We start from the raw sequence: 1,094,920 nt of genomic DNA on the forward strand, positions 1-1,094,920 counted from the left end.
GATGACATGTTAGTTACCTAGAATATATTTTAATTACTTCTTTGAAGGGTTAGAGTGATGGAGGGAATATGAGCCTGAGCATGAACTCGACGTTTCATTTTGTTTGACCTCACTGTGTTTCCTGCACAGGAACATGTGTTTGGTAATAGGGTCAGTCCTTAGTATCATCTCTTTCTCATTCAGGAGGCCTTGGGGTCAGTATAATGTCACTTGACTAAAAATGTCGTAAGAATGCCAAAATTGCAGAGAAGAAACAGGGAACTTGGAACTGACCAGAGAAATCTAAGTGAGGGTGCAAAGATAATAATACAAACACATACAAAATGCTTTCATATAATCAGTACCCTATGAGTTAGTATTTCTAATCCCACTCTCTCACAGGTGAGAAAACAGACTGAGGGAAGTTCAGTGACTTGTCCAAGGCTTCATCACTATTAAAGGTGACACCAAGATTCAAGTAAGTTTAGAGGGTAGAGAGCAAGCGGGCTGTAGAGATGGGAATCAACTTGTTTGGCCTTTCAAATCCAACCATTTTCTTGTCTCCTCCATAAATAACTCTCTCTGTCCCTTCCCTTAACTTTATGACTTATTTTGTCTCTGTTTTTGTCTCCAGTCTCTCTTCCACTTCTCTAGTCTGTTAACATTTGCAAAGTACATTTATTGGATCTCTATGTATATCATACCCCGTTTTATTTTATAAATCAAACAAAAGACATGCCTTTGTCCTCAAGGAGGTGCAACGGCACAGACTCTGCCTCTTCCTCTGCATTTCGTCCCCCTCCTACCCCCCTTCGTCTCACTGGAAAGTCTCTGTCTAGACCAAGCATCTGGACTGTGGCGACGCAGTTAGAAATCCAAGAACATCAGGTTGCACTTCACTCTCAGAGCCACTAGAGGCCACCCTCCTCCGCGCAGAAGCGCCGGCCAACGCAGCCTGACTTTGCTGCCGGTGCGCGCCCTCCGCTGATTGGTGGCACCGGAGAGAAGTCACGCTTTGATTGGGCCGCTGTCAGGTGTCGCTGCCGGCAGGTTCGGCTGCGCGAGCGCAGAGAGGCGGGTGAGTGAAGGCCGGGGGCGGTGGGGGAGTGGCTGGGGGCTGGGGGCGGTATCTGAGGGGGTGGGCTGGGTAGAGTGGGCTCCGGTTGTAGCGCTGAGGGCCCTGGTTAGAAGCGGCCGGGGGCAGCTTTGGAAAGAGACCCAGCGGAGACGCCTCAATGTCAGCGAAGGGAGAGTGAGGCGGAGAAGGCGGGGGCGGGCAAAGACTAGAGGAGTCGGGTTGGGAGGTGGTAATCGTGACCCGGAGCAGTGTCAGGAGAGGACAGAGGAGGGGGTCAGGAAGAGGGAGAGGTGGGTGTGCGAGGGTCTGCGTGAGGAAGAGGGGGTCCTGCTGAGCAGGGCCGTCAGCAGGGGGGAGGCTCTGGGTGGGGAGGTCTGTGTGAGGAGGCGTGGGAGTGGAGTCACTCTGGAGGATCCGCTTGAGGAAGGGGTCGTGGCGGAGAGGAGAGACTGGAGTCTGGAGAGAGGGTAGGTGGGGGAAAGAGTGGATCTCAGACACTCTTTGTGGAGGATCGTTGAGGCTTCCACATAAATATGTTACCAAGTGTGGTGACTCATCTGGGGGCTTGACGGAATGTTTAAGGCTGGGGAGTCAGTGAGCCAGAGAATTAGTTGCATTGTTAATTGGATCAGTTGATCCGTGATGGAGGGGGAGGGCAGCAGCCTGTGTTGGGAATGGTTAGGGGAGTCAGTGAAGGGTCCTTTTAGCAAGTTGGGGAAAGAAAGCAATATGAGTGAATTGATACGGAGAGCAAGGGCACCAGCACAGATCATTAGTGTCAGAATAAGGGTATGTATGAGGGATTAAAAATTACATCAAGGAAGAACTAAGGGGTCCACTGTTGAGGAGGCAGTGTTGGTGACCTGAGGAGTTTCACTGTGTTGGACTCTGGATTCCCGTCTGGACTCTGTAACTGACCTTTCTCTTTCACCACTGATGGAACCCTCTGTCAAGTGCACTGTGGTTAAAGGACTACTACAAGCAGTCTTAGATTCTAAGGGTTAAAGAAGTTACACGGTTTACCCTCCCTTCTATCCCTTCTCCGGATCTAATTTAACTTAGAGGCCTCTGAGAAGATTGCGCCCCCCCCCCCCACATCTCCTCCCTCCTCTCCGGCCCTCGCCCTACTCTCCGGCCCTCGCTTCCACATTGATTCAGGCCTCAGTAAGACTGCCCTTTAGCCTGCTGTGGAGTCTGAAGTTTTCTTTTCTTTTGCAACAAAGTATTAGGGGAGAGGGGGAAGGTGAGAAGAACACAGAATACAGGGCAATGGTTCTTGGAACACCACCTTAAACCCCAGCTTCTCCCAGAGGTACATCTAAATAAATCCTGGCTTATTTCATAGCTATTTCTGTCAGGCTTCTATTTCTGCTTTGTTAACTATGAATTTAGACCTTTCATCTCTCTTCAGCCCCATATTTATGAACAAACTCTCCTTCGCCGTTTTATTACCATCTCCTGTTACAGAGTTATGACAGACTTTCAAGAATGTGACAGTGTACATTCAGTAGAAAACCAGGAAGGACCAGTGGAAGAAAGTGTGAGGGTCTAGGAATCTTAGACATAGAGAAATCTCCTGATTCAGAGAAAGGATAAATAGTGCAACAAAATTCTGCTTGCTTAAACCATACAGGGATGTTTAGAACGCCGCAAGTTATGAAAATTGGGTCAGGTCACCAAAAAGAAATTCAGAGAACCAGCCTATAGTCAGGAGGGGGCTGTATGTATAAGACCTGGAGAGCACAAGTGGAAATGTTGTCTAAGAAGAATGTTGTGCCCCCATGGTGGCTGAGTAACAGAGAAAAGCAGATGGTGAAGACTGGAAAGGTCAAGGTCTATATAAAGATTAGCTATAACTTTCTAATCAAAGCTATAAATCTCACTTGTAGTGGTTTAAAATATAAATACAGAAAGTAGTTATTGAAGACTTTTAAAAGTCTGTAAGACTAAATTACTCTATTTACAGAGCTTGTGGCTTTCATTAGACTCATTGATCAGTATTTCTGAGAACTTTTGGAGAAGGTGGAAAATTGCTGATGTGACTCAATACCATTTTTGGAAAAAAACAGCAGATAACTCATATCCCCACAATTTAGTATTAACAGTTGTTAACCATTTGCATATTTGCTTCAGATTTTAAAAATTGAAATAAACATTATAGGTAAGGTGGTAAAATTCCATTTGAATCCTTCTCAATTCTATTCTCCCCTCTCTTCAGAGGTAACCACTGTCAGGAATTTGATGTCTTCCTTGCCAGCCTGTTTTCATACTTCTAATTAGGTATACAGTCATAGATATATTAGTATTTTTTATTTGTACAAATGTAATTTTACTGCATGTATATCTCTGCAGTTTGCATTTGGAAGCTGTCCATGTTGTTACATATAACTTTGATTCATTGTTAATAACTGCTATTAGTCAATCATTTGCATATACTACATTGTATTTATCCATCCTTCTACTTGTGACATCTGAGTTGTTTCCAGTTTTTCCCATTACCAGCAGTAAGGTTATGAATATCCTTGCACACATCTTCTTATGTGGGAGAGTTTCTCTACAGCAGGGCTTCTCAACCTTGGCACCACTAACATTTTGGACTGGGCACTTCTTTGTTGTGGGGGAATGTCCTGTGCATGTGAGAATGTTTAGCAGCATCCCTGGCCTCTACTCACTAGATGCCAGTAGCACCTCCCCAGTTGTGACACCCAAAAGTACCTCTCAACAAATGTCCCCTGCACAGTCTAATCACAGTTGGTTAAGAACCACTACTCTAGGTGTATGTATGCAGAACTGGAGCTGCCAGGTTGTTCTGACTCAACTTTAAGTGTTAAGATATTCTCACTGATTATGGCTGTAGGTAGGACTTTTTTTTTTTTTTTCCATTGAAGCTTCTGGTGTGGAGGACCTAGGCCTAGACCAGCCTTGGGTCTGTAGTACCCTGAGATGGTAGAGAGAACACTGAAATTTCAGTTTGAGGATGGGTTGGAGGCTGTAGTATGGATGTCTGTGTCCTCAACTTCCCAGCTAGCACTAGACCTCTTTCTTTGAACAGATTTTCTGAGACTTGGGCATCTGTCTTTTAAGGTAAAGCAGGTAAAGGAGAGACAGGGGGCATAAGGGATTTAAATGTTCTGATGTAATGCTTAAATATAGGGTATCTTCGATAAATTTTTTTTTAGTTAATGCTTAGTAGGAATGAAGATAGAGGTTAAAGGAAAAGGCAAATGAGCTCTCTTCCTCTGTCCTTGAATTAAATTCCTGAGTTCAGCACTACTGTGGGGAAGTAGAGAAGGGCCAGAAACATTTTGGTATGAATGCAAAGTTTGAAATGTCACTCTAATCTTCTCTTCTGGTAGGAACCAACAGTAGCCTTCCATGAGGAACTGCCTTTCCCATTTGCTGCTGGAGTTGGTGGTGTTTTCTGCTGGCAGAATCAGGGACATGCCAGCACTGTAAGGGTTAATCTACTGATCCTCTTACTAGTCTCATGGTTGGGGGGGGGGGTGAACAGAGAGGAAAAGGGAGACCTTGCTTTTCTCTTAGAGATCTTTAGTCATTTCAAGTCATAGCCCACATGTTTCCTCTTCTGTTGATCCTTCTTGCTTTGTTTCCTGTTTCCCCTAGACCCCTTGTAGTTCCCTCTAATTTTCTCATTCCCCATCCCCCATCCCACCCACTGCCATGGGGCTTGGATTCTGAGCTAATGGGATACCCTTCACTGCAGAGCGGGATGAGTGGGTGCTCCGGCGGGGATGTGGTCATTGCCGGCCAGTGAGGGCGAGAACGCCACAGCCCACTTCTTCCTTGGAGCTGGAGATGAGGGGCTGGGCACCCGTGGAATAGGCATGAGGACTGAAGAGAGTGACAGCGAGCTCCTTGAGGATGAGGAGGATGAAGTGGTAAGACCAGAGAAAATGTCCCCTGTCAGAGAGCATTGAGATTCCACTGGATGGAGACAGCCCTCTGTTCTTTCCAGATGCATAGACTCCCTGTTATAAACAGGCCCTATCCTAATTAAGGGGAAGCGCAGTGGAAATTGGTTAAGCTGCCTCTCTTTGAAGCCCGTGCCCTCATGCCTTCCTCCTGTTGTCTTGTGATTATTGGTTCTCTGACTCTGCTGCCTGAGTACACATTTCCTACCATGGCCATGGGACCCCCTACAGGTACCCCAATCAAAGAGGCCTGAGTTGGGAGACCCTTTACCACATAGATCCGAAGTCCTGGCAAGAAATTCTGTGCTCTAAGGAGATGAGACAGTGTTCCCTGATAGGGATGGTTTCAGTGGGAAGTTCCTGAGTTCCTGACAGCTCTCCCTCTGTGTAGCCTCCTGAACCTCAGATCATTGTTGGCATCTGTGCCATGACCAAGAAATCCAAGTCCAAGCCAATGACCCAAATCCTAGAGCGACTCTGCAGGTTTGACTACCTGACTGTTATCATCCTGGGAGAAGATGTGATCCTCAATGAACCTGTGGAAAACTGGCCATCCTGCCACTGCCTCATCTCTTTCCACTCCAAAGGTTGGTGTCTGTGAAGGAGAATGGGAAGGAATGGTGTTGGGAATGCTGGACTGGGAAGTGAGGTTCTGACTGTCAAGTGGTAAAGATGTCATCAGCTCTTCCCAGCACACTAGAGAACAGTGCACAGGGAACTTCTTTCCCTACATCCTGGAGGAGTTGCTGGGGGACACTTTAAAGCCCATATTCAGATCTCAGGACAGCTCTAAGATTCTTGGAGTCTCTGACAGAATTGGTCCCTGGAAGGATCCTAAAAATAGTTTTTTACTTTTTCCTGTTGGATATTTTAGACTTGAGAAATTGTGAGGGAGGGAGAAGATGGGTTGGTTGGGTAAAGGACCCAGGGGCAACGAATAGCTTTAATACGTCTCTCTATTTCTCTTGCTGTTTTCTCACTCTGTCTGTTCACTTTCTTTCTTTGGTCTGTTTCCTTTCTCCCTCCCAGGCTTTCCTCTGGACAAGGCTGTTGCTTACTCCAAGCTTCGAAACCCTTTTCTTATCAATGACCTGGCTATGCAGTATTACATCCAAGATAGGTATAGCTTTCTGTTGACCGGTGGGATGGGTGGCCCTGAGATCATGCCTGTTTAGAGAACCTATTCTGGGAGGGGCAGAGTCAAACAAACATGCTTAATTGCTTAATTTTTGTACCATACCCTGTTGAGTTCTGTACATGGATATCTCCCAATTCCTGAGTGAGTGAAATCCCCAGCCTCTCCCCTGGTCACCATCCCCCACCTCTCCCAGCTAATTTATTCGGGGGTGACAGGAGGGAGGTGTACCGGATCCTGCAGGAGGAGGGTATTGATCTGCCTCGATATGCTGTGCTCAACCGTGACCCTGCCCGGCCTGAGGGTGAGTACCTGGCCTTGTCCAGTCCTGCCCTGCCTTGCTTTCTGTGACTTAGCCCAGTTTTCCATCCTCTAGACATCTATGTACCACCCATCTCAGTAAGGCTTTGGTTACTGGATTATGGGTAGAGCTAGAGCCATAGGTCTTTTGACAGAACCTTGGACTTCTCATGTAGATATTAATGATCGTATCTACTACTAAGATATGGTCACGGAAACTTGAGGGTTATGGAGAGTAAAATTAAGAGAAATGGGAGTTGATATTAATAGGCCCTAGGAATGACTATACACCTACCTTTCAGAGTGCAACCTGATAGAAGGTGAAGACCAGGTAGAGGTAAATGGAGCCGTCTTTCCCAAGCCCTTCGTGGAGAAGCCAGTGAGTGCAGAGGACCACAACGTTTACATCTACTACCCCAGCTCAGCTGGAGGAGGAAGCCAGCGCCTCTTCCGTAAGGTGTGGGAGACATTTGAGCATTTGAGGACTCAGAGAAATAGATGAGAATGAGGTTGTAGGGAGAGAAGCCAGAGGATTTGGGGACAAGTTAGAGGCAACACTTTTTTTTTCCCCTTTTCTCCTGAAGATTGGCAGTCGGAGCAGCGTTTACTCTCCTGAGAGCAGCGTCCGGAAGACAGGGTCCTACATCTACGAGGAGTTTATGCCAACAGATGGCACAGATGTCAAGGTTATGGTGGATACAGGGATTTAAGAGGTTATAAATGTCTGGGTGGGATGGAGTGCTTGGTAAGCAAGTGGAAATGTATGGAAGGGGTCATAGACAATAAAGTGTGAATATGATTGGCTTTCATATTCAGGCGAAGATAAGGAGTTGGGAAATTAGATATTTATATCGTCATTATCAGAGTGAAGGCAAGGGTCGTGTGGGGAATGGGATAATGTTGGTAAGTTATTTCTTAATAAGTAGTAGATGACAGTGCTGGACTTTCAAGGAGAAACCTTCATAATGATGCTTCAGTAGAGCTCAGTAAGAAAAATGTCAGTCTCTTTGTTCTTGATGCTAAGTGTTTTTTGTTTGTTTGTTTTGTTTTGTTTTTCTTTTTTCACTCTGAAACTAGTCTACAGACCTAGTGCTCATATTGCTTTCTCATATGCAGGGTGAGCTGTGGGCATACTCAGTGATGCTATGTACCTGCAGGTGTATACAGTGGGGCCAGACTATGCCCATGCTGAAGCCAGAAAATCTCCAGCTTTGGATGGGAAGGTTGAACGAGACAGTGAAGGGAAAGAGATTCGATATCCAGTCATGCTGACGGCCATGGAAAAGCTGGTGGCCAGGAAAGTCTGCGTAGCTTTTAAGGTGGAGGAAGGCCCGTTGGCGAGGGGGCTGTCAGGGCGGTGCGGCGGGGGGGGGGGGGGGGGCGCTGTGGAATGACAGAGAGATGGGAGCAAGGGGGCCCTGGGAGGGAAGAGTGGCTCTCTTGTTCTCAGCTTGCCTCTTTCCCCTGCAGCAAACAGTTTGTGGTTTTGACCTTCTTCGTGCCAATGGTCACTCCTTTGTGTGTGATGTCAATGGCTTTAGTTTTGTCAAGAATTCGATGAAATACTACGATGACTGTGCCAAGATTCTGGGGTAAGGGACACAGTGGTCTGGGCTGGGGAGAATGGGCTTAGAGAAGGGAATTAGAGTTTTTATTTTACAGGCATACCTCATTCTGTTGTGCTTTGTAGATATTGTGTATTTTACATACTGAAGGTTTACATACTGCATTGAACAAGTCTATTGGCGCCATTTTCCCAACAGCATTTGCTTACTTTGTGTCTCTGTGTCACATTTTGGTAATTCTCACAAAATTTCAAACTTTTCCATTTTTATTATTGTTATAGTGATCTGTGATCAGTGATCTTTGATGTTACTATTGCAAAGATTACAACTCGCTGAAGGCTCAGATGATGGTTAGCATTTTTTAGCAATAAAGTATTTTTTAATTAAGGTATGTACATTGTTTTTTTTAGACATAATGCTATTGTACACTTAGTAGACTGCAGTATACTGTAAACATTTATACGCACTGGGAAACCAAAAAATTTGTATGACTCACTTTATTGCGATACTTACTTTTCTGTGGTGGTATGGAATTGAACTCACAATATCTCCAAGGTATGCCTATATTTTAAGTATTGCAAAAATGATTAAACAATGAAAAAGGAAAGTAGAGAAAGGGTCCTTAGCCCTTTTTACCTTCCCAACACTGCACCCCCCCCAGAGGTAACTACGGTTAACTGTTTTAGACATAACAATATGTCTTTTTTCTGCCATGTGTAATAATAAACTATATTTATTGTACTAAGTGTGATCATACTGCAATACTGTTTTATAACTTGACTTTTAAAAAATTCATCATGTAGTATTTAAAACATTTAAAAATGTATGAGGAATGATGTATATGGTGAGTATCCATGTATTTACCATTGAGCTTAAGAAATAAAATATTAAGAATATATTTGAAGCCCCTACATACCCCTTACTAATAACATCCCCTTCCCTCCCACCCAGAAGCAACCACAGTCCTTCATTTGGTCATTCTCATGTATTTATTCATATCTTTATTATGTATATGGGGTTGGGGTTTTTTTGGCATGTTTTTAGACTTTATATTAATGTGTTATTCTCCAACTTGTGACTTTTTGTGAGCTTCATTCACACGTGTAGCTCTGGTTTGTTCATTTTCACATGGCTTCTTCATATTTCTCCTTCTAGGAACACCATAATGCGGGAGCTTGCCCCGCAGTTCCAGATCCCATGGTCCATCCCCACAGAGGCTGAGGACATTCCCATTGTCCCTACCACATCTGGCACTATGTGAGCAAAAGTAGAAGTTAAAAACCTGGAGCAACCTACTTCAGGCATCTTAGTCAGACCAGTGATACTTCCTGACCCTGTACCGTCTGACTAGTGGATCCTACTTGTGTCCCTGATCTCAGATAGTTTTCCCTCTGTTCCTTGACATGTTGAGTAGGATGGAGTGGCAGGTGGTGTGGGGTGGGATAGGGGAGAGGTGCTAACAACATTCCCTGTCATCTCAGGATGGAACTTCGTTGTGTCATTGCAATTATCCGTCATGGGGATCGTACCCCAAAGCAGAAGATGAAGATGGAGGTGACACACCCAAGGTAGGCAGAGTATCCTGATCTAGACAGATAGGGTTTTGTGAGGGAAATGAGGAGGGGCACCTCCCAGAGGCTTTTGTCTGTCTCACCCCATACTGAAGCTTCTTCTTATCTTCAGGTTTTTCAGTCTATTTGAAAAACACGGTGGCTACAAGACAGGGAAATTAAAACTCAAGCGGCCAGAGCAGCTACAGGTAAGGCTGGGAGGAGCCGTGCTATGGGAAAGATAGAGGGTATGGGATTGGGGGCCTCGTTGAGAGACCAGGCTGAAGGGGTAACCAGCGAAGACTTGGCCTCCTGCATGGATACCCTATTATCTCCCCTAGGAGGTGCTGGACATCACAAGGCTGCTATTGGCTGAACTGGAGAAAGAGCCAGGTGGTGAGATTGAGGAGAAGACTGGGAAACTGGAGCAGCTGAAGTCTGTGCTGGAGATGTGAGACAGGGGAGAGGACAGGGAGCCAGTAACAGTAAGAAGCGATGCTGGGCTAGAAAGTAAACTGTGAGTTTATTCTGCAGGTACGGTCACTTCTCAGGTATCAACCGGAAGGTGCAGTTGACTTACTACCCTCATGGAGTAAAAGCTTCTAATGAGGGGCCAGGTGAGATGTAATGCCCCTTCCCATTACCACTCACATCTTTTATTCTTGAGCCCTTAGGCGACCTCTACCCCCAATTATCTTTCTGGGCTCCTCAGAAGACCTAGCATTTAGATATCCCCACTGTTTTCTTTGGATCTAGACCTATTCACTGCCCCTTATTCCTGCAGATCCACAGGGGTCAGTTCTGGCCCCATCTCTGTTGCTGGTACTGAAGTGGGGTGGAGAACTGACCCCTGCTGGCCGTGTTCAGGCTGAGGAGCTGGGGAGAGCTTTTCGCTGCATGTACCCTGGAGGACAGGGTGAGTGTTTTGGGAGGTAAATACCTAGCAGAGCTGAGATAAGATGATTAGAGAATAAGTTGGGGAAAGGAAGGGACAGAAACAATGGGGAAGTTAAAGGAGAAGTGATCATTCTTCCTTGCATTTGCATATTTATAGCCATACATTCCTGGTTCTCCCCTTTGCCCCCAGGTGACTATGCTGGCTTCCCTGGTTGTGGGCTGCTTCGTCTCCATAGCACTTTCCGCCATGATCTCAAGATTTATGCCTCTGATGAGGGCCGTGTCCAGATGACTGCTGCTGCCTTTGCTAAGGTGCGCACCACAGCTCTCCCACAGTCCCAGCTTCCGTTAGGTAGAGAAGCAGCGTTTGGAGAACTAGTTGGGAAATTTCAGGGTGTTTGTGTGCCAGCTCAGAGAATTTTCTGCTTGTGTCTGACCCCATTCTGTACTACTGAGAATAATTAGTGGGGTAGGCCCCTTGACCTGTATCCCAGCCACCAAGCCAGCTCTCGTTTGAGCTTTAGAACCATCTAGGCCTAGCGGAACTAGACTGGAAGGAAAACTAATAGACTTTTTGCTTCCCCTCCAGGGCCTTCTAGCTCTGGAAGGAGAGTTGACACCCATTTTGGTACAAATGGTGAAGAGTGCCAACATGAATGGGCTCTTGGACAGTGACGGCGATTCCTTGAGCAGCTGCCAGCACCGGGTGAAGGCTCGGCTGCACCACATTTTGCAGCAGGACGCACCCTTTGGCCCTGAGGATTATGATCAGGTCAAGCTCTTCCTATCTTTGTGCCCAGCACACCCCCAAGCCCACATTCTTAGTATTCTAAATAGTAGTGGTCAGTAATGGAACTTACTACGTGGCAGGCACTCTTTTCCATGCCTTCCATTCATTTAATCATTTAGTCCTTACCCTTTGAGGTAACTATGGGTCCACAGTCTGTTATCCACAATTTCAAAAATCAAATCAAAAAGATTTTTAAATAACTTTGCCACAAAGATTCATTTAGCAGCAAAACCGGACATGATAAGACTCTTAAGTGTAAATAGTCATACATTTTGTTGCAGAAATATAAATGTGTTTGGTTATGCCCGCGACCCTTCTGGAGGTATTATATAACACATGGCATATGTACTGTATTAACTTCTTAAAGTCTGAAAAATTCTCAGTTCCAAAATACAGCTGGTCCCTAGGATTTTGAATGGAAGAGTATTTCAGTTACCTATTGCTATATAAAAAACTACCCCCAAACTCAGTAACTTAAAACAGCAACCATTTTATCATCTTACTCACAGTTCTAAGCTCAACTGGTCTTGCTCAAGGTCTTTCCTAAAATTGCCCAGATGTCCAGACGTTGGGGCAGGAACCGTCTGGCACGTCTGGAGGCTCAGCTGGGTTGTCTCCCTCTTCATGATCTCCCTGTAGTCTCAGAACCTCTCCTCTCCATGTGTTTTTTCCATGTGGTTTCTCTAGCATGGTAGTTGGATGGGTTTCATAAATGGTAGCATAGGACTACTCCAAAGCAGAGGAGCTTTCACGCTTTCTTAAAACAAAGGCCCAGAATTAGCACAGCAAAACTGTTATTTTTTTTGTGGGTTAAGCAGTCACAGGGCCAGCCCAGATTCAAGGAAAGGGGAGTGTGACAAAGAGTTAAAGGCCATCTTTAATCCACCGAAAGAGCTGTGGACCTGTACTATTTTCTCCCTGTTTTACAGATGAGGAAGCCTAGGTTTTAAGCAGCCTTTCCAAGGTCACCCAAGGAATCTCACTCAAGAGCCCAGACTGTTGGGCCCTGTGATATACTGCCTCACAGTATTAATCACAGTGGATGCCACTACCCAATGCCATCCTTTTTCCTGTGTATCCAGGCTATGATTGACTGGGGATCACATGCCAGACAGTGATTTTCTATCCCCCTCCCACTCATAGCTCCTCATCTCATTACCGTTGTGTAATTATTTCTGATGGATGCTCTAAGCTAAGTAGCAGAGCACGTTGCCCGGAGAGTGGCATTTTCTGTGTTCGTCCCTAAGCAGGACTTGGTAGGGGTAGGCAGGACCTTGCTCCCTTATTTCCCAATCCATTGCTCAATGTCAAATCCAAAAAAGCTATGGCACCTTTTCTTTTCCTTGCTTCCTTTTGCCAACAAGAAAGGATCTTGTGAGGACTGAGGTAGAATGAGTGCATTCAACCTGCAGTCTCCTCCCCGCTCCCCATTCTTCCGTGACTGCAACTGTCCTAAAAGCTTGCCTTGGAATGTAGTTCTGAGGCAGCACCTCTGTTCTAGGTTCAAGCTAGCATCTTGTTTAGAGGAATAAGATAATGTTATCATTATTACCCACTCATGAAAACATTCTGTGGGGAGATTTCAAGGGATTTTTGGTTTAATCTTTATTCCCAGTATTTTCCATGCATATTTTAGAATCCCCAAGAGAAGAACCTAGATCTGTTTTATTTCCTCTGGACTCCAAGGTTTTTAAGATCAAGCCTTTTTAAATGACTGTGCTAGAGGAGTCCCCTCATCTGAACTGCTAGTATTCCCAGTGGTCTAAGAATGCTCATTGGAGTGTGCCGGCAGACAGAGCTTATTTTCCGGCACTCTGTAAGCGCACAGAACTTTGAGCAATTGGCCCTGAGCCCATCTTGCTGTTCCTCTCCCTCTTCTCCATAGCTGGCTCCCACGGGAAGCACTTCCTTACTCAACTCCATGGCTGTTATCCAGAATCCCGTGAAAGTCTGTGATCAGGTATTTGCCCTGATTGAAAACCTGACTCACCAGATCCAGGAACGGCTGCAGGATCCCAGGTCTGCAGGTGGGTTTGAATATTACTATCTTTCTTCCAAGGTTTTATGTATGGATGGGTTTCTCAGGCAATCCTGTGTCCTCTCCTACATGTCTGAGACCAGGCATCCTCTTCTCTCTGGTTCTGCTTCAGACTGGCTAGGATCTTTGGTGAGGGGTCAAATCTTTGGCTCTCTCTGACTGTCATCCATCTTCCTTCCAGACCTGCAGCTCTACCACAGTGAGACACTAGAGCTAATGCTGCAGCGCTGGAGCAAGCTGGAGCGTGACTTTCGACAGAAGAGTGGGCGTTATGATATCAGTAAGATCCCTGATATCTATGACTGTGTCAAGTATGATGTGCAGCACAATGGGAGTCTGGGACTTCAAGGCACAGCAGAGTTGCTACGTCTCTCTAAGGCATTGGCTGATGTGGTCATTCCCCAGGTGTGTCTCACAGAAGGGATCAAGCCTGGGGATAGGGGCACTGGGGAAGAAAGGAGAGAAAAGGTAGAAAGGAGGGGTGGTGTGGGAACCAAGGGAAGGAAACTTAGAGAAGGAATTCGTTGAGTTGCTACAGTTCTTCTACAAGTCCACCCTGGCTCTGAATAAGCCCAGGAGGCTAACTGAGGAGAAACCTGGAGAGGGGGAATGTGGTGGATATGAAAGAAGCCCTAGACCTGAGGTGAAGGCCAGCGTGATCTTGGGCCTGGGTGTATGAGGCAAGAGGAAAACAAGATTCACTGAGGTATTTATTCCTGGCCTGTGGCCCCTAGGAGTACGGGATCAGTCGGGAGGAGAAACTGGAAATTGCTGTGGGCTTCTGTCTTCCACTGTTGCGGAAGATACTACTTGACCTGCAGAGAACCCACGAGGATGAGTCTGTCAACAAGCTGCATCCCCTGTGAGGGAGGGCTGGGTGGGGTGCTGGATGGAGGGAGGGCGTGCCAGGGAGCTCTTGGGGGAACCCAGGCTGGGACAGCTTGGGGAACCAAGAATAGGAGGGGTCCTGGGATGGAAAGAAGAGGAGGTCTTTGAGATGGGAGGAGGGCGTGTGTGGAGGAGAAGGAAAAGGCTTACATGACAGTGTGAGTGAACTTAGCTGTTACCTCAGGTACTCCAGAGGAGTGCTCTCCCCAGGCCGCCATGTTCGAACACGGCTCTATTTCACCAGTGAAAGCCACGTCCACTCCCTCCTCAGTGTCTTCCGTTATGGAGGACTTCTTGATGTAAGGATCCTCCTTCCTTCAGCCTATGAACATCTTTTCTCAGCATTCTCTTACTCTCCTCCTCAAGCTTTTTTTTTGCTGCAAGCTTCCCCTGTTCTCCTTGTCTCCTTGCCCATTCCCTGACCCCCTTGTTCTTGGGCACTGGTTTACCTCTCCTTGTATTCGGCAGGAGACCAAGGATGCACAATGGCAGCGAGCTTTGGCTTATCTTAGTGCCATCTCAGAGCTCAACTACATGACCCAGATTGTCATCATGCTTTATGAGGACAACACACAGGGTGAGCAGCTAACCGGCTGGGATGAGGAGAGGGCCTTTTCTTTCTCTTCCATCCCCTTTTTGGGAAAAACTTTCTTATCCTTAGAATTTGTAGAATCCAGTTAGGTGTGGTAGACTAGGCACAGCATGACGGAGAGCACCCGGGAGGTCCCTCCTAGAACAGAAGAAGTGTTTGGGGGTGGTGTTGAGCCAGAGAGAGACCACTATAGCTCTGGCATTAGGGAGGATATGGAATTCGGAACAATGTTATAATTAGTCTTCTTCTGTCAAGCATTGTTACACATGAAGCCCTCTTCAACCAGCTTCACAAAGATATCTTTAAATGTGCTGCTGTGTGCTCTGCAGCATGGCTGAATTCTTGTGGGAGATGGATGGGGAGGATTTTAGAACTTGAAGCTGGAAAGGCACGTGGAGGTGAGGGCATGAGGGCCCTGTAACAGGAGACGGTAGTTAAAGGGAGGTATAGTAGATCAGCCCCAGAGTGCGGGAAGACTCTGAAACCTCAGCCCAAGGAGGAGGTATCCTCTTGAGTTCCTCTCTGTTGTTCCTGCCTGGTCTTTCACCACCATATCCAGCTTCTCAACTGCCCCTTCATCTGGTGATGCCCCGTAGGATCCCTTATCAGAGGAGCGGTTCCACGTGGAGCTGCACTTCAGCCCTGGAGTGAAAGGTGTTGAGGAAGAAGGCAGTGCCCCAACGGGCTGTGGATTCCGTCCAGCTTCTTCTGAGGTGGGTCAGAGTGCTGGGATTTGGGACTGGAGGATTTAGGAAACAAGCGGTGGGAAACTTGGAAACAGCACAGGGAGGTAAAAGGGCTGGGGAGTCTGGGATTAGGAGACTGGAGGCCGTTAACACCTCTCCTGTCTGTGCCTGTTGTTGGGTAGAACGAAGAGATGAAAACAGACCAAGGCAGCATGGAGGACCTGTGCCCGGGGAAGGCATCAGATGAGCCAGACAGAGCATTGCAGACTTCACCCCAGCCCTCAGAGGGCCCCGGCCTCCCCAAGAGATCACCCCTCGTTCGTAACCGCAAAGCCGGCTCCATGGAGGTAATGAGAGGGGCTTGGGAGAAAGAAGTGGTGAAAGTTCTCACCCACGAATCCTCTGAATCCCCTTAGGGGAATTCTTGGGACCTTAAACAGAGTCCTCCTGCCCCTGATGAATATGTTTTACTTAGTCTCTCTTTCACAGCTGGTCTCCCAATAAAGCTCCTAATTTAAGCCTGGCTGCTGCTTCTGAGGCTAAAGACATGCCAGTGAGGGGTGCCTGAGCTATAAGGACTTTAAGAAATGAGATTGGGGAGGAGGCCTCTGGATGGGTTTGAAAAAACAGTTCTTTAAAAGGAAATATAGTAAAAAAAAAAAAAAATAGCGTGAACTCTGGGCTAAAATCAGTCTGATAGTTAGATGCTGTGTGACCTTGGATAGGTACTTTCTCTTAGCCTAAATTTTTTTTTCCATAAAATGCAAGTCATACCCACCATATGGATGCTCAGTAAACAGTAGCTATGATAACAATACAGTTAATATTAAAGGGCAGACCCTCTCCATCTCTTTGTTGTCGTGGGTAAACATTATAGTTTGGACAGTAGTATGTGGCACTTTAATTTAGTCCATTTTGGGTTATCTATACTCTCATCCCAGAAAGGAAATCAAGTCTGTAGGTCTGTCTGTCTTTCCTTTGTTCTGATGAGGTTTATCAGCCTGGGTCTGTGTTCTGTTGTCCTGGGACTTTGTCTCTAGTCCTGGTTCTGGTTCTCTAGTCACAGGAAGGAACTGTTGTTAAATCTCACTTTGTGTTGTTTGTTTTGGACTTTTTTCCTGGAAAGATCCTTTCCCTCTTGGGCCCAGTGACATTCTTTTTGACCCTATGATTGATCTCTGTCTCGGGGACCTTCACTGTCTGATTTGGGTCCTGCTTTGACAGATGAATCTGTTCACCTGACTTGAACTAGCTCTCTGTTTTAAAGGAACTGGTCTTTCCACTTTAGAATATCTCAGAAGATTCTATAACTAGCTTCCATAGGTTCAGCCAAAGTTCACGGTTCAGATTTAGGAGAAAGCTGAGAAGAAACACTGCAGTATCTGTTCTAGACTCATCCAGGCAAAGCACAGCTCTCAGTGTATCATCTCTCAGACTTGAAGAGACTGACTTCTTTTTTTCAGGCCTACAGGAAGTTTCCTGTTGTAATCACATCCCTTCCTTTCAGATACCAGTGCTGCTTACACCATGGCTCTCCAGGGTGATAGCTGCCCAAGATATGCTCCTCTGCTTTGCAGGAAAATCTTCTCTCTGCTCCTTGGTCACGCAGTCTTTTAATAGTAATATTTCCTGTCCTTGTTCTAAAACTATAGGCACTTGCAGTCTTATCTTTATCAACTATGACCCTTCCCTTCATCCCATTTTCTCCTCTTGTCCTCTCAGATTTTTGGACTGTTTTGGAAAACAAAGTCTGTGATGTTTCTAACAGCCCTGCCCTAGGTGATCTTCCTCTCCAGCCCTATAACTAGCTCTGCCCAATGGGCACTGGGGCTTTTGGGAGCCTGGGTGTTCAAGGAGCCGTGACCGGCTTTCCACCCGGTCTGATTGCAGGTTATGAACATGCAGTGCACGGGGAACCTGGACCTGATCCCCTTGCGGGGACGGCGCCGCCGGAGGTCAGGGGACCTCCCCCGGCCTTCCCCAGCCATCGGCCTACAGCCCCGGGCTGTGTCCACCACTTACCTGGCATCCTGCACACAGGTGTCCCTCCCTACCTCATCCTCCTTTCCTGCCTCTATCTTTGCCTTTTGGGACGTAGGGACTCAGAACATGGTTGAGGGTGTGTGTGTATGTGGGCGTGCGTGTATGTGTGTGTGTTGGGGGTTGTGTGATTAAGCCTTTGTAGGCTTTTTAGAAATCAGTTTCATGTCTCTAGCAGTGGAGGGGGGTGCTTCTTCATTCAGATAAGAAACTGAGTATGGTTGCTGTAGCCACAGCTGCCCATGGAAAGAGGAGAGGGTGTCCTGACTTCACTTCTTATTGAGGCTGAGCTATTCTGATTGACTTTCTGAGTCCTGCAGAAGGATAGATAAGATTAAGGAACCCTGCTCTAATGAGAACTGAGAATGGTTGCATAATGTCTTTTCAGACTTGGGATTAGAGGGCCATGGGGACAGGCATCTTGGAAACAGAAGTGCCTTCTAGTTTAGAAGGATTCCCTGGACAGTCCCCTCTGTAAAGTACACTCTTAGATTTTGCTTCCTTTTTTCCCATAAGAACTCTTTGTTTCTGAAACTTGCTGACATTGCTTGACTTTGTAGGGGCAGGAATTCAGGACTTGGGTTTTAGACTGCTTGGCTGAGGTGGCAAAATGGTCATCTAGGGCCCTCTTCCTCCAGGTGCTTTCTGAGACTTCGTCCTCGAGGCCTGGCGGCTACCGACTCTTTTCATCTTCACGGCCACCGACAGAGATGAAGCAGAGCGGCCTAGGTATGGTTTTCCAGCGTCTCTCACCTGTTGTTGGGAAGGGCTGTTTGTCTGTTCTTTAGAGCTTTATTGTGGGGAACCTTAGTCATGGGAGTTGGGGTCATCCAGTCAGTGAAACTGTTGGGTGGGGCTAGGGAGGATGAGTTGGGAAAAGCCATATTTAGGTATGAACTTTGATCCCAGATGATTGTTTCCATTCCAGGAAGGTGTTTGTCTTTTGGTTTTCTACACAAACCCCATTTCTCCGGCTGAAAGGCATTTTTTCTGGCTTCCCCTCTTGTTCCTTATCTGTCCCTCCAATCTAGCCCAGACCCAAGGGGCCATGGGGACTCTGGCTCTTCAGAGTCATCAGAGACAAAGCTGTAAATAGAGGCACTTGTGACCCACTGCCCAGCCCCCATAAATGTCACATTCCTCATTTAGAGAACTTGTGCCATGTCTTCCTTTGAGACCTATGCTTATTACATCCCTGCCGTGGCCCCTCCTACCTCCATGCCCTCTCCTTCATCCTCTCCTAATCCTGTAATTTTTTTTCCTTCCTTCCTGAAAATTGAGGGACAAATCTGAGACTGGTGTAGTGGCAGAGGCTTCTCTCAGGACTTTGAGGGAATGTCTCTTGATTTTTTTGATTCCTGGAGAGGGGTGAGAACATCATTCAACCTTTCCTAAGAACACAGACTGCAGGAAGGACCAAGCCTCAGAGGGTATTGTATTCTTTGGGAGTGGGGAGTGGTCCTTGGGAGGGACTATCTTTGAACACAGTGGCTGTGAGCCAGTAACCAGAGCTGGCAGTTAGAGACAGTAGTGTGGGTCTAAACTTGGTTCCCTGGCTCTTTCTATCTCATCCTATTATTCTCTTCATTTAGCTCCTTTCATTTTTCTGTTACCTTTCTCCTTGGCACCTAATTTCTCAGTCCCAAAATGGTCAGCATTTGGACCAGCAAGAGGGAGAAAGGTTTTGGTAACTTTCCAGGCTAATTTTATGGGAGTAGGTTGCCTTCTAGATCCCTGAAATGAGGTAAATGATTTGATGTGTGACAAATAAGTGACAAATAAATGACAAATGTATAGATCTGTGATACGGCCTTCTTTCCCTGCAAGTCCCAGTAAAGAATAGGTTTCGGGTAGGCTGGGAAGGAGGGTAGGTGGGTCTGGCCCAGTTAAGTGGGAATGCTGTCAAGAATGAGGTGGAGGTATGGACACGGGTCCGGCGGACAGATGGCGGTGGTAAGGTAGAGACTACCCTCTGAGATGATCCAAGGACTGGGCAGGGCAGGATTGGCAGGACTACATTAGAAAATTATTTAGTGGAGGAAGTAAATGTAGAACAAAGCTTGGGGGTGGCCTGGGATAGAGCCAGCTAGTTTCAGCTTCTCTGAAGAAAAGCAAACATATTTAGCAATGCTTATCTCTCTTTGGAACCCTCTTCTAGAGCCTGTTTGAGCATGAAAGGTAGGAGAAATTGCTACAAAGAGGAGTGGCCCTTAATTCCAGGGTGGAAATTATCAGCCATCCAAGCCTCTTGATTTCTGTGGTGACCCTGAAATGCTAGGACCCCTGAAATCATGTCCCGTCTTTGTGGGCTCATAAGAAACTGACCTCATCTCCACTCTGTCCATCTCCCCTATGAATGTTAACTTCCCAGGCCAGACCCAGGGTCTTGGCCAAGATGGCTTTGGAAGGAGAGGGGGAAATCCCACAAAGCTGGATGTTAATCTTGTTTCTTCCTGCCCGTCCTGTCCTCGTGGGCTGTAGTAGGAGAGGGGGCCATGGAGCCCCAGTCCTACTCTCGATCAGGCATTTGGGACAGTGACTGGCTTGATTGATTTTGCTTCAGGGGTTTTTCAGGTTTTATTTACTCCTCTTATTGGCAAAAGTTCTCTTTGCTTTCTTTGAAGTTATGTGTGTGAGCATCTGGCTTTGAGCATAGGACTTCAAAGACAGTCAACTTTTGACAGCAGAAAAAACATGTCTTTTTAGTTGTTTTCTGCTCACCAGGTCCTCCTTACTAGGGGACCCAGAAGATGGTAGGCATGTTCTACAAATAATCACCTGACTCTTCACGTGCCTTTCAATTCGTGTCCATTTTCACTTCAGAAAAAAACGCTCTATTTCTTCTTCATGAAAAAATAGATATTTCTTTTCTAACTGAACACAGTTGATCCTGAGAGTCAGGAGACCTGGATTCTGATCCAGCTTAGCTCCTAACAAACTGTGTGACCTTGGACAAACGAGATTCCTTTTGAATCTCAGTTTCTTCATCACTAAAATAAGAAGGTTGAAATGGATGATCTATGAATCGCTTCCAGCTTTAAAAGTTCAGTGAGCCTCATGCTTTCTTTCTTGGGAAAGATAGAAAGGTCTAAAGGAAGGTAGAAGGGATGGGATGTTGGATGAAAAACATGTTGGAGGAAATGGAGGAACTTAGGAGGAATTGGAACTTATGAGAACTTGGAATTTGAGTTGAATACTCAAATCTTAAGTCTCTAGTTTCAATCAAAGTTCTTTCCTTTTAAACTTAAAAGGGACTAGATTTCTGGGTTCTTCAAATCCTATATCCAGTGGAAGGAGCACTGAATTAAATTTAGGGAGATCTAGAAGGATCTACCTATTCCTTTAGCATTCCTGAGAGCCACCTGGAGAGTGTAGTTTATCTCTTCCAGTAGCTTTGAGTCCCCTAATATGACTAACCTTGTATTTGCAGTGGTCTCTTGTATCTGCCATGTAGATTTTCAGGAGAAAACACTTTGCTTGCCCAGTATAGGTATAAACAGTAGTGAAAGCTGTTTGTGGTTATGTGAAGTGGCCACACGGTGGTGGCTCTGAATGGTTACATGTGTGTGTCTTGATGTTGTCCTGTAACTTGTGTGTACTTTTGTGTGGTATCTGCAGCTTTGCGTGGCTACTAATGCGCTCCCGGCCTTGCAGGCTCACAGTGCACGGGGCTGTTCAGCACCACGGTGCTGGGCGGCTCCTCCAGCGCCCCGAATCTTCAGGACTACGCCCGCAGCCAAGGCAAAAAGCTGCCACCTGCCAGTCTGAAGCACCGAGATGGTATGTGGGTGGACTTTGGGGGGCAACGCTTTTCTTCATTTGTCCGCCAGCAAGGACACAGCTCAAGAACAATTCATGCTTAAGGCGGCACTGACACTGGCCTTATGGCCAGTTTTCCACATCAGTTCTAGAGGGAGAAGGAACCAAGATCCCATCCACCCCTCCATTTGCATCTCCTCTCGCCATATGAATACTACTTATTTATGCTTATCCCTTCATAATCTCCCACATACAGCCCTGCTGCATCAATGTACTCCACCTCTGTATTCTTTCCTGGATTCTGGCCTGTAGGGGTAAGGACCAAGGAGGATGATGCACGGTCAGGAAAGGTGCAGTGGAGCCTTGATTAAAATCTCATACATTAAGGATGGGGAAGTTGTTCAGCCAAGGCAGGAAAAATGCTATGTAAAGGGACTGGGGGAAGGGATGAAGCTTTCTACAAAGATTCTATTTCCAAATGACCAGAAAGAGGATGTGGTGGTGAGATTAGGATTGTTCATGGGGCCATATTGTGGTAGAGATGACACATGGATTCCTTGGAGGAGATTATGCCAAAGGGAAAGATTGAAATGTGGTAGTCAGGAATCCACGGGGCGGGGGTGGGAGCAGATCATATACGAACTGTAAAGAACAGAGTGTTTTGTGAGCAAATTCCAGAGCAAAGGGTGGGGACAGCGGCGGGTATAATCCCCGTGATGTCTTTTCTCCCCAGAGCTCTTGTTTGTCCCGGCCGTAAAACGATTTTCTGTGTCGTTTGCAAAGCATCCGACTAACGGTACGTTTGCTTCTGACTCAACATCATTCCTCCTCACCATGTCACCTCCAGACACTTAACCTCTGAGTTCTGACACTGACTTTCCTTCTCCCTCCACTGTGTTGACACCCTGCTGTCTCTGAATGAACCACTCCCTAATTGTCCCTCTTGGGATATATCCCTTGTTGTGACAAACCGCAGCCTTGGCTGCAGCCTGGCTGTCTGATCTCTGTGGCAACTCAAGGTCTTACTTCCACGGTCACCATCATCACCACTGTGTCGCTTTTATCAGCATCATCACCAAAACATTAATTAAACCTCTCCCCTTCCCATCACATGACTGTGCCAGGCTTTGTACAAACATGATAATGGTTCCCCTTCTTAGGAAGAAAATAGCATTTCCTATATCATCCCCATTACTTCTCTCTTCACCCCACCCTGAACTCCTCAGATTATATAATTTTGATCTTCCTGTTTTTTCACCAACTCTTTCGTTAGAGTGGGTAACAAGTTTGCTTCCCTTCTGGAGCAGTGCTGCAGTTCCCAGCTCCCAAGCCTACCCATAAAGGCATTAGTCTTAAGTATATCATTTTCCATCTTCATATCCCTATCTCCTGCCATTGTGTGTATTTTGTGTGGCTCTTGTGCTCCTGACATCTGCTTTACGTTACTACTAACCTAGGGCCTGGGCCTAGGAAACGGGAGCCCCAGTTGATTTGGGATAAAAGGGAGAAAGAAAGGAATAGGAGGTGGTAGGTAAAGGAACAAGGATCATGCCTTGAGTGTTTACACGTGGTTTCCATGCTCCCCAAACTACCTATGGCACTGCTGTCTCCAAGAAGCTGGAAGTGGAAAGTTGAGATGTGTACTGGGGATTCTGGGGGAACTTAGGAATGAATAATATTCCAAGAATACTGAAGAACTGGATCTGCCCACACTAAGGTGTGGGAATTTAGAGATCTGCATAAACCAAAAACTCAAGGGCTGTGCTCTCTTTGTAGGGTGTGGCAGGGGAACCCAGAACTTACTCCTTGTTTTATCTTTTATATCCTTAGTTTCTGCATTGTGTCTTGTCTTCAAGGTAAATCCAGTTTTGTTAGATGTGGTTTTCTTCTGCTCAGGAGCCAAGACTCTCCGAGGGAAGTAAAATTAGCCTAGCTTCCTGGCTAGAAAAAACTCCAGGTGCTGGTCACCTGCTCCTGAACCAATGGACAGCTGCTAGATTTTAGCCCAGTCAGGCCATACATCTCCATGAGGCACTGCTGAACTCTCCCTATGTTGACTAGCCTATACTTGCTGAGTTCATACCCCTCTCCCCAGGCCAATCCCCATTTGTGCCTGTGACAGAGCTTCCCATTCAGAGTGACATAGCTGTGCCTACGCAGTTAGCTTCAACCTTTTCTGGATTTCATGTGCCACAGTCATCTCCAGACTGAGGACCTCATGCATCAACCCCAACTCTATAGCCTGGGATTTGGACTTAGGAGACTTGTTACTTAGGGTACAGAAGATAGCACTAGGAACTTGGGCCCCTGGCACCAGAGCTAAATCACAGATCTCCTAATTCTTAGGATCTATGAGAAAAGATCCAGATTCGTAAAATGGACCCTCAGACCTATATATCTCTAGTTCCCTGAAGCCCTTGGTTAGCAGCCTCGCCAGCTGAAGAAAAGAAGAATTAATTCTACTAAAAGGAGAGGAAGAAAGACCTGGACAATTCAGGTATAGTGCAGAAGAGCAAATTCAAGATCTCCTGCAACATCCTGCACACTTCTGCAGGGCTCTTCTGGCCTTTATTCTTCTTGTACTTGAGCTTGGAGGCTAATGTGTTTGAGAAGCCAGAATCTAGGATCTACCTGTTGGCAAAAGGAGAAATTTGGAGCTATTATCTGTTGCTAAAGATTATCTAGATTTAATTTGGCCTTCCAGACAATATGAGGGCTCTAGCCCATGGCCAAATGTTGCTGGACTCACCCAGCAAGTATAGAGGGGATGCTCTGTCTGCAGTTGCTTGTAGCAAATTAGTCACAACAGTGTGCTGATCTACTGTCCATCATCACCAGCTCTTTGCCATGATGTCTGGCTTTGAAACAGCAGCTGGAAAAAACTGATCCTGGCTTTGGAAAGGAGGCGAGGCCATGCTGCTTCCTTGCTTTGATGGGAGAACATTCCTCAGCCCATCCCTGTCTCTATTCTTGATAAGCTTCTGTCACATCCTGTGACTACATCAAATATATAAGTATGACCCATTGCTAAACTGCATGCTGAACTTACCAAAGTAAACCAACAGAGTAGGAAAGAGACTGTGGCTCTCCCTCATCCAGAATGTCAGGGCGTGCCCACTGGGGTTGCCAAGCCTGTTCTCTTCTAGCAACCCAGGATAGAGCTGAAATTTCTCAACAGCCAAACTAAGGTCTCTGGAAACGATAGTCTCATGGGATCATTCTGGTCTGAGAGTTCTGGGCAGTCAGCCTCAGCTACCTTGATCCTCCCTTTCTATATCAACATCCTGTCATCAGTTCTTAAGACCTCATACCTTTTCCTCAAGTTTTTTTCCCCTACTGTTCCTTTTAAACACCCTTCCACATGCCTTTTACTGCCTTCAGCCTTGTGCAGCTGAATTGCATACATCCACAAAGGTTGCCGGGCAGCTAAGATAATAAGTGGTTCAGGATTGAAGATTTTCCACTCACCCAGCTGAACAAAGTGCAGTTAGACCAGCAGTGGGAAGAAAATATAAAATTATCTTTTTTTGGCTTCTGTAATGGATTCAGATGGTTCCCTAAGATTCAAGCAAACATTTTTTTAAAAATCTGTGTATTTGAACAAGAGTGACAGATGATTCATCAATATTGGCACTTTTATGTGTTGATTCCGTTTTTTACTTGCTCTGTTTTAAAGGACACCTATGCCTGGTTTCCTGCTAATCTGTGCTGCTTAATACCACCCTGTCTATGGCTATCTTAGTCTTGGTCCAGAGGGCGTGGCCTGAGCCTTTAGGAGCCTTTTTAGCTTCCAGCTTTATCTTGATAACCTATACCACTCCTGACCCTCTTCTCTGAGTGACTTTGAGTCTTTTCATCTCTATCCCAACCTCATAAACACATTTGTCTGAGAAGCAAGCCCTAACTAGGGTTTGTCCAAGAACGATCAGGGATATTGGAGTTCCCAGCTACCGAACTGCCTGCTCAGCCCAGTCTGGAGTGACGTTCCTACTCTCTGCAAGCACTGAGTTATGTTCAACGAGAAAGGGGAGGGGCTTGCTGTGTGATGAGGTCTCACTCGCCCCTTCTTCTAGACTACTTCTTTTAGGCTTCTTTTAGCATGATGCCAACACTCTTCCTCCCTGCAAGAGATGCCCAGTGGCTCTGACCATCTCTGCTTCTCCCTTAGCTCACCTTGGAGCTGAGTGGCCCCACCTCCCAGTAATGCTTATGTCAGCCAGTGCTCCCCTCATTGTCTCTCCCTCTTCTCTTTCTTTATCTCTGTGCTTCCTGCCGTGGCCCCTCAACCCCTCCAGAGCTGCTGGATGACCAGCACCCTGTGGTCCGGTTGCTGCGCAGTTTTTCCTCTGACTGCACAGGGGGCCGGCCAGTCTCCTTGGATGCCACGCTGGCGCATCACCTGCACCAGTGCTCCTACCACCTGCGCCTCTTCCGGAACTGGCTGCGCTCAGGCCGGGATGACCCCGAATGCCTCTACGGTACCCCCTGCCACCAAGCGGGCTGCTGCCACTACCCTGGCTGGGACTGACTGCTTTGCTTATTGCACTTCTGGCAGGAGCGCCCACCTATTTCTTTCTCCTGTTTACCCTAAGGTTTTGTGACTTGCATTTAGTTGCTTGGATGGGATTGGAGCCAGACTGCCTGGTAGCTGTAGCGTTGGCTGCTCATCCCCTTCCTTTTCTCCTTCCTCACTGCCTCCTAATGTTACCTACTCCTAATTCTATTCGATACAGGAGTAGTCTCTTGCCCTGGACTCTGTTCTCATCTCTCTCACCCTCTACTACATCATCTTCAGATCCAAACATGTTTCTAGTCACTCTGAGGAGCTAGAGTACCTCTCCTAACCTCCTGCCACTAGAGTACAGGGGCAAACTGAGGCACAGAGGGCTCAATTGAATCCTTGAAGCAAGCAAGAGCCGAAGGTTAGAAGCTGGCCAGGTATAATCCTTTTACGTTATATAGGTTTTAATCACTGTTGAACAGGAGGCTATGTCTTGCATAGATACTGCTGTCCTGCCTACCTTTCATCCCTTTAAGGAGATGCAGAGGAAGCATAGGAAAGATTGGGGACTGAAAAAAAGTGGTTGAGATGTATGCTTCTTGATCCTCCAATGGGTTTTTTTTTTTTTTTTCATCCACAGGCCCCAGGATTAAGATTACATATTTAGGTTTACCCTTCACCCTACCCATTCTGATGGATCTACATTGGGATTGTTGGGTTCAGAGCAGAGAATCAGTATTTATTCTTTTTTCTAGGGGGTTTGCCTCATTTTCCTGAAGGAATAGAGAAATTCTAGCAAGTCTGGGGTCTTCAGTGAGAGCAGAGAAAAGAAGCTTTGATGTGACGGAAATGACCAAGAAAGAAATTCCATTCCCCAGCTTGTTCATGCATGTGGTTTTCCTGAGCTGAGCTTCATGTGTGTTGCATGCCCTCCAGCTTCCAAATATTCTAGCCTTTCAACCCATATCCTAAATCTGCATGAGCCCCTCCTAAGATCGTAAGCCCTCCTCATAAATCTGGTTCTCTTGTACGTGATCCCTGAAATCTGCTGTTTCTTCCCAGCTCCATGACCTCCCTACCTCTCATTTAGACCTACAGTTTCACCCCTTACATCTGGACCTCTGTTTTATTCCCCCTACAAAGTATAAGAGCGGTGTACGTGCTTACCCTATTGGGGTACTGTTGATCTTTCCATGGGACGTTGCAGGCTCTCCATAGGTAGGATAAGAGGTAATTTGACTCACCTGGAGGCCTTAGCAGGTAGACTTTTTAGGAAATCTGGAGGTGACAGAAATAGACTCCTATAGGGGCTCTAAAGAGTTCCCTCTCCTGAGAATCTTGGATACCCCACAATCCAAAATCCACAGACGCTCATGATGGTTCTCAGGGATTCTCCATGCTTCCTTGGCCACTTGGGGTATATCCAGCAGAAATAACATTGACTTTGCCCATCTATTTTCTAACAGGATTTGAAGGGTGCTCCATGGTGCCTACCATTTATCCCCTGGAAACACTGCATAATGCCCTTTCCCTGCATCAAGTAAGTGAATTTTTGAGTAGAGTCTGCCAGCGCCACACTGATGCCCAAGCACAGGCAACTGCAGGTATGGAGAATACCCTTATCTTGTACCCTTATCTCTGCCCCCACTCCCATGCTTCCTAGAACATAAGTAATAGATTAAAAATATAGGTAGGCACTCTGAAGAAGACACAAAAGTAGACTTGAAAAAATGTTTAATTGCATAGGTCAACTAAAAAACATAAAAATATCCCTCCTTCCAAAGTTAACTTACAAATTTAATATGAGCTCAGTAAACATACTGCTGTTTTTCTAAAGTTAGTCAAATTGATTCTGAAGTTCTCATTAAGAAATAAACAAGCAAAAATAGCCAAGGAAACCTTGAAGAGCAATGAAGGCATCCTGGCCCTACCAGATTTTAAAATAGGCTATAAAACTTCTATAATAAAAACAGTGTAGTACTGATACATGAATAGACAGAGACCAATCAAACAAAATCGAAAATCTAGAAATAGTTGAAGTTAGCATTTCAAAATACCAGGGGGAAGAGAGACTTTTTTAAAAAATGGAGTTGGATCAAAACTACAATGAGGTATCACCTCACACCAGTCAGAATGGCCATCATTAAAAAGTCTACAAATAATAAATGCTGGAGAGGGTGTGGAGAAAAAGGAACCCTCCTACACTGTTGGTGGGAATGTAAATTGGTGCAGCCACTATGGATAACAGTATAGAGCTTCCTTAAAAAACTAAAAAAATAGGCTTACTATATGATCCAGCAATCTCACTCCTGGGCATATATCTGGAAGGAAGTCTAATTCAAAAAGATATATGTACTCCAATATTCATAGCAGCACTATTTACAATAGCCAAGATATGGAAGCAACCTAAATGTCCATCAGCAGATGAATGGATGAAGATGTGGCATATATGTGTGTGTGTGTGTGTATGTATGTATGTATATATATATATATATATATATATATATATATATATATATCACATATATATATACACACATATATATATGTATATACACACATACATACATATACACACACACACACACACAATGGAATATTACTCAATCATAGAAAAGAATGAAATAATGCCATTTGCAGCAACATGAATGGACCTAGAGATTATCGTATTAATTCAGACAGAGAAAGACAAATATTATATGATATTACTTATAGGTGGAATCCAAAAAAAAATGATACAAATGAATTTGTTTACAAACCAGAAACAGACTCACTGACAGAAAATAAACTTATGGTTACCAAAGGGGAAAGTGGGGGAGGGATATATTAGGAGTTTGGGATTAACATATACACATTACTATATATAAAATAGATAAACAACAAGGACCTACTGTATAGCACAGGGAACTATATTCAATAGTTTGTAATAACGTATATTGGAAATAAATCTGAAAAAGAATATATATATATATAACTTCAGAGATCTAAAAGTGAAAATTAAACCATACAGTAGGTAGCTCCAAAGGCTTGTCCTTTCACAGAAGCACCAAAAAATCAAGCAAAAATTGTCTGAATTAACTTCTTCAGAACTCTGGAAAATACTCAAAAGTCGCAATCAGAAAAATGCCTAAAAATGGCAGGAAGCTTTTCAGCATTTTAACTTGCCCCTTTCCCATCCCTCTTCTCACCTTGGTAGCAGTCTTGCAGATGGCAGCCCATGCTCTCAGTATGGGGCCTTGGTCCCTGGTTTCAGCGGAAGCAGAGCAGACCTTATTCTCAGAGATTTATGTTTGTCTGTTCTAACTTGTCTGTGGGCTACCTGAAGGACTGACACAGGATGCTTAGCTTTGTTTCACCTAACTTGGAACTTACTCAGGGCAGAAAAGTGGCTTTGCAGAGAATGTTCCTTGAAGACATTGTAAGGCAAATGAACAACATGCTCCTGTATGGGGCAAAGGAAAAAAATATATATACTTGAGACAAACAATAGGCATATGGAAAGCCTGGGAGGAAAAACCTAGGGGAAGAATTTCTTTGGAAAACTACAGTATTCAAAAGTACCCACATAAACTGGGGAATTTGGGAAGCCATGCAAATGCCTAGGGAAGGACACATGCACAGAGCAGACACAAGAAGACCCTAAGCTTTCAACTTTGGCTAAACTCTAGGCTAGCACAAGCAGGAAGTGAAAGTTAAGGGGAAGCTGTAAACAGTCTGGCTAATTGTTGTAGGAGTACCTCAACATACAGCCAATCTGCAAAAACGGAGAGAGCTTTCCTCCCCTTCACTCCCTTTTCCTCCTCCTCCGGTACTTTTTGTTTCTGGCAATCAAGCAAATCCTTGTCAAAACACTAGCTGAAAACAAGCTAAAAGGACAGAGGCTTCACAGATTACACATGACAAAGACAGACTTCACAAAAATAGTTTAGACAAATCACTACACAGTTACAGCCCACAGCAAACAAACCTTGAGGTGGGGGAGTAATCTGATTTTCAGAGTTAACACATTATAATATTCAAAATGTCCAGTTTTCAACAAAAAATTTATAAAATATGCAAAGAAACAATTCAGTATGGTCCATTCATAGAAGAAATGAATAGAAACGGTCCTTGAGGAAGTGCAAACGTTAGACTTACTAGACAAAGATTTTAAATCAGCTACCTTAAATATGCATAAAGAGCTAAAGGAAACCATGGGCAAAGAACTAAAGGAAATCTGGAGAATGATATCTCAACAAGTAGAGAATATCATTAAAGAGATAGAAAATATAAAATGGAACCAGACAGAAATTGTAGGGCTGAAAAGTGTAACAGAAATGAAAAAAATCACTATATGGTTTCTTAGAAGGTTTGAGCAGGTAGAATTAAAAATCAGCAAACTTAAAGATAGGTCACTTGAAGGTATCCAGTCTGAAGAGGAGAAACAAAAAAGAATGAAGAAAAATGAATAGAGCCAAAGGTATTTATGGGACACCGTAGAACATACCACCATATGTATAATGGAAATGCCAGAAGGAGAAGAGAGAAAGAGGCAGAAAAAAATATTTGAAGAAAAAATAGCTGAAAACTTTGCAAATTTGATAAAGACACAAATCTATGCATCCAGATGGTTCAAACTCTAAGAAGGATAAATGCAAAGAGATCCACCCTGAGACATTATAATCAAATTGTCAAAAGGCAAAGAGAAGATCTTGAAAGTAGCAAGAGAAAAGCAACTTGTCACATATAAGTAGATTAACAACCAATTTCTCATCAGAAAACGTAGAGCCCAGAAAGCAGTGGGATGACATATTTAAAGTGTGAAAAGAAAAAACCGTCAATGAGGAATTCTGTAACTGTCAAAACTGTTCAGAAATGAAGGCAAAATTAAGACATTCCCAGATAAACAAAAACTGAGGGATTTTGTCACTAGTAGTTCTTCCCTACACAAAATGCCAAAAGGAGGCTTTTAGGCTGAAATAAAATGACACTAGACAGTAACTTGAAGCCATACCAAAAAATAAAGAACTCTGGTAAAAGTAACTACACTGGTAAATATAAAAGCCAGCATTACTGTACTTTTGGCTTGTAGCTCCCCTTCTTGTCTCATATGTGACAACACACAAATGAATAAAACGATCATTGTAAGTCCATTTTAATGGGCACACAGTGTATAAGCATTTAATTTGTGACAATAACAAAATAAGGTGGGGACTGAGCTTTATAGGAGCACAGTTTTTTTTATGTTATTGAAGCTAAACTGCCATTAATTCAAACATTGCTACTGACCTTACAGAAGTAAAAAGGCTTGTAAGAGAGTACCATGAACAATTGTATGCCAACAAATTAGATAACCTAAATGAAAAGGACAATTCCCAGAAACACACAAACTACAAAAACACACCCAAGAAGAGACAGGAAATCTGAACATACCTATAACAAGGGAAAAGACCTAATCAATAGCAAAAATCTCTCAACAGAGAAGAGTCCAGGACCAGATGGTTTCACTGGTGAATTCTACCAAATATTTAAGAATAATTAGCCCCAGTCTTTCTCACACTCTTCTGAAAAATAGAAGAGGAAGAAATACTGTCGGTGAAACCAGCATTACCCTGATACCAAAGCCAGACAAAGACACCATAAGAAAAGAAAACTACAGACTAATATCCCTTATGAATATAGAGGCAAAATTCTTCAACAAAATATTAGCAAACCAAATCAAGCAGCACATTAAAAGAATTATACACCGTGATCAAGTGATACTTATCACTTGCAAGGGTGATTCAAAATAAGAAAATCAGTCAATGTAATACACTATGTTAATAGAAGAAGAAAAACCAGTATCTCAATTGATACAGAAAACCATTTGGCAAAACCCAACACCCTTTCATGATAAAAACGGTCAGAAAATTAGAAACAGAAAGGAATTTCCTCAGCACGATAAAGGGCATTTATAAACAAACCACAGCACACATTATACTCAGTAGTGAAAGACTGGAAGTTTTCCCCCTAAGATCAAGAACGAGACAAGGATGCCCTACTTTCACCACTGCTATTCAACATTATACTGGAAATGTTCGGGAGAGCAGCCCAGCAAGAAAAAGAATCTAAATCAGAAAGAAAGAAGTAGAATTATCTCTATCCCCAGAGGACATAATCATATATAGAGAAAATGGAAAAGAACCCACAAAAGAACTACCAGAACTAATGAACAAATTCAGCAAGTGTTGCAGGGTACAAGGTCAGTTGTGTTTCTATACACCAGGAGTGAATAACCCAAAAAGGAAATTAAGAAAACAATACCATTTATAATAGCTTCCAAAAGAATAAAATACTTAGAAGCAAATTTAACCAAGAAGTTTAAAGACTTGTACACTGAAAGCTACAAAACATTGCTGAAATAAAGAAGACCTTAATAAATGCTCGTAGGACATCTCATGTTCGTGTAGAAGACATAATAATGTTACAATGGCAATACTCCCCAAAGTGATCTCTGGATTAAATATTAAATATGGCAAAATGTTAACATGTTAAATATAGGAGATGAGTATACATAGGTATTGATCGTACTAGTCTTTCAACTACTTTTTAAAAATATGTTCAAAAATATTCTTAATATAAAGTTTAAAATATTAAAAATGGTTTATGTGAAGGGTCCCTAGGAAATGTTACTTCCCAGCCTGAGGAAGTATAAGTTGGTTTTGACTTATATGGAGAAACTGCAGCTCTTGAATTCTTCCTCATAGGCTTTTTTTCCTTCCCTCTGTCTCCCTTGCCCATCCAGCCCTCTTTGACTCTATGCACAGCCACCAGGCCTCAGATAGCCCATTTTCTCCACCTCGCAGTCTTCATTCACCTACCCTACAACTCCAGCAGCGCTCTGAAAAGCCCCCTTGGTGTAAGTAATTCTTTTGGAACTGCCTAGACAAAGGCCAGGAGGGATGGAGGGACTGGTGAATGAGAGACTTGTCACAGGAGGGAAACAAAGATGGGGGCGTTGAAAGACCAGGGGTAACCAGTCAGGGAAGCAGTCTCATTTGCTGTTTCCAGGATGAAGGGAGGGTCTGCTTATCCTCTCTCATCTGTCATCTCTGTCCTCCATGCCCCTCTGTCTCACTGGAGGGACTCCTAAGTGATAGTGGCCCAGCGGGCACTTTGGGGAAGAAGAGATGAAGGTCTCATTGTCCTCAGATCCCTTTTTGGTCTCTGCAGCTTTCTCAAGAAAAAAATGATTTGGGAGGAGACCTGGATATAAGGAAAATGTGGGAGAAAGAAACTAGAATCTGCTACTACTTCCTACATGTCCCTTCTATGGTTTCTTCTCCTTTGTTAGTTCAAGTTCAGGTACTGCTTTTTCCCATCTCTTCTTTATAATCTCTAGCCTGTCACTAGTTATCCTTGGTAACAGTGTGAACAGTGGAGCCACAGGGAGTTCTTAGGGTGACTGTAGGGAGGGAGAGTTACTAGTGGTAATCAGACGGGGGATAAGGGCCAGAGACTCTGCAATGGAAAATTTCTTTCCTTATTCATCCTACCTCCAGGAAATACCTAAAACCAGACATTGAGTTCATTATTCTCCTTGAGTAGAACTGAAGCAGAGACCCATATTTCAGCACTGGGGTCAACAACTGTAGAATTTTGCCCTTCTTCTAGCACCCTGTGTGCAGAAGAAACTTACTTGCTGACACCAAGAATTCTTCCCCTGAGTTTCAGATGATCGTACACTCACCTTACCATTGGTCCTTTTACCTCTGCCCAGTGGTTTTTATGAGTTCTGTGCCCTGGAAATCTTATCTTTCTTTGGCTTCATTTCTGTCTGAACTCTTTGATTTGTCTGAATCAAACTACTAGCTGAATATTAAGGCTACTTCTATCCTTGGGTGAACTCAGCCTAAATCTTTTTTCTTCTTTTTTAAAAATCTCAGTATCAGATGTATAGCCTCAAAGGTAAATATTTTCTTTAGGGTCTGTCTGTCTGCCCTAAATAGTCCTTGCTGGCCTAAAACCATGTTCCTCTCTTTTTTTTTTTTTTTTTTTTTTTTCTTGCTTAAAGCATGCCTTCTATGACCCTTTGCAGAAAAGAGCTGGCATTCCTTAAACTCAGTGACTGATGGAGCCTTTGCAGACTGAGGCTTACCACCTTTCCCAGTTCTCATTGATGACAAGATATTCAGGTGTCCCCTGTTTCCAGAATCTGTCATTATTGATATCAGAGTGCTTTAAATATAAAGCTATAATGCCACCAATAAATATGGTATTTACAAAGGGAAAAGTAGATTAGCCTCCTACAAGAAGTCAAGGAGGAAGTAGAAGTTGGGGTAGGAATTATCCCACAGTGCAGTTGAAGCTCTAAGACTTTCATTTTACTGCCGTCAGGATCTCGGAAATTTTTTTGAAAATTTTATATGTATATAATACCCGTAAGCCATTGTATGTCCCAAGACTTAGTGTCTTAACTTTGGATCTGTGGATGGATTTCAGGGTAAAGTCTATGAACACCAGGAATTATATATAAAGATTAGTGGAAATACCCATATGTATATTTTTCTGGGAAGATAGTCTGTGACTTTCACTAGAGTTGCAAAGGGGTCAGTGACTCCTAGAAAGGTTAATTAAGAACTGCCATTTAGATATTCCTTGGCAGGCTTCCATCTTTGGGTAAATTTTCATTACTATTGTTCTGATTCACAAAGCTTTTCTACATTCTCTTGCTTACTTGTCTGTTGGGCAGTAAACAATGATTACGTCTGTCCGAGAAATACGCTTTAAGGAAATAATTCTTAGCAAAAGATGTGTATCAGTTTAACTGGGAGTGTTTCAACATCCCTCACCTTTACCCTGAATGTACAGAATTAGAATCTCTGGAGATGGAACCTGGAAATACATATTTTTTAAAAAAATTTCCCATAATTTTGATATGTAACCCTAATTATGAACCACTGGTACAAAGTGTTCATGTGCTTCTAAAGTAGGAATGAGGGGCCATGGGAATTTGGAATTGGCATGGGGGTATCTTTATGAAAGAACTGGATGAAGTGGCCCTCAGTACTCTCTCCTGAAGTCTTAGGTGTCCCTTAGTGCTACTCCTGTAGTGTCCATTAGGCCAGAGCAACAGTTCCTGAGCTCAGGCTAACTTAGGAATCTCTGCATAACTTAGAAAGAATTCAGACCCTCTTTCCCCAAGACATGGATAATATGAGCCATCTGTTCTGGCATTTGAACTACATACATAGAGTCGAGTCTACTCTTCCAGCTTATCTAACTTGGTCTCCTGACTTTGCTTTACAGACAGCAGTGGCCCTTCCAGCACTGTGTCCAGTGCTGGTCCTTCTTCCCCTACTGCAGTGGATGGTGATTGCCGTTTTGGCTTCAGTGATCACCCCTCCCTAAATTCACATGTGACTGAAGAACATCAAGGCTTTGGGCTGCTCCAGGAGGCCCCTGGGAATGGAGCACAAGAGCTCCCCATAGAAGGAGAGCAAGAGCTTTTTGAACGAAACCAGTCCCTACAGGAACCATATGTGGAAACCAGCCAGCCATGCCAGGAGGTTGCTGAGGAGGTCAGCCAGCCATGCCAGGAGGTCCCTGACATCAGTCAACTATGCCAGAAAGCCAGCCAGCTGTGCCAGAAAGTCTCTGAGGAAGCTTTTGAGCTTTGCCAGGAGAGCCCTGAGGAGGTCAACCAGCCTTGCCAGGGGATCCCTGTAGAGGTTGGCAGGCTGGTCCATGAATTCCCTGTAGGGGTTGGTGGCCTGGCCCAGGAAATCCTTGTGGAAGTTGGAAAGCCAGCTCAAGATATCCCTGAGGAGCTCAGCCATCCGTGCCAGGAATTTTCTGTGGAGGTTGGTAGGCTGGCCCAAGAGGCTTCTGCAATCAATCTGTTGTCTCAGGACATCTCTGAGGATAATAAACTATCTCAAGAGTTCCCTGGGGAGGGTGATCTACAGGTTCCGGAGGAGCCAGAGGAGGTGAATCAGCAGTTCTGTGTGGTCCCTGAGTTGATTGACCAGCTGCCTGGAGAGGATGTTTCCCAAGTCTGTTATCCATCCAGCAGTTCGAATCCTCGGAGCCAGTCTTTAGCCCATGACCAGAACTCATCCCTTCCACCAGCAACGTGTGATTAATCATTTTTCATTAGTGGTATCACACTATACCAGCCATTTGAGCTAGCAACTTTTTCTGTTGGCTAACTCACCTGCCAGCATTAAAGCCTTGGATCTCACCAGAGGTGTCTGAGGAAGCAGTCCTCTTGGCATGAAGCATACCTGTGCCAGAACTGGGCTTGGGGAGGAGCCAGTTTAATGTTCAAAGCAGCCATTGACTCCTCACCCAGCCACTAGACTTGAATATGGTTTCCTTCAAGGAGTAGACAGGTCTATCATTACCTAACCTCCTTTGACCATCCCAGGAAATCCCAGGTTGATAAAGGAAATGCCACTTAATTGCTGAAGACACCATCCGAGGGTAGTAAGTACGAAAGGGGACTCCAAGGTCTCCACTCTTCCGGGGTAATAGTCACAATTTTTTAAGGTGCCCTTAGACCATATGTACATTCAGAGGGACTCTTGTCTTTGCTAGTATCCTCAGGTGGGCCCAGGATGGCTGTCTGAGAAAAAAAGAAAGTTCTTTTCCCAAACAAACATCCATCATGGCCACTAATCTTTATATTGGGCTTGTGGGTATTTCCATGTCATCCCCAAGTGCCCATCTCTGCCCTAGTCCTGCTCCTTTGGGCAATAGCTCTAGGGAAAAATAGGTATTAGAGTGCTGACAATTTCAGAGTGACTACTTAAAATGCTCTGGGGGTTCTTGGCCAGTCTGTGAAGCTGGGCCTCCTTTTGTTGTGGGTTATATGGCTCAGAAGATGTAGTAGAGAAAATCACGTTCTATTTTAATCAATCAGCAGAGATCAATATTGTACAGACATGAGCAAAAAAAAAAAATATATATATATGTGTGTATATATATATTTCTGTAGTAGTGCCAGGGACAGACTGGCCAAAGACCAAATATTCCAGCGTCCCCAAGAGGTTTGTCCTTATATCATAGTGTCTTTAGGCCAGGTGTGATTATGAAGCTTTTCCCAAAGATCTGGGGCGGGAATCAGGGTGGATGGGATGGGTAATGTGGTCTTGGAGTCGGGGGCTGGAACATTATGAGTGCTCAATAAATATGAAATAATGAGAATCAGTGGTGATGATGTCCCTATGAATTCAAGAGTGAATACAAGTGTAGGTCAATCATGTCTGTTCGTGACAGCCTAAAGACATTATAATTGAACAGGAATGGGCTATAAAAATATGGACATCAGCCCTGCATCCCAAACTGTCTTAAATGAGTGGTGTTACCAAGAAGAGAGGCTCTGTCTCTGTGAAGCACTGAATTAGGGTACAATGCCTTCTCACCAGATGGTTGGAATCACCCTCTTAATTTTTCACTGTTAGTATAAAAGGCTTATGCTCTCTTTACCCCCTTATCTTTACATTGGGGGTGCCTAGAACACTAAGAGGGCTGGAATATTCCCCCCACCCCATATCCCTATATATTTACATTCACCCCTTCGCCTCTCCAGACATACCCAGGACTATAAAGGCTTTCACGGCAGGGGGAAAAGCCAACATTTTACTTCATGGAAAGCCTGACTGCACAGGTGAAAGGCATTTACATCCTCAACAGGCTCTGGGTCTCTGAGGGCCCCCAACCCCTCACCTCTTTGGTGTTCTCCTGTGCAAGGTATCTGGTGCTGTTTGAGTCCTCAGCTCCTGACCCCACGGTAGGCATCTCCTTCCCAGGAGACCCCTTGCCTCTCTTCCCTCCCCCAAACCAATGTATGTCCCCACTCTCAGTTCCTATTCCCTATGCTTGGGCATTCTCACCTAGTTTCAGAAATTGTGCTGGCTCCCCATAACTTTTTCTCCCTTCACCCACCCTATATCCTCTAGCATCCCAGGGTCCTGGAACTGCTTCCAGTCATCAAAGGAATCGAGATAAATGACAATGCTGGGAGAAGCCAGGGCCCAGCAACCAAGCGATGTGTGGGGTCAGAAAAAGCCCAAGCAGCACAACAGCCTCTGTAATGAACTCGATTTATTGTTAGAGTTGGAGGCGGCTCCGTTACAGCAGCTGGGAACTAGAGCAGGGAAGTGGGAGGAGCAGAGCACAGCAGCACGGGAGGGCGGGAGCTCGGGAGAACACGGTTGGGCTCGTTCTGGTTTCCACACAGTTGTTTGGCAGAGAAGCCGAGCCCTGCTGAGCGTCTGGGTCTCTCAGTCCGGCAGTAGTCTGGCAGGGCTGCTGATTGGCGTGCTTGGGGTGAGGCCCTTTTCTGGGGTGGTTTTTTCTGCCTGTTTTCTTATCACTCGGTAGGAGTTAGGCCTTAGGCTCAGTTTTGTTTCCTTCTCTCCTTCCTCCCTCTCATTTTCCCCAAGTCCTCTGGCATGGCCTCCACCTCCCAGATCCTCTGTCCAAGAGTTTGGGGCTGGAAAGGCAGCCAGCGTTCCCATCTCAGCTGCAGGGTGGCATAGTGGAATGTTGGGGGAGTCACACATTGCTGGGGTGTCAAATGTTGGGATGTCAGGCAGTGGCTTTGTAACCCATTACACACCAGGCCACAGCAGATGACCACATGCAGGTAAGCCAAGCAAGTATGAGAAGGGATCAGGGTAGCTGGAATGGGTGGGTGAAAACTTCGTAAGGTCAGAGAGCTTGGAAAAATTCTGGGGTTGAGGCTGGGCTCTCCATGCCCCTTTGTGCTGCCCAGTAGGCCTGGTTTGGGCACAGCTCTGGGAGGTGAATGGTATGAAGCAGGGGCTGGGAGGATAAGCTCCTTTCTTCTCTCACCAATCTGTTGGTCAAAAGAGCTTCAAGTTTTGGATTGAGACATTCAGATACAGAGGGAAGCAGTGGGACAGTGTAGCAGCGATGCATCCTGCTGGAACCCAGACTCTGGTGGGTAAGGGGATGGGAGATGGAGGAAAGGATGCAGCTCTGGGCACCTCACTGACAGCATCCTGCCCCCAGGTCACATAAATTACTATTGGAAATTCTTCCTTGGGATGCTAAATAAATAGATTAAGATTAAGAGGCCCCTGGGGTTGGGATATGCTCTCCCTCCATGAGGGAGGAGGTTGCTCTCTTAGACCCAGCCTCACTCCCCGCCCTATATCAGTATTAGACAGTGCTAAAGTCACTCCAGGGTTCTCAGGCATCGGATAACCTCGTATCCTAATTTTGCACCCTCCCCCTATCCTATCCGTTACCTTTGGTTTTGAGCCTCCTTTCAGGCATGGGTGAGGGGGGGAGGGACAACCCCTCCCATTTAGCCTAAGTTTCCACAAGACATCCTGTCCCTGGCACCCCTACCCCAGCTCCCATGTCCCTCAACCCCAAAGGACTCAGCAGTAGCCATTCTCTAAGGGAGCTGGGGGAGCAGATCCTTGGGGAAGAGTGGTTCTTTCAGAACTCAATCTTGCAGGCTGGGAAGGATTCATCCTGCATGACCACGGTGCTACTGCTAGCCAGGACCAGAACGTTCAATTGTTGCTGCTGCTCATGCGTTTGCTGGTACCACTCACGAGTCACCTCCGTGTCATGAGTAGGGATCAGGGTCACCTATGAGGGAGACAAGACATGCCTGATGTGAGAACTGAAGGGAAGGTAAGTCGTGGGATGGTCCAGGGAGTAGCCCCGCTGCCCACAGAAAGGACTCGGTCCTCTTATGAACAGAGACTGCGTTCCACTAGTGCCTCTGAGTAAACTTTGACCAGACTACCTCCTTGGTGTTCCTTGCCGCTCACCTGAAGATTCTCCCCCCACTGGGCCTTGCCCTCCAGCAGGGAATCCAGCACAGCCCGGCTTGGCTCGCCGTTGGCAGGGTCATTCCCACTGACCACATAGTAGGAGGCACGCACTCTTCGGAAGAAGTCAAGATCAGCAGTCTTGCCACTGCAGTGATTCGGGATGTAGGCGAGATCCACATATATAGGGAGGCCAGAGCCGCCCTTGGAACCCAAGGCCGCTGTATGGACAAGACAGGACTCATTGTAGAGGGAGAGTAGAACTCTTTGGACAAACTTCTTCTTCCCTCCCTTCCTCACTCCAACTCCTGGAGTCCTTGACCTGCCACACTAACCCCAAACCACAGTCTCTCCCGCTTTCCATGTTATACTTACTCGGTCCTGCCTTGAGTCCGTTGACTAGGCCTTTGGACACGGGGCTGTGTCCATCCTTTTCCTCTGCTGGGGTGACCTGGCTTGGAGTGCTGCGTGGTCGGGGTGGCACCCGGGATGCTCGATCTGCAGGCCCTTTACCAGGGGTGGGTGAGCGTTTTCCCCGAAGATCCAGGCGCCGGGCAGGAGATGCTGGCTTGGCCCTGCCTGGGGCCCTGCGGCCTAGTCTCCCCTGTGCCTTCTCTTTCTCCCGTAGCCTCTCTACCCTTCCAGACTCTGAGCTGAGCACCTCGGGGTCAACCATGCACACATCAGGGCGGGGAGGGGATGGGCGGGGGTCTGGCTGGGGGATAGGGGGTGGGTCATGGCCAGGCCTGGGATGGTGAGTTCCACTGACCCCACCAGCTTTGTCCACAGGCAGGAAGTCTCCATCTTCATCTGAGTCTAGGGCTGCCTCAGCTGTGATGGATGGACACTCCTCAGTCTCTGGTGGAACGTCAGAATCTGACTGTGAGGAGCCGGAGTCGCTGGCTGACGTTGGGGGTGTCTCATCTGCCACGGGGCATGGGCCCCCTGTGGCCCCTGGGGGCCCAGCCCGGCGCCGCCCCCCTCTCCCTACCAGCCGAGCTCCCTCGGTTGAGAGGTCACTGTCATCTGTGGCTTGAGGCAGAGGTGGGTTCAGGAAGGAAGGGGAAAGCTCCCCACGATGCGGCCGGGGCTCGGTAGCACATCCCTGGGGCCCAGCCTCAATCTCAGGGGAGACGCTTCTAGGTTGGCCTCCAGGGGCCCCTCCAGGGCACAGTGGCTGCTCAGGGCACAGCAGGGTATCAGGCCTGGAGCTCCTCTCAGCTCCCTCAGGCCAGGCCCCCCGTTCCCAGGCGGGGCAGGCCTCAGCCTCTTCTTTCTCAGCCTTGGTTGGGGCAGGGCCTGGGGGCCTGGAGCTGGTTTCAGTTGGGCCATTGGTGGCACAGTCCCCGGAGGGACCCTGCAAGGGGCTTGGCTTCTTGGTGGCAGCCCCTGAGCACTCTAGGCGGCAGGGCAGAGTGCCATCATCCATGTCTCCAGGCAGGCTGAGAGCCGGAGCTGGGGCCAAGTCCAGTGAAGCTGGAGGTGCTGGGCTCAGAGGAGTGAGGTCCCAGAGGCTGTGGGCAGCTGGCTCCATTCCTGGGACCAGTGCTGCAGACCCTTGTTCTGCAGCCTCCAGGCCGGGAGGGAAGCGCTCAGCCACACTGGAAATCACAGGTGTAGTGGCCTCAGAGGAGGAGCCTTCAGACAGGGCTGGCGAGGCAGGTCGTGGCAGACTGGAGAGGAGAGGGGCCCCAGGAGAGCTGGGCGATGGCAGCTGAGGCAGCGAGGAGTCCAGGCTGGGGGCCTTGGTTACTTCTAGGTACTCATCGTGCCGGGCTCTGGTGGGGGGCCCTGGGGCCAGAGCCAAAGCTCGGTCCCTAGAGAAGGCAAGGGACCCACAAGGTGCCGAGCGGGGTTCAGCTGGAGAGGGCAGCTGTGGAGGGGCGGGCTGCAACGAGGAGAAGCCAAAGGCTGAAGCAGGGAAGTCCAGGCTGGGTCGGGCAGGGCCCAGGTGTGCATCTGAGGAAGGGCTAGTATATCCCTCACTTTCAGGCCACAATGTGGAGGGCCCTGCAGGGGTGGGGTGAGGGGGGCTTGGGGACTGGGCCTCTTTCTCTGGCTGCTCCCGAGCCCCCTTCTCCAGCTCCGAGTCACTAGTGCTGTCATCCCAGTGACCCCGGCCTGATTCCTTGGGGGATGGGGTTCTCCTATCCGGGCTACAGCTCAGGTTGTTACCGTTAGGAGGGGGGCTTGGGCCTTTGGTCCGGGAGATAGGAGCACGAGGGGGCACTGCAGGTGGGGTGAGGCTGGGCTCCACACTTGGACCTGGTTCAGGTTCTTGCCTTGGGGGTATGGCGGGTCCTGCCAGAGCTGCATAGCTGAAGGTTGGAGTGTCAAATTGGAGGCGATGGGGTGAGACAGGAGACGAAAGCTCCTTCTCTGCAGATGTGTTTCGGCCGGCAGCCTCCTCTTTGGCTGAGACGCGTGGGGGCCAATCCCCAGCTGCTCCAAGCGGAGGCTCCCTAGTGGGGCATGCAGGGCCCAGCCCAGTGAGCATCATCTGCTCATAGATGTCTGCGTATTGAAAGCTTCTCTCGTCAGGATAGGGAGTGGGCTCTCTCTGCTCTGGCTCGGTCTGCTCTGGCTCCTTGGTGGCATGACTCTCGCTGGCCTCTGGGACCTTTGAGCTGCGGGGGCTGGTGTCGCGGGGGCTGCTGTCGGGAGTCCCAACCCCACCTTCTTCTTCCCTTTCCCCTTCAGCCTTGCGGTAGTCTTTCCCTAGCGGGGAGTATGGCCCGCCTTCCAACTCAGCTGCCCCCTCCTGCACTGCAGCTACCACACTGTCATACTCAGCTGTGCCCCAAGAGAAGGGCGCAGGAGTGTGCGGCTCTGGGGCAGGCGTTGGAGGAGCTGGGGCTGGGGAGGTGGGTGCAGGGGGCAGGGGTCTGTCCTTGGGCACCCAGGGTGGGATGTCAGCCAGCCAGGAGGGGGTGGTGGGTTCATTCCTCATGGGTGGCATGGGCTTAGGCTCTGGGATAGGGCTCTCTTGTCCTGGGGCTGATGGGACCCTCTGTCCAACCATCTCAGGTGGGGAGGCTGGAGGAGAGATGATCTCAAAAGGGGAGCGAGTCAGCTTGTCTTCTTCCTCTGGGGGCAGCCCAACTGGTGACTCAGCAAGCCAGCGCTCCACCTCCAGCCCCTTCTGTGGTGAAGTCTCCTGGAAGCCCTTGAAGTCTGAGGCCCAGGGGCTCTGGGGCGTATGCTCCAAGGGGGGCACTTCTTGCTCATCATCCGGCCCCTCATCGAGGAAAGTGCTCTCCCTCTCTTCTGTGTACCGTGGCCGGGCGCCCTGGCCACCCAGCTCATGGGGGAACCAGACCTTCCGCTCACAGCTCAGCTCCCTCCAGTATGTGTCCTGCTCTAGGACCGCATCCTCTCTGCCCCTCCAGTACCTGTCCTCCTGCTCGGGAGATGTGTCCTCCCATGTCCGGGCAGGCTCTTTCTGCTCTCCAGCAGGCTCCCCTCTGGATGGAGATGTTTCTCGCCACTCCTGGACCACACTCTGCTCCTTCCAGTACTTTTCTTCTTGCTCACTGGCCTCGTCCTGCCGCACTGGGCTCTCTTCCAGCCCCAGAGCTTTGGTCTTCTCCAGCAGAGCTTCTTCCTTCTGTTCGACAGCCCTGACTTTTTCTGGAGATTTTTCCTCTAGAATCTTCTCTTCCAGTGTCACAGGTTTATCCTCCTGCATGGGGCTCTCCTGCTCCTGAGTTTTGTCCTTCTCTTCCAGAGCCTTATCTTTCTGTTCAGCAGCCTTAATGTTTTGCTCAGGGGCTTCATCCTTCTGTCCTAGGGCCCAGTATTTTTGTTCTAAGGCCTGATCCTTCTCTGCCAAGGCCTCACCCTTCTTTTCCAAGGCCTCACCCTTCTTTTCCAAGGCCTCACCCTTCTTTTCCAAGGCCTCATCCTTCTTTTCCAAGGCCTCATCCTTCTTTTCCAAGGCCTCATCCTTCTGTTCCAGGGCCTTGTGCTGCTCAGGGGCTTCATCTGTCTGTTCTAAGGCCTTGCCCTTCAGTTCATGGACTTCGTCCTCTGGAGCCTTGTCTTTATGTTCAAAGCCTCTGACTTTTTGTTCTAAAGTTTCATCTTTCTCTTCTGGGACCTTGTTCTCCTGTTCCTGGGCCTTATCTTTTGGTTCTAAGTCTCTGTCTTTTGGTTCCAGGGCTTTGTCCTTCTGTTCTAGGGTTGTGTCCCTTTGTTCTAAGTCTCTGCCTTTTTGTTCTAAAGCCTTGTCCTGCTGTTGTCCACAACCTTGTTCTCTTCTTCCAGAGCCTCATCTTTCCAACCAATGGCTGTATCCTTTTGTTCAATGACAACATCTTTATGCTCCAGAGTTTTGTCCTTCTGCTCTAGGACTTTATCCATTAGCTCAGGTCCCTTCTCCTTCTGCTCTGGGGTTCTGTCTTTCAACTCTGGAACTTTACCTTCACACTCCATGGCGATATCCTCCATGGCAGGGCTTGGCAAAGACTCAGGACTCTTGGTTAGGGAGCTCTCGGGTGTCAGAATGTGTTCTGCAGGGCTTGTGCTCGCTCCGGGTGAGTGCTCCCCATCTCCTAACAGGGGAGAGGGAGAGAAGGACCTGGCAGGTAATTTTCTATCAGGGCTCTCATCTGTGATGTCTGCCTGTGCAGAGTACCCAGTGGTCCCATCTGTGGGAGGCGATACTGTGGCTGCACGGGGTTCTGGAATAGACACAGGGGCTAGGTGGTGAGAGGCGTCCTCAGCCTGCATCAGAGGCCCTTTTTCTTCCCTTCCAAGGCATGGTTCCCCAAACTGGAGGGTGCCAAGGCTTTCTGGAGACAGCTGCTTAGAAGAGATATCCAGAGAGGTCTCCTTGCTGGGACTCTCTTCTGAGAGAGAAAGTGACCGGGTGTCTTCTGGAGATAACTGCGGCCAAATGTCTTTGTGTAGGTGCTGCTCCGTCAGGCCACGGGGAGACCTGGGGGTGGCTTCTTGGTTGGCAGTGTCTGTGGAGACCACGCTGAGGACAGAGAAGGACTCTGCCTCTTCAGGGGAGAGCCCTTGGTCAGGAAACTGGAGCACCTCATCTTTCTGAGGCTCACCAGTTTCTTTGAGTGGTGTTCTTAAGTCTCTGGGAAGGGCCTCTGTTTCCAGAACTGGGCCTATGGGCCCTCCTGCCTCCACAGTCTCAAAGACTATTGCTTTGTCCTGTTCTGGCAGCAGTTGGATGGTGCAGCCTGCAGGTCCCGCAGCAATGCCGATGGGTGATTCCTGGGCCTGGGGGCTCCTGGGAGGAGGCATCTTTCCTTCCTCCTCTAGTCTTCCCTCTTCAGGTCCTGGCTTGACTGTCTCCTCTGCAGTATCTTCCTTACCCACTCCTGGTGTACGCTTAGTATCTCCCCAGGAGTCTGCTTCCTGAAAGTCTTGGGGCTCAGACTTTTCTTCCACTGGGGACTGATGAAAAGGTGTGTGGGTGGCACTGGGTGGGCCAGATGGTGGGGGAGAGGCCATCTTCACTGTGCTGTCATCTGGGCTGAGGCAGCGCTCCTCCGCTTCTCCAAGGGCTGGTTCCCCTGGTTGTAGGGTGTGCCCAGGGGCAGCGAACATCGGGGCTCCATATTGACTGTGAAGTTTCTCAGACGTCTGTACCTTTGTGATCTCCTCTTCCACTTCCACGGCTCTCTCTCCAGGCAAGCCTCTTCCTACAAGCTCTCCTCTCTTCTCTGTCTCCCCAGTCACAGAGAAATCCTCATAGGGTGGTGATTTGAAACCCTTGTCTTCTTCCAGTGAGGAAGTGGGTGAGATGGTACCAGCTGATGGCACGTAGTCCAAGCCCTGAGTGGCTTCAGTGCGGGATGAGGGGATGCTCGTGACCGTGTCAAGCAGTAGGGAGCTCTTGCCTGTCTCCTCTGTCTGGGGAGCTGTGAGTGAAGCCACGGACTGGTCCTCAGCCACGGATGTGGCGAAGGAAGAAAGCTTGTCACACTCGGTGATTGAGGTGGCTGAGGACACGTGCTCCTCTTCAGCCAAAGGGGCGGCCACCATGTTAGGGGGGTAGGTGAGTTCAGTCTCTGGCGCTCCATAGCCTTTGCTGGAAGTGACGGGAACAGCACTGTCTGCAGGCTGGCTAGCCTCAAAGGGGCCAGGACCTTCAGGCCCAGGGAGGTCATATGTACCTGTAGGGAATCTAGGTGGAGCTGGGCGCTCCTCCGGCTCATCATGGATCTCCTCATCTGAGATGGTCTGCTCAGTCTCTGAGTAGCCAGGAATTGTCTCGTCCTGGATGTAAGAGACGTGCTCAGTGGCTCCTGCAGGGGTGGCCAGGCTGCTTAGGAATGATGAGGTCTCCTTCTCAGGGGCTTTGCCTTGGGGTCCCAGTTCCCGGGCCCCGAGAGCCTCCCTGCCCCTTGGAGTTACCTTCAAGGCTTCTTGCATATGTTTTTGGTAAAAACCCTCAGCCTTTGTCTCTTCCTCTTCCTCCTCATCTGAAGGGTGCACCTCCTCCATTTCTTCTAACTCAGCCTTCTCTATCACATCCTCCTTTACCTCAGGTTCACTTTCCTCTCTGGCTTCTGTTCTCTCAGGGAGTCCCTCTGCTTCCTTTGGCTTCTTTTCCTCCCAGGTATCTTTCTCTTCCTCTGTTTCAGCCCCCGAGTCTGGACCTCTGTCCTTGCTGCCTTGTTCCTCAGGGATGTCTGGGACAACCTCTTTCTCTTTCATCACAGGCTCTTCTGGTTCCAGCGCTGGGATGGAGGATGGTATCCCTTGGGCAGCTGTGCTTGGGAGTCCCTCCTCTGCAGCGTCTGGGGGGAGTGGTTTCTCGCCGAGTCCCACGTCCCTTTGTTCAGCCAGCAGCCCCTTCTCCTCACGCTTCAACTCCTCGAAGTCCTGTGTGAGGTCCTCTGGTGATGACAGGGCCAGCTCCCTGTGTCCACTGACTGTCGGGAGTGGTGCAGCCCCCTTCTGGGCTGGGGGGGTCCGGGGCTCAGAGGATGGCTCCTTCTCCCCACGGGCAGCCCGGCTCTTGTCCACCTTGACTCTGCCAGGGGCCTTGGCTTTGTAGAGGGTCTTCCGCACCTCAGGGGTAAAGGGCTTCAGGTCTGGCTTGGAAATCTTTTTGACCTCAGGTTTGGTATCTTTCCTCTTCTCCTCCTTCTTGGCATCCTTCTTCTCCTCCTTCCTTCCTTCATCCTTCTTGATCTCCTTCCTCTCCTTTTTGATCTCTTTTTTCTCTTTGTCTTTCTTCTCTTCCAGCTTTGATACCTTCTCTTTCAGATGCTTCTTCCCCACCTTGTCTTTGATCAGCTTTCGTTTCTCCGCCTTCAGTGCCTCACTCGACTCTGTCCTCAGCCTCTCAGGCTTGGCAGGCTTCTCTGGGGGCTTCTCAGATGACTCTTTCACCTTTTTCTCTGTCTTGGCTAACTCCTTGGCCAATTCTGAGCGGGCCTCCTTGGCTCCCTCCTCGGCCACCTCCTCCCTTTTGGCCAGCTTGCTCACGGCTGTCTTGGCTGTGGCCTTGAGGCTCTCCTTGCTATCCGCCCGCTGTTTGATTTTGCTGGGTTTGAGGTTGGCAGGCACAGCCCCAGTGGCCAGGTCCTTCTGCGTGGCCACAGGGTAGCGCAGGAAATCCAGGTGTCGGAGCTTTTCCAGGCCCTCCAAGATCTTGTTCTGGGGAGCGTTTCCTGGAAAAAGCACACGCACGATCTTCTCGGTGGGGTTGGCTGGTAGCCAGACCACCAGAGCAGTGATAGAGGTCAGGTAGGGCACCGAGATCTCAGCCTCCTTCCCATTAGCCAGCACAATGCCTGTCTTAGCTTTGCTGTTGCCTGCCCACTTCTGCATGAGGAACTGCATCTCCTTGCTGTCCTTGACAGGGTTGAGGACATACATGTCCAGCCGGCCCACACCCATCTTGTGGAAGAGGGTCAGTGGCTCGATGGTGTTGCTGACCACACGGTACAGAGGCTCGGCCTGGATGCCCAGGCGGTTTAGGTGCTGCAGAGTGAGGCAGGCCTCCTCAATGCTGCGCTTGGCCTTCCGCGAGGCATCAGGCAGCCGCAGCTTATCGGGCACGTTGAAGAAGACGACTCCCAGCTCGGGGGAGATGAGGTTCTTCACCCAGTCGCTGTAGCTGCTAGAGCCCTGGGACTGCTCCTCCTCCAGTTCTGCCACTTTGCGCTGCAGGAGTCCGTTGATGCCTGGCAGGTTGTCTGCCCCGATGTGTGTGAGCAGCACTGAGTCGATGCGGTCCAGGTGCCGCACCAGCTTCCAGAAGCAGGATTTGCGATCAGAGCCACCATCCACCAAGATGTTGAAACCGTTAACAGCGAAGAGGGCAGAATCCCCGCGGCCACCAGGGAAGATGTAGCAGCAAGGCTTGGAGAGCTTGAGGAAGCCCCCCGAGGTGGGGGGCTCCAGCAGGTCAAACTGGTGATGGCACATCTACGGTCTCAGAGACGTACTCGGAGAACTCAGCCACGCCATCCATGGTGGGCAGCGTGGGCTCGGGGTTTAGCCGGAGATGCAGGGTCTCTTGGGAACTGGATAGTCCCAGGTGGCTCCAATCACCTTCCCCTAAGCAGGACACGGTGAGGAAGGCCTTGGTCCCAGGGTCTCTATTGCTGAGTAACTGGGCAATCTAAAGGAATGGGAGATAGACCAGGTCATTGGGGTTGTCTCCACCTGACTCAGATTCAACCGACTAATCTCCATCTCTCTCCGAGGTGATCTCCTACCGCTCTGCTAGTCCCCCCAGTGGTCATGCAACAGGAGATTTTCTCTTCCTTGGATCCCTCCCCAGAGCTCTAGTCCTACCCCATGTTCCCCAGAGCTCTAGTCCTTACCTCTGGGTTGTGAAGGACCTGGGCAAAGTTTTGATAGGAGTAGGTGCCACTCTGGAGGATGAGGTCGCCCCCAGGCTCTAAACTTTGCCCACTCAAGATCAGGAGTTTGTGAACTGATGGGCTGCTAAGGAGGTGGTGAACCTAGAGAGGAAGGAGAGGAGTGTCACAGATGGAGGAAGCCCCTGCAGGGAAGGGCACTGAATGTTCCTGGTCCCCCTTGGTATTGCCAGGACACGCTCCCCACTGGGAGCCCCATGCCACCTCCGGAGTGCGGCTGGGACTGTGAGGCAGCTTAGATGGCAGAGAGAGGATGGTTGAAAGCCAAGTCCAGGAATTCTTGGCCTTACAGCAGTCGCACTGGCAAGGGTGGGTTACGGCACTTTCCGCAGGCCCTTGTGGCAAGGCTCAGGCCCTGCCCTTACCTCAGAGCTGATGCTGTCGGCACTGGGGTTTACCAGGATGATGGTCTCTAGGATCTCACTCTGGTGGCAGAGGGTCCTCTGGCCTGAGGGAGAGATGCAGGAATTTGTATTGAAGAAAGTAGGCAGAGACCAAAATGGAGAGGCATTGTGTACGGCAGGAAAGGAAAGAATTCACTATCAGAACATGGGGCTTAGGGGAAAGAGAAGCCTGGCTAGGCTTAGGTCCTGCCACTTTGGATACCGCTGAGTAAGGTCTAGAGGCTGGCTCCTGCACTCCTTCCCTTCCAGGGTTTCCTCCTCCCCTCTCCTACACTGGCTGTCTTCTCCCTCCCTTCATCTGCTCCCTTCACCCCGCTGCCTGGAACTCCCGCCTCAGACCGCCCTGTTGACAAGAACCTTTTGTCCCTCTCGAGCACTGAGCTCCTGGTGCTGCCTGGGGATGGGGGCCTCAGCTCAAGGGAGGGCTCCTGGAATGACAATCCTCACTCAGCTCTCTCCTCACTAGCTTGCCTCTGCCTTGGGCTTTCTAGTCAGAGTGCCTGGAAATAAGGAGATGGATGCTTCTGTGCAGTGTTGACAGACTCCTCATCTTCCTTCCAAACCCCCATCAGGAGTCTTTTGGAATAGGACTTCTGGAATAGAGAAGTCTGTGCTGTCTAAACACTTGGGGGTTACAATGCCAAGAGGAGAGATAGGACCTCTTGTTCTGTTCTCCAGTTCCTCGGAGGCCAGGGCTGCACTCACAAACATGCACACAATCATCCTGTTCCCACCAACACGGAAGTTTCACAGCTCCATCTCCCACCTCACCTTCACATCCTTAGGCTCCAGGGAGGCCTGGTTCACTACCCCACAACCCATCCCTTGGGAACAGTTTCTCCTCTCATCCTTGTACCTCTCCTAGGGGCCTTCTGTCACGGAGAGGTTAGGGGTACACAAACAAGAAACAAGGAAGGAAGGAGAGGTTCTGAGTATTCCCCAGTCTATGGAGAAACATAATACACCCTCAAATCCCCTTTCTACTTCCATTATCCAGACTCACATGAAACACCAAGCAGTGCAGCAAAGAAAGAAAGTGGCAGGTTAGACGGAAGACCCTAAAGGAGGCTGCCATCCCCTGCTCCTGCCCTTACCAGCTGCAGCCCATAGTGGAGTTACCTTACAAACACACAGTTGAACGGATGGTCTGGGGAGTGGGCTGTCTGGAGGATATTGGTGGGAGGACTCATAACCTGTCCCCCAGACCCTCTTCTGTGACCCAGCGCTCTCTCCTCTTTCTGGGGCTCAGACAAGAGGACCCTGGGGCCAGGGCCTTTGTTAAGCAGAAGAGCCATGGTGCCAGGATCGGGCAGATCTGGCAGCACTGGGCTGCAGTTGCAGCTGCAGGGGAATGAACTATGGATGGTGTCAGAAGACCAAACCCCACACAGGGCAGGTGGAGCCCAGGAGGGGTTCCCGGCTTCTCTTCTCTTAACATGGGAATTGAGGGATGTTCCAAGGTCGGTTCAGAGGATGAGAACCCCCTCAGAGACGCGCAGGGGCAGGGCTTGGGCAGGTGAGGGATAAAGGATTTCCAGCCCCAGGCTACCTCTAAGGAGTTTAGACTTAGAAGGGCAATTCCTCTCCCCCCACCCCACCTCCCGCCCCCACCACATACTCACAAGGTCACCCTTGAAGCTAGGAGTTTCAGAAAGAGAAAGCTCTGTGGTACAGACTGATTGGCTTTCTATCTTCTACTCCCCCTCCCCCGGTATGCCATTCCTCCCAGTTCTCTATTCAGACTGCTCTGATCTCAGTTCTGGTCTTGGTGCAAGATCCCATCCCTCACTCATGGGCTCTCCAGTTGTGACCGGCAACTACGCGGTTCAGCGATTTATGTCGTGTGCCCCTCCTTTTCAGGCCTGGGAGAAAGCCCTGTTTCTCTCTTCTGCTCCCCCAGCAGTTTCACTGAAAGCAATTGACTTATTTTTCCTTTTTCTTCAGAGAGGACTTCTTGGGAGGCAGGGGCACGTCCCTTGTCCAGGGATGGGTTTGGGGGTGGACGGCGAGTGCTGAGGCTGGGCGGTAGGGAAGGCAGGTGTCTCCGCAGTGAGGCGGAAGGGAGGGGGGCCGCCGGGCAGCTGCAGTCTGCCGCAGTGTGTGTGTGTGCGCGTGTGCGTGTGCGCACTGTGCTCGGCTCCAGCCCCGGCTCCGCCCCCACCCCCCACCCCAGCATGACAAGTCATTTTCTTGGCTGCCTCTGCAGGGGGGTGGGGAAGGGGGGGGACGCAGAGAGGGAGAAGAAACTGGCCCCTCTGTTCGGAGCCCCCATCTTGGGAAGAGAAGAAGAGATGAGATGGGGATGGGCCACGATGGGGTCCGGTGGGGTGGGCAGGACTGGAAATTCGGGCAGCTGCTAGGGAGGGAGTAATCTCAATCTCTGGAGGGAGCCAGAAAGGGGGGCGCTTCGAGTCCAAGTTCAAGCTAATCGCATGGAATGGGGTGTGGGGAGCCCACAGCGAATAGGTTGGTCCATGAAGAGGCGCGTGCCACGTCTTAACGACCCTTTCCTCCCTTCTTTTCCATAGTGTCCCCCACCTTCCCTTACTTGGCGAAAACTCGCAGTCCCGTTCGTCCCCAGCATAGGAGCAGCTGAGCAATCTAGCAGCTGACAGCCAGAGACCCTCCCATTAGGTACATTCCCATAACATCCGCCTTTCCCTCGGATTCTTCTGCCCTTGCCAAAGACAGCCCCCAAACTCCACCAGAGCCCCAAGGCTTCTAGGCAGAGCCAGTGACACCACCCTCTGCTGCTGCCTCTAGGCTGCTGTCTCCCAGTTCAGCCCAGCCTGAGAGGTGGACTCTCACCGTCCCAGCCCCATTGGCCTCGGCCTAGGTCTGGGTCCAGGCTGGCCCCACAGCCAGAAATGGTCATCTTCTCTCTCTGTTTCCCGACCCTTCCCACCCCCGCAGGGTTAGTTCCAGATACCTCAAATCTGGTATCACCTCCCTTCCCGTTACCCCCATCCCGTCTCCCTGTCACAGTATCCCCCACCCCCCATGCTAAGCCCTTGGGTTCTTACCCTGGGGTGTGGGAGGGAGCCCTCATGGAGGCTGCGGCTCCGGCCTCAGCCGGCAGCTTCAGGGAAAGAGTCTGCCGCACTAGGGGTGGGAGTGGGGGGGGGGGGGGCGCTTGATGGAGAGGGCGGCGCCAGGGCGGGGAAGAGGGGCTGGTCCATGACGAGGCACTGGAGACTTAACCGTTTCTTTGCCTTTGCAATGTCAGTGCTCTGGTACTTCTGCCTGGCCAAGGAGTTGTCTAGCAGCTCGAAGAGCCAGGGTGGTCTCCAATGGCCTATAGAACCCTTCTCCCCCAACCCTGCTTAGTTAAAAAATACTCTTTTAGCATCAGTCAAAAGACCAAAGCCCTGTGCTCCACACTGGGGGATACATGAGGTATGGGCTTCCTGGGCCCTCCCCCTTCTCTCAGAAACCATCTGCTGCCTCTCCCCTCAGACCCAGGGAATGACTTTCAGTCCCGGGAGGAGCAGGAGACAAAGAGGCTGGGGACCTGAAAGCATGAGGTAGGAGTTAGAGGACTGCTTGGGACAAGGCTGGGGATAGGAGGGAGTTGTGCTGACCTCTGCCGGCTTCTGAGCCACAGCTTTGGAAACCAGAAGGCACAGAAATGTCTCACTGTAGGTTGGAGAGTAGTTTGAAGTAGACACATGGTGTCTAGCCCATCTAGGGTGGGGCACAGGGACCCTGGGACTGCATACAATTCTGTGCCAATGCAGCACAGCGCAGCAACCACACAGACACTGACAACTGGAATTCTTGGGTCATTGGGTATGAAGAGGCAGTCTCTGAAGATTCAGGGTACTTTCTGCCTTTCAGTGAAATAGTTAAAGGGATGAAGGAAGATCACCAGGGCTGCAGGCCTACAAGATTTTCTTACTATAAGTCAATTATTAAATGTCACATAAAGTACTCTTTGGATTAAAGAAATCTTATAAAGGACTTTGCAGGGTGTTGACATCCCTGTTCCTATCTCTGGAACTTTGCTCTGTCTCTTTGATGTCTCTGTTTTATACGATCTTAATCCTTCTAACGTTGGCCCTTTTTCCCTTAGTCTTTACCACTGTCTCAGATTTGGTGACACGCGCTCTAGGACTCAAGAGAGGACCTAGAGCTCTAGCACTCAGTTTCAACCCGGCAATGCTCATGTTCCCACATAGTCCCTCCCTGCCCTTGTCCCTTCTGTCAACCCTCCCCAATCCTGGCCAACTCCTAAAGCCTTCCTCACATTGACATCCACCCACTCTTACCCCAGTACCAGCCCCACCCTTGCCCCAGGCTGCCAAGAGCTGCTTTTGAAGGTCAGAGAAGCCAAAATAGTCTCTGCTCTCAGCATCTCCATCCCCCCTAAACTGCTGCCAGAGGAGAGGAGGAGCTGAGTCACCAGTGAGGAGAGGGGGAGAGGGAGGACTACAGAGGGGGAGGAATCCTTGCTCAGATCCGGGGATGCAAAGCAGCGGCAACATGGCAACAGCCCCATTTGGACAGAGGAGGCCATCTGCAGAGATACACAACACAAACCAGGCTAAGTTCCGAGCATCACAAAAGGGAAACACCTCCGTTCTGCAACTTCATAGTTCTTATTTCCTCCAGCCTCAAGCCTTCTACCTCCTCTCTGCTTTCTAAGGCTCTCTGGAGTATGCTAAGAGGGAAACTTGAGTAGTCATGTGGCTTGAGAATGAAATAACATTTCCCAGCCCAGTGCAGAGCCCACCCCTATTCTCAGCTATTACCCCCAAGGACCACACCCTGGGCAAGGTTCCAACTCACAGTGGAGTTTTCCTTCAGTCCTCACCCTCTGAACAGCCACCCACCACAACCAAACCTCACCCACTGTGTTCCCTGGCTCTGCTGCAATGAAATGGTGAGATGCCGAAGAAGAAAGAGAGGCCTGAGTTCAGACACAAAGTGAGATCAGAAATTCTAGATCTGAGACCTGACTACCATTTTACCAATCATGCTTTTAAACATGCCACTTAAGCTCGCTGAAAGCTCAATTCCTAAACTATCAAATGAGTATAATATTAGTGCCATCCTCCAATAATGCCATGAGGAGTGAATATCATAAAAGATGTTAAAAGTGCTTCATTTCTAGAATCCTAAACCTGCAGTGCACAAATGCCACTGGAAGTCTGTCCCCCTTTTGTGGAAGACTTGTGAGAGGTCATCTAGGTGATCAGGGAAATTCTAAATCAGAATGTCAGACCAGACCAACTCTAGAGTAACTTAGCTCCCAGGTAAACCCAAGCCTGGAGGTGCTACGGGAAGAGACTTAAAATACTCTTCATGTCCCTCCTTTCCTATTTCTGAAAGCAATGCAAACCCCAGTTGTAGGGGCCAACGAGCTGCTGTATTCATTCAGAATAGCTTTCACGTTTGCAGAAGTAATGGAACTAGTCCTTCCTGAGTGCATCAGTGGTAATGCAGAGTCAGATGCAAGGCTTCCAAACTGGTCCTTCAGCCTGTGATTTTTTAGAGTCCTAGAATACCAGTCATGAATTATAAATTATGAAAGCCCTCTCCCTTGCTATTTGTGCCCTCAAATAGAAGTAGTATTAGAGTGTTATTTAAGCTCAGTTTCCCACTGTTCTAGTTGTTTCTGGGTTTGTTTTAAAATGCTTGGAAGCTCCAGAATTTTTTTTTTTTTTTTTTTTTACAAAGGGTTAGAAAGGAAGGCTCCTAGTCACCATTGCAGACTACCTGGTGCAAGATTTACCTTGGAAAGCCTTTACTGCATTTGACCACTAGAAGGAGCTGGGCCACTGACTGTCCATCGAAAGGTCCCCTTCTTTTCTGTGTGTGTGTAGGGGGTAGTGGCTAGGAATGATTGCACTCTCCCTGTCATTATAGGATACATTTTTGTCCCCCTTTTCAGCATTTTGGCCCATGGCTTGAGGAAAGGTGACAGGGATGTGGGGTAGACAGAAAGGATTAAATCATAAGGTCCTAGCATATCCTCTTGAGCCCATCCCAGCAGCCTGGTTCCCTTTGCCTCTCCTCTAATGGAGGCTGAAGGGAGGGGCAGTGTCTGCAGCTGCTCTGGGCTGACTGTTGTTTGTGGGGACAGCTGAAAGAGGAGCCAGCAGGGGTGGGGCTGTGGCTGTCTTGAGCCATGTGGGTTTCTCCAGGAAATTCTCCACTATTCCCCAGGGACATAGATAGGCCACCATGAAATTGTCCAAACCTAAAAATATTCAGTATTCAAAAGTGAGCCCTGACCTTGGGTATAATGTTCCTAAGCCCCTTGAGGATACCATGGTAAAACACTTGGATTGAAAAGCTCTAGTAGTGGTTTGTATATCAGTGCTTGTTTCTGAGAGGTCTCTGAGACTAACCATGCATCTCTCTGTAAGCGTTTTCCCAAGCACCTCCACATCTTGATCTGAAGAATGGTTAAGTATTTTGGTTTAAGTTCTGTTCACTCTTCTATCATTCCAAAAAGCGGCTTACTCTTAAGTCTCTTTGGTCAAAAGGATAAGGTTGGAGAATTCAGTGTGAATTAATAACATCAGCAGATACTCCCCAAATTCAATTCAGTCATCAATTTCATCTGCTGTCATCCCCTTATCCAGGCTAGCACCAAAGCTCCTAGAATCAATAAAGTGGTTAAACTGTCAATTGTCGATCATTAGCACTAAGGGAGGAAGCCATGACACGAGTAATTCTAAACAGAAGGCAGTCTCAAAACAGTGACTGGTTGGCTTCACAGGAAGCCTGTCACATCAAGCAGAGGCCAGCCTCACATTTTTTAAATGCTGCACATATTCCTAGGATAACGGAGCATTAGTCATATTAACCTTGTCTTTTCTCTCCAGGAGCATCTCTAGAGGAGTCAGTGATCAGGGAAATGATCAAAGATGTGGCAGTTAGCAGAAGGAGCAGAAAGAAAAGGCAGGGGGGTGACTATCTATTATACTGGATAATTGAGAGTTATCTGTATAAGACAAGAATTCAGCCATTTGGTGGCAGTGACTGTTGAGTTGGGTGGATGTTATATTCCATAAAGACACTGGTGTATAAGTTGGTTTGTCAACATTTACCAATAACATGACCAGATGCCCAGCACTTTTCTAATGGGATGTAGGGTTTTCTGCAGTCTCTCCCCACAGATACTGTCATAGCATAATAGCTCCTAAAATATTTTCTAATTCCTAACCATTTCTCCCACCTAGCAGAATGGGCAACTGCATCCTGTAAACTTTGATATCAGAGCCAAACCTCCAAGTATGACTAGCTCTTGCAGCAGTAAATCCAGGAAACCTTGCTGCCCCTCTGGATTTGATGGTGCTTATCAGCCTTTGGTACAAGTTTTCTGCTCTGCTCTGGACATCTGTTGACTGAGTCAAACGAAGAACCAGAAACCCTGAAAGCTGGAGGGTAGCCTGAGGGAAAAAGCTAAGCAAGGATCTTGGAAGGTGAGTGGAGGGTTCAAGGGTCTCTAAAGGGAAGCAAGGAGGCCAGGGGATACAAAAAGGGGATCACAAAAAAAGAGTGAATTTTTACATGGGAGATGATTAATCACTTAGAATAAGTACCTCAATCCCTTAGTGCACCCGTCAACAGCTATCCACAAACCACACTCTTTGCAGGCAGAAATTACATTCTCTAGGCTGCCTCCACCATCATACTGTTTGTCTGCCAAGTGTACTCGGTATGCGGGGAAAGCTATGAAGCTTTACAACCTTTCCCTTAGGAGTCCCTCCCTGCTCCCCAACCCAAACCTCCCACAAAGCCCATTCTGCCAGGAGACTGGACCTCTGCTCTTCTGTGATGAGCCCTCACCCATAGGACTGAGATAAATGACACTACTCCTAACCTTTGACCTCTGAGGAGAAGTGAGCTAGGTGCCGGGTAATGAAGAGTCTCAATTGTTGGTTCAAGTCAATGGATGATAAGTCAATGTTCCAGGAGAGAATCCCTGTGAGAGAAAACAAAAACAAAGGGCTCTAGATAAGGTCAGAAGGACTGGACTTCTGGGAGCACTTCCAAGCTCACAGAAGAGGTAAAGAGAGGGAGGGGATATGGACAGCTGCCATGATCAACCTCACTGATGTCTTTAAGAAAGGTGGCTAGTGCCTATGTCTGTCTCCCATCCTGTGCCTTTCTTGGGCTTTGCCTGAGCTAAGAGGGAGAAGGGCAGTTTAGGCTAAATTTGGTCATTAATGAGTTTGTATATAGGAATTTTCTTGCAGAGTTGCCCAATTATGATAGAAGTGACACCCGAGGGCCCATTCGCAGAAACTAGGGGCTGCCTTCTTGGTCCTTACTGCTAAGTAGGAGTCTAGACTCTCCTCCTGTGGCCCCCTCCTTGCCTCTGCTCCTCCGCAGCTTGCTTCCACCCGCAGGTGGCTCCGCAGCACTGCGCCACAGACAGTGGAGAACTGAGGAGCTTGCGGCCACTAAGGTCATTCTCTCAGGTTGGCCACTGGCACTGGGATATTTGAGATTTGTCTGCGGCGTTCAGAAAGCACCCTGTGTCTCTTCAGGAACTCTCAAGAAGAAACTAAGGTAGGGACCTGGACTCTCCAGGGGATGGTGAGGACTTTCAGGACGTCTGGCCCAAGGTATTATGGAGAAAGGGGTGTAACCAGAGGGGGCCCCAAAGCACTGCACAGAGCTCCCACCGCCTCAGGGAGACTGCGGAACGCCATGGGGTGTGCAGGAAGGTTGCGGAAGCGAGATGTTGGCAGTTCGGAAGGATACGGATGCATGACATAGAAGATGCAGGTGACAGGGGCTGATGATTCAGATTAACAGGGAGCTCAGATCTCAGGAAATGAACACTGGGGATGGAGGATGCAGATGGCAGAGAAGCACGGGATGGAGGATGTCCCGAGCGCAGCCAGGACAGCAGCTCACCTTGTTCAAGGTGGGCCCGCACGGCCCTCAGTTGACTTTCTGTACCGATGTCGCCGATCACGATGAGCAAAGAGTGTTTCCTTGGGTCCCAGCTTGCCGCCGCCACCGCGGCTCCGGCCTTGCACAGAGACTCCACGGGGTTCTGATCTAGCTGAGAGCCGGGGCTTGGGAGCCCTTGCCGGGGACTTGTCTCCCCTTGCCGGGGACTTGTCTCCATGGCAACGCCGCTAGGCCGCCCCGGCCCAGCCTCGGTCTCCATGGAAACTCCGTTGGAGTGCTAGGCCGGCAGCGTCCGCTGCGGGCAGAGTGCGCGCGGTTCTTAAAGGCCGGTAGCTGGAGCCGCTCATTGGCTGCTGCCTGTCAGGGGGGCGGAGCACTGGCGCCGCAGGGGCGGGGCTGGGGTGGCGACGCTCCGGGTCTGCGGCTTCCAGGGCCCCGGGTTAGTGGCTGACTCCCAGCACCCCCCATCCTTTTCCAGAGGGAGCTCCCACTCCGACTTGAGTAGGGGTGGGGGATCTGAGGGACCGGTTGGAGGAGTGAGCCTATTGTCTCAGCGCCAGAAGAAGCTTCTAGTTAAGGTGTTTCCCGGAAAAGTACTTTCTGACAATTCCGCAGTCTCGCCCAAACTGAGGGGAGCCATCTTGTCCCTCTCTGGCTCCGAGTTTGTAGGGCTGTATCCTTCTGTGTTGGTGTGTCTGTGTTATCATTGTCTGGAGCTTTTTTTTTTTTTTTTTTTTTGGGTCATCGCTTGCTAGGGTCCTAGATTCCTTCCCATCCTCATTGCCTCAGGCCCTGGGTGTGTGGTGTGCTCTGAAACACTGTGCAGTATCGGAGGGACGGATTGACCTTCCGGCCCTGAGTCCCTGGGGGGTTGTTATTCCGAAGATAGTGGTTGGCTAGTCTCCATCTCTGCTGCGTGCAATGAGCTCAGACTGCAGCAAGGGGGGTTTGAGTAAAACCCAGGAAAGACCTTCTCAACTACAAGTAATGTGACACAGTGAGTTGGATAACCTTGGGAGGCAATGGTATTACTTACTCCAGGGAATTCTCAAAACAGAAGGGGCAATATTTGAACGAACGAAGGGCTTGGCCCTTACAAAAGGAAAAAACAGGGAATGTGAAAGAGGACTGAGGAGGCTGACACTGTCTTATGACTGTCTGGTACATCCTTGTAAAAATGGTACCTGCTGTAAGTCTCCCCTCCCCCATTCCTCAGTGTGTCCCCACCACCTAATCCCCACTCCAGCTTCTTCCTTTACCCAGGATACTGAATCATTCTATATATTATGTATCAGATGGAAAGCCTGTCTTTCACCCTAGGGCTCCTGCAGCACTTTTTCGGGTCCCCTTTGCCTTACACTTTCTGGATGGTATGGGGAAGAAAGGAGCACAGTACCTGATTCAGCAAAGCTGCCTCTAAGCCACATTCTGCTCCACCTCCTCTCTGGAGGCCCTGAGGAAGATTGGACAGTGTCTGCATTTTAAGTACCTTACGACAGTCCTGGTTCCTATCACGGAGCATGTATTTAGCAAAACATCCAATCCATTCTGCAATTTGGGTATGGCCCTACCTGAAACTAACAAAATGTTCTCTGTCAATTATATCTCAATTTTTAAAAAATTGAACATGGCCCTGAAAATCCTTTTTGTAGCAGAGAGGGAGAAATAAGAGTACTGGCAGAACATAGGATGGTGGGGGTGCATCACCCTATATGACACATGAGAAAATGCTCTGCTACACCTCTGCATCACCGTTTGCAGATCCGAATCTGGCAAAGAACATAGAGAGATGGGCAGGCCTCCTTTTCTGCAATCAGAAAAGAGTGCCACGTGGAGACAGAGCAAGAATAGGTTGTAGGGAGAGGAAGGGGACAGTTTCCATAGCAACTGTAGAGATGAAGCCTTTAACTGGCACAGGGCCTCAGTATAAGGGTCAGCAGCAGTTAACCATGGGCCCTGCTTTCATCGAGTCTGACAAAGAGGTAAGACAATAGATCTGAATGGTATAGAGAAGGACCACACACTGATCAGATGGTAGGGGCAGAACTTCAGGTTTGCTAGGATTGGCTTTTATTAATCAGAGCTGCAAATACAGACTATGGTAGTACTAATTGAAAAGTATGGAGTGTTAGCATCTACTCTCCAGAATTTTACAACTGAAGACAGAAAACACTGACACACATACATAGAAGGCATAGAACCCTGAATAAAAACTTTAAAGAAATACATTTATATATGAATTGCAAAGTATATAATGATCTATTTTGTGTTTAGGAGTGGTGTGCTGTGGCAGGAGCCTAGCAGTAAAAGGATGCCATTCCAAGGCCGGTCCAGTTAGGAACCTATGATACACATGATTGTGAGGCATGTACAGCAGTTGGTGGGGATTACAGAGCCCACTGTAGCATTTCATTTAACTGCTGGCCCCCTGCACTGATGAGGTATGATCTTTTGGGAACTCTTCTATTCTGTACACTCTCATCATTCAGCATTGGCTGAAATGGTGGTTACAACCAATGCTTTCCAAACTATTTGTGATGAAAGACCCTTGAATTGTGGAAGGGGTCTCAAGGATCCATCACTGAAAAAGGAGGTTAGAAGAGGTGTAAAAGGAAGACACTATTATAAGATCTTACCTTGGGTGTGCACTGGCGTGGACAAAAGGCAAAAGATAGTATAGATCTCAAATGGTTTGAAAGGTAATTGTAACCTTGGCTAAATTTAAGCCAGTTAAAGGATTCTCTGCCCCCAGATCTTCGTCAGTTCATAGTATAGAGTGATAAATATCCAACAGGTAAATTATACAGATGCTTAGCAGAGTAAGAGGGGCATCTCTAAAATTTTTGTGAAAATAATTTCATTTTTGGTATTTAAATTATTGAAGTTGTCTTCATGAGAGAATCAGAACTTTATTGGAATGAGTTATGCTCATCATGAGTTACGTATGTGTGGGAGAGGAAGGCACCATAAGCCTTTCAATTCTTAGGGTCTCCATTAAAACTTAAGCTAGCTGTGATTATTCATAAGGGAAAAAAAATGCTGGCTTCTCCCTGCTGGCCCAATGAGTGTCAATGGTTTTTCTGGGGATCTGAGCTCACTTGGCAGAAATCCAGCCTGTTCTGCTGGATTGCATGGTCTTATCAACCAAAATATCCAAAAGGAGCTGTATGCAGCTCACATTCCCACCTTGTACTCAGTTCTGCCTATAAAGCATTCTTTACACAGAGAGAGGCGTGTTGAATTACAGGATTGCTGTGTCAGAAGCTTATCCTTGGCTTTTGGGGAAGATGCTATGATCATAATGCATACCAGCAGCCGGGGGGGTCACCTCTTAGCATGAACAGCTGGTTTATCTGCAGAGGCACTGAGTGAAATAACCTCTACAAGGCACTGAGTAAAATAATCTCTCAAAAGTTTGAGATGGGGGAGAAGTCTGCATTATTCCTACGTCTGGCACATAGAGGAGGCCCACAGTAAACATTTGTTGGATAGTTTTCCTAATTATTATTTGTTCACTAAGTATTGGAAAGAGCAAGGGCACTGGGTTTACTTTCCCTGTGTAGAACATTATAAAGGACAATGAAGAAATTTCCCCTTTTCCCTTCCTGACTCTCCACACCTCTTTTTTTTTTTTTTTAAAGAAAGTGAGTCCTCAAAGAAACATTTATGAATACTGTTTTCTCTTGTCCATTCCATTAGCCTCCTCGATGGAAGTTAGTGTTTGGCTGTGGCCACTGATACCACCTTTTCCTTTAGTTTGAACAAAGCTACCTATTATTATAGGGGTCTTTAAGGATTTTCTTGTGGTGGTTAAGACATGGTGGTAAAGAGAATCTAAATTTATAACTTAGTTTTGAGGCCATACCTGTGTATGAATTAAATTTTGCATCATTTTTTCAAGATATTCATAGAATGGAGTTACTTTCCTTCAAGGAATACTAGGCTTGCAGAAATATGGTCCCCTTTACAATATTACAAACTCACAAATACTTTTGCCCTGTCTTCTCAATCAGTTCTTTCTTGAAGATCCTTTATCGGATGCCCTAACTTCCCTTTCTAACAATACCTCCTGCAAATAACTGGCTTTAGCCTTTTCATCCAGTGAATCTGAGGCACTTGCCTTTCCCTCAGTCATTCTTGTACTTTTTGTTCAGACTGTCTCTTCTTCCTTAAATGCATTGTTACCCTTAATTCTCATCTAGGGATTTACCTTTATGATTAACTTTATTTGTGAAATAAGGTTCCATCTCACTCCACAAAGGATTTAAGGAGTATGCCCTAACTCAAACACAGCTGCTTCTCTGAATTCCTCACTTGCCAACTGTGTAAATTTAGGCAAGTTGCTTATCCTCATTGTGCTTTAGTTTCCTCATCTGTAAAATTATAATAGCATCTCACCTTAAGGGTTGTTTTGAGAATTAAGTGGGACAGTCTTTTAAGTATGCTTAACACAATGCTTTGAATTCATTCTATTTTAGCTATTCACTCAGTAATATTTATTGAGCACTTACTGTGTGCTGGCAAATGAAACACACAAAGATCCCTTTTCTTGTGGAGCTTACATTCTAGTGGGAAAAATAGATAATAAATAATAAGTAGGTAAATTATATAGCATGTCAGCAAGTGGTTAGTGCTGTGGTAAAAAAAAAAAATATATATATATATATACAGTAAGGGTGACTGAGAATGCTGGTGAGGGTGTGTGATAGGGAGGAATGGTGAAGGGGCAGGAAAGTGCAATTTTAAAGGGGCTGGTCAGGGTAGGCCTTATTAAGATGAGACTTGAGCAGACCTGAAGGAATTAAGGGAGTTGCTATTTGGATCTGGTAGAGAATCTTATAGGCAGAGAGGACAGCCAGTACAAAGTCCCTCAGGTAGCAGTAGGCCTGGTACATTCAAGGACTAGCTGGAGCCCACTGTGGCTGGAGCAGAGAAGCAGAGTGAGAGGAGGAATAGGAGATGAGATCAGAGATAAGAGAGGCTAGATCACATAGGGCCTTATAGGCATTGTGAGGACCTTGGTTTTTACTCTGAGTGAAACAGGAAACAAATGCAGGCTATTGAACAGAGGCATGTTATGGTTTGACTTAGATTTTTACAGGATCATTTTGGCTGCTCTATTGAGAACAAACTGTAGAAGTTGTAAGGATTAAAGTGGGAAATTACTCTCATAATGTCCAGTACTGGGCTGTGATCACCCGTGAGGATAAGTACCCCGCAGGACCTTTGATACCTGGGGGTCTGAGGGGCCCTGGTTTAAAAAATAATAATAAAGTGGGAAACCAGTCAGGGAACTTGCAGTAATCTGGGTGAGCAATGTTGTAGCTCAGATCAGAGTGATGTCAGTGGAGATGGTGAGAATTGGTGGGATGCTGGATGCACAGTATTTTAAAGGTAGAGCCAATCTGATTTCCTGCCTCTTCAAATGGCGAGCGAGACAAAAAGAGAGTAAATAGTGACTCCAAATATAAACCAAAAACTTTTAGAAAGTTACCTATAGGAGGAGAGAGGAAACAGATTGTAAGGCAGCCAGGGATGGAAGGTAGACTTTTTGGAATTTATCTTATTTTGTAAATTTGATGTTGGAATCATATAAATGCTTTACGTAAGTATAAAACAAAATTAAATCAAAATGACCAACCTGACAAATATTTCCAGAATATATTTTTAAAACTCTCCTACAAATCAATAAAAAAAGACAACCCAATTATAAAGTGGACAATTTGAATGGACTTTCACAGAGATGATATACGAATGGCCAACAAGTATCATGAAAAGTGTTTAACATCATTTGTCCTAAGGAAATGCAAATTAAAGTGAGTGTAATATCACTTATCCACAAAATGGCAAAAATAACATCAAATGTTAGCAAAGAGATGGAGCAAATAGGACTCTCATAAACTGCTAATAGTAATGTAAAATGTTATAATTACTTTATATAAGTATTTGGAAGTGTATCGTAAAACTAAACATCTGCGACCCCAAAATTCCAAACCTAGGCATTTACCCAAGAAAAATGAGCACATATATGTCCACAGAGAGATCTGTGATGGCTGTTCATAGCCAAAACCTGGAAACAACCCAAATGTCCATCAATAGGAGATTGAATAAACTGTGTTACCTTCATGCAATAGAATACTACTCAGCTATAAAAAGAAACTACAAATATACACAACATAGATGAAAAATAAAAAACATTATGTTGAAACAAAAGAAAACACAAAAGAATACTGTTAGTCAGTCTCCTGAGAAGTAGATGCCAAGATGTGATTAGATGTGCAAGAGATTTATTAGGGGAGTATATTGGTTATCTACTGCCTTGAAACAAACTACTCCAAAATTTAGTAGCTTAAAATAACAAACATTTATTATCTCACATTGTTTCTAAGGATCTGAAATCCAGGAGCAAGTTAGTGAGTAGTTCTGGCTTAGGGTTTCCCCTGAAGTTGCAGTCAAGATGGCAGTTGGGGTTACAGTAATCTGAAGGTTTGACCAAAGCTGGGTAATCTGCTTGCAAGATGGCTCATTCACATGGCTGTTGGCAAGAAGCCTCAACTCGTCACCATGTAGGACTCTCCATAGGTCTACTTGAGTATCCTGATGACATGGCAGCTGGCTTCTCCCAGAGCAAGTGAACCAAGAAAGGAAGGAGGGAGATACAATGCCTTTTTAATGACATAATATTGGAAGCCTTATTCTATTTATTAGAAGTAAGTCACTAAGTCTAGGCCACTCTCAAGAGAAAGGAAATTGACTCTACCTTTTGAAGGGTATATCACAGAATTTGTGGATGTATTTTAAACCACCACAGGGAGAGATCAGGGAAATGCAGAGAGAGCCTCAGCCCAAGATACAGCTCTGAAATCTGTGGAAGAAGAGAGGAAAGGAGTGAGGATTGGAAAGGAAGAGTCTGTCCTACAGCATAGTTTCTCAAAAGGTTTGGCCAGGCAGATGAAGAGTCTTCAAGTCAAAGGCACCTGTTGGAAGAACCTTTATATCATAGTATTGGGCCTGCCTTTGTAGCCCTGCTGTTCTCTGATATTGGCTGGGATCAGCCTTTGGAACATGTGGCTTTGGTGCAAATGTGGGGGTAGATCCAGAGTGGTGGCAGGTGGGGTCATCAGCCAAATATGCTCTCTACAAGCAGATTTCAGTGGTGCATATTCATGGTCACAAGTAAATACTGAGTGAATAAATTTACGTGAAATTCTAGAGTGGGTAAAACTTAATTACAGTGATAGAAGGAAAATAAGTGGTTGGTAGGGGCTGGGGAGGGGATAGGAATTGATTGCAAAAGGCACAAGGGAAATTTCAGGGTGATGAGAATGCTCCATACTTGATTCTGGCAGTGGCTGCACACATATATACAATTGCTGAACTCATCAAACTCTACGCTTAAAGTGTGCACATTTTATTGTGCATAAATGATACATAAGTTTACTGAAAAACAGGAGGTGCCACGTCACATTAACAATACCAAATGTTAGTGAGGATGTGCCGGACCTGAAACTCTCATATGTTAATGGGAGTATACAATTGTACAACCATTTTGGAAAACGCTTTGGCAGTTTCTTATAGAGTTAAACAAATGCCTATCCTGTGACCCACCAGTTCCACTCCTGGATATCAACCCAAGAGATATGAAGACATACATTCACAAAAAGACTTATTTATGAATGTTCATAGCAAATTTATTTATAATGGTCCAAAACAACACAAATATCCATCAATAGTTGAATTGATAAACAAATTGTGGAGCATATATACAATAGAAGCTTACTGAGCGATTAAAAAACGAACTCCTGACACATGCAACAACATGGATGATTCTCAAAAGTGTTGTGTTGAGCAAAGGTGGATAAAAAAGTCTACAGACTGTATAATTCCATTTCTATAAAACTGTTAAGCAGACAAAACTAATATATGGTGATGGAAATCAGAATATGGTTGCCATAAAAAACTCTCTGAAGTGATAAAAATGTTTTATATCTTGATTGGTATGTAAGTTTAATAGATGTATACATTTATCAAGACTCATCAAATTATACAACTAAGAATTATGCATTTTGCTTTATTTAAATTTTATCTTAATAAAAAATCAAAATAAGAAAAGCAGCTACTAAAAATAAAAATGAAATAAATTAACCTGTGTATTAAATTGTATAAATAAATAAGAATTATTTCAAATGCCTTAAAAATACAATAGTTTAACTGTGCATTTTATTTTATTTATTTATTTTTAATGGAGGCACTGGGAATTGAACCCAGGACTTTGTGCATGTTAAGCATGCGCTCTACCACTGAGCTATACCCTGCCAACCTAACTGTACATTAAAAACATTTTTATTGTGGTAAAATACACATAAAATTTACAATTTTAACTATTTTTAAATGGACAGTTCAGTGATTACTAAATACATTCATAATGTGGTGGAACCATCACCACAATACATCTCCATAACTCTTTTTATCTTATAAAACTGAAACTCTATGCTTATTAAACAATAACTCCCAATTCCGCACTACTCTCCAGTTCCTGGTAAGCACCATTCTACTTTGTCTCTATGACTTTTAAATTTTTTTTTTCCGTTTCTATGATTTTGACTACTCTAAATACCTTATATAAGTGGAATAATACAGTATTTGTCTTTTCACTCAGCATAAAATCTTCAAGATTCACCCATGTTGTAGCATGTGTCTTACAAATTTTTATGGGATATACCCTAAGAAAAAAATAAACTAAAAAGAGTTTAAAAGTTTTCCTTAGTTATCTTTTTAGTAGTAATATTGTTTTTTCCCTGAGATTATTGTATCTATATAATAGAATAAAGTAAATAAATAAATTATGTTAATGCTATCAGAAATTAAGATGTTGATTATACTAGAAAGGGATAAAATATAAACTCAAGAAAGTTGGATAAAACCCCTGAAATCTTAAAATTTAGTTGGAAAAAGTTAAACAATGATCAATTCAGTAGCAGGAAGCATTCCAATCATCTAAACTACTGTCTTTAAATGCATTTACTACTACATGAACCAACATTTCTTAGGGAAACATCTGATTCTAGGTCTGGGGCAGGAAATAAACAAGATGAACCTGGAACATCTTGTTATACCAGAAAGCAAGGAAGCTATCCAAGACTGCTGGAATCCTGTCAAAAGGAGCTAATGTGAAAGGATTTCCACAGTACAAAGATGGGACAATATGCATTTCAAAATTAATAATTGCAGTGGGTTGAAGCACACCAAATGTGTTAAAACCTGTAGTTCATAATGACAGTAAAAACAAAAATCTCATAAGTCATCTTTGGAATATGCTGGAAAACCTCATTATTTACAGAGCTATTCTCTATTACATAGAAAACCTCAACTCATTATTTTGAGAACTAGTAAATCAAAGGAAAGAATCAAACATTTATTCTGCCTTTCCTTAGGTAATTAAATCTTTGATGAATTGATTTATTTATAGAAGAAGTCTAGCTAATTAATGGAGATAGTGTGTTAAAATTAGAATATCACTTATTTGCTGCTCCCAGTGAATTAATGCAGCTATTAATGATTATCAATGACTGCTAAACTATCAAGTAAAAAGGTGGTTAATATTTGAACCTCTTAACTGTAACAAAAATACATTTAACCAGATGTTATATGCCTCCTGATGAGATGCAATAGGAAGTATATGATACCAGTTATGAAGTATTCTTGCCAAAAAAGTACATAAATCTGAACAAGTATACCTATCTGCCTATTTATAAAAAATAAAAGGGAAATGCATTAAATGATACCAAGGGATGCAATCAGAAAAATTCACAAAGTTGGAGATTTTACAGAACAAATGACTTGGTTTCATCAACAAATAAATTTCAGGAAGTGAAAAAGAGGAAGAACTTACAGATTAAAGATATCTAAGATAAGTATCATCCAAATGCAATGTGTAAACCTTGTTTGGAACTGTAAAAACAGAATTATGAGACATTTGGAGAAATTTAGACACATATTTGATAACTTTAAAAATTACTGTTAATTTTCCTTGTGATACTGATGTTATACTTAAAAGATTCTATGTATTTAACACATACAAATATTTATGGATGAAATGATACCTGTCTTGGATTTTCTTAGAGATAATCAGTTGTGGGGAAGTGTGTAGGTATATAGATGGGAGGTGGGTGGGTAATAGATGAAACAAGATTGAGTACTTGTTGGTAAGTGTTGAAGTTGGAGGGTAAGTACATGGGTTATTTTTTCCTTTTTATTAAAAAAAAAGTCTCCAAGCTTTTTGTTATAAACAGCAGTAAGGAAGAAGTTGATGGCAATCAACTGAGATGGAGAAGTAGAGCAGGTTTGAGAGAAAAGATGAGTTCAATTTTAAGCACATTGAGTTTGAGATGTCAATTGGACATCCAAGTGGAGGTATGGAATAGGCTATTAAGTATATAAGTTCAGGATTTGGGAGAGAGGTCTGGCTTGGAATATAAAGTTGGGAGTCACTGGTATAAAAATGGTAGTTATGGCAATGAGACTGGATGAGATCAAGAAAGGGACAGGTGTAAACAGAGCTTAGAACATGCTCAATACATGTTCATTACAATCACATGACTAAAATTCTTTTGACTTCTTTCTCCTATAAACTCCTTAGCACTTTTATTGTATCTTGTATTATAATTGTTTGTATACATGTCTTATCTCTATAAATTTTAATTTTCCTGAAGGTAGGAAGTAGATCTTAATCATCTTTATACATCATTCCCTCTTCATCACCATGGAGCCAAAATGGTGCCTTGCACATAAATGAATTGAAATTAATAAATGAACTTAAGGTTGTGAAGAAATTTTGATCAAGGCTTGGGATTTTCTGGCTTTAGTTCCACCAGACTCCCTATGTTGATGGGCTTATAAGTGAGCAGGGCCAAGATGTGTTCTTGTGTGTAGTTTTCTTGCTGACCAGTTAGCACACTAGTCCTGTACAGCCTAGATCCAGCCCTACCTAAGATATTACAGAGGGGAGATGGGTGAGGTGACTCAGGGTAGAGTGAAGGAGGATGTGAAATAATGACACGGGGAATAGGATACAAAACTAGGCAGTGAGTGCACCTGACATGTACCCACACTTACCTTGAAGATGAACAGACACTTCATAGCTCAGCTGCTCATGCATGAGTAGGAATCAGCTTGGTGTCTTTGTCCTCTGATGTGTTCTATTTTCTTAGATTTCTCAGCCCCAGAAAAGAAAAACTCATTTCTGCCCATTGGGACTTAAGAGTTTAGGAGTAGCTGTTTTTCTGTTTTTGTTTCAATATGCAAGGTGAACAAGGGGAGGACACCTTCTACCCCCCTGGCTCTGATTCCTGGTAGTTTCCAAAGGCTCTAAGAATATTCCTTTTCTTCCTCTCATCCTATTCCTATGTCAAGTGCAGGTAAACTTTTCTTACAGTTTTGCCTAGTACAAATCCTGTTCAGCAACGATCTTAGATAATTTGGCACCATTTCTTTTTTTTTCTTTTTTTAATGTAACCACACTATAATTATCAAGATCAGGGAAAAAACCCCCATCAATTCAGTACTACTAAACAATCTCTAGACCTTATTCAAATATCACCAGTGCTCCCATTAGAATTCTTAATAGCAGAATGAAAACCAAGTTCTTGTCCAGGATTCAGTTCTGGATTACATGTTGCATGTGATGGTCTTGTCTCCTTGGTCTTCTCAAATCTGCAAGAGTTCCTCGAGCTTTCTTTGTCATTCTTGATCTTGGCGTTTCTCTCGCTCTTGCTCTTACTCTCTCTCTCTTTGAAGACTATGGGCTACTTATTTGTAGAGCTCCTATCAATTTTGGCTTATCTAATGGTTCCTCATGATCAGACTCAGATTATGAATTTTGGGCAGGAATACAATTAAACTGATGTTTCCTTCTCAGTGTATTGTATTAAGCGGCACTTGATAGTATTTTGTCCCATTATTAGAGATATTAACTGGGATCACTTCGTTAAGTTATCAAATTTTTTCACTGCAAATTTACTGCTTTCTGTTTGTAATAATTCAGTACATTTTAGGGGATAGTTTGAGACAATGTAAATACCTCTTTTTCCAGCACAAGTTTTAGCATCAAAGATATTTATTTTAAATCATCTTTAATGTAACACATAAAAAAGCAAATGAAAGGCAATGTACAAATGTTTGTATTATAAACAGAACATCTATGTAATGCCTTTGGTGTTTAAAAAAACCCAAACATTTCCAAGCACCTCAGTTGGCTCCTAAAGAATTACAACCTCTTCTATCCTCTCTAAAATTAACCACTAGACCTGACTTTTTGTGAATCATATAATTTCTTTACTATATTTTTATGATCTATGTATGTATCTTTATTAAAATTTAGGTCTGTCTCTTTGAAAAACCTTTTTATTGTAGTAAACACACAACATAAACTTTACCATTTTAAGCATTTTAAACTGTACAGTTCAGTGGCATTGAGTGCATTCACATTGTTATGCAACTACCACAACCATCCATCTCCAAAACTTTTTCATCTTCCCAAACTAAAACTCTATACTAATTAAACTAATTTCCCCCCAGCCTTTGGAAACCACTGTTTTACTTTCTATCTCTATATATTTGTCCATTCTAGGTATCTCATATAAGTGGAATCATGCCATATGTGTCATTTTGTATTTAGTTTATTTCACTTAGCATGTTTTCAGGGTTCATTCATGTTGTAGCATGTTGGTAGCTCTTGATTCTTATCCTGTAGTACTGGCTTCCAGGAAATTAGGGATTGGAAAGGAAAGCTGGGAGAGAGTGCGAATGTGGTTTGGTGCAAATGTAGTTTGGTGCAGCTATTATGGAAAACAGTGTGGATATTCCTTAAAAAATAAAAATAGAGTTACTATATGATCCAGCAATCCCACTCCTGGGCATATATCCAGAGAAAACTCTAATTTAAAAAGATACATGCACCTCAGTGTTCATAGCAGCACTATTTACAACAGCCAAGACATGGAAGCAACCTAAATGTCCATCAACAGATGACTGGACGAAGAAGTTGTGGTATATATACACAATGGAATATTACTCAGCCATAAAAAAGAATGAAATAATGCCATTTGCAGCAACATGAATGGACCTAGAGATTATCATACTTGTGAAGGAAGTTAGAGAAAGGAAAATATCATATGACATCACTTATATGTGGAATCTAAAATATGATACAAATGAACTTATTTACAAACCAGAAATAGACTCACAGACATAGAAAACAAACTTATAGTTACCAAAGGGGAAAGGGGTGGGAAGGAATATATTAGGAGTGTGAGATTAGCAGAGATAAACTACCATATATAAAATAAACAATAAGGTCCTACTGTATAGCACAGAGAACCATACTCAATATCTTATAGTAACCTATAAAGGAAAAGAATATGAAAAAGATTATGTGTGTGTGTGTGTGTGTGTATATGTATATATATATATATATATATATATATATAGCTGAATCACTATGCTGTACACCTGAAAATAACACAACATTGTAAAGCAACTATACTTCAATTAAAAAAGAAAGAAAAGCTGAGAGGGAGGACAAGAGCCAGGAACTCTGGAGTCACAGGATGAGAATCTTAATTTTATTCAAAAAATTTATTGTTTTTAAATTTTTTTATTGAGGTAACATTGGTTTATAACATGTTTCATGTGTACAACATTATGTTTCTACTTCTTTATACCCTACCGAGTGCTCACCACCAAAAGTTTAGTTTCTATCCATCACCATACAGTTGACCCCCTTAGCCATTTTTTCTTCCCCCAACCCCTTCCCCTCTAGTAACCACTACTCTGTTCTCTGTGTCTACATGTTTATTTTTGTTTGGTTTGTGCATTTATTTTGTTTTTGTTTGCCCCACATACGAGTGAAATCATATAGTATTTGTCTTCCTCCATCTGACTTACTTCACTTACATAATACCCTCAAGGTCCATCCATGTTGTCACAAATGGCAAGATTTCATTTTTTATGGCTGAGTAGTATTCCATTGTATGTGTGTGCATATATATACCACATCTTCTTTATTCATTCATCTGTGTTTGGCACTTAGGTTGTTCACAGGATGCGCATTTTAAAGAGGAGGGAATCGACAAACTTCTATCAAACTTGAAGTTTGATAGAAGTCAAATCTAATGAGGTGATTTGACAAGAAATTTTCAGAATCAGTTATTAACCAACATTTTTAGACTAACTGCTTTGTGCTAGGCACTAGATTTATGGAGGTTAAAGCCAGGTTGCAAAGGATTGTAGTCACTGGTATGGAAGCAGAATTTGGAGCGTAAGGACAAAAGAAAGGCCTGGAGCTTGATTGAGAAGTAGAGTGGAGGGGAGATGTGGGAGTTTTGAGTGCTTCTATAGGAAAAGGGAATAAGCCAGAGAAGAAGGCTGGCAGACTCCATCAGTATTCAGATAGGCGAGGATTCCATTTTTCTCCCTCTCCTACCACAACTCCCTGTTTCTACCCCTCTGTTTCTAGGTAAGCAGCTTCTGGTGGAGTTGAGCTCTTTGGATTAAACATTTGAAAACGTGGGTGGGAGAAAACAGTAGCTAACACTGTAGTCACAGTTGTGCTTGGTGTTGTATGTTTGTGAGAAACTCAGGCTGACAAGAGGGCCTGCAGCTAACCAGTTGGCTGAAAAATTAAGCTACCTGAAAGCACGGCAGTGTGCTGCCTTGGTGGGGTTCTGCTCATGTGCCTCCAGGGCCTCACTATGTGGGTGCAGTAGAGCTGGCTGGGGCTCTGGAAAGGTTTGAAAAGTGGGTTAAAATGAATAAGGACGATAAACAAAATGTGATATATACATACAATGGAGTATCATTCAGCCTTAAAAAGAAAGGAAATTCTAACACATGCTATTAAAATTAAAACATGGATAAACCTTGAGGGCATTATGCTAAGTGAACTATGTCAGATACAGAAAGGCAAATATTGTATGATTCCATATGTATGAGGTCAAATTTATAGAGACACAAAGGAGAATGGCAGTTGCCAAGGCCTGAGGGAGAGGGGAATGGGGAGTAAGTGTTGAGTGGGAATAGAGTTTTAATTTGGGGAGACAGAAAGTTTCTGGAGATGGATGGTGGTGATGGTTGCACATCAATGTACTTAATGCCATTGAACCATCCATTTACAAATGGTTAACGTGGTAAATTTCATGTTCTGTATATTTTACCACAATAAAAAAATGAATAGAGCAATGTGGCAAAATGTTAACAATGTGTGAATCTAGCTGAAAGTGTTTATGAGAGATTATACTGTTCTTTTTTTATTATACTATTTTTGTAACTTTTCTGTTGCTCTGAAATTGTTTTCAAAATAAAAAGTTTACTTAGAATGAACAGGAGGATGTTCTATAGAGATAAGATACAGAGCAGTTGGGATTGCTTCCACTGCAGGGTGGCAGGTACCTATTAAGCATATCAGCCTGGTGTTAGGAAGTTAGTATCACAGGCAACCACTGACTACTTAAGCAATTGCTTTCACATCTTAATCATATCATCACCTATTTGTCTGACTTCTTCATAAGGACATAGAGCTGATGACTTTTTTTCTCCTCTGGTTTCTTCATATTAATTATTAGAACATTAGGGACACCTATATTTAGTATTCAAATAAAAATAGCTTTTAAAACAAATAAAGTTTTGTACCAACCATTTTGTGTTTGAGGCTTTTAGGTGAGATAATGAATGTAAAACAGAGCCCAATATCTGCCACATAGCAAAAATGTAATTCATGTTATTAATTAAGTATGTCATTGATACATGACTAGGCATGATTGTCTAGGTTCAAGTGTGACAGAAGGCAGCCTAGGGGTCAGAATAAATTCTATGTTAAATATAAGTCAGTTTGTAACACTTTAATATTGCAGCTTAAAAGAGATATGTAATGGTTTATCATTAAATTTGGTACTTATTCTCAGTAAAGTTCCCTGCCCCTGAGCTTCAAAACTATGAGTTTCCAGAGGAAAACCATGAAGCAAATATAAAAGTTAGTGAATAGTGTCTGTGAGGTAAGATTAAACTCTCCAGAGTTCTTTTGCTTAAAGAAGTCTGTGAGGAGACCTCAAAAAAAAAAGACTATAAAACTAAGTATGTAGCATTTAAGTTCATTGTTTGGTTGAAATATACTATGGAATTATTGGACCAGATGAGATGATCCCAGTATTATGAGAATTTGTCCAGGTTTAAAATTACCAATTAAAGATAATATGAGTGGATGGCTTTCAGTTCTAGAATAAAGAATTTAGGTTAGATGATTAGACGAAAAGTTTCTGACAATGAGGTTTGTGAGTTAACATAGGGTCTGTTGGAATTTTCTTGTCTTGGAGGACTTTAGAGGTAGATTAGATTTCTCTGAGGTGGTTTAGGGAAAGGTGCACCTGTAGATAATTAGAAATGCTGATGGTCCTTTGCAGTCTAAGAGTCAATAAAGGCCTTTGGCTCACCTAACAGTCATTATTTGCAGCCTCAGTAGGTAACCATCCTGCCTGCATTTTCTGATCTTTGGGGATAATTTAATGATTAATTTAATTATCATACTGCCTAACAAGGAATTCAGAGTTTTGTTTTGTTTTTTTAAGGCTCTTGTTTTATTTAGTAATGGGAATGGCTCAGGCTCATTTATTTATTTATTTATTTATTTTTAGTCATGCTTATTGAGGTTTAATTTACCCTTTTTAGCATAGAGTTTTATAAGTTTTGACCAAAGTCTACTTATTTATGTCTTGCTTGGTGTTGGAAATGCAATAGCAGGACAGGGAAGGGCAAAAATATAGTGACTTTGGGGGAATTTTTATGGGAATCAAGTTCAAGATTTGCTCACAACAGGGCTTGGTTGTTTGTGCCCTCTCAGATTAAGCAGATGAATTCACTTTGTCTACCTAGCATAGTTAATATGACCTGACCTAGTCCTTTTAGGATTCAATTTATTTGGTCACTGGTCTTCTGCAGCATTAGGAGCAGAGCAAGTGGGGAGTCAGTTATAAATTATTTCAAGATTAAGAAGTGGGATGTGTCTCTGTGTGCTCCGTTCCATTTCTTGCTCCACTAATAGAACATTTTGGGGACCCTAATTATATACTAGCTATAGCAACAATAGATTCTAGATTTTTCAAGACAGTTTCATTTTAAAGAGTCTGTCCTTTTGTTCTCTTAAGAAACATATGCTCAGATGACATGCTTTGGTTTTCGGTTTGGAAAGTATGATTAATATCATTTATAACAGCAGGGAGAAGGTTGGTTGGTAGGAAGCTCCCCTTCAGCTTAGCCTGTATCAGGTGTTGAATTGGGTATTTACGGAACTGGAGAATCATGGTTGGGCTGTACCTAAGTCATTCTGAGCTTGGGGTAGAGAGAAAAAACTATCTCCTATTAAATGCCTACTATGTACACGCTTGGCATTGTGCTGGGTGCTTTCCCTGTTGACAGCTGCTCTGGCTGGAATTCCATCCCAGATTCAACCACGACTTAAATTTAAAAAACACACATATATTCCTCATGGGGCCTCCTTCGTTAATGCAAGTCACAGCTGCCACACCCTCTATAAGACCCAGGCACCATAATTAGGATAATAGACTCTCAGGGCTTGGAGGGATGCTTCAGGTCATCTTAGTTAAAGGGGCAGCAGCTGTTGTCTTCACCACAGTCACTGCGCTCAATTGTCTCAACCGGAGGTGCAAAAAAGGTCTTGGGCTACGGTCTCTGTAGACGGCAATTTCAGTAAAGATAGGTCAACGATAAGCAAATGTGAGGCTTGAACGACGTTCCGGACGGGAAAGGGAAATGGGAAAAAATATGGTTTACCGAGGCCCTCAAACAATGTAAAGGAAAAAAAAAAAAAGAAAAAGAAAAGAACTGGCAGAGACGTAATGTGAGGCCCTTGAATCCAGGTAGAGGCCTACAAAAGGGATCCTGATTGGCACAGGTAAACCCTAAAGAGTCCTCTCTCTCGTTTTACCAGCTCTGAAATTCTAGCCATCCTGAACCTTCTTTGCCCTTTATTAGAAAGCCGGGGAACCCTCTCCTTTTCCACGGAAGAGGTTGAGAGAAGGGGCTTTATGGTGCATGAACGATAGAAAATAGGTCTTTTCTCTTATGTCTGAGTAGCGGTACAAACAATTGTCTTGGGGGCTGGGGAATGTATTTCACGGCCTCTCAAGGTCCCTTCGGTTCAAGGATACTGTCATTCTCTGGCTGTACTAGAGGGAGGGCCTGCAAAGTCTAGGCTGCCATGGAAACACGCCGCTGGGTTCCTTTTTCCTACGTGGGGCGGGGCACTCCACCTCAGCCACCAATCATTCACAGGCTTTCTTGAGTGGCGGGCAACAGCAGCGAATGGGCAAGACGGTACTGCGTGACGTGACGGGAAAGGGGGAGTTCGCGGCCGGTGGCGGCGGTGGCGACAGCGGCGACCTGGGGATCGAGCTGGAGGGACCTGGGGAGCGTGCGGAGATCTCTAGCACGAACGCGAGGGACCTCCCGCCGGAATGCCCGGTACTGTTTGGAGAAAAGTGGGGGCGCAGTCGGCTCTGAAGTCTTGGGTTTCGGGTCTGAAGGGATGGCTGGCCGGAGGGGGCGGGGTGGCAAGCATGGCGGCGGTGACGGGGAAAGGGTTGGAGGGCCCTGAGGAGGGGGTGGGGAAGCACTAGCTAGGAAGGCTGGGTGGTCGTGAGGAAGCCTGGAGGGCTGTGGGGGTTCGGACGAGCAGAGATTACAAAGCAACCTTTTGGGGGGGCGGTAGAGGCGCCAGAAGGACGTAGGGAGAGTTGTGGGGGATGGAAAAAGGGGCGGGGAGAGGAGAGGTTAGGAAGGAGGGGAAAGGGTGTCTACGGGAAGGTAATGGAAAAGAAGAGGGAGAGAAGGATAGACACGCTGAATGCAAATAACGAGGAAATTGGGCCTTGGGAGGTATGATAAGAAAGTGCTTTCAGCGGTTATAAATATAATGTTCTAATTGGAAGAGTCCTAGACTGGTCCCCTTTTCCAGCTCTTGTACTTCCGCCTCATTATTTAAGCTCAGACTGCTTGAGGAAAGCTAGTAGGTTACACAGAACTGATCTTTTGTTATTCCATTCCAGGGGAGCAGATGGACCCTACTGGAAGTCAGTTGGATTCAGATTTCTCTCAGCAAGACACTCCTTGCCTGATAATTGAAGATTCTCAGCCTGAAAGCCAGGTTCTAGAAGATGAGTCAGGTTCTCACTTCAGTATGCTATCTCGACACCTTCCTAATCTACAGACACACAAAGAGAACCCCGTGTTGGTGAGTGATATGTTGCTTGAAAATGATTAATTTTTTTCCCCCTAATTTAGACCAATTTGCAAACATAAGTACTTAGGAGATGACTATCTTTTGGAAGGTTGGTTGGAAAAAATGAAATTAACATGTTCACAAAAATATGTCTCATTTTGGATTATTTCTTATACAGTGGGTATATTATGTATGTATATTTTTTTAGGATGTCGTGTCCAATCCTGAACAAACAGCTGGAGAAGAACAAGGAGACAGTAATAGTGGCTTCAGTGAACATCTGAAAGAAAACAAAGCTGCAGGTGAGGTCACTTTTGCAAGGGTGCTCTTGTTAGAGCTGAGTGGATTTAAACATGTGGTTGTGGTGAATGTAAGGAAGTGTAGCACAGTACGTGGTGCATAGTAGGCACTCAAAAGGTTGGTTTTCTAATGTAGCTGGTTAGATTGACATTGTCTACATTCCTGAATTTTTATTAAAGTTTGGTGGTAAATGCCTTTTGTGCTAATATCCAGTTATTTTTTTCAGATTCTGTGGATTCTTCTCATTTGGACACATGTGGTTCCCTCAGTCAGGTCATTGAGCAGTTACCTCAGCCAAATAGGACAAGCAGGTATACTAGTGTTTGAAGAAACTTATTTAAATTTATTAGTGGGTCAAGTCTGTTATCTGTACTTGTTGTCTCATCCCAAGGATAAAGGGATTAATCCTATTTTTGTGAATTACGGAGTAGAATTTGAGGATTGTATTAGGTAGCATTCTATTGGTACTGATAGCTGGAACCTGTTTTGTGAAGGTAGTAACATTCCTTTACACCTGTATCATTCAAATTGTGATCTATGTTATGCGTCTGAAACAAAATAAGCATTCCTCATTCTTAGCATAGACTTGACATATTAATAGAAAAAATAATCAAAAAGTATTTAGATATGGAAACAGTTAGGCATGGTTTCTACCTACCAAACCTCACCAGTTTTAAACCCAGAATTTTTAATTCGTACCCTGAACAATATTGAGTTTTCATTTTGTCTTCTGTATGTATTTATGTTGTCCATTTATTTATTCTATGTTAAAAATTAGGTTGGATGTTTGATGTATACTGTCATTTAATTTCGTCCTTAAAGCAGCTGTACAGTGAACACATTATATTACCTCCATTACATAGAGGGGAAAACTGATGGGCAAAGAAGTTAAAAAAAACTTGCTCTAGAATACATTGCTTGTAAATGACAGAGCTGGGCTTTGAGTCCTTCTGACTCAAGCGCCTCTCTCTTTTACCATCCAATGACCAAATTATCTTAAGATCAAAGGAGAATGTAGAAAACTTCAGTGGTCAGGGTGGCAGAGTAGAAGAGGGACGTAGAGAGGAGAATGTAAGTTTGAGGTGAAAGACTATGGTTTTTTCTCAGAAATAAAAGTGTGTGTGTGTGTGTTTGTGTTCTATTTAATACTTTGTGTTTGCACGTAAATTTTTTTCTAACAGATTATCAATTGGATTCTTTAGAACAGTCCTCAAATTGGTAGAATTATTTTGGCCTGCATGCAAGTGGTTTCTATTTGGCTCACACCCGTTTATAAAATATATTTGAACTAATTGATAGAATTTAAAAAATAGGGACAATTTATATAAAACTTAGATTTCTGGCTTCTGGGATTACTAGTCCAGAAGTAATGCAACTGTCTAATTATTGGCAGTGGTTGGCTGGAGCTGTGAGCAGTAGCCAACCTCTGTAGATAGGGCTGAGTACTGTGGTCTGTCATCCTGCTTGTACCTCACTGTCCTGCTTGGACACTGAGGCCAGGTACTCTTTTGTCATATCTCACAGAGCTTGTGCTTTTGTTCTTACACCCAGCTACTTCATTTGTGTTAGCTTTCTTTGCTTTTTTGTAGGCATTTAAGTTGTTACGATACTGCTTTAGAAACATGTGCCAGGCTTATCTGTGTTTTTGTGGCTCAGCACTTGGGTTTGAACCACTGGGGGACAGGAAGTGTGCATACCCTTTGTTATAAATGAAGTGGTAGTGTTTGAGAAGTCCCACATTAGTTTTTTTCTCTCTTTGCATCAAAGTGTTGCTTTTTCTCTAAAAAAATACTTGAATGCTTACATTCAGTAAATGTGCAGGCACTCTGGCAGGTGTTTTAAAGGGTCTTTGCCATCATGGAGCTTATAATTTAATAGGGGAGACAGCTGTTAAATAATCACATGAATAGGTACTCAGAATTGTGATCATTGTGAAGAGGGGAGAAAATAGAATATATAATCTATTCTGGGGGATAAATGAAAGCCTCTTTGAGAAAGGTGATCTAAGCTATAAATATGAATTTGTTAGGCATAGTTGAAGGGCTGGGGAGAAGTGTGGCGTGTGAGAGGAGGAGCTTTCCAGACAGAGGGAGCTCCATGTACAAAGGCCATGAAACTGGAAAAAATGTGGAGCTGATTCCAAACGAATGAAAGCTCTTCAAAACACATGTGTACTGACCTCTTTATGTTGTCTTCATTCATTAGTGTAGATATCTTGAAAAAGATACGAAATTCCAAAAGATCTTCCTCTCTTATCTAATGTTCTGTTGATGTAAGCCTATGGTCCTAAACATGGAGTGTCCTAAATTATGATGCTGAAGAAATATAGACATTTTTATTTCCCTTTTAAACATTTAAAAAAATGAAGATTCAAATGAAGTTATAATAATACAGAGAGATCCTTTGTATGCTTTGCCTAATTTCCCCCAGTGGTATCGTTTTGCAAAATTCTGGTATAATTTCACAACCAGAATATCAACAGTGATAAAATCGAATGAATTTATTCAGATTTCCCTAGCTTTACTTGTACTCATGTGTGTGTGTGTGAGAATGAGTGTGAATTTTTATGCAGTTTCATCACTTGTATAGGTTTATTCACCACTGTGGTCAAGATGCTAAATAATTCTACCACCACAAGGATCTCTAGTGTTGCTGTTTTATAATCATCCTCACCCCCTACTCTTGCACCTGAAACCCTGGCAACCACTAATTAACACCATCTTCCATTGGTAAAGTTTTATCATTTAAGATGTTGTATAAATAGGATCATACAGTATATTATCTTTTGGGATTGGCTTTTTTCTATTAGCATAACTCCCAGGAGATCCATCCAAGTTGTTGCGTTTATCAGTAGCCTGTTCCTTTTTATTGCTGAGTAGTGTTCCATGGTATGGATGTACCACAATTTGTTCAACCATTTACCTGTCGAAGGAAATCTGGGTTGATTCTAGTTTTTGACTAATTCAAGTAGAGCTGCTGTGAACGTTTGCATACAGATTTTTGTGTGAACATATGTCTTCCTATCTCTAGGATAAACAGCCAGGTGGGCAGTTGCTGGGTCATATGGTAGGTGCATGTTTAGTTTTTAAGAAAATACCAAACTGTTTTCTAAAGTGGCTGTATCATTTTACAGTCCCACTAGCAACGCTTGAGAGATCCAATTGCTCTCCATTCTCATCATCATTTGTTGTTGTCACTAATTTTTATTTTAGCCTTTCTGATAAGTATGTGGTGATATCTCATTGTGGTTTTAATTTGCACTTCCCTAATGGCTAATGATGTTGGACATCTTTTCATGTCTTTTCTTGCCATCTGTACATTCTCTTCAAGGAAATCTCTGTTCATGTTTTTTGCCTGTTTTGTAATTGGATTTTTTAAATAGTGGTTTGAGAATTCTTTATATATTCTAGATACTAGTCCTTTGTAGGATATGTGACTTGCAGATATTTTCTCCCACTCTGCTTGTCTTTCGTCCTCTTAAAAGGATTTTTCATAGAGCAGAATTTTAATCTTGATGAGATCTGTCAAATATTTTTAGCAGGGTAATATAAATACATAATTTATTTTAAAAAGAGCTTATAATGAAAAGCCAGGAGTCCATTCCCACCAATGGTCCCCTTTCACAGACATAACCCTCTTTAAGTGTCTGTGTTTTTACTTTTTTGGGAGGTTATCTTCCTAGCTTTTAATACTGTTGTAAAACTAAGTAACACTATTGTACTGCTGCTCCTTGTTTTATCAGATTGACAATTGAGTTCCATACTGAAAGATGAGGATTTAACTCAAAACAACACTCTCCTAATTTTTTACTGAAGTATAGTTGATTTATAATGTTGTGTTAGTTTCAAGTGTACAGCAAAGTGATTTGGTTTTTTGTATATATATTCTTTATCAGGTTCTTTTCCTTTAATTATTACAAGATATTGAATATAATTCTTCAGGAGGTCCTTGTTGTTTCTCTATTTAGTGTACAGTAACATTCTCCGAACTTTTGATGATAATTTAGTTCTTTTGCTGGCTAATTTTGTACTTTAAATAATATATTTAAACCTTTGTTTTCTATTCTGTCAGTTTTAGTGGAGAAAAGTTTAATATCAGTACTATTTTTTGTTTATAATCTGATTTATTTCAAGCTTCTTTTCATTCACCTAATCATTCTACAGATATTTATTATTTCATATATACTAAGCACTGTTGAGTTTGGAGGATGCAAAGTGATCAGAAGAGATAAAAAATTCTAAACCTTAATTTGGTTTACATTCTTGTATGGGACACAGCAATACATAATAGATAAAGATTTTATATATATGTATATATATAGTATGTTAGACTGTGATAAGAGCTGAAGAGAAGAATAAAGCCAAGAAAGGGATGAGAAACATCAGAAGAGTTGCAAATTTAGAGAGGGTGACTTAGGGGATGCCCCACTGATGTGACATTTGACTAAAAATCTTCAGTGAATAAGTGATCTCTGCTGTTGTTTGGGATAAATGTAATCCATGCATAGAGAAGAATGAATGCAAAGGCCCTGAGGCCAGAGTGTGCCTGCAATATTTGAGAAATGACAAAGACGTTAGTGTGGCTGGTGTGGAGTACTTGAGAGGAGTGGGAGAAGAGATCAGAGAAGTTAAAGAGGGGACCAGAATATGTAAGGCCTGTGGACCATTGAGAGGAATTTGACTGTTACTCTTAGTTAGATAGAAAGGTATCTAAGGGTTTTGAGCAGAGGAATGGCATGATCTGACTTAGATTTTAACAGGATCATTCTGGCTGCAGGATCAAGAATAGACTGAAGGTTGTACAGTTTTTATTTGTCCATTATACCTCAATAACGCTAGGAGAAAATACAAATTAAAATGAAAAAAGAAGCTATTCAAATTAAATTGAAAAGGGAATACGCTAAAGGGAGAGCAGAGGCAGAGGCGGAAAGACCAACCAGGTGACTGTGGAAATAATTCAGGCAAGATGTGACAGTGGCAGGATCAGAGTAGAAGTGGTTAAGGAGTGGTGAGATTCTGGGTTTTGAAAATAGGATTCTCAAAGACAGATTGGAGGTGAAGTATGAGAGAAGGGAAGGAGGTAACAGTGATTCCACGTTTTTGGTTTGGGAATTAGAACGGAGTTGCTGTTAATTGAGATGGAGAATACTGTAGGAGGTGGTCAGTTTTAGACAATGTTAAAGCTGAGCTGCCTTTTCAGTAGCCTGTTGGAGGCAGTTGACGATGCGCAAGTGTGGAAGATCTCAACTGGAGATTTAAATTGCAGAGTCATAAGTATATGGATGCTGTTCAAAGCCAGGAGTCTGGGTAAGATCACTAAGGAGGTGAGTGTAAGTAAAGAAGAGGTCCAAGGACTCACCCTGCCTACCAGCATTTAGAACTCAGGGACATGAAGAAAATAACCAAAAGAGACTGAGGAACATCCAAGGTGTGTGGTTTGTACTGTCTTTCATTGCTTTTCTAGTTTTTGTCATATATGCTCTTGACTTTCTTTTCCTGTGTTTCCCAAGGTTGTGCGTCTGGGTCCTCCCAGTTGCATAGGTAATGCTCTGTTTTATTGTTGTGAAAAATCTTTACTCAGTCCTTTTTCTCTTCCTTAGATCATGGTCCCTAACTTTGCAAACTTGTGCTTTTATCTCTTTTATGCTTATTATGCTTAATGGTCTTTTTATGAAATACTAAATGTGTAAAGGTTACATGGAAGCAAAAAAAGGTATAATTCTGCCACCCAGAGGCTAATTGCTGTAAACATTGACATATTTTTTCTCTTTCTCGTGTGCGTGTGCACATACTTGATTTACATAGTTGACATGTGGAAAGTAAAAGTTCATGTGTCTATTGATCTTTTTGCTTAACAACATAGCATTTTCCCCTGACAATTAAAACTCTTAATATTTTCACCATGTTTTTTATTTTAAAAGTTTTAAGCCACAGAAGAGATGAAAAGATAGTAATGCATTTTTTTCTATGTGTGTATAAGTATACTGTTAGAGGGCTTGATCATTTGAAATTAAGTTGTAGACATCATAGTTCCCCTAAGATACTTCAGCATTCATCTCCTAAGAAGAATATATTATCCTATATGATCATAATACCGTTGTCACAGCTAAGAAAATATTGATTTTGTAGTACCTCATAATATAGTTCACATTATCCCAATTGTCTAAAAAATGGCTTTCTTTGTATATATAATATAAAAGATATAAAAATATGTATATTTATTTTATCCAGGAGCCAATGTTTAAACATTGTATTTGGTTGTTTCAAATGTTTTTAATGGCTGCATAATACTCCATTTTATGAAATACTAGTTAATTATTTATCTAATGCTGGTTGTTTCTTAGTCACAGTAAACTTTGAGAAATAAGTTTGTACAATGATCTTTTCACATTTCAAATTATTTCTTACAGTTGCAGTTATTGGGTATGAACATTTTTAGAGCTATTGATACATATTCCAAGTTGTTCTCCAGAAAAGTTCTATTGTACGATCATAAATTTATATAAAATTTATTAATAATTTATACTCTTACAAATAGTTTATACTGTTGTAAAGAGTATGTGATAATGCTTATCTCACTTCAGATTTGGGCAGCACTGAATAGTATATGTATTTACAGTTTGTTTTTTTCTTTTTGATTAGCAACAGATGATTTCTCTGATTTCTTACATGTTTGAAACTACTTGTATTTTTTTTTATGAGTTGTCTGTTCTGTTGTTTGTCCATTTATATCTTCGACGACTTCTTACGAATTCTATATTTTATGGAGCCTATTTTGTTCTGTAGTTGCAGATTTTTCCCCCTAATTGTTATGTATCTTTTACTTTGGTTTATCATGTTTCTTGACCTATGATGTTAAGTTCTTTTTAATACACAGGCCTCTTACCTGAATTTTATTCAGACACTCTGTTCTATATATGTATTCTAAGAATTTTTACTAAAGTACTTTTGTGAAGTGTGTTTGGTTTCATAGATGTATTTTTGAACCCCTTTTCTGCACATCTAATGCACATCTTCTTTTGTCGAGTGCAAGATTTTTCTATCCCTGCTCATATTTTTCCAGAGAAAGATAAAATCAAGTTTGTTTCTTCCTTCTGTTTCATATTTGTATCACTTAATCCTGTACAGTGTTTTGAGTTGCTGACTTTTTAGGTGCTTTCTGTAGAAAGAAGCAATAATGGGGTGAGACTTTTTACTTTATCAAATTTTCTTAAAAGGTGGTTGGTATGGGAGGAGTCATGATAAAATTCAGAGAATTCTTTGAGCAAAATGTCCCAGCTCATCTGGGAACACATGATTGTGTCTTTTTGCTCTGTAGTGTTTTGGGAATGTCAGTGGAATCTGCTCCTCCTGTGGATGAAGAAAAGGAGGAAGAGGTGGAAGAGGAGAAAGAGGAAAAGGAAAATACTCCAGATGATACCACACACTCCCTTGGTGCTGAAGGTAGTTTTATGCCTTTTTCAGGATAGTATATTGGTGGAAGTCCCTTCCATATGAGCACATGGATATCTAAATTTCTCCTTTTTTATCAGGTTATAGATTTCTCATTATTAAATTGAGAATAGTCATTAGGAAATTTGCCAGTAGTCTAAGATATTCCACCTAATTTGGTGTTCAGGAATTTGTAACTAACCCTTTCTGCATGTTGACTCCTGTTCCTTTTGTCTTCATTTGTTTTTCAAACATTTGGGGGATGTATGCTTGTGGGGTGGAAGTATGACCTGCAGTACATTGCTCTGTGTGTGTGTGGGGGGGTGGTTTGGATATTCAGAAAGTAGACATAATCTACCTACATTAGGTGCTTGTGAAGTTTTATAGTATACAGTTTTTTGCTTCATTACACATTTTACCCATTTGCTTTTATTCTTAATTTTATTTTGAAAAAATTTGAGGGGTAGGGCTTTGATGTGAAGGACTAATATGACTCTCTTTTGCTAACGGGCGGCACCTTGCATAGTGCGTAATATTGTGGGATGATACCTAATTTCTTGGGGTTTTGTTCCTAGATCCTGCCGCATCACAGTTTGGCTTTGGGCTTCTGGAACTCTCCCAGAGCCAGGATGTTGAAGAACATACTGTGCCATGTGAAGTAGACAGAGAGCCTCTACAGTCAGTAACCACCAACTCTGGTTATACTGGGCTATCTGATGTGGATGCTAATGCTAATATTGGTATGTAACGTGTTTTCTGGCATTTTGTGTTGTTTATAAGTATTTTCCCCCCATGCTAGAGCTAACTGGTTTTTCCTTGATATGTTTTATAGCTGTCTAAGTTAATATAATCTAAGTTAATATAGTAAGGTTGCAGAGTTGTCTGGCAAATACTTGTCAGTTGATGGCTTGCAGGCTAAGATTTTTTGTAAGCGGGTAATTGATTATTTTCTCTTTTGGAATGATGCCTGTATATATTTTCAATTTGGATTTCTTTCTGTTAAAATCTTTGCTTTAAAACATTTGGTACTGCTTCTAGAACTTTGAAAAATTAAGTAGCTCCTTTGTATCTTCTTCTGCAACTTTAAGCAATTAAGCGTGAAGAACAGTCTAATGAAGATATCCTGGTGGCAGAACAGCCCAGCAAGGGTGACCCTGTGGCAGCACAGCCCAGTAAGGAGGAACATGCAGTAGAGGAGCAAAATTCACCTCCTGCAAGGTAGACCAAGTTCTTTCCAGAAAGTATTTTTGGGTTTTTGTTGTTGGGTTATGCTCATTTCACTTGGCCAGGTGGAAACTTTTTTTTTTTTTTTACAAATTCTGGTGGGGTTTTTTTTCCCTCATGCACTGGGCATATTTATGGTCCAGTAGAAACATTTATGAATTCTCATTGTGTCCTCATCTTATCTTTTTTAAATTTTTTTTTTTTATTTCTCATCTTATCTTTAGGCATACTACAAACTCAGCTTATTGTTGCTGTAATTGTAATGATGATTCCTTAATCTTTGGTTGCTACTCCTCCTGTCTGTTCTCTGTCTACAGAGACACCATCTCTCTGTGTAACGTCTTCCTAGCCTCTCTAGTGTTACGGGAGTCACAAGAGTTATATTTGAAAGTCTGCTGTTTTTATACTTGAGCACCCAGATTGCTTTGGGTCCTCAGGTATCGTGCATCTGGTAGTTACGATATAAATAGATAGGAAAGTGTTCTATTCCCATGTCCTTTAGGCTCTTAACTTGGTAGGAATTGGGCAGTATACCTCTGCCTGTGGTGACTGTCGTATCCAAGGCTGTATTGCTTCTGGTCAACAGCTCAGGTTTGAATATGGCAGAGGAAAAGTGAGAGGCTTCCAGTTTGGAGGAGGAAATGAATAAATATTTAGTGTTCTTTTGTTTCTTCTTTCAATAGAAGCAGTGGGGAATGGGATCCTGAACAAAGTTGAATATCAGGAGAAGTTGTCTTTCTATTGCAAAGCACTTGACTTAACAGGGGCTGACTTTTTCTACTTTTCTTTAGGAAATTGCCCTCTAGCTCGTTTTGCTATCCTATTTATTCTGGGGATTGGTAGAGTAAGTAAACCTCATAAGTCTCTGGAAAGGGGCCAATAATGAGTGTCTTACATGTGTGAGTAGTATTTGTGTGAAAGAGTCTTGGTTGGGGGCTTAGGTTGAGTAGATCAAATCAAAAAGGTCAGCAGAAGATAATGTGTGTGATTAGCGCAGAGGGTAATTTACCTCCAAGCCCTTTCCGTGGAAGGTCATTGTTAGGACTGGCATTGTGTGGTCTGGATCAGACTCTTTGATGCACGTCTAGATAACAGCATATGTAGCAAAAATCCCTGAGTAATTTATCAGAAATCTTGGACAGCATGCAGCACAGCAGTGAACAGAGTTGAAAAGAGGTATTGCTGTATGAGAGACCGAGGCAGGTTTTGAAGTCGGCTGAGGGCTTTGTATCATTATAAAGAGTAGCTTCTTTCATTTTTAATAAATAGATTTTGGAAGTATTAAAGGAAAAAACAAAATAGGAAAAGCTTCATAGTTCAAAGATGAAAGTGTTTGAACATAGTAACTTTTTCTCCTGGTGATATGAATTTCCTAGGTCAGAGGACATGTCTTCTAGCCCCAAAGTATCTCTTGCTGCTATGGAAACAAAAGAACAAATACCTGCTCGAGAACTTCTGGAAGGTGGAATGCAGATTCAGAGGTCACCAGAGCCTGAGGTTTTGTCAACTCAGGACGACTTGTTTGATCAGAGCAATAAAACAGGTGACAAAGAATAATTAGTACTGTTGTACCTCTTTCCAAAGATCTAAACTTATTTCTGTTCTGAGGCTATTGTTTAAGTTAGAAGGCACTGTATAGGTGTGCAGACTTACTGGTGATACAGAAGGAAATTATATTTCTAGCCAATTAATGAGGGGCTTTTTAGCATTTAAATTATTGCTATGTAACATTTTAGTATAATTTTCTCTCTTTTTTGGAAGTGGAGATAATTGAGGCATAGCAACTAACTTAGCAAATTCAGTATTGTGGATGGATAGCTATTTCTGTTATCATGAATCTTCAAATCTTAAATGTCATGATTATTAAGTGAAGTTTTTCATACTCACCTGGGCAACAAGTCTGCTTACTCAACTGTTTATTAGTTCATCTATCACAAATAGGAAGTTAAGATCTAGCAGAAAGAACATAAAATTTTTAGAAGAGTGATACTTGTTTTCACATTTTGTTAACTCTCTTTTTAGAAAACTGGAATGATAAACTTGTTTTCACATTTTGTTAACTCTTACCAGTGTCCCATTCTGCAAACTCACAGAGCTGGAAAGCTTTAGTAAATTTGTTGTAAGTAGGGAAGAAGAGAAGGTTATATTCCTTTACTATGCTGTGAATGTGTGCAAGACATTCAGAGGGTCACCAAGAAACATTTTTTGGTCTCTCACTAAAGCTTCAAGTTTGTATTTAAGAAATTTCTTTATTCTTGCAGTTAATATAGCTGATACTCCATTTGTTGCTAAGAAGGGACCAATAGGAGACTCTTCATAGTATAAATCAGTAATGACTGCTCGTATATCCTTTTACTTATGCAATAGGATTTTTTGTCTCCTTTGAGGAGGCCCAGGTTCTAATCATGGAAATTGCTGCATTCATATCATCAGGTATCATGCATATTGTTTTGACTTCTCCCACCTGTGTCATGGCATGAACTTTACTTCACCTTAGGTAGACCTTGGAATAAAATACTCGCTTGCTATCTTATAATAGAAACTTCACAGGAAAGAAGAGCAGCTGAGCAGAGGTATAGGGATTCTGACTTTTTCTCTCCAAGCTTCAATCATGACAGAAAGGACTAAGAAATTCTTTTTGTCAATTCTTTATTAAGGAAACCAATAATTTATTAGGGAGGGTGTGTTTAATGGTCACTCAAGATTTGTGTTAGCGTTGTGGGGAGGGTATAGCTCAAGTGGTAGAGCACATGTTTAATATGCACAGGGTCCTGGGTTCAATCCTCAGTACCTACGCTGAAAATAAACCTAATTGCCTCCCCTGCTTTAAAAAAAAAAATTTGTGTTAGCGTGGTATTCTATTAATTGTACTCCAGTTAGAAAACAGTTTCTGCCCTCTTGAAACATGGTTGGATATATGGATTCTACTCTTTGTAGTACTGAGTGGTTTTTTTTTTTTTGATGACTCAGTAATATCGATCTGAAAAGTAAATGCAACTAGAATTTTTTTTTCCCCAGTAGCTTCTGATGGTTGCTCTACTCCTTCAAGGGAAGAAGGTGGGTGTTCTCTGGCTTCCACACCTGCCACCACATTGCACGTCCTTCAGTTCTCTGGCCAGAGGTCCCTTGTTCAGGAGAGTCTTTCCACGTAAGTAAACCTGAAATAGCCCTGTCAGGGGGACGTGCCTGATGGTCTTAGGCTAAAGTTGAAAGAGCTGAAATTGCTAGTCCAGAAGTCTTTTTGAAATAAAAAGGTAAACTCTAGGCTTGAGAATTTGAGGGAATAAGAACTTAATGGAACTATTGAAGACAGGTAGATCTGCTTTCCCACTGGGAGATTTTAAAATAGTAGCCCCAAGCTTTCACTAGGAAAGAAACTGCCCAGTTATGTAGAGACTGTTAACACGTCCAAAGTAAGCTGGCTGCTGCTCCCTTTGACTAGCAGTTTTTCCCACTGAACAGCAGAGGGGTGGAGAAGAGGTTATGCTAGAGTTGACAGTAGTTGGATTTCTTTATCTGTGTTAGGGCAAAGAGGTTTCTTTTTTTTTTTTTTAAATAAGAATATGCATGCTCTTTCTAATAACAGGCCAAAAATGGAATGTTTTTATATTGCAAATTTGCAGGTGAATTAATTTTTTGAGCACTTTCTGATCCTGTTTTTCAATCATGATTTCCATGTGCCTGATCATTCACTTCCTCTTGTAATCATATGACTTTTCCCATTCTCTCTTTTTTTTTTAATTCTAATTTTGGATATGTCTGGTGTGAGAAATAGTTATTGAAGTATTATTCATGGTTCTTCTGCCAACCTCGGGTAGCTGTTTGAGAGAAATGATAATAAATATTTGTCTGAATGTCTTAGATATTTTTGCTATTAAAAAGTAGAAAACAAATGCAGAACTATGGCTGTGGTAAAATAACCTGTGATTTTCTCTTTACATAAAGGAATTCCTCAGATCTTGTTGCTCCTTCCCCTGATGCTTTCCGATCTACCCCCTTTATCGTTCCTAGCAGTCCCACAGAGCAAGAAGGGAGAAAAGGTGAGCTCTCTTGATCTGTCTGTTGATCTCAGATTAGAAGAGGAGCAGCACTTTTGCCTTGCAGAGTGTACTGTTTCTTTACATATTAGAACACTGTGACCTAAACTGTTCAGTAGGACTCATGTCTAACCTTTAGGGATGTGGCCTAGTGTAATGTGCTTTCCTCAGTTCTTTGCTCCTCTGGCACAGATTCTTCTGAGAATTCTGTATTGATGACTTAATTTTTAAAAAGACTCTTAAGAGAAAATTTTTATATTTTAAGGTTAAATTCGAATGAGTTAGTATAGTGAAGAACAGGGCTTATTACTGATGGCCCAATAGTTTCCAGCAACATGGTAACACGTTACTGGTCAGAAGAAACCAAAAAATGTTTCTTTTGCTTTTTATAGGTTATTTTTGCTATTATCAAAGCAATTTTAGCCTAAGAGTGGCTAGGAGCAGGTGATAGAAATTTTGACTTCATTCCCTTCCTCCTTTGAGGACCTAGTGATTTTATATTACTTTATGCACAAGAAAGTTTTCCTTTTTGCTTAATTTTTCTCATTATCTAATCCTCTTGTGCTCTGTCCCAGTCTCCTATCCAGCCATTCAAGATATTTCTAAATTCCTACTACTTCTGCACAGTTTTTTCCAATAAGTTCCATGATTTTTCCCTTTTCCTTCTTTCACATGACCAGTAATAGTACGACAGCTAATATTTATTGAGCACTTAGTGTGTGCCAGGCTCTTTGATTCTAGGTGCTCCTCTTTGATTTTTTTCATTGAATTCTCATAATAATCCTAAGAAGTAGGTGTAATTTTTATCCCCATTTTGCAGATGAGGAAATGAAGGCACAGAGATTTCACAACTTAAGTCGTACAGGCAGGATTTGAACTTGGGCAGCTGCCTTGAGAGCCTGTGCTCTTACCTGTTGTGTATATGCCTCCTATGATATTCTGCTTCTCTGCTTTTGAGTGATGTAAACATAGGAATATATTGAACTGTTTTTCAAGTATAATTTGCCCATGACAAAATTTAATTTTAGACTTTCTTCTGTCACAAAGTTTGTGTTCGTTTTCTCTTGAAATCATTGTTGGTATCCAAATGGACTAATAGCATTCTAAGCATAACATGATTAGTGATATCTTGAGTAGAAACTAAAAGTGAATCCATTCTACAAAAAATGCTGTTAATGCAATTTAACTTTGACTTACGTTAGAACCATTTTTTCTGTCTGTAGTGTGAAACCTGAAGATATATAAAATAATTATATTAAAAATGCTTTCACCCTGATTGTAAAAATAATTAGTACTTATTGTAGAACATTTGGAAAGCATATGAGAAACTTATGAGAAGAAAATAAAAATACCACAATCCAGGTGCAGTTAGTATTTGGATATATGTTTTTCCTTTCAGAGTGTTTACTATGCGTAAATACAAAGATGTATGTTTACACAACCAGGATCATGTTATGTATATGATTTCGTGTTCTTTTTTTTTTTTCATGTAACATTGTATTTTCCCTTGTCAATTATATTTTAGGTTTAATGCACTTGCTTAATATGTGCATAACTGTTTGTGGTACTATGTATGCTTTTTGTATTTTTTTTTGTTTTTTTGCTAAGATTATTAACCTAAAGCCTTTTCATATGTAGTGTTTAGAACAGTCCTTAGTAAGTGGTTTGTCATGGTGCTAAAGATCAAAAGGTGTAATGAAAATACTTAATGAAAATACACAGCTGTGGTAGTTTAGTATTAAAGGCCTGTAGCACCAGATCCCGATCCTGACATTAGACTGGAATGTATGTTTGAGGCCAAGCGGGGCAGCGAGGTATTGAGGTGGAGGGTAGCTGGTAGCATGAGTGGATTATAGGGAAAAATTAAATGGCATGGGTAGTTTGTGAGAGTGATCTAAAGGAGGCCTGTTTGGGGTCAAGTTGTAAGATATGGGGAAAGGGTGATGAATCAAATACCTAGCAAGCTGGGCTGGCTCTGAGGAAGATCCCGCTAGCCTGCAGGTGGGTAGCATACTATAGGAAAGCAGTGTTTTGTGTTTTGTTGTGTGTTTCCTCCCTGAAATATTTGTCTCAGGATTAGTGTCTTGTACTTAGTTCTTTGATAAATCATTGTTGATTGTCATTGAAAAGTTTTTTTCCTTCTTCTCTGTTTGTCCTGGCATCCACCTCTCTGCATTTAGCAGTTGTTAATGCAAATAAAATGAGTTCATAAATATGTAGATACTTAGAGTTGTGAACAAGTTCATTGCATTTCAAGGCCTGTGGTTAAATTAAGTGCTGTTTATCTGGACATTCCTGTGCAAAATGTGAAAAACTAAGCTATAATCAGGAAAGGGGCTCAGAGGAACCAAATTAACTTAATATTTCATATGGATGGGTGGGTATCCCTAGGTGAACCCTATTTTAATCTTTACCTGAGTATTTTAGGAGTGTGGACTTTTCTCCCCTCGGGGGAATACAGTGTTGCTAGATTTCTAGGACTCAGTCTTCTATTAATTTATCAGTTTTTCTGAAAATTAGGTCACTGGTTTTTTAAGGAATGGAAATTTCTGAATATAATTGTATTAGTGGTATTGGAACATGAGTGGTATTGATGAGTGCTTACTTCTTAATTTGGTTTTCCTGTTTTAAACTAGATGAACCAATGGATATGTCAGCAGTTTCTGAACGAAAAGAGTCTTTTCAGAAGAAAGTCCAAGATGAGGAACCAGTAGAGATAGAAAACGCCCCTCTCCCACCTGAGCCCACTATATCACCACAAGCCTCAACACCAGTATCTCAGAGCACACCAGTCTTCACTCCTGGCTCACTTCCTATCCCATCCCAGCCTGAGTTTTCTCATGTGAGTATTGTAGAGTTTTTTCCACCTAACATCTTTTTTTAAAAAATAACTTTATTGAGGTATAATTTACAAACTATAAAACTCACTCATTTTCAGTGTATAGTTAAGTGATATTTTAGTAAACTTACAGAATTGTGCGACTGTCATCATAATCTAGTTTTAGAACATATCCAGAGTCACCTGAATCTTGATGCACTTTTTATGTTTAAATTCTGTACTATGCCTTTAAATTTTCTGAGAATGTTACTGCAAAATTGAAAAGGGGACATTAATCATTATTCTGTCTTAACATCACGAACTTCTTACTAAAGCAACCGTAGGTTCTCCACTAATTGTTAAAATCTCATTTTCAAGATACTCAGGGGCCTCCTTGTCTTGTTCCTGATCTTAGAGGCCCTGCTTTCAGCTTTTCATTCTTGATATGATGTTAGCTATGGGTTGTCATATATGGCCTTTGTTATGTTGAGGTATGTTCCTTCTATACCTGCTTTCTGGAGAGGTTTTTGTTTTTTAATTAAAAATTTTTTTGGCGGGGAGTTTTTTTTAACGTAAATGAGTGTTGAATTTTATCAAAGGCTTTTCTGCATCAATTGAAATGATCATATGGTTTTTATTCTTCAATTTGTTATTAATGTTGTGTATCACATAGATTGATGGTGGATATTGAAAAATCCTTGCATCCCCACAGTAAATCCAACTTAATCATGGTGTGTGATCTTTTTAATGTATTGTTGGATTCTGTTTGTTAGTATTTTGTTGAGGATTTTTGCATCTATGTTCATCAGTAATATTGGCCTGTAATTTTCTTTTCTTGTGATAATGTTTGTCTGATTTTAGTATCAGGGTGATGCTGGCCTCATAGAATGAGTTCAGAAGTGTTTCTTCCTCTGCAATTTTGTGGAATAGTTGGAAGGATAGGTGTTAAGTCTTCTCTAAATGTTCGGTAAAAGTCACCTGTGAAGTCATCTGGTCCTGGACTTTTGTTTATTGGGAGTTTTTAAATTACTGATTCAATTTCAGTTCTGGTAATTGGTCTTTTCATATTTTGTATTTCTTCCTGTCAGTCTTGGGAGATTCTACCTTTCAAAGAATTGTCCATTTCTCCTAGGTTGTCCATTTATTGGCATATAGTTGTTTATAGTAGTTTCTTATGATCCTTTGTATGTCTGTGGTGGTGATTGAAACTTCTTTTTCATTTCTGATTTTTTTGATTTGGTCCCTTTCCCTTTTTTCCTTGATGAGTCCAGCTAGAGGTTTATCAATTTTGTTTATCTTTTCAAAGAAACAGCTTTAGTTTCATTGATTTTTTTTTTTTTTAAATCTCTGTTTCATTTATTTCTGCTCTGATCTTGATGATTTCTTTCCTTCTACTGACTTTGGGTTTTGTTTTTCTCTTGTTGCTTTAGGTGAAGGTTAGGTTGTTTATTTGATATTTTTCTTGTTTCCTGAGGTAAGCTTGTATCACTATAAACTTCCCTCTTGCAGCTACTTTGCTGCATCCTATAGCTTTTTGATTGCTGTGTTTTTATTTTCATTCATGTCTGCTCTTGCCAGTTTTATTCAACATCATATTGGAATACCTAGCCACAGCAAAAGACCCCGAAAAGCAAAAACAATCTTAAGAAAGAAGAACGGAGCTGGAAGTCATGTTCCCTTACTTCAGACTATACTACAAAGTTACAGAAATCCAAACAGTATGATACTGGCACAAAAACCAACACATAGATCAATGGAACAGGATAGAGAGCCCAGAAATAAACTGATGCACTTATGGTTACTTAATCTACAATAAAGGAGGCAAGAATATGCAATGAAGAAAAGACAGTCTCCTCAGTAAGTGGTGCAGGGAAAACTGGACAGCTACATGTAGAAAAATGAAATTAAGAGTGTCTAACACCATGTACAAAAATAAACTCAAAATGTATTAAGGACCTGAATGTAAGACTGGATACTCTAAAACTCCTAGAGGAAAACATAGAACACTCTCTGACATAAATTTCAGTAGTTTTTTTTTTTTTTTAATCTTTCAGGGTAATGGAAACAAAAGTAAACAAATGGGACCTAATTAAACTTAAAAGCTTTTGCACAGTAAAGGAAACCATAAACAAAATGAAAAGACAATCTACAGAATAGGAGAAAACATTTGCAAACAGTTTTACTAACAAGGGATTTTCCAACATATAAGAACAGCTCATACAGCTTAATATAATAAAAAGTAAACAACCCAGTAAAAAAAAAAAGAAGAAGATCTAAATAGACATTTCTCCAAAAAAGACAAACAGATGGCCAACAGGCACATGAAAAGATGCTCAGTATTGCTAATCATCTGGGAAATGCAAATCAAAGCTACAATAAGGTAATCACCTCACACAGGCCAGAATGACTATCATCAAAAAGAACACAACAAATGTTGGTGAGGATGTGGAGAGAAGGAACCCTTGTACACTGTTAGTAGGAATGTAAATTGGCACAGCCACTGTAGAAAACAGTATGGAGGTTTCTCAAAAAGCAAAATAGATCTGGGGTTGGGGCTGTTGAGGGGTGATCTCAGCGGCTCTGCTAGGTGGACTTTCCCATGGTTTGTTGGCACCGCCCCAGGTGGTTGAGCAGATCCGCATGGGCGGCGGGAAGCTCCGAGGCGTTGCAACTGGCGCACAGGCCCTGGCTCCCGCGGCTGCTCCATGGTCCGGCTCATTACTCTCCTCTGCAAGGCCTACCGTGGAGGCCGCTTAACCATTTGCCTTGCCCTGGGTGGCTGTACCAACCGGCCTTTCTACCGCATCGTGGCTGCTCCGTTTCGTGGAGCAGCTGGGCTCCTATGATCCACTGCCCAACAGTCATGGTGAGAAACTTGTTGCTCTCAACCTGGATCGGATCCAGCATTGGATTGGCTGTGGGGCCCACCTCTCTAAGCCTGTGGAAAAGCTTCTAGGTCTTTCTGGCTTTTTCCCTCTGCATCCCATGGTGATCACAAATGCCGAGAGGCTGCGACGGAAACGGGCACATGAAGTCCTTTTAGCCGCCCAGAAAACAGACTCAGAGGCTACAGAAACAAATGCAAGCTGACTTCAATGAGCATAGGAGGGGGAACAAGGGCTCAAGGGAAAAGTTCCTAGCCAGCAGTTCCATCTTGTAGGTTGCAAAATTATTTGGGCCTTGAGCTCTGTGTACTCTTGTCAGATCATCTTTGGAAAAGAACAAATCCATTTAATCTATGTTAAACCATGTGAAATGGCCAAATGCTGATGTTTTGCTGTTTTTTAATGGAAAAAAGCAAAAACAAAACAGCAGTTCATAGGTTCAACTTGGTATCAACATTCCTTGTATTATTGCATACGCTTCTGAGCTGGGACACTGGGGAGAAAACAGATGCGAGGTTTCCACAGTAAGGGGAGGAGGGTGGTGGAGCAGACACCGTGGTGGAAGGAGGTTCCTGCGCTAAGAAACCGGGACGCCGGCTCCACTCTTAGCTTCAATCCGGGCTGCTGCCAGTTTGGTCACGCCCCCCCCCCCCCCCCCCGCGCCTCTTGCGACGCAGGCGCTTTGGGCTTTTTGCGCGGGAAAAGGAAGCAGGCCAGAGTTCTCCTTGGCGTTTTTTGGGGTCTGCTGTTTTCGCTGAGGCAGCTGCCCGCTCCGTGCCGCTGCGGGCCATGGGGCCTCTGGAGCTGTGCGAGGACGTGTTCGGCACTGCCTACCTTTACCGAGTGTTGAGCGTGCGGCGCGAGGTCTCAGACGGCGAAGTCTGGCGCGGCTACCACGAAATGTCCTTGCAGGTGCACCTGGACCGAGTGGGCGAGGGCGACAAGGACGCCACCCGCCACTTCCAGATCCTCGGGAAGGTCTATTCCGTTCTGAGTGACAAAGATCAGAGAGCAGTGTATGATGAGCAGGGAACAGTGGACTAGGATTCTGATGTGCTCAGCCAAGACCTGGACTGGGAGACCTACTGGAGATTACTCTTTAACAAGTTATCTCTAGAAGACATTCAAGGTTTTAAAGAGACATACAAAGGTTTTGAAGAAGAGCTGGCGATATTAAACAGCCCTATTTGGACTTCAGGGGTGACATGGATCAGATCATGGAGTCTGTGCTGTGTGTTCAGTACACAGAGGAACCCAGGATAAGGAATATTACTCAACAAGCCATTGATGCCAGAGAAGTCCCATCCTCTAACGCCTTTGTCAAAGAATTGAAGCAAAAGATGAATACAAGGAAAAAGAGGGCTCAGGAGGAGGCTAAAGAAGCAGAATTGAGCAGGTAGGAGTTGGGAGTTGATGAAGGAGTGGATGACTTAAAAGAAGTCATTCAGAGCAGACAAAAGGATCGGCAAAAGGAAATGGACAGTTTTCTGGCTCAGATGGAAGCAAAGTACTGCAAATTTTCCAAACGAGGAGGGAAAAAAAAGACTCTCAAGAAAGAGAAGAAATAATGGAATTTTCTCTTCAAAAGTCCTCAGGTGTTAATTGGTGCCATTGTAGGCAAGGTATAGTCAAGATTTGAAGACAGAAGTCACCCCAGCCCTTGAGAAAAGTCGTCTTTCAAGCCTAAATTATTCAGATCAACTATGTAAACCAAGCTGAATCTCTCAACCTGATCTTAATATATCTTAGAAATATTCTAGAAGTACCCTGACATTCTTCCTCGTACGATGGAATTTGGTGGTGATCATTGAGGGAACGGGGGAGGGAGGGTGGTATACTTCTTGATGAAATTGCTTCTGTGGGTCTTCTGTACAAGGAGCTCCGTCTAGAGTGCAGGTCTGTCCACACCTCCTTTAGCTGTTGTCATTTTGCCACACAGGAGTGAGTTGCAGAGTATCCAGTGATGTGTGTATTTATTAAAACAGGTACTCTACCTAGCTAGAAGGCCTTCAGCACAGTTGCTGGACATCTGTCTTCCAAATACTTGCCAGTTTGCTTTCAGCCTTAATATTCTTGCATAGACTCTCTCCTTTTTGTTTTACTCAACTGGGTTTTGTACTCTTTGCTTGATGTATATTGGACAAACGGGTTCAGATTACTTGCGTGCATCTTTATAAGACTTATACGTGATTAAATAAGTAAAATATGACTGCTAAGTTCTGGGGGCTGTTTAAATGATTCCAGTGTGTTCATTTAAGATGATCTAGAGAAAATATGAATGGTGCTTAGGATAGAGAAAGTAGAAGAAAAGTAGTCCTAGTGAGCATTGTAGTAGATGCCCTGGTTTAAGTAGCATAAAGAGATGTTGTAGTCCTGCCCGTAACTGCTGAATGTCCTTTGTCAGGTCACTGAGTTTGTCTGAACTTGTTTCCTTATCGGTAAAAAGGTAAGGGAGGTGGGTTAAATGACTTGTTAGAGGCTCCTATTAATGCTTACTTGAAAGGGAAGCCATCTTGAAAACAAAAACAAAAACAAACCAAAATAGGTCTAACATATGACCTAGTAATTCCACTTCTAGGTGTATATTCAAAGAAAAAAACCAAAACAAAAGCACTAATTCAAAAAGATAGGTGCGCCCCATTGTTCATAGCATTATTTACAGTTGCCAAGATATGGCAGCAACCTTAAGTGTCTGTCAGCAGATGAATGGATAAAGAAGATGTGGTATATATATTCAGAGGAATACTACTCAGCCATAAATGGCAAGAATGAAATTTTGCCATTTGCAGCAACATGGATGGTCTTGGAGGGTATTATTCTAAGTGGAATAAGTGAGACAGAGAAAGATAAGTACTGTATATTACTTACATGTAGAATCTATAAAATATTACCAACTAGTGAGAAAAGAACAAGAAGCAGACTCACAGAGAACAAACTAGTGGCTACTACTGGGTGGGGACAGGGCAACATAGGAGTCAGGGAGTGGGAGGCACAAAGTATTTGGATATAAGATGGGCCCAAAGATGTACTGTACAACATTGGGAATATAGCCAGTATTTTGTGATAACTGTAAATGGAAAGTATCCTTTAAAAAGTATATTAAAAAAATTAAAAAGGCAAAATGTATATATTAAGGGCAAAAAAAAGATGTTCAGCGGCTTCAAACTTCTTTTTGAAGAGACCTCTTTTGGAACCTCCTGATTTTTAATCTGTGCTCTTATCTTCTGTGCCTGGTACACAACTGTCACTTCCCTTTCATTATAGTCCTTGGAGATTGTCTTTACTGTCTTTGTGTTAGATTCCTCTTGGGCTCCATGTCTTCTTCCTTGGTTTACTCCCTCATTTTGGTGGAGGATATCCTTGAACATATTTTGTACTCTCATACTTGATTTGTAGTTTGTAGGAGTATAGAATTTTAGATTGGAAATAATTTTCCTTTAAGCTTTTTGAAGGCATTGCTCTACTGTCCTCAAACTTCAGTGTTGCTGTTGAGAAGTGTGTGGCCAGTTTGATTCTTATCTTTAATGTGTGAGCTGTTTTTTTTTCCTTTATTGGAATCTTATAGGATTTTCTCTTTATGCCCAGTGTTCTGAAATTTCCAGACTCTTGGCATTGGTCTGTTTTTATTCATTGTATTGGCCAATCCTCTCAGTCTAGAAACTCAGGTCCTTCAGTTCAGGGACATTTAATTAATTTCTTCCTCTCTGTTCTTTTTTTTTTTTTTTTTTTTTAAATGGAATACCTATTGTTTGGATGCTCAAACTCAATAATAGTCTTGTAATTTCCTAATTTTGTCTATGACTTTCTGTCTCTTTCTTTTTGTTTAACTTTATGTGTAATTTCCTAATCTTTTTTTAAACTTAAAAAACTGCACTTTATTGAGATATAATTCATGCACTGTATTGTTCACCCATTTTAAAGTCTCTAGTCCACTGGCTTTTAGTATATTCACAAAGTCAGGCAGTTATTCACCAAAATCTAATTTTAGAACATTTTCATCCCTCTCCCCTAACAAAAGACCCCGTGCTTATTAACAGTCACTCCCATTTCCCCCACCCCCAGCCCTAGTCAGTCACTAATCTACTTTATGTCTCTGTGGGTTCGCTTGTTCTTGACATTTCATGTAAGTGGAATTATACAATATGTAGTCCTTTGTGATTGGTTTCTTTAATTTAGTGTAGTATTTCCATGATTCATCCATGTTGTGGCATGTATCAGAACTTCGTTCCCTTTTTTTTTTTTTAACTGAACAATAGTTAATTTACAATATTGTGTTAGTTTCAAGTGTACAGCCGAGTGATTCAGTTATAAATATATATATTTTTCAGATTCTTTTCCATTATAGGTTATTACAATATATTGCGTATAGTTGTCTCTGTTATACAGTAAATCTTTATTATTTTTCTCATTCTTTTTTATTCTGAATAATACTGTGTATGGACATACCATATTTTATTCATCCATTTATCAGTTGATGGACATTTGGGTTGTTTCCCCTTTTTGGTTATTATAAATAATGCTGCTGTGTACATTGTGCACAAGTTTTTGGGTGGTTGACTCATATTGAGTGAAGTCTTGACAGATCCTCAGTTTTGTTCACTGAGCTTTGTTTTTCTGATTAGGCCTCCAGGGAATCTCAGTGCTGTGGATCATTAAGGGCCAGACATTGGCTAGATCCAGGCACTCTTAAGAAATACAGCCTATTGATAAGCAGTTAGCCTCTGAAATTTTACTTTGCTGACTGAAATTATACAGATATTGAAAACAATTCCTTAATAAAATCACATAATTATTTACTCAATGTTTACTCAATAATGTGTTCAGAATAGAGGCAACTGCTTAACGGATATGAAGTTTCTTTTTAGAATGACGAAAATGTTTTCAAACTAGATAGAGGTGGTGGTTGCACATTGGAAATGTTCGCTTAAAAGTGGTTACTTTGTTGTATGAGTTTGACTTAAAAAAAGTTACAGTTTTATTAGCGAAGTTTTATATATAAGCCTTTGTAAAATGACTTATTTTTTTTACAAGAAAAATATGTATTTCTTGTAGAGTATGTATAATATACAGGTAAATGAAAATAAGATTATTAGTTATCCTGTCACAGAAATAACTACCTGTAACTTTTTTATGGTATATATGTACTTATTAACTTAAAAAAAATGAAAATTATATAAAAATATATAAAAAGACCACAACATATATATTCACATACTTTTTAAACTAAAAACCTTTTTCTGTTTAATACATAGCCCATTTTTCTATATTGTTTAATATTCATCTACAATTTTATGTAGTTTTAAAATATTCCATCATGTAGGTGTGTCATAATTTTTAAATGAATCTGTCAGTAGATATTTAATCTATCAATAGATACTCTTTTTGTTTCCTTTTCTAAATAATAATTTTAGCAGTGAACAGTATTGTAGCTAAATCTCAATGTACTTCTATCAAGTAATTTCCTGAAAATGGAATTATTGAACTAAGGGGTATACAAAGTTTCAAGGCTGTTATATATTGCCAAATTGCCATTAAAATGTTGAACCAATTTATATTCGGTCAAGCCTGAGAGAGTATATGATCAGGTTGAAATTTATAACTTTTTATAATCTGAAAGGGTAAACAGTAACACCAGACTTTGAAATACCAGAAGTTATGTAATATACAGAATGTTTGACAACCTATTTTGATTCCTCATTTCCTTAAAAATCATAGGAAATGAATGCCTTACCAGCTATGTCTAGAGTTTTTATAGCATTTATTGTAGGCAAAATAACACACTAAATGTAAATTCTTATATAAAAACATATTTAAGCTTTGAGTTATTTTATTATTTACATAAAATAAAAATGCCATTTTAAGTGTATAATTTGAAGAATTTTGGTAGTTGTATACGATTGTATAACCACCACCACCATTAAAGTACAGAACGGTTTCCTTACCCTAAAGTTTCTTCATAATCCTTTGCAGCTGATTTCTCCTCTCCCCACCCCCATCCCCTCTCTACCCTAGGCAACCATTCATCTACCTTCTGTCACCATAGTTTTATTTTTTCAAGAATTTCAAAAAATTGGAATCATAACTGTGTATGATCTTTTGTGGTTGAGTTCTTTAGCCTAGCATATTTTTGAGATTCGTTCCTATTCTGGCATGTGTTAGTACTTCAGTCCTTTTTATTGTTGAGTAGTATGGCATAATATGGATATTTGCAGTTTGTTTATCTGTTCACCAGTTGATAAACATTTGAGGTATTTCCAGTTTTTGGCTATTAATGAATAACTGTTTTGAACATCGGCATACACATCTTTGTGTGGACATACGATTTTATTTCTCTTGGGTTAATACCTTCAAGTACAATTTCTGGGTCATATGGTAGTATTAATGGATATTTAGCTTTACAAGATAGTGCCAAACTGTTCTCCAAAGTGACTGTGCTTCTGCATTCCCACCAGCAACGTGTGACAGTTGCGGTTCCACATCCTCACCAACAGGATGTAGTCTTATTAACTTCAGCCATCCTTCTTGGCTGACGTGGTGTCTGTTGACTAATGCTATTGTAAAACTTTGGGTTTTAACATCTGCTTTATGAGTGCTAGCATATTTTGAAATAGTGGGACATAAAATAAGTACAGGTGTACCTCATTTTCTTGTGGTTCACTTTATTGTGCTTCTCAGAAAATGTGTTTCTTGCAAATAGAAGGTTCGTGGCAACCCAGCTAACCCAGATGATGGTTAGCACTTTTTAACAATAAATTTTAAATTATGATTATAAATGAAAAGATGTAATGCTATTACACACTTAATAGACTACATAGTATAAAAACATAACTTTTATATACACTGGGAAACCAAAAAATTTCTGTGATTTGCTTTATTGCGATAGTGTGGACCTGAACCTGCAGTATCTCCAAGTTATGCCTGTGTATTCCCACTTCGTGAGAACTGAAGTGGACGGTGTAAGCACATGTTCAAATGATTACTGTGTAATTGAGGGCCTATTATACAGTATATAACATGATTTTAGCAATGATATACAGCTAACTTAAGTAGGAATACACTTAAATTTAATACTTTTAAGTTTTTGTTTGGATTGTGCTTATTCTAGATCAGTAATTCACAAGAAAAGCATTTAAGCAGAGTGACATGTTGATGAAAAGAGTGGTGATTATGAACTTTATATATTTGAAATTATGACCCTAGAGTTTTAAAATTCTTGATTAATTGATTTAGAAATTTTAGATAAATTGAAAGATTAGAAATGAAAAAATATGACTATGAAGAAATGATTGTATTTCTCTTTTTATTCTTCCTTAGGATATTTTCATTCCATCTCCAACTTTGGAAGAACGATCAAATGATGAGAAGAAGGATAGAGATTTGCAAAGTTCATCTTTGACTGTTGAGTGTTCTAAAACTTCAGAAACTGAACCAAAGAATTCCACTGAGGATCTTGGGCTTTCTTTGACAGGGGATTCTTGTAAGTTGATGCTTTCTGCAAGTGAGTATAGTCAGTCCCCAAAGATAGAGAGCTTGAGTTCTCACAGGGTAGATGAAGATGGTGAAAACACACAGATTGAAGATACTGAACCCATGTCTCCAGTTCTCAATTCTAAACTTGTTCCTGCTGAAAATGATAATATCTTGATTAATCCAGCACAAGATGGTCAAGTAGAACTGAATCAGAATGATGAGAAAACAAAGGAAGATAACACAGAAACCAGAGATGACATTAGTATTTTAGCTGCCAGTTGCAAAGGTAGAGAAGAAACTGTAGCAGAAGATGTTTGTATTGATCTCACTTGTGATTCAGGTAGTCAGGCAGTTCCCTCTCCAGCTACTCGATCTGAGGCACTCTCTAGTGTGTTAGATCAGGAGGAAGCTATAGAAATTAAAGAACATCATCCAGAGGAGGGGTCTTCAGGGTCTGAGGTGGAAGAAATCCCTGAGACTCCTTGTGAAAGTCAAGGAGAGGAGCCCAAAGAAGAAAATATGGAAGGTGTCCCATTGCACCTTTCTCTGACTGAAACTCAGTCCCAAGGCTTGTGTCTTTCAAAGGAAGTCCCCAAACAAGAATGCCAGGAAGCTATGGAAGTTGAAACCAGTGTGATTAGTATTGATTCCCCCCAGAAGCTTCCAGTACTTGACCAAGACTTGGAACATAAGGATCAGGAAGCATGGGAAGAAGCTACTTCAGAGGACTCGAGTGTTGTCATTGTAGATGTGAAGGAACCATCTCCCAGAGTTGATGTTTCTTCTGAACCTTTAGAGGGAGTGGAGAAATGCTCAGATTCCCAGTCGTGGGAGGATGATGCTCCAGAAATAGAACCATGTGCTGAGAATAGAGCAGATACTCAAGAAGAAAAGAGTGCAGAAAATGCAGGAGATCTGAAATCAGTGACTGCAGAAAAAGAACCTGTAGAGGCAGACTCGTTACAGCCTCCATTGACTTTGGTGAGAGCAGATGATGCTCAAAGACCTGACCAGGAGATGCAGCAGACCCAACCGCAAGAGAAAACAGATAGCTCATTAGCGGAAGACTCAAAAATGGCTAATGCAAAGCAGCTGAGCTCAGGTGTAGAGGCCCAGCAGCTGGAGAAAGCCTCTGCCCATGCCTCGCAGAGCTTCTGTGAGAGCTCTAGTGGTAAGTGTGATTAAGAATTGTCCTGTCTCGAACCAAATTATAGTTTGGCATAGAAGGTAGGAGAGAACCGCATGCTTGTGTTAGGGCAAAAATTAACTTGAATTTATGTTTATGAACAGCCAATGATAGTTGGGGTATGTAAAAATTTGTATTGTATTTTTCTTTTTTTACCTGTAATTGTAGAATCAGATCATTCGAGGTTTTTAATTGAGCTTTATAACTCAGGAGTAATCAACATGAATTTTATAAATATTTAGAAATTGTACCAATCTGATATTTTCTACTTGTTCCCAATCTTGCTCCATATTTTTATATTTTGACAGTTGCCTTAAAGTACAGGGAGCTTTCTTGATTAACTTATGCAGTTAAATCATATTCAAAACTCTACAAGTTTTTTCTTTATGGGCATTAAGTAAAGTTTCTAAATTGGGGTCAGCATTTGTCTATTTTAAACCTTAAACTGAGAAAGATACTAGTTTGTGTTTTTTATCTGTTTTCTAAAGTCCAGAATGAGAACGTAGATTACCTTCTGAAATATTTGTGGGATATTATGTGTGACATTAGCTGAAAACAATTCAAACTTTCCAAATTCCCTAAGTTAGTATAATTGAAAGACAAAACAAAACAAAAAACCAAAATACAAACTTAAGCAAACAAGCTTCTAAGGATATGGAAATGAGAAACAATATTTAGGTAATATCATAGCTGTTAATTAATACCGCTGACCATACCTTTTGGTACTCCTGGCGCAGTCCCAGTTTACACCTGCTGTCTAGGAGGGATTATTAGTAGTGCTTTTTTAAATCTCAAAATTGCCCCTGTTCGTTAGATTTTATATTCTTGAATTTTTTTTCCACTGCAGAACAAGAAATGTTAGAGCTGAAAAGGAGGTTAGCAGGTTTTGGGTTCAGTCTCTTTTTCCTAAAGTGATGTGGCTAGGTAATAACTGAAGCGGGACTAGAACCTCTGTCTCCTGATTCTATGGTTTTTCCTCCTTATAAAACTGTATGATACAGTTTCTCTGATTCTGATGATTATGGTCAAGAACTATACAGACTACCTAATAGTCTGTTTAATGGAATCTTTTTGTAATTTCATCACATCTAAATATAATTATTGACCTAAGTCATGTTTTATAGGAAGGTTGCTTTGGTTGCTGTACAGAAAGAACTGGGGGTTGGGGAAAGGAGGAGACTTTAGACAAAGTAATTGATTGGCTGTAGTAATAATCCAGGGATGAGGCACTGAAGACCAGATAAGGGTGGTGGCAGTGCTGCCTGTACAAGAGCCAATTTTCCATTAGGTTGTAGTGATGCAGTTGGGTCAATGGTGCTAAAGTAACTTCTCATAAATAATTTTCAGTAATTAATGCTTACATATTATATTTGCATATTATGGTTTGTCACATAGAAGGATATACTTAAAGATTTCATACAGATTTTTGAAAGTCTGAATGGTCAATCGTAATGTGAACGAGGGTTCCTGTAGGGATTGTAGAACAAGTGATTGTTCCAGTAATGAAAATTCTATAAAATACATCTTTGGAATTTATGATGCTTTATGAGGTGTTTTTTGTTTGTTTGTTTTGTTTTTTAGTTTCTGTATCCCTCTTAAATTCTTTATTACCTAAAGGACTTGGTTTTTAAGGAGCTACCTGAGAATGAATGCTTACCTGTCAAGCCGTTTCTCTTTTTGTTGTACCGCTGGTGGAATTTGCCGTTTAGGTGTGATGTTGAGCTTCTCCACTTCTTCTCTTCACAGTTCCTTTCGTGGTGCTTGTATTCTTTTCATCTTTTATTTCTGAAGTCCATTCATTTCTCTTTTCATCCCTTCAGTTCGCTAATTCATTTTCTCTTATATGTAGATGTAAAAGATGTTTTTTGTTTTGTGGTTTTGAAAGAAAAAAATATCAAGATGCTTAATATTAAAGATAATAAAGGGTAGAAGTGGAATGGGAAAAGATGAAAGAAGAAAAATGTGGTATAGTAAGAAATGTATTTGACCTCCATCTGGTTCCTGGCACTGAGCTAAAATTCTAAGTGATAGAAATAGCTTTTGTTATTCATAACAAGCCTTTTCTGTCACACCTGAATTATGCTCCTGAGGTGATTTAGGGTGGGATCCTCCCTACATGGCCTCAGGGATGGGGCTGTTCACCAGAAAGACAAAGTGATTAGAGGGTTGGGACTTCCAGCCCCACCCTCCTACCTCCTGGATGGGGAGGGGCTGGAGATTAAAGCTCTATAAAAACTCTTGAACAACAAGATTTGGTTCCCTGGTTGATAAATGGAGGGTGGCTAGTCCCAATTCCACAGGGGACAGAAGTTCCTGCTATCAGATCTGGACCTCACCCAGTATCTGCCTCTTCATCTAGTTGTTCATCTGTGCCCTTTATATAAACTGTTAAATGTAAGTAAATGTTTTTCTGAGTACTATGAGCAGCTCCAACAAAGTAATCCTATGTGAGGAGGGTGTCGTGGGAACCTGCGAGGTAGAGCCAGTTGGTTTAGAAGCACAGGTAAACAGCCCAGACTTCTGATTGGTGTCTGAAGCAGAGACAGGCTTGACAGACTGAGCCTTTAACTTGGGGTCTGATGGTATCTCTGGGTAGACAGTGTCAGAACTGAGTTTAACTTTGTAGAGCACCCACAAAGTATCTCCTGGGAATTGGAGAATTATTTGGTGATGTTGGAAAGCACATTAGAATAACTGTTTTCACAAGGAATAGTGGTGGGTTGTGCTAGCTTATATTAGTTTTGAGCCATTCCAGGAAAGTAAGTACAAGTTATCATGTCAGGGTTTAAGAGCAGCAATCTGGCACAATTCTTTTTTTCTCCCAAACTTAATCATTTTATTAAATGAGATAAATAATTAGGGAATCGGAAAATGTGATTTTTGGCAGTTTACTAATCCTGATTAGCAAAAATTTGGAACTGAGGCCTAGTTAAAAAACAGTTTTGTCTCTTGACAAATGCTTAATTTGGTAACTACTAACTAAAATGTGTAACCTGGGGATGCTCATATATGTAAGATTTACCACTGCACAGAGATTTAGATATGAACATTACTGCTGTGGCCTAGAGCAAATGCTGGTCAGTACTGCTGAAATATGAAACCTGCAGATTTCTCTTCGAACCAGTAACTATTTTGAAGTCCTTTAGCCCCTGAAATCTTTGTCATCTCTTTGAATAGATTGTAAATTGTAAGTATTAACATCAGACTTTAACGTAGAGAATCCTACAGATTGCTAAAGCTTATAAATGAACTTCTTGGGTTAGCATTGCACAAAATTAAAATGTCCAGACTTGAAACTGTCCAAATTTGTATCACTCATTGAGTATCCCCAGTTGTACTTAACTGTCTTGGCGCTCAGATATTTCTATATTCCTTTTGGTCTCTTGTTCCTCAGGGCCTCCAAACTTTGGGCTTCCTCGATTTGCCTGTCCTCTGGTTGTCTACTTTGTGTTGGTCCTGTTGATGATTGTAACGGAGAGCAGAGAGAAAGAATAGTAGGAAGTTGGTTCAGAGGCCTGGCGACGAGGGGTTAGCAATGAGGCCGAATTTGGGAGCAAAGGAAAAGAATAATTGAAATAATTCTTGTGGTTCTCCTTCCTTTTGCTTTTTTTATACTTCTGTTTTGGTTTCCTTTTTGTTTATCATTGGTTTTGTTCTGTTTTTGTTTTGTTTTGTTTTCTCCAGAAACTCCATTTCATTTTACTTTGCCTAAAGAAGGTGATATTATTCCACCACTGACTGGTGCAACTCCACCTCTTATTGGGCACCTAAAATTGGAGCCCAAGAGACACAGTACTCCTATTGGTGAGTGACTAAAATGTAATGATATTTAAAGCACAATTTCTGAGATGCCATTCTTTATGCAAGTAATTCTTTTGTAGCTGAGGCGTTGGGTGTGCCTGATAAGGTTGAATTTTGTCTTAGGAAGAATAAGGCTGTGGTGTCTGAGTCCATGAGTTTACTCCCAGGAGATGTTGAATGAGAGAGAGGAAAGAAAGGATGGAAAGAAGGAAGAAAGAGAATGTTTATAAAAATTTAATTCTATTACTTGCAAAGCAATAGAATCTGAGTACTAAGCAGTGATACAGAGCTATTTAGTAAAAAAGGGACAGCAGGTAGGGTTGAGGTACTATTTATTCAGGACCCTGGCCAGTCAGTCTGCTGCTTAACAGGGCCAGAAAATTTATATCCTCCTTCCCTGAGGCAGCCAGTAGTCTACATTAACCTATTTGTTTTCTCTAGTCAGTGCTGGGAGGTAACAATCATGCCGTCTGGAGTCTCCTGCTACCTATGCCTGATGCTGGCAGATGTGGGTTGGCTGAGGGCTCATGCAACATCCTTTGTCCAGATGCAGAAGTGGAACTGAATCCTGTTGCTCTTCTTAAGACCAGGTGTCAACACTAGTGCGTAGTTGTTAATACTTGTGACAGGATCTATCCTAGGAACCCCCTTCAATCCTGCAGAGCTGTGGAGCCAAACAGGCAAATTGATGACTGAATTGTTACTTTTCATGTTTGTATTTTAGTGTTGTTCTTTCTTCCCCTTGCCTCCCTTCTTTCAGGGATTAGCAATTATCCAGCAAGCAACATAGCAACCAGTGATGTCATGTCTGAAAGCATGGTGGAGACCAACGATCCCATACTTGAGAATGACAAAGGAGATTCTGGGGCTGCCCCAGAAATGGATGATAAATTGTGTCTGAGAATGAAACTGGTCAGTCCTGAGACTGAGCCGAGTGAAGAGTCTTTGCAGTTTAGTCTGGAAAGTAAGTTTTATTTTATGTTAGTCTTGGGTAACAAGTAGGTCTGGATCTTCTGGGAAGTATTAATTATCTTCTAGTTTTAGTGGTTGATACTTTCATAATTATAAGTGTGTAAAGTCTTACTCTTACAAACTGAATTCTTCATTTTCGGCTAGTCGCTATCATGTTGCTGAAGGTGCCCCATTTTATAATCTCTGTGGTGCTGCTTGTATCTCTGTATTAGACTTGTGTCTACACAAAGTAATTGGTTTCTATAATTCGAGTTCAGAAGAGGATAGAAAATTTAGGATTGTGGGTTCACATTGTAGGTTTATGTTGACTATTTCCCACATTAATTGCAAGTTGTTGGTATGGCTGGAGTACAGAGAAGGTGTGAGAAAATGGCTGCAAAGTCGAGACCAGGTTCTGAAAGGCCTTTTATAGCATGCTGACAAGCTGAAGAATTTTATGGCAAGGGAATAAATAATATGATCAGATTTGCTTTTTTTAAAAACATCAGCTGAATATTTGAAAAATTTGTGCCTTTGTGCATATTCCTTTCATTTCCTTGCCCATTTCCTATTCTGCTGCCTGGCAGACACAGTCTTCACCAGGAAGTGGGGTCATGAGTAGTGGGGATGGAGACGAGGGGATGAATTTGAGATATGAGTAGTAGAATAGAGAGAACCTTGGGACCAGTTGAATATGAAGTAAAAGGGAGGAAAAAAACACTGAATGACTTACATCTGAATTTTGTTGTCATGATAGTGCTCCAAAGTAAATATCCTTATTTCCATTTTACTGATGAGAAAACAGAGACTGAGAGAGGCTTTAAAGTTATATACCTAAGATTGCAATAATTGGTAAGAGGTGGAGCTGGAGTTTGAATCAGACTCATCTGACTTCAGAGCTTATAATTTTTCCACTAGGTAGTTTCTAAATGCTGTTTAATGGAGTTAGAAGAGGAAGACGTCTTGTAAAGGAGATTGTAAAGGAATATTCCAGGAAGAGGACTAGGAGAGTATAAAGCCATGGAAGCCTGTGGGAGGAGAGTTGTAAGAAGATGACAATGTCATATGCAGAAGTGAGGTCTAGTAAGATATGTCTGAAAATGTACATTGGAGTTGGCAGTTAGGATTCATTTGGTGATTCTAGCAAGAACTATTTCAGTGTAGTGGTTTGGGTGGGAGCTATGCTGAAGGTAATTGAGGAGTGAAGAGGGGAGAAGAGGCAGCAGATTCTACTTTTGAGAAGTTTATGTGATAAAGGAAGAAAAAATACAGCAAGGTAGAGGGAAATACAGGATTGAGGGAGGTTTTTTTTTCTTCCATTTTTAGACTGAGGGAGACCTGAGAAGGTTATTGATTGAAAGGAAGTCTCCCAAAAAAGAGATGGGTTAAAAATGAGGCCCCTGAGAGAAATGGGGAGGGGGAGGGAGCTTTCAAAGATCACAAGAGTGGGTGGACTTGAATAAGTAGGACTTCTCGTTCTCTGAGACCGAAGAAAAGACATTCCAGCTAATATATTTTGAGTTCTTACTCTATGCCAGTCATGTATGTCATACATGTACAGCTCATAAAATCTCATAACCTGTAAAGAGGATCCTGTTGTTATCCACATTTTACAGGTAAGGAAACTGAGGCACAGGAAGATTGGGCATGCTCTCTAGCATCACACAGCTAGTCAGTGGCGTAACCTGAATTCAAAGTAGTGCCAAGAAACAGAGGTCTGGCTCCAAACTACAGTGCTGTTCTGCTTTTCAGTGCTTATTGATTTGAATCTTAGAACCTCAGTAGAAATTAAAATGTAACATGTTTCCATCCTTATTACCATCTTCTCTGAAATCAAGTAGGGCTTATCAAGAGAGTATACGGTAGCCTTGAGTATTCAGATTTGAAATTACAATTGGGAAGACCGCAAATGGAACTAAATATTAAAGATGACCATATTAGTAAATTGTACTGCCTTTCCTGATACTAGGAGCGTAGTGGTTGGGCACCATACTCACAGTTTTCCTCATTTCATCCTCTCAACAAACCTATGAGATTGATCCTTTTTAATCTCTATTTTATGGATGAGGAACCTGACTCAAAAGAAGTTTACTCCCAGGTTGGACTACTAAGTGCTGAAGCCGGGGCCTGAGCCAGGTTTCTGTTTCAGAGCCAGGGCTCTAACCACCAAACTTCTGCTGTCTCCTTGATGGACTATTTAGATTATGATGAGTTATGAATATTTTAGAAATGTGTTAAAAATTTGTTATTTTCTCTAAGGCTGGAATTAATTGTAAATGAACAAATTTTAATCCCTTGACATTATTGACATTATTTAGAGAATATGGGATTCTTTTCAATATGACCTTTAATTTTTTGCTACAGATTCTTTTTTGAAAATTTATTTTATTTTTCAAATATCTATCCCAAAAGCACTTTGGGAAGAACTTGAGTACCTTCTATATATGGGTTCTTCTAAAACTGTATACTATTTAAATTTGTGCATCAACCTAAGACATTTTCCTACATAATTAATTTTATTGAAGTTGTTTATTTTTTAACCTTTAATTTGTTTTGAAATATTAAAATTTTAAAAATTTTTTAAAAATTTTTACTACATGAGTATTTTAGTTGTATGAGAGGAGATGAATTGATATTCACAAGTTTCATTTTCATTTTTAAATGTTACTGCTTAGTAATTCAGCATATTGTATTTCTGAACTGATTAGTCTTCTGTAGGAAGTTTGAAAGAAAATTAATAGAAATGAGAAAAACATATCATTAAATGATAAATCTTTTTTCTTTTTTTTTTTTAATTTTTTTGTAGAGGGAGGTGATTAGATTTATTTATTTATTTTCTGAGGAGGTACTGGGAATTGAACCCAGCACCTTGTGTGTGCTGAGTGTGCACTCTACCACTTGAACTATATCCTCCTCCCAAATGATAAATCTTTTTTATGTTCACTTATTATTCATACCCATTTCCTTTTTATTGTTACAAATACTAATAAAGCTGGTTTTGATTTTTTAATGTAATTTTTTTTTTTAATGTCATAGTGAAAGGAGGCCTTCATTAACTTCTGAAATCCAGGCGTTATTTTAGAGCATCACTGGGGTTGAGCAAGTTTTTAGAGAAGAATTTTAGGTGTGATCCTAACTGAGTTCTGTTTCTTTTTCCTTTCTTTTGTTTTTATTCAGAGCCTGCAACTGGTGAAAGAAAAAATGGATCTACTGCTGTTGCTGAGGCTGTTGCCAGGTAACCAGAGCTAGTTGCTATTTAGAGGAATTTAATATACAAAGCCACTGAGAATGAGGGGAAGATGATTTATCAAGAGGGGAAAAAACTTAAAATATAACTTCAGCATAAAAGATTTAGCAAAATGTTGAATCTAACTGTAGACTTCTTATTAATACTTTAATGAAGTTTTTGCTATACTTAGAGCTAAGATATTTAATGGTGTTACCCTGTCTTCCTTTTGTTCATGTGGGAGTGCTCTTTTTTCCTTTTTCTGTGGGTGAGACTAGATTGTTGTTGCTGTTGGTGAGGAAACAGAGGGTTACTAAGGGATAGCCAAAGACCTTTTTCCTTCTGAGGTCTGCCCCCACCCCCACCCCAGCCACAGCCTCAGGCCATTTTTCTCTTCTGCCTGCCAAATTAACTGCAGTGTTGATCTGTTATTTTTGCTTTGTCATGAATGCTGTAATGCTTTGAGGATGAATATGACCCCATTCTGAGGCTCTGGTGATAAGCTTTGCCATCTGGTGGCCATGAGAATAGAATTGTTTCATTGGTTTCTGGCATAAGTCACCCAACATCAAGATCCTAGCAGCGATTGTTGAAGTACAGGTGAGGATTCTTAAATCAGGCTAGACAGATATTACAAACGTAAGTAAAGGCTAGGTGCAAGAGCATGAAGTGTTGACGATGATGGCTAAGCGAACGTGTGCCCCATTTAAGAGGGGGTAGCCCCTGTTCAACTCAGGTGATCGTTACCATGCAAGAATGCAAACTTACCATTGCCAAATCTTTAAATTTTAAAGTGAAATCTAGATTTTTAAAAATAAAAGTTTTGCTTGGTGGGTCAAATCTGTCTATGGACTAAATCTGATCCCCAGTTAGAAATTTCTGACCTATCTAAATCCTTTGATTTGTGTGAAGCTGCGTCTAGAGATTATATTTAATCTGAAAGATAAACATCTTGGAATCCTTATTCAGTGAAGACTCTTTAGTGATATGTAGTCTTACAAGTTAAGAAAATGGAGTTTATGCTCGATCTCTGGTTTTAACAAAACTGTATACCAGACACAGTGTATTAGTCTGTACACATGACTGTTAAGAGGAAACAGAATATACTGCTGAAGCTTCTCAGACCTTTGGGTGGAATATTAAAAAAATTAAAAATAGGGAAAAAACTTAAGGCAGAGGGTTGGATTGGTGGATCACAGAATGAGATTCATTGCTATTGTTATGGAGCAAGTTTTATATGTGAGAATCCAGATTTTTAAGAAATCAAAGAAATCAAAGTAAGCTGTCAGAATAGTTTAAATAGTCATTGTTCCCTCTGCATTTAAATGAAGCAGAAGTACTCTGTTTTTAAGTGTCGTCTGTAACTTGGTGCTGTTCCGATTACTTGCTGCCATCTTATTTCTCTCTCACGCATTTCATTATTGAAGGTTTAAAGCATATACAAAAGTAAAAAGAGTAGTATAATAAACCACCATGTATTCATTACCAGTGTCAGAAATTTCCAACTAATGGCCAGTCTTGATTCATTTATAAATACTTCCAGCACTCTCCTCCCCACTGGATTATTTTTAAGCTAATTTCTAGCATTATATCATTTTAAGTATTTCAGTGCTTCTCTAAAAGATGAGAAATCTACATTTTGGACTTAACCACAGTACTATTATCTTGCTTTTAAAATTGGCATTGATTCCTTAATGTCATCAGATACTCAGTATTCAGATTTTTCTGATTGCTGCATAAGTTTATTGTTTTTACAATTTGAATCAAGATCCAAACAAGGTCTACACATTGCATTTGATTGATATGTCTCTTAGGTTAAATCTGCTTAAATCTGTAGGGGCTTCTTACCTCTTTTATTCTTCTGGCAATTTATTTCTTGAAGAAACCAAGTGGTTTATCCTACAGAGTTTCCTATATTCTGGACTTTGCTGATTGCATCTTTATGGTATTTAATATAGTCCTCTATCCACTTTATTTCCCATGAATCTTCCTTGAGAGTTTTTTTATTATGCTATTTGAAATAAGTATGAAGAATTTGCATTGTGGTTAAGGAGGCTTAGAGTTTGGGATTGAGAGAAAGGATTTTATTTTCTCTCTGCCTAAAAGAATAGTTTCCAGAGATACTTTTCCTTTCAAAACTAACACAGTATATTGCTTTAATTTATTTCTTAGTTCCCAGAAGACCATGTCTGTGTTTAGCTGTGTCGGTGATGCCCACCAAGAGGATGAGGCTCGAAGTCCAGACCCTGCTCCTGCACCCATCAGGCGAGCATTATTTTCATAGTACTTTTTGGGCTATGTTGATCACAAAATGGTTGGTAGCAAAATCTAGAATATACTGCTACTGTTTGGTGAACTTTAGCTTACTTTTTTGTCTTAGGAACTGTGACATATTCTAGATGAATTTATAAATGAGATATCATGAGAAATTTTATTAAATATTGTATAGATACAAATTTTTATCTTTATTTGCCAGTTTGATCAATTTGAAATGATTGAGTCTTCATAAATTTATGAAAATATATCATTCTGTGTTTCTGAGATTATTCCATTTTTTAGTTTTGGAAATGTTTACTTTTAATAGACTTTTTATTTGCCTTTAGTTTCCCATATGGCAAAACTGAGATGCTCAACATCCCAAATTTGAAGTTTGTCAGACTTGATGGAATTAAAATTTTCCCATAATCTCTTTACTCCATCATCTCTTAGAACATCTCTGAAGCAGTAAAAACATTTTTGAGTTAAAAGTATTTCTTCTCTATTTAAAGAGTATCTTGTTTGAATATATGATTCTTTCTTCTTGTTTTTTTTACTTTTTTTTTTCTTTTTAAAATAGAGATAGTGGGAATTGAACCCAGACCTCCTGCATGCTAAGAGTGCACTCTACCACTGAGCTATTACCCTCCCACCTGGAATATATGATTCTTATATTTAGTATAGAGAAATAAGTAATGGCAGTGGAATAAGCTTATATTTTCACTATGAAGTAGAATCTTTTATCTCTAGAATTCAGGGATTTTGTAATTAGAGAATGTTAATAATGTTTTGTCAGCAGGTATATTCCTGCTAGTTATTTGCAACATAATTTCTATGTTCCTTATTGATAGAAATATTTACAAGGAACATGTCAGTGCTTTTACTGGGCATTTAAATTATTAAATGCGAGCTTATTGTAATTCTTGGGAATCATATAGCCCACATCATATCCTCTGTTGAATCAAGAGGGTTATTAGGTGAAATGCTGCTTTGTGTGATGCCAGAGGTGGTATGTATGGTCATGGCCCAGCAATGATGAGATTTATCAGTTGCATTGTATTGCCCTCCTGTTTCATTAAACTATTTTAAAAACAGAGGAGCCAAGATGCTGGGGAATTTTGTTTAACCTTGGTAGAACAAGGGCCTGAGAATCCAGCTGGATTTGATTCTAGTTCCTCTGTAGACAGACCTACACTCAGAACAGAATGATTGGAAGTTTCTTAAATATGTAGGTTTATTCTTTCATATTTCACTTTGGATTAATTTTACCCAGGCTTTCTGTGCTAAAATTTGTTTTCTTTGCATCAGTTTCTAAATCTGAACTATAGCGTCCAGAGTAGAATTGGGTAGCTAGAACTAATGAAAAAAGAGGAATGTGGTCCTTCTTATAGTTAGTGGATTTCTTTTGTCTTCTAAAGTTCTTTTCGGGTACTAAAGATTCCTTCTTTATGGTATTTTGAGACATTAATATACCACATCTTTACTTCTTGTAAGATATTTCTTATAAGGAAGTGACTGTGATTTGAACATCATTCATTTGACTGATGCTAACATGAGAAAGATAAATACCAAAATTCTGATATTTGATAGGAAACTGCTGAATATTGCTAATGTTGCAGTGAGATACCTTTCATCCTTAGGGAGCAAGAGAGAGAGAAGTTGTTCTGATAGCAGTTGTGGGGGAAAAGCAACCTAGTATTTGTTGGCTAAGAATTAAAAAGTCAAAAATAAAACAAAGCTTTATTTTGGAAGTGAAATTCTATTCAGAAGTTCTTTCCTAAGCAAAGCTTCTGAGGTAAAATGTGTAAGGCTTGTTTAAGGGTGTGGAATAATGGTCAATGAATTCTTGAAATGATTAATCAAGTCCTGTTCCTTCTAGCATTTGGTGCACTTTCATTGTTGCCCAGATGTTGATATGTTAGATGTCTTAAAGGTTCAAACATGAGTATTCAGTTTATAGAGAAAATGAATTGAATTTCCTTAATTACTTTGCCTTATGCAACTGATACTGATGGAGCGTCTGTTGTGTACCTAGCAACTATGCTAAGTAATTTATACTTATGATCACTTACAAACTCCATCAGGGGTAGGTGTTACTTACCTGTCTTCTAGTGATCTTATTCTCACCTGTTCTTCCTCATTCAGTTGAGGTTCCTGACAGACAGGATGCAAGCTATAATAACCAAATGTATACTAGGCTCTTTTAGGCTAGAACTCTCTTCTATTTTTTTTTTATTGAAGTATAGTCAGTTTACAATGTGTCAATTTCTGGTGTACAGCACAATTCTTCAGTCATACATGAATATACATGTGTTAATTTTCGTATTAGAACTCTCTTCTAAATCCTGCTTTGCTCTCCTGTTTTGGTAAGCTGAGCTGCATAAGGTAGTAACCTCAGAAACTTCTCCTTTTCTCTTTCTTCCCCAAGATCCAGAGCAGAGCAAGCCCTAAAGAGCTCTTCATTCTTCCCTTTTTTTGTCTATCCAGATTAGTCCAACTTCTAAGGGTAAGAGCTCCTTCCAAGTTGGAGACTGTTTTCTCTGTCTAGATGACTAGCTCCGTCTTTTCTCTGGCCAGACATTTACAGACCCTTTATCAACCTGAATCTTATCTTCTGAATGTATCTCAGTTTATGCCTTGTAAGAAAATGTCAATCTGAAACATTCCAGATGTCTTCCATCGTCAGTTCAGAATGGATTCTTTTTATCTTTATTCTGGCTGTTATATGTTTAATGCAACCTAAAAATGCATTAGTTTGTTGTTTACAGTACAGTGACTCACTGAAGTTACAATTTACTAAAAAGTTAGAAGTTATGGGCATTTTCTACATGAACACAATTAAACAATTAGTTTATTTAATCTCAGAGTAGATTTTTGCAGTTAATTGATTGAGGAGTATTCTTTTGTTCAGAGTAAATTTATTAAGCACTTATTTTATATTAAGCCCTGTGTCAGGTGTTTTAAAGTATAGAGATAAATAAGACATGAATGTTAAGTTTCTGTGTAACTTGCCCACTTGGAGTTAATCTGGGCATATTTATTCTGGTGTAGTGTTAAGGACATGTCAGAAAGCTCCTAGGCACTTCAGGGCTTCATGATATCTGGTTTGTAGGAGACATTCATCAAATGCTTGTGGGATATATGAGTAACTCACTGATAACCAAAGGGAAGGCTAATAAAAAGAAATATTTTGAACTGTATTTGAGGAACCAGGTCATTCTGAAAGTTAGTTGTAGATAATGCCAGGATAGCTAGCAAAGCTAGAATCTCACCACTCTTTTCTTTATAGATCAGGTTTCTTTTCCTAAACTTACTAGTCAAGGGGTATACATGAACAGTATCTGGAATGCTGGAGTCATTTAAGGAATGTTAGAACCATTCATAAAGTCAAATGAGACATCTTGATCTAATTGATTTTGAAGTAGGTCCCTAAGTTGCCTTCATTGTCTGTGACTTCAGCAATGGTTTTATATCTTTTGTTTACTTTATTTTCCTGGGTCAAGTTTCAGAGTTCTTAGCTAATGATGAGAAAAAATTTTATGCCTGTTTATCATCATGATGGAATAGTCCTATGTAGCATTTTTTCATGGGAGTGAAATTATGATGAGAAACCTTAGAAGGTAATATGCTTGGTCACCTTATTTTCTCCCTTCCCCACGTTTCTCAACTTGTCAAATTATGGTTCCTCCTTGCCAGCACACACACACACACACACACACACACACACACACACACACTCACTCACTCACTCACTCACTCACACTCACACACACACACTCACACACTCACACACACTTGCTTACTTGATGTGGTTTCTTTATGTGGTTGATTTTCAGGGGGAACATGCTCCATTTTCCAAGTACTCAAGATGAAGAAGAGAAGGGAAAATTGGAAGATGACCAAAGGACCAGGCAAAGTCAACAGCCTATGAAGCCCAGTAGTCCTGTCAAAGTCCCTGCTTCTCCTGCCTCCCAGCAGATGGCCACACAGGAGCCAGCCAGTCCTCAAGGGGAAGCAATGGAGACAGATACGCCAGAAGGCCAGAAAGAAGGACAGAATACCAATCAGGAAAAGCCTAGAAAGGCCTTGATTGAAAGGCCCACCCAAAATAACATAGGAATCCAGACCATGGAGCATTCCCTGTGGGTTCCAGAAACCGTCTCAGCAGCAACTCAGACCGTAAAGAATGTGTGTGAACAGGGGACCAATACAGTGGACCAGAACTCTGGAAGACAAGATGCCACAGTTCAGACTGAGAGGGGCAGTGGTGAGAAACCAGGCAGTGCTCCTGGGGATGATACAGAGTCGCTCCAGAGCCAGGTGAGAGGACATATAGGGTACCTCAGGGGTCCTATTTTCAACTCTCTGGAGTCTCAGAGAATTTCAGTTGTGGTACTTCTACTTAATGATAATTCCTAACAGTTTTATACAGAGTAGTGGTTGAAAGAGAAAGACAAGTGGTCCAGGATAGAGATAGGGTAGTGAAAATTATGGGTAGCTATAGCCAATAGGTAGTCTTTGAGGGAAGTTGGAGTAGTGCCAGAATTTGTCAGGTAGGTCTTTTATGGAAGAGAAAGCCAGAAATATAGTCTGGGTCCTATAATACTTTTCTATATTTAATCTTTTCCTTCTGCCGTCATTTTTCATCCTCCTTTATAACCATCAGAGCTAACTGCTTCTCCCCCAAGTCTATTTCACCCTGGTTCTCAGGAATGAAGAGAGTAGAAAATGAAGGAGGAAGGAGTAAAGAAGCATGAAGGCTAGTGCATCACAGAACTGAAACAGGGAACAGTAACAGGGAGAGTCCCCCAGTGCCCAGGGGCTGCAGAAGGAGGCTAAGACTAGATGTTATGTGGGAGGGAAAGGAAAAAGATTGGGGCCGATGGAAGTGAGACTAGAAGAAAACAGGTTCTTGGGAATAGAGTAAGGCAGCGTAGACACTAGGAGAAATTGCTTAGGTGAGAAGTGGTGGTAGTAATGTACATGTTAATAAGAGGAAGTTCATAAAATTTTATCAGATGGCAGTGGGTTCCATGGCAGGGAAAATTTGGAAATTAGTAATTATGGTGGTAAATTGCCTTCTCAGTTGCTCTGGTGGGTCATCTTCACTTGGGATCTGCCTAGGAAAGCTTCACTAGTGATGTGCCTCTCATTTGAATGGTCTAAATTGTTTGTTTTATAAAAATAAAATAATATAGTTTCTATTTATTGACCACCTACAGTATATCAGCATTGTGCTCAAGACAACCCATGAGGTTGGTGGTGTTATTCCCATTTCACAGGTAAAGAAAACAAGCTGAAGAGAGGTTAAGTAACTTGCCCAAGATTTTGCCATCAGTAGGTGGCAGAACTGGAATTTGAACTCAGCATATCTGACTTCAGAATCGGTATTCTTTTCATTATGCTACGTTGCTTTGCTATTTTTTAAATAGCTTTTGTAGTCTTGTTCTGTTTCCATGCCTCTCTAGGAACTCCAAAAATTCTATTTATGTCAGCCCATTAGAGTTACACAGTCTCTGAGATCTTTAAAGTGTTTGCATTCAGCCACATAATAATTTGGATTTTCTGCCTTTATTAAAAGAGTTAAACTTGATCGTAAAGATAGCAGTCATATGGGTGTCACTAGATTTTATTTTCCTTTACTTTCACGTATTCCCCCTCTGTAAAATAGGGAAATGACCCCTGCTCCTGTCTCATCATGATGATAGGAGCCAGTGAGCCAAAGTGGTTAAGGCCCAGGCCTTGGAGTCAGACCTCATCTGGATATCGTGACAATTAAATGAGAGAAGGCATGCGGAGCCCTCAGCCCTGGGCCTGGCGCTGGTAAATTGCTCTGTATGCAGTGGCTGCTGCTTTCACCTATTGATTGTTATTGTTTTAAATACTGCTGTGCTGTGCTCCTGCTGGGGCAGACAGAGTGAAGCAACACATTTAAGAGCGAGGTGCTCCTGCTAAGAAATGGGAAGTGCTAGAAAAATAAAGACGGTGAATAGGTACAGAGTTTCCATTGGGAAGGATGAAAAAGTCCAGGAGGTGGATACAGTGATGTTTGTACAACAGTGTGAATGTACATAATGCCACAAACAAGATACTTAAAAATGGTTAAAATAGTAAATTTTATGTTAAGTATATTTTACCACAATAAAAAAAAATACAGACGGCAGGTACAATAACAAATTGGGATTTGTGTGCCATCTTTTGGAGGGTGGTTGGAAGATGAGGAAGGCTGTATGGGGGTTTTCCACATGTCAGTGCTCTTTTAACCCCGGCAGCCTGGGCAGGACTCAAGGCCACAACGCAGAGAACAGCTCAGGCAGCCTACCTTTTGACATTCCTTACGTTTTCATTTATGTGTCCAGTGGGCCTGGAGCCAGGTTTTCTATGAAGTGAAAGTGTGGTTTTATTTTCTTTCTATTTTCCCTTAATTATGACAAGATCCTCAAATTACTTATCTTTACAGAAATCTCTTTTCAGAAGACTGTTTGGAGAGAGTGAACGTAAACTTTCTTTGGGTTTGTCCCCTTTCCCTTCTCTCCTTTCTCGTTCTATCAGACATGTGTGTTTAAGTATTCCTCCTGAAGGGATCATTTGCCTGGCTGTTGTAATGGAAGAATGGAGGGAGGCTTTTGGCTGCATTTCAGGGATGTATAAAGCACTGAAATCTTTTTGACCCCTGTGGTCTAGGGCCTAATGCACTCTGTTAGAAGTATTTCAAGGAATTAGTTGAATAAGTTTCCATGCATTTGATTTTATTTATAGTTATGCACATAATTTACATATCTTCATTTTGGTAGATGTTTCACCCTTAACTTGAAGTGGGAATTACTCAGATAAATTATTAAAAACTTTAGGCAAATTACTACCACATTGTTAAGGAAAAAACCTGCCTCATCATTATTGCAGTGGTACATAGAACTCTTTTGAAAGACTTGGATACATTGACACTGACTTAAAGTAAAACCAGGTCTACCATAGGGGAAATAAAGTGGGAGAAAAAAATATGCATTTTCTGTCAAAATTACAGAGCCAGTGGGGTAGAAGGTGGAGGCGTGGATGTGGATAAATGTGATACAGGTGTTATGAGAAAACATGTATATAAGACTTGTCATAAAAATATTTGGGTCTTCTTTAAACTCCATGACTGATTATTCCTTATTGTACAACTAGATACAAAAATCCCAATTTGCTGATGTTTTCTCTTTCTGGACATTATCTCAACTCTTTAGTTATCATCTTTATTTGGAGTAGATTAAATACTTCATATTTAATTCTAGGAGAAATCAGTATATCTTGTTCCAGGTATAAATAAACTGTAGTTTTCACTTACTGATACAGGAGAAAACAGACTGCAGTGAGATTAACAGATGTCATTGTGGTTTATATAAAGTTCTAAAGAATGCCTTCCTTGTATGCTGATTGACAAGTCAGCAACGAATCAGAAGGATTGCAATCTAAAAATAATGTGCTTTTAAGGGGGCAAAGTTTCTCTTAAATATACTTCATACAATACATACTTGATATGATTTTGATTTAGACAGAAATAGATTGTTTTTAGGTGATGCTGATACAAACTCTTTCTAGCCTCTGGCTATACAACTGGTGCATCCCTAGTGTTACCTCTAGGTGCCTAGAAACAAAGCGGCTGGAAAATTCCATCACATTAGCTTTGTGGAACCTCTGAACAGTGCTCATCATGAAGAGGTTGATTTGTGATTCTGCCAGTTTGCAGTGAGACCCATACTTGTGTTCTGTATTTTCCATCATAGGGAGAGGAAGAATTTGATATTCCTCAGCCCCCACATGGCCACGTCTTGCATCGCCACATGAGAACAATTCGTGAGGTGCGCACACTTGTCACTCGTGTCATCACAGACGTGTATTATGTGGACGGAACAGAAGTAGAAAGAAAAGTAACTGAGGTAATACATACTTTCGGTCTCTGTGGCAGATTTCTTTGAATAGAAAAATGACCCTGGCTCTCTACTTCCACCCCCCTTCCCTATGCAACTAGCTACTAACACTTTGTTTTCCTTCATTCTTTTATTAGAAAGATATAAGAACTGTGTTAGGGCCCTGAATTCTTTGTCTCTGCCAGCCATGGCAGAGACCTTTAATTGCTGATTTAGCCAGTCCCATCATGCTTTCCGTTCCTATAAAGAACAGAGAAATCTCTCTCGTGTATAAGAGCTGCATTTTCTTACAGTTTCCCACTGTTTCCTCACATGCTACCATTTTTTACTCACTGTATTCTTTCTTGGTCTCCTCCTGTGTGTGGTTATGGACCTGTTGGTAGGAGGTGTACCTTTATTTCTTAGTAGGCTTCATTGTGAACTCATTCCCAGTGTCAGCATGTTACTGGTGCTCATTGACTGTTACAGTGGATGATGTTATATGCTGACTTTGTTTAGATCTAATACTGGCTGAAGTTAGAGAGATTTTCTAGAATTAAAGATCTGGCAATTCTTGCTCTGTACATATGTTAATATCTGGGAGCCATTTTATGGTTCACTTGATGTGCAGCAAACCCGGAACTTGTGGTTGCTATAGTGGTGTGTGGAAAGGTGTGTTAGAAAGAGGGAACAGAGCCTGCTAGCCTACTTGGAGGTGGCTAAAAGGCTTCATAGAGGATCTAGTACTCAAGGGTGTGGCAGGTAACGTTGAGGGGGTGGGGAGAAAGACACTGCAGGCCGAATGAAAAGGTATGTAAATACATAGGCAGCATGGCATGCTTACTGAATATTTAGCATATGGTGAGAACAGTGGGGTATCGAATAGTGAGAGGATGCTGTTTAGGTTAGTAAGGGCCCAGAGCATAAGGGCTTGGTATATCACAGAAGAGAGTTTAGATTTTTATCTTTTGTGTGATGGAGAAAGAGCCTTTAAAGAATTTTGGGGAAAGGGACGACACACTCAGATTTGCATGTTGGAAAGTTCCGGTTAGCAGCAGTGTAGCAACTGATTGGAGTGGGAGAGATTGAAGGCATGGCTCAGACAAGAGGTAATGAGTGTCAAGTTAGGACCATGGCAGTAAGGACTGAGAGGAGAGAAGTAGATGTAAGAAATACATAGAAGGTGAAATTGATAGGCTGTGGTCAATGCCTGAGAGTGGGGATTGTGGGAGAGGGAGGTAGCTAATGTGATGCCTGGGCTTTTTGCCTGGGCAGCTGGATAGATGGTGGCACTGGTTACTGAGATAGAGAATACAAATAGGACACTGGTTTGAGAGAGAAGATCCTTCATTCAGTAAATATTTACTGAGGGCATCTTTTGTGGCGGGTGCTGTGCTATTACGGGAATATAGCCAGGAAGGAAGATGGTTACTATCTCTGTCTTAATGTGGCCTCTTTTTGTCTAGTAGGAGGGACACACAGGGGAAAAATAAGCAAACACATTAGAAAGATTATAGCAGGCCCACTTGGAGCCTGGGTCTAGGTCATTATAAGAACAAGGCCTCTACTCCTGAACAGTGGCAAAGGCAGGTGTACGTGGGTACTGCCCTTTGGGCCTACTCTCCGACTGAGACACAGCCTGGAATCCCAGCCCTCTAGGCAGGTCTTGCCTCTGCATGTTTGCCATGTCCAGAAGGGACTGACTTAAGTTCTGGGCTCACAAAACCTGCTCTAGTCAAGTGACCTTGGCAGATTATGCTGACTCGGATCCAGCTAGCGCAGGCACGTTGGGTGATAGGAGATGGTGATTGGAGAATGGTGTGTTTGTGATCGAGATTTTTGGAGGTGGTACAGTTTCTGGTAATGACCCTGATAGTAGATGGCTGAGGTAGAGGAAAAGGTTAATGGTGGTAAAGAGGTAAAGAGGATTGCTGGATGGGTCATCTGATGGATGTTAGCCTCAGAAAATGATGATAGAAGTAGGGATCGGGGAGGGGAAGGAGGCTGTGAACCAGGAGTATAATGTGTTCATGCGTGAGCATGAGTGATTGGGAGGCTGTTGGTGAGTGACAGGGAGGGGAGGAGAGAGTTTAACAGAATGGAAGTAGTGGTTTGGTAGGAGTAAGAGGTGGGGAGATAGAAATGGTCTGTTAGTGGCTGTGGGGAGCAAGGAAGCGTCTCATCTCCAAACTCATGAATTGAGGTTTGCTTGAGAAAAACCAGACACTGCTACAGAGAGCTGCAGGGATGTGAGAAGCACTGGGGATGCCCAGGATTCATTCAGCGAAGGCAAGGAAATGGAGAGATGACAGATTGAGTTTTGGATGGGTTAAATTACAGGTGTCCCTGGTATATCCAGGGGGAAGAGTTTAGTAGGCATTTGTGTCCGGGAGTTGGGAGCTGAGTCAGCATTGTATTGTTGGTAGACTGGCAGGGATAAGTCCGGTAGGACTGGCCAGGAAAAGTATGGAAGAGAGGAAAGGAATGAGAACAGAGCCCCGGGAAATAGTAACTTAAAAGGAATAGGCAGGAACCAGAAAACAAGTGCAAATAGAAGTAGCTAAAGACGTAGAATGAAAGGAAAAGAAAGTAACTTTATAAATTCTAGAGGAGGAGAAATTTTCAAGAAGGGCGTGGTCAGAAATAATCATTTAATCATCTTACAGCATTATTTAAATGTCTGTGTGCATTGCATGCTGTCTCACAGAGAGACTGTAAACTCTCTGAAGGAAGAGTCTATTGTATGCTTCACCGTATTTTCTCTGAAAATTAGCACGATAATTGTGAACAGTCTAGGGGAGGAGGGCAGATGTGCAGCACTGTAGTTTCTCAGTCCTGTGCCCATAGAGGACACTGCTGATTGGTCCTGGAACCTTTCCTCACTAAACCTAGGAAATAGCCTCAGAGGCTGCTTAAAACTGGCTCCAGGCAACCATTACCAATCCATCAGAGTAGGCATGTGAGTGAGATAAAGGCAGTTTGACATTCCTGTCCTCTGTAGATGCAGGAAATTCGTGTATTTTGATTATTACCTTTTTGGTCTTCATTTTTCTAAACAGTAAAAGCATTATATAGCTCTTTTTGCTGATAATTTTCTATTTCCTGGAGCACATATTGAAAAGTAATATAAAGTATGTAATTTCAGAAAGCATGTAAGGCTACCCACTGCATAATCCTGTACCCAGGAGGGCTTCTAACCACTCATTTTCCTCCTCTAACCTACCTACTTCCTTACCAGTCTTCTCTTAGACAGGGAATGACCTCTGTTCTCTGGGTTGGCATCTTTGCTGGGTTTTCTGCAGCCAAAGGTTATGAACTTGTCCAGTAAAAAGATAATTTAACTCCCGGTCTAGTACTACCTTTATTTCATTTTTTGTTGAGATATGTATTCCCAGTAGAATGCACAGGTCTTAAGGGTTCAGTGGCTTTTGACAGTTACATGTAACTACTACTCAAAACAAAATATTGAACGTTTCCCTTATTCCAGAAAGTTCCCTTCTAATTCCCACCTTTTGGAAGTGAAATTTTTTGCCATCTCTAGGACTTTCCAGCCATCATATTACGTTACTGTGGCTGTTTGAAGCTCTCACATCCATTTCTTCCTTGCAGGAGACTGAAGAGCCGATTGTCGAGTGTCAGGAGTGTGAAACTGAGGTTTCCCCTTCACAGACTGGGGGCTCTTCAGGTGACCTGGGGGATATCAGCTCCTTCTCCTCCAAGGCATCCAGCTTACACCGCACGTCGAGCGGGACGAGCCTCTCAGCCATGCACAGCAGTGGCAGCTCGGGGAGAGGAGCCGGACCACTCAAAGGGAAAACCAGTGGGACAGAACCCGCAGATTTTGCCTTGCCCAGCTCCCGAGGAGGCCCAGGAAAACTGAGGTGCAGACAGGGTCTCCGGAGAGAGAGCCACAGCAGGGGCAGGGTTGCTGACATTTTAATATCACAGGAAAAGGGGAGTAATGGGAAGTTCCCTGTCCTCCATCTAGGAAATCAGCTCCTCTTCCTCCCCTTTTGTTCCTCTCCTATTCTGGGTTTTCATGGGAGGGAGGGTGGAGCCCTGTGGGAGGCAGACTTTCTGAGAAAATGTAGAAAACAGGTGAGGGGACTTTGGGAATGCTGGCACACGCTCCTGCCTCCCCTACCCACCATTTGCTGCAGCCTACGAGTGTTTTGGTTGGGAGTACAGATGGTTTGGGGTAGTGGCCCCAACTTGACACATTCCCTAGCTTTTTGTTTTCCTCTACAGGTATCCAGAGCCTGAAGTACAAGAGAAGGCAGGGCAGAAATGGATGTGCTGTTTTTGAGGGCAGCAGTAGGAAGCTTGTCAGGAGGGGATAGACTTGCATATAGGAGGATGCCCTTTACTTGTTATCCTGCACTCCCGCTCCTCAGCTAGTACTTTGGTGGTGGGTGTGTGGACCAGCTTCCTGCTGCCCTGGAGGCTCAGCACGTGTTGGCCTGGCATGTAGGCTGAGGACCAAGGGGAGACTGTGAAGAGAGGGTCCAGTAGCAGGTGCTGTCAGACTAACCTGTCTTCATTCTCTAGTCCTAGAAAAGGGGTCAGTCAGACAGGGACGCCAGTGTGTGAGGAGGATGGTGATGCAGGCCTTGGCATCAGACAGGGAGGGAAGGCTCCAGTCACACCTCGTGGGCGCGGGCGAAGGGGCCGCCCGCCTTCTCGGACCACTGGAACCAGGTACCCGGGTAGTGTGAGATACACTTAGTCTGTGACTTTTCAGAAAAAAAAGGGAGTAGAGAGAAGAGAGGGGAGTAGAGAGTGTGTGGGGTGTCAGGAGGGAGAAGAGGGGCCCTCACTGACTGGGGAGTGGGCAGGGATCAGAGTGAGGCTGCTAAGACACGAGGCTTATGCCTGTGATGGGGTTAGCGAAGAATGGGCTGGAGACCCACGGATGAGGAGTGGGGAAGCCGGTAGATCAGCCCTGTCTGCTTATTCTTGCTGCCTTCTCCTGTCTCTTCTCTCTCATTAGGGAAACAGCTGTGCCTGGCCCTTTGGGCATAGAGGACATTTCACCCAGCATGTCGCCAGACGATAAATCCTTCACCCGCATTGTGCCCCGAGTGCCAGACTCTACCAGACGAGCAGACATGGGTGCTGGTGCTTTGCGTCGAAGCGACTCTCCAGAGATTCCTTTCCAGGCTGCTACCGGCCCTTCTGATGGCTTAGATGCTTCCTCACCAGGGAACAGCTTTGTCGGGCTCCGTGTTGTAGCCAAGTGGTCATCCAACGGCTATTTTTACTCTGGAAAAATCACACGAGATGTCGGAGCTGGGAAATATAAATTGCTCTTTGATGATGGGTATGAGTGTGATGTGCTGGGCAAAGACATTCTGCTGTGTGACCCCATCCCGCTGGATACGGAAGTGACCGCCCTCTCGGAGGATGAGTATTTCAGTGCAGGTAATAAAAGAAGCACGTCTGTTTTGTTACTCTGTATGGACTCTGTAAAAATACCGAATCACTGTGTTGTACACCTGAGACTTGCTGTGCCCTGGGGCAGCCATCTTAAACACTCGCCAGTCAAAAATACCAGCAGCCTTCACTCCAGCCTGGTTACCTTCCTGGGGTCTCTAAAGTCTGAAATTTCATCCCTAAACACTGGTTCCCCTCACCCCTAGCTTTTTTTGTTGTTGTTCTTTGTTGCTGATTTATTTTTGGATAAAATTCTTATTTTGGAATAATTGTATACATACAGAAAATTTGCAAAGTACTAATAGCACAGAGAGTTCCTTTATGCCCATCACCCAGCTTTCCAGCTTTCCCTGTTGTTAACATTTTAGCATGGTACACTTGTCAAAACTAAAAAAACTGCCTTGGCTCATTACTGTTAACTAAATTCCTGACTTTTTTGGATTTCACCAGCTTTTCCCATTTCCTTTTTCTGTCCTAGGGTCCAAGCCAGGATTACAGTATTGCATTTAATCCTCATTTGTCCCTTGATCTCTGATCTGTGACAGTTTCTGAATCTTTTCTTCCTTTTCACGATCTTGACAGTTTTGAGGAGTACTGGTCAGGTGTTTCGTAGAATGCTCCTCAGTTTGGGTTTGTCTCATGTTTTCTCCTGATCAGGTTGGCATTAGGGGTTTTTGAAAAGAATGCTGCAGAAGTGACGTGCCCTTCTCATCGTGTTATATGGGGGAGGGGAATGTGCGACACCTGGAAGGCGTCACTGATATTAACCTTTATCACTTGGTGAAGGTGGTGGTTGCCAAGTCTCTCCATTTTGAAGTTAGTGTTTTTCCCTTTTCTAGTCTCTGTTCTCTCACCACTAACTTGTAAACTACCTCCCTCTCTTGATGGGAACCTTAACTAGATGAGTATGGCAGATATACTGAGATATTTTTGCTTAGAAAGAAATTGTTAGTGCTGTGTTTGTATGTCTGCATACCCAGCATTTACTCTGGTTTGGAAAATGGTGCCTTTTTTTTTTTAATTAGCCAGCTCCCTGCATTGGTGACGGTGAGGGATTTGTGTTTGTTATGACGGTTTCATGTGCCAGTTCTTTGAATATATTGCCTCTTCTCTGTGAATTAATTTGGAGATACATGTCTGCATTGAGTTTGTCATTTAAAAACATCCTTTATCTGTGGGATTTTTTGGAACAACACGTAGCCTGTGCGGCACCAGTCTCCATGTGGATTGAGATCTTTTATGACCTGTGACTTACATGGTTAGTATCAAATGTATTCTTCCTTTCCCAGTGTGAAGCCTCTCTTGGAGGTCCATTATTAGGCTCTCTTAAGACAGAGAGACAGTGCTCTCTGCGGAGGGAAGTACAGCGTAAGGGAAGGGGATTCTGCGTCCCAGGTAGCGAGGCTTCTGCTAATGTCAGCCCCAGAATGCTGCTGTTCTGGTATTTCCTCACTGGTGTGGAGTGTGCTGTTGGCTCTGGGCTTCTTTGTGCTCTTGAGGGGGTCTTTTTGCTTTAGTGTGGTGATGGAGGTTTAAGCCAGGAGATGAATAAGCAAGGGCAAAGAGAGTGATTCTGTGGCATAGATAAGGAGAGAACCAAGGCCTGCTTTCTCCTCTCTTTTTATTTCCTTGGTGTGTGCTCTGGGTCCCTTCACTCAAGCACAGGCCAATGGGAGAGAACAAAAGGACCCTTCTGTTCATAGGAATGAAAAAGTATTCATATTGATGCCGTTTTTGTATTATATATGTGTTGTATTTATATATATAAATATAAATATATATACATACATACATACATATCTGCTTTTCACAGGATTGGAAATGGGTTTTGCCCAAAATCAGCTTGGTGGTAGCAGAATTAGGCTGAGGCTCAGGTCTCCTCAGTTCTAGCCCAGTTTCCTTTTATGCCCCACATTGTGTTCCTTCTAACCTAAAGGCCTTATCTCTGGTTCTGAATCAGGACAAGAGCAGGAAAGTAGGTAATAGGGAGGGAAGATTAGGCAGGAGAGGCAGGATTTATTTTTTTCCTTTCTTTGTTTTGTATCTATTTTGGTTTTGCTAAACAGACAAATGCTGTCTCTCTTAGAATGATGTCATCTTTCATCCACAGCTTAACTCAAGAATTACCTCCCAGCCTCCAACAAAACCAAGAAGCAAAGGTGTAGTTAAGTTATAACAGGACCATTAAGAAACCACGTGTCACTTCACTTCGAAAACAATTTGAACTGCTAACAACCCGTAAAGGCTGCTTTAGGAAGCTTTTATTTTATGACTAAAGGTTCCTTCTGCCGAGAAACCGCATGTTGCAGTCCCTGAGTAGTACCGGCATACACCCTGAGTGCCGGCGGAGTCTGGGATTGAGGCTAGGATTCCGGACCTCCTCGGGTGCCCTGACTTGGCCTTGCTCTGCAGAGCCTTTGTGAGTGGGTGCTGAGCAGCCAGACAGCAGCAAGCTGCTTTTCTGTTTTTTTCCACCAGGAGTGGTGAAAGGGCATCGGAAGGAGTCTGGAGAGCTGTACTACAGCATTGAAAAAGAAGGCCAAAGGAAGTGGTATAAACGAATGGCTGTCATCTTGTCCTTGGAGCAAGGAAACAGACTGAGAGAGCAGTATGGCCTTGGCCCGTATGAGGCAGTGACGCCCCTCACCAAGGCAGCGGATATCAGCTTAGGTAAGACCGTGGCCTCCTGACCAATTGCCTCGGGGGCCCTGGCCTGCTTGTTTGGGGAGGAGTGGTTTATAGAGCAATCAGTGATGCTTCCTTAAATCTTATCGTTCCTGTGTGGTTTATGAGATGGTAATGAGCTGTCATTTTTTGGAGCCACTGAGTATCTCTGTTTTCTTCCCAGGAACAAATAGTATAAGTCCTCAGATTTTTCTGGCTCCCCCAGTTCTATAAGGGACCAAACACATTTTAGTCATGGCAGAGACTGAGACAGAAAATATGGTGGCCTTAAAAGAGGCTTCCTTCCCCCATGGGAGGTGGAGGAAAGGGTGTGGTGGATTCTGACATGGCTGTGCCCAGCATTTTGGAGTTCAGGGCCTCAGAACCTAGGATTTGACCTGACTTTGGCTTACCCTATTGTAGACAATTTGGTGGAAGGGAAACGGAAACGGCGAAGTAACATCAATTCCCCAGCCACCCCAACTGCCTCCAGCAGCAGCAGTACAACCCCCACCCGAAAGGTCACAGAAAGCCCTCGTGCCTCCATGGGAGTGCCTTCAGGCAAAAGAAAACTTATCACTTCTGAGGAGGAACGGTCCCCCGCCAAGCGAGGCCGGAAATCTGCCACTGTGAAACCTGGTGAGTGCTCCCTTTGGCCTTGTTCTCCCTCATACCACGGCAGAATGCAGGCCAGCTGCTGGAGAGATGGCCCTTCTGTCCAGGCTACAAAGCTGGGGTCCCGCACAAGCCCACAGGGTACGCAGACAGCTTAGGGATGCCCTTTCTTCCGTGCCAGCAGAGGCCAGTGGGGTAGGTAGGAAGCCAGGTCCTGATTGGAAATACTCATTGACTCCTGTGTAGCTTCTAGGAGGGAGAAGAAAAGGAATGAATTTTAGGCACATTCAAAATAGGTAAAAATTTTCTTAGACTTCTTCCTTTGCCTGACACCGCCACCTTCCTCTGAAGCTCTTTTCCCCTCTCCCTTGTGCTCAGGGCCCTCTGGCTTTCTTAAAAGTCCCACTGAAAGCTGGTGCCTCAGCCTGCATGTCCCCTCTTCCTGCTAACCGCCAGACAACCCTGTTCCAGTCCCTCAAGCTTCTTATAAACTGTCCATCTGTTGTTCACTGAGTCTGTACCGTGACCCAGTCCCAGCCACTGTGAATTCTGGAGACACAGAGGTAGTCTGCAGTGTCTGCCCGAGGGCACGTTCTTTCTCTGGCAGACTGAGGAGGTCATTGGTTGTTAGGTCGCCCTGGCTCCAGAGCTCCTTTTGTTCCCTGTGTGAGTTGTGCCATCTCCACGTCTGTCTAACGCCTCTGCTGTGTTTCCGCGTAAGTGACGCGTGAAACTAAGTGCTGCGTACGTGCTGCCTTGTGCCGTCCCTAGGAGCTGTAGGTCTAGAATTCATCTTCTAGTTGAAGAATCTGAGCCATAGAAAAGTTGGCTCACTTTCCCAAGGTGACACTGGAGTCCAGAATTCAGACTCAGGCAGTCTGACTTTGAAGTCCAGGCTTATATGTGCTACATCAGACTGTTCTCTTGCTGCTGGTTTTATTTTAGGGAGGCATGACCTGTCTGTCATCTTAGCCTCCTAATGAGCCTACGATTCAGCTTCTCCAAGTCAGGTATTTGTTTTCTTCTCGAGGATTTATTGGGGCACGCCTAGCATGGTGTTCTGGGGATCCTGGACTGGCTGGTTCGCTTACCTACCCCCAGGTGTTAGAAACCGGGACAGTTGATACGGCTCCATCAACATGTAAAAACACTCTCTTACTAAGTTTTCTATGCACCGTTCTGGTGAGAGTCAGGGATAGGGTGGGAGTATCTGCTGGGGACATTTCTTGATAATAAAAATTGAACTTACTGCTTTAAAGGCTGCTTCAAAATATCATATATCCCTGGGAAATCAGAGCACTGGGCAGAGAAAGTGGGCTGAAGATTTCTAGACATTTTCCACTCTGTCTTTCTTTGTATTAAAATCGCCTTTTCTTCAGATGACCTAAGAAGTATTTGGTTTGGCTGTATAAAAACAATACTAGTTGATTTTCACTTATGAAAATAGTGCATACACTGTCATGACTATAAAATTTAAATACACTGAGTTTTTCTGCACTGTAAGTTTCATCCTAGGTGGTTGGCCATAGGGGTGGCCTTTGGTTCATATCTCAAAAACGGTCGTCAGGATATCGCCTGGCCATCCCATTGGGTCCAGGCAATGGTCTGTACCCTGTGCCTCTGTCCTTCCCAGGTGCCATGGGGGCAGGAGAGTTCGTGAGTCCCTGTGAGAGTGGAGACAACATGGGTGAACCCTCTGTCCTGGAAGAGCAGAGAGGGCCTCTGCCTCTCAACAAGACCTTGTTTCTGGGCTATGCCTTTCTCCTCACCATGGCCACCACAAGTGACAAGTTGGCCAGCCGCTCCAAACTGCCAGACGGTCCTACAGGAAGCAGCGAGGAAGAGGAGGGTAAGAAGCCCTGGGGCTCTGGTACATGTGTACTTCCTTTCCATTCGCCTTATGAACCATCTGTAGAGGAGGCAGGGCAAGTGGCAACTGGAATCGGCCTGAAAAATTTATTTAACCCTGCTTTGTGGTTTATAGACTATTGTCACAAAATTGCTCTTAAGTGAGTAGTTCTGCAAAACAATCCTGTGAGACAGATGGGAGAAAGGTCTTATCATCCATTTTACAGACAAGGACCCAGGCTTGGAGAGGTTAAATAATTGCTTTTAATCCATGATAATGGTAGGCTTGGAATTAGTGTTCATTTCACTTGCCACAATTAATCACCCACATCAGTCAGGTTTCTGAATGCTCTGCCATCCTTCCCACTGTGTTCTGGGGGCAACTGCTAGAGAAAACACACATCAGTGGTAAAGTCCACTCTGTTGAGGTCTGTGTATAAGACTGGGAATGTGGCGTGCCCAAGGTCCCCAGGGTGATTTCGGAGAAACAGCCTCTAGGCCTTTCCAGCTCTTGTACTTTCTTCAACCTTAAACTAAATCTACACATTGCATTTCTGTGTTGTCTGTTACTTAGGGTTTGAGTGAAGGCTGTAGTGGGGAGAGTTAAAAATTATTTCAAGTGTTTAAAGAGTCTGTGATCTAGGAGAGAAAACTGGCAGATACAGATACACACTGTAAAGTAAGGGCCTCACCCAGCACTGCAGTATCCAGATGTGTCTGCGAAGGCTAACATTCAGGTGGATTGATGTTCTACAAGTTACAGTTCTGACTGTTCAGGCTTGCAAGAGGGAATCAAATTAGGTAGGGAACATGGTTATCAGAAAATAGCACAACTGCAGATCTGTGATGGTTGGCATTTCAGGTGTGGATGATTTTCCTAATTTATCTCTCACCAAATCCAGCCACATGGTGATCTGTAAGGGGACGTGGGAAGGGTAGTCAGGGACTTGGAGGTAAGGTGGATGCTATCTGGAAGGTGCATAAACAGTCATCATTAGAGGGGCTCTGGTGTGGGAGCAGGTGTAGCACATAGGGGTTCAATGTTAAGTGTGGGCCAGGCCCAGGCTGTCAGTGTTCAGATAGGTGCAGTGGGAGATAAGATGTGTGAGGAGTTTCCCAATCAGGAATGTGGTTTTACTCTGATCACAAGTGGTTGGGAGTCCTTTGAGGATTCTGCCAAGATGTGTGTCATGGTATCAAAAGGTTTGTGGTCTTGTTTTCTTTTGCTTTCACAGTATTGCTGGACTTGTCTTTACTCTCCAGCCCACTCCTAGCCCTTTCCTAGACCAGGACGTCCCACAGCAGCTCTGTAGCTGTTTTAGTTGTTGACTGGTGCAGCATGGCTAAGAAAGTTGACTTTGGTATGAGATGCAGACTGTTGAAGTCCTTAAAAATCTGTGAGCCTGTGAGAGAGCTAATAAACCTGAAAGTTCCCTCCATTCCCTGTATCCCCCCTTGCGGACATATCAAATGTTTTTAATCCCATTCTTGTACCATGAGTGAGGGGAGGCAGGCTTTGTCTAAATGAGGAGGAGTTTGGACAGGTATTTAGCAGGATCTCCAGGTTTCTTATGGAAAGTGTGGTTATGGTGAACATGTCTGCTTTATGTTGCTCCTTCATCCTTGAACATTGCCCCAACAGTACCAAGATCCTTGATACTTTTGGTATATGAGGATGTTGAGAGTTTCCTCAATCTCAAGAAGCCTGAGACATTTGTATTGAAACAATCCTCTATAGAATTAGTTTTCAAGAATCTGTGATATGTCTTGTAGATAAATGGGGATCTCTTTTATTTATACCAGGAGCTCAGTAAAATATTTGAGTCCATCTTGTGAGACTCAAATTTAGTAATGAGTTGAGAATGTGGCACCCGGTCTTGGTAGGCGGTGGCACATCATCAGGGACCCATCAGCCACAGGGACTGACTCCAGAGTAGGGTGTAGTACCTTCATCCTTGATTTAGATGATGGAATTAAAAACCTGTTCATTTTAGCCTCTGGTTGGGCAGGGCCACTTATGAAGTCAAAAGTGAACAAAATTAAATGCAAAGTAACTTAGAAAAATTAGAGAAATGGACTGCCCAGACAGAGGAACATTTGATGACACAAATGCGAGGTAATGTAGACGAGAATTAAAATCTAGATAGGTTGAGGCTAGAAATGGTCCTCGACGAAGTAGACATAAAACAGAAGTCTTGAGAAAAATAAAGGACCATGAGGGGACTTGGCAGTGACTAAGCTGTAGTGTTGGTACTGAAAACTGACGCGTTGTATTGAGGTGGGTCAAAAGGATGGCACAACAACTGGGGATCAGTCCTGCTGTATTCTGAGTTTCTTACAACCATTTAGAGTTTCCAGTTTGAGCTTTCGTTTTGAGAAGAATGTGAATGCTGAATCAAGAAAAGAGCAGTGAAAGTGAATAGGCTAGCCAGTCAGACCTAAACAGAGCCTGAGTTTGGGGTATCAACACTGCCCGAGCAGCCCCAGCAGCAGGGGGGGCACCGAAGGGCTGAGGGGAAGGAGGGCTCATGGTGGGGGCCTGCTCTGCCAGGTTTTACCACTGGGTATGAGGGGCAAAGGGAGTGTTCCTGGCACTAAACTTCTATGCGTTTGGTTGGGTTTTTTATTTGTGATAAGTTCATTAGAACTTCTCAGAACTCCTAATTAACTAAAATCTCTAATGTCTTTTTTTCTTTTTTTTTTAATGTGTTATTTATAAATGAGAGGAGCAGATGACGAGAAAACAAGCTCAAATTAGATATTGGTCAAAAGAAGCAGTTTCTAATTGCCTAGGGTCATTACAGCTTCAGCCTCATCTCATAACTTCTGCTTCACCCTCAAGACTAGAGCAGTCATTGATGTTCAGTGTCCTGAGGTACTTCAAGATCATCAAAGGTAGATAGTTTTCAATAAAAAGGTTGAGTCAGGATTTTCTGGCTAACCTTCATTTAATCAGTTAAATGTTAGAAATCTCATTTTCTTTAAGCATTTTGGTTTATCAGGGTTTTAGTGTATAGGGGATAAAAATGCTGATAAAAGGTGAATTTGAAACTTTATTATAAAAAGTGCTAATCAGCCGTTCTTCATCTCCACAGAAGGCAGAATTAGAGAAAATAGGCTTAGATTGCAGGACAGATTTAGGGTAGACATAAGGAAGAACTTCCTGATGGTAAGGGTTACTCAAATCAGAGTACATTATTGTGGGAAGAGGGTGCGTGTCCATCCCTATGCACAGTCCCATGACTCATTCTTAGTGCAGAAAGCTCTGATGTTTTCAGAACTAGGACCTGTCTCCATTTCTCATTTTCCCCACTCCTCCTGCTCTTGTCCCTTCTTTTGGCAGCATTTTATAGGCCTCAAAACAGCTCTCTGACCCATGGGGAAGGCCTTAACCTGTCTTTGGAATACAGTACTGTAGAGATAGCTGGGGGGTAGGAAAGGGGGCAGTAAGAAGCAGGCTTAAAGTAGCAAATAGGAAACCAACTAATGGTAATCATCTTTTTTTTAATAGAATTTTTAGAAATTCCTCCTTTCAACAAGCAGTACACAGAATCCCAGCTTCGCGCAGGAGCTGGCTATATTCTTGAAGACTTCAATGAAGCCCAGGTGAGGAGTTCCTTTGGGTAGCTTCCCAGAGGGCTAGTGAAGAGAAGAGCCCACTTGCTATACTGAGAGGTGTTGGATACAATCACCAGAGACTTCAGGAACTGGGAAGCTGCCAAAATGCATGAAACAGAATTTTCACTGTGTAAGAGGAAGAGAAGTTAGAACCTTGGCTTACTTAATAGCTGTGGTTCTGTTGCTGGGACAAAAGCAGGTTAAAACTTGTGTTTAATAGAAAGCCTTATTATAGTGTGCTGATCCTTAGCCTGAAAGGCTGATAAATAACATGGGGCTTGGTTGTACCTTGAGGGTTTGGGCCCCTAGAAAGCTGCAGGTGAAGCAGGGTGGTTACCTAGGGAAGCTGCTTGGGCCTTTCAGTGAGGGAAGAGGCGTGGGGCAGGACAGGCTCAGTCACATTTTGGATAGTATTCGGAAGTGTTCAGATTTGTTCTCTGTGACTCATTCAGGCTGCCGTTTAGGAGCTTAGAAGTCACCAGACCCACTGGTTCTGTTCCTTTTCTTCCAGTGTAACACAGCCTACCAGTGTCTCCTCATTGCGGATCAGCATTGTCGAACCCGGAAGTACTTCCTGTGCCTTGCCAGTGGGATTCCTTGTGTGTCTCATGTCTGGGTCCATGACAGTTGCCATGCCAACCAGCTCCAGAATTACCGCAATTATCTGCTGCCAGCTGGGTACAGCCTTGAGGAGCAAAGAATTCTGGATTGGTGAGTATTTGAGAGCCCATCTAGGAGGGAAGAGCGGAAGACAGCAAGCTTCCCGAGGGGGAGGATCTAGGTGAGAAAGTAAATATTCCTAGAAACTGCAATGATCGGAGGATAAATTACACAATTTGAGTGGGTTTGAGATTATGTTAGGAGTTCATCTGGTTTCTTTTCTTTTCCTAGAGTATATTGCTTAGGGACCTTTTGAAAATGTGTGAGATTTTTCACGTGGGTTCAGTATTCTCAACCTGTCAGGTTAGGAGACTAAGTTTTAACCAAGACATTTAAAAATGCAGGCTCAGGAGCATGATTTGGCTTCTTCTTGTCCTTAGGCCAAACCTGGAAATCAGAAGGGGTGGATTAGAGGGTCAGGATCCCAGAGAGCACACATCAGAGAGGGAGGGAAGAGGGGGTGATGCCCCCCAGTGCAGAGCCTTTGAAAGCATTCACATGTACCTGAGTCCCTTTGCAGAAAGGCTGTGGTTGGATAGTATCTGTCATGCAGTGTCTCTGACTCCTTCATAGGCAACCTCGTGAAAACCCTTTCCAGAACCTGAAGGTACTCTTGGTATCAGACCAACAGCAGAACTTCCTGGAGCTCTGGTCTGAGATCCTCATGACAGGAGGGGCAGCCTCTGTGAAGCAGCACCATTCAAGTGCCCATAACAAAGGTACCAGGAAAGTGTGTTTGTTGTTGCTCCAAGGATGTCTGTAACCCTTAGGTGTTAGGCCTTGTGGTCCAAGTCTCAGTCCTGACAGAAACCTGGATATGGTTAGCCTAAGAGAAGAAAAGTACCACCTTCGAAAGGTGCGCCAACATGAGTGAAGCACTGGGCTGTTTATGCTTCTCCTGGTGTCCAGTGGTCTGTCTGCTAAACGCAGGGTCAGCACATAGTGATTCTAATTTCTCGCTCCTGGTTGTGATCAGAGGCACTGTGTATGACAGGAAGGGCTTCGATTTGGGCAGAGTGGGGTATACTGGTTAGAAGGCTCATCTGTCTTTCATGGAGGGCTAAATTGAGTCTCCTTTCCTCGTTCGCCTTCCTCTGCTTCCTGCAGATATTGCTTTAGGGGTGTTTGACGTGGTGGTGACGGACCCCTCGTGCCCAGCCTCGGTGCTGAAGTGTGCTGAAGCATTGCAGCTGCCTGTGGTGTCGCAAGAGTGGGTGATCCAGTGCCTCATTGTTGGGGAGAGAATTGGATTCAAGCAGCATCCAAAATATAAACATGATTACGTTTCTCACTGAGGATACTCGGTCTTCCCGGTTTTATCCCCTGCTGTTGTGAAGATTGTGTTTTAACCAGGTTTTAATATGTCGTGTGTAACTGGATTCCTTGCATGGATCTTGTATATAGTTTTATTTGCTGGACTTTTATGATAAAATAAATGTTGAATCTCTTTGGTTGTAGTAACTGGGATTTCTTCATCCATTTCTTTAAGCTTAATCTCAGAACAAATAGCAAGATAAACATAATACCGTCTCTGTAGGTTCAGTGGGCTTGTTCTCTGGAAGGACAGCTAGTGAAGGAAAATAACGGAGTTGAATTTTAAAGTTTTTGTTAGCAGATTAACCTGGGCTGTCAAATTCAGTGCTGCTTCCAGATTTTAAAACAGGTTCAGATAAATAGGTGTGACAAAAGTTGAATGGAATTGGGCACAGCTATTAGTTTCCTGGAAATTTTTAAAAAATCAATTTTTAGAGTTGAGCTCACCAACAGCTGACCTGTGGGTACTGTACGCTCAGAGCTGAAAGGGAAACGGACCAGTTGCTGTGTGCGGGTGGTGCCTGTAGACTTGATGGGATGACTTTCTGCAAGGATAAACACGAGAAACAGTGAAAACACTTGGAAATGTCAGAAGCTCTAGTCAGAGGTCCAAATTTTTATTCCTATGATTGTAACAGCTGCTGGAAGCCATTCCTTTTGTGCCCCAGCCTCATCCTGTTGATGTCCTCTCACTCTCTAAAGCAAGGTTTACAAATCTTTTTTTCTGCCAAATAGTATCTTAGGCTTTGTGAGCCATTTGGTGTGCGACAACGCCTCACCTTTGCCATGACAGCATGAAAGCAGCCACAGACAATAGGTCAGCAAATGAGTGTAGCTGGGTCCCAATAAAACTCTACTTACAAAACAGGCGGCTGGCCATAGTGTGCCATCCTCTGCTCCAGACAGCAGTGGAAGGGGTCATCTTCCGCTGACAGTTACAGGAATAAGGGTGACAGTATGTGGCAGATGTAGGGATGACCACCAGATACATGGGCTACAACTGAGGCCAGAATATGCTGCATTTTGCTTCAGTTTGGAGAGAGGTGTTCAGTGAGTAGTTATTTTGGTTCACATTGATATGAAGATTGTTAATTTTCAGTGATGGTTGGGCCAGATTAGGAGACCCTCAACTCCTTTGGTTCTTCTGAGGTGGGATAGTTAGACCTGAATCTTTCAGTATTCAAAATCTAACAATTTGACTTAATTTTTTTTCTTAAGGACCTTTTTTCTTTGTTAAAAAAACAAAAAACTTTAAACACATTGTCAGTAGTTAGAATTAACCCTCTTACCAGTCTGAAATAATTGGAAGTTACTGGTAAAATCCTTCAGATGCACATTTTTGAAGATCCTTAAGGATGGACTGTCAATTTCAACTTCTGAAGGAGGAGAGAAGGCCTGTGGAGTAAAGGGAAGCCTATCCGACCTGGTGCTGTTCCGCCCAGTGGTAACATCCAGCAGTTGACCTATTTATAAATATTAATTCCTTTTGCACATTACTGTTTAACTTTCTGAGCGGTATAACTTAACTGCTTTGTCTCTTGCAGCTTGGACAGTACCTGGGCACACAGTAGGTGCTCAGTAAATGAGTATATCCCACAACTGTTCTCAGTGTAGCAGCTCCTGTGTGGTCAGCAGAGGGAGAGCCAATGCCACAAGTCCTCCTTGGTGGATGAGTTAAGAATTCCCCTAAGGTGGGACGGGTGTCCTTTTCACAGGGGAAGGAGGGGCAGGATTTATACTCATTCATGTTCAAAAACTGCTTCTAGGAGAAAAAGTAGAGCTTTTCCGGTAGGCTGCAGACATCTGGTGGCTGGCTAGAGAATGGGGTGTTTGTTTTCTATCTTCTGTTAGAACGCAGTGGGACTGACTTATTTAAGTCTGTGGACCAGAAATTCTCACATCCCAAAACTGCAAAAGAAAAAGAGCTGCATCAAAATACCATGCTTTTCCAAGATTTTCTTCAAAGAAATATGTATCAGGGCAACCTGTGGTCTAGATAATGTCATCTTAAAACTCTTTTTAGCTAAAATTACTTAGGAGGAATCTGACATTTCAGAGAAAGGAGAATAAAGTGCTTTTTTGAATGAGGCAGACCTCTGAGCGAGGCCACCTTCCACTGAATCTCACTGTTAGATTAAAAAAACTTCAGAGTTAGAAGGGGCAGTCCCCTCCTTTCAGACGCAAAAGCTGGGGGTGGGCGGGGATGGGAGTGGGGCTGAGGCTGCGCAGCTGCTCGTGTCAGAACCGGGACCCCCGCACAGCAAGACACACACTGACTGAGGACTGGAAACCCATCTCAGTGTCAGGAGTCTTAGTATTTTACTGTGGTGATGACTTTTAATGGAAAATAATCTTCGTTGATGATCAGTCTTTTCTCTCTCTCAGCCTTACTTTCTATGTTTATAAAAGGAGGGAATTTGGACTAGATAAATGGCTAAAGTCTCCTTCCAGCTCTGGAATTATACAACTTACTAAAAAGCACCCCCCCCACACACACCCCTAGTGTCCACTGAATGCCCCAATGGTGCTTGCTCCCACCTGCCCAGAGTGCCGCCAGCCTGCGTGTAATATTTGTTATAATCTAGTCGTAATAGTAGTTGAGCCAAATCAGAGTTGATCTGATGATTCCGAACACTGGAGAGAATCTTGAATAGGAGTGAAGACTGGCGGCTAAAACCCTGCAGAGAGAAGGCCTCAAGCTGTCATTCCTGTTAGACTCACCAGCTATCCATGTGGAGTGCAGGGGCAGGGGGGTACTGCTTGGAAAAGTCTTGCTGAAAATTCTGTAGCATTAACTGGCCTTCCCACAGTCTCACTTCTACTAGCTCCAAAAATGACTTCTTTGTACTGAGTCCGTAGAATGCATGACTTCCTATGAAAGTACTCTGATTGTCAGTAGGAATTTAGCATCCAGTTTCAAGTTAATATATTCTGCTGTGTTCTGGGGTTGGAGAGGGCCTGTGTTTTTGGTACAGACAGGTAATTGTATCTCAGCAAAACAGGGGGTTAGTTCAAGGGAGTAAGGAGGCTGGATGTTGGAAAGTAAGAACAAAGTCAGTGCATTATTTGGTGGGTTGAATAAACTATTCAGGTCTGAACTATTTTTCAGTGTTGAGGCAGCACATAATTACGGCTTCAAAGTCAGTCTGCTACAACATTTTTTATCTTTGTATCTTGTTTTTTCTGTGTATGTATTGGGGAAATGCTTTAACTGACTCAAAGGAAAAGATAATGATTCCCCACCCGCAGACCCACCTCTGTCCCTCGGACAGCACCGCGTACTTGCAGTGGCCAGGCTGACTCACCTTCACCAGGATGCTCAGCTGGGCGGCCCCACGTTCGTCCAGTGGGCCCAGGTTCTGACTGACCAGCGAGCAAAAGCTGTGGCAGAGATCTAAGATTTCATTCAGGCAGTGAAACACCTACCCGGGAAAGAGAGTTGACATTAGAAAATGTCCTAAGAACTAATCCGTTCCCATTCTCCACATGTGACCTCGGGAGGGACAATGCCACGTGCAAGTCCTGCCAGCCTCCCAAATGCAACACATATAAAACAGACTCTTCCCTTCCAGGCAAAGACACTTGTTCTCTTAGTCACGCTGCACGAAACCTCCACTAAAGCGACATCAGTCATTGTCTCTTGGGCCTGTAGCGCGAGCTCCTGCCTGGAGCTTTGCTCGCGGTGTTGTTCCCCGTGCGTGGGATACTCTCCTCTTACCTGCTCCAGCGAGTCCCCCTTCTCCCTGGCGCACTCCCTCCCCACCGTAGCTGTTAGCGACCCCTTGCTTCCCTGTCCTCTAGATCATCTGTACTGTTCACGTGGCGATTGTTCAGGCCGCCTGTGTTGTTACTGATCTGTGATGTATGTGTATGTCCTGTTTCTCCAACTAGATTGTGAGCTCCTTAAGGGCAGAGCCATGACTTATACCTCTTTGTATCCCCAGTGCCTTGCATACAGTAAGCACTCAATAAATATTTAATGATGATCACCTGCTCTGATATTCTGCTTTTCCCCAAGGATGCACTCATACAGTACAAGGACAGGCTACCTGTCACAGTGGTTCTTGGTTGTTTTCAGGTCACAGAACCCTTTGGAGTGGCATCTAAGGACCTCACTCTCCCTTAAAAATAACAGCCCCAAATACCAGAACAAAAGCGTGTGGCACAACTGAGGAATAACAGCTCACGTCAGAGCTAAAGCATAACTGTTCTATTAGAAACTAGAAGGGGTCATTTTAATCTTCCTGCTTTTCCTAGAACTGGAACCAGCTTGTGAGCTTTAAAAGACTGGTGCCTGGGTTCTACTCCAGGGATTCTAATTTAAGTGCTCTGGGTCCTAGATTTTTTTTTTAAAAGCTCCCAGATGATTCCCATGTGGAGCCAAGGTTGAGAATAACTTCTCTGAAGGAGATAACATGTACATACACACATCCCTACACACACACAGCCAGAGACACTACTCCAGTTGTCTGTGAAAACAGCTTCCAAACAGCTGATTGATCTAGAGCCAAAAGACGTCTAATGAAGTAAATTCTATGCGCTATTCATTAGTCTTTCTGTCATGTCAGAAAGGTCTTTTAAAATTTCTTTAAATCCTTCCTTCTGAGCGTTAAGCACATATTCTTTCTTCTGTAGGTGCTCACCACAAAGACATTTAAGTTCTCCTTTTTAAGATTCCCTTTTAGTTTGCTCTATAAGATGTTAAAAATGGAGACTGAACAGCTGCTTAATGATACAGTTCCATCTCCTGGCAACTCAGTGCCTAAGGGAACAGTCAGGCTAGAAGCAATCTGAGGAAATCAACCAGCCCTACTTACAGGTTTCAACAAGATAAAGGACTGAGCCAGCAAATTACTCAGGAAGTGGTCGTGAGCCAGTCGGATGCTTTCAAAGTCTCGGGTAGAATTGATCTGATGAAGCAGCTGTGAGAACTGAGACTCCAGCACGTCTACCTGGGAGATGGTTACACAAATAATGTTAGTACCTTGCATAGTCTAAGCACTCAAGAACATTAAGATGCCCAAGAGGATGAAATAGAAGTTCTTTGCCCCCAGTTGTCTTCCTCCTATCTGAGCCACTTTAAGGCTGAGCAAAGACAACCTTACGTTGCCAAATCTTACAGAAAGTTATTTGCCTATTTCCTAACAACCTCCAATGTCTTGGCAGATCCCCCCTTGTGCATTATCCTCTCCACTGCCTGACTTGGTTAAGTACCATGGGATTCCAGAAGTTAGAGCAAACTATAAAAATCGGGGTCAAGTCAACAACAATTAAATACTACTGCATTGTTGATAAGGACCCTAAGTCCTCATTCTCCATCATCCATTTATTTCCACTTTCCTCTAAAATACCCCCAAGAAACATGCCTGGTAACATAACCCATGGATTTTCTCAAACCCCAGTGTTTCACCAAATGGAGGATTCCTCTCTGGTAACTCCTGCTAACCTCTTGGACTCCTTTTCATACCCCTTCCTTCTACTGATCCACAGACAGAGACCTGGAGGTAGTACTGAAGATTATCCACCAGGAACGCCATGTGATTCCTCAGGCGCCACTTGATCGCGTCAGTCTGGTTGGACTTGAGGTGTTTGCGCTGCATTTGTAGGGCCCAGCAGTGCTGCAGCTCAGCTTGTACCCGGCGCACACTCAGTAAGTACTTGAAAACAACGTTGTATCTGGGACAGAAACATCAGGCTACTCAAGATAAAAACTTCACCCCACCACCATCCATGTAACAGACCTTAGGGCTCTGCACCACCCACCTCTTCCCCACAAAGGCAGGAAAGATAAGAATGGCTAGAGATATGAACAGATAAACTGGTTTATTTATATGATGGAATATTACACAGCCATCAAGATGAATGAACCTCAGCTGTACAACATAATGTGACTAAGCAATATGATTTTGAATAAAAAATGGAAATCTGAAAAGATGACATATAGCCTGATACCATTTTTTATAATGCTTAAAACAACTAAACAGAAAAAAGTACACTTTGGGAACATATATAGATGCTATAAAACTATATAAAAAGGATAGAAAACATGGAATTTAGGATAGTGGTCACTTTGGCCTGGGGAGGTGGGGGCAGGGCTGGGAAGGCCCACATAGGTAGATGGACATTATTGTCAGCATTCTAGATTTTGTTCTGGGAAGGGGTTTTATGGAATGCATGTGTGTGTTTGGGGGGGCGGGGTGAGAAGGAAGGAACAAGGGTCTTGCATGGACCAGTAAGAATGTGTTGGAAACCAAGGATTTTGGTTAATGTGATTCTCTGTCTCTAAGTCCCAGAGGAGATAAAATCAAGGATTCCCCTCACTGAGCTTAGCTAACTCTCTGATGTCGAGCCTTGTACTGAGAAGACCTGTAGGAAGAGCAGCTGATTCCTGATGGAACTGGGCTTATTTACCCTATTAAGGCAGGCTTGTGGAAGACAACCTGACTCCATCTGGTCTTAAAAATTATCTATTTCTAATGGAACAGTATACTGAAAATAGTACACCTTGTTTGGATTCTGATTTGAACAAACCACCATAAAAAGACATTTTTTAGATAAATGGGGAAATTTCAGTGTGGACTGGATATCAGATAAGAAGGATTATTCATTTTACTGGGTGTGATGATGGCATTGTAGTTACGTTAAAAACATGCCTTTTTTTTTTTTTTTTAAAAGGACACTATGAACGCATCTACAAAACAGAAACAGACATAATAAACAATCTTATGGATACCAGGGAAAGGGTGTGGGAAGAGATAAATGTGGGAGTTTGAGATTTATAAATGTTAGCCACTATATATAAAAACAGACTGAAAAAGAAGTTTCTGGGGGAAGGGTATAGCTCAAGTGACAGCGCATGCTCAATACCCAAAAGGTCAGGGGTTCGATCCACAGTACCTCCTGCAAGCAGAAGTCAATGAAGAAACCTAATTACCTCCCTCTCATAAAGGAAGCAATGCAAGCAAAAAAAAATATGTATCTTCTGTATAGCACAGGGAACTATGTTCAATATCTTGTAATAACCTTTAATGAAAAAAATATGAAAACGAATATATGTATGTATATGCATGGCTGGGACGTTGTGCTGTACACCAGAGATTGACACATTGTAAGTGATTGTACTTCAATTCTAAAAAATGCCTATTTTTAACTGTTGTGTTAGTTTCTGATGTACAGCACATATATATGTATATTCCTTTTCATATTCTTTTTAGTTATAGGCTATTAGGAACAAGCTACTGAATATAGTTCCCTGTGCTGTACAGTGGGAACCTTACTGCTTATCTATTTTATATATAGTAGTTAGTATCTGCAAATTCTGAACTCCCAATTTGTTCTCCTCACTCCCTTTCCCCTCTGGTAACCCTAAGTCTGTTCTCTATGTCTGTGAGTCTGTTTCTGTTTTGTAAATAAATTAATTTGTGTCATTTAAAAAAATTCCACATATAAGTGATAACATATGGTATTTTTATTTTTCTTTTTGGCTTACTTCACTTAGTATGACAATCTCCAAGTCCATTCATGTTGCTGTAAATGGCATTATTTTATTCTTTCTTATGGCTGAGTAGTATTCCATCATATAAATATACCACTACTTCTTTATCCAGTCATCTGTCCATGGGCATTTAGGTTGCTTCCATGTCTTAGCTATTGTAAATAGTGCTTCTATGAACACTGGGTTGCATGTATCTTCTCGAATTAATTTCCTCTGGATATATGTCCAGGAGTGGGATTGCTGGATCAGATGGTAAGTCTATTTTTAGTTTTTTAAGGAACCTCCATACTGTTTTCCATAATGGCTTCACCAAACTACATTTCCACCAACAGTGTAGGAGGATTCCCTTTTCTCTACACCCTCGCCAGCATTAACTTTTTGTGTACTTTTTAATGATGGCCATTCTGACTAATGTGAGGTGATACCTCATTGTAGTTTTGATTTGCATTTCTCTGATAATTAGTGATATTGAGCATTTTTTCATGTGCCTATTGGCCATTTGTATTTCTTCCTTGGAGAACTGCTTGTTTAGATCTTTTGCCCATTTTTGGATTGGGTTGTTTGTTCTTTTCTTAAGTTGTGTGAGCTGTTTGTATATTTTAGCCCCTCTATTTTAAAATAGTTTAATAAAACAGGAAGGCAATACAATGCAACTGGTAAATCCAATCCCATCAGTGCTGGGCCATGACCACACATACCACCTCTGGAATCACACAAACTAACTTTTCACCTAACAACCTTCTTGATTCAACAGAGGATATGATCTGGGCTATTTGATTCCAAAAACAACAACAAGCTCACATGTAATAATCAGAATGCCCAATAAAAGCACTGACAAAGTCCATGCAGCTTACTAAGGTGGGCTGTGGGCCCTGAATCTTCTCCTTGAACCAGCTTATGTGTCATCTCTCACACCTTAGCTTCTCTAGCTCCCCAAAGTAGAGGGTTGTGAGCAGAAACAGGGAGGATGAAGAGTGGCCACAAACTGGCAGCTTGTAAATTGCTTCTTAAAAGATTGACGATTTTAGGCTTTGACCCTCCCGATCATTCCAGCATCCACTGCTTCCTACTGTCTCACATCTGCAGCTTCACTTATTGTTATCTGTCCAGCCCCCGAAGGCATCTGAGTTGGCAACGTCTGATTTACAGGCTGTTAAAAACCAGTTGGGTGGCTATCTTGCTCCCACCAATTCTATTCCTGATAATTTCTTCCCTTGGAAGTAACGTGGGTAATAATTACCTGTGAGAAACTCAAAATACTCACTTCTCCAGGACAGCAGGGGTGAAGAGAATGTGCAGTGGCCACTGCACTTTGTAGGAAAGACCTAGGGCTGCCCAGCCGGATGCAGGGGCTTCCCGGGGAGAAGTCTCCCGAGAAGGCCCCTCTCTCGCCTGAGTAGCATCTGTTAAGGAGAGAAGATGACTTTGCTCATCTAGAACCAGAGCTGCAACAAGGTGAGTAGCATTCATGAGATGAGTGCTCACTCAAGCCTGCAGTGTTCGGAGCATGAAGGGGACACAAGGGGACCTGTGGAGGGCAAGGAAACTCCCAGGAGGGGTTCACTTAGGAGGTCTCTTAGACATTGTTTCCTCAGCCTTAAAGTCTGGTGGCTATAAATAAACAGACCATTCCAGCAGCATTACAACCAAAACCAAAACTATAGCCTGGCCATGTCACTTAGCCTCTCTGGACTTCCCTTTTCTTTCATGTAAAATTAGGGCACAATGTTACACAAAAGACTAGGCGGTTTCTAAGGTCCAAAATGATGCAGTTCCTGTGGAGGTGGATGGAAGCAGACAGGAGAACAGATAGGGACCGAGAGGAGCGGAAAGATGTAAGAAAGAGGGGCCAACCTTTATGCTCCTTCCCATGATACTCGATTGTCAAGTGCAGCAGAGGGAGAAGGTTGTCATCGTCCAGCAGCACCTTGTGTGCTGACTGTTGGAAGGCCACGTTCACATCTGCAAGAAAGGACACGTGGGCTGGCGAGGTGGCGTGGCTGTGCAACAAACCCAGACCTCTCTGTCCACTCCTCCTCCAGCCCACCTAACACTAACAGCAGGGCATAGTAAACAGCGGTTGTTTTTGCTTGACTAGCGTGTGTTCCTCCTCCTCTTGCTGGTAACAGCACTTGATTTTCCTTGGAGAATCACCTCTCCCCAGAACAATCCATGCAGTTCCAGTGGGGTGGACAACACCTGAACCTCAGGGTAGGCAGGTGACCCAGGAACGATCTACCTTGGTAAACTATTTTGTTTAGGGATGTGAACAGGACCCAAGCCAGGCCAATCCAGAGACTCTATTAAGATTCGGAAAGAGTGTAGTTTTTTTTCCCCCCCTTGAGATAAACAAAGACTTAGCAGGATATGGACTTGGTTGGAGGCCATCTCGCTACACATGGAGCAGGCCTGTCTGAGAAGAAAGGCAGAGGTGAAGATGATGACACCAAGTCCTGAAGGCGTCATGTGAGCCACTGGAGCAAACTACCTGGAGCCACCATACCCCTGACCTCTTCACTTAGGACAATCAATAAATGCTTTTGTTTCCCCCTCTGCTTAAGTGAGATTGAATTGGGTTTTCTGACATCTGCAGCCGAAAAAGTCCTCTGTTAAGTACAGTGGACATCTCTTGTTTCATAGAGCTAGAAAAATGGTAACCCTGTCTTCCCCTCTGCCTCTCTCTTTGACTCTGATGTTTACCTAACTCTCCTTATGTAGCTCGAATGGGAACAGTGATCATCCCCAATGGTCAAGGGTGACTTGACTGAAGTAGGCATAGCTTAATGTCTGACCTCTTTGATACAGATATGACACACACATACACATATACACACACACACACATATATGCATATATATATATATAAAAATAAAATCCGGCTAGGCTAGTCAAAACCCCTCTCCTGGAATCCTTTAACTTGCTAACAGAGAGACCAGGTCTGACTCCACCAGTAGACACTGTGAGGTATGTTTCTTGGAGCTGCTGGTGGCCATGTTGCCAGATGGGACTGGAGGGCCATCAGAGAGCACACAAGTGCCACCAGCAAGATACGGTAAGAGAGAGAATCCCAGCAGTCCCTGGTTTCAGTTCTCTGGCCCAGCAATGTCCCTGTTGCACTGGAGCTACAGATACAAGAGCAAATAAATTCACCTTTCTACCTAGGTTAGTTTTCCATCCTTTATGATCTAAAGAGTTCTAATACAACAAGTGACAGTAAGTCCCAATATGTCCCTTGAGAAACATATGGCTATAAATTGATGAGGATAAAATACTAGTTTGAAGGCTTGTACCATCTCTTCCAGGAAGGGTCACTAGCTAAGGTTGCTCCCAGTGACAACAGTGTGAGTCTACCTGAGAAGTCTTCCATCTTTGGAAACACTCTAACTCACCAGGCTGCTCTTATGTGGAACAGGCCTAAATGGTTCAGCAGCAGCCACGAAACACACTACAACTTCAATAAGCTGGGGCCCAGAGCAATTACCGTGTTCAGTTACTGCAGTGGGTGGTGTTTTTAACATGTGTTGAGCTGTATCAATGAAGGCCTGAAACAATTCTCCACGTCCCAGAAGGTAAAAGTCTTTAATGATCTGCAGAAAGAATTTCAGTTTACAATTCAGAAATCTAGCAGGGCCAGGAGCTCACTATCCTGAAAGAATTATGCATATAATTTCCAGTTTCATCACTTTGTGCCCAACCTGCAAAAGGACATAGGCTTTTGGCATTTCAAAGGGGCATACTTAGTAATGGCAAGATGACTGGTGTGTCTTTAACATCATTTATTCAATGAAAACACACTTATGCCAGAAGGAAGTAAACACCCAAAGCTTTGTACTACAGTAAATCCATAGCAATAGGTAGAGTTTGCCTACTTGGATGAGGACATACAAAGCCACTCTAGATGTCTAGGGACAGGCAACCAGTGCTCTCAAGAGAGGCTACAGAGACTAAAGTCATTGTCTCCCAGCATCATTTTAAGAGTTAAAAGAACAAACAGCTAAACTATTACCTTCAGCTGACCCAGCAAATCGGACTCTTCCACCATGAGCTTCCAGAGATGCTGCAAAAAGAATCAGCAAAACAGGATCAAAGTTTCATTACAATGAAAATTCTTATAAAGAATGGTTTTGTACAAATCCAGCAACACGTTGAAAACAGAATATATACCATGACTGTATTGAGTTAATCCCAAGAATAAAAGTTTAACAGTTAATATAATATATGAGATGGAAGCATTCTGGAATTAGCTAGTGGTGATGGTTGCACAACATTGTGAACATACTAAAATCCACTGAATTGTACCTATTTTTAAATGGCTTAACTGTTTAATTTTGTTATATGAATTTTATCTCAAAAAATTTTAATATGAACGCAATTTACTACATTAAAGATTAAAAAAAAATGATCACCTCAATAGATGCAGAAAAAGCATTTGCTAAAACTCAATCCATTTGTGATTTCAGAAAGAAAGCAAACAAGGAATAGAAGGCTGATAAAGCGTATATATACCAAACCCCACCACAGACAACCTATTTAATGGCGAAACATTAGAAGAAAGTCCTTTAAAGTCATCCAACATTGTACTGAAGATTTGCCAGTGCAGGAAAAAAAAACTGAAAGGAAGCAAAACTGTCATTATTGACAGTTAATATCACTATCTGCATAGAAAGTGCAAGAGAAGTGACATACAGATTATTAGAACTAGTAAGAGAATTCAGCAAGCTTGATGATTGATATACAAAAAAATCAACTACATACCATCACCAGCATCAAAATCTCTGACTAGGATTTGTCCAGTGAAGCGATAACATCAAATCAGGGTGCCCAGAATCTCCACCCTGGTGCTCACCCCCCTACCTCTCCTACTGGAACTGAGACAGATTAGGAACTGGCCTTTGGCCCTTCTCCAGTACACATTACTAGATGAAACAGCCGACATCCCCAGGGGAATGTAAACACACAGGTCAAAATAATCAGACACGGGGAAAGCAAAAGGAATACAACAGACTAGGTAACACATACCAGCTGAAGCAGAAGTTTCAGAACTGAGCGGACAGCACAGTGAGCTGCCTGGATCGCCCCTGCAGCTGTTGGGGGTGCTGCCTGTTACTGGTGTTTTTGGCTAAAGGGAGCGCCCTTACCCATGGAACTAATTTCTGACAGACGCAGAGGTACAATGGCCTTGCTCTCTAACCTCAATGTGAGGGCTCTCTGAAGAGCCATTCTAGCTTCAGAACTCTGGAGAGAGTGGTCAAGGCTTCTGCGGCAACTGCATCGCAGTTTATTTCCTCTCTCTACTCAGTCCTGCTTCCCTCACTTCTTGCCAGATCTCAGTCACAGAATCTGTTTCCTGGGGAAATGTGACCTATGACACAGACCAAAAATTTTAAATATTCTTTATAAATATGCTTAAAGAGGTAAGGATAATAACAATACAAATATACAAAAATAAATCATAAAAAAGAACCAAGATGCTGGAGCAACTGAATAATCTACATGCAAAAAATTAAAACTTGATCTATACCTTGCACTACATACAAAAAGTAACTCAAAATGATCATAAACCTAAATGTAAAACTAAAAACAGTAAGTTTTCTAAAAGAAAACAGAAGAGAAAATCTTTTGACCTTGGCTTAAGCAAAAGCTTCTTAGACACAATACCAAAAGCATGATTCATAAAAAGACAGAAATTGATAAACTCGACTTAATCAAAATTAATATCTTCTGCTCTTTGAAAGACATTGTTAGGAGAATGGAAAGACAAGACATAGACTGGGAGAAAATAGTTGTCACGTATCTGATAAAGGCCTTACCACCCAGAACACATAAACAACTCTCAAAACTCAAAAGTAAGAAAATTAAACAAAACAAAAGCAATAAAAATGGACAAAAGATTTGGACATTTCAACAAAGCCAAGATATATGGATGACAAATAAGCTTATGAAAAAAATCTCAACATCACTAGTCACTAAGGGAATGCAAATTAAAACTACAATAAGGGACCAACCCAAACGTCTATCAGCAGATGATAGGAAAACACACTGGTATGAACAATGAGATACTACTTAGCAATAAAAGACTAAACTATTGATATATGCAACATGGATTAATCTCAATTATGCTGAGCTGAAGAACACCTAGGAATAAATTTAAGCAACGAAAAGATCTATACAACAAAAACTAGACGATTTTGTTGAAAGAAACCAAAGATGACACAAATAGAAAGACATTCTATGCTCCTGGATCAGAAGAACAATATTGTTAAAAAGTCCATCCAAAGCTATCTACAGATTCAGTGCAATCCCTACAAAAATTCTTATCGAAATTCCAAAGGCGTTCTTCATAGAAATAGAAAAAACAATCCTAAAATTCATATGGAATCACAGAAGATCCCAAATAGCCAAAGCAATTCTGAGAAAGAAGAACAAAGCTGGTAGTATACTTTCAGTGATTTGATTAGAACTGATTTCAGCTATACGACAGAGCTAAAGTAATCTGTAAAACAGTATGGTACTGGCATAGACACAGAGACCAATAGAACAGAACATAAAACTCAGTATCAACTTCCCTCATATACGGGCAGTCATGGAACACCCAATAGGGAAAGGACAGTCTCTTCAATAAGTGATGCTGGGAAAACTGAATAAGCATGTGCAGAAAAGTGAAACTGGATTCCTATCTTACATCATACACAAAAATTAACTTGAAATAAATCAAAGACTTGAACATAAGACCTGATACCATAAAAACTCCTAGAGGAAAATATAGGGAAGAAACTCTTTTGACATTGGTCTTGGTAATGATTTTTTGGATGTGACAACAAAAGCACAAACAACAAAAACAAAAAACCGCACAAAAACCCCTACAGAACAGAAGAGAATATATGCAGATTATCTATTAGATAAGGGGCTATATCCAAAATGTATAAAGAACTCATATCTCTCAATAACAACAACCAAAAATCCAAACAATGCAATTGAAAAACAGGCAGAGGAACTAAACAGTTTTCCAAAGATATCCAAATGGTCAACACGTACAACAGAAGGTGCCCAACATCATCAACTATCTCAGAAATGCAGATCAAAACCACAATGAGATATTGCCTCACACCTGTTAGAATGACTGTCTTAAAGAGGACAAGACGTAAGTGTTGATAATGATGTGGAGAAGAGCAAACCTGTGTGCACTGTTGGTGGGAATGTAAGTTGGGTCAGCCACTATGGAAAAACGGCATGGAGGTTCCTCAAAAAATTAAAAATAGAACTAGAATATGATCCAGCAATTCCACTCCTGAATATATACCCAAAGGAAATGAAAGCAGGATATCAAACAGATATATGCACTCCCATGTTTACTGCAGCATTATTCACAATAGTCAAGATATGGAAACAACCTAAGTGCCTATCAATGGATGAATGCATAAAGAAGATATGATATGTATATACAATGGAGTATTATTCAGCCGTGAGAAAAAGGAAATTCTGCCTTTTATGACAACATGCATGGACCTTGAGGACATTATGCTAAGTGAGGCAAGTCAGACAGAGAAATAAATGCTGTATGGTATCACTTGTAGGTGGAATCTAAAAAAGCCAGACTCGTAACAGTGAACTAGTGGTTACAAAGGGCTAGGGGTGGGAGAACAGGAGAAATGTTTAAGGGTACAAACTTGCAACTAGTAGAAATAAGTCCTGCAGATCTAATGCACAGTATAGTGATTATTATAATCATCAAACTTGCTAAGAAACTAGATTAAAAAAAAAATTATTCTCACAAGTTACTTTTACATATATATATTTAAAAATTTTTAATTGAAGTACAGTCAGTTTACAATGTTGTATCAATTTCTGGTGTACAGCATAACAGAAATTAGATCTTAATTATTCTCATCACAAAAAAAATATGTAACATGCTAGAGATGGATGCTAACTATTGCTACAATGGGCAATCATATTGCAATATGTAAATGTATCAAATCAACACGTACATCTTATATTTACATAATGTTATACGTCAAATATATTTTGATAAATGTTTTCATGTATTAATGATGAAAAATAAAACAAAAACACATGTAATAAAGACTTTTAAAAGAATTATATGTCCAGGGTAGTTTCAAAGAGTGTGATTTCAGGGAATGGATGTGATAGCTCTTCTGTAATATATTTAGAGAAGTGTTTATAAACAATTATAATAATGATGTTTATAAAAGTGCTACCTGCTTGCTAAAAAGATAAGGGTTTTTTTTTTAAGTGAAGGGATGTGTTTGCCATTCTGTAATGCATTTACAGAAATGTTTAAAATAACATGCATTAATGATGGTTATGAGTGTTCTGTGCAAGCTAGAAAAAGTAATAAACTATTGATACATGCAACATTGATTGATCTCAAAATAATTATGCTAGGTAAAAGAAGCCTGGTTCCCACCCCTCAAAAGAAAGAGTACATGCTGTTCGATCCATTTATTAAATCTAGAAAATGAAAATTAATCTATAGTGACAGAAAGCACTTGGGGACAAGGAAGTTAAGAAGGGTGGGATAAAAGCACATGAAAGGTTGGAAATAAAGGATGGAAGAAGATACATCAGATAAATATGACCTTAAAGAAAGCTGGATAGTGACCATAATAACTTAATAAAATAGAATTTAAGTCAAAAAATATATATACATATATAAATATATATCATAAGTGATAGTGATAATGATGGATACAAAGAAGAACAATTAAATATGTATATTTATTACAAATATGCACATGTTTACCATATAACCTGAAAATCAAGAATGAGAACATGTATAGGACTCTAGACTCGCAGAATTTACATTATCTGGGCACATGCAAATCAATTAAAAACACAAAAATGGACCCTATATTAGTCCATAAAGGAAGCCTCGATAAAATCCAAAGGACCAATATACAGACTATGTTCTCCAACTATATTGTAATAAAATTAAAAATTAATAAATTCTTTGTGTTAAAAGGAATCATAAGGAAATTAAGATTTATTTAGAACAGACTTATTTAGAACAGAATAATAATAAAAATACTACATGCCAAAAACTTGTTGGACACAGTCAAAGCAATGTGTAAAGTTTTATATACATTTCTTACAAAACAAAGGTTAAAACTGAAAAGTCAAGGCAGGAGGGGACAGCTCAGTGGTAGAGTGCGTGCTTAGCATGCACGAGGTCCTAGATTCAATCCCCAGTACCTCCACTACAAAAAAAAAAAAAAAAAAAAAAGTCAAGCTTTCAACCTATGAAAATGGAAAAAGGGTAACAGAAAACTCAAACAAGGAGAAAGAAAAATAATAAAGACAAGATACCAATCAAATAGAGAAAAAAACAATTAAAAACAAAAGCTTTGTTCTTGGAAAAAATTAGTAAGATTAAACAATAAAAAGATTGAAATAAATAAAATACAAAATAAAATATAAATAGCTATAGGCAAGCAAGTATTTTTTAAAAATTAAATCTAGATGAAATGGGTAAGTTCCTTGAAAAGCAGAAAATACCAAAAGTGGTACAAGAAGAAATAAATATCTTAAATAGGCAATAATACGTTTTAAATATACTGAATCAGTAAAGATTTCTCCTCCTAAGAAACCTAGCTTAGATAATTTTTCAGGTAAGTTCAAACTTTCAGTAAAAATTCTTATCTTAAGTTAATTGTTCTAAAAATTAGAAAAAGGGGTGATGGGTAGAACTCAGTGGTGGAGTGCATGCTTAGCACATGCAAGGCCCTGGTTCAATCCCCAGTACCTCAATTAAAAAAACAAGAAAATTTCTAAAAATAGTCTTCTTAAAAAAGCAACAAAAAATAGAAAAAGAGTGGTAGACACCTAGCTCATTTTATGAGGCTTTTATAATCTTTGTTCCACAACCACATTAAGAATAATACATGAAGAGAAAAGTGTAGTCTATCTCACTAGATGTAGATGCAAAAATTCCAAATACCATACTGGCTAACCAAATCCAACAGTATATTAAAAAAAATAAATAAAACATCACATGCAAGTGCAATTTATCTCAGGAAGATTCAAAATCCAAAAATCTAACAAGGAATATACCATATGAGTGAACTAAAGGAGAAAAAGAACTCAGAACAAGAAATTGTACCTTAATTGATAGAGAATAAGTAGTGATAAATTTCAACATCCATTTATGATAAAAACTCAGCAAATGAGGAAGAGAAAGTAGTATTTTTAAATTTGATAAACTCAGGTGCCAAAGCCTATCTATAGCAAACACTAAAGTAACAGAGAAACTTTAGATGCATTATCTTTAAGAGCCAAATCAAAGATGCCCATTATCACCTACACTGTTTAACACAGTTTATATATAAACTATCGCCCCAGCTGTTGAATGCCATTCTAGGGATCCTGGCCAAGAATTTAAGGAAAAAAAAGCAAACAGTGAAAAATTGGAAGGAAAGTTGTAAAACTTTAATTGCAAATGATACCCCATCGTTACTGAGAAAACTCAATAGAATGAACAAAGTATTAGAACTAAAACACTTCAGTAAGTTGCCAGGTAAAAGATAAACCTACAAAAATTAATACCACCATTTCTCTATATAAGTAGTAACCAACTAAAGATAAAATTAACAAAAAACTACTATGTATCTCGGAATTCATTTTTAAAATCTTTTTGTTGAAGGACTAACATACACAAAGAATCGTGCACCAAGTCTAAGTTTACAGCTTGAAGAATTTCCACAGATTGAACACACCTGTGTAACCAGCGCCCTGAAAGGCCTCCTCACATCCCTTCCACCTACTGTCCTGACATCTCACACCAAAGTAGCTCTGCCTGTTTTTGAACTTTATATTGATTCACACAGTATACATGCCCTTTAAAAAAAAAAAAAAAAAGGAAAGCGATCCAAAAGGGCGGGTGAGTATAATATGTATTTGCAAGACACTCCCCACTTTTCCTTCTGGGTATATGGTATTTCTTTAATTACTTTAAGCTTTTATTATTATTACAATTATACCTTTCCAAAAGTCTATTAACTTCAAAGAGTCTGAGCGTCAATTCTTTGTCCATCATTTTTACAAACTGAAAATATAATTTTGAGCAATATATGTATTTTAAAATTTCACAAGAGAACGATTTGGAAATACTATGTTATTCATTCAATAAAATTTTACTCTCCTCCATTAATTATATTTCCCAAAGAGTAATCAGAAAAATGATAAAATAACGGAAATAGAGTCAATAAAATAAGATGAAAGGAAGTGAAGGCATCAGACCCTTAGACAACAGTGGTCTGGGCTCTAGGTGGAGAGTCAGTCTTGAAATTTTGAATGGACAGAAATATATATTCTGGATAGTTTAGGTATTTACTTGCCCGGAAGGAATCAAATCAAGTGATACTTCAAGGTCACCTTAAGCTCTAATATTCTATGTCTACATCACAGCTCTGTCTCCAATGCCTCGGAATTTTTGAGACAGTAAACGGAAAAGGAAATCGCATTCATGATAGATCACTGTGCTCTCAACATGAGTATGTCTGATGCTAATCTTCTCAGCCATTCTAGAGACTGCCCCTAGTGCACCTGCTATGCTTCAGAATCACCTGCAGAGTGTGTGTGGTGGGTGGCTGGTTGGATGGTATAAACACAAGAACCTGCTGGTACCGACTTCCTGACCAGAGTCAGAAGCTCTGGAGGTAAGGACTCAGGACAAGTGCATGTTTTAAGACTTTCCAACGTCACTCTATGCACAGTATGAGTTGAAAACCACCAACACAGTTAACAACGCAACACAACTAACGCAAGATTTCATTTCACATCATCACACACCTGTGAATCAAATTTTATGATAAGCCACAGAACATATGCCCATTTAAAAAATTATTAGTCACAACTTACTTACTAAGCACCACCAGACAAGTTAGCTTTCTGAGTATTTTTTTCATTTATAAGAATGGAAAAATATTACTTGTTTGCTTTCCCCATAAGATTATCATATCCATAAATCAAAGAATATGTAATAAATCCATTCTAAAATATATGTAAAGCACTAAATTTAGTCAGAATCAGTTGATTTCCTGGAGTCGCTGCCAACTATAGGGACAGACTCAAAATGTTGACTGTCTGAAATGAAACCTTTATTCAACTAACTAGTTAATAAATAGCTAACTAGCAAACTCCTGTCACGTGTGAAAACGCTAAGGCCTCTTAAAAAACAGAGAATGCTTTTATTTTCTACTTCTTGCCCTTCAACCCTCTGAGATAGTCCCCTCCAAGCTAAGTTCTAATCACATCAAGAAGAAACAAAAGTCAAGTACTCAATTTCTGGGGAACTAGTGTATATTCTCTTAAGAAAACATCCTAAGAAAGACAAACCTCAGCCACAGTGCTACGTATACGGTCCACCACCTGCTCGAAGTCCACCAGGCTGAAGAGTGGTTGTTGCTTGAGACGATGCAGCTCTGCAGCAAATGTGTCCTCCTGGTTCTTCAAGATGGATCCTGCAGAATGGGAAGGCACTGTCAAAGCAAGACAGGGACCTGCACAGGCGAGGTGTGCCCTTCCTGCTGGAGCAGCTCCTCCACCTGCTTCTTGGGCAAGCATGTCGCGGCTGTGCTGAAACCTCAGAACAGAAAGGTCACTGGCCACTCGCTCCGCCCAGGCAAACTCTGAGGCCACACATTATCAAGTAAGGAGGGCCTCTGAGGATGGGGTACATCAGGCAAGGAGATTCCTACCTTTCCTAGTCAGGTTCACATTTTGATTCTCGAACATCTGGACAGATTCTCCAACAAACAGGATTTTTTCAGCAACCCGCACTGGAATGTAGGACGGCAGAATTTCCACCCGCAGGGAAAACTGCTTCAGAGATGGTGCCAGCATGTTCTCCTCCTCTATCAGGCGCTGCTCAAGGAAATCATCCATATCAGACACGATGTATGCAGTGAGAAAGGGGAAACAAGAAGACATCCAGCTCTCCCAACACATGATTTACATTTTCTAGAAGTAGGAACTTTAAATCTGAAGTTGCATAATTGTTAAGTTACCAGTCTCTAAGATGTATTCCATTTCCAGGCAGCATGACAGCACGGTGGAAACAGCAGTGGTTTGATTAACATTAGGATTTAAGTCCTCACTCTGCCCTGACTACTGTGTAAAAGCTTGTGCAGTAGATCTGGAATCCAGTCTCCTTCCTTGTGCCATGGAGTAAGTCTTTGTTTTCTTCCAGGTCTACCTGTCTATGACTTTATTATCTTGTGCATGTCTGCTCTGCTCAGCTCTTTATGCTAACCTAAGTCCCTTAGCCAAGTGGTTCTCAAAGCATGGCTCCAGGACAGCACCACTGACCTTACTTAGGAGCTTGTTAGAAATGCACATTTTCAAGCCCCTCCCCAGATCTACAGAAAATCTGGGAGGTGAGGCCTAACAGCCCGTGTTTTAACAAGCTTTCCCGGTGATCCCGAGGCACACAACAGTTTGAGAACCACGACCTAGCCCATGAAGCCCAGGATACTCACCACCCAATCACTCAGGCCCCTCCAATTCCCTGGCTTGCTTTTGATCTGACCCTTATCCAGCCCCAACCCCAACCCCTGGGCTCCATAGTCCTGACTGATTTCTTGGCCCTTTTAGTTTTGGTCTCTGGTGCTGGTGTTCCTCAGGGCACTACCCCAGACCCTCTTTTCCTCTCGCTCTCCACACTCCTCCTAAATACTCACATCTTCTGTGGCTGAACTGATCATCATAATAGACATTTTTAATCCTCTTGCATCACAGAACTCTGTGCAATTATAAATGCTATGGGCCTTTCAGACAAATACATAGACATACATTTCACAGAATCTCTGAAGCCACCCATGGACCCCAGATTAAACCCTTCTATACACTGATGACTCCTAAAAGTCTCTGTCTTTAAGCTAGATTGCTCTCATGAGCTCCAGGCTCACCCCACTGGGTATTTCCTACAGGTACCTCAAACTCAACATGTCCAAAGTTAGATCCATCTTCCTTCCCCCAATACCAGCAACCCACATTCCTTATCATCACACCTCACCTTCTACTGAAGGCAGAAACTTGGTATCATCCTAGACTCTTCCCTCTGGACCCATATCCAGTCAATCCCCACGACCTACCTATTCCACCTCCTAACTATCTCCCATGCTTCTTTATTCTTCGCCATATTTACTGTTCCCACCCTTAGTTTTGGCCACCATTATTTTTCAGCTAATGTCCCCAACAATCTCCTAACTGACCCACCTGCTGCTAGTCTTAATTAAAAAAAAAAAAAAAAAAAGATTTCCCACAGTTTCTAGAGTGACCTGTCATAAAGTCTGATCTAACATACAGAGGTGCGTTAACCTCTTACCTAAAATTCTTTATGGCTCCCAGCTCTTTTAAGGTTCAAGTCCAAACTTCTTCCAACTGTTTACAAGGCCTTTCACAATCTTACATCTAATTCAACAGCTTCATTGACTGCCATGTCCCACATCCCCTCCACTGTCCCTTACACTTCGTATTTCAGCCTTTATTTACTTGGCCATTTCAACTGAATTACTAATGGTTCCCCAAATGAGCCACGTCTGGCATAGCCTCTGCACTCTACACAGTCCTTCCCTCTGCCTGGAACATTTCTTGACCTCTCCACCCAGACTCTGCAATTTAGTCTTACATTCCACTGGAAAGCCTTCTCTAGTTACTCTAAGAACTTGTTCCAAGAATACTCACACTTACTCTTTCCAGAGCACTGAGTACACTGAACTATTACTATTTACTTTTCCGTATCTTCCACTAACTATACGCTCTTTTAAGGACAGGGATGACTACATTTGACTTGTCTGTGCAGTTGTGGCACCTGGAACAGTGCCTGGCATGTAGCAGGCATTCAATAAAATGTTGTAACAGGAAAAATGAATGGATGAATAACAATACAGGACTCTGGGGAGTCTAATTAAAACTCCAAACTGCATGTGAAATCTCTGGGAAGCTACAAGTCTACCTTAAGAGACAAGAGTGATTATGAATCTCACAGATGTATTTTCTATTCTGTAATCTCACACTGTGAGGTAGTAAGTGTTAAGCTAAGATAAGCCAAGTGTTTACATCTAACGACTTTATGGAAGGTGCCCACGCTATGCAGAGCTGGGGCGAGGGGGTGGATGGCCAGAGGTCATTTCACTGTGGACTAGCCCCCCACCCTCCAGCATGAGGGTGCCAGGCTTCCTGCTGTGCTCTCACCAAGTCCTGCAGTTCTCTCAGTTGTTTTCCGGTCAGTCCCCCAATGCCCAGATCCTCCTCATCCTCTTCTGGCTGGGCACTGACATTACCAGAAGACGGACCCTGTTTGATAAAGAACTCTTCATGCTGGTCCAAGAGGAGTCCATGTAGCATCCAGGCTGAGAGCTGCTTATACATGACCCCGTGACACACGGCCAGGATTCTGAGAGGAGGAAAGCAAGAGCCTTAGGAGTCCACTTAGAGAACACTAAGCCCAACGCGGGCACAGAGGGCAGGCTGTGAACTGCCACAGGATGAACAGAGGCCTGGGAGTTTCGTCAGTCGGAAGGGAAATGACCAATTAAGCTAAAAATAATTGTGTGATTTTAACTTAAATGTCTGTAAACTAAGTGATTAAATTTCCAAACTTGTAGCCTACAGACCGAAGTCGGAAATGTTCAGACTTCACGTCTTCTTTCCTCCTTTTGAGTAAAGCGAGTTTCAAAAGGGATGATCCCTGTTAAAATTAAATGGGTTTATTTAGGAGTCTCTTTTCAGCTAACACAGTATTAAATTAGTTTTATTTTTGTTGGAATCACATAATGAGAGTAGATTCAGTATGTGAGACGCAGGTATTACCTGGAAAAGTATTACCCGACAAAATGCAGAGACTAAAACAAAATGCAGAAATGTCTTTGGAGGTTGGGGTATTCACATGGTCTCAAGGGATCACCCCTCAGATACCATCTTAATGACAAAGGGGAAAATGTCCCTCTAAAACAGAGATCTGGTGGAAAATATCTAAATCAAGTGATCAAACTTTACACCAGTAATGGGACAAACATACTTTTTGTGCTTTCTGATATGATCCAACAGGAAAGAATATGATATATGCAGCATCCTTGTCAAAAACGTTCAACCTGAGCCTAATCATGATGAAATAATCAGAAAAATCCAGATTGCGGAACATTCTACAAGACAACTGGTCAGGACTCTTAAAATGTCAATGTCATCAAAGATTAAAAAAAATAAAAATGCAAGGAAGTGGACTTTCCAAATTAAAGACTGAAAAGACCTAACAACCAAATGCAAATATGAAGACTGATAGGATTTTATTTTTTCTACTGAAGTAATAAATTTACAATGTTGTGTTAATTTCTGGTGTAGCACTGATTGGACCTTGACTGTAAAAAAGAAAAGCTAGGACTTTTGAGGGACAACTGGGGAAATTCAGATATACTTTGGATATTATTGAATTAATGTTAACGTTCTTGGGTGTAATACGGGGTTGAGGTTACATAAGAGAATGCCCTTTTCTAAAAATAGATATAAGCTCAAAGTATTTAGGGGTTAAGTGTTATATTTGTGACTACTTTCAAATGATTCAGCAAAAAAATTGTGTTGTGCATGCACCAGTGTGTTTACTTATACATTTCACAGTTCACAGAGAGGAAGAAAGAAAAGAAAAATCAAATGTGGCAAAATAACTGGTGAAAACCAAAGGATATACAGGTGTTCACTGTACTGTTCTTTAAACTTTTTGTAGATTTGAAAAAATTTTCAAAACAAATTAGGGAGAAAAAGAAACTGCTATTTGTAGTATGCTAACTGAATGGAATCTCTCTTAAAAAAACACAATCAAATGGGAAGCCATTTACATTTTTCACATCTGAGTATGTGGTCTGTAAAATTTGGTCCCTGCAAATGTACAACATGTATATAACATGTTATTATATGAGATTTTATATCCTATGCATAAAACTACATATATCCACATAGAGAGAAACTGTAGAGGATATACACCAAAAGTTAAATTAGGTTATCTCAAGGGACCGAGATTAGCGGTGATTTTTTCCTTCTCTTTGCATGTCTATATTTTCTACGGTCAAAATGCAGTTTTATCAGAAAACAAAACCCCCACAACAATAGAGAATTAAGTCCCTAAAACATGTTTTGGAAAGTTTCCTGCTCTTCTGAGAATTTATTTGTGTGGTAGTTAAAGTAGAGATTGTTTAAGAGTTGTAAGATCATCAATTCCAATTTTGCAATTAATGCCATACCCTCTTTTTAAAAAATAGGGAGGATGAGGGAAATAGGAAGGTCGAACAAGCAGTCTTTGATCATACTCCACATATATTGAATGCAGTTGTAATCATAAGACATATAGTTTTGTATCCTTTTTCCAGTATTGTAAAAATATTCTTATTTGTTGTTATAGTATTTATAATTTTAATTGCTTATAGTCTATCAAGTGAATAATATATATTAAGCTTTCTTCTGCAGCTGGTAATTTTTGAATTTCTTGATATAGTAGACAACATTGCAATAAATGATGACAGTGCATATGGTTATTTTCTTTTGACTAATTTTGTTAGGATAAAATTCTTAAGAATGGCATTATGAGATTATAAAGCCGCTCAAAATACACATATTTAGACACAGCCAAGCATAATCCGGCACATGTAATGGAAATTCTCCAAGGAAAATGAGATCCAAAATGAAAAAGGATTTCCTCAAGGCCATCTAGGCAGCTAGATCCTAGCTTCAACACACTTTATAACCCTCTTTCTGCACTTTGAGCCATTGGAAGGATTGCATGGGCTCCTCTGCTCATAGGGCTTTTCTCTCCTGGTCATAACTTTCCCCGGAGGGAAACCTGAGATGACCGGAACATAAAACATGTGCAAAGTCAAGTCTCTTTGACCAACCACCCACCCTCCAACCCCAATGAAGCCACGACTTACTTTTCTAGTGCACTGCGAACAGGAGGCAACCCTCCACAGCTGTGTTTGTATACTGTTTCCAGGATCTGACAGCCATGAATCTGGGGAAAATACAGCCTTGTCAAACTGGATTCTGTTCTAATAGTTCATGCAGCACAATCTCACATTCCACATTCAATGCAGAGGGCACAATCCACAGAGAATGGAAGTAAGCTTTCTCATAAGAGCTCTGCATAGTTCCGATTCTGATTCCAATTCCAACGTGTATGGGGTTTTCCCACACCCCCAAGCAATTCTCTGACACCAGCTGGGGTGTCCTACCATCCAACTTAATTCTAACACTACACAGAGATAGCGTCAGATTCCACAGGTAAAGGGCTCGGTCCCACAAGCCTGCCCTCCACTTCTGACGCCAATAACAAGCCCAGGTTGTTACCTGTGCTCCTCACAGGCTGGCTATCAGAGGTTCCTACAACCCCCTCCTTCACTAGTTTGCTAGAGCAGCTCACAGAACTCAGGAAATCCTTTTATTCACTAGATTACCAATTTATCACAAAGGACACAAAAGGATACAAATCAACAGATGAAAGCTTACATAGGGCGAGGTCCTGAAAAAAGGAGCTTCTGTCCCAGAGGGGCTTGGGCCTAGCACAGTGGGATGTAGGGGTGGCCTGGTTCACCAACCTGGAAGCTCTCTGAATCCTCCATTTGAGTTTTTATGGAGCCTCTGTTATAGGCACAGCTGATTAAATCACCTAAATCACTGACCATTGGTGATTGAACTCAGCTTCCAGACCCCAGCCCCAATCCCTTCCCCAGAGATCAGGAGGAGAGGTGGGAGTGAAAGTTCCAACCCTCCAATCACACGGTTGCTTCCCCTGGCAACCTGCCCCCATCGTCCAAAAGTCACTGCATTAACATAAACTCAGGTGTGCTGGATGGGGGTTTGTTATGAATTCGTCCACTTTTATTGCTCTAATTACTTAGGAGATTACAAGTTTTAGGAACTCTGTGACAGAAATGGGATGAAGACCAAATATATATATTTCTTACTACAAATCACAATATCACAATAGTTGTTCTTAGGGTTCGGACCCTCCCCCCTCTCCCCCCTCCCCCCACCCCACCCCACCGCCCAGCAGCATCAGCATCACCTGGAAGCCAGTAACAAATGCAAATCCAGAACTAGTGAATCAGAATCTCTGGGGTAAGACCCAGCGATCTGGTTTTAACAATCTTCTCCAGGTGATTCTAATGCACAATGAGGTTTGGGAACTGCTGCACTAGGGAAACCAGAATTTTCTAGAGTTGAAATTCCAAGCAAAGAGGTAGAGAGCTCTTTCTTCAGATTAAGGCCTAATTCAGACCACTTATGAGGTATACACTTTTCTAAAAACCTGCTTCCTCTTTCTATGTCCTCTTGGCTCTCCTTTAAAAAAAAACAAAACTGCTTTTTGAGGTATAATTCACATACCATAAAATTCACCACCACAATTCAGTTTTAAAACATTTCCATCACCCTCAAAGAATCCCTTGTGCCTGTCTGCATCATCCCTGTTCTCACCCACAGCCTATGTTCTTGACAACCTCATTTTTTTGAGCCTTAGCACACAGCTTCCTACCACCACCCTGGCAAGAGGGAAGGTTCGCCCATCTGCAATCCTTCTACTCATTTTCCATTCTCCTTCCTGTGGCCAATAAAGCTCAGAGTCAACTGAGAGATGCAGCTACGCGTGGACCCCTATACTAACTCCACTTATCTAGAAGGTCCCCTCCAACCTTGGGACATGGTTAGTAGAGCGGTTAAGAGCACAGTCTTTGGAGTCAGACATACCTGGGTTTATATCCCAGCCTACCATTGACTACCATCTGTGTGACTCTAAGCACATTCCTTAACCTGTTTGACTCCTTAGAGGACTAACTGTGATAATGTATGTGAAGCACTTAGCAGTATTTAGCAGGTATACAGCAAGTGCACAGTAAAAGCTCGATGTTATCTGATGAGGGCAATCAGCTTTGCAGAGCCAAAGAGCACCTCCCCTACTGGCATTTCTGGAACAGGATGAACGCAGCAGAGTATAAGTTTCTAGACTTATACAACAACAGCAATAACAACAAAATCAAGCAGCAACCTGGCAAATTAACTGGTTAACTAGTTATATTCAAGTGAACACTCCTAATAGGCTAAGGCACAAATTTAACAGCTTAATAACATGAATAAACTAAACACGTTTCCCCATTTGTCCTTTTGATTCAATTATGAATCAGCAGATTCGTCCAATGTAAAATCTCAAAGCACCACAGTTACTCATTCTGTCCAGAAAAGACATGTTCTGGACATTGGAGGCCCTAACTTTTCAATGCGTATGATAAAAACTTGTGATAAGAATAGGCATATTTAGGAGGAGGGTATAGCTCAGTGGTAGAGTGCGTGCTTAGCATGCATGAGGTCCTGGGTTTAATCCCCAGCACCTGTACTTAAAAAAAAAAAAAAGGCACATTTAACTAACAAACATCTAGGTTTCACCCAACTCTTAGAAAACTGCCAAAACCCTAAGGGTAAACCTATTACCGCCTTTCTTTCTAAGGATTAACTTTCTGCATCTCTGCAAGATCCATGTTCAACAGTTCTAAATCCTTAGTGCCAAAAGCTCTCACCTCCAAGTATCCATACATTACTCTCTCACCCAGCAGCTTATTGAAGTACATCTATCATCATTTCCCACATCTTCTGGACCAGGAGGTGCTTAAGGGCAGGGTCATAACTTATTTTTGCATTCCTGATAATTAGCGTGATACCCAAGCAGATATTGCTGAATGAATAAATAAATAAATAAAAACTAGGGGGTGGAAAGGGATAAACTGGGAATTAGAAATTTGCACCTCTTGGGGAGTGATGGAAATGTTAGCTATCTTGAGTGTGGTGGTGGTTTCATTGGTGTATACATCTATCAAAATTCATCAAATTGTTCATCTGAAATACGTGTACTTTACTGTACAGGAATCATACCACAATAAAGGTGTTAAACATAAGTAAACACATACATACGTACGTACTACTGAAAACTAGGGTCTTCAGAAAAGGATGTAAAGGAAAATTAATTATGAGTATTTCCTTTGTGTTTACCAGAGCGAAAGGAGAAAGAAAAATTCTCACCTTTTGACTTTTAATTTGTTCTACTACAACCATTACAGAGGGGAAAAGGAGCTGGAACTGCAAAGCAGAGAATATTAGGTTGGTACAAAATTGATTCAAATACAAGGGGAAAAAGTCACTCAGGAAATGCCTTCATTTCTAAATAGCCCCACTTAACATAAACATGGCAAAATCACAGAACAGCCAAGACCCAGTATCCCAAGGCAATTTGATATGGGGGCTGGCTGCGGACAGAAAGGGCAGACAGAAGCAGTTTCTATGCCTGAGGCCAATCTAGAGCCCTAACAGCAGACAGTAGACTTTCACTAAATTTGGAGCTTTTCAAAGTTCTGATCTAGGAAAGCATACAAAATATAAAACGCTAGGCTCTGAATCCAGAATGAAAAAAGTTCTCAAAAACAATATCATAAATTTGATTATTCTAATGGTATCAACAGATTCCAAAGCATTTTGTTACCCGGGCAGCATACCTGATCTAAGGAGTAATTGACATGTGAGATGGAGAGATGGGGGTCAGCCAGGAACTGCAACAAAAACACTGTGATTAGGGCTCCACACAAATTATCTTTAATCTATTTGATCTATGAAAACTGGAAGGGAATCTGAGAGTAGGCTTAGGATTCGTTTTAGGCTATTGAGAATTCATAATTTACAGTAGATTATTAATTTTAATTTTCAAGTGATAACAAAACCAAAGCTAGGGCTCATCTATAGTCACTCAGGACCCTTTGCCATGATCTGCACGCCATTTTGATCATGGCTTGGGCAGTCACAGAGAGTGCACTGTGCCTTCCAGCCACGCAGAAAATAGCTCATTCTTTACCTGACAGTATCAAAGGGCATTTCAAATTCAAGAACAGGCCCTGATCTGCTGTCCTAGAGGTGTTGTTTCCCACATCCCCTCTCACCTCTTGTTCCAAATCGAGCAATGCTTGGCGATAAGGCTGCAAAACTGAATCTAGTCCCGTGCAGAAGGCCCTTAGGTAGATTCCATGTAACCCACCTTGGCCCTGCTGAGATGGATGGTGATCCTGAAATCAAACAAAGAGAAGTCAGCTTCTCAGCTCAGACCCTGAAACCCAAAGAAGATGTTATCCTTTATTAGTGGCACTGTTTTTTCTTAAATAATTCCCTATCAAACCAGTTCTTCCCTAAGAGGAAAACCTGACTGAAGAGACAGATTTTGAGTCCTGACCTTTTAAAATGTGATAATATTTTAATTTTCCAAGTGGCTCAGATGTTCCAAACAATCAGACATTACTCCATACTGTCAGTGGAGATTTTTCTATTACTCAATTCTAATCTTGTAACTTCCAGCTTAAGTCACTTCGGTGGCTTCCCCTTGCCCCAGAATAATATCTAAACTCTCTTACAAGGCATACGATGACTTCTGCATTCTGTCCCGTTCCCTTTTTCCAAAATTATCTTTCACTGCTTCCAATTTCACATACTCATTTCCAAACTACTCAGAGTTCACTGAATATGCCTTGCTCCGTTTCTCACCCCCGTGAATTTGCGTGTGTTCTGCTTATAACTGCACTCATCTTTGTGACACATACCTGCTCTTCCTGCAGGACCCAACTCAAGCATCTCTTCTCTGCAAAGCCCTGCCTAACTCCCCCTAGGGAATTAAAAGCTCCCAACTTTGTTGCTTGCATAGCATCTCTATTTTGTGTTGGAATTGCACTTTTGTTTATCTGTCCTCTCACTAGACCAGGAGCTTCACGAAGCGAGGGCCCACACTTTATTCATCTTTGCATTTCAGTTCCTAGCACAGTTCTTTAAAGAGAGGGTAAATATTTACCGAATAAACAAAACGGACTCAATCCTCCTTCCAACAATGCTTCTCCTGCCTGGCATGGCAATTCATCAGAAACATAAATCTGATAGCCAACACGGGGAGTTACAAGACATTCACCAAGAGGCTATTTACCAATATGGCTTGTCTTTCAAGAACACTGCAATTTTTGTAAGTGCATCCTTCTTCTACGTGGGGGAGTTGCAGTTAACAGTTGACTAGAGGCCATGATGACTAGCCTTTCTGGCCATGTACTGATTTGAGTGATCAGTGGTGGTGGTAGATACCACAGTAGAATTCAGCAACAAATGTGGTAGGAAGCTTGGGCTCAGGGGTTATAAGGCACAGTGTAGCCAGAGGATGCTGCAAAGGGTACAAGTAGTCCCTAGAAACACATGTTCACAGCTATAATAAGAACAGCATGGGCACAGGGTGAAACAGACCAGACTGGCTTACAATCAGGCAATTTTGTTTTCACTCTGTGTCATTCCAGACAACTGATGTCTTCTTTTATCACAAAATGAAAGAGAAAATGAGCATGCTTTTTACTTTTCTAAAAAAAGAGATACTATAGACATCTTTAGAATTTGAGAAAGTAGGAATTCACATATAAGATCCACATGGTCACACAAATATAGAACAGGTTTTTTCCCAAGTGTTATATAAAAAAAAAAACCTTAAAATTACAGGACTTTTCATCAAAATTAATATGTATATATAGGCTCCAACTTTGAAAATCATGTCATTAATATGATTTCATAGCAAGCTTTGAAAACTGTGTCATTAATATGATTTCATAGCCAACTGGCATTGATTAAACTTAAATTCATGTTTAGCCTGAGTATTTTCTCTGCAACAAAATCAGCTGGAGAGAGCCAGAGTCCCTGTCCGAGAGGAAAATATAAGGCATTATTCTTCAACTCCTTTGCCCCACAGATTACCATCAAGGGTCTGACAACAAACTCATGCAACAGGTGGTACTGACTGCATTGTTTCAGAAAAGCATCCTTCCTTTCTTTTCTAGAAGTCTCTACCTTTCTCTTCAACCAGAATCATTCTTTCCACTCGAAAACAGTCATCACTGAATCAGTCACACAGTTCAACAATCTTTTTACTTACCACTGACAGAATTGCAGACTGTTAAAAGCAAACTTCAAAATTTCTCTTAAAAAAATTTGAACCTTTACTGCATACCAGGCACTTCACATGAATTACCTTGTTTAATACCTCACATAGGTCCTATCTATTATTCCCATTTTATATGAAAGGAAACTGAGCCTCAGTTATTGAATGAGCATCAGGTTACTGCAGAGCAGTCTATGGCCAGTAAATGATGGAAGGGACACAAATCCTTGACCTCTACAATATACAGCACTGACTTCCAATTAATTCATATTAATGGATAATATTTATGAAGTGCTTACCACGTGTCAAGCACCTTCTCTGGCTTTACTCTTATTTACAAATAAGAAAAATGAAGCCTGAAGATTTTAGTTGCCTGCCTCAATGTGACAAGGTAGTCAGAAGCAGAGTGGCAAAAGAATTTGAAATAATGCTTTGTGTTTTCACCTCTGGAATTGGAACTCTGGTCCAGCTCGAACTGATTTAATTCAGTTCTCCTAAAACTCAGGCAAAGCCAATCTGCCTAAATTGGTCCCTGTGTATGTTTTCCCCTTGTTTGAGGTCCAGTCACCTGGTGTTCACTTGAGTAATTCCAGTGATGAGAAATTCACAAGTTCTTGGCACTTAGGTCACATGAATTACCAATGGATTCAGTGAAAGCTTGATGTAGCTCCTGCCCTCGGGAGGTGTACCCTCCCTGAGAACAGGAACCTACCTGCTGCTGCACGTGGCCCGTGTATTGTTCGATGAACTCGGTGAAGCGAATGTAGTCTGTGCCCAGCCGGCAGAGTCGATTCAGGACGCTGGTTTCACTGGGATGGAGAAATGGGAAGTCCTGTGACACCTGCAGGAGAGGAACAACGCTAAAAACACTGATGCCTGCTATTCACTGCTCGCTAGCACTATCGTTTCCCTCCGCAAGCTGCCCATCTAAGATTGGTAGGTTCTAGAAAACGGAAGTATTTCCAAACCAGTGCAAAGACATTGTTCCCCATCCCCAACCTAATTAGTTATTTATTGAAATAGGCAGTGGTGGACGGTCAAGAATTCAAACAATACACAATGGTGTTCATTAAAAATAAGTTGGTCTCCGCAGAGGCAGCTACTATTACCTATGTCTTTTTTTTAATTAAAGTACAGTTGACTTATATTGTCAGTTTAAAGTGTACAACATAATGATTCAGTATTTTTATAGATTATACACCATAAAAAATTATTATAAAATATTGGTTATAGTCCTGTAGTGTACATTACATGCCTGTGACTTAACTTATTTTTTCACTGGTTAGTTTGTACCTCTTAATCCCCTTCACCTATTTCATCCCTTCCCCTACCCTTCTCCTTTCTGGGGACCACCATTTGTTGTATCTATGAATCTGTTTCTGTCTTGATATGTTTGTTTCGTTTTCTAGATTTCACATATAAGTGAAATCATATAGTATTTGTCTTTCTCTGTCTGAGTTATTTCACTAAGCATAACATCCTCCAGGTCCATCCATGTTTTCATAAATGGCAAGACTTCATTCTTTGATATGGGTAAGTATATTACCTATTTCTAGTGGAATCCTCCAGGGATAGTCTATAAGGATATATGGATTTTTTTTTTTAACCTGGTTACAATAAAGTCTCTTTAGCAATACTGCTCAAACTTGGGTCTGCAGACTCCAGGGAGTTCTCAGACATATTCTTAGGATTTACAAATTCTCTATGAAATTTTAAATTTTGTTTTCATTTCAATAAAAATGTAAAATTAATATAGCATACTATAATCTGTAAAAGCACCTTAAAACTGGACATATAAAGTTAGCATCCATATTTCCATTTGTATTTTTAATTTAAATCATGGCCAAATGATAGCCTAGTATGGTGTATAAAAATGTCACAGCAGTTCAAGTAGAAAAACAGTAGTGGGAAAATATATTCATTCAATCAACTTAAAAAAATCACCGCAAAATATACATAAAAATTAGCATTTTAGCCATTATTAGTGTACAGGTTAGTGGCAATGAATGCATTCATATCGTTGTGCAACCATCACCACCATCCATCTCCAGAACTTTTTCATCTTCCCAAACTAAAACTCTGTACCCATTAAACAGTGACTCTCCATTGACCCTTCCCCCTAGCCCTTGGCAACCATCCTTCTACCTTCTGTCTCTGTGGATTTGACTACTCTAAATACCTCATGTAAGTGGAAGCATACAATATTTATCCTTTTGCAACTGGCTTATTTCACCTGACATAGTGTCTTCAAGATTCATCTATGTTTTAGCACATGTTAGAATTTCTTTCCTTTGAAAGATGAATAATATTCCACTGTATGAATATGTCACATTTTGTTTATTTAACTAATTTGTCCGTGAACACGTGAGTTGCTTCTACCTTTTGGTTATTGTGAATAATGCTGCTGTGAACATGGGTGTGCAAATATCTATTTGAGTTCCTGCTTTCACTTCTTTTGGGATATACCCAGGAGTGAAATTGCTGGATCATCGGGTAATTCTATGTTTAATTTCTGGGAGCATCACCGCACCATTTTACATTCCCACTGGCTATGCACAAGGGTTCTAATTTCTCCATAACCTCACCAACACTTGTTGTTTTCTTTTTTGGTAATAACCATCCTAAAGGGTATGAAATGATATCACATTGTGCTTTCGATTTGCATTCCCTAATGATTAGTAATATTGATCATCTTTTCATTTGTTTATTGGCCACTATGTATCTTCTTTGGAGAAACAACCAACTTTTAATGAACACTTACTTATCCCAGGCACTGTGCTAACATTCCAAAATTAAATAATGAACAAAATCAGATATATTTACTACTCCCAAGGAACTTACCATATTTCATATTCATGTTGTATTGTATTTGGTGGATGCCATCTTTATATGACAGTAAATGTGGTAACAAACAGGCAAAGAACAAATTTTCAGTTACTGATTGCACAATAATTTGATTAGGAATCCACTTAATGTAGATTTTAATGACAGGATGTTAACCATATCTTCAAATTAATAACTTAAGCGGTAGCATGACATAGTGCTTGAGAACCTGGTCTTTGGAGCCATAATGCCTGGGTTTGAATCACTGAGTTGCCTCTTACTTGCTTGATATTTTAGGCAAGCAATACCCTTCTGTGCCTCAGTTTTCATATCTATAAAGTGGAGACAAAGTGTGAGGATTAAATAAATACATGTAAATCACATGTGCCAAGCACATAGCAAATACTCAATACATGACAGCAATTTTTGTATTATTAGGACAGCTCTACACAGTAATTAAGTGATGCTCCCATTAAAATCGGCATTTTGAGCAGTGCTTGTTGGCAGAGTTCTAGAAAAGTTCAAGGTCCGGTTATTCTGAAACAGCAATCAATACCTTAAAGCTACTGGTACCATTTGGTACAACCTACTTATATGAATAGGCATTCTCTACATTAGAATTACTGAAGTCAAAACAGAAAATACAGAGCCAGATCTGTCACAAAGTCCTTCTACTGTTAAACTCAATATTGACAATTTAGTTTTAGCAAAACAACAGTTTATGTTGTTGGATCAGTGGAAGTTCTGCCTCCCAGGGACACTTGGTGATGTCTGGAGGTATTTTTGCCTGCCTCAACTCAGGGGTACTACTGGCATCTAGCGAGGAGAGGCCATGGATACTGCTGAACATCCTACAGTGCCCAGGGCAGCCCCCTCCACAAAGAATTATCCAGCCAAAATGTCAGCAGTGCCAAGGCTGAGAAATTGTATTAGATTAATGTCAATCTGAATGTATCTATTTGGTAGTTTTATTTATTTTGTAAAAATAATTGGTTTATAGCTGTTGAAGAGTAATATGCTTGAGTTTATAGTTGGCTTAAAGTGTATACACATTCAATATTTCAATGAAATGATTTTTATCAACATTGGGCATTCATGACAATTTTTCCTTTTATTCAAATGTGAAGAACACTGTTCTGCAGAAAGTACTCAATGTTTGCTGGTTTTGGTGGTCTTTTTTTCCCACAACTATCTTAATACCTACTGTGTGGCAGAAACTGTGCTAGGTGCTCCTGGTACATCTATGAAGAAGACCATTGTGGTCTTTGCCCCCACGGGCAATCTATGTGAGAGAAAACCTATTCACAGGTAATAACGATAAATAGTATGAACTGTGATGTCCAATAAGGGAAATAAACCAGCTGTTGTGATAGAAAATAATGGCAAAAGGAATATACTTAAAAAGGTGGTCAGAGAAAGTTCTTCTGAGAAAGTAACAATACAGCTGAGAACTTCAGGAGGGAAATATCTAACTGAAACTTTTTTAATAAGAAAAATAGGAAGGCAGCTATCTTTCCCATATTCTGTTATCTTTCTACTTCAGACAGCCAAGCATGCACAAATACTTCCTGAACATTTTTCTCCTATATGCGTGGCATTGTGCTAGTTTTACACGGGAAAATAAATAATAACAAAAGGAATCTGGCTTATAGGTTTTGTAAATCAAGAATGCAATTTTTCTGCTCCTCAACAGCCTGTACTACCAATTTTTCTGCTCCTCAACAGCCTATACTACCAATTCTCATAGGAACAGGCACGACTTTGCGGTCAGACAGAGCTAGTTTCAAATCTTGCTTTGCCAAGACTGGCCACCTGAAGTTCTCTGGGCTTCAGTTTGCTCATTTGTAAACTGGGGCTAACAATACTCAAGTTATTAAGTTACTGAAATGATTAGATAATATTACTAGAAGTAGAAAAGAGTGGTTCAGATACAGGAGCCAGACAGATCTGGGTTCAAGACCAAGTTCACTAATGGCTATGTGATACCTGACACCGGAGTTAATCTCTGATACGGAGATAGGTGGTTGTGAAGATTAAATGCATACAGTATGTAGCCCTTTCTCCTCATACATTCCTGTTACACGAATGTTACACGTAGCCCCCCCCCCCCCCAATTCTAGTGCAGACATTTTCTGGGCAAGGAGTAATGAGGGAAATACTCTGACTCACTTTTTCAATCAACAAAATTGATTGAACCTTTATAGTATGTTAGGCAGTATGTATTTGGACTAGCTTTCAAAACTCAGTTTAAAACAGAGTGCACGATTAAGATGGGAGAAGGTGCCTCCCTCATTTTACATCCAGTCTCCCAGCAATTTCAACCTTAGGCCGGGTCCTGGATCCTCTCCTCCTCGAAGGCGGGGACATAAGGGGTCTGCCCTGTTTCCCAGCCTAGGCCCTCCCAAGGTGTCTACACCACCCTTAGGCTGCACAGCGCCCCAGTTACCCGCCCAGGAACATGCTGCTCCAACACCTCAGCCCCTGCAAACCCCGCCCCTTCGGTCCCTCAGACTCCTCCCCCAGGCACTGGCTCAGGTCCACCCATTCTGCCTTTGCTAGTTCCCGCGCTCCGGGCCGGACAGTACCTGGAGGCCACTCCGCTTGTTCCAAGTGAAAATGGACCCTGGGTACCCGCTCAGGGCCAAGAGCAGTTCGTGGATCATTCCCACGGCGGACGTCAAGTCCCTGTATCTGTCGCACCCTCCTCCAGAGCCTCACCAGGTGACCACGGAGGCGAACGCTCCCTTCTCTACACGCACACAGGCTCCCGAGACTGGCAGTTCTTCTTGACTTTATCCGCACAGACAGTTGCCGCGGAGAGCAGACGGGAAGCCGGGAAGGGGTCGGCGCGCCGTGTCCCGGAAGTGCGCCGCGCTCTGCTGGGCCCACCCGCTAGCTCCCGCCTGTGCTCCGCGGGGGAAGGAGTCTTAGTGGCTTCCCCTGCGCATGCGCCTTCAGCGCCCGAATCGCCCGCTCGGACTTCCGGTTTGGGAGCTGGACTAGGAGGCTGAAGAGACCCGGCTGGAGCCAGACCCCGAGTGGGTGAGGCTGGCCCGGAGACAGAGATGCGAGTGGGTTGAGGGACAGCCCGAGAGGGAGAAGCTCCCAGGGGTGGGCTGGAGGGTGCTTTCAGGGCGCCTTAGCCCGGTGGGAGGCCTCTGGAGGGACTCACAACGGCTCCGAGAGTGACCTGGCCGGAGGGAGCGAAGACAAAGAGGCCGGAACCCCGCACCCGCCGTTCCCTGAGCTGAGCACCGGGCCCGCGAACCCTGCAACGCTGGGAGCGCCTGGCTAGCACCCGAGTTCGTCTTCAGGAGACCCATGACTACTGCCCCCTCGGACTCCCCCTCGCCACCAACCTAGTGTAACTCTCCCCGAGCCCACCTGGCCCTCGATTCAGGAGCCAAAACCAACTTCTCCAGTGCGCCAGGTTTCCCATCAGTAGTTCCCGGATATTTGCTGAGCGGTTACTTATGCTGTGAGGGAAAACAAAGACCCAATATTCAGTACTTGATTTTTGTTTGGGGTGGGAATGGTAGTGGTGGAGTCTGAGGGGGCGGGGCGGATGCGGAGGTACTGACGGAGATCAGCTGCGACCCCTGGACAGAGGCTTTTTATTGCCTTCAGCAGGATGGTGACATTCCTTTAGAACTGTCGAGCTCCAGGTCTCCCATATGGTTCGAACTCACTGTGCAACACTGGTCAGGGGACCTAAATGGGTCAGATTTGGGGGGGGGGGTGGCAAGTTGCAGACAGTACTTTACTATCCTCAGCTACTTCACCGGGCTGCCCTGGAAGTCGCCCAGAAATGCAGGTCTGTCACCTTTATGCTCCGTTTTGGCTTGCTGTCCTGAAGTTGGTGCCACCTCAGATGGCCTCGCGGAGCATATGGGAAGCGAGGCCAGCTCTAGCAAGACTTTAGACATATGAGTGTATTCCTTCTGATAGTGCCATCTCTCTCTGCCCTAGGAGGACACTTCTTACAGAGAGAGACTCATCTGCAGGTGATTCTCCAAGGACATGGGAAGATAGGTGTAAGCCCTGGAACCTAGACCCATAAGTGGAGGGAAGCTGCTTTCTGCTGTGAATGATGGCCAAACCCACCCTGAGAGGGAATGGCACTAACTCTGAGACCTTCCGACAGCGCTTCAGGAGATTTCATTACCAGGAGGTAGCTGGGCCTCGGGAGGCTTTCAGCCAACTCTGGGAACTTTGCTGTCGGTGGCTAAGGCCGGAGGTGCGCACCAAGGAGCAGATTGTAGAATTGTTGGTGTTAGAGCAGTTCCTGATCGTCTTACCTGGGGAGATCCAGAATTGGGTACAAAAACAATGTCCAGAAAGTGGAGAGGAGGCAGTGGCTCTGGTGGAAGATTTAGAAAGAGAGCCTGGAAGACCTGGACGTTCGGTGAGCAGGGAGGGGGAATTCAGAAGCGTTGTGACTGGGAAGGGGCAAGATAAAAGGCCAAATTAAAGGATAGTCAGGTTTAAAGAGGGGCACAGTCTCCCTTGGTGATGCTTATACTTCTAGTCCTTTAACAGCTAACTTTTTCAGATAGACCTTATTGGGAGATGCTGCCTGGGTGTACCTTTGCCACCATGTCATAATTGAGTTATTCCTAGTTTCATAGTTTTTTACTTAATAGGGAAGAAAGGGAAACTATTTTATAGCCTGTAGTTGGATTTACTGTTTTAATCTTTTTCTTCTGGCATTCCAGCTGCTCTAAGCTAATGGAATAAGAAAGACCATTGTTTGGTATTAACTACCCCCACCCTCCGCCCCAGCCCTAGCCATGTCCCAAAAGGATGATCTCTTTTGGGGTATTAAATAATCTCCTCTGGGAATACCCCTAATTATGACCTTGCAGTGACAATTCATGGGGGTTGTTTCTAGGTCACAGTCTCTGTGAAGGGGCAGGAAGTGCGCTTGGAGAAGATGACACCCCTGAAATCATCACGAGAGTTATTAAGTGTTCGGCAGGAGTCAGTGGAACCCCAGCCCAGGGGTGTACCCAAGAAAGAGAGGGCAAGAAGCCCAGACCTGGGACCACAGGAGCAGATGAACCCAAAGGAGAAGCTCAGACCTTTTCAAAGGAGCGGTGAGGAGTAGATTCATATGGGAAGACAGGATGCCATTCTAAGTTGGGAAGTAGGGTTGGGAGTAGTGAGTGGGAAAGGGATTTCAGGAATGAGTGGAATTGTAGAGTATGCAGTTTTGGGGGACCTCTTGAAGGCATGGAGTTTAGCTCTTTGCTGCAATAAGAATTCTTACATTTCCTCTCTTGATAAGTCGGCCAGAGGATGGCCCCCTAGTTTTTACCAGAACTTGGAATTATTTTCTTTCCTCCTCGTAATGATGACACTAGATCAAAATTTTCTAGATGAAAACTTCTCTATACTTGAAGACACATCTTCCTTTTAGTCATTTTCCTTCTGCATATTAAACTGTATTTGTTTCTTTAGGCTTTTCCCCAGAAGCTCCATTCTTCAGACATACTAGGTTTTGTTACTGTCCCTTGGAACCTTAGAAGTTTTCTGAATAGCATGTTAATTGTGGGGAATTAAATTACATATATCATTCCAGTGAAGGTCTGGTAGGTAGAGGCAGAGAAAGAATTTTACTTCAGAATTTCACTACACTTTCTTTCAGTATAGCTCAACTAATTATTTGATGATTGTTGTTCACTCATTACTCCCAGGACTCTTAGTGCTTTCCCCATTGTCTTTGTGCCTAGTGCTGCTTATTCTACTTGATTCTGTAGAACTTGTTTTTCTTCTTTGTACTCTGCTGAACTCCATTTTGTGTGTTTTTTTTTCCTTTGATCACTTCTTTAACTCATTGAGGTTGTTTTGAATTCTGATCTTATCTTCCAACGTGCCAGCCTTCTCCAGCAGTCTGGTAGTGGTCTCTGTTTAGTCATCCTGATGCCATCCCTCAACCCCACAGACAGACTTGCACAATTAATCAGCTTTTGAACACCTACCATGTGCTTGACACTTTGCAGGAGTGCTCAGTAATAATAAAAGGTTCTCAGAAGAGCCTACAGTATGATTGAGAACATAAATATATGCTGAACTAAACTGTATCGAAACAATGACAGATAATGACTTGTCACAGTTATGTGAGTACAGCAGGGGTTTGGCAGAGTGGGAGACAACGGAGGGCTGTAGGGAAGGCTTTACAGGGACATGAGCAAATGCAGCTCTTGAAGGATGGTTAAATTTGGATAGAAGGGAGGGAGTTAAAGGCAAGGCACAGAGGGGTGAATAAACGTGTGCTGTGTTCTGGAGTTGGGTCTCTATGAGTGGGCTGTGTGTGGTGGGCGCTCAGGTTAAGGTTCAGCAGTACATACAGCATGTGAGCTCAGGAAGCAGGAGTCTGGAGGTTGGGAGGACCGTGACTGCTGCAGTTCTCCGGGTCTGAGAAGAGGGCTAGACTCGGATGGTGGCAGAAGGGATAGTTATATGAAGGGAAAACCTTTAGAATTTGGTGACTGAGTGTGAAGGAAATGGATGAGCTGCAGATAGTCTCCCCCTTGAAATCACTCTGAGTTTAATTCTCTAGCCCCACGTGGAGAACTACAGTTGACTCTTGAACAACGTGAGTTTGAATGTCCTGGGTCCAATATACACAGATACCCTTCATTAGAAATTACGACAGTACTGTGGCTGGTTAAATCTGCAGATATGGAGGAACTGTGGCTGTGGTAGGTGGAGGGCCTACCGTAAGTTATACTCAGATTAACCCCCACGTTATTCAAGGGTCAGCGCTGTAGGAGACAGGAGGTGACTGTTTCCAGCCGTGCTAGGACCTGCCTACAAGTGATCAGGAGGGCTAGGGAGCAACTTGCAACAGAATTATCTGCTCCGAACACATGACAGAACTTTCCTCTCTTGTCAGCCTGCTCTGGAAAATAAAATAGTTCTCATTTTTCGAGGTTTCATGTATTTTCCCACTTTCTTCTACCCATTGAACTTTCTGAAAACATATTCTTAGACATTTTCTTTATCCCTCTTGGCTAAAAAAGGCAGGTCTGAACTCAGAGGTGTTTTTTATGATGAGTCAAAAGTATGATATTTTTTGTTTGCTTCCCTGCAAGCAGGATTTCCACTTCCTAAAGCCCTTGTGGTCTCCAAATTGGAGCAAGGGGAGGCACGGATCCCAGATCTGGGCTCAAAGGAGAAGGAACTCCCAGGAGGCAGACGAATGCACGCTGATCTGTTACCATCCAGGAGAGAGAGAAGCTGGGTGGAACAGGATCACTGGGGCTTTGAGGACGAGAAGGTGGCAGGTGTGCACTGGGGCTATGAAGAGACCAGGACTCTCCTCGCAATTCTCAGTCAGACTGAGTTTTATGAGGCTCTCCGAAACTGTCATCGAAACAGCCAAGTGTACGGGGCTGTAGCTGAGCGGCTCCGGGAGTATGGCTTCCTCCGGACCCTGGAGCAGTGTCGGACCAAGTTCAAAGGTCTCCAGAAGAGCTATCGGAAAGTCAAGAGTGGCCACCCACCTGAGACCTGCCCCTTCTTTGAAGAGATGGAAGCTCTGATGAGTGCCCAAGTCATTGCCCTGCCCAGTAACGACGTGGAGACAGCCCCTCGCTCTGGCCTGGTGGGCAGCGAAGCTGAGCCTGAGGAGCTGGAGCAGGAGGGCTGGCAGCACGAGGAAGGGGAAGAGGCCCTGGCTGAAGAGTCTGACAGTGACGAAGTGGGCCAGGAGGCCACCCCTCAGGACCCCAGTAACTCCACCACACCTGTCCTCTTCCGAAGCCCAAGTGGTAAGAAGCTTTTCTTCTTGGGGTTTTAGGATTAGACTGAGGAATTAATGAGACTGGATGTGGAGTCAGGAAGCATGTCACCCACCAGCTTTGTCACTTAAATAGAGAAGAGAAGCACTTCTCAGTTCTATGTGTATTTCACTCTCGTGTGTGAAAATCAGTGAGCTAGTAAGTGGGGAATAATTTTAGATATTTTAGAGAAATACACCCAGGAAATTCAAGAGAGTCCTGAAAACGATTATCACTCCTTCCATTTATTTCTCTAAAATATTTTTTAGTGATTATAAACTCACTGAAGGCTAAGAAAAACTTGGCACTGTATTATCTTTAAGGAGAATATTTATGGAGCACCTTATGTGAACTGGTGTTTTATCTTTTCTCCTCCGAACTCAAAGTAAGTTTATTATGTATTAATTTTTACTTAGAATAGCATAGTGAGGGACCACCCAAAGTTGAGTAAGCATTCTGTGAGTTTCCTCTGAGACTCGCAACACACACTGGCATTTTAATGGTACTAAGAAGTCTTAGAGCAGGAAATCCTGTATAACACTCTACGCTGAAATATGATTTGCCCATGGAATAACTTTTAAATATTATTGTTGATGTTATTTGTTTTGATGGGAAGAAGTATGAATCAGGAGGCTTTGTTCCTAGTCCTGACCACTAATCAGCTGTCTGACCATTTCAGTTTGTATCCAATATAAAATGGGGCAGGGCAGCAGAACTACTCAAAGTTGCAGGTCCTCTGAGAACAGTGATCTGTTTCTTCCATTTTTTTTCTTATTACATGTGTGCTGTTACTTTTGTTCTGTCCTGGTCATCTGGTCTTCCTGTCTTGCACTTTTAACTTTCACTTTTCTCTATTCTTTTTCTCTTTTTGTCAACTGGAATAAGTTTAGGTAAATCACAAACGTGGCACATGTGCTAGCTGCTGTTATTTTCATGATCTTTGTTCTTTTTGTCTTTTTCCACTGCTTTTTCTGTCTTGATTCTTTCCACTTCTTAACTTGCAGCGAGTGGGGGGTAGTGGAAGCAATGTAACCTCCAGCTGGCTCTCATTGTAAGAGAGCAAAGCATTCTAAGAGTTTGTGTAGATTTTGGAAACGAGGTATTTTTACTTTTCCATCTGGGAGCCCTGGCTTAGGTGATCTTTCAAGATGCAGATGTTAGGACTAAGGAGTTGAGTCTGTAAAGCCCTGGCTGAAGTGGTGCTGAAATTTCTCTTCTGGTGGCAGGTGTACACTGGGGCTACGAAGAGACAAAGACTTACCTTGCAATTCTCAGTGAGACTCAGTTTTACGAAGCCCTCCGGAACTGTCACCGCAACAGCCAGCTGTATGGAGCAGTGGCTGAGCGGTTATGGGAATATGGCTTCCTGAGGACACCAGAGCAGTGTCGGACCAAGTTTAAAAGCCTCCAGACCAGCTATCGAAAAGTCAAGAATGGCCAAGCACCAGAGACCTGCCCCTTCTTTGAAGAGATGGATGCTTTGGTGAGTGCCCGGGCTGCTGCCCCGTCCAGTGATGGCCAGGAAGAGACAGCCTCACACCCCATCCAGGAGACCAGTGAGGCCGAAGCTGAGAAGCAAGCTGAGGAGGCAGACGAGGAGGCCACAGAAGAAGATTCTGAAGATGATGAAGAGGATACTGAGGTACCCCCGGAGGCTATGACCCGTGCTCCAGTCTTATTTCAGAGCCCCAGTGGTAAGATCCTTTTACTTCTTAAGGCATGAATAGCAAAGGGAAGGCAGTGGGATTTAGGAGAAAAATCATCAGATTGAAGACCAGGAGGACTGGCCTCTGTACACAGCAATCATGGATTCTTCTTGTGACCACCTTCTCTCTTCTCCATGTTTCCTGTCTGTTAAAGCAGCTGGTTTATACCACCTGCTCACTGACTTGCCTCCTCACACGACAGCATCAGTCTGAGATGGTTGCAGACTTTGTAAATTTGCTGTCACCTGCATGTGAGCTGCTAGGTTATTCGGCAGTTTACCCAGCAGGGAATCTGAAAGCTGACATCTCCCAAGTAGCATGTCATGGACGCAGAGTAGGATGAAGTTGATTTTTTGTTTGGTTGTCTTTTTTTCCTTAGCAGGGGGTGAGGTAATTAGGTTAACTTATTGTTTACTTATTTTTAATGGAGGTACTGGAGATTGAACCCAGGATGTACATGCTATGTGTGCGCTCTACCACTGAGCTATACCCTCCCCTCCATGAGGCTGATTTTTAAAGTTTCTCCTCATTTATGTTTTTCCTTCTAGTTTCAGCTTGTATACTAGCTTTATGCCTGCTTTATTCACATATATGAAAACCTGATAACCTCTGTTTTCAGACATACTTATGCAAAATTCTGAGATTTCTGAGGGAACTGACCCTTTAAATCTTACTGTGTAAGGGAAAAAAAAAAGACTTCACTATGGCTTCCCACCTTGTGGGAAGAATTATTCTGATTTTGGAGTCATACATATGTATGTATGTGAATCTGGACTAGGTTGTTTACTGGCTGAGTACCTTAGAGCAAGTTACTTAACCCCATAAGTTTGTTTACATATTAAGACTGATCTCATAATATTGATATAAATGAGGTATCATGGTGAAGCACTCAGCACAGTGCTTGGGCAGTAACTAAATAAGTTTTCTTTTCCAACAGTTCTTTAGATCAGCATTCTTCAAGTGTGCTCCATGGAACATCGATTCCACGGAGCTACTAATATGTTCCACTAAAAAATGGCTTCTAGGTTTAGGAAATGCTAAATATCCCTCTTGGAGGCACATAATTTATATTTGCATATTTAAGGTTCTGAAGTCTCATTTAATCTAATGAACCTCTGTTTCATGGGGCATCTCCTAAGACTGGGCTTCTGGGTAGAACTGTTGCTTTAAGGAGTACACATACAGGTTGTCACAGCATTCTTTTGTTCTCAGATTTAGTCCAGGGAATTTGGGATCCAGAGTTCATCTGAAAATTCTGCAAAATCAAACTAAATTTGCAAACTGAAAATATGCAAGTAACTGCAAATTCTCATAGCCTAGGCCCGGAAGCCTAGAATAATATTAAAAGCTTAGCCGGGGCATTAAAGTAGTACTTTTGGAATATCTAGTGATTATTTTTTCACAGATAAAGAGAATGTTTTAGAGAGACACTTCCTAGCAGAGTTTCTCTCTGAGAGGGCCTTTTGTTCTTTGAAAGACACCAAGTATTTTTTTATTCTGTTTTCACTCTCAATATACTTTGGAATATGAGGGGAACAGGACTTATGTAGCTCTTTTTTGATATAGAAGTTTCCTAGAGTTTTCCTGGGCATTCCCTTCTACTCCATTTAGTTACTGATACCATGAACTAGATACCATGAACATGAACGAGATACCATGATAGGCCTGAGATGAAGCAAAGGTACAGCATCAGAAGGTGTTTTTCCTGCATAAACATGGTGATAATCATCTCAGATCTGGTAGGTTTTTCTTGTTTTACTGAGAGGATTTTCTGAAGATCCCAGGTATCCTGGGAGAGTTAAAAGAACATATTAACCAGCCCCTACATAAATGAGAAGCATGTGACAGGTTACAAGTAGAGAAGTAAACATTGGAATTTTAATAGATGGTAATTATTTGGGATTTAGAGCGCCCTAATTTTTATCTTTGATCATTTAATGTGATACTCACTTAACCCTGGCACATAGTATTTGAGGACATGGATAACTTTTAAAATTCTATTCTTATGTCAGGTTTTGAGGCTGGATTTGAAAATGAAGAGAATCTAAAACGGGATATTTCTGAGGAAGTACAACTACATAAGACATTACTTGCAAGGTCGGAAAGGAAAATCTCCCGGCATCTTAATCAGGGTAAAGGCAGTGAGAGTGAATGTAGATCAGGAAGACAGTGGGAAAAGACCCCAGGGGAAAGAAAAGGAAAAGCGACGTTCCCAGAGAAGAGTTTAGGTAAAGTTTTAAGTCATCAGAGACCGTACTTGGGAGAGAGACCCTATAAATATCTCAGATATGGCAAAAGCTTTGGTCCAAACACCCACCTCATGCATCCGCTATCCCAACAAGTGGAAAATCCGTATAAATGTGCTGATTGTGGGAAAAGCTTCAGTCGTAGTGCACGCCTCATTAGACACCAGAGAATCCACACTGGAGAGAAACCTTATAAGTGTCTTGACTGTGGGAAAAGTTTCCGTGACAGTTCCAATTTCATCACCCATAGGAGAATCCATACGGGAGAGAAGCCATATCAATGTGGTGAGTGCGGAAAGCGCTTCAATCAGAGCTCAAGCCTTATCATTCACCAGAGAACCCACACAGGAGAAAAGCCCTATCAGTGTGAAGAGTGTGGGAAAAGCTTCAATAACAGTTCTCATTTCAGTGCACACCGGAGGATACACACAGGAGAGAGACCCCACGTGTGTCCTGACTGTGGAAAGAGCTTCAGTAAGAGTTCTGACTTACGTGCACATCACAGAACCCACACAGGAGAGAAACCCTATGGCTGTCATGACTGTGGCAAGTGCTTCAGTAAAAGCTCTGCTCTTAATAAGCACCGAGAAATCCACACACGAGAAAAATATCTGTCACAGTCAGCACTTAAATAAGCCCCTGAAGGTCTATGAAGAAAACAGCCTCAATACATGCACTAAAATCATTTGGAAAAGTCTTCCAACAGTGAGATCCATCTCCTCATCTGTGCCCTACTAGTTTAGGAAATACCCTGAAATTTACCCCACTGTTTGTTCCTGTTTCTCCTGGATCTGGAGTCAAATTCCCAAAGCATCGTAAGAATGAAAGATTTCAGTCCCTCTCCTTGTTTGAATTGACAGGTAACACCTTTCCCTCTCAGTGCCTGTGTTGTTCCCCTAATAGAGAGGACACAGTAGTAGGCCCTATGAGTTTGATGTCAGCCTTCTTTATTCATCCTGTTATTCAGCTGCATCTCAACTGGAAAAATCCATCACAGCAGCACTTCAGGGAGAAGTTGTGAGACTTCTCATTGAATGGGTCTAGCTCTTTGTGCAGTAATGGAAATGCAAAAAAGAATGACTTTTCCTGCTCACTTAAGCCTGTACTCAGAATGACAGATCTGTCACGCACACTCTTCATTTACCTTAAAGGAGGAGAGTTTAATGTCCAGCTTGGTTCTGACCTGTGAATCATCTTGTCAACAACCTAGGTGTGCTATATGGGGAAACAATGTAAACCTTGTCTAAGTATTGAGGTGTGAACCCTGGATTTCTTAAGTTTCTTCCAAGCCCTAGAAGCTTTGGAATAGAATAATACTGCACTTATAGCACCTAGTTTGATTTTTAAATTTTTTTCCTGCTCCATCTCATCTGAATTTCATCTGTCTCTTGTGGTCCAGAAGCCCAAAGCGCAAGCCAGATGAATGTGGTGACAGGAAAAGCAGCTAAAGCTGCCAAGAGGGAACTGTCCATATTCCACACACCCTAAACACCTAGCCTAGTGTTACACACCCTGTGGACACTCAATACTAACCTGCAATAAGCAGAATCCACCTGCCACATTCCCATGGATTGGGAAAACAGACCGCTTTGTGCCAACAACTCTTTACCCTAATGGTAACAAGGACAGATTGTCTTTGGTCAGTGGAGTTGACAATACTTGCACACATGTGCGCACATATTCAACTGTGTACATCTATTTTTAAAAGCAGCTCTTCAAACACAAATGTAATTCTGACCTTTATAATCAAATCATATTGAAATAACTGCCCGTATGTTCATAGTACTATGATGAGCCTGTACAGCACAAGTTAAACACACTCCATCCTTATCCGTACAGTCTAAGATAGTGTCCATGACACTGACATGGACAAACACTAAGTGCACATATATAGCTGCCACAGTTTTAGGGAAATCTAGAAAGCTAGGTAGTAACACTATGCATAAATGTGAAGGTCTAATGCATTAGAGTTTGTGAAAATTTGAGAGGTATTTTCTTTCATCAGGAAGACTTCATGAAGTAGAAGTGTTCAGAGGGAAGGTTACTGGGTAAATGAGAGCAGGAAGAACTTCCCAAAACTAACTGCAAAACTGAGTGCTGAGTGGGTAAGAAATGGGAAAACTGGGGCGCACTGGAGCAGAAGGCAAAGGACAGACTGTAAGGAAGGTGAGACAAAAGTTGGAGCAGTGCAAAATGTAAGGGGTGGTACAATACGGGCTTTGTAGGAGGCAGAGAGATCTGGTCAGCTGAAGCACCGAGTGCCAGAGACACACGAGGAGGTGCTCCCATCCTCCAGAGTAAACTGGGGCCCGTGCTATGCCAGGAGACAACTGGGTGGCACCCAGGAAGAAGAATGAGCAGCTTTAGGGGACTGCTATGGGAGACCAAAGTCAGAAACTGGTATCTTGCAAAGATACTTTGATGGGCAGGTCAGAGGAAAGAGGACTGTGAGCAGATGGCTAAGGGCTGGGCTAAGTAGCTGTTTCATATTCACACGTAGTTAGAGTCCTGTGCCTGGACTGAGAGGTGGGGAGATAGATTCTCAAATTCACAGCTTACTGTGATAGATGAGAGACTACGTAGCACTCTGGTGTTGATGGAATCTCCTAATTCCTAATTCTTAGGAATTCTCAGTTATGTTGCCTAAGCAGACAGGAAGATGCAGGAAACACCAGTATGAAGCAACACCTCAGGATCTGAGGCAGTTTAGGAAATGTGCTATGTTTTTTAAAAATAAGAGATTCCTGTCTTCAGTGTATCTATGTACAGTCTTGTTGAAAAAGCACTGGTTGTGGTATCAGCAGATGTGAATTCTGGTTCCAGATGTCTTGTGTGTAAGTCACCCTGCCTCCATTTCCCTTTCGATAAAGCAGAATAATGTTTACACCTTCATCTGCCTCTCAGGGATACCATGTTAATAAAAATTGTATTTATAAAGTGCCCAGTGTTTCCTCAGGTTTTTAAAATGTATATATATGCAAAATTATGATTAAGGTGTTGCTGGTAGGAAAAGATAAATCTTTACCTGCCTTTTTTGGCTCTCTGTGGGGTTGCTCCAAGCATGTCTGTCTGAATCTTTATGTCCTAGGCTGAGAAGCAAATTAGAATGTGGTAAAAGAGAAATTAGAATGAAATTCCTCCCATAGTATCTGTATCCACATCCATTATGACAAACCTTTATCACCTGTCATAACTGGGTATGGAGAAGGAGTCTTACTTTAAAAGACCCAGGACCAGTCCGCCAATGTCCAGACGAAGAGAATGTGTGGACGGAATAGGGCAAAGGCAAAACTCTTGCCAGGGAGAACCCGGTTCATCTCAAACTAGTTCATGAACCATTATCCGCGACTCCTGAGGATGGAAGAAGCAAGAAATACTACATGGTCTTCCAACATTCCAAGAAAGAGAAACCAGGCCCAGTGTTGGGGGAGCAAGAGGATCTATGTGCCGCTCCCTTTAATACCCAAAAGATCTTTGTGGGGACAGACTGGGTGGCAAGTGCAGCAGAAGCAGCAAGAATATATTAGCAGGAGCTGGACAGTCATATCTGTTCTCATCAGTTGTTTCCCTAGTACTGTTATTTCTTTTTCTTTATTTCCCCCATATTATCATTCTTCCCTTTATTACTTATTCTCTGTGGCCAATGCCATAGAACTTAGTATTATACACACACGTATATACACACATACATGCATGTACATATAGACCTGCCATTTCTCTTTCCCTGTAATCTGAGTATAGAGGCTGTCACATCAACTCTATAGAGAACTGTTTTTATGGTGGAGGGAAGATGAGCTATGAGCCTAATGATGGGTCAGTTTTCTCTCCATTATTCGATTCAAAATCTAAAATGAAACTTTACTTCTATACACTCATAATTATCCAGTGAGATGCATGTCTCAAAAGTTTTGACATATGAAATGTTACCTAGTATCCTCTGCCACATTACTTAAAGTAACAGATGTTATATGGAGATACTTTACTTAGGAGCTTAAATTCCTTCTACATCCACTATGGGCTCCTTCAGAAATAAAAATCTGGAACAATTGGAAGTCAAATTAAAGGCTGGAAATAGAAGTCTAAAGTACCCTAGAGCCCAAGAAATGTCTGGCCAGCATAGTTTCATTATGGTCAAAATAAGAAAAGGTAAGATAGGGACATTTAAAAAAAAAAAATCGCTGACTCCGAGGGGATTAAACATGAGAAAGGCAAAGCCAGATCTCAGCTTTCTGTCACTAGGTCACCCAAAGGAGATTAACCCTGGCTACTGGGATTCACAAAAATCCATGGTATGCAGTGTGGCCTCGAGTCAGCAGTTGTGGGGAATACTTAAGTGAAGGGAGCTGATTAAAGTAAGCACAACCAAATACAGAGCAGTCATCAGCTTAAAGGTTTTGTTCTCCCCTCTCTCCTCACGTTATTTAGTAATTTTAAAACTTTTCTGATCAGAAACTACTTTGATTTTCTTGAAGTTTTATGACCACTAATGGAGAGGGATTGTTAAGTCAAAATCACCGCTGGAATGGGGAGTTCAGTGAGCAGCAACACTCAAGTCCCTTCCAGCGAGCAGCACGGAGGTGAGCCATGGAAGACCTCAGAGCCTGCTAGTCAGCTTAAGACTGACTGACCGGGCGCCCACCATGAGTAAGGTGCTGGTGTCGGGGCCCACGGCACTTGGCTGCTGTGCTTCCAAGGGAGGGAGTGGTGGGTGGTTTACTAAGTGGGTAACGGCAGGGAGAGATCCTGGTTGCAATACATACTGGAAAGTACTTCACCTTATTACAGCTTAAAAATGTAACACTCTGGGCTTCAGATGATTCCACTTCTTCCTCAGTTCAGACTTGGTGCTGTCAGAAGCAAAGATGTAGCTGATGGATTCAGAAGACAGATCCCACACTTGAGACTGGGTCAAATTAAATGTTTCAGCTGCCAGCTGGTACTCCTGAGAAAGGTGTGTTGCAAAAACACCCTTATCATCAGTCTGTCAACATAAGCAAGAAAATTTCAAAATGAATGAGGAAATGATTTTTTAAAAAACAGCTTCTGTATAGAGTCTTATTTTCCTATTTACCATGCTTCTTTTAAGAGTCTAAACGGGGGCCTATAAATGTATCCATGCATATCTATAACAAAACAGGCTTGTTATTCTTTTTAAAAACAAAAGCAAACACCAGAGCAGTGGCTCTCAACCATGGCTGCATATTAAAATCACCTAGGGAACATCTGTGCCCAGGACTCACCCCAGATCAAATAAAGCAGATCTCAAGGGATGGGTGCTGGGCACCAGTGTTTTTGTTGCTGTTGTTCCCCCAGGTACTGTCCAGGACCTGCCCCCACAGAGCCAAACCAGAATCATGCTGGCCCTTTGCAGCCTCTCATGCCCCAATCCCCTGTCACTCCTCTACTAGGGCATCACCCCCAGGCATGCAAGGAGGTCAGCTAGGTAGTGAATGTCTACCCAAGGCAACTGAGGGACTACAAAGGAGCAAAATATCCCACAGAGAACACCTTACACAGATCACGGCAGGATGGGCAACGCTGTACCAGAATCCAAAATGATGCCGGCCATAGCTCGGAACTGTCTGACTTTTGACGTTTGAGGTCAAACAGAGTTCTAGATGAAGGAGGGAAAAGGAAGAAGCCTCTTATTAAAAGCAGGTTAGGAGACTCATTCGATGTTCACCAAGTAGACACGAGAAATCTTTCCAAACTATGCTAATTTTCAGTAGTTCATTATTTTACAAAATTGACCTTTCCTTACATGTGAAAATTTGCAGTCCAATTAGTGTAGTTGTGTGGGAAATATGTGCTGTAGTTTATGTGTAGCAACCGTACCAGGCAGGGAATTAACATCCCCTTCACAGCCACGTGCTTCCTCCTTTCTTTTCCCACAATGGAGAGGAAAGAGGAGTGTGATAAGCCAGTCTCCATGAAGAAGGCAGGGAAGCAGCGTGACAGGGGAGCAGAAGGAATCTTTGCAGGGCTGCTGCACTTCTTCCTGGTCTGACAGTGGAGGCTAAAATAAAGGTAAGAAAACAGTAGCACTGCCTAAGGGTTTACAGTAACACAAAAAGCCAAGGGCAGAAACAGACTTCTTCCACGGCTTCAAAGAAAACCTCTAAACTCCTTTACTCAGATAACCATCCATTCATTGCCTGCTGCAAGTATGTCCTTCTTAAGGATGACTTCTACGATGATCAAACTCCTGCCTTGAAACACTCCCTGTACTGGGCTCCCCCAGCAAGACTAAAACACTTCACTGACTTGATGGACGGTGTCTGCTCACATGAAGAAGGGCACAACACCGGGCCACTCAGGCTGAGCAATGGCTAACCCAACCCCACCACACCAAGTGGTTTCTAAGATTCTCTAGTTTTGTGGATGTTTAAAAATTTCCCTAATAAAAAGAAAAAAAACCTCACCCATTATGAACTGCTGAAAAACTCTATAAGTGGTTAGACAACACACCTACACAAGTGTTAACTGCAAACTGTTAAATACTTAAGTTCAGCCAATTCATCATTTAGTAAAAAGCAGCCAACTGCACCTTTCCCTGTTCCCTTCTCCAACCATCCAACTGAAAGTGGTTCTCTTACCATTCTATTGGCCTGTTTAATCTTCCTCAAAGAATTTAACACTGACCGTTTTCATGTGTATTTGCTTGCCGTCTTATCTATGCTAGAACTTAAGTTCCTTGAGAAAGAAACCTTGTCTGTTTTGTTTACTGCTCTATTCCCAGCAATCTGAACAGTGACTGGAGCAGAGGAGGCACTCCATGAGTATCTGCTGTGAAATACAAATAGCTCCAGGTATACACATGTAGACAAACAAGGGTGTGATGGTCAACAGACACATAATAATATGACAGGAATTTTGCAGAAGTATTAATTTTTAAATAAATGTCGCACACTTTCATAACATATATTAGTTTGGTTAAAGGCATTTCAAAATACCAGATGACCCTTATTCCTTCAATACAATACAGAGTTCCAGGAACTGAGGAAGGTGGCAGTGAACCAGACCAACAAGGGCCCTGCTCTCATGGAGCTTATATTCTAACGGGAGCTAAGACTTCCTGTTACTTAAGTGAGGCTGAGAAAGCATCAGTTAATTTCTAAGTGACATTTGTATATTTAGAACAGTGCTTTTCTCCATATGGCCTGCAACCTGGGGACTCGGGGAGGAAGGGGCAGAGGGTTGTCTGGAGGACTTGAAGCCTTGAGCCTTACCGAGTGGTATCTGGTGCTGCCTCACGAAGTCCACCAGATCCAGGGACCCTCCCTCAGAGGAGCTGAGAAACGTCCCATGCCCGATCCGATCCGGAAGCAGATCCAAGAGTACTTGGGTTTCTTTTTTTTGGTTTGGAATCTCAAAGAAAAGAGAAAGAGGGAATCAAAAATCCTCTTTTGATGGTTCTTAAAAGTACTTTTTTCTATAGCCAGAGACTGTTCCTCTGGAAGGTAATGTGGACATTCTGGGAAGCTAAGCGACTCACACCTTACAGTTCTCTCCTTTGCCTTTTATCTTTCCACTCATTTCCTAATGTTCCTCTAGATCCATTTCAGTGATAATAACGATAGAGTCAATAATGATATCTAAGGACCTATTTTGTGCCCTTTCACATACATTCTCCTTTAAACCTCACAAGAATCAAAGTATTAATATGAAGAAATCAAAACTCAAAAAAAGTAAGTAATTTTCAAAACCAAAACCTTACAACTTTATATGCTTGTGTTCTGTGTTGTGTGTATGTATTCATATGTATTAGAAAAAGGCCTGGAAAAAAAATATATAAACACAAAACTACTAACAGGAGCAACTGGTAAGCAGAACTAAAGTGGGAAGGGGACCTTCCATTTTTTATTTTTTTACTTCTACTTCACACTACTTCTCTACACGTGGATTTTCTTTGGATAGATATAACTTTTATAGTTAAAAATATGAAGCATTAAAAAGAAAAGTTGTCTAAGCTCATAGAGCTGGTGAATGAGAGACATGAGGGCGAGGCCTGGCTCTGCCTGACTCCGGGCTCAGGCTCCATCCACCTCCAGTGCGCCTGTGCTCTATCCTGACAAGGCTCGCTACGTACAAACCACAACCACCATGAAAACGTCTAGCTGTGCCCTTCACCTCCTAGAGACCCTAAGTGGCAAATGACCATAAGATGTTGAAATGAAATGTTTTATAACCAGTGGGTCAAACAAGAACAGCAAGAGAGGCCAAGGTAAAGAGCAGGTTCTGATGCTGTACACAAAGACCAGAAGCAACTGGCCACACGCTGGCTGTTCCAGTATACTGACCAATGGCTTCAATCTGGCATCAGGTCAACTAGAGGGTGTCCTCTGCGTGAAAGATCTTTTTGATCAGAGCGTGGAAACATGGATCCTAGATTTTTAAGTTCTGCCACTAGATTACTGACTCTCTGCTTGTAGATGTGAAAAACACCCAGTATTGACAAGAAGCTCCAATTTTTCCCCAGTCTTTAAATCATGATCCCATCTAATACTCAAAATAACCATGCGAGGTAAACAGACTAAGTATGACTAAGTATCCTTTCCTGCTTTCAAGAAACAAATCCAAGTTCATCAAGTTGTAGACATTAATTTTGTACAGCGTTTCTTGCATGTCAAAAAAAAGAAAAGAAATAATTAAATAGGTAGAAGTCCTGAGGTAGAAAGTAAATCTATCTGTAAAATGGGGAAACATGCAGGAGAGTTCCTTGTCTGCCTCACAGGGATGTGCTTATTCAGAAGGGGGCTGTTCTTTAGCCACGACCTGTGCATTATCTGTCTCTGCTGAGCCTTATAAAACGATGAGGAGCTCCTTCCTTTCTTGCCAGCAGCGTATGTGATACATTCAGGTCCCTTCCCCTGTGAGGACAAGTGAGACAAACTCATGCTTTTCTCAGTGTCAGCTTGCCAGTAAGAAGGCTGCTGATGGAAAGTCAATGCATCTTCTCTAGACAGATGTCATTAAGCTGTTTTAAGGACACAACTGTAGTGCAAGTCAACAGCCACCCCAGGAACTATAAAAACAGTGACACGAGGGACTAAAGCAAGTCATGCCTTTATCATTATAATGTACACAGAAATATTTCTACTTTCTCCGTCTAAAAATGTTTTTCCAAGCCAGGTTTACTTTTAGTCATTTATAAATGATTACTATCTTCCATTAATTATTTTCCATTGTAATCTACCCTCTCCAGGCTAATTTTACAATATTTATTTACCTCTGAAAGATGCAATGCCAACTTCAAACCTGATTTTTTAGCTTCTAAAAGAGGTTCCAAGAAGTCTTTTGCTTGTCCTGCCTTGAAGATAAAAGTTGAAATGAGGCTGTTTGAGTCTGGGCAAACTGAAGAGCTGGGTATTCTGCCTCAATAAACAAAAGAATAAAATAATAGCAGGAAAAAAATGGCAGATTGACTCATTTGCACGTTTTGTCTAATGTGCTACATTAGGGAATTCAAAGCTGGCAAAGAACAGTCCTTTGCATTCAAGAATCTTAAATCAAGTTTCAGTGAACTCGAGATCAATCAGCTAAGCTAGACATAACAGTCACCAAACTTTAGTTCTGGAAGGATATGTATTCAAGTACTGCTAAGGAGCAGAACTCATCTGATTCAGGAATCGGCATGATTAGTAAAGAAAGCTTCTATCAAATGGGCAGATGAAACAAGGCCGGAACAGCCTAGGTTTAGACAAAGCCCTAAGAACCAGTTTCCTGGGACTCTCTAATTCAATGGTTTTCAACCAGGGGCAATTCTGCTCCCCCAAGGGACATCTGGTAATGTCTACAAACATTTTCAGTTGTCACAACTAGGAGGGTGCTGGTATCTATTGGACAGAGGCCAGGGCTACGGCTAAACCTTATAATATACAGAATTATTTGGCCCAAAATGTCAGTAGTGCCACAGTTGACACTGTGATAACAGTGTGACACTCTGTTTGAATCTGACCTTCAAGAAGCTCTAGGCCAGCCTTTCTCAACTGGGGGTTCTGTGAGATAATTAAGCCTTCACCATAATTAAGCATTAGACAGGGATTGTATATAATGAGTTAACTTTTCTCTTATGTATGTAGAATGTGTACCACCTTCAGAAAAATGAAGAAAATAATCAAAGTCATGCAATTTTTTTTTTTTTTTAGGCTTAATTCTTTCATAGAACCCTGATTGAGAGCAGCTGTGCAGACATTCTGGTCATCCAGGGCAGAAGAGCGCTTCACGCACACAGAGAGTCTGCTGGACCTCTGGAGAAGGAAGGATGCTCCAAGCCAATCTTTACCCCACAATTTGACTCCACCTTTTAGAAGGAAAATGTATTTTGGAAAAATAACTTACGTTAGGGTCACCACTGAGGTCGAGGCCAAGAACTGTATCCTCAGAAGAAAGGAAGAACTCTTCAGCAAGTTTAACAGTCTCCTTGGCTACTGAAGGGCCACCTCTTCTGTCGATTGATATCAAATACCTTTAATATAAGAAAAACATAGCTGAAAACGAGTACTGCGTGGATGAAAACGACAACCCTGAGTATGGCAGGAGAGCGGAGAGAGACGCAGGCTACATGGAATTCATCTTACTGGGAAAAGTCCGGCCTGACTGACCTGACATCTTTTTCCACCAGAGTGAGTGAGACATAAATTCCTAAACAGCACCAAATACCTAGTTGGTGTTCAAAATAAATTGGAAACTGGATCTAATCTAGAGGCTTAATCAATCAGGTCAGATTGAATTTTGGGGCAAAAGGATTTCATAGGTGGTGGCTGCTCTTTCATTAGGGGGCTTAGATACATTATTTCATTAAAGATTACAAGATTGGTACTATTCTAATTCTAAATGTATCCAGTAGCTGATACAAATTCATTCTTCACACATTCGCTGGAATTCTACAAGGAATCTAATACCTGGAGAACCCTTGTTAATTTTCCTCCAGCATTTATTAGTTTATCTATTTATTTACAAAATAAAGAAATCCCTCCAGCATTTATTTATTTTCAAAATTTAGATCAACTATATATAAAATGTAGTGTCTTTTCTTTTTCAGTTAACAATTTCCCCTGCCATTAAATAATGTTAGAAAACAATATAAATCGTATGCACATAACATAATGTAATTATCCTCTGACTGCTGGACATTTAAGGATGTTTTCTACTTTTTGTTATAAATAACATAATGAAGAATCTTAACATTAATCAATCTATTTCTTTAGGATACATTTCTAGGAAAGAATTACTGGGTCACAGAGGAAAATTATTTTATAGATCTTAATACACAGTGCTCTTTAGAGATGTTTTTATTAATTACACATGCTCACCATCAGTTCAAAAACACTGGTTATAACCCTTTTATGGGGGGAGGGGGGCTATTGATATAGCATTGTAATATTTCTTTTTAAAATTATCTGATTTGTGAAGTTAAACAGTTTCTATACATTTACTGGCCATTTGTATGTCTTCTTTTCTGAGTTCTCTTCTTGTCTTTTGTTTGTTTTTTTTTATTGGGGTATTAGCCCGGTTAGGCTTAATTTTGAGGGATATTATAGACAGAAACTATACAGTTAGCTTTCTTTCTTCAAGGACTTACTAAGCCCTGATTATCTGCCAGCTCTGTGCTAAGTACTGGAGGTGCAGGGGTGAATCAAAAGATTCACCCCTGCACCTCCAGTACTCACTGAATTTACAGTCTTGTGGGTGAGTATGCACACACAAACAAAACAAGAAAATTTCTGATCCTGTTAAGAAGAGTGCTGTAAAGGAAATCAAGGGGGTGAATAGAGGATTTGGGGAGGCATTTTAGATAAGGGGGTCAGGAAGGCCCCTCTGAGGAAGCAACAGCCACACTGAGACCTGGATAATGAGAAGGCAGCCATACAAGGATATGGTGGAAGTGTGTTCTCGGCAAAAGTAACAGAAAGTACAAAGGTGCTGAGGTGGGATAGTCTTGGCCTAGTTGAGGAACAGAGGCCAGGTCAGTGCGTGGTAAGTGACAAGTGGTCCAGATGAAGCTGTTGAAGTAAGAAAGGCAGCCACATGGGACCCTGGAGGCCACAATAAGAAGTCTGGATTTTAGCTCAAGAGTCATGGGAAGCCATCCTTCACCAGAGCAACAGGACTCAGAGCTTTACTGCCACACGAATAAATTCAGAATTGCATTCTTAACTTTAAATGACAGAGTTCTTGACTGTTTTTTTCTGTTATAAGATAAAAATCAGTTACTGGTTGATTTATAAAAATCCAATATACCCATGATCGAAAGAGTACATTTTTCACATTCTAGTTTTTTAAATGGTGACCATTAAGGTACAAGACTTCTCACCTAACATCAATGTCTATGTTTTCTTCTTTGGACTGTTTTATACCTTCAAGTATAGATTCCACATAAGTCTTTTTAGTCATTCCTGGAAAGAAAACAAAGAAAATATTCGTAAAGAGATCATCAACTATTTCATCCTTCAGCAGTAACATCCCTATGTGAACAATTATATTTTCACTTCAAGTGTGGCAAGTGTGTGGTTAAAGATGAGTTATGGATACATTTTTGTAAATGCTAACTGTACTTTAATAAAATTGAAAAAAAATGAAATACTAGGAAAATGAAATAAAAAAAGGCATAAAATAAAAATACAAGCCTGTTTAAAATTATTCTCAAATTCAACAGACATAAAACTACTCTCACAACTTGGTATGAAAATTTTAAATGCTTGTTCTAACAAAACAAGAATTACAAAATCCCTTTTCTAAGACCTGTCCTTAAAAAAATACCAAATTTTTTTTTCTCTATTAGCAGAATGTTTTCCTGTTGGCCTAGGAAAAAAATCCTCTTGGGTTCCTTTTCCTTCAGCCCTGCTCAGGCTCAGTATTTCTTGCCCAGGGCACTAGAGGTGTTCTTTCAAATTCGGGTGTTCAAGTCCTCCCCTTCTGTGGGGCCCTGAGAAAGCTCTCCAGAACAATCTCCTCTAAAATACTCTCATATCCCAATTATAAAATGCTTACTTTTAAGTGAAAAATCTCTAGAAAAAAAAATGGAAATTTATAGAAAATAAAAATAATCTGTAATCTCACCATAGATAACCAATGTCTGTTTTTCTAAGAGTGAGTGAGAGTGTGTGTGTGTGTGTGTTTACGTATGTATGTATATGTATATATAGTTTTGAATAGATGAGATGCTACTAGGTATATATGTATCCTGTTCACTCATTTAACACTGTGTTCTGAGCATGTCTTTTATGTCATTAAAGTGTCTTTGCAACATTTTTTAAAGTTTTTTAGAAAATTCTTTCGGGGGAGTAATTTGATTGATTTATAATGGAGGTACTGGTGACTGAATCAGGACCTCATACATGCCAGGCATGCACTCTACCACTGACCTATATACCCTCCCCACTTTTGCAAATATTTTTAATGGTTGCCAAATGTTCCATTAATCTTTATTTGACTATTCCCCTATTGCTGCTGACTTAGGTTAACATCTTCCTTTGAATCTCCATTTGAACTGTCTCTAAGGATTGGCAGTTTCCTTCTCTCCTTCCCTTTTACTACCCTCACCAGCGTAACCTGGAACTGACCCTGCAGTTTAAAAATGTGAAAAAAGAATCTTCTGTTTGTCCCATGTCAGCACTTACTTTACTATATGTAGTTTCAAAAATTTTACCCTCTGAATGATGCTGGGCTACACATGTCAGGATGCAAAATGATCTGAACACAAAGTGCTAAGAGGGACCCATTGACACCATACAATATCTCCTGATGCTGCTCTTAAGGAAAGGGGGTCCCAGGAAATTTCTGCAGACCACATCTAGGTCCGCCCATCTCCAACCAGAGAGGTTTCATCACAGCACAGGTTGCTCCTAGCCTATGATAGATACCATGGGTCCCTGAGAAGAGACTGAATAACCTTCATTTCAGTGACTGTCATGAAACATGATTCTGCATCCACTCAGTAGCACTGTGTCACAAGTACCTTGACGTGGGAACGAGAATCAAGTGTCTATTTACGACAATGTAACTATAAGGAACAGGTGTTCTTTTCTCAGAGTGAGAAAAACAAATAAGAATAAATAAAAATTTTGCAGGTCTTTTTATTTCCCTTCAACAGACAATACCTGACCTGATTTTTTAAGTTAAAAATAACTCACTCATTAATAACATACATCATTAACGTATGTCAGAAGATTTGGACCCTTGAGCCTACTTACACAACAATGTAAAAGTACATACTTCATAGTCTCAACTTGCAAACACATGGATGATCAAAGCATAAGAGAAAAAAGATAGAAATCTCCCAAGAAGCAATTAGATTCCACCTGTAGCATTTTCTCCTCTGGGGGTGCTCCTTAGTTCCAGGTACTGGACACCATCATCTGCAAATTCTTTAATGACATCTTTTGTGACCTGATAATAAAGACAATGTATGCAATATTGAATGTTAGTATACGGGTCCCAATGAAAATGCCAAGTGCTAAAGCTTTATTTCACACACTAAATTTGATTTGCAAGGAGCACTAGAAGTGTCCCAAGGGTTAAGATGACCTGCTTTGTCACAAACTCAGTGCAGGCTGTGACAAAACCACATTTCCAACAGCTTCCCTCACCCCCCTCATTCTCACGTTAAATCCAACTATGTACATCAACCTCACCTTTGATTTCTCTTCTCTCCTTTAACCATTTCTCTATTTCCCAGTGAACAGCAGATTGATAAAACAGAGAAATGAGGCAAAACTAAAACCAGTAAAACCATTTATGAGTGTGTAGTTACATACGGAAATGAGCAGCTAAAACGATTCAGTGCTACTGATGCACCATTTATAGTCATGGCGTAAGGTTCTTACTCAGGTTATTTAGGTATAAGTTGAATTTTTCAAGAATTTCTTAAGGCAGGGCTCAATTTCCCCCAGAAGTGTTTAGGAAAATTCCTCTTGGGCAAAGAAAATGGATGACAAATTTAAGTAAAGCAGTATTCAATTTACTACAAAACTCAACAATCCAGAAATTACTAAATGACCAAGATGAATAATATCTAAAGGTTGAAGGCACGTTTCCCCTCACTGCCATCAATCCTAAAATATATCAAATCTAGAAGAAAAAAGAACCAGGATGGAGGTGCTGTGACAACCAGACCTAGCTAGTCCTTCCAGATCTCGGTATCCTAACCTCAACCTGCTTTGACCACGTGCATGTGGGCATCCTGGCAAAGGAACAAAGGTTGGCTGGTTGTGCAGACAGTGCCTAACTGGGTGATACCACCTTGGTGGATTCATTGCAGTCCAAGGTCTGGGCCTCATCTTTTTTCTTTACACTAAACTCAAAAAAGGAATTTATTATAACATGAATGTAACAGGTGGCTCAGATTCATCAGGAGGTCTGCAGAATCAGCCTCAGAGGTGACACAGCTCAGGACAACACAAAAGCATTCGAAATCATCTGGTACCCCAGGACCAAGTGAGACACCACTGCCTCTTCTACTACTGAGCACAAACCCTGCGGCCTCTGCACCATCACCACAGGCACTACACCCCAGGGGACTGCTGTTCCAGGAACTTTCCATTGCTGCCACTGCCACCACCAGAGTGGAGACCTTGTCTTTGCAGGGTGAAGAACTGGCATCTTATCATTGCTCCAGAACTGAGCAGACCCTGAGAGGCCAACTCACTCTACCCCAGCTCACAGGAGACTAATGTAGAAGCCTGTTTGTAATGTGTTTGCATTAACAATGAGGGTGGAAGTGAGGGTGAGAAGTGACAGTATTTCTTGGTGACTGAAGTGGTCTTATCTACTATCCAGGGCACCCCCTTTTTTGGAGGGGAGGGACCTGTGAAACCAAACAGAACAACAGGAGGTTGCTGGCAAGCACAGGCTAAGAGCAATGGGAGGAAGGTTTATCTAGGCCACAGCAAGGTCCGTGGAATCATCTCTACCCCACGGCCAAGAACACTTCCCTATGGTCCACATCCATGTCTGCCAGATGTCAGCCCTTTCTGCTCCATGCAGCAACAGGAACTGAGGGCAACTCTTGGCTCTTTGGGCTTTTCTCTCCTGTGCTCTGGACTGAGAACGTCTACTCAAGTTCCTTCTTCAAAGAGTACATCACAAGCAGTTAAGCTCGCGCTTATCCAAGGATGGCAAGACTGCACATCTTGAATGAGAAAGAACATGGGCTCTGGAATCAGACAAAATAGTCAATTCTGCACACACACACACTTTAGGTGTGTGATCTTGAAAAAGTTAAACTTAACCTCTTTAAACCTCACTTTTTTTTTTTTCCACCTGCAAAAAGGGAAAGCTAAAAATGCCCACCTCAGAAAGTAGTTTTGAGTATAGTCACAATTCAACCCTGTCTCTCTGAGATGACACCCAGTCACCTTGACTAGACTGTTAAGTGATCCCCATGCACTCAGTTCCACATCTACAAACAATCTCTTGGCTTACTCCCACACAGGGTTCACTTATTATATGTAAATGTTATTAATTTCACTCTCTGGGGCATCTCCCAGTCATCCTCTGAACCACCTGCAGGTGCTCATCTCAGCAGCACTAAGTCAAATGCTACAGAATCTTAATTCTTCACCTCATTTAATAAAGCTTTTTATCAAATTTGAAAGGGATCAAATAATGAGCATGGCATCATTATATCCATGGAGCTCTCAGAATCTAAAGTTTTATCAGTTCTGCTCTGTTACACTCAACAACAGAAAATGAGGCAGAGCCCCTGTGGTGGTCGTTCCTAGCAGGGTTCAAAGGTATCTGTTGAGGGGCTGATCAGACAACGCTCCCTAGGGTTCCTATAAATCCCTGTGCATGTGTCTAACACAGAGCTGATCACATGATGCTGGATTTATCTGTTATGCGTCTGTCTCTCCAACCTGACTATAGATTCCTCAGGGGCAGGGACCATGTCGATCTGTCTTTATATCTCCCAGTCTTTAGCACAGTGACTGGAACACTGTGGGCACTTAGCCAACTTCGTCGCACTAAACTTTTAGAGTTAACCCTCCCCGCAAAGGTGATTCATTTACTTAATACTTATCATGAGGATCAGTCTCAGCCAGGGAGGAACATTCTTGACCAGTCAAAAATTAGCTCTCTAGAAACACAGATCATACTTTTCACTTTGCATTTTTTCTAATAGTTTAAGAACACTGATAGGACTCTGCTTCTCTCCAATTACAAAGATTTAAAAATGTTATCCTGGTCAGATCAGTGACACAGAAACCAGTCTTCCATGTCAGACTCTAGTATTATAGAGCTTTAGGTAAGGAACACAGTGGCGTCCTCTGGTCCTTCATCCACAGAAGGCAGTTTCCCCAGGGATTAATCATTTACTCTCCAAGTACCTCTGGGACTTTTTCATTCTCTATAATGTCCACCTGGGGAATTTCAAAGTATCCCAAGCAATGCAGGTAAAGCCTGTGGTCAGATATTTCATATGACATGTTATATATGGAAAATAGGATGAGATTTTCTCCTCCACATTGTCCACTATCTAATAGAAGATTTTGATCTTGGTTCTCTCCTCATGTCTTTTACAATGAACTAGTCTTCTGATATTAGCTCTACATTGCTTTTTAAAAGAGTTGCCATAAAAAAAAGCAGAGAACATTTTTCATCAGACTCTTGCTAACAGCAAAAGGTCATGTGCAGCAACAGAAGGGCATTAATTACTTAATAAGTTTTAAACCACTCTAAAAGTTGCTTCATTTCTCACCATTAGAATATCTTCTGGGCTAGTAGTAAGCTGATGAATAATTTCAAACATCTGGAAACACCTGCAGCATGAAAAGTTTTAACATATTCAGTCATCAAAAATTTCACTAAATAAGAGACTTTAGGCTAATAGTAATTACATATTTATAAAGAACTACAGCAGAGGTTTTCAAAAAATTACATTGTCTTTACATTGGTAGGCTAATCCAATGACTGAAAATCAAAGGTTTTACCTTTAAAAGTGGGAAATAATTGTTCCCCTTCTCTATCCCCTCACCTCTATCCCAAGCCATTAGCAACAAACAGGGGAAAAAATAAACAAGGCTGTATTTTCAAGTCTAAAAAATATTCCAATAGCAGAGAACTTCACAAACAATATAAATCACTAAAAATACCGTCAACAGTTTGACAATTGGAAAAAATGCTGTATGTCAAGTTATACTCTCCGTACCAGTGGCTACCCTGTCCCTGTAACTACAAAAATCTGAATCCTTACATACTATTCACCATCTCAAAATAGTGATAGAGAAAAAAAGAAGTACATCCACAACCTCCCCAAACTCACTCTTCTAAAGTTCTTTTCTTTCCCTTGTCAATCATAGTCATCTGATGGTGGATTTTAAGACCTGGCTTCTTGGCTATTAATTTCTTTATAGTGTTAGAACTAATAGATCCATTCAAGTGGGCATGAAGTTCCTAAAACAAGAGAAGACAATCAGTAACAACTTCTCAAGTGTCCACTCGACTCCTCACATCACACGGGTACTTGATGTTTGCAATCTGCACTAGGCAAGGCAGGTGCAACTATATAACTTTTAAAATCTACAAAGTTTAACAAATTCTATCTATAAAGTTGACTTTTCTTTTGTGAAAAGAAACAACACAGAAGTCATTAGAATTAGCAACCACTACATAATTCTGCGGTTGAATTCTCACCACTTTAGGTAATTCTGAGTAAAAGGCTGTCTTCCATGGTGGTTGTTCTTCTGCCTCCATCATGATTTAGCAGAATAACAAGGTCTTTCTTCAAGCACTTAATTCTTGGTATGAACAATAAAACGCACTTCAGTCAGTAAGCTTTGTGATCTTGAATTTCCTTGAGACTGCTTTGCTTCCACCCGTTTTGATAAAATAAATTGTAGAGTAACTCTGGGCTCAGCTCCACCTATTTAAACAAATGTGACCATTATCAGATATTGACACAAAAGCAAAGAAACAGGTTTTATTAATTTATTCCCTTAAAGACAAAAGCTCCTCCAAAACTAACTTAAGTGAGCTAACAATCTGAACTGGAAATAAGAAAGGCTGGTAAGGGGTGGATTAAAATCTGACATTTAGTAAGGTGTATTCCTTTACCTATGAGCACTTTCTAGAAAACTACTTCTAAAATTAGAAATTGATAAGGCCTATTTTGAACTGTTTAAAATATATAAAGGAAGGGCAGAGGCACTGGAATCAGATGGACCTAGCTTAATCCTTTTTACCAGTTCTGCCCTTGAGCAGCTGTGTGGCCTTAGTCACTTAGCCTTGTGGCTTCACTTTCCTTATTTGTAAACATGGGATAAAGCTGCGATAAAAATGCAGAGTAGCTGTGTAGATTAATAGAGTAATTTAAATCCCCTTCTTCTATACATCCATATAATCCAGTGACTACCTTTAACTCAGCACTTTATCACACTGTATCACCGATTTACTAGTTTTTCTCCCTCACCAGACTACATAAACTGCCTAAGACGTTTCCTTGAGATAAGATCTTTCTACAATTGTACTAATATTTCACCAAGTTAGAGCAGGGCCAGAACCAGGTCTCCTGTTCTCCCAGAGTTTTTTTCCTCCCCATCTCCTCCACAAAAGGGAACTCAGAATAATAAAAACACTTATTGCTATTTATTAAGCACTTAGTATGAGCCAGACATTCTGCTAAATGTCTTAGATGGTAATTTTGCTTAATTCTCATAACAACCCATGAGGTACTATTGTCCCATTTTACATAAGAATAAACAGACTTTTTAAAAAAATAACCAGAAAATAAGGTACCCAAATCACAAATTTTGCTTCATTCTTTTTCTTCTTGAATCGTTTCTTGATCTGCTCTTTACCAAAAATGCAGTATTTCTAACATGTTATGTACATTTTTACTAACTTGTCATTTAAAAATTCATTCTATAGGGCTATATGTATTTTTCAAAGTCCTACAACTCTTTTTTTTTTTTTTTTTTTTGACCCTGAATCAGTTCTGAGACACCTCACAAAGCAGCACTTAACTTCCTCATTTTAGACATGAGCATCTCAAAGCCCAGCAAGGTCAGGGGAGTCCTTCTCCCAGTCCCTTCAGAGGCAATGCCCAACTCATCAGGCGTTCCATGAGACCCAGCTGCCTCACACTGAACTGACAACAGCCACCAGCTTTACCAAGATAAAGGAAGCCATCAGGCATGGATTTCCTCTATTTCTCTCTACCCTCCTTCACATTTAAACTTATCTTTATCTACACCCCTTATCCTCTCATCAGTCAGAAAAAGAGGATTCACTCTCTTGTCCCCAAGGCTTATTTGTGCCCAGGATCCCATTCCTTCCTATCTATTCCAAGTCATTTCTCCACTAGCTAATCTCACTTTTCTGTTCCTCAGCCTCTCTCTTCACTAGCTAATTTCCCTCAGGGGACCAACATATAAGTACAATATTTGCTTCCACCTTTAAAAAACAAAACAAAACAAAAGACAAACATTCTTTTATCCCACATTCTTCTTTACTGCCCTGCCTCTTCTGGGCTAAATTCCGAGGACGGCCTCCATTTACTCATCTCCCATTCACTGAAACATGGATTCTGCCCTTACTGCTGCACAGAACACCAGATTTAAATGACGCAGTTCCAGCATCCAAATCCAAACTGGCTGGAGTCCAAAAATGGCTCTTAGCCATTATGCGTTACTACCCCAGTGTAGCCATACTTACAGTCATCCTGATTTTCTTCTCCATCTCAGCCCCACCCCAGTCAGTCACCAAATCCCAATTAATAAGTTATAAATTTCCTAAATATCTTTTCAAGCGATTTCCTACTGGTGATGACGCCCAAACACCCAAATTAGAAATTCAGTGGTTATTTTAAACCCCCAGCAATACTCAAACCATATCGGAGGGAAAAATCACCTCTTCTCCGTGATCCCCTCTTCCGCAGACATATTCAACACCATCCTAGAAGACAGAACTCTGAAAGTGGAGAGGAATATCATTTTATAGCTAAGAGGCTGAGTGGTTTACTTACTGTCAGCTTAGCACAGAGCTAGGAATACGATAATCAAAAGTATAATTTATTGGGTGAATCACAACTTTGGTAAAGGTTTCTTCATTTTGCACCTGGCCTCACTGACTTGTTTTCACACTTAAATGGATCTCTTATTAAGTACTCGTAGAACGACCTCTTTTCCTTGCCCTCCAAAGTCAGTGGTTCTAACCTGCTTTGCCCCTCCCAGGCACTCAATACAGATCCTGCCTTCCAAGGTCTGGTTGTCAGTTCCCACAGACTCACCTCTTACGGAATTTATCAACAGTTGAGTCAACTATGAGAACTTAGATAAATTTTCACTTCAGACAGGAAGGCTTGTAGAAAAGCGACAACCCGCGCTTCCCTGACACAGTCCACGTGTCCACAATAAGCCGCAGCTGGCCGTCTTCCTGAGAAAACGCAGTCTCAGAGAAATGTCAATCACAGCCGAATGTCAGCACAAGCCACACCCTCCTCAGTTCTGATTGGGGAGGTGCACTCTTTCCGGAAGTGACGCACATCGTCAGAGGCGGAAGAGTCACGAGGAGGGGGTGATTTTTCCGTACTGAAGTCTGCGAGGTGGATACTCAAGAACGAAAGAGCGGCTCACCACGGTGCCAGACTGCCGCTCCTGACTCTCCTGGCCATGGGCCCGCGGAGCCGCGAGCGTCGGGCGGCGGCAGTGCAGAGCACCAACGACAGCAGCGCCCTCAGCAAGAGCTCCCTGGCCGCGCGCGGGTACGTGCAAGACGCCTTTGCCGCCTTGCTAGTTCCGGGGGCCGCGCGCCGCGCGCCTCTCATCCACCGCGGCTACTACGTCCGCGCACGCGCCGTGCGGCACTGCGTGCGCGCCTTCCTGAAGGGGGCGTGCGCGTTCCCCGGAGCGCGTCGTGCCCAGATCTTGTCTCTGGGCGCCGGCTCCGACTCACTGTATTTTCGCCTCAAAACTGCTGGCCACCTGGCCGTTGCTGCCGTCTGGGAGGTAGATTTTCCGGACGTGGCGCGGCGCAAAGCGGAGAGGATTCGAGATACGCCAGAACTGTTGGCGTTAACCGGGCCTTTCCAGAGCTGGGACCCCACGTCCACGCTGTGCTTTGAGAGCTCGGACTACCGCATCCTAGGCCTGGACCTGCGGCAGCTCCAGCGGTTGGACCAGGCCCTGGCCGCCGCGGGCCTTGACGCGGCCGCACCGACTCTGCTCCTGGCTGAGGCCGTACTGACCTATCTGGAGCCGGCTGATGCCGCGGCCCTTATCGCCTGGGCCGCCCAGCGTTTCTCCAGTGCCATTTTCGTCATCTACGAGCAGATGAGGCCACATGATGCCTTTGGCCAGTTCATGCAGCAACATTTTCGGCAGCTGAATTCTCCCCTGCATGGCCTGGACCACTTTCCTGACGTGGAGGCCCAGCAGCAGCGCTTCCTTCAGGCCGGCTGGACTGCCTGCATTGCCATGGACATGAATGAATTCTATTGCTGCTTTCTCCCCGCAGAAGAACGCCGGCGCATGGAAAACCTTGAACCTTTTGACGAATTTGAGGAGTGGCACCTGAAGTGCGCCCACTATTTCATTCTGGCCGCTTCTCGAGGAGACGCTGTCTCCCAAACTCTGGTGTTTCCACCATCAGAGGCCTTTCCTCGGATAGATCCTGCTTCCCCTTTAGGAGTCTTCCCAGCCAGTGTAGTGACCAGTGACAGACAGGGGCCAGACCTGAAACGATATGGCCATGCTTCTGTCCTTTTGAGCCCAGGTATTATTCTCAGTGCAGGAGGGTTTGGAGAGCAGGAGGGACGGCATTGCCGAGTGAGCAAGTTTCACGTGTTCTCAAGATACTGTGACTTTGAATGGAAAGGTAGCCAGATATGCAGCTGGGGGACTGGAGCTCAGTGGGATGGACGCCTTTATCACACCATGACAAGACTTTCAGATACTCAGGTTCTGATTCTGGGAGGGAGGCTGTCCCCAGTAACTCCAGCCTTGGGGATTCTCCAACTTCGTTTTTTTAAGAGTAACGAGAGTAACAACACTGAGGACCTAAATGTAGCAATAACAAAGGCCGGTCCAGAAGAAGATTCCACTTTGTCATGTTGGCGCCATTCCACAACAGAAGTGTCTTATGAGAATCAGAAGTATTTGTTTGTGTATGGGGGTCGCAGTGTGGCAGAACCTGTCCTGAGTGACTGGCATTTCCTCCATGTGGGGACAATGGCGTGGGTCAGGATCCCAGTGGAGGGAGAAGTACCTGAAGGTCGGCATTCCCACAGTGCCTGCAGCTGGCAAGGGGGGGCCCTCATTGCTGGAGGTCTGGGTGCTTCTGAGGAGCCGCTGAGCTCTGTGCTCTTTCTGAAACCAGTCTCTTGTGGATTCCTTTGGGAATCAATAGTTATCCAGCCTCCCATTACCCCAAGGTACTCCCACACAGCTCATGTGGTCAATGGGAAGCTTCTGTTGGTCGGAGGGGTCTGGATTCATTCCTCCTCAGTTCCTGGAGTGACTGTTATAGATTTGTCTGCAGGATTGAGCTTTGAGTATCAGATTGACACAACGTGTGTGCCATGGCCATTAATGTTGCACAACCATACCAGCATACTCCTTCCTGAAGAGCACCAGCTCCTGCTCCTTGGAGGTGGTGGGAACTGCTTTTCCTTCGGCACCTACTTCAACCCCCATACAGTGACATTAGACCTTTCTTCCTTAAGTGCTAGACAGTAAGGACTGGACTTTTGGTATATTCAGGACCAACTAAAGTAAACAATAAAGGTCTCCAAAAATAGGATTTGACTCTGGCTGTAGATATTACCACTCCCCTGCCCCCCTGCCCCTTTTTCTTCATTAGCACTGCTATTCAGTACAGAAAGGAAAGAAGTTGTTAAAACACATACCAAAATTCAGAAAGATTGTACAAAAGTAAAACAAATAACAGGCCTACCTGAAGAGAGTGGTCATATAGTTCTAGAGTAGCAGTTGGGGGCCCTTTGGATCCCTGTATCTAGTTTACTGGTCTTCCTCCCATTTTCTAAAGATTTTATCTGTTTATTGAATTACAGTGACCTTTAGCCTAAGTCAAGTGAAAAATTTTCCACTCCCAGGTTTTGTGATTTGAGATGGTTCCTTGGGAAAAGTTTCACACAGATCCTTGGTAAGAATACAAGGTTGAATATAGTTGAAGGGACATGGTATTGACCTGATTCTTCCTGTATGAAACCTGAAATGAACCCAGTTGCAGTTTGATTAAAGCACTGTGGCCCTTACTGGCAGAGCCCTCTGGAATAGCTTTCATAAGACACATTTGTATGACTTTATCAAGAAACGTGCTTTTGTTCTATTGTCACTAGTTCCGCATTTACTTAGATGTATAAATGCTAACAGACCAAATGTTTGCTGTCTCAACTCACTTTGTAATAGTATGGTAATATTTTGCTCCAGATCTACTTTCTACCCTTCACTATGTTCTGTGCCCCAGGAGGCTGACGTTCATGAACTGCATTAATGAATTTTCTTCTTCTCTGGTTTCTGGTGAGTTCCATCAGTCAGAAGTACCAGAGGGGGCTGGTTGGACAGGAAGAGTGAGTCAGGGTATTCTCTGCATTTCCCCTGCCAGTTGGCAAGTTAGCAGCAACCACATTCTTCTGTCAAAAGCCACAGCTCCTATCAGGTAGTCTTCTTCCATAAGATAGAGCTCTAACTGCATCACTCCCAGTTCCAGTAGTTGGTTTCTTAACCACTTCAGGCCTAGAAGCTGTAATGGCTTTTTACTAGACTTGAGCTGCACTGTCTAATATAGTAGCCATTAGCCTCATGTGGCTATTTAAAATTTAATTGAGTTAAAATTAAGAATTCAGTGTCTTAGTTGCATTAACCACATCTTAAAACGCTCAATAGCCACATGTGACTCATGGCTAAAGTGTTAGACAATGTCGATTTATAACATTTCCATCATTGCAGAAAGATCTGGACTCCACTGAGGTAATTCACCTTGACTTGCTTTTCCTGAGCCCCACTCACCCCCTTTTAATTAATATCTTCATTAAACTCTCCTCAATTATCCCCTTTAAATGGATCATCTTTCCTAGTGAGCCTTGTGAGATCCATGAAACATCTTAGGTATTCATCCTTAAAACTTGAACCTTACTTTGTCATCTAAATTGTGTAAACCTTGTGAAATTTTGAGGTAAGGTAGTGGTTTTGGTGATACTTAAGTGTACCACTTCAGTATTTCTTTTTAGTCTTCAAACCTTGAAACCTTAATAACAACTTGAGATTCTACAAGTACCTAAATTCTACAAGTATTATTAATGTTAACATCTTGATCGACTTAGTATACAGAGAATCCTTTTTCCCTAAATACTTTTATAACAGCTTTGCATATGAATGAATGTAAAAAGTGATCAGTAGGAAACCTATGTAGCAAACACAAGCCTAGTGAATGGAAAGGGCCACGTTGGCTCTATTAGATGAAGGCTCCCAGGAAAAGACAAGCTGAATAAAGTGCTGTCATCTAACTTCAGCTTCCCTGAGACTGCAGGGCCCTTTCTGGGCAAGTTATTAGTTATGGTTATGAATGAGTCCTGGGAAACAAAGGGCTTACCACAGCTAGGCCTCCGATAAGACTTTCACTGGGCCAGGTGCTAGGTAACTGGCAGGCACAGGACCAAAAAGGGAAAAGGTTGCTCTGTATTTCCTGTTTTGAAGTTTCACCACAAGCCTGCCTCCAAATTTCAGGGGCAGATCAAAGTAGAACATCGATGAAATGAGTGTTCTCAGCTATGCAGTAGTTAGTACCAGAATTCTAATCCAGAAGTGACTCCAAAGCTCAGGGTACACCTTCCATTATGCTATCTCTTAGCTGGTACCATCAACCATTATTATTTCATTACTTTTGGGCAATACAGAGGTGTGGTGGTGGGGTGGGGGTTTGCGGGGGGGAATGCCAGGAGAATGTGGATGTGGGCCAGGCCTAAATTAGTAGTGCCATGGTGCCTACTCTCGAGTGCTGCCCAGGATGGTGCATTATGAGTAATTGGGCTTGTTCTCCCCAGGGAAATTACCCATATTTTCTATGTGATTACCAGATTAAGCATGTCCTCCACCTCTGACCCTGTACATGCATCATACTCAGTTAAGCACTTACTCATTTCTCAAGCTCTACTCATGAGAGCACTTAAGAGTTTTGTCAGCAACATTTACTCTGTGCCTTTGGGGCGGAACTCAGTGGTGCTGGACCCCAGTTTCCTAACAGCAATCTGCAGTGGTTAGAGATGTGCGCCAGACTGAGGACTGAAGCTGGACTATGTACTTTTTGCTTCTCCATTTCACCTCTGAATATTTTTGTTGTAAAATTCTGGTATGGAGCTCTGAGGTAGTTATGAGAGTTAATGAAAGGCCTTTACGTCATTTAATGATTGTACTTCCTTTTAGATCAGAAAAACTAGTTAAGGAAGGAAGGGAACTTCTTATTTTGCATCTCTACTCTGTCAGGGTCTCAAAAACAGTGATCATGCCAGTGAGGATATGTACACAAGGTTAAGTATGACTCTTCTAGGATATATTCCTCAAAGGCCAGTACTGTCACTTCCTCATGTGCTGTCTAGATTTTGCCACTGAATGTCTATTTTTCATCTTTATGTATATTTAATCCTCCTTAGTGATATTAGGAGGTTAAAATGTAACAGATGCGTTCCAGTGTTCAGGCATTGCCTTGGTCTCCTCTTTTAGTGACCTCAGATTTTGAAGTCCTGGTTTATTCCATATGCATTCTGTGATCCCAAATCCATCTTAAACAACCCATACCTACTCTAGGACCGATCCCACATGACATCTAGAAAACACTCACACTTGTCAGCCCCAAAAGTAATCAACTACAGTCACCCTGTGCAAGAGAAGCCAGTGCTCTGTGGAGGGTCTGGTGAATAAGAGAGCTAGTTACTAAGGTGAACTCTCAATCACAGGGACCATCTAATGATGTCTTGTGTGACATTAAAACAAAACTAAGCTTTTTGACTGCAGTAATGAAGAAGGGGGTATACAATAGCATTAGGCTGGCAAAGTATGAGATGAATCCATACTAATCACATTTGGACTTGATGTTTAAAGAGAGAAGGAGAATATAAAGAGTAGATATTATGAAATGTATAATCAGCTTTAGAGTAGGCCAAGATTTCCTTGGATGTCAATAATTGTGTAAACAAAAGAATTCTGTCATTCCATAGTTTAGTTTTAAGACTGATCACTTATCCTTCTTGGACAATGACAGAAAGCACTTGCTTTGGAAGGGGGAGTTCCTTGACTAAGGGAAGGAATTATGTCTGTCTAGTTCACTTCTCTATCCCCAACATAGTAGATGCTCAATAAATACTTGTTGGCTGGAGAGCCAATCTGACACTCAAATAACATAATATTCAAATAAATTTGAATGATATTATTGTGCCTACCATGTACAAAAAAATGTCAAAATTCCTTTAATTACTGTGTGTGTGTATTGGGGGGGGGCATTAAACTTTTAAAGATCCCCTATTAAAAGTTTTTAAAGTTCAACTGCCTTGACCTGGGTAAAGGGTAGGCTTCCTGATGTTACTCCTAGCTTTACAGAATACACCTAAACCTTCTCCTTGATTGCAATTTCCAGCTGATCTTCATCCCCTTTTGCTTAACAACGGACCATGGTTACCCTGTATCCACTGGAAATGAAATGAGCTAACTTTGCTGAAAGGCTAATCTGAGGGAGTAGGAACACGCAATTAAATTTACTTGTAAGCACATAAACACAGGATCTTCCTAGGATGTGGTGATGCTTCACTGGGCATAACTTGCTGTGTAACTCTCAAAATAAGTTAAATGGAGGAAGAGGAAAGACCTTGCCCTAATATTTATGTGAAAAGTCATTTGCCACCTAATTGGCAGACTAAGACTAGGAAAAAAAATTGTAGTAAGAGTGATTTTTTAGGATATTACACCACATTCTGCTTTTCTCATTCCCAAGCTTTTGTCCACACTTTTAGGCTTTTCATTAGAGCCTCTATCCCTGGTTCATATTTAGACTTACTATTTCAGGAAAAGTTAGTAAAGCTGATCTTTCTTATTCATGGATACATCAGCAATTTAAGTAATTCTTAGGAGGAAAAAAAACCTTTGCCATTCCCCTTCCTTCTTTCAAAAAAACCTCAATTAAAAAAGCAGAGTCTAGACCTCAATCCACTGAATTATATTTGGACAAATGGGTCCAGCCAGCATATTTTCATTTCCAGTGCATGACACATAGTAAGTGCTCAAAAAAAGTAACATGAATGGATCTATGTTTGATTTAGGCTGAAGTGTAGATAAATAGTGAATTATAGTGTTAAGATAAAGGTTACCACCAGAAAATCAAACTATACTGTAAAATCATAGTAATTAAAAATAGCTTGATATTGGTGCCAGAACAGACAAACAGATTGAAGGAACAAAGAATTAAAGAATAGACTGTATGATAAGGTAACATTTCAAGTCACTGAGGAAAGGCTAGACTATTTAGTATATGATTCAGGACCACCTGGCTCCTACTTCTCACAAATTACAAACATAAATTCCAGAAAGACCAGACCTACACTTAAAAAACAAAGCAAAACTAAGTTATAAGAGCATCAGAATAAGTATAAAACAATATGTTTATAATCTTAGTGCCAGGAAAGGTCTTAGAGAACACATACACACAAACAAGTATCAGGGGGAAATCTGATTATTCATTTAAAACTCCAGGACAATGAGAAAATACATTCAAATGTTAAAAGATTAATTATAGCTTTCTTCTCACCAGGGTCATGCCATAAGGAGACTTGTTTTTCTTTTTCATTTAGTTCCTAGAATTAAGATGCATGTGACTTATTCCTGTGTTTCTCAGTACCAGCTTCTGGGATAGGTTAAGAATGGGAAATTTGAATAATGTAAAGTGGAGTTTCAATTGACAATATCCACTCATACATTCATTCATCCATTCCACATTTAAGTGTTCTAGGCAGGCTCTATCAGTGAACCAAATAGTCCTGTGTGGAATTTGCAGCCTAACAAGGGGAGACAAGAAATTAAACAATAAAGATAATAAATACATTATATATTAGAAGTGATAAGGACTGTGGTAAAAAAGAAAAAGAGCAGGGTAAAGAGGGATCAGGAGTGCATGAGGATGGGGGGAGCAGGTTACAATACTAAATAGGGTGGGTAAGGTCACTCTCACTGAGCTGTGAAATTTTACCAAAGACTTGAGGAAATGTAGGGTTAGCTAAATAGATTATTGGGGAAAGAGTATTTCAGGCAGAGGGAATAGCCAAAGCAAAGCTCCTAAGCCAGGAGACCGACAGAGGCCTGGGGTCAGACTAAGTGAAGCTGCAGGGGAGGGACCACAGGCTTTAGCAGAGGAAAGAAGCAGCCCAGCTGAGATTCAGAGAACAGGGTGGGACCATCTGAACCTCTGTGGACCAACAGAGGACACAGCAGGGCCAGACCAAGATATTCGAGATCAGAGAGGAGCAAGAGGTCTGCGCCCCTGCTCCTAGGATAGGAGGGCTCCCCCTACACTCAGAAGCCATCCTGGGGAGAAGGCAGGGAGGGAGAGATGTCTTGAGAGCGAAGGGAGTTTACATTTTGAAATGACTAAAGGCATACATTTACCCAAGTTTACACAATTAGAAAATGGTGGCGCCCCCGAGCCCTCAATCACGACACTACACCTGACAGACACTGAGCCGGGTGAGTTCTTGAGGGCCTGGGAAGCTGCCCAGAGAAGCGTGTACTGGAAGCCATAGGTATTAGGGAGCCATCGTGGATCCTGAGCTGGAGGTTTTCACCGTGTTTAAGGGAGACCAGTCTGGCAAAGCCCTGCAAGACTGGGTAAAGAAAGGGAAATCTGGAAGCAAGGCAAAATTAGACAGCAGTATCTGTAACCTCAGCAAAACAGTGATTAAGAGTTTCCAAACAGAGCATTAGCAATAAAAATAGGGAAGAAGGAACACATCTCAGACTCTTTGTAATAATAAAATTAGTAGCAGAACTGAATCAAGTACTTACAATGTGCTGGCACTATGCTGAACATTATCTCATTTAATTATTCCAGCCACTCTATGAGGAATTACCTTTTATTTTTCCTATTTGAAAGATGAGGAAATTGAGGCACAGAGAGGTTAAGTTACAGACCTAATGCCACACAGCTGTGAGAAAGTCAGGCATCAAACCAGGAGTGTCTAATAAAGGAGCCCAGAATCTTAACCAGTCTGCTTGACCATGATGCAGTCACATAACCAGGTAGCTCTTGAACAGGAGAAAGGTGGTAGAAGAATCAGAGACCTCACCAGGGTCACTGGATTTGGAGATTAGAAAATGTTAACACCATTGACAGAAAAGGGTAGTTGTGAAGGAGAAGCAGTTTTAGAAGGGAAATGAATTTAGTTTGGGATGTGTTGAGTATGTCAATATGGCATCCACAGAGCAGCTTCCCCAGGACCAGGATGGGATTTAATGGGACACAGATGAGTTTTTTTAGGCCCAATCTGTAAATTTAAGCTTTTACTTAGTGGGGATGAGATAGTGAAGCCAATCTTCCAATATGAATACATTATTTTTGTTAACTTGAATCTTCTCTGTTGCATTTGCACTAGGATGAATTATTTTTTTAAGGCACATGTTTTCTCTTCCTGTCCTCAGGGATATTTACTTGGTCAAGTGACAGATGAATTTGGAAATCTACAGAGTGTAAGTTATCGTCACCGTTCTGCATTCAGGAGAAAACTTTTGTGGTATCTCAAGTCCTGTGCAAGGCTCAGCTGTTTCTGGATGCTGGACCCAGCCTTGTGGTTACTTACACATCTTTGCCCTCCCTTATTGTATCAAAGGTGTCAACAAACCATAGTCCTTCCTTCTACATTACCAAAATACCCTGAGTCATTTGCTTAGGTTATCAGCACAAGTAACCAAATTAGGACAGTGGCTGAACTACCAGAAATGGGATGGGATGACAGGTAACGAAATACATTACCAACTGGTTGACCTCTGTAGTCCTGGCTAGTAACTCCTTCAGCAAAAATAAGGAAGGTTAAGAAAAGAAAAGGGTGTTGCTTGAACAGAGAGCTGCTTTTTAAACAGTTGTAATTGCTTCTGTTTATTGAGAGCTGACTCTGTGCCCCGATGTGGGCACATGCTTTCCAGCATTATCTCCTATAATCCTTACAACCTGGTAATGAGGTACTATTATTTCATCTCCTTTTGAAGATGAGGAAACTGAGACTTAGAGAAAGGATGTAATTTGTTCAAAGACACAGGCTAATCGTAGAGACAGGATTCAAACCCAGTTTGAGAATCCTGTAGTAATCCAGACTCCTGGTAGCTCGAAGGTTTGGATTGAATCCCATCATACTGTACGCATCTGCCTGGTAAGAAGACCACCACGACAAAATGCCTTTGATGCTTTATGGAGCCAAACTGGAATCATCGAACCTGCACTTGACCGAGGTGCCTCTGAGGATGTGCCTCTGAGGATGTGCTGCTGGTTAGACTGGCCATACAGGCAGCATTGACCCTGCCCCTGAAATGCCAAAACTCCCTTCTCTGCATTGTCAGCCCAGGAAACTGAAACCCATTTCTGTTGACTTTGAGAACTAAATCTTACATAACCCTTCTCTGTCTACTCCTTTTACAGGCCCATGATTTCATGCCACACTGAAGTCAAACAACCATGGCTTTGGTTTCTGTTGCAGCAACTGAACACAAGCCATCAAGGGGAACCACTGTCCTGTCTAGACTAACCAGCCAAACATGACACTATGATGGAGATGTGTGGTATTTCCTGAAGCTGATGTAGCGCAGGCAGCCACCCGAGTGCCCAGTTCATGTATCATAACTTGAAAAGTAACTGGGATGGCCAAGTTTGGGGATGAGTGCTGGGGAGTAAGTTAACCTGGAAGCCATTCTCTCTCATCCAGAAATGTTGCTACTATTCCACCAAGTGCCTTAGAAACCATATTTCTTTTAGTTCCTCGTTTCATATCTAAACCTGATTTACCAAAGGTCAAAAGTTAAGAGTGGGCACTAACTTCCAGATCTTGGGATAACTGCCCACATAGAAAAAATGATGTCTGTCCTGATATTGGACCCCTCTTTGAGGCATCTTCCTTACTCCTTCTCAAGATCACAGGTAAGTCATTTTCAGGGGACTGTTCTGTGACTAAGTCTCTGGCCTTGGGCTGAGTGGACACAGCTGCTGTTTTGAATCCTGGAATTTCGATTCGTGGTTACACTCAGCACCTCACCTACCTCAGCCCTGAGGTGTTCCTGAAATCACAAGACACCCTAGGACACCTTATTTCATTCTTAAGCACTATCCAGATCCTGTCTTTCAGGATGCTACATTTACAAGGAAATGAGACTTTCCATTCTCCCTCTCTCTAATGAAAATCCTGAGTTTCTGCCTTCACAAGAGCTCCATTTTATTGATTATTGATGCATTTGTAGTTATTTATGGGGTCATAAATAGTGGTCAGGGGAAAAGATGGAGGATCAAGAGATTAAGACCAAGATGTCTGTAAAAGTAGCAAAGCTCTTACCTAACCCCAAGCCAACACCTCTCAGGAGATGAAGCCATCTCTCATTTAGGGCCTCTGGTGAAAGTGTTGAAACAATGGCTTAGCCACATAGCCATCCTTAAATTCTGGCCTGGCCCCTTGCCTAGGTGTAGGGTTTCATCAGCCAAGCTTAGAGAACAGCCACGCCTCACCCTAATGGTTTTTGCTCAGAGTCTGTCCTAACCAATGAAGATCCAAACCAGAATAACCATTAACATCACCACAGACTTACACAGAATGACCTTAACCCGATTTCCTGTCAGATTCTAAATAAACCTTGCATCACCAAGCCCAGTGGCTTTTCCTCTGGTTTAAAAGTTGTTTGGGAGCTGAACCTTACCAGAACAACAGGCAGGGGACCATCAGGCACAGGTGGAGTCCTGACCTGGGTCAGGAGTTTAGAAGGCACGAAACCATGGAAGCAAACCAGGCATCCCTTTGTATCCCTTTGTTTGTCAAGAGATCAGAGTGGGGTTTGGGCTCTGGCCAAAACCTGGTCACAGAAATTGGGTGTGGAGTGTACTCAGTCAGCTGGAGAAGGTCCAGCAACCAGAGAAAAGATCAGAGGGCCCTCTGTAGAAGAAACAGCACACACCCTTTCAGTAGAAGTGGAAAAGGCAAAACCTGTGTACAAAGAGGACACACACTTTAGAACCTGGATTCACCACTGGGTGACCTGAGGGAAGTCACATCATCTCTCTGGGACACAGTTTTCTCATCTGTAAAATGGGCTTGATAATAGTACCCACCTCACAAAGTGCTGACAAGGATCAAATGAAGCAAGTGTCTTGCATGGTGTGTGGCAAGGAGAATGCATTCAAAACAAATGCTGGTTTTATATTCTGCTTCCTGAAGTTCACGGTAATCCCAGATCATTCTGGGTTCTACCACCCTTAGACCTGGGCGAGGGCTCTCAGAAGGTTCTCAGAAGACACTTTGGAGTGTCTTCCTCAAAGTTTTCAAAATCCCTCTAGTCGGGGCTGATAGTGCTGTCCAGCCTGGACCTGGTCCCACATGGGCTCCAGTAATCCCTGTTTTACCTCTTTGTGGCCCTCTGACTCTCCATACCCTCTCCTCACCCCCTAAAACTCCCCCTTCCTCCCTACACACATAGGGTTGACCAGATGCCCTGTAGAGCTCCAGGACTCACATCTCTGTGGTTGTCCTTGGGCACTGTGGCCAGGACCAGCTTCCAGGAGGGTGGCCTGGTGAGCAGGTCACTCCCAATGACCTGACCAATGTGTTATTTCTTTGAGGGATCTTATAAGACTGAGCTACCAAGTAGGGAGGGTATATCTCAAGCAGTAGAGCACATGCTTAGCATGCATGAGGTCGTGGGTTCAATCCCCAGTACCTCCTCTAAAAATAAATAAATAAAACTAATTACCTTCACCCACCAAAAAAAAAATTAAAAATAAAAAAAAATACATTAAAAAAAAAAAAAAAAGATTGAGCTGCCAGAATGGTGTTGACATGCTGAGTTTGGATGACAAATTTTTATTTAGACAGGGACCCTGCAAAAAAAAAATATTTGCTCAGGGGCCCTGCAAACTCTAAAGGTGGCCCCTACTTCTATGACATGGAAATACTTGTCCCCACAGGTGGTTGGATATATGTGGGATTTATTAGCATAGTAATTATAAATATACTAGCTGTCAAAATTATCAGATGTTTGGGTTTTAAAAATGGCAACAATTTAAAACATGGTTTTTAAGTTAAATTTTCAGTATCATCCTCATTCCCCTCCCCCAACCATCAGGTTCTTGTTTCTCTCACACTGATACCAAGTCCAGTTGGTTCTAATTCTTATGTTCCTCAAATATAGCCCTTTCTTTCTATCCCTGATGCCTTTGTCCAGATCTCCAAGTGTCCCCTTTCCACCTAGACTGTTGCAGTGGCCTCACTACTTCCAGATTCTCCCCACACTGTTCTATCTCCCATGCTGTCAGAGAAGGAGGAAAACACAGTATAAAATGTGTTATCATTTGTAGCAGCACTGTTCACAATAGCAAAAGGTGGAAACAACCTAAGTGTTCATCAACTGGTGAATTAATAAATAAAATGTGGGATATCCATAGACTTACCATATGATCCAGCAATCCCAGTCTTGGGCATATATCTGGAGAAAGCTATAATTTGAAAAGACACATGCACCCCAATGTTCATAGCAGCACTATTTACAATAGCCAAGACATAGAAGCAACCTAAATGTTCATCGATAGATGAATGGATAAACATAATGTGGTATATATATATACACACACACAAACACACACACATACATACATACATACACAAAGGAATACTACTCAACCATAAAAAAAGAAATAATGCCATTTGCAGCAACATGGATGGACCTAGAGATTATCATATTAAGTGAAGTCAGACAGAGAAAGACAAATACCATATGATGTCACTTATATGAAGAATCCAAAAAAAAAAAAAAGACACATTTTATTTACAAACCATGGGCATAGAAAACAAACTGGTTACCAAAGAGGAAAGGGTAGGGGAGGGATAAATTACGAGTTTGGGATTAACAGATACACATTATTATATATAAAATAGATAAACAAAAGGACCTACTGTACAGCACAGGGAATGATATTTAATTTCTTGTAATAACATACAATGGAAACCTATCTGAAAAAAAGTATAATGTATGTCTACGTATAACTGAATCATTTTGCTGTACACCTGAAACTAACATTGTAAATCAACTACACTTCAATAAAAATAAATAAATAAATAAAAATAGAAAAGCCCTATCAAAAAAATGTGGGATATCCATACAATGGCATACTATTCAGCCATAAAAAAGAGTGAAGTACTGATACATGCTACAACATGGATGAATCTCAAAAACATGTTAAGTGAAAGAATCCAGCTACAAAAGGATATACCTCATCGTTCCATTTATATGAAATATCTAGAATAGGGAAACTCATAGAGACAGAAAACAGAGATTGGAATGGGGAGGGATGGAGTATGATGGCTTAATAGGTATGGGGATTTTTTTTGGGGGGGTGATAAAAATGATCTGGAACTAGATAGTGGTGACAGTTACATAACTGAATATATTAGATGCCACTTAATTATACACTGTAAAATTGTTAAAATGATAAATTTTATGTTCTGTGTTAGCACAATTTAAAAAAGGGTTATCAAGCTGGTCACTATTATGGGCACCTGGGGCTCCATCCTGCTAGGACCCTCTGGAGAGAAGAAGAATGTACCCCAGAATTGCCCACCCTGAAGGAGATGAGAGGGAGCATTAGCTTATCAGATCCTGGTCCTCGGTGGTCAAAAACTGCCACATGAGGTATTGAGTCTCTCCCCACTTTCAGATTTGCATGTGTGTGAGTGCCCACACGACAGACAAGCACTGGGGCAGAGCTTGAGAGATTCCCGAGGGAAGCTGAGGCACCATGCCGTCAGGTCGCACCTGTGGGAAAGTATGCTGTCAGGTCGCACCTAGCTGTTGCAGAAATAGCTGGAGTTAAAGGTGGGCCAAGTGGATGTGAGGCAGGGCATGAGATGCACCCTTAGTTTGAAATCCTATGGAGGCAGACTCACAAAAGCAGGAAGTAGGTGGGAGGCAAGAGAAACAGGAAAGAGGTTTGGTGGATTCTTGTCACTCCCTGATCTTCACTTGAGATTCAGAGTGCCACCATCCCATCTCCTCTCTTTAAAACGATGATTGGCAGCTGTCTGTCTACAGCCTAACTTCTGCCTCTCCACCACAATCCTGTTATTTAAGCCTGCCTGCTCAGTTTCTTCCACTGCATCAGGATGTTCAGGTAATTGAGGTTTCTACTTCCTCTCCATCCATCAGCTTCCACTTGCCCTCACTTGCCTCCCAAATCTAGTTTAGAATCCATGGTTCAAGTAGTCGCTCTCTCAAGACAGTTCTAGACTCTTGCTCTTCAGCACTTTTTTTTAACCGTTTATCTGATAAATACTCAACCCCTGGTGAAACAAACTCCCAGGCTTCTTCATGGCCACCTCCTGAGATGATCTCCACCAGAGAACAAAAAGCACAAGACACGGCAGATCACTGTGGTAGAGATCACCAACTCCAAACTCTACTATATATTCTTTAATAATAGAACCCTGATGTCTAGTTGGACACCCTGCTCCCAGGGATAAAAGACTGCATTTCCCAGCTGCCCTTGCATGCAGGCATGACCAAGTGTGCTCCAGCAAATGAGGGAGAATGTTGGGTAGTTGCTTCAGGGAAGCTTAAAGAGAGTTGATTCAGAGGAAAAGACCCCCTTCTTTGCCTTCTGGTGCAGCCTCTATGGCCATCTTGAACCATAAGGTGACCTTGGGGAGAGAAGCCATGTGCCAAGATGCTGAAGCAAAGTAGAAGTTTTGACCCCTGATGAAATTATATACCAGCCCTAATCTTACCTCCATAATTCCTTTATGTGAAAGAGAAATAAACTTCATTTTTTAAGCCATTATTCTTTTGTTATATGCAGCTGAACTCAATCCTAATTAATATAACCACAAACCTCAGAAGGGTTTGAAATACAACCTAATAATTTTTTTCTGGTCCATTCATTGTCGAATTCTCCTCTGTGTCTATATGAAACCATCACCACTCTCCTCCAATATCTGACTTTCCACTTCCCACCTTATAGTCAGCAGGTGACTATGCATGCTTCACTGGCAAAATAGAAGTCATCAGATCAAATTGCTGCCACAAACTTGCCTGCTTGCTATCACTCCCTTACTACCTTTCCTCCTGTTTCCATAGAGACTGTATCCCTCTTCCATTTGAGGCAAATCTCTCCACCTGGGGTCTGGGTCCCATTCCTCACGTGTTTTCAGAAGCTTTATTCTCTCAAGTATTCCACAGTCCATAAGACTATGTTTGTGACCCACACACTATGTTTGATCCGCATAGGTTTTCTTCCTTTTATTTTAGTTAAGGAAAAATGGAAGGTAAAAATCCTCCTTTTTAGTATATAATTCCATAAGTTTTGACCAAGGCATACATTTGTGTGTACACTGCCATCACCATCAAGAAGAGTTCGATCACCCCCAGGACTCCCCCAGGCCTCAGACCAGTATTTACAATGAGCCTGTGCTCTCTAGTTTCTTGCATTTCCTGCCACTATTTCTTACATCCCACTGCTTCACTCATTTAGGTTACCTACTTGGTCCCTTGGACATATGAGTTTGATGTCCCTGGATTATTCCTTCTCTTTCCTCTGTCTTCAAGCTAATCCCTTGCTACACTCTCTTTCTCATCAACACCTAACCATGCTCAATTCTCCAGTATTAGGGAAAATCCCTCCTTGGACCTCTCCAGATGCTACCCTTCCCTCACAACCAAACTTCCTGACTGTTGTTTGGGGAAACCTTTGGTCAAACTGCCCGTTAGAGGTCTGACATTCTCCAGATATTCATTATAGAGGTGAGAGATTTTCTCTATTTCTTTGGGAAAAAACAAAAAACAAAAGCAAGTTAAACCAAGATTTGTTGCATCTTTCCCAGATGATAAATTTCTCATGTGGCCATAAATGGAACATGTAACTTTGCTTCAGAATTTTGGTAATAAATTTCTATCCAAATCATGCCAACCTGCTCTTTCATGTTAAAATCACAAATAATGCAAGACCTGCCCACTCATGGTCTCAAGTGAGGGAATGGAATTAGATCCAATGTTAAAGCTACAAATAACTTCTCTCCATTGTCTCTTTGAAGGAATCATCCAGTATAAGAAACCCATGCACTTCTTCTCCCATAAAGCGAGGGATCCGCTTGGACATTTGGGAAAGCAAAGAGGGGGAAAAAACCCTGAAATCTCATTCACAGAGGGTTGAAACAAAGGTGGGTCATATTTATATATAGTTAAATACGGTTTTGAGTAGAAAATAAAAGGGCAGTGGAAATATTCCTTCAACTGGCTTCTGCCTCCTGGTGTCCTGAAATTACCCCTTCATTGATGATTTTCAAAAACCCAGAAAGGAAGCCTGGCAAAAGGAAAGGAAATCAATCTCAGTCTCTCACTAAGGTATAATAGTCTTAAAACCAAGAGCTGATGGATGGCTTTACGAACTTGATGGCTTGGCAGCACTTCCTACCAATAAGCACTTTTTGCTCCTTGAAACACTCTTTCTTGGGCTTCTTGGGACAACCACCTCTTGGTTTTCCTGCTACCTGTTCAGCCTCTACGGCCATCCTCTTCCTCTCCCTAACCTTTAAATGCTAGGGATCCTCAAAGACCTGTCCTAGGCTCTCTTCTTACTCTACCACCTTTCCCCCTACGCACTCATCAAAACCTTTGGCTCCAATGACTATCTTTTTACGTCTCTAACCCAGACCTTTCTTCTAGGCTCTAAAACCTGTCTTTTCAACAGCCTAATCAGCCTATGCCTAAAGGGCATCTCAGACTGAACCACAAATCCTGAAACCCAACCCATGTTCTGACCACCCTGCCTAAACTTGGTCTTCATCCAGTGTTTCCTATTTCATAAAGAGCATCACTATCCACCCAAAAGCATGAAGCCAGAAACCTTAGGACTCATGACACCTCCTTCTCCCTCACTCTACACAGTCAATCAGTCACCACAGGCTGTCGATTTTACCTTCTAAGGCCTCTGGAATTCTCCACTGAGAACATCTTCAGTGCCACTACCCTGGTCCAGGTGTCCATCATTTCTCCCCTGTTTTCCTGCAGGACTCTTCCAGTGAGTCTCCTCCCATCCACCTTTGCCCCTCTCCCCACCCATCCTCCACACTAAAAGAATGATTTTTTGAAAACACAAACCCAGTATTTTACTAGCCAACTTGAAACACTTACTGGCTTCCCATTGCTCTTTGAAACATAACCCCAAACAAAATCTCTGGCACGCCTTCATCTCATACTCTGCTCCCCTTTGCTCAACACCCTGAGCCAGTCACAATGACTTTCTCTCAGAAATGTTAGGGGAATCACACCTGCTTCTTCTACCTTGGGGCTTTTGTACAATGGCTCCCTTTGCAAGGAACACTCCTCACCCTTCAGCAGCTTCTTCTCATACTTAGAATTTCCAGTCATCTTACCAAACAAAGTCAAAGATCATTTCCCACAGAAGCCTTCCTGTCCCCACCCTTTACCCTCCCCCAGACTGACCAGGTCCTCTTGAAACGTGCTTTCAGGACAATCTGTACTTGCTCAGTTGAAGCTAAGTCATTAATTCTGAGATGTCTGTCTCCCTTGGTAGAATGTAAACTCCATGAATATGGGAATCCTGTCTGTTATTTACTGCTGTGCCTTCAGAATTTGGTTCAGTCCTGTGTTCATGGGAGCACTCAATTAAAATGTTTGTTGAATGAATACATAAAAGACCTTCTTTGTCTAAACTCTTCGAGGCTCATTCTGAAAGCAGTCACTCCGGACACCCCCCGGGGTTGCAGAAGTACCTTCTGGGAAACAGCGGCAGCCTCTAGAGACTTGTTGCCTGAGTCTCCAGTGAGCTTGGGTACAGCCACTCTTCACTGTAAACATATGTCCTCTCTGGGGATTAATAACCATTTATTTCTCCACTAATAGCCGTATGTCCCCTCTGGGGTCATTTAGGGAAATCACCACTGTTGCTAAATAAACTTTGGAATACACAGTGCGGCCCATCTGAGAAGCAGCTACGTCCCAAATTAGAGCCCACAATTCATTTGAAATTGCTGCTTTCTCAGGCCCATCACGTCTTCATGAAATGCGTCTCCTTCAGCCCAAAGCCCCAGAGCCACTCACTGTACCTGCACTGCTCTGAGAGACAGTGGTCTATCTCTTTAAGGTATTCTTCAAGGGAATTCTCCAACACAGAATTCTGGGTGTATGACTGAAACCACATTTCCAGTCATATCATCCTAAATATACCTGTCTAATTTCATGAAAATCTGTTCAACTGCATCTGCAGAGCCTAGAACAGTGCCTGGTACACGACAGGCACTCAATAAATATTTGTGGAATGAACAAATAAAATGCATGCAAACTACAGGAACATTTATCAAGGAAGTCAACCGGGAGAAAGGGGTGTTTAACCTACAGTCCTGAAGAAAGAGGAGTAGTTAGCTAGGAGAACAGACCAGGAAGATGCATGTGAGAAGGCTTTGGGCAAATGTACCCAAGGAGCAGGGAGAGCGCAGAAGAAATCCCAACCTCCAACCTTTAGTTTACATGGCCAGTGATGTCTGGCCCCTCCCTTCTTCTCTGACCCTTTGTCCAATCATTCCCCACACCAGTCTCACCTCACTCACACTGGCTGCCCTTTTCCTCCAACGTATCATGCCCCTCCCCCATCCCCACACTTTCCATATCCCTGCTTCCTGCCTCAGGGCCTCTGAACTTTCCTTGTCCCTATTTTCAATGACTGGGTTTGTTTTGTCACTTAGCTTCAGATCAATATCCCCACCCCATGGGGATCTGTCCTGACCACCCAATCTAAGTAGCATCTTGCCCCCAAGTATTATCTCATCCCCTTGTTTATTTTTTTCTTCACAACAGTAATCTCCACCTGAGCATATTTTGTCTATTTATCCATCTACTTCATTGTTCATTGACTGTCTCGCCCACTATAATGTAAGTTCCCTGAGGGCAGGGACCTCATTAGTCTTGTTCACCATTGTATCCCTGGCACCTGGCACTTAGATGCTTAGCAAAAACTTATCACATGAATGAATAGCTGTGGCAGAGAGGACAGTGAGGAAAAGGAAAGCAGAAGTTGGAACATGCAGGGCTTTGGGGACCAAATATATCTTTTGGATCTTACTCTAAGGGGAATAAAAAGATACAGAAGAGTTTAAGCAAGGGACTGATCTGACAACTTTTGCTTCTCTAAAAGAGCACTCTGACTGTTGTGTAGGACTGTGTGGGTTCAAAATGACACAATGAGAGGTCAGTTAGGAGGAGCAATGGTCCAGGAGAGGAGCTATTGACCCTGCCTGGTGGGATGTGGGGTGGGAATGGAAAGATGTGGAAGAAATTAGATTATGTACAGCCTGAAAAAGTAACAAAATTTGATTGTAGCATAATTGATGGGATTAAGATATCTTAAAGAAAAGAATACAAGTATTTGTGGCTGGACAAGCTCATGAGATTGTTGGCAGCAGAATTAGGCATAACCTCTAACCCAGGTTTTAGATGTTTAGGCAAAATTCCTCCTTTACTCCTCCTCCATCATTTTCAAGGAGCAGAGGAACACCCTGGGAAAAAGGTTTTGGGGGACCAACTATGACTAGCCGCCCTTGGATGTTTGGTTATTAAAACAGGTTTGATGGCCTGGGGTGGTCCAGACTGAGATCAGACAGGCAAGGGAACACAAGACAAGTGAAGCTCACCATCGGTCCAGGAAGGGGCTGTCTGGAGAAGAACCCAAGACTCAAGAGCAGGGGCTCAGGAGCTGATCTCGGCAGATGTGACTGATTTCATTAAGCCCTCCTGCCCCACCCTCCCTGCTTTATAACTGAAGGCCTCTGCAATCCTCCCAGGCTTGTGCAGTTGGTAAAGAACCTCTAGTCTGGCAGAGCCAGCCAACCCATCCTTGAAAGAGTGAGGCTGAGTTCCCAGTCTTCAAGCAAGTACCAGCTATCAAGAGAGCAGGAGGATTTCTGGACAAAAGTAAGCAACCCTGGGGGTTCTCTAGAACCTATGGGGAGGACATCCCAGGAATTTCTTGACTTCCAGCTAATTTCATACAGAAGGGAGGGGCATTGTAACTCAGGTGTCACAGAAAATGGCTTTATTTTTTAGGTGGCTCAGCCTATTCAGTTGGGATCACCCAAATGACACATAGAAAGACAGGAAATCTGGAGGGGGGACAAACTATACAAATGACTATTTAGAGTATGATCAGTTCTTTGAAGGAGAATCCAAGTGTTGCAATAGAGTAAACATAGGGCCTCAGCCAGTTACAAAGACCTACTGTGAGGAGTGACATTTCTGCTGAGGTCTAGACAGAGGGTGGAAAGTCTGACCAGGAAAGGACCTGGCTTAGGGAAAGACTTTGATATGGGAATTGGGCAATTGGGCAAACCACCAAAAGATCAGACAGCAAGTGAAAGATAGAACAGTGGGCAATAGAGATAGAAATGTGGTCAGGATCAAATACAGTGGCAGAACACGTGAACCACTGGAGCAATGCAAGCCACTGGTAAGTCTGAAGCAGGGGTCTAACCATGTGATGTCTTTGATCCCCCTGGGGATCACCAAGCCCTGACAAGACTGAGACTGAGGCTGGACTTGGCTATGACATCTTTCGATTGTCATGAATGTCTCCTTGGGCATCTCATCAGAAGGTCTTGACACACATTCTTTCACTTAGTGTGAATCTCACCTTTTGAAGGATCATAACTATTATCATAATTACCAGTGGAACTGACTAATGTTTGTACAGCACTTTAAGGCTTCCACAAACACTCTCTACTTGACTCTCAAAGCAACTCTGTGAGGTGGGCACTGCCATTAGCCCCATTTTACACAGGAGCAGGGCTTTCCTCGAGGCTTCCTTGCTCAAGGTCACATAAGGTCAAAAAGCTCAGAAGGGCAGGAGTAGCACCTTCAACCAGGTTCTCTAACTCAGACACCTCTGCTCCATCCATTTGGTCACACGACCTTCAAATAGCAGGCTCCAAACAACTAATGAAGTTTGGTAATATGTACAAGGATGAGTAAGAAATTATATGAATTTGGGGGATGGGTGGGGCTAATGAGTTCAATTTTGAACATGCTGAATCTGAAGTGACAGCAGGATCTTCAAGGAGAGAACTCAGTAGACGCATGTGAGGGTGTGGAGCCGGGAGAGGATTATAATGTGTCTGTATTTATTTTAGAGTTAAAGAGCCTCAGAGCTTGCTGTCTCATTGTGGGACAAATCCAGTGAGTTAACCATAACAGAGGTTGGTTTTTATCAACATAGAAATGATCCTATGGTTAAAGGGCTTTTTTTGTCTTGGAAACTAAATTTAAAAATTGGGCATTTGTCTGAAAAAAATCTATAGAGTAAACAGAATATAATATGATCAGTCAAAGAACATGATTTGAAATACTATGATGAATATTGATCATAATTTAATCAACAGATTATAATTTAATTAAAAATTAGTTGTCCAATATCGTTGCTTAGCTAGATTCCAGGTGAGGGTGACAATCATGTAGAAGAAGTTGACATAGGTAGTGTTATGAAAAAAGCTAGGGGTCATCAAAACCTTAATTTGATGGGTGATGTTTAGGTCTTAAAACTGACCACTAGCAGCTATAAAACTCTAATTTCTAAAGCAATGTAGGAAAAACAACTTTGGTTTTGTTTGTTTTCTTTTTTTTTTAGAATTTTGAAATTAACAAGCCTCTATCTAGCCCTTTTTCTCTCTGTTAAAAATAATTGCCTAATAAAGCGAGTTTTGGTGGCTGCAGGCAGATTCTGTGCCAATTTCAAAAGCCCTGGTTTTCCCTACTTTTCCTCCTTTGCTTAAGCTGTGCCTTTGGCCTGGAAGGCCTTTCTCGCATCATCTCTCTCTCTCTCTCTCAAATCCTCTTCATCCTTCATGACCAGTGGCTGGCCACACATCACACACCACAGCGCCTTTCCTGAGCTCCTCCCTAAGGGACCTCCATCCTTCTAAGCCTGCTATTCAGGGAGGCTTCCTTTGTAGAGAATATTTGTGTGTGTTTTATCCCCACCAACAGATTAAACAGGCTAAAGATCAGCTTTTACTACCTTTATGTGCCTCAAAACTTCTAATATGGTGCCATCAACATTATAGTCATCAATGCTTTTAAAAGTGAAGGAAGGAAGGAAAGAATGAGAGTAGCTGTAGAAATTGGGACACAGTCTTAATAGGGCCAGTGGGACTGACAAAGTGGAATTTCTTTGGTTAATTTGGATAACAATATTGTGGTTATTTGGGGGGAACCCTCTTTTATCATCTAGGCTCCAAAATAAAAATGGAAAGGTTGAAATAAATACATACGTACATACATACAGACATCAAGTGTAAAAGCTTATTTTTACAAGGCAAAAGTAAAGTTTACATTATTAAAGCTTTATTTTCAAATAGAATGGCAAATTGTCTTATACGGAAATTCTTACTTTAAACAAGTTCTGTCTTCAAGATGCAGTATGACCACAACTATGGTGGGAAAAGTCCCACCTCAGCATAGACAAAATTACAGGAAGGAAATTTACCAAATGTATACTTCCTTCCCCCATTTAAACAAATCTAAGTATCTTTAATATGAATTAGGACTTTTATTACAAAGAGTTGTTTTTTAAAAAATTCTGCCTTCCTCAAAAGAGCATATATTTCTACCAGAAGGGATTCTTGCACCAGTAACCAAAGTATCATTTTTCTGAGCCAAAACGCAGTAATTTTGATAAAAACAAAGTTCCCAGGATGCTCAGTAAACAGTGGGTATGAGCAAGTTTAATGGCTCCAACCGAGGACCATTTCCTAAATGCATCACATTGTAAAAAGGCTGAGGTTGAGACAGAGAGCTTTGGTTACAATAGGTGTGAGAATTTGTGATGAATCACACAGATTAACCCAGGGAATTAGGCGCCTCTTGCATACCTTTGATAATGATCAGTACACACGTAAATATCTTTCTGTTTTCTCTGCAGCACACTGTTCTTTTACAAAACCAAATGCTTCCTCCAGGAGTGCTGACTGGATGCTTCTGCTTCTCTTTTTCAGCTGTGAATCTGGTAAAATACTCATGTTCAGATCTGTAACCCTGGTCCTCCTAACCTTTTCTCACTTTTTCTTATAAGTATTTTTTTCCTCGCTTATTAAAACAACTTACCCTCCCACTGTGGATTTTTTTTTTTAATTAAGAAAAGTGTAAATCAAGAAATCACAATCATTCCAATCTCACTGCTTTCAAACAATCACAGTTTGTCATATTTGTTTCCATCTTTTAAAAAGGGGTCTACCTGCACAAATAGCATTTTCTACAGCATTGAGATAAGCTGCACTGTTTTTGTATTTCATCCCCCCGCCTCCGTTAACATTATATTATAGGCATTCTCCCTTGTCATTGGAAATTTTATCAACTTCATTTTTAATCAACAGCATAATAATTCACCATTTTTATGTACTCTTTTTTCTTCAAGATACAAAGTTCTCCTGGTCCTAATGGGCTGGTCAGACTCAATTTCATGACTATTTGTGTATGACCTTCCAAGGGCAGCTCCATTCCTTACTCACCTCCCTTCCAGCCACCCCATCCCTCAAGCCCTCTTAGCTTAGATTCACTCTTGTGAATCGGGTCCCAAGCCTTGTAGAGACAGAGGCTCAAAGGGACAGATCTAAACCATCCTTTGCCTCCCATATCACTTGAGTCTCCCCAGCTTAAAAAGGAGGCCACAGAAACAAATCCCTCAGCAATTTAAAAAAAGGCTGTAGACAGAAGCTCTTTTCCTTGAGCTAAGATGCACCCGGAACAACGGGAAATTTAAGAAGAGGAGGAGCACTAGGAGGAGGAGGAAATGGCAGCCCCACCCGACTCAGGATGGAAGGAAAGGTTCTGGTAGGATGACTGTAAATGCTCAGAGAGGCGGTTTGGTCTAGAATCTTAATGCCGATTAGTTGAAGGGCCCTGGCTGACAGAAGAAGGAGGGAGATGGCTCAGGGTGAGTACTGGGAATATAAGTTTTCTGCGGTGTCAAGGGAGGTGAGATGTTTGGAGAAGGTAGACGGTGAACAGAAGAGACAGGAGAGCCTAAACTGATGTTGGTATTTCATCATGTAATCGGGCTCCCTCCTCCCACTTTCTCACATGCTTTCAGACCCTGGCACAATCATACTGTTGCCGATAGATGCAACCGGTGTTCCAGGTTCTTGTCCTGTCCCAGAAAGAATTCAAAGACAAGACTTAGAGGTTAAGAAAAAAGGTAAAGTGACGATTTATTAAAAGATGGATAGTACACTCTCAGGGGAGAGCGGGCAGGCTCAGGTGAGCAGCTGCCCTGAGTTTCTTTGGCAAGTTAGTTACATAGGGTGTAAAAATGAATGGGCAGAATATTCACTGGGGAGGGAAGGGTTTGGGGTCGTATTCCCTGATTATCATCCCAACTCCACCTTCCGAAAGGGAGGAGGGATTTTTGTCCTTATTTAGTCTGGATCGGAAGTGTCACGGCGTTGGTGCATGATGGGTACTTCTGATCTGCAAGGCTAATTTTATTGAAATGAGGGCATAATGAGCAAAAGGTTACATTCGGACACTAGAAATTCCTGCCTTTTCTCATCTTTCTTTGTTCTTCTCCCAGCCACTTGTCATCCCAAAAGGCATGATCCCTTAGCAGCCCCAAGGTTCCTGCTTTTCTTTCTCTGCCCAAGGATCCCTGCTGCTTACATGTGTGGTTTCCTGCATTTGGCCTGTGCCCCTGCTTTCTGCCCAATTCCTGCCATTTGGTCTGTGTCCCCCTTTCTCTGCTCATCTCTAGCTATCTGCCTGCTCTAACAATACAATCATTCCTTTCTTTATGAATGGGTTCAGCTTCACCCTGAAGCTGTGGACAATCTTTTCTTTAACATCTTGGGACTGGAACGGCCTTGGGGAGTCTGAGGATGCCCACAGGGACCTTGGCCTTAACTCCCAAGTGCCCTTGGTACTCGGGAAGCTGTTTCTATGGCTGATCCTGGAGCTTCAGGAGGACCACCTGTGGGATCCTAGACCTCTCCTCCTGGTCTGGCTTCTCCTTAGGGAGCTGCTGCTCCTGCCTTCTGAGCTCACGCCTCTGCTGGGAGTGAGAAGAACAGAGCCCAGCAGGCTGGGCCAGCCTGGCAGACAGACACACATGGCCAGCCAGGAGAGGGCACTAAGATGGAGTTATAGATTTCCTAAAACTGTGTTCTCAATGATATATCTTAGAAACCATTAGAAATTAGAGATGCACATTGTATTTTACATAAGCCAGAGTTTAATAGGGAATTCTCAAGAGGCTTGTTCATATGCTAGATTTCTGAGTGTTTTTGTGCTAAATTCTAGGGTATTTTCCCCCTCGGTTATCTCCACCAGAGTAAGCCTAAAATGTTATATTATCTTTCAAAATAGTATTCTTTAATTAAACAAGTAATACACAAAAATATATGCTTGTTATAAAAAGTAAAAACTTCATGTACTGGGATTAAAAAAAGAGCCCAAGCCCCCTTTGACGTACAATGTACTCCCAATTCTGCTCCTTCCTCATAGGAAAGAAGTGTTAACAATTTGACTACTTGCTTTTAAATAATGGTAGATTATATAAAGTTGTTTTATAAAACAAGATTATGTAATATGTATTATCTGATGACTTGCTTTTTAAAAAGCTTAATCATAATCTTGAAAATCTTTGCATGCCAGTGCATATTGGTTTGTTAAAAATTTATAAAGAACTCTAGTTTTCCATTCTAGGCATAGAAGCACAATTTATTTATTTAATAAATTGATTAATTTGTTTAATTTGTTACTGTGCCTTATTCATGAACATTTAGACTGCTTCTGATATTTTGCTCTTGAAAAATGCTGCAATGAAGGTTGCTGTTGATATAACTTTGCCAATGTGTGCAAAAATTTTTTACGTGAAAGATTTCTAAAAGAAGAACTACAGGATCAAAGAAATATCTACTTTAAGTTTTGATGGATCCTGTAGGGGAAGGAAAACTTAACATTTTCCCCTCCATGGGTCAGGTTTATTGGCTGGGGGCCTATGAATTAGACTAAAGACAGATTAACAAGAAAAAACAAATAGAAGTTTCTTAACATGTGCATTGCACATATACAGTGGGAGCACTCTGTGATAGCTCAAAGGGTGGGTAGAACTTAGGCTTACACAGTATCTTAACAAGAGAACAACAAATTTTTAGAGAAGTGACAAGACAAAAGAAAAGGACTTTAAGTTTCTAGAGCAGCAAATTGTAGGAAGGTAAACATAGTGGGGAACTAATGGAAGATAAGAGGTAGTTAATCTATAGACTTTGTTATATAGATTCGTCTGGTGCATCTCGGGGCTGATGAGGGTCTAAAGCTGTCTCTGGTGATTACCTTCTGTCCTTCCTAGTAGAGAGGAAAGAGGGGACATCTTTACAAGTTATGTCCTGCTTTTGGACAAATGGGGGAGGGCAGAGAGCTTTTCTTGTACCTGCTTCTTCTCAGCTGCCTGCAGCTCAAAATAATCTTTATGCCAAAGTGCCATATTAAGTAGGGAATGGCATATTCTGCTATCCTTCAATATCAACCAATTTTCTCTAAAAAGCCTGTATGAATTTACACTCATACCATATATGAAATATATGAGACAGTCTACTTCCATGTACCCTCAAAACATAGGTTGTTATTCTCCTCAATATTTTTGAATGGATCAAAGATGGAATCTCATTATTGTTTTAGTTTGCATTTCTGTGATTATAGCAAGACTTCTTAGTACTTCCAGAAACTTTTATATACAATGGATATTCATCCTTTGTTATATTTGCTGCAAAAGACCTAATAACTTCACTTGTAGAGCCAGCCTACTAACACTTTTCTCCTGCCAACAGCTATTTGAATTGCTGAGCACTGGGTGTAAACAATCAAATGATATAGTTAATCATGTAGACACCATTAAATGATGTTTCAAAGAAACACCATAGTAGTACACGATTAACTGACAAATAAGTGGTTCAAAGTCTAAGAAATTGCAGAGAAGGGAAAGAGACCAGATGGGTCCTGGAGCTGGTTCTTCCATGATGGATTATTTTAGGATGAAGAAGTTGAGATGGACTGTGGTTTTCATTGTGTTCTTCAGACCCCCAGGACTCTGCAGAGTAGCCAAGGGAACCCCCTCCCCAGTTCTTCCACCAGACTGGCTCCTCTTAGGTCTGTTTATGATGTTTTTATTTGAAAAAAGCACAATAGTCTTACATCCCTTAAAAAAACAAACTGAAAACCTCTAGACCAGCACCACTGGCCAGAGGTTAAGAGCTAGATTCTGGAGTCAAACTCTCTAGGTTTAAATGACAGTTTTGTCACTTACTAGGTAAGTGACCCTGGGCAAGTTATGTAACCTCCCTAACCCTCTGTCTGCTCATCTGTCGTACGGAATTAGTAATATCCTGTCGGGTAGTTGTAGGGATAGGAGATAATGCATATAAAGCCTGGAGATTAATAACACTCAGTAAATATTAGCTAAATATGAAACTATTGTTAGAGATGCTAAGAGAGCTCCATGTTCTGAAATGCGTGGGGAGGATTCCATGGAGGAGGTGGATGCTGAATTTTGCTTAAAGAAAAGTACAATGAGACATCGAGATTGGGGAAGGGGTGGGGCCGTGCAGAGGTAAAGCTGGGCACCATCTATTTGGAGGTCACAAAACAAGGGAAGCAGAGTTTATTTATGGGCTATTGGGAGGTAAGATTGGATACCCATGTTGGGACCCCATTGTGGAGGGCTGCGAATGCTTGGCTAAGGAAGTTGGACTTGAACCTTTAGGTAATAAGACATTTTCATCTTTACACAGAAATGCTCTACAGTAATCTCATCACATAGGAATCTTCATACACTCTCACAAAGAGCCCCCTTTCATATTTCTGAAAAGGGAAGAAATGATAATGAAGTATTTATCAGAGCCCCATACTGACAACAATAATGAGAAGTGGAAAATGATGGAGAACTGAACTAAATGCAGGGACAAAGGCAGGAGAAGGGAAGGAGCTGAGCCCACCTGACATTGGTGGCAGGAGCCCTCTCTGTCTGCTGGCTGTGCCAGAGATATTTTACCCTTCACCATCCCTGCCTGGAGCTTTCTAGTCCTTTACCAGTAGCCTGCTTGCTGGGGATGTTGTGGGTAATGGATTCTTTCAGCCTGCCCCAGTCTTCATCCAAGACTTAGGAAGCCCTGGAAGTCAAGGTATTTCCCCAGGGGTTTACCAGCCTGCCGCGTGCCCATGGACCCCAGTCCCTCGCACACTGAGGTGGTCCTTCCTTTCTTCTTACCAACGCCTTTGCCGAGGTCCTCATTAGCTTTTCACCCACATTATTGCAACAGAGTTCTCACTGCCCTTCCTAAACTAGTCTTGTTTCCCTCTGGTCTGGATTAATCCTGAAGTACAGCTTTGATCGTGCCACTCCTGCTCAAAAACCTGCCTTTAATCAAAGCAACACTTTCCCTCAAATACAAAAGGAATACACATTCAAAGCAAAAGTTTGGCCAACACCAAAAAACTCAAAGAAAAATTTCCCATAATTTCCCCACCTATGGTTAATCTGTGACATATTTTTAAAATTTTTATGTTTTATTTCCCCACATTCTTTGTCCTTCCATTGGTTACATCAAGATGAGAGGAACAAAGTTTACTATCCAGCTATTACTGTAGGATATTTGGGCTGCACTGAACATCCTTATGTTTACATTTTTATACCAAAGTATGATTTTTCTTAGGAAAAAAATCCCAGAGGAGGGATTTGTGGGTCAAAAGAATTTATGTTTTAAAGCTTTCTTTTATTTTGTAATAAATATTGATAAATCGCCCTCAGAAAGGTATAACATTTTATCCTCCCAGGTGTTACTACCGAGCAAACAACAGCATCTCAGCCTGGAGTCAGGCCGCCTCTCACCCTGGCCCTGCTGCCCTCACAGGCTTTCCTCCCTTCCCCACCTCCTGACCCCAAAGCCCCACTATCAAGTTACTCTCCTCACACTTCCCACACAAAAACATGTACCACTGGGAACCCACCAGGGCGGGCAGGAGACTGCAGAGGTTCAGGGAGCAGGCCCTGGAGTCAGCCTCCCTGAGTGGATCCCAGCTCTGCCCTTCCTGCACGTCAGGAACATATAACCTCCATCACACAGTGGTGGGAGAACGTCAACGTCTGCGGGCACATAGAACGCTTCTGACGTGCCTGGCGTGCGGTAAGTGTTCAGTGAACACCGGCTACGACTGTCAGCAGTGAGGAGCCATGCTCCATTCTAGGCACGGGGGGTCAGGTGTGAGAAGATGGACAAGGTCTCTGCTCCCGTGGAACTAGTTCTGGATGCTATGAAGTGCTCTGCAGAAATAAAGGGGGTGTCGTGATGGCGAATGATCACAGGGTGGGAGGAGGGGCATCATGTTCAGTGGTCACGGAACGCCCCTGTGAGGTGGTTACTTCTGAGCCAAGACCCCAGGGGGAGACGGGGCATCCTTGAGAGCAGGGCTGCCTCGGGTTTTGATCTCTCAGAGGGCAGGAGCTTTGCATCTCAGAACTCTTTGCAGGCAAACAGCTGTTTTAAAGTCTCTGTTTTTTTAAGGCTGATAATGCATGGGGATATATTTTGATCCTTTAATATCTTTGTCTTTATATTAGTCAAAAGCCAGGAGTCATGTGGCCAGGGCTTAATGCTCCTCTTACTCGTCATTAACCCCTGTGGGCCGGTGGCCAAGGCCAGGAGGCCTTGTGGGCGCCGACGTGTTCTTTTACTAATTGATTCTACTTGATCTCCTGCTTTGTTGAATCTCTTCCTGATCCTCTTGGTTTTCTTTACCTGCTCCCTTGAAGGCCCTCCCTTTTGTTCTCTGAAGTCATTGTCTCCCTGACACAAAAAGCACTTCAGTGAGTCAAATGCATGATTATATTAAGTGAAATAAAAAAGAAAACCCAAGTCTCCCATAGAGAATGAGTTTTCTCCGTGCACTGTAACCTTGGGCATGGAAGGAAAGACATCTCCTTCCTCCTCCCCTTTCCTTCCTAAACCAATAGTCAGCCTGGGTAAAGGGGAAGCTGAGTTGGCTGCCTTTAGGAACCATGCTTTGAGGTGTGGACAGTGGCCAGGAAAATGCTGCCCCAGTCCTGTGCCTCATGTGGAAGTGATGCACTCCTGGGTGCTCCTCCTTGCCCTTTAGGGTATCTAACCTTTCAGGGTCGAATGTCCATTAGACATTATGTATGGGATGGAGAGGCTTCTGTGAAGGATCAGCAGGTCCTGCTATGAAAATGCAGGCCCCTCAGGAACAAACGAGATGCAGTTTCCATCAGGATCTAGGCTAGTTGTTTTCAAACTTTTTTATTATGACCCACAGTTTACATCATGATCCAGTTACATGTAAAATTATGCTTGTTCTTCCTCTGTGGGATGCATTGTGAGATTTTCTACTCTAGTCTTTTTTTTTTTTAATATTGGTCACATTTCTCTAAATTGATTTCACCAACTACTACTAGATTAGACCTGTTTACAAAATGCTGTTGAATAACTTACAGGCATCTGTCTTACATCTTGCCCTGAATTTTCTGGTTCCAATAATACAACAATTTAAAATATATTAAATTAAATTACAAAGCATAAAGTTACATTCAGAGGTTGGCAAACTTTGTATTATTTGATCCTGTAATTCCTCTTTGTATCTGCCTCAGGAAAGACTGTTACAAGGGAGGGTCAAGGGACCATTGTGTGTATTCTGTTTTCAGCCAGATGTTTGACAAATTTGTGGGAAAGATGCAAAATGAAAGCTGCATTTGATTTTAGACTGTGAAGGAAATTCAAAAACACCTAATCCAATTTCTTCATGTAAAGAATTAGATGTAGTCACAGCTAGTTGAACAACTATACTTAAAGAGTATTTCCTAATGGCTCAGTGTTAACCTGGAAGAAAGCTCCAACAATAATACTCCATTGGCCTCTGACTTAAGCCCTAATGCTTCAAACCATCATATAACCAATGACCTAGCCAAAGACCTGGAAGATAGTTTAGCCAATTCCCAGATGGCAAGATAGCATTTGGGTGAAAGAATTAGGACACAAAAAAATCTAGCCAAGTAGCAAAGATGAGCTGAAACTATCAAAGTGAATGCATTTTTAACAAAAACATAAAGAACCCATGCGGAAATTCAAAATGCAAATGGCACAAAAACTGGCTGGACCAAACGTAGGTTCTCCCTCTAGGATGCTATGCCTCTCCCCCAGTTGTGACAACCAAAAATGTCTCCAGACTCTGCCAAATGTCCTCTAGGGGGCAAAATTTCCCCAGTGGAGAACCGCTGAAATAAACTGATGTACTACCTACTGAATTTTTGTTGACAGTAAATGTAATAAAGATCACCACCAAAATAGCAAAGCAAATGCATTCTGAGGCTGCATTATTACCAGTACTAAGAGCAACTAATGATGAATGAGTACTTACTCTGCACCTGCTGTTACAGAAAAAATGTGTTACAGCTCAGTGTCATGGCTCAGTTGTGACAGCAACCTGGATCCAGGTGAGAGACCAACTAGCACTCGGAGAATTGGAGACACCAGGTTAATTACACCAGCAGGCCCAGAGGAGTAGGCACTCCAAGCTCTGGACCCCATCTGTATGTTTACACAGGCTTTTATAGGCTGCCAGTTTACATTTTGCAACATCATATGCAAATAAGGTATAACAAAAGTTGACTAATTAGGAACAAGCTTTGTAGAAATGGACCAATCAGGAGTGAGAGAAATAACCAATCAGAAGTGAAGGAAATAACCAATCAGAAGTGAGCTCAGGGAACCAATAGAATTTTAGGGATAACTAAGCTATTTCAGAGGCAAAAAGTGAGATAGAGCCTCTGGGCCAGGGAACAGGATGGTGCTGGCAGGAGAGTAGTGGCCCTGGCTGGGGGTCCTACCGGTCTTTTTATGGGGCTTCCCACCTCACTGCCACTAGGCTAAGGACTTTACATGTGATTCTCACTTAATGCCTACGTGAACCCTAGGAGATAGGAATGCCATTGTCTCCATTTTTCAGCAAAGGACATTTATGTCTAGGGACATTGTGACTTGCTCAAGGTCTCACAGCCAAGGTGGTGAGAGCCTGCACCTTACCCATTGGGCTATGAGAGTTTTAAAATTATACACTAAGTGTACACAAATAGCATCCTAGGAAGCAACCAGGGCCCTCATCCACCTGGAACATGGCCAAGAAGCAAGAAATAAGCAGCAAGTAACCCTGAAGTGGACACCCCCATGTCCTAAAGCAGTGACTTATCCGTAGCTGAGGTCCCAGCCTTCAGTCAGCTCATTGACTAATTCATACAAAATTCGAATATGCTCCTTCTTCTAACGTCAGGATAATAGAGTAACCTTTAGAAAGCTTGTCAATAAAAGTGACTTAAGAGTACCTGGTGGCACTTTAAAGGTTACATTTCAGTTATCTGGAAAGGTTGTACTTTCTGGGACCCCAGTTCTCCAGCACTGTGGCTCCAGGTCCAGGTCCAGAGGTCAGGGGATCATGGAGCCAAACTGCTTTCTGAGGCTGAGTAGTGAAACTAGGGGACAGTTGGCAGAGTGGCTAAGATCTGGACAACAATCTTACTGAAGTCAGGGCCAGGTGCCATAGAAATGTTGAGACGTGTCAGGGGATGCTGAGCCTAGGGAGCCACATCTGGGCAGTGACCTGTCACCCCCTCCCCCAGTGGCAGCCTTGGAGCTCAGGTCGGTTGACCTGCAGAGCTCCAGAAACAACCAGGAGCATCACACGCAGGAGATGGGCCTGCAGCGGCTCATCGTGCGCCGCAGCCAGTCCTTCACAATCCAGCTGCATTTCAGCCGACCCTTCCATTCTGGGACCGACCACATCACCTTCATCGCTGAGACAGGTGAGTCCACCCCTCCCCAAGGCAAAGTTCACCTGGAGTCACCCTCCCCTCTCTTCTCCTGGGACCCTGAGGACCCTATTAGTGCCGTTAAAAAAAGATTTGGCCAATTCAGCAACCAAGGTTGTGATAATAACAGCCAACTTCTAAATTCACACAAATTATCTCATTTAACCCCTGTTAAGACTATCAGGTAGTACTACCATGATCCCATTTTACAGATTAGAAAAACTGAGACCCACAGATCTTAAGTGCTTGCCCAAGGACACCCAGTGGCACTAAAAGGATTACCAAGTGGTGGGAGGTGGTGAGGGTACTTTCAGTCCCCCTGGAATTGTGTCACATAGATTCTGAGCCTCACTTTGGGGTCATGCTCTCCTACACAGGACCAGAGCCCACAGAGCTGCTGGGAACCCGAGCCACCTTCTTGCTCACCTCGGCCCGACAAGGAAATGTCTGGAGTGCTTCTGACTTCACCATCGACGCCAACTCGCTCTCTGTCTCCCTTTTCACACCGGCCAGTGCAGTCATTGGTCCTTACACTTTGAAGATCAAGATCTCTCAGGGCCAGGGTAACAGCCTGACCCACCTGCTGGGGACTTTCATCCTGCTTTTTAACCCTTGGAGTGCAGGTATGACTCGCTCATAGGTTGTGATGCTAACTGATCTATTGGGAACGCTCTGTGAGGGTCTACTTAGAAAATCCAGAAAAGAGAATGCTGCACATCTATGCAAGGTGTTACCATGTGCTCACTAAAAACCATCTTTACAGAGAATTTTTAATGGCATGACTAAAATGTTCATGGTGTGATGTTAAGTGAAATCCTAACTTTATCACATGTACGTGCAGAGAAAGAGAGGGGCCAGAATACACCAAAACGTAGTGGTGGGTGTCTCTGAGTAGTGAAAAGGGGGTGATCTTCACTGTCTTCTTTCCATCATCTGGTATTTTCCAAATCTCTGTAACAAGCTTGCTGCTTTTACAACCAGGGAAAGAATTTTTTTTTTAAAGTATAGATTATATTGCTGGTCTCTAGAAAAGCACATGGATTTTTAAGGAGTCCAGTCTTGAATTTCTATTGCCACCAACCCATTGTTTCTCCGATTATCCAGCAAGATACTGTCACTACTGTTTTTTAATTTTCTTACTGTTTGTTTTTTGGTTTGGGGTTTTGCCTCCTCCTCTACTCTCAACTGCTCAGAGGATGACGTCTACCTGCCAAGTGAACTACTGCTGCAGGAGTATATCATGATGGACTATGGCTTTGTTTACAAGGGTCATGAAAGATTCATCACCCCCTGGCCCTGGAACTACGGGCAGGTAACAACGTCACCGGAAGTGGACCTTAGACAACTCTGTTAGCTCAGGAAGCATCACGGACAAAAGTCAGGGTGTGTGGTGCTGGACCAACTTCCCACCCAGTGAGAAGTGCAAAGAAGGAAGGGGAGACACCCTTCCTTCTTAGTTTTTTAATATTTTACATGAAAAACTTAAAACATAATGCAGGTAGACAGACTCCTATAATCAAACTCTATGAACTTCCTACCTTTAATAGTGGTTAATTTATGGTAAACCTTGTTTCGTCTGTACCAGGGGTTTGCAAACTATAGCCTATGGGCCAGATGTGGCCCACTGCTCATTTTTGCATGGCCCATGAGTTCAGAATAGTTTTCATACCTTTTAAACTGTTGAAAAAGAATTTTTAAAAAATAATGCAGTCGTCCCTCAGTATTCACAGGGGATTGATTCCAGGACTCCTCCACAGATACTAAGATCTGAGCATGCTCAAATCCCTTATATAAAATAGCATAGTATTTGCATGTTAACCTATGCACATCTTCCCATCTGCTTTTACATCATTTCTAGATACTATACTACCTAACACAACACAAACACTATGTCAATTGTTGTAAATACAATGTAAATAGTTGCAGGCACTATGCAGCAAATTCAAGTTTTGCTTTTTGGGACTATCTGGAATTTCTTTTCCTGAATAGTTTCGATCCTATTGGTTGAATCCATGGATACGGAACCCATGGACATAGATGGCCAGCTGTATTTTGTGATGTGCAAATTATATGAAGCCATGAATAGAGCCATGCTCATTGGTTAGGTATCATCTGTGGCTGGTTTCATGCTACAATGGCAGCTTTGAGCAGTTGAGGCAGAGGCCCTATGGCCCACAAAACCCGAAATATTTATTATCTAGTCCTTTACAGAAAAACTTTGCGATCCCTGGTGTATGCTCCCCCATTCCTCCCACCTCATCACTGGTTTTTTAGAAGCAAATTACAGACTTCATATCATTTAATCCAGCGATACTTCCAAATACAGTTCTAAAAGATGATGACTCTTTCTGAAAAACTGAACCATAATACAATATTATAACCAAAAATAATGAACAGCAATTCTTTAATAACAGCAAACATCCAGTCACTGTATACAGAGGGGGACCTTTGGGTTTGGGCAACTTTTCTACTCTCAGCCTCCAACCACGGCTGGGGTAGTTTCTCTCTGCCTCCCACTGCCTCTCAGCCTGGTCCACACATGCCCAGAGGGAAGAGGCGGGGGATTGCAGGGACACTTCCTGAGGAAGATCAGCTTCACGCTTCCCTGTTCTCCAGCCATAACTTGTGTCAGTTTTTGAAACTCAGAAAAATACCAGTGCATTAGGCACCCAGAAGGGTTACGAGACAAAAAGCGAATACATCTTGTAAACCTATGTCATGAGTCTACCCAGGCTTCTCCTGTGCTCATACATCAGCGCGGAACCCTCTACCTGATTTCCAGGTGCTCCCCCTACTCTTCTCCCTCTTCTCACATGTCTGGCCTTGTATTTACCCATCTGATCTTGTCCTACTCCCACAAGCCGTCCAGAAGGAAAACCCCACAGTACCCAAAGACCTCAGGTGAACGCCCCCACCCTGCTCTCTTCCTGTCTACCTCCAATAGACTTCTCTGACCTCTTTAGCTGACTCTCATCTCTCCAAATTCTGTTTGCATTTTCCATCAGAGCCACACAGGTTAGTTCTTCAGAATTCTGAATCTCATACATTCCCAAATTGACCTACAAGCTCTTTGAAGTCAGGACCTTGTCTGATATTTAACCCCACCCCTTCCCCCACCAGATACACATCATCCCTAAAAGTCTGTTACAGACTTGAAGTGAATTCTATTTATTGAGGGGTGTGGCTGTGGCCATTAGGCTTTTAAAATTTTTTATTTTATCTATTTATTTATTTTTGTTGAGGGGAGGTAATTAGGTTAATTTTTAATGGAGGTGCTAGGGATTGAACTCAGGACCTTGTGCACGCTATAGCGGCCCGCACTATGCCGCTGGGCTGTACCCTCCCCGCCAGAATTCTAGACGTTTTTTACTCTTCTTTGTTCTTCCCTGAAATCCCGTGGAAGTTTGAAGAGGGCATCATAGATATCTGCTTTGAGATCCTGAACAAGAGCCTGTCCTTCTTAGAGAACCCGTCCAAAGCCTGCTCCCAGCGGAACGACGTGGTGTACGTCTGCAGGGTGGTGAGCGCCATGGTAAGGCCAGACGCCGCCCGGCCCTGCCTGAGGACGGTCCGAGCCCCGCGCCCCGCCCCGGGCCCGCGCCACCCACCTGTCTGTCCTCCGCAGATCAACAGCAACGACGACAGCGGCGTGCTGCAGGGGAACTGGGGAGAGGACTACTCCAGGGGGCTGAGCCCGCTCGAGTGGAGCGGCAGCGTGGCCATCCTGCGGCAGTGGTCGGCCGGGGGCGGGCAGCCCGTCAGGTACGGGCAGTGCTGGGTCTTCGCAGCTGTCATGTGCACCGGTGAGTGAGGCGGGCGCGAACGCAGAATCCCTGACTCTTCAGGATAACGCTTCGAGGTCGGGCGGGGATTAAGCCCACTTCACCCGAGTTAACTGTGGCTTGTCGGCAGCCCCACAGCTGAGGAGTGGCGGGATCCCGCGCTTACCCCGCGCGCGCTGTGTTCTCCAGGAATCCCGCGATAGCCAGCGAGGCAGGATGACCCGCTGCAATCACTCCGCGGTCTCCTTGATGCAGCAGTTAGTCCATTAAAGTGGTTGCCTACGTAGGAGAGCTTGTGGTTCCAAAGTAGAGGCAAAATTGGCTTTTTTTCTGCCACCTGCTCGGGCTTCTCAACTCCAAGTTAGCCTGGAGTCGGGGACAGGTTGGGGGAAGCTAGAGGTGCCAGCAGATGGCCTGGGACAGCCTGTCTCACCTGCAGGTACCGCTGGCTGCTCTCAAACGCTTCTTGGAGAGATTCCTGAGGAGTTACTCCTCAGGAGTAAGAGATGTACTACTTTGCTAACTACCCTTAACGAGCATCAATGTTTTATGCATTATCAGTTATTTACAATTTAGTGCCAAGCCGTTGATCAGATAATCTGTGAAGGTGAGGGAAAGGACTGAGGTGCCTGCCTGCGTTCCCCCTTCCAGGCAGGAGTACTTTATGCAGAGCTGCCTGTTACACTGTGGTGCTCAATCAGTTTGCTGAACAAATGGGTTGACTCTGAGTTGGAGAATGAAAGAGCACAGAGACGGAGGACAGAGACAGGGCCCAAAGACAAAGTTCTAGACTTTTCTGAGAGGGGCAGCACAGCTTGGTAGTTATGCACAGGTGCTGCAGACAGTGGAGAGGTTTAAGTGTGAGGGTTCAACTCAAGCGACCTCACTTTGCTCGTTTGTTTTCTCCCAGGCCCTAGCGTTCTGGGGCCAATGAGCGTCGGGAGAGCAGCTCCCGCCTGGCTGCCTCTGGCCACTCACAGCCCTGGTCTAACTTTCACCCCTGCCAAGGGTTTATGAAAAGTCCAGGAGCTATGTGGGGAGTGGACAGGTGCTTGTGGACAGGTAGCGCCCTCTGGGGCTCTTGAATGAATTGAAATGAAAAAGATTGTTCAGTCTCAATTGTCTTTTTACGTTTAGAATCACTGTAATCCTCCCAGCAGCCTCAGTAGGCACCACCTGCTCCTCCTACGCAGAAGAGGGGTAGGATAAACCTCTCTAAAATCCTTGCCTTGCTGGTAGAAGTTGGGACCTGTGTTCCAAAAGTCACACTTGGCTCTTGGCTTGATATCTGGCCCCCGGCAGGTGTTGTGATGGGGAGGGGGGTGTAGTGTCTGCTTTGTGTGATTCCTGAGAAGCCACAAGAGGGTGCTGTTGCCTCATCAAAGATGGTCATTCCCTAGTACATGCAGATTCTCTGTCACTGACATCTTCCACGTATCTGTGTAAGTCTATCTTCCTCTTCTATCCATGCTCTGATTTCTTTCTTACCTCCTCCAAACCCTTTTATTTGAATAGAATTACAGATCCAGACTTTCAGAACTGGAAATCATCTGGTCCAACTCTTCATTTTGTTATATACAAGAAGACTAAGGCCAAGAGAAGTTAAGCCACTTACCTAAGGTCACACAGCTTCTCTTCTGGCCACAGCACAGGCCTAAACTTCTTTATTTTCTTTCAAATTATCAAATGTTTCGGTTCTCTGTTTTTAATTTGGAAAGATGCTGAATGTAAAAATCCCTAAATGGTAAACCTGACTTGTTAATTGCTGCTTTAAGTGACCATCAAATTTCTTTCTCCTGGTGGAATGGAAACATGGATAGGGTGGGTAGGCAGCAGGGTTCTGGGCCTGGGTGCTGTGCTCTGGGGATAAAGGATTTACAGTTACGATTCTGCAAGAATCTTGGCCTTTTTCTCTCTTCCAGCTTGAAAATTAGAAAGTATGCACATGAAACCAGTGATTCTGCTTGAAATGAACTCAGTGATTCCCCATGCTTGTCTTCTCTTTAGTAATGAGGTGCTTAGGTGTTCCAACCCGTGTCGTTTCCAATTTCCGTTCTGCACACAACGCAGATGCGAACTTGACCATCGATACCTACTACGACCAAAATGCAGTGATGCTGCCAACTCAGAAACGAGACAAAATATGGTAAGGGGGACTGTCTCCTACAGATCTCTGCTCTAGCCCAGGTAGGGTAGGAAAGTTCTGACCTGATTCTCTCTGGCCTTGAGGAAATACTGCCCTGTCCATTGTTGCTGATGCTCAGAGAATAAGTCCCCCAGCCAGGAAGCTGTTTTGGCTAATTAGATCATCACATCAAGCTCATTTCAGAGACAGGAAGACTATGGGATAACATATTCTGAAGCTGGCAACCAAATGAATAGATCAGGCATCCCCTGAGTGCTGACCTCAAAATCTTCATTCTTCTTACTCTTCCTTTGAGCTTTTCTGTTTGCATGTATCTCTGTTTCTTGGTCGGGGCAAAGCCAGGAGTAGCTGCCTCTGCATACTTCCTGCATCCTCTCTCGACCTCTCCGCTCCCAGCCTTACTCCCTCTCTCCAGGCATGTGTGTGCACAACTCTGTGTGTGTGTGTGTGTGTGTGTGTGTGTGTGTGTGTGTGTGTGTGTGTGTGTGTGTGTGTGTGTGTCTATCTCTGTGTGTCCCCTTATTTTTGGATCTCTAGTCACTTCCCTTGGTTCCTTTCTCCTCTGCTCTCCCCCAAATATGATTTCTGGTTTTTGCTTTTCCAGCCAGTTTCCAGGTAAGACTTTCAAGTTGCATGAGAACTAGCTGCTGTCCTTGGACCTCCCTTCCTTCTCTGAGCTCTCTGAGGGCTGAAACTTCTCTGGTTCAGTGAGTAGTAATGTATCTGAGCAGAACATATCACTTATGTAGAATTCCGTCTGTGAATGCGTAACCTGAATCTAATCGTGAGGAAACATCAGGCGAGCCCCAAATGAGAGCCGCTCTGGTAAAAATAATTCAGTAAAGACTGTATTCAAGAGGTCAACGTGCTAAAACAAAGGCTGAGGAACTCTTCCAGATTGAGGGACACAAAGAACATTGGACAACTGAATGCAATGTGTGATTCTGGACTGGGTGGAGAAGAATTCCATAAAGGACACTATTAGGTCAATTGACAACACTTAAATACAGACAACAAAGTCGATAAAATCATATCGATATTCAATGTAAGAAGTTGATAACTATACAAGGATATTTAAGGGAAGATCGCTATTCTAGGAAATCTCATTATCTGCACTGAAAGAAAGCCAGTGATAAAGCAAATGGGGCAATATGTTAACAATAGATGACCTGGGTAGATGGGGGTTCTTTGTACTATTCTTGCAATTTTATTGTAAGCTTGAAATTACTTCCAAATAAAATGTAAAAAAAAAACCCAGAAGAAACAATGATATAAAGCACTCAGTATAGGGTCTGATATCTCGCAAAGGCTCTGAAAATGTGAGTCCTTTTCTCCTTACTGCTTTCTGCAGGAATTTTCATGTCTGGAACGAGTGCTGGATGATCCGGAAAGATCTCCCTCCAGGATACAATGGGTGGCAGGTTTTGGACCCCACTCCCCAAGAAACCAGCAGTGGTGAGTGAGGACCACAGTGGAAGGGCCTGGGCTCTGCAGGGAGGCCGACCAGGGTGACTGACCCCGTGAGCAACAGGCCAGAAAGCAGCGATGCCTTTTCCACTTTGTCCCCTTTCCAAAGTCAGAGCAGAGACAACTTGGGGTCAGGGGTCCAGCTTTGCCACTGACAGCTGGGTGACCCGTGGAGTCTCTGGACCTTGCAGTTGTTTGCTCATCTGTGAAGCAGGGAAGAGAAAGGTGATGACTGTTGCTTCCCAGGGTGGCTGTGAGGATCAGATGAATTAATGGGAACTGGAGAGCACCCCTTGGATGAGGGTCATCAATGCCCCTGCCCCTCCCCATCCCACCTCACTACCTCCCACAGCCTTGACCCTCTGGCCCTGGCCCACATGTCAGCAGCCGTGTTAGCGGTCCACAACTCCTGTTACCTGCACAGGGCTGTTCCGCTGTGGCCCTGCCTCCGTGAAGGCCATCAGGGAAGGGGAGGTCCACCTGCCCTACGACACCCCTTTTGTGTATGCTGAGGTGAATGCCGATGAAGTCATTTGGCTGTTCGGGGGTGGCCAGGCCCTGGAAATCCTGGCCCATAACATCAGTTCCATCGGGAAGGAAATCAGCACCAAGATGGTCGGGTCAGACCAGCGCCAGAACATCACCAGCTCCTACAAGTACCCAGAAGGTGCCTGGGGCCCCAGGGATTCAAGGACTGGGGTGGCTGTTACCTCCTTTTGTGGCCTCCCAGTGGGGATGGGGATGGCTCTCACATTAAAACCATCACCACTTAATCATCTCCTCTTCAAAAGATGACGCAGAACAGTGTTCAGGACTTATATTCAGGAACTCATCTAACCCAAATTTTTGGCAACTATATGAGGCAGGGAGATATCCCTGGGCTATAGATGACAGAACTGAGCACTATGAGGTTAAGGGACTATGACAGAGCAAGGATTTGAACCCAGCCCCAAGCAACACCAATCTCCTTGTTCTCAGCCACAATGCTGTGTTGGCTCCTTGGGCAGCTATCCTTGGGAAGGGATCTGGGAGCTGTTGGGTGCCTCGTTTCCCCAAGGTCATTGGTCCTCTGGGCCCCTCCCCACTGATGTCTTTACTGGCTCTCCTCTCCGTCAGGATCCCTGGAGGAGCGCTCTGTGTTCATGAAGGCCTCCCGGAAGATGCTGGGCTCAAGAAGGGCCTCGTCACCCTTCCTGGACCTGCTGGGGTCCGGCGGTTCTAAGGATCAGCCGGCACAGCTGCAGCTTCACCTGGCCCAGACGCCCGAGTGGGGCCAGGACCTGCTGCTGGAGCTGCATGCCCGGAGGGTGGCAGACAGAGCCCACCCCCAGGGGCCCATCAGACTGGTGGTGCGCTTCTGCGCACAGACCTTGCTGCACAGCGGCGGCACCCGGGGGCCCCTCTGGAGGCAAAAGGTGCACTTGACCCTGGACTTTGGGGAGGGTGAGTAAGAGGCAGGCCCAGAAAAGTACATATAAGGAGGGGAGCTTTGGGGCCATGAACAAAGCACCCCCAACACACACACACACACACACACACACACACACACACACACACAGACACACGTTGGGCAGTGAAGCTGCTGTTGGCAGGAGGCTGAACGCCAGGTGCTGTGCCTCCAATGCTGTCCCGCCAGGTGGAACACAGCAGTGACCCTGGGGAACTTGAGTGCAGGGTAAGCACAATCTGTCTCTTTCACAACACACACACTTTCACACATATGTAGTTTTTTTTTGTTTTTGTCTTTTTTTTAATGGAGGCACTGGGGATTGAACCCAGGACCTCGTGCATGCTAAGCACCTGCTCTACCACTGAGCTATACCCTCCCCTCCCACACACACATATTATCTAACACAAACTGATTTTTCCTCTCTCACACATACACATTTCTCTCTCTCTCTCTTTCTGAGACCCGTTCTCAAACTCAAAAGACGTCTTTTGTCTGTGCTTAGAGATACAGCGATCCCTCTCGCTGCCCTACAACAATTATAAAAACAAGCTAACGGATGAAAAGCTGATCCGTGTGTCTGGCATCGCCAAGGTAGCAGAGACAGGGAGGTCCATGCTGGTCCTAAAGGATATCTCTCTGGAGCCTCCCCACTTAGCAATTGAGGTAAGGCATCTGGACAGAGATGGCGGCCAGGGACCCTCTTCTCACTCGGCCCCGGGGCTGGGGGGACTGCAGCCAGTGAGACGGCCCCTGCCCTGGACACCAAAGGGATGATTGAAGTGCAGTATGGTGTGGTCTCTTGTGCTCTGTGCAAAGTGAATGCTTCCCAGAGGAGGTGAAATTTTACAGAGGATGCACAGGAAGATACTATGGAGAAACAAGATGGAGATGAAGGCATTTTAAGTAAGGAAATAGCTTTGCAGAGGGAAAGAGACAAGAAAGGCAGTAACTGGAAGATGGAGCAGAGAGGACAGGTTTGAGGGAGACCACAAGCCAAATCCCAAAGGTGACTGTTGATAAGACAGAAGTGACAAAGAAGAAGGAAACAAATAAAAGGTGAGCCTAACTACTGTATACAGATAAATAACACGGTCCTTCTGTACAGCACAGGGAATAATATTCAATACCTTGTAATAGTCTCTAGTGAAAAACAATATGAAAAGGAATATATATATTATATATATATGTATAACTGAATCACTGTGCTGTACACCAGAAGTTAACCCAACAGCTGTAAACCAACTATACTTAAAAAGGAAAAAAGGCTGAGCCTCATATTTCAAGTTCAAGAGCTTGAGTGCCTGGCAAGGCCATGGCATGAGGAAGGAATACAGGTGAAGGAAAGGTAAATGGAGGAGGGCAGGGAGGATCCCCATCTCCTATTACCAGGGTTTTCCTTCCCCTGAAGTCCCCTTTGCCCACTTTCCCCTCCCACATGAAAGACTTACCCTCTGCCTAGCCCCCACCTGGCTTTGACGGATTGTCAACAGCACCCTCCGTCCCCACCGGAAGGAGAATTGAGCAGCTCCTCGTCATCAACCATCTGGCCACGTGACAGTTTTCAGCTGGGCATGCTGTCAGGTTTTCAGGCCAAGTCATACAGGGCAGCCTCCATGGGGGCAGTGGGGGAGCAAACAGTGAGCAGAATCAGGAGTGTAGACACAAGCCTGGGGCTGAAGTGAGGGTCCTGCCTGTTACCCAGAGCCCTGATGACAACAGGATCCAATGCAAACACGTCAGATGCCAAGTAGGCTATTAACTGGTCCCCTAAGGGACCCGGAGATGGTCTGCATGACTAGGCTAGATTCCAAAGTTATTTTGACCTTATTCCACTTTGGCACCCTCACTACAGTCCAAGGGACTTGTTTCCTTTCTTTGAATTCCAGAGAAGTCAGGATGTGTTCTTCCCTCTACTTGATTCTCTGGTTGAGTTAGAGTCCCCAGTGCGATCTGGGTGATCAGAGGCCTTTCAGTTCAACACTCATATACAGAATCTCCATCATTTGGCTGGCTCTGTGTTAGGCACTGGGGCTCTTGGGGCTCTTGAAGTGGGTAGGATGGAATCCCTGCCTCCCACTCACAGGCCAAGGCCACGCTGCCCTGTATGACACAGACCTCACATGTGACATCTGGATGCACCTGGAAAAACTCAGAGTGGGTTTGCTAGTGTATATAAAGACAGAGCAGCCTGGGGGAAAGATCCTGGCTTCTGGCTGGGGCCTGGCACACCTGGGTTAGGTCTTGGCTCAGGTCCTGGCTCTGCCATTAACATATCCTGTGACCTTGGCCTCAGAATGACATCACCGAAACAACAAGGTTCTACGGGATAGCACATGAAACTATATTCAGTATCTTATAATAACCTATTCTGAAAAAGAATATGTGTGTGTATGACTGAATCACTATGCTGTACACCAGAAACTAACACATTATAAATCAACTATACTTCAATTAAGAAAAATAAAATAGCATTTGAGGAAAAAAAAGAACGTCACTGGTGGCACATGGATGGCACACATGACACTGCTTCCTTCTCCCATGCCCATGTCAGACACTACTAATCAATCACAGCTCTCTCACTGACTCTGGATGGTCCCCATGACCCTTTTGTACCACAGCATTTTTATCAGCTACAATTCACGGATGGGAGCTGGCACTTAAGTGGAAATCCAAGTGCCATCCTGAGCTAGATGGTGGGAAGGGAAATAGGTTTCAACTTGGTGCCAATTTGGTTGGTGGTGGCTTCCTGAAGTCCTGCGGGCTGAGCTTCTAAGACAGACCAGGATATGTGTTCACCTTGAATACTCTTAGGTCAGGTTCTTCTCTTTCCCTGCAGCATCTTAGCTCTAAGTAAGCAGTCCCTGGTGGCAGCCAGGCCAGGTGCCAGCAGAAAGATGAGGAAGTGAGGTTGCTGAATTGAGTGCGGAAATGAGGCCAGTGGCCCATGATATCCCTGTCTTCTCTCCACACAGGTGTCTGAGAGGGCCGAGGTGGGCAAGGCACTGAGAGTCCACATCTCGCTCACCAATACCCTCTCGGTGGCCCTGAGTCACTGCACGATGGTGCTGGAGGGCAGTGGTCTCATCGATGGGCAGATATCAAATGAGTAAGAACCAAGGCCATCCACCTGTCTCATGCTGGTCTTTGATAAGGGGGGCTTTGTGGGGTCATAGGACAGTCCTCAGTCTCCTGGATGGTGCCTCCTGGCTCCCACCTTCTCACGCTTCTCAGGGAAGACTGAGCTCAGTGATGCTGGAAGGGGGTGGGGGAGGTGCTTACCGACCAAGACGGGAAACCAGATCCTCCCACCCAGCAGTTGGTCCTCAAGGCTCTAACAGGCTCTTTTTGACTTTCAGCCTTGGGACTCTGGTGGCCGGACACACTGTCCAAATTCAGCTGGACCTCTACCCCCTCAAAGCTGGACGCCGCCAGTTGCAAGTCCTCATCAGCAGCAAAGAGCTCAAGGAGATCAAGGGCTACAAGGACATCTTTGTTGTGGCAGCTGGGGCTTCTTGAGCCTCGCCCCCACCCCCTCAGGCCGTCAAGTCGCCCAGCTCCTCTCCTGCCCCCATCCTGATGCCCTTGCAGACCCCTACCCCCACCCCACCGCCCCCGGGCCCACCTTGCTCCTTCTCCATCCTCTTCCCAGCCTGCCTGGGGGTGAATAAGACTCTGTTAGAACCACTGTTTGTCTTGGGAGAAGGCAATAAACATGCTTGATCTAGCGCTGGTGTTCCATCTTCTGTCCTAACAAGCTACCTATTGCTACTGGCTTGTCCTCTTGACCTGGCTGCCACTGTGTGGCTGGGCCCTCCTCGCCCTTCCTGTCTCCTCTCTCCTCCTATAAGGCCCCAGCCACAAAGTAAGCACAGCACAGTCCTCTCCAGATCAGCCTCTCTGGAATTCCGGGTGCCAGGGTTCTCATTTAAATGGTCTTAGCTGAATGTGCAGGGAGGGCAGTGACCGTGACGCTACAGAGACCGGTCCAGAGTCTGCTGAGAGCCTCTAAGCCTGGGGGCGGCTGCGCAGGGCCCACTCAGTGTGCCCAGGATGACTGGGAAGCACTTCACAGAGCGCCGCCCCCCCAAAACAGGCCCTTACCTTCCCCGACCCCCCCTCCCCTCCTCTCTCCCTTACCCACCACTCTCCCTCATCTTTCTTCCTCTTCCGAGTCACGCTGACTCCCTCAGCCTCTCTTCCTTCATATTGTTTGTTTTTGTTACTTTAAGGACAGGGAGCCACTCTTTCGTATTTTCTTCCTGCGAGTCTCTAGACCATCTGTGCTCGTTCTAAATAATTTGGAAAGAACAGAAAAGTGAAAAGAAACAAAGGGAAAAATCACTAGGGGTTTTCCCATCCAAGAAAAATTCGCTAACATTTGTCACACATCTTTCTAGTCTCTCCCCTTTCATTGTGTTTTTTACAGTTAACATTACATGGCTGTCATCAAAAAGAGATAACAGGTGTTGGTGAGGTGGAGGAAAGGCACTGCTGGTGGGAATGTAAATTGGTGCAGCTACTATGGAAAATAGTATGGAGTTTCCTAAAAAATTAAACATAGAACTTCCATATGATCCAGCAATTTCACTTTCGGGCATATATCTAAAGGAAATAAAATTACTATCTCAAAGAGATATCTGTACCCCTATGTGCAATGCAGCATTATTGACAATAGCAAAATATGGAAACAACCTAAGGGTCCGTCAGCAGATGAGTGGATAAAGAAGATGTGGTGTATACAGTGGAGTACTGTTCAACCGTGAGAAACAAGGAAATCCCGCCATATGCTACAACATGGATGGACCTTGAGGGAATCATACTAAGTGAGAAATAAATCAGATAAAGAAATATCAATACTGTATGATATCACTTACATGTGGAATCTGAAAAAGCTGAACTCATAGAAACAGAGTAGAATGATGGAGATGTCATATAAATGTATCAGATCAACACATCGTGTACCTTAAACTTACGCAGTATTGTATGTCAATTATATATCAATAAGAAAATTAAAAGCTTTTGTTACAAATGGACACAATTCCATCATGCGAAACTTAGAAAATCCAGAAATGCAGAAAATACATTATTGTCCTATGGGTTTTCAGGGCGGGCCCTTCGTCCTGCTGCCCCTCCCTGTCAGTGGTTCCCTGGACTCCACTCCCCAGCCTCTTCCCCTCCCCATCCCTCTCCTCTCTGATTTTTATTTATTTTGCTTTCGTAGACTGTTTTGGGCAAGGAGGACAGGAGCCTGCACAACCACACTCCACCCTGTGTACCGGCTGCTCCCGTCCTCATTAAGTGCCTGCCATTGGGCATTTCTGTGGGGCTCGTCACTGCTTGTCACTGCTGTGTTCCAGGTGGCTCCACGCCCGCCCTCCTGCAGGAGACCTGGAACCTGGGCTGGCTCCTGCAGAAATCTGCAACCTTGCTCCATCAGCTGAGTGCCAGTCCTCCTTTGTTTAGTCATTGGCACAAAGTCTGGCAGCACAAAGCTCCCTGGCTGTGCCATTTGTGTCACTGGAGGGGGTGGGGATATTAGCCATCTCTGCCTTCCCAGTAGACCTTTCGAATAAATTCCTCTCTCCCCACCTAAAAATTGGCTTTTAAAAAACTTAGTCTGTAGTGTTTTCTTTATTTCTTTGTTCCTGTGGGCAAGCCTGTGTCGTTCCATTTTCCCACATTTGGATGAGCTTGAAAATCTCAAAGCTTCCTTCCAGCTCCGACATCCCCCAGGGCAACGGTGCTGGGATTCATGCCCACTGCTGCAAAGCCCCCTAAAATTAGGTCCTGAGCGACCCTGCTTCTTGGTCCTCACCCTAACGAGCCAGTGGGGCCAGTCAGGCCAGGCAGTGGCACCCAGAGACAAGCTGGCAAAAGCAATGTTCAGGCTGTGGAACGAGGAGGCACAAGCCAGCACCCACGTCTCCCGATGGCTGGTCTTCCCATCCCCGTGGTGCTCACAGAGTCCATCATCCTCCTGTCTTTTTGGCTGGCGGTTTTGGGGTCCCTGCTGATATAAAGCAAAAGAGCCCCGGGATGAAGTCCTGGCCTCTTCATGTGTGACCCAGGCTCCCTCGAATGCAAAACGACAACAACAACAATAGCAGTTCAGCCCCTCCCCTCGTAGTGCTGCCGTGAGCAGCAGAGGAGAATGGGTATTCAAAGGAGCTTGGTAAACGGTGAAGCACAGTATTAAAGACACTAAATAATTGTGTGAAGATTAAGTGGGATAATGCACATCAGAGAACTAAAACAGTTCTTTAAAAGCTATTACTAGTTCTAATAGTAGTTTTCCTATTAGTCACTATTATCGTTAGGCCCTGGGAATATGTTAATAAGACACAGGCCATGCCCTCAAGGGGGCAGAAAGATAGGTAAGTATTTATAACGTTGAGTGTGAGTAGACTAATTGAGGATGCAAAAGAAGGTGTCCCTCAAGCCTGATGTGGCAGAGAGACTGTCAGGAAGACTTTCCTGGATGCAGAAAGCAGACAAGTGAGGGGAGAAGATTTCAGAGCAACCAATGCACGTGGGAGCATAGAAGTGCGGATGCAGGTCTCCATCCGCAAAATGAAGGGGTTTGGCCTCCCTGGACTCCAGGCAGGGAGGGAAAGATCCTGAAGGGCTTTGGGGGTGATGTTGAGAAGTTTGGACTTGACCCACTGTTGGATCTTAAGCAGGGAGCAGCCCGGTTGAATCGGTACTTCAGAAAACAACCTTTGGTGACTCAATTGGTAAAAGAATGGGTGGGAGACTGGCTAGGAGTTGCTGTCCAGGCAAGGGGGCTTCAGTGAAGGTAGGGCCAAGGGCACGGAGAGGAGGGGCCAGTTTTAGGAGATGATCAGGACTTGGACTGGACATAGCTCAGCGACTATGGGCAAAGGGAGGGCAGAAAGACGGAGACAAATGTGGAGGCGCTGTCCTCACTCACCAAGACCAGAGATGCAGGAGGAAGGGGAGAGGGGAAGAGCGACATTCTGGATTGAAGGTGGTGCGGGAGTGTCAGATGGTGAATTGTGTATGTGCTTGTACACGCACTGCAAGAGCTGATCTGGAAAGACAGGAGGGAGGATGGATGCTCGTGAATGAGATTCCTGAGGACAGAAGTTTAGGGACCCAGAAAGCAGAGGGAAGTGTCCAAAGGAGGGAAAGGGAGGATCAGTGCAGGTACAGGGGGCTGAGAGTGTCCCACCCACTCTCTATGAAGAACCCTTTCCCCCTCCTTCCATCTTTCTTCTCTCATCTGTGTTTTCCTTTCTCCAAAGACTTGTACTTGTCTTGCTAGAATCAAGGTCATCACTGCATTCACACCCTCTCATCTATTTCCAAAACTCCTCCAGGAATCTTCCCAAGTTTTCTTTCTCTATTGCTTTTACCTGAGATTCACTGTGGACCTGAATTAACTTAAAGACAATATTTTCACCAAAAAACAAATACCAGCAAATCACCCCAAGGTGATCCAAAGCAGGTTCTGCCTGCATTTGATGTCAAGAATGTGACTCTTCAGGATAAAAGAGAGCGCGCCAAGCAGAGCTCTCAGCGTGACAGCTCTCTCTCAACTGTGAGCTCTCTTTTTGGGATCCTGATACTCCTTCCTGCAGGGACACAGGCCCCCTCTGTGCCCCTAGAAGCCCCCTCAGCTCACCTCTCCCCACTGTCTCCCCCACCACAGCACAGCACCAGCCAGGGAATGCTCCATTGCCCAAGAGGACCACATGGCACAAGGCCCTGACAGTTCCTCGGCCTCCACACATCCTCTTAGCCCAGCAACATTGCCAAGAAAAACCGGAGGGCAAGTGAGAAAACCAGTTGTGATCTGCCCAGTAGGCAGGCGGCAGCACAGCCGCCACCCTGCCTTCGGTGTCTCCTGAAGTCCTGGGGATGGAAGGGGAAGCAGACACTTCCAGCACCAGTTTCCTGAAGCTGCAGGCCATCCAGCTGTTCTGTGCGGAGCAGCCCAGGGAACCAGAGGTCACCACCATGGCACAAGGTAGGCAAGGCCCACAGGGCTGCTGGAGCTTGGGGCCAAGGAAGGCAGAGAGGCTGTAGGAAACCAAAGGGAGGGTGAATTCAGAGGAAGGAAGGAGGAAATAAAGAACAGAGGCAGAAAGAGTCAAAACCCCAGAAACAGAAGGATTCGTTGGTAGCTTGAGAGCCAGGAGATGAGGCGGAGGCCGGCAGGTTAACCTGGCTGAAGAGCCAAGTGCCAAACCACAGGCCCGAGGGACCAGGCAGGGTCAGGAACCGGGGGGTCAGGGTTCCTGCCCTCTCTGCCACAGCTGGCCCTCTGACACTGAGCAAGTCACTTGTCTAGTTCCCAGCCCCCATGCGTGACCAATGAGGAGGTTTGGACCAGACCATCTTGAAGTTGTCCTCCAGTTCTGGAATTCTCTGACTCTCCTTTTTTCTTCCCCAACTTCAGGTCTGTTACTCATCTTAGCCCACCTTCCCACCACCACCCTTCTCTCTCTATCAACTCCCTCTCTCTAGAGAGACCTGCTGTGAAGTTTACATGGTTAGTCAAAACCATTTACAAGAATGAGCTAAAAGCTCTACAAATGTAACAGCTTCATCTTCATTTACTGTTTATGTTAAGATTTTTATTTTGAAATTTTTATGAATTTTTTTTACACAAGAAATACAATGAATATATGGTTGGAGTAAAAGAAAGCAATAATTACAGAAAAACTTATAGTCCCCTGACTGCCACCCCAACCCCAGCCTCAGCTCCGGAGAAACCACTGTTACCAGTCTTTTGTCTACACATTTATATTCATATATATGCTGAGTGCAATGTATATGATTAGCTTGTGTGGCTTCTTTTTCTCTCTTTTTTTGCATATCTATTGTATCATCACATTGTACTTATTTTTCTGCAACTTGATTTTTTTTCCCCACTCAACAGTGTGTCTTGTAGCTCTATCCATGCCCCCAAGTACCTATAGACTTACGTCAATATTTCCCACTTTGCATAGTACTCTGCAGTATGGGTGTAGGGAATTTATTGATGGGTATTCAAGTTGTTCCCATTTTTCAGTTACACAAGCAATGTTGCAGTGCACATTCTTACCTCTGCCTCTTCGTGCTCCTGTGGGAGTGTCTCTCCAGGATAGAACCTGAGATCAATTACTTTAAAAGTTCTTCTTACAATTTCCTTTCTACCTCTCTGATTATTGCACTCCATTCTTCTCTCACATCAAGGAAAACAAATATGCCCAATATTGAATGTACCTCCTATTTGAATATCTGGTGTTTTAGGGGCTGAAGAATAATCCCTGCGTTACAGGCTGAGATTAACTTGACCCACAACGTACCCAGAGGAAGAGATTTGGCCCCAGTGCTTTTGCCGTCAGGCAGATGCTGCCACACCTGTTGAGTAGGTTGGGTCATGTGCCCAACCTGAATCAGGGCTGGTAAGCAATCTCTGTCTAGTTAGTCAGTCTCCAGGAGTGAGCTTCTTTTTCCTGGGAGGAAAAAGTCAGGTGCTTTCCCAGCTGGCAGTGGGTCAGATGTCCTTCCTGAATACGAGCGGAGGCCAGTAATGGGCGGCAGCAGTCAGGTGAAGGAAAGAGCACAGGGCTTGGGCCAGTTACCCTATGTTCAACCGCAACCAAGACATTTAATCCACCTACACCTTGGTTTTCTTCTCTCAAGTGTGGATGACATGATGTTTCATCCCCCCATTGTTGTGGTGAGTAATCATTGACGTAACCGTTCTACAGTTCCCAGGACAGTGCCCAGCACACAGTAGACAGGCCCTCAATAAGGTACTGGTTGAGTCTGAAATCTGAAATCAGTACAGGGTGATTATAGAAAAAATAGAGAACTCTAGCCAACTTAGCAAACATTTGGAGGACCTACAATGTGGTGCTCATTATGCTAATATTTCTTTTATAATAACAGTAACAAAACAATAACTAGTTTATGAGAAAAGTATGTGTTAACAATAATCAAAAGAACTTAAAGAAGTTTTTAAAAAGTTTAATATTTATTAAGGCATTTTTGGTATAGTTGATTTGGTTCATATTTGTTTATAATAGCTTTATTGAGGTATAATTCATATACTATAAAGCTCACCTTTTTAAAGTGTACAATTCAGTGAGTTTTTTTTTAATAGTAAATTCACATTTTGCAGGCACTATCACTAACTAGTTCCAAAACACTTTCATCACTTCAAAAAGAAACCCCATACCCGTTATCAGTCATGCCCTATTCTCCCCTACCCCCAGCCCCTAGCAAATGCTAATCTACTTCTGTTTCTGTGGAATAGTCTATTCCGCATATGTCACATAAATTGAATCATACAATATGTGGCCTGTTGTGTCTGGCTTCTTTCACTTAGCATAACATTCTCAAATTTCATCCATGTTATGGTATTTTCAGCATTCCTTTTTTATGGCTGAATAACGTTGCTTTCTGTGACTATACCATATTCTATTCATCCATTAAGCAGTTGATGGATATTTGGATTGTTTCCACTTTTTGGCTATTATCAACATTCACATACAGATTTTGTGTGAACATACATTTTTAATCTCGGGGGTATATGCCTAGGAATTACTGGGTCATATAGTAACACTATGTTTAACACCTTGAGGACTGTTTTCCAAAGAGGCAGCACCATTTTATAATCCCACAAGCAACAGATAAGTGGTCCAATTTCTCCACATCCCCATCAACACTTGTTATGGTCTGTCTTTCTTATAATAGCCATGCCAGTGGATGTGAAGTGGTATTACACTTGCATTTCCCTAATGATTAAGTATGTGGGGCATCTTTTCATGTGCTTATTGACTTTTGGTGTATCTTCTTTGGAGCAATGCTTATTCAGATCAGTTGCCCCATTTTTTCATTGGATTTACTTGTTTTTTTATTGTTGAGTTATGCAAATTCTTTGTATATTCCTGATATAAGTACCTTACGTATATGATTTACAAATATTTTCTCCCTTCTGTGGGTTGTCTTTTCACTTTATTTATTGCATTTTTGAAGCAAAAGTTGTTAATTTTGAAGTCCTACTTAGCTGTTTCTTTTTTTCTTCCATTGCTGTGCTTCTGTTGTCATATCTAAGAAACCATTGCCTGGTCCAAGATCAAGAAGATTTACTTCTATGTTTTCTTCTAAAAATTTTATAGTTTTAGCTCTTATGCTTTGATCTTTGATGGATTTTGAGTTGATTATCGTGCATAGTGTGAAGGAGAGAGTCCAACTTCATTATTTTGCATATGGCTATTCAGCTATCCCAGTATCATTTGTTGAAGAGTATTTCTCCCCTATTGAATTTTCTTGGCATTCCTGTCACAGATCAACTGACTATAAATGTGAGCATTTATTTCTAGACTCTCAGTTCTAATCCATTCACCTATATGTCTGTCCCTATGCCAGTACCACATTGCCTTGATTACTGTCACTTTGTAGTAAATTTTGAAATAGGAAAGTGTGGGGCCTCTAATTTGTTTTTCTTTTTATAAATTATTTGGCTATTTTGGATCCATACTATTTTCATATGGATATTAGGATCCAATTGTTGATTTATGCAAAATGCAGCTGAAATTTTGATATGAATTGTATCGAATCTGTGGATCAGTTTGTCCTTGAAATGATATTAGGTCTTCTAATTCATGAACATGGAATGTCTTTCCATTTATTTAGATCTTCTTTAATTTCTTTTAATGATGCTTTGCATGTGGCTTGTTTGTTTTTTGTGGAGCAAGTTTTGTACTTCTTTTGTTAAATATAAATATTTTGTCAAATATTTTATTCTTTTTGATATTATTGTAAATGGAATTGTTTTCTTAATTTCATTTTCAGATCATTCACTGCAAGTGTATAGAAATATAATTAATTTTTGAATATTTATATTGTATTCTACACTCTTGCTAAATTTGTTTATTAGTTCTAAGTTTGTGTGTGAATTCATTAGGTTTTGCTATACTCAAGATCATGCCATATGTAAATAGAGATAATTTTACTTCATCTTTCTAATGTTTACTGCTAGAACCTCCAGTACAATGTTGAGCATATGGGGAGAGAGTGGGTGTATTGTTCCTGATCTTAGGGGGAAAGCATCTAGTCTTTCACTATTAAATATGGTCCTAGCTGTGGGTTTTTCATAGATACTTTTTACCAGGTTGAGGAAGTTTCTTTTAATTCATAGAACTAATTTCTTTGTTGAGTATTTTTATTATGAAAGGGTGTTAGATTTTGTCAAATGCTTTAGTTCTCATTTCTTAAAATCTAGATACAGCTGAAACAAAATAGCTAGGTCTCTATCCTCATTGGCTTACAGCTAGTGGGGGAAGACAGACAAATAAAGAAATAACTACCAGAAGATCTGAACATCTCATGCTGACCCTGAAACTAGTAGGCTCTCAGTTAGTTTGTTGATGTAAATGAGCAAATGATCTTGATATTAACTTGTCAACTGAGCAGTTAAGTTTCCCCATGAGTGGTGTGGTTAAGTGCTGGAGATTAGTGGGAGGTGAGAAGGAGGAAGGTCGTGACTAGGTCTTGGAGGACAGGTGGACTTTGGTTAGATAGTGAGGGAGTGTTCTGAGTTGCGGCTCTAGTGGGATCAAAATACCTGGACGGGTAGGGCTACCATTTGCTTGGGGACAGATTGGCTGGAGGAGAACGCCCATGCTGGGAGTGGTGAGAGGTGAGAATGTAAGTGTAAGTTCCGGCCAGGTGTGGAGCGTCATAAGTGTCAGGTTAAGGAGAGTGCCTTTTGTATGGTGGGCTATGGGGTATCTCAGGACTTTGAAAGCAAAAGGATGGTATGATCACATTGTCTTGAGGGAAGATAATCTGGTGATGTGTTAAGGGGTGGGTAATGTGGAGAGACAGGAAGCAGGAGATCTGATGAAGGCTGTTACAGTCACTAGGAGGGAGGTGAGGAGGTCAGAAATGTACTAGTGCGGACAGGGACAGATGGACAACACAGATATTTTAAGGGAAGGCGTGCAGGGACTTATGACACATGAATGGATATAGATTGAGAAGAAGATGGGTGTGCCAACTGTGATTTAAAGGTTGTAAGTCTAGGTGCGTGGGGACCAGGGTAGAACCATGGTCAAACACGGAGAAGTCAGAAATGGAGCCCTTCTGGGGGAGGCACAATTGGAGAACAAAGAGGTCGGTCTATGTTTTAGTGAAAGCTGCAGGGGGCTGGGAGTGGGCCTTTCTGTGACTGTCCTCAGCATCCCAGCTCCCAGGGGACTGGACACATAGCATTAGTGGCAGTCAGAGAGCCAGCAAATTCCTTAAAGCATAGTAGCTCACCCAGGGAATTGCTCCTAGATCTGGAGGCTGGTACAGGGACCAGTGGAACTGTTAAGCCCAAGAAAGAGGATGCTGGGGTGAAGCTGGAGACATGCTAGGCTGAAAGGAGTAATTGAACTTGGCCAGGCCTACAAAAGGAGTCAAACAGAGGCAGAAAACCATGCACCTCCAGGAGGGGATAAAGGGTCAGAGAAGCCAAGAAGGAAGGGAGGAAGGAAATAAGAGAGAGGCCCTTGCATGCATGGAGCCTCATTCAGTCCTCATACCAACCCTGTAAGGCTGAGATCATGGATTCTATTTCACCAGCTTGGAGACTGAGGCTCAGAGAGGCTAAGTTTCATTCCCACGTTTGCACAACTAGTAAGTAGTAGACAGGATTGGACCAGACCCCACAACCCTGCCCTTCTGTCTTCCCAGGGCTGGAGGTGGCCCTCATAGACCTGCAGAGCTCCTGGAACAACGTGCGGCACCACACGGAGGAGATCAGCTCCAACCGCCTGCTCCTCCGCCGGGGCCAGAGCTTCAACATCACCCTGTACTTCAGGAACCGGGCCTTCCAGCCGGGCCTGGACGACATCATCTTTGTGGCTGAGACCGGTGAGGAGCCTGGCTGGCTCGCAGGGGCCGTGTGTGTGTGTGTGTGTGTGTGTGTGTGTGTGTGGTGGGAGGATTCTCGGGGGCTGGGAGGTCACCGCAGAGGGCCTCAGCTCTGCTTTCATTTCAGGACCACTGCCAGACCTGGCCAAGGGGACTCGGGCCGTGTTCAGCCTGGCAGGTCACAGTGGCCCCAGCCCCTGGATCGCCTCACTGGAGACCCTCGGGGCCACCTCCCTGGAAGTGAGCCTGTGCGCCCCTCCCACAGCGGCCGTGGGTCGGTACCTGTTGAAGGTTCACATCAAATCCCTACAGGGGCCTGTCACAGCCTATCAGCTCGGAGAGTTCATTCTACTCTTCAACCCCTGGTGCCCAGGTGAGGTGGGATGCCCGTGTCAGGGGTCCCCCAGCTCTGCACCTTTGTCAGTGCCGTGAAGAGCCAGGCTCCAGGATCTTCAGACCCCTGCTCCCTGGCCACCCACAAATCTTCCCAATCCCATGCACTCAGCACTTCCCAACAAGCAGGGCAGAGAAACCTCACTATGTATGTACTTCTTTAGAATTTTAAAATGATGAACCAAGTCATCTTTACTTAAAAAGAAAACTATTACAATTAAGTGTGGTCACTGTTAAAACATCCACCTTTAGCATACTTTTTAAGTTAACTTGAGTTTTTTCATTATAAGAGTAATAAGTGCATCGCATTGAGTATTTGTGGAATGAAGGGTAAAGCCAAAAAAAGGAAAGAAAAGTACAAGGTGAAAAGTAAAACCTTATTCCAATCTCCAAGTTCCATCCTCCAGAGGAAATCCTGTTAACATGTTCTTGTGTGGCCTTGCAAAGGTGTTCTATGCTTAATCAAATATGAATTTATGCATACGTGCATGCATGTGTGATTATACAATACATAAGACAAAGGGGATTATTTAATACATAGCACGCTCTAACTTGAATTTTTCATCTAACAATTCAACTTTGGACATATTTTCCTATCCATACATTCTTTTTAACAGCTACAATTACTCCAGATGCACTAGTTCCCAATTTACAGGCATTTTGGCTGTTTCCAGTTTTTGTCTCAGACAAACAAAGCTACAAGAAAGTATCCTGGCACCACCTGTCCCACAATCCCAGTCCTCTAAATCTTCCTGGGGACAGGGGTGTTCTATAGATATGCAGACACAGTGTGGGCAGAAGGAAGGGTGGACAAGCCAGGAGGGGAGAGCGGGAAGACGGGCAGGGAGGATTGAGGGTAGCGAATGCCTCTGTTGGGCTTTCGGGCAGAAGCCAGACTTTACAAAGTCTCACTTCTGACTTAGAGGACATCCCCTCCCTTCCTCCCTCTCCTTTCTCCCTTATCCCCTAACCTTGTCCCCAGGGGGTCTGCTGGGTCCTGCCAGAACCCAGACCCTTGCATCTCTTGTCACCTCCCACTGCCCCGCCACGGAGCAGCTCAGAACGCTTACCTATCAGCCCAGGAGAAGTGCTGCCACTGGACCAAGGTGGACATTCGTCTGTCTGTCTGCCTCTCCCTATTCTATCCCCCTCTTACACACACACACACACACACACACACACACACACACCTCTCCTGGCTTCCAAGGCTGGGAGTTTCAAACGTACTGAGGGCTCTCCTGAACTGTGGAGAGGAAAGTGGTACCTGTGGGGCCTTCTCTGTTGAGGCTTGCGCCACACCCAGCTCCCCAGGAGAACCAGCGTGGGGCTAGGAGTCAGCTGGGGCTGAGGTCAGGATCAGCAGCTGCCCCATCACCACATCCAGGAGGCTGGCTGGGGAGCTCCACCCTATCTTAGGCCACTGTTGGTCCCCACTATGAAGAGGGATGTATGTGGGCTCAACCATGAACCTGCAGTTCTCTGGTCCAAAACCTCGATAAAATGCATCTCAGCAAGGACTCCTCTTCCATCAGGGAGCTCTCAGGCTATGTCTGAGGCTGCCTCTGAGGAAAGGGGGAAGCCACCATCACCTCAGGGTCAGACAGGTTCCAGACAGTTCCAGGACCCCGCAAAAAGGACATCTGTCCCCATGGCCTTTCGTTTGTTCATTCTTAACTTTAAAAAGAAAAAAAATTATATCATAAAAGAGATGCACTTTCATTCCAGAAAATCTAGAGAATATCAATAGGCAAAAAGAAAAAAAAATACTACGAATAGCTTTTAGAATAGAGTTCAAAATCCTCTGTTCATATACATAAGCGTTTTTAACAAAAGTCAATTCATGCTATCCACATTATGTAACCTATTTACACTCAAGAGAGCAAACATAGATTTCTGTGTATTCATATAGTTATGCACCCTGACATTAACAGTGTACAGAATTCAGTGGTAGAGATGACAATTTAACTAGTCCCTAAGAACCGGGCATTTTGGTTGTTTCCAGCTTTTCAGTGTTATAAATAGCACTCAGATGAGCAGCTTAAGTATCTAAATCTTTGCGCACTTTCTAAACACTTTGCTCAGAATAAATTCCTACAGAAGGAATGGTGAGGTCAATGCCAACCCCTAGGTTCTGATTTGCTCATTTCCAACCAGGACTGGTCGAGTGTAGCAGAAAGAGCACGGAACAGGGAGTCACATGAGGGCTGTGTTCAAATTTCACTCTACTTATGTGTGGTTTGGGCAAGTTACTGATCACTTTAAGCCTGTTTCCTTAACCTTGAAATGGGGCTAGGATGTAAATGTGCTTTGCAAACCAAGAAATTCCACCAAAGGTAAAATTTTCCTTTTCCATCTCTTATTCATAATGAGTCTGTTGCTGGTGTTGATGGGTGGTGGTGGGTAGGCCTTGGTATCACCTAATTCTCTCCCAAGAGCTCAGTTTCCATGAGATTGGACCTTCTTGGGTTGGGATTAAAGCAGGTAGGGCAAGATGACTTTTCTGCTTTGTGTCCTCCCACTTTGATTCCCAGGGGATGCTGTCTACTTGGACAGTGAGCCTCAGAGGCAGGAGTATGTCGTGAATGATTACGGCTTCATCTACCAAGGGAACAAGAACTGGATCCGCCCCTGCCCCTGGAACTACGGACAGGTGAGTCTCAGCCCTGCTCCTGGCCCATCCAGGCCCCGGGCTCGTGGGGAGAGGGAAGCAGGAATGGCTGGGAGGGTGTCCCTCATGCAAGGTTCATGACAAAGTGGAGCAAAACGGCACCTGGAAGATGTGAGACATGACTCCAGGGAGCTAGGGGAGCAGCCGTAGAAAGCTGGAAGGTGCTCTTTGCGGATCATGTCTGACTCAGACAACAGGATTGAGGGGGAAGACGGCTGAAAGCACCCACCCAGAATCCCACTGAGTATGAGGGTGACGTTGAAGGGACAACAGTGACAATGGCCATGATACCTGGTCTTTGTTTGTTAACTTTGTTTCCAGTGGGCCCTCAGTTGCCACACTCACTTCAACCTCACAACCCCAGGTGACAGACCCTAGGACCAGTTCTGTCCCACTGAGGAAAACTTGTCCCCTGAACATCTCAGTCAGAAGCAGGGCTGATGAGCAGCGGTGCGTCTCCCTCCTCATTACTGCTGCCTCTCCAGCTGTTTGTTTTTATTATGTATCCTTCTCATTATTACAGTAATATATAATTGCTTTTAAAAAATTAGAGAGAAACATTAGAAAAATCGGTGTCTAGAACACGAAGGTCGTTCCAAGCACTGTCACCAGCAGGGTCTCTGTTCCTCTACATTTTGTTTTCTACACACATACTAAAACGTGTGATTTTATTTGTAAAAAAACAGCCTTGTATTAATTGCAATGCTCTGCAACTGCAGCCTTACTGAGAGCCTACCTCCCACTTAAGCTCAGCCAACAGCAGGTGCTCCAGGGAGCCCAGGGCCGGGCCAGGGAACAGGGTTCTCAAGGCTGAGCCCCAGCACCAGAGCATGTGCAGGGGAGGGGCCAGCTCTGGCTGCCTGCTGGGAAGGGGTAAGGAGTTCCGACTGGAAAACCCTCGGAGTGCTCGTGGAACTTGTATCAGTTTGATACGGGTCCCTCTCCTGGACCTGCCCAGATAGAACTCCAACACACATGTGACCTCGGGCCCACCCTAGGCCCCCAGGGTGGCTATAGTCAAGATGAGACATGGCAGCCTCAACTGGCCCCCACTGACACCCCAGCTCCTCACTCAGCAGGGGGAGATGGCGATCCTGGAGAGCCCCTGGACAGGGAGCCCCTGGCTGTCATCTGTGAGAAACAGAAGTGAGGGGTTGCTGCTTTCTGAGCCCTGGGTTCTCTCTCTCTCTTTCTCCTTTGGTGAACATATATCGAATGCCTGCTCAGTGCCAGGCAGGGTGCTGGGTGCTAGAGGCATGAAAATGAATAAAACATTGTCACTGAGCCCACAGTGTAGCGAGAACTCGCTCACATAAGCAGGTCACTTATCACGCAGCAGGAGAGGTAAAGATTGAGAACCAGGCACAGGGTGTTCTGGGAGCCTGGAGGAAGAACACTTGGTTGGACATGGAGGTGTCGGGGAAGCCTCCTGGGAGAGGAACTTGAACTGAGTTAGCCAGGTGAGGGAAGGTGGGGAAACTATCCCGGGCAGAGGAAAGCAGGAACAAAGACACAAAGGTCAGAAATGACTGGGCCTGCTCCAGGGGTTAAGGAATCTGGTGTTGCTGGAGCAAACATGGTGAGTCAGGGGATACTGAGACATGAGGCTGGAGAGGTAGAAGAAGACCAGATTAAGGAGGGTCTTATGTGCCTTGTAGAGGAGGTTAGAGCTTTGATTCTGTAGGCCTCAGCGGCTATTGAATATTTTAAAGCAGAAAAGTGAACTGATCAAACTGTGCCCTGGGGAAGATGGTTCAGAGAAGACTCCTAATCCTGTTTATTGCCCAGGGTTCTGTGGGAATAAATGCCTTCATTTACTCTAATTCAACAAAGATGCAGAGTTCCTACTCTGTGGCAGGTCTGGGTGTAGAGTTAGGAGAAGAGCTGGAGAAAGACAGAGCGGACACTCAGGCTGGGAAGACAGACCTCGGCTACATCATTGTAACTGAGTCTGATGAGTAAGAGATGTAGCCAGGCCTATGGAGCTAACCAGGCTCTGGCTCAGGGAAGGCCTGAGAAGAAGTGGCATTCATGCCAAGCCTGAAGAACAAGGAGCCACCCTGCCTTGGGTGAAAATTTTCCATAACTCACATGCTATTAGTCAACCCAGAGCCTCACTGAATCACAGGCGCCAGGGCAAGCTGATGCCATCACCTCGCTGCTAGTCACCAACAACGAGCCAGGTCAGCAGATAGGGGTGGAAGACGAGGCAATATGGCTTTAGCAAGAACATTCCAGGGGCTCCAGGATTGGGGGATAAAGGGGAGGAGAAGGAGAAAAAGTTTTTTCAGCCAGTCAGACTCATTAGAAGAAACTCCAGGAATTTGATGAGCAGGACACACAAACTAGGCGCGTTGTGACCCCAGAGCTTTGCGAGCCTGTCCCTGCCCCAGAGGCAGGGCAGTCTACGGCTGTGCTGCTGGACACAGCCTCCTTCCAAATGGACTTGATTCTCCAGACACACTCCGTTGGAGAGCTGGGTGGGGTGGGTCACGTATCTCTGTTCATATCCACGTGTGCCAAGCCTGGGCGCCTTGTCTCCCTGTGCCTCTCCTCACAGTTTGAGGAGAACATCATAGACATCTGCCTGGAGCTGCTGGACAAGAGCTTGAACTTCCAGATCGACCCAGCCACAGACTGTGCCCTGCGGGGCAGCCCCGTCTACGTCAGCAGAGTGGTGTGCGCCATGGTGAGGTTGGGCCGGGCTCTGCCCACCCAGGGGGCATCTGGGGAGGGAGGCAGCTGTGCCCGGGAGCCCTACCCACTCACGGCTGCCCCTGCCCCAGGGGAATGAAGAGTCGAGAGGCAGGGGCCCTTGGCAAAGCCGTTTTGGATGAGACTGATGAAAGGTGTGGGTAACAGGTTTTTCTCAACTGAGCTCTGAAATAGTTGGGTGTGGGCCATCACCTCTATTAATTCTAAATTGGATGTTTGGGGAAAGACTGAGTGTAGCTCTGGTTCGGGAAATGGTTTTGTTTCTAAATTTCCTTTGCTCTGGAGTATTTTCAAAAGCTCTTGGAGCCAAGCTCTGACTTTGCAGGGATGAGAGATGGAGGGGTTAAGGGAGGGGGTAGAAATAGAGTAATAAATTAATCAACAGTGGTGCACAGATCAGAATAGCTGGCTTCCCACCCTCACTCCTTCCCCAGCAGGCCTGGAAGCTCCCAGGTAGAATGAGATCAAAGCTTCCTGTGTCCCAGGCCCATGGGCCTTGCAAGGCAGCCCCCACATCACGTCTTGTTGAGGAAGAGGCTGCTTTAATGCTTGTATATACATGGCTCCTGTGCAGATCAACAGCAACGATGACAACGGTGTGCTCAACGGGAACTGGGGTGAGAAATACTCAGACGGCATCAACCCCACGGAGTGGACGGGCAGCGTGGCCATCCTGAAGCAGTGGCACGCCACAGGCTGCCAGCCAGTGCGCTACGGGCAGTGCTGGGTCTTTGCCGCGGTCATGTGCACAGGTAGGGAGCGGAAAGGGCCCCATGGAAAGACAAAAAGTGCCACAGCTCATGTCTCAGCCCTCTGAACCACTTTTGTCCCAGTCTCACAGTTTCCACCAAGGGACGTTTGCAGGGAGGCAAAATGTCTCTTCACTGACCTCAGACTCCACGTATCTGGGCTTATTTCAGCAGATGGTTCTGAGGTGGAAATCACACACTTCTCAGAACCCGGAGCCCTTCCCTCCTTTTGAACTTGGACAACCTAACTGAAAACTGCTAACAGCCTGGCTGGGAATTGTCCAGGTCCAAGACAGGAATGAGGTGAGAGGCCAAGTAATTAGAAAACTTAACAAACTGACTAGTGCCCTTTCTGAGCACAGAGAATGGGCTTGATGAAGATGTATACGTGGGAAGGAAATGCGGGTCAGAGCAGGGGTACAGGCCATGGGGCCAGAGCAAGATGGCGACCCAAGTACAGTGACCTTGAATCTGGAGTTGTCACACATCCAGCGGGGCCTGGAGTCCTGACCCAGCCCAGGGAGTCAGGGAATGGGGGAACATGAGAGATCAGCTTTTCAGAGAGGAAGTGCATGCTGCATGAGTAGAAGAAAAGCCTCGAAACATGTATTGGGAAAGGAGGCAAATGAAAGTTGGTTTGCAGGTGGCAGGAGGAGCCAGCAGAAGGAAGGGAGGTGAGTCTTGAGGGAGGGAACACCCGGAAATGAGTTACACACTGGAGGTAGCAAGAGGAGGCTATCTGCCTCACCCAGGGCCAAACTTGCCCCTGGCCCTCACCCCATGCCTGGGACTAGACCAGCTCTCGGCCTCCTGGCACACATATCTGTGTACCTGACTTGGGCCACAATCAGGAAGGTATTGCTCTTGTTGGCTGAAGAAAGAGACCAAGCGTAGCTTTCACTCACAGGGCTCCGTAGTCCAACACAGGGAAGGCAGACCTGCCCACAGCTTGGTGCTGATTGCGGGCTCAGGCCCTCGGTGAAGAAACTCCCTGTATGACAAAGGCTGGTGTGGTCTGTGTGTATGCTGTGCTGCACCCGTCTCCGGGCTCTTGGAGGAAGCCTCCAGAGCCCCAGGCTGTCAAGCAGCTGGTGCCAGCCCTCTGTGCCAGGGCACCAGGAGGTTTCTGTCAACACCCACAGAGGATGACTTCATGTGGGCTGACGAGGGGAAGTCCTGAGCTGCTCCTCCTCTGAGGCTGCAAAGCCCCATCTGGAGTTGGATGCTTTGATTGCCCCGGGGTAAGAAACCAGGAATTCGCCAGCTTTGATACCCAGAGTCGCAGACATTTGGGTGAATGTCATCCAGGGAGCAGGCACAAAACTGAAGGCAGAGAATGGATCGATCTTGCATATGCTAGAGAGGGAGCCTTCCTGGGCATGGAAAAGCCTAGGGTCTAATGGGCCAGGTGTGTGTGCACAGAGGGAGAGGGCCAGGGTTCGGGTGTGGTTGTCTGGCACTGGGTGATGAGGGAGATGGAGCCAGTGAATGGAGATTATGCTATGAGAGCAGATCAATTAAAATCTTTATGAGAATCATGGCCTTTAGTGACCTAGGAAGCAAAGGGTTGGGCAAAGTGGGTCAAACGTGGCCTGGCCCACCTGTAGCTCAATCAACACAAGCCTTCCCCATCAGGGCCACCATGCTGTATGTTAATAAATATGTCTATCAGTTTGAAAAACTCATTCATTCATCCAATATTTATTGAGTCCTTATCCTGTGCTAGGTACAATGCTTCTAATAATCTTGGATACAAAGATAGGTAAGATCCAGACTCCCTCCTCCACTAAAAGCCAAGGATTTAATCAAATTCTTTAACCCAGTACAGTCGCAAAAGCACATTTAAAAACAATATTGTTATTATTTAACAACCACAATAGCTGACGTTTACTGGGGACTTCCTTGATGCCAGGCACTGTGCTAAAACCATGACAGCCTAGAATCATGGTGAAGCATGCGGACTCTGGAGGTAGACTGATTGGGTTCAAATACCAGCGCTAACTGGCTGAGTAGCCTTAGGCGAGTCATTTAACTCGTGCCTCAGTTTCCTCAGACATGATGGGGAAATTAATAGTACTATGTCTCAGGTTTATTGAATGCACACAGACAGCGCTTAGAATAATGCCTGGCTACGGTCAGCGCTCAGTAAGTTCTAACTAGAGTCACCTTGTTTGATGCCCCCAAATGGCCTTGTGAGGTAGGGTCTATCATCATTTCCATTTTGCAGATGAGGACATTGAGTGGCAGAGCCAGTCTCACGTCCAGCTGTGGCATGCTCTGACCACTGGACCACACTGCTGCATGAATGTTGCTAGCAGCTACCATTTACCCAGTCTCCCCTGTGCCTCAGGCACGTGCTGTGCATTTCCCAGTCCTCTTAACCACCTGTGAAGTAGATATCATTACTGTTATTTTACAGATAAGAAAACTGAGGCTTAAGGTGACCATGTGACTCCTATCTGACTCAGCCGTTCATTCTCCCCTCTGCAGCTCTGCCTCCCAGTATTGCTTTTTAAAAATAATGTCAGCATATTGAGTTCAACTTCCTAAAGAAAAATCACAACAAGGAGACTTTGCATGCATCAAAGATATGATTAAAATTTTTTGGACAGCTCTTTCCTTGACATTAAGTTAGTTGGCTAGTACTTTGGGAATTTCAGAGAAATCCCTGACCTACGTTTCCAGTGCTCAGGGCTGGCGGCCCCATAGCTCTCTTGGTCATCAGGCTTTTCCCGTTTTGGCTACCACTCCTTGAGACAAGGTCAGGCCCTCAGCCCTTGGCTGAGGTCTGTGGAGTAGCCTGGATGCTTTGCTCTGTAACAAGGGAGCAGAGGGGACAGTGGTGACCTGTCACCTGAAAATTTTCCCCAAAGCCAGGAGTCTAAAAGCTGCCTATGGTATGATTCCATATATGTGAAATGCCCAGAATAGGCAAATTTATAGAGACAGAAGGTGGATTAGTGGTTGCCTATGGCTTAGGGGAGGGGAGAATGGGAGATGACTGCTAGTGGGCAGGGAGTGTCTTTCTGAGGTGATGAGATGTTCTGGGATCAGACAGTGTGGACTGTTACACAACCTGGGAATATACTACACACCCCTGAATAGGACACTTTAAAAGGGTGAATTCTGTGGTATGTGAATTACAACTCAATAAAGTCATTTGAAAAAGAAAAGCCGGGCATCCTAGGAATGTGCCTGGTCTGTCCCTGCCCATGACTGCATGGGGTAGGGTTGGGGCAGCTGCGACTTGGGCTGGGAGGCAGGGGACTCTGAGCAGGCCCATGGCCTCACCCCTTCCTCTGGAAAGCAGGGCCCTGGGCCCTGAGTCCCAGGGCAGGGGTGGCAGGAAACAGCCTGGGAGATGAGCTGTGTGCTCGGGCCTGGGGTCTCCTCTCTCCACCTCAAACTACCCCACGTGCACGGCTTTTATAGAGTGGATCCCCACTTAGGAATTGGCTCACATGTAGAGTCCTCTGCATAAAACTGTTTTGAACACCCTGGGCTAGATGTCATCTAAGATTTCCTCTTACTTAGTCGTGTAGTGGCTTCTATAAAGTGTGTCTCATTACCTTCAACACAGTGGCTCTCATCCTTACCGTTTTCACTGAGCCCTCCCTTCTTGAAGACGGAGCCTCAGCCAAGGCCCCAGAGCATTATTTTGCCTCAGTCTTTGGCTTAAACACAAATCTACTGCTATTCTTCATTGATTTATGAGACATCAAGGATCATATGGGATACTCCCTGGCAGGGTGGTGGGTTAATACGTGGCAAACACTTGGAAAAATGCCTGGCACCTGCTTAGATTTACATGAGTGTTAGCCATTATAATGAGTCTGATACTGTTTTAATTTCTGGCTCTTGGGCTCCAGAGGTCGGGCTGGGTCTTGCTCAAAAAGTGTTTCTAACCATCCCCCAAACTTCAGCTCCTCGTCCTCTCTACGACATTTTTTACTCTATTTCCCTTCTTTTTTCCTTGAAGTGTTTGGGGTTAAATTATATTCCTTACTTTGTGGCATTTATCATAATTAGTCTGTTTAGTCCCTCTTTTAAAACAGTTAATTATTTATTTAATTGATTTTCCCTCCTTTTATCTCATAACCCATTCCTATTCTCCCCTCAACGATAGGCAGACATTTTGATGCACTTAATATGGAGCATGGTGTTTGAATGTGTTTTCAGAAAGAGTATAGTTTTATTTTTGCACGGTATTTTTTTCCAGTATGTTTTTTGTATTGTATATGACATTTTTTAATCTCTAGAAGTTCCATTTGGGTCTTTTTTCTATCTTATATTTTTCTTATTATATTCATGTTTTCCTTTACCTTCTCTTGAGTATATTGGTAATGTTTAAAATAGCTGTTTTAAGGTCCTCGTTAGCTAATTCCATCATATCTGTCATTTGTGGATCTGGTTCTGTAAGCATTTTTTCATTATGTGTCATATTTTCCTGCTTCTTTATATGCCTGGTAATTTTTAAAAATAGACTTTATTTTTTTAGAGAACTTTTAGGTTTCATTTTTATTGGACACAAAAGAGAACTATTCAGATAGGACTTTGTGATGGCATATCTGAAAAATCAAGGCGATATAACCATCTTGGCTATAAGTGACAATTAGAGGCATGGGAGGAGGAGGAGGAAGTGATACTTTTACCATTTGGAAGCTTAATGCATCCAGGGAGAAATTAAAAGATGCTAAAAATCATATTTAAATACAATTACTTTGACTCTATTAACTGGGACAATGACTATATTCTTCAGTATGAGCCAGGGAAGTGTGGCAGCGATGCTGATCAAATGAATATTGATAAATTGAACCTGAACTTTGCACTGATTTCTCTTATAAAATTGGAGCTACATTTCCACATGGGGGTACAGAGGAGGGAAGAACTGGTGAGAAGACTTCACCACCGGTCCTGACTCCATGTTTTAATGCACCTTCAGGACAGTGTCCACCACTGATCAGAAGTGAAGCTGTGCTCCTTGAAGGCAGGATTGTCTGGGTTTTTTTTAAACTTTATATATGTTTTTATTGACATACAGTCAGTTTACAATGTTGTGTCAGTTTCTGGTGTACAGCATAATGCTTCAGTCATCCATGAACATACATATATTCGTTTTCATTCTTTTTCACCATTAGTTACTGCAAGATACTGAATATAGTCTCCCCCTGTGCTATACAGCATGAACTGCTATTTATCAGGGTTGTCTTTCATCTTTGTGTATGCATCCAAGCCACTGCCTGGTTCACTACAGGGGCTTGACACTTGTCATGGAGTGAGTACTGACTGGCTGAGTGAAGACACACAGTAATTAAAGCCAGGAGTGTGGTGTGGTGTAATAGACCTTAGGAACTCTGCAGTCCTTTCCTGACTCTGAGATCTTGTCCCGCTTTGTCCAAGCATCACTGTGTGATGTGCATGCGTGTGTGCACACACATGTGTACCCCACAGGGGTTTCTCCTTAATGAGGGACTCAGCTCCCACAAAATTATCAGTGAGTCACCTGAGCCTCACATCAAACTGGGTCAGCAGGAATGATAGTCTGCAGAAGTGAGGTTAAAGAAAACTATCTTCAGCACAAATTTAATGAGCCTCTACTCTGGCCAGCACTGTGCTAGGAATGAAGAAGTGCAAGAAAAATATTTGATATGAGCCCTACTCTACGGGGATCTGTAATCTGGCTGACAAGAAAGACAAATCTATAAGATCACAGACAGACAGCTTCATTCAGTGATAAAAACGTATGGCATTGGTGATGGGAGTTGAGAGCACAAGAAGGAAGATTGGTGTGGCGTGGAGTTGTCACTGAGAACTTCACAGAGGAAGGCACACCGAGATTGAGGCATTTAGTGAAGTTGCCATGGTGTGGCTTGTAGTTAAAGCTTGGGAGGCTTTGAGTTCAGAGAAAGGTGAGTTTAAGTCCTGCCCTGGCTCTCCTCTTTCTGCCATGTGACCTCAACCTCTCTAAACTTCAGATTTTTCCTCTTTAGAGTTGGGATAATCACAGGGTTGTGGAGAGGATTAAGCGAGTAATACCTGTGCAGTGTTTGGCACTGTGCCTGGCACCCATGATAATGAGATGTCATCAACTGGCAAGGGAGCTTGGGGAGACTGAGAGACAAGCTCGTCCGAGGATGTGGTGAGTGACAGCCAGGTCTCCATGTAGGTTCAAGATTCAAATTCAGGAGTTGTGGGCACAGGGTGAGAGATGAAGCCACAGACAGGATGAGCTCTTTGTTGGGGGACAGAGCAAGCAGGGCAGATGGGGCAAGACTCCAGGAAACATATGTGTGCACGACTGTGCAGATCTGAATGCTGTTAGCTCCCTTCGTGTGATGCTGAAGCTAAAGCCTTCACCACCCCACCATGTAAGGAACCATTCCTGTCCCTTGGTTGCCTCGCTGTGACAACTGTTGTCCCTCATCTCAGTCCTCTCACAAGCCACGATGAGGAAAGAGCGAGACTGGATGAGTGCAAATCCATCACCACTCAGACCTTATGCTTTCCTGACAGTCAAGCTTGGTACCCACAGCGCAGCCATTATGACAGTGCTGTGCGGAAGTCGGAAATTACCAGAATGGACCAAAGATTCACAAGACATTCATTCACCCATCCAGCAAATATGCACCACGTATCTGCAAAATAGGCCCGGCCCTGTATTATTAATGGCTGTATAACAATAAAGATGAATATAACATGATCCCGGCCCTCAGGGGGACAGGCTGACAAATCATGACAGGCCACGCGCCATGTCTAGTAGAGAGCTCAGATTGCCATGAGACCAGTGATCTGTGCTGGGGGGAAAGCGCCCATCCCACCGTGTCCAGCAGTTGACACCACCACTAACACTTCAAGTGGCTGTTCATGAATTGGTCAGTCAGTGAAGAGTGAAGGCTTGCTCGCTGCTCTCCCTGCCCACCCCTCCTTGGCATGTGCTCTGATTACCATAAATGTCATCCACCCTCCCAACTGTCATCTTAGTATAAATGTGCCCACGCAGTGCTCCTGAGTCACTCGCATGCTCTTGCCTCACTCCTGTCTCGTGTTCCTTCAGTGGCAGCTTTTCCCACCTTCACTCTCCTATCCCAGGTGGTTCTGTGTCACCTCCACCTACAATTCACTGTCAGCTCTGCTGGATCCCGGCCCTCATTCTGGCTGCTCCAGGGAAGCATGTGCTTCCCCTTTGGGCTTCTCTCCTCCCCTTCCTGGGCTGCATCCAGGGGTGTGTCCCCACCCCAGCCTGGAGAGACTTTGTGCCAAAGTATAAGAAGGAGCCTAAACTAACATCTATAAGCAATTAAATGTCTAGTATAAATAAGTATCTAAACTAAAAATTATGAACATTTTCAAAAGACAGTAGTATTTGCAAAGAACCCTTAGAAATATCTATTTTTTGACTTAGTCATTTTACCTCTTGGAATCTGTCCCAAGGGGGAAAAAAATTAAAGTTGCTCTACAGAGATGTCCCTCATGGCATTATTTACAACGGGAAAAAGGAGAAACCAACCACATGTCATAAACATAACCTCCACTAGAAATCTTGTTTTGGGCAAATATTTGATAACGTTGAAAAATGTTTGGGATGTATAATAAAGTGAAAACACTGGAATGCTGCAGTGTGCACCTGTGGGAGGTGGGCTGAAAAACGGGTAAGAGCTTAGCAGTGAAACCAGGATTTGAGGGATGGCTCTGCTGCTGCCTAGCTGTGTGGCTTTAGTCAAGGCAGCAAACGTTTCTCAGCCTCTGATTCTTCACCTATAAAATGGGGATGATAACAGCAACTTCCATGCAGGGTTGTCCTGAGCATAAGGTATGGGAAACACTCAGCACCAGGCCTGGCTGGCAGATACTGTTGTTATTTTTATCATTATTATTGAATTAGGTGGGCTGTCACTATTGGACTTGAGGGGGCAGGGATTCCCCAGGTGGTGGGATGGGCTGGGGGATACTGCCATTCTTGAAAGAGTGCAGAATTGGGAGAAATATGGCAGAGGACAAAGAAGATAGATGGCAAAGGAAGGGATGCCCCCTCAGGAATAAAGACAACATTCTACTTTCAAGAACTTCTCCATTAGGTACAGACTTTTACTTTTCCAGGCTTTTGTTACAGGTCCCTTCCCTTCCTAGCTGGATCTGTGATGCGTTCCTTGATAAGCTTCCGAGACAATATACCCACAGAGAAAAGGGAATCCAAGATTCAGAACTCTTTGCCTAAAAATCTGATGTTCTCAGCCAAGAATTCTTACTATAGGAGAAGAAAAAAATTCTAGTCATTTGGTTTGAAGATGGAGATGTATGGGCCAGGAGAGAAGTGAGGCATGCCTCTCCCATCCTGCTGGCTGGGGCCAGGGAACCCGAAACTGGCTAGACCCACTGTTGTCTGAGCAACCAGGAGCCTAACCTGGGCATAAAGCCCCTTGGAGAAGAGCTGGGGAAGGTGGGGAGGGAGGTTGGAAGTGTCACCAAGACAGTGCCCCAGACAGCTCCTGCCTGGTCCTGCAGGTGCCAAATGCACGACTTCCCTGAGCTGAGGGCCCTAAGTCCAGGAATCCACAGCCCACAGGAGATTTTTCTTCTCTTTCTACAGTGATGAGGTGCCTGGGGATCCCTACCCGCGTGATCACCAACTTTGACTCTGGCCACGACACAGACGGAAATCTGATCATAGATGAGTATTACGACAGCACAGGCAGGATTTTGGAGAATAAGAAGAAGGACACCGTCTGGTGAGAAGCAACTTCTCTCTCTAGGGCAAACCCTACGAGCAGGCAGCAGAGCAGGATGGTGCCCTCCAGCCTTCTGCCTTCCCACCCCCTCACCCCCATCTTCACCAGACCCGGGGCTTGGTATCCCCATCCCGAAGGCGGGAAGGCAGCTGAGCACAAAAACAAGGATTTTCTGAGTTCAGAATCGTCACATCACAAGAGCTCGCTTTCCTGGCTCCTTTGCCACCTCCTTCATTTAAAACTCAGCCTGTGGCTCTGGCCAAGGAGGGTCTGAAGTCGCTCCTCTGGACACAAGCCCATGATGGCCTCTGTGAGTCTGCAGCACACACAGAAAAGGGCCACAAGGAACTTCGTGCGAGACAGTGAAAGATTTCTAACTTCTGTTGGCTCTGGAAACCTTCTCTCTCTATTCTCAGAGGAGAGCTCTTTTCTGGGCAGGTTGAGGCTCATAGTTGGAAAGCCACCCTCTGTCACCCACAGGGGGTGTGAAGGCCTGCAGAGAGCTGTCTGTCTTTCTATCTAGCCGTCCATCCACTTATCCTGCCCTGCTTCAGAAAGAACACAAGCACGACAAACTCTCCCCAGGCTTCATCTGATGCCGACTCCCCTGGCTTCTCCCTCAGGAATTTCCACGTCTGGAACGAGTGCTGGATGGCCCGGAAGGACCTCCCTCCCGGATACGGAGGCTGGCAGGTGCTGGACGCCACGCCACAGGAGACCAGCAATGGTGAGGCTCCCCAGAGGACAGGCAGAGCCCCCATCACAGCAACAGCCCCCGCCCTGCCGGCCCTGTAGCCACAGCCCACCAAGGCCCCTCTGTTTCCCTGCAGGCCTCTACTGCTGCGGTCCTGCCTCCGTCAGGGCCATCAAAGAGGGAGAGGTGGATCTGAACTATGACACAGCCTTCACCTTTTCCATGGTGAATGCTGACTGCATGTCCTGGCTGGTCTTTGGAGGGAAGGAGGAGAAACTTCACCGGGACACCAGTTCTGTTGGTAATTTTATCAGCACCAAGAGCATCCAGAGCGATGAGCGGGACGACATCACACAGAACTATAAGTACGCAGAAGGTATGGCCAGACCAGGCCCCACAGAGTCCAAGTCCTGTGGGTGCCTCCTCCCTACCCCAGGGAACCTCCCTGACAGCCGGGGCAGCCCCCTAGGGGAGCAGGACCCAGGCTCACTGTCTCCTCAGCCCTTCAGGTTTTTTGGGGGGCGGATTAGGCTTTAATTTATTTATATGGAGGTGCTGGGGATTGAACATAGGACCTCGTGCATGCTAAGCACACACTCTACCACTGAGCTCTGCCCCCTCCCAACCTGTTGCCTTTAAGAGGCTTATTTCTCTGCATTTGTGGACCTTCATCTTTCCCTTGGGGAAGGCAGAACAGCGTCTAGTGGTCACGAGCACAGATTTTCAAGTCAGACGAATTCGGTTTCCACCTGGATTTGGCCCCATGGAAGCTGTGTGACTGGGGCAAGTGAGGTGACTTCTCTAAGCCCCATTTTCCTCATCTGTATGTGGAATAACAATAATGATCTCTCTCTCTCATGGTTGATATGAGGATGAAAGGTATAAGAATTCAGCAGAGCCTGACACTGGGACAGCACTTGTTGAGTGGCAGGGAGCATTTGTTATTGGAAATGAAGGTTTTCACACCTTTGCGGTACCAATGGAGCCCTTGCTGAGGGTGTTCAGCCAAGTCTTACCCCCCGGGGCAGCCTGGCCCACAGCTGGTGCTGTGTTCTGCCCTCCCAGGTTCCCCCCAGGAGAGGGAGATGTTTCTGAAGGCTCTTCAGAAGCTGAAAGCTGGAAGGTCCCAAGGCTTCCTCGGAGCAGGCTCGCCACCTTCCGGGTCCATGCCACCCAGGGCCAGTCCTCGGAGCCTGGATACTCCTTCCCTTCGTCCCAGTGATGTTGTCCGGGTCTCCCTGAAGTTCCAGATGCTCGACCCACCCGACATGGGCCAGGACATAAGGTTTGTCCTGCTGGCCCTCAACATGTCAGCCCAGTTCAAGGACCTCAAAGTGAATCTGAGTGCCCAGTCTCTGCTGCATGATGGCAGCCCCCTGCCTCCATTCTGGCAGGACACAGCCTTCATCACACTCTCTCCTGAAGAAGGTACGGGCTCTGGGTACGGGCATGTGGACAATCTGTGTACACAGAGTGCCTTATGAAAATGCCACTGGGGTCGAGGCAGTCAACAAGGGTTTGGGGGCAAACCCCTGTGACATTGGTCTTCCCAGCATCCCTTCCAACAGAGTCCTTCCTGTCCTTCCTTCCCTTTCCTCCTCCAGCACTTCCTTAACACCTCAAGTAATATAGCCTGGGTTAGTGGGGAAAGCTTGTCTTTGAAGTCATCCCGACCTTGGTTAGAGCCTCAGCGCACCATTTCCAAGCAGAATGACCTTGGGCAAGCCACTTCCCCTCTCAGTCTCTCCATCTGGAAACCTAGCACCTGCTTCATGGCACATGTTGGCCCCCACCTCTCCATAGAAGGGTCCCCAGATCCACCCAGGCCCTGCTGATTTCTCTGGTGAGTCTCACCTCATCCTGTGTTCTCTCCATAGCAAAGAGCCACCCCTGCAAAATCCCCTATTCCCAGTACAGCCAGTACCTGTCCACAGACAAGCTGATCCGCATCAGTGCCCTGGGCGAAGAGAAGAGCAGTCCTGAGAAGATCCTGGTGAACAAGATCATCACATTAGCCTATCCTGGCATCATGATTAATGTAGGCAAGAGCCCTGCATGGGGCCTGGGGCTCCGCAGGACGGCCTGGGAGGGGTGGAGCCCCTGAGAGCAGCCCCTCCTCCTCCAGGAGAGGCGCCTCTTCTGGTGCCTCCAGATACCCCCTCAGCAGGAGCAGGAGGTTTATCTGAAAACACTGGGCAAGGTTTCCATGCTCTTGCACCATGAGAAGCCTTATGGGTGGACAGCAAGCAACTGTCACAGGGAGCTCAGGGAGACACCCCTCTGTTGTGCCTCCTCTTGCTGTTGGCTTTCCCCAGGGTCAATGTGAGGGAACATGAGCTCAGATGGGAGGGTCCTGAGTGCAGGGAAGAGCACTGCCTGAACAAATGTCAACTCAGGTTTGATTTGCCGTTTCTTGGCTGAGCATCCTTCCAGCAGCCACTGGGCCTCTGAGTCTTGAGCTGTCACTGAGCAGATTAGACTAGGTGGCCTCCCAGGACCTCTCCTGCTCTGACACAGGGGGGGTGGGGGACTTCACAGGGCCCTCCCTTCCAGTGCTGTCTCCCCAAGGCCGAGCAGCCTCCTGGACCTGGGGTGCCCCCCTGGTGGGGTGTGTCCAACAAGTCCAGCCCCTGGAGTCGGTCTTAGGGAGGGTTTCCAAAAGTGCCTCCAGGTTTCCTGGGCTCCTTCCTTCTCTCTAAGCCCTGAATGATCCATTGCTCTGGACTCACACACTGGGGTGAAAAGAAATTGAACCAGTTATGATAAGAGGGAGGGAAGGGATGGAGTCAGATTTCGAAAAGAAGAAACAAACAAAAACTGCCAAAGAAGATTCTCCACTCAAATTATGCATGAGAATCCTTTGGGAGTGCCTGATTATTTCACCCTCAGATGAAATCCCTGGAGCAGAGGAAACATTACTGGAGACTCCCGATTCATCAGACCTTTCCATAAGCTGGGTTGAGTAAAAATATTTTACACAAATATCCATACATGTGTAAGTGAAGTGAAGGTTTCACATAATAATATTTTGTATGATGTACAATGATATTCTATTTCCTTTTTTTAAGAATGTTCATGACAACCCATTAAGTTGTCCATAGCTGGAAAAACACAGTCCATGGAAGTCCAGCTCTTCAAGAAACAGATCTCGGGGACAGTGCCCTCCATGGATGTTTGGGGAACTAGGGAATGAGACTAATGCTCTGCTCCTTCCTCTCCTCTGGGCTTCCCTGTTCAGGTTTTAGGAGCAGCCATTGTGAACCAGCCGCTCTCTATACAGGTGATCTTTTCAAACCCGCTCTCAGAGCAGGTGGCAGACTGTGTGCTGACTGTGGAAGGAAGCGGGCTCTTCAGGAAGCAGCAGAGAGTCCTGTGAGTGCTCAGCCTTCCCGCCTATCTGATCCTGGGGTAATGAGCCCAGGGAAGGGGGAGGCCTGGCTGCCGAGTGGAAAAGGGCGGTGGGGTTAGTTTTCTGACAGTCCCCTTTCTCTGCCACAGCATTGGAGTCCTCCAACCCCAACACAGAGCCAGCCTCACTCTGGAGACTGTCCCCTTCAAGAGTGGCCAAAGGCAGATCCAAGCGAATCTGAGGAGCAACAAGTTTAAAGACATCAAGGGTTACAGGAATGTCTATGTAGACTTTGGGTTATAAATTCTGGGACAATGAGCTGGACACATAGATTTTACACTTTGGGAAAGGAGCAAGTTCAAATGCAAGCTGTGCCATTCCCCACCCAGAGGAGATGCCAGCGATGGATAGTCCCGTGGGCCATTTACATGGCTCCCCAGGACTCTCTGTTCAGGGCCCAGGGATTCCATGGTGTCCCATCCAGAATTGTGACATTGGCCATGAAGTCCAGAATTGTGGACGTGGCCATGACTTACTGACCCCCAGATGTCAAGAAAGAAGATTGGCTGAGCAGCTCACTGTCACTTTGCCCTGCAATGGCTAACTCACTAGAACCAATAAACTTCCATCCTTGTTCTCATCTTTGTGCCCCTACAGTCATCACTTTCCCCTCAGCAGTTCCCTCCTGTGCCCTGAATGCTGGGAGTGTTCTACTGTTTCACTGCCTGACCCCATTAATTCATTCAGGAAATAGGAGCTCCTGGTATGTGTCAAGCAGTAAACAAAGCAAAGCCCCTGCCCCTGCTGTGGAGCTTACATCCTGGGGGTGGGGCGGGGGAGACAGAAAACAAACATGTCAACAAATAAAGAAGGTACTGACAGATGGTGATTGACTTAGGAAAACAAAAACCTTGTAGATTTTCTACATACTCTGTCTTTGTGTCTTAGGAAAAAAAAAAAAACCTGGGAGATGTCTCACTTTGCCTTCCTTTGAGTCCCCTCCTAAATCACATCTAAGAGGTCCCTCAGTCCAAACAGTTCCAACCCCTTGACTGACAGTCCACCCGTGCGTTGTGGTCCTGGATGGCCCTGGGATGTTCAGGGCTCTGTAGACAAAGTCAGCGAATGATGCGGTGAGGTAGATTTTTGGTAGGGAATGAAGTACTCTCAGACTTTTCTATTGGTTGCACCTTGTGCTTATGGTCCTGCTGAACACAAAGCAACTCCAAGCACTGTCCCCTCTGCAATACACCCGCTTCTCACAGCACCACAGTGGAGGAAGGCATGAGGCACCAGCCCTCTTGGCACTGGCTACATGACTGAGAGAGCTGTTTAGGGCATATAATAAATACACACATTAAATTAAAAAGTTAAAGACTTCTATTATACATAAACAAAAGGGTAAGTGTAGTTAATCAGAGGGAGAGGAGAAGGTGTGGTGGAAATTACATGGGAGGTTGACAGTCCTGTTAAAGAGATGGCTGAGAACCAGGAAAATCCTGGCAGCACGGAGCTGGAAATAGCCTATAATTATTTCATTCTATAATTATTGCCTGACAATCATGAAAGATCGTTCAAGGAAAACATTGTGGAGTGGAACATCTTACAGAGGCAATGACCTCTGAAGTACTTGGAATGTTTCAGGTACTGCACTCTCAGACTCTCTCACGAATCCTGATTTTAACACCAGTGTTCTTTTACTCTTTCCCTCAATAAATATTCGCTGAATTTCTACTAGGTGCCAGACTCTGATAGGCACTGAGGACATAAGAAGGACCAAGGCCTGCCCTCATGGAGCTCAAGTCTAAGCATGCAGAGAATGAGAAACAGGAAGTTATAATACAGAGGGTGAGAACCACTATTGCGTGAACACAGGATGTTGTGGAGCATGAGGAGGAGCAACTAGTCCAGTCTGGGGACTGTGGATCAAGGAAGACTTCCTGGAGAAAGTGGCATTTAAGCTAAATGCTAAAAAGCCAGGAGTTAGCCAAATAGACTCCAGGTTGAAGGGGTGGGGGTGGAGTAAAGCAGTCAGGAACTGCAAGTCATTCAGACAGCTAGAGATCAGAGCAGGAGGGAGCAAGCTGCAGGGGAAAAAATGTGGCAAGAGCCTGGAGGGAGGGGAAGGGAAGAGCTTCAAGTGACAGTCTAAGGAATTTGGCCCACGATCACCCTCAGGCATCTGTTTCCTCTAAGCCTTGGATCACAGTCATTGCCCGTGATGTCAATGCTTAAAGTTGATTCTATTTTGCAGAGCTCAGCAGACTTCGCATAATTTGAGAAGCACTTAAAGGACAATTAGTTCTTCACCTTGGTCTGTCAGAAGACCTTGCAATTCCCATTAGGGTCACTCCTTAGAGTTAGGGCCTTCCTTGAATGTGAAGGTTGTCTTTTATCCATTCATTTAACATTTATTGAGTACCTTTGTGTAGACTATTCTAGGCCCAGGGATAGAACAGTAAACAAGGCAAACAAGGTCCTCCCCCGATCCATTTCCAACTCCCAACCCCCAACCCTAATGGAATTCAGCACAGGCAGACCTCAGAGATATTGCAGGTTCAGTTCCAGACCACCGCCATAAAGCAAATATTGCAATAAAATAAGTCACAAATATTTAGGTTTCCCACTACATACAATAGTTATGTTTACACTGTATAGTAGTCTATTAAGTGTACAACAGCATTATGTCTAAAGAAGCAACGTACACACCTTAATTAATACTTTATTGCTAAAAATTGCTAGTCATTTGACAATGCGGGGTTGCCACAAACCTTCAATTTCTCATGTTTCCCATTCCCCTTTCCCCAGCTCAACCAAACCACAGCAGTATCTGTCCCATCCTAGGCTCCTTCAAAAGTGACCCAGCTGAAGGACAGCCAGAGAGTGGATATGTGTAACTCCACGGAAATTGTATCAAGAAAGAAAAGATTCTCTTTGCTAGCACTGGAAATGAAACAAAATTCAAAAGAGGAGCCAGCCCATGACTCCCCCATTGCCCTCCCAGGTAGGGGCCTGGCAGTGGTGAAATCAGTCTTCTGGTCAGCCTTTTCTTATCCTTGCAAATTTTTTTTTTAATATTAACACAGAATATATTCCTATGGTACAAAGATACTAAAGGATATAAAGGGGGGGGGGGAAAAGCCTTACTCTCAGGCCAGGAGCAGGAATAACTTTCCAGAAATCTTTCATGAAACACAAGCAAATTCATATATATTCTCCCCTACACACACCTTTACGCAGAGGTAGCATACTCACTGTTCACACTGTCCTCTACCTTGTTTATTTCATTTACCAATAGAGCTGGGAGACTGTTTCATATTAGTTTATATAGAACTACTTCATTCTCCTTCACACCTGTATAGTAGTCTATTAAGTGCATATTCCATAATTTATCTATCCAGTGCCTTATTTTTGGACATTTAGGTAGTTTCCAAAATTTTGCTACGTTAACTACCAGTGGAATGGATACACTTGTGTAAACTTCATTTTATGCATGTTTGATTATTTGCATGATAAAATGTCTAGAAGTGGAATGGCTGATTCAAAACTATGAACATTTAAAATTTTGGTAGATATTACTTAATTTCCCTCCATAAAGCTGTACCAATTTACACTCATACCTAACTATTTCCCCAAACCATACTAACTCAGAAAGTTGTCAAATTATTTTATCTTTGCCAATCTTATAGGTGAAGAAAATTATATCCCAGGGTAGTTATTTGTATACACACAAATCTATTCTTTTTCAGATTCTTTCCCATTATAGGTTATTACAAAATATTGAATATAGTTCTCTGAGAATATAGGCCCTTTTTGTTTATCTGTTTTATATATAGTGGTGTGTATCTGTTAATCTCAAACTCCTAATTTATCCCTCCCCTACCCCTTCCTCTTTGATAACCATAAATCTGTTTTCTGTATCTGTGAGTCTGTTTCTGTTTTGTAAATAAGTTCATTTGTATCACTTTTTTAGATTCCACATATAAGTGATATATGGTATTTGTCTTTCTCTGTCTGATTTACTTTGCTTAGTAAGCTAATCTCTAGACACATCCATATTTATATCTTTTTTTTTTAACATCTTTTTAGATATATTTAGGTCTTTTAGAAATTCCCTTTGAATCTTACAATCAGCTTTTTCAGTTTCAGAGAAAAAAAATTGTTAACATTTTTCTTGGGGATGCATTAAACTTAAGATCAGCTTATTAAATCATCTTATCTCTTATAATCATTTTTTAGTAGATTCATACTTTCCGGGTAAAAATCATAACATCTTCAAATAATGAACAAACTTACCTCTTCATTTCTCATAAAGAATCGTTTTGGGGGGAGTGAAAAGTAGCAGCTTCACTTTTTTGCATAATAAAATCCTTCAAATAGGTAATGGTTCAAAGTTTGAAAGTATAAACCAGTAAACAGCAGGAAATCACCTGCCTACCCGACTCCCCAGCTCCCCTCCCCACAGAAAACCAATGTTCTGTGTAGTCTCTTTCACATCCCTCTCTAGACATGCTGTATATATGCAGGCCAGTCCAGCTGCCCCTGAGAGAGTTTCTGGTGACACAGTCTCAGAAGCCCAGATAAAACCTGGGCTTTAGAAGGCCAAAGAGGCCCAAATAGGAGCTCCTCCCCTGTGCCATCTCCTCGCTGACTGCACAAGTAGAAATAGGAAAGACAGAGGCCCTAAGTCCTGGCATAGTTCCAGCCCTTCTCTGGCAGCATCCCAGACCTGGCAGGCTTGGAGAGCCAGGGCTCTAGCTTCTGTTTTTAGGGCCTTTATTTTTCACCCACAAATTCTACCTCCTAATCTCTTTCACAGATGAATCCCAGACACACATGTTCTCTTTGTATTATCAAAACAGCCCATAAACATCTAACTATTTGCAGCTCATGATATGTTTAGGGCCTGAGTTTGAGTTGGATAGGGGCCTCCCTCCAGAGTCTTCCAGTGTTATCCAGGTAACATCTCTGAGGATCTCTTGAGGCCACTGAAGCAAGAGGCTTAAAAGTTTACCTGGGTTTCTCCCACTGGCAGGTCATACCCCACTCCACCCCCGACTCCAGGCAGCCAGACATACCCCTGTCTGGGCCTCCTGACACAAGAGATAAGATGAGAAAGAGTAACTCCCAGCAACTGGTCCAAGAGATACCAGTGGGGAAGGAGTAGGAGAGATAAACACATGGAGAAACTCACAGGAGGAACAGAAGGAAACTCCACTGTTCATAGATTCGTAAGTCAACAAAAGTGCCTTCATCATTTTCTGCCTGGAAGACAGATTCTGAGAGGGTGCTCAGAGCAACAGTTCGAGACAGGCATTTCCTGTGGTCAAGTGGACAAGAGCAGCCCACAGCCATGCAACAGGGTGAGCCAAGCCAGCTCTCCACGGGGCTTACTGGACTGTTGTAGCTCCTCCATCATTACATGTTTTCATTAGAAGAAGCAGGATGGTGGTGGGGGTGACGGTGTTAGGGCTATGGCAGGTGGACAGCTCATGGGCGCTGCTGATGGAGAGGCTTAGATGGGGGGAGTGGTAGTGGGTGCTGGTGGCTGTGGAGGTAATGGTTGTGTGACTGGTGGGAAGGGTAGTAGCAGATGCTGGTAGCAGTAGAGATGATGGTGGTGAGGTTCTGCTGGGGAGTGGTGCTATGTTGGGGAGTGGTGCTGTGGTGGAGGTACTGGTGGTGTGGCTATGGAGTGGCAATAGAGTAGCCTGTTGGTGGTAAACTAGTCATAGTTGTGATGACGGTGGTTAAGATGGTGGTGGTGGTGAAGTGGATTTTTTTTTTTTTGATTGAAGTATAGTCAGTTTACAAAGTTGTGTCAATTTCTGGCATACAGCGTAATAGTTCAGTCATACATATACATACACATATTCATTTTCATATTCTTTTTCATTATAGGTTACTATAAAATATCGAATATAGTTCCCTGTGCTTTACAGTAGGAACTTGTTTTTTTAATCTATTTTATATATAGTAGTTATTATCTGCAAATCTTAAACTCCCAATTTATCCCTTCCCACCCTTTCTCCCACTGGTAACCATAAGTTTGTTTTCTATGTCTGTGAGTCTGTTTCTGTTTTGTAAATAAGTTAATTTGTCTTTTTTTTATATTTCACATATAAGCAATATCATATGATATTTTTCTTTCTCTTTCTGGCTTACTTCACCTAATTAGAATTACATTCTCCAGGTCCATCCATGTTGCTGCAAATAGCATTGTTTTATTCTTTTTTATGGTTGAGTAGTATTCCATTTTGTGTGTGTGTGTGTGTGTGTGTGTGTGTGTGTGTGTGTGTGTATCACAATTTCTTTATCTTATCATCTATTGATGAGCATTTAGGTTGTTTCCATGTCTTAGCTATTGGAGATAGTGAACACTGGGGTGCATGTATCTTTTTGAATTAGAGTTCTCTTGGATATATGCCCAGGAGTGGGATTGCTGGATCATATAGTTAAGTCTATTTTTAGTTTTTTGAGGAATCTCCATACTATTTTCCATAATGGCTGCGCCAAACTACATTCCCACAAACAGTATAGGAGGGCCTCCTTTTCTCCACAGTCTCTCCAGCATTTATTGTTTGTGGACTTTTTAATGGTGGTCATTCTGACCAGTGTGAGGTGATACCCCAAGACTCTCCTCCCTGGGTTATGGTACATCTGGGAGATGACCCCGGGAAAGCACGAGTGTAATAGCCTCAAGGCAAGATGGGAGAGAAGGGATGGAGGAATCAGGGAATCCAACTAAAAGGGGCAGAGGCGGACATTAGGCGAGAAAATAGGCAGAACCAGAGGATGCAGAAACCTCAGGGGCCTCTGTTAGCACATTTACAAGTTCTCATTGTAAAACGAGAATTGCTGGATAGAAGGTTATAATACTCACAGGGCTTCCTCCTTCTAGGGTTTTTCTGGGCTGCCAGGTAACTTTTTCATGAGCCTTTAGGTAAAAGAGCCACATATGATCTCGAGTGAGTTGGTCCTACTCTCCGGGCCTTACTCTTCTCATCTATAAAACAAAAGAATTAGACTCAGTAATTTCAAAACCAGCTCTAAAAATTATCTGATTGTGTTCTAAGAAAAAAATGAGTAGTGATGGGCAAAATTCAGATTTTATTCATTGTTTTTGGATTGGGACCAGAAAAGGAGGTCAACGACGAGAACAAGCATTCCTCTCATTAATAATAAGAGTGGCAGCCCTACTTAGTGGGACTTACTGCGTGTCTGACACTGTGCCGAGTGTATTATGTGCATTATCTCATTTGATTTCCACAATCCTGCAAAGAGGGATGATTTGTCTAAGGAAGAGGAAACTGAGGCTCAGAGCGGTTAATTTACTTGCCTGAGGTGGCACAGTAAGTAAGTTGAGCCAAGTGTTTGAACCCTGGTCTCTGTGACTTTTATTACATTGTCACATTCACCTAATCTCCATGATTTCTTTCTTTCTACAACAGGCCTGCAGATAAAGAGCTGCAACTTTCAGGAAGCAAAAAACAATGCAGAGCACCACACCGATGACATCAGCACCCAGGACCTCATTGTGAGGAGGGGGCAGCCCTTCACCATCAGCCTGCACTTCCAGGCTCCGGTCCACACATTTCTGTCCACCCTGAAGAAAGTCACCCTCGTTGCGCAAACTGGTGAGTAGGGTGGGCCTCGACCTCTTTGGCAGCAGGACTGGGGGGTTCTTTCTTCAGCAACCCCTCAGGGAACCAAGGGGCAAATGGCTCAGGCTGTGCCTGGACCTCAAGAAGTATGAGATCATATGCACAATAAATAGCATTTATTATGATTCAGAAGAATCAGAATGCTCAGCTGCATTAGCACTAAGTGGCTCCTTTTGGTTGCAAATATAGTATCGATTTTGTAGAACAGCGTGAATGGGATTTAATCTAGATGAACATTTATTTGTTGAATCTGTACTACACGTCAGCTGTTGGTCCACGGGCTTTACCTGCAATGTCTCATTAAGACCTCACATCGGCCCTGTGAAGGAGACATTATTACTACCCCCTTCTTATACACTATGAATCTTTTCTAGATGGAGGTCCATGGGTGCTGACAACCTAGACCTCTCCCATCACCCTTTCCTGCCTCCCATTACTGGATGGGCTGCTTTTATTCTCCTTCTCTAAAACCAATTTTCACCTGCTCCAACTTTGTGATAGTTCACTTTGTTACTCTGGGTTGTGGTCAAGAAGTCCAAATGACCAATTCAGTTCTGTGTGACTGCAGGGGAGCAGCCTTCTGAGGCCAACAGGACCCAAACCACGTTCTCAATTTCCAGTCTGGGCGACCAGAAGTGGTGGAGTGCAAAGGTGGAGGACAGAAACACCTGGTCCTGGATCATCTCTGTGACCACGCCCGCAGACGCTGTCATTGGCCACTACTCACTCCTGCTGCAGGTTTCGGGCAGGAGGCAACACCTGGGCCAGTTCACGCTGCTCTTTAACCCCTGGGGTCGAGGTGAGTTTGGACCTGGGCCAGCCTGGGCTGCACAGGATTCAAGGCCCAGGAGCTGGGCGCAGCTCTGGCAGAGTGTGACTCCTCCAGGCCCCAGGGGACAGCTCCCTGTAGGGCAGCACCAGCACTCAGCTACTGTGGTGCCTGCTCCCTGGATGAATGAATGGCCTCTCAGATCCAGGGTCCTATCTTGGTGTGACCTTGGCTGGAGCAGCCTGGAGCTTCCCAGTGAAAGGCTTGTCTGGTGCCACTCCACTCAGGCTACTTGGTCACAGAAGCTGAGATTCACCGACATAACCCTCGAAGAATGACCCTCCACTGTAACAGGACAGGGGCTGAGCTGGTACCCGCTCCAGGAATAGAGGCGACCTGAGGGACAGGCTTCACTGTTCCCTCCTTGTCTGTCTCCAGAGTGAATCCAGGTTTTGAGGGACCTGAGTTTTATAGAATTTGGGGGACATTCTTTAAGAAAAAGAGCACAGAATTTTGAATCGCTTAGGCCCCTCCCTGGGCCTGATGGGGTCTGTGCTGGTAAGGGGCTGCAGCTTCACAGTCACTCTGCTGTTTCGCTAACTCTGCTTCTCCACTTGTTAGTTCTGTCCTCACTACAGACTGCTGGGTCCTCTCCACACTGACGCGTCCATGTATCTGCCCAGAGCGGCAAATTAAACAGCCAGCCTCTCCTAACTCAGCAGCCCCAGGGTGGGCTTTCCTGGGGTCAGGTGACCTCCCACAGCCCAGCCAGTGGCCACCTCTGGCAAAGCTCAGCCCTGGCTGTCAGGGTGACTTCCTCTATAAAAGGTCAGCAGACGTGGATGACGTGCCCCAAATGGGAGCCAAGAGAACATCTCTTCCTTCCCATCCTGAAGATCGAGTCTTTCCTTTTTGAATCTGCCACTCCTGACCCTAATCCTAAGGGCTCCCTAAGGGGTTGTTTGGGGGGATAAAAGACAATTTCTTCCAGCTTGCCTGTCCTTGCTACCCTAGACAAGTCTTTTCCTTTCAAGACTTTACTCCCAGCCCGAAGGGGGCCTCACCACAAGGCAGGGCTGAGAACAGGGGAATGAGAAGAAATCTTCCCAGGTTCCCACAGACCATACCCCTGGACCCCTCTTCCTGACGCCCTTTCTGTGTGGCCCCTGAATCCCAGTGGGCTCCCCATCTCCACTTCTTTTGCCCAGGCTGCGGTTCTCCAGTGCCCCCTCCTCCAGATGGCCTCAGATTTCCTCAGTTCAGGCCCTTCATTCCTGCTCCAAGGGGTTTGGCAGGTGGAATGATGGGAACCAGTGTCTATTCCACTGCCCTGCCCCATGTGGGTGAGTGTGGATTTGGGGCCCCTTTAGCCAGGGGAGGCCCCATGGCTCTCCACGCACTGACAGAAAGACTCTCAAGCCATTTCCTTCCAAAGCTGAGGCTGTAATGTACCTGCCTCGCTGACTCTGAGCCCACATCCAAAGCTGGGCCCTGACAGCCAAGCAAAGATACAGCAAAGGCAGTTCTGGGACAGTGCTTGGTTCAGAGGGAAGTCACAGTCTTGACTTTGTGCCAGGATTCCCGACTCCATGCTCGGCTTGGAGGGACCTGCATAGGGAAGCCCTCTCTATGTGAGTGTGAGAGAGTGTGTGTGTGTGTGTGTGTGTGTGTGTGTGTGTGTGTATTTCTGTATGTGTGTGTTGGGGCAGGGGGGTGTCTGTCTGGCTAGGGTGAGTTGTTGGCACTCCTTATCTGGGAGGTAAGAGATTTTCAGAGATTATCAGGGACTTGGTCTCAGCATACTCAGAGATGGGGCTGTCCTGGATTCAAAAGGAAAATTTACATCCTATAATGAAACAGTCCTAGTTATAAGTAGGGAACTCTATAAAAGGGGGGGGGGGCTGCACCCAAGCAGAGAAGAGAAGGGGGAGCACCTGTGCTCTGATAACATACTTCCCAAAGCCCGCAGAGACTGGGGCCAAACACCTCAATTTGAAGCAATTTGCAAAGAAGTGACATCCAGCTGACTTCACAGACAGTACTCAGGGTGAGGGGTAGGATCCCAGGGCTCTTTGGGCACTTGGTTCTGTGATTTTAGGCCCCAGGTTTTTCGGGCTTCCTGATTTCTAATACCCCATCCTCCTGTTACTTTGAGTACCCTCACCCCAGTTGCATACCTGGGCAGATGGTTTGGAAACCTTTTCTCTTTCTAGTCCCCAGGAACTAATCTAACCACCCCCTACTCTACTCCTAGCACCAGGCAGAGAGAGACACTTGGCAAGGAGGGCAGGTCCCCCTGCTGCTCCCAGCTTCCTGGAGTGGGTGATGGCCTCCTTAAATTAGCCCCCACCCTCCTCACCATTCCTGCCCAACCCTTAGATAAAAGCAGCAGGAGAGGCACCGGGGAGGGACTGTGGGCATCCAAGACCCACTTGGGCACCCAGGGTGAAAAACAATACCCTGGCTTCTGCTCCACACAGCCCCGCACTCCCCCTGACCTGTCTCATCAGGAGCTTGTCTTCCCTTCTGCTCACCCCTGCCAACCTATGTTTGATCAGTTTTTCTGAAACACTTTTTTTAGTTGAATCTGTAGGAGAGACATAACAGACCCTCTGGGACACCCCCTGGGCGTTGCTAAATACTCTTGGGCCAACAGCATACTGGCTGCCAAGTGTTTTTGGGAACCAATAGGCTTTTTAAGGCTGGCTTGTTCCTGTCTACTGGCTGACCATGAAGGCTGCTGCGGCTGACCCAGGGACCCTGACCCCGCTCCTCACTCTCACCAGAGAGGAGGCCAGGTCCCAGTGTGGGGTGAAAAGAGGGCGTTCCTCCTCAGTCCCCATCAGGCCTGGAGCTGAGGGGAAGGCCTGCAGCCAAATCTGGCCTGAACAGGGAGAGCAGAGGCCTGGACGGGGGGCAGGCGTAGGACCCCACAGCCCCTCAGCCCTGCCTGCTTCTCTCCAGACGATGCTGTGTTCATAGAGAATGAGACTCAACGCAGGGAGTACGTGCTGAACCAGAATGGCCTCATCTACCTGGGCACGGCTGACTGCATCCAGGCTGAGTCCTGGGACTTCGGTCAGGTATAGGGGACCTCAGGGGCAGACGGGGGAACAGTGATTGCCCCATAACCTTCACTGGTCAGGCCAGAGTGGGCAGGTCCAAAGACTCCTGACACGAGGCCATTTCTTCATGCAGCTCCAGCCATGTGGTGCCTCTCTTCCCTCAGGGCCATCTCAGACCATCCTCACAACTTCCAGAGATTTCTTCCTAGAGACCATGCAAATCGAACCTCTGTTCAATCCCCACTGTCTACAGGATAAAAACTAAATCCCCTGGCTTGACACACAAGACCCTTCACAGCCAGGCAACTGCTTTCCTGTCCCCAAGAGCCACCCCATGCTCCAGCCCCTGGCCATCTCCTGAATATGCAGGCTGAATGACCCCTTTGCCAGGAAAACTTTCCCTCCTTTATCCCCTGGAAAACTCCTACCCATCTTTTAAAGCCCTCTGAAAGCCCCTCTCCACTGTGCTTCCAGGGTTGGATCTCTCCTAGAGCCCTGGCCACGTTGCTGAGATCTGTAGTCTCTGTGGTTACGTGTTCCCCTCACTCCTAACCACGAGCTTCTCAAGAGCAGGAGCTGCTGTGGTCTCCTCCCCATGCAGGGCAGCCTTGTCAGAAGCACTGGGAGCAAGTTACATGGAAAATGACAGAAATGAAGGGAAGAGACACAGCCCTGGTGCTCAAGAGTTCACACCATCAGGAGCCCAGGGGGCCCTGGGGGAGAGAGGGAAACGCCAAAACTCCTGCAGGACAAGGCAGGGAGGAGAGGAGCCATCCTCTGGGAGAAGGACGAGGGGACAGGGCTGACTGGTGGGAGGAGTGCCTGACCTGGGGACCCTTCATCATGGCCCCGTGTGGTCCTTACAGTTTGAAAAGGATGTCCTTGACCTCAGCCTGGACTTACTGTGCAGGGACAAGCAGGTGGAGAAGTGGGGCGACCCTGTGCATGTGGCCTGCGTCTTGGGCGCCTTGGTGAGTAAGGATGGGGTGGAGAAGGGGAGGCGATGAGAGGGCGGCCCTCTGACAAAGCTGCCCCACCTCTGTGGCCCTGGAAATCTTCAAATCACAAATGGTGCCCTCCTCCCAGCGTGAAGGGGATGGTCCCTGGAGAAAGGTCTGAGTCAGGAGGGGAGGACGATAGCATCCACGGGGGAGAGAAAGGCAAAGGGAGGTATCGTCCCTCAGGACACAAGACAGTGAGGACGACAACTGGCATGGATTTCCTCAGAGCGCTCCTCGCTCCCTGCCCCCTCTCCCCAGCCCAACCTGGGGACTTAGGTCCCCGGAAGGAAGGGGGTCAGGTCCATCTTACCCAGTGTTTGCTGCTAAGGTGGTCAAAGGGACTTGTTTTCACTTCTAAATTATTCTCATGAAGGTACCTTGGTGCCTTCTCGCTGCCTTTAGAAGTCCGTTCACAGGAGGAACGCGTTCCCCATTTCCTCATGAGGCTCCACATTCCCCTCTGAAAAGTGGGGGAGGGACAGGGCCTCCCTGCACGGAGCATGCGCGGCCTGAGGCCCCAGGTGCAAACGCTCGCTTGCGCTCCGCTCGCGGGAGTTAGGACCAGGCAGGTGAAGGAGCGGAGAAATCACCCCAGTGAGCGTCAGCCCGCCTGCTGCTCTTTTGTCTGAGCTTCGTTTACCATTGTGGCCCCTGAACCCCGGCTTCTGGAGGTCTTGTTAAAAAGGAGGATTCTGGGGCCCCACCCCTGGAGAGTACAACCCGGTGGGCCAGAAACGGTTCCTGCTGATTCCCAGGCAGGTGGTCTGCTCACCGCGCTGGGAGAACGGTGACGGTGACAGTGACAGCCCTCTTTACCCAGCGCCTGCAGGCTGTCCTGTCCCGGGACTTGCATAACGTCCACACATTTCCCCAAACAGCTCCACGCTCTCAAGGAGAAGCATGTCCTGCCCACGCCACAGATCCAGGACGCCCAGGAAAGGGCCTTGCTGAACAAGCGCCGGGGCAGCGCCCCGATCCTGCGCCAGTGGCTCAGAGGCGTGGGGAGGCCCGTGTATGATGGTCAGGCCTGGGTGTTGGCCACTGTTGCTTGCACAGGTACAGGGCAGGCTTGCCTGCCACACCCACACATCACCTTGGCTACTACATGGAGTGTCTGCCCTGCCTCTTGGGTGGCCCCTTGGCCTCCCATGTGGCAGGAGGGGTACATCTCCAAAAGCAGGCCCGGCCTCCTCTCTGCAGCAATTCCCTGCCTTCATCTCCCGTACCTGCTTCAGATGCCCCATCTGGCCAAGCCAGTCTCTCCCAACCAGCTTCTGCTCCTCTTCCCTCTTCAGCAAAGTGGGGCCCTTCTGGTGAGCTCTGCTCCCAAACTCACTTCTCCCTGAAGTTTCCCTGCCTCTGCCCCAGGAAATCCAGTCCCAGGCCTCTGTTGTGTATTCCATAGGCCTCCCCCTGTTGTGTTCTCTGCCTGCTCTGTAGCTTGTTTGTGCCTCATTTCTCGGCCTTTATATGGCCTGGACCTGGCTGGTGTCAGTTCTAACTTCCTGGTACCTGTGCCCTTTCTCTTTCCACAGTGTCACCTGGCATTTAAGATAGTGAAAGTGTCCAGGGTCCAGAGGAGACAAGGAAAATGCTAGTCATATCCTCCCCCACCCCATGTCCCAGGCCTCTCTGGTGCCCTGACCCTCTGCCCTCTTCCCTGCAGTGCTGCGAGGCCTGGGAATCCCTGCCCGCGTCGTTACCACATTCACCTCAGCCCAGGGAACTGGCGGGAGCCTGCTGGTAGATGAGTACTACAACGAGGAAGGGCTGCAGGTTGATGAAGGCGAGAGAGGCAGAATCTGGTGAGAAGACCAAAGGGAATGTGGTCCCAGGCCTGGGAGGGCTCCAAACCTGCATGGTGTCACCATGGGAACCCCCACCCCCACCCCCTGTGGCCCAGCTGAGAGTAGGCCTTCAAGACTCTTGGGGTCAGGGTCAGTTGTGGCGTATACACCCCTCCCTGGGAGTGTTGCCACCACTGCTACGCAGTGCCCCCCACCCCCCAGCATAACTGTCATTTCTAGGGCCTCTTCGCATTCTTTTTCTCCCACTTGAATTGTTCCCTTTGCTACCCTCAGGGTCTTCCAGACTTCCACGGAGTGCTGGATGGCCCGGCCTGCTTTGCCCCAGGGTTATGACGGATGGCAGATTCTGTACCCAAGTGCTCCTCAGGGAGGTAGAGGTAATGCCTGGGGGTGGGTCTAGGACCACCCTGGGCTGCACAGAGCTCGGAGAGGAAACAGGAGCAGCAGGTGGTCCAAAGGGGGTCAGCATCCCCTAAAAGAGGAGAAGCGGCAGGAATGATAATGGCCAGCAGAATGCTGACCTGATGCCCACGGGCTCATGGGGAGACCAGCCCCACTCAGAGCAACAGGCAAGGGAGCGGAGACTCAGTGAAGGGTCTTAAGGCTTTAAGGTCAGGGTCTTGCGGAGTGGGGCTTCTGAGGTTCTGGATGTGGATGAAGAGGGTAGCAGGATAGGCTCACACGCAAAGAAGGGAACTTCAGGGCCACAAGAGGATGGCTCTTCCTTTCCCAGGAACAGAACTGTCACAGAGCCTGGCACGTCCTAAGTGCTCAGTAAAGGCGACCTATTCCTATCGTATCTGTGTTCAAGCTGAGGCTTAGGAACTCCCGTGTCCTCTGGACCTCTGAGGTTCTTACCTGTCCGGTTTCTGAGAGGGCTCCTGCCATAGGTCATGACCAAAAGTACTGCCACTAAATAGTGAGTTTTCCCTCAGTAGTGCCCTCCCTGAAACCTGCCTAGTGCCCACCTCTGACCCTGATCTTATGGGAGGGACAACAGGGCACAGGATGGGGATTAGGGTGATGCAGCTCTGAGCCAAGCTGAGGCCTGGGCATGGTTCCTCTCACTCACTGACCTCTCTCTCCCTCAGCCTTAGGGGCCTGTGATCTGGTCCCGGTCAGAGCGGTCAAGGAGGGCACACTGGGGCTGACCCCAGCGGTATCAGACCTTTTTGCCTCAATAAACGCCTCGTGTGTGGTCTGGAAGCGCCATGAGGATGGGACACGGCAGCTGACCAACTCCAATACTAAGTATCTTGGCAACAACATCAGCACCAAGGGTGTGTACACTGACCGCTGTGAGGACATCACTCAGAAATACAAGTATCCTGAAGGTACTGGGCGGAGGAAGGCCCCAGGCTCCTCAGTACCCGCAACAGCCACAGAGGGAAATGGGTGGGCCAGACACACGCAGGCCAGAGAGAGGTGCAGTCCCTTCCCCATCATATACAACAGGATTTCTCAACCTTGTTTGACATTATTCACATTTGGGACCAGATAACTTTGTCGTGGGAAGGCTGTCCATCTATAGGATGTTCTATCCACGAGATGCCGACTCCCCCTCAATCACCACCACCAGCTGTGACAACCAGGAACACCTCCTGACATTTCCAAATGTCCCCTGGGGGCAAAATTGAGTGAGAACCACTGCTATAAAACAACACACTTAATACAATGCCCGGCTGCCAGGAGATGTCTCTCTCACACTCTCCTCCCACGCCCCGTTCCTTGTACTTCCCTCCATATTAGTTGATGGAACCCACCACCGTCCACCCATTTGTCCAAACAAGAGGGCATGCACTGTCCTTGAGCCTCCCCTTCACTGCCCCACACTACTCACACCCGTCTCCTAATCTCCTTCCCCACTGCCTGCACCTAATCCAAGGCCCCATCATCTCTGGTCTACAGTATTGCAGCAGCCTCCTAACTGGACCCCCGCCTCCAGTCTCTCCACCATTATTCCCTTTCCCTCTTACAGTTTCCAGAATGAGCTTCCTAAGACACAAATGTAATTATTTTACAGAATATTCCTGCTCCAGAATATTCCATAGCCTCCATTGTCTTCCGAATAAGTCCAAACTTCTTCACTTAGGAAGATTCAACTCCCTGCAAAACTTTCGTCAGAGACAGTGTGACTTGTACAAAAGCTAGCTTTCCCACTGCTCAAGGGGCAAATTCATAGCACTTGAAGAACTTGGTCATTGAGTGACTTGGAAGAGACATGCTATATCTGTGGTAGATCTACCTGAGACTTTTTCCCCAGACTTTTTCTTAGCTAAATATAGCCCTAGATGTTTGCATATCTCTTGTGACTGGCATTTGAGCAGCAGTGGGTAAATGAACCTTCATCCTGGGCTTTTATTAGAAGGGTCTATACGTACTAAGTAAGAGGCCTGCTTTGTTTATTCCATTCTTCAGGATCTCCTCAAGAAAAAGAGGTGCTGAAGAGAGTCCAGGAGAGACTGAAGGATAGGAAAGACAGTGGCGTCCAGCCTCCCAGTCTCGAGACTGACGATCCGCTATACCTCTTCTTGGAAGTACCCAGCTCCCTACCCCTGGGAGGGGATGTCAAGCTGTCCGTGAAATTGTTCAACCCCACTGACCATGAGAAGGAAGTGCAGCTGGCCATTGCACTGCAGGCGGTGTACTACAACGGCGTCCTTGCTGCCAAGTTCTGGAGGGAGAAGCTTCTCCTCACACTCAGGGCCAACTCAGGTAACTCTCTGTGGCTCCCTCCCCAGACACTCCACACACCAGCTCCCACCCTGGGTAGGCAGCAGCCACACAGCAGCTCCGGCAGATCTGAAGAGATGGCTGCTAGCCACTGGTGTGCCCTCTCCCCTTCTCTCACTCATCTAACACATGGTTACTGAGCTGCACACAGGAAAAAAGCCCACAATTCTGATTGCAGTCATACAAGTAAACAGACCATGGAGCTGTGTAAGAAGTGTTTGATAAGGTAATCAGAGTACAGTGGAGGGGGAGCATCTCATCCGGGCTGGAGCAGCCTGCCCCCAGGGAAATCGGACTGCCCTGGGTCTTAAAGGGTGACTAGGACAGTGTCGAACAGAAAAGTGAGTCATGGGTATTTCAAGCAGAAGGGACATGTGCCCACGTTCTTTGTCCTCCTTGACATTCTTATTTAATTGGTCTGGGATGGGATCCAGGCACTGGTATTTTTTCAAAGTTCCTTATGTTATTCTAGGGTTGAAAGTCCCTGGACAAGAGCAGTTGTTCTCAAACTTTGCCGCACATCAGAACCACCTGGGGGAAGTCTGATGCTCAGCCTGCACCCCAGACCAATTAAGTCAGAAACTCCATGGTTTGACCCAAACATCAAAAACTTTTTAAAATCCTTAGGTGATTCCAATGTGCAGGCAAGAGGATCAGTGGAACAGAGTTTGCCTACGTGACTGCAACAGCCTCCTGACCAGTCCCCCTGCCTCTTCCCTTTCCAAGGGTGGGAGGGGTGGAGTAGGGGAGTGGCATGAGAGCCGGAAGGGGCCAGGTCATGAAAAGTGTGTATATCCTGCTACGGAATGAGGTGGTTCACCACAACAGTAACTGGTGGTGGTGATGGTGGTGACAGGTGGGTTCTTGAGTGAGTTCAAATCTGAACTTGCTATGGCGAGTGAGGCATCTTTCTGGCTTCAGTGAGGTTCTGACTTCTTTGCGTTGTGTGGGAAACTACTACTGGTTTCTGGGGTACACCCCTTGGCACTGACTCCACCTGTTATGTGCTTCAGTTGAGACGATCTCCACCACCCTGTCCTCCAATTTGGAACAAACCCTGCCAGAGAACATTTTCCTGAGACTCACCGCCATGGCAACGCATTCCGAGTCCGGGCTTACCTGCTTTGCTCAGGAAGATATCGCCCTTTGCAGACCATACCTTGTCATCGAGGTAGGCACCAGTCATCCCCCAAATTGCAGGAGTTTGCTGCTACTGAGGTCCCCATTTCAGAAGAAACCGAGCCCCTCAAACTTCAGGACAGGTGACTGTGCTAAAGAACTACCAGGAAATGCTGGGTTGAGAGCATCTTCTCTTGAAAGAGATAGTTTCTTATATATGATATTAAGGTTTAAATCTTCCAGCTTTAGTTGATTAAGTAGGGGTTTCTAAAATCAGGGCCTTCTTGGGTGATGCCTCCATACTTATAGGAATAGTAATAGCCTATGGTTATTTAGCACTTTATATGCGTGCCAATGTATTTTCACCTCTCTTATGTCTTTTAATGCAAAAGCCCTGGGAGGTAGAACTGTCCCTATTATTCAGATGAGGAAACAGTCCCAGAGAGCATCATGCCCACAATCATAAAAATGGGATGTTCTAGAGGCTTAGGGATCTTGGTCCAGTCCTCTTTCCACATGTTTATTATGACCAAAATGAATGTGACCTGGTCTCTGCCCTGGAGGAGATTAGTGTTGGGTAAGGGAAATACAACGTGTGGTCTTCTATGTCAGCGCTTTAATAGACGTACAACATCGCTGTGGGACAAGTGAAGTAAAGGGGATTAATTTCAGCTGGTGGGCTTGGGGAAGACTTCGTGGAGGTGGCATTTGTGCTGGGCCTTGAAAAATGAGTAAGCTTTCAGTGCAGAGGTGGGGGAAGGCCACTGCAGACAAAAGACTGAACAAAAGAGGCCCTAAGGACGGGAGCCTGAGGGGTGTGCTGGGGTTGGAAAATGCCCAAAGAGGTTGGGATGTCTTTTAGTCAGGGGAAGAACAGATAAGCCTAGGGAGGTAGACTGGAGTCAGGATGTGAATGGCTCTGAATGCCAACCAAAGCTGAATTCTAAAGACAATGGGAAACTCTCCAAGGTTTCGAAGTGAAGGAAAGGCACCATCAGTGACGGTCAGTGATGGATCAAGGGTAAGAGTAAATGCAAGACCAGGTAGAGGAGTAAAGAGGTCAGCTGTGAGTTTGGGTGAGATGGCAGAGATAGGAGAGTAACGGAGGGGTTACAGAGAGGCTGGCCAGGAGGGGAAGGAGTGACTGCAGCTCAGTGTTCTCGGCATCTCCCACAGATGCCAGAGACAGCAGAGCAACATCAGCCTCTTACGGTCTTGGTCAGCATCCATAACTCTCTCAAAGCTCCCATGAAGGACTGTGTGATCTCCATCCGCGGAAGGGGGCTCATTTACAGAGAGAAGAACTACAGGTAAGAGACTGCAAGCTTCTTACAGAAACATCTCAACTGTCAGAGAGGCAGGGACCCATGATTAATGACTATCTTTTTGCTGTGTCCATGAAGACAGAGCAAACACCTGCCAAAGTTGAACTAAAGGATTAGGGCCTCCCTCATCCTGGGGCCACCAATGTCTACAGGGGTTCAGGAGTGAGGGAGGCTGTGTGCCCCTGGGCACCTGACGCTGGCTGCTGCCCTGGTCATGCAGGAAGAGCACGGGTATTGCTGGTGAATGCAGGTGAGGGGGCTAGGGCTGGGCGCCAGGGAACATCACAGGGAGGGTAGGCTGCCTCTCAGTGCAGCCAGAGAGCTGCATTCTACCAGTGATGCCATGGTAGAGAATTTTGTTTATTTACGTATTCCCTTTTGTCCCTATTCCCTAGTCCCATTCCCAAAACCACTCTTCATCTCCTTTTGTTAGTACGTGGGAAATGTGTACTCTTGCTTCATGAGCCTCTATTTTTAACTTACATAAATGATGTTATGCCTAATTCTTTTTCTTACTTTTCACACAGAACTATGTTTTTCAGATTCATCCACACATGTCAAGTCCATTGCTTCCACTACATCTTACTCCATGGTGCCATCCCTCATTTCCTCCCACCCCACGCCACTCCACAGCCACCCCACACTGCCTCCAACTCCCACACCACAAATACTGTTGCAGTGAACATCCTCACACCTGTCCCCTTATACACTTGCTTGAAACTTTGTGTCTATGGGGGCAGATATATGCCCAGGAATGGAATTGCTGAGTCACAGGATATAATCCAGTTTGAACAGGTACTGTAAGATTTCTTTGCAGAATTGCTACAACTCCCTTCAGCAGTACTCGACAGTTTCTCTATTCCTACCATTCCTCCACTCTTGGCAATACCCAGCTTTCTCTTTTTATCCAGTCTAATAGGAATAAGGTAACACCTCATTATTCTTTTAACTGGCAGCTTTTCATATTTTTATTAGCCTTTTCCATTTCTTCCTCTGTATAGTTTGTTCTTAACTATGCCCACTTTTCTCTTGGTGTTCCTGACTTTTTTCCTTGTCAATTTGTAGGCGTTCCCTGTAAAGTCCAGGTTATTAGTCCATTGTTGGTTTCAGAGGTTGCAAGTATATTCATTCATTACTGTTCCTTCTCTCATTACATCCACTGCATCCTCCGCTGAATACACACAGTTTAGTTTCATGATGCATCCTCCTACCACCCCTGAGGTCCCTGACAGGTTGAGTGATTGCTGAGCCACTGCCTCAGCCTCAAGAAACTCAATGAGTCACTCTTGCCAATAAGTTGAGAGCAGGGACTGCTAACATTTAACCAACTTCTGTGGGCTCCCAGATCAACTGTGGAGCACAGCACCTCAGAAGAAATCTGCACCATTCCCTCAGTCACCATAAGACGGTCCACAGACAGGCCAGGAGGTTGCTAATAGGGCTGCAAACACCACCTGTTAACACACTGCTAGCTTCTCAATATGCCCACTGCACCCACTGCAGTTAGCAATGTGAGGGTTCCAAAACCACAGCTTTCCCAAACATACCCCAGTACTATTACCAGGAATGGGGCCAGACTGAAGTCACAGATAAAAGAAACAACAGGTGCAACTCGGAAGCCCTTAGAATAGTATATTTCTCTTCTCAACCATACAACTGCTTACCATAGGAGGCGCCTGTCTTCCATCCCCTTCAAACCTCCTCTGTTTTAAATGCAAGTTACTTGGATGTTTATTTATTCATCCCACCTCTTCAAGTAGGGAAGGTTCAGAGTCACTGGGACCAGCAAAGCAGTGAACCTGGGACAGAACTAGCACCTGCCTTCTCCTTTATTTCAGATTAAGTTCGGTGCAGCCCGGAGATACCTTGCACACCCAATTTGAGTTCACACCAATGCATGTTGGACTCCAGAGGCTCACTGTGGAAATGGACTGCAACTTGTTCCAGAACCTAACCAACTTCAGAAGGGTCACCGTGGTACCCTCTGAACCTCCAGCTTAAACTGCCAACTCCAGCATCACTCTCCCCAACCAACCCTTTGAATCTACAACCTAAAACCAAACATGTTGGGAAGAGAAACGGCTTTTATCAGACAAATGAATCTCTGTTCAAGTTGAGCAGAAGAGTGACCAAGGACAAAACTAGTTTCCCAGAAATTAATAGAAAAGACATTCACTTCTGTCACAAGGCACCCATGAAAACTAGCTGCATTTAGTTTTCCAGAATAGAAATTACTGGGCTTGAGAAACAACAAGAAGCCTTTGTAAAGATAATCAGATAAGTAAATTCAGATTTTTCGAGTTCAGGGTGTTTCATAACCATTTCATGGCTCATTAACATATTCATTAGTTTATAGGTAAGGAAAAGAACCTAACATTTAAGTCATTCTTCTATTTCTGATGAAATGGGACAATATTAGCTAAAAATGGGATTTTTAGGTAATCCTAAAATTACACTGATTGGTGCCATCCCTGACCATTATCCTTAAAGATCCAAGGATTGCTGAACAAGGTTATAAAATACACAACATAAAACCTGAGCACAGAATGATCTAGATTCAGCTACAGATAAGTCCTTATTAGAGTTAAGTATCATTAAATATTAAATATCCTACAATTAAGTCTGATGTTAATAACATAAACTTGGTCCAGTTGAGAAATACACAAATATTAAGTATATAGAAAAGAGGCCCTATAAAAAAAAGAGAAAAGAACTGGACTCCTTTTGCACCAAGTTACAAATTTTTTTGTTTACATTTTGTTGTTTTGGTACTCTTGGTTTGATTTTTGTTCCTTTTCTTTAGAATACTTGTTAAAAATACAGAATGGCACTTTATAAAAGTAAATTAAAACTCCTGACCTAAGGAATTTCAACCCCAAGAACACACTAGTTTCTCAAAAGAATGGCTGCTGGACTTGGAGGGCATTATGCCAAATGAAGTAAATCAGAGAAAGATACATACTGTATGGTATCACTTATATGTGGGATCTAAAAAATGTAACAAACTAGTAAACACAACAAAAAAGAAGAAGGGTTGGGGGAGGAAAAAAAAAAATCTGCTGTTGCTGATTATACCCAAAGAGGACCATGGGGACATCAGAAGGGCAGATACGAGGAAGCACATCAATACAAGACAAAAGACCGGCATTAGAGATGTAGAGCCCTGTAGTACAGGCATAAGGCCTAAGTCAGGTCACCTGAATATACATCACTGTATACCTTGCTTCCCAAGATGTGATCTTCCAGACTGATTCAAAAATATAATTAGCTGGTGATGGTTTTGCAAAAGGATTAAGAGAAGAGGCCCTTAAAATTATATAAACTCTCTTATACATTAAAAAATTTTGTACTTACATTCGGGGCACGTAATACAAAAGAACAACAATACAAGTACGTATAAGGAAAACAAGTCCATTCAATAAGGTGGACAAACCTAACAACTGAGCTTGTTAACCTAAAAAATAAAATAGCCAGTTATATTACCAGCAAAATGGGTTTATTCGGGAACAGCGGAAAAAACTTGCAATTCAGGGCAAGCAGGCTACAGTAAAAAGCCACAGGCAAGTTCCATAAACAAAGGAGGAAGTTGGGAACAGTTGTTTTGAACAAAAGCCATGAAGGAAAGTGAGATTTCAAGGTAATGAGGGGTTCTCATTGGGTTAGTAGCTGGGCTAGCCTCTTTCCCGTAGGAGATGCAATGTACATCATTCCTGTCTCTAACTGACAGTCCTTCCTGATACTAACCTAGAGTGGGACTGAGTGGGAGCTCCCCCTTCTGGCCTCTTGACTCCATTTAAAATTAGGTTTCCTTTTATTAATTTTCATAAGCTTAATACCAAAAAATAATTAGATGTTCCCGGAGAATGTAATTCTAAGTGAAGTAAGCCAGAAAGAGAAAGAAAAATACCCCATATGAGATCACACATATGTGGAATCTAAAAAAAAAAAAAATACAAAACAGAAACAGACTCATAGACATAGGATACAAACTTGTGGTTGCCAAGGGGGCAGGGGGTGGGAAGGGACAGACTGGGATTTCAAAATGTAGAATAGATAAAGAAGATGATACCTGTATAGCACAGGGAAATATATACAAGATCTTGTGGTAGCTCACAGTGGGAAAAAAAATGTGATAATGAATATATGTATGTTCGTGTATAAATGAAAAATTGTGCTGTACACTGGAATTTGATACAACATTGTAAAATGACTATAACTCAATAAAATAATGTTAAAAAAATAATTCGAGGCATGGAATAACCTGGAATAATTTTCAGAAGAACCTGCTGATAAGAATATAACATGCTGAAGTACTAAGAGTGGCTTTGGAGTCATCTGCTCTAAATAAAGTCAAGTGTTTTTGTTTTAAATTTATTTCTGATCGGAATCATATCTTTAGACCAATAAACCCAAATGAAAGCAATGTTCTAGTCTCAACCCATGTATTTCTGGTAGAAAGACACTTTGGAAGGGTACTCATGTAACTACTGGCAGGTTAGCATTTTATTGAGACTATTAACATCTTTAACAATGAAACAACACACAATTGCAAATAGGGAAAATGGCAGCTTCCTCAGGAATTTCTGAGAGGCAACTCAAGAGCAAAAACTCATGCAGTTATCTTTTGTATCTAGCACAGAAAAATGTATCATACTCATATGGTTTATAAATAACTGCCAGTTTGTCTACTCAACAATCTTCCGTAATAGTGAATTTTGATAGGTATTGACAAGAATTCCCTTTCAATCCAGAAAACATCCTAGCTTCATTTTATAAGCAGACACCAGAGCTTGGCTGCGATAGTAGGAAAGGGAGAGAGGAGAGTACAAATGAGCCTGAAAACTCATGATTCAACTTCATTCTGAGTGAGCTCTTTGATTCTGTTCATGCAATGATCAACAGCATTAATAAGTAAAGGGATCCAACTATCTTCTGGCTGTGGGGTCACATGACTTGCTCTGAGAATGCAATGGGAAAAAGAGAAGTTACATTTAATATACTGTCAAGGGAAAACCTATCCTCAACAGGGAGCACAGGGACTATAGTAAGAAAAGACAAGTTTCTTTGCAGTAACTCAGCTGCTCCACAAGTAAAGTTGAAAGAAAGTACTACACCCACCTTCTACTCCTCGAAATAGGGGTTTGGGAGTTGAGAATGGCTGGATAGGTTTATTCTAAATAAGCTACTTGGGAAGAAGTCTTCATACTCACCTTGTAATTTCAAGTGCTTTCTTTAAAACGGATACAAGTTTTGCAGACTAGAAAAAAAGCAGAAGTTACTCAGCCTGAGACCTATCATAAAAAAGAATGAGAGCTAAAATATTTTAATACTCAAGTAACAAAAAGTCAAAACAAAACAAAAAAACCTTGGAGGAAATAATCAAAAACAAAAAATGATGATTAGATTAGGGTGGGGGGGATCATGGATTCTTTTCTTTTTTAGCAAAATCTTATTAAATAAGCCCCAAAGGCTACTATTCTACTCCAAGGTATTTGCACATTGTGAAGATACATTTGGTTAACTTCCTATCTAATTTATCAAATACTATTAGGATTGATACAGTTGATGGTAAAATGTAAGCCACTGGCAGTTTTATTTCTTCTTCCAATAAAATAAGAGAAAGGAACTTAAAGTTTATAAAAGTAAGAGAATAGAACTCTAGCACAGGACCCAGGACTTGAAAGAACACATTAAAATCAGATTTTTATAAAAAGTTTGACCCTCTGTGGTTAAATCACACAAAGTGTTGATATTAGAACAGACTATGTTTCTGAAACACATATTTTGGCCTATACTAGAACTTAGAAACTTGTGACTTCAGGTTGAAAGAATCCTAAAGCACTGTGGTAATTAAGACTTTCTTTTCAAAGCAGCAGATTTTAAGGTCTTTGGATTTTTCTAAGTGACTACCCAAGTGGTTATGCAAGAGAGTACTGCCAGAGCTTATGGCTATTATAATTCAAATTCAGCAAATAATTATTAAGCGCAAACACACGTAAGAATTGGACATTACTGTTGTACTTCCATCCGAGTGTAACAAATAAACATATTCCCTAAAGCTTAAAGGAAATGCTAATGATTACTGAAATTCTGTCAATTAGGCCTGTAGCTAGTCCCTCAAAGCTGGTACTTACATTGATTCGCACAGTCAGGTGGCACACTGGTGGGTATATGCTCAGAGCCAAATCATCCACACTAAGGGCAGAAAGCAAAAATAACCCTTAACAGAAAAAGGAACAAAGCTCAGCTAGGTGGTTTCCACTATACAACTAAGGATGCAACTAGTGAGAAAATGACTCCCAGAAACCCCTACTGGTTCCTCAAATTGGGAAACCAATAACTAGCCAATTCAACTAATATTTACTGAATATACACATAACCTGTTTCTCTAGGAAGCTGGGGGAAAAACTCCCTTGGCTGGTAGGATGGGACATGACTAATGCAGTGAGGACTGGAAACCATCATTTTAATATGTGATATAGGCAGGGTTCATCCCTAATGCTAATAAAATGGGCACCACTTTAACCAAGTGATCAATTTAATACCACCAATAACGAGACAAAATAACACCATGTGCCTCCCCAATATGATGCAATGAGAAGCACAAAACACTCAACTATGTGACATTCTTGCCAAAAAATGTTTAACCTGAATAGAATCTATAATCATAAGTAAACAATCTCATGAATCCAGTTTGCTGGATATTCTAAAAGGCAGTAGATGTGGATTCCTTAAAAACATCAATGTCAAATAGGCTAAAAAGGACAGGGACTCAGAAGTCCCTGCAAGAGACTAAAGAGAGGGCAACCAAATGCAGTGTCACACCTTGATGGACCCGTGAACTTTTAAAAACTTTTTAAAAGAGATTTTAGAGACAACTGGGGAAATATGAATATTAGGTAATATTATTACATTCAGTGTTAAATTCTCAAGTGTAGTATCAAGAATAAGAGTAAGAATGTCTATTCTTAGTAAATATGTGCTGAAATATTTGGGGGTGAAATGTCACTGATGTCTGCAACTTACTCTCAAATGGTTCAGGGATAAAAATGTCACATCTAATTATAGAGAAATTAACCAATAGAGACAAAAATGTGAATGACAGATGATTCTAGAAAAGGATGTATAGTCATTCACTGAAAAACTTTCCTGTAGATTTGAAAATTTTCCAAATAAAAAAGTGGGGGAAACCTTGGGGTGATGACACAAGTTGAGATGAGAATGCTGCTCCTTGGATGTTTCAGGTGGGGAGTGCGCTCACCTAGGGCTGATCTCATCAGAGATGTCCACAATGTCATCCAGCTGGGCCACCTGATCCTTCTTCCCATTCTCTGCCACTGAGACCCGGATTCTCTTCAGGCAGGCTTTGGATGCTCTCACCAGTGCAAGGCATGGGATTATGAGCTCTTGATCCTCCTCTGACCAATATAAATCCCGATTGTTTGGACATCCCAATATATCCTCCACACCATCATGGTGGTCAGAGTTGTCCTCCTCAATGTCATTCAAGAGGCCACAGTAAGGGTCACATTCTTCCACAGCCTAAGACACACCATGATATATGTGAATGACAAAAAAAAAAGTTGTACTTTCAGCATCAGGTCTGAACTGTCCCCAAACCGCAGCCATTACTTCACTAATGAATCACTTCATAAATCCTGTTCTGATTCTCCTAGTCCAGCAATAGAACAGAGGGGAGTGGTACCAAATCACATACCAGCATGGGGTGGGAGATTAGAAATGGAGGATGGGACCTATTTGGTCAATGCTCAGGACATTTCTTCTCTTTATAATCAGTTCTCATCTACTAGTCCAATGACCAGCAAAGACAGAGGCCCCCTCACCTGCTCCATTTCCTCATGTGCATCCTTTACAAAATTCACACTCCTCGTCAGCACTGAAAGGGCTGCAGCTTTGTTATCTATGAGTGAAGAATCGGAAGCACAACAATTAGAGAAGAAACCAAACCATTCTCTTAGGCCTGCAAAAAGCAACAGTGTTCCCATTTGAAGGGAGTGCCAAGGACAGTCAACAAGGGCAGTGGTTTAAAGTAAAATTCTTTTCACATACATGCTCTGGGGCTAAAAAGCTTTCCGTCATTCACTACAAGAAGAGATACAGTGGTGACATGATGTTTTTCATCATGGTCCTCTTGGATGACCATTGTTTTTGGCCTGGCTGGCTCTACCTCATAACTGCTTCAGTGTCCCCCAATGCTGCTGCTCCTGAGGCAGGACCAGAAGAGCAAACCACATTGGTTCAACAAGACACAGAGCCACAGCCAGAGGGTGTTTGCATTTAGAAGTATGAGAACTAAAAAGACTGGTAAAAAGTATTAATGCCTATCTTTTGATGTTGGTGATAACCTCTATCTATTCCACTAAGCTCTTTATGTAAGTTAAGACAGATATAAACTACAAAACTGGAAGCTAGATATGAGAGGTCTGTCTCCTTTGGCCAGCAGAGTCAATGCCCACTTCCCACTCTCACCCACCTCTTGGGATCCGAGGCACCTGCTGGCATGAGTCCCAGACACTGTTGTAGGAAATAAGGTTCTCGGAGCTGGGGAAAGGAATCAGTAAGGATGTATCAATAATCTAGATTCCTGTCTCCTAAAAAGATCCTTCCTGTTGGTCATTATTTTTAGTGATCAGTAACTTTGCTATAAAAATGAGGGGTTTTTTTTTCCCTCCCTGAGGCAAGGACCCCATCAACTGATAACCCCAAATGTGGTGTCACTACCTCTGAGCTGGAGTGACGTAAAGCACTTCCACAAGCTGAGCCATGCCATCCACGATGTCCAGAGTGGCACCCCGTACCAGCTTTCTCAGGGTGGTTCCTGTAGCCAAGCCCAAAGACTAAGCAGCCTGGTCTCCTTTCCAGAAGTCACCATCTGCTTTCCTGAGCATCTAAGCCCTACAGAATTCAACATAATGTGCACCCACATGCTTCAACTGGAGAGCCAACACAAAACTCAGGTCTTATTTATATCCCCACGCCATTTTCTCAGTCCTCCCACCATTCCTTAGTGGTTTTCTCCAAAAGAGATACAGAACAAAATCCTTCCATGACAGCATGTATTCCTTCATTAAAAACAGCAGTCCCTTGACAACTGTGGATAAAACACTTCAAGTTTAAAACATCTGAGTAGCCCTGCAGACCCATGAGACATGTGCTCATTTATAACCATGGCATGATTATAATCAAGGCAGGAATCTACAGGCAGGGCTGGAGGCCACTTAACCTATAAGGGAGCTCAGGAACATGCGTGGTGTAGAAAGGGTGGAGGAGACTGAGGACGAGGCTAATACCCAGCAGGCATCTGTGCAGTTATAATGGGTTAAAGAGGGAGGAGCCAGTGAGAATTAAAAACCTTAGAGTCAGGCAAGGGCAGGGAGAGGGGAACAGAGCACCCGTACCTTAGCACAAAGGCTTACTTATGGAGGTCACTTATGTTATAAAACTATCTTTAATTGCATTTTCTGGGAGAAAGTTACATTATATGCTCAAATTGAGGAAAAGGTACAACTCTCAGGACATAAGCTGTCATATTAGCAAACATCTATCCTATAAACTAAATGCTTAACGTCTACAGAGTGGCTTACCCTGATCCTTGGGAAGTGAATAGTACACAGCAATCATTGCCTTGATGGAATCATGGACTTGTTCACAGAACCTCTGGGTTTCCTATGAGGGGATAAACCAATTTCAGAATGAGAAAAAGAAATGGACTAGATCAATGCGGTCAACCCATCTACTGGGTAGAGAGCAGACATCTGTAGGGCAATCACCAAACATTTTCTGAAGTCCTGCTTTAAGTTAGGCCTTGTGCTATTCTCATCACATACCAGAGAGGAGTTAGCTGCACACCAGACACTGAGCTGACAACTCAATAAGACATAAAGAAACAGCAGGAAAAACTTACTCCTGATACTCTATATTCCAAGATATTTGTGATCTGCTTTGTTTTTTGAGGTGTTCACCATTTCAGACCAGGAGTTGGCAAACGATGGCCCATAGGCCCAAATCAGGTCCTCTGTCAGTTTTTACAAATAAAGTGTTACGGGGACACAGCCACACTCTTTCATTTACATATTATCTACAGCAGTGTTCTCACCATAAAGGCAGAGTTGAATAGTTGGCCTGCAAAGCCTAAAATGTTTACTATCTGGCTCTTTACAGAAAAAGTTTGCCAACCCTATCTTAGACTATTAACCAGGTGTCTGTCTCCTTAACAGAATCACAATATACCTAAAAGTAATTAGCATGGACTCTACAATGCTCAACATTTGACTATTTTCCTTCTAAGCAGCTTTCTCTTGTCCTCCTTGTCCTCCTTGTCCTCATTTCCCTGCTAAATTTTAAGCCAGTGATTGGTCCACAGATTCATGCCAGTCCATAAATGATTTGTTAAGAGTCTGGAATGATTAAGCATAATGACTGAGTGTATCTAGAAACTTTTATGGCAATTTGACATTGCTTCAACATCTAAACACATAACTTCATAAAAATGCCAGTCCATATGGACTGGAATTAAAAGAACAAAACAAAACCATTCTTCAGTAGGAATAACGTGCTGAGAGCCTAAGAAAGCGATTGTGATTCCAATATATATAATCCAAACAAAATCAAATTCTAATTTTTCTTCTGTGAGTAAAAATCCCACTGTCCTGAGCATGCACAGAAAAATAATTCTATTCTGTTGCCTCATAGTACCTTAATAGCTGTGAATTTCAGTAGCAAGTCCTAAGTGTATGTAAAGAAAGGAGTCAACAGATAAGAAAAATAAGGTAATATTACTATTCCCTTTTAAATAGATTGACTTTCTTCCACAAAGCTTTTGAAGCACTCATACAATTCTCTTATTTCCCCATCACAGATCTCTGAGGTATGAAAGGGGAGAGAGTTTATCACTGAATATGCAGCAAAAGAATATTTTTTCATTTCAAAATATCTGGATATATAGATTGAAAAAGAGAATGAAAGTACTGACTACAAAAATAAGGCAATGAATATGCCATTTAAAAAATAACTTTATCCCCAAATTAAGTATACCTAGCTCTAGAAAAACTGGGCACAGAGAATACCTGTTACAGCCAACATATTTACTTTCAGAGGTTTTATAACAAAGCATAAATTCTTTGTTCCAGAAATTCCACTTCTGGGAATTTTTACCGATATACACATATACCCAAAGATTCCACTAGGCAATTTACCACAGCATTGTTTATAATAGTTACAAGATGGAAACAGCTTAAATGTCCACACAGTATTGGTTAAATAAATTACAGTTATATCCACTCTATTGAATACTATGTAGCCATTACAAAGAACTGAGCAACCTTATATGTGATCCTAAAAATCAATTTGCAAGCTATGTTGTAAATTTTTTTTAAAAAGGAAGGTCCAGAAAGGTGTTTATGGTGTCCTATCATTTGTGTAAAAAGAAGGAGTATACACGTAAGTGTGTATATGCATTGCATATATACGGAATAATACCAAAGAAACTAGGGAGGGGAGATATAAGCCTTTTAGCACATTTAATGTTGATGTCTTTTGAGTTTTATACTGTATACATTATTACTAAATAAATATAAAAAATAATTCAACATAAAAAGGGTATTATATACTATAACAAAGAAGGTGTAGCTTAGACATCACATGGAACCTAGTTTAAATCCTAGCTCCATTACTTATCTACCTTAACCTGAGCCTCTGAGCCTGCTTGCTCATCTGCCAGATGGGGATCGTGTACGTGAAAACATCCAGCAAATAGAAAGTGCTTAAAAATTTTTTTATCAGAAAGTAAGTAACCAGGATGAACTTCAGAATGAATCAATATTTAGAAGCGCTGCCTACCCCATGCCAAGTACTGCATTTGGCAATTTGGTCTTCAGAACAATCCTGTGATGTGAGAACTGCGACTTTACCTGACAGATAAAGAAACTAAATCCCCTGCTTTGAGTGTAAAACGTAGGGAGAAAATGAGAGAATTCCTAAGGAATAACGAGGCAGCACAAGCATTCCAGGAAAGTGAAGCCCACCTGTGGAGACGGCAGTGGAAGTCGAGAGAAGACGACGGTCAGAGTCGTGGCTTCCCTTGACACCGTTACAGCTGCCTTATCTGGGGGTGACAGAGTAGGAGGCCGGAGCCAATATGTTAGTGCCAAAAGGATAAGGCTGCAGCTGCTGCACAGACTTTGAAGATAATGCCTTCTCTCTCCACCCTCGCCGGCTGAGACGTCTCAAAAACACCTCCAGAAATCAAGAATGGGTAAGGTGAGGTACCCCCACAGAGAGGACGAGGCGGGGGGAAGGGAGAGCAAGGAAGGAAAGAGGAAGGGACGCTGCAAGAGATGAGAGATGGCAGTCTCCAACAGGAGAGGCACTCACTGAGTCTTCTCCAAAAGGTCTCCAGATTAAACTCCTTGGTGGTTTCTCGGGCTTCGCCGACTAGTGGGTGCGGCGTGTGGGCCGGGCGGCGGCAGAAGAAAGAGCAGTCAGCGAAGCTACCCCCGGCCCCCACCTCCTCCTCCCGGGTCCCCACCTCCCCCGCCGCCGCCACGGCCAGGCCTCTTCCTACCCAGGCCCACCCCTGCCGTCTGCCGCCGCACCGCGTCATCTCACCCCGCACTCCCGGAATGAGCAACCGCAGCTCCACCGCTAGGTGCCGGAGCTGCTCCAAAGGCGGAGCCGAGGTGGGGACTGCGGCTGCAGGGGCAGCTGGGCTCGCCATCTCAATAGATCGCCAGGGCCCCGCAGGACCCGCCAGAGCAGCTCCACTTCCGGCCGTCATGGACGCAGGTCCGCTTCCGGCAACAACCAGGCCCCGCCCCCGAGGCCCCGCCCCCTGGGCCCTGGCCACATAAGCAACGCCCAGAGAGAGGTTACTACTTCTTATTCACCGTTCTTTTATTTGATCAGTTGAAGACAACCCCGACCGAGGAAGCAGAGAGCCCATAAACCTGTGGGAAAAGAGGACCGGGAACCAATCAAGGGTAGTCAGGGTCCCGCCCAAGTTTGCACTGGTTCCCTGCCCTTTAAGTGGAGCCCTTGATGGCTGCTGGGCTCGAGACACTGTGCTAGGTACTTTACATGAGGTAACGTAAAAAACGCACTGGGCTTCAGATACTCCCATACACACCTGCCCCTGCCTTCTGGATCCTCTAGATTAGGGCCTTCTCTTCACAAAAGTAAATCAACCCTTTCCTTCTTGTAGAAGGAAGGACTCATGCATAATTTAGAGACTTTTCTGCAGTCCATTCTGCAGGATCAGTAGTGGGTAATCCCCCCAACTCGCAGGCGTCCAAGGTACAGCAGCTCTCTACAGCTTGTCCACCCGTACTGGCCTTCTGCCTGCTGTTGGGGCTGAAACCTCGGCTACAGAGGTCCATGATGAGATGTGGCCCTTCAGGAGCTCAGGTGGCTTTTTAACTGCACTATGAAGGCTCCAAGCTCCGTGGAGTTCAGTGTCCACACACAACGAACGAGAACAGGTGTCACCAGTGTCAACCAGGTCCGCAAAGGGGAGAATAATAAAGCGAGAGTGCCGTATGTCATATGAAGAAAGTAGCAGGAATAAATCTGCCAGATGTAGAGCAGTAACATAAGTAGGTGAACAGGGATAATTTTCAAGTATTTTCCGTGACGGAGATGAGACCTGAAGTTGTGACCGAAGCACCTCTGCAGCAAGCTCCAACACAGGTAAATCATCAAGGGGATGTTAAAAAACACCAGCTGGAAAAAGCAGAACAGAACCATTAGCTTATCAGCAAGCCTTGGAGGAGTCAGATCCTCACTAACACATTACTGGTGGCTCCTAAAAATATGTTGCTTTCTCTCTCAGGGGTTAACAATCTGTTTCTTTATGCTTCAATTACCCTTGCTTGTAACACAATTGTTGACTTGTAGTCAGTTGTTGGTTTGCCTGTATCCTTTTGTTCATCTTAAAGGCAAGTATCATTTCATTTATGTCGAAGCCCTCAAATAATGTTTAAGGTAGAAATGAATTGAACATATATGTGTATATATACACACACAGTACTTTTTTTGGCAGAGTGAGGGAGGACTTGGGTGTCAATAATTTTTCCTCTCTCTGCACTTTTATTTGAAGTAGCATGATGAATACTGGAATACAAAATAGAAGATTTAAGTTATAATCCAAGTTTAGCTACCAAATGAGTCATTCATTCACCAAATAATTATTGACCACCTATTATGTGGCAGGCACTGTGCAAGGCTCTAGGCAAGGGACACACGGGTGAACAAGTCAGAAAAGAAGCATCATAGAGCTTACATACCAACAGGGAGAAGAGAAACAAGGGGAATAAAAGGGGGAAGATAATCACATATTGTGATACATTCAATGGAGAAAATAACTGGGTCACAGGAGGGTAACTGGGAGGTGGGCTCTCTGAGGCCTGGAGGACAGAAATGAGCCAGTGGAAGGAAGTGCATCAGAAACAAATGAACAGCCCAGAGGTAGGAGAGGACTTGGCCTATTTAAGGCCAATGGGCCTAGAACATGATAAGTCAGGTGGAAACTGGGGCAGTCAACAGGACCCAGACCATGTCACTGATCTGCTTAAAGGGTTTTAAGCTGAGAAGTGAGTGAGCTAATTAAGATTTTTAAAGGACCAGAGTAGCATACTGACAATAGGGAGGCAAGAGCAGCAGTGGGAAAGCAGTTAGGGGGTTACTGCAGTAGCCCAGGCAAGAAGTAATTATGACCTAGACAAGGGTGGTGGTAACAGTAATAGTGGAAGTGGTGGACTCAAGACATGTAATGGAGACAGATCAAACAAGGTAGTACTTGCTGATGAACTGAAGTGTGAGAGAAGGTGAAGAATTAAAGATACAGCCTGGAGAAGATACATCCTGGATGACTGACTGAAATTGGAAAGAACTGGGGGAGGAACAGGTTTGGGGATAGAAATTAAAGGTCCTGTTAGAGATATAACATCAAGTTGAGATTCCTGTTAGATATCTAAGGAAGATGTAAAATGGCAGTTGGATATATAGGCACCTGAGGTGCGGAGAAGAGGTCTAGGTCAGAGATAGAGCAGATTTAGAAGCCATGGGCCTACATGATACATAAAATCCATGGTAAGTGTACTATTTATTAAAATACAAATATAAGCCCACCTTTTGGTAACAAACAAAAGCAAAACTCTCTTTCACCTTTTATAAATCTGCCTGCCAAAAATGTATTTTAGATGTTTACAAGAGAGTAGTGGAAGAAGGAGCTTAGGAAGCACTCTAAAAGCAAACAAAACATCAGATATTAAAGATTGCCCTGCCAATAAATTAGGAAACATGATCTATAGTGTTTAATTTGAGATTCTGGATTTAATTCATAACTGTTATGCAATTAGTCCAACAAGGTCAAGGTGTTCTTAAACTGCATTTCTGACTTCTTACCTGGAGAATTCCAACTATAAATGTTAAGCTGCCTTGTAGGAAATGTCCATCAACAAAAATCCCAAAGGAAAAGCAGCAACCCAATTTGCCTTTAGTGATTTCACCAACAAACCATGGTCCTGAAAGAGGCAATGAACAGGAAAGGAGATTAAATAACTATGACTCTGATTACATACATCATGAGATGCATTTATATAATAATGAGGAAATATGAGATTAGTCATCTATAAGTATTTTTGCATAGCTTTTCTTCTTATCTCTGTTGCCCTCAATATCCTAGCTAATCAATTATTTGCTCCTTTACTCCATATTTCTCTAGATTATAAAACTGCCTGAGTACGTGCTATACCTACAAAAGATTCCAGAAACAGACTGGAGTACAGTCACAAAATTTAGAAGAATCTGTTGCAATAGTAACCTCAATATAATGCATTAACATTTCCTTTAAGAAGCAAAGAGGTATTTCATAGATACGACAGTTAATTTTTCCAGATAACTGAGATTTACTCTTTTAAGCAATAAGATTTCAACCACTTTAATCATTCTAAAATGCACTTCTTCTCTTTCTTATTACTATTAATGAATTTTAACCATTTCTTGCTGACCCATAGTCATTATTTCATACATCAACTACATACTCGCACTCAGGGTTGACATGTACAGATGTTTGACTTGCTTCTTTCATTTTTCATCTGCAATGCCAGAATGACTTTTCTCTACTCCTTACTATTATTGACTGCCCTATTCTCAGTGTGCAGGCTTCTGCAACTAGTATATTGTCAAGAGTGATTAACGAACAGTTAGACTTCTTTTCTCAAAATGCAATACCATCATTTGCTGGTAAGGGTAGAGTTCAGCTTTAAAAAGTCATAGGTAATTTTCTCATATTTATATAACATGTACTCCATTAGATACATATTAGTTTAAAAAAGTGTTTTCCCTTCAAGTCTCAACCTTTAAAAATGGAGCAACTTCTCCCCTTCCAATGTTTTCTTTTACAGCCAGGAACCAAATAACTTGCTTTGCCTCCTGGTAGAAGACAAGCGTCTACAAGAGCTTCAACCTGTCTTCTAACAAGGAAACTGATCTCCAAGGAGAATCTCCTCCAAGGAGAAGCTTGTTACACAGAATTGTAAAGGGTCATACTTCTTCTTGAACTACTTTCTGGTCTCTGATGGGAGTTACTAATGAAAAAAAGAAAAGTCCAAAGGTGGAATAAAAGTACAAAACATAGACTAAGCAACAAATAGGAGATTGTAAAAGACAATCTGCTCCTGTGCCACTTTTAGTCACTAAGGAGCATTAATAAAAGGCTTTAAAAAGAGACTCACAGGGCTTTCTGCTTCCGTAAGTAACTAAGTGACTTTGTCAGTAGTGGGTATGGTAATTAACATGACAGGAGAGCTCAGATATGCCTGAACTCACTGCTCATCTCAGTTTCTCTCTTTTTTGAGCTGAGATTTTCGAAATCACATGTTAGTAAATAATCACCCAACTACATACTAGGCATTGTGCTTAGCATTAGGCATAGAGGTGAACAAGACAAGACATCCATGGATATTCTAATGAGGGGAGAGATGATAGAAGATAATCATAAATTCTGATAAAGTAATGAAGAAAATAAAAAGGGTAAAGTTTCGAGGTGGTCAAAGAAGACTACTGTGAGGAGATGGGATTTAAACTGAACCTCTATTAAGTTTCTATACAAATACTAATTCTGTCATGGTCTTCTTAGCACACTTAAGTTAACTTGGTGTCAACTAAATGTCCTTTAAGTTAGGAAAAAACTTTATTTCCCAACACCACATCCCAGGAAATGAAGGAGCCATGTGCCGGTCGTTATGCTCTCAAGAACCTAAATGACTCTACTGTCAAAATCCTCAATATGTTCTTTGGCAGAATTCTCCACAATCTCATATTTCCTAGTTGACTTACCCAGCGTTGTATATAGGGTCAGCAACAACACAGAATAGTAGAAGATGTTTATTTTGCTCAAGACACAGAGAGAAAATGAGGTCAAATTTATAAATCCTGGAGGTCCTAAAAGGAATAAATTTGAAAAATCCAGTGAACACAGGCCAAGTTCATGCTCTTTATAACATTTTCTAGAAGAATTCCATGGGCTATCTACTATATCTTCAGCAAATCATTTGTTACATGGTAATTATACAGATGACACCACTTTAAATTCAGAAGTTGCAGGAATCCTGGTAAGGTCATTCAGTTAGAATGGCAGAGGGCAGGAAGTTCAAAGCCATGGTGCAGTTGTGAGACACACACAACATACACACACTCACACACACACACATATATGTGTATATATATATATTTTTTTAAATGAATGAAAATAGAGACACACATGCCAGAGGACCATAGTACCATTTTATCTTAGTGTAGGTTTGAAATATACTGAGCTCAGAGTGGTCAAGTCTGTTTTCTATGGGATTTAGTATCCAAATATACAAACTTCCAAAAGTTGTATCAGAATATATCAAAGGCATATCAAAGAAATACCAAAATTTAATCTTAAGTATGATATCTAACATTGGGGGGTGGGGAGAGAGAGGTAACTAGGTTGATTTATTTTTGTTTATTTATTTATTTATTTTTTAACGGGAGGTACTGGGGATTGAACCCAGGATCTCATGCATGCTAAGCATGCACTCTACCACTGAGTATACCCTCTCACCTAAAGTACGAGTAGCTGTCCAAATATTCCTTTCCCATCTGTGATATAGCTCTTAACTCACAGCTATCCTCTTAACTCCAACTGAAAGGGATCACCAAAGCTCTCCAAACTGACACCTCTTAAAATGCAGTGCCATTGAAAGCCCAGGCTTCACACGGAGAAGCTCCTTTTGGCAGCCACAGTCTAAAGCACCAAAGATCCTCAGCTGCAGCCAGCCATTTCATTCCTGTCTGTGGCTGATCGTACATGGGCCAGCAGAAGACTAGGATGGGAAGCTCAGTGCACACTGAGCCATTCTAGTGGTAATGCTATTTAAAGGACAGGCCCCAGTGAAAGACAGCCTGATTAACGTTAAACAGCACGTCCTTCCTAACAGGCCAGCATATTCATTTTACACTCTTAACACTGTTCAGCCTGTTGACTGTTAATTTCAGACAAGGCCTGATAACGGATGGCTGTTCTCATTTTGTGTGCTGCATCCTTGCTACTCATTCCTCCCTCAGCTTCCTTCTCATTCTAGACTGGTAGTTCTCACAAGTATTCATCTATATATCCACCTAGAATAATTCTTATTTATTATAAACAAATCATTCCATAGCCTTAGAGGCAGTTATGCTTTAAGCTTTAAGCAATGATTCTCTTCTCTGGCTGCACAGTAGAGTAACTGGGGGGGGGGGCACTTTAAAAAAACATTCATGCCCAGGTCTTACCCTCCAGAGAGTCTGGTTTAATTGGCCTGAGGAGGAGGGGAACTGAGGCAGCAACCCGGGTGATTCTAAGCAGCCAGGATTGAGAAACATTGCTTCAGAAAAAGGCTTCTCAGCCTTAACTGTGTATTGGAATTGTCTGGGGAGCTTTAAAAAATACTGATGCTTAGGTCCTAATCCTGGAGATTCTGTGTAGACGCTGAGTGTGCTGTGCAGACACTAAGATTTTAAAAGCTCCCCAGGAGATTCTAATGTGTAGTCAAAGTTAAGAAATGCTATTTAAAGAAAAGAATGGACCTGAGGGCAGCCTTTTATTAGCTATGAGACATTGGACAACCTACATAACCTCTGCCATCCTTAAGTTGTCTAATTTTTAATATGGGGACAATAATACCTACCTCATAGGACTGTTGTAGGGATTAAGTGAGATAATGTAAGCAAAGATATGTTGTAAATTTTAAATAACTATAGAAACATACTGGTATTCCCACCTAAGGAGGCTGGGGCCCTCCCACAAATATGTATTTATTTACATTATGTGCAGGAAAATAGACATGTGCAATAATGCTTCTTGAAGTTTTTCTTAGAATTTTACAAATATATACAAGCAGGAAAACATTCAGTAGGATATGTATACTACCTATTCAGTTAACCATTTTACTATTTAATCATCATTACAGTGCTCCCCTCCCCCACAATCAGTTCCTGACCCCAGGGATTTCATCCAAGCCAGCAAGGGATAAGGAAGATTTATTTCAACAAATATTTATTGTCTTTTATGCACAAACTTAGTGCTGGGTGCTGTGGAAAACAGAAAAGAAGCAGAAAACAAGAGCTCCTATACTGAGGAACTTACAGTCTGGTTGAGGAGAAAATGTATCTCTGTTTGAAGTGGTCGTGTAAAACAAGGTGGCTGGCCAGTTAAGTACAGAATGAATCCTCAGGAAGGACTACTGGGATTCAGAGAAGCAAGAGCTCATTAGGAACTGGTGGAGAAAACGGTATGGAAGAGTGGGTTGGAGGTGAGCATGATACCTTGAAGGATGCACCTCACAGAGCTCAGGCAAAGACAACTTATACGAATATTTATCACTTCGCCATAGTGAGGACATCATAGGATACACTAAAGTCAAGTCTTCTGAGAACAAAAGGAACCATCGTGACTAACCTTTATGCTCTGGATATGCTCGATACCTGAAAGTGATGAGAATGATGAGCTGGATCAGCACAATCATCACAAAAAGGACCCGGGCCTGCAGGGAAACAGATGTTAATGTGAAATAGATATACCAGTTCAGTTACAGTTTTTTTAAATGGCCTCACTAACAAAAACGGAAATGACATTATTAGCAGAAATGACTATATAAGAAAAATATAGAGATGGTCATAGAGACTTAAACATCTGATCCACCAAAAAAAAGATAATTATAAGGTATCTCAGCCTTATTCTTTTAGGATTTGGATACTTGGACCATTGTTGAAACTAAGTAATTTTATACAGTTATATAAAGTAATCAAATTAAAACAGTCCATTTTCATTGTACTAAGATAAGTATAATTTGTTTTATGCAAAGTCATCTAAAAGTGAAAAAACCAGTACACAGTACACTGCAGGCTGAGTGAACAGAGATTGCTTTTCCTTCTGCTTTCTCTATCAAGAAGTCATTCTCTTGGAGATTAATTCACAGTAAAGAGACATGTAACCTAGGTTCTTGTTTCTCAAAATATGGTCCCCAGATCATCACTGGAATCACCTTGAGTCTGTCAGGAATCTGAGTCTGTCAGACGGGGCAGAATCTCAGGCCCCGTCTCAGCCCTACTGAACTAGAATGTGCCTCTTACTAACATTCCCAGGTAATTCACAAGTACATCAAAGTTTCCAAAGCCTGATCGAGGTGGCTAATAAAAATTCCAAAAAGAAAAATTAATAAATGACACAAAAAGATTCGTAAAAATGAGATGCAAATGCCCATTAGTCATTTTTAAGAAGCACAATCACACAAGTAATAAAATAAAATTAAAATAATAATGAATTCACATTTTAAGTATGTGGGGATAGATACTAAATCTATCTCTGGAAGGTGAAATTAAAGGGGATTTAAATTTTCTTCCCAACATTGTAATGTGTATCAATACCCAAGATAGGTGATATCTGAAGAAAATAGAGTATAAATTGCCAGAGTTTCTCTGAAAGACAACTTGACAGTGTATATTTAAAAACTAAGAAACCGCACAAAATACCCATTTATAATTCAAGAAATATTTATTTGAGGGCTTACTCTGTTAGGCATATCAAAAAGACAAAAATTCCAGTCCTCATGGCGCTTATACTTTAATGAGGGGCGCTAGATCAAAAATGATGAATATAATAAATAATTTTAAAATTGTATAATTATATAATAAATAAAGTATATAGAATAATATGTCCGCTCTTTGATCCAATAATTCATTTCCAGAAATTTCCCACAAAACTAATATATGCAAAAACTTAGTTACAAGTGGTATTTTTATAGTTGAGGGAAAAATGGAAACAAATGTCGAACAGGGAAGTGGTTAAATAAATTAAGGTATATCTATGACAATATAATGCAGACAATAAGCATCATTAATTAAAATAATACAAATTGATGTGAGAAAACAGTCAAATTCCTTAGTGGAGAAAATTACGTGGCAAAAGAGAATGCAAAGTATATTGTTTTATATTAAAAACTCATATAAAAATTTAAATAAGAGAAAAATATAGAGTGTCATAATGACAAATACCATGGTTATAAAGGCTAGTGTGATAAAAGAATGATACGTGGCTGACTGTACTTTATTTCTAAAATTTCCAAGCTTGCTATATTAAGCATGTATTATTTATGTAGGATGAAATATTAGTTTTAGAAAATCCTAATCCAATTTAGGACAGTTCTTATAATTCCCTTTGTTATCCTGGTTTTATGGCATTGGTTAGACTCAGATCCCAAAACAGATATTACTTGTTCATGCTGTTGCTTCTTTTAATTCAAATCAACGTAAAGTCATTGTACTCTTCGAGACAAATAACTAAACTTTCAATTTTATAAGGTTCAGCTCTCTCATCACATGATGATGTTATTTATGACTTTGGACCTACCAAATCTAGTAAAAACACATACAACACTTAGTTGAATTTACTCACCACGATGTAATGGTCAGTAAGGAGAATAAATGAGGCCAGGGGATCAAATCTGAGATGAATATCATCTTGAGCAGAAAATATGTGGTGAACATTCTTACTTCTTCCAGAAGAATCCTACTTATAAGCATAGCAGAGATGCAACTCTACTGCATATTTAAAGATGTATAATGTTCCAAGATTAAGTTTCCAGTAACTTTTGTCAGTTATCTCAGAATAGCTACACTTTTTTTCTTTCACTTTTGATTCTTCCTATAAGCACTTTAAATAAAACTTCTTTTAACCCCTGTAATTCTAGATTTGAACTGGAAATATCAACACAAACTCACAATGCATTTCCTCTTTAAAAAAAAAAAATCTGTGTTTCCCTTTGGTTAGTGAAAAGGCCTAAAAATAGTAACAAATCCAGTAACAATGAGCTAGCTGGGCTAGCACCCAGATGGTATTCTCAGAAGAAACTTCTCACTACAAGGTACCAGTGCTCTTTACTGAAACAGCTGATTCTAGTTCTTGAGTAAGAAATGCACAAGAAGAGCTTGGAAGATCTCCATACTAGAAAGCAAGAAAACTAACAAAGACTACAGTGATTGTATCAAAGGACTTAGTGGCCAACTGGAAGAGGCTCCCACTGGCCAAAGATGGAAGAATTAAGCCTCAAAAAGAATAAATGCAATGGACTGAAGCATACCAAATATTTTTTTTTTAACTCAGAATTCAGAATAATACTGAAAGAAAAGACTCAGTTGGTTACCTTTGGCAGATGCTAGAGAAGCAACTCATTCTGAAAACCTGTTCAGAAAAGGGAGGGTGGGGGAAGAATGATGACTTTATCCTGTGCGACCTCTTAATTGGGTACCAAATAGATGAGGCAAATTTTTTCTTTACAGGACTATTCTAATTAATACTCCTATTCAGGAGTGGCAATTTGAAGATCACCCTTTTATAATGGATCTAGGCCAAGATCATCAATAGCTGCTAGAAATTCTTCATTGAAAAGCTGATCGGGTAATTCATAATGAATGGAGGATAAACCGGCATTATGCTGGAGCTGGCTTGACTGGCCCACAGGGTGGCACTGCAAAGTGCCTTCTCTTGTTTTCTCATCTATGAATTGGGACTAAAACTATCCACCACATAGGATTATTACATGGACTTAGTAAAAAATTCTAAATGTCTGGTATCTTCTTTGAAGGAGCTCAGTATATAACTCCTGCCTGCTCAAAATCCTTCTCTGTTTGAGATACATACAAAAAAGATAATGAAAATAATTACATGTGTTTTCTAAAGCATTACTTGGTAATCTTCAAACTAAGACTTAACATTAAAAGATTAAGTAGTTAATAACTGTCATCAAATCATAAAGTTGTAGAAACTGACAGTTTTTTTCTTCTAGAAACTAATCTTTGAGCACAAAAGAGTTTCAGAATGTTGATGAAACTGCTCTATTTTGGTAATGATGATCACTTTCTACTCTGGCAGGTCTAGAGAATTAAATGTTCCCCAAGCTGAATCAGAAAAGGGACTGGCCAAAGTTGGAAGAAACAAAAGAATAATTCCCTGGGGATAAAAAAGAGGGGACTATGACCAGCAGTTGCCCACTCATCTCTGCCCAGTTTTTAGTCTAACAGTAGAATTACTCCTGAGTGCCCATTTTCAGAATATACTAAATCCAGTATATTCCAATTTTTGTATTAACTTAGTTTCATCTTATCAATTGACTTAAAAAAAAAACCAAATCAGAGTTCAATATGGTTGCAGCCTAATCATTTATATAGCAAGTTGAAAATGACTAACTTACCTGGACAATTACTTCTATGTTATGTGTCTTATTACTGTAGTTTCTTGGGTTCCACTTCAGTATGAAAATAGGACCAGACAAATGACTAGCTTGCCCTAAATGAACTCCATCAATCTTAACTGCGACAGAAGTAATGGAGGATAAGGAAAAGGCCAAGACTCTAAAATGAAGAGTATAAATGCATGGTTTTAGGTATTTGTCATTGGTTTTAGGTATTTGTCATTGTTTTGTAAAGAAGAATGACCATACTGTAACCTGAAAGGATGTAAGTACAATCGGCCCTCTGTTGGTTGATCTGCAGGTTCCAAGCATGTGGAATCTGTGGATTCAACCAAATGTGGGTTGAAAATATGCAGGGAAAAAAAATTCCCAAAAGTTTCAAAAAACAAAACTTGAATTTGCCTTGCGCCAAAACTATTTACATAGTATTTACATTGATATCTAGAGATGATTAAATGTGTACAGGAGGATGTGCATAGGTCATAAGCAAATAATACACCATTTTATATATGGAACTTGAGCATCCATGGATTTTGTTATTCGCAGGGGGTCCTGGAACCAATCCCCCCAAGGTATCAAGGGACAACTATTAAGGCATATCATTACACTGTATACCTTTTCATATGACTATTCATATGATCTGGTTTCTTTTTAAATGGTGGCTTTGGAGTTGTATAATTCAGCAAGCCTGATTGGTTTATTACTACTTGGAGAAATTAGAAACTATTCTTTTACTTTTCAGAAAGGAAAATCAATTTTCTTTTGACAAATTAAGCTGGAGTACATCCAAAATTCCTTCTGAAGAAACTCCTGAAGTCCTGGTTTTTCTCATAGGAAAAAACACAGGTTAGACATCTCACTTCGTTAATCTGATGTCAAGCCTTCCATCTACTCATTTGGTTCCTGATGTGTGTGCCCAGAAGAAGCAATGTCACAGACACAGCTAAGGCTACCAGGCCATTTCAGAGAATATAACACCTAAATCTGATATCTAAGCTCCTGTCAAGAAACCTGACAGAGAGATTATGTTCCACTTACCTAGTGATCAAAAGAAATAAAACAGCTTGGTACCCTTTTTTTTCCAGATTAATTAATAAATCTTTTCTTAAAGTACAATATTCAATAATAATGATTGTTGTGAAATTGGCACTCATATCACTTAGTAACATTATAAATTGGTATCTGTTTTAAAAAGTAATTGGGTACCTTGTGCACTGCTGGTGGGAATGTGAAATGGGGCAGCCACTATGGGAAATAGTATGGCAGTTTCTCAAAAAATTAAACATAGAATTACCACATGACCCAGCAATTCCATTTCTGAATATATACCCAAAAGAACAGAAAGCAGGGATTTGAACAGATTATTAGTACACCCATGTTCATGGCAGTATCATTCACAGTAGCAAAAAGGTGGAATCAAGAGTGTCTATCAACAGATGAATGGATAAACAAAATGCAGTGTATACATGCAATGAAATAATATTCAGCCTTAAAAAGAAAGGAAATTCTGACACATGCTTCATTCTATTTATCTACACTGTCAAATTCATATACCAAATGAATTTTCAATTCCATAAGGCTAATATAGCTTTTGCTTTTTTGAAAGGCTATGTAACAAAACAAATATATATATACACACATTTCTGATATATGATGTAATTTCTTAAAGTAGGATACAAAAGAATATGCATGTTATGATTATAGCAATGTAAAAACATGCATACAGAAAGGCTGGAATAAAAGACACAAAAATAATGATAGGATTACGGGTTTCTGAATTTTTGTAAAATTTCAGCAGCTTAAAAACTGTACATTTTTTAACTGAATGGGAATGATACAGTAGGCAATTTATCTTTATGTAATGGTTAGATTGCTGAGAAAATGAAAGTGGGGCATCTCATAGCTTTCACATGAGAATGCAAACAATCGCTTAATCTCCATCAATATCAAACTGAAAGCAAATTCTGAAAAACTGCTACATACCTGATATGTGTTGAGTAAAGGAGTCTTTCTACTGGTTCATGTTTAGCAGAACTATAGAGGAGTGACTTAGGATTGGTGATAAGAACCACAGGCCACTCGCCAAAGATCAAATCTGCAAAGCTAAAGAGGTCATGATCAAAAGCAAAGATCCGGTACCTGGAGACCAGAGGACAATAAGGTTATTTAGTTCACTTCATATTGTAAGACAGCCTGAAGGATATAGACAGAACAAATGTAAAAGTATAAAACTATGCTTTCTGAGACCATGAATTTGAATACAGCATACATAATATTGTTTCTCTTTCTTCCCTTGCCCCCATCACTTTATACTTCACATTTGTCACAACTGGGATCTAACTGAAGCAATGAATTTTCACTGTGTCCTAGAACAATGTCTGATACATAGATGTACTCTTTAATTTTTAGATAAATGCTTGTTGAACTAATTCATTTGATTTCTCTACTTTAAGACTATTTTGAACCTAAAACATACATCATAAGCCTCATGATATCTGACATTCTTCATCCCACCAACAATGCTACATAAAATATTAAACACAACTAGAAACCTGCCATTCTGCTTTTAAACCTTTATTTCTATAGTTTCAAAGAAAATAACAAAAGCTAAGTGGTTTTAATTTTCTAAATGTAAAATGAAAGGTGTAACTACTCATTAAAAGGCAATCAAAAGTTTGTATTTTCTAACTTTCAGAACTGAGGAGAGAAATGAACTATGTCAGAAACAATAGTGCTCACCAAATACTCCACGTGCTCCCCTGCATTTCCCAGTCTCCCTGGTATTAGGTTGGGACCATGTGACTAGTTCTGGCCAATGGGCTGTGAACAGAAGTGACATGTATCACACTTCTGGTCCAAAATACTTAAGAGTGGGAGTGAGTTCTCCATTGAATTGAGGTATTAAAATAGTGGCATTATAAGGTGGAGGAAGTCTGAATCCCTGAGTCACCCCATGGAAGAGAGATGCCCCAACTCACACTAATTTACACAAATGAAAAAAATAAACAGCTGTTGTGTTAAGCCACTGATATTTCTAGCTAAATAAATCTGTTGCATCCACAACAAAGCCCAGCCTAATATTATTAATATGTTAACTGTTTAAAAAACTATTCTATTGTACTAATACAATTTAAATGTTTGTAAGAGCAGGTAGAGGTTAGGTCCTTTCAGTAAAACAAACTCCAGATAAAACCCCAGGGTTGGAACACAGGAGAGCAGGTGGGAAGAGAAAGACAGGAAATGGCCCCATGATTAACACCACTTAACCTGTAACTGTAGCATTTCTAAGAAATACAGAAGTTGATCAAAGGTTAGGAAGGTTATCTGGTAAAAGGCAATCCCAGCCTAGCCATAGCCTCACAGTCATGAATAGACAGGTCTTAGTTCAAAATAATTACAGTTGCCAACTAATTGCAGGCTTCAAGCGTAGCTCTTACAGTTTCTAGAAAAGCCTAGTGAAATGAGTAAGTACCTTCCAAGATATGAAGTTACTTTTTAATTAATGGAAGTACAGTTGAACTTTAAACAATGCAGGGGTTAGGGGCACCGACCTAAAATCTGATTATAACTTCCCAGTCAGCCCTCTGGATCCACAGTTCTGGACCCACAGATTTAAATAACCACAGATTCTGTGGTACTGTAGTATGTATTTTGTGAAAAAAATCTGAGTATATGTGGACCCATGCAGTTCAAACCAGGTTGTTCAAAGGTCAACTGTAGTTAAAAATAGAAAGATAACATATTCAGCTCAACAAATATTCACTTAGTACCTAATATCTTCACAGCAGTGGGTTTGAATAAGTTAAACAGCAATTGATAATAAATAATGAGATGATATTTATCTATTTATTTAACTATTATACTTAGTTATTCTCAAAATATGTTTTTTGTTCTTCTCTCTCTCTATATATATATAACTATACTATATGCCTTTGATAAATAATTTAGGTTTTCTCTTCAAAAGACTTTAACCCTAGAACTACTATATGACCCAGCAATTCCATTCCCGGATATATATCCAAAACAAAGAAAACCACCAATTCAAAATATACATGCATCCCAATGTTCATAGCAGCATTATTTACAATTGCCAAGATATGGAAGCAACCTAAGTTTCCATCAGCAGATGAATGGATAAAGAAGATGTGGTGTATACATACACACACAATGGAACACTACTCAGCCATAAAAAAGGATGAAATTTTGCCATTTGTAACAAGATGGATTGACTTGGAGGGTATTATACCAAGTGAAATAAGTCAGATAGAGAAAGACAAATACTATATAATGTCTCTTATATGTGGATTCTAAGAAATACAACAAAACTAGGGAATATAACAAAAAAGAAACAAACTCACAGGTATAGAGAACTAGTGATTATCAGTGGGGAGAGGGAAGGGAGGAGGGACAATATAAGGGTAGGGGTTTAGAGATACAAATTATGATGTATAAAATAAGCTACAAGGACACAACATATAACACAAGGAATATAGCCAATATTTTACAGTAACTATAAATGGAGTATAACCCTTAAAAATTGCTGAATCACTATATTGTACACCTATAAATTATATAATACTGTATATCAACTATACTTCAATAAAAATTTTTTTAAATAATAATTTTAAAAATACTTTAACCTTAATAAAAGCAACTATCATCTATTTGAAGAACTTGTATCACTAACACCTTATCTAGCAATAACTAGAAAGACAGATATAAAATTCAGGGGAAAAGATAACATATTTCTAGTCCTAGTGCTTCTCAAAGTATGATCCATTGAGCAACTGGACATAACTGCTGTAATAAGGTTTCCTTTCTTTCCTTAATTTTTTTTTGGGTGTAGGTAATTAGGTTTATTTACTTAGTTTTTCAGAGGAGGTACTGGGGATTGAACCCAGGACCTCGTCCATGCTAAGCATGTGCTCTAGCGCTTGAGCTATATCCTCTCCCTACAAAGTTTTTGCGTAATGACAGAGACTGCCACATACATATATTACTTTAAAAATACAGATCTAGCATACGTTTTTCCTTAACTGGGGTAACTCATGAGAGCAATGAGAAAATTATTGCTGCTTTATCAAAACTTACATGTCTAAGTTTTATTTTGTGGGGTAGTTCCCTTACCTTCTGTTATCCTTCCAGTCTCCCACCTCAAGTTCCAAAGTGCCCTGGAAGTGACGAGTGTGTAAAACAGGCATCAGTCCACCGAGAGTATGGAGGTGCCCACACAAATAAGCTGTGGCCGACCTACCCAATGAAAAATAAATGAAATAAATGAACAAAGGTAACTTGTGAGGCCAAACTAATAAAAATATCTCTCCAGGAAAGCACGATAGGTAGAGTAACATAGAAGAGTTAGAAATGATTTTGATTTTGAAAGCCTGCCTCACCTCATAATTGACCGAATCCCTGGTGATGGAGAAAGCATAGTGGACGTTGTAAAGTGTCCAAACCAAATACTGTGGTTGCTCCGACTACTTTCCTTGGCCAGTAATAAAAGCTCCTCCATCTGTTTCTGAAATGGGAGAAAAACAGAGGGAGCATTAGTTAGGTCTCAGGCTGAAATCTAATGTCAACAGATTAAATTCCCTTGAAGTTTTATAATAATAAGTATATTATGTCTAGGGCTTAAACCCTATTAATGAGTGACTGGTATGGACCTCTGTAAGCTTCAAAATGTTTTCATATACTTTATAATTCATCTGATCCTAAAAATAACCCTGAGCTAAGTAGGACAGGCATTAGTCCCACTTGATAGATAAGGAAACAAAAATAAAGAATAATGTTTAAATTACATAAATGTCTTTATTTATTTATAAATTTACTTATGGAAATAAAGAACGACTAATCTTTTTAGCCCTGTATATCACATTGCAATAAAGAGAATACTGAAACTAAACTTCTAAAACAAGATGTCCATATGTCCACAGAACACCTGACACCTGAATGTTCACAACAGCTCTACGCATAATAAACAAAAACTAGGAACAATCACTAAATTGCAGTATATCCACACCCATACAATGGAACACTACCCAGCAATAAAAAGGGAAGAACTACTGATACACACAGTAATATGGATGAATTTCAAAAACATACTAAGTAAAAGAAGCCAGGCACAAGAGTACATACTGTATGATTTCATTTATATAAAATTCTGTAACAAACACACTAGTTTATACTGATAGAAAACCAGTCAGTGGTTCCCTGGGAGTGGAGGTGAAGACTAACTACATAAGAGAACTTTCTGGGATAACGGAAATGCTCCATCTTGACTGCAGTGACAGCTACACTACTATATACATTTGTCAAAACTCTTCAAAGACTTAAAATGAGTGCATTTTATTGTATGTAAATCATCCCTCATAAAGATTAGTTCAAAAATAACTTGTACATACATAAATATACATTAATATAATCTGTAAGGTGCTTATAGCAATAAATTTCTGGGCCCACCTATTAGGGTTTCTAATTTGGTAAGTCTTGGGCAAAGCCTGGAAATCTGCAGTTTACAAGGCTCCAGCTGATTTTCATGCAGATGATCCTTGAATCATATCTTAAAAAACACTATTCTAAGTCAACAGTGAACCCGAATGTAAACTATGGACTTTGGCTGATAATAATGTGCCCATGTTGGTTCATCTATTGTACAAAATATGTCATACTGATGAGGGATGTTGGGGGTAGGGGAATATATATACATATGTGGGTGGGGAGGGCTATGTGCGAACTCTCTGTATTTCCTATTCAATTCTTCTGTGAACCTGAAACTGCTCTAAAAGAATAAAGTCTATTAAAAATAAAAAATATATATATTTTTAAAGCACTATTCTAAAATAAGTTAATCAACACTGTCTAAAGTCAGTTGGTAGATAGGAAACAAAATATACCTTCATAAATAAAATGCCTAATATAACACAATGCATTTGACAATATTCCATTCAAGCTCCTCTGAAACCTCACATCACTTTGACTTTCTCAGCACTCAGCAAATTCTGCCCTGTGTTATAGTTATTTCTGTACTGGTCTTAAACCCCACCAGCAGATTAAATATTCTAAGAAATGAGGGATTTGATCTTGTCAACCTTGTACTCTTACATATGGGCACATATGTCTTGCATATGGACACGTGCCCATTAATGAGCTGACATTTGCTGCACCAAGAAATAAGGAGAGGCTCTCAGTTGTGACTTTCTAGACAGTTTTAATCCAGCAAGTTTTCCCCACCGAGCTTACAAAAAATACTTTAAAAGAAACTTATTTACTTCAATGGCTGGCCTTCTTTTACCAAAAAAATACCAGATGATCAGAAATGGCTAATAATCTATAACAAAAAAGAATATGAAAATGAATATATGTATGTATATGTACGACTGAAGCATTGTGCTGTACACCAGAAACTAACACAACATTGTAAACTGACTATATTTCAATCAAAGAAACCAAAAAACAAAAAACCTGGTGATAGCTGTACAGCAGTGTAAATATAATCAATGCCACTGAACTGTACATTTTAAAATGGCAGATTATATATTTTTATGACAATAAAAATATTTAAAATTTGTGATATAAAAAAAGAAATGGCAACTGTGGGGATTTAGAAATACACAATATAGTATACAAAGCTGTGTGCTCTGTACCTTGCAAAGTGCATGCCGCTCTTAGTACATATTTAATAAATGTTTACGGAATAAACGTAAAATATAAGGCACTCCTTGCCCAGATTTGGGGACAAGAATGGGGATAGCAATAACAGGGTTGAAGTAGTCAATAATTTCTTCTAGCCATAACTGTAACTACAATAAAATTTTTCTGAAGCATTTCTAGATAAGAACTTTTTTATCCAGGATAATTTTAAGTGAGTCACAGATATCTGAGGAAAAGTAAAAAAGGTTAGCTACAAAGGGAAGTGAGATTTTTACTGTACCTGATCCAAAATTCCAAAGAAATTAAAAGGTCTCTTAGGCCCTGGATTCAGGGTGGCATCCAAAGAGATGAAAGAATAGTTGCCAAAGGGAGTACTGTGCACATAATGGAAGGAGCCATCCCTACGTACGGCTGAGTATTTCCTAAAAATACAAGACAGGAAAGTTTAGTGCAATCATAAAAAGACAGAATGAGTTCAAATTCCTTCCCTAATGTTACACTATATCTTACTTCCTTTGAAAAGGAAATTTCCATAATCTGACAGAGAAATACGCTAAACGAGATCCACAATGAATAAACTCATTAAAAGAAATTTTAAAGATTTCCTCCCATTGTCTCCAAAGATTCAGGCAAATATATTCATCAGTAACCAAGCACAAGGTCACCAAGCAAAGCAGAGAAGCTAATTTATGCAGTCCTCTAACCATTTAAAAAGAGATGACTCAGAATCCAGTGAAATGGTGCTTATTAATCATTTAAAAAGTTAAGTGAGGGCCTACTAAGTAGCCAGCAGAATTCTTGGTGTAGTGAGATACAAGTCTTTCCTTCTTGAAACAGGACTGCAGAGGCTTAACTCACAGTAAAGCTTTGCAAAGATGCAGTCACTGAGCCAGGAGAAAAATGTTAGTTAGGTCTGGACCAGTAAATCTTTTTTCAGTTCCTAAAAATATACTGGTAACATATGCAGGGTCACCATATCCAGTAGTGAAAATCCTCACCACTACCTTAAGTATCAACAGTGTTGAGGTGTCCAGAAAGTTGGAGTGTGAGAGCAGGGAGAAGGGATGTATAATAGAGCATACAGAGTCAGCACTCATTCAGTATTTGTTGAGTAAATGTGAAAGAAAGTACAGATTATATTGGGAGCACACCTTTATTATTCAAATGTTAGAATATTATAAGAAAATATCTAAGTGTCTTACATGATGTTTTACCTCAGAGCACATATTAAAAAAACAAACAAACTTCTGAAATGTAATGTGCTACCAGGGAGCTGTACTTAAGCAACAAGAGCCATCAAATACATCATAAATAAATATATTATTATAGATACTGCAATTAATAGTCATCAGTTCTATTACCTCTCTTCTTCATATTTTTAAAATTTCTATTTTGGGGTTTTTTTCCTCCTTCAAAATATTATTTATACTTTTCCTGCTTAGTTGTTTTAAGAGTTATTCTTCAGGATCTTGTAATCTCACATATGTTGTTCCCTTTCCTACATTTCTGACATACTATTAAAATTCAACTATCTAAAAATAAATCCAACTATCTGAAAGCAGAGGTTAAAACATATAATAGTTCACATTTTTGAATTCTGAATGTTGGCATTCTCTTGGCCATTCTAGAGATCAAGATTTAACCTTAAGGTTTTTTTTTTTCTTTTCCTTCAGGATGATATTTTTGCCTATAATTCTAGCAAAATGTCATTTATTAAATCCAGATAAAGTTTAGGTGGTTAGAAACAAAAATATAAAGGTAAGAATCTTTAAAGTGACTAATAATTTTACTTTCCCAATAACTAATGAGACCCTAAGTCCTAGTAATTCTTCTTAGAAAATGTCTCTTAAGTCCATTCCCACAGTCACCATCAAAGATACAGTTAATAAGAAGTGAAAGATTTTCATCTCTGTCCTTTTCCTTTCTCACATTAACAAAAGAGAACCACCTCATCTTCCAAATTATGCAGTGACTCTAATTAAATGTTAACCAGTGCTTTTTGCCCTCTCACTCTCAAACTGATGTCACCATCCCCATACCCACGAACTTTGTTCAGACAGATACATCTCTATTCATTTCAAGCTCTTTCCATATCATGGCTAGACTACAGCAGGATTCTTCCATTTGGTCTACACAACTCCAATCTCTCCCTTTTCCTTTTTATCCCCATCTTTTTCCTATTTTGTTGTGCAATTGCACTTTATACAATACTATTTTCATTATGTTACTCATCTCCTTACGAACCTCCATTGGATTATGAACGACTACCCATCATATCTAAATTTCTATGCTTGTCACCTAAGACCTCCATAAATTGGCTCTACACTATCCACCCAGTGTCATACCAGTTCTCAGAATGAACCTTTATTCTGGTGATAGCAGTTTTCTTACTGCCCTCCAAAGCTCATTCTAGCTTTTAAAGCTCTGTTTATGCTGATCCTTTTGCCTAAAATACACTCTTTAGAATTTCTCACTTTTCCAAATGCTACCTATCTTTTAAGACTGGACACAATTTTTACTTCTTTTGTGAACTTTCTCTAACCTACAACTAGCAGATAAATAACTTCTGGAAAGCTAACGCACAGCACAGTAATTATAGCCATCAATACTATATTATAAACTTCAAAGCTGCTAGGAGACTAGACCTTAATTGTTCTCACAACAAAAAAAGAAATGATAATTATGTCACATGATAGAGATATTAGTTAACCCTATGGTGATAATCATATTGCAGTATATAAATATACCATATGAACATGTTGTATACCTTAAACACCCACAATATTATATGTTAATTATATATCAATAAAAAAATAAATAAATAAAAAATAAAGTCTCCAATGGGGAGGGCATAGCTCAGTGGTAGAGTGCGTGCTTACCAGGCATGAGGTCCTGGGTTCAATTCCCAGCACCTCCACTAAATAAATAAGTAAACCTAATTACCTAACCCCTCCTAAAAAAAGACCCACCAAAATTTTTAAATAAAAATTTATTAAAAGTCCCTCTATGTCTATCCCATGCTGACCTCTGCCTTTTTGGATTTCTCATAGTGATAATTACGTGTAACAAATAAGCTGGCATTTCAGTCACTCCATGCTCTTTTCTAATTGTTTCTTAAACAATTTTTATCTTCCTTAGCTAGACTTACTTGAAGGTAGAGGTCATATTTTTCAATATTAGCTCTTGTAACTCTCACACTAGCCAACTAATGATGGCTCTCAATAAATACTTGCTACTTGACTGACTGGCAATGTAGAACAAAGCCACTGAATACCCTGGACCAGAAAGTGAGATTATAGCCAAAAGAATTCTAGAGAATTGGTTTTCTAAGTCAAAGATCTTTCCATATTCACGGCCTTTTTCATATTCATGGCACGTAAAAATCTTGTTAATATTTGTATGACAAACTAGACTGAAAGGACAAAGCAGCCAGGGGTGACCAGTTGGGTTCTTCAGCCACCACAGAGGCGGTGTATCTCAGCATTCCTAAAATCCACAGTACTCTGGCTCACAAGCTCTGATCTAAATGACTTTTGCTATCCACCAATGGCAAAAAAAAAAAAAGTCTTTGTGGAATGTTAAAAGTACCATTAGCCAACAAAAAGCATTAAAGTAGATGAAATAAAAAGAATTGAAGGAAAGAAGAGGTTTGAGGAAACAAATAAAAATTAATCACCTAAATAAATAAATAAATAAATAAACAAACAAACAAATAAATAAAATTTAAAGGCCCCTTTTCTAAATTACCAGAGGTTCTTTATACAGAAATTTTCTCTGTTATAAAACATTTTCATTCATTCAGTTAATTAATTGCACCCTCCTTGTAACAGACTCTACATTGTGGTCTGTTTTCTGTCATTACAGTACCTGTAATAATTCTCAACACTCTCCAGACTTGGAATGTTGAATGCATCTAATTTAAAAAAAAAAGCAAACATCATCTACATGAAAAAGAAAAATGCAAACATATTAATGACTAAACAAAAATGACAATTCTTTCAATAACACCTTAGATGACAGAATGTCAATTAATTAGATTGGCATTTAATTTTAATTTTTAAAATCTGATAACTTAATTGAATTCAGATTATCTAGAAACTTATTTAAGGCACCTGGTATACTGAAAAATAATAAATACTCTGAATTATGTACTATTCAGAATAAATCAGTTTGAAGTTATAAGACTGGATGGTCGCTGCTGTTTTAATCACGTGATTCTGGAAGCCAGGAAGAACTGGATTCATGTTTGATGTGCGGACACATGCCAAGTGCTTTTACGCAGCAGTTGACTTTGATAACAGGGCCAACGCCCTCTCTTCTTGAATCTTAAAAAAGATTCAGTAATAAAGGAGTTATATAATGATAAAGGGTAAGGCTGAGGGTATCTTAGAATTCTTATCTGGAAATATAATGATTTCATAGAGCTTGCTTCCCTGGTTGCAATAGCTAAAATTATTTATCAGCTTTGACTTCCAAGAATCTACTACATTTCTAATAATCTTAGAGACTAAGCTGTAAGTCCAATTACAAAGAAACATTATTGTGTGCATAATCCTCTTGCTAGGAGAACAACTCTGTTGTAGTTAAATCTTAATAAAGATTTATATACATATATATTTGTGTACACACACACATATATACCATGAGCATTTATACCATTACAAGTCAAGTTAAAATATTATGAACTTCAAAGGACTATCCAAATTATTTAATCACAAGAGTCCATTTTATATTTATTACTTAAAATGACAGTAGTTTGGCTTAGAAAACTTTAAAAAATAAACACAGATTTGCTTTTTATTGCAAAAGAATTTGACCTGTATCACTAATTAAGAGCAGGAGAAAAGGGAAATGTAAACATACCAGAGAAAGTTGTAAGCCAGATATCCTACTTTCAATTTATAATTCCTAGCTGCTTTGTAAGAACTATAGTTGATCCTTGAACAACACAGGTTTGAACTGTGTGGTTCCACTTATACAGATTTTTTTTTCAATACATACTACAGTACTACACAAGCCTCAGTTGGCTGATCCACAGATGCAGAGGGCCAACTGTAAAGTTACACATGAATTTTCCACTGCCTGGGGGTCGGTGCCCCTAACCCCCACATTTTTGAAAGGTCAACTGTATCAATAAAGAGGGCATTTTCTGATCAAACCAATAGCTATATTTCACCAGGTAGAATTATTTGTTTAAAATATAGCTTTTAAAAAAATACATTAATAAGGTACTCACAGCAATGAATAATCAAATGAAGCAGACAAATGGAGTACTTAAGTAACCAATAAAAAAGTCAACTTTTATGAAACAAACAAATCTACCATCAGGACTCTGGAAAAATAATTCATTTCCTTACTAACACAACAATTATAATGTAAAAAATGGGAAGGGATTATCCATTTCTTTCCCCTTGCATATGGGAATATATTTGCTATTTTAATTTTTCAATGTATATAAAGTAAAACTCAATCTTTGTGAAGTATAGTTCTATGGATTTTGACAAATGCATAGTCATATATCTACCACTACAATCATGACACAAAACAGATCCATCACCCCCAAAATTATCTCATGATGTCTCTTTGTAGTCAACTTCTCCCCCTACCCTACCCTGTCTTCAACCCTGGACAACGGTAATCGATCCTGTCTACAGTTTGCCTCTTCTTGAATGTCATATAAATGGAATCACACAGTATGTAAACTTACAGATTTGACTTCTTTCACTTAGCGAAATTATATATTTTTAAGCATCCATCTGCAAGGAGTTTGCTAGAAGCTTTCCTTCCACGTAAAGAAAGGACCATACCGACTTTCCCCTCAAGGCCTAACAGTTACATCTGAAGTTTTAAAATCACATATTATACATAGCTGGATTTCATAGTTGTGGCCTCCATTATACCTAAACCTAAGTTACAATCTCCCATTTTAAATTGCAGAAACTAGGCTCCTGAAGGAGAAAAAAAATCTAGTCTTAATTATAACTGGGACTTGACTCTTACCATGATTTCCTTTGACATCGAGCCACTTGGTTTTTTCCATGACCCTTGTCTTCTTCAGAATACCCTGGTAAGTTTGCCATTCTACCTCTTGCTGCCTGGATCCCAACTGTTCCTTTGTTTTGGCATCTGTCAGGTCTCCTGTAGATTTACAGATGAACTGAATCACAATGTAAAATAAATCTGAGCTGGGGGTTCAATTTTTTTGTTAATGCATATCAAAGAATAAACATATTTAAAGTACTCAACATGTAAAGCATAACCACTTATGAGTCCATCTCGGTCCACAGCAAGCCATCTAAAATAAAACTCTCAGCAAGGGCTTTATTTCTTTCTTAGATGTTAGCAAGCGCCTATTAAACCTCCTGTGATATTAGAAATGGGTTATGAATAATATATCTTTAAAGAGAGCAGTAAAAAATGCATCATGAGACTGTGATAAAATGAAAACTCCTTAATAAGAAATTTCAGCACTCTGCAGAGTGACCTTATTTTCCAAACTCAAAATCAAGATATGTGATCTGACCAAGAATTATTTTTATAGCAAGCAACAGTCGGGTATGTGTAGTTTGGACAACGAAATATCCAAATTTCTAGGAAACTAGATAGACACTTAAAATTGAGGTTTCCATAAAATGAAGACTCTATCCTGTCAGCAAAGGTGTTTCAGTAAGGCGGATGTAAGATGAATTCCCCAATAGCGAGGATAGATACTCCTTTAGCTTATTCTCCAACCCAGCTGGGAGCAAATGATTAGGGGTTTGAAAACTCTAGGGACCCAAGTCACAGAAGTACCAAAGGATGAAAAAAAGTGTCCTGAGTTACTTGAAGCCTCAAGCAACTGTCAATATAAGATTGATTAACACCGTAAAGAAAATGGAAAACTCAGAAACAAAAAAAAAAAAAAAAAAGAGAGAGAGAGAGAGAGAGAAAGGAGGAAGAGGAAGAAAACTCTTGAGTTGCGGTTAAAGAGCTTTCCTTAATTCTCTCTCAAATCCAGAAGTGCAACCAAAAAGACAGATACAGATACACAAGACGGGACACTAATAAGAGAGTCATGAGCCCTGCTTCTTCCGCTTGAGCAAAATTTGCCATGGCAAGTCATTTAGCCCGGATCTTGACTCACTTATCCATAAACAAAGGAAATTATAATGTCCCATCTCCTTTCCAGAAGAAGGACTCACCTGAGGCTCTGGCTACAGGTTTGCTAACGACCCGAAAGTAAAAAGCTGCAGCCTTGGCTAGCATTCTACCATCCAGACCACAGAACAACATGACAGCACCGCAACCTCCCTACCTGTTGCTAGGACGAGAGCTGGTTGAATGATGTCAATAGTTTCAGAACAGAACTTCTCTAAGTCTACAGCTCTGCCTGGATCACGAAACCTGCTCAGGTGAATGTCGGATATCTGCGGAACAGATCTTTGAGTCAGGAAGAGGCGGCACGGAGAGAGGTGACTCAGTGGCTCTCTCCAACGGAAAGAAAAGGCAAAGATGTAGCGCATCAACGAACCCCCAGGTAGGGACCGAGCCCCTCTCCCTCCGCCCAGAGCTTGGGCCCAAGCAGACACGGGTCACGCCCCGGCGAAAACTGCCGGCGCCTCACCGCCTCTGGCCAGCTCTGCACCCACCCCCGCGCCTGAGCTCCCGCTGCGTCACCTGCAGACCCCAGAAGATGTTGGTGGCCGCGGGGCCCGGCGCGGGGTGTGGGCTTCGTGGGACGCGGGGCTGGGGCAGGGGCGAGGGCGGGCCGGCCAGGCCGTAGTGCTCCAAGAGCACGGCCGCCATGGCCGCGGCCGCCAGCCCGGCGACCACCCTGACGGCCAGCGCTGAGGCCATTCCGCCCGCAGGGGCGCGGCCCTTGCCGTCCGCGGCCCGGACCGCCCGGCGCCCCTGGAGCTGCTCTGGCCGGACTTCCGGACTCTATGGTCGCGGGGCCTAGGGCGCCGCCCGCACCTGCGCCTCGCGGTGCACCTGCTCCTCCTGGCCCGCCGCCCGCGTCTCTGGGCTCGGTTTGCTAATGTGACGCGGGTGAAGAAAAGGAAACCGAGACCCCCAACGCCACTCGCGGTTGCTGAGGTGTGGCAGGGAAGGAGCCCTGAACTGAGGGCGGAGGCTAGAGTCCTGGCTCCGCCTTAGACAATCAATCCTGACCTCGGTGAGTCGGTTTCCTTACCTGTGAACCGGAGTTAATAATACCTCCCGTGCGTACTTCACAGAGTCGTCGTGAGACTCAAAGTATATATTAGGACGCCTTTAAAATTGCTGTACAAATGTGGCAAGTAGTTTCGTCTGGCTCCTTCTGATTATTAACAATGTCCCTCCATAGGTTTTCTGTATATATAATCCGTATGTTTTGTGAAAGTTGTTTTTTCCTAAACCTGATTTCACATGCGCTTGATTACATAATATTCCACTACAGTGGTGTATCATTCAGTTAATCAGTTTTAAAATACTTCCTATGGGCTAAGTACAAGAAAATTATATTTGGTTCCTGCCCTTAATTTATCTAACCATTCCCTTATTGTTGAACTTTTGGATTGTTTATTATGTTCTGAACAAACATTTTTGCATAAACGTGTTTTGAATAAACATTCTGAATAAACATTTCTGCTCTGAATAAACATTTTTATACAAATAAAATGTTTTAAATAAAAATAAAAGGTTTTTGAACCTTTTTGAATTATTTTAGTGGGGCATGTTGCCAGTATTGGAGTTATGCCAATTTCAATTTGTTAAATATTTTTTGAGTACCTCTGGAGTATAAGACATTGATCTCAGCAGAAAACATACAGAATGTTACCATAATGATAAGTAGCTAAAGAGCCACGGTTAATTATTTTAGAAGCTTATGTAGCAGAGAGAAATACACAAATGAATTTAAGAAGAATATGCCATTTGCCACAAGAGATGAATTTCAGATATAAAAGGCTAGAGGAAGGGATCACATCTTTGGAGAGAGTCTGGAAAAGTTTAATTAGGGAGGTGGCATGTAAAGGATAAATAGGATTTTTGAGTGGCAGAGACTGGGGGTAGGGTGAGGCAAAGCACTTTCCACCAGGATTTAACAACATGAACCAAAACTTTTTAAGGTGAGAAAATTCAAGTCATGTTGAGGAGACAGTGAGAGTCCTCCTTATTCCAGGGTTTGGCATCTATGGATTCAACCAAACATGAGGATGTGGAATCTGCGGATACAGAGGGCCAACTTTGGGACCTGAGCATCCACAGATTTCGGTAGTGGAGGAGGGAGGAGAAGGAGGTGGAGATGGACTCCTGGATATAATACCACGCGGTTACCATGGGAAACTGTACTTCAGTTTGGCTGTGACTGAGTTATGCCTTGGGGAATTAGAGCAGGCCCTTTGAGCCACATGGCAGAAGGCCTCTGTAAATGCCAAGAATGAAGCTAGATCTGGCACCAGCATAGGGAACCAATTGAACAGAGGTGTGGCACAGAGTCCTGTTAAAAAGAATATTGCACTAATCCTGTGCTACAGTCTTAATGTGTCCCCACAAAATTCATATGTTGATGATATTTGGAGGTGGGGGCTTTGGGCTCCAACCTCATGAGTGGGACTACTGTCTTTCTAAAAGAGACACTAGAGAGATCCCTGGCCCCTTCCACCATGTGAGGACACAGCAAGAAGTCAGCAGTCTGCAACCTGGAAGAGCCTTCACCAGAACCTGTCCACACTAGCACCCTGATCTTAAACTTCCAGCCTACAGAACAGTGAAATAAGTTTCTGTTATTTACAAACCACCCAGTCTGTGCTATTTTGTTACAGCAGCCAGAATGGATTAAGATACCCAGATAGTGGGTAATTACAAAGGCCTGAAGTAAAAAGATGGGAGAGTGTAACACTGAGATTAGAAAGAAAGGATTGTAAAGACAGAAACTACTGAATTTGACAGCTGATTGGATATTTGAGGGAAGAAAATGAGATAGTTAAAAGTTAGAGCAAAAGTTTGGAGCCCAGGTGAGGAAAAAACTAGGGCTATAGTGTATATGTAGAGAGTACTGTCCATCTGAATAAAGTTTTTGGTTTTGTCTAACACCGCACCACTAGAAAACATCTAGATGGATCTCTTTAAACCAAATTTGGAAGATATGGTTGAGATGATCTGATTTAAAACACAGGCAATGTGGCATACAAAAATGCATTTGGAAAGGCTTCGGGGGAACCTGCCTTAAAGATATGAGAATTATTTTCCAGAAATGGAATACAAGAAGCTATGTGACAGATGACAGGGAGAGACATGCTGTAAAGACATCTTGGACAGAGAAACATAGTTTTAGTCACAAAGGCCAGCAGTCTGAACTTCAGACACTGAATTATAACCAAGCTGCTTCACTCAAGGTGCTCAAGGTGAGTAGAAAGAGGAAATTATTTATTTAAGGATGGTTAATAATTCTCCAGGGAAATACTGGTTTGACCAGCTAATCACTACAAATTAGCATGAAAGGTGGTTCTCAGTTCCTCATAGTCAGAGGAGAATGGTAGATTTCTTGTAATCTCATAAAGATAGCAAGCAGCAATTCACCGTGAAAGCAAACTTTCCTAGAACTAAAGTCAAGGGAGAATTTATCACTTGGACATTTCACAATACAATGTACATTGTCATCTATAGTCATAAATTGAACTGCATGTTGCATAAACATGAGATGTAAAAATGATCTTCAGATCACTCTTTCTTATACTAATCTTGATTAAAAATCCAACATTGTATTATTAAGTCATTGTTCTGTGAAGTCATTTTGTTACCCAACCAGGTCCATTTGCTCAACATGCAGCAAGTCAAATGTTGAGACTCCCAGGTTTATTGCTTAGAGTTTATTCACAAGGCAGCTAGATGAGGAGATGAGAGAGTAAGTCTTGCCTCCCCGAAGGTGAGGGAGTTGGGATATTTATGGGATAAGCAGGGTGGTCTTAGGCGTGGGGAAAGGTGATTGGAGGTAGGGGGAAAGGTGAAGTCATCAGTGCTCTGTGCAGATGCGTTGGGTTACATGTTTCTGCATATTCAAAATGGAAGTGCTTAGCACTATCTGAAGGTGGAATTTTCCTGCCCTCTGACATCAAAAGGCTTTTCTTCAGACATCTGCCCAGGCTCAGTTTTAGAGGTCAGTAACCCCAACAAGCCCCACCCAGTTCGCTCTGGCCAAGAGCTGACTCCAAGTACCTGTAAAACAACTGGGCTGTATGAAGTTGAAAAGGTGTGCAATTAAAGTGGTAGGAAAAAGAAAGAAACAAAGAAAGAAAAATACAATAACTAAAGCAAGCTTAATTAATGAAGGAAGTTTACAAGCAAAGGGGTTTCAACAAGCTGTTCCTACATCTATTGTTCTGTAAGACAAGCTCAAGAATTTTTGTTAGTCATCAGCTTCTGTTAACTCTATGGGGCATGGTTTCAGTTTCCATAGCTAAAGTAATATAATCAAAGAAGTTTTTTGTGTGTATAAAGATTTTTTAAAATTATTTTTCAAAATTGTGATAAAATACATGCAATGTAAAATTTACCACCTGATGACTGAAAAAAACCCGCACAATGCAAGAGTGGTAAGGTATAGTTTTATTCTTGGCCCTTACTGAGAACTATAGCTCAGGAGACAGCCTCTCAGAGAGCTCTGAGGAACTGCTGTGAAGAGGCAGGGGAGGAGCCAGGATATATATGAATTTTTTGTTGGGAAAAAACAGGTAGTCAAGCATAAAAACATTACTGCTAATCACAAAGAACAGACATCTCAAGTTAATGATTTTAGTGCTTTTCTATGTCTAGGAAGATGCAAGAATCTGAGGTCAGTGAAATATTTCCTTAGATATGCATCTTAACTATTTAGGGGCCCTCATATCCCAGGCACAGAATTCTTCCTGTTTTTCTCCATCCTGAATTCCTCTCAGGGCAACATTGTCAGTGGGCAACGGCAGTGGGCTGCAACTTAATTCTTGTAAAACTGGAATGGTGGGCAAAATTCTTTGTTTTACACACCTTTAAGTGTACAATGCAGTGGCATTAAGTACATTCACTCTGCTGTGCAACCATCAACACTATCCATCTCCAGATCTCTTCAGCATTCCAAACTGAAATGCTGTACCCATTCAGCGTGAATTCCCCATTTTTCCCTTCCCATTCCTGAGCTGCTAGTAACGACTAATAAGAGACAATGACTAGAGAGCCACTTTGGAATGAATCAACTAATGCAAGTTTGGTTAACATCAAATTCATTCTTTACATCTATTTAAATGTATGAAACAGGTATAAAAACAATCATAAGATTGTCAGCTTTCACATTCCTGTGATATAAATGTCACTTTGCCATCCCTGCAATGAAGCGTGAGTCCACAAATCTTAAATTAAAAAAAAAAAAAATGCTGAGGACTAGTGCCCTCAGCAAAAATCAGAAAAAGCACCAAACTCAGTCATAATGTTAGGTAGTTAAGATAGAAATGAGCACTGGGCAGGCGGAGAGGAAGGGGAAAGGAATAATCCAGAACACAAGGAACCTGCGCTGTCAATTAACCAGAGCACAGGGAACCTGAGCTGTCAATTAACCAGAGCGCAGGGAATCAGTTAATCAATCAATTAATTAACCAGTTACAAAACCATGATAAAGAAACAGGAGGAAGGAGAGAGTGGTGCCATTTTTCCTCTCTTGGATTGGCCTGTTCCCAATTCTAGGGAGTGTATTCTCTTTAACTTTTTTTATTTCACTAATAAAAATTTTGCTTATCACGCTTTTTCCTGACTCTTGTCAAAAATCTTTTTTTTTTGAGTGACAAAGAACCGAGGTGATTCTTATTTTCCTTTTCCCGGTAACATTAATTTTGGTGTTTCCGCTCGGCTAGTGTTCTTGATTCTTATTTCCTGTTTCCTGGTAACAATAAAACTAAAAACTACCAGAAAAATATTTTGGTCACCGTATTACTACTTTTTTTTTAAATATAAAAGTTAACCTTGCATAGGGAACTATGCAATAGTTTGTAATTTTTTGTAGTATTTTGTAATAATGGAAAATAATCTGAAAAAGAATATATATGTAAACTAAATAACTTTGCTGTACACCTGAACATAGTAAATTGACTATACTTCAATAAAAATTAAATTAAACTAAATTAAAAAATAAAAGTTAGCCTTCATTCCTTACGCCAGTGGTGGATATGCTGGTATTCATTCTATTGTTATTCTTTAACTTGTACATATATTACATGTAATCTTTAGTATTATAAAGTATTTACCACAAAATTTTTATGAGATATATTTAATTAAAAATATAACGAATGAATACTTTATCCATCAAAATTTTAAACATATTAAAATACGCACTTGACCTGATATTTCTACTTACAACTTATCCTAAGGAAAAATATGGATGTTTACTGAAATTTACCAAGTATGTTTATTACAGCAAAATTTATAATAGAAAATTGGTAACAAACTAAAGTAAATGTTCCACATAAATACAAAACAGAAACGGACTCAAAGATATAGAATATAAACTTGTGGTTGCGAAGGGGGGTGGGTAGGAAGGGACAGACTGGGAGTTCAAAATTTGTAGATATTGACAGGCATATGTAAAATAGATAAACAAGATTATAAGGTATAGCACAGGGAAATATATACAAGATCTTGTGGTAGCTCACAGCGAAAAAAATGTGACAATGAATATATATATGTTCATGTATAACTAAAAAATTGTGCTCTATACTGGAATTTGACACAACATTGTCAAATGACTATAACTCAATAAAAAAGTTTTAAAAAATAAAAAATAAATAAAGTAAATATTCCACAATAAGAGTCTTAAAAATAAAATGACACAGCCATACAAGGGAATTCCATATAGTAATCTTAAAATAATTTTGAAGAAAAAATTAATGTTATGAAAATATGTTAACATGATAAAGAGTATTTTATAAGGCTCTACAATATAATATCATTTCTTTTGCAGGGGGTAGGTAATTAGGTTTATTTATTTACTTAATGGAGGTACTGGGGATTGAACCCAGGATCTCAAGCATGCTAACATAATGTCATTTAACACACACACACACAGAAAAGAGTCTGGAAGCATATACACCAAACTAACAACAATGTTTATCTTGATCATATGAGATTATAGGTTATTTACATTTTCTTCTTTTTGCTCATCCATCTTTTCTGAGTTTTTAACAGTGACATTGTAAAGAGAAAAAAAATTTTTGTTTTGGATTAGCAATTTTTTTCTATAAAGGACCTGATAGTAAATGTTGCAGGCTCAGTGGGCCAGACTGTGTCTGTTGCAACTATTCGACTCTATCTTTGCACAAAAGCAGCCAGTCAGTACATAAATGAACGAGGCAGCAGCGTTCCAATACAGGTTCACATTTGTACACTGAAACTTGAAGTTTAAATGTTTTTCATGTATTATGAAATATTCTTCTTTTGATTTATTTTTCAACCATCTGAAAACGTAGAAACTATTCTTAGCTTGAATGAAGGTTGTACAAAAACAGGTAGCAGGTGATTGGGGGCCGTATTTTGTTAACCCTTGCTCTAGGACAACTAGTCTTACTTTCCCACAATGATGAATTATCTTGATTTTTCTGTATGTTTGGTTTTCCAAGTTCTTATCACTAATAACCCTTCACCAGTTGTCTGTACTTCTACTTGGCACTTTTAAACCCTTCAAGTGTTGTGTCATTTTTATTCTTCAGAAGCAGCCTCTCCTAGAGTTTCATGACTTCTAACCTGGCTGTTTGTTCACCATGTCTGGTGCACAGTTAAAGTCTGAGTACCTGCTTTCACTCTGTTCCTAGCAATTCCTTTTGCTTTTTATTTCTCTTAGTAATACAGTATTCCATGGATTGCTCATACTCAACTCACCACCACTTTTATTCAAGTTTTGTTGAACTTTTTCTCCAAAGTGTCTAACACAGTGCATAGCAAACAATGTTAACAAAAAAAATTTTTTTAAGAGAATACATAGATGGTTGGCAAGCTGCACTGACGGGTGCTCAAACCAGGATAGGTTCATCATGGGGTCCAGCTTGGGTCCTCTTCCTAGAATTTACTCATATCCTGGACAAATAAATTTGTTCATGTCTATTTAATCTGTTCACCAGACCACTTGAAGCCCAGGATTAATCTACTGCAAACTAGGGCTTTCACAGACTTGGTAGAATCATCTATTTTGTCTCTCTCCAAACTATATCTTATTCTCCCGGTAGGTTGAGCTGTTTCTTGCATGTCTACACAAAGTTCTTTCCACTGAGCATTCCTCTCATTCGTCCCAATCATTTCCGCATCTCTGTGCTTGGCTCCTCTGTGAAGAGCACGCTCCCTGGAGTCTTAAGGATCTTGATTCACATCCTGACTTTCTTTTCCTAGTTGTGTTAGCTTTGACATATTCTTTATCAGTTTGATCCTCTTTTTCCACACCCTTTCCCTCTCCACTATGGCTGCAATGCTGTTGTGTTTCATCACCTGCACAGACAGGATCCTCTGACCAGCAGTACCCTTAAATGAAAACTTAGATCCAGGGCTGAAAGTGAACCCAAGATCCAGGTCTATTTATGCCCTGTAAATGACGTCCGACTCAGTCTGAGCCAGCAATCTGAGTTTCACTTCAGCCAGAAATGACTCCCCAAGTGGGGAAAACTTCATCTTCAAAATGAAGCTAACCTCCACAAATCAAGCTAAACCCAGAAATGAAATCTCTGCTCAGAGGACTGATTCTTCCAAAACTGGCGTTGAAGCCTCCAACCCTGATCACTTCAACACATTCTCAGGACTTTCTGGTTCTAAAAGAGGGCTTATCCTCCCACAGCTGTGGGAATGACCTTACAAGACCAAAGGGGACCACTGTCTCCACATCCTGGTTTTGACTCTACTGACCTCAATGACCTGTTTCTCAGCTTAATATGGGAACCTCTTTCTTCAAGTAGAATTTGCCCCCAAATGAGTGTGCTTTGGTCCACAGACTCCCAGAGAGGACAGATAGCCCAGCCCTTTTCCTCAGCTCAGAAACCAGATCTCTCTGGACATGTCCTTATAAGTAGCAGGAGTAGAAGCTGAGAAGATATTGAATCAGAAAATGAGGACAGTGGTACCATTCTATAATTTTATTTCTTGTTGGCTTCTTTAAAATTTGTATTTCCTTTAGTAAGCACAAAACTCAGCTTAGGTTTGTATTGTTTTATTTTCTAAACCAGTCATGAGATAAGATGTGGCCCCCTCTCTGAAGGTGGGCTAATTTTTCCACCAAATACCCCAAAGCAAACAATCATTAATAAAACCAACAAACATTCCCCATACTGTAAATGCCTTTTCAAATTTGCAAAGGGGACACTGGATTTGTTTCCAAACATGTTTCATTTTTACACCTATGTTCCAACTCTGCAACATTCAACTTGCTGGCATTTTAAAATCATGCCCAAGGATTTTCCAATATCTACATTTCCAACAGACCAAAGATTAAGCAATATGAGAAACAGTCTCTAATGTTAAAAAGCTATAAAATATTATTGACAAGGAACATGCCAGTCCCAGCTGAGACAATCCAGGAACTCTAGCCAATGAACAATACAAAAAGCTAAGAATAACCACTCATGTAAATTAAGGAATAACAGGAAGCTGGGACACAATCTTACTAGAACTGTAAAAATAATTCTACAAGATTTACAGATGGAAACCTTCAATTCAACCTAGATGCTTAATTTGTACATATATATACTTTAGTTTTACTTTCATATTTATACAAATTCTGCCTGCACATGGTATTTTTGTTTTCCAAACTTTCTAAAGTAGTCATTTTTTAGAAAAACACAAAATATAGTTATTTTTCCCATAATCTAGGGCAAATTCATGTACTATCCAAGAATTTGGGAATTGGCTATGATTCTTTTTTAGTTACAAGTCCTGACTGGAGTCAGGAGATAATCTCTCATTAAATAGCGGAAAAATCAGGACCTGGAGAGCATGACCCGCCCACGTGATCAGGAGTTTGAGCCAAAAAAAGGGACACCAAGCGTTGTTAACCAATTTGTTCTGCCTCCTAGGGGTGCGCTTACTAGCAAACGCTCCTGAGTTTCAGTGACGGTATGCAGGCAGCAAGGGGCGTTGACAGTGGAACCCGCCAGGCTGCCGCTGGCCACGTCCTTTCAAAGCCCCACCTCGTCGGTGATGGGAGGCTGCGGTTTCCATGGGGACGGTAAATAGCGCCAAGTTTTCTCCTCTGTCACTCCCGTCATACCCATGGTATGATGATAACCCTAAAGAAATGGATGCCAGAGTGTGAGGAGCCAGTGCTGGTGAGCTGAAACTCGAGCAGTGGGCTCCTAAACTGGTGCCCGGGATGGGAGTGGTTCTGGGTGGCTAGCACACAGAGAGGTGAAGTTCCAAATTAAAGGACCTCAAGCCAAACACCCGGGCGCCAAGTACCGTTGGGGTTAAACACTGATGCTTAGGGAGGGATTTGGGAGGTGACTGGGGCAAAGAGGACATAGCCAGGACTACAGGAAGATCAGACACCTGGGCGGGACTCGGTAGAAGCCAAACTTTGTCTTCTCTATTCAGATACCTTACGAACTCTGGATAAATAATAGCCCTCCCTGCTCCACCGAGGCTTTGGAGCTATGTGAAGAGAGACCTGAGCTTTCCTGTCAGGAATACTGTAATAATGGGATTAAGGCATCTGATGTGCGGGGACTGGGAGGAAAAACTTCATCTACCCTCTTAGGTTCAGGTTTTGGGGGCCTGTGAATAAAATAGAAAAAAGACATACTGACAGAAGAAAAATACAAATGTATTAATTTTTTTACATGCATAGGAATTCACAAAAAAAAGAAGTACAGAAGCAGTTAGACTTGGGAGTGTGTATATACCTTTCTTACCAAAGAAAGGGCTTGGGCTTCAAGGGAGATCAATTGTGGGGAAGTAACTAGGGAAATATATGGGGGAACTAACAGAAGATAAGGGTTTTTGTTGTTGTTTGTTGTTGTTGTTTTAGTAAGATTTGTCTATGCAGGCTCATCTTGGTCTGGTTCTGCCTCTGCTGATAAGGGTCTCTTCATCCTTGTCCAGGAGAGGAAGGGAGGAAATTTATGCCACCTTCATAAAGGGAAATTTATGTCCTGCTTTTGGGTAGATAAGGGCAGAGAACTCTTCCTGTATCTGTTGACTATTAATTGCCTTTAGTTCAAAATAATCTTTATGCTAAAATCATACTGTGAGTTAGTATACCCTGATTCCCTTCATGGCACTATTTCTAACATAATTTTTATTTTACTGAACACTATACATGCACTTACTTTAAGGAAGCAATATTTCAACATATCTGCAACTAAGAAAAAGGGGTGTTGGCCACTAAGGAAATGTTGGGTCACATGTGCTCCACTTTCCAGAGGAGACTTTCACTTCTGGAGCTCACTCTTTTGTTATCAACCTCTGTATTTCTCCTGACATGCCAGTGGTGAGGCTTTTGGGCTTTCAGGATTAAGTGATCTCCTACTGACTCCCACTGAGGAACAAGCCCTCTTTCACAACCACTACAAGAAATGCCCTCAAAGTCTACCTTCATTCATACTCCTAGAACCCATCCTCCCAAAACAACTATATCACAATTTTGGTTAGGTCAATACTCAGAGTTGACCTTAGTGTGACTATATAATTTCTATTCAGAGCAGAGCTGTATAATCTTCTAGGACTTTCTGTAAAGGACCAGGTAATAGATATTTCAGGCTTTGTGGGCCATCTGGTCTCTGTAGCAAGTACTCAGCTCTGCTGTGGCAGCATGAAAGCAGCCTGTGACAAGTGGCAACGTTCCCACAAAACTTTATTTATGGACACTGAAATATAAATTTCAAATAACTTTCAGATTTCAGAAAATATTATTACTCTTTGATTTTTATGACCATTTAAAAATGTAAAAAACATTCTTAGGTCAGGGTGGTATAAACATAAGCACTCAGACCATAGTTTGCTGACTACTAGTATAGCTATTAGCAGATTATTTCCTTAAATCCCTTTATCTCATCAAGTCACTGTGAACCTCTATGAACAAAAAGATATCTTTCATTACATGGGGGTGATTAGATTCAAAGATAACTTATTTTGAACTTTAAAACATAAAGCCCATATCTGAAATGCAGCATTTCCCCTAATTATTCAAACACTATTAGACTCTTTCAGGAAAAACCTACAATGAGAACAAAACAAAATTAACAGTTTACTCTTAATAGTGATTGAAAATTTTGACATAGCCAACTAATGCAAATATAAATACACATAACCCCCCCGAAACAACTCTGATATATGTTATTGAGAATGAGGTTATTTTAATTCAAGACTAATTAATTTTAAAGCATCTTTGTACCCTTAAAGATTTTCGTATATGTTGGCTTCTTGGGAAATTGGATGGCTAGGAAAAGGTTGTGTAACTTAAGTGACATGGCATAAAATAAATTATTATAATATCCTTGCCTTTATGATTACTATAGGTTCTGCTGTAAAGTAGCTCCTAGGATTGTTTATGCCACTGAATTTTGGTTCTGTGGCCTTTTAATTAGTGTGACTAAAAGTGTATATACGTGTGTTTTTATGACAAGAACAGAACTTTTGGGTAAATTTACCCAATTGTGTCACATCTTTTTTATAACAGTCTGAAAAAAAAAAAACTAATGTCACACTCATTTCCTCTTTTTTCTTCCTCATGATGTTAAGAGCTTACTTCTCTATTTCCATTAATTTTCCTTTATCCCATTCTTTCACTCTTGTCTGCTCATTTCCCCTTCTCCTTATTTTGTCTAATGCCTGGAAGGTCATTAGACTCTGTCATCCAACTCCACCTGCCCTTCCACAGAAGTCACAAGTCCTTGCTTTCTTTATGCCTCATCTCCATTTCCTTCACTCAGTTCTTCCTTTCTTTTTTTCCCCCCTGAAGTAACATTTATTGTGTTCTTATCTTTTTCATTCTTGTGCTCCAGTTGTGGCCTTAATGAAATAGTAGGGCAGTTTTGGAAATTTTATTTTCAATTGGGGATTGAACCAGAAAATTGTGCATGCTAAGCATGTGCTCTACCACTGAACTATACCCATCCCCCAATGTTGGAAATTTTAGGTAAAGATAACACACCTATTTAAGCCCCATGCAGCCTTTTCTAGGTCTCCCTGGTTTTTTATCCACACGATTAACCTCATTTAGCCAGCTCTTTTAGGTTATTTTATTACTTTGTTTATAGAGTCATTTTCCCACTACTACCACCCTCCCTTTGTCACTATCTCTTCTCCAGAAGCACCCATGGTTTCAGGCTGAAACCATGCTCTTCAGGTTGTGGCTAAGAACCTCAGACAGATCTGAGTCGAAACTATCTGTCTCACTTACTAGTTGTGTGACTAGGAAAATCTTACGACTTTTTTGACCCACTGTTACCTCTAAAATGGGGACTATAGTAGTCTCTGCTTCACAAGACTGTTTTAAGGGGTAAATGAGATAATATGTTGGGGGTTAATGTATTTTTTATGGGCTCATTGCATAAAGCCCTTTCAGTCATCATCAGCTTGGGTTTGTCATTCCCCATATCTCTCAAAAGCTTAAGCTCTTCTGTATCTGTCTTTGCCATTCTCTTCCTGAGTTCCTAAACGTCCTTCTGTTCTGAGATCACCAGTTCTCACCTTTAAAGCTTCATGTATAAAGACAATAAATTATTTATGTCCTTGGAACATGTTAATATGGAATAGCCCATGTATAATTCAACTACAGTTCCTCTGGCCCAAGATAATACTACCAAATCCACATGCATCTTTGGGCAAGGAGTTTACTATATTGAAATATAGTAAAAAAGTGGGGAAAAAAAGTAAAATAAACGTTAAGGTAGGCACCTTGGCAACCTCTTGGATCAATGGAGCATACCGAGCAAGGGTTAAAGGGGAAATGATTAAAGAAAAAAAGAGTTGTATTTGATGATGCTTTGCAGTCAGAATTAGTCTGGAGAACTGTGTTTCATCTTCCCTTACCATCACTGTGAAATAAGGAAGAAGAAAGCCCAGCTTGGGGCTTCAGCCAACCAGATAGTAATTTTACTATTTACACCACTACTACCTCTCTGTTACCTGCTGGTTTTTGCCAACAGATAACTTAAACAGATACTTGGTTTTTGAACTTAATCAATAAAGCAAGTATCTGTAACAACACAATATATTTGTACAGCACTTGATAAAAGACAAAGTAGTTTCACTTACATTTTCATGTTTAATTCTTGCAACTACCACATCAGGGAAATTTTTTCATCACAGTTAAGAGATTAAGAAAATTGAGGCTCAGAGACTCTGGGACTTGCCTACTACCTTGCAGGTAGGAAGTGGTGAAATCAGGATTCAAATGCCAGATATTTTGGGTTTTACAGTCTTTCCCATGTCACACAGTCTTCTAAGAATGCAGGCTAAACTGAAGAAGGTAAGATTTGCTTTCGGGTTTTTTTAGCTGCCTTTTTTCAGCCCTTTTTTCCCTCACCATTCCTATCTGTGTTGGCAACCATGATGTGCCAACCAGCTCCCCCTTCAGGGACAAAGGACTTTCTTCCCTAGCTTCTCCGAGTGTTGCTGCCTATATTGCCTCAGTGGGAATTGCCTCTGCTGAAGAGGTGCCTTGCTCAAGGTGACCCCTCTTTGTCAGGGCTGCCCACATCTAATGACTCATCACTGTGAGGGTACAAAGGCCTACCCACCCTGGAAGAGTTAGTCCAGCTTCAGAAATCCCCAGGGAGTGGGTTGAGGCCATCACTGAGGTTGCACTGCAGCTCAGCTTCTCCCTCAGCCCAATCATGTTTCTTTCTCTTTCTTTACCCATCCTACAGGTTTTGATCCCAAGAATTCTAATAAACCTGTATGCTAATCTCTGCTTCAGAGTCAGTTTCTTTTGAAACCCAACCTCTAACAATATGTACAATTCCAAAGAACTTGGATTTCAGGCATCTGATACAAACTAAAAGGCTTACTCTACTAACAGGTAATCTGATAAGAAGTTATCTTCTTCAAATATAACTTGCATTTTAATAGGGTCTCAGGCTGAAGTCTAAGATCCCTATGACGAAGCCTCTAACGATGAAATAAATATAAGTGCTTCTAACCTGGATTTGGAAATTATTGTGGGACCAATGCATATTTTGCATTTTTTAGAGACTGTATTTTAAGAACCATTTACAAATTTCAATTACAATAACTTGTATCAGTGTAGTATTTTAGTCTTTTCTCAGTTTTTTCAGAAATACTGAGCATCCATGATATGGCAGGCAGCCACTGTGTGCTCTGAATACCAAGCAACTCCTGCTCTCAAGAAGTTCACAGTCTAGCAAGGTCAGTGGTTATCTAATAACTCCTAGTCACATGATAAGTGATGGGCCAGAGCTATTTAACATGCGATGAAAGCACAGAGGGAGCATTTCTACCTGTTGGAGAATGAGAGAATCAGAAAACTTCTCAGAGGGAGTCATATATAAGCTGATCCCTAAAGAATAAGCAGAAATCTCTTCTTAGAAGGAGTTGTGGTGAAGGAGGTGGGCACTCTAGGCCAAGGGACTACCTATGCAAAAGCACAGAAGTATAAGAGTGTGTAGTGTGTGGGAAATACAGTATGGATAGTTTAAGATGAGGGTGGCAAGGAGGTAAGATTAGCCAGGTTGAGAAGGGCTTTGAATGTCATACTTAAGGTTAAATTTTATCCTCTAGCACAATCATCTAATATATTTAGGTAAGAGAGTCATATGACCAGATTTATATGTGAGAATACTTCTGGCAGGAGAATAAAGGATGATATTAGCAAGAGAGTGGAAATAAGGAGACCAACTAGGAAGGTTACTATTCCCTAATCTCGATAAGGAATATCAAGGATTTGTACCAGCAGGAGGAATCACGGAGGCACTACTGTCATCCCATATAGAAATTATCCGAGAATGAGGTAAGATGTAATCACCCAGGGGCTCTCGGCTCTGATGGCTCATTAGGATCACTGGAGAGAAGTTTAAAAAAATGAACACTCGGGTCCCATCCCTTTCTATTTAAATCAGAATCACTAGTCTGAGGTCTGGCACTGGAATTTTTAAAAAGTTCTCAGGTGATTCTGAAGTGAAACCAGGGTTGAAAACCTCCAGCACAACCCATAAATGAAGAATCTAAGGAAAACGTAGTTCTGAGCATGGCTGTCCCAACTGACTGTGTCATCCTGGGGCACCCAGAAAGTGTTAGTTGTTGACAATATTTCAAAAGGTAAAACAGCACCTGAAAAAAATGACTCTGCAGCTTATTTACTCATAAAAGTTACTGTGAACTGATGCTAATTAAGAAAAGAAGTATGTCTTTGCATAAGAATCAAAGAAATTCATAATTCCATTATAAACTAGGCCAAGCCACACTTTGGTTTAGGTTAGAAAAGAACAATGATAATTCATAAGTTTTTATCTATTTTATCTGGTTCATTGCCCTGTAAAATGTCTAATATGAATGTACTAGGATGTTAAATGTGTGCCAGATAACCCATGAATATCTTTGTTTATTTAATAATAGACATTTATATTATAACATAGAAAATGGTAAAAGAGACTTAATTTTTTTTTTTAAATAGGAGGTAGGAAAGTGAAGTGGTTAAAAAATTTTGAAGCCAGTCAGACCTAGGTTTTGAATCCAGGTTTAGTTACTTATTAATTGCAGGTTTGAACAAGCAACCTCACTTGTTCAAACTATAATTTCTTTGTACAATAGTGATAATAAAAACTACATCACAGGATTGTTTTGAGAGTTATACTTTAAAATGCATCTACAATCTTTTAACATAGTACACAACTGGCTAGATCAGAGAAAAGACATTATCAAATAGGTTTTTGAGCTGGACAGATTGGGTATTTATCTATGTATCTATCTACTTGGGTATTTGGTATCCTATTTATCTTTAAAAAGAGGTATATTAAAAAAAAAACAATTTAAACAAGTAATAAATCGTTACTGTAAGAAAAACTAGAAAATACTGAAAGGAGAAAATAAAATTTCCACAATTCTGCAACCCAAAGATAAGAGTAATATTTTAGTGATTAGTATTCTTCATTAAATACTTAAGTGCATCTTTCTTTCAAAAATAGAATCATACTGTTTTAGTAACTTGCTTTTTCTACCCAACGATATATGTACAATCAGTATCTTCCCAAGTCAGTAAGAATGCCTCGACAACAGTAGCTCTCAAATTGTAGTCTCAAGATCCTTCTATACTCTTAAAAGTTGGGGGCCTGAATGATCTTTTCTGTAGGTTGTATCTATTGATATTTACTGTATTAGAAACTAAAACTGAGGAAGAATTTAAAATACCAGTTTGTCTAAAATAACAATTACAACCTAATACATGTTGACATAAATAACATTTATAAATGAAAAATAAGTTCTCCAAAACAAAAAAAAATTATTGAAAAGTGTGGCAATGTTTTACATTTTTGCAAATCTCTTTAACAGAAGACAGCTGGGTTCTCACATCTGCTTCTGCATTTAAACTATTGTGGTATGTTGTTTTGGTTCAAGTATATGAAGAAAATCTGGCCTTACATAGATACATAGTTGGAAGAGGGAGGAGTATTTTAATATTGTTTTCACATAACTATGGATATTCTTCTTTGAAACTATACCAGAACTGGGCCAATAGTAAAATCTTAAAGATCAGTTCAATGTGGAATCTGAAATTTTTGTACTCCACAATATTAAATTCTAATGATTTATTTAGCAACATGAACAGATCTTTTACCCATGCTGGATTTTGTAACATCCTGCATTTGTGATTTGGAAAATGTTGGTTCACAGAGTTATACAGACCTTCCAAATGTCAATGCTTTTCATTATACAATATCCAAAGCATACTTTTTAAAATTTTATTTATGCATTTATTTTACAGTGTCATGTTTTTAAAATTGAAGTATAGTTGATGCACAATATTATACATTATAGGTATACAATATAGTAATTCACAATTTTTAAAGGTTATACTCCATTTACAATTATTATAAAGTATTGTTTATATTTCCCATGTTGTACAATGCATCCTTGTAACTTATTTTATACCTGATAGTTTGTACCTTTTGATGCTCCACCTCCATCTTCCCCCTCCCCCATCCCTCTCCTTACTGGTAACCACTAGCTCCTTCTCTACAACTGTGAGTCTGTTTCTTTTCTGTTATACTAGTTTGTTGTATTTTTTTAGATTCAACATGTAAGTGATATTTTACAGTATTTGTTTTGCTCTGTCTGAGTTGTTCTACTTAGCATAATGCCCTCCAAGTCCATCCATGCTGTACACCAGAAACTAATACAATTTTAAATCAATTGTACTTCAATTAAAAAGCAAGCAAACAACCCATTTAAAATATGGGCAGAAGAACTGAACATTTTTCCAAAAGAGGAAATGCAGATGGCCAACAGGCACATGAAAAGCTGCTCAACATCACCAATATCGGGGAAATGCAAATCAAAATAGCAATGAGATATCATCTCACACCTGTCAGAATGGCTATAATCAAAAAGAACACAAATAACAAATGTTGGCAAGGATGTGGAGAAAAGGGAACCCTTGTACACTGTTGGTGGGAATGTAAATTGGCGCAGCCACTATGGAAAACAATATGGAGGTTTCTCAAAAACCCCAAAGTAGAACCACTGTATGGCCCAGCAATTCCACTCCTGGGCATATATTGGAGAAAAACAAAAACATTAACTCAGAAAGATACATACACCCTGCTATTAACAGCAACGTTACTTATAGCTGCCAAGATATGCATCCTAAGTGCACATCAATAGATGAATGGGTAAAGAAGATGTAACATATATACACATGAAATACAACTCACTCATAAAAAAGGATATTTTCCCATTTGTGGGCCTTCATTCATTTTTTTTAATTTCAAAAACCAGAATTTTATAACTGGCATAAACATTTCCATTGCATCAAAAACACCTAAATACCTAGAAATAAACTTAACCAAGGAAGTTATCTATACTCTGAAAACTGTAAAACATTGATGAAGGAAACTGAAGATGATACAAAGAAATGGAAAGATCTTGTGCTCTTTGACAAAGCACATATTTAAATACACCACCAAATTCACTGGAACTTTGTCAAACTCACAGTGGCAGATACAAGTGCTCTATAAAATGCTAACTTGACAGTTTGAATTTTATCGTAGACAAAAAGTGTTTTCCTTTAAGGGAAAGGCTTACTTGTTCATATTTGAGAAAAATGCTTGCCAAAATCCTAAGTCTGAATAACCCTAGAGTATCCGTCAGTTGTTTTAAGTATATACGGTGTTCCATGAAAAAAGTGGCTGGTTCAAAAAAAAAGTAGCTGGCTCAATCCCAGAAGTACTTCTCTTCAAGTCAACTATCATACTTTTGTATACAGCAGAAAAGCGTTCTGTATCCTTCCCACTTTATCATACAGAATATTCAAAAGACTCAGAGGTCGAGATTTAATAAAATTAATAGTTTTACTGTTTCATCAAGAACATTGTTAAGAGAAACAGGCTCCTTCCACCTTTTTTTTTTTTTTTTTAACTGCAACAGCACGGCGGTGAAGAAAATACTAGTTAGTTTGGTGGCTAGTTGATTTTGGTGCCACTGCCTTTATTTTATTTTGTGTTGAGGCCAGCAGTTTCATTTCTGTTGCTGTTTTGGGAAAATTACTGTTGCAAAACAGTAATTGCAAATATGAACATGGTCTTAAAAAAAAAAGGCATGTAACTTCTTTGCCATTACTATAAAAAGTTTTTACCTCACAAACTTTCTGAGTCTTGGGAACTCTCAGATGGGTCTGTGGACCACACTTCGAGAACTAACATTCCACAAATTTTTAATGGCTACAGAGTATTACATTATATGTGTGACCACAGTTTATTTAGCCAGTGCCCTTTACTGAGGGCATTTGAGTTGTTTCTAATTTTTCTGTATCGCCAGTAATGATGTAAAAACTTCACTAGCATCCTGAATTATTTCCCTAAGATACAGTTTTTAAAATGGGAATGCTAGGCCAAAGAGTATGGGTTAAAAAAAAAAAAAGGTTCCTGAATATTGTTACATTGATTCCCTGTAGGTTTACCAATTTTCACTTGCATTTTACGTAACAATATATATCTTTCCAGTTTACCAACAATAGTGGGTATCTTTAAGAAAAAAAACTTATAAATAGAATCTACTTTCGTTTAATTTGCATTTATTTGCTTACTAGTTAGGTTTTTACAAATATATTTCTAAAAATTGGTGAGTCTGTATTTTGCCTACGTTACTATCGGAATAGTCTTCTTTGAGATCTCATCCTTTGGTCTGTCATGAATGTTGCAGAAATTTCTTCCCAGTTTTGTTTACTTTTTAAACTTTGTGTATTTTTTTATATGTCTTTAATTTCGATGAAATTACCTAAGTTTTTTATATTGTCTGTTTTTTGGTATTTTCTATATTTCATATTTTCTGCCTTTTCTGTCATGCTTTAAAAAGCCTTCTCCATCTCAATATTATACAAATATTACTTAGTTCTTTACTTAAAAAAAAAAAGCAATTAACGCCTCATTAGAAATTATTTTTTCTATACTATTTGAGGTAAAGACCAGACTTGTTTCCCCAAGTAGTTAGGTACTATTCTTTCCAGAGCGTTAGAAGCTTTATCATTTTTCCCCTTTTGTTAAAAAATATATTTTGAAGTTATTCTTTTCGTGAACAATCTAAAACAATACAGACAAAGCTAAAACAGCTATTGACCACCTTCCTCTCTGTTCCTAGAGCTATTTAGGTCTGTTCCCTTCCCTTTCAACCGTTTCTTTCCCATTTAAAATGCACTTAAGTGCCAAAATACCGTTTGTGGCAACTTGATTGATTTTTCCTCCCACTTAATTTATCTTTATGTTTTCACATAGATCTATTTTGTTCTTTTTAAGAGCTGCATGACCTTCCATAATGCAGATGTACCCTGTTTATTTTGCCTTTCGTCTACCGACGAATTACTAGGTTTCTAATTTTTCGTTATTTCTTCACCACCTCTTCGAAGAGCCGCTGGGGCCCAGCTTTTTTCTGCGCATGTGTAAATGCCCACAGGCTACACGCCTAAAAATAGATTATCTTTGAGTATTTTTTCAATTTGTAGGCTCTGGGCGACCACTGCAGATACGTCGGGAAGCAAAACACACCCAGAATAACAGCCACACTAGAAAGAGTCCCACATCAGGTTCTCACTTTGTTCCGACAGTTTTCTTCCTTTTATAACGGACGCTGAATTTGTTTTTTACCTCGTAGATGCAACAGTTCCTCGAACCGAAACCAGATATACAACCACTCAGCCACCAAGCTCTGCGCCTAAGAATTTAGTAGAGAGGGGAGGAAAAAAAAAAAAAAAAAAAAAAAAAAGCTAGCCCTACTGGCCGTGACTCCAGTTTCCGGGACCCGGGCCGGAAGCCGCTCTTCGATTCTGCGTCAAGCTCGACTTCAGGGGCTGTCGTAAAAGTGTCGCCCCTCATCGCTGGGACCGGCCACAGGTTTCCGCTCGCCTCCGGCCGGGGGTCTCTACTGCGGGCGTCAATTTCCCTCAAGATGGCGGACGAGGAAGCTGGGGGCGCAGAGAGGATGGAAATCAGCACGGAGATGCCCCAGACCCCTCAACGACTGGCGTCTGTAAGTCCTTGTAGGCTGGTTCCTTTTGTCCCCCCGGCCCCCAGTTCCTCCCTGCCGCGCTCAGGAGGATGTGGGGCTTCACTCCTTAGGGCGGCTATGGGGAGGGGGAGTCGTATGGATTGATCTGGAAGGAAGCCGCAGAATAAAAAGTTAGTCATCACCCCCATTCCTGTCTGCCAAGTCTACAGGATATAATGACACTGTCATTTATTAGTCGTGACGGGTTCAAGCATGTCTCTCTCCTGAAGTAGAAAGAACTGGTGATGTTTGTTATTAGACAGTCTGGTGTGGGGGGTTGGAAGAAGAGCCATTTTCCCGTAAACGCAGTGCTAACCCCTCTTGGTGATAGGAATTCAGGACGCAGCACCTAGTATTGCATAGCTGGCTCTGTGGGGCCTGATAGTGGCAGGGAGTGCTGCCACTGTTAACTCATGTCGAGATATGGGGTGTAGAAGTTATGGTCCTTCATTGTAGTATCTTGAGAACCAAGCCTAATACTCAGTGGAGAAACCTATCATCTGTCATTGCTTTTTAAAGGTGAAGGAGAGACTTTCAGACATTTCAAGTCAGAGGGATACCATTAATTAATATCGGAATCTATACTTTGCCCTTGTGTTTGGAGAAAAATGGGAGGGCTGAGATAGAAAATTTGAGTCAATAGTCTGGCTATAGGGAGAAAGCTGACAGAGGAGGATAAGAGATGGGGGCAACATTAGGGAATGTTCTGGATGTCCCCAGGCATCTAGTAGGGAGATATATAGGAAATATTTAACTATTGATCCCTGTGTGATGTTGAGAGTTTTATCAATTTGTCTTTATTGCTGCATATAGAAAAGTGTGGGATATACACCTCTTTCTGAAGTCTCTTTGGTTTGTAGTTTCAATAAAAGCATTTTTGAAGTATTTTAACCCTGCAGACACTTGAGCATTGCTTTATGAGAGAATAGAGTGAGCTCCAGAAATAAGAATCCACTCTAGGGACTGGAGAGACTGACTGGGAGATGGAAATCAGGTAGGTAGGGAGTTGAAATAAGGGTTTGGCCACCAACTAGGGCAGTGCTTGCAAACATCCTCAACCCCGAATAGCAGTTCAGCCTCACTTCACTGTATTAAAGGAGGAATCATCTGTTTGAAATGATAAGAATTGAGAAGATAGGGAAACTTTAAAAGCATCTGAAACATCTGGTCTTAATGGTAGCTGAGGTTTTTACATCTTTGAAGGAATGGAGAAACTGTGCTGTGGTCAGAAGTGTTACTGTAATTTTGTATTGCTAAAAATGAGTAGTGATTTATTCAAAGCTTTGATATATTAATACCTTCCAGGTGGTACAGTAAAACCGCATCAGTCTAGACTCCACTTATTTGGAATCAGAGATAATGGTATAGGAATTGAGCTAGAATTATGTTGTAAAGTTCTTCACTTCAAGAAGTATTAGATTTCTTTGGGCAAAGCTTTGGGTTTTGCAAGATAGTAGATAAATGACAAAAGAATTGTAATAGCCTCAGGTAACTCACACTCTAATGACACTATAAGATAAGTGCTCAAATTTTAATACAAGATAAGGTGATGTAAGTGAATGAAGACCCATGACCTCAGGATCACTATTTTGTCTTGGATCTCTCTTTTCTTTAGGACCCCAGACATCTTTCTACTTTCCTATTCTTTTAAAAAATACTATCTTCAATTTTATCCTGACAGTGGAGTAAGATACTGGCTTTCCAGTTTACTTCTTATTTGTGATTAAGCAAAACAAGCTTGGCAATTCTTTAACATTTGAAGGATTTAAATTTAATATCACCATTGAGAAGCAGGGAAAACAGAAATAGTAAACATGGAACAGTTATAGAGGTTTAAGAAATCTCACCAATTCCATTAGAGTCTTGTCCCTGGTTATAGTTTGTTATCCTTAAATCAAACTTCCTTCTTAGACCCCAGATCATTTTTTCTGTGATATTGCTATCAACAAGCATGAAGCCTCAAATTCCTCATACCACATAACATGCAAATAGAGTGAAAAAATAGGTACGAATTATTGTACATTTATTATAATACGTTTATTATCATTGCTTAATAATCATTAGGGGAATTGATTCTGTAGGTCTGGAGTGGGGTCTGAGATTTTTCATTTTCACATGCATGCCCTGCAATGAAGTCCTGAACAGTGGGCCACACTTTGTGTAAGATTTAGCTGGAGACATTTGAAAATTCTCAATATAGAGTTGATAGTTGTAGGGATGGGTAAGACCTTTGAGAAGGAAAGTCTATGTGTGTGTACAGAGAGAGAGAGAGAGAGAGACAGACAGACAGACACAGAGAGGGAGGGAGGAAGGGGGAGGGGAGACAGGAATGATTGAATTTCAAGGGTAGACAATGGAGGAAGAACCAGGGAGGGACCTAGAGAGAGAGCAGCCAAGCAGGTAAGAGGTGAGAGTAGTGCAGTGTCACAGGGTGTAGTTTTTAGGAGAGGGTGCTTTACTGGATCCAGGAAGGTGAAGACTGGGAAAAACTGGAAATTCATAGTATGTGGAGTGATCTGAAAGAACTGCCTCTGCTTCATTTACTGGATTTTCTTTATTAAGTCTATCTCAAAAGATGTCTCCTGGTATGGTACCAAGCTCTTCCCTGTCTACACTGTCTGCGCACATGATTTCATCCAGCTCTGTGGCTTTAAATACCATCTGTATTTGCTCATTTCCCAAATTTATATCTCTAGGTCATCTTGCTTCTGAGCTCCAGAGTCACAGATCCAACTGCCTACCTGACATATCTGCTTGAGTGTCTGAAGAGTGTTTCAAATGGGGGAGCAATTAGGAAGCTACTACAGTAACCAAGCCATAGTTGATGGTGGCTTGTACTAGAGTGATATTCACTGGGAAGAGAAGTGGATGGTTTTGAAAGAGATTTTGGATGTATGGTAGAAGCAGAAAGTTTTGCTTATGGATTAGGCATGAGGGAAAAGGGAAGAAAGATAACATCTGGACCCTGTTTTTGGCTTAAGCATTCATGACTATGGTTGTGTCATATACTGAGAGGAAAGACCAGGTCGTGGGAGAGGAAAGAAGGGAGGCAGATCAAGTTTTGTTTTCCCTGTCTCAGAAATGACCCTTCCAGTAGTAGCTCTTGAATATAAACAATTTTCTTTGTCTCCACTCCATGTCTGTGGTCCTAGCCACCACCATCTGTTGCCTAGGCAACTGCAGTGGCCTCTTAACTGGTCTCTTAGCTTCTGTTTTTTGCCCTCTTCCGGTCCGTTCTCCACAGAGCAAGCAGAGTAATCTTTCTGAGACTAAATCAGATCATGTCAGTCTCCTGACTAAATCCTTTGATGGCTTCCCATCTACTTGGAATAAAATCTAAACTCATTACAAGTTCTTCAAGATCCTGCCTGATCCAGTCCCTACGTCTCCTCTCATTTCCTGTTACTTTCTCTTCATTTACTTTTAGGCATCCTAGTTTCTAAAATAAGCCCAAACTCTACCTTGCTTCAGGGCCTGTGCCATTGCTTGCTGTTCTTTTTTCCTAGAGTGTTTTTCCTCTGCTCATTCTTATTACTTACCTTGTCTAAAAGATGAATTCCTCTTATACTCTGTCAAAGCACCCTGTTTATTTCCTCCACTGCACTTATTACAGTCTGTAATGACTGTATTGTCTGTCTGTCTTTCTTTCTTTTCTTTTCTTCCTTCCTTCCTTTCTTTATTGTGGGGGGTGGGAGGTAATTAGGTCTATTTATTTTTAGAGGAGGTACCGGGGATTGAACCCAGGACCTCCTGCATGCTAAGCAGGCACTCTACCTCTTGAGGTATACCCTCCCCCTTTTTACTTACTTATTTAAATGTATATTTCTCCGACTGGAATGTAATCTCCATGAAGGAAAAGATCATGTCTTACTTGTTCACTGATATGTCCTGATATGTGCTTGATACCAGACATTTACATACTCCTAGTAAATAACTGAGAATCAGCATCAGTGCTTTATTTTGGCAAGATTGATAGTGATTGGGGGAGGTTGTGGATGAAAGCTGGGAGGAGAAAATAAAGGGGCATATTAGGGTTGTGGCTAACCTTGGTGTCTAGGATAACCAGGGAGGTAAGAAAAGCCAAAACAGGAATTCTGGGGGAATTGCTGGGATTTGAGGTATTCAAAGTTATAATATTGACATAAGTGGAAGGACTAAAGGTTATGGTTAGAAGGCGGAATTTTGGAGTTTGAGAACTTGGAGGCCCAACATGTTTCTGTGATGGTAGAGCCAGGTTAGATGCCAGGTTAGAATGCACAGTGGTGCATTCGTGTAGCACCCTTTCCATACTCCTGCTGCAGGTAGCATGCCTCAGTCTATACTCAACATTGCCTGTTTATTGTCTGTCTTTCCTTCTAGATAGTAAACTCCTTGAGAGCATAAGATGTTTCTTGTTCATGTGTGTACCTCCAGTCCCTAGCACATTGATTCAGAATTTTTATTGAATGCATGAATCAATGAATAAATGAATGAGGAGATATGAATGGAGGTGGAGATAATACTAGTTGAGAAAGTTAAGAGATAATGAGGCTAAAAAGTTTAAAATTGAATAAGGAGGATTTTTTTTTAAAGATAGCATTATTAAGGTATAATTTATGTGGAATAAAATGCATCCATTTTAAGTGTTTGGTTGAAGAATTTTGACAAATCTATATACCTGTGTAACTACCACCAAACTAGGATATAAAATATCATTTTCATTACTCCCAAAGTTATCTTGTGCCCAAATGGGGGGATTTTAGTTTTTTTATTTTAATATTGTTATGTCGGTGCAATAATTAGAAAAATAAAGGAAAAAATTATCTGCAGTTTTGTGTGTGCAGGGGATCTTTAAAAGATAACATAATCTTTTGATAGGTGACTTTAAAATATTGAGACATGGAGGAAGAAGTGAGAAGTATATGCTGCTTTCAGCGGAGGTGATTTTTCTTAGAAATTTGAATCTATCATTTTAGGCCAAAGCACAGCTTTCTGTACTAAGAACACACTTCGAGTGGGAAAATGAGGATGAAAACCAAGGTCTCTTGAGTCCTGACTGAAGTGTTCTGTCGCCAGATCACAGCAGAGCCCAGAGCCTGTTGCTTTTTCATCAGCATCACCTAATTTCTGTTGTGGGCAGCTAGGGAGAATTCTGGGTGTCAGTACCAAACTCTGTAGAGACAGATAGGAAGTTGTAAAACTGCAAGTCAGAGTAACAGCTTCAGCCCTAGTACCTTAAGATACTGGGGGAAGAACAGTGACTTAGTGTAGATAAGCTGGTGCTCGAGATGGACTGGTTATGTTTGATAATAGATATTGTCCTGCAGATAGAGAGGTTTCTGTCTTCAGTAGTGCACAGAGAGTCTGTCTGGGTAGATACATGTACAAATCAATGATGCAAAATGAACCAGTGCAGTATCCTGCCCAACCTTTCTTCGTGTGTGCTGGCTTTGAGGATTCCCCGAGATTTCTTTAAAGATGATAATCAAACGTTGTGTTCTGTGAAACAGTTTTCTTTAAGCTTTTAACTCAAATGGCTTAGAAGTATTAAGACCTCTTTAGTCCCAGGTGATTTACTAGGAACTCCTTTGTGTTCTTCTAAGATATTCTGAGTTAACATGCCTCCTATTGAAGAAACAATAGTTATTTGATGACTTTTTTTTTTAAAGCATTTGGTACATTTTTTTTAAAATGCTAAGTTATACCCTGTAATAAGCTAAGTGCTTATGGAAGTACACTGTACTAAATAAGTGCTACTGAAAGACTCCGAAAGAGTTATTGTGCTTCCCTGAGTGCCTCCTTGCTATCCAGGAGTGACATAGGCCTTGTCCGGAATGGAGTCTACTGTTACTTGAATATAGTTCTCCTTCTAATGGTTTACTTAATGCAGTTCTTCAGAACAAAGTCTATTTGACTTGTTTGTAAGAGTGGGGCTATAACTACTTAGTGCGTCTTTATGGACTACTTTTTAGAAGTTCCTTGAACTTTCGGTATTTAGAGGTAAGCTAGAAATTACTTAAGCCACAGGCAGAAAAATCTGTTAATTTATCCATTTATTTTTCTGTATATACATACTCTGCCTTGCAATCTAAGGAAGAATTTTAGTTGGTTTGCAAATATATATTCAGAACAGTAGAAAGAGAATATGAGATATGTACCCCATAGTATAGGAAACCAGATATCATTCATCCAGAGACTTCAAGGAGAGCTTAGAAAATTGGAGCATGAATCTACAATAGATGAAAAAAAGGAAGAGACTAGCCTAGGAGGGATGAGATGCTTTCAAAAACTAATTTCTGATGGCATGCTTATCTGTATATTATCACAACAGGAAGGAAAAGAGGGGAGCCTTGTTTGTCACAGGACTCTGTATTTGATTCTGGCCTATTTTATGAATGCCATGAAGACACAACAGACTTACCGTATTTACAAATAACACAAGATTTAAGAAATATGTTACAGGATAGATGCATTATAGGACATACACACAAAATCTCCTTAGGGTAAATATTGCATCAAAACTGACAAAGTAAAATTTAATCGTGTTGAAAGTAAAGTCTTATGCCTAGGACTGGGTATTTGTGTATAAGGCTAGGTCTCTTTTAAGTGACTGATTTAAGGGTTTTAATTGTCTGCAAACTCACTAACTCGTGATATACTGTGGTTGCCTCCTGCAAAAAAAAAAAAAAAAGAAAAGAAAAAGAAAGTGAAATTTTAAAGCCGTTTAATGTCCCAGATAAGAAAGATAATGAACAGTCCCCCTTCTCTGTACAGAAGCACATTGTGCATGTTCCATGAAAGAGTAATCAACATGGAGAATGGTCTGGTTACCATGTCATTACGGATAGCTAAATTTCTGGGGATGAACAGATTTCTTTAGATTTTACATTCTAGTTTAACCCTGGAATAAAGAGACAAATGAGAGTCATATTTATCTTCATTTATTTTAAAGGTTGCTTGGGTGAAAGAGCAGAATAAATTGTGTTGGATTATTTCAGGCAACATAAGATAAAAGTTACAGGAAGGTAGATTTTGGTTTAATTATGAGCTGTAAGAATGGAAGTTGGCTGAGAGAAGGTATTCAGACAGGCTTAGGGAGCTGATTATCAGATATATTGTAGATGGGATTTCCCTATGGAATGAGCAAGTACAGGATACGCACTAAGGTTTTTGTTGTTTGCTTTAAAAAAAAAAAACCTTCATGAATCTGTTTCTTTTTCATTACAAGAAAACTTTGTATAATCAAAAGATTTCTTTATGCCTAGAGATGCTCCAATTACTAATCCTGTACTTGCTGTAAACAATTCTAGAGCTCCAAATTTTATTCTGCCTTTAAAACAGAATTGGAATTACAGGACCTCTGAAGGCTTTGTAGATGTCCAGCAGTTGTCTAAGGAAGGATAAGTTGTGATTTAAACAAAAGGAATCTACTCTACTTAGAGTTAGTTCCTTTTTCAGACTGATGTTCCCAAACAGGCGTCCCTGGGTCACAGTTGAGAACATATTTTTAATCTCCATGGGGATGAGGAAAATGTTTGGAATGTTTGGGAATTTAAATGCTGAGAGAACTTGTTTTCAATTCAGAAAGCCTTCACTTAACTCCAAATGTTGAAAAAAAATTTGTTTTCTTTTTACTGAACATTTAAATAAAAAATTCTTAATTTTATTCTTGTCTCAAATTGGGGAAGATACTAAAACCTAACCAAACAAACAAAAAAGAAAATCAAACCCACTCCAGTTACCAGTAATTCCTAAACATGTCACCCAATAAAACAAATCCTGTATATGTAGTTTTTCTTATCTGGAAAAAAAAAGACAGAAATCTTAGTTGCAAAAAAAATTTTCATAGTTGTGGCAGTTGTCTAGGAAAAAATTTTTGTGAAACAGTATAATTTTAACTGTACTTTATCTCCTAAAAGAATTCTATAAAGTTTTAGATGGCTTAATGTCATCATTTACTTTGTTCTTTCTAGCAAGAAGTCCATAACATTCAGCAATGACTGAGAATTTGTTAAGTACTTGTGGTAGGCATTTAGGGATACAAGGATTTGGAAGGCAAAGCTCCTTCTCTCAGGGAGCTGACAGGCTGGTTGAAGAGGCTAGATGTGTACACATTTAAAGGTAACTAATGTTATCTGATAGAGGTATAGTTACTGAATGAGTACCTTTAGTAAATGTTGTATTGGAGTCACAGGGGAGAGAAATTTTCTTAGGTTGGTCACTGTATTATTCATGGAGGTGGGCTTTGATCTAAATGGACCTCAAAGAATAGCTAAGGTGGAATGGTGGTGGAAGGTTAGAGAGCTAGTGATTAGATCAGTGGAGAGGGCATTTAAGACATCAATACCCAGACATTCTGCCCAAATCAGCCAACAGTACAAAGATAACATTTAAAAATATTAGTTCTTCACACTAAGACATGTAATGACAGAGATATAATTTAAGAATATTTGGTGGTATCCAGGAATGTCAGGCAGTTGTTAGCTAAAGAGATTTCATTTGGAGGGAAAAATTAAAAAGAAGACAAAGCTTTGTTTTTTGTTTGTTTTATTATTAAAGTTAAGCGAGTCTTAAAGATGAATTTTAAAGAATTGTGTGTTTATATTTGGTTAAGCAGAATGAGCACTGAACTCTGGGAGTTAGGATACCTGAGTTCTGTTCTTGACTCTGATAATATTCAATCTTGGACAAGCCAGTGTACTTTTTCCTTGTGATTCAGTTTTAGATGAAGGACTTGAACTGGAAGAGATCCATTAGGTTCTTGGTGATTCTAAAGTTTCTCATGTTCTTGAAAAACTTGAACGAAACTAGTTTTGTGTCTTCCATAATTAAGTACGACAGAAAAGTTTTTTGTTTGGTGTATAGCTCTGAATATTCAGGATTTTTCTTTCTTTTTCTTTTTTTCTCTTGCTTGCTTGGTTGCTTCCTCCCTCCCTCCCTCCATCCCTCCCTTCCTTCCTTCCTCTGTTCGTTCTTTCTTCCCTCCTTCCTTCCTCTTCCTTCCTTCCTTCCTTTCTTTCTTTCTTTCTTTTTCTTTCTTTCTTTCTTTCTTTTCTTTCTTCCTTTCTTTTCTTTTCTTTTCTTTTCTTTTCTTTTCTTTTCTTTCTTTCTTTCTTTCTTTCTTTCTTTCTTTCTCTCTTCTCTTCTTTCTTCTCTCTCTCTCTCTCTCTCTTTCTCTCTTTCATTCTCTCTTTCTCTCTTTCTTGTGTGGTTTGAAGAAAAGAATCTTGGGTGTACAGTAGAACATGAAGTATTATCTATCTGCTAGTTATAGTTGTTGCCCCGTATGTGTGGAACACAAGTTGCTGGTCTATACGTACCCTAGAAAAGTTGGTGTTAGAAGCTGAAAGGTATAGTTTTTCTTTAAGGTCTTAGTACATTATTTTTAATTTGACAGTTAAAAAATTACTCCCAAAATATGGAATCACTATAAGGATATTATTCATATTAGGTAAGCAGACATACAGATTCCAAGAAAATATGCTAAAATCCCACTATCCAGTAGTGTTAACATTTTGGTATACATTCCTCCTGATTTTTTTCCAGTGTGAATATATATAACATTTAACCAAAATGAGATTTTATACAATGCTTTGTAACCTACTTTAATGAACTGTATATCATTAATGCCTTTCTGATCAATGAAAATAGACATCTTCAGTATCAGTTCTTTTTTCTAACTTTTGTTTTGAACTTATTTTAGACTTTCAGAAAACTTAAAAGAAAAATAGCACAAACAGTTCTCTTATATCCCTCACATCTGCATCCCCAAATGTTAATATCTCACATGACCGTAGTACAGTTATTAGGGACAGGAACTTAATATTGATACTAACTAAACTACAGACCTTGTTCGAATTTTACCAGTTTTCCTACTAACCTCCTTATTCTGTTCTAGGATCCCATCCAGGATTCCGGGTTACATTTAGTTGTTTCTCTTTTGTCTCTTTCAGTATATAACAGTGTCTCTGTTTTTCCGTTGTCTCTTGCAATTTCTGAGTGTCTTGGTTTTCCTTCTTTGACACTTTTGAAGGATATTGAGCAGTTATTTTATACAGTGTTCCTCAATTTGGGTTTGATGTTTTCTTATGTTTGGAATAAGATTATTTATTTTTGGCAAGAATAACACAAAAATGATACCATATCCTTCTCAGTGCATCATATTAAGGGATTCTTGATATCGCTCTTTCTTATTACTGGTGATACTTAGTCACTTGCTTAAGTTGGTATCTGCAAGGTTTCTCTTCTTTATAGTGACTGGTGTTTTCCTTTGAAGTTACTAAGTATCTTCCAGGAGATCCTTTGAGACTATTTTGCATCATTTTAAATGGGTGTATATCTTACAGGTTTTTTAGAGTTTTTTTTTTTCTTGGTTACATAAGTATTGAGAGTTATCTGACAGTCATACAATATAACATTATTTTAAATAAAATGTTAAAATTCCTCTTCTCTGTGTAACCACTGTTAACAGTTTGATGTTTCTTAATTAACAGCTTGATGTTTCTAGACCCTTATTCTATATTTAAGAAAGTATATGTATAGATGTACATGTATGTATATTGAATTAGAAAACTCAAATGTGTAGACATGTTTAAAGCAAATAAAATTTAGACTTTTTTATGAAAATGGAATTATATTATTTAAAACTTGCTTTTTCAGTCTTCAGTATTTTATGGCATTCTGACTGCATAGAATGGTACGGATGTACCTTTATTGATAGACATTTAGGTGGACTTCATTTTTTCATGGTTACAGGTGACACAGTAAACACATTGGAATATATATCTTTGCACAGTTGGGCAAGTATGGCTAAATGATAGATTCCGCTATTTCTTAATCTATTCCCCTGTTGATGGACTTGCAGGCTCTTAAGGTTTTTTTTTTTTTTTTCTGTTATGAAAAACAATCTACATGAAATGTGTAAATTGAAAAGCTTTAAAATAATGTTTAATAGATAATGTATATAGTAAAAAATTGAAAAAGTAGAAAGAGGTATATAGTGAAAAATAAATATAGGGCTCTTCCCACTTGTTAATAGTTTATTTTGAATCCTTTCAGAGATTTTCTATTCAAATGTAAGAATATAGAGATATATCTCTTTCTCTTCATTCTTTTCCCTTCCAATGGTAGCATACAGTACTCACTGTTATGTACCTTTTGTTTTTTATTTAACAATATATAACTTGAAGAATATTCCATGTAAGTTCATATAGATCTGTGCCCACCCCTTCTTTATAATGGCTACATTGAATTTATGTACCATGACTTATTCAACTCTTGTTATGGAACATTTAGGTTGTTTCTAGTCTGTTATTGTTGTAGATAATGCTGCTAGTAAAATACTTCTGTATATTTCTTTTTTACATTTGAGTTTATCTGAGAAATAAATTCCTAGAAGTGGAGATTTCTGGGTCAAAATTTATATAAATTAAAAAATTTAAAAACTATCTCAGAATTACCCTTCTGAGAGAATGGGCTAATTTAATTCCTACAGTAATACCCAATAGTACCATAATGTTTTACATAAAATTTTATTGAGTTGAACTTCTTTATGGAGGCATATCGAGCTTCAGGAGAGCAAACTCAGAAAGCCTTAAATATAATTAAAAATCTGTAACATCCCTTAGTTACCTCTTATGGAATTTATGTGAATTCTTAATTGTAATTATATTTCAGCTTACAAAACTTAATTGGGCAAGTTTTATAAGTTTATTGTAGCTGAATAGAATTCTCATTCCTTCTGTTTGCCCTGAAGATTGTCTTTGACACTTTAAGGGGGTACCTGCTAATTTACTCTAAGATATCATGAACAAGTATGTGTTCACCTTGTCAAAATTCTTTATGATTTTATAAACATTAGTTAGCCTTTGTTTTTACAGACTGAAGAGACCTAATTTTCCATCCCTATTACTTTTTCTAGAATGCCTTCATTCTCTTGATAATTTTTTTGCCAAGATACCACTACTCAGTGGCCTGAATAGTTGTCTCACATCTTGGGACAAGGATGCTCTTGTGTCAAAAGGGCCAAGGCTTTAACTATGTAGATAGCTTGTGAATGGATATCCTGTGCCCTATTGTTAAGTTGTCTTGGTGTATGATAAATATAGTTCTTAGTTGCCTCCTACTTCTGTGTAATTTCATAGAAGGGGGAGCTAGATTCAATAAGTTATGGTATGTTCATTTTAATATATATTTGTTCTAAAATTCGTCTTTACTGTTTGGTTGTATGAAAAATTTGAAAGATGCATAGTGAGTAGCAGAATTTGGCATCAGTTACTCTTGTTTGTTTTGAAGAAAATAAGGCTTTGATTTTGATTAAGTTCAATTTATTTATTTACTTATGTATGTATGTATGTATGTATGTATGTATGTATTTATTTATTTATTTATTTATTTATTTATTTATTTATGGTTAGTGCTTTTTCTACCCTGTCCAAGAAATCTTTGCCCTAAGAATGTCAAAAGTTTTCTCTTATGTCTTTGTCAAGAAGTTTCACAGTTTTAGCTTTTGTATTTAGGTCTATGATCCATTTCAAAGTATTTTTTGTATATGTTGTGAAGTATGGATTGAAGTTCATTTTTTCAAATGGTTATCTAATTACTCCTATACCAGTTTTTAAAAATACAGTCTTTTCTGAATTGTGTTGGTTCCTTTTTTAAAAAAGCAGTTGACTATATGTGTATTCATTTTTAAACTCTCTCTTATGTTCCATTGATAAATATATCTATCTCAGTGCTAATACCACACTGTCTCAATTAGTATATCTTTATAGTAAGTCCTGAAAGCAGGTAGTGTTAGGTATCTTCTAAGTCCCTTACAGTTCCATATTCATTTTAGGGTCAGTTCATCAGTTTCTACAAGAAAGCTTGCTGGGATTGTGTAGAATCTGTACATCAGTTTAGGAAGTATAGATATCTTAATAATACTGACTCTTATAATCAATGATCATGATGTAGCTCTTCCTTTATTTAGATATTTAAGAAATTTCTCTCAATAATGTTTTGTAGTTTTCACTGTAGAGCTCTTTCACATTCTTCATTAAATTCATTCCCAAATATTTTATGTTTTTTGATGCTATTGTAAATGTTAATTAGAAAATGAAATTTTAAAAAATGTTTGTTGCTAATATATAGAAATATAGTTTATTTTTATATATTGATCTTATATCTAGTGAGCTTGCTCATTTTGCTTAAAATTCTTATATGTGTGTTTTTTAATTGATTGCTTAGGGTTTTCTATGAAGATAATCATATCATTTGTGAATAGAGACTGCTTTCTTTCTTCCTTTCCAATCATCATGCCTTTCATATATTTGTCTTGTCTTGTTTCACTAGCTGTGATCACTGGCTATTGAATAGGAGAGAGCAGATATCCTTCCCTCGTCCCTGATCTTTAGGGGAAAGTATTTAGTGTATTATTGTAAATATTTTCTCTCAATCTGTCTCTCTCCTTTTCATCTTTCAAACTGTATTCTTTTTTATTCACTGTGAAAATTTACATAAATAAGTTTTTATTGTACAGTTCTGTGAATTTTGACAGTTGCCAACAGATGCATTACCTTCACCATAATACACATACTATAGAACAATTCCATTGCCCTCAAAAATTCTGTCACAGCCACTTTGTAGTCAGCCCCTGGCAGCCACTCTGCTATCATCCATGTCTAGTAGTTTTGCCTTTTCTGGAATGTCATATAAATGGAATTATATAGTACATAGCCTTTTTTTTTTTTAAATTGAAGTATAGTCAGTGACAGTGTGTTAGTTTCTGGTGTAGAGCAAGTACATAGCCCTTTCAAAAATTAAAAAAAAAATTTAGAATATAACTTAAATGTGTACAAATAGAACACTAGTATAAATGTTTATACTTACACTTTCTTATGTATCAATAAAACAAACATGAAATGTTAATAAAACCAGAGAGCCCACCCATTTCAAATGAACAATATTAATTTAATTGGAAAGAAATTAACTGCAACCAAATTGCCAATGTTGGATTGATAATGGAGAGTTTTGTTTCTTCTTCCTCTGTTCATTGAAGCCTACTGACACTGAGTGGCATTAAAAATGTTGGGCTGGTTGAGTGGTTTGAGGTAATCAGACCTCACATTTAAGGCCAAATTGCTAATGAGTAATCCATGAATATCTTTTTTAATAGAGCATTTCTTGATACTTAGAAAGCTGTCGTTTGATTGAAGATAAAGGTGGTGTTATTGAAATCTGCATATGGTGTCTGTTAAACCCACTTATCACAGGAATCAGGAATTTGGCATAGAGTTGGAAATTGCTCAGTTCAGACAGTTGCTGTCAACATGAAGTTGGTCCCAATTGCTAAGGTGCAGTAGTAGTCCATAGCCTTTTGAGTTTGACTTCTTTTTATGTTGCATGTGTTGATAATTCAGTCGTTTTATTGCTGAGCAGTCCTCCATGGTTTGGTTGTGCCACATTTGTGTATAATTCACCAATTGAAGGACAACTGGATCATTTCTAGTTTTGAGTGATTATGAATAAAATTGCTATGTATTATATATAATGTGAAACCATGTACAACTTTTTTGTGAACATAAGTTTTTATTTCTTGGGTAGATACCTAGGAGTTTGGTTGTTGGGTCATATGGTAAGTGTATATTTAACTTTGTAAGAAACTGCTAAACTCACTTGTAAAGTGGCTGTACCATTTTGAGTTTCTACCAGAGCTTTCTTTTTCCAGTTTTCTGCATCCTTGTTGATACTTGGCATTGCCAAGTTTTTATTTTATTTTTTACCTATACTCTTTTAGGTTGTATTAGAGGTATCTCATTGTCACTTTAATTTGGATTTCCCTAATGACTAATGATGTTGAGCATGTTTTCATATGCAAATAAGCATGGCAGAAAAGTCATCTGCAACAGTTTCTTTTGAAGAGCAGAAGGTTTTACTTTTGATGATGTCTGATTTATCTTTTTTTATAGTTAGTGCTTTTTGTGTTCCAAAAACTTGGCACTCATTCATTTTGATCTTTCCTTAAATGCTGTTGTTCCTTAAAATAGCTACTAGAGAGTAAATCCTAAGAATTCTCATCACAAAGAAAAAAAAATTTTTTTTTATTTCTTTAAATTTTATATCTGTGTGAGATGACAGATGTTTACTACACCTGTTGTGGTAATCATCTCATGGTATATGTAAGTCAGATCATTGTGCTGTACATTTTAAACTTATACAGTGCTGTTTGTCAATTATACCTCAATAAAACTGGAAGAAAATAAAATAAACTACTAGTGTGGGGAATGTTTTGCTGTACAGCCCCTGACTGATAGTAGAATCACCTTCACACACCAGGAGTTGGCCACTTCAGAGGGCAAAGTAATTCTCATCTATTATAGCTGCTCTTCTTTTTTCCAGATATCTCTGGTATGTGGGAAACCACTTATTTCCAAGGTCCTTAAAAAAAAAATCATTTGCTTTCCTTTTGTATTGGTGAAGAATAAAATAAGAATATACTGTAAGTCACTTTCTCTGAAACCAGAGAATTATGCCATTACTTGTGCCCCTAGAAGGAGCTCGTAACAATGTTTAATTTTTGTTTTGTTTTTCAGTGGTGGGATCAGCAGACTGATTTTTATACTACTTTCTTGAACCACTTGGCACAATTGGTGCCAGAAATTTATTTTGCTGAAATGGATCCGGACTTGGAAAAGCAAGAGGAGAGTATACAAATGTCAATATTCACCCCGCTGGAATGGTACTTATTTGGAGAAGATCCAGACATTTGCTTAGAGAAATTGAAGCACAGTGGAGCATTTCAGCTGTGTGGGAAGGTTTTCAAAAGTGGAGAAACAACATATTCTTGTAGGTAAGATTTAGAAATGTACAGGATTGGTTATAATTATAACTTTGTATTTTGCATCTATTTTATGATGTACCTTTCTTGGTTTATTAGTATTTATGATGTATTTAATTCTACATAATTAACTTCCTTTTATTGTGCACTTATATATCTGTTTTTGCTAGTACAGCTTGTTTTTGAATATATGGCTTATACTTAAACAGTTCTTTCACTTTTTCTTCCTGTTTTCCAAAAGTATGAAAGTGATAGATTTTTGCCTTGTTTATAATTTAGTCCATATACTCTTCTCTGAAACTCTTGGAGCCACATGTATTTCAGAATCCTGAATACTTCCCCAGCAGAATCAGGGTAGGTTCCAGCAATCAAACACAGCATTTCTGTAAGAAATCTGTAACTGTTCACAGCAAGTGGTATAAATAAAGTCTATAGTCTCTTGTAATTTCAAGTCATTTTTTGCCAGCACATGAGATTTGGTGGCAAAGGACTATGGACCTGTAGGAGCATTTGTATTTTAGTTGGATAGAAGAAGCCAGTGGTGGGGACCCTGAAAACAGCTTTACTTTTTTTGCCTTTTGTGAGAGCAGTTGTCTTAAATAGCAAGATAACACAATGTTTTTATTCTCTACTCCTGCCTGAAACTTTTAACTTTTAGATCTTAGCAGCACTTTTAGTTTCTTTTCTCCTTTATTAGGGGCAGTTTAGGTTAGGAGTATGAATATCTAGATTTTATAAATACAGAGAATTGTTTTTGCTTCACTATAATTCTAGGTTTGACTGGTTTATGTAGAGTTAATAGTTATTTAGAACATACTACCTTTCTTTATTCTTTTCTCAGAGAAAAATCAGCTTTTGTATTTTGTGTATTTTGCTATATAGCATAGTAAAGTTCATTTATCTTGTTATATTTTTAGCTGAAGCCCAGTCAGTTTCAACTAAAGCATAGTAGATATTTGTATACCTCATTTCTCCAGAAGGGTCATGAGGGCATTTTTAATTGTCACAACTAGGGGAATGGTACTGGCATCTAGTGGGAAGAGGTCAGGGTTGCTGCTTAAACATCCTATAGTACACAGAACAGTCTCTTGTATCCCCAGCAAATAATTATCCAGTTGAAAATGTCAGTACTGCTGAAGTTGAGAAACCCTGCCCTCAATAGGTTAATAGGTCATATATATTTGAGAGAATATTATTAGGCAATCTTTGTTTCTTATTAGCCTTTAAAAGTTTATTTTTAAAACTTCCTAACCATCTACTCAACTTTTCTAAATAGAATATTTTAAAAAGTAGTTTTGTACTCTGAGCTAATTTATATTGTTGTTAATGTTTCCCTAAAAATATTAAATAAAATTATACATTTTAAAATTTTTATTAGGAAAGAGATTATGAGAGATTGAATTTAATTTGTTCCATGAATATTCATTTAATACCTGTCACGTGCCAGGCACTGCTCTACGTGCTTGGGACATATTACACAAAACAAATAAAAATTCCTGCCCTTATGTTGCTAATATTCTAATGAATTTTGTCTTGAACCAAGCCTCATTTACCAGTGAACAATTGATGTCTGTAAAATATATTTGTAAGTGTAATAGGAAAAGGTGATGCAGAGAATGAAAAAAAAAAAAAGCTGATCAGTTTTCACAAAACTAATTTTGAATTGTAACTTAATTTGAAACCAGGTGAAAGCTTCAAAAGTAATGAAGATAATTTAGGAGAAACAAAACCAAACATCCAGACTTACACATTCAAATATGGCTAACATGGGGCTAACATTATTTGGAATTTAATTTTTAAAGCATTTTCGTACTCAGTTTGTGCATCATATAGGGAACTCATTCGCATTATGTTATAGTCATACCTTGAGCATTAGTGGGAGTCATCTAATTTTTGGAATCTAATTTTTAATCTTTTTCAGGGACTGTGCAATTGATCCAACATGTGTACTCTGTATGGACTGCTTCCAGAATAGTGTTCATAAAAATCATCGTTACAAGGTATGAAAATAGATCCATAAAATCTCTATATTAGCAGGAATCTGGTGTCCACCTAGTCTAAATTCCTGACTAGCACTTAAATACCTGCTATAACAGCTCTGATATGTGAACCTTTAGCTCTGGTTAAACATATGTGAGGCAGCTGCGTATAATTTTTGTTGAGATACATCATTTTTATACAAAAGATGGTATAAAGCATATGAACAGCTTAAAGAATAACTATAAAGTGAACACCTGTGTAACCACTACTTAGATCAAGAAGTAAGACATTGCCAGTTCTCAGAGACCCTGCATTTGTCCCTTCGAGGTCACCATCATTCTCTCCCTCCTTGCAGTAACCTCTCTCCTGTGTTTTGTGATAATAGTTTCCTCGATTTCCCTTTTATGTTACCCAAATCATATCGAGTAGTTTTATCTGTTTTTGAACTCTCTATAGATGGAGTCATTCTGCATCTTTTTCTTGTTGACTAGCTTTTACTCAGCATTATGTATATAGCTGTATTTTGTCCGTTTACCTTATAGTGTTTAATAATCCATGTTGTCTTTATTCATTGTACTACATATAAATATGTACATTGTTTCCAGTTTGGGGCTATTATGAACAGTTCTGCTATGAACATTCTTATTTATTTATTTTGGTACACATGTAAGGAGCTTCTCCAGAGTGTGTATATATATATAGAATATATATATATATAGAGAGAGAGAGAGAGAGACAGAGAGGAGTTGCTGAGTCATAGTAGAGAATGTCAGACTGTTTTCCAAAGTAGCTATACCAGTTTATAGGTTCTCTAGCATTATACGAGGGTCCCCATGGCTCCACATTCTTGAAAGATTCGGTGTTTCTAGTCTTTTAAATTTTAGCCAATCTGTTAGGTATACAGTAGTATCACATTGTAGTCTTAATTTAATTTTCTTAATTACTAATGAAATTGAGGGCTTTTGCCTTTCCTGTTAAACATTTTTAGACAGCCTTGTAATTTTGAGCTGAAATGTACTTTTCAAATAATAATATTTAATAATATTGGTTCTGTGCTCTCGGCTTAGACATACATAATAATGGATGTATCTCTTTGTATATATAATATGCTCAAGGTCCTGTGTAAATGTAAATAACATCTTGAAGTTATATAGACTATGTCTTCCATAGAGCTGAAAGTGCATTTCATGTTTTAAAAATGGCTTCAACATTTCTGCTTCTCAGGAAATGATGGGCTGTAGATATATGTTCTGGGTATTTTTATTATTGTGCACAAGAAAAAGCAAATTGAGGAGCCTATCATATAGTGTGGTTGAAATGTTTTCTCAAGATTGCAAAGCCAATACCTCCTGGAATTTACAGAGTTGATCGTTGGCTATAGTCCATATTTCCCAGTCATCTCCATTTGTTAAGGTTTTTCTTAGAGAACTCAGGAAAGAGTGCCAGAAGTAGAGACAAGGAGGAAGTTTTTAATTTCTTCTCATTTTAACTCTGGGGATTAAGGAGGAGAGATGTTGAGGGCTCAAGACCAGAATTTTCTAGTTCCTTAGTCTGTGCTTGCCAAACTTTGGGATTTTGTTTGCCCGTACCTTTTCAGAAGACTTTGGGTAAGACATAAGGTTTTCAAGTTTTTATTTGGCTAAGTAAGTTCTATTTTGATTTTAAAAAGGGCACATGAACAACAACCACAAAATACCTACCATTTCCTATCATTTTATGAAGACAAATTTTAATTTCAAGAAAGTAGGATAATCTCAGAATAGTTCTTTAAATTGCATATATGTAGCTCTGTGAAAGAGCTCAGCACATTCCTTTCTTTTCTGATTTTCCTGTGGACTGGTAAAAACTTGTCTGTTAAATTTCGGGACCCTCTTCACTAAGCTCTCTTGGAGTATTTAAAGTTTATCAGTCTGCATTCCACCACAAAGCACTTTGCTGGAGCATCCTTGGATTTATCATCTTTAGGTTTTTGCAGAGCTCTTCTTATAGAAGGTGCTTCCATAGCTTACTCAGGAACCTTTGAGTCATCAAAAGGATGGACAGTTGTGTAACAAATAAAAAATTATGTTTATAAGCCTTAAAAAAATATTACGCGTCAAAAGTGAGTGTGAAGAGAACAGAACACTTTTAATGGGAGAATAAGTTGATAGAATCTTTCTGGAATACGTGTTACGTGTGGTGAAATTTTAAAGGAAAAGCGAGGAAAGGAGTAACAAACACAAATCAAGTAATAGTAACCTCTGGGACAGGTAAGAGGATGGGACTCTGGATGATCTCACAGAGAGCTTTAACAGTACTAATATGCTCTTGTGTTGGATGCTGGATCAGTTATACTTTGTAACTTGCCTATACGTTGTGTATATTCTTTTGTATAATTAAAAACTTAATGAAAGAAAAAAATGAGGCCATTGTTAAAAAAAAAATTGGAAGAGATAAGAAGAGGTGATATGCATTGCTGCCGAGAAGGGGAAGAAAAGGGCAATGATAGGGGAGCAGTCCCAAGATTAAACAGTATGTGAAAAAAGAACCAAGAAAAACCTTTAGTCATAGGATGGTGCAACACAACTTTTGCATCACAGAGGAAATGAGGACCCGCCTCCACCATGTTGAAGGTTTTCTTTGAGATTACAATGATGTCACGACCAGCTGCCTTATAAAGTACTCAGTGTTCCCAAAAGTACATCTTTCACAGCAGTCTTAAAGTTTGCAGCAGAAGAATTTTAAGTTCTTGCAGTGACATGTGCAGTTATTACCAGTGATGGAATAGAAATAAATCCTGCACCACTGGAAATGTTTTTCTAAAGCATGATTCAGAACTGTGAATGATTCCTAGAGATCGTGTTAGAATTCATATCTGCTACTTGGAGCATACAATTACCTTTCAGAATAAATATTAGTCTTTTTGTTGTAAAATTGATATCAGGCACTTAAAATACCATGAAAACATGAAAAGTTGATGAAATAACGAAAGGTGACTTTTCTTGTTATTTTCACTCTTCCTGTGAAGAGGGAATGTTTCTGCTTTGAGGGTATCAGTACCACAGAAGATCATAGCCTTTCAGTTGCTACGTCACAACACGCACAGGTAGTTCATTTGGGGTAAATGGATCATCCAGCTGTGTTTTATAACTGGAGAATGCTGCTGATAATTCTGAAAACATTTGGAAAATTAATATTTACAAGTAGGAATCTTCTTATTTGTCCTTGAGTTAAAATTTTAAAAGGATTATGAATTGTACATGGCAGTTTACTTGAGTAGCATCTGACTTGCAGACAAAAAATAGTTGAATTCCTCGTATGTCATTTATGATAAAGGATCACATCAATGAATACTTAGTGATCTTAAATTTTTTTTCCTTTAGGTTGTTTTTAAGTGTCAAACTTCACATGTTCATATATTTTAATTTTTATCAAAGAGCCAAAAAATGAATTTTGATGTAGCCCTTATGTGTAAAATATCCCATACCAAAGAGTTTTAGTTATGATCTTGCAGAATCCAATAGTTGTAATGGAAAGAATTGAAAATAAAGTAGAAGCATCAAGAAAAAAAAACTTTTGAAAACAGGAAAATAACAAAGATACAAATTTGAGTTGTTTGTTCTGCTATGTGTAATGTAGATTATTTTTGCACACTTCACAATCTTTTCTTCTCCATTGGTACAAAGTTTTACAAAGTATTATTTAAAAATTTGGGGGAAAAAAAGAAAATCGTAAGGATGAGAAAAGACCAAAAAAAAAAAAAAATATATATATATATATATATACCCATGATACTTATATCTCCTCCTTTTCCTTCTTAATAGTCTTGTTTACATGGATTACAGCTTATGTTAACCTTTTCTTTTTTTTTTTTGCATTTGCAAAATATTCACAATAAAAACCAGTGACTCCCCTCTGCCCAAAATTAAAATAAAATAAAAACGTTGAGTATGTTTTAAAAAAGTACCATTTTTGAAGGTTCATTTTTGTTGTGATTAAGTATTTAGGATTTTTTTTTTCTGGCTAACTAAATGTTTTTTGACATATATCTATAACATTGAAAGCAATTAAGGTTGAAATAGTGAGGAGCATTTATTATTTGAGTCATCTTTATCATTCCTCTTTGCTTTGTAATGTGTTTTGAAATCAAGACAAACTCATTTTTCATTTATCAGATGCATACTTCTTCTGGAGGAGGATTTTGTGACTGTGGAGACACAGAAGCATGGAAAACTGGCCCTTTTTGTATAAGTCATGAACCTGGACAAATAGGTACTACAAAAGAGGTAAGAATATTATTATTTTTTAAATTGCTAACTGTTTTAAGCTTGATGAAATTAAATAGAAGTAAGTATCAGATAAGCCGAATTCTCTTGAGAATCCTGATTTTTATGTTCTAATATTTAAATAGGAGTTTTATTTGACTATAGAGAATTTAAGGGTTTGATAATTATATTCCATATTTCTCTAAAGAAGGAATGAATTTACAGTGAAAAGGAACTCAGAATACTTTCTTGTTAAGCAGTCAGTTTGATAAGTAAGAGTAAACAATATACGCCTGAAAGAGGAAATAGAAGTAATTATTAATAGGAGAATATAATGAATTAAAAAACAGTAGAATTGACACATAAATTCAGTAATTGCTTATCTTAAAGAAAAAGCCAGCAAACTGATTATCCTGTACGTCCTAATCAAGAAAAAAAACAAAAACAAAAACTGTGAGCAAGCCCAGATATAGACGTTTGAAAAATGAGATGGGGAAATAACCATAGAACCACAGATACAGAAGGATTATAAAAGGCTCTTTCTGTGACTCTGTGTTAATACATTTAAAAATGGATTCTTTTATCAGACAGTATAAAGTGCCATAATTTATTCAAAAACAGAGAAACCTTGAATTGTCAATAACTATTGAAGAAATTTAGAAAATTGTCACAGGAAAGTACTTACTAAATAATGCCATGTTCAAATAGTTTCACAGAGTAATCTTTTTTGAAACTTCAAGAAGTAAATAGTTTTTGTACTCTTTAAACTGTTCCTGATAACTATATAGCCGTGAACACACCTAGGGTCCAGATTTTGATCTCTTATGTACAATTCCCCACTAAAAGAAATCAAGATTTGTGAAAATACCTGATTCCAGATCTGAGTTAGGGAATGTATAAGGTAAGCTTGTAAGGGTGGGTTTATGTCAAAAAGACTTAAGACCCAGCTTGAAAAGGCTCCCATTGACCTAATTGGACAATTGGAGCATTAAAAAAAAAATAGTAAATAACCACTAGTTGATCGAATAATATTCAAGATAAAGATCTATGGGTTCCCTACTAATGAAACTTACACGAGAGCTAGATAGAATAAAACTTGTTTGTTGTCATGGCAGTGGTTGTTATATCAATTCCTTATTTTAAAAATTGGTGATTAAAGGGAATGAACTAAGCATTTATTGTGCCTTTTCAATAGGAATTATATTTCATTGTAAACAAGTATCTCAGTTCATTAGGTAAAACTTCTTTCTAGAGGAATTCTATCTAACAGAGGCATAATAGAATTAGAAAAATTAAAATTTTGCAAACTCTAAGGAAATATTTTAGACAAGGATCATTACTAGACACTAAAACTCTTAAAACTTGAGTTGATGAGGAACAATATTCACACGATTCTAAATTACCATCTCATAGATTACTTGTTAGTCACAAGGGAAAGATGAAACTTTACAAAATGTGGGGAGGTATCATACTGTGATCACCTGGAACCACTCATCAATATTAGTGTGATTATGAATAGTAGGGTGATATGACATAATAAGCATCCTCTTATGATGTAAAATAAAGTACATAGTTTAACATCTGAAAATTAGTTAATTTAATATGCTGTATAAATAGAATAAAAAACAAAACCACACAATCACTTCAATAGATGCAGGAAGAACATTTGACTAAATCCAACACTTTCATGATAAAAAGGCTTAACAAACTTGTAATAGAAGAGAACTTCCTTAACCTGATAGAAGGCACATATGAAAAACTCACAACTATATTGGATAGTTTCTAAGATCAGGAATAAGGCAAAGATTCTGCTCTTGGCACAGAGATATCCATTCAATATTGTACTGGAGGTTCTGGCCAGGGCAATTAGGTAAGCAAAAGAAAAAAATGACATCCAGATTGGAAAGAAAGAAGTAAAACTAGCTCTGTTTGCAGATGATATGATTTTGTAAAAACAAACAACCCAATTAAAAAATGGACAGAAGACCTAAACAGACATTTCTCTAATGAAGACACATATATGACCAGTAGGCACATGAAAAGATGCTCAATATTGCTAATTGTCAGAGAAATGCAAATCAAAACTACAGTGAGCTATCACCTCACACCAGTCAGAATGGCCATCACTATATAGTCCACAAATGATAAATGCTGAAGAGTGTATGGAGACAAGGGAACCCTCCTACATTGTTGGTGGGAATGTAGTTTGGTGCAGCTACTATGGAAAAAAGTATGGAGATTCCTTAAAAAACTAAAAATAGACTTATCATATGATCCAGGCAATTCCACTTCTGGGCATATATCCAGAGAAAACTCTAATTTGAGAAGACACATGGACCCCAGTGCTCATAGCAGCACTATTTACAATAGCTAAGACATGGAAACAGCCTAAATGTCCATTAACAGTTGATTGGATAAAGAAGATGTGATACACACACACACACACACACACACAAACACACACAATGGAATACTACTCAGCCATAAAGAAGAATAAAACAATGCCATAATTTACAGCAACATGGATGGACCTAGATATTACCATACTAAGTGAAGTAAGTCAGAGAAAGACAAATATGTCACTTACATGTGAAATCTTTAAAAATGACATAAATGAACTTATTTACAAAACAGAAACAGATTCATAGACATAGAAAACAAACTTATGGTACCAAAGGGGAAAGGTGAGAGAGAGATAAATTAGGAGTTTGGGATTTGCAGTTGCTAACTACTATAAATAAAATAGATAAACAAGGTCCTACTGTATAGCACAGGAAACTATATTCAGTATCTTGTAATAACCTATAATGAAAAAGAATATGAAAAATAATATATATATGTGTGTGTATAACTGAATCACTGTCCTGTACACCAGAAACTAACACAACATTGGAAATCAACTATATGTCAATTAAAAAAAAATTCTAAGGAGTCCACTAAAAAATTGATAGACCTAATAAACAAGTTCAGCATGATTGCAGGATAAGAGATAATTATACAAAAATTACTTGTATTCTATACATTGGTAATGAACAATCGAAAGATGAAATTAAGAAAAATCAAGTACAAAATCTAATTCAAAAAGATGTGCACCCCTGTGTTCATTGCATCATTGTTTACAATAGCCAAGATATGGAACCACCCTAAGTGCCCATCAGTAGATGAATAGATAAAGAAGCTGTGGTGTGCATATATACATATATACACACAGACACATAGACACAGAATGGAGTGTTACTCAGCCATGAAAAGAATGAAATCTTGCCATTTGAGACAACATGGATGGATCTAGAGGATATTATGCTAAGTAAAATAAATCAGACAGAGAAAGACAAATATACTGTATAATTTGAGTTATATATGGACACAAATATACTGTATAATTTGAGTTATATATGGACTCTAAAAAACAAAACAAATGAACAAACATAACTAAACAAAAACAGTCATAGATACAGTGAACAAACAGGTGGTTGCTGTGGGGGGGTTGGGAGAAGAAACAGGTGAGGGACACTGAGGTGTAAACTTTTAGTTACAAAATAAATAAGTATGGGTATGAAATGTGCAGTGTGGGGAATATAGTCAGTAATTATATAGTATCTTTGTATGGTGACAGATGGTAACCAGACTTACAGTGACCATTTTGAACTGTATAGAATATGCATTTATTATCAAATACATGTTGGATCACTGAGTTGTGTACCAGGAATTAACATAGTATTGTAGGTCAATTATACCTCAGAAACAAACAAATTCTTAGAAAAATAGATCAGAGGTGGATAGTGGGAGGAGGGGGAGTTGGATGAAGGTGGTTAAAAAGTACAAATTTCTATTAAGGTATATAAATACTGGGGATGTAATGTACAAAATGATTAAAATTAACACTGCTGTGTGTTATATATGAAAGTTGTTGAGAGAGTAAATCCTGAGTTCTCATCACAAGGAAAAAATGTTTTTTTCTTCTTTATTTTGTATCTGTATGAGATGATGAATGTTGACTGGATTTATTGTGGTAATCATTTCGTGATATATTTAAGTCAGATCATTATACCTTACACCTTAAACATATACAGTGCTGTATGTCAATTATATGTCAATAAAACTGGAAGAAAAATTATGTGTAAAAAGAAATAGATTCAATGTTGATTATGTAAAGCAACAAATTCAAGTGGATTCTTCTGATTGAATTTGGATAAATTTTAAAAGGCACATTTTAGGGTTGCATCTTCGTCCAGTAACCATAAATACAAAGTAAATACTAAACTTTTTTAATCCAAGGAAGAAAATACATTCTTGTGAAAATATTTAGGTTTGCCAAAGATTATGTCTTGTTAAAGTGAAACAGTTTATATGCCCAATTATTTGTTATATGGTTTCTGTGTAAATCTTTATAACTGGACAAAGTCAAAATTCATTGTCAGATATGAAGTCAGTTTAATGTTGACTTTATACAACAAATTTTGAAAATTTCCCATTTCCCCCCTCTATGCTTAGGAATAATTTGTGTGTTTTCGTCATTAGTTTAGTGTTTGAGTAATTGAGTAATTTTCCATATTTTTATTAGTAAAATTTTTTAAATAAAGAAAAACAGGTATCAGTAGGATAAAACAACTTTTACCTAAATTTAATAACTCATTATTTTTCCATATGTTTCTTTTTTTGTTGTTCAAGTATATTAAGTTAAACAATAGTCATCATGATATTTTATTCCTAAATATTTTAATATATATTTAATAATTAATAGGATATTTTCCTGTCTAATCATAATACCATTTTTATAATCAAATAGCATTAACAATAACTTTTAAATGTTATCTAATATCTTGACTGTATTCAATTTTCCTAATTATTTCCAAAATGTCTATCACATTTGGTTATGTCTCTTAAGTCATTTACATCTAAATAAATCTCCCATCCCTACCTTTTTTTCTTCGTGACAGAGGTCAGGCCAATTTTCCTGTAAAAAGTCCATTGCATTCTAGATTTATCTTGAAATGTCCTACATACTGTATTTGTCTCCCTTGTGTTATTCTTTATCTTGTTCATCTCTCCCCCGTATTTCCTATAAACTAGAAGTTAGATCTCAAGGTTTTATTAAGTTTGTGTTAGACATTTTTAGCAAGAATATTTCATAAGCAAGGCTGTGTACTTCAATCTTTTAGCAGCTTGAGATAAGTTCACATACCATATAATTCACTAAAAATGTACCATTCAGTGGTTTTTAATATATTCATAGATACATGCAACCATAGTCAGTTTTAGAACATTTTCATCAACTCAAAAAAAAAAAAAAAGCCTTTAATGATCCCCCAACAAGGCCTCTACTCTTCTAGACCTGAAAAATAACTAATCTACTTTTTGTCCCTGTAGATGTGTCTATTCCAGACATTCCATGTAACTATAATCATGCAGTATGTGGTCTTTTATGTTCCAATCAGAATAATAGCCAAGTTCTCTTTTTGAACTTGACAAAGTAATCAGAAGTTCTTCTGGAAAAAATTATGAGAATTGCCAGGAAAAGATGAAAAGAAGAGTTATGAGTGTGAATAGGTCCAGCAGACTTCAAATGTGTTGAAGAGCCATAGTAACCTAGACAGTGTGAAGTTGGGACTGAAATTCAGATCTTTAGACCTAACTCCAGCACTTTACTTTTTTGTCATGTGGGAGGTAATTAAGTTTATTTATTTATTTATCATTATCATTATTATTATTATTTTATAGAGGTACTGGGGATTGAACCCAGGACCTCTTACGTGCTAAGCACGCACTCTACCACTGAGCTGTATCTGCTACTCCTCCAGCACATTTTTTTAACCTTGAATTTGAGAATAATTTCAAATTTTTAAAAAGTTGCAAAATAGTACAAAGAATATTCGTATACTCTTACATCTACCTATCATTAACGTTTTTTCCCATAAACTTATCATTCACTCTATTTTTTTAAGTTTTTTTTTAATTGAAGTGTAGTCAGTTTACAATGTATCAATTTCTGGTGTACAGCATAATGTTTGAGTCATACGTATGCATACATAGATTCCTCTTCATATTCTTTTTCATTATAGATTACTGCAAGATAGTAAATATAGTTTCTGGTGCTATGCAGTAGAAACTTGTTTATCCAGTTTTTGTGAGGATTTCCCTTGTATTTCTAATTGTAAGAGATAGTCTGCCACAGTTTAGTAGGTACCCTGTGATAATTGTTTCATTTGTAGATGTAGTTTTTGGTGTATTTGTGGGAGAGGGTGAGCTGTGCATCCTTCTACTCTTCCATCTTGGCATCTCCCTCTACTCTGTTTTCAGATTGCCTCCTCTCTGTTACTCATTTACTTCTCCTGAACCAAAATGATTATTCCTTCATTTGACAGTACAAAATTTGCTTGATTAAATATCACCAGATGTCCAGTGCCTGGAACATTCTATCCAGTTTTAACCCTTTCAATTCATTCTCTTATTTTTGTTTTATTTAAACAAATGTTGTACTTCTGACTATTGCCATTTCTACCTTGAATGTTTTTTAAAATGTGTTAAAATATTTTAGCGTATAGTCAGAAGGCTTTGTGGCTTGATTTTTATATTCTCTTCATCCCGTAACTAATCATTCTAGAAAACTGTTTTTGTACTGTTTTGTGTTTAAGTAGCTGAAGAATCCTTAGGAGTTAAGTTGCCCACTGAGTGTACAAAACTAACCTCCCTCTTCCTACCTAATGGGGTTCCAGTCTCTTTGGGGTTTTCCTGAGTCATATGGCCTCAGAACCCTGAATTTAGTCCTGAACTAACCTGATTTTCTTGGATTTCTTTGGGTTTATGATTAGATTCAAAAGGTAATTGGTCGTTCAGGCTTATCCTGAAGGTAAATCTGGATGTTCTGGAACTGATTCATGATCTGAATGGACACTTATGCTAGCATATAACTAATCAACTGCTACCCAGTCCTGTGTACTTTGCGTTTGTTTCGTCTTTGCTCTGGTGAACATGAAATCCATACTCTGCCAGGTCAGGTGTGTGGCATTGTGCCAGTCATGATAGGGATTTACTAACTGTAATTAGAGCTGGCTAATACTAATCAACCAGTCATCTAGCATTTGGTAGTATCTTTTGAAGTATATTTAAAAGCAGTTTCTCTCTAGTCCTGCAGTACATTTCTGGGTTAATTATTAAGGTTTTTAAAAATCTGTTTTGATTATAGCCCTTTTGTTCCCTTTCATGGACCTTCTTATTTTCTAAGCTGTAAATGATTTATTTGAAAGTTTCTGATGTACTTACCAAACCTCTTCTGAAAAACTTAGCCTCTAATCGATACAATACGGAAGTAGTGAGTAGATTCTTTTAACTCTTTGCTTCAGACTACTTTTTTGAAGAATTGAAAGGAAGTATTGAGCTAAAAAAGATAAGAAATAGGAATGTAGTGTATTAATATTGTTCTTAGTACCTTTGACACTTTTTAAAATCTCTAGCAAAAGCTTCTGAGCAAACTCTCCAGAGAAAAGGTGACATATTGAAGAAATGGTAGAAATTAAAATTGTAAAGCACTGGGGAGTGAGAAAGATTAGATGTAAAAGATTAAATGCATAGGTTAATGTTTTGGTCGCCACAGAATAAAATACAGTTCATAAGTATAGTCTACAGCAGGTGGGTTAAAATTAATATTAAATGCCTTCTACTGAATTTCTACTGGATTTCAAGTGGGTATGTCTTAAAGAGCTACTGTATTTCTTTTCCTGCTTACTCCTTTATTTAAAGAGCTTGTTGAGATATAAATTATATGCCATATTTAAAAATTCACCCATTTAAAGTATACTTTATTAGCATGTACTTCATTCTTTTTTATGGCTAAATAATATTTCATTATATAAACATACACCATTTTATTTATCCATTCATCAGTTTATGGAAATTTGGGTTGTTTCCACTTTTTGGCTATTATGAATAATGCTGCTGTGAACATTTTTATACACATTTTTGTGTGCACATATGTTTTCATTTTTCTTGGATAGATACCTAGGAGTGAAATTGCTGGGTCATATATAACTATACTTAACATTTTGAGCATCTGTCAGACTGTTTTCCAAATTGCATTGTTTTACATTTCCACCAATGTATACGAGTTCAAATTTCTCCACATCCTGGCCAACACTTACTGTTACCTGCCTTTTTGATTGTAGTCACTCTAGCAGGTGTGAAGAGAGATCCCACTGTGATTTTGATTCGTGTTTCCCTAATGGTTTATGATATAGAGCATTTGAATGCATTTTTTTAGCTGATTGGTTTGAACAGGCCTTCTATTAAGGAGATGGTATTCTGTAATGAAATGAGCATTGTTTTTTGTGAGAGTCAAAAGACTTAGATTATAGTCTTGCTTTTTGTATGTTTATAGGCTCTTTGATCTTGAATGGGATCTTTATCCTTTAATTGCCATTAATTCTCTGCCTTTCTTTACAGAGTGGCTGTGAGGACTAATTGAAATAAATAAATGAGAAAAGTTTTTGTAAGCTGTAGGGAGATAACCAATCCCTATAACTGATTGTTCTTTGATATTATAATTAGGTTACTCAGGCAGAAAAAAACATTCATAAGAGAGAGCATCTTTAAGGGGGGGGGGGGCCTCCATGGTTCTGCCTCCTTTCCTTTCTGTCATCTGTAGCACCAAGTTGGCCACAAGGAATTAAGCTAAACTGATGTGAATAACAAACTCTTGAGCTGAACTTAAATTCGTTTCTGGAGGATGGTGTGATGAACTCATTGAAATTATTAGTATAAATTAACATTATCTTACTCATCCACTTACTTGTATACTATGTTGATAGTATGTTTTTCTATATTTTCTGTCAGAACTTCCGTTGTCCATTGAATGAAGACGTAATTGCCCAAGCCAGGAAAATATTCTCTTCAGTAATAAAATACATTGTAGAAATGACTATATGGGAAGAGGAAAAAGAATTGCCTCCTGAACTCCGGATAAGGTGGGGAAATTTTTTAAAAGGGAGAAGTTTTGGTGATGATTATTTATATTGCAAAATAACTGTTGGAAAAAATGTCTTTGTTGTTGTTATTTACTGCTTAACTGTCATTTTGAAAATTTTATATTGAATTGCCTCTTGGAAATACTTCCAAAATGTCCATTTATGTGAGATGCTCTGCTAAGGCACTATACAGAAGTTAAGCTAAAGGAAGAACCTAATCAGGAACTTCTGATTTTTAAGAAAGAACATTTTGGGGTTCTTGTTTTAAATGGCTTATAAGGACCTTGCAGCCACTCATCTCAGTAGGGAAGTGAATTGCCCCGTTTGATCCTGGCCTGAACCAACCTCCAGGTTCCCTGAGAGGTTTGTGGGCAATGATAGAGACTTCGGAACAGTGTGTCTCTCTTCAGTCTAGGTCTTTAGCTCTTTTCTTGATTAAAAAGTCCGATGGTAAGAATAAGGAGATAGCCCTTTGTCCGGTGCTCTGGTATCTAGGATTATTTCAGTTGTAGGGGATTTAACAGTTTGTTTAGCTAAAACCCAGCAACTTCTAACAGTCGTAAGTCTTTCAGTGACAGTAACATTTGCTCTTAACTTACAAATGCAAAAGAGAATTCCAGACCTGATCTGAAATACAGTTTGGGCCTTGTGGGGATTTTTCTACCTGTTTAATATTAGGAATTTTACCAAGTTGCAAAACAAATCTAAATACAGTTTTTTGAGTTTCCTGGATTTGTTTGTATTCTTTTAGGAGAGAAAATTAAGAATTTTAATTCTTAAAGACATTAAATGTATTGTTTTGACTCTTACTGGGCCATAAACTGCTTGGAGAAATGAAGGTCATTAGAGATAGTATCCACAATGGTTTTAATTTCAAATAGTTTGATAACGTAAGTCAAGCACTTTAAGAAACTTTGTATTGGTAAACATAATACTAGCAATCTGCTTGTCTAAAAAGGGTGTGTTGCTTGAGTGTAGTTGTGTATGTAGATAGCTCTGGACTTCAGATTCACAGATCTGAGTTCTGTTCCTCACTGCTTATTGATTGGCATTGGGACCATGGAGAAATCTTTTTGAGCACCCATTTCCTAAGCTATAAGAGGCCCAAGAAAATCTGCTCTTAGAGTTATAAGGATCAATTGAGTATTTTGTAAAAGCTTATTGTAACAGTTAAAAATTGATAATAACATCTGACATTTGTGTAGCCCATGACAGCCTTTTTCACATATTTTATAAGATCTTCACACCACTCTCAAATGTAGATATTATACTCTTCTTAAGGATGGAAAAGGTGCTTTAATTTTAGCAAGACTAAAAGCTTAAGTGATTTGTCTAAGGTCTCACAGTCAAATGGTAGTGCTATCACTTTAAATATATACACTTAAAAAAAAAACTTTAATGTACTATAAAACCAGTGTCACTTAAATAGAAGGTAAAATCAAAAATAAATTCAATGAAAACTAAATGTTAATAAAATCTGACTATTGCCTGCTTGAAGGTTGTGAGCCCAAAGCCTGTCAAAATAAGAGATTGGCAGGAGTTAAGAGTGGTTTTAAAGACATACTGCCACTAACTGAGAGTAGTATTTTACCTCTGAAAGTAATAAGAAAAGTTGGGGGGAAAACATTTAATCAGGGTTTTTAAATTCCATGGTACCATACCACTTAAAATCATTTTGTATATTAGTGTTTAGTGGCATTTTTCTATATGTAGGAAATTACATGGTGCTGCTTTGACAGATGGCATATATTATTTTAGGCTATTTCGTGTTTCCCTTTGTTATTTGTTGCAGTGTCTGAATATGTATCTTCTTTTTTTAAAAAACAGAGAGAAAAATGATAGATACTACTGTGTCCTTTTCAATGATGAACACCATTCATATGACCATGTCATATACAGTCTACAAAGAGCTCTTGACTGTGAACTCCCAGAGGCCCAGTTACACACCACTGCCATAGACAAAGAGGTTTGTGAGCTTTATTTGAATTATTATACTGTCTTCCATCAGCTTCCTGCAAGATGGTTGTTGACTCTCCCTTGCCAAGTGCCTTCGTGTTAGGTACAACCAATCTCTGTTTATTCCTTATAGCTTAAGTAAATTGGTTAAACTTGATTTTTCTGTGTGTATATATCATAGTTTTAGATTTGTAATTTTCCTCTTTTATTCTAAATAATTAGTTACTGAATATATTTGGCAAAAAAGTAACTCAACCTCAGTCTGTTTCTATAATTATTTATTGAATGAATGAATCAATTCATGAATTATGAAAATTGGTCATTTCTGAGGTTTTAACATTTATTAAAACTATTTTTGGAATAATATTTAGAGCATTGCTCAGCTTTTATTTAACACCCAACCAAAGCAAAATGCGTTCCTCAGGTATATGGAAGGAATATTAACCTAATCCGTATCCTCAAGAAATGTATAATATAGTGGAAGAAGCATCCTGGTATTAGTAATTAGTATAGTGATTATAGGGCTTGAGAAATCAAAATCCTGGCCACATCTCTAACCCACTAGTGGATCACAAGTGTGTTTTGGAGCACACGTTGAGGAATTTTAAGTTCATTCATGAAAAGTATTTAAAACATATAGCAGAAGTTTAGTAAACCTAACTTACTATTATCTGACAGAATTAGAATACACTTCAGTAAATAAAGAATTGACATTCTTGCCAAGCAGGAAATCTGGGATCCTTAAGTTTAGAAATTCCCTACTAGTGATATTGAAAGTTCTGAAGCTGTGTAAAGTTGCTAAACATTTATATTTATCATTCCAGTAATTGTCAATCTTATGAGTTTTAGCCAGTCAACAAATGATTGATGATCACGAGCTTATTGGGTCTTTGGGTTACATGTAACTTATTGTTTGGAATTGACAGTGTACTGCCTAATTCTCATGTCTGTCTCTAATTAGGGCCGTCGGGCTGTTAAAGCAGGTGCTTTTGCTGTTTGCCAGGAAGCAAAGGAAGATATAAAGGTAATTTTCTGAATTAGGGTCAAAAAGAGGATTTAAGATGAATTGCACATTACAAGAGCTGAAATAAAATGGTTATATTGTTGAAGTGGTTTGACATCCTAAGTAAAGATAGGATTGGAGCATTTAGACCCAGAGATTTGGAACTGCAATAATTCTATGACTTTTTTTTGATGAATAGATTACTTAGTTAAAACAAAAATTTAAAAACTAATTTGTTTTTAATATTCCTTTAATTTGTAGAGTCATTCAGAAAATGTCTCTCAGCATCCACTTCATGTAGAAGTATTACACTCTGAGGTTATGGCTCATCAGAAATTTGCTTTGCGTCTCGGGTCCTGGATGAATAAAATTATGAGCTATTCAAGTAAGTGTATGCCTATTTTTCTTATTTTTCATAAAATATTATTTTAAAAAATAGCCACAAATTTAAAAATGTCACTGAGTATAAAATAAAATCTCTTTGTTTTTACATTTTATTTTCAGGGTTGCTTTTCAAGAGCTGTAAATAGTATTTTATTGGCTCTTGATTCTTTGATGTTGACAGAATTGCTCTTGACATCAAATGTGGGAGGATTGATGTTATTTTTTTCATATATTATTATAGGCAATGTACTTTTGGGAGAAATACTACAAGAATAAAAATTATGTGACTTCTTTTGTTTGTAGGTGACTTTAGACAGATCTTTTGCCAAGCATGCCTTAGAGAAGAACCTGGCTCTGAGAATCCCTGTCTCATAAGCAGGTTAATGCTTTGGGATGCAAAGCTTTATAAAGGTAAATAGATCATTACTTATGCTACTTACCATGAAGCAAAGGAAGATATGCCCTTAAAGTGGAGTTGTAATCTCTTTTGTTTATTAAATCAGTTGACTTGATAAGATATTATACTTTCAAGGTGAGGTTAACCAATCAATATGTATTCTTCTGTGTTAAAATCCAGGGATAATTGCCTTTTAATTATAATATCTTTTCATTTAGTCAAGACCAGTAAAAAGGAGTGTGTGTGTGTACATATATATACATTATATATATATGCACATATATATGTATGTAGTAGTACCATTATAAAAGCTATGTTAAATTTTATTTTTAAAATCTAGGTGAAGAACCAAAAGTAAAAGGTGAGAGAAAGGCTAAAGGGGATGCAGAAGAGAAAGTACAGAGTAAGAGTAGTTTTTAGTGAAACAGAATGAAAAGGAATGGAGGAAGGTTGGGAGAAGTAGAATTAAGTAAGATGCAGTGGTGAGAGGGATACAGAAAAAGAGGGAAAAAGCATTACATGTATGTATTTTAAATTCTAACTATTAAGTATTAATGTAACAAATGCTATTACTATTTGAGTCCTTGAGGTCTATTAGCATGTGAAATATTTTTATAACATTCTGCCACTACTAATAGCTGGAATGTTTTTTTTGCCTTGGTGATACTCCCCTACTTCCTCCCAAAATGATCTATAGGTGCCCGTAAGATCCTTCATGAATTGATCTTCAGCAGTTTTTTTATGGAGATGGAATACAAAAAATTCTTTGCTATGGAATTTGTGAAGGTAATTGTTCTTTATAAATAGATATCAACAAATAGAAATAGAAAACCACTTTTGTAAGTGAAATAATAGTGGGGAAAATTACAAAGCAAGAATTTAATTTTATAGCTCATTTCTTTGTTAATAAGTTCATTTATTTTCACATTTAGTAGTATGGAAACAGTAGTCTGGGAGAGGAGATTGGTGGAAAATGACCTATTACTTGCCTAGTCAAATCAATGGGAAGTTATCACATTCAAGTATGCATTTATCCTTCCTAATCAGTAAAATTGATTGTCAGTAAAATTATAAGAGAAGTGACTAGTTGAAAGGTATAGTAGGGAAAAGGAACAGATACACAAGCTAAAAACGAGGCAGGTTGATGGGCAAGAGTTATAACACTTAACTATTTGGGGCTAGAATATAAAGATAAATCTTACAGCTTTTTGATATTATTTTATTGATCTATGGTATATCTTGTACATTGTTATATTTTTTGTATCTTTCAAGTTAAATTAGTTGGAACATGTACTTCTTTGATCTTCTACTTTGCCTTATACAGAGGTATCCAATAAATACTTGTTAGTTTACTCTGATTTTGAGTTGTAGGCAGTGCTGTAAAACTTAAGACAGAACAGAAGTAAGACCCAAGATGAAACTGGAGGCAGAGAATGAAATAATGATTGTCATAGGCAAATCATACTGTGGGATAAGATACCTGCACTTCCTGGATTTTATAATTAGATTGTTAGAAGTAATTAAGACATTTGGTTTCTTGAACGGTGACGGCAACTCAAATTATCAACTATTCTTCTAAAACTCTGTAGAGAGAGAGAATATTGGACCATATGTGTGATCTGAAATGAATTTTTTCCCTTTACAGCAGCAATTCTCCCTACTTAGATGATTTTCTTTTTGTACACCATGGTTACCTCTTAAACTTTGTATGAATTCTAATGGATACAATTAAATATACAGGTCAAGGATCTAACACTGTGCTTACACATAATAGATAGCTGCTTGATATATGACTAGATGTATTATTAATTTTGTTCTCCCAGTATGTCAGGGTTGATTTTCAGCTGGTATGTACCAGTAGGGATAACAAGTTATGTACAGCCAACATCCATTCTGTTTAAGACCGGATTGAATCTAATGGTTCATTTTCTGGGTCATATCACTTTTTAAAAACTTTAAATATAATCCCTGTCATGTTCCATTGGGGTAAAATCTGCTAAAGATTGCCTCAGATTCTGTTTGGAAAAAGGATATACTACACCTTTGTAGTCCTCTGTGATTTTTACCTTTGTGTGTGTATGTGTGTGTTTTGTTTTTTAAAATAGTTCTCACTTCCAACTATGTCAGATGGGGCAGTTGAATTCGTATTTGCTCTTTTGTTATTCTCTTCCTAGTACATTTTTGTTGACCATAGTATACCTTCTCTTGATTAATAGGAATTGTGATACTTGTCATCTTATACATAGAAACAAACACAACAGCTGTTAAAATTGGGATTTAAAAAATTTTTTAGTAGTTATTTATAATTGCTTCTCAACTTATTATTGTATCTTTCAGTATTATAAGCAGCTGCAGAAAGAATACATCAATGATGATCATGACAGAAGTATTTCTGTAACTGCACTCTCAGTTCAGATGTTTACTGTTCCTACTTTGGTATGTATTGATTGGTCTTTGCAAACTTTCTAAGTAATACTTGTTTTGTCATTTTAAGAATTTTATTTAGTGTTGAATGAAATTAAAATAATTTCAGAATCACTGTGTTGGTCTAATTCCACTTGAAAAGTGGAATAATACTTCAGTGATATCTGCATGTGAATAATACTTTAACGATATCCAAGGACTAGATAACTTGTGGAGTGGGAGTGATGGCATTACCTTGGTCCAAAAATCCTGATCCTTGCAGGTGAAGTCCAGAGCTGTTTTCTCAGTTTTTAGAGTAACTTAGGAGCAGTGCCTTTTTAATATCAAAAAAATTTTTTTTGCTGTTCTTTAGGTTTTTTGTGTTGTTACGGGAGTTAGGGGTAAGTAAGTACGTACAATAAAGCAGGAGGAGAATATAATTGTCAGGCGTTGGCATGAGATGGTGCTGCATAGGCCTGGGAGGAGTGTGGAGGATTCTGCTTCCTTTTCATACTGCTACTTTTCCTGTTTCTTCCGGACAGTTTTGTCAACTAGTCCTACTTTCTCTTTTCAAAGGCCAGAGAAAAGGATGGGAAAGAGAAGTTAGATTGTGAGTAAGGGGAAGATGTCAGAGTAGATAATATATACCGTAGAAGTCTTGAAGTATTTGTTTGTTCTACTTTGCTCACTGTGTGATTACTGAATGATAAACATTCATGTAGATAATCCGTGTAATGGGCTTGAAGTATTCAGACAGATGTTTTCCAGTTGTGGAGAAGTAATGAACTTTTACTTTTAGAAAATAATTTCTCAGATTGCAGTTCTGTGAGACTAAGGGCTATGTTTGATGCTCAACAAACATTTACTAAAAATGACTTACCAACAAAATTAGTACATGAATTAAGTCCATACTACAATGAGTTAATACTAAACACAATATTATTGACATATTCTGCAGGCTCGACATCTTATTGAAGAGCAGAATGTTATCTCTGTCATTACTGAAACTCTGCTGGAAGTTTTGCCTGAGTACTTGGACAGGAACAATAAATTCAACTTTCAGGGTTACAGCCAGGACAAATTGGGAAGAGTATATGCAGTAATATGTGATCTAAAGTAAGTTGTTTGAGTCAGAAAGTGAAGGTATCTGTTAAACACAGTTGTGCTTACTCTGTCTTATAAATAAATCTTTTGATTTTCTAGGAATCTTTATAATAATGGCAGGTGCAAAGAACTAACTGTTATTGTCATGTCAATAAATGTTTTAAGAGATGACTTCTTATAGAGTTAAAACTAAGTTAATAAAGAAGGTACTAAGGAAGGGCCTCTCACAGGAATTTAGGGTCTCTTGGGGTCACTAAATGAATCTCCATCGTAATTACCATGCCTTCCACTCACTCCCATTCATGCGTTGTGGTTCTTCCCCTCTTGTATAGACTCTTTTGCTTAATTTCAGATGACCTTGTTGATGTGAATTTTTTTTTAACTCCCCTTTTCATACATATAACCAAGTTATTTGTATTCATCAGGGGTTTCTTAAGTTTTTCTCCCTGAAGAGAACAAAGAGTTTCCTTCTCAACTAAAGTTGGAATCACATGGTAGATCACATTCGGAATCATTGGACCTAAAAGGAAATAAATTTCCATTTGTTTTAGAAATAGATGGTGAATATTATAAGGATTATGTTTATTTAGAAATAGATGGTGAATATTATAAGGAATATGTATCAACTATTCAATAAGTCATAAACTTCAAAAAATTCTTTTAAGAATATTTAAGACAAAATATGTTTCATTTCATTTGCTATTTTAAAGAAGAGCTCTAAGGTATATATATGATTATTTATTCTAGTCCTTAAGGGGGAGAAAATCATTCTAATTTTGTCCACTTCTTCTAGTGACCATGTAAAGTATAGAGAGATGGAAAAGGGTTTCCAAGCCAACCTAGAAATGGTTTAGTTTGAAAAATACGTTTGACAGATTTCTAGAGCTATGTGTTGGATCCTTGGTATTACTGAAAAAAAATGCTTCCAGACCTTTTCAAATTCTTCCATTTCTAAATAAGATTATGACATGTAATCCTTTATTTAAAGTTCAGTAAATTGTTGCGTTAGTACATCTTTAGTACAAGTAGAGATGATGATGGGTTCAATAGTGAATTACCATTTAGCCAATGTGATTCATAAATTATGCATAATTTATAACATGCAAAACAAACGAAATACACAAACACTCCAAATGGCAGTACTTACAGTTTAGTGTTTAATCAGTGTATTTTTCATTCCTTGGTCTACTGTATAGCAAAAATTACTGCAGCCCTCATTACTGTGAAGTATCCTTACTATTAAGTTACATTTATATCCAGAGAAGTGGTGCATCATCACATCATTGTTTTATCGTATTTTATGGATCTCTGATTAAAGTTATTCTCTGCGGTGACTAATATAGAGTGAATACATCCCTAGATACTCACCCACATGGTAAAACTTTAAGGTCCCTGGTTGCGAGGGTAACTTTAAAGTTTTCTCACTCTTCTGATGCTTACAACTTCTCTCCTATATCCTTATATAAATAGAGATATCTCTAATGACAAAGAGAAGGGAAAATTGACATCTTTTGAGCTCCTGTTTAGCAGATGCTGTGCCGGTCTTCTCATGTAATTCACTCTCACAAGGGTCCTGTGTTATTTATTAGAAATTGCTATGTGCTAAGGAGCTTTACTTATTTACCCTCATTTTACTCTTGCCACATTCTCATAAGGTAGGTGATGTAATCTTTATTTGTAGATTATAATTATTTGCCTAAGATCACAAAGCTAGTTAAGTGGCAGAACTTATATTTGAGACTAGCACTATTTATCTCGTTTTCCTTTCTCTACATCGTATAGCCGCACAGACTACATAAACAACAACAAAGCATTTTCTGAAACCTGGCCTAAAGCACCAATCAGATACACCCTTCATTTAACAAATAATTATTGAGCCCCATTTCTCATGCTCTCATTGTAGAAATTTTGCATTCTTTCTTACTTTTCCCCACATACTTAACTCATTCACCTCTTCTTCCTGAAACCCTGCTCTTAAAAATCAGTAAGAAATAACCACAAATACTTAGTTCCTTTTAATTGTTTCCAGAATAAAGTGCAGATTCATCCAGAACTTGTAGCTCTCCATAGTCTCACCTTATATGCTACTTATCTGGATGTACCTCAACATGAGATGTTCATTGGTACTAACAAAAGTTCTGTTCAGCCTGCCTCAGGAAATTCTCTCAAAGCAATACATTCTAACCTTTGGCCTCTTCCAGCTTTTAGAAAGTTTGTTATTTTGTATTGAACTCTTTTTGTAGCTTGCATTCTGTGGTTCTAGCTCACCCTTCGTCCATTCAGAACAACTTCAATGCTTGTTTATCTTGAAGTATTTTTAAAGATAGCAGGCATATCTACCAAGTCTTTGTTAGGTTAAGTTGCATCACTTTCTTTAAATATACCCATTTCATATTTAAAATCCCTTCTAAATTATTATTTTTCTCTACTGAACCTATTTTAGTTGACTGTATACCACTTAAGGTTTATGCCAAGAAATGAACAAAAGTACTCTGAGGTCTGTGTAGTAGAAGGAAGAGATTATCACTTCCCTCATTCTGAATAATATTCCTCTATTAATTTAGTTTCATTTGTCACTCACTTTAAGGAAGGCATGTATTGGGGTGGAAATGAAACTTAGAAGAGGGATGCAGTTGAATCTTGGTTGTATTAAGTGAATATTATCCGTTTATTACTCTAACCTGTTCCTTCCTATTTCTGGAAAGTACAGCATACTTTCAATCCAAATCACTCTCTTCCTTTCCTACCCTGTCCCACCCTCGTCTTCCACTGCTTTTGCCATCTGTTTTTATCTGTAGGCTGCTTTTCTTTTCCTTTTCTTTTCTTTCTTCTTAACTCTTACATCTTCTCTACTTGCTAGATCTGCTATAGAGGTCAGGCATGAACTATGTGAGGTTACTGGAAACTGGAAGTGTAAATTCTCTTTAAATCAGTGCTTCTCAAATACTAATATGAATGCAAATCGTTTGGGGAGCTTGATAAAATGCAGATTGCTGATGCTTCTGATTTGGGTGCCAACCTCTGAGTAGCAGTACTCTAGAATAAACAGCCAGACTTTAATGCCGTTTGTTCATCATGATAGGTTTTAAACCTTAGTCTTTTTTGGTTTTACTTTAAAAGATTTAGAATGTAATCAGCGTATTTTGGTTATTTCTTTGATAATGTCCTAATGATTATATTTTTAATGGACTTTCAACATAATAATGCATATTTAGAGAGAGGGAAAAATTAAACCACAGTCCCTACTATCATTACAAATAAAACTTTTTGGCCATCTTTTTGTCTTTTTTTTTTTTTTTTAATGTTTTACATTACTTCCTTTGTGCCATTTTTTGGGGAGCTTAACACTGGATTGTAGTGTCTGGTGTATGTACCTGTTTTTTCCCTCTACACTTTGAACCTCAGGGGTAGGGTGTCTTGTTCATGTTTATGTTCCCTATACCTTGTGTATAATAGCAATTGATTTGCATTGACTGAATGAAAAATAATTTTTAATAATTGTTAACAATACCTTCCTGAGAAGTCATTTCATGATAAACATTGTTCCCATTGGGTATGAAGCCAGTCCTTGTCTTTAGAGCCAAAACTAATGTTGATCTTGTAAATTGTAGGCTAAAATGGGTCTGTTTATTTCTAGAAAAAAATACATTCTGTTAAGTAAGCCAAGATAGCATAGGTGCTTACATTCTTCTCCTGGGTTCTGGGCTAAGAAAACCTGGAGGTAGGAAATCTTCCAAATTCTGAACCAGCACAGAATATTCACACAAAGTTGTACAAATCTCCAGTCATTACATACTGAGCAGCACCAACAAAACTGTTGAATCTCAGGCCAAACTCCTATTATGTGTTGCAGATTTTCTGTAATTCTGGTGACTGCATGCTTTATGGGGGAAAGGTGTGTAATGCACAAAAATATTTTACAATTTATAAAATACTCTGAAATGGTTTGCACAAACAGCATACATCCTGTGTGTGTAGTTTTGACATGAATTTTGAGGATGAAGGGATTTCAGCTGGCCCTAAGGGTGAAGGGTATGAACAATTCTACAAAATCTGTACTGTGATTGTCCAGCTGTGATAGGCTAGGTTCCTTCTAGGTTCACTTAATCAGACTAACTTTTGAGTGGAGAAGTCAGGCTTAGCTTTGACAACTGCCTCTCATAGAGCATTCACATATTGCTGGTGTAATTCTCTAACTCTGCCTAGAATTGTAAGAAATTAGAATGCATAATTTTGATGCATCAACATTGTGTATAGCCTTGAGAACCTTAAAATTATCTCAGAATAGGGAAATAAAATGTTTCTTTGTCTCTTGATATGGTAGATATATCCTGATCAGCAAACCCACAGTGTGGACAGAAAGATTAAGAATGCAGTTCCTTGAAGGTTTTCGATCTTTTTTGAAGATTCTTACTTGTATGCAGGTATGGTAGTTCTAATGTACATCAATAAGATAAATTTATTTTTAAAAATTTAACCCCAGTCTTTCATATTTTGCTTTGTTTTGTTTTTAGCAAGTTATGGTATTTATTTGAGGAAGAGTAAATGTAGCAAAATAGAAATAAAATTTAAACACTGCCTCACCTATCCTGCATTAATAATAGGTCTTTCGAAATACCTTAACCCCTGCTGTTACTATTGTGTTTATTGACACTTACCATCTGATACTATAGTAAGCACTTTCATGCATTATTTCTTTTGAGCATCATAGCAATCTTATGAGGTAGTTAACTGTTATTATCACCATTTTACATATAAGGGAATCATAGCTTAGAAATAACTTGTCCAGGACCACACAGCTAGAAAGTGCAGATTTAGGACTTGAATCCATGTGTTCTGACCCAGTATAATAGCCCACATTAAAAAATCTATGCATATATATGAATATGAATTCTGATGATTTTACATTTTGCCAATAGAGAACTAAAGAAGGAGAGCCTGTTTGTATGTGTTAACACTCTTTTCTGTCAGGGAATGGAAGAAATCAGAAGACAGGTGGGACAACACATAGAAGTGGATCCTGACTGGGAGGCTGCCATTGCTATACAGATGCAGTTGAAGAATATTTTACTCATGTTCCAAGAGTGGTGTGCTTGTGACGTAAGTAAAATTTATTAATAGGATCAGTGCCTTTTTGAGCACACTGATGGTTCTAAATAGTATAGTTTTATGTTGCAGCTTCCTTGATGTAAAGTTTTATCATTTAAGTAGTTTCAAGTGTATTTGAATTTGTCTTATTAAAGTTGCAGTTTTTCACACTTACTTAGAAAACATTTTCCATGGTAGTTTCATTTACCTTTGTGAATAGTGGAATTTAAAAAGTAAAACATATACTAATTAATCAGTCAATTAATTAAATTTGTTTCCTTGGATATGAATATTAATAATATAAGAATTAAGACCACTTAGACTTAAATATTTCAGCAATGGAGAGGAGTAGATATTTATTCTATCAAGAGCCTTGGTAAGTGTGTTAAACCATGAAGAAAATTAATTTTAAAATATAGAACTAATGTTTTTCCTTAAGCAATAATTTTAGACCATAACCCTCTTTAAACACACAACCTTACCCCAGATTTCCTTTTGAGAAGATGACCTCATTTATTGCTGTTCTGAGAAAATTGACATTTATATAAATCAAATTCTTTTCATCTTTTCCAGTTTCTCTGTACTTCTCACCATAGTCTACTCACCAAGTTTCTCTATATCTTTACTACTGATCTCTTTAAAAAAAAAAATCTTCTTTCTTTCTAAAACGAATGTCTTTACCTCGGCTCTTGGTCCCAACCTGTATTAGTTCCTTGTGGAATTTGCTTCCTCAGTTGTCTTCTGTGGTATTTCCCACGCTTTCATTCATCTGCCTGTAAACAAAAGATTCTCCTATAAAACAAGAGTAAAAGCCCCTTTACTTGTCATTGTTACCTCTTAAACTGTGTACTCTCTTTTTTCTCTTTTTTTCTGCTCCACCACCAGCAACTGATCACTTGTTCAGAGTGGCACTCATGCTCACAGACACAATATAGACTTTAATCTAGCACAGTACAGCTTTATAGAACAGTAAGGACAGGAAATATGGTCCAGCAACTACCATAGCACATTTTCTTTTGTCTCCCTTCAGCTTTACAGAAGGCATGCTTAATTGCTGGAAATGAGGTCAAAGTGTGTGGTGTTCATCTTGACATCTGCCAAACCTTCTGAAGTGATCTACATTTACTGTCACCACTCTTCAGCTTCTGAAGCTTCTTTAGAATTTGGCTTTTGCCCCTACCAATTGACAGGGATTGCTTTCTGAAAAAATTTCAAAGAATGTATTTAGTAACCAAATTCAGAGGTCTTTTCTAAATCCCCACCATCCTTAAATGTCTGTGGCATTATATTCTTTTGAGTATCTTTATCTTTTTGAAACTCTCTTTCCCCCTGATTTTCACAAACCTACTTATCCTAATGTTTCTATTATTGATTACCCATTTTAATCAGTGATTGCCTCTTTTCCCTCAATTCCTTCTGCCTACTAAATGAGACATTCCCCAATGTTCTCTTCTCCTTCTTACAGATCTTTTATTTCTGCCACCTCAATTAAAACTTCATTGCTTTCGCAAGCTATAGTATCACTTCTGTTTGTGTGCTAGACCTTACTGCTTAGATCTTAATTTATATTTCAAACTCAGAGTGTATTAGATTGGTTTGTCATCATTTCCTTCTACTCCCAGCTTGCATTTTTGTCTTCTTGACTTCCCTTGTTCTATTCATGACATCATGATTGATAAATTAATTCATACAGGAAATCTCAGAGCCTCTAAGTTCTTTATGTTAGGTGTTAACAGACTTTTGAGGGGAAAAAAGTTTTGTGTTCACATAAGATTGAGAAATGCTAGATTAAACAAAATCAAACATGATTTTGAGCCACTGAACTTCTCAAACCCTTTAATTAATTACTGCACTGATTTCTAAGAGGGATAGTCCCAAAACTTATTTGACTGTAGAATTCCTTTTTCAAAATAAAATCAGTGTGAGAAACACCCTTAAAAAGTGCCCTTTGACGCCTCTCCTTGCCATACTCACCCAGATTTGAATCTTCCTTATCCTAAATTTATTTTGTAATACTTATTTCCTATGGGTTTACTCTTTTTCACCTTGAGTGCCCCTACTCTAGTTGAGACCCTAATTACTTTACACTTAAACTTTGTAATAATCTTTTCATTGGTTTCCTTGTCTTCTAACATTACCCTCTCTAATCTGTCATCTTCAGTGATACCCATTAATTCTTTTTGAAGCAGTACATCTACTACATTATTATACTTCAGACACTCTCAGTATACTCACATTCACATGGCAATGCCAAGGCATATTTCCAGTTTAATTGTTCACTAATTCTGTCTGTAAACCCTTTGATTTACCTAGTTTTTGTTCCTTTTCACTGCCTGAACAGGAGTTGTACTTCTCCTTATTTCTCTGTTTATTCTGTATCTCTGCTTACAATGCCACTATCTCCTCATCTTTTCCCGCCATACTTAAATTCTGCATATTCTTTTAGACCCCACTCAAAAACTGCTTTTATGAATATATATTCCCAATTGTTTGTGGCTTTTCCTCCCTTTACGTTAATTATGTTATACCATTTACATGACTTAAATTGTTTTTACTCTGTGTGTGTGTGTGTGTGTGTGTGTGTGTGTCTGTCTGTCTGTCTGTCTATGTATTTCCTATTTGCAGATCCTGTTGAGGTAGCTCTAGTAATACATACAACAGTTTTGTGCTTGTATTTAGAAAATATTTATTTGAATGTCGTGGTAAGGTAGTTAAGTTTTCAATTCATTTGCGTTTTTATTTTCCTTTTAGGAAGAACTCTTACTAGTGGCTTATAAAGAATGTCACAAAGCTGTGATGAGGTGTAGTACAAGTTTCTTATCTAGTAGCAAAACAGTAGTACAACTGTGTGGTCATACTTTGGAAACTAAATCCTACAGAGTATCTGAAGATCTTGTAAGCATACATCTGCCACTCTCTCGGACTCTTGCTGGTGAGTGTTTTTTGGTTTTTGCATGTTTCTGTTAGCTTTGTTTTCTAGATATTCATATTAGAATCAGTTCTGTTGGTGTTCTATGCTCAGACATACTCAGATCAGGTAAGAGCTGTCACTGACCATCAAAGCGTTATCACCAGAACATCCTTCAAAGGATGCTTGTTTACCTGGGCCTTTCATTATCTGGGTCAACTAATGGATCCTTATAGTATATACTTAAGGACTAACTTGATAACTCATTTCCTACCCAAACTTAAGTATACTAAAATCTTGTTGCTGGTTTTTAACCTTCTTCTCTGTGTGTTTTCTGTGTCACTGTTCCTTTCACTACTAAAAGAAAAAAATCATAGCTTTTCTTTAATCATTCTTTAATATACATTTCCATGTAAATTGGCCCTATCAGTTTCATTTTTATAACAATTTTATGGAAGTATATATATATATATTTTATTGTAGTAAAATATGCATAACATAAAATTTAAACCATCTTAACCTTTTTTTAGTGTGTAGTTCAGTGATATTAAGTATATTCATGTTGTTATACAACCATCAGCACCATCCATATCTAGAATTTTTTTCATCTTCCCAAGCTGAAATTTTTGTACCCATTCAACATAACTCCTTGTTCCCTGCTCCTTACAGTTCCTGGCTTTCTACCTCTATGACTTGACTACTCTAAGTACCTCATTTAAGTGAAATCATACACATATCCTTTTATAACTGGCTTATTTCACTTAGCATGATATCCTTGGAGTTTATCCATGTTGTAGCATGTGTCAGATTTCCTCCACTTTTAAGGTTAAATAATATTCCATAGTATGTGGGTGTGTGTGTGTGTGTGTGTGTGTATACACACACACCACATTTTGTTTAACTATTCATTCTCCAATCGATGCTTGGGCTGCTTCCATCTTTTGGCTGTTGATGAATAATGTTGCCATTAACACAAGTGTCCAAATATCTGTTTGAGTCCTTGTTTTCAGTTCTTTGGGGTATATACCCATAAAGTGGAATTGCTGGATCATAAGGTAATTCTACTTTTTAATTTTGGGGAAAACCACCATACTGTTTTCCATAGCAGTTGCACCATTTTACATTTCCAGTAACAGTGTACAAAGATTCTAGTTTCTCCGCATCCTCATCAACACTTGCTATTTTCTGGTTTTTTTTAATAGCCATCCTGGTGAATGTGAAGTGGTATCTCCTTTTGGTTTTGATTTGCATTTCCCTAATGATTAGTGATACTGAGTATTTTTGCCTGTACTTACTGGCCATATGTATGTCTTTTTTGAAGAAATGTCTGTTCAAGTTCTTTGTCTATTTTTTAACCAGATGTTGTTGTTGTTGTTAAGTTGTTGGAGTTTTTATATATTCTGAATATTAATGGCTTATCAAATGTATGATTTACAGATATTTTCTCCCATTCTGTGGATTGCCTTTCACTCTGTTGGTAGTGTCCTTTCATACACAAAAGTTTTTAATTTTGATGTAGTCTAATTTATTTTTCCTCTGGTTTCCTGTGCTTTTGGTGTCATATCCAAGACATTATTGCCAAATCCAATGTTGTAAAGCTTTTTCCCTGTGTTATCTTCTAAGAGTTTTATAATTTAACTCCTATGTTTAGGTCTTGGATTCATTTTTAGTTAATTTTTGTATGTGGTATAATTGACGTAGTTTTATGTCACTTTTGTTTTTATAAAAAGAAATACTTAGTTTTCATTTCTTTTGATGCTTGGTTAAGAGCAGAGTAAGCATTTCTTAAGCAGCAGCATAGTATTTTTATATAATATATAAGCAGACCTTGCACAATGTATGACTTTAAATATATTAGTAATACTGTTTGAAAATTAGAAGTCAGAAGTTTGTATTCTAGGATATCATTCTAAATTCAATAAATATATATTTAAATCTCTTAAGTTTTCAAACTTGATAAGTTAACTAGGAAATAAATTAGCTGGGTTTATTGCTTTCTCATTTTTCTCCTTTTTTACCCTTTAGGTCTTCATGTGCGTTTAAGCAGGCTGGGTGCTGTTTCAAGACTTCATGAATTTGTGTCTTTTGTGAGTGACTCTTGTCGATTTGCTTATATCCTCTTTCTAAACATCTCTTGGTTGATGAGTGGGAAGAAAAAAAATATGTCGAAACCCACCTAAATAATTCCCAATTAGTAATTTTACTATTATATGGTAGAACATTAAAATCTGAATCATGGGGACTTGGAGTCATCTAGTTTAAGCCTTTCCATTTTACAGATGAGAAAACTGAGGAATCTGTAGTGCCATAATGTCCAAGCCCTCTGAGAAATAATGAAATTAGATCTCAATCTGTTTCAGGAGGATTTTCAAGTAGAGGTACTAGTGGAATATCCTTTGCGTTGTCTGGTATTGGTTGCCCAGGTTGTTGCTGAGATGTGGCGAAGAAATGGACTCTCTCTCATTAGCCAGGTATGGCAAGGCCTATTATTCACATTATGAATGTGTTTATTTTCTGACTGTTTTTTCTTTTTTTTTCTTTCTATTTTTTTTATTGAGTTATAGTCAGTTCACAATGTTGTGTCAATCTCCAGTGTAGAGCACAATATTTCAGTTATACTTGAACATACGTATATTCATTGTCGCATTCTTTTTCACTGTGAGCTACCACAAAATCTTGTATATATTTCCCTGTGCTATACAGTATAATCTTGTTTATCTATTCTACATATGTCTGTCAGTATCTACAAATTTCAAACTTCCAGTCTGTCTCTTCCTACCCCTCTATGCCTTGGCAACTACAAGTTTGTATTCTATGTCTATGAGTCTGTTTCTGTTTTGTATTTATGTTCATTTCTTTCTTTCTTTCTTCCTTTCTTCCTTTCTTTCTTTCTTCCTTTCTTTCTTCTTTCTTTCTTTCTTTCTTTCTTTCTTTCTTTCTTTCTTTCTTTCTTTTCTTTTCTTTTCTTTTCTTTTCTTTTCTTTTCTTTTCTTTTCTTTTCTTTTCTTTCTCTCTCTCTCTCTCTCTCTCTCTTTCTTCCTTCCTTCCTTCATTCCTTTTCTCACTTTCTCGCTTTCTCCCTGCCTACCTGCCTTCCTGCCTTTCTTTCTTTCTTTCTTTTTTTTTAGATTCCACATATGAGTGATCTCATATGGTATTTTTCTTTCTTTTTCTGGCTTACTTCACTTAGAATGACATTCTCCAGGGACATCCATGTTGCTGCAAATGGCATTATGTTGTCGTTTTTTTATGGCTAAGTTGATTATTTTTTCTTTTATACATTTACCTTGGATTTTGCTGAGTATTTTTGTTTTCTGTTCTCTTGTATAAACTCCAAAATGAAAATTCTAGTGACCATATAGACCTTGTTTCTATCCTTGTCTGTAGTGGAGAGTTGAGGTGAATAGTGGAAAAAATGAGGTGAAAGCCAGTAGTACCACGAGAAACCTTCCCAGTAACATGTCTCTTCTGAAGATTACCTTACTTGGGGACCTGTAACCTTCCCACCACCTATATTAATTCAAGGCCATTTCACAATTTTTCCTTCTGTTTTGGAGTGGTTAAGGAGAAGTTTCCTTTTTCCTAAAAGGTAGAGAAACAGGACTTATAAAGATACCACTTGAGAAAAACGGTGTTATGATTGATTGTCGAAATTGGTTCACTTTTATTGAAGTGTGCATTTTAAACTTAGGGGAAGTAAATTCTTTTGTTATGAATATTGAAAGTAATAACTAGTGTAGAGCATTTTTAACTGAATTATTTTCATGCCATATTTCCTCACTTCCTCACAAATCCCTTAAAATGATTTACAGATTTATAGCTAATTTTTTGCCACCAAGGAGTTCTTGGGGTTTCTAGTTTAGAGGAAGTTTTAAGAATAGTTTTTGTTGAGAATTGTCTTTGAAATAAAGATACTTTTAGCTTCGATTCTACCTTTTATTTTATAGGTGTTTTATTACCAAGATGTTAAGTGCAGAGAAGAAATGTATGATAAAGATATCATCATGCTTCAGGTACCTATTTAAATTAATTCTGAGATTCATCTTAACCTTCCTAGATTCCTTGTAATAAGAGAAGATATTGTAATTATTGTTAACTTTACTTAAATTTTTCTAACTGTTGAAATGAATATAGTGTCATAGAAATGGAAGGGACTACTACATCATCTTTTGCAGACTTCATAGTTTTTTCTGATAGTTCTCCTAGAGACAAAATATTTCTCCATTTAATACATGACAACTGTGGTACTTGATTTCTTTCACAGATTGGTGCATCTTTAATGGATCCCAACAAGTTCTTGTTACTGGTACTTCAAAGATACGAACTTGCTGATGCTTTTAACAAGGTTGTATCCACAAAAGACCAGGTAAGGGACAGAAACTGTTATGTGAATTAATTCCAAGGGAAATACTATTGTTAACAATTTTAATCACATTTAAGATTTTGTGTATATCTCTAAAAATCATTCACATACACACAACATGCATATATTTCTACACACATATACTCTTTTTACTCTATAAAAATTAGAATTCAGTTGGCCCTCCGTATCTATGGATGCAGAGTCCTGACTGTACTAACCATGTTATATAAGGGACTTGAACATCCTTGGATTTTGGTATCTGCAGTGGTCCTGGAACCAATCCTCTGTAGATACTGAAGGATGATTGTATACCGGTTAACAAAGAGGAGAAGAGGAAATCACATGAAACACTATCTCCTAGAAATGATCACTTTTAAAGTGCTGGTGTCTCATTTGTTTTTAAAGCAAAAATTGAGTCTTTTGTATTTTGTCATTTGCTACCTGTGCTTAATGAAATATTGTGATAGGTTTTTTCTTGTCACTGATATACAGCTACACCATCTTCTTTTTACATCGTAATTTTTTAAGGCTGTATAGTATTGCACTATATGAATTCATTATGCTTTAGGCCCCTATTTCTGAAGAGGTTTCTAGTTTTTTAGTCTCTGCACCTCAAGGTTTAAACACTTGTCTAATTACTTTGTTAAAATAAGTTCTTAGAAGTGGATTTGCTGGAGAATACAAAATGCTCTTTTTTTAATACTCTGAATACACACTGTCATATTGCTCTCAGAAGACTGTCCCAATTTAAGCTCTCTCTAGCAGTATGTACACCTGTAATGGCACTAGTATTTTTAATCTTTGTTGATTGGATAGGTGAAAGATGAGGTTTAATTTTCATTTGCAGTTCTTTAGTTATCAGTGAGGTTGACACTGTTCCCATGATTATTGGCCTTTTTTCCCCTTTTTGGTTGTGAATTATTTGTTCCTGTTCTTTACCCTTTTCTTGTCCTTGTAAAAGTTCCTTATTTGGTAAGGATAATAATTCTCATTTGTTGTATTTGTTACATTTTTTGAAGTTCATAATTTGTCTCATGAACTTTGTCACATCTTCATTGTTTCAACATTTGATATCAGTTTATAAAGTAGCCTTTGACTACTTTGAATTTATGAATCACATTATTTTACTCTTCCAGATTAGAAGTCACTTGCAAAGAACCAAAGGATAGCATATAAAATGCAAAGTTAATTTTTAGTCATGTTTCATATTCAGTGAAAATGAATATTTAACTTACTGTAGTATTTAAATAACAGGTGTGTTAGGGAAGGATACTCTCACCATAACTGTTAGTTGTCTGTTTGAAGCCACTGCCTCACCAACCCAGGTAAGAAGGAAGCCAATCATAGAGGAGAAGTTAAAGACTAGAATGCCTTTGTTGATTTAAGGCTAAATGGGGAGTAGTGATAATGAAAACAATAATATTTAACAGCTATTATTGAGCTCTTGTTACATGCCAGGTATTGTTAATCTTACCAAATTTGATGTCAAAAAAGGGAAATATTCACCTCTGTTGCTGTGATCTGAAAGAAAATACTGGATTGATTGGACAATGACTCTGATCCAGAAATGTATGTTTTATGGAGGTTTTTGGTTCTTATGTAATTAATTTTTTCTTTTACAATTATATAGGATTTGATTAAACAGTATAATACCTTAATAGAAGAAATGCTTCAAGTCCTCATCTATATTGTGGGTAAGATTAAAACATGTTTTGAAATAGAAGATGGTTTACTTTTCAGAGAAAACATTTATAAGAACTATAAGTTCTTCTTCTCCCAAATACAGCTGAGAATATTAGAGATTAATGTGACTAATGTGATTGATACGTTTAGAAACTCACTTTTTAAAAAAGCACACCTATTACCACTTCATTTTTCAATACCTGACTTGTAATTGTTTGGACTTGTTTAAAAGAGGTCTTGGGATATAGTTATCTTAGAACCATAGATGAAAAATACATTGAATGCTAGAAGTTTTATATGTATATTAAATTCCAAGGTAACATAGGTCTAAGTAAGATATATTTTCACTGGGTCATCCTATTAAATTACTTTGTGCAAATGTTGGCCATACTTTTACTTTGTATATTCTATTTTATAGTTTCTGTTGATTTTACCAGCTAAGTAAAAGTTCTTAACTTCTCATTCTGGCTCTTGTTTCTTATGTTACTGCAGGAGACATTGCATTGTATTAATAGTTCTTAATGAGAATTCTAGCCATTAGCCGAATCAGAAAATACGGCATCATTTTGTTTTTTGTCATGGATTTAGTTTGTCTCAGCAGGAATTGGGGTAGACCTTCATTGCTGAGATATAAATCTTCCAGGCACTAACTCTTCTGGAATAACTCCAGAGTGTTACATAGGAATCTGCTGAAAAAAAATAGACAAAAATGTGTAAAAGATTTTTAAGTTGATGATATACTTTATTAAATTACAAAACTTGGAATTTTTGTGTTTGTTCTTAGGATACTTTATGAAGAATTTCTAATATTGTACTATATTTTTTGCTGTTTTATGTTTTTACTATTTATTATTCCTACTGTTATTTTGCTCCTGTTGTGTTTACCCAAATTCATTGGGTATTTCCTTCTATGTGATTTGATTCTTAATTAATACTTGCTACATTCCTGAGTATAAGTTTATTACTTTTTGGAGTCAACATTTTTAAAAGGGGGGGGGTATGTGTGTGTACGTGTATGTGTGTGTGTGTGTGTGTGTGTGTGTGTGTGTATTACATAATTTGAGGTTACATATATATATATAAAACCTCAAATTATGTAATGATGAAAACATTAAGAAATAGCAAAAGAGTTGGATTAGGAATCAGAAGATCTAGCCTTGGCCTTGCTATAAATCTGTCACGAGCATGCTATTTACATTTTTAGGGTCTCAAATTCCTGATTTGTAAAATGTGAAAGTAATCTGCATGATCTCTTAGGTTCTTTCTAACACTGAGCTTATAGAGGATATTGGTTTTGGTGGGAAAAAATTGAAAATTACAAAGTGTTTTACAACTGTAAAGAGGAATAAATCTGTTGGAAGTGAATTAACTTAACAAAATGTCATTTTTTGGCTAATTTGTCAAATTCATCAAATCTCTTAGGCAAAAAATTCCTGTCATCTTAATAACCCTCTTGTGGATATCACAGGCCTTTGTACACATGTTGTAGTATTGAAAATCAGCAGTGACGTAAGGTCAAGTATTGTAAGCCTTCTTTAGGCAATGGGAATTAGATGTTGACACCAGTGAAGTTCCTGTAGTTAATTTGGCTATTTTCTCTCTCCATTTGGCAGTTTATTGAGATGAAAAAGGGAAACCTGGTCATGTACGCATTTTAGGTACATCATCCATTTCTGCTACATATTACTGTTTTGACATTTAACTTGTAAAGACATTTTAAAGTATTTTGTTTTTCAGTTTTCACTTTTTTCTTTCTTAAATAACAAGTAGAGACAAAATTGAGGAAGATCTTGAAAGAAAAGCTATTGTTCAGTGATGGCCACTGTTCATTCAATGCCATCTTCCTTGTTTTCTGGACTAGAAACACATGCTAATTTAATCGAAGGGCCTTGTTTACAATGTGTGAGTATGTGTATGTATACTTGTATGTGTGTGTGTGTGTGTGTGTGTGTGTGTAACAGAGGGCTTTTTCTTCATATCTCTTTTTTTTTTCTTCCTCTTGAAGCAAATAGATTTTTACTGTTCAGATTTAAGAACATCTTCAAATAATTTTTGGGTGCTCTCTCAGAGATTTAATTTAATATAGTGTTCTTGATGGAAAGAGTTTAAATGGAAAGCAATTAATTGTTTTCTTTTTTCTTTTCATTGTTTGCATTAGGAGAGCGTTATGTACCTGGAGTAGGAAATGTGACCAAAGAAGAGGTCACAATGAGAGAAATTACTCACTTGCTTTGTATTGAACCCATGCCACACAGTGCCATTGCCAAAAATTTACCTGAGAATGTAAGTCCAGTTTTGTTTTTCACTCCATTTTACCTCAAGATGGGATAGTTTTTTCTTTTTCTTTAATTGGAGGCTACTTCAGAGTTTTAGGAAATTTTCAGATATAAAACTATCACTATTAATTTGTTAGTGGCATAAACTATAATTCTGGGCTTTTGGTCATTAGGAAACATTTTGGCTATTTGGAAAACATATTAGAGTGAGAAACTCTGATTTTTTACTTACTTTAAAATAAGATTTCTCCAAAGGAAAAGGGGGCCTCCTGAAATACTAGGACGGTTTGGGGATGTGTTAGCCAGAGTCTTCTGAGAAGCAGATGTCAAGACAAAACATTGAAGATTTTGTTAGTAACAGTGACTAGGAGAGAAGTGGTGAGGAAGCTGGGTAGGGGAGTCAGACTGTGATGCAAGACTTACTGCAGGTGAAGGAAAGAGGGAAGACTAGACTGCTAGGTAGTCTAATCAAGGTTGGATGCCTTCCTGTGTCTCCCAGAGTGAGCCTGCATTAGTATCTCTGTTCCTTTTAAGTGGAGGTCTGCAGGGTGCATTCTCATGGCTGCCACAGGTGATATTTTTGTTTTTGTATATACTGATATTGAAGTGATAATCCTAAAGATTATGGGTCATACTTTTTACCCTGAGATTTAATTAAGAATTTGAACAGTGATTTTTAAAAGAGGTTAGACTTACCTGTTCTACAGAGGCTTTCCAGAGAAGTAAAATAGAGGTAACCTTTGACTGTTGGTTATTTTTCTTCCAAAATACCTGTTTCTTTTTCTAGTTTCATTGTTAGCTGGTTCTTAACCTTTAATCCTTTAAGTGTATCACCTTTATAATCTCTGCACATTCATTTACCAATTTTATAATTATTAATACATTTTTAAATCAATTTACTTAAATTTTTCCTTCATATCTTTCTAAGCAGTAATACAAGGAAATAGTAGATTTGACATTCTAGATTATTTTCTTCCTAATGCATGTTAAATAAGAGACTAACTAATATTCAAGAATTTAAAAATACGTAACTTGGTGCCACCTAAAATAATTTCACAATAGTGATGAACATACCGTGCTTCACCAAAAAAGAAAATGTGTTAGTGCATACCCTCACTTTTCATTGCTTATCTCAAGTACATTTTTTTTAAAAGAATGCTAAATTTCTTAATTTTAGCAAGACTTTAGGAATCTATGAACTCACTGTAGTATCTTGACTGGATCCTTATGCTGATTTTAAATAACTACGTTAAAAAAAAAATTCCTTGTTCAAGGAAAAGTTCAGGCAAATCAGAAAAAAAAATTATTACAGTTGTAGAAGCCAGAATACATTTGGACATCTGCATACATGTTTTGCTGTAGATCCCATTTGTTTGTTCCCTTGGTTTTAGGAATTAATACAACATGGACATGTGCTTAAATGATATGGGTGATGAACATAGAACATGAAGAAAGCTCTTTTTCTTTGAATTATTAATTGGTTATATTTGTATACATGCATGAGGAAAAATTTAGATTAAATTTCTTCCTTAAGCAGTTTGTATATAGACCTCTGTTGAGAAAGTGGTCCCTCAAAACAAAGCCAATTGGTTCTAGAACTAATTTTTTAATATTGGAAGTTGATCTTTTTTTAAAATTAGGTTTATTTACTTATCTTTTTTTAACTTTTTTTTATTGAGTTATAGTCATTTTACAATGTGTCAAATTCCAGCGTAGAGCACAATTTTTCAGTTATACATGAACATACATATATTCATTGTCTCATTTCTTTTTTCTCTGAGCTACCACAAGATCTTGTATATATTGATTTTTTTTTATTGTTTACTAAACACTTCAAGAATGCTGTTAAAGTATATTTCATAGACTCACAGACATAGAAAACAAACTGTGGTTACCAGGAGAGGTGGAGGAGGGTATAGAGTGGGGATTTGGGATTGATGAATACACGTTACTATATGTGAAGTGGATAAACAGTAAGGACCTACTGTATAGTACAGGGAAGTATACTCAATTTCTTGTAATGAGCCGTAATGGAAAAGAAGCTGAATATATATATGTATGTATGTATATGTATAACTGAATCGCTTTGCTGTACACCTGAAACTAACGTTGTACATCGACCATACTTCAATAAAAAATAAGAATTAAAACAAAAGTGTATTTCAGTTCACAGTAAGAGAAGATAGAGTCATTACATGAAGGTAAAAATGACAAAAATATTGTTTCAACAGGAAAATAATGAAACTGGCTTAGAGAATGTCATAAACAAAGTGGCCACATTTAAGTAAGTACTTCATATTTATGCTTATTCTGAGAGGTAGAACTATCTTTGTTCTTGTACTTTGGATACTTTGTAGAAGCTCTGAAGTTCTTGCCTGAACTCCCAAGAACAAGGATGGAGTACAGACACAGAAAAGGTGAGAATAGGGAGCACACAGTAGGCACTTAGTACATGTATGTTGAAGAAATGAATATTTTGGGGAGGTGAATGAAAGATACCCATTTGTGATATTAGGCAACTTAAGTAAACAAAGAAATCTTTCTGGTAGTCTCTTTCCCATCAATTCCAAGCCATGACTTCATTTATTCTATTAAATTTTTATATACTAATTTTAGAATTTTCTGTACTAGAATTAAAACATTGTTTTATAATCCTTTGATTCTTTGAGATATGTAAAATGAAAATAAGATTTTAAGCGGATTCTTGAAATTTAAAAAATAAATAGTGAATTTCTTCTTGTTGTAATACTGTATTTACAGATAAATTGCTAGTTTCAAATAACTTTAAAAATAGGAATGCTCTACTAATGTTCAGTGAAATATTTCACTTACTTCACTAGAGACCAAAAGCTGTTTAATGTGCAGAACAAATATGGTGGACTCCTTTTGGCCTCATTGCTTTTTCCGTATAGTTCAAAATAGAGGATTCTCCACCATATTTTCACTTACAGTTTGCTAAGTTCATGATATCTTACCACCGTTTTAGATTTGGCTTTAGACAATACAAGCTTTAGTTGAACAGACAGTCTTAGGCTTCAGAGGCAAAAAAGGAAACCTTACAGATTTAAGTATGTGGATCTGAGATCAGATTGACATAGTATAAAATAAACTTTTTCAGATTTGTTTGAATTTCATAATTATGAAACACAACAGCTGTTATCAGAACTTTAAGCTTACAGTGTAGATTTTTAGCTTTACTCTTGAAATATGTCTTTTTCAGGTTAAGCAAACTGAATGAGATATGATTGTTTTCTTCCTCTGAATTTTGACTTTCAGATTAATTTTTAAGTTCTTATTTTGTCTGTATTCTATACTTCAAGAGCGCTGCAGTACATCTCAGTATTTTCTGTCTTTTTAGGAAACCAGGTGTATCAGGCCATGGAGTTTATGAACTGAAAGATGAATCATTGAAAGACTTCAATATGTACTTTTATCATTACTCTAAAACACAGCATAGCAAGGTATGAAGTTACTCTCTTCAGTAAATAAACCTCAAATGCTTTATGCTTTTTAACTCCACAGAAAATTCCCTGGTTCTTCTGTAGTTTCATATTGGTTCTCACTAATAGAGGCTGTTATCTTACCCAAGAAATTAAAATTGAATCAATAGTATTATCTAGTATGTAGGCATTATTCAAATTTTCCTGATTATACCAAAAATATTCTTTATAGCTATCTTAGGAGGTAGGAGGATTCAAGCAAGGATCATGCACTTCATTTGGGTCATATTTCTATGATCTCCTTTAACTTTTTATTGTTTTTTGGGGCGGATGGGTAATTAGGTTTACTTATGTATTTTAATGGAGGTACTGGGGATAGAACCCAGGACCTTGTGCATGCTAGGCACACGCTCTACCACTGAGCTATATCCCTCCCCCCTGTAATCTCCTTTAATTTAAAATAATCTTTTTGCCTTTTTTTGTCTTTCATAACATTGATATTTCTGTTAAGTACAGGCTGGTTGTCTTTTAGAATATTCTAGATTCTGGATATGTCTGATTGTATTTTCATGATTAGATTCCAGTTAAACATTTTGGGACAAGAATACTACATAGGTGGTGTGTTGCATCGCATGACTGGGCATATAATGTCCGTTTGTCCCATTAAGGGTGATGTTAGGTCTGATCACTTAGTTCAGGTTGTGCCTGACTTTGTCCTTATAAAATGAATAATTTCTATTCATAGTACAATGCCCTGTGTACTGGACACTAGGTAAATATTGTTGGTTGAAAGAGTAGGGACTGAATTATGATGAGGGATATTACCCATCTGTTTTGCAGTGGCCTTCCCTAGGACTGCCATTTTGTTTCTGGGATAAGGTAGCATTTGAATACATATTTCAGTATATAAAGTATTTCCTACCTGCTTCAAAGTACTCCATGTGTTTCATGCTTGTCAAGCAGTATATTGAAAGGTAGACTTTTTTTCTTAATAGGCTGAACATATGCAGAAGAAAAGGAGAAAACAGGAAAACAAAGATGAAGGTAAAAAGTGAGATTATGAATTGACTCATTTTGACTATATTCTGTGGTTTCATATCAGCAAAGCATATAGTGTTTGTGTTTTTTGATAGTGAGCAACTAATGGAAGTGCAGAGAACCGATTGTTTCTTGTTCACATATTAAGATACAGCTTACATCAGTGGTGATAGAATTTTAAATTTATAACAAGTGGAGTTTTGGGTTACTTACATAGTGACTTACATTTTCCTTGACATTGATGTTTTAGTGCTTTAAAGGTAACAAAAAATCATGTGCTGTTTTGCATGTAATGTATGATTCTGACATTTGCAATTTAACTTAGAGGATAACCCAAATAAAAATGTACTTGTTTGTTTCTTTTGACATTGATCTCCCACCTACTTTAGCATTACCACCACCACCACCTCCTGAATTCTGCCCTGCTTTCAGCAGAGTGGTTAACCTTCTCAATTGCGATATCATGATGTACATTCTCAGGACCATATTTGAGCGGGCAGTAGATACAGATTCTAACTTGTGGACTGAAGGGATGCTCCAGATGGTATGTATACCTGAAATATTTTCTCTACTTCAAATATTTTCTCTAATAGAGTTCTTGGGAGTTTGGGGAAGATCCTTGGTCTAACTTTCTGACTTCAGTCACAACCACAACTAGAACACCTGAGAATTAAGGGTTATTAAAAATAGCTTGCATGTGGCATAGATTTCCTTAGTGACACATTCTTAAATTTTTAGGATCCTTACTCTTGCGAACTATTTATATTTTAAAAGGAGGAGGGGAAGGCTGTTTCTGCTAATAATAAATTGGCATGTCAATATTTTATCTTAATTTTTTATGTTTTTTATTTCACTTGTATTATGAGGAGACAGTATAATAAAGATTTGAAGACTGACAGATCTAGGCTTGAATCTTGGGTTACTCCACTTCCCATTTAAGGAGCAAAGAATAATTTCCCCATTGCTAAAATGAATATAAATATAATTATTTCATACAGTTGTTGTAAGAATTAGCTCATTAGGTGGAAGCAGCTATTTTTTCCTTTATAACTTATAAGTTACTTTATAATGTCACCTTTGGTAGCTGTAATCGGATACTTATTTAGCACCTGCCTAACTAAATTTCCTTCGATGTTATTGATCTAGAGGCTCTAAATAGTGTCATACTGTATGTGTATCTCAGTTTGTTTTATCAGTGGTAAATACATGCAGTAAAAAATTTCAATCCATAGAGATGTATTTGAAGTCAGAAGTTAAAATTTCTCTCCCCATCTCCCAGTACCCTACCTAAAGATTTGTTATCTTCTGGAAGTCATTCCGCATTGGAGCATATAGGCCTACCTCATTCTTGATAGCTGCATATTTCATTATAAGGACATCAGTAATGCATTTAGCCAATCTCCTATTAATAGACATTTAGGTTGTTTTTAGGTCTTTGTATAACAAAGAACACTAAAATGAACCTCGTACAAATATCTTTGCACACATAAGTGAGTGAATCTGTCCTACTAATTCCCAGCACTAGGTCTGTACCTTTATATTTTTTGATAGCTATTGTCTAATTGGCCTTCAAAAATATTACACTGATTTACTTTCCCATCACTAGTGTGGTGAATATTGCCTGCTTCCCAGCACCTCTGCCAGCTCTGTATTTTAATAAACTCTTAAAATTTTTTGCCATTTTTATAAAGGTGAAAAATAGGATGATCTTGTTTCGGCTCACATTTTTAAAATTTCAAGTGAGGCTGAACATTTTTCATATGTGTATATATAATTTCTTTTTCTGTGAATTGCTTGTTTATAACCTTTGCACATTTTTTTAGCCGTCAGATTGCTTATTTTTATACCTTCATTTAAAATATATTTACCTGAAGAAGCACAGCTTTAAAGATTTTTTTCCTGTTTATCTCTTTCAGGCATTTCATATTATAGCATTGGGCTTACTAGAAGAAAAGCAACAGCTTCAAAAATCTCCTGAAGAAGAAGTGACATTTGACTTTTACCATAAGGCTTCAAGTATGTTTTAGTATCATTTTTCAACACAATTTCAGCTAATTGCCAATTTGTAATGGGAAGTTTAGCTCTGATAGTTTTAATCTGTCAGTCCTTAAAACAGAAAACTCTGAAATTGTTTTAAGTCTTTTCCTGGCATCTTTGGTTTTTAACATTTTCAATAATACAAGTATTTTTAATCCCCTACTACAATTCTTTTCCTGTATGACCCCACCCCTTTTGCGGTGGGGTTGGGGGGAGGCAAATACACTGATGGTTTCTTACTTTCATTCCTTGTCTCAGTATCATCAAATATTTGCTGCTATATTAACCATAATAGTCACACTACCCATCTACAGAAGATGTTATATTCCTGAATTTAAAGTGATTATAGAAGTGCACTGTTTTCAACCTGGAAGAGGATAGGTTTAGATTAGATTTTTATTAAATGCTATGTGATTAAGACAGTTTTTTCAAAGCACATTCTTGGAACATTGATTATAATACCAACAGGAGAAAAGCATCTCATTTTCTATTTAAACACTATTTTTTAAATCTTTGAATACATCATAAATCTATTCAGTTTTTGGATATGACAACTCCCACCTCCATATTTTTGGGAGCTTTGGTTCTCAGAAAGTACTTTTACTAGACAATGACCCAAGTAGAGGAAAGGCAAGAGACAGATCATTAAGGATAGCTTTCACTTAGCAGCCCCAATAGAAAATGTACGAGAGAGATCTAAAGTAATTCAGGTTTTTCAAGTTGTGTAATTTAGTACTTAGTACTTCATGTAATTGAAGATTGTTCTATTGAAAAATTAGTGTAGTTAAAGAATAGATTGTAAATTTTGGTAATCAATATGAATAACATTAACTGTAAATTATAATTTATATGTAACTATGAAGATAATATGTTTATAATTTGTGATTTTTGTGTTTTAAAAAGGACTGGGAAGTTCGGCCATGAATGCTCAGAATATACAAATGCTTTTGGAAAAACTCAAGGGAATTCCCCAGTTAGAAGGCCAGAAGGACATGATTACATGGATACTCCAGGTAAACCTGAAAAATAAACTGATCATATCTTGGTTTAAATATTAAGAATCCTCTGCTGCCTCTAACAATTAAACCACTATATTCTCAAATGGTAAAATCATTTGCCAGTGATTTTTCATGGTCATTCATAATTTTTCATGCTAGTAAGTCTATACTTTCCCTATGTTGTAGTAGAGGGCTCTTTTTTAAAAATTAAGATTTATTCATTTATTTTATTATTCAGTAGACATGTACTGAATACATGCTATGTGCTATGCTCACTCCTAGACTCTGAATAAGACAGATAAGGTGCTTGCTATCATGGAGCATACATTGAGGTATAGACGATAAACAAGAAAACACCGGCATAATTCAGTAGATGAGTACAGGGTAACTTTAGGTGGGTAATCAGAAAAGGCCTCTTTTCGGTGGTGACATTGGAAGTGAATGACATGGAGCCAGTCTTACAAGAATCTGGAAAAGTTCTCCAGAACAAGGGAACAGCAATGCAAAAGTTCTAAGGTGGCCAGAAAGAAGGCCATTGTGACTGGAACATAATGGGAGAGGGAGAGAAAGGTAGACAGCAAGGTCAGAGGGGGCAGCCAGGGGCCAGATTGTATAGGACCTTACAACTCAGGGTAAAGTGGTGGATTTTATTTTTTGAGGACAGAGGGAAACCACTGGAGAATTTTAAATAACATAATCTGATCTACAGTTTTACAAGATCACTCTAACTCCTGTGGGGTAAATGGATTATAAAGACAAGAGTCGAAACAGGGAAACCATTAGAACATCATTGCGGTAAATAATCCTGGTGAGAAATGAGCATGACCTGGTCTAGGCTGCAGATGGCAAGAAGCTAGACTGAATCAGGTATAATGTGGTAGTAGAAATTATAGAACTGGCTGATAGATTTGATGGAAGAGATGAGAAAAATCAAGGAGTCAGTGATGACTCCTGGATTTGGAGCTTGAGCTATTGGGTGGATGGCAGTGCCTTTGGGAAGGAGTGAATAAGGTGTAGGGTGAGAAGTGAAGAATGTTACTTTAATGGAAAACTCTCCAAATGGACACAGGAAACCAGAGTTACAGAGCTTTCTTCTACTGTATTTATTAAAATATTTTTATGTTATCAGCCAGATATTGTTTTAATAATTAGAATATGGAGTGGTTTATTTTTCCACATCCTATTAATTGGAAGTCTTTGTACTTCAATCCCTTTTATTAGAGAATCCTTTTATTAGAGTCCTTAATCAGAGATACTCCTTTAACAAGCATAATGTAGTAGATATGTAACTATAGAAAATGGTGGTATGAAGATTTCTTTTGAAGTAGATTTTATTTAGTATTTGTGTTAAACTTACCAGTATAATCACTTAAAAATATAAAAGAGAAACAAAAGAAGTAGAGAACTGTTCTGTAGATTTCACTTATATGAGGAATATTAAATTAATTTAATTAAATAAATGAATAAGTCAAACCAAACAAAAACAAACACATAGATACAGTGAGCAGAATAGTGTTTACCAGAGGGATGGGAGTAGCAGGAGAGTGAAATGGGTAAAGAAGGTCAACTGTATGGCAACGGCCGGAAGATAAGCTTTTGGTTGTGAGCATGGTGTAGTGTAACAGATGTAGAAATATAATGTTATAAATATGAAACTCACAGAATGTTATAAAGCAATGATATTTCTGTTAAAAAAAAAAAAGAGTAAACTGAACTGTCATTTAGTCTAACATTTATATCCTTTGGACATGGTGGTGTAAATTGGAGATCTATTCCTGAAAGTTCATTTTCTATTAGAATACCAAAGTTCATTGTCAAAATATATAAAAAGCACAAATATCTGTTCTTAAACCCAGTAGGTATTTTACCCAAATGGACAATATATAGATGTGTTGTAAGTTACTTGTGGATGTTTTTCCACATGAGACTGAAGCTTTTTTAAAATAGAAGTATGTTTTATGGATGTACTGTCCTATTGTTGAAACCTTGATATTTGTTAAAGAGAATGCAATAGCTCCCACGACATTGCGTGCAGAGGTGCAGCCGTCTCCTGCTTGGCATCCTGGCTGCTCTCAGATTCCTCATGAAGCCCAAGATTGTCAAAAAGAGGACCAAGAAGTTTATCCCACACCAGTCAGGCAGTAGGTCAAAATTAAGTGTAACTGGCTGAAACTCAGAGGCATTGACAGTAGGGTGCTCAGAAGATTCAGGGGCCAGATCTTGATAGGAGCAGCAGGAAAATAGAGCACACGCTGCCCACTGGCTTCTGGAAGTTCCTGGTCCATAATGTCAAGGAGCTTGAAGTGCTGCTGATGTGTCACAAATCTTACTGCACTGAGACTGCTTGCAACATCTCCTCTCAGATGTTCTGCAAAGCCATTGTGGAAAGAGCAGCCCAGCTTGCCACTAGAGCCCTCAATCCCAGTGACAGCCTGTGCAGTGAAGAAAATGAGCACACAGCTCATGTGCACATTGTATTTGTGTTAATAAAACCATAAAACTTAGGCCAAAAAAAAAGAGTGGGACAGACCTGTATAAGCTGTTGTGGAAACATCTCTAAAGATAAATAATTAAGTGAAAAAGAAAACAATGTGTACAGTAGGATTACTTTTTATGAGAATATAGGTAAATATAAAGAAATATTTACTAAATATCTTTAATTTAGTTGATTTTAGGGAAAGAGAAGGTTCAGTTTCCCTATTGTGTCTTTGTCTCTATATGTCATTGCACTAAAAATGTTATTTGAAAACAAAATTTTTCCCCTGGCAAAAGCAGAGTTATGCTTACACCTGCAAACTGATTCGGCTGCTTTTCCTATTTGCAGCCTTCTCCTTGGCTGGATTGCTAATCGACTAGGGGAGGTGTTTGTCACAGTCAGGAGTTATTTTATATATATATGTAAAATTAAGCCATTTTATATACATGTAAAATCGCTTAAGTTTAAGTCAGGAACATTTAGAGACATGACAGATTAGTGAATTTTTCTCTTCCTGATCAATCTAACCAAATCTTTTAACATTTTATCTGTTTTCCACAGATGTTTGACACAGTGAAGCGATTAAGAGAAAAATCTTGTTTACTTGTAGCAACTACATCAGGCTCAGAATCTATTAAGAATGATGAGGTAATAATATTATAATAATGGTGACGTTCATCTCTGTCTTTGAGCTTTACTGGTATAAGGGAGCTGTTTCTTTTTGTTAGAAGGAACCTGTTTATTGTAAGGTATGTAGGATATCCGTCTTCTTTTGTTCATTGTGTTTCTGTACTGCAGGGATTAGTGGTATTTGACACATAGTTATCTAATATAATATATGTATTTTACAAAAGCAGAGACAACTGATGTACGATGGAGCTCTATTGGAAATACCGTATTTTATTAACTTTTAAATGTCTTAATATCTGAAATTGGGATATGTCTGACAATCCATGGCAGCTTATTATTTAATCAGCAGCATTCTTAGTGGAACATAAGGTAATGGTGCATCTTAGATTCAGTGAAACACCATAATATTTAGGTTATGAATTTCTATAATATAACAAATCAGATTTTGATGAATCTAAAAATTATTAGAATATTACTACTTGTGGTTATTAGCTATCTTTCCTAAAAGAAAAACACCAGACTTAAGTTAAACAAAAACCAACACCTCTCAGTAATGTTGTCAGAGTTCTCATTTTTAGTAATGCATCTAAGAGTAGCTGTTAGACATTATCAAGTTGGTTTTAAATTGATTAAATATCAGTGGTTAAATGATTAACAAATGATTTTAAAATTTTGTTTTGTTTGCTTTTGTTTCTTAAATGTGCCCGCATTGAATGTAAAAGGCAGTTTATTAGATATTTAAGGTACTTGGCCTTTTAAGTTAAATTATTGAAGTAACCGAAGGAGCAATTAGTTGTATGATGTATTGGAGCCTCTATGTTAATTTTGAGGCATCAGATTGAATCTAGGCTTACTCAAGAAAATTTTGCCTGACTGAATAGTATATATAAATTTTAACAATGGATTTTACCTAATTTTTGTGATTTCTTAATACACAGATTAGTCATGATAAAGAAAAAGCAGAACGAAAAAGAAAAGCTGAAGCTGCTAGGCTGCATCGCCAGAAGATCATGGCTCAGATGTCTGCCTTACAGAAAAACTTTATTGAAACTCACAAACTGATGTATGACAGTACGTCAGAAATGTCTGGGAAAGAAGACTCCATTATGGAGGAAGAGAGGTAAAACAAAGCAAAACTAAAAATTACCAACTCAGTTTCTTGGAGGAAAAATTACATATTCACTTTAAATAATATTTTTTTCAAAATATATTTTAAAGTAAGAGAAATTACACTATTTCTAAGCTAGGAAGGGCACAATGAAGCCTCTAAGGTACTTATTGAATATAATTTTATGTTGCTAAATCATTCAAGTGTGCAATTAAGTTGTCTTGAACTTTTATGCACAAAAGACATGAAGATGGAAACAGCAAAAATAAAAACCAGCTCCTGTTATCTTGTATGTGTGGGCTTTTTTAGGTACACATTTATATCTTAGTTCATATATTCCACAACATTTTTATGAGTTCTGATAAAAATGACTGCTCTTATTACAGATTAAAATAAAAAAACCTTCACCTGAAAAAGGTGGTCTATATTAGTTTTCTTTTTTTCTTAAAGAGAAAGAAGGCAGTGCCTGTAGTTATAGTCATGAATAACACATTGGAATGGAAATTAGTAAATCTGGTTTTCTGAGTCCTGGCTGTGTGACTTTGGTATGCTTTTGGGGATATTTGGTAACTTTCTGAGAGCAGTGTTTTGTGGGCTGTTACATAGATACAGTGAGGAAAGGGAGGAGGCAAAATAATGATACTTTGAAAAGCATTCCAATTTAAAATATTGAAAATACCTCCTATGCTTATTTTTTAAAAACAAGCTTTCACTGCTCTTTAAAACAGTGTTACAGATAACTTTTAGAAAATTATGTTTTGCAATAACAATAGAAACATTATACTCTATATGTCTGTAATCTTGAAACTGAGTATGCTAACAAAGGACCACAAAGAATATAGACTATATATTTTAAAAATTTAAAAAAATGTAAAGGTAAGCTATCCTTCTAGTAATAAAACTAGAAACTAATGCAAAACTTTAAATAACAAGCAGAAGTCTCAAACCTCTCGATATTACATATTAACAACATACTATTTACAAAGTAATGAAAAAGACTAGTGTATGTTTATTCAAACAAGAAAATGTAAGCAGAAATGTACTCTAATTAATGGCCCTAATGCTTTCATAATTTTTTTGAAAATAACATAAAAAACTTTATTTATGTTTTCAGTATAGAGCAATTTTCATAGTTTATTTTTATTGCCTGATTGCACACATGAAATTATGTATATGTTCTCATTGAGAGCAATTTAGATAACACAGTAAGTACCTTTGACCATCATTTACATTCCGGATCTTTCTCCGCAGATAACCATTGCTATAAATAATTACTGTTCTAGACCTCTTTCTGTGCATTTATAAATGTGTACATAAAAAATAATGAGTTTTGTTTTGTATATTTCAGTAGCTTTTTAAAATTTTACCATACCTTTTGTTCTCTGGCTTGCTTCCTCGATGTCTTTTAAATTTTTTCATGTCAGGATAGATAGATCTGTAGTGTAGATCTATATCATTCTTAATGACCGCTGCATAGTGTTCTACAATTTAGATATCAATATTTTATTTATCAGATTTTAGACATTTAAGTTGTTCTCCCCTTATTTCCTAATTTTCCCTTATGACAATGTGTCAGAACATTTTTGTATGTGTCTCCTTGTGTAATTACACAAGTACTTCTCAAGGGTGGAATCTAGTAAGTGAGAGGGCTAGGTCATAATTACTTGAAATTTTAATAGCTACTGCCACATTGCCCTCAAGAGTAGTTTTACTAAATTTTTTACTCCCAGCAGTGTATGAGAGTGCTTATTTCCTTCGTTCTCACCAATACTTAAAATTATCAGTACTTGGAAATATTTTATATAATCAAAATTGTAACTTCCTGCCAGTCTAAATTTCCCTGATTAGTTGGTACTAGGTTGAGCATCTTTTCTTACAGTTGTTCATTAGCCTGTTACATTTGTCTTCTGAGAATGGCCTGTTACTATCTTTTGCCTGTCTCTGTTGGGTGCTTTGCCCTTGTCTTACTGATTTGTTGAAGTCCTTTAAAATTCTGGATATTAAACTTGGTTGCATGTTTCCCATACTTTGTTCCTGTTTAACATTAATTATAACGTTTTAGCCAGAGCTAAGTTTCAGTGTTGATAAAGACAGATTTATCGCTCTTTTAGAGTTTTAACTTTTTGTATCTTGTTTAAGAAGGCTTTTCCTATCTCAAAGTCACAAATGTATTTGCTTACATTTTTCAAAAACAAAATTTTAATTACACAGTTATGTCAACATATTTCCCTTTTAAAAATCAAATGTTAGAGGTAAAGCTCCTTTTGAGTACTGGCCCAAGTCCTGGACCCATTTCTTCCTCCTTCAGGGATACTCTGGTTATAAGCTTTATGTATGTCTTACCAGAATTTTTACTGCGCTATTACATGCAAATATATGCAACCATAGAAATTATATAGTGTCATTCTGCCTTTTGTTTTATTTGCATAGATGTTATTATGTATGTATCATTCTGCTACTTCCCATTTTCAGTTAACAATATGTCTTGGAAATCTGTATACATATATTCTTACATTTAACAAGCTCAGTGTTTCTCATTCTTGGCATTTGGGCATCAGTTCTTTTTCATGCTTCATGAGTTGCAGGACATTTAGTATCTCTGTCCCCTTATTCACGAAGGTCCAGTAGTGTCCCCTAGTCTTCATGACAACCAAAAAAGTAAACTTCACCTACTTTATTTGTTGCTAGATGCCTCCTAGGAGGTGGTACCATACCTAGCTGAGACCCACTTTTTAAAAACTGCATAGAATTCTGTATCATGTGATTTCTCTTATATTGTTGATGAACATTTAAGTTATTTCTAGTTTATTGAATGATCTATGATATATCAGGGAGCTTCTTGCACAGAGAGAGAGGCAATATTGCACAACGTGGCTTGCGAAGTCAGATCACCTGGGTTAAATCCTGACCCTGCTCCTTCCTAGTGATGAGTCATTAGATGAGTCTCTTAACCATCTCTAGGCCTCAGTTTCTTCATCTGAAAAATGGAGGTAATAATAGTATCTACCTTAAAGGATTGTTGGAAGGATTAAGTGAAGTACCATAATTTAAAGTATTTGAAACTGTGCCTCGCATTGTAATTAGTGCTTTATAAGTATTTGCTATTATTTATTATATTATTATTGCACACATTGAGTACATCTTAAGAATTGTTAAATCATTAAGATGCACATTTTTAATTTTAATAGCTACCAAAATAGAATCTTAAATACCTAAAAGGAACCTGTCCAGTGGACATCTGCTACGGCAGGGCTCAGCAGATTTCAGCCCATGGGCCAAATCCTGCCTACCACCTGTTTTCATGTGCTTTGTGAGCCAAGAATAGTTTTTACATTTTTAAATGGTTGGGAAAAAACTGAAAGGAATATTTTGTGACCTAAAAGGAATATATGAATTTCAAATGTCAGTATCCATAAATAAAGTTTTATTGGAACACACACATGAAGAGAAATTTAAATGGCCCAGTAAGAGGGAATGGATAAAACTATATGACACATATAGTGAGAATACTGTACAGCGATTTAAAAAATAATGTTTCTGAAGAAATTTTAATGCCACAAGAAAACAGCTAAGATACAAGTGAATAAAAAGCAGGATGCAAATCTGTATATGTAATGTGATCTTAATTATGTTAAAAAAATGTTATCAATAGAAAGCACACTGGAAGGAAATATACAAGGGGTTATCTCTAGGTTGTGAGAGTATAATGTTTTTTATTTTCTTCTTTATACTTTTCTAGACTTTCCAACATTTCTTAATAGACATGTATTACTTTTAATAATCAGAAAAAAACAAATAACCCAGCTTTTTAGTACAATAAATTAAATATAATTATAACTTACATTCTGCTTTGTGATCTGCATTTTTTTGCAGTTAGCAACACAAAATATATTTTCTAGTAAGCAAATTAACTGATAAAAGCAAGAAAATTTAGAGGGAAGATTTTAAGCTAATATTGCTAAATATCAATTTTATTTTATTATTTTTATTCTCAAAGTTCTTGCCCTACAGTTACTTAAAAATCTACCAAAATATAAAGACAAGTGACCAAAACATGTGTCCTCATTTCTGGTCGTTTCTCTTGGTAGCACCCCAGCAGTCAGTGACTACTCTAAAATTGCTTTGGGTCCTAAACGGGGTCCGTCTGTTACTGAAAAGGAGGTGCTGACATGCATCCTCTGCCAAGAAGAACAAGAGGTGAAAATAGAAAATAATGCCATGGTATTATCGGCCTGTGTCCAGAAATCCACCGCCTTAACCCAGCACAGGGGGAAGCCCATAGAACTCTCAGGGGGTATGTATCGTTTAATGAATATCTTTTTGAGCATTTCTTTTCATACTTATGTAATTAGAAAAAATACTATCTTAAAGAAGTTTGGGAGTGAGATTGTATTTTTAGCCTTATTTGGTCAGATCACAATTTACCAATTTGTATAATGAACTCTGTTTTTATATGCCATGTTGGCTTCTTTGTTCTATTTTTTAAAATTTTTGTTAACACATGGCCACATTGCTCATCCTCTCTGTCCGTCGGTCTGTCTATCTATCTATCTATCTTTCTATCTATTTCCATTTCTCTTTGCTGAACCATTTGAAAGTAAGGTACAGGTATCATGACATTTCATCCCTAACATCTATATTCGAAAACTACGGATAATCTATTACATATCTATCATACGATTATAACATTTAAGAAAATTAATAATAATTCAGGAATATCACCTAGTATAAAATCCATATTTGAATTTTCCCAACTGCCCTCAAAATGTCTTTTTTTTAGTTAAAACTTTTTTTTTTCATTTTGGATCCAGACATGTTTCATACGTTGCTACTGTTATATTTGTTTTAATCTAGAACAGTCTATTATCTTTTTCATGATAATAACTTTTTTGGAGAACGCAGACCAGTTGTCCTGTACAGTGTCTTACATTGCGGATTTGTCTGATTGTTGCTGTACTACTAGGTTCTTTTTAAATACTTTCTTGGCTGGATTACTAAGTAGGTAATGTGTTGTACTTCTTACATCACATCAGGAGTTAGCTGCTTTGTTATTAAAATACACTTAGCATAATAATCATGATGATAAAAAACGCTAACGTTTATCCAGTACTTATTGTGCCAGGCATTGATTGAGTGCTTTATGTGTATTTACTCACTTAGTCCTCACAACAGCTCTATGAGTTAGTTACCACTGTTTGCACCATTTACTGATGAAGAAACTGAGGCACAGAGAAGTTAAGTAACTTGCCAAAGGCCACAAGTTATAAATGATGGAATCAGATTTGAATGCCATAGTCTGTGCTTTATAATATCCCTAAATATCTCTTAAAATTACCCGTCAAATCACTCTTAAAAGTACAAAAGTAAGTTGTGGTTGAATCATAGAAAATCACTTCCAAAAACGAAGATAATGCAACTTAAAATCTAATATTAAAATAAAAACGTAAACCAAGAATAGTTGTCATTAATCTGTACTAGTTTTAGAAACTAGCTAGTGCTAGTCTAGCTTTATATTTTCCTCTTTTTACTTACCATTAAATATATATACTGCTTTCATGACATTGTGACACTTTTCTTTGACATGCCTAAGAAAGTTTATGATTAAAATTTTAGACCTGATAACCTCTTTTCTTGTTTTCTTTTTATGACTGCATGGCAGATGAACACATACCTCTTAATTTTGTCTTTCTGTACCAGAAACCCTGGACCCACTTTTCATGGATTCAGACTTGGCGTATGGAACTTACACAGGAAGCTGTGGTCATGTAATGCATGCAGTGTGCTGGCAGAAGTAAGTTGTCCTTCTGACATGTTCTTGAAAGAAACTAGAATGTTAAGTTAACTAAAGCCCACAAAAAGGCATGTTTTCTCGTGTCTTCTTCCCTTCTTATTTGAACAATTGGAGCAATTTTAATTACTAATTTTGTTTGCATGATATTCATTATATTATCACCCTTAGAAATTGGTGTTTAAAGCTATGAACTTAAAGATTTCACTCTCCCTTTGTACTTGCTTTCCACAAACTAACTAGTTGCTGTCAATCAGTATTTGTGTAGAAGACGTAGTAATCTTTATAAAAATCTCATTCCCTTCAAAACACAGAGTGAGAAGTACTTTGACATAGAATAGGACATGAAATTCTAGTTGTATGTCTGGAAAAGATAAAAATTTAGAAGTATAATTCCTGGGAAATATTTTTTACAGGGTTTACCCTTGTGGCATCAGATTGAAATACATGATGCATAAAAGAAGTAGCCCTTATTACTTCTTTTGGTCATTGGAAACTGAAGGAAGTAGTGTCTACAATGTATCTCCCTGCTGTTGAGACAGGAGACAAGTTATAATCCAGTAAAACTATTTTAAATTTGTTTCTGCCCTGATGTGTCTTCCAGCTTGCCCCTGAAAGAATGGGCATCCTATTTCTTTTGTGATTATGATTTGTGTATTTTTGCATGTAGATTCTAAAGATGTTTATTGAGGCAAAAATTGCAGATTTCTTTCAGTTGGATTAGAACAAAGACACTTGTAGTTTTGAACGGACCTATGTTTTGGAATTTCGCAGGTATTTTGAAGCTGTACAATTGAGCTCTCAGCAGCGCATTCATGTTGACCTTTTCGACTTGGAGAGTGGAGAATATCTTTGCCCTCTTTGCAAGTCTCTGTGTAATACTGTGATCCCCATTATTCCTTTACAACCTCAAAGGATAAACAGGTATATTTTAATTTATGTTTTGGCTAATTTTTTTAAAAATTGTCTTTAATCCTTTAATTGTGCTTAGTTTTGATTAGATTACTGGTTTCTTTTTTGCTATTTAAAGTAATTAATACTTTTTCATTTCATAGCTTGTATTCATCTTTAAAAATGTGATTAAAAGTCCCAATTTTTGGTCTCTAAAAGAACTGGAATATTCATTTACACACCTCTGCATGTTTCACATGTGTCTTCCAACAGCCATTAAAGCAGTAGAACTTTGCTCTCTATCTTAGTACTAATGGAGGAGAAAAGATGCGAGGAAGATCCATTCCTTTTTACAGCCCTTTGCCACCAGTAGAGTTGCTATTTGGAGTTTGGTTTCTCTGCGGATCTTTGTAGTATTATTTTTATTTTTATTTTTCCAAAGAGCCAAATGCTGTGGTTATAGAGATGTGGATAAACATTAACTGTAAAAGTAAATAAAACACTAGTTTCATCTATGGATAGTTGTTTAGTGTTTAGAATAAATTTTTAAACTTTTATATTCTGACCATCTTTGAATGGAATTGTTAACAGCAAATTCATTCATTTTTTAATGACAGCTAGAACACCTAATTGTATATTTCTATATTCTCATTGTTCTACATGATGATAACAGTACTATTTATTATTGTTATTATTTCAGTTTCTTTAAAACTCTGAATTTGTACTGATAGACCTAGATTTTGTTAAAGAAAATTATTTTGTTGATAAAACTATTTTAACATGTTTTTGCAACAGAAGGGCTCAAAGGCAGTAGGTTTGGCAATTAGGGTCAATAAGTCAAGTAGTTGCTCTGTCTCTTCTATACCATGTGTTTTAAATTTTTATTTACTTTTATTTTTTTGTTGAGGGTGGTAGTTAGGCTTATTTATTTATTTTTAGAGGAGGTACTGGGAATTGAACCAGGACCTTGTGTATGCTAAGCATGCACTCTACCACTTGACCTACACCCTCCCCAGTATACCATGTTATTAGAAAACATAATATTGAAATTGCCTTCTACTTAGTATATTGGAATATGGAATGTCATCTTTTAGGAAGAAGATAGCATCAGAAAGATTTATCTTTTATTTTTTGAGTAACTGGTATGTTCTAGGCACTCTGCCAAGCTGTAACTACGTTTTTTTCGCAGAATAGTCTAATGAAGTAGGTATGTTATTCCCATTTAGAGATAAGGAATTGGAGCCTGTGAGTTGTTTTTAATTGTCAGGGCAGACCCACAGGATTTGAACCTAGATCTGACTCCAAAGCCTCACCTAACTATACAAATGAAGACAGATATAAAATAAATCATAATAAAATAAAATGACTTTCCAACTTCCTGTTAGCCTGTACAAGCCTATTTTATATAACAGTTTCCCAAATAAGAGTTACTAAACATGTAAATTATTCTCTGAAGGAATGAATATTCAGTACCTTCTTTCCTTGGTGTCTTTAAAAATAGGATGCTTCAGGGCAGTCCTTTCTAAAGTTAGACTGATCCTTACACCTGTGTCCCTTCAAACTCTGTGAAATTTTTAATCTGTAGTAACAATTTTGTTACTTAGGATCTGAAATACATAGTTAAACATAACATTTTTATTAGGCATTTGAACCTACCTGTGTAGTTGAATGTATTTGCCTCTTTTGTTAGGAAATCAACATGAGTATAACCTAACAAACTAAAGTTAAGAGCATATAAAAAACTTCATCAAAACTAATAATAAGCTAGCCTTTTTAAAGAAAATTGGTCATAACCAATCATAGTACACTTTCATTTCTGAGAACTGAAATTATTCTTAGGTCAGATTTGTGCCCAGGTATGTGAACTTTGTCATAGTTTACTGTATATTTTAACTTCACTTAAAACTGTCCTTTCAGTAAGCAAATTTCTACTTTCTAGTCCTTTTTAATAGCACTGTTTCTGGCCCATCTTGGTTGTCAGCAACAGTTTGGATCAAGTCCCTGCCCTTATGGAATTTATATTACAGAGAGGAGAGAACAACAATAAATATATAAATATAGAATGTTGAGTAAAGAGAAATACTATGAAAAACCTAAAACAGCAGCATAAAGAGCTAGAAACAGACCAGTTTGTGAGGCGCTTTATAGGTAGAGTTGGCAAGGATATCCTCTCTGAGATGGTGCCAGTTGGATAGAGACCTGCATGAAGTGAAGGACAAGGCATGCTGCTCTTTGAGAGAGGAGAATTCCAAGCACAGGGGATATTAAAAGTAAAAGACCCTGAAGTGGGAACACAGCATGTTGGAGGCACAGTAAGAAGGCAATACACTTGAAATGGATTGAACAAAGAACCAGATCCTAAAGGGGCTTATGAGCTAAGATTAGAAGTTACAATTGTATTTTATATGTGATGGGAAACCACTGGAGTGTTTTGAATAGGGAAGTGATATGATCTGAATTACATTTTAAAATATCTTTATGGCTTTTGTATGATGAATACATAAATAATGATAAAACAGCATTGTGGAAGCTGGAAAAACAGTCTATTGAAATAGTCCAGGTGAGGGATAATGAAACATGGATTAGGGTAGTAATGATGGAGATAGAAAGAAGTAATCAACTTGGGTTGTATTTAGAAGGTAAAACCTGTAAGACTAGCCAATAGATTAAAATGTGGGCTGTGATGGAATCAGATGAATCAGTGATGACACCTAGTTTTTGACTTGAGCAACTAGAACGGTGATTTCATTTACTGACATTTATACTTCAGGGTGATAGGAATATGGGTGATATCTTATGCTTTGTACTTTTAAAATTCTCTTCCCTCCTAAAAACTACATTTTTAGGCACATGTGTTTCTATGACTTTGGAAGCTAATCAGGAATTTGACTTTTTCATACAGCCATTTTTCCAGGGAAAGACCAGACAAATTCAGCTTTGCAGTTTGACTTTTTGCCAACAGCTTTAATAATTTCAAATATCATTTTTCAGTGAGAATACAGAAGTTCTTGCTCAGCATTTGACCCTGGCACGGTGGATACAGACTGTTCTGGCCAGAATAACAGGTTATAATATGAAACATGCTAAAGGTTTGCTTAAAATTATTTTATATTTAGCTGTGTGAGATTTAAGTCTCAGAGTCTTTAATTTTTTTTAAAAAGTATGTATTGCTCTAAAATATGGTTTGGAAATGCATATTTGTTAAATTTCAGGAAATAGAGGATTTGTATGCCAAGGCTAAGTTTCGCTAAATCACTTTAGTCAGTTTAATAATTTTTCATACTAGAAGACAGTGTAGACAGTAATTAATCTGGAGTCACAATGCTTAGATTTAAATCACTTACTGTCTAATTGATCTTAGACAAGTTTCTTAACCTCTCTGTGCCTCAATTTTCTTATTTGCAAAATGAGAATAATAATAGTACCTATCTCATTGATTGAAGGATCAAGTTATCCTATGTAAAGTAAAACAGTGCATGGTACATAGTAAATGCTATGTTGTGTTAGCCATTACAATTACTAATATTGTTAGTATGTTGTCATTAATACTAATAATAACAAAAACAACATTGAAAACTATTACCTCATTTGTATACTCTTCACAATTGAGAGATAAGACTACCTACTTTAATAGGTAAACGGCAGGCAGATTGGGGAGGGAAGTCAAAATCTGAGGAATGATAAGTATAGACAGTGAGTTTCCTGGGGTTTTTTTCCCTTCCTTTATTTCTCAGTTTTGACCCCAGATTGCCTGAGTCACAGAACTGTGCAGTGGACATGAACAGTAAAAAGTCAAGGAGAGATGCCGTCTTTCTAGCCAGAGGACTGGAAAAGAAGCCCCTCAGAGCTGGAGAATGTAAAAGGAATTCCTGTTATGGTTTTTTCCCCCTCATTTGGCTCCTTCCCCAAGGCCAGCCCCAGTCATGGAGCTGCACTGCCGTAGTGGCCACATAGACACCTAAAATTCTGGGGAAAACCAGTCTTACAAGCCAGAGGAACTGGGGAAAATGGAACCACTGTGTTCCAAAGAATGCTGGATGAATCTTCAGTATTTGTTTTTTACTGTTTGCCTCACAGCTTTACCCCTAGGTTAACCCCAGTCACATGAATCTGCCTGACGGCACAGGGGCCTAAAAGTGAGAGAAAATTGTCATTTTGGCCAGAGGGACTAGGGAAAAGGACCCCTCAGAGCTAGAGAGTATGGGAGAAATCCCAGAGAGGAGAGAGCTGTAAAAGGGAATCTCTTTATTCTTGAGACCAACGCACATCCTGGGCTCACTTCCAAGCTGCATATGTACAGAGCAGACCCAAAGAAGCATAGCAACAACTTTGATAATGAAACTGCGTTGAACCACCACTCACATCCCAGACTAAGCCCTGAGTAGTACATGTACTGGTGGATCCAAATAGCATAGCAAAGGCTCTGGAAGGTAACACTAGAATCACCACTGATGGAGAGTGAGACAGAACTTGTTGAGCCTCACTGGGTTGATTGCCTTCTAGAACAACAACAAAAAAAGTAACACTTTTCCAGAGAATTTACATAATGGGAGCCAATAATATTTAAATATATTCACAATGTAATAGTCAAAATATTCAAGATACAATCTAAAATTATTTAAGATACAAAGAACCAGGAGACTGACCAACTCTCAAAGGAAAAACAATCAACCAAAAGCCAATGGTGTTTTAACGTTGAACTTTTCAGCTTTATAATCATGAGACATGAAGTAAAGGTGAACATTCATGAAATAAATGGAAACATAGGACTTCTCAGCAGAACAAATAGAAACTATGAAAAAGAAAAAAAAAAAAGAACCAAATGAGAATAACAACTGAAAAAAAAAACGTGTGAAAGAAGAATTAGCTGGGTGGACTCAATAGTAGAATGGAGATGGGGAGATAAGAGTCAGTGATCTGAAATTAGATCAGTGGAAATTACACAATCTGTAAACAAAAACTTGATAGAGAAAGATGTAGCCTTAGGGACATATGGAGCCTTTTTTTTTTTTTTCCTTTTAATCCAACATTAGTGTCATTGAAGTCCTGAAAAGAAAAAGAATGATATGGAAAAAGTATTTGAAGAAATAGTGGTTGGAAACTTTCAAATTTAGTGAAAGATATAAATTTACAGATTTAAGAAGTTCAATGAACCTCAAACAGGAAAACTTAAAAGCATACTCAGAGAGATACCCAAACTGCTGAAAATCAAAGATGAAAAAAAGAATCTTGAACACAACCAGAAAAGAACATCTCATTTCACTTAGGGAAACAAAAATTCTAATTTGATTAGGAAATAGAGCCACAAAGAGGTTTAGTATTCACCACACTTTTAGTAAGTCAGTGGGAGAGCTAAGATTCAAACCCAGGCAGCTTGGCTCCAGATTCTTTGCTGTTACTCATTAATGTATGCTGCCTTACTAATAGAATACTATGCATTTATTAAAAGTAGAAATATAGAGGGACAGTTACTGATACGGAAAGACATTTATGAACTATTGGTGAAAAAAACAAGATACAGAACAGTACTATAGAGGTTGTCCTTTAAAAAAAAACTACATGTGTAACATTTATACAGAGAATAGAAGAATATCATCCAAATGTTGTCTGGTTATCTGGGTAGCAAAATTTTGAATGATTGTTTATTGCTTATTAACATTTTCTAAGTTTTCTAAAATGAGCGTATGTAATTTACAAAAGCTAAAAAAGTATGTGTCGGGCCAAACTCCCATGATTTTTCTTTCTTTTTCCTTTCAATTTGTAAGGAGAAAACCTAACAATTCCAGTCTTGTTTGATCAGGGAATGGGTGATTCCACTTTTGAGTTCCATTCTATCCTGAGTTTTGGAGTTCAGTCTTCGTAAGTATCTGAACAATTAAGAGAAGTTTATAAATGGTAATGAAAATAAGTGAAGAACAATCTTTGTTTGCTTCCTTCCATTCTTCCACCTGTCCTTCTTTCCATCCTGCTTTATTTGTTGAATTGTTTTCTTTATCCCATTTTCATCTTGTTACTTTCTCCCTGAAGTTGTATGTGTATTAATGAAATTAAGTGGTTTGAGGTATTAGAGTAATACGCATTAGAGTGGACCATGCCTATGATTAATAATTTCTGACCAACAAAAATGCCATTTTTATATAGTCCAACCTACAAGAATAGAATTTAAGAGACTTCAGTTAAAGCCACATCTAACTTGCTCTGTGACTTCTGAAAAGTCTCAGGTCACCCTACCCCCACTGCAATTCATTTTTCTTGTTTGTTAAATTGAGACGGTGGCCTTCTAATTTAGCACATAATGTTATTGGAAAGATATTTATGTGAAGAAGCTTTGAAAAATATAATGATCCAAATAATGTTCTATTATTTAATGAATATTATCTTAGGTACATATGTCTAGTTGTGATCCTTGTTTGTGTTATGTATCTTTTTGCTACTGAAAATACTTGTTACAAATAGAAGTTCAGGAGATCAAAAATCATCACTCCTAGTATGTGTATTATTATACACACATACATACACACACGCACGCACACACACACACCCCATATCAACACAAAAGTACTTCCTGGTCCCTTTTCCATACACTAAAATTTATGTCAGATCTGATTCCTTTGAATTTTAATTCTTCTCTCTCCAGTCTGTCTCTTAGTTTGGACATGGACCCTTTCTGCTATAATCATTTACTGCATCTTTTACAGGAAGTGATCTGGGTCATTAACATTTTGTAAGAGATATTTTTTACCTAAAGAGTTACAGTTCTGCTTTTCCCATTTTTTTCTTAGTGAATAAATCTTCAGAGGCTATTATCTCTAATTTGACAAAGAGTAGTTTGTCAAAAGGAATTAAATTGCTTCAGTACCTAATTGGACTTCCCAGTAGGTAGCCCCTTTACTAAATCATTATGTAAATTTGTCTTGTTTTATTTTTAGGATAAAATACTCTAATAGCATCAAGGAAATGGTCCTTCTCTTTGCCACAACAATATATAGAATTGGACTGAAACTGCCTCCTGATGAAACAGATCCTCGAATCCCCATGATGACCTGGAGCACGTGTGCTTTCACTGTCCAGGCAATTGGTAACTATAAGAGAACTGGTTTGGAGGTTTTATAGAAACAAATTAACATCAGTTGACCAAAAATTATTCCTTTTTTGCCCTAATGGCCTGGAATACTTTGACTAGTTGGTATGTCAGTGGGTGGGTGTGACATGATGCTATTTAGTCTGAAAAATTTTTATATTGATCTCTTTTAATTACAAAAATGGACAAATATAACATAAACTGAAATACTTGAAAGGGACAGCATGACGCAAACTATATTCGAAAGGTGGCAGAGTTACAATATTAGAAGGTAGAAAGAAAAAGGCAATGGAAAAAGAATCAACCCAGAAAAGTCCAATGATTTTTATTTCTTTTACACTTTGAGAGAAAAAGAAAGATAAGCCAAAGTTACCTTAAAAATTACCAGAAAAGACTGAGGTGGTCAGGAGAGACAAGATTAATAGGGAGAAACCTACCAAGTCGGAAGGAAAGCCTACTGTCAAAATGTCTGCCATATTGAAAACTTGTAGAAAAGTGTAGCTATCAAATCAACATGTTGTACACCTTAAATTTATGCTGTTTAAATGTCAGTTATATCTCAGTAAAGTGGGAAGGGGAAAAAACATGTAGCAGTAAACAATTGCTTAGATTTTTAAATTAGTATATTTGCTCATTACAGTCACAAGACAGAGTACTACATGAAAAAGAATTAAGAACTGTAATTCTTCCGTGTTATCTTTATCCAGATCAGTTTCAGACTCCCTTTCCAATATATGTTTTTAGTAGTTGTTTTTAATGGATCTACCACATTTTCTTCCTTTAAATATATTTTTATAACAAGATACTATTTCATGATTTGAATTAAGTAGCATGAAGCCACTTCTTTCACGAAGCCTTCCTGCATACCAGTATCGGTGAAAAAAATTTCGGAATCACTTCCAAACCTGTCAGTCTTAAATCTTGGGTAAAAGATAAATACGCAGGCTTATATTTACTATGATTAAATAAAATGAGGAACAGGAACAATGAGGTTTAAATAGGATCTGAACAATTTGATATGAAGTGTAAAGCATTCTTTTGGAGTCATGATCTGCTAAGTATTTTCAGACTTCCAGTGAAGGTGTTTTACACTTTACTGTTTTGGGGAAGAAGAGCATTAGGAATTGGAAATTTATATTTAGACATTGAACATTTTAAAAAATCACAGTTTGCCATTAAAGAGATGAGAAATTTGTTGGAGAATAGGGCCAAATCTTCATATGTGTTTCTGTAACATAGTAATTGGAATCTAATAGGGTATTATTTTTACTATAGTGCTTTTTCCATCCAGTAGACAGAATGCTATACATTATTCTTGGTACATAAGTGGCTTAGTTACCTCACTCCCTATAGGTGTGGAAAGACGTATGCAAGATGTGTTGGTGTAGTTAGAAAAATTGTTGAGGAATCAAAACAGAGGGTCTTTTATTACTGCTCATTCAAAAGTGGAAAAAGAAAATAGAAAATAAGCCTTTCACACTCATGGGTGTGTCTGCTGTCAAGAATCAGTGAAAATAAGAGTAATTTAGTAATAAATACCCAAGCCAACAACGCAAATTATATTTCTGAACCCATGTTTTTTGGTATTTTCAACTTCATCTTTTTCTGTCCTATAACTCTAATTCTTTTTTTAATAGTACCTAAAAGTGCAATAAAGTTACTTGCATCTGTCTTATGTATTATTTTTAAACAAAATAGGTTGTGACTATATTTTTTAATTACTAATTTTAAAATTTTTTGCAGAGAGAAAGACAAATACTGTATGTTTTCACTTATATGTGCAATCAAAAACATAAAAACAAGTGAACAAATACAGTGAAACAGGCTCACAGATACAGAGGGCAAACTAGTGGTTACCAGAGGGGAGAAGGGTAAGGAGTAGGTACAAAAAAGGTGAGGGAGATTAAGAGGTACAAACTACTAAGTACAAAATAAATAAGTTACAAGGATGTAATGTACAGCATGGGGAATACAGTCAATATTTTACAATAACTTTGTATGGAGTGTAATCTGTATAAATATCAGATTACTATACTGTACACTTGAACCTAATATAATATTGTAAGTCAACTATACTTCAATTAAAAAAAAAAAACTTTCTTTTTGCATAGGAGTGATGTTAAAAGGAGAAAAAAATGAACCAGAATACTTTATATTCTTTATATATTGCTGCAGGGACTTTATTATGTATAGTAGCAACTTGTAGATAACCTACATTTACCTCTATAATTTTCTCTCACTCAAGAAAATTTGGAAATTTTGGCACAGACTTAAAAAATGAAACTTTGAAATCATCTGGTAAAAAGTAAAAGTAGTTAAAGAACATCTGTTAGACAGAAACCAAGTTTACAATTGAAGCAGTATTCAGGATTTATTATTTTTGTTTTTCTTACTCTTTGAGAAAACCTTCTGGGAGATGAAGGAAAACCTTTGTTTGGAGCACTTCAAAATAGACAGGTATGTGCATTCCAAAAGGAAATATGTAACTCATGGTATGCTTTTTTTTAGGAAATCCACAGTAATTTATCATTTAAAGAAATCTTTATTCACTCTTTTTTTTCTGTAAAAGCCAAATTTCTGTTAAAAAAAAAAAGTTACTTCAGTCCTATAGAAAACTGAAAGGCCAAAGTTGTGCACTTTAGAGAGTTTACTGTCTTGTGGTTAAATGTAATTCACAGAAAGATTTCTCTTGATACTTGTTTACTTTTTCTCCTCTTCTCTGTTTATTTCCAAATCAGAAACCTGTTGTTTCCTACATTTTTCCTTCTCCCTAATTTTGCACCATTATATAACATTAAGTATTATTATTGGCTTAGCTCTAGATAAATCATGTTACTGAATATCAAGAATAAAACTAAGCATGACTCCTTGATGGGCAGATCCTGACACTACATGACTATACTTCTACCTCAAGCCTAAGCCTCTTACCACTGGGGAGACTGAAAAACAGTACTGAAGAAATGTACTCATTGCAACTGAGTGCAATGTACCGGGCAACTGAGGATTCCCTAGACCACCCCGTCCCAGGCATCTCCTGCTTATTTTCTGACAGCTGGCACAGGGGACTTGGAGACCATAGTGTGCTTCCCTATAGTTCCCATCATTCTGTCTGGGAAGCAGAAGCTCTGTTCCCTGAATTCAGTGGTTTTTCTGCCATCAGTTTAGAATTTCTATGAATACATTTATTTGCACAGGCCTCAATAGAGTAAATTAGGTCAGACATTTAATAAAATGACTCTGGGGAAAATGAGTACTTTAATACCTCTTCGTCATGGGAAAATCTGTTAAGAAATTTGGTGAGGTCACAAAACTTTTTAGAAGTATTAAAAATATTGTACTTTATTTGCAAGACGGTAAAGTAGTAAGTCGGTGCTAATTCTTGTCGTCTGGGGTTGGTTTTTTTTATAGTGGTCTATCTTAGGTCTGTCATCTTCCCTTATCTTTTTGTCTTCCTCTCTCTTACAATCTAGCATAATGGTCTGAAAGCATTAATGCAGTTTGCCATTGCACAAAGGATTACCTGTTCTCAGGTCCTGATACAGAAACATCTGATTCGTCTTCTATCAGGTAGAGTCTTCTCTGAATTATTATTATGTTATTTACATGTCTTTTCCCATTGCATTTCTGGCAGTGTGTTTTACTAGGAAACTACACAGTCAGCTAATTTTGAACACTGACTACAGCAGCCTTACAAAAGAAAAAAACAAAAAATAAAACAAAACGTGTATACCTGCCCCTGTAATACCTGTAATCTTACTTTTAAAACCAAAGTATTTTCCAAATGTTGTCAACTTATGTCCATTATATCTACCTTGGGGTCTTTTGAGCCAGTACCCACAATCAGTAACATCCTTGCATCCCAATGTGGTTAGAAAAGGGAGCAGTGATGTAGATAGATCATTTGAAGATATGTTTAATTTTGCTGGTGTGTATCAAAGTCAGAGTCATGTAAAAATAATAGAAATGCTAAGTGTGGTCATCTTAGACCGCATTCCCATGCATGCCCTTTTCTTTGAGAGACAGATTTTTTTTTTTTAAGATTTTAACAAGCTAGAAATTAACTAAGCTTATATAGTGCTCTGAATTAGTATAAATATAAGAGGAAAGATGAGAGGTTATGCAGTAGTGGAATGATTTGGCTTTCATTTTGGTTATCTGCATTTCCGTTTGGGCATTTGTACTATAGGAGCTCCTCTGCACGTAACAGGTCAGGCTTAAAAAGGACTGTTTATAAATCTATTTGTTCATAACTTAAGTATGTCACAGGTAAAGGGGTTTAAGTTTACACTTCCTAAATATATTTCTACCAAATAAGAGAGTCCCTAAATTTTTTTTAAGGTTTGAAAAACCAAGCATAGTTTTTTTTCTAGCTGATCTAGCAGGCTCCACCCCATCCCCAAATTGACTACCTACTTTACCTTAAAAGTCTATTAAAACAGATCACTTTCCTCCTTATTAACCCCCACAAGGAGCTCCTCATGGGCAGCTTTCTGCTCACTCTGATGACCTTGGGGTTCCATGGCTTCATCCATGGTTGCCTAAATTTCCTTAGAACTGCCACCATGCTAAGCCTTTATGTTTTCAAATTAACCTCCAGCTATCTCCTAAATTAACCTCATGCTGATAGGAATCTAGTATTAATACTGTTCCCCAGCCTCACACTTAACTTTTTTCCCTTTTTTCATTTACTTTTTCTCATATTGGTCAGTTGCACAGACCCAGAATTTTGTGTGTATTATATGTGCCTCTCATTCTTAGGATCTCTTTGTATTGTTAATAGTTTATTTTATTTGCATAGTAATATTTTGGTTTTGTTTTTTTAATTTTTTGGTATCTGTTTTCATTCCAGTTATAATTTGGATACCTTGTTTTACCAGCACTTCCAAAGAATCTCCTAGATTTTACATTGATCACACCTTATGGAATTTATAATGTTTAAAACACCTCCAAAATAAGCACCAAACAAGGAGACTACTTGATATCATCAGAAATGGCAGAGGCCGAAATAATAGTGCATAATCTCTAATTGGCAGAAGTGATGTGCTTTTGCTTTGTAATGTAGCTTTGTGCCTTTATGTAAAAGTCTGTCATGTGAAAATTTATTAGCAGGAAAAATCTTTATTTTCAGGATGTTTAGGCTATAAACGTATGTATAGAGGAATAAGATATTGTCCCTGCCATTATAAGACTTACGAGTGAATTAAAGAGGCAGAACCTCTGTGAAGACTGACATTATAAAGTAGCTAAATGTTAGCTGGTAAAAATATGTACTTCAAGAATTGAGATAGGAAGAAATCACTATGGGGCTCTGATGTGTCTCCTCTAGTAGGGGATACATAAAGACAAGGTGAGAGGGACAGAGACAGCTTTCTAAGCATAGTGCATAATTTGAACAGAGATTGAGGACGTGGAGAGCAGGTGGTATGTTCAAATAGATGAGTCTGATAGGAGGAGGAGCACCTAGAGATAGAGAGGAATGAAGTTGTTATGACAAAAATAGAGGATCTTAAATGCCCCAGTGAGAGATTTGAACTTTATCCTTTAGGTTATTCAGAAATTTTGAAATGTTTTGGGCAATAGTATTCTAAGGTTAATTTGATATTGTATAGGTTGTATTAGAAAAAGGAAAAATTAGAGATAACATACATACCTATTGTAGTAACATAAATTAAGGAGGGAATTAGGATGGGCTGGGCTGACGAAAGATGGTGAATTAAAATGAATAACAAGATTATTGAGAGAAATAGGAAGTCCACAATTAAGAGCTGTGTGTGTGAAAGGTGATGAATATTGTTTTAATATATTGATTCTGCAGTAGCAATAGGACATACAATGTTCAGTGCCATGTATGTGCCAGAAATTGTATAGGGATCTTTTTATATAATCATTTCTTCTAACCACCATCCTTCAAGGAAATTCTCATTTTCCCCATTTACAGATGAAGAAATTGAGGCACAGAGGTTATATGACTTGACCAAGGTCATAAAACCAGTAAGAGGCAGAACTAATATTTGAACCCAGGCCTGACCGTAAAGCCTGTGCTTTTCCTACTGTATCACAGAAGTTTTGCTGAGACATTTCATTTAACATAAACAGAAGACTTTACTTATAGATGAAAATATGCATGCAAAAAATTAACTTGATTTTAAAGGACTTTTAAAATAAATATATTTAGTAGCCAGAAAAAAAAGTCTCACAACTGCTTGTAAGAAAAATTTGATGACAAGAGTATTCCATTGGCTGAAAAGGTGATACAGTTCAGGACTGGGGATTAGGGGTGTTACAGTGTCCTGGGAGCGAAACACTTCGTAACATTCAGAAGAAAATATGGTAGGTAGTTTAAGTAGTGTCATGGACGTGTTAACTGGCATATCAGAAATATTACTGAAAAAGTTTAATTTGAGGAAGTGAGAGCTAGAAGCAGCAAATGACATATCAAGAACACACAGCTAGTTAATAGAACCTTGTGACTCACTTTAGTTTGTTTTATAAAGCCAATATTAATAGTATTTTTAGTGGTTACTACATGCCAAACTCAGGATAAGTACTTTTAATATACATGTTAATGAACCTCCCAACAATTTTGAATACACTGTAGACTTACAGAAGTCAAGTTGCTTGCCTGTGATTCAAATAGTCACAGGCAGTGCTGGATCCCATTTCTGTCTGACTCCTGTCAACAAAAATAATAGAAATAGAAAAATGTTTTATTTGAGCTAAACTGAGGACTATAGCCCAGAAGCCAGCTTCCCAGATTACTCTGAGAAACTGCTCCAGAGACATAGTTTTCAGCACAGTTTTATATCTTGTCAGAACAAAGAACATAAAACAAGTCAGGGATGCATTTCTTCAAGACTTCAAAAAATAAATAAATAAAAACAGACCAGCATGTACACAAGGAATCAGTTAGGCCTTGGCACCTGTGGAGGGAATACCAGCACTGGCATTCCAGCAAGGGAGCATTTAATCTTTATTTTTAACATAGACATTTTTTACTTCTGGTCAGTGTGCCCTTTTCTTTAGCATTTGAAGCAGATGTACAACGTATGTTTGATAGACCACAAACAGGCTGTTTTGGTTAGCATAAAATGCAAGTTAACTCATGTATAAGCCTGAATGACTTCCCCATACCTCAATATCTGAACATTTCTTTTATCACTCCAAAGCCCGTGCTCTTGACTTTTATGGTATTTAGAATCTTGGGTTTGCAGTTAAGAAATTGACCTTGTCTGAAAAGAGCCTTCTCTCCCTCATTTTTAACAAATAATAACCTTATTGAAATATTATTAATTTCCTCAACTTTGTATCTACCAAACCATTACTGCTGTTCTGAATTCTTGATTTCACTTCCTCGTCACTCTTTCCCTAACTTCTGAATTTAGAGACTGACCAGATCAGAAAGACAAAGCTTTTGAGCTGTGTGCATTTCCTTCCGTTGATCAGCCCCTGTAAAGCATTACCTAAACTTGTTCAGGAGGATCTTCTCCATCCTCCTTTCACCTCCTTTCACTTACACTGCTTTGCACGCCCTCCCTGCTCTCCACCCCCAAATTTCTTCATGTGTTTTATGTATCATAGAATATTTAGAAATACGTAGTTAGGGGGAAGAAATGGTTGGGAACGTTGTGTAACAGTAATCTTTTTCATTCAGCAAATGCTTGTTTAACAATGTCTTATTTCAGTTGTCCTAGTTTCTTTACCCTTTCTTCCTATATCTTATCTTTCAACCATTAATTTGTACCCAGGGCTTTTTAGGAGCCTTTTCTCAGTTTAGTTTATCTTCAGTTATGGTTCCCATATCTTAAAGGTGTGATGTACTGGTGTACCAGTTTCTGTATTTTATAACCCTGTTATATTTTTGTTTTAGATGTTTGTATCTTATATTGTGTTTACCTACATCGCTGTATTACTGACTGAATTACATTAAGTTTTTTTGTTTGTTTGTTTGTTTTTTCAGTTGTTCTTCCTAACTTAAAATCAGAAGATACACCTTGCCTTCTGTCCATAGATCTATTTCATGTTTTGGTAAGTGCTCAGATTTTTTTTAAACTTCACTCAGATTTATAATTTGATGTGTTTTCCTCATTCAAATTCATGTTCTTTGTTCAAGATTATAAATTGTTGGTTTTAATACTGCAAAGTTTAATCTCTTTTGTCCATTCTCTTTATAAATAGATACCAATATGACTAAGACCATTAAAATCACTTTAAAAATGAAGCCACATTTACCCTTTACTTTGTAATGGGTCTTATCCTAGTTGATTACACTTAGGTAATATCTGCTTTCCCCCTCCCTCCTTTTCTCATCTTGTTTACATTATAAGCAATGAATGATGGTGTGAGCTATCTTAAAAGTCATTAATTATTTGTGATAGGGACCAGGCCATGGACACATCTAAGCTACCCGAAAACACCTATAGTTGGGTGGCAGCTGTTTTGTGAGTTTCTTGCAAAGCTTTTCCATTTATGTGATGATTCCATTCCTTCAAAACAAGTTCTCTAGAAAGAGCAGTGGTGAGGTTGAGAGCATGGAGTCTGTGGATGCAATATTAGCCAGTATCTTCTCCCCAGTGGTTGTCACCCCTGTCTTTGGAATCTCTTGGGGGAACCTTGAAAAGAATGCTGGTAACAGGGCCCTGTCCCCTGAGATTATGATTTGGTTGTACTGGGGTGGGGCCTGTGTGTCAGTGTTATTTTAAGAGCTCCCCAAGTTGTTATAATGTTGAATCTTCTAAAACCACAGGGATGAGACCACTACCTAGAACTAGAGTAAGTCGACCTAGTAAAGGGATGAATCTGTTTGGTGATGACTTTTTCCCTCTATTTATGGTATATTATATTCTAAAATATCCCTTTGAAAATTAGGAAAAATATGGTGGTTACTAAAAAACCGCACCAACACAGTGCAGGATCTGGTGATCTTTACATTTATGAGATTAACTTATTTTGGTCTTTGTTGTTACCCACGTTCATGTCCATTTTCTCTCATAGGTGGGTGCTGTGTTAGCATTCCCATCGTTGTACTGGGATGACGCTGTTGATCTGCAGCCTTCACCAGTTAGTTCTTCCTATAACCACCTTTATCTCTTCCATTTGATCACCATGGCACACATGCTTCAGATACTTCTTGCCATAGACACAGGTAAAGCCCTCATCAGTTGTTAACTGTAAATAACATTTGGCCATGATTTATTGGCAGAATTAATGATGCTTGTGATTAACCCTATTATGTACTTGTAAGTCCCGTATTACGTCTCTTGTTGAATGATTGTTCATTTGCTTCCCTACAGATGCTATTTAAACAGAAAGGTAGAAGAGCAGAGACAGGAATAGTTAGCTAAACCACTTGACTCTCCAACTTGTGGCTGCTTTCTACGTATACAGGGAGACCATCTGGATCTGCTTTTCTTTTTTATTTTCCTTCAGATTCCCCAATGTCAAGGTCGGGAATTAGTCTCTCCACTGTTTGTACCTAAATACTTGCAGCCTTTTGATAAGCCTGACTATGAAACCACTCTTGATTCCTCCAGCTAGAATGATAGAACTTTATTCATTTTATAGCACTTATCACACAGTATCTTATTTTATAGTTACAGCTTACTGTTGTTCTAGTCCTTTCCCTGCTTCTCCTTTCTTCTTGTTCCTTCATCCCTATTGTAAGTTACTTAAATAGGGAACATTCAGATTTCAGAATCTTTCCTCATAAGTTTCAAGTGTCTAGCAACTTTCGTTATACCCAGTAAGAACTCAGTATTTTCTGGACGAATGTTCATTTGAGGATACATGAGTAATACAACATCATGGAATTGTGATATATTTGTCCTTTTAAACTCAGCTCTTAATAGAAAGCAAAGTCGGGTCGGGTCTTGAGTATCAGTGGTACTGAAAGTTCAAATACTTCAGAGGACAGATAATTAAAGTACCTTACAACAGTATCTAGCAAAATTAGCATATGCATTTATCTTTTGACCCACCAACCCCACTTTTAGGAATCCACCCCAAAACTCTGCTGACAAAAATATGAAAGAATACAAGCATAAGATTGTTCATTGTGACATTATTTGGAATAGCATAAAACTGGGAGATTAGTTGAATAACCTATGATGTATTCTTATAATGGAATGCTGTGCTGCTATAAAAAGGAATGAGCAAGATTTATTGAAGAAGTGAGCTCGAGGATGTAATATCAAGTGAATAAAGTAGAGTACAGAGCAGTAGTTATAGTATAATACCTTTGTGTAAGACATTTATGTGTATTTATGCATATACGTGCTTACCTAAATTCATATTTACTTACAGTTTTTATAAATTAAATAACAGAAGTATAAACCAAAAACTAATTAAAAAGAGTTACTTCTAGGACAAGGTAAAGAGTATAACGATTTGAGCAAAGACTCTTGTGAATGTCTTTTAAATGTAATTTTGATTTTAGAACCCTAATTATACTTAACTAAAAAAAATCAAATGGTTAAAATAATTTTTAACAATTGGAAAAAACCTAACTATAACAAGTATATTGAGAAAATAATTACTTAGATAACTTTAAAATACAGTATTTCAACTGTACTTTTCTAGTAGGATATATTCTGATAATGGAAGAACTATTTTAAAAATCTTAAATTGAACTCAATTAGTGGTATTAGTGGTATTTGTTATTTTGAATTATTTTAGGTAATTTTTAGGCTAAACCAAGTAAGTGGTTATGTTAATGTCATTAGGAACCAGATTTTCAATATAATGAGAAAGACACAAGAATAAATTCAGAAGAGTTAATAAAAACCCAATAATCTCAGTTAAAATCCCTACAGGTTATTTTTTGGATATCAACAAACTGATTGTAAGTTTATATGGAAAGGCAACAGACTCAATAGCCAACTCAGTATTGAAGGAGAAGAACAAAGTCAGAGGACTGACACTACTTGACTTTAAGATTTACTATAAAGCTACAGGAATCAAAACAATGTGTTATTGGTGAAAGAACAGACAAATGAATCAATGGAACAAAATAGAAAGCCCCAAAGTAGACCCACATAAATACTGTCAACTGATCTTTGATGAAGGAACAAAGACAAATGGAGCAAAGACAGTCTTTTCCACAAATGGTGCTGAAATAACTAGATACCCACATGTAAGACAGAGACACACAGACCTTACACCTTTCCCAAAAATTAACTGAAAATGGATTCTAGACCTAAATGTAAAGTATGAAACTATACAACTCTTAGACGATAACATAGGAGGAAACCTAGGTGACCCTGAATATGCAGTGACTTCTTAGGTACAACACCAAAGGCATGATCCATGAAAGAAAGAGTTGATAAGTTGGACTTCATTAAAATTCAGTTTTTGCTCTGCAAAATATAGTATCAAGAGAATGAGAGGATAAGCCACAAACTGGTTGAATGTATCTGTAAATGACACATAAAAAACTGTTATCCAAAATATGCAAAGAACCCCTAAGATTCAACAGTAAGAAAACAAACAGCCTCATTAATAGTTGGCAAAAGACCTGAACAGACACCTTCCCAAGGAAGATATTCAGGTGGCTGTTAAGCATATGAAAAGATGTTCAATGTCAGGTGTCATTAGAGAATTACAAATTAAAACAACAATAAGGTACCAGTGCACATCTATTAGAAGGGCCAAAATCCATAACACTGGCAACTCTGAGTACTGGCAAGGATGTGGAACTCTCATTCATTGCTGACGGGAATGAAGTCCATGCCACTTCAAAATACAGTTTGGCAGTTTCTTACAAAACTAAGCATGCTTCTACCATACAGTCCAGCAATCACACTCCTTGATGCCTACCCAAATGAAGTGAAAACCTCGATCTACACAAAAACTTGCACACAGATGTTTATAGCAACTTTATTCATAATTGCCAAGATTTGGAAGCAACCCATGTATCTTTGTGAATGGATAAATAAACAATAGTACATCCAAACAATAGAGTATTCTTCAGTGTTAAAAACAAATGAGCTATCAAGCAATGAAAAAGTGTAGAGGAACCTTAAATGCGTATTACTAAGTGAAAGAAACATATTTGAAAAGTCTACGTTCTGTATGATTTCAACTATATGACATTCTGGAAAGTGCAAGACTATGGAGACAGTAAAAAGATAAGGGATTGCCTGGGGTTAAGGGAGAGAGAGACGTGAACAGGCAGAGCACGGAGGATTTTTAGGGCAATGAAACTACTCTTTGGGATATTACAATAGTGGATACGTTTCATTATACATTTGTCAAAATGGATAGAATGCACACCACCAGGAATGATCACTAGTGCAAACTATGGACTTTAGGGCAATAACTCAGTGGTGCTGATAGCAGGGGAAATAGGTGGGTATTCGGGAAAAGTTGATATATGGGAAATCTGGGCTTTCTACTCAATTTTGTTGTGAACCTAAAACTGCTTTAAAAAACAAAGGTAAATTAATTTTAAAAGATCTTGTTACATGGGTGCATGCATTTCACCAAACTCATAAAATGGTGCATTTAATATTTGTGCATTTCATTGCGTGTAAAATTACCCCAAGCCAAAAAAATAATCATATACAAATGTCAAATTCTTGCATTTAAACTGGAAATATCAGTATGAGCTCGTGATATATTTTCCTTTAAAAAAATTATCCTTCCTAAAGAGACCTTAATTGACAAAGGAAAAGAGCTGGCACTATTTAAGGTAAGAGACTCAGGGTAATTTTAATCATGGCCTCTGAGATGGATTAATGTATAAACAAAGCATTTTTAAAATAAAAGAGTACTACTCAGATGTGCTGTAACCATCCCTCACAGCAGACTGAAAAGTAATCATGTTTATCCCCGTTTTAATACAATAAAAGTTCAGAGAACTTCAGTGGCTTACCCAGAATTTTAACTCAAGTAGGAGAGTTGACATTGCCAGAAAGGTTTAGGATAGTCTTCCTAAGGGTTAAGGATAGATTATGGAGGAAAATGACCCCACAAGGTTCTTTTTATGTGTGTCTCTCTTTGCTTGAGCAAGAAGGCAAGACAGGAACCTACTTCCCTTTCTAGATGTTGAATTTCTTCCTGCTGGCTAAGACTGCTAGGAACCCAGAGCAGGTAGATGATCTAATTTATTTACCTGGTTGTATTATAATGAGGTAAATATTTTTTTAAATGTCATGTTTAGCATGATTGTGGTTCTGCCCTATGTGTTTTCGCCAGCTAACATACTGATAAAGGTTACCTAACAGTTTTAGTATTCAGAATTAACTATTTAGACTGAGAAGAAAGTAAGAACCTCAGTTGAACTGACACTACTTATTGTCCTGGAACCATGAAATTGAGGTATAATTGATAAGTTGAATAGCAAATTAGTAGATTTATCTTTCAGAATTTCTTTTTCAGACCGCCCCCTTGCTCAGAATCAAGAAGAGAGTGAAGAGGCCCATTCTGCATCTTCTTTCTTGGCAGAAGTTTCTCAGTATACAAGTGGGTGAGTAGCAGTCCATTAGTGCAGTCTATTTCAATATTATTTTTGTAATTCCACATCTTTGTTCAGTGTTTGGCAGTGTAACTTTTGAACCGTTTTAATTCCAGTTTTTAAAAATCAGTTAATGTCTTTTGAAATAACAACAAAGAAAAGCTACCCATTTATTTGTTTCTGAGACTGAAACAAGTTTTGACACATCTTTTGCTCTTTAAACTGTTCTGGCAACATAGGCAAAAGATGATAGAATTTTAACAGTATGCATCAGTTAGAAGTTAAATAAATGTAGAAAGTAGAAAATAGGTTGTCCTTTTAAAGCATTCCATACAGTTGACGCACTTAGCTAATTAGAGGTTTTTCAAGGCTACTCTAAGTCATGTGTGAAATACATTGGCAATGCAGAGGTTAAAACCAAAAGTGCAATAGGAGTGCTCTGCTGAACTTCTTCACCAGATACCAGCTTCCCCTCTTTGTTTTCATCTTCTTCATCAGTCAGTTTTTTTTTCCAGTTTAGGTACTGAATATGTGTATGTTTATTTTTAAGTTAATCGACTTAATTTTTTAGAGCTGTTTAAGGTTTATAGAAAAGTGGTAGAGCGCATGCCTAGCATACACTAAGTCCTGGGTTCAATCCCCAGTACCTCCATTAAAAAGACAAACAAAAAACAGATTTCCCATTTACTCCCTTCCCCAACCAGTTTCTCCATTATTAACATCATGCATTTGTGTGGTACATTTGTTAAGTTGATGAGCCAGTACGTTGTTATTAAATAAAGTCGTAGTTTACATTAAGGTTCAGTCTTTGTGTTGTATGATTATAGTGTCATATAGATTAGTTTTACCACCCTGCACATCACCAATTTTAATACAGAAATCAGGAAAGTATTACTTCTTTTTTTAAATTAACTTGGCTGCTTTGGTTAGTTATTGATAAATCTGTTTGCTCCACATTTCATTACAAAGGCTAGGAAAAGAAGAAAGTTCTTTGCCTTAAAGATCTACATGGTAAATAAAACATGCAAGATTTATATACTCTTTAGGAAACTATTAGGAAATTTAAAGACTGAAGCTATAGCTAGTTAAATATTTTGTTTTAAAAGTTTAAAAATTAAATGGATAAAAAATTATTTAATGCTTAGCTATGTTTTTGAAAGGAGGTATGTTTACAATCTAGACAAAGTTTTGGTCTGACCAGTATTTTGTTCTGTTTTGGGATTATTGCCTCTTAGCTGCATTGGGTGTGGCATTCCTGGCTGGTATTTATGGGTCTCACTGAAGAATGGCATCATCCCTTACCTTCGCTGTGCAGCATTGTTTTTCTACTATTTACTTGGAGTAACTCCACCTGAAGAACTGCTTACCAGTAAGTAGGAAAATGAAAGCCCAGAGAGGTAAATAAGAGACTTTTTTTCTTACCTTCAATCTCCAGTATGCAAAGTGAGAGAGGCAGAACCACGTCTTCATTCCTCACCTCTTTCATCAGTGTCCACTCCAAACATGTGTGTCCCCACCCTGGTGGAGGTAAAAGATGAGGCTAAAAACCAGATTAGCCTCATAATCTGCAAAACCTTGTCATGGCTCCTGTCTATGTACAGCTTTTATACTCGAGCCTGTAAATGCCAGCATGCAGAATATGACAGGTTACACAAGAACCTAAAGGCATAGGTTGCCTTTCAGGGAAGAGAACTGTTAGGCTAGGTAGGAGGAGATTTTTGTTGTATATTCTGTTATTTGAAATTTGAACATATGACTATACCTATTAGAAAAGAATTAAAATGCTGGTAGGAAAGGCCTATCGTAACAAACCAAGACTATGTATATTTGAGTAACAGAATCATTTTCTTTCTCCGTTACTTGCCTTAAATCTAGATCCAGGTAGAGAGGCTTCCTTGTGGCTTTGTATGGTTAAAAATCAGAAGGTTTGTATGATTTTGGAAGAATCACCAGTTGCTCAGAGATTCTTCCTTTTGTCCTTTTCTCAGGTCAGCTTTACTGGCTATCAGCTTCTTTATCTTGAACTCAGTTTAGTAGGGTTCGTTAAATCTAGGTTTATTCTGAACCTGTATGAATAAGATGTTACTTTCCAAGTAGCTTGTGGTTATCAGTACAGATCTGTTGTTTTCATTTTTTTTAAATCATGTATTGTAAAAACTAGAACCAAGAAGCTTCTAGAAGAGATCATAAAGAATATCTTGGCTATTTTGAGGTAAGCAAAGCTTTCCTAGAGAAAAAAAGGCACTAAGCATAGAAGAAAAAAGGTTTAACAATCAAAAGTGTAAATTTCTGCTCATCGTGAGACCATTATAAGTTATATCTAGATTCAAATCATGATTTTATATTCTGCTTGCTAGCTATATATCCTTGGGTATCTTAATCTCTGTGCCTCAGCTTCATCATCTATGAAACAGAGATAATAAAACGCAAGGCAGTTTGGAAATTAAATAACATACATGAACACTTAACCTTGGTCATAAAAATTAATAAATTCTCAATATGTTAGTTTTTCTTCCTATTATTAGTATCATATAGTGTGGATTGTAAGGTTCCTAGAAAAGATGTATTAAAGATACTTGAACGTCTTCAAACTTTGACACATTTCATTTCCCAGAATGAGTACTGGAGAGAAAGCTTCCTCCCCAGTCCTGATGTTTCCTTCCATGTGGCTAGAATAAATTAATGCAACACTTAAAAAACACTTAAAAAAAATCATACATTATCTAGTTGGTATAGTGGATAAGATAAAGTCCTTTTTTTTAATTGGGAAGAGACCAAATATAAACAAACAGATAAAGATATATAGTATAATGTCAAATGGTGATAGGTGCTGCAAAGAAAAATAAAGCAGGTCATGGGAACAGAGAGTGCTGGGGCCAGAGTGGGTAACACGTTTAGATAGATAGTCATGGAAGGTTTCTCCTTCAGAGACACTGGAAAAAGAGAGGGTGTAGAACTGGGCAGGGAGTTGAAGGAAGAGTACTCCTAAGCATAAGGGACAGTACATGTAAAGGCTTTGGTTGACAGAGTCAAAGAATAGTAGAGATGAGTGGCCGTACCCCAGTGAACAGGGGAGGGTGTCAGAGATGAGGTTTAAGAGGCAGCCACCGGCAGATGCTGTCCGGCCTTTATGCCACAGAGGGGATTTTTGTATTTTGTATTTTTGTGGTGGTTTGACCATGAAGAAGTCTGATCAGGAGATTGACTCAATCGGATTTAAAAGTATCACTATGTCTTACTTATCACCCATAGTTTTATAGAGTACAAAATACACTCTATATAGAGACAGTATAGAAATGAGCATAAACAATGAAGAAACTCTGTTAACAGGTTGATCAGGTAAGAATAACGTGCTTATTAAATGTATTTTTTTCTTGCAGATTCTGCAGAAGGAGAGTACAGTGCACTCTGTAGCTATTTATCTTTACCCACAAATTTGTTCCTGCTTTTCCAGAAATACTGGGATACTGTAAGGCCCCTCCTCCAGAGGTACTGTGGGGGTAAAATATCATTGTTGGGTTATTATACAGTTTGGAAATTTTAAATTAAAATTATTTGCTAAGCTTTTAGATTGATTAGCATTGATTGAAAGGAGTGACAAAAACAGATGGAATTGGGAATAAGACCAGCAGCAGTGAGCAGCTGGAATTTCTGCTTGTTCCACCTTGACTGCCATTCATTGTGCTTATTTTTCCCACGGCTGCTGTCTCATCCCAGTTTTAAATAGGGGCAAGGGCGTAGGGGGAGTCATGTTATCAGCAACCATACAGTCACAGTTAAGTATCAAAAGAACCCAAGTGAGGCTACAGCAGCAGCATATCTCACATGGTAGTACACATCTCAGAAAGGTAACTGGGGAGGAAAAAAAAGTCATTTGGTAGATCAAAGATGTATCCAGTTAAATTTCTCATAGAGAAGTGTGTCTTTCTTTCATTAAAACTTTCTTTCTACCCCATTGCTTACTGGCCCTTCAGATCACTCTACCCTTCAAACTTCTAGTCTCCTTACCCTATCTTTGCCACTACCGTTTTCCTTTTTTTTTTTTTTAATCGGTTCTAAATGTGTTACTCTTACTTTATTTCCCCCATTAAAGTTTCTGACATCCGATTCCAATACTTGTTGGCGGGGCAGTAGGGTAGGGTTTCCCACACATCCAACAAGCAATTCTCAGCTGGGTGTCCTAAATTCAACTCAGTTCTGACACTGTCTAGCTGGAGATAGCTTCAGATCCCACAGGTTAAGGGCTCAGTCGTATAAAACTGACACTACACACACACACACACACACACACACTCACACACACACACACACACACACTCTTCAGCAGCTCACAGAACTCAGAGAAATATTTTACTTACTAGGTCACCATTTTATTATAAAAGAATATAACTCAGGAAAAGCCATGTGGAAGAGATGCAGAGAGCAAGGTATGGGGAAAGGGAACCAAGCTTTCGCACTCTCTGAGCATGCCACTCTCCCCAAATCAACATGTGTACGTCAGCCTGGAAACTGTCCACATCTTGTCCTTTAGGGGTTCTTATAGAGGCTTTATTTTGTAAGCGTGATTGATTAAATCATTGGCCATTGGCAATTGATTCGACCTCCAACCCTTCTCCCTCCCTAGAGGATGGTGTATGGGGGGAGGCTGAAAGTTCCATCCCTCGAGGTTAGTTCTCAGGCTACCAGCCCACATTCTTAAGTCCAAACTTCACTTCGTTAACATAACAAAAGACACGTTCTCATTCTTCTCATTTAGGAAATTGCAGAAGTTTTGGAAGCTCTGTGCTGAAGTTGTGCTGACCCATTTGTGCCAGGAACTGGGTCAGAGACCAAATATATATTTCTTATTATTGTTAAAAAACACAGTTCAGCTGAGTAAACCTGAAGATCTAATTGGTTATTAAACAATTCATGAGTAGCAAATAGAAAGGAGGTTTTTATAGGCAGAGGGCAAGTGGGACAAGGAAGTCATAAATAAAAAGGGTTATTTCCAGCAAGGTCACCTGTGTTTATGGGATAAAAGTGTCTCTTAGGCAGATGACCTCTCTGGTGCTGACCAGGAAATTCCAGACTGACTGGTAAAGATTTCTTTTCTGAGGAAGATTGAAATTGCACTTAGGTTAGGTATGAAGTCTGGATTTGGTGACATGGCTTAGCACAAGTAACTCCATTTTGGGCCTGCTGTCTCTTTTTTGACATTATCAGTCACAATATTACACTCATGATTTCGTTGTCTTTTCAGTTTCCTGCATTTTTCTTTCTCCTTTTTCTTAATCAGTGTCTCTTCCCCTGCATGCCCAAGTCAGGATTCGAGTGAATATCTGCCCATCTCCTGCCACCTTTCTCTGCTCTCACCTCTTCTCTTGGGTTCTTTTCTGTGTTTCCTTATTTCTCATGAGGTATTCTGATCTCTAGTGTGATAAAAATTAATTAAATGGATCCAAAAAAGTCAGTATCATGCTTGTGTTGAGTACAATCACAGTAGTTTATATTAATTTTACTTTTATATTCTTGGAGTCGATAATTTTTAACTTGCTATTCTAATTTAATGTTAAAAACTCAACCTTTGAAACAGAAGGTCTGTACCAATCCTGGCTCTGCTTGCCTCAGAGCCCTTCCTCATCCTCTGCTCTGAAAGGCAGGAGACTGACTCCCTAGCCATTGTTCCCCAGTCTCCCTTGTCAGTTAGCTTCTGCCTGAATTCAGCCTGTGGGAGGCACTGTCAGGCTGCTGGAGGCTGGGAGGAAGAGAGAAGCCTGTGTTTAGGCCACCTCTGTGCCTTGTGAGGCATCTCTGGCAGTGGCTACAGCCCTTCTCTGGCTCCAGTTTCCGCTAGACTAGTCTCCTGCAGTTCTAGTATCTACCAGTGACCCTAGCTCCTGAACTCCAACAATACCGCTATTTTCTTCTGTTCCTCCAGCCTGGGAAAGGTAGCTTCCTGTTACTGGCTAATCTTTGGGTTGCCTTGCCTTTTTGTCTCCTGATTGGCTTCTCAGCCCTTCCGTCACCTTTACTTCCAATTCTTGGTATTAAACTCCCTCCTGTTAAAATACTCAGAATGGCTTCTGTTTTTCTAGTAATAGATAAATTCTTTAAAAAATAAATTAATGAAGTGGGGAATAAATAGGAAGACAGAAAAAAAGAAACGGAGACAAGAAAAGGAGAAGAAAAGGGGGCAAGACATAGGGTAAAAGAAGTCCAGCAGGGGGTACATGGAAAGAAGGGACAGAGAGATTTCGACAGAATGGATCAATGAATATTGCACTGAAGTTGTGGTGACCCATTTGGTTTTTCTCTCCACTCTCCATATAGGTGGTGTGCTGACCCCGCCTTACTAAACTGTTTGAAGCAAAAAAGCGCTGTAGTCAGGTTGGTTTTACTTCTCAATCCTTCCCCATCTACAAATTGTGTTTCTGAATGTAGTCGGTTATCGAGCGTGCTTTCTAGTCTGCCGTCTTCATTCTCATCACATTGTTTCTTACATTTCTGTTAGGTCTTTGCCAAAAATTACATTCTTCCCACAGTTGATTTTTTCTTGGAGTGGCTGTCCTTTCCCTCTTAATTGTTTGACACCACCAGCTCCTGTTCCTTAAGCTAGAGCATACCTATTAAAAGGCAAAGAAAGAGATGGTGTCTTGGAACTGCTAGTGTATTAAAATGAGAAGATTCATATAAACCATTTTTTCAGTATTCATATAAACCACTTTTTTTTTTACTTTTGAGAATAAAGATACAAATAGAACTATTCCTTCCTCCCCTTCCCTTCCTTTCTGATGCTTAGACACTGCCCAGCAAAACTTCCTTCAGCCCTCCTATCTCCCTTAAGTTATGGCTCCATTTGAAATCCATCTCCTGCTCAAGCACCAATTCAAATGCTACGTTCTCCCTGAAGCCTATCCTAATATATCCCCCTTGTGTGTGTGCTCACATATGTGTGCATGTGTCCTGGCCAGCACCGTAAATCACTAAGTGGTAAACTCAACAAGGGCTAGAACTGCGTGCTTATCTTCTTTGCACCCCTCCCAGGGCCTGGTTTGTATCATGTACAGTCTCTCATTCTTATTCAGATTGAATCACATCAATAAACAGAAAGAGGAATTGACCCCCAGCCTTAAATACTACCACCAGTACCACTTTTTAATGGCTAAAGCTAACATTATGAGACCTTGTGCATTTGCCACCTTCTTTTCTCCTGTTTTTTCACCCTTTGAGCTCCTTTCACCTTCTCCTTAAATGTGCTTATGTTGCCTACTCCTTAACCCATCTTCAGTGATTTAGAGATTATAGACCCCACCCCCTGTGCTCAGATGCAGTAGTATTCACATGACTAGGAAAAAGAAGGTTTAAAAGATGAGTACCTACTTTAGGACTATTGATCTTACACAGTTTTTCCTATATTTCAGATCGTTGTGTGCCTTTTAGACATCTATTTCCCCAGCATGGTACTAAATACTCTGGGAGAGTTAAAGGACATAAAACATACAGCTTTTGGTCATGGGTAATTTACAATCTAATTATGCTCATAAATTCAAGACAAAAGATAAAGTATAATAATGTATGGAATATACTGTTAATTCTATAGAAATGTAAAGAGTAAAGATTCTCAATTATGCAAGATTAGGCTTAGAGGAGATAATTTTACTGAACACAGAAGGAATTGTAGAATTTGAATTGATTGAGGTTTGAGGAGAGAATTTCCTGTTATTCAGATGACCTTCCCCAAGGCTAGCATGCAAGGCTTTTATTGTATCAGTCTGGTGAGAATGAATAATAACATTTGTGAACATATATCAAGTATTAAGTATATTGTGTTTCACTTGAATATCTTACTGAGTTCTCAACAGCTCTTTGGGGCTCCTTGATACTGTTATTCATATTTAACATTTCTTAAATCATCGTGAGTCTTTTATGTTTTTCCCCCTCCCTCCTCCCAAAATGTGTTATTAAATTAATGGTGTGCCTTATGATTAAGAAAGTGTAATATATTTATTCTTAGTTTAAAGTCCAGGATAATACAGCATTAGGTTCAGCAACTTTTTGGTGTCAGAGAATTTAGGATTTGTAACTGGGTCTGTTTGATTTCAAAGGCTGTGTCCTTAACTACCACTACTTTTTTTTTTTTTAATGAAATTACTTTCTTTATTTAATTTTTAAAATTTATTTTGGGGGGGGAGTAATTAGGTTTTTATTTATTTATTTTTAATGGAATTACTGGAGATTGAACCCATGACTTTGTGCATGCTAAATGTGCACTGCACCATTGAGCTATACCCCCCCGAAATGACATTACTTTAATGTAGCTTCAAAAAAAAATCCTAGCAACAAAAATAAATTTTAAAAATTGACATTTTTCTAAAATGGTGCATACTAAAATAATTGACTAATACTTGATTACAGAACATAATTCAAACTATTGTTGGTATTTCAGTGTATTACTAAGGAAACGTTTAAAAAGAAATTTTGCACACCAAAATTGGAACAGCACTTATAATTCTATTTACGGCTGTGAAAAGGCAGTCAGCTTCTACTTAAAACTGTAACCAGTGATGAAAATATACTTCAAAAACATAAACATTTGCTCTGACAATCTTTAATATTGGTTAAAAACAGACTGATGTTCGTTGCTGATGGAAGTGGCTTTAATCCAACGTGCAAAAAAAAGTGTAGCTATATGCTTTTACTTGAGATACATGAGACCAGTGCTTCTGTACTATGTACACATTTAAAAGATTTTAAATGTATTAATTTAAGGAAGGACATTGCATCTTCTCTATGGATAAATCACATGTTACAGAGAGCCCAAAAGCTTGCTGACATTCTTTTAGTTACCCAAACTATCTGAAGAGGCATACCTGTTCTTGTCCTAATTTTGATCCTAAATAAAAATCCAGTTTCAAAATCAATTAGGAATTACTTTGACTAGGAAATCTTGGACTTGTAGCAAATGTCTGAAAGCCAGGTTCCTAGACTCCCTTTTCTAACCCTCTCACCACTGGTCCAGTCCACAGACCCCATCAGCTGCAGAGGGGCAATACCCGAAATAAGAAGGAATGAAAAAATTCAGCCCACGACCAACATGCCTATAACCACCACTACTTTATATTACCTTCCTCGACAGTATAGAAATCTAGCTGGAACAATTTGGTCTTAGGAAATATGAGAGTTGGGTTTGGAAAGGAGGTCAGCTGATGAAAGATTTGGAATTTCAGGCTGAAAAGTTTAGATTTAATCTAGTCAACAGTGTGAATTACTATGGATTGCAAGTGTCAACTAAAACAAAATGCACAACCTAAAAGTTGAGAATTAAATTTTATTTGGTGAATTTTCTGAGGACTTCAAGCCTGGGAGGCAGCTTCTCAGACAGCTCTGAGGAACTGCTCCAAAGAGATAAGGGAGGAGCCAGGATATATAGGGGTTTTTTCAACAAAGACCAGGTAGTCTGAACATAAAAAGATTACTGTTAATTAAAGAAAACCAGTTATCTGAAGTTAATGAATTTAGCACTTTCCTAGTCCAGGAAGATGCAAGAGTCCAGGCTCATTGAAATCATTCCTTTGATATGCACCTGAGCTGTCTAGGGCCTGTATCCTGTTTTTTCCCATCCTGAGTCCTTTCAGGGTGCACCAGGGTAACTGCAGTGGCCGAGGGGTTTGTCTTCATCCTAAATTCCCTTAGGGCTCACCTAAGTAGTGGCTTGATGGCTGCAACATCCTTTGTTTACTGATATGGCAGGCAACATTTTTCATTCATACAAGTATGAATCCTTTTGTTATTTTTAAGACAGTCTTCCTTCTATTACTTGGTCTGTTTTTGATGTGGGCTTATTTACTCAAATAAAATTGCCTTTTAAATTATATTTCTAGGTACCCGAGAAAAAGAAATAGTTTGATAGAGCTTCCTGATGACTATAGCTGCCTCCTAAATCAAGCTTCTCATTTCAGGTAAGAAGAAATAAATATTTTAACAATTTTTTGAGATTGCGTTTGATAAATACTACCACGAGCCAGTTCTTTTTAAAGTGACCACTGAGCATCCTCTGTAACAGTGATTTTAAATCTTTTTTTTCAATTGAGGTGAAAACCACATAACATACAATTTTGTACAATTCATTTGTGTTTAGTGTATTCACAGTGTTGTACAACTGTTAGCATATAGAGAGATCCCTGAGTTAGGAAGCCCACCAAAGCAGGGATTGTTGCTGCGAACTGTGAAAGGATTCTCAGCAGAGGCAGAGGGACAAAGTGAAAAGCTACTTTATTGCTCAAGGGGAGGGAAAAAACAAGAAAGCCCTCAAGTGGGGAAAAAGAAAAAGAAGCGCTGGAGCGGGGAGCTCTCAGCCAAGATGGCCGGTTGAGACAGCATTGGGTCAGGTGGGCCACATGGACTTTTTATTAGAAGCTTCTGCCATCATGTGTGCTGAAACCAATCGCCTATTTTCCCCTCTGTGTATGGCGTTTTCTGGTTGTTGTCATAGCAGTTGTCAACTGTCATGGCGCTGGTGGGTGTGTCATTTAGCATGCTAATACATTGCAATGAGCATATAATGAGGCTCAGGGTCACTGGAATTTCAAATCTTCCGCCATCTTGGGCTTAGTTGGTTCTAACCAATTCTTGTTTCTTCTCTTTGTGGCTGCCATCTGAGACTTAGATAAGAGTGATTGGTTTCTTCTTCATTTTTTTTTTAAGGGGAGGAGGTAATGAAGTTTATTTATAACCTTTTTTTTTTTTAATGGAGGTCCTGAGGATTGAACCCAGGATCTTGTACATTCTAGGCAGGCACTCTACCACTCATCTCTCCCCTCCCCCAAGAGTAATTGATTTCTATTCAAGGGAGAGGCAGGGGTATGATCCCAGGGGCAACAGCCTTGGTAACATGGGGCTATAAACAAGAGTCAGAGGTTAGGGGTGGTGGGCCCTGCAGGATCCTATTTGTATCATAACCACTTTTTCTGTCTACTTTCAAAACATTTTCATCACTCCAGAGAAATACCTTGTATCCGCTAAATAGTCACTCCCCATTCCCCTCTTTCCCAATTCCCTAGTAACTAATAATCTTCTTTCTGTCTCTGTGGATTTGCCTATTCCGGATATATCATATGAAAGGAATCATACCGTATATGACCTTTTGTGTCTGGCTTTTTTTACTTAACATAATGTTTTCAAGGTTTATCCAAATTGTAACATGTATCAATACTTCATTCCTTTCTTGGTTAAATAATATTCCATTGTTATATACCAGAATTTATTAATCTGTTTGTCCATTGATAGGCATTTGGGTTGTTTCCCTCTTTTGACTATTATAAAATATGCTACTATAAACTTTCATATACAAGTTTCTGGCTGGACATGTATTTTAACTTTTCCTGGAGAGAGAGATATATATATATAATATATGTATTTTTTGTTTATACACACACACACACACACACACACACCCCTGGGAGTGGAATTGCTGGATCATTATGGTAATTCAATGATGTCTTTTCATGTGCTTGTTATATATTTGTATATGTTCTTTGGAGAAATGTATGTTCAAGTTTTTTAAAACTAAGAATTCATTGCCAAATCTGAGGTCATGAAGATTTATCACTATGATTTTTCAAATGGTTTTGTAGTTTTAGGCTTATGTTTAGGCTGTGGATCCATTTTGAATTAATTTTTGGAATAAGGTAGAAGATGCAGCTTCATTTTTATTTTTCATGTGGTTTCCAGTTGTCCCAGCATAATTTTTTAAGAGACTGTTCTTTTTCCCCACTGAATAGTATTGTCATCCACTTTGAAAGTCAACTGGTCATCAATGTTCAGGTTTACTTCTGGACTTTCAGTTTTGTTCCTTTGGTCTGTATGTCTATCCTTATGCTAGTACCACATTTTTAAATTACTGTAGCTTTGCAGTAAGTTTTGAAATTGTTAACATGTGAGCCTTCCAACTTTCTTTTCCAATACTGTTTTGACTTTTTGGGACCCTTTGCAGTTATATAGGAATCTGAGGATTGGCTTTTCCATTTCTGCAAAAAAAGGCAATTGAAATTTTAATAGAAGTTGCATTAATCTATAGATCACTTTGAGGAGTGTTGCCATCTTAACAGTATGAAGTCTTCCAGTCAATGAACATGAGTGCCTTCCATATTTAGGCCTTCTTTAATTTCATTCAGCAATGTTTTATAGTTTCAGCATACAAGTCTTTCCCTCCTTGGTTAAATTTATACCTAGGTATCGTATTCTTTTGGATGCTATTGTAAATGAAATTGTTTTCTTAATTTCCTTTTTGGATTGTTCTTTGCTGGCATATTGAAACACAACTGGTTTTGTGTATTGATCTTGTACCCTGCAACTTTGCTAGGTATCCATAGGGGTGACAGTTAACAGCCTAAATTTAGTTTGAATTGATACTGACTTGGTTTTTATAGAATACGTTAACTCTTTCCAGCTATATTTCCCCTCTTAATGTTATTGAGATCACAGACTACATTTTTATACACTGTGTGCCTGTTAACATAGATTTATAATTATTGTTTTGTGCATTTGTCTTTTAAATCATGCAGGAAACAAAAAGAGGAGTTTTGTATAAAAAATTACAATAATAGTAACTTATACTTTAATATGTAGTTACCTTTACCAGTTATCTATGTTTTTTCACATGGCTTTGAGTTATCATTAGTGTACTTCTGTTTCACCTTGAAGGGACTCCCTTTAGCATTTCCTGTGGGACAGGCCTACCAATGATGAACTTCCCTAGCATGGGAATGTCTTAATTTCTCCCTTATTTTTAAAGGATTGTTTTGCCAGATATGGAATTCTTGGTTGACAGCTCTTTTTCCTTTGAGCACAGTAATCATATCATCCCACTGCTTTTTTCTGCTCCTCTGACTCAAGTAATTTCAGTTGCTCTGCTATAAAATTCACTAATTCTTCTGCTTGCTCAGATATGCTGTTGAACCCCTCTAGTAAGTTTTTTATTTCATTTGTTGTACTTTTCTATTTGTTTCCTTTTTATGATTTCTCTTTACTGCTGTTCCCTACTCTTTCATACGTTTTCCTGATTTCCTTAATTTTTTTGGTCAATGATTTGTTTCAAAAAGTGTATTTAAAAGAAGCCTTTGTTTATTACATCTCATGGCTGGGCTTCCTTAGGGATGATTTCTGTCAGTTTTTGTTTTTGTTTTTGTTTTTGTTTTTTTGCATGAATGGGCCATACTTTTCTGTTTCTTTGTATCAGAGTCTTCCCCCTTCCCAAGAATCACCATTGTAACTTGGTAAAGGTTACAGTTATGTTTGTTTAAGTGACTTTTCTAAACTGTTTTTCAAGGACTATATTCTTTGTGTGTTCACTGAAGTCTCTATTCTATTATCTCTGTAGTCAGCCAGTGAACTGACAGATTTTCTTAAATGCCTGGATCTGATAAGAAGAAAAGAGAAGAAAAAAAAAAAGAATATTTGGCCTTTTTAAATCTTCACCATCACTACCAAGGAAGCTGCTTCAGCTCACGAGAGTTGAAACAATGGCCAGTCTCTGTGCCGGCCCCTCATTGAACTGCCAGACAGAACTAAACATACAACCCTAATTTTTTAGGGCAAGGTCCCTCTTGTCCATCCCTGCACCAGCAAGCCACACCAGAATAATGGGCAGCCATCCCCATAGCTACCTGCTGTGGGGCTGGTGGGTTGGGGACGGTAGCCCTTACACAAAATGCCAAAATTCACTGAAGTATACCAGCCTTTTTTTTGTCAAGCACTCCTCTAGACATTGCAAGTGTTTGTCCGGACTCACAGAGTTCCAGAATGATTGCTTCAGACTGTTCTCATGAGATCAGTAGTTGTTCCAGTAGAGGAACCACACTGTTTTCAACTTCCCAAGCAAGTAGCATTCTTAGAAATATCTTTTATATTTCTTTAAATGCTGTTTTGCGTGCATTACAATGTGGTGACCACTTTCATTCACTGAAATAATACTGAAGAATTCTTTTTTTTCCAGACACAGTCTTATGTGGAAGCCCATTATAATAGTAAAAGAGGTAGCATTAGAACTTTAGTTCAAGCCTGGGAACTGGAAAGAGGAGTACACCTGCCTTAGCCTTTTTTGATGCCATGCTCCTCCTACCTCAGGAGGCTGAACACAACTCTTAAGCAGTGTTTCTCAAACTTTTGTATTCCTCTTCCCTTTCACTAATCACTTTCAAAAAATATTGACTGATAAAGACTAGTGAGAAGCAAAATAAACAAGTTGCATTATACTCATTACTAATATCATGTATGAATTACCTGTTAAGTTACTTTTGTTTGAGAACAACATGAGCTTTAAACACATTGATTCTGTATGATAAAATTCTATTTTTTGAAGAATTTTTTTACACTTAACCTTTCTATAATATGATGCAAGTTATTTGAATAGCATAAATTAATGAGCAGCATACCACCAGTGAAATGTCACTGAATGGAGAAGTTATATTCATATCTGTTTTAGCCATTGGTGTGTGAATATTTTATATTTGAATCACAGAGGAGAATGGGGGTGATGTCTGAAACACAGTCACTGAGCAGCCAAATAATAAGCCGAAATTAATACTGATGCAGTTCTGTATTCTTAACACTCAGGTGGCATCACACACCACCTATAGCAAACCAGATTGATGATGATGACATGAAGCTAGCAGTAACTTGTAATTAAAAGACAAGAATCTCAGCAGCCTGAAAGTCAAAGCCTGTTCAAGACTTCATTGATAACGTACTGGTGACAAAGCATCTTTTTCCCAAATTGCAGAAATTCCAAAGCTCAGTTAGGAGTTTTATAATGTTCCTAAGCATTGTGCAGCAGCTAAACTTAATTCTTAGTAAACTTAAGTAGAGCTCTCAGTTAACACAAATAATTGTCAAATTTAAGGATACCAAATGGTAATTCCAATTAACTGTCTTGGTATAAGGTGACTTATTAGTAATCTTTAGTTATATGTTAAATAACTTGCTGTCATTTAAAGGAACCAAAGGGAAAAATTTTAGTTTAGGATCATTTTAAGGTCTTAAAGAGCCCTTCTTTGGCCCACTCTGAGAATCACCGCCCTACAGAATGACTGAAGAAATTCTCTTATTTAGTTACAGCCGTTGCTTTAATCCACAAAGCCAGGGGGTTTAACTGGACCAGCAGGGGCTTGGGCAGCCCATACTTCAGCCTCTGTTGCCAGTTAGAATTGACCTCAGTATCAGCTCCCTTGCTACTTGTCTCCGGCAGATTAAGGTTAACCAGCTAAAGAAGTGGGTTGAATCATCTTACCTCTCAGCCCCTGAAAAATTAGCTAGATTTCAAAGATTGCATCCAGCTCCAAATGCAGTGATTTTCCCAATCTTAGGGCTGCATTTGTACCACAGAAGCCCAGTGAAGAGGTGTTATTGTCAGTCATTAAAGGGTATCACGCTGGTTCCTAGGAGGATCTGAGGAGAGTGTCAATCATTAATCACAGTGAAGATCCTCCTGGGTGATATTAGTACTTATTGGTTCCAAGTAAAAATGAAAAGAAATCTTACAATCTCCTCCAGTTTTATTGTTACTACCAGTTTCCATTAGGACTTGAGTCATCTCTAGTGTAGGAGGATGGCTGCTCAGTGACTGTGTTTCAGGCATCACCCCCATTTTCCTCTATAGGATGGGACTCAGCCATCCTGTGTGAAAAGTGAAAGAAGATGTTGGCTTTATCTAAAAAGAGAAAGCCCCTGGAAGTGAGAATAGCACCTTGCCTGTGGGAGACAGGAATGGAATACAGATACACAGAGTCCTTCTGCTCCTGTGTAGACAATGTTGGTTTTCTCATCTTGCCTAAGAAACTAGGCGTTAGAGAGTAAACTTAATACCCAATTGGAAATTTGTTTGGTGCTCTTTGTTTGACCCGATTGTTGGCATCACTGCATCTCCCCTGGGGCTGCATTTATTTTTTACTATCCAGATCGATGTTTAATCTGTGATCATTACATAGCAGAGGCAGGAGCATCAGAAGCTCCTTTTTTCGAGATAGCCATTACCACTTTAATCCAGAGAGTGATACTCCTCTTTGGGGGCTTTATAGCAAGGTTCTGGGATGCCACTGTGTCGAATGCGAGATCTCAAGGTACTATTTGGTTCAAGAAAGTCAGCTTTGTCACTTTTTCCTTCCCAAGACTTCATGTTTTTCCCAGACAGAATGGTGCATCAACTCAAAGACTAAAGTGTCTCCTTTCAACCCTAAAGATCTCAATACTGAAAGAAATGAGGGGAAATGTGTTTAAACCCTTACTGCAAAATTGTAATTTAAAAAACCCCCCAGAACAGCTATACCCCTTCAAGGCCATATTCCTCTAACATTGAGGACACAAACTTGACTAAACCAATCCAGAGAGGCAGTTGACTGTAAATTGGTCATGTCAGATGAAGTCTGGATTCTATAAATGCATCTCAATCTCAAGGCATATTTAAGTGCCAGATTTTATGGGAGTTATAAGGGCACTGTATATTTAAAAATAAATTTTCTTACTATGGATTAATCAGACTTTTTGTTGTCTTCTTGAGGGGAAGTATTAAAGAGGAATCATCTCATTAAATATTTCCTTGTGTTTTAAGAGCTTTCTTTGCTGCAAAGCAGCCAGTGATGAAAACACTGCTAAATATATCTATTGCTAACTGATTATATCATGCTTTTATTATTTTTCCACCATATTGAATGTTTTCTTCCCTTTTGAGGTGCCCACGGTCTGCAGATGACGAGCGAAAGCACCCTGTCCTCTGTCTTTTCTGCGGGACCATACTGTGTTCTCAGAACATTTGCTGCCAAGAAATTGTGAATGGGGAAGAGGTGGGAGCTTGCATTTTTCATGCACTTCACTGTGGAGCTGGAGTCTGCATTTTTCTGAAGTGAGTAGTGAGTGGTCTAGAAGCTTCATTAATGAACTTAGGGAATTTGGATCCAATCTAGAAGCTGTTATGGCTGGACAGTATGTTGATGGGAAATAATCTGTCAGAAGTTAGAGCATAAATCTGTTATTCACATGAAACTGCATTTGACACGATATTATGGAGTAAATAGTTTAAAGAGTGGATATCTGTTCGTATTTTCATTAATTGTGGAAAATCTTAAACAAATATGGTAGACTTTATATTGATTACTCTGGTATTGTGTAATACTCAAGTATAGTGAAAGAGTTTAGAGTCCTAAAACTTAACATTTTCAAAGGACATTGTTACTTTACATTGTCCTTTGCATGTTTTAATTTTCTTCATTTCCTCTGCCTTATCAACCATTGATTTCCCTGGTCTGTCAGCAAATGACTAAGAGTAGAACAATTGTCACTCATATTTATGAAAGAAAATGCAAGTTGCCTGAGAGAGAAAATTCAGAGTGAATGCATGTACTTTTTCTTTCCATTTTCCCCACAGAATGTAGGTTCTGTTTACATAAACCCAAATATCTCACTCACTAGGGAATATGTAATCACTGCTTGTCAGCGTCTTTTGGAACAAGGAGAATGAGTGCATGGAGGCCAGGCCCACACACTTGTCTTCTAGGGAACCCACAGCAAGTAAACCCAGTATTCCAGCTGTTTGTTTGATAATTTCTCTCGAGAGTACTTGTACTCTCTGTACACATGTACACAAACATTATTTTTTATTTCTCCATTTCTCTGCTCTAAGAGTCCCAGGTACCTTCAAGGTGGCAAAGGTTCTTTATAATGTGCATTGTTGGAGGCTGGCTCTAACCAGGCAAGGCTTGACACTTCCCCAGATAACCTTCTCTCTGGCCCAAGGTTATCAGAGTAGGAGATGTGGTTCTGTTCTTAAGCTGTTAAGCTTAAGCTCCCTCTGTTAAGCTACTTCCCCTCTCCAGGTCATAGGTCAGGAAATAGGCAAAAACAACCCCAGCCACCACTTTCCAGGGTGTCTATGGTTCCAGTAGGACAGCCTCCTTCCTCTCTTCAGTATATTCCGTCAGTATTACGGATCCCATTGCCCTAAATCTGTTGATCCTTTCCCATAGCTTCAATAGATAAGACACAATTTAGTCCATTTGTCTATGTTTGTATTGCCTTTATACTGAATTCCTAATCGATACTGGCCATGTCTTTTCTCTAGATCGACTTTGTTGCAGTGCCTGTCGTTGGCATACATGCACTTAACATTTCCTGTTGGTTGTTTTGTCCTTCAGAATCAGAGAATGTAGAGTGGTCCTGGTTGAAGGTAAAGCCAGAGGCTGTGCCTACCCTGCTCCTTATTTGGATGAGTACGGAGAAACAGACCCTGGTCTGAAGTAAGTTTTTCTTATTTTTGTTACATTATTGTACGTGGGTGGTAACAGCTCTTTAAACACAAAAGCTAATGCTAAATACTGAGAGATATTTTTAAATAGCTACAAATTTAAAATATTAAATACACCATCCCATATGTAACATGTAATTTTTAACAACCTTGTGCTTCTCCAAAATTTGAGGGTAATATATCTCCAAAATTTTTAGACCCCAACCATTCTAATGTTTGAATGCTCTACAGTTTTTAATCAACCATTTTTCAGAATTATTTAGAAAGTTTAATTGATGCTGATATATGAAAGAAGGAACTCTGTAGTGTCCAGTGAGAAAGTTTGGTTTAAAATGGATATTCATTGTTTCCATTGCAATACTTGAAACTTTTTATTAGCCTTATTTGCTTCCAAGCATTAACAAAAACACTTAGAATCCTGAAATTTTCTGTATCCTTCACCGGTGTTAGGGGAACTGGAGTGCCATTCATGGTTATAAAAAAGAGGAGGTAAGGCACCAATGGTCCCAAACACATATAGGTAAAGGTTAGATCCCCTTACCATTAACTGTCTCTCTTTGTTTAACTGAAAGTTTGGTTTTTTGTAATGTATTGTTCAGGATGAATAGGCTTACTAGATGAGGCTTGGAACCTCTTTGGTCATACTGAGATTTGTTTTTATTGTAACAGCATTTGACCTATATAGAGAAAGTCACTGGATTCAGAAAGAAAAACGCTGGGTGGTAGAAGTAGTTGATAATTGAGGATAAGAGATCTGAGTTGTTCCAGAAAGGGACAAAGAAGCAGAATTTTTAAGTTAATTAGGCAATATGAAAATAACCAATAAGCAAAGACGCTTGAGTGCCTCAGGGGTGAGAATCTCACAGTTCTCCATCATTGGCAACAGCCAGACTTCAGTCATTTTTGATTAGCTGTGATACAGTGTTACAAACTGTGCAACCTTAGAATCGATGTGGAGTAATTTTATAAATATTTGCTAATCACTAGTAAGTTTGTTGTGTCATAAAGATAATAATAACCAAATATTTGTCAAGAGCAGCATATAATTTGAGGGCTTAGTATTAACTCAGACCTAACCTCTATCATGCAAAGATCAGAAATCAAAGCTGGATAAATTATATGATAAATTATATAAATTATATATAAATTATAAATAAAAAGCCATAAAAGCCCCACTCAGGCTAACCACCTAGAAAGGAACAGAACTTCAAGTTACAAACCTTTCTAGCCATTTAAATAAAGTTCCATAATGCCTGCAGTACTGTTGTCTGAATAATCAGGGAGTAAGTTTCTGCTTCATTAGAATAAGTAACTTACCACGCTCATAGTGATCAATGGTAAAGGAAAAATATACTTTTAAAACCCTGTCCTGGTGATTCTTCCCAGTTCCATCTCAGAAATTCAGACTAATTTAGACAATGTGGCAGTTATTTGATTGAAACTTACATGTTGTCTTTTTTTTTCCCTGCAGGAGGGGCAACCCCCTTCATTTATCACACGAGCGATATCGGAAGCTCCATTTGGTATGGCAGCAACATTGCATTATAGAAGAGATTGCTAGGAGCCAGGAAACTAATCAGATGTTATTTGGATTCAACTGGCAGTTACTGTGAGCTCCAGCTCTGCCTCGGGACAATCACGAACAAAGACAGTAATGAAGACCAGTTCAGAATTATGGAGACCTTTCTGAGGGCTGGGGAAGGGGTGGACGGTCTTTTGCTCCATGTCCAGATTCACATACATCAATAAAATATTCCTTAATGGAGTATTTCTTTCAATTAGCGAACACATACTTAAAAGGAAAAAAGGACATAGGTTAATGTGTTTTATGTTCCAGAACACTAAGGAAATGCTTCTTCACCCCAAAATTCTGCTAGTAGTTCCAGAAGACTCATTTCCCTTCATAATCTTTCCCGTTTCACTTCATCCTCCCAGTTAATGAAGTCACATGAAGCAATTGTGAGTATTCTTATATGTTAGTTGACTCTTCCACAATTTTGTATTTGGTGGTTCTCCACCCAAGTTAAGTTTAGCTGATGGATCACTGATAAGATTCTAATAATCTGCGATAGTCTTCCTTGCAGATAAAAAAGAAACCATGCGGTATACTTCAATTGAGAAAGTTTTCCAAAAAGTAAAAGTTTTATTTCTCTTTTAAGGAAATACCCCTAATGTGCCACTTCCTGTTTCAGCCAGAAGTTTAACTAAGTCTCTATATGGTCAGAGTCGCCATTTCTAAGGCAGAGTTCTGCCAGTGTGGAAAAGCTGTTTCCTGCTGTAGACCTCAAGAAGAGTTAGGATAATGTGTTTATTATTCATCCTTGATGAGGCAGAGAGCCTGCAGTCCTCACCTCTGACCACAAATAGCTCTGTTGAATTTTAAAATTATTCTTTCCATTTTCCAAAGACAAATTTCTAAAATGAGTTCATTTTCTCTCTTGATTGTGGCACCACTCTTTGACTCTTAGAAACTTGATGCATTTCTGATGTAAAACTTCCTATAGAATGAAAATAAGGAAATTCCCCCAGTGAATGGAGCATGCCAACGGTAATTCAGGACAACCAGATTGATGCCAGTTCTATAACCTTCTTTGTCTTTGTAAAAGACAAATCCTTCATCTGTTACCTGTGTGCAAACTTTTCATACACTCTGGTTTTATGACTAGTACAACCAGCCAAAAAAGCCATGTGATCAGTAGTCTGTGTCCTGTTATAACATGCTGTGGTTGAGCCGACTTGCTTATAAATAACAGAGCTCTCCTGAATCTGTGCATAGACTTCTTGGTTTTTGGCTTTAACTTTTTGTATCACGAACTTGTGATATAGAACAGCAGGCAGAAAGTAAATTGAAATCTTACATTTTAGCTTCTGTTGTCTCTGGGGTAATGTTAGGAGTTTGAAAGATGCATTCAAAGACCATCTTATTTTGCCTTTGGTGACCCACAGTCATGTATGTGTATAAATGTTTTCCTACCTTCATTTTGCTCAACAAAGGCAAGCAAGTAAAAGTATATTTGCAAAGTGATTGATGATACGCATTTGGGGTTAGATTTTTTGGTATTTTTATGTAAAGAAAAGGTAGATTTTGCAGTAAGGGATTGGCATGAACAGGCATCAGAGTCACGATTTTCTACTTGAATAATTATTATTCAGAAGATATCAAGAAATAGATATAACTCCAGTGAACAATTTATAACAATTGAGGGGTGAGGATTAGAAATTTCAGTATTCATTTTGTCAGATTTGCCAGTCTGATTAAATGATTAGAACACTTCCCTTAATTTCTTATATAATTTTGTTGGATGGATTTTCTGACTAGGAAGTCTGAGCCAGCCTAGGCAACAGAAGATGCTGACTTCTGCCCTAATTGTTTGGCTCAAGTTTAGCAAAGATAAGCTGATTTTTTATTTCTAGTCTTTTTATATCCACTTCATAAATCCTGGGGTTAAGCTCTTAAGCTGCCAGAGGGACTATCCAGTGGCCAGTCAGATCTTTACTGCCAAAGAACCCATTTCATATTGAGTCCCGTTTACTGAGATTGATTCAGATCTCTGCACTGGAGATGAACATATGTCTCTCAGTGCTGCCCCCAGCCCAAGGGATCTCTAATTATATTCAAATATCCTAGTGGTTTGCGTTTGCCTTCATCATTGCAAACAATTTAATTAAGCTTATGAAGTTTACTTTAAAATGAGCAAAAAGTCACTTTATTTTCTTTAGTGTACTATGTGGAGGAACTGGTTCAACAGGATGGCTCCAAAACTGTGTTTTTCTAATATTTGGTGAGGGGTTGTCAGGAATTTTAATGATACAGTGAAGAAAAACATATCTGTATAATTAATTTATTATGTTGGTGTATGGGCTGTGAGTTCACCATTTAGTGGTCATTTGTCATTTCATAACAACTATGCATTTTGGTTCACTGTGATGATCTATCTATAGTGACTGCAACATGTTTATACCACTGATTCAAATTCCATCCATGATGAAGTTATACAAATAATGCATATATTGTTATCTTTTATTGCAAAATGTAAATTCAAATCTTGTATAATGTTCTTGTGCTTTTTGAAATAAAATATCTTATATGTGTATATTTAAAAAGAACAAGGGGCTTCTCATGTTTGGGGATTTGGGTTTGAAGTATGAAAAACGATTCCTAGAAAGGAGCTCTAGTTAAAAGTTGTCTTTATCAGCCCAGGCAAATTCTTCAAAAGACATAGGTATTTAGTATAATGGTCTCCAAACTTTTTGACCATCCCACTCTTGTCAGTAAATAATTTTTAAGCATGCATATTATATATAATTATGCATATTACATATGTAATTATTTTGTATTCATGCAATACTGTACTAATCTATTAAGTACATTATAAAACATTGCCCCAAAATGGAGATTTTAAAAATTAAAAAAAGAGAATATTTGTATTTAAATATTATAGTCACTGGTTCCAATGCAGTGCAGCTAGGACCTGGATTTTTTTATTTTAATTAATTAAATTTAAATAGTCATGTGTGACTAGTGGCTACTATATTGGACAGCATAAGTCTAGTGTAATGTTTCTCAAACTGTGCATTAGCAATCACCTAGAGAGCGTTAACAAAATGCTCATTTCTAGTTTTCACCCTAAATTCTGAATCAGAATTTCCCAGGATTAAGGTAATCAGTGTGATTTTCTTCTGTTTCTAAATCATGACTCTTCACTTAGAATTGAGAACTTTCTTTTTACTTCAGTGATTTCAGATTAAGTGTCAAAGGCTTCTGGGAGAAAAGTAGACCAGAGAAAGGCAAAAGTGCCAAACTTGGATAGTTGTGATTTTTCATTTTGAGTTTCTATGTAAGCTTGTGCTTAAGGAAAGGGTCCCTGGAGTTGGAAAGGGGGGGAAGCCATTGCTTTAGTTTTAAGACTTTAAAATATTCTAGGAGGGTAACAGTGAAGGCAATGAAGGAAGGGTTTTTGCCGGTAGGGAGATGGAGGTACGAGGCACTTGTCATTGGCAGGGAGAGATCACTAAGGAAGGTGTCTTCTCCATGCTTCTACTAGAGTAGCGGGGCACTTCCAGGAAGAACAAATCATACAGCCAGGCAGATTGTTCAGAATCTGACTGCATTAAAATCTAACACTTCTGTACAGCAAAGAACACCATTAATAAAGTTAAGAGAGTCAGATACTATGATCATGTTAACAGTATAGTTTCTGAATCTCCTCAAAACTATTCCTGAAAACCATGTACACTAACCAGGATAACAAAAGAAAAGACCCAAAGTTCAATAAAACTAAATAAAAGGGAATCTCCGTGAACTCCCGAGTATGGACAGATAAACCCAAAACATCAAGGGCTGCAGGCCTTGTGCAGTGGAAGTGTTGGAAGATGGATGGACATACTGAGTAAGAGTTGCAGAACCGAAAAATTGCCAACAACCCCCAAATGGAGAGATGCCCACTCAATAGGAAACCTGGACCATCAGAACTGAGAATTGCCTGCAAAGCTAACGGCAGTCCTCGTGAGCTTTAAATTGAGAGCGGGTGAAAAAACTGCTCAGTCTTGAGAGGTGCAATGTGGTGGCTGTCAAGACCTCAGTATTCTTACAAATAACGGTAAATACTGCCTCTTAAAGAAAGAGCCTCACCCTGTGGAAAACTGCTCAACACAGAAACCAGATTGAGAAGAGCAGTGGTGCTGTAGGTAAGAGAAAATTAAAGAGTTCTTTTTTCCAAAAACTTAACCAAGAAAAAAATGTCAGGCGAGGTCGCCTTTTCTTTGTATAGCATATGATGATACAGTGTGAGCATCTTTTCTATGCCTTGGCAAATTGTCATGTTTCTAAGTTTGGATCAGCTGCCAACATTTTATCCTTTGTGTTTCAAAGTTGAGAAACACTTCTAAGAGTTCCTTTAATGTGAAGTTTTTTGGCAGTATCCTTTCTTCTGGGACATTCTTCATAACCACTTATTTATTTCGAAGTTTGCCTTCGCTAGTTTCCTCTGACACTGTCTCTGGAGCAGCAGTGGTGTCAACAATTCCATAGTTAACTACTTCTTCTCTAACTCCTGTGTAACGTCTATAACATCTAGATTTGACCCGAATTTCAATTCCAGCATTATCACATTAGTTTCTTTGCTGCATTTTTATCTTTGTTGGCCACTCCCACTTTTGATTAGCCATTTTTATAAAGTGTCACATGGGTTTATCACTGGGAGACAAGGAGACAATATTACCGCACACCTTGCTCTCTGTCCCTGAACTGAACAACAGATGTGCAATGTCCAATCACCCACAGCCTTTTGAGAGAAGTATCATGATTGGTCACTGATCATGGCACGCATCTGTTAACTTAGTGATTTGTGGACTGAAGAACTAGCTACATAGTTTTGCACTTTATGCAATTACTCAGTTATTATACCATCATAAGTGGAATTTGAACCGTGTTATTGAGGAGTAGTGTTAATTAATTAAAACATGGTGACTGGAAACCTTGTCATGTAGGAACTGTGTAAGCTGAGGTTGTCTTGTAACAGAGTGATAACTTTCCTAAAGCAAAGCTACAGGATATAAAAGGGTGAACAGACACATTAATAAAGGAGACTTTAACAAACATCTCCCAAACCTAAGCAAAGTGGACAAAAAATTATTAAGAATATAGTAGGCCTGAACAGCATAATCAGTGTGTTAGTTGGGTCCTACAGTAAGCAGACACTGAGACAGATTTGGGAGCACAGAAGGTTTAAGTTACTGCACTAGTCCGTTCTGTCATAACTGGGCAAGGGAGTACCAAGAAGTGCCCAAGTAGACCATCTAAATTCCACACGTGTCCTCCCTGCCCTCTTTATCCAACAGCAGTCCTTATCTTCTGCTCATCTATGTCAAGTGCCCCTTCCAAAATGGTGACTCCTTTTCTTTATTGCCAGTCCCTGGCAGCATGCAGTCCAAAAGGCCCAAGCTGCAGTGATAGTTTGTGGTCAAGTAGGACCTTTGCTGTGTCCCCTGGCAAGAGTGAGCCACTTTTAGGGACCAAGACCTCTAACCCTGAAGAGCACAGTTTTACAGGGGCAGAAAGCACAAAGTCCTCCTGGGAGTCACTGGGAATGATGCTGAGTGGAGCCACTGCTTGTTTCCTGAACCCCAGGTATTCTTCCTATTGAAACACCACAACATACAAAGTTTTCTGATTCGGTGTGTATACTGCATTCTGGAGGATGGCATCCACCCTGACAGAGCATTGCCTCTAAGCTGACACTTCAACTGCACCTTCCACAGGTCAGTCCAGCATTCTTTCAGCCCACCTGCTCCTGAATAATGCAGCATGCAATACAACCAGTGTATGCTATAACAATGGGCCCACTCCTGCACCTCCTTGGCTGTGAAGTGTATACCCTGGTTGCAAGCTGTGTCATATGGAATTCCATGCTAATCGAACAGGTACTGTCTGAAGCTCTGCAGGCAGGAAAGGCAATTATACCCTGAATAAGTGCCTAACTGTCTAAGAATGAAGCCCTGATTCTTCTGGGATAGTAGCATCCCAGGATAATCAAGTTGCCACTAAATAGCTGGTTGACCTCCTTGGTGAACAATGCTCTATCAATAGAGCAACGGGCTCTGTTGCTGCCAGTAGCTTTAAGAGTCTTGGTGACTGGAAGTCCATGCTATTGGGCCCATGATGAATCTCCATCTCTCCTTTTGTGTGCCTGTTGTTTCAGTGCCAAAGGATACTAACGTCCCAGTTATATTGACAACTTGCTTGTTTAGCCTCTTCTGTAATGGATGCTTTCTGGTTGACATTAACATCTGACACAAAAATCCTCACACTTTGTGCACACACTCATATGTCCATCTGAGCATCGTACTGAGGATGTACTTGATGTCCAGCTTCTTTGGCCTGTGATACTCATCTATGTTGCTGTATGTACCAGTTGTTCTTCTCTTTTACTGCTAAGTAATATTCTATTGTATGAATACACAGAAATGTATCCCTTTTCTTGTCAGTGGGCGTGCGGGTTGTTTCTAATTTTTGGCTATTATGAATAAAGCTGTTAAGAACATTCTTGACTGAATCACTGTGCTGTACACCAGAAACAAACACAACATTGTAAGCCAACTATACTTCAATGGAAAAAAGAACATTCTTATACACGTGTTTTATTGTAGACATATGCATTCATTTCTCTTGGACACTACATGTATGTGTATATATGTGTATGTGTACATATATATATAATGTTATCTGTATATATTTGAAATGCTTAGTCATATTTAACTTTTTAAGAAATTGTCAAATGTTTTTCCAAAGTTCCACTTGCTCTATATTATCAACACTTAATATTGTCTGTCTTTTTAATTGTAGCCATTCTGGTGGGTATGTAATGGTAGCCCACTGTCTCATCAATTTTAATACTTTTTCTTTAGATGCCTTTGATTTATACTGTGTAGATTATAAGTGTATTTTTTTTGTTGTTTTCCCTTCCAGTGTTTATATCTTATTTCTTCTCTTCCTGAACGGGCTGGAGTAGAGAGTGTGTGGGCAAGAGTAGAAAATGATCATGAAGAGCTTTGTAAGTGATGCTCAGGGCATTGAGGAGTCACTAATATTTTTTCATAGGTGAATAATCTGGTGAAATTTGCAGTTAGAAAGAGCTCTCTGGCTACAGTGTGGAAAAAGAAAAGACATTGGGATGACTGGAAGGAAGACCAGTTAGGAGGCCCTGAAGATAAGAAGTGGTGACCTAAGCAAGGGAAGTGGCAATTGGAATGGAGCAGCATTGATTTTTAAAAGGTAAAATATGTCTGTCTTCACTTAGCCCACATCAAGTGTGATTTCAGTAAACCAATCAATAAAAATATGCACATATTTCAAGCCATTTTGAGAACAGACATTTCCTTTAGGGGAAATTCATCTTCAGAAGCCACTAAAAAGAACATTTTAGCAAATGTGATCACACTGTTAATAAAAATGACTTGGAACAAATGAAACTATTGGGTTCAATGTAAAATATAAAATGAAAATAATGCAGTTCAGTGAATGCCAAACTTACCGGAACTTACTTTCCTATAAACATGCCCCAATCAGGGCAGGTCACAAGTTGTTTATGGTAGCTTCCAGAACTGGTTAACTAAGTTGTAGTAATACTTGGTGTGTGGCCCTTGGTAAGCAACTTAGATGAACTGAAAAAAGTAAATTACCTCTGGCTGATAATAAAACAATGTCATACCAATTTAAGAAAAAGCAAACAAAAAACTTAAGACATTAGAAGCAGGAGAGATAGTGACAAAAGCAGAAAATTTGAATTGAATTATGCAAAAAGACAAAAGCAGGTGACTTTTGGGGACAGTAATTCAATTGTGACATTTACCCAAAGAGAACTGCCTCGTTCTGTCCCTCTGCCCTCCTTGCTCTTGGCCTGCCTTCCTTTGCCCTGAGCCCTCCTCACTTTATCTCACCTCCTTAGTGGATGCCTTGCTCCTTTAGAGTTTCCCACGGCTTCCCTTTCATCTCCAGGTGAAAAACTTTCAAATCCATGTATCCAGTCTTGACCTCAGGCCTACATTTTCAACTTTTCACCTGGTTGTGCTGCTGGACCTTCAAGCTCACAGTGTAAAATCAACTCATCCTCAGCCCCAAACCCGTTCTTCCCATCTTCTGTTTCTGGTCAAAGAACCACCATTCTCCAAGTCACACAGTCTGTCATCGAAGGTATCCTTGTCTCTTCCTTCCACAGTAAATCACTTGCCAAGTCTCATCAGTCGTTTCTTCAGATAATATTCTCCCTGCACCGTACTATCACTGCCCCATTTTAGGCCTTTCTTACCCCTTTTCCAGGACAGTTGCAATAGTCTCCTTGCTGAATTAATTGCTTGAATTAACTGTTCATTGCTTGAATTAATTCTACATATTGTCCCAGATTTAGTCTTCCTAAGGCACAGGTCTTGCAGTGCTTCTGACTGATACAATGGCTCCACAGTAACAGCCCTTGATCAAAAGCTTTCATTCGCTCATGAAACTTCAGAGCCTCGAAAACATGGTTCCAAGTTATTTTTCTTGAGTTTTCTCCCTTCCTTTGCAATCAGCTCTTCACTGACTTTTAGCCAATTTCTAAAAATAATTTTAACGAATACTTAAATTTTCCCATTTCCTCTCTATTCCTTGAGTATGAGCTGCAGATAATGACTTCCTCCCAAAGAATACAGTGCAAAGGGGGAGGGGGAGAATAACTACAGTGGAGAAAACTGACAAACCGACCTCAACTGGTGTTCAGGGTGATATAGTGATAAATCATGTTGATGGTATGTGTCATTGATTTGATGTGATGAAAACAACACTTCATGTGCTTTTCTTCCTCGAAAACCCTTAACAATAAGAAAACTCTAACAATAAGAAAAACACCAGACAAATTTCAAAAGAGGGGTATCCTACAAAGTACTTGACCAATATTCCTCGAAACTGTCAAAGTCATCAAAAACAAGGGTGTCCATGGAGGGGGCAGTATAGCTCAGTGGTAGAGCACATGCTTAGCATGCAAGAGGTCCTGGGTTCAATGCCCAAGTAACTCCATTAAATTAAAAAAAAAAAAAAAAGAAGTAAACAAAAAAAAAAAAACAAGGGCTGTTCTAGCCAAGGGAATGCTAAGGAAACATGACATGTAAATGGAATGTGGTATCATGGAAGGGATCCTAGAACAGAAAATGACATTAGGTAAAAACTAAGGAAATCTGAATACACTACGGACTTCAGATAGTAATAAGAGTATCAATACTGTTAATTACAGCAAATATGTCATACAAATGTTTAAGCTGTTAATAATGCAAGAGAAAGTGGATGAGAAGCAGTATGAGAACTCTACCTTCCCAATTTTTCTGTATATCTAAAACTATCCCTCAAAATAAAGCTTTTTATAAAAATCTTATTTCCAAATGAATATGACACAATCATTAAAAAGAATGAAGCAGATCTTTATGCAGTAATATTGAGGAAACTCTAAAAAATATTAGTGACAAAAGATAGTTGCAGAACAGTCCATAAAGGACTGCTTGCTATTTGTGTAAAAAAGCCTCTACAGCTGCATTCATTTGCACATGCATGAGAAAGCTACACCAGAAGCCAGGAACAGGAGGGGAACTGAGTGATTAGGAGACATTCATTGGAAGGAGGCGTACTTTGCGTTATACCTTTTTAGTGCCTTTTGAATGTTGAACCACATGAATATATTTTGTATTACACAAGCAAACAAGCACACAAACAAATAAAACAAAACAAAACAAAAAAGATGATCTGCTGAATCCTCCTCTGACACTGTAGTCAGAGTGGACTATGGTTTTTTCCTGCAGGAGAGAATAGGCAAGGAACTGAGAATAAACCAAACTTCTGGGTTCCTTTCAGGAGGAGCCTGAGGATAGAAGTAAACACAGTGCAGTGAGAGACAGGGAAAGGTGAGACCTGAGCTCAGGCAGGAATGATTTTATACAGGCAAATTGCCCCATCCAATTGGCCTCTCCTGAGTTCTGTCTCACCCTCTTCCTTTTAAATGCTGGCTTTTTCTCCATGTTCCAATCTTGCGCTCTTGCCTTCTTGATCTGTATGCTCTTCCTTGTGGATTTCATCCATGAAAGTCATTGCTTCTAACTAAGGCCGTGATCCAATGACAAAAGAGAGAGTTGGGGGTAGGGAGGGAGTAAAGGTATTTGTTAAACAACAGCTAGTATTTTTTTAAATTGAAGTACATTCAGCAAAAATGTGTCAATTTCTGGTGTTGAACACAATGTCCCAGTCATGCATATACATACACATATTTATTTTCATATTCTTTTTCATTAAAGGTTATTACAAGGTATTGAATATAGTTCCCTCTGCTATACAGAAGAAACTTGTTTTTTAAAATATATTGTTATACACTGTGGCTAACATTTGCAAATCTCAAACTCCCAGACTTATCCCTTTGCACCCCCTTTCCCTGGTAAACATAAGATTACTTACTAAGTCTGTGAGTCTGTTTCTGTTTTGTAAATGAGTTCATTTGTCTTTTTTTTTTTTTTTTTAGATTCCACATATAAATGATATCATATGGTATTTTTCTTTCTCTTTCTGGCTTACTTCACTTAAAATGACAGTCTCAAGGTCCATCCATGTTGCTGCAGATGGCATTATTTTGTTCTTTTTTACAGCTAAGCAGTATTCCATTGTATAAATAAACTGCAACTTCTTTATTGAGTCATCTGTCAATGGATATTTAGGTTGCTTTCATGTCTTGGCTATTGTATATAGTGTGCTATGAACATTGGGGTGCATGTATCTTTTTCAATTAGAGTTCCCTCCAGATATATACCCAGAATTAGGATCGCTGGATCATATGGTAAGTCAATTTTTAGTTTTTTCAGGAATCCATACTGTTTCCCACAGTGGCTGCACCAAACTGCCTTCCCACCAGCAGTGTAGGAGGGTTCCCTTTTCTCCACAGTCTCTCCAGCATTTGTCATTTGTGGACTTTTGAATGATGGCTGTTCTGACTCGTGTGAGGTGATGCCTCATTGTAGTTTTGATTTGCATTTCTCTGATAATTAGTGATATTGAGCATGTTTTCATGTGCCTATTGATCATTTGTATTTTTTCCTTGGAGAATTGCTTGTTTAGCTCTTCTGCCGATTTTTGGATTGGGTTTTTTTTGTTGTTGTTGTTATTAAGTTGTATGAGCTACTTATATATTCTGGAGATCAAGCCTTTGTCGGTTTTCATCGTTTGCAAAAATTTTCTCCCATTCCGTAGGTTGTCTTTTTTTTTTTTTTTTTTTACTTATGGTTTCCTCTGCTGTGTCTATAGTTTGCTTTGATTAACAAGACAAAATACAAGTTTTTAGAAAATTCTTTAATTTCAATATGGCCGGCAGTGGATTCATTTGACCACTAGGGTGCGCTATTAGTATGCGAGCCAGTTATTCTACTTCCACATCATAGAAATCTGTCCAGCATTTGGAGCAGCTAATTGCGGAACCGGTTTGAAAGTCACTGAACTTTTTCCACACTGTCCCAGACACACATCCGGAATCACAACATCACCTCACCACTTTCTTATCTGAAGATTTGAGTATCCAACGATGCTTTGTTAATGAATGACCTTGCAACAAAGAGGAAACCTGAGCAAATATGTACAGTTTACTGTTCTAGTAAAATAAAATGTGCATAAAGTTAACTGTTCATATCTAATGGTATAGTTGTTTTGCATTTCATAAAAGTTATGCATAAATAGGAAGTAGATCAAGAAATAACTATCGTTAGAATGACTTTTGTAAATGCAAACTAACTTCGTTTCTTTTCTAAATTTACTAGTTTTAATCAGTGTCAATCTTTCCTGATATTATGGTCTATTTTAAAAATCATCAGACACAAATTGATATTCAACAGGTTTAAAGACAACAGACAAATATACCTAAAATTAAAATTACGTTGCCCATCCCCTCACCACCCACTCCAACTCCGGCCAGGTTTCTCTTACTTACTCCTTTTTTATTTGAAATTTCTTTAATTCAAAATAAAGCATTTCACACCAAAATAAAGGATGAAGTTTTCAAAAATACCAACACTTGCGGTACTTAATATATTCATGTGAATGCATTTCTGTCAAAATCAGAATGCTGCTGACACTGGCTTAAAGAGGTCGACCTCTCAGATGACCCCCAAAGTTTGGTCTGCAGCTGATAGTTTACTGACCTTTGTTCTAGAGCATCTATACATCCTACATACTATACCTCTATTATAGCAGTTGTTGGAATGCATTGCAATAGGATTTGCATGTTTGCTAATCTATTGTGAAACTCTTAAGGACAGATACTTAGCTTATGCACATTTGTTTTCCCAGTGTCTAGCGGAGTGTTTGGCATTAATTGGCCCTAACACTTTTTGTTTAGTGGATTAAGTAACATTCAAATAGAAACTGGTTAGATTGATGAAGAGCTAAAAAGCAGAACTGTTTACTGGTTTGTGGAAACACTTAAACACCAGTCCATTATGAGTTTCATGTTTCAAAAGATTGTTCAGAGTTTTTAAAAAACAGTTTCATTGAAATACACAATCAGCTCTCTGGCTTTCTGTATCCCTGGGTTCTGCATCTGCAGATTCAACCAACCATGGCTTGAAAATATTTGAAAAAAATTCTAGAAAGTAACAAAAAGCAAAACTTGTATTTGCTGCATGGCAGACAGCTATTCACATGGCACTTACATACTATTAGGTATTATAAGTAATCTAGAGGTGATTTAAAGTATATGTGAGGATGTACATAGGTTGTATGCAAATACTATGCCATTTTTCCCAGTTTTTTTCAGATACAATTGACATACAGCACTATATAAGTTTAATGTATGCAGCATGATGATTTGACTTACATACATCATGAAATGATTACCATAATTAGTTTAATGTATATCACTATTGCATATAGATACAAAATTAAAGAAACAGAATTTTTTGGTGATGAGAACTCAGGATTTACTCTTTTAACAACTTTCATATATAACATACAGTAGTGTCAATCATATTTATCATGTTGTACATCATATCCCTAGTACTTATTTATAACTGGCAGCTTGTACATTTTGACTGCCTTCATTCAATTACCCCTCTCCCCACTCTCCACCTCTGGTAACCACAAATCTGATCTTTTTCTAAGAGTTTGATTTTGAAGTATAAGTGACCTACAACACTATGTTAGTTCCTACTATGCCATTTTATATGAGGGACTTGAGCATCCTTGGGTTTTGGTATCTGCAGGGGGAGGTTGGGGGCTGGAACCAATCTTCCAGGGATATGGAGGGACAACTGTAATTCACATACAATCCAATCCATCTTTTTAAAGTGTACAATTCTGAGATTTAAAAAAAATTGAGATATAAATGATATATGAGATTATTTGAGATTAAAAACTGAGATATAGTTGATTTTAGTTTCAGGCATACAACATGAGATTTGTTTTTAAAGAGAGAGATGGAAAGCCGGGGAGGACCTCTTTTCCTTGAGTTGAGCACTGATGATGTAAATAATTCATCTAGATTATTTCCTGTTTGGATTTAGGGGAAGATTAGAAAGTGGTAAATCAATGGGTATGTAAAGATGGGTAGAGAATGCCACAAATGGAGGAAAATGGAAGGAAAAGGGATTCTCCAGTATGCTATTTATTCTGTGCAGGAGAAAAAAAGCTGTGTTAAAAAGGGTTTTACGTTGTGTGGGGAACTCAGGATAAATCTGAACTTTGCTCATTTTCCTTGAATACACTCTAAGGCTGATCCTAGGATCAGTCTCATTCATTCAGGCTTAGTTATCCAGAGCACACATCCTTAGACTTCAATCATTCCTCTCTCCCTTATTTTCACAAATCTTACTATATTAGTTATCAATTGCTCCATGACAAATTGTCCCCAAAACTTAGTGCTTAAAGCACCAGTACACATTTATTGTATCACATAGTTTTGTGGATCTGGCTTTTGGGAGTGGCTCAGTTGGGTGATTCTGGCTTGGGGTATGTCAGAGGATGGCAGTCAAAATGCCAGCTGGGTCTGCAGTCATCTGAAGGTTTGGCTGGGGCTGGAGGATCTGTTTCCAAGAATGGTTCACTGACATGGCTGGCAAGGTAGTGCTTATTATTGGTGTAATGCCTCAGTTCCTTGCCAAATGGCTACTCCAAGAGATGGCTTGAGTGTCCTCATATAGTAGCGGCTGGCTTCCCTCTAACTGAGTGATCCAAGAGAGCATACAGTGAATGCTGCAAAGTATTTTATAACCTTGCCTCGGAATTTACATACCATAATTTCTGAAAAGGCCTGTTGGTTACACAAGTCAGCTCAATTCAGTATGGGAGGGACTATAAAAAGGTGAAGATACTGGGAGGCAGGGACCACTGGGGGCCATCTTAAAGGCTGGCTACCACATTTATTTATTTTTTAATATATATATTTGAGAATATCTCAAAAGGAGAGTCCTGAATTCTGGTACCAGATCTTGAATAATATATTATCTTGCCATTTATCCTAACTGAAAAAAAATTTTCTTGGGACAGACCAATAATTCTTAAAAGACCAGAGAACAAAAGGAGGCCTGGGAAGCTGTTTTCCTTGGGCAGTCCGATATCCTAGGATTCCTACACCTGTGGCATTAACTTGCACTATATATTCCTTCATAGAGTTCTTACTCTGAGATACACTGTTGCTCTGTTCTCAAGATACTCACCACACACTTCCCTTTGCACTGCACTTTTTTCCCCCTCAACTCTTTATTGATAAACAATTGCTGGACTGCTTTCTCACATACTCTTCTCTATATGTTATCCTTCATGGATTTGCAAATGAGAGTTGGTCATAAGATAACAATCAGAAGAATAATCATCTTTCCATCATTTGGAGAATCCAGCTGTATCTATGGACACATTTAAAATTAACACAATAGTAGTTCTATGAATAAATTCATTAAAATCTTCACCTGTGATAGCAGAGATTATACCTAGGTAGCTTGAAGAGGACACACTACATTTGCTAAGTGAGTGAAAAATATTCTCTTCAAAGAGAGAATAGCTATTTGAAATATTGCTAGGCATAATTTCCATGAATCTGGGCTTTTTTTTTTTGTTGCCCCTATAAACTTCTTTAATTTTAAAGAAAAGTATTTACAGAAACACTAATACTTTCCAATTCAAATTACTTGCCCTGCCAATACTCTGAAGTGCACTATATTCTGTTAGACAAAGTAATGGAAAGAGCAACTTGTGGTTTTAATCAGTGGAAAGAAAACAATTTGGCAACTTCTTTAAGTTTGAATAGAACAAGATGAGCTGCATCATCAATTGCCTTTAATGTACATTTTGTCCTGCTTTTTATCCAAGGATCTGGACATAGACAGTAGAAGGGCCTTGTTTTTCAAAGAATGTCAAGAGGCTTTGGCATTTCCTGAACAAGAAGAAATAGATTCAAAAACAGTTATGCGATTGAATATAGGATTCATATTTAACCCTTGTATAGTCTTAATCAGGTTTAATCATAATGTCACTTGAGTGAAGAAAAATATTTAAAGTAAAATGAAGCTCGTAATTCATTGCATCCTTTCAATCCAGGGCAGACTCCTGGGAGTCACTGTGATTATTACTTAAAAAAAAAAAAAAAAAAAAAAAAAAAAAAAAAAAAGCCTTGGATACGGGAAGTTCAAGAGACCTGAGTTTTGGTTCTTCCACTAAGTTTTGTAGCTTTAGGAAAGCTGTTAAATCTCTTTGAGTTTTTCCTTCTGTAAATTGATGGGTAAGGATGGGAGAGAGGTTTAATCTTGAGGTTTCCTCCTCATCCGAAAGCTTGATACATCAACACCAAATACAAAGTATCCCACACAGCGTTGTTGCTCCGCCCTCCTTGCTTTTCTTGGAAAGTCTTCGAGGGACTTCCACATTCTCTTGCTTGGAATCGCATACTGGACCTCACCCGGCTTCTCAATGAACCCTTAACGGGTGGTGTTTCAAAAGGGAATGAAATCTTGTTCTTCCTGGTTGTGAAATCCGTAAGGATACGCCGGGCTCCAGGCTGACGTTCCTTTCTGGAGGTCTCGGTCTCCTTTCTTCCTTAGACTTTTAGGCCTTTCCCCAGTACCCACCGGTGATTAGCTTCATGTTAGGCGGTTCTGGGGACGGCGCCAATTTGCCAGATCCTGGCAGCTCTGGTTCTGAGGGGGTGGCGTGGCGGGGCCTCATGATTTGGGGCTCTTCTTCGCGATTGAATGCCTCAGCGTGTGTAAATTCGTATCGTGACAAGACATTTCCGATTTTCTTCCGAAAGCTTCAACGCTGGCGTCACAGCCAAGCCTCTATAACCAAGGTAACTGCCAAGCTAGGAGGACACCACTGTGCGCCAACCGCTAGCCTCAGAAGCCCTACTTCTCTGCTCCGGGCGGGCGGGCAGTTGCGGCTGCCGGTGGAACTACAAGGCCCAGAATTCCCGCGCGCACGCGCGCTGCCATTGTGATGCTCCTTTCCCGGTAACTCGCCCTCTCAGGCAAACCTGAAGATAGCGGCAGTTCTCCGGTGGGGGGCAGAGACGCTCTTTCCCTGACTCTCCGCCCCTTTCGTGATTGGCAATGGGACCAACCAACCGACGTGGCGGGCTCGGGACTCGCTTTCCAATCAGCACCTGTGGCGGAGAGGTGGGCGTGTGCACTGGCAGGGCAGGTGGGCTAGGCTGTGCCGGGTTGCGAAGGGGGAGAATAACGTCGGGTCGGGTCAGCGGGTGCTGCAGTAGTCGCCGCAGCGGCGATGGGAGCGGTGGGGACCAGGCGGCGGCGGCGGCGGCAGGAGGAGGAGCAGGGGCTGGCACAACAGCAGCGGCTGGGGGCGGCCAGCAGCAGCAGCAGTAACAGCAGCAGCCGCCGTCGCCGCCAGTAAACGCGGACGGTACCCGAGGGGACTACCCAGCCGGCCGGCGCTCGAAGCCGCGCTCGGGTCCCACCGCATTGGGCGGCGGGGGATGGGCAGGCGGCGGACGTCCCGCCTGCTGAGGGTTGACCCCTGCCCGTCCCGGCCCTGAGCTAGACTCGAGCCCTCCGCCCGAAATCCCTGCGTCCGCCAGGGCCCAGGTAGGACACACCCCCCGAGCCCCCTGGGAGCCACTGGGGGAGCCCCACGTCCCGCCTTCCCTCAGTCCTGACCCCCCCTACTCTGGCCGCACCCCTCGCCTAGTGACCGACCCTGGTGCGGAGAGGAGGGGTACTGGAGCCTCCTCGGTTGCTACCCACGCCCTGGGTTTGTGCCAGACCCAGTCACTCCAACTCAGAGACCGTTTGCTTCTCTTCTGTTTCCCCGAAGGGTTGTGCCCCATATCCCCCAGAGGCTTTTGGTGTCTTCACTGAACTTGGAGGGTCACAAAGCTTCGTTCTGTTTCTCTCTCTATGGGGTGACCCACATACCACTTGTATTCATGCTGCTTCTGGTACCAGGACTGAACACAGAGGATTCTCAGGGTATACCGGGCGCTTCTTTCCCACCGCGCCTCCCCAAGTATAATACAAGAGGGCATGGGACTGTAGAATCTGTTTGTTGTGTAGTAACGACAATGGAGGCCTTGACTTTCCTGTACTTAGGGTGCGAGGGAAATCTGAAGGATTTGCTCGTCATTTGCTTTGACTAAGATGATGTTGACACCCTGCGATGCTGTGGGAGGCACAAAAGACTCAACACATATGTACTGTCAAGTCAGAAGTAAATAGTCCGTTGGGATGCCAGGAGACTTTATCCACAGTGAACTTAATTTTGTTTCAGTTCTAACTGCATTAGAGGTGAAAATGACATTGAGTTGTACTTTGCTTTGAATTAAAGTTGATAGGTGGCAGCAATCCAGTATTAACTCTTTTCATCCCTTGCTTTAGAAATTGTTTTCTTTGAACATTAAAGAGGACAGTTTTATTAGAACTTGTGTATCATGTAAAGATGTTTTGATATTAAATTGAAATTAAGTGTCTTCTAAAAATAGAGTTACCATAGGATCCAGCAGTCCCTCTCCTGGGCATATATCCAGAGAAAACTAATTTGAAAAGATACATGCACCCCAGTGTTCATTGTAGCACTATTTGCAGTAGTCAAGACATGGAAGCAGCCTAAATGTCCATCGATAGATGATTGGATAAAGAAGATGGGATATATCAAACACACACAGTGGAATACTACTCAGTCATAAAAAAGAATGAAATAAATCCCATTTGTAGCAACATAGATGGACCTAGAGATTATCATACTAAGTGAAGTAAGTCAAAGAAAGGCAACTATCATATAATATCACTTATATGTGGAATCTAAAAAATGATACAAATTTATTCACAAAACAGAAAGAGACTCACAGACATAGAAAACAAGCTTCTGGTTACCAAAGAGGGAGGTATAAATGAGGAGTTTGGGATTAGCAGATACAAACTACTGTATATAAAATAGACAAACAGCAAGGTCCTACTGTATAGCACAGGAAACTCTATTCAATATCTTGTAATAACCTATAATGAAAAAGAAGATGGAAAAGAATATATATGTATAACTGAATCACTATCCTGTACACCAGAAACTAACATAACATTGTAAATCAACTGTACTTCAATTTAAAAAAAAAACACCAGAAATTAAGTTTTTTAATACATACATGAGGATTATATTATGAACAGGCATATGTATACACATGGAGGATCCTCTTAGTGTGTTTTGTTACAGTGTTTGGTTCTAAGCCATTAATAACAGTTTCATTGGCTTCTAAACACTGATTTGCCAGCATAGACCCCAAAGAAATGTATACTGTTTTCTTTTGGCTAAATGGGATAAAGTCACGTTAGTTTGAGGGGAAGGGATGAGGGGAGATTGATTTTAAAGTTGAATGCTCTGCATTTATTTTTTTTAATAAAGAAGCAGTAATGATAACAAATATTACTTATAAGACTAATCTTGAAGAATTCATCTTAACTCTAAAACATTTTCGAATAACAAGTGTGTGGACTTAGATGATATATTGTGACCCTTTGCAATTAAAAACATACTGAAAGGGATTTTTAATTAAAAAGCTTATGTTTTCTTGTAAGACACATTTTTATTAAGGCAATAAAGGGGATGTTTAAAGCATGGTTATAAAGGAAAAGTTTTCCTAACATTTTTCCTTTATGACAGACTGTTAGGAAATATATTTTCTTCTTTCAGTTTTAGACACGTAAAAGAAAAATAAATTTATTAACTTAATTTGTAATATTAAGTTGAAGTAAATTTGATCTTCAGTAGGGGGCTGACTAAGAATACTATATATATATCTATATATATATACTATATATATATACTATATCTTGCTCATTATCTTGTGCTATGGTTAATACATAATTTATTGAATTCTCTTTGGTGTTATATATGATTTCAGACTTTTGTGCCTTCTTTTGCTTTCTTTTAAATACTGATTATTTTAATACCTCAGAAAATCTTCATGAGATTACATTGCTTTGCTTTAGCAAATTGAACTCAATTATATAAGGGTTCAGATATCTAAATATAGTGTTAGAAGTGAAGTTTGTATAAATTAGATAACTTTGGAGAGTGTTTTACTTTTAAAAATGTGTTAAAATGTGACAGTGATGGATTGTTGGTTTTTCATTGTAAATTAATAGTACAGAGCTGAATTTGTTGTGATCATGGAATTTAACTTCGGGGGGGAGGGCAGGCAATTCTTTGTAAGTTTTATAACTTGGAAAAATACGTAGAAATGACAACTTAATTCCAATTCATGAGAGACCCTGAGCTGGAACCACCCAACTAAGATCAGATTCCTAATCCTCAGAAACTATGTGAAATGATGTTTGTTGTCTTTAAAAAAGCAGTATAAAACAAGGGAAAATGATTAATGAGCATTATTAAACTAGTGAGGGCTGAATTAATTCGCAAAGTAAGATAGCCTTTGAGAATTAATAGAGAATATAACTTCCTTATCCACTTAAAAATCTATAGACAAATTCTTTTATACATACATGGCATTCTTTATAGTTTGAGTGTGTGTTGCTCAAAGTTACTCTATTCATGTGTTCCTTTCTTTGCTATTTTTGAGGTTTTGGGGAATCACTCAGAATATAGCTGGAGCAATGTCAGTTAATTTGTTCAGTAATATTGCAGGACATCTTCAATATTTATAGGTTTTGAAATAGAAATTAAACATTTATACTGTTTTACTTCCTTGTCATTTTTTGGGTTATCCAGTACGTTGTAAACAGTAGTGATGATGGTGGTAGATTTTTACCCCCCAAACGTCAGAATAGATAGAATGGATAGAACCCTTGGGTTAAAAAAAAAAATTTTTTTTTTTTTTTTTACAGCTTTTGTGCTGTAGATACGCAGTGCTTTCAGGTTAAACATAAGTCCATATTTGATAAAAGAGCCTTTAAGACTATATGAAAAAAGGTGAATTTTTAGAGCTGAATTTTGAACATAAGTACAACTTGTTACCACTCAGAAGTTTCTGTCCTCAATATCTTGTGATCCATGATTGTAAGTTTCAAATTTAGATTGAAATTATATTATTTACAGTAATATCAGTATCGATTTTGCCAGAAAATTTTATCTTTTAAACAGCTGATTTTTAAGCAGACTTCTTGGTATATTTTCATTTATGTTATGTGACTTTAAGTTAAAAATAGTGTTTCTTCTCTTTGTGGTTATTATTTTATACATTCTTAATACTTAAACATATAGTACTTACTGATTTCTGTCAACATTTTGGGTTTTTTAATGATTTTTTAAACTTACATGTATAAGATCCTTGATGTTTTAGGATGTTGATTGCTCCTTTTTGTGTGTTTTGCAATTTGATTTCACTTCAGTTAGAGTAAAGCTTCCCAAGGCCAAAAATTAAGTGTTCTTTGAAAAGAATCTGGGTTATTGTAGTGTCTTCTGAAGAGTAGGAGGTAGCAGCTTTTTGGCTTCCTTTGGGAAGCTGTTGAGATTCAACCTAACCGTATTTTAAGAATATATATATATTTTTAGAGAATTTACATCTTTATTGAAAATAAGAATCAGTATTTTTTTAAATGTTTGAATTAGAAAACTTATTTACTAGTATATCTGTTTTTACCGAAAATGCTTGTATCATTATTTTTATAATGATATAAATTTTTTTCTAGTATTTATTTTTCTTTCTGAAGTTCCATGGTAATTACCTTTTAAAAAAATAATTTTGCATTGTTTCTCTTATCTTGTTCTAGCCATGTGATCATCTAGATACTGTATTTTATTAGTATTGGTCTAATAGTTTTCTATGTGTGTTATATATTACGGGTTAAGTTTGGAAAGCCCCCTCTTTTTTTTTCCCCTTGATCTACTAATTGCCCCTCAGTTCCTAAAATTTCTCAGAAAAGGTTTTATCAACATTTTTCAATGACCACTAGTGCATAGATGAGGGGAGGAAAATTGGAAAAAGACGAATAACTAAAGAGAAAAATGTGAGCCTTGCCTCTCATGAAATTTGGTTTGAAAAAAATCATCTGGAAGCTAAATGGTACGGTAGATGGTAAGCTAGATTAGGACTTCATTTCTGCTGGACTTGTCTAGCACTTAAAAGAATTCAACATGTCCAAGACAAAAGTCAGCCCACTTTTAAATTCTTTAATTTTATAAATGAAGGTATCTCTGTTTAATCAGTCACCCAAGTTCGAAATCTCATTAATTTAATTTTGTTTGGCTTACTCTTTTCCTTGGTTCTACCTTCAAAAAACTCTCCTTTTCATGTCTGCTGCTACCACCTTAACTCAGCCTCTCTGATCCTCATTATCTCTCCTTAGGAACTATTGGAATAGCCTCATGTATTCATTCATTAAATATTTGTTTGGCATCTACCATGTTACTGTGCTAGGGGTTAAAGATTCAAAAGGGAACAAGACAGAAATAATCTCACTTTTGGAGCTTGCAGTAGAGTGGGAGCAAACAACTGTACAACAGGGAACCACAGGTGTTCTAAATATCATGAAGGGAAAATGCAGACTACCACATAAACATGTTAACTGACAGACCCAATAGTCTGGGAGGTGGGTTCAGGGAAGTAGTCTGTTTTTTGCTACATATTCTGCCAGTTTCAGAGGTTAATGACTATGTTATAGTTACAAATAGTTAAATATTTAAAAATAAGTATTTCAAAATAAAGATATTTAATACAAATTAAATATTCATGCAACTCCTGTAACAGCTTTAGATAAATCCTTACAGAATGCCAGGACACTTTTGAAAACTTTTGTCCTGAAGAGTCCATTCTCTCCCTTTACTGTGGATTTCTACTTTGTGTTCTCTCAGGCTTCCGTTGCTTAAGTACTGACAGAATTCCTGTATTGTGTTTCAGACTCTCTGGACCTCAAAAGTTAGGACTAGGCATTACTGGTAGGAGGGTATGTGTAGTTACAAAAAAGAGGTCTTTTCGGATAAGTAGTTAGAGTTTCTTTGTAGCTGGAATCTAGCTGCTTATAGATGAGTTATTAAATGTGTAAGTAATTAGGATATAATTTGAATATCTTTGTAAGTTTAAAAATATATACATTCATTTGTAAATCAGAAAAAATATCCCTTATCACATGATGGCTCCTAATTTTTGTTTAGAACGTAAGATTAGTATCACCATAAACCTCATAAATTAATAAATGCTTATTAAACAGACGAATAAAACTGTTAATTGTGCATCAAGATGAGATCTGAATCTTTTCTCATCTCTGCTGTAATATATCATAGAACCTTAGATCATTTAGCCTCTCTTTGCCTCAGTTTTGATTTTTTTTAAGGTTTGCTATTTTTAAAAAGGGAAATTAATATACTTAAATCCAATTACAATGATCATCATTACAGAGAAGGTTCTTTATTGATTTATTTTCCTTTGTCTTGGTGGGAGGATCATAGACAATGCTTTGTTTGGTTGATCTGGCTACAGTAGATATTACCCAAGGAATGGTCTTGTTTAGTGTTTTCCTTACAATCTCTCCATGTAAGTTACACTCTCCTTCCAACAAGGGAAGAATTTGTTTGCGTTGTTAGTATCAGTAGCCAGGGAGAGGAGAGCTAGGTTGTTTACATTTTTATTTTGTTGTAGGTAATTGTAACCATGATTGACCTACAAAGTTTCTCTTCATTTTTAATAGATATTTTGCTTTCTTGAATGTATTTATTGAGCAGAGAGATTACATGCTGCTGGAAGTATAATTTATCTCCTGTGAAAGTTTAGAAAGAACAGCTGAAGTGTGAGTGGTAACTAAACTGATTTTCTCTTTTGCTATCAGCAAATAGGATTATTCACACATCTTCATCTCTTTTTACTGACCCTTTAGAGAGGATTTTGCAAAAACCTACGGGGTTAAAAATAAAAAAGGATTTATCCTATTGTTGACCCTTACTTCTGTTGTTTACATTAGTCTTTCTAGATATTTTCAAAAATTTAGCTGGTGTGGAGTCTTTGTAAACTTGTGTCTACACCTCAGCTATTTTATTTTAAAACATAATTTTAATAATTTTAATCTATTTTTGGAATATTAACCAGATATCCTAAATACTGTCTACACAATAGCTTGTGATGGCTTTGAAAGCATCTGATTTTTTATTTTAATGATAGGGAGTATTTGGTGTGTTTATAGTTTTCATCAGATTCAGGAAAATTTCAGACATTTTTCCTTCAGATTTTTTTTTAAGCATGGAATCCCTCTGGGTTCAATAAATGTACCTAGAAATTAAAAAATATACTAAAAGTGGAGAGAAACTTTATATAAGATAGTATGGTTACAATAACTGACAGCAAAATAAAAGTGTAAGCAACCTCTTTATTCTCTCCTTCTGGGACTCCAGTTATATATATTTTAGGTTTTTTGATGTTATCCCATTGCTAAGTGATACTGTTTGGTTTCTGTCTTTTCCTCTGTATGTTTCATTTTGGATAGTTTCTTCTTCTGTATTTTTAGATTCACCAGTCCTTTCTACACAGTGGCTAATCTGGTGTTTGTTAATCCTATCCAATATATTTTTTAAAATCTCACATATATAGTTTTCAAGTCTCTAAGTTCATTTAAAAAATTCTTCCATTTTTTTCCCTCGGGCTGAATGCTTTTCTCTATTTTCTTAAATATATTTATAATAGCTGTTTCAAAGTCCTTATCTACCAATTCTGTCCTCTGCACCATTTCTGGGTCTATTTTTATTGATTGATATTTCTCCTTGTTTGTATCCATGGTAATTTCTGTTTGGATGCTAGACATGATTTTACAGTGTTACATGCTGGACTGTTTTTTTCCCCCCTCTCATTTCTTTAAATATTGGCAGATTTGTTCTGGGATACAGCTAAGTTGTCTGAAAATAGTTAGATGCATTCATGGCCCTGGATGTTTTTAAAGTTTTTTTTTTTTTTCATTCTGTTGATTATACAAACTATTCACAGCCCTATGTGAGCATTAAGGATTGTTCCACCTGCCCCTTTCCAGTGTTCTTTCCTTGACCTTGATCGCTTCTTCACGCACATGCCCTTATTACTAAGCCACAGTTTCAAGGGGAAGCCTCTCTAGATGTCCAGAGCTTGATCTTTGTGCAGTTCTCTTCAGTGTTCTGCCCTGCCTTGGCCTCCTCAAAATTCTGAATTCTGTCTCTTCAGCTCATTAAGGCTGCTGGGCTCTATTTGGGTTCCCCATTCCTGTGCTGCAGCCTGGAAACTCTCCAGGCAGTGAGCTGAGGGCAGTCTTAAGGCTTACCTAATTTATTTCCCTTCTATCATGGATCCGTGTTCTTTGCTGCCTATTGTTTAGTGTCTAAAATCTGTTGTTTCATATATTGTCTGCTTTTCTCATTGTTTAAGGTAGGAGGCTAAATTCTGGTCCCTTTTACTCTGGTGGTCAGGAGCTGAATTGGCCTGGCAATATACTGAAATCTCAAACAAATTATAGTCATATTTTGCAGTTATTCTATTACTAGAAATATTATCTTTATGCCCAAATATAGCTTTGAAAATATTTTCCTTACTCCTTAGGCATAAGCTCTTCTGATAATTAATTCTAGTACTGTTCCCATTGAGATTAAAATTATAGGTAAAAATAATTTTTCTATTAAAGAGCAGAATCTTACATAAGCTATATATGGCACTTATAAAACCATGCTGTTGTTTGTTTAGTGAATTACCTAGCTTCCCACAAATGTAGGGAAATTTTATTGCTTCAGCCTGTCTAGACAATAGTAATTGTAATGAAACTGCCTTTCCTCTTGCATTATATCCTCTCTTGCTCTGAGATCCTTCGGTGGCCCTTCCTTGTTTATTGAAATTGAATGAAGTCTATCCTCTTCCTAGCTTGATTTTTACAATCTGAACTCAGTTTAACTTTCAGGCCTATGAATTCTTTCTCTGCAATCAGACTCTTCTATTTAAACTAATCTATGCATTCACTTTCCTGTGTCCTTGTATATTGTGCTCATTTCCTATTTTGTGCCTTTGCTTACCTCCTTAGTCAGTTAGCTCTTGTCTTGAAACAAACCACCCCAAAGTTCAGAGGCTAAAACAATAATCATTTATTAGTTAACTGTTCTGTGGGTTGGCAGTATCACTGGGCTCAGCTGAATGGTTCTTTTGGTCTTATCTAGGCTCACTTATGTGAAGCAGTCACCTAGCTTGGGTTTCTTCACAATCTGGGTTATAGAACCAGCCAAAGAGGGCAAGTCCACTGCATAAGTACTTTTTCTTCTGGGTCATGTTTCCTGATGTCCCATTGGTCAAAGCAAGTCATAGGACCAATCTTAGTTCCCGGGATGGAGAAAGAAACTCTACCTTTCATTGGGAGATGCAGCAGGGTCATACTGTAAATGGATGTGTATACAGAAATGGGAGAAATATTTGTCTATTTTGCAATCACCAAATCACTATAAATCCTATCCAGCTCCTCTAAGAAACTTTGTATGATCATCCTAGCCCATGTTAATCTACCTCAGTTCTGATTTGTCATATGCACTGGCCCTTACAATTTGATACTGATTAACATTTTATATATATTACCTTTTAAATCCAGAGAATTACTATTAATTTATTTTTGTATTATGAGTTCTGTTTCAAAGAATAATTTGGAAATAGTTGTTTAATGTCTTCCCTTGATTGTAAACTCATTGAGGGCAAAACTGCATTATACTTCCTTCTACTCTTCTACATAATTATAACAATTTATTGACTGACTGTATTTTTTGTTTTTTTAGTAGCAACTCTTTTTTTATTGAAGTATAGTTGATTTACAACATTGTGTTAGTTTCTGGTGTACAGCATAGTGATTTGGTTATACATATATGTGAATATATATGTATATTTTTTCATATTTTCCCTCATTTTAGGGTATTATAAGTTATTTAATATAGTTCCCTGTCCTCTAAAGTAAGACCTTGTTGTTTATCTATTCTGTATGTAGTAGTTTGTATCTGCTAGTCCCAAACTCAATTTATCGCTCCCCTTGTTTCCCCTGTGGTAACCTCAAGTTTGTTTTCTATGTCTCTGAGTCTGATTCCATTTTGTAAATAAGTTCACTTGTCCCATTTTTTTAGATTCCACATATAAGTGATATATCATACTATATTTGTCTTTCTCTGTCTGACTTACTTCACTTAGTATGGTAATGTCAAGATCCATCCATGTTGCTATGGATGTCATTATTTCACTGTTTATGGCTGAGTAGTATTCCATTGTATATATATTTTACAACTTCTTTATCCAGTCATCTGTTGATGGACATTTAGTTTACTTCCATAGTCTTGGCTGTTATAAATAATGCTACTGTTAACATTGGGATGCATGTATCCTTTCAAATTGTAGTTTTCTCCAGCTATATGCCCAGAAGTGGGGTTGCTGGATCATAAGGTAAGCCTATTTTTAGTTTTTTAAGGAATCTTTATGTTGTTTTCCAATGCATCGAATTACATTCCCACCAACAGTGTAGAAGGGTTCCCTTTTCTCCACACCCTCTCCAGCATTTGTTGTTTGTGGACTTTTTAATGATGGCTATTCTGACTGGTGTGAAGTAATATCTTATTGTAGTTTTGATTTGTAGTTCTCTGAAATTAGTGATATTGAGCATCTTTTCATGTGCCTGTTGGCCATCTGTATGTCTTCATTAGAGAAATGTCTTTAGGTCTTCTGTCCATTTTCTGATTGGCTTGTTTTTTGTTTGTTTGTTTGTTTGTTTGTTATTGAATTGTATGAGCTATTTGTATATTCTGGAAATTAAGCCCTTGTCAGTCACATCATTTACAAATATTTTCTCCCAGTCTGTAGGTTGTCTTTCATTTTGTTTATGGTTTCCTCTTCCTGTGCAAAAGCTTTTAAGTTTAATTAGGTCCCATTTGTGTATTTTTGCTTTTATTTCTATTGCTTTGGTAGGCTGACCAAGGATAACATTGCTGTGATTTATGTCAGATAATGTTTTGCCTCTGTTCTCTTCTAGGAGATTTATGGTGTCTTATGTTTAAGTCTTTAAGCCATTTTGAGTTTATTTTTGTGTATGGTGTGAGGGAGTGTTCTAACTTCATTTACATGTGGCTGTCCAGCTTTCTTGACACCACTTGTCCAAGAGACTGTCTTTTCTCCATTGTATATTTTTGCCTCCTTTGTTGAAGATTAATTGACTGTAGGTGTGTTGGTTTGTTTCTGGGCTCTCTGTTCTGTTTCATTGATCCGTATCTCTTTGTGTGTGTGTGTGTGTGCCAATAACATGCTGTTTTGATTAATGTAGCTCCGAAGTATTGTCTGAAGTCTGAGAGGGTTATTCCTCCAACTTTGCTCTTTTTCTTAAGTATTGCATTGGCAGTTCTGGGTCTTTGGTGATTCCATATAAATTTTAGAATTATTTATTTTATTTTTGTGAAAAATGTCCTGGGTAATTTAATAGGGATTACATTAAATCTATAGTTTGCTAATATGAAGACAAATATATGTATGTGTATGCAAGACTGGGACACTGTGCCATACACCAGAAATTGACATATTGTAATTGATTCTACTTAACAAAAAATCTGTAGATTGCTTTGGGTAGCATGGCCATTTTAAAAGTATTAATTCTTCCAATCCAAGAGCATGTGTTATCTTTCCATTTCTTTAAATCATCATTAATTTCCTCTATCAGTGTTTTATAGTTCCCAGTGTATAAGTTGTTTGCCTCCTTGGTCAGGTTTATTCCTAAGTATTTAATTTTTTTAATGAGATTTTAAAAGCTTTTCTTTTTTACTTTCCTGATATTTCATTGTTAGTGTAAAGAAATGCAACAGATTTCTGTAAATATTGTAATCTGCTATTTTGCTGAATTCATTTATCAGCTCTAGTAGGGTTTTTTTTTTTTTTTTTTTGTAATGGAGAAACTGGGGATTGAACCCAGGAACTCCCGCAAGGTAAGCATGTGCTCTATCAAGCTCTAATAGTTTTTATGTGGAGTCTTTAGGGTTTTCTATATATAGTATTATGTCATCTGAGTATAATGACAATTTTACCTCTTCCCTTCCAATTTGGATCCTTTTTATTTCTTTTTCTTGTCTGATTGCTGTGTCTAAGATTTCAATACTATGTTGATATTATATGTACCATATGATGGCTATGTTGATAGTATGTTCAATACTATTGTTGATACAATGCTATGGTGAGAATGGGCATCTGTCTTATTCCAGGTTTTAGTTGGAAGGCTTTCAGCTTTTCACCATTTGATGCTGGCTGTTGACTGACTATATGTTAAATTTAAAAATCAGTTTCAACTCTCAGTTATTTACTTGAGGACTACTTACTTTCATTCAGCTGTCCAAGAGGTAAAAGGCATTTCATTCACTCTTCTATTCATTAAACATTTATTGAAAGATTATCCTATGGTAGGTATTATGCTTGGTACTAAGAATACAAAGATAAGTAGAATTCTGCTCTTGACATCAAGAAATTTATAGTCTATTAGGAAGACATTGTAAATTGTGTATGTGTCTAAGCCTCTTTCTTTACTCTGCACCTAGATTTCTGCCTCATGCCTAAGTCACGGGTTAGCTGGTCTTTCACCATTGTATAGATGGGACAGTCTCCTGCTATCTGTCATACTGCTAGATGGTTGTTGCCTTATCTATTCCATGTCTGGCTTTCCTTGCTGTGGTTTATATGACTATTGTCTGTTACTGTTCCCTTTAAAAGCGGTAGTAATCATACTAATAATTACATATGTGTGCAGTTTATTTACTTATTTGTGTGTGTGTGTGCAGTTTAGAGAGTAATATAAGGCCCCTAGGTCAAGAAATAGACCATTGCTAGTATCTCAGAAGCCCCTTCCTGGCCTCACCCCCTCTTCCTTACCCCAAAGGAATCCATTCTTGTGATTTTTATGAAAAATCATGTCCTTGTTTTTTATTTATAGACTTACTACCTATGTTTGCATCTCTATTTCACATAGTTTAGTTTTGCTTATTTTTGAGTTTTATAGGAGGACTTGGATCGTATGTATAATTTTGTCTTGCTTGATTTTTTTCAGTGTCTGTTGTGAGATTTATTTATGTAGTTCAGAATAGCAGTAGTTTCTTTACTTTCATTTTAGTGTATTTTTTGTGGTAGGTATAATAATGGTCCCCCAAAGATACTCACGTTTTAATCTTTGAGACCTCTGAATATGTTACCTTATAGGTAGAGTAGACTTTGCAGTTATGATTAAATTAAGGCTCTTGAGATGGGAATATTATCCTTGATCATCCAGGTGGATTTAGTGTACTCACAAGGGACCTATGAGAGGGAGCATATATGTTTTGTTAGAGAGAAATAGGAGATGTGATGATAGAAGCAGAGGTCAGAGAGACTTGAAGATCTTAACTAAACTATCCCAGCTTTGAAGATGGAAGATGGGGCTATGGGCCAAAGAATGAAGGCAACTTCCAGAAGATGGAAAAAACAAGGAAAAGGATTCTCTTCTAGAGCCTCTAGAAGGAGCATAGCCTTGCTTTTAGCCCTGGGGCAGCCTGAAATTCTGATCTCCAGAACCTTAAGACTATAAGTTTGTGTTGTTTAGCTGCTAAATTTGTGGTAATTTTTTACATCAGTAATAGGAAGCTAATACATATTTTCACTGTATGAATATATTACCATTTATCCATTCTTCTCTTGCTGGACATTTGGGTTGTTTCCAGTTTGGGGCATTTATGGATAATGTGATTATAAAAATTCTTGTACTATTGAGTAAGTTTCCTGGTGAATATGAGAAAAGAGTGCTTTTAGGTTATATACCTAGGAAAATGGTTGCTGGGTCACAGTGTGTGCATATTTTCAGCTTTACTTTGTAATACAGAACTATCTTCCAAAGTACATGCTACTAGCAGTGCATGAGAGTCTTTTCTGTTTATTTTTAAATAATTTCCTTTTTGGTATTCACTGTGATAATGCTTCCTTTTTTTTATGTAGGTGGGTACTCAAAATTTGCTTCAAGTCACAACACATTTGGGAACTAGTTTATACTTTTTACAGTCTAGAAATAGTAGGTAGCATTCGTTTATTTTTACTTCCTTTTTGATCAGCTGACTTTTCTGTTAACTTTAAGAACAAAATTATAACAATGCAAATGCTGTAATTTAATTTGTAAACATAGTTGCAGAGTAATAATTTCCCTTGCTGACAAAAACATTTTTTATGAATTTGATAAGTAGTAGTTGCATATTAGGTTTAAATTCTAGGCTTCCATGCAAATATGATTATTCCCTTTCATCAACATTAAAGCAATACAAGGACTGTTTTAGACAGCATTATGTCTGAGTGTGACTATTTCTTCCTCTGTTGGTTAAGAACCATGCAAAATGACATACTAAGTAATGGTTACCATTTATTGAACACAGTCAGTAGTCAGTATGGCAGGCATTATGATGAATAAACACTTTACATATATCATATGTAAATCCTTAAATAGCCATTGTTGTTATGCCTTTTTTATAGATGAGGAAATAGAGGTATAGAGTTTAGTAATGCGTCCTAGGTTACATAGCCAGAATTTGAATCTGGGCAGTCTGGTCTTAATCTCTATTTTGTGAGGGGTCCCTGGCACTAAAAGACAATAAACACACTGCAGTATTAATTTCTTAGATAATATTCTTGTAGGGAATTTTCTTCATTAAGTGTGGTTTGGTCTGGCTTATGTTTTTGGAATTCTAACACAATTTTTTATCCATTTGCCTTTGTGTCTCTTAACATCCTTATTTTCATTCTCCTTTTAGGGCTCATTTTTTCTCTCTTTCTGTTGTACTTGTATATATGAATCTATATGGCTTTTAAATTATATACAGTTTGATGCCTCATTTCAGGTAGTTAATTAAATTACTTCACGCAAATATGTATTGATTAACTGCAAAGTTCATAATTTTTGATTATGGCAAAGGATATAATATCTGTGATATGGTCTTCATTGTCAAGGAGTTTTTCATTGACAATCTAGGAGAGTGTCAATGTTTACTTATTTGTTGGCTATTTTTCTTAATCTTTTTATATCTAGCAAATGTTTCAAATGACTTTTCACCACATGGTATTTTACAAGTTGAATCTCCATTTAGTTTGTTCTGTCCGTATTTTGATCATCTTTGGGTCTGTTTTGGCAACTCCTCCAGATTTAGCATCATTGTCTGAATTCATTAGCATGCTATTTACTTTCTATTTTAGGTTGTTGAGGATATTGCCAGGGAGAAATATATTTAATTTCTCTCTTGCAGTATCTCATTTTCTTGCACCAAGATTATTTTAAAGCTATTAGTGTTAATGAGAAAAAAAATGAATGCCAAGTAATTATTTGACAGCATTTATACTGCAGCCAATTTACATTAATTTTTTCAGATATAATTCATGATGTGGAATCAAAAAGAACTTGTGGTTCATGCACAACTTTGAGAAACTATTGCCCTATATTAATGAAGCCTCGTGTGTTATCTATTCCTGCATAACAAATTATCCAAAACTTTGTGTTTTAAAACAACAGTTTATTATTTCACATTGTCTATGGGTCAGGATTTTGTGTGTGACTCAGCTAGGTACTCTGTTTCAAGATCAATCACAGGCTGCATTTAAGGCTGTAGTCATCAGAAGGCTCAACTGGGGAAGGATCTATTTCCACGCTGACTCCAGTCATTGTTGGCATGATTTGGTTCCTTATGGGTGGTTGGACTGAGGGCTGTTGGTACCTTTTATAAATGGAATCATATGCTAGCAGAGGTTGCCCTCGGTTGTTTGCCATATAGGTCTTCCCTTGGGGCAACATGGCAGCTTTCCTCATCCGAGCAAGCAAGTAGGAGGAGCCAGAGAGAGAGAGAGGGAGAGAATGAACAAGGAAGATGCCACCATCTTTTACATCTGGGAAGTGACATCCTGTCATTTTTGCTGTATTCTGTTCATTAGAGGCAAGTGACTAGATTGTCCATACTCAAGGGGAAGGAATCAACAGCATGAAATAGGGATTATTGTGAACCATTTTAGAAGCAGTCTAGTACATCTTGATAGCTTATAGGATTCTGGGCTTTTCTCTTAGGGTCAATTCCTAATTGGAACAAGTGTATTCTTAGGTTTATATCAGTGTCTTAAAGGACTCTACCCAGGATACCATGATCTTTCCACTGGTAATTTAGAGTGAGATACTGAAAATTGTTTGGCTTTCATAGTTATGTCTCTGAGGAGTACCTACTAGTGTTATTTAAAATTTAGACTTTTTGTGGTAAAACATACATATGATTTTCCATTTTAACCATTTTAAAGTGTCCGGTACAGTGGCAGCAAGTATATTAACATTGTTGTGCAACCATCACCACTATCCATCTCTAGAACTTTTTCATCTTCCCAAAAGGAAACCCTGTACCCATTAAACGCTAAATCCCCATTATCTCTTCCTTGCAGCCCCTGGCAACTACCAGACAGAGACTGCTTTCTGTCTCTGTTAATTTGACTAATCTAGGTACCTATTATAAGTGGAATTATATGTTTGACCTTTTGTGACTGGCTTATTTCTCTTAGCATAATGTCTTCAAAGTTCATTTATGTTGTACCATGTGTGAGAATTTCCTTCCTTTTTAAGATTGAAAAATACTCCATTGTATATATGTGCTACATTTTGTTTATCCATTCATCTGTCACTTGGGATGGACACTTGAGTGTTTCTACTTCTTGGTTGTTATGAATAATGCAGCCCTGAACATTGGTGTACAGATATCTTTTTGAGTTCCTCCTTTGATTTTCTTGGGGTTATATACTCAGAGGTAGAATTGCTTGATTATATTGTAATTCTATGTTTAAGTTTTTGAGGAACCTTCAGTACTGTTTTCCATAGTGATTGCACCGTTTCACATTTCCATCAGCAATGCACAAGGGTTCCAATTTCTCCACATTTTTGCCAACACTTATTTTCTGTTTTGTTTTTTTTTTTTTTGATAGTTATTCTAATGGGTGTAAAGTGGTTTGATTTGCATTTCTCTAATTAACGATGTTGTGCTTATTAATCGCATATTTTCTTTGGAGAAATATCTAAGTCTTTTGCCCGTTTTAAAAATCAGATTATTATTTTGTTGTTGAATTTTAGGATTTCTTTATATGTTCTGGATATTAACCATTTATCAAATAGATGATTTTGCAGATATTTTTCTCCTATTCCATGGTTTGCCTTTTCACTCTGTTGATAGTGTCCTTTGATGGGCACTTCAAAATTAAAAAGTTTTTAATTTTTGATAGTCCAATTTATCTGTTTTTTTCTTTTGTTTTGGTGTCATATCCAAGAAATCATTGCCAAATCCAATGTCATGAAGCTTTCCTCTTATGTATTCTTCTAAGAGTTTTGTAGTTTTGCTTCTTGTATTTAGTTCTTTGATTCATTTTCAGTAAATTTTTGTGTATGGTATAAGGTAAGAGTCCAGCTTTATTCTTTAGCATATGGATATCCAGTTTTCCTAACACCATTTTTTGAAAAAATTGTTCTTTCCTCATTGAATGATCTTGGTACCCTCATCAAAAGGTCAAAAATTTTTGATCATAAATGTAAGGCTTAAAATTTTAACTTTTAAAAATAATGTTTTTCTCTTTATTGTAAAAATGCATGTTTGCTATAGTAAGTTCATAGAAGAGGAATCCTCTCCAAGAAGATAATTCTAAATAGAAGTAACCGTTGTTAATAGTTGGTTAATATCAGTTCAAGTTTTTTTCTATGCATAATTTATATATACACTTTTAAAATTAAAAATAGGAATGGGATTATATACTATTTTATAACTCACTTGAAACATAAAGACTAACTTTTCATGTTTAAATGTTCTTCTACAAGTTGCATTTTAAATTTAGTTTCATTTTTAATCAGAGTTACATACATATGCATGCAATTAAAAAGTTGAATGATTTTATGCACTTCAGTATACAAAAGGAGTCTTCTGGCCTTCCCACTCTGCCCTTTTTCCAGCCCTGCAAAAGTACTCACTTTTAGCACTTTTTGCTGATTCTCTTGAGATTTACATCTGTACCCTCAAACTTAACATTGCTGCTGATTAATTTTTAAATTTTAGTCACTATCTATTGGCTTTCCACTATGGAAGATGAGGTTTAGTTTTTTCACTGCCTGTCTCATTGTTATCATGGTTAGATCCTTCTGTTTTCCATTAATGTTATATTTTAATTTTGGTTAGGGTAGTATTCAGAGTTTATGACTTTGTAAATGGTTTTGACATTTAAGCAGAGTTTAAGTTATGAATCTGTAAATGCTCTTGACATTTAAGCTATGAAATTTATATCTATATCTATATCTAGATATAGATCATAGATATAGATATATGAGTACCTTTTCTTTCCTACACTAGTTTTTGTTTTTCCTGGAGCTGATAATTATATTGTGTTTTTCTTTGATTAGTTTTCTCATCCTAATTTAATCCAAACCAGTTGTACAAGTCTCCTCTTAATGCATTCAGAGTTAAGTGGATATTCTACCAATAGCATCATCTATGAGAAATCTCCCCTGAAGAACCTCTTATCTTAAAGGCTAGGGACCATGATTTATTCATCTTATTATTCTCAGTTTTTAGCCGGGTACTCATCAGAGTTTATTGAAATAATGATTGGTGAAAGTTAAGATTGTAGAATTCAAAAATATTTACTCATTCTAATAAGTTTGTATACATCAAGCTTATTAATAGATTTATTCAGATACAGATCTATAACATAATTTAGCCATTCTCAAACTCTTTGGTCTCAAGACCTCTTACCAATCTTAAAATTTATTGAGGGCCCTAAAGAGTTGTTTGTTTTAGTATGGATTTGTATGTGATAATATTTACTATATTAAAATTAAAAATTAAAATTTGTTTATTTTAAAATAATAAAACTGTTATATGTTAACTATTTTACAAAACAAAAACAAATTGGTGAAATGAGTGGCTTTGCTTTACTTTTTTTCAAGTCTCTTTAATGTCTGGTTTGATCAAAGACAGCTGGATTCTCAATACATCTGTGTTCAGTCTGTTGCAATATGTTGCTTTTGGTTGAAGCATATAAAGAAAAATACGGCATCATACAGATATGCTATTAGAATAGGGAGGAATATTTTACTATCTTTTGTGTTGGTTGTGGATTTTCTTTTTATAAGTTAGTTTTATTTATTAAAAAAATTAACATATGGTAAATGACTCTTGGGTTCTATAGCTCTATGAGTTCTAGCACATGTATAGATTAATGTAACCCTCAGTATAATCATAATAATAGTAATAGTTCTCGTAAGTATTCATAATAGCTCCACACTCTCTGCAGACTCCTTCATACAATCTCTTTGTAATCATTACCTCATCCCACCTGTAACTCTTGGCAACCACTGAACTTTTATCTGTCACTATAGTTTTATCTTTTTGAGAATGTCATATAAAATAATTAAACTGTGTAACTTTTGGAGACTGGCAAATGATGTTGAACATCTTTTCTTTTTGTTTGTTTGTTTGTTTGTTTGTTTTTGGTTTTTTTAGGGGGGAGGTAACTAGGTTTATTTATTTATTTATTTTTAATGGAGGTACTGGGGATTGAACCCAGGACCTCATGCATGCTAGGCATGCACTGTACCACTGAGCTATACCCTCCCCCTGAACATCTTTTCATGTATTTATTTTCAATCCATATATTTTCTTTGGTGAAGTGTCTGTCTTTTGTCCAGTTTTAAATTCGGTAATTGGTTTTCTCAATGTTGAATTTTAAGTGTCCTCTGTATATTTGGATACAAACCCTTGGTTAGATACTATGATTTGCTAACATTTTCTCCCAATATGTAGCTTGTCTTTCTAGTTTCTTAACAGTGTCTTTCATAGAGTAAAAGTTTTCAGTTTTGGTGAAACTCAGTCTATCAGTTTTTTTCTTTCATGAAATATACTTGAGGTGTCATGTCCAAAACCCTTTGCACAAAGATTTGCTCACAAAGATTTGCTCAGGTTTATTTCTAAATGTTTTATATTTTACGTTTAGATCTGTGATACGCTGTGAGTTAAGTTTGTATATAAGATTTGAGGTTTAGAATGAGGTTCCGTTTTTTACATATGGATGTACAGTTGTTTCAACACTGTTGGAAATCTATCTTTTCTACGTTGAATGGCCTTTGCGTCTTTGTCAAATATCAGTTGGCCTAGAACAGGCAAATCTGTACAGACATAAAATAGGTTAGTGGTTGCCAGAGACCACGGAAAGGAGGGAATAAAGAGTGACTGCTAATAAGTATGGGGTTTTCTTTTTGGGATGGTGAAAATTCTGGCATTAGATGGTAGTGGTGATTACACAACCTTGTGAATATACTATAAACCACTGAATTGTACACTTTAAAATGATGAATTTTATGGTTATGCAACTTACGTATCCATTTTTAAAAAGCTAAAAATAAAAAATTTGGCCATATTTGTATGGGCCTATTTATGTACTCTTCATTTATCTATAATATGTCTGTTCCTTTGCCAGTAGCATACTGGCTTGATTACTGTAGCTATGTAAGTCTTAAAATCATGCAGTGTGGTTCCTCCAACTTTATTACTATTTTTCAAAACCATTTTGAGTATTTTGGTTCCTTTGCCTATCCACATATATTTTAGAATCAGCTTGCCTACATAAAGCCTTTTGTTTGAATTTCAGTTGGAATTTTGTTAAATCCGTTCATGAGTTCGAGGAGCTTTTTTTTTTAGATGCCCTTTTTTATCAGTTTGAGAAAATTCCCTTCTAAGTTTGCTGAGAGTTTACATCATGAATGAGTATTGAGTTTTGTCAAATGCTTCTCCTGCATCAAATGATAGATCATGTGGTTTTCTTTAACTGTTAATCTGTTGGAATTTATGAACTGATTTTTGAATATTGAACCATTCTTGCTTCCCCAGGATAAATCACATAGCATTGAAGTGCTGTTCTTTTTAGGTATTGTATATATTGCTGGATTTAATTTGCTAATATTTTGGAGATTTTTTGTATCTATGTTCATGAGGAAGATTGGTTATTTTCTTGTATTGTCTTTGACTGTTTTTTTTTAATCATTTATTTTTATAAAATTTCCACACTAGGCATTACTTTTTTTCCCCGAACTTTATGACTGTTTTGATATCAGGGTGATGCTGGCCTCATGAAATGAGTTGGGAAGTGTTTCTTTCCCTTCTATTTCTGGAAGAGATTGTATAGATTGTTTTATTTTGGTTGGTAGAATTTGCCAGTTTCATCTCTCCATTATTAAGTTCTAAATCAACCAACTTTTGACCTAAGAGTTTTGGCAACCATTCATAATCATTGCCTACATTATTTCATTAGGTGTTGCAAAATGGTGAATTTTTAATTGTGATTATCAATGATTTGGTTTCCTTGAAATAGTGTTAATACTCTAGGAAAGGCAAGATAAATGCTTGACTTATTTTCTTTTTATTTATGTTCAGAGTAATGAATTAGTACCCTAGCAATTGTTTGTAATGTCTAATGAGTTGTTTTTGAATATCATTAAGAACTTATGGATTATTGTGTATTTCAATTCATTGCAGTCTTTATTCTTTTGAATGTCAATTTTTCTTACTTTAAACCAGTAAATGAGCCCATTCCACATAGCTGTGTGTCCTTTTGCCTTGACTCCACTGTCTTGAACAAAGTTGGATTTACCTTGACGATAATGAAGCTTAAACTTAAGGGTTCTTTATTTGTGTGGGTTTCTTTCAAAACTTTGGGGTCAAAGCTTTAGTATTTGGTCATATGGATACTGTAAAATTTGCAAAAGTAAGTTTTTTAAGATGGGGGCCCACAAAACCTGAATCTGTCCCAAGACTTTGGTATATTCCCTGCTTTCGAGCACAGCAAGATTCCTAGGCTCATCTTTTATATTTCCTGCCCAAATTTTAGAAGTAGCCATTTCTTCAGGGAGCTTTTGCTCTTTTTTTTTTTTCTTTTGAGAGAAATGATATTTGGAACCCTAGATCTAGAAATGCTTGATGCTACTGGACTGCATTGCTTCTAGGACTTCTCAATGGTTAGAGTTGTGAAATACATATTTAAATAAAGATCATGATACTTTGTTCATGTTTTCTTCAGTGTAAGATTGCAGGGTTTTTACTTGTCTTTTTTTTTTTTTTTTTTTTTTTTTTTTACTTTATTTTGTATCTCTTTATGCTGAAAATGTTGACTCTTAGTGACTTAATATAATCACTTATTTGCTGTGTCCTGCAGTATACCTATAATAGTTTTAAAATAACAGAATTGATATTATTTCTAACAATAAAACTACTAAATGCTGTTTTGAGATTTCTTTGTAGTTCTTTTATTCCTTATGATATTTCCCAGTAGGGATATGAAGTCAAAAATAGTGTATTTTAAAGCCACATGCATTATTTTCTGTGTGATTATACCACATACTTGGTATGCAGTGGGTTCTTGGTTTAAGTTTGTTTTAAATTTCTAGAGATTGTACCCCTTTCAGTTTTAGTATTTTTTTTCTTTTTTATGATTTATTTTGTCTTTTAATTGTCTTGAAGGAAGAGGTCACCACTCAATGTCTGAACAAAATGCTAAATTTATTGCTCTCCTCCATACAGGGAGAGCTGTGAAACTTAAAGTTCAAAGGATGGTGAAGTGAGAGTGTTAAGAAACTGGTTGAACTTTGGTTATGCAAATGTGGTTATGGAATGTGGCTGTTACTGATTGCTTGACTTTCCAAAGTGTGGTCACTAATTGGAAGTTGTCATTGAAAGACTGGGATGAGTTTAAAGCCAGATCTGATGATTACTTTTTGCTGTGACCCTTTTTTGAATTTAGAGTATAAGAATTTTTTTCTCATATGTAAAACAATAATTTTGGTTCCAAAATCAAAACTATATCAAAAGATACATTCATAGAAGTCTGACTTCCATTCTTATCCCCTCCATCCTATTTTTCCTTTCTTCTGGGCAAAGTTTGGCAAAAATAGTCTGCAGGCCAAATTTGGCTACCTACCTCTTTTTGTAAATAAATTTTTGTTGGAACACAGTTGTATTCTTTTGTTTGCATATTATCTATGGGTTCTTTTATGCTAAAATGGTAGAGCTGAGTAGCTGTGATAGAGATTATATGATACATAAAGATTGAAACATTCATTATTTTGGCTCTTTGCTGGAAAAAGTTTACTGATCTCTGCTATACAAAATCACTTTCATCACTTTTTGGCTTATGCTTCCTTTCTTTTTTAAAAAAATAAAAGCAAATATGTTAATATGCTTAACATTTGCCTTCTTTTTTAAAAAAGGTAGCATAGTATAAACACTTCACTGCATCTTACTTTTTTTTCACTTAACAGTATATCCTGAAAATCACTCTGTGTCAGTATATCTCTTATTCCTGAGCTAGGACTCCATTACATAAGTGAACCACTTTATATTTAACTGATTCCCTATTGATGGGCTATTAGTTTTTCCCCTGGCCTTTTGTAATTATAAGTAACGTTATAGTGAAAAGCCTTGTGAAGAAGTCATTTCACGTATTTTTGCCATGTACCTTTGGGTAGTTCCTTGAAGTGGAATTGCTGGATTAGAGTTTAAATGTAAATTATGTTACTCTGCTGAATATCACCAGATTCCCCTGCACAGGGCCCATACTTTTTTTTTTTTTTTTTTTTTTACTGTGGTAAAGAACACATAACATAACGTTTACCATCTTAATTATTTGTAAGTGTATATAGTTCAGTAATACTAAGTATATTCACATTGTTGTGAAACAGATTTCCAGAATTTTTTCATCTTGCAGAATTAAAATTCTATACCCATTGAACAACAGTACCCTCTTTTCACCTCCCCTGCTGCTCCTAGAAACCACATTCTACTTTCTGTTTCCATGAATTTGGCTATGCTAGATATCTCAAATAAAGGGAATCATAAGAGCATTTGTCCTTTTGTGACTGGCTTATATCACTCAGCATGTTCTCAAGGTTTGTTCACATTGTAGCGTGTGACAGGATTTCCTTTTTTAAGGCTGAAAAATATTCCGCTGTATGTATATTCCATATTTTCTTTATCTGCTATTCATCTGTTGATGGACATGTGGGCTACTTCCACCTTTTGGCTATTGTAAATAATGTTGCAGTGGGCTTGAGTGTACAAATATGTTTGTCTGAGTCCTTGCTTTCAATTTTGGGGGTTATATGCCCGGAAGTGGAATTGCTAAATCATACGGGAATTGATTATTTAATATTTTGAGCTACTGCCATACTGTTTTTATACAGTGGTTGCACTATTTTATATCCCCACTAGCAGCGTACAAGGGTTCCAGTTTCTCCACATCCTTGTCCACACTTGTTATTTTCTTTTTTAGATAGTAGCTATCCTAATAGGAGGTGATTTTTCAGGTGGGTTTCATTTTATAGTTATCTAATGATTAGAGATTTTGAGCATCTTTTCATATGCTTTTTGACTAACTGTGTATCTTCTTTGGAGAAATATTTATTCATGTCCTTTGCCCATTCTTCTAATTGAGTTATTTGATTTTTGTTGTTGAATTATTCTTTATATATTCTGGGTATTAACCACATTCCAGATATATAGTTTGCAGTTATTTTCCTCATTGCATAGATTGTCTCTTTTGACATATAAAATTAAAAAAATTTTGATGTCCTGTTTATCTGTTTTCTTTGGTTGTGTTTTAGGTGTGATGTCTATGAAATTGCTGCCTAATCCAAAATCAGTGGAGATTTATGTCTGCATTTTCTTTCAAGAGTTTCATAGTTTTAGCTTTTACATTTAGGTCTTTGATCCATCTTTAATAAATTTTTGTATATAATGTTAGGTAGGGGTACAAATTCATTCTTTTGCATATGGATATGTACTTGTCCCAGCCCCAGTTGTTAAAAAGGATTCTAGATCTTTTTAATCTTTCTATCTTTTGTTTTTTACTTTTAATATAGAATGTTACAAACATACCCAGAAATAAATAGTATAATGGATTTCCATGTACTCATCATACAGGTACAAAAATTATAAGAATTCTGTTATTCTTACCTCATTTAATTCTCTACCCCAGCACAATAACTCTTTTTTCCCCTTAGAGTGCTTTAAGGCAAATCTAAGACCTTTCATCGCTTTGTACATTGGTATTTTATTTTATCTCTGACACAGACTTTTAAAACATAACTACATTACTATTATTACACACTACAAAATTACCAATTATTCCTTACCCAAGTGGATGCTTAATTTTCTGTGCTTGCAAGCTGTAGCCTTAGGTTGATATATATTTTATTTCTTATAATGTGCAATGTAAGCGTTTTATTTTTCATGTCATTTATTTTGGATCATTTTGTCATTTATGTGGGTTGTTTGTTCTTTAGGATCTGCAGCACCGTGGATTTAGCTGATTGTACCTTCATGTTGTTATTTAACACATACTTCTCTCTTATTTTTGTAAACTGATAATTAACTCTAGAAGCTTGATTAGATTTACGTTCTTTTTTTTTTTTTTTTTTAAGAAGCCAGAGACATCATAGGTGGTACTGAGAAAATTTTGTTGCATCGTATCATGTTACATTATCTTTTTTTTTTTAGTAATGTTAAAGTTGATCAGTGAATTCAACTTGATCCTTCCATATTAAAATTCTCCTACTTTTGATTTCAGTGGCCATTGATGGTCATTGCCTAGATTCACTATTTAACCAGGGAATGGAAAAATGGTGATTTTCTAATCGTATCATTTTTTCTGCATTTATTAGTTGTGACTATTCTCAAAGGCAAAAGTTGCCCTCGTCTTCTCTTTGGTTTCCCCGAAATACTGTTCATACCAGAAAGGCGGGATAAATGCTTAATTCTATTTATTTACCAATTTTCAGAATAATGAGTTGTGCCTTAGTAACCTCCAAAATTGACCAAAGAGGAATTTTCTGTTTTTTTTTTTTTTAAGTGTCATTATGAACTCATGGGTGTTTTTATTTTTGATGTTTTCCAATCATTGCAGTCACCATACGCTCAAATTGTTTCATCTTTGGCAAATGAGAATCCTTTCCATTGTCTCTGATTTCCTTTTGATGCTTGTAGCAGTATTGTTAACATTTTTGCTTTCTGATTTGACAAGATGCCCCAGGTTCATTATGTATAACTTCCTGAGCCATACCTGGAATAAGCCATTTCTCCAAGGGTCCCTGATTGCTTTTGGTGGCAAGTGCTGTTTAGAGTTCACAATCTGGAGGCAGGGGTTCTCATTGCTACTGAGTTATCATCACTTTTAGGCCTTTCCAGGGCATCTACCACAGTTTTCTGATTGTCCAATACTTGTTATGTAGTTGATTCCTAGGGGCATTTCTGTGTGTTCATAACTGTGTGTTTCCTTTGGCCTTGAAGGTTACTTTGGCTGAATAGAACATACTTTGCTCACATTTCCTTAGATATTTAAATATATAATAAACTGTGCCAATGTATGTCTCAGATTTTTTTCCTTTATATGTAGTTTGGACTTTCTGCACAGATGTCCAATGAATTTTTTTCCCCTTAAAATTCAGTAGTTTTACTGGACTGTGTTTTGATGTTGACCTACTGAATTGTTTTCCCTAATATGTAGTATTATATTTCAATATGCAGATTTAGTCTTTCTTTAATTTCCAGAAAATTTGCTTGAATTACAGTGGCTAGTATTTGTTCTATTTCATAGCTTTGGTTTTATTTTGAGCGGCCTTCTATAATTTGTATTTTGTATTTACTTTGCCTTTTATTTATCATTTTTAATTTCTAAATTTCCCTTTAATTTTTTTCATTTTTCTCCTTTATTTTTTCTCTCTTACTTGTTTGGTGTTTTCTCTCATATCTCTTCTACTTGAGTCTTCATTTCTTTTTCTTTAATTTCAGATCCTACTCTGAATTTGCTCAGATTTGTTTTTATGTGTCCCTGTTGTCTAGCTCTCTCATTTAAGAGCTTTTAAAATTATGATTTATGTTGTTTTAAAGCTTCTTTTTCTTTTTTTGAGTTTGTTCTGGAATATTAGGTCACAGTTGGTTTTTTTAGGCCATATTTTTCTGCAGTATCCTCATTTTCTACAGGTATGCGGTCATGTTATTATCCTTTTACTTATTTATTTTTTGTTAGCATATCATGGTATTGGGTTTGATCTTTTCTGTGGCTCATGTTTATTTCCAATGTATTTTAAGTGTATTATGTAACATTAAAATTTTATTAATGCTCTGATGATTTTAATCTCTAAGTTACAACCTATTAAACTGTATGCTGTTATAAATTAGGTACCAGGTCTTTTTCTTAGCAATATGTTGAACTAAGGATAGTAGTGTGGGTCAGCTACCACTGATACGGTGCCTACCCTGTAGTCTAGCAGTCTCAGTTCCTGTAAATTGTATTTGTGTTGTAACATAATGGCTTTTTAATGTTTGGCTTTTCACTGGGCATCTGTAATGGAAAGATAAGTACTTTTTTTTTTTATGCACTAAATACATTTTGGAAATGATTTCGTGGGATTTTCCCTCCTTTCCAGGAAAGCAACCTAATTAATGTATAGGATTAGTAGTGCTACTTGGTGCTGGGGTGTTTGTGTTAATTAGTTAGCTCTGATATACTGCTACTATTTCTTTTGTTTTAGGTTAAATGGAAACCACCCTTGGGAGCTGGATGCCTGTGTAGCCATTCTGCCACATCAGTGAATTGCAATGAGTGGAGGAGGAGAGCAGCCAGATATCCTGAGTGTTGGAATCCTGGTCAAAGAAAGATGGAAAGTGGTGAGTATTCATCAGGGAGAGAGAGGGCTGGTAGGGGGGTGGGTAGGCTTTATTATCTTGATAAAAATAGCATTTCATTAGGAAATAGTATGTATATTTGCTTATATGCCTAAAGCAGTTATTTTCAGTTCTTTTCCTATGATTAGGTTCTGTTTATACCCTAATTCTTACTCTTGCTTCATATAGTAGTAAAGTTTCCTAACCTCTGATAGCTAATATTGAGCAAGGTAAATAAAGGTGTAATATTAAGCAAGATAAATAAAGGTGTACTTAGGGAAAGAACACTTAAAAAATCCAATGAACTGCCCTTTTTTATTTTTTAATCTTGTTAAGGAAATTTTTAAGTATACGTTAAAATACCAAGACTAATAAAGAACCCCCATGTACTCATACACCAACTTAAACAGTTATAGATTGATAGTCAATCTTGTTTATCTCTTCAACCTCTCTCCTACAATATTTGAAGCAAATCTTTTGTCTTAGCATTTCTCTGTATGCACTTCAGTATATATCTCTAAACTTCTTTTTAAAACATAATCATACCATTTTCATATCTTAAAAAGCAATAATTTCTTCATATCATTAAGTATCCTTCCAGCTTTCACATTTTCCTAGTTGTTTTTAAAATTATTTTAAATGGTTAAATCAAATCCAAAAAAGTCTGAATATTGTAGTTGTTTGACATCTCTTAAATTTCTTTTAATTTCTAGGTTCTTTTTCATCTCTTTTTTCCTTACAGTTTATTTATTGAAGAAGCTAAGTTATTTGCCTATGGAATTTCCCAAAGTTTGGATTTTTTTTATTGCTTCAATGTGCTGTTAACATGTTTCTCTATCTCATGTATTTTATGTAAACTCTTAGAAGCTTGATTAGATCTGATTTCAGGTTTGTTTATTGAGATGGGGCATTTTTTTCTTAATGAGTATTGTGAACTTTGGATGGGAAGCACATAATGTCTTACTGCCCATCATTTTTGTGGTGTTAGCACTATTGATCATCATTGTCTAGGTCTGTTAAATCATTAGCAATTGCAGATTGGGGATATTCTGTGATTCCTTCATTTATTAGTTGAGACATATCTATGAAGAGAAATTTCCCATCATTAACTATTTGATTACCCTGAGATACAGTTTGACTAGGAAACCAGGATAAATGCTTGATTCTTTTTCTTAATTTGCCAGTTTGCAAAATAATGAATTGGTTTCCTAGCATCTTAAAAATATAATTAAGAATTCATGGATTTAAACATATTTAATGTATTTCAGGCCATTTTAGTTACCATTCTTATTGATGCTCAAATTGTCTCATTTGCCCAAGGGGACATCTTTCAAGTTGTCTCTTGAGTCCTTTTCACATGATCCGAATAGTCTTTTGATGGCTTCCTTGCTCTGGAGTTGGAGTCTGCCATCTTTCCTCCTCTGAGAAAACTATTTTTATTTTGGATATGTTTAAATATATTTTATTGCTGCCTAGTATTTTGTTAATCAAAGTTTTGTTCCATCAACAGGTTTAGCAAAGCTATTTAATAGTTTCTTTAGTCTATCAACAGATTGGAAAATAAGTTTCCTCTTTTAGAAATAAAAATTTTGTTTCTGTGGTACACTGTTTTTACTGATTAGGCAAATCAGGAATCTTTGAAAATTTACTTGAGTAAAATAAGAAAAGAACCATGTCGTCATGGACTGCTGCAGGGAGATTCCAGCAACTGGTAATCTTTTATGTAAGTCAGGCATGAGTGGTGCTTTGGTGACAGCTTTGTATTAAGTTCTCTGTTAAAGGTTAACTATTCTCCAGTAGACATATCAAAAGGTGACAGATGAAGCTATGCCTGGCATAGTTGCTCTGTCCTGATAATTAGAGCTGATATATGTGTAGTGCATGACCCCAAACTTGAGAGGCATAGTGGCATTTTTAGTAAGAAATCATAGGTTCATTGTTAAGGATGGTTTTTTGGTTATCAGTTGTTATATAACAAACTACATCAAAACTTAGAGGCTTAAACCAGTCATTTATTTTGCTCACAGTTTTGTGGATTAAGAATTTGGGAAGAGTTTGCCTGAGTGGTTTGTCTCTTAGCCATGCGGCACGAGCAGGTTTGGTTGGATTGGAGGATCTACTTCTGATGGCTTCTTTGGTGCCTTGGGATCCTTAGTTCCCTTACTGCTAACCTGGAGGCTCATTTTCTAGGACCTCTCTACAAAGCTATGGCTTCTCAGGATGGACACACTTTTTACATGGTGGCTGGCTCTTGAGAGACAGGAAACAGAGCTTCAGGGCTGGTTAATGGCTATTCTCAGAAATGATGCAGTGTTACTTTGGTGTGTTCTGTTTGTTAAAATAGTCAGAAGATCTACCCAGGTTTAAGAGAGTGTGGAAATGGACTCTACTTCTCGGCAGGGAAATGGTGAGGTCACATGGAAGAAGAGCAGAGAGAGTGGGCAATAGCATATGGCCATCTTTGGAAAATGCACTCTGCCAGTTTCTTAACCTCTGTTCTTTACCTAATCTGCATATCACCATCATACTAAATTGCCTCTTTCTCTTTGCTGTATAAACATTGATGATGCCTTAGAGCTTTGTTAAGTTCGATTAAAAAAAATTAATGCTCTGTTACTGTTCAGGTGACATTGTAGGAATAGACCAAGAAGCAAAATCGTTTACTTCAGCCTTGATTTTTTTGTCCTGTCATTTGGTAAGGTTCTTTGTGAGGTAGAACACAAAGACATCTTGCATCGCAGACCATAATTAGAAAGATGTTCCTTTGGTACTGTTTTATGAGTTTTTTAGGTTATATAAGGCTTTGTTTAGTGGACAAAATATAAATAATCATAAGAACCAATCAGAGCCCAACAAAAAGCAATTTGTTTAACTGAAATTAAGTTCTGGAACTTGTTTTTAGTCTCAGACTCTTATGAGAGTTTCACATGGTATCTCTTTCCCATCACCAGACCAGAATAAGGAAGAATAATGGCTCATATATACAAAATAATAAATAATTATTTAGCAATAATTATTTGGTTACCACTTTGCTAAATGCTATGGGGGGGAATAAAAAAGTAGAAGGAGTGGCCCTCTCTTTGAAGTAGTTTATTTCACTGTACAGGCTAGGACATAGACAATGGAAAGTTAAAGTATGAGTTAAAAAACCATATAGTGTATTTATAAAGTGATATCTGATTTATTTAGCCTAGTAAAGTGATTAATTAAATGATTAAGCAAATAATTCCTATAGAAATTCAAAGGTAAAGAAATCAGCCTAGATGCGGTAATCAGTACAGACCCTGTGGAGAAAGAAGGAAGGCTTGAGGTGAGGCCTCTGTGATGGTTAGGATTTAGGATCCTGTGCTTCCAGACATTTCTTTTCATTGTATCACATCCTAGCTGTTCGATAATATAGTAAGGAGAAGACTGGTTTTCAGAAAATGGAAGAAGGCTAATTTTATGCTGTATCTAGCTTGAAGTGTATCACCTACCCTCCTCCCATCCCAGTTTCTCACAGCTCTGCAGTTTGAGTTGTCACTAACTCTTCAGAACTTGCTTATAATATTTGGGCCAAGATCCTAATATTCCCCAGTTAAGCTAACACATTTTATCAGGAAGAATATTAAGTGTTTGTTGAAAGTATTTCACTTGATTGAAATTTACTATTACTTGAATATATTAATATAGAGTGAACACTGGGGTAGTTTAGAACAAGAGCTAAATTTATGCCTATAAAGCTGAGGCACCTTGTTCAGTGCCTCAGAGAGGAGGGTAAATGGTGCTGAGAACGCCGGGCTCTGGCTACCCTGCCCCTCTTCCGACCTCCCCATTTACGCATGTCAGTCAAGTTCCAGATAAGATTTCAGTTGGCAAGAAGATTTTATGGGTTTAAAAAGTCTTTAAATGATTGCCTTAGAAGTAAAACAAATCTGGTTGTTGAAGGGCATTTGTGAGAAGTGAAGCTTTCAGATATTGTGCTTTTTGTGATGCTGGCTGTAGACCAAATTTTAACTTGTTTGTTGCTGAAATAATTTCATTACTTTTTGTGGGAAAACTTGTGGGGAAATATTTTGATGTTATTTCTAGGTGTTTTTGGCATATGCATAGTTAATTTAGTAACAATATTGAGATCTTTTATCGTAAAGTAAGGATAGTCAAATCATATATTATTATCTAAATATGAGAGGTGAATCAGTTTCTAATTCGAATCTTCTAGTAATTTTGTGTGTGTATGTTCTTATTTTATTTCCTATGCAGTTGAGGAAGATTGGGGGTGGGGGCTTTGGAGAAATTTACGATGCCTTGGACATGCTTACCAGGGAAAATGTTGCACTGAAGGTGGAATCAGCTCAACAACCAAAACAAGTTCTGAAAATGGAGGTTGCTGTATTGAAAAAACTACAAGGTAAGCTGCTTTGTATGATATACCAATTTATATTTATTGTTCTCTTTGGTGAGCCTCCCTAACTATCAGTTGAATATTCTGATGTTAGCTTGGTATAAACATGTTGAACATTTTTCTTCTGGAAATGTTATTACTAGCTAGTAGTTGCAATAATTAGACTTTGGGAATTTCTTTTTGTGGTGAGTTAGGATGAGAGAGAGAGAATTATCTGAAACATTCTACTCTAGAAAGTGTTTTCATAATGCCTGTTATGGTAAAATTTGCCTTTAAAAAAATAGCCAAACATAAATAACCTATGAGTTGTTTTTTTGTGTTAAACATGCTTTAATAACATTAAGGAAGCTGCCTTCAAATCACACTGCAGGATGGATTGAAAATAATAGTACTTGTTATGTGTTGATTTCATTAGCTTCATTTTCATCAAGTAACTCTTTCTGACCCTGTCATCATTTTTGAGGTCCATTTTACTACTTGGGTCCCTATTTTTTAACTACAAGGATAAATAATTTTTTCTGACATCAGTCCAATGATATTAAACCATGAATTCATTGCCAGTTTAATTCACCTTTATATTTTCAGTTTATGACATAATCTGATATTACTGATACTTAAATGTTTTATCTGAATCAAAATTAAGTAGGAGTGATTAGCACATTAAATGTTCTTGTTAGACTCTAGAAGGCTTGGTATTATTATGGTACATTTATTAGTATCTAAAGGAATTTAGTGCCAACATACAGAGCAAAGGAAGTTGCTGTGATTGGTGGAAATAACTCTAGTTGGTAAAAAGAGCAAGAACAAAAATGCTACGTAGCTTTGGACCCTCAAATTCATGGCTGTTTTGTCTGTAGAGTGAATGTGCTGTCTTTGTGAAGCCCTGATGTTTGGAATTCTAGTAAATTTCTGTCTGTTAAGTTAATGAAATGTGTATTATGTATTGTTTCAACATTTGTTCTTTAAATCACTGCCCTTTGCCGTAAGCTTTCTTACTGTCCAAGATTCTTTTCTCCTTGGCTCATTTGACTAATACATTATGCTAATAAGATTGTAGATCTGTTTTATGGTTACTTTCAGCCCAAACTTAGCTTTCCTGAAACATGGGATATCAGGAAGACAGTGGATAGATCAGCACCCTTGTCACTACTAGAAAAACACAGATGATTGGAGAAGGAAGAATAGAGAGAAGAATGGTGCTCTCTCTTTCTCACATCTTCTGCTTCCCCCCTATTTCTTTCAAGCTGTTCTCAGCTCAGTCACATAGAGACCACAAACAGGTGCAGCTGGAGCTACCTCTTTCTGGGTTCTGTTTTACTCTCAGGCAAGTCTATAAAGGGCATGTCAACATCAGCTTGGCCTGGATAGTGCTACTTTCTGCCTTTCTTCTACTTGGTCCTGAGGAGATGCTTCCAGGTGAGGCAGGATACATCTCTGTAGCCCTTTCAGCAGGTTCTCCTGCCTATTTTGGCCATAGTTTACTCAGGATTCTATGTAATAAAGCTTGAAGAACAGTTTAGTACCTTTTAATGGATGAATTAGAGATCCTTGGGTGCTGAGGCTCTCCTTTCCTTCTGTCTATTCATACTATTTCCTAATGTTATAGTACGTTTTTCTGACCTACTTATAACCACATGACATCCTGTTCCTCAGAACTTTTCACTTTCCAAAAGTAAATAGATTTTTTTATCTTCTGTTCTGTATTTCAGTGAGGCAGCTTTTGACTTTCTTTCTTGGCTTTCTAACTGTTTCTTCGGCATACTGATACCTCACAACTTCTTTTTGTTGAGGGTGCTTTGGAATATGGACCCTTTAGGAACATTTTTATGGGACTGAGCTGCTTGCCCTTTCCTTCCTGTTGGCATAATGACTTCTTGCTCAGTGGCCCTAATAAAAACGCTAAACGTGTAAGGAAAAGGTATCCAGAGGCTAACCCTTTATAAGATTGGTTGGTTTAAAACTGATGTTCAATTTTTGATAGCTGGTATAAGGATTTATTTCTTTATAGGATAGAAAGATACTTTATGATGAATTTAGCCTGAACTCTTAAGTTTTGTTCCTTTTAATAAATTAATCCCCCTTTTCAGAATTCTCATAATGTCTGTTCCTGGATTCCCTCAGATCTCAGTTTTCTCTCAGTCTTTCCTGTACTTAACAATTCTAGATTCCCTCAGCTCATGCATAATTTCATTACTAGTATGTTCCTTTCTCATTGGCCCTAATGTGTTGAAGGCCTTAGCATTTCCCCCCATCTTTTCTTCTGAATGACCTTCCTCATGCTACTGCAGCGAATTGCTCTCTTTTCAAAGCTCTCTGAACTATTCTGGTTGTGTCCTACTGTTCTCTATTGAATCAAGCTAGACTCCTGAATTGTACTTGGGATTTACAAAGGTGTCTGAATGTTTTAGTTGTGTCTAAACTCTACCACCTGTCAACAGGCCTATTAGGTAGTACTTCTACACTCAATTGTTCTCTGAAGTTTCCCTGTTAAATAGAACTGTAGAATTTATTAAGCTTTTCCCTTTATTAATGTAATTATTCAGAGATACATCTTTATATAATAATTCATTTGTGTTTCTTCTCTCCATTTGTGAGTATTCTTTCAAAAGTTTATTTTTCAGTGTATTTGCTTTGAAACTGCAAAGGGGTTAATTGCCTCACTAGTCTGTTAGATTCCTTTTTCTCCCTTCTCTCTCATCTTAATAAATATTTCATGGTGATATCCTACCTATTTTCACTTCTCCACTTTTATGATCTCTTGAGGTCTAACTCACCATACCACTCTTTTTTTTTTTCTTTTTAATAAATACAGTCTTATTTGCAGTGCTGGTATAAGAGGGAAAAAAACCCTTCTGTCCTATGATTTCAAATCTGATCACTAGTAATTCTGCAGTACTTACCATCAGTACTTTTTAAAAAGTTAGATTTCCTTTCTAATTTTAACAACATTTGATACATGTCTAGAGTCCTGCAGTGAGACAAGCAAATCTTAAATGTTTTTTCCCTAATTTTTTATTATAAAAAATTACAACTTATACAAAAATAGAGAGAATTGTATAATAAACATTCATGTACCCAGTACTCAGCTTCACTAAGTGTCAACATTTGACCAGTCCTCTTGCATCTATAGCCTACATTTTTTCCCACCTTGCTGGCGTATTTGGAAAGAAATCCTAGACATCATATCATCTGTAAATATTACAGTATGTATCTTTATCTAATAGATAAGATCTCCCTTTCTGTTTTTTAGTGAAAAGATTCTTTATTTCAGAGTCATGAATTATCAGCCAGTTAAGGAGTCTGTGGAGCTGAGGTGGGGGTTGTTTGGACATATATCAAAATTTGACAGACATTACTTTGTGCTTTGTTGATGATCAGTGATTTTGTGAATCCATTAAATTATATCTATTGGAACATAGAAATTCTTAGTCCTTTATTCCTCATCAAAAAAAAAAAACATGGTGTGAGAACATATTAGAGGTTGTTTATGTTAAACATGAGGAAAATTTGGGGGTATCTCTATTATTGGAAAAGTTAAATAATGAACTGTGGAAACTCTTCAGGTGACCAGTTTTAAGAATGGGTTGGAGAGTCTCATTGGAGAGGAAACCCATGTTCCAGTTCTTCTTCTTTTTTTTAATTAATAGACTTTACTTTCTGTAATTGTTTTAGGTATATAGAAAAATTGAGCAGAAAAATACAGAGTCCCTGTCTGCAGTTTTCTTTCTCTACTGCATTAGTGTGGGTTGTATTAGTGTGGTACATTTGTTATAGTTAATGAACCAATATTGATACATTATTATTAACCGAAGTCTGTAAGTTATATTAGGGGACTCTTTTATTAATAATATAAACACTAGAGTCTTAAACATCTAAGAAAATTATTTCTCAATACCATATAAAATCTAACAACCGGTGTTTAATTTCTCCCTTTGTCTCAAAAATAGCCTTTTACAGTTGAGTTGTTCAAATCAAGATTCATATACATGGTAGGCACATTGCATTTGGTTGACATATTTCTTAAGTCTTTCTTAATCTGTAAGAGTTCCCCCTCCCCAGCTGTTTTTGTTTGTTTGTTTTCTAATTTTGGCCTTGCCATTTATTTTTTGAGAAGTAAAGTTCTTAGTTTAGTAGAATAGTCCAAATTCTGGATTTAGCTGATCATATCCTTACAGTGTTGTTTAATGTGTTCCTCTAACCTCCAGATTTCCTGTAAATCTGTAGTTAGACCTATGAGAGATGAGATTCATGTTGTTTCTGGCATAAGTACATGATCTAGATCCATTGTCTCCATAGGGTTGCAAAATGGTGAATTTTCTGATTCTTTTATTCCTTCTAAATTTGTGAACTGGAATTATTCTACAGAGTAGAACTTTATTTCATCACCTGTTTGTTTCCCCTGAAATATAGTTACTACAAGAAGGGCAGGATAAAGTCTTGATTTTTCTTCTCTTTTATTTACCAATTTTCAAAATAACGAATTATGCCTGTATGTGACCAGTGAGTTGTTTTCTGTTCTGAGTATCGCTCTGAGGTCATGGATTTTTATATATTTTATTTCAACCTATTGCTGTCATTATTCTCTTCTGGCTATATTTCACCTTTTTTTTTTTGGCTAGTAGAAGCCCTTTCAAGTTGGCTGCTTGTCCTTCTGGTGTGACTTCAGTGTTCTTTGAGATCATCCTTTCTTTTTGGCACAGAACATCAGGCTTTCCTTGAAATTTCCCTGCACCATACTTGGAATCAGGAACCGTTTTTCTCCAAGAAGCCCTGTTTCCTTGTGTTGGAAAACAATTGAGATCACAGTATGGGCAGTAGGACATTAATTGCTACTGGACCAACACACTTCTCTCAGTAGTTTTTTTTTTTTTTCCTCAGATTTTAATAAATACTAGATTTTGCCTGGTTTATTCTTTTTTTTTTAAGAACTAAAAACTTTTATTTTTCTTAGAATATCACTAAATAGCAAATGAACACTGCGACAAGTGAGAGACTGCAGAAGAAAGGGGAAAGCTTTATCGATGACAGCACTTTTCTCCTGTTTTTTAACCTTGAGGTCCCGCATTTTCATTTTGCACTGAGCCTCACAAATTACGTAGTCTTGCCTGGTTTATTTTTATGTGCACTTTTCAGTTTATCTACATTGTTCATTTTATTTTTAAAAATTCATTTGTGTTCTCTTTTAAATTTGAAGCATCTAAAAGGATGGGAATTATGTACATTTAAACTTGATGTATTATGCTTAGTGCCACAATGATAGCAGAAAGTGGCTTTGTATTTGGTGATAGTTTACATTTGTAAATGGAGATGTGGGGGAATAGGACAACATTAACTCTTCTATTTCTGGTTGTTATTTTCTTCATAAACTTCTTCTTTTTTTTTTTTTTTTTTTTTTTGGTAAGAAAAAGAAATACTAAGATTCTGGAATAGTTTGTTAAAGAGTGTTATAAATACCAGTTGATAAAGTCACCTTTGGATGACTAGAGCTTAAATTCTTAAAACCATATTATATAGATACTCAATTCTTCATTGTTACAAAAGACAGTCACTTGGGTCTTCCAGAAAATGATTTCTGTTTGGCTTAGAAGTTTTTTTATCTTTGCATATAGTTGGGTCTAATGTTTTGGGAATTCAGAATATTGTAAAAAGACTAAAATTTGTATCTTTTTATTAAAGGAAGTCTTCCTAGGATCTTTAAAAGCTTATATTTTCCCCTTGTTTTCAACTGATACATAAATATATATCAGCGTAAAAATGGTTTCTCTTTAAAAATATTCTGTAGATGGGATTTCTTACTAATTCTTATGTGTGTTCCCTCCATAATGTGTTTAATCTAATGAAGTTTGTTGTATTTAAAAATCATTACTTAAATGAATGAATGAATGACTAGAAAGTTGTCCAGCCTTTCTGTCCTATTTTAGCTCTTTACTTGATGCTGTGAATGATCAACATTCGTCTTATCTCTTGTGCTCTTTCAAAGCACCAAGTTGGGTAAAACTGAGGTTTTCCTCTTTATATATTACCTTTGATGAGAAAGTAATTAATTAGAAGCTTATTTAATTATTTAGAAGTTTTTCTCCTCTAGATCCTCTAAAAGCAAGTGAAGATCCTATTAATATCAAGAAGTAATGGAGAAAATGCCACAGTTTGATAACCAAATAATTTTATTATTCTCAGTTGAAATAGTTAGGAATTAATTTTTCTTGCCTCTTACAAATACAGGAAAAAATTATGCCTTTCCTTATAGCTCATAAAGAGGAAGTGATTTTAATTTGACTTCTGGAGGCCTTTTTTAAACCCTGAAATATTGGTCCTGGATTCTAATTTTGCCTTGGAGACTGCAGAGCACACGCTGAGAGTTGAGATGAAGGGTTACTGTTACAGAAAAGCAACTGAACCTCTTTTGCCTTCCTTGCTTGAAGTCTCCAGGTACTGCTGTAAAATATGACTACTTTCTTCCCCTAGTCATAAAAATATAAGATATATGTAATTTCCGGGTTAGACCCCTGTTACATTCAGTATAGAAGACTGTCTATGAAAGTTACCCCAAATTTGCTTGCCTTCGTTAAGCTTCTGTTCCATCAAAGGATGAGTTAGAAGATCTCTGGTAACTCCTTTTGTGGGAGAGCTTAGTAGTCAAACTCTGGGACTTAAAGGTTAGGGATAAATCCTTCCTCCTTATTATATCGTTAAACCTTTTAAAAAACCTATCATCTGCTCTTTTGTTTGTTTCAGCCTGTGTATTTTTTCCCTTTAAAGTAACTTTTGCTTGCCCTGATTAAGGTTCATCTTTTCCATCAAAGAGTGTTAGTTGATCATTGAGAACACTATCTGTTCAGTAGGTCCATTTTAACATTTCCTGACTTGGAAAATGTAACATCATCTGCCAGCTTAGGGATTTGCCTCTTCATTATTCTGTTTGGGTTTAGAAAAATGACATGTAGGAAACAGAATAGATCTAGATTCTTTTAAGGAACAGAGAGTTATTTCCTTGAAAAAGAATATAATGTACATATGTGTCTTTGTACACACATGCACATATCTTTTTATATGTGCTTTATATGTACAAAGACGGTCTGGAATTGTGTAGAACTCAAGAAGCCATTGGGAATGGTTATGTTTGGGTACTGGGATTAGATAGACCAGGAAAGGAGAAGATCTTTTGCTGTTTCCCTTTATACCCTTCAGTGCTTAAGAAATTGAGAAAAATAATGCACACATAATGCAAACATTTCTTTTATAATAAAATATAATTAAATAGTAATTATAAATATCTTCAATATCCATTATTATTCTTTATCTTTCTTCGAATTACTGAATGCTTGAAAATGCCTGGTAAATTAGTGCCATGGAGTGTAGGGCAATGTAATTGAAAAGTTGTTTTGTGTTGTGAACTAACTTTATAAATGGTTGGTAGTATTCTATTTGCAGGGAGATCTATAATTGTTTAAGTGCTTACTGTGTGCTAGGAACAGTGCTAAATGCTAGGCTCATTCATACCTATCTTGTTTTAATATCTTATGTCTGTCTCATAGCTAGTTTATGCATAAGATCTCCTTCCATTTTTTTACAATTCTTTTAAAGGGTGTAAATATTCATCGTAAAAAAATTTAAAAATCAAACATAAGAATAAAGTGAAAAGTAAAAGTTTTTTGTATCTTAGCTCCTCACTTTCTTCCAAAGTTAATCACTGCTGCTGTTTTCTTCTGATTTTTCCAGAAACATTCAATACATATTTAATCTGTCTATATATTTATCCACATATATACATACATACATATATACATACATATAAAATCATATATAATAATATTATTATATAATAACTATCATAATTATATTATATATTATATAATATGTATGATAATTATATATAATTATTATGATAGTTATATATAATAATAATAAAAACCATTATATATGATATGTCTAATGATACTGTGTGTGCGTATGTATGAAATTTCCCTCCCTACCCACGACATGTGGAATCATACTGTATATACTGTTCTGCAATTTGATGTGACCCCTTAGATTCAGACAGTAAGACTCATTTTCTATGCACTTCTGTGTTTTGCAGAGGAGTGACCCTTCAAATGTACCAGTTGGATCATGTAGCTCCCCAACCATTGCTAAAATACTTCAGGGCCTTCCTTAAATCAGATAAATCTACCCATCTTAACATGGCATAAAAGACCTTGAATTGATGGCTGCCTGCTTCTCTGGCCTCTTTTCTTGAAACTGTTAGTCATCCTGAACTTGTTTTCAACTTCTTAAACAGTTTATAGCTTCTCATCTGCGTTTGGCTTCCTCTGTCTCATATTGTGGATAACTTTTTTCTTCTCTCAAAAAATTTATAACAGTCCTAGTATTTATAAAAATCCACAGATAAAATGAGATTTAAAGAAGTAAAGCGAAGTACAATAAAGAACTTCACTTTTTTCCCTAAGCATTTAATATCCAAAAGTATATATGCTTTAAAAAATGTTATCCTATTAGCTTGCTTGTTCCCTTTTCCTCAATAAGGTTATTACAGGATTTATTTATTTTTAACTTTTAATTTCTTATAATCAAAGCTAAACAAATAGTTTAAATAGTCAGTTCTACAAAGTTTGTTATGAAAGCAGTAGTCCAGGTTCTGGTTCCAGATGAGATGGAGTAAGCACACTTCACCCTGTCTCTCCCACTGAATGCAGCTATAAAACCTGGACAGAATGCTTGGACTGGCTATTTGAGGACTCTGAAAAATAAATAGTAGGAGGCAGATTGGGGAAGAAGACCAGAATTCAAAGTACTACTGAACCGGCGGTGAGTCTACCATTTTTTTTCTTCCAGTATGCGCCAGCCTGAACTTAATGTATCCTGAAACTTGGATGTGAAAATTATTAACATGGACAGAAAAAGCACCAGGAGAAGCCCTCTAGTTCTGACTCAAGGACCATGAAAAGGGTCTCTTAATGCTCAGAGAAAATGTGGCAATCCCACATCCTTCTCTTTTTTTCTTCTTTTTTCCCTTTTCCTTATTCTCTTGCACCCCAGGCCTCAAGCAATCCTTGGCAGTGGCTGCAGTGGCCTCCGTGGGGCAGGCAGGAGCCTAAATCTCAGAGGGAAGGAAACCTTCCTTTCAGATTGGAGGAGTACGGTCTCAGGAGAATGGGGCAGATCCCATTGCTTTTCTTTTCCCTCTGCTCTTCTGTTGCTAGGCCCTGATGTGGGTGCAGTTATGGGAAATACATAGCAGAATGGAGTTAATGAAGCCCCAGCTTTCTGCTGAAAGGCTGAAAAAGGGGAGCCCCAGGAAACCAAAAGATTACAGGAGAATGAGGAGCTTGGGAAACTGATCACTTAAAGTTGCTCACGGACTCCTGAGCTGACTTCGAAGCTGTGTGTGCGTGGATCTAATCCTAAATGGCATATGAAAACATTGAGGACTGAATTATGGGATAGACCACCCCCAAGCCCCAAACTGGACTCTGCGTGGGACAATTATGGAACTTATTCAGTATGACCGCAAAGGCCTTGCAAACTGAACTGAAATTGGAGATACAACCTACAGAAAGCTGGTCAGAACTTGAAGTGTGAACTCAAGTGGGTCAATTACTGGCTAAAACAAAAACACCAACATCCTTGGTGGGACTTAAATAAGATCCAGAGTCTCATAATATAATATTTTAAATGTCTAGAATACAATCTTGCATTACTCAGCTTAAAAAGAACCAGTAAAACCTGAACTCACATGGGAAAAGACAGAAAACAGATGCCTGTGCCAGGATCACAGATGTTAAAATTATCTCAAAACGATGTTTAAAATTAGCTATTATGACCATATTCCAGGAATGAGTGGGAAGATAGAAAGTCTCAGCAAAGAAACAGAAGATATAAAAAAGAACTAGATGGAAATTTTAGAACTGAGAAATGCAATAATGGAAATGAAAAACTCACTGGATGGGCTCAATAGCAGAGAGGACATGGCAGATGAGCCGATGAACTTAAAAATAGATCAACAGAAATGATCAAATTTAAAAAACAGAGAAAAATAGTTTAAAATAAATAAATAAGCAGCATCAGAAACCTTGAGACTATCATAAGATCTAACATTTGTGTTGTCAGTGACCCAGAATGAAAAGAGAATGGTTGTAGTGTGGCAAAAATATTTGAAGAAATAATGGCATACAGATTGGAAAGGAAGAAATAAAACTGTCCTTGTTTGCAGAAGACATGATTGTATATGTAGAAAATCCCAAGACATCCACAAAAATTCTTAGAATAAATGGGCTTGACACATGATTCAAGATCAGCCCACAAAAAGCAATCATATTTCTGTATACTGGCAATAAATAATTGAAAACTGAATTTAAAAAAATCCATTTGCAATAGCTCTCCGAAAATGAAATACTTAGGTATAAATGTAACAAAATATGTATGAAATCTCTATGCTGAAAACTATAAAACCTTGATTTTGTAAGAAACAAGATTTAAGTAAATGGAGAGACATACCGTATTCATTAATTAAAAATTCACTGTAGTAAAAGATGTTGATTCTCCCCAAATTGATTTATAGAGTTAAAGCAATAACAATAAAAATCCCAACAGCACTGTTTATAGTTATAGAGAAACTTATTTTAGAATTTCTATAGAAAGGCAAAGGACCTAAAATAGCCAGAAATTTTTTTAAAAGGAAAATGTTGGAAAAAATCAAACTACATGATTTTAAAACTTAGTACAAAGCTACCACAATCAAGACTGTGGTATTAGCATAGATATATAGATCAATGAAATAGAGTAAATTCCAGAAATAGACTCAAACAAGTATGGCCAATAATGTTTAACAAAGTTGCAAGGTGAAAAAAGAATAGTCTTTTTGATAAGTGGTATTGAAACAGTTGGACATCTGTACACAAAAAGAATGAATCTTGACCTAAACCACACACATTATAAAAAAAGAACTTAAAATATACCACACATCTAAATGTGAAGTATAAAGTTCTACAGCTTTTAGAGAAGAACATAGGAAATCTTTAACCTGGGTGTAAGTGAGAAGTTCTTTTGCATGACACCAAAAGCATGATTGATAAAAGAAGAAGTTGATGAATTGGACTAAATCAAATTAAAAGTTTTGCATGTGAAAGACACTATTAAGAGAATGAAAAGGCAGATTATAGACTGGGAGAAAATATTTGCAAATCACATACTTACAAAGGATTTATATTCAGAAAATGTAAAGAACTCTGAAAACTCAACAATAAGAAACAATCCAATTAAAAATCTTTAATGGGTTTTGGCAGAGAATACAGAGTGAAAAATCAGCTCAGCAAAAGATGTTTAACATAACTAGCCATTAGGGGAATGCAAATTAAAACCACGGTGAATTACCACTGCACATCTATTAAAATAGTTTAAAACTTTTGACAATACCAAGTGCTGACAAGGATGTAGAGCAGCTGGGAACTATCGCACATTACTGGTGGGGATGCAAATTGATGCAGCATCTCTGGAAAACAGTTAAACATACACTTACCATATGTTAAATACGGATTTACCGTGTGACCCAGTAATCCCACTTGTAGGCATTTATCCTAAAGAAATCACAATTTATATTCATACAAAAACATATACATAAATTTTATATCATCTTTATTCTTTATTGTGAAAAATACGTCCTTCAAAGAGGACTAAATCAACTGTGACATAGCCATACAATGGCATACTATTCGGCAGTAAAAAAAAAGAATGAACTACTGATTCACACAATAATTCTTAATTTCTTCTTAAGGGACTATCTCTGGGAACTTCCTAGTCTGATCCAGTCAGTCCTGGTTATTTTCTACGTTCACAGCCATCATCCTTGGATCACACCTCAATGTCTTCCTGGGGATTCCCTTTGCTTCTCTTTTATATTTTATGCTTTGTTGAATCTGTTTCAATTTTTTGTTTATTCTCATTTTAGTGAACCACCCCTCTACTAGCTTCCTGAGTAAAGAGTGCATGGGAGGTATAATTTTGAGACCTCTCTTGCACATCTGAAAGTGCTTTTATCCTACCCTCATGTTTAAATGAAACACTGGCAGGATATAGATTCTACCTTATCTTCTTTTTTCTTTTTTTTTTTTTAAATTGAAGTATAGTCAATTTACAACATTGTATTAGTTTCAGGTGTACAATACAGTGATTCAGTATTTTTACAGATTGTACTCCACTTAAAGTTATTACAAAATGATGGCTCTATTTCCCTGTGTTGTGCAATATATCCTGGTTACTTATCTATTTTATACATGCTAGTTTGTTTCTCTTTTTTTTTAACATTTTTTTTGAGTTATAGTCAGTTTACAATGTTGTGTCAAATTCCAGTGTAGAGCACAATTTTTCAGTTCTATGTGAACATACATATATTCATTGTCACATTCTTTTTTGCTGTGAGCTACCACAAGATCTTGTATATATTTCTCTGTATAATGTTGTTTATCTATTCTACATATGCCTGTCACTATACAAATTTCGAACTCCCAGGCTGTCCCTTCCCACCCTACTCCCCCTTGGCAACCACAAGTCTGTATTCTATATCTATGAGTCTGTTTCTGTTTTGTATTTATGTTCTTTTTTTTTTTAGATTCCACATTTGAGCAATCTCATATGGTATTTTTCTTTCTCTTTCTGGCTTACTTCACTTAGAATGACATTCTCCAGGGACATCCATGTTGCTGCAAGTGGCATTATGTTGTCATTTTTGATGGCTGAATAGTATTCCATTGTATAAATATACCACAGCTTCTTTATCCAGTCATCTGTCGATGGACATTTAGGCTGTTTCCATGTCTTGGTTATTGTAAATAGTGCTACTATGAACATTGGGGTGCAGGTGTCTTTTTGAAGTAGGATTCCTTCTGGATATATGCCCAGGAGCAGGATGACTGGGTCATATGGTAAGTCAATTCCTAGTCTTTTGAGGAATCTCCATACTGTTTTCCACAGTGGCTGCACCAAACTGCATTCCCACCAGCAGTGTAGGAGGGTTGCCTTTTCTGCACAGCCTCTCCAGCGTTTGTCATTTGTGGACTTTTGAATGATGGCCATTCTGGCTGGTGTGAGGTGATACCTCATCATAGTTTTGATTTGCATTTCTCTGATAATTAGTGATATTGAGCATTTTTGGATATAGAATTCTAGATTGAATATAATTTTACCTCAGAAATTTGTCTTCATACTCATAGTGGTTGAGAACTATAATTCCCATTGTGATTCTTGATACTTTGGCAACTTGTTTTTCTCTTTTTTCCAGTGTTGTGCAATTTCATTATGATATACCATGGTATGGGTGTATTTTCATCTAGTGTGCCAGGCTGTGTCCTTTATTGAAACTCACTATCTGAAAGTTTTTCTTGGGAAATTTTCTTGAATTGTTTTGTTGGTGGTTTCCACCTGTTTATTTTGTTTGTCTTCTCTTCCAGATTACCTGTTATGCACATATTGGGCCTCTTGTAGTGGTTTCCTAATTCTTTTATCTTTTTTCTTCTTTTTTTAACATATGTTTGCTTATACATTTTTATAATAGGTTAGTACATTTTAAAAATACATAGGGTGATGATAAAAAAAAATTTCTTCTGTATAGCACAGGGAACTATATTCAATATCTTGTAATAATCTGTAATGAAAAATAATATGAAAACGAATTTATGTGTATATGTATATATGTGACTGGGACATTATGCTGTACACCAGAAATTGACACATTGTGACTGACTATACTTCAATTTAAAAAAATACTAGGGTGATGAAATCATTATCATTTTTTTCCATTCTAATCATAAAAGCCTGCTAGTTTTAGTTTTAGTAGCTCGTGGTGAGCTACTTAGAACCTAAGAGATTGTTAGATGGGCATCCTCATAAGCACTGATAGGAGCCTTGTTCCTTAGGCTCCTTCGCTGAATTATTTTTCCTAGGGACTTGGTTTAGAAGATACTTTCCGTTTTTTGGTGCCAGTGTCAAGTTAACTCAATCAAGCTCCCAAGATCTATGATGCATTCAAATCTAATTAATCTATTGATTTCTCTGTAATGCTTATTCTTTGTTTTTATAAGCTATAATTTGATCTTGTTCTGCCTATATTGGTCTTGTAATATACTTATTTCTTATAACAAGATTGTACATTCTCTGAAGATAGGACCTGTCCTTTATATTTTTCTATTTCCCATTGGTGTGGATATTTCATGAGTTGTTATGGGTATGGTTGGTTTTTGGTGGGGAGTGGGTAAATATGAGGAGTAAATGATAGATGGATAATGAAGCTAAAACTGGTTTTGTTGTGTCCTTAGCAGTCTGATAGTCCAGCTTTACAGAATTTCATTATTTGCTAATTTGTAATTGACCTGGAATTTGTTCTTTAATTTCCAGAGCATCCACTTTTGACTTTTTTGTTTAAAAAGGAAAATGATTGATGCTCCTTTCTGACTGAAAAGAAATTCTTTCTTCTAGCAGCAAATCATGTAAAATTACTTGCTTTTTGCATGGCATTTTACTCTTATTACCATTTAATCCTAGGATGTAGACCACCACACCACCACCTGCCATAGTTTTAAGCTCTTGAATTGAAAGCAAGAGTGGTAGATGATCATCTGAAATTGTAAGAACAGAAGTATTCTTTAGGTTATGTGCAGTTGTTAAGCATACAGCATATCTATTCCATTAAGAAAAAAATTGGGCAGTTAGAGAATGGTTTATCACTACTTGCCTTAGATAAATAGAAATCTTTTCTCATATCACAGTTAAAAGTGTGTTTAACTAGTAAGGTCTTACCTTGCCTGTAATATCTTTAGATGTTATCTGTCTATCTGAATTAAGTCTACTTCTTATTGTCTTTTTTGGGTGGAGATATCATTGATTATTTCTCTTTTGCACAGAGCTTGGTGACAGACCACAAGCATTCCCTGTAGGGCTAAAGTGATCATGAGCCAGAGGATTAAGAAAAGGCCTTAGTGGTATAAAGATCTGATTCGTATATTCAGGGTTCCTTTTGTCTTTTAGAGGATTTCTAAGAGGAGAAACGTAAGCAGAAAGTTAAAACTGGTTTGTTGATATATTTCCATCCTATATTTTCTTGCAGTCAATATGGCTCCTAGTGAACCATGCTGCCTTGCTGACTTTTTTCTCTAGTTCTCCCACCTGAACAGTAACCAGACTTTTACTGTTACTCTTCTCCAGGGCACTCTTATTTTAATTGTCTTGTTTATTTTTCCCTCCTCAGTGCCTGGGTAGGTGACTAACTTACTAAATATCTAAAAATCTAATCCTGAGTATTAATTTATTATTAGTACCTCCTACAGGTATATTTAGATTTTAAGAGTTGTATCTGATTTGAGGAGATGAGGTTGATGGAACTAATATGAGCAAAAAAGATAGAACATTTGTGAGGGAGAATTAAAAAAAAGAAACAGGCCTCATGATAGCGTATAATTTGTGTTGAACAGAAGGAAATGAGGTTTGGTAAGTAATGTGGAATGAATCTTGAATTCCAGGCTCACCAGTTTAATCTTATTTCTTTAGGCATTATTATTTATGGTTTCTTGAGTAGGCAAATGACATAATAAAAACAATTATTTGGGGGAGTTTATCCTATGAATAGTGCGTGAGCAGTGACATTATGGAACTTGTTTAACCTGGTCCAGTGAAGTGCAGTCAGATTTGACAGAATGGGTGATGTCAGGGAGAGGCACATGATAGGTGAACCTGGTCAGTAGAGCCAAGAGTTTAGCTTATATCTGTCTCCCTCCAAAATTAGTGCTCATAATCACTAAGCTTTAATGATAATAATAGAGAGCATATATTGAACCTTTACTATGTACCAGGCAGTATGTTAAGTATTAGACATACCTTAGCTGATGTCACTTGTGCAATAACTCTTTGAGAGAAGTGCTATTATGCTCTTCATAGTGGCTTGTAGACATTAAGTGGAAAAGCTGATATTTAACTCAAGCAGTCTTGAGCATGTGCACTTTTCCTCCACCCCAAGCTGAAAGATCCAGAGGTGGGATGTGCTTTAGTTATATTTTGATGGTTTCCTCTGCTTTGCAGTACCTTCTTGATTTAATGCAGTCCCACTTGTTTATTTTTGCATTTGTCATCTTTGCTGTTGTCAAGTCCAAAAAAAGTCCAAGACTGATGTCAAGGAACTTACCTGCTGTGTTCTATGAGTTTTCTGGTTTCAGGTCTCATAATCAAGTCTTTAACCCATTCTGAGTTGATTTTTGTGATGGTGTAAGATAAGGTCTAGTTTTTGATTTTTTTTAACATTTTTTATTGATTTATAATCATTTTACAATGCTGTGTCAAATTCCAGTGTAGAGCACAATTTTTCAATTATACATGAACATACGTATATTCATTGTCACATTTTTTTCTCTGTGAGCTACCATAAGATCTTGGAATTTCAAAATTGTAGAATAGATAAACAAGATTATACTGTATAGCACAGGGAAATAGATAGGGTCTAGTTTTCATTCTTTTGCACGTGGCTATCATCTGACTGTGTTCCTGTGATTATCTCTTCCATACTGTGAACTTTATCCCCATGCTCATTTCTTTCACAGTTGAGAGATGATTGCAGATAGCAACTGGAAGGGACCTGTATTCTTTCTCTTTAAAAACAACATCTCTTCTCATAATTATATGAAAGTGTTGAGCTTTTGTTCAGATTAGAACATCCCTGAAACAATTACACTTGTTAGAGTAATATGATATGCATTGATTGTCTTTGGTCTTGAATATCTAGTTTTCTTCCCATCATCAAACTGATACCAATTTGTAGATTATTCTCATTGGCTTAGAGCCGTTAATGCCCAGCCTTGCCTGAGAGTGGATCAAACCCATTGAGACAGTAGATACACAGTTGAGAAAGAACATCTGAAGGGAAATTTGTGTGCTATTATTAATAAGGAGGAGTGAACACTAAATAGTTAATCAAGAAAATGCTTTATTGTAAACTGACTATATTTCAATTTAAAAAAAGAAAATGCTTTATAAATATATTATCTAATTTAACTTTTTGAATAGCTGTGCTGAGGAAAACTGATATTTGCTCAAGTTCTCATAATAATTAAGTGACAGAGTTGAAATTAAACTCTAAGCCAGTGCTTTTTTTTCTTTCTACCAGTATTGTGTCTTCTTCAAAGAAAAATAATAGATTGTCCTGCATGATACAAGGCATTAATGACCCTACCTTCAAAGGTTCAGTAGTAGGTTTCTACAGATTCCTTAATTAAAATGTAATAATCACAAGGTACTAAAAGTTATGGGGTGCAGCTTAAGCAGTAATAAGAAGGAAATTTATAGCAGTAAATGCCTGCATTATGAAGCCAGTAAGATCTCCAGTAGATAACCTAACCTTCCACCTTATGATACTAGAAAAAGAAGAGCAAATTATACCTAAAGCAAGCATAAGGAAGGAAATAAAGATTACAGTGGAGAATAATGAGAGAGAGAATAGAAAAACAATGGGGAAAATCCAGAAAACTAAAAATTGGTTCTTTTAAAAAAGTGAACAAAATTGACAGACTGTTAGCTAGACAGACCAAGAAAAAAAGAAGACTCAAGTTACTAAAATCAGGAATGAAAGAAGGGACATTTCTATTGACCTTACAGAAATATAAAAAAGATTATTATAAGGGAATACCATGGAGTACATAGTGACAAACTTACATGAAATGGACAAATTCCTAGAAAGATCTAAACTATTGAAACTGACTCACGAAGAAATAGAAAATCTGAATAGACCTTTAACAGGTAAAGAGGTTGAATTAATAATAATGAAACCACCTACCCACAATGGAAAGCCCAAGCCCAGATGGCTTCAGTGGTAAATTCTACCAAACATTTAAAGAATTAATGCCTACTTTTTTTTTTTTTTTAACAAACTCTTCCAAAAAAATAGAAAATGAGAGAACATTTCCCAATTCATTCTTTGAGGTCAGTATTACTCTGATACCAAAACCAGGCAAAGACATCAGAAAAAAATAAAAACCAATGCCTCTTATGAATACAGATGCAAAAACCCTCAGCATAATACTAGCAAACAGAATCCAGCAACACATAAAAAAGATAATTCACCACGACCAAGTGGGGTTTATAAATGTCTGGAATTCCAGGTTGGTTCAAAATGTGAAAATCAATTAATAAAATACACATATCAGTAGAATAAAGGACAAAAACCACATGATTATGTCAGTAGACTCAGAAGACCCATTTAACAAAATCCACTACCCCTTCATGATAAAAATACTCAAACTAGGAATAGAAGGAAACTTGCTCACCCTGATAAAGAGCATCTATTAAGTAAAAAAACAAAACAAAACAAAAACCCACAGCTAATATGTTAAAAAAAAAAAAACCAAAAACTGAGCTCTTTTCCCTGAAGGAACAAGACAAGTATTTCTGCTCTTGCCACCTTTATTCAAGTCAAGAAAATGAAATAAAATACACCCATCGTGGAAAGAAGTAAAACTATTTCTATTTGCAGGTGACATGATCTTTTATATAGAAAACCCTAGGGAATACACTGAAAAATTATCAGAACTAATAAACAAGTTCAACAAGATTGCAGGATACAAGATTAATATACAAAAATCATTTATATTATTAGATGTTAGTGATGAACAATCCAAAAATGAAATTAAGAGAACAATTCCATTAACAAGCAATAGCATCAAAAAAAATATGTAGGACTAAATTTAACAAAGAAATATAAAACTTATACTCTGAAAATTACAAAACAATGTTGAAAAAATAAAGAAGACCTAAATAGATGTCAACATAGCCAATGCTTATAGACTTAAGATAGCAGTACTCCTGAAATTGATTTACACGTTGAACACAGTCCCTATCAAAATCTCATCTGGTACTTTGTAGAAATGGACAAGCTGATTCTAAAATTAATATGGAATTGCAAACAATCAAATAGTCAAAACAATCTTGAAAAGAACAGAGTTGGAGCACTTGCTGATTTAAAAACTCACCACAAAGTGACAGTGATAAAGACATTATGGTACTGGCGTAAGGACAGAAATTTAGATCAATGAAATAGAATTCAAAGTCCAGAAATTAATTGTTGTGTTAGGGTCAACTGATTTTGGACAAGGGTACCAAGACAGTTCAATAGGGAAAACAGTCTTTTCAACAAATGATTTGGGGACAACTGGATTGGATATTGTAAAATAATAACCACTCCTGAGTTATATATGTGTCTTTTGTTCTAATGAAGCAACTCTTGGTGAGCTCCTGAATAGCTTCAGGATGGTGTTTAGGTCAGCAGAAAGACCAAGCCATGATTAGAAGTTCAGAACTTTCAGCCCTGTCTCCTATTCTCCAGGGAGTGTGAAGGGCTGGAGATTGAGTTAATGACCCATCATGCATAAGTGATGAACCCTCCACTAAAATTTAAAAATTAGGGGTTCAGAGAGCTTCTGAGTTGGTGAACATGTGGAGGTGCTGAGAGTGGTGCACTCTGAAACAGCATGGAATCTCTGTACCCTGTCCCACATGACTTGCCCTGTGTATCTCTAAATCTGGCTGTCCATCTGTATCTTTTGTTACATCTTTTGTAATAAACTGGTAAACATAAGTGTCTCCCTGAATTCTGTGAGCTCTTCTAGTAAATTATGAAACTCAAAGAGGGGGTGATGATAGGAACCCCAATTTATCACTGTTTAATCAGTAGTACAGGTGACAGCCTGGGATTTGTGACTGGCTTCTGCAGTAGGGGCAGTCTTAAGAGACTGAGCCCTAACTTCTGGGGATCTGATGCTAACTCCAGGAGGGTATCAGAACTGAATTGAATAATAGGACACCTCTTAGATGGTGTCTAGGAGAACAGCTTGATATGTGGAAAGACCACACACCTGGTATGAGAAGTAAGATAGTCTGAGAATAAAAGTGAAACACAGGAGGAGTATGTCTTTCTAAGACAACTACACACATGCAAAAGAATGAAGGTGGATGTTTATCTTCCACTGTATATAAAAATTTACTCAAAATGGATCAAAGACCTAACTGTATAAAATTCTTAGAAGAATACATAGGTGTAAGTCTTTGTGGCCTTGGATTAGGTGATGGTTTTTTAGATATAACACCGAAACCACAAAATGAGACAGATAAATTGGACTTCATCAGATTTAAAAACTTTTGTGCTTCAAAGACCACCATCAAGAAAGTGAGTAGACAACTTGCCAAAGAATAGGAGAAAATATTTACAAATCATACATCTGATAAGGGACTTTATCTGGGATATTTAAGAACTTTTATATAACTCAATAATAAAGAGACAGATAACTCAGTTGAAAAATCAGCAAAGGATCTGAGTAGACATTTCTCCAGAGAAGATATACAAATGGCCAATAAGCATATGAAAAGATGCTCAACATCACTCGTCATTACGGAAATGTAACTCAAAACTGTAATGAGATACCACTTCACTCCTTCTAGAATGGCTACAATCAAAAAGATAGCTAATAACAAGAGTTGGTGAGAATGTGGAGAAATTAGAACCCTCATATGTTGCTGGTAGGAATATAAACTGTGCAGCTCCCTTGAAAAACTGTCCATCAGTTCCTCTGGACTGCTTAAGATTAAACATGGAGTTATCATATGACCAGCATTTCTACTCCCAGTTAAAGACCCAAGAGAGATAAAAACATATGTCTGCACAAAAACTTATACATGAATGTTCATAGCAACATTATTCATGATAACCAAAAAGTGGAAACACCCCAAATGGACAATCAACTAATGAATAACTAAATAAAATGTGGCATATCTATACAATGGAATGTTAACAACAATAAAAAGGAATGAAGTACTGATACACGTTACAACATGGATGAGCTTTGAACACATTATGCCAAGTGGAAGAAGCCAGTCACAGAAGACCACTTATTGTATGATTCCATTTATATGAAATGTTCATTCAGAACAGGCAAATCTATAGAGATAGGAAGTAGATTAGTAGTCTGCTAGGGCTAGGAGAGTTGGGAGTGGGAGGCGGGGGGACAGGAAATGACTGAGTATGGGTTTTTTTGGTGGAGTGGTGTAGGACTGATGAAAATGTTCTAATACTGATTGTGGTTATGGTTGCACAACCTTGTGAATGTACTAAAAACCATTGAATTTTGCATTTTAAATCAGTGAATTTTGTGGTATATTAATAATGTTTCAATAAAGCTGATATAAAAAATTTATTCATTCATCTGTTCACTTAGTATGTACTCTGTGCGAAGCTGGGTAGTAGAGTCCCTTCCCTTCACGTACTTACAGTCTAGAGGTCAGACAAGCAGACATAGACAGTATAGCCTAAAGATGCTGAAATGAAGTTCATACGTATATTATATGCTGGTGCCATTATGTATAGTTTTGAGAACCTGTTAAAATTAATCAGGAATAAAATGAGGGTTGGCTTGGTTTGACATTACTTCTATACAAGAGAGTCCTACTCTATAGTGTCATTGAAATTATTTACATGCCTTTTATACTGGGAGTTCCTAAAAGTTTATAAAATGGTTGTCCCAGGGACTTTGAGTTGCTTCTGTAATATTTCTAGACCTTACTTCTAATCTTACTGTGCATAAATATTCTTGTGAATGGAGAGTCATGATCAGACCTTAGAGTGTATAGTATATGACAGTTTTTAAAAATTTGCTTACCAGTTAGATATGACCTAGAAGACTGTCTAATTTACCATAAAGGTTGTTACAGCCCCAGTTTCTGGACTGTACTCAGGATCCTTATCTGAATGACACTTTATTAGGTCTCATTTCGTATGTTCTATGCTTGACAGCCTGGTTCTGTCTTTCTGTTTTTTCACAGCAATTATTTTGAATTATTAACATTCTCTTCAAGCATAACCCACCCTGCTCCCCTCATTTTTAGAGATTATTTTGCCTAATTCATCACAGAATATGTGGAAGCTGTGAGGTACAAGACTCTTTGAGCTTCACATTTCCTTCTCTGTCTCCGTCACTGGTTCCTTTTTCTTTCCCTGACACACTGGTGTTCTGGCATTTATCCAGTTCTCTCAAACTACCCATCTTCTCTGGGCAATCAACTCCTAGCTTTGTTAACAATACACAAATCTCTTACTTTCTATAACTGACCTCTATTAAACTCTACCCCTAAATTTCTAATACAAGTTGCATGTCCTGTAGATGAATCAGTACAATAATCCTCAAACTTGAAATTATTTTCCCTCATGCTTTTGTCTTAGGTTATATTAATGCAGTTTACCTTGTTCATTGAGCTTCAGCTAAAAGTCTTCCTTCACTTTATTTTTCGTGTAATCTGTCTATTCTGTCTCTTAAAGTTTAATTTGAAATCTTTCCTCTTTTTTGAATTATCAGACCTGGTGCTTTAATTTGAACCCTTCCTCATCTTTTACCTGGTCTATAGTATTCACGACCTAATTGATCTCCCTGCCTCTCATCTCTTCCATAAATCAGCATCTATTGGTGAACAGCATTATCTTTCCAAAACACAGGTCAAATCACGTAGCTCTCATGCTTGAAAGCCTTTGAACTACCTGCCACGCTCCACTGCCACCCATTATCTAATAATGAGTCAAATTTGAATTCCTTTATGTGACATGCAAGACTTTAGTGTACTTTTCTTGTCTCAGCATGCCTCCTGCCTCAGCCTACCTTTTAACTCATATCCTCTAGCCTGTTAACTCTATTAATCATCTTTTATATATGCTTGATCCTTCACACTTTGTGTCCTTCTCGTAGAATGCTCTGCTCGTGTATTTAAAATCTAGTGATTTAACTCTCATGAAAAGCCTCATGAACAAAATTTTCACATCTTCTGTGTATCTGCAGCAATTTGTCTATAATATGAAGGTCATCACATTGTATTACAATTTTTTGTTTATGTATCTGGGCTCTGAATTCCTTGAGGGCATGAATCTTACTTATCTTGTATTCCTAGGGCTTACTTTAGTACTTGGCACATAGTAGGTCTTCTTGTCTGTGTTTTGTCATAGTCTTTATTCATCTTTTAGTTTTAATATTTATTTACAAGGTGTTACTTGATTTGAAAATCTGCTTCAGTTATTTCCGGCATAATGGATAAGAACAAAGGCTCTAGAATCAAACTGCTCCATCATTTTCCAGCTGTGGGGTTTGGATAAAGTACTTACCCTCACTAAGCCTCCATTTTCACATTGGAAAAATAGGGAAAATGATAATACTTATTATTAAGTTGTGAGGATTAAAAATATGTGAATCACTTAATGTAATGCCTAGCACAGTATGTTTCATATTATGCGTGCTTTATTGGCTATTATTATCTCTATTTGTTCTTTCAAAAATATCAATCAATCACTGTTTGCCAGGTACTGCAGGGTAGGAAACAGAACAAGATGGATATGGTCCCTGTACTCATGGAGTACCTGGGATACCTCAGTTTATACTAGTTATTATAAAAGTTATTTTAAGAATTGTTCTAAGTGGTGGTGAAGAGTTATGGTTTCAGTTAAATTGTAGTTTCTCCATGCTTCCAAAAATTTGTACGTATTTATTGAACTAACTTTATTAATTAGTTTCATTAATTGCATATATCTAAAATATAAGAGCAGTAATATACTATGTTATAAAGTATGAGATAAGAGCTCATTAAGCTCTTACGTAAAGCAGCAAAGATGTACCAGTGAATCCTAAGAAATTTGCTACTGACTTTGTGTTTTGGTTACCCAATAAAAGGTCTAGTTTATTTGATTTTTATCTTTTTTCTTTTTTAAAAGTAGGGTGGTTTTAGTATCAAGAGACAAATAGTATTTTGGTATAACTTATAAAGACATTTTAAAAAGAGCATTCCAAGAGGAGTTAAATTTAGTATGGCCTTTTGTTATTATATGGTTAAAATGCCTTTGTAATAGAGATTCTGCATTTGAATGTTACATGATAAGAAGGTGGAATCTTGAAGAATGGATAATAAGAAGAAAATACTTTTTAAGTGATTTTTTAATTGTTTCTGTGAAGCTGAGGAAAAGAGTAAGTTGCTAACTGACCATCGTTTTATCCTTTCATTCTTACTACAGTTTGCTAGATGACACAGTTTTATAAACATACGTAAAATATATGAAAGTGATGAACATACATTGTACACATTGTAAATTATTGTTCCCATTGCACCTATTCTTGCTAATTAGGACCCTTTTCAACAAAAGCACAGAGAACGAGAGAACAACGTGATAATCCAGATACAAAAGAGGAGTGTGGAATTATTAACTAAATTAAATCTGGGGTGAGGGTGGGTATGGCTCAGTGGTAGAATACATACTTAGCATGCATGAGGTCCTAGGTTCAATCTCCAGTATACCTCCATTAAAAAAAATAAATTAAATCTGGATTGTATTTATATTTTAAGTCAGTCAGTGGACTAATTCTTTTCGTTTTTTTTTTAATTCTGTTTGAATATTATGATATATTTCTTATCATTCTATCAAAATTTGTCCTTCTAGCTCTTGGTCTGTGATTTTGTCGCTTTATAGGCAGGCTTCTTCAAAGATTGCCCTCATTGTCTCATATTCCATTTACTGTTTAACTCCGTTATAGATTGGCTTCTGCCTGTTCCACTCACTAATGACTTCCTAATTTTTTATATTAATGAGCACGTCTCAACTATTGTATAGCATTTGTCACTGGCCACTTCCACCTTAAAATGCTCTTCTCTTTTGAATTCTGTGATGTATATCCCTTTCTTGTAGTTTACGCCTGCCTCTCGGGCTGTTACTCTGTTTCCTTCATGGGCCTTTTTATTTCTGCTCATGCTTTAAATATTGCATTTTCCAGAATTCTATTAGGTTTCTTTTCTTCTCATTCTTTTTTTCTTTCAACTCAGAAATCTTAAATTCATGTTGATAGTTCCATCTACCTTCCATGAACGAATCATTCCCCAATATATTTCTGAAACTTAGCTTTTTGTCTCAGCACCAAGCTTGAAATTACAATTGTCTCCTGAATTCAGCTGGTTGTCCTCAAACTCAACATTCTAATATCCCCTAAAACAACCTACTATATTCTCTTATTTTGGTACTTTTTATTCAGTTGTGCCAATTTCTAGTCAAAAACTACATCGTTAGTATCTCTATTAATAGGATTTATCCAATTTTTTTCAATCTCTAATACTTAAGCTCAAACCCTTGTTCTCTCTCTTGTGATATTGTAGCTGTCCCCAGAGTGACCTGTACACCCCAGTATTGACCTCTTTGTAGTTGACCTTCTTCATTGTTACCATAGTGATACTCTAAAATGGAAAGTTTTAAATGTTTTTCTTTATCTTAAAATCTTTTAAATGTTTCTCATTACCCAACAGTAGTTTTCAAATACTTCCCATCCATGGCCTGTCTGCTTTTGGGTGATTTAGAGAACTTTTGAAAAGCTCATATCCTGTATTTTCCCCCCATTTAGATTCTGAATCAGTGTAAAGTTTAGGAGTTTTCAGAAAGTTTCTCAGGAACATTGATATATGTGGTTCAGATTTCTTATTATGGAGTCCAAGACCCTTCAGGATCCGGTACCTACCTGTTTCTCCAGCATCATCTCATTCTGTTCTCCCTCCTTTCCCTCCTGTGCTCCAGCCAGAAGCCCTCTTCTGGCCCTGGAATCCACCAGTCCTGTTCCTCTCTTAGGTGTTTTGTTTGCATTTATTGAATCAGGGCAGGACCCCAGGTCTCTGCTCCAGCAGAGCTGCTTCCCTTAGCATCCTAGGCACTAGCACCTCCTTGGATTTTCACATGTGGAACTCAGGTTGAAAACTACTAAGCAAATTCAAATCAGTAAGGCCCAGAAAGATGAAGTGACTCACTGAGTCATATAATGGTGAATGGCTGATCATATCTAAAGTTCAGGGTTTATATTCCTAACATAGTTTTTATTTATTGCTCTTCTGTGCTTTCATATGTATCATGTCTGGTCAAGTTGGTTTGAAATGACCTCTTGATTCTTTCCTTCCTAAATAAATTATCATTAACTTGTTCCCTCATTCATTTATTTATTCACTTAGTAAACATGTATTTGACTACACAAAGAGCAGTGTAGAATATGGGGGGAGGTGGGTAGAAAATTTGAATGATGCAAATCTCCTATCATTAAGGTTCTTAAGACAGGTCCTTTATATTCAACCATAAAATACAGAAAAACAAATTATTAAATTTAAGAAGAGAAACCATAGTATAACCTTTTTCACTGTTTTCTTTCTTTCATCCAGGGAAAGACCATGTTTGTAGATTTATTGGATGTGGGAGAAATGATCGATTCAACTATGTGGTCATGCAGTTGCAGGTAGGTTACTTTGAAAATGGATCTTAAAATTGTCCAGTTTTGATCAAAGTACCTAATTATGATATATATGAATATAATTAGCAACATTTAGTATCATCTCACAGTGTTTTATACTATGCAGATAGAACTTTACTTAAATAGACCTGATAATAAATTTTTCCAAAGATGGAAGAGTTTTCCTTGTCAACTATTGCAGTTGATCCATATCTTCATTGATAGTCTTTGTTGCAGAGTTTTTAACTCCCATGTGGGTTGCCAGATATGAGTCTTGTCCTGTCCTTATCCCTTCCTTCTCCACCTTTTATTACCTTAAGGATTCTTAGTTTTTTTTGCAAGTGCAACCTTGACTGCTTGAAAATTTAAGCTTAGTATAAGATAGGGAAGAAATGCCATTCTTCTTTCTCTTTTCATCATTAACATAGCTCTGTTCCATATCCTTTAGATGGAAAGTGGAGTTGAGCTGGGGTAGCAGAGGAAAGAAATTCAGAAAGGATACATTGGAGTAATGACTGCAGCAAGGAGAAGAGGAAATTATTCCATTCTCTCTGGCACTGCCTCTGCCCCTGAACACACAGACACACAGCTCTGAACCTGCGGTCACCATTGAAGTGTAAAAGCCATGGTTCCCCTTGCTGTTTAACTTAGAATTCTCAGGGTTTTCCTTCATCTTTAGCAAAGTTTGTTTTAGGCATTTGGCTCTTTTATTTTCTTTCACCCTAACTTCATAGTAGTGATTTCAGAGACAGAGATCCTGGCCTCAGTGTGTCCTCTTCTTGTTTCCCTCAGCATTTGATTTAAATCTATAGATAGTAATCTCTCTGTAGAGTATACCTTCAGATCTTTGAGTCATGTAATTCACTATCTCTTGATCCAGCATGGTTTTGTTTCTTGAAGCAACTGTCCCTGTACTTTTTAGGTCATTAATATGGATCTTGCTTTCTCTCACTTTGGCCAGTAATAATGTAACTTTTTATATGATATTTTATTATTTTCTTCTGGATTTATCATGCATCTTATTTGATCCTTACCATATCCCCTAAGAGGATAGGACAGGTTTTACCCCATTTTCCAAATGAAGAGACTTAAGCTCATGGAGGTTTGTGGTTTGCCTGGGACTGACTAACTTAATGGTGTTAAGACTTGATGGAAGCCTGAGGCCAATATTCTGGCACAATAAGGGAAAACTCTTTATTGTCTTTAGGCTACTACTGACTTGGGAATGTGAACAGAAGCTTTAATTTTAGCCAACAGAGTCTCTCTCAGTCTTAGCATATACTCATTTTTATTTTGTCTCCACCTATTCATTTTAATTTTATATGCACTTACCTAAATCTCACTTTCTGGAAATGGGAATGCTCTTAGTCTGAGAAAACTAAGGAGGCTGGTGTATATTAGGTAACAATGGCTTTTGTGGCCTTTGGCAAGCTCCTCTGGACTTGTCTAAGAAACCTTTCCATTTGACTTGCATGCTGTATTTTTTCCTGTCATAAGAATATTAACCCACCGTTAACCCTTCATCCCCAGTTATGGCTGACTTGATTTGGGACAAGATTAAAGCTGGTATAACTACTAGAGGGTTCTCTGTCTTATTGGACATACTGAAGATAACTACTGGGTTTCTGCCATATGTTTTGTTAAAATTTATATGCTCAGACCCAGCTTCTCACTGACATTTCTGATTTCTTCTAAAACCCTCATTATTCTTAAGTTAATTTTATTCTTTTCCTCCTGGAGATTCAATTATATAATATATGCCTTAAAATTTTTAAAGGAATAATCCTATTTCTGTTATAGAAATTCCAGTTATTTACCATTAAAGTGGGTCTAAAATCTAATAGGATTCAAGGAATCATACACATTTCTTTTCTCATTTCTACTGGGAAGACCTTGGCCAGGTCTCATTGGATATCCTCATTGAGGCTTTACGTGATGGTCCTTAGTATCGCCGAGGGTGATGTTTTGTGGTAAGCATATCACCTAGGAAGCGGCAAAAAATGTTTTGAATCCTGTAACCAGTACAGATCTGGCTCTAGACTGCCTAACATCAGGGCTGCCGTATATTTTTTAACTTTTTATTATTATGGAAAAAATGAAGCATACACAGAAGTAGAGAGAATAGTATAGTGAATACTGATGTACTCATCATCCAGCTTCAGTAATTATCAGCATATGGCCAATCTTGTTTGAGGTGTATTCTCCCTTTCTTCCCTTTCCATCTTCCTCAGATGATTTCAAGGCAAATCCAAGGCATATTTTATTTGTAAGTGTATTAATATATATTTCTCAGAGTCAGGGATTCTTTTTTTTCCCCCATTAACCACAATACGCAGTATCTTAATAACAGCATCAATTATCAAGTCAGTCTTTAGATTTCCTTGATTGTACCTCTCTCTTTTATCTTTTTATATTTGTTTTACTTGAATCTGGTTTCAGACACGGTTCACAAATTGTATTTGGTGGATATATACCTCTTAAGCCTCTTTTAATCTATGGATTCCGTCTCCTTTTTTTTTCCCTTACAGTTTTCTTTTTGTTGTTATTTGTATTGTCATTGATTAAAAACAGAGTTATTTGTCATGCAGAAGTTTCCATATTCTGGATTTTTCTGATTGTCTTCCTGTAGTGGTGTTTATTTAACATGTTCTTCTGTCCCCTGGATTTCCTATAAACTTATGATTAGATCAGATTCCAGTTTTGTTTTATTTGTCCAGAACACTTCAGAGGTGAGTTGTGTGCTTCCTATTTATATCACATCAGTAGGCAGTGTCTGGTTGTCTTTCTTTTAGTTATATTAAGATTAATCAGTGAGGTTCAGGTGCTGTCAGCCTCTCCATCCATTTTAAAGTTCCCGCTGATTTTTCTCTTAGGTTTTATCAACTCGTTAGTAATCACTGCCTAGATTCATTACTTCAGTGGGGTTGCAAATGTAATATTGTAATTTTGTAATTTCTTCTTTGTTCATTAGCTGGAATTCTTTAAAAAGAGCTCTACCAACTATTAGGTTATCCTGAGGTACATTTCACACAGAAGGGCAGGACTAATGATTCTTTCATTTATCAGTTTTCAGAATACCAAGTTGATTCCCTAATAGGGAACTTTGATAGCATCCTAACGTTCTGGTACAACACTATATACCAGACTTATTCTATATAATTCATTCTACAGAACTGGAATCAGCAATTTCTCCATTAAGCCCTGATTCTTCTTAATGAGAAATGATACTTAGAGACCTCAATCTAAATGCTATAGGTGCCTGCTGCAGTTGGGTTGATCATTGTTTTAAATTCTTTTCAGGTGGATAGGTTCAGGATATATATAATTTTTTTAAAAGAGAAATGTATCATGGTTCATATTGATATTTCCAGTTCAAATTTTAGTGATAGAATTGCTTGCTTATGACTTCTTTAATTTTATATTTTCATCTCTTTACTTAACATGTAAATGAAATGATATGCCTGGAATTTACATGAGAATGATCCAGTATATGTGTGTGGGAAGGGAGATATTGTGCGTTGTGTGGGAGAAGGTGGGGAGTGGGTAACAGATGAAACGAGATTAGCCATGAATTGGTAATTGTTAATTCTGAGTGATGGATAGGTATATGAGGGTTCATAATATTATTTTCTCTCCTTTTAAGTGTGTTTCAAATTTTTGATAATAAAATCCATTTGCATTTTTATTGGGATCATGTTAAATTTATAGAATTACTTAGGGAGAAATGAATTTGCTTTTTTATTTAATAATTATTCATTCCTTATTACTATATATAAAGATTCTTCTCTCTTTTTTTTTTTTTTGTGGCTGCAAAACAGTCAGTAAGATGACTGAACCATAATTTATTTAATCATTCACTTATCGATGGATGTACAGATTGTTTTCAATTTTTCTCTATAAGAAATAATAATCATTGTAGTATATACCCTGTAGTATAATTTAGTGGATCAACCTGCATGTATTTACCATATTAACAACTTTTTCTTCATACTCTTGTCAGCCTTATATTTATCTTCTCAGATTTTGTTAACTGATTATTTAGATTTATATTTTAAAAGATACAAAATTTTAAAATCATTATTAATATCATAAATCCACTTTAATTGATTTCCTATCAAAAGCTTTTATGATGATTGAAGTTGTTTACAAATAAAGTTCCAGTATTATCTTAGGTATATATTTGACCATCAAAATACTGATTTTTGAAGAAAAAAATTATTGAAATGCTAATAAAAGTTATTAGGTATTATAAAACTCATTGCTGTAGATTATCACTCATTTTACATTTGCTGAGAATGTAGAGAACAATAAAATAAATACCACTAACATTTAAAAGTAATAATAAAGATAACTACTAATTTATGCTGTGGGAAAACTGTATTTTTAAAGAAGATATGAATTTGATACAACATTGTAAAATGACTATAACTCAATAAAAAAATGTTTGAAAAAAAAGATAGGAAGTATGAAGGCTCCTGACTTTTCTGTAAATTTTCAGTTCTTATATTACTTGATTACTGTTTAATATTTTACTTTAATTGATATTTAAGTAATTTAAGAATTTATTACTTTTTCAAAACTCTCTTTAGTTGAGGTGATGGTGTTAATGGTATTAACCCCAAACATACACTATAAAATTTTGGGTAAAGAGAGATTGGGATCCTTAAATTCCCTTGTGATACAGGAGCCAGTTTCCATTCTTTGGGAGGTGGAACTGCAGCATTGTAGCCTTGCTTTTCTCATCGGATTACTGGTTTGTTACCTATGAAATAAGGAATCTTCTGGGTAGAGAACTGTGAAGTGGAAAAAGAACGCTTTGGAGTCAGACAGACTTAGATTTGAAGAACAACTTTACCTTAACAGGTTAACATTATTTAAAATCTCAGCCTCAGTTTCTTCATCTGTAAAACAGGAATAACAAATTCTATTTAGGGAACTGTGAGGACTAACTAAATGCACTCAGGAATGTAATACATCTGGCACAGGCTAGATAAATTTGTTCCTTTTATCTACTGCTAAAAGTAATTGAGTGTTTCATGTCATTTTTTGTTTATAATAACAATAATTAGCATTTATTGAGTACTTACAATGTGCCAAACAGTATTCTAAACACTACATGGGTCTTGTTTAACCATTACAAAATACTGTAAGGTAGGTATTGTTGGGGCTATTTTATAAGGAAACTGTGACACAGGAAAGTTAAGTAATTTGTATAGGATATATGTTAGGTGATAATGAGGAATTATTGCCCTGTGCATATATATTTTATATGTTTTTTAAGTAACCAAGACTATATTTTGTTATGACATCAGTGACAAAGGGAAACATGATGACTCAGAAACATAATTATATGTTATAGACACGGAAGAGACAGAGAAAGACAAATGCTGTACAGTGAACTAGAGAATAAAACAAAAAAACAGACACAGATGTAGGGAACAAACTTGTGGTTACCAGTGGGGAGAGGGGTGGGGGAGGGGCAACTTAGGAGTAGGGGATAAAAAGGGTTATTATGGGATTGTATGAAATCATGTGTGTGAAACTTGAAAATTGTAAAGCACTATGGAATTTAAACAATCACTCAAAAAATTTTGAAAGAAACTATGTTTAAAAAAAAACTTTGGCTATTCTTAAATTTGTCTGAAACATTCATACATTATCTTAAGAGATTCTCTTTTCTGGAGTGAAAGGATCATGATTTGGGTAAAATCCTTGCTGTTTCAGTCAAAACATTTTTTTAATGGTAAGTGAATAATTCCCTACTCTTCTCTTATAATATACATTTAGTACCATATTAGAAAATGTGTATTTGGTCTCCCTAGGGTCGGAATCTGGCAGATCTACGTCGTAGCCAGTCCCGGGGCACATTCACCATTAGCACTACTCTTCGATTGGGTAGACAGATTCTGGAGTCTATTGAGAGCATCCATTCTGTAGGATTCTTGCACCGAGACATCAAGCCGGTAGGGGCCCTTTTCTTGCCAGAGCACAGAATGAGTTTACTTGATACTGTAATATTACAATCGGACACAGTAAATTACAAATGTAGCTTTCTATATTAAATACAAGGCAATATTTTAACATCTGTAGCAAAAATGTAAGTTGAAGCAAATTATAATTAATATAATTATAAACTATAACTTGTAATCAAGAACTTTTCTCACACAATGAAAATGTTGGTTGGCAGCCAAATTAAAAATTATTAATGCTTGACTGTTATTATTATGTGTTAACATTGCTAGCTACTTAGTCTTACACCTAAATTGATAGTTATTCTTTGGATTTCTTTTTCTTGATATTGGTTAAAAATATATACATATGTTGCTTTTAAATGTTGTCATTGGGTTCTTTGAACTATTTCTGAAGTAACAAATTATGTTGATAAGAGACTATCAGTTGTGAAAGAGCTTATTTGTTTTCCTGAGTGCTACAGTGCCAATATATAGTATTTTTCTATTGTTTTTCTTAGAAATTGTTATTTTCTTAACTGTGAAATATGCTTTTATTTTCTCCTTGGTTTTTTGTATTGCTCACAAGGGGAAATCACCCATTTCTAATTAGCTATATTTACTATAAATTTATCGTATGTTGATTGTTGTAGTTGAAAATTATACCCATCTGGTGCTACATGATTTCTAAAATTGAATAGTTTACACGAAAATGCTAACTAAAATTAATATAGTTGAGTCAGACTTAATGTAATGTAGATTTCTCCTGCTCTTATTTTTATGTCAAATTAAATGTTGTTATTTGAGAAGCATGGGGAGTGAAGAGTTTCCATTTTGATCAGAAAGCTCCCTAAGTAGAACAGTATTTTAAAATAAAAAATAACAATTCTACAACAAGTTGATTTTTGCCTTTATAAATTCCCTTGCTTACATACCCACCTTTGCAAGTTTGTGGTCATTTAATGTTACATTTATTTTCATTAAGGGAAGAACACAAAGTGAAATTTCCTTAAGTCTGTTTTGAAATGTTTCCTTGAATTGTATTTCAGTGTTTACACTTCTTGAAATTCAGCTTCATGATGCTTATAGGAAATTCATTTCAAATTCTGAACTATGTATTTTGCTTACTCCTAGTTCCTTCCATTTAAAAAATTATTTTTATTTATATCTTTGGGGTGATAATTAGATTTATTCATTTAAATGGAGGTACTGGGGATTGAACCCAGGACCTTGTGCATGCTAAGCACCCACTGTCCCACTGAGCTATATCCCTCCCTGCCTGTGGTTCCTCTAATTTTAAAAAATAGAGATTGAGTGTTCGTTTAAGCAGTGACTTAGACTGGAATTTCAAGGAACTTGGAGTACTGATTCCAGTTAAGTCAGTGTTATGTTTTATGTAACTTTATACAGTGATGTACATTTTTTGTTGCTCAAAGTTCACCTGATCCTACGCATTAATAGAACCCACGGAAAAATTATTATTAATTTTTATTAAAATTAGTATTAATATCCAGTAAACATCATTGACTAGTATATTTGGAACATGTATATTCTATAGAGTTTAAATAGAAGAATTAAAATAGAGGAAGGATAAGATGTAAGAACTAAGTATAATGAAAATATTTTCTGTCTTCCTTTTTCCAGTCTAACTTCGCCATGGGTCGCTTTCCTAGTACGTGTAGGAAATGTTACATGCTTGATTTTGGCTTGGCTCGACAGTTTACCAATTCCTGTGGTGACGTGAGACCAGTAAGTTTTTTCATATTGTTATTATTAAATATTTGAGAATTAACTTATTATTTATAATATCACTCTTTTTAAAGGAATGCTAAGTGTGTGTCAGAATGGATGTCATCCAAGAAGTAGCATGTAGAGTTATTCTTTTAGAAAATATCTCTTCATTGACAATTCTGTATTGATATGAGGTTGTCATTATACTTTCCTTACTTCTTTAATCAAGCTTTCCTTTAATTCTGTGGACATATTTATAATGCCTAATTTGGAATCTTTTCCTGTTAAATCCAACATCTAGTCACTCTTGTAGGCAGTTTCTGTTGCCTACTTTTTTTTACATGTATGGGTCATACTTTCCTGGGTTTTTTTTTTTTTTTTTTTTGCATGCCTTATAATTTTTTTTGTTGGAAACTGGACATTTCAGATAATATAGTGTAGCAAGTCTGCACACTGGTCCCCCTTCCAGGGCTTGTTAGTGTTATTTGCTTGTTTATTTGTTTTTTAACTGGATTATTCCCCCCACCCCAACACCAACCACCACCCCAACACATAGTGTTGTCTTTGTTGTTGCTCCTCAGGGAAGTGCAGCTTTGGGTCTGCCCACTGGTCACCCTGGAATAACAGTGGTACTGGTAGGGCTCTGTTCTACACTTTCTCCAACCACATCCATTTATTTTGCTGGCTGATTGCTATATTGTTTACAGCAGTGGGCTGAGGCATAAATTCCTTGACAAACTAATCCAGTCAAACTGTGGCTCCTAAAATGGAATAGTTTCTGAAGTTAGAGCTTAATATTCTGACCCCAGAAGGGCTCCCCCAAGCTGTCTTATTCCCCTGGTTTTCACCTGGCCACCCTAGTCTAGGCTATAGCCTCATTAGATCCACACATCTCCTCCCAACTCCCTTACCACAAGCTCCTTTATTTTTGAGAGGGGTCTTAAGTTCAGTTAACTTCACTGTTGAAAATGTAATAAGTTCCTTTGGGAAGAGATTGGGAGACATCATTTTTCCTGCCTTCTTCTGTCCGCAGGTCAAATATCTGAAAGAGGGCTCTGGAGTTGGGGATAAGGACTATGACAAGCTTCTCTCTGAGTGACAGCTTCTCTTTAGGAGCTGGACCCTTAGGTTGAGATGGGGTCAACCTGGGGTCTCTTGGCTTCCCTCTCCTGATGTAGAACCACTGCCTTGTGAGCCAGGAGAAGGGCTTTTGGGGTCCCAATATTCTTGGCCCACCATGCCCAAGGTAGAGCCTCCATTCCATGAGGAGAAGCTGGGTGCAAGAAAGGAGCCTTCCTCATCAAAACTAGGAAATTGTTGTTGGCATACTATTATTAACTCAAGTATAGACCCTGATCAGATTTCACTATTTTTTGCATGCACTTTTTCTTGGGGGAAGGGGTAGTATATGAAATTTTACCACATGTATAGATTCATGTAACCAACACCATAGTCAGGTTGCAAAACTGCTCCATCACCACAAAGAAACTCCCTCAAAACATGAATGTGTATTTATTTATCAAACTTAAGATATAGGATCATTAGTCAGAATGCATTACAAAGGGATTGATGGGTCATGTCTGTTACACTAGTGATACTAGTGAGTTGTTATGTGGTTGGTTTTGGGAGCCTGTATTTATCACCTTCAGGATGTATGTTCCATTAGATAAGGATGTGAGGTACAAAGAAGTTCTGAAATATATATGTTTACAATACTTTGATCCATAGTTTCAGAGCTGAACTTCTGTTTCCTTAATGATTTGGATCTGCATATTCATTTTTTTCCCCTCTGGTTTAGAGGATGCCCCAGTTTCCCTAGCCCTTCAGCTGGCATCTCACATTGGCCCTTTATGTCTGAGCTCTTGAAATCCCACAATTTCTCCTGCTGCTTCCTTCCTAACCATTCAGCTGAAACATCCAGTGCCTGGGGCTATAGTGACCTACTTAAGAAAAATTTTAAAATGTTACTTTCCAAAATTTCAGCTATTTTCTTATTTCCATTGAGGTTTTTGTTTCATAGTTCTCCATGCTTTTTTCACCTCCTGTTCCTCCCCCTTTGGTTAGCAGTAGGTCTGGGCTCATACCTAGAGTCCTTCCTCCTTCTGAATTTATTCTCCTAGGAGCTCATTCTGTCTCTTTCATCCCCTCCTTCACTGCTTCTATCCTTGTGCTAGTCTCATGGTTTCTTGTTTGGATTGTTAAAACAGTTTCCTCACTGGTCTCCCTACCTTCTCCTTCCAGGTCTATCCTTCATACTTCCTCAATAATGTTACTTCCTTTCTTAAAAATTTTTTATGAATTCCGTTAGCCTCTGCCTTATAAGCCAAACAACATAATTCCAAACTCTTTCCCCTAACACCTACAGTACTTTAGTCCCTTTTTGCATTGTTTACTGTGTTCTTTTTACTTAAAATACATTTCCTTCTACTTACTGTAATTCTGTTAGTCCTTTAAGGCTCAGTTTATTTTTTCTTTTTCATTTTTATTTAAATATCTAGTTTTTTTCTTTCTTTTTTAATTGAAGTATAGTTGATTTACAATGTTATATTAATTTCAGGTGTACAACATAGTGATTCAGTATTTTAATAAATTATACTCCATTTAAAGTTATTATAAAAAATTGCCAATATTCCCTGGGCTGTACAATATGTGCTTGTAGCTTATTTATTTTATACAAAGTACTTTGTACTTCTTAATCATGTACCCATATCTTATCCTTCTCTGCTTTTCTCTCCACACTGGTAATCAGAGTTTATAGTCTAAGTCTAAGTCTGTTTCTGTTTTGTTATATTTATTCATTTGTTTCATTTCTTAGATTCCACATGTAAGTGATAGCATTTAGTATTTGTCTATCTTTGTTTTATTTCACTAAAAGTAATACCCTCCAGGTTCATCATGCTGTTGCAAATGGTAAAATTTTATTCTTTTTATGACTGAGTAATATTCTGAAGTGAGTGTGTGTGTGTGTGTGTGTGTGTGTGTGTGTATCTTCTTTATTCATTCATAAGTTGATGGACACTTAGGTTGCTTCTATACCTTGGCAGTTGTAATAATGCTGCTATGAACATAGAGGTGCATATATCTTTTCAAATTAGTGTTTTCATTTTCTTCAGATATATACCCAGGAGTGGAATATCTTGATCATATGGTAGCTCTATTTTTACTTTTTTGAGGACCCTCCATACTGTTTTCCATAGTGTCTGCAGCGATTTACATTCCCACCAACAGCGTACGAGGATTCCCTTTTCTCCACAGCCTCACCAACATTTGTTGCTATGTTCTTTTTGATGATAGCCATTCCGATAGGGATGAGGTGATATCTCACTGTGGTTTTGGTTTGCATTTCTCTGGTGATTAGCAATGTTGAGCATCTTTTCATGTCCCTGTTGGCCATCTGTATGTCTTTTTTGGAAAAATATCTGTTCAGGTTTTCTGCCCATTTTTTAATCAGATTTTTTTTATATATATTGAGTTGAATGGGCTATTTATATATGTTGAATATTAACCCCTTATTGGTCATATCATTTGTGAATATTTTCTGCTGTTTAGTAGGTTGTCTTTTCATTTTGTCAGTGTTTTCCTTTGTTGTGCAGAAGCTTTTATGTTTAATTAGGTTCAGTTTGTTTACCTTTGCTTTTGTTTCCTTTGCCTAAGGAGACAGATCCAAAAATATATTGCTATGATTTCTGTCAAAGAGTGTTCTGCCTATGTTTTCTTCTAAGGGTTTTATTGTTTCTGGTCTTACATTTAAGTCTTTAATCTGTTTTGAGTTGTTTCTGTATCATGTGAGAAAATGTTCTAATTTTATTCTTAGGTGTAGCTGTTGGCACCACTTTTTTGAAGAGACTGTCTTTTCTCCATTGTATATTCTTGCCTCCTTTGTCATATATTAATTGACAATAAGTGTGTGAGTTTATTTCTGGGCTCTCTATTCTGTTTTATTGATCTATGTGTCTGTTTTTATGCCAGAACCATCCTGTTTTTTGATTACTGTAGCTTTGTAGTATAGTCTGAATTCAGGGAGTATGATACCTCCAGTTTTGTTCTTTTTTCTCAAGATTGCTTTGGCTTCTAGGTATTTATTTTAATAAAACATGCTCTTAGGTTAAATACTCTTACTTTTTCTTTAAAGATGATTTGAAATATAATTTTTGAAAATATATATTCATATGGTTCAAAAATAAAAGAATTAAAAATTTATCAAAATTAAACACTTCTGCTCTTTGAAAAACACTATTAAGCAAATGAAAAGACAACTGCATTCAATTAAAAAAAGAAACATGCTATAAAAATTAGAAAAAGACAATCACAGACTGGGAAAAAGTATTTGCAAAACACACATCTAACAAAGGACTTTATTTCCAGAATTTCTGAGCAACTCTCACAACTCAGTAATAAAAAAAAAAAACAAGCCAATAAAAATAAGCAAAAGATTTGGATAAGCATTTCATTAAAGAAGAGGTACTACAGATGGCAAATAAGTACATTAACAAATTCTAAACATCTTTAGTTATTAGGGAAATGTAAAATAAAACCACAGTGAGATACCATTACACAGCAGTTAGAATGGTTAAACCTGAAAAACCAAACAGTTCTTGATCCACAGCAAAAAGTGGAGTACTTTTCCTGGATAAAGACAATAAGCAGTTACTGGAGAATGGTCTCTAGTTCACACAGCTGATTGGTCTCTTAGAGCGCATCATAAGGACCATCCAGATCTGCAGAGGAGAGGAACCAACAATTAGTGACATCCCGGATTTGAAGCACTGAATAAAATAGTTCCCTTACCAAACTCCAGTATTTCAGGAACAGGCTTGGTAAAGTCAGGTGGAAGTCTTCAGCAGACTGAAGAACACAAGTCAGAAGAAGCAATGGCAAACCCCAAGTCCCTCGAGTCTCTTTCATGTTCACAGAATTCTGAAGCAGGATACATAAACATAGCTTCTCTGAAGGAAGCACGTCACATCCAAGAATAAGACCAGAAGTCAGAACTATAAAATCACTGGTGTCTAAAACCAGACTGATCAAAGCTGCTAACAATGCTGGGGCGTGAAGGTGGAGCCTGACGTGGAGAAGAGTTATGACAGGGCCTCACTGGACATTGACCAGGAGTCTTCAAAATTGCTGATAAATTCATCAAACCTGTTCTAAAAATGGGGGGGAAACCAGACAATTCTAAGTCCCGAGGAGGGACAGAAATCAGAGGTTGCCAGAGACTGGGAGTCAGGGGAAGGGATTAACTACAAAGGGCATTAAGGGAACTCATGGGGTGATAGAAATATTCTGTATCTTGATTGCAGTGGTAATTACGTGACTCTATATCTTTGTCAAAACTCATAGAATACCTAAAGTATGAATTTCATTGTACATAAATTATACCTCAATAAGCTTGATTTGAAAAAATTTTAAAGATAAACAGTGAAACAAATCTCCATTTCACCCCTGCTATTCCAAATCCACTCACTTCCTGTACTTATCCTCCTTCCACCATGAAGGAGCTGTATTATTAATAGTTCCTTAATGTATTCTTCCCAAGTTTCTTTATACATATACAATAAATATGAATGTATATTCTCATTTTTCCTCTTTTGATTCAAGAGGTAGCATGATGTACATTCTTCATTTCTCTTTCTTTTACTTAACAGTGTATCTAGAAGATCTTTCCATGTCAGGATATAAAGCTGCTTCATTCTTTTTTGTAGCTGCAAAGTATATTCCATTATATGGATGTACAATAATTTATTTTAACAGTTTCCTATTGATGAACATTTCAGTTACTTCCAGTCTTTCACTGTCACAAACACTAATGTGATGAATGAATTTGTACATCATTATTTTTGCACATGTGCAAGTATATCTGTAAGATAAATCCCCAGAAATGAAATTACTAGGACAAAGAGAATGTGTGTTTTCAATTTTGATAGATGTTGCCAAATTGCTATCAGTTGGGGGAATTTCAAGAGATCACCTATCTCAAGGCCCAATTAAGTGTTGCTTTATTCTTAAGACTTTCTTTTTCTATAGTTCTTTTCCTTCTCCCCTCCCACCAAATAGAACTAATCCTTACCAGTCCTAGGCTTTCATAACTCAATTGTACTTTGCTAATGATATTTGTTATAATCTGCTTTGAATTAGAATTATTTGCATATAGAGCTGTTTTCCCCATCGGGTTGAGTTGTCTTTTCTGCATTACATAAGGTGGCTGGATTTTCTTGACCTGGTATTATTTCTTCGATAGATCACATAAACATCTCCCTAGGCAGCTGATCTCTCTTTACCTCTGTCTCAGCCTTTACATGACACAAGTAAGGTCAGAGCCAGGCCCAAGGACTCTTAATTGGAAAGAATCTTCTGGGCTCGTCTTGGCTAGAATCCATCAAGTTGACGTCTACTTGCCTAATTAACCATGGACCAGGCTGCAGTGTGTGGTAATAGGTCTGGTGATTTTCATCCAGACAGATATTAAAATGAAAATAACTGGACAGAATTTCATGTTACAAAAACATTTTTGTGCTAGTAAATGTTCTTGTCAGGTAAGAAATAGAAGTACAACCTCTGAAAGGTCAGTTACTGGAAAGAGTTGATAGTAGGCTTTCATATATCTTCTTAAACAATTTTCTTCTAGAAAGAGAAGTCTCTGACATCAGAGTTCCATCAACTAAATGGAGAATATTAGATGTTCCTGTTAGTCATGATGTCTTAGGAAAATATTGAGATCTACTGTGATTGTCAGTGAATGACAGCTAAGAAAATAAAGGAGATTTAAATAGTTTGCAGAAACTTTTGATTACTAATATTTGTCATTAAATACAAAGAATATTTTAAAAATAGTTAAAACTTGAAACAAAAACAAAGAGTAACTAAAGGGGAAGAGATAATTTCATGGAAGAAGAAATAAAATAGATAACTAATTTGAATAGATTAAACATAGATTACAAAAATGAGCAAGTGAAGGAAGAACACATAGAAAGTGTATCTTATGCTATAGCATAAAACCAAAATGATTCTGGTAACTGAAGATTTTAAAAATAACATTCATTATTATCTTATCAGACTACAGCAGTAATACATGTTAATTGAAGATAATTTGAAATTAATGAAAAAGAAATAAATAAATCTGCTAATGAAGATTATTGGCTGTGATCATTTTCAAGTATTTTCAATTTTCATATTGAGTTGTAGTACCATCGATGAATCTGTAGACTACTGACTTGATCTTTGTGAATCAGTCAATAGAAACAGTGTATTATTTCAAGTCAAAAGACCTTGGTTGATGCCTCGTTTTATCATCTATTGATTGTGTCCTCAGACGGGTTTACTTACTTCTCAGCCTATTTCTGTGCCTACAAAGTGAGTAAGACAAAGACACTGCTATCACAGAGTTTATATTCCAATAGAAGAAGACAGACAGAAAGTGAATAAGTAAAAATATGAATAAAATTAATTTTATGAAGTGAAAGGTGTTATGAGAGAAAAATAAAGCAGAGTAAAAGAATAGAGTAGCATTGCAGGGACAGGTAGTATTTTAGATTAGGATGATTAACGACTGTTTCTCTGAGGAGGTGACATTCAAGCAGAGGGCTTAATATGGAATAGAAGAGCTAACCATTGGAGGCATGCAAAGAAGTGACGATCTGGCTGGAGAGAATAGCAGTTACAAAGTCTTGAGCTAAAAACAAAATTGGTTGTAGGAGGAACCACAGGTAAATCCACTTTGGAATGAGACCAATGCCAGCTCATAGACGGTCTTTTAAGCCAAATAAGTGGTTTGGATTTTATTCTAAGTTGAGCTCTCTGAGGACAGGGATCACATATTATTCATGTTGGATTATTCCCAGTACCTGGCACCCAATAACTTGAATTTATGAATATGTGAATTACATCCATAGGAAGAGATACAAATTGCCACCATCTTTGAATTGAGTTTGAATGACATAGCCAAGACATCTTGGCTAGCCAACAAAGAGGTTGGCATTTTAGATTACTTAGAGATTCCTCATGGTTTTAATATACTTGCTTGTAAACAGAGACTGAATATTAATGTATCTACTGTGATGCTGGGCATGATGCTGGGTACATGAAGGCACTTAATGTTTTCTAATGTACAGAGTTTGTCGTAAATGCCACTTTATTTTAAAATGTAGATAGGAAAAAAATGGGACTCACTGATATCTAAAATGTTACCAGTGTTTTTTTTAAATGTATGATTTAGATATATTCTCTCTCTAATTTCTATAATTTCACAATACAAAATTAGAAACTTAGTCTTTTCCTGTGACTGTAATGCACATGTTTCTCCCTTCTCCTTCATGGGCTCACGTGTGCTGAATCTAATGCTTTTTGAAGCTCATTTATTATTCTTTGCTTGGTTTTGTTGTAGCCTCGAGTTGTGGCAGGCTTTCGAGGGACAGTTCGTTATGCATCAATCAATGCTCATCGGAACAGGGTAGGTATCTCAACTAGAGTCATATCTGTGTAAGCATGCTGATGACTTGACTCAGATTGACTTCTTTCATCAGAGTACAAAGGTGTGGAAAGTGCTTGGGAGCAGAGGGAAAGGTATTAGTAATACTAATACATGGTAAGGTGTGTAGTGGATAATAGATATGTGTAGCTGCATAGAAGATAAAATTGGATTTGCCAGAAAATATAATAGCTAAGTATATATATATAATACTTAGCTATTTTATATATATATATGTCTGTGAGGGATCTTGTGTCCTTAATTAGGTATAAGTATGTAGTAACAAATTTAACATAGAATTGTGAAGAAATGAAACATCTGTGTTCTATTTCAAGAAGTTATTTAGGCATTCATACTGTCCATACCTAATGAAATATAGGAGGTCATCACTTTATTTGGAATATGCATCTAATCTATCATAGCCCCTCTCTATCAGACCTTTTGTTTTTGTGGAGCTCTGAAGTGTAGACAACTTAAAAATTTTTTTCCATCTTGGTAAATTATACCTTTCCTCTTGGGTTAAATTTTTTAAATCTCTCTCTTTTTTAAAACTTTGGCCCTTTTATTTTGCTCTGATTTTTTTTTTCCCCTCATCCTGAACCTTAGTTATGAGTAGGAAAGATAGGTACTTTATGAATTCAGTTAAGAAATGATTCCTTGATGAAATAAAAAGAATTCTTTTATTTTTTTTTAAATAATCTCCTTTACTAGCAGTTTTTAAAAATTTTATTATTGAGTTATAGTCAGATTACAATGTTGTGCCAATTTCTGGTGTACAACACAATTTTTCAGTCATACATGAATATACATATATTCATTTTCATATTCTTTTTCACCGTGAGCTACTGCAAGATCTTGAATATATTTCCCTGTGCTATAGAGTATCAGCTTGTTTATCTATTCTGTATATACCTGTCAGTATCTATAAATCTCAAACTCCCAGTCTGTCCCTACCTACCTCCCTGCCCCCGGCAACCACAAGTTTGCATTCTATGTCTGTGAGTCTGTTTCTGTTTTATATTTAAGTTCATTTGTGTTCTTTTTTTTTTAGATTCCACATATGAGTGATATCATATGGTATTTTTCTTTCTCTTTCTGAAACTCCACTTAGAATGATAGAGAATTCTTTTCTTGATCTTCTGTTACCTTATTCTTGTTCTATGAAGCCAAAATTGCCTTAATTAAAATTTGACCAATGCTAAATATAATAGTAGGAGAATGCTGTGGTTTTATTTGCTATGCTCCAGTTAATTTGTTTTCTTATGATATGATTATAAATTGAAAATAGGAAAAGTATTTTTATCAATGTGTAACACTCTGCCAAGCATTTTAATTCATTCGGTTTGATTCATTGTTGCTTTATTTTATGACATCTAGTTAATTATTCTGCGTTGAATAGAAAGTACTCTTATTCTTTAGGTAGATTCTTACAAAATTTCACAGGTACTATGCCTTCTAATTAATTCTGTTAAAGAGTATGTCCACATTGGAATCTTTGAAATAGGACATTCTTTTTGAGATAAATATAAACATTTTCATAGATCATAATAGCTATATAAGCATTTTCAAAATAGTGACTAGAAAAAGATTATATATTTTTTTAAATTTGAAAAGTAGAGATTTCTTCTAAAAACCTTTTCAGCAAGGAGTGCTCTATCAGTTGCTCTGTTAACCTGCTTATAATTTGCTATTCATCTAACCTTAGCAGAGAAATATAAGAGTGTATGGCAGTGGTTCTTACCCTAACTTTTCTAATCCTGACACACCTGAGGAGTCGAATGCTTCACACAGTAACACAGCTTCACAACAGTGATTATTAGTGTACGTGGTGACACAGGAGTGCAACTAGTGGAACCTTGAGAGCTGCTTGTCTAATTTAAAAAGATTTCCCAGATAATTCTAATATACTTGCTTCTGTCATACTCTGTGACCCTGGTTTGGTCATTTCTAGACCTAATACACTCCCATTTCTATTTTTTTTTTGGTGCCTTAAACTTTTAACACGAATAATTCCCAAACAATACAAGGACTTTTCAAAACACTTGAACTCTGTTTACTTCATCTCATTGTTTTCTTACATTTTAATCCTTTGTTAATATTTGTTTTATCTCAGTACTTTGAAGAAATTATTTTACTTTTTTCTGGTTCGATGGTTGCTACTGAGATCTTTGTCCATTTAATTGTTCTTACTTTGTATTTAATTTTTCCTTTATTCTTTGACTACTTTTGATACCTTCTCTTTGTCTTTGGTGCCCTGCAGATATATTCAAATGTGCTTTGGTGTGGATTTCTGTATATCTATTCTGTTTGAGATTTGTTATACTTCCTAAATCTGAACATTCATGTTTTTCATCTATTCTGAAAGATTCTCAGACATTACTTATTTAAACATAGCCTCTCTTCCTTTCTCCCTATACCTTTATTTCCATACCTCTAAACTGATGTATATATTAGACTTTCTTGTTCTTCCATGCCTCTTAAATACACTCTTAGATTTTTTGTTTTTGTCTCTTTTTTGCATTCTAGATAATTTCTTCAGATCTGTCTTCTAGTTCATTAATTCTCTTTTTCTGCTGTATTTGATCAGCTTTTTAACCTGTCCTTTGAGTTTTTAATTTCTGTATTTGTGCTTTTATTTCTAGATGTCCTTTTTCAAGTCCGTTTGGCCTTTTTATTTTGGGGGAGAGAATATGCTTCCTTTCTTGTGACTTTGATTCTATTTTTATTTTGAATATTTTAAATATTCTTATTTCATATTCTGTATCTTATATTTCTGAAATTCTTGGATATCTAATTCTGCTCTTTATAGTTTCTCTTGTTATTAGTTGATAGTAATCTGCTTCCTAATGTATTTAAAAAATTTTTTTATTGAGTTATAGTCATACCTAATGTATTTTTTAATTTCAAATAATGAACTTGTATTTGGTGGGGCTTTATCTGGAGGACTTCTGCAAGGCCTGCTTTTAAGGGTCTACCTTGAGAGAATTTTCATTTGCATCTTGTCATTCATTATTGCAGGACAGGATCATCCAGAAAAAACATAATATCTGGGCTTGGTTTTCTGGACCACACAAGCAATATAAATTTCAACCACAAATCTAAGTGAAGGGTACACCTATGGTAACAAACCCTCAGGGCAAAATTTTTTTAACCATTCACTTTTTCTCTTTCATAGTGGTTAAATTTTACAGAAAAAAATTATTACACTGTAACATATATACCAAATACTGCACTAAATAAAGATAGCCCTTTGAGTGTCCTAGCGATATGGTGGTAGTGGAGGTGGGGAAGTGTCTAAGTTACAGTTCCTGTCTTGTGTAGGCTCAATGTTTTTACACCTATCCCCTTCATGATTGACAAAACCCTGGTTAACAAAACTTTGACAGATGCCCCCAAAACAAAAAAAGCCGAAGCTTCAGTATTAGCTTGCTTCTCATTTCCAGCTTTCATTTAATTGAGGCTCTTAAGATTCCTTTTACTTCTTTTTTTTTCTTATTGTGGTAAAGAACACATAACATTAAATTTACCACCTTAACTATTTTTAAGTGTACAATTCAGTTGTATTAAATATATTCACGTCATTGTACAGCAGATTTCTAGAACTTTTTCATTTTGCAACACTGGAAATTTTACCTGCTGAACACTAACTCCCCATCCCTCTTCCCCCAAGCCCTTGGCAACTACCTTCCTTTACTTTTTAGTGAACTGATTTATTAGTTAATGGGCTGTTAATTGTATTATTTCCAGCATTTCTGGGTTTTGGGGTATTCTTTTTATCAAAAGTTCTTCAGTATTTCTGTTCTGCCAAGTAGATCACTATATAGTTACATAGATACATAGCTATAGTTACCAGGTAATTTTATGGAAATGGAAATACACTGGTTAGACCTTAGATAATGTAATGTACTCACAAGGAGTGGTAATGTAATGTGACTGCATTCTGTTTTGCTTATGAAGGAAATGGGAAGACATGATGACCTTTGGTCCTTATTCTACATGTTGGTAGAATTTGTGGTTGGTCAGCTGCCCTGGAGGAAAATAAAGGACAAGGTAATTTTGGAAATGGAAATGTCAATTTTAGTAGGGGAAGGAATAAAAATTTCTCCTGGGTGGGCATTTTTGTTGAGATTATACTTATGGATAAGAATTAAAATTTACAAACACTGTCACTATATCCCAGTATATATATTTATTTTTCTATGAGCTGATATTAGAGATATAATTAATGTTATGACTTTTTTTATGTACACAGAGAACAGATAACTAAAATTTAAGCACAATTATCATTTCTGGTTTGATTTCTAGCCCTCCCTCTTTAGCTTTTATTTTCACTGGTTCTCTTTTTTTCTTTTTTACGAGTCAATTAGGCTTTTAATTTTTAGTTGTCGCATTATATTGTTTGATTTGAAAGCTGTAAATACATGGGTTGATAAAAGTAGACCAGATTTAAGATCAGTTCTTTCTTTTGGGGCATGCTCTGTTCACGAGTGCAGAGCTCTATTACCCTTCCGGTTCTGCATTACAGCCCCTTCCCCCCAAAGCATTGTGCATTATTAAGCAATTAGCTATTAGTAAGAGCTCAATTCTGGCTTTATACTTAATTACCCACTGTCTCATTCCCTAGTACATACCCTTGAGATTGTTGCTGAGAGGCTGTTAATTTGTAGCTGCCAAGAGAAATTGACTTTGGTTTTTTTTCTCTTTACTTCCCAGGAACAAGTTGGCTCTATTAAGGAGAGGTATGACCACAGGCTTATGTTGAAACATCTGCCTCCAGAATTCAGCATCTTTCTGGACCACATCTCCTCCTTGGATTATTTTACAAAACCAGACTACCAGGTAATCATTTTTGTAAGTTTTGTGGGTTAATTCTTCTTTCTTCTTTAGTCTCTGTCTTCAATCATTGTACTTTTGAGGGTACTGTAATTGAGTATGGGAGGTCCCTAGAATAATACTGTTTTAATACATCCTGGAAAATGTGGTGAAATTAACTGAAGATGGCGGTGTTTGTGTTCGTGTGTGTGTGTTTCCTCCCTTCTGGATGAACATACTTTGTTAGAGTTTTAGGTTTGTTCATCATGTAACATACTTTAACAGTTCCTGCTGTGATTCATCTGGTATATAGAATTGCTGATAGTTCAAATTTTATAAATCCTGTAGCTAATCTGTTGATCAGTAGGAAATGTCCATCTAGGCAGTGTATCTGTCGAAGGCTTGAGGCTGCATATTGTATGTTGCTATGCTATGGGACAACAGTCAGTGAAGATTATTGGCTCCGTTTTGTCTGTGGTCAATGAATCTTTTCCTTAGAGCATTAGTTAATGAGGCCTTATAAGGGTTGACTAGGTTTACCACAAATTGCATCCCTAACCCCATCCCATTGGATTTCAGAAGATTCTGTTGTTCTCAGGGGAAACTTGGTCAGAGCTAAATGAGGAATAATCACTACCACTGAAAACATAAATGAAGGCACACATTGATTAATAATAGTAATATTAGTATATCATTTTTATCTATAAAGGAGAACACAAACTGCCTGTTAATGGAAGTTTTACATTCTAAAGTGTTGTCAGTGTCAAAAGACTAAAAGACTGTCTATACCACAGTGAACTCATTTGCAGAAAATAACTATTTCTGTGTGAAATTTCAGTTTTTATATAATATATAAACAGTATATAAAGCAGAGAGGCAATATACAGCCTTGGGTCCTTAGAGACCTTAAGTGAGTGAGCTTGTCTTGTGCTTTTCTGTATGACTGTTTGGGTTATAAACTGTATAGACTAACAAATGGAGAAAATACAGTATATACAAATTGCTGTGGAATATATTCTCATACTTAAATTTTATATGGGTTTTCTGAAATGCAGCATTCACATTTCTTGCAATAAAATGATGAAATTATACTTATAAGATTACATTCAGGAGGAGTTGAAAATGTTCTAATTTTCCCATCTTGGGTGCTAAATTTTTTTATTGACAAAGTTTGCATGTGAGTATTAAAGTTTAGCATAGCAAAAAAATTTTTCTTACATTCTCTGCTTAGTTATGCCTATGGTCTAAGGAAGACAATCATGCTTCCCAGCTAAAGTTTGAGAGTTAAATCTATAATTAATTAAATTTAAATTAACAAATTACTGCTCTCAAGTTTTTCATTTGGACATTCTCATAGGGGCTTCTCTGAGCTTCTGTTGCCTGATAACAAAACAAAGTATAGTAATTTCCCTATTTTTGGAGGAGAGAGGGCAGGCATTACATTTTCATTATTTCACAGATTCTGTAAATATTCTGGTTCTTTCTTGCTCTCTGATCTTCCATAAACAGTGAGCAGGAGCAGAGGGCAGGTAGGTGGGAGAGGATAATTGGGAAAAAGGTGCTGGCACAAGTGACTGATGTATTCTGATGACTAGTGTCAGTGTGACATCAGGTTCCAGAAAGAATTGACCTTTGTAGCTTCTGTCTCTTACTTTCCTCACAGCGCCCTGCTACAATCTTCATTTTGAGAAAAACCACTCTACTTTGAATCAGAATGTTCTTGCGAACTAACGCTGTCTATAATTTTATAGTTTGGAATTTGTTCCTGAATTTGATTTTAATTACTGCTCTTTCAGAATTTTAAATTCCATATTGAACAACCAGTGTAGTTAAAAACAACATACCTCCTCCTGCAGCAGCAAAAGCCATACCAGTATTTAGTGTGACTGCTTCCTTCACTGTGTCAAAGGTCAAATAACAGCCTGTCTCAACTTTATATATTCTGAGCCAAGACCAAAGTGTATATATTTTATAATCACAGTGTGAAATGATGCTGTTTTACACAGCCACTTTCACTTTGAATGCCTATGTTTTGTAAATCTTTAAGAATCATAGAGTTTCTTGCATAGAGAACATTATTATCTTAACAAGTTGTGCATGGCCAGCACCTTACCAGTAACCTGCTAGTGCTCACTCTGACAGCATGTGTAGACCTAGAGAGAAGAGCTGTTTGCTCTCTACCAGGAATCTCTTATGCATGTCTCAATTTGAATAAAGGCTGACACTTGCTTTTGGAAAGTGTTACTGTGTTTTGGGCAATTACATCCAAGTTTATCAGTACTTAGGATTTATGTATGTCTGTCTTCCCCAAGGCTTTTAAATCCTGGGGGTACAACTGTGTCTTAATTTGTTTTTTTTTTTTTTTTAATCCCACACTGTCCTGGCACTGTGCCTGGCACCTAAATTTTCAACAAATGTTAGGAAAATCAAATTGAATGTCAGTTTGCCTAATAGTCTCCTACTCAGGAAATGTAAGAAAAACCAGCTATCTTGAGTGCATAAATACTGCTTTCTGCCTGTTAAACTAAAGGTGAAGATGTTAGAATTATAGTCAAGATTAAGGCAGATATTTATGAATATAGTTGACTGTCAGTATCTGTGGGAAGTTGGTTCCAAGACCCCCAGGATCACAGGTCCTCAAGTCTCTTATATAAAAATGGTATTATTCCGGAGGGAACTCTAATTCAAAAAGATACATGCACCCCAGTGTTCATAGCAGCACTATATATACAATAGCCAAGACATGAAAGCAACCTAAATGTCCATTGACAAATGACTGGATAAAGACATTGTGGTGTAGTTATACAATGGAATACTACTCAGCCATAAAAAAGAATAAAATAATGCCATTTACACAACATGGATGGACTTAGAGATCGTCATTCTAAGTGAGCTAAGCCAGAAATAGAAAAATACCATGTGATATCACTCATATGTGGAATCTAAAAAAGAAAAAAAAAGGACACTATGAACTCATCTACAAAACAGAAACAGATTCTCAGACATAGTAAACAATCTTATGGTTACTAGGGAAAGAGAGTGGGAAGGGATAAATTTGAGAGTTTGAAATTTACGAATGTTAGCCACTGTATATAAAAACAGATTTTAAAAAAGTTTCTGCTGCATACCATAGGGAACTATATTCAATATCTTGTAATAACCTTTAATGACAAAGAATATAAAAACGAATAAACGTATGTATATGCATGACTGAGACATTGTGCTGTACAACAGAAATCAACACATTGTAACTGATGGTGCTTCAATTAAAAAAACAAAAATATATAAAATGGCATTATTAATATTTGTAAATTATTAATGTTTGTGTATAATGCCATTTTATATAAGGGACTTGAGGACCCATGATAAGCATCCTTTTGTATACTTTAAATCATCTCTAGAGTACTTAATAATACTTAATAGAATGTGAATGCTATGTAAATAGTTGCTGGTGTGTGGCAAATTCAAATTGTGCCCTTTGGCACTTTCTGGATATTTAAAAAATATTTTCGGTCTAGTTGGTTGAATCTGTAGATGCATAACCTGTGGATTGTTTTTATTGTTAGATTTTGAAAGATTATAGCAAGTGTAAGAGACAAGTGCTGGTCCATGAATCTCCTCTGGTGATAAAACTTTATAGATCTACACGTACACACAAACACATAAAACTGGTAAAATGTGATAAGCTTTGTATGGACTGTACTAATGTCAATTTCCTGGTTTTGATACTGTGTTCTAATTATTTAAGATGTTACCAGTGAGGCAAACTGGGTAAAGAGGACTTCTTTGTACTGTTTTTACCATTTCCTATGAATACTTAAGTGTTTCAAATTGAAAGTTTAAAAAATTTGCCAGGCCAACATTTTCAGAAATATAGATAGTGATAAAAACATTAAATCCTGTTATTGCCACCTTATAATTTAAATAAGTCCTTTTAAAGTGTTTTGAGAAAGAGATATTTCTGAGGGGTGCCTAGGAAAATCTTATCAACCTTGAATTCTACGATAGGACTCCACTTGTAGGTGACACTATTACTAGTTAATAGGAAACTAAGACAGCAGCATCAGACTGGGTGAAGAACAACCCTTGGTGCCTTTACCCATTATTATCACAATAATGACACACAGCAGTGTCACAGTAATGCCTGGGTTGTCGTATTATCCCTGTCTTACGGAGAACTAGTTTAGACATGTTGCCTGTGAAAACTAGTGGTGGTGGAAGTGGTGTCTGAACCCATTTCTGACTGAGTCAAGAAGGCCCAAGTTCTTTTTAGTTTACCGTCATGACTTCCTTGGAGAGGTGGCCACAAACACAGCAGGCACTGTTAAGTAAGTACCAACATGAGTGATTTATAAAATTGTAGTGAAAGAACTAAAAAGTTATATGAATATTATTCTCAGTAAATAATAGGATCCCATGATCCTGGCATAAGAACACAAGAAGTCTCTTTATTAGAGTGTCAGATTATGTTAGGAATCATTTAGCAAGTTGAGAAGACTAGTGAAACCCATAAACACACACACTGTTGGTGAGCCTGAAACTGAAATGTGTGTGTCAGCCGCAGCGTTGCTGAAACCGGAGGATTTGGAGAGGACATCCAGAAACAATCCAGCTTCATTAGTCTTGTCAATATGCTTTCCAGGTTGAGGAATAGGTCCGTTTATACAGCTATTACATCAGAATGCAGCAGGCTTGCCTTTTGCTTTGGGGGACTTGGAGCTGTTTTAAGATTCCCTGACTCTAATAACATTAGAGAGGATACATTTTTCAGAAGGCATAGCTGGGCTGCTCATGAAGCAAACAAACAAGAGGCTGAGCAAGAGAATAACAGTGGGGACCTCCTATAAAATAAGGGGTCAGGGAAGGTCTCTTTCTAAAGCTTCCATTTAAGCTAAGCCCTAAAAATGGGACTGTAATGGCCATATGAAGAGCAAAAACACGAGGAGGACAGTTATAAGCAAAAGGGAGAACATATACATAGGCTCTGATATGAGGAAGGAACAGAAATGAGTGGCCAGAACGTGGTAAATGAGGGGAGAAAGTGGTTTGAGATGAGACTGGAAAGAAAGGCAGAGGCCAGGTGATACAGGGCCTTGTAGGCCTCCTTAAGGAGTTTGTATCTTATTCTAAATGCAACAGGAAGCCTTGCAAGTCTAATAAACAGGAGCATGGTGATCCAATTTGTGTTTGAAGAGGATTACTTTTGCAGTTGTGTGCATTCAAATGAGGCAGAGGAGAATTGGAGACTCTTAGGAAGGTGTTGAGAGAGGCTGAGCTATGCCTTGAAAAGAAAGAAATATTTATAAAATCAGTGTCTTAACACCACAAAGGTCTATTTTTTTGCTATATAACAGTGTAGTTAAGTTAGGCTGCTCTCTTAGGCATCTCTCAAGTGGTAACTTGAACATTCGGTCTCCACTCATATTCTGATGCTGCTGTCTTTAATATATGTTATGGCCTTTACAGCCATTGGGAAAGGGACGGGAGAGTAAGGATGACCACTTAGGGCTTGTAAGACCAGGCCTGGAAGTGATCTAAACACTTTAGCCTACACCCTTGTGACAGAACGCATTTCCGTTGGCCCAGGTCTAACTACAAGGGAGGCTAGGAGATCGCATCTTCCCTTGTGGTCAGGAAGCAAGGAATGATGATGGTCTTGGACATAAGCAGTGGGGATGGAGAGAAGTGGATGAATTCTTGCTCTACCCCCTTTAATGATCTCCTTTCCTTCTCAGTTGTACTTATGTGATCCAGCTGTATTGGACCCCTTGATGCTTGCCTTGCTTGGAATGCCTGTGTTTCATTATACTGCTTGTCTTATGAAACTGAAAGCCCAACTCAGATCCAGTTTCTCCACAGTCTCCTCTGATTCGTTTCAGACAGAGTGATTGCTTTTCCTAAACTCTTATAGCAGTACTTTGTCTCCTTACTAGATAAATTCCATTAGAGCCAGGACCTTGCACATTTATCTGTTTTCTTAAGAAATTAGCACAATGATAGGCATTTAATAAAAGTTTCCCAAATTGAATTAAATCTGCTTAATCTGATTATTGCTTCTTTAAATGCAAATTCTCTGAAGACAAGACTGTGTTTTGTTCACCTTTGCCTTCCTAGCACCCAGAATAGTAGGCATTTAGTATATGTCTGAATCAGTGAATGGGTATTTGTGACTATAGAATACAAAAGAGTCACAGAACATCCATATTTACTTGACTCTGGTAAATTCAGCTACAGGATTCAGTATGCAGGAGATGGAACAATTTTAATGTGTCTGTGATCCTGCCTGCCCTTTGGCTCAGTTAGCCATGCTATTTGGTGTGGGTGATGGTGCAGTGCCCTGTGAATCTGCTGTTCCCTCAGTCCTCTCATTAACAACATCCAGTCCAGTCATCCAGAATCAGGCTGCACTGAGTATGAGTATAATGTTTAAAAGAACAGTAATTTGGGGGATGCATTATAACCCCTAAATGTAGGCAGCTTCATTCATATTCATCTGAAGAAATAGAAGTCTCTCCCAATGCTAGAGGAAAAACTAGCTGTGTTGCACCTAGTACAATACCTTCCTGTACTTTATGGGCATCTCAAGAGACTTTGAAGGATAATTTCAACTTTATACTGTTCTTGTCTTGCCTGCTGTACAGTCAGGCCACTCAGGATGGCTGTTCTCTTGCTCTTTGTACATCCCCTGCTCGACCAGTCCCTGCTAATCCTTAGGCCAGAACGGCTCCAACTGCTAGTTTGTTTGTTTGTTTGTTTGTTTGTTTGTTTGTTTGTTTGTTTTTCATGCTATAGCATGTTTAATGAACTGGCAAAAGAGAAAGTTGATCGAAGGAAGGCAGAGAAACTTTGTCTTTTAAGAATTAGAACCAAGGGACTCCATCATCACCTGGCATCCATTCAATGTTGTACCTATAGTTAGAAATGTCCATGATGGGGACTCCAGGGATCTTCCAGATTCTTTGTTTAAGGTACTGGTCAGATGTGGCCACAATGTAACAGTTGTGCTGAACACTCAGCAGTCATCTGTGTAGGTTCCTTTGTGTGTGCATGGTAATCATTCAGATCTCGGATCCTTGGTGATCCTTAGAACCACTTAATAACTTCTGCCTCAGTTTCTCATTTTCAGCCATTACAGTCAGTTATACAAGGGATACACTTGGCATACAGATTCCATCACTGACTGCACTAAGTTCAGTTTGTCTTTAATGGAAAAGTTAATAAAGTTGGTATCAACCAAGGTGTGGTAAGGTGGGCCCAGCTGTGTGTTGTATTGGAATAATAAGCAGGAAGGGTGTTGGGGGACTTCTCTTTCCTTGAGTGCACTGGGATCTTTTCTTTCTTTTTTGGTTTTAATCTATCCTTTTCTTTACTGACAGAACTGTTAGGAGCCTCTGATTTCTGAGACTAAGCATTCGCTTCATGATTGCATACTTCCAGGTTTTCTTTTGCTTCCCCTTGAAATAGAAATCTTAGAGTTACAACAGCTGGAAATACATTACATCTTCTTGAGTCCTTTTCCTTTTGTCCACTTCCTTCCCTTCTTCCCTCAAATATGCAGTTCCTCTTACTCTTTCTGCCCACTCCCTACAGCATAATAGGCACCACTCTAAGCAGTTGAAGAGCTAAGATCCAAATGAAAATAAGCAAGGGGAAAGTGGAGGAAATTTGACCAAGGGCCACTCCCTAAGTCTCTGTCTCAAACGTGGTTTGACAACGACCCTTCTCGGACCCTGCTCTTTCACCATCCACCTGCTAGTTTTTCAAAGGGAAATATCTTCCCTTGTGATGGTCATTAATCTGAGGGGCTGTGAGGGACTTGCCTCAGCTGCTGGTTTCCCTGGTAACTGATGAGCCAACCTGAGGTCAGTTCCCCCTATAAACAGTATCCTCCTCCTCCCCTGAGTAGCAAAGATTGCTGCCTTGTCCTGCCCGCTGTCTGCCAACACAGTGGGGTGTTGTTGCTCCAAGACCCTTTTGCTGCAGATGTGTAAGATCCCCTGTCCAGTAAATTGTTGATGTCTCTGTTGCTGACTCTGGACTCTTTCTTCCATCTCAAGTCTGGGTTTGCAGGCCTGCAGGGTGCAGCCCAACAGCTGCGGACTGGCTGTGGCTCTTATGTAGTGGAAATAGCACTGCACTTAAAAGACCTGTTTCCATTGTTGCTTTGCTGCATGCTGCTTGTATGGCCTTTTGAAACCTATTTTCTTGTCTGTGAAATGGTGAAAATACCTACTCCACAGTGTTGTTATGATTTTAATGAGATAATTGTGAGAATGTTTTGTAAATTGTAAAGCAAAACGTAAGCAGGTTTACACGCACCTCAGTGAATCTGCATTTGTTCATAATTATCCCACTATTCTTTGTTTTTGTATTCTACTCAGCGTTACTTCTGTGTTAATGGAACTTCTCTTTCCTTTATGCTGCTTTGTCCTGTTGAGGCAAAAAGAAGATGTTGCTTACCTTTCTCTACTAGCTTTTTATGGGGCATTAAGAAGCTTAGACACTGCCAGTTTACCTTGTGGGCTGATGAGCACCTGAAAGAGATGACATTGGCATCAGGCAGCTCCACAGCTGAGCAACCATGCTACCTCATGCTGCCTCTGGTCCGCTGGGGCAGCCGACCAGGGGCACCCCTGAGTTGCCCTAGTATCTTGATATAAATGGTAAAAACAGCTTTTTTAACTCATTGTCTTTATATAATCTCTCTTTTTTTGGTTCTGTTTTCCAAAGGATGAGTGCAGTGCAATTTTTCCCCGTTTACCAGTGGTGCTAAAAATCCCCTGGAAGAGGAGGGGAACCTAGAACGTGTGTGTTCATTTCTTCAATTTTATATACTTATCACTGAAGTGAGGCAGTTTGTGTTGCCATAAATAATCTATCTTTGCATCAGCCGAGCCAACATTGCCATTGTGTTCTGGTGGTTAAGTGCTTTACTGATCCATTAATTTACTATCTATTAACTGAGATTTCAGGAATCAGGATTCTCAGTTCTCAATATCACATTACAAATAATTCTTGTTTTTGCAAAGACTGAACTTTGTCTACGTTCTCTTTGGAAGGGCAAACTGGGATTTCATATGGAGGTAAATGTGATAAAGCTATTGATTGCATTTGTGCTAAGAATAAGAGAGAGTGCTTCCCTAAGGCATTATGTATATGTCAGATGATATGGCCATAAAGAATAAGGGTGTACCAGGTGGTAGGAGCTAGCACCAGGCATTTCTGTGGAGGACTACACATGCTTACGTATACATTAATTCGTTTTAGATAATGCATTTTTGTTGGCTAATTTTTTTCTCATTATTAAAAGTAATAATACATAGTCATTATAGAAGTTTGGAAGTTACAGAAAAGTAGAAAATCAAATTATTCAGAGTCTCATTACCAAGACATAGTACCTGATTTTTACATACTTTTATGTGTGTTTTAAATAAACTGCTTTTAAAAAATCATTTTACTGTGTATCCCATTAGAATTGGAATTAAGAAAAACAGACTACCTCTCATTCATAAGTGTAAGTAGAAGGGAAATTGACACAAATAATGAACAACACTAGCCATATAAAAAGTAATACCGCATTGTTGCCTGTGCAGACTTTTCTCAGGTCCTCCTTCGTCTTTTCTCCTTCCCTGCGCCCCCCTACCCCGAGTCTCCCTCCCTCTTCACTTCCTTACTTCCATTCAAGGAAGATTGATCTTCCCGATGATGATATGCTTCTGGTGCTTTTCATACTGTTTAACCAGTTTCTCCTAGTGTGGCAGAGTATGAGCATGTTTCTCAGGAGGTCTGGGAGCAGTCTTAAAGTGTCAGCCATAAGTCCAAAACTGTTTTGCATTCTCTTGATTTATCCTAAATGGTCCTATGAATTTTGCTCTCTAACTTCTTTGTGTTCATCTTATTATAAAATATCACATTCAGTGTCTTGCCTCTGAGTCTAGGAAGCTGTGCCACATTTATCAGGTGACTTTAAACTCTCTTCAGCATGTGGCTGCATCCCCTGGAGGTGCATGTTACCCTAATTTGAGAAACCTGGAGTCTTTAGAGGAGTTTGTATTTTCTAAGAATATATTATTAAATAAAAGAAGTAAAGAAGTTTGATATATACTAGTCATCCTCAATGCAGAGATATGAATCATGTCTTCCAAGAGGAAGTGGCAGAATCATCTGGAAGATTTTTTTCAGATTTTGCTCTGCCCCCTTTTCAGTTTGTGAATTACTGCACAGTGAGCTCCTGTTCTGATTGGAAAGTGTTTTAATCCTCAGGGGTATTGGGGTATAAAAAATGATGAGGACCGCAAGTTTTATTTATTTACACATACATATGTATGTGTCTGTATCTATATATATGATTTCTAAGGTGAATGACTTATGTTGTTCTCAGATCTACTTGAAAGAGTAACTGAATTGAGTTTTCTGGTATTATTATTTATTTTAGCCAAATGTGATATAATGAATTCAGTTACAAAAAAAAAAAAAAAAAAGTCCCTGACTCATCCTGTTTCTGCTATCCCAGAATATTGAAGTTTAGGATTTAGAGCCACCCTGGTCCTGAATTGGAAAATTATTTGGCTACAATAAAAATATTTTACTCTTTAAAGTATCTGCAGAGCTCTAATTCGTCTGGCCGCTTGTTCCCAGTAGGGTGCCTTTAGTGCTTCAGTGCTTTTAGCTTTCCTTCTGTTTCTTTTGTTCTGTGCCCTCCATCCTTCTGTCTCCTGCTGGTCTCAAGTATCACCATCATAGTAACTGTTTCTTATTTGGGGCCCAATGGCATATGCTACATTTTCTGAGACATTCAATACTACGATAAATGTAAGAAAAGAACTCTATGATAAAAGGACATCTGGCAATAAAAGCTGTTTAGGATCGTCCCTATTGCCACCCAGTATGGGCAGAGCATTTAGCAGCAGCAGTCTGATTGCTCACACAGCGAGGCAGATGCTGCCTCATGGGTAGGGAGATAAGCATCTCTCTCTGTGAGAACCTATGAGAGCCTTTCTTTCCAGAGTCGGGAGAGCAGTCTAAGGTTTGCCTCTTCAATTCTCATGTGTGGAGTTTCAGTCTATTTTCCTTACCTCCTTTATATTTTCTACAGCCCTCAACCTCTGACAATTTGGGGAAGTCTTAAGTTATAACGTGGATAACTTAACATTAACAAAAATATGACTAAAGTGAGAATTTCCAGGTTTTATAACTATGCCTTTTACAATTTCTTTTAGCTTTTTAGTTTCCTTTTCTACATTTATTATTTTTTCTTCCGGACTCAAACAAAAGGTAAGGCCATGTGAATCTTTAAATATTATGACAAATAAACATTTTTTCTGGAGTTGTTTTTAGAGTACTGTTGAAGGGTTCTGCAGCCATAATTCCGTCCTGTTTGTTTTTTTTCCCCACACCACCAAGCAGTTCTCTGACACCAGCTGGGTTCCTACAATTCAACTAAATTCTGACACTATCTACCCAGAGATAGATAGCATCAGATTCCACGGGTTAAGGACTCATTCCCACAAGACTGCCCTCTACTTCAGATACATTCCTAAGTCCTGGTTGTCCCTGCTGCTTGTGACCAACTGCCTAAAAATTAGAGGTTCCCACAACTACCTTCTTAGGTTTGATTAATTTACTGCAGTGGCTCACAGGCCTTGGGAAACCAGTGTTCTCACTAGATTACCAGTTTATTGCAAAGGATATAACTCAGAAACAGCCAGATGGAAGAACTGCATGTAACAAGGTATGAGAAAAGGTGTGGTGCTGCTCCCCGACTAGTCTCCTCACTGGTCCTCTGTTCATAGCACCCCCATCACCCTCCCTGTTGGTGGCATCTGTTCTCCACGTCATAGCCAGAGTAATCTTTTTAAAGCCTGAAGCAGGCCTTCATAAAATCCTCCAATGAAGAAGTGCTGATTTCAGGTCTGGGTTGGGAAATGTGTAAGATGAATCTCTTAGGATAACAGAGTAAGAGAGATGATGAGATTTTAATCCAGTTTTAATCATAAAATTGAAGATATTGCATACTGTCAAATAGTAAAGGGAGATCTTTGTGAGATCTTTCTAAGATAACACCTCACTTCTGGAATTTAAAGGCAAAAAATGAAATTTATATAATACAAATCAAATAATAGGGCAGATTTCTTTTTGATATTTGTGTGTATGCACATACACAGTTTAAGAATTTTTCAGACCCACAAAAAAATTTGAAGAAAGCACAGTGAATTTCCATTTATCCCTTAACCTGGATATATCAACTGTTAATACTGGTCATCTTATTTAAATTGAACCATATAAAAATCCCCCTTTTAGACCAAAAAGAAAAAAAAAAGGATCTCATAGGTGGTTGAAACTGAATGCACACATATACTACAACACACATTTTCTTTTGCCAGACTATCAGAAAGTAGGTTTGTTTTTTTGTTTGTTTGTTTTAGAAACTAGGTTTTAGATGTGACACTTCATTTTTTTATCTTCCAAGAACAAATACATTATCTTACATACTACAAACCAGTACCTCAACTGAGAAAAAATCAGTATTAATTGAATATCATCATTCGTATATAGTCCTCATTCAGATTCACCTATGTGTATCATCAGGTTTTTTTAAAAAAAATTGCACTACTAAAGTAAGAGTCTGGGGTGTGTATTCTTATAGAATAAAGTCACTGTGTTTACTGTTGACTTACTCTAGTTTTTTCCTTTTGTGGTTTAGCTTCTTACATCCGTGTTTGACAACAGCATCAAGACCTTTGGAGTAATTGAGAGTGAGCCTTTCGACTGGGAGAAGACTGGAACTGATGGCTCCCTCACAACCACCACCACTTCTACCACCCCTCAGTTGCACACCCGCTTGACCCCTGCGGCAATCGGGTATGTCCTAAACAGATGGTTCAGCAGGGTCTTTCCTGGATGCACTGTATTACCGGAAATGTCTTTATTTCATCCAGATTCCCTTAGATGATCAAATGCTAAGACACGGGGATGCCTGTGGATTTCCTTCAGTTAACATTGCTTTTGTGCATGTATTTGTTTAGATTTACTTTTCTTAGAAAGTACTTCCAGATTATACCGTGAACTGGGAGCTTAGAGATTGTGTGACTTATTGATGTCAAATTTACAGTGGGTTTTCTTCAAAATGAGAAGGGGCTTTTGTTACATTTACTACTGAAGAATATATGAGACCCTGGAAAGAACAAACCACAACTATAACTATACTGTGCATAAGATTAGTGGGAGCAAAACACATAGCTTGTTCCTCTTAGGAAAGTGATTTCATTTTCAAAGTGTATTAGGAGGAGGTTAGTGTGTTGCCATCTTCTTGGTTTTAGGTTTTTCCCCTTTATATGCTTTGTATTTTATTTTTTAATTTTGGGGGGGATTGTCTCTTTTTTTTTTTTTTTCCTTCTGACCTTTTTTTTTCACCTGCTCTGGTTAGTTTAAACAGTTTGATTAAAGAAAAAGTAAATAGGGAAAAAAATCATCATATAATGAGCTAATTGGGACATTTAATTTCTAATCCATTTCTTTGTTTTTATAATGAGATGGGATAACTGGAGCTTATTGAATCAGAAAAGCTTACATGGACTTATATAATTGGAGAGATATTCCTGATTGGCTAGTCTAAGAGTTCTTAAATGTGAGTCCCTGACTAGCTACAATAGAATCACCACAGATGTTTGTTTAAAATATCCATTCATAGGATTCACCCCAGACCTACTGAATCAGAATGTCTAGGGGTGTGGGACAGAAGTCCATATGCATCAGCTGTTTCTCATGCATATCTGAGATTGGGACCTGCTGCCCTACTCCAGCCACCCCATTTTACAAATGAGGAAATAATCCTAATGCTGAGTGAATCATCCAGCTTTATATAAACATTAGTGACAGAGCTGGAGCCTATGTAGAAATTTTGATTCTTGTTTTTCTGCTTTTGTCTTTCTTCTCCTTTGATTGTTGTTAGAAATAAGTCTCAAACTTGAAAAATCCAGGACTTCAGGTAGCTGAAGTCAATGAAGACATTTTAAGTTTCCATCTCCCAATGTTTTTTCCTAAAATAAGACAAAAATAACAAGAAAGGAAAAATAAAACTACACAAAAAACTATGTCCTCAGCATAATTTGAAGACAAAGAGTACCCAATTCAAAATAACAGCAAGTAAACAGAGAAAAACAAAACACTAAGGCCTTGTATAATATCTCTTATGCTCCTGCCTCACCAAACCCTGCCACAAGGCTTACTCAAGGCAGATCAGTAAAAACTGGGGAAGAGGAGAGTTAGCAATGAGACTTATGGTTGATCTTAAACCAACACCAGAAAGACTAAACCCATCCAAAGAATGAAAATATTAAAAAGTGTCCAGGTGGATCAGATCATGAACTACAGGGAGGTAAAAACATGCATGATTCAAAACACTTAACTTCTAAGGAAGAAAAAAAGACAAAAAGAAAGAGAGAAATGCCCTTTGTCAGTTGAGTGGTGAAGGAATAAAAACATGGATCTGTTTGGGTTCAATCAGGCAAGAGAAACAACGTAGTAATTTGAACAGGGAGAGATGATGCGAAGAATTATTACCTATAATATGACATTGGAATAACATGGGACTGAAGTAGAGAGAACTGTAAAGAGTAGAGGAATAGTAAATAGAAAATGCAATTCCTACTCCTGGGGCTGAGATTAAGCATCCAGAGAGGAGCTCCCCCAGCCCCCACCCCAGGGCTGAGTTCTGACCTTGTTGGAGAGGGTATGCCCTCGCTCTTTGGATGTCAAGGAAGTCCTTCTAATGCCACTCTGGTAGAATATGCTGAAAATCTGTTCTCTGGAACTTGATGGAAATCTCTCCTAGGGGGTGCTAGAGAAAGTGATCTACTGGAGGTATCTCAGTAGAGTCACTCTGCTCCAAAACTTCTGGTTAGTGGGGGTTGCTCTAGGAAGATATTGGTTGCTGCTGTCTGTGTACTGCAGGAGACAGCTGCTAGGGAAAGCCACACATGCTGGAGAAGCTTGCCAGGCTGCACACTGGAACCTAAAGCAAAACTCTTTCCTCCTCCTGTCTCTCCAGTGCCAGCTGGAAAAAGATTTAAAGGGCACAGATCCACTTTCACAGAATAGGTAAAAAGGATGAATCTGGAGCTGAAAGGTAGTAAATTAATAATTACAGGGGAAGAAAAGGGGATATAAATTTAATTACCTATAAGAAAAGAGAACTATAATTATAAAATACTGTAACAGAGTTAAAACCAAACATATCAGTCATAGCAGTAAATATGCATGGGCATATTTATTAAAAGAAAAGGATTTTTAGTTTGGTTTATGTAACTGTATGCACATGTTACATATAAGAGATACACCTTAAAAAAAAAAAAGTTTCTGAAAGGGTTGGACAACGATGTACCAGAAAATTGGAAGCAGAAGAGAATAATGATCTTGATACCAGACAATGTAGAAGTCAAGCTGAAAAAAGCATTTAAACTTAGAAAGATGGAAGGGTACTTTTTAATGCTAAGTGCTGCAGTTTGCATGTGGGACTAGTGTTTATTAATGTTTAGTCACCAGAATCACAGCAGTCATCTTTAGCAAGCAGCAACTGTGGGAGATTCAAGGAAATAAAGAAACACACTAGTAATTGGAGATTTTAATATATAACTCAGTTCTAGTAAACAAAGAATAAGAAATAGAAGACAAACAGTGTGATCAATAAGGTAGATCTTAGGCATATTTTTCAATATCTACACTCTTATAATAGAGATTGCACCTTCTGCTCAAGTGCTCCTGGAACATTTACAAAAGTTGACCATTTGTTAGGTCACCAAGAAATATATAAATAGTTCTATAAGGTAGAAATATTATACTATCTGATCACACTGCACTTGAGCTAGAAATAACTAACAAAGAACAAAAATATTAAAGGCCCTTCCACCTGGAAACTTAAAAACCTTCTATTAAACTACTCTTCAGTGAGAAGGAAAATACAAACTGAAGTTATAAGAAAAATAATGATAATTTAAAAACTGCATATTGGAATCTGTGGGATACATTTAAAGCCAAGATCAGAGGGAAACTGACGGCATTAAATAAGGAGGTACATAATGTCAATATATTTTACTAACAGTGATATTAATGTTGATAATCTGGTTAAGGTGGTATTAGATTTCTCCATTGTAAAGTTACTATTTTTTTCCCTTTGTAAGTAGTAAGTATCTTGTGGGAAGATATTTTGAGGCTATTCGAATAAACTTATTTTTCATCATGTTTGCCTACTAATTGTAGCATCCATCTTGCCTGTGAACTATCAGGCCCACAAACCTACCAGTTACTAACTGGCCCTTTGAGAAAAAGTTTACTGACCTCTGAGTTATCTCTGTTTGAAAATGATATGGTAGAATACCTGGAAAGCCCTACAGAATGAGTGTTAAAGAAAAAAAATGATAATTTATGTCCCAGAAAGTAAGTTCAGGAGAAGGTAAGAATCAGCAAACCTTAACTGTTTACTAAGGGCCAGATAGAAATTTATGGGCTCTGCTGTCTGTCACCACTGCCATTGCCACTATAGTACTAAAGAAGCCATAGGCAGTATGCAAATGAATGAGCATGCCTGTGTACCATACACTTTTTTTTGCAGAAACAAGTGAGCAGGCCAGATTGGGCTCACAGGCCCTAGTTTGCTGGCCCCTGCCTTAGATGTTGGGGAAGGGCATATGGAAAGGATGTCCGGTCTTATTGTGACTCTTGACATCCATCCAGTTCTTCCATATATCTCCTTAATTTTTTTTCTTTTCCCTAGTCTGCTTCTGTAATTTATACCTTGCCTGTAAACAGACCATATGCTAATAATATTCTCACATATATCTTTCTCGCTCATTCTTATTCCTGGGAAAGAGTTCTTCCTTTCCATATCTCAGACTCCAGATTTGGATCAGAGTTATAGGAGAAGGAAGAAAATAGTAATTAAGTAAGGAATGAAACTAGGAATAAATGCAGAGAGAAACCTGAGTCATGTGGGAGAGAGCCTGTGTGGAGAAGATGGAAGTGTCCCTTAAAGTGTGTGGTATTATACTGAAGAACACGCTGTAAGAGGGAAACTTGGGTAGAGTAAAAATAGAGTCAGTTTCACAGGTGGAGGTGTGGTTTGTCTCCTGAGGGGTGGAAGAAGGGAGCGCCAAGGAATCAGGGTAATTGGAAAGAAGCAGACTAGTAACTAGGCATAGGGAAAAAAGGATTTGGAAGAACACTGAGTGATTAAAACGGGGGAAGAAATGTGGGGCTGTTAGACTGAGCTTCCTGAATTCAGAATCCCTCCTTTTGCCATTTCCTTTCCTCAGGAATAGAGGGAATTCTTTCAATAAACATTTAAGTTACCACATAGCACGTATATGTTAGTGTCCATTGTAATTCCTCACATCAGTAAACCAATTATATTGAACTTACAACTGAAAAATGTATCTCTTTAGTAGTCTATTCATGAACTTGAATTACTTTTATAATAAATCCTTTCATTTGAAGTGTTTTAGGCCAAACTACCTTTCACTGTGTTCCCAGGGTCAGACCTACAGTGAGTACTTTACAAAAGGTTTTTTCCTGGGACCCATTATCAGAGCTTTTCCAGATTAGCACTGACCCCAGTAGAGAGGGGTGGTAGTGAAGGTCATCAAATCAGGTGGAACAAGTCCCTGACAAATCACTGATCTTTGTTCTCACAGCATGACGTATATATGACACCTGGGCCAAGGTGTAACCATTGCCCTTAGAGTTCCCTGAGAAGATGCCTGTTTTCATAATAATTATATGTGTTGTCATAATCTACTGAAGACTGTATTTTTCTACTTTTAGATGGTGCAGATCACTCTAAGAAAAGGTTTCATTGTGTGCTAAATGTGTTCAGTCAGCAATGTTCAAAAAAACAAACAAACTAGTGTGTGGAGTGAATTACAGAACATCAGCACTGGCAGGGGCCTGGTCACTTAGTGAGTGGTAACTGACAACTAGAAAAGTCCCTCATGGGTGAGAAGTCCAAGGGAGAGGTGACCAACCATGGGAATAGGACATGAAATTACTTTGAAAGAATGCACAGACAAGTGCTAATTAATACTTCCTACTTTGTTCCTGGTCATTTCATAAAGAACCATGTGAACTGTATAATTGCAGAATTTCTAGTTTCCCCTAGAAGGCAAGACTATCCTTTCTCCTCTGTGTCCCCAGGGCCTTGCTTTTAAGTAGGTACTTAGTAAAAAGTCTGTAAATGAAAAAGCAAATGCGTATTTCACACTATTGAAATAACATAACTGATTGATCTGATACCTGCTTAAATCACTATGACACATTTTTCTGTTTATAGTGTTTGTTCTCTAAGAAAAATGGGTAAAGAATAGAAAATACTAAAATTCACAGACTTCTTGGAAAATAGACAAAATGTTTCTCACTTTTAAAATGATTATTAAATCAGTGAGTTTAAAATTTTTTTTCTCTTTTATTGAAGTATATAATCAGCTTACAATGTTGTGTCAGTTTCTAGTGTACAGCATAATGTTTCAGTCATACATACACATACATATATTTGTCTTCAGGTTCTTTTTCATTATAGGTTACTACAAGATATTGAATATAGTTCACTGTGCTATACAGTATAAACTTGTTAACCTATTTTATAGATAATAGTTAGTATCTGCAAATCTCAAACTACCAATTTATCCCTTCCCACCCCCTTAAATCAGTGAGTTGTTACATCAGAATTTGTATTTTTAAATCAGCTTGAAAATTCTGTTAATCAAAATGTAGTTTAATTTTGCAGAATTGGCATGCCCTAAGTTTCCGAGGTTTTTGTTTTGTTTTACTCCCTTAATTATGTATAGGCTTCATCATTTTAAACCCAGAAACAAAACATAGGATAGTCTCCTAGTAATTTTTGATTCTGGTTTTTTAACCCCTCATTTTCAGAATTGCCAATGCCACGCCCATCCCAGGAGACTTGCTTCGAGAAAATACAGATGAAGTGTTTCCAGATGAACAGCTTAGTGATGGGGAAAATGGCATCCCTGTTGGTGTGTCACCAGATAAATTGCCTGGATCTCTGGGACACCCTCGTCCCCAGGAGAAGGATGTCTGGGAAGAGATGGATGCCAACAGAAATAAGATAAAGCTTGGGATTTGTAAGGTGTGTATTTCTTGCATAGTAAGTGATAGCTCTCTATGTGCTTATGATTTTTCTCCTATTGGTGTAGCAAAGTATCATGATTCTCAGTTTTGAATGAGAAGTAGAACGTTGTATTGCTAGTTACTTACATATTGGTAATAACAACATTTTGGCTAATTTTGCCCATAACACTCAGGAATGGACACCAAAAGTTAATCTTCATCTTGTATTTTGTGGAAAAGAAGAAGGTAGTTTAAAAAAAATAACCAGATGCTGAGACCAAGAGACACCTGAAGAACAGAAGTTAACTGTCTTTCCAAATAAAGTGTCAAGACTCTGGGCTCCTTCCTTAGGGTAGATAGTGGAGCTCTGGGGTTACTCATTGTGAAAACTGTCTCCAGTGGAGGTAGGAAAATGAGGGTTGGAAGTGGAAAGCATCAAACTGGTCATGAGCTGATAAAGTGGATGTTGAGTAAGTAACATGATTTTTTCTTCATTAGGATTGTAAGCAGGGCCACTTGTAAGTATGGGGAGAGACTACGATTTCTGAATCAAATGGTTTTGAATAATCTTGGGGTAGATCATACCAAATTTCTCTTTGATCTTACTGTTTCCTGTCATTTCCATTTTCTTGGAAGATAAAATGCAGATAAATGGCATGGAAGGGCAATGAATTACAAATCAGTTTTTGTTGCTTCCTATGCTTTTATAAGTTTAGCTGGGAGGGAGATTAAATTTATTGGTGTAAAATAAGACTGCTGGCTCGTATCTGTTAACATGATTTAAAGTTGGCTAGCCCCACTTTATGAATGGGAAAGATATCTTGAAAAGAATTTTCTGTGATTACTTCTGAGGAGCTTGGCCTATCTTTGGACAATATATACTATATTGTTAAACTATATAGTTAAAAAAATTAACAGTATATACTTTGAGTCATGAGAGTCAGAGAGTCATTTGCATAAACATTCTCTGCATAGATGTGATATGCTGCCCTGTGGTCTGGCTGTTGAATAAGCACTATCTGGACCCATAGTAATCAGGAATAAATAATGGAAAGTAGTTAAGAAGTCAGTGTCTGATTTTTGTGATGTCAACTATGGCTGTCTTTATGGCACCAGGAGCAAACTGTTCTGATAGTAAAAGTCTCTTGAGACATTCTCAGTAGTCAGCCCATATGGGTGCTTGTGTATGTGACAGAGTGAAATGATAGTTGACATAGGCCTTAATTACTTTAGTTTTCTGTCTTTCACATGTTATCATTAATCTTTATTTAGTTCTCTTCTATTTTTTAATTCCTTCCTATTAAAAAAATACATAGATTACTAGTGGTGGTGTTCTTTTATACAAGTAATGTTTATATAGATTTTTCATCGATGTTTACCATTTCCTTACAATTTTGGAGACCTGGACTCATTTTTCTTTCTGAAATACTCCCTTGAGAAGTTTTCTTTAGTTAACATCTTTTGATAGAGGACTCCTTCCATTTTCACTTAGTTGCAAATGTATTTCAGCCTTACTTTTTAAAAAATACTTTATGCTGAATTCAACATTTTTGATTGACAGCTATTTTTCTTCTGTCTTCAATTATTAGTGTTAAGAGGACTTGTTTTTTTGGCGGGTTTTCTGTTTGTTTGTTTTGTAGATAATCGTTTCCCAGCTACTTTGTAGCTTTTCTCCTTGTCTTTGGTATTCTGAATTTTAACTACAGTGGGTCTAGGCGTGTGCATGTTTCTTTTCATCCTGCTTGGGATATCTTACATTTCCTAAATCTTTGAGTCACAATTTTTTATCAGTATTGGGAAATAAACAGCCATTCTCTACCTAAATATTGCCACCTCTTCATTTCTGTTCTTTGTTTTTGGAGCACCAATTAAATAAACATATATTAGATCTTTTTATTCTGTCATATCACTTAATATCATTTTTCATATTTTTTTCTTGCTGTGCTTCGTTCTAGGTAATTTCTTTTGCTACATCTTTTTCATGAGTTTATAACTTTGGCCTTTTATGGCTAATTTTCTGTTTAACAACTTAATTGATTATTTATATTAAATTCATCAGTTAATTCCAAGTAATCCTTTGTTGATCTTTGTGATAATGACCTTTATTTATTTAAGCATTTTATGCATAGCTGTTCTAGATCCTGTACCTGAACAAATTTGATATTTGATGTCTTTGGGAGTTACAAAAATTTATTTTAAATTATTATAATAATTTCTACACTGACTCTTCGTGATGGAGGCATGCCTTCTGATATGTTTGACTATCTTTAGTGTTGTACTCATTGATTAATAATTGATGTAAATCCTGTAGACCTAAACTGGGGATTGGGGAAACCTTTCTTCAGAGAAGATTATCTTCTGCTTCTGCTAGTAGCCAGAGTGTACCCCCAATTTAAGTCCAATTGGGCATCTTCTTGAGGGTCTCTAATTAGAACAGATCTCTCAGACTGCCCTCCCTCACCCTACTGCTGTTGTAAGACTTAATTTTCCTAATAATTGTTCTGCTCTAGGCATCTGTCCTTAGGCAGCCCCACCCCTCTGGGCTGCTCAGGCTCAGCCTCCTTCTGCTCTACCCAGCTCCTTACTGTTCTAGCTCTAGTTTTCTTGTTGTTTGTGTTTTAGAGAGGGAATGAGTCAGAGTATTCAGGCTTGGCGACCTCTCCTGCCTCTTATAAGACCATTTATATCTCAAAGAGAACATCCTCTCCAGATTTTCATATTAGTTTAGTGGAATAGGCTTCTGCAAGCATCTAGTTAAACATAATATGAAAAGCCACTGTAGTTAAATGTTTCTGGTCTGTTTATCTTTCAATCAAAATATAAAAAATTAAAAATACTGAAACTGAGAATAAAGAAAATTTATTTAATAAAGGTTTAACAGACAAGTATATTATGAATTAAACTAGCTAAAATATCCTAATCTTCAGAAAAATCATTCTCATCGTTTGCTTGTATTATTTTGAGAGACTTCAGTGAGTCCTACTATGTATAGTAACTGGAATGTTTTGCATGGTTTTCTTTTATGTTTTGTCTAGGCTGCTACTGAAGAGGAAAACAGCCACGGTCATGCAAATGGTATTCTGAATGCTCCAAGCCTTGGTTCGCCAATTCGTGTCTGCTCAGAGATTACTCAGCCAGACAGAGATGTTCCATTGGTGCGAAAGTTACGTTCCATCCACAGCTTTGAGCTGGAGAAACGTCTGGCGCTGGAGCCAAAGCCAGATACCGACAAGTTTCTTGAGACCTGGTATAAAATAGTTTTTTTTTTTTAAAGCAACTAAGATACTATTATTACTATATTTCTGTTACGTAAAGTCTTTTAAGTAAGGAATTCTTACATTTTTGTAGCACTGATTTGATAAAGCTGCCATCTTCATCCATGTTTTTAATTATCGTCCTCACTCTTAATGTGACTTGTCTTCTAATACTGTTCCAAGTTCTGTAACATAGAGCCTTTGGCTTTGGGAGCTGAGCAGTGGGAACTGGTAACTTCATAACACTAGGTACAAGTTAAGTGAACATTTTGAAGTGATTTTGTTTGGAAGATCTCTTTTATTGGAATGGAGAAGATGCAGTGTAGCATTAGAGGGGGCATGATAAAGGTGGCATTATGCAAGAAGAAGGGGGGATACATGAAGTAGGGAAAAAAGTAATTCATATACAAGTGATAAGTAGTTCAATTTAATGAAGACCTTCAATGAATAAGTGCTGCAGGAAAAACAGACGTCAATGTTTATCATTCTACCTATAAAGAAGGAAAGATGAAACGTTAGAGAGCTCAGCGATCTACTTCAAAAGAAGGAAAGGTGGAACTTGAGAGAGCTATGCATAGGTATCAACAGTAGTTCATGGTCTCTAACTTTGATAACAGAAGACTGAAGTGAAACTTTAAAAAGAAGTTGGGATATATTTATGAATTATAGAAAGCTTTAATAATATTAAGACCTGAGTGACTTTAATAATAGTCACATCTTTCAGTGTACATCCCTGGTGGCTACTATGGGCAATTAAATATGAGGTTAGAAGGACCATATATTTGACTAACATAGTAGTTACTGTGTCTGAAGACAATTCTGGCCTCGTCCAATCTAGCTTCCAAAACAGTACTACATAGCCATGTATTCTTCCTCACATGGTAATCATTCAGTTCTGCAGTTATGTGATGTAAGCTTGTGTCTCCATGTTGATATGATCAAAAGGATGGACTGGGGTTTGGGCAGTGTTTAAACATTTTCAGTTGTGCATTAGATTGGGAATGAATATTAAGTGTTATAGGGATAAAAGCTTAGTTTGGGGAAGAATTAGTCTGACAGTAAAGAATGGAACCAAAAAGAGAATCCATGCTGAAGGAAGAGCTGAGCTGAGAGGTAGGACAGTTGAGAACAGAAATACTCAAAGAAAATGAACTCAAGCCAGAAGCTAGAATGAATAGGGAGCAGTTGACGGAATTGAAGCACCTAATTTACAGACTTAACTAGAGGAACAAGTGTATTCCTTAAACTGCTTCCCTGCAGATAAGCTCAGTTCTCAGAAGCCAGTGTAGCAAAGTACCACCAGTAATATTATTGCCTGCCCCGCATAGGGATTTATATACGATTATCAACTGCCTTTTAATCCAGCAAAACTGAAAATACATCCTGAAGCTTCCCCCTAACCACCAAGACCACCTCCTACCACCTATGTGGAGCTCTTTGTGCAAAGTAGGCTGGGTGTGGTTGAACAGGTACAGTACCTTCTCATCTTAAAAGCTCTGCCTTTGGAGGAGTTTTCTTGAATGAGTATACATTTACACACCTCTCTGAAGACAAAACAAATGCAGAAAGTATTTGCCTGGTGTATATTAGCTTCCTTTGTGAGGCAGAAGTCCCTTGGATAAGTTGTTCCTCAGTCCCTCAGAGCAGAGAGCAGAGGGCAGTAGGACTGAAGTGGCAAAGCAAAGGTGAAATGGGTCACACAAGTCAACCTGGTAACCTGGTTAGGCCTTTGTTAGGCTGGGCAGGAGAGACACCTTCCCCCTATGGGCTTCATCTTCCAAAACAGGGATTATGACAGGTGGAGAAGAACATTATCAACCTGTGAAACTCTCCTTAAGCTTTATCCATATTTTCTCTATCTGTGTATGAGTATTAGTTCCGTATAGAGCTTATAGATTATATGCTTATAGGTTATATTATTTATATATAATAAATATTTCCTTAGGACAATTAAGTAACCTATATTCATTTTCTTAAGCTTGGAGAAAATGCAGAAAGATTCCATTGCAGGAAAGGAATCTCTTCTCCCTGCTCTGCTTCATAAGGCTTGTATTCCTGCTGTGTCCCGTACTGACCACATCTGGCACTATGATGAAGAATATCTTCCAGATGCTTCCAAGCCTGCGTCTGCCAACACCCCTGAACAGGCAGATGGTGGTGGCAGCAATGGATTTGTAGCTGTTAACCTGAGCTCCTGCAAGCAGGAGGTTGATTCCAAAGAATGGGTGATTGTGGACAAGGAGCAGGACCTTCGGGATTTTAGGACAAATGAGGCTTTAGGCCATAAAACAACTGGAAGCCCTTCCGATGAAGAGCCCGAAGTACTTCAGGTTCTAGAGGAATCACCTCAAGATGAAAAGCTCCGATTGGGTCCTTGGGCAGAAAATGATCATTTAAAGAATGAAACCTCAGGTGTGATCTTAGCACTTTCCAGGGAGTGCCCTGGCACTGCTGCTTCGGAACAATATGCAGATAGGCTGGAACTCCAGGCTGGAGCTGCGAGTCAGTTTATTGCAGTGACACCCACAAGTCCAATGGAGGCCCAAGCGGACGGACCCCTCACGGCGGTGAGTGATTTGTTCCTGTCATTTTCTGTTATCCACTCAGCAAGCTCTTAAGAAAGGACTAATAGTTGATCAACTAAGATTCTTCAGCAGGGGCCTAAGTTTGGCAAATGAGTGTAGGGAGTGATGTCTGGACTGAGGTCTGCAGTCTGTCTGGCAAGGTAAAATTTCTCAACAGGTGAGGTTTTCTGCCAGGGTAGCAACCTAATACATGAAATGTCACTATAACCTAATTTCAGAATGACATGTATAATTATATCACAAGAATTCTCTGTGTGTGTATATATATGATTTTTAAACATTTGTAATTCTAGAGATTTTGGATCTCTATATTATAAATATGGTGAGAAAGGCATATATTTAATCATTCATGGTTTGTACTTTATACCGTACACTGTTACTGGGTCTAATTCTTTTTGTCCTTTCTCCTTCATAACCTTCACTCAGAAATTTCTCATATTTTACATTCCCCTTAAATAGTAGTTTTCCAGCTTTGATGCCATTGTTTGTAAAATAAAGTCCCAGCTTCACTTCGAGATCTGCTTCTATAGGTCTGGGATAGTGAGAAGCCAGGAATCTGCATTTTAACAAGCACCTGAATGTAACTGTGATACAGGCCTTCTTCAAAGGAATATTTTGAGGAAATTCTACTGTCAGTTTGGGCATTTAGTTGGAGACGCCTGTTAGCCTGTACTTATCAGTAAGCGGTGATGCCCTCTGTGACTATGTGAGCCCCACAAAAGCCAGATGTGGAGGCAGTAAGCAACTGCACACACACCTCAAGCATGAGCAGCTACATCTGCTCTTACGTGGGTGGGAGTATAAGGTTTCTTTAAATTCTGTAATCATCTAGCAACCATCTCTTCCAGCTCACCAGGCGCAACATTGTTCTCCAAGCTGAAATGTTTTCTATTGGAACAGAATTCTGCATGCAGGTGTAAAACAGTAAGAAAAAGTAACACAATTTGATTTTGTGTACAGCTCTGTAGGAATTTACCTGCACTTCAAAATAGGGAAATAAATGCTTGCCTACTTTTTCATCAGAGCTAGTTGGTTCTTCCTTCTTTCCTAGGACTGTTTTATACAGTTATATAGGTTGTTCACTGCATAAAGTGGCCTAGCTAAGGGAACAAGTTGGGGCTGAAATCTAGCCCAAACTTTGCTAGCCAAACTGTGCATTTTTGTGCAGGGCTGTTTCTTCTTTGAAGGACATCCTTTTCCAAATTGCACAAAGGTACCATACTCTGTGGGCTAGAGGCAGATCCTAATGCATCCCTCCCTTCCCTGTATTCCTTTTCCCACCCCACCTTCCTCTTTCGATTAATTCCCTCTTTCCACCTTCCCAGATTCAGTTTCTTCTTTTCTTTGACTCTGCCATGTTATGTACTCACTGTTGCTCAAGCATTTTTCCAGCAGTATTCTTCTGTACTTCCCTTCATAAAGGCTTTTATAGCCTTGGCTCCATTTATCCAAGTATTTTTTCCTCTCTGCCATCAATACTGTCCTGTCCACCAGGATTGTTCTCCTACACTGTCTGCAACATTTTCTCTATCAAGTTATTGAAAGACTTGTATATGATATTTGATATTAAAAGTTTGCCCTTATTTATAGATATCTTTAAATAAAAATATTTTTCTTAACTAATGGTCCCTTAAGAAATGGCAGCTGCATTACTTGTACACTTAGATCTGATGTATTAAACTTACTATTTCCTTCATTTGGGCGAACCTGGATAGAAATATATTTCAGTTCTCTTCTTGAGACTTACATTCGGAGTTTACTTTTGCAGGAAGATGTAGGCACTTCCCTAACTTAACTATAGACTCATTAAATATGTAGTACTACCAATTAGTCTCTCCAGATCTCTTGCAGCTCTGATTATATGCTCTAGCTTAGACAATATAATAAGCCATATCACCATCCTATCTGAATATTTTAAATTAGGACAAATTCTGATAAGAAATACTTTGTTAGTTTGTATCTTTTTCATTCAAGCTTGTTTCTTTTTTATAGTGATATGAAAGGGAAATGTCCTGCTATCTTAAAATGTATAGGAAATATGTAGAAAGACTTGGGATTGATTGCCACCTGACTAACCTCTTGAAATGGATTTTGTAGTTGAGTTGAATGCATATACATTGACTTCAGAATGGCCAGATGTCCTCTGTCTAACCATGGATTTCTATTTTTGATCTGGAAAGTTTTGTTATTATTATTATAGAAAAGTTTTATTTCTATGAGATTACATCTAGAATTATATGTGATGGTATAATTCAATCTATGAACAGTCAGAAAAGACCAGAGATTGAATGAACCACCTTGGGAAGTAAAAAAAAATAGCCCATTTGTGAAGTGTTCAAATAATTGACTGGATTGTCACTTGGGAAAGGCTTCGTGGAAGGAACCCAAGCATCCACTGGCTGATTTACTCATGTGGTCAACATTTATTGAGCAGTTCCTGTGTGTCAGAGACTGCGCTAGGCATCACGAATTCAAAGCCCAGGATGGGGTGGGTGTAGCTCAGTGGTAGAGCGCATGCTTAGCATGCAAGAGGTCCTGGGTTCATCTCCAGTACCTCCATTAAAAAAGAAAACAAACAAACAAACCCAATTACCACCCCCCCCAAAAAGAAAAAAAAAATTCACAGCCCAATGAGCCTCCTCACTGCTTTCATGCCTCTTTTAGTGTTATGGGTGCTGTGATGGAACACTGTAGGTTGTGGAAGTTGGGGATAGTTGGAGTAAATTCATCCCAAGTGTCTTCCAAGATTGCACGAAGGGGCTTGGAAACTGTTAAATCCTGTAGCCACGTATGTGACAAATAATTACAGCCCAGCCAAAAAATATTTTTATTTCAGTCTGTCTTTTCTGGAACTTCATTCTTTGGATGCGAGTTGTGACTTATTTATGATCCTTAGTACCTCTACACATTTCTGTAGTTTCAAATTCCTTTAAATATACATTAAACTATTAATAATGAGCAACTGCCTCAGAGAGATGAAATAACAGGGGAAGGCAAAAAACAACTTAACTTTTCTTGAGGCTGTAGGTTTTTAATTTTACCCACCTCTATAGCAAAGGCTGCTGCCCTCTCCATCCTTCGCCCCCGCCCCATCAGCCCCCACATCTATCCACATAAGCCAAACCACAATATAGCAATATCTTCAGCAAAAGTAACCAGCATATATGGGGTCACAGTAAGCAATACAGGGGTAAGGAGTGAGAGAATGACACATTCTCTTAGAATGTATGGCCTCGATATATTCAAATGTTACCAAAACTGTGTCTTTATAGAAGTAAAAATTTGGTACATAAAAACATGGTTCAATAACAGTATTTTAGTTTTACTCATAATTTTTGACACTTGTATAAGGTATTATACGAAGATACTTTAAACAAAAGAAGTCTGTAGTGGAATTTGGATGGTTAAATTTTAATTTTTTTAGTAGGCCAAGAATTTGTTTCTATAACTCAGTTATTCTTGGCTACAGTGGGAACCAATAAATTATTCTACTACCTATATCTCTTCTAAATTATTTGTCAAAAAACAAAACGAAATGTAGATATTTTATATACCACATACCTTTCATTTGGAAGAGAGACTATTTGGTATGAGTGTTGAATTTCCCAAATTTTTTTTTTAATCTTAATAGCATTATTATCCTTAAATTAGAGAAAAGGAAAAGGATAATTTGTAAGTTAAAATGCAAATTCTTTGTAGTTTTTTGTCTCTTGCTGTGCGGCAGTTCTAAACATGGCTTGACTATGAAATAATGAGGCTGCCTTATCTGAACTAAAAAGTAGTGAGATTGATGTTAGTCAGACTCAGTACTAGGCATTAATAAAAATATGAAAGAAATGGAGAAACTTTGAGGTCATTTTCTAATTCTGTGGAAAGGTGTACCTGATACAGTTAGAGAATAGAAAAAAAGAAACTATTGAGTTCATGCCTTAATGAAATGTTTGTGAATTATAGAAATTAAAAATGTAAAAGATGTATATATGGCTTACTGGCAGATCATTAATTTGGTCTATTTGTAGAATGTCCCAAGTATGGGAATTGCTTTGTGTCTTTATAGAGTAAGGTTAAGGAAGCTATTTTCAGCTATACTTAGAGTTAACTTTCTTTTCTCTGTGTGCTGCTATTGATCTGTGGTTTTTCTCTTTTATCTTGATAGATAATGTTTTTTGCGGACGTGGTTTCCCAGACTCCATATGAGAGTGTGTAGTGCATGTCAGTGGGCTGTGCTATGCTGTGTGTGACTTTCAGAATCCTAGAGTCCTGTCCCTGACTTTTTTTGACTATGTTTTTTCTTCATTTGTGAAATTTGTGTTAATAAAAGTAGTCAGTTAAAATAGTTTGCAACTATGAAATGGAATTAGTAAACATGATTTCAAGAATATTTTATAAACTTAAATTAGTGCTATATAAATATTAGATGGCAGTAATTTATGCAGCTTATCATAATTGCTCAAAATCTTTTTAAGAAAGTAAACTTTCCTGTCTAGTGATGCACATATTTTTTCTATATACAAGATTATTACCCCTTTTTTCATACCAGATATACACATACGTTTATCTCCTGAATCTAGGTGTGTTAGGCACAAAAGTGCATTGATTCCCTAGCTTCAATCTCAGAAGACCAGTGGAATGTTATTTTTGTAAACACTATTGAGTTCATTTTGGCTGATGTACTTGGAATTACATATAATAATGAAATGACTTTTGGTTTATTTTGAATGTAAAATATAGTCATCTCCCTTCTTATTTGGTATTTAATATAATTTCACATCTCCTTTTCTTATTGCCGTCACCCTCAGGTCTTAAAAAGTAAATTTTGAAGAGTAAATAACTATAAATTTTAGGTTTCAATATCATTTTAAAAAATACTAGAAAATCGCCATCTGCCTGAATATATTTTTTTTCTTTTTTAAAATAAAATTTAAATGTTTTGAACAGTGACATTTATTTACTTAAGGTTTTTTTGGGGGGGTAATAATTAGGTTAATTGATTTGTTCATTCTTACAGGAGGTACTGGGGATTGAACCCAGGACCTCATACATTCTAGGCATGTGCTCTACCACTTGAGCTATACCCTCGCCCTCTGCCTGAATATATTTTAGAATAATAAAAGAGAGTTGACTTTCTGGAGGGTGACAGCACCAATAGAACTTACTGCCTTTTCCCCAGGGTCATTATAGGTCTGGGATTATTGTGAGAATTCATGTCTGAACCCAGCCTGCCTTGGATTAACCTGCAGGGCCTCAGGACCCCGGTTCCATTCAGGAGCTATTCCAAGACATTCATTAGGTGTTTTCTCCTTGGGCTGGCCTTAGGGCAAGCTTTACATGTCCTTAAACCTAATTGTGCTCCTCAGACACAGAGAAACAGATCTAAACAACTTATCTGACTCTAGAACCGAATGAATTTCTTGATGCCATTGGACTAGAGATGGGGTCTAAGTGAAATCTCCCAGGACTGCTCCAAATTCATTTTGCTTTGAATTTAGACCAATTTCCATAGTTTTATTAGAATGTAATAGGCTTCATTAAATGACTCGATTATTAAATTTATCAAAAAGGCTTTTTTCCTTACAAGTTTATGTGGGTGACATTTTCTGCCTCCTCATACGTCACTTCTAACAGATGTGAAGATGTAGAAACTTTAGGTATCTTAAGAGAGGACATTTTTATTAAATATTAAATCTTATTCACATAGAATTGAAATGATCTCCATGGAAGGATGGTAGAATTTCATTTGTCATAAGCTTTACCTTAAAAAATATTAAAGAAGATGTAAAACATTAGTAAACATCTTTGTATGTGTCTGCTTATAGGGAGATATATTATGCATAACACTAATTAATAGGATTTATAGGAAATGACAAAATGCGTATAAATTTGGAGCTTTTAAACTTATAACAAATTTGCCAATAATTTTCTCCTATAATCTTGTATCTGTATTTTTGCTGGAAGTAGCAGGCAAACTCAAAGGGACTTGGAGAGAATTTAATGAAAGGAACTTTTTACAGATGTGTAGGCAGAGTTAAGAGAGCCAACAGGACCAGCAATAGAGCGAGCCATTCCTATTCTGAGTCTAGAAAGAGAGGAAGCAGGGCTGTTATCAGAACCTGGTGAGAGTCGTATCTGTAGGGGGTGCCATGTGACAGGAGCTGTGGCCAGGACTGGCCAGAATGTAGCCACCACCAAAGCTGCAGTCCATCAGGAAGAAGCAGAGAGAACTAATACCCAAATCTTTCTCTCCTCCAACTCTCTGACCCTGTGTTAATGCAGCCCGCTGGGCAAACCCAACTAGAAATCGGAAGGCAAGGGTGTCTGGATAGTTTAGTGTGTAGAAGTCTTCCAGAGCACAGAGCAGGCTAAAGAAAAGGCAGGGATGACCTTAGCGAGAGACTATTCTGTACAGTTCCTGAGTAGGGGAGCTTGAGGGTCATGCATTTTTACTAAGAATTCATTTTAAGTATGAGTTGAGCAGACCTGGTTGACAAGTTTGATATCTGTGTTCCTCTTATAAATTAGAATTTGAGGTGTTAAGTCTGAAATCATGCTGCTTCTTTTATAATTCCACATTATTGCATTTAACTTTTTTCTCCTCAGATTACAATTCCTAGACCTTCTGTGGCATCTACACAGTCGACTTCAGGGAGCTTTCACTATGGTCAGCAACCAGAGAAGAAAGGCCTTCATCCCATGGAGCTCACTGTGGAGCTTTACTCTCCCAGGGAGAACCTCTCTGGCCTTGTTGTAACAGAGGGCGAACCTCCTAGTGGAGGAAGCAAAACAGACTTGGGGCTTCAGATAGATCATATTGGTCGTGACACGTTACCCAATATTAGAGAGTGCGACAAATCCCAAGACCTGGGACCAAAAGACCTTCCTGACCATAATAGACTGGCTGGGAGAGAATTTGAGAGTCTTCCTAGGGAAACAGAAGAGAAAAGCATTCTTCTAGGATCAGATAATGAAGATGAGAAGTTAAATAAAGGGCGGCATTATGTTGAGATCTCCTCTCTCCCCAGAGACCTGGTAACAGTGGAGAGGGATCACTCAGCTACTACTGAACCTCTTGATGTGACAAAGACACAGACTTTTAGTGTGGTGCCAAATCAAGACAAAAATCATGAGATAATGAAGGTTCTGGCAGCTGGAACTTCAGAAATACTTCCACAAGTTATTGACCCACATGTTGAAGGACAGATAGGCCAGGTGGCTGCAATGCAAAAAAGTAAACTATCTAAAGATTATGAAATCAAGAGTGAAGACTTGCCGAATCATCAAGGAGATCTGTCTACTTTTTTGCACCAAGAGGGTAAGAGAGAGAAAATTTCTCCTCGAAATGGAGAACTATTTCATTCTGTTTCAGAGAGTGAACATTGTCCACCATCCCGGAAGGATGTGGTTAGGTCATCCTTTGTAACTAGACACAGCCGAATCCCTGTTTTAGCACAGGAGATAGACTCAACTTTTGAATCATCCTCTCCAGTCTCTGCAAAAGAAAAGCTCCTCCAAAAGAAAGCTTATCAGCCAGATCTAGTCAAGCTTCTGGTGGAAAAAAGGCAACTCAAGTCTTTCCTTGGGGACCTCTCAAGTGCCTCTGATAAATTGCTAGAGGAAAGACTAGCCACTGTTCCTGCTCCCTTTGCTGAGGAGGAACTCTTTACTCCCTTTTCAAGACTGGCTGTAGAATCACACCTGAGCAAGTCAGCTGAAGACAGCTTTCTGACACCCATCATCTCCCAGTCCAGAAAGAGCAAAATTCCAAGGCCAGTTTCATGGGTCAACACAGATCAAGTCAATAGCTCAACTTCATCTCAGTTCTTGCCTCGGCCACCACCAGGAAAGCCACCTGTGAGGCCTGGAGTAGAAGCCAGGTAATGCTGTGTGCTCTCTCTTAGTTAAGTGTGTAGCCTTATCTCTGTGTCTGCTCAATTGTAATATGTCAGTGGTTTCATTTCTTTGTTGCCTGCTTCTGATCATCTGTGTCCTTCCCTGTGTTTCCCAAGTCTTATAGCACAGTGTAGTTGAAGGGGTCAGTTTGATCCAGGCTAATTCTTAGCTCTCCCACTTTCTAGCAGTGTGAACTTCAATGTCTTTATCTATAAAATAGGTAAAAAATTTGCCTTGTGGCTTTGGGAAGATGAGATCAGGTAGACTATATCTAGAGCTTTGTTTAATGCTTATTAGCATGCAACAAATGTACTCTTTCCCGGTACATTTTAACTAGATGCTCTGTAATTTTCTAGTTTTGTCTAGTCAGAATCCTGCTATAACAGATGTCATTATGATGTGAGATTCTAGTGAAGAATACTGTGTCTATGATTTGATGAACAGGTCCTGGTAACAGTTCTGTTTATGATTATAATTAATTAGACAAACAAAATATCTTATAGGAGGTTTCCCTATGTCTGAATGATAAATACAGCCATACATAATAAAGATATTGCTTTAACATTCATTGTATGGTATGCTTGTTTATTGAAGTATTCTCATGTGTAGTTGACCGTGGAGTGATTATATTTTGAAGAAGAGGGGAAAATATTGGGAAGTGGTGAATCAGTTAAGAGTGCTTTCCTTGGAGCCATTATTCACTTTCAGAGAGTAGAATGGCCTAAACCCATGGAGAAGAAAGAGAAAAAGGATAATCTTTTAACAAAAACAAAATGAAAATCAAAATACATTTACATGAAAAAACTATAGCCTGTTCTAGTTATATAACAATAGGCCTCCACCTGTTATAAGGATTTCTGAAGGGTATTAAAGTGAGGTTCTGTCTGTATCATTACCCAGCAGAACTTGCTACCTTTACCTTAAAGTAAGTTTAGTTTTGACTTGCCCTAGACTTTCTTTCAGGTTCCAAGGTAGCTGAACAGTGGATTTGAAATGACCATGGAAGTAGACTTCAGCAGGAAGCGTGATGATGAGTAAACAGCATTCATTTAGCTGAGACATTTTAAAAAGATGATTCCACGAACAATATTCACACATCCCCCCTTTTTCTTTTGCTTGGCATCTATGCTTAGTGAGATGGTATATCTCTGTTGATACCTCTATTGCTTGTCTTGAGCTGCTTTAGACTGCAACAAACAAATCTTAATTATCATTTATTATTTAACACTTGACATGTCCCCTAAAAGTAGCACTTGGTAACTTGGTAGCAAAGCCAAACGTGTGGCATTAATGTGCCAGATAGTACAGAACTGACGAGCCTGGAGCTCATCTGGGAACTCAGTGGGACTCAACTTTCCCACTTAGGTCCTGGCATAGGGAATTATCTTATTCTGTTCTTCAATTTTTACTGTAAGATCCATGAGGGCCAGTTTAACCAGGATGAGTTTCATGTCACTTGTCAGAAAATAAGTAGATGGTAAAGAAGGAAGAAAAGACAAAATTTAGAGAAAAAAATCAGTAACTTGCTGTTGATTCAGGATGGTGATGATGGCTACGTGTGTCCCCTGCATCCTGCAGGTACCAGTACCACTGGGAAACTCTTCTCCCACTTCCTTCTACGAGGAGTGGCATGCCAATAGTCGGAGGTTTAAATTCTTAAACTGAATGGATTTTTAGGCCAAGATAGAAAGAATGAATACTCTCTAGATTTCGAATTCTGAGGCCCAAGCTTAGTTGCCCTTAAGAGAGGCAATCAGTCCCCAAACCCTGCTCTCCTGGCTCTCAGGCTATGGTCAGGGGTAGAAACTGAGGCCCAGAGAAACCAATGACTGCTCTTTTGGAAATTATTAAATGAGGTTAAAATATCTTTTTACCTGTAGTTCCTGCTGTTGGTGAGTACAGTTCATGTTGAAGACTTATATTGTGGAGTTTAATGTTGCATAAGAGTATGCAGAATCCCTGTCCTAGAAAAGCCTTAAACAAAGTGGTTTACTCTCCCTCATGTGCTAGAGACATTTCACTAAGTTAATCCTAAAATTCAGAGACAGACATGCCATAAGAGGAAGGGGACTAACAACATGTAAGTCCTCTGAATGGCAGACATCCAAGTAAATCTTTACTGCACTTGACTGCTCAGTAACCCTGTGAGAAATGTAATATTCCCATCAAAGCTAGGAGAGGTTAAATAATGTCCAGAGTCATACAACTGGTATGTGAAAGAGTAACTTGGCATTCTCCAAGTGCTTCCTGACTTTGACTCACATCATACACATTATGATCTGTGACGTGACTTTCTGGGCATACTTGAAGTGAATTAAAATGAAAATAATTCTTCTCTGTTCTTTTAAGGCTCCGCAGATATAAAGTCCTAGGGAGTAGCAATTCCGACTCAGACCTTTTCTCCCGCCTGGCCCAGATTCTTCAAAATGGATCTCAGAAACCCCGGAGCACTACTCAGTGCAAGAGTCCAGGATCCCCTCACAATCCAAAAACACCACCCAAGAGTCCAGTTGTCCCTCGCAGGAGTCCCAGTTCCTCTCCTCGAAGCTCTTCCTTGCCTCGCACATCCAGTTCCTCACCATCCAGGGCTGGACGGCCCCACCATGACCAGAGGAGTTCATCCCCGCATCTGGGGAGAAGCAAGTCACCTCCCAGCCACTCAGGATCTTCCTCCTCCAGGAGGTCCTGCCAACAGGAGCATTGCAAACCCAGCAAGAACAGCCTGAAAGGATCCGGCAGCCTCCACCACCACTCGGCCAGCACTAAATCTCCCCCAGGGAAGAGTAAGTCAGCCAGTAAACTCAGCAGATAAGAGCCGGGCTGCATCCTTGTGAAAGGTGTGAGATCTTCCTCCTAAACTTGATGCATGTGTGTCTCTGTACTGTTTATTTTAAAAATCAGTGTTGATCTTCTCTTGCAGAAGAAAGTAACATGATAAATTATTTATAAGAAGATATAAATACATGATAAGGAATTATCTAAGGCGGGCAGCAAGCAGATCAGGAATCAGTCAATGCCTTTGCATAGGAATGGGCAATCCAGCAAAATCCAAGGGGCAGAAGCTGATTAAATGAACTCTCATTTCTTAGCTGCCTTTGAAACAAAAATGTTGAAGGTAGGAAGAGGAATGGAATTTCAAGGGGTTTAGCCTACTTTTAAAAAGGCCCTACTCAAAGATTATATAGCAGAAGTGAAACTCCTCATTTTAATATTCTCATTCAAGACTTTCTGACCTTGGAGAGTCAGAATTGCTCCAACGTTAGTGTCTGTTGCTAGGAAGCCAGTGCGCATATGCATTTGGCTTGTGTGTTTATCTGGTGTGTTGAGAGTTCACACCTTTACTTTGCCTCATTCCTAGTTCCCTTCCTGAAGTTCTTATTTTTTAAAGTTAGTGTTTCTCACCTGATCCAGTCTCTCTGCTCTTATTTTAACAATACATTCTAATGTGCTTTTAGCAGCACATGCTGAGAATTTCAAATCCAGTTACTTTTTTTAATCCCCTAATATTTCTGTTTGGAGCAACAGTTCTTAACTCAGTGTATTTTTATTGTGAGGAATAACTGATGAAACTTAGGTAAAGGAAGGAAGAGTCTAAACAAGGCTGCTTTGCCGGCGTTAGTGCTTTAAGAAGAGGGACAGAGTGGGGGTTATATCCTTCAAAATAGGAGAACCCTCTTCTTTCCTGTTACTTTCTTCCTTGTGGACTGAAAAACTGACCAGAGTAGACCTTGCTTCCTTAAGTTTTTTAGGTACCAACTATTTCAAATGTCAACCTCCAAGACAATACCAGGGAAGTACGTTGCTGTGGAATGTGACTTTATGCTTTTAGAGCCTTAGAAAGAAAAATAGAAACAAATTAGGAATGTTGAGGCTTAAAATTCTCAAACTTTGTATTTCATACACTTAGCCAATAAGGAATGAGTATCTGAGGAAATAAATTTAGGCTCAATATTTATCTTTTAATGTTTTATTATCTGCTTCTTCTGTGCTTTAGTTTGAATATTTGGGCTTCTTGACCTGATTTCAATGTAATCTTAATTTACAAAGCTGTAAGGAAGGCTACATTTGTTCTGATATCACTCTTCTGCTAGCAGGAATCAGGCAAAGTTAAATTATACTAGACTTTTTAAATGGGCTTTTTTATACTCTGTAGTTTTTGTGTTATAAAGACCTTATTAAGGTCAGGTGAATTGGTCTGCTTGCTGTTGAAATTTGCCTTCTAGCAAACACCTGTGCTTTCTCTTTGACCTTTTGTTTCCTGCCAAACCTAATATGGTTGAATTGGAAAACAAAACAAAACAAAAAAAAGAAAGCTATTTTCTCACCAAGTGAACATATTCTAATGCTGCATCAAAGCTGCCCTGAAGCTGCACTGAACTTACCTTGTTCTCTTTATCTGTGTTGAGCTTTTTTTAAAAACAAAACAAAACAAAACAAAACTCGAAACACTACCGAGGCATATTATGGTCTCCCATAAGAAATGTAGCATAATGTGGAATCTCAATTTCTCTCCGGTTTCAAGACTACAGAGGAATGCAATAGATAGACATATCTGCTGTTTAACTAAAGCAACTGTAATATTGGAAGACCGATCCTTCTGTATTATATTGTATAATAGTTGCTATAACACTACTTGCATGTCTTCATGGTAAATTATATAAATATTTATAAATATATAGAGAAACATATGCTTATATAAACTCATTCTTTTTCATTCTCCATTTGTAATTTCAAGCTCACAGATGGTGAAATTACTTTTTATTGTGTGCCTCGTGTACACTTGCATATCTTTATTTTCTGAAAATATGTTCTTGGCATGTGACATTTCAGATTCTTGCCTGCCTTGTGTATAATGCAAGGGTTGGCAGTCTTTAATAAGCCAAGATAGGTTATTTAATTTTCATTTTTAAAAATTTTTAATAGGGGAAGAATTACTGGGACATGCTTGTAATATTGGTTCAAGGATTTGTCATGTTAATCACATAATTCTGTCCTTATGGTTGGAGTGGATAAACTGGGATGATCATGGGTCTGACATACTGGTGTTTTTTTTAAGTCTCTTAAAAATTATCACTCTGCTTCTTTTCACCTCACTTTTTTGGGGGGTGGGGGAGTATTCTACAATTAAGAAATTATCTTCTTTCTTCTGTTTTATAAGCTAATTAGTGCTAAAAGTAGCCAGCTTTAAATCCTGACCCCTCTAATCAGAAATATGCTCATGGTAACATAACTATTTGAAAAACTAATGAGGCTACAACTATGGTATGTGTGTTATTTTATTTCTTCCTGGCATTTCTCTTCTAGCAGTCGAAACCATCAATGATGGCAACATGGCAGCTGAATACTTTCTCTCTTTATTCCTTCCACTTTTTCCCAGCTTTTCCACTATGTTGTCCCCTTTTCTAAATGGCACAGACAAACTGAAGATCTGGAGAGAAACAGCCTCATTGTGTAAAAATATTTTATTTTGCATGTAGAGAAGAGAGTTAACCAAAGATATTTCTGCTCTGATACTTTCAAATGAAGACAAATTATATCTTATGTATCAATAGATTCACTTAAAAACACTATCTTATATAGAGATTTACTCTATGGTTTTTAAAAACATAGTTTATGCTGTTAGATTTTAGATGTCTTGGGCTAAAAAGAGAAGTTGACAGCCCTGAGCAAAGCACTTTGGGCACAAGGATTTTTGTTTTCGTTTTATTTTAGAGTATGATACAAAAAATGAGTTGGGTTCTTGTTGCTGTTAGTTATTTTTTATTTTTTATTTTTTTTTTAGTGATGGCATACTTCAGATTTCAGTGACAAACAAAGACCATCCAAGTAATTTTAAACTGTTTTGGTTATTTTACCTAAGATGAGGGACATGGCCATCAAAGTCAGGCTAAACTATACTGAGTGGTATGGGGCAGAAGTTAAAATTATCTCTGGAAAATCAAGTGCCTCCTAGTTTCTCCTATCACAACAAAGTTGCTAGTTACCTAGTCATACTTGCCCCTACCCTCCGTTGTCTGTTCTCTGGAATTACTCAGGTGGAACAGAAGATAGAATTAGCAACAGCTCAGTCCCTTTAGGTAACATTCTTCCAAAATTATGCTGCCAGATCTCCAGGGTGTACAGATTGTTTGAAATATTCAAATTCCACACAGCAGTCTTTTGCACAGTTTAAAGGCATTTAACTTTGATGTACAATGAACAGAGAAGGACAATTGGGTTATATCAAATTTACACTTAAAGCACAGATTATAAACATCGTTGAATGGTAAATCTTAACTAGGCACTCTTCATTCTCAACTCAGTATGCAAGCTGGCCTTGCTGACAGTGGCATAGTTACATTTACTGCTTTTAAGTTGCATGTTGCAGAGTGTTTTTAAGTTGCCAAGTGAATCAAATTCTAAATAAGTAGCAAAATGGTAATTGAAGCCCACTGTTGTCATTATCCACTTTATATAATTTGCTTTAAAATACTAAACAAATAGCTGTTTACTAACCCAGTGGACCTAGGGTGCAGTGTTTCTTTCTGTTTTTCTCTTAGGCACCATAGGAACTTGAGGTTCTTCAGTAATCATCAGAGATTCCTTCTAGGCCACAGATTTTTTTGGTGAATATTTCCATGGTTATATTTCAATCAACAAGGGAAAAGTGTACACTGGTGCATGTTTTATAAGCCCAGACACAGATAGTTAAAACTGTAACTAGTTTTTCTGTATCCAGTAGCTTTGAATAAAAACAGATGCTTTCCCTTCAAGAGCAGAGGATTCTTTATTCTAGGAACTATATTAGTCTAACATTAGGAATTGGTGATAGGAGAAACAGGATCCAGCATTCAGAATTTAGTGGCTTAGGGGGGAAAAATGCATCTTACCCTGGCTATTTGAAGATATATTTATTTGTAGATAAGTCTAGATTTAGTCTTGAAGATCAAAATTTTTCACATTTTAAAACTTTTTCATTCCTTTATATCACAACATTTATATCAAAACATGGCGTATGTTAGGGAACCATTTCTTCTGTTATGTTCATGTGTTTTGGAATTAAGTTATTTGCATTCACTCTTAAAGTCTGCCCATTTCTGTTTATGTGTATTTACCATAGATGTGTTGGGACTTTGCCAAAAGGGAGAGATATTTACAACAACTGTATTGTTTTAACTTTCTTCGGTTTGGTTCTGTCGACAGTTTATTTGTAAAATAGTTATCTATGTTCGAATACAAAAAGTACTACAGGGTTAAGACACATCATTCATTGTGGTGGCCGTCATATGTCAATATGTAACCCGAGTTCAGGAATCATAGGTGCCTATTTAGACCTTAACTTAGAGAAGGGAACAAGAGGCAGTTCCAGTCCTCAGACAATAAGGAAGAATAAAGGACATGGAAAACCCCAGGTGACTGTTAGGACATCCCTCTTACCCGTCTTCATCCAGTAGAACTCTGGTGTGAACCTCAAGGATGTGGGAATAGTGTGGAAACATATCATTGGATAGTCTCAAGAGTTTGGCTGTCCCTCTGGAATTATGAGAAATTTAACCCAAGTAGACTCAGGAGTCTGCAGAATCTGTTGCTAACATTGCTAGGGAGAACTGCGGGAGACACATGGGGAATCCCATAGTCCTTGGGTAACTCTAGAACGTGGGACAAGGATCCCTGTTCATTTAAAAGGGAATTTGGATGCTGCACACCTCAAATCCAAGGCTGGACATGAAATGATGATATTAAAGTCTTGACCCATCAATACATTTTCTAAGTCAGTTGGGATTATCTGCTCCGACTTTTAAATCATAAGCTTGATATTTAATTCCTCCCCTTAAGCAAATTTGGATTAGGAAATTAGAGTATGTGACAAGACCAGACTCACCTTGAGGTGATACACAATCTCAAGACACTGAATAGCCAAGTAGAAACCTTTACTAAGTAATGATTTGTGTATTTCCTTAGATTTTGCTGGATCCTTAGTCTTAAGGAGGCAATGTAAAGGAAGTGAAGCCTTTTTCTTCATGGCCCTGTGAAACTTTAATAGGATATGCCTCTTTAATTGGAAGTGACAGTGTGGGTGCAGTATATATATATATATATCACTGGTGATACTGACATTATCTCTCAGATACCCTGGGCTAGGGGTTCCTTGACGTAAAGAACAGGATTCAGTTGGGGCAGGCTTTGAGCCCATGTGACTATAGAATTTGCTGATGACATAATTTTATACACTAATGATAGGAAATTTTCTCTCTTCAGTAGTTTAATATTGTTTCCTATTGTATACATAAGTGTTCCCCCACCCAGTTAAAAACACTGGGTAAACCAAATTTTTATATCGACTGCCCTTACTATATGTTGCTTTTTATTTCCCCCTTAAAATACACAGTTTAAATCTATAAAAATTCATGCACAGCACTCCGCCATACCTGGAGTCTGTCTGGGTGTTCTTAACGCATCCATAAGGAACAAACCTACCAGAGCTTGAAGGTGGTTTATTTTAGGGATCAACCCAGAGAGGATTAGGATTTTTTTCTTTTTAAATTATTCACCAGTTAGGTAAATTTAGTTCACTAACGTAAAAAGCATTCAGAAACACAAAAATAGGAAGATAAAGGAAATATACACTGTGCCACTTGGGGCTCTGAGGTTGGATTGGGTGAAGTGAATAAAGAAAAGAACCCATGACCCAGGCTTGAGCTCCCTCGCTTCTCATGCACAGTTCCTGGTCCTGCTCCTGACTCCTCTCCTAAAATAGCCAGTGCTGGTTTCATTGGGCCATTTACTTAAGAGTGCACAGCTTTTAGGGAAAAAAAGGGAGTTGGGAAACATCTAGTTTTGAATTAGATACAAATCTTGAAAATTATGAACTATTGGCAGCTGTTAAGTCAGATGGAACCACAAACAAGAATTCTCTCGTCAAGCAAGACCAATAAGTTACAAGACTTTAATAATTCCAGTTTTCTCCCTTTCTTCTCCTTTTCATGAAATCAGAGTGATGAGAAACTGCTCTTTGAAATACCTCCAAAGGTATTGTATTGTGTCCCTTTCCCCTCCACGCGGCCCTCTGCATTTTTGCTCAGGCAACCAAGGACATAGAGTAATTGGCAGAAACATGGAGTGCTTTTGTATAGGACATCTGTACATAAAAGTGTAATTATTTATTTAATTTTCCCATTTGTATCATATTAAAGCTTTGTACAGTGTTTTAAGTTCTGTTTTAAAATTATTTTGTATTTTATTTTTATAATCTAGTAATAAAATATTCATTCCGCATGCAAACTCTAGTTCCATTTGTGTGGTGCTTTGGATTTCAAAAGTGGGAAATATTTTTCTAATAAATCTATTGAATGCACCAGAGGTTACAAGATCAACAGGGGGTAGAAAGTGTTACTATAAATGCAGTACCACATCCAGAAGTGACCTAGAAAAAGCAGCACTGGACTGAATAGAAACCAGGTGTTCAGCATCCCTGCAGACAAAAAACAGGGTTCAGGGATATGAGGAGATGGTTCCCCATGTAATAATATTTTAAGTGTTAAAAGCTCCCTTTCAATCCATCATTCTCTCTCTGCTGGAAGTACTTTTTTTCTTCTCTTAAAGAAACGTCCCTGTAGCACTGGAGTGATTTCTGCTCCCCACCACCCTCTCCTTTCCACCTGTAACTGTCCTTTGAACCTCCAGAGGAGATCTAAGGAGGTATTCACATGGGCAGTGCTTCACCCTTCCTGGTTTCCTTTGGCCTGGAGTGTTAGTGCCATCTGTTTTTCTCTGCCTGGTTTCCCTTTCTTGATTTCTCAGCAGCAACATCCAAAGAGCTGACTCTCATGTTTTTTGAAATAAGAGAAATTAAGAAATAAGCTCCCAGAAGCTCATCATGTAAATACCTATTAACTTCTCAACTGCAAAGTAGCTGAAATACTAACCTTTGTAACGTGTGAGGGATATAAACTAGGCGATTTTGTGTGCAGGGTGGCCTGGGGCACTTGAAGGGTTGTGGGCTGAGAACTGTAAAAAGCTCCCCTGCTAGAATTCCGTCATAAAGTCTTAAGTGATCAACCACTTGAAGGTGAGTGCTGGAAAACCAGTGGTTACCGCATGGACCAGGGTATTGAAAACAGCCTTTGAGAAAGACAAGGTCAAAATGAAGTTAAGCTAACTTTATCGTAACTTCTTTAGGGTGGTGACGGTTGAATCTAGAAAACGTAAACTCTTGGGGAAAAAAAGAACGTGCTTATCGCAGAAGATGTAGGCATCTTCTCCGGAGAATTGTTCACCTTTACCGCCCGGCCGCTCTCTCGGGCCCTCGGTCTCCGCCGCCGCGTCCCCGAGTCCCGGCAGGTCGCCCTCGGGCTAGGGCAGCCGGGGCCGAGCCTCGCAGATAGCGGTGCGCTGCACCTGGCGGATCAGCAGGCCTCTTGGGAATTGCGGACACAGCCGCGGCCTAGATCCGAGGCCGAAGCTGAGAGGCTCAGCGTGGGAAACCCCGCCGCCGCGTCGCAGGCCCCGCCCCGGCCCCGCCCCCTCCGGCCCGCGGCCCAACGGTCGCCCCTCGGCGCCGGCCCCGCCCCTCCCAGGCCGCCCGTGGCGCGCCGGCGCCTGCGCAATCGCCTCCGAGCGCCCGGACCGGGATGGCGGCCGTTTTGGAGTCGCTGCTGCGAGAGGAGCTGTCGGTCGCAGCCGCCGTGCGGTGGATCGCGCGCAGCGCCCAGAGTTCGGAGGTAACAGCGCCGACACGCCCCCAGTCAGACTCGAATCTGCTTCCCGTGGGAGATACCAGCCCTTCGGTCCCCTTTCTCTAGGGTGCCTGGCTGTCAGCCCGGGCCGAGTGCACTCCAACTAGGGGCTGCTTCCCCTCAGCGCGCCCTGCGGCCCCGGCTGCTCGCGGCCCGGGGCTGGCAGCTGACCCTCTCGCCCCTCGCCACTTCTCTCTCAGGATGACCCCGGGGAGGCGGCCGCGTTGAGCTCACTTCGGCCACTGCGGAAGGAATTCGTGCCATTCCTGCTGAACTTCCTGAGGGAGCAGAGCAGCCGCGTCCTCCCGCAGGGCCCCCCAACCCCCGCCAAGGCCCCGGGCTCCTCGGCAGCCTTGCCAGGGAGGCCGGGGGGCCCGCCGCGGGGCGGCCGCGGGGCGCGCAGCCAGCTCTTCCCTCCGACCGAGCCTTCGAGCGCTGCCGCCGCCGAGGCCCCTTCGGCCCGCCGTGGGGGCAGGAGGCGGGGCCTGGGGCCGGCCCGTGAGCGAGGAGGCCGCGGCCCCGGGGGCTTGGAGGAGGGAGTCAGTGGGGAGACCCCGCCCTGGGCTGGGGGCCGGAGGCCCAGGAGCTCTGGCAGCCCCAGCAGCCCCATCCTCGTGCGCTCTGATCCGCCGAACCTCAGCAACCTGGAGGAGTTCCCTCCCGTAGGCTCGGTTCCCCCCGGCTCTGCAGGGTAAGAATCAGCTCTCAACCAGGAGATGGGTGGCACGAAGGCTCTGCTAGGGGAGTTAATAAGTTAAGACTGGGTGCTCTGCAGTAAGAGTGGTAATAGCTAGAAGGTTGGGGGTGAGGTAGCTACAGTAATGAGGAACGTTTTGCGCGGAAGCCCAGCTGTTGTGGTGGTGGTGGTGGAGGGGGAGATAATTGAAGATAGGAATTTGAGAAAAACCTGTGGCTACTCTCAGCAGGACCAAGCCTTCACGCAGGATCAACCCAACTCCGGTGAGCGAAGAGCGGTCACTCTCCAAGCCCAAGACCTGCTTCACCTCACCCCCAATCAACTGTGTCCCCAGTTCCCAACCCGCAGTCCTGGACACTAGCCCTTGGGGCCATGGCCTTCCCCCAGGGTGCAGAAGTCTGCAAGAGGAGCGGGAGATGCTCAGGAAGGAGCGGTATGGCCTTGCCGCTCCCTGGGATGTCAGCTTCCTCTGTGGGGGATTTGCAGGGCTTTCCCTGTGATTGATTTGTTCCCTGGGAACCCTGGTCTGTTTCCTGGGCTGTGGATGTCTCCCTGGAGGAACCTGAACATGACTGTGGAAACATGTGGAACATGAGGGGAAACCAGGCTGACTGCTCATGACATTTTTCTTTCCCCATAGCTCCAAGCAGCTGCGGCAGTCACCTACTCCTGTCTGCCCCGCCCTAGAATCAGGGTATCCTCACCCCAGCCGAACAGGAAACCTCACAGCTGAACCTGCTGACCCTGCCAGAGTGTCTTCCCGCCAGCGCCTGGAGCTGGTAGCCCTTGTCTACTCTTCATGCATTGCAGGTGAGCGAGACCAAAGGGCCTGGAATGGAGATACTTGTAGAACTATAGAGTAAAAGAATTGATAAGGTATATAGAACTGAGCCTTGGTTCCAAACGGTGTTCAGTACCCTGGAGTTTCTTTTTTTTAATCCAGAGAACCTGGTACCAAACCTCTTTCTGGAGCTTTTCTTCGTCCTTCAGCTCCTTACTGCCCGGAGGATGGTGGCTGCCAAAGACAGTGACCTTGAATCAAGTCCAGGAGCCGTAGGTCGGTCAATAAACCTCTTTTTGAGAAATGGGATCTGGAAATGGAATACTTCTTAACTGACAGCTTGGTAGTGTCCCTCTAGGTTCCCTGGAAAGCCCGCTGTTCCAGAGTGTCCATGATTGTGTCTTCTTTGCAGTGCAGGTTTTGGAGCATCAGTTTCAGTGAGTTTCCCCAGCTGTGGCATTTGAGTCTTATTTCCATTGTCCCTTGGATCTCTGCATACTTGTGCTAGCACGAGTGCAGTGACCCTAGACTTCTCCGTGTATGTAACCTTGAATTTTGTGTCAAAGCTATAAATTTAGCTCCTAAAAGAATCAAATTCCCCCCAGTGGTCTTGGTAGCTGATCTTTGGGTTTATGACTTACGTTTCTGTCCTGCTCTCGTTCCCTGCTCCATAAGGTCTCATGTCGTGCCCCTTTGCCTTCCTCTTCTTTAATCCTTGGCCCATGACTTTTCATCACACACCTGCACCATGCCCCAGATAATGCTCTGTGTGGTGTGCAGGTGCCAGCCTCCTGTTTGCAGTCTGTTCCATTCTTAGTCATGTGTGCTCTTGTCCCTGTAGTGTGCTTTCCCACCTGGACAAAGGGACCTTGAAGCTGTTGGCTGAGAATGAGCGGCTACTGTGCTTCTCACCAGCTCTGCAAGGACGCCTCCGAGCTGCCTATGAGGGCAGTGTTGCGAAGGTAGTGACCCCATCTTAGATGTCTCCTGGCCTGGACCTAACCCTTCCCAGTCTCATCATTCAGGCAACCCCCTCACACTGGTCTAGTGTCATGTGGGTTAACTCTGGGCAAGAATATGGGGGTGAAGTTTTCTGAACGTGAGCTCTGTGGCTTCAGTCCCTAATGTCATTGCTGTATTTCAGGTCTCCCTGGAGATGCCACCTTCTGCTCAAGCTGTCTCCTTTCAGCCAGAAACTGACAACCGTGCCAACTTCTCCAGTGATCGAGCTTTTCATACTTTTAAGAAACAGAGGTGATAAGAAAAGGAAGCTTTGGGGGAGGGGATGAAGCAGCATTTTCTCTGGGATAAGCAGCCTGTGTTATTTTCATAGAAGCTAGAAGTTTGGCGCTAACAGGTGGTAGTTTAGCACCATCAGGCCCTTCCTGCCAATCATCTTAAAGACGACTTAGCCTCATTCTATTTCATGCCCATGGATTTGAACCTCACCCTAGCACCTTCCTCACAGGTGTGTGACTCTAGTCACATGGTTCTCAGACGAGAGTGCCAGGTGAACTTCAGCTGCCCACAGAAGTGTGTGTAGCATGTGGTGTACTGCTACTTGGACTGGAGCATTATCATCATGCAGAGAACCTTGGAGAGGATAGGAGTGGGGCTGTGGATAGTCTTGTCCTCGGTTCTTCTGAGCTAGGGAAGGTGCTCCTGGGAATGAGTTAGGTCAGCTGTGCTTCAGTTGATCAGACATTCTTATGTGTGTGTCAGGGATGTGTTTTATGAGGTGCTTCGAGAGTGGGAAGATCGCCATGAGGAGCCTGGCTGGGATTTTGAGAAGGGCTTGGGCAGCAGGATCAGGTACGTGCTTGTACACCGGTCACCTTGTCTGTCTTGCTTCCAACGGTGAGCAGCTTAGTGGTGCTTGGGTAGCTGATTGGAAGAAGGCTTTTCCCCCATTCCTTCCAGCCCAAAGCTGTTATCGTCTGTCCTCTTTAATCTCCCCAGTTACTGCTAGCTCTCCCTGTACTCAAAAGGGATTTGTCTCTCCAGCTCCTTCCACTCAGAAATGACTCATACTTGCTCTGTGATTGCAAGTGCTTGGAAAAGTGGAATGCTTTTATTCCAGGTTGCTTGAGTTTTGGCCCAAGTCACTGGTTAGATCCTTTTTGACCTCCATTTTCTTCATCGTCTAGTTTGGCAATACTGATAACTTTGCATACAAAGCTAGATAACTAGGATGCAGAAAGAATGTCTTCTTGTCCCATGATCTACCTTCCATGTTGGTTGTGAAGCTCATTGGTGCTCAGTGTAGACTGAAGACGAGAGGGGTGGTATTATTTCATGTTGGGTTAAGTGTATCTCTAGCCTTGAGGGATCTTGTCCCTTACTTTTTCCTGTATCACTATGCCAGCCAGCTCTGGCAGAGATCTGCTCAAGTCCTTGGTAAAGGGCTGAAAGGCCCAAGGATTGGTTTGTTCTCTCAGATCTTTCTCCTCCCTTTCTCCTTCCCTCACACTCCATCCCTGCTTCTTATTCCTCAGAACCATGATGGGTCACCTCTCTGCAGCCGGCAGCCACAGCCATTTTGTTCGACTTTTCCAAAAACAACTTCTCCAGGTAATAGCCCCAGCAGGAGATTAATCTACAGTGACAGTATGTATTATGGGCAACTAAGTAATGGCTGGTACTTGGGGAAAGGGTGGGCAGGCAGGCAGGTAGGTCCGTGGCTGGAGATTGAACAAGAGTTCTGCTCTTCGGGTGGTGGTGGAAACTCAGGCAGCCAGAGAGGAGCTCGCACTCTCTCACGTGCCCTGCACCTCTGCCTCCCCAGCCTCCCCACGCACCCAGCTCCTCTGGCCTTCCTTCAGTCTGTCACTACTTCCGTGCCCTTGATTTGTGCCATGGTAGAAAGAGCATGGGCTTAGGACTCTGGCCTGGTGTCAGATCTCAGCTCTCATGACCCTAGACAAATGTTGAATCTTGCAGTTTCAGTTTCTTCACCTGTAAAAACAATATAATCCTGACCTTGAAAAATCGTATCTATGGCACGTGATACAGGGTTGGCATCTCCTAATTGTTCATTGCTTTCTCCTTATTCTTTTCAGTCCCCCTTTCCAGAGAAACTTACTGGTTTTTTGATTTGCCTCCTCTTCCCCCTGCCCTAGATGTGTCAGAGTCCTGGTGGTGCTGGGGGCACTGTCTTGGGTGAGGCTCCAGGTGTGTTAAATATGCTTGGAGCTGACAAGCTGGGGCGGTTGCGGCGCCTACAGGAACGGCTTGTGGCCCCTCAGAGCAGTGGGGGGCCCTGCCCACCCCCAACCTTCCCAGGCTGTCAGGGCTTCTTCAGGGACTTCATCTTGAGTGCCAGCAGGTAAAGGTTCCCTGTGTCTTGCAGAGAGTGGGGACAGAGGTCACAAGGGGTCTATGTTCCCAGAAGGGCAGACAGTTTTCTCTCCTTTGCCTGGAATATGTCAGGGTGGGACTGGGTGATGTCTGGGCTCCTCCTAGCTCACACTTCCTGCCTCCATTTCCCTCCTGCTTTTTTCACCCACATAGGTAACCTCATTGCTCGTTGGCCTCCCCTGTCTAACTTGCTGGGCTTTTCTGTCTGGAGCACCTCTTCTATACTGTGGTTTTTCCTACACCTCATCCAGTGCCTTTTTCCCCCTCCCCTTCATAGCTTCCAGTTTAATCAGCATCTCATGGATAGTCTGAGTTTGAAGATCCGGGAGCTCAACGGCCTGGCCCTGCCTCAGCCTGAGCCTAGTGATGAAGATGGGGAGTCAGACGTGGACTGGCAGGTGAGAAAGCAGGACCAGGGAGGTGATGGGGTTCCCTAGGAGGGAAAGGTTATTTTCAAAAAGAAATCTGTAACAGATTTGGCTGTGTTCTAGAATCCTTATGCTTCAGACCTTTTACTTCCCTGATGCCCTGCAGGGTGAACGGAGGCAGTTTGCTATGGTGCTGCTCAGCTTGAGGCTTCTGGCTAAATTCCTGGGCTTTGTGGCTTTCCTGCCGTACCGGGGGCCTGAACCACTGCCGACACGTGAGCTCCAGGACTCTATTCTGGCCCTGAGGAGCCAGGTGAATGGGGGCTCTGGTAAGGAGGGAGCTGGGAGGAGCTGCAAGGCAATGGAGTTAGAAGGCTTTCCCTAGCCCCCAGGACCCGCCCACTGACTGACCTGGCTCTGCCAGGTGCCCCCGGTCCTGGATGTGCGGGCTCTGCTGCAGCAGGGGCTGCGGGCCCGTCGAGCCGTGCTCACGGTGCCCTGGCTAGTGGAGTTCCTTTCCCTCGCTGACCACATTGTCCCCATGCTGGACTACTACCGCAGCATCTTCACCCTCCTGCTGCACCTGCATCGGTGAGTGTGGAAAGGGTGCGGGCGGACCGTTGCTGAGGCGGCTGTTTATTTTTATTTATTTATTTATTTGTGGGGTGGGTTAGATTTAATTGTTTGTTTATTTTTATTGGAGGGACTGGGGATTGAACCCAGGACCTCGTGCATGCTAAGCACATGCTCTACCACTGAGCTATACCCTTTCCCGAGGTGGCCATTTAGAAGAGGATCGAGCAGCTTGTGCTCCCCGTGTGGTACCATGTAACCGACCCTCAGGGGAGAGGCCAGGCCTTGGTCCACAAGGAAAGTCAGGGGACACTCATTTGTACTTTGGCCCTTTTCTGTTCCTACTGTGGCCCAGCTGAGAGGGAGCACAGGTTTAGGAGGGGCAGTGGGACCTGGTCGCCTGCATGATACAGTCCCTTTTAGTTCTGCTTTTGAGAATCACTTTCCCACTGATAGCTTTCTTTTACTCCATTCCATTTCTTTCTTTGCATAAACTCTGTTTACACCCTTATTTACTTTTTAGGAGCTTGGTCTTGTCAAAGGAAAGTGAAGGGGAGATGTGTTTCCTGAACAAGCTGCTGCTGCTTGCTGTCCTGGGCTGGCTTTTCCAGGTGGGCAGATGGAGAGTCCAGGTTGGGGAGGGAAGGTGACTACTGTGGCGGGGAGGGGGAGAGGGAGAATGCCTGAGTCTGAACAAGGGTCAGGCCAAAGGATGAAGAGTAGGAGGTACAGGGATTGCCATAGTTTCAGAGGAAGCTTGCTTGAACCTGGTGTCTGAGGCCTAGAACCATGAGGTAGGAGGTGTGATGAATCAGCTTGCCCTGCCCTAATCTCTTGCCAGATTCCCACAGTCCCTGAGGACCTGTTCTTTCTGGAAGAGGGTCAGTTGGATGCCTTTGAGGTGGATACAGTAGCTTCAGAGCATGGCTTGGTAAGTGTTGGGGTCCAGCCAGAGTCATGGTAAAGAGTAAAAGAGACAGGCTGCCCAGTGGGAGACAAGCCAAAATAGAAGTCCCATGTAATTCTTACGTGACTGCCCCATTTCTGGCACACTGGGAAGGAAGGGAAGCCTTCCCAGCACTGGCCTGTTCTTTCCCCAGGACAGCATGCCTGTGGTGGACCAGCACCTGCTCTACACCTGCTGCCCCTATATTGGTGAGGACACTGGTCTCCCCGCCAAGAGGACCCTCAGTCCTGGCCTGTCCCTTCATGAGTTCCCAAAAGGCACCCTGTAGGCCTAGCACCGTAATGTGTTGTTCTGTTCTTAGGCACTCTCTGGGTGCCTCATTCTCTCTATTCCACAAATGCTTAAAGTCCAAGATGCTTGGGAGGGTGGGTTGTTCTAGAACTAAGCACTTGGGCTTCCCTGACGCAGGAGAGCTCCGCAAACTGCTCGCTTCATGGGTGTCAGGCAGCAGTGGGCGGAGTGGGGGCTTTGTGAGGAAAATCACTCCCACCACCACCACCGGCCTGGGAGCCCGGCCTCCACGGACCACCCAGGGGCTGCAGGTAAGGGGCAGGGCTGGAGGCAGGGGCCTCCCAGTGGGGAGGGGAAAGGGAGCCCTTCACTGCTCTGCTCTGCTCCCTCCTCCCCGCAGGCACAGCTGGCTCAAGCCTTTTTCCACAACCAGCCACCCTCCCTGCGCAGGACTGTGGAGTTTGTGGCGGAGAGAATTGGCTCTAACTGTGTCAAACATATCAAGTGAGCATGGGTTGAGGGGGTTGGGAATGGAGGTGTTGAGGGTCCCAGACTCATTTCCTTACCATTTTTTCCCTTTTAACTCTTAACACCTTGTTGCCAAACTGAGGAAAGTCAGCTGGGGGATGGTGGGGAGGATAAGGGCCAGGTGGGATGGGGGAGGCTCAAATCGCTAGCATTCTTTGAAGTTAGTTCTGACCAGGTTTCCTTGAATTTGCAGCCCCTTTCCAATTCAACCCTTCCAACTGCCTTCAAACCTTGCTGTTCCTGCTGCAGGGCCACGCTGGTGGCAGATCTGGTGCGCCAGGCAGAGTCACTTCTTCAAGAACAGCTGGTGACACAGGGACAGGAAGGGGGAGATCCAGCCCAGCTGTTGGAGATCTTGTGTTCCCAGCTGTGCCCCCACGGGGCCCAGGCACTGACCCAGGGGCGGGAGTAAGACACCAGTCTGTTTGGACCCTCTCATCTCCACTCTCTGCTTAGCTTTTACTTCTGTCCTTTTTTCCTCTTTCACATTCATCCTTTATTCTATGTCCTCTCCTCACCCTGCTTTTCTTCATTCTTTTTTTGCCTGCTTTGTAAGTTTTTATCTTTGTTTTTAGAGGTTTTGGGTACCAAAGTCCAAAATTGAATTGGAAGCCTATCTGGTTGGGTGTCCCATTCTCCCAGCACCTGGGGGTGGGGCCGGAGGGTGGACAGTGCTTTCCTCTGAGGCAGAGCCCTCCCACCTCAAGTGATTGGTGCAGCCAGGGCATTTCCTTCTGTGAGCCAGGCTGAAATATCTAGCCATCACTGACTTCTGTTTGTCTCCTTTCAGGTTCTGCCAAAGGAAGAGCCCTGGTGCTGTGCGGGCATTGCTTCCCGAGGAGACCCCGGCAGCTGTACGTGGGAAGGAGTCCTGGGGTTAGCGGGCTGGGAAAGGAGCACTGCAGGGCTGTGTGTGCATGTGAGACAGAAAAAAGCATGCACAGGAGGCTGCCGGTGGCAGATGGATCTGTCCTGGACTTGGGCATTCATCACTGTCCCTAACTTGCCGCTGACTCTGGCAGTTCTTCTGTGCCACAGGTTCTGAGCAGCGCAGAGAACATTGCTGTGGGGCTTGCAACAGAGAAAGCCTGTGCTTGGTTGTCAGCCAACATCACAGGTAAGATCCAGGAAAGGGGTGTGGCTGACCAAGTTTGTCAGGAGTGAACTGGCAGAAAGTTGGGGGACACCTGGGGGAGACAGGGTTCAGAGCCAGTCAGGAAGGGTGTGGGCTGGCATGGCGAGCCTGTGCAGGGCTTCTCTGGTGACCCCTTTTCTGTCCCCCTCTGACTCGCAGCGCTGATCAGGAGGGAGGTGAAAGCGGCCGTGAGTCGCACGCTTCGAGCCCAGGGTCCTGAGCCGGCTGCCCGGGGGGAGCGGAGGGGCTGCTCCCGTGCCTGTGAGCACCATGCTCCCCTCCCCTCCCACCTCATCTCCGAGATAAAAGTACACAGCTCCCTACTCCCTTCGGCTCCCCTCTTCCCTCTCCCTGCTCTCTTCCTGGCCTCCCTTTCTCCCTCGGCTCCAGTATTTGTGTAGCAGCTTCCTGTGTTGTCCAGCTAGTTCCCGTTTTATTCGTTATCGAATGGGATTAGGTAGGGCAGAACTGAGCTGAATGGTTTTCATAATTGCTCTTCTCGGCTTTTGGTACTTGACTCACCCAAGAAGGTGAAAAGAAAACGGGTAGCTAAGAAAACTTGACTGAGTATATGTTACACAGATGACAGGAGTGGGGTGGGGAATGGCTGTCCAGTGCAGTAGGGAAGTCTCTAAGGGGCAGTTGTTCCAATATTGGGGTAGGATTTCAGAAAAGTTCTATGTAGGGGGTGATGCTTTTGACTTACAGCCAGTAAGAATAAACTGACTGTCTAGAGCAGGAGTCAGCAAACAACCCATGGGCCAAATCCAGCCTGCGACTTGTTTTTGTAAATAAAGTTTTATTGGAACACAGCCATACTCATTTCAAGTACAAATTGTCTGGGGCTGCCTTCGTGCTCCAGGAGCAGAGCTGAATGGTTGGGGCAGAGACCTAGTTACTGTTTGGCCCAGGTCCGGGGCAGTAGTATAGGAGTAAAGATCTGGACTAGGAACTAAGAAGGAATGACTAAAATTAGAGAGGATATAAAGAGGAGATGCCATCAGCTACTGGTTTTTAGTATGCAGAGGATTTCTGTACTGAAGTCTCAATTCTCCTGAAAAGATGAACAGAATCATAAGGGACAGAAATGTTACAACGTACGTAGTGGGACAGTTCCCCTAAGTCCCCTGAAGAACGTTCAGAATAAGATGCTCTCTGGGAGTTGACTAGGTGTGACTTTATCCCAAGATGAGTGACATCTCTGGAGCTCTCTGGCAGCACATTGTCCCTCGGCTTACCTGCTCCATCTTTTTGCCCTATTAGCCGCTTAATTACTTCTCCCAATTGTGCTGTCTTGCCCGAGCCCCAAGTCTTAGGGCTCAGTCTCTACACCCCAGGGCCCTGTCTTCCTTATCCTTCTGCTTCTCTCCACTGGCTGATCCGCACCCCAAGCCTGGCATGAAGCCTTACTCTGCCTCTACCCCTCTCTCTCTCCAGGATGTGCTCTCCCTGGCCGTGGGGCCCCGGGACCCTGATGAGGGAGTTTCCCCAGAGCATCTGGAGCAGCTCCTAGGACAGCTGGGCCAGACGCTGCGGTGCCGCCAGGTGAGACAATGGCAGGATGCTCTCATGTATCTTGTCCAGTGCCCGAGAACTAGAGCTGCCCTGGCTCGGGCTGCTGCTCTAAGGATGGTGCTAATGTCCAGGGTCTCCCTGCTTTTCCCCCACAGTTCCTGTGCCCACCTGCTGAGCAGCATCTGGCAAAGTGCTCTGTGGAGTTAGCATCCCTGCTTGGTATGGCTCCTTTTTATCACATCACTTTGTTGCCAGATCCCCCAGTTCTCAGGGTTGGGTACAAGCAAGAGAGAAAATGGAGCTTTCTTCTGCTCTTCCTCCCAGGGGCTGGCCATGTGACGCCGCCTCCATATCTTAAAGCTTGGCTTTCCTCTCTTCCCACAGTTGCAGATCAGATTCCTGTCCTAGGGCCCCCGGCACAGCACCGGCTGGAGAGAGGGCAGGCTCGAAGGCTCCTGCTCCTGCTGCTTTCCCTGTGGAAGGATGACTTTCAGGTGCCCGTTCCACTGCAGCTGCTGCTGAGCCCAAGGAACGTGGGGCTTCTGGCAGACACTCGGCCAAGGGAGGTGAGCCAGAGAGGTGGGTGGATGGGGAGCAGGCAGGCTTCTTAGAAGCCTCTGCAGTCATGTTTCACACCCATCACCCTCACCCCAAATGTATTAGCTGGTTTAGTCCCCCTTTTCTGGGGCTGAGCTCATTTTTTCTTTGGTGCTAAGATGGACTCCCTCAGGCAGCTACCCCAGCACCTCTTAGAGCTCTGTGGTTTGGGAAATCATGACAGATGCAAATGACTTCTGCTCAGCTCCTCCTCCCTCCTCAGCAGCTCTGTCCTTTGTACCAGGGTTGCTGTGCAGTCCTCACCACCCTGACCTCCTCCTCTGTGTGTGTTGCAGTGGGACCTGCTGCTGTTCTTGCTCCGGGAGCTGGTAGAGAAAGGTCTCATGGGACGGATGGAGATAGAGGCCTGCCTGGGCAGCCTTCATGAGGCCCAGTGGCCAGGGGTAAGGAGTCCTTGTCTCCTCCTAACTGGGGAGAGAATAGGTGTCATATGTCCCTTTTATCATGAAAGGAGGCAAGTGATGGGGCCTGGCTTTCTTAAGATCTTCCCAAAGCTCAGTGGATTTTGTGACTGTCCTGAGGCCAACCCTGAAATGGAGTGACTGCTCTGGGGGGCCTCCTTCACATTTAGTTTCTTCAGCCATAAAATGGGAGTAATTTATACCTCCTAGGATTTTTCAAGATGAAATAATACACATATTAAGTACTCACCAGGTGGTTCTGAGCCTCCCATTAGAGTGCACGCTCCCCGCCGGAACTTGAGCATCCTGGAGTACAGATGGGACAAGGCTTCAAGTCCATTTCAATGTAGAAGGCAGTTGGGAAAAAAAATAACTAGGTTGTCTACTCACTGGTTAGCTAGGGCTCAATATTTGGGATTGACTTTTGGTAGAAAGGATGAACCATTCAGAATTATGTGTCTGCCTTTTCTTTCCTCTTTCTGCTTATTCCAGGATTTCTCTGAAGAATTAGCAACACTGTTCAGACTGTTTCTAGCTGAGCCCCATGTGCCAGAACCACAGCTAAGAGCTTGTGAGCTGGTGCAGCCAAACCGGGGGACTGTGCTGGCCCAGAGCTAGGGCCAGGAGGTGGCCCTCCCTTGGGCATCTCACCAGAACGCTGGAACCCAGCCTGACCGTGCCTCAGGAGGCCCCAGAGTCACCACAAGTGCCCACTGCCGACTCCTGCTGGTGTGGGAGTAGCTAAGTCTGTCTTGAGGCTTCCTGCTCACGTATGAAGGAAGCGGGTGGTTGCCTGGCATGCCACCGGCTGGAAGCTCACCATCCCAAGTCGTAGAGGAAGGACAAGGGGTCACCTGATTCAGGATTGTGGTGGAAAAGCCTAGAGACTCCAGTCCTGGAACAGAAGAGTTGGCATTTATTACTTGGATACTAAGTGAAATGACGTGTGGGGATTCGACACAGGATTCGAGCCCCACCTGCTGCTATCCCAACATCTCTTAAGAGCTCTGTGGTTTGGGAAATCATGACAGAGGCAAATGACTTCTGCTCAACTTGTGAGTAAAGTTAAAACATGAATCTTGGGAGACTACATTTTTTTTTTTTTTTTAACCACCAGGAGCTGGACTGTCATCTCCTTAAAAATGTGCAACAGATGAGGCGGGGCTCGCCCGACAGGAAGTTGCCTTTTCCCTGCACCCCGCCTGCCTTCAGCCCCGTGCACATAGTAACTCTGACCCTAGCTCCATCCAGGGGCCAAGCACGGGCAGAACGTTAGCGCTTTTTAAAATAAACTGTTTTCTTTACCGAGGGCTTCATGTCTAGTTATTTTCACCTTACTCTCTTCCCTACAGAAGGCTGCAGTCTCAGGTAGGCTTGGAGGTGGGTGTTGACCGGGCAGAGCTGTCCCAGTGGCCTGGCCACTTAGCTGTGCCTAACGTTCCATCACGTGAGGCCCTGCAGGCCAGAGAGCCAGAGGCCTGTGTTAACTCACTGCCAGCAGTATTGACTTCTGTGTGCAACTCCCTTTAAAGGTTTAGGATATTGTGCCGAGTTTCTACTCACCAGATACTGCCCACTGAACTAAATGGGGGCAGCTTTTGTGATGCCTGTTTTATTGTGGCTGAGGGTGTCTGAGTTGGCTCAGAAAAGCATGTCTACAAATGATACACTGATTTTGGCTAAGAAAGCACTACCTTGATAATGTGCATCAAATTCACTCCTGAAAAATTCATGGTTTTTCTACTTTGGCAGTGTGTGCAAAGAGATTCAGGCTCTTTCAGGGGAAGGAGAGGGTACTCAGTGAACCCTCTTGAAGTGGCTTGCAAAATCTGTGCAAACGTGTGTATTTCTTAGAGGAACAGTTCCCAGCTGTCAGAATTCTCCAACCGAAGGGTAGTAGGTAAGATGCTCTGGGCCTAGAGGGGTTTGCTGTCTGACTTCATTAAATCTGGTGGGGAGCCTTTACTCACAGTAGGTCCCATCAGCACAGAAAGTTAAAATGGGGGTGGGGAGGTCTCACACCACTCTAACCATTTCTGCCCAGTCAGGCTGTGACACTCCCTACCCCTCAGCTCTTCCTAGTTAATCACTCTGTTAATAAGTTTGCATCTGAACCTTTTTCTTCATCTCTTCATTTTCAAAGGCCTTAATTCTTGTCCTTTAAGTCCAATTTATACTACAGCAAGTTCTGGAAGTTCTGAATGCCTGGGAACCAAAACAGTTCTAAGAAATGTTCTATCTTTCTGCACCCATCAGGTGTGGTGGAACGAAAGCACTGCCCTGGGAAGCTGAGCCCGGAGGTAAGAAGTCGGTAGTTACTTGAGACACCCAGCTCCATGTGAGGTGGGACAGGCAGGCAAGGGGGCAGGAAAGCCTGAAGCCGCAGGGATGCTGGGTTAAAGGCCATTCAGTTAAACTCAGCACGGGCCCAACTCAGAAAACTGCTGGCCTGTGTGGACCTTAAAGGCCTCCTTTAGGCCAGCAGTAACATAACAGGAATTACAGACAGGCAGCCAATGAACTTAGTATTTAGGTTCCTTTCCATATGCCTGCTCTCTGCTAATTGTCTAAAATAGTGGTTTTCAAAGTGTGGTTTCCAAGCAAACTTATGATCACCTGGGTCTTCCTAGAAATACAAATATGTGGGCCCCTCTCCTGGCCTACTGAGTCAGAAACCCTGGGGCGTAACAAGTCCTTCAGGTGATTCTGACCACAATGATCTCTTGAGAACCACCTGTCTAAACCAAAGTCTGACTTCATCATGGTCGTTTGGAGCCAGGTCCCTGGATTATCCTTAACGCCTCTGCGTTTTGCTGTAAGATCAGCCTCAGTTAATGTTCTCTAGCTTTGCTGACTCACATGCCCGCTGTGGGGCTTCTCTAGGTAGGGGGTACGGTCACCTCCGGGCTACTCACGTGTTCAGGTTCCCGTTGCTGGCTCTGCCTCAGAAGTCCTAGAGGTGCACATCTGTTGAGCTTCCTCCCAGGGGACTGTGGTCACCACTGGGTGTAGTGATGACTGTTCTGGAATCCTCCCTCAAGTTCGTATTAGGGCCATAGGCTGCCACAGTTGGCAACTAACCTGGTTGCCATTTATGTGCAAAGCAGCGCCCAGCTCATGGGAAACCCTCAGTACATATGCGTAAACTATACTCGAAATGGGGCCATGAGCAGTTGCTGCCATCATAATCTCCAGACTGAATTCTGAGCTCAAATGACACACTCAAGCTATCCCAGTCTTCACTGAATAAAAGTACATGTCGGACTTTTACTTTGCAAATGTTCTGACCTTTCCAGTCAGTGGTCTTAGTAAGAGATTTATATGAAAAAAAGATGGGAGTACATAAATAGGGTGTTAAATAGATCAAGTGTCACAAAAAATTGTAACAAGAAAAATAAGTTTAAAAGCAATTAAAAAAAACCTTCAATAATATATAAATAACTTAATCTGAGGTAAGAGAAGAAAATCCTGCAAACACTTTTAGAAAAATAAATCTCTACTGTACAGTAATTTACCTTTTTACCACATCTTGTCAATCCCCGTGTGGTCTCCCTCTTCTGGTGCCCAGAACTGAAACTGAGAATCTCGCCCATCCCTACCACTTACAGGTAACCACAGAGAATATTCAGCGCTCGGGTTCAGCCAGGCTAAGGTACAAGAAAACTGAACCCATTCTCCAGCCCATCCTAGACTAGGAGGGGCGACAGCATCACGTGGAATGCTTGAGAGACTGCTGAAGGCTGGGACCAAGGCTCTGAGTGAGGTAAGGAATGGAACTGAGCTTCCTCCTAACAAGTCACTTACCTCCTCTAGGAGGTCCATCGTCTTCCTTCCTGTCTTCAAAAGACAACTTTCCCTCACTGAAAGACAAGTGAGAGACAACCCCCCACCCCCAGTCCCCTCAAAGAGCTAGGCCCTTGCCCTGACCCCAGCTCCATCCCAAGAGCTTCTATGGTGGTCCTCCCACTCCACCGAGCTCTGGGTGACAGCTCTGCCGCAGAGCACTACTCAGTGCTCCTGACTGGAGCAAAGACCCCAACAAATGTCTTCTCCTGAGAGAGAAAGGAAGAAGGGAGCAAAGCAAAAATTAATAAAGTGTCTTGTAAAAATTCAAGAAGGAGAAACAATTCTAAATCAGTGTTCTGGTTTGTGCAGCTGTTTTTTTAAACCATTTTTCTGTTTTGGTATTTCCTAGCACTTGTCCCGCCGTGGAGCTGAACGCTGGAGACAGATTCTGAGCAGAGTCTCGGCCGACGGCTGCTTGCTTCCCTCCTAACCCAAGGGCTGTGCTGAACTAAGGAAGCACCGTGTCAGCACCGCAGTCTCCCAGCCCCGCTGGCTGTGAGCGAGTGGCCTGTCTGCCACAGGGTCCCAGAGATGGGAAAGGAAGGGGAGCAATCCAAAACATGACGGGAGCTTCATTCAGTCTGGATGGCCAGGGCCAGGAGCTCAGATCCCCTTGCTCTGCAGAGGTGCCAGCCGTGTGTGACCAAGAGTACTGACCGGCCTTCGTGGGCAACTCGGGGCTGAGGGCTGGCTGCCCAGTCAGCACAAGCAGGGAGCCTCGGCTCTTCCTGCGTCGAGATACAGAGAGCAACGAGAGCTGCCCCAGCATCTCTGGGGCATCCTGAAGCGCCATCTTGATGGGGAGATGCTAACTACCAAGGAAGGAAGCCAGTCTGGCTATAACCAGCGGCTGCTGTTTGATGAAGGAGCTTAGGAGCTGAGGGGGAAATCCTGGAGCACCGAGTTCTACCTGAAATAAAGCAGAGAGGGAAGAGTTAAAGGTGGAAACAGAGCCGAGAGCACAGCCGGGGCACACTTCAGCCGTAAGTAGTCACCCCGGGCTGCTGTGATGGCAGAAGCTCTGAGCCGAACTGCCTACAGCCCTGAGCTCTGCTGTTCAGGTCTAGGCAGAGGCCTCACTTCCCAACGACAAAGGTCAAGTCGGAACTGAGGCTGCTGCTTTGCCTCACAAGGACTCATGTATGTCCTGCGGACCGTGGGAACAGCCGGAGAATGTAGGCCGCCAGGCTCTGGTAATAGCAGCTTTAGAGAAGGGTGATCAATTCTGTCTCATTTCTTCCACTCTGATTCCTCACTGATTTGTGACCCACGAAACCCCCGAGTCTCCAGCTCTCAGGTCACAAGTCCTGGTTACTGAAGGATGTTGAACAGCTAAACAGAAAACTCCCGTGGGGCTAGGGTCAGCCGCACAGGGCAGATCACCTGGGCCAGGTAGATGACTCTGGTGACCTCCTTCCCTTCCACAGTGAGGGGCTGCAGGATCCAGGCGCTGGGCAGGATCTCCCCCCGCACCATCTCCCTGCTGGGTCTCGGCATGGATACATCATACACAGACTGAGCTGCCATGATAGACAGTGGCCCCTGGAAACAAAGTAGTGTGAGTTCCGCCCACGTGATGTGGCTCAAACAGGGCCAGGCTCCTGTGCAGTCAGGACCATGGAAGGCAGCACCCAGCCAGCCTTTAAGCACCCCTGCCCCCAAACCCAACTTGCCCTCCTCCTGGAGGACCTGATGCACAAAGACTGCATCTCATAACACACCGGCCCAGGTTCCTCCCTCCATATCTTTACCACCAGCAAGGCAGGCACCTCTTTGGCTTCCACGCAGACACAACAGAAATCCCGTGGCTGCTTCAGTGCACACAGGGCGGTATTGCACACCAAGTACACTGGAGGGGCAGGGATGGGAGAGTCAGGAGGTGCATGGACAGACCTAGTTCCGTCCCGCAATACCCCATCATTCCACGACCCAACACCCCACTGGGCCCAGCCTGAGTGCCTGGCCTCCCGAGAGAGCTGCCTCTGACCCTGCTGCCTCTGTCCCCTGCACTCACCTAGATTGATGCTGTTGGTCACCCGCTGATGCAGCCTCGCTGTCTGGATGGGTTGGTGGTACAGGGGCCACAGGGTGGGGTCACTCACAGCTGCCCACACATGAGACAGCGGCTGGGACACCACGCCCGCCCCCAGGAAGCCATGTCGAGTGGAAGAGAACACCTTGTTGTACAGCTGCACCTCCTGCTCCTCACCCTGATGGCTGGGGGAGACACCAAGGGCGGGGGAGAGGAGTTGGGGCGAAAACTGGGGTCTGGGGTCACAGAGGATGAGCTCAGGGTGAGGGACTCAAGGAAGCCACAGTGGAGAAGGGAAAGGAGGAGAGAAGGCAAACAGGGCCACAGGGACAGGACACTGCAAAGGGACTTACTTCCAGCCGGCTGCTGCACGGTGGCTGAAGAGGTTGTTCAGGTTATCTGAGCAAGCAGCCATTACCTGGGGACACAGTGACCGCACCCAGATTAGTGGGCTGGGTAGTCCCTCGGGCCAGCGTTTACTGAATTTCCCTTTTGTAAAGATGGAGAGCCGCTGAAGAAGCCTGCATCTGCCCTGCTCTTTCCCTCTTTCTTCCTCCCCACCCAGCAATCAGCTACAGGAAACCTCACATCAGCCATAGAGATGTCCACGATGTGCTTGGCCAAATCCCGGTAGGAGGAGGAGGAAGAGGTCCCCAGGCTGGACAAGCTGGACGGAGAACAGCAGCAACTGCCCAGGGAGGCTCTGCGGCCTGCAGTGAATAAGGTGGAGGCTCTGAGACGGCATGAGCATCGGGGCCTTGGGACAGCAACGGCCTCCTGAGGGACAGTGACTCCCTAGGCTCTAGCAGACCTTAGCCCCCAAGGTTCCCATACTCACTGTAGGCTAAGCTTTTCCAGGCAGACCCGGCCAGATTCAAGTGACTGTTCCTCACTGCAGAGCGGCCTCGCACGTCCCCCATCCAGGAGTCCCTGGAATCTGGCAAGTTTGTGTCCACCTGCCAAAGAGAAGATGCTCAGGACCAGAGCAGAGAGGAGAAAGCAGAGCAACAGAAAGCCAGTGCAGGGCTGCCTCCTCGGCCTCCGAGCTGCACCAACAGTTTCCAGCGTAAAGCCTCAAGTGAAAGGAGCTTCCCCGCTGGAATTACAGGGCACTGGATGCTCCTGAGAAGTCAGTCAACAGCAACAGGATCCAGTCCCTACAGAGTTTCCTTGCCCTCCAAGCCATACACTCAAAGGTTGCTTGTAGGAGAGTTCCAACAGGGATCAGAACAAACTGGCGCCTGAGAGGACAGTGTACTGGCGTCAATGGATGAGAGGCCCTCTGCGCCACTAAGGCAACAGGAATGAGGCCAGTGCTGGAGCTGTGTTTAGCGTGGGTGGCAAACAGCCCAATTGGTAGGTGGGATAGGGAAGAAAAGCGATGGGCTGTGAGAAGTCTGACCCTTGGCCGCGGCCCCAGGTACAGCAGCTAAGCCAAAGGTCCTAATTTAGGAACAGATGGAGATGATCCTCTGGATCTATAATACAGTCACCCCATCTTTACCTTTACCAGCTCCCCACTGACATGATCTTTGACCTCTGCTTGATCTAACAGGCACGCACCATCCTACCTCTATCATTAGTTCCTAACCTAGCGCTACTTTAAAGACAAGAAGAGGTGAACAAAGACATTCTGTCTCCATCCTTGCTTCCTGACTTCCTGCTGCAACATACAAGCGGTCTCTCCTACTTTAGGCAGATTGAGATTTCGTGTCGTCTTCTTAAGAACTTTCGCTGCTGATGTCCTCTTCACTTACTGCTTCCAGCTCTCTCTCTTCACTAGATTCTTCATATCAGCATTTAAGCCTGCAAACATTTCTCTGACCTTTAAAAACCTTTCTCTAGAGGTATCCTTGCTCTCCCGTCCTTTACAGATAAACTTGAAATGACTGTCACCATTTGCCTTCTCCCACCTTCTACACCCTTCTGAACCCACTCGAGTCTAGCCTTTGCTAGATCCATCCAGCTGGTGAACAGGTCCAAGTCTTCCTCTTGCTGAGCATCTCATTTTCACTTGAGATACTTGCGTCCTGAATCCCTGGGATCCTGGCTTCCTATCTCTCCAGGTGCTCCTTCCCAGTTTCCCTTGTTGGCTCATCCTCCCCAAACATAAGTTGATATATTGGGATTCTTTCAAGACTCAGGCCTAGGCCCTCTTTTCTCACCCTATAATATACTCCTAGCCTGTCTGTTTCCAGGGCTACATGGATGACTTCCAAACATAAATATGTGTGGATTAATCAATAAATATTACTGAGACAAGAGGGTCACCATCTGAAGAGAAGGTTACATCAAACCCATTTCATATATCACGCCAAAATAAATTATTTATGCTTTATGGCTCAAAAATACACAGGATGGGGGAGAATTTAATATTACGAGAAAAAAATTTTTTCAGTGATCTCATGATGAAGAAGTGCCTTCCTAAACAGGCCACAAAATCCAGAGACCATAAAAGAAAAGACTGATAAAAACTAAATAACATAGCATAAAATAAAAACAAACTAGGAAAAAACACTGGCCTTTCAAATGACAGAAGGATAATTTTCAAGGGGTGGGTATAGCTCAGTGGTAGAATGCATGTGCAAGGTCCTGGGTTCAATACCCAGTACCTCTGTTTAAAAAAATAAATAAACCTAAAATTACCTCCCCATATTAAAATTTTTTTCATTAAAAAAATCAAAACAAAAAAAATTTTTTTAAACAAACGAAAAGGGTAATTTTCTTAATATAAAGAAAGGCCTCCAAAAACAAAAGAACAACCTAACAGAGCAGACCCAGTACACTGGCAGGCAGAGCAAAAAGACCAAAGGACCAGAAATATCTGAAAAGGCATTCAATCTCAGGCACAAGAGAACTGCAAATTAAAGCTAAAATAAAATCTGCTTTATGCCTGTCAGATTGGCAAAGATTGAAGGGAAAAGCCCTTAATAAACACTCTGTTAAGCTGAGTATGGGTAAGTAGGCAGTGTTATATATTGTTATTTGAGAGTGTAAATAGGTATATTTTGGAAATATTTATCAGACATTTTAAATTAAACATGCACATATCCTTTGACCTAGCACTCCTACTTCTAGGAATTTAACCTATTCTTTCATTTAAGTGGGAATAAAACATTTTCAAATATGAACTCAGAGAACCTAGAGAGTATAGTACCCTTGAGTCTTTCTTGAAGAAATTGTAAGAGGAAGAATGACCAGGGTGGAAAAAAGAATGCATGCCGAAGAACTGCAAGTGAGCAGAGTCCATTTAACCAGCACTAGAACTCTGAATGCAAACACCATAAGCAGTGCAGAAATTCTGTAACAAAAGGTAAAGAGAAAAAAGGAGAGAAGGTGGAAATGCACTGATCTCCTCATGCTCTATAGCCAGGGTGAAAAGAAAACTGCTTAATCAGGACATTAAGACTATTTATAGCATGCACGAGATCCTGGGTTCAATCACCAGTGCCTCCATCCAAAAAATAAACAAATAGACCTAATCACCTGCCCCCCAAAACAAAAAACAAAAACAAAAAAAATAAAGATTATTTAAAGATATACAAGTGATCATGAAAAGGAAAAAAAAAAAGACTTCCAAATTATTGGAAAGAAGACACATATACACCCCCAAAGCAGAGAAAATACAGACCACAAATGAAGATAACACAAGATTTTTAGAAGCCCATGGAAAATTCATGATTAAAATATCCCTCAAATATAAAAAATAGTAACTATACTTTCTCTGAAATCATACATTCCCTCAACACATGGCAAACAAATTTAAAATTTAATAACAAAGTCAGAAAACACAAGGGCTTTTCTACCAAAAAAGTTTTTAAAAGTTCTTAACAACAATTGGGTAAGGAAGAAATACAAACTGAAATTGCAAAATTACTATTAAACAAAGGTAATAAAAAGTATATATCACAACTTGTAGAATACAACTAAAGCATTCTCGGAGGGAAATTTTAAACTTTAGATATTTACATCTATGAAAAATAAAAATAAATGAATTAATACTGTGAACAACTGCATGTCAACAAATGAGATAACTTAGATGAGCCAAATTCCTAGAAGACACAAACTACCAAAACTGACTCAAGATGAAATGGAAAATCTGAATAGACATTTAACAAGTAAATTTAGTAAGAAAGGTTTAGTAATAAATTTAGTAATAAAAAAACATTCCCACAGAAGAAAAAAGATGGGATAGCTTCATTAGTGAAATACATTCCTTCCAAAAAATAGAGGAGGGAAAACGTCTCAACTCATGAGGCCAGATTACCCTGATACAAAAAAACAAAGACATCACAAGTAAAGTACAGACCAATATCCCTTACGCATACAGATACAAAAATTCTCAGCAAACTACTAGTAAACTGAATCTAGCAACATATAAAGAGGATATACACCATGACCAAGTGGGATTTATCCCAAGAATACCAGGTTAGTTCAACACAGAAAAATCAATATAATACACTGTATTAATAGAGTGAAGCAAAACACCCTCATGATCATCTCAATAGATACAGAAAAAATATTTAAATAAATCCAGTATTTTCATGATAAAAACACTCAATAAGCTAGGACTAGAAGGAAATTTCCTCAATTTGATAATGATTATCTATGGAAACCCCACAGTTAACATACTTAATTGTAAAAAATCTGGATGGTTTTCTCCTGAAGTCAGTAACAAGACAAGGATGTCTGCTCTTACCACTTCTATTTACCATGGTTCTCAAGATTCTAGACAGGGCAATTAGGCAAGAAAACATCAACCACAACAACAAAAAGACAGATAATATGACCCTGTGTATAGAATATCCTAAGGAGTCTAACTAAAATACTATTAACTAATAAGTGAGTTCAGCAAGAGTTCAGGAGACAAGATCAATATACAAAATCAATTGTATTTCTGCATAGTAGCAATGAATAAACCAAAAATGAAATTAAGAAAATAAGCCCACTTACAATAGCATCAAAAATACTCAGGAATAAATTCAACAAAACAAATGCAAAATTTATACTCTGACAACTATGAAACATCGTTGAAAATAAAGACCTGAATAAATGGAAAGATATCCCATGTTCGTGGATCAAAAATCTTAATATTGTTAAGATGGTAACCTGCCCCAAACTGATCTACAGGTTCAATGCACTCTCAAAATCACAGATGACTTATTTTCAGAAGTTGACAAATTTATCCCTAAAATTCAAATGGAAAGTCAAGGGACCCAGAATAGCCAAAACAATCTTGAAAAAAACAAAGCTGGAGGACATACTCAAATTCTACTACAAGCCTAAACAGTTATCAAGACAGTGTGGTATTGGCATAAGGATAGACACATAATTCAATGGAATAGAACTGAGTCCAGAAATCAATCCACACATTGATGGTCAGTTAATCTTTCACAAGGGCGCCAAGACAATTCAGTGGGAGAAAAGAACAGCTGTTTGAACAAACGGTACTGGGACCACTGAATATCCACAAGCCAAACAATGAAATGTGATCCCTAATTCTCAATATAGATACAAAAATTGATTTAAAATGGATCAAAAAGAAAAAAAGGACACTAAAAAAGAAAAAAGAGGACACTAATGAACTCATCTATAAAACAGAAACAGACTCGCATAGTAAACAATCTTATGGTTACTGGGGGAAAGGGGGTGGGAAGGGATAAATTTGGGAGTTTGAGATTTGCAAATGTTAACCACCATATGTGAAAATAGATAAAAAAAAAAACCAAATTTCTTCTGTATAGCACAGGGGCCTATATTCAATTTCTTGTAATAACCTTTAGTGAAATAATATGAAAACAAATATATGTATGTATATGCATGACTGGGATGTCATGCTGTACATCAAAAATTTTAAAAAACAGAGAATTTAAAAATTAAAAAAAAATGGATCAAAGACTCAAATGTAGGAACTAAAACTATATAGCTACTAAAAGAAAATACAGGGGCATAATCTTTGTGACCTTGGATTAGGCAATAGTTTCTTAGATATGAAACCAAAAGCACAAGCAACAAAAGAAAAAATAGACACAATCAACATTTATAACTTTTGTGCTTCAAATGACACCATCAAGAAAGTTCAAAGACAGAGAGGGAATTTGTACTAGAATAAAGAACTCTTTAACTTAATAATAAAAAGACAAATAACCCAATTAGAAAATTGACAAAAGATCTGAAAAGACATTTCTCTAAGAAAAACTTATAAATGGCTAATAAGCACATGAAAAGATGCTCAACACCACTAACCATCAGAATCAAAATGACAGTGAGGTACCACTTGACATCCACTGGGATGAATATAATTAAAAAGATGAATAATAACAAGTGCTGGCCAGGATGTGGAGAAATATACTGTTCATACACTGCTGATGGGACTGTAGAATAGTGTGGCCACTTTGAAAAAGAGTTGGGCAGGAGGGAAGGTATAGCTGAAGGGGTAGAGCGCATGCTTAGCATGCACGAGGTCCTGGGTTCAATCCCCGATACTGCCATTAAACAAACAAACAAACCTAATTACCTCCCTCCCCTCCAAGTAATAATAAAATAAATAAAATTTATAAAAAGCAAAAGAGTTGGGCAGTTCTTCAACGGTGAAATAAGAGTTACTCTATGATCTCAATCCAACTCCAAGGTAAATACCCAAGAGAAGTGAAAGTGTGTGCTCACAAAAACTTGTACATTAATGTTCACAGCAGCATTATTCATAATAGGCAAAAAGTGGAAACCTAAATGTCCATCAACTGATGAACAGGCAAATAAATGTGACAGTCACACAATGTGATATTATTGGCCATAAACAGGAATGAAATTCTGATACATGCTACAATGTGGATGAACCCCTGCTGTGGGGTGAATTACTGTCCTCCAAAAAAGATACGCTGAGGCCCCAGCCCCTCCTATCTCTAACTTTATTTAGAAATAGGGGTTTCCCAGATGTAATCAAGTTAAGGTGAGGTCCTACTGGATTAGAGTGGGCCCTACATCCAATGATTGGTGTCCTTATAAGAAGTCCTATGAAGACACAGGGACACAGAGACCCCTGGGGAGAAGCCAAGTGATGCCAGAGGCAGAGTCTGGAATGATACAGTTACAAGCCAAGGAATGCCAAGGATCACTTGCAACCACTAGAAATTGCAGAGAGGCATGAACAGATTCTTCCCTCAGTTTTCAAAGGGAACATGGCCCTGTCAACACCACAATTTCAGACTTCTAGGCCGCAAATCTATGAGAGAATAAATTTCAGTTGTTTTGCACTACTACTGTTTATGGTAATTTGTTATAGCAACCCTAGGACATTAATACAACCCCAGAAATGTTATGACTGAAAGAAGCCAGTCATAAAGGACCATATATTATATGAGTCCATTTATATGAAATGTCCAGAATAGGCAAATCCACAGAGGAAGAAGGTAAGTAGATTAGTGGTTTACACAGGGTTGGGAATGGTGGGTTTGGGCAGTAACAACTAAGGGGCATGGGGTTTCTTTTTGGAGTAATAAAAATATTCCAGGGGGAAAGGTATAGCTCAGTGGTAGAGCACATGCTTAGTATGCACAAGGTCCTGCATTCAACCCCCAGTACCTCCATTAATTAAAATAAAATGTAATCAAATAAAAAAATAAAAAAATAAAAAATAAATAAAATAAAATAAAAATAAAGTAAAATTAAAAATAAAATAAAATAAAAAAATAAAAATAAGAAAAAATAAAAAATAAAATAAAAAATAAAAATAAATAAAATAAAATAAAATAATAAAATAAACAAGCCTAATTACCTACCCCCCAAAACAAAACAAAAAAATAAAATATTCAAAACTGATTGTGTTGATAGATATACAACTCTGTGAATACACTAAAAGCTGATAAATTATAACAACAATAATATAATAAATGAATTAAAGTAAGGAAGTACTCAAAAAAGGATGGGCATGTTAAAAGGGCACAGGACCCAATCTGAAAGAATTCCAAATGAGATCTGGAACAATCTGAGCAATGAAATTAATAATGATAGTATTGGATTATAATCCTCGGATAATGTATTTATGAGTCCAAACTGAACAAAATAAATAACTGAAGAAATCTAAACAGGGAGAGAAGGGATAACACGTCCTTTTAGAAAAATCCCAATTAATAAGTGTAGAAGAAATGATGGAAATACAAAATTGCCATTAAAAAAACCACAGTAATAATTTTTTCAGGCAAGATATACCAATGGATGCAAAAATAAGTAGGCAAAATTTCCAGGAAAAATAGGATATTTGCATAGTCTCAAAGTATCTCTCCCAAGATGTTTACTAATTATAAAGGGAAAAATACTAGCTTTCAGTGCAGCTGTCCCAGCCACCACAGTAACTTCAAGGTTAATATCACTAATAAGACATAACAGCATCACATATCCTCTGATATGATGCATCGAGGATAAGACATTGCACGGGACATACTTACACTATGATACTATTTGTTTTTTCTCCGAAATTCTAATTTAGCTGGTATCCTGCATTTTGCTTTGCTAATCTGGCAACCCCAACTGAGGAAGACACATTGTTTCCCTGGTTTCTTGCCAAAAATGCACAAGCACAATCTAATCATGAGAAAACAGTAAACATATTCTACAAAATTACTGACCATGAGACAAGGAAAGACTAAGAAATTATCACTGAAAAAGGAAGTAATTATTTTAAAAAGCACAAGTTAACAAGTTAGAATAAAAACTGAGTCCGGAAGAGAGGGAAAATCTAAACCAAGGTTGGCAAGCTTTTTTTCTGTAAAGCGTATATATGGTAAGCATTTAAGGCTTTGTGGACCATTTCAATAGATGGAACTACTCACCTCTGCGGCTGTGGCATGAAAGCAGCCACAGACAACACACACACACGGATGGGTGTGGCTACATTCCAGTGAAGCGTCATTCACAAAAGCAGGCGGTGGGCCAGATGTGGCCAGAGGGGTTTGCCAACCCCTGATCTCAACAGACCACTTTCCACAGGATAAATTTTCCAAAGAACGAATCCTCCCAAACATCAGGCCTTCTCAGTTTCACAGGATAATTACACCCCATTTCCAAAGATTAGGTAGGTAATTTAAAAAAAAAATTTAACTTCAAATCCCTAATTTCCCTCTCCGACTCACCTTAAATCATTCTCAGTAAAAAAGGGTATGTCTTCTTGTGTGTATGTGTTCTTGCATAAGGATTATTTTGTGTGCATATCGTTTTCATTTACACAAACAGTAACATGTTACACTCACTCTGTTCCGTGGTGTTTTCACTCAGTACTCTCCTTAATTATTCCTCCAATCTGTGGACGCTGACTCTTACACGGTATTCCATGTGTGCATCCACCACATTTTACACATCCATTCTCTCACTGATGGATTCTCTAAATGGCTTCCAACTCTACCACTTCAAATAATGCTTTCATAAATAACTTCATGTCTTCTTGGGCGGGTGAGAGGGAAGGATTAGGCAGACGGGGGACAGGAATGGCTATTTCCCTGGATACCTTTATAGATGAATGTATTTCTTGCCTTTTCTACTACATGAATATATAATCTATACAAAACAGTACATTTAAAAATATGCAATAAGAGAGAAAAAGGAAACATTATTCAATTGTTAAAAAGAACAAGTCAGCACTAGACTTACTGACATGAAATGACATCCCAAAAATATTTTTAAGGAAAAAAGCAAAGGGACAAAATGGGTACAGTATGCTTCCACTTAGGAGCTTTACAAAAAAGATACACACATTCTTACAAGATATACATATTCTTATAGACACACAGGCTATCTCTAGAAATACACGCCAAACTAGGATGGATGATTGCTTCTGAGGAGGCAAAAAGGAGACTGAAAGATGCATTTGACATTGTATGTCTTTTCCTACTGGTTGAGTACTATTATTTTTTTAACTGAAGTTTTGCTTACAAAAATAATTTCAAATTTTATATCCCCAGCCAGATCTTACCTCTGAGCTCCAGATCTGGATCCCAACTGCCTGAATTCCAACTGCTCTCCTGCATTTCTCACAAGCACTTTCAACCCAGTAAATACAAGACTAGACTTGTGATCTTCCTCTCAAAAACCTGCCCCCTTCAGGGCTCCTTGCCCCTTGGACATCATCAGCCTCTAGAGCCCAATGTGCACATGGTTCCCGACTCCTCCTTCTCCCCGCCTCCAACATCCGATCCACCACCGCGTCCCATGGATGCGGACACATCCACGTCTGCTCATCCACGGGGGCAGGGCCCTACCCCCACTTGGCTCTGCCAAAGTTGAGCGCGGGTCTGTCCCTCTCCTGCTGCTCCTGCCCCTTCTCTGGCCATCTTGTCATTCTCCTCCTGCCGCTAAAAAGCTTGTCAGCAGCTTTGGGGAAGTAATATGATCAGAAGAATTAGAGAGCAGCCAGAATTCTCAGTAGAATCGACGTGACCTTGCCTTTTCTAGTCCTTTCTCGTGTGATTCTCCTGTCTCACTCTTTACATTCCAGCCACACGAAGCTTCTTTCAGTTCCTCAAACGCCTTCTCCCTCAAAGCCTCACTTGCTGGGCCCTCTGCCTGGAAGGCTCTTCTGCCTGCTGTGAATCTCCCAACACCAACTTTTACTGAGTTAACTACCTCTCAACCTTCCAATCTCAGTTTAAACACTCTCTTCAGAGCGCCTGTGCTGACCCTACAGACCGGGCCAGGTCCCCCGTTTCATGCTAGCTTAGCACCCCTTTTTCATAGAACTCACTGCAACAATAATGAAATCGTCATAAAATAAGCCGTTTAATATTTATCCCTCTAATAATGTGTTTAAGGACAAGAACAGTTTTGCTCAGTGCCTAAGATAGTGCCTGTGAAATAAACACTTGTTGAATGAATGAACAAACAGGGAGAGGGAGACAAAAACCACAGGGAAGACCAAAGGCCATCGTGCAAGAGACTGACTCATGTCAGCAGTGGCCTCTGGGAGGTGGAACCTCCTCCCAAACTCTTGCCACAGTGGTCCTGGCACCTGGTTCGTGTCTCACATGTGCCTACTCACCACACTGTCTGGGGACTGGAGCTGGCCTGGCAAGGCTGGGCTGCTGTTGTAGCCAGAGGTGACACCAGAGGAGAGGCTTCCATCGGAGCTGGTGCACCGGGAGCTGGAGGCAGCCAGGGTATGTAGCTTTTCCTCCTCCTGGGAAGGACAGATCACTGTCAGCCAGCCTCAGGTGCACCCTCACCACCCACGTCTCATCACCCCGGAAACCACCCCTTCTCATCTCCCCAGCTCCCGTCCCCTCCCAGTGCCTCTTGCCTCAGCCTTACTCCCTCAGGCCTCCCCTACCTCCCACCCCAACTATATAGCAAAGCTGCCTCCTCCTAGACCCTGGCCCGGGAACAGGAGCTGGTCTGATGAGGATGATGGATGATGTGGAAAGAGCACAGCTCTGAGCTGGCACTAGGGCTCTGATGCCCCCTCCAAATGCTACGTTCTAAGACTCAGAAGCAGCCCCAGTGATGGCAGACCCAGTCAGAGGTCTGCCCCAGCTCCAGGCCTACCCTGAAATCAGAGGCTTGCCCCCTTCCCACCCTCAGCAGCTGGGAGATGATCTGCTGGCGGATTCGCAGCTTTTCCTGTTCAGTCCGCTCCCGCAGTCGGTCCCGGGCCCGGGCAATCTCCACCTTGGCCTCCTCGCGGGCCCGCTGGTATTCTTGTAGCATCAGCTCTATGTCAGAGGGCGGGTGAGCAGACCTTGACGCTGACCCTGGACTCCTGGGGAAAACCATAGGGGTGGAGAGATGCCTTCTAACGAGGTGGGTGGGTGACGGCCCTGGCCTGCTCACCCCAGGTCAGCTCAACACCACTCTCTTGAAGGACCCACCCTCTCTCTGCCCAGAGGATCATGTTTGGTTTTACATCCATCCCGAGGCTCAGGCCTAAGTCTTACATAGCACATCACAGGCCCTCTGCCCAGCTATCTCCCCACTGCTCCCTCCCAACATCCTCCTTTCCCTTTGCCTCAGTCTCCACAACCGCCTCCAGCTGTCCACAGGCATGTTAGGACCCAGTCCTGGAATCGCTCCTGGTGAAGGAAGCTGCAGCCTCTGTTCTGCAGGACGCTAAAATCCAGGTCCTGCTCCCCACGATGCTCTCGCCCCACGCAGAGCCTGCTCCCCACGGGGTCCGGGGTCCCCATACCTGGTGGTCTCCACAACATCCCTCCTCAGCTGCTGCAGGTATTCTCGGCGCCTGCTGGGTAAGCCCAGGTCCCGGGTAGGGAGATCCCAGCTAGACGGGAAGCTCAGCTGTTTCTGAGGGCTGAGGCTTCGTGCCCGGCGGAAGTTCTGAAGTCGCTCAGCTCGTTCTCTCCGGAGGTTCTCCAGGGTTTGTTTTGGCCTGAGAATAAATGTGACTGAGCCGCTGAAGCTGGCCCTGAATACCCTTCTCCTTAAGATCTATCTCTGACCCATGGGAGATCCCAGGGCTGAGGGAACAGCCAGCTGTTAGCCTTCTGGGTTCTTTTTCTTCTCCACACCCCCCTCCCTTGCTGCCCACTCCAGGCTGGGGGCTCACCAGGCGTACAGCTCCCCCTGGGGGTGCGGCTCAGGCTCCTCAGCGGCGAGCGCCTCCCCGGTCCCGCTCTGGAGCACCTGCAGCAGGGCGTCTGCCTCCCCGAAGCCGTGGTGCAGTTTTGCTTCTGTAAGCTCCACGCTGAGCGAGAGGTTCTGGGCCCCAACTTGCAGGGGGATCTGCTCCCTCTGGGACCACTCAGGAGCCTGGCTCTGGTCGGCAGGAGGTTCTGGGGGCCTCTGTCCCTGCTCTCCAGAGCTGCAATCACATCTGGCCCCTGGCAAATCCATCACACCTAGACCCCCAGGAAAGCCATCCTGAACCCCACACCAGTCACTAAACTTGTTATGTACCGGGAGGTCCCCCAGGCTATGATGCTGGGGCTCAGGGGCTGTGTGCATCTGGGAACTTGGACGCAGCAGCCCCTCAGGCTGGCAGGCCTCAGTTGGGCCCAGTATGCAACCCTGGAGCCCCAGGGTCTCAGTCAACTCAAAGAAAGGGCAGGGACTGCGGCACTGGGGGCCTCCCTGTGAAGAGGGAATGTCCAGAGTGGGCAGCGGCGGCTTTGGAGATGCTGAGCTCTCGCCTCCACTCTCTGTCCTGCTCTGCCGTTGACTCGGTCCTCTGCTGCTCAGTGGGTCACATGCCAGGGAGGCCATGTCCTCAGGCACAAAGCCATCGGCCCCCCTCTGGTTCCTGCTTCTTGGTGCTGGAGGCAGCGGCCTGCTCTGGACCCTGGTGGTGGTCCTGGGCTGATGCCGCTGCAGGGGCTGCTCAACAAAACGAACTTGGAGTTTTGTGCTCTGCTGTGGGCTGCCTGAGGAGCTCGCCTCAAGGAAGGACCTGCGATCACCTCCTTCTAAGGAACTTCTGCCTTCTCCACAGGGAGCCCCCAGTCTCTGGGAGCTGCCTGACTCATCAGTGGTGTGAGAATAATGACCCACTGGAGGCCTGGGGGCACAAAGGGGAAGGCCTGGGCTGGAGATGTGGTTCCTTCGGCCTTCGAGGGAAAGGGCTGAGGGGGCCGAGAGAGATAAAGCACCTAGGGGGAGCCCCAACCCCTGGGGGCTGGCACTAAGTGTGAGGATCGGGGAGGAGGCCCTGTCCACCAGCAAGGCACTGGTGGGCCTCTGTGCCTTCTGGACCCTGGGTTGCCTAAAGAATTCTGCAGTGTCGGAGCAGCGCCCTGGGGAGGGAGATGCGCTGAGGCCAGGGCTGCTGACAGCCAGGCAGGAGGGTTCCTCTGGCCGGGGGCTGGGAGGCAGGGAGGCATCAGGAGAAGGCTGGGGGCTCACAGAAAGCAGGTTCTGCCCAAAGGGGACTTTCTGAAAACTCAAGTGGGGTGACAGTACTGGAAGGCTCTGGGGCCGGCAGTGGGTGCTTTCTTCCTGAAGATCGAGGGGCCCTGTTGTTTTCCATCCTGTTTCCTCTGTCTTCCTCTTCTGAAGTGTCCCTGGGACATGTCTCTGTTTCTGGGACATGGCAGACATAACTGAGCCCAGCCTGTCAAGGACCACACTGATCTTCTGAGAGTTGGCCTCTGGGGCCTGGAGATGCAGAGGTAGTGAGGCCCGGTCAGTCTGGACGGCCTCATCCATGGTGGTCTGAGTGCAGCCATCCATCATAAGGGCCTGAGGCGCCTCACCTGGGGTCTCTCTCTTGGCATTCCGCTCCTTTTCAGCCACGCTTGGCTGAGAGAGACTCCCCAACAGCTCTGAGGTGCTGTGCAGGAGCTGCGAGAGGTGGAGAGACAGGTTGTGCATGCTGGCCCAGGAGGCCAGGTCCGACTGAGCAGAGCAGATGTCAGTGTAGCTCCAGCAGGGCCTGCAGCCCGGTGTCTGTGTGCCCTGCTCCAAGGTGCTCATCCTGGGTTGTCCTGCAGGGTCGCCCGCCTCTGCCGGATACAGCAGCATAATCTCATCCACTGGGCCTGCAGCACTTCCTTCAGCCCGGGGGGGCTCCCTCCTCAGACCACTCGCTTCATCAGGGGTACCCGGGAACTGAGCTCTCCTGTCAGGACCGTGAGTGGGGGCTGCTCCTTCAGAGCTGAGCAGGATGTGGGGGGTCCCCAGGGCAAATGAGGAACCCCATACTTCCCAGGGCTCATGAGAACCTCGGGCTTCTTGGATGCTGCTGCATGTGCTCAACAGGCCCCGGGCACTGGCACAGGTGCTGCGGTGGGAGCGCAACGGGGAGTTCTGGTCTCCTAAGCCATCGTCGATGCTGGAACTCCGGGCCACACTGGGTGGTATCAGGCCCTGGGATGTGTGGCCACGAGAGACATCGACTGCACTGCCAAACCCATACTGCTTCCAGCCGATGCACACAGGCCCCTCCGGACGCCAGGGCAGGACGCAGGGATTGATGTCGCTGGAGCCGGAGGGTAGTGCTCCTCCACCTGCCTCAGACTGAGGCTCCTCTGGCCTGGCCTGGCCACCCAGTCTCTCTGGCTTTCCCTGCTGGGCCTGTTCCAGAGAGGCCATGAGATCAGGGGTTGGCATGCACGAGAGAGCTGAAGTTGTAGGGTACGGAGTGGGGGCGGATTGCAGGCGCCTGGGGACAGCAGCACTATCGCCCAAGTCAGGTGAGGCCTCCTGATCGCAGCCCTCAGCTTTCAGAGATGGTCTCACTACTGACTTCCCTGAGGAAGAGCCCCCGAGATGTGGGGTCCACAGTCTCCGAGGCTCCTGTATCTTCTCATCTGTGGGGGAAGGAGGCTCCACGCTCAAGTTCAGCTCCTGAAGGGACCGGGAAGAGCTGACCACAGAGAACTGTGGTCCATAGTGTCTGGGCCCAGAGATTGCAATCACGGGAAGCGAGCGCCGATGGTGAGGCTCCAGCTGCTCCCCGCCAGGGGAGGGCGGCCCAGAGCCCTGGGCCACAGGCCCACGTGCTCCACGGTGCTCCAGGTGAACAGTGGCTGAGTCTCCAAAGCCTGATGAGAACATCTTGGACACAGTGGGCCTGGGCACAGCCATCTCCTCTCCGCCCGCACCTCTTATCTGACAGCTGCCCAAGCAACCTTCATCAGTGTGTAGGGGGCTGCTGCCCCGGGTAGGGTCTTCACCCCCACCTGAAGCCTGGTCTCTCTGTTGCTCTTCCTCCTCCCAAGGACTGTCAACCCAGGGACTGGAGATGTACTTTAACTTTGCTACGAATTTGGCTTGAGGATCCAAGCCACTGTGATCCCTGGACTCAGAGGAACGTTGTGACTTTTCTGGAAGGCATCTGATGGCATTTGTGCCATCCTGGGGTCCCATCAGCAGCTCATGCCCAACAGACCCTTCACTTAAATTCAGGGTGTGTGGTCTGCCAGCTGTCGCAGGTGGTCCTGGCTTAGGCTGAGAGCCCTGTGCTCTCTGGCCACCAGCAGAGCTGTCCTGAAACCTCCTGGGTGGCTCAGAGCACCTGCTTATGAGGAAAGGAGAGGCCTCAAGCTCCGTACCGGCTTTCTTCTCAGCAAACGTTTTCTCAGGATCCCCTACAGACCTTTTATCAGCAACCAAGTGGCTGAGGGAACTTGTCTTCCCATCAGGGGCAGAAAGGGAGTGGCCACCTTGAGCCAGAGGCAGGACAGCAGCAGCAATGGAGGGCTCTGGAGGGTCGCCATCTGCTGGCCTCAATTCCACATTGATGCCTTTGGGCTCAAGGCCACATGCCAAGAGCATATCAGGCTCCCTGGAATGGCCCTCTCCTCTCTCATCCATTCCCCTGGCCCTGGAGGCTACCATGCAGGGTGGGTGGCAAGTGTGTGGGGCAGCCTTGGAAGTCCCCTTGCCCAGGTCACCACCTCTGTAAGGAAAGGGAGGAACAGGCATGGAAGGAGAGGAACGAGCATGGGGAGCAATGGGTTGAGGGTCGCACGGCTGCCGGCAAGAATGAGTTTCGCTGTCTTCTTGGCCCCCTGATGGCCTTAGGGTCCTGCTACCTTCAGTGCTTCCCCAAGAGGCAACACAACCTGAAATTTCCTGCGGGCATCTGCGTGGGACCTCCTCCCTAACTCCCGTGGGTCTACGATCTGGCGGTGCAGCTGGCCTGGGACCTTCACTGCCAGCTCTGCAGGCTTCTGCTGGCCCAGAGCCAACACTCGTCTCCCGCTTCACGTGCTGCTGCGAAGGAGCTTCCGGTTCAACCCCTCTCAGGGCTCCAGGGAGGACAGTACCCTGTCTGGGACTTGCCCTCCCTTCTTCTAAGCTGGCAGAAGCTTCAAGGCACTGGACCTGGTCTTGGTTAGGCCCTGAGAGGCAGGCAGAATTCTCAACATCACAGATCAAAAGCTGACTTTCAAAACAGGTTGTTTTTCCTCCTTGTGCAGCCTCTAGAAAGTTACCTGAACCTGTGTTGTCCAGAGTTCCAGGTTCTTGGTGGGCTGGGCTTCTCTTCTGACTGGCCGGGGGCACATTCTCGGCAGCCTCCCATGCAGCAAACTGGCCTTGCCCATGTGGAATCCCTCCAGGATCATCAAAAGGGGCCTGAGAAGGTAAGGCTGCCACTGCTTCCTCGGCTGTGACCTTCCTGTCCTCCTCCACAGCTGTAGGAGAAGGAAGCCGGTCTGAGCCCAAAGGATCAGCAGAGGAAGGTGTTCTTCTGGTTGCTTCTTTCCTTTTCTCTATGACATCAGAAGAGCTGGAGTGACAAAGAAACTGTTCACTTGCTCCCAGGAAATGTCTCAGCTTTCCGGTGCAATGGCTTTTACCTAGAGCAGGGGCAGCGTGGGAAGAAGTCTTTGAGAGACACCGTGGCCCTGTGTTATTGTCGGGCTGAGGGTGAAAGCTGTCTGCAGAGGGGGGTGTGGCCTGAAGGACAGATGTCCTCTCATCAATTGACAGGTGTCCTGGTTCAGCAGAGAGAGATGCCACATGATTTCCCTGTGCTTCACCCTCATCTCTGGTCCTGTCTGACACTGGCTGGCCCACTTGTGGACACTGAGGCCTGCCTGGGGCCCGTGAAGAACTTTCAGGCTCTAATGAAGTCTCATCGTAGTGAAGAACTGTGCCCCCAGCCGCCAAGTCCTGAAGCTGCTTCCCTTGGGTCTCTGCCTGTCCCATCCCCTCCAACACAGCCTGGCATGTGGGTGGATGGGCAGAGGGCTCCGGCTGAGGCACCCTTGGCAGGGACACAGGTGCTGAGAATGCACTCCTGGCAGGACTGAGGTCCTTGGCCTCCTCCTCTGCCTTCGGCCTCACCTCCCTGTCTCGGCTGTTCCGCTCTTCTAAGAGGTAGCTGGCCTTCCTTTCAAATGGGCTAGAGGCCCTGTTCTGGGAACTGGCTCTTCCCGTTCCTCTTTGTATGGATGCCTTGGCTTTGGAAGGAAAACTCACCCTGCTACTCAAGTCTGTGGAGGTGCTTCTGAGGTCCCCTGCGTGGTGTTGGGGACTGGTGCTTGCTGACCTCCTGCCCTCGGTCCCCTGGGGAATGCTCCCTGGTGCACTGGATTGACCGTGAGATGCCATGGCCGTGGGTATCACAGACCCACACCAACCAGAGTGTGCCACAGGGGAGCCCCCTCTAACTTCTCCCTGCAGGCCGTGGCTTCTGGGCTCTCCACGCTGGTCCTGACACCCTGCTCCAGTTACTGAGGGGCTGCTGGGCATTTTCAACTTCATGGGGTCCAGCACACAGTCAACGGAAGAGATGTCTACAGTATTAGGGGTATGAATGTAGCTTTCTGGCAGCCCTGGAGAATTCAAGGGGAAGGTATTACCCAGGTCTTGGTGAGGAGCCACACAGGAGTCTGGCTGGCCCCACAACGGGCCACTCTCTTGGCTAAAAGACACGCCCACACAACGCTGGCGTGAACCAGGGACTTTCTGAGTCACTGAGACCACTCTGTCTTCTTCCTGTAGGCCCCCTCTTTGTACAGCCATTTCTTCAACTCTGCCTTGAACTTCTGTCTCCTCTTGCTTAGAACTACGCATGCGTCTGGCCAGTTGGCTTTCCTGAAACCCTTTTACAGTCTCCAGCTCCTCAAGACTTCCCAAGTCCCAGAGCTGCCCTCTGGGGGGCACTGCATTCAGCAGCTCACCCTCCTCAGCAGACATCTCAGGCCTGGGCTGCAGTGACAGAGCTCCAGCCAATGCTTTCGTTCTCCCTGGATTAACAGAGGTGTTGGTGCAAGCCATACATGCCCCTAAAAACTCACCAGTGTCCCTGGCAGGTCTGTCTAACACAGCTGGGTAGGTGCGCCCTCTCACAAACTTGATGTTGTGTACACGTTCCCTCAACTTGAACGGGCTCAGGGTGATTTTCTGGACCTGGGGATCCTTCCCAATGCTACTGTTAACCTCCATTTCTCCAGCTTCCTCATCCCTAAAGATAACATCATCTGTCTGTCTGGGAGAAGAGAGCTGATCCTTGAAGGATACGTCATTTCCAGAACCGCCTGCCCTCAGCACACAGTCAGCCCTCTCCTGGTCCTGCGGGTCCTGGAACACAAACTTTTTACTGACTCCCAGTGTGTGGGAAGCACAGAGCTGCTTACTCTGCTTGGATTCAATTTCCAAGATGCCATTTTCCAGCTGCACTACACTCTTAATTAGCTTAGCCATTTCATCAGCATTATTACCTTGTTTATTCCACTTCTTTCCAGAAGGTGCTTCTCTGGAGTTGAACATTTCTTGTGCCTTTCCAGGGACTTTGCTTTCACTGTGGCTTCTTTCTTGAGAGCGTGTAACTGACTGGACTCTTCCACATGTAGACTCTGTCTGTGGAAACTTAAACTCTTCTGAGCCATCTTTGGGATGGAGAGCTTTTCCAAGAAGCCCAGTTTCATTCCTCCCTTCTCCCTCATGGGTCGGACTCTCCTCCTGGGCTGCTGTCTCTGGGCTGCTTACTCTATGATGTACTGGTCTGGGCTTCAAAGAAAGAGCAGCCTCCCCTAGCATGTCCTTGTCAAGGCCTAAACTGATGGTTTTATAGATTAACTCAGACCTGATCCCAGAATGAAACTGTCTCTTCGTGTCAAAGGCCTGGGTCTGTCTGAGGGCTGCACTCTGCCCCTGCTCTTCTTCCCCACCTGTCTCAGGTTCACACACAAAGAGAGGCTCCCCAGACCCAGCACTGTCTGAGGAGACCCCGCAGGAGGACTGTACAGAGGCCTTTTCTCCCTGCCTGAGTGTTGGAAGACTGTGTTTATTTAAAATTCCAACTTGATTTTCAAATTCACATACTTTTACGCTGGTAGAGGGAAGAAAATGTCTGTTCTGAGAGACAAAAAAATAAACTGAATTATGGTTGTCTTCTTTAACATTTCCAGGGCGTTTCCACTTTTCTTCATTAACTTCCTCGGTGTTCTGAACAACTGGCCTCTCTGCTGTGCCCTGCTGAGATGGGACCATCTTGGAATTCTGGTTGTGTGATGGCACTGGCAGTTTATTCTTCACAGAGACATTCTGGATGACTCGGTGGTTGGGCCCAAAGCCCCAGGCTTCTCTGGGGGGCGGGGAAGGCATTCTTGCTTCTCTGCAAGCCGGGATCTCCAAGGCGGTTTCCGTCAGGGCATCCCGGCTCTTGGTCACATAGAATGTTTCCAAGGGAGGTGGCTGCAGGGAAGACGGGAGTGGGTTCCAGGGAGCAGAGTGGAGGTACAGCTCTGGACCCGACAGCAAGGCAAAGGGAAGACTGCTGTGCCTTTCCACCGCTTCCTGGGAGCTCTCCTGGGAGTCTGTGTTCTCTTCCTGTGGGGGGCACTGGCCGCTCTGACCTGATTGCCCCGCCTGGTCTGCACTGCTCCTCCCGAAGGGAGCCCTGCCTCGGGGACGATGATGGTCTTTGGTGGCTATGGTGACAACACTGTGACAAGGGCTCTTCAGAAAGAAACATTCATCAGAGGATGTCATCAGTTCAGGTTTCTGGCTACTTTGAGAGGACTCTTCCAAGCTGTTCTCTTTGACTTCGTGTGCTTCCCTCACGGGATGCACTGTCTTGTTCTCTGCTGCGGAGGCCTGCGCGTGTGTCATTCCAGAAGCTGAGGATTCTACATCTGCCGAGTAAGTTCCACTACAACTCACCTTCTCACTAGCTGTAAAAAAATCTGAAGTGCCTTCTATCTCGACACTCAAACTGTCCTGTTCTTTCTCTGCTCTCAAACGCTTAATTTTGGATAGATGAATAGGAAAGCTGCTGAAGTCCAGACTCCTAGGTACCCCAGAACCAACTGGCAATAGAGCATCTCCTCCCTTGTCAGAAGCCTGGGTCAGGGAACCAGAGTCTCCTTCGAGGGAGGCAAAAGCTGACCTGGGCTCTTCTGTGGCCTCCAAAGCAGGATGAGACAGTTCAAGGAGGTACTTTTGCTGAAGGGCGGCCCACTCTCTCTCACCAGCGCTGCCGATGTAAGTGAATGAGGTGGCAGAGGCAGCCAACAAGCTCGACACACTAGAGTCGGAAGCTTCAGAGATGCCCTGCTGGGCCGCGTCAGGGACACCTCTGGCCTGAAAGGTGCCATCAGCTCTTGACTGGAGAAGCCTGTAAGGGCCCCAGAGTGACAGCCTGGTCATATCAGAAGCAGGGATTGCGTGCACACCTCTGACACTGCAGGGCAGCTCAGCACCGCCCTGAGGCAGTTCGGAGCTATACGGCAGAGCTATTTCTGTACCTGATGACTTTAGTTCTCCCGTGTTTAGCCAGTATCCAGGCCTCTTCCAACCACAAGGCTGAAAATCCTGGACATTAGGACTCGGACATAAAGAATCTGAGGGGCTGCTGGGATTGATCTTGGAGTCACAGGAAAACCAGGAATCCACAGACACCAGAGGGCTCCCTCTTGAAAGATGCACGTCTTGGACAGCGTGCGCTCGTTCAGAGGAGTTTGCCTCCACCGCCAACTCAGGCTGCTCACAGGGGGGCTGTGGATCCAGGTAAAATGAACTGCTCACTGGCAGGATGGCATCCAGCCTGGCTCCTGTCCTGTGCTTGATGGCACCAAGCCTGCATGCTGCCTCCTGGTCCCCACCGGGCAGACTGGAGGGCTGCAAGTGCCAGAAAGTCTCTGTGGGCATCTCGTCAGCCGAAATGAAGAAAGGCTCTTCTTGTCGATGGTCCCCGAGTTCTTCCTCAGTGTCAATCAGGCTGTCAAGGGAAAAGCTTTTCTGAGTCTGGGTGAACAGTCCACTGTCTGAGGATGTAGTGAAGACCCTCACAGAGGCTCCAGCTCTGGCCCTTGGGTGGCCATGGCCACTGGTGAGGTAACTGTCCCCTGGGCTGTCCCGCAGGCTTCGGCACCCCTTCTCGGCCAGGGAGTCCTCAGATATTTGGCTGTCGTCACTTTCAGAGTTCTCTGGCTCTGGGAGATCCCGCTCCTTCCCCTGGGGCCCCTCTGGCATCAGCAGCTCCGGGAAGGCTTGGGCACAGACACAGGAGAGAGAATCCACTGAGTAACCGCTATCTGCGTCAGGTAAACCACCACCTTTTTCTCTTGCATGATCCACTACTGGGCTGGAATCTATGAGTGAGGCCATGGTGTCTGGGTCCCCTGCACTGTGTTGCCTCTTCAAAGGGCTGCCGTGAGGCAAACAAGAGGACTTCTAGGCCTGGTCTCTGACCCTCACTGCCAGGACCCTCTGCTGCCTTTTGGATGCCCCCACGTGGAGGAGGTGGTGTGGATTGGCCCAGAAAGTCCTGGCCTCGTTTCCACGCCCAGCTGCCTGTGTAGGTCCACAGGGATGTGAGGAACTGCAGCTGGCTCCCTCAGCAGCCTCATGTGTCCCAAGATTCCCTTCTTTTTGCCGCCCTGCTGGTGTTAATCCCTTAGCCCTCCTGGTTTAAGGAGTGGGAGGGGAGAAGGTTCTGGATTGTCCCATGGTTTCAGCTCGTTAGCTGACTGGCCCAGAGATACTAAATTCTGGGACACTATCCACCAGGGCTGCTTACCCACTCTCTCCATCTCCTGGACGCTGGCAGACTCGGAACCTACGCTGAAGCAGATGCCTGGGGCTGAGGCTCCCGTCCCGGCCAGGGCCTTCCTGGCTGTGCAGAGCTGCCCCTTGCCTGAGGAGCGGAGGGCATGTTTGCTGCAATGCCCTGTCCTTGGACAGTAAGAAGTAGCTTGGGGCAAATACTCTTCTGATGAGATTTTCTCTGATAACTGGTCAGTGGGGTCAGGCATAGGCGGTGACGTGGTGAAGGTATCCAGACTCAGGGAAACGCTGTGGAGACAAGGAAAGCCATCTCAGAAGAGTAAGAAGTCCCCACTCCCTGCTGACAGAGGGAGTATGAAGTCCCACTTAGTTTGCTCTGAAGGAGGTTCAAGACCAGGCCAATGCCACTGTCCCCTGTAGCCTCTGGGTACACAAGGAACCCGTGGACTACAGTCCTGGCTCTCAAAGAAGCCCAAGCACACTCCATTTCTCATTTTCTTTACCTTATAAAAAAGTTAAACTGAATGTGAATCTAAACATACCTTTAGGGAAAACTTCCAGTTAATAGGAAATAAGAGGAACAGAAGAACAACTTAAACGGCACAACAAGGAATCAAACAGACAGATCTGTAAAGGGGCACAGTCTACAGAAATGACCCACTTTCTATGTCAAGTAAATGATATGAAGAAATAAAAATAAAGCAAAAATAAAGATTAAAAGAAACTGAGAAGACATAACCACATGCAGTGTGTACATACTACTGGATCTTAATTTAAATTAACTGCAGACAGATATTTTTGAGTCAATTAGGCCAAATTTGAATATGGCCTAGTTTTTTTTATTATATCGAATAATTAATCTTAATTTTGTTAGGTGTGATAATGACAATGTGGTCATAAGAAAAGCACCTATTTTTTAGAAGTGAATACTTGATGTAGGATTGAAATGACATGATGTCTAAGAGTTGCTTTACTTCAGAAAAAGGAGGGAGATGAAGCACACGGAAATCTTGATAAATGCTGAATGTGGGAGACGAGTATATGATTCTCTCAACCTTGTGTATGTTGGACATTTTTTCATAATAAAGTTAAAAAATAATTGTACTTCAACTAAAAATCAATCAAACAAACAAACCAAAACAAACAAAAAAAGCCTGCCAGTACTCTGAAGACCAGACTGGTGAGCAAATATAACAATGACAGACATTAATTGTGCACCTACTATGGGCAAGGCCCTGTGCTAAACCTGGAAGATATAAAAAAGTAGGTACAGTCCTCTGCTTCAAGCAGTCTGGGAGATAACATACCCTCACCCTGACTGAAAGTGGGGAGAGAAGGAGGAAAGAAACAAGGAAGATCCCAGACTGAACCCAGGAGTCAGAAGGAGGGTCCTCTGCTCTCGCTCAGCCTGGGAGGTGGGGCGGGAAGCTCACTGGAGCTGGCAGGTCGGGTGAGAGGGGAAGGGAGGAAGGCTGTGGGAACGGAGTCCAGTTTGAGGCAACTTGAGATGGAGGTGGAGGCAGGACAGACCAAGGAGATGTGTGTGGACAGTCAGGGTCCAAAGAGCACATGAAAAATGAAGCTGAGTTGTCATTCAGAAGCTATCCTCAAAGAAGCAAGAGCCACCACTCAGAGCAGGGAAAAGCCTGAGTCTGAGAGGGTATCAACTACAGAGAAGGAAGTGATCAGAAGAGGGAAAAGGGATGAGGAAAGGAAGAGGAGACGCATCTTTCCATTTCACAGACTGAGGAAACTGAGGCCCTGGGAAGGAAAGATTGCTGGCTGGGAACTCAGTTGTAAACCTCAGCCAGAGCTTCCAGGGTCCCCTGGCTATACCTGCGTAGCTGGGGTGAGTGCCAGCTGCAGGGCCTTTGGAGGCTCAAAGAACTGTAACTTCTCAATCTGCTCCTACATTGAGGCCCTGGGACCAGGGTGCCAGGGCCGGGGCGCCTCTGGGGATGGCCATCCTGAAGCAGGCACAGCGCCTTGAGCAGCTCCGGTCTCCTGTGGGCCTCCAGCAGCCTCTGCTTCTTGACAATCCTCTCCAGCTGGAACAAGACCCTTCTTCGCCGGAAGCTGCGCTCTGCCACCCTAAGTGTGTGTCTCCGCAGGAGCTGTGGCTGCACTGTCCTCTTCTGGCTTTGGACCAGGGAGGACGGTTGGGTCTCAGGGTCTGTCCGACACCGTGAATCAGATGGCACGGCAGCCTCAACTTCTCTCTCTGCTCCGCGGTCCTGCTGTGGCTGCTGCTGCAAGCCAGACGGCCGGGTCTCTTCTCCAAGCAGCCGCTGCTTATCTGGGAACCAAAAGAACCCTGATAGAAGGTCAGCTCCTCTCTCCCTGCCCTTGGCTACCTGGCCTCAGACACCTCCAGCCACAGCTGCATCCGCACAGAATGAAAAGCTGGCCAGGGTGATGCCGAGGGATGAGGGCTACAGGACCCTCTGAGGCAGGAGTGCCGGGTCACCTGACCACAGGGCAAGGGGAGGAAAGCCCAGGCCTCAGCTCGGCAGCGGGCACACACCAGGGCCAGCAGCAGAGGCTGGACAAGTGTGCGCGTGCGAAGAAGCGAGCAGGAGGACCATCACCCTGATCGGTAGTAAGGAAGGTCCTTCCCTTATTCTTGCTTCCAGCCCTGTGTAAGAGCTTCTGGTCTCTAAAAGAGGGGAGAGAACCCCTAATACCAAAGATTCCATCATATCACAAAGAAAACAAAGGAGAGAACACAGAAGGCTGGGGCAGCGTGAAACAGAGAGAAGAAGACCAGACACCTACTGTCTTTAATCCGCCGGCTGATGCTCGTCCGGTCCAGTTCTGGTGTCTGTCTGGCTCGAATCTGTGCTGCTACGATTCGCTGCCTCAGATCCCCCACGTAGCACTGCTGCTGCTGAACCTGGGTCCCGGGGGGTGTCTCTCCAGCACTCGGGGGCTGACGGGCCCCGTCACTCTGCTCTCCCAGCACCCTCCTGCGACGGGGGGCTGCGGTTACCGGGGGAAATGCAAACCCCAGCTCAGTCCACACCTCTGCCCCCTCAGGGAGCCCTCACTCGTCAGGGCGGAGAGGCTGTGGACTTCTGGCAACTTGGACACACAGGCACGGTGTCACAGCAGCTCATGATGTCACAGTGCGGGAGGGGAGAACAGCCCTGAGCCTAGCATATTCTTAAACTGGGAGTTTAGCGGGAACACAACTTCATTTTGGTTAAGGAAAATAATCGGGAAAGTAAAGCAGCTGTTTTTAAAACATAAAACATTTTAGCTAAATCAAGAAACTTTGTCCTTTAAAAAAGAATAAAAAGGTATCTGCTGAAAATCTGTTGTAATTATAGTAGAGCAGAAGCTCCAGAAACTTCGTGGGAATGGAAACACTGCCCTCCACGTTCCGAGATTACCAGTGCACCTCCACTCTCTGAAGCAGAAACCATCTCGATCTGGTGGGAGGAGGCAGCCAACCTGAAGGAGAGAGAACTCAGACGCACACCAACCCGTGCATGTGGCAGGAGACACAGAGGAGAGCTGGCCTCCACTCAAGGGACGCAAGCATACCTTTCAGAGATATATGCTGACGCGTTTATTGGTGAAATTGTGTGGGATTTGTTTAGATTCAGTGGGGAGGTGTTGGGGAATGTGAGTTGGGGATATAAATGAAACAAGATTAGCCACGAGTTGATCATTTGTAGTGTATTTGGAATTTTCCAATAGTACAAAATTTGAAAAGATTCTGTTGGTTTGCAAGAACCCCTGGGTTAATTCCCTGGCATCATCACCGAAAAAAAAAATCTAGATTATAGTCGTGCTTTACTCTGCCATCAGGCTCCTGTGTAACCATGGATGAGTCAGAGCCTTCCTCTGAAGACTAACAGCTTCTCCCCACATGCTAACCTCTCCTTCGATCACACATGCCTTCTAGGCACGGGCTTCCCACGCTGTTTCTGCGGGGTCTCTCTGTCCATGTCACTCAGGTTTCTAAAGGAGCCCACTGCATGGGCGATTGGCTGGGGGGGGGGGGAGAGGGGAGCGCCCAGGAAGGGGTAAGGTCTGCCAGAGGCTAACACAAAAGCCCAATCTGGCCTCGCTTAGCCTTCCTTCAGCCCTCGTTCCAGCCCCAGGGTGCCATGGCTCTCAGGCTTGGAGGCTCACTAGTGACTTGACCCTAGAACCAGATCTCAAACAGTCTGAGCAGCATGCTCTAAGGGCTTCACTCCGCTTTGGAGCTTTACCACTACGCAGAGCAAGATGAAATCAGAGGGTAACAAGGCAGAGCTCCCCAAACTACAGCTGCAGACCAGAGTGGTCTGCTGCCTATTTCTGTGAATAAAGTTGTTGGAACACAGCCACGCCGTGGTTTGCATCTTGTCTTGGCAGCTTGTGTGCCTCGTTGGCTGAGCTGAGCAGCTGCAGCAGGGACTACACGGCCCACAAAGCCTAAAATACTCTCTTGCCCTTCAGAGAAAGTTCGCTGCCACTGCCCTAGAAGAAATTAAGATTTCTTAATGTAGCCTTGGGAGGACAGTGAAGGATGGATGGGAGAGAGAGTGAATAGACGGATGGGGGAGTGGGTGGAGCTGACACAAAGACAGGCTCCTCTCTGGAAAGGATGCTGTGAGGTGACTCGATCTGCTGCGGGTCCAAGGGCTAGGATGGGCCCAGGTTCCTGCGGGAGTGCCCGGGGGCAGACGGGCGCTGGCTGCTGTGAGCAAAAGGCCAAACACACAGTGGGATGTACAGAAAAGAGGAAAGGTGCCCTTCGATACATGTGGGGCAGAGGCTAGGGATGGCAACTGGAATAAAAAGCCAGTTAACTCTGCAAGAATAGAAAGAGCAGTTAGTGGGAAACATTTTAAACACGTATTTATATGTACCATGCCTGTATCGCTGCTCCAAATTTTGTCTCCCACAGATATGGCTGAATTACAAACACGAGCCCATCACAGGGTCTCAGACACACCCCGCTAAGATCCAGATCATCAGATATGGCTGAATTACAAACACGAGCCCATCACAGGGTCTCAGACACACCCCGCTAAGATCCAGACCATCAGATACACAGGGCAGGGAGCGGACCTTTATTCTGAATTTCCTGAGAGAACTCAGCTTCCTCCTCTGCCTGTCCCCTACGCTCAGATTTACAATCTGCTTCTCCCTAGAAGAGAGCTCCTCCTCCCTCCCCTCCCAGGAAAGCAGCAGCCAGCCCATCAGCTTCTGAAGGCCCCACGCAGCTCCCTCCACAGCAGGAGCAAGCCTGGCGAGGACCACCACAGACCTTGCACACACACCCAAGACGCTACATGCCGTCTGTCTGAAAGTGGCTCCACCGCTAAGCACATCAGCCAAGTCCCCAGGGAGCAGGTGAAAAAGAAAATGCTGACCTTGTGCTCCACATCTGGGCAGATCACTAAGGGCCAGTCTTCAGTTATCTGCCAGCCAAGGATCTCTGCTTCTCTCAGGTAGTGCCCTTCACCCTGCGTGACTCTGGCACCCCTGCTGCTACCGGGCCTCCCTCGCACCCTCCGGCTGCCGGGCCAGCCGGCTTCTGCAGCAGAATGAAGCAGCGCCTACTCACTGAGGCAGCAGTGGGGGTGGCAGCAGTGACAGTGACCCCGGGTTCTAGGCACTTAAGGTTAAGCTCCCAAACTTCCAAATGGGAAAATGCCAAGAACACGGGCCAAAAACAGTTTTCAAGGACAAACTGCTCTCAGGTCCAGAGCACTGACACAGGGAGAAAAGGAGGCCAACAGGCCCATTTCCCCGGCTCTGGAGTCAGCTCCGGCTTTGAGGCTCCCCACCAGAGAGGAAGAGAATGGAAAGAAAGCCTAGGATGCAGGGAGGCTTTGGAGCCGACAAGAGATGAGAGACTGTCATAGAGCCAAGGCCACAAGCCCAGACTGGAGCCCTGCCGACAATGTGCCGGGGTCCCCACTCTCACGTTCTCTCCTCGTCCCTCTGCCCAGTCACAGGCTTGAGCCCACACAACCCACCGCCCGGCCCACAGGCTCTCAGAGCTGGTGCTGAAAAGAGGAGGGAGCGAGGGGGAGAGGCCTGCTTCTCCAATCCCGCTCTGTCCTCTGAATGAAAGGGTACATTCTTGATGTTACTGAAAGGTCATGATCATGCCCATGGCGCTAGAGAGCCCAAGAAGACTTTATAAAGGCGGGGGAAAACCAGTGTTCTCTGGCATGGATGGGTCAGCAGGGGTGAGATGGGAGGACAGGAAAGCAAAAGGGAGGCCGCCTTCCCAGGCAGCTCCCCACGAGAGCCTCCAAGGCAGTGGGCCCGTGGGGTGTTGGGCAGAGCACTCCATGTGTACTCACTCTTCCAACCAGTGTCACAAGGACCCCTGGGAGAGACACAGTAGAATCCTTACTTATAGGTGAACAAACAGGCTCAGAGACTCAGTAGCTTGCGTAAGGTCACACAGCCTTTCTGTCATAGAGTCAGAGAGTGAGGCAGCTTTATCCAACTCCAACGTATCTCTTCAACAGCCACAGCTCTTTAAGTTACAGACCCTTTCTCTGTAAACCTCTGAACTCTGGGAAAAACATCCTCAGTGTGTCTTCCCAATAGAACAAGGCCTCCTTTCATGATCTTACTATGAAAAGGGAGGCCACTCTGACAAAACAAGAGCCTTGGCCTCAGTCCTGAGTCCACCTTGGCCTTGATATGCTCCATCCTGTCACCCCTCAGGACCCCCAGGCACCCGACACTAGGATTATCCTCCCTTAGACTCTGGTGCCTCATCCTTCAGCCCTTAGCAGCCCTCCTGTGAGCACCTGCCTGCTGTCCGTGCTCCCTGCATCAGAGCCCTTCTGCTCCTCACCCGACATCTCACTACCAAGGTCTGATCCAACACTATGTTCAGCTGCCATCAAATGCTCCTGGCCTGAGGAAAGGGCATCCAGATCCCTGTGAAGGATGCAGGGGACCAAGGCCACCATAGTGCCCTGTGCTTACGGTGCTAAACAGCCCCCAACACCAGGGGTCTCGCAGGCACTGAGTCCGCTGTTGACATTTTCTACAGGAAGTCCCCAAGGCAGAAGTCACTTATGGCTTACAGAACAGGAGGACACCACTGTTCCCAGCATCCAGCCCACAAGGCATCTAGCTCTGGGAGGGGAGTTCCACACACAAATGGATGAAGAGTGCGAAGAAGAAAAGCAGTTGCCACAAATCACGAAGAGAACTCTGGCCCCACACTTCACAGTCACCGGGCAGATGAAGTGGGTGGGAGAGGGCAGAACCCCAAGATATTTTCACGTTGTTCCTGGAGTTCCTGCCCCTCTGATGTGTACTTCTGGACCCTTGGTTATGAGGGAAAAAGGATTCTCAGTCCCACAACTTTAAAAACTCAGAGGAAGCCACAGTCCTGGGAGCTAATGACACACCCGAGCTCACACACAGGTGGGCCAGAACTTACAGGGGTTTACAGGGAGGCAGGTCCAGAGGCAACAGTACAGATACCCAAAAACACACCACATTTAAATCCTGCTGACAGAGGAAAGTAGCCACAGGACACATCAAATGATATCTTCTTTCAGTGATGAAGAAAGCTGCAATACCCAAGAGGAGATGAATGAGGGCCAGGATCACTTCCCCACCAACCAGCAATCAGCAGAGCAGCCAGCTCAGCATCCTCAGAGCACTTGTTCAAGTTGGTTCATATCAGGACTCTTTCAGAGCTTGGCTGCAACACTCATCTCATCCCCACTCCATGTTGTAATGAATTGAGATGCAAAACCAATAGGTTCCACAGCAGAATGAGCAGCTGTTTCTCACCTTTCCTTCCAAAGCAAAGGGGAGAGACCCAACCGGGAGGCAGTGACATCTCCATCCAAGTCTAGCCACTCCAAAGAGCCACTGCCACCAACAGCCTCTCCAACCTGGGGACAGGGAGGGAAGCACAGTGAGGCTGCCATCATCACCCCCACCCCAGCAGAACCACAGCTCCACTCCTCCCCAAGACAGGAGAAAGGGGGAGGCCAGCAGCCACGTGGAAAACACCCCGCTCACCTGCCTCCTCTGCCGAAGGACGGCAGCCTCTGCTGGGTGGTTGAATCGGAACTTCTGCGCTTTTCCCAGGGTTATGACTGCTCCTGTGGCACAGAGACTAATGAGAATTCAATCCCAGCTCATGTTCTGAGTACGTGTTATGTACAGGGCACTGTTCTGTGACACAAAGTCCTGCCCTCAATAAGTTGATAATTTAGCTGAGTTAGTAACATGTATTTGTTGCACATTATAGAACATATGTATTGAATTAATGAAATGACGAGTCAGAGCTCTGGTACTCCAAGGGAAAGCAAGATGAGCTCCAGGTGGAGCACTCAGGGATTGCTTGGTGGAGGGGGCGGGAATCTGAGCTCAGCCTCAAAGGACAGACAGAATTTGAATAGATCAGTAGTGGTAGTAATAGTGACACTAATCACAATAATGAGGTTCGTCAAGCCTGCCTCACTGAGCTCTCTGGGTCTGGCCCGTGAGAACGGAGCTGGTCCACCACTCATCCTGGCATAAACAGGGCTGCAGACAGTCCTACCTTGGGTCAGACGGCAGGAGGCGGTGACCTCCCGGCCATTGACGGTGCAGCGGGCCCCGCGGGCAGGCCGCAGGACAACAACCCCACAGGCGCTGGTAATGGTGCAGTGGTCTCTCTCGATCCACTGACCCTGCAGGACTACAGAAGAGGTGGGGGTCACCCAGGTGGGGGCTCAGTTCAAGGAAACACCTCCTTCCTCCTTCCCATGTGATCAGAATCCACCTCTGGAAGATCCCACATCGTGACGAGAGAGGAAGGAGCCACCACCTGAAACTGCCCAGACCTGGACTGTCCCCGGGGTAGGTCTCCTCCTCTCATGTCCCAGATCCACAACCTGGCAGCTCTAGAGGAGAAGCCCCCTCAGACTTCAAAGATTCCTTCCTCTCAGAGCATCACCAGGTTCCTCTGAAGAAACCCGTCAGACATGAATACTTGAGACAGCATGTCAGACCCACACGCTCCATCACTCACCAATGTCCTGTTCCTGATCTGAGTCAATCCTTCCTATTTTTGTCGTCCCTTCCTAAAGGGAAAAACAAAGCCGTTTTAATGAGACAGTCCTGCCCCCAAAGGAGAGTCCACCTGTTGGAGTGTCATCACTGTCTTCCCACGCCCACCCCTGCTTTCCTGCACCACTTCTCAACATTGGTCCAAGCTGTTCTAACTGCTCTGCCCACTCACTCTGCAGCCCAGGAAGCCCCCGAGAAGGTGGAGGCACAAAATACATGACAAAGCAGCACCAGCTCTTTGCAAAGTCCAATGAGTGTTGGCAAACTCCTTTCTGTCCCGTAGCCTAAAGTTAAGCCACTGGTCAGAGAGTCTCTAGTCTGAGGAAGTGGGCAGACGGGTATAGCTTTCTCCCAGGGGCTAAGGTTAGTGTGGTCCAAGTTTGGTCCAGTCTCAAGGAGACATGCATTCTATGAAGATACATGGAAGCACGGAATTTTTACCTTTTTGGTCCGCAGATGAAGTTTAACAGACACCAGATTCTAAGAAGAGTAAAGCACAAAAGGGAGAAAAGCACATCTAGAATCAAAAAGGACTGGAAGAGAGTAGAAAAGAGGAGGGGGAAACGAGTTAGTGTCAGTGAATCACTGGGTTAGTAGAAGACAAGGCCTTTGGCCCTTGGATTACAGCAATGCCGTGTCAGACCGCACAGCTCTGTTAGTGGGAGGCGGCAACACGGCAACACAGATGCGAGTTTAGATACATACTTATCACATTTTGAATAACCATTCCCTACGCGCTGGGCACTGTGCTGAGTGCTCTACAGACAGCTCTTCTTCAATCCTCTAACAACCAAAATGTAGGTATTATGACCCTACCTTTATATGGGAGGAATCTGAAGCTGACAGGGGATGAGCTACCCAGGGCATCCCCATACTAAACAAGAGAATTCTGGATAGAATTCAGGTCTCTCTGAGTCCTGCACCCACACTTTCCAACCTCATCAAACCACCTCCCCAGTGATGGATGTTTCTCAAGTGACCAGAGAGTTTGTTCTACTCTAGGCTTCACTGGCAGCAGCCAGAAGGGAGGTCCCTGCAGCTCCCCTAAAATTGCTGTGAGAAGGAAGACTCCAGGAAGTAATAAAGCGGGGCTCTGGCCTCACTGTGCCCCACTCCCCTCGCACACCCACAACTAGCCAGAGTCCAGGCTTTCCTGCCCAGCCACTGAGGATTGCACAAGCCTGTGGATGCTGGTCTCCAGACACCGCCAACCAAATCAGGAGTGCTTGTGTGGGTTCGGGTCAGCCCTGATGATGAGGCACATTCCTCTCAAAGGGATAGAAGCCACAGCACGTCACAACTTCTAGATCTGCAGGGCGGAAACTACCAAAACCCGTGCTGGCATCTCACTTCTCACTCACTCACCACATAGCCTGTGCCCGCTGCCCTCTCTGCCTCTTTACGCCTCTCTATGGGGAGAGGCAGCAGCACAAGGGCGAGTATGAGGATGGAGTCCGGGATATCAGTAACCTGTGCTGCACCGGCCTCCTCCCTTCCCAAGGTGACCTAAAACAAAACAGCTTCCAGGTTGTTGCTAAGGACTAGTTCTAGGTCTAGAACTAAGTTAGCAAATAAAAATACAGAGAATCTTGAATGACTACTGTTATACTACTACCCAAACCAGGATCTAAACAAACAAAAGATGGGCATACAAAAAAAAAATGCAGAAATGCCAGGATTAGAAACCTTATTCCTCAGGTTCACCAGAAACGCATGAAGGAGGGCGTGCCCCCTAGGTGCACTGACTCGGCAATGACACCAGCACCCCAGCATCATCCACCTGTGTCTGCAACGCGGTCTCATCACCATCCTTCAACCTCTGCTGCTACCCTCAGCTCTGCTACTTGACTTCCAGCTTCGCCGCTCTATCAGTTCTATCCAAATACTGAGTGTTTTAATTCATCTGGTTTCTTCCTGACCTCCAACCTCTCCGCATGGTTCTGACTAATGGAAGGATCGACAAGCTTTGGTGTTTAGGTTATTAAGGTAACAGCTACTCCTGCCTGAGGCATGCTCACTGAGATGATTTATACTGCAAAAAAATAAGCTACTTTCACTTTCTGCCTAGAGGCTTGGTCTCTGACAAATTCCCTGAGGGCTTATCCTCAGAACACAGAGCTTCTAAACACAGTAGCCTGGCTGACATCTCACTACCCCATGCACTGCATCATTTGCAGCCCAATTTCTCCAGGGATGATAGCAACATAACACATCCCCATAAACTCTGACCCTTTTAAATGTCAGCTGGGGATAATTTTGAAAATGAAGATTGGATTTTCAGTGAGCACAGGGATTCTGGCCACCTAAAGTATGTTCAGCCAATGCATGGGACTGTCCTACAGTAGGACAAACCTTTTTGATGAGGACAGGATCTGACTCTATCTACCATGGGTCACTAACCCTCAAAATGCTTCATTTAGAAATGAGGACCCGGCCTCCTGGTAACAAAGAATCAGGGGAGCCAGGTCCCTGTGGAAGGGCTTCACGTCCGTCATTCTGTTCTCTCTGGGTGGCTGCATGTCACGCCCCAGCCACCCCTCTCCCACCTGCCAGCTCTTTGGACTCTCCCACACGCTTTCTTGAAGCTTCCTATACCTACTTCCTCTCTCCTTTCTTCTTTCCCAGGTAAACCAAATAATAGGGAGGTGGGAGTTGAATGAAGTGGGCAAGTGTCGGAAGGAAACTGTTTCAGATCTTTGGACCCCCTTTAGCCTCTGAAAGCTGTCTGTGTGCAGCCTGCGTTTGCGGAGAGAGCTCAGGAGTGCCGATGGGATTTCGAGGTTAGGTTTTCACATCCATGGCTGCACTCCTGTGCTTCATGAAGCCATAAAAGGAATGCAAGCAGCATCATTCTTCCTTTAAAATGAGGAAGGCACAGAGAACAAAAGTAAGAGCAACAGGAGGAGCAGCTGAAAAGCAAACGACTATTCTGACTTCTGGTCTTCTGCTCTGTTCATACAAAAGCAAAACAGATCACCGCTGTGGCTGGCAGGCCCAGCCTCCTGAGGGCACACCTGGGGGCAGCTCTGTGGCCTCTGTCTCAGTTCACAGGTGCATGGCTCCCTCCCTGACCTGTGGGGCTGGCAGCTCAGGGAGGGGCGCCCTCCCACTCACCTTGAGGTGATAGAGCACGACACCCGTGCTGAGCACGTCGTCTTCCAAGGCCATGAGGTGCGGCAGGCTGGAGTCGATGACCAGCCCGGCCCTCCTCCTGTTGATGTCCACTCTGTAATGCTCCACCAGGGCCTTCCACTCGTTCCACTTCCGGGTCCAGTCTTTGGTCAGCTGGTCAATCTGCGGAGGCAGAGGAAGTGGTGGTGGACACTTGGCACAGAGCAGACCGAGGGTCCGATGCCACCCCGCCCAACTCCTCACGTCATCACTTCCTCGCTTTCCTCCCTGTTACTGTTCCAGGCTCCAGATGGGCCCTTGTACCTCCTTGGTGAGCTGTCTACGTTTTCTAAGCTTTCCTCAATAATCAAGTGTTACTTTCATAAATAGAAACCCTCTCAGTAAATGCTATTTTTAAAGTTTTCTACAATGAGCAGGCCTTGTTTTTATAATTAGAAAAAAGCACCATAAATGTTATTTTTAAAAATGAGTTGGGAATGTTGGTCAGACATGTTTGAATTCCCCTCTCCCCGTCCTCGCCTACATGAGCCGCCTCTTGTGACCAAAAGCTTCTTTCCCAAGGGGCAGCGCCTTGAGCTGTAACATAAGCTTGCACACACCTCAGAGATCCACAAAGCCCCGAGAGGAACTCTCCCAGGGAGAATGAAGACTATATGAAACTGGTCCAAAAGACCACGCAGTAATAAAATAATAACAGTAATAACAAAATACTGAGGGCTTACTATGGATCAGGAACAGTTTTACAAATAAATATACCCAGGCTTAGTGGCCTTAAGCTAAGACTACTGGGCAAATGTGAAGGAACAATGTTGAATGTAGGGTCCTTTTTCCTTGTTATGGTGGAAACTGATGCTTATGCAGGAAGCCTCTCCTGGCAGTGGAAGAACTGAGGAGGCCCAGGAAAAAGAACTGGATTCAGCTAAGTCCTTCTTTCATAAAGAGAAAACTTAAGAAAAAAGAATCATGCCAAGTTCAGGTACAAGTAATTTATGTACCCTAGAAATAACCTTTTTAATATTATAATCACTGCATTGAAGTTTGAAAACTACAGGGTACTGCTGAAGGGCTGGACTGGACTGGGACCTGGCAGAGGTGGGCAGCTGGGCACAGCCCCTGCGGGGGCACTGCTGAACACACCTCCCCGTGGCCGGCCTTCATCACCCACCCCTACCTGCCTAAGGTCATAAGGCCAGCAAGTGGCAGGTTCAAGTCCAGGTCTGCCGGCCTGTATAACATAAAAATGCTAATAAGCCTGAAATAATTTAACTCTCCTATTTCATTTCTTATATATAGAGGGATGATATTTTCTGAACCAAAAATCAGAATATAGCTAAACATACAATTTTTGAGAAACTTCTGGAACTGTGATGTGGTCCTAAAGTTTAGTTTGGGTAACAGAATACTGACATAGCCAGGATACTTAAAAAATGTACAGGATGATGAAGTAGAATATTGTAAACTGGAACATTCATTTGTAAGACCTAAATCTAACCTGTCAACAAATAATGCCTGCCACTTCTTCCTTTCAAATGTCTCTGGGAATCACCATTTAATTGAATCTTCCAAAATGTCTTGTCCTCATCCTCAGCGGGTCTCTTTCCTTGTTGGTCTCTCTGCTTCGAGCCCCCAATTCATCCTATACGCAAATGTCATACATATTTCCCCAATATACTTCTCTAGTATGTCACCAACTTGGTTCAAGAAGCCATGATTCATCCTGCTTATGTCAAGTTCAAACTTCCTAACTGGCCCTAACCTTCCCTCCACTACTCTCTACCAGCCGGCTAAGTCTTCCTCATGCCCTGTGCTTCCACTCACACCAGCCCAGTCTCTCCCTTCCATGGCTTTGCTTATGTTAACCCTCTCTCACCCTGATGCTTCACCCTTCTCCCTGTCTAACAGAATCTATCCATCCTTCAAGGTCCAGTTCAAGTTCCAACTCCAGCACTGGTGCCAGCACTGAAAATTCCAGGCCATTATGATTTCTTCCTTCCTAAGCAATTCTTGTCTAACTCACATAAGTTATGACATTTAACCATTCTTTAAATGTGTTTCCAACTAGACTGCAAGCCACTGGAGGGCAGGGGCTTCTTTGTATCTCCTACAGCATCATGCTAAGCACCTCTTTGGTGCTCAATGAGTATATATGTCACTCAGTTGATTTACTGACTGGAAAATAATTTTTTTCTAGGCTACTGTTACTATCCCAAGGGAATTATGATCTCCTGAGAGAACAGAGTTAGAAAGCCAGTCGTCAGCCCTAAGACAGACACATCCTCCAACTCAAGGCTCAGCGGAGACAAAAGCTGTCTCCAGATAGAAGCTCTCTATCCTGGCGAGGGCTCAGCAGTCCTGGCTCAGGAATAATGGAAGGTCAGATCTGTTACTAAGGTGACGTAAAGCACAACAGAGTCCCCTCAAGACACCCACCTTCAATTCATTTTGGAGAACCAACTCCTTCAGGTTTTCATCCTTTCCCTCATTCAATGAACGGAAGTTTCTCTGCACAGAGAGAGATGTGCTTTGTGGGTCCCACCCTCACACTTGTGAAGGAAGACGAGATGTAAGTGAAGAAAAGACTTTACAATTATAATCAGAAACAAATCAGAAGCCCAAGTATTTGGGCTCAGATTGGTACAAAGGAGAATTCAAGGAAATTTATTCTTGAGGGCCACGGCCCCCCTATCTGCCCACATAGAGAACAGGGGCCACTCAGGCAAACGCCCTTTGGACAGCAGAGAAGATACAGTGAGAGGGTGCCCACTCCATCCGAAACTACACAGGTAATCAGAGTAGTCCCCGTCCTGTCTCTGCTTTTTCCCCGGCCCCACAAGTGTCACCTCACTGAGAACACAGAGGGCAGCAGGACTCAGACCCTCTGCAGAAGAAAAGGGGCTCCTGAGGACAGAAAAATCCTGACTGCCCACATACCAACTCGAAGCTCAGCAGCATGGCTTTCAGTCTTCCTATCTCCTCCCTGAGTTCTCTGATCAACTTTACGTTCGCATCCTGAAACAAAGAACTCAGTCACCACTGATTGATATCAGGTCTGGAATGGCTGTGAGATGCTACATGCAATTAGTTTGGAAGAAGCAGATTACTCCTTTGGGGTAACTTCTGGGCAGTCTTCTCAAAGTGTGGTCCTGGGACCAGCATCAACTTCACCTAGGTACTTGTCAGAAATGCAAATTCTGTCCCTCAACAACACTTATTAAGTCAGAAACTCTTGAGGGCTGGGACCCACCTGTGGTTTAACAAAACCTCCAAGTGATCCTGAAACACACTAAAGTTTGAGAATCACTGTCCTAGAGCAGGAAGGCAGGCAGGGAACACAAATGCAAAGGTATGTATACTGGGCTATGTGTGTCTGGCCACCAGTTTGTGATTTCCTGTCCTGGAACTTTTCACTGAAATTGCAAAGCAGACAAGGAACTTTGGGAATATTCTCATTATCATTCAGCTTTCAAAACTAAAGAACTTCTCATGTGCTCCTTTAAGCCCAAAACAGAAAAGTCACTGCAATTTGCATAGGAAAAAAAGGCATACATCAACATAAACTCAGAATAAAAGCAGTTAAAACAGAAACTTTAAAATCATCTTTCTTCGAGTGGCAAGAATTTCACTCTCTGACCATGGAGAGAACAAGTTTGGCAGCTGGGGTGAGTACAATGAGAAAGACCTCAATGAGAGAAAGGAGAACTTCCTGTCAACTACACGAGGCCAGGACTTCAGGTGAAGGTCTCACCTCATTTACTCGTGGCTTGTTGATGATGTTTTTGGCATTGGATGCATATCTCAACGTGCTCATGGTCTCACTGTAGCTAGTGTGTGCAGGAGACACGGCTGAGGTAAAGGAGAAAGTTAAAAAAACACGCCAAGCCCTTCCGACCCAGCCCATGACCGCTTGCCTTGCTGCCATCGCTCACGCTGTATGAGACCCTTGATGAAACGGCCGTGGCCCTTTCTCTGAGGCAGAGCACCAGTCCCAACACAGAACCAGCTCTGGCATCCCCACTCACTGGCAACCATGATGGTTCTGGAGTTGCCTCCAAGGCTGTCCTTCAGCAGCCAGGTCAAAACCGAGTCCCGGTACGGGATGTACGACCGCCTCCGGGAGGGTCCCCCTCCACTGCTGGTCCCAGAAGGGGAGCTAGGGACCCCACTGTCACCACCATCGCTGGCTGTGCTGTTGAAGCTCTGGCAGCTGAATACCTGAGAATTCTGGGCTTAAAAGACAAAAAACAATGAAAGTGTAAAAGCAGAAGAAAAAAGGAAGTATGAAACAAGTGTATTTAAAAAAAAAAAGGTTGGAGAACACAGACTTAAGCATCATACTTCCTAATCCCTTTCTTCATATGATAGGATGCTTTAAATGTGGGCCCTCTGGACTTTGGACTCAAGAGATGAAATCTTTTAACCATACAACCTCTTAGTCACCCTTATTTCTGAAATGAGGTCGCTGGGGTGATGGTCATGTTGTATTCTAAAACCATGAATATCAATTTTTCATGCCCCAAACCAGAAGGTAACTTTATCAAAAAGAACCTTTTACTATCTCACTTTGACAAAACAAAAAAATATGAATTTATTTTCCAAAGTGTCCCCCGAACTCTGATAATCCAGGCTACCAGCAAAATACCTAAGGTGGAGATGACAATTCCCAGAGTCACAAGAGATTTGTTGATATTGGCTCCTTCCGTAATCCGGTCCTTACAGTAACTGGGATCTGCTCTTTCACTAAAACACAGTTGATGAAAACAAAAACACAAGCAAATAAGACGCTATCCTAACAATGCTGTTGAAAGACACTGTCCATTATGTTGCATATTATGTGAAAGACCCACATGATAAATTCCTTTTAGAATTCAGTTCCAGAAAAAGTTACCATCTTGTAATGAATTGGCTTTCTTCTGCTTCTTAGGCAATAAAAATAACTCATTACATTTCTGTTTTTATTTTGGCTGCCAAAGCACTTTTAGCAAAATGTGATACTTATTTACAGTCATGATACTAGGATAGCTTTTTGGTATATACAATTCCCCTTTTCTTTGTTTTAATTTCACATATTAATGGCTTTATGGTATCTGTGTCATTAACGGTTTCAAATTCCTTATTTAAGTAAATGGGAAATATTAAAAATTCACACTTCTAGATGGCTGATAAAGTTTCTTCCGGGAAGCACTTAAGCTTTCAAGGGAGTGCTGTACCATATTAATTATTTAGCAGTTTTAAAATATGAAAGTTTGCCTTATTTCATCTTATACTTTTTTCTGACCACATTATTCCTGAGAGCTTCTTTTTGGACATGTAAATGAGTACAATTCATGTTTCCTTCTAAAACTTAAAAAGGCAGTACCTACTCCCCAATGTCACAGTATTTTTAAAGTTTTTTTTTTTAAGTCATGTATAGAGCTGCATAAAATCAATATTAGATCAAAGGAAAAAGGCGTGCTAACTCAGTCACCTCAACTCAGAGCACTGTTTTTCAACCTTGGCTCTATGCTGCCTGCACGCTCCCTGACTCCACTAATAATCCGATTTATTTCATCTGAAGTACAGCCTAGGCATTGGGAGTTCTAAAAGGTCCAGCTGATTTTAATGGGCAGCTATGATTGAGAACCCCTGAGAAAGCACTTTTCAGCCCCTAGAAAACTATAATTTCTAAACCTAGCATTCAAACAATTCCTTTCTTTTGTAATTTTCTCAGGACGACTGGAATGTGTAAGAGGTTGGGAAAAGTTTATGCCCTGTAAAATGGGCAAGAAGGAGGTCACCGTCAAGGGAGTAATTCCCCTTGGCTTTGAAATCCTAATTACCTGCCTGCTAGGTCCACAAGGTTGATCTTGCTAGCAATTTCAGAGGGGAGGTTGTTCTCCAGGATTGCCTAAGGGAGAAAATACATTTAAAGCTCGTCATTTGGAACAATGTGTTGTCTTTTCCCCATCGACACCTTCCTAACCAAGGTGATATTTGGATTTTTAGCCAACTCGCTCTAGAAATCTGTATTCTAATGTGCTCTGAACCAGATGAGTTCTTAATATCCAACAGATACAATCAGTAAGCCCTGGGTCCTTTCTTCATTACAAATATAAGTAAAACTTCCACAGAGTACGTGGATAAATGCCCAAGATTTCTCCTGAGCACAATTTACCAGGTAAATGCTCCCCTCCCCCTCCAGGAGGCTCTGACTCTCAACAGTAGGGATCCAGAGCAGGTGGGGAGGCCTCTCTGGGGGTTTGTCTCTTGTTCATCTGAGTCACAGCACATTAACTTGCTGGGCAGGACTCTGCCTCTCTGTTCTATCCAGGGGCCTCCAGTTCTCAAGAGTAGAACAACTTTTCCTTTTTTTTTTTTTAAATCCAATGTTTTTGTTGTTGTTGTTTTATTTTAATGTTGTGCATCTATCACCAAAATCCAGTTTTAAAACATTTCCAATAACTCTCCAAATTCTCTCAGTCTGTTTGCAATCAATCTCCATTCCTACCTCCGACGCCAGGCCACCACTCACCAATGTTCCATCTCTATAAATGTGTCTTCTCAGGATATTTCATACAAATTGAATCATACAATAACTGGCTTCTTTCACTGTGCATAGTTATTCTGGAATGCATCCAGGTTGAGGCATGTGTCACAAGTTCATTTTTACTGCTGACTAGTATTCCACTGTATGAATATACAGTGGTTTGTTTATCCATTTACCTCTGGATGGACATCTGGGTTGTTTCCAGTATTGAGTAATTACAAATAAAGCCACTATGAATATTTGTGTATAAGTCTTTTTATGCACACACGATTTCTTTTCTCTTGCTAAAATACCTAGGAGTGCAATGGCTAGATCATACGGTGGGTATAAGTTTAATTTTTAAGAAACTGTTAAATTCTTTTCCAAAGTTGTTGTACCATTTTACATTCCCACTAGTAGTGTGGTCTATAAAAACTCCAGTTCTTATACATCTTCCCAATAGTTAGTATAATAACTCTTTTTAATTTTAGCCATTTTAAAAGGTGGGTAGTAGTGATAGCTCATTTGGTGTAAACTTGCCTTCCCCTAATAATTAATGTTTGTATCTTTTCAAGTGCTTAATTGCCATCTGTATACTTTCTTTAGTTATCAGTCCAAAATTTCTGCTCATTTTTTGAGTTGTTTTATTATTATTGAGTTTAGAGAGTTCTGTATATATTCTAAAATCAAGTCCTTTATCTGATACATGTTTTACAAATACATTCTCCCTATCTGTGGCTTTTATTTTTATTCTCTTAATAATGTCTTTCAAAGAGAAGTTTTAAATTTTGACCAATTCCAAATTTCAATTTGTTCTTTTGTTCATTTTATGTTTTTAGTGCCATATCTAAAAAACTTTCGCCTAATCCAAGGTCACAAAGGTTTTCCCATGTTATTTTCTACAAATTTAATTGTTTTAGGTTTCACATTACTGTCTATGATACAGACTGAGTTAATTTTTGAACAAAGTGTACACTGATTTTTCAACAAATTTGGTGATTGTTTTTGGCCATTATTTTCCAATTTTTCCTTATGCCTATTTTCTCTTCTTTCTTTCTGGGATTCCCATTACACTTATGTTGACACACCTGACGTCCCACGGGTCTGTGCAGTGCTGTTCACTTTTCTTCCATTTTTTAACTCACTCTTCTTCAAATTGCATGATTTCTATTAGTATAGCTTCAACTTCACTAATTCTCCTGCTATCTCAAATCTCTTGAGTCCCATTAGTGAATTTTTCATTTCCATTATTGTACATTTCCAGAATTCCTCCTTTTAAAATAATTTCTATCATTTCATTGAAACTCCTTAGAGTCACATCATGTTTTTGGTTAATTATTTGAACATATTTATATTAGCTGCTTGGAAGTCTTTGTATGCTAAATCCAACATGTGGAGCACTTGGAGTCAGTTTCTATTGACTGATTTTTCTTTTTTCCTAAGCATGGATTGTACTTCCTTATGTGCCTAATACTAGACATTTTAGATAACATTCTAACAACTCTGGATTCTGATTTTTCCTCTTGAAGGTAGCAGTGGTTGTTGTTTTGTTTGTGTGGTAACTTGCCTGGACTAAATCTCTAAAATCTGTCTCTTCTACAACATGCAGCCAAAGAGGTCTCTGTTTAGTTTTTTTCCTTTAGTTGTTTTTAATTTTAACTTGGTTTCCAGAGGGCCATCCTGTGTCTGCATAGCTTAAGGTTTAGCCAAGGATTGGTCAGAAATCACAATCAAACACCTTGAGCCAACAGGACTTTTATTCTCTGTTGATGGATCTATGTGTGAGCTGAGGAATGCACTAAAAGTTCTGGCCATTTTAAGTTTACCCCAGCATTCACTAGCCACAGGGCCCTCTTGTGTGCCCACATCTGCAGATTCTGTCAGTCAGCGCTGTATGGGGGGATTGAGCCCACTGAGTCTCTGTTGCATGTGTGTACAGATTCTGTTCAACCTAGGATATGTGAAGATCTTATCAAGCCCCTATGGTCATCATCTCCCAGAACTCCCTGTTAAATCCCCAGATAATCTTTCAGCTCACTTCTTGCCTGAAACACACCTACAATTTCAGGCTAATGGAGCCAACGATCTCCTTGTTAACTTGCCACCAAGATCACCATTTTAACTGACAATGCTCCAAATCAAGTAAACTCCCTTAGCAGTGGTACCAACAGAGCTGCTGGTTTTCACCACTTTCCCTTCTCTGACTAAACTACCTCACTAACAAAGATTGGGGCGTGGGTGGGGATGGGAGCAGTCCAAGGGAACACACCGTACATTTGCACTGTTCTCACCTGCAACTCAGCTGTTCTTGTGAACAAACACTTTTTGGTTTATTATATGCCTTTGGTCTATTTCTAGAGCAGAGAAATGGTTGTTTTGACAGTTTTGTCTAGATTTATACTTGCTTTTTGGGGATAGGATTTGTAAAACTTCTCACTCCATCATAATGGAAGTGAATCTTCTACTTTTTCATTTTAATGCTTATTTTCATTTCAATCTGGCTTTTCACTTTAAATGCCCAGACTGATCATATAGATATGAAAGTACTTTGAAATGTTGAAATGTTAAAAGTAAAGTTTAAGTCGAAAATACTTTGATTAGTCTTTATGAAATGCCTGTGTTTTTCTGGGTGAATAGCTTAGTAGATTGTGTGTAGGTCCTACTTATAATATTAAGTCATATCAGAGGACCTATAAAAGAAAGGGTAGGAATAAAGAAAAAGAAGCAGAAGGGAAGACAATAAAGAAGTCAAATAGGGCAAGGGAAGGAAGAAATCTAAGCAAATATAAGAAACCAACCTGCGTATAATAGATAGTGAAGATGGCATGGGATCTACTGCTGGCCTCATGAACATGGGTTGCCGCTGTGATTCTGTGTATTTAAGGGAAGAAAATTAGGACGAGGATTGTTTATGCATGGTGGGCCCTTATGAATCCACGGAGAACACAAGGAATGTTAGTGCTGAGGTGCACAAGTGAGAATCACAAAACATACATATTTAGCCCATTATAGTCAGGAGAGTGGTCCAAAGAGGGCAGAAGCGATGCTCTAGGTACTGCTATCTGAGAACAAAAGTGAGTGTAGCTTTATACTAAACCACAGTTAGAACTTTTTCAAGCAATTGAAGTTAATAATCAGAGATGGAAAAGTGATAATAAAACATCAACCTGGAAGAATATCCTCCAGTCAGACCTATTTAAGTAAGACAAGTGGACACAGAGAGCTTGTTGGAGAAGAAGCCGCAGTGGGGAGGGTGTAGCTCAGTGGTAGAGTGCTAGCATGCATGAGGTCCTGGGTTCAATACCCAGCACCTTCACATAAATAAATAAATAAATCTAAGTACCCTCACTGCCAAGAAAATTTTTTAATTTAAAAAAAAAAAGAAGTCAAAAAGACAGAGAAGGTAAGTCATGATTAAACACTGAGTATTAATCTTATAGTGCCAGAAAGGGCTTTAAAATGAGATCTTGAATTACATCAATATCATGCTTAAGCCAGATGGAATTCATAGTCTCCCTTAAAAATTTAATTCCAATATTAACCCTTCAAGGCAGGAGAGTCTTCCCTTCATCTAAACTAAGTCAACTTGCTTCAGTTTAAGACCAACTCACTGACTTCTGTTCTCAGAGAAGTCGCAGAATTGAAGAAAACTGAGTTAAAATCTAGAGGCTGGTCTCATGATTCAGGAGACCAACAGGATTTTACCCCATGATTCAGGGGTAAAAAGGAAAGGTGAAGCCTGAAACTTAAGGATCAAGGAACTCAGGGTACTGTGAAGACCAGAAGCAGTGACTCTAGGATAGTTCCATGAAACCCAAGAAGTAGAATGTTACATTTAAATTTCTTCTTTTATGTTCAATTAACTGAGACCTACTATTAATAGGGTAAACAGAATACTCTAAATTCCTCCATATTTTTTTCAAGTAAAAAAGGCTATTTTTTTCAGGCATCTATTAATAACATTCTGGGTATTTAACAGTAACTACAAATATGGAATATTATCATAATTTAAAATAGCTTTTAGGAGGGCGTATGGCACTTAGTTTTTCATGGCAGATTCAAAACATTCATTTTGGGGGAATCTTAACAGTATGTAAAACTAGAAGAAAAATGGTTTTCTGAAACATTTTAAACTATATATAAAATATATTAAACTATATCATCTCTTTCAGGCACAGGACAATGCAGGCAAAAATCTTTTGTTTGACCAAAACAGTAGAAGTGTATTATAAGACAAAGCATAGAGTAATTCTCTGGGCACACTGCCTAGTATTACTACATCCAGAACAAACTCCAGCTTCAGCACTAGTGAGAAGGGCACTGAATCTTAGCCCTCACCCGAGATACGTTACTCTTCTGAGACAGGCCTCCTGATTGTGAATGTGGAGAGCTGCAGAGAGAAGTATACACTGCAAAGGGGGATGAGAACACAGCAAAGAAGAATGAGACTGAAAGAATGACTGATAGTGACAAACAAACCTGTTACCTGTTTGCTATTCCCTCCTCCAAGAGTTGAATTACTTGCTTATAGTTGGTAACTACGTGTTGAGATAAACCTATCAGATTTGTGAAGAAGAAAAAATAAATTAAATAAGTTTGGCAAAGTTTAACCTTTCTCTGTAGGTAATTAACTTTATCATTCTATTTCATATTAGTTGATAGACAAGAATGAGGGTATGACTTAACTCATTCAGATAATAAATTAAATCAACCAATATTTATTGGAAGCCTACTGTCAGGCACTGTGACCGGTCCTGGGAACACAGGTTATAATCTAGAATTCATGTAGTGGTTCCACTAACAATGCAAAGAATAACAATAATGGTTCCTTACAATTTGCTATACAGGTTATAAGCAAAGTCCTGATACATTACCTCATTTGGCCTGCACAAAATTCCTGAGTTAGACAGGTGCTATGTGCCCCACAAAATGGCGGACTCAGTTTGACACACAAAACATACAGTACACATGTCCCTATCCTCCCACAGTTTACAATCATGAGAAATTATTCAAGATAATGTGGTCAAGTGCCACAGGAGGAGAAGAGATAATAAATGCTGAGGCGATCAGAGGGGTGGTCAGGGCAAGCTCCATGGAGAAAGTGAGACTTGAACGCAGGCACTGTAGATTAGGTAGACTTTAGGTAGGTAAAGAGGAGCTTTATGGCCGGTTACTCACCAAATCAAAAAAGACTTTTACAACTGTGCTAGAGAATCTCTATATTAGAGATTCAGGAACAAAGTAACTCCATGAGCTCAGTGCTGAATAAATTACATTTAAAATTAGCAAAGTAATTTGAACATTGGACTTTTTATATTAAGAAATTCCTATTAGAGGGAGGAGGGTATTGCTAAGTGGGAGAGCACATGCTTAGCATGCACAAGGTCCTGGGTTCAATCCCCAGTACCTCCATTAGAATAAAAAAGTAAATAAATAAATAAATGTAATTACCTCTCCCCTAAGCAAATAATAAATAAAAATTTTTTTAAAAAAAGAAAGGAATTGCTATTATTTAAATGTGATAATAGTTTTATTATTTTTAAATATTTATGATTTTTTGATTAAAAAAATTCCTTATCTTTTAGGGCTACACCAAAATATTTATAGGTGAATCGATGTGACATCTGGAATTTGCCTCAAAATAATACAGAATGGCTGAAGGTGGACGGGAATGTAGATAGGGCAGAATTTGCCAAAGATTAGTGGGTTATAGGTTATTGTAACCCATATGGTTATCATAGTCTATTTTTGTATACGTTCAAAATTCTCTATAATAAAAAGAATTTTAAAAATTTAATCAAGGATGGACACCTTCTGCTTTTGGTACTGGCAAATTATATAATAAAAACCAACTCTTCCACTAAAGTCTATCAGAAACAGCTGGACAAAATATAAAAGATACCAGCTTGAAGGCACAGAAGGATGACGAAATAGTGAAAAATTGCCAGGCCATATATTGGGGCAGGATGGAAGCTAGCATCAGGGGACATTTCTCCTCTGAAAGCATTTGCCACATCTTGAGGGGAAGTGGTTGACAGCAGGCCTCTTAACAACCTCAGAGGTCTGGGTGGACACAGATCGCAGTCCAGAGCCCACCCAGAGTGGGGCCTATAGCACCCTATCTCTTTGGGTTGGAAACCCAATGGGTAAAACATAGAAATAAGGCTGAATTGGAAGTAAGCCGCCTTTGAAGGGATTGCAGCTCAGCTTTGAACATTCTCAGTTGATAAATTGGACTGAGGTGATTCTGGATCACTAGTGTATGCAGGACCAGGCACAAATAAATAGAAGTCTTCTGTACAGGAAGCTATCATTGTTCTAGACCTCCAAATTCTTTCTGTAAACAATTTAATAAATACTGTCTGGCACAAAATTATGACAAACCAAACACACAAGTAGACCAGGCAACATTAAGGAAAACCAGCAAAAATAATAGGCAATAGAAAGAGATCCATGAAAGATCCAGATATAAGAGTTACAGTAACTCAAAAGCAACTCTGCTTACTATTTTCAAGGGGCTAAAAGACAAAATTTCAGAGAAAACTGGAAATTATGATGAAAGACTCAGATCTGGGAAATGAAAAGTAGTATAAGTGAAAATAATAACTCAATATATAAGTTTAACAGCAGGTTAGACACAGCTAAAAAAAGAATTAGTGAACAGAAGAGAGGTCAGAATCACATAACCAAAATAAATCATGGAGAGACAAAAGATTAAAAATATAGAAGGAAGGGTAAGAATCATAAAATATATAGGACAGGTCTAACATACCTGTAATCGGACTTCCAGAAAGAGAGAGTAGGGTAAAAATCATATTAGAAGTAATGGCTAAGAAATGCTTACAACTGATTAAAAATATAAAATCAAGGATTCAAGAAGCCTGGCACAATAGGAAAAAAAAAAATCTATCCTTAAGTACTTCATAGTAAGCTGTTAAAAACCAAAGACAAATATAAAAATCTTACAAGAATTCCTGAGAGACAACTTTTCAACAGAAACAATGAAAGGCAAAAGATAGTGGAACAACTTTTAATTGCTAAAAGAAAATAACTACCAACTTAATTCTATACTCAGTGAAATTCTCCTTTAAGAATAAAGAATAAATATATTTTTAATCAACCGAAAGCCAAGAGAATTTGTAAACAGCAAACCCACACTAGAGGAAACGCTAAAGATTATTTTTGAGGCTGAAGGAAAATTCCAGATAGAAGGCAGGAGATTTTTAAAAATTAGAAAAAAAAATTAGAGCCACAAAAACGCATATAAGAAGAGATAAATGAAGTTCAAGTCTTCTCAGTTTACTTTATTATTTAGGAAGAAGTAAAATTAATATTTTAATTTATTATTTAGGAAGAAGTAAAATTAATACCAGCTAATATTAGACTTTGATAAGTCAATAACCTATGTTGTTTGTAATCTCTAAAGTGATTACTAAAATAATAGTAAGACAATGTGTAAATAGTGAGCTAACATAGGAGAAAGAAATATGGGATAATTTTTAAGTTAATCAACCCCAAAGATATGAAAGTAGGAAAAAAGGAACATAAAACTGATAATGTAAAGAGAAAACACAAGGAATAGCAGATTTAAACCCAAATAAAATTAGTAATTACACCAAAAATAAACAGACCACATGCTCAAATTAAAAAACCAAAACTGTGACAAAGAACAGCCAAATAAATATTTTTATAAAAAATACATCTAAAACATACGGGAACACTAATGTAAACTATGGACTTTGGTTGATAATAATGTGTCCATGCTGTCATAGACTGTACCAAATATGCCGCACTGACGAGGGATGTTGAGGGTAGAGGAGTATATGTGTGTGGGTGGGGAGGGCTTTGTGGGAACTCTGTATTTTATTCTCAATTCTGCTGTAAACCTGAAACTGCTCTAAAAACATTAAGTCTATTAAAAGAAAAAAAATAAAAAAATAGTAAAATATATGGGTACAGAAAGACTGAAAGTATAAAAAACATAAAATGCAAACACTAACCAAAAGAAAGCTAGCGTAGTTATAGTAATGTCTGACAAAGTAGAGTAGACTTCAAGGTAAAAGCATGACTAGAGATAAAGAGGAATCCTTCACAATGATAAGAGTTCAATTCATCAGGAAGATTGAACAATTCTAATTTTGTATAAACATAATAATAAAGCCTCAAAATATATCAAACAAAAATTGACAGAATTAAAAGCAGAAAGACATCCATAGTCATAGCAAGAAATTTTAACTCATCTCTCTTAGTAGCTCACAAAACAAGAAAAAAAAAAAGATTTTAGAAGATTTAAACAACCCAAGTAGCAAACCTGATAAATGGTATCACATAAATGCTATGCCCAACTACTGCATAATATATATTATTTTTTAAGCACACATGGAAAATTTACATAATTAACCATACGCTAGACCACAAACCAAATTGTTATACCTGTATTTTTAGTAAAAGCATACAGAGTGTATTCTCTGACTGCAATTCTATTAAATGAGATATAACCTATAACAAAAGTAGAACTAGAAAATCTCCAAATGTTTGAAAAGTAAGAAACACTGTTAAACAACTTATGGCTCAAAAAAGAAATCATAATGGAAATTATTACACTTTAAATTGATGACAAAAATACTACACATTTTTGTCAAAGACCTAAGAGACTTCTTGCTGGTTTAGAATTATTTCCTATCAATCATCCTCCCTCCCCACAAGGGTTCACTCCATGAAGGTATTCAAAAGAGCTCTGAGATTTTAGTCTTGATCTTGCTGCAGACCTTGGGTATATAACCCAAGCTGTATGACCTTGCATGAATTCTCTGGGTTTCAGGTACTATGCCAATCAATGAACCTATGATCATAGATCTCTTCCATGTGCAGGATTCGGCCCCATTCTTTGCTTCCAGGTCGAGACAAGGTTCCCAGTTCCAACCCTGCCCCAACTAGCTATGTGATTTTGGGAAGGTCCCTTAGCTTCTTCCAGACTTAATTTTATCTTCTGTACAATGAGGACATTAGGACTACATCTGAGGTCTCCTCTAGTTACTCTCCCTACCCCCATACCCACACACAGAAACACATTAACATAAAAATAAATAAAAAGATGAGAAACTGTGGCACTACTGCATAAATTCATGGTCTGTGTTCACAGTATTGCTTTACACAGAAATGTAAATCCACAGTTTTACAGAGGAAAAGCCAACTGGCTACCAGCAAAGTAAATAGTATTTTCATTGTTGTTTCCAGGCTGTCAATTATGATAGAACATTTGGGAGAAGACACTGGGAAAAGCAGTATTAGTGACTGGCACAGCTGAGTCATCCATTAGCCATGCCTGATCAGAGAAGAGACCAGCTCTTGGTCTTTAATGTCCCTCTCCTTGTCAGGATTTAAGTAGCATACTGCTGAGGGAAGAGGAGCACAAAAGTTATGTTATTTATTATGAATGGCCTAAAAGAGTAAAAGCTTCCCCCACAAAAGAACCCAACTGTTCCTACTTAATAGCAAGACCTAGCCTATTGGAGTAAGACAGGTGGTACCAAATACCAAATGCCAGTGCTTAATGAAACAGCATAGACGCTGTCCCATGTATGGAATCTCCCCATCTCCCTGACTCTCACAACCAATGGAAGAGAAAGCACCCCAAAAAGGAGACTGGAAGACATGAGAATCAGTCCTGGCCCAGCTGGATCCGGCACCACAGACTCAACCCTATCCCATAGCACTTTCCCCTTGGCTCACCATGCTTTACACACACTGGTCCCCTTAAAACCACCAGGCCCTTCTCTCAAAGCTCTGGCCCATGCCGCTCCTCCACCCGAAACATTCTTGTCCTTAGTACACCACGCTTCACAAGACCGGCTCCTCTAACCCCTTAGGGTGCAGCTTAAAACGTGAGCTCCTCAGGAAAGCTCTTCCTGACCACCTGACACAGATGGCTCACCTACAACACCCAGCGTTCTTTGCCAACACTGTATCTTTTTTTTTTTTATTAGCCTTTATCACAACTGTAATTAAGCGCTTGTTTTCTGACTCACCCCACTAGAGTGTAAGCTTGCCTGGGAGGGCAGGACTGTCTTTTCTATTTATCAGTACATACCCAGCATCCCATACAGTAGCTGGCACATAGTGAGTATTTGTTATACATTTGTTGAGTGAATCAGTGACCATGAGGAGAGCTTCCCAGGCTTCACTTTGGTCTCAGACCCCGAGGACCACAGTGGCTCACCTTGTACGTAGGGCCCCATCTCTGGGTGCTCCCTGACCCGAAGGGTATAGGACTTCTTGTGGTCAGACTGCTTCAGCAGATCCCTCACTCGTTCGTTATAGATTTCCAGGAAGCTAGAGACATGTTGAAAAAGGCATATAATTAGATTTCGAAAAAAGTGGGAAGAACACTAAGCCAAGAACCAGAAGGTTGTGTTCTGGTTCCACCTGTGACACTCTAAGACCTTGGTCGCGCCAGACGTCCCCCTTGAGTCTCTTTCTGCATGTGGAAATAGGGTTTTTAGCACCGGCTGTCATCACTTCACATTTTGGGGTTTACAATGTCAGTGCTGATTCAAGTTCAGCCTTTAAGAGGCTATTTCAGCACGGGTTTAGGGTACGCTGCCCCTAGCCTGTGCCTTGACCAGGTCCACACAGCAATGAGTCTACAAGCATGTTTCTTGGAGTGGTTTTCAAACATGATCTTCGAGCTCTTACTATTCATTGAAGGCATCTCTAGGGCCACTGCTAAGTAACAAGGGAAGCTAAGAGAGACGAGTTCTGGTCCCCACCCCTAGTTTAAGTAGGACAATTCTCACTTTACCTGTCTTATACACTGGGGTTGTGTTTAAGATATGCTCTGTCTTATTGGTACCTACTAACATTTTATTCCTTCTAAAAATAATAACATAGCTATAATTCTTAATTAAAATCAGTAAAGATTTTGCTAAACAAAAAAGCAGACTTCTCACAGAAGGGTCCTCCTCATCAAAACATGGATGCTTGCCTGTGGAGCCAGCAGTCAGAAACAAAGGCTCCAGCTCAAAGCTGCTCTCTGCACGCTCTCCTTGTATATCTTTTTATCTTTAACCTTCTCATGTTTGGACACAGGAATGCCACATATCTCTTAGAATAATGGTTGATGTATTTCACGGACAATAAAACACTTAATATAAATGTATATGTTTATACACACACAGGTTTGCAAATTTTTACTTTACAAACTTAAAAATGTAAAAAAAATGTTCACAATCATTTAATTTTTTAAAAGGACACATTCTTTTTAGGGCACTGAAAAGGTTATGGATAAAATAGTGATAATGGTTGAACAACTTTGTAAATATTGAAAAAGAAATAATTGAATTATATACTTTAAAAGTATGAATTTTATGGTATGTGAACTATATATCTCATGTTTTTAAACAAGGACACTGAACACCAAAAAAAAAAAAAAAAAAGGATACAGAGAACTAAGAGCAGTTGGTAACCTTCCACCAACATTTACACCACAAACTGGCTAAATCTTCACAGTAGAGTAGCCAGCACTAGTCTGAGGATCAGAGTTTGGGAACTACTGACCTGGAGAGCAACCCAGTAGGGGACTGGAAGAGAAATTCCAAAAGCTAGTATGAAACTCTACAGAAAATGAAGGAAAGGAAACCAGGCAGCCAGGGTAAGCTGGTCCACAGGAGACACCAGCTTGTGAAGCCTGAGGATAGGAATTAAGTTTCCTACAACTCAAAACCCAAGTATGGTTCTCATTGCCTTGTTTTCTCTCCACTAGTTCTGTTGTGGCTCTTCCCTGTCCCTCTGGATGACTTTGGAGGCAGAGAGGACAGCTGAACATGCTAGAATCTGGAGTGGAAATATAAACACTTCAGGCCGCAGAGCCTGACAGGTGCTTACCTTACTTTAATCCTGCAGGAGGAAGGCAGCGGGGCACAGTCTTCCTGCCGGACGAAGAGACCCTGCACAAACCAGAGGGTTGGAGTTTCACTGAAGGGAGTGTACAGTGAAGACCTACTTTGAGAGAATCCAGTCAAAAAGAGTCTATACCTCACATATCCGTGGTGTCAGCCCAACAGAGGCCTGGAAACAGTAGAAAGGAAAGCATTACTGTTCGCTCATGGTGATGCTCTTCCCGCAATGCCCAGAAACCACCCTCAGCAGGGATGGGCTCCCTGCGCAGCCTCCTCACTTCAGGCAGGTTCACTGGTGGTATGTGGAGGACTGTCTGTGAGTGGTCCCAGGAGACTCTCATGGGAGGAATATACCAGATCAGAGGCCGATCACCACCATGAGCGGAAGAGAGGAGAAGCTAGCAAACCCAGGTACCTGCTTTCACGCAGTGAAGGTACATCCTTTTTGGATAAACTCATTTTACCACAGTGGTACCTCCTGGAACCCCACCTCCCATCCCTACACACACAAGAGGACTAGAGTATGTGGGTGTTCAAAATACACACTAAGAGGAAGTGGCGTCTTTATTCATCTTGGATCCAGTGCTAACTTGTACTTAGGTTAAGGGCTCTACATCCTTCGTTTAGTGGGCATTTTCTACTTTTAATTTCAAATATATAAAATCACACTAAACATGGACACAGTACACAGTGAGCTGGGCCCAAGGCAGCAGGGATAATCTTTCAGGAGGAATAGTGTCCTAGAGAATGTCCCTGTGCAGTGTTATGTGTCACCTGCCCCACAGTTCATCTCACCAGGGTACTTCTAAACCCAAAACAGAGGTAGTCTTAAAGAACTCTAGCCTCCTCATTTTCCATGATAAAGGAAGACTCTCCTAAGCCCTATACACTTTTGAAAACTCCCATCCAAGCAGCTTCTTTCTAAATCTCAGATCTAATACACACACAGCCCCATATCCACAAGGCCCCAGCCGGCACTTAAGACTCTGTCTGGGACTTGCCTACACCAAAGGTGTTAAAAAGCTACAAGTGATGAACTTGGAAATGATATGAGAAATTCAGGACTGACAAGGTCTGCTTCATCAAAAGGTGTGGTAAAATTCTAAGGTTCTTCAGGGTTTAATAAAGAAGGGCTGATTATTCACAGCTTACCTTTCGATTAAACTGCTGAGATACCCATTCTTAATACAGAAGAGGAAGCATGAAAACTTATTACAGTTGACTGCCTATGAAACTCATATTCTCTCTCAGTGGCAAGGACAATGCAAGACTCAGGCTTGCTGTGGCTTCAGGAAGCTATTGCATTCCAACCCCAATACTCACTGGGGTGCCCAGCATGGTATATGTCTTCCCAGAGCCTGTCTGCCCATAGGCAAAAAGGCATATGTTGTAGCCTTTGGCAGCTCCAGACAGTACTTCAGTCCCCAGATCCTGGAACACCTGTAACAACAAACATAGGGAGCATGTCACTCTGGTGGTCCTTCTTTCCACAGCAGCTTTTAAATTACTTTTTAACCTAAAATATTATAAAATGTTTCAATCATACATGACTGTAAATCTCCCCCACCATTTTACAACAATCAATTCAATTTCAGAAAAAGATTGCTAAGGAAGATTCATTCAGTCATTCATTCATTCAGATACCTTTTAAAGTGCTTACTATATGCTGGGCATAATGCTAGACACTGAAGATACAAAATCAATTTGGTCCTTAATCTTCAGGCAAACAGAATCTGGGAGAAGGGCAAAGACATGCAAGCAAATTCATGAAGGAAGACCATGTACATTTTTTTTCCTTCCTATTACCGGAAAAAAAAAAGTTTAATATGGTTAATCAGGTAAAGCTACAATGAAATATTGCTGCGTAACGTATCACACAAACTCAGGGTCTCAAGACCCCACACTGAGGATCAGTTATGTCCAGAAGTTAGGGAGGAGTTTTCCGTATGGGCCCCTTTTCTATAAGCTCCCTCTTCAAATTGATGCTAACAGATGACTGATTTCACTGTTACTCATCCCTAAGTTGGTCATTTTTTAGAGAATCAGAAACAGCCAGAGGTCCTCGTGTGAAAACCCCTGCACTTTGTGTAGTGCCTGAAAGTCCTGTTGGACTCTGTCAGGCAGATCCTGGGATCAGGAAAAAACAGCCTGGCTTATGGGGAAGGCACAACTCCCAATTCAACCAGTCCTCAGCAGAATGCAACATGGATATCTCTATGCCATGCCTGGTGTGGCAGACATTTACCCTTTGTATGGCTTCTGCTCAGCATCCGATTACTCTTCCTATTTGCAGGGAATCTCTCACTGTGTCAGTCTTGGTGGGAAGCAGGAAGCAATCCTCCCCAACAGATACAGAAGAGGCCAGATAATCTTCCCCACCTCCTGGCAGCTAGAACACTAACACATGAAATGAGGCCCGTCAACTAGGTGCTCCAGCTTGAATTATGAAAGAATGACACAAAAACAAAGGAATAGCTGATAAATTCTCCATGGTGGTATTGAGAGTCCAACAGTATTGCACCCTGAGCATACAGCGGTACAAGTTCCTGCCAAGTGTAATGCTCAAATCAGACTATTCTGTGATATGGCTTTGCCTCGTTTCTCTGCTAAGGTCCCATGGTTTCTCACCCATTTTCCACTTTATCTTCAGTTCTGTGAACACTTGATATGGTTCTGAAGTGGAATACGATTCTTACAGTTCATAGCTCTGTGATCTTGAACAAAGTACTTGAACTTTTTAAGCCTCAGTTTCTTTAGCTGTAAAGTGGATATTTTCTATGTATATCACAGGTGAAGATTAAGTGGGATAATACACATAACTAGGGACACTGCAGGCGAAGAAAGAGTTGCTGACTTAAGACTACACTAACTCTGTTTTAGAAGCTGCAGTTACGCTCTTGGCCAGTGAATTATTTATGTTTTGCTTACTTGTTTTTTGTTTGTTTGTTTGTTTTTCTATTTCTAATATTCAGGCATAGGGGAGCAGTGAAACATTTGGGCCTTATATCATTCCTACCCACTTCCCAATCTCCTTCCCAGCTCTGTACTTTTCCCTCTCCATTCATTCACTTCTATATTAGCAAAGCTGAAAATTGGGCAGGGTGCTCTCTGCCTTCTGACATCTGTCTGGGTTAAATTCCCAGGGACTGAAGAAGGAGAGGTCATTTCTTTCCCTAAGACCACTTGAGTTGGCTGCCATCCATTTACTGGTTGGAGATGTTCCACAAAACTCGACCTTTCTTACTAGGGCTCCAGTGGGAAGTGGGAACAGAAGTGCAGACAGAGTAAGGCCATATCTAGTGTAAATGTTATTTCTTCCCACCACTCACACACAGCAAAGTGAGCTCAGTGGATTATGAAGGAAGACAACAGAATGCCACTTTGTCCATGTCTTTATCCAAATTCAAGCAATTGCCCGGACGTTTTATGAAAAACATGTTTGAAGATTCCTTCTTTCTTTCCTTCCTTTTTTTTTTTTTAACACCTTTACTGTGGTATAGTTCCTGTATAGTAAACTACACATATTTCAGATGTACACTTTTTTTGAGGCAGGGAGGTAATTCGATTTATTATTATTATTATTTTATTTAATGGAGGTATTGGAAATTGAACCCATGACCTCGTGCATGCTAAGCATGTGCTCTACCACTGAGCTCTACCCTCCAGATGTACACTTTGATGAATTTTGTTACTTATACATACCAGTGAAACCACTACCACAATCGAGATAGCTAACATTTTCATCACTTCCCAACAGGTGCAATTTTCTAATTCCTAATTTATCCCTTCCCACTCTCTTTAACCCCTGGTAACCATAAGTTTGTTCTCTAGTGTGACTCTATTTCTGTTTTGTAGATAAGTTTGTTTGTAGCCTTATTTTTAGATTCCACATATAAGTGGTATCATATGGATTTTTCTTTCTCTTTCTGAATAAAGTCTATTTTTGAAAAAGAAGATCAACCTGATACATTTTAAGGAATGGATTTCCCCCATATCAGTGACATTATCAGATATACCTTCTTGAAGCCAGTAAAAATCAACTATGCTTCTGGAGATTCATGATGACTGTTTAACGTCCAAGAATAATGGTTGCCCTGTATTTTCCGAAAGCAATTTTTCATTGATTGATTTTTTTTGTTTGCTTGTTTTGGTAGTTTTGTATTTATTTCTATTACATATTATATTCTCTGAGTCCCAAGTAGACACATAACAAAAAACTCTGTGACTTCAATTTAGGATGAGAAAGGTTCAAAATAATGAAATAAATTTAAAGTTTTCCCCCTTATTTTGTTTATTTGTGTCCTCTCACTTTTCTTCTTGGTGAGCCTGGCCAGAGGTTTGTCGATTTTTACTCTTTCAAAAAAACAGCTCTTGGTTTGATTGATTTTTTTCTATTGTTTTTTTAATCTGTAGTTTATTATTTCCTCTCTTATCTTTCTTATTTACTTTCTTCTACTGACTTTAGGTTTTGTTTGCTCTTTTTCTAATTGTTTTAGGTGATAGGTCAGCTTGCTTATTTGAGATTGCTTATTTTTTGAGGAAGACTGGTATCGCTATAAACTTCCCTTTTTAGGACTGCTTTTGCTGCATCCCATAGATTTTGTGTGGTTAAATATAATACAAGACACTGTAAACCTCCTAAAAGAAAACATAGGCAAAACATTCTCTGACATAAACCAATGTTTATGTCTCCTAGGACAGTCTACCCAGGCAATAGAAATAAAAGCAAAAATAAACAAATGGGACCTAATTAAACTTACTAAGTTTTTGCACAGCAAAGGAAACCATAAGCAAAACAAAACAACCTATGGAATGGGAGAAAATTTTTGCAATTAATGTGACTGACAAAGGTTTAATTTCCAGAAATAAACAGCTCATACAACTTAACAAAAAACAAACAACCCAATCCACAAATGGGCAGAAGATCTAAACAAGCAATTCCCCAATGAAGACATACAAATGGCCAATAGGCACATGAAAAAATGCTCAATATAACTAATTTTCAGAGAAATGCAAATCAAAACTACACTGAGGTATCACCTCACACCAGTCAGAATGGCCATCACTAAAAAGTCCACAAATGATAAATGCTAGAGAGGGTGTGGAGAAGGGGGAACACTCCTACACTACTGATGGGAATGTAGTTTGGTGCAGCCATTATGGAAAATAGTATGGATATTTTTTAAAAAACAAAAAAACAGACTTACCATATGATCCAGCAATCCCATTCCCAGGTATATATCTGGAGGGAACTCTAATTAGAAAAGATACATAAACCCTAATGTTCATAGTAGCACTATATACAATAGCCAAGAAATGGAAGCAACCTAAATGTTAACCGACAGATGACTGGATAAAGAAGTTGTGGTACACTTATACAATGGAATACTACTCAGTGATAAAAAATAAAATAATGCCATTTGCAGCAACATGAATGGACCTGGAGATTGTCATTCTAAATGAAGTAAGCCAGAAAGAGAAAGAAAAATACCATATGATAACACTCATTTGTGAAATCTAAAAAAAAGAAAGCACAAAAAAAGAAAACACGAATGAACCCATCTGCAAAGGAGAAACAGACTCACAGAGATAGTATACAATCTTATAGTTAAAAGGGGATTGGGGGTGCAAAGGGATAGATTTGGGGATTTGAGATTTGCAAATGATAACCACTATATATAAAAATAGATTAAAATTTTTTCTTTTGTATAGCACAGGGAACTATATTCAATATCTTGTAACAACCTTTAATGAAAAAGAACATGAAAATGAATATATGTATGTATATGCATGGCTGGGACATTGTGCTATACACCAGAAACTGACACATTGTAACTGACTATACTCCAATTTAAAAAATTACCATAACTTTAAAAATCCTAAAAAATTTTTTTAAATTTTTACTTAAAAAAAATTGAGATACAGTTGATTACAGTACTGTAAGTTACAGGTACACAACACAGTGATTCATAATTTTTAAACGTTATACTCCCTTTGTAGTTATTATAAAATATTGGTTATACTCCAATAGTGAAATAACTATTGATTTCAAACACAGCTATCAGAAATTGTTGAAGGAGTGAGAAGTAATCAGGACATTTCAAATAGGAGGGGAAAAGTTTTTAAAAATCTAAAAACTAACTCTTTGGCAGGAGTCTTTAAACTGGAAAATAATTTTAGACAACTCTGGAAACTATTCAAACACATGTTTTCACTAATGCTGTTAGTTACTTAGGAAAACCTCAAGTAACCCAGAGCTGTACTTACACTTCTCATCACACAGACACTCAGGTAGGGCTGACACTATCTCCAAACTTGTGGTGGTAGTATAGAAAAACAGGGTTTGGGGTGCGGTATTTGAAAAGGGAGCATTCATGTAGAACAATAACTTAATGGGGTCTGGAGTTAGGGAAAAGACTTAGGATGCTTTCTCTTCCTCTTAAACAGCTACACTTACAGCGTATTGGTTAAGAACACAGGCTTTGCAACTTTCTAGATTCAAAACCTAGTTCTTGGGGCAAGTAACCCTACCTCAGTTTCCTCATCTGTGAAATGGAGATAAAAAGCACCAAAAACTCACAGGGTTTTTGAGAGGATTAACTGTGTTAATACGGGTAAAACGTTCAGACAAATGTCTGGCAAAAAGTAAGCACTTTTTTATGCTTTTTAAAAAAATTGATACCAGATTTTATTTTTTTCCATTTTTCTGTATAAAGACTACTCAAAAGAGTCATCTTTATCTCTACCCTCATATATTTTAAAAGGAACCATGTACTTATTTTTGAAAATAGATACCTGAATACAGATACCATAGTTAGCATGTCTTAACTTCACATAGATAACTTTTGAAAATTTTCTAATTTCTGTCCTATTAAAAACTTACTTCCAAAAAACCTTCACCAACCTTCATGTCTTAAAGGTTTTGCTAGGGCACAGGGATTATTCTTTCCCTTTCATAAATATGAAAATCAAATTACAGCGAAAGATATTACCTAGCCAATAAAATACATGAAATTCTTGGCCCTCAGTTCATACATTTCTTTTTTTTTTTTTCTGGCCTTTAAAAGAAATTGAAGTATAATGGACACAATATTGTATTAGTTTCAGGTAAACAATGTAATGATTCAATATTCACATACATATTTTAAAATGATTGCCACAGTAAGTCCAGTTAACATTCATCACCATACATGGTTACAAATTTTTTTCTCCTAAGAACTTTCACCATCCACTCTCCTAGCTACTTTCAAATATGCAATACTGTATTATTAGCTATAGCAACCATGCAGCACATCATATCTCCATGACTTATTCATTTTATAACTGAAAATTTGTACCTTTTGACCCATTCATTTCTATTATAAAATGAAATTGCCATTATAAACTAAGATTTTCACACAGAAAAGAAACTGTTCACCAGTTTTTGTTAATTTATCTAAGAAAATATTTGAGAAAATAGTTTTAAATTCTATGATGTATTCCACTTAAATGACTTTAAATTCTATGATTATCTATCTTGGTCTATAACTCCACTGTTAAAATAAAAGGATTGTACTAGAAAACTTTTTTCCCTTTTAGTAACACTTCTACTTAACGCAGTAACAGACTATCATCTTTACTAACATGGATCAGTATTTGAGTATTCACTGTGAGAATTATTCTTATGATGTTTTATCATAAAAATAACATATTTAAAATAGAAAAAACAAGAAAATTCTGATTAAAATGATCTCATCATTTAGAGATGACCATTGTTAACATTTTGGTGTATACCTTATTCTTTCAGACTTTTGTTCTATTCCTAGATAATATCTAATGTCCCTTCCAGGTGTTAAATTCTGATATTATTATATTTATATAGTTCTCATATTATTATACTTATATAATAATATCAGAATTTATATAAGAATACTTGGCTATAATGAGGACTGAGCCAGTTTATTTTTATTTTTTATTTTATTATAGTTATTTATGATATTCATAAGTAGTTTCCCCTATATTTATGCTTAGCCAACTTAATATTTATTTTAATTTAAAGTTTTAATTTCTCAAGCTGGAAAGCATGCTATAGCCTCACCCATCAAATATGCAAGTCTATCTAAGCCATAGACCAGGCTCCACTGTCCACTTGGCAGTAGCTTACTCAAAGAGCAAACAGGAGATTTAGGAAGGGGGGAAAAGACAGCTTTGCCAAAACAACCCCACAAAGTGTCAGGAAATGCTGCCACTCTTCATAAACGTCAGGTAAACTCTGGGCTAGTCCCTCAATGCCACTGAAGGTCACTGATCTTTGGGTCTCTACCCCATATAAATGTTCACAGACAGTCCATTTCCACAGTAAGCCCAGCTAGGGGTTAATCAACATTATTTGGACCTGTCCCTGGTCTTCTGTAGCAGATTTTTCCAGAGAAAACAGGCAACAGCCTATATTTGACTTTCACAGATAAAACTAGATTTCTTATTTGGCCTCTTCATTTTATACTGTGAACTGCAGAGATACTTATTTCCCATATTTATTCATATGGCATATACCCCCATGCAATGTATACCATGGAAATTGTTTAAACAGTTCCTAAGGAACAGGAGGAGAAAGAAACTACAGGAGAAATTTTGAAACGCATTCCCATAGCCAATGGAGAGAAAGAAGAAGAATTCTTCTGAAAGAAACCAATCTTGAGGTGGGCAGATCCCACAACCAGGCTTCTTTTCACCTCGGGCAGCAAGTATTTATTAAATCCCTAACAGGGACCAAGCACTGCACAGGGTGCTGTGAGAGCTTTGAAAGACATTTAAAACAATGTCTCAATCTACAACGAGCCTACTATATAGTTGGAGAGATGGGCCATAGATTTAGTAAAAAGCTTAACAGTAGTATACAGTAGAATATAGATGAAGGGTAGACATAAATATTATATCTAGGGAAAAAAAATGACTGTGGGTTGAGGTAGAAAAAGCTTCACAGCAGAGTTGGCACTTGATCTGTCTCAAGCATGGTTTGAGATAAGACCCTTTGAATATTGTCCCCGAGATAAAGGCCTTCTCCCTTAAGTGAGGGTGACCTCAGGGCTATGTCACCACAAAATCTAAAATGTATCCTTGTCATTTAAATCCTTCAGGAAGTCAGAATTCTGGGTGAGACAACAGAACAACTAGGTCACTTTACTCCTTTTGAAAAACCTTTGGGCCTCCACTTACCATTTCTTAATACCTGGCTATCAACCATGGAAAGGTCATGCCAATGACTAAAGACCTCCCACCTCAGGAACAACAAACATCCAGGCAAGTAACCCCATAAACAGCCAAACAAATCTGTCTCATCCCTTCACTGAAGTTACTGCTTTCACTTCTATGAGGAAGTATGGGTACAAAAGGACAGATGGCAGCAGCTATCTGTTCTTAGCCTCAGTGAAGGAGGCCCGCTGGAGTGGCAAAGTCCATTCTCACTATACAACCCTTCACTGGTATGAGAATATCACTCTCTAAAATGAAAACTACTCTGTGGCCAGATAAAATAGGATCTTTCTAGGATCTTCTGCTTGGGTTTTATAGACTAGCCATCTTCTCACAAGCCCTCCACAAGCTAAATGATCCATGAGCTTCCACCTAAAGAGGAAGGAGGAAGATACAGAAGGGCTGCAGTTTTCTCAACCATGACACAGGCCCAAAGAATCTCCCAGAATGTCCCCACTTAAAATTCCTCTGACCCTACAGCTACTATCATGACCATAGTACCAGGAGGTACCTGGAAAAGACCAAAGCACTTAGTCTTTATCCAAGTGCATCCATTAAACTGCTTTAGTTAGCAGAAAGAAGGAAAAATAAGGCTGAAATGTATAAGCACTTCTATCTCATTTTCTTCTGTCTTCTCCAAAACTGTATAGATTTATTATCTACAATGTAGATTTACAGCAAATTAATATTGCAATATATAATTAGAACTTCCAAATCAGTAAGAAAAGACATCCAAAAGAAGAAAAAAAATTGAAGAATTGACCAAATGCTATTGCTGAACACAATATATTTCTATTGCACTTTTCCATCTTTCTACAAATATATAAATTTTATATGATTGCTACTCAGAATATATAAGCTGTATACGGCTTTTCATTCCTATATTACTGAAACAATAAAGCATTTTAAACATTTCTGTTATCCATTTTCACAATTACAATTTTAGAGGTTCATAATTCACACAACTATCCTAAAGAGTTTTCAACAATTGACAATTTTCTCATAACATGAGATGAATGAAACCCAAAACTATTAAGCAACATCAGTAGCAACTAGTATTTATAACTGCAACTCAGAATCAATGATTTCCAGCAGTATGGAGTACAAAAGGAAAAAAAAAAACAGAAGAGCCACCTTCACTGTTTTTAAGCCCTCAATTTCCGAAATTCTCTGAACTCAACTCTCCTTAGTCAAGCATCCCCTGCCCTTAAACAAATTTCCGAGATTGGCTGAGTTATTTTTATGTTACTCCACTGGGCACTCAAGTTCTCTCCTGACTCTCTTCTTGTAACTGTATAGTGTCTGATCAGAATCAGTGAAAATTCATGGGTTTCAATATAAAGACAAATCAACATGATGTACGTGTGTGCATGTGTATGTGCATATACATCTGTATATGAAAATATATATTCCCTTTGTCTAACTCTACTGAGAACACCCAGGAACAGTGATATCCCAATAGCAACAATCACATCTAGCACCCAGATCTTGGTTGGCTAAATGCCATTTCCCATTAATGGGAACAACTTGAGTGTCATAATAATCAATAATATTAACAAACTCATTCATTGAATAAAGTGGGAAACCATGACTCAATGCAAATATAAACAAGTAAATAACTTGAAAGGTTGATGAGGAATGGGGTATCTATATAGTTTCAAAGTATCTTTTGACAAAATATTAATTACAAAGAAGGGAAAAGAGTAACTTTACAGTGGAGAAGCCTAGCAGACACCACCTTCATCAAGCAATTAAAGTTAACTCCGTGATACACCCATCAAAGATGCATAATCTTAATCTAATCACGAGGAGATACTGGGCAACCAAATTAAGAAACATTCTACAAAATAAACATGGAAACAACCTAAGTGTCCAACAACAGATGACTGGATAAAGAAGTTATGGTATATTTATACAATAGAATACTACTCAACCATAAAACATAATAAAATAATGCCATTTGTAGCAACATGGATGGACCTGGAGATCATCATTTTAAGTGAAGTAAGCCAGAAAGAAAAATACCGTATGATATCACTTATATGTGGAATCTAAAAAAAAAAAGACAAACAAACTTATTTACAAAACAGAAACAGACTCACAGACATAGAAAGCAAACGTATGGTTACTTGGGGGGAAGGGATAAATTGGGAATTTGAGATTTGAAGATACTAACTAGTATATATAAAATAGATAAACAACAAGTTCACACTATAAAGCACAGGGAACTATATTCAATATATTGTAGTAACTTACAGTGAAAAACAATAAGAAAATGAATATATGTATGTTCATGTATGACTGAAGCATTATGCTGTACACCAGAAATTGACACATAGTAAACTGACTATACTTCAATAAAACAAAATATACAAAAATAGAAACATTCAACAAAATAACTGACCTATAATCTTCCAAAGTGTCAGGATTATGAATATAAGGAAAACCTGAGGAGCTCTTCCAGACTGAATTAGACATAAGACAACTAAATGAAACAAGTGATTCTGAACCAGATCTTTTTGTTGTAAAGGGCATCACTGGGATGATCAGCAAAACTCAAATGGGGCCCAATAATTAGATGGTAGTAATATAACAATTTAACTTTCCAATTTTGAAGGTTGTATTGTGGGTGTGTTAGGGAATGTTCCGCCCTATAAGGAAATGCACACTCAAGTATTTGGGGAAACTGAGTATCAGGTTGGCAACTTTCAAATGGTTTAGGAAAAACATTTTTTGAATGTATTTTTTTCTTCTCTGTAAATTCATGATCATTTCAAAAAAATTTAAAGTTTAAATAATAAAAAGTTGTAAGGTATACTCAACAACAGAAAGCACCTGGATTCTAAAGTCAGGCCTCCTGGGTTCTAACAGCCACTTACTAGCTGTATGACCTACTGTAAGTCACATGTCGTATTTCCTTTTTCCTTATCAGTAAAATGGGAATGACATTCACTGTAAAAAGTTTATTGTAAAAATCAAATGAACTATGAGAAAATACTTAATACATGAAATTGCTAATCAAGCATAAGATATTTTTCAATCCTGTTGAAACAAATTAAAAGTCAACCAAAAAGATATAATGAAACACATATTATAGGTACAGGAGACCTATTGTTACACTGTATCAATCAGGATATGAGCAGAAATAGATGGTGTATTTAAATCAGAATATTCAAGTTCAATTAAGTAAAAAGACTACTTACAAAGGTTTGAGTGGGGAGTAGGAAAATGACAAATGACAGTGGAGTAGACTGAAACCAGTGCCTGGAAATTCACCACCCCAGGGCCCAAACAGACAAGGTGTGGAAAAGCTCACCAAAACCTGAAGGGAGAGAATCACACGGAGAGCACCACCTTGAGAGGAGTTGTGACCTTAAGTTAAAGGATGAGGCCAGACCAAGCCAAACCCCCATGAGAAAACCTCTCCCCCTGATCTGCTAGGATTCTCCATTGTTTAACCACAACCTCAAGCCAGAGGGCAAGGGAACCCACTGATTAGTCCGACTGGTCAGCCCTTGGGGCACGGAAGAGGGTAGGAAACATTGATGAGTTGATCTGGAAGGGCAAAAGGAAGATAGTCAACAAAACTTAAAAGGAGAAGAGAATGCTATTAGCTGAAGAAGAAGGGAAGACTTCATAAAATAGGGAACTTGTGAACTGGGATCAAGAAATGAGTAGGATTTTAATTATTAGATTGATTATCTAGGCAGTATGAGTAATACATGTAAAGCCAAGAGTAATGAAAATGCATGGCTGTCCAGGTCAAATTCAGAAAATCAGATATGCTGGAAGATAAGATGAAACTATTGGGGTCATGCTAAGGATTAGGTTTCCTTTTCTTTAATTTTTAAAAACCAAGGTATAGTTGATTTACAATATCATATTAGTTTCAGGTATACAACATAATGATTCAAAATTTTTTAGATTATACTTTGTTCAAAGTTGTTATAAAATATTGCCTATATTCCCTGTGCTGTACAATATATCCTTGCAGATTACTTAGTTTATACATAATAGTTTGTACCTGTTAAGTCTCCTACTCCTACCTCATCCTTCCCCTCTCCCCACTGGTAACCAGTAGTTTGTTCTCTATATCTGAGTCGGGGAGGGGGTTGTTATATTCATTTGTTTGTTTTATTTTTTAGATTCCACATATAAATGGTAACATACAGTGTTTGTTTTTCTCTGAGTTATTTCACTAAGCACAATATCCTCCAGGTCCATCCATGTTGTTTTAAATGGCAAAATTTCATTCTTTTTTGTGACTACTATTCCATTTATGTATATACCACATCTTCTTTATCCATTTACCTGCTGATATTTAGGTTACGTCCATATCTCGGCTATTATAAATAATGCTGCTATGAACACTGGGATACATGCATCTTTTCAAATTAGTATTTTTGTTTTCTTCAGATATATACCCAGGAGTAGAATACTGGATCATATGGCAATTCTATTTTTAGCTTTTGGAGGAACCTCCATACTCTTTTCCATAATGGCTACACCAATTCACATTCCCACCAACAGTGTACAAGGGTTTCCTTTTCTCCATAGCTTCACCAACATTTGTTATTTGTGGTCTTTTTGATGATAGTTATTCTGACAGGTGTGAGATGTTAATAAAAGTGGCAAGAGTAGGCATCCTTATCTTACTTCTGGTCTTAGAGGAAATGCTTTCAGCTTTTAACTGTTTAGTATGATAGCTATCATACATGGCCTTTATTATGTTGAGGTATGTTCCCTCTATACCCACACTGTGGAGAATTTTTATCGTAAATCGATGTTGAATTTTGTTATAAGCTTTCTCTGCATCTATTGAAATGATCACCTGATTTTTATTCACACATTGTTTTACTGACTTTCTCCACATCTTCCTTTAGTTCTTCAAGCATCTTTAAGACAGTTAAAAGTCTGTGTCTAGTGTATCTGCCTTTAGGTCCTTTTCAGGGGTAGTTTCTGTAGATCAATTTTTTCCTTTGAATGGGCCAAAATGTCATGTTCCAATGGGCCAAAATGTCATGTTTCTTTGTATACCTTGTGAATTTTTGTTAAAAATTGGACATTTGAATCTAATAATGTAGTAACTCTGGAAATCAGATTCTTTCCTTTCTCCAGAATATGCTGTTTCTTGTTATTTTTTGTTTATTGTTTTTGTGTTTTCGATTGTTGTAGGCTGTCTCTGTGCTGAGGACCAGCCTGAGGTGTAATCCGAAGGTATTCTCAGATCTTTTCTAAGCCTTTCTCTGGGCATGCAGTCACTTTCTAACTTTCCCTGTTTTGTAGTTTTTCAATGTCCTGGTCTTCAATGTCTGGCTCCCAAAAGTGGAAAAAGAGTAAGATTCCCTTTAGATCCTCTGGAAGTCACTTCAGCTGGATGGGGAGGAACTTGAAGAAAGGTGTAACAACAATGGCTGCCTACATCTTTGTCTGCACCTCTGTGATCAGAAGCAGCAATTAGCAATCAGAGTACAGATTCTTGATATTTGGAAACAGGGTTCTTTTTGCACACCCTGACTTCTGCACGCTACGTGCAAGATGCTCCAGGACCAGTGCACCGCTGCCTGCCACCTGACTGGGGACAGGGAATGGATAGCTGCTACTGTGCTAAGAGCTGAAATTGACTGAAATTCAATTTATCTTCCAAGTGTTCCCCTGGAAGTTGGAAGTCTTTGATAGACTCCAGAGTTCCAAAACACTTACATCAGATTCTGCCACTGCAACTGTTATCTAGGTAGGAAAACACGTTAATGCTGTCTTCCCAGAATCCTCTTCTCCATAATGATTTTTTTAAAAACACAAATTAGTACCCTCATATTCCCTATTGAAAGTTGTATATATTTAAATACATAGGAATCTCTTTTATTCCTGAATCCATTAACTAAGATGCACCCAAATTATCACCCTATAGATGTCCTTTTCCTTTTAATTTTCAAAAATATAAATATATTAAATAATATTAACCTAAACAGAGACTTTATTTTTCACCTGGTACAAAAAGTGATCTAATAAAATCATGTGAAAGCAAGTCAAATTATTTACTCAACCAGTATTTGTAGAGTGCCTTCTAAAGCAAAATACCGTGCTATGCACTATTCCTGTTGTTTAAGGATGATTGTCAGGATTACTTTGCACAATTAATACTTGAACAGAAGTGCTTTATTCACAATCAGGGTTTTAGATTCACACAGCCAGTAACATTTACTAAGCAATTATTTTGTGTAAGGCTCTCTTCTTAGCACCTTAGATGCTATTAATTCATTTAATCCCCATAATACATCTATGAGGGTAGTTACTATTATCTTCATTCTCTAATTTTCACATGAGAAAACTGAAGTCCCACAGGTAGTAAGTACTTCTAAACAAAGCTCTTGCTTTTAACCGCTGTGATATTCTGCCACTAACAAAACAACTGTTCGCAGAGTTATCAGGAGAGGCAAATCTTATCTGCTGAACACTAGGCTATTACTCTACAATTTAAAATTGTTCTTCAAGGTTTCCTTACTTCCTGTTGTTTTGCTTCACACTGGGAGAAACTCTACCAGGTCTCCTTTTCAGTATTTCTTTAGAGCAGTTTCAGTAAAATTTTGTTACAGCCTTTGGCCAAAAGCAATAAAGTCTGATCCTACTGCCATTTGTTAATCACTTTGGAGTCTTTTTGCTCCATTAACTTTTTCACCTGCATGTGGAAAGAATTATAATCTTATTCCCAAATTTCACCCATATTGTCATTATTAAATGACCAGAATTTGAAGCCTTATTAGAGACAGACACAATTACATTTTTCTTTCTTAAATGTTTTTCAAATTACAAATTTCAAATACTCGCTTTTTGTACCAAGCGAAAAAATACAATGCATGAAGAAAAAGCTAACCTTCCATTCTTTACTGCACCTCTAATCCTACTCATTGAAGTGCCCAATAGGTCCCTGTCAGATACCAAGGTAAGGAAGGATATACTCAACAGGTATGTCCTTCCATACCTTCTTCCACATATACAAGGATATACAGTTCTTCGTTTTTGTTTTCATTGAAATAGACACATACAATACACATTAACCTGAAACTTGCTTTTTTATCACATAACATACCATGAACATATAACTCTTCCTTTTTAATGCACACACACACAGTCAGTTACACAAACACAATCTGAAATAGTTGGGATATCATTCATCCTCCAGAGGGAATGCTTTGCTTTATTTCCTTTTTATTTGCCATCCGTCTTTTCCCTCCTCATACCTTAACCCCTATCTGCAGGTAATGTGGTAACAACTGGCATCGTTTCTTGTTCTTCCCACAGTCATAATCATAAATGCATGCACACTCCCAAATTTATGGGATATGGTTACTTCTTTTAAAAATGGGATGTTATCATACATCTTGATTTTCTCAGTTAAAATCGTCTCATGGAAATTCTTCTAAGTCATCTAGAATATCTTCCATGGTGTAAATGCACCAAAATTAAGTCAATCGTTCCCCTATAAGTGGGCAATCACTTGTTTCTACTATTTTATCCCCACTCACAATGGTTTACTAAATATCCTCAACACAGAAGACCCTGAATAGCCAAAACAATCTTGAAAAAGAAGAATAGAGCTCGAGAATCACACTCCCTGACTTCAGACTATACTACAAAGCTATTATAATCAAAACCATATGGTACTGACACAAAACCAAACACACAGATCCATGGAACAGGACAGAAAATCCAAAAATAAACCCATGCACTTGTGGTCAATTAATCTATGACAAAGAAGGAAAGAATATACAATGGAGAAAAGACAGTCTCTTCAGTAAGTGGTGCTGGGAAAACTAGACAGCCACCTGTAAAATACTGAAATTAGAACATTCTCTAACACCATATACAAAAATAAACTCAAAATGGATTAAAGACTTAAATGTAAGACCAGATACTATAAAACTCCTAGAGGAAAACATAGCAGAAAACTCTTGGACATAAATCACAGCAATATATTTTTTGAACCAGCTCCTGGAGTAATGGAAATAAAAGCAAAAATAAACAAACAGGATCTAATTAAACTTAAAAGCTTTTGCACACCTAAGGATACCATCAACAAAAAGACAATCTACAGAATGGGAGAAATATTTGCAAGTGATGCCAACTGACCAATGCCAACATAACCAAAAGGCACTAATTTCCAAAATAGGCAAACAGCTCATACATCTTAATGTCAAAAAAATAAGCAACCCAATCAAAAAATGGGCAGAATAACTAAACAGACATCTCTCCAAAGAAAACAGACAGATGGCCAACAACCACATGAAAAGATGCTCAACATCATTAATTGTTAGAGAAATGCAAATCAAAACTACAATCAGATATCACCTCACACCAACCAGAATGGTCATCATTAGAAGTCTACAAATGATAAATGCTGGAGAGAGTGTGGAGAAAAAGCAACCCTCCTACGTTGCTGTTGGGAATATAAATTGGTGCAGCCACTATGGAGGTTCCTTAAAAAACTAAAAAGGGACTTACCGTATGATCCAGCAATCCCATTCCTGGCAAATACCCAAAGAAAAATAAAATTCAAAAAGACACGTGCACCCCAGTGTCCAAAGCAGCACTATTTACAATAGCCAAAACATGGAAACAACCCAAACGTCCATCAACTGATGACTATATAAAGAAGATGTGATACATATACAATCAATACAACTCAACCATAAAAAAGAATAAAATAATGCCATTTGCAGCAACATGGATTGACCTGGAGATCGTCATTCTAAGTGAAGTAAACCAGAAAGAGAAAGAAAAATGCCCTATCACTTATATGTAGAATCTAAAAAACAAGGACACAAATGAACTACTTACTGTTTATAACTCAGATGATTGATTCTTCGAATGTGTAAGCACATTTGACAGTCCTTTATGAATGGATTACTGCATTCTGTTGATTCTTATTTTGTGGTTGGCTTTATTCCGTTGATAATTATGTAAGTTTAAAAGGCTAAAGCTCTAAGCTGTTCTTAGAAACAATGAACAGTACATATATGTAAATTTTTTTAATGTGTGCAGTATACATATATGTATTTACATGCAATACATTGTATATGTGCACAGTCAAGTTGTAACAATTTTACCTAATAAAACTGAAAAATTAAAAACATATATCCCAGTAAAATAACTGAGAACCATAATCAATCAATCAATCAATCAATCAATCAGTGTCCTTGACCGTCTATCCTTATATACCAATGCTTTTATTTTTATAGAATGTATTTCAAGAATGGGACTGCTAGGTCAAAGGATTAAATTATTATCTTTTTAACTGCTCTTAGTTTGGACCATACAAATTCATATGTCATTGTTACTGCAGTAACTGAGTTTGAACTCATCATTTTTTCTTTTTTTGGCGATTTGGATTTGCTCTCCTATGAAGTGTCTGTTCACATCCTTTGCTCATTTTTCTACTGTATTGTTTTTCTTTTTCTTGTCAATATGAGAAACTTCTTAGTATATTATAAACAGCAGCCCTTTATCTGCCATATGCATTGCAAATATTTTTCCTCCCTAATCTACTGACTTTTTTCCTAAGTTAAAAGACTTTTTTGAGCAGTTTTAGGTTTATAGAAAATCAGTTTCCCTTATTTTTAACATTCTGCATTACTGTGGTACACTTTTTACAACCAATGAGCCAACGATGATATATTATCATTAACTAAACTTTGCATAGTTCACATTAGGGTTCACTTTTTGTTTTGTATAGTTTACGAATTTTACCAAATGTATAATGACATCTAGCCACCTTTACAGTATCATAAAGAATAATTTCACTGCTCTGATAAAAATCCCCTATACTTTACCTAGTCATCCCTCCTTCCCTTCCCCTGTAGCCCTTGGCAACCACTGATCTTTTTATTGTCTCCACAGTTCTGCCTTTTCCAGAATGCTGTATGGTTGGAATCATACAGTATGCAGCCTTTTCAGATTGCTTCTTTCACTTAGTAATATATATTTAAGTTTCCTCCATGTGTCTTCATGACTTGATAGCTCATTTCTTTCTAGCTGTACCACAGTTTACACATTCACCTATTGAAGGACACCTCAGCTGCTTCCAAGTTTTGGCAACTATGAATAAAGGTGCTATAAATACTTGGAGCGTAGGATGTAGTTTTAAAGTCTTTTTCAGTACCAAGAAGTGTGACTAACCAATGCCAACTTTCCCCTCATCCTGTGCCGAGATCTCCCGAGAATCCACGCATTCCAACCCTTAGCTCTCAGCACTACAAAGTATAAAGTCCAACTTCCTTTATTAGAACTGCAGCAAAGCCTGAGGGCTCCCCTGAACGTTCCAGGCCCTGACCACCTGCTGACCCATAGCTGCTGCTGTTTCCTTTTTTTTTTTTTTCTAAAGAAAAGGATAGAATTTAATCTTTATCTATAGGACACTGATAGATATGAAATTTCACATAGAAATAATAAACCTATTGAGATGATAAGCTTCGTAAAGAATGTACAGTTTGGAAATGTTCAAGTATAGTTCCCTTGTAAAAAGTGCTACAATAACAAACCACATTTTAGGAGTTCTTACTAGAGAAACAGTAAGACAAAACTATACCAAGCATAGTACATGTTTATGGTAAGAAACTTGTGCCTCAGCTGCACAATCTAAAAGTTAATGGTCCCGGGAATGCCATCCTGAACTGGGAATGGGTAGCTTTCGGAGGTAAATTCTGGCACAGCATTTTGATCTCCTTCCTCCTCCATAGGGAAATATTCCTTGGGCAAGGTTAATGACGCTTTATACAAAGGCTCATTTTCATGGTTTCGCAGCGCTTCAATTTAGTCCAAAGTTCTACATTCTTCAATCACATTAAGTTTCTCAGTTTCACCTTAGTTTCTCAGCAGCCTGGAAGATCTTTGAAATGGCATCCAGAATAACCAGGGTAGTTTTGCTATGTTTTGCAGTTGAAGGGTTCATCAACAGTTCAGCTATGCCACATGAATGATCTCCTACACAGTCTGTCCAACTGGTCTACCACTTCTATAGCTGATCCCAGCCATGCAGCTTCCTTTCATCTGCTTTAGAGAGAACTCTAACAAGGAATGGGACTAATCCATGATTCACAACTTGCTGTATCTGGTCCTGGAGGCCTGCTATCATATTTGACATTGTCCATGCAGCTTCCTTCCAAATATTAATTTTGGGTTCATTAGCAGGCTGGGAAAGATGGCAAGTGCTCCTGGATCTATTACAACCTAAGTCTGTTGATCTGTTTCAGTGGCAATATTCCTAATGGCTCTTAGCACAGGCTCTCAGTCACATTCAGCAACTGAGTAGCTCCTAGAAGCTTCACAAGCTAGGACACAATTCCTGTTTTCATGACCATTTCAATCCATTCATTTAGACCATCAGTAGGGGAGGAAATGGCCTAGTAGGAATATCTGTTAATATTTCTGGATCATCGTGTTGCAGGAGACAAACTAAAGTAGGAAGAATTTACTCAACAGCAACTAACAGGGGTGCAGGATTCTTGTTGCAACAAAGCTTTGAAAGTGTCCAGGTAAGGTGATACAAGTGACCATATGCTAAAGATGACATGGTAGGAACTGCAAGAAGAGTCAACAGTGGACCAACTGTGCTGTACTTGATAACTAAGTCTTGGAAAACTGAACCATCACCTGCAATGTTTTCTAGAGCCGACACATCTTGTTCACTGATGGAGGCATGGGGAGACACCAACTGAGAAATGAATGCTGCTACAGCACCTCTATCTACCACAGCCCTGGCCTGTTCTGAAGTCCTGGAACCGATGTTAATGAGCCCCAGGCAGATTCAAACTGAATAGGACAACAATCAGTTCTGCTCTCGAAGGACACAAATTTTGGAATTAAACCAGTCCAGATTATATCGTCAGGGTGAGGTGGGGGGCACTGTTTTTCCTTGAAGGCAATTTCCCAGCAGCATGAGTAGCTTGGAGCTGGCTTTCCAAATAACATTGTGCCTTTCACAGTATCATCAACAGATCAATTTACAGTGCCCTGTTTTGGTTTTCTTGCAGTGGAGAAGCAGTGTCATCAGCTTATTACATTTCTCCTTTCAGCAGCTGGTCATCCTTCTTAGCTTTCCTCAGCTCCACAGTAACTTGTATCCAGCCTCATTTCTGCACTGTTGGGGCCCTGTTCTTGAATCTATTAAGGCAAGCAGCTGGTGAATTAGCATTCTCCTCAGTGGACATGGTTATGAGACAAGGGAAGAAAACTACAGAGCCTGGTCAGGTTTCCACAGGAGGCAGTGCAGACCCTGTAGCTTCTTGACTTAAGAAAACATGGGGCTAGAAATGAAGGAAGCTGAGACATATTCAAGTCTCTATCTTTCTAGATATTTCCTAAGCATGTGATTTCCCTGGATTCTTCAACCTCTTGGCACAATGTGCCCCAGATAATTTTCCCCACTATCCTGAAGAATGTAGGAAATTCTCTCTCATCTGAGTTAGGTATAACTTCACAGTGCCCCTGTTAAAATGCACGTGCTACCAGGGAGGATAGAGGAATACACTGCTGTGAATGTAAAAGGATTGGAGAAATTATTGTACGCAGGATAAGATCTTGATCAGGTATTGGAGAAGTTAATAATGATAATAATAATAAATAAATAAATAACACACATAGCATTTATTCTCTGCTATGCACTGTTCGAAGTGTTTTATATTTACATACTCATTTAGTCCTCACAACAACGCTGAGGTAGGCATTATTATCCCCATTTTACAGATGAGATAACTGAAGCACAGAGAGATAAAGGGACTGGAACAGGGTCACAGCTAGTAATTTGCGAATCTGGGAAATAAACCACACTTTTAATCACTATACTTCACCATCTTTCATCTAGGAAGGAGATGAGAGTCAAAGTGGAAAGTCTAGGGTCTCTCTGGTATCAGACACTAAAATATACCCTCTCTACTGAATGCAACTCTTATCACCTTTATCAAAAGATAAAAACAAAAATCCCTATTTCTAGGCTTCTTTCTCTGAAAAGAAAAAAAGAAAATCACACATAGCAACAAATACTTGGAGGTAACAAATATACATACTGCACAGAGAAACAAATTCATATTCCCAGTTTCAGCCCCTAGTTCCTGAAGGAACCAGGAAAACTGAGCTTTGAGATCAACAAAACACATATCTTTGTTTATAAAAGATTTTGCTATTTCTAACAATGCCTTTTTCCTAAGGAACGTTCCCACGGACAACTGTCCAGGTGGCATGTGAGATCTGGTAGGTCCCATATGCGGCTCTTGTACTCTCTGGACATAAGCAAGGAATTCACAGGATAGACAGATGAGTATCTAGCTCTAATGCTTTCCTCCTCCCTGTAAATAGATTGCTTACGCAGGATCCTGCGAGAAAAGATGAAAGACGGATTTATTGGAATAGAATGTAAAGACTCATGCCATTCCCACAGCTGCTTCTAAAAAGACAACCAGGGGGTGGGGGGATAGCTCAAGGGGTAGAGTGCATGCTTAGCATGCAGGAGGTCCTAGGTTCAATCCCTAGTGCCTCCATTAAAATAAATAAATAAATAAAAAGCCTAATTAGCCCCCCAATAAAAATAATTTTTAAAAGACAACCACAAGTGATTCTTTGATCATAATTTGCCATGTTTTACATTATTTAACCCTGTTTTCTAGGACTCATCTGTCTAGACCCCAAGCAAAGCAAGCAAACTCAGTATGGGGAAAAGAGAGACTGCCAACCATTAGAAGACCCCAAATAAGAATGCTAATAAGATGTGCCAGATTGGATAAAGATCAATGGACACAATCACCTCCCTAGAGGCTCTCTGAATGGGAGACAGAAAGCTGCTGCTGACCTCCTACAGTTACTGCTGAATTCTGAGCAGTAATGAGTAACGTTCCAGCATCACGTGGCCTGGTTGTGTGACTGCAGTTTCCAGTTTCCTTATTTCCTCACATAGCCTCACATTCATGACCCATCGTGTGAGACAACCTGATTACCTCTCTTCCATGCACAATGGCAGGTTCAGCTGTCAACAGCAACAAGCACAAAGCCGAATCACTGAGCAGCAGTCACATGACAAGCGGACTTGCCAGCAGTTTGCCCAGCAGCTGGTCTGGACAAAGACGGGGATCGCAATATGGAAAATGGTTTAATTATCAGGGGTGAAGGAGTCTTTCGCTTTTTTACAGGTAGAATCCAAGAGGTATAAGCTATTTCACTGCCTTCAGGATAACGTATAAAATAAAGGGATATCACAGATCCAGGAGGCCTTCATCCCACCAGGTAGAACTTCCAAGAGCTAGGGTACCAGCAATAATTGAGGCAAATCAATTGGAAAATTTTCTATTCCTAATAATTAAGGATCTACAGAATAGGGATTAGCAAATTTTTTCTATTAAGAGCCAGGCAGCAAATATATTAGGCTTTATGGGCCATATGGTCTCTGTCACAGCTACTTAACTGTGCCTTTGTATTACAAAAAGCATCCATAAACACTGCATAAACGGATAGGCATGGCCGTGTTCCAATAAAACTTGACTAAATCAGGTAGCAGCTAGATCTGACCCACAGCCATAGTTTGCTATACATCCCTAGCTGTAGGGCAGAAGTCCTTTTTAGAGCCAACTTCTTCAAAAATATAAGTGGGTGTGTGGGTTCTACGAGGAATAGGAAACAGAGAACACTAAAGAGAGTCCTGTATACGTGAAAGGCCTTCTAATCCTTAGAAATACATTAAAATCATTTATCACTAAAAAGAAAGTGAAAGTAGACGGACAGATCCCTTTGACCCATTTTCTTACAATAACTGATATTGTACCAAAGTTAAAGTCACTCAGTAAGCTCAACATTAAAGAGTCATCAGTCAGGGTAAGCTTAGTTAAGTTACTGTAGCAAACCCCCAAAGCAGAGTAGGTTAAAACAACAGAAGTTTATTTCTGGCTCATGCTACATGTGGGTCAGTAGGGAGGAGGCTATAGGACTGAGTGTTTACTGACCATGGCGCGTAATGAGAAACTGCAAGGGGGCAGGGCTCTCCCGGGAAGTTATGGGGACAGGATACACAGAGTGGTTTTGCCACAGCCCACTCTGGGACCAGCATGTATTTCACAACTCTTTGGTTCCCTGCTGCAGTCTTCTAGATCAGCTATGATGGTTGTACTGGTGCTGTTAATGTTCTGCTATTACACTTGGATTCCTTTACCATTTTCAGACACACCAGGCAGCTGGTGACCTTTAACTTCCAAGTCAGTATCTGTCTCCTTGTCTCTTTTTTGAAGGACTGCCCTCAGGTTACCAGAACTCCTTTTGAGAGCCAGATACTCTACAGAAGGCAGTCTTAACTAGTGACTGATGGGTGGAGGAAAACTCAGAACATTCTTGATCAGGAAGCCTCTCTACTCTGTCTTCAAAGCACCTCTGTGGAGTGGCGTGGCCTTCTTCCCTTGCTGGTCTCATTTCCTCACCCCACCGACCACTTCTGTCCTGGCAATACTTCCTAGTAAATGACTTTCACACAACTCCTTGTCTCAGGGTCTGTTACTGAGGAAGCCAGACCAAAAACAGCTCTCTCACTGCTTGAGGATGGAAAAGCTACATGGTGCTAGAGAGGCCAGGATTTGGACTCAGGAGACCCCAAATGACAGAGTTCTGGCTCTACAACTTACTAGACAACAGCGGTCTTTATCAACCCCTCTAGAATGTAGAAATAATGGTACCTACACAACAATTTTGTGACTGATACATGTGCTAATGACAACACGTGCTGATGAAAGCACTTTGTAAACCAGAGAACACTACACGATGAAGTTTAAGCTCATTTAAGACAGATGTTTCCCAATATTGAATCCCGCCCCCAACCTGTAATTAAGACTATGCTCCTGCCTGTCTACAAAGAGACTCTGTAAAGCAGTGGTTCTCAGATTTTATCATACATTTTATCACTTGGAGGGCTGTTTAAAAAGTTTGATGGGCCCCACTCCCAGAATTTTTGATTGAGTAGACCTAGGGCAGAGCCACAGAATTTGCATTTCTAACAAGTTCTCAGATAATTTAATGCTGCTGATCCGGAGACCTCACTTTGAGAACTATTATTACAAAGAAAACTTCAGCCAGTTCTGCAGAGTGGAACTGACAGAAGCTCGCCGTGGTTCTTCTTCACCACGGAGAGGATGTCTAGGAGACAGACTAGGCTTTAAAAAACTTTTCTGTGAATTCTGTGACTATCTTTAAATTATACACTTTAAGTGGATGAATTTTATGGTATGTGAATTATATCTCAATAAAATTGTTTCAACCAGAAAAAAACCTTATTGTGAGATTTTCTTTCCCATGCTATGGATGCCCTCATCTTATGAAATAAACGTGTACAAGCACAGTTGGCTGTAAGGAAAATTTCTGTAGAGGAAACTCTATATTCCATCTCAATCCCATACTGACTTACATTTAGCAAAAAAAAAAAAAAAAAGTTCAGATAGTTGACTGTCTAGTGTCACAATAGATATTAAAGTAACGACAAGAACAATTTATTTACTGTTGAAACATAACAGTAATATTCAAAGCACTTTACATGTATTAATAATTTACTCCTCACAATAACCTATAAAGTAGGTATCATTATTATCATCTTCATTTTACAGATGAAGCGACTGAATGTTGTCCAGAGTCATAAAGCTAGCAAATGTCAGAGGTGGGGTTCACACCCGGGCAGTGTTCCTCTCCAGTCCACAGTCTTAACAAAAAAACAACGTTGGATGATGGATGATCTTTCAAAAGTCTGCCCCATTTATAAAATTCTAACTCTATGATCTTTCTTCTTATTGGCACTTCTTTGTGTACATACCTTCCATTCCTATGTGGGCCATATGATCAAGCATGCAGCTACCCCAGAGCACAGGCATGGCTCCCAGGAAGCTTGCCAGTTGCTCTGTCTGCGCGTGGATAATAACTCATAATGCTGTGGTGGAATACTATCCTCCATATAACTATTAAATATAGTCTATACTCAACCCAAACAGTACCAAAACTGAGGAGGGATGATAAACAGCACACATACTAAAACCTCACTGATCTACTCTGTCTTGAAGATGTTCTGCATGACATGCAGATTTGCTAAAGAAATGCACTTTTTCAAATTCAGTATTTTTATAAATCTAAGTATATAGTAAGAAACAAAGTGAAAACAGACTGAAATTCATCTCTATGGCTAGAAACTAGCCCAGGGCTGGATGTAAGAGATTAATACTGACAGATGCAAGTCATAAAAATAAAAGTCTGGCAGGGCTGCGTTTGGCCTGCCTGTCCTCTCTTAAGAGATCAGCAGGCTAGGTAGGGACATTACTGATGTCCCAAGAGGAGTAATTTGCTCAAAGTCACACAGTAAATTACTGGTAGAAGGATTTATACCTATGTCCAAATTTTCTATTTGTACCCTGAGGCACTTTTAGGAGCCATTCTGATTTCTCTTGGGTCTATTCTGCACAGGGTGGGTCTCTCCATTGCTGATGTTTCAGTCTCTCTTCGCCAGGAAACGCAAAAACTACATATAAGAGTAACCCCTGCAACCAAACTCTATCACTGTAACACACTGCATAGCATTTAATAGGGTCCTACAAGAGGCAGAGGCTATTCTCGACCATTATCATAAGACCCTCTGCTGGGTCTACGAGGAAGCAGCATGATGAGCATCACTCTGGAACTGAGATGAGAGACCTGTCCATAAGCAGCTCGCCTCTCAACATTTCAGAGCATTTACTGGAAAAAGCCCCAGGAAAGAGCTTTACAATGTGTTTCAAAAGAGCACAAGTGGGGCTTCTGAGGTGCTGGGGATGCTCTATTTCTTGATCTGGATGCTGGTTACGTGGGTATGCTCAGCTTGTAAAAATTCAAGTGGATAGAAACCTTGAGCTGTACATTTATAAGACGTGCATTTTTCTGTGTGTATATTTCAATAAAAAGTTTTTTAAAGAGTAGTTCTGCTTTTTTACCAGCAAAAAATTATGGCACACATCTGCCAAAGACTCTTTTGACCACACAGTCTCCACTACTGCAGAAGCTTGTTCATGACATACTGAGCCAGAGGACGGGTTGTGAACAAAGGCGGGGGTGACAGAGAGGGCCCGGGTCACATTTGCTGGGGGCTTCAGAAGCCTTTCTCAACACTGGACTATTTAGGCAGAGTGAAATCACAGTGGGTAAGGGAGAAAAGAACATTTCCTCCCTAGTTTTTAGCTTCCTCTTTGTCCTCACTCTTTTCTTCCAAACAATTACCTGTCCACCCTCATCTACCTCAGCAGTAAATCATGCAACAGTTTCAAGAGTCAGATCCCCAGATCCAGGGATGCCCTGGGCTGTTACAAGCAAACCCAAGCAGGCCCCTGTGGTACTAAAGGGGAAAAAGAACATCACACATCTCAGACACCAACGTACAACACACAGTACACGCTCAGTTAACACCGACTGAATAAATGAATATATAATCTCTGGACTGAATCCAAAATACACACAATAAATGTGTGCTGCATAAAATTAAGTGATGGCTGTTCTCTAGGTCTCCCCTAAATGCTGCCTGCATTAATTCCACATTTGTGATCTTCAGCCAAGATGAACATCACCAGGTCAGTATCCTCCACATAGCACTGTTTCCGTATTTTTTTAATGTGTTCACAAGGGCTCTTTACTGCCTTTTGTAATGGGTCCCTTTAGGCAGCCCTCTGAGAGGCAACCAAGTAGGACAAAGCTGCTTCAAGTTGTTGAAGTTGCTAATATTACTTTTACATTAGAAGAAAACAAGCCTGGGGGATGGAGTTTCTGTTTTTAACTCTCATTCCTGCCTAAGAGGAAAAAGTTTTCCTGCAACCATGCTGCTAGGAGCAAATTTCCTGTTTTTAACATTGTTTAGTCTGAATGGGTCTCTAGAGACCATCCTTAATGCTGGAGAAGCAAACGAGCTGAGTCCCCAAGACAGCTCCGATTTCACCATCGGGCTCAGCCAGCCCAGTTGAAGCGCATATCAGTCTCAGCAATCCAAGGTCTAGTTAAAGAGATCAGTTTTGTGTTGATCTAAACAGTATCTGCCTTATGTATCAGAAGGGTAGGGGCCTTCCTCCCTCGAGCCGTACTTCCCTCCTCCAACTCTGAAGACTGCATAATGTGCAGAAGAGAGGGCTGCACGTTAGAATCACAAGATCTTTAACTACACTTGTCCTGTGGTACTTCTAGTGTCTCAACCCCTCACCTCAAGTCACCTCAACAAAATGAACAAAGCTTGACTCCAACTTAGCCAACTGCCCTGGAATAAAAGTGATTCTTGGAGTTGTCACAGCCACTTATTAAAGTACGTGCAAAAGATAAAAAATGAGATGATGGAAGAGGGACCTGACAGTGGTGAACACTCAGATCACAATTACCTGGTGATAACAACCAAGAGATGCAGTGACACAAACCTGGACAGCCACTCAGGAACTTAAGAGTGATTTTCAATGGAACATAGTTAACAAACCTCTAAAAACCCTAACAGAGCTGATGAACACCTGAGATTCATTCGCTCTGGTGTGTAACTGCTTCTATGTGGCAGATCCATAGCAGATGAAGTTCATCTTTGCTGAAAAATAAATAATTGGGGGAAAAAGTACTTAGGAATTAAAGCTGATGGAATTCAGATAAAATTAGAAAACAATGTAAGATGTCATCTCATTCAAAAACATATACTAAAATTCTTCTGGATTCAATCTGGAGATCCTGCATTCATTCCTTCCCTCCCCCTTATGTAACTGGACACGCCGGGGGACTTCACAGATGAGAAAGGGCCTACCCAAAAAGGGGTACCAGGCAATACTGAGCTGTGCCAGGAAGGAAAGGAGCACACTGGCTGCAGAGACCCCAGGCTCCTTCATGGGCATTTCAGTTACACTCCACCATTTCAAAAGTTCACTTCAAAATCTGGCCCCTAAGTCGGAATATGTGAGATGAAGCATCCATTTGCTATAAAGTGTGAGCTATTTCTTGTGTCTCAGACAGTGGTTGTGTCAAATAGGTCTATTCAGGGGATTCAGAACAAAACACCCTGACTGTACCTGTAGACGAGCATTTGTTTCAGATACAAAACTAAAAATAGGCAGTGTTCTCCGTATCTCAGAGGGAAGAATTAACAGGGAGGCCTGAAAACACATTTCCTCATCATGATTCCTAGGGTCCTTTCCTATCATAAACGCTAAGTCTGAAAGTCCAAATGTTTCTAATTGTCAGCTAATTCATATCATACTTCAAATACCAGCGGCAAGCGCATAGTCAGGAGGAGTAAGGATGTAGAGGAAAGAGCAAGGGCTTTAGAGGCAGCAGATCTGGGTTTCAATCTGGGCTCCACCCCTTAATAGTGTGACTGTGGACAAGTTACCTAACCTCTTTGAGCCTTGGTGTTCACATCTGTACAATAGAGATGATAATAATCCACTTCACAGGGTTGCTGTGAAAAGTGAATGAATCAGGTACTCAGTTCAGTACCTGGAACAGAGTACGCTCTCAAAAAAACAGCATTTTCTTTTCTTACTTTACTGAAGTGAGTCGGTTAGGAGAACATTCTCCAAAATTAAGCACAACTTTTCCAAACCCTGAAATCAAATCTCTAAACTACATGGGAATGTTGCCAGATGCTTACTGAAGGAGGAAGTTGCTTCTGTTTTCTCAAAATCTCTAATGTGGGAGAAAAGGAAAAGCAATACCAGCTAGAAACCACTACATGTTTGTGCTTTAAACCATAACACCACCACAAACAAGATGGGGTTAGTTTAATAGGGGAGGAATAGTATAGAAAAAAGAGTAATTAAGGGTTTCCATTCCTGTCAGATCTCTTCTCTTCTGAAGAGAACCAGTATCTCTACCAACTGCATGGAAGCTGCACTAACTCTTCCTCCTACACCAATCCAGCCCGTATCCCCAGAAAGCATTTGTATTTGTCTAACTGCCTAACTACAGAGACAAGAGTTGAGCAACGAAACGACTAACAAAGGAAAAATCCCTCACTTCGAGGGACAGAAGAAAAATGACTTTGAGCACACACTTCTGTTTACCTCTTCCGCTATTGGGGACCAGATATAAGGGGCTGTTTGAATACAGACAATCTTATGAGTCTGTCCATTTCTGCCCCGAGACCAACTTCCTAGAAGTTCTGCCTTTTCCAACTTCTAAATACAAACTGAGGGATGCTGGGCACATCTGGTCACCATTTGATTTCAGTCTTCCATTGTGTTCAGTCTGTGGGGGGAAGTGAGTCTATAAATAGCTCACACTCCTTTGCATCACATTTGAAAAATGAGAAACCATCCACTCTGCCTTTCCTGCAGAGAGAAGAGAGGTTTTCACTGAAACTAGCTCCCTCATAATGATCATAAATCAAGTTAATACATTAAAAAGCTGGCCTCAATCAAATGATTCAGACACCTATTTTATACGAGTAAACAGTATTTCGAATGAAACCAGGAGGGAACTCCAAGTTAAGATCAGTGAATGATTCATGTGCTGGTTTGAGAAGTCACTGATCTTTTTGGATATTCACCAAGCTGTGTAGTTAAATCCATGTATGTGAAGCACCACCTTCTAGTCTTAAGAAGAGATGCCCTTTCCATCTTTGGAAGGGAACTACAGGTTTAAATCCTACTCAGTCCTGAAAAGAGCAGTCACGCTACGAACTAAACTTTTTGACGATCTACCCTCGCAACCCCCAACAAAAAGGCCTATTTCCCTCTGAGTTTTTTCAAATGCTTGATTAAAAAGTTTATTACAGTATTTCCTACATTGTGAAGTAATTAGCTCTTAATGTATCTGTCTCCCTCAAGAACTATGAGTTTTTAAAGGGTAAGTACAATGTCCAATTCTAATTGGTTATTTCTAACACCTAGCACAATTCTTGGCGTATTTTTCAGTAAGATGTATGTTGAATGAATGAATGAACAAGGTAAAATAACATATTAAATGACCTTAATGAGCTTTCACAAATAAGGGATAAATCAAATCTAATGTTGATTTAAGGGAGAGGTGAGAGAAAAGGGGGCCAACCAGGTAGATGTAAACAGAAGATACAGATTGTTTCCCTTCATCCCCACACCTGCTCACAGTTCTAAAAAGACTATTTTTGCTGGAAGCTGAGCTTATGTAAAGGTATGCAAATCACAGAATAATTAGAGCCAGTATACAGTAACGACCACCCATAACTTAAGATCCCAGGAAATAAAATAGGAAGGTGAACTCCTGTCCCACTGCCCCAAAAAATGCAGTTCAGAAAGAACAGCAAGCACCAACAAGGATGTTGGATAGCCTAAGACTTACAACTGGAAATGCTCCAAAATGTTTCACAGTAAATTGTCAACTTCTGATTTTGTTTGGCTTTAAAATATAAGGAAAACTCTCCCATACATGCTCTAGAAGCCACAGCCTGTTGTCACTGTACCTGTCAAAGGCTCTGACTGCCTTTGGTTTAGGAGACAGATGCTAACTTCAGATTTGCTCTGCTGAGTCCGTAGAGCAATCACAAACCAAAGTGGATCATCTGCTGATACCAGACTTAACACTACATGGTTTGTCAGATATAAAACAAAATAGTTTCCATTTTTGCACTGTCTGAAATATGACAGCTGAAATAAAGTTAAAGAATGTACTAATAGAAGGAAAATGACACCAGATGGAACTATGGATTTATAAAAAGAAATGAACACTAGAACTGGTAACTACATGGGCAAGTAAGATTTTTTTCTTATTATTTGAATTCTTTAAAAGATAATTTACTCCTTAAACAAAACTATCAACAATATATTATGGAGTTCATAACATATGTAGACATAAAATGTATGGCTTAAAAGTATAAAAACTAAAAGAGAAGAAATAGAAGTATTTAACGTATCTTATTTCATGTGGGAAGTAATATACTATCATTTAAAAATAGACTGTGATAAGTTAGAAATGTATACCATTAACATAAATCCTAAAGCAACCACTGACAAAACAAAGAGAGCTGATAAACCAACAAAAATAAAATGAAATCACAGAAATACTCAATCCAAAAAAGGCATAAAAATACAAATAAAGGAACAAAGAACAGATAGGTCAAATAAAAAACAGCAAAACAATTGTCCTAATTATATCATTAATAACATTAAATGTAAATGGTCTAAACAGCCCCAATTAAAGGCAGAGACTGTCTGATTAGGAAAACAAAGCAAGACACAATTATATACATGCTGCCTACAAGAAATTCACTGTAAGTATAAAGACATAAGCAGTTTAGGGGGAAGGGATATAGCTCAGTGGTAGAGTGTGTGCTTAGCATGCACAAGGTCCTGGGTTCAATCCCCAGGACCTCCATTAAAAAAAAGAAAAGAAAAATATTTTTAAAAAACAGTTTAAAAGTTCATAGTAGCAAATAAATTATAGTATACTTGCACACACTGTTACTATGTGACCACCAAAAAAGTAAGGTAATCATATATACGGATATGAAAATATCTCCAAGATATACTAACTGAACAAAGCAAGATTCAGAATAATATGTGTGTGCTACCATTTTTTAAAAGAGAAGACATACACAGTTACATGATTATAGTTGCATAGACTATCTAGGAATATATATAGGAAATTAATAACAATGACTGCCTCAGCATAGGGGAAGGATATAGGTGGAGATAGAAAAGAGATATATTTTTCACTCTGTCATTTTGTACTGTTTTTTTCTGCCATGTGCATATATTATCTATTTTTAAAAACTAATAAATTGAAGTATTTTTGAAAGAAAAATATTTTTGTTAAAGCATTAAGAGCAGAAGATACTTTCATTAGCAATATATAGAATTCTGTAAAGAGACTGTTTTTCTTGGTACAGAAACACCAGAGAATATAATGTAGCCATAACAACACCAACTGATACTCATTTAATCTTTCTAAATTTTTTCAGAGTCCTCTCACACCTAATTATTTTATTCTCACAATATTCCTATGATGTTGGTAGGTGGGGATTATCACTCCCTCTTGAAAGATAAGAAAACCAAGGCTATTCAAATCACATGATATAAAGCTTATTTATTCCAATAGACCAAAAGCCATCAAGGTCTGCCTGAGATGCCAGAATCTAATACAGCTTTTTTCTTGAGTTAGCCAGATAGACAAGTAAGAGAAGTATCGATCAAGGAATAATTCACATTTTTTGGCCAAAGCAAAAGTGTAGTTATCTGGGCCTTGGGAAAAGCAGTTATCAATTCAGAGTTGTATAATTTAGGGTGCAAAAGATCATATACTCTAGAATCCTATTACTAAAAATGTAGTCCAGACCTTTTGGAACTGAATCTGCTTCTTTAATTACTTTCATGTGCACACATATCACCTGGTGATCTCTTTAAAATGCAGATTTTGAGTAAGTACATTTGGGTTGGATCTGAAAGTCTACATCGAACAAGCTCTAGGCAAAACCAAAGTCTACACTTTGAGGAGCAAGGCAGAAACCCTAGGCTCTCTATATCTTGTTCCCAAGAAATAAGAAGCATATCCTTTCCCTCTCACTGAAAGGAGACATTTGGACACACACGGTCTTTAGTAAAGCTCAACCAGCACAACCAGAAGGAAAAACCAGTAATGTGCTCCTAGGAGGCATTCTTCTACAGGAAATCAGGTATTTCTAACATTCTGGAACAAGAACAGATCTATATGTTGGCCCAGGGTCAGACTCCAGAGAAAGTAGCAAAGATGGAGATACCATGGCCCCAAAACAAAGGTCTGGAAACAAAGGAACACAGTGATGTCTGCGCAACAGCAAGGTGGACAGAAAGATGGTATGGACACTATAGCCTATTAAAACCTCTACAAAAGAAGGAATCTTGAATGAGACATTAGATTTGCTCAAAATCTGATTAGCAGGAAAGGTGATACATCAAGTGAGATAAAGGAAACTGAGCAAAACTCTGTCTCTGTCATACACACTCATAACTCTCTCTCTCTGTTAGCTTATCCAGCACTTAGCATATGCCTGGCACACCACAGGTAAATGTTTGTTGAGTGAGTGAATGCTATTTCTATAACCCAAGATATTCTGCCTCCTGCCTTCAGGTTAAAAACCATCATGGCCTGTGTGACATGATCTGTATCTGCTGGACTCAGCTAAGTATCCAGCATGCTCCTGAGACCACAGCGTCACTGTACCAGAAAACCTAAGGTTAGCTTCCATATCTACTAGGAGTCTGGAGCAGCTCAGAGGTGGAATGGGAGAGTCTGGCCTCCTGGAACACCTGGAGAGACAGGCACTGTGACTACATCCTCTTAGCGTCACCCTGAGCTGGCACCTAATCCACTCAAACACTTCTCCTATATTCTTGCCCTACAGTTTCTGCTTATGCCTTTCCATCTGACTAAATGACCTCCCTTGAACTCATTTAAAGCAACCTTGGGAGAGTGTGTTATTCCTCTGGATTCCTGAAGTACTTAATGTAAGCACCATTCATTTAACACTTGAATGCTTGGTATTGTTTATTATTTTTATTTTAAAAATTATTTATAAATAAATATAAATATTGTATTTTCAATAATAATAATTACTATTCCCAACAGGACTGTAAGCTTTCTGAGGGCAGGGATCACATCTTACACCACTCCACATTCCCAGCACTCAACACCACTGTGTTGTAGATGACAGCTGCCTTCTAAATGCTCACTGAATGAATGAATGAAATGTGTTAGGAAATGTAGGGTATTCAAAGATGGATGAGGCCTAGTCTGACTTCAAGGGTCACTCAGTCTAATAAAAAAAAAGTCATGTACCCAAAGAGCATTAATTTTAGTTAATATGCAGAGTGTCACAAGAAAGTAACAAGATACCATGAGGCTCTAAGGGACAGTGACAACTTCAAAGAGGAAGTACCCTTTTAACTGGTTATTGAAGAACAAGCAGCACTGAATGGCAGAAGCAGGGAGGTGAGATAGTTTAGAAAAAGGAGCCAGCATGAGCAAAAGCAGAGAAGCACATGGCCTTCTGGAGAAGAGCAAAAACCAAAGTAACCAGGATATTATTAACCAGGAGAAAGACATGAGAAGGTACTTGCCCAGCCCAACATTAAAAAGTAGTAAAATAGAGGAAAGTAGTAAAACAGTGGTAGAGTGTGGGCTTAGCATGCACAAGGTCCTGGGTTCAATCCCCAGTACTTCCATCAAAAATAAATAAATGAATACATAAATAAATAAACAAATCTAATTAGCTCCTCTCCCTCAAAAAATAAAGGTATAAAAAAATTAAAGTTAAAAAAAATTTTTAAATAAAAATAGTAAGACAGTATGGTATATGTTTTCATGAATATTTGAAAACAGTGTGCTTCTGGCACAAGAATACAAACAGATCAATGAAACAAAAGTTTTAAAGGAGACCCCAAGTATTTACAGGAATTAAATAAATGATAAAAGTGCGTTTTTCCTATCAGTGGAGAAAAGATGGGTGCTCAATAAATGGTAATGAGACTAGCGGCTAGCTATCTGGGGGAAAAAAAGCTGAAGCTCCACCTCATGTCTTACATCAAAAAATTCAAATGAATCAAATATTTAAATCCTAAGATGATAAATCAATTAGCATGCCAGAAAAAAAAATAGCAAATACTCATATTCCCAGAATGAAAGGCCTTTCTAAGCTTAACACACTAGGAAGCCATAGAGAAAGGTCAATAAATTTGACTACATTTAAACACACACACACACACACACACATCATGGAAAAAATTACCATATGACATAGCAATTAATTTTCTTAATATTCTAACTGCTCTTAAAAATAAGAAAAGATGAACAATATGGTAGAAAAATGGGGAAAATACATGAACACATAATTCACAGAGAAGAAAAGATACAAATGGCCAAGAAACATAAAAAGATGCTCAATCTCAGTTATAAAAAAAGAAAAGCCAAAAATAAGACACTATTTCTACCTATCAGAGAGGTAAAGATTAAAGACTGATAACACCTAGTGTTGACAAGGGATGTGGTAAAATATTCTGATACACTATTGTTAAGGGTGTAAATTGATACAATCTTTTTGGAAGGCAATTAGACAAATATCTATTAAAATTTAAAATGATACATACTCTCTAAACATGCAGCTGCACTTGGAGCAATTTACCTCACAATTACACTTGCAAAAATACAAAGGTGCTCACTCTTGTATTAGAGAATAACAGAAATATATTATATATTATACAACAGCATAATTACATAATTATGGAATTACAATTATAATATATAAGGACACATCATAGTATATATTTAGCTGGAAATGGCCTGTCTATCACTAGAAAACTTGTTAAACTGCTATCTTTGTACAAGGGAATTCTATGTAGCGTTAAAACAATGAGGTGGAACTATAGGTACTACAAATAAATTAGGGCTAAGATAAATTGAGTAGAATAAAGCAAGTTGAAAAATAGTATGTACAGTGTAAGCCCCTTCGTATTTTTTTTTAAAGATACATACTATATGCTTACTTATGTTTGGAGAATGTCTGAAAGGATACCAAGGAAACTGCAGACAGTGGTTTTGCCCCTAGAGAACGAGACTGGTGAGGAGGCATGGAGGGGGAGGCATTTTCACTTTTTACATTATATCCTTCTGTACTGTGTGAATATTTTCCAATTAGCTTGTATGGCCTTTATAGCAAAATATTTTAATAAACTAATTTGCTGACACGTTTTTATGTAGTTGTCTGCTTTCTGCTGAGCATAGAACTAGAGAGAAATGAGTCCCATTGCTTTCCCCACCCTCTCTGAACTCTTTTTAGAACACTGCACTTAGAAGGGGCCTTTTGTTGGTCAGCTGGACTGGCTCCCCCAAACAGAGGACCATTGAAAGGTGCTGAGAGGGAACTTGGACACAGGCTTATTGTGCAAGTATGTGGGAGAGAATTTAGCACCTGGCGATGTGGACCAGGTGGCTTCCTCTGGAGAAGCCTACTGTTATCAGTCTGCCTATGCACACTTGTCCCGCTGTGGTGGACACAAAGACCTTTTGTTCAAAGGGCTGCTCTTTACTTTATATCCTCCTGTTCAGATGATTTTGCAAATCAGTTTTTCCAAAGACTGTCAAAGTGATCATCTCCACCATTACACCTCTCTTCTTCAAGTAAATAACTGACAATCCTTTAAAACCCAGGCCAAATTCAAGTGTAAAGGGAGTGGAGTATAGGGCAACTTCTCAGCATAGCAGATGCAAGCAAGAAAACGTCTGGAAGACGTCAAGGACAACTGTCTTAGGACCTCTATCTATATTTATGCTCAGGCTGCCCCAGGTCTCCAGCTGACTATCAAGCATTGGGGATGCCTCCCCTACAGATAACCTCTCTCTCCAGCCTAAATCTCAAGGACTCAAGATACCACCAGAAATATCTGTTACCCTTGGCTCACAGAAGAGAAAAAGAATCCAAACAAGTTTTTGCATTTTGAGATTTCTCCAGTTTCTGTTCATTTTTGTGCATTCAGCACCAACAGAAAGCATTGTGTCAAGGATCTCTGTTCTTCAGATTTTTCTGAGTCTAAAAGTTAATCTTTAAAGATTTATAATCAAATTTCTAGAGAGGAGAAAAATGAGTTAGTTGAAGCCAAAAGAATGACCTTATTTCTTTAAAATCCAGCCGATGGTCATGCTTATGGAGTTGAGCAGCTGTGCTATTGGCAGAGGGAACGTACTGAAATGAAACACTCATGGTAATCTCCCTTCCCCCACTCATGCCTGCAGATCCCCATCCAAGTATTGCACAAAAAGGCTTTCTCTTATAAACTTCTCGCCCCTCTACTTCTGTCTCCATCTTGGTTGGGAAGAAATAGCGCTAGTAATGGAATGTACACAGCTCTGCAACTATTCATGAGAAAATGCTTTGACGCCCACGTGCTCCCCAGTTCCCTAGCACATACATGCATTAGGGAAAGGGATGTACAGAGAAACTCAAAGATGTCTGTGGTTCTCTAACTTAGGCAAACTGCCTTCTCAAAACAGGCAGCAAGATTCAAGAAGGCAGAGTCCTAATCTGCCTGTCATCCACTGAAGCATAAATTGAATTGTCAACCCAATAACCATTAATTATCATTTAAGATTTGCAGCAGTGGAAATACAGAAATAAACAGAGCTGTGTTTGGTAAAGCATTTGAGAGCTTGAATTTTGGAATCACACAATCAAAGCTGGTTCCATCACTTGGTTGTGTGGCCTACTCAACCTATCTGAGCCTGTTCCTATACCTAAGTTGGAGATAATATCCACTACAAAAAGTGATGTATAATCCTAACCCCTGTCAACCCTCAAATTCCTTCTCACTTTAGTTTCTTCTCATGTTCCCCCTCCTCTTGCTTCTCCAAGGTCCCACCTCAGTTTCAGTAGCTCTTTCACAGTCTTTCCTCTTCTCCAGAGCCTTCATTCACACTCCCAAGTCAGGACATACAACAGAAGGGAGGGTAATATTCCTCTCCACCTCACCCTTTCTGAGGCAGGAGGTAACAGATCATTTGTCTTCATATTATAATGGGTTGTGGTCCCCACACAGAAATGCTACTTCTGTGGCAGCATTTTAACTAGTCACCGCCCGGTCACATTAGATAAGCCGTAATAACAGTAAAAGGCATTCAACATTTCCCCACACTACCAGATGGCAATAGTGCAATTTTTTCATCTTGATGGAGTACAGAGTCAGTGATAGGTCCAGTCTCAAGAACAAGCTCTTTCCTTGGGATTCAGCCAAGCGGCACACTTCCTGTCATGCAGGAAGCTCTGTATTGCAGTTCATGGCCCCGTCATTAGAATAAGCAACAAGCACTTCCCTGCAACGTCAAGCACAATTCTGGGCTGGCCAAAAAGAAAGGAAAAAAAATTCTGTAACTGTTATTTTTGTCTCTTGAGGCCTTCATCTTTAAAGTGAGTGTCTTAAATGGTCTCCAGCATTTCTTTTAACATCAGTATTCTGGAATTCTAAAGTCAAACTAGTTAGCTACCACATATCAGGATTCAAAATTCCGCACAAGTTGCTCTTCATGTCCTAATTACGTACAATCCTATGCAATTTCATCTGAAAACCTCTATTTTATCCTAATGACAATGAAAATCCTCTATTTTATTCTAATGTTCCATGAACTGTTATAATCATCCTATTCTGTACTTGCACGGCATTATTATCACCTGTCTTCCCGCCCCCCGGAGCAACAGTCCTTCATTAAATAATCACATGCAGAATGCACACGAAGGCTCCTACACTGACCGTGGCTTTCCTCTTGGTTCCTGCAGTCAGTCCTTTAATCATTTTTAGGTGTGTGGGCTTCTCCTCTGAAGCCTCTCCAAGTTCCTAACATTCTCAAGCTGAAGTCCAGAACTGGAGAAAATATTCACCAAAAAATCTCTCTCTCTCTCCCTGCCTCCCTCCCTCCCTCTCCCCCTTTCTCTCTCTCTCACACACACACACCCCTTCCTTCACCCCCTACCAGGGCTCTTCCAGGGTAGGCAATGGATGTTCTGTGTGTTGCTGTTCAGTGTACTGTGGAGATGAAACAATGTTAAAACAACAACAAGCACAAAAACATTGCTGCTATCATTTCAGTTTTGGATTCAGCAGTTGTAGGGAGGAAATCTCCTGCTCATTCACGGGATTTTTTTATCTGGAAAAGCCACAAGCGTTTTAGGTACTGTGTTTTAGCCAAAGAACAGAGCATTTTAAAACAAAGATTCCCTTGAGACTAGGAGCAACTGCTTTCCACAAAGGGCTGGTGACTTTTTGTTCCTGACGCGCTTTCTGTTGACTCAGTCTGCACTTGTTTTGGCAGCCAGTTACAGCCCTTGGTGGGTAAAGCTGAACTAATGCTCCTCATGGAAAGTTTTACAAACACACAATCACCCAAACACAATATGCTTGAGCAGAGGACTCCTGCTCCAACAGATGTTCCTGACCAGGAGGAAGGGAGGGTAGTTAATTTTCCAAGGGGAGCACACTAATCCCAGAAGGGATCACAACCAGATTCAAAGAACAGATTTTCAAATCTAGCTCAACTCTTAGAAAGAAGCATGGGTCTCCCTTCCCTCGTACCCTGTGATACTGTGTGTGATAGTGGTAATCACAACAGGGACCCAAGCCACAGCACTTGTGACCTCCCTTACTCAACTCCTTGTTGCCAAGCTTGGGGCTGAGCACTTTATATCATTAATTTGTTTCCTCCTCACAGTAACTCAAGTTGAAGAAACTAGTACTCAGAGAGGTTAAGTAACTTGTCCAAAGGAAGACAGCTCGTAAGTGGTGGTGCCTGAATTCAAATCCAGGTCTAACTTCAGAGAAGAAGCCAATTAACTTTAATACAGATTCAAGCCAGATAAAATGTAGGTCAACTTTTATGAAAAGCCTTGACTGCAAGTCCAAAGATTAAAGACTAAAAACATAGCTTAGACCAAAAACGACTTGCCTTAAGAAATACACTCCAGGGTCATGAGGTAATGTACAAGACGGGGGTGTTATCCCTGCCCGTCCCCATTCACTATAACCTTTTTTCTCTCCTCCTCTTTCTCCTTCATCCTCTCTCCTCTTCCTCAATTTTCATCTCTTCCTTTTCCTATTGCCCCCTTTTCTTTTTTCTTTTTTACAGTATAATGCAGTAAAGAATACTTTGCATTCAAATGATCCTGTGTTCAAACCTAAGACTCATTTTTTTATTGTGTGACTTTGGGCAGATCAGCCAAATTTCCTCAACTACAAAAGGATAAAATCTACCTTTCAGGCTATTGGAGGGATTAAATCAGATAATGTGAATAAAGAGATGACCAGATCACTAGTCGACTAAATGGGATTTGTTTAACTTCGAGAGTCAGTGAGGCTTGGTGGAAATGGCACACAACTGAGAGGTGGACAGTCTTGGGTTTGAATCCCTGCTTCAGCACTCACTGGCTAAGGGACTCAGGCAAGTCTTGTAACCTTTCTGTGCCTCGGTTTCCTTATCTATCAAAGAAAGTAAATAATTCAGGTTTAACAGATTTGGGGAGACAATAAAATGAAATGATACACTTTCAGAGTCTATAGATATTCAACAAGGAAGCTGCCTCTCAGTAGGACTTACAATAGCTGACTTGTTCTCTAGAGGCTCATGTCTGTTTAAAACAGGACCCATTTGCTCAAGTGTGTCACTACTAAGGACTGGGAAGTGCTAAAGCACTAAGAAATTTTAATCTTTATCATATCTTCTGAGTCTGTAAAATAAACAGAAAGAGAGGGAAGTTAAATGGTACACTGCAATGCAAAGGCCACCACAGGAAGCATGGGTCCTGTCCTGCTCGGGCCTTACCTGCCTGTATGTACTAACCGACGTAAGGTACTCGCTGTATCCGGAACATGTGGGGCTTGGCCTAGATGAGTAGGCAGTGTCTGGAAAGATTTTTGATTTTCACGATTGGGACTGCTACTGGCATCCAGTAGGTAGAGGCCCAGATGCTGTTAAACATCCTACAGTGCCCAGGACAGACCTCCCACAACAAAGAATTATCCAACCAAAACATCAAGAGTGCTGAGGTTGAGAAACCGTGGCCTAGGTGACTGCTAAGTTCCCTCCAAGCTCTAACATTCAAAGAGACTATGAGGAGGAGGCAGCGCCAACACTGAATAGATGACTTCTTGTTGACATCTATCATGCAATGGCTTATGACATTGCTCAAAATCTCCCTAAGGCCAGCAGAGAAAGTTTTCCCTCAGATATTTGGATATTCTGAAATCAGCGATGTACTTCTGAGGGTGATGACAGTCCTTCCTTCACAAAAGGAAGAAACCCAGGGATGAAGGAGGCACAGTCCTCCAGGGACTTGGGCTTTCACTCTCTGCAGTTAGAATCAGTGCTTCCAATGACTGGGACATTGTGCTATACACGCCAGAGATTGACACACTGTAACTGACCATACTTCTATTAAAAAAAAAAAGGAATCAGTACTTCCAAAGCCATGAGATTCCTTTGGGTCAAGAAAATGATTTAAATAAGTCTGAATCAAGGTTGGAATACGACATGATACACATAACAGCGGAGGTGAATCTCAAATATATCACATCAAGAGAAATAAGCAAGACTCAAAAGTCTACATACAGTTTTATTACATTTATATAACATTATGGAACAGACAAAACTGTAAGGACAGAAAATAGATCAGCAGTTGCCAGGAGCTGGGGGTAAGGAGAAGAGTTTGACTACTAAGGAACATGAAGGAATTTGGGGGATGATACACCGTCCTATATACTGATTGTAGCACAAGCTACACAACTGGGTGCATTTGTCCAAACTCACAGAACTGCACACTGTACACTACATGGTGAATTTCACTGTCTCTAAATTTTACTTCCTTAAGACTGGCCCCTCTCCCCTCACCCCCTGAAATATGATCACAAATGCAGTAGAGAGGATTGCTATACTTTGGGAGAGGATGAACTGGATGACATCTAAACTCGTTCCCTCCCCACGATCTATGATTTTATGACAATCTGCCTCTCCTACCCCTGGTGACCTCAGAGCCATAACGATTAGGGTTAAGTCAGGGCTCCAACTGCTGTGTCAAAGTGGTCAGTCCCTCCAACCAAATCATGTGAATATGAGTTCTGCCTCCATCCTGGGACCTCTGGCCTTAATCCTGCCTCTGACAGAGATTCCTTTCCTTCCCTCTCCTATCCAGACTCCCCTTAGGACTGATGAGGGCCTTAGACAATTAATAAACAAGCCAGAACAAACCTCAGGACACACTGGTTTTATCTCTCTGCACAGGCTTCCTGTCCAAATCCCATTTGATCTTTCCACCGAACTTCAAATCAGGCAATAGAAGAATAATCTTATTTATGAGTTCCCCTCCTCTATGGGCTTCTGGGCTTCCACTGGATTATTCTATACACTGAAGCTACATAAATGTAAAATGTGAGCCTCACACCAAAATCACACCCAAGCTTGTTGGTATATAACTAGATACAGATATATAGTTTTGTTTTGTTTACACACACTTCCCAGATTACTGATCTATCAAATGTTACACAAAGTAGTTAACGATACACAGAACAGCCCTAGGTGTGCTATGGCCAGGGAGGACTGAAATAGCCATCAAAATGCTCACACTTTCTGCTAAAAGAAAGGACACTGTCTTCTATGCCATAAATGGAGTCACAACTGTGAACTGCTCTAGGAGTCCTGTCCTCTTATCTGAGAGTCAGTTCCTTTCCTGGCTCTTCTTGGAGGATCTCAGTGGAACAGTACAAACAACAGTAACCAGCTATCTCACACCCGCTTGAGTGTGGGATAAAAGACAAGCCTGGACCTGCCAGGGCCCTCCTAATTCCAAAGGACACAGAGACTTTGTAGGGAACATGTAATGCCCACACTGCCCTTTTCTGCTGAGCATTTACAGCAAACACATTGTGGCTACAAAAGTGTGGTGCTCATATTATAAGAGAAAGGACCCACATGTGGGAAACAACAAATCTCACAGTGGTCTAGGGTATCGTTTCCACATGTTCCTCTCAAAAGGGAAGGATGGGGAATTCCATGGTTCAGAACTATACACCATCTTCAAAGTCTGCATCAGCAGAGAATCAGTACAAGCATACCTCAGAGATATTACCAGTCCAGATCAACACGATATAGCAAATAATCATGACAAAGCAAGTCATATGAAGTTTTTGATTTCCTAGTGCATACAGAAGTTATGTTTCCATATACTGTAGTCTACTAAGTGTGTGACAGCATTATGTCTAAAGAACAATGTACATACCTTAATTTAAAAATTCTTTATTACTAAAAGAAAGCATGTAAATCAATGAAGCTAGAACACTTCCTTATACCATACACAAAAATCAACTCAAAATGGATCAAAGACTTAAACATAAGAAAAGATACAATAAACCTCCTAGAAGAAAATATAGGCAAAATATTATGTGACATACATCTCAAAAATGTTCTCCTAGGGCAGTCTACCCAAGCAATAGAAATAAAAGCAAGAATAAACAAATTGGACCTAATTAAACTTACAAGCTTCTGCACAGCAAAGGAAACCATAAGTAAAACAAAACAACAACCTACGGAATAGGAGAAAATTTTTGCAAATGAAACCGACAAAGGCTTGATCTCCAGAATGTATAAGCAGCTCATATGACTTAATAACAACAACAACAAAAAAACCCAATCCAAAAATGGGCAAAAGACCTAAACAAGCAATTCTCCAAGGAAGAAATACAAATGATCAACAGGCACATGAAAAAATGCTCAATATCACTAATTATCAGAGAAATGCAAATCAAAACTATGATGAGGTATCACCTCACACCATTCTGGCCATCATTCAAAAGTCCACAAATGACAAATGCTGGAGAGGCTGTGGAGAAAAGGGAACCCTCCTACACTGCTGGTGGGAATGCAGTTTGGTGCAGCCACTGTGGAAAACAGTATGGAGATTCCTCAAAAGACTAGGAATAGACTTACCATATGACCCAGGAATCTGGCTCCTGGGCATATATCCAGAAGGAACCCTACTTCAAAAAGACACCTGCACCCCAATGTTTATAGAAGCACTATTTACAATAGCCAAGACATGGAAACAGCCTAAATGTCCATTGACAGATGACTGGATAAAGAAGCTGTGGTATATTTATACAAAGGAATACTATTCAACCATAAAAACGACAACATAACATCATTTGCAGCAACATGGATGTCCCTGGAGAATGTCATTCTAAGTGAAGTAAGCCAGAAAGAGAAAGAAAAATACCATATGAGATTGCTCATATGTGGAATCTTAAAAAAATAAAAAAAAAAGAAAAGAACACAAATACAAAACAGAAACAGACTCATAGACATAGAATATAAACTTGTGGTTGCCAAGGGGGCGGAGGGTGGGAAGAGACAGACTGGGATTTCAAAATTTGTAGATACTGACAGGTAGATGTAGAAGAGAAAAACAAGATTATATTGTATAGCACAGGGAAATATCTACAAGATCTTGTGGTAGCTCACAGCAAAAAAAAAAAAATGTGACAATGAATATATGTATGTTCATGTATAACTGAAAATTGTGCTGTACCCTGGAATTTGATACAACATTGTAACATGACTATAACTCAATAAAAAAGGAAAAAAATTCTTTATTACTAAAAAATGCTAACCATCATCTGAGCCTTCAACAAGTAACATCAAAGATCACTGATCACAGATCACCATAATAAATATAACAATGAAGTTTTAAATATTACGAGAATTACCAAAATGTGATACAGAGACATGAAGCGAATAAATGCTGTGAAAAATGGCATGGCTAGACTTGCTCGATGCACACTTGCCATAAACCTTCAATTTATAAAAAATGCAGTATCTATGAAGTTTAAAAAAATAAGGTATGCCTATGCTGTCCTCTAAATCACTCAAACTTGGTAACATTGTTTCTTTGGCATAATCAGGAAACACTTCACAAAAGACTAAAATACTTAGCAGAAAATATACTTTGGTTTTTTATTCAAGGGTATATAGACTGATAGGCAATGGTTGTCTAGGGTTCGCCCCCAAATATTTCCATTTCCAATGCTATTTTCTAAGGACATATTCCTCTAATATTTTCTTTCACATGTAAGGAAGAGCATATGAAAAGCCACAAAAGGCCAAACAAATGATTTTTCTAATTTTAGAGAGGAACCTGGTGGCTGCTGGGATAAGGGCTACCATCCATGGTCACAGAATTGAATGAGGCAAGGCTTGCTGGCCATCATGGGCACTAAATGCATGACCTTTGACAGTGCTCCAATCAGGACAGTGCTGCTGCTTCTGATAAATAGAGAGAAGTCCTGCAGACCCATCTGGTCAGACCTGCCGCCTTAGAAACTTGTGGGAGAGATGAGTGGCAGGAAGGGTGACCAGCAGTGTTAGCCAGTAAAGCCTTGGCTGATCCTCAAAATCCTCAAATCAAAATATGCCTCTTACATACATTGTGGGCTGGCCGACTAGTTGTCCAGCCCTTTGCACTCAGACCAGGGGCACAAGCACAAGCCTGAGGCTGTTAAGAAAAGATCAGCCTCAAAGAACTCTGGGCCCTTCTGCTGCATACAACAGAAGGCCAGGTTTGAGGTGAGCCCATTCCCCTACCACTGGAGCAGAACATCACCTGAACTAACTCAGGGTCATACAAATTAGGCTGAGGCCTAAGCCTAAATGGACCCAAGCCAATTTCTGGGCCCTGGAAAAGCAGTCTTTTCCTATCTCCTCTGCTCTTTCTGCAACTGATGCCTCTGACCACCGTTTCTCAGATTAAAACATCATTTGTTTCTGACCAAACTAGCATAAGTAAGAAATAGCCAGGGCTCAGATTCCATGTTAATTTCCCAATAATTATCCAGTTATAAAGACCCGGCGAGAGTGAAGGAAATAATGACATTACCACATCCTGAGATGCATACTGGGGGTCCTCCGGGTTGACTGACCAGTAGCAGTAATCAAAGCCAAATGCCACAACCTTCTCCCGGGAGTCGCCAAAGCCATCGAGTCGACCGTCCACCTAAAATCAAACATAGGATCCAGTGTCTTCTCTGCTATAATATAAGAATCTGGCCAGTGGTAACTGATTCCTCTCTGCTGAAGCTAGAGAGACCTGGACTGGTCATGAGAATAGTTATGATATCTACCTAAAAAAGAAAAAAAAAGTAACCTTTGTCTTTGTTAGGTAGAGTGAAGCCTCAGAGAAGTAAATTTGTCTGTCACACTATCACTTATCTACCTACTCACAAATCAACTCCCTGAGGCATAAAACAGTTTGAGAGAAAAAGCCTTTCTTACCATTATCATTTCTTCTCTATGTATTTCTGTAGAGGACACTGGAAATGCATGAGTAAGTCAGCCCCTGGGCCTGACAGGCTCTATCAACCTAAAGCTGTCACAGAGGTCCCTGGGGAATCCACCCCAAGTGAATTAGAAAGCATGTTGGACAGAAGAGGTGGGACCACTCCAACTGCCCAAGGTAGACAAGGGTTGAGCTAGAACTTAGAACTGTACTGACCTCCAGGTACTGGGGAGAATGGCATTATTCACAGAAATGCCTGTCTTACCATTTAAAATTTAAACTCTGGACAGGGATACACAATCCCTTGAACTAGGCACCATAAATTACGGTAGAATGAGGCTGTCAGAATGACTAAGAGATTCCTAGAGGACAACTGACCTCAGGGAAATAAGCAGTCAACAAGGTGTGCAGGGGGCAGATTAGAGTTTGATCTTAGACAGAATTTATTCTTAAGAACCCAAAATATGAGCTTTCAGAACAAAGCAGCTGAAGTGATTAGGCAACAGAGATATAAATAAGAGACAGCAGAGAATGAAAGGCCTTTTGTCCCTAGGGAGCTCCTGTTGAAAGTTTGGCAGGCTCGGATCTCTTTCAGCAGAGAGCTACCAACAAAAGGAAACAGAGCACATCACAGGAGTAACACAGGAGTGGGCATGGCTGGGGGGCCTGGGGTCCCGATAACCCTCAACCTGCAAGTCAGCTTCGTCGGCTCTCAGGAATGCTGAGTACCACCTGCAAGCTGACTGTAGCAGCAGTCACACGGCCAGCTTCCCTGTCGCTCTCCACTGCCCAAGGCCCAGAAAGAAAGAAACCCTTCCACTTCCACTGGCCTGGGAAACGGAGGAATGGGATGGAGAAAATTAGCCCTAGCCTGTGGTGAGGGGTAGAGGAGGAAATTCCCAGTGTTTGTCCAATTGTGATCAAAGATCAGTCAGAACTGAGAGAAAATTTGTAGCAAGATTCAGGCTAGTGATTGACTCCTTTCTGGGATCCAAACTCTCTTACCCTGGCCCTCAGTATGGCCAAAATGAATCCTGCATTAGCAGATGCATACTAAAATCCCTAGTAACACTTCTAGATGAAGTGATATCAAATAAGAAGTTTGAGACAAAGTCTAACTGGTGGTCAGGTGAGTTAAATATAAGCACAGATTTCCCCCAGCATGACTTAAGCTGGCCACGGGCCCCATAATACCCCTGGTATTTACTTTCAAAGCAGCTGCTGATCAGTTTCCAAAACAGCTGCACCTTATTTGATAGCACTTGGGCTGCAGCAGCCACATGCCCTGCATTTATTTCCTGCCATATTTTTATATTTGCTTTGTGATTGGTCAAAGCTCTTCCCACAATTCCCCTTGTAAGCCCTTCCCTTTCCCACTCCCCATCTCTAAACACATTCACATACACATCTTCACCCCAGAAGTCACTGTAATAATACCAGATCCTCAGTGGAAAGAAAAAGGAAGACAGTTTCAGGCTTACCTTTAAATTCCTGATTTTTGCCACTTTGCCATCAACTTCCACAATAATTCTTCCCCCTTCTTTGGTCTCCCTAGAAACAATACACAAACCCATATGAGAAAAAAATACTGCTTTTTTTTTTCTTAATCAAGAAAACAGAAGCTGAGACCAGTGCTATTGGGACAAAATGTTTCCCTAGTGCTGTCTCCATAACTTGGGTGGCTGTCTCCATAAATGCTGTAAGCATCATGTCAAGCAGTCCCCTAGCTGGCATGCTTCTCTGGACGTTAGAATTTGGCTTGGCAACAGTGAAGAGTTGCTGTTTCAGGCATTCTCTATGTGCTCAGCATTGTATTACGTACAGTATATACTGTACTTCATCTTATGCAATCCTCCTAACACCCTTTCCTAACACAGCTTTTAATGTATTTACATTTTTACAGATGGAAGATTAAGGCTGAGAGAAATTATGTAACTTATCCAAGGTCAAACAGCTAGCAGTGGCAGAGCTGAAATTTAAACTCAGATCTGTCTGACCACAGAGCCATATGCCTTAGAAATCAGCCCTGGAAACCCTGGAGAGTGTCCTTGGCTCAGGACACAGCATGGCATCACCTCTTACTTTCTCTGAGATTTTGAGCACAGAAAATAATGAAAAAGGTTTTGGAGTCCTCTCTGTTGAGGTCCTGAGAACATATTTCCCAAATCCATTCCTTGTATCTTCTTAAATCAGAAATGAGAGCCAAGATCCTTGAGAATCATCCTATACTGCAGTTATATAGTAATACTGCTAACAACCAGCCGACCCCGACATTCACTTACAAGGGGCTTAATCCAAGTGACCCACACCTGAAGCCCAAAAGGAATGGAATACACTCCATTCTAGATATGACACCATTTTTCACAGTGTAAAGAGCTTTAGCTAAAGTGCTCAAGGCCAGAATGTTAACAGAGGAGAGTTAATTCATTGGCACTTCTTCCACTGCAATGAAAGTTATCAATTAAATTACTCCTGGCCTGGGACCCAAAAGTTGAGTGAGTAATTCAGTTTTTTATCCTTCCTCAGGGTTCCAGGATGTGACCTTGTGGATTTGGGGGTGGCAAAGGGTGCACAGTGAGACAAAAGTCTTCAGATTTAAGATTTTTTTTTTAAACCTGTCAATGAGTTTGGGATAAAGCCCTGGATAAAAACATCCCTCTCCCAGGTGATGACATTTCTGTTACTTAAATTTCCTCAGGGTTCTGATGCTCTTTCACATTTCACACTAGACAGTACTTAAGGCAGTAGGGATAGTCTTTGTCCCCGAGATATCATACAACTGTACCCCCTACCCCTGCCCTTGGCTGTCCTAAAAGAAAATCTTTCATCTTTGGTGTTAACATTTTACAAGATAACATTTTTTTCCTCTCTGAATTTTAAAGTAGGTTTTATTATCCCTCCACCCACCATAAAATATGCAGGTTATAGTAAATTTGGATAATAAATAAGAGGGAAAATGCAATAACTTTTTCCATACCTAGTCAATCGAATTCTTTTAAAGTGTGCCCTTTCTTGAGGATTCATTTAGGACTCTTCAGCATAAGCAGCCAAAAACAAAAAAGGTCCTGAAACTGACCTCCTGACAGAAAGATGTGACACTAAAAGTGGGTGAGATGGTGCTCCTCCCCTGCCTGGACCACTGCCATTGGTAACCTGGTGGTTCCAAAGTATTCTAGAATGAAATCAGGGAGAATTAAAGTAGAGCAGAAGATAAAGAAAGGGCACCAACTTCAATAGGGCAGCTGGCTGCACAGAGCTCAATGGAAGTCTACTGGTGCTGCTCCCATTTGCCTCTGGGACCTGAATTCCACCAAGAGGCATTCATTCTGTAGAGTTAAAGGTTTTGCACAAGGATAAATCCTCAATTACATGTTTACTCCCAGGAGAGTGTTTCTCAATGTGTGCTCAACAGACTTTCTTCAACAGAATTACGGGAGATGGGGCTAGTTAATTCGAATGCCTGTTAACAAGTTGCAGCATAAAAAGCTCCCCAGGTATACAGTATCTATACTATAATATGAGAATCACTGTCCTAGAGGGGAAAATAACCAAGCCATTTCCACTTGTTACCTATTCATTTGTAAAACTTGAAATAAAAAAAAAAGACAGCTAAGTATAGGGAGGAGTAAAAATAGCTGTTAAAAATTATACAGTTAGCACTTTATTGAACACTCTGTTCTAAGTATTTTAAATGTATCCTTTCATTTAGTCCTCACAAAAACCACTGAGATCGTTATACTCTTTCACAGATTTAAAAAGAACAGCACAGAAAAGGAATATAGTGCATGAAAAGTAACTTTCGACAGGGCAGCGGGAAGTGTTCCAGAGCTTACAGTGCTGGCAAAAAGAGAACATGTTCTCTCAATGATGAATGATTTGGGATAAACAAGGGGCAGCATCTTATAATGAGACATGGACTTTGATTATGGGAAACAACTGTGAGGTAGTAGGGAGAGCATCAAACCATCTCCCATGTTATTTTACTGATGGTCAATTCTAATCCAACTGAGCAAACAGGCTTTTGCAATCTCAGGAAGGTACGTCTTGGTCTGGTGAATCAAATCTTGGCTCTACCTACTTTTAGACCTTAAACAAGATCAGTTTCTCGGAAGCTTAGACTAGATGACACCTAAGATTTTCTTCCCAAGTACAACATGAGATCCAAAGACTTTGTTAACTGAGTCTGTGCTGATTACTTATTTGAAGGTTGGGACAAACCACATAATCAGAAGATTCCCTAAAGTTCAAATGAGCCTCAGCAAAGATGGTGGAAGTTAACAAACCCTGGAATACAGCTGCATCTCTGCGTGATTCTATGAGAAGAGGGGCGTGGTCCCGACTTCCTAGCTAGGGTCACACTGGATTTATTCATATCTGCTTTTAAATCTGTGCTCCTGAATCTTCAGCATGCAATAATCTGCTCACACCTTGGGGTATCTGCAGTCTTGGCATTCTACTCCTTGCTACTCAAGGTTCTTAACCTGAGCTAAAAATAAGCTTTTGTGCCCTTCTTTTGCCCTCACTTTTAATGATATTGTTATTCTCTACTGTGGTTGCAAATAACAACCCAATTTCAACAGTTTTTTTTTAAATTGAAGTATAGTTGATTAACAATGTTGTGTTAGTTTCAGGTGTACAACAAAGCGATTCAGTAGTATCATTTTTCAGATTTTTTTCCATTGTAGGTTATTACAAGATACTGAATATAGTTCCCTGTGCTATACAGTATATCCCTGTTGTTCATCTATTTTATATATAGCAGTCTGCCATCTGTTAATCCCAAACTCCTAATTTATCCCTCCCTACCCCCTTTCCCCTTTGGTAACCATAAGTTTGTTTCCTACATCTGTGAGTCTATTTCTTCAACAGCATTTCCTTAATCTTCCTAGTTCCCAAGGAGCTGAGAAGTTACTGTTAGGAGTGGTCAAAGTTATTATCCTGAGAACCCTACAAGAGCAGCTTTGCAAAAAGATCTGTCAGAGGCTACCTCTAGGGTAGCATCTATATCTATGAAAATCCCCCAACCCTGAGCCACCACATCCATAAGCTGAAAGACAGGTGTCATAAGCCATGTACCAATCTAAATACAGCAGTTCAAGCACCTGCTGCTTTCTTTCTTTCTGCATCATACTTCTTTTGTTTTTTCCTACCTTCTTTTCAGTTTTGTTTCTTTCCCTCATCTCATTGCTCTCCTCATTATTCTGTCAATTGCATGATTTTTCAAAGCCAATCACCTCCAATCAGGACAACAATCCCTGCTAGTACCAAACTTTGTTATGGGAGACAATGCCTTTTTTTTTTTTTTTTTTGATCCTTCTGCCCAATTTCCAAGCCATCTTATGCCCTGGAAATTTTTGAACCTCCCAAATAGTTCCAATATGTGCCTTCTGTCCTAAACCACATTCTGCCAGCATTATCTCCTACCACTCACCCCCCTCCACACACCCTCTTCTCAAACAACTGAAACTTTTCTATTTCCTAATAAGAGCTTAAGTCCTTTGCTCTCAGTGTTCTTACCGAGTGCTCTTTACATTTGTCAGCAAGCTCTAATAGCTCTTTAAAAGGTTATTGGGTTCAAACACCAACCCTTCTTTGAAGCCTTTCCTAACTTCCCAAACCTATCAGTGGAAACTCAGTGAAGAGAGAAATTATGTAGCTGGAAACTTGATGTCTCAACAGCTGAGAAGTGTAGGATCAGATTCACCTATGAGGAGGAAATGGGCACTGACTACATTGAGGGAAGGGGTTGGAGTAACTTCCCCCTTCTTCACAGTTCTGCTGTCAAGCACAAAATAAAACCACAATCTCTCTGAGCCTCAATTTCCCTCTCACGCCTTACAATCCGCCTTCCTCCACATCTTCGCAGAGAAACCCAGGTGAACGCAGGAACACACAATTCTGCCTCAGTCCTCACAGGTGCTCCCGAACCACCCCGAAGAGACAGGAGACCGCTCATCCCTCCCCCCGCGTGGAGATAACTTTCCCAGCTTTTCTCAGCGTACCCAGGAGAAAGGCTCAACTGGAGCCGCGGTCCTTCAAAACTCCTGCTGTCAGGACTTCAGGGACACAGTTACGGCGCAGCCCATCCCTGCGGCCATCCACGAACCGCTACTCGCCAGGGCACTAAGCGAAAGCTAGACCCGAGCGAGGCCTTGTCCCGCCAGGCCTTTACGGTTTCCGGACGCTGGCCCCTTGGGCCACTTTGTGTCTGATTTCTCCGCGCCAGAATCACTTGAGGGAGAGGCGGGGGCCTCTCCCTCCTCTCTGCTCATTTGACGCCTCAGGCGCCCCCTCCCGCCCAGACTCACCTCTTGCTGAGGGGCCGAACCCTCACGGCCACCCGCACGTTCGCCATCCTTCGGCCACAGCCCAAGCCCGGCAGGTCGGCCCAGCTGCAGCATCCCTGGCCCTGGCCCTGGCCCCAACCCCAAGCCCAGCCGGAGCCCAGCCGGAGGCCGGCCCTACTCCAGCCCAGCGCCGCCTGCCCCACGCGCCTCACAGGACAGCCCCGCCCCTGTAAGCGCAGCTGCCCGGCCCTGGGCGGTGCCTGCCGACCCTCAGCCAATCCTGAGCTCGGTGGGCGGGAGGACGCCCGGCCCGGCCCGCCTCGCTCCGCCCCCGCACCTCACGGGACGGCCCCGCCCATGCGCGCGCTGCTGCGGGCCTGGGCTGTGCCTGCCTAGCGTTGGCCAATCCTGAGCGCAGCGGCCGGGAGGGCGCAGATCCTGGCTGGGTGGGGCCGGCCCCCGCCTGTTAGGAATTAGCTTTTGTTCTCCCACTGTCCGACCGTGCTATAGTCAGGTGAATCTGTTAAATTTGGTTAACGCCAGACAACTTACAAAGTAGTTTGTTGAAAACTTATTCTCTGCGTTCGCCTGAGCTGTCAATTCTGCGGATAAACTTTAGGGGCAGAAATGAAATGGGGAACATTGTCTTTCTTTGAAGACGCACTGCAGTTGAAGGAGTTTAGAGTGCTCACTGGCGAGCTTCTCTAGATTGTGCTGGAACCTCATAGCTAGTCTGAGAGTTTGTAATCGTGGAGGGAGTACTATCAGACAGAATTTGTTCATTAATTAATCCAAGAAATAGCTACTGAGTACCTACCAAGAGTCAAGTACTGTTCTAAAGCCCTGAGAATACAGTCCCGGGCTTCACTGAAATTAGAATCTACAGGGAAGGAATAATAAATACATAAATGTGTAATATGTTGAGTGGTGCTAATTAGGGTAAGGAGATACAGTAATGGTCTCTGTGTGCATATGTGGGGGAAAAGGTGCTATTTATATAGAATCTTCAGGAAAGGCCTCACTGATGACACTTGACTAGGTTTGAATAAACTGTGTGTGTGTTGGGGGAACTTGTAAATATTAATTTATGTATTTAACAAATGTTTTCTAAGTAATCGCCTATTAGGACAGCTTTTGTTCTAAGCACCAGGGACGCAGCACTGGGGAAAAAAGGCAAACCTCTGACCTGTTGCAGTTTGGTGTGAGAAACTTAAAATAAGTAATTAAAACAGTTTAAGTAAAATGTATGTCAGATTAGCTAAAAATAAAGCAGGTAAGGAGGTGAGAAGTGAGTAAAGAGGGTGTTGAAGTTGTAGATGATATGGCCAGAAAAGGCCTCATTGAGAATGTGACACTTGAGAAAAATCTGAATGATGTAAAAGAAGAGTCATGCTGTTACCAGGAAGGGCAATTTCAGACACAGGGAACCAGCTAATGTAAAGGCCAAGAATTTGGAAAAAGCCTAGAGGAACAGCAAGAAAGCCAGTGGGGGCAGAATGGAGTGAGAGAGGGAATCATAGAAGTAGCATGAGGCCGTGGTAAATAAAGCCTTTGGATTTTATTCTAGGTAAACTGGAAAGCTGTTGTAAAGTGTTAAGGAGAAAAGTGAAATTATATGATTTATATTTTTAAAGGATTACTCTAGCCACTGTTCTGAGACTATTCTGCCGAGTGGGGAAGGATGGAAGTGCAAGGACCAGTCAGGAGGCTGTTTTAGTACTCCAGTAGTAGTGGTAGAGTCATGGTGGTGCCTTTGATTTGTGTGTCCTGCAGGTACTAATAGTTTACCTATCCCATCTCCTCTCTCATTTTTTTGAAAGGTCCCATCCCTTGAATACAGGGACAGCTGGTTTACAATTCAAGTTCATCTGGAACCCTAGTCTCCTAAGTGGCTTCTCTATTCACTGTGCTTTGTGGTGGGAAGAATGACTGTATTAGGGAAAACAGTATGAAACTTACTCAAAAAATTAGAAACAGCTACCTTATGATCCAGCAATCCCACTTCTGGGTATATATTCAAAAGGAAATGTTTGTTTTACAGGTATCTCAGGAAATTCCACAATATATTAATTACTTTTATTAATATCTCAACTCTATTTTACATGTCAAGAAACCCTTTGGGTTTTCCTATTCCTCAGACAATTTTCCTAACTTTATTGAAGGTTTGAGAGGATAATGGGCATCAGTCTGGCAGAATCATGGATCAGAGTCTGAGCAAGGAGTAAAATAAGAAAAATGCTGGAAAAACCAGGCAGTACTTCAATTCCTCCAGAATAGGCTTCATAAAATGGCATCATTATTATGCTGGAAGTGAATTTAGAAATCTCACACACCTCCTATTGTAAATAGAAGGACATTCCAGAGCTATTTTTCTGTTCGTTTGTTTTTAGTATCCACATGTCTAAAAGCTAGGGGAAAAAAATGATCCACATTTATTGACCCAGCACAGTGCTAAATTAGCTTTTCTCTTTGTAGTAGACCTCAGTCTCAACTTACCCCAAGCTTTTGTTAATCAGATAGCCTGTATGCTTACACTTTAACTGTGTATGCTAAATAGAGAATCTGTCCTTTCAATCATACAGGATTCAGACAAGAGCCTCACAAAATTTTAGTTAGAACTTGCAGGTTTATTTTTTTTATTTTGAAAAAGACAAAATAACCCCAAAATAAAACAAAAAACAACCAGACTTACCAATATTAATGACAAGATATCAAGAAATCATGAAGAAAATCATGAAATCAAATGAAGAAAAAGCTTTGCAGGATGTCTGAAATCAAGGCTGGGCTTCAACAGATTCTAATGAATACAACTAAAAGTTTTGCTTAAAGTGTCTAGGCAATATTCAGGAAATTAGGACCACTCTTCTATATCCCATTTGCAAAAGTCAGCAAAATAGACTTCAAAACATGTTTTAGCAGGACAGTTTTTGGTGATGATCCTGCTTCCTTATGAACAACAACTTAACTCATCCACTGTGTTGAGGCTCTTCATGTGTTAAAGTGTGTGATGAATACAAAGATGAGTGAACGCTGGTTATACAGAGAATGCAACAGTATAAAAGTAATGAAGCATACATTTTAAAGAAAAGAGAACCCCAAGTCTGAAAATAAGCCAGTGATAGTTGTACCACTGATACAAAAGAATACAATCTGAGATAAAGTGTTAGTATACCAGTCCCTTTTATATGCATAATAACCTCAGATAGGTAAAATATCTGAGCAATTTCTAAGATAAAACCTCTGAAAGTTTTACCATAATGTGCCTTTTTCTTTGCTTTGATCTACTTTTCTTCTTTGCCTATTCCTAAGGCTGTCAATGAACACCCTCAGGAACTGCTTAGTGTGTCAGGGTCCCCAAGACCGCCTCCTGCCCTGGGTCTGATGATATGCTTGGAGGAATCCTGTGTATTTTTGTTCTCATGGCTATGATATATTACAGCAAAAGCATACAAAGCAAAAAGAGCAAAGGGGAAAAAGGTGTATGGGGGCGAAGTCTGGCAGACACCAGGTACAAGCTTCCAGAGTCCTCTGCCAGTGAAATCCAACAGGATGTGCTTAATTTTCCCAGCAACTGAGTTGTGACATGTGTGAAATTGTTGTCTACCACAAAAGCTCACTCAAGTTGCAGTGCTAGGGTAATTACTGCAGGCTAGTCACATAGGTACCTTCTGCCTAGCATGTACCAAAATTCTAGACTCCCAGGGTGAAAACAGATGTTCAGTACAAACCAAACCATGCAAACACCTCAGTCACAGCAAGCAACTCTTTAACAGTGAGAGTGGAGGAAACCCTCTTGAAATCTAAGTTCCCAGATGACAGCCAACCAGGCCTTTCACAGGACAGCAGCCAGGTCTGCTTTGTGACTCTTTTTTGCACACTTAGTAACAGTCCACAGAAATAATCAACATACTTTCAGATTCAAGACTCTCCTAATTCAGAAACAAACTTTTTTTTTTAAACTGCATAATAAAGACTGCTGCTTAAGATATGGTTAATGAGCTCACATTAATAAATTATCAGTTATATTTGAATTTTACTGAAAAGTGGAATGAAAATATATGAAAAACAAAGGAAAATTCAGTTGGTCTTAATGAACTTGGAATCAGTATTTCAATATAAAAAGGGCTCTTTCAGTATTGTCAGCAGCAAAGTCTATAAATATTCATGTTATAACTGACTAAAAATGAACTTCACAGGACTACATAAAATTCAAAAATATACAGCTGATAATTACTTGGTATTAATAGTTTGGACACTAACTTTAGAAGTAAAAGGTAAAGGAGATATGATAACATCACAGTTATGAAGAAAATTTTCTTCAGCTATTATTTTGGGGATACTAGAGGAGACTTCCTCCTGTTGTTCTCGCCACTTCAGTATATTCTCTGCCAGTTCTTCTGTCTCAGTCACCAAAATATCCATCTTTGCTAAAGCCATGCTCTATAACATTTGAAAGAAGGGAAAAATAGGAGAGAAATCACATCTTTCACTAATACATCATCATTATGTCACAAACAGCTATGATACCAAAAGTTAACAACTGATCTTTTCCAACCCCTTAATCAAAGGCTCCTTAAAATTGCAAGCTCCTGCTTCTCACACACATGCTCTTGTTTTTTGTGAGTTCGTCTCTGCTTTTTCTTCAATGACTACCTCAATGTAGATGACCCTCAATGTATATTGCCAAACCCAATCTCCTTCCTAAATTCAGCCCCACATCTCAGGTTGTTGGAAATCTCCATCTGGTTGCACATTCAGTATGTTAAACTCGATTTAACTGCAGTTCAACAAACCATGATTGACCATTTACTATCTGTGCAAGACATGTCAAAAAACTCACTCCTTTAACCTCTTGATCATACTCATCCTCAAGTCACCAAGGCTAGAAACTTCATTACCTTGGATGTGTCCCTTGTCCAAATAGTAGCCTCATGCTAGGAATCTGATCTCCAAAATCTAAAACTCTACATATCCCTTTTTATTCTTATCTTTTAAATCTTTTCTCTGAATGATTGTTTCTCTGCCTTTGGTTCCTCTGCCTGTGGTTCCTCTGCCTGGTCCTCTAACCCACAGCTTATCAAACTTAAATGTGCAAAGGAATCACCTGAGGAACTTGTTAAACTGTAGATTCAGATTCTGAAGGTCTAAGGTGAATAAAGTCTGCAATTCTGCATTTCTAACAAGCTTCCAGGTGACAATGATGCTCTGCCCATACTTTGAGTGGCAAGGCTCCAACTACTCTATCTAATATTTTCTCTAGGATTAAGGTACAGTTCTGACCAAGTCACCACTCTGTGTCTTTCTCTAAAAAACAAAACAAAACAAAACAAAACATTCACTGGCTCCCCAGTATGCAAAGTCTTAACTTCTTAGTCTGGTTTTTAAGGCATTCCATAAACTAACCACAAGTTAATCTCCCTTTCAATACTTAAAGCATCAACCAAAGTGGAGTACCACTCTTCCCTCAAACAACCTGTGCTCTTTAATTTTCACGTCCTTCCTCACATTGCTGCTCTCATCTGAAATATTCTTCCTGATCACATCCAAATTTCACCAATCCGTGAAGATTCAGCTTGCTACTAACTCCTGTGTAAACCTTTTTTGAAGTTTTCCTACCTTCCATCCTATTCCCAATCTCCCTAAAGTGAAAACAATCCCCCTTTTCTGTGCTTAATAGCACTTCTTTATAATTCTCTGCTGTACTCATGCAAATACAATAACATACAGTAGAAAGTATTTATACTCTCCCTTACCAAACCTTGAGAATTTGAGGGCAGGCATTGGTCATATCTCTTTATCTCTCATGATACTTATAGTCCCTTGCACAATTAACATGTATTTATTAAATACTGAAATAAAACAATGTAAAATGACTTCTAAAGAAAAATAATGTAAAAAAAGAAAAGGTATCTTGATTTATAAAAATAATTTGCTTATAATATTAACCATCAAAAAGTTAAACAAGGAGATTACACATTTGAGATTCCAGTATAAAAGAACTAGAGACAGTTAAAAGCACTGTGAAAGGAGTTGATGAAGTACTTAAATGCTATTGGTAATACTCACCATTTTTTTTAGATTTGCATCTACATGAGGGATATTTCTAATTGTTTCAAGATGGTTTTCTAATCTCTCAATGAAAGTTACTGCCAACTCCAATAAATGTACCATGTATCTGAAGAAGGGAGAAAAAGGTCAACTATTATTTTTTAGTGTAGTTATTTTGTGTTCTTTTTTTCCCCTTTAATTATGGCTTTTAACATGAAATAAGAGAACTACAATCTACGCAATGAACCATTAATAATCTTCCTGCATTCATGGAAATATCAGTGATAAAAAAGGTCCTCTTTCATTTTAAGCAGGAGTTAACTTGCCATCCAAAGAGAAAAACAGAAAGAGACAATACTAATCATATCTGGAATGTAACCTAATGTTAGTCAATGTTAACAACGTTCTCATGTAAGTTAAAAAAAATTTCTCTAGGTAAAACCTCATTCCATTGCAATGTACTCACTTAGTGAAGGGTGAAGACAATTAGGATAAATGTACTTTACTGAAATAGCCTACACATGAAACTACTTTGAATCTCTGTTTACAAAATGCTTTAAAATCATTACTTAGTTCTTCTGATATGTATAATGTATAATATACACATTAATGGTATTTTACTATACTGAATAGATACTAAATACATCCACAAGAATGAGATTTGTATATGTATTATTTTACTACATGATAAAAGATCTGACACTTAAGAGAAAATACTGATTTGCTCAGGATTAGTTAAGTGCTGGTAGAGAAAGTTAGCAAACAGATCCCCAGATACCTGCTTTTTAATTTTATTATTATTTATTATAAATAATAACCTACATCTTCAATTTGATACTTGCCATACTCCTATAAGAAAGAGGGCAATCAAAAGCATCCCCATTCGATGGATTGGGAAACTAAGGCAAAAACTTAAATCACCTGCCCAAGGCTTTGAGGTGTACAAACAGCAGAGATCAGAATTGGTTTTTTCCTCCTTTTAGTTAACATTGTTTTCATCTGTCCCTGCTTAAATCTCTCAACAGTATTTATATATATAGGCAACATTAATGCAACAATAAATTTAAGTCACAGAAAATCATCTATATATAATAAAAATTATTTTGACCCACCCTACTATATGATCTAATTTCTTTCATTAAAGTCATTATTTATAATTCCCAAGACATAATGGCAAAAGGAATGCCTTTCTCTTCAACATAGCTATAGTTCTTTAAAAAGTAGAGGATTTTCTTTCTGATTTAACGTATCAGCATTAATAATATTAACAGATACAATCACTCATACACTGTTAAATGAATTATGCTATGAAATAACTGTTAGTCTAAACAAAAATTACCCTCAGAAAACATACATAACTGTTAATATCTACTTTTTAGTCTAACCTGTGATAAACAGCTTCAATAGGCAAGTTTTCTTGGCACATGGGTTTCAACAGTCTTTGCCTGAGGGACCGCTTCTCTTTGAGCACCACTTCCAAATGATTATTCATGCTTTGCAGAGTATGACACTTCTGAGCTACACAAACCAGAAACAGTAGAGTTAGCAATAAAACAAGTACAATTTGAAATCACTAATACTATCAATGTCAAAAATTAATTCTTCCATTTCCCTCCTAAATATCTCCCCTTCGCTATCTTTTTAAAAAAAAGTTTTATTGACATATAGTCAGTTTACAATGTTGTGTCAATTTCTGGTATATAGCCCCTTTGCTATCTTTAATACCAATAGCGGTTTCATTTTCAATTATTTTCTCTTACTTTTCCAACTGACAACGAAATCTAGTGCTAAATTCTTCATATTTTTCAATTCCACTCCTAGTTCAGTTTTTTATAGCCAGAGCTGTATTCCTCACATAAAGTCTCTTTTCCCATCTCTGCCTGTAATATTCTATATGAATATTAAAAAAACAAATATTTATCTTAAAAACTACTTTTGAGTATTTCAATATTTTCTCTAGAATTCAGTTAATGGCTACCAATTGCCTCTTCTTTTAAATTTTTATTTGGAAGAACTTTCAAACTTACAGAAAAGTTTCAATACTAGTTTATTGATTAAACTCTCACATACATTTCATCTAGACTCACTAACTGTTAACATCTGGCTATGTTTCATTTCTTTCCCTCTTTATCTACACACCCAGACATATATTTTTGCTGACTAATTTGAGAGTAAGTTGCAGACATCAAGACCTTTTACCCCTAAAATTTCAGCGTGTATTTCCCAAAACAGAAACATTCGCTTACATAACTATAAGTATCCCATTCAGATAATTTAACATTGGTACAATACTACCAATATTTAATACAGCCCATATTGAAACATCACCAAATATCCCAATAATGTCCTTTATAGGAAAAAATCTTCAAAGCAAATATGCAATCCATGACTACACTTGTGGTCACATCCCTTTCGCTGTCCAATCCCTTTAGCATCCTTTAATCTGCAAAGTTCCTCGACCACCTTTGTCTTTTAAGCTCTACTGACTTTGAGGAGCTCCCACCTTGGTCATTCTTTATACTACTTGCACTGTAAGCCAAAGGGACTTCTATTTGAGCGCACAAATAAGACTTTGTTAGCTTTGGGGCAATACCTGGAAAAACTTTCGTAATTTTACAGCCTGGTGCCTATTTAAAGTAATTTAAGAAAAAGTTGAAATTCCAGTGATTACCTATTTAACTAAAGCACTTACCCAGAAAGTAAGGATGGACAACATCTTCTGTATCTTTTTCTAGTCTTAGGAGTTCAATTTCCAGGTTTTTCTACATTAGGAACAAAAATAACAGCTCATGCAGAAAGAATGTTGAAGTAACACTTAAACTTTGATAAAAAACGATCTTTAATCCAGGAATATTTAAGGAAAGCAGGAGGATGATTTGTGCTGAGAGCCCAGGGGATTTACTGAAGCTTTTCATTTTGGTGTGCAAGCCCCTTGGTGCTACTGCTACTACTCCTAACTACTACTATGACCATTACTACTATTAACAACTGCAAAGAAACACATGTACAGCTATGTGCTAGACACTGTTCTACGGGCAGGAGAATTGCTGTTGGAACCAATTAAGATTTTCTTCCTGTACTAGAAGTAGAAAGTAAAAACTCCAACATAATTTACCTGATAGATTTCAGCTTGAATATCTGTGATCTGCTGTAGTCTGGAGAAGTTCACAAAGCAAGAATCTGATTTCTTAGATATATTTAACATATCCTATTGGTAAGTGAACAGAGAAAGCAGCAGCATATTAGAAAAAGTTTGTGTGCATTAGAGCAGATTGCCTGTGGGTCCAAAATATGAGGATATGTTATATCCAACACTGCCCCTGAAAAATGAAATAGAACAGTAGCAATGTTTATGTCCTGTTTGTAAAACCTCCACTATCACAAATCCCTTGCCCAAATATTTAAAAGATAAGAAAAACATTTTGTACTATTTCCTAAAGTACAATGCACAATAGATATGCATTACTGATAGCTTACCAGAAAATTCTAAGGTTTGAGGTTGCTGGAGAATCATTCTACACAAATGACTAAGACTTAGTCTCTCAGACCTTCCTGGTGCTAAAATCAAACACTTCCCAGGCCGTGGAATCATTCACCTGATTCATTAAATGACCTCTATGGGCTGCAAGTCATTTATACCATCTCTTTCCACATTCTCACTCTCTTGGATAGAGGAATGTTTTGTCCACGCATTATTCTTCTTCTAAAAAGTCTACCCCCACCTTCTTTTTATCTTTTCATTCTGTTATACTGCTATCTTAAATTGCAGGTTATCTCAGAATAAGAATCTTATCTTGTTCATCCCTTGGCTTCATCCATAATTTCTTGTATCCTCTTCTTTTCTAGAATGTTTCCAATATGAAGAACTTCAGACATCATATAGTCCAGGGGTTGGGAAGCTATAGCCTACGAACTAAATGCAGCCCATTGACTGTTTTTGTATAGCTTAAGGGCTAAGAATGGTTTTTACATTTTATGTTGAAGGAAAAAAATCAAAAGAAAAATTTTGTGACATGAAAAATTACATGAAATTCAAATTTCAAGGTTCAGAAAAAAAGTTTTATTGAAACTCAACTTCTCTTACTCATTTACTCATTATCTCATATTATTTTCACACTGCAGCAGCTTAATTGTGACCTTATGGACTGGAAAGCCTCAAATACTTTCTCTCTGGCCCTTCATAGCAAAAGTTTCCTGACTGAAGATAATCACTTTTATAAACATTTATTGAATTAGGCAGTGGAAGATTCAAGGATGAATGAAACAAGCTCTCTGCCCTTAACAAGCTCATGATGGATGGGAAGGATAAGGCATTCCAGCTGTAAAGAACCAGACATTATAAATGCTCAATAACTGTCAGCTAGTACTAACATATACATGAGAACAAGGGGAAGATGACTCTGGAAATATAGTTTCCTACATAATTATGGAAGATCTTAACAGCTACGATAAGCAACCATAATGCAGAAAATGAGAGCAACTCAAAGTTTTCTGATGAAGTATATAATAATATAACACATATTTTAGAAATAGAATTGGGGTTAGTATGGTAAATAAACTTAATGGGGCTGCGGGGAGGAAGAAATGGGGAGTGACTGCATAATGAATATAGGGCTTCCACTGGGGATAGCAAAAAAAAAAGTTGTGAAAATAGTTTCACAACAGTGTGACAAACAAAACCTACTCTGGTAACTAACCAACAACATCAAAAAAACAAGCAAATAGCTAGTGGAGGTAGACTGGAGGTTAGATATTTAGACAGGTGGCTGCTACAGCATTCCAAGTGAGGAGATAAGAATCTGAACTAGGTAAGTAGCAGTTAAAAAGGAAGGGCAGAGCTATTAGTCCCTGGGAAGATGGAATTCATAAGTCCTAGTTGATACGGGAAGTGAGGGATAAAGTCAGGTCAATACTGACTTCCAGGGATTCTGCCTCAGGTGACTCAACAGATAGTTATGCCATTCACACAACACAAGATATTTCACTAATGGCAAAATTGAGGATTGTGGAGGCTAAGTATTAGCTCCACTTTACAATGCCAATGCGTATCAGGGCTGAAATGAGAATACATCTAATCTGCATTTCCATCATATCAATTTGATTCTTTTACTTTTCTTTCTGCTCTCTCTTAGATAGAAGGTAAACGTAAATAAAACATTTTCCATTACTCATTGTAATCTACTCACTCTCTGGTCCCTCTCCATCCCTACATGTTTATACACTAATACAACTAATTGCACACATGCAAATTAGTAAATTCTTGGGTTCATCAACAGGGTAATTGAGCTAAGCCAAGAACATGCAAAAGAAATCAGAGAGAAAACAAGAATTTTCAAGAAAGGGAGCCAAAAAGGAGGAAAGAAAAAGCAGCCAAACTCCTCTAGTAAATAGAAATTTGAATTACTTGAGAATTATGACTCAGCCCTACACCTTAAAAAAGGGGGTGAAAAAAGGCAAGGATTGGGGAATACTGGAGTCTTTACTGTTGACGACTGCCATTATATATTATATTATATACTTTACATGCCACTGGGAGTCTGTTTAGGGTATTTGTTTACTCTGCTGCTAGAAGATGAAATCCAAAATCTTTATGTTTAACATAAAAATCCTGATAACACTGTGTGAGATATGTATATATAAACTTGTATCTATAGGCATGCTTTCTTCTTTTTTGTCCTTTCCTGTTCATACTAAATTCTAGCTGGGGGACACTAAAAGGGAGGCAGTATAGCAGAGGCTCGTTTTAAAACGGGGGAAGAGGGTACAGAGAAGTGCAGTATACAGACTGAGAAAATAGACTGTGTATGTGTGGTAACCTTTCTTTTTATTTTATTAGAAAATAGATTCTGAAGGGTTTGGGGAAGGTCCAGATCCTTATCTTATGAATTGCTAGTAGATGGACTTTGATCAAGACACTGTGACTCACTTAAGCTTGCTGGAATAATATCAAGGACATAAGGCCACTAAAGCACTTCTAGGTCATAAGTGAAAGCAGTATCCCATGTTATCCTACAGACAGTTAACCCTACCTTTCTTTCACTAAATCACCCTCCAATGGATAGATCAAAACAGAACAAAGCTCAACAAGCTACACTGTCTAGAAGAGTTGCATCATATCACAATTTTAACCCTCACTGTTAATTTTTAATGTACATAGGATGATGCACACTTAAGGGATAGACTGTTTAAGGGGATCATATAATACATCATTTTGAAAGAATTAATGATAAATCTCTCTAATAAAAGTAGGTTTTTATAGGTAAAGTTTGCTTAAAGTAAAATCTCATGCTACAAATCTGCAGTTTCCTTATTGGGTCTAACTGTGCAGTAAGATTGTAAGATGGTCTTAAGGAGCTATGGGTTGGCAGATGTTACCGGTAGGCAAATCAGGTTAACTATCTAATTAGTGTTACTTGAAGGACACTAGAAAGATCCTCCCCAAAACAACCACCAGCCCAATAAACAGCTCACCATCAATATCTAAAATTCTCTCACCAGAGACTCAAATCCTTGGTCTAGGTGTTTATATATTCTACCAATATGTTATAGAGGGTTACGTCCCAAACATCTTATAGTATGAATTTACCAAATTACTTTGTTACAGAACTGGATGATACAAGTAAAGGTACTAGGCAATTTGGCAGGAAGAAAACACAGAAGTGAGGAAGGCAAGAACTGGGGGTGCTGTGGCTGGTTTTACTTTGCCTATTTTCCAAGGCATTCTTTACTACTCCTTGTTTTCTCCCGAACTCCATTAGGTCTATTTAGTAGGTCTTCAAGTAATCTAGAAGAGTTCTCCAACAGAAGTTTAAACTCTTTCAAGATAATGTCACAGTATCATGCATCACAGTTTATCTTAGAGATAATACTACATTATGTGTCAGTAAAGGGAGCGCTCTGGGATCTAACTCTACCAGTTGAGTAATCTTGGATACATTTTTTTTTGTCTCCTTAGGTCTTAGTTTCTTCATCTTAAAATTACATAAGTAGATAGTAGAATTCTCTAATGATTCTTCTAAGTATAAAAAGTTGTGCAATTTCCATAAACATTCCATCATGTGTATATTGCTAATCTCTGCAGATCATTTTACCTTCTACTTTTCTCACTTTCCTTTTTAGTGAAATTCCTCAACTCCCTCGTTATCTCAAAATTTCTTTCCCTTCTCTCAATCCCACTTTCCCCATTCCTTTATCATGTTTGTCATTTCTATTCCATTATTTCCTCACATCTTCAATTTCTCCCTTCCTTGGCTCGTTCCCTTTGGCCTATGAACATGCTCTTCCTGCCGAACCTAAAAACTACCAGCCCTTTGGCTAGTCTTACTCTTTTCTCTTCAGAATTAATCCCTTCCTCCATTCATGTTCCAAGGTCTTTCGGCTCTTTTTCGCCAATATATTTTTTTTCCCGGTCTTTAAATATGCGTGCTTTCCCCCGCCGCCCAGTGATGTTTCTTGTAAGGCTTCAATATTTCACACAAACGAGCCTTGTTTGGGAACGTAAGTTTTAACTACCGTACCTGTATTTCCCCACCACACCACCCAATACAATCTAGAAGCGGTATCATCACTGGATGAAAACAAGCAGGGAGACATCAGTCTTTATTATTTCTCACGAACTGACCTGGGATAACTCGTCTGAAAACACTTGAAACACCATCTGTTCAGAGCCCCGCTTATGCAGAACCCACTGAGGACCAGTCACTTTTGCTGCCTGCAAGGAGTTCCACCTGCCTCGACCCTAGTACAGCCCCCAGCCAGCACCCTCACACCCACTCCCGCAGCCAGCCCCACCAACTCACAGCCATCTTCTGTCGCCACGGTGTGCACCCCCTTATTGACGCCATCGCCCCCACACACCTGAGTGACCACCCCTGAAGCCACGAAATGGCCCAGCAGTAGCCCGGCAGCGTTAGGTGCGGACGCTGGGTCCCAGGGGTTCGCCGCAGCCATGGCTGGAAGCCACCTTCTCCGATGGCGCGGAGAGTGAGTGGAACGCACCGCGCGGCTCGATGACGTCACAGGGCGTTTCCGCCCGGGCGGAAGCTCAGGGAGCGCATCCCCGGCGAGCGCGGGTCCCGAGTTTTCCTTTGTACAGCCGGCTGTAAGCTGAAGGGTAGAAGGCGCGTTCGAGGATCCCAGATCCTCCCTAAGCAACTAGCGGCTTCTTGCCTGGGCCTGGTGTTCTTCCCTTTCTTTCTTGCCACCCTTGGGCTGTCCCGCAAGATCCAGGCTTCGGCAGGAGGTGACAGCTGGTGCTTGAGACCCAGCCGGGAGGCCGATGGGGAGGCTGGGTGCCTGGACCCAGCGGTGACAACCGCGCTTCCTTCCCGCAGGGACCTGAACCGCGGCGCTAGGATGGGAAACAGTGCCCTCCGCGCTCATGTGGAAACCGCGCAGAAAACTGGTGTTTTTCAGCTTAAGGACCGTGGGCTGACCGAGGTGAGACTGGGAGGGACCTGACTAGAGAGTTTTAAGGGAGAGGGACGGCGGGCGGTGAAGTTATTAGGTAAGGGACTCTCCGCGCTGTGAACCCCTTTCTTCAGTTCCCCTCAGAGTTGCAGAAGCTGACAAGCAATCTCAGGACCATCGACTTGTCCAACAACAAGATCGAGAGTCTCCCGCCTATGATTATAGGGAAGTTCACTCTGCTGAAGAGCCTCTCCTTGAACAACAACAAACTGAGTATGGCTTTTGCATCTGGGAAGCTTTTGCTAGTGCTCAGCTATTAAGAAGGGTGGTTTTTCTTTTGGAATAGAATGTGGATTATGATTATAATGCTATAAAACTGGTTTTCAAATAAATGTATCAGAATCTTTAAAAAAAAAGGTGGTTATTTTCTTACAAGCTGATTTTTGTTGTTGTTATGAAACCGTTCAGAAGCTCAAGATGTAAGAGAATATTAGAATCCTAGCGTTCTATCTCTTGTAATTACATCTGTAAGCCTCCTCTGGTAGTGTAAAGATTGGTACTTGGTTAATTTGGATTTGAAAGAGACCATCTTTGGGATGTAATGTAAGCAGCTAATTTTGCTGCTAATTTGAAAGGGAGGATGGGATGGAAAGGAGAGGGCCTTTCAAATCCCACAAAATTGCTGTACAGTGGCCTCTTCACAAAGGCAGCCCTTTATATACATGGTGCTTTCCTGCATTTTGATGGCACCCTCACCTTCTGAAGACTATGTTGGTAAAAATGCAGTACTTAAAAATGGCACATATGAAATGCCTATGTATATTAACAAGAGGCATAGCAGTTTGCTATATAGTTTTTATAAAGTTCATCAAAGGTGTTTTTCAGCTATATTGGATTCAGGTTTTTAAATTTTTCTTTGCCAGCTGTTCTTCCTGATGAGTTATGCAATCTGAAAAAACTAGAGACACTAAGCCTAAACAACAATCATTTGAGAGAGCTGCCATCTACCTTTGGGCAACTGTCCGCCCTTAAGACCCTGAGCCTCTCTGGGAACCAGCTTCGAGCACTACCACCACCACTTTGTAGTCTGCGGCACCTGGATGTACTGGATCTCTCCAAGAACCAGATTCGGAGCATCCCTGATGCAGTGGGGGAGCTTCAGGTCATTGAACTCAACCTCAACCAGAACCAGGTCTAGAACTTAAGGATTTTTTTTCTACATCATATATGTGGGTTTATGTTCTCCTAAATTACTTGTTGTTCTCTAAACTATAATCATGGAGCGGGGTATCAGAGGCTAGGAGAGAGGTATATTCTATGGGCTGGACTAATTTCAAGGCCAATGTGTTATGAAGTTAGTTGAGACACTGGGTATGTTTGTTGTGTAGGTGTTCTTTGGAGGGTGGGATGGGTAACAGGGTGAGGTAATTTCAGATGTTAAAATATTACCTCACAAATTTTGAGTTCTACAGATCCTCCTCAAATAATCTAGCAAGGAGCTATATCAGGAAGATAAGAGTGGAAAAGAGGCTTAAACTCATACATTCTCAGGAGTGGACATCAAAGTTAATTCAGTTGTCGTTTTTCTGACATTTTTGTCAAGTCTGTGTCCTGCTTTTGCTGAAAAACTGTCAGTGATGGGATTTTTGGAGATAGCCCATTTTATTGCTGGAGAGCTTTAATTTTAATATTTGAAATTTGTCTCCATAACTTCAGAAGCTCTTTGGTTAATATGTATCTAACTGGAGAAACAAACTTTGGTATGGACATAAGGCATAAATGATGAAACATTAATCATAGTGAGTCAAGGTGATCTTGTTTTTCTAGTGTCTATGCTTCTAGATCTGCAGAGTCTATTATAGTATCTACTAGTCACATGGTATTAAAATTAATTTAAATTAATTAAAAAACCCAGTTCCTCAGTTACCACTAGCCATATTTCAAGTGCCCAATAGCTATATGTGGCTGGTGGCTGCCATATTTGGTAGAACAGATACAGAACATTCCAATCATTACATAAGTTTTATTAGACAAAACTGTTCTAGATTGTAGTGATCTTACATTACAATGAAATTCAGTCTTTGAGGAGATTGGCCTTATATTTTCCTTAAGGTGGATATTGTATGTTCTTGAGCTTTTGAAAAAAAATTCAGAAAAATTTCTGAATATTTGAGAAAAAATATTGTTAAACTAGTTGAATACTCATTTCACTCACCTATGCTGCCTCAAATGGTTTCCAGATTTTAGTATTTATCAGAATAACTGGGAGAGCTTGTTAAGAGATCACTGGGCTCCCACCTTCATTGTTTCTGATTCTGTAGGTCTGGTGTAGGGTCTGAGAATTTGCATGTCTAACAGGGCCCCAGGTAATGGCCTGAGATGATACCAGGCAGGGTACATATAACTTGGTGACTTGGAGCACTTATAAAGGGCAGAAGATGTGAATGAGTCAAAGATAATTGCTTGGTATTGAGCTCAAGGGCCTGAAAGAATGGTGCTATTGAGAATGGACATGCTGAGTAGGTTATGATAGTGAAACATCCAGTGTTTTACTAAAAACGAGATAAAGGAATGGAATAGAGGTGAACAGATATGAATGTAGATAGATAACAGAAGTGACAGCTTTAAGAATGAATGAGCTTTGTAGGAGAAAGTTTAGAAAGATTGAATACTAAGTATTAGAAACTGCTGCTTGAAAAATGTCCATAGAAACAAGAAGGGAAAGCAGAAATCAGGAGTGATTCAAAAGATAGGAAGAAAAACACAGTACTTAAGTACAAGAAGTGGGAGTTTCAAGGAGAGGATAGAAAGTACAGTCAAATGCAACAAGGAATGATGGCAATGAATCCTGACTTTGGTAGTAAAGTGGCTGGCATCTATGTACACATAAAAGATTGGCAGTAAATGTCTAAAATGTTTACAGTGATGGATTACAGGTAAACTTGTGTGATTCTCACACTTTCTATAATGAACAGTACTTTTATTATCAGAAAATTTTGCTTCCAAAAAGCCACTGGTGACCTTCAAAAAGCATCCCCCTCCCCCCCCCCCAAAAAGTGGAGGAGTAGTAACAGAAGCTGGATCACAAGAGGTTTCTGGAATGAGTGGGTAGTGAGAAAATGGAGGCGGTAAAAGAAAGAACTAGGACAAATAGTCAAGTAAAGATTTTTGTTTTAATTTAGTAAAAAAAAAAAAGCATTATAATGTTTATGCTTTTTCCATTATCCTTTTTAAAATTGTTGTGCAATAGATATCTCAGATCTCAGTGAAGATATCTTGCTGTCCTCGCCTTAAAGTTCTTCGTCTGGAGGAGAACTGTCTTGAGCTTAGTATGCTTCCACAGAGCATCCTCAGTGACTCCCAGATCTGTCTGCTTGCTGTGGAAGGCAACCTTTTTGAAATAAAGAAACTTCGAGAACTGGAAGGCTATGATAAGGTTTGTATTAGTATACTTCTGCATTTCCAATCACTGCAAAGAAAAGAAAGGTGAAGTAACCCACGTGAATGTTTATAGCTACAGGATATATGTATAATCCTGTTTATATCAGTATTTTATATATAGTTTATATCAGTATTTGCTCCCCATTTTGGAGGTGGGTTCTGAGAATCAGCCAAATGGTATTATGCCAAGATGATTTTTTCTCTAGACAGCTTATTTGTAAAGCATCTTTATCTTTTGAAAGGAAAAAAAACCGATAAAACCATGTGCTTTAAATTTGAGTTTAGAATAGGTGGATTTTGTAGGAAATGAAGGACCATATCCAATAAAAACCTAAAGGAAAAAAATCATATAAAACCCTGAATAACCAATAGGTTTATTATTTACTCATGACAAAGTAACACATACATTCTTTCATGATTTTTAGTACATGGAGAGGTTCACAGCCACCAAGAAGAAGTTTGCATGATGCTCTCCAGGAGTGTGGGAACCTTATAGGACCCTGACTTGGAACCTGTCACAATCTGGCTGAATCAAAGACTCCTGTTGTCAAGGATATCTGCAGTAAGGAGACGATACTCCAGGAGATTGTATTTCACTCAGTGATCTCTTTCCTTTCCAGGGCTCATCTCAAATAAGCTAAAAGGAATCGAGAGACAGGTCGTCTTCCATTTTGAGTCATGGATAGGGCAAAGGACAATGCTGATCTTCAAAACCATCATTAGTTTGGCTTTAAGGAACCCAGTAGCTAGCTGCTGTTTATACAGGGAGGGGATGCTGCCTGGTACCAGAATAGCTCCACTACAGCTTGAAATTTCGTGTTTCAGTGTATAAGCTTTCATAAAGTCAGTTGCCGTTCCACCTCTGTGTTAACAAACATTTCATATTTTTATGAAATTCAAGAAATTCATGAGAGGCTTCTATGGTTAATCTAAAGGTTTATGATTTTATTCCAGTCTGTCAGTTCAATTGCAATGTTTATACTTGGAATTTAGGATGTACATAAATATATGACTGTCTTGATTAAAAGTGTACTTTGTCAGAGAAGCAACAACACAATACTAAGATGTTCCCCCAAGGCTGCAGTAGCAAATTTTTATTTTTACTATTGCAGGTGCCTTACTGATAGAGGGCTCTGAAGAGCTAAAACTGTATATGCAAAACTTGTGAGATACAAGGGTTTTAATAATCAAGATTTTCCTGAAACTTTGTTAGAAACAATGTCTTTATTTCTGGTGATCCATTTCCCTTTTTGTATTTAAAACTCTAATAATTAAGTTACCTATAAAAAAACTACTGCTACAATATTTTATAACTACCTATGTTTATCAAATTTATTCTCTGAATGAGAGGATATACTAAATAAAGATTTTTAAATGAACTTTGGCTGGAAGAAATGTTAATACTTTAAAGAAAGAAGACAGGAGAACTTTAACCTGTAAATGGCCCTTTGTTTGAAAGTAAACTGATTAGGAAGAAATGTTTCATGGTCTTGTTCAGGTTGTAAGAGTACTGAAATGCCTTCATGTGACTGATAAACATTTTTGTGGCCCTGAAATCATGCTTATTAAGAGAAACTGAAGGTATAAAGATAGATGATTTCAGATATTGACATGAACATTTAGAAATCTAGCACTCTGTTGTTTTCTGAAGTTTTGTTTTAGCCAAGGGGCTACTATTTATCATGTATAGTTAGTTCTCGTTTTACAAACCTAGTTTAACCATGAACTCAAGAGCCCCCAGGAACATAGTGTTTATATGAAAAAAGCCTCTCTCGCCTTAAATCTGGTCTAGGGATTCTTTTTTCCCATGTTATTCTCTGTTTCTCAATTTGGGAGGGATGGGGGTGCCAGTTTATCATTATCAATTGAGTTTTGTTTTTTAATAAGCTTTAATTAATCTTATTGATCTACTGAACAATGAACATTTCTCTAAATATTTTGTCAGTTCTTATCATTAATACATCAGAACTTACAAATCAAACAACTTAAATGTCCCCAGCTCTTTAACTATTAATTGGAGTTTCAAAAATCCCCACCCTTATGAGAATCAGTGACTGCTGACTTCAGTCACTTTTACAATTTGGACCCAGCCTTATTTCCAGTTACCCTCTGGCTCTCATTTGCCAGTCCAGTCATACGAGATTATTCTACTCCTTAAACCTAGAGTGCAATGTCTCTCTCCTTTACTTGTATTTACATTGTTTGCTCAGTCAGGAATGCCCTCTCTTACTAACAGGCTCCTTCCCTATGTCTAAGTCTCTTCTTGAGAAGTCTAAGCCGAATTAACAGCTCCATCTGTTAACAGTAGCATATTCTATATTCATCTCTCTCTTGCTAGACTGAGCTACTTGAGGGCAGGGACTAAATGAAGTCCCAAAGATACAGAACACAAGTATTTAGACTTAAATATGAGCTAACAAAGTGGACTAACTTGTGGTCTGGAGAACAAGATTCTGGTGTCACCAGCCCTAACTCACCTACCTTCTTTTAGAGCTCGGCTGGAAGTGTGTAGTATACTGAGTAAGATCATGGGCCTTGGAGTCAGAAAGATCCTGGTTTGAATCCAAAGTTCATCATTCACTAGCTTTATGAATTTGAACAATTTACTCTCATCTGTAACATGAGGAATACCTCCTACCTCTCAGATATATTATGAGGATTTGGTGAAAAGATACATAAAATAATTTGGCACAGTGCCCATGACAGAGTACGCACTCAATAAATGGTGCCATTTATTTCACCTGTAAGACATTAAAATAGAATTTAGCAAGCTGTACAGAAACGGAAGGCTTGGAGCAAATACTATATTAATAGGGTGAAAAACAAATGACTAAAGAATAAGGAGTTTGAATATCAACCTTAGGAATATAATTATGATTAGGAATGTAATTGAGATAACATAGAATTTTAGTAAGAGGGTAACCTAAAGAATAGCATTTAATGGGTATAGCTCAGTGGTAGAGCGTGTGCTTAGTGTGCATGCGAGGTCCTAGGTTCAATCACCAGTACCTCCATTAAATAAAGAAAGAAACCTAATTACCCACCCCCTCAAAATAAAATAGGTGGAAGAACAGCATTTAAAGAAACGAATTCTAAGTGCAATTGAGTACAAGACGTCTGGGAAGTAAAAGCTTAAGGGGCGAGTCATAATCCACACATGACATGAAAAGATCTAGAGTTGAAGTGTGGTAACAAAACAGGCACAACTACAGGGGATAAAGATTATTGTCATTATGAGACTGGAAACTTGAAGAGGGAGCTTATTGTTAAAAAAAAATTAAGTTCAGTGGAGGATACGTATTTAAACTCCTTAATTATAGGTCAGTTTTATGCTCAAGGTCATAAAACTAGTAAATGACTGAATCAAAATTTGAAACCAGATGGTCAGACTCTAGAGCTTGTGCTAACCACTTCAGTTACTACTTTCAAAAGTAATAGAAACAAGTTTCCAGATAATGTTATAGGAGAAAATTAGAGAAAGCTTTAAGTCAACAGCTTCTATTTCTAGTGTAATATGAACCTAATTTCTATGTTCTCATTCCTCTTTTCTCAGTCACAGAAGCTTTGAAAAAGTTTGTAACCTGGGATCCAAGGATGGGCTTTCAAGACCCACTTAAGTGTGATTTATGTGTGTGTGTGTTTGTGTGTCCATTTCCCTGAGGAGATAGGCTATGTTGTCTTTCATCAAATTCACAGAGATCTTTGACCCAAAAAGAGTGCCACTCTAGAGAGAATAGTAGTATCATTTAGTAAGCTCTTATATTTGCTGGGCACTACTCTTAAGAGCTTTACATGCACTACCACGTTGAGTCTTCACAACAATTCTATGAGGTAGGAATCAGTAATCTCTATTTACATACAAGGAACTGAGGCACAGAAATGGATTTACAGCATTTAGCTAGCAAGTGGCAGAGCTATAGTGTAAATCCAGACAATTTGGTGCCTTAAACACTTCTAAACAATTATACTGTTGGAGCAAAATATTGTATCCTCAGAACTACTTTCTTTAGCCATAACAGTGTTAAAATTTTTTTTAGTGCTTTTAGGAGGGCATTTAAGTACAGAATAGACCCCAAACTACTTCTTTTGGAATGAGACATTTCTACTACTGAGGGCCTAACTAAATCTCCCTTTAAGTATTTTCCTTTTAAGCCTTTGAAAGTTCTCCAGTAAGTGGGCTGAAGTTTTCATTCTTAAACATTATCCTTTCAGTTGCTAGTGTATTTAAGCTCAAATGAATAAAAGATTAGTAATGATTAAAATGAACCTCATAACAAATCACTGAAGGGAAAAGTCCTGTTAGTATTTCCAACAAAAATGGGAAAGGTGCTAAAGGCAGCTCTTCATTGGAGTACTTTTTGATTTATGGATCTTTGCTTTATTCAGTTTGTCAAATAAGAGCTGATGAAATTACTGATCCCTAACCCGCCCTCCCCCCCAAAGTAGTAACAGAAGTACATTGCCTATTTGAAAGAACAATTCCATTAGTTAGTTACAAAATTTAACTGTAAGGATCAAACAGTGGTTATTCGTCAAACCAATCCACATTAATAGCTTAGAAGTGTGCAGAAGTTAGTTTTTAAATAAAGGTGACAAACACTAGATTCTTGTAACACTCTTCAGGACCTAAATAAATGTGATTCTGGAAGTTCAATACAAAAGGCTAAGAGAATGATAGTGCAATCATCAATAGGTAAACCAAAGGCATAATTTTCTAAATCATTTTTAAACAGAATAAATTCTAGTTTTTTTTAAAAAGTCTAAAGCTACATAAAACTCAAAGCAACTTAACTATCTTCTACCTGAGATCAAGTTTCTTTTCTCCTATCTAAACATAATTCTTGGCATTGAGGTAAATCTGAATTCACATGATATACCTTGTCAAACTTTTTCAAAAAATTTTAAGCCCTGCCTTAGAGAGAAATTCTCATGTTATATATACATATTTACATATTTTTTTCTTCAAAGACTAACAGCAAATTTATGAGGTTAACAGGCCTGAAATGGGACTATACTACTACTAATATGAAAATAAACAGCCATTCATTTATACCACGTGTTCCTATATGGTGCAATATGAAATGGGATCACAGATCTATATACATATATGAATCACCAAGAGTTCAGAAATTAAGCTCACTTTGAGAAAACTCATTCTATTTTCCTTTGGAGCAGAGGTTGCAAAGTTGTGATGTATAACAAAAATATTGTCTATAAAAGCTCCAAAACCAAGCATTAGCCTAAATTGGCAATAACTGCAACTTAAATACTAACTAAACCCAACTAGATGTTCACTGTGGTCATGCAACTTTTTGCTTTATGGTCTGCAGGTTTTACTGAGGTAACAACCTCTTTATCTCTTGCCTCTCCTCCTTGTGCTTGCCCCCACCACCCCCAGCTTCCTTTTACATAGCTGTCTTTGGGAATGCTTGCAAATCTTGAAAGCAGAAGAATCTGCTAAAGTAAATGGAGAGGATGAAAAACAATACTATATATGATAACTGAATACCAATCTAAGAGTATGAACTGAGAAAGAAAATACTCCAGTATTTTCCAAGACTAAGCAGCAGTCTACCCTCAAGGGAAAAAGAGAAAATTTAAAAAACAGGGGGAGGCTGTTACTCTTAGATCTTCTTCCATATCACCTCTCGATTAGAATAATGTGGAACCAACATTTCAAACTGTGGAAAGGTAATGACTTTGAAGGAGGAGCTAGGGAAATGAATAAATGATAAAGCAGTACAGCAGCAGCTTTAGCTGTCAATGAGTTTCTTTGCTGTGGCATTGGCAATGTCAATACGATCTTTGTTGGTGTCGGCCTGAAAAAAAGAGGAAGATATCAGCATTACTTCACAAGGTAAGTTACTCTAATAAACATTAAATTTCATATGCTTAGAGTAACTGACACACTGAGAAAATTCAGGAAATAGTCAAAGTCACAATATACAACTCATTTTGGGCAGGAAGTGACAGTATCAAATTCATTTGGAAAAACTTCAGTGTATAAACATGCAACGTTATAATAGAAGAACTTGCCAGTATTTCATGAATTCTATATGTTCTCATAGTTTTACATCATTGAAAACATCTTATGATCCATTGTTTGCCTCAATGAAATCCATAAGTGATTCAACAGAGTCAAGCTTAAAAACTTACCCTAGTCTTTAAAGTATACTGAGATTTTAATGAAGTAACAATAAATAAGAAAGGCTTTTAGATATGACATAACCAAACACTGAATACAATTTAATTTCAGTATCTTTTATATGGTGTGAAATAAAAAATAGCAATCATACTTTTTCATTACTCACAGGACTCTATCTGTTTTTGTGTGTCCACCCCACAAGAACTATTCTGCAGAACTGATTTTTACCTACTGACTCATGAGAAAAGGATTCAGGATCTTGCTAATTTGTTATTAGTTTACAAAACAACATTCCAAAAGCTAACTCGCTCATTCAGGGGGTTAAAAAAACAAACAAACAGACAACAGCCCACACAAAGGTTAGAGGAGATTGTAAACTTCATGTGTGAAATTAAATAAAACCACTTCATTCCAAGGTCTTGTTTTCAAAATGAACCAACTGCCATGAACAAGAGATAGGAGGAACTGACTACTGTTTTTCAGTGTGAGAACTGCCACCTCATCAAAACTGTAAAACCTGTGAGGACAGGATTTTATCACACTGTTCTCCTCCAAAATATCTAGCACACTTATCCATCCATTACTAAAACACTGTACTGGATGTCTCATTTTCCTGTGGCACTAAGAAGCTTTTACCTTTTGTGTGATCCGTTCTATTTGTCGATTCTGAGAGTCAATCTCATTGCCCATGTCTATGGCCATGTTTTTCAGATTTCCTAGGATACTGCCCACTTGAGTCAGGTTCTCTTCCATTTCATCTTCTCTGGCATCATTCATTACACTACCACAAAAAGAATGTTAACTCAGTACTTTTGGGTGAATTGTAAATGGACTAAGTCTGGATTTAGTTTTCATAAAAATAAGTAACCAAAATGACCTCAAGGAAGTATTAGACCCAAAGGATGTAGGTTAACAGTCTTGGGAAACATTATATAGCAAAAATGGAAAGACTGATCCAAGAGAGGCACAATGTCTTAAAGCCATTTAAGAGCAGATTAAGTAACAACTCTAGAATGGTGGTTCTCAAAGCATAATTCCCAGCATCACCTGGAAACTTGTTAGACATGAAAAAATGCTAATTCTCACACTCCACTCCAGATCTCCTGAATCAGCGACTGGAAGTAGATCCCAGCAATCTGTGTTTTAATAAACCTCCCAGGTGATTCTGATGCATGCTTAAGTCTAAAGAACCACTGGTCTAAAACAAAGGTTACAAAATTCTGGCCCAAAGGCCAGACCTGGCTTGCCATCTGATTTTATAAATAAGGTTTTATTTGAACACAGCCTTGCTCATTTGCTTACACACTGTTCATGGATGGCTGCTGTTACCCTACAACAGAGCTGAGTAGCTAAGTTGTGACTGAGACTGGACGGCCTGCACAGTCTAGAATACTATCTGACCCTTTACAGATACCCTTACAGGGATCTGGCTGACCCCTACTCTATACGATAACTTTTTTTTTTTTTGGTGGGGAGACGTAATTAGGTTTATTTATTTATTCTTAGAGAAGGTACTGGGGATTAAACCCAGGACCTCATGCAAGCAAAGCATGCGCTGTACGACTTGACCTATATCCTCCCTGCTAGATGATACATTTTAAAACATACCTTATTTACAGAAGTAAAGCATGATTACTTGAATAAATTGGAAAGTTAATCTATCATTAATTAATCTATCATTGAAGGTCAACAATCAGTCACCATTTTGTCAGAAGGCAAATTTTAAAACAGAATAAATGCTATTTCTAGTTGATGAGTTGGTGTTCATGCATAACTACACCCATCCTCCAGAGAGAGCCATTCATTTAGGAAAAGGGTAACAATATTGGGAGGAACTGGCATACCGTTTAATGTATCCACCGCTGGCTGCTCCTGTGGTTGCTTGCTGAGGCTGACCATTTGTCACTCGGCCTGGCTGTTTAGATATTACATTGCTAGAAGAGTTGTCTCCACCATCTCCCCATGTTGCCTTATAGGCTTTACCAGACTCAAAGTTCTTTGTCCTGTATGAGACAGGAGTGTAGAGAGATATTGAAAAGCAAGAGAGGAAGAATTGTCATTAGTGCTTGTGTCCTTGAGGATGACCTAGCACCCTTAGCATAAGCTAGATCTAGAATATCTAAACTATGCTTCACCACAATCTGGCATACGAAAAAGATGAATTGTGTAAGCACACTAAGATTAAAAAAAATTTTTTTAAGGTTCAACTACTTCCACCAAATCTTCGTTAAGCAGTTAGCAAGTAGCAAAGTGCAATTATTTCAGGTTCTCTTAGCCTGATGCTCTCCAGAAAAGAGATTAACGGACACTAGGAAAAAAATTCCTTAGGAAAGGTGCTCTGGGATGCTTTAAGAGGTTCCTCAGAGGCATCTCAGAGGTTGACGAGAGATGGAAGGGAAAGTAGGTTGAGTGGGCAGTACTTAGACCTCAGCTGCCCACTTACTTGAGCTGTAGTAGTTTCAGATGATCGTTTTTTAAAGTTAGAATTTTTGCATTAAATTTTTAAAAAAAGGTTTCTTAAGAAATAAACATCATGAAGGAAAGGCACGAATTATTTCCAAATTGAACAGGCAATAAATGAGTACCTTGGCCACATTGGTTTAGGGTTTGGTTTAGGGTTTTTTTATTTAAGAGTTTACTTTATCTATCTTAAAAAAAAAGATCCTAAATTCAGGGCTCTTAAAAATAAAAACATATGCTTTAGACATAAATCATATAGCTGAAAATTAGCCAATGCCAGAATTTTACCATGGGATTTACTACTTAAATAGGTATAAATGGCAAGAAAAAGAGCCTAGTAAAATAACTTTGAAATCTCTATTACAAAATACACTTTTTTTAAACAATTTTATAATTTTTTTACAATTTTTTACAATTTTGCTTCTCTGTAAACAAAAACAAAGCAGTATATGGCTATAATAATGGTTTCTGACTTATTCCACAAAATATGTTAATGAGGAAGTTTTGAAGTTACAAAAGCAGAGGAGAGATTTTATAAAAACAGTGGCTCCATCCTTAATAGGACACGTGAGGATTTATTTTTGGCAAACCCAGAACTGGATCTTAGACTTAAATCATCAATGTTACAGAAAGGGTACTACTTATTTTTTGATAAGAGGCACTGAGAATGTAAACACATCTATGAATACTGAAGAGCTACTTCTTAAAGTGCCTTTCTTTAAGTTCTCACAATTTCTTATTTATGCCATTATGTTTTATAAATTAATTAATCTCTATGTTAATAAGCCATGTTAAATCCTCCCTGGAACAAGGTGGATACAGATTATTTAAATGAATATTTATATATAATTATCTGTTAATTTGGTAAAAACTCATTTACATGTATTCTTTGTTTATAAGATGGGTCTCAAGCAAAATTCTGAAGTAGCGTAATAGCAACTAAACAAAATAAATAATATATTGGTTTATCAGAAAGTTAACCAGGAGTATTAATAAAAGTAATATAAGTGAGGCTTTTATCAGGATGTCAAGATTGTAGAACAGATCAAAGAGTGATGGCTTGGATTCAAAAGTCACTAATAAGACACTATGCTTCTGAGAGTCTTCGTACATAAAGAGTAGACTAGGACAGGAATTGTGGCTCTTGATCTAACAAGGAATAAATACAGGCTCCAACCTCCTCAACCTGATCCTTAGTTAAAAGCTCATGACTTTAAGCCCACAGATTACCAAATGGCATGTTTATTCTTCGAACCCATTAACATTCCCTAGCTTTGAGATTTATAGATAGCCACACATAGCTGGAATACAGCTACCTAAAAAGACATCTAGGTCAGGGTTATTTTTGGTCTACAGTAAGAAAGAAATGGTTCTGGATTTGTAACAGAACTCTTCTGCATAATAAAATTTATAGCTATTCTGGGAAGAAATCAGACTTCATGATAACATGCTTAAGCCAATTTGTGACAGGTTTTAATACAATTAAGAACTCCATCTAGAAAGTTAGATTTACCCCTGACCTCAGTTTTGAAGAGTCTAATAATCTTTACCCATCATATTTTTTCTTATAAATATCATATTCAAAAATGGCATTTTTGAAATAAAAATGTGAAATATCCCTTAATGAATTCAAGCGGCTGCTGTAAATGCAGAAAACAACAAGTATCGGGATATGAACGCAATAACAATTTCTTTTTTGAGTTTTGGTTGTCAACATTAGTAGTAACTGAATAAAAACAGCAAAAAGAAAGCCCAATATTAGCTATAATTCTCTCATTCCAGGGAAAAAAGGGATCATATAAATACCAATTGTAATGACTACGAGAGAGAGAGAGAGAGAGAGAGAGAGAGAGAGAGAGAGAGAGTGAGTGTGTGTGTGTGTGTGTGTGTGTGTGTATGAGATTGCTGATTAGGCTACAGGAAAGAAGAAAAAGTAGGACAAGAAACAAAGGCTAGAAATCAAACTCTTAATTTTCTAACATTTAACCATGGTCTTTATAGTTCCAATAAAGATCCAAAATTAAAGATTCAAACATAATAAACAGTAGGCTGACAGGGGGTTAACTTCCATAAAAAAACTAAGATTAGTTAACTCTGCATCAATTTAATATGAAACCACAGCAAGCAAACACATGATGTAATAGGTATTATGGAACAGATTATAACATATATAAACAGAGCAAACCTTTATTTTAAAAAAGGAGATACTAGATATGGTAACATTCTAAATTTATATCCCACCTTGTTCCAAATGGCATTTAAGATGACTTACATTGGCAATTAATTCCTCAATTTGGTAGCTGCCTAAATCATAGGGAATCCAAATCGTTAGAAGCAACATTTAAATAGAGGAAATCTTGATTCTGGAACTGGAAAGAGGTAGGGAAATTTAATAGAAGATAGGATGCTGAAATCAAAGTCCATGGAAAGATGGATTTAGCCTGAATTCTCTTGTCTTTGATCAGAACTAGAATGCACCAATTCTCTACAAGGATCAACCTATTTAAAACTTCTTAGGAAACTTCAGGGGTATTTTTACTTTATAACCTTAAATGTTATTTAGCAAAAACTTAGTATCAGAGCCATTAGTTAAAGAGTGGTATTATAAATTAAAAGATCCTTTGGTCCAGTCCATCTTCCGGCAGACAGCACTCATCAAGAACAAATTCACTTTACATTACACACCACAGCACAGCTTTTAAGACAGTCTCCACCATTCACAAAATCCATGCACATGCACAGAAAAGCCATTTGAAGCATCACCTTTAGATAGCAGGTTAACAGCCCAAACTGCGCCACAAGACTGCATCTTAAAGTTCCCTTTGATCAGTTATTGAGCCCGGCTTCTGATGTTAAGTCTTCGTTTTTAGTAAGCAGATTAGAAAGGAAGAGATTAGGTGAGAGAATGAATTGCAGAAAATAGTGAATGCCAGTCAAACAGAACAGAAGCAGGTTTAGAGTTTTCAAAACATAATGCATTTAAATTCCTGCCTGGTTTCATAGAAACAACCAACATCTGAGAATCTAGATAAAAAGAAAAACAAGAAAACTAAACCAGGGCATACTTCATTTTTCCTAAGAACTTCTGAATGATGATATTCTGTCCTAAAATTATGAAAATTAACATGAAGAGAAGGCAAATATTTTACATCTCCGGAGAGCAGGATGGAGGAAGTCATCACATGTTGATTAAAATACAGTATTTCAGTATTTATTTTAACCAGAGCTGAATATTTATACCTTAATATGACATAAGATTGAACCTGTAGTATCAATTTTGAATTTAAGTGGTCCAGAAAAACCCACTTGTCTTCAAATTACATGCCATTATGTTTGACATTGGAAGCATAGACTGAAGAGAGGCAAGTTAATATGTTCTCTGAGAATGGTTAAACCAGACACCAGTTTACTATTCTGAGATGTCCCTGCCACTTTTTAAACTCTTGTTAATCAGAATTATGACTTATCAAAGTTACTGACAAAGATACATGATTTTTAATAAGGATCTGCTATTCTGCTCTTAGGATTCAAATAGCAACAAGCTAAAAGAATGACATTTATTCACACTTTTAAAGTTTAATTCTGCTAGTCTGTTTTTAAATTCTAGTAGTCCTTAAGAATTAGCTAAAGTTAAAATTCCCTTCTACTACAGAGTGCTGTTAAGTGAAGCTATTTTCACATCTTATCAAAAAAAAGATCCCCTGCAGCCAATTAAGCCAACTGCTCTTTTCCTCAGGGGGCCCAGTGTGCAATGGCTGCCAACAGCAGCCTCCTCGGTAGTGTATGTAGCCTGTTGCCTGTATGGATTGCCCTAAAGTACTTTGGAGACAGCCCTTTCCAGTGGACACTCATGCCTGGCATACTGTCCCCAACCTAGGCTCCAGAGAGGTATGCGCAGTGCCTTTTGAAAGCTCCAGGGCACAGTGGCCAGGGTCCACACTGGCCAAGTCATCATATCCATCCACACCAAGCTGCAGAACAAGGAGCATGTGATTGAGGCCCTACGGAGAGCCAAGTTCAAGTTCCCTGGCCACCAAAAGATCCATATCTCCAAGAAGTGGGAATTTACCAAATTTAATGCAGGTGAATTTGAGAACATGGTGGCAGAAAAGCAGCTCATCCCAGATGGCTGTGGGGTCAAATACATCCCTAATCGTGGCCCCCTGGACAAACAGCAGGCCCTGCACTCGTGACAGCCTTGGCACTGTCCCTTCCTTACTCATGACCACCAAGTAAATCATATCTTCCCATCCTCTCAAAAAAAAAAAATCTCCTGACGTGACCTCAATGAATACTACCGAACAAAAGAAATTTCCAAAGTGAAGCAGCATAGCATATAGTTAACAACTAGTGCTCTGCCTGGTTTTGAATCTCAGCTCTTCCACTTGCTAGTGTAGCCACTTTGTGTCCGTTTCCCCCTATGTAAGATGGTGAAATAAGAGAATCTATGTCATATTAAAGTTACTGCAAGGATTAAATTTAAAGTGCTCAGGATAGTAAGAGCCTAAATTAATATATAGGCCCACAACTCTCATCCAAACCCTTGGATGCGAGACATTTTGAGCAGTACCACATAACCATACACATCAATATTTCTGCAGTGAAACAAATTAACATTTACGCTAAGTGTGATAACAATTATTAAATAACTTCAGTGCAGGTTATATCTTATGGTCTAATTAATAAATTGTGGCACTACGTTCTGAAAAAACAAACCCTTGGCTTTCAGAGTTTTTTAGATTTCTAAATGTGAACCTAAATTATTATTATTACTACCAGAATTAGTACTAGCTTTGGACAGAAGACTAAGAAGATTCTGTGAGCCTTTGAGAAGCTCCTGTTATGGCTATTTATGTGAAACACAGATTAGCAGATCAGATTAGAAAGATTACGACCCTGGCAGAATAAAATTAGACTGAGCTGAGGACATGAGAATCATACATGACAAGGAGTCAATGGTATAAAGAAGACATAGGTGGAAGGAAGACAGAATCTTTTAAACTGAAATACTACTCTCTCCTCTTCAGGGAACAACTGTTCTGTTATAGGAACCCCTGATTCCATCTGTTAAGAACTGCTTTCTCCTCTTGACCCACTAGAAAATGGCTCTTCTGAGGTTAGAGGCTGAAGACTGACTATTTCAGGACCACACTCTACCTTCTCTCTCACCAGTATCCAAGAAAATCCTGCCTATGCTTCTCTCGGTCCACAAAAGCAAGTAAAATTAATATTTCTGTAGCTCCATTTCCCACTTTCTATGATATTAGATCACTTTAGGATTCACTGCTCTTCCTATTCATCAACCCCTGACTCAGAGATAGTTTGCTCTAGGTCCTATGGAGGACTTCCTCTTCCTTGCTCTTCTCTTAATATCTATCTCAAGAAAATTCATTTACTTTTTCCCTCTGAACTCTTCCAAGAGGGTAAAAGCACAAGTTTGCAAAACATAGTTAAGATTTTATAACAAAAAAGTCTGTGCATTTCTAACTTGTTTGTTTAAAGTAATCTGCTAAACTTTGATTGACAGATCATAGTTATTAAAATATGCACTTCTGGAGAGTCGACCAAGGTCTAAGAAGGTCAACAGACTTGTCTTTCTTAGCTTCTTATGCCCAGAACAAACCCTAAAATTGGCCAACAATTTATCTCTATTTTCTCTAGTAAAAATGGCAAGACAATGTTGTCACATGAAAACACATCTGAAAGTATGACAGAACAAAAGCTCCTCCATCTATACCTCCTTCAAGGAGTAAAAATGCTGAGTCTGTAAACCTTTGTATCCCATTCTTGGTTTACCATACCAGCTGAGACAACTGGATAGAAGTACTAATGCTTACAAAGCTCTTTAAAAATAAATACTCTCAGCAGAAAGGACAGTCATTCAATCTCCAGACAATGTCATTTCAGCCAACGGTAAAATTCAAAGTTGTTTTGTTAATGACTTTTTAAAACAAAAATGAGTTCCTTCTAACAGAAGGGAAGATAATAATGGTTTAACTGTCTTAGTGCAAACCTCATCCTAGTGGGAATACATATAATATTTGTCAACACCATGGAATTTGTTTTACCCAAGAACAGGCAGAGAATTTATATATTCATAATAAAGTCACCAAAAGAATGAATTCCTTTCCATCAAGTATAATCTCATACACTGTACACAAATATTTTGGACTTTTCATCTCTTGGTTTACTAGAGACTTCAAATCTTCAGTCTTCTTTGACTTTTCTCTTCATGTTTGATATACAATCAGTTGATTTGAAGTGACTTTTCTTTGATTTACACTTTTCTCTCTCATCTCAATAATAAGGTTTTACCTCACAGACCTAGATTACAAGAGGTTCCTAACCAGTCTCCTGGCATGCAGTTATGTACTCCACCCCAATAATCAACCCCTTAGGCTGGCTTTCAAATTTCTCTACTGCTTACTTACGTCTTATTTTCCACTTCTCATCTGTATGAATCATGTAGTTCAGTTAAGTCAAGCTCCTAGGTAATCTTTATTTACATCAAATTTCCCGTAGGAAATGTCTTCCCACTTCTTCCGTGTCCATCCAAATCTTTCTAATTATTCTGAGCTCACCTCCAGTCCTACCTCTCCTATAAGATGTTCTCCAAATTAACCCTGATCAGTTCTGTACCCTTACCCTCAGTTGATATCATGTGAGTAGCTTTTACATAGTTTTTACTTTTTCCTATTCTTCCTCATAGATCCAACCACACGATAAGTCTTTTGAAGCCGGGAGCCAAGTCCTTTAGTCCCTTGGCCATCCCTCATTTGTCTACCACAGAATACAGGCTTTGTTAATGCTCCCTGTTTGAAAGGAAAAGACACTAGTTCCATCCTGCTCTGTATTATCCAGATGTGTATTTCCCAACCATTGTGTGTATTATTAAAAAATGAAATTGGGACTTGATTCAAAGATGGAATACATTTAAGAAATGATTTAGTGAACATGCCCATTTACATAAAAAGCTTGATCTGCCTGAAAGAGAAATAGCTTAAGTTTTTCTAACAAAGTTTCTTATTGAGGCCCAGTCACACTTCCTGGGAGGACAGGGATGGGGGATGCTCTTACTTCAGATTTACTTGAAGAAGGTGTTGACTTATCAACTCACCTATTACATGGGCATACACAAAGGCCACAGCACTTGTTGAGTTCTGTTAAAGTCTTCTCTGCCTCTCTCATGTCTTTGTTTATTTGGTCCATGTTTTCTTCTACGCGGTTTAGTTGTTCTAAGAATAAGTTATGGAAGTTACATTTTGTGTTACATTCACAGTGCCAGCCATGAAACATTACTATCAGGAAACAGCAAACTTTAACCTGAAATCTACCAATAACCTATCATAGTGACTGTATCAGTACCAGAAGGTATCACATACTGTCCAAAACAAAACAGTCTTTCACGTACTGATCCTGAAGCATCTGGCCTCTGACTGGAAATATTTGCTCTAAAGAAATTTGTATAACAGGAGCATGTGAGGATGGGTTTAGAGATCACCCCTGCAACCAAATTAAGTGTATTTTGACCAGACCAGATCATCAACATTTCTATCACTGAACAGGCTCAAAACTTGAGGGCTGTCGTAAGATTAATAAAAATTAATTAGACCATAAAAACTAGAATGCCGAGGGCCAAATCAAACAAAATGTTTCCAAGTCCACCTGACTCTAGACCTGTTTAAGGACTTAACCTGATTTCTGAAAATGATGCAAGAATATCATGTCTAATACACATATGACCAATGCACACAATAAGCCCTCCTACCTAACAAATACTTGGTACATAATTGGGCATTGTGGTCCCTACTTCAAATAGGCACCAAACACATGATATAATTCAAATCAGAAAATGGAAATAAAATATCACTCTTATGTTACAAAGGCAAGGTACTCCGAAAGGCTTAAATTAATTTTATACATGGCTGATTTGAAAAGGCTTTCTGGCATCCTGAATCAAATCAATAGTTTCTGCCAGTGACTGCAACTCACCCCCTTGTTCATCCAGCATAGTGATAGTCTTGGTTCCTGCATCCTGAGACTAGAAGAAGGAAAAAAAAACTTATAGGCACAACAAAACAAAACCACAGAAAAAAACCTTCAAGGTCTGACAAACAGCAAGAGAGAATCATTAGAAACCTAAGTTCTCAGAGGAGTAGAGATATAGAGAAAACTAATCTCCTCAAACCAATACATTTTAACATATTAACCCCCACAAAATAATTAAATCATAAACTCTTGGTGAATTGATCTTCCCTGTCATATTCCAATACTGTGAGTGAGAAAAACAAAAAAGGGCCATGAGTCCATGTTTTGACAATTTCAGCAATTAGTGGTTTCAAATAATAAACCTTATTGGTACAATACCTTTCTGACTCTTAACAATAATTTCAGCTTGGGCTACCAGGATCCCTTCTCTATAGTTTCTATACTTAACTTGATGATTAAATACTTTCTTACCTCAATGGCTAAAGCCAGGATTCTCCTTGTACTTTCCAGAGACTAGGAAAAAATACAGAGTTTTAGCATTCTAAAACATTTAGTCCCTCTCCCCCACTGCAAAAAATCTGATCACAGGCTATATTCACGATGCTACTCTATTTTTAAAGATTGCCAGCCTATCTATCCCCCCATTAAAAACAAACAAAAAAAGAGTTGGTCACTATAATTTCTGTTATTTTCTTTCAACCAGGTGCTCCTTAACACAAAATTTAGAAGGTTAAGTTAATGGGATTTATACAAATGCAATGTAAGCAGAAATCTATGTATATTACACAGATATTAGAAAATTCTGTTAAAACTAAATGTCCAGAATTCCTCAAATCTAGAATACCTTTGTTGCAACTGTTCAATAATGACTATCTAAGAAAAAAAATCATACAAATTGTTTTTACTTGTTTAGTTTTTTTGGCAAGTTGAAAAAATAAAGAGCTAGTAACAGCACTCTAGGGCAAATGCGTTTTTGATATAAAGGGAATAGGAAGAGGCCAAAATGGTATTCTAAGAAGGTCTCTCATCCTTCCACTATGAAAACTGAAAAAGAATTAATTACTTATTCCGAGTAAAAGGTTTACCTCATCAGTAACCTGGTTAGCCCTCAGCTGAATTTGTTCTGCTGACAGATCATCCATGATGAATCAAAACTCTGGTTAGGCACAGAAACTGAAATGTGGATATCCTGTAAGAATAAAGATATAAAAAACAAGTTTGTTTGAGCAAAGAGTGTCTATCGAATTTAGGGTGCTTATCTGGAAAACAGGATAAAATAGCCTGTCTTTATCTGTGTATCTATGTATCCACCTACCTACCTACCTACCTATCTACCTATCTATCTTACATGTGAAGAAATTAAGGCTGAGAGATGGTAAATAAATGCTTAAATGCTAGTTAGTACCAGAGGTGAAGCTAAAACTCAGGTTTCAGGACTTCCAGTTAAGCACTGTTTCTAAAAGGAAAGTGGTCTCTCTACTTCGAAAAGGAAGGCACTACCAGAAGACAAGCTTCAAGAAGCTATTAAAATGAATTCCAGGTTGTATAATGTTCTTTGTACGTTGTTTCAATATAGAAAAGCAACAAGGTGAAGAAGTCTAAGCTAGGTAGTGTTCAATCAGTAAGGTAACAAAATCCAAAGTCATGTGCCTGCAGAAAGCAGGATACATTCTAAAAATGTGCCAGTTGTCCATGCTATTCATTGGAGATAATGAAGTATTTTCATTCTTAACAAGAAAAGGACAGTGTTGATAGAAAGAACTCAGAAAAGAACTAAGGTTTTTATTAATAGTAGACTCTCCCTTTCCAACAGCATTGTTTGCTGTTGTAGTGAAGTCCCTAAGAAATTGTAATTATTCTCCTATACATAGTAACTTAGTCACTCATAGTAACTCAGAAAGTGATCTATCTCGTAGATATTCAAACTAAGACAAAACATTTAGTAGGTGAAGATTCCTTGAGTCCTGCCTTCTAATCATCAACAGTGATATACTGTTACATAGTATTGCTCTTTGAACAGTCATGTGGAGTAATAAGCACTGTGTGACTGATTTAGGTTGTTTTCTTTTCATTACATTTGCTAGCTTTGTATTAAATTTTTAAAAACTAATTTTACCAAAGCCTTTTGTCTATGACATATACAAAAGTGTGGTTCACATTCTGGATTTATTCCCTGGGGACATCTGGCAACGTCTGGAGAATGCTTTGGTTGTCACGAGTTGGGGGTAAAGGGGAGCAGTGTTACTGATATCTTGTTGGTAGAGGCCAGGGATGCTGCTAAACATCCTATAACGCGCCTCGGGACAGTCCCACCCCCCAACAAAGAATTATCTGACCCAAAATGTCAAAGTGCTAAGGTTGAGCACACTGCCATGGAGTACACTCACTGATAAGCAGGGAGCCTTGTTAACTGTGAATGTACTAGACTGAACTCTTAGAAAGCAAAGATTTTGTTACATTTTTGCATCTCTAATACTTAAAAGGATCTGACAGTTGGTACTTCAGTAAATGTATGTTGAATGAACAAATAAGCAGAAAAACAAGGTGTACTGTCAAAGTATTTAAGTGGATCTTAAAAACAAAGCTACATGTAATAGTAGCACAAAGCCTACAAATAACCATTCGAACCACAAACTGAAAACTGCCATCACACATATATGATCTGGAATGGCCTGCCAGTCACATACAGATCAAAATTTTTAGTCATATCTATAGCTAACCAAAACTTTTAGTAGAACCATCTAAACAAAAAGCATCAATACAACACTCCCAAGACAGGAAGCCATTATTACATTTAGAGTCCTGTTTATAATTCTATTGTCATGGCTGTTTTGGAGTTTAATTAAGATTCTGAGCTTTGATTAAAGCCATTAATGCTCACAAAATTATTATTAATTATTATTAATACTAAAATTATTAAATTGCCAAAAGTTGCAAATTTAATCTCATATGCAAATTTAATCTCATAACTTGCTTGCCACAGTAGGACTGTGGCTCTGGCAAAAGGTTCATATACTAAGATATATATCGAAGACATAAAGGTCTTTCTTGAATTAAGAACTGACCATTCATTAGACATAAGCATAAATAGAACCATATGCTTTATTACTTTGGTGATTTTTATAAGCCTTCAGCTTTAATCACACATAAGTTCATACTACAGTTTCTCTTTTGTCAGTCTTCCACAGTTACAATTATAAAAAGAAAAGAAGTCACTTTGCACCCTCTCATCTTTTTCGTACACCGTTTCTTTCTATAATACCCCATCTTCCTGCTCAGGCAGCCTTGTGCTTCTCCATCACTTCCTAGAGCCCCAACAAAGTACTTTTCGAAGACTGTTCTTCCAGGCAGTGTGCTCCAAAGTTATCTATCCCTCTACAAAGTTATCTATTCCTCTCATGTAAAACTTCTAAATGCCCCATAGAGCAGAAAGTGTTAAGAAAAGTAATATACATGAATCAATTAGTGCCTGGAAATGACATTGCTAGTCAGGTTTTCCAATATAGTATCCCATGAGGAGGAAGATATTTTGTGAGTAAAGAAGCCTGGATCTCTCAAATTGTACAATTACGTAATTCTACTCCTTTAGGTGAGTCATGCCAATTACAAGTCAATATTTTCTATCCTTCTGGTAAATATGAACAAAACTCCATGTAAGTCCAGAGAGAGGCTTGAAGGCAAAACTAACTTCCATCAAACTTGAAGATTCCAGGAGTCCTGCCCATAATTATCAAAACAAGCAGATACAGCTGGGAATTGGTTATGAAGCATCACTCCTGGTATGACAATGGTGTCATTTTGAAGGACACACCCTTTCAGTGAACTCACAGTGCTGCCTAGTACTTCTGTTTTTCCCCTCCCTTAGTAGACAGCACACAAGACAAAAAACAGGCTTCTATAAAATTCTCACATGTTTGGCATGCTGGTATCAGGACAGAGCTGCCTAGGACTTTTCTACTCTGGACTTCTGAGGGTGTGGAGCACATGATTACAAGTAAATGGGAGTAAGACAGACAATGCAGAATTGTAAGAGGAAGACCAAAGAGAGACAAAGAATAATGCTCCTCGGGCTCTTTCAGCCTTTACTAAACTGCTCAGAAGCATCAGGCAGGGTGCAACTTAGAACTAGCCACATAGCTTTATTCATATTTATTGCTACCTCCAGAAGTTTTTTCATGGAGTCAGGAAAAGCTATCTAGAATGTTAGCAAAAGGGAATTAGAGAAGGGGGAGAGAAAGGAAAACGAAACGTCATTTGACACAAAGATCCCATTAAACTTACTATAACCTAGTAGATTAAATATGTGTGTCATTTTCCCAATGCTCTTGTGAACTTAATATACTGCGTGCCTCTGAGATGAAAATGCAAGACTTTTCTCCATGTTTTTGCACCCTGTTTCCCTTCCTATGGTTCATCTGGGCTTACTAGAAGACTCCTCATTTACCTTTTTTCTTAATTTCTTTTCTATTATAAACCCTGGAGGGAGAGGAGAGGAAGAAATGATCATTGAGTATGTACTACGTGTCATATACCCTACCAAGTATTTATATATGTCATTATCTCTGTTGTATCACTTTGCAGGTGGGGATACTAAGGCTCAGTTTAAGTAAGTAACTTGCCTGAGGTGACGGAGTCAGTAAAGAGCAGATTTATTATTCAAGCCTGGATCTATTCTGAAACCAAGGGATAGGTCTGATAAATAGTCTTACTGTTGGATGCACCTCCTCACAATAAATAAGATGATATGAGAAATGCTGAATATCAGAAAGTAGGCTAAGCATCTTACCCGATAGCTCATTTCAAAATTTTAGATACCTTCTACAATAAAACCGTGAAATCTTATCTCTTCCACATACTCAAAGGCAGTTACATTGAAGGAAGAGCTAGAAAGACCAGAATAATCATGGTTTTCAGTTATTTTATAAAAATACAGAACCTGAAAATATTTATATTAATTTAGAAAATGAAAATAGTAATATTAGGAAGAAAGAATACAAAGAAAAAATGACTTAGACTTAATCAACAGGAGATCCATATGTCTTTATTGATAAAATGGAGAGAACCTTAGGAAGTAATGAAGAAACAGTAAATCATCAATTCCTGACAAGACCAATATGAGAATGGTTTTATACAATATTAATTCTTTTTATACTGGAGAGTAAGGATTTTGCATTAAAATATCCTACCCAGTTAGTTTCCTGCCTTATTCCTTCTCTTAAAGTTAATCACAATGTAAGTTGCTTTATGAATTACACTCAAGTTTATTACTGTACTTTTATTAAAACTTTGATAAACCTTGTAATTTTCTTTGGCATATTTTAATCAGACTTTCATGGTAACCAATGTATTTACAGCAAAAAGAAAATTCTGTTCAGAGCAGGTTATAATAGTGGTGAGCAGTGGGAACTCCAGCATTCAAATTCTGGCCCCAAAGTGTATTTGCTGAGTGTCCTTAGGCAAGTTACCTAATCCCACTAAAACTCAGTTTCTGAATTTGTAAGATAAAGATAATAGATCTACTTCATAGGCTTTTTTGGTGAAGATTTAAAAAGATGATCTGTGTAAAGTGATCATTACAGTGTCTGACACATAGCTGGTATTCAGGTGTTAGCTATTATTTTAAAAATATTATGGAAGCAAAAATAGTAGGCAAAACAAAAGTAAAGCAGCTATGTTAAATATGAGTGACATCAATGTAAATGCAATTGCAAATAACAGCTACTAAATATTAATGGTTCCATCATCTGAAGGCTAAATTTGAATGTTAAAGTCGGTGATACTGTATAGGCTCTACATCTGAACTATTTTCATGCCAGTCATGAGGCCCATGGTTCTTACACTTGATCAGTCAGCTCCTGGAAGTAATGCTGGTCCATGAAGGTTACTCCCAGTACTGGTTAATTAAACTTCATTACTTGTCCACAAAAAAAATTGTCAGATTTTAAATAGATATTAAACAGGTTTAAACTAAACTAAGTTTTCAGTTGATAGATACTTATCTAGACAAATACATATAACTTCGCACGTCTAAAAAATTAGACTGTCCTTAAATGGTTCTTTTTTTCTGGCTAAGGCAGGCAAACACAAACCACAAAAAGGTTTACATTATGAAGGTTAGTATAATATAAAGTGAACAATGTAAGGTTTAAAATAAATCAAATATACGCTATAATTACCTGAGGGGGATAATATGAGTAGAAAAAAGTCTAGATGGAAGGGAATTATCCAAATATAACCAATTATTATGGTGATATAGTAGAATTAACAGTGCTTTTTCTTCTTTTTCCCATTTTCCAAATAGTTTGCAGTCTAGTTATACTACTTTAAAATTTCATACATTTATTTTCATTGTAAAAATGATAGCTTATGACAACCAGACAACAGATTTATAAGATTGAAGAAAGCAAAGACAAGGACTAAATTCTAGACCCTAATTCATAAGCATAATATCAATTCTTAGCCTCTCTTGAGAGAGATCTTCCAGTTGGAACATGTTCACAGTAAGTGTAAGTTTGTGGAAACATCTCCATCCACTAATTGACGATCATTCACCCCAACCATAAAAGTACAGAAACAACACAGTAGAAAAATTCGTCCTAATCGTTCTGCTAACAGACGTTTAGAGGAAAGGCCCTTGCTAAGGTTTGGCTGGGATACATTTCACATGAAGTCGTAGGAATAGGTTCTAATGGGGCTGAATAAGTTCTTAGTATTTTAATGGCAAAATACCAAGAAGTGGATAAGAGGATCCCATAAATAAGCAGAGAATTTAGCAGGAATAGAGAATTTACAACAGCTCAATCCTGAGTGTAGTCAATCTCCTGTCATGGCCCCTCACCTCTAGTGTATCCGCCTTCTTTAACTTTCCTACTGACTATCAGCACCCTCAGGGGTTCAAAGAAAATGTATGAAATTAGAAGTCATTTAAATGACAATCTGTAGGATTTGCTTTAAAATAAGTCAGAGGTGGGAAAACGGGAGTATAGAGGGTGCAAGACTGGCCAGGACTGTAGAAGATGGGTGAATAATACGTGGAGGGTCATTATGTTACCTATCAACTTCCTATTATGAAAAAAATTCAAACATATATAAACATTTTTTTAAATGGCAGTTAACTTTTTAATGATCTTTATTCACCATTTTGAAAGTTTAGATGGTGGGTGATGGAGAGAACTCAAAGTAACAACTATAATAATTAATGCTTATAAAGCATTACACATGCAAGACACTATTCTAAGAAATATAAATATATATATAAATACACACACACACAAACACATTTATTTAATCCTTACAACACTGTTTTATTCCATTAAAGCTATTATAACAAAGTACCACAGACTGGGTAGTTTAAAGGTCTTGTGACGGCCCTCTTAATGATTAAAAACTGGCACATTTCTGCTGCATACTCACATGGTGGGAGGGGCTAAGGAGCCTCTGGAGGCTCTGGAGCCTCTTTTTTAATAAAGGCACCAGCCCCATTAATGAAGGCTTTACTTTCATGGTCTAAGCACCTCCCAAAGGCCCCACCTAATACCATCATATCCTGCATAAGAATTTTTAACATACAAATTTTGAAGGGGAGGACACACAAACATTCAGATCATAGCAAACACTATTTAATTCCACATTTTACAGATGTACAAATGAAGAAACAGTGAGGTTAAGCAACTTTTGCAAGGTCACACAGTAGAGCTAGGATGAAACCCAGGTAGATTGCTCTAGAGCATATGTTTTCAATTACTATTACACATTCAAAAATTTTTTAAATTCAAGTATAGTTGATTTACAATGTTGTGTTAGTTTCTGGTGTATAGCGTAGTGATTGTTATACATATATATAAATATTCTTTTTCCTATTCCTTTCCATTATAGGTTATTGTAAGATATTGAATATAGCTCCCCGTGCTATACAGTAGGTCCTTGTTGTTTATTGATTCTGTACATAGTAGTTTGTATCTGTTAATTCCAAAATCCTAATTTATCCCTTCCCTCTTCCCCTTTGGTAACCATAAGTTTGTTTTCTATGTCTGTGAGTCTGTTTCTGATTTGTAAATAAGTTCATTTGTATCATTATTTTTTAGATTCCACATATAAGTGATATCAGGTGATATTTTTCTTTCTCTGACTTACTTCACTTAGTAAAATAATCTCTAGGTCCACCCATGTTGCTGCAAATGGCACTATTTCATTCTTTACTGCTGAGTAGTATTCCATTGTATATATATATACCAGCACTTCTTTATACAAGTATTTGTCCACGGACATTTAGGTTGCTTCTGTGTCTTGGGTATTGTAAATAGTGGGGCTATGAATATTGGGGTGCACGTATCTTTTCAAATTAGAGTTTTCTCTGGATACGTGCTCAGAAGTGGGATTGCTGTATCACATGGTAACTCTATTTTAGTTTTTCATGGAACCTCCATACTGTTTTCCATAGTGGCTACACTAAACTACATTGTACACAAACTACAGTGTACAAGGGTTCCCTTCTCTCTATACCTTCTCCAGCATTTATCATTTTTGGGCATTTTAATGATGGCCATTCTGACTGGTGTAAGGTAATACCTCATTGTAGTTTTGATTTGCATTTCTCTGATAATTAGCGATACTGAACATTGTTTCATGTGCCTATTGGCCATCTGTATGTCCTCATTAGAGAAATGTCTGTTTAGGTCTTCTGCCCATTTTTGGATTTTGTTATTGAGTTGTATGAGCTGTTTGTATATTCTGGAAGTTAAGCCCTCGTCAGTTGCATCATTTGTAAATATTTTCTCCCAGTCTGTAGGTTGTCTTTTTGTTTTATGGTTTTTTTCTGCTGTGCAAAAGCTTTTAAGTTTAACTAGGTCCCATTTATTATTTTTGCTTTTATTTCTATTGCCTTGGTAGACTGACCTAGGAAAACATTGCTATGATTTATGTCTGAGAATGTTTTGCCTATGTTCTCTTCTAGGAGATATATGGTGCCTTGTCTTATGTTTAAGTCTTTAAGCCATTTTGAGTTTACTGAGTGTGAGTTATTACACATTTTAAAGGGACAGTAGAGAGCCACATTATCAAGTCATTCAAATCTGTAGCAATGTTGCCCAAAGAAAAGTACAGCTGACCCTTGAACAACACAATGGGTACGTTGGTACTGCAGTAGGTATTTATTGAAAAAAAAAATCTGGGATTAAGTGAACCTGCCCAGGTTAAACCCACGTTGTTCAGGGATCAACTTGTACATACATGAAGTCCTCACCTTCTGGTTTTCGAGCAGTAAGTTTAACTCCAGGCTTACAGCACATTTTAGAGTAGTGGTTCCCAGCCTTGGCTATACATTATAATCACCTGATGAGCACTATAAATTTGGAGGCCAAAGCTGCACTCCAGACTAATCAGATCAGAATCTCTAGGGGTGGGAGCCAAGCATCAGCCAGTTTAAAGCTCCCCAGGTGATTCCAAAGTGTAGCCAAGTTTGAAAACCACTGTTTTAGATTAAAAGTTTTTGTTTTTTAATACACAGACAAGTATTAATGGATGATGTCCTACCCCTTTACAATTCTGGTACCTAACAGAGATAAAACATAGATAGCATTTAAAGATGTAGGACAAGAACAACTTAGGCTTCAAAAAGATAAACAAAGAATTACCATATGATCCTGGAATTTTATTCCTAGATATATTAGAGAGAAATGAAAACATTTGTCCACACTGTCCACACAAAAACTTGTACAATAATGTTCAAAGCAGCATTATTCATAATAGCCAAAAAAGTAGGACTTGGTCAAACTACACAGAGACAGATTGGGGGTCCTGGGGTGTAATATGGATGGGGCAGCACCAGAGGAGTATGCAGCACCTTAACACTGAATCTTGGGCAGACAGGCCCTGGGAGAGGACCTGAACTAGCTAGAGGCCTGGGATGTGATCCAGGTAGGGCAGAAATGGACAGTGTCAGTTGTCTTTCAGTGAGAATGCCCTAACTCTGCCCACTCCACACCACAGCCTTGCACTAGATCTGAGACAAACACAACAAAGGAAGGGACACATCTATGGGTTGCTTCTGAGTGGAGCCATAGACAACCACACAAGCAGTGCATTGGTCCTCTGTGAGTGCAGGGACCTTACTTGCTTCAGCAGTCATCTCCTTTGGGGCAAGGCACATACTCAGGGCAACAGATTCTGATCAAATCTGACCCTAAGGGCTTCTACTCCAATAACTGAGGAGTAAATCCCATTCCTAACAGGGCAGTAAAAGCCATGGAGCAGAGAGGAAGTCCCGCCTCACACCGTGCACAGGCTTTAGACCCTCTAACACCAATCACACACACATCCTATCTCCAGGGAATAATGGCCCGCACACACTGAGGAAAGGCATGGCTGGCATCCATATCAAAGGCAAACCTCATACCAAAGACATTCGACACATAGTCTACACAGGGATGCTCTCACGTAAAAACACCCCTTAAATGTCACAGTAGATAACTGTTTCCCCTAAAGTCATAGAGACAGAGAAAGCCAAGTAAAATGAGAAGGCAGAAAAATTACTACCAATTAAAAGAAAAAGAGAAATCCCCTGAAAGAACAAAGAAAATTTATCAACAGAAACACAGATTAATGTAACAAAGAACTAGAATCTATAAAGATGAACTAATCAAAAACATACAATTTAATTGCTGAGACAAAAAGCAATCTGGAAGCAATGAGTAGCTAAACTAAAGGACACAAAAACGAATAAGTGATCTGGAAGATAAAATAATGGAAATCACCCAATCAGAACAGCAGACAGAAAGACAAATGGAAAAAAAAAAGAAAGCAACATACAAGATCTATGGAATAACAGAAAACGTGCCAACCTATGCACAATAGGAGTTCCAGAAGGAGAAGAAAGAAGTAGACTGAAAATATATCTGAAGAAATTATGGCTTAAAACTTCCCAAATCTAAAGAAGGAACTAAATATTCAGGTACAGGAAGCCCAAACAAACAAGATGAATCTAAACAGATCCATACCAAGACATATCATAATTAAAAAGGCCAAGTTAAAGAAAAAGAGAGAATTCCAAAGGAGCAAGAGAAAAGCAGTCAGTAACTGGGAGGCCCCATAAAACTATCAGCTGATTTCTCTGCAGAAACTCTGCAGGCCAGAAGGGAGTGACATGATATATTCAAAGTCCCAAAAGGGAAAAATCTGAACCCTAGGATACTCTACCCAGCAAGATTATCAATTGAAATAAAAGGAGAGAGAAAGAATTTCTCAGACAACAAAAACTAAAAGAACTCAGCAATACTAAACCTACCCTAAAAGAAATATTGAAGAGTCTTCTCAAAATAGAAAAGAAGCAGGAATCTATAGGAAAGGGAAAATCACAATAGGAACTGCAAATACATAAAAGGATTGCTGATCATTTAAATAAGCCAGCACATAGATTAAAAACAACAAAAAATTTGTAAAAGTGATAACTACAATTAACAACAGAAGGATAAGCATGAAGATGTAAAATAGAACATCAAAATCACAACATATGGGGGAGGGGAGTATTAAAATGCAGATCTTTTAGAAAGCGTTTGAACTTCTATGACTACCAATTTAAAGCAAGTGGATATAGTCATGGATCAACACACCTGAAATCCAGGGTAACCACAACTCTAAACCACCAAATCACAAAAGGAAAAATAAAAAGAAGAAGAAATGAATAAAGAAGAACTACAAAAATAACTGGAAAACAAGGCTTAAAAGGCAGTAAGTACATACTTATCAATAATTACTCTAAATGTCAATGAACTAAGTGCTCTGATCAAAAGACACAGAGTGGCAGACTGGATAAAAAACAAGAATCTGCAATATGCTACCTATAAGGATTCACTTCAGGGTGAAAAACACACAGACTGAAAGTGAGGGGATGGAAAAAGGTATTTTGTGCCTATGGAAACAACAAAAAAGCATGGGTAGCAATATTCATATCAGACAAAATAGACTTCAAAACAAAGAAAATAAAGAAAGACAAAGGACATTATATAATGATAAAGGGATCAGTACCAGAAGAGGATATTACAGTCATTAACATGTGCACCCAATATAGAAGCACTTAAATACATAAAATAAATACTAACAGACATAAAGTGAAAAACTGACAGGAAGACAATAATGGTAGGTGACTTTAACATCCTACTGACATAAATGGACAGACCATTCAGACAGAAAGTCAATAAGGCAACAGAGACCCTAAATGACACAACAGACCAGTAGGACTTAACTGATACCTACAGGATACTACATCAAAAAATACAAATAAACAAACAAACAAAAAGAACAGATTACCAATTCTTCTCAAGCACACCTGGAACATTCTTTAGAATAGACCACATACTAGATCACAAAAAGAGCCTCAAGAAATTTAAAAAAGCAGAAATTATTTCAAGCACCTTTTCTGAATCACAGTGGTATGAAACTAGATATCAACTACAGAAAGAAAAACAGGAAAAGAACAAACACATGGAGACTAAACAACATGCTACTGAAAAAACAATGGGTCAATCAGGAGATCAAAGAAGAAATCAGAAAACACCTTGAGACAAGCAAAAATGAAAACACAACCTTACAGTATCTATGGGATGCAGCAAAAGCAGTTCTAAGAGGGAAGTTCACAGTGGTACATGCCTTAACCAAGAAACTAGAAAAATCTCAAATAAACAACCTACCTTACCATCTAAAAGAATCAGAAAAAGAAGAAAGAACAAAACTCAAAGTCAGCAGAAGGAAGGAAATAATAAAGATCAGAGAGGAAACAAATAGAGATTTTAAAAAATAGAAAAGATCAATAAAACCAAGAGCTGTTTTTTTGAAAAGATAAACAAAGTAGATAAACCTCTAGCCAGGCTCACCAAGAAGGAAAGAGTGGACCCAAATAAAATAAGAAATGAAAGAGAAGAAATAACAACTGACACCAGAGAAATACCAAAAAACCATAAGAGAATACTATGAATAGTCATATGCCAACAAATTGAGCAACGTAGAAGAAATGGACAAGTTTCTAAAAAGGTACAGCCTGCCAAGCATGAATCAAGAAGAAACAGATAACGTGAACAGACCAGTCAACAGAAGAGAAATAGAATCTGTAATTTAAAAACTCCCTGCAAACAAAAGTTGAGGATCAGATAGCTCACTGGGCAATTCTACCAAACATATGAAGAACTTACACCTATTCTTCTCAAACTATTATAAAATACCGAAGAGGAGGGAACACTCCCAATTCATTCTATGAGGCCACCATCACTCTGATACCAAAACCAGAAAAGACACTACCAAAAAAGGAAAATTACAGGCCAGTATCTTTGATGAATATGGATACAAAAATCCTCAACAAAATATTAGCAAATCAAGTCCAATAATACATAAGAAGCATCACACACTACAATCAAGTTGGATTCATTCCATGGTTACAAGTTGAACATACACAAATCAATCTATTAACAAAAGGAAAGACAAAACCCACATGATTATCACAATAGATGCAGAAAAAAAGCATTTGACAAACTTCAAAATCCATTCATGATAAAAACTCTCACCAAAATGGGTATACAGGGAACATATCTCAATATAATAAAAGCCATTTATGACAAACCCATAACCAACATAATACTTAACAGCAAAAAACTGAAAGCCTTCCTGTTAATTCAAGAACAAGACAAGGATGCCCACTCTTAAACTTCTATTCAACAAAGTACTGGAAGTCTTAGCCATAGCAATAATAGAAGGGGAGGGTATAGCTCAGTGGTAGAGCACGTGCTTAGCATGCATGAGGTCCTGAGCTCAATCCCCAGCACCTTCATTAAAATAAATACATAAATACATAAAACTAATTATCTCCCCCCCCCAAAAAAAGCAAAAACAAACAAATGGGACTTAATTAAACTTATAGGCTTTTACACAGCAGAGGAAACCATAAACAAAAGGAAAAGAAAACTTACATACTGCAAGAAAATATTTGCAAACGATGTGACTGACAATGGATTAATTTCCAAAATAGACAAACAGCTCATACAACTCAATAACAAAAAACAAACAACCCAATCAAAAAATGGGCAGAAGACCTAAATAGACATTTCTCCAAAGAAGACATACAGATGACCAACAAGCACATGGAAAGATGCTCAATATCACTAATTATTAGAGATATGCAAATCAAAACTACAACGAGGTATTACCTCCCACCAGTCAGAATGGTCATCACCAAAAAGTCTACAAATAATAAATGCTAGAGAAGGTGTGCAGAAGAGGGAACACCTACATGGTTGGTGGGAATGTAAATTGGTGCAGCCACTATGAACAGTATGAAGGTTCCTTAAAAAACTAAGGCTAGAGTTACCATATGATCCAGCAATCTCACTCCTGGGCATATATCCAGAAAAGATGAAAACTCTAATTTGAAAAGGTACATGCACCCTAATGTTCATAGCAGCAGTATTTACAATAGTCAAGACATGGAAGCAAGCTAAATGACTGTCAACAGATTAATGGACAAAGAAGATGTAGTATGTATGTATGCGTGTGTGTGTGTGTGTGTGTGTGTGTGTGTGTGTGTATAAAAAATATAAAATGGATTATTACTCAGCCAAAAAAAGAATGAAATACTGTCATTTGCAGCAACATGGATGGACCAATTAGTTAAGTTGGTCAGACAGACAAATATAAATACTATATGACATCACTTACATATGGAATCTAAAAAATAATACAAATGAATCTATACAAAACAGAAACAGAGTCATACACATAGAAAACAAACTTATGGTTACCAAAGGGGAGGGAGGGAAGGGACAAAAACAGAAGTACGGGATTAACAGATACAAACTACTATACATATAATAGATAAGCAAAAAGGATTCACTGTATAGCACAGGGAATTATAAGTATCTTGTAATAACACATAATGGAATATAATCTGAAAAAAAAATTAACTGAATCACTATGCTGTAAACCTGAAACTAGTGCCATATTGTAAATCAACTTTACTTCCATTAAAAAAAAGTAGGAAAAAACTCAAATATCCATACAATGGAATATCATTCAGCCATAAAAAGGAATGTTCCACGTTACATGTATGAGCCTCAAAAGCATTATGCTTAGTAAACAAAGTCAGATACAAAAGGCCCTATATTATATGATGCCATCTGTATGAAATGTCCAGAATAGATAAATTCAGAAAGGCAGAAAGTAGATTAGTGGTTGCCAGGGTTAGGGGGAGGTGGGACTGACTACCAACTGTTCTGGGGTTGTTTTAGAGTGATGGAAATTTTCCTGGAATCAGTGGTGATGGCTGCAGAGCCTTATGAATATACTAAAAGCCACTCAATGGTATACTTTAAAGTGGTGAAGTTATATGAATTATATCTCAACTTTTAAAAAAAAGTAGGGAAAAAAGACTTAAGAATGAAGAAAGACTATCTGACAGAATAGTCAAGTAAAAGGAAAAAGTATGAGTAAGAATTCAAAGGAAGATGGGAAGGAACACATTGATTTTGTAGGTTTTCCTATGTCAAACAATTTTTTGCCACCATATAAAATCTAAGTTACAGATTTGGTTAAAATAAAGTATAGTAGTTATTGAGTAGGCACCACTCAAATAAAAAACTCATATTTTATATTCAGTGGCTCACCTTTCTTCTCCAGGAAGAATAATTGTGATTGGAAAACAGGATAGAACAACCATGTTAAGAAATACACCTGATGCCCTTCCTTAACTTCTTCATTCTAACTTCTTGGAATTCTGAAAACACACCTTTCCATATTTTTAAAAGGGAAAAGAGTCCAAGTTTTCTTTCTTGTAACAAAAGAAAAAAAAATTTCAACTGGTACTCCTGGCCATTATTAATAACTCAGCAAGAGAAAGTAAAACCTAATTAGGCAACATCAAAATCATTGCTTATATGTTAATATATCTGAAAACACTGATATTTTGGAAAGACTTAAAACGATCATTACAAAGGTTACATTCAAAAATATGTATAGTTTACAGAAACAGACTCACATACATAGAAAACAAACGATGGTTACCAAAGTGGAATGGGGGTGGTGAGGGATAAATCAGGAGTTTGGGATTAACAGATACACATTAGTGTATATGAAATAGGTAAACAAAAGGGACCTAATGTTACAGCACAGGGAACTATATTCAATTTCTTATAATAAGTTATAATGGAAAATAACCTGAAAAAATATACATATACATATATATATATATATATATATATATATAACTGAATTGCTTTGCTACACACTTGAAACTAACATTGTAAATCAACTAAAATTTTTTAAAATGTACAGTTTAAAAATTAAAGGCCAAAAATGTAAATGTCAACCTATCTTAAATGAGATGAATAAAAATATTTTAAAAACTTTACAGGTGATTTTTATTTGCCTTATACAATAATGTATTTTATAAGTTTTTTTTATAAAAAACACTTTATTTTAACATTAGAAAAGTTATAAACATACACTGGTTTTTAGACAGATTTCAGAATACTCTAGAACTTCATTAACAGCAAAAGTCTATGCAATGACCACAAATCTTTGATAATGAAAACCTCTAAAAGATAAAAAAATATAGCAAGCTCCAATTACGTAAGCAAAATTGATATAATAGTATTTTTCAAGCATCGAGGTTATCTGTGGGCATTTCATTTCCCACTCCTATAAAATTAAAGTTTTACTGACCACTATTTAAGAAAATAAAATGCTGATTTTTAAAAATCAAAACTCTCAAAAGGTAATTCAATATATACAAGAAAATCATAAATCTATGGCTTTTTCCCACTTCAAGCAATTTAGAAGAAAATCACAGATACAGACAAAAATACTTAGTCCCAGCATTTATTTATAATGTTAAAAGAAACTGAAGCGTCTAAATAACCAGTAATAGAAGATTTTAATATAAAAATTATGGTGTAACTACATAATGAAATGTCATTCAACCATTAAAATTATTTTTGAAGATTTGATATTCTTCCATGTCTAATTTTAATCAAATACATAATACATGGTTTGGGAAGTCAAATAGTTCTACAACAGTAATAAATAGCAGTTCTCCTGCCTTCCCTCCAGTCCCAAACCAATTCCTGCTCCCAGGACCGCAAAGGCAAAAATTTCAACAGTATTTGTTGTTTTAGTGTTTAACCCCCAATTTCTAAATCATGCTTTTAGTGTTGTTTCTTGATATCTGTCAATTTTGTGTGTTAGCCACTGACTTTCTACAATTAAGATATTTAACTCTTATACCTTCCCATCTCTTCCTAGTTTTTATGTTTATCCTTAACATTATGGATTGGCTGGCTCATTAAATTCTTGGCTGGAAGCAGTAAAGAAATCTGTTCAACTTTTGTCTATCTCACTCAAATGTAGATGACCATAAAATCTTTCCTTCCAAGTATTAGTAATCCCAAGGAACCCAGGGTTCCATGGAACACCATTTGGAAAATACTAGCCTACAGAAATTTCTGCTTAATTAACCAACTATCTGTGAACAAAGTTTCTGTTTAATTCTCATCTCAGGGAATTACCTCTGAAGAGAAATAAACCTCAGAGATCATCTAGTCCAATTTTTTTTTTTTTGCTAAGAGAATAAAATGCAACACTTAGGTTCTCTCTATAATACACAATCCTTACTGCGGAAGTGGCAGGGGTAGGGTGTTCTTGGAACAGACTTGATGGTAGCTGAGAAAGAGAAAGCAGTTGTTTGCAGAGGACTGTGGTCTTAAGAGGACAAGACAGACCAGGGTCCAACTGAAGAGGGAAACTATAGACCAGGGCTGTCAGGAAAGAATTGGTGAAAACTACCATGTAGCTACAGTGACCTCTCAAGAGAGCTGAAAACACTCTTATGCTTACAGATAGAGAGCACGGAGGGGTCAGCAGGCTACCTCGTCTGAAGGTGCCACAGAAAGGAACCCTAGTCCTAGAACACATGCCCCTTAATACATTCCACAAACATTCTTCAAGCATCTACTATCAAGTAAGGGAACATATTTTGATGTCAAGAAAATTACCTTTGTTTCTTTTGAAATGTGTACTATATACCACATTGCCTAGCACAGAGTAAAAACTCATGAAATGACAACTATTAATGTACTGCGCATTTTTACTCATGTTATTTGTTATGTTCTTCATCCGTGGCATCTGATTCCTGGTATCAGAATGTTTGAAAAGTTCATCAGGAAACTTCCAGGTAAATTTAGAAGCAGAGCCAAAATACTTCGATGGTTGAGGTGAATATTTAATTCAGCCAGGAGGAAGCCTTGCCAATCACCCCTGCATCACACTTGGTACCTCAGATCTTTGAGTTATCAGATGCCATTCTAGGCACCTAATGAAGTAATGTATGCACAATACACCTAAGCAGCTCTTTTTTGAAGACTCTTTAAGATGAATAATGGAGAATAAATGGCAAGAACCTTATGTAACGTTCTAGGTAAAAGAACTTAGTTTCTCTTCAGGAAAGTATTTTACTCTTAGATTCTATTTTTAATATGAAATATTAAAAGAGTTCACATGCAAAGAAGAAAGAAAGGAAGAAGAGAAGAAAAAATGTTTAAAGTATACTCAAAAAGTACAGGTGCATGGTATTTCAAAATATCCTAAACAATCTATATTAGGCCAAGAAGAATTCATCCTCTCATTGGGAAATTTAATTCTTCCTGAGGCATTCAGATGAGATGAGAGTCTTATTTATTATGTTAAGGTTAGTTTCCTCCTTTTACTTCCTCTCTCAAGTTCCTTTCTACTTCCTTCTACGGGAACAACTTTAACTATTCTCATACCAAGGCCCCCAAACTATGCAAATACAAGAAGTACACCACTGAATCATATCTATTAAATATTTTTATTTCAAAGACCACTGAAGCACATGATTCAAGACAGAAATCATACCGCTGAGGCTCGAGAAAAGTATCACTAAAAATCACTAACCAGAAATATCAAAATTACACTTGTTTTACAGAAGCATCTATCATAACTTAATTGCTTGATTAAGTTTCAATTTTCAAGTCCTGCTCAACCTTGGAACTTCCACAATTCTACTCTAAGTGACCAGGGTATAATTCTGGGGAGAAAGATCTAGATGTGATTATAATCAAGTATACTGACCACGTCTAAAAGAAAGGTTGTGGGAACAGAAAAGGGATAATCTATATGAAAGAGATGAAGGAGGCTCAAGAATGTAGCTTTCATTCTCCAGGGAAGAGAGGGACACAATCTGGCAGACGTAAGTATGATACCTGCCAGGGTAATACCAAGTGTGAGGTGGGGATGACTAGCAAGGCTTTACTCTGTCTGAGTGAAATATTCATCTAAACTATCCGAGTATTTTGGCCCTGATTTCAAGTCCACCTGGCTGTTTCCTGGCTTAGCTTCTCAAATATTCTGATATGAGGAGTCAGATGTCACAGATAGAGGACATAAGCACTCACATCCCTGGAAAGGAACATACCCGCACAGTAATTAAGAGTGACATTCTTGTTTATATAAAAAGCAATATGGTGTAGTGGTTAAGTACCCAGTATTTTAGAAGTATAATGGTTTCAAGTCCTGCCTATTGCTTACTTGACTTCTCTGTGCTTCAGTTTTCTCATTAAATGAGACTATAACACTTGCTTCAAGTGTTGTTATAATGATTTGCATTTATGGAAAGCATTTAGAATCCTGCTGGAATATAATGCTCAATAAAACTATTATAATTTTTCATAGTAATTACTAAACATCTCTCACGATTTTGATTGGAGAGTCAAAATTCAAGCATGATCAACTCTAAAAAAATTGTGATTTCAGACTATTAAAGAAGGGCCACAATGTAAGGCCTCATAACCATACAAGAATATAATATGTCTATGTGCATGAATGTGCATAGAGGGGGTAGGGTGGCTTTAAAAGGCAGGAAGGAGACAGGCTGTGAAGGGCTTGTATACTATACCCAAAAGTTTGAATATTATTTTACAAGCATCAAGAGGCAATCTAGCGGGGTGAGTACAGCACAATGGTAGAGCACATGCTTACCATGCAGAAGGTCCTGGGTTCAATTCCCCATACCATCTTTTAAAAAAAAAAATGAGGCAATCTAAAGGTAATCTCAATTTTCAAAACACTGTTATGGTAAATTTTAAACAAGTTTTAAATCCAAGAACTCACAAAACTCAACAAGATAAGGGAATTCCAGAAAAATACAGTGAACAGTGATTTAAAAATTTTAGTAGCAATACAAGCTAAATCGAAATCAAAACCAAAATGTCAGTGAACTTGAGTAAGTACAAATGGAATCCCATCTCCACCCTCAATATTTCAAAAACAGTAGATACTGTTTCCTCGCTCCACAATCTCACTTCCTCCAATTGTTAGCGGCACTGAATCCGTCAGTTTCAAGCCCCAACCCACCAAGACAAAGAAAAGACCAGTCCTTGTCATCTACTTCTCTGTCATTCTATAGACCTGGAAACAAAACATGGCACTGGAATAAAAAGTTCAGCACTCCTGGATGTAAGCACATCATATACTATAAATGTTAACATACACATAATGCAGAGTACAAATATGACTAAAAAAAGATTTCCTGAATGTTTAAGACATAGGAACAACAGAAGGAAAACAAAGCACCTTAATTCAGAAGAAACAAAAAAATCAGCTGATTCCACAAGTGTCAAAGAGCAAACATCCTCTTTTTCCCTTTTGCTATTCTAATCTACTTTCATCTGGTGAAACCAGATAAATTTGCTAGAATTGTGTTACAATAATGAATGCCATCATAAGGCTCACAGAATTTTGGAGTCCACTGGCCTTAGAGTTTAGGTAATCTAATCCTCATCTTATTTTAAAAATGAGTAGATTAGACCCAAAGCAGTATTTTCCAAAGTGCAGAGCAAAAACAAGAAATAATTTTAGTTGTTATATAAGCAAAACTTATGTATTTAATAGTCATGTATTTATTATAATGTATACATCAAAACCACAATTTCACAGCTTATCAGTTTGGAAGATGTTAATAATGTTTTTTAAAAGTCCATTAAAAATATAAAATAAAACAATAACACAGATGACCTCCTAAAATGCAAAATTTATGATGATGGTATAGTTCATGCCAAGTGAAGTACTGACAGCTGTCCCATGAGCAACAGGGCTTGTTTTTTTGTTTGTTTGCTTTCTTTTTGGTTCAAGGCTGTGTTCTGAATGATTGAAAAAGATGTGACCTATAGTTCAGTGAGCTTGTTACAAAGGTGACTTAGAGTAAAAGAAACAAATAGTAAGATGCATACAGAAATTCGACCGTTTACAGGAAAGAATGTAATATTGTTAAGAAAATAATGGCACAACAAGTCATTCCTATACTGGAACTGAGATAGCAGCAATTTTCTAGTGCATATTCACATACCACAAGCATCTGAAAAAAAAACCCTAACAACAATGATAAATATTTAAGTTGCAGGTTAAGTTATATGATCATTTTATTTACTTTCACATGACCTGTCAAAGGAGCATGGTAATATAAGAAAAGGTTTTTCTCCTAGTATTTGTTAATATTTATATGAATGTATTCTTTCTTATTACCTCTTGCCAAAGGAATGAATGACAGGTCATTATCGGATGCCTTAGGCATCAACTTTGCTGGTGGCAGAAATATTAGTATTTTAAAATTTACTATGAAACGTTTTAAGATTAGATGTCAAATTACTCTCGCTAATGATGTCTCATGAATTTCAAGTGTGGTATTTTCCACGCTAGACAAAAACGTGGGAGAACCATTTCTATCTGGCCAAACTGCATTATTTTGCTAGGACATCTGAACAGGGCACCAGGGCAGATGGATTAATATCATTCTCAATTCTTGAAATATCTGCTACTAAGAAGCGACATTACTCTCACAAGGCTGAGGGAACACTATCGTTAAGAAGCTGCCAGTATCCATACTCTCCTCTTCCAGTCGCTCCCACCCTCCCCAAAGGAGGTGACTAGCAGCAAAAGACGAAATACTACTACTCCTTTCTCATCTTCTTTCTCCCAACTTTGACGATTTTCGGTTTCCTCTTAACTCCCATTTGCCTTTCCCAGCACTGTAGTGACTACTGACGGAAAAAACAAAACGAAACGAAACGAAACAAAACAAAACAAAAAAACCCAGGTGAAACAGCACCTTCCAGGACTTCTCCCCCTGTCCCAATTTACTCCATGGAATTCGTTCTTTTACCAACCCTTTTCTTCGTATGTCTGCAGTAAAGCCGCGAGATAAGAATGGACTTTCCTAGAGAGCATGGACCCTCTAATTCCATGAACCTCAGGAACCGTCTTCCAACAACTAGTTCAGAGTTATTTGATCACTGTGGCCACCATACAGTCTATTAACCCGATCACGGCAACACTGTGGGGGTGGGAGGTGAGGAATGGGAGTCTACCTCTCTCCTCGGTTTAGAGGACCGGGTCCAGAGAACCACAGTCCCTCCACCCTTCCTCCTCCGGCCCCTCGACAGTCTCCCAGCGCCTCGCGTACACAGTCCGGGCCAGACCTGCCCAGTCCGGGCCAGAGCGCCCCTTCCTCTCCTTAAGCCCGACCCCACCAACTTTTCAACCGTCACGATATACTCTTTTCTACTTGGGACATGATCCCAATCTTCACCCCGGCCAGCTCCCTCAGCCCTACTCCTGGAGACTCACCAAGCAGCTCCGACCACTCCTCTCCAGCCACGGCAGCTCGGACAACTAGAGGCCTGACTCCCAGCTGTGCCCTTCTTGCGCCTGCGTTTGCCGGCCCTGCGCGCCTGCGCACTTCCCCGGCGCCGCGGGCGCTGACACACCCCTGCAGCTGGAGCCAATCACTGTGCGGGCGTTTTAAATCTCCCTGCCACGCAGTCCGGGAGCCTGGGGACTCACCCGTTAACCGGATAATTCGAGTCCAGCCGGAAGGTGGGAAGTGTTCATGCAAGTGTTCGTTTACTGACGGCAAACCGTGTGCCAGGCAATGTGCGGGATGAATGCTGAAGAAAAGAAGACGAATAGGATGCCTTCCCTGCCCTCTGTCTAGACTGGGAGATAGATATGTAAACAAATTATAGTGGTCAGAATATAGCGCTTGGCATATAGAAAATCCGAGGCGCCGTTGGCGCACAGTAAACAAGGCGCCATATTCTTAGGAGTGTCTTGAAGGGTTCCCGGAAGGTTACTTTTGAATCATGAAAGATAAGGCGAAGTTCCCCCCGGAAGTCCGGGAGGGAGGGAGGAAGGAAGATAGAGGTTTACTTATTGCACAAGCCAATAACGTAGAGCCGTCTGGAAATTCCTCGTAGTTCATCCTACTTAGGGGCTTAAAGCACCGTATATCTCCAGATGAAGAGAGGGAAATAAGTTTTTGAAAGTCGGCAATGGCCAGATCTTGGAAGATCTTGCGTTTTTGGACTAGTGAGCCTGCACTTTACTATGACCATTGAGAATATTTAAGGGTTTTAAGCAGGTCCCGAAACGCTTCCAGGCACCTCTAAGAATAAAAAACAGTGCTGGAAATAAAAAGTTTCAAAGGAGTCATCTATTCCTAAGGGGTCAAGGAAGATGAAGCCTGAGAAATATCTCTTCAATTTAATAACACAGAAGTCACTGGTGATCTTAATGAAAGTTATGTCACGGAATGGTAAGGTTGAAAGGTAGATTGCGGTAGTCTGGAGAGAGAGGAGATGCAAAAATGGTGACAGATTGTAGAATGCCTTTGGAAAGTTTCGTCTTGAGAGGAGGGAAAAAGGATGACAAAGGGTCAAAAGTTGTTTCTTTTTCTTTCTTTCTTCTTCTTCTTTTCTTGGTTGGAATTAAACAAGCAGAATCTTAAGCATTATAGGAAAGATACAAAAAAAAAAAACAGTTGAATAAAGAGAAATGCTAGTCAGTAGGTAAAGATCTTCAGCGTAAGAGTAGAGGCAATCCAAAGCACTGATGGGAGGAAAGGTCTTGGAAAAAACAGAAGATATCTCCTCAATTTTAGTGAGAGGAAGTATTTGTAAGTTTGTATGTTTAGTAACGGGAAGTTAGAGAAGTTCTCATATGATGGCCTCTGTTTTCTCTGCGAAGTAGGTGACAAAGTCATCTGCTGATAAAGAGTTAGGAGTTTTAAGAAAAGTGGAGAAGATTTGGAATATTGTTGTAGAAAGTGATGGAGCAAGTTGACCAAAGTAAAGTAGTAGGACTGGTAAGTAGCATTGAGGGCCTGTACAAGATTGGTAAGAATGAACTCACCAGTGTCTGCCCTCCTATGTGGTTTTCTTAAGCAGTAAACACTTCTGGAGGGTAGCAGTGGAGAAAATGTATCACTGAGTTCATTTAGGGTTGGGATGGTTACTGGCATGCCATGTATGATTCTCAGCCAAGGATATTTTTGCCCTGCAGAGGACATTTCACAATGTCTGGAGATATTTTTGATTGTCAAGCTCATGTGTATGTGTGGGAGGTGGGAGACATGAGGGGGTACTATAGGCATCTAGTGTCCAGGGATGGTGCTACATCTCTTACAATCTCCAAAATGTAATAGTGCCAAAGCTGAAAAAAACTCTGATCTATAATTACCTTGATGCTCACCTTTGTCTTCTACCAGCTTGGACAATGGCCCTGAGCTTATAGGGCAAAGCAATTCTTCCATTGCATGCCTTTAAAAGAAAGAATGAGCAGTATATTCCACACCTTGGTGTTTTAAGGACTTGTGATGTCACAAATAAAGAATTGGAATAAGTTCCTCAATCCTCTAGAAGCAAATCTGGCTTTACACATAGATGGAGGGAGCTGCTTACTCTGAATTGAAGCAATGCAGGTCTTGTTAAACATAGATATTATTAGTTCAATAATATAGGAAATTCACAACATTATCAACCTTAACGTAACTCAGTTTATCTGACTAGTTTTACTCACTAAAATAAGATCCTGATGGAATGGTGTAGGCTAAGTTTAATGAATATAAATACATTAGTTATTAATAAGAATATAATAACTGGTGTGGATGGATTACCTGCTTTGTGATAGGCACCATTCATAGATAGGCACTTGACCGATGTTATATCATTCAATCCCAGCAACACCCTGAGAGATAAGTTTCCTAATTTTAACTTTGTGTAAAGTGAAGTTCAAGAAAACTTGTAATTTTCCCAAAGTCACAGAAGACTAGTACCTAGGTCAAGGTTTGAACTCAGGTCTGTCTGTTCTAAAGCTTTGCACCTTCCATTATGCTTCAGTAAGTTTTACAAGGAAGGAGTGGTTGGAAATTTAGCCGAAATAGTTGCCACTGCCTAGAGGGAATGGCGGGGACTTACGAAGAGAGTAGGAGCAAGAGGGAGACCCGGAAAGAGCAGAGAGAATGAAAAAGAAATGAAGGGGGCTGGTCACAGCAGCGTCCCGTGCAGCGTACAAACTTCCGCAAACCGGCCTGCCTTCGGTCTTTCATTCTTCTGGAGCAAAGCATCTTTCCTCTGTGTCCGTTGTTCACTCTCGTGTGTTCAAATAAAGCTAGGTTATTGAGAAAGGCGGACCGCGGGGGTGGGTTGGTGGGAAAGAGAGCGCGACGGCGGCGCTGTGCGCCTGCGCTCTGGCGGCGGCGGCGGCATCGGCGGCGGCGGTGCCCGGCAGGGAGCGGGTCCGGAGTGGGCCGCCGGACCCAAAGCTGAGTGGGGCGGCTGAGGAGTCAGGGAGCTCCCTCGCCGGGGCCTCGGCGGCCTGATGGAGTAAGAGGGGTCGGCTGTGAGTGTGAGTATCAAAGGGCCGGGCTGCGCTGAGGCGTCTCGGAGCCCCAGGGTCCCGGTGGTCTGCCACTTTACGAAGGCTGTGGGGCTGGCAGCAGGACGCGGCGGGTCTCGGCTCCTGCAGGCTGCCGCCTCGGAGCAGCCGGTCGTCCCCTCCAGAGCAGGCGCGGGTTTAGGGGCAGGCGGTGCTTCTGGCTTCGGGTACAGATTCTAGCGTGGGCGTTCCGGCTTTGCTCCCCGCTTCAGCGGGAAACGTGGCTCCAGAGCCTTGACCTTTAGGAGAGACCGCGGATCTCCGCCTCTGGGGCCGCAGGAAGCCCATAGACCCAGGTGCCCTTTAAAGGCCTACGGGTCTCAGGCCACGGACACCCTTCGACCTCTTGTGACTGACAGCCTCCGTTCTTTTTCCTCCTTCCGTCTTCTCTTCCTGTGGGATGCGTCTTAGTAATAGCTACTAATTATGGAGTTCTTACTCGGTGTCAATTTAATATTTAGTCCTAATCTCGGTGCATAATTATGGAGAGGAAATGCTTTGCATCCCACTCCCCCTTCAGTCTGCTCAATTTAATCATCTTTGAGAGTCAGATTAAGCCATCTTGTTGGGAAGTTTTAAGATTTCCATGCCTTTTTAGCAATATGGGACTCCTATCCTAGTTAAGGGAAGTTCTTTTCTCACCCAGCAAACAAGTTTTTGTCCACCGTAAGGGTTTATATCAAATTTACTCAAGCCAAAATAACTTTTAAGCACTTACCAAGAGCCTGAAACTGTTCTAAGCCCCATAGGAAATCTTAAAATTTGTTTTAAGCCCTGTTCTCAAGTGTGGTGTGAATGAAGCAATGGAAGACAATAGAGTCAATTAGGATTTATTTAGCACCTACTGCACATGTGCCAGATACACTCAGGCCTGTCACAAAAAAATTAGTGAGATATTGTAATGGAAGGTGGTTTTCTTGGAGCACATTTTAGAAGAGATCCTGGAGAGTTTGATGGTAATTTGCTCAAAATAATTTAGCTAGGTCTAAGTTGTGAAATTGACACACGATGACAAAGCTCATCTTCTTGTTACATCAAATTAGATACTGTAAGCACTTCTGTAGAGAAGCACCTACATTACAGTTATAGTTTCTAGAGTTAACCATTGAGTCTAGAAAATGATAGGAGCCTTAATTAAAGATACTCACTAGATGGTTTTTGAAGAGAACTTTAAAATGGCTTAGAAGGTGGGTGTGGAGTCTGATCAGGTTAGTTCAGAACCAATTGCTTTGATTAAAAGGAAGTTATTTAGAAAGGAAAAAATTGTGAATGGTGATTATTGTCCGTCTAGATTAGAGCACATGTAATCTGAAGACTACTGTACAAGAAAAGCAAGGAATAATGGTAGCTGCTAGATAACTTGGTTCTGGGACCAGGAATGGTTCAGTGAGAAATATGCATACTGTGTATTTTGTAACTGGAGTATCTTAGTGGTAAGTTTAGTATTTATGTACCTAATGAATAAGAACACCTAGGCATACAGGTTACATATGAGTACTCCAGTTGTACATCCAGGATGCTAAATCTCTAATTGAAACCTTAAAGAAATGAGAGTTGCTAAGGGTTCATCAGTAGAGGACTGGTTAAGTAAATTATACATCTGTTAAAAAGAATGAGCCAGCCGCCTTGTGCAAATATTGAGTGGACTCCCAAGATACATTAAGTGAGGAAAATGCAAAAGAGGGTGAGCAGTTGCAAACCATTTGTGGATTTTAAAAAGTATATGTATTTGCATATATTTTCTCTGGAAGAATACATAAACTGGTAGCAGTGATAAGGTGGAGGTGTCTGGGAAATAGGAGTTGGGGAGGAATAATTTTCTCTTAAAAGCTTTTTTGTTTTATTTGCTTATTATGAAAACTTTTAAATACTCAGAAAAGTAGAGATAATACTGTATTGAACCCCATGTAAATCAATCACTCAGATTTTAAAATCTGTTAATATTTTGCTGTATTTGGTTTTATTTCTGACATTTCACCCCTAAACACTTTAATATGTGTCTCTAATAAAAAGAACGTTTCCTGCATTATACTAAATTATAATCACAATGAACAAGAGTAATTTCTCTGTATCATTTAATACCCAATCCTTATTAAAATTTCCCCAAATTATCCTTTTTTGTTTTTTACCATTTTTGATCCATTTTCCAATCAAAGTCTATGTATTGCATTTGACTATTATGTCTCTTGAAGTCTTTTTAAACCTAGAAATTACCCTTTTTTCCTCTTCCGTTTCTTTTTTCACCATAATTTGGAGATTAGTATAATTTTCTAGATTTATCTGATTGATTATCTGAGTGATACCACTTGTTACTACAAACTTGAAGGTAGAGGTAAGTACTTGATTAGGTTCAGGTATTAACACTTTGGGAACTCTATCAAAGACCATACTTTGTACTCTAGTTTTCCCTCTAATAGTGATGCTGACATTGATTAGTAGGTTCAGGTGGTAAGTTTAAGTCCTCCATTGTAAAATTGCATCTCACCCCCAGAAACCAGCTTGAAGCCCTTATGCACCTTTAAAATTTTGGAATTAGTGTTAAGTGTTCAAAATATAAATAATTGCCTTTAAAAATACAACTTACTTCAAGAAATTGCCTTTTTTTCGTTTTTAACTGAAACCCTGATAACTATGTGGCAGTGTTCTCATAGAAGAGAAATTAAAGTTCAGAGAGATTAAAACTTACTCAGGGTAGTAGACCTATTGAGTATTTTTGTCCAATTCCAAGGTAACGCTTTTTCTACCAAATTTTGTAAACTATAAACTAGTATATAAATGTAAAATTATTATTCTAGCAGTTATGCTACTTGTCCCTTTTTTGTATATTTTAGACAAGTAATCAATATGTAATGTGGTTAGACTTTTTGCAGTATTAGTAAACTAGAATTGATCTGTGTGGTATGATAGTCTGTGATGAGCCATTTTGAAAGTTCAGAATATATGAAAGTCAAACCTCTTGATAATTTCTGGAGTTCTAAAAAATTTCCCTGCATGGAATCATTTTATAATCTGGGTTCTTGGACCTAAAGTATTCGAGGTTTAAAAAAATGTTTTGAGTTTAAAAATGTTTTTAAAATTTTAGAAACAATACAGCTGACCTTGAACAACGTGGATTTGAACTGCATGCATCCACGCACATTTTGGAAAAAGAGTAAATACTACAGTACTGCACCATCTGTGGTTGGTTGAATCTGCACATAGGGAGGGCTGACTACAGGTTATATGTGGATTTTTGACTGCAAGGAGGGTTAGAGCTCCTAACCTCTGTGTTGTTCAAGGGTCAATTGTATATGTGTATTATTGCTTAAACTTTTGGAAAGTACAAAAGATTTTACAGTGAAAAGTAAATCCCTGACCCCTAGCTCCTCAGTTCCTTTTCCCAGAGGCCTAGAACCGAATTTATTTCACACAGTATTTTTTTCCATATAGCATAGTTATCATGTAAATCGAGAGATTGTGGTTTATTTAAGAAAAATGTATCAAGAGTTGGTCACTATTTTTGAAAATCATATCACAGACAGCAATGTTATTCATTATATTTTTATCAACAATATAACATACATATATTGGCCTGTATTTGTAATTGTCACATTCATAGTCTTATGCTGAAGCATTTTTTGTTTAAATACATATTATGATAAATTTTCTTTTTTGTTACAGTTAGCACATTATTTAAAATTTTAGATGTGTAAGTTATAGTAGCTCTGAATTTCATTTCAGGAAGGAGAAAAAGGTATTATAAAATATTTACAATAAAAGAGGGTATAGCAATATTTTTAAAGAAGAAAATTGTGTGGTAACAATAGGGAAAGCTGGCTGAGGAGCAAACTGAGGATTTTTATAATAATCCCTCATATTTATATAGATGGAAACTTGAATCTTTGTAAGGGAATGAAGAGCATCAGAAATGGTAAATGTCTGAATAAAAATTTAAACTATTTGTCTCTTAATTTCTTAAAATTACCCATGACTATTAAAAAAAAACATTATCTTGTGCAGTTCAACACATACTAAAGATATAAAACATGTACCATATATCATGGGATGGGAAGTGGGGCAAATGGACCTGTATTGTTGCAAGGTTTCTACATGTTACGTGAAATAGCATGTTATTATCACTGAGTACAGCGTAACGATAAGGGTATATATTTTATTTCCTAGGACAACCACTGTAGAAAGAATAATGCAAAAAAGTGTTGCTAAAAACTAGTAGAAGAATTAAAATGAATAATGCAAAACAAGACAGAAGCAGAGGTATAGCCAAACAAAAAATAGGAGATTAAAAATAATAAAATGGTAGACCTAATCCAATCATATCATTAGTTTCATTTAATTTAGTGGAGTGAACACTGTGATTCAGTGCATAAAGACAGACTGGCTAAAAATAAATGCCAAAGATATCCTTTCAAATGGTTAAGCATAGGAAGGTTAGAGTGGCTGTATTCATACCAGATAAAGTAGATTTCAAGATAAAAGTGTATTGCCAGAGTTAAGGGGTCACTTCATAATGATAAAAGGGTCAGTTTATCCGGAAGACAGTCATAAATATGTATGTGCCTAATATCAAGAACTTCAAAACACATCAAGCAAAAATGGATACAATTAAAGAAAGCAACAACAATCACAGTGATTTTAACATTCTTCTCAACGACTCATAGACATCATAGACAAAAAATCATTATAGATGATGATTTCCACCCAACGACTCTAGAATACACTTTTTCCACCAAGGGTGCATATAGATGAGGCGCTAGGCTATAAATCAATTCTCAGTAAATTGTAAAGGGTTGAAATACTAAAGAATACATTCTTTGACTACAGTGGAATTAAAGTAGAAATCAAGATTTCAAAAATAACCCTCAAATATTTGAAAATTCAGTGAAACTTCTAAATCTGAGTCAAAGATAAACTCACAAGAGAACTTAGTAAATATTTTGAGCTGGGTGATGAAAATACAACATCTAAATTTGTGGGATAAATGTCATAGTCAAGAGAAGCCTAAGGAGACATGATGATTAAATGTAATATGGTATCCTGGTTGAGATCCTAGAAGAGAAAAAGGATACTAGGTAAAAGCAAGGGAATGCTTTTATGGAGTTAAATTCAGTAAAAATGTGTCAGTATTGACTTATTGTGATAAATTATTATACTAATAGATGTAAATAACACAGGAAACAGGGTGGGATTTATGGTTACTCCTCACTTTTGCCAATCCAAAACTATTCTGAAATAGTTCATTTAAAAGCGCCAAAAAATTTGTAGGACACACAGCTAACATAGTTCTTAGACAGATGTTATAGCTGACATACCTCCTTTAGAAAAGAAATGATTAAAGATAATGAATGACTTTAAGTGCTACCTTAAGAAGCTAGTAAACAAAGAGCAAAATAAACCAAAAGTAGATAGAAGGAAAGAAATTATAAAAACAACAGAGGAAATCAGTGAAATAAGAGAATAATCAGTAGACAAAATTACAAAGCCAGAAGTTGATTATTTGAGAAAACCAACAATATTGATAAACCCCTTGATAGTCTGATAATAAAACACAAAAGTAACAAAGATTACTAGTATCAGGAATGAAAGGAATTTATCATTACAGATCCTAGGATAATAAAGGGATATTATAAACAACTTTATGCCGACAAATTTGACACTATAAATGGACAGTTTCTTGAAACTGTCAATGTACTAAAATTGTCACAAGTTGAAATAAAGTCTAAATAAGCTTATATTAAAGAAGTGGAATTAATGATTAAAAAAAAACCTGGAACTTTCAGAAAGTAAACAAAGGGGACACACTCATTTCACAAGGCCAAAACCTGATAAAGATGTTACAGATTTTAAAGAAAATTACAAAACAGAGTGTCTTATGAACATAGACCCAAAAAACTCTAGGCAAAATATTAACAAATCATAATACATCATGACTAAGTTACCAAAGATAGATGGATAGGTATCTGATTAAGCAAGTATAGTAAAATAGTAACCATAGAATCTAAGTGGTGGGTGTACAAGTATATGGTAAACAGGGTGTAGAATATTCAGTACAAAATTCTTTTAACATACCTGTTTTTGAAATTTTCCAAAATACAATGTAGGGAGAAAAATCAAGGGAATGTTATGATCAGATTTGCATTTTGAAGAGATTACTTCTGCTGCAGTAGAGGGAACTGGGAAAGTGCAGGATTACCTGAGAGTAGTTGGAGAGGGGGTGCTGAGACCACTTAGGAAGATATTATACAGGTATTCTTTTTTTTTTTAATACAAGCATTCTTTTTTATATATATACAGGTATTTTTAGTCTGGTAATTTCAAGGTAAGTTTGAGCCCTGGGAAACTTTTCAAGCTATTAGAATACTATACTTTTGAACAGTAGCTGATTTTGTCTAAGCACTTTTTTTTTTAAACTATATACTTGCTGAGATGTTTGGATATAACACTGCCACGTGTACAGTATGCATGTGAGCTTTTACAAGGTTTTAAACATTAGATTTTTGACATTTACAAGGATGTGAGGAGATTTTTGCAGACTTCAAAATTTGCAAATGCAACTGCTTTAGTAGCACTTAAATTCCTTCTTAAAATCTAATAAAATATATGATGACCTTTCATAGACTGATTTTTTTAAAATACAAGACAAAGGCATTTAGAAAGCTTTTTAATATCAATTAAAGCTGTTAAAGTAAATGCTTTACTGTATTATGTCAGTATTGTGATATAGTCATTTATGAACTTTAAAGACTATGTAAAAAAGAAAAAATAATGAAGATGATTGATACCCACCTATAAAGTAGATGAAGATTATTGAACATATTATTAGCAATAAGATACATGGAGAACAACAAAGCTTTTTAAGAAGAACATCGAGCAGTTAGTGAGGCTCACTCATTTAGCTTGCAGTGATTATAATTCATGTCACAGAATTTTAAATTATTATGTGGATCTTTGGGGTTGCTTGGAAATATATATATATATATATATATATATATATATATATATATATATATATAAATGCTATGTTGAATACAGAAATGTGGACTTTTTAAACTGTTAAATGCAGCAGGCTACCCCTTATATTAAAAATAAAAACTTACACTTCTAAAACAGTGTTTATATAAGCTATCTTTGAGCTTAATGACTTATTCTGTTACATAACAATAACTTTTGCCAGTATTTTTACTACTTCATTGGGGTTTGTGTTACCCTAGTATCTTTCTCAGATATTTTTCCCTCTAGGCTATAATGCCTGCCAAGTTCCAGAATTGAGTATGGAATTGGAACCTGACTGTAGTTCTAATTCCCAGGTAAGGAATCAGATTGTGGTCTGCCTTGTGCATTTCCTTGCCTGATGATGGGCAATATGAATAGCTTCATTTGCTGGATGCTTGACTTTTTTTTTTTAATTGAAATACAGTCAGTTATAATTTATCAATCTCTGGTGTATAGCACTGTGTCCCAATCATGCATATACAGATACATATTCGTTTTCATATTTTTTCCATTAGAGGTTATTACAGGATATTGAACATAGTTCCCAGTGCTACACAAAAGAAACTTTTTTTTATTTTTGGATTCTTGACTTTTAACCCATTTTCCTGAGTCACAGCTTTAACTTCCTGCTTGGTTTTAGCCCCATGCTTACTAATAAAGAGTGGTTGGTATATACATATTCCTGCTAAATGCTGTGTTAGGTCAGATAACATAAAAAGTAGAAATGCTTATAAGTAAAATGCTTATGAGCTTATGTCCATCAAAGTTACTCATGCAGGAAACCACCAATTACTAGCCTTGGGGATCAAGAGCCAGCCAGAACTTAGACCTACTAACTAGGACAGCTACCCAGGATAAGCCTTTGAAAGTTGTGGTTTTAGGTTGATGTGCCCCAAAATAATTCTTGACCTCTGTTGTTCACTGACAAAAACTTCTCCCTTGGCTAGGAGCCTTGAAACTTTCTGGGGAGGCCCACTTAGCAAATTGAGGACTTTCCACTAGTGCCAGTCCTATCTTTATTCCATAACCTTCTGGGCAACGTAGTGGTAGTGGCAAGAACTTGTTTTGTCACTCGACACTGTCTATCTGTTGCCTTGTCTTGTTCACCAGAAACCCATTAGTTTTCTGTCAGGGTTAAGATGGGGACACAGAGAGTTACCTGTGGAATTCAGAAGAGGGATTCTCATATGAGTACTACTCCCCCAACCCCAACAAACCAATAATTAAACCTCTTTTCTTCAGTGTTTTACAGTATATTATTGTCCTATAAAGTCTGAATTAGCTTTAATTATGTCAAAGTTCAGACATCTAAAGTACTACTGTGTTTATTGTAACCAATGTTGTGAGGTATATAAATAAAGACAGATCCCTTCCACATGGTAAGGTCAGGGAAATCAGACTTAGCTACCATCATCCTGTTCTTACTTATATAGCAGGTTGTTTTAACAGTAAAATGAGATAGTGTGACAGTGTTTCAGATAATGTTCTTCAACACTAAATGATGTTTTCCAGCCTTGAGTTACATAGATATTTAGAGAAATATTCTGACATTGATGTTTGAGATGGACTACAGTGTTGTGAGATAGTGGTTACTTGAAAGGCTGTCTTGCTGACCAGTGTAAGTCACTTTTGAGTGACTACCCTTGTATAAGGATAGGGAGAGCATAATGAAATGTGAAGTGGAGTGTCTGGAGATTCTAATAGAGTAGTTCTACCCTACCTGCACAACTGTATTTCTTTTTATTAGTGATTTCCATGGGTAGTTCTGATGTATTGCTTAGGTTTAGAACTTATTCATGTATTGGGAGCAGGAGTGAAGGCAGGAAACTTTAGTGAGTGGAGCAGTTGGTTGAAGGGAGAAGAATAGATACAAGATCATGCAGATTTATCACACTTAAGAGTAAATAACAAAATTTAAAAATTGAAATCTATCAGGACTTGGTGACTAAATATGAGAAGCTGAAAGAAAAGAATCAGTAGTATGGTTTTGCCTGTGGAAAAAATAATTATATTAACATGGTGGTAATTAAGATGTTGGGGAAAGGTACTTACTATAGTATTTTTTAGACTATTGTTACTAAGAAATATCACTATTTCTCATAGTTATTTGGAGAAAATTTGAAAGATTTCCTATTGGGTATAGTTAAGTGATACAGAGGAAAATGTAAGGTGGTTGAAATGGGGACAGCAGTAGTTGAATTGTTTATGTACACTTAAACATCTCAGGCACTTTGAGATTACAGAGTTGGATGGTTTCTATTTCCTTGATTTCTAATCCTTGTTAAGACGTTGAAAGAGCAGTGGTTCCCAAAAAGACTATGAGCTAATTTCAGTATTTCAGAAAGCTTAATGGAAATTATATATTTACTCAGTTTAATGACCTACAAATTAAAATTCTTTTGTATTTGGCTGGAGTAATATCAACTCAATGTTTTTCAATACTGGGTCTTTCTTACTGATTAAATACTTTGCTAGCAGTTACCCTTTCTGGTTTTTTACGAAAGTGAAAATGTTTACGAAAATGAAAATGTTTACGAAAATGAAACAATACATACAGATTAGAAACATGGGGCTCGTGAAAAGAAAAAAATAAACAGAGTCTGCTTAAAAGGTTGATAGAGAATATTTTTATTATATGACTTTATTTCTTTACCCGTTTACTGGGAGGTGATGTCTTTGTCTTTATTAAATAGAAACACAGTTTGTATTTTAGAGCTTAGCTCTCCCTTGAATACGTATATAAAAACTCCACAATACTTGCTGTTGCTTGTGCCAGAAAGTCACACTTTTTCATTGACTTCATTGCTTTTAAGTTTTTCCAATTTTGCTTTGATGGGTAGTAATTTGAAGCATTATTAAAAACATTTCTGGACATATCTTTATCACTGTTTCTGCCACTCTTAAAACAGTACTTGTTGAATAAAATTACAAAATACTGCATGTAAATAGTAATGAAAGTTGAAATAAATGTTAAAATATAAGGGAGTTAAAAGAATAATTATGCTTTGACACTTAACACCAAATTGATTTGTGTTAATTTTGAGATTTAGAATAGATAAGCAATACTGAAAGCATAAATAATACTATACCTACCCTTAAAGGTATACCTATCCATAAAGGTATAATTCTTTGTTTTATTAGCTAGTTGACATACAGCTTTCTCAAATGTTGAAGATTTTACCCAATAGCCTTATTTTGGTGTTTTGTACTTGGCCATTGAATAGAATTATTTCAGACATTCAGTAGTGGTATGGAGTGGGTTGCAATAGCGAGGAAACTGCTGAGTGACGAGAAGCAGAGAACCTTTGGCCTCTTTCTCATTGGTTCTTCCACCATGTTGTCTAGGGGTTATACACGTAACTTCATTACCTCACAATTTTAAGTCCCCTAAAGAACAAACCCAGGTGAGGAAGCAGATATATCTATTGGAGCCTGGTGGTGTATGTATGGAGGGAAAAATAATTCTGCTTAGGGCGTGGAATTAAATTCTCTTTTGTAGGGTGTCCTTGCAGGGATACAGAGAAAACTATGATATTGCTAGAGAACTGCAGAATAGAGAACCTTCTGGTCTTTATCCAAACCACAGTATTTATCCAGTTCTCTCTGTCTCACACTGAATAACCCAAAATAATTCTATTTGGAACAATTCAACAAATAATTATGGAGTCCCTACAATATGCCAACGCTGTTTTAAGTGCTTGACATATACTAGTGAACAAAATATACAAAGTCTCTATTCTTGTGGAACTTAATTTTAAACAGGAGAAAACAGAATAACAAGTATGTACTATGTTAGGTAGTAAAGGATACTTGTTTCAAATAGCTCTTGCTATTTAATAAGCTATCCCAAAATTTACTGGCTTAAAACAACTATTTTATTGATTTTTACAATTCTTTGGGTTGAAAAGGGCTCATTTGCATGGTTCTTTAACTGGTCTCACTTGGGGTCCTTCATTGGCAGCTGGGCCTGGAGCACCCTACATGGCTGTCAGATGTTGTTTGGGTGCTCAGCTGGGGCCTCAGTTTTTTTCCCCCTTGGTTTCTCCATGTGGCTGTGTTCTAAGAGGGAATGTTCCAAGTATCCAAAGGCAGGATTTTTAAGACCTGGCATCTGAAATTGCATTGTCACTTCCATCACATTTCATTGGTCAAAACAGGTCATGGGGAAGGAAAATAGACTCCACTTTTTGATGGGCGGTGGTGACAAGATCACATGGAAAAAGAACACATAGGGTGGGAGATAATGTGGGTCACCTATGGAAACAGTAATGCTATTAAAAGTAAAAAATTAAGCAGGTTAATAGGAGATAGAGGAAATGGGGGGGGGGGCAGGAAGCACAGTGTTCTCCCCTATGAGGCAACATAAGAGAGTGAGCAATGAATCATAAAGACATTTTAAGAAAGAATATTCCAGGCAGAGAGAACAGAAAATAAAGAAGCTCTGAGGTGTGAGAATCCCTGGTGTGATCAAGGAATAATAGCAAGGAGGGAATGTGACTAGAGTGCAGTGATTCAGGGAGAGAGGTGGGGCATGGGGTCAGAGAGAGAGAGGTAAACAGATTTTGTAGCCCCTGGGAAAGGACTTTGGATTTTCTCTGAGTGAGATGGTAATCTGTTGGAAGATTCTGAGCAGAGGAGTTCAATGATCTGACTTAAGTTTTAAAGAATCTTGTTCTGAGCATCTTGGGCTTCTGATTTGAGACGAGACTATGAGAGGACAGACAAGAGTGGAAATAGGGAGTCAAGTCACAAGGTGCCCTGTGAGATGATAGATATGCTAAGCAGTGAGGGCTGGTTGGATTTTGGATATTCTTCAAGGTGGGACTGGCAGGATTTGCTGAGGATGGTGGAGATGGGGTAAGAAAGAGGGATCAAGGATGAATCCCAAACTTTTGCCCTAGGTACCTGGAAAATTGGAATTTTCATTTACTAAGATGAGGGGCCTGGGGAAGGAGCAGGGTAGAGGTGAGGGAGATGCAAGACATGCATTTTTGGCTCCGTTAAGATGAATCTAAGAAGACATTTGTGGAAAAAAAGTTTACTAAATGTTACTTCCTCATTGCAGGTGTGACGTTGAGTGCTTCAGATCTGGTCACTATGGTACGAGAACGAAAATGCATATTGTGCCACATTGTGTACAGCACAAAAAAGGTAATAATAGAAGAGGGAGAATCTGAGGCTTTTACAAGTGGTCATTTTTTTTCAGAGACATCATATGGAATTTTATAGATGGGTAAAAGCTTTTAACAACTTTAAGAACAATAGCAATCTTATTTATGCTTGTTTCCTAAACCATCCTGTCATTTCACTGGTTTATTTCTCGTTACTGACTCATAAAGCTAGTAACTGTGTTATTAAACCTCTACCTAGAATTTGAGGATGCTCAAAAGTATAATAAAGAGAAATTTGGTAATCAATTATAGAGAAAAATACATTAAAATTCAGGTTGAGGTTATAACAACTTTCTAATTAGCTAAGGTAACAGCATTGATATGTACTGACATTCTGTTTCTGCCTTACGTTTGTGAACAGTGCAGCACAGCAGCAGTGGTTTTAAATAACTATGTTCTTAGATGTCCACAAGGTGGGGATGTTGCCTAAAGGAAAACATTTTTTTAGAACTAAAAGAATTTTCCTGTGCTTTACAGAAATTGGCTGCAATTTGTCTCACTTTTTGCTTTTTTTTTTTTTTTTTGCCTTTATCCTTACTTTCAAAGTAGTGCTACTGTCTTAATGAGGATTTTTTTCTCTGTGGTTTTAAAATGTTCTTGATTGCCATTGGAAATTCAGAGAACTGGGAAGATGGTCATTAGTGAGGTTAGCCAGGGAAGTATGCGTGAACCTTGAAGACTTTTGGGAGTAAGATGGCTTAAAAGAAATGGAGAAGAGATATTTTAGGTGGGAGAACAAAGATACAGAGGTGGAATGGCATGTAATAGTTCTAGGAGTTGGTAAAAAGACTTACCTGATTAAAACAGTTTCATCTTAGGAATAGTAGGACTGCAGTTTAATTTGTAATTTAAGTGAAGACAGTTGATAAACAGTGTTGAATGCCAGACTAAGGAGTTTTATTATGATTCGTCCAGTAGGCTGGGGTGAAGAATTTTTTTTTCTCATATAGGATTTCTGTTAGTGATGAAAGAATGAGTTGAGATTTTAAAATCATGTTTAGTAATATACCTGCTGCCTTTTACAAAAGTAAAAGAACTACTCTTCTAGTTTGAAAATTTATACCAGGGTTTATTACAAATTTTCAATAAATAAAAATGCCTTATGGCTACTTTCAGATTAGAAGGAGATGGGAAATCGAGAAGGTGTAAGATGTAAGATGGATAGACAGATACTTGGAGTCGTGGTGTCAGACTTTCAAGATAGGAGCAGGCCTATCTTGCTACATCTCATAATTCTGCAATTTAAAAAGTCTTTTTGGCATTTCTTCTACTCTGGATTAAAACATGTTTCATCTCTTCATACTTTTCCATGGGTCCTAATACTGTTAAATCAAGGACTGGGGTTATCTCCTCTTGCCTTAACGAAAGCCAACTATGGGTTTTTAAGCAAGGGAATGGCATGAGTTAAGTGTTAAGATATGGTCTGAGAAATTAATGGAACGGGTTAATTGAAGGAGATAAACTCTGATACATATTTTTAGATAGACTATGAACAACTTATGTTGAAGCAGTGCTTTCCTCTGGTTTCCTGCACTAGTGTAACCCTGGTTTCTCCAGATACACTGTGAAGGAGAAAAGAATCTAAAGTGACTATATATTACATCCCTGAGTATCCTGATGCTTATTAACTTATTATGAAAGTCTGAGAAGCCCTGGAATTGAAAAATATTGAAAAAATTTTTGTGTGTTACTCAGTGTTTTCCAAATTTGTTCAACCTCAAATCCTTTTCCCCCCTTCTTTCCCTTCCTTTTAAAAACATAATAATGATACAAGGAACTAAATGGAAGCTTGGTATGCATATGGAGCTGTGCCTGTGGATCTTCCTTGGTTATTTTGAAAACTCAGTTGTCTCATTTGCATTCATTCCTTGGAGCAGAATGAGAGAGGATTTCACATGTAAATTTAGAAAAAGATTAGTGAAGTGTTTTAGGCAATCAGAAGTCATATTAAAACTAGTTTTGAATGGTAAGATTTTTATAACTGAAATAGAATGTAGAATTGGTTTTTGGTTTTTGGGAGGTAGGGAAGAGGTAATTAGGGTTACTTTTTTCTTTTTTAATGAAGGTACTGGGATTGAACCCAGGACCTTGTGCATGCTAGGCTTGCACTCTACCACTGAGCTATACCCTCCCCCTAAAATTGGTTTTTATATTAGAGAGAATAACCCATTTCAGTGAATAGTGTTTTGCTTAGGAATGGTTTCATTGCAAGAAACAAGCCACTTAAATTTAGCTCAAGAAAAGGAGATTTGGCATATGTTAAATATAATCCAAGGAAAAATTGAACAACAGGCAGCATAGCAATTTGAGCACGTGTTGCATGTTGTTCGTGGATTTTTTCATTCTGTATCCTGTCACTAAATCAACTCAGTTTTCAGCTCTGTGTAAGTGTTCATTCTGGTTAATAGCCAATCAGTTGCAGCTAAAGGAGTCGTATGTATGTGATCCCTCTGTATGAAGCCTCTGTAGAGATGGGAAAGAAATGATGGTCATCTTCAGTAAAATTACCATTTAAAGGAAGAGTTTTGAATCACAACACTGTATATCACACTTTGTGTCGACAACTTAAAGTAAGAATAGGCTGTTGTACCCATTTTGACGATGGAACTGTGTATAATGAAAAATCTCAGTGCACTAGATGCTTACAATGTGACATGGTGTTTGAAACTTTGGCTTTGGTGTCAGATCTGCCAGTGTTTGAATCCAGCTTTGCCACTTGATTATCTATGAATGACTGTGAGGGCAAGAAGGAATATTTTCATAGTGATCCTTTCAATGCCTAGCTCTGTACTTGGCACATAATAAGCCCTTGATAAATATTAGATGAGTAAACAAGTTAGCTTCTTTGCATCCTCGTGTCCTTATGACGTTAGTTATACTCCCATAGCAGTGTTTTGTGGTTCAAGTGAGAAAATGTTTGAGACATTTAGCATAGAGCACAGTTAATAGTAATGCTCAACAATTGTAGTGACTCTTTTATTATACATGTAAACAACCATTCTTGAATTATGGCATACTGGTTATATATACTTTGGTGTCACAAAGTGATAGACATTTACAACTTTCTGAGTTTTCTGAGATGTGTGCATGTATGTATCATGCTTGCACTCTTAAGTGGAGGCTCTTTCCACAAACTATTTTCTTTTGACGAAGGGTAGTATGGAGGGAAGGGAGAATCTGGTAAATTTTTTTATTTAAATCTTTTCTTTCTGGTTCCCCTTTTCTTACCTAGTACATTTTAAACTTTTGATTAGAATGAAACAAATCATTGCTGTGGGGGAGGTAGTGGGCAGTGAAGATGAAGGCATGATTAAACAGCTGTATTCAAAGTATTTCTTAAAAGCTTCTTGACCTACCATAGAAGAGGTCTGTTGTATCTGAAACTTCTGTCTAGAATTGATGTATCCATCTGTTCATCAACAAATATTAATCACTGTATGTCAGGCTCTGGCCAAGACCTTGTAAGAGTTCTAAGTTAATCTTGAGAAACTCTCAGTTGAATGGGAAAAGAGAATATGGAGAGGAGTAGCCAAGTAGTTGAGAAGCTATGTGATTTCAGAGAGTTTGTTTTTTGTTTTTAATAAACTTAAGTAAATTCCTTACATTAAGATAGAATTTAACCTATTTGTTTTTATTTAATCTTTTGCCTCCTAAAGACAAAATACTTTCTAACCTCTTTGGAAAGCCACTTAAATAAATCTTTCTTTAAAATTCCTTTATTTAAGAATGAAATATGTCAAAAGCACAGAATTAAGAATTACTTAATAAGAAACTGATTCCAGAATTGAATCGAGAATAAGCACACAAAACATGTTTGACACAAGGAGCTTGAGCCCCAGTTGTTGATTGAGTAGGATAGAGGAATTTTTCCCCCAGAGCAATCCCCCTTAGTTTAATCTGCTCTCTTTAATTTTGAAGGAGATGGACGAACACATGCGGAGCATGTTGCATCACAGGGAACTTGAGAACCTGAAGGGCAGGTATGGGAACGGCTGTCTTCTGTAAATTCGTGGATGGGGGTGGTCTGAGGACTGATGCTGCCTGTCATCTAACTTCATAGTAATCCTTCATAAATGAGTACTGTCTTACGGCATAGAACTATCTTTTGGAATTAATAACAAGACCGAAAGATTTTTTTTTTGGCATTAAAAAGAGGTATATCTTTGTACATCTCAAATGTGTAGAATTAACAGCAGTTCTGACAAATAGATCCCAACAAAGGTATGTTGGGATGATTTAGTTCTCTGATTAGTGAGCTTTCTCATTCCCACACCAGCCTTGCAACTAGGACATTTCATATTATTGCCTCTGTAGTGTTAAAATTATTGCATACCATAAACTTTTACTGTTGCTGAAATAGTCTGAGAAGTCCAAAGTCTGCTAAATTACACTGAATCTCGTTAGTGTAAAATAAAATTGAAGTATAAACCTTGAGTATTTAAGAATGCTGTTTTGTGAATTAAAGCTTGAGATGTTTAAGGAAAGAAAATCAAACAAATAAGCACCTTCAGAAAATTAAATGTAGTATGTATGTATATTCCATGTCTTTTTTCCATTGATGGTTCCTTTTTTGATGTTTTTGGATATATGTGAAATTTGAAGTTTGAAGAATGTATGGAACAGAGAAACATTGGGAAACTGAAAGATATAAATTATACCTTAATCTGCAAATTGGTTACAAGCTTGGATCAGGATGCCAGCCTAAGTCATTTGAAGTTATTTGTATTTTAAGTAGTACAGTTTTAGGTTGTGTGGGCAAATTAATATATTATTAGACTTTCAGCATCTTTTAAGCATATTAGTGGAATTTTTCCATGGTCTTAATACCTTACTGTGTCAAGGTTAGGTCTTAGCAGCAGTATAAAAGAGGCTTTCACTCAGATTTCATGTGAAGAGCCCTTATCATAATACCTTGAATACATATGATCTTTATCTCACCATTGGAAACCTATGAAATACAGTCAGCCTTTGATTATCTTTCTACATGTGGATTCTCATAATTACTCGATCCCATTTTCAACAGACTTCCTTCTAGGATTCACCTTTTTCTGGGCTGCTTACTGACCTGTACTGTATTATAAAGTCAAAACAAATGAGGTCAGTAAATCTAGTCATTAGGAGAGAAGCCCATTTTATTCCAAGATTAGTTCCTTATTTTATTCAAAGGTCACTAATCAGCTATTTAAAACATTTTTGATATCATAAGATTCTTAGTCAATACAGAATCATAAAAATAAGAAAAGTAGAGGCCCTTTCACTCCTCCCTCTCTGCCCCACTCCCCTCTTTGAGGAAAGTCAACAGTTTGGTGTATAGCCTACCCAAACCTCTTTTCTGTGTGTATACAGAGATTTATATTTGTGTGTACACACACATTTTGTTTTGTCTTGTATAACTGAACCACATGCCATATATGTATTGTTCTGTAACTTGTTTCTCCTCCCTTCCCATTCATCAGCTTAACTGCCGTGAAGATTTTGTCTACTGTTTTCAGTTATTTGGAGCATAGTGAAATAATCAAAGAGTAAGCTTTAGAAACCTCTGAGCTGACAATATAAGTGTCAGCTTGAGCACCCAAACTCATTTTATTTAGAGGAGAGCACAATTTATTCATATTTTAGAAACAGTGCTACCAGGTTTTGTATGGCTTCCTGGCCTGTAACAAATTATAGGGGAGAAGGCAAGCAGGAAGGAAAACAGCTGGCAAAACTGTAAAAACAAACAAATCTCAAAAATCATTTACTGACCTGGAACATTTATTTTCATGATAGACAGTCATCACTAGTTTGTACCAAAGAGACAAGCAGTTATCAGTCATTATCTTTTTTCTTCATATCATTAGTTTGTGATTATTTTCTCTGGATTTCATGTTTAATTACTGGCTTTCTCATGTTAAGGCATTCTGTTTGTCTTTATATTTGTATCACTGTAATTTTTGGTTGTGATCTAGGTAAGAAATGTAAAGAGCACATTTTTTTTAGCTTTTGAATGCAAGCTTGATTGCAAAGTAAGAAACCTGTCTTACTTGGTTCACAATTGTGGACATCTGGAGCATTTCCCTGTTTTTTCCCCTAATATACTTGTTCAGATGTATGGCCTCTAAGTACTTTTTACAGATAGATGCTATTAAAAGGGCACAAACCTTAATTTATCAACCAGCTGTTGTGGTATACTTAGAGCAAGCTTATTAAGGAAAAGCTTATGGTGATGGGTAGAATATCTGAAGGCTTTGCCTTTCACACATGAGAGGAAATTGTGTGGTAACAGGATGAAGCTAATTTGGGTCCAGTGTTAAATGCTCTTAGGAAAATTATTGCCTTTATTAGTCAAGAAGTAAAGCAGTACTTTTTTTCCCCAACAATTGCTTTATATATTTATACAAAGTATTTTAACTGATTATTGATAATTGGAAAATAACATCACTGAATTATTATTTAATTTGCTATTGACTTTTAAAAACATGTGGTCTCCCAAACACCCTATGTAGAAGCACAAATGCATATTGTGTGTATGACAGATAATATGCTTGACCCAGACACATTTGAATTTTTACAAGTATGGTTGACCTATCGTGCTCTTTCCCTATATAAATGTAGATTTTCTTTTTTCCCTTTTTGAAGTTTCTTGTAAAGCTTATCTCTTTTTTTAAACTAGATTTCATTTATAAGAAAAATATTAGGGATTTCTATGTTTTGATAAATCATTTTTAGTGTTAACTTTTGCACTTACTGCTTGTACCCTTCTGGGTAGAATCTTGAGGTGTTTCTCTATCAAATAACTTTGGAATCATGGTTAATACTGTTTCTTGCAGTGGAAGCGGACATGTTTTAAAAATCTGTGTTTGAGGGGAAGGGTATAGCTCAAATGGTAGGAAAAGGTCCTGGGTTCAATCCCCAGTACCTCCTCTAAAAATGAATAAATAAGTAAGTGAACATAATTACCCACCCCCCCAAAATCTGTGTTTGAGTGTCTAATACATATCCAACATAACTTGTGCTTTGGGAATTGAAAGATGTGTGGGTTTATGATTATGGATATTTATTTTTGACAGAGTTAAATACTGTCTGTTTTATACTACATTCCTTAATATTTTAAAAAGTCACTGTGACCTATGTTTTTAAAAGAAGGATTTTGATGGTTTGGACAAATGAAAAATTCTCCTTATTTTAGAAGTAGGGGTAAAATCAGGGATTTTATTTTAAAATAACCTTTTAGAATGATGTCCCTGGTACTGCAATATACAGTTTAGGATTCTGTAAATTTTTAGGTGGAAAAGTGGACTAAAAGATTTTCCATAGTTTTACAGTTTAAAGTCCAAAATATTTTCTAACCAGAAAATTCCATTGATTTGAGTTTTTATTCTGGTATACATTTAAGTATTCTAAGTTTGTTACAATGTTCAGATTCTTCTGATGCTACCACTTGGGGATATATATATATCTTCATTCTATGTTGCTGTGAAAAAAGGCTTGCTTTCTGTCACAAGTTAACGTTCACTCTGAATGAACTACCACAATTTAGTTGCTTGGTAAGCTGGAGAAAGTTAAGGATTATTCTTCTTTAAGTATATAAATGTAGTAAGTACAGTGGAAGACTCTCAGGGAAAATAATGTATTTGAGTTCCTGAGGATTAGAAGGAATTAGAATATTGATTTTCAGGGTAATTGGATAATGAAATTTTCAGGGAACCTGGTCAGAACTCATTAAAATGAATCTTAATGTCAAAAAGTATATTATATCCAGAACATTTGAGGTTACAAAGTCAAAAAAAGATGAAAACTTATGAATTTTCTGATTTTCTGAAGTGTTTTTCATGATTTTTACAAAGTAAAAAAATCAGTTTTTTGTTTTGCTTTATATTTTTAACTTACTGGGCATTGTTTGTTTATACTTTGTCACCCTAGACAGTTGTAACCATATACTTAGCATGCTGCCTGGAATTTAGTAGTTGCTTAACAAGTGGGTTTTTTTTTTTGAATGGATAAATGTTCAGATGATCTGTAAGAAAAACCATCTTCTAATAAATGAAGTGCTAAGTTTTGAGGGTCTTTTCCAGTTAATTGGTAAGAATCCTGCCCATGTCTGAATGAGTGTATGTGAGGGGACTGTGGAGCAGTGTTGTGTGTGTATGTCTGTGTCTGTCTGTCTTATCAAAGACAAGATGTCTTTTTGTGTTCTTTTTTTAATAGAATGATATAGGAAGTACGAAAATATCACTAATATTAACAAGACAAATGATACAGTTAAGCCAGTTTGGATTATTGAGTGGATTTTACTGTCCATTCATTACACATGTGGCCATGGTGTTCGAATGTTTCTCATCAATGACTGCATAGACAGCTGAGCCAATCAAGGGATTCAGGAAGCTGAAAAAGCAGTTAAATTATTCATCTACTGCAGCTCTGGACATTGATTCAAGACTTTGACTTAAACTGGTCAAGTATGAAATATACCATTAAATGTAAAGTAAAAGAAGAAAAAGCCTTTCTTAACCAAGAGCCTGGTTTTGCTACTCTCTAAATGGTAGCCTTTTCTGAAACCTGAGAAAAACCATTTGCCTAGCACAGCTGTTAACTTCCTACAACTGAAATGCTTTCCATTCCCTTTAAAATAAGCCCTTCTGAAGCAGAATGTAGATCACATGTATCATCCAGACCAAAAAAGTTTGCTGAGACTACTCCTATCATTTGCCCTGGGGTCCGGAATCTTCGCATTCCAGGCAGAGCTCCAGCTGTTGGGATTTAGTTACCGGCTTGGGATTGGCTACGCCGCCTACTCTTTTCTCCACCCCTTAATTCTCACTGGGAGAAAGCTTTTGAGCCAGAGATTAAACGTAAGCACTGTCACCAGGCTTTCTGAGTGCAGTTGGCACCATGGGTGTGCTCTGGAGCAACTTCTGATTGCTCTGAGCCCCCTGCCCTGCCTCCCCTTTCACCATGTTTCCTCTGGCAAGATTTTAAGTACAGCAATTCAAGAAGATTTCTCCTCCTAAACTACATTATTCTGAAGTGTATTGCCTCTTGATTGCTGGAAAAGAATCTTTAATTAATTTCAAAAGTAACTTATGAACAAACTTACTAAAAGTGATGAAAGGAGCATTGAAATTGATGAGCACTAATTTTTCACTGTGCCAAAGTGTGCAGTGTCTTTCAGAGGAAACTATAACAGATCTGGTGAGTGTGCCATGCCAGTGGGGAGAATTGAATGTCCCTCATCTCCCTCTTTCCCTAGGGACAGTAGTCATGAGTGCCGAGTGTGCGGGGTCACAGAAGTGGGTCTTTCTGCATATGCAAAGCACATTTCTGGCCAATTGCACAAAGATAACGTTGATGCCCAGGAAAGAGAAGACGATGGAAAGGGAGAAGAGGAAGAAGATTATTTTGACAAGGAACTCGTTCAGTTAATAAAACAAAGGAAAGAACAAAGTCGGTGAGTAATGATTTTGATATTTTAAAAAGCCTGTCTGAAACAGAATGTAGTAGAGGATACATCTTCTTTCCGTACTTTTCAGCCTATAGCATTCAGGCTTACCTCATTTATAAAGTTTACCTTGCAGTTGCTGTCTTATTCATAAAAGACAATGGAATGCTTTCTTGAACTACTGTACTAACTGCTTTAAAAAAACAAACTCAGTATTGGCCCTACATAAAAGTTAGCTATAGCTGCTATGTATCTGAAATTTTTACCATATTGATAACTATGTTTAGAACTGTTGTTATTAATTCCAAAAATTTTCGGATACCAATAAATAGTTTTTATTTGGTATCCAAATTTTCTAGTGGAAAGGTATTAGTGAATAAAGCTTCATTTAACTATATTATGTAGAGTTTCTTATTGTATCCCTTTGGAAAAAATCGTTTTGCCTGGTGTGAATTTACATGGTGCTTCTGCCAAATTTGATTTATCCCTTTATTATTAATTTCTTCAGTAAATGTTTATTGAATAAACTTATATTTTAAGTTGAACAGTGTCAAGATCATTTCAGCAATATGTTTTATAGCTTGTACTACATAATTTCATACCTAACCTATAATTCAGGTATTAGCCTGTTTTATTTTAACCTTCCTGATTTGTGGTCTAAAGAGTTTAATTAATGAAGCAGAAAGTTTCATATGCGAGTAAAAGAGAGAGAGAACCAGTTATGAGATGGGGTAATTTTTTAAGTCTTGGGACATGATGACAAACCTTTCAAATTCAAAATATTTTAAAGATCCTTCTTAGATACTGCTTATACCTGGTCTGTATTTCATTTTCAATTAGAGATTTGGATATAAAAAAGAAGTAGTTTTTATTCTATATGCTAAATGTTTTTTGAACAAGTCCTTGAAGGAGACTTTCTTAGTCTTAAAATGTCAGTAAAAACATGGTTCTTAAATTGTTTAGTTATCCTTCAAATGACATTCCCACCACTGTCAGTATAGCTGTAGTTTACTCTCGTTTTAGGGTGTTGAAGCCTGAGGAGGCTAACTTCTATTTTTATTCTTACATTCTTGTGCCATTATTAGCTTATCTGTGTAAATGATTAAACATTAAGTTGGAGAGTAAAACAGCTTCTCAGTAAATTAGACATTCATATTATAGTTACTATTCTTTGATTATTTTAATATGCCTCTTTAGTGACCTATTTATAAAGTAATCTACTTGTTTCTTCCTGAGTTTTTTAATTTAGATTTTTCTTTTTGGGCTGTGGGTTTAGCTGCGTGCTATTGCTCCCCTCCCTCCCCAATCTAGCCAATTCATAATGATATAGAAATTTTACTTAGTGACTTATTTATTGCCCAGTTCTCACTTCTGGGTCACATTAGTAGAGCCAAGTCAGTGATCTCCAGGAATGTCAAAAGTTGCATGCTGTGTGCAAGTGTCTGTAGTAACACTTGACCCTAAGGAGACTTAGAATCTCCTGTTTAGAAATGATTGTAATTCATAATGTAAATGGATGTTTAAACTTTTAGGTAAATTAACTTTTAATTCCATCTTATGAAAAAGGAAGAAATTCCAATTTGTGTCCAAAATCTTACAGACATTAGAAGATTTTAAAGCCAGTTAAGGTCAGTACTGAGTTTAAGATTTAAGTCAAACTCAGAGAAGGGAACCCAACTGATGAAACTTGAGATTTTCATTCTGTCAAGGCCTGGTGGTTAAGAGTGTGGACTCTAGAGTCAGACTGCCAAGGTTCAAATCTCTGCCATAACACTTACTGGCTGTCTTACCTAGGCAAGTTTCTTAACCTCTCTAATCCTCAGTTTCCTTATCTAGAAAGTAGGAATAATAACACTTGCTGCAGAGTTGTAAAAATTAAATAATCTATGTAAAGTGCTTAGCATTAAATGACTGACAATTTGTAGATACGCAATAAATTGTAGTTAGTATTATTCAATTTTTTGAGCACCTGCCACATGCTAAGTGCTGAGCTAGGTATACCATAGGTATTTCGTAGAGGAAAATGGTTTTATACCTTTCCTGTGGTGATTGCTTAAATTTATTCACATTTCTGTGGGTTCCTTGTCTAACAGGAATAGTTCAAACAGCTGTAGCTTCTTTATAAAAACCTCCGGCTCATGGAGCTCCTTATAGCACTTACTGTGGGTGCTACTTATTTGTTATGTGCTATTTTACTCCTGCTTGTGACCTTATTTCCTTAGCTAGGTTGCAAGCCCTTCAGGAACAGAAACTGCGCATAGAAGGTTTCTTTCACCACTAACAGTCATTGAATCTATGCTTGAAAATTAATGAAAGTGATTATGCAAAGTAAAATTTTACCGTTTAAAATAGGTTGACACCTTTTTTTTTTCCCACAAAGTGCCAACTACTGAAGAAATCATGGTATATTAAGAGCAGCTGAATTTAAACTATATTAACTACGATAACAAACAATAGCTACAAAATATACTTGTTCTGATTTTCAAAAAGTTGTGTAATATAAAAATAATAATTAGATGATAGGGACAAAATCCCAGAACATGCCAAGAAAAAAAGGAGCAGGAAAGGGAGGACAGTATAAATGTGTCAAGTTTTTAATATTATGGGGGTGATGGGAGACTTCAGATATTAATTTCTAAACCAATAAGTTGTGATATATGAGTTTGTAATATTTAAAGATAACAAAAACAACTACTATTTGAAATAAAAATAGACTCTATTCATATTTTGAGAAACAGAGGAGGAAGGCACAATGAAAGTTTGGTGGGTTATGCTTTGAAAGGGACCATAAGAACTCCTTTAAATCACTAATGAAGAACTGCTTTTCTTCCAGACAAGAAGAACCTTCCACTAGCAGCCAAGAAATAAAATCTGATGACAGGCGACCCCAATGGAGACGAGAAGACCGAATTCCTTACCAGGACAGAGAGAGCTACAGTCAGCCACCATGGCATCATCGTGGACCTCCTCAGCGGGACTGGAAATGGGAGAAAGATGGCTTTAATAATACTAGGAAAAACAGCTTCCCACATCCTTTAAGGAATAGTGGTGGACCAAGAGGATTTTCCGGGTGGCATAAGGGTGTTGCAGGAGGCTCCTCAACTTGGTTTCACAACCATAGTAATTCTGGAGGTGGTTGGCATTCAAATAGTGGAATGGTAGATTGGAATCATAATGGTACAGGAAGGAATTCCAGTTGGCATTCTGAAGGAACAGGTGGCTTTTCCAGTTGGCATATGAACAGCAGTAACGGAAACTGGAAATCCAATGTACGTAGTACAAATATTTGGAATTACAGTGGCCCCGGAGACAAATTTCAACCAGGCAGAAACAGAAGTTCTAACTGTCAAATGGAAGACATGACTATGCTATGGAACAAGAAGACTAAGTCAAACAAGTACAATCAAGAGAGATACAATTGGCAGCGGCAAGAAAATGACAAAGTTGGTACAGTTGCCACATATAGAGGTCCTTCTGAAGGATTTACAAGTGATAAGTTTCCTTCAGAAGGCCTGCTTGACTTCAGTTTTGAGCAGCTGGAAAGCCAAACCACTAAACAAACAGACACCATAGCTTCCAAAATTGGTGGGAAGAATGGAAGTGTAGCGAGGGAGAAGCTTCGTCGCTGGACTCCTTATCCTTCCCAGAAGACTCCGGATTTACAATCAGGAATGAAAGAAGTCACCGGTAGCAAGTCAGAAAAAACAGATAAGCCTTTATTTAATTTTAGCTTGACAACCACAGGAAAACAAGAGCCCCAAATTGACGAAACAAATAATTCCCCCACATTGAAAACACAAAAAGAAACGCATACTGGATCTCTTAATCACAAAGCCATTCCTGACTGCACTGCTTCCTGTGAGGTGGTGAAAGAAGGCCCCATTACAGAAAAAGCTGAACAAGAGCATAACTTAAATAAGGTATCGTCATTAACCAACCCCCTCCTTCCAATTCCAATCACCAAATCAATTCCTCAAAAGCAAGAGTCAAAGAATCCCTCAAAAAACACCAAAACAAATTCTTATTTTCCTGGAGAATGCTCAAATCCCTTGAACAAACCCACTGTGGAAGATAATCATGGTTCTTCTTACATATCCAAATTGCGAAATTCATGTCCTCGTGTTTTAAAAGGGAATAAAAGTACTTTTGGACCTCAGAGGGAATCTGATGAAAATGTGAGTGATACTTTACAAAAAGCCAAAGAGGTGCTACAGTGTCGTGAGTCATTGCAAAATCCACTTAGCGCTCCTAAAAGGACCAGGAACTATGCAAAAGCAAGTAGGAATGTAGAAGAGTCTGAAAAAGGATCTTTGAAGATTGAATTCCAAGTACATGCGTTAGAAGATGAAAGTGATGGAGAGATATCTGACACAGAAAATCATGAAACAAAGATTAGAACTCTAGGTTCTGCAACTACAGAAGTTTTACCCTGCAGCACTCATGCTGCTGATGATAAAAAGGGGGATGACGAAAACCTGAAAACACCTAGAAAATCATCCACTTCCCCATGTAATTCAACAGTTCACCAGAAGGAATCTGAGTTACAGACAACATCTGTAGCCAGCCCACACTCTGGCTTACTGCTCGATTTGAAAACCCCTCTAGAAGATGCACAGGTTGATGACCCAGTTAAATCTCATGTATCTTATGAAACAGAAGGCTTTGAGAGTACTAGCTTGGATGCAGAGCTTCAAAAAAGCGATACAGGTCAGCCCTCAGGCCCTCTCCTGCCTGAACTCAGTAAGCTTGGCTTTCCTGCCTCGCTCCAGAGAGATCTAACCAGGCACATTAGCTTGAAGAGCAAAGCTGGAGCACACCTTCCTGAGCCAAACCTCAACAGTGCTCGCCGCATTCGCAATATCAGTGGTCACCGAAAGGGTGAGACAGAGAAGGAATCTGGGCTCAAGCCAACCCTTCGGCAGATTCTAAATGCATCTCGGAGAAACGTCAACTGGGAACAAGTCATTCAGCAAGTAACCAAGAAAAAGCAAGAGCTAGGCAAAGGCTTACCCAGGTGTGTGCCTCTTTTCAGTATCCACTTCTTTTTTTCTTTTAAACTTACTCTTTGACCTTGGTCAAGAGAATTCTACTTGTTAAATTTAATTAAATATTTGCAAAAAGTATGCGTTGTAGATGTCTGGTTTAAATATCTAAGGGTGACTGCTATTCTATACAAATGGAATAAAATGTTTCTTAGGGAATTTAGGTTAAAAAGAAGCAAACCTTCTGGGAAATGAGATGGGGACATAGAAAAAAACCATGGGAAATCCAGCGCTTTGGTGATAAGGGCCATAAAGTGACAGCATAAAAAAGTTTATCTATAAATCTATATCTAACTGTAGATCTTAATGAGTGATACAACTTTTAGGTATAATTGTTCTCATTACCTTTTACTTAGAATCTATGTTTGGTTATCCTTCTCTGTTTACTCTGGACATTGTATTCGTGATCACAAAATACTTTCTCTTAAGTACTTGTGTAATAGTTTGGCTATTCATCTCAATTTTAGGCATTAAACATTTTCTGAATGGTAAAGCAGCATTCAACATAGCTTTGCCACTTGAAAATCGTCCTGCTACTTACATAGCCCTCCAGGCTTACATTTCTAGCCTTGTTGACATAATGTATTTATTGTGTCATAACTTGTGAGTATTATTGAGATTATAAAGTTCTTAGCATGGTGTCTGCCACTTGTGAATGCTCAATAAAAATTTTAAAAATTTTTGTTTGTTTTTTTATTCATTTGCTGTTAAAAATTACATTGGTTTAGAGCTCCATATTCAGTAAAACCCTCAGTTTTTACTCCCTCTTTTTGTACATAGCTGTATATAAATATCTAATTAGAAATTTAAATAATAAAATTAGATATTTAAATACAGTTATTGAATTTATATACCCCTGTGGATTTTACCACCTCTGGAATATTGGGAGGGTTCTTGAGCTTGAATTGTATATATTTTTTTAATCAGATACATTGATTCAACTAATGTTTGAGTTCATAGTGTATGCATGACACTCCTACTATCCTGTTAGTGGTGGTACTTTTTACATTACAATACTTAGAATTGCTTTATGTTTGGAACTCTCACTGGACTGTGAGCTCCTTGAGGGCAAAACCATCTTATTTGTATTTGTAACCTCAGTGCTTAATAGAGTCTGGCACTTTGTAGTGTCCCCCTCTCCCAGCCATGTCTGATTTTTTTTTTTCTTTTTATTTCTTTCTTGAGGTTTGGCATAGAAATGGTGCCTCTAGTTCAAAATGAACAAGAGGTCTTGGATTTGGATGGAGAGCCTGATCTGTCTAATCTAGAAGGATTCCAGTGGGAAGGTGTTTCCATTTCTTCATCACCTGGCTTGGCAAGGAAGCGAAGCCTTTCAGAGAGCAGTGTGATCGTGGACAGGGCTCCTTCTGTGTATACCTTCTTCAGTGAGGAAGGTACAGGCAAAGAAAATGAGCCACAGCAGATTTTTTCACCTAATAACTCGTTGAGATCTGCGCAGAGTCAGAAAACAACCATGGGTCTTAAGCAGGAAGTGACACCTCTGGCTGCCTCCCTGAGAACAGGTGAAAGGGCTGAAAATGTTGCTACTCGAAGACGACATAGTGTGCAATTATCATCTGATCGTGCAACACCTTTGATACATTTGGCAAAAGACCTGCATAGCCAAGAGAGCTCTACACCACCTCCAGAGAATCACAATGCCCAGGAGAGTAACGGAGAAGGAAATTCTTTATCATCAAATGTATCCCCAGCCCTTGGAATCTCCAGTTTGGCAGATGCAGCCACAGACAGTAGCTATACCTCTGGTGCTGAACAGAATGACAGTCAGATTAGAAAGAAACGAAGAGCCACTGGAGTGAGTATGATTGCTGTGCTTTTTGTAGAACATTTCACGCGGTGACTTGGCTGTAATAAGAAAGACTTAACTGTTTTAATTATTCTTGGGTATCTGGGGTTGCCATTCTCCCTACTCTGGAGTAGATAGAATTCTGAGGCTCTTACTCTTAACTTTCATATTGTTATCCTGCTGGTTTCTTTCACTGAGTAACTCTACTAAGTTAGATGTAATTGAATATGAATGTACAGTACTAGGAAAATATGAAGTCATCTCTAAAACTAGTCTCTAAGCCAGTGATTTCTTTGTATCACCTGACCAAGCAATGAACCACATCTTCAGCTGTAACTTTATCTGCTTTCATGATGCATTCTGTACTGCTGCTGAAGAAAGCTGCTCTAGTGTTGCATTTTGGGTCATGTATGCTTGTCAGACTCAAGACTACTAGACTTAGCACTAAGGTAGTTTTAATATTATGAGACTGCATCTATATGAACATAGTCTTAGGAATATTTTTAGCCTCTGTTACTCTATCTTTTATACTTCAGTTACCCAGCCTGGTCCTTTTAGAATTCATTCTTTCACTGATGCCACTTCTCTTTTGGCACCTCTTGTTACGAATATTGCTTAAAACCCTTTCAGGAAAAGGAGTTGCTGTTGGTGATATAGTCTGAAATCTGGCACTGTGAGAAAATGGCCTGTTTCCTTTAACACTGAGACAATATAATAACAAAGTCGTTAAAAGCATGGATTGTAGGTCTGGGTTCAAATTCCAATTGTACCCTTTTGAACTCGATTCTGTAGTAGATACTAGATGAGAGGTTGTCCTATGACAAGCTAATATCTTGAGGCTTGTCTCATAGACTGTTGAGCTTCTTGTTGTAAAGATTTTATTGCTAAAATCTAAAGTAGGAACTATGAAGTCAGATATATGTATTACTAACCTTTACCAAAGTGAAATGCATTGCCTAACCCCTGTGGACTTTACCACCTCTGGAATGTTGAGAGGGTTCTTGATCTTGAATTGTATATATTTTTTTAATCAGGTACATTCATTCTACTAATATTTGAGTTCATACCATGTGCATGACACTCCTACTATCCTGTTAGAGGTGGTAGCAATAATGAAAAATAATGTATGAGTAAGAATTAATTCTTTTTTCCCTCCTGGATAATGACCTTTAACATATTTAATATTATTCAGTTTTCTTTCTCTCCTTAGGATGGATCTTCACCTGAACTCCCAAGTCTCGAAAGAAAAAATAAAAGAAGGAAAATTAAAGGAAAGAAAGGTATAGTATAGAATATTCTGTAGGAAAGAAACTGTTCTTACAGCAATTCAGCCTTTTTACAACTCAACACAAAGTGTACCTTATCAAACATGGATCGCCCATTTATTTATTTGCTTTTTTGTTGTCTTCCTTAAGGACATAGAAAAAGTTTGATTTCCTAATATATCCATTTGCAGCTATAGAAGAAATATATGATGCCACTTGTACCTGTAAACTAAAGTTAATGTATATCTTGGACAAATTGAGTTCAGTATAAAGCCAGAAAGAAAGTCTCACTGGGCTTTTTCAGTGGAATGAAGAGGAATAGGGCATTTAGTAAAAATTTTGTCCCTCTTGGTCATTTATAGCCATTTCTCCCACTTTCCGTTTTTGAGGCATCTTGGTTGCTTTTCTCATGTGAATTAAGGAGAGAAGTTATTAGTGTGGCTTCCTGACTAATATACTTTTATGACTCTTGCTCTCCACTGACTCTAACCCGTTCCACTGTTAGGGCTAGTGTAGGAAGTGATTGGATGAACCTTGGGTGATCAGATGAACCTTGGGTGGTTGGATGTGATGGGTAAGGTAGGAGTCAGGGATGACCCTAGTTTCTGTCTGGGGCAGTTGTGTGGATGATGGTATTATTTGCAGGGCTAGAAAATTTCATGAGAGTTGCAGATTGAGGGTAGAGGAAGATGGCAAGTTCCCTTTTGGATCCCTTGCATTAAAGGACTTTAGAGATACCTAGGTAGAGATACCAGGTTGGTAGTTGGATATATGGGTCTGGAGTTTAGGGGAGAGGTCTTGGCATATTGGATGGGAAAGAGACAAACACAAAAGTGACAAATACATACACATAGTAGAAAATTTTTGCGAGGCAGCTTAAATGTACTATTTCAAAGCTATATTTTCTTTAAGGTGCCTCCTCTAATAGAGGTAACTATTTTAAATTAACAGATTAGAAAAATACGGATCGGGAGGAAAGTGCAAGCAGTTCAGGTCTGACACCTAATCTAAGCAAAAGCCTTGGGTAAAGAGTGTAGTAGATAAAGGAAGATGGAAAATGAAACCTGCAACAGCTGATTTGCCTGGGGCAGAGATTACACTTGAAAGTGTCCTGGTGGAAGGTGGGATTTGGTAATATGGTACCATGTGGTGGTACACTTACCTAGGAGACACCTCCATCATACCAGCTCTTACTTTCCGTTTCTGACACTAACAACATCAGGCTTGACTACATGGTTTGTGAAATTTGATGAGTCCCTCTAGTGACCTACTGGGGAGAATATAAAGGTTTATCCTAGATAATCGATGTAGTTGCATCTTCTGAGAAGCTGTATTATTAAAGAGAAGTCTCCAGTACTGAACTTAATGGTTTCTTTTGACAGAACGTTCTCAAGTTGACCAGCTGCTGAATATTTCTTTAAGGGAGGAAGAACTAAGCAAATCATTGCAGTGCATGGATAACAATCTTCTGCAAGCCCGTGCAGCACTTCAGACAGCTTATGTTGAAGTTCAGAGGCTACTTATGCTCAAGCAGCAGGTAACAGCAGATGGGACGTTTAATGAAAATGGATCATCTTGAAGTTGGACTTCAGAATGCTTAACAAAATACTTTATTTTTAGATAACTATGGAGATGAGTGCACTGAGGACCCATAGAATACAGATTCTACAGGGATTACAAGGTATTCAGAGAATCTGATGGATTGGGCCCTCTGTAGCTTGTTGCTTTTTTGCTCACTATAGAGGGGGATTAAAGTAGTCATGAAAAAGGTCATTTGATTTCTTTCATGTCTCCTTGGTTTCATCCTTCTATAGGAAGGCCTGTGAGACTGTATATCCCCAAAATGCTTAGCAATGGAGACAGTATGTTAACAGAAAGAGACTTAGATTAGGGATCCCAAAATGTGTATTCAAATATTGAGTCCTGCATTATGACTTTGAATAAGTCACTAAAATCTGAAAAGTTGGAATATTAATGCCTGTTCTGTCTGTATCCTGGGTGGTTGTATAGCTTATGTAACTATATTTTGAAGAATTTTGAGGGACTTTAAAATTCTCTTGTAATCTTTAAAAATACAAATTGGCTCAGAAGTGAGTGACTTTTCAGGTAATATTTTTGCATTTGTGTGTGTGTTTCCATTCTAGAAACATACGAACCTTCTCAGCGCCCAGACCAGGTTCCATGTAGCCTTACACGAGAACAAAGGAGTGTTAGATCTCAATCATCTGCTGATGCCACACTGCTGCCTACTCCCTTTTTCCCAGTTTTCCTGGAACCTCCATCTTCCCATATGTCTCCATCATCCACTGGAACCCCTCTCCAAGTACTCACATCTATTTTCCAAACCCCTGGCAGCGTTCCTGCTCCAGACTCATCAGTTCAGATTAAACAGGAACCCATGTCTCCTGAACAGGATGAGGATGTGGATGCTGTGTCACAAGGCTCTGCTTGCATTTTGTCCAAGGAATTACTGCAAGCTAATAGTATGTAAATTTCCTCTGGGTTAAGGGCAGCTCTGTAGTGGGTCTGGGGCAATTTTATATCAGTGCTGTAACATCATACTTGTCCATTAAAACTAAAGTTACTACAGTTTTTCTTGAAGTTTCCTTATTCAGGAGGATTATTTAAATATCATTAACTTTTTCCTTATTTTCTTTAATGTAGGATTACTGAATTGACTTTGGATTCACACCTAACAGGTTCCATTTTTTAGGATTGGTGAAGAATTATTTGGTTTTTGTGAGATAAGTGGCATTGAAGTTGTTCAGTCAATTTTTTTAGATATGATGCAGCCTCTGAATTTCTCTGTACCTACCTGTCTTTATCATTTCAACTACAAACCAGGATTAATATAGACCTGAGGGGCAGGTGGCCATGATGAAAGGCAGAGGACTCTGGGGCTTGGAATCACCTAATAGGAACTTGGGTGATTTTGGGAAATAGCCAGGGTTTTTACTCTTAAGTGAAGTTTGTATTGTGAGAATGGTGCTATATTGAAAATTAAGTAAAAAGCAAATAAATTGACATTGTGCAATTTTTTTTTTTAGAGCAAAAACAAAGTCTTAAGAATTACCCTAGATTTTGCTACCTGTTGCAACACTAATCATTGATACCTATATCAAATGCGTATTATCTCTCATGTTGAATTTTATTACTTTTATGTGGATAGAATTTAGTATTTTTTTAAAAACTAGTAGTATTTTTCCCCCAAAATAGCTTTTATTAGATTTTCTTTTGATTGCAAAAGTAATTCATGTTCATTGTAAAATATTGGGAAACTATAAAAATGTAGATTCACTATTTTGTTACATATTTCAGTCTTAAATTATAAATGTGTTTACATGGAGCCTTTATACAAAGGATGACTTGTATTCTGTTATAACTTGACTTTTTCCCACTTACTTAATCATGATCATTTTCCTGTGATATAAAAATAATTCATCTAAAATGTTGTTTCACTAGTTTCATGATATTTCAGAAGTCGCACAATACTCTGGATATGTAAATAATTTATATGATCTCCTTTGAATATTTAGGTTTTTTCCCCTTTTTTTGTATTCTGCACTACATTATATATGTCTTTGACTATGTCTGTAATTATTTCATCAGTTTAAATTCCTAGACATGAAATAACTAACTCAAAGAAAATAGACACTTTTAAGTCAGCTGACTTTTAAACTACTAGTATGTAGCTAAATTGGATGATATATAAGTAAAGTGCATAGTAAAAAACTTCTAAAAAATAAAGGGGAAAGCACGTCAGCTAAATAGGTATTTGAGAGTCTACTAAGAGTAAAACACGTTATTTAATATGTGGCCCTTTCAAACTAGAAAGAAAAAAGATCAATAGAAACAATCCCTGCCCATAAAAGGAGCTTTTTTAGAGTACAAGACATGCATGTTATTTGTGAGAATAATGCAAGACAAAGTGTGTAAGTATTATCATAGAAATTTGTGTAGGTTATGGGAAACTGAGGGGTGAGATAACAGCTTTAGCAGTCGTGGTTTAGTTAACATGTTATCCAAATGTCATTGTTTGGTAGAAGTTCAGTGATAATTGCAGCTTATGACTATAAATGGCAGAAACACAAAAAAATGTGGTAATTTTTTTTCTTTCTCAATTCAGGAGAGATCAGTGACAGTTGTCCAGTTTATCCAGTCATCACTGCAGCATTGTCCATATCAGAGCTAACAGAAAGGTTCCATGAGCCTAGCCAAGAACTTAAACTTTCCATGGAGCAAGAAAATACCAGAAATGGAGGGGACACCCCCCCTTCCCAGTCAGCTGGTCCCCCTAGCATGAACAGGGAAAGTGAAGAGCCGTCCAGAGGCAACAGCGGGTCTGAAGCCTGTGCTAGTTCTTTTCCAAGATTGTCCTTTGCTTCAGAAACCCCTTTAGAGAAAGAGCCCCACTCTGCAAATGACCAGCCAGAACAACAGGCTGAGTCCACTCTGACATCAGCTGAAACTAGGGGGAACAAGAAAAAGAAGAAACTTAGGAAGAAGAAAACTCTACGGGCTGCCCATGTTCCTGAGAACAGCGACACTGAACAGGATGTATTTACTGCTAAACCTGTAAGGAAAGTAAAAACTGGGAAGTCTCTTAAAGGCGCAAAAGTGACAACCTCTACCTGGGAAGATAGCAGAACTGGCCCAGAACAAGAGAGTGTCAGAGATGAGCCCGAGAGTGACTCGTCTCTAGAAGTCCTAGAAATTCCTAATCCTCAGTTAGACGTGGTAGCCATTGATTCTTCTGAATCTGGAGAAGAGAAACCAGACAGCCCATCTAAAAAGGACGTTTGGAACTCCACAGAGCAAAACTCGTTAGAAGCTTCTCGCTCTGGTTGTGATGAAGTAAGCTCTACCAGTGAGATTGGCACTCGCTATAAAGATGGCATCCCTGTAAGGTAAGGATATTTTATTGTTCCAGTCAGAAAAGTTTTCACCATTCTTTTCTTAGAAAATATAACTTTGTTAGGAATCAAAATTTTTTGAAGAATCACATTTATAGAAAATCGGTAGGGAGTATGGATGTGGAAGACTCAAACCTTACAACAGAGATTTTCTGCTTTCTCATTTGTGTTGTAAATATCTACTATACTTTTATTTCCTTTCATATAGAAATTTCAGATGGAAAAACTGATCTCTTTATTTTGCCCGTTGTTTAGAACAATCCTTTGAGTCAGGAAAGTAAGTTTTACTACCTATCCTATTCACACAGATGCTAAGAAGACTTTTGCTATTATTTTGTAGTGTGGCAGAAACTCAGACTGTGATCTCCTCCATAAAAGGATCAAAGAACTCTTCAGGTATTTGATTATTCAGTTGTATTTAAGTGAATTACAAAAAGGCTTGCAGGGTTTAAATCTACTTAGATATGCTTACAGGGGTTGGGGACTGGTCTTCCCACCAAGGGGATTGCTTTGACCAGCAAATCCTCAAATCTTGAATTTCAGTTTCTTACTCCTGTCTCTCTTACCTGGCTCTCTTATTTGTTCAACTATTAGTTTGGTTAGCCTTCTGAATCTTTGGTTCCCGCATCTGTGGATTCAGTAGATTGTGTAATACGCATTTACTGAAAAAAATTTGTGTGTAAGTGGACCTGCACAGTTCAAACTGTGTTGTTCAAGGTCAGCTGTAAATGGGAGGATGTGTGTAGGTTATATGCAAATACTATACCATTTTATATAAGAGACCTGAGCATCCCTGGATTTTTATATATATGGGAGGTTCTGGAACAAATCTCCCCTTAGAAACCAGGAGACAACTCTATTAAGGTTTTGTTGGCTCTGGGGATTTCTGCTTTGAAAAGGAGCTGCTTAAAGAATAATGCCTTCCTCAACAAAATAACTGGCAGCAGAGGAGACTGAATGTGGAGAGATATTTGGAGCCTTACAGGTATCACTCAAAAATTCATTGTATAAGTTTATATCTTTTTCCTAAGTGAAAGGTCTTCCCTGCTTTCTCTTATTATGAAATCTTCAGAATGGAGATCACTAATGAAAAATGTGATGTTTTGCTGAGGGAATGAAGCTTTAAGGAGAATCCAGGGACCACTTTATTGTAGTGGTTTTAATTTTGGAGTATCTTTTCAGAAACAAGCAGACATGTTTCTGAAGCATATTCTTATTTTCTAGAAATATCTTCAGAGCCAGGAGATGATGATGAGCCCACAGAAGGGAGCTTTGAGGGGCACCAAGCTGCAGTGAATGCAATTCAAATATTTGGGAACTTACTCTATACTTGCTCAGCAGATAAAACTGTCCGAGCTTATAATCTGGTGGTAAGTTAATATATCAGTCTGAATGTTTTTGGTTGTTTGCAGGCTTTAGAAACTCTAGCTTGTACTGCCTTAAACAATTGAAGTTTATTTGCTGCCCACAGATGGAATGGGCTTTAAACTAACTTTAGATACAATTGATCTGATGGCTCACTAGGGTCAATGGGGACTTAATTTCTGTCTCTCCACTCTGCCTTCTCTGGTATCCTTCTTCCTAAAGCTAATTCTCCTCCTGTTCACAGATAGATGTCAGAGGCCACCAGAGTTTCTTTTCCCTCCCACCACCAAAAAAGAGCCCTGTGCTTTCCTCCCTGAATAATCACTTGGCAAAAGGAGATGAGGTTATAACAATACGTTTGGGCTGGTCAGGCCCCAGCCTTTGAGTTGGCGATTAGGTCAATACCGTAGCTGCTACATAATAGAGAAGGGATAGAATGCATATTGGGGAAGTATTAGAGGAGTTGTTTTCCCTGAGGGTCAATTAATTGTCCCAAGTTATTAAGAGAAGCAACAGTTTTCCACTGTTCCACACTTAGTATAATCTGATGCTCATTATTCTCAGCTGCCATAGAATGGACTTGTGAGTTTTTAATTTAGTATATGTCATACCAATTCTGTTTATAAACAATGATTTTAATGAAGAAACTTCAGGAACACTATGTTGTCTGAACAAACACCGTGAAAGTATTTGAAATTGATGAAAGTCCTTGGAAATCAAAAGATTAGATGATCGAATATATGTGTATATATGCATGACTGGGACATTGTGCTGTACACCAGAAATTGACACATTATAACTGGCTGTACTTCAGTTAAATAAATGAAGATTAGATGATGAACCAAGAAAATGTGTTTGCTGTGAGCAAGGGGTATATAGATTCCTTTAGCTTAATGATGTGAGGGGCAACAGGGATGACTGAAGGAGAAAACAATGATTCCAGGAGGTATGAGTGTAAGATTTGGGAATTGGCTCTAACTTTAAATTGCAAGATATGTGCATTCTAAATAGATACCAGTATGGGCATAGTTAACAGGATGTTCCCTTATGAAACCACAACTGGACCACTAGGACCTGTGGGGGCACTTGACATGTCTTTGAATATTTGTGGAGCATTGTCACAAGCTACTGATCAAATGTAGGAACTTATCTGGGTAATTAGCTGTAATTTGGATTTGCTAGATCTTTGGTCCACATGTTGGAGATCCTTGCCCTAGACGTTAGTTAAAATTCTTGCCTGTCTTAACAGCAAATTGCCATAAGTATTTTTTGGTATGACTCAGTTAACGTAAAGTTGCAGGTACCTCAGTACGTGTAACTGTTTGCTGGGCATTCAGTGAACAGGAATTTACTGAACACCTTTTGATCTTAGGCACTGAGGATCCAACGATGAACTGTATGTTTTTGCATCCTTTTTTTTTTTGAAGAAATGTGTTATCTAATTTGTCTACATCCACAAGTCATGATTTGATCTCTGCTTGACTTTAGAGTCGTAAGTGCATTGGTGTCTTTGAGGGCCACACCTCCAAAGTGAACTGCCTCCTGGTCACTCAGACCTCTGGAAAGAATGCTGCCCTTTACACTGGTTCCAGTGATCACACCATTCGCTGCTATAATGTTAGGGTAAGTGGGTCCAGAGAAATGAGAAGTGAGACTATTGAACTGCTTTGGCTGTATTTACTGTGTAGAGTGGAGGCTGAAACAGATGCTTCATTCTGCTCACTTTCTTGCTTGTGCACCTATTTTAGTACACTTGTATAACCCTTGGTAGAAACGAGGCTTCGATCTAAACCATATTTTCTGTCTCTCTCCACCAATATCTTTTCATTTACTACTTAGTTATGTACTTCCCTTGATCCTTCCAACAAATACTACTCTTTTTATTTTCACATCATTTGCCAAAATTAATCCTAGACAGAAAAAGAGTTAAATGTTTAAATTTTTTAAACCAGAAGACTTAAAATTAGGTATCTCCTCTGAGAAAGAATTTTCTAACCCTAAATGCATTGAAAGAAATGAGAGGAAATAATTTGTGTTAAAAAATATATACATATATTCTTTTTTTTTTTTAACACAAATGTTCATAGCAGCTTTATTTGTAATAACCAAAAACTGGAAACAACCCAAACATCAATCAACTGGTGAAAAGATAAACAAATGATTTTATATCCATACAATGAACTACTTCATAGCAATAAAAAGGAATAAACTCTTTTTTTTTTTAACATTTTTAATTGAGTTATAGTCATTTTACAATGTTGTATCAAATTCCACGGTATAGCACAATTTTTCAGTTATACATGAACATACATATATTCATTGTCACATTTTTTCCCCACTGTGAGCTACCACAAGATCTTGTATATATTTCCCTGTGCTATACAGTATAATCTTGTTTATCTATTCTGCATATGCCTGTCAGTATCTACAAATTTTGAAATCCCAGTCTGTCCCTTCCCACCCCCCACCCCCTTGGAAACCACAAATTTGTATTCTATGTCTGTGAGTCTGTTTCTGTTTTGTATTTACGTTCATTTTAAAAAATTTTTTAGATTCCACGTATGAGCAATCTCATATGGTATTTTTCTTTCTCTTTCTGGCTTACTTCACTTAAAATGACATTCTCCAGGAACATCCATGTTCCTGCAAATGATGTTATGTTGTCGTTTTTTTATGGCTGAATAGTATTCCATTGTATAAATATACCACATCTTCTTTATCCAGTCATCTTTTGATAGATATTTAGGCTGCTTCCATGTCTTGGCTATTGTAAATAGTGCTTCTATAAACATTGGGGTGCAGGTGTCTTTTTGAAGTAGGGTTCCTTCTGGATATATGCCCAGGAGCGGGATTCCTGGGTCATATGGTAAGTCTATTCCTAGTCTTTGGAGGAATCTCCATACTGTTTTCCACAGTGGCTGCACCAAACTGCATTCCCACCAGCAGTGTAGGAGGGTTCCCTTTTCTCCACAGCCTCTCCAGCATTTGTCATTTGTGGACTTTTGAATGATGGCCAGAATGGTGTGAGGTGATACCTCATCATAGTTTTGATCTGCATTTCTCTGATAATTAGTGATATTGAGCATTTTTTCATGTGCCTGTTGATCATTTGTATTTCTTCCTTGGAGAATTGCTTGTTTAGGTCTTTTGCCCATTTTTGGATTGGGTTGTTTGTTTTTTTGTTAAGTTGTATGAGCTGCTTATGTATTCTGGAGATCAAGCCTTTGTTGGTTTCATCGTTTGCAAAAATTTTCTCCCATTCCATAGGTTGTCGTTTTGTTTTACATTATGGTTTCCTTTGCTGTGCAGAAGCTTGTAAGTTTCATTAGGTCCCATTTGTTTATCCTTGCATTTATTTCTTACATTCTTAACTTTTTAAAAAGGCTTAATTATTTGAAGCAAAATTTATAATACTAAACCATTAGGTTTTTAACATATGTAGGTGGAATATGTGTGGTTAGAGGAACACAAAGGAAAGGGAAAGGATAGAATAGTGCTGGTACAAGCTTGTATTTTATTGAGAATAAGTCAGTATTAACTTGAACTAGATAGTTATAATTTAAAGAGTAATCTCTAGAGTGCTGGTTCACAACTTTCATGTGCATCAGATGGACCTGGAGAGCTTCCTGAAACACGTATTACTGGAACTCACTCCTAGAGTTTCAGGAGGCTTGGGATAGAGCCCAAGAGTTTACATTTCTAACATGTGATATGATGCTGCTGGTCTAGGGCCCTCTGAAAACAGCTGCCCTAGAGCAGCCACTGAAAGAGTAATGCAAAGAAAGGGAGCTTAAAAATTCAATAGAGGATAGCTCACAGTGAAAAAAAATGTGACAATGGATATATGTATGTTCATGTATAACTGAAAAATTGTGCTCTACACTGGAATTTGACACAACATTGTAAAATGACTATAACTCAATAAAAAAAGTTAAAAAAATTCAGTAGAGGAATATAAATGTCATACAAAAAACATGTGTTTAATAGGAAACAAGGCATAAATGGTGGAACAGAGAAATAAAAATGAGACAAATAGAAAGCAAATTGGAGACCTAAATCTAACCATATTTACTGATTATATTCAATGTGAATTACAGTCAAATCAAAAGACAGATTGACTAGATAAAGAACAAATATCAAAATCTATGCTGTCTACAAGAGACAGCCTTTGAATTCAAAGACACAAGTAGGTTGAAATAAAAGAATAGTAAAAGATGTACTATGCAAATAGTAACAAAAAAGAGCTGGAATGGTTATTGTACTATCAGGCAAATAGACTTTTTTTCCTCCCCCTAATTCCTTCTCTCCTGCTCTATCTTTCTCTCTCTCCTTCCTTCCTTTCTCTGTTTCTTCAGGTCTTATTTAATTTTTTTTTTTTAATGGAGGTACTGAGGATTGAACCTAGGACCCTGTACATGCTAAGCATGCACTCTACCACTTGAGCTATACCCTCTCCTCTGGGTAAATAGACTTTAAGACAAGGAATACTACTGAGACAAGGCAGCATTCCATAATGATGAAAGGGGCAATACAGCAGGTATATAGAACAATTATAAATATATATATACCCAGTAGCAGCTCCAAAACACATGAAGAAATACTGATAGAACTACAAGGAGAAATAAACAAATTCACAATTATGGTTGAAGGCTTTAACACCTCTCTCTCTATAATTGTTAGATTACTAAATAGAAAATCATTAAGGATATAGAAGAACTGGACAATACCATCAGCAGGCAAGATCTAATTAACATCTGTAGACTCCTCCATCCAAAACAGCAGCATACATATACTCTTCAAGTGCACATGAAACATTCACCCGGATAGACCACATACTAGGTCATTAAATAAGTCTTGATCTTACTGTGAATCTTAATTAAAAGGATTGAAATCATTTAGGGTATGGTCTCCAGCCACGATGGAATTAGACATCAATAACAGAAATTTGGGAAATCCCCAAATATGGGGAGATGAAGTAGCAAACTTAAGTTACCCGTGATTCAAAGGAGAAGTCACAGGGAAATTAGAAAGTATCTTGAACTAAATGAAAGTAAGCATACAGCTGTTAGTAGGATGCAGCTAATGCATTGCTGAGGGGGAAGTTTGTAGTTTTAAATGTTTATAGTATTTTTTAAAGAAAGATTTAAAAGCAGTTATCTAATTTTCTAAGAAAAAGAAGAAAAAGTTAAACTCCAAATAACTAAATATATAAAGGAAATAATAACAGTATGGAAACCGATAATATATAAAACTGACATACAGTAAGGAAAAAGCAATGAGACCAGAAGCTAGTTTTTTGAAAAGATAAGTAAAATAAACTTACAGCTAAATTGGTCAAAACAGAGAAAAGCCACAAATTTCCAGTATCCAAAATGAAAGAAGGAACCTCAACAACATTACTCATTTTAGTAAAAGAAACAATATATCCATCAACTAACTGATAAATGGATAAATGTGGTATATAAAAAGTAGAATAATATTAGCAACAAAAAGAAACTATTGATACATGTAGCAACATGGATGGGCCTCAGAAACATCATGATAGGTGATAGAAAGACAGATGTAAAAGACTACATACTAAATGTTCCCTTAAAATGGAATTCTAGAAAAGGCAGAACTGTCCCGGTTGCCTGGTATGATAGTGAGGATTGACTGAAGGAGGGTATGAGGTAACTTTTTGGAGTGGTGGAAACATTCTTAAAGTTGATTGTGGTGATGGTTGCATGGCTGTGTACTTTACTAAACTTACTGAAATGTATATTTAACAGGGTGAATTTTATTATATGGAAATAATACTTAAATCTGTTGAAAATTGTAAACAAATTTTGGCAAAAAATTATCATAAGTAAAAAGAAGGAAAAACAGTTGTAACATAGGATAGGATAAACATAGGGTTAATATATGTTGTGAGGAGCTTACACCTTTGAGAAGAGAAATACTAGAATCCGTATATATACATTGGAAAAGGAAATTCCTTAAAAAGAGAATGTACAAATAACTATTTGAAAATAATACAGTTTTGCCAGTAAATGGAAGTTAAAAGCTTAGGCCTGTTTTGACTTATAAAACTTGTAAAAGATTTTTCAGTATTTTTAAGAGTTCTAATACGGAGTAATAGTTGGCATAGTAAATTCTTAACTAGTTTTTGAAATTAAAGTGTAACTTTATACAGTAAAGTACACGAATTTCAAGTACACAGCTTGATGAATTTTTACATAGGTACACATTTGTTTAACCCCCACCAAGATCAAAATATAGATCATTTCTATCCTCCTGAAGCTTCCCTCATACACCCCCCCAGTCACCACCTCCTGCCAGAGATAACTTCTATCTTTATAGATTATATTTCTATGTGTTTGAACTTCATATAAATAAACTATACTGCATGCATTCTTTCACATTAGCTTTAGCTCACTATAATGTCTGAAATTCTTCTTTATTGTTGCATGCACCAATAGTTCTTTTTTATTATTGTATTGTTTCCCCTATTGAATTATAAAATGATCTCATATGGATGGGTTAGCCAGAGGCAACATTTGAGCATGTTCAAGTGTTTTATTTTACATTTTCATATGCAGCATTTATATTTGTAATTTTATGGGCAGAAGGTAATTTGAAAGACTGACTCTTTAGATCTGAAAGAAGGCTGGGAGAAGAGATCAAAGGCTTTGATAGCCTGCAGCTTTTGTCATCTAACCCATAGCTTGTTCCATCCTGCCCACTTACAGCCGACTTGATTTTAACATCTTATCCAGACCTCTTTAAAAACCTACACTTGGGTCTTTGGTCATTATCATTCAGCAGCATTCAATCTTAAGCACTTACCATGTTACTGGTCCTGTTCTAGGTTCTAGGTCATTAGATTTGCTGGTATAATCCAGTTCTGGAAATACATGGAAATCGTTTCTTGAAGGTCAGATGGAACAGTGTTTCTTTAACCTGGCTATGCATCAGAATTTCTAAGGAAATTTTTAAAAATATGTATTCCAGAGTCTACTAAATTAGAGTCTCAGGGATTGGGGGTGAAGCTTGGGGTTCTATATATTTTAAAAGCTCCTTGGGTAATTATGGACCAGCTAACCTGGCACTGATTTGAAGGAAGTATTTGGGAGCTGTTGAAATAGAGAATCAGTTGCAGGAAAGCACCTATTTGATTAATGCAGTTATCATAAATACAACTATAATCTTCATTTTTCCTTTTGGACATCAAGTGAAGGTTTAACTTTATCTTCGGCAGAGGCTAAAACCTGACTCATAGTGCCCTTTAAAGAATTTCTACATTCCAAATTAGAAACATAGGTAACATTATTAGAAATTACATTCATTTTCTGTATTATCTACAGCTTGAGAGTTTTTGGCCACATATTTCAAAGCAGAAAAAAAAGTCTAAGGTAATCTTCTACGAAGTGGAGGAAGCTGCATTTTCTTCCTTATAAAAGTCATTTCACACTCTGTTCTCAGAAGGATTATTTTCACATTTTATTTGCTTTCAACCTTGGCTGATTAGGTATTGTGTACTTTTATCAGACACGAGAATGTGTGGAGCAGTTACAGCTGGATGACCGGGTTCTCTGCCTCCACAGTAGATGGCGAATTCTCTATGCAGGACTGGCAAATGGCACTGTGGTCACCTTCAACATAAAGGTTAGTGGTTGGGGAGAGAAGGCTGAATTCCCATGCCACTTGAAAATAGTGTGAGAGTGTGTGGAAAGAAGTAGAAAGCAGACATTTTTCCTGGTTTTTTTTTTTTTTTTTTTTTTTTTTTTGGTGTGTGTGAGAAAGCAACAGAATTAGCCACTATTCAAAAACTTTTTTTTCTGTTGTAAGTGAAACAGGATGCTGGATTCTGTCTGCTGAGGCCCAAGTGTGCCAGGACCGAAATGTAACTCTACTAAACTAAACCAAGCCTGATGATTTGGGGCCAAATAATGAGTCATAGGTTAAACTAGTCTATTTCATTTTAAGAATGGCACCATGAAAAATGAGCTTAAATTCCTTTGAGTTTGACATTGATGTGGTTTGGAACTGATTTAGGGTTTCATGAAGGTAGCCTGTTCTGTAAACTGAACTAAGTCAAAGGTTTGCCTTCATGCCTGTGGGCCTCATTCTTTCCTAACCCCAAGACAAGTCCATTTGTTGAGCAAAACTTTACTGAGTACTATCATATGCTTAGGAAATGAATATGGACCAGTTCTTGATGGCCCTGTGTACTTTGCTAATGTAGTTGGACTTCATCTTGTAGACTTTAAAGTATGAGAGATATGATCCAATTTGTGTCTTAGAAAAAGTCACTTTGAAGTTCAACAGATTGGAAAATACTGGTACTAATGGAGGCAAGGAGACCATTTAGGAGGCTTTGTAACGGAAGCTGACATGAAAGATTAGATTAAGGTGAAGAGAAGGGACTGGATAAAAGATGTCATCAGAGGTAGAAGTGATAGGTTTGGTTACTAAATAATTGTAGCACTCTACCCCCAAGGTCACTTGGTCATCTTTTAACAGGGTGTTAGAATGTTTTTTATGCCTGATTACAGTATCATTCATATGAGTACCTACTCCTTCCACCTGCTAGCTGGAACTAAGCATAAGGGATGCAATAAAACATGTCATGGTTTTTGCTTTTAAGAAGCATAAAATCAAGTTAGAAGAATCTAACACATATATAATCAAGTGTCATGTCCCCTTGATCTGAATAGATCACAGAAGGATAGTTAGAGAAGGTTTTTGCATTCTAGATACAAAGTGCTAACAGCCTAGATTAGATTTGTTTATGGCAATAGAAATAAAGAAGAAAGAATAGATTTAAAATATTTTAAAGGATAAAACTTGATAATTACCCAATTTTCATCTATTTTATGAGATTAATGTAATCAAAGGTAGATAGAAGTTAGGAACAAGACTTTTGGGGCAAGATGATGACAAGTTCAAAAGATCTTTATTTATTTATTTTTTTAAAACAGTCTTTAAATGGTTGAAAAGCCCCAGGTAAGATAGACCTTGAGCCAGAGATTTGAGAGTTTCTGCAAAGATGTGAATTTTGAAGGCTTGTTAGGGCTGGGCCTTATCTATTTTTGACCATACTCCCAGAATGTAGTGCTTCCTGGGACTCAACAGAAAGCCAGGCTGTTGACCTGGGCCTGTCCACCATCAGGTCCTGAACTCCATTGGTCTGTCTCCCCAGTATCTCAGGATGACTGAGTTTGATGCTCAGCTCTGTAGGCTCCCAGCTGCTGCTCTTTGCCTAGTTTCTGGGAATTTTATCCATACATGACCCTAAAGTACCTTTTTAGAGTTTTGGGTAAGTAGGAGACTTCATGAGCAAGATTGGTGCAGGGATGAGGGAAGCAAGTCTAAAATCTGAAGAAAAGGACTATTTGGGAATTCAGGATGTGACTGTGCCACTCTGATTGATATAAAGGCTTCTGTGTCTACTAAATGATGTTAGGAGAGAGGACGTAGAACCAGAAATCAGAAGAATGTCAGAATAACAGAAAGGTGGGGAATGAGAGAGTCTGTGATTAACTAAGTAAGTGGTTCTCAATAGAGAGTTTTTGAAACACCATGAAAAATAGAGTGCATGAATTTTGGATAACAACAACAAAAAACAAACAGTGAAAGAATTCTTGGGTCTGTGGCAAGGAAAAAAAATTGAATATGAAGAAAAGTTTGATCATACATTATCATTAACTTAAGGGAAATGAGAGAGGACATAAAAAGAGAACCAGATTCTAATTATGATCAGGATAGTGTAGGTTGAAGGTAGAAGTGAGTTTATAATGTAAGACTTTGTCCCCACTTGAAGAGAGGAGAAAGGAGTCATGAATGCAGGGAGAGTTGGAATGGGAGTGGCAGGGGTTGGGAAGTTAGAGATAGGGATTGGGTATGAGAACTTAGCACAGGTGTTAGAATTTAGAGTTTGTATCAAGGTAGTGATTTTGGTTGGTTGATGTTGAGTTTTTCCAGCTAAGTTGCTTTTACTTCATATAATAGTACCTTGTTTTTCAGAACAACAAACGACTTGAAATCTTTGAATGCCACGGCCCTCGGGCTGTCAGCTGTCTTGCCACAGCTCAGGAAGGTGCCCGAAAGCTGCTGGTTGTGGGGTCTTATGACTGTACCATTAGTGTACGTGATGCACGAAATGGACTGCTCCTTAGAACTCTGGAGGGCCACAGCAAAACCATTCTTTGCATGAAGGCAAGTATAACGCAAAAGGACAGGAGTTCGTTGTCTGGCACAAATAGAAGGGTTTAAATGAGATTTCCCATGTTGCCTAATGCCTTATTAGAACACAGTCATCTTGCAAGTGCAAGATTACAATCCTTTTCTAAATTTAGGCCTGGATCGTGACAGGACATACTATTTTTTGACATATTAATTGAGAAACAAGTAAAAGTATAAAAACAAAAAATAAAAAAAAGCATCTTACTGTAGAATGCAGATGTGCTCTAATGACCTTGTAGGCTACTTCATAATCATTCTGAAGAGGCAACAAACCCAGTAATACATTGTCAATTCATCAGAGTACTTAATGGTAAGACATAAGTTTCAGTTGAGAAAATTTGTCTGAGAAACTTATTTTATACCTAGTTCGTGCTCATTTCAGAATAGGATGGAAATTAGAATTCACCAGTGTGCATTAGAAGTTAAAGGAAACTCAGAAGCTTATACTAAATCTAACTCACTCAATTTCACTGAATTTTTTTCGTTAAGGTGGTGAATGACCTTGTGTTCAGTGGCTCCAGTGATCAGTCAGTCCATGCCCACAACATTCATGTAAGCATATTGGTGTAAAGAAATCTTTTAATAGAATGGTGGTTAAAGCTTGAACGATTCCTCAGACTTACTGCAATTTAAATTAAGCCCTTTTTCCAATGAAAGACTTAATAATAATGCCTGTCCCTAAGCTCTTGGATAATATTGAGCACCCTAGAAATTCTGATCTCATAAAAATTCTTAGTGGGGGACAGACTCAAAGTTTATGTAAGGTTTAGTTTGAATGCCTTACTTAAACATGAGATGAATTGAGCATCTGAGGCTCTAAGAAAGTGGATATGCTATGAAGTTTAAAATAGAACAAATAAAAACAGCCGAGAGACTCTGCTCAGGATATAGAGGCCACTTTTTGAAGCTTAGTTCCTGGTCTGTAAATCTTGGGGTGATCCAGCCTCAGGGACTTCTTGTCCAGATGCAGTGCTGCGGCAAACGTGAAAATACTTCCCACGCTGTAGAATGCATACAGATAGAGTTGTGGCCGCTTTCTTTCTGTGACACTAAGTTCTTTCCATCAGGATACTGTGCATATATTTTGTATAAATAAATGCTTATGGGAGTACTTCATCTGTTAAAATTAGTACAACTACATGTGTGTACAAGTAGTCTCAGAATTATGACTTGTTAGAATTCCAGAATTATAAATCTCAAAATTTGGAAGGAATCTTGAAGGTCAGTCTGTTGACTCTTATCTCTCTTCTGATGCAGACTGGTGAGCTTGTACGGATCTATAAAGGTCACAATCATGCAGTGACTGTGGTGAATATCCTAGGCAAAGTGATGGTGACTGCCTGCCTGGATAAATTTGTTCGTGTCTATGAATTACAGGTAGACTTTAGATCCAGTATTTTGCTTGAATGATTTGGCAAGATTGTCTTATTTGGACTGGGTGTTGATTTTATATGGAAAGGCTGGGGTGGAACCCAGGGATCTGCCTTCTTCACAAGAGCTCTCGATAATTATCAAGAAGCTGGTGAGATAAGGCTTTCAGAAACACTGCTCTGAGAAGCATGGTCAGGCTTACAGGTATCAAAAGTTAAATGGTCTGTGGCCAGCAGGCATTGTCTCCAACACCTGTCCAGTTCTCCTTGTTTGCAATTTCAGGTTTGAGACTTTGACACTATTGGTTTTATTTTTTCCAGTTACCAGCTCTTCCCTTGAGGAGGAGGACTTCTTGGAAAGATTGCTGTTAGATTATGTTTCTATACGAGTGCTATTGATGCTTTAGCTTGTTACCTCAGGTGTAGTTTTAAACCTGCCAAAGGCCTTCAGGAACTATGCTTATTAAATGCAAGGTATAAATAACCTTAATTCTCTTTGTGTTTTTTTTCCCTCCACCTAAGTCCCATGATCGATTGCAAGTTTATGGAGGACACAAAGACATGATTATGTGTATGACCATCCATAAAAGTATGGTGAGTATTATTTGCCATGCCATATACTTACCTTTGAATGTGTTTACTAAGAAGTCTGCAAACTGTTAATAATGTTGCTACTTGTCACTTCCAAAAATAACATGTTTTTAATATGCCTCATTATTGAATGTCTTTCTATCTCCTGGTATTATAATATTGAAAAATAATCCAGTAACACTGTTGAAGATTTCATTTTTTATTAATATCTGAAATAATTACAACAAAAATCTGATACCACTATTAAATAGAAGATAAACTTAAGATGTTTACCAAAAAAAAAATGTTGGTACTTTTTTCAGAGACATTATGATTTGAATAGTACATTGGAATAGTCAGGAGATTTGGCCAGCGTGTTGTAGTTATAACAGGCCTGAAAGTAGAAGCTAACTCATTTAACCCTGATAATTCTTGGGTTTATTTTATTTTTAAATTACAAAGTTGAACCAGAGTGGATGTTTTTCAAACTGGAAGCAGTAGAACCTTTTGTTCCACTGAAACACAGTTGCCTAGTATGTAATGCCCAGTAGAAGCCAAAGCTACACCAGTTAAAGTGTAGGCGGGTACCTCTAAGCCCTGCCACTTCTGCTCTCTGCCACGGTCCCCAGAGTGGCTCTCTAGGGAGCACAGCTTCCAAGTGTCCAGAGTAGAAGATCTAGAGGATACTTTCCCGTTATGGTACTCTGGGGATGGTTTGGGTTTAGATTTATGTTTTCTTGTTGTAGCTACTACCAGTAGCTTTTGACTATTATTTTGAGGTTGTTTTGTAGTAATCTGTTGTGTGTTGTTGTGGTCTGATACAATAAACCTTTTTCTCCAGATTTATACTGGCTGTTATGATGGCAGTATTCAGTCCGTGAGGCTAAATCTGATGCAGAATTACCGCTGTTGGGTAAGCAGTGAAACTGTTCTTGTTACGAGACTTAGATGATGTTCAACCCTGGGCCAGTTTCCAGGTCTTCATTATCATCGATTTAGCATTTCCATGTTGAGCATCTACTTGATGCCTTCCACTGTAGGACAAATAAGTTTTATTTTTAAAAAATACATAAAATACTCCTATACTTCTTTAATGAAAAGTCTGTCTTAAGATTAGATGTGAAGTATATTTAAGGATCATCCACTCAGAGGTTATCTCCTTGGTGTTTTTTGTTTTGTTTTAATATTGATCCCTGCCTATAAAAACATCAACAGTACAGAACTTTGTGACAGAAGAGTAGAAGTGCTTTTATTTTCCTGACGTGCCCACACCACTATACCCATTCCTCAAGCATTACATGTATTAATAGTTTGGTTTGTTTCTCATTGGTTTTTGAGGAGTAGGCAAATAGAAATTTGTGTTCTTGAAGTCCTAAACCTCAGTTCACTAGGCTGAATTGCATGGTTTTTATTTTTGGGTAGGGGCTGATGATTAACTCTCAAAACCCTCACACTATCTCTTGTAAGCCTTAATTTGTTTTATCAGTTCCAGTAATTAGTAGTAACCAGAGAAAAGTTGATGGCACTGAATTTATTTTCCCCCCTAACCTCCTTTTCAACATTGATGAAATGAACTTGACACTCTCCATTTTAAAATTTGATTTTAGGTTTGTCTATGGCCTAATTACTTTTCAGCTTTTTACACATCACTGTCTTTGATTTTCAGTTTTTTCAGTGAAGGCAAGCAAAATCTGCTACAGCAGGATCCAGAATATAAAAAGAGAGTTAACTTGTCTAGAGAAATGAGGAAAATACCTTCTGGTTTTAAAGCTTGAAGGATAGAATAGTGCTGGCAGAGAAAAAAGTCAAATTTGCACCACTTTTTAGAAGTGAGCATGTTAGAATTAGAATCATTAAGATTTCTTACAAGCTTCTAGGGAAAAAGCCAAGACAGAGAGTCTTAATGCTTTCTGACTAACAAGTGAAACATAGCCACATTTATAATACAGTTAAAAAAAAAAAGTAATCACAAGGCTATGATTCAAGTGATAAAAATTGCCAGTGAAGTCAGGCTTCCCTGGCAAACAGTTTTCTACGACGAACATTCCCACAAGTGCAGTTTTCTTTATCAGACATTTGTGTTTTCAAGTTTACAAGTCAACAGTTCTTAGAATTGTTGAAAAGTAACCCTTTAAAAGTGTTACGGGAAAGCTCTTTGCCTTTTTAAATAAATGGACTAAGAAACTCATTTTATGGTAGCAAGATAAGCAAGAAGTATGGTTTAAGTTGAATTTTATGTAACTTGTCTGTCGGTATTTGCTAACCTTTTATCTAGTGATGCATCTTAGTGCTTTGCCTTCTCAAAATACTGAAGTGTCAGAAGACTTCCCAGTCTTTTCAAGGTTCTTCATTATATTGAAAATTAATTTGGTTACCTCTGACTTTGTTGAATTTTCCAGCTAAGAATAAATTAAAGAAGAGGGGCTTACCTATGGGATACAAGTGAAGAAAGTTCTCATTGCATGTTTCCTATGCCCTTTATAACTTACCCTTTTATTCTGTTTCTCTCCAGTGGCATGGTTGCTCTCTGATATTTGGCGTTGTAGATCATTTAAAACAACATTTGCTGACCGACCATACAAATCCGAACTTTCAAACTCTGAAATGTCGCTGGAAGAACTGTGATGCTTTTTTTACTGCTAGGAAAGGATCCAAACAGGTACATCAGTAGGATTTGAGGTCATCCTGAGGTCATTTGACTGCTCAGAGCAGGGTTTATTAAACCTTTTTTTTTTTTGCTTACTAGAATGTTCAAATTGCAATTAACAGGGAGAATATTGGGATTTTTCTTTTTATCATTCTTCAGAGATTTGGGGGATAACTTAATGAGGTTTCGGATGAAAAATTAGGTGGTTTTTGAGAAAAAGCCTAGAGAAAATGTTTTCACATTTGCAATCCAGTAACTGAACCTAGAGTTTTCTTATAGTGTTCCTGTGTTAACTCCTCTTTAAGTGCATAATTCGGTAAGAATTAGCAAAGTACTGGGTCATAATTGCCCATTGTAAGATGTACCCATGAAGCTCTCCTTGGCTTTGACTTTCTCTGGTGCCCTTTTCCCTTTATTCCTAGGATGCCACAGGACACATTGAACGGCATGCTGAGGATGACAGCAAAATTGATTCATGAAGTTTTTGCCTCCCATGTTGGGATGTCTTCAGTTGAACTAATTTCACATCGGCCCCTTACACAGGCCAATCTCTTCCCTTCCCCAGTGAAGCAGGGAAGGAGAAAGTGGTTACTAGCCAGGCTGACCACTAGCATAAGTCTGGGCAGCTCTATGGGATGATAGGTTACACTTCTGAATTCTTGCTGGAGGTTTGTCAGATTTAAACAGATTTTTAAGGAACTCTTCTGGGACAGCATGGAATATAGTAATTTATGCTACTAGTGTTCTCAGAGGTTTATTAAAGATACGGATCTTAATTGGTTACCCAGTTTGACCCTAATCATACATCTATTTTATTGATTTCAGCTTGTGATTTTTAGTTTAGATTCTTATGATGGTTTAAACCTGTAGTCAGGTTTCTAAGTACAAATTTGTTCAAATGCTAGATTTTTTGGATCAGTTTTAATTTCTCCTTAATAATTGCAATCAGTTTATTGTAACAACTGGGTATTTAAATTGGAAGCAAATAGTTTCCTTCCTTAAGAATTAGGTACAGTGTGCTTCAATATTCTCCTACTTTGTGGATGGACAGAACTGGCTTTAAATGCTAAGGGGATACACAGTAGATTTTTAACAGCTAGAGTAACTGCTCTTCTGATTATATTTTAGGAACTCAGACAGCAAATCACATAATGACAAGTCCTTATAGACAGTACTTCCTGTCGAACTCTGCAAGTTTTGATAGAGTGCTCTGTTCAAGGCAGTGCACAGACTTGACATCTACTTTGAAAATCTGGGCACTCACTGCAGGTATTGGCAGGCTGTTCGAACTGGAAGTGTAGCCTTTATTTCCTTTTCTGGTTTCTGACTCTCCAAGTGGGCTGTGGGTTTGAAACCTTTTAGTTTGCTTCATTGCCAACCCCTCTCTCTTCCCCTCTCTAGCTGTGCCTAGACTGACAGCAGCCATCAAACACTTCCTCTGGGCTCACAGGGTGCTTTCCACCCACCCACAGTCCCCAGATGGGGGAGTCAGGATAAAGCAATGAATACAGTGTTTAAGGCCTCAGACCAATGTCTTAACCTTCACCTCCCCACTTGCTGGGAAGGAAGTGTGGAGTAGGGCGAAGGAAAAGACCCTACCTGTCCATTGAGAGTAGCCAAAAGAACAAAGCCTTCGTGAGGCTGCTTTGTTTTTGGATTTTCTCTGGACTCTTAAGAGAAGCCATAGAAGTGTTGCTTTTCAGCCTTTTGTTTCTAGATTCTCAAAACTCTGAAAGATTCTACAGAGAGAAAGAGAGGAGAAGGAAAAAGAGCCCAGCGCCACATACCAAGCTTCAGATGTGATGCCTACTCTCTCTTAGGATTGCAGCGCATCCAGGTTTATCTCCACCCCTGTTAGTGCACACACTTCTCATATGTCTTCACTCAGGCCCTAGGGCAGGGGGACCTCACTACAGTTCATGGATAGGTTTCAAGAGAGTATATGAATCCCTTGGAATTGTATGCAAAACTAAGAAAGTGTTCTTTTTTCCAGGAAAGGCTCCACTAGTTCTTAATGGATCAAAAAAAAAAAAAAAGATGTTAAGAACTAGTCTTGGAGCTACATCTAGATAATGAATGGCCCCACAAGCTATTTACTTCTGTCCTTGTGAATGGGACTACACTATTGAGATTTGCATAATACATGAGAGAAAACAGAGAAGATCCTGTTACATAAAGTTTATTTGTGCTGTTTCTGTCTGAGAGTAAGCAGCCTTTCCCATCTCTCACCCCCATTTCCTGTACAGGTGACCAGAGGAGCTAAGTTGTTCCGTGGGTTTGGGATTGGTGATTTCCGCGTTGGCTGGGCAGCGTGCTGAGAAAGTCTTGTATGCTCTGTTGCATAGGTGTCCTGTCCTGCCTGAGGACATGTCTGAAAAGATGAGAGTGGTGGAGCCTTTGTACAGCAGGAAGGGGGTATGTGAGGTGTTGGGCAGTCGTGGGGAACCATTGAAGGTATGAACAGACTGATGGAATCAGTAAAAAAAAAAATGACTTGAGTTTAACCTTTATAGAATCGTGCAGTCTATCTGCGTTTGTGCAGTTACAGATGCTCCTTGTACGTGTATATGCGCGTGGGCACCTATACTTGTAATACTTTTCTTTGTTTCACAAAAATTTTCTTTGAAGCCATGGTAATAATGTCTTTGTTTCAAGAATATGTAAAATTCATTTAATATCAGGTTAGTGTATTGCCTTAAATGCACTGTTCTAGCCGTCTCTTTAGAAATAAAGGCACCATAAGCATCTTGGCTGCTTATGGTTATATGTTACTACTTTTAAGTGTCTGGAAAGTTACGCAGAACTTAGGCTGTTTGTAAGTCTTCTCCAGTGTCTTGACTGAGTCTGGCCCTCTGTGTCCCCTCGGAGTAGAGCAGTGGCTCAGGGATTTTGCGGTGACTCTGGTATTTAGTACTTAATGAAAGAAGGGAACTGTTACATAACCTGACAAGACACAACTCATTTCTTGTAAGGAGCTAGAGGCCATTTTTAGAATGTTATTTTTAATTACTTGTGCCTACTTTTAACAGCTAGAAGCCGAGAAAACCGTAGCATAAATCCTTCTGTGTGCATATGGTAGTGTTTTAATGGCATTTGTTCTGATGAAATACCAGTCACTTCAAGTATTATCCTGAAGTTTTTTTATCAGGTTCAGAATTTTGGCATAGTATTCTACTCAGTATAAAGAGTTAAACACAATGAAACAAGACTCTAAGAGCAAAGAATTACCTTGACCTGATGTTACTTGAATTGGAGAGAGCGTCATTGCTACTACACTCCTGCTTTTGCAGATTTTTTTTTCTGCCTCAGAAGACTTAGCAGTTGAGTGTTTAGTTCCTGACCTGCCTATGTTTATAGGCAACATTATTACTGATTAAATGATTATTTGCTTAACAGAAGTTTTTTGGTTTTTTGTTTTTGTTTTTTCTTTTTGGTAGCTTATTGAGTAGACAACTTTATTGACTAGGTATCTGGATGATTTGGTGGGAGTAGATGTGCAACACTTAGCAGAACGGTATGGTATATTTTACGGAAGAGAATTCATTGGAAGGGAAGTCAAAGTATATTGTAGAGTGGAATTTAAGCAGCACATACCTTCTGGCTTGCTCAAATAACTGCAAATTTATATACACTGACTTATGAATTTTGTTCCTGTTACCTAAAGGAAAGCTCCTAAAACTGTTAAGAAGTCCATGCTTGCCACATTGATAAAATAGTGATTTCATCCCTGCCCCAAATCATCAGGATCCTTAGCATTTCAGGGAAGCTATCTAATAGATAGGAGTAGAAGCTATGGTAGAGATGATTGGGGTTATACTGAGTTCCATGAACAAGTGGATGTGAAATCCTGATGTAAACCAAACCTACTGCTTATCAGACAACAGCCTCTAACCTCACCTCCAATCCCCAGGTATGTGGCCCTGCTGGGTCACATGGCGACTAACGTTTCCCAGATTTGCTCTGAATTCAAGGTAGTAGCCCAATTAATTGGAGGAGGAAAGAGTTAAGGAGGAAAGGCTGTGGAAGATCTTTATCTTGCTTAAAAGAAATATATGCCCTAGAGCTGCTCCAGCACCCTTGGTGTCTGATTTTTTTTTTTAATTAAATGTGGATTAGATGAATGAAATCTGATGACTCTTGACTACAAAATGTTTATAAGCAAATAGCTTAGCCTTCTTACATTTTGGTATAAAGCTGTGAACTTCCTAACTTTGTAAAGCAAGATATAAAGCGAATATAAGAGGAAAATAAAGTCCTTTTACTAATTGTTTATTTTTGTTACCTTATCTACATATTTATAGCCAAACCCTTCCTTCCCATGTTGGTGTAGAAAACAAGAAAGAACTTGAATGGAAAATGCAAGATCGTTACAGAGATATCCCACAGACCATGGTCCAGATAAGTTTAGCAAACATACATTTAAGGATTTGTCCAGGGTCATAGAGCAGGTCAGTTAGTTAGTGGAGGAGATAGAATTAAAAACTCTCTGCTCCATTACACTCAGGTAACTGGCCCCTCCGGTTATAGGTGACCCATTTTGTCTTGATGTTCTAGACACCATCAGCTATTCCCCTTCTTTTCCTCATTTTGGAAAGCATCTCAGTGATTCTTGTGCTCAAGAAATAGCAAAAGGCATGATTAAAGTGGGGTTCAGGATCTATTTGTATGTAAGTGTATTTCCCTTTGTTGTATTCTGAAACCAGGGCTCTCTGTGTGTGTTGGGTAGGATTGGAGCTACTCATCCCTGCTATGGCTCACATCTGAATGTGAGAAACCAAAACACCATCAAACCAGCCATACATGTGCCTTTATTTAGATCAGTGTTTTTCAGAATGCAGCCAGACTTATGAGTCAGATAACCCAAAGTGTTCAGCCCTCTTCCAGTGAGCTTGTTTACCCCAGAGCAGGCCCATCCTGAAACAGTCAGGTGGAACTAAGTGCCCGTTGGGTTACTGTCCCGTGGGTGGGAGAACGTAAAGGTGATAGAGGGCTCTAGCACGAGGAAGTGCTGAGTGCCACTGCCAGCTGCTTCTGCGAACAGCCTAGGGCAAGCTAGGGAGAACATTTGCCTCAGAGCTGAGGCCACTCAGACTCCAAGCAAAGCTCTCACTGCACTGTAGCTAGCTGAGGCAGACAGAGACACTTGCCTCCATGTAGCAAAGGGACAAAGTTGTTCTCCCTTCCTCATTCCTTAACTAAAGGATCAGGCTGGGCATGACAGATGGACAGATGCCCTGAGGCTGAGAGGGGAGTGTGAAGCAGAGGAGGAACAAGACTCATGAGGCGCCCGGAAGCCTGCTGGGGGTGCAGCTACCGTGTCCTCTGAGGTAAGTGTCTCTGGCTCTGTTGGGTGAAATTGAAATCCTGAGCGATCCTGCATGGCCTTGGATGAGGCCAGCTTGGTTCAGGCATACATGGTGAGCTGCAGCCACTGAAAGAGGAAGTCCCAAGATCAGAATGCAAACAAGAGAGAGCCCAGCCCTCGGGATCTAACAGGGTAGAGGAAAGGGACAGCTCCAGCATGCCAGACACTGGGAAGATTTTCTAAGAAGCAGCAGTTTACTGCATCCTTCCACAGATCTCTCCTGGAAGGTACATATTTTCCAGCATAAAGTCATTTTAGGAACAGAGATCTCCTTGGGGCCTTTCCTAGTACATATTCTTATGAGCCACATCCCGCTGAGCTGCAAGCTTCCCTTTATGTTCCTTTCCTGTCCCATCCCTCCACCACCATTGGGAATTGAGGAACACACAGTGTGTCCAGTCTTCCTCATGGATTCCTCCACCTCGAATGTTAGGGTGCAGGGGGTGTGTACTGCTTCTGTTAGGCTTTACCTCTAGAACGTTGAGTTTGATGATACCATCTCCATCCTTGTCAAATGCATGAAAAGCTCCTGTGTGGAAGAATGCAGAGGCCAGAGGCCAGTTACAGGCTCACTCCCTCCACTACTCTAACTGTTCTTAAGAGGACCGTGTGCTAAGTACTGTCCTTCGGCACAAACATCTGCCAGGTAGAGTATCACCAATAACCCTCCCTTTGCCATCCCATTCTGAGCCTAAAGAGGGCCTTTGCCTTTGTTCGGTCTGGATAGAGTGGACTGGAAGGTGCTCAGGCTGAGATTCCCGCTGTCACTGTGGGAGACAGGGCAGAAAGGGCACAAGAGAAGGGAAGCCCTCCACTTACTGAACATGCCCTCCAGCCTGACGAAGCAGCAGATGAAACTGTCGAAGTCGATGTTCATGTACTTGTCCGCATAGCGCATGGTGATGATGTCATAGAGCTGGTTGTTGAGGTGGAATCCTGTAGAGGAGAGCACAGGAGAGGAGGGAGTAGTGTTGGAGTCTCACGCCTGCTTTCTATCGTCCCTGCATCCTGGTCTGTCTGTGCCTGGGAGAGGAAAATGAGAAGCGCTTTCTCGTTCCTTTCTCTAGTTGGGCTCCAGTGGCCCAGTGCTCCCCTCCCATTCCTGCTCCCACCAGCTCCAGCCCGCATCCTGGCCACCCTGTTTCTTCCCCACACCTGCGTCATTGACTGCATTTCGCATCTCATAGCTGTTGATGGTGCCGGACTGGTCTGAGTCATAGTGCTTGAAAATTTTCTGGCAATAGAAAATTTGAGGACAGAGGTCACACACTAAACCCACGAGTCAATCCCTTCCTCACTCCCACCTTCCTTCTTTTGTCCCACCTGCCAGGCCTTAATCTTCTTCCAGAGGTGATGGAACTCTTGCAGGTTCAGTCTCCCAGAGCCATCTGTCTGGAGGAAGGAGTTCAGGGCTACAGGGCACATAGCAAAATCCCCCTGGATTGGGAGAGGGGTTTCTCGGGGGCTCTGCAGGGAAGGTAGCCCTAAAGGACGGCTTTGCCCAGGATATCCCACCCACTTCCCTATCCTGGGATTTAACACCCACTCTACCTCCCCAGTCAAAGTTCCTTCTCTATAACCCAGGGAGCCTTTCTCCTAAGGACCACTTTTACTGGGCAGGACCCCAGGCAGGATCCCAGGCCTGAGGTAAGAGCAGGGGCCAATGTTCTTTCTGACTATGTCTCCTCCAACATCCCCATTCAGACCAGCAGCCAGGCAGTTCTGACTCAAGACCTCCTTAAATCTTGCCCTGGGCACCGATTGGGCCCTTCTGCTTGACTGGCCACCCCTCATTATTGCCCTAGCGCCTCCCCCCCAGAGGCTGCACAGGGTCTGATGACAGAGGGTTGGGAAGGGGTGGCAGGAAGGATACGTCCATGAGAGCAATCATGCTACGGCAGGACTCGAGCGTGAACCCTTGTGTCTTCAGGTCCTTATCTGGGAGGTATGGAGAAGAGGGAGGAGCTGCTTTCAGATAACCGGACGCACAGTGCCCCCGCCACTGGCCCGTCCCCCCAGACTTTGAGCCACTCACGTTTGCTCACAACTCTGTTAAGGATATTCTTGAGCTCATCTGCACAGATCTCCATGTCCTGAGGAGGAAGGGAGAGGAGTCATGGTTTGAGAGTACAGCAGCTTATGGAGCACAGGTTTTGCAAGACAAATCCCAGCTGTCCGTGGTTGTCAAGTCCCTGTCAGTGCTCTTCTGTTCTGGGGAAGCTGGGGCTTCTCTGAGGAAGATGCACTGCACCTTCAGCTGTCCAGACTGCAGTGGGCAGCTCAGAGCCACCCGGTGGCTGTGTAGGTCTAAAGCTCAAGGACTTGACTTGTACATTTCTGTGCTACACTCTTATACCCTGTGTCCACCAATAGCCAAAATGACCTCCATGGAACAATAATGAAGTAACTGGCAAGTGAGCAGTTAATCAAGGAGGGAAGTATCTGGGAGTCGGGGTTGGGAGGTACTCACATCGCCAGCTATCTGCCTGAAAATGTTGCGGAATTGTTGCTGTTCCTCACTTTCCTGGTCAGTGTTGCCAGGCTGTGGCTGTGGAAGCACAAAGGAAAACTGGTTCGCGGGGACCAAAGAAATGGACAGACCTGTGAGGAAACTTGCTTCTGGGCTGGAGGAGCCAGAGTGCCTAAAACAGTCCTAGGTGGCAGCAGGAGCTGGGCACAGGGCAAGTGCTCTTCTTTCTGGAGTGAGAATCATCTAGGCCCCAGCAACCCTTCACTCCATACCTCCCCAGCCCAGACACCCCAGCCAGAGGAGGTATATGAGCTATGCGGACAGGCATACAGCCCCACTGGTCCTCTCCTTCCCTCCCCACCAACTAGAGCCCTCTCAGCCGACCGTTCTGAGCCCGACCATCCCAGCCAAACCGGCTGCAGCAGGACAAAGGGAGCCAAATCATTCTGATACCTCCAGGCGCTTCTGTCATCAAGGCCAAACCTTCAGAGGATGCCCCTCCCCTCCCCACTCCGTTGCGTGGGCACAAGAGGATGGAAATAGCCCTGGATTTATCTGTGGACTTCCGCCTCTTAGCCTCACCTCCACTAAGTTCTATACTACCACATCTCCCCACTCCAGTCTAACACCCTCCCCTGAGCTCTAGAGAACCCTATTTCTGGTATCAGCCTCATTTTCTGCTACTGTTCTTTATCCTCCCCATTGTTAATGACACCAGGAAACAGGAGTTGTTCGGTCTCATGCTCTCTAGGGTGCCCCTGTCTCAGTCTTTGCATCCTGCTTCCTTCATTGTCCTGCTGGATAGGCTCCAGCGCAGAGGCTCGGCCTGTCCTTCCCACGCCTAGGACCAGCCTGGTGGCAGCCGACCCCAAGCCATTCACCCAAGCAGCATCCCAAGTTTTAGAGGAGAACGCGATGAGAGAAAACATCAGTGGGACAAATCCAAACCTCTGGGTGTTAAAGAGACACCCCATCCCTGCAGCCCCTCCCTCCCCCATGGACCCCAAGAGCATAGACCTCAGTTGTGGGCTGGCCACCCCTCTCATGCACATGCTCAGAAACCTGTGGGGATTTCTCTTGTTTATCGGGGCTTGTTTTGTCTTTGCCCTCCTCTGATTCCTGGTCCACACCCAGCTCCTTGTTGCTGTTTGCTCTGTCTGAAACGAAGATGATGGGCTGGAGAGAGGAAGGAATTGGGGAGGGGGCAGGAAGGAAACAAGGATTACAGACTGAGCGGGCACATGGAGGCAGCCTCCCTCCTGGAGCAGCTTTGTCCAGTGGAGAGGGAAAAAGCAGAGTTGGGAGCCCTTGAACCTCAGTTCAAGCTCCATCTCTGCCATGAATAAGCTGTGTCACTTGGGGAAAGATGCTAAGTCTCTCCGGACTTCAGTTCCTTATCTCCTCATGGTAGCATTATGAGGGTTAAACAAGGTAGTTAGTACATGTTAAAATGCTAAGAATGCTAAAAGCAGCGTGATCTAGTATAGTGATCTCCACAAGTATTTTGTATACTTTTCCTTTTTTTTTTCCCCAAATGGAAACACTTCAAGGAGTGCCAGGGCTCTTTTTCCAGGTGAAGCCTGTTGCAAATCCCCTTCTAGCTCTCTCTATCCAAACTAAACCCCCTCGATGTCACAGGCCCTGATGGACTCTGCTTGCTACACGTGTCCAGATGGCAAAGGGGAGAGGGGAAGAGAAGCGTCACATGTGCGGCTCTCAAGGAGCTGCTCGACTTGACTGGTTCAAGGGGGACACGGAAGGAGAGCTGCCTGGGCAGCTTCCCCTCCTGGGGTCTTAAGGGGAAAAGGCCCTCCTGACAGTGACAGCCCCTCCAGGTGTCCTCTACCACCCCTTCCACAGAAGGCTAAGAGAAAATGGGTGGGGAGCAGACAGAAATAGAGGAGGGAGAAGGAGCTGTCCTGTCTACAGAGCAGGCAGCTGGCATTGCAAGACCCTCACTCTCCATGGAAGTCCTCCCACAACACTCACTGCACCCAGAGGAACAGAACCCATTGCCATTCCTGGCAAGAATCAAGCGTTGCTTAGCTTAGCCAAATGAAGCGGTGCTCTTTTTGATTTTTTCAGGACTTCCATATCAGGCCCATTTTCACTGGTTGGCCATCTTCTCCCTCCCTCTTAGGAGAGGCAGGCAGTATAGAGTGTGTTGGTTCAGAACACAGATGGTGGAGCCAGACTACCTGTTTCCAAGTGCGGGCTCTGCCACTTACTGGCTGTGTGGTCTTGAGCAAGTTAGTCAGACTGCCTATACCTTTTCTTCCTCTGAAGACAGAGATGATGGTACAGGCAGACCTCATTTTATTGCGCTTCATTTTACTGTGCTTTGCAGATACTGCATTTGTTTACAAATTGAAGGTTTGTGGCAACCCTGTGTTGAGCAAGTCTATCAGCTCCATTTTCCCAATAGCATTTGCTCAGTTTGTGTCTCTGTCACATTTTGGTAATTCTTACAAAATTTCAAACTTCTTCATTAAATTCAAACATTTATCAAACAAAATTTCAAATGTTACCATATTTGTTATGGTGATCTGTGATCTGCAATGTATGTTACTATCACCTGATGAAGGGGCAAATGATGGTTAACATTTTTTAGCAACGAAGTATTTTGTAATTAAGGTATGTATATTTTTAAAGACATAATGCTATTGCATATGTGACAGATTATAGCTTAGTGTAAACATAACTTGTATATGCACTGGGAAACCAAAAAAGTTCATGTGGACTCGTGGTATTTTGCTATATTGCAGTGATCTGGAACTGAACTCGCAGTATCTCTGAAGTCTGCCTGTACCCATCTCACAGGGTTGTTGTGAGGATTGATAGAATCCATGGAAAGCGCCTAGAAGTGCCTAGCGCACAGATGCACCCATTGCTGCAACAGGAGCTCAGGGAAGGGAGTGGGGAGCGGGGGTGGGGAGCAGGGGGAGGATGCAGGTCTGGTGCACACATGCTCACGCGCACACACACTCCATGCTCTCTGCCCACTCACCCTGTTACACCCACCTTGGGTTTTTTCTTTTTCTGCACAAGGAAAGGAAATCGTAAATGCAGAATAAGTGTAAAGTAAGATCCCAGAAAACCCATGGTTTTTGGCTTCCTGTGACCTGGTCCTCAGTGTGAGGTGAGGTTCCAGGGTCCAGAAATCCAGATCACATGGAGCCAAATGAGACTGGAGAGTGAAGGAGAAGAGATCTCCAGGCCTAGGGACTGACGGCTGCTATGGCTTTGTTTTTATAGTCTGCTCCCCTATCGGGCATAGCCAAGGAAAGGGATCTTCTTGGCAAGTGTTTTGTATTTTTTAACGAAGTTGGATACCAAGGCACCAAAACAGTGGCTCACCCAAACTGGCCTGAAAATGAATTTTATTTGACTTGTAGAGTTTTTGTGTTTTTGGTAAAATTAGGTCTGGCAGGTTGCACAGGCCTGCAACCCCCAGTGGCAGCAATCCAGGGAGCTGAGAGCCAGCAGCTCTCTGCACCCTCCAGATTGTCACAGTCACCATCACTCCAGTTGTCCCTCCAACACTGAAGCCGAGTGTCAGTTGAGAACTACAGGCAAACGTACCAGTGTAGGGACACCAAAACCCACACATCTGCCCGCTCTATCTACTCAGTTGGATGACATGCCAGTTCCCATAAGCTTTTGAGTTTGCAGCTCCTGATAAATGCTCTACACTGATTACCAACATCCAGAAGATACGAATAGGGTCAAATGCACTTAATACAAAACCTAACATCTGTGATAATTCAGAAGGCACTTGGAGATTTGCCACTGGCACAGGGTCAGGATTAGAACCAGGAATGGAAGTGACACTCCACTCCCAGAAGACACTTGAGTGAGGCATTTGTTGTCCTCTTTTTGGCCCAGGACACACCCAGAGAGCACAAGGGACTACTGATTAGCCAGAGCCCAAAGCCCAAAGCAGTCACAACACTCCTCAACGCAAGGAGACCCTAACACACACCAGCTCCGTGCGTCTAACACTGGGCCTCCCACCCCTGGGGACAGGACCCGGCATGAGAGAGCCCGAGTCTGGGCCAGAGAATCCGGATGTGAGTTCCAGCCTTGCCACTTATAAGTTCTGTGAACTTAACGGAGCCATTTAACCCCACTGAACCTCTGCTTCCTTATCTGAAATCCAGGGATAATAACCATATTACATCTCAGAAACCTTGCAAGGATCAAGGGAGATAACACATGTGAGAAATACCTTGTAAGATGTAAAACATGTGAAAAATAACCACCGTTTGAAGGCCTGTGCCGTGCCAGACACTTCAAATACATGATCTCATTGGTTCAAACCTCACAAAAGCCTTGCAAGGCACATATTATCACCCGCATTTTACAGAGTGGGAAACTGAGTCAGAGGGATTACATAACTTGTCCAGGTCACCAAGCTGGTGGGTAGAGGACCCAGGTTTTGATGCTGACTTCAGAGCAGTGTATGCTTTTTTTAATGTGAGATTCCATCTCATAATCCCGTGTTTGCTGCTGCTGCTGTTGTCATCCCTTCCCTCTAATTGTTTAAACAGCTTCTCCTTCTGGAACTCTCTTCTGTCCTTTCAGCCCCTGGACTAAGTGGCCCCAAGACATAAGGCCGATGATTTCAAAACATGCCAGATTTGCAATAACATGGGGTAACTGCTGTGCACACCCCAGACTTCCATGTCCCTCTGCTGATATCCACTCCCCCCTCCATCACCTGCCTGCCCCTCTGGGCCTTTTCACACATAAGAGCCAAGACACTCACCACTGGCCGATCCACGGAGATTGTATTTTCAACTTCCCTGTGAGAAACACAAAAATGAGGGGATCTCAGTGTCACCAGAAGTAGGAAGCATAGAGGGGATTTGCTCAGATCACATGGCTTCTTGGAGCCAAGTTGGGACTGACTTCGAGAGAATCCCAAGAACTAACATCTCCTGCTACAGGTACCATCCCCTGCAGCCAAGTGCAAATACAGGGGTTCTTGTTAGCTTTGTCTAGATGTCCCCAAATGCCTGACCCAGCCACCTACCCATGGACCTTGTGTTTCTTTTAGGGATCAAGGTCCAAGTGGCAGGACCTATGAACACATCTGTGGTGACCAAGAGGGCAAGATGTGGCCTTGCTGGCTTCCCTGGCCACCCTGTCTAAAAGTTCAGTGACCCCCAACCAGTCCTATGCCTCTTCTCATTTTATTTTTCCTTTGTATCACCTATCTAACATACTCTACATACCTCTTCCTATACATTGTTGTCTCATGATGGAATATTAAGCCCCATGAGGGCAGGGATTTCTTTCTGTTTAATTCACTGCCTCAGTGCCAATAGGAAGAATGCCTGGAGCATAGCAGGTGCTCATTAATTATCTGTGGGTTGGATGGGTGGGTGGATGATGGATGGAAGTGGGGGAGATGTGGCCAGTGGCTCAGGAGGAGGGTAAGAGGTGCAGCCTGGTCAATGTATCTCAGCTCTCCGATCTCTAGAATGGGCCATGTGGGCTCTTAGGGATGCGTGTGGAAAGCGGACTGGGACTCACTCAGAGAGGTTCCTCTTTTCAGAGAAGACCCGGAGGATGAACTCCCCCTCCTGGTGGGGCTCGTAGGTGGAGGGCACAATGACGTACTCGCTGGGAGGCAGGCGGAAGCGCTCAGACACCTCCCGCATGTTGATGTAGGTTTTGCTCCTGGCCTTGGAGGCGTTGTACAGGAAGAAGTCCTTCTGCAGGTGCTGCTTGTTCCCATGCATCTGAGAGAGAGAGGAGCCCAGGGGACCTGAGCCCCTCAGGAGGGACACCCTGTCCCGCTCACAGTCCTTCTCCAGGGAGCCCTCCTTCCCAACTTTCTGGTCACCCATTTCATGGTCAGGACCTACTGGCTTCCAATTCCCAAGGCCTCAAATAGCTTCAACATCCCTGGAGCTCCCTACCCCGTATCCTCTTCCTTTTCTGTTGTGATCCAGAGGTGAAGGTCAAGTCTGGCATCCCCCACTAGGGGCCACTTACCAGAACTTCTGCTGGTCAGCTCCAGATCACCTCCAGGCGGGGGGAAGGAACCCAAGGAGGGAGGGGGCTGTGGTTGGGGCCTGAGGGAGGCGATTCCTCCATCCCAAAGAGAACAGTCACCCTCAGAATTTGTCTATGTGACTCTGTGTGCGAGTGTGCACGAGAGAAGATGAGTGTGTGACAGTCAGGTGGGAGGGGAGAAGGGGCTCATCACAGGGGTGGTGGATGGGAGGCCGTGCAGTACCCTGAGGCACCCACTCTGGAGTTAGGTAATGTGGGCAAGGCCCTCTCTTGTCATTGTCCTGCCCACAACCCCACAGGAAGCTTCCCGATGTGCCACAGATGGGCACTGGACCCTGGGGAACGCCGCGCACTGCTGGCTGCTCCACTTCTGTACCTCTTTGGGAACCTTGAGGAGAAACAGAAAATGAAGATGCTCAGGTTCTATGGATTTCAGATCTGAATAGGGATGGAAATCTTGCTAGAAGGGATGCTATCAAGCATAGAGTGAATGCTGGGGTCTGGCTCCCCATGTACCTACCCAGACAGCCCCCACCCCACTCCGCCTCCTCCAGACGGGGTTTTTCCACTCATAACAAACTTGTAAGAGGTTCTGACACAAGTGGGCCTGATACCAGGAATTCTGGGGGTTTCCAAGTATTGAGAAGCCTCCCGAGAGCCTCCTCCCTGAAAAGGTGTTTCCTGAGCTGAAGCTGGTCAGGGACAGCACACCTCGTAGATGGCGAAGCCGATGGTGAAGAGGTTGGCCCCCAGCTTCCGGTCCTTCCGCCGGTTCTTCTGCATCAGGGCCACTAGGAAGCTGCAGATCACCTCGGAGTCATCAGGGTCATCATCCTCCTCCAGGAGCTTCAGACGGTACTGCGGGTTGGTCCAGAAAGTGTCTGTGCCCCCAACCCCGAAAGGAATCATACATTCAGATCTGCCTCTCAGAGAAAGGGCAGGACAGGAAATGAGACAGAGAGAACCTATTTATCTCCATCCCTCCATATCTAGGTGTTCAAGTATGTATGGAAAAAATGATTTGGGCATTTGTTTAATTATTTTGTTGTGGGGAGGTAGCCTTTATACCTTTATACAGGTGGAGCTGCACTGATGGGCCGTGTGGCTCCTCCTTCCTCTCTGAACTTTTATCCTCAGTCTTTGCTGATGGCTTCACTTTCCTCACCTGCCCCTTCAGTGCTGTTGGTCCCCAGGATGTAGTCCTGGGACTCTCCTCTCACCCATCACTCTGCCTCCCTAGGTTGTCTTAGCCACTTCCACTGTTTAACTGCTCCCTACAAGCTGATGATGCCTGAGCTGACGATCTCAGCCTCAGTTTCTCTTTTGACTCCCTCCCTCCCTTTTTCTTTCTTCCTTCCTCTCTCCCTTCATTTGCTCTTCCCTCCCTCCCTCCTTTCTTCCTCTTCTTTCCATTCTTCCTCCCTTCCTCCACAAATATATACTGAGTCCCTGACGTATAACCAAGTACCGTTCTCAGTTGTGCACCCAGTTCTCTGTCACACATCTTCACGTGGATATTCTACAGGTGCCTCAGACTTTCTATGTCCCAGAGTAAACTCCCCTCCCTGCAAGCCCACAGTCAACTCCATCAGAAACAAACAGCACACCAGTTTTTTTCTCTAGTCTGTCTCATGCTGCATCATTGGTACCATCCACTTAGGTTCCCAACTCAATGTCGAAGTCAGTCTTCCTCCTTCTGTCTTCCCTCTCCACATCACCCAATCTTCTCTCCCCTCAACCTGCCTCGTGGCCCCCACACCCCAATCTCTGCTGCTCCTGACTTGGCCTAGGCTTTCATTGTCTCTGGCTTGAACCCTTGTAGTAGCTGCTAACTCAGTCCTCCAGTCCCGTCCTCAGCATTCTGAACACAGTCCTGTTCTGACACAACAACCTGATTAAAAGTTGCCACCAGCTCCTTGATGCAACCTCCTCAGCATGGAGGCTTCCTTCTCAGTAAAATGGGGAGGGTTTAATAAGATAACGTATGTCTGGGGCTTAGTAGAGCCTCTGCAAGAGCTAGTTAATTTTATTCTACCTGGAACTTGTTCTGCTTGGACCCTTCCCCGTCCAGAGCATCCCCCACCTGGGAAGTTGCGGCAGCCTCCAGCAGAGCACCCCCTCACCCAGCGGCCCTCATTCACGGACACGGTCCAAGTCTGAAGCTTGTCAGACTCCAGGGCATCAGCTGTGAGGTTGCAGATCTCCAGCTTTGTGAAATGGTAGATGAAATCATCATATGACATCCTGAGAGGTTGGAAGAAGAGACAGACCCATGTGGGAGGCTGGGAAAGGTAAGACTCCAGGATTAACACAGCACAATAAATAGTCCAGAGGAACTTGGTCATGGTCCTTGAGAGGACTCTGTCCTTCCTTTGTAAGGTAAAGACAGTCAGTTATGATGTATCTATTGCAATAATGACTCAAACTCATCTGTTCTTGATGGGAGAGCTTGGCAGCAATTCATTTCTCCAAAATGTCACTGTGTGCCACTCTCCTGGGCCCCAGGCACCGTGCATGCACAGGGGAAAGAGAGAGAACTGGGGAAGGACTGACAGTTAAGCAAGCAATTTTAATGGTGATGAGTATCACATAAATTCATCCCAATCGTGGGGAAAATAAGGGAGTCCTGAAGAAAGTTCCCTTTGATCTAAGATTTGAAGGCTGAGTAGAAATGATCTGAGTGAGGGTGAGGGTGGCATTGGGCGAGCAGAGTAAGTAGAGCTTGCTTGGCTCAGAAAACAGGTCTGTGGGGGACGGAAACAAGTGGCTGGGCAGCGTGCATGGCAGGAGGGCAGAGGGAGGCAGGAGCCACGTCGTGCTGGCCTGGTCCTGGGCTTAGTCATTCACTAGGACTCAGCAGGCTCCTCTCAAAACCCCAGTCTTGCTGAGCCTCTGACTAGAGTTGGAGAACAGGGCCCAGATGTCCCAAGGGCTGGAATCTGACAGCCACTGTCCAGGGATTGAGGTTTGAGATTTCAGCTCCCACCCCATCCGTTAACCTTCAGGGTCCTCCTGGGTCCTGGACTCACCAGAACTCTCCATCCTCAGTGACCTGGTGCTCCAGACGGGCCTTCTCGTCTTTGTCCACAAAGCTCCAGTCCTTCCAACTGGAGAGAAAATGAAGGAGATACGGAAGGAAGAAGAAAGGCAAGGCCTGGTGTGGGTTGGGACAGGAGGGATCAGAGGAATATGAAGAAGTTCAGAGAGTAGCTCATCTCCAAACTGCAGCCAGTGTGAACCAGCGAAATGCAAATCTGATCTGAGATCCTCAGTGTAAGTCCCAGTAATTGCTTTCTACCATCCTCAGGATTAATATCAAGCTCCCTAAATGGTATATGACGGCTTGACTCTTCTCTGGCTGAGTCTTTAGCCATTCTTCACATTTAAAGGTTAGGAGTTGGGCTCTGGAAATAGATAAACTGGGATTTCAATTTAATAATACCAGTTGTAATCTGCGGCAAGTCACTTAACCTCTCTCAGCTTCTGTCTCTCAACTGCAAAAGAAGAATGATTATATGGCCTACCTCATAGGGCTGTGATGAGCAAGAAAGGAAATAATGCACAGAAAACGTTTAGAACAGTCTCTGCCATCTAATAAGTACCTGTCTGAGTTTCTGAGAGGAAGACCACATCCCCTTCTCTTCTCTGTGGATCATTGGTTTTAAGGGCAATTTTGGACCAAGGATTTGTAGTGCTCTTGTGGCTCAGCACCCAACCCAGCCTTGCCTCAGGCCCTGTTGTCCCCTACTTGTGGGTCACCTCACCTACCTGTCACTCCAGGAGCCATTCCACTCCACTTGGCCCCAGGGGTTCCGCAGCCGCACCAGCTTCACTTTCTCGCCCTGGAACAGGGCCTGGGAGCGGGGATAAAGGGAGAAGCTGTCACTCTGTGCCCTGGCTGGAAAGGGGGTCTTCTGTCTTGCCCTGAAGGCTGGGGTGGGAATGGGGAGAGAGTCCCATGCAGGGGGCTGCCCTGCCTGGTCCTTGTCAAGGAGACTAATCAGAAGCTCCCTATGGGATGTCAGGGTGACGGGTCAGAAGCTCAGAACTGAGTCTGCAGGCATCAGGCTTGGCCATCACCTTACCATCAGCTAAGAAATGACTTCCCCAGCGAACATCTGGCCATTATGAGCTTTGGGGGAGGATGCAGGGCATAATAATGTAGGGCTCTGCTAGCACATTAGGTGTCTTTGCGTAAATTAGAAAAAAATGCCCCTCCTGACTGAGGAAATACAGAAAATATCCACTCTCAATAGATTAATCAGAAAAAGGTACCCCTTCCCCCAGGCTGCTGCATGGGCTGCTGCAGAAGACGGCCCCTCTCTGCTCATCCCTGTGAACAGGACTCAACCTGCCCAACTGTGCACAAGGGGCCTGACCAGGTTCTTGTCTCCGATGCGACCCAAAAAAGGCCAGATGTCCCAGTGGGGAAGCCCACAGGGAGCAATATGTAACTTGCTGACCTTGAAAAACAAGAAACTCAAGAGCCCATGAAATGAACTTCATAAAACCAAATTGAATTCTATTTGTTCCTTGGTAATGTTGGGAAATTGCCATCTTTAGCACTAAAGACAAAGATAAACTGAGCACCATCTGGTGGCAAGATCCATTTCGACCAGTCCAAAGGGTCTCCTTCAACCCCAGGCACTTGGCCCAGGTGTCTGATGGGAGGCAAACTCTGAGCATATGAAGGGGCACAGAAAGCCACGTCCTGACTTGGGGAAGTTCACCCAAGTAGCCCCTCGGGTCCTGTCTCACCAAGCCCCGCCAGGCTCACCTCCTCCAGCCCAGTGACTGAGTAGGCATGGCCTTTGACCAGCCCGCAGGACATTCTTGTCTCGTATTGAACTGGAACAATGGTCTGTGGAGTGAAAACCAGACAGCCTGTCAGGGGTTGCTGCCTGAGATAAAGTTCACACTGGTTCACATCTTGGGTTCACGAGGATGAGGACTCCCAGCCATGAGAAGACCCTTACTAGCCCTTTAAGAGAGCCAAGAGGACACAGCCCAGATAAGTGATTTCCCTCAAGCTGGTTCCCTGACACTTGGAGAGCATCGTGGAGGCTGGCCCTCTTTTCTGGATCCCTTGGGGTCTTCCAAAGGAGAAAGTGGGGCAGATGGAGGCCGCCACTTCCCCTGAGCCCACCCAGGGTTAACTATTCCTGGAAGAGAAAGGGATTGAGAAAAGGGGTGGGATGAAACATGTAGGTCTAACCTTTTATCTTTACATCCCCTCACCTCCTCCACAAACCCTAGAACATGATATCCAAGAAATCACCAAAAGTCACAGCAACCAGGAGAATTCTGAGGAGGCCAGAGGAGAGTCCTGCTCAGACATGACTGTGCCTCGGGGAGCTGGGGTAGCTCTTCCATTTGAGATTTCCGAGTTGCAGCCACAGGAGATCCTTAGCAGAAAGGCTGGCTTGATTGCCAAAGCCCAGTGAGCTGTAGACCTAGACGGGTCTCTGCGGCTTCACTTTGCTTGCTAACGTAACAGCTCTAAGAGGAGCATCTGGAGCCCTTTTCAAGGTGAGGAGTGTGTGCAGGGCCAGGACTTTTGGCATCTCAGCCTCTTCCAGATTTGAATCTTTATAGGACCCAGAGCATTTTGAATAAAAAGGGAGGGGAAGGGAGATTCACACATCCCTCAGTTCCAGACCAGGGAAATCGCTGGAAATGACTCTTTGGGCATTACTTATGCAGATCTATTCCACTGCTGGCCATCTGTCCTACGGAAATCCTCACAGGCAGACACAAAGATGTATCTATTTAGGATGTTCATTGTAGCACTTTAAAATGACAGCAAAACAGAAAAAAAAAAAGCAATCGAATTTCCCAGTAACAGAGTATTGGGTAAACAAATTATAACATATCTGTATGTTGGAATATTGTGCAGCCACTGAAAAATGTCATAGGAGACATACTGAGAATATAATTCTTACTGGCGCATTAGGAATATAAAGCTAACTGGGAAAAGGATGCTACAAAGAGGTATGTACAGTATGACAGTATTTTAAAAATAAAAATTTATATTAAGTGGATGCATAGAAAAATCCTAGAAGGATATACACCAAATGTTAAGAGTTACTATCTTTAGCTGGGGAGATCTAGGTTAATTTTCCCTCTACTATATGGCGCGTATTGCTTCTGAAAGTACTGCACTATGAGCTCTGTGAGGGGGAGACTTTGCTTTGTCACCAGAATACTGAACAAAGGGGAGAGAATTTTCTTTCTTTGCTAGAAGAGTGCCTGGTGCCTAGAAGAGCGCAATAAAATATGTGTTGAATAAATGAATGACTGATTTAGAAGAAGAGAAATATTTTAAAATAAAATTAAGTCTCTCTCTCCTATTTCTGCGTGTTAACTCATTATCAGAGAAACTGCCTGGACCCTGGAGTATGAAGAAACTCCCCCAGAGATTCCCCCCAAAAGCTGCTGCCCCCACCTCCTTCAGGACCTCGGAGCAGGCAAGTTATTCGAGCCCAGAGCCTTGGGAGGCCCCAGGAGGAGTGTGTGCGTGACGCACTGGCTGCTGAGGGGAGTCTGACACCACCCACAGTGGGGCCGGGTCATGCAGGCGGGAGGGATGGTCAGTCCTGATCATCGGAGGGGTACACACCCGGGTCGGTCTGTCATCTGAGCCTCTGGGAAGGAGGTCTGAGTCACTGAGCCGCGAGTTATCCATATTCCTCACCATCCGTGCAATCAACTCCCCCATATTCATCCCAGAGGGAGAGGTTCCATAGGTCATGTTTGTGCCATCCTGAGGCCCGATGGGGAGGGTAGGGGATAGTCCAGGAGAGGGAGAAAGAGCAAACAAGGGAGGGTGATAGAAAGGGCAGGTGACAGAAGGAAGGGAACAGACAAAGGAAAAGAGGAGAAATAAATAGAGCATGAATGGAGAAAAGATAGAGAATAGTGATGCAGAAAGAAAACATTCCTCTATGGGTGCTCTATGCTAGCTGACTTTCCCAAGCTTTCCTGTCTCCTGAGTGGACAAGGAGAAGGAGGGACAGGAATTCGGCTTGGGAAATCCTTCCTCAGCAGTGGAAATCGCTAAGACTAATCCTTATACATTGAGCAGCCACCAGGGAAGGTGTGTCTGCCATCCCCTTACCCTTGGCTCTGGTCTCAGTCCACACCACTTTGTTGCACTGAGAGGGGGCCTGCAGGCTGAGTTGCTCTCAGGTTACAGCACAAAGCCCATGTCCCAATTGGGGATACGACCAAAGCTCAATGCTTGGGAGGCTTTCCTAGGGTACTGGTGGGCTCAGGTCCATAGCCAAGTATGTGGCCAACTTAATAGGGGCATGCTGGGACTGAGAAACACCGGCCACAGAGGCCTGTACTGACGTAGGCCTTTGGACCTATTCCCACCAAAATTCCAGGGCTTGGAATGTCCTTTTCCAGTGTCTTTATCAGAACTCTCCAGAAACTACTCCCTTGAGAAATTCCCAATTTTTAAAGTTGAGAGCCAGTTCCTGCTTCCTAAAACAAAACATCCACCCTGTCCCAGAGGAAAGTCCTATGCTGCTATTCATGGAGTAAGGCTTCCCAGTAGTTGGCAGCTCCCTGGCCCGCTCCCCCCACCCCAGACTTACATCAATGGAGCAGCCCATGAGGGAGCCCCTCTCGATGGCTTTCTTCATGATCTTGTACATGTCTCTGGGAGCATCCCTGATTTCAAAATACTCTGTCACTCCTCCTGTGAAGTCCTCCATGGCCTCTGTAGTGTTCCCACCTTTCAGGGCTTCATATGAACCATGGAGCCTTGGAGAGAGGATGAAGACCAGTCTGGGGTCACAGGGTCCCAGGAAACATGACCCAGGTACCACTGTTACCAGAACTTTACTCTTGGGTCCTGTGATGTTCTCTTATCAATTCTCCAGTAACTCTGGAAGCTATTGGAACAGGCGCCATGATTCCCTTTCTTCGCAATGGAGAAACTGAGCTCCAGAGGCTAAGTGACCAGCCAAGGCCACAGAGAGGAGAAACACTGGGACTGGAGCCCAGCTAGTCCCACTTCCTGATAGTTCGCTTTCCACTATACTCTGAAGCTGATGTGGGGCCTCCGTTAAAGCCATTAATTAGCTGGGGTGAAGCTTCTGAGTTGAGAGACTACATAGCTTTATTAATATATTGTGAGCTCATGAGGTTGAGCCAAGCAAGACTCTGGGATCTGGGCTCCAGAGACGTAATGCTCAGATCCAGGACTTGCAGTGCCACCATGAAGGCAGGATTAAAGAGATAACTTTTGGAAGCCAAAGCTAAAGATGTCCTACACACTTTATTTTTACTTTTAGTGGTTTTAGTGAGAGTCATTGCTGCCTGGACCTGATCTTCTCTGACTTTGCAGCACAGTTGAACACACACACACACACACACACACACACACGCCTCCTCTCACAAGTGAAACCTTGGCTAGGTTTTGCAGTCCACCTCCTGGCCTCTAGCCCTGCCTCACACTCTAAAGTGCTGCCTTACTTAGCATAAGCCTTCTCCAGCAGAGCACTCCAGAACTCATTGCGGTGGTTGGATTTGGTGAAAACCAGTTGATTGTTGTAAGTTGGCAGGCAGTCATCAATAACCACGTCCACCCAGTCTCCGTAGCGCCAGAACTGCACAGAAGTGTCAAGCACAGAGTCACATCCTCAGATTACCATTGGGAAATGTGTCCCTACCCCACAGTACTTAGAATTCTCTGATCCCAAAGCCGTCCCATTTCTTCGGCTCTGCATCTTGGTGCTTGTTCATATTATTCTGGGTTTGGGGTGTGTGAGTCTTTCTCTAACTGAACTATGAGCTCCTTGAAGGCAGGAAGTAAGTTACAAACCACCTTGTCTCTTCCACACAGTCCAGCTCAGTATGGGGGTTGTAGGTGCTCCGTGCTTATCTGAGGCCTTGAGATTTTCCTTCTCCTGCTCAGTAGGTCTGGGGTGGGGCTTAGGTGTCAATATTTTTAGGTGTCTCAGCTGATTCTAATGTGCAGTCAGGGTTGAGAACTACTGGTCTATGTGAAGACAATGTATGATTTGTGTATTTCTTGATGACAAACAAGGTAGAAGTTGCTGTTGAAGAAGAAAGTCTGACATGGAAGAGGAGTGTGGCCCAGAATACACTCTGGCTGTAGCAGGAACACTGTCCAATAGTCTCATCTCTGGACAATGTTCTTTTCTGAACAAGTCAGTTTGACTGAAGAAAACCAAATGTAGTTTAATTCCCTTCTAATGACATTTTCTCCCCTATGGACAAGACGGCAAACATTTGTCTGGTCTTTGTGTTTATGGTCCTTTGATGTCAGACCTTTTAAATATAAGAGGGAAGCTAATGGCTAGGTGGCATAGGGAGGAAACAGCATTTAGAGTCCAGCTGCCTTGCCCGTGCTCAGACAGCAGCAGGACGCTGGTCCTGAACCTGCAGGGACCTTTTCTGAGTCTTGGGATACAAGATCAACTGACAATTTGGGTCAGTCCCAGGACATTCGGAGCCTTCAGGGATGTAGACAGGTTGATGCCTCAGAACCCCTGCTAGGTGCCCACATAGGAAGCTCACTTCAGTTCTGGGCTAGCACGGGGTTTGGCTCTTTGCCAGGACAATTTGGATCCAGAAAGTTCCCAATGGCTGAATTGATTCTGGAACCAAAAGACTCATTTCTGGTTCAAATCAGAAACCTGGCCCCCAGATTAACCAGACTTTTCTTCCAAAGCCTAGAAAGGGTGAGTGATAGACTTGGTACAGACCTGTGTTAAAGGGACACGGGTAAACAGGGGCTGCAGTCGTGGACGGGATTTCCTTTACAATCTAAAGGTCCAGTGTCTTAGGGACTTACTTGAGAAGGGCTGCTGGTAACAACATGGCAGCCAGCCAGCTAGAGAGGCAAAAATAGACCACGGGCTGGCAAACAGGATATCTTCCTGCCTTTCTTGGGCCTAGCGGAAGGTGTGGGGGTTTGGCAGGAGGAAGAGATAAACAACTGCTTCCTCACTGGCTTGAGGCCTAAGGGGGTCCCTGCCCACAGCCATGGCCAGGTGGGCGGGTGGAACCTTTCCTAGAGCCACTGGGAAGTCAAGGCCGGGAGACAGTGGTGGGTGGACGGCAGCTGGCCCTCTTAACTCCATTCCCATGACCTCACCTGGAAGTGAAAGATCCCTGCGTAGTTTTCGGTGAAGCTCTGATCATGGGGTATGACTCGGAAAAGCAGGCGCTTATTCAGGGTCAGGCAAGCGATGGCTGCGAGAAACCAGCAGTCCCCTGCAGACAAACACGTGGCAGAGGTCACAGGAAGGCCTGCACCTCCAGGGAAGGAGACCCCCTCCCCACCAGCTGCTCTGCTTCTCTGGAGAAGGGGGCTCACTGTCCTACTTTCAGGCCTGACCTTAGAGAGGTGTCAGCCCAGGGAAGGAGCTTGATGGCAGTCCCTGGACCATGTGATCAACAGGGGAACTGACTCCCTCGTGACAGGTTTTCTGAGGGCTGTAGGTAATTCCTCCATCTGCAGTATAAGCTCACTTCCTTTCTGGACCTCAGTGGAGGTGGAGCAGTAGGTGATCATAATTGGGTCATTCTTTTTAATGCCTGTAGGAAGTCTGCCTGCCCCATACCTTTGCAATGTGAGTGCATTTCCCCTCCTGACCTTGGCGGATACTGAGCATCTGAGAGTCATCAGTCCAGCCGATTTGCATTGTAAGGAAAGCAGGTAAGTAGTTGGAGGTGACACTTTGCTGTGTGTGTGTGTATGTGTGACTGCCTAAGGGGCAGGCCTAGAACATTAACAGAGCACAGGCTAAGTTATGCAAGGCTTTTGTTGTCCTGTGTGGGATATGATAGCATCTTAGAGACTGCAGAGGGGAGGCTGAGAGTTGCCACCATCCCCTCCCTCCCTCCCCTCCCCGAAGTAGCCAGCCTCTCCTCTGAAACACAGTGTTGGTTAGAAGGCCCAGATAATCAGTTTGCCAGGGCTCCGCAGGAACTCAGATATCCAAAGCCCCCTCAGCCTCTCCTTCTGGGGCCAAATTAGCCAAATTCCTTTTCCCTCAAGTTTTAAATTGTGTCTGGTGATGTTCTCTTCAACATTATTTCACAGAACTTTCCTGCTGTCCACACTAAAGATAATGCTTCCCAAACAAGAGGCTGAGAGAGAGAAAGGTCTAATGTAGCAGCCAAGCTAACTAACCAGACAGAAAATTGGATACTCATCCACGTGGCAAATGTCATCTTTATTGAAAGACCATTTAATCTGGAGCTATCCTGGGGCAATTTAAACAAGGGTTCAAGTTACAAAAGCACTTTTGTGAGCATATAGATTCCACGTGCCCGAGGGACACGCGTGGTACAGTTTCAGACCCATCTTTAAAGGAAGGTGGGTACAGTTAAAGCAGGGCTTTTGTCTTGCTGAGTGTGGTGTGTATGTGTCCTGGAGACTCTGGAGAGGAGGCTGTGGAATGAGACATAGCTCCTGTGACACAAGGCAAAGAACTAATGAGAAAGGTGAGAGGGACAGAAATTAAATGAAGCAATTACCAGCACTTGGGTATGTGAGTATAAAGTAATATTTATCAACCCCCCCTCAAATTCCTTAAAAGCAAAATCAGATTATTGTCCCTTTATTTCCTGTTAAGGGATGACACTTTTTAATCACCCTTTGATTGTTTGGCTAGATATGACCCTAAGGAATTTCCTACCTAGATCTCCTTGACAGATGTCAGTCCTGTTGGCTCCACCAATGATAAATCGGGGATTCTCGCAAATTTCCTGTGAACCAAAAGGGAAATGATAATAGTAGTAGTAGTAGCTACTATTTACTGAGGTCCATTATGTAGTACCGGCATTGCGTATCAGGAGTTTTACAGACACGACTCATGTAAGCCTCCAAAGACAGCCTGTGAATTGGGTACTGCTGTGTTATTTTTCAGATAAGGACGCCAAGGCTCAGAGAGGTTAAGAAACTTGCCCAAGGACACACTGCTAGTAAGTGGGAGAAACCAGATGCAGGCTTCCCTTTCCCATTGTTCCGCACTCCTCTCTCATGCTAACATACTGTCTGAGTACGGATGCATCTTGAGAGTTAGGGCAGTATCATTACTGTCACAACTTTGGCAAAGGGACAATAGAAAACATGGCTCTTGCTTTTTTTTCTATGCCTGGAAAAGTGGTGCATGAGGGAAAATAAGGATCTTTCTCCTCAGGATGTGGTAACACATATTTAGTATCAGCTATATCCCAGGGGCCACAGGACCTGAGAGCTGGGGAGAGCCGAGAGTAAGTTGGGTGTGGGCCTCAAAGTCCTCCCCAGCTGCTGGAGGTGCATTCCTTCATTCAGCCTAACCCAGTGTGACACCCCTGGCCTTAGCAGTTTCCAAGTCCAGGTGCTACCAACTATGTGCATCCCAACACAGGCCAACAGAGGGTGCTCTTGTTTTTGTTTGGATTTGTCATGCTTTGTTTTTTAACTTTCTGACTTTTGAAATAATTGTAGATTCTGTGTTTTGGTTTTAACACCCGAATGTTGCAGCTTCAAGAAGTCTTGCTCTCCCTGTGACACAGCCCTCTCTCTTTCCCTGTGTTACCCCCTACTCCCTCACAACAGGACAACACACTCAAGCGAGCTGAAGCTTCCCGCAGTCAGGGATCTATCCCTCCTGCCCGATGGAAAGCCCTGCTTAGACCACACCACACACACCTCCCCTCTGAAACTCTTAAGCAGTGGAAGGATAAACCCAAAACAATGATTTTTAAAAAGGTTGCCTATGGGGAGAGGGAAGAATTAAGGGGGTGAAAATAGGGATGGAAGTAAAACTCTGACCATAACTGTTTGAAAATAGTTTTGACTTGGGAAGCATGTAAATTTTACAGAATTAAAAGCCAAAATTAAAGAAAAGACAGTTTAAAAAGTCAATCTGAAAAAGCTGAAAGCAAACTGAAGAAAAGGAACCTAACTGCTTATTAAATTGATGGCATGACCACATAAAATAAAATGAATTATTTCAAGTGACATAAAATATAAAAAATGGGCTGTTTATTCCTTTTGGGATATATCCTAAGGTCAAAAACCAAAACCATAAAGAAATATGAATCATAATAAATAAAAATATTATTATTTCAAAACTGGGACATGTAGGATAAAATAAATAAGAGCTTGCATTAATGTCATTAGGAACAGGATATTTTTAGTGTAAAAGAAAATATGTAAAATTATAAAATTGAGTAACTTAAGTAACAACCCTGTAATGTTAAAGCTGAATTGGGTATATAACTCAAGATTTCTTTGTCTGTCTAAGAAAAACTTCCTATCTCTCCACACTAAAGCAAAGCAAAACAAAAAAACTAAAAGCAGTAAAAATCTAGTAGTAAAGAGAATGTCAATGTCCAGGATGTGGTCTTTAAAAACTATTTCCCACTAAGAAAATATAAACCTTTCATTATGCCAGACAAGACTCCTTCTTCCTAAAAAACGAAGAAACCAATTAAGGTATAGTTGACATATGTTATTTTTGTTTCCCCAGTGTTTTGCCTCCTGAGAATACATTATCCCTTCTTCTGGCATCACAGTTCAGTTTTCACCTGGGGAGCAACCCCACTGTCAGCTCCTGCTGTTCTGTGGGCTTCCCTTCCCTCCAGCTCCAGATGGTGATTAGGGGCAATCAGAGTGAGAGGGATTGGTTCAGGGATGGGCACATGACCAAATCTGGGCCAGTGAGATATGGGCCAAGATTTTTACTGTAACTATTGGGAAAAAAGTACACTCTTCTGCCGGAGTCACTTTGCTGGTAGACTGTCAGCCTGAAGTTGCCATCTTTGCCCCTTTGTGAAATTAGCCTGCTTGAGAATAAAGACAGCTCAGAAGAAGCAGATGGGGGAGTGGGTGGAGAGGACGGAGGTGATGGATGGATGGATGGATAGACAGACAAACAGACAATATTAGGGGCTGGGTCTTGATGACATGGTTTGTGGCCTGGATTCAGTGCTTCTAAACCCAACCATCACCTTTGAACATTCAAGTTAATACGTTATATGAGCTTTTCTTTGGCTTAAGCTAGTAGTCTGCTACGTGCCAGCTGAGACATTTGACTACTGAATGTTTGGCCCCTGTTATAAGAACTATGTTATAAAGTGACTCAAATACTAGAATTTTAGCTACAATTTTTAGTTGTCACAGGTGTAGCTTCCTCTCCTTGTGTCTGTAGGTTCAGAAGGACTTCTCATCCCCACACTTGTGACCAGTTCCAGGGATGTCTACAGGAAGGGCAGCAGCAACTGCACTGATCTCTTCCATCTGTCTGGTGGTCCAGGTATTTGAATGGAGTTACATTTTTTGCGGTAGTAGAGATCCCCCAAGATACCACATTTACTTTCAATACTACCTCAGCTAAATTCACAACACATTAATTGAGTTTCCAAGTACGTACAGGGCTGGGGGATTTAAAGATATAATAAAAATAGGAAATCATCCCTGCCTGCCCTCCTGGACACCCCCAGCCTAGAGACCCTCAATTGTTTGTCCTCATGAGAGATACCTGTTTGGCGAGGGCCAGTTACCAAGCTCGTTGAGGGTTAATTCATAAAACAGCCCTGATTTGCCCAGATACCTCCTCCCGACCACCTACGTTTCCCTCTTTCTTTACTTATAAACACAGCTTAAGTGTCCCCTGGAGTGCCTGAGACCTGTTTTTGTTGATTAAGATCAACAAAAGGTAAATGGTCCTGGCTCTGTTATTTTAGATTGGGGACCTAAGACGTCTGGTTACTCCTTCATAATTTAGCTATAATTTAGCATGGAGACTGGATCTGAAAATAATGGATTCCTAGCACTTAGCAACAGATGACCATTTCCTCTGTTTTTGAGTGCTATGGTTTGCACAATGTCTCCAAACTCTTTTTTTTTTTTTTTTTTTTTTTTGGTATACGATCATCATTAAAATATTTTGAACATGCAACTCTGGGTAAGTATTCTTACCAGTTTTAAATTAGGTGTGTGTATATTATCCTAACATATAATGTATTATAAGATAAACAAAAACATCTATTTAAAAGGGTGGACTAAAGTAGACACATGTAGGGGACTTCAGTTTCAGCTCCAACATGTAAAGAGCCTGGAAGTCATCACTCCTGTCCTTACCACAAGAAAAAGCTGAACAAACTGAAAACCAATGACTTAGCTTGGGCCCATCAGAGAACCAAGGTTGCAGGGCAACCTACCACCCTGAAATACAGACACAAGTGATTCCAGAGAGTTACAGCCAAGATCTGCTTATCTGGAACAGAAGCTGCCTTGGCCAGAAACTGGAAGGAAAACTTACATGGTAATTTTGATGAATTTCTAGAAGCTCAGTTGGGATTAGCACAAAAGTGATAAACTTCTAGAGGCCATAGCCTTGGGAGGGAGGATCCCCCATCCTTTTATGGCTTTTACCTCCAAATTCCACCAGGTTCTCATGGTGAAGATCCAAGAAAGATCCCCCTGTGACGGGGTTGGGGGGCGGGGTGGGGAGACTTGCAGAGTCTTACCTATGTTGGGGAAGGGCATTACTCACACTCTGGCTCGCTCCAGCCTTTCTCATCTAAGGAGAAATGCTACACCAACAGAGAAACATGTGTGAAGATCACAGCCCAGAGAGAAAGGCCCATTAAAAGACAGAGCTTTAATCAATAGATTATAGAACTTGTCCCCTCCACTACTTACCACCACCACAACAGGGCTCCAGTGTAAAAATAGTGACTTACAGATGGAAGAGCGGCAAGATGCAAACTCTAATGAGGGGTATTTAGGAAGGCCCAAAGTCAAGATAGGAGATGAAACAAAGATACTAAAGGAATTTGAAGACTCTGGCACCTGCAGTACAACTCCTGGCCAGCTAACACAAATCCTCATGACAAAGGCTTATTTATCTCAGTTCTTAGTACCCAAAACAACATGTTTGACTTTCAGCAAAAAAAAATTGCAAGAGATGTCAAAAGGCAAGAAGTAGCCTGAAGAGGTAAAGCAAGCATCAGAACTAGATTCAGATATGACATAGATGTTGGAATTATCAGGCAGGGAATTTAAAATAACTATGATTGGTATGTCCAAGGGTCTAATGGAAAAAGTAGGCAACATTCAAGAAAAGATGGGTAATATAAGCAGAGAGATGGAAACTCAAAAGAATCAAAAGGAAATGATAGAAATGAAAAACACTATAATGTATTTGATGGGCTCATCAGTAGACTAGACATGGACAAGGAAAAAAATTAATGAGATTGAAGATGAGACAATAAGAATTTTCCAAAGTGAAATATAAAGAGAAAAATATAACAACAACAACAGAACAGAGAAGAACATCCAAGAACTATGGGGTAATTTCAAAAGGTTCAACACATGCATAATTAGAGTACTGGAGGAAAAAAAGAACACAGCAGAAGAAATATTTGAAGTAACAATGTCCAAGAACTTTCCAAAATTAATGACATATACCAAATCACATATCCAGGAAGCTCAAAGAACATCAAGCAGTATAAATGCCAGCAAAATAAAACAAAAACAAAACAACACTTAGACATATTATATTCAAACTGCAGATAACCAAATATAAAGAAAAAATCTTGAAAGAAGCCAAGAGGGGGAGAATACCTTTTCTCTAGAGGAACAAGGACTAGAATTACAGCAGACTTCTCTTCAGAAACCATGCAAGCAAGGAAGACTGGACTGAAATTTTTAAATCGATGAAAGAGAAAACCCATCAACCTAACATTCTCTATGCAGAGCAATTATCTTTCAAAACTAAAGGAGAAATAAAGACTTTCTCAGACAAATAAAACCACAGGGAATTAATGGCCAGCAGACTTGCCTTGCAGAGAATGTTAAAAGAAGTTCTTCAGGAAGAAGGAAAATATTATAGATCAGAATCCTGGCACTACATAAAGGAAAGGAGAACATCAGAGAAGGAATAAATAAAGGTAAAATAAAATTTTTATTTTTCTTATTCTTAATCTGAAGATAACTTTGTTTAAAGTAATAAAATAATAACAATATGTTGAGTAATTATAGCATACAGATAAATGAAATGAATGACAGCAATGTCATGAGGGAAGGAAGAGAGGAACTGGGAATTTTCTGTGATAAGGTATGTGATATTTGGAGGTGAAATTAGATTAGTTGTAAATGTATACTGGGAACACTAGTATAATCATTGACTTTTTAAAAAAGAAAGATAGTTGATATATTTGAGAGGAGATAAACGGTATCATATAGAATACTCACTTAAAACCAGAGAAGGCAGGAAAGGGAGGAGAGGAGAGACAAAATTGCAACAAATACAAAACAGTTACAAACATAGTAGACATAACCCAACCCATATAATAATCATTTAAATGTGAATGGAGCCTAAATACATTAATTAAAAGATAGAGATTGTGAGAATAGATTTTTTAAAAAGACCTAACTATATGTTGTCTGCAAGAAAATAACTTTAAATATAAAGACTCAGATAGCTAGAGAAGGATATATACCATGCCAACACTCATCAAAAGAAAGCTGGAGTAGCTGTCATAATTTCAGACAAAGCCAACTTCATAACAAGGAAAACTGTCAGAGATAAAGAGATGCATTACACAATGATAAAGGAATCCTTTCCTAAAAGTACAGTCCTAAATGTGGATGCACCCATCAACAGAATGTCAAAAGAGTGAGGCAAAAAGTGATATATCTGAAAGGAAAAACAGAAAATCTTATATTATAGTTGGAAACTTTAACACCCCTCTTTCAGTAATTATATATCAAGCAGACAGAAAATCAGTAAGGATATAGTTGACCTGAATGGCACTATAAATCAACTTGATCTAATTAACATTTATAGAATACTCCATCCAATGATAACAGAATACACATTCTGCTCTCAAGGTCACATGGAAGAGTCACTAAGACAAATCACATTCTGGGCCATAAAACACACCTCAACAAATTTAAAAGAATAGAAAACATACAAAGTATGTTTTCAGACTATGGTGGAACAAAACTAGAAATCAGTAACAACAAGATAACTGGAAAAATCCCACGTTGTTTGGAAATTAAACAACACACTTCTAAATACCACATTGGTCAAAGAAGGAATTTCAAGAGAAGTTTAAAAATACTTTGAACTAAATGAAAATGAAACTATAATATCAAAATTTGTGGGATGCAGTGAAAACAGTACTTAAAGGGAAATTTATAGCATTAAGTGCATATATTAGAAAGGAAAAAAGACCTGATAGCAATACCAACATTCTACCTCAGAACACTAGAGAAAGAAGAAAAATTTAAGCCCAAAGCAAGTAGAAAAAAGAAATAATAAGAAACAAGATCAGAATCAATGAAATTAAAAACAGTAAAACAGAGAAAATCAATAAAACCAAAAACTAGTTTTTTTGAAAAGGTCAATAAAATTAATAAACCTCTAGCCATGCTAACCAAGAAAAAAAGTGAGAAGATACAGATTACCAACATCAAAAATGAAGACGACATCACCACTGTTGATTCCAAGGACATTAGAAGAATAATAAAGGAAGACTACATATAGCTCTATGCTCACAGATTTGATAACTTAGATAAAATGGACTAATTTCTTGAAAGACACAAACTACAAACTACCAAAAGCGACACAATGAGAAATAGATTATCTGAATATGGCTACACCTATTAAGAAATTTAATCAATAATTAATAACCCTCCAAAAAGGACAGCATCAGATCCAGATGATTTTACTGGTGAATAATACCAAACATTCAACGAAGAAATGATTCCAGTTCTCTGTGATATCATCCAGAAGAACGGAAGCAGAGAAAACACTTTTTAACTCATTCTGTGAGGCCAGCATCACCCTAATACTCAAACCAGAAAAAGACATTGTAAAGGAAAACTGTAGACCAATATATCTCTTATGAAAACAGACACCAAATCCTCAAAAAAAATTAGCAACTCAGAAACAATGTATAAATGAAAGAACTACGGCTATCTTCATATTTAACGTTGAGAAACTAGAAGCCTTCCCCTAAGATCAGGAACAAGTCAAAATATCTCCTCTTACCACTCTTATTGGACATCATGCTGAAAGTTCTAGCTAATGCAATAAAACAAGAAAAGGAAATAAAATGTTTAGGGATTGGAGAGGAAGAAATAAACTGTCTTCATTCACAGATAACACAATTGTCTGTATAGAAAACCCTAAACAAACAACAACAAGAAAAAAAAACTTTCTGGAACTAATAAGCAAGGATAACATAGTTGCAACATAGAAGGTGAGTAAATCAAAGTCAGTTGCTTTTTGATATACCAGCAATAAACAACTGGAATTTGGGGGGAAAAATCCGTTTACAATAACACACATGGAGACCTACTTTGGTATAAGTCAGTATGAACTCATGTTTTATTTACTATAGATACAGGTAGTTACATACAGAAGTATTTATAGATATGTCTGGGGTGAGCCCTGGGAATCTGCATTTTAAGCTGGCTTCCCAGGTAAGTCTGATGCAGGTAGTCCAAAGACCCCACTGAGAGAAGCACAGAGCAGCTGAGCACAGCTGAAACAAATGTGCCCCTCAGTTGCAGGGCAGTAAGGTATCCTTGAGCAGACTTCCGCCCCCCTGTAAGGAGTGTGGCTGGTCAGCATAAACGTTTTTGTTTAAACAAAAGTGACACGTCACTAATGAGCCAGCCTTAGGCAAAAAGTCCAGAAGGCAAGTCTGCAGCCTCCTGGAGCAGTTTCCTAACTGTTCACCACCTTCCACGGAACTCTCCTGGAAGCGGTGAGCCTTGGTCTTCCTAACCGCTCCACTCTCCCACTCCCAAAATACCCGCTCTCAAGAAGAGACGTGATAGTCAACTATTCCTTACTATTTTACTATGAATTTAAGTCAGTGCGTTAGCTCTCTTAAAAATGTTTACAGTCTCAGGGATCTGTAAAGTATTACATTATTTCTAGTTCAGGAACAGAAAATAACAGCTCCAGTTCCAGGAGGAAGCAAGGAGGTATTTGGGGGGCACATGGGGAGGAAAATGTTGATAAGCTACTTGCTCAGAGCCTCAGGCTCTGGACCCCTTGGCCTCCTGTCCCAGGAGCTGTCCCCTGAAGCCCCCTCCCATCCCTACCTTTGGCCTTTTCCATGTGATGGCCTTCATCTTGGTTTTCTGGCTCAGCTCGTGGGAGCCCAGGGACTGAACACCTGCTGGGAACACACAGTCTTCAAAGAGGCACTTCTGAGCCAGGCACCGTTGTCTGAGCACAACAAAATCCTGCGCCTCATACTTGAGGGGCTGTGTGGCACTGCCCTCTCCGTTTCTCCGGTCCCTCTCCCGGATGACGCGGTCACAGAAGAACCCTGGCAGCAGGTAGGGCATGGTGACCGCTCAGGGAGCGGGGCTGGGCCTTGGCTGAGGCCGCTCTCCTGCCGCGCCCTCGGCCCAGGCCTAATCCTCCGTGAATGGGCCAGCGCCTATATAGCTCCTCCACCCTCAGCGGCGCGATGCAAATGAACACAGCCCAGAGAAAGGCCCTGGTCAGAGTCAGCAGCTTTGGCTGGAGGCCCCTGAGCCCACGGTCAAGGGGCAACATCATGCCAGTCAGAGAGGGAGCCAAGGGGAGCGGAGAGCCAGCGACAGCCCCAGGACAGGCCACAAGGCCTGCAGACCTTCAGGCTACCTCCATCAGCCTTGCTGGGATTCTTTCTTTAAAAAGAGAAAATATGGTTACAGAGAGGCTTGCTCTGCCTCAGCAAAAGGCATTTATGCCTTTAACACTGGCGGCCAATGGGATATAGCATGGGGCCTTCGAAACATGCTGTATATACTAATCCTATACAGGCTGCTGAATGCATAGGAGGAATCTGCTCCAGGCCATTGTCTGAGGTTAATGAAGCCTTCATTCTCCTGATGTCCCTGCCCCATCCCCCCAAAGACCTTGACTGGCCATTTTAGGGACTGTCTAATCTCTGAGAGGGACCCAGAGGGAAGTAGCTGGACCAAGTGCAAGTCCCTGTTATAGTGGGTCCCAGTGGCGGTGAACAGACATGCATGGTTGCAAGTTCGGGACCTGTGAGGCAGAGGATGCGCTGGGTGGGGAAGGAGGATAAATGTGTGTCAGAATTATATTCACAAGAAAGCTCAGCTTTTTCAAAGTTTCACCATACTTAAACAGACAACTCGAATGTAAGTGCAGGGAGCTGACGCAGGTGGAAATCAGGTCTGGCAGCCTGCCCACTGGGAGGATGCCGTCTCCCTGTTCACTCTTGTCGGTCTTCGTCTGCTCCATGCTTCTCAAAGGGTGGCCTTTGGATTACCTGCATCAGAATCACCTGGGATGCCAGTTTAGAATGCAGATTCCCAAGGCTCATCCCAGATTTAAGGATTTAAATACCCTTGGTAGGGGTCTGGGACTCTGCAATTTACACAAGCACACCAGGACAGTCTGTGTTCACTGATACTTGATGTTAGCATTACAGGGTACTATAATAGCTCAAAATAATTTTTGAGGTCAGTGCTTTTAAGACATAATTTTTAATCAGTTTATACATGAACACAGTTGTAAAAAAAAATCCAACAAGACGAAAGTTATCTAGAGGAATAGCAGTCTCTTTCCCTGAAAATCCCTCTCCTCAGAGACAGCCACTTTATAAAAAAAAAATTTTTTTTGCGGGGAGAGGTAACTAGGTTTATTAATTAATTAATTAGTTAAATTTTTTTTTGATGGAGGTACTGGGGATTGAACCCAAGACCTTGTGCATGCTAAGCATGTACTCTATCACCAAGCTATACCCTCCTGCCAAGACAGCCACTTTTAATTCTTTTTGCTCTTTCTTCTGGTATTTATCTCTATATTTCTAAATGACATGCTTATATTATTAATTTTTAATTTATTGTTTTTAGAAAGTATCAATAGAATTCCTACTCTGGAGAATGAGACTGGCTTCTTGCATGATGCTGTCTGCCCACCATCTTCCCAAAGTAGTTCTGTCATAAATTTTAGAAAAATTGAAATTCAATATTTCCTCTAGTATATTTAGGTAAGTATTGTTCACTTCTTAGCTAAATATGGTATGCTGTGTTTCATTTCCTTTCTGTCTAAATGTTTCTTTTCTTTTATTCTTTATAATTCCTTTGTTTTTCTATGTGTCTATCAATGAATGCTTTTTCTCAGCAGTAGTTTTTATAAATATGTAGACAACCTGGCAGTTCTACTGCCCCCCCCCCCCCCCCGGGTCCCTCTTTGCAGCCTCCTTCTCCCCTGCAGACCAGACCAACTGTGCTCCAGGTCTGAAGCAGTGGCCTGGGGCTGACTGCCCTTCTCCTGGGTGGAATTCTGTTTCCAGAATTCTTTGGCTTACTCTTTGATTTTATTGGCACACAACTTGCAGCTTCCTAGAATGGGTGGATGGGAGGTAAACCACCTGAGTCCTTCCTTGTCTAACTCTATCTCTTTTCTACTTTTGCTAGGTTTTTAAAGTCGAAAACCAGTTTCTTTCAGAAGTTTTAAGGCATTGTTTCATTGCTCCTCACATCTGGTATTAAGAAGTATGATGCAGTTTTGATGAACTTTCCTTTCTATGTGACCTATCTCTTCCCTCTGAAAACTTTTAGGGTTTGTCTCCCCCTCTCTCTCTCCCCAGAAACCCCTCACCCCAATTCCAAAAACCACATTTGTGTGCCTTGGTATGAGTTTGTTTATTTTTTAAATTCTTTGTGCTGAGCACTCAGTGAGAGATTTTTGTCTTAGTTCTGGGCTATTCTTCTACTCTTATTTCTTTTACATTTCTCTCTCAGTTATTTTCTTCCTTCCTTTCTCTTTCTCTCTCCTTCCTTCCCCTTAATTTTATATTTTAACCCTGTTATTGAAATGTTAATTTACAGCTATCCCAGTTTTTTAAATTGAAGTATAGTCAATTTACAATGTGGTGTTAATTTCTGACATGTAGCATAGTGATTCAGTTATACACACACACATATATATTCCTTTTCGTATTCTTTTTCATCAGCTATCCCAGTTTTCTAGATTTTTATTATGAAAAATTCCAAACTTATAGAAGAGTTTAAAGAATGGACACCCATATAGCCTACATCTAGACTGAACAGTTGTTAACATTTTGCTGTCTTTGTTTTATCTAGCTATATATGTGTATATAGAGCTTGGTTTTTGGCTGAACCATTTGAAAGAGTGTTGTAGGTATCATGAGACTTTACACCTAAATACTTAGGAGTTTCCTTGGGCTACACAAGGCATCTCCTACGGACAAGAACAATCTCCTACTGACCATAGTACCACTATCACTAAGAAAATTAACTATTACTCTCTAATATTATTCAAGATCCAAATCCATATGCTAATTTTTGGGTTCTTTCCCCACATGTCTTTTATAGCTGCTTTTACAGCTGCTTTTACTTTTTGAACCAGAATCCAATTAATGTTCACACATTGAAACTTAATAATTCAGTAATTGGATTAGGTGGTGTTGAAGTGAGAATTAGTGAACTGGAAGCTAGATCAGAAAACACCACTTGGAATACCACACAGAGAATCAAACAGATGGGAACATTTTTTAAAAGGGGGACAAAAGAGGCTAAGATCTATGTGGAATAGACCAAGGTAAGTTCAGCATATATTTAATTGGAGGTATAGAAGAAGATAATAGAAAATATGGGGAGAATTAACATTTTAAGAGATTTTCTACAATTGATCAATGACTCCAGTCCTCAGATTCAAGATCCTAGTGAATCCTAAGCAGGAAAAATATAAGGAAATATATGTTTAGACACAACATAGTGATACTGCAGAATACCCTAGACAGAGAGAAGATCTTAAAAGCAGTCAGAGAGAAAAGGCAGATAGTCTCTTAAGGGATACTAATTAGAATGTCGGCTGATTTCAACAGCAATGTAAGCCAGAGGGCAGTACTGAGAATCAACCTAGGTCTAATTACTCATGAAAGCTACTTTAAGAGTGATAGCAAATTTCATACAAATAAAAATTGAAAATGCTTACTACAAATAGACCCCCCACTAAAGGAACTTCTAAACAATGAACTTTAGGAAAAAGTAAAATTATTCTAGAACGAAAATTCTAAGTCTCAAGAGGAACAGTAAACAAAGAAATTAGAAAATGTGTGTAAATCTAAGCAAATATTGAAAAATTATAATATTTTCTAATTTTTAAGTTTGAAAAATAAAGATAGAGCTAAAATTCTGAACAACAATAGCATATTAGGAGTATTTCAAGTGCTCTAGGATCCTCATTATTTGTGAGAAAAATAATGCTATTGATCAATTTCAGGCTTTGTCAAGATAAATATGTATGTTAACAATTCAGGGCAACCACTGAAAAACTAGAGATAGTAACTTCCAAACTAGTAGAAAGGAAAAAAAAAATAGAGAAAGCACTTTTTAATCAAAATTTGGGGGGGATTAGATTTATATACTTATTTGTTTATTTAAATGGAGGTAGTGGGGATTGAACCCAGGACGTCATGCATGCTAAGCATGCACTCTACCACTGAGCTATACCTCCCCCTCTCTTTTTAATCACATTTTTTAAAGGACATAAAGAGGAGAATAGGAACATTTCAAAAGCAATACAATCAGAAAAGTTGTGGTTAAGCTGATAGACATAAACCCAAAGTATATCAGTGCTCATAATCAATGTAAATAGACTAAAATCTCCAGTTAAAAGATGAAAGTTTACAGATTGGCTTTTAAAAAAAGCTTTTATAAATGGTTTATAAGAAACACACCCGAGACATCAGGACATAGAAATGTTGGAAGTAAAAGAATGAAAAAAGTATATATCAAGCAAAAACTTGTCCCCCAAACTGTTGTACCCACATTAATATCCAAGATGATTGACTTTAGACGGGGAAAAAAAAAGCTTTTTTTTAAGAGATGAATGTATTCACTAAAAATTCCTAGAAGAATAAATATTACCACTGACTCAAGAAGAAAAACAATTTCAAATGATTCCATGATTATTTAGGCATTTGCATCAATAAATAAAAATCCTCCCTAAAAAAAAACACTGGCAAAATTCTACCAAGTATTTAAGAAATACTGTTTTCATCTTACACAATCTCTTTTACAGAACAGAAGAAAGAACTTACCCTACTCATTTTAGGAGGCTAATCATAACCTTGATACCAAAATGGGACAGCACCAGAAAGGGAAATAATGTCAGTCTCACTAATGATCATACATGCAAAAACCTAAATAAAGGATTTGTAAACCAAAATTCAGTGGTATATAAAAAGACAATACATTCTAAGTTTATTTTAGTCTAAAAATGCAAGGGGTCAATATTGGAAAACTCTTAATGTGATTTTGTATGTTAACTCTTTAAAGAAGGAAAATCACATGATTTCCTCAATAAATACAGAAAAAATATTTGATAAAGTTCAACAACAATTTATGATTTAAAAAAAACTTAGCAAAGAAGGAGTAGAGGGAACTTTCTTAATGATAAGTTGTTTCTACAAATAAATCTGTAGAAAATCTATTCAGCAGTTAAACATTAAGAATATTCCCTTTAAAACTGGGAGCCCGACGAAGATGCCTCCTACCTCTTTAATTATTAAAGTTATGCTAGAGGGGTTACCTAGTAGAATAAACCAAGAATTAGGCTGCTGAATACAGTTGTGTGTAACGTACTGGACAGCCCTGCCATTATTTGCAAGTAACTTAACCATCTGTACAGAAACATAGACTCAATAGACAAATAACTTGGGATTAACAATCAAATTATTAGAATTACTAACAGTTTAGTATATATACTGGATATAAGAGAAAAAGTCAAAATGTGCATTTATGTCTGAGAAATGGAGTTCAATTTTAAGAAAGATGCCATTTATAAAAATAACAACAACAACAAAAGATGCCTAGGAATAAATCTGACAAAGGATGTTCAAGACCTTTATCAAGAAAAAAAATTTTTAAAGTTAATTAACAGATACTAAAGAAAACCTGTTTAAACGGAGAGACATCCCTTCTTTGTGGATAGGAAGACTCACTAATGTCAAGGCATGCGTTCTTCCCCTATTGATTCAATGAAATCCCGGTAGAAATCCCAACAGGATTTTTTGGTGAAACGTAACACCCTGTTTCTAACACTTAAATGGAAAGGCAAGTAGCCAAATATATCTAAAACAATACTGAAGAAGAAAAAGTTGGGAGGACTTGATTTACTGTTCAAGTTGAAAAAGACAAATGACTCACTAGAAAAATGAGCAAAAGACATTAACAGGTATTTTATGGACAGCAAGATAACAAATGATCAAGAAATACATGAATTATGAAAAGATGCTCTGCCTTATTCACCAAGTGCATCTTCCCATACATTTCTTGGCTACTTCTGGCCCTGCCCCTCCTGTTTTCGGCATTATGCTGCTGAGTTATTTCAGCTTGTTCCCCATGATGTCTAGACTTCTGTCCCTGTCATGACCTTCCGGAGGAGCTGCTGTCTTGTGGGATATAATGGGAGACAGTCCTAAAAGTTGTTTATAGAATTGTCACTTCCACCAAAACTTATGCTCCCCTACCCCCACTCTAGGATGGCCCTGTCATGATTCTCTGGGGAGTAGAGAAGGGCTGGCTCTCAATTGGGTACCTCATGTTGCCTTTCAATTATCATCATCACTATTTATTGACTCATTGTGCTAAGCAAGTCATATACAGTATCTAATTTAATCCTTACAATTCTATGAAAGTAGGAATTTTCATTTTCTTTTCACAGGTGAGGAAACCCAGGAGACCCAGGAGCAGTCAGTAACTTGTCTGATGTCACATTGGTAAGAGGTGAAGCTGGGATTTGAATCAAGTTTCGTTTCGTTTCCTTCCTTCTTTCCTCCCTCCCTCTCTTCCTCCCTCCCTCTCTTCCTCTTTCTTTTTCTTTCTCTCTTTCTTTCTCTCTTTCGTTTTCTTTCTCTCTTTCTTTCTTTCTTTTTATTTCTTTCTCTCTTTCTTTTTTTCTTACTTTCTTTTTTTCTTACTTTCTTTCTTTCTTTCTTTCTTTCGAGGTAATTAGGTTTATTCATTTATTTATTTTTAGAGGAGGTACTGGGGATTAAACTCAGAGCCTTAGTGCATGCTAAGCTTGCTCTCTACCACTTGAGCTATACCCTCCCACCCTGAATCAAGTTTCTTTGACTTTAAAACCTGTGCACTTCATCACTGTTATGCTCCTGTCTTCTGCTCCTTATCATGAATAGTAATTGCTCCCGTACCTTGAGCACCTACTAGCACTGTGGATACTAGCTCCAAACAGACATGTGATGAGATTATCATTGTCCGCATTATAGAAGAGAAACTCGAAACTTGGAAAGTTTGTGTGACTTACAAGGGGCAGAGCCAGGGTTCAGACCAAGTCTGGTTCTAAATCCAGCTCTCCTAACCCCTCTGCACCATGCCCCCAGTTCTTCCTCTTTGTAACTAGCCCAGTGATCCCACTTCTATCAAAACTGTCTGACAGAAGATGACACTGAGACAGATTAGCAGACCTCCTCCAAGCTGGGTTCACTGGAATGATACCATCCCTGAAGAAACGGCAGAGTGACTGGGCCCTAGGCCTGGGAGCAGAGGGCTCACTGTGCACAGCCACAGGGTCTCGGTAGCTCTGCCCCCTCCCTCTCATCTCACACGGCAATGGAGTAACTTCTATTTTGTGCCAACCTAGGATTTCTTCTTTTCAGAATTAACACAGGTCAGGTTACCCCCTGGTTGGGAAGTTACACAGGGTAGAGTGTTAAATATAGAGGCGGTGGGCACATGGAAGAGTCGTCAGAGCAAGAGACCTCTGGTTGTCACCACAGGTTGTCAGAAAGCTTCCTACTTCAGAGTGCTGATGTAAGGGCCAAGCCCTGGGTCCTGGGAAGTCAGTGGTCAGCTGTCCTCCACATTTCATTCCTTTTCTTTAACTCCAGTTCTGACTAAAAGGAACCAAGCTCCTTAAAGAAATGATTCGTTCCAGGCCTAGAGCAAGAAATGTGTAATATGAGCCTGGGACTTTTTGTCGTGGCCAGAAAACAAGGAAGCTACTGAGAATTAATGGGGTCATGTAAAACTATTCAGGCAGCTTGTAGGAGGCTCCGGTTGTCCAAAGATGGGACAATTTGAACATCAAAGAGAATAATGACTGCAGTGGATTAAAATATGTTGCAATGCTTCCCACTAATCACACTGTTAATAGGGTGTTATTTCAAGCTGTGATACTTAAGAATAGAGAGAACGTAGGAAGACAGTCAGTTCTCCTTATTCATGGTGGTTATGTTCTAAAAAGTCACTGTGAACTCTGAATTGGTGAATACTGAGCCATTGCACCTGGCGGAAATTGAGCATTAGATTCCTGTGAGTCTCTGGTCACAATATTTTCATCAACCCATCAATGCACAGGCTTATTTTGTGTGTTTCTGTTTAAAGACACATTATTTAATATATACTATTAGTTAACATTGAACTCACAGCACCATAACTCATGCCCAAATGAAGCTTATCTAGCACATGTATTTTCTCCCTAAGGCACATCACAGCCGTCCTGCACTTAGGACCACTAGACAGCACTTCAGCATGTGGGGGACATTTTAAACAGAGAAATCACCAACAAGTGCAGAATGTGAAAAAGCGTGACACCAAATAGACTATGAGAGGACACGTTTAATGGCCTGAGAGCTGAAACCAGAAGGCAGGGGGTCACCTTGTCTGACTTCAGCTGGGACGTGCACGTAGGGCAGCTCAAAGTTTTCACTGCCCTGCACGTTCCTGCAGCTGAGCGGAGAGGAGAGGCACTATGGATATTGATTTAGGGGTTACAAATAAATTTCAGTGAGTATGTGAATTCACAAATACAGAATCCACAAGTCCTGAGGATCGACTGTACATGGATCGCAGCACTGGTATTCCCAGCCCTGGGAAAAAAATCACAGCTATTGGGTAAAGGTAGAAGAGTTTTATGACTATTAGATCTGAAGCAACTAAAGGAAGGATGGGCATTCTTCATGAGTAGGGAGAATTACTGTATAGAGGAAATCGGCCGACTCTGTTTCACTATCTTCTGGATCAGAGCCGGATATAATGTGCTAAAATTGTGGCTGGAAGAGTTCTGGCTAGAAATAAGGATCAACTTTCAGACTGTGAATGGTATGAACTGCAGGTTAATGAAGGAGATGGGGCATCCGCTTCCCCTTCAAAACCTTAACATCAGGAAAGAAGCCCATCTACCTGGCATGGTGGAAAGTAGTAGTTCCCAAACATTTACAACCCTATGATTTATAAGGAGCTTTTCTAGCAGTTTTTATACTGCTATATAGTATATAATCTACATATATATTCCTGGTGTTCTGCAGGTGTATAATAAACTTCTGAAAGTTCAGATGGTGATTATTTAAACCTGAAGTTTGGATGAAAATGGTAAAGCAAGTGTCAGCTTCTCTTAAGCAGAACACTGAAGCCTCGTGGTGTTTTGGAGATCTTGAACCCCTGCTTCACAGCCTCTGAGAGGGCAGGGCCTCCTTGCCCCCCCTCCCGGCAGTTTACTTTTTTTCTGCTTCTCTCTTTCCCCACGCCTGTGCTTTCTTTCCACATTCTGACTTCCGGCTGCTCTGGCTCAGTCCTGCCTGTGTAAATCAAGACAATAACTTCCGCCCTTTACCGAGAAAAGTTACACACTTGCCTCCGGCCTTTCACAAGTTCATCAGTAAAGATGTCTTTGGGGGTCAGGTCAGGGGAAAGGGTGACACTGGCGTGTGTGGCCTCCTGCCCTGTGGCTCCCCCCACCCCACTTTGGTTTCTGTTCTAGCTCTCCTTCCTCTTGTAAGTAAATCAGTAATTGTTTTTCTTTTCTCCTGCCTAGAAAACCATGTCCAGCCCCCTTTCTGTAATTACAAGACTCTTCCTAATTTTTCCTTATGCGTTTCCTCTTGAAGAGACAAGCCGAAGCTTCAGCCATGCTAAGGACTCACATGTAAGCACATTTAGATAAATAAGTGTAAAATATCAAAGAGAATTCTGTAGTGGTAACAAGACCTAACCTGAAGAACGTAATGGTTTATTTTATTTTTGAATTTTCTCTGGTGTGACAGCTTGGGACAAGGGAGAGATTAATTCTGCCTGGATGGTGGGGACTTGAGAAGCGGCAGGAGAACAGGTCACACAGACAGCAGCAAAGCCCGGTTGGTGGGGTCGGATCCAGGCTGACAGGCAGCCCGGGAAAAAGAGTCCAAGATGTCACATGTATTGTCCATACATCTAATCTTGGCTTCTAAACCCCAGAATTAGATAGATTTCATTGTTAGGAGAGAGGGTTCTAAAGCCAGATTGCCCGGGTTCCATTCCCAGCTCCACCCTTTACAAACTGAGAGATCTGAGCAAGGTATTTATCCTCTGGAGACTCAGTTTTCTCATTTGTAAAGTGGGGACAATTACAGTACTTACCTACCACGGTTGTTGTAAAGATTAAATGAGTTAATATATGGAAGCACTTAGAATAGTTACTGTCAAGTGGTGAGTTCTCAGTCAGGATTAGCTGTTCTCATTACTATCAGCCAGTAGTAGTGGCAGGTGGCCCAGGACCTCTGCAGGACTCCCCACAGGGACCTGCCTCTGGAAAACTTGCCACAAGGAGGAGCAGGTCGTTTGTTCCCATGAGGAAAAAGGAAGGAAAGGATTGGGCTTTGCAGGTCAGGTTCTCTTTACAAACCCTGCCCTCCCCGGGGGGAGGGGAGAGGCTAGGAATGTTGTGCAACTGCAGCCCCCACCACGTGGAATGAAACACATGTTCCCCCTACACCTGTCCCCAGCAATACTGGGCAAGAGTCATCAGTCTCCCAGAAGACTTGTTCTAGAGCCGTTCTTTTCTGCACAGGGGTCTGTCATCAAGAAAATTTGGCTTAACGATTGGGAAGTAGTGCATGGTTTGCTTTCAGATCCTAGAAATAGGTGATCTAAATAAAAGCTAGAGGAATCAGATTGTTTGGCTTGGAGACTCAATGCGTGATGCCCCCTGTTAGAGGAGGAAAGGCAGTGAGGCCGCTCGGGTTCATGGGTGAGAAGGGGTCACAGGAGGCACCGGCTCTCCTTTTAAGAGGCAAAGGTTGAACGTGCAACCTGTTAACGTCACTAGAATCGTAGCTGGCCAAATGATGGAGGGGATACTTCTCCCTTTATCACCATCTTCATCACCACCTGATTGTGAAGAAAAATTCAGCTTGGTTTTCAGTGATGCTGTGCCTTCGATAGTAAAAGCATGAAGCGCCTCTCATGGGACATAATCCCATTTTCACACTGTCCAGGCCTAACAAAGGTCACTACATCTGTGGAGTGCATGGAAGACTCATGTCTCCAAGAAGTGCTTTACACTCCAGGAAGTTCTGTCATCATTGCTATTTTTCGATTTCATTCAACGTGCTGGGTGATGCAAGTAAGTCACATGCCCTTTCTGGACCTTAATCTCATCATCTGTGTGTGAAGGGGCTGGACCACATCTCTGAGAGATTCTAACTCTTACCATCTCTAATTCTGTATTCTACTTTATGCTAATGAACTCAGCAGGCAGGGGTTCGCTAGTCTTAACCCCAGAGGAAACAGAGACATTTTAGCCAAGAGAGGGCTCTGCTATCTGGACCTTTAGTGACTGTAGAGAATCTAGGGTTTGGGTGGCAATGGTGGTGGGAGCGCGATTTGGGACAGCCCACTTGGTGCCCCTCATGTCACACTGACACCAGCAGTGTAAGTTTCAACAACCGAGAGCCTAGAGCATAACAGGCCCTTAGAACGTCTTTATTAATGCGCAGCTCTAGCTTTTAAGACCAAAATCCACCGGCGATTTCACTAAAAGCATGATTTGTAAATGTTTTGGTCTTTTTCTCTGCAGTGCTATTAGAAAAGACTTTCTGGAACTCTCAGCCTTGGAGTGCAGGGCTGTCCTCTCCCAGTGGTCAGCCCCTCCGATGTGGGACTTCATCCACCACCAGCAGCTGAGTGCCTACTGTGGGCCTGGCGCTTTGCTGGGTGAGGGGGTCCAGAGATGAGCAGGAATGCTCCCTGCTCTCAGCAGGCAGGAGCATATGTGGGGGGGCTTGCAGGAAGTGACACCTGAGCAGAGTTTTGCAGTGAGGGTAAGGAAGAGCAAATCAGGTGGAAACAAGAAGGGCATGGCAGGCAGAGCACGAGCACAGGCTGCGAGGCCCAAGACGATGGAACGAGAGAGCAGCTGAAGGTGTCGGGGTGAGGGGGCGACAGACAGGGAGGCCGGGGCCAGCTGGAGAGGGGCCTATAGCCCAGGTAAGGCGTGTGGACTTATCTGAAGGCATGGGGGGGGGCGGGGGAGAACTGTGTCGCTTAAGATATTTCATCAGGGAAGTGACGTGTGCTCCTCTGAACTCTGGCAGCAGGGCAGTGACTGAGTTGGAGAATGAAGTTCTTTCCCATCCTCTCCTCTAAACCGAGGGCCCTCAGGATAGTCCTGACAGAGCCGACAGGAGAGGAGAGGAGCTCTTGTGGAACACACAGGGTGAGAACAGGGCTGTTGGATAGTTCATCTCAATTAAAAAGAAAAACATGGCTAACGAATAGCACTGGGCCTCAGTTTAACCTGATTAAGCTAATGAATAGCCCTGGGGAGAAAATGGTTTCCTCAGGACGGTTTCTCTCCTTGCCTTCTGATCCCGTACCGCCCTGATCGTGGTCTCCTGACAGTGCCACTCTTGTTCAAAGCCTGTCTTCCCCTCAGGACTCGAGGCTCCAGAAGAGCAAGCACTTTTGTTTTTCTTATTTATGCTGTTTCCTCAATTGCTTTCCTGGTTTCTGGCTCTAGTAGGTGTTCAATAAATATTTCTTGAATTAAGAACAAGAGTTGTCCTGGAGGTATGATGAAAGAACAGAGCCAGGGGAATACGACTTTCTTCCTGGTCGATCACTGTGAGGTGAGGTAGATGGATGCAAACAATTGCTAGGATTTCTCCTTCTAATCCTAACATTTTGCGTGAAAAAGTAGTCTCTGCTGCCACCCTCCTCGTTCCTGGGCTCTGTATTTCAGAAAGACATGGCTACTGGTAAACTAAAAAGAACATCATGATTTTAGCCTTTCTGTGAGAAACTGAACAAGTCTTACAAGATGCAAGATACTTAAACAGAGAAGGTAGATCTGGACTACCCTCCTGGTCAGAATTTTGGGAATTCCAGTTTGGAGTTTGTTCTGGGAAAGGAATATTTACTTTTATAGGATAAATGAAACTGAGTGCCAATTGCTTTTATGAAAAGCAAGATTTTGTTCAGAGAGAGACAGAGCAGAGAGGGAAAAGCAGCCCTGCCTCCCCTGGGGACAGAGCCCGCGGGGCTGCCGCCAGGGCCCTGCCCCCAGTGCCCGTGTGCACCGTGGAGCTGTGGGGAGGCGCTGAGTGCGAGGGTTTCTCTGAGGAGAAAAACCCAGCAGTGACCAGTCAGCTACTCACCGGAGGTCTCTTCCACACGAACTGGATGGGGAACTTCTGGCTATAAAAGAGAGAGGTCTCATCCGGTGGGAACTCAGGATCCACATAAAGAACCTTCTTTTCTAGACATTTCTTGTGAAGCTGCTCAAATGTCTTCTCTTTCACTCCGATAATGGGAAAATTGCGGCTGATGATGGCTGAGTAGATGCCACTTGGGTTTCCGCCCCCGGCCTCGGTGTTCTTGCCCTGGGCTGCTTGGGGGATTGGCCCCGGGGACCTGGGCTCAGCCTCTGTCCGAGGGGCCACAGACGAGCTAATGACGGTAGGCATGGCAGGCAGATCTGGAAGGAAAAGGGTTTTAAAGAAAACAAGACACAGCTACCTTTAAGGAAAGGAAGCAACTGCAAACGGGAAGTTGCAGTGATTCTGTCATCGGAGAGAAAAATGTCCACATCCAATTCAAAGTTTAAAGTCCATTGAGAGGTTGTCCAGCTTGTGCCTGTCTTAAAAACTGAGCTGTGATCTGGAAGCCACCAGTTTTCCTAAGGAAGGGGCACTAAAGGATTTCTACAGCAGTTCCTGCGTGGGGGGCTCCTGTCAGCAGCATACATGCCAGAGGGAGAGAAAGAAAGTGAGGGTTGTGTTTCAGTGGCCTGAAGAAGCTTGAGCCAGGAAAACCAAAAATAGACATGAAGAAAGATCATGAGTATGAGAGCGAGAGAGAGGCTCGCGAGCAGCTAGACAGCATGGTTGAGAGAGAAGGACCTGGCCAGGGATGTCCCTGTGCTGCCGTTAAGTGCTGGTGGTGTCAGGAGATGAAAGGGGAATATCTGAGAGAGTTGAACCCTGAAAGTTAGTTTAGCAAAGAATGATGGATGCGTTATTGAATCGGCAGTTATCCAGACTGTAAAACTATTGGCTCCCAATTAGTGGAGAACAATATCGAGAAAAGCTAGCAAGGGTGAATGTGAAATACTGGATTCTAGGAGAATATTCTAGACATACTTGAGAACATGATTTTTACTTTCTAAAATTCAAGCATATCAGAACATTATTCAACTGGATTTGGCTTCTCTTCTGAATGTTCTGGTGTCAGCGTTCAGTGAAACTGTCTGGGTGGAAAGTGCCACTCAGCAGAGTCCTCAGTTGAGAAAATCCCTGTCTCTCCTTGCCCACTTGACCTAGCCATCCCTTGTCTCTCCCCAACCCCCAAAGAAACACTGGGACCAGATCTTCTACAAAAAATGCACCGGAGTATAGATTAATCAGGTGTGCCACATTAGGCATCTGAGTCAGAAGCTGGAATTGGATACTGAGCCTGGTTGGCTGTGAAGTCCCGGGATGTCAAACCCAAAGAGCTGGCTTCAGAGCTCTTAGATGAGACCAAAGTGGCTCTGGGGAAGGGAACTGCCTGCCTGGCCTCGCCCTCGTCTTCTACTGATGGTAGCTGCTACCTGGGCTATGAGGAGACGGCCGTATTCCAGGTGTGGCTGAGTGGAGGCTAGTTTGCAGTCCTGCCTGTTTTCATGTGACCATCTCATCAGCCCAAGGCTAGAGGCTATGAGAGGTGGGAAGTGACCGCTGAAATAAAGAGTAATGCCAGGCTCATGATCCCTGGGGTTGCAGCTTTGAGGAGCCCTGAACCTGGAGTTGCAGCTTGTAGGAACCATCAGCCTATTCTCCCATCCCTCTAAGGAAATGCCCAAGGATATTTACTACTACTCTTGGGGAGGCAGAATAGAGGAGGGTGGCATCTGAAGGCTGACTGCCTAGGTTCAGAGTCTGGGCTGCTCACTGGCTGTGCCTGTGTAGCTTTAGGTGAGTTATTTCTTCCTATGTCTCAGTTTTCTCACCTATAAAATGGGTATAATGATAGTCATTCAGTTATTGAGTTGTAAAAATTAATCAAATTATGTACAGCATTTAAAATAGTGCCAGGATTGTCATAAGCACATAATAAGTGTTATTGTTAGGGATGAACCAAAGTTAATATGACTTTTGGGTTTAAGCGGGTTGAATGACAGTCACTCATTGGTACAAATCAGTATTCACTCTATGAACACTTACTGAACACCCTCCACGTGTACTGCTCTGGGGTAGGGCCATGTGGTCAGTCTCAGTCAGAGGCATGCCTATCTGCACTAAAAGAGCCTCTAAAAAGACTCACCCTCAAACTCACTAGTGGAATGGAAAGCAAGGGAAGGGGGGTGGTATCCTTTCCCCACCATCATATGTACCATCGTATGTTTGAGTCCCAGCCCAGTGCTCTATATCACCTTGAAATTCACTGCACTGGCCCGTAGCTAATGTTTCTGTTTACTGAGCTTCCTATTTGCCCACAAGACTATAAGCTCCATGAAGGTAGGAACTGGGTCCCCATTCCACCCTCAGGGTTAAGCACATAGAAGGCTCTTAATAAGTATGTGTTGTATATCTGCTGAATGAAAATTCCCTTTGTGAGGAGAAATTTCTTTCAGTTCTTATTGCTTTGCCAATGCAATCAAAGTATCGTGGTTGACTTGCCCCTGGTGGAGGAGCTGTCTTCAGGCCACACACATGCTGACCATCTCATTGTGTGATAGAGCTCAGCCTCTTGTCACAGCAGAATGGGAATATCTGACACACAGAGTGCAAGGTGCTACTCATTTCTCCAATTCCACCAATTGTGGATAAAACCCCCTTTCAGATTAGCATGTCCAAACTCAAGGTTCATACAACTGCACAGCTGTAGAAACTCATGTTATTGGTGAGAAATTCAATCTGAGCCCATGAACAAAGGCAGATAATGACCATGTAAACAGCTGCACATTTCAATTCCCCAGAAGCCTCTTCAAGGATAAAGAACTCATTTTTACAACATATTTCAGCCAAGATCATGCAATATCTGTGGCTGGAATGGTTTCTGTTGCACCAACAAGATAATTAATGATTGCATATCTCTGTCTTCCACCAACATTTCTTTGACTCAGCACTGTTGTAATCAATGTATTTGCTTGTAATTAAAACACCCACCATTCATTAAATGCCTACTGTGAGCTAGCCACTTCATTATTGTTTTAAAAACTTTTAATTTTAAACATACAGAAGTGTTGCAAAGATAGCACAGAGTTCCCATATACCCTTCAACAGCCTCCCCTCATGTTTACACCTTATATAACCACAGTACAATGATCAAAACCCAGGAATTAATATTGGTAAGATGCTATTAACTGAACTACAAGACATATTTTGATTTCTTCAGTGTTTTCATTAGTGGTTTTTTTTCCTTCTGTTACAGAATCCGAGCTGCATTACATTTCATTGTCTTGTTTCCTTAGAGTCCTCGAATCTCTGATGGTTCCAGTTTTTGTTTCTCCTGAATTTTGCACTTTTGAAGAGTACTTGCAGGTATGTTGCAGAATGATGTTGATGTGTTTTATTACAGGTGGTATCATCCTTGATTACTTGGCTAAGATGGTGCCTGCCAGGTTTCTCCAAAGTCAAGTTACTATGTTTTCCCTTCCATACATATGGAGTTTTTTAAATCTGTACAACAACCCTGCAGGTTTGATTAATCCCATTTACAACTGAGAAAACTTGAGATATCTGCTGTATTTTTCCAGCTAAGCCATGGGAAAGAAACTCACAGAAGTTAGAGATTCTCTCTTTTCTGTGACAAAAGGGGAAATCAAGGCCTAGAGGGATTAAATGACACTCTGCCAGTTCACTGCAGAACCACACCAGACCTCAGGTGTCCTGATACCCAGTGAAGGAGTAATGAGTGATGAAGACTGAATGTGAATTAGGCAGAAGATCTCTGGATCCTTGCATATAAATAGTCAGGGCTTCCCTTCCCCTAGGTCTGATTGGAGTGGAATCTAACACCGTCAGCCCTGCAGAAAACAACTGTCAAGAAGCAGCTGTCTAATTCTGGCTGGCCTTTCTGTGGCTCTGCAGTCTTCAGCAAGGCTGGTCATAAGACAGGCGGATCTGATATCAGATGTCAATGTCTCCTTCATTTCTGCTAGAATGTGAGTTACATGGCCTCCATTGTCTGTGGTTAATACGGCAGTCTGTTTCCAGTGGAGTTGCTGATGGCTTTCTATCCCCTGGGCTGAGAAGTTATTTTAGTCTAAAGTGCGTCCCCTCTCGGCCCCACCCCCACCCCCCAAATCACGCAGGGCATTCAGAGGGTTTGGTAGATGGAAATCTTTTATTTTTTTTAAACACTTTTTAATTGAGTTATAGTCATTTTGGCAGATGGAAATCTTAAAAGCAGGATGGAATGCTTGATATTGTCATAAGAGTTCCATTACTAAGAAGGCTTTTAGGTAGAATGGTCAATGATGAGCTAAAATCCATTAAACTCCAAATATTTATGTGTTCTGACTATGTTTCTGCTGCCTATCATTATGATACACTGATACTGAAAGAAATATGGAAAAGTGAAGGAATTCTGCACACAGACCAAACTCTAGAATTTTAGTCTCCCCTACAGTTATAGCAATCTGATAGGCCGGTTTCAGTTAACCAGGATATGAGGCTCAGTACAACTTTAAGGCAAATTCATGGTGACAAGATATGCTTTCCACTCTAGGGAGCCTTTAGGGGAATGGCCCCATCTGGGAATGGCCCCATCTGGGACTGGCCCTGGTCATGTTGATGGACCAGGACCCTGGAGTTCACTTCGTTCTGAAATGAGCTGTACCCCAGAATATAATTGGTCGTGCAGGTCCTTTAAATGAAACCAGCCTCCTAGTACCTAGACAAACTGGAACCTACATCCTGGGATCCCCCCTATAAGGAACTGACCACCCCAGGTCTACTGTAGTAAGGATCTGCAGGATGACTTAGACCAGGGGAAAGAAGGAAGGTGATCAAACTGGCCTTCCAAATGCATGAAGGACTTCCCCTGACCACTAGACAGCTCGTCCACCTTAAATAAATGCCTGCCATGAACACGTGTTCCATTCCCTTTCTTAGCGTGAATACCCTCCTGAAGGCTTCCTGGTCAGCTCCTGCAGTCAGACACGGAGAAGCACACGTAGTGCTGCCACAGTGTGGGTGCTGTGGGGTCCTGGTGCTCTGAGGATGGCATCTGTGTTCCCTGAAGGAGAGGACTTGGCTTGGCCCGGCATTTCTCAGGTAAAGAACAGCTGACCTGGCGAAGATTCGGAAGAGGGCTGCTGCATCAGAAATAGAGGTATTTTCTTGTACTGGAGTTCATTCTCTACTCCATCTATTTCATCCTATTTTCCACACCACAGCTTATAAGCCTTTACAGTAATAGAAACCAAACATTTTAAAGCTATTAGATACTATGGAGATATGGCTCAGCACCTTTGTTTTTAAAATTGTTCCTTTGAAATAGTTTAAAACTTACAGGAAAGTTGAAAATACAGGATAAGGAGTTCCTACATAGCTTTCATCCAGATTCAACTGTAACATTTTAACACATTTTGCTGATTTTCTCTCTCTGTCTCTGTCTCTTTTTCTTATACATAAATATTTTCTGAGCCATTTGAGAGTAAGTCTGAGCTAATGTTAGCCCATTACCCTTTCATGCTTCCATGTGTATTTCCTAAAAACAAGGAAATTCTTCTATATATATAGTCAGTACAGCTCTCAAAATTAGGAAAATTACCATGGAATCAAAAGATTCCATTCAAATTTTGCCAATTATCCCAATAATATCCCTTGTAGTTCCAGAATCCAACCCCAGATCACACATCTGCTGTCCTGTCTCTTTAGTGCCCCCTTCAATCTGGAACAGTTCTTATATTAGGCAATTAGTGGCTTACTTATGGTGCAAAGCTCAAATCTCAACTGATACAATGAAATGTGTCCAGGAGGAAATGCACAATGTTCACTATATCTGGAGGGAAGAGTCCTATGTGAGAAAAGTAAATCAGAAACAGATACACTCAATGCTCAATTTTTAATCAATCAAATCCATCAGACAACGAATTACAGCCAATCATTACTGAAAGCCAAGTATAATGGTGCTCTGGCTGATACAAGATAAATATAATATGCTCTTTTACACACAAGACAGACAAAACTGAAACATGGAGGGACCATCCCTGAGAATGCTCAGTAGAGTGCATATTATAAGTGGGACAGCATTTCAGAGAAGGGCAAAATCACTGCTCCTGGTAAAGGGGAGTGAGGGTGTCAGGGTAGTTAGAAAGGCTCTGTAGAGAAGTGGGATTAGAGTTGGGCCTGGATGGATGGTAGATGTGCATAGGAAGAGGGCAGGCAGTATATACTGGGGCCCAGGGAACGGAAGGCACAGAGGTGGCACCTGGCAGGTTGCTAGGTGGAGGAAGCCTGATAAGAAAAGGTGCACGCTGAGGAGTGCTGAGGACACGAGGCTGCCTGAGCACATGCTGCGGAGGCAGGGAGTCCCTGGGGTCTCCAGAGCAGGGGCATCCTGAGGGACTGGTATAGTGTAATGTTCTGTCCCATGCCAAGCTGTGCCAGAGCCTGAGGCAAAAGTAAAACTCAGTAATATTGATCCTGTCATTTAAAATTTTGGTATTTTGTTCATCATGGATTTTTCATATTAATTTTGATTTTTAAAAATATTGCATTAAAATATTATTTACTTTGATTACTGTGACTTTTGGCATCATTTTAAATTTTGTGCCCAAGGCAAGTGGGCCTTGACCTTGCCTTACCCTTGTCCCAGTCCCGTGTTCTATTTCTGAAGTTTGATAGTGACATGGATATTTATTTTATTACTATTAATTATAGCTTACTCATGTTACAAATATTCTTTGGTTAGTAGACAGTATTTAATAAAAACAATTACTATAAAGAAATTAGAATTTTAAGAAGATTAATTTGGAACTTTGAAGCCCAAAAGACATGACAGGGAAAAGAATCCTGAGTCGGTCTCTAGGGTAGACTAACTCCCTGTTGCTGCAGTGCATGCAGCGCAAGCAGACAAGGGTCATTTTGTCCAGGTCTAAGTGGATAAAAGAGAACTACGGGGGGTGCCAGGGGCTGTCACTTGGAGATAGGCCTCGAGCAGCTCAGCTGCTGTAGCCCATGTGGCTCTGCCACATGGACTCTTCCACAAATCAGCCACACAAGGTAGGCCTGGCCCACCTTTCACATAAAACAAACCCACCCAGCTGTGCTCAATGAGAAGCAGTAACTGGACCACAGCGCTTACCACAGGCCATGGACATAGGAGCAATGGAAGATTTGTGAACCCTGTAAATTATCTCAGGGCCACTTGCGTCTAGGAGAAGAGGTGGTGTGTGACACGAAGAGTATTACTAATACATCTAAAAATGTAAAATCTGAAAGCTGTTGTCCATTAGTAACTGGTGACTAATGAAAGATTACTTTGAGCCAGAGAAAATCAGCATGCAGCACAAATGTCAAAAAAGGCCCCAGGAAGGGCCGAAAGGTGCAGGCCGCTCCCTGTGCTTGTTACCAGGTGCACTGCTCTGTCACTGGATGTGGACCTTCCAGTCAGCGCCAATGTTCAGCGAGAGCTTCTCCAGGCTCAGGGTGGACGTTTTGGCACAATATGTAAAAGCCACGGGCTGAGCTTTACCATCTAGATATCAAAATAGTAAAACGGAAAGTGTGATGAATGTCTAGGAGAGAAAAAATGTTTTCTTTGAATCTAAAATGTTTCTGTCTCTGTCATAAACCCTTATACCCTATATAGGAGAATCCAAATTAATAGCACATGTACCCATGGACTTCAAGGAGTTTTTTAAACATGAAACACTCTATTGTTTTGAGTACAAGATTGGCTGAAAAGAAACTGTAAGGAACAAAGTGATTTGTTCAACAAATTCAGTAGGTAAAAAGGATATATCCTATCCCGTGGCCTTTAAGAAACTCCATAAACATGAGTGGGGTTCTTCATTACGTCAGATATCTACAGTTTAAAAAACATATTCAGAGAAGCTACAGTATTACTTCAAACCTCAGATAGTTTCCCTTAGGAAAATATTAACCGCTTACAGTGAGCAGAAAGACCCGCTGATGAAGACGAGCAGGATGGCCTCGTTCCCTCTAGATACTAGTATATTTGGCTCCTGTCAGAAAGTGTGGGGCCCACTTGCCTAGCACATTAAGTCAGTTTTAGGCTAATCATCTCTTCACTGCAGATACTTATATGTTTACAAAAACAAATGGCCTGTTTCCTCACCAGATGAGTGGGCGGTCACAGAAGACGGCTGCTTCTTGAGGCCTAGGACAAAGATCTGCTCCACTACACACTTGCTGGGATAACGACCCCTCTCGTCGGCACAACTGGAATAGATACATCAAATAGCATCAGGAAAAGGAGAGGAACAGAGGTTTGGACTGGTTACCAGTTCACCATCCCAAGCCTTGTGAGTTCCCCTTCCATCTTTCCCTACAGAGGTGTGAAACATAAAGATGTCACATTTACTAGGATAAAGAAATGGAAACAGATGACTCTGTGTGCTGAGGACTAGCTAACCAGTAGTCTCCCTCTAACAAGCCATTTGGAGAAAAATCACTTTTGGACACTGAAATCCTAAATCTGGCTTGGACACTGTATTCAATTTGTAAGAAATCAGATAATGAAAGGCTGAATGGATGAATAAATGAGACTAATGGGAACTTAAACTAAATCCTTTTTAATTTTTCAGAGAGGGAAGGAAAGGAAGATAGAGAATAGGGAAGGGATGTTCATGGAATGATTGAAAAATACTCCTGGGGGACTCCAGATCAAATTCAGGGGTTCCTGAATTTCCCTCTTCTTACAGATGCACTGAATATAAAGCTATACATGGAGCAATTCCCTCTGAGAAAAATCCAGAAATGGAGTGACTCCTACACATTGGGTGACTGAGAAAGTACCCGCGTCAAAACAAGTAGGAAAGACTGAGACACACTCTTGGCATAACTCCCACCCCTGGCACAGTACCATACAATTGGTAAGGAATTCCCAACTACCAGCTTCTCCAAGAATTGTGAAGGGTTTTGGACCACACTTCTAGTGCCCCAAATTTTAAGGCTCCCATCCAAGGGATGAGCCCTCAAATCACTGAGCTTTGAGAGCCAACAGGTTTTGTGTTCAGGAGTCCCACAGGATTACAGCAAATAAGGACGCAGTTGTTAACAGGCAGTGCTGTCCCCCAGAGCTCTAGTGCAGCGGGAGCAGACGAAAACACTCGTCTCCTAGGTTCTCCCTGGAATGGATCTGACTGTATACCTTCCCAGCTACTGCCCGAGGGTTGCTTCTAATCAGCTTGCATATAGGTGCTGACTGAAATCTGCCCTTTTAGGACACTGATAGATCTCAGCACACCTGCAGCTACTGGGAGTCACTACGAAAATGGATGGCAGCTCGGATAATCACAAAGGTCTGAGAAGCAACAAGCAGCTCAAGCCAGGCTGATTGCAGAGTTCATACCCTACATGAGACCAGTCTGTTAAGACTGGAAGAGGTGGCTGTGTTAGCTAATGTGAAAAACCAACATAAAGTGTCAAGGGAAATGAAACAGGAGAGTATGTTCCAAACAAAAGCACATGATGAATCTACAGAAACTTTCATGAAATGGAGGTAAGTTATTTTCCTGATAGACAGTTCAAACTAATGGTCATAAAGATGTTCACCAAGGTGAGAGAGAAATAAGTGAACAAGGTGAGAATTTCAGCAAAGAATTAGAAAATATTAAGAAGTACCAAACCAACCATAGAATTGAAGAATACAGTAAGTGAAATGAAAAATTCAATAAAGGGTTTCAACAGCAAACTAGATCAAGTGTAAGAAAGGATCAGTAAACTCCAAGACAGGAGAGTGGAATTCATCCAATCAGAAAAGCAAAAAGAAAGAGAATAAAAAAGAATGAAGATAGCTTAAAGGACTTATGGGCCACTATCAGCGGACCAATATATACAGTATAGGGGTCCTAGAAGGAGAAGAGAAGAGAAAGGGGTAGACAGTTTATTCAAAGAAATAATGGCTGAAAATTTCCCTAACCTAGGGAAAGAAACATATCCAGATCCAGGAAGCCAAATGCATACCAAGTAAAATGACTCTAAAAAACCCACAACAAGATACATTATAATTAAATTGTCAAAAGTTAAAGACAAAGAGAGAATCTTAAACGCAGCAAGAGAAAAGCAACTTGTTACGTACAAAGGAACCTCCATGAGGCTATCAGCAGATTTTTCTGCAGAAACCTTGCAGGTTAGAAGGGAGTGGAATGATATATTCAAATAAAAAACTGCCAATCAAGAATACTTTACCCAGAAAAGTTATTCTTCCAAATCGAAGGAGAGATAAAGAGTTTTCCAGAAAACAAAAGCTGAAGGAGTTCATCACCACTAGACCAGCCTTACAAGAAATGTTAAATGGAGTTTTTCAGGCTGAAATGTAAGGATGCTAATTAATAACATGAAACTATATAAAAGTATTAAGCTGACTGGTAAAGGTTAATATATAGTTAAACCCAGAATATTCTAATGATGTAATGGTAGTGGGTAAATCACTTATTACTCTTCTGTAAAGGTTAAAAGACAAAAGTATTTAAAATAACTGTAACTAAAATAATTTGTTAATAGATACACAATATAAAAAGATACAAACTGTTGACATCAAAAACATAAAATGTGGGAGGACAGTGTAAAAATGTAGTTTTTTTTAATGTGTTCAAAGTTAAGTTGTTATCAGCTTAAAATAGGTTATTATAACTAAAAGATGTTTTATGTAAGCCTCATGGTAACCTATACTAAATACACAAAATATGGAAAGGAATTAAAGCATACCACTGCAGAAAATCATCAAATTACAAAGACGAGAACAAGAGAGGAAGAAAGGAACAAAGCAACTAGAAAACAGCTAGAAAACAATTTTTTAAATGACAATAATTACTTTAAATGTATTTGGACTAAATTCTCCAAACTAAAAAGAGTGGCCGAATGGCTAAAAAAATAAGATCCAACTATATATACTGCCTGCAAGAGACTCACTTAAACTTTAGGGTGAAAGTGAAGGGATGGAAAAAGATATTCCATGCAAATGGAACCCAAAAGAAAGCAGGGGTAGCTATATTTATATCAGACAAAACAGACTTTAAGCCAAAGACTGTAACAAGAGACAGCAAAGGTCATTATATAACAATAAAGGGGTCAATTCATTAAGAGGTTATAACGTTTGTAAATATTTATTCACCCAACATTGGAGTACCTAAATATATAAAGCAAATATTAATAGATCTGAAAGAAGAAATAATTAGAAATACAGTAATAGTAGGGGAGATCCAAATTCCACTTTAAACAACAGACAGTTCATCCTGACAGAAAATCAAAACAGAAACATTTGATTTAAAATATACGTTAGACCAGATGTACCTAACAGGTGTACAGAGAACATTCTATTCAACAGCAGCAGAATACACATTCTTCTCAAGCACACCTGGAACATTCTCCAGGACAGATCATATGTCAAGCCAGAAAAACTACTCTTAACAAATTTGAGAAGACGGAAATTATATTGAGTATCTTTTCTCTAGTATCGATACACGATACTTTCATCAAGTATCATAATGGTATGACAGTAGAAATCAATCACAAGAAGAAAATTGGAAAATGCACAAATGCATGGAGATTAAATAACCTGCTCCTAAACAACCAGTGGGTCAAAGAAGAACTCAAAGGGAAATAAAATGTCTTGAGACTAAAATTAAAATGGAAATACAACATAGTAAAACTTGTGGGATTCAGCAAAAGCCTTAGAAGAGGGAACTTTATAGCAAAATATGTCTAAATTAAGAAAAAAGAAAGATGTAAAATAAACAACCTAACTTTACACTTCAATAAACTAGAAAAAGAAGAACAAACTAAACCCAAAGTTAGTAGGAGAAGGAAATAACAAAGATCAGGACATAACAAAGGAAATAAATTAAACAGAGACTAAAAAGATAATAAAAAAGATCAATGAAACTAAGAGCTGGGTTTTTTTTGAAAAGATAAACAAAATAGACAAACTTTTAGCTAGACTCACCAAGGAAAAAAGAACAAAAACTAAAATAAAATCAGAAATGAAAAAGGGGACATTAAATTTGATACTACAGAAATACTAAGGATCATAAACAACTACTACAAACAATTATACTCCAACAAATTGGCTAAGCTAGAAGAAATGGATAAATTCCTAGAAACATACAAACTACTAATATGGAATCATGAAAAAGTAGAAAATCTGAACAGATTAATTACTAGTAAGGAGACTGAATTAGTAATCAAAACCTCCCAACAAGGAAAAGTCCAGGACCAAACGGCTTCACTGGTAAATTCCACCAAACATTTAAAGAATTAATACTTATCCTTTTCAAACTCTTCCAAAAAAGTTAAAAATGAGGGAACACCTCCAAACTCATTTTATAAGACCAGTATTGCCCTCATACCAAAGCAGCCAGGACATTAGAAGAAAAGAAAATTATAGACCAGTATCCTTGATGAACATAGGTATAAAACTCAACAAAATATTAGCAAACTGAATTCAATAGTTCATTAAAAGGATTATACACCATGATCAAGTAGGATTTACTACCAGGATGCAGAGATGGTTCAACATATGCAATAAATGTGATACATCACATTAACAAAAGGAGGGATAAAAATCATATGATTATCTCAATAGATGTGGAAAAAACATATGACAAAACTCAACATCCTTTCATGATAAAAACTCTCAACAAACTGGGTATAGAAGGAATGAACCACAACATAATAGATACCATTTATGACAAGGCCATAGCTAACATTCTACTCAGTGGTGAAAAGCTGAAAACTTTACCTTTAAGATCAGGAGCAAGACAAGGATGCCTACTCTTGCCACTTTTATTCAGCATTATACTGGACATCCTAGCCAGAGCATTTAGATAAGAAAAAGAAATAAAAGGCATCCAAATCAGAAGGGGGGAAGTAAAGTTTTATTTGTTAATTATACCTTAATGAAGCTGAAAAGAAAAACAAAAATACTCCACAAATGGTCCTCATCATTAATTTCTTTAAATAGTACCTGAAAATATCAACTGTGCATCTGAGGATAGCAAAAGGATAGCATAATTTATTCAAGAAAGCACACAGCATTTTTAGCTGCCATTACCTGTTGATCAAAACACCTGAGGAGAACGAAAACTTTCTGTGCAAGAATTGCTTCTGGTGGAGGTACTGGAATGAATGGCCATCATCGAGATAGACTTCACCCACGGCAGAACCCTGGAGAGTGAATCACAGAAACAGAACATTCTTACATAATAGCTTTCAAAGACTGTCACCTGCTAAAGGAAACAATAGATTTAAAAAGCTGTGAAAAATTATGTTCAACAACAGTTTAACATTCCAGCTGTACAAAGTAGTCATACAGATGTATACACTCAATACCCATTAGTGAAATAATATGGATAAGGAGGTCACATAGGTGGAACTCAGAGTTAGGCCTTGTTGAAAGAGATTTAAACTATGAAATATGGTCAGTGGCACGTAGGTGGTTTCTCTGAAAATACTATCCTAGAATGTGACAATAGGTCAAAAAAGGTCACAGAATGAAACTAAATTTAAAAGAAAAAACTAGTATATAATGGATGAGACCAACTATCTTTAGAAGGCCCTTTCATTAAAAGAAGGGTATCTAGTTCCTACTTTCTTTTAGTAGGAGGGCCCCTTTTGCATGTCAAACAATGTCATCACTCCATAAGGCTGTTTACTGTTTTTTTTAATTTTTTAAATGAAAATTTTTTATTTTTATTTTTTTCAATTGAAATATAGTCAGTTCTAATGCGTTGATTTCTGGTGTACAGCATAATGTTCCAGTCATGCATATATATATATACGTATATTCGTTTTCATATTCTTTTTCCTTAAAGGTTATTACAAGATATTGAGTATAGTTCCCTGTGCTATACAGAAGAAATCTGTTTTTTTAATCTATTTTATATATAGTGTTCACCTTGGCAAATCTCAAACTCCTAGATTTATCCCTTCCCACTCCCTTTTCCCTGGTAACCATAAGGCTGTTTAATATTTTTGATAATGCTTAATGTGCTGTGGACCTTGAGTCTCTTGAAATTAATTCCATGGCTTCACATGGGCCCGAGGCCCATAGTTTGGCCCAAGAAGACATGCCTAAATGAAACAAACAAATGGAAAAGAAAGACGTTAAGAAAAAGAAAGTTTAATTATTTTATAATATTCCCTTAAGAGTGAGGACTTATGTTTGGTCCTAAGAAGACTAAGAATTTGTGTTTGGTACTGTATTTTGTCAAATGCATAGGAGAGGACTTTGCTATAGGCCTCATTTGGCTCAAAAGACCTTCTCAAAAGGACAGATCAATTCTGGATCATTGCAGGCTTTATCCAAGGAGATTTTAGTTGTTTGAGCCAACTGATGAGAGCAGAAGTCGTTGTGTGGGGCTGTGTCCCTGAAACGTTGCACAGACACAGAATCCTTTTACAGGAGAGGGAGATTCAGAGCTAATCCACATGGCAGGCTGCCTATGGTCCACTAAGCCTTCAGTCCAGTGTGATCAATGCCAGGCTGCAGAACACCAAGGGTCATGGTTCCCCAGAGGAAATTTCAACATTTCTAGTTCTTAGTGTTCCCTTAAGAACAATTCCAGGAACGTCAGACATGATGGACAATGATTCAGAAATGATTCAAAGCTTTGATTTCCAGATAAACATCAGAAGCACCTATACCATAGATGACGGTTCACCACTTTTACATGGTGTCACACACTCAAAAGGAGACCCCTGTAAAGAGACAGAGTAGTAACAAATGAGATGTGTAAAAGTAACATTTCTCAAATACCTTAGTGCTTAGGGCCACCCGGAGGCCATATGGGGAATCAGTCATGCAGCCTGTAGATTTTCCTATAGTTGTCTTTATTGGTACCACACTTCCACCTCGCTGAAACACTGGTATCTAGAACAGAGCGACACTTTCAGAGAAGGTGTATTCATATAAGGCAATTTCAAAGTAGACTTTACAAATATTTCACTGTACAAGACTCACGTTCAAGTATAGACTCAAAGGCAAAATAAGTTGTGAACACAGATGGCCAACATGGGGCCCTGGCATTAAAAGGAAGAGAGTTCAAACACTAAAAATGATTCATTTTTTAAATATATGGGGAACTTCTCACCCTTCCTCAATTGATTATCTGTTCTGCCTATCCTGTAAGTAGCCTTTCCAGTTTTGTATTTAAAATTTTCCTGTCAATAGGGCCCTGCTAAAGAGTGAATTTTTCTGTCTTTGTAAGCAGGCCCAGTTGTATTTGTGTATGTGTATATAAAAGATAGTAGTTTCCTGGTTTGGGAAAGATGACTTTTGTCCTTACTATTAGTCTTCTTGCTCCTAGCTTCCCTAGATCACCTGGATGACTAACTCAATTCTGAGGGTAAATTTGTGAAGCTTCTGCTATAGAAGCCACCAAGGGCACTTTAAATGACTGACAACAGGGCTGCAGGCACAGCCCATGCCTCTGGGTCTTCTGTGATGGCATTCCCTTCAGGGAAAGCGTGGTAGGTTTCCTGCCTCCCAGTGCTACCCTCTAGAAGGAAGCTCCCTGGATCACAGGAGGGCTGTACTTTGTTCTGAGTAAGGTACAAGCAGAGAGAAGAGCAAGAATACAGCAACCCCCCTTTCCCCACAGGGGACAGGTTCCAAGTGGGCCTCAAGCCAAGGGTAGAACTAAATCCTATATATACTATTGTTTTTCCCGGACTATGGGCAGGTAGCATATACAGTGTGGATGTGCTGAACAAAGGGGTGATTCATGTCCTGGGCGGGATGGAGCAGGATGGCGTAAGATTTCATCACGCTATCAGAATGGCATGCAATTACTTATGAATTTGTTTATTCCTGGAATTTTCCATTTAATATTTTTGGAATGCAGTTGACCAAAGGTGACCGACACCGCAGATATCAAAACCATGGATAAGGGGACTGCTGTGTAAATGAAGCTGGGAGTGAGGGGTGAGTAGTTAAGATGTCCACCCTCTGCTTGGCTCCCAGTTGGCAGCAAGAAGCAAAGCATCTACCTCCCCGCCCTCATCAGCCAATCTCTTCTTTTTTTCTTTTCCTTCAAAGAATGAAGCACTAAGTTAGCATGGATGGGCTCTGTAGTGGGAGTCCAGCTGACCTGGGGTCTTGTCTCAGTTCTGCCACAGTCGAGGCGCAACCCTGGACAAGAAATTTAACTTCTCTGAACCTCAGTTTCTTCACCTGTCAGCATGAGGGATTAGAGTAGATGAATGTTAAGGTCTCTTCCAGATCTGAAAGCTGGCATCTGAAATTATTTTCTTTATAATGGAGTTCATTTTGCTGCTGAGAATTTGAAAAAATAACATCAATATCTATAAATCTTTACACTACTTAGGGCCTGTGGTGGTGGTTATGATTCAGCTCCAGGAGCAAGCCTCCCTTCAGAAACGCAATCTGGATGGGCCACTTTATTCTAGCATCATAACTGGTAGCGCTCCCTTGGGCCTAAGGTGTAACTAAGAACTCAGGTTGTTTTGACTTGGTCCTGTAAAGGATATTGTGTGTGTGTGTGTGTGTGTGGTGACCACCATGTTTACTCTCTGTTTTCAGTGTTATTATTTATCTTAGACATACAATGTAGATACATGGGGAAAAGTTGTTTGTCCTCGATGTTCCATACCATGAAATCAGAGTATATGTCTTTCTTATACTCCTTTTTCTCACATTTTAACAGCTTTATTGATATAACTCACATGCTGTACAATTCACCCATTTACAGTATATAATTAAATAGTTTTAAGTATATTCAGTCATGTAACCATCACCACAATCAATTTTAAAACATTTTCATCAACCTAAAAAAGAAACCCTGGACCCAACAGCAGTCACTCCCCATTGCTCCCCAAACTCTCTCCCTGCTTTCAGCTCTAGGCAACTACTCTGTGTCGGTCTCTACAGGTATGTGTTACAGTGAAGGACACTAAGATCCTTGGTTCTTTCTATGTAGGCACGTGGTATGGACTGAAAGTGTCCCCCTAAAATTCATATACAGTGTGACTGTATTTGGAGACAGGGCCTTTACAGAGGTAATTAAGATCATAAGAGTGGGGCCCTGACCCAAAGGATCAGTGTCCTTATAAGAGACACAAGGGAGCTCATTCTCTTCCTCTGCCATGTGAGGACACAGCAAGAAGGTGGCTGTCTACATGCCAGAGAGAGAGTCTTCACCAGGAACCCGAATTGGTTGGCACCTTGATTTGGGACTTCTAGCCTCCAGAACTTGTGAGAAAATAAATTTCTGTTGTTTAAGCCAGCCAGTCTACGGTATTTAGTCGTGGAAGCCCGAGGAGACTAATATAGCATAACAGGTAAAAATAACAGTCTGAAAATAACTCACAGTGTCCAGGGATACTGGGATCTTTACAGTACATGCTCCTTTCCAATGAGAAAACGTCTTAGAGTCAAACCAGACCTGAAAAGAAACAGAATTTAATGAAAAAGAGTGTGTAAGCAATTCTGCTCACGATTTCATTATTCAATAAAACATCCATTTATCTGGATTGCAAATACCAGAAAGCTAAAATAAGTATAATTTTTAAAAAAATCTTGAGTAGAAGTTAGGAAGAACATATGCTTTTAAAAGGATCCCAAAGGACTAAACTAGTACTGTGATGGGTTAAGCTGACTAAAAGGCCATTCATTTTTCCAGCCATCCATCCAGAAGTTACTTACTGAACAACCTACTATGTGCCCAGCACTGCTGGGTACACATGAGTGAACAAAAAGTCATAGTTCCTGCCCTCATGGATGTTATAGTCCAGCTGGATTATATAAATTTAATAACGTAGTAGTGAAAAAGATGACAGAAGAGAGAAAACAACAACAAAGCAAAAAAGCACACTGCAAACAAATCAATTATACGTGAGGCAGGAGAAAAGAAAGTGTCAGACAAGGAAACAGATCTCAGAGAAAAACAAATGGAAACTTGGATTACTCAGATAGTGTCATTTTTTTTTAACAGACCACAATTTAGGGATGACGTTCAAACTCCTTATCTAAAATGTTTGTCAATGGGGTTTACTTGCTGACGTGCCAGAAAAGTCCTACAAAGTAATTTGATGGGGTAAATCCTTAAGATACCATCAGTACATCTTTCAAAATTCATCAAAGTGTACATCTGAAATATGTGTACTTTACTGTACAGGAACCATACCACAATAAAGGTGATTGTTTTTTCTTTAAAAAGATACCATCAGAAGCAGCATAAAAACAAAAACTTTCTCTCTTCTAGTCCAATATAATTTCTGGCAGCCAGTGCCTATTTTGCAAGTTCATCTCCTCAGATTACCACATCTTTTATACATCTGGGCTGTTGAATCTGTCACTGTCCTTCTGTGAATGTGACAGGGCTGTGACTTGACTATTGTTAGCTAGTCATGAAGTATTATCTTTGGCCAGATTCAATTTGCTAATGTTTTGTCAAAGATTCCCGTGTCTGTGTTTATAAGGGATGTTGTCTTGGCTTTCTTTTCTTGTAATGTCTTTCTTTAGTGTCTTTGAGTAGCATTAGATAAAGAGCTGGTGGGAGTGAAAGGTAAAAAAAAAAAAAAAAAAAGGATTCAAACAAGATTTGGGGATTTCCTGTCTACCATTTCCAGCACTAACTGCAATGAGAGGTATAGGGTATGTTCTCTGGTGCCATATCCAAAGACTCCCCAGCCTAGGAAGGGTATAACTTGTACAAAACACCATGGAGATCAGACCAAGAGCTTAGTCAGTCACCAAGCTCCTCACCCAGCAAGTACTTACAGAAGGCCTACTATGTGCCAGTTACCATCTAGATGCTGGGGATACAGCAGTGACCATAACAGATAAAAATCACTGCCTTCAAGAAGCTAACAATTCTAATGGCTGAGATAAATAGTAAACAAAACATAAAAGTAAATATATAGAATGTTAAAGATGGCACATTCTGTGGAGAAAAATGGATGAAGGAGGGCTGGGCAGTACGGGGACTGTGGGAGTGGCTTGTAATCTTAAAGAGGTGGTCAGAGAAGGCCTCAGGGAGAAGGAGACTTTCAGAAGAGGAACTGGGCCATACAGAAATATGGGGAGAGTGACAGTGAGGGAGTTTAGATGGCTCCCTTGCACAGAGGGATGTGGTACTAGCTAACCATCCAGGTAGAGCTCTGGCAGGAAGCGGCTTGGCTCTCCTACCCAGGCTTTGGGAAGATGTAGCAAGAGAATCAATCACAGAGCACGCTGGGAAACTGTGGAAGGAACGCGTCATACAGTCACAACAATGCACTGGCAATGATAATAGGTCATTAATAGAAATTTGTGGCTAGGTCTTAAAGGGAGCTAGTTCCTCTTAATGGGAACCTATGCTTTGTTAGAATCAACTTAAGAAACTCTCAACAGAAATGCTTGGCAGGACAATTTATTTAGCTGTTGTTATATTTAATCTTTTTCTTAGGTTTCTGCTTGGCAGGGGAACCTTTGTAAAGAGCCCTCACCTTCAGAACTACAAATTACTACAGAAATCAAGCAGAAAGAACATCATTTGTGAACATTCTGTAGAAAAACTTGGTTATTGTCATATCAATAATGACAAGTGTAGTGGGCTAAATGGTGGGCCCCCCCGAAGATATTTTTCACTTTCTAATCCCTGGGAGGAGTGAACATTATCTTCTGCAGTAACAGATTTGACTAAATTAAGGATCTCGAGATAAGATTATCTGGGATTATCCAGATAGGCCCTAAATATCATCACAAGCGTCTTGTAAGAGAGAGATGGGAGAGGAGACAGATGCACAGAGAAGGCGCAGTGAAGACAGAGGCACACACTGCAGTGATGCAGCTACAAGCCAAGGACACCGAGGACTGCAGGCAGCCACCAGAAGCTAGGGGACAGGTAGGGGACAGACTCTCCCTCAGAACCTCCAGAAGCAACCAGCCCTGCTGACTCCATGATTTTGGACTTCAAGCCTCTGAAACTGTGAGAGAATACATTTTTGTCATTTTAAGCCAAGTTTGAAGGGAAGCCACCAAGAATGAAGGGAAGAGATATAACAGGTGTAAGGCATGTAGCTGTCTGTCATTTACTTTTACCTCATTTGATCCTGGCAGAAACACATCAACCACAGTGGCTTTTGGTTCTGTGACTGGATGAACCAATAAAGCACTTCCTGAAAAACGGAAGAAATAAAGTTGAATATTATTATAAGAGGTCTGAAAACATCCCTTCTCTCTAACTGAGTGCTTTTGTGGTTTCAAAGACCCCTTGACTGAACTTCTTGAAGGTACAAATCTTGGTGAGTTGACCCAATGATTCATCAGAGAGATGCATTGTTAGTTAGAGGACAGGTGCTCAAAGAGGTGACTATCCCTAGTCCCCTTATGGTGCATTAGGCTAACAGGGAGGGACCCTGACACAGCCTAGTACAGTCTCATTTTGTGCTTAATTGTAGTCTGAAAGCACACTGCACTTCTCCAAGTGCTTTGTCATTTGCTGTAAGTGACTTTGAAGACAGTGAGCCTACAACTGTGACCAGCAGTGTGGTCAGTGTAGATATGCAGGTCCTCTTTCTTGGGCAGGTATCATCAGGAAGCCTGTAATTCTCTTAAAAGCAATCTGGATATTTATTTCATGTTGATCTTGGCACCACCATATGTAAAATTCATCCATTTATGAATTTGCTCTTTAATCCAACAAATATTTATTGAGTTCTTGCTGAGTACCAGGCACTGTGCTAGTCCCTGGGAATGTAGTGGCAAGTAAGACAGACTGGGTCCTGGCCCTCATGAAGTTTACAGTCAGTAAAGACAGCTATTAAACAAGTAATTACAAATTAATTAGAATTAAGACAAATACCAAAAAGGCAAAAGTACAAAATGGAATGAAAGTTATATATTAAGAGGGACTGACTTTGACTAAGGTAGATGGCATTAGGTATTAGGAAGCAAGTTTGGTCATGGAAATCTTCTCCAGGGAAGTGGCTTTTTAAACTGAGACCTAAGGAGATAGGTTTTTTACATTTTGGGGGTTACACTTTCTAGAAACAGGATTCTTTTGGGCAACTGTCTGTTGAGCCTGGCTTCTTGATTCTTACTCCCCAAATGATAAACTTCTACGTTCCAGATTTGGTTAACCCTTGCTAAAGAAGAGGCCAACCAAAAAAACACAAAAAACAAAAAACACCACCACAACAACAACAACTCTATTTTGCAGATGAAATAAGCTCTTCTAAGTCTCTACTATAGCCATCTGGTTTACTTTTTTTCTACTTCCCTTCCTTGTGATAGTATCGTAAGGCTTAGGAGTGGATCCAGAACAGGAATCCCAAATTGCATTCATAAATAGAATATGTTTATATGAAGTTAACATATTATGAGAAGCGCTACATGACAAGAGAACAGAGCTGTGATCCCACTAATACACTAAAAATCTTGGTGATGGAATTTCTTTTATTTTTGTTTTTTGCACTCTTGAGATTAAGGGATTTTTTTTTTAGTGCTAAGAGCACACTAGAAAATATAATAAGAAAAATGTAATTACAGTATTTAGCAGAGCTATAGTCAATCAAGAAATGCTCACCCAACATGTATTCATCTTCCACACCAAAAGTCTCTAATTCACCAGGAAACTCTATCCATAGAGGTCTGGGGAAAGGAAAAAAAGAAATTTCTTACTTCAGCATCATTCAGTGTTTTATTATAATTCAATTAGTTATATGATTTTCAGTTTTATAGTTATTCAAAGGAAATCAGAAAAGGCCAGGAATCATTTCATATAATATGAGATTTTTTTGAGCACTTATGATTACTACGTATTTTTCTTATGTGAAAGAACTATCTATTAGCTTCAGTGGTCCAATGAAAGAGCGAGAATTCTGGTATCTGAAATTTCCCCTTCTCATTGTTGAACACTGCATACTACTCTGACAGCCAGAATCAGAGCTTTGTCCAAGTCTAAATGCCTAACACATTTGGTGTAAAACAAATTAAATGTTTGTGCCATTTTTTCATGCATCCTTAACATTACCTATTTAAATGAAAAGAATTGGTTTTTCTTATTTTCAAGTTGCACTTACAAGAATAATAAAACTTGCAATATCTGGATATTAGCTTAATGATTCTAATAATTATTTTCAATTTCATGAGGAAAAGATATTTTTTAATAAGATAAATTAATTTTTAGTTTATTCACTAGCCTTTGTAATAACCTACTCCTTTTTCTACTAAACAGTAACAAAGCAGAGGTCTCTAAACCTGGCTGATGCCTAAAATCACCAGGGAAACTTATGAAATATAGATCCCTGGAACTTAACCAAGGGATTCCTAGTAGGTTTGGAGGTGTGGCCTCTGTAGTTGTAAAAAGCTCCCCAGGTGATTCTGATCTGAGCCAAGTTGAGGAACTGCTGATTTAGAAGCCTTGATGTACTATATGTGTCTCTGCACTGTTCTCTAACCCAGAAAGTTGGTATTCACATTCTGCCTTCAAAATAGAATCAGAATATAATTTCTATGCCAGGAAAAGTCCTAAAGGTAAGACAGAGCTAAGACTGGCAGAATAAGCTGTTCTTCATGAGAGGATGCTTGCGCGGTATGGGGGATAAAGAAACAACTTTCCACCACTCTTCTAGGTTCTTCTGGCTGGTCTACGAATTAAATTGACCTGAGACAGATGAATAAGAGAAAATCAAATTTAATTGTGTACATACAGGAATTCCATAAAAATATGATGCCTAAGGACAAGATAGGCAATTGAGGCTTATATGTCACCTGAGAGAATAAAGGTGTTGAGTTTGGGACTTGAAAGGGGAGGAAGGATATTCACTTGGAGACAGAGAAACAAATGTGTGGTAAACCAATGTTTGCTGGGCCATGCAGAGACAATGGGACACTGAGAGGACTTTGGTCCCCACATTCCTCCATCATGCTTAGCTCGCATTCTTTGTAGATATCACTGGTGATAATGCACTTCCTGGACCAGGCCCTTTATCTAAATTCTTTAAGGCAGTTAAGGGGGAGGTAAAAAGAAAGACTTCGTAAGCCTTTTGTTTCTTAAAAACAATCAGCCTCAAACAATCCTCAAGCTGAAGAGATGCATTTTGGGGTGGCAAGTTTTCTTCCCCTACATGGATTAAATACGGGATAAATTCAGTTACAAAGCCACTTCCTTTTTCTTTGAAAAATCTCTATTTCTGTTTCCTACCAAATATTAACACTTGAATTACCAAGTTTACAAGAAACCTAGTTTTTATCTTCTGTGACCTCCAGTACCTGACCTTGCTCACAACTGGTGCTCAGTAAGCTGATTGCCACTTGATAACACCTGGCTTTCCTCTTGAAATCACCGTAATTACTCCATTTCCAGTGGCTGAGGAGATCCTCGGGTAGAAACTGGTTGCTGGGGCCCCTGACTGCTGAAGCCTGTTTACCTCATGACGGGTTGGGAAGCCACGTGTGCAAAGTAGAACAGAGAATACCAATAGGGCAGGAGGGCATAGCGCTCTCTGATGGCTTCGCGGATGAGCTGGGTGTGCTTCTCTCCAAAGAGCCAGGGTTCCCGTCGCCTGGTGTTCTTGGTAGCATGGCTGCGGAAGAAGGGCTGGTAGGCTCCGGCCTGGTACCATCGCACTAGCAGCTCTGCCTCTGGGTTCCCGATGAAGCCACCGATGTCAGCTGATTAGTTTGTACAGAAAGGTGAGTCAGACAGCCAGGCTTCTAACAAATGCAGCACACAGGTAAGATAAGGCCTTGAAGACTGACAGGGCAAATGAGCTCTATGTGCACCCAAAATGACAGCATAAAACTGTGGCCTCAAACTAGGGAGCACATACTAAAAAACTCAGCCTGGGGATCTGACAGTATGCTCTTTGAATATTCTTTTCCTGTCCAAATTCTTTTCCTGTCAGAGGCTTTACTGCAAGATCAACATTTCTGAATGTCCTGAACCCAGGTAACCCGGAAATTGCAAAACATCTGCCTGATTCATTAAGTCACTTGTCTTCAGTGGAGGCTGGCAATTGATTTAGTTTGAAAACAACAACTGAAGCAAGATAAAAATTATAGAAAGAACTAAAGAGAAGCATATAATCAATCAGAATAGAGGTTTAAGTAGAATTTCATGCTTAGCCCTTAAGCAGGGAGCATATTCTTTGTGTTGTATGTGGACCAATGCCGTAAAGAAACATATCTATCGAAAAGTGACATTAACGTGCTTCTAGTCCCACAGAGAACAAGTTGCAGCTGGACCTGTAGTCATGCTGAGTACCTTCCACAGAGATCTCTCAGCTACAGGGAATTATTAGGATTTGGGGGAAGGCAGCCCATCAGAGAATCTTATTTTAACTAAATTTATCTTTCCCAAACTTATATATAGATTTTTTTTAACAGTTAAAATATGTCACAGGATTTCTGTAAGGCTGATTTCTGATTTGCTAAATTCTTTGCAGTTCTCTCCGTTTTTCTCACTTTCAGGTAGAAAACGCATGTTTCAGGAAGAGAAACTCAGTTGTCAAGGGCATCTAAGGAGGGCGTGGTTAAGAGAATGAGGGAAAGAAACATTCCGGCTCCCTTTCTGACGACTTAATTTCATGTCCTCAGTTCAGCAAAGACACACACAGCTCTGAAGCATCCCTTTCACTCTCCTCTCTAACCTGCTCTCCTTAAGGCTTCTCATTTTCTCTTCCCCACGTTTATCCACGTTTATCCTTGTAGAAATCAGCTAACAAGAAGGGATTTGTGACCGGCTTTGATGAAAACACCCTCCCTTTTGACTTTCACTTCAAGCCTGAGGATACCATCTTACCTCCACAAAAAGAGATCCCAGTAATGCTAAGGGTCAGTAACATAGGGACAGAAATTTTCAGGTAACTCCATTCTGCTGTGTTGTCACCTGTCCACACAGCACCTTTGGTCACCAGGAAGAAGGTATTAAAAGAAAAAAAAAACCCACAAATCAGCCCATATCCTGAATTTCATATTTAGATTTCTTATTTGTAATAGATAAACTAATATAAAGGAAAACATTTCTTACCATAAAATATACACATTCTGTTTTTCTATAGTAAAACTGTATTAATTTTCTAATGTGAAAAAGTCACTAAAATCCACAAAACAAACATTTTATGAAAAGATTCTGAAATTGCACTTATTTTTGACGTATAACTCAAGCCTGACTTTAGGAGGAAACTTTTTCAAAATCAACTTTACTGAGATGTAATTTACATACAGTAAATGTACCTATTTTAAATAAAGAGTTTCGTGAGTTTTGAACACCCATGTAACCACCGCCACAAGCAGGATCTAGAACAGTTCCATAACTATATAAGTTCACTTGGGCTTCTCTGCAGTCAATAACTCTCCATCTTACTCGACCATTGATTTGATCTCTATAGCTATAAATTAGTCTTTTCTAGAACTTCATACAAATGGAAACATATACTATTTTGTGTTCTAGCTTCTTCACTCAGCATAATGTAAGTTATTCCTTTTTATTTGCTGTGTAGTATTCCACAGTATGGATGTATTGTAAGTCATTTATCTAGTCACCTATTAATAGACATTTGAATTCTTTCCAAGTTTTGGCTTTTATGGATGAAGCTGCTATAAACATGTGTGTACAAATCTTTGGCATATGTTTTCATTTCTCTTAAGTAAATAACTGGAGTGGAACTGCAGGCTCTATGTTCAGTGTATGTTGAACACTTTGAAAATTCCAAGTTGTTGAGCAAAATGACTATACAATTTTTACATTCTCAGTAGGTGAGAGTTTTAATTGTTCTATATCTTTGTCAACACTTACTTGGTAGTGTCAGTCTTTTTAATTCTAGCCATTCTAATGAGTGTATAGTGGTGTTTCTCTCTCTAATGACTAAGGATGTTGAGCATCATTTATGTGTTTATTGACCATTCATATATCTTCTTTTGTTAAGTGTCTATTCAAATCTTTTACTCATTTTAAAAAGTAGATTGTGTATCTATTATTTAATTATAAAAGTTCTTTTTTTTTTTGGCGGGGGAGGTAATTAGGTTTATTTATCTTTATTCATTTATTTTTGGAGGAGATACTGGGATTGAACCCAGGAACTCATGCATGCTAAACATGCACTTTACTACTTGAGCTATACCCTCCCCCTTAAAAGTTCTTTATATATTCTGGAAACCATTCCTTTGACAGATATAAATGTATATTGCAAATACTTTCTCTCATTCTGTGGCTTGACTTTCATTTTCTTAACAATATCTTGGAAAGGGTATAAGATTTTAATTTTGATGAATTAATCAAAATTGATTATTTTTTAGTTTTACGGTTTATGCTTTTTGTGTTCTAAGAAATTTTTGCCTCTCTCAAAGTCACAAAGATTTTCTGTTTTCTTCTAGAAGTTTTTTGTTTGTTTTAGCTTTTATAATGTAGGTCTATATTCCATTTTGAGTTACTTTCTGTGTACAGCGTGAGGTAAGGGTCAAGGTTCTCTCCCCCTCCACCCCCACAACCCCTGCCAGGATACCCAGTGTTTCAGAATCATTTGCTGAAAATACTCCTTTCTTCACTGAATTGCCTTGGCAACTTTGTTGCTAATTATTTGATCATGTATGTGTTGGACTCCTTCTGGATTCCCTATGATCCATATGTCTATTCACTGCCGACACAATCCTCTGATTTGAGAGGGGTGGTACAGACCATAAAAGCACAGCATAACAACAGCAGCAATGACAATAGTTAACATTTATAGAGCCCTCACTGAGCCAGGTGTTATGCTGCTTTGCTGGCAATATCCCGCTTAATCATCACAACAACCCTACCAGGTAAACACTAACACTATTTAACTTTATTTTAATGATGAGGGAATATGGTAAACTGGATATGGTAGGATTTCAGCTCAGGCAATCTGACTCTAAAGCCAGTGTTCCTGTTCGCTGAATAGTTAGTAAGAGTTTGTGAGGATCTGTAACACTAAAGGGATCCAGAAAAGGAAAAAAATCTTATTGTACTAAGTCCAGATTACTCCTGAAACATTCTTGTCTATCTTTTATCAAAATAGTTTTGGTATCTATTTTTGTTTAAATCTTCCATAGAAATGTTAGGCTGTCCTATGGCCAGCAAAGAAAAATATTTTCAAGGGGCTTTTCATTTAAAATAGTACTCTAGTAATTTCTCTTTGACTTCAAATGAGGTATGTATATATCTACATAATGATTTTGAAACCCATATGACAACATTTTTATCAAGAAACAAAGTTCATGTAAACATGCAGATGTTTTCATGTCTCATGGTTGTTTAGTCAGAAGCTCTCTCTGGCCATTGGTCTCAGCACAGGACTTGACACAATAGTGTTCTCTGCTCACTCACTGTGCTTTGGGGCAGAGCTGATAGTTTCACACAGAGAACTGAAGACTAGGCAGTGGGCCAATATTTAAGAGATCAAAGATAACTGAGTATGCATATTTTCTATTATCTTTTTAAACTGCTGCTTATAAATGTTTTCATTAAAATATTTTACTTTTTAGAGTGATTAAAAAGGATACTTGTAGAGAATTTGGAAAATAGAGATAGGTAAAAAGAAAAAATCACTCATAATCACCACAGTACTTTATTTACTTAGATTACTACCTACATACATTTATTTATTTATTTATTTATTTTTAAACAAAATCAGGATAATATATAAACATTTAGGTATTCTGCTTTTCTTTTTAAATTTATTATGATGTCACAAAAATTTTCTCCTGCAATTTTAAATAACCTTATGATAGTCTATCATATGGATATACCATAGCTTTATAACTATTCCCTTACTGTTACATACTTAGATTTTCTTTACTTCTTTTTTATTTTAAGGACCAATTCTGTGGTGAGATCACTGTATAGGAATCTTTGCCTGATGATAATATTTTGACCTTTTCCAGACTACCACAGGGGCTGGTTTCTAGGGGTGGAGCAAGAGGCCGACTAATGTCTATGGTACAATAAAGGCTGGATTCTTCAAACTAGGACCTAAGTTGATGTTATTTATGCAAGTCCAGGGGGCTTAAAATAGCCTTCCTGCCACGGGATGGTTAAGTTGAACTAGATCTGCATTAGCTAGCAAACCGGATCCAGTTATAGATGACCCTGAGCACAAGCAAGAGCCAGGTCTATTTTAAGCCAAATTGCTAAGGGGAACAGGTGGTTGAAGGGATGTGTTAGAAGTGTATTTTCTCTGGTTTTGATAAATCAATGAGACAAGATCAGAGATGACCATCCCAGCAAACTGAGCTACTCTGAAGTTATTCTCCAAATAACTAAGTGGCCAATTCTTCAGTGGGAAACAAGTAACTAAACTTTATTAAAACTGGTTTACTCTGTCTCATAAGACAAAATGCATACTTCAGGGCACATCACTCCCTACAATCTAAGATCTGACCAATGGCTACTGAAAAGGAAGGAATCAACATGGTAGCACCATATACCATATATGGTCAAAAAAAGACAGGTTGCTAGCTTGTGTTTTTAAGTCTGACCATGTGAGCCAGTCCTTACCATACTTTTGTGATCCAGCAAAGAAAGAACGTGTAAGAACGAAGGGTCTCTCCTTCCCTTTAGATCGCTGGATCAGTCCTTCTGCAGTGGCCATTTGCTATAAAGTTGAAAGGAAGAAATTTCAAAGAGAGGATTGGGTTGTGGAATTGTGCAGACATCCCCCAATAAGCTATTTCATATGCAAAAAGTAAATAGTAGCTGGGAATGTGAAATGGAAAATATTAAAAATTGATCAAGTAATTTTCATGACGTAATGAAACTACACTAAATTTCCCTATTAAAAAGTGAAATTTTTTCTTTGATTAAAATATAAATGAAATGCTAGTAAATAACAAGGTAGCATGTATTTGGTGCTTACTACTGTTAGGTATTTTTTATAAGATTTTCTCTTGTAACTTACACAAAAACCTCTGAGATAGTTTTCATTAACCAAAAAAACCCCTTGAGATTCAGAGAGGTTAAGTGACTGGCCCTGGCATACATAAGAAAATTCTCCAACTATAAAGTAGTTTGTAGTCATAGCAATAGGCTGTTTAGAGAAGGAAACAGATATGATCTGAAAACAGTGCTGTATGTAGCCAGCAGCTCCCACTGGAAAACAGCAACTGGTGGGAGGGCCACAGGAACACTGTTCCATTCTGAAGACAACAAAAGACCATGGGTATAAATTAGGGCAAGTTAACTGCCAAGTTTTCTGGATGTGACTGGCAAGTGGAAGACAATTCTACCACCACCTATTGAGAAGGTTAAATACTTAAGGAAGGCTTTCTACATTTAGAAAGTATATTTTTTCAAATTGTGTATCTGTTCTGAATCTTACTCCCCTGGTATGAGGATAAAACTTGCTGTATTTAGACATTTGTAAAATTTCAAAATATTTGTTTTAATTGCCTTAGTTTATATATTTGTACACAGCCTACTTCAATAAAAGTTTTCAGGTAGTATCCAATGCCATTTACTAATGGCCCCTGTCAAGGAAGAAATTTCTATGTTATCATTAATTTCACAATATCTATTAATTAATTGAGTTCATTATAGAAGGAAAAAGTGCAAAGGGAGAAATGAGTCTTACATTGGCTACAATCTGCTAAGACCCGTTGTAGTTGTCAGAAAATACATTCAAAGAAAAAGGAACAGTATAGTATGGTTATTACAAAGCAAATGACTTTTAGCCTAAAAGGCAAGGAAGATAGATCCAGTGGGCTTTGTTTTAGATGCCTTACCTGATAAAAGCCATAGATATTGTGAAGTTCTCGGTGCTCCCAGTTGCCATGATGAATGGCATTCTTCTGCATGGTTAGCTCTGGCCCTCTAAAGACAGAGGGCTCATTCATGTCATTCCACACGTGCAGGATGTCAGTAGACCCCTAGGAAGTCAATCTTGGTCATGATAAAACTCCTCCACTGACAAGGTTAATATGATAGCCATCCCTACTCCTCTTTCCTATTCCTTTTAATTTATTATTTATTATGTTTATTGTCTATGCTCTGTCCTCTACTAAAACAAAAGTTCCACAAGACAGGGAATTTTGTCTATGTTGTTCATTGATAAATCCCAAATGCCTAGATCTACAACCTGAACCACAGGAGGTTCTCTGTAAGTACTTGCTGATGAGTGAAAGAGTGCTGTGTTGTATTCCCACGCTGCCCAGCCAGTCCACTCCGAGGTCTACCCTGGAGAAGCCCTGCAGGGAGGGCTGTGAATGTTCACAAGTAGCCTCTACATCATCCATCATCGCTACCACGCTTAACCAGGGGCAAGTATAGCTGTCCGTGAGCAGATTCTGCCTTCCCTCTACTACTCCGAAAGATTAGACAGCTAAGATACCTGTTTGTTAACATGATCTATAGTTCACGTTCTACACAGAGTTGTTTGATTTAGAGTGGGAAGGAGCTGTTACCTAGTTAACATGGTGTTGTGATCCCTTTTATAGAATCCCTGGTCTCTCAGCATTTGACTCAATAGCTCCAATGACAGGGAGCCCCTCAGGCAGCTCATTCCATTAATTCCTGAAAGTCCTGCTCCTTGTAACAGAGAGGGCCTAGCTTTGCTTCTGTGACACCACAGAATACAGCTGCTGCCTCACCCACTTGGTGGCCTTTCAAGTGCCTGGAGGTGGCTAACGTGTCTTCTGGTGACTTCACTTTCAGTTATTTCTAATCATATATACTACGAACAAGGCTGTATGGTTTCCAAATATTTAACTACTCTGACTATCCATCTTTAGCACCCTCTAAGGCAGGGGTTGGCAAACTTTCTTTGGAAAGGGCCAGATAGTAAATATTTTCAATTTTGCAGGCCATAAGGCCTCTCTTTCAATAATTCAACCCTGCTATTGTCATGTGAAAGCAGCCACAGATGACAGGGAAACAAATGAGACTGGCCAGATTTGCCCAAGAGTTGGTTACCCCTGCTCTAAGTTATTTTCTATGTCCTAATGCAGGATGCTCAGAAACCAGAGTTTGGTTAAGAGATGGGCCTGGGAGGCAAACAGACTTAAGTTCAAATCTTGGGTCCTCCACTTACTAAATGGGTAAACTTATCAGGTTTTTAAACTTGTCTATGCCTCAATTTTCTCATCTGTGGGATTAGAGTTCATTGCAATTCTAACTTCAAAGGGTTATTGTGAAAATGAAATGGTGGTATGCATACAAAATGCTTAGCATTGTGCTTGGTACAGAGCACATACGCAATTTATATTAGGCATCATTATCATCACCACCATTGGTAGAAAACAGTTCTCCAGATGTGGCCCCTCCAGTCCTCTCTGTGTTTCTTATATGATTTTAAGAATTATTATTATATCTTCCTTTTAACACATTATACTTTGTAAGATACTTTCACATATACCATTATCATCTTTAGTAATATCGTACAATACTATTTTATGTAAAAATTCATACAATTTGAAAATATAATAAATCTCTATTATTAAGTACTTTGATATACCATAGAGTCTATCATATTAGAGGTCAAAATCATAGCTTTTGTGTATTTGGTAATTCATATGGCACCTCTCGTGGCACCACCAAAGTCTGTAATGTGGTTGGCATCCCTGCCTTTTTGTACAAGTAGTATTTACCAAGGGCTGCTTAATGAAGCAGAGTAATTCTATTGAATCACTTTTCTCCCTTATTTTATCCTTCCAAGTTACTAGGAAAAGAGCAAAAGAATAAAAACAAACCTGATAAACAGAGAAGGCAAAAAGGCTTGAATACCACTCTCTGACCTTGGGATTGGTGAAATCCAGGTAGGAGGAGAGACCTGCAGAGGCAGAAGAGCAGACGGTAGGGATAGTGTCGTCATGGTAAGATATATGTAAAGGATATCAGATGTGAAAGCTGGGTAATCAATGGGCTCCTCACAGCGAATGTCAAAGACCGCTGATACAGAGGCATGGTCTGGCGAGAAGCGAGTGAAAAAGGCAATGCTGGGACTCCAATGACAACCACTAGGCCTCTCCACCCCAAAGGCCAGGGGGATGCCAATGAACAAGCATCAAGGTGGAGCCTGCCCCTCATTGATGGTCTAACACAGCCCCAGCAGGGATGGCAAATACTCTGAAGTGACCCCTCTGTTCTTAAAGAGAACAGAGAAGAGTTCATGAGTGAGTGGTACAGCGGGAAAAGGAATGCATGGGGTTTCTTACCGTGCACGGATGTGTGACAGAGAGCTGTGACATGACAGAGTGGGGATGTGCTTTTGGCCTTGAGGCGTTCCTACCATGGCTTTAAACTAATAATTTCTGAAATGAAGAATTCAGAGTTGCCAGGGGCAGCTGAGGTCTCTCACAAAAGGCTGGGAAGTCAGAAGTTTGGGCTAACAGAGCAAAGAAGAGTCACAGGGAGACAGACTACAGGACTTTCTTTCTCCTCCTCTCCTTTTCTCATTCCCTGGCTTTTAATTTTTATTTGCTTAGGGAAATAGTATGTCACTGAGGTTTGCTTGTTTATTTTTCCTTCATTCATTGACTTACAAATATATACAGAGCACACTGTACCAGGTGTGAGGTGAAAGTTATAAAAGGAGGTAACACCTTTAAGGAAAGGCACCTAAAATGTAGCAGGAGGCATCTGCAAGAAATTAGACTGACAGCTATGCTGGGACTAAACAGTGGATACTAGGTGTATAAAATCATATCTTACCAGGCCAGCATACACCTTCAAAGTCACCCCCATCATGATTCCTCACGAAGAAGCCCTGTTCTTTGGCCTTAGCATACACTGAGTAGTTGGGATCAACCTTGATGTGGGGGTCACTGATGACCACAAGCTGTCAGGACATAAAGGTTTAAAGATCTCATCAGTTTCATAGAAGCCATATGTTCATTGACATGTTTTCATCATAGTTTTGGAGCTCAAATTTTATTCAAAACAACTATTACTATTACTGAAATATTTCAGACACCAGTCAAACCCTATAACCTTTCATGTGCTTATAGAAATATAAACTGATATCAAAACCAGGCCAGCATTGTTTTACAGTTATTGCTGCCCACCAATACATGTTCTTAAGATGGCATTTACTAAGCTTCTATCTCTCTGTGGCCCTGGGTGCTTTACATAAAGAATTAAGTAGGCAAAGTCCCCTGCTCCCTAGACATCTAGAAGCTAAAATATTACTGACAAAAGCAAACGTTAAAGAAAAGAGACTAGCGTATTACAGACAGACAAAAAATCCCCAAACCCAGTGGAACAGGCACATTTAGGAAGGAGATTTGAGAAAAGCTGTGATCACAGCTGCGTGTCTCCAGCATCCCTCCCTGCCTTTTAATACCATCCCTTCCACTTAGTCAGGGGTCTCAAAACCACTTTATTTGGCTAGAACAACCTTCAAATCATCCTTCTTCATATCTATTCAAATCTATTCTACATAGTACAGTTTAATCCTCCATTGTTCAAAAACTTAAAAAAAATTACATTGTAGTTAACATACACAACATAAAATTCATCATCTCAACCAATTCTAAGTGTACAGTTCAATAGTGTTAAATACATTCACAATGTTGTATATTGTACAGTCCATGTCTAGAATTTGGTTCATCTTGTAAAACTGAAACTCTACGCCCATTAAAGACAACTTATTCCCTCCTCCTCCTCAGCCAAGGGCAACCACCATTCTTCTTTCTGTCTCTATGATTTTGACTACTCTAGGTATTACAGATTAGTGAAATCACACAGTATTTGTCTTTTTATGAGAAGCTTATTTCACCTAGCATAATGTCCTCAAGGTTCATCCATGTTTAGCATGTATCAGAATTTCCTTCCTTTTAAAAGGCTGAATAATTTTGTGTTCTGTGTACAGACCACATTTTGTTCATCCATTCAACTATCAATGGACTTGGGTTGCTTTCATCTTTTAGCTATTGTGAATAATGCTGCTATGAACGTGTGCATACAAATTTTGCTTTCAATTCCTTTGAAAATACTTTGGGAATATACCCAGCAGTGGAATTGCTAGATCATATGGTAATTTAACTTTTAATTTTTTGAGGAACTGCCACACTGTTTTCCATAGGGGTTGCACCATTTCACATTCCCACACCCAGTGCTTAAGTGTTCCAATTTCTCCACATCCTCACCAATATTTGTTATTTTCCGTTTTTTTGATAGTAGTCATTCTAATGGTATGAAGTGGCATCTCACTGTGGTCTTGATTTGCGTTTCCCTAATGATTAGTGATGATCAGTATTTTTAATGTGCTGTTGGCAATTTGTGTATCTTCTCTGAAGAAATGTTTATCAAGTCCTTTTCACAATTTTTAATTGGGTTGTTTCTTGGTTGTTGAGTTATAGGAGTTCTTTGTATATTCTGCATATTAACCCCTTATTCAAAAACTTTTAATGTCTCCAAATGTATACAAAGCAAACCAAAAATAAGGTCAAATTTCCCCCTACTCAAACCTCACACATGCCTTGCTTTCCTGCCAGCCTGTGCGCTGCTTTCCAAACACCACGGCGGCGGCATGCTCCAGCCTCTGGCTGCACTGCCTTCTTCCCCCTCTCCCTTCTCCACTAGCTGGAGACTCAGCTCATTGAAAACAAAGCCCTGCTTTTGTCCAGCAGGATGCATTCTTCTTCCTCTTGGTCTGCCCCGTACCCTGGTCTTTCTGTGGCAGTTATGTGACAGCTCTGTATTGTGCTTGTTGTACACTTGCCTTTCTTCCACTCCCTGTGAGACCCCAAGGAGCTCATCTCCGCATTCCTGCCATCTTTACTACAGCATCTTGAACATTCGAAGGCCCTGATAAATAACTGCTTATAAGGACATAGGTTCTGGAGTTGGGCAGGTCAGGATTCACTCTTGCCCTGCTACTTATTCATTGTGTGCCTTTGTGCAAAATACAAACCCACTCTAAGCCTCAGTTCCTTCATCTGAAAAATGTGGTAATAATATCTACCTCATAATTTCTTTTTCTTTAACCTTATAATTTCTTGATGATTGAATGCAGTAATGTGTTTTATCATAGTCTCTGGTCCATAATAAGCACTTGATAAATGACAGCTATTTATTAACTGAGAAATTAGGAAATAACAGCATTGGCTGTTTTTTCCTCCCTCACTGTTTTCATTATTGCTGTTACCACCACCACTCCTGCAGCACACACTTTCCAGTGTCTTCTCCTCCTCCCCATTTTTTATTTTAGTTCTTTCCTTGGCTAGATTGACAGGTGGAGTCCCTCAGGGAAGCATGCAGGAAAAGTGGTGTAATAAAGAATCTGACTGCATTTCTGATTGACTGTTAAAGAGCTTCAAGCCCCACAACTCCCCTTACCCTTCTGCCCACATCCTTGTGTTCTGACACAGAGAGCCCTGATGCTCCGTTCTTTGGGGCAAAAAAGAAGTTCAAACCACACAAGCCCTGGTACATGCACAGGAATCCTCACCCCAGTCCAACACTCTAACCACCCGCAAACCTGAGCCCGTCTCCTTTCCCAGCTCTCTCAAGCCATTTTCAAAGGAGCCTGGGAGCCAGCCCTGCTCCCCCTAGAAGTGAGTCCCACCTCACTATGGGATTAATTAACCTTTTCACAGCCTCTTGGTGCCAGTGTGCTGTCATCAATCTCAGTATCAAAACCGTTCTGCATGGGGACACCCATCACATCACGACAGGGCAGCTACAACGCATGGGTCTGAACTGAATGCCAGGCCCCTTCATCCTTACAGGGACCCAGACAGCTAAGGCAGGGGTGAGGGCGTTACCCCCTTTTCACCATTACTTCTCTGTTATCACAGTTACAGTTACATTTGAAGGTACTATTTTCACAGCCATTCTTTTTTTTAACCAGATCGCTCTCTTCTACTAATATGCCAAGGCAACTTTTAAAAAATTAAAAATGTATCAAAAGGGTTCAGAGTGTTGGCTTATTCTACCTTACGTTTTTTGCTCCTGAGCAGCTCTTGCATCCTTTTGGGATTTGGGAATCTTTTCTTGTCCCAGGTGAAGTACCTTTTGCCCTCGGTGTGCTCTATGTCCAGCCACATGACGTCGTAAGGAATGTCATGTTCATCAAATCCTGCATCCACTGCTTTTACATCCTGCTCATCTTCATAGTTCCAGCGGCACTGATGGTACCCCAAGGAGAAGAGCGGGGGCATGGCCTGTGTGCCTAAAAGAGGAAGATGACAACTGAGCCAACTACTACCACAATAATCATTGCACATTTGATAAACATTTCCCGAATGTCTACGAGGTCTAAGCACTGAGCCTGGTATTTAGAATATCAAGAAGAAAGCCGAGCCCTTATGCTCAAGAAAGTAACAATTTCGCTGATGATGCAGGTGTGTGAATACGCTGTTCTCCACTGAGATATAACTGCTATGTTAAAGGTATCAGCATAGTGCTGTGGGAATGCAGTGGGGCCAATAAATTCTGCCTGCAGTGAAATGTGGTGTCGTGAAAGGCTTCACAGAGGTGGTAACACTCGATTTGAATCTTAAAGAAAAATTAAGAGTATATGAAATGGGGAGAATGGATACAGAATTCAGGCACAGGGAATAGAAAAGACATGGAGGCAGAGAAGAACATGATAAGCTTAGGGAAAAATAAATATTAACGGGTTCTGTTCCACCAAACAAGAGTGAAGGTAAAAAGATGTTTTCGTATCTGCAAAGATGGAAAAAGTGTACCTCTGATGCACACTTTTATAGGAAACGACCAGAAGAGGCTTCAAACAACAAACAATAACAAGGTAATAAACCACAAAAAAGAAGACAAAGGGCACTCAAGAGAGGACAGCTCTAACACTACAAAATAGCAAACAGAAAACTGTAAGTCCTAGGACGACAGCTGTGCAGGGAACCTAGAGAAAAAAAGTCCAGACAGAGGTCTGGGAGGGGGTCTCCAGGGGAAAAGTGGGATGGATTAAAGCATCTGATACTCCAGAGCATTTGAAAACTGCAAACATTGCATATCATTTAGCCAAAAATTAACACAGTGTTGGCAGGGAGAGTTGGTGGGACATTATTGAGCTCAACCCTCATCAGGAATCAACAGATAATCTACAAACTTATAAATCAGACTTCTTTGACCACGGTGGCAGATCCATTGTTTTTGAAGCTTTCCTGTAAACCAGGCTTATTCTAACAACGACGTTGAAACAGGCTGTAGGTAGGCCTTGATGGGACTTATTCCTACATGACTGTCTTCCCATATCCACAAGTTCTTTGTTGTTCCTCCCATCAAAATTGGAATCCAATTCTTCCATTGAAAATGGGCAAGACTCAGGAAACTTTAACAACAGAATTCAGCAGAAGTGATGCACATTACTTTTATTTTTAACAGCTTTATTGATAATGTAACTCATATACCATACAATTCACCTATATAGGGCACACAATTCAATGTGGGTTTTTTTTTTTTTTAGAGGGTAGGGTATATTCCATTACCAACTTAAAAAAATTGTGGTAAAATGCATATAACATGAAATTTGCCATTCTAACTTTTTAAGTGTACAGTTCAGTGGCATTACATTCACAAGGTAGTACTAGCATCACCATTAGCTAGTTACAAAATTCTTGTGTCACTCTAAACAGAAATTCTGTAACCATTAAGCAACAACTTGCAATTCCCCATCCCACTCTCTAGCCCCTGAGAACTGCTAATCTACTTTTTGTCTCTTTGAATTTGCCTACTGTTGGTACACCATGTAAGTGGAAACATCTAATATTTGTCCTTTTGTGTCTGGCTTATATCATTTTGCACAATGCTTTCAAGGTTCTTCCATGTTGTAGCATGTATCAGAACTGCACTCCTTGTTATGGCTGAATAAGATTCCATTTTCTGTATATACCACATTTTGTTTAGCCCTTCATCTTTGATGGGCACTCGGCTTGTATCCACCGTTTTGGCTACCGTAAATAATGCCGCAGTGATCATTGGCATACAAGTATCTGTTCAAGCTCTTGTTCAGTTCCTTGGAGTATAATCTAAGCATGGAACTGTTGTGGGGTGTTAGTCAGGGATCTGCAGAGAAACAGAAGCAACAGGCTGTGTGTGTATGTATGTACATATTTATACATATACACAGAGAGAGAATGACAGATTGGTTTTAAGGAACTGGCTCATGTGATTATGGGGGCCAGTAACTCTGAATTCTGCAGGCAGGCCAGCAGGTTGGAGACTCAAGGAAGAGTTGAAGTTGTAGCTTGAGTGTGAAGGCAGCCTGAAGACAGATTCCTTTTTCTTTAGGGGACATCTCAGTCTTTTTCTCTTAAGGTTTTCAACTGACTGGGTGAAGCCTTCCCACATTATAAAGAGTAATCTGCTTTGCTCAAAGTCTACTGATTTAACTGTTAATCTCATCTAAAAAATAACTTCACAGTGACATCTAGACTAATGTCTAGATGTAAATATCTGGGAACCATGATCTAGGCGAGTTGACACATAAATTAATCATCCTGCTAGGTCATATGGCAATTCTATGTTTAGCTTTTGAGGAACAGCCAAACTATTTCCACAGCAGCTGAACCATTTTACTTTCCCACCGTCAACATATGAGTTTCCAACTTCTCCACATCCTCACCAACACCTTTTCTTTTCTTTTCTTTTTTTGGATTTAGCTGTCCTAGTGGGTATGAAGCAGCATATCATTGTGATTTTAATTTACATTTTCCTAATAACTAATGCTGCGGAGCATCTTTTCATGTGCTTGTTAACCCATTTGTACATCCTCTTTGGAGAAATGTCTATTTAAGCCCTTTCATCTCAGAATTTGATTGTTCCTTTTGTTGTTGAGTTACAAGTTCTTTATATATTCTGGATTCTGGACCATTTCAAATATATGATTTGCAAATATTTTCTCCCATTCTGTAAGTCACCTTTTCGCATTCTTGATAATATCCTTTGATGCACAAAAGTTTTTAAAGTCCAACTTACCTAGTTTTTTCTCCTTTTGCCCATGATTTTAGTGTCATATCTAAAAATCTGTTGACAAATCCAAGGTCATGAAGATTTACTCATTTTTTTTTCTAAGAGTCTTATGACTTCGGCACTTATATTTATATCATTGACCCATTTTGAGTTATTTTTTGTATATGGTGTGAGATAGGGGTCCAACTTCATTCTTTTGCATGTGGATATCCGGTTGTCTCAGTACCACGTGGCTAAGAGATAATTCTTTCCCCATTGAATGGTCTTGAACCCTTTATTGTAAATCAATTGGCCAGAGATGTATGGTTTTCTAGACTCTCAATTCTATTCCATTGGGTTACATTACTATCCTTATGCCAGTACCACATCATTTGGACTACCTTTAACTTTGTAGTAAGTTTTGAAATTGGGAAGTATGAGTCCTTCAACATTGTTATCGTTGTTGTTTTCAGGATTGTTTGGCTATTCAGGGCCCTTTGAAAATCCATATGAATTTGAAGATCAGCTTTCCCATTTCCTTAAAAAAAAATGGCCATTTTGGCAAGGACTGCAGTGAATCTGTAGATTGCTTTCAGTAGTATTGTCATCTTAACAATATTAAGTCTTCCAATCCATGAACATGTGATTTCTTCCCATTTATTTAGGCCTTCTCTAATTCGGGAATTTTTTGTAGTTTTCAGCATATAAGTCTTTCACCTCCTTGGTTAAGTTTATTCCTGGGTATTTTATTTTTTTGAATGTTACTGTATGTAATTATGTTCTCAATTTCTTTTTTAGATTGTTCACTGCTGGTGTATAGAAACACAACTGATTTTGTGTGTTGATAATGTAACCTGCAACTTCGGTTAATTTGTTTATTATTAGTTCTAGTAGTTTGTATATGTGTGTGTGTGTGTGTATTCTTTGGGATTTTCTATCATATAGTATCACATCATCTGTGAATAGAGATAATTTTACATCTTCCTTTCCAATTTGGATGCCTTTTATTTCTTTTTCTTGCCTAATTTCTCTGGCTGGAACTTTGACTACAATGTTCAGTAGCAGTGGTGAAGGCAGGCAGCCTCATCTTGTTTCTGATCTTAGGGGAAAACCTTGCAGTCCTTCTCCATAGAGTGTGATATTAGCTGTGGATTTTTCATAAAGCCTTTTATCATGTTGAAGAAATTTCCTTCTATTCCTAGTCTTCTGAATGTTTTTATCATGAAATGGTGTTGGATTTTGTCAAACCCTTTTTCTGCATCAATTGAGACAATCATTTAAAATGCTTTGGTGCTAAAGCCAGTGGTATATTTTAATGAAGAAGAGAACATAGACAAGTTCAGGTTGGGATCCTTGTCACCTGCGACAAAGTTAGAGAAAGCCCAGGGATTAACGGCTCCAAGGACGGAAGATGGTGAGTATTAGGGATTAGAGAATGGAGATCTTCCAGCCCAGTGGAATGTTTAACCAAGCTGAATGGAATGAAAGTGGGAAAAGAAATGCTTGCTTCTTAAAAAGCTTGGGTACTTTTTTTTATAAATTCTATATGGTATGCAACAAATATTAACTTAGTGATGATACATGGGATAGAGGAAATACAACAGAACAAGAAACTGGCACGTCCACATGCAAGTACCTGTAAGGTATGAGTACTGCCTGAAGACGTCAGAAGGTGTAGGTCCTGTCAGCAGAAAAACATCAATGATTCCACTCTCTGACATCCAGCGCACATCAGTTCGAGATTCGACCTTCTGTTTAGCGGCAACTGGGCCCATTTGGGTCAGTGTGTACTGGAAAAGGGATGGAATGAAGATCTGAAAAATTTCCCTCTAACCTACAACACACATCTATATGTGTATAATAGTCTGTTTCTTTAGTACATACCAATAACTTTCACTGACTATACTGTGAAGACTCTGGTGGCAGAGGACTGCCACTACATAGCCCAGAGCCACGATTACACTTCACCAGTTTTGTTTCCTCTGTTAAGTATGACATGCAGCCATGATCCATAGCTCACCTTTACTGCAGGTTCTGTACTGATCTCCACTAGTGTTTCTGAGGCATTCAGCCAAAAAATGCCTAGAGTCCTGCCCAGTTTGTGGGCCAGGAGATAAGGCACTGAACCATAAATGCCCATTTTGTCATGTATTTTATATCCGTAGACATCTAGGTTATAAAGTCGGTAAGCATCCCCATCACTGAAACACACAAAGGATTATCAATTACCACATTATTAATGAACAGTATAGCTCCATTCTCCCCTGCAAAGACTTGGGACCTATACATCTTTCAAAGCTCAACTGTTCCACTTCCCTAAAGGTTTCCTGACCCAATCTGGGTGACTATGATCTTTCTGCTTTGATTCACTTGGCATCCCCTCATGCTGCTATTGGCATGCATGATCTCATCTTAGATACCTTACCTTCACATCTCTTTGAGGTGAGGACTATTTCCTGTGAATCCTCCACAATAAATTGACAAATTTTTTGAGTATTTCTCTGTCGCTAAAACAAAATGATAGTGTCCTAACATGCTTCCACAGTGCTGCGTAGGGAAAGATTAGGAGCTGAATTGGGGTGGGAAGCACAGAGCTCAGGTTGGTGTGAGAGCAACAGTTTCTGATTCACTTCTCACTATGTCTGTCACCTAAACAGCATCTGAACCTGGCAGGTTTGGTCAGACTCTGTTTCTCTTTGGTTCTGCTTCTTCTTAATCTGATACCTCTGGCTTTTTTTTTTTTTTTTTTTGGTCAGTAGTGTTAGTTGGAAATAATCTCCCCGAGGGAATCAAAGGTGATATGAGATGCCACAATTTTCCATTCTCTGGCTCATTGTCCTTTTCTGGTTAAAAAAAGCCTTTTTCTAGGTCAGTGGTTTTCACAGTGTATTTCCCACGGTTCCACAGAAAGACCCTGAGAAGTGAAAGCAAAACCCAAGGAGGTGATGTCATGAAACTCTCCCCACAACTTCAATCCCAGTAGCTCTATACTTTTACTTCCTCTGTATTTTTAGGTTCAGCATTATGGTTTTTTATAATTGTCTAATTTCTTGTCAAAAAACAAAATAAGAATTGAAAACCACTGCTCTGAGAGATCATTCAAGGAAAAATTTTAAAGATCTACAGGCGATATCAAAGAGGAAAGACCAGGCACGTGTTAGCACTGGCTCAGACATCTCACATATTTTCCTTTCGAACTTTTCTGGTCCAGAAACCAGAGCCTCCTGTAAAAATTCTTGTTTTCACTTTACCCAGTATTTTTAAGTTGGTGTGATTCTGCATGTTGTGGGATCCCATAGAGATGTTCAAATCCATGCAAGGAGAAATCCAAACCAATGGAGGCAGGACCTGCAGGGACCAGGATACCGACTGAGTTTTGCTTCTCGGTGGGACAATCAAATAAGAAGATTCAGTGAACTATACGAATAGCAAGACGACTAGATTAGGGATCAAGAGACCTGAGCTTGCCCTGATCAATCAGTAAGTCTTGTGTGCCAACTCCCGTATGATGCTACAGCCAGGTATTGTGGGGATACAAAAGTGCACAAGGCAAAGTTCTGGTCACTTATTATTTATGTTTCCTTAGCTATGTACTAATGTTCTCTGTGTCCTCATTTACAGTAAATCTCTTTTCTGTCTGTAAAATAAGATTACAAAGTTTTAGATTTTTTTATCTAATCTAAGTTTTCCTGAAATGTATTGCATACTTCTTTGCTTTAGGAAGCAAAGGATATTGAGCACTTTTAATCTTTGCTAGATGAAAGACTGGGTGTCTTCTGCCTGACTGTTCATTCTTACTGCATACAGGAATTACAGTGTCAAGGACACCAGGAGGACCTTCCCTGGCTCCTCAAATCACTCCTTCCCTGTGATTGTAGATATATAAATTTCCTTTAACCAAAGACAAAGTCCTTTATTTAATAATTATTTTAGAGATATGAGGAAAATGCAAGTAACTAGGAGAGAGACAATGACTTAAATTCATTCTTAGGTAAAAGTATTTGATATCAAATGGTCCTTATTTGGAGGAGTTTATGGGAAAGGGGTGCTATAGATAAGGTGGAGAGCCTTAGGGCCCCCGTACTTAAATCGTTTGGACACACTGTCAGTCCTGGTCATTACACTAGGCTATAGCTATATATGCTAGAACAGGGATTCTCAGGGCGTTAGGGAAGGTCTAGTATTCCACAGGGTAGGGAGGAAGAAGGAGAAAACAGATTTCTTTCCAATTACATAAGCCCCAGGTATCTGAATGGTATCTCATAAAGAGACAAATTCCCTCCCAGCCACATACACCCCCCACTATCACTAAGCGTAGTAAGAAGTGTCACAGATGGACACGTGATGCTCACGGGAATGACGGGGAGGCCTGGAAAAGGTTAAGAACCGCTGCCTGGAAATGTTGGACCTAATGAGCTCTAGAACTTGGTTTCTCATCACCTGACTCTCATAAAACCAGAATGTGGAATTTGCAGCTGTCTGATTCACTGGATAGTGCAAGCTGTATGCTGACCTAGAGAGAACACAAGCTCCAGGAGGTCTAATCTTCTTACATTCCCCACAAGGCATACACTATTTCTCTGTTGCAATGCATTACTGAAGAATAGGAGCCCCAAATCTGAGATTTCTGTTCACCTCACAGAAGTCAGGTGTTTAGGCGCCAAAGCTCAAGGGACTTTCAGATAGAGACATTTAACCATTTTGGAAAGATCTGTTTTAATACTACACCAGTGTCAGTTTTACCATTAACTTTGACATCCACAAAATTTTCAAATTTCTCCTCCCACAGGCACAGTTCATCCTGATTTTCCTGTTGGCACAGAAAAAGGGAGCAAACTGAGTTTATATATTGCAACAAATGTGGTTACCACAGCAGCACATTTATTTGATTAAAATACTAGACTGAGGAAATGAGTTCATCTTTTAAAACACCGGTTTTTAATGTCAGTATATTTAACAAATTAGATCTGTGTGCTATGTAAATGCCATTAAGCATCCTTATGACTTATCGCTGACATGAATATATCCTTAATCATGACAAAACATAAAATTTACCATTTTAATAATTTTAAGTGGCATTCAGTACATTCACATTGTTATATATCTTTCCAAACTGAATCTCTGCACCCATTAAACAATAACTCCCCATTCTTCCCTCCCCTCCACTCCTAACAACAACTTTTCTACTTTCTGTCTCTATGAATTTGACTAGTTGAGATATCTCATGTAAGTAGAATCATACAATACTTGTCCTTTTGTGACTGGCTTATTTCACTTAGTATAATGTCTTCATGATTCATCCATTTTATAGAATATGCCAGATTTCCTTCCCTCTTAAGACTGAATAATATTCTATTGTATGTATATACTCCATTTTGGGTATGCATTCATCTGCCAGTGACTCTTGGATTGCCAGATTGCTTCTATTTTTTGGCTACTGTGAATAATGCTACTATGAATATAGGCATACAAATATCTTGTTTGAGTCCTGTTTTCACTGTTGGATATATATCCATAAGTGAAATTGCTGGATCACATTGTAATTCTATGTTTAATTGTTTTGAAACTGTCATACCGTTTGACATGAATTTCTTGGCAAGAGCCAAAATGTGAAAGCACTTTGAAAAATGCAGTCTTTACATATGTAAGGCAAAACATTTAGAATCAAATAACTTGGGTCTCCTTTGAGACAGCCTAAGCAAAGACTTTGGTTGAGATGGGCACTTTTCTCCTTGCTTCAATTAGCCAAACTACTGGCTATGTTCCTTTGCTGGGTGGAGAAGTCAACCGGGATGGCCACTGTTCGTGTTCATAATCTTGACCTAGAGCTATAAACTTTCTACCTTTACAAGTCTCCTTTTCTCTGGCAAAATGAAAAAGTTATAAAAGAATTGTATCTGCATGTGAAAAGCACATTTCTTTTAAATAATGAGCCCTTTGCCCATTTCTAGCTTGTTTCTTCATAATTTAAGCTTCTGTAAAATGAATCTGTTTTGGTTTTAACATCACACCGGAGTTCTTAATGTTGGGTATTTCCTGGGGTCTATGGATAGGCTTTAAAGTTTGTGAACTCCCTTAAACAGTATGAAAATTTTTTTTTTTTCCTACAGAGATGGTTCATAGCTTTCATCAGATTCTTGCAAAGGGGTCTCTGACTCAAAACCACTAAGCTATCTGATTGGAGGTCTCCTAAAAGCTGATCTAACATATTATCATTAAACTGTATAAGGCATAAGAACTGTGTTACTCTTATCTTCCCTGTTTGAAAATGGAAAAAAAATTATTCTCTCTCATACTCATCAGTATGGGTCATTTCTCAAGAGGAAGAAGCATTTGTCCTTACTGCAATGGAAATATTTTTCACCATTCCTGGTGGCCATAGCTATTGTCAGGGCTCCTTTGAAGGTGCGTGTGGCTTTGGATGAAGAGATTTCTGGACTCTCCATTCTCCTGAATTCAGCCAAAATAATCTTTTAAAAACAGAAATCAGACCATATCTCTGCCACTTAAGAGCTTTCCATAGTTTTCTTTTGCTTTAAAAGTCAAAAAAGGTTAACATAATTTAGAAGAGTGTAAACTCCGTGAAATGGGGGAATTTGATTTGCTCAATGGTACATCACTAGTTCCTTGATCAGTGCCTGGCATACAGAAAGTACTCAACAAATGTTTACTGGACAAAAGAATTATTACAAGACTCTCCACAGGAATGCCCCTGCCTATCTCTCTAGCCTTGACACACAGCATCCTTTCCTTTGCTTTCCCTTCTTCTGCTAAAAGGTATATGAATGTGTATGTATGTAATTACAAAATTTCTTCAAATTGCTCCTTCCTACCTCAGGATCTTTGAATATGCAATTCCCTCTATCTGGAATACTCTTTTCCCAATTTTCTGACTAGCTAATGTATTCTCATCTTTCAGCTTTAACATTATTTCCTTCAGGAGGTCTTTCCTGACCCTCATTCTTGGTCAAGTTCCTTGCTGTATTCTTCTAAGGCAGCCCTCTGTTAACACTCCTCATACTTGTAATTACTTAGTATCTGTCTTTCCCAATAGATTCTAAGTTTCATGAAGACAGGTTGGGATTTGTTTTACTTACAGCTGATTCTCCTTGCCTAGCATAATTTTTTGTGCCTGGCACAAAGCAAGGACTCAGGAATTATCTGTTTTATGAGTGAATATGTGAATGAACAAATGAATGAATTAATCAACGTGATGATAAGATAAGCAAAAGAGGCAGGTGGTCCCATTTATATGCAGTAGAGCATTTACCAACTACCCATCTGCTGAAGGGAAGAGCAGAACCCATTATATTTCACATAATGATGATAACAGTAAAAAAGAAAAAAAAGATAAATTGCTCAATCTAGATTACCTGAGTGGTGTCAACTGATGTATCCTCATTTTCCTTGGTAGCTCTGTTTTAATACAAATCAAGTTGTTTCACTCATGGCAAGATTGACAGAATTTTGTTCAATGATAAAGATTTTCATTTCCAACTTCTGAGACCCCATAAATTACATCCTTTAACTTATTAAACATAACATCATTATAAAAATAAGTTTAAACATTTATTATGAACATCAGTCCAATAGCTTGATATCTTATAAAAATGTAGATAGATCTGAATTTTCTTGTTAACTCTCTTAAAAATGTTTTATCAGCTTATTATAAATATAATACATGCTCATAATATTTAAATAAAACATAAGCAAGGTAGAACACAGTTCCTCTTATGCAATGTTTACTAGTACAGAGCAACATAATGCACTGTTTTCCAGAATGATTGTGACAACTTATTCTAACAACTTCAGTTGTATTTGAGTGCTCATTTCTTCCCAGTCTTAACAGTAATAGACTTCATAGATTTTTTAAAAAATCTTTGCCAACCTAAAATTTTAGAAAAAATAATGCATTTCAATTTGAATTTCTATCAATAATGATGCAAACTACCTTTCATACATTAAACGGTATTCCTAGTTCTTCTGTGAATTGTCTATTCATACTCATTATACATTAATTTTTTTTAGTGAAAATGCAGTATGCATTTAGAAGAGTATACAATATACGTGCAGAGTTTAAAGAATAATAAAGTGAACAACTATGAACCCACCAGTGAACATTAGCCACAGAAATGACATGTCCCTTGAAAGTTCTTGTGTGCCTCTCTTCAAGTGCATCTGCCTCGCTGAACACCCCATCCTCCTTCAGTAAATTTTGTGTGAAACCATTTCCTGGCTGTTCTTTATAGTGTTCCCACAAGTGTATGAATCCCCAAACATATATTTTTTTTGTTTTGTCCTTAAAATTTTTTCATAAAAATATATATTATTATATAATTTATAACATGTTTTCACTCAATAGCAAAAATTTTGATATTCATCATGTTAATATGCATTGCTGCAGCTTGTATCATCCATTTTTATTTGCTGTAATTTTTCTTATTGATTTGTATAAACTTTCTGTATTTTGCATATTTTCAATTTGTTATATGTGTTAAAAACTTCTGGTGAAATTTAAGGCAAAGGTATGTTGCTTTTTTAAACTTTTTAAAATTGAGTTATAGTCATTTTACAATGTTGTGTCAAATTCCAGTGTAGAGCACAATTTTTCAGTTATATATGAACATATATATATTCATTGTCACAATTTTTTTTTGCTGTGAGCTACCACAAGATCTTGTATATATTTCCCTGTGCTAGGTATTTTGCTTTTTAATTTTTTTAATTAATAAACTATTTTTTTAGAGTAGTTCTAGGCTCATAGCAAAATTGAGCAGAAAGTGCAGAGAGTTCCTACATACTTGCTGTCCCCACGCACCCTCAATCTCCCCAACTATCCTGTAACAGTGGTTCAGTTGTTACAACTTATGAACCTACACTGACATATTATTATCACCTGAAGTCCATAGTTTGTCTTAGGGTTCACTCTTAGTGTCATAAATCTATGGGTTTTGACAAATGTGTAATGACATGTATCCACCATTGTAGCATGGTACAGAGTAGTTTCACTGCCCTAAAAATCTTCTGTGCTCTGCATAGTCATCCATCCTTTCCCCCTAACCCCTGACGAGCACTGTCTTTTCCATGGTCTTCCCTTTTCCAAAATTTCAAATAGTTGGAATCATACAGTATATAGCCTTTTCCAGATCGACTTCTTTCACTTAGTAACATGAACTTGTTTCCTTCATGTCTTTTTATAGCTTGATAATTAATTTCTTTTAGGTGCTAAACAATATTCGATTATCTGAGTATACCACAGTTTATCTAGTCACCTACTGAAGTATATCTTGGTTGCTTCCAACTTTTGGCAATTATGAATAAAGTTGCTACAAACATTCATGCGCAGCTTTTTGTGTGGAAATAAGTTTTCAACTCTTTTGGGTAATTACCAAGGAGCATTACTGCTGGATTTTATGGTAAGAGTATGTTTAGTTTTGTAAGAAACTGTCAAATTACCTTCCAAGGTGACTATCATTTTGCATTTCCACCAGCAATAAATGTGGATTCCTGTTGTTCTACATCCTCACTGGTATTTTGTTGTTAGTGTTTTGAATTTTGTCCTTTCAATAGCTGTGTAGGAATATCTTGCTTTAATTTGTAATTCCCTAATATATATGATGTGGAACATCTTTTTTGTACTTCCTTGTCAACCTGTGTATATTCTTTGGTGAGGTGTCAGTTTAGGTCTTTTGCCCATTTTTAAAATCAGGTGTTTATTTTCTTATTGTTGAATTTAGGAGTCCTTTTATTTATTTAGCAGTCTTTTATCAGCTTGTATTTTGCAATTATTTCCTCCCAGTCTGTGGTTTGTCTTCTCACTTTCTTGACATTATTTTTCATTAGTTTTAATGGAGTCCAATTTATCAATTATTTCTTTCATGAATTGTGCCTTTGGTGTTGTATCTAAAAATCGCTATACCCAAGATCATCTAGTTTTCTTCTATGTTGTCTTCTAAAAGTTTTATAGTTTTGCATTTTACATTTAGGTCTATAATCCATTTTGAGTTAATTTTTGTAAAGGGTGTAAGACCTGTGTGTAGATTCATTCTTTTGCATGTGGATGTTCATATACTCCAGAACCATTTACTAAATATCTTTGCTCCATTGTGTTGCCTTTACTCCTTTTCAAAGATCAGTTCACTGTATTTAGGCAGAACTATTACTGGGCTCTGTTTCGTTGCACTGGTCTATTTGTTCATTTGCTAATACCACACTATCTTGATTACTGTAGCTCTAGAGTAAGTTTTGAAGTTGGACAGTGTCAGTCCTCCAACTTGGTTCTTCTTCAATATTGAGTTGGTATTCTGGGTTTTCTGCCTCTCCATATAAACTGCAGAATCAGTTTGTCAATATCCACAAAATGCCTTGCTGGGAGTTTGACTGAATATGTCTATCAAGTTGGAAAGAACTGATGTCTTGACAATATTGAGTCTCCCTATTCATGAACGTAGAATGTCTCTCCATTTATTTAGTTCTTATTTGATTACTTTCATCAGAGTTTTGTAGTTTTCCTTATATAGATCTTGAACATACTATGTTAGATTTATACCTAAATATTTTGTTTTGGGGGGTGCTAATGTAAATGGTAATGTATTTTTCATTTCAAATTGTTCATTGCTGATATATAAGAAAGCTATATACATAAAATGACTTTTGTACATTAATTTTGTATCTTGCAACCTTGTTATAATTGCTTATTAGTTCCAGGAGCTTTCTGTGTATGTATTCCAGTTTTGGATTTTCTACATATACAATTATGCCATCTGTGAACTAAAAGAGTTTTATTTCTTTCTTCCTAATCTGTATAACTTTTATTTCCTTTTCTTGTCTTATTGCATCTAGGACTTCCAATTCAATACTGAAAAGCAGAGGTGAGCAGGTACATCTTTGCCTTGTTGCTGAACTTAATAGGAAAGCTTTACGGTTCTCACCATTAAGTATGATGGTAGCTGTAGGATTCTGGTAGATGTTCTTTTTTTCCCTTTTAGGCTTACTGAGATATAATTGACATACAGCACTGTATAAGTTTAAGGTGTACAGCATAATAATTTGATGACTTACACACATCATGGAATGATAATCACAGTAAGTTTAGTGAACATCTATCACCTCATATAGATACAAAATAAAAGAAAAAGAAATTTTTTTTCCTTGTGATGATAACTCTTAGGATTTAATTCCTTAAAAATTTTCACATTTAACACTAAGCAATGCTAATTATATTAATTATGTTGTACATTACATCCCCAGTACTTATCTATCTTATAACTGGAAGTTTGTATATTTTGACCACCTTCATCCAATTCCCCTACACCTACAATCCCCCCTCCACCAGTAACCAAAAATCCGGTATCTTTTTCTATGAATTTGTGTGTTTGTTTGCTTTTGAAGTATAATTGACTTATAACAAACACTATGTTAGTTCCTAGTGCACAACATAGTGATTTGATATTTTTATATATTATTGGTAGATGTTCTTTATCAAGTTGAGGAAGTTCCCCTCTGTTTGTAGTTAGCTGAGAGTTTATTTTATATCATGAATGAGTGCTGGATTTTGTCAAATGCTTTTTCTGCATCTATTGATATGATCATGTGATTTTTCTTCTTTGGCCCATTGATGTGATAGATTAATTGATTTTTGAATGTTTTACCAGCTTTGCATGGCTGGGATAAATCCCACTTGGTTGTGGTGTCTAATTCTTTTCAAAAATTGTTGGATTCAATTTGCTAATATTTTGTTGAAGATTTTTGCATCTATGTTCATGATAGATTTTGGTCTGCAATTTTCTTATAATGTCTTTGTCTTATTTTTGGTATTGTTGGTACTGAGGGTAATGATGGCATCATAGAATGTGTTAGGAAGAATTCCCTTCTCTTCTACTTTCTGGAAGAGACTATAGAGAATTGATATAGCTTCCTACTTAAATGTTTGGTAAAATTCCCTAGTGAACCCATCTGGCTCTGGTGCTTTCTTTCTTGAAGGGTTATTAACTATTGACTCAATTTATTTAATAGATATAAGCCTATTCAGATAGTCTATTCTTATTTCAGTTTTGGCAGATTGTGTCTTTTAAGAAATTGGTCCATTTTGTCTGTTATCACATTTGTGGGCATAGAGTTGTTCATGATATTCTTTTATGACTTTTTTAATTTCTACAAGATCTGTAGTGATGTCCTCTCTTTCATTTCTGTATTAGTAGTTTGTGTCTTCTCTGTTTTTCTTAGTTGGCCTGGCTAAAGGCTTATCAATTTTATTGATCTTTTTAAAGAAACAACTTATGATTTTGTTGATGCTCTCTTTTGATTTGTTTTCAATTTAATTGGTTTTTGCTCTAAATTATTATTTTTTTCTTCTGCTTACTGTGGATTTAAAATGCTCTTTTTCTAGCTAAGGTAGAAACATAAGATTATTGATTTTAGATCTTTTTTTCTAACACATGCATTCAATGCTACAGATTTCCCTCTAAGCACTGCTTTTGCGGCATCCCACAAACTTAGATAAGTTGTATTTTCATTTTCATTTAGTTCATTTCTTCTTTGTGTTATTTAGAAGTATGTTGTTAAATTTTCAAGTATTTTGGAATTTTCCAGCTTTCTGTTATAGATTTCTAGTTTAACTGCATTGTGATCTGAGAGCTGGCATTGTATAATTTCTATTAAATTTGTTAAGGTGTGTTTTATGACACAAAATATAGTACATCTTGGTGAATGTTCCATGTAAGCTTGAGAAGAATATGTATTCTACTGCTGTTGGATAAAGAAGACAGACAGAAAAAAAAAAAAAAAGACCTGCAAAAGATTGCTTTGGCAGTTTGGGGTCTTTTATGGTTCCATATAAATTTTAGAACTGTTCTAGTTCTGTGAAAAATGTCTCGAGTATTTTGACAGGGGTTGCATGGGAATCTGGATTGCTTTGGGTAGTACAGCCATTTTGATAATGTTGATTTTTCCAATCCAAGAGCACAAGGTATCTTTCCATTTCTTTGTATCATCTGCAATTTCCTTCATCAACGTTTTTCAGTTTTCAGAGTATAAGTAACCTCCTTAGTTAAGTTTATTTCTAGGTATTTTGTTGTTTTTGATGCAATGGAAATGTTTATGCCAGTTATAAAATTCTGGTTTTTGAAGTGAAAAAAAGGCCTCAAATGGCAAAATATCCTTCTTTCTTTTGGATGAGTTACATTCCATTACATATATATGCTGCATCTTCTTTATCCATTCATCTATTGATGTGCACTTAGGATGCTTCCATATCTTGGCAATTATAAAGAATGTTGCTGTTAATAGCAGGGTGTATGTTCTTTTTGAATTAATTCTTATTTGTGGTCGACTTTATTCCTTTGATAACAATGTAAGTTTAAAAAGCTAAAGCTCTAAATGTTCTTAGAAACAATGAACAGTACATATATGTAAATTAAAAATATGTGCAGTTAAAAAAAGTCATGGAGAAATATTCATAAGGTACTAACAGAGGAGATGGCAGAATTATGAGTATTTTAATTTTTCTTCTTTTCAATTTTTTCTACAATGAACACATTTCTGTGATAAAGTAAGATTTTTAATAGTAAAATTTTAAAATAGAAATAAGTCAAAACCCAGAAGAAAATCACTATGTTGAATGCTTTCTGCAGATCATATAAGATGTTCATAATTAGAATAAAATTAGAAAGAACTATAGACTGGAGGATTTAAAAACAACACTGGTAAAGATGGAAGAAGAATCTCCTTCTATTACTATCTCCCAATTCCTGTGACCCACACACAAACAGCTTTGATCAAGTAATTGGACAACTATTCAAGTCTAAGGTAACTATGTTACTGTAAGGGGACAAAGTGAAATTCTGAAGACATGTTAGTTCACATCAACATTTATCAAGTTAACAGAGTGCTTTTTTAGAAGGTTGTGTAGGGTAGAGAAGGCCATCCATCAAATACACAGTGTTTAAGAGTGTCATGTTTGCCATAATCTGGGAATTGTGTTTGTCATCAAGCCTGCATTCATCTGCCCTGGAGAAAAGATGAAATTTCTCAGAACAATATTCTAATAGATAAGGCAAACCAATTTTCTATGGTGATGTATTATCTATTTAGACAACAGTATTCATAATCAGGTTTTCTTAAGTTCTTTAAGAGTCAAGTAATGTGCAAAAATACCTTTGCATGAGAGGATTCTGCAGGTGCTCAAAGTACAACTGGCCCAGGGAGTTTATGCTCATCACCACCTCTTCTTCAGACACCAAGTCTACCTTGAATGGGTTTGCTGTTATATGACACTTCAGATCTCCTTTTCCATCTGCCAATACCAGACTGCCTGTATCCCCTGAGCATGAAGTCAGCCTAGAAAACACAGCAGGAAGAGAAAAATAAACTGCTATAGGTTTACATGGCTCGGTGCAATTCTCAATTCAAGTTAGTAAATCAATATTCATGTGACATGGCATAGATAAGGCAGTGGAGAGCTGTAATTGAAAGCCTGGGCTGTGGTGTCAGAGAGCCTGCACTGAACATAGCTTTACTACGCACTAGGTGTATAACTTTGGACACGTTAATCTTTCTATTTCCCAGTTTCCTCATCTATAAAGTGGAAAAAATGAGCACAAGAACAAATAGAGCTTTTTGAGATAATTAAATGAGATCATGCATGTAAAGTACTTGGCACTGCGCCTGGCGCATAGTAAATGCTCAATAAATGTTACCTATCATCCCCATTATTACCTTGGTCTCAACACTCTAGTAACACTTTGGTGCATAGAATTTTTAACATTTTGCTTTTCTTTCTCATTCCAACCATATACTCAGAAACTGAGGAAATAACACAGATTGGATTACTGATCCATTCAGTCCACAGTGAGATGGAAAGGTCAAACTTTTGTTTATCTATTTACCACCTGACTTTCACCAGCCCCCAATGTGACAGGTGGACTTTTAGGATGTTCTGGATATCCAGGAATTAAGTAAGCTCAGAGGCAGCACTTAAAATCCCTCGGTCTAAATATTTCTTTTTCTAGTGCATAGTTACCCTGATAAATAGTCACAGGCCTCTTTAGGGGGGGCTAGGAGGGATAGCTTATGACCTTACTATATCCCTACAAAGTCCTTCTCCATAGATTCCAGGCCTCCCCCTCAAGCAAGATACTTAGGTTCTGGAAACTAACTGTTGTTTGAGACATTGTTATCTCACTGTTCATCAAACCTAAATAGAGTTCTTTTGATTATTCTATCAAGTAGAATGTTAGCCTATCTATTTCAGTCTAATGGACCCCTTGATGTACTGTTCACTTCCCTGAGAGTTGAGCCGTTTTCAGTACCACCCAGGCCCTGCTGCACGCTATGGAAACATGTCCACCTTGTCTCTAACAACTGAATGCTGTTATTTTGACTCTACTACCCAGAGTCTTACCATCTTCACTGAAATCAGGGAGCCCATTTTAATGGCATCATTTCCCACCATTATCTCTAGCTCAGAAAAGACACTCACTACAGTGCTTTCCAAGTGTTCCTTCACCAGCATATTTCTCTGTGAAAGGAATATCTTCTGGATCCTCTTGGAGAACAGAACTAGGGGCTAGGTGAGTTGGCTGCATATAATATATTTCAACAACTTTATTTCCCTAAGTCTATGGATCATTTCTTGTACACTGTGCCAAGGAATTTCTGGTATCTCAGCTTCATTCAGCAGAGTCCATAGCTGAGTACAGATCATAGTTAACCAACTAAGCAAATAATTAGAACCACTTTCAGCTGTCCAAGCTAGCACATCAAATCTATATTCTCTGGTATATGTACCTATGCCAATAAATTTATCATGATCCTAAAATTATGTTCCTTCCTTCCAGTCTAGGAATCCCTCAAAAACCATTTCTATGCCTATATGCCAGGTTTCTGCCAATACAAAATCTTATAACTCTTTAAGCGTTTTCCTCCTGGGATGACTGTCATTGGCTCCCTAGGCACGTTGGGGTCTGACTATGACAGTGGGTCTGACGGCAGTGAAAGATGGTAGGGGCGAAGCACAAGGAGCACTGGAGTCCCCTGGCACAGTATATTTCAGGTGAGGTCAACACAGGGAGTCCAAGCAAGATGAGGCCAGCCGTATCAGCCAGAGGAGAAGGAGCTGCTTCTGCTGAAATGGGGGGCTCAGTGGAAATTTGAGGTTTCAGTACTCAGAGTTATCCACATCTTCCCAAATGTTGCTATTCAATTTTGAGGAGTGGGAGGGTACAGCTCAGTGGTAGAGTGTGTGCTCAGCATGCACAAGGTCCTGGGTGCAATGCCCAGTACCTCTACTAAAAAATAAATAAATAAATAAACCTGATTACTTCCCTCTCCCCCAAAACAATTTTGAGGAGTCCTGCCTTTTCCTAGTATATGCCCTAAATTCACAGACCTGATGAGGCTATGTATTCAGTAAACCATAGAATCTAACTCTATACCTGATTTTCAGCTACATGGACTTTGTAGCTACAACAGATATGAGAGACTTTTAGGATTATCATAGAAATCTATTAGGTTTCTGACAATGACTTGAGCTAAGAATTTAAACCTCTGAAACTGCTATTTTCTGTAAGTTCTTCAATGAAATTAACAGCAGTCAAGCCACCTCAGAGTTTTGAATTTTATATGACAATTGTGCTATGCTATGGCCCTACCACTTGGTCTGCCAAAGCCATGCTTTCAAGAGGAACTCTATTTCAGTTGGCCGCAAGTAGTAATTTAAGTGACTTTGCCATGGAACACCGTGGTTTATTGCTAGTTGTATGAGTTAGCTAGAGCTGCCATAACAAATTACCACTGGGTGGTTTAAACAACAGAAATTTATTTTCTCACCATTTTGGAGGCTGTAAGTCCTAGAACAAAGTGTCAGCAGGTTTGGTTTTTTCTAAGGCCTTTTTTCTTGGCTTGCAGATGGCCATCTCCTTGCTGTGTCCTCACATGGTCATCCCTGTGTGTGTGTTATCTGTATCCTAATCTCCTCCTCTTATAGGACACCAATCATATTGGATTAGAGCCCACCCTAATGACCCCGTTTTAACTTATTTACCTGTTCAAACGGCCTGTATCTGGATACAGTCACATTCTGAGGTACAGGGGTTAGGGCTCCCACGTGAGTCTGGGGTGGGGGGCAGGGGCACTATTCAGCCCAAAACACTAATATCTCACCCTCTCATGAAAACCAGGTCCTCACCGCCTTCAAATCCAACTAGACCAGCTAGCTAAGCTCATATTCCCATCCTTGAGGGTCTGCTGCTTATACTCATTTCTGATACCAGAGAATAAATATGTCAACCAAGATTCAACTGTAGGTAACAGAAACAACTCTGGCTATTTTAGGCAGAAAATAAATGACTTACTATGGGGGAATTAGGAGCCTGAAACAGCATGGAAGGTTTGAGGTAGCAGGTTCCTGGCTGAGTGTCCAGTAATGACCCCCAGAACAACACTGCATAACTGTAGGCCAACAGAACTATCTCAGTTAGAATCAGGAAGTTGGGAAATCAGAAGTCACTGTGGCAACTGCTGGGCCCCAGGATCATGCCACCTTAGCTGCAATCCAGAGATCAGGAAACCAGTGCCCTAACTGGTGGCTCTAGAGCCATTCTATGGCTGCCAATGCAGACCACAGAATGGGAAACACAGTTCTAAAACCAAGATAACCATAAGTGCATCTGACTGCTGGAAGCTGAACTGTATCAGAAGTAGCTACACGGGAGTCTGGCAAATGGAGAAATATAATTTTTAGCTTTCTAGTCACTACAGTAGCAAAAGGCCCTCTAGAAAGAAGAAATAGAAGCAAAACTAACATACTGCATTTACTACCCAAAGCTAATATCACCCTGACCCCAAAACCTAGCAAAGATAGCATGGAAAAAGAAAACTACAGACTAATTTTACTTATGAACACAGATGTAAAAATGTTAAAGGATCTACTAGTAAAAATAATCATCCAGGATAGTAAAAAAAATAATGTATTGTGACCAAGAGGATATATATATATATAAAATGTGTGTGTGTGCATATATACACGTGCATACACACACACACAGTCTCTCATTTTCTACCTGCAAAGCCTTGAGGACAGTCTCTTTTTAATTCCTGTTTCCTAAGTTCTTGGCATATAGTAGCAGCTCAGTGATATATTTTTAAATATATAAAATATTTTAAAATATATAAAATATATAAAAATTTTAAATATAAAAATTTAAATTTTTTAATAGTTTTACCACAGCTGAATTAACTTATCCTTATAATTTATTAACTTTTTTTAAGATTTTCATGGAAAAATAATCTATATAAAGCTATGATAATGATATAAGGAAAATTAAGGCATCTGGCATAATCTTATATTCCTTTAGGGAAATAATATGAAAAAAATAACAAAAACCAACAGACAGAACAGAGTTGAAATATCACTGGAAAATGTGCTGAGAACTGATGCAGATTCTGCAGGTACATGAAAAATGCTTTAATTCCCAGAGATATTTTTCACTTAGACACTGATTATTAATTTATCTCTGACTGTAAGTCAAATTACATGTTAGACTTCTGAGACTAGCGTTAATTAAAAGTGAGTCAGTCTAATAAATGACTGTAAGCGTGGGAGTTTGGCTAGTGTATTAGACCTCTGGAGACTTGGTGCTAATCTGAATGAGTAAATTAAATAGCTCTCTTGTTCCCTAAGTCTGGCTGATAAACCATTTACTTTGTGAGGAGGAGAGCAGGGATCAGAAGCTCTTCTCCCCATTAATAAATGCTGATGAGTCAAATGGTGAAGAGAAAACAGAATGAATAACATATAAAATGGATAAATTTTTCCCCAAATAACTGAATTCTGCAAGTGGTTGTATCTTGGAATAAACCAAATACGAGGCTCATACAAAAATCTAGTACTGAAGGTATGACAGAAGAACATATTGAGGGTGTATCCAAGGTAGTGTGTTCCTTGGCTTACCTTACAGTGCTTGGCTTGCTTGTGAGGACATCGGGAACTTCATACCTGGGCTTCAGGGGTGTTTCTTCATTGATTTTAAGCCTGAAAATATTTCCCTCTATACCATAAACTTCAGCTAGGAGAGGAACCTGGGGACACACATGTAAGATTAGCTTCAACAGATTACTCAGGTCAGTTCTACAAATTACAATAATTAGAAAACTATGTTTAAATTATTATAGGCCAAGCAAATTGGAGAACAATGGCAATCATGAAGAAAAAAACTCCCCGATCTATGTATGTACTTGCTTGGCTCTACCTGTAGGAGAAACAAACACCTTCTATGTGTTCTGTGGTAAGGCAAACATCTCACTGTCCAGACCAGACTGGTAAGAGTGAAAGGAGTTTCTCTTAATAATTACAGTGGATGACAGGCATAAACTGAAGCTGCTCTTGGAAAGTTGGGACATATGGCCCAATGTATGTATGACAGACTACAGATATCTTAAGAGTTTGATGTTAAAATAAGGGTAACTGGATTCCAGCTGAATGAAACATGAAGAGTAACAAGCCAGCAAACAGAAAAGAACAGAGTAAAATGGTGGTCATTGGAGTTCTCCAGTGTAGGTGAATGAGGCTCCCTGCCCTAAAATCAAGGCACTTCATATACAACTGAGAATAAGTCTGGGGAATTTTCTCAAGAGGCTAGAGAATCTAGATAAAATTCTGCCTATAATGAAAGATGAAAGCAACATAGAATTACAAAGATAACATATAATTTGAAAAATAAAACACAAAACAACAACAAACTCTGAGGGTAAAAAAATGGCTGGATTTAGGTTTCAAAATCAGGCATCAAGATCAGAAAAATATTTAAGACAGTGGTTTTCAACTGATATGCCCTGCTGCACAGTATACTGCAAATTATTACGTGTGATGCCAAATTCTGGTTACAACTGGGTCGGTGTGTTACTACAACGTCTGTTAAATGAGAGGCTAAGCTGGGTAGGCTGTGTGATATAATACAGAACAGGTCTGATGTGGCGCAAGTAAGATACAGGAAGCAGGGAGAATATCAAAGCAGCACCAAAAAAACCAAACCAAACCAAACCAAACAACGATGTTACTAGAACATTGCTTCTTCAGAATACAAGCAAGTAGTCAGGGCACTTAAACAGTGACGGGTAAATAGTGGTAAATAGCTGCTTTTATAGACATTCTTAAATCAGGGTTATGATGTAGTAGTGATCATACAGTAATTATTTTTCTCCAGCTTGAGATATAATTGACACATTGTGTAAGTTTAAGTTGTACAACTCGTTGATTTGACACATACCTTGCAAAATGATCACCACCATAGTGTTAGCTAACATCTGAATCAGGTCAATAATTACCATTTCCTCTTTGTGGTGAAAACACTTAAGATCTATTCTTTTAGCAACTTTCAAGTATATAATAGAGTATTATTATCTACAATCACTATGCTATACGTTAGCTCTCCAGAAGTTATTCATCTTATAGTTGGAAGTTTGTACTCTTTGGCCAACGCCTCCCCGTTTCCCCCACTCCTAATCATACTGTAATTACTACTTATACACTTAATGTTCTTTGGTATACTTGAAATACTTCCAAGTGTGCTATCAGAATTCTAAGGTTTGAAAATGTGTCCAAATATAAAGCTGAAATCTTGTTAGATTATGTATTCTCACCCAAGTTGGACATATATTTCCACTGCTCTCTCAAATCTAATTCAACTAACATTTATTTGGCATTTAATATTGTGATGTGCTGATGGCTATGAACAAGAGGGCTAATCTCTTAGGGAGAGTGCAATTTAGAGATGATACACATATGTGGTTAACTGTAAAGCATTTTATAAGTGCTGAGACAGGACAAGGACAGTGCTGTGGGAGAACAAGGAAGGGGAATGTTGATGACTATAAGGAGAGGGGTTCTGGGGCCTCTTTCTGGAGAAGAACGGACTTGCGCATGGCCCTCGGGGATTAGTAGGACTCTGGGTAAGCAAAAATGGCCAAGAACTTCCTAAGCAGAGGGCACATATGTTGTCTGCCTATTTATGACTAACAAATTGCATCTAGTTTATGCACTCAGAGATCCTCCCATTAAGCCAAAGATGGGTTATTCTGTTCTGTTCTTGAGGCTGCAGCCTAGGAAAGAATCCTAATTATATGAGAGAAGGCAGCAATAACCTTGCTTTTCCCATAGTGACCTTATGCACCCAAACATACAAAGAGTCAAAACCTCATTTTGTTTTCATTTTAACTTAATTAAGCAAGCCATTTTTCTAATAGACAACCCTTTTCAAAATCAATATCCACATTCATTCTCATCTCTTATTATTATCAACACAGCTTCATATACTAAGCACATAATTTCCTTAGACCTTAGAATACACTTGTTCCTATGATCTGGCCCATGCTGTTTTTATTGGCTTAAAATTTTTTTAAATAGCAGTGGACTCTCAGAAGTCCAGCAGGTAAAGCCACTTGGGTTGAAGGCAGCAGGAAGTGGCTTAGAGCCTCTACCTTTGAGCCCTCTCCCCTCCCTGTATTCAGCCCTGAAACACCTCCACGGAAACCTCCAGGCTCTGTGGATGACAGTTTATAAACCACTTCCCTGGGTTTCTTAACTGCTGATTATTGCCAAATTCTTCCACCAAAACCTTGCTCTGTCAGAAAGTCTGGATATGAACGTTATAGTCTTCCATCTAAAACATTAAGAATTTCTAGCTATTTCTGTTCTCCAGGGAACTGTTTGGACATTTATCTTAAAATAATATACAAATAAGTTATTGAATCTCTCCCTAACAGTGATGAGTAAAAATGACAATGAAAAATACATTAAGTTATAGAAGTTAGATTGCCTAAACTAAGAATTATTTAGTGTTAGTAACTTAGATATAGCAGGTACATCCAAATTACAGCAAGATGGATTTTAAGTAAAATAAGTGAATAAACATATTAATTATACATTTTAAATAAGGTGAAACAGCATAGGTTTTGATCCCCTAGAAAAATTTAAGATGTGTAAATGTCCTCCTTAAAAGATTTAAGATGAAATAAATTTTCAGAGAAAGGAATACATTTTGGAGGTTCCTTTTAATACAAGCCTCTAGTTGGCTTTTCATTCAGAGGCTAACCTCTCATAGTCTGGGAGAATATAAATTCCCTTTTCCTATCTTATTTCTCCCATACTCAATAAAAATAAAACCTGGTAGTTTGCCATCCATAAGTCTAGTATTTTTTGGTCACAAGGGCAAAAATATCAGACAGCTTATAAAAATCATGCCTTGTCTGTATATTCAAGCAGTGGATTGATCACAATTATGTTAAAACAAAACTTTTTTTCATTTCAGTCAGTACTAATAGAGAAGAGATTGTAACTGAGTTAACAGAACAGACCTAGAACACATATTTAAATGGTGGTGGGTATTAAGAAGGGAAATTATGATTCCACCAACTTCTCCTTGATAGGTAGATTTTGCTTTTCCTCTGGCACCAGGTCTCTCTACTCTAAGGAACAGTTAACCTAAAAGGCCTAAAAGGGTGAGCAACAACCTCTCCTGGCTATTGGTCAAGACCTCCCGGGATTCAGAGAATGGTCTAAGAGTTCATTAAATTTTGTAGGGCACTAATTGCCCCTTCCATAGTTGCAGCCAGCTGGTTTATTGCAAGCACTGATTCTCTCCGGCTAATGTTGGCAAGTTCACGCTGGGCATTAGCCTGTTCCCCGAGGACAATTAACCAGTCCAGGTGTGCTTCCGATTGTTTGGCCAGTTCCCAACTTAGCTGCCTGTTCCTGGCCATTTCTGCAGAAACAGTCCTGCCTTACAAGTGGTAGTCATTCCTCATCTGCTGAGGAGGTGGCTGGTTGGGCAAAGTCCCATGCTCATGAGGCTTAGATGAAAAGGCACTTCATGGAGGTGCTCAGAGATATCCTTGCATCCTTAGAGAAGTTGCTAGAAGTGTTGTATCTGGTGAAAACTTGAAAACAGGCTGTAAACATTTTGCCAAATGGTCATCCATGTCATGAAAAAGCATAAAAATTAGCAATATGAAGTAGGTCAAAAACATAGGTCTGTTCCAAATAGCCTTGTTAGCAGTGCTTTTTAGCAACACTCAGAAGACAGCATAAATTTCCCTGCTGTGATGTCACAAGACTAGATCTTCTCTGTTTCTCATTCCAGGTCAAATTTTCACTGAAGGTAAAAAACTGGTAATAGTAGGGAAAAAAAAAGAATTCTAAAAAAGCAGTCAACCCTTTACTGGTAACTCCTTTAAGATTTTTTTCTGAAAGCTTATTTATCAAATATCTACCTGATTATTTTGTCATCAGAAATAGGACCCTATGTGAGAAAACTTATGCATTTAAACCTGCAACCAGCTTTTCTTCAAAGCCTCCATGTCCTGATCTGGCGACAACACACAGGACAACACTTTAGTTTGTTTTGTTACATTACTGTGTCTCAGGAATCATGTGTGCTATGGACTGAATTGTGTTGTTCTCCCCCCTCACCCTTGTCTAACCCTCCAAGTCATGTGTTTAAGCCCTAACTCTCAATGTGATGGCATCTGGAGATGGGGCCTTTACAGGAGGTGACAGGCTTTGATGAGGTCATAAGGGTGGAGTCATGATGGAATTACTGCCTTTACAGGAAGAGACCAGAGAGTTAGCTCTCTCTTCACCACATGAATATACAGCTGACCCTTGTACAACAAGGATTTGAACTGCATAGGTTCACTTACATGTAGTTTTTTCTATAAATACATACATACATCTAATAAATACCTACTACAGTACCCCATGACCCTTGCTTGGTTAAATCTGTGGATGCAGAACCATATCAATGAGGCTGACTGTGAAGTTATACTTGGATTTTTGATTGTGTGGGGTGTCAGCACCCCAACCCCTGCATTGTTCAAGGGTCAACTGTACAGTAAGGAGGTGGCAGTCTACAAGCCAGGAAGTGACACCTAGATCCTGGACTTGCCAGATTCTAGAACCGTGAAAAAGAAATGTCTGTTAAGACACCCAGCCTGTGGTATTTTGCTATGGCAGTGTGAGCTAAGACAATGCTGAATGAAGCTGGGTTCTATTTCCTGGTTGCTTAGTAAGGGGCAGGTTGGGGGAAGGGAACTGGGAAAAAAGACTTCAAAAATTAACCACAGACCTTGACAAAAAAAAGTTACTGCTTTAAGAGTTTTACTGGTGTAGGGCAGGTAGGCACTGACAGTGCTGGGTTCGTCAGAATCTGCCTCATCAGTGAAATCTGAGAACAGCAGCTGTGAGCTGAACATGATCCTCCTAGACTCTGGGCTGTCTCTCTTAACCTGAAATAAAAAGCTATCATTCTGAATAAGTGGATGTATGCAGCTTTTTAAAACTCTCCAGACCATCCATACTATATCCTACTGTGAAATCTCCCATTAAACAGCCATTGCAGCCCTGCAACAACCTCTACTGGAGGCTCCTTGACTATTCAGTGAGGAGGACACAAGGTTCAGACAACTTTAGAAAGTACTGTCTGGATCTCTGTTGTCCCTATCAAACTGACAGAAGGTAGGAAACCTTAAGTCCTTATTAGTTATCCCATCTCCAAGTGACAAAGAGGATACTAGTGAAGTTCAGCTCGTAATTTTAAGGTGATCTCCCAAAACATATACATGTGTATGCATCTGCCTGAGATCAGAGCATGCAGATTTCCTGTGCAGCCCTGTTATTTCCAATACCTGAACATGGAGTCTGTTCCAGGGGGTCTTCAAAGTTCTCAGTCTTGGGAGCTTTGTTGCTGATGTCTTGGATAACTGGCACTTGCTTGCTGGGCTCCTCAGCTCCCTTCTGAGCCACATGCTGTCTTGTGCTGAGCTCCCAGGGGTCCTCCTGGATTGTGGCTTCTCTTCCTTTGAGAGCATCCAGATCTGATGGGCTCTGGCTCTGATACTTGAACTGAACAGCATTGTTGCTCCCATTTTCAGGATCCAAATAGAGGTGTGTATAGAGAAAATTACCTACAGTCCTGTAAAAGACCATGTGAACAGATCCACTACTAACTTCACTGGTATGGAGCTGCATTGAGAATTTGCATTTTGGCCCACACTGGTATTCAGAGTGCTTTAGTCTCATTTTCTCCGCCTCAGCACATATCCACGACAATGGACTGTTCAGGTGCTCAATATACTGAGCCTCCCCAAGGTTGGAAGGGGATTCTTGCCCTGAACATGGGACAGCTACAACTCTCTGGGGTTAGACACATCAGAGACAAGAAGGAAAATGGGCAAATGACAAGAAAAATGAGAAAAGAAGAGACCTGAATGCTGGTATTAGGCCAACTGACTCCTGGAAGGTCTCTGGTGGACTCTGCATTTCCTGGAGCCAAATGCTTCTGCTGACCCAGAATACAGGGGTTTGGCTGTGTATACGGCTATTAGACCTCATGCAGATGGCAGGCGCTCTCGGGGAAGGAAATGAGTTTTCCCATGAACAGCTATCAAACATGGCTACAAAGCGATGTTTAGTTTGGGAGACTTGGATCAGCAGTTGAGGAACTATGACTTCGGGGGTACCAAGCTGTGAACTCAAAGGCCTCAAAGATGCCAAACAAGAGGGAAAATTCCTCCAGAAAAAAATGGGTAGTATAAAAAGCTAAGCATCCCAGCTGTGTAGTTAAGAGAAGTGAACTAAATGTGCTGCTACCACAACTACATCCTTAAGTAACCAGAAGTTGGGAACAGGGGATGGGGATAGAGAACACAGAACTGGTGATATGATTTTGGCTCCTATTTTGAATTCAGGCAAGAAAGCTATGTTAGAGGATTCCACATCTCAAGAAATGACTAAAATCTCTCAAACTTCATATGGAAGGCAGCCTTCCTTGCTGTACAATTGCTCCTCCCGCCTAGGAATAAAACTGGGACTCTCCACTAAGTTAAAGGCCTTACTTATCAGTGTTACAGAGAACCCCTTGATGTTGTGAGATTCCTCAGGGTAGCACTATGCGGCAAGCGCAGTGGCAGTCACAGGGAGACCTCTCACAACTCTGCAGTGAGAGTGGGCATGTCTTCTCAGTCTGCTTCCCAGAACTGAGACTTATCCGTGAGTTGGTGGAGTTACTAAGCTGTTATGGGACCTACACTGCATATCTTTAATGATGTCTTTCAGTTACATGAATTACCAATTAAACCAGAATGGTCTGGGAGGACTTAGAAGCTTAGGATGCCTTTTGAAGATGGGGGAGGATGTGAGTGAAGGTCAGACTGGAAGCATTAGCTACTTGTGCATAACCACACTTCCCAGCCCAGTCCACAGCACATTCTCTGACTGGCCCATCTGTACAGCCCATCTGAAGTAGTGTGAGAACTTGACAGATGAGAAAAAGTCCTTAGAATATACTGCTCTTACCCTTTCAGTATATAATAGCTATGGTGATCCGTCAATGAAGCAGCCCAGGAGATGGAACATTTGTGACCTCAGTTTTCCAACTGCACAGTCCACTGTTCCTCTTGCCCACTCACATTCTGAGGTTTGGACATTGACTGAATCTGTGTCCTGCTCAGGCTGCATGCTCAACTGTATGTTGTGTAATAGTGATAGAAAGAGTGTGGGTGCTTGAAAAAGTCTACAGACGCAGGTGAAAATTCTGGATACTAGCTGTAACTAGTAAAAATTCTGGTTACTAGCTGTGACTTTGAGCAAGTGACTTTTTAGATTTCAATATTTCCTTATCTGAAAATTGGGGATAATGTAATGTACTTCTTAGCTGTATTCTGAAGATTAACTAAAAGGAAACAACATTTGTAAAACATCTAGGAAAGTAACTGATACACAGGCAATCTATATGTTGATATTCATATTACTTTTAAAGTAGTATTAGTATAGATATAAAAAAAAGACATTACTTCTCTCACAAAGTTTACTTTTGAAGCATTCATAGTTTAATTAGCCTTGTGGAAACTGACTTCATTCAACCCCAGTAAATATAGAAACAAATAGTTCTCTGTAGAAAATACTTTTATCTCACCTTAGCTACTTCGTTGATAATTTGAAACCTGGTGCTGTCTTTGCCTGTTGTGACTGAATCTAGTAATGCCTGATAGGCAGCCTTCTCGGTGAGCCGCTGTTTCTGACGCCTACAGATATGGAGTACAGAGATGTCTGAGAATCATTTGTCACTGTCAGCATCCAAATGACTATATTACCACGTAGAAGTCATTAAAAATCACTTCGATAATAAGTGAATTGGGCACAGACAGTATTAGTACTCTAATAAAGCACAAATGGGAATATGTTAGAGAGCTAATAAAATACTACTACTACTAATAAAATTGTTCAACATAACACTGTTCCAGGATGGTATTTTGTTCCCTTTATTGAGAAGGTGGGGCAGTTTTCATAACATACATTTATTAACTTGATGATTTCCTTTCTCTTTCTATGAATGTACACTTCAATAGAAACTCAATAAATTTTAGTGGAAATCCAATATAATCCAGTGGTTTGACAAGGTGACCAGGAGTTCACTACAGAATTCCCACTAAGGTACCTGTTCACAATTAAAATGATATGATTTTCTTCCTCTAGAGTAGTGTGAATAAATTAGAAAGTTGTAATGATACAATTTTTGGTGATTTCGGTTTCAGGATCACATAAAGGTAGACACTAAAAAAAAAAGATTTTACAAAAATATTTTGAGGCTCTGGGGAAACAGGCAATCATATAGTGGTGATCACAGTACAAAACAGTACAATCTCTGTGGAGGGATATCTGGTAATAGTTGAAATTACAAACACATTTACTCTTTGACCTAGTAATCCCCCTCCTGGAAATTCATCCTATAAATATATCTGCATGTGTAGGAAATGATATATGGTATAGATTTTCACTGTGGCAGTAACATTATAGCAAAAGACTGAAAACAACCCAAGGGTTTAGCAATAGGACAGAAACTGAACAAATTATAATACAATTTACCCAATGGAATACTATACAGCTATGAAAGAGGACAATCTCTATATACACATGCAGAGCTCTTCAAAATAAATTATGAAGCAGGAAAAAAAGAAGTATACAACAGTGTATATAGAAAACTACCTAGTGTGAGAATGGCAGTGACATAAGAATACATACATTTACAAGGGGGGAGGATATAGCTCGGTGGTAGAGTGCATGCCTAGCATGCATGAGGTCCTGGGTTCAATCCCCAGTACCTCTATTAAGAAAATAAAATAAAATAAGTAAATAAATAAACCTAATTACCCACCAAATGCAAAAAATTAAAAGAATATATATATTCACAAAAAGAAATACTGGAAGGATAAGTAAGAAATTAATAAATCTGGTTACTGACAGGGACAAGGTGTGGCATGGAGTAGAAGGGGACAGGAATGAGAGTAACACTTTTCAGTGTGTATCTTTTTATATTATTTGATTCTTGAACCATGTAAAAGTATTATCTATTCAAAGATTCAAAATTTTCACATCAGTTTAAAAACACTTTGACTTTTAAAATGAAATACCTGTTTATTAAATCAGTAATATTAATTATAATATACACTTATATATAGTTAACTATAATTAAATATATTAATAATAGAATAATACAGTCATAAGTTAAAGTACTAAAAGTGAATGTCTCCTGTGTGATAAATTCCTTAATCACTCAGTTTCCTAATTGACTGTTTCTTTAGAAAGCCTATGAGTTCTCATAAATTTAATTAAACATCAATTTTGAAATATTTTCAGAAATGTTTCACATAGGTCATACATTTCCTCTCCTTACCTGTAGAAAGCAATCTTGCTGCAGTCTTTGAAAATGGTTTTATCCACAGCTTCATCTTCAACACTAAATAAAAACACATTTTAAGAAACTTATTTTTACATAGGGTTTGTGAATACAATTTTTGTACCTTCTTTCTAACTGTAGTATAAATATGGGAAGTAAACTACCATAATGCAAAACTGTGTCATGGCCATAACATAACATGATTATGTGTGTGCTGCGGAAAAACATGCTTCTCTAAACCACTCAAGGTAAACAACAAAATGTGAAGTTCTGGGACTATTCTGAAAGCTATGGAAAAAGAGCATTGTCACTCATGAGGAAGGGTTCTTTTAAAATAATGACTGAAGGCTATGATGACAACAATACAATCTGAAGGAGCAAAACCAAAAAACCCCAAAGCAAACAAACAAGAACAACCTACCCACCTATTTATTCAACAAAATACTTTCAGAATATTCTTATTGAGTGCTGGGCTCTGAGGAAGATATAAAGGATTGTTTCCAAGCTTTCTTTGAGAGCCTAACCAACATCACAAATCTACCTGACATATGCTATAATGACGTATGTGCAAGGTGCTTGAAAAAGAGTAGAAACAAATAGATGGAGAAGGAAAATCTTTTGCTTTTTAAGAAGATGCTGACAATCTAGGGGCCAATGTTTTTTAAAATGGAGTTTCAGAAAAGCTGTTTCTGGAATATGACATGAATAAGATGTATGTATATTGCTACTTGAGTATATGTATTTAATATATGCTGATGAAAACAATTGCAAACTATAAGGGAAAAAACTGACTTTCAAGCAGAGTCATGGTGAATACATCATGTCAGCATGTCCATGATTATGTAGGATGCTATGATTGAACACTAATTTCAAACTATTATGAAAACAAGCCTAGACAAGTATACTCGGCCATACTAAAATATCATTTTCATGGAAGTAATCAAATCCTTCATTGACTCAGTCTTTGTTACTGTTTCTTTTAATCAAGTGTGCAAAGATTAGAGAAATTTGCAGTCTCCAGTTTTGAAGAATGAGCTCTGGAAAGACATAGGAAGAGGTGTATATAGCTGAACTTGGAAAGCAACATGCTTGAAATTCATGTGTTAAGAGTTCTGACCACAATTCTACCAGTTTTGTTAATGATCCTGAAAGTATTTTATGAGGGACTAGCTATTAATATCAACTAATTTCCTGGGAGAATTGAAAAAAAAAACGATAAAGATTAAGTGCACAAATATCAAACATGCAAATAAGTGCAATCAAACAATCAATAAAAACCGCAAGACCAGAATGCTGTTTTCAGGTACTATCCTCTGCCTCCGTGGGCCCTGCAGTCAGTCCCTGCAGGACCACTGGGCCTTTACCTGATTTCCTCTTTCCCAGCTGCTTCCATCGCTTCCCAGTCACTTCACAGGCTCTTAGACCAAGGTCCCGGGTGATCTTTTTAAAACGCCAGTTGTCACTCTTTCTAAATTTCTACCAGCACTTCACCACCGTCAAGTTTCTGGGACTTCCAGGTCCTTAAGGAATGACAAATGGACACTTGCTCCTGGTACTTCCAGACCAAACTATCGTTTCTACAGGGATTTATTTGGCAAATTTTTCCTGGTTATGAGTGGCTGATGAGGAACGGCTTTCATTAGGAACCGAAAAGGCTTTTGCCTCGGAGGGGGCGTGTACTCAAAGAGCCCTAGAGGATGGAACTCAAGAACGTGAGAACCAGGAATTACCCAGACAACCTGCCTGATTGGGACGAAGCTTCTGCAGATCTACCTGAGTGATGGTCACGCCACAGATATTGAAAACTGACCCACTCTCTCCCGGTTTTTAGTTTTGAGTAAGAAGTGCCGGCCAGGTTGTTGCTAGGTTGATGTTCTCTAGTCAAACTCTACATCTATGCTCTTCAGGGTTAGAAGGGGCCTTTAAAAGTGGTTATCACACCTTCCAGTTTATTATTATTACTATTACGCCATCCAGTTTAGGAATCGTTTATACTCCACCACTGCCAAATTCCAGTCTTTGTTTAAATACCTTCGGAAACCGAGACACACTACTGGACATTAAATAGGCAGCCAGACTTACGGCTTTCCCAGACTTCCGGCCCCGGCGTCTGACTTTGACTCGGGTCAAAAAGGATGAGGTACTGGGACGAATGGGTGGAGGAGAGAGCCAAAAGGTTCTTGCCTGGTCCCTAAACCCTTTATGGGCTAGGAGAAAAGAGAAGAGTCGACAGAATCGGAGATGGCCTTAGGCGACAATCCTAAAGCTCCAAGGTGACTAGGTTACCACAAGACGACGCCTGCGCAGTAGGTCTACAGCCTCACACCACGCCGTGACAACTGCCTGAGGGAGGGGCCGCGGATTTGTAAAACAAACAAACCCCAGAGGTTTCGAGGACCCGGATGATCCCGCCCCCAGAGCGGAGCCGGAAGAGGGCGGGACGAACCGGAAGAAGGTGAAATGCTTTGGGTAGGCACTCCAAGGCTGTGAAGATGGCGGCAGCTGCGTGGCTTCAGGTGCTGCCTGTCATTCTTATTCTTCTGGGGGCTCAGAGGTCCCGACTGTCGCTTTTCAGTGTAGGACCGGCACCCGTCGCTGCTGCCGACCGATCCAAGTGGCACATTCCGATAACGTCGGTGAGTGTTCACTTCACAAGTAACTGAGCCCGGAGGAGCGAGGGGTGGGGCTACGGCGGCCCAAGGGGTTCATGAATATTCCGCAAAAATCCGCTTCCTAAGGGGTGGGATTGTCGGGATCATGCGTGTACTAGAGAACAGGGACTCACCTCCCTGGAGCGGAAAGCCGTGCACTTCTGTGGGTGGATTAGCAGGAATGTCAGGGTCATCTCAGGACCGGAGAGTGGTGGTGGAGCGATTTCTTATCAGGAAAGTCAGAGAACTTTCTTTGCCTGACTAGAGACGTATAAACTTGATGTATGAGTGGAGAGTGGTTTCTCTTTCAGCTGAAGTTCCACAAAATCTTGTGACTTCGGGTTAGAATGAGAGGGATATGTAAATAGGCTTCTTTCTTTCTTTCTATGCACTTCTTTGTTACTGGGTAATTCTACGTACGAAGTGTGAGGTCGTTTGAACTTTGAAATGGTTATTATAAGCTTTGCCATGTGATTAGGAAGCCTAGGTATTTAAAACTGATTTCTGACATGAGAATGGCTAAAACGGAAGAAACAGTATTCTAAAATTTGTTAGGGTAAAATGAGTCTTTTGGACAATTAACTAGATAAGTTGGCCCTTTCTGCCCTTTACCACCCTTTTAAAAGCTCAGTTGAGTAAGAGCCATAGTCTTGTGAGCTGACAAAATCAAATGCTGGCAGGAAATGCCCAAAAGCTTAAGTCTTATTAAAACTACAGTGGCCTTTTTGTTTTGTTCTGCTCTCCTCACTGGTTGTCATGTCATGAGCTTTTATGTGCAAGCATTATAGCTTTTGTTCATTTGGTGAAGATCTTCAGGTTTTCAATTTTAGGTATTTATTTGTTACTTGTGAAATAGTTAAATCTGGCCATCTGCTCATAGAATAGTTTTATTTGAAGAAAGGATTGGTTATTCTGGATGGTGATTAGTGAGTAAAGGAAATGAGCTGATTAAGGAGTACCTTCCATGAAGATTTAAGTTAGGTTAGGATTTCTAGCAGCCTTCCTTCTAGAGTCCTTGCTTGGTGGCCTGTAGGGGGAAAATCATGTCTCTGCACCAAGCCTCAAAATCCTGCAGTTTGGATTATGGTTGAATTTTACTAAAAGGAAGGATATTGATGCCGTGTGTGTGTGTGTGTGTGTGTGGACTTGAACATTTTATAGATAAAGATTTTTATACCAGTTGTATTCAGCCTTGGGAATTAAAGTGATCTGGTGCTAATTATCTTTCTCTTCTTTATCTTTGCAGGGGAAAAATTATTTTGGTTTTGGGAAGATTCTCTTCAAAAATACCACTATCTTCCTGAAATGTGAGTTTTTGCACTTCATGAAGCTTTTATTCGTGTTTTTGAGTGATCTTTAAACTTTTAAGTTACCTGGTTTCTACCTCTGATGATTTACTCTCAACATAAGTTCTGAAATTTAATAGTCCAGCACTATCTAGGTATAAACATATGTAGTATATCTAAGGTCCTGTCATTGCATAATCTTCAGAATTCTTACTTGTGTGAACTTTATTTTCTAGTTTTTCAATATACATTTAACATAGATTATGTTGGTTGATTGCCTGCATGGTGTTTTAATCTTTTCTGAGTCATGGAGATACCGATTTTGCTTTTGTGTGCTTGTTAGATGTTTACTGGACACATGACTAGGTTTGTCAGGCCATTGGCTTTGTGCAAATATGTTCAGTAAAGCTTTTGTTTGCAGAAGGAGTATTTTACCACTTGGGTCTTTGGAAGAGGAAACTCAAAGATAATTACCAGGAAATAGGGATTATGTAGAACAAAACCAGTCTGTCCAGTGGGAAAACCACTGTATCTAAATCCAAAATACCCCATTGTGTATTAAAGAAAAGCTTCCTTTTATTTCTAAAACTGGCTTTATTTTAAAGAATGATCATGGGCAACTCCATTTCAAGATCAAGGATTAAAAATCCAGATCATTCATGTGTGCGCCTATGCATATTTCTATGAAAGTGCTAAGTTATAAGTCATAGTTGGATGATTGTATTCTTTTAATCATTTAGTAAGTAAAAGCTGCTATGTGCCAAGCACTATTTTAGACAGAAAGAAAGTGATAGAAAAGTGTTAGAAAAGACCCTCTTACTGAGCTTACAATCTAGTGGGACAGAGGGGGCAAGGAGAATTTCTATGAAGAATATACTGTGTCCGTGAAAGTAGGATCTGATTAATGATTGAAGTTTGATTTAAATCAGAGCTACTCTGACACACTGGTCTTTCTTGTGAAGTTGGCTTACTAGATAAGAATAACTTTTAGGGAGAGCAATATTTTGTCTTCTGGAATTACCTGACGGCTTGTATACCAGTCTGTCCTTTTATTATGTATAGTTTCTTCTCACCGGTATTTTGTTCTGCTGGTTTTTCTAATGGTTTTTGGCCAGGCTGCTTATTTTGAAGTATCTACATTTCATTTCATTTTGGGGGATTTGCAGCTTCTTAAAATCTGTATTGTCTTACACATTGTTACTTCTGTGTTTTCTCATACTTACCTTGTCTATGATTTTATGTTTTTGTGGGTATGGTATACTATAGATTTCTGTGAACTTGGCAGGACCTTTTTCATTGTCTCTTAAAGCCATTCATTTAAAGTTATATGTCTTTTAACATAAGTAGTATTTTTTGCAGACACATTTCCCTACAAATCTCCTGTTTAGGGGTTTCTTACTTTTATTTAATTAATCCCTTCTCTGTATGGTCCTTCTGAGCAGTTTACAACAAGATTGCAGAAGCCTCTTGATCATTTCCATGAATTTTGTGCAACTCATCAGATTTTTGTGTATTTTAATTGAGCCATATAAAGTGTGTCACTTAAAAATTAGGTTGAGAAAACAACTTAAAGAAAAGGGAAAGGTTATAATTTTAGATGTTCTTCTTTCAAGAACCAAAAGTGAGTTCCTAGATGCAGTCATGTTTATCTTTGTCACATTCGCGCGAAGTAGGAGCTAATATATTTTCCCTCCTCAGCTGGGATCAAAGATAAGAGGGAGTACTGATTTCCCCCAGGTGAGACGACTAATCAGATCAGTCATTTAGTCAGATTTACACTCTCAAGTCTTCAGGCTACTGCTTTGGTCCACTAGAATATCATGTTCCAAATTATGTTTAATGAGTTATTTGAAGCTTCTATGATTTCATGAGGTTTCTTGAGACCTCTCTTAAGGTGGATTTTGAAAAGAATCTAATGCTCTTTTATCTTTGCTTTTACTGTTCCTACCCTCCCCAGCCAGGTTTACTTTTTGTTAATAGTTCTTTTCTGTCCAGTTTTGATATTTTTCAAGGGTTAAGCCATGAATTTTTCCCTCAGTGAAACTATTTTGAATATTGTCTTGTTGACATCCGCAATGTTGTCATTCCTTGACTCTTCAACTAGAATCTTTTTTAAGACTTTTCTTAAGAGTCTTCAGTTACTTCTTCCCTTCTGTCCCCTCTTTTGCCTAACAAAGTAGTGCCTATAGTTTTGTGTACTTAAGTGCTCTGCTCAACAAATATTTAAATGGTAATACAAGACCAGTTTTAACTCAGGACTGCTTTATCACTTCTGGGTTCTTCCGAGAAGAGAACCAGAAATGGAGATTTTAAGGCATAAAAATAGATACACAGTTTCAAAGGTTGAAAACAGCTTAACTGGTATGTCTATAAGCAACAATTCTAGTTTTAAGTGAAGAATATCCAGTTCTTTTTACCTTTATTACTTCATTACCTTCTGTTTGGAGAAGGGATAGTCTTTGAAGTATCTTAATTTAGCAAGAAATAAGTGGGATGTGGGGGTAACAGTTTAAGAAAAAATGCTTTGTTTGAGAAATGTCTTTTATTCACAAAACTTTCTTCTTTTATAGTTGATGGAGAACCTTGTGATGTATCTTTGAATATAACCTGGTATCTGAAAAGTGCTAACTGTTACAATGAAATATACAACTTCAAGGTACGGAACATAAAAAGTACAGACTTCTCTTGGCGTTTAGAGATCATCAGGTCCCCACCTGATAGAGGAAGGAGTGTCACAGAGCTGTGGAGAAGAGCTGAAACTAGAATCATGCTTCCCAATTTGCAGACGTACTTGTACTATCAACTCTCAAACTTTTCGGTCTCAGAACTATATTACGTTCTTAAAAGTTCTTGCAGAACCCAAAAAGCCTTTATTCATATGGGTTACTATATTAGAAATTAAAACAAAAATACACAAATATGTATTAATTTATTTTAAAATAGCAATGGTAAACTCATTGCATGTTAATATAAAAAGCATATTTTTAAATAACAATGTATCTTTTTCAAAAAAACAGGAAGAATGGTGTTTTGTATTTTTGCAAATCTATTTGATGCCTGGTGTAATAGAAGATAGCTGAATTCTTGGACCTCCTTCACTCATTCTATTGTGATATGTTATTTTGGTTGAAGTATATGCACAAAATGTGGCCTCACACAAATACATAGTTGTAAAAGGGAATGACATTTTAATAGTGTTTCCAGATAGTCCTAGATACTGTTATTGATTCTATACCCAGACATAAGAAGTGGAGTTTTTAAAGGTTAGTTGTAGCGTGGAATCTGAAACTGTATCAGTGAACTTTTTTGTGCTCTGTTACTTTAAAATAAATGGGTGTGTCTTGTACTTTGAATGGTCTTTACCCATGTCTGATTTTACATCACCTTTCATTGGTCATTCAGAAAATATTGGTTGACTGAATTATGTAAAACTTACAGATATTAATTCATTTTACAATTAACTCAAAATTACATTTGCTAATATCACCTTTCATTCATATCTGAAACTCCTGAAGTATTGGAAGCTGTTAACCTCATGGTGAGGAACATGCATGTTTTCCAAAATGCCAGTTTTTGCTTGAAAGCTCAAATTTTATCATTGACAATGAATATTATCAGTTGTCTTCCTTGAAATGACAGCCTCCCTTTGGCCATTTTCAAAGCAATACCTCCCAGATAACCAAGTCTGAATAACTATGTTGGTTATTCTTTCAAGTAAATGAAAAAGTAGATAGTTAAGCTTATAAGTTCCAACAGTTGTAAAGTGCTTTATCTTAAGACAGTTGTTTATAGTATTTTGCATACTTTTTATTTTGTCTGATAGATATTTTAAAAGGCATTCAAAGGTCTAGATTTAATGACTAACAACTTTTACTGCTATATCAAGGACATTCTTATGTAAAAGTGGCTTTTTTTTTCTCGGCTGCAAATTTGTGAAGAGTACAATGACTACTAATAGAGCTGGGGGCCACTGATAAGGGGCAGCAATTCAGTGCATCATTACTTTTGCACTATCAGTACAAAGGAAATAACAGGTGATGATGAAGATAAAAATAGTTTTGACCTTTTAGACCTCATGAAAGCATCCCATGGGCCACACTTTTGGAATTGCCATGGTACACTGTACTTGTGCAGTGAAGATATGGCTCCTAGATGGAGTTTTAGGCCTTTTCCATTCTGTTTTCATCCCCCATTTGCATCTTTTCTATCTTTTCTTTCTTTCTTTTTCTTTCTTTCTTTCTTTCTTTCTTTCTTTCTTTCTTTCTTTCTTTCTTTCCTTCCTTCCTTCCTTCCTTCCTTCCTTCCTTCCTTCCTTCCTTCCTTCTTTCTTTCTTTCTTTTTCTTTAACATTTCCTCTATTATTCTGGAAGTTTCTTTTAAAAAATAATAGGGCTAGTCTTTAAAAAATGTCCACCATCCAGTTGGTTTTCTAAACTTTAAGCATTTGAAATTTCTGCCCAGTTTTAGGGTTTTACATTATCTTTTCTGCAGTATTGGTGATTGTGTTTTACCTTTGTTATACAACTTTGGGAAGATTGATGGGGAGGACTAAAAGAACTGAAGAATTTAGAGAGAATTGAGAGTATCTCCAGAATATGATTTGGAATATCTTGATTGTTTTTTCCTAATTGACCACTAATTGATTTTACAGTTAAAAATGTAAACACGTTTGAAACTTGTGGTAAATTGGTCAAGAGCTAACAGATTCAGTCTTTATAGGTAGTAGAAGTTAAGAATTAAAAATTATTCTGAATTGCCATGGGACAGAATTATGGAAATGATGAGATAGTTGGAGATGTGAAATTGGAACTTAGGAAAAAGGTGAGATTAGGGATGTTGGTATGGGAGAAAAATCATAGAACTGTTGGGTGAAGCCATGGAAATAATGAGTTTTTTGAGAGTATCAGTAGTAGGCTGTGAATGGCTGCAGTAGTTTTGTGCTGTAGCTTATGAGCACAAGTATTTTTTGTTGTTGTTGGCTTTGTTAATTTAGTCAAGTAACTCTTGTAAATATGTTTTCTTATAACAAAACCCTCTGACTTCTGGTGGTTTCCCAGTCTTTCTAGAACTTTTAGAGAAACTACCCTTTGTGAGTCATAGATCAGAATTCTGTACTTTAAAGTCTAATACTGTTAGATTCTTGGATGCTATTATGTAGAGTCTTTATATGATGATATTAATTTTTGAAATAGCAAATCCAAAACTATATTTGTACTGTAGGCAATACATTATCTTTTAAATATCTTGCTTTTAAAAATAAGTTAAATACTTTGTATTTTCTCTGTTTTTCCAGACAGAAGAAGTGGAGACATACTTGGAAAATCTTAAGGAAAAAAAAGACGTGTCTGGGAAGTATCAAACATCATCAAAATTATTCCAGAACTGCAGTGAACTCTTTAAAACACAGGTAATGAATGTTGATAGTTGTTGGAGGGAAATAGAAGAAGTGAAAACTGTGATGTCTGTATTTTTGGTGACATCCATTTTCCATTCTTCAGTTCTTTCTTCTGACAGAAATAAGTTAGAAGCATGTTCTCATAGGTCCGTAATTGGCCACTTAAATATTCATCTCATCAAAGAAAAGATGTGCTTTCCTTTGTATGTAAACAACAAGCCCCCAATTTTTTTTATTATAGTAAAATGTACATAACAAAATAGACCATTTTAACCATTTTTAAATGCGCCATTTAGTGACACTAAGTACTTGCACATTGTTGTGCAACTATCACCACTAGCCGTCTCTGGAACGTTTTCATCATCTGCAGCTGGTACTTCATAACCATTAGATAATAACAACACCCACCCCTACCCCCACTTCCCTGGTAACAGCTATTCTACTTTGTCTCCATGAATTTGACTGTTCTACATATCTCAAAGAAGTAAAACCATACAATATTTTTTTGGCTTCTTTAACTTAGTTTAGTAAAATGTTTTCAATTTTCATCCATATAGTATGTATCAGAATTTTGTTCCTTTTTAAGGTTGAATAATATTCCATTGTACGTATATACCACTTCTTTTTTATCCATTCATCCATTGATGGACTTTAGAAACCCCCAATTTTTAATTCTCTTGTTATCTCATCTCATTGATAGGTCCCCAGAAAAATCAGCACTTTCAGATTTTACTACTATAGACCTGAAATCAAAGGGTTGAATTATACTCCTTTTTTTGAATAGAGGGGAAGAGGTGAATAATATTGTGTAGTTTAATGCTTACATGTATGTAATCTTATAAATGGGATTTATATTATAAAATCCTTTCCTTAGAAGTAGGATCTGACCCCAGTTTTTTGATAGAAAAATTATTTATTTTATAGGTGTTGAAAATAGTTATTTTAACCATGGCCTTTGCTTTGTCCTTATTGCATTTAAATACTGCTTCAGAATATTTAGCAACTTGCCTTGAAGAGGCAAGGAGTTCTTGGAAAGCTCAGTTGTCTGTCTAGTTACTGGAAGTAAAGTTTATTGGTAAGAAGGCTTTAATAATTAGGAATTGATAAGCAAGTGAAGTAATTGATAATTGAACTGTAAGGGTTGAGTTCTTGTCATAGCATAGATTTTATGGACTTGGAAGAAAAAAAAAATAGCTTTAAAATAGTGGAAGAATGGTAGAAAAAGAAAGCTCAGCACAACACAATGTTAAGTAGGGGATTTTCTGTTGGTTTTCCAAATTTATCCCCCAGGCCAGAAGGATTGGCTAATCTTTCTTGGATTTGACTGTGGAAAGTTATCTGTTGTATACTATTGCCCAAGGTTCACTACTTTTAGATCTGCTATAATCTTTCCAGGGTTTTGGCATAAATCCCTATTCATCAGGTTTCCTCTCCTCTCTAATGTAATAGAGTTGAAATACATGCCCTAATTACTCAGACTGGATAATGACTCATCTGCTGATAACAGGTAAGAAGGGTAATTAGTGTAGATTTTTTACTGGCATGGAGTATGTTGTGGAAGGAGCAGTGGACCCCAGAATTAGGAATCTGAGGATTGTTTCTGCATCTAAAGCTTTAGAGCTTTGAGTCACATTTCCCCCATCTGTAGAAGGAGAGGGAACTATAAGATCCCTATCCTAAGTGTATGTCTTCTAGCTAAGGTTTTATCATTCTTAAAATGTCTATAATCTTAGAGAAAAATTGAGTGGCCAGTTTGGTTTGGTAATAGTTTTTAGTTCCCAGCAGGGTTTTATTCACTTATTTGTGGTTAATTAGAAGTATTTCATCTGTTACTATGTTTACTATTATAATATGTTTTGCTTTAACTGTGTCTGTGGATTTTGAGCTACGCTTTTCTTTTACTATTGTTTATATTTAATTTTTTTGTGTAGGTATATTTTTATTGAAGTATAGTCAGTTTACAGTGTGTACGTTTCTGGTGTACAGCATAATGCTTCAGTCATACATATATTTAATTTTAGTTTTATATTTGTTTCATAGAGCTTTTCCAGAGATTTTGTGCATCGATTGCCTCTTTTAGGAGAGAAACAGGAGGTAACTGTTTTTCTTGTCATTTATTTCTGAGAGTAAATAGAAATTCTGAATTAATATTCTTTTTTTGTTTGTTTGAAGGCTAAGGAGAATGGAACAAATCTTACCTTTACTGGAGACAAAACTGTAAGTGTGGTAAGGAATTTAGGGCATTGAACACATTTCAGTTTTGCTACGTTTGTGTATTTTGAATTCTTATGCTGACATATAAAAACAAACTTAAGAATGGAAGCTATACATCAAAATGTTAATAATGGTTATCTCTGGATGATATTATAAGTGATTTTTATTTTCTGTATTTCCCATGTTTGTTACAATCAGTTATTGTTTTGTAATTATCACCCTATAAATATTGTAAATAGGAAGAAACTTTTAAGAAAGAACCTTAAACTCCATCAAAAATTATCTTGCGATTGAATACAGTTGGAAGCATTTGGAATATTGAAATAAGATTGAAGACTATAAATATGCCTAAAGTTTTCATAGTTTACTTTTCTAAATCATAGTAACTCCTAAAAGCTTTGCCAATAAAAATACAGAAGTAAGACAATTATCAGTTTTGGATCATGCTTTTTACAAAACTGGCTAAAGTTTTAAATTTTATAGCAACTTTATTAAGACATACATATCTCAAAATTTACCCTTTTAAAACATACAATTAAGAACTTTTTAGTATTCACAAGTGTGACGATCCATTACTGCCTAATGCCAGAACCTCATCACCCCAGAAAGTAACCACACAGTCATTAGCAGTCACTCCCCATTCCAGTCTTTCCCCAGCTCTAGGCAGCTACTGTTCTTTCTGTCTATAGATTTGCCTGTTCTGTTCATTTCATATAAATGGAGTCATACAATTTGTGGTCTGTGTCTGACTTCTTTCACAATTTAAAACTGTCTTAACTTCTACTTCCTTCTTATACAGAGCCTTAAGATTAGTCAGAAGTGAGTGATTAGGGCCTACTCAGGTCTCTCTTGGGCATGTGTGCACAGACCCGCACGTATGTGCACAGCCCTACATGTGCTTACGGTCTTCTAGACTTCCAGGAATGTTTTGGAGTTTTTCAAGACCCCTATGGACATCTCATTTCCAATTTTCCTTTTAAGTTTTTAGTCAGCCTCTTGATATCCTCACCTGGTAATGTCACCTCAGGCAGCTGTGATCTTTTTCAGTTGCTGCTGAGTGTTTTTGACAGTGCCCTGAGAACAGAGTCTTTCCCACTGAATGAGCATTGAGTCAGGTCATATAAAAGATAATCCCTGAGATTGGAGCTTTTCAGTACCTAGCAAACCACTCTAATGAATGGGCATTAGGGGACCTCCAAACTTGTTCTGTTTTCCAGCAGCTGCCAAACACTGTTTTTTCACAATCGTTATAGTTTTGAGAACTTTGATTTCAAGGAGCTTAGGAAAGGGTCATGGGGTTAGGGTGGGCAAAAACACTACAAGCTTGCTTTTCTTACTGAGATTCAGGTGTTTTTCTTGAGGAAACACTTCTGGGATGGATTGCAAATCTGTAGTTAATTTCCAGAGTTCCAAAAAAGTTGATTTTGATAGTTTTTGCCTATATTCTTGTTGCTTTTATGGGTGAGTGTATTTTCAGAGGTCCTTAGTCTGCCATTCCGGAAGTGTCCCCACTCTCCCTGTCCTGATTATAGTTGTACAGAATTTTAACCTAAAAATAGGTTAGTATGGCAGGCTTCACTTTTTTTTTTCTCCAAAAACAACGTCCATTAGGTTTTTTCCTATTCACTGGCAAATATTTAGAAAATATACATAAATGAAAAGAAGAAAATAATTATCTGTAATACTACTACACACTGATAGACTATAAACTATCTTCTAGTCTTTTGTCTATGTGCATACTTATGTTTAATTTATTTAAAAATGAGAATCTTACTGCAGCTTTTTAAATTTTACCAAATACAACATGGACATCTTTCCAGTTCAGTGAATATTGTATGGCATCATTATTTCGCATAGAATTTTATTGTATGAATACATTGCAATTTGTTAACGAATTCTTTGTTCTTGGACATTTATCTTTTCATTATCTTGCAGTTGTAAACAGTACTGCAGTGAATATCTTGTAGATACATTTGTTTTAGATTTTTTTTTCCTGGTGTCAAAGGAATTCTGTGTTGGTGAACATTTTGCTTTTATAACTTAAAAATCTTTTGTAATTTTATTTTTTAGCACTTTGGTGTGCTAATATTCAGTGGTCTTCTGCATGGCATACTTTTAAGTTCTACTCAAGGCTTGAGCCCTATTCCCAGTAAAAATCTGCTGAAAAGATGACCCTGTTGAATATCACCAATAATATTTAGAAATATTTAGTCAATTTATAGTCAAAAGAAGTCAAAGAATTATCTGTCCTTTGATCATTCTTCCTGAAATTGAATCTAAGAGGATACTTTATAATCCTGTTTAAAGGATACTAATAAGTTCAGTACTTCTACCCCCTTTTCTTAAAACTCTGATAAAACGTGTTTTTTAGAGGGAAGGGTCTCTTCCTGTCCCTTCCCCTAAGAAAAGATTTAATATTTTGATTGAGTTTTCTGGTTTGATTTAAGCAGTAATGTGATATATTTACCATTTTTTTTTTAATTAATAGGTTTTATTTTTTGAAGTGGTTTTAGGTTTACGACAAAATTGAGCAGAAAGCTCAGAGAAGTCCCATATACCACCCCCAACACATGCATACTCACACTTCCCCACCATTAACATCCTACACCCGTGTAGTACATTTGTTAGAATTGGTAAGCCAGCATTGCCACATCATTGTCAACCAAAGCCTATAGTTTACTTCAGGGTTAGTTCTTTGTATTATTCATTCTTTGCATTTTAACAAATGTATAATGAGAGATATATACCATTATAATATAATACAGTTTAACAAATGTATAATGAGAGATATATACCATTATAATATAATACAGTTTAACAAATGTATAATGAGAGATATATACCATTATAATATAATACAGAACAGTTTCATTGCCTTAAAAAATTCCCTATGCCTCACTTATTCATCCCTCCTTATCCCCAAGCCCCTGGCAATCATTGATTTTTTTTTTTTTTTTTACTATCTCCATAGTTTTGCATTTTCCAGAATGTCATATAGTTGGAGTCATATAGAGTCTTTTCAGATTGGTGTCTTTCACTTAGTAATATGCATTTAAGGTTTCTCCATGCCTTCTTGTGGCTTAATAACTCATTTCTTTTTAGTACTGAATAATACTTCATTGTCTGAATGTACCACAGTTTATCCATTCACTTATTAAAAGACACCTATTGAAAGAGCTCATAATAGTATCAGGTAGGATTGATGTGAGGATTAAAGAATGTAATCAATATTACATGTTTAAGCAGAGTGCCTGGCCTATAAATGTTATTTTTACAAGGTCAGAATATCTATATTCCAGAGTTAAGTGTAAACTTTGTCAAATCTTGGAATATGACAATCAGTCCCTTTGAGATTTGTAAGAGGTAATTTTAGGATATGTCAAATTAATAGTAGAGAAACTTATTACACCAAAGTTTTATTGGTTAATGAACAGTTAAGTTCAGGAAAAGTTCAGTTAATTATGGATAAGTAGGACATGATATATCTATAACTTTGAAGCTGTAAAGTTTTCTCACAAACCATTCCTGAATTTTGTCAGAGACTGTCAGGCAGAAATAAATCAATGTATGTTTCAACATGACATTTCTGTTCTTAAGTTACTAAGATAGTCTAGTAAATGTATAGCTGAAGAATCACTTAATCTGCTTTGTTTGACACTTCTAATTTGTATCATGGAATATAATTTTTGAACTCTTGTTTAGACTTTTCTTGGATTGTAGGGTAATTTTAACATTTGAGAAAAGCTGTGGCTCCATAGGAAAATACATAAATGTGCAAAATCTGTTTTTCAATCATTATTATTGAGGGGGTTTCATAAATCAATGAAACTTACCCAGAGGTCTTAGGATAAAAGTTCCTTTTAAGACAGAAAGTAATAAATTGCAAGTCTAAGTAGCAGTACCTCCTTTCAGACATGAGGAAGGAGCAGCCAGTTATTTTCTATGTTCATCTTTTTTGTGTTTCTGTTTTAGTCTTGCTTTTGTGAAGGTCCATAGTCCATCTAGCATGTAAGACAACAAATCCTTTCATGGCTCTTTGCTAGTGCTGTGCTGGCCTTGGAATAGGTAAACAGTTCTAAATATGGAGGATGTTAACTCTTACTTCCTTGACCTGGGGAAACAGTGACTCTTGCTTTCCATATAGATTAACCAAGATTAAATTTTTTGTATAAATGTGAGACCTTATTAGCAGAAATTGTGGTGATCTTGGGAAGAACATCGAACACAGGGAATTAGATTCAGCAGTTGGTGTTTATAATTCTTTGATGTCATCATGGGCAGTTTTTTCAAGTATTTTAAGTTAAATCTCTTTAGTTTGGGATATCTGTGTAAAATATAATCTAGCATCCTAGCATGGCTTAAAGAGATTCAATTCAGTGATTTAAGTTGAGGTTTTCCTTGTTAAAGTTAAACGTGATTTTTGTGTATAACAAGATACAAGATGTCCTGCCTTTCAGTAATTTATAATCTAGCCTACTTTATTGTATGCACTGCAAGCCTATTTTCTTGTGCCTACTGTTTTAAGGAGTAAAAGTGAAAGACTCAACCATGTTTCTGGGTACATTCTGGAACAAAGTTTTTGTTTTGTTTTGTTTTGTTGTTTTTTTGTCAGTGGAGGTACTGAGGATTGAACCCAGGACCTCGTGCATGTCAGTAGAGGTACTGGGGATTGAACCCAGGACCTTGTGCATGCTAAGTATGCACTCTACCACTGAGCTGTACCCCATCCCCTGGAAAACAATTTTCATACTGTATCATTAACCTGTGTTCTTAATTCTTAAGACTGGAAGATTTGATGTTTTCTTTCCTCTCTAGGTAATGCATGATCCATTGAAAACTTGGCAAGATGCACCATACATTTTTATTGTACATGTTGGCATTTCCTTCTCCAAGGAATTATCAAAAGAAAATCCATCACTTAATCTTTTTACCAGTAAGTACATTTCATTTTTTATCATTTGTATTACTGTTATCTAGTAGTGTTGCAAGGTGGGTTGTGTAAAATTGCTTTAAAGGAGGGAATAATTAAGAATGTTGTGAAGTAGAGAAATTGAGGGAGAGAAATTAACATTTTTCTGCATCCAGTATGTACGGGATACAGTCTTGGGCACTTCACATATGCTTTCTTATTATGTATTATAGCTACTAGATTTCATTTTTCTTCATTTGATCCTCCTGCTTTTACAATTTTTGATTAGTATTGTGTTCTCAGTATGCTGAACTAGACTTGTTAAAACTTGATTACCAAGTCAAAACTTGGAAATTTTTAAATTAATTGACTTGGATAATTTTTTTAATGTCTCGGTTTTTCTTGTGTTATCTTTTCCACTATTGCTGCCCAGTTCAGAGAGTCATCACGTCTTATTTGGATTTTTACAGTAATTTACTAATTGGTTTTATTTTCTGTAGTTTCTTTTTTTGTTGTTCCTTCTCCTTTGTGGTTTTCTCCCCTCCCCTGCTTTCTCAGGTAGAATATCGAATAGAAACAATGATGGTAGCCATCCTTATCTTGCTTCTGACTTTATTGGCAGTATTGGCACATTACACCATTAAGTATGATGTTTACTGTAGAGTTTACAAAATATTCTTTATTTGGTTCAGGATATTTCTTTCTATTCTTAGTTTACTAAGAATATTTTCCTCTTTTTTTAATATTAAGAATAATACCTAGTTTTATAGAATGCTTTGATTGTATTGATTAAATTGATCATATAGATTTCCTCATTTAACTTGTTAATGTGATGCATTATATTTAACTGGTTTTCTACACCCATTCTTGAACTTCCAAGATCCCACTTTTGGCCTTGATACACACATAGCTGGATTCTGTTTTTCAGAATTTTGTTTAGAGTTTTTTGTCTGTGTTCAAAGTAAACTTGGCCTATAATTTTCATTTCTCACACATCTCCTATTGGTTTTGGCATCCAGGTTATGCTAGTGTTATACAATGAGTTGGAGAATGTTCCCTGTTTTCATATTCTGTTGAACAGTTTTTGTAAGGATAAGATTATCCATTCTTTGAATGTTTGCTAGAACTCAATTATGATAGTGTTTTGGCCTGATGTTCTTTTTTTCCTAACTGCAAAGATCTTAAACAACTGATTCATTTTCTTTAGTATTTTATTTTTAGTTTTTCTGTTTTTCCTTGAATCGGTTTTTTTTTGCCCCCTGAGAAATTGTCTATTTCATTTAAGATTTCAGATTTATTGGCATAAAATTAGTAATGATATTTCTTTATAGAAAGATCTCTTTTCATTCTTACTATTGCTTTTGTGCCTTCTCTTTTTTACTTTTTAAATCTATCTATAATTCTGTTTTTACTATATTTTTATCCCAATGAACAAGTTTTGGTTTTGTTAATTTTCCTATTTCATTAATTTCTACTTTTGTCTTTATTATTTCTTTCATTTGACTTTTTTTTTCTTTTTTTGGCTTTTAAATTTTTTTTTTTTCAGAGGAGGGAGGTAGTTAGGTTTATTTATTTTTTAACAGTGGTACTGGGGATTGAATCCAGGACTTCATGCATGCTAAGCACATGCTCTACCTCTGAGCTGTATCCTCCCCCTTAAACTTTTGTTTTTTATAGATTCCTGTATTGAATGTTTAATTTCCAATCCAGAGATGGGTCTCACACTTCGTAGTAATAAGGGATATATCAGATCTAGGCAAACCAGATCTGACAGTTTCTGGACCCAAGATATACGTATATCTAAGCCCATGGCTTCCTAAAGAGTAATAGTTTCAAGGAACAGTTGCCAACTTTTACTTTGAACCTCCTTTCTTTGAAAAGGATGGAGGAGAAGTTCTTTTTCACTCCACTTCAGCCTCTTCATGCATCAAATCTGACCCTGGTTCCCCTTTATCTTAGAATCCTACAGTTCAGTGATCCCACAGGAGCTGCACATCCAACTCCTATAGCCTGCTCTGGGGCCCAGAGTCCAGCGTGACTGTGGGTTCAGCCTCATGCACTGTTCTGAGTTGTTGTTCAGTTTTGATATGTGGAGATACTTATCTTGTTTCTGAGTTTATGTCCTTTTTGTTTCCTCTCTTGTTTTTGTTTTGTTTTATCCATCTGTTTGGTGCTAAGATGACACTTCCAAGCATGGACTTAACTACACCACATGAAAGCCCTAGAATTCTCTCTCAAACAGTTTTTATCATCTTTCTTCCCTTCATTAAAATCTTTGCTGTCTCCTTGTTGCCTATAAAATGTCTACATTCTGCAGCAAGGCTTATAAAACTCTACAAATTATCCCAGTTTACCTTTTGCTGCCGTATGTCAAAATGCTACTGTATGGTACTGTGTGCAGTCTCAAGCTTCATGTTCTTTACCTGTATCATACATTTTCACTCTTGTCTTTGTTCTTGTAATATCCTTCACTGGAATGGTTTTTTACTTCATGAAAAATACACACTGATTCTTCTGGGTCTGACTCAGGGAGACAGTTCTCTGTGTTGCTTTCCACCTCTCTCTCCCCTGTAGATGGTAGTCCACTAGATGTCAGAATACATCTTATTCTTGTTTCCAACTCCTGTATTTTCCATAGTGTGTGTCACATGGTAAGTGCTCAGAAAATGTATGTTATATTCTAGCATAAAGCAAGAATTAGCCAACTTTTTCTTAAAGGACCAGATAGTAAATGTTCTCTCTACTACAGCTACCCAGTTCTGCCATTATGGTATAAATGTAGCCATAGATAATATGTAAGTGAGTGGATGTGGCTGTTTTCTAGTAAAACTTTATTTACAAGAAGCGGATGGCCAGAAGAATGTGCTGTATTTTGCTGACCCCTGCCATAGAGTAAACAAAGAATATGGCAAATACTAATGATTTTATTTGCCCTTTGTTAAATTAAGAAGATATAGATTACTAATCAGTTCAGTTATGAAATTTTTGTGACTGCTATTATGGGATGTTCCTTTTCTTCATATAAGTATTGGACCCAATTTACTTTTAATAATGGTGTATCCTTTTTGCCTGATAAAATTTAGTAGGAAATTTTTGTTGAATATGCTTGTCTCTGGAGATAGATATCACTTCTCAGATAAATCCATTTATTTATTCACTGTACCTAAAATTTATCCAAGTAGTTTTATCAATTACAATTTTAAAATAGCCAGAGGTTTGCTTCTGTAGGACAGATCTGTCTTTCAGGTTCTTATTAGTTTCATTTGTTCTTCTTCATTATACACTTTGTTATTATTAAGCATCTTCTGAAAATGATACGTTAATGTAGAAAAGTCACATAAAATTGAAGTAAGTAAAAAAGAAATAAAACAATAGGAAAATATAGGTAAGGAGAGAGAAAAGACAAAGAGGGCATAGAATTCGGGAATGAAGTCCTATACTTTTCAAAACATGTTAGTGATGTGTTGTAAGAAAAAGTAAACATGAAGAATGTTTGAAATTTAGAGGAGATGGAGAACAGTTCTAGTTGGGCAGCTCACCAGGCTTTGTAGGGAAAATGCATTCACCTTAGTCTTTAAAGGACATGAGTATGGGAACAAAGGGCTTTTCCACCTGAGATACTGACTGGAGCAGAGGCATATGGAGGCCTGTGTGGGACACAGCATGAACTATGAGAACATTCATAAATTTCAGAGTGCTTTACAAATGTAATATTCACCAAGATTGAGATGATTAAAGTAAATTACCCAATGGAATCTTCAGTAATATCATCAAACAGATATCAAACAATGTTTTTGTTTGATTTTTGCATCCTTTACATTAATTCTGAGGACTGTGTTTTGGCAGTGACTGTTGAAGTGAAAGGTCCCTATGAATACCTGACACTTGAGGAATATCCATTGATGATTGTAAGTGAACTTATATTCTTTAACCTCAGCATTAAATGAATTTAGCTTGAAAGACTGTTCATGTTTTGTAGCAATATTCTTTTCCAAAGACTTGTTCCTGAGCAGTGCAGAAAATACTGCTTGTAGTTCTGTACTTACTTCTTACTAGAATGATCTTGGGAGTGTCATTGAACCCCTCTGTGCCTCATTTACTCATTTGTAAAGTGAAGAAGTCAATGACTTGTGGAATTTTAGAGTTGGAAAATACCTCAAAGATTGTTTTACCTCTCACATCCTCTCTAGCATCCAAAGTGAGGTACTTCTTACAACCCTCTAGTTTCTGATCCCTCTTAGTGTAACTAAATGATGACGCTTCCTCCTTTTCAGTCTGTGTCTATGTCTGAGAATATCCTTAATCTATTTTCAGATTTCTTTGTGATTTTTTTTCTTTTTTGTTGCACTTTTCTGGTTTTCCCTCTCTTTCGTTTCATTGCCTTCTGATATATCCTAACCCTGCCATGCCTTTTTTCCTCCACAATGTCGTCTTTATTTATATAATTTTAGACTGTGAGCTGAAAAGCTCTTTCAATACGGAAGAGCAGTCTCTCTTGATGACATGTCCTTAGGTAGTCTCCCTCTGCCCAAGAGGAGACAATTTTTTCACATTAGTATTGAACTCCAAAGAAATAAAATTATTTTTATTTTATTTTATTTTTTAATTATTTTTTAAATAGAAAGTATAATAATAGTTAGTTGAGGCTTTATATTGATTCTAATTTAGCTCTTGGCCCTAATCCTTCTTCTTCTCTTTTACCCACTTGGATGACAGTTTTTCATGGTGATGTGTATTGTGTATGTCCTGTTTGGTGTTCTGTGGCTTGCATGGTCTGCTTGCTACTGGAGAGATCTCCTGAGAATTCAGTTTTGGATTGGTGCTGTCATCTTCCTGGGAATGCTTGAGAAAGCTGTCTTCTATGCAGAATTTCAGAATATCCGATACAAAGGAGAATCTGGTATGTAACCAAAAAAATGAGTGATTGGCAGTTAAAACCTATGACCTAAGGTTAGCAGTCATTAAATAGGTGTAATTTTTCAGTTACTTAATTATTAGCATAGCTTAAGCAGAATCACTATGATTGTGACTTTGTTTTTAATCTCAACTTGTGGGTTCAGTGATTTAAGAGTAATTTTACTGTAATATACTCACAAAAGTTACAGTAGTTGTGACCATTTGGGGAAGATTATTACTATCATTGACTGTTGGTTGCCATTGATTTTTGAGTTACTGTTATTACATGCATCTAAGAAAGAAAGTAAATATTGCCAATTTAATTGTAAGATGCCACTGATTATAAGATACACCTTGATTTTAAAGATGGGGTGGCAGGATTTGTATCTATTTGGTAAACAGTAATACCAAGAAAATAGAGTATGTATGGTTTAGTAAGGTGAACAAGCAGTGATAGAAATTGTTCTGTACTGAAGTTTTTTGTGATAGATTGAGTTCTTTCTCATCAGGCCATTTGATTATCAATAATTACTATTGCAAGGTATACTAATTAGATCTTTTCCTGGTCTTTGAAATAGCTTGAATATGAGTTTAAAATCATGTTTGTTCTTTTCTATGTATAGCTCTATTTCATGGTTTTTAAAAATTCAAAGAATATTCTTTATATACTATAAACTGTTTGAGAAGGGTGAGGTATTCTGCTGAGGTTTTAGTGAAATGGAAAGTGGAGAGGGAAAGTAAATTCAGCACACCCGGATTGCTGTCCACATGAGTAAGATCATAAATGGTATCAGCTTATACTTATAAATATTGCAGAAGAGAGATTCTTTTTAAGTAGGACTAACACCATTGCTTACTCTGAATAATGTTAGAAATCTACATTCTGGTTTTAGAATCACACCTTTTCCCAAACCTAGATTATATACTACACTCATTTTTCCTTCTTTCTCACAGTCCAAGGGGCCCTGATCCTTGCAGAGCTTCTTTCGGCAGTTAAACGCTCACTGGCTCGAACCCTGGTCATCATAGTCAGTCTGGGATATGGCATAGTCAAGTAAGTATTAACTTCCTATATGGAAAAGCAAATTAAAGTGCTGATTAAATTGTAACTATATCACAGATTTGCTGTGTAGTTCTGAAAGAGTTGATATAAGAAATAGTTCTGAAATAAGAAAAGGTAGATTTGTAGACTTGTAAAAGTTGAAAAAATGTTAGTGTTAATGTCATTTCACTGCTTAGAATTCAGGGAGCTTCTGCAGGAAAACCTGCAGTGTAGTTAGTGAATGACATTGAAACACAAGATTTCTAGAGTAAACTTATAGTGACTTTACTCTTTTAAAATGTTCTTGCACATCAGGTTTTTTACGGGAAGCGCATTCTCGCTGTAAGTCTGAAAATAATTTTTTTATTCAAAATATTAAATCAGGTGCCTTCTATGTATCAGGCATTATTCTGGGCTCTGGGGATATAGCAAGAAAACAAAAGACGTGGAGTTTACATTTGTGGAGGGGGTGGTGCACAAACAAAAATAAGTGAGTGAAATATCTAACATATCAGTGATAAGTGCTGTGGAGCAGATAAAGCAGAAAAGGTATATAGAGTTCTAGGCAAGGGGAGGAGCTTGCAATTGTTAATAGGTTGGTCAAGAAAGGCTTCATTTAGTGAAGCAAAGATATCACTTGGTGAAGGAACTACACCCAGGGGAATGTACACCCAGGGGAAGCGATGCTAGATGTGGTCAAAGTCTCTTTATTTTAAAGGTAGAGCCAGGGGAATTTGCTGATAGATAAATGTGTGATGTGAAAGAGAAAAGGAATCAAGGGTGATGCCAACTATTTTGATCGAAGCAAGTGGAAGGATGGAATTGACATTTACTGAATTAATATCTTAGGTGGAATAATTTTGGAGTGGGGACAAGAGTTCAATTAGATATCCAAATGAGGGAAGTAAGAGGGAGAGAGATTGGGCAGAGATATAATTATAAGGATGTAGATATTATTTACAAGCCATGAGACTGGATGTAATCATCAAGGAATTGACTATATATATATATATCAAAGGACTGAGCCCTTGAACTATTATGTAGAAGTCAGTGAGATGAAGTAGAATTAGGGCAGAGGAAATTAAGTGACCAGTAAAGTGGGAGGCAAAGCTAAAGACTGTTTCAAGAAGGGAGTGTCAGGTAAGAGGATTGATAAGTGACCACTGGATTTAACTACATGGAGGATATTAGTGACCTTAACATGAATGATTTTGGTAAAGGGGTAGGACAAAAAGCTTGATAAGAGTGTTTAAGAGAGCATAGGGGTTTACCAATGAAGACATACAAATGGCCAATAGGCACATGAAAAAATGCTCAATATTGCTAATTATGCAAATCAGAACTACAGTGACGTATCAGAAGGGCCATCATTAAAAAGTCCACAAATAATAACTACTGGGGAGGATGTGGAGAGAAGGGAACCCTTATACGCTGTTGGTGGGAATGTAGTTTGGTGCACCCGATATGAAAAACAGTATGGAGATTCCTCAAAAAACTGAAAATAGACTTACTGTATGATCCAGCAGTCTTACTCGTGGGCATGTATCTGGAGGAAGCTCTAATTTGAAAAGATAACCCCAATTTGAAAAGATTAACCCCAATGTTCAGAGCAGTACTATTTACAGTAGCCAAGATATGGAAACAACCTAAATGTCCAATGACAGGTGACTGGATAAAGAAATTTTGGTGCGTGCATACACACACACAGGAATACTATGCAGCCATAAAAAAGAATAAAATGCCATTTGTAGCAACATGAATGGACCTGGAGATTGTCATACTAAGAGAAGTAAGCCAGAAAGAGAAAGAAAAATACCATGTGAAATCACTTATATGTGGAATCTAAAAAATCACGCAAATGAACTTATTTACAAAACAGAAGCAGACTCAGAGACATAGAAAACAAATTTATGGTTACCAGTGGGGAAGGGGTGGGAAGGAATAAATTGAGAGTTTGAGATTTGCGGATACTACTATATATAAAACAGATAAACAGTAAATTTCTACTGGATAGCCCAGGGAACTATATTCAATATCTTATAGTAACCTATAATGAAAAAAATACGAAAAGGAATATATGTATGTACATGTATGACCGAAACATTATGCTGTACACCAGAAATTGGCACAATGCTGTAAACTGGCTATACTTCAGTTAAAAAAGAGAATGAGGGGAGAGAAACTGGGGTTAGTCCAGTATAGACAGTTATTTCAAGGAGTTTTACTTTAAGTGGAATTAAAGAAATGGGAGATTGGAATTTTTTAAATTTATTCACTCATTTCAGGGAGTTTTGCTGTAAATGGGATTAGGGGAATGGAGATTTTCACTTTTAAAATTTATCTATTCATTTGACATATTTGCCTCCTGTATGCCAAGACCAACTGTGGGTTTCTAAGATACACCAGTGGGGATATAAGTTCCTGCCCGTTTGCAGTTTTTCTAGTATATAACAAAATACAAGAACAAATATTGCTAAGACTTAGGTAGACGCGATTTAAGGCAGTGCATCTCACACTATAATGTACTAATGAATCACCTGGGGATCTTGTTAAAATGTAGATTCTGATTCAGTAGTATTTTGAATATCAAGGATCTAAAATTTTTCCCCCTTAAAACTGAAGCTACTCAGACTTCATATTTTGGATTTTGAGCTTGATAACATACTATTTATCTAATTTGTTTCAATAAGATTTTGATGATATTAAGGAATTACTAGTTTTTAGATTTGATAATGATATTGTGTTTTTCAAAGTCCGTATCTGTTTAAAAAAATACAGAAATACATACAAATAAAAGGTAAGATGTCGCAGATTTGCTTCAGGATAATATGGGAGGACGGAAGGTGGATGAGGTGTGCATGGGGCAAGATTCATGGCTGTTGGGACTGGATGATGGTTTATAAAGGGTTCATTATACTATTGAATATGTTTCAAAATTCTCTATAATAAAAAGTTTTTTAAAAAATACAGTAACCAGGGAATAGATCTAAAGTTGTAGTATTCACTGTCTTGATTTAAGGCCGTACGTTTGTTTGAGTTTTTTTCTCTCAAGTGAATCAAGTATGTCTGGCTTATCTCTGTTAAGTTGTTGGCCTGTATTAATCAGCAGGAGTTTCTGTTACTTAGCTTGTCTTGGGATTTGTCGCATTTGTACTTAAATATCTCTTTGCTTCCTCTTTAGGCCTCGCCTTGGAGTCACTCTTCACAAGGTTGTAGTAGCAGGAGCCCTTTATCTTTTGTTCTCTGGCATGGAAGGGGTCCTCAGAGTTACTGGGGTCAGTACTGCTTAATCTGAGTTTTTGTGGTTACTTGGGACGTGTTGTTTTGTCTTGAGAAGGTGAAATGAAAATGTCTGTGAACCTCTTTACTATTCCTCTAAGTCACTTTGGGCTCTGGTTTTCAAAATGTATATATAATTTATTTTTTATTTTTAATCTTACTGTTAGAGATTTATAAATTTAACGTGTGATGGGGAATGAATGCTTTCCCACCTGTCCCCAAATTACTACTTATTTACTAGTTCCTCCTCCAGCAGTGGCCTCCATTCTTGTTTAAGTGACAAATATTGTAATCATGCACTTGCTAGTTGGTCAAATTTTTGTTTTAAAGTGACAGTTCTCTTTGCTTAACCAGGACTTGAATTTCAAAGCCTCTTTTAAGATGCAACTAATTACCTTTCATATAATTCTTGAGAATTACATAATTATGCCTTTTGCCAGAGAAGGAAACCAAAGCACGAGATAGAATGATAAAGAAATTTATGTTATAGCTGGATTAATGTGAAGAATTGGGTCTCCCTAGGTCATTCCAGTTACTTTCTTATTTATTTAAAAATTACTCCCTGTAGTAACTTGTTAGATTCAAGGTGGTAAATGCTATAAATGTGACTTTTCTCTCAAACTGGGCTCAGTAAGTTTTGCAACAAATTGTCCCTTAAATGAAACACTTTGTAGATGCAGATTTGGTTTTCAAACCACACTGTCCTCTGTATGTAATTTCTTCAGCCTTTTAGCAACTTTAACCATCTGTCAATTTCATTTTCTTTCTTCTGCTGCTGTAGTATTTTTCTTATCCCTTGGCTTTGATAGTAAACCTGGCCCTCTCAGCAATTGATGCCTGTATTATTTTATGGATATCCTTTCAGTAATGCCCTAGTGATTGGGTAATTAGAGTTATAAAAATAGCGTCTTAAACGCATAGTTTTGGGGACAGATACTTGCCTTACATCTTATTTTGAGGTGAGCTCTTTTTTGTAAAACTGCATTGTATTACAGTTCTAGAAATCAATAATTCTAAAACTGTTAAGAATTCTAGAATATCAATATTAATAGTATATTAATGGTGCAGTAGTTTTAAATGTGAGAAGGGTCTTTTTAGACATATAGCCAAAATCAAAATGGTGGGGACTGATTGGATGGAATGGGCGCTTGTACTATTTTTGGTGTGGTTGCTTCTTAACATGGATCTTAGCCAGAAATTCTGGTGGTTGTCTCTTATTAGTTAGCAGCATGTTTCATTGTATTGAGATTGTAATCAACAATTTGTGTGAAATGCTTACAGCTGTATTCTACGGGATGGTTTGTCAAAAGGGAAGAATGATGTAGGTACCAAATTTTATTCCTTTTTGTTTTCTTTCAGTTCAAATGTAAAACCATTCCGGATGATTATATATGAATGCAGAATCATGTGCTGGTTTCTTCTCTGTGCCTCTCTAGACATCTCTGTTTTTTTCATCACCTCTTTTTCTTTGTCTGCAGGCCCAGACTGATCTTGCTTCCTTGGCCTTTATCCCCTTGGCTTTCCTAGACACTGCCCTGTGCTGGTGGATATCCTTCTCATTGGCTTGTTTAATGGTGGTCCATTTTCTCCCTTTGGAGATGGGTTTCCATTGATCTTTCTGCAAAGGTTGTTTTTTTGTTTTGTTTTGTTTTTTGTTTTTTTTTAACATTAACCAGTTTTGTTAATTACTTCTTAGTCTGGGATTAGAGTATTTTCAGTCTTAACAATCTGAGCCCTCAGGTAAGCAGTTTTTTTATTTTCGATTTTTAACATTGCATCAGAAATTGGTGACTGTTGTCTGAGCACACGATAAAAGCTTCTGGCTTTTCTATTTTTTTAATGAACATTTCACTTTGATTTTGGACTTATCTGTGGAACCCTCTTAGTGTTAGAATCTGGCTGCTCTGCTCCCCGTTTCTTTTGGCCTCTAGGAATTATTAGATGCTTTAAAAATTATGAAAAGATTTTGATTCTTAAAATGTGGGTTCAGGAACTACATAAAGTTGTTTAACTATCTTAAAATTCTATGTAGGTTTAGTAAATTTAAACTTTTTACAGGATGTTTTGTACTCTTGTTCAAAAGCAGACTTAGGATTATCTGAAGGCTTCCACTCTTTGAAATAAATATTGATTTCTTTTCAGGCAAAGTCAACTGGCACATAACAGACACATTTCTATTTGAGTAATCTTTTTCTCCCACTTCTTAAAATTAAATATTGTTTATTAGTGATTTAGCCTGTTGCACGAAAGAGTCAAGTTTTTGGACTTTTATCTTTTGGGTTTTTTTTTTTTAAAAATTGTTTTGGTTTTTGTGTATTTGGTCTTGTGTGCAGTTGTGCAACATTATTGTCTTGATAAACTGTGATGGTTATAGAAAACTGAATGTAAACAAAATTGTAATTTTGTGAATTTGAGTAGATTGTCATATTTCAAAAATCCTTGAAAGTGAAGTGTCCTCAGTCCAAATGGCCAAGCTTTTCTGGATCAGTATCTCTCAAATGTGCTTTGTGAATCTCTAATGTATCGGGAAGAGTGAAGAGAGGGAGGTGGGTCTGGACCATACAATACGAGAATCCATTGAATAGGTAGCAGCTATTTCTCTGGCAAAGCACAGAGCAAGCTCCAGCTCACTTAGTTTCATATCTGCTTATTTTGAAAGTTGGACATGAGAGCAGGTGTCCGCTTTAGTAGTCATCAGTTCCCCTCCTGTCTAAGATGGCAACTTCTGTTTGGGAATAATGTTCTGAAAATGGAGAGTCATTGCTTTTAGAGCCTAACTATCTGTAATTATCCTTTTAATTCAGGATTGATCAGGCAGGCAGCTGATGGCAGTTTTCCTAATATGGCACAAAGGTTCTGAGTGTAGAACTCTGGAAGATTGTAGCCATGAGTGTATTTATGACCCTAGACTGAATTAGCTGGGACCATGAGAACAGAGCCACCTACCTTAAAGGAGGAGAGACGATAATGCTAACTCTTGTTCCCTTTCCTGTTACTCATTTTCATTTCATTGACTTCCATTTTCTTTTTCTTACTCATCTTTGTTTCTCTTGAATGTGTCTTCTTGTCTTTATTTCAATTTCTCTTTAATATTTTTCTCTTTTCTTTTTTCTTCTTATTTTTTCATTCTCATTTTATCCTGGTTCTGTCTTCTCTTCAGAGTGTCATTGAAAATGAAGACTCATTAATCATGTGAGGCTTGGGGTGTTTGTGAGACAGAGAATAAGAGAGCTCTAAGGCCTCTGGGATCCATAGCTTTATCATTATGACCTGAGATCTTCAGAGAAATTTGAGGTTTAATTTACTAGCATATTGTTTTTTCTGAATGTTGATTTCCTTGACCTGCAAACACATATTTATTAGCCTGACTCAAACAATGAAGCTATTAAAACTTCGGAGAAACATTGTAAAACTCTCTTTGTACCGACATTTCACCAACACGCTTATCTTGGCAGTTGCAGGTAAGTTGGGGACTTTTTTTCCTGATGTTTAAAAGTGATCCTTTTAGGCAAAGATTCTTAACCTGAGAGGTCATAGTGAGCTGTCTAAAATTACGTTAAAAAGTTTTGTACTTTTTGTCGTTCTCCAAGAGGTCTGTGGTTCAGAAAAGATTGAGAACCACTAATAGTATAATAGCTCAAAATTAGTTGCACATAATTTCAACTCATAGTATATCCCCATCCTGTCTCCATCCTTTTTCTTGAGAAAGGTTAGTTTGAGTCTCATAGAGCATACAGATTCCTTTTAGAAGACATTAATACTTGCTTATTTGATTTTATTAAATAGCTATAGAATTTTAGATTAGGGTACATTTGCATTATATTCCTTTTATGTATGTCACTGTGTCTGTAAAATACAGACCATAGCCAAAGTGGGCTTATTTGCCTGCTTTTTGGCCCTTGTACCAGGATTAGTGAGATCTGGGCAGTGATTGGAACAGTTTTATTTGTCTTGTAGTCATTTTATCAACCTTTTTTTTTCCCACCTGACCAGCTAAAGAAAAATTAGCACTACTATAGTAAGGATAAAGGAAGGGGGAAAATTATGTTATTGATAATAGAAAAAGCTGTATTTCCAATACTTTTTTTTTCCAATTCCGAGGGTTACTGAAATAGATAGTAAACAAAACTATTCTTTAAGTACAGAATGGTTGAAAAGAGTATATATTGTGGGCCTTGGGTAGAGTAGTTAAGTAAATTTGTATTGAATGAATTTGTTAAAATAACAGATAGAAAGTGATTGTGATGTATAGGGGTTAAGGACGTGTGGATTCCACTTAACCAGAAGTGGAGAATGTAATTGGGGGTGTAAACCAATATTCACACTGACCAGGTTCTTCATTTCCTCTTAGCATCTATTGTGTTTATCATCTGGACAACCATGAAGTTCAGGATAGTGACTTGTCAGTCGGTGAGTTATAAACACATGCATTTTGAACAATACACTGTTTTGTACAGACAGTGATGTTGATAACAGTGGTTTAAGGTCTGCACCTTATAAAAAGTTAAGAGTTAGGTCTCCACTCTGAAGATTAGAATTCACTTCTTCTCTTAAGTATTCTATACTACTGTAGTGCTTGGTATGAGCTTTGTTTTATTTTGTTTAGGAGAGAGGAAGTCTGACTATATATACCAGTAGTTGGAGAGAATTTTATAAGTGATAACCACAGTCTGTCATAACCCAATCTGCCTTAACTAAAAATTCTCAAACAAGAAATCCATAATCCTAAGCATTAAATATGTGTGAATAATGCTAATCTAAGTAGAAGCCATGTCCTCAAGATCTGAGCACAAAGACTGGCCAGTAGCATTTCTTTAGAGGCAATTAAAGCTCTATTTTGGTAAAGCTAAATAAATGAAAATTAGAAAAAAATAACAACCTAATGTTACTTTCTCTTACCTTGTAAAAAATCCCTTCCTTAAAGACTCTCAAAGCCATAATGAAGCACTGACAAGTGCTTTATTCGGTTAGTGCCTTTTCTTTAACAACAGTAAACACTACAAGGGGAAAAATTAAGTTTATTCACTTTGGATCCCCAACACTTGACACAGTGCTTGTGACCACATAACAGGCCCTTAAGTTGAATGAATAAATAATGATTCTTATTCTATGCCAAGAGCTTTGTGAACACAGGGATAATGTATGTAAATGTACTTTTTCCCCTTTTGGTAGGATTGGCGGGAGCTGTGGGTGGATGATGCCATCTGGCGGTTGCTGTTCTCCATGATCCTCTTTGTCATCATGGTTCTCTGGCGACCATCTGCAAATAACCAGAGGTTCCTGGATACTTCTTGTCTGCGCTGCTAACCATTGGATGGCCATGTCATCAGTTTGGGGTGGTTCAGTGGGTGACAGTGTCAGGGCTGTATCATATAATGGAAGTAATTCTCATTGGGTCTATTATTATAGACCCAACGCAATCAGGAGAACTGGGTTTATGTCTCAGCTCTCCTATTAATGCATTGTGCTTTTTGGCATGCTGCTTCTTTTCACCTCTCTGGGCCTTAGTTCCCTCTTCATATAATGAAGGGGAATTGATACCTATTGATAATGAGGTCCCTTTTGGTTCTAACATCTTCTGTTAATATAAGTATTTGTATGGGTAACCTGCACCTCAGTGTTCATAGCTGCACTATTTACAATAGCCAAGACATGGAAACAACCTAAATGTCCATTGACAGATGACTGGATAAAGACATGGTATATTTATACAGTGGGATATTACTTAGCCATTAAAAATAATAGAATAATGCCATTTGCAGCAACGTGGATGGCCCTGGAGAATGTCATTCTAAGTGATAAGCCAGAAAGAGAAAGAAAAATACCATATGATATCACTCGTATGTGGAACCTAAAAAAAAAAAAAAAAAAAAAAAAGACAAATTAACTTAGTTATAAAACTAGAAACAGACTCACAGACAGAAAACAAACTTGTGGTTACTAGGGGAGGTGGGTGGGAAGGGATAAATTGGAAGTTTGAGATTTGCAGATGCTGACTGGTACGTATAAGATAGATAAACAGGTTTATACTGTATAGTACAGGAAACTATATTCAATATCTTGTAGTAGCTTATGGTAAAAAAGAATATGAAAACGAATATATGTATATTCATATATGACTGAAGCATTGTGCTGTACACCAGAAATTGACACATCGTAAACTGACTATCCTTCAATTAAAAAAAAAAGTATTTGTATGGGTAAATAAAGGAGGTAGATAGATTGTGACTGTTAATGAGTCTCACCTATCTAGTGTCCAGAATGAAAGAACAGTTTCTACAGTGGATAGCTCAGCTTTGTAATAACAGAGAGAATAAAATGAAAACTTAAGTGACTGACTTTGGAATAAAAATCTGTATGTGAATTTCTTCTGTCAGTTATTTAGGAATTGGCTATCTTTATTTTGTAATTAGCCATACCTTTGTTTCCCTTTTTTTCCCTCTTGTGCATTTAGACAGTTAAGAACTTATATTATGCAACCACACCCCCAAAGAAGGAAAAGAATGAGATGGTATAACTAAGGGTCTGGTGACCCTCCTTTACATTGATCTGTTGATCATCTACTGTCTTGCAACTTATATCTATACATAAAATTTTCCCCTTTAGTCATTCAAAAAATTTTTGCTTTACCTCTCCTCTTCCTCTCTGTTTTCTTCTAAAACATTGTGTCCCCTCCCTGTAACTCTAGTGTTAACAGCCTGATGTAATGTATCCTTCCACATTTTATTCCTTGTTCAAATATAGAATCTTCTTTACTCCCTGAACAGTGCATTGTGGAAATGCCTTCCAAGATAGCTGGTAAACTCTCCTATTTTCATGTCAGGCATTATATTACATGGTATAGATGTAGTATAGTTAATTAACCTGTTTTCTTATTGTGCACATTTGAACTATTTCCAGTTTGGGTGTTTCAGGGTCCCCAAGACCACCCGTATGTTTAAAAGGACTCATGGGACTCAGCATATAGTTGTACTTAGAGCTAAGGTTTATTATAGCAAAATGGTGAGATCAGCAAGGAAAAAAGACATAGGTAGAGTCTGGAAAAATCCTATATTCTTTCCCTCTGCTAAGGAAGTACAAGTATATTCCTTTTTCACAGCAACAAAAAATGCAGTAACAGTGATCCTGCCCAGGAAATCCCTTTAGAGACTCAGCTCTGAGGTTATTATGAGCAGGATGGTCACATAAGCACCTTCTACCTAATATGTTCCAAAATTCCAAATTTCCAGAAGGAAAGCAAATTTTATTATAGAGTACATTGTACAGACAGTCTAGGCACAGTGATCCACCCTTAATCAGCTAGGGCACAGGTCGAGTGCCAAGTTCCCAGACATCAGCTATGGGGCATCCTTGTAAGTAGGCCCTTCTAAAGGCCTGCTATGTCAGCTCTTACACACAGGGACGTTAAAAATAGGAATAAGCTACAAGAATGTAGAAGTATCTTTGTACATGTTACTGAATCAAACTTGGGTCCACTGGCCCCCACAGTAAGGCCAATCTACTGACATTGAGTTGTGGTGAAGGAAAGTGCAGTGTTTATTGCAGGGTGCCAAGCAAGGAGTCTAGGCGGCAAATGCTTAAAAGATCCAAACTCCCCGGTAGCATTCAGAGAAAGGTTTTTAAAGACGTGGCAGGGGGTGAAGGCAAAGATTTTTATTCACCAAACTGATTTTATGAATGACTATAATTGGAATTTCAATAATTAGTCCTATAAAATCCAGATAGTGGAGTTCTTGTTTGTTTGTTGTTTTAGTTTTCTCATTTTTTTCTTTCTGTTCTACCTTTGTTCTGCCAGGTTTGCCTTTTCACCCTTGTCTGAGGAAGAGGAGGAGGATGAACAAAAGGAGCCTATGCTGAAAGAAAGTTTTGGTAATGATAAAATTCACCTTTTATTTGTGCTTTAAATATTCTATGCTAATTTTTAGAAATAGAGTATAAGAAGCATAATATTTTGAGTTTCAAAACAAGAGACTTTGACTTACTCTTTTATTATTTTACAGCATGTTCTTAAATTTGGTATGTAGTAAAGTTAGAGGGAAGTGAAACCATGGTAAGTTCAGTAAATAGTGGCACATTAATGCAGTTTACTTGCTAGAGGTGAGCTGAAAACTTGACTTTGAGCTTTCCAACATTAAGTGTAAAGATGAAGAAACTTCTTTTCTGAGTATAATATATTGTCAATAAGCTTAAAATAAAGCTTTGAATCCATTTTTGCTATCATTGCTGGTCTGTTGACATAATTAACCATTCTTTTTTTTTTTTTTTTTCACAGAAGGAATGAAAATGAGAAGTACCAAACAAGAACCAAATGGAAATAGTAAAGTAAACAAAGCAGTAAGTATGACTTCTTTCTTCTTTGCCCAGTCCCCTAGCCCTTGGTGGAGCTCAGCAGTTATATATAGGCCTTAATGATTTTTTTTTTTTTTTGCCTATGCTATAATTAGACTTGCTTTATAAATCTTTTAATACCTATTACATGACATTTTTAAAAACAGAGACAGCAAAGGATTCTGTTCAGGACCTAGTAATCTTTAACTGAAAGGTTTGGTACTATGTCCAGAGAAGTTCCAGAACAGTCTGATGGTTCTGTTTAATGGTTTTCATCAATGAAGTCATAGCCCCAATAATAAACTAGGATGGTGTTTTTTGTAGTGAAGATCAAGATTTTTTCAGTGGGCTCTTTTATTTTTTTTTACAGAACTGTGCATTCATTCTACATTTAAATGAGCTTTAGAATTTATCTCAGTTTAAGGAGGAAGGCTTTCATGAGGCAAAAACTCTAGGTATTAGACTTTTGAGAAGAAAGCGTTTTAAGGATGTGCTTTTTTTATATTTCAGTTGTATAGCTTTTTAAATTAAATTATTTGACTTTTCTGTTAGCAGTTCCATTACAAGAATATACTACTTCAGAGTGACAAAGAATTAAATTGAGACCTCTTTAGATCCTTACTGGAGATGTATTTTTTTGGTGCATTTCAGTAACAACGGGTATTTGTATGTTCTCAGCAGGAAGATGATTTAAAGTGGGTAGAAGAAAATGTTCCTTCTTCTGTAACAGATGTGTAAGTTTTTGAATCATTACCACCAGAATTCTTTTTCAAAGTTAGTGTTACTTTTATTATTTTAAATGAATGAGCTGAAGAGCATACAAATGAGAATGCTTATAGTCAACTTTGGAAGTAAAAGAATATTAAAAACATTTTTTAAATGTTAAAAATTAATTAAAGACTAGGAATGATATACAAACAAAAATAATCAGGATTATTCATTCAGATGACATTTCTGCTCTTTCTAAAAATCAATGAGATAATCCTTTTGGAATTTTCGAGTTTCTTTCCATGCCTATAATTTTAATTCAACATTGGTTCTGTTAAAGCCTATACAATTCTAGTAACTCTGATTCTTGTTTTTTGTATTTGCTTTTTCTTTTCTTGAAATGTCATTAATGGGATGCAAATCTTAGATAATTACAAAAACTTTAAATTGTAGTCATTATTCCACCGTCTTTATGAACCATTTATGGCTTTATTTTACATTGTTCAGTTTGTTTTTCTCTCTGCAGAGCACTTCCAGCCCTTCTGGATTCAGATGAGGTTAGTAATCAAATCATGTGCATATAAACAGTGGGTCTGGTGGCCTGATAGGGAGTCTTAAGTCTTCTGTTCAAGATTTTATTTATTTGACTCAGTAATGGCCTAATGACCTCTAGGCTGTGTAGTTGACAAAGGATGAGAATAGAAATACTAATATTAGTACAGAAATATTCAGGAATGTTTTCTTTCTGTACACGTCCCCCTTTTATTTTTTACAAAGTATGCTCAGACTTCAGAATGTCTTTGTTTAAATTGGGTAACAAATCCCGTACTTTCCCACTGTTTAGCTCCTTTGTCTTTAAGAAATTCAAATTTAATCTTTATCTTGTCTAGGCACAAATGATAAAGTTACTTAAGTTACCTACTATGCAGTGTCACTGTTTTCTTCAGATAATAAGGATAATTAAAGCCTCTAATGTTTATGTTGATTTTTAGTCTTTTAATAAATGGCTCCATACACTTTACCTAGAAGGTTTCACGTGAGGTCTTATGTAAGAATTGGCAGTCGTGTTCATGGAAGCTAGTTCTAGACATGTTCAGAATATTTAGATTATTCTTGAGTCTCAGTTTCAGAAAGACTTTTAAAAGCCTCTGCCCAGGTGTGACTTGTTGGATTGACTGCTAAAAAGTGGTTTGTTCACTTCCCACGGGCCTGCTGTGTGATGCAGCACAGTGTCAGATTCCTTAGCTGTTCGATGCATTGAAATAACTTAGAACTCTACCATTCAGACAAGCCTGTTTATGTAAACTTTGCTTTTTTTGGTGTATTGCACTGTTCCTAGATCTTTCTCTTAGGGGCCACCTTCTGCTAATAGTCTGCCTTCAGGGCTACCCAGTTGGCTCCAGCTCTCCAGACACACTATTTCAATCAGAGGGGGGCTGAGTATGTAAAACCCAGGTGTGCCATTCATGGAAATACAGGTTTATTGTAGTACTTTTTGTAGCATTGATTTCATCTGTTCATATCTTCCTGGGTGAAAAAAATCATTCAGAAACTGAAAAAGAACTTAAGTGAAACAGAAGAGGGACAAGTTAAATAAAAGACTAGGAATCCAAACAGCATCAGACTCTTCAGCAGTGATGTTGGAAACTAGATGATAACAGAACAAGGTCTTTGAATTCTGAGGAAAATTATATTCAAACTAGAATTCTCTACTTGTCAATATAAGGATAAAAGAAAGATGTTTTCGGTCATGCAGTAAATAAAATAATTGACATCCTATGTGTGGTTTCTCAGGAAAGTAGTAGAAAATGTTATTCATAGAATGAGGAAACTAAAAAGAGGAAGACTTGGGATCCTGGAAATAAAGGATCCAACACACAGAGGCAAGGATAAATTCCCAGGATGGTGATGTGAAAAATTCCCGGAGTGACAGCTGGACATTAGGTTTGGAGAGCAACCAGTCCAGAATGGAGCAGGAAGACAGCTTCAGGAGGGGTGATTCTAAAGAAAAAAAGTGAAAAGGGTAGATTATCTGATATAACTGATCATATTGAAAAGGGATCTGTCAGAGTCTGGGATAAATTTGTGATAGGTACTTAGCAAATGAAGGAAAGGAGAAATGAAAACTAAATTTGAGGTAAAAAAAAAAATTAAGGAAATTCAACAGTATTACATTAAGTTTCTTAATTGAAATGGCATACATAAATACTATTCTATAATCAAAAATGTTATTTTTACATGATTTTTTTAAAGTTATGGTGAAAAACATAAAATCTACCATTATAACCATTCTCAAGTACAAAGTGTTAATTTATATGCACATTGTTAAGCAACAGATCTGTAGAACTTTTTTATCAAATGTAATTTTAATCAGTATGTGATATTTCATTATAAAGATAGACTATACTTTGTTTATACAATCCTGTATTCTTGAGCACTTAGTTCTTTCTAAGTATTATGTTATAATTCTGAGTGTTGCAGTAGATAGAGATGGCTAAATTTTTTCCTGCATCTTTGACTATTTCTTCAAGGTAAATTTCTGAATCAGAGGAGGTACACGTTTTTATTAAAGCTTAATTGACTCTAAAACATACAGTTCCTTTTGATTTGTGATTTGATGTCTAGAAGCCTTGAGATTTTGGTTAAGTAAATCTTGGGTGGGGCCTGGACATTTGTATGTTTCAGAATCTTCATAGATGGTTAGGAACCATTGCTCTAAATAGTCAATGAACATAAGCAAGTACTTACAGAAAATGTGTGTGTGATCATCTTTGTAAAAGATATTTGGAATATAAACCATTTAAAATTAATACACTTAAAATAAATTTTTCCCCCTAGGAACGAATGATCACGCACTTCGAAAGGTCCAAAATGGAGTAAAGAATGGGAAGATTTGCAATTGAAGATGGCTAGTATCTGGGAAGAGATCAGCTTCTGTGCCAGTCTTTACACTGCTCCTTGGAATTAAAGGAGGCAATGACATCCTGATCTGTTCCTTGAGCTTTGTGCATTGGAGCTGGCTAGAGGTGTTGAAACAAGAACATTCTGTTGAAAACAAGTTCATAGGATGAGAAAAATCTACAGGTTTTTAATTTGCAGCATTGATGCCCCTTTCCCTCCCACACTCTGACATGGATGTTTATGCAACTATGTGTGTTGTTCCTGAACCTTCTAGAATGTTTAGATTGTTTAATCTGTCAAACTAAAACGTCTAACATCTTCTAAAGAACTGTGACATCAACGCCGTAATAATATCCAGGAGCAACTGCCTGTAACTTTATTTGGGGAGTTACATAGGTGATGGGGGAAGTTATTATCTTCGCATTTCCTGGGAAGTGAAGATTAAATCTTGCAGAGGTAGTCTTGAGAAAAGAGTCCTGAGTTAAGGAGCCATAGTTTTATCAATGATTAAAAGAACAACAACAAAAAAAAAAAAAAAGAGAAAGAGACTGTTACAGTGTGATTCAGATTATTTGAAAAAGCAAAATCAAGTGCAATTTTGTTTACAAATGGTGTATATTAAAGATTTTTCTATTTCAGATGTACTTTAGAGAAAAATATTAGCTTGACTCTTTTGACATCTGCTATTGTGACACATCCCATTGCTGGCAATGTGGTGCACACTCCAAAACTTTTAACTACTGTTTTGTAAGCCTCCAAGGGCAGCATTGCGGATTCCGAAGCAATGCTTTGTTTGCCTTCATGCCTTTCACTGGGTGTTGCACTAGATGCATAGAGGCACTCCATCTTAAGTGCATGTGAGTGAGCACCCTGCTAAAGGGATTTAATGCTTCAGAAGCAGGAGCTAATACAAAGGAAACAGGTCCTTCTGGTTTAAACGTTTTTTTCTGCATGAAATAGTGTGGAGGCCCTGGACTGCTGCTCATTTTTAGAATCGACTGTTATTATATCTGGTGATGGCTTAGAGATTGTTTATAAGAAACATCACAAGGTGATGGGATTCATTTGAAGCACTATTTGTTTGAATGGCTTTGTCCAATTTTGCCTCCCCAAGATTTTTGTTCTACATAGAAAGTTCATGCCACTTTTTAATATTAAAAAAATTTTAACAAAATTAATACATTTTTCTCATTTTTCCCCCAGACTTCCTATAAAGACCCTTTCTACCACTCTCCTGTGAAATTCTCTTTCCATGGTTTTTTATTCTGTTGTCTTATTTTCTGTTGAGACCAGTGATCACATGACCACGATCTTCATTCACTAATGCATACTATAGTAAAGTATTAACATTTATGTAACATTTCTCTATAGCTGTTTGCTATGGCAATTTAAAAAAAAAATCACCTAAGCAGGATCTCTAAGGAACAATATGAAAAACTGACTGTATTCTCAGGTTAACCCGTTAGCAAAAGGCTGGTGTTACCGTCGTGTGCTTCTGTTCTTCCCACTGAAACTTAACAAGTGAATAATAGTCATAATGCAGCAGGATAGTTGGTCAATTATTTTGGGGGGCAGGTTAGATGTTGACTTGAGACTAGGGGAAAAAACCTATTGTGTTAATAAGCAGGTGTGTATTGTACAAATTCTGCGTCCTGGGACCTGATAATTCTGCCTTGCCTTATGGCTTCTTATGTTACTGTGATTGGATATAGTGTATCATTTCTTAGAATAGGTTCAGAAGGAATTTATAGTATCACATTGACCTGTTACCTTAGAGTTTACATTATTTTGGTCTTGGTCCTTGGGTCTGGAACTATCAGGTATTAGGCCTTCTTCTAGCATAGCAGCTGTTAAAAGAATTTTCTTTTTTTTTTAAATGGAGGTACTGGAGATTGAACTCAGGACCTTATGCATGCTAACATGCACTCTACCACTGAGCTATATCCCTCCCCCTGTTAATTCTAAATTTTCAATAAGGTGTTAAGTTTCTGTGGTGAAAATCAGCCACAACACAAGATTTGTTTAGCAATTTTTGTGTTTCTTCCTACTTGAAAATATTTCATTTGATTATCAGAAACAGTGTTTGGTAAAGATGGGACACTATTCCCAATTTACAGATGAAAAAACTGATACTGTGTGAAAATAAAGTGACCAGGGCCAGGGTTTTGTTTTGTGTTTGTTTTTTGTTTTTACCTCATATCATAGACTCAACTCCTTTTTTCTTCTACATTTTGCATTAAGCCTAAATGTGCAACTTTATGACATACCTGCTGTTTTCTTGGGGTAAACTGCCAGATACAGATCTTTTTTTTTTTTATTTTATTTTCCTGTTTTCAAAAAATTGAAGTATAGTCAGTTTACAATGTGTCCGTTTCTCATGTACAGCATGTTTCAGTCATACGTATTACATACATATATCCCCTTTTCTTATTTTTTCACTATAGGTTACTACAAGGTACTGAATATAGTTTACAGTGAAACTTTAGGTTTTGGTGGGTGGGGTTAATTGGGTTTATTTATTCGTTGGGTGAGGTGCTGGGGATTGAACCCAGGACTTCATACGTGCTAGCCATGCACTCTACCACTGAGCTATACCCTTCCTCCACCCTAAGATCATTGGTTCTCAAACTTTGAAATTCATGGACTCACCTTGGGGACTTACTAAAACAGAGTGCTGGACCGCCCCCCCCCCCACACACACACAGTTTCTGAGTCAGCAGGGCTGGAATGAGGCCTAAGTGCATTTCGAAGGAGTTCCCAGGTGATGCTGATGGTGCTGTTCTAGAGACCACACTTTGAGAATCACTGTCCTAAAATAACTTTTATAAGGGTAAGAAACTTGAACTAGTTGGGCTTATAATGGTAATACTAAAACTACCTTTTATTGAAAGCTTAGAGTGTGTCAGGCATTGCTAAGTGCTCACAACCCTAAGTAGGTTAAAAAATGATAGATCATTTTGCAGTTAAGGAAACTTAAACTTCTAGAGATTAAATTTCTTGAACATTACAGCTAATTGGCTAATTTCCTAAATGGCAGATCTCCATCCCAGGTCTAACGCCAAAGCCTGAATTCTTCTCTACGCTACGCTGCCTAAGACGGTTGTAAGATTAAAATCCTTTTTCCGCCAGTGGCTACTCGGATTTAACGATGGAGAAGCTCCGTACATGATGAGCTGGGGATACAGGCACCAAGAAGCTCCTGGAGTGTGCACTAGAAGCTGGGGCGGAAGGGGCGGGGCTTCGGCTGCGGAAGGGGCGGGCTTGGATCTGCAGGAAGTCCCGTGTTGATGATGGCTCTATTGCCGAAGGGCCTGTAGCAGGGGGTCCGGGCTCTTTCTTTGGCTTGATTGCTGCCCAGCACCCGACCCAGCAGTCCCGGTGAGATTGCGGCGGCCACTCCGCTCGCCGCCATGCACGACGCCTTCGAGCCGGTGCCAATCCTAGAAAAGCTGCCTCTGCAGATCGACTGTCTGGCCGCCTGGGGTGAGGCGAGGGGCCGAGAGGCCAGGCTGGGTCAGCGCGGGAGCGGCTGGGACCTTTCAGGAGGCTAGGGAAGTGGACGGGCGTCTGGCTGTCTGGAGTCTGGTGGGACAAGGGGACTGAGATGAGGAAGGGCAGAACATTGTTGACAGTGAGGGTGGTGGGGATGTTTGGGCGATCCCCGGGGACCCAGGCATTTTAGGGACGTACACCTGCCCGGAGTTGGAGGTGGAGCTTTCCTTATTAATTGTGCTCAGCTTTGGCTCATTTCAGTCTCAAAGCAGTCTTTAGTTTGAGGGGATAAAGCAGTGCGAAGTTCTCAGCCTTCCAGAGGCTTGCACTTGTCCAGGCCATTGTGTTGTTTTCCAGGTGAAAGACAACATTGTTTTGTTTTTTTGTTTTTTGGCGTTTTTATTGTTGTTGTTTTGCAGAGAACAAGTTAACACCTATGTCTTTTCTCCCTTAGTGTCTACTCATCGCTTTCTTCTCATTACTGTAGCTAACTTGTTACTCTCCACTCTTAATCTAGCCAAGTGTTTGATTGCCTTATAGTCAAAGTGCACAAGTTACTGGACTCTTGTAGGTAGAAGAGCATCATTCCAGTCTGTCATGAAACCTAACCCATAAAAACTTGCAGGATCCTCTTGGGATTGGCCAGTGCAGAAAGCAGGGTCAGGCATCTCTTCTGTGCCTAAAATACAAATGGTTTCTGGAATAAACCTTGACTCCTAACTATGAACATTATGCTTCTTTCTATGAATGTTTGTGTCTGATTACCAAAGACCAAACAGAAGTAATTTTTAGTCTTTCCTGTTAATGTCCAGATCCTAGAAATCAAAGACCATAAAAATGTGGCTCAGAACCTTTAATCAGATCTTATACTGAGCTAGGTACACATGATGGGCCTGGTGGAATCTTGGTGGTAACCAGCATCTTATTCATCATCTGTGGACAGTGCCACCCAGTCAGAGTTCATCACATCCTCTTCCATAAGGTGCTTTCACTTCAGATCTTGTTAATGTGGGCCTCTCCTCTTTTAGCAGCTCTGGGCCTCTATAAAGTCACACCTCCACAGAAGGCTGTCCTAGTCCTTTGGGTTAAGGAGAGATTCCTGCTTCCTCTGATATCTCAAAAATACCTCCATTTTCTGTCATTAAATGCTGTCAGTGAAAATTAAAAATAAATAGAGGAGAAAAAAAAGAAATTGATAAAAATGGAAGACCTGATACTCAGCACAAAGCTTATTCCCCTGTTTCTTCATCAGGTATGTATTAAGTGCCTGCATGGACTAGTCTCTGCTAAAGACAGGAATATAAGGATGAATAACAAATAGTGCCTTTGCTCCTAGGATACAGTGGCAGACAAAGAAATATGAACAGATTATAACACAAGATTAGTGATACTAGAGACAGGCTTCCTGATATGGGAACGTGGAGAAGGGCTATTCCACTCAGCCTAGAACATATGCTTCTGAATAGGATGGATGCAGCTGCTTACCACACTTTACTTAGCTTGTCAGGATCCTTGACTTTGATACCCTCTGGGACTAGTAGTACATGTCTCAGTCTGTCTCACCAACTCCACTTTATCACAGTAGAGATACCCTGTACCTGTGCTTTCCAGGAGCACAGTTTTGAAATGGTAGGTAGTTTTCAGCCTGCATGATCTCGAGCCAAACAGGAGAAATGCCCATTGCCTCCTAGGATGCTGTGACTGGTATGAGCTACAAGAGGCCATTTACCATCTCCTGTCTCAAAACTGCTTCATTTTCAGACTTTAGCAGCAATAAATATTGCTATTTCTAGTTGTTATCCCTTCTGTCTCCACCGTGACTTTAGGTGGAAAGTTCATCCAGGAACTTCCAGGATTCTGGAGGGCCAAATAATATTTGAGCTGGAAGATGTCATAGAACCACCATAACCCATCTCCTGGAAAATGGAAATGAGGAAGTTATTGATGATAATGGTGGTGATGATGATTTCTCCCTACACTCCAGAGTTGTAGAATCCAGCTGCCTCTTTAGCATCCTCACCTGGATATCTGGTAGCATGGCCAAAACAGTTCTTGATTTCACAACATGCCTGTCCCGCTATATCCTACATCCAGCAAATGGCATTTCTGCTTACCCATCTGACTAAGGCCAACGGCCTTGGAATTATTCTAGACTTCTCTTATACAGCCACAGCCAATCCATCAGCAAATGTTGTCTGCTCCACCTCCCAAAAAAATCTGCAGCCCAGTCTCTTCTCTCCATCTCCACTATCACTACTGTTGACACACAGTTCTCTCACATCTGAATTACTGTAGTAGTCTTCTGACTGATGTCCCTGGGTTTGCCATTGTGCCATTTGCAGTATTTTATCCATACAGAGGTTGAGCGATCCTTTGAAAACGACCAGGTCACATCCCTCCTCTGCTCAAATTCCCCCAGTAGCTTCACATCACAACTATAAGTTCCAAAGTCCTTACCACGATTTGCGGCACCTGTCATGATCAAGCCTCTGGTTACTTTGCTGACTTTATCTCCTATGCTCTTACCCTATGCTCCTTTCTGGTACTAGTCACATGGTCTTCCTTGTTCTGTGAACACATAAAGCACGTAACTACCTCAGGGCCTTTGCACTTCCTGTTTCTTCTGCCTGGTACTCTCTCATCCTCTATATTACATGGCTCATTTCTCATTTCATTCAGGTCTCCGCTGAGATGTCACATAAATCAGCAAGACCTCTAACTATTCTACATGAAGGAAAATGCCACATCCACCAATGTGCTACTCTTTTACTCAGCCTTATCTTCTTAGCACGGATTGCCACCTAATGCTGTTTTGTATGTTATTATTGTCTCTCTCATTCTGTATTAGAATATAAATTCCTTCAGAGCAGTAACTGTTTTGTACATTGCTTTATTTGCAGTACCTAGAACAGTTCCTGACTCATAATGGATACTTATTAAATATTTGTTTAATTAATAGTAATAGTAATGGCTTCCATTATAGAGTACTAATTTGTATTAAGCATTTATGAAATAATAACTCCATTATGCAAAGGAAGAATCTGAAAATTTAAGTAGTTTTTCTGAGGTCACATGTCCAGTAAATCATGTCTGATTCTAGAGCCTGGTTCTCAAACTTTAATGTATATTCAGAGGCTATAAAAAAATGAATGGATGTGTGTGTATATGTGTGTATACACAATGATTTTTACTTATATTTCCCAAGGAAATGATGGAAAACTAAATTAAAATGATTAATACGGTTATCTGTAGGAGAAGGAAGAGAACAGGGTGGAGTGGACAAGGATGGAAGCTAGACTTCTCATTGTTTTAGCTTTGGTACTCTGAATGTCTCATGTAATTAAAAAAATTAAATTTAAAAATGCAGATTTCAGGGCACCACTGCAGAATCATTGCATCAGAGTCTCTGGGAGCAGGGCTCAGGAATGAGCACTTTTAATAAATCCCAGTGATTCTGATGCAGCTAATCAGGGGCTAATGCTTTGAGAAACAATGTTCTTTGGCCTGGGGCCCAAAGAAGGGAAATGACCACTACCGTGTTTGCCTGTGGACTCTGCCATGTTCAGCGGTGGTTGTTTATCACATGCGTTTGGACTGGGTTGCACTGTTGGATGGAGCTTCATTAGGGTAATTGTGGGCAAGAGGGTTCCACCTAACTTCCCAGGAGGAATCAAGTCCAACCTTGTGGCTCAGGATTCGGCCATCAGGAATTTTCTAGGGCTGACCCTCTTTTGTTTTTGTGTATGTTGCCCGTTTGTGTAGTGCATTCCACTTTCTGATGTGCAGTGTTGAGTCTCAAAAGGGACTGTCTACCCCGTGCTGGGCCAGCTCTGCAGGTTTCTCATTTTCTGTGTTTTGCATGTGTTATAACATGTCCCAGAACGTGCATGGACCAGCGTGGGTCAGGGCCTCTGGCCACCTGCCCCCTAGCTGACTTCTGTAATCAAAGTTCTGTGCCATTATTACATCTGGATGCTGCACTGTTTTTCCTTACGAGTTTGAGGATTATATATGAGTATGTATGTGGTGCTTTTACTAGTTAAAAAAAAGTTGTTGCAATACTCTGCATATTTGATAAATGAATTTTCCTCAGCTTCTCCAAATGGATGCTTGAGAACGGTCAAATTTCAGTTAAAAAAATTTTTTTTCAATTTTAGTGAATTAGTAGGGAAGGGCATAGTTCAGTGGTAGAGTGTACACTTAGCATGCACAAGGTCCTGGATTCAATCCCCAGTATCTCCACTAAAAGATAAATAAACCCAATTACCACCCCCCCCCAAAAAAAAGGGGAAAAAAGAATATTAAAAAATTTTTTCAGTGAATTTATCTGATTCCATTTTATGACCAATAGAGTAGCTATTTGATAAGAAACGTCTATTGGCAAATAAACATTTCAATAAAAATGAAAAGTAGACTCTTGAAAGTCATGCTGAGGAGTTGGACTTCGTATTGGGGTAGTGCAGCTTCATGAGGACTTTTTAAGCCCCAGTGTGATGGCATCGGAGAGATGCTCTCAGGTAACCGATAGCAAACATGGAAGGACACACAGAGTGAGTGAGACCAGCCATGTCCATCGCAGGGGTCCCTGAAGAGACTCTCCGGGAGAGGGCTGTTGTCAGGTACCTTGCAGAGATAAAATTGATGGGCCTTGCAGACCTGGTTGGGAGATGAGGCTGTTAAAAGGGGTAAAGAAAAACAGGAACTGGCAAGGGATTGTATGTCAGGGTGAAGAGGAAGAATGGGGAAGATGGTCAACATTATGTTGGTCTTTTGGTTATAGATTTTTATGTATGTTATGAATGAATTAAAAATTTTTTCCCACTTCATTTTATATATATCTGAAATATCAATGAGTGTCCTGAAATCAACTTTAATTTTATCAGTTGCTCGATACAGTGGTATCTATAAGTAAAGTTCTAAACATAGTATCTTTTGCAAAGCAAGCATGATGCACTGTATTTTTTTCCCCGTGTTTTGCTCCAGTTTAAGTCTCCAGCCTTCCTTTAGAGCTAGTATTATTTCTGATTTCCATTTATGTTATTGAGAGCACACAGTGTCATACTTTTTGTGTCCTACCTTTACTTTAAAACACAAAAGGAGACAGAGTCACTCTCTTTTTAAAACACAAAAGGAAGATTAAGGGCATCAACCTGAAGAAATGTTCCTGGTGTGGCTCCTGACCTGTTCTTAGAAACATAACCATTGCCTTTCAGACAGCCTCTGGCCAACACCCATTCTTTTGAGATGGAATGTGTTAGTAAGTGCATCATAGCTTGTGGTTAAGGGTCAGACAGATTGGGATTGGAATCCTACTCTGCTCTACATATCTTACTACCTACATGACTCTGGACAAGTTAACTTAATCCTCTGGGCCTCAACTTCCTCATCTATAAAATGGGTATTTAAGAAAAGGCCATACTTAAAAGGATAGTTGTGAGGATTTGTGAAATAACATAAGTGCTTAGCATTTCCTTAAACACAGTGTATGCTCAATAAAGTTTGTCTATTTATATCATTAGCCAATATTTTATTTTAGAAAGGATCAAGAGTTTAGGAAGGGAATGAGTGACGTTTATGTTACAATATCAAAAAGCTGAGGAAGTGTCTGTACATGCTTAACTTCCCTGAATGATTTAATGTAAGTCTGTCAGGGTAGTTATGTAAGTCCTTTCAGAACCTTTTTACTTTTAGCCTAGACCAATGTCTTCCAAAATGCTCCCTAAACGAACAGCATTAGCATCACCTGGGGACTTGTTAGAAATTCAGGTTCCCAGGCCCATTTCCAGACCTACTGAATCAGAAACTGAGAGCCAGGCCTAGCAATCTTTTAACGAACCCTCAAATAATTCTAATAGACACCAAAGTTTAAGAACCACCATCCTAAACTATCTCTCTCTTTTTTTTTTAATAAGAGCTTTATTGAGATGTAATTCATATACCATAGAATTCACCTATTTTTTTAAACTGTACAATTCAGTGGTTTTTAGAACAGTCACAGAATTGTGCAAGTATTGCCACAGTCAATTTTAGAATATTCTCATCACCCTAAATAGAAATCCTGTTTCTTTTCCCCCAAGCCCTCCAGCCCAGGGCAACCACTGATCTTTCTGTCTATAGATTTGCCCATTCTGGACATTAATATAATAGAATCATGCCATTTGTAACCTTTTTTGTCTGGCTTCTTTCATTTAGCATAATATTGTCAGTTCCATCCCTAGCGTAGCATATATCAGCCCTTCATTCCTTTTAATGGCTGTCTAATACTGCATTGTATGGATGTGCCACATTTTGTGTATCCATTCATCAGTTGATGGATATTTAGGTTGTTTCCACGTTTGACTATGGTGAATAATACTGCTGTGAACATTTACGTACAAGTTTCTGTGTGGATGTAGGTTTTCCTTTCTATCATGCCAATATCCATGGGTGGTATTACTAAGTGATACAATGTTGGTTTAATCTCTTGAGGAACTATTAGACTATTTTTCAGAATGCTGCACCATTTTATATTCCTGCCAACAATGTACGAGGGTTCCAGTTTCTTCGTATCTTTGTCAACACTTATTAATCTGTTAGATCATCTTTTGAGATCGTGAATTCTGTAAGCTTAATGTGCTGAGACGCTTCTTGTTTTTCCTAAAGTAACATCGTTAAAGCTTCAAAGGTTTTAACTGTTATTTCTGACATTATATCCCTAGTTTCATGTTTATACTGTCCATTTTATGATTTTATAAACTTCCCTCACATTTTTGATCAGTTGAATTTTGAAACAAGGAAGCCAGGAACATTTTCCATTCTCTAATATGTCTCTCCTCCTAGTTCAATAAATATTTTTTCCATTGGTTGATTCTCAAACATTGCTTGAATATAAATATTCTTTAGTTTTGCAAAACACCTTGGCTATCAAAAGCAACTCATTTCCTTAACCCTTTGATTTCTAATTATAAGCCCGAGCTAAAGAAATAGGGTCTCACTAAAGCTGATTGACCTTTTCTTTTCCAGAGGAATGGCTGCTTGTTGGAACAAAACAAGGACATCTTCTTCTTTATAGGATTAGAAAGGATGTTGGTAAGTGGCAACTTTCCAGAACCCAGTAAGAAGTGGCTTACTGTTCATATAAAAAAAACTTTTGCTAGTCTGGTATACAACTGTTCAACCAGTGATTCCTAGACCATTAAAGGAGTGATTGGGATTGGTGGTAGTGCAGTGGGAAAGTGGGGAGAAACTTGTGAGCATCTCCAGGGTTTTTTTGGTTGTTTGTTCGCTTGTTTGTTTGTTTTCTAGACTATAATTCCTCATCCCCCTCTGGGAGGTGGAGCTGGATGTTTTTCCCTTCTTACTTCTTGGAGACTCATGCCAGAGATAATAAATATTCCTGATGGGAATAAAATTCTCATATAAATGGTGTGGTAGTAGGAAAAGAAATTAGGAGCCATTGATTGTAAAGATCTTGTTAACCTCTAACCTCTAACGGGTAGACTAGGACAGAGAGGACTGGGTTTGAGTCAGGCTTTACTTCTCTTTGGCCATGTGACTGTGACTAGGTCCTTTCCAGTGTCAGTTTCCTTTCTATAAAGTGTCTTACAAAATTGTTTGGTGTCAGATGCAAGGACTTTGAAAACTAGAGCTTTAAGCAAATGTTACTTTGTCAGTAAAAATGTAGAATGATAGCTAAAAGTATTTGAAGTTTGTTCTGTTAGAATATTCTCTAGTGGGGAAAAAAGTCCCTCACTCCCTCTTCCTGATTTTATTTCTGTGCTCTCCTTATGGAAAATTAATGTGTTTGGGTATTATATCCTGGAGCTACATAACTATAGAAATGGGCTGTTAATGCCAGAGTAGGTTCAACCATCTGAAATTGTCATTATTTGGCTATATGAGAAAAAACAAAATGTATGGCTTTCAGCAGTAAATAGCTAATCGGTAACTTCCCATAGTAAATGGTACTGACAAAGCCTGCTCTTTGGAACTGGTAGTAAGGGTAACATATTGGGGGAGAAGAGCAGCTCACTGGTGTAAGGGAGGAAGAAAATTCTTTTTTACTTTACCCATTTTAGGTTGATTGAATGGTGACCTGTACATCACAGAAGCAACAAAACAAAGGAAAAGGACTTTGAGTTTCTAGGATGGCAAATTACAGGAAGGCAAATGTACTGGGGAACTAATTGTAGATAAGTTTGTTATGTAGATTCCTTTGGTGCTGATAAAGGTCTCTAAATTGATTCAATGTTGTCCTTGGTAGAGAGGGGAGGGGAGGTACCTTTATAAATTTATGTCTTGCTCTTAGGCAGATGGGGGAGAGGAGAGAACTTTTCTTAGATTTCCTTCTTCTCAGTTACCTTCAGTTTAAAATGATCCTTAGGCCAGAGTAGCACGTCTGGGGGGCCATATTCTGCTACCCTTCACTGGTGCACTAGGGAAGGAGGAAGGTCAGGTTTTATGGTGAGAAACCAGAAGATGAAAGCAGGGTTTATTTCATTTTTAAGGTTTTCAACTTTCCTTTAAGTCAGAAGTCAGCCAACTTGTTCCAAAAGAAGGACCAAATGTTACCCAAAAACTGGCTTCGCTTCTTGGAGGGTGTTGAGCCAAAAGATACAACCAAGGCAAAGAGTGGGAGAAGGAAGGATTTATTACCTGTGGCAAGTGAGGAGAACACTGGGGATCCTTCTCAAAACAGTTCTCCCTGAACAGCAAAATTGGGGAGATTTTAAGCTAGACTCCCCATGCATATTCATGAAGGGGCTTAAGCAGTCACAGAGTCCAAGCTTTAGGTGACTGAAGTCACGAGGGTCAGAAAAGGTCAACATCATCATCCCTTAGGTTCCAGTTGATCTGATCTGGTGGTTGAGGGGGTTTTTAATTATGCACAATTAAAAAAAATTTTTTTAAAGCGAGGCTAATCTCTACCGTTGAAATGGAACTGGGAGTATTGACACCTAATTTGTTATCTTTGCTTTGTTTCTTCTCTTGCCTGATAACAGGTTTGTTCTTTTGTTCCCTGAAGATCGTTATTACTGAGACCTATTCAAGGATGAGCATTTGTGGCCAGGCTTAGACCACAAAATGGCTTACACTCAAAGTGGTTTCTTTTGTGCCAAGAAAGCCATGCCTGATTCTTTCTCCAGGGACCCCCTACCTTATCGCTTATACACACAGTAAATATTTTAGGCTTTGCAGGTCATAAAATCTCTGTCATGACTATTCTACTCTGCAAATAGCAAAAAAGCAACCATAGACAATATGTAAATAAATGGATGTGGCTGTGTTCCAATAAAGCTTTATTTACAAAAACATGTGGAAGGCTGAATTTGACCAACAGGTGATACTTTGCTAGCCATTGCTTTAAATTTTTAGTTCTCAGAGCCAAAATATTTGTATTCTGTGACATCAACCCAGTCTGTAATTTAAAAATTAAGCCTTCCTTGGATTTTATTCAGCATTCCATAACTGTTTTAACTGTCTGCTGTGGGCTCAGATGATGTGTAAGACAGGGAGATAAGAGAGCCTAATATTCTTATCCCAATAATCGATTCTTTGTGACATCAAATGCTAACTACTGTAATAAAGTAACTTGTTTAGCATACCAATTCTGTAGGCTTCAGTCTACTCGTATCTTAGAGAAGTGTTAGATTACTTCTCATCTGAGGTCTTGACAACTTTATGTTTACTTCAGCAATGCCCTACCCTAGATCAGTGGTTCTCAAAGTATGATCTTGTGAATGAAAATGTCACCTGCTGTATCAGTAAACAGCCACTGCAATACCCTGACCATGCACCTGAGGGAATTCAGGATGGAGAAAAACAGGACACTGGCCCTAGATAAGGTATTTATCAAAGGAATGATTTCAATCAGCCCAGACTCTTACATCTTCCCATACATAGAAAATCGCTAAATTCATTAACTTGGGGTGTCTGTTTTTCTTAAATAGCAGTAATCTTTTGTAGTTCCACTACCTGTTTTTTTGTTTGTTTGAACTCCTATATACCCTGGCTCCTCCTTTACCTCTTAGCAGTCCTTTAGAGCTGTCTGAGAGGCTGCCTCCCAGGAGCAAGTCCTCAGAATACGACATAATTCTCGACTTTTAGGCTGTGCTTTTTTTTTTTTTCAGTCGACAGTTTCGAGATCCCAGGAAGTCCCCAAGATCTTTCAGAGGATCCACAATGTCAAAACAAAGTTCACAGTAACACTAAATCATTATTGCTTTTTCACTGACATGTAAAATAAAGTAGCTAAAACTATTGTCGCTTAGCACAAGTTCAAGACAGTGGTCAGCAAACTTACTGGCTCCACACTGTACTAGCAGTCTATTTTTGCCCAGTGTGTACTCACAGTGCTTTTGTTTTTTAAAGCCAGTTTCACTTAAGAATGTTCTTTGTGAGGCAGTAAAAAGTATTAATTTTATTATATCTAGACCTTTGAAAACACCTCTTTTAAATAGTCTCTGTGATACAATGGCAGTACACAAACCACTTCTGCCATGTGCAGGATTCGAAGCATAGTGGCTGTCTCCGAGAAGTACTCCTGTGATTGAGTTATGAGCTGAACTGACCACTTATTTCATGGAGCATCATTTTTGCTGGTTTTCAGACCATTTGGCTGTTCCGTAGATGTCTTCTTAAAAATGAACAAAGAGAGCCTGTTGCTTCGAAGAAAACAACTGGCAGTATTTGTTCCTAACGATAAAGGCACAGCTTTGAAGGGAAAATTAGAATTGTGGAAAAATTGCATCCACTCCCAGGAGCTTGACAGCTCAGTACTTAATGATTTTTCTCATGAGATTGGGGTGATAATGAGAATGATTTTTTTTTTAAGTCCTATAACAAAATGTGTCAGCATTTGGAAAATCTGCATAACTATATGAACCAGTATTTTCCAATGCATGAAGTTTCTAAATCAAGCATGAATGAGAGATCCATTCAAAGTGTAAAGTAGACCAATGGACTTTAATTTAACAGAGAAGTTCATTAATATGTTTCAGATTCCAGATTGCAAGAAACTCCATTTGTCAGGTTTTGGTATAGCATCAAAGAAGATCCACAATTATATGAAAAAGCTATTAAACTCTTCCTCCCTTTTCCAGCTGAATGTCTGTGTGAGGACAGATTTTTGTCATATGCTTCAACCAAACAACCTGTCAAAGCAGATTAAATGCAGAAGCAGATGTGAGGTTCAGCTGTCTTCTATTAAGCCAGGCATTAGCGATTTACAAAAATATAAAACAGTACTTTTTTTTAATTTGGGAAGATAGTTATTATTCATAAAAATATGTTATGTATGCTAACATGGAATGAGCTAATTACTATTAGGTTTAAATCAGTTAATGCATGTTTTTAAAATTCCTCAGTTTTAATTTCTAAAATGGTAAACATTGGTAGCTATAATCCATGTAAAAGTATTGGTCCTCAGAAATTTTTAAGGTTATGAAGGGGTCCTGAGACCAAAAAGTATAAGAATCTCTACCCTAGATAATTCTGCTTACAAAGAGAATTGTGGAGAAATGCGTTTAGCATGCACGAGGTCCTGGGTTCAATCCCCTGTACCTCCGTTAAAAAAGAAATAAACCTAATTACTCACCCCTCCCCCAGCAAAAAAGCAACAAAAACAAAAAGAGAATTGTTAGAGGTAATAAAGTCCTTTTCAAATACAGAACTCTTTATCAAGTAGTAATGACTAATTTTTTTTTCTGGTGAGATATAATGGTATAATACAGGGCAGGTTTCTAAATCTCTCACTGCTTCAGGGTCCTGTCTTCATCGCATCTGAGTGACAAGGGGAGGAAGTAAAAGCAGCTTCGGTGGCATGGGCCCTTGTGGCTGCCGCAAAGGATCTCCAGCATCATACCTGGGGCAGGGAGGGGCACCACTAGCTGTGGGCAACATCCCACGGTCAGCGGTGTGAGCAGTGTCTCCCTGAGCTGGGAGGCAGGTAGCAGGGTGTAGGCTCAGCACACAGGCTTGACGGAGTTGGCCTCTGGGCTCTCTCACTGGCTGCTTGACCCGTCAGGTCTGTCAGCTATGAAAGTGGAACAATAATACCTACTTCTTGGGGTGGTTGTGAGGTTGCAGAAGATATATATAACAGAACCTGGCACTTAGTTATTGCTCAGTTAATGATGCTGTTATTACTATGATAATTATTCTCTTTGACTCTTTGGTGACTTTTGATGCTAAATATTTTTGTCCAGCAAGACTGGCTTCACCTGTTTTTATGGTCTATAACTTTCTTCCCCTTCTTTGTAACAGTGTCAGCAGATGTAGCATCACCTGAGAGTGGCAGTAAGTGTAGCTGCATTAAATTGCTTTAGCTCTGGCGATGGTGTTGAGTGTTTGCCCTGTCCTGTGATGCAGGACATAGGGTAGCTGCTGGGATTTAGTCAGTCTGTCTAGATCTAAGGATGCTTTCGGCTGGGTTTCATTGCTTGGGGTCCTATATTTGACTGTTACTTTTTACACTCTTCTTCTGTGAATACCTTGCCAAGGTACTATTCGGTAGGATAAAGTCCTCACCAGTACCTTGCAGCTTCGGTAAACTTCTGTGGTGTGGTCCTTTATGCTAATGCCGAGTGAAGGTGCATGAAACCCTCTGTTCTAAAGTTGGAGTTGAAAGCAACTTACTGTACTCAGTAAAGACAGCTGGGTACTTTAGATTTCCAGCTTATAATCTTTTAGGAATTCTTTAGATTCATGTAGGAGAGCCAGATGGAGCAGCGTTTTTTTGTTGTAGTTATTTTTTTATAAATTCCTGTGTTTGGAAATGTGACTGCTTGTTTCTTTCCCATAGGTTGCAACAGGTTTGAAGTGACACTAGAGAAATCCAATAAGAACTTCTCCAAAAAGATTCAGCAGGTAGGCAGTGATGGTGGCCTCTACAAGAATATTTGACTTTTATGAGACCCCTGTCAAAGCCAATAACTTTGGTAACGTTATTTATTTATCTTTGACTCCTCTGCTCTCTGCCTCCCATTTATTCAGGGATCTCTGTCCACCCATCACATACCTAAGATCCTCTTTCATGAGCACATAAGTATAAGTCAGATCCCTGTCATTGACGTAGGCTTTTAGTCCCTTTTTAGTATTGTAGGTAAATGGATGTTGGCTAAACCTTGTCAGAAGTGTTTGAGTCTAATGATTTGCTATTTTCCAGATCCATGTGGTTTCCCAGTTTAAGATCCTGGTCAGCTTGTTAGGTAAGAAAAGAAGTTGCATTTGTATTTCATATGTCAAAAAGCAAAAGCTATGACCTGATTAACCCTTTCATGGTTAAGTTGATAGTTGTTACTTAACAATGTAACTGACAGATTCCAAACCAGGTACAACAGGGTACACAGGTAATAAAGGCACCAGCATCCCCCATAAACTTGAGCTCTGTTTTCCAAGAAGTATCACCCCATTCATTCATTCATTCATTCAATAATTGAGCCAATATCTCTTGAGCTCTACTCTAGACACTGGGGATACCAAGTTGAATGAGACAAGGTTTCTGTCTTTGAAACTTAGGTTCTGATTGTGAAGACCAAAATGACAGAAAGTAATCGTGTTAGCAGTGTAATAAGTTACAATGGAAATTTATAAAAAGTGTTGTGGGATCTTAGTAGTGGGAGGGACAACATTGTCTAGTGGATGTCTAGGATTTCAGAGGGAAGAGAGAGGTAGGCAGAGCATTGTAGGCAGCGGGACCAGCCTCAGCAAAGGCCCTGAGATCTGGCCAGACTTAGGATATGTGGGGGAGAGTGGCGAGAGCCGGTGAGAGACAGATCAGGGCCACACTATTTAGGACCTGTTTGTTTCAAAAGCCATCGTTTCATGGAAGGCAGCCAGTGAGGCCTTTTCCTGACAGGCAGAAGGACTAGAAACTTGCCTCATGCTCTGTGCTGTTCAGCCCAGGACCCAAATGGTAGAATCATTTTAAACTTAGTTTCTAGTCGACAGGAACATTTAAAGTAGCTAAGACTAGATAAGAGGCCCTCGTGAAATTATTGTGCTTGCTTTGCTAGAAAAGAAATCCTTGCTTTGGGTTTTTTACAAAATCCACAGGAAGTTTCCTTTCTCTTATTGGAGCCTCTTAATGTAAGTAGCTCTGAAAGGAATTTCTTGTAAAAATATTGCATCACAATCCAGACTTGGGAGAAAGACAGAGTGTAAGAGTGCTCTTTGGAAGTGAAAGAGCTCCTTTAGTCGAGCCAGCCCAAATTTAAAGGAACAAAATATCCAAGTTTCAAAGACTAAGTGACCTTAAGTGTCGTGTGCTGGTGATGGACCAGCATAAATCATTGTTAGTGAAGCTGAAGATCCATTTTCTTCTCCAGCCGACATTTGCCATTTGCTTCTTCTGGTTGTTACAGTTTTTTGTTTTGTTTTGTTTTGTTTTGTCTTAAAGGTAGCTGTACTAGAAAACTGTGATCATTTATAGTAGTGTTTTATCTCCTTCCAAACAGAAAATAATATTTATGTCCATGACCTGTTGACATTTCAACAAATCACTACGGTTTCTAAGGCAAAGGGAGCATCACTGTTCACATGTGACCTCCAGGTAAGTGTGGGCAAGGTGAAATCTGACTTTGTGCTTTGATCTACATCTTTCCTACCATTAGATGGGAAGGATAAGATTGATGTCCAGACTCAGCAGAGACTCCGAAGAGAGTATTTGATTTTAGATTGTATTAGAGAAGTTTCCCCCTTAGTATATGACCTGAAGTTGAAGCACTTGCATTTTGTGTGTGTGTGCTAATTAGAGCACCGGACAGCCGTCTTTCAGGAGGCAGCTAACCAAAGATGGAAGCCCTTGCCGTGGACAAACCGTTAGTGGGAAATCGAGACTGTTAACAGTACGTGAACACAGCAATAGGACATTAAACTGACTCTTATTCTAAACATGTCATTGTGGTCTTTGTCTTTAGGCAGTTTTCCTATTCAGAAAAGACATTTCTCCTGATTTTTGCCAATTCATCGTCCTTCAAGATCTACCCCACCCCTCTGCTCAGCTTTGATCCCTTTTTCATATTTGTGGTCTACATTGACGCTGCATCGGTTGGGCACTTTCTGTCCCCCCACTCCTTTAAAGCATTAAACGTGGGCTTGCTGTCACTGACACAGGCTGATCCCTGACCCTGCATGTATTGACAGCCATGAACAAGAAACATTTAAGAAAAAAGGGAGGAAGCCGTTATGTAGGTTCTCCTGTCTGAATTACGAATGTCCATGGGATTGCTGGGGCCGGGGCCTCTGACTGACGGCCCTTGGGAAGGAAGTGCTCCTCAGCCTCTTGTTTCTGAGTACATCTTAGAGAGTGGTGTACTTGGGCTCAGCTTGTCTGGCAGTGTGACTTTGTATTGGGGGGGGTGTTCAGATCAGTGGCCATTTCAAGGTAGAATATCCTTAATTCACTTGTCACTCAGTTACGGCGTCACCATATGCACATCCTCATTCGCTCTGGGCGTCTCTTCCCAGCACACAGAGACTGGTGAGGAGGTGTTGCGGATGTGTGTTGCCGTGAAAAAGAAGCTGCAGCTCTATTTCTGGAAAGACAGGGAATTTCACGAATTGCAGGTAAAGTCCACTGTTACCTGGTCCATGGGTTGGGTGGGAGCTGCTGCTAAGTTGACCCATAGCTTGAAAGACTTCCTGTTCAGTTCTTGTGAAGCTCAGGACCCCAGTCTTGGAGTTCTCCCCAGATGAATGCTCTGCTTGAGTACCTGAGGGTTATCCATGCCCACCTGTCAAAGTGTCCGGGCCTTCAGAGGCAGGGGTGACAAATTCTACATCTATATAGGTTGATTTATATCAAAGAGGGTGAAAACCTTTTATGAATGCACCTTGTCCAGTTCACAGGTGACTTCTATTTTTATTATGGGTGGCTTCCTGGCCTTGTGCTAATAGGATTATATTCAGATGAGGGTGAGGGTGATTTTACAGAGTTGGGGTAGAATAACAGGAAGGTCTTTTTTTTTTGCCTTAACATCTTTCCAGCTGAACTCTTGTTCTCTTTCCTCAGGGGGACTTTAGTGTACCAGATGTACCCAAATCCATGGCATGGTGTGAAAACTCTATCTGTGTGGGTTTCAAGAGAGACTACTACCTAATAAGGGTAAAACTTATTATTTTGCAAATGTCATCTTGGGGAAGATGATTATGAATTTACCTGGGGAGATGATAATGTGCTTCTGAACTGCAGGTCAAGAGCATTATCATGGGCTGCTATCTTGAGACTTCAGTGCTCAGGAATTATATACTAATCGTGATATTAAGTTAAGACTTTGAGTTTCCTGCCCCTCAAAATCTTAGTATATCATTATAATAATTATAATAATAATAATAATAATAATAATAATATATTATTATTATTATTATTATTATTATTATTATTATTATTATTATTATTTTAATGGAGGTACTGGGGATTGAACCCAGGACCTTGTGCATGCAAAGCATGTGCTCTACCATTGAGCTATGCCCACCCCCCTGTTTTTTTAATTTCAAAAGCCATCTATTTTATTATAGAAAATATAGATAAGGAAAATAAAAGAAGTACAAGTCATCCATAAACCCCCCCACTCAAGTTATCACTGTTAACTTTTTGCTGATGGACTTCTGCCCTGTTTACAAAAATATTATACTTTATAACTGGCTTTTTTTCTCCTAACCTAAGTGGGAAATATCCATGACATTGGGTTTTTTCCCTATAGTGTGTATACTGTATGTAGAAAAGGTTGGTATGCCATTCATTTTATCAAGTAGTATAAATTTCTTAGCTTCATACACCTTTCATGATCCCCAGACTTGGCAATTCTAGAAGTTTTTCTCCCCACCTCCCACCTCCCTGCTGTGTTACCTGTTTATTGTTTAACTAGTTAATATATTTGTTCTATAATTATATTCTTGGGATAGCCTAATTTGATCAGCATCTACATTGTGATTACAAAATTTATCCTAACAAACTCAGTATTTCTTTTTGCCAGACAAGGAATGTTACTGGCTTTTGTAGGTTTGGGGTTTTAATTTGATTTTTCAGACCATCTATGTTCATGCCTGTGGCTGAAGAATGCTGGGTGACTTACTTTGTGTCTTCCTGTAGGTGGATGGAAAGGGGTCCATCAAAGAGCTCTTTCCAACAGGAAAACAGCTGGAACCCTTGGTTGCCCCTCTGGCAGATGGAAAAGTAGCCGTGGGTCAGGATGATCTCACAGTGGTGCTCAATGAGGAGGGGGTCTGCACGCAGAAGTGTGCCCTGAACTGGACAGACATCCCGGTGGCCATGGGTGAGACCGCCATAGCTGCTGTTTCCCACTTTGGGTGGGGGTTGTGCACCCCCCGTGGCAGAACGGAACCCATTCTTAGCTTTTGCAGACTGCAGATACACTGTCATCCGCTCTGTTTCTTTTCTTGTAAATAGATGAGTGTTTGAGGGTCATTAAAAATGGGATATTCTGGTTTTTGTAGGAAGTTAGGTTTCGTCCCAGAGGGGAAGAAATATAAACAGAACTGTACATTTTAGGAAGTGATTGTCTACTGCTATTTTTACCTCTTAGTTCCTTTTCTTTTACCTCCTTTTAAATTGTTCTGTTGTGTCCTCTGCCAAACAGACTACATTTGGAAATTAGTGGAAATTCTTTGGTTGGTCCTCTAATACGTGTAACTCAGCATCAGAAGGTTTGTGATGTGGTGGTTGTCGCTGCTCTTGTTTTTGTAGCTTAGCAGCACAGACTGCATTCACGTGTCAGTCTCTGTCCTACTCGTTAGCTGTTTCTGCTCCTCCGCCTGCCACAGGCTCTCAGCTCTCTGCGATGGTATTGCCTGGGAGTGTGTGAGCACGCTCGCAGCAATTCATTTTCAATTGGAAGAGTGAGCATTTTCATAATAGTTACTGCTGTGGAGGGGGCTGCAGACATGCTGTCTTTAAGGGCCGTAGCTTGGGAGACGAGCATTACATCTTGGAAAAAGAGGTGAAACAAGGCACTGCTTAAGGTGTTAAATCAGAAGAGTTAAGATTTTCTAGTTTAGAAAGGGGAAGTACATTGTTCAATACATCAGTAAGAAGTTTCATTAAGATTGGACTAGATCAGGCAGGGAATTTAGGATCTGGCTTGAAGAAAAATTTCTTTCTTTCTAGGCAGAAAGAATAGTTGAACAGTGAGCAGAAATACGGAAGACGTGCTGATTGTGAGAGGGCAGGCATTCCAGAGACTGACCTGGCTGAAACAGGCGGTCTGGATAACAGAGGAATACGGGCAGGGTCGGTTGTTAGAGGCCCATGTGAAGGTCTGAGAGGCCAGCAGATCCTAAGTGGTAAAATTGATAAAAGCATCATATTCTAGGGTGATTATTCTGGTGGTGTTTAGAGATGAACAGACCAGAAGGAAGATAAATCAAAATGACCGTATTTTACACCACTCAAGATGATGTATATTAACAGGTTTGGGGAAGCTAAGAGCTTCACAAGAGGCTTTGTGATGTTCTAGGGACCCTTGTTTTCCCTTCGGAAGAGGAACCGCGGCAGATGAGGTGAAGATGCGGGGCACTGGAAGTAGCTTTCTGATTCCCCAGTGTAACAGTTCCTGTTTTAAAAGCTTTGCTAGTGCCCGGCACCTTTGGCCATGTTTCCCAAAAACATTTCTGTGCCTTAACATACTGAGGGAGAGGAAGTTCTTTCTGAGGCGGGTGGGAGAATCACCATCTGACAGGAAGAAGCGTAAACTTCTTAGGATGGGCCACCTTTTAACTTGGTTGATGTTTCTGCTCCCCTCGTCACTCCTTCAGCCAGGTGCCCATCATTTGCAAAGGACCCCTCATCACTGTGCCTTCGTCAGTGCTGTTGCCTTTTCCTTTCTTTGCCCAGCAGTGTCCTGCTTGAGTGACAAGGCCCCGTTCAGTGGCACTTCCTCTCTGAGGTCTCCTCTGACCTGCAGGCAGGATTAGTCACTTCCCCCTGGTGCTTCCACTGCCCTTTCAGGTTTCTCCGTCATGGCAGCTGCACTGTCCCACTGGCTGTGGTGCATTGTCAGTCCCCTCTCCTCGTGTAGGAGCTCCAGGAGCTCTGGGCTCCAGTCTTGGTCCACGTTGAGTAGTGCCTGAAACATCATAGCCTCCTAGTAAGTGCTTGCTGAGTAGTCAGTCGCGGTCACTGTCAGCCATTTATCGGCCACACTGCCAAGTTTGAAGACACAGAGACCCAGACCATCTCTGTTGTCAAAGAGCTGGGGAGACTGAACAAATGATAAGATGTGACCACCAAGAAGGGTTTCTATTCTAGATTACTTCTTTTATTAAGTGAGATCTTATGAAAATGGGCCAGATTAAAAAAGGACAGAGAAATTTTATGTACTTATACAAATTAACATGAAAGAAAATTGGAATAGCTTTTTAAAATGAGGCCAGCATAAAAAGAAAAGAATCCAATACGAAACAACGTGCTGCTTAATTTTAATTTTTGGTAAAATGAAAAACACCACTATGATAACAATTAACAGCATTCAGATTGATGAAAGTATCTTTAGGTCTCGTTTCCTCATTTCTGAGTTCCCTTCTGGCTTTGAAATTTTATCAGATTATTCATTTAGAATATAAATATTGCAGATATAATATGGAAAACTTTATCAGAAAATAAGTAACAAGGAAAATAAATTTATAGCAAGTTAGCCACACTAAGAAACTATTCTTATGCATATATTCTTTGAGGTTAAATTTTTATATGGTAATTATGCCATCTAGTGGTTCATTTTTTACTAATTTTTTTTACCTTTTAAAAAATTTTATTTTTAGTTGTCATAAAAAAACACGTAACATAAAATCTGTCACCTTAACCATTTTTAAGTATATAGTTCAGTAGTGTTATATATATTCACATTGTCGTGCAGCAGATTTCAGAACTTTTTAATTTTGCCAAACAAACTCTAACCTATTAAACAACAACCCATTTTCCCCTCCCCCTAGCCCTTGGCAGCCACCATTCTACTTTCTGTGTCTATGAATCTGACACTCTAGATACCACATATAAGTGGTAAAAAATGGCTACACTGAGAATGCCATCCAGCTGCCTTCTCTGTGAACTGTGGAGCATCAGGTGGAGCTTTGCATCTTTTCTCTGTGAAAATCTCAAGCAGAAACAGCCTTGGCCAGATGTGTGGATCTCTTTCTTTAGCATAAGTTTTGGGGAAAAAAGAAGTTGCCCTCCTCTTGCCTTCCTAAAGGAATGAAAGAAGTTACGTGACCTTGCTCTCCCACTGACGTGTTGTTAGGGGCAGCTGCAGCAGGCCTTTGGCCTGGCTCTGTGACTGATGAGAAAGGAGCCAGTGACGCTTTCACCCAGTTCTTGCAGGGAAACAGTAGGAGTGAGATCAGGTCCCTCTGAGCAAAGCTGGTTGCATCCTTTCTGTGCAAGAGATTTCTCTGAGCATCACTGAGACAAACATTTTTTTTCTTTGTATATCACAGTGTAGGACCTTGGTTTGGTATTTGACTAGTGGACTATTTGGAGATCCAAAATGCAGCTTAGAAATGAGAAGCTGAAACAGTCCATAAACCTAAAGCCTTATACCAGAACCACAACTCAAGATGTTCTCTCTTGCACAGAGCACCAGCCTCCCTACATCATTGCAGTGTTGCCTCGATATGTGGAGATCCGAACATTTGAGCCAAGGCTCCTGGTCCAGAGCATTGAATTGCAAAGGCCTCGTTTCATTACCTCGGGAGGGTAAGGGATTGTTTTCTTTACTGTAGCTGCCATATTATTCCAAAACTCTAAAGTCATCTGTGTCATCATGAAGCCCGTCCTCTTTTGCTAATCCTCTTACTCCTGTCTCCAGATCAAACATTATCTATGTGGCCAGCAACCATTTTGTTTGGAGACTCATTCCAGTCCCCATGGCAACCCAAATCCAGCAGCTTCTCCAGGACAAGCAGTTTGAATTGGCTCTGCAGCTTGCAGTAAGTCTTGTGTTTGAGATCCGGGAGTAAATTTGCCTTCCTCATTATTCTCCAAAGCAGGTGATTTGGGTTTAAACATTCATATTTAGTTTCGACTGGAGGAGTAAGCACAAAGCTGAAAGTCAGGGGGCTTGGATTCTGGATCTGACCCTGCCATAAAATATCTGTGTCACTCTTAAGTGATTTCCCTTTCTCAGTTTGCTTGTCTGTCAAATGTAGAATGAGTGTCAATTATAATAATAATATTTCATAGAATTAATAGGACAATAAAATAATTGAATAGATATAGTATGACCTGGAAAAATGAAAGACAATATAGACATTAAAATGACAATCATAAATGTCAAGATTACAGTTTGGTTGAATGCACCAACTTAAGGGCTTTCCAAAATCCCTTTCCCCAGTAGGCTCCTGTGCTTGGAAAAGCAGGCCTTTTTTAGGTATTCTGAACCCACCTTAAGCCCTGCTGCAGTCAGCAGGGCTGCTCTCTTACGACTGTCACTCTCCTTGAACATTTGCATGGGGTGTTACTCACAGCAAAGTAGTGACCATGCTCTTTTTCAGTGATGCTCCCATTGCCAATACACTTCTTGGAGATAGACTTTTGAGTCCTGTCTTGGTCTTCTAAACATCCCCCGTGGTGATTACTGTCACCTGTAAAGGGTGGATTTGATTTTACGAAACAAGTCATTCCGAGCCTCACTTAGTCATTAAACCAGACACTGCCAATTTGGTAAAAGAGATTTTTAAGAAGATAATAGTAGGAAAAGTTTTTTAGAGTATCTTATAAATTATTTCTGAAAGAAAAACAGTGGTCACAAATTCTAGAATACAAATGTTTATAATCATATATGGTAGAAACTTCCAAAGAGCAACGTGTATTTTAGATGTATAAGTTCTAGATTTGGAATAAAAGTCCAGTCTTTATTTTTTTTTTAATTTTTTTTTAATTTTGAGGGGAGGGTAATTAGGCTTTTGTTATTTGTTTATTTTAATGGAGGTTCTTGGGATTGAAGCCAGGACCTCTTGCATGCTAAGTATGCACTCTATCACTGAGCTGTACCCTCTCCCCCCAAATCCAGTCTTAATGGTTAGACACATTTAATCTCCCATAAAGACTGTTTCTTTCTTGGGGCATTAAATTTCAGCATCTTACTTTTTCCCCCAACTCATCTGTTGCTCTAAATTATTTTATTTTCATTTTAAAAATAATGAATCCCCATGAACCCACCTCCTGCCCCCCAAAATAACTTATATAGCCTCCATGTTCCTCCCCATCGTATCCCTCTGCCTACCCTCCAGACACAGCCATTACCCTAACTGTTGTGTTTATCATGCCCTTCAAAAATTTTTGTTAAATCGTTTACATATATTTGTGTGCCTGAATATGTATGTAGTTTTTGAACTTTATAAAAAGAGTAGTATGTAGCACATAGCTTTTTTAGTATATTTTTTTCTTAACAGGAAGGTCTTGGGTCTTTTCAGGGATTCTCCTCCTGTAGGTTGTCTCTTTAATCGTCTGTAAGGAAGATGGAAGTGGGTTTCCATTTTCCCTTCTCTTTTCTGTGCTTGTACTCACCAGGTATTCTGCTCTGTGATGAAAGAAGCTTGCTTGATATCATCTTAGCTCTTCAGGGACCTATCTTTTATTTAAATAAATCAGAGAACACACATGAAACTTTCAGAGGGCAATTCCCTACTAAACTTTGGAATTGGGCTGGAAAAGACATCCTAAGTTTGGACCCTTTAAGTGTAAGTAAGAGCAGGAGCAGGAAATGGGGAGAGTTACAGAGCTCGAGGAAGTTAAAGAAGTGAAAACAAGTGTGGAGACAAGTATTTCCAGGACGCTTGGAGCTCATCTTGACTGGCATGGAGGGTGTGGCTTGAACGTCTGGGAATAACCCAGATCAGAAGGCCAGGCTCTGAGAGCCTGTAAAGCACCAAGCAAGAGAACTTAGCCCAGGTGCGACCATGTGCTGATGATGGTCCAGACTAGGGTGACAGCAATGGAAAAGGAAAAGAAAGGAAGGGAAAACACTGAGAGACATTTTGAAGGAAGAAATTAAATGTGGTAAAGATTGGCATAAAAAGATGTTAAGGGGGAAAAATAGTTAAAGGAAGAAACAGAGATAATAAGTAGCTGTATTAATTTGGCTTTTACCTTCAACAGGACCCTTCTCAACTGTGCCAGCTATGTGAAATGTCTTTCATTTCTTGAGCACACCGTGCTCTCTCGCTGCCATTTTAGGGCCTGGTGCATGTGCTGGCCTCTGGGCCCCTCCTGTCTGTCCCCTGCCGGGACAGGCTAACTCCAGCTCATCCTTTGTGTCTCAGTTTACATTCCTCCTGGAAGCCTTCCTGGACCCACCATTCAGACTAGACTGAATACCCCCACCATGTACTTCTGTCACCACTCACCCTGTTCTGTGTGATTTTTTTGTTTTTAAACTAAACTCTAGACTTGATTCGGATTTCGCCAGTTTTCCCATTAATGTGCATTTTTCTGTTTCAAGTTCAAATCCAGAAATCACATTGTATTTAGCTGTCACAAATCCTTAATCTGTGTCTATGACAATGTCTTAATCTTAACTTGTTTTTCATGACCTTGACAGTTTTCAGGAGTGTTGGTCAGGTATTTTGTAGAAAGCTTGTTGTATTTTAATTGTTACTTATCAATCCTATGATTAGAATGTAAGGGTAGTCTGTGAGGGCAGATGCCATGTGACCGCTTTGCACACTTTGGTACATGCATGTCCTCGGATATTATCTAAATCCTAATATATACTGAATAAATATTTATTGAGTGAGTGAGCTTCTACCTGTTTTGCTCTCTTATTAGGAAATGAAAGATGATTCTGACAGTGAAAAGCAGCAACAGATACATCACATCAAGAACTTGTATGCCTTCAACCTCTTTTGCCAGAAGCGTTTTGATGAGTCCATGCAGGTCTTTGCTAAGCTTGGCACAGGTAACAAGTGTGTATGGTGTTGGGATAAGAAACTAAGTCAAGGGAAGGGAAACTGGAAAGGACAGGGAGAAATGATACCAGACTTCTGAGAACGGGGAATGTTTATACTCATCTAAATTGATCCTCACACCTAGCAGGATCCCGTGGGTGGCCATGTGGCTACAGAGTTACAGTCCTCGTCTTATCATTCTGGTTTCACCCATGAATTCAGATTTCCTGTTTTCCAGGACGGTTTGCCCCTGTCATTAGAGGAAGGTGACAGAAAGGCATTCAAGTCAACACATGTACATTTGATTTAGTCATTATTGAATCCTTTTCTGGACAGAAGTCAGTGACCTGAGCTTAGTAGGATTCAACAGTAGGTCATTTTGAGTAGGGCAGTGCTGCAAAGCCTTTCCAAAAGTGTCCTAAAAACTCAGTGTCCTAAAAACTCTCTGGACATTAGAGCATTGTGGTGAGGAGCTGGTACTCGGAAGTCAGACTGCTTAACCTCAGGCAGAGTTACTGAACCTCTCTGTGCTTCAGTTCTCTCCTCTGCAAAACAGGGGGAATAATACTACTCATCTCATAGTGTTGCTGTGCAGTTTAAAGTGCTTAGAACAATGTGTGGTACTTAATGAATGCCAGGTGTTTGCTGGTATTATTAGTATTAAATTTTTCATTTGGGTATATTCCACTTTTACTTAATTTAGATCAGTCTATATATACTTGGTTTGACTCTTTCTTTTTTGTTTTGCCTTTTTCCCACCTTCCCTTGACATTGGCCAATCAAGATCTGTGGTAACTCCCTGTATCAGTTAAGGTTCTTTGTTGTGAGCAAGGGAGATCAATTCTGGGTAATTTAAGCAGTATCTGGTTAAATTAAGCATGGTTTATTTGAATATTAGGGGAATGGCAGGTGGAGGAACCTACAAAATTAATGGGGGACAGCATTTAATTAATGGGGATTAGCATTTCCCTGATGATGAGTGATGTTGAGCGTCTTTTCATGTGCTTGTTGGCCATCTGTATGTCTTCTTTGGAAAAATGTTTCTTCAGGTCCTAGTGCCCATTTTTTAATTGGGTTCTTTGGGGTTTTTTTGATGTTGAGTTGCAAAAGTATGAAACTTAGAAGCCAATTACAGGAAGAGAACTAGAAAAAACACGAATACATGGAGACTAAGCAACATGGTACTAAACAACCAATGGGTCAATTAAGAAATCAAAGACAGAATTAAAATATCTTGCAGAAAAGCAAAAATGGAAACACAACTTTCTAAAATATAGGGGACACAACAAAAGCAGTTCTAAGAGGGAAGTTCATAGCAATGCAGACTTAACTCAGAAAATAAGAAAAATCTCAAATAAATCATCTAACTTTACATCTGAAAGAACCAGGAAAAGAAAACAAAGCCCAAAGTTACTAGAAGGAAGGAAGTAGTATAAACTAGAGCATAAATAAATGAAATAGTGGCCAAGGGTGGGGAGAACCAGAAAAGATCAACGGAAGTAAGAGCTGGTTCTTTGGAAGGATAAACAAAATTGATAAACTGTTTGCCAGACTCATCAAGATAAAAAGAGGAAGGGCCCAAATAAATAAAATCAGAAATGAAAGAGGCGAAGTTACAGCCAATACCACAGAAATACAATCAATCATGAGACTACTATGGACAATTATATACCAGTAAATTGGGAAACCCAGAAGAAATGAATAAATTCCTAGAAACATACAATTGTCTAAGACTGAATAAGGAAGAAATATAAAATCTGAACAGACTGATTACTAGTAATGAAATTGAATCAGTAATCCAAAAACGCCAGGTCAGAAAAGATGCTAGATATAATTTCAAACTTGAATTTGTTTTGTGGCCTAGCATGCAATCTGCCCTGAAGGATGTTACTTATACATTTGAAAAGAATGTCTCTTCTGCAGATTTTGGATGGAATATTCTTTATATCAAGTGCATTTGGGCTAATGTCTTATTTAAGGTCAATGTTTCCTTATTGATTCTGTCTGGATGATCTATCCACTGATGTCAATGGGATATTAAAGTCCCCTACTATTATTGTATTACTGTTAATTTCTTCCTTTATATCTGTTCATATTTGCTTTATATATTTAGGTGCTTCTATGTTGGGTACATAAATATTATTAATGTTATATTCTCTTCTTGGATTGACCCTTATTATCATGACCTCTTCTTTGTCTTTGTTATAGACTTTGTTTTAAAGTATACTTTGTCTGATTTAAGTATTGCTACTCCAGCTTTCTTTTTGTTTCCCTTTGCGTGGAATATCTCTTCCACCCTTTCACTTTTAGTCTCTGTGTGTCTTTAGATCTGAAGTGAGTCTCTTGTAGGTGGCATATATATGGGTCTTGTTTTTTTTATTCACTCAACCACCCTGTGTCTTTTGATTGGAACATTTAGTCCATTTATATCTAAAGTGATTATTGATAGGTATGTACTTACTGCCATTTTGTAAATGATTTTCTGGTTGTTTTTGTAGTTCTTCTCTGTTTCTTCTTTTAGCTAAACCCTTCCCTTGTGGTTTATTTTCTTTAGTGTTATCTTTGGGTTCCTTTCTCTTTATTTTTTTGTGTATCTATTGTAGGTTTTTGGTTTGTGGTTACCATGAGGTTTATATATATCAGTCAATATATACAGCAGTTTATTTTAAGCTGATACTCACTTTAAGTTCGAATGCATTCTAAAAGCAGTATTTTTAACCCCTCCCTGCAAATTTTGTTTTTGACGTTATAATATTACATCTTTTCACTTTGTGTATCAATTAACTACTTATTGTATTTGTAGTTGATTTTATGACTTTTGTCTTTTAACCTTCATACTAGCCTTTTAAGTAACTGATCCACTGCCTTTACTATGTATTTGCTTTTACTAGTGATATTTTTTTCCTTTCATATATGTTCTTATTTCTAACTGTGACCCTTACTTTTCCATTTATTGAAGATTCTGACATTTTTTGTAAGGTCCGCTTGGTAGTGATAAATTCTTAGTTTTTGCTTGTCTAGGAAATTCTTTATCTCTCCTCTAATTCTGAATGAGAACCTTGCTGGGTATTCTTGGTTGTAAGTTTTTTTAATTTCAGCACTTTAAATATATCATTCCACCCTTCTGGCCCAGAAAGTTTGTGCTGGAAAATCAACTGATAGCCTCATAGGGGTTCTGTTGTATGTGACCAGTTGTATTCTCTTGCTGTCTTTAAAATTCTCTTTATTTTTAACTTTTGCCACTTTACTTATATGTCTTAGTGTGGATCTCTTTGAGCTAATATTGTTTCAAATTCTCTGTGCTTCCTGGACCTGGATATCTGTTTCCTTCCCCAGGTTAGGAAAGTTTTCAGCTATTATTTCTTCAAATAAGTTTTCTGCCCCTTCCTTCTCTTTCTGGGACCCCTATAATGTGAATGTTTGTATGCTTGATGTTCCAGAGGGTCCTTTAAACTGTCCTTATATTTTTTAGTTCTTTTTCCTTTTTGCTGTTCTGCCCAGGTGATTTTCACTGTTCTATCTTCCAGATCATTAATGTGTTCTTTTGTATCATGTAATCTGTTACTGATTCCCCCTGGTGTATTTTTCATTTCAGTCATTATATTCTTCAGCTCTGATGCTTGCTTTCTTATACTTTCTCTTTGTTAAAGTTCTCACTGTGTTCCTCCATTCTTCTCCTCAGTTCGTTGAGCATCATTATGGCTATTATTTTAAACTCTTTATCATGTAAAGTGCTTATCTCCATTCCATCAAGGTTTTTTCCTAAGACTTTATCTTGTTTCTTTGTTTGGAACATATTCCTCTGTCTTCTCAGTTTGTTTGACTTTCTGTGTTTGTTTCCATAAATTAGACATAACAGTTACTTTTCTCGGTCTTGAAGGTATGGCTTTGTTTAGGAGCCACGTGCTGGATGGCTTTGTTAGGCTGGCTACCGCTGGAGTAGGCAATGACTGGGGTTTTCACTGGGTGCATTGACCCTGCCCCGCTCCCCCGTCTTTTGGATTGTTTTTGAGGATACACTCCTAGAAGTGAGATTAGTTGGTCCAAGTGCTTTTTTCCTTATTGAAGTAGCAGTATTTTTGCCTTAGCAATGTAAGAGTGATTTAGTTTCACAGTATTGCAAGTACTAGGTAGTGTCATATAAAAATAAGGTTTTAAGTAATTAAATGGATATAAAACTGTTACCTCTTTGACATTTCTAATGTATACTGCTTTGATTCTTAATGTAGCAGAACATTTTCCCACTTAATGTATATTCTTCTTTTGTCAGTTGTTCATGTCTTTTGCCCTTTAATCAAATGAAATCTTTTTTTTTTTTTTACCAATTTATGGGAATTTGTTTCTTGTTAATCGACCTGTTATCCTCTTGCCATATGTGCTGCAGATATATTCCCCAGCCTGTTACATGATCTTTTTGTTTTACTAATATTCCTTTTTGACATTTTAAAAATATTATATCTGTTGATCTTTTCAACTTCAATGTCTTACAAGTTTCCCTTTGGGAAATCTTTTTCTCCCCTACTTTTAGCAAGTTAGTGAATTTTCAATTCTAATTCTATGTATGTGTTGGAATATAGAGTCGTGCCACTTTTGTAATGTTTCAGCGAAATATACATATAAATATAAAAATAGCGCTCAAATTATATGTGTATAATTCATTGGGTTTTTATGAACCTGGAGTTATTCCTGTAAAAAAATCAGTCTGAAACTTATTTTGCTGTAGTATTAGTCTTGTTTCAGTTTATCCTTAAATTGCTGTGTTCCTTTCTGGGGAATCCATGCAGATCCTACCCATGTGATGGGCCTGTACCCTGACCTGCTGCCCACGGACTACAGGAAGCAGCTGCAGTATCCTAACCCGCTGCCTGTGCTCTCTGGGGCTGAACTGGAGAAGGCTCACTTGGCTCTGATTGACTACCTGACGCAGGTAGGTCTGATACAGAAGTGTGTGGAAGAGTTTCCCTGGGAGTTCCAGTACCTGCTTCTCTATAGTAGCGCATTGAGGGCAGTCTGTAATGCCACAGGTATTCCATAAATGAACACTATAGAAGTTGGAGGCAGGGGGCCTCATTTGTTTCTGCTTCATCTTTCTGCTTAACGATAGCACTAAATTCTTTTTTGCCAGATCCTGATACTAGGAAACACACTCAGTTCCTGGTAAATTCATACTAAGCTATTGGAGGAACTAAAAAGAAAAAAGTTTAGTTGATAGAAAAGAATAAGTTTTTTGAACCAAACTTTTTTGGAACATACATACTTAGGGGAGAAAATATCTACTCTATGCAGAAAACTTGGAAAACACAGAAAAGTATAAAGCAAAAGTAAAAATCACCTATAACTCTACCACCCAGAGAAAAGTAACTAACATTTTAGTGTCATTTTTCCAGACTTTTATATATAATTGTGAATAGTTTTTGTTTATTTATTAATTGGTTAATTATCACAAATGGATATCAAACTATATATTATTTTATAGTTTACTTTTAAAACATTTAACCATGTATTAGGAAAGTCCTTCCCTGTCATTAAATATCCTCTGTAACAGGTTTTTTTAGGGGGAGTATTTAGACTTAAATTGTTTCCAATTTACTGTTATGGGCTGATAAATGAAATTTTCGAGTCAGCACTAAAACTAATATCTCCATTGAAGCCTCTGAACCCTACATTTCTTTGCAGAAGGTTATTATTTATTTCCTGTGTACCTACTCAGAGTCAGAGAACTTACTATTTTTTCCCGTAAGTGGTCTGCAGATTGTTATAAGGGGTCCGCGGATTGGCATGAGAAGTATTGCCAGGAAAACTGTAAACCAGCTTCCCACAACCTGCTCCCGGGCCAGTGAGTGTCTCGCAGGCCCAGTCAGGCATGTGTACCCTGGGCACTTCCTTGACATCAGGCTCCAGAGGTGCCCAGCTGTGGCTGGCAGCCTGCAGAGAGCACACAAACTTGCCTCTGTCTGTACACAGCACAGCCCATGTGCCGAGTGAAGAAGGTTTCCAGGGCAGAAAGTCTCCCAAGCCCGAGACATCGCAGAAGACCCTCTATTTGCAGTTATCTTAGCTTTAGGACTCTAAGCACACGTTCTTCCCTGGTCTCCTCTGACACTTGCAGTGTGTGAAGGTAACTGCCACTGGCATTGTGCCACAGAGATGGTAACACATGTGAAACCAGACACAAAATAGTACAGATTGGATGATTCCATTTACATGAAGTTCTAGGAGAGGTACATCCCTAGTGATAGAAATCAGATCAGTGGCGGGGGAGTGGGTGAGATTCTTAGGAAAGAGCACAAGGGGACCCTCTGGGATAACAGAAATGTTCTGTTCCTTGATTGGAGGGGTGGTTACATGCATGTGTATATCTGTCAAAATGAATATACTTTTAAAGTGTACATTTTATTGCATGTAACTTATACCCCAATAAAGCTGGTTTAAAAAAAGAATAAAAGAACTTAGACTTTGGAATCAGGACTTAATTTGAAATCTGCCATTTGGCCACGTATGAGGTGTCTAGCATCTATGCCTTGGATTCTGCACATGTAAGATGGGGATAAAATAATTGCATTTGTTTTAGGTTTAAAATAGGATAATATATAAAGTGCTTGGCATAGTGTCTGGTCTGTAGTAAATTCTCAATAAATAATTGTTATTGTGTCTGGCAGTTTGTCAGTCATCTACTTTGATCCTTGATAAAAATTGAATGCTAATGTGAGATCAGGGTAGCTAGGTGAGCTGATTTGGAGGTATTTGGAATTGCCTGGTAGCTCAGGTGATAAAGGAAGATTTAGTCCTGGCCTTGACCCTACATTTTTGGCCTTTGCAGAAACGAAGCCAACTGGTAAAGAAGCTGAATGACTCCGATCACCAGTCCAGCACCTCCCCACTCATGGAAGGCACTCCTACCATCAAATCCAAGAAGAAGCTGCTACAGATCATTGACACCACCCTGCTCAAGTGTTACCTCCATGTGAGTTCTCCACACACTCGGGTACCCACGGTCCCCCAGCCCCCTGAAACTGGGAAGGTACCACGCTGGGGTCTGTGATGGTAGGAGTGAAGTCTTTGATGACGGAAACCACCTCCTCTTGACCTGACATCTGTGAGCTTCTTGGAATTGAGGGGATAAGGCAAGATACTGACACAGGATCTTACAGTGGGCTGGTCTTCTCTGTTAGGATCGGGGTTAGTGCTACAAGGTGAACAGGACAGTATTTCCTCAAAGAAAATGTTCACTTCCTCTGCCCTCCCCTCAAAAAAACCCTTAAAACATGTGTGAAAGAGCATAAACTGTGCTGGGAAAGGGTGGGGCCCCCCAGGAAGCAGGTCCTGCTGAAGTCCTGCCTTCTCTGCAGACGAACGTGGCCCTGGTGGCCCCCTTGCTGCGCCTGGAGAACAATCACTGCCACATCGAAGAGAGTGAACATGTGCTGAAGAAGGCTCACAAGTACAGTGAACTGATAATCCTGTACGAGAAGAAGGGGCTCCACGAGAAAGGTGAGGGGGTATCTTTGATCGGAAGGGTCTCTTGTATGTTGACAAGGGAAGCCTACTGAGGTGCGATGACTCTGCCATGGAGATGCGCCTTCTGGAAGGGGCTCATGATCTTGTTTTGGGGCTCCGTGGCCAGCTCTGCAGGTGCTGGTGGACCAGTCCAAGAAAGCAAACTCCCCTCTGAAAGGCCACGAGAGGACGGTGCAGTACCTGCAGCATCTGGGTAAGTCCGGCTTGTGGAGAGGGGCAGGGGAAGGGATTGTGTTCAGGTGGGCCTGATCTCTCTCCTCTTCTGATTCTGGCTGGTCAGTCCCGTCCCTACCTTTGTTTACCCAACATGGTGCCTCCAGCTGGGGTGAAAGTCCCCCAGTGGTGGAACCGTGACAGCACCGTGGTGTGTAGCCAGCGTGGTCGGCCCAAGCAGCCCTGAGCAACTGGTACTCCAACAGAGCTGTCTTCACTGGAAGATAAATCCTGGGGCAGCCTGGGCACCTGCCCTCCCAGTCCTGTGGGCAGGGTGGGTGGGCTTCATCTGCTGACAAGTCTTATTTTTCCCTCTAGGCACAGAAAACCTGCATTTGATTTTTTCCTACTCGGTGTGGGTGCTGAGAGACTTCCCAGAGGATGGCCTGAAGGTAGGTCACGGGAGTCCCTTGGATTTATCTGGCCCACGTTTGGCCCTGATTCTACATAGGACAGTGGTGAATGGAGGGGTAGAAGGAGTCATGCAGTTTCCCTGGTGTTTCCAAGAGTAGAATGGGAAACATGAGACAACAGTGGGGTGGAAAGAGCCTTGCACAGACGTCAGGGGACCTGAAAGCTAGTCTGCCCCACACTAACTGGCTACAGATGCCCTCTTGTGTGCTTTCCTGCTTCAGTGTCTGTCCACTTGACCCTATACGGGTGTGCACGTGCATTTGGAAGAATTGCTCTCAGATGCTGGAACTCAGATTCTGTTCCAACAGATATTTACTGAAGACCTCCCAGAGGTGGAGTCTCTGCCACGAGACCGAGTGCTTGGCTTCTTAGTGGAGAATTTTAAGGGCCTGGCTATTCCATATCTGGTAAGCTGTTTTTTGGTCTGAACTAAAAAGCTTCAAACCCAAACCCTGGATCCAGGATGGCATGAGTCACTGATTAGCAAGTTCAGATTGGGGTTTGTGTCCCTTGGGGACTGGAAGGAATGTAAGGAAGAGGGTTCTTTTAATCTTCTCTGAAGAAAGAGATCCCAGTAGACCAAGCTGGAAATGTCACTTTTTGATGCTACCTTCTAAATCTAGGTAACGTACAGAGGGATAAAAGAGAATGATGTTCAAGAAGAACATTTCAAAGCCATATTTGTACGGCCAGACTCAGCTGTGACCAGAGGACAACCAGATCAGTCTTAAGTACCAGAATGCAAATGTTTAACCTTAATTACAGGGGCTGATTTGGAGGATTGAGAGACAAAATTAATAAAGGAGCTTAGATTGGAAATCTAAGACAGTAATTCTTGATATTGCTGGGTTGTACTGTGAAATTTCCCAGTGGTTTTAGAACTATCCCTCGGTGATCTGTACGGCTTAATTAGGGGACATTCTGGATGGGAACTGTCAGCTCTTAAAAATGTGAGGGAACTTGGGAGACTGGGCTGGGTCACGGCATGGAGGGTACCAGGCAGACCCGTATGTCTCTCCCCTCAGGAACACATCATCCACGTTTGGGAGGAGACAGGCTCTCGGTTCCACAACTGCCTGATCCAGCTGTACTGTGAAAAGGTGCAAGGTCTGATGAAGGAGTATCTCCTGTCCTTCCCTGCAGGTACCAGTCCTCAGAAAGCCGGGTGGCCCTGGGCCTTAGAGGTGAGCTGGGACCTGAGCTTCTCCATAGGCCCAGGTGGGCAGGAGGTGCCTCAGAGGAGCCAGGGCAGCTAACTGCCCAGCACGTGAGACTCAGGAGCTCGTGTCTGGATCGGGGCATCTCTGAGCCTCTCTGGGTGGCACCCTGGGAGGAGGAGGAAGCTGATCTGTCTGCAGAATGACAGCTGTGCTGATAAGAAACAGGTTTATTTATCAAAGCGGTTCTCTAAGCAGCTTGGCTTTTTTTTTTTTCCACCTCAAGCTGATGTTTTGGGGCCACTTAAAGACCAGAAAATAAGTGAAGTCCACAAAAAACCATCACAGAGGCCCTTTCTGACCACTGTGGTGGCATCATTGAACCCCACCCCCTCATCTTTTTTGACGACCCCCCCATTGCTTCCCGACAGCATCTGTTCACATTGAGCTTGGTTTCCCTTAAAGGCAAAACTCCAGTCCCCGCTGGAGAGGAGGAGGGGGAGCTGGGAGAATACCGACAGAAGCTCTTGATGTTCCTGGAAATTTCCAGCTACTATGATCCGGGCCGGCTCATCTGTGATTTTCCTTTTGATGGTGAGTGTCTGGCTTAGGTCCAGAAGCCACTTCAGCAGAAGGAAATGCAGAAACTGATCTTTCCCTCTTACCAGCTCCCCAGCCCTCCAAGATGGTGGGCCTGGGACAAGCACGTGTTTCAGGGTGGGCTCCTGTTCTGGCCCCTCTGAAGACTCTCTTTTGTAACCTGACTAAGAGGTGTCTCTTTTGGGTGTGAACCACATGTTAAGCGATGGCCAGGTTGAAACCTGTTTATTGCGTCAGTACATATTCTTGGCCAAGTTCATTGTTCAGCAGTTTTTGTAATGTGCCATAATTTGTGTGAAAAAGACGTGTCTGTCTGATGTATAAACTCCGTGAGCGCAGAGACCAGGTGTGCGCTTACCTTAGCTTAAGTGCCTCGTATATTGCAGCTGCTTATTGTGCACTTGGCTGATCGTCGGGTGTTCTTACCCCATTTGTAAGTGATCACAAAAAAGGGGATAAAGCATTTCCTAAAATAGCTCCCTCCACCCCTCCCTTCTAAAAATGTTAGTAATTTTCTTCCTAAAAAAAATCCCAAGTAATAAAAATATTTTTTCCCATTTTGTATCTCCCCAATATCCATTCCTCTAATCACTTGGCCCCTGTCCTTGGACTTGCCCAGTGGTGGTGATGGTTACTTAAACTCCTTTTTCCCCACAGGCCTCTTAGAAGAGCGTGCTCTCCTCCTGGGACGCATGGGGAAACACGAACAAGCTCTCTTCATCTATGTCCACATCCTGAAGGATACCAGGATGGCTGAAGAGTACGTTGACCCTGTTTTCCCACCTCCCAAGGGTCTAAGAGAGGCCTCCCAGAGAGATGCGAGACATGGGAGGCCAAGAAAGCCACCCCTCCACTCTGCAGCGAGAGCGAGCATCACCTTGTGTGCTGGCCCTCGGTGTTGCTGTCGTGGGGCTGCTCTCACAGGCAGCATCGATGCCCTCTCTCTAGACACGGCCTTGTCTGACCCCCTTCTCCCTTGCAGGTATTGCCACAAGCATTATGACCAAAACAAAGATGGCAACAAAGATGTAAGTAGTGAGCCGGCTCCAGGGAATGTGTTGCATTGCACTATCCCTCTTAGCATAGCGACCCCCCTCTGCTGTAGCCACTGGTAGGAATTGCTAAGACAAGACAGGGCCTCGGTCAATGCGCTGATTGATTTTGTATGTGCGTGTTGAAGGAGAGACAGGTGACCATGGTCCTGGTTTGCTTGGGATTATTGTGATTATTCGTAGTAGCACCCCTGACTCTTTACTTGTGAAAGAATCCTGACTTGTATAATAAATTACGTGGTCAGCCTATTGACTAGGAGCATCTGATGGTTCTGATAAGGTGCACGTACATGCTCTGTTGAGATTGCACATGGATTTGCCAATGTCTGGAGACGTTTTTGGTGGCCATGACTTGGGGGTGGAAGTGCTACTGGAATCTAGGAGGCAAAGGCCGGAGTTGCTGTGAAACCACGCACAGGACAGCCCCAGCAAAGAATTACCTGGCCCAAAATGTTGAGTGCTAGGGTTGAGAAACCCTGTGGTGTGAGTACCAGTAGGAAATGTGGCTTCTCATCTTGGGTTAATCCCCACCTGCCAAAACCTTACAGGGTCTCAGCCTTCAAGGCCAAAGGAAAAGAAGGATCTCTTTGAGTCATTTTGCAGTGTTGGCATTTTGTCAACAGTATAATGCTAACCATACGGCATTTGCTTTTTTCTCTCTCTCTTAGAGAAAACACAATCCTTAATTTTTTGACATCTTCAGTTGATTAACTTTACCAAAAAAAAGTTTCTTTTAACAGAGGTACTGAGGATTGAATCCAGGACCTCATGCATGCTAAGCATGTGCTCTACCACTGAGTTATACCTATGCCCTTACAAAATTTTTTAAAAGGTGAAAAATGAGTTTTAAATGCTCTATGATAGCTGTTCCTGTAGACCAACCCTCTTGCCTTTAGGTGTTTTCATGCTGGGGGTTCTGGGAGGGTTGCTGCCAGCCTGACGTGCGTGGCTTGTACCTGTATGAGACAGGTGTATCTGTCCCTGCTCCGGATGTACCTGTCACCCCCCAGCGTGCACTGCCTGGGGCCAATCAAGCTGGAACTGCTGGAGCCACAAGCCAACCTCCAGGCCGCCCTGCAGGTCCTCGAGCTGCACCACAGCAAACTGGACACCACCAAGGTCAGCTCTGCTCAGGGAGGTGGGATGGAGGGGAGCAGTGAATGAGAAGAGGGACCGGAGCAGCGACTGGAGTTCAGACCTCTGTGACTTCAGGCATTTCCTCCCTTTCTTTCCTGTCCTGCCTCACCCTGTTGCCTTCTCTCTTCCGTCCCTAGGCCATCAACCTCCTACCAGCAAACACTCAGATTAATGATATACGCATCTTTCTAGAAAAGGTCTTGGAAGAGAATGCGCAAAAGAAACGGTTCAATCAAGTGCTCAAGAACCTTCTCCATGCAGAGTTCCTGAGGGTATGAGCCTTCCAGACGTGAGGGCGGGCTTGCACTTTTCAGTACGAGGTCACCGCGATCCCTGTAGATGAAGGTGGAGCCTTGTGCTCCTTAACGCTGTAGTGCAAGCTAGCCCACGACCAACTAACTGGGCACTTAGATGCAACTGTTTCATTGAGGGGAATGTCTGTGGGCTGGGAGATGAGACAGTGCCAGCTCCTCTTTCTGTTCTCGCCCGATCTCTGCTCTCCCAGGTCCAGGAAGAGCGGATTTTACACCAGCAGGTGAAGTGCATCATCACGGAGGAGAAGGTGTGCATGGTCTGTAAGAAGAAGATTGGCAACAGGTGAGCCTCCTCCACAGTGCGCAGCATCCTCTCTGCTGTGGGTCACACAGGATGGATTTCTGCCCTTTACCTGAAGAGGAAGGCAGGCTGCTGACTGTCCTGGCCACTTTTAGTTCTTGGGCCTCCAAAGGGCGTCCAGGTCATCTGTTGGGGGTGGGCTTTGAGAATTTAAAGGCCTGAAATGTATGGCATGAGGCTCTAGGCTCTTGACTTCTTGCCCATAAAGCCCTTCCCCTCTGGCAGCTAAACATTGTGACGTAGGCAGTGGGTGTGTGAAAGGTGTGTGGGCAGGAGGTCCTTATCTTGTAAGAATATACCTCTGAAGGAAGAAGTTCTTTTAACTTGCTGCCTCGTGACTTGAGTAAAATCCTGAGCCAGCATCGTTGTTTTAAGGCATATACTCTGTTCAGTCCCCTTTCTTTCAAAGAGGAGTGATTTGTCCTTTTTCTCCTAATGGCTGGAAGAATCCTTTTCTTTAGAAAGACTGGCTGTCCTTTGTCAGAATCAGCCCAAAACTTGTCATGAGCAGTGGGCTTTCAGTAAGCCCTGCTGAGCCAGGCCAGGGTGCTGCCCCATCTGCCCATGTATTGCACACTGATGACAACAGGAAATATCCCCATCCATTCAAATGGCATGGATCTCTCCCTCTGTTCAGTTATTTGAGATGATGGCTCCATAAATCCAGAGACCCAAGGGCCAGGCTATTTGTGGTTAGAATGGGCTGCTTCTGGGTTGGCTTCCGGGAGAGGGCCTTTTCCAATAAGAAGCGGTCTTAGACGCAGTCCTCCCTCCTGAGTCCTTTTCCTTCCTTGCAGTGCATTTGCAAGATACCCCAACGGAGTGGTCGTGCACTACTTCTGCTCCAAAGAGGTCAACCCAGCTGATACCTGAGCCCAGCAAGCCCAGGACTGAGCAGCGGACAGCTCGGCTCTCCCAGAGCAGAGAGGGCCCCAGCCTTGGGAATCGGGGCTGCTGCCACCACCAGGCAGTCTCCCTGATTGGACACTACTGGCTCCCTTGTGCCCTGGAACATCTCGGAATTAATCAGATTCGTGTTCTGGTGATGCCAGATTTTTAATAGAAAAAGAGATTAGTTACACCTTGTATTCCATTCTGTTGCAGGCAGTTCCGAAGAATTTAGTACCTGCTTGGACAGGAGGAGGTGGGGAATGGCACCGTCCTGCCTCTGCATTCCAATCACCTCAACAAGGAAACTGTCTCCAGTGTTTGTAACCCTGGGGTTGTTTATTCAGAGTTCTCTGTTGAGACATGTGCAGGGCTTCACAGGCGCCCTCGGCTTGGGCGCTGGGGTCCTGGGAGGAGAGCAGTACTAGAGCCCCTCTGGCTGCAAAGGCCAAACGGCCCGTCCTCCAGGTAACGCTGGTGGTCGCCATGGTCGCCGGACCCTGTGTCCCCCCACCAGTCTCCTCACGTGGCTCTTTATTTTTCAGTCTCCTTTTCTATTTATTTTCTTTGCTTATCTCTCCCCTCACTACCACTCAGGCTTTCTCTCCCATTTTCCTGACACCAGAAATAACTAATACTTCAAAAAAGGTAAAACGAGAAGCAGGAGGAAGTCCCAGTTTCTAGGACTAATTGAAAATTGATTTTCAAGGATGTAAATAGGTCCTCTTTGGACTGTATGCTCTCTGCCTAGAAGCTTAGGAGAGCATCATTGTTGGTCTCTCAGGGCCAAGTGTGATGGTAGCTCTAAGGGTAGCCCTGGGTATATATCCTCTTGGCAGATGCCCGCAGAGGCTCCTGCTCCTGGTTCATCCACCAGCCACCCAGGGCAGGTTGGTTAAGGCTTTATGAGCAGAATGCTTTGTGCTTTGGGCATCTTTCTCTCCCCAGCCAGTGTCACCCACCTACCTGACAGCCTGGCCTGGCCATTGTTCTCCAGCTTTGTTTTGTAGGAGTTGGAGGATTATGCTGGGATATTGTAGGTAGGGGATCTCTGCTGCTCACAAGGAATGATCAGACTGGGAACTGACAATGACGTGATGTCAGGCGTGCTTGTGAAGTGCTTGGGGACAGCCCAGAGTGCAGGTTGAGGACACACAGGGAGAGCGCTCTGCATCCTGTACTCCCTAGGGTTTTGCAGATTCACTGTCTTGTTGCCCCAACATCTTTTAACGGTTATGAGGGTGAGTGACAGTGCCCAATACTGACACTCTTCTAGTGGCCTATTGTTGACATGCTGAGATCCTTTTTAAACCACAGCACCGTACTGTTTGGGGCCTATGTTGTAGCCCGACTTGCTGGTGGTATAGACAAGGCTGCTCCCAGGCATGCTGTCCATGGAGGGTCAACTGGCCACGCGCCCCGCCCCCCGGAAGCAGTGCTGCCCTGGGCCCTGTTTGCACCAGCTTGGACCAAGCTTCCTCCTGGAGCAGCAGCAGAATCATCAGGCCAGCCCCACGCTGTGCAGCAGAAACTGGCCCAACCCATGCACCCTGCCTTCCTGGCCTGCTGTATTTGTATCTTCTGTTCCCACCACCTGTGTGGCGCCCGTGTTTGAAGCAATAGAGTAAAGACGTGTGTTTCCTTCCCTTCTGGAATACATAAACGACCCCGTGTTCCCGAGCTCTGGTCTCCTTCCCCAGACTCCGCCCTCTGCGAAGGCTTGGAAAAGACTGAAAGTAAACACTCTAGAGTGAGAACTGATGAAGAGCTCTCATAATAAACACCACGAAGTAAGAAACTGAGCCTGTTTGGGTCTCTTTTCCCCCTTTCCTGTGGAATTTGGTGAAAATAACAATAAGAGGATAATTTAAGAATTGAGAAGAATAAGCCAATTAATAACTAAGGAAAAAAAAATATACATGGCACTTCTGTTACGTGCACTTATGTCTGGATCTGTGCTGTTCAGTACAGCTGTGGCTGGTGGCTGGTGGCTAATGTGTTGACAGTACAAATGTGGAATATTTCCAGCACCTCAAAGTGTAATGGGCACATTGGGACTCAAGCTAATCCAAGTTATTTCCCCTTCACTTCACATACTAGGGCCTAGTTCCTCTTCCTGCAGCTCACAGTGACTAGGAGGAGCATGAAAGGTGGGGAGTTGGTGGGACTGAGGGACTTAGGGGTGCTTGAGAAGCAGAGAGGTGTTGGCCCACTTTGGCCAGCTCCAAAAAGGCGATCTGATCCTTCTGCGGCCATCCTGAGTTTTCTCTGGGAGTGAAAAACATCGGGAATGAAGGGGCATGACTTTCTTGAGGCATGGGGCTGATGACTTCTAGGAGAGAGTGTGGTACAGCCAGAAAGCATTCAGGTCAGTCAGAAGCCCTGGACGCCAGGCCTGGCTCTGCCCTCGGCTAGCTCCCAGCCCCTCCCTCAGGCTCCCGGCTGTGGCCTAGACGTTCTGCGTACACATCCCCAAGAGGGATGGACTCTGGCATTTCTGAGACACCAGCACCGGTCTTGGCCTCATGCTCCAAATTAAGCAGAAACAGGCCCACCCCCTTGGGACCTGGCCAACAGCAGTTCTGGGAGTTTCTGGTGTGAACTTGACTGCAGGGTTCATTTTTGAGTTGATTCACCTCATTCTTGGATGTCATTTTTTCATTCTCCACCTTGGGCCTTGGGGAGATGAGCGGAGATGACTGGGTCTTGGCTGAGGAACAGAAATGTATCTCCCGACAGCTCACTGCCCTAGAAATCCTTTCTTCCAGAAAGAGGTGCCTATCTTGGCCACCTAGATGGTTGTGGATCACAGAAAAGGGGAGGTCACACCCCGTCTGCAGCCTGAGGCTTACAATGATCAAAAGGGACTCTGAAGCCTTTCTCTAGTAGCTTAAGACAGGCAGGCTGGGTTTTACCTACCTTTATTGATACCATCTGACCACATCCCTACTTCTGCTCCTGGACCATTGAGGTATTTCTGCTGGTTCAGGAAGGGGGCCTCGGCAGAAGCCACAGGGAGTTACGAGTCTGAATTTCTTTAAGATATGGTTGGGCCCTCCTCACCTTTAGACCCAGGTCCTAGGGCAGTGTCTGACACATGGCAGCCTCTCAGTATTTGGAGAACAAACGAGGGAGGCTGTGAGAGATTAGGAACACCTCGGAGTCCAGATGAAACTGTAGGGAACCAGAAATTTCCATGGCCAAATTCCCAATGGCCAAATTGAGACTCGGAGACAGAATTTTGGGAGAATTAGAAAAGGACAGCCTTACTGCTTTGCCAGGCAAAGGGGAGTCAACAGGCTAATGCCTTAGACTGACTCCATCTTGGGGTTGGTGCCCTGAGGTTTTATAGAAAAACCAGATGGAACAGAAAGATGACAGCAATCGAGGTGTTTTCCAGCTGCTGCATTCTTCTTAATATTGATGAATCCACTTGGAGTCACAGAGAAACTTCAGAGGGTCTGTTCATTTTTCTGAGGCTATCAGCCCGTGACCACCTTTCTGGAATACAGCTCTGGGTTAAAGGATAAGCTATTCTGGGTAAAGAATGTATAGGGAGTGGAGAATGTGATGGAAAGGTTGGAGGCTGTTTAGCACAAAAGTAGTTAAGCAACTGAAGCAGAGATGGGGGTTTGTCAAAGAAAAAAGTAAAACAGGGTGCAAGAATTTTAAGTCCGAATGAATCAGCAGCTTTAGCATCAAGGAAGCCGTTGTGTTAGTTTCCTATTCTTTCAAAGATGAGACTTGAAAGGCACTGGTTTAGGCTGTTTAGCTAGCTAGGGGAGACTAGCCCCTTAGGCAGCACTTTCTGGACCATCTGGGTCAATATCATCTGAAAGGCTTGTTTGCAATAATGAACACCTGAGTTCTACCCACACCCACTGAATCAAATCATCTGGCATCTATATTCTGTAAGCAGCCCAATGATAGCCAGGGGCTGGGTTTGGGAACCAGGATGCTGGTTCCTCATCCTCTTGGAAAGAATCTGAAGTGCCTCTTGCTTGAGAAAATGGGGCTCTAGTCACTTCCCAGAGCACATCAAACCCCACCTCCAGCGCCAGCAGAACAGCCAGCTCCACCCTCTCCACCCCAGCACTACCTGTCAGACCTGAGCCAGCAGTGAATGTAATCAAAGGAGTGCAGGGTGGTTCTGGAACGCCCACAAGCAGGACTTCCTCCTGGGAGCTGGGCTGCCTGGCCATGCTCTGGGCGCTCTGGCCAAGGTGGCTGGCAGGCAAGGGGGTGCCCCTCCTGGGTTCAGTGCTGCTGCGGAAGAGAGAGAAGAGAGGACTTCAGTGGAGGCAGTGGCGGGTAAAGTACCTGATCTTCCGTGGGGGTGTGGACAGCAGGAGTCATGGGAGCAGCGTCCCCTGTGGAGGCAGGCCAGCCCCGGGAATATGTTTGGATCTGGGCCGGGACCAATTTGTTCCAGATAACCTGGTGGAGGTTCAATTAGAGAGCTTGGCCATTTAGTAATAATAATCTTACATAATCACTCTTGGTTAGGAAGTGGAGGGCAAGGTCATGTGACACTTGCAGGTGGTTGGGTTTTGCCCAGAAGGCCAGAGCCTGGCTGCTGAGTGAGGGTGGGTGGTTGACAGGGTGGGAGGAATAAGGCACTGGCTGGGACTTTGAGGAGAGAGCCGCACTCCCAGGAGGCTGCAGTTGGCTGTTCTCCTGAGCCCAAGCTGCAGTCTCCCTAGCGACTCATCAGACCAGTACCAGCTGGGTGACTCTTGCTTTCCCTTCACCTGCTGCCCACTCCTGGGCGGGGGCCCGTGGGTGGGGCCCATCACAGGTCTTTTTTTTTTTCCAAAAAAATTTTATTGGGGGAAAACTACAAAATATTTATAGAAACAAGGTTTTCTTTTAATACTTAACCTCTTTAAACACATTACTGCTGCTGTCACTTCTGCTCTCAAGCAATAGCGGTAGGACTGTAGCCCAAGGGGAGCAGCAAGTCTGTGGTGCATGATAAACATAATTAGTAAAAATGGCCGCATGTGTTAAGCACTTACGCCAGGCACTTTGTACGACTTCTCATTTAAAACTCACCACGACCCCATGAGACTGTCATCCTAACCCCCCCTTTCTAGATTGGGAAACTACAGCACAGGGAAATCAAGTAACCTGCCCAGGACCATTCAGCTAGTCCACAGTGGAGCTTAGATTTGAACCCAGCCTGACTGATTCCAAGGTCAGGTTCATCACCAACATGCTGAACTCCCAGCACTTGCTCCGCCAAGGCCTCCCAGGTTCCTGGCACAGTGACACCAGCAACCTGGGCCAGACTGCCGCTCTGTGATGGGATGGGGGAAGCCTGAGGTGGGCACCACAGCAGGGAGGTCAGGCCCCACAGCCGCTTCCTGGAACTGAGTCCCCGGAGTTCTGTCCTTTCAGTGGGAGACCCACCCATACTATGACCTCCAGGTGAAGGTGCTGAGGGCCAGAAATATCCGGGGGGCAGACCTGTGTGAGTGACCCCCAATTCCACACCTTCTCCCCTCTTTTCCCTGGGGCCCCCTCAGAGCTCAGCAGAGGCTGGCCTCAAGTGGGCATGTGTATTTGGAGTGGGGCCGAGGGAGGCCTCTCTGCTGAGGGAGCCTGGGCCACAGCCCCGGGCGGGCAGGCGGGAGCTAGAAGGGAGGGGAGCGTGCAGACCACGGACTCCTCCCTAAGTCGGGCAAGTGGAGCGGCGCCAGCCTGGGTGGGCGGGCGGGGCGAGGCCTGCTGTTGCCAAAAGTCACCAGCTGCTCTCTAGGAGTTTCCATGCCAGTGCTCACACTGGGTGGGAGCTTGTTTCCTGAATCAGGCCTTTTCCGGGAATCACTCAATGGTCTGTGCTGCTACATGAGCTTTTCAACTGGCTGCTGCAGGAGCTCCGTTCAGTTGAATGGGAGGTGTAGCTGAGGAGATGGAGGACATTGGCACTCCCCCAACTCCCCAGCCCACCCTGCTCTTTGGCAGCCCCTTCCCCCCTTCCCATCCAGCCCCAGCCTCCCCCAGGCAACCTTGTCAGCAAGAAGAGCTAGAGGCTGAGGACCCCTCCCCATCCCAACTACAGTGTCCAAAGCTGACTGCTACGTGCAACTGTGGCTGCCCACGGCGTCCCCTAGCCCTGCCCAGACGAGGGTGGTGGCCAACTGCAGTGACCCCGAGTGGAATGAGACCTTCAACTACCGGATCCACGGCGCTGTGAAGGTGAGAGCCAGCGAGGGATAGGGCTCCCCTAGGGTGCCCGCCCTCCTGCCCGGCCTCAGGCTCCCTGCTCCTGCCCTGTCCCCAGAACGTCCTGGAGCTCACCCTTTATGACAAGGACGTCCTGGACAGCAACCAGCTCTCCTTGCTGCTGTTTGACCTGAGTAGCCTCCAGCCTGGTCAACCCTACAGACACACCTTTCCACTCAGCCAGGTGAGCCCTCCCACCTGTGCCGGCAACGAGCCCAGCTTGAGGAAGAGGCCCAGGCCACCGAGGCAGGAGCTCCTGGTCAGCACAGGCCGGGCCTCCGAAACAGACCCTCCTCCATCCTGCAGCACTGACCCCACAGATGTTTCCTTCAGTGAAACCTGACCTTGAGGGCTGAGCGCTGTGTGTGTGGCGATACCACTACCCCGTCCTGTGCCCATGAGTAGCCACAACAATGGTCTCCCCTTCTAGTCCCTGGGGCTGAGCAGGGCTAGGGGGGCAGGGATGGTCCCGAGGCTGTGGAAGCTCTTTGAAAACTGGTGCTCCCTTGCTCCCTCCCTCCAGGATTCACAAGAGCTGCAGGTGGAATTTGTTTTGAAGAACAGGTGAGTCCAGGTGGAGCTGATGCCCTCCTGTTTACTCTTAGACTCCCCAGCAGCTCCCGGCTGTCAGTCACCAGGTCCTGTGCTGGCCTGGCCTAAGAGGGGATGTTCTGATCTTGATGCCCATTTGAGGGCTGGCCAAGGCCGATCCCAAGCCCCAGGCCCTGCCATACTCCCCAGGCTCCTCCAGCTGCTTTGGTTACATTATTTTAGTAAAAGGCATCTCCAGGGGTTCAGGTGTCCCATGTCCAAAGGAGCCCCTCATCCTTTGCAGCCAGGTGCCCGCGTCTGAGGTCATCACCAATGGGGTCCTGGTGGTAAGTAGAGAAGGCCAGCTCGGGCTGCTCAGGGCTGGGTGTGGTAAGAAGTCCATGGTAGAGCCTGACATGCCCACTTGCCTCTGGAGGACACTCAGTCCCTCCTCCGAGGGGAGATGTGCTGGGGAGACCTCTCCAGGGACGAAGGAGCAGGAAGCTGCCTCCCACCTGACGGGACAGCCCAGAAGCTAGACTTCCCACCTGTGTGCTGCACACTGCTCACTTGGGCCCCTGGCTTCTGAGACTGCTAAGGAGCCGCTGTCAGGCCCGTCACCTCCCCCTCCTTTCCCACCAGGAGCCATTTCCTCCGAGTCCTGGGAGGGGGGCTGCAAGAGAAGACCCCTGCTCATAAGGCACCAGCCCTGGGAAGGTTGTTAGCTCAGTCCTGCCCCAAATACCCCTCCCCCCCACCTCCCTCCATCCATCCTGGTTCAGGGCCCGTGGACTGGCTCCCACAGGTCTATGCTTTCCTCAGGCTCAGCCCTGCCTGAGAATCCAGGGCACCCTCGGGGGACATGGGACAGCCCCACATCAAGAGTATGGTGAGTCTGGTCAGTGGCCTTGGGTCTTGCCTTCTCTCCTGGGAGGCTGGGGGCTGCTGCAAGAAGATGAGTCTGGGGCAGAAAGTGCTTACTTTTTCACTGCTTAAATTTGACCAGGGAAAAAATGTATTGCCTCTGGAAGTACTGAATTTCTGTCCCTGGAAGTATTCAGGCATAGAGTGTCAGGGGACACAGCGGGCTGGTGTCACAGCAGGTAAAGAATTTACCAAAGACAAAGGATGAAAACAAAAGAGGGGTTAAAAGAAGTTTAGTAGGTACACTGCCATAGACAGCTGAGGGCCACATAGACAAGAGGTGCCTGTTTGAGCCCTGAGGGTCAGTTGAGGTCTTTTATGGGTAAGGGGTTGGTGAACACAATAGGTCGGGTGCTGTGCATGCGCACAATTCTCTGATCTGTGGTAGGTAAGGTAAGAAGTTGTGGGTCTGTGAATGGGTGATTTATGACTCTGACAAGGTGGGCTGAAACAAGCCTGAGCTATTGTGAGATTAGGCATTACCTAGGGCTATTGCTTTGTTAGGGGAAACACGCCTAGTAAAGAATGTACTTTATCTGTTGAGGGATCACAGGCAGACATCTGAGAGCCCAGGACTGGGGATTGTTGGACTTTGAAGGACCCTAGTTGGCCCCACACGGAGGCTGTATCAGTTCAACCTCTGCTGAACAAAAGCACCCACAAAATCTCAGTGGCAGACACATCTGGTGGTCAGCTGGGGCTTGGCCAATCTAGGCTGGGCTTGGTGGGGGGACCTGGCTCTGCTCCCTGTGTCCCTCATGTACCTCCTGTTACCAGCGGACTAGCCTGGGCACGTTCTTAAGGGATCAGAAGAGGCATGAGAGAGCAAGCCCAAATGAGCAAGTTCTTTTCAAGCCTTTGGTCACACTGTGACCACTCACTAACATTTGGCTAGCCAAAACATCACAAGTCTGACCCTAAGTTGGAGGGCAAGGAACATGGCCGGCCTCTTTATTGGGAGGAACCAAGGTCACCTGGCAAAGAGTAAGAATTCCAGAAGTGAAGAACGGGGCGATCGCACTCAGCCACAGAGGGCAGCCACTCAGGCGGGGGTCCACATGTGGGAGGGGATCAGAGGCTGTGTAACAGCTAAGGTCCCCTCCGACATGGAGAGTCTGAGCCTACGGGCTGAGTTCTGCCCAGGTAGCACCATGCACTCATATGAGTCAGGCGCTGTGGTATGCATTTTACAGTGTTTTTGTTATGGAAATGACAGGCCAGCCAAGAAACAAGCACCACTCGGAAGGTTGGAGTACTCAGATTTATTACGCTGGCGGGCTCAGAGGGGCTTCTGCTCCAAAGCTCTGAGCACCTCCAAGACGTGCACATGAGGTTTTATAGGGTTAATTACAAGTATGGGGCTATTAGCCAATAAGGTTCAAACAACAAAAAGCAAGGAATCAGTACACTGGAGCTTATCAATTTGGAACAGATCACGTTACTGACACTTGTTGAGCTTGGATTTACGAGTTAGCTTGTTAGCCCAGTAAACTCACACTAAACTTCAGATTTATGAGTTAGCCCAGCAGAACTTAGATCAGTAAACCGACACTTGTTACACTTAGATTTGTGACTTAGCTCATTAGCCCAGCTGGGCTTTTCCTTCACATTTTGTTTTCTAATCCTCATAACAACCTCATAAAGTATGTGCCACCATTATCCTCTTTTAATTTACGAGACTGAGGCTCAAAAAAGAAACTTGCTTAAGGTCACACAGCCAGTAAGTGGTAGAGCACAATCTAAAAGTTGTGAATCGTATTTTATTCCGATGACTTTCTGAGGATTTCTAGCCCGGGAAGGTAAGTCTCTCAGATCGCCCTGAGGGACTGCTCCAAAGAGAGAGGGTAGGAGCTAGGATATATAGGAGTTTTGCAACAAAAACCAGGTGGTCAGAACATCAAAAGATTACTCTTATTAAAGAAAACCAGACATCAAATTAATGCATTGAGTGCTTTTCTCAGTATAGGAAGATGCAAGAGTCTGGGCTCATTGAAATCATTCGTTTGAAATGCACCTGAGCCATCTAGGGCCAGCATCCTGTTTTTTCCCATCCTGAGTCCCCTCAGGGGCGGTTGTTGTGGCTGATGGCTTGATGGCCACAGCATCCTTTGTTGACTGATGTGGCAGGCGGCATTCTCAGTCCACAGCCTGGACCAGACCCAGGTCTGCAACACCTGGGGCCCGTTTGCTCTCCCCACCACAGATTCTGTTATTTCTGACTGTGAACAGCACATACCAGTCCATAAACTGGTCTGAAAGAAGTATCACTTTCCTTATTTTCTCTCATTCCCTCCCCCCAGGTCATGTCAAGGCCCCCATCTCATCTAGTGCCAGGGAGGACGTGCAGGGAGAGAGATTCCATTTGGACCTCTGCTCCTGAGGCTTTTGGGGTCTGGGGCTCTTTTGTGGGTCCATCTGGGATCCCCTCTGCCTGGGTGTCACGTGTGGCACTTTCTGGGGTCTTGCCTGCTCCCCAGAAAGCTGTTAAAAACAGGGGGGCCTTCCTGCTCCTGGGCCCACAGGCCTCACTCTGCCTCCCTACAGCCTGGACTCACCTAGTCAGGGCTGGCCCTCCCCTGCTTCTCCCAGACACCTATCTATCCTCTCCGCACCATAAACCCACTTCTTTTACCTCCTCTGCAGACCCTCTATGTTACCCAAGGTCTTACGCTTTGGAAACAGGCCAGAACAACGTGCAGCCTCTGCTTTCTCTCTGGCCACAACCTCCCCCAAGGCAATGAGCATGGGGCTTGAATGGGGCAAGAGGAGGGAACCACCAGTTGAAAACTGGTAATTAATGTAATAATATATGATCATTATAATATGATAATTCTAGAATTCTATTTTATATACTTAATATAATAATCTCAAAATCATCAACCCAATACGCCCTGGGCAGGGCCTTTTCCAAGGCGCTGTGTGTCCCCACTCCCCCAGGCTCCCCGTTCTACCAGGGCAGATTATGGGACCCCAAGTGTCCTTCATGAAACCTTTGCTGTAGGACACAGTGCCACAGAGTGAGCAGGGTGATGAGCTGGCATTTCCAAGGGGAAGGAAGAGGGAATTGCTGCGTGGGGTGTTACTGTCAGAAGCCACGCACCGCGCCCCCCACCCCACCCCCGCTGGCTTTCACCTGCGCCCTCTGCTCCCAGGCTCCAGGCAGATTCGGCTGGCGGTGCCCGGGGCCTATGAGAAGCCACAGCTCTTGCCCCTGCGGCCTCCCGTGGATTCAGGCCTCCCAGCAACGTCTACCTTCCACGTGAACCCAGTGCTCAGCTCCAGGCTGGATGTGGAGCTGAGAGAGAAGCTCATGGTCCTGCAGGTGAGTGGCAGAGCCCAGAAAGGGGCAGAGGACAGAATCAGTCCAGCCTGGAGGAGCGCTCACTCCAGGGCTACCGCCGAGGCTCCTTTTCCTCCACTCGTGTTTTCTTCTCTGCAGAGTGGCCCAAGTGCTGGGCTGGAGGCCCAGACCAGCCAGCTGGGCAAGGGGCACATCCTGCTGTCCTCTCTGGCCCTAGGCCGGGAACAGCAGCACTTGGTAGCCCTGGGCGAGGTAAGGCTCTGTCTGGGCACCTAAGGGACCCCTGCTTGCTCTGTGTCTGGGAGAAGGGGCTCGCGAGGGGGTCAAGATCAGGCCAGCCTGGAGCTCAGTCATGGCGTCCACATCTGGGCCAGAGTTACCTGAGCAACCTGGGCTGCAGGTGCAAGAATCCCACTCAGTGCTCTCGGGGATGGGCGGTGGTCTCTTCCAGGGCCAGGAGGTGGCTGTGAATGTGAAGGCAGAAATGAGGTGAGGAAGTGTGGGGGCTCTTCTGTCCGCTAGGCTCAGCTGGGGGTTGGGGCGGTCTGGTTCCCATGGGATCTTTCTAAGGGTGGGTCTTTCAGATTGTGGGTCTGCTCCTCTGAAAAATGGGTTTGGCCAGAGGCTCTCCTCTACTGAATAGTCACCCAGTACCCAACCCCCACCCCACCTGCGGCAGCTCTGGGGACCTTGACCTGCGTCTTGGCTTTGACCTCTGTGATGGGGAACAGGAGTTTCTGGACAAGAGGAAGCAGATCGTGTCCAGGGCCCTACAGCAGGTGCTGGGATTGAGCCAGGCTCCCGACAGCACCCAGGTATGGAAATGGAACGGAGGAGCCAGACTCTAGTCACTGGGACCAAATTCCACCCCTTCCCTTGAGAGCACTCTGTGACTGGGAGGTGACAGGAAGCCTTGAGGAAGTGTGGGGACCAGAGGAGGAAGGGGGCAGGCCTGTTCACCTGAGCTGATGGGCACAGTTGGGAGAGTCAGGACCCCGTATGTAGCGAGAACAGCTCTGGCCAGGGAAGTTGTATTCATCTGCTCAGGCTGCCGTAGCAGAACACTGCAGACTGCATGGCTTAAACAACAGATGTTTATTTTCTCACCTGGAGTCTGGAAGTTCAAGATCAAAGTGCCATCAGGATTGGTTTCTGAGGAGGCTGCCACCTTCTTGCTGTGTCCTTACGTGGCCTCTCCTCTGTGCACGTGCAGGGGATTGATGGAATCACTCTGTCTTCCTCTTCTTACAAGTGCACCAGACTCTGGGAGTAAGGCCCCACCACTGTGACCTCTCAGAACCTGTATTACTTCCTTAGAGGCCTTTCTCCAAATACAGTGACATTGGGGCTTCAACACATGGATTTGGGGTGGGGGGAACATAATTCAGGCCATAACAATAGACAAAGGAATTTGGAAGTGGAGGCTCCATCGGAGCCTGTGGCTAGGAGGCAGGAGGAAAGGCAGTGCTAAGGGAGAGACCTCTGGGAAATCGGGAACAAGCTGGTGGCTTCCTCCTGGCTGCAAGTGCGCTCAGGAGACAGAGCCTGTGCCCAGCGCTGACAAGCTGAGTGAGCCTAGACTGTTGGTTTGGTAATGCCTGCTCTGTGCCCAGTCTCCACTCTGTGGGGGGAGGATAGAGAGGGCACAGACCTGCCTACAAGGAATTCTGTCTCCTCCAGCCCTCTGAAGGGACAATGCCCTTGCTGGGCACTGGCCAGGGAGCATTTTTTTCAAGATAGGAGAAGAAAGGCATGACAGGGAAAGGAACCAACAGTCTAGCGTGGAATGAGCCGAACTTTTGTGGAAAAGCTGAGCAGCCAAGAAGCTTCGGTCTGGTCCCATCAAGCACCTCCGATCCTGGTTTCTGTCACTTTGGTTCTGTGGTTCTCAGCTGGAGGCAATTTTATCCTCCTACCCACCTAGGGAACATGTGTCAATATCTAGAGACATTGTCACAACTGGGGGAGGGGAGAGGGATGCTACTGGCATCTTCTGGGTGAAGACCAGGGATGCTGCTAATCATCCTATGGAACACAGGATAGTTCCTCACAACAAGGAGTTATCTGGTCCAAAAAACCAGTAATGCCAAGGTTGAGAAACTCTGCTTTAGCTGTTCTGGGTAAATCTAGTATGTCTCCCAGGCACATAATTTCTTGGTATCACGGTTAAGAGCCATCTCTGAGGCCCTCCTGCCTCAGTTTGATAGCCAATCACTTACTAACTGCATGATGGTGAGCACATTATCTAACCTTCCCATTCCTCAGTTTCCTCATCTGTGAAATGGGGATGTCAATGGGTTGCTTTGAGGATTCAATGAGATAATACATGTAGGGCTCTTAGATCCATGTCTGAAGTGATAAGCAGTAATATACAAATGACAGTGGCGATAGATGTTGTCATCATGATTATTGTGCCCAGGTGCCTGTGGTGGCTGTGCTGGGTTCAGGAGGTGGAACCAGAGCCATGTCTTCCCTGTATGGCAGCCTGGCAGGACTACAGGAGCTCGGCCTCCTGGACACTGTGACCTACCTGAGCGGGGTCTCTGGGTCCACCTGGTAAGTGAGGTGGGGCAGGGCAGAATAAAAGAGAGCCCTGAAGGGGCAGAGGTGTGGCCTGGTGATCAGGTGGGGAGGGGCAGGAAGGGACTGAGTCCCCAGGGCCTCCTGAGTGGGTGGTGCGGGCCAGTGGGTTCAAGTGATGGGGGAGGAGAGGGCACTCACAGACACATTCATCCCTCTCTCCCCTTGCCGGGCTCCCCTGTCCCTAATTCCGTCTGGGCCCAGGTGCATCTCCACACTCTATAAGGACCCAGCCTGGTCCCAGGTGCCCTTGAAGGGCCCCACTGAAAGCGCCCAGGCTCGGGTCTGCAGCAGTAAGATGGGGGCAATATCCACGGAGCGCCTACAGTATTATGCCCAGGAACTGGGAATCCGGGAAAGCAGTGGCCAAAGCGTTTCACTCATCGACCTCTGGGGCCTTCTCATTGAATATTTCTTGTACCAGGAGGTAAGAGAAGAGCAGGTAGTAGATAAACTTGGCTCCTTTTCACCCTTCCCCATCAGCACTTAGTCCTGCTTTAGCCACAAGGCTAAGGTCTGAGATGCGCAAAGCTATCCGTCAGGTCTGAGCTCCCTGAGGGGAATGGGTGAGATCTCTGGATGGGCTGATGCTTCATCTTCCCTGGCTCCTAACCCCTGGGGAGGGAGAGGTCGGTCTTCAGCTCTCAGGTCTGTCTGTGTATTAGAATTTCCAAAAACACCCGTGCCTGGGCCTCACTTCCAGAGTTATTGATTTTGTTTGGTCAGGAGTTAAGCTCTAGTACGTATGTTTTGAAAGTGTCCCAAATGCTTCTAACCTGTAGTTAAGGCAGAAGGCCACTCCCGCGCATTGACCAAGTGGGCACGATTCACGCCACCTGGTGGTTTCTCCTGGCTGCAGGCCCAGCATTAGCTGGGAGATTCAGAGCTGAGTGGGGCTCTCAGCCCTGGGAGCCTGTGGGGCCTGGCCCACTGGTGTGAGGCTATGATTTCTCATTTCTAAGAAAAGAAGACATGTTTTCTAGTGATTAATTTTTTTAAGAAAGTAGACTGGCTTTTCGGTTATTCCTTTAAAAATGTCACTCTGACCCCTTGGGTTCTGATATGCTTTCTTGAAAGGGAGGGAAGCAGGGAGGGTGTTCCCAGTGTGTCTGAAATTGCACAAACCCCACAGTGGCTTCACCTCTGCTGCAGCCTAAAGCCTGTCCCTTAGCCAGGTGTGTCTAGAGTGCTGGCCTTAGCAACAAAATCTCATGGGCAGGCCACACCCCACAGGTGCTGGACCTCCCAAAAGGCCAAATGGCCTCCCTTCTTTCCTGACCAGGAAAATCCTGCCAAGCTGTCTGACCAGCAGGAGGCGATCAGCCAGGGCCAGAACCCTTATCCCATCTATGCCAGCATCAACGTCCGCACCAACGTCAGTGGGGAAGACTTTGCAGGTGCCTGGGTGTGGGGACCTAGGAAGGAGGTGGAGGCGATGGTTGGTGGGAGGGTGTAGGAGGCCAGGGCTGTCAAGTGGGAGCCTTGGAGCACAGGGTGCTTGCTGCCTCCTGCTCTTGTCCAGGCAGACTCCTGCTCAAGCCCAAGGGCTGGGGGCAAACACGAGGTCCTGGTGGGAAGCCCCTGGTGACATTCCCTTCACTTTGGGCCCCCAGAGTGGTGCGAGTTCACCCCCTATGAGGTCGGCTTCCCCAAGTATGGTGCTTACGTTCCCACTGAGCTCTTTGGCTCAGAGTTCTTCATGGGGCGACTGCTGCAGCACTGGCCGGAGCCCCGGATCTGCTACCTGCAGGGTGAGTCTAGGCTGGAGGGCTGGGGACAGGGCAGGGGCCGGGCCAGGCCCTGATATGGGGTGGAGGAGGTGTGAGGGCCGGGGGCCTTGCCTTTCTCCTTAGGTATGTGGGGCAGCGCCTTTGCCACCAGCCTAGATGAGATCTTCCTGAAGACCGCTGGCTGGGGCTTCGGCTTCCTCAACTGGCACAGAGGCAGCATAAACATCACAGGTGAGGTCAGAGACCCTGCTCCCTTCCCCCTCCCCAACACCTCTTTCCAGCAATAAGGTCCTGGCAGACGCATGGAGGAAGGAGGGGACGGTGAAGGACTTGGATGTCCCATTGGGTTCAGAGAAGTCTTGAGAAAATGAGTTCTAGCTTAGGGTCTCTGGATGCCCAGAGATCTGCAGAGAGGCCCTGTGGTTGGAGGGTTTGATGCGGAGTGAGGGTGCAGGTCAGAAAACCTAGTGGGAGTTGTAAGTGCTCTGTGATAAGTGCATCCACCTTTAATTCTCTACTTGGGCTCCAATTAAGTCAACTCAGACTAGGGCCGGTGGGTGTCTGGTGGATACTGTGTCCGCCCACCTCAGCGCTCCCCTTCAGCCTGCTCCTTAAGTGGCCCATGGGCTCCCCGCTCTGTAGAGTACCTTTCCCACATTTTTTCCCTGGGTAACTTTTGCTGAATTCTTGAAGTTCAGCACAGACATCATTCTGTCAGGGGGCATCTTTGTTCTGGTCCAACCCTCCAGGCCAGTCAAGGGTCTGACCACCAAGGTCCCATAGAACCTCACACACATCCCGTGTTATCCTCACCTCAGGGCACTGTTACCATTTATTATCTCTGTATGTGACTCTCCTCTAAGTAGGCTGTGAGCCCAGTGGGCCTGGGCCGGGCCCTCCTCACCTCTGCATCCCTCGTGCCTGGCACAGTGCATAGTAACTGCTCAGCAGGTGTTTAATGGGTGAAATTCTGTTTGGAAGTTGTATATGCAACTTTAAGGGCAGGGGATACTGTTTGGCACAGGCAATGTCATAGGTAACTCTCAAAATGTGGGAAACATGAAAGAAAATGTCATTTGAAAAGAATTCTGGGAAGCAGTGGTCAGAGGCCAGGGAGGTGGGATGGAGGAGGAGGAGAGATGTCAGGGCAGGGGTAGGGGGAGCCGGAGAGGGCTCCTCTGAGCCACATGGGCCGCTGGACAAAGGAGGGCGCCACTTCTCGCTGTGGTTCACTGTCCCACCCTCATCTAGACGACTGCCAGAATCTCCAGCTACACGACCCCGCGAGGCTGCGAACAAGGCTCTTCACCCCCCTGGGGCCCTTCTCCCAGGCTGTGCTGGACATATTCACCTCCCGCTTTACCTCCGCCAAGAACTTGAACTTTACCCGGGGCCTCTGCATGCACAAGGACTATGTGGCTGGCAGGGAGTTCGTGGCCTGGAAAGGTGGCTGCTGCTCTGGGGGGAGGTCTCCCCTGCTGTCTGTGCCTCTGACTCACTGGTGTCAGTGCTGCCCTTTGACGTGGGGGGTGGGAGGGGTCCTGCTGCCCAGGGGCTGGTTGGAGAAGGGCTGTGATGGCTGTGCTGGAAGGCAGGGCCAGGTGGTGGGGGCGCTGGGGTGGGAGACCCCGTGGCTGTCAGAGAGAAAGGGAGGAGGAGAGAGCTCTACTGGGAGAGGCATTTCCAGTGCGAGGAGAAGAGGGTTGTTGGAAACAGCAAGCATTCCTCTGTGCAGACACGCACCTGGACGCCTTGCCCAACCAGCTCACTCCCATGAGGGACTACCTGTACCTGGTGGATGCAGGCTTTGCCATCAACTCTCCATTCCCACTGAGCCTGCTGCCACAGAGAGCCGTGGACCTCGTTCTGTCCTTCGACTGCTCCCTGGATGCCCCCTTTGAGGTAAGGTGCGGAGAGGGCCTTTGCTGAGGTGGCCGGCTGCGCAGTTGGGGGTCACCCTTCCAGGAGAGCCTGGGTTCTAATCTGCAGGCGAGGCGCCTTGTGGACATTGTTAGCAGCACTGGTCTCCGCAGCTGAAGGAGGAGGATTGCTGAGGTTACGGGAGAGAGTGAGAGTCAGGAGAGACACCAAAGAGAGTCCCCAGGAGTCTCACTCCTGTTCTGGGCCCCGCGGTTCCTGATAGGATTCCTTGCTCCTGTCTGGGTCTGGGTCTAGGGCTGCTGTCCCTTCGTTACTATGGTAACAACAGAATCATCAGGGTCCCCTCATGGAGTCTCTACCAGCAGCTCCCTCAAACCTTGTGGGGTGATGAGGAGGTTCCACCACCCACCTGTTGGCCCTGTTTGTGTTGACTGAAGTTGCTCAGCTGGGGGGAGGCAGAACTGGCAGTGAAGCCTGGGCCTGCGTGAGTCCAGGCGGGGTCAGGCAGGGTCAGAAGCTCAAAGGTCTGGTCCCTGCTCAGGTCTTGCAGATGACAGAGAAATACTGCTTGGACCGTGGCATCTCCTTCCCCAGGATTGAGGTGCTCCCTGAGGACTTGAAGGAACCCTGCGAGTGCTACCTGTTCGCTGAGGCCGAGGACCCGCGCTCACCCATCGTGCTGCACTTCCCGCTGGTCAACCGGACTTTCCGCACACACCTGGCCCCAGGTGAGCCCTGGGGTGGTGATGGGGTGCTGTTTTGTGACTGAGTCCCCTGGACAGTTTACCGAAGTGTGCCTCCTGGCTGGCTACTGCTCCCTGGGCTCAGCATTGGCACTGGCCCGGCTCCTCCTGGTGGGTGAGACAGCTGAGATGTGGGCCCAAGCAGAACCCGTGGAACCAGCCAGATGTTCTAGGGAAGGTGGGCTTCTTGGCTCGCAGCTCCTAGCCAGAGTGCCCTACCCTGGCCCCCTCCATTTCCCCCAACAGGTGTGGAGCGACAAACAGCTGAGGAGAAGGCCTGTGGGAACTTTGTCATCAACGGGCCAGACACCCCCTATGGCATGATGAACTTCACCTATGAGCCCCAGGAGTTCGAGCGGCTGGTGGCCCTGAGTCGATACAATGTTCTGAACAATGTGGAGACTGTGAGGCAGGCCCTCCAGCTGGCTCTACACCGGCGGCAGGGGGCGGACAGGGCTGGAGGCTGACCCAGGCTGGAGTTGGAGGACTGTGACAGAAAGGACGGACCATGGGCTCCAGACCAGGGCTTGGTGGAGGGAGGAGTGGTGGATCCTGTAGGGTTTCTGCTTCCCATACTGTTGGCACCTGCCTCGAGATCCCCCTGGCCCTGGAAATCTACCAGGTAGAGGCTGGACTTGGGGCAGGAGCCTTCTCACACGTGTTTCTGGGAGGAGATGGGGTGGTATGTCTCCCCAGGGGCTCTTGAGGGTGTGGGACAGAAGTGAGCAGGGCTCATTTGACATTGGAGTGTGTGGAGGGAACAGTCTAGCCTCAGGGCCCACCCCAAACACAGAGGGACCTCAGGGGCCCCTCCAGAGAATGGGTGCTGTGAGAGCTGAGGTGCAGGTTACTGTCCTTAAACTGAGACCAGAAGCCTAGATGCATCCACCCAACCCCCACTTCCTGCAGATGGCCCCAGCCCTGACCACCCCTCCCCTCCCCAGCTCCTGGATGCAGTGCTGGGCTATCGGGAATAAAGGGGGATCGCGTGGATTGCCAGTCTGGGTCACTAACTCCATCGTCCTGCCTGCTAACTCCCCTTTGCCTCTGGCCTCCCCTGCCCGCCCCCACCACCCGTCTCTGCTCAGCCTCCTGAAGGCTGCAGGACGATATCCCGTGCTGGCTGGGCTCCAGCTGGTGGGTCTTGTGGTAGTTACTCATCTTCACTCTTTAAACTTGGGCCACATTCTCTGGTCAGGAGTACAGCTGCCACCTTGCACAAATAGTCTCACCATTCCCACAAGCTCAATGGGTGTGTCTAGAGGGTGCGGAGTGAATGGGAGCCTGCATGTGTGTGCGTGTTCCCGGTCAGGGCGGGCCCACAAGCACCTGTCAGCTGGCCAGGGATGGGCAGTGGTAGAGGGAGCCTGGCTGGGAGCTCCTGGGTTCCTGCCTCTTTCACAGACGTATCCGATGATCCGGGCAATCTCTCTCTCTCTCCCTCTCCCTCTCCCTCCCCCTCCCCCTCCCCCTCCCCCTCTCTCTCTCTCTCTCTCTCTCTCTCTCTCTCTCTCTCACACACACACACACACACACACGCATGGTCTCCAGGCCCAAAGTCACAGTTCGTCTTCTAACTGGGGACACCAATGTGACGAAGTCTCACCCGTCCTGACTCTGGGAAGAAGACTCTAGGTCTGGCTCCTAGTGGGAGGAAGGTGTCTAGATCCCAGCCTGTGCCCCCAGCCTGGCCTGGGACCCACAGCCTCCAGCTGGACATGAGCCAGGAGAGCTGAGGGAGCTGGGCCTCAAAAGGGCCGGTGCTTTCAGCCAGCCCAGAGTGTGAGCAGCTTGGTCCTCTCCTGCCTCCTCAGCAGGGACAGTTGCTCTTGAGATGGGCTGGCCGATTAGCTGGTTTTGTAAGTCTTTTATGGCCTTTATCTTTTGACCTCCTGTCTTCTTTTGGGGGCTCTTTTTGTTGTTGCTATTAGAGTGCACAATTAAACAGTTCTATAGTAGAGGATCTGTGGGATGTAAATATTCTGAGTCCTTCTGTGTCTGGAATTGTCTTTTTCTTGCCCTCACTTATGAATAGTAGTCTGGATGAGGGTAGAATTCTTGGTTCAAACTTACATTTACTCAGATTTTATTGCCTTTTTTTGTGTCCTTGGGGTAGGAAATGATTTCCTTTGTTGCCTCTCCTTATGGGATGTGCCTTCTTTATATATTTGATAATTCTTGGTTGTCATCTTATCTCAGAGAGGGTTCCATACCAGCTGTGGGCTGTGATGGCTCCTGGTCACGTCACTGGCCATGCAATGGCAATGTCGGCCTTCAGGTGGCGGTGTGGGACTTGGGAGGGAGGCGGAAGGGCTTGCAGTTCCAGAGACTGGGCAGAGCCTTGAAGTGATGTTAGAATTTATTAATCTACGTTTATATCTTTTCCATCTTTAATCTAATGGGTTTGGCATTGGGGATAGAGTGAGTAAAATGTTACAAAGGAGAATTCCAGTTTCTAGATGAAAGACAGAGGGCAGGCTGAAATCACTCCCCAATATTTAAAATGAACAATTTTCAGTTGTATAGTAAATTTTCTGAACTTGTCTTTTTAAGAAATAATTTTGGTTAAATTAGCAATTGTATATTTTAATAAAAAATGTTAGGTATTATTGTTGCATAAAATTTTATTCTATTAATAATATCTGAGTTTTTTGATCACCAGTGTGCTTTTTAGTCCCCAAGTGTACCATCAGTCTGAATGAATGTTCACTCTTCCATGAAACCAGTTGACTCTGACACATGCAAGGTGAGGAGCCTCTTGATCTGAGGGCTGCTGGCCTCACTAAGGCTCTCAGAGGTCACTCACAGGGTGTTGTGAGCGTGACCTGAGACGAGGTGACATCCTGAGCCCGGTGGCTCTCAGTAACTGCTGGCTGTTCTGTTACATAGGGTACTGACTTCTCTGAGCTGCAGAGAAGTGGCCTCTTGGCTGCTCCTGCATGATTTGGTCCTCACCATTCCCTGTGTCCTGCCAGGTGCATTCAGAGCAACCTGGTTCAGACCTGAGCTTGTTGCTGCCACATTGCTGGGGGTAGGGCTGGCTGGGGATGCTGGCCAGGGTGACCTGTCCCCTGGCCCCAAGCTTCCCCTAGACTAGGGGAAGACCTGGCCTTCTGGGTACCTTGGACAGGACTCACTCCTTGTCTTTGCCCCATGGTTCTTTCTCATCTCCCTCCCTCCTCCTGGCCTAGGAGGAGGTGTTCCACCTTCGTGTGCACCCTGTGTGTACATGCATGTGCTTTGGTGGTGCTGGCTGACCTCCAGGAGTTGAGGAAAAAGCCCTTGGGGTGGGAGCTACCCAGAGGGTGGGACCCTGATCTCACAGATCCCTGCCTTGCTGGGCTGGGCAGATTCAAGGCCCAATTCCTGTGGGATTATTGCTGCCAACACCCAGGGAGCAGGTGTCTTTGTCAAGATCTGGGCTTGGAGTAGAGCTGGAACCCAGGCAGGAGGGGGAGGGGCAGGGCTTACCAGCCAGTGGCTACTGTTCCCTGATATCCCTGAATAAGAGACAGAGTTCCTCAGCCCTCAAGGTGGCTGGAAGGGCCTGGGGCATTTGGATCCCTCTTGGCCACTCTCCTCCAACTCCCTGCAGGCTGGTCCACTTACCCCAGTGTGCCAAGTCAACGCTGTCACTGCGCGGGCGTGCTGTGGGTGAAGGAAGGGGGAGTACAGGCTTAAGAGACCATCTGGCCTTCCTCAGCTGCAACATTCTTGCATTACCTGCTAGGATCAACAACTGAGGCCGCAGCATCCACACAAGCCCCTCTCCCTGCCCTCACCAGGCTGGCAAGTGGCCCCCAGGGGCACCTGCAGGGTTTCATGTTCAGTAGAAGCCCCTATGCCCTTTGCCCTAGATACTTTGTCACCCCACTTTCCTGATCTGTGCCTTCCTCTGAGCAAGAACTACTGCAGGCAGGCTGCCTTCTCAGGTTTCCCCTGATGTCCCATATAGGCTTACATGTGACAGGGCCACTATCTTGAGGCTCCTCTCATTGCCTGACTATGCCTGGCTTGTGGAGCCTTGATTCTGGAAATCTAGTCCTGAGCTGCATCTAGACAAGCAGCTTCCCGTCGTAATTCCCAGAGAAGACCTGCTGTGGGGTCACACTGACTCCAGGGAATCCAGGAGTGAGAGGCAGTGTGGGGTCCCGGGACCCAAGATCCCCTTTCATTGAGGGACAGTATGGCCAAGGATTTGCCACCAGAGCTTGTGCCAGCCTGAGGTCCTGACATTTCCAGCTGCCCCAGAGGACATCACCCATTAGCAGGTGGAATTACCCTCTATGGGCTGGGAGGAGCCCAAGGCTGCAGGAATGGGATGGGTGGGGAAAACAGCAGCTAAAGAGCAGGCTGGGCATGCAGAATTGTACTGGAGCCTGTTTGTTAGGTGGACTGGTGCAGGGAGAAAACTGCTTGCCTGTGGTGCAGGGCCACCCGTTTTTTGACAACCCCGCCCAAACCTCCGCTTAGTCCTGGTTCACCAGCCAGGGAGGGTCAGCTCGACTCAGGTGGCTCTTCCGGCAGAGGACCCCCAGTCACCGTCATACTGGAGGTTCCTGCCTCCTCTCCCTGTATCTCAGTCTGTAAGTGGCCCTTGCAGAGCTGGCGGAGAAGGCACTCACAGAACAGAAAGAGAATCACAGACATAGAAAACTTATGGTTACCAGCGGGGAAAGGGGGGAGGGATAAAATGGGAGTTTGGGATCAGCAGATACAAACTACTATGTACAGAATAGATAAATGACAAGGTCCTACAGTACAGCACAGGGAACTACATGCAATAGCTTGTAATAACCTACAAAAGAAAAGAACATGCATAAATGTATAACTGCATCAGTATGCTGTACACTAGAAACTAACACAACATTGTAAATCAACTATAGTTCAGTTTAAAAAATTTAAAAAAGAGAGAATGAGCTACAGGGGGCACAGGTCACTGACAGCCCTGACAACCCTCTGTGACCACCACTGTGTTCATGCCAACACGGCCGATGACTGACACGCTGGGGTACTAGGGCTGGCCCATCCCTGAGGGATGTGGGGTTCCTCTACTGGGCAACTTTGGTGCCAGGACTCCCCATCAGCCAGGCTGGAATCTTCTTGGAACTGTGCTGCAGACTGAGGCTCTGTCTTCCTCATCCCTCATCCTCCTCCATCTCCTTTTACAGGTGTTCCAACGGCATTACTATCTGAAGGCTCTCCCTCCTATTCCTGCTCCCTGTTTTCATTCACAGGTGTTTCTCTCAATAAGTCTCTTGCACAAATGAAGCCTCTTCTTGGAGGACCTGAACTAACACAGGCCCATCCTTATGGGCTTCCCTGGAGGGAGCGCACTGAGAAGGGTCGTGAGAGAATCTGTCCCAAACTCCTCCCATGTGCCACCTGGGGTGGAGGGCAGCCACGCTCCTGTGCAGACGTGGGATGTGGGAATGGGAAGTGGGAAGGGTGTGTCCTGAGGCCATGCTGTGGTGCCTCAGGGCCACATTCCATCCTGGGCTGGAGTTCCCCACTCAGGCCGGGCAGCCCTGACCCTTGCTGCCCCCACTCCTGGTCTGACCCTCTGTCCTGCACTTCAAGTCCATTCTGCTCAGGAATGAGAATTCATGTGACTATTGTCAGGTCACAGCAGGATTCCACAAAGGCCTGAGGAAGAGTTTAATTGTCGGCTCCTCTCAAACCAACCATGGATGTACAGGAGAGACTTAGATGGGGTGAGCTCTGCGCTCCCTCCCTGGGCGCTGAGAGGTTGCCCAGGGCTGGAAGGGCTGGGAAACTCCAGCCCTGGGAGGCTTGTGGCTGTGCCCAACGCAGACTGGGTTAAATTTCCAGCCCTTGGAGGGTCAGATTGTGGCCCTCAGAGTCTCGGCTGCCTCCTTCCTCCCCTAACCACCGCCTGTATCAGCCTGGAGGTCCACAACATGGTGCTGTGGTCCCACAGGTACAACAAGTGATCAAAGTATTTTCCTGGAACATTAAGTGGAAAAACAGAATAGCATCAGGAGACGTCGAAAAGGCCCTGGACACCTGTCTAGGGGGAAGAAGAGGAGGTTAGGAGCAGGCCACAGAAGCCTGCCACTCAGCTGGTAAGACGAGGCTTCCAGGCTGGGTACAGGCTGGCCTTCATGTTTGGAACTGGAAACTCCTGGGGTCCCCATCTGAGAATTCTAGGGGTGCATTGCTTTTCCAGGAATAATGAGAACATCGTCTGTTCTATGGCCCATCTTTACAACCATTCGCTGACACCCACTCTTAATCCACCTGCCCATCTCTTGCTTTGTTATATTAACTTGGCAACAGCCTCAAGTGGGCCCTTGTGTTGTCCAGAGGCCTGATCTGTGTCCCTAGTCCATCCTCTCTGCCACTCAAATAACTTGGTCATACTTTGTCCGCTATCCATAAACCTCTAAAAGTTCCTCCAAACTCTCAGCCAATGACCTTGATTCCTATTTCACTGAGAAATAGAAGCAATTAGAAAATAACTTAAAAAAAAAGAACTTCCCCAAGCTCTAGCACCAACCATCTACAACCACACTGTGTCCTGAGCCTTCCCTTCTGTATCTAGAAGTCAATCGTCCATCACTCTCAAAAGCCAACCCACTCACTTGCCCACTAGGTCCCATCTTCTCTCCCCTGCTTAAGGACATGGGTCCAGAAAATTTCCCTTCTCTTCTGCATCTTCTTCTTCTTCTATTGGATCATAGCCATGAATGACTAAGCATGCAGTCATTCTTCATTCTCAAAACAGAAACTCTTAGAGGGGAGGTTGTAGCTCAAGTAGTAGAGTGTGTGCTTAACATGCACAAGGTCCTGAGTTCAATCCCCAGGAGCTCCTCTAAAAATAAATGAATAAATAAATCTAGTTACCACCTCCCCCACCCCCCAAAATAAATCTCTTGCTCCCCATGTAACACATGCATCTGATGAAGGCACATCAGTTAAGTACCAGCCCAAATCCCAAGTCTCCAAATGAGGAGGCTCCTCTGTGAACCCTTCTCCAGGAGTTCTATTTAGATTTCTCTTCACTTTTCTAACTCACATCATCTTGTTTCCCAGGTCCCAAACCTCTGGAAGGTTGTGTGAGGGGGAGGTTGCCCAGTTCTGAGAGGAACTGAAATTTGCCACCTATTGTAAACTAACTCCAGGCTTAGTTTTGGGTAAACTTTATTCCTTTGGGAAATGCTTTTTTCAGAGATCTCCCTACCCCCATCCTTACAGTCAAGATGGCAGCTAAGCGACAGCCTGAGGGGGACATAGCGTCTCATCTACTTGGGGTTTTCTGGGGTCTCCGTGGCCTGGCCTTTGGGCACCTGAACTAAAACCACAGCTGGAGGGACAGCCGTTCTATTGTATGCAGGCCGGGTCAGGGCCGGGCCCCCAGCTGACTGGACCCACCGCAGCTCCCTCGGGGGCTGAGAACACTCTGGCCCTCATCCACACCCTGTCCATCCCTTGGCTCAGGCTGGCCACCCCACAGCTCCATGGCAGTCCCATTCAGGCCCCTGGCTCTCAGCCTAGCTCTCTTCTTCACCCTCAGTTTGAGCTTAGCAAGGCTTCTGGATCCCTTCCATACCACAGGGGGCCCTAGGAAGAATGGGGGGCACCATTGCTGGCACCTGCCCTACCTAAGGTCTTCCTCAGTCATTTCTAACAACTACCATGGGCATCACCGTGTGGGACAGGTGCTTCTCTCAGGAACATGAGTTTTCCCGTGATCCACCTATGCAGAGAGGACCAAGCCCGCAGTAAGATGATTTCACCCAAATGATTTGTTAGTGTGAAATGCGCTGGCAGGGTTTGAGCCTGCGGCAGGGGCTAAGACACGTGAACCCCTGCCCTCTTGTGCTCTCCCTGCTCCCCTCCCGGCTGCACAGGGCCTGTCTCCGTTCATCTTACATTGGATGGGCACGTCTGCTTAGTGTTCTCTCTCTAACCCAGGACTCACAGCTCAAAGCTTGGCTCGTGACCTGCAACTCTTGACATTTACCAACCCCTTCATTTTCCTCGCCATGTTCAGCCTTCAAGCCTTGTCTCTGGAGAGCTGACTCTGAGACCTACAACAGTAGGAGGCTCCTTTTCTCGTGTGCCGTTGGCCAAAGAAAGGACGATGAACAGGAGGAAGGGTCAAAACGGTAAATGCATATTTACATATATATTTTAACTCCTGTTACATAAGACAAGGTATTTTCTGTAGCTGTTGCTGGGAAGTGTGATGAGGGGCAGCGCTCAGTTTCAGCTCATTTCAGCCCCTCTGTGGAGCAGAGGGAAGGAAGGCTTCTCGATACTTGGAGGGGAGCCTTGGGTGCTGCTTTCTCAGCTGCAGGAAGGGATGGGTTGGCTAAGTGTAGTCCACACCCCTCCTGAACCCCAGCAAGCAGATCATTGCCTCATGGTCCTTCCCCTGGGTGGGGAGTTGTTGGTTTGTTGCGTGTTCACAGGAAAGCTGTCACATTCAGATGATTCAGTGCTGGGTGGAAAGAGAAGGGGAGATTTCACATGAACTCCTGGTAGCAGAACAGGATACCTGAAACTCTGGACATGGGGTCCAGATGGCGTTCTCCTGTAAAAGCTGGTGGTTCAGGAGGAGGTCACCCCTGGAGTTTAGAGAAAGATTTTTTTCCATGGAGATAAACTAACCCACAAAAATAAAATATCATTAACGGGCCTTATTTATGCATCAAAAAATTTAGGTTGAGTTTCTGTTTTGAAAACATATAAAGCTTAATTTTTTAAATTATGAGCTAGAATAGAAAAATTAAAAACACAATAAATTTTAAACACTCACACATATTTTCAATGTGTAGAAGGTTTATGAAAAAAGCAATCAGAGAGAAAAAGACCAATGGCAGAGTAGGGCCCGGGGAGAGCCCCCAGAGTTGGAGAAGGCCAGGTCGGAGAGGCAGAGGCATCTTGAAGGGAGATTGGTCCAGATGCATCAGTAGTTCTTGAGACATACTCCTATTTCTTTTAACTTCCCAAAGCTCACCTACCTGCCACCACTGGCTCCAGACAAAATTAGTTATTTGGACAATATTTGCTTACAATATTATTGTTGGCCCATTACCGTGAAAATCCAGAGGGTCTGTTCTGAGTCCGATACCCACCCCAGCACTCCAGGCCTGCAATGTAACATCCCAGATTCTCAGACACTGATGCGCTCCATTGGCTGAGGGACATGGAGAGGAAGGCAGATGGTACGCTAGACAGAAGCTTCCTCAGGTGAGAATCAGGCCTGCTTCACTCATCTGGCTCTCTGTTTGGGACATGGTAGACATGCAATAAATATTTGTTGGATGAATGAATAGATTGGCCGGGAGATAACCCGCCCCGTGCTTAGAGAGAGGCTCATCCTTTCCAACAGCCCTGAAATGAGGACAAGGGCTAGAAACCAGGCTGGGCTGAACCTGGGCCACAGGGACTTCCTAGCTCCGCCCTACTCTGCCCCCTGCCCTCAGCCTCAGGGGAACTAGCTTCCTGCCACTGCTCCTGGGACTTGCCTCTCCCCTGTGGTGTCCTGACACCCCAGGTCTGGAAGGGATGCTCCACTTGCGGGTCTGGAGCCCAGCCAGAAGTTTCTGGAGATGCTGGTTGACCCAGCCTCCTGAGGAAGGAGGAAAAGGTGCTAGGCTGAGGGAGTGACCTGAAGGTGGATCCCAGGCTGTTTATAGAGGCTTCTCAGAGGCTGGAAGGTTCACAGTCAGTCCCATCCCATTGGAGCGGTTGTTGCCAGCCAGCCAGGGAGCTGGCATCATGGCAGGAGCTGGGCCTGGAGTGGAACCAAAGGCTCGCATGGAGAGACCGACACCTAGGGGACCACCTGGCCATCCTCACCAGGTAATAGTGTTGCCGAGCATGTGGGCATCATTCAGGGCTGGGCCTGGGGCCAGGGTGCATTTCAAGAAATTTGACACAGCTGAAACCAAGATGATTCTGGTCTCTGGAGATGGCCTGGGTGCTAGACCTGAGGTCTTTGTCTAGACAGAGGCTGAGGGTGGGAGGCAGAAGGAGAGGGAAACTGTGCTTAGGGATGGGGACTGGCTGGGATGGACGATTAGCATCCATAGAAGTGAGGACCCGGGAGACCAGGGTCTCGGTTGTGAACGACCAGGCAGCAGCCACCTTGGAGCCCCTCCCCTTCCTCCCCACAAAGGTTCACGCACCGCATCAGGGAACGCAATTGCTACGTTTCACAGGAGACCCCACCAGGCCCACAGCCCACCACTTGTGGCCAGTGGGCTTCCTGGAACTGGCTGGAGCTCATGACCACTCTGTGTGTCTCAGGAGCTCTGTCAACCCAAATCCCCATTGACCTCAAATTACTTACTGGGCCCAAGAGCTATGAGGCTGCAACCAGGCCAAGGAGGCCTACAAACTGCTTGCCCTCACCCCAACCATGTGCTTCCCCTCAGCCCAGATTCCTCATCCCCCGCCAGGGACCCAGGACAGAAGGACTGACTCCTTGGGTCCCTGCTGCCCCAGATGGTGGCCACGAAGGAGGCCAAGCTCACTGTCCTGTGGCATTTGCCTCCTTCACAGACCTGGCCAGGTTTCTGGAGCTTAGCCCTGAGACCCAGGTATGCTGTAGTCTGGTGCTCCTGATGAAGACTCTCTTGGGCCAGGCCAGCACTAAGGATTCCTGGAGAAGACAGAGAGGGACCCCTCGACTGCAAGATACCTGCTGCCCCAGCCCATGTCAGCCTGAGATCTGGAGCCTGCCTTGGCAGCAGGAGCTTGGCTGGCAGGGCAGGCCAGGCATCCAAGAATTGGTCTGGGATGTGTCGGTTGTGTGGTCCCCGAGCATCAGCTCAGCCTGACTCAGAAGGCGCAGGGCCTGAGGCTGTGCCCACATCTGTCACTCCTCCTCTCTCCAGCCTCCCCACACTGCTCCACCACGGGTCACGGGGTGCCAACAGGGGGAAAAGGCAGCCTGTTCATTTCTCTCTTCCAGCTGAAAACCCCATGGTCATAGATCCTTTGGACCCCTGCCTGGGGATTGCAGCCCCTCAAGCTCCCTTGGGCCGTATCTCCTGTGATGGGCAGGGCCAGCACTGAGCCATGGAGGGGGAAGGAGGAGGCCGTGGGGCCCCCGCGCCCGGGGAGAGATGGTGGCTGCGGCTCTCAGCAGACAGGTACTCCCAAGATCCTACAGGAAGCTGGGTTGGGGGGCTCTGTTGGAGACCCCTCCCTGAGCTTCCAGGGTCAATTGTCAATTAAGGCGGTGTTTTAGATGGGAGGTCAACAGGCCAAGTGAAGCCCCAGAGCCCTCAGGAGAAAAGAATTCTATTAGTTAACATGTTAGTTGGTTCGATCATCATATTTGTCTAAACAAATCCAGGAAATTCTAATGTCCAGATATCAATAGGGCAGTGGGGAAATGTTGCATGCTCTTACAAAGAAGCAAAGTCCCAGGAAGGTAGAACCACACGGGGCTGTGAGCTCTGGCCTTGAAGACCTGGGTTTGAATTCTAACTACTGTGTGACGTAGGGTACGTCAACCTTGCTAAGCCTCAATTCTCTCATCTGTAAAGTGGGAGGAAATGAGAGCACTGTCTTATGAGGGTGTCGGGAGGATAAATCAGGTCTGAACATGCAATATGCTTTGTACAGCATCTAGAAACATAACAAGAACTTAATAAACAGTAATAAGAGCAATTATCTAGAAACTGCCTACTTTTTCCCAAGCATTCTAAGGCATTAACACAGTTAGCCTCAGAATACTGTGTCAGGTTGATACTATTGTTAGTCCCACTACATATGAGGAAATGGAGCCACAGAGAAGTTTAGCGACTTGTCCAGGGTCACATAGCAAGAGCAGAGGACCAGAGTTTGAATCCAGACAACTTGGCTGGGAGGCTGCCGGTGACCACTCCACTCTCCTGCCCCAGCGATGACCAGTCATTGTAACGATTATCACAGCGCATCTTCTGGGTGCTCTGTGTTAGTGGTGCTTTTAGGAGTGAAAAGAATGGGGTCTCACACAAGGAAAAATATCCTCCAGGAGACAGTGGGCTTTCTGAGGTGGAGAGGCTCCCAGTGACCAGAGGGGGAAGTGGACAGCAACACCCAGTTTGGGCATGGTGGCTGGCTGGAAAGTGAGCAATTGGGGGCATTTCTCAGTGGCCCCAGCTGGCTTTAGAGCAGCCCCAAGGATTAGGGGGAGCCTAGGCTGAAGTGAAGTGAAGCACATCTCCTTGCAGGAACCCAAGGCCCAGCCAGCAACTTCCCTGCAGTGGGCAGTGATGGAATCTGGGTGCAGGATGGAAACGGGGCCAAGTGTCTAAAAAGTCACTAAATTCTAGTCAGCTACAACCTTTGGCTTAATTACCTACACAGTTGAAATGTTGCTGGTGTCACTGGCATTAATCCTTAAGAAGGGAGAAACAAGTCTACCCTGCTGGGAGAGTCACTATGTGCTCTGCCAGAGAGCTGACTGGGATGACGAAGACACTCAGCAAGTAGCCACAGGACAGGGATGACATGGGGAATCCATGGGGGGAAGGATGGGGACAGAGGCACAAGCCTGACTGGCTTTGCTGTGGTCCATTGTCCTTTAAGCTTCTCCATGGAGCGTGGAGAGCCGGTCGCATGGACACTGAGCCAGCCCCTAGCAGGCAGCGCTTGTGCAGGACAGAGATGGGTTGCTGGTAGGAGCTGAGACTTTCGGAAGTGGGACTGGTCATGGGAGGATGCAGAGGAAGAAAGAGCTTTGATCTCACCACAGTGTTGTTTTTCAACCATGCCATGCTGAATGTCTGCCATGTGAGCACAGGGCTGCCTCTGCCTCAGATGGCAGGGCTTTATTATAAGAAACATGTGCAGGGTGTCCAGAAAAACCTACCCAGTGGGGCCTGAGGAGGAACAGAAACCTGAGGGTTCCCTGGATCCCAGGAGTGCCAAGGACTTCAGCAGTAGGGATTTGAGGATGCCCTACCCCCCCCCCAGTGCCCTGTCCCCTGCAGGACTCAGCCACGCCCCACCTGCCCCTGCTTTTCCTCCTGCCACTCACTTCAGTTCATCTTGATCCATCCGAGCTTCTGCCCACTCAGTTTCTTCAGCGTTCTTGGGCTTGTCTGTGGGCTGATGTGACCTTGCCATCATCTTAATTACCTTTCACCCCTGCTTAGCGTAACAGCTGATGCTCTTGGAGTCTCCCAATTCACACTGAAGAGAGGGTTTGTACCTGAGGCTGTCACAGCACTGGGCTCCAAAGGGCTCAGCCCTTTGGAGTCATGTGCCCACTTCCTGTCCTGAGGGCGGCAGGGTCACAGGCTTCACCAAAGGGCTGCCCTCCCTGGGAGCTCTGGGGGTGGCCAACCACAAACTGACACGTCCAGGGCTGGCCCTCCGTTTCCTGCTTTCTGCCCTACACTGTGCATTCCTGTCCCTGAAGGGAGGCGGTCTCACAAATTCTAACCCCTGGGTGGTCTGCATTTCCTGACTGCTACAGCCCAGGACCATGGGCCCAAGGACAGTGGTGGGCAAAGGCTATTTGGCTTAGAATGCCTGGCAGCGTCAACAAGCATCTCAGGAAAAGCCCTGGCACCAATTAATGAGGCTCGTGACTGAGCAGGAGGCACTTGGTAGTCTGCTATTTCTCTGCAGGGGGAGGCCTCTGTCTGCTGGCGGCTCACAGTGAGGGTCCTGGAGGCACGGGGCCTGGGCTGGGCTGACCTGTGTGAGTAACTGTTTCCTGGGCTCCAGGGGTATAGGGATGACCGGTCCTATGGGAAAGGTGCAGACCAGTGCCTTGGGGCTGGGCTGGGCTGGGCCGCCCATAGCGGCTGCTGGGACCTTGGTAGGAACGCAGTGAGGCCCCTGGAGAGGGGTGTGAGGAATTCTCTCTCTCACAACGGTTCTCTCGATATTGGCAGTGAGCGAGGCAGACCCCTATGTGACGCTTCAGTTGCTAACTGCACCTGGAATGAAGTTTAGGACCAAAACAGTCACCAACTCCAGTCATCCTGTGTGGAATGAGACCTTCACGTTCCTGATCCAGAGGCAGGTCAAGGTAAAGGCCAGGGCACCTGTGGACACCCACCTGAGGAAAGTTGTACCCCACACAGGGAGGGTTTGGGGGATTGAGCACACCTCCTTCTGGGGCTCAGGCAGAGAAATTGGACAGGTGGTGTCTTTGTGCCCCAACCTGGATGTGCTGTGGACGGGAGAATGTCTGACCTCTGGCAAGCAGCTGGTCCTTCCCTAAGCCTGTCTAACGAGCGGAGGCAGTAGGAGTCTCTGGAGTGGGTTGTTTTGAGGTTAAATGAGATAATGCATGGAAGACCCTCAGTACGGTGCCTGGTAGCGATCATGCCTTAGGGAACCAGCAAAGCAGGATGCCTGGGGGTGGGGCATGGGGTGGGGGTGGGGGTGGGGAAACTCTTTGAAAGAATTTTATTTTTTATAATAACAAAAATTAACAGGGGGAAATTAGGAACGTTGCTGGATTTCCTTTTAACTGCTTTTAAGTTTTATCGTTATTTTTATTTTGAAGTACAAAGTATGGAGGCATAATCATCTTTTCTGGCCCTGGGCATCAAGGGAGGGTTCAATAGGTGTGAGCCACAGCTATGAGTTAATATAAGGTGCTAATCTGCTGTTCTCTGGTCCCTAGAATGTTCTGGAGCTGAGTGTCTGTGACAAGGACTCAGTCACAGAGGACGATGTCTGCTTCAAGGTTCTCTATGACATCTCCGAAGTCCTCCCTGGCAGGCTGCTCCGGAAGACATTCTCCCCGCATCCCCAGGTGGGTGGGTAGGTGGGGGAGTCCCCATCAGCCCCACCTCTTGGATCCAGGCTGAGGAATTTGCACAGTTTCTCCCAGCTGTTGGGACACTGCTCAGTTGAACTCCTTTGCAAGAAGACAGAAGCCCTTCCCAGAGATATTTACATCTTAATAAGAAAAGAGGAGGCTTAACTTGACAGCTACTGGCTGAATCACTAGAGGAATTCTAATCAACTAGGAGAGGAGGAAGGTTTTGAGTGGTGGACTTCCTCATGTGCCACAAAACACAGCTTGGTGTGACCACCCCTTCGGGGATGTGGGCTCCATCACTCCTGCTCACTGTCTCTGACCCTCCCATAGTCCGTAATGAAGGTCTCTCTCCAGCAGATGAAGCCTGGGGGTGGGGAGGACAGAGTTCTGGGGTCACCCCCCGACACACACACCCAGAGAGGAGAATGAAATGGGCCCCAAGCATGTTCAAGCCCCCCTTGGCTTGTGCCCCTCATCTCTCCCTTCAGCCCTGCCAGGCAGGAGACCTGTTCTCTGCAGACTTACTAGCTGTGGATAATTTGGGCAGGTCGCCCATCCTTCTCTAAGCTTCAATTTCCTCCTCTGTAAAATGGGAAGGGTTGTAACACAGTGCCTCCCTTAGAGGCTGCTTGAGATGATGAGCTAATGCACTTGAAGGAACTGTGTCAACTCTAAAGATATGTGTGCATGTGGATGACTTGCTCACCTTTGATTTCAGGGACAGGAAGAGCTGGATATGGAGTTCCTGATGGAGAGAATGTGAGTAAGATCACACAGCCCAGGGAGTGTCTCAGGGCCCAGGTTTTCCTTAAGGAAATGTCTTTGAACAGATCTTCCCATTGGTCTGTCCAGCCAAGATTTGCTGTCCCTCATCTCCCACCCCTGCCAGTTGGGGTTGGGTGGGGGGGTCCTCTTAGAGAAATGAGAGGAAGATCAGTGTTTGCTCTGCTCTACTCTCTCTGCTCACCTCTCACTGTTCAGAAGCATCTCCCCACACCCTGAATCATACCCAGGACTTAGAACCCTCAGTGTCACCCAGGGAGGCCCTGCTGAGGTGCAGCCTCGACTGTTAGGGGACACGTCAATGCAAGAAGCATTTGCCTTTGCAAGGTTGGACTCTGGATGGTTTGATTTTTTTCCAGGTCAGACTGCCCAGAAAACCTCATCACCAACAATGTGCTTGTGGTAACCACCTTTCCCAGGCTTGTGCGGGGGAGCTGAGAGAGGCACCCCAGAGCAGGCACTGGGGTGGGGGTAGCGGGTGGCTGCCTGGGCGGGTGGGCCTGAAGGGAAAAGGCGAGGACAAGGCTCTGTGGTAAGACCACCCCTGGCCTCCCTGCTAGGTGGTCACCTGGGGCTACAGTCTGGTCTGGGGCTGGAGGGCTTGGAGGGGTTTGGGGCTAAAGGAAACATGGAGAGAGGGGCGGTCACGGCTCTGCTGAGAGGAGTCTAGCCCCAGGCTGGATGGCTGAGGGAGCGCTGGGGGAACTGTAGGTGCTTCCGATGGTTTTTATTGACATGTGATGAATTCATAGTTTTTAGCCCTGAAGGCGGCGAGGAAGTCCTGCAGGCCAGGCTCAGGTTGGTGAGGTAATGAAGCCTCAGAGGGAGTTTCCAGTGTGGTGGGCGCACTGCAAGCGCTCAAGGCCTGGCAGGTTCACGCGGGATTTGGGCAGACCGAAGAACGCTGGTGCAGCCATAGGTATCCCTGACGTGCCTTTACGGCGGGGAGGAGTGCACTGGCTTCCATGGCAGCGGCAGCACGGGAAGTCCCATCCGCCTCATGCATCAGGGCTAACAAAGCCGGCATCTGTCCAGCTGTGACCTATGGGATAACCAGTGCGCTCCCGTAGTGCAAGTCACCGTTATATACACGGGTACTGCGCATGCGGCCCAACACAGCTGAGTCACTGGGCAGCGGCTGTCCGGCGACGGAGCCTGACTGACTCCATTTTCCCTACAGTGGGCTTCCGATCTGGGAGCTTTGGGATAGTGTCAGGGGTCATGCAGTTCCTCCTTGGGACAGAGGAGAGTCCTTGTCAGCTCTCCTAAAACACAGCAAGCTCACAAAGCTGCAGTGGACAGGGATGGGTGGTGAGCGATCCCTTAGAAATTCAATACTCAAAGTAAGGCCCCCGACCAGCAACACAGGCATGACCTGGGAGCAGAGCCAAGCCCCATGTGAGGTGAGGAAGGCAGCTAGAGCTCCAAACTGAAGCAGGCACCCACTCTCTGGGTCCTGAGAATCCCCGTTTGATGGGCTAGTGTTACTTTTTCTGGGTCGGGGGGGAGTTGTTTTTTTGGTGGGGGTGGCTAGTATTACTTTTCCGAAACACCTTAAAATAGCCACACCCATAAAAGGCAGCTGCCTTTTATCTGAGGTGATGGAGACCAGCGGCTTGTAGATAAACTGGGTGGTTCTACGGCAGAGGGTCAGTGGCAAGGGCTGAGGGCTGCAGGCATCAGCTGAAACGCATTGCAGAGAGAAGGTAGCGGCTCACCTGGCAAACCCATCAGGTGGAGGACAGTCAGGAGATATTCTAGTTAAAATTTTAAGGGTTTCTCTGATTCAGCTCATCACCCTGTAAACCAGTGGCTTGCATAATACTATTCAGGGGCAGTTAATAGAACGTGTCCTCCAGGTTGTGTCCGCAGAGAAACAGATAAGAAAGAACTGAGCCTGAGGGCTGGGGGTGCTTTCAGAGATCCCAGAAGTTTGGCAGACCTAGGAGTGCTGGGGGCCGGGTGGAGATGGGTTCTCCTGGCTGCTCTGGGACATCTGGCTCAGCAGTTGTAGCAGACAAGAGGATGAGGGGTTTCTGCATCTGGTCTCACTCTGGTCCCCACTTCTGGTTCTGTGTGTGGTGGATTTGGGACAGTGAGGCTCCAAGGGTGAGGTTGAAGGGATCTCAGCTTCCCCTGCTGAGCCCCCTGCCCACGATGTGGTCTGCCCCAGGCCCGAGAGCTGTCATGCCTAGATGTCCGTCTAGACAACACAGGGAGCACCGCCGTGGCTGCAGGTGAGACCTGCTCAGAATGAGGTCAGACCTCTGCCTGGAAGGTGGGGGTGGCCAGGGGCAGCTGGGGAACCTGTCCAGGGCAGAGCTGCCCCCTCCCTCCTTACCCACATAGCACGAGAGCAGTGGATCTCCTCTGGGCAGGAGAGTCCCCCGCATCTGGGGGATGGCATGTCGCAAGATGTGGGAATCCCACTGGGCTTGTGGGGAGAACTCTTTCCAGAATGCTATTGGCCATGGTCCAGCCACCCGGCCTCCCCATGTCCGGGCAGCTCTGCCAATTTCCTGGATCCTAGCTGCAGTTCCGGGCTCTTGTTCCTCTCATGTTAACCTGACCACTCTCTCCCTAGATCAGGACAAGCTGGAGCTGGAGCTGGTGCTGAAGGGGTCATATGAAGACACACAGACCTCCACCCTGGGCACAGCCTCTGCCTTCCGCTTCCACTACATGGCAGCCCAAGAGGCAGAGCTAAGCGGGTGCCTGAGGGTGGGTCTCGGCGCTGGAGCTCTCTTGCCAACCCCAGCCTTGCGCCAGCTCCAGCTGCTGCAGGCCCCTCCCTGGCCTTCCCCCTGCCCTGTGGCCTTGTCAGCCTCCCTCAGTTAGGCACCATGCCCTTGGCAGACAAGGAGGATCACCAGGGGCCTATGGTGGGTGTGGGGGACTGCTACTCCATGTCAGTCTTTGCTGGAACCCTTTGATGGCTCCTCCAGGAATGCTCTTACAGTAAGATCCCATGTCTGTGTCTATAGGCCTGGCATCACTTAGCCCCTGCCCACCTCTGCTGCCTCATTTTGTTCCATGCTCCCCCTCGTTCATGATGCTCCATCCGTATTTGTCTCTTTGTGCTTTTCCAACATGCCAGGTGCTTTCCCTGTCCTCCTGTCGCTCCTTCCAAGGCTGCCTGCTCCTCTTCCCTCTCCTCTTCCCCAAACTCAGCTCAAACGGCACCTCTTCAGAGAACCTCCTTGACCCCACATCTTAAATAGACCCCACTACCCCACCTTTGGTTACTCTACCACATCACACTGCTTATTTCCTTTGTAATACCTACCAACATCAGCTCTTTACTTGTTTCTTTATAAATTCATGCACACGATTCAGTTAGAACAATACATAAATATTAGCTATTAATACACTAAATAAATACTAGCTCTTATTATTTATAATTATTAGTAATTATAGTTATTATAATTAGAGTAATTGTAAATATTCTAATTATTTTTGTATTATCATGGAGGGCCTGTGTCTGTCTGGATCACTGTTCAGATATTTAGTAAGGATTTCATGAGTGAATGAATAAATAAATGAATATTTCCCTTCAGAGCTCCAAAACCAAGGGCTGGAACTCAGGTAACTCCACTGGGCACCTCACTGTGCCCCTGATGTCCTTGGCCATGGGGAAGGAGGTGACCGTTGACATTCCTGCTACAAGTGTAAGTGCCCTCAGCTGGATGGGAAGTGTCAGTGAGAATAAAGATGGGGGAACCCAAGGCCCCCAGTGGATACCCATATGCCCTTCAGGATCTAGGACATCTGAGAAGGGTCTCTTCCTTTGATTTCAGGCCCCAGGAGTGAAGCTGCAGCTCAAAGCTGAGAGCTGGTAAGGAACAGGAGTAGTCATGGGGCAGGGGAGCACTGTGGAAAGGGTGGTCCTGGGGGTTGGGAGCAGGGATGTTATTTGGCAGCCATTGTGGGCTTGGCCAACCAGTGGCTGAGTTATGCAGGTGCCCCCTGACCCTTGGATCATCCACTGCCCCAGCCCCAAGGAGCTTGCTGTGCATCTGGGCTTTGATCTGTGTGCCAAGGAGAAAGCTTTCCTGAGCAAGAGGAAGCAGGTGGTGGCCAAGGCCCTGAAGCAGGTCTTGCGGCTGGACAGAGACCTACAGGAGGATGAGGTTTGTGGGAGCAGGGGGATGTGGGTACAGACACTTTGCATTGGCCTTAGGGGAGTACCTCATTCCTATGCCCTCTCCAGACACTCCAGTTAGCAGAGACTGGGCAGTGGACATGTCGGGGGAGATATGGGGCATGGGCAAGCTCTCTTTGGGGATCTGTCCAAGGCTGAGAGCTGTCACTTCCTGGGGAGGAGCTGGGTGCTGGCTCTAACCCTGACTCCTTCAGGCCCTGACCACTAGGTCCCCTCCCTGAAGGCAGGAGGCAGCTCCATCTCTGTCCTTGTTAAGCCAGGCTGTGTCTGTGTGCAATCTAGGTCCCTGTTGTGGGCATCATGGCCACAGGAGGAGGTGCTCGGGCCATGACCTCTCTCTACGGCCACCTATTGGCCCTGCAGAAGCTGGGCCTTCTGGACTGTGTGACCTACTTCAGTGGCATCTCGGGCTCTACATGGTGAGGGCCCTGGTGACTGGAAGAGCAGTGATGATCAGGCCCTGGGGGCAGTATAGTGGACATCAGAGGGACCCTCTATGTGGGGATGCAAAGTGGGTATGAACAGTATGGTCTGATGGTTGCCAAGTGGCTTTCTCAAAAGGGAGGAAACAGACATTCAGGTCCTGCCATGAGTGAGGCGTTGCAGGACATTCATTTCATTCTACCCAAGAGGTATAAGGTAGCTGATCCAGAAGGAGCTGGGTTTGAGTTTCTGCAACATGACTTACTGGCTAGGTGACCTTGAGCAACTTATTCCCTCTGATTCTTAGTTGACTCATCTCCAAAATGGGTACTCCATAGAATTAGAGTAGGACAGCCCAAATAAAACATGTCTGACACGTACCAGGAGCTCAAAATTGGTAGCTCTTTTTTTCTTTAATGGTTGTTACCTCATTTAATCCTCACAACAATCTCTAGGGTAGTTAGTTTCTCTTATTGTCCCTACAATATAGATGAGGAAATTGAGGTCAAGTAATGCTATTTTACCTAAAGAGAACATTGCCTACCTACACTCCACCCTGCCTATGATGAGGTGGGACTTTTCACTGTTAGAGATTCATTCCTTTGAGTCTTATTGAAATGTGACTTTAACAAGTAAAAGAGGAGTAAACTCCTCAAAGGAGTTTAGGTGACAGCTGTTGACTAGCAGAGTCTTCAAGGGCTTCAGAGCAGCCCTATGAAGATGGGAGTAGGGTCTACAGCTGTGCTGTACAGTGCAGTAGCCACTAGCCGCATGTGGTTATTGACCACTTGAAGTGTGGCTAGTCCAAATTGAGATGTGTTATAAATAAAATGCACAGTGAATTTTGAAAAAATATAAATTTATGTTCATTTTTATATTGATTATATGCTGAAATAACTTTTAGATATTAAATGAAATATAGTGTTAAAATTAACTTTTTCAGATCTCTTTTTACTTTTTAAAAATGTGGTTACTAGGAAAATTTAAATTATGTATGTGGCTCACATTGTATTTATAGTGGACAGCACTGATCCAGAAGGAGAAAAGGCCCAGAGATGCAGTTTCCAGATAGGCGGGGCCTTGGCGGCAGGAGCCACGTCTGGGGAGAAGTTGGAGGGTGGAAGTTGTAGTTGTTGTGACCCATGCTGGGCCTTGGCCTCCTACTGTAATGTCCCTTTGTTCTCCCAGGACTATGGCCCATCTGTATGGGGACCCTGAGTGGTCGCAGAGGGACCTCAAGGGACCCATCAGGTATGCCCGGGAGCACCTGGCCAAGAGCAAGCTGGAGGCCTTCTCTCCTGAGCGCCTGGCGAGCTACTACCGGGAGCTGGAGCTGCAGGCCAAGCAGGGCCACCCCACGACCTTTGTGGACCTGTGGGGTCTGGTGCTGGAGTTCATGCTCCACGGTCAGGTAGGGAGCCTGTGCACACGGGGCGGAGCGTGTGTGCGCAGGCGAGGCTGGGGCTGCCTTGCAGCTACCTGATGTACATGTGCACTTCCTGATGGGTCAGAGAGGCCAGTGGTTAAAAGATGTGGGAACCACTGTGCTTCAGTGTCTGACCAACTTTGGGATACCGAGTTTTTGATAAAGATTATTCTTCAGTTAATTAGCATGAAACCGAAATTTCTAGATCTCCCACGAGCTAGGGTCCAGTCAATGCCAAAGTCAGGTAAGCATTGTGTTTGAATTAGATTTTTCGAACAGCTTTTATTTTATTTTATTTTATTTATACTTTAGTATGAAACATAGTCTTTTCATCTTCATGGTAAAAGCACAGATTCTGGCGCCAGATTTCCTGGATTCTATTCCCAGTGCCTCTTACTAGTTATGTGTCCTTAGGCAAGTTACTTAACCTCTTGGTGCTTCAGTTTTCTCATCTGTACAATGAGGATGAGAATAGTACTTACCGCATAGCCTTGTTGTGAGCACTCAGTGGCGCCTTGGCATAGAGTAAGCGTTAAGTGTTAGCTATTCTATTTCTTTATACTAACCATCAAGATGAAACTGAGCATTTTTAAATATATTCTTTAAGGAAAATTTAGTAAGTTAATTGCTGAATCTTACATTAACTGATACAATTTTTGAAATCAGGTTGTTTTACCACATATAGTTATCTGAACAAAGTTTCTTTTAAAGGGTTTGAAACAACTGAAACACAAAAAGCATTTTAACATGCAAAACAAAAGTAAACTATTAAATACATTAGCAGAGGAACGATTCTTAACCTTTCTTATCTTTAGATATTAGGTGTTTGGCCAAGAATGATTATCATGTGAACTAGCCAAGAATGATTATCATGTGAACTAACCAAAAATGATTTTGCTTTAAAGTTTTTCTTTAAACATATTTTTATTGAAGTATAGTCAGTTTACAATGTTGTGTCAGTTTCTGGGGTACAGCACAATACTTCAGTCATGTAGGAACACACATATATTCATTTTCATATTCTTTTTAAGCATAAGTTACTACAAGATATTGAATATAGTTCCCTGTGCTATACAGTATAAACTTGTTATTTATCTATTGTATATATAGTAGTTAGTATCTGCAAATCTCAAACTCCCAATTTATCCCTTCTCACCCTCTTCCCCCTGGTAACTATAAGTCTGTTTTCTATGTCTGTGAGTCTGTTTCTGTTAAATTTTTTCTTTAAACTTTATTCTTGTTGGCAAGCACAGTGCTATCTGGAAGTTATCAACTGTTCTCATTTTTGATTTATTAGTTTAAAAATAGTATAAAATCTTAATGTTTATTAAATATTTATTACAATAATCTTCAGACCTAAGAAAAATGCATAAAGTATAAAGAATAATGTAATGAACATGCATGATCTCACTAATCAGCCTAAGAAATGAAATGTTACAGGAAGAGCCAAAGCCCCCTGTGGGCCCCTCTCCAGATGCTTCCCTCCCACCCCGAGAGGTAACCACCACCCTGAATTTAGTTTTATCGTCACACACATATCTGCAATCTGGGCACTTTCTAGTGTTGTATAATATAAAACATATAATTATAGAATATATATTTTAGAAACCTTTATTGTATACTTTATTAGCTCTACCTTTATCATATATACTTTTATTAAAAATATATATCCTTAAGGAAAATACAATACTCTTTGCACAATGGTTTTGTTCAAGTCTCCTTGTGCCCAAGTGTTAGAGATTCTCTAAGCCTTGAAGATGTATATCCAGTTGTGGAATCGTGAGGCCATCATTAGGGTAGTGTGCCTTCAGCTTTCCTAGCTGTGGCCAAACTGCTCTCCGAAAGAGTTGTATTAACACTCCCATCAGCAGTGTATCGTAGTTACTTTTTCTCTGCATGCCCTGCAGACTTTTAAATGTTTGTTCATTTTGTGGATGTGAAATGAAATTTTATTGTAGTTTTTCATTTCCTGGATTATTAGTGAGACTAATTATATCATTAGTGACCATATTTTCAAGTATGTTTGTCATTGGGACTTCCTCTTGTACGGATGACCTACTCAAACCCTTTTCTACTTTTCTATTTAATTCATCTTTTTAATATTATTTTGTAGAAATTCTTTATAAATTCAGAATATTAGTCCTTTTTCATTTCTAATAGATTTTGAAGCACAATTTTAATGTAATCTGATGTACCACTTTTTGCCTTTATGGTTTGTACTTTCACAGTCTTTCCTTAAGAAATCTTTCCTTCTCCTAAAGTTATAAAATATCTTTCTATAAATTCTGATAAAAGTTTTAAAGATTTCTTTTTCGTAGTTAGGGCTTTAATCCACCCACAATTTAACTTCAGGTATAATGTGAATAGGAATCCAATTTTATTTTTTTACCACATGGATAGCAAACCTTCCCAATATGACTCACTGAGTTTTTTTTTTCACTACTGATACCCATTGCCACTTCTGTCATGTGTCAGCGTGAATATATCATAAGTCACACATTCATGGGACTTCCCCTGAGTGCTCCATTCCATTCTAATGGGGCTCATTCTCTGTCCCTGTGCCAGTACTGCCCTGGCTTAGTTACTTTACCTTGGTGATAAATCTCAGTATCTGATAGGGCAGATCTACCCCCATCTGTCATCTTGGTTCTTCTCAGAATTATCTTGGCTACTTTTGGCCCTTTGCCCTGTTATATACTGTACAATAGAATCAGCTAGTCAAATTTTATGATAAATGTTGTTGGGATTTTTAATGAAATGGCACTGAATTTATAAAACCAACATAATTATTTGAAATGTTTTTATTTTATTAATATAGCACATGTATTCTTTGGATCTACTGTTTAAGTTCAGGTTCAGTTTTGAAGGTGCTGTGTTTTAAATGACTTTTCTGCCTGGTGGCAGCAAACAGTTTCTAAAGAGTAGAGGAAGCTTTCAAGAGTTCTTTTTTTGTTGTTGTTAGCAGGCTTTTTGCACCCAGGCTATTTTTATTTCAGGACTACAATACAATCATTTTCCAACTTATATAAAATTTACCTAAGACCCTCCTTCTACCTTTATTCTTGTGTCTCTAACAGCAAAGACCCTACCTGGATAGGCAACGGTTCATTTTATGAGGTGCTAAAAAATGCAGTTTGATCCCAGCCTATAAAGAAGACATATTTAATTACCATTTAATCCTCTAGTAATTATTTAATGCACGACTTTATGTACACGGTTTATAGTCATTTAAAAAAGACAAACTTAATTAGTTTTTTTGTTGTTGTTCACAAGAATGAAGAATCCTTGTGGTATCATTAAACAACAGTGCATTCTTAAAAAGGAGTACATAGGTGGTTTTAAAAATGTTGTCCCAATATGAAAGCTTTTCAAATTTTGTTTCTTTTTTCCTCAGTCATCATGCCTTAAAGCTCACATTCATTGTGTGCTTTATAAAATAATTCTTTATTCAGACAAATTAAGTGTTGATTTCAAAGTTAAATCTTTAGATAGAAATAAGCATTATCATCATACTATACTAACCTACAGTACCAAGTCATTTTAAGTTCTCAGAAAACATAACTCCACTCATAACAGATCATGAGTTCATTAATATTATTATTAGAGAAATATTATACCTTGAAACTTTACTCAGAACAGCTTTATTAGTCTACGTACTTTTATAATACGGCTTCGGGGTTTTTTTAAAAAATCTGCTTGTAAAATACACCATCATAATCAGTGCTTCTCAGACTCTCTTTGAAACTTTTGTCTTTAATCTTTTGCTGGAAGGCAAGGAACTGCTTAGAAGCTGCTCACCATTCCTCAAGGAGAAACTCTTAGTTTTCTCTTATCTTTTCCTGAGTTAAGAAAGTCTTAACAGATTTTTTTTCAACTCTGGACAAAAGGTTTTGCACACGCTTTGATCCCACCCTGTAAAAGGCTCAGACCACGTCAACACATCACCAGCCCTGCACCCAGCTCCCACACTTCAGGTGGGACCCTTGAGTCATCAGGGTGGTGTTCTGCACGGTTGGGAACCCTCATTTGGAAACTGAGAGGCTAGAGATCCAGAGGCCTGCCGTGCCTTACTGGCGAGCCATTAAAAGGAAAAAGAATGCTGGGTACTGTTTCAGTAGTTAGAGGGGTCTGATGACCCTTTTCCAAACCTTTCACAGGGCAGAAATTGTGCATTTGTAATAAAAGGTACTTTCCTCCTCATTGAACATGTCAAAAGCTCAGGCAAACAGGATTCCTAAGTAAAAGACTTTGAGCAGGGAAATGGCAGGTATTCATCAAGCCCCCTCCCTCCTCAACACACATACATACTCACCTACAGGCCTCACTTGTAAACATGACACATGGTCAGTGCCAGGGCACTCAAGCCGTATTTGGGGATTTTCCTGTGGATTCCCCATAACTCGTCCTGTTGGGTACCACTGAAGACCTGGGGGCAAGGATGATGGTGACATGAGTGCTCTCCCTGGGTGACAGGGGGCTGCTCGGGGAAAGGACGCATGGGGGTGGTGGCTGTGCTGAGGGTGAGGGAGCAGGACTCTTCATTGGACTCTGGGCTGGAATTCCGGGATGTACACCTAGTTGATCATCAGAATCACTTGGGGAGGTTTTAAAAAGGTAAATTCCTAAGTGGCTTCTGCTGATTCTCAGAAGGGACCCAATAATCTGTATATTGAACACACTCTAAGCAAATCTGATGAAAAAGGCTGATTGATATGGCAGGGTGGGAACCCCCAGGGTCTAGCTGCTAAGTGAAGTGCCTTCCAGCTCAGAGAGCCTAAGAGAGAGATGGCACATTCAAGGTACATGTGCTGCTCCGTGAGAAACAGCCCAAGGCCTCTGGAAGCAGGATCCTTCCCAAAGTGGGGCTCCAGGCAGCCACCAGAATTACCCGTGCTAATGCTTGAGATGAACCCTGTTTGCATCTTTCTGTTCCCCTAGAACTCTGTGAGGCTCTGTGGAGTCTCCCCCAGCAGGCAAGCCACAGTCTTTGCCATCAAAGGCAGAGCTTGGAGTTTTATTGGAGCAAAAATTAGAAACAGAAGGCAAGAATAAACAGTGGGGTACAACTTCATACGGCTCAAAGCAGGCAAGGAGGAGATGAGGGAGAGATGAGGGTGTCAGGACAGTGTTTGGGAGGGGCTGACACTTGAACTGCATCAAGGTGAACCTAGAAGGGGAAGCCCATCCCCTGGCAAAGCTTACAGTGGACACTGAAGTGGGGCTTCTGAGTCCTTTCTGGAAAGTAATACGTGTGTTTGTGTGTGCACCTGCGCACTGAAGGGTGTGTGCTCCTTTGTGCCTGTGTCAGGGTTCATGTCCCCTCCACCCTTCAACCCGTAAAGATGGGCTACTGGAACCACAGGATGCAGGGGTGGGTGTCACTGTTGACATTGTGGTCCTTGTGAATGGCACTCTGCAGATATGCAGGACACAACCTATGTGACCCTGCATGGCGACACTGTGTGTAGGGCTGGTCAGAACATGGGGGCAGAAGTGGGACCTGAAGGCATGTATCCACCCATGCAACCCAGAGCCCAATGGGGCAGCTGCCTCCTCACCCCCAGCCTGTGTCCCCACCCTCCTCCAGGGTGCTCCCAACCTCACTTAGGTCCTCATGCCCCCACGCCAGGTGATGGATCAGAAGCTGTCAGGACAGAGAGCCGCACTGGAGCAGGGCCAGAACCCTCTGCCCCTCTACCTGAGCCTCAATGTCAAAGAGAACAATCTGCAGACCCTCGACTTCAAGGGTACAGTCCTCAGTCCTGTTCACTTCACCCTCCAACATACACACCACACACACCCCCTCTGCACCCTGGGGGTCTCCAGAGAATTCACACAGGAAATTCCTGCACAGATGGCCAGCCTTCTGGAAGGGTGGTTGTTTTAATGGGCTAATGAGCCAGCCAGCAGAGCTCACCATCCTGGGGGCAGGGGCTGGTGGTGGTGCAGGTATAGACAAGGGGCTAGTGATGGTGCCGGTGTAGACAAGGAGCTGGTGGGGGAGTGGTCATCCCAGGAGTCAGCCCTGCAGGGAGGAGGCTGAGGACTTCTGGGGGCAGTGTCTTTGGCCCTTGTCAGACCTAGGGCTCCCCCACCAGCCCACTATCCTTTCATTCCTGCCTCCCCCTCCTGCCCCCTTAGAGTGGGTCGAGTTCTCCCCCTATGAGGTTGGGTTCCTGAAGTATGGAGCCTTTGTACCTTCTGAGCTCTTTGGCTCCGAGTTCTTCATGGGGCGGCTGATGAGGAGGATCCCTGAGTCCCGGATCTGCTTTCTGGAAGGTGAGGAGTAGTCACTCTGAAGGCCCTGGCCAGTCCTGGGGCCAGGCCTCTCTGACTGTGACTCCTGTCCCCAGGTCTGGGCAGAGCCCCCAGTGAGGGCGGGGATGGGGCTGGGGGGAAGGGCCATCAGGAGCAACACACTCCCTCTTCCAGTTTCCATCCACACCCCAGGGTGGGGACCACCAGCTTCCAAGCAATGTGGGGCAGGGCACTGAGGCCTGAGGCTGACCTCTCTTGGGGTTGGGGGTTTGGCCTTCAGGTATCTGGAGCAACATTTTCTCCCTGAACTTGCTGGATGCCTGGTATGACTTCACCAGCACCGGAGACTCCTGGAAGCAGCACATCAAGGACAAGATCAGGAACCTGGGTAGGAAGAGGAGGCACTGAGGGGAGCCTGGGATGAGGCCACAATCCCTGCAGACACTGAGGGTGTGGGTGGGGGACTGTCATGGGGAGGCAGGACCAGGTGTTTCCAGGCCCCTCACTAGACCTGTATCTGTTTCTCTGGACTCAGAGGAGCCCCCTGCCTCCTCGGACACCTCCTCAAGGTCAGAGGCCTTGTGGCTGCAGCCTGGAACAGCGCTAGCCCAGATGTTTAAGGGCATCCTGACGGGCAGACCACTCTGCCAGCACAGCTCCAACTTCCTCCAGGGCCTCCAGCTGCACCAGGACTACTGTGCCCAGAAAGACTTCTCCACCTGGGCAGGTAAGGGCCACTGCCCTGTTTCCCCCAGTAACAGGGTTGGGCTTCTGGGTGGAGATGTACCATGACTGGGACTGGCAGAGGACTTGGGGTCACAGCATCCACTTCTGGGGTGTGGCTTGGAGAAGGTTTTGGGAAGGGCTGGGGTGGCATGTGTATGTAGGGAGTGACGCCAGAGGTAAGAAGGGGACATGAAAGCAAATGAAACATGGAAGGGGTGAGTGGATGATCTGTGTGGCTGGAAAAAAAAAAAGGTGGCTCCCTCTGACCATTGCTGCCTCCTCCATCAGACTGCCAGCTAGACTCCTCCCCCGGCCAGCTGACCCCGCAGGAGCCTCAGCTCTGCCTGGTGGATGCTGGCTACTTCATCAACACCAGCTGTCCTGCCATGTTCCGGCCAGGCCGCAGGCTGGACCTCATACTTTCCTTCGATTATTCCCTATCCTCGCCCTTTGCGGTACCTCTGGGCTCCCCATGGGAACCCCAAACCCTCTTCCCAACCAGGCCATGCTTCAAGGGCAAGCAGCAGGGCGACTGGCCCACCTTCTGGGTCCCCAAGGGGAGGGAGAGGTGATAAGCTCTGACCCACAGGCTCCCGTCAGGGATGGGAAGGGCTGTGGAGGTGCTGGGGCCCTGGGCTCCCAGGGATGCTAGTCAGGGAGGAAGCTCACCACACCCACCCCGAGAGGAACAGCTGGACAGAACTGGGAGGAGAGCCTGGCCTGTCCACATCCATCCCTCCAGGGCCTCCCTGGGGACTCGGGAGGGGGCTGGATAGGGCTGTGGGATAGAAGTGTGTTCCCTACTGTGGGTCCCCTCAAGGGTCTGGGATTGAATAACCCAGAAACAGCAATCCCAGATGGGGGCAAGGTTGCTAGGTCTGTACCCCACCAAACACTGCAGACCCCAGGATCCTTCGCCTTCCTCCGAGGCACTGTGCAGCTTGACTGGGCCACCAACAGGACAGAACCAGGTTGTCTCGACACTGAGCAGTCAGTCAGGGTGGGAGCTGTCTTAGCATTTTCTTGAGCGCTGACCTGGGATGACCAGGATGTAGCGGTTCTCTCTGGTCCCCTCTCCCCCACCAGGTGCTGCAGGAGACTGAGCTGGACTGCCGGGCCAGGGGGCTGCCGTTCCCCCGTGTGGAGCCCAGCCCTGAGGACCTGCACCAGCCCCGGGAGTGCCATGTCTTCTCAGACCCTGCCTGCCCCGACGCCCCTGTCCTGCTGCACTTCCCGTTGGTCAATGCCTCCTTCAAGGACCACTCAGCCCCCGGTGAGGCAGCCCCTCCCTCCCTAACAGCCTGGCAGCCTGGCCCTCAGAGGCACTACCCTGGGCCCTCCCAGTGTCCCTGCATCCAGCAGAGGGAGGCTAGTCCCACCCGGTTTGGGACATGGCAGTACCCTGGTGTGTTGTGGATGCCCACATCCCTGCAGGGGCCCTCCATGGGCAGTCGCTGTGCTGCTGTCCTCTGTCATGACCCCAGGCTCCTTTGGCCTGCCCCCCCCCCCCAATGTCCGTCTCTGCACTTGGGCTCTGCTCTCCTGCTCTGTGGGGTGGTACACGGGAATCCTTGCACTGTCACCTCCACCACTGATGGGCACCACGTTGTTGGAGGACTTCCTAAAGGTCTCCCAGGCTGGACAGCCCCAGTCCCTTCTCTCTCAGACTCCCCTAAACCTACCTGGGGTCACAGTTGGCCTCTCTGTCATCCTGCCTCAGCCCATTCTGGGGTCCTTTCTCAGGGAGCTGGGTCTCTACTCCAGGGCCCTCGAAATCTGAACTCTCATCAGATTCTAATCCTTGCCTTCCACCATCTGGTCAGACTGTTATCTCCTTTTGATGGGAAAACTTAGTTCTGCCTTTGTGCATTTTCCTGGCTTTCTAGTTCCCACTGTAATTCTGAAACTTCCAGCTTTATTTGTAACGTGCTCAGCCCCCATTTTAGAATTCTCTTTCTCTGTCAGCAGAGACTGGTTCTTGCAGAGCAAAAGCCCTTTGGTTTTCAGACTTTTCCCATCATGAGTTTAAAGAATCCACTCACTGACCTAATGCACTTCGCTATTCTGCTGCTCCCACCTTACCCTTGAAGGTGAAGTAGACACCAGGGAGTGGCCAGAGCGGGGGAAGAAGTGTGATGCTGCAAGGAAATGGAGGGAGCAGCACATGCTTCATGTCTCAAAACAGCATCCTTTAAGCCGCAGTTACAGTTCTGGACACAGCGCTGGGAGAAGAGCACGGAGCCCCTTTGGTGGGGAGCGGCTCAGCCCTGTGCCCAGCTGCGAGGAGCAGTTCTGCCCAACTGTGGAGGCCCCTCCTAACCCCCTCCCACCCCCGGGCAGGTGTCCAGCGCAGCCCTGCAGAGCTCCCGGCTGGCCAAGTGGATCTCGCGGGGGTCACCTCCCCCTATTCCATGTTCAACATGACTTACAAGGAGGAAGACTTTGACCGCCTGCTGCAGCTCAGTGACTACAATGTCTGCAACAGCCAGAACACCATCCTGCAGGCTTTGAGGACTGCTCTCAAGCACCGGGCCCCGGGGACCAGGCCTCCAGGGGCACAAACTTGAGGCTGCTCAGGGGCCCCAGGACCCCGAGGGCCACACTCTGACCCTCCAGGGGCTGGGGGCTTAACCCAGCTGCAGTGAGCACAGCCCAGCCCTCACAGGGCTGGAGTTCCCAGGCTCTCCCCAGCCTCGGCCACCTCTGCAGCTGGCCTCACGGCCCAGAGGGGACTGCGTCTCACCCAAAGCTCTCCCTCACTTTCAGTGCTGGTTTGAGAGAAGCAAAAAATAAACTCCTCATCAGGCCAGTATGTGGAACAGCTGGTCCAACCAAATAAACATTCACATGTAGATTTTCTCACGCCTGACAGAACGGATTTGGGATGTAAGCTGGAGGTGCCAGGCCAGGGATGGGGACAGGCAGGGCAGGGACCGGCCTGACTGAGAGGTGGCTCCAGGCAGCAGGAATCACGGTACATCCTGCCTTTGTTCCTCCTCCTCCTCCTCCTTTTATACTATTTTAAAGCGGCTTTAGTGAGAGATTATCCACATACCATATAATTCATCCGTCTAAAGTGTACAATTCAATGGCTTTTACTATATATTCACAGAGCTGGGCAGCCATCACCACAATCAATTTGAGAACATTTTTATTAACCCGAAAAGGAATCCCTCACCCCTTAACTGTCAACTTCAAACCGCCCCCAGCCCTAGGCAACCACTAATCTACTTTCTGTTTCTATAGATTTGTTTATTTTAGACATTTCTTATAAATGAAATCATACAGTATGTGGCCTTTTGTGTCTGGCTTCTTTCACTTAGCATAATGTTTTCAAGATTCATCCACGTTGAAGCAGATCTCAATACTTGATCCCTTTTATGGCTGCATAATATTCCACTGTCCATACACCACATTTTATTCGTTCATTGATGGTCATTTGGATCATTTCTGCTTTTTTGGCTATTATGAATAATGCTGCTATGAATATTCATATATAAGTTTTTGTGTGAACAGTGTTTTTAATTCTCCTGCACGTATACCCAGCAGTGAAATTGCTGGGTCCTATGGTAATTCCCTGCTTAAACGTTTGAGGAACTGCCAAACTGTTTTCCAAAGAAGCCATATCATTCTACATTCCTGTCAGCATTGTATGAGGGTTCCAATTTCTCTGCTTTCTCTCTTATGATAACATCCTAGAGGGTGTGAAGAGGTATCTCATATGTGTTTCCCTAACGACTAATGATGTTAAGAAGCTTTTCACATACTTACCAGCTTTTTCTATATCTTCTTTAGAGAAATACCTATTCAGATATTTTGCCCATTTTAATTGGATTATTTGTCTTTTTATTTTTGAGTTGGAAGAGCTCTTTATATATTCTCTGATCTGATGATTTGAAAAGTTTTTCTCCCAGTCTGTGGGCTGTCGTTTCACTTTCCTGATATCTTCTGAAGTACAGAAATTTTTGATTTTGATGATTTCCAATTTATCAATATTTTCTTCTGCTGCTTGTGTGTTTGGTGTCTTATTTTAGAAGCCATTGCCTAACCCAAGGTCATGAAGATTTACACTTGTGTTTTCTTCTAATAGTTTTATAGTTTTAACTCTTACATTTAGGTCTCTGATTCATTTTGAGGTAACTTTAGTATATAATGTGAACTTTATCCTTTTGGTGTGGATATCCAGTTCTTCCAGCAGCATTTGTTGAAAAGGCTGTTCTTTTCCCATTGAGTTGTCTTGACACCTCATTGAAAACCAATTAGCTGTAAATGTGAGGAATTATTTCTGGACTCTATTTCATTCATCTGTTTGTCTATCCTTATGCTGATACCACACTGTCTTGACTACTGTAGCTTTGTAGTATGTTTCCAAATCAGAAAGTGTGAGTCTTCCAACTTAATTTTTCCTTTTCAAGATTGTATTGGCTATTCAGAGTCCCTTGAAATTCCATATGAGTATTAGGATAAACTTGTCAATTTGTGCAAAGAAGACAGCTGGGATTTTGATGGGGGTTGAATAGAATCTGTAGATGGATTGGGGGGATATTGCCATCTTAATAAAGTTTTCCAGCTCATAAACATGTGATGTCTTTATATTTATTTAGGTCTTCTTTAATTTCTTTCTACAATGTTTTATAGTTTTGAGTGTGTAAGTCTTATACTTGTTTTGTTATATCTATTCCTAAATATTTTATCCTCTTTGATGCTACTGTTAATTGAGTTATTTTATTAATTTTATTTTGGGGTTGTTCCTTTCTATTGTAAAGATACAATTGATCTTTTGTATATTGGTCTTGCATCTTGTACACTTGCTGGACTTATTAGTTAGCTCTGATAGTTTTTTTTTTCTTTTTTTTTCTTGGACTCCTTAAAATTTTCTACATATAAGATCATGTCACAAAAAGTAACGGTTTTAGTCCTTTCTTTTTGATCTAAATGCCATTCATTTCTTTTTCCAGAACCTCTAGAATAATGTTGAATAGAAGTGACAAGAGCAGATGTCCTTGTCTTGTAACTATTAGTGGAAGAAAAGCATTTAATCTGGAACCACCAAGTGTGACATTAGCTATTAGCATCTAAGGATGTCCTTTAGCACATTTAAGAAATTCCCTTCTATTCTTAGTTTCTTGAGTGTCTTTATCATGAAAGGTGTTGAATTTTGTTAAATGTTTTTTTTCTGTGTATATTGAGATAATTATGTAGTTTTTTCCTCCATTATTCTATGAATGTGATATTGGTTTTTGGATGTTAAACCAACCTTGCACTCTTGGGATAAATTCCACTTGGTCATGATATATAATCCATTTTACATATTGCTTCCACACTCATTTATGATCTCCCACAATCAAAGGGACACACGCACAAACTCACACACACCTCTGGCTGCTCTGGCCCCAGGTAGGTGTTACACTGGCAGACCCTGGCCCTGGGATTGCCCTCATCTGATGATATCTCCTCAGGGACATTCTTGCCTCTGCCTCTCATGTACTTGGCTTTATTTTGATTCTACAGTTTCTCCATTTTATCACAAACTCTTTTGTTTCGGTGATAATGATGTTATCTACTGCCTTGAGTAGGAAAAACCAGCCCTGTTTCTCCTTTACTCCTCACACAGAACACCCCTGACACTTCTGGTCACCAAATGAGTGGGATTTTCTCTCACATCAAGCAATTCTCTGCAACACCAGCTGAGTGTTCTATAATTCAACTCAATTCTGAGAGGATCTACCTGAAGAGTAGATCTCACAAGTTAAGGGATCAGTCCCACAAGACTGTCTCCACTTCAGATGCCAATTGCAAGTCCCAGGTTTCATCTGTACTTCTGACTAACTAGCTGTAAATCAGTGTTCCTACGACCCTCTCCTTGGGTTCAGTAATTTGCTAGAATGGCTCACAGAACTCAGAGAAATACTTACTTGCATTTAACAGTTTATTAAAGGATATGATAAAGGATACAAACCTCATCCCCCGGAGTGGGCTGTGCTGAGGCTCGAGGCCATACCTGGTGTGAGTGTGTGTGTGACTGTCTCACCCCCCCCCCAGCTCCCTGACTAGCTGCTCTTTCCCCAGGACGTCCCATCAGCCCCACCCCAATCTGGGTGAGAGGGCTGTGACTGGAGCAGCTGTCAGGTCCCACCCACAGGCTCTGTGTGGATTGCACAAGGCTCTTCCTGCAGCCCGTGGGCCCCTCCTGGGCCAGGCCCAGAGACAGCCAGGGGTGACAGGAAGTCCCTGCAGGCTGTCTTGTCATCAGTCCTGGCCTTGGGCTGACACTCTGCCCTCTGCACAACACAGGTGGTGGCAACGGGAATGATGAGCAAAGGGCAACCTGAGAGACATTTTCCTGATCGAGCTGGATTTATCTCAACAATGCAAGAGGGGTTTTTAGAAAACTTGCACATTTTATTTAACAATGTATAGATTAAATGAGAATAGTAATATAAAGTAATATAACAGTAATTGCTTGATAAAATTCAACACAGACTCAGGATTTATGAAAAGCCCTGAATTAGGAGTAGAAGGGCATTTATTTAAGCTGGGGTAGGGTCTCTGTAATGGTTAATTTTATGTCAACTTGGATGGGTCACAGTGTCCAGATATTTGGTCAAAGAGTATTTTGGATGTTTCCATGAAGGTGTTTGTGAATGAGATTAACATTTAACTCAGCAGACTTTGAGTAAAGCAAATTACCCTACATAATATGGATGGGCCTCATCTAATCAGTTGAAGGCCTTAATTGAAGAGAGACTGACCTCCCCCAAGCAAGA

At 40.5% G+C, this 1,094,920-nt stretch overlaps 26 protein-coding genes, 3 non-coding genes and 5 pseudogenes across 120 annotated transcripts; 21 read left to right on the plus strand and 13 right to left on the minus strand.

Annotated features, from left to right (window-relative positions):
• Nucleotides 1-955: 955 nt before the first annotated feature.
• Nucleotides 956-36,896, plus strand: PPIP5K1 (diphosphoinositol pentakisphosphate kinase 1). 12 transcript variants are annotated; one of them, XM_032481351.1, is made up of 32 exons: nucleotides 956-1,057; nucleotides 4,414-4,509; nucleotides 4,782-4,956; nucleotides 5,381-5,576; nucleotides 6,019-6,109; nucleotides 6,343-6,428; nucleotides 6,727-6,881; nucleotides 7,009-7,110; nucleotides 7,582-7,743; nucleotides 7,895-8,016; nucleotides 9,145-9,246; nucleotides 9,471-9,557; nucleotides 9,673-9,748; nucleotides 9,881-9,990; nucleotides 10,074-10,156; nucleotides 10,324-10,455; nucleotides 10,627-10,748; nucleotides 11,026-11,208; nucleotides 13,112-13,253; nucleotides 13,446-13,669; nucleotides 13,999-14,126; nucleotides 14,337-14,451; nucleotides 14,621-14,729; nucleotides 15,342-15,457; nucleotides 15,613-15,777; nucleotides 17,321-17,470; nucleotides 18,109-18,199; nucleotides 21,125-21,250; nucleotides 21,963-22,025; nucleotides 27,197-27,334; nucleotides 32,494-32,607; nucleotides 34,998-36,896. In XM_032481351.1, exons 3-32 carry the CDS (start codon nucleotides 4,810-4,812, stop codon nucleotides 35,831-35,833), a joined length of 4,473 nt encoding a protein of 1,490 aa, XP_032337242.1. In that variant the 5' UTR covers nucleotides 956-1,057; nucleotides 4,414-4,509; nucleotides 4,782-4,809; the 3' UTR covers nucleotides 35,834-36,896. The 12 variants fall into 12 exon arrangements, with proteins under 12 accessions (XP_032337242.1, XP_032337246.1, XP_032337247.1 ...); XM_032481355.1 differs by having other exon boundaries at nucleotides 13,999-14,102; XM_032481353.1 differs by lacking the exon at nucleotides 956-1,057 and adding an exon at nucleotides 1,198-1,216.
• An 882-nt stretch (nucleotides 36,897-37,778) lies between these two features.
• On the minus strand, nucleotides 37,779-57,915 carry MAP1A (microtubule associated protein 1A). The gene is given in 9 exon segments (XM_032481342.1): nucleotides 37,779-39,320; nucleotides 39,506-39,726; nucleotides 39,881-43,745; nucleotides 43,748-47,893; nucleotides 47,895-48,104; nucleotides 48,310-48,450; nucleotides 48,732-48,814; nucleotides 56,605-56,706; nucleotides 57,648-57,915. Coding segments are annotated over 9 exon segments (9,183 nt in total). The 5' UTR covers nucleotides 57,907-57,915; the 3' UTR covers nucleotides 37,779-39,164.
• On the plus strand, nucleotides 57,162-138,707 carry TP53BP1 (tumor protein p53 binding protein 1). Of its 8 annotated transcripts, none has more exons than XM_032481343.1 (29): nucleotides 57,163-57,296; nucleotides 75,990-76,178; nucleotides 76,763-76,947; nucleotides 77,144-77,237; nucleotides 77,462-77,546; nucleotides 84,553-84,677; nucleotides 85,241-85,405; nucleotides 85,754-85,883; nucleotides 87,266-87,432; nucleotides 88,908-89,037; nucleotides 89,835-89,929; nucleotides 92,563-92,768; nucleotides 102,944-104,270; nucleotides 107,970-108,089; nucleotides 108,847-109,050; nucleotides 112,215-112,272; nucleotides 114,436-114,528; nucleotides 118,356-118,839; nucleotides 122,286-122,438; nucleotides 126,018-126,289; nucleotides 126,957-127,106; nucleotides 127,399-127,829; nucleotides 130,320-130,511; nucleotides 130,929-131,144; nucleotides 132,754-132,969; nucleotides 136,480-136,574; nucleotides 137,098-137,297; nucleotides 137,820-137,965; nucleotides 138,354-138,707. In XM_032481343.1, the coding sequence occupies exons 2-29, from the start codon at nucleotides 76,172-76,174 to the stop codon at nucleotides 138,539-138,541; spliced, it is 5,934 nt and encodes a 1,977-aa protein (XP_032337234.1). In that variant the 5' UTR covers nucleotides 57,163-57,296; nucleotides 75,990-76,171; the 3' UTR covers nucleotides 138,542-138,707. The 8 variants fall into 8 exon arrangements, with proteins under 8 accessions (XP_032337238.1, XP_032337234.1, XP_032337235.1 ...); XM_032481344.1 differs by having other exon boundaries at nucleotides 88,911-89,037; XM_006178882.3 differs by lacking the exon at nucleotides 57,163-57,296 and adding an exon at nucleotides 75,033-75,609.
• Nucleotides 62,810-62,899, plus strand: LOC116664598. The gene has a single exon (XR_004321119.1). It is a non-coding gene; the product is annotated as a small nucleolar RNA SNORD88 (small nucleolar RNA).
• On the plus strand, nucleotides 95,224-95,835 carry LOC102523228 (annotated as a pseudogene).
• Nucleotides 96,419-97,433, plus strand: LOC102523484 (annotated as a pseudogene).
• TUBGCP4 (tubulin gamma complex associated protein 4) lies at nucleotides 136,453-175,736 on the minus strand. 6 transcript variants are annotated; one of them, XR_004320495.1, is made up of 18 exons: nucleotides 175,456-175,736; nucleotides 170,760-170,888; nucleotides 168,033-168,155; nucleotides 167,595-167,648; nucleotides 167,125-167,181; nucleotides 163,989-164,068; nucleotides 161,266-161,467; nucleotides 158,769-158,934; nucleotides 158,407-158,531; nucleotides 150,062-150,112; nucleotides 149,537-149,642; nucleotides 147,910-148,017; nucleotides 147,320-147,458; nucleotides 144,059-144,236; nucleotides 143,378-143,512; nucleotides 141,866-141,982; nucleotides 139,850-141,238; nucleotides 136,453-139,105 (listed from the first exon to the last, which is right to left on the minus strand). XR_004320495.1 is itself a non-coding variant. In XM_032481369.1 (18 exons), exons 1-18 carry the CDS (start codon nucleotides 175,531-175,533, stop codon nucleotides 140,456-140,458), a joined length of 2,001 nt encoding a protein of 666 aa, XP_032337260.1. In that variant the 5' UTR covers nucleotides 175,534-175,736; the 3' UTR covers nucleotides 136,453-140,455. The 6 variants fall into 6 exon arrangements, 5 of the variants coding, with proteins under 5 accessions (XP_032337260.1, XP_014409837.1, XP_032337262.1 ...); XM_032481369.1 differs by having other exon boundaries at nucleotides 136,453-140,468; nucleotides 141,099-141,238; XM_014554351.2 differs by having other exon boundaries at nucleotides 136,453-141,238.
• A 43-nt stretch (nucleotides 175,737-175,779) lies between these two features.
• Nucleotides 175,780-194,953, plus strand: ZSCAN29 (zinc finger and SCAN domain containing 29). 9 transcript variants are annotated; one of them, XM_006178881.3, is made up of 6 exons: nucleotides 175,780-175,941; nucleotides 176,840-177,275; nucleotides 177,762-177,966; nucleotides 179,971-180,645; nucleotides 181,881-182,348; nucleotides 184,373-186,995. In XM_006178881.3, exons 2-6 carry the CDS (start codon nucleotides 176,958-176,960, stop codon nucleotides 185,239-185,241), a joined length of 2,535 nt encoding a protein of 844 aa, XP_006178943.1. In that variant the 5' UTR covers nucleotides 175,780-175,941; nucleotides 176,840-176,957; the 3' UTR covers nucleotides 185,242-186,995. The 9 variants fall into 9 exon arrangements, with proteins under 9 accessions (XP_006178943.1, XP_014409829.1, XP_014409831.1 ...); XM_014554343.2 differs by having other exon boundaries at nucleotides 175,780-175,912; XM_014554345.2 differs by having other exon boundaries at nucleotides 175,780-175,908.
• ADAL (adenosine deaminase like) lies at nucleotides 176,298-206,116 on the minus strand. Of its 5 annotated transcripts, none has more exons than XM_032481376.1 (12): nucleotides 205,836-206,116; nucleotides 203,243-203,471; nucleotides 202,872-203,002; nucleotides 202,308-202,368; nucleotides 198,910-198,997; nucleotides 196,923-197,004; nucleotides 194,948-195,074; nucleotides 193,836-193,916; nucleotides 191,836-191,974; nucleotides 190,120-190,220; nucleotides 189,382-189,587; nucleotides 176,298-176,346 (listed from the first exon to the last, which is right to left on the minus strand). In XM_032481376.1, the coding sequence occupies exons 2-11, from the start codon at nucleotides 203,303-203,305 to the stop codon at nucleotides 189,393-189,395; spliced, it is 1,068 nt and encodes a 355-aa protein (XP_032337267.1). In that variant the 5' UTR covers nucleotides 203,306-203,471; nucleotides 205,836-206,116; the 3' UTR covers nucleotides 176,298-176,346; nucleotides 189,382-189,392. The 5 variants fall into 5 exon arrangements, with proteins under 5 accessions (XP_032337267.1, XP_032337266.1, XP_006178942.1 ...); XM_032481375.1 differs by lacking the exon at nucleotides 176,298-176,346 and adding an exon at nucleotides 183,547-187,957; XM_006178880.3 differs by lacking the exon at nucleotides 176,298-176,346 and having other exon boundaries at nucleotides 186,333-189,587.
• A 64-nt stretch (nucleotides 206,117-206,180) lies between these two features.
• Nucleotides 206,181-208,343, plus strand: LCMT2 (leucine carboxyl methyltransferase 2). Its single transcript, XM_032481368.1, has one exon. The coding sequence runs from the start codon at nucleotides 206,218-206,220 to the stop codon at nucleotides 208,279-208,281; it is 2,064 nt and encodes a 687-aa protein (XP_032337259.1). The 5' UTR covers nucleotides 206,181-206,217; the 3' UTR covers nucleotides 208,282-208,343.
• An 18,111-nt stretch (nucleotides 208,344-226,454) lies between these two features.
• On the plus strand, nucleotides 226,455-252,536 carry TGM7 (transglutaminase 7). Of its 3 annotated transcripts, none has more exons than XM_014554315.2 (13): nucleotides 226,455-226,764; nucleotides 239,513-239,695; nucleotides 240,079-240,324; nucleotides 240,895-241,013; nucleotides 243,105-243,233; nucleotides 243,327-243,504; nucleotides 245,491-245,629; nucleotides 246,981-247,084; nucleotides 247,521-247,763; nucleotides 248,213-248,539; nucleotides 249,049-249,209; nucleotides 251,519-251,652; nucleotides 251,903-252,532. In XM_014554315.2, coding segments are annotated over exons 1-13 (2,124 nt in total). In that variant the 5' UTR covers nucleotides 226,455-226,763; the 3' UTR covers nucleotides 252,063-252,532. The 3 variants fall into 3 exon arrangements, with proteins under 3 accessions (XP_014409801.2, XP_032337272.1, XP_032337273.1); XM_032481381.1 differs by lacking the exon at nucleotides 226,455-226,764 and adding an exon at nucleotides 230,671-231,034 and having other exon boundaries at nucleotides 251,903-252,536; XM_032481382.1 differs by lacking the exon at nucleotides 226,455-226,764 and adding an exon at nucleotides 230,671-230,773 and having other exon boundaries at nucleotides 251,903-252,533.
• A 3,776-nt stretch (nucleotides 252,537-256,312) lies between these two features.
• On the plus strand, nucleotides 256,313-282,358 carry TGM5 (transglutaminase 5). 2 transcript variants are annotated; one of them, XM_032481380.1, is made up of 13 exons: nucleotides 256,313-256,536; nucleotides 262,245-262,424; nucleotides 262,552-262,797; nucleotides 265,349-265,467; nucleotides 268,046-268,174; nucleotides 268,775-268,952; nucleotides 277,537-277,675; nucleotides 278,299-278,402; nucleotides 278,506-278,745; nucleotides 279,435-279,797; nucleotides 280,247-280,407; nucleotides 281,608-281,777; nucleotides 281,868-282,001. In XM_032481380.1, exons 1-12 carry the CDS (start codon nucleotides 256,428-256,430, stop codon nucleotides 281,743-281,745), a joined length of 2,106 nt encoding a protein of 701 aa, XP_032337271.1. In that variant the 5' UTR covers nucleotides 256,313-256,427; the 3' UTR covers nucleotides 281,746-281,777; nucleotides 281,868-282,001. The 2 variants fall into 2 exon arrangements, with proteins under 2 accessions (XP_032337271.1, XP_006178939.2); XM_006178877.3 differs by having other exon boundaries at nucleotides 256,314-256,536; nucleotides 281,608-281,741; nucleotides 281,868-282,358.
• A 4,391-nt stretch (nucleotides 282,359-286,749) lies between these two features.
• On the plus strand, nucleotides 286,750-304,704 carry EPB42 (erythrocyte membrane protein band 4.2). Its single transcript, XM_006178902.2, is given in 14 exon segments — nucleotides 286,750-287,117; nucleotides 287,120-287,175; nucleotides 289,178-289,355; nucleotides 289,951-290,181; nucleotides 293,116-293,234; nucleotides 294,083-294,187; nucleotides 295,096-295,273; nucleotides 295,884-296,022; nucleotides 296,299-296,402; nucleotides 297,117-297,359; nucleotides 298,444-298,740; nucleotides 299,772-299,929; nucleotides 301,054-301,187; nucleotides 303,041-304,704. Coding segments are annotated over 14 exon segments (2,151 nt in total). The 5' UTR covers nucleotides 286,750-287,071; the 3' UTR covers nucleotides 303,204-304,704.
• A 979-nt stretch (nucleotides 304,705-305,683) lies between these two features.
• Nucleotides 305,684-314,045, minus strand: CCNDBP1 (cyclin D1 binding protein 1). 2 transcript variants are annotated; one of them, XM_032481390.1, is made up of 11 exons: nucleotides 313,830-314,040; nucleotides 313,596-313,655; nucleotides 313,247-313,326; nucleotides 310,808-310,889; nucleotides 309,945-310,041; nucleotides 309,697-309,764; nucleotides 309,047-309,123; nucleotides 308,464-308,744; nucleotides 307,337-307,397; nucleotides 306,413-306,459; nucleotides 305,684-306,160 (listed from the first exon to the last, which is right to left on the minus strand). In XM_032481390.1, exons 1-11 carry the CDS (start codon nucleotides 313,996-313,998, stop codon nucleotides 306,046-306,048), a joined length of 1,137 nt encoding a protein of 378 aa, XP_032337281.1. In that variant the 5' UTR covers nucleotides 313,999-314,040; the 3' UTR covers nucleotides 305,684-306,045. The 2 variants fall into 2 exon arrangements, with proteins under 2 accessions (XP_032337281.1, XP_032337282.1); XM_032481391.1 differs by lacking the exon at nucleotides 313,596-313,655 and having other exon boundaries at nucleotides 313,830-314,045.
• A 47-nt stretch (nucleotides 314,046-314,092) lies between these two features.
• Nucleotides 314,093-360,977, minus strand: TMEM62 (transmembrane protein 62). 8 transcript variants are annotated; one of them, XM_032481383.1, is made up of 14 exons: nucleotides 340,283-340,613; nucleotides 339,921-340,032; nucleotides 338,627-338,764; nucleotides 336,494-336,539; nucleotides 332,907-333,048; nucleotides 330,370-330,494; nucleotides 330,104-330,226; nucleotides 326,960-327,115; nucleotides 324,977-325,136; nucleotides 323,182-323,295; nucleotides 321,187-321,271; nucleotides 318,558-318,662; nucleotides 316,623-316,741; nucleotides 314,094-314,939 (listed from the first exon to the last, which is right to left on the minus strand). In XM_032481383.1, exons 1-14 carry the CDS (start codon nucleotides 340,460-340,462, stop codon nucleotides 314,613-314,615), a joined length of 1,932 nt encoding a protein of 643 aa, XP_032337274.1. In that variant the 5' UTR covers nucleotides 340,463-340,613; the 3' UTR covers nucleotides 314,094-314,612. The 8 variants fall into 8 exon arrangements, with proteins under 8 accessions (XP_032337275.1, XP_032337274.1, XP_032337280.1 ...); XM_014554338.2 differs by having other exon boundaries at nucleotides 314,097-314,939; nucleotides 340,580-340,710; XM_032481385.1 differs by having other exon boundaries at nucleotides 314,097-314,939; nucleotides 336,494-336,567; nucleotides 340,580-340,701.
• UBR1 (ubiquitin protein ligase E3 component n-recognin 1) lies at nucleotides 340,648-477,163 on the plus strand. 2 transcript variants are annotated; one of them, XM_032481378.1, is made up of 48 exons: nucleotides 340,648-340,781; nucleotides 360,905-361,279; nucleotides 376,852-377,108; nucleotides 379,018-379,096; nucleotides 383,231-383,341; nucleotides 392,150-392,280; nucleotides 394,108-394,246; nucleotides 395,198-395,260; nucleotides 395,501-395,624; nucleotides 395,927-396,034; nucleotides 396,718-396,806; nucleotides 398,358-398,456; nucleotides 399,382-399,539; nucleotides 403,852-403,951; nucleotides 404,499-404,627; nucleotides 407,367-407,547; nucleotides 409,549-409,610; nucleotides 409,884-409,994; nucleotides 411,471-411,536; nucleotides 411,788-411,889; nucleotides 413,517-413,580; nucleotides 415,728-415,852; nucleotides 418,077-418,129; nucleotides 419,204-419,306; nucleotides 420,281-420,329; nucleotides 420,713-420,867; nucleotides 422,240-422,339; nucleotides 423,264-423,373; nucleotides 426,396-426,482; nucleotides 427,403-427,584; nucleotides 431,661-431,866; nucleotides 433,270-433,363; nucleotides 434,135-434,284; nucleotides 437,243-437,340; nucleotides 440,017-440,110; nucleotides 441,181-441,329; nucleotides 443,734-443,789; nucleotides 444,803-444,899; nucleotides 449,290-449,357; nucleotides 450,324-450,474; nucleotides 454,707-454,794; nucleotides 456,018-456,151; nucleotides 458,163-458,271; nucleotides 461,095-461,151; nucleotides 464,646-464,723; nucleotides 471,488-471,658; nucleotides 472,947-473,048; nucleotides 474,528-477,163. In XM_032481378.1, exons 2-48 carry the CDS (start codon nucleotides 361,199-361,201, stop codon nucleotides 474,667-474,669), a joined length of 5,262 nt encoding a protein of 1,753 aa, XP_032337269.1. In that variant the 5' UTR covers nucleotides 340,648-340,781; nucleotides 360,905-361,198; the 3' UTR covers nucleotides 474,670-477,163. The 2 variants fall into 2 exon arrangements, with proteins under 2 accessions (XP_032337269.1, XP_006178937.2); XM_006178875.3 differs by lacking the exon at nucleotides 340,648-340,781 and adding an exon at nucleotides 354,854-354,952.
• LOC116664140 lies at nucleotides 380,049-383,114 on the plus strand (annotated as a pseudogene).
• Nucleotides 477,164-491,240: 14,077 nt separating the features above from the next.
• TTBK2 (tau tubulin kinase 2) lies at nucleotides 491,241-608,449 on the plus strand. Of its 2 annotated transcripts, XM_032481407.1 has the most exons (15): nucleotides 491,241-491,641; nucleotides 518,594-518,729; nucleotides 522,969-523,116; nucleotides 549,346-549,419; nucleotides 555,236-555,376; nucleotides 557,006-557,110; nucleotides 565,473-565,538; nucleotides 569,514-569,606; nucleotides 570,270-570,395; nucleotides 583,072-583,229; nucleotides 589,290-589,506; nucleotides 592,523-592,734; nucleotides 594,720-595,308; nucleotides 601,924-603,197; nucleotides 605,563-608,449. In XM_032481407.1, the coding sequence occupies exons 2-15, from the start codon at nucleotides 518,661-518,663 to the stop codon at nucleotides 606,023-606,025; spliced, it is 3,735 nt and encodes a 1,244-aa protein (XP_032337298.1). In that variant the 5' UTR covers nucleotides 491,241-491,641; nucleotides 518,594-518,660; the 3' UTR covers nucleotides 606,026-608,449. The 2 variants fall into 2 exon arrangements, with proteins under 2 accessions (XP_032337298.1, XP_032337299.1); XM_032481408.1 differs by lacking the exons at nucleotides 491,241-491,641; nucleotides 518,594-518,729 and adding an exon at nucleotides 531,804-531,915 and having other exon boundaries at nucleotides 522,985-523,116.
• Nucleotides 576,692-578,610, minus strand: LOC116664141 (annotated as a pseudogene).
• On the minus strand, nucleotides 600,333-600,405 carry TRNAS-AGA. The gene has a single exon. It is a non-coding gene; the product is annotated as a tRNA-Ser (tRNA).
• Nucleotides 608,450-613,777: 5,328 nt separating the features above from the next.
• CDAN1 (codanin 1) lies at nucleotides 613,778-626,403 on the plus strand. 9 transcript variants are annotated; one of them, XM_032481402.1, is made up of 28 exons: nucleotides 613,778-613,913; nucleotides 614,129-614,619; nucleotides 614,852-615,058; nucleotides 615,266-615,435; nucleotides 615,569-615,682; nucleotides 615,765-615,843; nucleotides 616,248-616,368; nucleotides 616,551-616,660; nucleotides 617,129-617,218; nucleotides 617,902-617,977; nucleotides 618,526-618,731; nucleotides 619,041-619,161; nucleotides 619,298-619,444; nucleotides 619,556-619,722; nucleotides 620,228-620,315; nucleotides 620,546-620,635; nucleotides 620,805-620,859; nucleotides 621,080-621,213; nucleotides 621,303-621,406; nucleotides 621,680-621,838; nucleotides 622,221-622,284; nucleotides 622,469-622,547; nucleotides 622,725-622,873; nucleotides 624,003-624,110; nucleotides 624,236-624,299; nucleotides 624,465-624,646; nucleotides 624,974-625,081; nucleotides 625,592-626,403. In XM_032481402.1, the coding sequence occupies exons 1-28, from the start codon at nucleotides 613,824-613,826 to the stop codon at nucleotides 625,715-625,717; spliced, it is 3,699 nt and encodes a 1,232-aa protein (XP_032337293.1). In that variant the 5' UTR covers nucleotides 613,778-613,823; the 3' UTR covers nucleotides 625,718-626,403. The 9 variants fall into 9 exon arrangements, 7 of the variants coding, with proteins under 7 accessions (XP_032337293.1, XP_032337294.1, XP_032337290.1 ...); XM_032481403.1 differs by having other exon boundaries at nucleotides 614,855-615,058; XM_032481399.1 differs by having other exon boundaries at nucleotides 624,236-624,646.
• STARD9 (StAR related lipid transfer domain containing 9) lies at nucleotides 623,345-737,461 on the minus strand. Of its 7 annotated transcripts, none has more exons than XM_032481398.1 (37): nucleotides 737,280-737,460; nucleotides 732,453-732,522; nucleotides 730,573-730,689; nucleotides 685,269-685,385; nucleotides 684,082-684,114; nucleotides 683,932-683,993; nucleotides 682,268-682,380; nucleotides 676,535-676,604; nucleotides 674,847-674,919; nucleotides 671,363-671,430; nucleotides 670,186-670,283; nucleotides 669,566-669,772; nucleotides 669,292-669,389; nucleotides 668,478-668,555; nucleotides 667,977-668,048; nucleotides 665,529-665,708; nucleotides 662,377-662,428; nucleotides 661,906-662,043; nucleotides 661,380-661,462; nucleotides 661,146-661,249; nucleotides 656,148-656,338; nucleotides 655,209-655,686; nucleotides 653,386-653,660; nucleotides 650,084-652,855; nucleotides 643,522-648,049; nucleotides 643,147-643,344; nucleotides 642,507-642,720; nucleotides 642,004-642,141; nucleotides 631,816-631,933; nucleotides 631,566-631,687; nucleotides 631,331-631,395; nucleotides 630,960-631,162; nucleotides 630,715-630,794; nucleotides 630,329-630,487; nucleotides 625,350-629,855; nucleotides 624,249-624,553; nucleotides 623,345-623,619 (listed from the first exon to the last, which is right to left on the minus strand). In XM_032481398.1, exons 1-35 carry the CDS (start codon nucleotides 737,324-737,326, stop codon nucleotides 629,754-629,756), a joined length of 11,523 nt encoding a protein of 3,840 aa, XP_032337289.1. In that variant the 5' UTR covers nucleotides 737,327-737,460; the 3' UTR covers nucleotides 623,345-623,619; nucleotides 624,249-624,553; nucleotides 625,350-629,753. The 7 variants fall into 7 exon arrangements, with proteins under 7 accessions (XP_032337289.1, XP_032337288.1, XP_032337283.1 ...); XM_032481397.1 differs by having other exon boundaries at nucleotides 643,522-648,214; XM_032481392.1 differs by having other exon boundaries at nucleotides 643,522-652,855.
• LOC102521057 lies at nucleotides 703,185-705,499 on the minus strand (annotated as a pseudogene).
• A 2,403-nt stretch (nucleotides 737,462-739,864) lies between the features above and the next one.
• Nucleotides 739,865-751,319, minus strand: HAUS2 (HAUS augmin like complex subunit 2). Of its 4 annotated transcripts, none has more exons than XM_006178873.3 (6): nucleotides 751,164-751,319; nucleotides 746,422-746,514; nucleotides 745,999-746,068; nucleotides 744,692-744,824; nucleotides 743,325-743,433; nucleotides 739,865-741,698 (listed from the first exon to the last, which is right to left on the minus strand). In XM_006178873.3, exons 1-6 carry the CDS (start codon nucleotides 751,254-751,256, stop codon nucleotides 741,489-741,491), a joined length of 708 nt encoding a protein of 235 aa, XP_006178935.1. In that variant the 5' UTR covers nucleotides 751,257-751,319; the 3' UTR covers nucleotides 739,865-741,488. The 4 variants fall into 4 exon arrangements, with proteins under 4 accessions (XP_006178935.1, XP_032337305.1, XP_014409820.1 ...); XM_032481414.1 differs by having other exon boundaries at nucleotides 746,422-746,626; nucleotides 751,164-751,292; XM_014554334.2 differs by having other exon boundaries at nucleotides 751,106-751,236.
• LRRC57 (leucine rich repeat containing 57) lies at nucleotides 751,309-756,537 on the plus strand. Of its 4 annotated transcripts, XM_014554332.2 has the most exons (6): nucleotides 751,311-751,407; nucleotides 751,640-751,745; nucleotides 751,850-751,988; nucleotides 752,639-752,907; nucleotides 754,966-755,151; nucleotides 755,582-756,537. In XM_014554332.2, exons 1-6 carry the CDS (start codon nucleotides 751,316-751,318, stop codon nucleotides 755,621-755,623), a joined length of 834 nt encoding a protein of 277 aa, XP_014409818.2. In that variant the 5' UTR covers nucleotides 751,311-751,315; the 3' UTR covers nucleotides 755,624-756,537. The 4 variants fall into 4 exon arrangements, with proteins under 4 accessions (XP_032337300.1, XP_014409818.2, XP_032337301.1 ...); XM_032481409.1 differs by lacking the exon at nucleotides 755,582-756,537 and having other exon boundaries at nucleotides 751,309-751,407; nucleotides 754,966-755,537; XM_032481410.1 differs by lacking the exon at nucleotides 755,582-756,537 and having other exon boundaries at nucleotides 751,328-751,548; nucleotides 754,966-755,536.
• A 489-nt stretch (nucleotides 756,538-757,026) lies between these two features.
• On the minus strand, nucleotides 757,027-794,570 carry SNAP23 (synaptosome associated protein 23). Of its 2 annotated transcripts, XM_032481415.1 has the most exons (9): nucleotides 794,422-794,570; nucleotides 772,836-772,939; nucleotides 772,222-772,263; nucleotides 771,754-771,802; nucleotides 770,879-770,996; nucleotides 766,753-766,785; nucleotides 763,146-763,304; nucleotides 761,938-762,082; nucleotides 757,027-760,975 (listed from the first exon to the last, which is right to left on the minus strand). In XM_032481415.1, exons 2-9 carry the CDS (start codon nucleotides 772,890-772,892, stop codon nucleotides 760,910-760,912), a joined length of 669 nt encoding a protein of 222 aa, XP_032337306.1. In that variant the 5' UTR covers nucleotides 772,893-772,939; nucleotides 794,422-794,570; the 3' UTR covers nucleotides 757,027-760,909. The 2 variants fall into 2 exon arrangements, with proteins under 2 accessions (XP_032337306.1, XP_006178931.2); XM_006178869.2 differs by lacking the exon at nucleotides 766,753-766,785.
• LOC116664514 lies at nucleotides 767,463-767,594 on the plus strand. The gene has a single exon (XR_004321042.1). It is a non-coding gene; the product is annotated as a small nucleolar RNA SNORA70 (small nucleolar RNA).
• Nucleotides 794,571-797,295: 2,725 nt separating the features above from the next.
• Nucleotides 797,296-852,560, plus strand: ZNF106 (zinc finger protein 106). Of its 3 annotated transcripts, XM_032481416.1 has the most exons (22): nucleotides 797,296-797,478; nucleotides 809,564-809,649; nucleotides 813,588-813,649; nucleotides 818,899-819,096; nucleotides 821,921-824,101; nucleotides 825,315-825,945; nucleotides 827,147-827,216; nucleotides 828,584-828,738; nucleotides 828,822-828,882; nucleotides 829,346-829,684; nucleotides 831,328-832,108; nucleotides 832,455-832,510; nucleotides 833,339-833,484; nucleotides 834,968-835,102; nucleotides 841,007-841,123; nucleotides 843,485-843,676; nucleotides 844,193-844,255; nucleotides 844,961-845,080; nucleotides 845,596-845,667; nucleotides 846,485-846,556; nucleotides 848,156-848,302; nucleotides 848,713-852,560. In XM_032481416.1, the coding sequence occupies exons 2-22, from the start codon at nucleotides 809,596-809,598 to the stop codon at nucleotides 848,767-848,769; spliced, it is 5,709 nt and encodes a 1,902-aa protein (XP_032337307.1). In that variant the 5' UTR covers nucleotides 797,296-797,478; nucleotides 809,564-809,595; the 3' UTR covers nucleotides 848,770-852,560. The 3 variants fall into 3 exon arrangements, with proteins under 3 accessions (XP_032337307.1, XP_032337308.1, XP_006178930.1); XM_032481417.1 differs by lacking the exons at nucleotides 818,899-819,096; nucleotides 821,921-824,101 and having other exon boundaries at nucleotides 797,299-797,478; XM_006178868.3 differs by lacking the exons at nucleotides 797,296-797,478; nucleotides 809,564-809,649; nucleotides 813,588-813,649; nucleotides 818,899-819,096; nucleotides 821,921-824,101 and adding an exon at nucleotides 818,516-818,840.
• A 517-nt stretch (nucleotides 852,561-853,077) lies between these two features.
• CAPN3 (calpain 3) lies at nucleotides 853,078-896,193 on the minus strand. The gene is made up of 24 exons (XM_006178859.3): nucleotides 895,576-896,193; nucleotides 873,831-873,900; nucleotides 872,282-872,400; nucleotides 870,634-870,767; nucleotides 869,751-869,919; nucleotides 868,769-868,912; nucleotides 866,927-867,010; nucleotides 865,918-866,003; nucleotides 865,179-865,256; nucleotides 864,233-864,393; nucleotides 862,861-863,030; nucleotides 862,526-862,537; nucleotides 861,664-861,872; nucleotides 860,894-860,930; nucleotides 859,147-859,164; nucleotides 857,188-857,301; nucleotides 856,126-856,203; nucleotides 855,691-855,748; nucleotides 855,529-855,593; nucleotides 854,979-855,047; nucleotides 854,811-854,889; nucleotides 854,475-854,591; nucleotides 854,126-854,184; nucleotides 853,078-853,721 (listed from the first exon to the last, which is right to left on the minus strand). Exons 1-24 carry the CDS (start codon nucleotides 895,882-895,884, stop codon nucleotides 853,695-853,697), a joined length of 2,466 nt encoding a protein of 821 aa, XP_006178921.1. The 5' UTR covers nucleotides 895,885-896,193; the 3' UTR covers nucleotides 853,078-853,694.
• Nucleotides 896,194-901,452: 5,259 nt separating this feature from the next.
• GANC (glucosidase alpha, neutral C) lies at nucleotides 901,453-965,715 on the minus strand. Of its 5 annotated transcripts, none has more exons than XM_032481419.1 (25): nucleotides 965,580-965,715; nucleotides 964,498-964,653; nucleotides 963,131-963,193; nucleotides 961,373-961,481; nucleotides 953,356-953,483; nucleotides 948,561-948,743; nucleotides 941,780-941,822; nucleotides 939,150-939,216; nucleotides 937,658-937,754; nucleotides 936,427-936,607; nucleotides 936,043-936,196; nucleotides 931,430-931,665; nucleotides 928,203-928,329; nucleotides 927,242-927,321; nucleotides 925,280-925,423; nucleotides 924,057-924,153; nucleotides 920,343-920,444; nucleotides 918,970-919,213; nucleotides 917,124-917,188; nucleotides 915,638-915,714; nucleotides 912,924-912,998; nucleotides 910,352-910,465; nucleotides 908,648-908,760; nucleotides 903,710-903,813; nucleotides 901,453-903,106 (listed from the first exon to the last, which is right to left on the minus strand). In XM_032481419.1, exons 2-25 carry the CDS (start codon nucleotides 964,524-964,526, stop codon nucleotides 902,997-902,999), a joined length of 2,742 nt encoding a protein of 913 aa, XP_032337310.1. In that variant the 5' UTR covers nucleotides 964,527-964,653; nucleotides 965,580-965,715; the 3' UTR covers nucleotides 901,453-902,996. The 5 variants fall into 5 exon arrangements, 4 of the variants coding, with proteins under 4 accessions (XP_032337310.1, XP_032337309.1, XP_006178920.1 ...); XM_032481418.1 differs by lacking the exons at nucleotides 964,498-964,653; nucleotides 965,580-965,715 and adding exons at nucleotides 959,085-959,371; nucleotides 965,216-965,457; XM_006178858.3 differs by lacking the exon at nucleotides 965,580-965,715 and adding an exon at nucleotides 965,216-965,453.
• On the plus strand, nucleotides 965,526-1,002,904 carry TMEM87A (transmembrane protein 87A). 9 transcript variants are annotated; one of them, XM_014554325.2, is made up of 20 exons: nucleotides 965,526-965,769; nucleotides 967,031-967,091; nucleotides 969,641-969,726; nucleotides 972,364-972,477; nucleotides 974,506-974,559; nucleotides 974,638-974,682; nucleotides 979,495-979,612; nucleotides 983,435-983,496; nucleotides 984,305-984,488; nucleotides 985,439-985,538; nucleotides 988,708-988,801; nucleotides 989,587-989,658; nucleotides 992,158-992,266; nucleotides 993,157-993,215; nucleotides 993,978-994,081; nucleotides 996,601-996,674; nucleotides 997,078-997,139; nucleotides 997,812-997,867; nucleotides 998,368-998,398; nucleotides 1,000,680-1,001,399. In XM_014554325.2, the coding sequence occupies exons 1-20, from the start codon at nucleotides 965,626-965,628 to the stop codon at nucleotides 1,000,719-1,000,721; spliced, it is 1,671 nt and encodes a 556-aa protein (XP_014409811.1). In that variant the 5' UTR covers nucleotides 965,526-965,625; the 3' UTR covers nucleotides 1,000,722-1,001,399. The 9 variants fall into 9 exon arrangements, with proteins under 9 accessions (XP_014409811.1, XP_032337315.1, XP_032337314.1 ...); XM_032481424.1 differs by having other exon boundaries at nucleotides 965,566-965,769; nucleotides 974,638-974,691; nucleotides 997,081-997,139; nucleotides 997,815-997,867; nucleotides 1,000,680-1,002,904; XM_032481423.1 differs by having other exon boundaries at nucleotides 965,567-965,769; nucleotides 974,638-974,691; nucleotides 997,815-997,867; nucleotides 1,000,680-1,002,904.
• Nucleotides 1,002,905-1,003,988: 1,084 nt separating this feature from the next.
• VPS39 (VPS39 subunit of HOPS complex) lies at nucleotides 1,003,989-1,043,503 on the plus strand. 3 transcript variants are annotated; one of them, XM_032481429.1, is made up of 26 exons: nucleotides 1,003,989-1,004,225; nucleotides 1,011,237-1,011,302; nucleotides 1,016,478-1,016,510; nucleotides 1,017,016-1,017,080; nucleotides 1,017,379-1,017,421; nucleotides 1,018,670-1,018,764; nucleotides 1,019,682-1,019,780; nucleotides 1,020,226-1,020,318; nucleotides 1,021,306-1,021,489; nucleotides 1,024,800-1,024,920; nucleotides 1,025,033-1,025,153; nucleotides 1,027,993-1,028,122; nucleotides 1,032,896-1,033,038; nucleotides 1,034,932-1,035,075; nucleotides 1,035,461-1,035,602; nucleotides 1,035,736-1,035,822; nucleotides 1,036,161-1,036,234; nucleotides 1,036,565-1,036,663; nucleotides 1,037,282-1,037,399; nucleotides 1,037,879-1,038,007; nucleotides 1,038,671-1,038,773; nucleotides 1,038,996-1,039,041; nucleotides 1,040,035-1,040,184; nucleotides 1,040,400-1,040,474; nucleotides 1,040,708-1,040,799; nucleotides 1,041,615-1,043,503. In XM_032481429.1, exons 1-26 carry the CDS (start codon nucleotides 1,004,153-1,004,155, stop codon nucleotides 1,041,688-1,041,690), a joined length of 2,601 nt encoding a protein of 866 aa, XP_032337320.1. In that variant the 5' UTR covers nucleotides 1,003,989-1,004,152; the 3' UTR covers nucleotides 1,041,691-1,043,503. The 3 variants fall into 3 exon arrangements, with proteins under 3 accessions (XP_032337320.1, XP_032337318.1, XP_032337319.1); XM_032481427.1 differs by having other exon boundaries at nucleotides 1,003,990-1,004,225; nucleotides 1,040,340-1,040,474; XM_032481428.1 differs by lacking the exon at nucleotides 1,016,478-1,016,510 and having other exon boundaries at nucleotides 1,003,990-1,004,225; nucleotides 1,040,340-1,040,474.
• Nucleotides 1,043,504-1,045,812: 2,309 nt separating this feature from the next.
• Nucleotides 1,045,813-1,062,245, plus strand: PLA2G4F (phospholipase A2 group IVF). 3 transcript variants are annotated; one of them, XM_006178855.3, is made up of 20 exons: nucleotides 1,045,815-1,046,016; nucleotides 1,047,106-1,047,178; nucleotides 1,047,770-1,047,906; nucleotides 1,047,992-1,048,117; nucleotides 1,048,457-1,048,497; nucleotides 1,048,769-1,048,811; nucleotides 1,049,287-1,049,353; nucleotides 1,052,541-1,052,710; nucleotides 1,052,828-1,052,941; nucleotides 1,053,141-1,053,178; nucleotides 1,053,369-1,053,504; nucleotides 1,055,109-1,055,245; nucleotides 1,055,474-1,055,696; nucleotides 1,056,552-1,056,666; nucleotides 1,056,883-1,057,020; nucleotides 1,057,123-1,057,230; nucleotides 1,058,251-1,058,445; nucleotides 1,058,735-1,058,901; nucleotides 1,059,422-1,059,608; nucleotides 1,059,870-1,062,245. In XM_006178855.3, exons 1-20 carry the CDS (start codon nucleotides 1,045,906-1,045,908, stop codon nucleotides 1,060,088-1,060,090), a joined length of 2,547 nt encoding a protein of 848 aa, XP_006178917.1. In that variant the 5' UTR covers nucleotides 1,045,815-1,045,905; the 3' UTR covers nucleotides 1,060,091-1,062,245. The 3 variants fall into 3 exon arrangements, with proteins under 3 accessions (XP_032337322.1, XP_006178917.1, XP_032337321.1); XM_032481431.1 differs by lacking the exon at nucleotides 1,058,251-1,058,445 and having other exon boundaries at nucleotides 1,045,813-1,046,016; XM_032481430.1 differs by lacking the exon at nucleotides 1,047,992-1,048,117.
• Nucleotides 1,062,246-1,069,269: 7,024 nt separating this feature from the next.
• Nucleotides 1,069,270-1,092,731, plus strand: PLA2G4D (phospholipase A2 group IVD). 5 transcript variants are annotated; one of them, XM_032481434.1, is made up of 22 exons: nucleotides 1,069,311-1,069,457; nucleotides 1,070,160-1,070,197; nucleotides 1,070,572-1,070,752; nucleotides 1,073,226-1,073,298; nucleotides 1,073,495-1,073,631; nucleotides 1,074,235-1,074,366; nucleotides 1,075,094-1,075,134; nucleotides 1,075,518-1,075,560; nucleotides 1,077,332-1,077,395; nucleotides 1,077,743-1,077,879; nucleotides 1,078,716-1,078,826; nucleotides 1,078,956-1,078,993; nucleotides 1,079,153-1,079,288; nucleotides 1,079,603-1,079,739; nucleotides 1,080,932-1,081,154; nucleotides 1,086,799-1,086,916; nucleotides 1,087,311-1,087,448; nucleotides 1,087,708-1,087,815; nucleotides 1,087,963-1,088,154; nucleotides 1,088,442-1,088,608; nucleotides 1,089,240-1,089,426; nucleotides 1,090,494-1,092,731. In XM_032481434.1, exons 3-22 carry the CDS (start codon nucleotides 1,070,726-1,070,728, stop codon nucleotides 1,090,718-1,090,720), a joined length of 2,436 nt encoding a protein of 811 aa, XP_032337325.1. In that variant the 5' UTR covers nucleotides 1,069,311-1,069,457; nucleotides 1,070,160-1,070,197; nucleotides 1,070,572-1,070,725; the 3' UTR covers nucleotides 1,090,721-1,092,731. The 5 variants fall into 5 exon arrangements, with proteins under 5 accessions (XP_032337326.1, XP_006178959.2, XP_032337324.1 ...); XM_032481433.1 differs by lacking the exon at nucleotides 1,070,160-1,070,197 and having other exon boundaries at nucleotides 1,069,310-1,069,457; XM_006178897.2 differs by lacking the exons at nucleotides 1,070,160-1,070,197; nucleotides 1,070,572-1,070,752 and having other exon boundaries at nucleotides 1,069,271-1,069,457.
• Nucleotides 1,092,732-1,094,920: the final 2,189 nt, after the last annotated feature.

Source organism: Camelus ferus, chromosome 6, assembly GCF_009834535.1.
Source record: "Camelus ferus isolate YT-003-E chromosome 6, BCGSAC_Cfer_1.0, whole genome shotgun sequence".
In the NCBI taxonomy this organism is placed as follows: domain Eukaryota; kingdom Metazoa; phylum Chordata; class Mammalia; order Artiodactyla; family Camelidae; genus Camelus; species Camelus ferus.

Coding starts and splice junctions, on each gene's coding strand:
- TGM7 (XM_032481381.1), top strand. CDS start 230,920: ATGCTTTCAGACCCTGGCACAATCATACTGTTGCCGATAGATGCAACC. Junction 247,085..247,520: donor TCCCCAAGAAACCAGCAGTG/GTGAGTGAGGAC, acceptor TTACCTGCACAG/GGCTGTTCCGCTGTGGCCCT. Junction 247,764..248,212: donor CTCCTACAAGTACCCAGAAG/GTGCCTGGGGCC, acceptor CCTCTCCGTCAG/GATCCCTGGAGGAGCGCTCT.
- SNAP23 (XM_032481415.1), bottom strand. CDS start 772,892: ATGGATGATCTGTCAGCAGAACAAATTCAGCTGAGGGCTAACCAGGTT. Junction 771,803..772,221: donor TCCTGGCTTTAGCCATTGAG/GTAAGAAAGTAT, acceptor TCCTTCTTCTAG/TCTCAGGATGCAGGAACCAA. Junction 762,083..763,145: donor AGCGGTGGATACATTAAACG/GTATGCCAGTTC, acceptor TTTTTGTGGTAG/TGTAATGAATGATGCCAGAG.
- TMEM87A (XM_032481420.1), top strand. CDS start 965,626: ATGGCGGCAGCTGCGTGGCTTCAGGTGCTGCCTGTCATTCTTATTCTT. Junction 969,727..972,363: donor ATGAAATATACAACTTCAAG/GTACGGAACATA, acceptor CTGTTTTTCCAG/ACAGAAGAAGTGGAGACATA. Junction 994,082..996,600: donor CCATCTGCAAATAACCAGAG/GTTCCTGGATAC, acceptor TTGTTCTGCCAG/GTTTGCCTTTTCACCCTTGT.
- ZSCAN29 (XM_006178881.3), top strand. CDS start 176,958: ATGATGGCCAAACCCACCCTGAGAGGGAATGGCACTAACTCTGAGACC. Junction 177,967..179,970: donor CAGACCTTTTCAAAGGAGCG/GTGAGGAGTAGA, acceptor CCCTGCAAGCAG/GATTTCCACTTCCTAAAGCC. Junction 182,349..184,372: donor CTTATTTCAGAGCCCCAGTG/GTAAGATCCTTT, acceptor TTCTTATGTCAG/GTTTTGAGGCTGGATTTGAA.
- HAUS2 (XM_006178873.3), bottom strand. CDS start 751,256: ATGGCTGCGGCGAACCCCTGGGACCCAGCGTCCGCACCTAACGCTGCC. Junction 746,069..746,421: donor TTCAAGCTGAAATCTATCAG/GTAAATTATGTT, acceptor TTCCTAATGTAG/AAAAACCTGGAAATTGAACT. Junction 741,699..743,324: donor ATGCAAATCTAAAAAAAATG/GTGAGTATTACC, acceptor CAAATGTTATAG/AGCATGGCTTTAGCAAAGAT.
- PPIP5K1 (XM_032481351.1), top strand. CDS start 4,810: ATGTGGTCATTGCCGGCCAGTGAGGGCGAGAACGCCACAGCCCACTTC. Junction 6,882..7,008: donor GCCAGCGCCTCTTCCGTAAG/GTGTGGGAGACA, acceptor TTTCTCCTGAAG/ATTGGCAGTCGGAGCAGCGT. Junction 21,251..21,962: donor CAGTCTGAAGCACCGAGATG/GTATGTGGGTGG, acceptor TTTTCTCCCCAG/AGCTCTTGTTTGTCCCGGCC.
- ADAL (XM_032481376.1), bottom strand. CDS start 203,305: ATGATGGAGGCAGAAGAACAACCACCATGGAAGACAGCCTTTTACTCA. Junction 195,075..196,922: donor AACATAGACATTGATGTTAG/GTGAGAAGTCTT, acceptor CTTATATTAAAG/GTATTTGATATCAATCGACA. Junction 193,917..194,947: donor ACCTCAGTGGTGACCCTAAC/GTAAGTTATTTT, acceptor TTTATCTTCAAG/GCAGGACAAGCAAAAGACTT.
- GANC (XM_032481418.1), bottom strand. CDS start 959,324: ATGGGAGCAACAATGCTGTTCAGTTCAAGTATCAGAGCCAGAGCCCAT. Junction 937,755..939,149: donor TGTGGATGTCAAAGTTAATG/GTAAAACTGACA, acceptor TGGTCCCTGCAG/GTCCTGCCTCCATTGGTTTG. Junction 903,814..908,647: donor TCAGGTGTTTTGATCAACAG/GTAATGGCAGCT, acceptor TATCTATTCCAG/TTGTGCCGACGAGAGGGGTC.
- TMEM62 (XM_032481383.1), bottom strand. CDS start 340,462: ATGGCCTCAGCGCTGGCCGTCAGGGTGGTCGCCGGGCTGGCGGCCGCG. Junction 336,540..338,626: donor CGATGTCAAAGGAAATCATG/GTAAGAGTCAAG, acceptor TTTTTAAATTAG/ATGCATTCAACATTCCAAGT. Junction 316,742..318,557: donor GACCCTATATACAACGCTGG/GTAAGTCAACTA, acceptor TGCCTCTTTCAG/GACCATGGTTTGTTGGTGAA.
- CAPN3 (XM_006178859.3), bottom strand. CDS start 895,884: ATGCCTACCGTCATTAGCTCGTCTGTGGCCCCTCGGACAGAGGCTGAG. Junction 872,401..873,830: donor CATCTGTCAAGGAGATCTAG/GTAGGAAATTCC, acceptor GTTTGTCTGCAG/GGGACTGCTGGTTTCTCGCA. Junction 854,890..854,978: donor AGAAGATTAAGGCCTGGCAG/GTGGGACAAAAG, acceptor TTCTATTGCCAG/AAAATTTTCAAGCACTATGA.
- ZNF106 (XM_032481416.1), top strand. CDS start 809,596: ATGGTACGAGAACGAAAATGCATATTGTGCCACATTGTGTACAGCACA. Junction 833,485..834,967: donor TCCGAGCTTATAATCTGGTG/GTAAGTTAATAT, acceptor GCTTGACTTTAG/AGTCGTAAGTGCATTGGTGT. Junction 845,668..846,484: donor TGACCATCCATAAAAGTATG/GTGAGTATTATT, acceptor CTTTTTCTCCAG/ATTTATACTGGCTGTTATGA.
- CCNDBP1 (XM_032481390.1), bottom strand. CDS start 313,998: ATGACGGCCGGAAGTGGAGCTGCTCTGGCGGGTCCTGCGGGGCCCTGG. Junction 313,327..313,595: donor GACCTTTTGGAGAAGACTCA/GTGAGTGCCTCT, acceptor TGTCACCCCCAG/ATAAGGCAGCTGTAACGGTG. Junction 309,124..309,696: donor GGTGCCTCGGATCCCAAGAG/GTGGGTGAGAGT, acceptor CTTCACTCATAG/ATAACAAAGCTGCAGCCCTT.
- TP53BP1 (XM_032481343.1), top strand. Junction 108,090..108,846: donor GAGACACAGTACTCCTATTG/GTGAGTGACTAA, acceptor CCCTTCTTTCAG/GGATTAGCAATTATCCAGCA. Junction 118,840..122,285: donor CAGAGTCGCTCCAGAGCCAG/GTGAGAGGACAT, acceptor TTTCCATCATAG/GGAGAGGAAGAATTTGATAT.
- UBR1 (XM_032481378.1), top strand. CDS start 361,199: ATGGCGGACGAGGAAGCTGGGGGCGCAGAGAGGATGGAAATCAGCACG. Junction 395,261..395,500: donor AAGCAAAGGAAGATATAAAG/GTAATTTTCTGA, acceptor TTTAATTTGTAG/AGTCATTCAGAAAATGTCTC. Junction 404,628..407,366: donor AAGAGTGGTGTGCTTGTGAC/GTAAGTAAAATT, acceptor TTTTCCTTTTAG/GAAGAACTCTTACTAGTGGC.
- LRRC57 (XM_032481409.1), top strand. CDS start 751,316: ATGACGTCACAGGGCGTTTCCGCCCGGGCGGAAGCTCAGGGAGCGCAT. Junction 751,746..751,849: donor AGGACCGTGGGCTGACCGAG/GTGAGACTGGGA, acceptor CCCTTTCTTCAG/TTCCCCTCAGAGTTGCAGAA. Junction 751,989..752,638: donor CTTGAACAACAACAAACTGA/GTATGGCTTTTG, acceptor TTTCTTTGCCAG/CTGTTCTTCCTGATGAGTTA.
- PLA2G4D (XM_006178897.2), top strand. CDS start 1,069,374: ATGGCAGGAGCTGGGCCTGGAGTGGAACCAAAGGCTCGCATGGAGAGA. Junction 1,073,632..1,074,234: donor TGATCCAGAGGCAGGTCAAG/GTAAAGGCCAGG, acceptor TCTGGTCCCTAG/AATGTTCTGGAGCTGAGTGT. Junction 1,079,740..1,080,931: donor GGCATCTCGGGCTCTACATG/GTGAGGGCCCTG, acceptor TTGTTCTCCCAG/GACTATGGCCCATCTGTATG.
- VPS39 (XM_032481427.1), top strand. CDS start 1,004,153: ATGCACGACGCCTTCGAGCCGGTGCCAATCCTAGAAAAGCTGCCTCTG. Junction 1,021,490..1,024,799: donor AGACATCCCGGTGGCCATGG/GTGAGACCGCCA, acceptor TCTCTTGCACAG/AGCACCAGCCTCCCTACATC. Junction 1,036,235..1,036,564: donor TCCCAGAGGATGGCCTGAAG/GTAGGTCACGGG, acceptor CTGTTCCAACAG/ATATTTACTGAAGACCTCCC.
- CDAN1 (XM_032481399.1), top strand. CDS start 613,824: ATGGCGGCCGTTTTGGAGTCGCTGCTGCGAGAGGAGCTGTCGGTCGCA. Junction 615,683..615,764: donor ATCAAGTCCAGGAGCCGTAG/GTCGGTCAATAA, acceptor GTGTCCCTCTAG/GTTCCCTGGAAAGCCCGCTG. Junction 625,082..625,591: donor ATGAGGCCCAGTGGCCAGGG/GTAAGGAGTCCT, acceptor TGCTTATTCCAG/GATTTCTCTGAAGAATTAGC.
- LCMT2 (XM_032481368.1), top strand. CDS start 206,218: ATGGGCCCGCGGAGCCGCGAGCGTCGGGCGGCGGCAGTGCAGAGCACC.
- STARD9 (XM_032481392.1), bottom strand. CDS start 737,326: ATGGCGAACGTGCGGGTGGCCGTGAGGGTTCGGCCCCTCAGCAAGAG. Junction 676,605..682,267: donor GATGGGGCCCTACGTACAAG/GTGAGCCACTGT, acceptor CAAATCTGATAG/GTTTATCTCAACACGTAGTT. Junction 643,345..643,521: donor CAGGGGGAGCTGTACGCCTG/GTGAGCCCCCAG, acceptor ATTTATTCTCAG/GCCAAAACAAACCCTGGAGA.
- TUBGCP4 (XM_014554351.2), bottom strand. CDS start 175,533: ATGATCCACGAACTGCTCTTGGCCCTGAGCGGGTACCCAGGGTCCATT. Junction 164,069..167,124: donor AACAAATTAAAAGTCAAAAG/GTGAGAATTTTT, acceptor TATTTTCCCCAG/ATTCATGGCTGTCAGATCCT. Junction 143,513..144,058: donor ATCTTCAGTACTACCTCCAG/GTCTCTGTCTGT, acceptor ACCATCTCCCAG/GTAGACGTGCTGGAGTCTCA.
- TTBK2 (XM_032481407.1), top strand. CDS start 518,661: ATGAGTGGAGGAGGAGAGCAGCCAGATATCCTGAGTGTTGGAATCCTG. Junction 557,111..565,472: donor CCTGTGGTGACGTGAGACCA/GTAAGTTTTTTC, acceptor GTTTTGTTGTAG/CCTCGAGTTGTGGCAGGCTT. Junction 569,607..570,269: donor GGAGGAAAATAAAGGACAAG/GTAATTTTGGAA, acceptor TTTACTTCCCAG/GAACAAGTTGGCTCTATTAA.
- TGM5 (XM_006178877.3), top strand. CDS start 256,428: ATGGAAGGGGAAGCAGACACTTCCAGCACCAGTTTCCTGAAGCTGCAG. Junction 265,468..268,045: donor GCCCCTGGAACTACGGACAG/GTGAGTCTCAGC, acceptor CTCTCCTCACAG/TTTGAGGAGAACATCATAGA. Junction 278,403..278,505: donor GCCACAGGAGACCAGCAATG/GTGAGGCTCCCC, acceptor GTTTCCCTGCAG/GCCTCTACTGCTGCGGTCCT.
- PLA2G4F (XM_006178855.3), top strand. CDS start 1,045,906: ATGCTCTGGGCGCTCTGGCCAAGGTGGCTGGCAGGCAAGGGGGTGCCC. Junction 1,048,498..1,048,768: donor GAATTTGTTTTGAAGAACAG/GTGAGTCCAGGT, acceptor CATCCTTTGCAG/CCAGGTGCCCGCGTCTGAGG. Junction 1,048,812..1,049,286: donor TCACCAATGGGGTCCTGGTG/GTAAGTAGAGAA, acceptor TGCTTTCCTCAG/GCTCAGCCCTGCCTGAGAAT.